This window comes from Bos indicus x Bos taurus, chromosome 26, assembly GCF_003369695.1.
Source record: "Bos indicus x Bos taurus breed Angus x Brahman F1 hybrid chromosome 26, Bos_hybrid_MaternalHap_v2.0, whole genome shotgun sequence".
NCBI classification, from domain to species: domain Eukaryota; kingdom Metazoa; phylum Chordata; class Mammalia; order Artiodactyla; family Bovidae; genus Bos; species Bos indicus x Bos taurus.
Window position 1 is genome coordinate 25,461,236 of NC_040101.1, and position 1,039,117 is coordinate 26,500,352.

At 42.1% G+C, this 1,039,117-nt stretch overlaps 1 protein-coding gene, 3 long non-coding RNA genes and 1 pseudogene across 7 annotated transcripts; all 5 read right to left on the reverse strand.

Annotated features, from left to right (window-relative positions):
- Positions 1 to 233,830: 233,830 nt before the first annotated feature.
- SORCS3 (sortilin related VPS10 domain containing receptor 3) lies at positions 233,831 to 867,724 on the reverse strand. 3 transcript variants are annotated; one of them, XM_027529078.1, is made up of 27 exons: positions 866,381 to 867,723; positions 673,083 to 673,150; positions 587,467 to 587,566; positions 536,982 to 537,140; positions 461,446 to 461,519; positions 411,029 to 411,093; positions 394,960 to 395,078; positions 360,390 to 360,479; positions 350,391 to 350,570; positions 338,098 to 338,244; positions 336,096 to 336,198; positions 329,874 to 329,950; positions 326,767 to 326,858; positions 318,773 to 318,880; positions 292,539 to 292,656; positions 291,436 to 291,569; positions 279,533 to 279,646; positions 275,732 to 275,903; positions 273,118 to 273,304; positions 266,732 to 266,865; positions 255,192 to 255,315; positions 253,469 to 253,581; positions 248,957 to 249,088; positions 247,130 to 247,229; positions 246,074 to 246,179; positions 236,540 to 236,700; positions 233,831 to 235,757 (listed from the first exon to the last, which is right to left on the reverse strand). In XM_027529078.1, the coding sequence occupies exons 1-27, from the start codon at positions 867,005 to 867,007 to the stop codon at positions 235,693 to 235,695; spliced, it is 3,669 nt and encodes a 1,222-aa protein (XP_027384879.1). In that variant the 5' UTR covers positions 867,008 to 867,723; the 3' UTR covers positions 233,831 to 235,692. The 3 variants fall into 3 exon arrangements, with proteins under 3 accessions (XP_027384879.1, XP_027384880.1, XP_027384881.1); XM_027529079.1 differs by lacking the exon at positions 536,982 to 537,140; XM_027529080.1 differs by lacking the exons at positions 291,436 to 291,569; positions 292,539 to 292,656 and having other exon boundaries at positions 866,381 to 867,724.
- A 30,846-nt stretch (positions 867,725 to 898,570) lies between these two features.
- LOC113884427 lies at positions 898,571 to 901,335 on the reverse strand. Its single transcript, XR_003508861.1, has 2 exons — positions 901,122 to 901,335; positions 898,571 to 899,311 (listed from the first exon to the last, which is right to left on the reverse strand). It is a non-coding gene; the product is annotated as an uncharacterized LOC113884427 (long non-coding RNA).
- A 20,747-nt stretch (positions 901,336 to 922,082) lies between these two features.
- Positions 922,083 to 933,517, reverse strand: LOC113884603. The gene is made up of 2 exons (XR_003508928.1): positions 931,902 to 933,517; positions 922,083 to 922,358 (listed from the first exon to the last, which is right to left on the reverse strand). It is a non-coding gene; the product is annotated as an uncharacterized LOC113884603 (long non-coding RNA).
- A 35,643-nt stretch (positions 933,518 to 969,160) lies between these two features.
- On the reverse strand, positions 969,161 to 969,280 carry LOC113884721 (annotated as a pseudogene).
- Positions 969,281 to 972,419: 3,139 nt separating this feature from the next.
- LOC113884608 lies at positions 972,420 to 1,002,377 on the reverse strand. 2 transcript variants are annotated; one of them, XR_003508931.1, is made up of 3 exons: positions 1,002,233 to 1,002,377; positions 985,516 to 985,590; positions 972,420 to 973,262 (listed from the first exon to the last, which is right to left on the reverse strand). It is a non-coding gene; the product is annotated as an uncharacterized LOC113884608 (long non-coding RNA). The 2 variants fall into 2 exon arrangements; XR_003508932.1 differs by lacking the exon at positions 1,002,233 to 1,002,377 and adding an exon at positions 997,806 to 998,152.
- Between the last annotated feature and the right edge of the window lie 36,740 nt (positions 1,002,378 to 1,039,117).

Consider the following 1,039,117-nt stretch of genomic DNA (forward strand, 5'->3'; position numbering starts at 1 on the left):
AGCAGAAGTAGATGATATTTTGGAATTCCCTTGCTTTTCTATGATCCAATAGATGTTGAAAACTTGATCTCTGGTTCCTCTGCCTTTTCTAAATCCAGGTTGTATATGTGGAAGTTCTAGATTCATGCACTGCTGAAGCTTAGCATGAAGGATTCTGAGCATTACCTTGCTAGCATAAGAAATAAGTTCAATTGTATGGTACATTATAGGGCTCTTTACAGTTTAAAACAATCATTTAATCTTTTCAATTACTCTTTTAGATAGATGATGATGATTTTTTTAATCTATTTCATAATCACATAATATGATTATTATTTCTAAATATTTGACAGGTAGGAACAGAGAGGGAGGCCAAACTCATAGTTTGGCAGAGAGAGGAGCCTGGTGGGCTACAGTTAATGAGGTCACAAAAAAGTTGACCACAACTTAGCAACTAAGCAACAACAGCAACAACAACAATGGGGTACCTGGATAACTTGCTCTTTCTACTCATGGGCTAAATTGTGGGAAATAAGTTGATAAGGTCATTCTAATAAATTCTGGAATACCGTGAGAACTTTTGTTGGGGGGCATGACCTTTGGGGACAAGGGTTTGGGCTCAATCGAAAGAGAAATACATTGAGCTGAAACCTTCATGAAGCCCACAAAACTTCTGTTACATAATACAATGTTGAAATTATCAGTTTCCCATCCTAATGGCCTACAGCAAGGGAAGCTCTGAGTGTCTCTCCTCCTGGACTTTGCAGGTAAAAGCAATTATATAATTTTGCTCTTAAACACTGTCTAATTCAGGAACCCAGAGCTCTTCACCGAGGGCCACATACTGCTGCTGCTAAGTTGCTTCAGTCGTGTCCAACTCTGTGCGACCCCATGGACGGCAGCCCACCAGGCTCCCCCGTCCCTGGGATTCTCCAGGCAAGAACACTGGAGTGGGTTGCCATTTCCTTCCCCAATGCATGAAAGTGAAAAGTGAAAGTGAAGTCGCTTAGTCATGTCTGACTCTTTGCAACCCCATGGACTGCAGCCCACCAGGCTCCTCCGTCCATGGGATTTTCCAGACAAGAGTACTGAAGTGGGGTGCCATTGCCTTCTCCAGGCCACATACTAACTAGAAACAAATATGCCACACCCTCTTAATGAAAGTCTTGTCTTGTCCTTAGATCCTTGTAGATATACACAGATTTCAGCCTAACACACACATTTCCTCAGAAGTATGTATTTAGCTACTATCATGTACTGAAGTTGCAAAGTAACTTGTTTTCATTATTTTTTTAATGTCTAATATCAGCTTTGCCCTTAATAGCACATTCTCTCTCCAGGGATATCTAAGTGATTTTTGATGCTCTTTAAGCTTCTGTGTTATAAGCAATGTTTATAACTTAAAAGAAGGGGGGAAAAAAGGCTTGCATCTGTGTTGTACAAAACACTTTGAAACTGCTACACTTCTGGGTTCTCAAAGCAACCCTGCAAGCTATGCAGGATAGATATGCAATCCTAGTGGGACAGATGGAGAAACTGAAATCCCAGGGGGTAAGTGACTTACTGAATGTTCCAGTCCTTAATGGCAAATTAAGAGAAGCAATCAAACCTCCCCATTTTAGACCTAAGGTTTTTCTATAAGACAAGTAGCTTATATTTTTTAATATTTTTTTCACATAAAATCTAGCATTTGTATATTGATACACAATAAATAAAATAGCCAATAGAAATGGTGTTTATATGGGAACTGGAGGATCAAGTCAGCTTCACCATGGCAATCCCAGAGACTGAGAGCAAAAGGGCTCTAATGGACACTTTGAGAGCTAGCCTAAATCACTCTCTCCTTTTCAAGCATAGTTGAAAGCACATTGTATTTCCTTCCTGAGCACTTTCCCAGTCCCCATCTCTTTGAGAGAGATAAGCTTCACCTAAATTATTTCATCTGATTGATGATTGTCATTTATAACTTTTTGCTACTTCTATCTTGGGTATTCCTTTGGAAAAGGTGTACGGATTCATTACATATTCTAATGAATTGTCTATAGATTATAAGATAAGTCAAGCATGTATCTGCTGATACTTTTTAAGTGGACCTGTCTTTATACTTACAAATATCTCTTCTTAATAGTAGGTTTCCCTGGTGGCTCAGCTGGTAAAGAATCTGCCTGCAATGCATGAGAGCTGGGTTGGGAAGATCCCCTGGAGAAGGGAATGGCTACCCACTCCAGTATCTAGGCCTGGAGAATTCCATGGACAGAGAAAACTGGCAGGTATAGTCCATAGGGTCACAAAGTCGGACATTACTAAGCGATTCTCACTCACTCATTTGTCCATCTAGTCCGACCCAGCTGAATCTAGTCTTGCAAGTGGGGTGCCACACATGTTCAAAGATGTGCTAAGGTATTGATTCCCTATAGCTGCCAGGAGGGCCCAGGAAATCTAAGTTCCCTGGAGTAGATCTTCTCTACCTGGCAGCAGACTCCTCCGTTCATTCCAGTGTACCATAAAAAGATAATTTCCCATGTTGGGAAGCATTGGAGAAAGTTTAGAAGGGCTTAGGACTCAGAAATACTATTTTGCTCACTAGATTCAAATTATTCTCACTGATATTTCTTATAATAAGCCCTCTCCTATTTGAATAATACCATGTTTTCTACCTTAATTCATTATTGGTTATGAGTTACATTTGTCCAAAGCAGATTTCCCCAACAAGGAAATAAGTTTCTAAAGAATTCCAACGTGATCTTTTGTCTGATGTCAAAATAATCCCCTGGCTGCTATTCATTTAGTTGACTTCAGTTAATCCCTCCCCACCCTACCCTCTACACCCAGTGATTCTTTATACGACTTTTCTGGTTGTTTTCATCACACCAAGTCATGTTCATTAAAATTCTTGCTTGCTTCTTTTTTCTATTAGGAATCTTTTTTTCTTTTTAAGTGCATGGTCTTACATGTTTTGTCATAATTATGCCAATATACCCTTAGTTTACTCAACACTCTCCTTATCCGCTCTCCGCTGATGGACCAGTTTCCTTCCTGCACGGGACCTCTGCATATAATATTGCTTTTACCCCTAGATGCCACTCATCTCCTGTCTGGTCAAACTTTGTTGCTTTTACTACTGTGGTGTAATAGGCAGTAACTAGCATGGCTTATGCTATATTTTACCCCACAGCACCCCCAAAATCAAGGCTTATTGTTATCAAGACTCTATATCTAATTAATAATTTACACAAAATACAGAGATAGATAAGTGTATTTTATAATATCACAGAAATGCCTTCAGTCAAATTCAGAATGTAGGAAATTCTGTAAGATTCTCTATAGGAAATTCTACAGAATTCAGGTCCTTCCACATAATATCTGCAAAGAGATTAAAAAAAAAAAAAAAGGACAGTCACAGTGCAAAATAAATAACGAACATTAACCAAGTGCAGTGTGTACATTCTTATTCAACCCAACCATAAAAAAGACATTATCAAAAAACCAAAAGATAATACAAGTTGGAAAGAATGTAAAGAAACTGGAATCCATGTACATGTTTGGTAGGAATATAAAATGGTGCAGCCTCTATTAAAAACCGATATGGCAACTTCTCAAGATATTAAGAATAGAACTACCATGTGATCCAGCAATCCTGCTCTTGGGTATATAATAGCAAGAATTGATGAGATGTGTACTTCTATGTTTACTGTGGCATCAATCACAGTAGTCAAGACAGAGAAATAATCCCAGTGTCCATCAACAAGTGAATAGATAAAGAAAACATCATATATGCATGCAACGGAATCTTATCAGCCTTTAAAAAGAAGAAAAATTTGCAATATGTGACAATATGGATGAACTTGGATGACATTATATGAAGTGAAATAAGCCAGCCACAGAAGGACAAATATGCATGTTTCCACATATATGAGATGTCTAAAATAGTCAGGCTCATAGAGATAAAGACTAGAATGGTGGTTGCCAGGTATTTAGGGCAGGGGGAGGTGATGAGTTGCTATTCAATGGGTACGGTTTCTGTCTTGTAAGATGAATAAAGTTTAGAGATCTTCTGTACAACATAGTACCTATAGTTAGTGAAATCGTAGCTCATACACGAAAATTTATTAAGTGGGTAGGTTTCATGTTACATGTTCTTACAATGTCTTGAAAGCTGCTTGATTAAAGCTGGAAATGAAAACATCTTAATTTTTAAGAACTTTTATATGATACTTATTGAAATTTAAACCTAGTTTTGATATTAATTGAAATGCTTTCTAGTAAAATTAGCAATAATTTATGTTGTTAATATTAACAATCAGATGATGGTATAGAATTAGTAGGAGTCATTGTCTCTTGGAAATATAAAATCACATATCTGTTTGATGAATAAAACTAGGTTATATATAATCTAAGATTGACAAAATAAGATTGGCTACATATATTGTTCATTGTTGAGGCTGGATAATAGGCACCTAGGGATTTATTATACTAATCTCTGTACTTTGGTATACTTCTGAAATTTCCATAATAAAAAGTTAAACAAGCACAATTTTTAGGGAAAAAAATGTAGGCGTAAAATGCCAACACAGCAACAGATCAATGACTTCACCAACAGTCAGCAAAATCTTTGCAGGATCTAAAAGGAGTCATGATAGAGACCAGAAAGGCAATTTTTTAAAAAGGAAAGAAACTGAAATAATCGACCACCTTTGTGACCTAAAACAAATGTGGTAAAAGCAGCAAAGTGAAGAGTTTTGAGAATCAAAGGTAACCAGAGAGGATGCTTTGTATAATTAAAATTGCAAATAGTTAAATGCAGTTTTATAACCCAACTTTGCAAAGTCAGTTTGGAATTTAACCATAATTTCTTAAGAGGCTTTTTAAACATTCTTTTTTAAAAGCAATGTATCTCCAATGATGTATTAAAATTATTCTCAATAGCTTTCCCCCCCTTTTAATGATAACTGTTAAACTAGTCTCAAAATTTTGCCCCCTATATCAAGAAATGAAAGCCAGGCTGTGGAATTGGAGCTGGCAGCAATGATGTCAGGACAAGTTCAAATGAAGCCCATCACTTGAGTAAAAATGTATAGCCTTGCCTGTGCTGTACGGCACTCCATGTTTCAGTTCAGGGCCAGTAAGAGATTTATCAAAGGAAAGTAACAAGATGTATGGGAGTAGTAGGTAAAATTTTGAAAGCCTTTATGAACTAGAGTAAATCTTAAAACTTTTGGTTTAATCTTTGGAAGTTGGACTTCTACATATAATTATAGGTTAACATTTGACATACTGTGTAGGTGAATAAGACACTAAGAAAGCACATCTCTAATGAATCCAAGAAACCTCCATTACCCAAAACACACATTCGGATCCAAAAAAAAAAAAAAACCATTACTGGGATGCAATGAGCCATCAGCAAGCGGGCGAAAATTGGATCGTGTGCTTTTTCAAGAAGGCACCCCACGTGTTCAGCTTCAGCTAACAGTCGTCATGCTGAAAGTGAGGGCTTTTGTGTACACTTTTTTATACTTTTTAAGAACAGCCAAAAATTTAGATGATTATGTGAAATCTTCTGGTTATATCATTTATCGTTCAAGTTTATGAAGTCTTTGCAGGCCAACTCTATGCCTACCAAGCAAAGCTCAACTAGGGTCCTCATTCTGCCTGAAGTGATCATGTTTAAAAAGTTTGATCTATGATTATTCATTTTTTATTACTTTTCTCCTATTTTTTTGTCATGTTTAGCTTGGTTCAGGGCAAGCTGCAATATTTTTTCCTCATTGATTTTATTTTCTTGGACTCTTACTACGATTTTGGGTTTCTTTAAAAAGAAAAAAAAAAAAAAGATGTTTCTGAATCCTTCTTCATTTTGTTTGCCAAATATTTTTTCAGCAAGTGTGAACTAATGAACATTAATGGGGAGAGAGCTATATGTGGACTAATCTATAAGGGGTTCCTCTGCTTGGGCAGATTAGAATTTGGTGCTAATAAAATCCAGCTTAAAAGTTTTATTTTTATATAAATTTTCAATGAATAAATGTGTCTCTAATTAGATCTGAAAAGATTGTGAATCACCATGTATTATATAACCTATGCTGCTGCTACTGCTGCTGCTAAGTCGCTTCAGTCGTGTCTGACTCTGTGCAACCCCATAGATGGCAGCCCACCAGGCTCCTCCGTCCCTGGGATTCTCCAGGCAAGAAAACTGGAGTGGGTTGCCATTTCCTTCTCCAGTGCATGAAAGTGGAAAGTGAAAATGAAGTCTCTCAGTCATGTTCGACTCTTCACAACCCCAGGGACTGTAGCCTACCAGGCTCCTCCATCCATGGGATTTTCCAGGCAAGAGTACTGGAGTGGGTTGCCACGTCCTTCTCCAATATAACCTATACTTTTTGACAAAATTAACCTAAGATGGTTACCTTAGCTTAAGAGGTTAGCTAATAATGTTTACCAAAAGATGGTGACACAGATATCTGATTTTAAACTTTGGCCTAACTTGGCATGTAAGTGAAACATTTGGGAGTAAATCTGCCAATGACATGGTGATCATTTACTGAGTTTGCAGGGCCATGATCATAAAATGGGAGCTCTCCATAAAATGGGAGCTCTCCATAGAATGGGAGATCCACCAATGCATGGGGAGACAGAATGCTATGGAGAGGGGCTGGTCTGGCTCTGCTGCCAGCAAGCTGTAAAACCTCTCTGCTCCTAGGTTCATTATTTATTTACTATTTATACCTTGCCTATTTCCAAAACAGATTAGAGGTGGCTTTCAATAAAAACCACTAATGTATCAGAATTCTTTTATGAGGTTAATAGCCTGAGATTAAAAAAAAAAAAAAAGTTATAGCAGCAAATCTAAGCTGAGAGAATATGTTGTAATGGAGCAAAAATGCTGCTATGAGTTCCATGGCTACAGAGCAAAACAGGAAACAAGTTGTGTCATTATCATAATCCGTGGGTCTCAGTTTTGTTATTTACAAAATGAGTTGGAGATGAGTTAGATGAAATCACTTTTTAGGTGTTTTCCAGGTTCAGACATTTCTATTACAAAGTGATAAGTATATTTCTGGAAAGAATTCCTCACATTCTGCAGGCTCAAGCACCAACAGGGGAAATTTGCATAACCTAGGCAACTTTGTAACCAGAGAACTAAAAGTAGCAAGGCTAATGAAAATACTGATAAAATTCTACATAAATTAAAAAAAAAACCAACTTTAATACTTAGAAGACCAAGAGCAGGTCTGAATATGGGTTGAGGTAAGCCTGTGTAGGAAAAGGTTGAGATTATGTAGAGAGAAGGTTTAAGTACAAAATGCATGTGGATCAGGCAAAATGTGCAATTAGACCCTCAAGATGACATGAAGACAACCTGAGCCAAGACAAAGTACTTGGCTGTAGGAACATGGAATGTGGCACTGAATTCTTCAGAAGACTGCTCATGTTCTTAGAGTTCAGTCACACAAGAATCTGGGTCTGGGAACTGATCAGTCTCAGGTGACTGGTGTTTCTATAAAGATATGTTACAGTTTCTATACTGGACCAGACACACCCGAGAGGTTCCATCAGATATAATATTGATTTGGCTGCCATCGTGTAGAGAAGGACTAAAAGCCTAGTTAGTTGTAATGAAAACAACAGCAACAACAACTATAGGAGGGATATGGCGATAAAGATATTTTAATCTTAAATGATGGTTGGGAGAAAGAATATGGGGTAACTTTGGGGAAAAAGTCATGAAAATGGCATTAGAAAATGGAGAAGAAAATTACAAATTAGTTCATGGTGACCTGTGGTAGCAAACTGAGTTAAAAGAACCTATTTGGACAAAACAGAATTTCATAAAAACACTGAGAAAAAAGGAAGGAATTGTCCAGCAATTCCCTTTTGGGAAAATAAAATTCCTTTAAGTTGGTGTTTTTCAAACAAGGGCAATTTTATTTCTTAGGAGGCAATCTGGTACTATCTGGAGATGTTTTCAGTTGTTAAATTGGGGAGGTCCTATTGGCATTTGATGGATTGAAGTCAGTAATTTTAATAACGAAGACTATGGCTGGCATCAAGCCAGTGCCTTGAGAAGTACAGAGGGACCATCCAATATTCAGAAACTTGGTTGCACACTAAAAATGCTCTCAATAGTTTTTTTTTTTTTTTTCCATTTGATTGACATTCACAAATACTGCTTGAGATCAATAAAACTCAGGGCATCAGGAAAGGAGTCAAAATGAAGAAAGAGAATGGGTTATAACCAGGATCAGAAGGTCAAAAGAAACAAAGCAAAGAACAGAAGGAGATGAAGTGAATCAAATGAAAACAAAAGAAGCAGAGTCAAATGCCTTGTTTCTAAGAAAGCAGAAGTATGTTCTGATATTTACATGAGGAAGAACCTCTAGAGGCAAGCAACACTCTTTGGCATCTCTTTCTTTCCTGGGATTTAGAACAAATTGCTGCACACCTGATGTTAACTTAACCTAGAATCTTCAGTTTGGAAATCAGTAGGGAACTCGATTGAACATTTTAGGATAACTTGTGTGCCTACATCAGACTGATTTAAATGGAACAGCATCATAGGAAAAATTGGCCCTTTGCCAGCTGTTTCAAACGCCAATTCCATCTGAGGCTTCTTCTGTAAGGGAAGAATTAACATTGCTTTCTGACATTTTCCCTCATGACTGACATTCACTAGGAATTTATCCACAACCATTGGTTTCATTAACATTATTATTGCTTTAGGTTGGCACTCTGTTCTCTGCCTCATCCTGTAAATATCAGATGGCATTTTGTTCCAAAGATAAAAAATTTTCTTTCTTGTACACACATTTACCACACAGGAACCCCACATGAGGACGTGAACACAACCTCCTGTAGATCAAGTAGATGTCAAGAGACTGTGTTCTTCCAAACCCAGGCAGAGGGAGTTAGCCATGTTTGCCATGACAGTCTATACTGCTCACAAATGTTTTAGAACAGGAGAGAAGGAAGAAATGCCTTCATCTCTGTACACTAAGTCTTCCTCAATCTGAGGACATTAAGAGCCCTTTCATGAATGTCACATCTACCTGTCTCTAGTCTAAATTGAAAAACAGCATCACACAGTTAACTAAAGATGTGTCTAGAGAGGCTCACTATAGTGCAATGAAAGAAAATTAGGGTAATTTCTTACCTGGTATTTCAGCATATGTGCATATGTGTGCAACTGCATGCCAGTCTGAAAGCAGATACACATAAAAAAGAATGCATCTCACTTTCTTTGCTCTTCACAGCAGATCCTGATTTTTAGGATTTATGAGCTGTCAGAATTTCAATAAGTGAAAATGTCATCCTACTTCTAATGATATATTTGATTAAGCCATGCAGATATGTGATAGAGATTCTTCACGGGTTTATTGAGATCAGTCAGTACATAAAATGCCTTCTCTACTGGTAACCGATATTTATTGAATGCCTCCTATGCATGTCAGACACCCTGCCAAGGGCTCTACACATGTTATTTTATGTAATTCTCCTGTGTCTTAGAATTATGTGTTCACCAAATCATTCCTTTTAAGAGAAATGTATTTTACAACACCCTTGGAGTTAGGTCAGACCATGAGACTAAGTTACGGTCAATAAAATGTGGGCAGAAATAATGCATGCCATTTTCAGAGCTCACCCTTGAAACTCTCACATGTAAGCTCTCTCTCTTACTCTTTCCTCATTGGTCAGGTAGAGGGAGAGGATCCAGAGGATAGTTTATTGACTCCACTGGATGAAGATAGCCTGGATTCTGTGGAGGACAGCCACTCAGGGAGGCTGATGGTAATTATATCCAATGATAACTTTTACATGAAGAATACAGGAAGTTAAATAATGCTAAGGGACTAAGATTTCATTACTGTTGCTGCAGAAGCTAAGATTATTTAACCAGCCTAATGTAGCAGTTGTTAGCTAGAAAAAAAGATGCTGCTGTAATACAAAGTCTAAAGATGTAGCATTTGTCTTAAAGTTGGGTGATAGGTAGTAAGGAGACTGATAATAGAGGCTCCAAAGATGGGGACACATGTCATTTAGTTTCCATGTACCTGGCATACTCTCGCCCACGATAGTGTAGACGGCCAACCACATGCCTTCTGAGCCAGCAGCTCCCCTGGCAATTAAAAGCACTGAACTGTTAGTGTGTGTTGGATACTGTTGGCTGCCTTGACAGACACTGCAAGAAAGAGATGAACTCAGGAAAAATCTGGCTGGCTTGCAAGTAGAAATAAAAGGAAATAGAAAAAGTCAGAAAGCAATGGCCTTATTTTCAGAAAAGCTATTTGCTTCTAGATAAAAACAATAAAACATGGAATGTTAAAAAGGTTTTAAAGGTCAGAGACCTAATGAAACAGATGAATAAAATGTCTAAAAAAAAATGTATAAAGACGACTATCAAGTTAAGAGTCATCTTAACTTGACTTTTCACTCAAGCCCTAACAGCTCTCGTCTTGGGTGAGAAAACCTTAAGTTTGAGGAAACACCAGATGATGTAGATATGAAATTAACTTTAGAAAAGAAATTTGAATGGTGATGCTGGCATCAGGAACTAATAATAATCACAAAAATTACAGTGTTACAGGCTGAACTGTTTACTTAAATTCATCTGTTGGTATCCTAGCTTCCACTACCTCAGAATGTGATCTTATTTGATATGGGGCATATACAGAGATAACAAGTTGAGCCAAGATCACTAGGGTGAATGCTAATCCAATACAGTGGGTGTTCTTATAGGAAAAGGACATTTTGACAGATTGTATAGAAGGAAGCCCATGGGAAGAGACAGGGAGAACAAAGCAAAGTGAATCAGTAAATTCTCTGTGCTCTTCTTCTCTAATTTTCCAAATGCCAATATCACCATGATTAGCCTGTCCCTACTCTACCATGGTACATTAACTGTATGAGGAGAAAGGAAATAGCTTGTCTCTGTAAGTCACAGCTATTAGACCTCAAAGAGCCACTTCTAGTGAGATGGAGAAAGCAGCTCATTACCTAGGGAATCTGCTGGATGGAATTCTGGGGTGTCTCCTTTGGGGTGGTGCTAAATGTGTCCCATGCATGGGAACAGCATAGCTGAAACACGGCTCTGTACCCTCCATAGCTTTTCATTTCCTCTTGGGCACACAGCTAAGCTACCTTTGCAAGTGACCTAACAGTGTGACTCAGGCGTGGGTTAAGAAATGCCAGTATAATAGCATGGTTCCACCAATAACAGCCTCTAAAATCTCTTACAGAATCTTTCTCTTCTACTTAACAGAATTCTCTTACAGAATTCTTCTCTTCCACTCTCCTGTCCTCCCTTCTCACCTCCAGTTTGGCTACACAGGTGAAAGGATCCAGGGAAGAACTCCAAAGATTCAGGGGAGCCCAGAATTCATAGAGCAGATGAAGAGTCCCAGATCTCAGAGTTCTTGCTTTTGAGGCTGCCAAGGAAACTGCCTAATCTAGAACATTCACATTGGACTTAATGGGAACAAGAATTAATAACTCTAATTTGGTTAAGCCATGAGATTTCAGAGTTTACTTGTTATTGAAGCAGCTGTATTACTAATCCCGACACACACACTTCCCAGTATCCAGAAAGATAACAATAGCTTTTCAGAATAGTCTCTCCAAAATTACTAAACTGTTCTAGATTATACAGAAAGAAGCCAGTATGTGGTGGGCTAATCAAGTTATAGTGGTTTAGTTTTAGAATAAAGACTGAAGAAACTTTGATATTACTAATACCATACAAACACATAGAAAGGGGATCTTCTTCCTGAGCCAAGACAGATATGTAAATTTGATCTGTCAATAGGCTATGCACAGATGTATCATAAACAAAGCTGTGGTGAACTTTCTAGTTCTAGTAACTAAACCAACTTTTCTAGGTATAAATAAAGAGATCAGAATTAATGAATTTAAGCACTAAGCTTTTTATTTTCCTCTGAAGAAAATTCATAATTTTTCATCTTTTCAGTATCGATATTATAAAATTCAAAAAATTCCAGTTGAATAAATGAAAAAGTTTATCTCATTTTGATTTTAATTTCAATGTTTTTAATTAAGAGTATGTTTAGGAGTATGTATAAAAAACATTCTATTTTTCTAAATTTATCTAGTTGAGAAACATTTCATATACTGCCCACTTATGAATTATACTAGATTTTTATAGTACTTTCATAGATTCTTAGTAAAATAAGCATTGCAAATATTTTTTTTAAAGTAGTGTATGCACAAACATACACACAGACACCCAAAATTTGTATTAAATTCTTTCTGCAAGATTTAATGAGTTACAGTGATTCAAATGAGTTCAGAATGAGAGAAAACCACAACTGCAGAAAAAAACATGAGTTGACCCTTATCCCTGCCAATTAATTATAATGCAGTCTGAACATGAAAAAAAAAAAGTCGGGGGGGGGGGGTGGAGTCACTGTGATGTTAAGTGGCAGTTGCTATAGAATATGACTGAATAGGAAAATTATTAATGAGGCAGTCTAAGTCTCAAACCGGCTTTCCAAATGCCAAATATAAGTGAAATAGAGCTGTAGATGAGGGAGACAGCGACAACACAAACACTAGCGAACAGACCGGCAGGACCATAAAAAGAGCTGAATGAGCAAAGTGGGTTACCTGGAGATGGAAGCATTAGCCTCTCAGAGTTCACAACATGCATTAATGTCCTAATGAGAAACCTAATCCCAAGCTACTTTTCTAGTGATTATCTCCTGGGATGACTAATCATAGACAGAATTAAGAAATTAAATACATTGGAATTAGTGTCATTATGGACCAACTGCACTTGTTAAGAAGGAAAAAGTAACAACCAGAAGCTATTTTATTTTTTTTAACCAGGAGTTCTGCATGGATTTATTGACTACTTTTCTTTGAATGTTGGAGTTACATTCAATTTTACTGGTGATGTATTATGATCAGGCAGAAGTGGAATTTTCCTTTCTATTCAGACATGACGAGGTGCTGACTATAGACATGAACAATAGATGACAGGTAACGAATGGCTCCAAAGCTACAGACAGAAGCAGCAGAGATCTATGACTCTACTTTCCATAGGTCTTCAGCAAAGCATGGTTTCATCATGGCACGAGGACTAGGGCTGTATATAAAGCTCCATGCTTGCCTTTATAAGATAGCTTAGCCATTAGTCTGATGTCAATCTTTAGTATTCTATTAAACCTGTCTCTTTCCCTCCCTTTCTTCCTTCTTAATAGACATGGCCTACATTAAAATATCTGGCTGAAATGCAGGAGACCTGGGTTCTATCCTTGGGTAAGGAAGATTCCCTGGAAAAGGGAATGGCTACTCATTCCAGTATTCTTGCCTGGAGAATTCTATGCACTGAGAAGCCTGGCAGGCTACTACAGTCCATGGGGGTCACAAAGAGAGACACGACTAAGGGACTAATACTTTCACTTTCACACTTTCACGTTAAAACTGATCTTAAAAATGCTGCAAATGATCAGAGAGGCATTGTGAACACTTTGTTTTGCAAAGATAAAAATCATCATTCACATCATTCTAGAGCAAACAACACACAAAGCACAGAAGCGCTGGGAAAAAGAATAAATTCTATCCCCCCATTTCACTCAATATCATCTTCCTCTCTCACTCTCATCCTCCATTTCCTTCCCCTACTTGCCCCTGAAGAATTATTTCTCCTCCCATTCTTTGTTCTTGTCATGGTTCCAGTGGTACACATAGGCAGTTTCTATTTCTTCCCATAAACTCCCAGGGGTTACCAGGAGACCTCCTTCCCCTTTTATGCTGTTGTTTTCTGGTTTTGCTTTGACTCACTGTGTTGAATGTGGAATCTTAGTTCCCTGACCAGGGATCGAAGCTATGCTCCCTGCATTGGAAGCAGTCTCAACCTCTGTACCACCAGGGAAGTATCCCCTTTTTTGAGGGATAAAGTTCTCTCGAAGCCTACAGACTAGGCCCTTGCTGCCTCTAGATAGTTCTTCCTACAGATGCAGGGATGTCTTCACTTATACCTAATGTTGCTCTCTCTGCCCACCTGGCACTGCAAAGTTAGCTACTACAGCAAAAATGGACTTTGTTTCATGCAAATCCAGGGTTAAGTCTCAACTCTGCCGTGGATTCCCTGTCCTCAGTCAAAGCCCTTCATCTCTGAACCTCCACTTACTCATCTACAAAACAAGTGTAGTAACACCTATCTTTCAATTAAACATCACATTATATATCTATATGCTGTAGAATATTATACATGAGAATTATCCAATTAGATTGTGGCATAGTGTAAAGTGAAAGTCACTTAGTCATATCCAACTCTTTGTGACCCCATTGACCATACAGTCCGTGAAACTCTCCAGGCCTGAATACTGGAGCGGGTAGCCATTCCCTTCTCCAGGGGATCTTCACAATCCAGGGATCAAACCCAGGTCTCCCACATTGCTGACAGATTCTTTACCAGCTGAGCCACCAGGGAAGCCCAAGAATACTAGAGTGGGTAGCCTACCCCTTCTTTAGAGGATCTTCCCTACCCAGGAATTGAACTGGAGTCTCCTGCATTGCAGGCAGATTCTTTACCAACTGAGCTACCAGGGAAGCCTGTGGCATAGTGTAGGCACTCAGTAAATATCAGCATATTGGCAGCCAAGACGTTTCTTCTCAACATTGCTATTAAGAGCCATCACACACAGGTTTTTAAATTATTGTTTCTGCATAACTTCCCAGTTCATCAGCTGAGGACTCCTCTCTCTGTGTTGCCATAGATTTAGACAAAGGCTCCTCCTGGTCCAGGATAGTGGGTAAAAAGAACTATCTGTTTGCCTGGCTAACAAGGATAAACAACTCCCTCTCTGTGGTTTATGCTGAATGTCTAGTAATGTATCACCAAGAGAAGCACTTAACAAGAATACCCATAAATATAGCTATAATATTTACTCAGCTACTCTATCTGCAAGGCCAAGTATACAAATGGAGGATGAAAACAGACAAATTGAGTCACTAAAATTAGCCTGCACTGTTTATAAGGCAGATAATAATAATCTGACGTGTTGTCTTTTATAGCCTGTGCTCCAAGGAGCTTTAGTTACATAAGAAAGATTTATTGTAAGAATTAGAATTATATTCTCTTCCATCTTAATGTGATATCTACTGTTCTGCAAATACAGGCCACAGAGATACGTTGCTAAAAGGGTACTGAAAGGTCCTTTGCCTCCCAAACCTTGATACTTGAATATTATCTGAAATCCATTTCTATTCCTTAATTATACACAGACACTGCATCTCTTTCCCTTCAGTTCAGTTCAGTTCAGTGGCTCAGTCATGTCCAACTCTTTGCAACCCCGTGAATTACAGCACGCACGCCAGGCTTTTTCCCTTAGAGCTCTCAAAATCATGTCCTACAGGAATGGAATAGAACTCAAAAGCTATTAACCATTAATGAGAGAAATAATAGAATAACTGTCTGATTATGAAAGAGGACCCCAACATAACCTATATGGATCCAGAGCTAGATGAAAGATAAATGACTGAGATACAAGAAGGCAGCTTTTGCCTCAATAGAAGGAAGGAAAAAAAAAATTAAGTACCCATTATGTGTGAACAGCTGTACTTAAAATTTTGATATTTTATCTCATTCATTTGCCCTTAAAAGTTGTCATATTACACTTGGAAAAGAAAGGCATTAGAAATGTTTATGGGTTTGTTTGCAGTGGCCACTCAGACAGTGAAGAGTGTAACAGATATTCATCTGTCTATGACTGACTCTAAAACTTATACTCTTCTCTTCCTATCATTCTATCTCTATAACCTCTAAGAACACTCTCATGCCTAGAACTGCTAAAAAAAAAAAAAAAAAAAAAAATTCCATCAGTGGCTGAATGAGTCAAAACCTTTCTATCACCAGAAATAGGTGCCAGAGCCCACCAGAGCAGAGAAGTCCCCAGAGAATGGAGATTGAACTTCTGCAGAATCTTTCATATCTGCGACCTGTGTTTGTCTCTTTTTGCTACCATTGTTGTGGTCAGATCACTACAAGCTGCATGTATATCTGTTTCAAAAAGTGACATCAGCAGTTGCCTCTATGCTTCATTATACCTGGCTTGCCCAGTACTTTATAAACCTGACCGCATTTAGTCCTTAGCATTTGCCTGAAAGATTGTTCTATTGTCCCATTTTTCACATGAGAAAAATTAAAGAGTGGAAAACGCATCTTAATTGAGAACATTTTAAAGCTAGGATTCTAATCTGGATCTATTTTACTCAAATGAAAATCTAACTCTTGGATCAAGATGTCAAAGTTCTCAAAACTTTTGGGGGAAAAAAATTAAAGTAGAAAATATTTGAACCTTTCCATGTGAGGAATCTGCCTGACTCACAATGATATCTTGTATGAGTTAACTCAGAGAATGCTGGGGCTGCTGAACCTGACCTTCCTTTTGCAATTAGTTTTACACATTTTCCTATTGCTTAGCATCACACAAGGGCTTTCCTTTTTTCATTCATCAACTTTTCTTTTTTCTATTGAGAAATATGACAGGGAGTTATCACCTTGCTTCTGTCCATCAAGCTAAACAAATTTGTTAGAACTATTGGAGGAAAACAATGGACTTGTCTACCCCTAAACACACTCTTATCATCCTCCTGACCTTGGAGGAAATAGGTATCATCGCCACATGCAACTTCATTTAGATGAGTTCCTTAATACATACGTGAATGCATAAATACAGGAGTAAATAAAGAAATAAGTAAATACATCATCAGGACCTCAGAAAATTTCCTTTGCTTTCATCTCCAAATAAACATTGCTGAAAGGTAAACAGTAGAGTAACTTTCATTAATGAGAATTTCTGCTTGATTCTCATACCCTCTAGGGTTGCAAGGAGAGGAAGGCTGACATTACACACTTTGGGCTCAAGTAGGACTGTTTAGGTGAACAGAAAATTTTAAAAGGATGCAGCTCTTTTTTATGATGGTCTCATGGTCTTTTCCAACACTCTTGCTGCCATCACCTCTTTTCAAGCCAAACGTTTTAAGTAGGGATATCTCCTCTCTTCTTGCTTTGGAAAAAAAGCAAAGGTAGGTTCAAATCTAGCAACTTTGCATCTGTAACATCTCAGTGACCACATATTAATTGATTTTTACATCTTATTTGCCTTCAAGTTAGCCATTGATTTTCTATGTAGGAAAGAGTTAGTACCTTCTACTATGTAAACTGGCTGTAATTAATGGTGTCTTCATAGTTATTCCCACTGCATGATATGGCCACCTTCCCATTTCTCAGTCTGTGTCTTAGCCAGTAACTCAGAAGGAAACAGATGACACTCTCACAGTGGAATAATTAAAGCAGAATTTGCTAGAGACTATTTACAAATGTGTAGGCAGTGTTTGGGAAAATCCAAGGGTGTGAGTGGTGCCCCACCTACGTCATCACTTCCAGGTGAAAAGGGAGAAGGGAGGAAGTGGCCCTGAAAACCAAAAAGAGAGAGAGAGAGAATGGAGAGGACATCTATAAAAGAAGCCATGACATCTAAGGGAGAAAGCTACCAAGTGAAATTTTAGAAGAAAAGGGAAGATGAGTGTCCAAATTCACATTCCCTCCCTCTGATCTCCTCGTAAGCTCCTCACTGGGCAAAAGCCATAGGAGGCTGGACGGCAAAGGAGCTCATTAATATGATCAGACAGATCAACCTCTTATCAGAAACAGATAAAGGAGGGTGAAGAGTGAATCTGGGAGGGGCAAATACAATATCCAATACACCTTGTCGTCAATTTATATCTAGCAGACCCACATAAGGGAACATTTCTAGTGAAAGAGTCAATTCCTAGGCAGGTTGATAAGAAGTCCAGATACCCTGAGGAGGAAAGAGTGGTCTGGGGCTCTCAAGCAGGAGATTAGTTTAGTTCAGTTGATCAGTCGCATCCTACTCTTTGCAACCCCATGGACTGCAGCACACCAGGCCTCTCTGTCCATCACCAATTCCCAGAGTTTACTCAAACTCATTTCCATTGAGTTAGTGATGCCATCCAACTATCTCATCCTGTCAGCCACTTCTCCTCCCACCTTCAATCTTTCCCAGCATCAGGGTCTTTTCAAATGAGTCATTTCTTCGCAACAGGTGGCCAAAGTATTGGAGTTTCAGCTTCAGCATCATCCTTCCAATGAATATTCAGCACTGATTTCCTTTAGGATGGATTGATTGGATTTCCCTGCAGTCCAAAGGACTCTCAAGAGTCTTCTCCAACACCACAGTTCAAAAGCATGAATTCTTCAGTGCTCAGCTTTCTTTATAGTCCAATTCTCTCATCCATACATGACTACTGGAAAAAACAGCTTTGACTAGATGGACATTTGTTGGCAAAGTAATTTCTCTGCTTTTAATAGGCTTTTTTTAATGTTTAGGTTGGTCATAACTTTTCTTCCAAGGAGCAAGCGTCTTTTAATTTCATGGCTACAGTCACCATCTGCAGTGATTTTGGAGCCCCCCCCCCCCCCCCCGCCCAAATAAAGTCTCTCACTATTTCCCCATTTATTTGCCATGAAGTGATGGGACCAGAGGCCATGATCTTAGTTTTCTGAATGTTGAGTTTTAAGCCAACTTTTTTACTCTTCTCTTTCACTTTCATCAAGAGGCCCTTTAGTTCTTCACTTTCTGTCATAAGGGTGGTGTCATCTGCATATCTGAGGTTATTGATATTTCTCCCAGCAATCTTGATTCCAGCTTGTGCTTCCTCCAGCCTATCATTTCTCATGATGTACTCTGCATATAAGTTAAATAAGCAGTGTGACAATATACAGCCATGATGTATTCCTTTCCCAATCTGGAACCAGTCCGTTGTTCCATGTCCAGTTCTAACTGTTGCTTCCTGACCTGCATAGAGATTTCTCAGGAAGCAGGTAAGATGGTCTGGTATTTCCATCTCTTGAAGAATTTTCTACAGTTTGTTGTGATCCACATAGTCAAAGGCTTTGTCATAGTCAATAAAGCAGAAGTAGATATTTTTCTGAAACTCTCTTGCTTTTTCAATGATCCAGTGGATGTTGGAAATTTGATCTCTGGTTCCTCTGTCTTTTCTAAATCCAGCTTGACCATCTGGAATTTCACAGTTCATGTACAGTTGAAGCCTGGCTTGGAGAATTTTGAGGTTACTTTGCTAGCATGTGATATGAGTGCAATTGTGCAGTAGTTTGAGCATTCTTTGGCTTGCCTTTCTTTGGGTTTGGAATGAAAACTGACCTTTTCCAGTCCTGTGGCCACTGCTGAGTTCTCCAAATTTGCTGGCATATTGAGTGCAGCACTTTCACAGCATCATCATTTAGGATTTGAAATAGCTCAACTGGAATTCCATCATGTCCACTAGTTTTGTTCGTAGTGATGTTTCCTGAGGCCCACTAGACTTCACATTCCAGGATGTCTGGCTCTAGATGAGTGATCACACTATGGTGATTATCTGGGTTGTGAAGATCTTTTTTGTATAGTTCTTCTGTGCATTCTTGCCACCTCTTCTTAATATCTTCTGCTTCTGTCAAGGAGGAGATATGGGTCTGGAATTTTCAAGGAGGAGGAATGGACAAATGTCTTTTTTTCCTCTACATTCCTTAGTCTTAGTCATATAAAACATTTTTTTCTTTAAGCCCTAGAACTGATGATTACACAATAAACAACTCAATTTAAACTCTGTACTAAGGATTATATAACAACAGTGTATCCTTCTTGAGGACAGTTTCTTATTCCTGATTGACTCATCCTGTTATTGTAAAATGTATATTATGGAAGTGGGTCTGGTAATATTTTTCTATTGTTAAATTCTAATCCTGTTACCTTAAAATGTAAATTGTGGGAGTGGGTCTGGTAAAATGTTTACAACCTTGAGACATTCTTTTGATTTATTGTAATAAATAATTAAAAAATTATAGAACTCCCTTGCTTAGACTAGCAAGGGGGGCACTCTCTGTCCCCCTGCTGATGTCTATGGCAGAAGCTATCTCTGTCCATTTCTTACTTTAATAAAACTCTGCTATACAAAAGCTCTTGAGCAATCAAGCCTGGTCCTTGGTACAGAAGTTAAATCTTTGTCTTTGGAGATCACAAATCTGACATGGTTCACTGTAAGCTATCACCTTGTAGGCTCTTCTGGGATCTTCAGGACAAGGTAAGAACACTCAGAGCTGTAGCCTCTTTGTTTTCTCAATATACACATTTTCTGCTTCACTTTACTAACTCTATGGTATGCTTGTGTTAATGAGTGACATGCCCTGCACGAAGCAAGTGATGAGCCCTGCTCTGCAGTTTTGCAGTGCCTTGTAATAACTGAAGGCAGTCCCAAAAAGGGGAGACTTGTTAGAGTTTATACCAACCTGCCAATGCCAAGAGACACCCAACATCCCTGTAAGGGGAGCAGCCAGAAATGGGCGAAGTGTGTGGACCCAGCTTTTCTTTCCCCGTCATCTTTTCCTAGTCTCTTTGACCATTTCTAGTTTCATGGGGAATTAGAACTACTAACCTAATCTGTCAGATGATGGACTTTCAAGGGACTTGTGATCCATGCTGTTAATATGTACTTTTACTTAGACCCCATGTATGGAAGCACCTAGCCTTGCTAGGAGCCGAAAGCTACAAGAGCACATTTGGGAACTAGATGGAACTCTAGCTTCAGGAACGTCTCTCAGGCTAGAGATTACTCTCTTGGCTGCCTGTCTCAGGGGCCAGAGTCCTTAAAGTGGGTCTTTGTCATGGCTGTGCCTCCAGTCTATGTGGGTAGAAGCACTGCTGGTGACCATAGGGTTTTTGAGGACACATTGGGAATTGCAGGATCTGGTCAGATTGGAAGTGCCGTGGACTTCTTCCTTAGGTAGCGCTGGCTCTTTGTGTACCAGAGGAGGCTGCTGGTGGCTTTTTTCTCAACTCCTTAGATATTCCTTTTGTGGAATCTGTGGGAATGAACTGGAAGCATTGGCCCTAGTAGCTTGAGGAAAAAAATCACTTTTTCCTCATTGGCCAACCTTCCACCACCTCTTTTGCTATACTGGTGTAGTGACACTCAAAAGGGACATCTAGGTTGTTGTTCATCCCTTTATGACTCACCAGTTCTACTGTGGCCAGGACTGTACTCAGGACTGTGCGTGGGCACACATGAGATGGATGTTTCCCCTAGCAGTCCTAGCTTGGGAAATATTCTGGAAAGCTACTCTGTTACACTCGGGGGGCGTCAGAGAAAAGGGCAAATCAAACAAAGGTCTTGGTGGTAAGGAACTGAAAATCAGTCTGAGATGCCATCAGGCCTATCCCTGGTGCATCTCCACCCCGTTTGGTGGTAGAGCCAGGAGGGATGAGTATGGCGCCTGTGTCAGTAAGGGACAGACTAAGTCCAACCAGGGAAGGAGAGCTCTGATGTAAAGTTTGCCTACACCCCCATCTAGAGCAGGGAGGGAAGCCGCTGGTGGAAAGAAGCCACATCTGTAGATGCCACTTTTTTCTCTCTTACAGATGGGAGCTAACAGTTCCAGGACCACTTCTTCAAAATGTATGTTAAAAAACTGGGACATGTTTGATCCTCAGAATTTTAAAAATACATGCTTGATCTTCTTTATGATACTGAATGACCACAGTATCCTTTGGAAGATGGGGAACACTGGCCAGCTGAAGGGTCTCAATTATAATACTGTTTTACAATTAGACCAGTTCTGTAGAAAACAAGAGAAATGGCTAGAAGTACCATATATATATTGCTCTTTATCTCTCTGTGAGACATGCCAGACTTATGTCCTACGGGTGCAGATTTCGGTGTGAAACCTTCAGCTTCCTCCTGTTCTCTTACTTTGCCCCTGTATCTGGGGCTCCCAACTGAACAGGCTGAGAATTAGGGCACCCTTCCAGGAGGGGTTGCCTCTGTTTTGGTAGAAATTCAAACAGTACCAATTGTGGTCGAGATTATTGAAAGGATCCAAAAAGTACCTAGAAGCCTTTACAGGACTAACTTTACTTTACGAGCTTACTTGGAGAGATGTAATGTATCTCTTGGGACAGATGCTGACTCCTGACTTGAGAACTCGAGTTTTGGGGGAAGTTACTACTTTTTGGAGATGAATGGCTTGAACGTGAGACAAGGGGAAAGAGGGAACACGAAATAGCCCTCCTTCCTACTGGAAGCCAAGCAACTCCAATAACAGAGCCGCTTTGCTGGATGTATTCTTGAAGGATTTAAGCAAGTGCACACTAAGACTTTACACTATGCTTAGTAGGCTGACATAGAACAGGGAGAGAAGGAAACTCCTGGTAAATTCCTAGATAGACTACAGGAAGCTCTCGACAAGTATACTGATGTTGATCCTGAAAGTGCAGAGGAGAAATAATCTTAAAAGATAGATTTCTCACTCAGTCAGCTACAGATATCTGCCCTAAGTTATGAAAACAGGCGTTTGGACCAAATCAGTCTTTAAAAAAACTGTTGCAACTGGTTCAGATGGTATATTATGGTACAGAATATGAGGAGGAAAATAAGAGGCAAAAAAAAAAAAAAAAGACCAGGGAAAAACTGAAGCTCCAGCGTTGCTGTTAGACCTGCTCTGAAACAGCCTGAGAAGAATACCCAGAGGGACCCAGGTGAAAAGGGACGGACTTGTTATTACTGTGGAAAGGGGGTGGGGGGGCATCTCAAGCAGGATTGCCCTCAGGCATCTAAGCCACCCTTGGCTCCGTGTCTGGTCTGTAAAGGATCACACTGGAGAAGAGACAGCCCTCTGAGGCGTAGGCCCCAGGGGTCGGACTCTCAGGACAATCAGGACTGAAGGTGCCTTGGGGTCCCCACACGAGCCCCTGTCCTAATACCATCTGAGTAACCCCAGGTATTAATAACTGTGGAGGGCCAATCAGTCAATTTTCTTTTGGACACTGGGGCAACTTTCTCTGTCCTAACTGAAGCCCCTGGCTCACTTTCCTCCTGATCCACTACTATAATGGTACTGTCTGGATGAGCCACATGTTATTATTTCAGTCATCCTTTAAGCTGCAACTGGGACTCTGTACTATTTTCTCATGAGTTTCCATTAGTTCCGGAGTCTCTCACCCCTTCTGGAGAGGATATACTGAACAAGGTCCAGGCCTATGTTTTCATGAATATGGAACCTGCTCTTTTAATTGAGCAAAATGTAAATCCTAAAGTGTGGGCTGATGGAAAAACTCTGGGTTGAGCACAAAATGCTGTTCCTTACCTATTTCCACATCAAAAGCAGTACCCACTAAAACCCAAGGTTAAGGAAGGGTTAAAATCCATCACTGAGAATTTAAGAGTAGGGGCTATTAATGTCCTGTAACAATCCATGCAACACACCTATTTGGGTATAAAGAAATCAAATGATAAATGGAGACTAGTTCAAGATATACAAATGATAAGTGCCTGATCCTTATACTTTATTGTGTGAAATTCCTAAACAAGCCAAATATTTTTCAATCATTGATTTGAAGGATGCTTTCTAGAGTTAAACCCATATTAGATCATCCTCTACCTATGACTTTATGACAACAGAGAGGATTCTTGGGCATTTTAGGCTATTGCTGCATTTGGATTCCAGGTTATGAGGACTTGCCTGGACTTTATATAAACTTATAACTGAGACTCAGCAGGTGCAAACCAACAAGCTGGTTTGGTCCCCAGAGACTCAAAAGGCTTTTAAGGCTCTTCAAACTGCTCTCTTGCAGGCTCCTGTTTTGAGCTTGCTCAAAGGATCAGAGTTTGCTTGTTACTGAAAAAAAAAAAAATCAGGCTATGGCCACATTGCTTAAGGGTAATTGTTACTATTGTTTTGCTAATACCTAAATCTCATAAGTTTACTAATGAAATTTTACTCTACTGACTTCTCATGATGTAAGTGGGATCTTAAACTCTAAAATTCAGAGCAACAATGCTCCATCTTGAAAGCTGTTGTAATTCAAGGTGTGTAGAAAACTCTAGGAATAGAATATCACTTACACTGTTCCTGGAGACCCCAATCTTCAGAAAGAGTTGAAAAGCTAATGGCAGTATTAAAAGACATCTGTGTAAGCTAACTCAGGAAACTCAAGAGAGTTGGTTTAAAGTTTTACCTGTACCTTTAATGAGGGCTCAAACTGCCCTCCCCCCTCCCCCCCCCCCACCCCCCCCCCCCCCCGCCAAATGGGATTATTTCAATGACAGACCGCTTTTGTGCACAGATATTGTCATAGATCCCAGAGCCTTAGAACTGTGACTCAGCTTTCAGTTTTTCAACCTCCTCATCAACTGGAGGCTTCCCATGGTGGGTTTCTCTGCTTCAAGGAAAGGACTTTCTTCAGCTCTGTGAATACCCTCACCAACAGCAAACATACGTGATGCCTCTTCTTGATCTAATGACACCTAGCAATCTTAAGATGGACTGATGTAACTATGGACATAATGTAACTTTTAATTTTTAATATGTTTTAACTTGGTTTAATGACTATTTTGCCTTACATCTGTGACTGTATAATGGGGTTTGTTTCTAACTGTCTGAAAGCTTTTAAGTTACAAAAGGTTGCCCAGGCTCCTATAAGTGCCACAACCTCCTCCAACTATTATTTAGGGCCCCAGGATCAGAGACCCTCAATATGAGGACTAGGAGAATATGTTGCTTCAACAATGTAAGGACAGTGCCCCATTGCGGCAGGAAGTAGTTACAGAATGAAAATGACACCCTTTTTCCTTGACAACATAATTCTCCTAAAAGAAAAGAGGGGAATGAGAGAGTCAATTCCTAAGCAGGTTAATAAGAAGTCCAGGTTCCCCAAAGAGAAGAGAGGGGTCTGGGGCTCTCCAGGAGGAGTTATAGGTCTGGAATTCTCAAGGAGGAGGAATGGACAAATGCCTTTTTTTTTTCTCTCTCTCTACATTCATTAGTCTTACTCACATAAAACATTTTTTTCTTTAAGCCCTGGAATTGATGATCACACACCAAACAACTCAGCTTAAATCCTGTACTAAGGATTATACAACAACAATGTATCCTGCTTGAGGACAGTGTCTCCTTCCTGACTGACTCATCCTGTTATTGTAAAATATTATGGGAGTGAGTCTGGTAAGATCTTTCTCTTGTTACATTCTAATCCTGTTACCTTAAAATGTAAATTGTGGGAGTGGGTCTGGTAAAATGTTTACAACCTTGAGACATTCTTTTGAGTTGATGTAATAACTAATTAAAAAATTATAGAAATCCCTTGCTTAGACTAGCAAGGGGAGCATTCTCCATCCCCCTGCTGATGTCTATGTCAGAAGCTTTCTCTGTCCGTTTTCACTTTAATAAAATTCTGCTATACAAAAACTCTTGCGTGATCAAGCCTGGTCCCTGGTCCCGAAGTCAAATCTTCTTCTTCAGAGATCACGAACCCAACATCGTTCACCGTAAACTGTCACCAGTCCCTCTTTCTTTGAACTACTGTAACAAGAAACACATTTCTCCCCGCTCTACTGCAGGTTGATTACACATTCTAACCCATTACATTTGTTTCATATGTAGGTGATTTTCCCACACTAGACACTCCTGGAAGGGCTGCATAATTTCTTTGAAAGTTTGCTGTTGTGGAGGATCAAGACCCAGACCGTTGAGGTCAGTCTAATGTAATGTGAAATAACCAAACTCTGAATGTTTCTTTACCTTGAGTATATAAATGAAATGTCAAAAGAATTTAGCAAATTGTCCAAAGTTTCACAGTGAATGGAGTTGAGAAAACACTTAGACTTCTTCCAGATTTTATGCAGTTAGGTTTTGTCTGTTTCTGGTTAGGACACTTCCTTCTTCTCTCCTTCCCTTTCTCAATTCCTCCCCTGTCCCCCCCACCCCTACCCCCACATACACATACACATGAGCTTAAATCTGGGCATCATGTCTCTAGGTTGAGGTCATTTTCAGAAAGGCAGTGTTCATCTTCTATAAGGATGCATGTGGGGGAGGAGATATTCTTCATGAACATAGCAGGAAATAATAATAATCTGCCTTTTATTTTGAGTCTTCCTACCTCTACGCTCCCTCTAAATCACCATGTAATCAATCTGAAGCAGCAACATGCAACAGCATTAAAATTAGGGATGTTTGAAGAGGGAATTAGTCTACTCACTCATTATTCTTGATTAATAGAAAATTATCTTGCTAACATTTACTATGCTATTCATTTGTTATTTGGAAGTGATTAGCCACAAATAGCAGTTAAGAACCAGCCAGTTTTGGAGTTTCAGCCACAGCTGTAATTTCCTCCAGAGCGACTCTGCCTTCAGAAACGCCTCCCTCACTTGAAAATAGCTCATGCTTTCCCTCAGTCACTACCTCCTCTCAGACACCAGCTTTTTCTCTCACCCAGAGGGAAATTAGTGGCCCCACTCCCATTCACCCCATTCATGAAGACCTGAAAATCCTCAGGGAAGAATTTTAATTTATTGCCCATAGTTAGGATGAATTGCTTGATATGACATTTACATTATGTACAGATAAGTTTCATTCATCTCACCACTTAATTTTCATTGTTCATAAAGCGACACTGAGCATCCATGCCTACATAACAAAGAATAAGAACAGACTCATTTTCCTCAGGGAGCTTGAAGTCAGGCAGGGAGAATGATGTGAATTCAACTAACCAACACAGGACAGAAGGTAGTAAATGAAAATCAAGATCTGGAACAGGAATAAGCATAGGTGTATTCTAAAAGACCTCAGATGAAGGGGATAGCAAGCTATTGAACTTTGAAGAATGGGCTAGTTTACAGTGGGCACTTAGGACCCCAAGGCAGACAGACTGATGGTGACCACTCAGGCTGTTTTCCGCTTCCCAAGGGTCTTTCACACATCAGTTCTCTTAGGTGGATTCTCATTTATCCTTTAAGACTTTCCTCTGGCTCCACTGACTCTCTGAAGTCTCCTTGCTCCTCTCAGGGCTAAGGTCATCATCCCTCCTTTGTTTCTCTGCTTGCTTTGCATCTGCTGCTATGCTAAGAGCATCACACTGATCTCTGTTGTAGGAAATGCTTTACTTATGCAACTGAATCCACACTAGCTTGTCATCAACTTGGTAGCAGAAACATGACATTCATCTGTGGTTGTCCAACACTGAGCAGACCACCTGGCATGTTGAAAGAGTACAATACTTTTTAACTGATTTAACATTTGCACTGTAGGTTAACAGTCAACTGGCAAGACTGTGTCCTGACTCTAAAACTTGATACAATGTGACATTGTTAAGTTATTTAATCATTCTGTGTCCCAGTTTCCTTGTGAAATGGGAGGAAATAATAATTTTCTAATACTGCTTCAAATACTATTTTTAAATAGTAAATGCAGCCAGTATTGCTATCAGGATAAAATGAGTTCATACAAGTAAACTGTACAGAAGACAGTCCAGCACATTACAAGTGTTCAATACATCACGTCCTTGGAATTCATTTTGCTCTACTGCTAACAGGTTGAAGTGCTTGGGCAGGTGGCTAGCCATGGTTGCATCTACGACACCTGATTCCCTTTTATGAGTATTGTTTTGTGTCACTATGTGGCATTAGGCATCTTGCAGACACAGAGAAGACTGAGGCATTGTCAAGTCACCCAATGAATCAAGGAACCATATACCATACCTACAACCATACTACAGACTGAGCGTTTGGTACAGCAGGTCCAACTTCTAAACCACATGCTTCCCAAGCAGATAAATCCATCATGTCAATGTCAAACCTCCACATTAATTAATGGAGTTTCTCTAAGCCTGGGATACTGTGCGAGTTATTTTATGTTTCCTCTTCTGTTGCTGAAGAAAAGCTTTGGAGCAGTGGCTAGCCTGAGCTGTCATCAGCTTGTCTTGCATAGGGAGTTGTTGGGTCCAGCAGTTTCAACTTCCAAAGCAGTGAGTCTTTACCTGGGGTGGTTTTGCCACTACCTGGGGACATCTGGAAATGTCTGGAGATGTGTTTGCTTATCAGAGCTCAGGGATACTACCAACATCAACCGTATAGAGCTCAGAGATGCTATTAACCATTCTACATGTGCAGAATGACCCTGACAACAAATAACTATGCTACCCCAAATGTCAGTTCTGCCAACACTGAGAAACCATGCTTTAGAACGAGGTCACTACTGAGCATGGGTTTAAGGAAATGGTATAAATTTTAAACATCTACATGATGGCTCAGTCTGGGGTAGCAAAACTCATGGGAGGAAAAGATTAAACAAAGTACAAAATGAAGATGATAGAGAAGGGCAAAGAGACCTGCTTTGAACAACAGCACTGTCTCTTTGGATGCTTTAAATTTTCTACATCCCAGCAACCCAATTTACTACAGTTTTCTGGCAACAGATATGCTGCATAGTTATTTGGTTTTGATGGTAATGATACCCAGCAAGAACACTGAGCCTTAAGAGCAGCTTTGTGGATTCTGTGGTCTGACCCACTGCCCTTTAATAAGACTAAATTCCCTTTGTGACTTCTCAGTTGGAGTGGATCAGGGTCCTAGGAGCAAAAGCCTCGTTTGATTCATTTTACCCTTCAGTTTTCTTTAAAATTGCACACGTCACAGTGGAGGGCCCCAGGTGAGAAGGAAAGAAGCAGGCATCAAATTGGATAAAATAATAAAGCAAGTAGAGTCACAACCTGTCTGTTCCCCAGCTACCCTCCTGCAATATTCACTTGGTTTTCTGTCTGTAAAGCAAAATCATCCGATGGCCCCTAAACCATTTCCAATTTAACATGCATGTCACCCTTTAGTAATTATTCATCATAATTTCAAAGAAGCTATCATATCTTTTTTACTGGGAGATTATTTCAGCCTTCTAATCCCAAAGTCAATGAGCTAGAGTTATATGGATAAGTTATTTGTGTTCATGCATTGGTGCTTCAAAGGAATTTGTTAAGAAACAAAGACAGAATATTTTGTTCTTGCAGTTAATCCCTCTGCAATACTTCAAATGTATAATATTAAAGATTTATCCAGTTTAAAATCTTATCCAGCATAAAATGAGTTGTTGCTGCTCAGAGATATTTAAATTTGACTCAGGAATTTGTTTTAATAGATAATTGAAGGTACGAGTTTCCATAAATGAATTATGATTTTTCTCCAGCAAGCTAAACAGTTGACCCTTGAACAATATGGGCTTGGACTGCATGAGACCATTTATACATGTTTTTAAAATTTTTTTCAAGAAATGAATGTCATAGAACCACACAATTAGCAACTGATTGAATCTGTGGATGCAGAGCTGAGGTTATGAAGGAAACTTGGATACCAAAAACCAACTGTGAGGTTATACTTGGATTTTTGATTGGGTAGAGAGTCAGCACGCCTACCTCCCTGTTGTTCAACGGTCAACTCTATTTTTTCTTGTGACTTAATTAATGCTCTCTAATGATATTTTATAGCTACATGTTGGAGATTTTTGTTCTGCTGAAAGGTTTGTAAATCTTTAAATGTAATTTCTTCCTATATCATCTGTTCCTATGAACCCAGTGGACTTTGAGGGAGACTACAAATATCGTCTTCCCACTGCTGTTAAAGGTTAACTCATTTGCTCCTTAATCTCTTTCAAATTCTGTGCTGCTGAGTATCACCAGGAGCATAAGACAACCAGAGAGCAAAACACCAATCAAAAAAAAAAAAAAGAAGTTTGTTCAAGGTGTAGAGGCAAGCTCTCTTTCAGTTCAGTCACTTAGTCGTGTCCAACTCTTTGCAACCCCATGGACTGCAGCATGCTAGGCCTCCCTGTCAATCACCAACTCCCAGAGTTTACTCAAACTCATGCCCATTGTGTCCATGATACCATCCAACCATCTCATCCTCTGTCGTCCCCTTCTCCTCCTGCTCTCAATCTTTCCTGGTATTGGGTCTTTTTCAACGACTTAGTTCCTCACATCAGGTGGCCAAAGTATTGGAGTTTCAGCTTCAGCATCAGTCCTTCCAATGAATATTCAGGACTGATTTCCTTTAGGATGGACTGGTTGGATCTCCTTGCAGTCCAAAGGACTCTCAAGAGTCTTCTCCAACACCACAGTTCAAAAGCATCAATACTTTGGCACTCATGTTCTTTATAGTCCAACTCTCACATCCATACATGACTACTGGAAAAACCATAGCCTTGACTAGATGGACATTTGTTGGTCTCTGCTTTCTAATAGGCTGTCTAGATTGGTCATAACTTTTCTTCCAAGGAGTAAGTGTCTTTTAATTTCATGGCTGCAGTCACCATCTGCAGTGATTATGGAGCCTCCCAAGATAAAATTTGTCACTGTTTCCATTGTTTCCCTATCTATTTGCCATGAAGTGATGGGATCGGATGCCATGATCTTACTTTTCTGAATGTTGAGTTTTAAGCGAACTTTTTCACTCTCCTCTTTCACTTTCATCAAGAGGTTCTTTATTTCTTCTTTGCTTTCTGCCATAAGGGTGATGTCATCTGCATATCTGAAGTTATTGGTATTTCTCCCAGCAATCTTGATTCCAGCTTGTGCTTCACCCAGCCCAGCATTTCTCATGATGTACTCTGCATATAAGTTAAATAAGCAGGGTGACAATATACAGCCTTGATGTATTCCTTCCCCAATTTGGAACCAGTCTGTTGTTCCATGTCCAGTTCTAACTATTGCTTCCTGACCTGCATACAGATTTCTCAGGAGGCAGGTCAGGTGGTCTGGTAATCCCATCTCTTTCAGAGTTTTCCACAGTTTATTGTGATCCACACAGTCAAAGGCTTTGGCATAATCAATAAAGCAGAAATAAATGTTTTTCTGGAACTCTCTTGCTTTTTTGATGATCCAGCCGATGTTGGCAATTTGATCTGTGGTTCCTCTGCCTTTTCTAAAACCAGCTTGAACAACTGGAAGTTCACAGTTCACGTATTGCTGAAGCCTGGCTTGGAGAATTTTGAGCATGACTTTACTAGTGTGTGAGGTGAATGCAATTGTGCAGTAGTTTGAACATTCTTTGCCATTGCCTTTCTTTGAGTTTGGAATGAAAACTGACCTTTTCCAGTCCAGTGGCCACTGCTGAGTTTTGCAAATTTGCTGGCATATTGAGTGCAGCACTGTAAAGCATCATCTTTTAGGATTTGAAATAGCTCAACTGGAATTCCATTACCTCCACTAGCTTTGTTCATGGTGATGCTTCCTAAAGCCCACTTGACTTCTCATTCTAGGATGTCTGGCTCTAGGTGAGTGATCACACCTCATGATTACAGATCATGATTATCTGGGCCATGAAGATCTTTTTGTATAGTTCTTCTGTGTATTCCTTCCACCTCTTCTTAATATCTTCTGCTTCTTTTAGGTCCATACTGTTTCTTTCTTTTATTATGCCCATCTTTGCATGAAATGTTCCCTTGATATCTCTAATTTTCTTGAATAGATATCTAGTCTTTCCTAGTCTATTGTTTCTCTCTATTTCTTCACAGTGATCACTGAAGAAGGCTTGTTTATCTCTCTTGGCTGTTCTTTGGAACTCTGCATTCAAATGCATATATCTTTCCTTTCCTTTTCTACTTTGCCTTTCTCTTCTCTTCTCTTCACAGCTATTTGTAAGGTCTCCTCAGACAACCATTTTGCCTTTTTGCATTTCTTTTTCCTCAGGATGGTCTTGATCACTGCCTCCTATACAATGTCACAAACTTCAGTCCATATTTCTTCAGGCACTCTATCAGATCTCTTTACCAATTATTATTATTATTTTTTTGCCTCAAAAATTACACAGACGAAGAGTGTTGTAGTTAAGAATTCTAGATGTACTCTAAGCAAAAAGGACCAGCACATGTTAACCTTATTGAAGAAATGGAAAATGTTGGCTTCTAAAAGTGACCCTGTTAAAACTGAAATAGTTTGTGTCATTCATTTGCTCAAAATGATCCAATGGCTAACACTTTCAAAGTGGAACAGAGCAGGAGAGTTTAGTATGATTGTAAAATTATACATAATCTGGAACACCATCTCTCAAATCTCATTACCTATTCACCCCCCTTCCTTCTTACTCCATTCCATACTCATAGGTTTGCTTCTGAACTTGTCCTAGTGTGAAGTTCATCCCCTTCACATCACTCAAATATCACCTTCTCTGAGGCCTCAACTAGCTACGTAACCAAAAGTGAACCTCCACCCACAACACCAGTTACCACACTTAATTTTCTCCCAGTAGATATCACTGTCGATTTTAACCATTTACCTTGTTTATTTTGTATTTCCTACATTTGCATATCAACTTCAGAAGAGCATGGATTTTCATTAATTTATTGCACTATTGTATCCACAGTGCTTAGAATAGTATCTGGTCTGGTTTAGTCACTAAGTCGTGTTCAACTCTTTCGACCCCATGGACTGTAGCCTGCTAAGCTCCTCTGTCTATGGAATTCTCCAGGCAAGAATACTGAAGTGGGTTGCCATTTCCTTCTCCAGAGGATCTTCCCAACCCAGGGATCGAACCTGGGTTTCTTACACTGCAGGCAGATTCTTTACCAACCGAGCTATGAAGGAAGCCCCAAAGGACACAGCAAATGTTCAGTAAGTAATCAATGAATTAAAGAATCAAGATACAATCATGTTCCATGGAACTTCAACATAAGACGTAAATCCAGGATTTAAAAATGTCTAGGAAGCTCTTAGGAGCTTAGAAAGCTTCCCTTTATGGATTCACTGGTTCTCTTACATGATCTTCTTGTCCTCTTTCTGTGTCACTTACCTCCCAACACTGAGGCCTCATGTTCACTGATCCAATGTGTGATTACTGAGTTTTCATTACCTCAGTTCCGAACAAGAACTCTACTAGATTCTCTCAACCTCCAAATTTCTGGAAGAGAGAATTTGATTGGCCTAGCCTGGGATAAAGTGCTCCCAGCCTCTTATGGGCAACCAATCACAGCCAAAGGAAAAGGACCATGTAGGCAAAACAAGGCTACAGGCATTCACTCTTATGGATGTGGGGGAAATGTTTATTTCTTAAGTATCAAATATTTTCCAAGCTCACATTCATACTCTTTTGTTATGACATAAAGAAAAGTAGCAAATAAGGAAAAGTTTAACAGAAAATGGAGATGGTTCTTTCTACTCTTGCCTTGTTTAAATGCGTATTCTATGTTATGAGAAAAAAATCAAATTCTTTGTAGACACACTCTGTGTGGTTCCAGTTTGAAGGAACCATAACTATTACTGGCAAGCAATTTTGAATGTCTTGGTAGAGTGTCTTTTAATCTTTAACGTATATGCCTTTCTCCTTTGTTTTACAAAACTTTATGGACATCTCCCCCAATCATATAGTCATAATTGTATTAGCCACTGAATGGAAAAATAAATGATAAGAAACTCCTAAGATATAAGTAACATTTCAAACAATTTTGTATTTCAGAAATCACAAGACTACCTATATATAGTTAGAAAATAACAAAGCTTCTATGTGTGGGACTTATTTGTTAGCAGATACTGTTTTACAGATCTCTCACAGTAGATCTGCTAATCCTCAAGGTCCATGGTTGATGGGTTGAGAACCATCAAGGCTATGCCTTAGAGAAGGAATGGCACCCTGCTCCAGTATTCTTGACTAGAAAATCCCATAGGCAGAGGAGCCTTGCAGGCTACATTCCATGGGAGTTGCAAAGAGCTGGACGTGATTTAGTGACCAAACAACAACAAACAAGGCTATATCTACTTTATTCGGAACTTCAAATGATTTGCTCACTCTTTAGTGAACCAATATATATGTGTATATTTACTCTTTGCTGGATACACATCAAAAAAGCAAGAGAGTTCCAGAAAAACATTTATTTCTGCTTTATTGGGCCTTTGACTGTGTGGATCACAATAAACTGTGGAAAACTCTTAAAGAGATGGGAATACCAGACCACCTGACCTGCCTCTTGAGAAACCTATATGCAGGTCAGGAAGCAACAGTTAGAACTGGACATGGAACAACAGACTGGTTCCAAATGGGAAAAGGAGTACAAGGCTGTATATTGTCACTCTGCTTATTTAACTTATATGCAGAGTACATCATGAGAAACGCCAGGCTCTATGAAGCACAAACTGGAATCAAGATTGCCAGGAGAAATATCAATAACCTCATAGATGCAGATGACACCACCCTTACAGCAGAAAGTGAAGAGGAACTAGAAAGCCTCTTGAACAAAATGAGAGACGAGAGTGAAAAAGTTGGATTAAAGCTCAACATTCAGAAAACGAAGATCATGGCATCTGGTCCCATCACTTCATGGGAAATAGATGGGGAAACAGTGGAAACAGTGTCAGACTTTATTTTGGGGGGCTCCAAAATCACTGCAGATGGTGATTGCAGCCATGAAATTAAAAGACACTTACTCCTTGGAAGGAAAGTTATAACCAACCTAGATAGCATATTCAAAAGCAGAGACATTACTTTGCCAACAAAGGTCCATCTAGTCAAGGCTATGGTTTTTCCAGTGGTCATGTATGGTTGTGAGAGTTGGACTGTGAAGAAAGTCTAGTGCCAAAGAATTGATGCTTTTGAACTGTGGTGTTGGAGAAGACTCTTGAGAGTTCCTTGGCCTGCAAGGAGATCCAACCAGTCCATCCTAAAGGAGATCAGTCCTGGGTGTTCTTTGGAAGGAATGATGCTAAAGCTGAAACTCCAGTACTTTGGCCACCTCATGCAAAGAGTTGACTCACTGGAAAAGTCTCTGATGATGGGAGGGATTGAGGGCAGGAAGAGAAGGGGACAACAGAGGATGAGATGGCTGGATGGCATCGCTGACTCGATGGACGTGAGTTTGAGTGAATTCTGGGAGTTGGTGATGGACAGGGAGGCCTGGCGTGCTGTGATTCATTGGGTTGCAAAGAGTCAGACACGACTGACTGACTGAACTGAACTGAACTGGGTACAATCTTAGTGGTGCATAAGAGAGTCATGGTTTTGCCCACAATGAACATCCATGATTTGCCATCAATTGCTCATTCTCTTTAGGCCCTTGGATAATGATAACTGCTTGAGCACTTACAGAATAGCAAGTTGAATACTCATTTAGTTATTCATAGAAACTTTATGATATGGAAACTTAAATTTCTGTTCTATAGACAAGAAAAGTGTGGTACAAAATTATCCAATGATTTGGCCACCTTTTTAAAGCTCATAAGTGACATGGCCAGAAGTTAGAGCTCCACAATTCTCAAGGGAAGCAGACAGTTATGCAAAGAGAATGTTTAAAAATAATACAATAATCTTAGTCTTTATAATACAGAACTTGACCAAATTTTATGGGATCTCATAGACCAGAGTGACAATCTGTTGGTCTTTGCAATAGAGAGGGGCAGGGAAGGCATGACATTAGGAGACAGAAGTGGTTTGGGTGCAGGCCCTCTCAGCAATTTTTATGACCTTCACCAAGTATTCAACCTCTTAATGTTGCTTTTTTTTTTTATTAGAAAATAGAAATAACAATACATACTTATTTACCTTTTGTTAAGGACTTGATACATGATAAATGTCAAAAAATATGCTAGCTTTGTTTTAGAGTTATAGAACCATGTATACAAGTTTTAATATATGAAACCAATGATTATCTTCATTATTTGTCTTTCATAATTACCTCTGAGTGTACAGAGATAAGAATTGAGTGAAGAGCCTCTTCATCTATTTCAAGAGAGTTCATTTCACTTAGGCATCTCCAGAACAAGGAGCAGTTTTGACTCACTCTATGTCATGGCTGTCTTTAGTTCACTGGTCTGTAACAGTCATAAATATCCCTTTGGCTGAGTCCCCTGGAGTCATAAGAAGTGAAGGGCTAATTTTAGGTCTTGACTACCCTATTGGCAACAAAGCCTTAATTGGCAACCAGTGTGTGTGAGGCTGTTTAGGAAGGAAAGAATAGGCTGTGTGTGCACACTGGGGCTTCGACTTTGGAATCAAAGAGAATTTTCTCTGAGAATCTGGTATTAGAGCACGTGTTACTGTTCCTGTTTATCTGGCTGAAAAGAGAGGTTTATTCACAGAATAGATGAATTACTCTGTCAATTGTGACATTGCCATTGTCCCCAATGCCATCCTTTCTTACTAAAGGCATAATGGGTTGAACCTTGAAATGGGAGTTGGAAAGGTCTAGATTGCAGGCTCAGCTGTGGTAATTTAATTGTTTTAAGTCATTTAATGAGCCTCTCTGGACTTTGTTTTCTCCTTCCTAATAGAGGAAATACATATTGGAACATATTTCATGCATGCTAGTTGAAAACCTTATGGGCTATAGCAAATCAGGGTGTTCATACATGGACAACTTTCTACATGCAGAAGACAGGCATGACCTAGGCACTCATTTACCTTAGCATTTTCTTGTTAATTTATTTTCTTTCATTTTCTGGTTTTGTGAGAAACAAGAGAAAGAGTTCTAAATTAATGGAGATAGGTATAGCTTGGCATGAAAATATTTTAAATATAAAATATATTGGGGATAATGAAGGGGAGGATATAGGATTTGAAGATATGGAATTTTGCTTACTGTGCTTTTTTATCATATTTGTAATTAATAGGCAAATCTTCAAAGGACATACCTAGGGCTCTAGGCTAGATGTTATAAGCAGGAAAACAGATCTCTGCCCCTTTTTTCTCTTCAAGAGACTCAGATTCCAACATTAGAAATGGAACAGGGGGAGGAGCCAAGATGGCGGAGGAGTAGGACGGGGAGAACACCTTCTCCCCCACAAATTCATCAAAAGAGCATTTAAATGTCGAGTAACTTCCACAAAACAACTACTGAATGCCGGCAGAGGACATCAGGCACCCAGAAAAGCAACCCAACTCTTCGAAAGGAGGTAGGGAAAAAATATAAAAGACAAAAAAAAGAGACAAAAGAGGGAGGGACGGAGCTCCGTCCCGGGAAGGGAGTCTTAAAAAGAGAGAAGTTTCCAACACCAGGAAACCTTCTCACTGCCGAATCTGTGCCGAGCTTTGGAAGCACAGAGGGCAACATAACAGGGAGAAAAAATAAATAAACAATTAAAACTCGCAGATTGCGAGCCCTAAGGTAACTCCCCCAGTGGAGAAGCAGAGCAGACGCCTGCACACGCCATTAGCAAGCGGGGGCTGGGCAGGGAGGGGCGGCGCAGGCTGCATCGCTGAGAGTTAAGAATCTGGCCTGAATACCCTGAGCACTATCTGAGCGAAATAATTTGGGCTAGCAAACCAGACCGTGGGATATCTACCACGCGAAAAGCCAGCCCCAACCTAAGACACCGCCAGGCCCGCGCACGGAACAAAGGACTGAACAAAGATAGCCGGCTGCAGACCTTCCCCCTCCGGTGACAGGCAGCCAGAGCCGGAAGGGGGCAATCGCAGCCCCAGAGAGACATTATCTATAAAACTGTAAGCAGGCTTCTTTGCTAACTAAAACTTCTTGGGGGTCTGGACGGTCAACATCTGCCTGAGAAGGTGCGCCGGTTTTACACCCAGATAACCGTGTGGTGGGGAGGCGATAAGTCGCAGCATTGGCACTCGCCAAACACCTCATCACCTGAGCTGCTCGGACCTGGGAAGAGCACAAAACGCAGGCCCAACTGAGTCTGCGCCTCTGAGGACTACCCGAGTGCCTGAACCTGAGCGGCTTGGACCTGGGAGGTGCATGCAACCCAGGGCTGGCCTCGGATTGTTCCCGGCGGAACAAACTAGAGCCCGAGCAGTGTGGGCAGGGAGGCTACACGCACCGTGAGCGGGGGCAGACCCAGTGTGGCTGAGGCACTGCGAGTGTACACCAGTGTTATTTGTTTGCAGCATCCCTTCCTCCCTCCCAACAGCGCGACTGAACAAGTGAGCCTAAAAAAAAAAAAAAAAAAAAGTTTCCCCCACCGTCCCCTTTGCGTCAGGGCAGTAACTAGACACTGAAGAGAGGAGCAAACAGAAGAAGCTATAACAGGGAAACGCCTTGGAAGCTACAGGCAATAGATTAAAACCCCGTGGTTACAACGGACTACATAGGAAGGGGCCTATAGATCTTGAGAAATATAAGTCAGACCAAGGAACTAGCCAAAAATGAACTGAACCCACAGTACTCACAACAAAACCAGAAAAAGTCCTAGATATATTTTTACTATTTTTACGATCATTCTTTCTTTCTTTCTTTCTTTTTTTTTTTTTTTTAATTTTTAGGAAAAAAAAATTTTTTTAAGTCCTCTATTGTTCCTTTAATTTTCACTTTTATAACCTATTACTTTGCAAAAAAAAAAAAAAAAAGACCCTATTTTTTTCTTCTTCAGCAAACTTCATATATATATATTTTATAATTTTTTGACCTTGCTTTTTTTTTTTTTCTTCTTTTCTTCTTTTCTTTAACATTGTATTTTTGAAATTCCAAACTCTACTCTAGTTTTTTAATTTTAGCTTTTTGGTATATGTTATCAATCTTGTACCTATAGGTTTTTTTTATAATTTCTGTGACTTTTTTTTTTTTTTCTGTTTCTTTCTCTTCTTCTTTTATATAACATTGTATATCTGAAATTCCAAACTCTACTCTAGATTTTTAATTTATGCTTTTTGGTATTTGATATTAATTTTGTACCTGTGTTTTCTTTATAATTTTTGTGACATTGTTTTTGTTTGTTTGATTGTTTTCTCTCTTTATGTCTCTTCTTCCTTTTTTTTTAACATTGTATTTTTGAAATTCCAAACTCTACTCCAGATTTTTAATTTTTGCTTTTTGGTATTAGACATCAATTTTGTACCTGTATTTTCTTTATAATTTTCACGACCTTGTTTGTTTTTCTTTGTTCATTTTTTCTCTCTTTCTTTTCCTTCTTCTTTTCTTTAACATCGTATTTTTGAAATTCCAAACTCTAGATTTTTAATTTTTGCTTTTATGTATTTGTTACCAATTTTGTACCTTTAAGAACCCAATCCTCAGGACCCATTTTTCACTAGGGAGCGAGATTACTGGCTTGACTGCTCTCCCTCCCTTTGGACTCTCCTTTTTCTCCACCAGGTTGCCTGTGTCTCCTCCCTAACCCCTCTCTACTCTACCCAACTCTCTGAGTTTCTGTGTGTTCCAGACGGTGGAGAACACTTAGGGAACTGATTACTGGCTGGATCTGTCTCCCTCCTTTTCATTCCCCCCTTTTATCCTTCTGGCCACCTCTGTCTCCTTCCTCCTTCTTCTCTTCTCTGTATAACTCCGTGAACATCTCTGAGTGGTCCAGTTGTGGAGTGCACATAAGGAAGTGACGACTGGCTACCCCACTCTCTCCACTATTGATTCCACCTCATCTCAATTGGGTCACCTCTAACTCCGCCCCCCCCCCCCCCCCCCCCCGCTTCTCTTCTCCATGTAACGCTGTGAACCTCTCTGAGTGACCCTCACAGAGAAACTTTTCATCTTTAACATAGATGTTTTATCAATGGTGCTGTATAGAAGGAGAAGTTTTGAAACTACTGTAAAAATAAGACCAATAACTGGAAGCAGGAGGCTTAAGTCCAAACCCTGACTCCAGGGAACTCCTGACTCCAAGGAACATTAATAGACAGGAGCTCATCAAACGCCTCCATACCGACACTGAAACCAAGCACCACACAAGGGCCAACAAGTTCCAGGGCAAGACATACCAAGCAAATTCTCCAGCAACAAAGGAACACAGCCCTGAGCTTCAAGATACAAGCTGCCCAAAGTCACCCCAAAACCATAGACATCTCATAACTCGTTACTGGACATTTCATTGCACTCCAGAGAGAAGAAATACAGCTCCACCCACCAGAACCCCGACACAAGCTTCCCTAACCAGGAAACCTTGACAAGCCACCTGTACAAACCCACACACAGCGAAGAAAAGCCACAATAAAGAGAACTCCACAAACTGCCAGAATACAGAAAGGACACCCCAAACTCAGCAATTTAAACAAGATGAAGAGACAGAGGAATACCCAGCAGATTAAGGAACAGGATAAATGCCCACCAAACCAAACAAAAGAGGAAGAGATAGGGAATCTACCTGATAAAGAATTCCGAATAATGATAGTGAAATTGATCCAAAATCTTGAAACTAAAATGGAATCACAGATAAATAGCCTGGAGACAAGGATTGAGAAGATGCAAGAAAGGTTTAACAAGGACCTAGAAGAAATAAAAAAGAGTCAATATATAATGAATAATGCAATAAATGAAATTAAAAGCACTCTGGAGGCAACAAATAGTAGAATAACAGAGGCAGAAGATAGGATTAGTGAATTAGAAGATAGAATGGTAGAAATAAATGAATCAGAGAGGATAAAAGAAAAACGAATTAAAAGAAATGAGGACAATCTCAGAGACCTCCAGGACAACATTAAACACTACAACATTCGAATCATAGGGGTTCCAGAAGAAGAAGACAAAAAGAAAGACCATGAGAGAATACTTGAGGAGATAAGAGTTGAAAACTTCCCTAAAATGGGGAAGGAAATAATCACCCAAACCAAGAAATCCAAACAGGATAAACCCAAGGCGAAACACCCCAAGACACATATTAATCAAATTAACAAAGATCAAACACAAAGAACAAATATTAAAAGCAGCAAGGGAAAAACAACAAATAACACACAAGGGAATTCCCATAAGGATAACAGCTGATCTTTCAATAGAAACTCTTCAAGCCAGGAGGGAATGGCAAGACATACTTAAAGTGATGAAAGAAAATAACCTACAGCCCAGATTATTGTACCCAGCAAGGATTTCATTCAAGTATGAAGGAGAAATCAAAAGCTTTTCAGACAAGCAAAAGCTGAGAGAATTCTGCACCACCAAACCAGCTCTCCAACAAATACTAAAGGATATTCTCTAGACAGGAAACACAAAAATGGTGTATAAATTCGAACCCAAAACAATAAAGTAAATGGCAACAGGATCATACTTATCAGTAATTACCTTAAATGTAAATGGGTTGAATGCCCCAACCAAAAGACAAAGACTGGCTGAATGGATACAAAAACAAGACCCCTACATATGTTGTCTATAAGAGACCCACCTCAAAACAGGGGACACATACAGACTGAAAGTGAAGGGCTGGAAAAAGATTTTCCATGCAAATAGGGACCAAAAGAAAGCAGGAGTAGCAATACTCAGATCAGATAAAATAGACTTTAAAACAAAGGCTGTGAAAAGAGACAAAGAAGGTCACTACATAATGATCAAAGGATCAATCCAAGAAGAAGATATAACAATTATAAATATATATGCACCCAACACGGGAGCACCGCGATATGTAAGACAAATGCTAACAAGTATGAAAGGAGAAATTAACAATAACACAATAATAGTGGGAGACTTTAATACCCCACTCACACCTATGGATAGATCAACTCAACAGAAAATTAACAAGGAAACACAAACTTTAAACGATACAATAGACCAGTTAGACCTAATTGATATCTATAGGACATTTCATCCCAAAACAATGAATTTCACCTTTTTCTCAAGCGCACATGGAACCTTCTCCAGGATAGATCACATCCTGGGCCATAAAGCTAGCCTTGGTAAATTCAAAAAAATAGAAATCATTCCAAGCATCTTTTCTGACCACAATGCAGTAAGATTAGATCTCAATTACAGGAGAAAAACTATTAAAAACCCCAACATATGGAGGCTGAACAACACGCTGCTGAATAACCAACAAATCACAGAAGAAATCAAAAAAGAAATCAAAATTTGCATAGAAACAAATGAAAATGAAAACACAACAACCCAAAACCTGTGGGACACGGTAAAAGCAGTCCTAAGGGGAAAGTTCATAGCAATACAGGCACACCTCAAGAAACAAGAAAAAAGTCAAATAAATAACCTAACTCTACACCTAAAGCAACTAGAAAATGAAGAACCCCAGGGTTAGTAGAAGGAAAGAAATCTTAAAAATTAGAGCAGAAATAAATGCGAAAGAAACAAAAGAGACCATAGCAAAAATCAACAAAACCAAAAGCTGGCTCTTTGAAAGGATAAATAAAATTGACAAACCATTAGCCAGACTCATCAAGAAACAAAGGGAGAAAAATCAAATCAATAAAATTAGAAATGAAAATGGAGAGATCACAACAGACAACACAGAAATACAAAGGATCATAAGAGACTACTATCAACAATTATATGCCAATAAAATGGACAATGTGGAAGAAATGGACAAATTCTTAGAAAAGTACAACTTTCCAAAACTGGACCAGGAAGAAATAGAAAATCTTAACAGACCCATCACAAGCACGGAAATTGAAACTGTAATCAAAAATCTTCCAGCAAACAAAAGCCCAGGTCCAGATGGCTTCACAGCTGAATTCTACCAAAAATTTAGAGAAGAGCTAACACCTATCCTGCTCAAACTCTTCCAGAAAATTGCAGAGGAAGGTAAACTTCCAAACTCATTCTATGAGGCCACCATCACCCTAATACCAAAACCTGACAAAGATCCCACAAAAAAAGAAAACTACAGGCCAATATCACTGATGAACATAGATGCAAAAATCCTTAACAAAATTCTAGCAATCAGAATCCAACAACACATTAAAAAGATCATACACCATGACCAAGTGGGCTTTATCCCAGGGATGCAAGGATTCTTCAATATCCGCAAATCAATCAATGTAATACACCACATTAACAAATTGAAAAATAAAAACCATATGATTATCTCAATAGATGCGGAGAAAGCCTTTGACAAAATTCAACATCCATTTATGATAAAAACTCTCCAGAAAGCAGGAATAGAAGGAACATACCTCAACATAATAAAAGCTATATATGACAAACCCACAGCAAACATTATCCTCAATGGTGAAAAATTGAAAGCATTTCCTCTAAAGTCAGGAACAAGACAAGGGTGCCCACTTTCACCATTACTGTTCAACATAGTTTTGGAAGTTTTGGCCACAGCAATCAGAGCAGAAAAAGAAATAAAAGGAATCCAAATTGGAAAAGAAGAAGTAAAACTCTCACTATTTGCAGATGACATGATCCTCTACATAGAAAACCCTAAAGACTTCACCAGAAAATTACTAGAACTGATCAATGACTATAGTAAAGTTGCAGGATATAAAATCAACACACAGAAATCCCTTGCATTCCTATACACTAATAATGAGAAAACAGAAAGAGAAATTAAGGAAACAATTCCATTCACCATTGCAATGGAAAGAATAAAATACTTAGGAATATATCTACCTAAAGAAACTAAAGACCTATATATAGAAAACTATAAAACACTGGTGAAAGAAATCAAAGAGGACACTAACAGATGGAAGAATATACCATGTTCATGGATTGGAAGAATCAATATAGTGAAAATGAGTATACTACCCAAAGCAATTTATAGATTCAATGCAATCCCTATCAAGCTACCAACGGTATTCTTCACAGAGCTAGAACAAATAATTTCACAATTTGTATGGAAATACAAAAAACCTCGAATAGCCAAAGCGATCCTGAGAAAGAAGAATGGAACTGGAGGAATCAACCTACCTGACTTCAGGCTGTACTACAAAGCCATAGTTATCAAGACAGTATGGTACTGGCACAAAGACAGAAATATAGATCAATGGAACAAAATAGAAAGCCCAGAGATAAATCCACGCACATATGGACACCTTATCTTTGACAAAGGAGGCAAGAATATACAATGGATTAAAGACAATCTCTTTAACAAGTGGTGCTGGGAAAACTGGTCAACCACTTGTAAAAGAATGAAACTAGAACACTTTCTAACACCATACACAAAATAAACTCAAAATGGATTAAAGATCTAAATGTAAGACCAGAAACTATAAAACTCCTAGAGGAGAACATAGGCAAAACACTCTCTGACATACATCACAGCAGGATCCTCTATGACCCACCTCCCAGAATACTGGAAATAAAAGCAAAAATAAACAAATGGGACCTAATTAAACTTAAAAGCTTCTGCACAACAAAGGAAACTATAAGCAAGGTGAAAAGACAGCCTTCAGAATGGGAGAAAATAATAGCAAATGAAGCAACTGACAAACAACTCATCTCAAAAATATACAAGCAACTCCTACAGCTCAATTCCAGAAAAATAAATGACCCAATAAAAAACTTGGCCAAAGAACTAAACAGACATTTCTCCAAAGAAGATATACAGATGGGTAACAAACACATGAAAAGATGCTCAACATCACTCATTATCAGAGAAATGCAAATCAAAACCACTATGAGGTACCATCTCACACCAGTCAGAATGGCTGTGATCCAAAAGTCTACAAATAATAAATGCTGGAGAGGGTGTGGGAAAAGGGAACCCTCTTACACTGTTGGTGGGAATGCAAACTAGTACAGGCACTATGGAGAACAGTGTGGAGATTCCTTAAAAAACTGGAAATAGAACTGCCTTATGATCCAGCAATCCCACTGCTGGGCATACACACTGAGGAAACCAGAAGGGAAAGAGACACGTGTACCCCAATGTTCATCGCAGCACCGTTTATAATAGCCAGGACATGGAAGCACCTAGATGTCCATCAGCAGATGAATGGATAAGAAAGCTGTGGTACATATACACAATGGAGTATTACTCAGCCATTAAAAAGAATACATTTGAATCAGTTCTAATGAGGTGGATGAAACTGGAGCCTATTATACAGAGTGAAGTAAGCCAGAAGGAAAAACACCAATACAGTATACTAATGCATATATATGGAATTTAGAAAGATGGTAACAATAACCCTGTGTACGAGACAGCAAAAGAGACAGTGATGTATAGAACAGTTTTATGGACTCTGAGGGAGAGGGAGAGGGTGGGAAGATTGGGGAGAATAGCATTGAAACATGTAAAATATCATGTATGAAACGAGATGCCAGTCCAGGTTCGATGCACGATACTGGATGCTTGGGGCTAGTGCACTGGGACGACCCAGAGGGATGGTATGGGGAGGGAGGAGGGAGGAGGGTTCAGGATGGGGAACACATGTATACCTGTGGTGGATTCATTTTGATATTTGGCAAAACTAATACAATTATGTAAAGTTTAAAAATAAAATAAAATTAAAAAAAAACAAACAAACAAACAAAAAAAAAGAAATGGAACAGAGCTTCCAAGGTAAACAAGTAATATCCTCTATTAGGTGGTAATGTATCCTCAAACCCAATAAGTGACAAGCACATTCAGTTTAGAAGTTGAGAAAGAGGGGACAAGGGAAAGAGTCTTAGTGAAGTTCAGCCCTAGAGGAAAGAAAGGATGATTCAGCTTGTCATAGATGAGAAGAGGGATGCAGTATGCCAAGTTAATGAGTAACATGAGCCAAAAGGCACAATTAGATACCCACAGCTAGACTGGAAAGCTCTTGTGATGAAATAGTCAACAATGAGAAGGAAATACGGGTATTAGTCACCTTGGGGCTGATTTTCAGCATCAGAATAAGAGAAATTCAACTGAAAGTCAGTGAAAGTAATTTGTGGTTGTGGCTAAGGACTTGGCCTTCAGTACCAGCTCTCCCCAGCTCACCCTCCTCCTCACGCTTTCCGTCCATTTAGACAAGGCTGATAGACACAGCCTGAACTTGCCTTTAGGAGAATGTCAAGGCAGCTCATTTACTCTTGGCCCTTCCACCAAGCCCACCAGCTTTGCAGCGGCCTTACACCACTGGGGGTGCCCTCAGGGCACTGCCTGCATCCCAGCGCTGTCCTGAATGCTTCCACTTGGCCTCAAACTCACCTTCCTAAGGCTCTTGTTGGCTAACTGGATAAAATTACTGAGCATTAATGGTTAGCAATGAATTAAAAAATGAGCACTAAACCTTCCACACATTTAGACATTAGATGTCAGGTTTGATTCTGGTCATTGGAAGTAGTTCCTTTGCACAAATCCAAAGAGGCGATCCTAATAGTGAGAAATGCCAGGCAGGGCAGGAGAAATAAGAGAATGTACTGACTTGTTTACCTGCAGGTGATCACAACTGGCAGTCTGCTCATGCTGCCCCTCAGCTGGGAAATCTTTCTCATAGCCTCCTGTGAGAGGCTTGCCTCCCTATTAAAAACACTACTCTCTTTCCAAAGTCAACTGAAATGTCACCACCCCAGAAATGCCTTCCCCACCACCCCCTTTATAAGTGCAATGCCTAATAATAATTGACTGCTTGTTCCTCAGATTATCTTCAAGAAAACATTCTCTTATTATCTTCAATTTACAAATGAGAAAACCGAGGTTTTGTGCAGCCAAGGACATGTTCACAGTTACAGAACTAGTAAAGTGGTTAGAGACACGGGATCAAAACGCTTAATGCAACCAACTATTCCATTCAAATTGTATTTATTCCTCCTCTGTGCTCCCATAAGAATGTTGTTTGTATCTTTATTACAGTAATAAATAACACGGTCTGCTTTGTACTATTATAAAGTGTATACTCCACAGTTAGCCTCAATAAATTATGAACTCCTTGAGTTTAGTGCCATACCGTATTCACCATTTTATCATCCATAGCACCTGATGAGTACCTGATGAGAAGAATATGCTTAATAATTTTATATGAATGATAGAAAACAAATGAGGAGAAAGGGTGACAAAATGTCCTTAAAGTTATTTTTGTTTGGACTTTTTTCACTTTTACCTGGGGCAGGAGTGTGTGTATGTGTGTATGTGAATTTGTATGAAGTTCAAGGAAAAATCAGTCTACATTCATGTTGAATGCCTATGCCCATGTCTCTTGTGAATCATGTGGAGGTAGTAATATAGCAGAGATGGGTACAGGAAGCCACTATTATTTTATAGAAGGAATATCTATGGGCTATATCCATAGAAATCCCGGGTAACAAAGCTAATGAAATTTCTAACATGCATCCCTAACAGAATCCCCTGCACATTCATTATTTGGTATAAATTGTATGGTGATGCTTTTTTAAAAGCTTTTCCTGCTGGCTTCAGCTTTGAGATAAAAAGCATTTCTTGCCTGGCTCTAGTAGCTCTCAGCAAGCTGTGGGGATTTTAGAGGAATTCTAGCTTCCTTTTCTTCTTCTCGAGTGGTAAGGACTAGTCAGATAACATTTTCACGATGGAAACATGTCCTGATCGAGGATCAAGAGATCAGTGCCCTTCTTTAAAACTCAGTGAAGGAAAAGAATCTTGAAAGGATGTCTCAAGCCTTTCCCTGGTCCCCATTGCCAATCCAGACAGACATTCACTTTGTAGGATCAAACCCTGAACAGATATGATTTGGCAGCCTCTGGACTGGATGCTAAGTTTATCTCACAACATCTTCAGCTGGAAAATTATTCTGAATTGTTTTTAAAAAGTGTAGTGCCCCCTCTTCCCCTCAGAGCTCTCTGATTCATCTTTCTTAAAAAGAATAGCAATAGGCTTAGCAATAGATTACAGGTTCTCAGATGAGTTGTGACCACACTTTATTTCTTTTAAGGAGGTAAACAATGCACCAAATGTATGTCACCTTTCAGAGAGGCAAAAAATGAAGGCCAAAATCGATTTTTTTATTACTACTACACTCTGCCTCTGTCCAGTTCAGATCCAGGCATCTTTGATATGTATCATAGGCTAAAAAGCAACAGGGAGATGGTTGAGTACATAGGATCTAATAAGGTCAGACAACTTGGATAAAGTCTTTGCTCTGCAGTGTACTAACTCTGTAACATTCAACAGTTTCCTGACTTGAGTTTACTTTTATAAAATGGGTATACAGGATTTCCCCGGTGGTCGGGAATCTGTCTGCCAAGGCAGAGCACATGGGTTCAATCTGTGGTGTGGGAAGATTCCACATGCCACAGGACAACAAGGCCTGTGCGCCAGGCACCACTACTGAGCCCATGAGCCACAGCTACTGAAGCCCATGCACCCTAGAGCCTATGTTCTGCAGTAAGAGATACCACCTCGCACACTGCAACTAAAGAGTGGCCCTCATTCTCCACAGCTAGAGAAAGTTGTAGACAAAGTAGTCTGTACGTAGCAAATAAAACACAGTGTACCCCAAAAAATAAATAAAATAAAAATTGCAAAAAATAATAAAATGGGTGTACAGTAGTACCTGGCTCATGCTGTGATTGTGGGGATTAAAAGCAATGATAACAATAAAGCACTTAGCCATATAATTGTTATGCAATTTTGAGTTGTCTCATAGTGTTCTTATTATAATAATCAAGGTTTTCCCATTACCATTCAAGGTGAAAAGGCAGAATGGACTAGATTCAAGTCCTCATTTTACAATGCAGCAGACATGTGCGCTCAGGCACATTCATTGATATCTCAGTTTCTTATTGTCTCATCTTTAAAACTAGGCTAATCACAGTAACTTTGTTGGATAGTTATAAGCATTAAGTACTAATGCAAGTAAAACACTTAGCTCGGAGTCTGATTTATAATACTGCACTTAATAAATATTATCATTAAAATTTGATAGGAATATGAGTATGACTATTATTGCTGTTGTTATAACCAATTGTATGCTTTTGGAACAAGAACAGACATCTCTGTAGCATCTTTGCTGCTGCTGCTAAGTCGCTTCAGTTGTCCGACTCTGTGCGACCCCATAGACGGCAGCCCACCAGGCTCCCCCGTCCCTGGGATTCTCCAGGCAAGAACACTGGAGTGGTTTGCCATTTCCTTCTCCAATGCATGAAAGTGAAAAGTGAAAGTGAAGTCGCTCAGTCGTGCCCGGCTCTTAATGACCCCATGGACTGCAGCCTACCAGGCTCCTCCGTCCATGGGATTTTCCAGGCAAGAGTACTGGAGTGGGGTGCCATTGCCTTCTCCAAGCATCTTTGTCTAGCTTTCCTTAACCACTCAAGTGGTTTTAGCCAATCCCAATGCTGAGTTCCTAAAGCAACAAATCAAGTGGCATTACTCTGCCACTGGGAAAAAGATGCCACTTTGCCAGTAGGGTGGTCAGTCATTTGATTGAAAAGAATATTTTCATGGGCATTCACAACTACATTTCTCAGTCCTGACTTGTTCTCTCTTCTCCCTTCCTCTGTCTCTATCATAGATTGGGTACATAGATATTTATTATTAATAGGAACTTTGATACTAGGTTTAAGTAATCCCTGTTTATCTTTCCTCCAAAGAGCTCGCAGTTTCTCTGAGTCTTGCTGGGAAGGACAGGCCCCCAACTCTGACTATAGCCTGCAGAGGCAGACATCTCTTGTTTGTTACATACCACATAGAATTAGAGAGGAAAGAGACATTTGTACTCATTTGCTCTGTTTGCTCATACTCTGCCCCTCAGCAAGCAAATGTCTTAAAACCCTGACTCCCAATATGCTCACCCACATACAAGCTTCTTTTCTCAAACACTCTCTTTTCCTGGAAACTATGGCAAAATGGTTTTCTGCTTTACCGCCTGCCTCTGACTGTTCCTTCTCAGTCTCTTTTGTGAGCTCCTGTTTTTCATCCTTATGAGAGATCCTTGAAGTTCTACTTTTTTTTCTTTATGAGTGTTATGCTTCTTCCAGGGTTCCTGATCTCCCTAAATAGGTCCATCCATTTCCTTATGCCAGTAACCTCGGCAGCCTCCTTAAAGTCTTATTCTTCTTACTCAAAAATGACCCCTTCTCCCACCAAGAAACCACTAAATTCTGTTGATTTTACAGTCGTTGTCATTTCTTGACTCTATATACGTTTCTTTTCCCTATTTCTATTATCCTAGTTTGGGTCATAATGTCACTTGAATCACTGCAATAGCTTCTTTATTGATTCTGCTATTGCTGAACTTGCTTCACATCCTTCAAAATCATTCTCCATAGTATAGCTAAGGTGATCTTCCTAGAACATAACTGTGATCGTGACAGAGCAACACTTAAGACCTGCCAATGCTTTCCACACCTCTCTAAACTTGATCTATCTCCAGCCTCCATGTTCCCACAGTTACAGGTGATGTCAAGAACTCAGCATACATCTAGGGTCTCCTATTTCCATACATGCTATTTGCTCACCTTTTAAAATCTCCCTTTCCTCGCTTTTATACACAATTTAAGTAACTTCTCATCCTGCTAGTTTGGGTGCAGAAGTTGCTTCCTCCAGAAGGCTTTTCCCGTACATCTAAGTTTGGATATTATAACTCCATTATGTGCTCAGTGACTTGCCTCACTTCATCTGCTTTGTCACTGTCGATTCACTTTCTGTGTTCTTTACTACATAAATATTCATGACTGACAGCAAAGAGGACCTGTATCATTCATGCTCATATATGTGTCCCCAGCATCGGACTGGGTCCTGCTCAGTAATGAAGGGAACTAGGGAGGGAAGAAGGAGAAATGGCAGAAGAAATAAAAGATGAAGGCAAGGATGCTATAACAACATCTCAGCATAAGACTATCTCCAAGGAAATAACTTACTGATATCTAAGCGACTTTTATGCCTGTAAATTCATTGCTGTTTATTTTATCATGGCCATGTTTTACTTTTTTTCCCTTCTTGTGTTTAATTGCCTACTGAATTCTTTCCTCCAAACAAATAAGTAGATTTGCAGTTGAATAAAGTTGAAATTTCAAGCATACCTGTAAACAACATTAAATACCCTTCTGTTGATAGAAAATAACACAAAACTTTCCCCCTTATATTTTGATTCTTTATTCAATGCAACAGAACTGTCCAAACTCTGAATCATGTGTTCCAATTATCCTGTGCTTGAAACTCAAAAAGCACTAACTTCTGCCTGTTAAATGGTAATTATATCTTATTAGTGTTAAGTATCTTAACTTTGAATCACTGTTTTTTCAGTCCCTAATTATAAAGTTAAGAAAGGAAATAAAATTAGCTAACAAAAAACTGACAACAAAGTGAATTTGAATTCAGGCAGCCTCCAGAAACTGAAAAAAGATCACTGAAAAGATGATCATTGACCCAAGTTAGTAGTTTCAATGTACCTAACTGAAAAATAGGTTATGGCTGATAATGACAATTCTGATGATGACAATGAATGGTGATGACATTAATGATGAGGATAATTCATATTTTGTAAACTCCTGTAGTATGCCAGGTAGGTTGATAATCCTTTTTACATGAGTCATTTTATCTCTTTATTGTGGTAAGCCCAAAGGAGATATACTATTAGTATTATTATCATTTCTATTTTATGGGTGAGAAAACTGAGGATTAAATTGTTAACTAATTTGCCAAAGATCCTGTAGCTAATTGATGGGTAGACCAGAATTCAAATTCAGGCTATTCAACTCAAAATATCTTCTGTTTAACCTCAGGCCAAGAAAACCTCTATCAGAGTGAGCTTAATACTGGTGGAGTCTGAATCTGTTAGGTTTGCAGAGTTTAGCAGACAGTAAATTACTTATTTCGTTTTCTGGTATTTTGCTCACTATTAGAATTTATTATAAGACTTCAGCACTGGGTTGGATCTGGGGAAGAAATTACAGTTTCTAGTCACTGTCTTTCTTATTTCAAAAAATTGATACTGGATGCTTGGGGCTGGTGCACTGGGACGACCCAGAGGGATGGTATGGGGAGGGAGGAGGGAGGAGGGTTCAGGATGGGGAACACAGGTATACCTGTGGCAGATTCATTTCGATATTTGGCAAAACTAATACAATATTGTAAAGTTTAAAAATAAAACAAAATTAAAAAAAATTAGAACTCTGCATTTAAAAATTCAAGAATAATCTTTTCAAAAAGGTATTTTTCAAATGCTCTTGATAACACATGATAAACACTGAGACTTTTAAAATATAAATACTTAGAGATAATTTGATTTTACCTACAAATACTTACTTTGTTTCAGTAAAGTCAGAATTTCTCATCAGTTTTCTATAAATTAGAAAACCTCCTTATGCCTCCATATTTTGAATTGTATAATACAATAATCTTATCAAACTCAGGGTGTTATTATAAATGCAAGCTGATATACTTTAAGTAAAGCATTTAGCACATGCCTAGAACACAGCAGGTGCTCAGTAAAAGCCAACGTTTTATTACTGGAGTTTACAGATTAGAAACTCCTTTTGCAATTGACTCTGTGTGTGTTAGTCATTCAATTGTATCTGACTCTTCTCAACACCATGGACTATAGCCCTCCAGGCTCCTCTGTCCATAGGATTCTCCAGGCAAGAATAGAGGGTAGCCACTCCCTTCTCCAGGGGATCTTCCAGACCCAGGGATCAAACCTACAACTCCTTCATTGCAGGCAGATTCTTTACCACTTGAGCCACTAGGGGAGTCCATGATTGATTCTACATAGATTCAAACACTCTTTAAGTTGGTTTCAAAGGCAGAGAACAGCTTATTGATAAATTCCTTTTGACGGCTTATCGTATATCTCAACAAACCACATCCTATTTGTTTCCCTAGAAGATTCATAGCTTTAAGCTAAGGGTAACTCTGGCTTTGCTTTTCCAGTTTTTAATTAACTATAAAGGTCTACTTTTCCTGTCACCTGCCTTGCTTATTCACCCACATGGCAGAGAACAGAAAGCTACAAGTAGATAAGTTTCTACAGCAGCAGCGTGAATTCCATGACAATTTTTTAAATTAGGTTTCTCAGTCATTCTTTTTTTTTTTAATGACTTTTCTGCCATAGGGTGCATGTCTATTTTCTATGCTTAATGTGTATAGGACAAATGCACACACACATATACATAAGCATAGCTTTTGCAATTTGGGATGCTCTGTGGGAGCGAGTTTCAACTGTTTTCATCAGAAATTTTAATCTATGACTCTGGACATTGCTAACTGAAGCTTGGCTTCCTTATCACACCATCTCTACATAGATTTGGGATGGTTCCAAAGTTAGAAGCTCTGGTAGAGGTAGTAACACTCACCAACCTTCTTCCTCCAGTTAGCATGTTCTGTCACTAGTTCTGGATGGCATGCTGAAAGAGTGGTGATGTGACACTATCAGGGTGACCCAGTGGAAGTTCATGCTCAAGCCTTCCCAGTCTCATTCTACCTGCAACATTGACAGACAAGGTCATGAGTCCCGGATGGTGCCACTCTTAGATGGAATGTTTAATCCAACTGAACACTTGAGTCACCACAAGGAGAGCTGCTCGCTACTACCATGGACTCAGTGAGAAAGAGTTATATAGAAATAAATCTTTGATTAGTTTATCAGGTTATTTGGTGGATTTTGTTACTTTAACATTACCTCTCTTCTCCTAACTAAAATGAAGAATATCAGCCTTCTAGCTTACAAATCCTAGAGCAAGAGAATATTTTCCCCAATAGCTTCAGCAACATCTTGGATAGTCCTGTTTGAGTCAAATGACCACTCCTGAACCATCATTGTGCCCACTGTAATTGACTGATTTAACTGGCTAGTCCTCTCCTGTGTAACGACCTACAACCTAGATGGAGATGAAAGAGTAGCATACACAACATCATCACCTGGATTGAAAGTGACTACTATGGAATGATGGAAGAATGGCTCTCCAAAGTACACTGTATTTATACAGCAGGGTGTTGATAGCTTCTGAGACCCATCTCTTGCTGACAGGTAGTCATCTTGCTATATAATAAGTGTTGTTGAGAAAGTCATACATTTGCTTCTCTCAAGTGCTTAAATGACAAACAGTTTGGGCTTTTTACTTTTGTTCTCATCAAACACTTTACTGACAAAGTGAACCCACATGGTTGGGAGTTAAGAAATCTGAGAAAACCTAAGTTAGATCTACTAATATATTTCCTTCTAGCAGCTCTACGCAATGTCTCACCTCCTATTCAATTCAACAAACCCACATAGCAACTTTGCTAACTAAAATATATAGTGCTCAGTGATGGGGAAGCATCACTACAAACAAAGCTAGTGGAGGTTATGGAATTATAGTTGAGCTATTTCAAATCCTGAAAGACAATGCTGTGAAAGTGCTACATTCAATATGCCAGCAAATTTGGAAAACTCAGCAGTGGCCATAGGATTGGCAAAGGTCAGTTTTCATTCCAATCCCAAAGAAAGGCAATGCCAAAGAATATTCAAACTACCGCACAATTGCACTCATCTCACATGCTAGTAAAGTAATGCTCAAAATTCTCCAAGCCAGGCTTCAGCAATATATGAACCGTGAACTTCCAGAGGTTCAAGCTGGTTTTAGAAAAGGCAGAGAAACCAGAGATCAAATTGCCAACATCCGCCGGATCATGGAAAAAGCAAGAGAGTTCCCCCAAAAATATCTATTTCTGCTTTATTAACTATGTCAAAGCCTTTGACTATGTGGATCACAAAAAAACTGTGAAAAATTCTGAAAGAGATGAGAATACCAGACCACCTGACCTGCCTCTTGAGAAACCTGTATGCAGGTCAGGAAGCAACAGTTAGAACTGGACATGGAACAAGAGACTTGTTCCAAATAGAAAAAGGAGTATGTCAAAGCTGTATTGTCACCCTGCTTATTTAACTTATATGCAGAGTACATCATGAGAAATGCTGGGCTAAAAGAAGCATAAGCTGGAATCAAGATTGCCTGGAGAAATATCAATAACCTCAGATATGCAGATGACACCACCCTTATGGCAGAAAGTGAAGAAGAACTAAAGAGCCTCTTGATGAAAGTGAAAGAGGACAGTGAAAAAGTCGGCTTAAAGCTCAACATTCAGAAAACGAAGATCATGGCATCTGGTCCCATCACTTCATGGCCAATAGATGGAGAAACAGTGGAAACAGTAGCTGACTTTATTTTCTTGGGCTCCAAAATCACTGCAGATGGTGACTGCAGCCATGAAATTAAAAGATGCTTACTTCTTGGAAGGAAAGTTATGACCAACCTAGATAGCATATTAAAAAGCAGAGACATTACTTTGTCAACAAAGGTCCATCTAGTCAAGGCTATGGTTTTTCCAGTAGTCATGTATGGATGTGAGAGTTGGACTATAAAGAAAGCTGAGTGGTCAAGAATTGATGCTTTTGAACTGTGGTGTTGGAGAAGACTCTTGAGAGTCCCTTGGACTGCAAGGAGGTTCAACCAGTCCATCCTAAAGGAGGTCAGTCCTGGGTGTTCATTGGAAGGACTGATGTTGAAGCTGAAATTCTAGTACTTTGGCCACCTGATGTGAAGAGCTGACTCATTTGAAAAGACCCTGTTGCTAGGAAAGATTGAGGGCAGGAGGAGAAGGGGATGACAGAGGAAGAGATGGTTGGATGGCATCACCAACTCAATGGACATGAGTTTGGGTAAACTCTGGGAGTTGGTGATGGACAGGAAGGCCTGGTGTGCTGTGGTTCATGGGGTCGCAACAAGTCGGACATGACTGAGTGACTGAACTGAACTGAACTTATGGGGAGGTTACAAGCTAGTGGGACAGTCTGTTCAGTTAGACTAAGTGGGATCTGGAATAAGGTGTACATGTAATTTTCAAAAGAAGGAAAAACTGAAAGGAAAAAAACAGCAGTCAGAATAGACCTTGACTGATTATGAGGATGCCTATTATTAGAAGATGAATGAAATGGCATTCCAACCTCAGAGACCAGTGTGAAGAAAGAAGTGAAAATCTGTGTGGTTGCTGGAATGGTAACATAACAGTTTGGGAGTCTGCAAGTATGGTCCTAGACGGAAACAAAAAACAGGCAAAATTCACCCAAGTAAAATTAAGATTGAGTTAACTCTATTTAACAAGACTTTTGAGAGTCCCTTGGACAGCAAGGAGAAACCAGTCAATCCTAAAAGAAATCAACTCTGACTATTTATTGGAAGAACTGATGTTCAAGCTGAAGCTCCAATACTGTGGCCACCTTATGCAAAGAGCCAACGTATTGGAAAAGATGCTGATGCTGGGAAAGACTGAAGGCAGATGGAGAAAGGGATGACAGAGGATGAGATGGTTGGATAGTACCACCAATTCAATGGACATGAGTTTGAGCATTTGTGAAGGTCAGAGAAACGTGGTGTGCTGTATTCCATGGGGGCGCAAAGAGTTGGGCATGACTGAGTGACTGAACAACAACAGCCATGATTCATGAATTGGATAGGATCCAACCCAGCAAACAGAAAAGGGGATGGAAGCGGTGACTCAGGTGGGTTACCTCATTACTGCTAACCAGGAAATTCCAGACTGACTGGGTTAACACTGTATTCTTGGTAGAAGGTGAAGTTTGCACTTATGTTAGGTATTAAGTATTGGTTTGCTAATATGGGGCTCAGCACAAGTGACTTAATTCAGGGCCTATAGTTTCTTTCAACAGGCTAAAAGTATAATTAAAGAGAGTCTAATGGGGATTTTGCAAGCCATTTGGAAGGGTTACATGAAATTATAGAACATGCCATGACAGAAATAATAGGAAGTAATTAAAACAGGAAGAGGCAAGGGGGAAAAAAACCTGATAGGAATTTTGGCCTTTGGAAGAGAAATAACCCCATTGCCAACGTAGCCTAACAGAGACAGACAGTTCATGGAACAATGACCCTAGCCTCCAGTACTCTGATATTTCTTTGCTGGCCAAACCCATTTGGAAGCTCAGCTGGGGTCACCTGTATAGCTCAGAATCCTGAGTCCTGTGTATGCCCAGCAGTGGGATTGCTGGGTCATAGGGCAGTTCCATTTCCAGTTTTTTAAGGAATCTCCACACTGTTCTCCATAGTGGCTATACTAGTTTGTATTCCCACCAACAGTGTAAGAAGGTTCCCTTTTCTCCACACCCTCTCCAGCATTTATTGCTTGTAGACTTTTGGATTGCAGCCATTCTGACTGGCATGAAATGGTACCTCATAGTGGTTTTGATTTGCATTTCTCTGATAATGAGTGATGTTGAGCATCTTTTCATGTGTTTGTTACCCATCTGTATATCTTCTTTGGAGAAATGTCTGTTTAGTTCTTTGGCCAAGTTTTTTATTGGGTCATTTATTTTTCTGGAATTGAGCTGTAGGTGTTGCTTGTATATTTTTGAGATTAGTTGTTTGTCAGTTGCTTCATTTGCTATTATTTTCTCCCATTCTGAAGGCTGTCTTTTCACCTTGCTTATAGTTTCCTTTGTTGTGCAGAAGCTTTTAAATTTAATTAGGTCCCATTTGTTTATTTTTGCTTTTATTTCCAATATTCTTGGAGGTGGGTCATAGAGGATCCTGCTGTGATGTATGTTGGAGAGTGTTTTGCCTATGTTCTCTAGGCCACTGCTGGGCATACACACTGAGGAAACCAGAATTGAAAGAGACACGTGTAATGTAATGTTCATCGCAGCACTGTTTATAATAGCCAGGACATGGAAGCAACCTAGTTGTCCATCAGCAGATGAATGGATAAGAAAGCTGTGGTACATACACACAATGGAGTATTACTCAGCCATTAAAAAGAGTACATTTGAATCAGTTCTAATGAGGTGGATGAAACTGGAGCCTATTATACAGAGTGAAGTAAGCCAGAAAGAAAAACACCAGTACAGTACACTAATGCATATATATGAAATTTAGAAAGATGGTAACCATAACCTTGTATGTGAGACAGCAAAAGAGACACAGATGTATAGAACAGTCTTTTGGACTCTGTGCAAGAGGGAGAGGGTGGGATTATTTGGGAGAATGGCATTGAAACATGTATAATATCATATAAGAAATGAATCGCCAGTCCTGGTTTGATGCAAGATACAGGATGCTTGGGGCTGGTGCACTGGGATGACCCAGAGGGATGGTACAGGGAGGGAGGAAGGAGAGGGGTTCAGGATGGGGAACATGTGTACACCCGTGGTGGATTCATGTTGATGTATGGCAAAACCAATACAATATTGTAAAGTAATTAACCTCCAATTAAAATAAATAAAATTTTAAAAGTAAATAAATAAAATTCCTATTGAATTACAAAAAAGAAAAAAAGAATCCTGGGTCCTGAAGTGGGATGGAATGATGGAGATATGCAGGAATGAGAATGAATTGCAACACACATAAAGACAGGGGTAGAGTAAGAGATGAGCCTGAAAAGGTAGTTGGCAGCAAGAAAATGATAGGGAGCAACCTAACTATTATGAAAAGGAGGCATTCTAGATTTTAGTAATTCTGTAAAAGTACAAGACATATATTACACACAGTATTTCTGAAAAGCTCTCTTATATGACTATTATCTCAAATATTACCAGTTGGTAGCTCAGCTGATAAAGAATCCACCTGCAATGCAGGAGACCCTGGTTTGATTCCTGGGTCAGGAAGATTCCCTGGAAAAGGGATAAGCTACCCACTCTAGTATTCACGGGCTTCCCTGGTGGCTCAGCTGGTAAAGAATCTGCCTGCAACGCAGGAGACCTGGGTTTGATCTCTGGGTTGGGAAGAGCCCCTGGAGGAGGGCATGGCAACCCACTCCAGTATTCTTGCCTGGAGAATCCCCATGGACAGAAGAGCCTAGTGGGCTACAATCCATGGGGTTGCAAAGAGTAGGACATGACTGAGAGACTAAACACAGCACAGCACACATTAAAAACAGACTCAAAAGTTAGATAATAACTCAAATTAATTTGGTGTTTATAAGAAAGCATTTCTTAGGGTTTTTAATACATTAATGTACACTGTGAATGTGAAAAAGCAAAATATAATAATGCAGTATTTCCAAAATATATTTAGCCATAAAAATTTTTAAATAAAACAGAGTTCAGTAGAGCCAACTGAAGAATTACAACTTGGTACAACCTCACTTTTTCTGTTTTATGATATATTTTATACTCAAGGTCCAGTACTTTGGCCACCTTATGCAAAGAGCTGATTGGAAAAGACCCTGATGCTGGGAAAGATTGAGGGCAGGAGAAGGGGGTGACAGAGAATGAGATGTTGGATGGCATCACCAAATGAACGAATATGAGTTTCAACAAACTCTGGAAGATAGTGAAGGACAGGAAAGCCTGGCATGCTACAGTCCAGGGGGTCAAAAGAGTCAGATACAACTTATCATCTGTGTTTTTAACAATCTGTATTTTTAGTTACTTGAGAATAGGCAGGTGTCTTCTAAAACTATGTTGATCCTAAGTACTTTGCCTATCACTAAGGGGTTGGAGATGGTGAATAGAGAAGAGATCTCTATCTGAAAATGATTAAAGATTCACAGCAGAGAATTGAGACATGCAAGTAACCTGTAGTCTACATGGGAGAGTTATGGAAGAACAGAGGTCAATGAGGTGTGCACGTGTTAAGTCACTTCAGTCACGGTCAGGGAGGTACACTGGTAATTTTGAAAAGTGTAAACCACAAGGAGGAGTAAATTTGGGAACTGAAGTTATATAGACCTTAAAATGGTATGGTAGCCACAGGGAGGAAATGTGGCCAGTTTGCAAAGCTGTAAGCAGTTCAATGGGACAAAGAACAGAAACATCCATGAGGAAGAATGAAATTCGTCCCCCCAAAAGGATGCTTGTTTTTTGGTCCCAGGCTCCTCCCACATGTTCATTTGTCTTTTATTCTAAATGTATATAAGTTGGGTGTTGTGTTTAGGATCCATTTCCTGAAAAACCATTTTAATTAGTGGAGATTCAGTAATCATGTTCCACTAATTGAAGGACGATGGAATAATTTAACAATGAATCACTCAGTGATTCAATGAAAAAAAAAAATATGAAGTACGTACTGTTAACACAGAATCAAGTTGTCTAATCCCTTCCCCCATATTCTGCAAATGAAAAGAGTAAAATTGAGCCTGCTGAATGCCAGAAAAGTTTCCGAATAAATGAACCGGGAAGGCAGAGAGAAGAGACACTTTTTTGGAATATATATGGTTAGAACGGGGCTTATAAATCTCATCAGTCTATGCACCATGTGCAATGAACAGACACTGTACATATAGTCTGTCAATGTCTCTGTCCTCTCACCACTAAGCCTATTTCAGTCCCAGGTCAGGGATCCTTCTGTGGCCAATCAACAGCTTATCTGAAGGAGTCAGAGGGTTCTAGAACTGCCATTCCAAGGGCAAAGGGAGGGTGCATTTGGATTATAGCAAAGAGTAACTGTGAAGAAAGCTGAGTGCCGAAGAACTGATGCTTTTGAACTGTGGTGTTGGAGAAGACTCTTGAGAGTCCCTTGGACTGCGAGGAGATCCAACCAGTCCATCCTAAAGGAAATCAGTCCTGAATATTCATTGGAAGGACTGATGCTGAAGCTGAAACTCCAGTACTTTGGCCACCTCATGAGAAGAGTTGATTCACTGGAAAAGACTCTGATGCTGGGAGAGATTGGGGGCAGGAGGAGAAGGGGACGGCAGAGGATGAGATGGCTGGATGGCATCACTGACTCGATGGACGTGAGTCTGAGTGAACTCCGGGAGTTGGTGATGGACAGGGAGGCCTGGTGTGTTGCAATTCATGGGGCCGCAAAGAGTCGGACAAGACTGAGCAACTGAACTGAACTGAACCTCGGGTTTGAAGGAGCTTTCTGTAATTTTCAGGGGGTAGGGGGAATGGGGAGGATATTGTATTGCCTGGAGCTTGCAAGTGTAAAAAATCATGCCATTTTTTAGAATTAGTTAGAACCTCTGGAAATTGAAGCAGGGGGCACACACTGGACTCAACAAGCACGAGGGATATTAGGGGGTAGAGGGTGAAAAAGAGAGTGTTTTGCTTTCATTATATTGTTTTTCTCCTTACTAGAGGATAGAAAGCGGATGGTTTGATGTCTGATATAATGCAGGGTATTTCCTCAGTTCAGAGATGATCATTTGCTCCTCTTTCAAATACGAACATCTTAAAAATTCTGGGTGAAATCTTATATTTTCTATAAGCTATGAGAGGTCACAGAATTCTGGCAGTCATTGACTGGGCATGTACAGACTTGGGTAAAATTCCTTATGATGTAACTAGACCTCTTGACGTGTCAGTCAAGAAGCTATTTAAGGATCATGTGAAGATGGAGTATATTGTTGGCTTTCCAACAAATGGATATCGTCTAAAAACCTTGCACTATCCCTTTCTAATAATGTACCAGCACCAGAATTTAATGATTAGATATTAGTAACAAAGAAAAAATGTGGAAGACAATAATGGAGCACTGTTAATTAACACATTTAATGGCACAAAGAAGATATTGTAAAAAAAAAAATGGATATTGATGAATCTGAGTCAAAGAGTGATTCCTCAAGACTGAAATAAAGCTGAAAAAAAGTGGACAAATTACACAATGAGCTAATTTTGCTATTGTTATTTGAAAGGTTTCAGGAAAAACTTGCTATCTAGAGAAGAAATGTGTCTAAAGTGTACAGTGTTTAATGCTTTTGATGAAAAAAAATGGAAAATTCAGCTTTTTAAGGCTATTTCACTAGTAATTTTAATTGAATTGCTATTTCACTGTAGATTTGTTGAAAAACAATTTTGTGTTGAGTAATTTCCTCAATGAATAGGTCAGCCATCTATTATTTGTTGCGTGTCTCTTAGGGTAGCTTGATCTGAATAATTAAGCCTTTGCATGATAGGAAAATAAAAACTTCTAAATCTATAGCTGACCCATGGGAACACTAATTTAAAATGTTTTACATCCCAGCCTTAGTTAAGTGTTTACATGGATCTTAATTTCACTTTTCATTGATGACTGCATCATTATCCATATAAATTATTATATATCCATGGGGAAATTGCTACTCTTTTCCAGCCCTCAGTTTCCTCATCTGTACAATAAGCAGGGAAAGAGTTAACTGGGCAATTTTAAGTCATTTTATTCTTTGGATACTTATGCTCTCCTTGTATTAAAATCATTAACATTTTAGGCTGAGATAGGGTTATTGATAAGATCAGTGATTGACAGAGTGTGTTTATAGGTGCAGTGGAAAGGACATCAGAGAGCTTGATTTTTGTGAACTTGGTCAGTTCACCAATTCTGGGCCAAAGTTTCCTCATCATTAGGAGAAACTATACAAAGGTTCATGAAGCTCTGAGCTACTATGTGTTTTTTTTTAAACTTAAGTATAAGCACCCAAAGGGTGGTGGAAAATTGGGAGATAGACCCTCAGGAATTTTGTCTCATTCTAGTGGAAAATAATTCTCAAGTCAAATCTCAACTTATTTTTTAAGCAAACTTCAATTGTGAGATACACAGAAAGAGTGAAATTCCTTCCTGCAATTGGTATTCTCTGCTGTTCCTCAATAGCTGTCCTAATAGACCTCTCCTACTGTCTGCATCAGTGAACTCATCTATTAGTAAATATATATCAAGTGCCTATTTTATGCAAGGCATAGTTTTAGGAGTTGGCTTTCCTAGCCTAGAGAAACACAATCTGATCAATTTATTCAAAATAAGATCAGGGACTCCTAGGAATCCTTGCAGGTTACTCTCTATAGGGAAACAATTAGAAACACAGATGACCCTTCTGGTAGTCTGAACTCTGTTCCTTCCTGATTAACAATCTAATCAACAATGTTAGTTTAGTACTTAGTGTAGAGTTATGTACAGGTGCAAGTATTTGTAAAGGTAATAATAAACTGGATCAGTTTTTGCCTCTTCAAGAGTGATCATATATTTGTGTTTTTCAGTTCTTGTGGGGCCATTTGGGGGCATTAAAGTGTTATTAAATTCCCAGGATATTTAAAGCCAACAAACAAAATGATTTTTTTTTTAAATACAGCACCCAAACTTTCTATTGTTTTCAGATCAAAGAGATATTTAGAAACTTTCAACTGGTTGTCATTTTGGCACTTTTAATTTCTTTTCCAACCCTATAAATATTCTAAGTTATATAACCCCATAAATACTGATATTTCTACTTTTACTTTTGAGCTTAATCACTTAGTATTCATGTGGCACATAGGATTTGTAAATCAATTCATAATAATTAATTTGTTAAAGAAAAACACAGATGGGTATTTTGGTATTCAAATTATATTGAACCCTGGTATTTCCTTTAAATATGTATAAATATATATACCTATAACTCCTAATATTTCCCAAATGTTTTCTAATTATGAAAACTGCAATTTTTTTTTCAAACTGACTTTCCACTTCTGTATTCCAAAACTATATCATTCTGGTATTCCAATTTTGGTGTATTTTGGCAAATAAAATATAATTTTGTTGTTGTTCACTCAGTCATGTCCATCTCTTTATGACCCCATGGACTGCAGCATACCAGGCTTCTCTGTCCTTCACTATCTCCCAGAGCTTGCTCAAACTCATGTCTATTGAATTGATGATGCTATCCAACCATCTCATCCTCTGTCTCCCTCTTCTCCTCTTGCCTTCAATTTTTCCCAGCATCAGGGTTTTTTCCAATAAGTCCGTTCTTTGTATCAGGTGGCCAAAGTATTAGAGTTTCAGCTTCAGGATCAGTCCTTCCAATGACTATTCAGGACTGATTTCCTTTAGGATTGACTGGCTTGATCTTCTTGCTATCCAAGGGACTTTCAAGATGGTATGGGGAGGGAGGAGGGAGGAGGGTTCAGGATGGGGAACACATGTATGCCTGTGGCAGATTCATTTCGATATATGGCAGAACCAATACAATATTGTAAAGTTTAAAAATAAAATAAAATTTTAAAAAAAGAGTCTTCTCCAGCACCACAGTTTGAAGGTATCAATTCTTCACTGCTCAGCCTTCTTTATGGCCCAACTCTCACATCCATACATGACTACTGGAAAAACCATAGTTTTGACTAGACTGACTTTTGTCAGCAAAGTAATGTCTTTGCTTTTTAATATGCTGTCTAGGTTTGTCATAGCTTTTCTTCCAAGGAGCAAGTGTCTTTTAATTTCATGGCTGCAATCACTGTCTGTAGTGATCCTACTTTATAAATTTCTTACCATGATGGAGATTCGTCTAAAGGCTTTTTGATATAACCATCCACCAACGGTAGGCATTTAAGAAGGCTCTCGAACAAATAAAGAATAAGTGCATTATTTTTCCTAATGTTTTACTTCATTTTTACAACTTTATATTCCTATAGGTTCTCTTTCCACATCTCTTAACCAAGCATTCCTGATCAGTAATAATATTACATCTCCATCTGTATCTGCCTCCTTCATCCTTTTCCTCTTCTTTAAATACAGATATCAGGGTAACTATTGTAAATCCCATAAAATTAAGTCAGTGACATTACAAATCTAATAATTAGAGAGCTTACTTAAAGCAAAAGAAGATAAATACCATTTTATATTTGTTGTGTAATGTGTATAATAGAACATGTACATACAAAAAATGCTTATTAAAAGACAAAAATCATTTAAAATAAAGCATGACCTAGTTATACAGATTATATATTTCAAAATAAAACTGGGAAATCTGATCCACCTCCTAAAAATGGTTTGAGAGAGAGAAAAAAGGGAACAAGAACATGAAATAATAACATTAAGAATAATAAAGAAAATATGACTACAGATTCATAAGCTGTTTGAAAAATTTTAAGTAGATACTGAATTACATTTTATAATCTAGAAAATCTAGAGGCTATATTGCAATAGAAGATAGAAACCTGAATGGATAAATATAGGGATGTCATAGAGATAGTTTCAGCACACTCCATCAAAAGAACTAGGCCCAGTTTGTTTTAACAGAGATTCGCAACACATAGCATTAAGGATGGCCCGGTTTTTGTAATATTTAAAATTATAGTAACTGAGTAAAATTCAGAAAGAATTTTAGTCAAAGATAAGCTTGGAAAAATCATATGAACACTAATATATGAGCCCCTTTTCAGAAAAATATCTTATAGAACCACATTTTGATTCACATATTACTTATATATGTACAAGTTAAAAGTAGGTTGAAAAGTGAAAGTGAAATCCCTTAATCGTGTCTGACTCTTTGCGATCCCATGGACTGTAGCCTACCAGGCTCCTCCGTCCATGGAATTTTCCAGGCAAGAGTACTGGCGTGGGTTGCCATTTCCTTCTCCAGGGGATCTTTCCAACCCAGGGATTGAACCCGGGTCTCCGGCACTGCAGGCAGACACTTTACCATCTGAGTCACCAATTCCATATTAGTTTTAGCTTTTTTTTACCTTAAACTCTTAAAAAATACACATAAATGCATACCTACAAAAAATGAAAGATTATAGAATGTATTCCTAGTTACCCAGTTTCAACTATTACATTAAGGTAAATAAGTGGCATAGGACTTGATAGAGGAAAGGCCTATTTTTCTGTTTTTTAGACATTAAGCTTAATAAAACCAATAATGAGTATGCCTGTTCACATACATTTTTTTTTTAATTACTAAGAAGTTCAAGGCTTGGTTTACTAGTTACAAATCATCAGAACTAATAATTTTTCAAAAATTCTGCTAATGAGCAATCTCACTCTCTTCAAACATCAATTTTAATCAGGTGGCATACAACAAGTCTGTAGATATGCCAAATTCACTTGAAAATAAATTAGCATTGTGGCACTTTGAAAGCAGGCTTTAAATGGCTATTTTATCTTTTATTGCTGGAATAGAAGTAGATAAAATCTTCATCACTTATTTATAACTTCATTTACTTTTACAAATTAATAGTTTGAGGCAAAGACTATATCTGTGCTTCTCATTTCTGGCTGCACTTCAGAACTATTCATAAAACAAAAAACAAAACTGATGTCCAAGTCCCAACTTTATGGATTCTGTTTAATCTAGAGTCAGGCCTAAGACTGTATAGGAAGTGCTGGGGGCTTCCTAATCACACAATGTATATACATGTAACTTTAAGACATCATTAACTGTCATGATTAAATTCTTCTGGGTGTGATATGCCCATATTAATCTGTTCTTTAATGGCCCAGTTCTTCACCTTTTTATATCCCTTGTTGCCTGTACACCTTGTCAGTTTTCAATCTAACCTTGATGAGAATGCCATCTTAAGCACAAAAGCAAAGTAGGGCATTGGACTTGATAAAAGTTCTCAGTTGTAGGGTGCTGACCCACATAACCCACATAACATTATGCTTCAGTTCAGTTCAGCTGATGTGTATAATTTGAGAATGCTATCAAAACAGGGCACTATATGCAAGTATCTTACAATGAGACTAAATCTATAGAATATTGGTATCCTTGGGTTTCAGTTTGTGAAACACAGTTAGAAATCAATGTAACATATAAATACATATGCAAATATTCTAGATAACTAATATATAACTGAATCCAACTATACTTTAAAGATGTGACATATTATGATTAATAAGGATTTTTTTACAAAGAAGGTAAATATCACTGGCTCATAGAAAAAGCAAAGGAATTCCAGAAAAACATCTACCTCAGTTTTATTCACTATGCTAAAGCCTTTGACTGTGTGGATCATAACTGTCAGTTCAGTTCAGTCGCTCAGTCAAGTCCGACTCCTTGCAACCCCATGGACTGCAGCACACCAGGCCTCCCTGTCCATCATCAACTTCCAGAGTTTACTCAAACTCGTGTCCATTGAGTTGGTGATGCCATCCAACCATCTCATCCTCTGTTGTCCCCTTCTCCTCCTGCATTCAATCTGTCCCAGCATCACGGTCTTTTCAAATGAGTCAGCTCTTTGCGTCAGATGGCCAAAGTATTGGAGTTTCAGCTTCAACATCAATCCTTCCAATGAATATTCAGGACTGATTTTCTTTAGGATGGACTGGTTGGATCTCCTTGCAGCCCAAGGGACTCTCAAGAGTCTTCTCCAACACTACAGTGTGGAATGCTCTTAAAGAGATGGGAATACAAGACCATCTTATTGTCTCCTGAGAAAATTGCATACAAGTCAAGAAGCAACAGTTAGAACCCTGTATGAAACAACTGATTGGTTCCAGATTGAGAAAGGAGTACAACAGGGCTGTCTGTTGTCACCCTGTTTGTTTAACTTATAAGCTGAGCATGTTATGAGAAATGCTGGGCTGGATAAGTTACATGGTGGAATCAAGATAGGCGGGAGAAACATCAAAAACCTAGAGTGGATGATGCCACTCTAATGGCAGAAAGAGAAGAGGAACTAAATAAACTCTTGTTAAGGGTGAAGGAGGAGAGTGAAAAAGCTGGAATAAAACTAAATACAATTTTAAAAACTAAGATCATGGAATCCAGCCCCATAACTTCATGGAAAACAGAAGGGGAAAAGGTGGAAGTAGTGACAGATTTCCTCTTCTTGGGCCCTAAAATCACTACAGATGGTGACTGCAACCATGAAATCAGAAGGTGATTGCTTCTTGGCAAGAAAGCTATGACAAACCTAGACAGTGTGTTGAAAAACAGACATTACTCTGCTGACAAAGTCCCTATAATCAAGGTGGTCTTCCCAGCGGTCACATACGGTTGTGAGCTGGACCATAAAAATGGCAGAGCACCAAACAATTGATGCCTTCAAACTGTGGTCCTGAAGAAGACTCCTGAGAATCCCTTGGACAGAAAAGAGGTCAAAACTGTCAATCTTAAAGGAAATCAACCCTGAATATTCATTGAAAGGACTGATGCTGAAGCTCCAGTATTTTGGTCACCTTGTGTAAATAGTTGACTCATTGAAAAAGTCCCTGTTGCTGGGAAAGATTGAAGGCAGAAGGAGAAGAGGGCATCAGAGGATGAGATGGCTGGATGACATCACTGAGGCAATGGACATGAACTTGAAAAACTCTGGGAGATGGTGAGGGACAGGGAGGCCTAGTGTGCTGCAGTCCATGGGGTCTCAAAGAGTCTGACAGGATGACTGAACAACAACAGCAAATATACGCTATTGATAGCAAATCTATTAGTGCAATTTGTAGTATTAATGATTAAAAGAGAAAGAACATAAGACAACCGAAATAATGTTTAAAATATTTTGATGAAATTCACCAATTTTTAGTAACTAGGAGCAGAAAAACACTATTAACTTAATAATGTCTTCTTTAAATCTAGAGCAAACATCATATTTACTGAAGAAAAATCACTGGATTTTTAAAATCAAGGACAAAATTTTTTTTGCCCAAAATTACTATCATTCAACAACAATAATCTTGTCAATGAAACAAAAGGATATGTGAGATAATATAATACTTTTAGAAAGTAGCAATATGTATATTCTATAAATAATATTAACTATTGCCCTAGAAAATCTAAGGGCTTCCCAGGTGGCTCAATGGTAGACTATGCCTGCCAATGCAGGAGACACAGGTTTGATCCCTAGGTCAGGAAGATCCCCTGGAGGAGGAAATGGCAATCCAAATCAATATTCTTGCCTGGAAAATTCCATGGACAGAGGAGCCTGGTGGGCTCCAGTCCATAAGGTCTCAAAGAGTTGGGCATGACTGAGCACACACACTCCTTCAGAAAACCTATGAGGATCATTGGAAAAATTCTGTGAGTAATGAAGAAGTTTATTTTGGTAAGCTATCCAGAGGCTTCCCTGGTAACTCAGCTGGTAATGAATCTGCCTGCAATTCAGGAGACCCTAGTTTGATTTCTGGGTCAGGAAAATCCTCTGGAGAAGGGATAGGCTACCCATGCAGTATTCTTGGGCCTGCCTGGTGGCTCAGTCAGTAAAGAATCCTCTTGCAATGTGGGAGACCTGGATTCGATTCCTAGTTTGGGAAGATTCCTTAGAGGCAGGCATAGCCACTCACTCCAGTATTATTTCCTAGAGAATCCCCATGGACCGAGGAGCCTGGCCAGCTGTAGTCCATGGGGTCAGAAAGAGTTGGACACAACTGAGCAACTAAGCACAGCACACTCAGATTTAAAAGCAACACATGAAAAATGAATAGCCTTTCCTTTATGCCAGTAATAACAAATCAAGGAGCATAATGGAAAAATGAGTTCTTATTCACAGTAAAATAAGACATATGCAATAACTAGACATCAGCCAAAGAAACATTCAAGGTGTTCAAAAGAAAACAATAAATTGTAATCCTGGTTTCCAGCTAAGAAAAAGGAATTGGAACTGTATTTACCCAATTGTCTTAGCCAAATAATGAAAACTGGAGTGGGGGGAAAAAAACTAGACAAAGATTTTCAAGTATTGGAAAACAGGCAGCTTTTTTGGAAAACAGGACAGAGATCCCCAGGTGAGGAACAACAAATGAAGTAAGACATATAACTGCACCTCAGCTTACACCTAGAGAGGGTTTATAGGCTGAAGTGCAGGGAACAGGAATGTGGGCAGAGGCTGTTGGCCTCCCTGAGTTCAGTACTGATGTTGGGTTTCCAAGTAGGTCAATAGAGTAAGACTAATCATAAGAAAGAGTACCAGGCAGGAGAGAGATGCAGAGAGAGAGAGAGAGAGGGAGAGAGATGCAAAGAGAGAAAGAGAGAGAACAAATCATATTCTAAGATATACAGATGACCCACCTCCCACTTATAAGTCTTCAGATAAGTACTGATCGGAGCATGTATTTGAAGCAACTGCTCAAGGCTTGGGAAAGTACAATCAGTTAAAAGCTGGCAAAGAAATTTACAGTGCTCACAAAGGGAGAGGAATAACTGGTGTTCCAACCAGACATATTATCAAATTCTCATAACACAGTGGGCATTAGGTAGAATACTCAGAAGAATATTGCCTCATATGAAGATATAATAAGTTCAAGACTTATTATATCTTAATATAATCTCATATATATATAGGCTTAATACAATCTCATATATATGCTTAATATAATCTCATATATATATACGCTTAATATAATCCTCATATGAAGATATAATAAGTTCAAGACTATAGGTTGCTCTGTTGCCACTTTAAAAGCAAATCTCATAAGTCATTCTTCTAATAGCTTGACTATATTCCAGAATAAACCTCAAAATATTTGAATAAGTATATAAATAGCCAGATTCAACAATGTAAACTTCATAATACTATCTAGAAAAAAAATAACAGGAATGAAAAGAAGCAGAAGAATATAAGCCATAATGAGGAGAAAACTATATCAATCAAACTAAATCAGAAATAACACAGATGATAAAATTAATGGGGAAGTGCATTAAAATAGTTACATAACTATATACTGCATATAAAAAAAAAGTAAAAGACTATATGGTGATGGACAGGAAGGCCTGGGAGAAGGCAATGGCACCCCACTCCAGTACTCTTGCCTGGAAAATCCCATGGATGGAGGAGCTGGTAGGCTGCAATCCATGGGGTTGCTAAGAGTCGGATACAACTGAGCGACTTCACTTTCACTTTTCAGTTTCATGCATTGGAGAAGGAAATGGCAACCCACTCCAGTGTTCTTGCCTGGAGAATCCCAGGGATGGGGGAGCCTGGTGGGCTGCCATCTATGGGGTCGCACAGAGTCGGACACGACTGAAGCGACTTAGCAGCAGCAGCAGCAGCAGGAAAGCCTGGCGAGCTATAGTACATGGGTCACAAAGAGTTGGACACAACTGAGCAACTGAACTGCACTGAAAGGACTATATGAATATATGAATATAAACAGAAAGAACAAGTTGAACTTCTACAGATGAAAATACATTTTGGAAACAACAAGTACATTGGAATAAGTGAAAAGCAAAGAAGAAAAAGACTGAAGAAGAAAAGATGAATTTGTACATAATAATAGGAATGATCCAAACTAAAAAACACAGAATAAAAAGACACTTAAAAAGGTACAAGAGATCAACAAAGTGTGGCGCAATTTCAAGCATCCCAAACTATATAATTGATATCCAAGAGGGAGTGAACAGGAAGGATTAGGAAAGAAAATTTAATTCCAAAAGTTTCCCAAAACTGATAGAAAATATAAACCCACAGAATCAAGAAGCTTAAGAAACTCTAAGCAAAAGAAAACTATACAAAGGAACATTATAATCTATTTTCTTTAAACCAGTAATGAAGAGAAAATCTTAATCTGATCCAGAGAAGAAAAGATACATATGTACTAAAGAACGAAGATGCACGTGACATCAGACTTCTCAGTGGAAACAATGCCAACCAGAAGACAGTGAGAACAATTTAAAGTTCTGCTGGAAAAAGAAACTAAGAAACCCTCCAAACCTAGAATTCTAAGACTTCTATACTCAGATATGCAAACACTGAAAGAATTTAATAGATTTTATTACATGCGTGCTAAGTCACTTCAGTTGTGTCTGACTCTTTGTGACCCCATAGACTGTAGCCCTCGGGGCTCCTGCGTCCATGTAATTTTCCAGGCAAGAATACTGGAGTGGGTTGACCTTTCTTCCTCCAGGGGATCTTCTCAACCCAGGGATAGAAGCTGTGTCTCTTATGTTTCCTGCATTGCCGGGCGGGTGCTTTGCCACTAGTACCACGAGGAGATTTCACTACAAGAAATATTAAAGGAAATCCTTAAGGCAAAAGAAAAGAGATCTCAGATAGAAATCTGGATCCATATTAAGGAATAAAGATCACCAGAAATGGTAAATATGTAACTAAACATATCACTTTTCTCTTTATTTTTAAACATCGTTAAATGTCTAAAGCAAAAATAGTAACAATATACTGTTTCATAATAAATAAAATTGTAAATGAAACCTAGAGGTCTGATCTCAGAGAAGATGACATAGCTAATTTTTCCCTGTTCTCTGCTCAGCCCCTTCCAGTGGCCCACCACAGCTACACCAGCAGAGCAACAAACAACTTGCCAGGAAAGAAGAGCATTCCCTAAAATTCCTCCAAGTGGGAGTAGTAAAGAATGAGCCTGCAATGTGCGAGACTTGGGTTCAATCTCTGGGTTGGGAAGATCCCCTGGAGGAGGGCATGGCAACCCACTCCAGTATTCTTGCCTGGAGAATCCCCACGGACAAGGAGCCTGGTGGGCTACAGTCCATGGGAATCAGAGAGTCGGACATGACAGAGTTGACTAAGCACACATACCTGCATGGTAAACAGCAGATACCTCCATCTCGCTTCCTTTCACACTGTGGCAGAAGGATGTCACATTGTGACATTTCCTGGCCCTCTATCTAAGAGCAGAGGATGACCTGAGCTCCCTGCTCCTAAAAGAAAAAAAGAGACCCAAGTCAGCACCTTCTGTCCCAGCAGTATAAATTTCATTAGCACTAGGCAGGCTGACCCAAGAAAGCAGCCACTGAAACATAGGTGAGGCATCTCCTACCCCTAGTTAGCCTGACCCAAGAAAGCAGCCTTTGAAACACAGGTGAGGCACCTCCTACCCCTCACCAGGCAGCACCGGGCACAGATAAGTGCACTTAGGCTCTACGGGCAGCATCAGCTGGGATCAAGCAGAAGCCCCAGAGGCAGCAGGAGAACAAAACAGACCATGATAACACAGGAAGGGTTCAACACCAAATTGTCATTGAAACTATAGAACACAAAAGTGAGATGTCATATCTGCTAAAACTAAACAGAATTTCTGCTTGCTAAAAGAGAAGATTTAAATAAGATTTAGAATATCCTAACATAAAATCTAAAATGTTCAGGATTCTACCAAAATAGAATCAAATCATAACCATAACCTAAATGAGAAAAGTATATTCTGACTGTAATGGAAGTAAATTAGAAATCAATAGCACACTACTTGGAAAATCCCTCAAATACAGAAACTAAATCAAATATGTCTGTATATCCATTGAGTCAAAAAGGAAATTAAAATAGACAATATTTTGAACTGAATGAAATTGAAAACACAATATATCAAAATTTATGAGATGCAAGTATAATAGCAATTAGAGAAAATTTTATAACACTAATTGCCTATTGTATAAACTAGAACTGCAGAGCAATGAACTAATCTTCTATCTCAAGAAATTAGAAAAAAAAAGAACTAATCGCAAAGTAAACAACATAAAGATAAATTAGAAGGTAAGAGCAAAAATAAATTAAAACAGAGACAAATAAAAGAAACCAAAAGCTATATCTTTGAGAAAAATCAATACAATAGATAAATGTATAGCCAGACTTATGAGGAATGGAAAAAAAGCAATACAAATTACCAATATCAACATAAAGAAGAGGGGGGCTATTACTAAAGAATCTTATGATGTAGAAAGGATAATAAAACAATGTTATAAATAACCTAACATCTGTAAAATGGACAAGTTGCCTGCTAAGTCACTTTAGTCCTATCTGACTCTGCAACCCCATGGACTGTAGCCCTCCAGGCTCTTCTGCTCATGGGATTCTGATTCTCCAGGCAAGAATACTGGAGTGGGTTGTCATTTTCTCCTCCAGAGGACCTTCCCAACCTAGGGATCAAACCCACATCCCCTGTGGCTCCTGCATTGCAGACAGATCCTTAACTGCTGAGCCACTAGGGAAGCCCTCAACTTAGATGAAATGGACAAGTTCACTGAAAGATATAAACTAGTGAAACTCAATCAAGTAGAAATAAACTAATAGCCATATATCTATTAAATAAATTGAATTAGTAATTAAAAATCTTTCCACAATGAAAACACTGGCACAGATGGCGTCACTGGTGAATTACAACAAATATTTAAGGAGAAATAATGACAATCTAGATAAATTATTCTCCAAATTAGATTTTAAAACATTTTCCACTTCATTTAATGAGACCAGAATTATCCTGATACCACAGAGATATAACAAAACTTAATACCAGTGTCCCTCATGAATTCAGACTCAGTAATTTTCTTTTGAAATCTAGCAAATCAATTCTAACAATATATGAAAATTTTACTCCAATAAAAATTAAAAAATGAAAGTCAACTGATGAGAAACCTTAAAAACTATAGTACATCATGACTAAGCAAGATGTTATCCTGGAAAGGCAAGTTTGGTTTAATACACAATTCATCTTTATCACCAAAATAAAGAAATGGCATATGATCATCTCAATAGATTCAGAAAAAAAAAAATTTAGTAAAATCCAACATTCATTTCTGATAAAAAAAATTCTCAGAAAACTAGGAATTAAAAGATCCTTTCTCAACTTGGCTTCCCTAGTGGCTCAGACGGTAAAGCATCTGCCTACAATGTGGGAGACCCAGGTTTGATCCCTGGGTCGGGAAGATCCTCTGGCAAAGGAAACGGCAACCCACTCCAGTACTCTTGCCTGGAGAATCCCATGGACAGAGGATCTTGGTAGGTCATAGTCCATGGGGTCACAAAGAATCGGACACGACTGAGCTACTTCACTTTCTTTCTTTCTTCTTTCTTTCTCAACTTGATAAAAGACATCTACAAAAAATAGTCGATAGCTAACATTATAATGTTCAAAGACTGAATATTTTCCCCCATAATCAGGAACAAGGCATAATATTAAGAGTAATAGAGCTTCAGAGAAGGCTGAATTCTAAGACCTGCCAAGTCCCTGATACCAATATCAGGACCCTAAAATCATTAGAAGATGAAGTTCAGAGGTTTTAACTCCAGGATTACCCTCAATCTGCAGGGTCTTCTGAAGTGGTTCTCTTTTTTTGTTTACAAAACAAAAAGTAAATGGATTATAACATCTTCTTAAAAGACAGTAGCTTCTCTTTTCCTTGAAGAATTAAGCTTCCCTGGTGGCTCAGACCATAAAGTGTCTGCCTGCAATGCGGGAGACCCAGGTTTGATTCCTGGGTCAGGAAGATCCCCTGGAGAAGGAAATGGCAATCCACTCCAGCACTATTGCCTGGAAAATCCCATGGACGGAGGAGCCTGATAGGCTACAGTCCATGGGGTTGCAAAGTCAGACGTGACTGAGCAACTTCACTTTTTCTTTTCCTTGAAGAATAAAAAGAGGCTTTATTTAGACCAAGCGCTTTATAAGCCATCACTGATGGTGAGTACATGCTCAGTCAGTTCAGTTAAGTCCGATTCTTTGCGACCCCATGGACTTTAGCCCGCCAGGCTCCTCTGTCTATGGAATTTTTCAGGCAAGAATACTGGAGTGAGTTGCCATTTCCTCCTCCAGGGGATCTTCCTGACTCGGGGAATGAACTTGTGTCTCCTGAGTCTCCTGCGCTGGCAGGATTCTTTACCAGAAACCCCTCACTGACAACAGAAGACAGCAAAATTCTCAGAGAAGTGACCATTCTACAGTATATGCAGTCTTTCTTGGGTATCCACAGGGCATTGGTTCTAGGACCCTAGTGAATACCAAAAGCCCCTTATATAAAATAGCACAGCATTTGCATATAACCTAACCACATCCTCTCCTCTATTTTAAATCACCTCTAGGTTATTTATAATACCTAATACGATGTAAATACTATGTAAATAGTTGTTAATACAATGTAAATGCTATGTAAATAGTTTCAAGTGTGTGTCAAATCTAAGTATAGTTTTTTGAAACTTTCTAAATTTTGTTTTCCTAGTATTTTTGATCAGTGGTTGGTTGGATCAACAGATGCAGAACCCATGGATACAAAGAGCCAACTGTATACTATACCAGCTGATGATACTCTGTGAGAAAATTCAGAAGATGTATTATTTACCAAAGTAAAATGATTGTGTTAATGAGAGGAGCATCAGAATACTGAGAATCTCACTGATAGAAGAGCTGCTGGTATGATATTCTGTCACATAACTGGGTACCCTAGTAGCAATAAAGCACGATAAAGTCCCCAAATAAGAGAGGCCAGGTAGGAGTGCCTCGGGTTTCCCTGGCACTCAGTGGTAAAGAACCTGCCTGTTGATGGAGGAGACAAGAGTTAGATCCCTAGGACAGAAAGGATCCTTGGAGTAGAAAAGTGGCAGTCCACTCCAGTATTCTTGCCTGGGAAATCCCATGGACAGAGGAGCCTGGCATGCTACAGTCCATGAGGAAGCAAAAGAGTTGGACATACTCAGTGACTAAGCAACAAAGCAGTGCCTTACCATCTAAATCAAGTGGTTACAATGATCTCAATATTCACCAAGATCAGTGGCACATATGCCCAACCTACAAGAACTATGGAGATGGTTAGAGAATATGATCCACCTAGAGGCAACCTGGATGACCATTCAAGAAGGACACAGCTTAATTTATACAATCAAATGAAGTCACAATGGAAAACTTAAGGCTGAGGGTAGACACACCAAGTAAAAATGTATGATGTTTTAACCAGTATCCAGACCTGAGCCATTTTTCATACTTAGAACCCATAGAATTGAAGGAGAAGACGTTTTTTAAGGACTCTAAAGTAGTGCTACAAGTTAATGCAGTAATAATTTCTCAGATACCTCTTTGGTCACTTACTCAGATGAACATATACTAGACTAATATTCAGACACATGGATTCTTAGACACATGATCTGAATGGACATCAATACCCATGACCCCCAGTTAGAGTGGGATCATATGGGATGCAGGTAATGAAGTTCTGGCCAGGTCTGACTCACAATGGATCCACTGTGCCCACACACAAACTCGGTGATCATTTTCTTGGTCTTTAAATGTATTTTTGGAAATGAAATACTTGCAGTTGTCAGAATCCTAATATTGTACATAGTGCCAACAGTGTATATGCATCGATACCACGACTATAATAAGAAGACATTGTATAGCACAGGGAACTCTACTTAATGCACTGCGGTGACCTGAATGGAAAGGAGATCCAAAAGAGAGGGAATACAAGTATATGTAGGGCTGATTCATTTCACTGTACAGTAGAAACTAACAGGACTTCCCAGCTGGCTCAGTGGTAAAGAATCCACCTGCCAATGCAAGAGACACCAGAGACACAAATTCTATCCCTGGGTTGGGAAGATCCCCTACAGTAGGAAACAGCAACCCACTCCAATATTCTTGCCTGGAAAATTCACGGACAGAGGAGCCTACACTGTACTGTAAAGCAACTATACTCCAATCAAAATTAATTTTTAAAAAAAGAATCTTAATAATGGTTTCTAGACAGGGTAAGAAGTATTATACTGGGTAGACTAAATGAATACTTTCGGTATGTAGCACCGCCCACCCACCCACCAAAAAAGACAATAATTCAAAAATGATAGTGTTACTCAACCAGTTTCGTTATGCTGGATCCAAAGCAAGAGAAAACACGGAGGCTCCGAGGTTTGTAGCCAAGAAAATGTTTATCCACAGGCTGCCAAGTGTAGGGAGTGGAGAACAACCTCAAACCTGCCTCCCAGAAGGCAAGGGGCTTGGAAGAAGCAGGGCAGTCTGAAGCATGATGAGCATGGGGAAAGGTGATTGGGAACAGGTGCGGTAATCGTCTGCGCAGGCGTAACTAATCTACAGGCACACGCATATTCAAAAGGTCACCCAGAGGACACTGGCGCATGCCCAGTTGAAGGGTCAGTGGTCCTAGTCAGTCTCAAGCGATTTAGCTTGAACCAGAGGTGGCTGACTCCAGGTTCCTAGAAAACAACTTGGCAAACATCTATTGTTTAGGTTACGTGCCCCTCAGAAATGCAGATCTTAAAATAACCTTATTAGTAAAGGCAGGTGAAACAGATTTGTCTAATTATTATGCACGGTTTCAATAAGTGAAATGGCATGTATTGTGCCACACTCAAACACATAAAGAAGGAAGGAAATTAGTCCCTGTCATATCTTCATTTAATTCACCAATATGGCTCTCAAAATGCAGTATGGGTCATAAGATGGGAAAGGATGTTACTGTAGAATTAATCAAGTCCAATGTAGTGATCATCCCCTCCTGCACCAAAGAAATACATACTGCTCAAAAGGTACAAGGCATGCTGCTTGGCCCTGACAGATACTGAGCTTCTGAACATGAGATATCAAATGATGGCAGGGCCACAGCTGTCCATCATGAAATGAATCCTTTCAGACCAACCAAGTCACAAGCTTAACTGGGCCAAGAAGCACTCTACTGTAATATGGAGATGGTGTACATTTCCAAGAAATCTACCAAAAGGAAAGTCCTAAAATTAATAAGGTCACAGGATATGAAATAAACATACAAAAATCATTTGCCTCTATATACTAACAATGAACATATGAACAAAATTTTGAACCAGTTTGCAAAACTGAAAACAACCAAAATGACCCTTAGTTCAGTTCAGTTCAGTTGCTCAGTCTTGTCTGACTCTTTGAGACCCCATGAATCCCAGCACAACAGGCCTCCCTGTCCATCGCCAACTCCCAGAGTTCACCCAAACTCATGTACATCGAGTTGGTGATGCCATCCAGCCATCTCATCCTCTGTCGTCCCCTTCCCCTCCTGCCTCCAATTCCTCCCAGCATCAGAGTCTTTTCCAATGAGTCAACTCTTCACATGAGATGGCCAAAGTATTGGAGTTTCAGCTTTAGCATCAGTCCTTCCAAAGGACACCCAGGACTCATCTCCTTTAGAATGGACTGGTTGGATCTCCTTGCAGTCCAGGGGACTCTCAAGAGTCTTCTCCAGCACCACAGTTCAAAAGCATCAATTCTTCGGTGCTCAGCTTTCTTCACAGTCCAACTTTCACATCCATACATGACCACTGGAAAAACCATAGCCTTGACTAGATGGACATTTGTTGGCAAAGTAATGTCTCTGCTTTTGAATATGCTATTTAGGTTGGTCATAACTTTCCTTCCAAGGAGTAAGCGTCTTTTAATTTCATGGCTGCAGGCACCATCTGCAGTGATTTTGGAGCCCCAAAAAATCAAGTCTGACACTGTTTCCCCATCTATCCCATGAAGTGATGGGACCGGATGCCATGATCTTCGTTTTCTGAATGTTGAGCTTTAAGCCAACTTTTTCACTCTCGTCTTTCACGTTCATCAAGAGGCTTTTTAGTTCCTCTTCACTTTCTGCCATAAGGGTGATGTCATCTGCATATCTGAGGTTATTGATATTTCTCCCAGCAATCTCAATTCCAGTTTGTGCTTCTTCCAGCCCAATGTTTCTCATGATGTATTCTGCATATAAGTTAAATAAGCAGGGTGACAATATACAGCCTTGATGTACTCCTTTTCGTATTTGGAACCAGTCTGTTGTTCCATGTCCAGTTCTAACTGTTGCTTCCTGACCTGCATATAGGTTTCTCAAGAGGCAGGTCAGGTGGTCTGTTTCCCATCTCTTTCAGAATTTTCCAGAGTTTATTGTAATCCACACAGTCAAAGGATTTGGCATAGTCAATAAAGCAGAAATAGATGTTTTTCTGGAACTCTCTTGCTTTTTCCATGATCCAGCAGATGTTGGCAATTTGATCTCTGATTCCTCTGCCTTTTCTAAAACCAGCTTGAACATCAGGAAGTTCACGGTTCATGTACTGCTGAAGCCTGGCTTGGAGAATTTTGAGCATTACTTTACTAGCATGTGAGATGAGTGCAATTGTGCAGTCATTTGAGCATTCTTTGGCATTGCCTTTCTTTGGGATTGGAATGAAAACTGACCTTTTCCAGTCCTGTGTCCACTGCTGAGTTTTCCAAATTTGCTGGCATATTGAATGTAGCACTTTCACAGCATCATCTTTTAGGATTTGAAATAGCTCAACCGGAATTCCATCACCTCCTCTAGCTTTGTTCATAGTGATTCTTTCTAAGGCCCACTTGACTTCACATTCCAGGATGTCTGGCTCTAGGTGAGTGATCACACCATCGTGATTATCTTGGTCATGAAGATCTTTTTTGTACAGTTCTTCTGTGTATTCTTGCCACCTCTTCTTAATATCTTCTGTTTCTGTTAAGTCCATACCATTTGTGTCCTTTATCGAGCCCATCTTTGTATGAACTGTTCCCTTGGTATCTCTAATTTTCTTGAAGAGATCTCTAGTCTTTCCATTCTGTTGTTTTCCTCTATTTCTTTGGGTTGATCACTGAGGAAGGCTTTCTTATCTCTCCTTACTATTCTTTGGAATAGTATGCTTATACAAGATAGATGCTTGTATCTTTCCTTAGGTGAATGGTTAACCTGTGGTTCACATAGTATGTGACACCACGTGATTAACATTAACATGCAATACTACTCAGCAATGAAAAAGAATGGACACTTCACACGTGCAGCAACTTTTATGGATTTAAAGGCACTGTTGAGTGAAAAAAGCCTATCTCAAAGGTCATGTACTCTATGATTCCATTTACTTAACATTTTCAAAATGACAAAATTATAGATGTGGAAATAAGATCAGTGGTTGCCAAGCGTTAGGGCAACCAAACCATAAAACCTGATTATAAAGGAGCAGAGGGAGGGAGGTCATTGTGATTGTGGAAGAGTTATATATCTTGATTGCAGTGGTGGTTACACAAATGCACATGTGATAAAATGACACTTGTTATACCAATGTCAGTTTCATGGTTTAGATACTGTGCTATAATTAGGTAAGATGTAACCATGGAGGAAAACCGGGTGAAGACTTGGGGCTTCTACTTTTGTAACTTCTTCTGAAACTATAATTCTTTCAAATAAACATAAAAAAAATACCTCAAACAATGCTGGGTTTTTCATCTAAGATTGGAATTGAAACTGTTTGGGAAAAAGTACAGTAGTTAGTTTAATTGTAAAACAGTTTATGTGAATAAAATGTTTGTCTTTGGAATAATAGATAAAGGGAGAGGGGTTTTCGCCTACCAAAGGCCCAAGGGAATCAACAAGGAGAGTAGATTCAGATTCACAAAACCATGTTCAGTCTGGGTCATAACTAATGATGAGTGTTGACCAAACCAGTAGGGAAAGTTGATCACAGTTTGAGCTGTCTTAAGTGCTTGCCCTTGCTACCTCAAGTTCATTCGTCTGTGCTCATGCTCAGTCATGTCCGACTCTTGGTGATCCCATGGACTGTAGCCCACCATGCTCCTCTGTCCATGGAATTTTCCAGGCAAGAATACTGGAATAGGCTGCCATTACATACTCCAGGGGATCTTCCTAAGCCAGGGATTAAACCCACTTCTCTTGTATCTCCCGCATTGGCAGGTGGATTCTTTATCACTGTGCCACGAGGAAGTCAGATGCATGTACGTGAGCCTGTATGTGTTCAATGCATGTTTTTGGTGACCTCATATTCCAACAGTTAGAACAAGGCATAGACCAACAGACTGGTTCAAAACTGGCAAAGGAGTTCATCAAAGTTATATACGGTCACCTTGCTTATTTAACTTTTATGCAGAGTACATCATGGGAAATGCCAGTTAGGATACAGCACAAGCTGGAATCAAGATTGCTTTGAGAAATAAAAATAACCCTTAATATACAGCTGACTGGAGAAGGAAATGGCAATCCACTCCAGTATTCTTGCCTGGAGAATCCCAGGGACAGAGGAGCCTGGTGGGCTGCTGTCTATGGGGTCACACAGAGTCAGAGAGGACTGATGTAACTTAGCAGCAGCAGCAGTAGCATGCAGCTGACACCACCCTAATGACAGAAAGTGAGGAGGAACTAAAGAGTCTCTCAATGAAGGTGAAAGAGAAGAGTGAAGAAGCAGGTTTGAAACTCAACATTCAAAAAACTAAGATCATGGCATCATCTGATCACTTCGTGGCAAATAAATGGGAAAAAAATGGAAACAGTGATAAACTTTATTTTCTTGGGTTCCAGAATCACTGCAGACAATGGCTACAGCCATGAAATGAAGCCACTTGCTCCTTGGAAGTAAAGCTATGACAAACTAGTCAGTGTATTGAAAAGCAGAGACATCACTTTGCTGACAAAAGTCTGTGCGGTCAAAACTATGATTTTTCCAGTATTCATATACAGATGTGAGTGTGTGTGTGTGTATGTGTTAGTCACTTCAGTCATGTCTGACTCTTTGAGACACTATGGACTGTAGCCCACCAGGCTCCTCTGCCCATGGGATTCTCCAGGCAAGAATACTGGAGTGGGTTGCCATGTCCTCCTCCGGGGGATCTTCCAGACCAAGGGATCAAACCCGTGTCTCATGTCTCCTGCATTGGCAGGCATGTTCTTTACCACTAGCGCCACCTGGAATAACCCACAGATGTGAGAGCTTGATCATAAAGAAGGATGAGGGCCAAAGAATTAGTGTTTTCTAATTGTGGTGCTGGAGAAGACTCTTGAGAGTCTCTTGAACAGCAAGGAGGTCAAAGCAGTCAGTCTTAAAGGAAATCAACCCTGAATACTTCAGACTGATTCTGATGCTGAAGCCCCAACACTTTGGCCACTTGATGTGAAGAGCCAGCTCATTGGAAAAGACCCTGACACTGAGAAAGTTTGAAGGCAGGAGGAGAAGGAAGTGACAGAGGATGAGATGGTTGGATGGCATCATCTATTCAATGGATGAATGTTTAAGAATGAATGTTCTTGAGATGGGTAGTTCAGGTTAAAATTTACACTCTTTCAGTGACCAGCCCTGTGACTTAGGATAACTACTTTAACATCTTTGTGACCTAGTGTAAAGAAATCGTAATGGATTCCTTTTTTTTTTTTCAATATATAGTGGTATGATTTTATTGAAGTAGCAATATCAAAAAAAATTTAACATATTTGCCACATAGCAAGTTCCCTATAAATGCTAGCTGTTTCAACTATTTCTCACAATCAGAATTTACAATGATTCTCTTTTTCCTTTTCTCACAAATGAAATAGGGGTTTTGTGTGGGTTTTTCTTTGCCATTTCATTCCATCTGCCACTAGTATAATTTTGTTTGATTAATCAATTCCTTCTGGCTGTTAAAAGCATGTGTATGTGCTAAGTTGCATCAGTTGTTTCTGGCTCTTTGCAACTCTATGGACTGTAGCCCACAAGGCTCCTCTGTCCACGGGATTCTCCAGGCAAGAATACTGGCATGGGTTGCCATGCCCTTCTCCAGGGGATCTTCCTGACCCAGGGATCAAACCCATGTCTCATGTCTCCTGCATTGGCAGGCGGTTTCTTTACCACTAGTGCCACCTGGGAATCCCTGTTCTAAGCAGAACTACATGAGTTTTTTCCAAGAAGACAGCATAGTATAGAGCTACAAAGAGAAAGGGAGTGAGGATTCCAGCTCTGGGAGACCGACCCAGACATTTTACTTGTCTGAGTCTCATCTTATCTGTGAAAAGGGGCTTGGGGTACTGCTTTTCCTAAAGTCTATGGAGACTAAACCTCAGATAAGGTAATGGAAGTAACATTGTTTAAGAATAAATACAACTTACGAAACTTACTGAGGAAGATCAAAATCCAGCTCTTTCACTTATGACTGTATGTCTCTATTAGGTCAATAAGCAAAGTAAAGTGACGCATCACTGACTGTTTCAAGGTGGTTGACCAGTTTCCTTGGTAGATTAGTTCTCTGGCCTAGGACATTCTTCTGTTCATTGGCAAAGCAAAACAAACAAACCTATAATCACCTTGTTTAAGGCTTGTGTATGATAATGATGCTGAATCATCTTAGCTGAATGAGTTATGAGTTTAATCAGTCTCTGAAATGAATCATCGATTAGCTCTTCCATCTCCTTTTCCTGGCTATGTATTTAATAACAGGAGCTGCTCACTTGTTTGTGGTTGAATAAAAGTAGACCATTTACTTAGAACCTATAATATGCCAGATGCTTATGTTAGTTGCTCTGTCATATTCATCTCTTTGTGATCACATGGACTGTATAGCTAACCAGGCTCTCCTGTCCGTGGAATTCTCTAGGCAAGAATACTGAACTGGGTACCCATTCCCTCTTTCAGGGGATCTCCCCAGCCCAGGGATCAACCCTGGGTCTCTTGCACTGAAGGTCAATTCTTTACCATCTGAGCCACTAGAAGTACATATGAAAGTGAAAGTGAAAGTGAAGTCGCTCAGTCGTGTCCGACTCTTTGCGACCCCATGGGCAGTAGCCTGTACCAGGCTCCTCCATCCATGGGATTTTCTAGGCAAGAGTACTGGAGTGGGTTGCCATTTCCTTCTCCAGGAAATCTTCCTGACCCAGGGATTGAACCCAGGTCTCCCGCATTGTAGACAGACGCTTTACCATCTGAGCCATCAGGGAAGTCCATATATATGACCTCTAATTCCACTCTTGAAGGCTCCACCCTTATGATCTAATTATCTCATAAACACCCCACCTCCAAAAATATCACACTGGGTTTCAACATGAATTTGGGGTGGGTGAACACATATATTCAATCATAAATATAGACATCTCTGTACTCAGTTTAGTCATAAAAAATTTTGCTAGTGTATGTATCTGAAAGGAGGAACATCACTTATAGATTAATTGATATGCATTGTCCTGCTTCATGCTTGGAACTTTTCTTCTGCCTCTTGGCCTGGTGTTCTGTGTATCTGGCAGGGGTTCAGTTTCCTAATGGACTGACTCTCTATGACATTACACAGCATTGAATGCAAGCTTTTACCAAAAGGAAAATAAAGATGGGGGAGAAAGGGAATCAGTCTCATTAAACAGTTGATAATTGCAATTATTCACCAAGAATTATGAATCACAAATGAGGACTGCAGAGTCAATTGGGAAACAATTTGGCTATAAATACCCATATTAAGCAGCCTAATGAAATCCGCTTTGCTTTAGAAACTTCCACTCTTGTTTTCATCAAGTGCTTTGTCGAAGTGCAAATCTTGATAAATTATTCCTGTCTCCAGCAATGTAGAAAAAAGAAACAATGTTCTACAATAAGCGTGTTGTGGTTGCAAGATCTTCTGATGGTAATAAGATCACCTACAATTGAATTGCACAGAGTTTTCAGGTTTCCCACTCAAAATCAGTATTTCATGTGGTGTTCATGATATTTCACAATATCAGGCAAGAGAAATATTCCATTACAAATTTACAGCTAAGGAGAATGTAGTATAGAAAGCTATGATGACTACCCCAAGGTCACATAGTCAGTTGCTAGCGTGGAATCTGGATATGATGAGAATTCTTGTCCCTAAATCATATCGCTTCCACTATCAGTTTCAATGCTTTTAGTTTCATATAACTGAAACTTGAATTCAAATGGACTTAAATAATAACAGAATGCATTGGTTTATGTAGATCATAAGTTCAACTGTAGATAGATGGGTATGATGGTTGGTTGGTTGGTTGGTTTAATCTAGTAGTTTGGAAATATCACCTAATTTTTTCCTATCTTTTCACTTTCTTTTTGTAATTTATTTTTTTTTGGGGGGGGGTTGTTTAAGAATGTTTCACACTATATCACAGCATAATTATTAATAACTACTGGGAGAGAAAGATAACCACAGGAGGAGAGGAAAGGAACTACAACATAAAGAGAACGTTGCAAACACAAGCCCTTGGCTTAGTTCCAACGGGCCAATGTAATTTAAATGTACTTTTCTTACCCAAGGACTGTGACTAAGACACTACCATGTACTGATTAATTTCAACTAGTTTTAATGCCCATTTATCTTTACCAATCACTAGGGCAACCCAGTGTTCTTGCCTGGAGAGTCCTAGGGATGGCGGAGCCTGGTGGGCTGCCATCTATGGGGTCACACAGAGTCGGACGTGACTGAAGCCACTTAGCAGTAGCCGCAGCAGGGCAAATTAATTATTGTTGACTGCATTAGTGCAATGAGTCCAGTTCTGACGTCAGCACAGAGTAAATCTTACCAAACACAAACAAGAGGTGCTAGGGGCAGGAGTCATTCCACAAAGGAAAATCTGAGTGTTGTTGAAAATGGAGGTGAATGAAAATGTGACCTGGAAAGGTCACAAGTGAATGTCTATTATACCTCCACATGAGCCATTCATTGAACAAAAATAGAGTAGAGCCTAAAGGCTGCTATACATAGATCTAGAACATAGGCGATACAGTCCACAGTTGAGGATTAAGAGGGTTGTAAATGTACATTAGTTCTCTATAAACTCGAGATTTTAAATGGGAGAGAGAATGGGAACCAGACAAGAAGTAGTTTGAAATAAACTGATGAGGCCAGTGATCTCATCTTTGGTGACCTTTCAAGCTCTGCCTACACCCACTTTCTCATTATTTTGCTCTATTTCTGTTTCTCAGTTTTCTCCTAACATCAGGTAGAACTGGTAGTTAAAATGCTCACTGACAGTTGATTCAGTCTAAATACATCTGGCTGCAATCCTAGCTGTATGATCTTATAAAAAGTATTTGACTTCTCTGGGCTTCAATTTTCCCTTCTATACAATTAATGGTTTTATAAAATAGTTATAAAACACTTCATAACGTCTAAGTTCCCTTCCAGTTTTAATATTCCAGTAATTCCCCTGCTCTTGAGATGGATTCATTTAGCTTGAACATTATATTTAACTCTGCATATATAAGGGAGAAATGGAAGAAGACTTGGGTAAGAAATTTCTATTTCTCATTTTATCATACATTAGAATGTCTTGCTTCACTCAGTGGAAATGAAAAGATTCCTTGTGCTTTAAAAGTGACCCTGTCTTCCTCCTTCCAGCTGGTAGCATGCAAAAGACTGTACACAAATAAATTTCCACTTTCTTATCCACTGTTTAGTTTTTGCCATAACATTGGGCTTCTCCGGCGGTACAATGGTAAAGAATCTGTGTGCCAATGCAGGACACAAGACACGGCGGTTTGATCTCTGGGTCGGGAAGATTCCCTGGAGTAGGAAATGGCAACTCACTCCAGTATTCTTGCCTGGAAAATTCCATGGACAGAGGGGCCTGGTAGGCTACAGTCAGTGGGGTCACAAAGAGTCTGACAAGACTGGGCACACAGCTTGCACATGCATTGGTAGCCTAACCTAATCAACGACTGCTGTTTTCATTGAAAAATGTTTCAGGAATTATATCTGATACTTACTTTCAAAAATTGCTGGATCAACAATTTAATTACCAGCTTCACCTTTGTATCTAAGCTTTTGCTGCTACTGACAGTCCTTCAATAATTAGGATTTATATTTTTGTTCATCTTATTTTAGGAATAGATTCCTAAAAGTGGCATCAACAGGTGGAAGAAGAAATAAATATGCTATTTTGCTAGATATTGCCAAATTTCTGACCGTAAGTATTACACCATTTTGCATCATCATCAGCATAACCTCAAAAACGGTATTCTGGCAAAGTTTAGAATCCTAGCCGATACATGAAAAATTGCATCAGACTGAAGTTTAATTTGCATCTTCTCTGTGAGGTTGAGTATGGTTTCTTGTGATTAAGAGTTATTTTCAGTTTGCTTTTTTCCCATAAACTCTGTTTATTTCCTTAGCTCATCATCCTACAGGGTAAACTATCTTTTATCTTTTTAGAAGTTCTTTAAATATTAGTAACTCTTACCTATGACAAAAGTTGCCAATGTTTTCCCCCCCTCCACCTACTACATCATCTGTGTTTTTGCTTTGGTTACTGTGAATTTTTATGGGACACTTTGTTTTATTATGATGAAATCAATTCAGATTTATTTAGAAGCTATTTTCGCAAAGAGTCCGACAGACTGAGCGACTGATCTGATCTTAGATAAGGTGCTGAGGAAATGTGTCTCTGGGGAGGTAACATTAGGTCTGACAGACCTGAAGATACATATGATGACCAACCACCCTGGACTAAGAAACATTTCTAGGGAGGGCGATATTGAGAGCTAAAACTGGTACAGTCCAAGCCATACTAGGATGAGTTGGCCACTCTATGTAAACTTTAAGCTGCGCTGATCATCTGAGGAAGCCAGCAAAGAGGGTTTGGGGAAGAGTAAACTTTGAGGACAAAATGCTAAAGCAGAAAAGAACCAAACATTTCCTAAGAAGTGCCATGAGAGCACTGCAGAATGAACACAGGAAAAGGAAAGGACACAAATTAGATGTCTGGCTGGAAGGGCCAGATCACTCAAGATAATTGCACCATGGGTGCATTTATTCTAAAAGCGTCTGGATGTTATTAAATGCTTTAGTACAAGAGTGGCATGATCTCCTCTTGCCATTTAGAACTTGTTTATTGCTCACTAACTGAGTTTTGGTTCAGTTTTGACTTTTTGAACTCCAGTCTCTTTGTATGACAGCTTTATTCTACCATACTGAATTTCGTCCTTACTTCAACATACAGGATATCTATTGCCAGGGCCCACACAGTGATGAAAAATCCTTGTTGGATGAACAAGTGACAGAAGGATTGAAAAGTGGTCCATGTTCCCCTTACATCAATCCTGTAAAGGACCTTCTTCAGGGAAACAGCTGATGGGAAAGCTTTTAAAGGCCAGAAAAACCCTCCAACGTAATACATAGCCTTCAAATTTAAAGCACCTTCGTTTTTCTGTGTCTTTTCTTAAGGTTCAAGTGGAAGTATTTATATTTACAGGTTTACCTGATACTGAGCATTTTCAATTTTATTGAGCATTTTGAAATTTGAGTATAAAAATAAAATGGTTTAATTATCCTTTTCTAATTCCCTGTGTTCAACCATATTCTGTCAAACAATTTCTGGCCCCTTAAACACTCATCCTGGATAGATTTAAAACTCTTGTCTCAAATGCATTTCAAATATCAACTCCTCCTTCCCTTTCAATGGGCCTCATTGTAGAGGACTTGGAGTGTGAATGGAACCTGTGGTTTGATTTTGAACGAAGATTCCGATATTTTAGGGATGGAGGATACAGAGCTGGTTCTGGAATCCCTCCTCTCTCCTCCTACCTCTGTGTTTAGCCCCTCCTTGCAGGGGCAGGGGATGGGGAAGAGTAGAAAAGAAGGAAGGGTATAAGTGGCAAGAAGGTATCCACAATCTTACCATGATTCAGCTAACTCCATTTGTTGCTGGCATATCCACCAACATAGTGATTTTTGCAAATATGTGAGTGGTTTTTTGAGGCCGATGTTCTTTCACTCTGGCTCCTCCAATACTGAGGGCACAGAGAGGAACAGCTGTATCTTTTGTCAGCTCTGAAATTTCCACATATCCATTCCTTTTTGTAGGTGGGTTCCCTCCAACCTTGGAGACCAAGTAGACCACCTCACATGGTCTTGACTCATAAGCCTTGACTCTATTCAAGACTTATTTCAACTCACTTGAAGGCACAAGGTGCTGCTCATATATCAACCCAAACCTTATAAGTACAGGGCCCTGGCACTCCCCCTGGCATTCATTTCCACCCATATCCTCTTGCTGACATCACCCAGGTTTTCCTTCAGGGAACAGTTCCTCTCACATCATTGTGTAGCATCTAGGTGCTTTGGGTTTGGGCAGGATTTGCTCAATCTCTGCCATAGAACTGGACTGTGACTGGTTTAGGGTAATTAACCTTTAACTTTTCCCCATGAGAATTAGGCTGGGTATGAGTCCCTATCCCCTTCATGCTAAGCACACTATCCAGGATTCCAACTTATTCTGTTGCTCTGGGCGATTAAGCTTTCAAGCATCTCCAGGGAAAATGCAGTCCCTTGTCTCTTTGGGAATTCTCCCCAACTCTAGGGAACAAGTGTCAGGCTCTACCAAAAACTTAAAACTCTTTCCTCTCCTTCCCAGTGCCTGAGAATTCCATAATTGAACACCCTACCAGGGTGGGAGTAAGACCTGAGCGTGCTCTCATGTAGCCATTCCAAGCTCCACTCATTTCATTTGGGATGAAGATAAAAACCTCCATCCTCCACGGAGAAGAAAAGTATTTTAGATGCTCTTTCCTTTCCCCAGTCGGGAGCTAAACAGTGGTGGGAAGGGACAAGGGTACAGAGAGACGGGGTGACAGAAGGCACTTATACAGACGCTGCTCATATGGCTCCTTTCGATGAACTAGAGAAAGGCACTTATACAGACGCTGCTCATACGGCTCCTTTCGATGGACTAGAGAAAGGATTTCCACCCTGAGAGGATGAGCCTGTGTGCGCTCAACAAGGTGAGCAGGATGCAGGTTGGATTTCAGTCCTCACTACTCTCTTGGCTGTGCACATTCAAACAATAAACAACCCACGCTAAACAACTCTGGGCTATGGTCCTGACACTGCAGTGATAATCGGGGAGAGCAGGATTGGTTTGGCTACAACTTAATAAATACTGAAGACTGAGTCTAGTCTCAACTTGTATTTGCTCTGTGCCCGCTGTGTCATGAAAATGAGAGGTCAAAGAAAATGGCAATCAAACTTCTTTCTGAATAAATATAATAAAACACTATTGGATAGTATGCTCAGTGACTTAGACTGCTGCTTGGAAAAATTGTTTTAAAATCATATCCAAGGGCAATTTGGAAAAAAAGCTATCGCTCATAATGATTGAGAGGAACTAGTCACTTAAAAAAACTAAACTACAATTTAAGCCCCATATCTTTACCTAACATATTCAAAATAGCAGGAACATGTTTCAGTTAAGACAACCAAACTCTGGAACCAAATATGAAATGAGTTGACAAAATCATGAAAAAAAGTTAGCTTGCCTTCAGCCTAATGAGAATTGTAATGTGACAAATTCCCTTAATTTATTTTCTCTTCGGTTTGTTCGTTTAAGTTTTCTTTTTCCTTTTTCTTTTTAAAAAGTGCAAATGAAAAGCTACTTAGATTCCTTACCCCAGAACACTCTCATCTTTGGATTCCTCCATTTTTAACCTGCTTATTTCTTTTCCCCATGTACTGCCATCCTGAATAGTATTTTTCTCCAAGCTACAGACAATTATTTTAATGTTTTTCAAATATATTGTAAATTTGTATGTAACTTTGTAAAATGCATGGGCTTCCCTTGTGGCTCAGCTGGTAAAGAATCTGCTTGCAATGAGGGAGACCTGGTTTCGATCCCTGGGTTGGGAAGTTCCCCTGGAGAAAGGAAAGGTTACCTACTCCAGTATTCTGGCCTGGAGAATTCCATGGACTATAGTCCATGGGGTCTCAAAGAGTCAGACAAGATTGAGTCACTTTCACTTAGAAGATATTTTAAAATTTTAATTTATTTTAAAATATTTTATCCTTATATCTATATGCTTAACTTCTATATTTCTCATATGAATTTTTAATGATTATAATATCATATAATAGAATTATTTCTATTTATCTGTTTTTCATACTCAGCCCTGTTTTTAAGATAATTCATTTTTATTGTGTATGTATTATTTTTCTTCTACTTGCCATAAAATATTCCAAAATTTGCATTCACCACATTATAATTGTCCTTTCTTTAAATAATAGATTGCCTCCAACTCTAAATATACTGACCCATAGTTCCATATGAACCTGTGTAAAGCATAGATGGTCGTGTCACAGATTATCTGTGTATGTAATTTACTGAAGTGACTGCCATGATGCTCTCACACTGCTCCATACTCCCCCCCAATGAGTGTGTGCTGTCTACTTTCACCAACAAATACCACCTTTACAACTGGCTTGCCTTGTCTATTTCCAGCAGACATGCAGTTGAATCTACTTAATGCAAATGGTCTGACAAAGGCTCAGGTATCAATGAGAAGCAATTGGGGTAGAGTTAGCTGTATGATGTGTGAATGCAGAGAGGATATTATAATTATTAATGAGGTTGGTGGAAATCAGATAAGCTAAGTAGATTGTTAATTAACACTTTGAAGAGGGTCTCATTCTCATTCTCATTTTTCCACATTAGAAATAAGTTCATTGCAACTGTCTCAAATGATTATGGACAAACCACTTTACAATGACATTAAAGAGGAAAATAGAATTGGAAAAATAGTAGTTTGGTCTATACACATGTGTATTTACACAGTGCATTTCATTTTTCATTATTGTGGTAAGGAAACAAGTAGCATGAGGTCTACCCTCTTAAACAATTGTGAAGTGTACGGTTTAGTACTATGGGATTTCTCAGGTGGCTCGGTGGTAAACAATCCTCCTGCCAATGCAGGAGATGCGGGTTCAATCTCTTGTCAAGAAGATCCCCTAAAGAAGGAAATGGCAACCCACTCCAATATTCTTGCCTGGGGAATCTCATGGACAGAGGAGCCTGGTAGGTTACAGTCCATGGGGCTGCAAAAGAGTTGGACACGACTTAGCAGCTAAACAACAATAGTACTGTTAGCGATAAATGCAGTGTGTAGAGTAGATCTCTAGAACTTTTCATTTTCGTGATGGAAACTATATATCCATTAATAACAATTCCTGTTTCCCCCTCCTCCGATCCTGGCAATTACCCATTCCATTTTCTGCCCTTTTCTTATTACCCTTTAAAACTATTTTCTGATTATCACAGTTATACATGCTTATTATAGGTATCGGGAAACTGTAGACAAGTACTGCAATGTCAAAAATAATATCGTATACTCTCTTCTTTATTCAGAGCCAATTAGTCTGTTCTACAATTTTAAAACATATTTGAGATTTTTATGGTATATTACATTTCCTACCATTTACCCAAAATATGTTTCCATTTTAAGCTGGTACAATTTAAACATTTTCTTCAAACATCATTTTAGAAAGCTACTTAGTTTGGCACAATGTATAGATAAATGCAGACTTTGTAATTTAATGTCACTTTGGGATTTACAATTTGAAGTTTTGGCAATGGCAATGGCACCCCACTCCAGTACTGTTGCCCGGAAAATCCCATGGATGGAGGAGCCTGGTAGGCTGCAGTCCATGGGGTCTCTAAGAGTCGGACACGACTGAGCGACTTCACTTTCACTTTTCACTTTCATGCATTGGAGAAGAAAATGGCAACCCACTCCAGTGTTCTTGCCCAGAGAATCCCATGGACAGAGAAGCCTGGTAGGCTGCAGTCCATGGGGTCGCAGAGAGTCGGACACGAATGATGGGACTTAGCAGCAGCAGCAGCAGCATAAATAACTGAAATAGATAATTTATTCAGAGAAGGCAATGGCAACCCACTCCAGTACTCTTGCCTGGAAAATCCCATGGACGGAGGGGCCTGGTGGGCTGCAGTCCATGGGGTCGCTAGGAGTCAGACACGACTGAGCGACTTCACTTTATTTTTTCACTTTCATGCACTGGAGAAGGAAATGGCAACCTACTCCAGTGTTCTTGCCTGGAGAATCCCAGGGACGGGGGAGCCTGGTGGGCTGCCATCTATGGGGTCGCACAGAGTCGGACATGACTGATGTGACTTAGCAGCAGCAGCAGCAGCAGATAATTTATTACACCATAAAAACAAAGATGATGTTTGCTGCTGTGTAGGATTGGTCAAAAAGTTCATTCGGTTTTTCCCAAAAGACCTTAGAGAAAATCCCAAACAAACTTTTTGGCCAATCCAATATCTTTGCCTGATATCTTCCCTAGTCCAAAAATAAAGAGAATTTGAATTACTAACCTATATTCTATCAGTCCAATTCAAATTACATTTGATATCTAGGTGGATTCCTTTGATTGCTTTATCTAAGGAGATGATAATTTAAAATGAAACATTAGGAAATCATGACAAGACCAGAGGATTAATCTTTAAATTTCACCTAATAGCACTGTTAGAAAAATAATGTCATTACAGAGGACTGGGGGCAGTCAAAAGAAAGTACAAGGACTGGTGAAATCCCCTTTGGTATTCAAAAGGGGAAAGAAATGTCATTTTGTTTTAGGCTAAACTTGTGATTGAGAAAAAATATACAACTTCAATAATCTGTTTTAAGTTTCTGGAGTTATAATAGTGCTACCAAGAAAGTCAGAATTTTTAGGCCAACATTTCAGAAAGCAGGAAAGCCCAGAATGGTGAGTCCAACATCCAGTAATGCTTTCCTCTGAGGCATTTGCTAATTCAAAAATCAGCAACTGAGAAGCTAAGAAATCTGAGCATAAAGTCAAAGCTAAAATGATTGGCAGTCTCACAGGTCTTGGGGCACACATGGAGTCTAGGAGCCATCAGTAAGGAGGAGCTCTTATTCACAAATGAGACTTTAATTGGGAATTTGTCAAGCCACCTTGTTAATTTAAGTGTGAACCAGATCTAGACCCACTCTATAAGGACTGAAGTTCAGCTTTGAATAAGCTCAAACCCTGATTAAACTAGCTCCTCTAGCTTTATTTTCTTGGGCTCCAAAATCACTGCAGATGGTGACTGCAGCCACAAAATTAAAAGACACTTGCTCCTTGGAAGAAAACCTATGACCAACCTACACAGCATATTAAAAAGCAGAGATGTTACTTGACCAACAAAAGTCCATCTAGTCAAAGCTGTGGTTTTCCCAGTAGTCACATACGGATGTGAAAGTTGGACCATAAAGAAAGCTAAGCATGGAAGAATTGATGCTTTTGAACTGTGGTGTTGGAGAAGACTCTTGAGAGTCCCTTGGACTGCAAGGAGATCAAACCAGTCCACCCTAAAGGAAATTAGTCCTGAATATTCATTGGAAGGATTGATGCTGAAGCTGAAGCTCCAATACTTTGGCCACCTGATGCAAAGAACTGACTCATTGGAAAAGAACCTGATGCTGGGAAAGACTGAAGACAGGAGGAAAAGGGGATGACAGAGGATGAGATGGTTGGATGGTATTACCAGTTCGAGGGACATGAGTTTGAGTAAGCTACGGGAGTTGGTAAGGGACAGCGAAGCCTGGTGTGCCATTGTCCATGGGGTGGCAAAGAGTCAGACACAACTGAGTAACTGAACTGAACTGAGCTCCTCTAGCAAAAGGCCTTCTTGATCTTTCATCTCTAAACCATGTAATGCAAAATGTCTAGTGTCCACTAAAAAAAAAAGCCCCCAAAACCCCCAGAACTGAGTATCTATGATACAGTCCATTCTGGAAGCAAAAACTGTACAGTGTATTCAGTAGAAATGATTTAATGGAAATGTAAGAACTGGAAAGCAGAAAGGAGGATGTCAGAGTGTCACAAAGGTAGCAGATATGGAAGGAGCCATCTTATTTACAGCTGGATGAACAGAAAAAAAGAAGTTTGAAATATTTCAACAAAGATTGGAAGAGAAGCCCCTCAAAGAGAGAAACCAAGACATTAGGAGGGGGTTGCTGTTAAATTCCTGGTGGCTGAAATGATAATCTGCCTGCAGTGCACAGACCTGGGTTCGATCCCTAGGTTGGTAAGATCCTCTGGAGAAGGGAATGGCTTCCCACTCTAGTATTCTTATCTGGAGAGTTCCATGGACAGAGGAGCCTGTTGCAGTGCAGTCCGTGGGGCCTCAGAGTCAGACACCACTGAGTGCCTGAGCACACATGCATGCTTCTTGGCTAGCATCATCTCTGAGCTTGGAGGAGGACTCCTGTGGAACTGAGACTCAGACTTCTTAGGAAGTAACAATGCCTGGCCAGGGCTGGAGTCTCTGAGCAGCAATATTAAGGCTGGTTCTTCATCTAAAGTGTTAGAAACTGGAACCAATTGCTTCTACTTAAGAAACACCTACTCCAAACTGAAGAAACACTGTTATGATGATACTGCTAGAAACAGGATGCAAATGTGCAGGAGAAACTCCCTTCTCCCTGCAACCTTACTATCTCCCCCTAAGGTCTTCTAATAGGAAGAAAGTGGCCAAATCAGCCAAGTTTTCTCAGATTCCCTCCTCAGAGTAGGGTAGAGAATAATGGGTTAGGAGACTGAGAAATTATAGTTTAGTAACTTCTTTAACAAGCTTGCAAAGAAATATGATTGATCAAGAGTAAGTGAAAAGGCAGACAAAAGAACAGAATCAAAGGGGATCCAGATATTGGAGTTGTGAAGCGATTATTTTAAAATAACTGTGATTTGTGAATTTTAAAACATCTAGTCAAGAATTTAAATGGAGGAATTTTGGCAAATAACTGGCAACTATGAAAGCAAATAAAATGGAAGCTAAAAAGCATACTAACTGAAATTAAGAACTCAATGAAAGTTCAACTTCTGATTAGAGGATAGAAGATTAAAGACCTTCATTCAAAAAGAAAAAAAAATAAAATAAAATAAAGACCTTCATTCTCACCAAACTGTCAAGAAATCAACAGGAGGGGGAAAAAAAAATCATGCTTTCCTTTAGAACCATGAAAGATCAGATCAGAGAGCAAAAAGAATCTAAAAAACTGAAGTTTATAATGATGAAGTCTTTCCAGGTTGAGCAAGACAAAGGGCATTTTTATGCTTGGGGCAAGTTACTAATGTTGGGGGACTGCAGGAGAGATGAAAGTCTATACGTGACAGAACTTCTGATGAACACAGGTATTAACTATAGATTGGCAATCAAACACAAAAATAAATTCACTCCAAGTAATTATCCTACAAGGGAATTTTTTTTTTTTTTTTTTTTTTGAGAGGTAAGCAAACGTGAAGGCAAAACTCAAAAGTAGAATTAGGGCTCTTACTTGTACATCTAGAACTTCAAATTCTCATAATTTCAAAGTCTTTCTGTCTTGTAAATTTACACTTGTGCAGTCTCAAGGCAATGGCACCCCACTCCAGTACTCTTGCCTGGAAAATCCCATGGATGGAGGAGCCTGGTAGGCTGCAGTCCATGGGGTCACTAAGAGTCGGACACAACTGAGCAACTTCACTTTCACTTTTCACTTTCATGCATTGGAGAAGGAAATGGCAACCCACTCCACTATTCTTGCCTGGAGAATCCCAGGGACGAGGGAGCCTGTTGGGCTGCCGTCTATGGGGTCCCACAGAGTTGAACACGACTGAAGCAACTTAGCAGCAGCAGTTTCACAGACAAGAAATCTCATGGTTTGCCGTCTCACATTCCACAGTATTGAAATATTAAAGGCTCCAGGAATTAGTCTTCTGGTCCCAAAATCTCTAAACTTTGCAAAATCATGGTACCAAAATCTATGAATTAATAAAGAAATTTATATTTTGTGTCTAACAAATATTTGCCTGCAGTGAACTTCTGTGGAAGGTGTGAGGACAGGGGAAAAGGCATGAAGACAGAAGGCTCAAGTGAATTAAAGCTTATACTTGGGGAGAAAAATTTCTCAACCAAATCTGTACTAAAAAGTACATAAAACAGTAAAACATAGCATATAACACCTGAGTTAGTTTTTTTTTTTAATTTTTATTTTTTAACTTTACAATATTGTATTGGTTTTGCCATATATCAACATGAATCTGCCACAGGTATACATGTGTTCCCCATCCTGAACCCTCCTCCCTCCCTCCCCATACCATCCCTCTGGGTCGTCCCAGTGCACCAGCCCCAAGCATCCAGTATCGTGCATAGAACCTGGACTGGCGACTCGTTTCTTATATGATATTATACACGTTTCAATGCCATTCTCGCAAATCATCCCACCCTCTCCCTCTCCCACAGAGTCTACAAGACTGTTCTATATTTCAGTGTCTCTTTTGCTGTCTCGTATACAGGGTTATTGTTACCATCTTTCTAAATTCCATATATATGTGTTAGTATACTGTATTGGTGTTTTTCTTTCTGGCTTATTTCACTCTGTATATTAGGCTCCAGTTTCATCCACCTCATTAGAACTGATTCAAATGTATTCTTTTTAATGGCTGAGTAATACTCCATTGTGTATATGTACCACAGCTTTCTTATCCATTCATCTGCTGATGGACATCTAGGTTGCTTCCATGTCCTGGCTATTGTAAACAGTGCTGCGATGAACATTGGGGTACACGTGTCTCTTTCCCTTCTGGTTTCCTCAGTGTGTATGCCCAGCAGTGGGATTGCTGGATCATAAGGAGGCAAGAATATACAATGGATTAAAGACAATCTCTTTAAAAAGTGGTGCTGGGAAAACTGGTCAACCACTTGTAAAAGAATGAAACTAGAACACTTTCTAACACTATACACAAAAGTAAACTCAAAATGGATTAAAGATCTAAACATAAGACCAGAAACTATAAAACTCCTAGAGGAGAACATAGGCAAAACACTCTCCGACATACATCACAGCAGGATCCTCTATGACCCACCTCCCAGAATATTGGAAATAAAAGCAAAAATAAACAAATGGGACCTAATTAAACTTAAAAGCGTCTGCACAACAAAGGAAACTATAAGCAAGGTGAAAAGACAGCCTTCAGAATGGGAGAAAATAATAGCAAATGAAGCAACTGACAAACAACTCATCTCAAAAATATACAAGCAACTCCTACAGCTCAACTCCAGAAAAATAAATGACCCAATCAAAAAATGGGCCAAAAAACTAAATAGACATTTCTCCAAAGAAGACATACAGATGGCTAACAAACACATGAAAAGATGCTCAACATCACTCATTATCAGAGAAATGCAAATCAAAACCACTATGAGGTATCATTTCACGCCAGTCAGAATGGCTGCGATCCAAAAGTCTATAAGCAATAAATGCTGGAGAGGGTGTGGAGAAAAGGGAACCCTCTAACACTGTTGGTTGGAATGCAAACTAGTACAGCCACTATGGAGAACAGTGTGGAGATTCTTTAAAAAACTGAGTTAGTTTAAATAATATTGATCGAGTGGTTGGTTTGACTTAGATTACTATTTTATAATATAAGATTTAGAATTCTACATATTGCATTAAAATGATTTACTTATTTCTTAGCCATGTGGGAAGAAAGGATTTGTCTTTCCTTTCTAGTTTGGTTCATGCTAAATCAAGTAGTTTCACAATGGTATTATACACAACTTTTAAAATAAGATTTAAAAAACAACAACTAATTAGCAGTTATAATATCTATATTTGCTTTATTTTGGTCATTACATAAGTTTCACTGGGTCAGAACCATATATTCATAATATTTAGACAAGAATATTTTAGATAATTGATAAATGTATGCTGGAAAAACACTACAGAAAAAAGTAAAAGCCATAAATATTTTTATTTTTGAAATAAAAACAGTTCATATTTTGAGGAGGTGTGAGGTTTGGGGGGAAATATGTTTATTATCCCTTTAAGATATACAAGCAATGTGACCAGATTAATCACGAAAATCTAATAATAATTGTAAAAGAGAATTTCACTAACCAATATAGTCTGGTAGATCCAGACAGTTGAGTCCAAACTAAATATCCAAGATATTCAGGGCCTACTATTCAGAAGTTCCCAGTATCCAGAAAGTTGCAGATTTAGGAAGCTAATTAATGTACAATGTAAAGTTTAGGTCACAAACCAAGGCATTATTTCTACTTTGTTCATATTGTCTGCTAAGTGAAAGTATCTTAAATCATCCAGTATTCATCCATCTGTCCAACCATCCACTCATTTTTGGAATAAGTATTTGCTGAATATATACCAAGGGATGAGAACTAGGTACCAGAGACTTAGAGGTTGATAATGTAGATATATGTCTGCCTTCAGGAGTTAAAGGCAAGAAGAGGCATAAATCAATTAAATTATCAGTAATAGTAAAACGTGATAAGAATTATGATGGGGCTTGATACGGATGAAAGACCAGAAGTATACCACTTACTCTAGAGAGGATCCAACAGGTATTCCTAGAGGAAGCTTTAGAACTGAGCTCTACCAGATAAGCAGGAATTTTTCAGTGTGAGAGAAAACAGTGAGAAAATGTTTCCAATAGAGGAAACAGTAGCTGATGGTTTCAAGAAGATGATCATCAACCTAAAGATGAAGGCTTTCTTTTATTTAGGAGTAAAAGAGTACTTAAGGTCACTTCAAGATCCTCACCAAATGGAAATATGGAGGCAGCAGCTAAAAGGCTAGTTCACCTTCCTTTTATTTATGATGAACAGGAAGTCAGGGAAGTTCATCATAAGCATGAGCACTGACAGCAGCACTCTATCAAAGAAGGCAAGTAAAAACTTATGAAATGATTGAAGACCACTTGTCAACTGAGAACTCAAGAAAATTCCAAATAAATTTTGGGCAGATACATGGGTTCTTTGATGCAAGGAAGATTATGGAACAAAAGAATCAAGGTTCATAAAGTTAAATTCCAGAATAGGTGGCATTTATTTTGGATGCTTTATATAACTGAGCTTTCTAATTCTTCTAAATGTCCAAGCCAATAGAGCCAGCACTCATAGGAAGGAAGAAATGTGTGCATATGTGTGTGCTCAGTCATGTCTGACTCTTTTGCAACCCTATGGGCTATATTGGGCTTCCCTGGTGGCTCAGAGGTTAAAGCGTCTGCCTGCAATGTGGGAGACCTGGGTTTGATCCCTGAGTTGGGAAGATGCCCTGGAGAAGACAATGGCAACCCACTCCAGTATTCTTGCCTGGAGAATCCCATGGACGGAGGAGCCTGGTAGGCTGCAGTTCATGGGATCGCAAAGAGTCGGACACAACTGAGAGACTTCACTTTCACTTATGGACTATATTATAGGCCACCAGACTCCTCTGTCCATGGGATTTTCCTGGCAAGAATACTGGAGTGAGTTGCCATTTTCTAATCCAGGGGATCTTCTTGACCCAGGAATTAAACCCGTGTGTTCTGAGTCTCCTGAATTGGCAGGATTCTTTACCACTGCAGGCATCTGGTCCCATCACTTCATGGGAAATAGATGGGGAAACAGTGTCAAACTTTATTTTTTGGGGCTCCAAAATCACTGCAGATGGTGATTGCAGCCATGAAATTAAAAGACGCTTACTCCTTGGAAGGAAAGTTATGACCAACCTAGATAGCATATTCAAAAGCAGAGACATTACTTTGCCAACAAAGGTCTGTCTAGTCAAGGCTATGGTTTTTCCTGTGGTCATGTATGGATGTGAGAGTTGGACTGTGAAGAAGGCTGAGCGCCGAAGAATTGATGCTTTAAACTGTGGTGTTGGAGAAGACTCTTGAGAGTCCCTTGGACTGCAAGGAGATCCAACCAGTCCATTCTGAAGGAGATCAGCCCTGGGACTTCTTTGGAAGGAATGATGCTAAAGCTGAAACTCCAGTACCTTGGCCACCTCATGCAAAGAGTTGACTCATTGGAAAAGACTCTGATGCTGGGAGGGATTGGGGGCAAGAGGAGAAGGGGACAACAGAGGATGAGATGGCTGGATGGCATCACTGATTCGATGGATGTGAGTCTGAGTGAACTTCGGGAGTTGGTGATGGACAGGGAGGCCTGGCATGCTGCGATTCACGGGGTCGCAAAGAGTCAGACACGACTGAGTGACTGAACTGAAATGAACTGAACTGAACTGAAACCACTCATAGAGGCAGTCATTAATGTATTGGCTACCAAACATTCACTGATGCTCTGAGTTCATCGGCCTCCAACACATGCATCAGGAAAAATGCCTTATTCCAAGACATCTCCAATCCTATTGATTTCAGATGACAACATTAGAACTCTATCAAAACTACACATTCTTATTCTCAGAAGCTCATGGCTATTCTTGCTGCTGCTGCTGCTAAGTCACTTCAGTCATGTCTGACTCTATGCGACCCCATAGACGGCAGCCCACCAGGCTTCCCCATTCTTGGGATTCTCCAGGCAAGAACACTGGAGTGGGCATGGCTATTCTTAGCCCTTTGATAAAATAATCCAGTAATCCAAGGCTTCTGCTTGCCTCAAAACTCTTCCTTTATCTCTGAAGACCTTCCGTGTAAATACAAGAATTATGGTATTGGGATTTATTTTCCCAGATTGTCCCAGAGTCAGCCTATACATGTACCCAAACATTTTCCCATGCTTAGTTTGGGCTTAGTGCTTTGTCTGGAGTTTCTCTGTCATTTTTGAATGATTCTGAACAAGGTGATGTCAAATCATGCAGCAATGATAAGGACGTCATCCTCTTGCATCTGGTCCTTCTCCTCACTGTGTTGAAGTGTTATAATATTTATTCTATTCATTTCCAGCAGCTTCAGGTTAAAACATATAAAATAAATATAAGGATGTTGGGAGCTAGAAATTTAACATTTTTAAAATACTATAAGAGGTTTAAAAAGATATAAGCAGAAAATATTATTAATAATAAAAGTGAAGAGAGAGCTGAAACATTTGTAAATAGCACAGCTCCTCTGAGAGGGTTAGTTCAAACCCACTTCATTTAAATACATTTTTAACCCTTATTTTCAAAGCATTGAATGGCACTAAATGCTACTCTCTTTATGTAACAGTGAAAGTATTAGAAACAATTCCACTACATCTGAAAATACCAAAGAACAATAATTAGATCTACTGACTTGACTACAAGTAAAACTAAATGCTGGAGGGCACTGTGCTCCGGAATATCCCAGAAGACTTTTTCCTTTTGGTAAATGTATCATAGGATATTAGTCTAAGATAAAAAGACACAGTTTCTGGCTTTTTAACTTGCTTATTCCTTAAAGGTTCATTTGTTGTTTTAATTCCCTGCTAAAAGTGGAATCTTTTAGTCTATTTTTTCTAAGTGCCTCCCACTTACCAATTATTAGACTATTACAATTACGATATCCTCATCTTTGGATTTCTGACCCACTAGTAATGAAGGAAAGCAATAACCTGTTCAGATTCTTCACGTAAGATACTCCTAATATTTTTTATTTTACCTCTAGTAATAATATTCATCTACTCCCACAGTATCTATTATCTCTGAGGTAGAGGCATTGGAAGACATTTGGGCAGAAAACTCACTGTTATAATCTGGTTTAAAAATATACAAGGAAATGTTTGTCTGCCCACATAGGTATGAGATATGGGTAAAGACAAATGTGTTCCAGATTTTCTAGGAATCCTGACATATAATACAATTGATCCATTTAATTAGCAATCAACTATTTTATGGGTACCTGTTATCAGTACAATACCATATTGAAAATTGTTGAAATTATAATAAATCACAAGATTTTGTCCTGGAAGTGCCTATAATAAAGAAACAAACAAATATTTAAAAACTTAAGGAAACAAGATGAAACAGAAACCAAGAAACACAAGACCACATTACTTGTTCAAAACAGAAAATTGGAAAATATGATATATTTCTTCCAATTCTAATCTCTATAATTAAGAATGAACAAGTAGTATAGAAAATGTATATTTCTGAGCATTTAATTTTTCTGGTATTGTATTTCCTTTAGCATCCTTTCCTCTAATTGTACAAGATTTATATTCAATTACCATCTATATTTTAATAATTACTAAATATATGTATATTCGCCTATACTTTAGTCTTAACACCTAGTCTCATCTCTTACCCATTTGCAAAGTGTCAGGACACAATGGATACATTTGGTGAATAAATTATCTGATAAGCAAATGAGTTAGCTGCTATTTCCCTCATAATTTTGACTAACAGGAAAGAACAAGCTGGTGATTTTAGAGGTAAAGGTATGATATTTTGAGAAAGTACCATAAAAAGGTAGGGAAAAAACTAAAGGAGACAAATCTATATTCGACATCTGGGAAAAGCAGATTTCAACATATTCAGGGGAAAGTACAGTGCTCAGTCATGTTCACCTCTTTGTGACCCCGTTGACTATAGACTGCCAGGCTCTTCTACCCATGGAATTTTCCAGGCAAGAATACTTGATTAGGGTACCATTTCCTACTCCAGGGAATCTTCCCAACCCAGGGATTGAACCCACATCTCTCATGCCTCCTACATTGAAAGGTGGATTCTCTACCACTAGTGCCAGCTGGGAAGCCCAGGGAAAATATTAATAGAATAGTCTATAGACAAATGCCACTGAAGGAAAGAATTCTATTGAATCATTCAGCATTATTACTGAGTGACTTTCTTGTGTCAGTGTGTTAGGCATGGGGACAGTTTCAGATAAAGAATGAGAGGTCCTGAAAATAAATTTCTGTTAATGAAGCTGGTCATGAGAAAGCTGATCTCTCAGACACCTTCCAGCTGTACATTATATGACTCTCCAATCCTTCTTTATATTAGAGGTCACCACCAAGAGGAGCAAACATTGTAGATCTGCAAAAACTAGAGATTTCACAACCCACCCTCTCTCAAAACTCTATGATCTATACTAGAAAGATCCTCAAACAGAATATTGGTGTTAGACAAGGTCAACATCATTAAATTTCATTCCAGATAACGATTTTCCCACTGTAAGATTATGCACAATCCTTTCTTATCTGCATGAAGCTTCTCTAGGGCAACATGTTTATGCTATAATCTTCAGTCTTATATGTTGATTAAAAAGACTGAGTAAAATTTGGAAAGTATAAAACCTTAAAGCATAAAAAGAAAAAATACAAGGCATATACATTGAAAAATGATCTGTATCAAATGCCATGCCTAGCTGACATTTGTTTTTGAATTATTCTTGAATTATTTGAATTATTCTTAGTAATTTTAGATAAACTGACATATAATCATTTTAAAAAGTGAGATGGGACAGTGATATTTATTTACATTCACTATATGTGGGATAATGTACTGAACTGTTTACATGCTTTACTTTTTTAACTGTAAGAAATACATGAAGTAAATGCATCCCAGTGTTTATAGCAGCACTACTCACAACAACAAAGACATAGATACAACCTAACTGTTTACCAACAGATGAATGGATAAAGAAGATTTTTATACAACAGATACATATACACACAATGGACTATCACAACAGATACATATACACACAATGGACTATCACTCAGCCATAAAATAACAATGAAATAATGCCATTTGCAGCAACATGGATGAACCTGGAGATTATCATACTAAGTCAGAGAGATAAAGACAAATACCGCATGGTATCACTTATATGTGGAGTCTAAAATAGAACAAATGAACTAATCTACAAAATAGAAGAGACTCACACACAGAGAGAATAGGCTTGCCGTTGCCAACGGGGCCGTGGGGGTGGTGGAGGGATAGACTGGGAGTTTGCGATTAGCAGATGCTAATGTTACACACAGGATGGGTGGACAACAGGGTCCTACTCTGGAGCACAGGGAACTATATTCAGTATCCCGTGATAAATCATGGTAGAAAAGAATATGGAAAAGAATATATGTGCCAAAGAATCACTTTGCTGTATGTTAGAAATCAGCACAGCATTATAAATCAAGTATAGGTCAATTAAATAAAAAAAAAGAGATACATGAAGTTAATATTATTATAGCACCATCTTACTAATTCCAAAACTAAGATTACAAAGACTAAACAGTCACTCCCAATGTTGTACAGTCAATAGGAGGTAGGTCTGGCTTTCTGAAGATCTGTCTGAAGCCAGAACCCCTATTCTTGGACTTTATCTTCACATACCTTCCCTTAGCATACATTATTTTAAAAATCTTCCCCACCCAGAAATCAGATAAATGCTATCTGTATTTTATTATTCTGGTTCATTTGAGGCTTTATTTTTAACTTTTAAAAATAATTCTAGATTATGTTATGAGTTAGAAATCACCCTATTTATAATTTGATAATCCATTGTCCTATTAATATTTACTGACGAATTAGTTCCCTGCTAATATGAAATAACTTACCAATCTTTATTGTCCGGTCAGTTTCCTATTTTATTAGGATTTGGAGCCTGGATATAGGCCTATGTTCTAAGGCAGAAAACTTTATTCACAAAGTGAACCAACAACAGTAATGACAACAAAAACACTAACATGTTGCCGTGTGAATCCAAGGAAGGATCACTTGGAGATGGTTTACTCTTTTAGGCTGGCAAGGATAACCAAGGCTGAGTGTTCTATTGGGCTGCATGAGGATGAGCACAAGCTTTCATTCACTGAGTACAATTATGTGCCTGGCATGTTCTGCATACCTCAAGTTCTCAAGGACATTAACACATGCTGAAAGAGAAAGACAGGGCTTGGGTGAGCACATTTTAGAGTTCCTTTGATCTGGGTCGGGGGGAGAAGGTAAATAGAGAAACGAAGCCTTTCCATAGTAACCGAATTATTTTGAGGACAATTCTCACATGTCTGTAGGAATCACTCATTTTTAAAGCCAGATCAATTTCAGTTATTGTAATCAGAAGAGGCTGAGGCACGTCAGACTTGTTAAAGGAAAGGCCAGAGTGTAAAAGACAGGCCTCTGAGCCATTGTGACCCAAGATCTGATCCCAGCAAACAGCTCTCTTTTTTTCAGTTCCCTCATTTGGAGGCATTCCTTCTGGGAGTGCTAATATAAAATGTGTTTATTCCTTTTTAAACAAACTATTGATTACTCCAAAAAAGGCAGATCTCACAAGGAAAGCATGTTAATCTGAGAAGCAGTGAGTACATTTCATTGATCATTGTCTAGAGATGTGCCTTGTCGGGCCAACATTTAAGTTGAAAGGGTTCTCTCATTCAAAGGTGTAAATATTGCCAGGGTAAAATTGAAAGCTCACAGACGTAGATTGCACATGCTTAAGAGATTTAAATCATTATCCTGATGCTGGGAACAAGCATTCCTGAGAAGACAGGAGAAAAGAGGGACAGATTGAGAAAAGGGTGGTCCTATTCATAAGTAGAGAGGATGAAAGAGAAGATGTAAGAGAAATGACCTTGGCGTGGCTAAGGGACAGACTTTGGAACTGGTCAACTGAGTCAGTAGAACAAAGGAAGGACTGGTTCCTGTCAAAGGGACACTGCTGCTTTGGCTAATTATTCCTCATTCCTGTATCTCACCTTACTCATGACCTCTCTGGGAAGCCTGAGCTATTTGTTCTTTCAGTCAAAGGCCTGATTTTGTTCTCTAGGAAATTAGTAATAGAATGTAGGAGTTTAGGAGGTCACTATGTACCTAATAATCCTCAATTTTAACCTCGACATCATCATTTGCTACTAACCCTACCCCTGGTTAAAATATAATTGCCTCAATTTCTTTACCTGTAAAATGAGAATGATAGTACTATACCATTAGTTTAAAATAAAGGCTAAACATGTTAACATAATGAGCAAAAATTTAATGCTTAGAAAAATGCCTGATAATCATTGCTCAATAAATGTCAGCTATTGTTATGAGTATTCTTATAACTCTTTTTCTTGTCCATATTCCATACTAGATAGTAAGTTCATGAAGGCATGGGTTTAGATGTTCACTAGTGCAGGGCTTCTGGAACCTAAGCATGCATACAATATCCTTGAGGATTTTGTAAAATGCAAATTCTGTTTCAATAGAGGTGAAGTGGAATCTAAACGTCTGTACTTCTAGTAAGTTCTCAGGTGATAAACATCCTCCTATTTAGATTAACCACACAGTGAAAACCAGAGGCACTTGGAATCCAGGTCCTGGAGCATTTGGCCAGCACCACAACCCTCTACTCTCTTTCATTTGGTTGCATGAAATAACTTTACATCTATTTGAAGATGGCAGAATTGACCAATTCCTGTTTCCACATCTGAGATGAGTTCCATAGATAAGTGAAGTCAGTTCCGTCAAATAGAATAGAATTGAATTCGTTTCTCATGTAGTTGGTTTCCCAGACTCCTATTCAAGCATCTACATTTCAGTTCATCAGGCTGCTAGAGACATCGGGGGAGATGGAACCCACTCAATGAGAAGTAGCCAGCCTGATCATCTGTACTTCTTCTGCTTCAGAGTGTAAATGGAAATCTGAGCAATGGTAATAAGCTGGTCCCCTACCAGGGAGACAGGCACACTCGTTGGCCATACAGAAGGACCTTTACGGGTCATGAAAACCATCTAGTCTGAAGGTTCAAGGAATATCACTTGACCTAGAGGTCATAATTTTATAGATTCTTTATTTGATGATTTGCAAAATACTTTTCTATTGGTGTTTGCTTTATGTGGGTAGTAATACTGATTCTATAATGATGGTGATCAAATCCAGTGTGCACAGTAACTTGCACAAATAGACAATTTAAAATACCTGGTTTATTATAATTGCAGCATATTGTGCAGGAACAAGAGTGAGCGTGGCTGCCTTTGTAAAAGTCCTTCTGGAGGGATTCCTTGATTACTAACTATAATCCCTAGCATCTTCTTTCTCTGAATTCATATTAGTAAAATAGTCAATATAATTAAAATTTATCATTATCACTTTTTATTTCTTGATGATGATTATGATGATGATTATCATTTTTTATTTCTCACTGCTTTCTACTGTTTTCATTTTGCTTGAAATCTGGTTTCCATGACTGTATTGTAAGTCCAAAAGAGCTCTTGCCTGTTTCATTACCCATCAACATGTTCAGCACAGTACTGGATACCCAAGGCATTCAGTAAAGAGCTGCTGAATTTTGGAAATTAGTTCTAACCGTCCCTCTGGAAATTAACAGCAACTACTTGAAGCTTTCCAGGAGGCGCTAGTGGTAAAGAACCTGCCTGGCAATGCAGGAGAGGCAATAGACAAGGGTTTGATTCCTGGGTCAGAAGATCTGTGGAGGAGGAAATGGCAACCCACTCCAGTATTCTTGCTGGGAGAACCCCATGAGTAGAGGAGCCTGAAAGGCTACAGTCCATATAGTCACAAAGAGTTGAATATGACTGAAGCAACTTAGCACGCAATGCATACACTTGATGAAGCAACTGAGACTGAAATTTCCAAACCTTTTCTATCTTTAAGTGAAAATTAAGTCCTTGGAGAGTGTGCAGTACAAATATTGAATTGGACCAACCTCCAACAGAACTTTTCTGTTTAGGAAAATCCAGCTGTCTAAGGCTTCTTTCTCTAGGGACTTAAGACTTTTTCTTAACATATATGACAAGTGATGATAAAGGAATTCGGTGGCTTTGAAAATGCCACCTGAGAATTTGACAAAACATACTGGTAAACTGCATGCTGTTTTTGTGTTTATGTGCGAGAAGGGGGAAGAGAGAGAGTCAGAGAGAAATACAGAAGATATCAAAGGAGTTCATATGTGTAAAAACTTCTTACATACACACATGTACACATATAATATATAAAATAATTACATATTAATATGTATTGTGTGTGTGTGTGTTCAGTCATGTCTGATTCTTTGCAACCCAATGACTGTAGCCCACCAAGCTTCTTCTCTGTTTATGGAATTTTCCAGGCAAGAATACTGGAGTGGGTTGCCATTTCCTACTCCAGGGGATCTTCTCAACCCAGAAATCAAACCCACATCTCTTGCATCTCCTGCTTTGGCAGGTGAATTCTTTATCACTGTGCCACCTGGGAAGACATACATGTGTGTGTGTGTGTATGTGTGTGTGTGTATGTATGTATGTATGTATGTGTACACATATATATATATATATATATGCTGCTAAATCACTTCAGTCGTGTCCGACTCTGTGCGACCCCATAAACGGCAGCCCACTAGGCTCCTCTGTCCCTGGGATTCTCCAGGCAAGAATACTGGAGTGGGTTGCCGTTTCCTTCTCCAATGAATGAAAGTGAAAAGTGAAAATGAAGTCTCCTAGTCATCCCCGACTCTTAGCGACACCAAGGACTGCAGCCTACCAGGCTCCTCCATCCATGGGATTTTCCAGGCAAGAACCCTGTTCTTATAGTACCAGTAAAACAGGAATATAAAATAAATGAGGCAAAGATAAAAACAATATAATATTCAATATTTTAAGCATTAAAACTTCCTAGATAAGCTTAGGTCTATATTTGCCTTCTTTCATCTTATTTTATGGTTTGGTTTTATTTTTGTTTTGAATTACTTATGGCCTTATATTTGTTCCTATTCTCAGAGCATCTGAAGTTCTTAATAGAGTCCCAGGAAAACTAGCAATTGTAGGTTAGCAGATGGGAGAAATAAAAAGCATTAGAAACCTTTTCAGGTCATGCATAAGGAGTTTGCAGCCTGGATCCAAATTTCTTATCTGATATCAAATGTGATATGACACAAATCACTACATTTTAGAGTCTTATTTTTATTTATGAGCAATTAAATATTTAACAATACCAGTACTGATCTCTTATATGACAGAAAAGTTTTGAGACCAAAACAGGATAGAAGTTGTCATAAAAATGATTTAGAAGTTAAAATGTCTATACAGACAAAAGCTCTTGGTGAGTGATGAGATGTGAGAAATTAGAGAAAAAGAAGAAGCAAAAATAACTTTGTGACTTCCTACATTAGTCATGGGAAGGGAGTAATGTCATTACACTGAATAAGACGGTGGACTCATTATAAAAAATATAGAGGATTGTGCTTGACTGGAGGTGATAGGCAATACCCAATAATATTCTGAACTCTCTACGCAATATGAATATCACACATCCTTATTTCTAGAAAATAGTCAATGTTTATACACTATAATGTTTAGACTTTTGATGGCAAAAATTATCTTATATACAAGTTTTTGACAGTTGTCCAGGGACAAGGCCTCAAAATCGGCACTATTTGCTTAAATCTGGTTATTTCCAACCATCTCAGATGATAGTCCATCGTCCATCTTTTCCTTTCTTTCTTCTTGATTCACTGTCTGGGCATTGCACTTGGGCCTGTGGTTTAAGAAGCAGCCTACTCTTCTTGTCTAAAGGAATTTCTGTATAGAATCAGAAATTTCTTATCAATGCACAATAAATGTGATATAAATATTAGCAATTTTTATGCCCTTTAGTAACAAGTGCTAAACCTATAGGATTATGAATTTTCCTCTGAATAAAATTTTGGCTATTTATTATTTGGCTGCATTTTAAATTATATAATTTTGAACTTTAGTCTTAAGAGATCATGTAATCAACATGCTCATTTTTAATGAGAAAAAGCAGAAAAATATAGCCAGAAAGTGACTTGGGAAATATTACAGAGCAGTTTCCAAACTATATATACAATTATGCTTGGTAAAAATAAACAGGGAAAAATAATCGACTTTAACTTGTCTTTTGACTACATTTTGCAGGATCTAATGTGTATGTAAATCTATAAAATTATAACCAACTTAACTTTTGCAATACCCAATAATATTCTAAATATTTGAAATAATATTTCCAAGAAAGTTCTCCCTTAACCAAATAAAAATGAAAAACCAAGCAAATAAAAATGGCAAATATTGCCTTCGTGATGTCCAAATGTATATGAAGTTTGCAAATTCTCACAATAAAAGTCAGATTTTTAAATTACTTGAATAATTATTCCATTTTCCAAATGATTTTGGCAGTGTAGATATTACCTTTCCCATATTATACAAAGACACAATCCTTGAAGAATTTGTGTGCTTTAATTTAATTCCTTAAATGTCAGTTCTAAGGAGAAACTACTGCCTCGTTCTAAATTCATAGCTAGAAACAGGTTCTGAAAAATCTTAGCCACTCTGACAATTCATTCTGCTTTTGTTATATAATCATTACCACTGCTTTTGGCATGGTATTTAGAGTTTTCCCTTTGGAAAAATTAGAGAAGCCACAAAGAACTAACTATGCAGAGTTTGCATGCCCTTCACAAAGTCTCCATTGGGTGTCTCATTTGGAAACTGTGAACCAAACGAACAAAATACAGGTTTAATTTTGTTTCATTAGATCGTGAAGAGACCAACATGAATTAATTAGTGCTAACTGCAACACGCTTCGCTAATATCCTGCCAACACAAAGACTTCCTACAGTGCCAAGATGAGAGACATGTTCAGGATGATCGGAGAGACATATAAGTGGGTTGGTGGTGCAATTATTATTACATTTATAGCTGCAAAGTGTTCTAATTGAAAGTGGATTTTGCATTTGGGGGGTAATAAGCTCCATTAAGATCTGAGGCTAGACATCTAATTTAATTTTAATGACATCTTTTTATGTTAAATGGCTGAAAATTAATTATTAAGGCATATTTATTGGGATTATTCATAAAGGCAACATCTTAAAAAAAAAAAAAACAGTTAGGGATTTTTTGATAGATAATCCAGCCACACAGTCCCTCATTGGGTTGAAGTGACCATGAATAGAGAAGAAGCGGTGGACACAGTGAGTGGTCATTTATGTGGTAAGGGAGAGGCTATGCCCACACCAGAGATAAGGATCTACCTTCAGCTTATGGCTCTGGGCACTTAAACTTGAGCACCTCTTGTTACAAATGTTGTACAAATGATGAATTTTCTTCAAACACCTGTTGTACAAATGATGAATTTTCTTCAACAATGAAACTTGCTCTCACTCTATGTATTGCAGCACGAATCACAATAACGTTAACAAATTAGTGGTAATGTTTTGTCCTCCAGGTTTCCTACAGAGCAAAATACACATGCAGATGGAATAAAGGTAAATGCCAACTAGCTCCAGTGCTAAACCATGTATGCTTATGTGTACACACCTAAAAATCACACCTTGCAGTGATTTCTAATGATTGTCCTGTGCCTTGTAACTCTACCCACAAAGTAGTGTAATTCAGCTCTCACTCCTAGCAAATGTTCTCTGTCATACTTCTAGCTGTCATTCAAAGGTTGCAATGACTTAAATGGCAGAGAGAATTGAAGCAGCCCCGCCCCCTCACACACACACGCTCCATGTACATATACCTACACAGAAAGCTTTTAAATATTTTCCGGTTGTTTTAGCATTCATCTAACACATTTTGAACTCTTCAGAAGGCAAGGCAGATCTCCGTGGCTTGAAAATGACAGGACTGGAGGTGGTGTTCACATGTTAAAATAGTGAACAGAAAGAAATCTTCATAGGGAGGTGGTGCTGTGCTGTGCTTAGTGTTCAGTCGTGTCCAACTCTTTGCAACCCCATGGGCTGTAGCCTGCCAGTCTCCATGGATTCTAGCCTGCCAGGTTCCTCTCTGTTCATGGGAATTCTCCAGGCAAGAATACTGGAGTGGGATGACATGCCCTCCTCCAGGTAGGGAGGTGGTGGTGGTGGTTTGGTTGCTAAGTCGTGTCTGACTCTTGAGACCCCAAGGATAGATGCCATGCTCCTCTGTCCATGGGATCTCCCAGGCAGGAATACTGGACTGGGTTCCCATTTCCTTCTCCAGGGGATCTTTCCAACCCAGGAACTGAACCCAGGTCTCCTGCATTGCAGGTGGATTCTTTACCAACTGAGCTGTGAGGGAAGTCTCATAGGGAGGAGTAACAGATAATATCAGTTGGGTGGGGTTCAGATCTTGTGTTATCTTAGTGGCAGATAGGAAGGGACCAATGTATGAGAAATACATGCACACTGTGATGCTATAAAAATATTTTGTCTAATGTCTCCTTCAGAGCACAGTCACCTTCTGGGAAAAGTGAAGCTTTACTAAATGCAGCCACTGCCAAGACAGACTTGGCCTTCCAAGCACTAGTATATCCGAAAGCAAAATCTCCAGGAGTTTTTTATCTACACTTAGCAGTAAATTTCCAAACCTTATTTCCCTGAAGGAGGATGACATAGAGCTTTCCAAACATCTGCAAAATAAAGAGATTTTTATGAAGAACAAATTGCAAGTTAAATGATCAGTACCTCATTAGAGAAAGAATTTGAAAAGATCTGAATTGGTGCTGTTTGGAGAGTGGTAGGGGCCTTTTACCATCACAAGAGATCCCTTCTACTCCCTTCAGTTTACAAGACAGATATCAACATTGTGGTTCTCAAAATTCTGTCATTTGGGTGATGGACAAGTGTGTGAAACCATTTACACCCATGGATGATAATAATGAAATGAGTCTTTTGTGCTAAGATCCTAAAAATTCTATAAGACGCAAGGATTGCCTAATGAGAAAATAACTTTATCTTCACAACTGTATATATTGTAGAATATTTTAGTAAATGGGAAAACATTTTGTTTTTCTCCCTTGAAAATATGAAAATAATAAATAGTTACAGATTTTAAATTTAGGGAAAAGTTAAAATATGTTTGAAAATAAAATACTTGCTCTCTTTGTATGCTAAAATTTTGTTTATTTTTACTTCATCTGTGGAGTAGTGGTTGTTACTCTTGGCTTGTTTTTCTCCCCCAGGAAATGGGTGATACTAGACAAGTGTCAGATACTTAATGGCACTTTCCTTGGTGGCTCAGATAGTAAAGAATCTGCCTGCGATGCAGGAGATACAGAGGACCCAGGTTTCATCCCTGGGTTGGGAAGATCTCCTGGAGAAGGGAATGGCTATACCTTTGTCACTTAAAACTTTGACAAATTTCAAATATTTTTCTGTTTCAGGACCCTCTTTCTTCCTCATTGGATCAACTGATCATACATTAGAAAAATTCACATTTCTTTTCCCTTTTAATAAACAAATGCTCATATTCCTTACTATGTTTTTCAAGCTGATGATGGAAGATTTTATGATTTTTAAAAGTGAATTAATTTGCTCTTTACTTATGGAACTACCTTTTTTTTTTTTTTTTGGTCCCTCAGAGATATCCCCTTTTTGCATGATTAGTTCTTAGTGGAAAAGATATGTATTTCTGCTAGTCATATAACTAGTTCTGTAACCAAGCGAATCATGGTTAGAATTAGAATCCCTATGTGATTTGTAAGCACATTTCACATCGTTGTCCTAAGATAGAACTGACTTCCACATGCAGAGTAAGAATCTGCTAGAACCAACTCATTTGCATTATCTATCGTCAGCTTTATTGGGGGGAAAGGGTTTTCCTATCCTCTGTGTGTACAGAATCTAAGCTGACAGTCAGGGAGTGAATATGAATTCCCAGAACTGCCACGTGGAGGGCAGACAGAGGACACAGTTCCCATGGCTGGTGCTGTCCCTTACTTGCACTGTGGCTATGGCCTTCCTTCAGCTGTCTTCAGTCACAGAGGGTCAGAAACTGAAGTTAGCTTCTGAGTGTAATGTCTGTGCCCCCTTTTTACATTTTCCTCACCGTGCCCAATGGGACCTGGTTAGGCTCACTGTATTCTGAGCCCATTCCTGGCGGGTTTCATCATTTTGTCCTTTGACCAAAAGTGCGACTCTGCATATATATCTGTCAGGATACACTTCTACAGAGACGTTACAAATTTAACCCTAAATTAGGCACATGCAATAAATGAAACTATGAGATAAATTAACTAACTGCATTTTATGATGCTAAATCCTAATTTTCCCTGTTTCAGAAGAATGATTGACTTGTCAGTTTGTAAGCACTGAACCTCATGCCCAGAACCTCATGCCGCGCAGATTGCTCTGGGTCTCTTCAGCAATAAATCCTCAGTCCATGAGCCACTGATTTATGCATGTCCTTTCCCTCTGTGTGTGCACCATCCTTCTGCCTATGTTAGAAGCTATCCTAGGGTGTGGATTCTATCCTAATTGACTACCATATGCTTTCTGATGCCCTAATCTTTCTTAACCCTCTCTGTCTTTCCCCTCCCTTCACCTTATGATAGTTTTTTTTTTAATTCATCCATTCTATAAACATTAATAGATTTCTTCATTTATTTTGTTTTCTAACTACAGTATTTGAAGTGTTTATTTGCTTATATAACTAAGACAAATAGGGATATGGGATAATCTCATCTATGCCTCCATATAGGGTCTTGAATAAAAAGCTCAAATGCTCTCTGTCTCTTTCTGTTTCTCTCAACTCCTGTGATTGCAGGTTCTATTTATTTTGGAGTATGGGCCTCATTGTCTTATTAAAGACAGTTTTCTCCATTCAAAAGGGGAAAATAGCCATCAGAGGTTCAGCTTAGATGTCCTTAAACCTTTAGAGTCTAGAAGAGGAGCATGTCTTTTCCAAAGCCCTCTCATAACAGTCTTGGGGAAGCAACTGATTAACCTGGCCTGGTCTTATGTCCATCACTAAATTTAAAGGGCCCAAGATCAGACATACCAGAATCATATAAAATGATACCTACGTGATTTCTGAAAGAAAGGATTCTAGGCAACACACTACAAACGGGCAAGTCATTCTATTAGACACAGGGCATACAGAGGGGAAAGACAGGCCTGTAAGGAACTTGGAGACAGTAAAGGAAGCAGACAAAAGACGACTCTAGTTTGATGTGATAATTTCTGAATATTCTTAGCTCAGGGTACCCTTGGAGCACAGATGAAAGCCAATCAGAGGTGGTGTTACCCAAAGGATTCCGGGAGGAACTAAATCCTGCAGGATGCCTAGGCATTGGCCAAATGAGGATCGACTTGCACATTGCAAATAATTGTAACAGCATGAGGACAATGTCGCAGACAAGAGAGCCTGTGACAGTCTAAGATCTGTAGGTAGTTCTGGCCACAAAGAGGAGGGTATGTGATAAGGAGGAAAAAGAAACTTGAGGCTGGGTAGGTACAAAGACTAGATCCTCAAGACTAAAACTTAAGACCATGAAAATGGCTTATTATGGGAAAACATTAAAAGCTATAGCATAATCATACTTATATATTAATAAATATAAGTCTAGGAACAGTGGGGGGAAAGGAATAGTGGAGGCAGAGGAACAGAGGGCATGGAGAACTGTCAAAAGGCATCTGCATTGACCTCAATGAAAGTCTAAAGGGAAGAGGAGAGACTTGAATTGAACAGCTTTGGAGAGGCTGAAAGGGACAAAACTGAGTGACAAATTGGATAGGTTAACAGAATACCAAAATGGATTTCAAGTTTTCAGACCAGGATGAACAGGGGAATGACAGATTGGAATCAAGATATAGAAGAAGGCTTGAAAAGGAATATTAACCCATTACCTATTATAAGTCTATTCTATAAGCCGGATGGTCTTCCATTCAGCACTGCAGAATTTCAAGGATTATTTGCTAAAGCTAGTTGATATCTCATTTTTTTCTTAATCTTCTAATTATCATGAAATTCAACATTTATGACCCTCAGAAATCTCAGTTTTGCTATATCTAATCTAAAACTAAGACCTAATCTAAAAATTAGGTTGCTGTTTTGCATTGCTGTTTAGTCGCTAAGTCATTTCTGACTCTTTTGTGACCCCAGGCTTCTCTGTTCATGGGATTTCCCAGGCAAGAATACTAAAGTGGGTTGCCATTTCCTTCTCCAAGGGATCTTCCCAACCCGGGGATTGAACCCATGTCTCCTGCATTGGAAGGCTGGTTCTTTACCACTGAGCCACCTGGGAAGCCCAACAGTAAGGTTAGGTCCAAATAATCAGTGCTGCTTAGAACGGTGTGATCTATCAGTGGTCTGATGTAGAGCTTTGATTGAGAGATCCTGGCAGAAGAAATCCTAGAGAGAAGGCAGAAACAATGATATGAAGAATTTGAGGGGGTGGCACAAGAAATCAAGCAGTTTAAGTTGGTACACAATCAAAGATGCAGAATGGTACCACGGATCTACAGAAGAAATGAGAAAAATGGGAAATAATCCACCTTTAACTTATAGATTCACTTGCTAATTTACTTGATCATCTTTACTGTACTTTTTTCTTTCTTCAAAATCTACTCTTTCCTTCTCAAACTTATCATCTCAAAGTTTTGGGTTTCTCAATGAAAAGTGAAAGACATGAACCCGTAATTTTCTTTAAGAAGTAAACATGCTTAAAATAAATACTGCTGAGAGTCTGTTAAACTTCTCTTTCTCTCATTACTTTTATCTCTGCCTCTCCTATCCATCTCTCTTCCAATCCCTCTCTCATTTTTCTGAACAAGATAATTGCTTTCTTTACAGTATAAACAAACTGAAATCATCATAGTCTGACATCTTTCCTTGACATTCTACAGAAAAAGCAGCTATAAATCATGGAGCTGAGTTACCTCAAGGTGAGCAAGAGGAAAAGGAAAGATTTATAGGATAATAGATCATTGTCACCGATTTCTGCCCAGGAATCATACAGTTCATGTGAAGTACCCTGTGAGCTAAGGCTGCACAGATAAGGCTAATCTTCAGATGACATTCTCAGAGCAGAAACTAAGACTTCTAAAGCAAACCAGCATCCTCAGCATCCACGGTCTAAATAAAGTCTTCTAGACCTTTGACTCTCTGTTCCAAATTCTGACCTCTCTACTTTATTTAAACTTAGCTCTTGGGATATCCACATGCTAGACTCCTCAACCTTCCTCCCATTGATTATGCCAAGTGGTCCTTTTCTTCTCATGATATACTTTGGTCAAGGTCAGGCTCGATGTGCACCACTTTCAAATAATCATTTCCAATCAATTTCATCCTATTAAAATACTTTTACAGTCAAGAATAATTTTTATATGTAAAACTACACCTTTCTATGTATAGCTATTGGTCTCCTGTTCTGCATTATAGTTATAGTTCATTCATTTCACAGCCATTAAACTAAACACTTGCATATGCATACAATCTCTGTGTTGATTATTGGTGATTCAGATACATGTAAATGATATATGCTCTGGGATCTCAAGGAATTCTGAGTAAACTGATGATGTCTATCCAATAGGATAAGTTTTAGCTGGAGATATTTAGAGGGTGCTATGAGAACACAGAAGAGATGCATGGATTTCGGACTGGAGAGGCATAAAAGTCTTCCTGGAGGTTATGGGGGGCTCAGCTCAGTTTGTGAATGACATGAAGAATTACCTGGTTGGGAGTTATGGTGGGACATCCCAGAAGACTTGAAACAGTCTGAGATATTGAAGAAATGTTAAGCTAATTAGTGTGGTTGCTACAGAAAATGCATGCAATCAATTGTGGGAAACAGACCAGAGAAAATCTCAAATAGAAACTTTGATATACATCAAAATCACCTAGGGAATTTACTAAGGAAGTTTCTTGGCCAGGTCCTGGAAATATGATTCAGTGTAGCCAGTAATCTGCAGATTTAACACACTCTATTTATAAAGCAGTGTTCTGGATGTTTCAGTTCAGTTCAGTTGCTCAGTTGTGTCCGACTCTTTGTGACCCCATGGACTGCAGCATGCCAGGCCTCCCTGTCCATCACCAACTCCCAGAACTTATTCAAACTCATGGCCATTGAGTCAGTGATGCCATCCAATCATCTCATCCTCTGTTGTCCCCTTCTCCTCCTGCCTTCAGTCTTTCCCAGCATCAGGTTCTTTTCCAATGAGTCAGTTCTTCACATCAGGTAGCCAAAGTATTGGAGTTTTAGCTTTAGCATCAGTCCTTCCAATGAATATTCAAGACTGATTTCCTTTAGGATTGACTGGTTTGATCTCTTTTCAGTCCAAGGAACTCTCAAGAGTCTTCTCCAACACCACAGTTCAAAAGCATCAATTCTTCCACACTCAGCTTTCTTTATGGTCCAACTTTTACATCCATACATGACTACTGGAAAAACTATAGCTTTGACTAGATGGACCTTTGTCGGTGAAGTAATGTCTCTGCTTTTTAAATGCTGTCTAGGCTGGTCATAGCTTTTCTTCCAAGGAGCAAGCATCTTTTAATTTCATGGCTGCAGTCACCATCTGAAGTGATTTTGGAGCCCCCCAAAATAAAGTCTGTCACTGTTTCCACTGTTTCCCCATCTATTTGCCATGAAGTGATGGGATCAGATGCCATGATCTTAGTTTTTTGAATGTTGAGTTTCAAGTCAAATTTTTCACTCTCCTTTTTTACTTTCATTAAGAGGCTTTTTAGTTCTTCTTCACTTTCTGTCATAAGAGTGGTGTCATCTGGGTATCTGAGGTTATTGATATTTCTCCCATCAGTCTTGATTCCAGCTTGTGCTTCATCCAGCTCGGCATTTTGCATGATGTACTCTGCATATAAGTTAAATAAGCAGGGTGACAATATATAGCAGGGTGACAATATTGTCATTGTTCTGGACAATGAAGAGCAAATGCTGAGCAAAGACATTTGAAAGGAATCTTGAATGATGTTGGGAGTGATTGAAGGTCTTAAGTCGAAGAAAGACAAAGTCCACTTGTTGAGAAGTTGCCTGACTGGGGGCCATTTAGAAGGCAGGTTCAGTAATACACTTACTACATTTAAGCACACTAAGGATTGTATCATATTGTTTTCTTTTAACCTCCAAGAGCAATGTTTCTAAAATACATCATATCATGAAGCTCTGACATATTGAAAAATGAAAATTTGGGGACTTCCTCATTTACATTGCACATGCTAAGTTGCTTCATGTCCTACTTTTCTGACACATGGACTGTAGCCCACAAGGCTCTTGTGTCCATGGGATTCATCAGGTAAGAATACTGTAGTGGGTTGCCATACCCTCCTGCAGGGGATCTTCCTGACCCAAGGATTTAACCAGCATCTCTTAAGTCTTCTGCATCGGCAGATGGGTTCTTTACCTCTAGCGCCATCTGGGAAGCCCTTGCTTACGTACTCTATCAGAGTTCCTGGAGTGCGACCAAGTGATCTACATTTCAACAAGTATCTCAAGCAAGTTTTATATGCCACAACTAGCAAAGTACCTCCAGATCATCTCAGAGCAAACTGGATAGGTACCTTTCAGACCATCTCTTCGGGGTTGCCATGGTAGATTCTAATCTGAATGCATTCCAGCATCTCATACACAGAATTCAAAACATGCTGCATCAGCCCTAAAGCAACACTTACTCAGAACAGGGATTTTTGGTATTTCCAAGAAGCACTTCCTATCTCCACAGCAGTTAAAAACAAAAAAGTCCTCATGCAAGCTTTTTAGGCTCACACTGAAGGAATTGTAGCTTCTAAAAGTCACATGGAAATAACCATGTATTAAGATGTTCTTTGAAAATAGAAAAAGCTGCCAATGCTTCTGTGAAGCTTAAGGAGCTTTTCCTTAAAAGAAATCAGGTAATTCGTTTTGAATTAAAGTTAAGCACTTGGCTTAGTTCTCTTTCATTTTTCTTCTTGTAAATCTCTGACTAAATTAATTAAAGCTGGTGTTTAAAGCTGGCAGCCAACCTGACACAGGAGGCCATGCAGCAAGCTGCACATCGATGGTGAAATTAGAACAGAAGTTAGACTATTTTGCTCAAGAAGAGCCAGCCTGTTTTTCTTCTGCCCCCTCCTTCACCTCTCAACACACACACACAGGACTGGCTGCCAAGATTTTCCCTATTGGATGCTTCATCCCTGAGTCCTGCAGCTAGCTTTTTTTTTTTTTTTCTGTTATATAAAACTTATGACAAATGCTTGAGCAATAAAAAGGAAGCTTGGCCATTTTCCACTCACAAGCCTAACAGCATGAACAGTTGCACCTAATCTCATCATCCAAAACCAGATAAAGGCATAGTCAATGGTAGCAGAGAGGACTGCCTGCATCAGAAGAGGAAGGGGTCCTGAGATTCCATTGACATCAGTTATGATGGCTACTTTGATGTGTCAACTTGACTGGACTAAGGGATGCCCAAGGAGGTGGTAAAACATTTTTTTCTGAGTGTGTCAGAGAGGGTGTTTCAGAAAGAGTGTAGCATATGGATCAGTAGATGAGTAAAGAAGATCCACATCACCAGCTAGGGGTGGGCATCATCCAATTCGTTGAGGAACTGAATAGGATAAAAAGGAAGGGGAGGGGCAGGTTTGTTCTTTTTGGTTGGGCTGGGACATCCCTCTTTTTCTGCCCTCAAATATTGACTCTCCTGGTTCTCAGACTTTCAAATTCGGACTGCAGCTTACACCAGCTCTCCTGGCCTGAGGTCTCTGGACCTGAGCTGAGTTATACTATTTTCCCCCTTTACTTAAACATTAATTGGCGACTTACCATTGGCTTCGCCCTGATCAGTCCATGGTTAGCAATACAGGCAAATTCCCCATCCCAGTGAAGGAAACAGATTACACACAATTAGAACAATGAATGAACAAAAATAATTAAAGATTGTACACATGCTATGAAGCAGCAAAGCAGAACCCTCTTATTTTGTTCATATCTTCTCCTGTGGCAGAGGATAAGAAAAGGAGCATTAGATAGGATGGAGTTGGTCAGGAGTGCTTTGGAACTGAGACGTGCAGCCTAAGAAGGAGCCAAAAAACCTAGAGAAAGTGTTCCTGGTAGAAAGGCTCCTGGGATGGTACTCCAAGAATTCGAGAGGAAATTATTTGTCTCTTGAGACCACTGGCTCTATTCTTTGACATTCTTTTCAATAAGAAATCACATTTTCCGAGAGTGCTAAGTAGAAATTTCACAAGGCTCTCTCAGGGAAACTCTGAAATGAAGAGGTTGCTTTCAAAGTGACTTATTTATCCTCTTTTCTTGTAAGTTTAAGACACAAGTAGCTTGAGTGCATGAGGATCAAGGCACCTAACAAAAATATGCCAGTGGAAAGGGACTCCGTTGGGACACAGCTGTTCTGGGGTCATGATTAACCTTCATGCTAAGTTCGACATTCGGCACAATTCCTCCTAGACTCAGCTGCCAAAAAGGGGAAGGTATCTGCAGTAATTAGATAGACTCAGTTGTTCAAGTCCCTGAAATGTTTTTGATCTGAAGATTAAGGCAATTTAAAGCAAAATTTGTTTTGGTATGGAGCTGGGGGTGGGGGTCATCAATGCTAAATTGTGGCAACTTTGAAATACCAGCTGGGTTCTGGTCGAATGGAGACTGGGACCATCCTGGGCCACTCTGATCAGTGCCTGTCTCCACACTGCAAGTTGATGTGATTTGACACCAATTAGCTGGTGTGCACACAAGTCTTTCCCTTCCGCAGTTAGAGGTAACCAGAGTAACATACACCTCTTCAAACATGACACGCAGCACACAAGGCATTACCTTTATTGATGTTCATCAGGAATGACAGGCAGTGAGATATGGAGAGAGGCTGGAGAGGCAGAAAATGTGATTGGCCACAAATAGCACTGGGGAGGACAAAACGTCCTAATGTTTGGATGAGGTCAAATAAGCAGAAAAAATGTAAGTGTATTACTTCCCCAAAGCATGAACTCAGATGGTAAACATCTGTAAACATACTGGACATCTCAGGGGACTCATTGGTCCAGGAAGAGTAAGATCTTTCCCAGAAAACTCCCCAGCTGAACTTTCTCTTGTAGAAAAGACTGAAATGGTAGCTAACTTCCAGAGAACATTAAAGTTTGTTATTTTCTGATGTTTTTCAAAACTGAGAGCATTTTCCCAAATTTTCCCAGAAACAAACCAAAACTTAAGGGTGACTTTCATGGCCATAATCACAGTTTACAACTGTGTTTACTTATTTTTTAAAAATTACAATCCTCGGTGCATAAAAGGATGAACAAGTATCATAACAAATACTATTTCATCTCACCTCTCATTGCCAGACTGATCTAAAATGCTGTTGCTTAATGCTTTTTGCCAGTCTAGGAATTATTGGTAACTCCCATTTCTTATAAAACCCCCAAATCCTCAAGCCAGAATTTTATTCAACTCAGGCCTCCCTATGCAAACTTCTCCTTATGAAATCATGTTTTATAGTTCCACGGGTCTTCTTTTGTCTATGATCAAAGGAAATAAAGAGACAAAGACAAAGAAAGATTCACAGGAAATATTTCAAGGTCCAAAAGCCAAGTATAGAAAGATATATACCATACAATTCTGCGTTTTTTTTTTTTTTTCTAAAGTACATGTTTATATACTCATTCAGTTAAAGGAATGGACAGAAAAATTACAAGGCCTAATAAAAGAAAAGTTTTCTTTTTTAGCTTTTTTCTTCTTATACTGCAAAATTTGGGACTATTTTTACAGTTAGCATATGTTGCATGTATTCATGGCATAAACTTATATAGATGTATATCATTAACAAGAAACATTAGAGTAGTAATGAATCTCACCTTGTCTAACTCAATGCAACTATGAGTCATGCTGTGTAGGGCCACCCAAGACAGACGGGCGATGGTGGAGAGTTCTGACAGAATGTGGTCCACTGGAGAAGGGAATGGCAAACCACTTTAGTATTCTTGCCTTGAGAACCCCATTAACAGTATGAAAAGGCAAAAAGATAGGACACTGAAAGATGAACTTCCCAGGTCAGTAGGTGCCCAATATGCAACTAGAGATCAGTGGAGAAATAACTCACTGACTCAATGGACATGGTTTGAGTAAACTCCAGGAGTTGGTGATGGACAGGGAGGCCTGGCATGCTTTGGGTCCATGGGGATGCAAAGAGTCAGACACAACTGAGCGACTGAACTGACTGATGGATGAATCTCACAGTTCCATAAGATTCTACCTGAAATCTCAGAGAACACAGAGGCAGGGAGGTGGAGAGGAGAGGAGAGGAGAGGAGAAGTGATTTATAGATCTAACAAAAAACAGTTTGTTGGTTTAAAATGGTATAGATTAATCAATGACACATCTTCCTTAGTTTCTTCAATATTTACAGGAGAATGTCAATCACTTCTTCCAATTAGGCTGAGAAATGACATGTTTAACTAGAGTCAGATGGTAGCTGTGCCCAAATCCTAAATTCAAGCTCAAAATCTCAGCTTATAGGAACAGTATTTATGACCCATTGCCTGAATGAAGTGCAAATCTGCCACTTCCTTCAATCAGCATTTCCTGTGTCTTTTGGGACATAAATCTACAAGATGTCCAGTGAAGAAAGAATTCTTTGTTCAACCAGGTTTGGCAAATAGTACATATAATCCCTTCCATTGATTCAGAGTGCACAGCAGTGTACAAAAATACATGAGATTTTGTGAAGTAAAGAAAAACGCCTTGACTTACTAACCTAGAATTTTCCCAATCTATTTTGTAAGGAGTCTTTTTAAGCCAAACCTGATGTTTTATACTCAGGACAGAACTGCTTCTCCAGCTATTCCTAAATATGCTCCTAGTTTATACACCCAAAACTTCTTACCTGCTGTGTTGCCCACTCACCCACTATTCTATAAAATAGCAGGCCTAGAGAATCCCATGGGCTGTACAGTCCATGGGGTTGCAGAGTTGGACATAACTGAGCAACTTTCACAGTCACTAAACTGAAATCTGTCTTGATGCCATCACAATATACACATGCACTTTGAATCATGTTGTTTTGGTTAGCAAAAATTATTGTGAAAATTGTGAAAAATTTTGCGTATATTAAAAATAAACTCCCTAGGGGGTGGATGGCATCCCCGACTCAATGAACATGAGTTTGAACAAACTCTGGGACATGGTGAAGGACAGGGAAGCCTGGTGTGCTACAGTCAATGGGGTCACAAAGAGTTGGACACAATTTAGTGACTGAAAAACAGTAACGTTTAGCTACTATTGTGAATAGGCACAATGTTGAATTTCTTTTATAGCTTATCCAACACGTTCTCAAAACAATCCTATGAGGTTAGTGCTGTTATTCACAATTAGTAATGAGGAAAAGAGCCTGAAGAAGTTTGTATAGTTTGGCCCAAGAGAACACAGCCAAGAAATTTTCGAGGTTTAGTTTCCAACCCAAGCAGCTTGACTCCTGGGCTCATGTTTGCAAACACGTCATGAACTCAGTGTCTAAAATAATCCATGATGGATACTTCTTTGTATTCCTCTACCAGAAATAACTTGACTCCTAAATGCTTTTAATGCTTGGTTCACTGTGTGCTGTGCTGTCACTTCAGTCGTGTCCTACCCTTTGTGACCCTATGGACTATAACCCGCCAGGCTCCTCTGTCCAGCAAGAAAACTGGAGTGGGTTGCTGCGCCCTCCCCCAGGGGATCTTCCCGACCCAGGGATGAAACTCACATCTCTTAAGTGTCCTGCATTGGCAGTCAGGTTCTTTACCACTAGCCAGTTGGGAAACCCACTTTGTTCACTATACGTTATGAAATGGGTTTGTTTTTCTCTTCCCATTGGTGCACAAACAGCTCCAGCTCAAAAGCTGGCTTAGCAGATGTGCAGAAGGCATGTGTGCGGTAGACCAACCTATAAGTGGCTCCATATGACATTTTTACTTATTTTCCTTTTGCCTCATTTTGCTTCATTTTGTGTCTCATCAGTTTTAATTTACTTTTTATTGTTATGCTGTGCATATGTTATACAAATATAAGGTGGCAAGGTAACAATATATTGCAGCTCTGGCACTTCTTATACATTTCCTATCTGCAGCAGACTTTTTTTTAATCCAGCTGCATCATCATAAAATATCATTATGAAAATGAGCCAGAATTGAGTTACAGTCATAAACATACCTTCTTTACTAGAGACTTCTAACCCTAGCTGGCAATTAGCATGCAGTGCATTGCAGGGAAGAAGATTTGCCAGGAGTCCAGTTTGTCATCAACAGATAAGTAAAAAATAGTTAATGTAAACCACATTTCCAAAGTTCATTCCACTTAGCAGTATGGACCTTGAGACTGAGATCTAGAGATTGCAATGACAGTAAGTAATATGATGACCACTTTTCATTTATGTGATCATCTCTCTCCAGACAACTTTGCAGTTGTCCTATTTACTCCTCCTTGTTACACTTGTTTGGTTGTTCGGGTGTATGATGAGAGTGTAGAAACCTGAGCAACCATTAGTAGCAACTCCCCAGAGTACACGGCTTAAACTGGGTTAAGAGACCTGATTCGAACCAAGCTTGTACAAATGCCTCTTGCCCTGTGTGGGAAAGACATCTATTTCAAAGATGGCTGATCCTGTGAGGTGCTGATCTGATTCATCTGCATGGCTGTATCTTAGCAACTGCATGGCCCATCAGTTTCAGTTATGGGGAGCTGATAGACTTTGGCTTCAACTATGTAACCAGTTGTTTAGAAATAATAACAAAATCAACTTTTTAAAGACTTAAAACAATAAAGCTATGCTATAGAAAATTTTGAAAAATATGGATACACAAAAAGAAGATACATAGCAATAAAATTGCTCACTCGGCCATGGGAATGTACTTGGATTTACACACACACATACATATTATATATATATGTATACATACACACACACACACATATATATATACAAACGTACATGTATTCATGTATGTGTGTGTGTGTGGCTTCACAAATGAAGCCCAGGAGTTAGGATTCCAAACATCCATTTAACAACCTGGTAGACTGTATTAATATTTATCATGATCTAGTTCTTCTTTCTGTAGGAAGATTTTACTTTCTTGCCACCTTGAAGTCAGAATTGACTGTGTCACTTGCCTCAGCCAATGAAATACAAGGAAACAGATGTGAGACACTCCTGTGTGAAATGGTAAGAGCCAGTGCATGATTTGCCACATTCTCTTTCTTCTCTCTCTCATGACAGCCGCCCTGTCTGCCTCTACTTCAAAGCGATGACAATGGCAATCCAGTAGCAGAGCCCCAACTGACTTTGTGTCATGAGAGAAAGAAATGAACCTTTGTTGTTTAAAACCACAGAGGTCTGGGTATTACTTGTTATCACAGCATAATATAGCCTGTCCTGATTGTCACACTATCTTAACACAAACCAGTTGCAATAAACTTCAAATGGCTATGCCAAAGCTAACAGAGCTATCATTTCTTAAAAGCAGACTAAAGAGCCACAACTACACAGAAAATGATGCTCAGTCATCATTTTTTTAGATGATTGTCTTAGAAGACTGTGGGCTAATGTAAGAGTGTGGCTTTTGCAACATACATTCAGGAGAGGTGAATGCCAATCTTTCTCATTAATACAGTAATAATCTGTTATCCATCAGTGATATCCAAAAAAAATTCCTCATCAGATGTGGCATTGAATTCTTGCAAGAATAACTGAGATGCTCAGGCCTCCATCTATCTTCTACCTTTTCCCTCCTCTCCTCCATAATAAGAGAAGAATATTTGACCTTTCCTGTTTGTGAATGGGTGGGGCAGAAGCTAAGACCTACTTGGGATTAAATCTGATACTGTGTTAGCATGAAGTTTGTGCGATTTCTTGTCACTGAGATAGAAACACTCAAGTTCATTCCAGGTTAGGGTTTCTTATTTTTCCATGTTTCTCCTTTCCTACTCTTTTACATAAACTTAAAACTTTAAAAAGTTTTTTTTGGCTTCCCTGGTAGCTCAGCAGTAAAGAATCCACCTGCCAATGAAAGAGATGTGTATTCAATCCCCGGGTGGGGAAGATCCCCTGGAGAAGGAAATGGCAACCCACGCTAATATTCTTGTCTGGGAAATTCCATGTGCAGAGGAGCCTGGCAGGTTACAGTCTATGGGGTCACAAAGAATCAGACATGACTAAACAACAACAGTGTTGTTACTGGGTTCTGTGTTTTGAGAAAAGTTATTTGAGATGCTTTGAGTTTTCACATAATGAAACTCCTTGAGTGGAATTTAAAGTTGGATAGTCTTATAGTATATTTGATATACTATATATAATTTGATAGTATTTGATATACTAATATAATAAAATCTGACTATAATCTATACCAAGCAGTTATATGAATAAAAGTAACCCCACATAGACTAATTATGTCAATCATCACCTGAGGTCACTTTTAAATGGAAGCTGTATTGGAAGAATAATATTGGCCATATAATAATATCATTTATTACAATACTGTGTGCTTACTGATAACCCATTAACTACTGGTGAATGAGACCAGTTGATGTTTTAGGAACTAAAAGTCATACAACTAACACAAGCTTTGAATACATATCTGCGTGACCTAAACCTGTTATCTTGCCTTATCTTGGCCTTTCAGATATCCAGAGAAAATGCAAATAACTTACAAATAATAGACATGTCATTTCATGGTTTCAGAAAGCTCGTGGTATTTCTAGGCACAAGACTTGCTAACAAACACTTCATGAGATGGAAGGGAAGGGAGAAAATATTTCATTTCATTCATTTAATCTATCAATTAGGAAGTCATTAATTCTAAAAATATTTATTGAGGCCCTATTATATGCCAGAGTTCTGCTTGGCATTGCAGATAAAATGGTTATCAACAATAGAAATCCCTGACTTTAAAGAACTCAAGCTACAAAAATAGGAGCTACAAGTAAATAAATAAATGGATACCAGCCAATAAAGTATGTACTATTCATGATAAATATGGTAAAGACAGTAAACCCAGTGGTACCTGGGAATATCACAGCAAAGTAGATGGATGGGGATGGATGGAGGCATATTTCAGAGAGGATAACGGGAAAAACCTCTCTGAAGAAATGACATTGAATAGAGTTGAAAGATGAAGAGCTAGCCATGAAGAACCAGGGGAAACAAAACCTGCAGAGGAAACAGCAAAGTTCTGAAGCAGGGGACAACTTGGAAGGAGAGTGAATGGGGGGTGGCAGAAGACGGAGCCTCAGATGAGTCAAAAGGGCACCAGGACCCCATCAGGTGGGAACTTGCAAGCTGGTGACATAAAGTGTGATTGTCATTCAAAGGTACATGGGAAGACATTGATGTTTTAATTGAATGTTAGAGGAACATTTCTCAAGTTGGGAGGACAGCACCCAGCAGTATTGAAAGAGCATTCAAAAGTGACGTAGTGCTGCTATGAACATTTGGGTGCATGAATCCTTTTAAATTATGGTTTTCTCTGTATATGCCCAGTAGTTAGATTGATGGGCCACATGGCAGTTCTATTTTTAGTTTTCTTAAGGATGGACCTACTGAAGCTAGAGAACTTTCTTAAGGATGGACCTAGAGAGTGTTTTACAAAGTGAAGTGAGCCAGAAAGAGAAAAACAAATATCAGATATTAACACATGCATGTGGAAATTAGAAAAATGGTATAGATCTTATTTGTAAAGAGATTCCCTGGTGGCTCAGACGGTAAAGCGTCTGCCCGCAATGCTGGAGACCCGGCTTCAATCCCTGGGTCGGGAAAATCCCCTGGAAAAGGAAATGGCAACCCACTCCAGTATTCTTGCCTGGAAAATCCCATGGACAGAGGAACCTGGTGGGCTACAGTCCATGGGGTCGCAAAGAGTCGGACACGACTGAGCGACTTCACTTATTTGTAAAGCAGAAATAGAGACTCAAGCATGGAAAACAAATGGAGAGAAATCAAGGGGGAAAGGGGAGGTGGAAGGAATTGGGAGGTTGGGATTGACACATATACACTGTTGCTACTTGTATAAAAATAGATAACTAACAAGACCCCACTGTATAGCAAAGGGTGCATTGTGGTGTCCTGAAAGGGAAGGAAGTCCAGTAGGGAGCAGATATATGTATATGTATATGTATAGCTGATTCATTACGCTGTGCCGTAGAAACTAATATAATATTGCAAAGCAACTATATTCCACTAAAAGTTAATTTTAAGAAAGTGATACAGGCTGGGCAAACTAGCTGCAGCCAATGGATTCAAGTAGGTGATATATTCCTATGTCCAGGACATAGCATAGTATTTTGAAGATGCTCCTTTCCCTCTTTTCCATATCTTCTAACAAAGCAAATATCCTCAGGTCATTTGCTACATGTCCCACAATTAAAGCATCCTCAAAGTAATCCCAAATATTCCAAAATGATGTATTTGGATTCCTTTGCCATTCTAGGGGCAAATAATTTGAGCTTCAGTATTTGTATGCATCTAGCCTATATCCATAATCTTTTTTACAAAATAAAACTGTTAAATATGAAACAGTTGTACAGAAGAAAACTTTATAAAGATTCATCTCCCTTAGCATAACTATTTACATTTTTCTGTATACACATAAAATTTCACATCGCTGCAATCAGTGTTTACATACAGTTGTTTGGCATTTTTATTTATATCTTTTGTAGGCATTTTCATGATTCTATAATTTTGGCATTTGTCATTTTTATGGGTGTATACCACTAACAGTTTCATGTATCATGGTTTAATTAATTCTTACTTAAGAGATAGATATATTATCCATACATTTTCCTACTCCAAATTGGTTCCTAGACCCTTTTCAATATATTCTATGGTCCTTCCATGTTTCTGGAGCACCTATGACCTTTTAAAATAAAAATGAAAATTAAAGGAAAATGATTTTCCTAAAATGATCATATATTTCTGACATTCAAAGAGGTTTTTCCCCTCGATTCTTTTATATGTATATTTTTTTATGAACTGCCATCTAACTTACTCCATTAGCTTTTAGACTTTATTCCTATAAACCTCTACTGGGTCTTTGCCCCTCTCATCAATTTTAACTCTTTCTTTGTTTCCATTTTCATTAGACAGAAGGCCCAGAATAGCTAACACACTCAATTGTATTTCTTCATGCTTTTGTCATCTGAATTTCTTCCTTTAGGATCAGAGGCTAGCTTAGACTTCTTCCTTATGAAAAATAGACATTTTCCCCCAAAGAATTAGGGTGGCATGTACTTTAATAACTGTGAAAAATATAGAAAAATTTAAAACAGAAACATATAGGAATTTCTACTGATTAACTATGCTAGACTGAATTTGTTGGTATAGATTCATCCTTTTCTCTGTGTAGTAGTTTTACCTAGCTGTGGTCACACTGCTTTTGTAATTTTATACCACTCTTCCACTTATCACAATTTAATAAGCATTTTTCATACTATGATGCTTTTTCATAGCTAATATTTTAATGGCTGCATAAACTTCCTTTGATTGGTGATGTTGTTTTTATTTAGTCTCTAAGTCGTATTCAACTCCTTGCAACCCCATGGATTGCAACATGCCAAGCTTCCCTGTCCCTCACTATATCCTGGAGTTTGCTCAGACTCATGTCTCTTGAGTTGGTTGATGCTATTCAACCATGTCGTTCTCTGTTGTCCTCCTCTCCTCCTGTTCTCTATCTTTCCCAGCATCAAGGTCTTTTCCACTGAGTCAGCTCTTTGCATCAGAGGGCCAAAGTATTGGAGCTTCAGCAACAGGCCTTCCTGATTTCCTTTAGGATTGACCTCCTGCAGTCCAAGGAATTCTCCAGGATCTTCTCTAGCACCACAATTCAAAAGCATCAATTCTTCAGTGTTCAGCCTTCTTTATGGTCCAACTCTCACATCCATACATGACTGCTAGTGATACTGCCATTGGTGAGCCTCCCGTTTTGTTAACCACTTCTCCGTTTTCTAAATCTGCATAGCTTTCTTGCTGGAATTCAGTGGGTTACCAAGAAGTTGAGAACATCCTTAAACAGCCTTAGAGCAGTGTCTCCTTTGTTTTACCAATTGATGCCATTTTTCAGGTATTTGCTTCTTATATTTTAGACTGTATTTTCACCTGGTCCCAGCTATTCCTTTTCTCTCTTGCTCTTTCTGCCTTTCAACATAGCTTGGAATTCCTGAAGACAGGCATTTGATTTTATTTCCCCCTGTTACAAAGCACCTTCTAATCTGTCAGCAAAGCTCATTCCTTCCATCGCTTACCCTGTGAGCTGAAGCCCAGGGAGGAATTGGTGATTGTCAAACACATCATAAGCGATATAAAGATGAGTCCAGAGGGTATTAATTCAGAGAGAGGGAGAGAGGAAGAGAGACAGGGCAGGAGCGACTCCTCTGTGAAAGAGGGGAAGAGTGATGATAAAGGGAAATGGAAGGGCAGCTTTGGTTTCTAGAAGAAACATTCTGCTGTGAGAAATGCCAAGGAATGAAATTGACCTCCGTGATGGATCATTATGCATTGATAAGAGAGACCTGGAAAATGGCATCAGTTAAACACCACTATCCATTCAGTGCATTAATGAGACAGCTTTCAGAATTCACTCGGATAAAGAGGGCTATCAATACTGGAGAAATCCAGAGGTTCTGTGGCAGATTCGAGCAGGATGAATATTTGCTATGTGCATGGGGATTTTTCATTCTGTTTCTCATTTTTCCTGCATACCACCGTCAAAACTCAACTGTGCCCAGAAGCCTGAGAAATCCAGCCTCATTTTTGCAATATTGTATGATAATTTCATAGTACTAAATGTGGAAAACACCAGTGGGTCTTCCATTCTGGTCAGTTTTCAAAGCTATTTAAACATTCTGAGAATACAGGCTCCACAAAGCCTTGGAGTCAAAAAAATTTTATTTCTCAAACAGATGGTCCAAAGACCACACTGCATCTGATTGGGAGATTTTTTGTTGTTGTTGCTACTGTATTATATTAATAAATAACAGACATTCATTTATTGTTTATATATTTAATATTTATTTATTTATATATTCCCTACTACATATTCCACAAAACATTTGAGACCAGCAGTAGACTATTTTAGAAAAGCTTATATGATTAAAAAAAAATGAGCTTATCATTAGTGAAATTTTATGTACTGTGATGAGATGGCTTTTATTGGTAATGACCAGACTATTCTCTCTACTGACTTAAAATATATCCTGTTATATGTGCTATAACTAACATCAGTGTAAAGGACTCTGTGTATGTGGCTGGACAATTATGTAACAAACAACAATTGAGAAATAGGAGAAGCTTAAAGACTTCTAATTGCACATATGAATTATCTTTGTACCCCCAGGGAACTCCATAAAAATATAAGAGAATAAATAAAAATAAATTGTAAACACATAAAAGGAGCAGCAAGGAGAGGGGATTTTGAGAAGGTTTTGGAATGAGGCAAGTGGATGAATGAATCAGTTTTGCTAAGAAACCTGAGTTCTTTAGCAGAGGAAGGCCTGTAGGGTGTGAGCCAATTAGAACTCAGAACTCAGCATCAATCACAGCAGCACTGGAAGAGACAAAAGGGGGAGATGTTGGTAGGAGTCAGCACCCTGATCTATGATCTATTCTACCCAGTCAGGCAACTACATTTTCTTCACCCCAGCAGGTGCTTCATTTTAATTCTATAAAGGAATATAATCCAGAGAAGTTCCATTATAGGGGCAGGAGGCACAGCATGTAATGGGAAGAAGAAGAAGGTTGAATTGAAGTGACCCCAGCCATCACCCACAACTAATTTTTCCCAAGAATGCTGGCACTGACTCCCCTATCTAACAATCAGCTATCCACACCAAACCCTCAGCCTGGACTTGGCTAAAGATAAAGCTGCTATTTTCTCTTTTCAAAAAAGGAATACATAAAATGAAGATTCAAAATATAGGCACTGAAATCCCCATAGTGCAATTTCTAAGACTAAACAATCACTGAATGATGTCCACTCCAGATCTCCTAATCAACTATTCAGTGGCTGTTCTCTAATATAAATTTTAGAACACCAGGGGTAAAAATAAGTTCCTAAAATATCCTAGCTGGCAAACAAACAAGATTACCCACAAAGGAACAGGAAAGCTTCTTTCCCATTTTAAGGTTTCAAGTCTTTTCTTCTTGACCTAAGAAGCATTCCTTAACCACTATTGTTCACGATCTTCTATCTTTCTGAAACTTAGCATGATATAAGTTTTTCAGTAGCAACATTAGAAGCTGAATGAAAATGAAGCAATGTCTTCAAAACTCTAAGGGAAAGTGTATTTCTGACATAAGATGCCATACCTGGCCAAAGTATCAATCAAGTATGAGGGAAGCAAATTACATTTTCAGAAATACAAAGTCTCATGATTTCCTCTCATATCTCATTCTCAGAAAATGACATGAAGCTGTGTCTCTCCAAAACAAGGAAATAGACCAAGAAAGACAAATATTAGTTCAACCAAAAGGCGAGTGAAGAAAAGTCCCAAGAGGTTATCTGTGCAGTTCAGAACGCAACCAGTCGGAGTAGAAGTGAAGGACGGAGGGCCCAGGAGGGAAGACTATTTCAAAGAAAAATAACTAAATAAATATTATCTCAGCTGGTGTAGGAAAAGGTATTCTAAAGGAATCTATACATCCTTTGTAGAGTTTGAAAAAAATGATTATGTATGGAAAAGCAAGCAATTTTTTCTATAAAAGCAATCAATAACTCTAATCTAGAAAGTGATGCCATAGTACCCTACTATTGAATAATACTTACATAATCATACAATGTAACACATCAACATGTATTTAACCAAAACTGGATTGTAATTATATTTTATAAATGGAGGGAAGAGAAGAGGGGAAGCGGAGGTGTTGGAGGGGCTGAGACAGGGTCTAAGGATGTTAAATCCTTATTTACTACACTATCAAGTGAAGAAGTAATGCTCAAAAGTACAAGTCAACAACTGCTAATAGTATCATAGATACTGTAATTGTTAACATAATTAGCATCGTGGATACTATTAGAAATATGGAAATCAACCCAAATTTTATTTATATAGAAAGAGATAGAGATAAAGAGTTGGAAGGAGAAATATGGGTGTATATGCATGTATATATATATATAATCATTGATAGTAATTGACTCTGCAGAACAGGAGATTCAGGAATGAGGCGGAGTGGGGACTAGTAAAGAGAAAGTGTTCTGTGACAGTTTTACAGTATTTTTTATTCTTAATTTGCGTGTTCTATATTTATAAATAATTTTTAGAAAAAGTAAAAAAAAACTTGAAGGGGAAAAATGGTAGATATTTTTATGTATAGAAGGTTAATATATTTAGACGGGGGACTAAAACATGGAGACTTTTTTGTTGGTTACACTATTCCTGTGCATTTATGTATGTTTTATAGTTTCATCATTACATCCATGAGAGTTATAGCGGAGGTAGATGCTACAGAACTTGTTGACTGCTTAGCTGAATGGCTCATGAGAGAAAAGGATAAGCCAGTCCCTTCTTTTGAGGATGGAAGTAGAGCTATTTGAAGAACCAAACTTAAGGGAAAAGAATTTAAGCAATCGATCTGTTTGTGCTTTTCCCAACGATTCTTTCCCATTTTAAGGTTTCAAGTCTTTTCCACTTGATCTAAGAAGCATTCCTGAAGCACTACTGTTCACAGTTCTCAGTCCTTCTGGAAATAATAGACCTTCTCTGGTCTCTGTCTGCTTTTGGTGAGTGACATTCTCTCTCTCATTCTCTGAGTTATACCCATAGTGTAGTAGGTTACACACACACACACACACACACACACACACACACACACACACACACATACACACACACACACACATACACACACACACACACACACACACATACACACACACACACAGACACACACACACACACACACAGACACACACACACACACACACAGACACAGGCCCAGTGATGATTCTCTATTCTCTACCAGGCATGGAATTAGACACATGATCTGTTCTATTTTATTGAATTGGCCAGAAAGTTCACCCTGGTTTCTCCATATCATTTTATGGAAGAACCCAAACAAACAAACTTTCCAGCCAACCCAATACATTGCTGCCCTGAAGATACCAGGAACTAGGACTGAGGGATCTTACCTATCTCAATACACTATTGAGAAAACAAAACTACACAACAACAAACCAGCCCTCAACATGCAGGAACTGGTCTGAGACAGCTGGGCCTTTGTGTGCGTGGGATCTGGCTGGATATCCAGCTCACAGCTAGGCCAGGTCAGTGACCTGTTGGATGTAAACAATCTTACAAAACACCAACACCAGAAAAATAACTCTGAAACCAATACAAAATGAGACAAAACAAGGTCATTTTACAATTTTGTATGTATGCCAACAAGATAAGTCTACCTCATAACCCGCAAAATGCCAAACACCCCTCCTCTACCCCAGCCTTGTATGAGTGACACTGCTTCTTTACCAATTACAACTTAAACCTCACTCCAGTGTGCTTTCCCCAAAGATTAAATATTTTTTACAACTTATTTTGCTTTTTTTTCCCTGTAGTATAAGCATCAATTCGGAGAAGGCAATGGCACCGCACTCCAGTACTCTTGCCTGGAAAATGCCATGGACGGAGGAGCCTGGTAGGCTGCAGTTCATGGGGTTGCGAAGAGTCGGACATAACTGAATGACTTCACTTTCACTTTTCACTTTCATGCATTGGAGAAGAAAATGGCAACCCACTCCAGTGTTCTTGCCTGGAGAATCCCAGGGATGGTGGAGCCTGGTGGGCTGCCATCTATGGGGTCACACAGAGTCGGACACGACTGATGCGACTTAGCAGCAGCAGTAGCAGCAAGCATCAATTAAGTTATTAAAGAGTGAAAACATACTATATGTATTCAAAGTTGACTTCTGGTATATTTGGAGAAAGGAATGGCAACCTACTCCAGTATTCTTGCCTGAAGAATTCCATGGACAGCAGGCTATAGCCCATGGGGTCACAAAGAGTCAAACACAACTGAGTGACTAACACTTTCACTTTCTTGCTTCTGATGTATTAGTTAATGTGAATAAACAAAATTTAGGGACTTATTTTCAACTTCAAGGTTTTCTTAACATGAGAGGCATAGCTGGAGTTTTGTCAAGCACTGAAATGTCTAGAGTCATGATGCATCTAATAGATTTATTTAAAATGTATCACTTTTGGAAAAAAATTGGGAAAATGTATCTAGCCTGATGAGATACTACAATCTTTTCTAAAGATGAAACTCCCAGTAAGATTTTTCACAGGTCTTATCGGTAGGTGGAATATTTTCACACAAGTCCTCCCACTGAAGTATCACTTGTTTCTAAACAAATGTATCAATTACACATTGGAAAGAAAGTCTCCATCTATCATTCTTCCAAGATTTGGGAAGGAAGATGCAAAAGTCAGCAAGATCCACTCTTGGCAGCCATGATTAGGAACATACTGCAACAATCAAAGTTGACATTGCCAACAATTTATGCGGCTCAACCTTAATTCTGATGTACTGACAAGTGAAAAGCTGGCAGAAATACCTCGCCCAGATTCTCTAATGTTTCAAGTGCTCTATGATGCTTTCTTCCAAAATCCTTCAACTCAATCCACATCCTAACTCTGTCTTGCCATGGTATCTTTCACAGCCTTTCAACCTTGTTTTGTTATTGTCATGCAAGAACAAGTTTCAAGTTAAAAAGATTTAAATTGATCTATATGTCTTCCTGTTAGTACACATACATGTTTACATTTTTTATGTCAAAAATATCTCTAGTAAAATCTCAGTGATGGATTTTTTAAAAATAATTGATTTATGCAGTATCTTGGTTGAAATGGTGCTTTTGATTAATGTATGAAAAAAAGGTTCCAATGAAATTAATTCACAGCAGCCATTCTCAAACTTTTCCATATATTAGAATATACTAGTTCATTTTAGAACTTTGGGGGATGAGGCTGCATCTCATTCCAGTGAAACCTCTGAGAGTGAAGACCAGTCATCCATATTTCCAAAGCCCACTCCCAAGATGGTTCTAATGTGAAGCCAAGTTTGGGATCAGTGATCCAAATGGGTAACTTGTGTGGAATGAACAGCACTGGTACTAGCTGGAAGCTTGTCAGGAATGCAGAGTGCTGGAGCCCTTCCTACACCTACTAGTTCAGAATCTGATCTAGACTGGGGCTTCCCAAACTTCAATGTACCTTCCAAGAACTTTGGAGTTCTTGAAATGCAGATCTGAATTCAGTTGTTCAGTCAGAGAGCCTGAGACGCTATACTCTCTAAGAACATCCACGGTTCTGGCTCAAGACTAGTCTTTGAGAAGGATATAGCTGGTACAGCATGAGCCACATTCCTGGGTACGCAGTCATCACAGCCTCCAACATAACAAGGATAATAATAGCTACATCTTTTTCAGTTCAGTTCAGATCAGTCTCTCAGTCATGTCCGACTCTTTGCAACTCCATGGACTGCAGCACACCAGGCCTCCCTGTCCATCACCAACTCCTGGAGTCTACCCAAACTTATGTCCATTGAGTCGGTGATGCTATCCAACCATCTCATCCTCTGTTGTCCCCTTCTCCTCCTGCTTTCAATCTTTCCCAGCATCAGGGTCTTTTCAAATGAGTCAGCTCTTCACATCAGGTGGCCAAAGTGTTGGAGATTCAGCTTCAACATCAGTCCTTCCAATGAACACTCAGGACTGATCTCCTTTAGGATGGACTGGTTGGATTTCCTCACTGTCCAAGGGACTCTCAAGAGTCTTCTCCAACACCACACTTCAAAAGCATCAGTTCTTCAGCACTCAACTTTCTTTATAGTCTGATTCTCACATCCATACATGACCACTGGAAAAACCATAGCTTTGACTAGATGGACTGTTGTTGGCAAAGTAATGTCTCTGCTTTTTAAATGCTGTCTAGGTTGGTCATAACTTTTCTTCCAAGGAGTAAGCGTCTTTTAATTTCATGGCTGCAGTCAACATCTGCAGTGATTTTGGAGCCCCCAAAAATAAAGTCAGCCACTGTTTACACTGTTTCCCCATCTATTTGCTATGAAGTGATGGGACCGGACGCCATGATCTTAGTATTCTGAATGTTGAGCTTTAAGCCAACTCTTTCACTCTCCTCTTTTACTTTCATCTAGAGCCTCTTTAGTTCTTCTTCGCTTTCTGCCATAAGGGTGGTGTCATCTGCATATCTGAGGTTATTGATATTTCTCCCAGCAATCTTGATTCCAACTTGTGCTTCTTCCAGCCCAGCGTTTCTCATGATGTACTCTGCATAGAAGTTAAATAAGCAGGGTGACAACATACAACCTTGACGTACTCCTTTTCCTGTTTGAAACCAGTATGTTGTTCCATGTCCAGTTCTAACTGTTGCTTCTTGACCTGCATACAGGTTTCTCAAGAGGCAGGTCAGGTGGTCTGGTATTCCCATCTCTTTCAGAATTTTCCAGTTTATCATTATCCACATAGTCAAAGGCTTTGGCATAATCAATAAAGCAGAAATAGGTATTTTTCTGGAACTCTCTTGCTTTTTCGATATAGGCAGCTACTACATACCAGACAATAGGCTAAGAGCTTCTCTGTTGCAAGCTCTATGAGGAAGAACGATGATACTTTACATTTAAAAAATAAATTAAGTTTCAGAGAGGTAGAATGTGGCTCAAAACTACTCAGCTTCCGCTATATCAAAAGCTCTCAGAGGTCAGAGTCATTATGAAGCACCCAATGTGTTCATTATGTATATAAACTATAAAACATTCTGCTTCAGCACGGTTGAAGTGAGGGGACTCAATAATCTGTCATCATCCCAAGGGATAGTCTGAGTCCCTTCTTAAGCTTCAAATGATGGCATCCCAACAAGACGATAGGACTACAAAGTGATGCTTAATGAACATGCCAAAAGAACCCAAATGGATTTCCACCTAGCAACTCTTTATAAGCATTGGTAAATATTCATTTAACTGTATGTACTTAAAATGGCAAGGCATACTGTTGAAATGAATTTTTCAAGAGACGGGCTTCTTAGATTTCTAATAAATGAGAGGATATCATCACTCTGCTTACCCCTCCAGGACATTCAAAATAAGTGGAATACACAGCACGTCTCTGAAAGCCACTTTAAGAGGAGACAGATATAAACTCATAAAGTAGTTGAGCAATAACACGAGGTGGCATATGGTAGATGCCAAATGAGCAACGGAGGCAGTATTCATAACGATAGTAGCTACCACTTCCTGAATAACTATTACATGGCAGATGTTTTATATAAATTGCCTCATTCAATCACTACAATCCAAGTAAGGTTATAATTACTATTCCTATTTTACAGATAAGGAAAAGAAAACTCAAGGAATTATGTGACTTTCCCAAGGACTCACCAATATTAAAGGCCAAACTGGGATTCCAACTCTAGATCTCTGTGACCCTAGATGCTATTCTACTTTTAGACTACCTTATTGCCTCTCCTACACAATCCTACCTCCTCTGTATTCTGAGAGGTCAGTGAAAGAAAACATGTAGCAACAGAGAAAATTTTGCGGGGAGATTTTTACATGAGCTGTTTTCATAAAGATTGCTGGAATTTTGATAAACAGAGAAGGGGCAGGAAGAGAACCTGAATCAGGAAAAGATCAGGAGCAGTATCAGGAAATGAAGGATGTTCAAATTTGGTAAGAATGTCTTGTTTGGGGAAGAATTGTGGGTTGGCGTTCACAAAGAACATTATGAAAGACCTTTAAGATCCTCTCAGGGATATTGGTCTAAAGACAGTGTGGTCCTACAGAAATTTTAGGAGAGGGAGAGAAATGATGACCCTAGAGTTTGATGAATAAGACCCCAGTGTGATGAATAGTTTATAGGCTAAGATATGAAGGAATCTGTGAAGGACTCTAAGAAGCCACATTGAAGTTTTGTGAAAATATTGCAAATTTGGGGGCAGAGCAGTTCTTTATGAAAACTGAAAACACAAAGCAGTTCAGAATTGTAGAGTTCAAAGGGGTTTGGAATTTTCTCCAGCAAGTGGAAAGCCATCATGAAGATCATTTTAGGAAAGAAAGAAAAAAGAAATATCTATTATAAAACAATGAGATTTTGGTTTGAGATGTTGTTCATGGAAATGTGAAAGAAAGTATAAAATAATAGGAATCAAGGCTCTACAGAAGATCAAAAAATAAAGAATTACTGGAATATTGGTAGTTTGAAAGAATTCAGAATGACTAGAAGATAGTAACACTTGGAGGATTGTGAATTGCTCATCTATTTACTTGAACTTAAAATCTGGACATTGAATTTACAGTGTAAAGGAAACAATACCAAGTAGAATGTATTTTCCTTTCAAAAAATCCATGGTGATAATAATAGCTTATGTTTATATACTCTGCTTTTACTTATAGGTTTTATTGTCTTATTTAAAAGACTCTTACATAGATTACCTCATTGAAATCTCACTTATCCATGAAGGGATTAGGGTAGAAATTATCACCCACATTTTCTATGCTGGGAAAGTGAGGCAGAGAGAGCTTCAGTCATGTACTTGAGGCCACTTGGAGTATAAAGGGCCAAACCAGAACTGGTCCCCTTGCTGTGTTTCAAGTCCAAGATCAGTCTCCTACAACAAAGACAGCAACTCCTAGCCAGAAGAAAGCTGAGATGGGTGGGGGATGAGCACACAGCTTTCTGTAGCAATGTGTCACTCCTTCAGTTAGTCCGTAAAAGAGAAGACAATTCAATAAAAGTAGGTAATGACTTTGCATTTTAATTGTCATTAGGCTTAAATTACAGAGGTACTTCTCATCGGTTTCCAGGAAAGTGAGAGAGCAAGAGGAATGAAAGTTGGTTAAAGGTGAGGGTTTCCTCTCTTTTTCAAAGGGCAAATTATCTGTGTCTAACTGTAGAACACTTTGCGTGAATCACTGACCCCTTGATTACTGAGTTCTAAAGCTATTCATCTGCCTGATCAGAAGAAGCCCACTCCAAATAAGGTCCCCCAGTGTCAACAACTCTCAGATACTGATCACGACCCAAAGCAGATGTGGGGATTACTTAAAGTTTCTCATATGCCAATTGGGCAGGGAGGTGATGAACCTTAAGATTGCATATGCCTCTAATTACATCCAACACTGCTTTTTGAAAGGAAACAAACAAAAATGATAGAATTCTGGAGAACTGGATATACCAGTCTATAGATTGCACATACCTTGAGCACATTATTCAATCACCCTGTGACTCAGTTTATGTGTCAACTAACAATAGAAGACATTAATTTCTAAATCTATCTACTGATTTACTGCATGAATTGAAGACTTTACTATATGCCAAGTGTCAAGTTAAGTGCTAAAGAACTGCATGGGATAACATAGGTTCTAGCTTAAATGAATCTTTGGAATTACCAGGAAAAACTAATATTAAACAAATAATTACAAAAATAATTACATGTAATAACACTAACGGGCTTCCCTTGTGGCTCAGTGGTAAAGGATCCATCCACCAATGCAGGAGATGTGGGTTCAATCCCTGGGATGAGAAAATCCCTGGAGAAGGAAATTGCAACCAACTCCAGAATTCTTGCCTGGGAAATTCCATGGACACAGGAGACCGGTGGGCTAAAGTTCAGAGGGCTGCAAAAGAATCAGACACAATTTAGCGACTAAAAATCAACAAATAACACTAAGACCTCAATGTTTATTGAGGCTTTCTAGAATGAAGAGATTTCTAAACTTAAGACACAATATAAAAGCAATCAACTTTAAGGTCAGGGGAAGAAAGCTAAGTTTTATTGAGAAGCCAGTCTCTATTAGATATTATGGTTGAAACTTTACATGCATTTTCTAATTTAATCTTACCCTCAAACCACACATTATCTGCTATTACATGTGTTTTCTCATAAAGGAACAAAGACTCAAGGAAGTTATTTAACTTGCCCAGATTCATTATATTGTGGTGCTTAAGAACCCAAATTCTGGAGTAAGATTACATGAGTTCAAATTCCATGTCTGCCTCTTATTATCTGTGAACTTGGGAAGTTACTTAACTTTCCCTTTACTTTAGTTATCTCATCCATTAAATGAGAAAAATGGTATTATCCAGATCATAGTGTTTTTTGAGAGTTAAATGAGTTCATTGTGCCTGGCCAAATGAAAGTGTTATACAAATATTAAATTAGTATATTATTATTAATATTAGGTTGTTGGTTAGGCCATGGTACCCATTTGTTTGGTCAAGTGTCAGACTAGATACTGTGAAAGTATTTTTTAGATGCATGGAGGTTATTTTTTAGAGGTTGCTATGGAGGCATTAACATCTATATCAGTAGGATTTCAGTGAAGCAGATTACTCTCCATAACGTGGGTGGGCTCATCCAATCAGTTGAAGGCCAAGACAAAGACTGAAGTTTCCTAAAAAAGAAAGGATTCAGCCCCAAGACTGCAACATAGAAACCCAGTTTGAAGTCAATCCCAAACTCCCAATTCATCACTCTCCCCAACCTTTCCCCTTTGGTAACTATAAGCTTGGGATTGACATACACACACCACTATATTTGACAGATAACCAACAAGAACCCACTACACAGCACAAGAAACTCTGCTCAATATTTTATAATAACCCAAACTGGGAAAAAAATTTGAAAAAGAATGGATATATGTATATGTATAAATAAATCACTGCTATATACCTGAAACTAACAAAACATTTTAAATCAATTATACTCCAGTATATCAATAACCTCAGATATGCAGATGACACCACTCTTATGGCAGAAAATGAAGAGGAACTGAAGAACCTCTTGATGAAACTGAAAGAGGAGAGTAAAAAGGTGGTTTAAAACTCAACATTAAAAAAACTAAGATCATGGCATCTGGTCCCATCACTTCATAGCAAATAGATGGGGAAACAATGAAAACAGTGAGAGACTATTTTATTGGACTCCAAAATCACTGCAGATGGTGACTGCAGCCATGAAATTAAAAAAAAAAAAAAAAAAAAACACACACACACACACAAAACACTTGCTCCTTGGAAGAAAAGCTATGACTAACCTAAACAGCATATTAAAAAGCAGAGACATTACTTTGCTAGCAAAGGTCCATCTAGTCAAAGCTATGGTTTTCCAATAGTCATGTATGGATGTGAGAGTTGGACTATAAAGAAAGCTGAGTGCGAAAGAATTGATGCTTTTGATCTGTGGTGTTGAAGAAGATTCTTGAGAGTCCCTTTACTGCAAGGAGATCAAACCAGTCAATCTTAAAGGAAATCAGTCCTAAATATTCATCGGAAGGACTGATGCTGAAGCTGAAACTCAATACTTTGTATACCTAATGCAAAGAACTGACTCACTGGAAAAGACCCTGATGCTGGGAAAGATTGAAGGCAGGAGAAGTGGACGACAGAGGACAAGATGGTTGGATGGCATCACCAACTTGATGAACATGAGTTTGAGCAAGCTCTGGGAGTTGGTGATGGACAGGGAAGCCTGACGTGCTGCAGTCCATGGGGCTGCAAAGAGTCAGACATAACTGAACAACTGAAGTGAAGTGATCCTCCAATATGAATTCAAGTGATTTAAAAAATAATTTAAAGGAAAAAAAAAATTGCCTGAGTTTCCAGCTTGCCTGGCCTGATCTGTAGAATTTGGACTCAAGACGAGGTCACTTCTCACCTGTTTCCAGCCTACAGGCTTACCATATGGATTTTGAACTCATAAACCCCATAATAGGATATATCCTATTGGGCTTGTTTTTTTGGAGACCCTGACTAATACCATTGATAAAGCCTGAATGTGAATCGATCTCTGATTGTCAGGATTAGCTCTTCATTTTGGAGTTTCAGTGGACTTGCCTGTCATTAAAAGCTGTTCAATCTGCACTGCCCTCTTTTACTAATTTGTTTTTCAAAAAACCAAACAAAGGATTTTGATGAGTTTTTCCTGAAAAAAAAAGCAGTGGTAGTCAAGTCCAAAGAGACCTGACTGCAGGTCTTTTCTCTCTGTCGTCCAGAACGTTCCTTCCCTGAGGGCTTTGTCACGGTGAATGGGGCCACCGCTGACAAGTCATATTTCTTTCATAATGGAGAGAAAAGTTTAAAATGAGATCCTAGACTTTCATTAGTTTTTGTGCTGCCCTAATTTCTTTTCTCCTTTGCTTTCACACCAGCTGCAGACTTTAATTAAACTGTGGCAAGTCTCCTAAACTTGGCGGGCTTTGCAGAGAAAACAAGGGCATTTCCTCCCAGGGCAGAGCTTTCCCAGAGCCCTCCAGCTTGGATTTATTTCCCCCAACTGTCTGGATTAGTGGCTACAAACTTTGCATGTCCTCAAATCTTGCTTCCTCCCATCTTTGAGTCTCTCTCACTTCTCCAGATTTCACAAAAACTTCCCGAGCCATGTATTACTGCCATGACTAATTCCAAGTAATATTTCAGGGCTGTAATTATGGTAAATTACTATACTGGTTTATCATTTTTATTCTTTACTTGAAAGCATCATTCATAGCCATAGGATAAAACCATCATATCTGTATTCACAGATGAAATTAACACATCCCTTTATTATAGACAGTGATAAAATAAGAGGTGAAAAATGAAGGCTTATTTTCCTATTAGGCTGTAGACAATGACAAATATATTCTGGACCATCTCAAAATACTCCTGAAACTCAGTGGCTGTGTATCCTGGGCCTTGTTTTCTGCACCTGTTCTGTGATTATCAAACTGTGTAATATAGACAGTTGAAACTCACAATTCAGCTGTGCTTATATGACATAGTTATTTAAAAAAAAAACAGTATATTTCTTTATTTATGAAACTATCTCCCTCTATAAAGATTCTTCTAAAAGCTGCATCATGGGACCCCTTCTACCTCAAAATAATATAAGACAGTTTACAGGAAAATTATAGAAAATGTTGTTGTAAAGACACTTTGTTCAGTCACTAAGTCATGTGCAAATCTTTGCAGTTCTATAGACTGCAGCACACTAGGCTCCTCTGTCCTCCACTGTCTCCCAGAGTTTGTTCAAATTGACGTCCACTGAGTCGGTGATGCTATCTAACCATCTTATTCTCTGTCATTACCAACTGAATAAATAAGGAGGGGTTAGTGACTGGATATGGAGAAGGCAATGGCACCCCACTCCAGTACTCTTGCCTGGAAAATCCCATGGACGGAAGAGCCTGGAAGGCTGCAGTCCATGGGGTCGTTAGAGTCGGACATGACTGAGAGACTTCACTTTCACTTTTCACTTTCATGCATTGGAGAAGGAGATGGCAACCCACTCCAGTGTTCTTGCCTGGAGAATCCCAGGGACAGGGGAGCCTGGTGGGCTGCCGTCTATGGGGTCGCACAGAGTCGGACACGACTGAAGAGACTTAGCAGTAGCAGCAGCAGTGACTGGATAAATGACAGGGGGAAGAAGTTGAGAATCGAAGATTATGAAGAAGAAACACATACGTATCTTTTGCTGAGGAAAGATAATACAGGGGATTGGGGAAAACGGTACTGGGAAATAGCTGAAGACAAGGTTTTAATACCAAAAGTGGTGACATCTAGAATGTCCAGGAGAGCAAGCAAGAATCAAAAGAAACCAAGATAACCCTCTTTCTAAAACCTAATGTATAAAAGATCATTATTTATCAAATCTATCCTTTTTAAGCGCTGCCGCTGCTGCTGCTGCATCACTTCAGTCGTGTCCAACTCTGTGTGACCCCATAAATGGCAGCCCACCAGGCTCCCCCGTCCCTGGGATTCTCCAGGCAAGAATGCTGGAGTGGGTTCTTCTCCAATGCATGACAGTGAAAAGTGAAAGTGAAGTCGCTCAGTCGTGTCCGACACTCAGCGACCCCATAGCCTGTTGCCTTCCAGTCTCCTCCATTCATGGGATTTTCCAGGCAAGAGTACTGGAGTGGGGTGCCATTGCCTTAAGTAATTCAACAAATATTTACAGAGAATCTACAGTATGCCTGGCCCTCATCTAGGCACCAGGATATAGCAGTGAACAAGAGATATATGGGACCTGCCTGAGTGATGCTTAAAGTTTAATTAGAAAGAGACACATTAAATAATCTCTTAATAGCTTATTCTACTTAGAACTGTTAGAAGTTCTATAAAGAAAAACTACAGGATATTAATAGAGCATATCATGGGGTGGAGGTTGTTTTAGCTAGCCAGAAATTTCAAAACAAACCTTCCTGAGAAAGTGATATTTTCAAACCTAAACCTGAGTGAGGTTATGCACTGGCTGTTCCCTCTGCCCGGGACTCCTCCCTTCCCTTATTATGGCCAAGAACCTAAGTGTGAAGAAGGCTGATCCTCAGAATGAAGAGTAGCAAACTTAGAGGACAGTGAGGCAGGAGGGAAGAGCCTGAGGTGAGAGGGTGGGTCTCATGAGGACCACACCAGGATCCACAGACTACATGGAGAATTCAAGCTTTATTATTAGAGAAAGACAAGCAACTTCAACATTCAAAACTGAGGAATAGCACAACTCGATTTGCCTTTTTAAAAGATGCCCTCTTTTGAGAACAGGTCACAGGTAGAAGAGCCCGGTTAGGGGCTATTGGAACATAATCTTGGTGATGGTTTGTATCGAGAGCACTCTATATGACAGGCAATGCACTTGATGTCTTTGAACTCACTTTGCCTCACTCTGTGGCTGGGATAGACTGGTTTTGTAGGCATGTTGCAAAGGACCAGCTCGGACAACAGGTCAGAAGAGCCCTGCTCTGGGGGTTTAAGGCTCTGTGGCGTCTGTCTTGAAATCCCTAATAATTTGATCTCTGTGTGACTGGATGTAAGGATGGGACAATGGAACATGCCTGGAGCTTAGAGCCTCAGCTCACACAGTCCTGCCTCCTCTGGCCTCTCTGCCTCTCTGAGATGGGCTCTCAGCTGTCTTCTCACAGCCCCCTGGCACCCTGGTCCCACCAGGCCTCCCTCTTTCCATCGCTGCCCCATGACCACTGCCATGGCCTGGTCATGTTGACCTGGAAAGGCCTGCTTTTCACCATCATTTTTGCCCCCAGCAGGGACCTCCCCTCTGCATGAGTACAGGACGGAGCCAGGGCACAAGTGGCCGTCCCTGCCCACGGTCCAGGGCTGGCAGCACCATGGGGTTCTTCAAGGGTGAGAAACAAGGCCCTCATCCCCCCCAGACCAGGCACCAAGCACATCTTGGCAGAGAATGAAAACGTTTGGAGGTCATCATGGCCCCAGGGCTAGGAAGGCAGGCCCTGGGCCGGTGTTTGACTGGGGTATATTGCCTTGGTCTGGACCCACTACCACCTGCCCTCACAGGGTGGGGCCCCAGGCCATGTGTGAGAATCTGTGTACTTCCATCCCTGAGGGTGCATGAGAGGAAAGAGCAAAACAGAAAATAAAAAACATACAAAAATGCTGCCATGACAAATCAAGAGACAGACTGCAGAAAAAAAGAAAGTTTTATATCTTAGTATCTTTAAGGGTTTATCCTGCTTTTCGAACAAGGGACCTTGAATTCATTTTGCACTAAGTTCCATAAATTATGTAGCTGGTCCTGCCCATTAGGTTACCACATTTTCCAGACATGGAAATTAAATTTTGTGCAGCTAGTGATGTGACACAGGACAAGTTCTTTAAGGTCTCAGAGCCTAGGCTCTTAATCACCATGTGCAACTCTGTGTTTTAGAAAGAATGGAGTTTGGGATATATTTATTTAGGGTGTTATTGAGGCAACTAGAGGTAACTAGTGAAGATGTTATGGCAGAAATATGTGTGTATATATGTATATGCATATAAGTTAAATAAGCAGGGTGACAATATACAGCCTTGATGTACTCCTTTTCCTATTTGGAACCAGTCTGTTGTTCCATGTCCAGTTCTAACTGTTGCTTCCTGATCTGCATACAAATTTCTCAAGAGGCAAGTCACGTAGTCTGGTATTCCCATCTCTTTCAGAATTTTCCACAGTTTATTGTGATCCACACAGTCAAAGGCTTTGGCATAGTCAATAAAACAGAAATAGATGTTTTTCTGGAACTCTCTTGCTTTTTCCATGATCCAGCGGATGTTGGCAATTTGATCTCTGGTTCCCCTGCATTTCCTAAAACCAGTTTGAACATCTGGAAGTTCACGGTTCACATATTGCTGAAGCCTGGCTTGGAGAATTTTGAGCACTGCTTTACTAGTGTGTGAGATGAGTGGATGGCATCACTGACTCGATGGACGTGAGTCTAGGTGAACTCCGGGAGTTGGTGAGGGACAGGGAGGCCTGGCGTGCTGCGATTCATGGGGTTGCGAAGAGTCGAACACGAATGAGCAACTGAACTGAACTGATATGTATATGCATATATATATACATATATATTTTAAATTTTTCTTGTGAAATAATTTAGAATTGTAACTCTATCACTTATCTTTTTTATAGGTCAGCATTTCAAGAAAAAAAGGGCATTATATTGAGTTATAAATCTAAATTATGCCTCACAAGGAAGTTCTGGGAGTCAATTCAGATATCAAGGACTTTAGGCATCTTTTTAATGGAGATGATCAGATCAAAAATAAACACACTGAGCATGTTATTATGTGACTGACCTAAAACTAGACGCTATGCATGCATGATCTCCATTTATAACTAACTTTATTATAATCTAGCATTACCTCCATTTGACAAATAAAAGCCAAGTCCTAAAGAGTTAGGTATAATAATTTGCCAGAGGTAACACAGCTTCATTTGCAGAAATGAAGCCTGTGTGTACAATTCACAGGGGCGTGATGTGGAGTCCCTCTTCCCAGGTTACCTTGTGAGGACTGAGGGTGTCTGAGTACGACACTGCTCAGAAAGTCCTCTGGGTCCAGAGCAAGTCTCCTGGTGAATGGCACAGTTGGCTTCTCCATCCTCTCCAGGCCCAGCCCTGGCCAAAAAAATGCTGGCTTCCCTCCTTACTCTGAATGAGTGGGACATGTCTCTCAAGAGTTGTGCTGAGGTTCCTCACTCCAGTACACTGACAAGATGCCTTGTACTTCTCTCCCCTCATCTTGACCCCCCACTATGTGAGCAGGTAAACAAGCAAGAATAAACACAAAACATTTAAAACAAATACATAGTATACGCATCCTCAGTACTTCTGGACTTGTAAGAACTTCCCAAAAGACTTCATGGATAAATCAATTGAAATGATAAGAGTCATTCATTCCTTCATTCATTGATTTTGAATTATGTTTTGATTGTTTATCATTCAGGGACCAGAGCCCGCTCTGGGTATGGGGGATTACAGTAGGGGAACAAAACAGGAAATGCAGCACTTTCCTGGATCTCATATTCTAGTTGGGAGGTGACAAGATAATTAATTGGGCTTCCCTGGTGGCTCAGACGGTAAAGAATCTGCCTGCAATGTGGGAGACGCAGGTTCAACCCCTGAGTCAATAATTAATTATATGGCTAATGATGATAAATGCCATGGAGAAAAGCAAGCAGGTAAGTGCGAAAAGAAATGCAGGAGAGACCGTCAAGGTGCTATTTTAACAGGGGGTCAGGAAAAGCCTATCTCTCTGATATATTTAGGCAGAAATTTGAAAGCAACAAAAGGCTAACCTATATACTTAGCTGAATAAAAAAACATTCCAGGAAGTATTACTATTTCAGCAAGTGCAAAAGCCCTGAGGCTGAAGCTTATTTATCCTGTGCAAGGAAGATAAAGAAGGCAGAGAGAACAGGTAAGAGAAAATGAGGCCAGGAAGATCACCTGAGGCTTTGTAGGTCAAAGCCTTTACTTTCATTTGGGAAATCACCAGAAAGTTTTGAACAGTGTGATCACAGAATCTAACATTTCAATAGGCTCATCATGGTTGCTGTGCTGAGAAGAAACTACCAAACTGGGAGGAGGTGGAGGCAGAAAACAAGGTATCTGGTTAACAAGTGATGGTGATGATCCACGTGAGAAATGTAGGTGGCTTGGCCCAGAGGGGTGGAGATGGAGGTGGTAAAAAGGAGTCAGCTTTCGACATATTTTGAAGACAGATGATAGGATTTGCTGGTGGACTGGCTGTGAAAAGGGGAAGAAACAAGATCATTCAAGTTTTTGGCCTGAGCCATCTGTGATGGGGAATGGAATTTGAGAGCCCAGTTTTGGACATGTTAAGTTTGATATGCTTATCAGATATCAAAAAGGAGGTGTTGAATAACAAGGTTATTTATAGTCTGCCTTTTAGGAGAGTGGTCCTGGCAAGAAATTAAAATGGCTTTTCTTTAGAACACTAATAGTGTTTAAAGCTATCACAACATAAGATTCCACGGGGGAAATGTACTTCGAAAGAAAATATAATTAAAATGTGAATAATGTATTTAATATACATTAGCTTAAGGAATCTTACATTATCTCTGCAAAACAAGTGATATGCATCTCATTTTACAAATGAGAAATGCAGGAAGGTCAAGTGACTTATCTAAGTTAATTCCAGTAGGAAACGACAAGATGAGTGTCAAATCCAAGACACCTGCTTTCCGACCACACTCCTCCAGTGTAAATACATTGATCCCTCTGTGCTCCAGACACCCCAGCTTCTCCTCAGTGTGTGTAATTTTCTCACCTGAGTTGGGAAGTGTTCTTAGGTACTAATCCCCCTGTGTGCAAAGCATCTGAGAGAGGCTGCTGAAGGATAAGGATCATTGCTCTAACATCCTCAGCCCATTTCCTTCCACACCAAGTCCCCCGCCGTGCAAAGTACCCAGGAGGGACCTCAAGAAAGGAGGCCATTGCAGCTGAATGATTTTGTTGCGGAAAGAAAGGACCAAAGAGTTTTACACACATCCCACAGTTGAATGTTCCTAAAGTTTGTTGCTGATGCTAGAAGGACAGGCTTACCCTAGAGTTGCTGTGAGCAATGGGATGCAGGGCTAATAGGAGAAGGCATCTAATTCCCTGGGGGGATTTCCTGCCATGTGTGGCAGGGCTGCCTCCAGCCCAGGCTCTCCAGTGGAGGCTCCCTCTGCTTCCTAACCTGGATGGCTTGTGGGATTCTTGTGTTTGGTTAATTATAACTGTCTGTCTCTCGCTCATGAATGCACCACTTTTTACAGTGTTCATAGCTCTTAATTAATATAGACCTCTCTCCCTGAACAGCTGCTGGCATCTTTAGTGAAGTTATGGATTTTCTTTCTCAATTGCTCTGGAGCCACCCCAGGGCTATTAATTTGGGCTATTAGCCTTGGGTGATTTCAAAATCCATATTGATAATGGTGAGGTTGCGCTGGCAGCCTGCTACATGGGCTGTAAGTAAACAAGTGAGAGGCTCTTCTGTTATTTCTGCTGCAGACTGAATTTTCTGGGGTGCTCCTTGGGACTTAAGCTAGGTCAGGTCACTGTTATAAGAATCCTGTTCCACAGACACTTGGAGCCAATAGCTGGCTTTCACAAAGGTAAAAATGACATTAATCATAATGATAATAATGATAAATTGACATATAGGCAGACCTCAGAGACTCTGGGGTCCTTGCAGACCATCACAGTAAAGCAAATATTGCACAGAATTTTTTATTTCCCAGTGTATATAAAAGTTATGTTTATACCATACTGTAGTCTATTAAGTGTGCAATAGCCTTTTGTCTAAAAAAAAGTACGTAATTTAATAATAAAAATCTATTTCTAAAAATTGTCAAAACAAGTAGTAACAAAGATCACTGATCACAGATCATCATAACAAACATCATACTAATGAACAAGCTTGAAATATCATGAGAATTACCAAAATGTGACACAGAGACACAAAGTAAACATGTACTATTGGAAAAATGACTCTGATGGATATGCTCAACACAGAAAGCCACACTTTCAATTCATAATAAATTCAATATCTAGAAGTACAATTAAATGAAGAGCAGCAAATGAGGTATGTCTATAGTAAATGAAATTCTATTACTAATAATGTTAATTAGTATTGATTAATAATTCATCATTAGTAAATCTACTTAATAAGGTAAAAGACCTGTGCTTGGAAAATTATAAGACGCTAATGAAAGAAGTTGAAGATGACACAAGCAGACGGAAAGATATACTGTGTTCATGGACCGGTAGAATCAGTATTGTTAAAATGACCATACTACCTAAGGCCTTCTACAGACTCAATGCAATCCCTGTCAAAATACCAAGGGCATTTTTAAAAGAACTAGAACAAATAATCTTAAAATTGGTATATTTTAAAATTACATGACTGTAAATTACATTTACAATAATTTTTAAATTGTCACATTTTGGTAATTCTCATGATATTTCAAGCTCATTCATTATTATGATATTTGTTATGGTGATCTGTGATCAGCGATCTTTGTTACTACTTGTTTTGACAATTTTTAGAAACAGATTTTTATTATTAAAGTATGTACTTTGATTTTAATTTATAATTTAAAATTAATTTTTTAATTAAAAAAAATTTTAATGCAAAAGACTCCAAATAGCCAACATAAATTTAAGAAAGAAGAACAGAGCTGGAGGAATCGTGCTCCCTAACTTCAGCTTGTAGTACAAGCTGCAGCAATCAAAACAGTATGGTATTGGCACAAACACAGACACACAGATCAATAAAGCAGAACAGACAGCCCGGAAATAAAGCCATCCACTTACGGTCAATTAATCTACCACAAGGATGAGATAATATACAATGGAGAAAAGACAGTTTCTTCAATAAGTGATGTTGGGAAAATTGGACAGCTACATGTAAAAAGATGTTAAACATTCTCTAACACCATATACAAAAATAAACTCAAAACGGTATTAAAGACCTAAATGTAAGACCAGAAACCATAAGCTCCTAGGATAAAACATAGGTAGAACACGCTTTATCATAAATCATAGCGATATTTTTTGGATCTGTCTCCTAAAGCAAACAAAAGAAAAACAAACAAATGGGACCTAATTAAACTTGAAAACTTTTGCACAGCAGAGGAAACCACTGACAATGTGAAAAAGCAACCTACTGAATGGGAGAAAATAAGTGCAAATGATACGACTGTTTATAATAGCCAGGACATGGAAGCAACCTAGATGTCCATCAGCAGATGAATGGATAAGAAAGCTGTGGTACATATACACAATGGACTATTACTCAGCCATTAAAAAGAATACATTTGAATCAGTTCTAATGAGGTGGATGAAACTGGAGCCTATTATACAGAGTGAAGTAAGCCAGAAGGAAAAACATAAATACAGTATACTAACACATATATATGGAATTTAGAAAGATGGTAACAATAACCCGGTGTATGAGACAGCAAAAGAGACACTGATGTATAGAACAGTCTTATGGACTCTGTGGGAGAGGGAGAGGGTGGGAAGATTTGGGAGAATGACATTGAAACATGTAAAATATCATGTAAGAAACGAGTTGCCAGTCCAGGTTCGATACACAATACTGGATGCTTGGGGCTAGTGCACTGGGACGACCCAGAGGGATGGTATGGGGAGGGAGGAGGGAGGAGGGTTCAGGATGGGGAACACATGTATACCTGTGGCAGATTCATTTTGATATTTGGCAAAACTAATACAATTATGTAAAGTTTAAAAATAAAATAAAAAAAAAAAATGTAAGTTCATGCAACTCAAGGGCAAGAAGACAGAGAGCTTGACTAAGGAATGAGCAGAGGACATGGATGGACATTTTTCCAGGGCAGACATGTGACGGCTGACAGGCACATGCAAAGATGATCAACGTTGCTGACCATCAGGTGTTGGTGAGGATATGAAGGGAAGGAAACTTGCATACCTTGTTGGTGGGAATGCTGATTGGTATGGACACTGTGGAAGGCAATGTGGAGGATTCTCAAAAACTAAGAATAGCACTTCCATATGATCTAGTAATTCCATTCCTGGGTATAGATTTGAAAAAGAAAAACAGAACAAAAACACTAATTCAAAAAGATATACGCATCCCAATGTTTGTGGTGTCATTGCCTACAGTTGCCAAGATACATAGGCAACAGATGATGGAACTGTCCATCAACAGATGAGTGGATGGAGAAGACACACACACACAAAATGGAATATTACTCAGCCGTAAAAGGGAGTGGGATTTTGCCATACGCAACGACATGGATGGACTTGAAGGGTATCTTGCCAAGTGGATTAAGTCATACAGAGAAAGACAACTACTGCGTGATATCACTTATACGTAAAATCTAAAACAATAAACTAATAAATATAACAAAAAAGAATCAGATTCATAGATACAGAGAAAAAACTAGTGGTTATCAGTGGGTAGTGGAGGGGGGAGGGGCAGGACACAGGTACAGGATTAAAAGGCACAAACTTAAGTATAAAATGAGTAAGCTACAATGATATACAACACAGGGATTATAGCCAAAATTTATAATAACTATAAATGACATACCACCATGTTGTATAACTTATATAATATAGCACATTAACTATACCTAAACAAATCATAATTTATCATTAGTATTAACAATACAGATTTTAATCAGTATGGCATCTATTTCTATGATAATTCATTTATTTACTGCTACTGGCAAGATACTGTGCTAAGTAAGTAACACATTATTTTCATTGACTCCTCACACTGTCTCTAGAAGAGTTTGTTAGTGTCACCATTTTACAGGTGAGAAATCTAAAAGTAGAAAATTTATGCCATCTTCCCCATCACCCTGTAAGTGTCTGGGCCTTAAACCTGCATCTGTCTAAGTCCCAAACCAGTGCTCTTGCTTTCAGATGTTAGTCCTACAGATTGGCTGATTCTCAATCACTTGAAGGGACTAGTTAATATACAAATTATCACACTCCATTCTAGACCCATTCATCAGCACCTCTGTGCAGACCCCTGAATCTGCAGTAGTAAAAAGCTCGCCAAATGATACTCACCTCTGTATTAATAACTTCTTTAACCACCACATTTTTCCAAGAGTAGGCTCTTAAATATGACTGCTTGGCTATGAATGCCAAATTCATCATTTGCTGTATATCATTAATCTAAACTCTGCTTAGTTTCCTCATTTTTAAAGGAAGGATAATAATGATACATATTCTAATATGTTGTTCAACACTTGTGTTTTGAGCACTTAGTATGCACCAGGCTGCGTGTGGTCAGGATGAGGTACATTAACACAGATGGTTTTCCATCAGTGTCAGACACAGGGTATTCGTTTTTCAAATTTCTGTTGTCAGGAAATGGCTGGTGTGGGAGTTGACAAGTGGAGACAGGAAAATCTAAAAGCAAGAAGTCAAAAGCACCCATAAACACTCCCACGCAAATATAAGCATTTTGGTATATCTCCTTCCAAATATTTTCTGTGATTGCAAATATAATTTTTGCAGTGTCAAAGCCTTTCTGATTATAATGCTGCATTCTTATTTCACTTAATATTTGTATCATAAACATTCCCTATCTTTGAAAATTACTTAAATACATTGTTTTATTGAGAATCACAGTGTGGGTGTGCCATAATTTACTCAAAAAACCCACTATTCTTTGACATTTCAGTGGTTTCAACATTTTTGTCATTGTAAAAATGGTTACACTGAGCACAATAATGTGAAAATCTTTATATACATTTTTATTATTACGATATTTACTAGGAAAGCTTCCTCAAAATAGGGTTATCAGGTTCCACTTCTTTAATGCTGTTGATATCCCTAATCCAAACTCCCAACAGCAGTTTATTAAAGGGCCTGATTAATGAAACTTTTGGGATTCCCCAGTGGCTCAGCAGTAAAGAACCCACCTGCATTGCAGGAGACACAGGGGACTCAGATTTGATAGCTGGGTTGGGAAGATCCCCTGGAGAAGGAAATGGCAACCTATACCAGTATTCTTGTTTGGAAAATTCCACAGACAGAGGAGCCTAGTGGGCTACAGTCCATGAAACCCTCCAGAAAACTTTCCTTTTACAAATGGTGAAATGGCTGAGATCATCACAAAATTTGAACTAGCTAATTTGAAATTTATGTAGCTTTCAGTTCAGATCAGTCGCTCAGTCGTATCCGATTCTGTGACCCCATGAATCGCAGCACACCAGGCCTCCCTATCCATCACCAACTCCCGGAGTTTACCCAAACTCACGTGCATCAAGTTGGTGATGCCATCCAGCCATCTCATCCTCTGTCATCTCCTTCTCCTCCTGCCCCCAATCCCTCCCAGCATCAGAGTCTTTTCCAATGAGTCAACTCTTCGCATGAGGTGGCCAAAGAATTGGAGCTTCAGCCGCAGCATCAATCCTTGCAATCAACACCCAGGGCTGGTCTCCTTTAGAATGGACTGTTTAGATCTCCTTTCAGTCCAAGGGACTTGCAAGAGTCTTCTCCAGTACCACAGTTCAAAAGCATCAATTCTTTGGCATTCAGATTTCTTCACAGTCCAACTCTCACATCCATACAAGACCACTGGAAAAACCATAGCCTTAACTAGACGTACCTTAGTTGGCAAAGTAATGTCTCTGGTTTTTAATTTGCTATCTCAGTCGGTCATAACTTTCCTTCCAAGGCGCAAGCGTCTTTTAATTTCATGGCTACAATCACCATCTGCAGTGATTTTGGAGCCCCAAAAACTAAAGTCTGACACTGTTCCCACTTTTCCCCATCTATTTCCCACGAAGTGATGGGACCAGATGCCATGATCTTAGTTTTCTGCATGTTGAGCTTTAAGCCAACTTTTTCACTCTCCTCTTTCACTTTCATCAAGAAGCTCTTTAGTTCCTCTTCACTTTCTGCCATAAGGGTGGTGTCATCTGCATATCCGAGGTTATTGATATTTCTCCTAGCAATCTTGATTCCAGTTTGTGCTTCTTCTAGCCCAGTGTTTCTCATGATGTACTCTGCATAGAAGTTAAATAAGCAGGGTGACAATATACAGCCTTAATATACTCCTTTTCCTATTTGGAACCAGTCTGTTGTTCCATGTCCAGTTCTAACTGTTGCTTCCTGACCTGCATATAGGTTTCTCAAGAGGCAGGTCAGGTGGTCTGGTATTCCCATCTCTTTCAGAATTTTCCACAGTTTATTGTGATCCATACAGTCAAAGGCTTTGGCATAGTCAATAAAGCAAAAATAGATGTTTTTCTAGAACTCTCTTGCTTTTTTCATGATTCAGCAGCAATTTGATCTCTGGTTCCTCTGCCTTTTCTAAATCCAGCTTGAACATCTGGAAATTCACAGTTCATGTATTGTTGAAGCCTGGCTTGGAGAATTTGAGCATTCCTTTACTAGCGTGTGAGATGAGTGCAAATGTGCAGTAGTTTGAACATTCTTTGGCATTGCCTTTCTTTGGGATTGGAATGAAAACTGACCTTTTTCAGTCCTGTGGCCACTGCTGAGTTTTACCAATTTGCTGGCATGTTGAGTGCAGCACTTTCACAGCATCATCTTCCTGGATTTGAAATAGCTCAACTGGAATTCCATCACCTCCACTAGCTTTGTTCGTAGTGATGCTTTTTAAGGCCCACTTGACTTCACATTCCAGGATGTCTGGCTCTAGGTCAGTGATCACACCATGGTGATTATCTGGGTCATGAAGATCTTTTTTGTACAGTTCTTCTGTGTATTCTTGCCACCTCTTCTTAATATCTTCTACTTCTGTTAAGTCCATACCATTTCTGTCCTTTATCGAGCCCATCTTTGCATGAAATTCAAAGTTCCCTTGGTATCTCTAATTTTCTTGAAGAGATCTCTAGTCTTTCCCATTCTGTTGTTTTCCTCTATTTCCTTGCATTGATCACTGAGGAAGGCTTTCTTATCTCTCCTTGCTATTCTTTGGAACTCTGCATTCAGATGCTTGTATCTTTCCTTTTCTTCTTTGCTTTTCACTTCTCTTCTTTTCACAGCTATTTTAAGGCCTCCTCAGACAACCATTTTGCTTTTTTCCTTTTCCATGGGGATGGTCTTGATCCCTGTCTCCTGTACAATGTCACGAACCTCCGTCCATAGTTCATCAGGCACTCTATCAGATCTAGTCCCTTAAATCTATTTCTCACTTCCACTGTATAATCATAAGGGATTTGATTTAGGTCATACCTGAATGGTCTAGTGGTTTTCCCCACTTTCTTCAATTTAAGTCTGAATTTGGCAATAAGGAGTTCATGATCTGAGCCAGTCAGCTCCCGGTCTTGTTTTTGCTGACTGTATAGAGCTTCTCCATCTTTGGCTGCAAAGAATATAATCAATCTGATTTCGGTGTTGACCATCTGGTGATGCCCATGTGTAGAGTCTTCTCTTGTATTGTTGGAAGAGGATGTTTGCTATGACCAGTGCGTTCTCTTGGCAAAATTCTATTAGCCTTTGCCCTGCTTCATTCCATATTCCAAGGCCAAATTTGCCTGTTACTCCAGGTGTTTCTTGACTTCCTACTTTTGTATTCCAGTCCCTTATAATGAAAAGGATACCTTTTTTAGGTGTTAGTTCTAAAATGTCTTGTAGGTCTTCATAGAACCATTCAACTTCAGCTTCTTCAGTGCTACTGGTTGGGGCATAGGCTTGGATCACTGTGATATTGAATGGTTTGCCTTGGAAATGAACAGAGATAATTCTGTCATTTTTGAAATTGCATTCAAGTACTGCATGTCAGACTCTTCTGCACAACCGTCCATGCAGAAGCACGCCAACTGCGACGGACAGTGCAGAAGGGCAGCTGAGAAGAGCTACCCCACGTCCAAGGTCAGGGGCGGCAGCTGTGAGTAGTTATCCCACACTCGAGGTCAGGGGTGCTGGCCGATAGGATCAACCCCACGTCCGAGGAGCAGCGGTTGCGCGGGTGCAGGAGGGCTGAGAGGAGCTTCTTGACGTTCAAGGTCAGGAGGGGCAACATCGTCCAAGGTAAGGAGCAACGGCTGCGCTTTGCTGGAGCAGCCGTGAAGAGATATCCCACCTCCAAGGTAAGAGAAACCCAAGTAAGATGGTAGGTGTTGGGAGAGGACATCAGAGGGCAGACACACTGAAACCATAATCACAGAAAACTAGCCAATCTGATCACATGGACCACAGCCTTGTCTATCTCAATGAAACTAAGCCATGCCGTGTGGGGCCACCCAAGACGAACGGGTCATGGTGGAGAGGTCTGACACAATGTGGTCCACTGGAGAAGGGAATGGCAAACCACTTTAGTATTCTTGCCTTGAGAACCCCATGAACAGTATGAAAAGGCAAAATGATAGGATACTGAAAGTGGAACTCCCCAGGTCAGTAGGTGCCCATATGCTACAGGAGATCAGTGGAGAAATAATTCCAGAAAGAATGAAAAGATGGAGCCAAAGCAAGAACAATACCCAGTTGTGGATGTGACTGGTGGTAGAAGCAAAGTCCGATGCTGTAAAGAGCAATATTGCATAGAAACCTGGAATGTTAGGTCCATGAATCAAGACAAATTGGAAGTGGTCAAACAAGAGATGGCAAGAGTGAACACTGACATTCTAGGAATCAGTGAACTATGATGGACTGGAATGGGTGAATTTAACTCAGATGACCATTATGTGTACTACTGTGGGCAGGAATCCCTTAGAAGAAATGGAGTAGCCATCATAGTCAACAAAAGAGTCTGAAATGCAGTACTTGGATGCAAATGTAGCTTTACTGCAAATTTATTTTTCAGTTATGTATTATACCCAGTAATCATCCCACGTTGAACCCCATATGCAGAATTTGGGATAGAAATATATGACTGAGAACTAGATAGAATGACCTCAAGTTCACATATTTGGAGGCTATCCAATTGATCTGATTTTTTGTGATTCTCTCTGCTAATCTCACTTTTTTTTTTATTTTATTTATTCTTTTTAATTAAAAAAATTTTTTAATCTCATTTTTTAATCCATTCACTCATTTCACAAATATTTATTGGGCAACAATTAACTCACCTTTTGATTCATTAAATAATGATTAAAATCATATTCTGAGACAAGACACCAACCAAAATTCTAAGGCTATATAGGGGCAAATAAGACAATTATGCCCTCAAGTCACTTCTACTTAATTGGACAGGTAATTACAAGTATGATAAATGTTAGACAAGATAAATGTAGGATACTATGGAAGAATATAATGGGAGCATATGATGGGAATATCAAGTCTATCTGGATTATGAAGGGTGAGCAGCAGTGGGTCAGTTGAAAAATAGGAGAGAATTATATGAAAAAGGAACAACATATGGAAAGCAGTTGAAAAAGGAAGGTTCATGATATACTTGAGGAACTGAACACAATCTGATTAGAGCACAGAGAAGAAGGGTAGAGGAAAGTGCTAGGTTCAGATGGAGAGGATGCTGGCACAGATCAAATCTTACAGGCCATGTGTAACTCAACAAGTTGGCCCAAGCACTGAAAATAATTGAATACTTAAAGGATTTTAAGAAAAAAAAAATCATTAGATCTGTGTTTTCAAAGGACAATTCCAGTTGCTATTTATCACCGACTCAATGGACAGGACACGAGTTTGAGCAAGTTCAGGGAGTTGGTGATAGACAGGGAAGCCTGGCGTGCTACAGTCCATGGGGTCACAAAGGGTCAGACATGACTGAGCAACTGAACTGACTTGGAAAAGGAAAAAACTGAAAATCTAGTGGCCAGTTATCAGGTTAATGCAATCCAGGAGAGCAATGGTGGTGGTTCAAACTTCAGGATGTCTCAGTGGTGATGGACAAAATGGACAGTCTTAATGTTAATAACCACAGTGGTAAAACTCATTGCTATTTGAGTCTTTTATACAGCTATGGAAAAAATCTTTCTTCTTCTCCCTTTAGGATAAAGGATTCCTGATTACTTTTAATTCTGTAAGATCTTTTTCTGCATAAGATCTACACTATACCATTTCTCCGATCTTTCTTTCCCTTGTGTCAAGTAATCCTATCTCTTTTTATCTTGACTCTCAGGATATACCAGTTCCAATTCTTTAAAAAGCTGTTTAAAAACATTCTTTTAGGAAGTGGTGGGAAGAAAGCCTCCAAGCTTTGAAAGGTGTACATTTGTCATTCTATGGCAAGAAATACTTAGGGACTATTTTCCTTGGTTATTGTAGAAACACTGTATATATTTAAGAACCTATTCATGAAATGCTAGAATTTTATAGTTTATAAGGCAATATGTTTATTCCATTTTCTACAGTTTGACGAAAATATGATAGGACAGGAGAAATATGCCTGCAAATGCATTTATTTTGAGGCATGAATACAAGTGCTTCCTATGTTGGGCAAAAGTGCAAAACCCAGAATAACCACTTTTCTAGTTGTTTTTGCCATGGAGGTGGAGGCAGTGATGACTCCTCCTCTGACACCTCCACTGGCTTGATCTTCAATTCTCTGCCCTGTGTCTGCTAATCACCTCATCTCACAAAAGAGAGAAAGAAGGATTAAGGAAACACTCTCTGTGACTTTATACAGCACCTCAAAATAAAAGGGCTATATATATTCAATGCATTATGAATCTGATTGTGTTTATATTCATGACTTTTGCAAACATTGACTTAGCCTGAAAAACTTCCTGTTTTCTAATTCTGCACTAGGAGAGAAATCTAGTATTAACCCCATTAGCAAGATGTTTTTGTTTGATCAGGAGAAACCAGAGGCAAGCAGCCTTCTTTCATGGTTTATCTGCTCAATAGTCAACCCCTTTCTCTTTTACCAAATCATCAATCTTTGCATGTTTTCTCTCATCTCAGGCGGACATAGCCCCACCTCTACATGATGTCAGAAAGTAACTATGTATACCTTAGTCACTGCTCTTGCCTCTTCCATTATTTCCACCCAACAGCTGCCTCTGCCTCTCTGTTAATTGGATTTGGGATTTGGAAATAAAGAGGGAAGAATGGTACTCAGGAAATCAAAGAGAGCAATATCTGTCTAGCCATTTGCCTCAAGACCCTGCACACTGATCCCTTTTTGTAGGCTCCTGTATTGTATTTGATGTTGTTATGTTATCATTAATAAAAGCACCAGGCTGAGCATGACATTCTTCCTAAGTATGTCCAGCAGCCTGGGGTAGCACAAAACTGCTTCCCATAATTTTATGAAGATGCCTCAACCCTGATATTTAATTGCTTTTGCAGTTGTCAGACTGACTTCCTATGATTTAAAACAATTATTAGATGTGTTCGCAATCAAGGTGATTTTGTCAGGCTCAAGGAAGACAAAAATGAGCTTCCTCGCCCTCTTTCATGACTTTTTGCAGTACAGAACAATAGAGCAACAATGAGGCAGGGGTGGGAGGTGGGTGGGGGGTGAGAGCTGAGCTTCCCCAGTACTCCTGCCTGGAACCTGATCTGTGCCTGTGATGAAGAGGGTGGGACCAAGCTCTGCAAGTCCACAGTAACTGGTGTCACCATCCTCAAACTCCATTTGTTCGGCCTCCTGGATGAAAGTCTTGTGTTTATTTACTTGTGATTTGTAAAACTGCACCCTTGGCAAACTGCTGGTTTGGGGAGGAAGCACATAGCAGAAACTAGCCAGTAAGTCACATAAAGACTGGGATTGCCATCCCACCTCTGTCAGCAAGAACTGATTGAATGATCCCATTTCCCCATCAGTAGCCATTAAGACAGGGCTATTTACAAGGATGGGGCTTCCTTTGAGTTCAGAGAGAAGGGAGGTCAGGTTTCCTTCCCTTACGATTCCCAAATCCTCTTAGAGCAATTCTGCATTATTTGTTCTTCGGACCCTTGATTCTTGACAATCTAGAGAGAAATTGTATCCCTAAGATGTCTGGGCAGATCTCAGCAAAACCTCTTCAGTATAGAGCCTCCTGTGCCTGGTCTGGGGTAGTTCATGGGGCAGGTGAACACTCTCGAACCCTTTACTGCATCAATGTCTTTTGTGTCAAGGATAGAAATGATATCTCCTTCCAATCCTTATCTCAAGGACTTTGAAAGGGCAGTTCCCCTGGCCCCTTTAGCTGAGAAGATGAAGAAGCAGGGGAACCAGCCCCAATCAGGAAATTAGCTTTCCAAATGAAGGAAAATAGCAAAGCTCTTGCCAAAGGGAGGGTGGTTAGGGAATCGGTGACATTTTGAAAATGTGATCTTGCCGTGTTCTTTGTTTAAGAGACACTGCACCAAGATGAGTAGTGGTAAGTTCTCTTTGTCCATATTTTTCATTAAGATTATCATTAGGACTAAAGAATGATGATGACCTTAGATGACCCCTCTTCTTTCTGGTTCGGCCTCCTCTCCTTTCTCTAGTTCCCTTTCACTGTCCTCTTTAAAGCAGAGATTGAGAGGATCAAGTATTCATTTAGAGGCAAGTATATCATTAATTCAAAGTTAGACTTTCTGTCTTATTGGCCTTTTAATTTTAGGAATCTCATTGATACATGGTACGGGTCTCGTAATTAAAGAATAGAAGTTCTGTGTATTATAACTATGGATGCTAGCTGGGCCTGGATGTCTCTATTTGTTAAAAAAAAAAAAATGAAGTTAAAAATTTACCATATAGAACTAGTGTGAAGGTTAAATGAAGTAATGCATTATGACCAACATAGTAACTAAGAATACTAAAAAATACATATTGAATGTAGAGATGGATGTGAGAGAGACCAGTACATTTTTTAGCACCAATATAATCTGGATAAAAACATGAATAACATGAATGTTCTTCCTTCTAATATTGTCTCAGGATACTCTATCAATATGCTCATGACAGAGCTTCTCAGTCAGGGCTGAATTTCTGGTCTCTCACTTTCTCTTCCTCACAGTCATCAGACTTGATATATGTCTTATTCCTAATAGAAATCTAATGGCAGCTGGCTGTCTAGGTAAGGAAAGGAAAAGGTAATCTCACAGCCACATTAGCATTAAATTGCTAATAACCAGCACAGTTTATTACATTTTTCCATTTAAAGATATTTGCATTTTAATCAGTGCCTTAGCCAAAAAAATGGGTATATGAAGGTGGCTTTTCAGCGTTCAGCATTTATAAGCTGTATCTTTCTAGATTATGAAGCAGTCATAACCCCACCTATCCCCAAGACATTTAAGGATAAAATAATTTGTAAGTCAGAACATTCATAAAAAGCCTATAAGCAGTCTCTTTTATTCCTTCTTTGATCAAGAAGCCAGTTACCAAGCTGTAGCACACCCCTGTCTACTTGAAATATACACCTATGAGATGTATTTGGAAATTTGTCCATATAAGGTAAGGGTTGGAGGGAAAGCTCTTCTTGATCAATTTTTCTTTTTTTTTTTCAGTAACCAAACACATGGTCCTCTGATGGCCCAGGCCACCTACCAGGAAGTGCCATCACTGCAACCATGAATGTAGACAAACTCAGAATCAGACCATGCCTTCTGACAAGTAGCGGGTTTATGGGACACAGGAGCAAGATAATTGAAATCTAGACTTTACTGGAAAGGCTTGGACATGGGATTCTCCTGTACCTCTATGTAGGTAAAGAAGCTGCCTTTATCTGACTGGATTAGACCCTGGACACACAAGTCTGGCTGTGTGCTGTTAGCTACACAGGAAGGCTTAGCAGACAAAGGCATGGTCCCATAGCAGCAAACGTCTCAGCAAAGGCCATGTAGCAAAGGGATGCTTTTGCCCCTAATAAGGTTGAATATTTGAGGGCAGAAGGAGAAAGGGGTGACAGAGTATGAGGTGGTTGGATGGCATCACTAACTCAATGGACATGAGTTTGAGCAAACTCTGGGAGATGGTGAAGGACAGGGAAGCCTGGGGTGCTTCAGTCCACATGGTCACGAAATCTCAGAGTTGGACATGATTTAGCAACTGAACAGCAACAAAAGTTGCATAAGGAAAAGATAGTTCTGGGGAGACACTGCACAGACCAGATTTTGCAGAAGGGGAGGTGTTTCTTGTGTTTCTCAGATGCAGATGTCTGTTCTCAAAATAGAAACCTAAGTGTAGCATTGCTGCCTTGGGCCTACATGAGTCTCCTAATCTCTCACGACCTTAGTTTCATCCTGTTTGAAATGACAACTGGCATTCCAGCCTTGCAGAACGGAGCCTGGGTGGGGGCTGAAGCAGGGCAGAGGTAAAGCAACAGGCAGTGGTGGGCACGGCTCACCTGCTGCGCCTCGCCAATCCTGAGTCCCCATCCAATGTTCTCACTGCCTTCACATCCATTCATGACAGTGAATCCTTTTTGCCTTGCCCTCTTCTTTAGGCTGGGCATTTGCTTCTGATACCTGCCCCGATGGAGAAGGCCTTAATAATTACTGCCTGTGGTACTTCTTCCCGAAAGCACTGCCAACTCCTGGGCCCTGACCTTGCTCTCTCAGCCTGAGCGTGTTTTCCCAGGCCTGGCTGAGAACAGCCCACCTCATCTCCAAGATTTTGACCTTTTCCCAATGTCTCTTTGTTGGTTGCAGCTGTCCTCTCTAAAAGCTTCCTATTGATGTTTAGCTCTAATAGAGAAACGTAAACAAGAGATAGATAAAGGTTAACAATACCCAATCAATGCTGCCGAGGGAGGCGGCCCTGGGAGGGACGTAGTCAAAGGCCAAATGTAGGGAGGGCTCTATTGACAATTTAATTGCATTCTTCCTTTCCTCCTTATACATTGAACTAATAACAAAGCTGCCTGATATTCTTTCATAGCTACAGTGAGGGTTTTTTTTTAATAGATGAGAAGAAAAATTGGCATGCAAATATGTATAGCATCCTTTTCTGAATTTTTAAAAACTTTTTCTCAAACATCCTCCTAAGTTGCCTACTTTCAGTGTCCTAAGTTCCTCTTCCAGTGCCTGGAGTGTGCTCCCCTATCTTACCTTCACCTCTGTTAAGCTGACCGCCACCCCCAGAGAAAGCCCAGTTCCCCGGCTGGTCTCCCTGTGAAGCATTTCCTGAGGTTCCCACATGCAAGTGCTGCCCCTTCCTCTGCCACAGCCACCCGATCACAGCTTCCATGGAATCTGTGTTCTCAGATGGAGACTATCACCAAAACCCATCATGTGTGCAAGGAAGATGGAATTCAACAGTTGGCAGGGAAGGAAAATGAGGCTTAAAAGGGTTACATACATTTTCTGGAGTCATAAAAAAATCTGTCCAGATTTGGAGTTATCCGTCTTAAGGTCTAACTCTATTTTTCTACCATTTTATGTGTTTCATTTAGTTTCTTATACAAACAGCATGAGATGAACATGGATAATTCATGTCTGAAGGATATTTAAAACACACATAGACCGAAAAAAATGTGATCAAGAGAAAAGGCAAAAGGCAAGAAGGAAGGAAGGGAAGGAGGGAAAGGAGGAAGGTAGGCAGGCAGGAAGGAAACCCCATGCTGCCAATGAATGTAAAGCTCACTGACGGAATCCCATGGGCCAGGTTCCAACCTCTGCAATTAATCCCAATATTACTTTTTTCATTGTAATGATTTATTGGGTCCCACCCCTTATTTTCCATCTCCCTGCCTACCTAGCTTAGAGTATTCCAAGAGCCAAAAATATTATTTTTTAAAAGAATTTGGTAGGTAAAAACCTGGTCTTGAAGAAGAAAACATAGGTGGTAATCAGAAGGAATGTGACTTACCATTACTGCCACCTGGGAAACCCCTTAATAATAATGTCTATGCCTAAATGATCCCACCTTTACTACATTTTTATATGATTGGGATTTCTATTTCCATCATTTGATTGACCAGTTTTAAACTATAAAAACACCTATTTGCAAAAAATTAGGGCTACCTGGACAGAAAACTGTGCTTTTTCTACCTTGCCCATTGAGAAGCTTGTCCATCTCTTTGAGGCTTGTCAATAACATAATGCTTGTCACATCTCATGTACAGAATAAGCCTGTGCTTTAGCAGAGATCTTGCAAACCAGTAACTGCGGGGTTCGTTCCAAAAGTGAAGAGATAGAAATCAAGGTCTCTGTTACTTCCAGCATAGAAAAGGAGGGAAGAGGATGCCAACAATTGGGAACCAATCAATTTTCTGTGTTCAGCTCCATTTATATGCTACAGAGAGAGAAACAGCAAAATACTGTTGCATCAAAGAAAAAATTGCATCAATTTTTACTTATGCACTTAACCATCCTCTTCCAGAAGAGCAAGCCATCTTTTGTGACATTTTTACATATTTGAAGGCAGCACTGAGTAAGCCCAGGGAAGGATGCTGGGTTTATTAGATGTCTAAGACAATTTCAACTGACATGAGTGGGTTGATTCAAGGGACAAGAGCTTTTAAAGAGCTGTGAGTGCCAGACGTTAAGGAGACATGCAATGCCCAGCCTCAGAATTTATTTTCCTTCATATAGTCACTCAACGAATTTGCTAAGACTAATTCTATGAGCTATAATATTCTAAATGCAAGAGATACAGACATGAAAGATAGTACCTACTTTGAGAGAGCACACAGTGTAATTATTGAAGCAAACATGCCGATAATAAATTAAAAGATTAATGCAGGCACAGGGCAGGCTGAGAGTGCCCTGTTCTGGGGCAAGTAATCGTGAATGTTTCTGGTTTCTCAGAAAAGATTCAGAAGGCTTTAAGTAGCATTTTGAGGATTTTGAACAGACAATATGGTTTTGTATGTCTATCTGTACGCTTTTCCCAAGAGTGCATTTCAAAAGAGAAGGGGTGACTTCCAGTTAATGGAAAAAATTACCTTTGAAAGCCTGTAGATATTTGTTAAAAGGTAACATATTAGCTTTCAGGCTAGAGATGACCAAAGGCAGATGTATTCTACAGATGTTGAATTACTTTTCATAGTTCTTTCAACATAGAATCTTTGTTTCTGTGATGCAATTGAATGCAATCAAGGTAAGATAACAGGACAAAGCCAGAATTCTTATTGTTGACTGTGGCTACACTCTTGAAATGTGTTAACTTTAAGCTGCCTTAACATTTTTGAAGTTCCTAGTCTTGTATGTTTCTTTTTTTAAGTTGTGGCAAAACATATGTAACATAAAACTTACCATCCCAGTCCTTTTTAAAAGCACAGTTCTGTGGCATTAAGTATATCCACATTGTTGCGCACGTTTTACCAACATCTATCCACTGAACACTTAGCATTTTGCAAAACTTAAACTCTATCTTTTAAACAGTAACTCCCCATTACCTCTTCACTCATGTCCCTGGCAATCACTATTCTTTCTGTCTCTATGAATTTGACTACTTTTAAGTACCTCATATAAATGGAATCATATAATATTTGTCCTTCTGTGACTGACTTCTTTGGCATAGCATAATAGCTTCAGAGCTCATCCACGTTGTATAATAGCACATGTCAGAATTTCCTTCCATTGTATGTACACACCACATTTTGTTTTTCCATCACACATCCATGGATATTTGCACTGCTTCTACCTTTCGGTTATTGAAAATAACACTGCTATAAAAAATAGATATAACAAATATCCCTTTGAGACCTTGCTTTCAATTCTTTTGAATACATACCCAGAAGTGAAATTGATGGATGATACAGTTCTTTTTTCTTTAACAGTGAAATTTAGGATTAAGGATTAAACTAGTATCTAGAATATCTGACTCTGCCCTGTGGGGAAATGTCTTGGTACACAAGTCACAAAACATGGGCTCTCACCAAATTTGTATCATTAACTTGCCACATAATCTTGAATAAGTTCCTGTGCCTATTGGGAACTTAGTTCTCATGTTAAAAGAAGAGGGCCTATGTATCATTTGAGTCCACTTTCACCCTGACGTTCCAAGGTTCTACACTTGTGACAGTTGAGTCTTCTCTCAGAATGCTAAAGAAATGAAATTTGGTTTATCCATTATGACGTTGCGCACCCATGCTCTGCCTAGTCCTAGATAGTGGAATGTCCTACAGCGAATACTCACGAGGGCAGGGATGGGGAGCAGTCTAGTTAGAAAACCAAAGACTAAAATCAAGATTTAAATCACACTATATTAGGTAGCCTGATTATGAGCTAGTACCATATCCAAGAGGTCCTTTGGCTGTGGCAATCTAGTGATGGGGAGTGCAGTTTATGGAACAAGACAACCTGGGTTTGAGTCCTAAATTTTCACTTATTAGCTGTTTGATCTTAGGCAAGTTTTTGAATTATCTTGTGCCTCAGTTTCCAAATTGTGAGACCAATACACACTCTATGGTATTGTTGTGTGGCTACAGTTCATGGGATTGCAGAGAGTCAGACATGACTGAACATGCACACAACACAATCCTAACCCTACCTAGAGTAAGTAAAGTACCATGGACAGTGCTTTTCTACCCTTCAAGTGCATGCGTGCATGCATGCTGTCTCTTCAGTTGTGTCTGACTGTTTGACACCCTATGGACTGTAGCCCGCCAGGCTCCTCTGTCCATGGGATTCTCCAGGCAAGGGCACTGGAGTGGGTTGCCATGCTCTCCTCCAGGGGATCTTCCTGATCAAGGGATAGAACCTGCATCTCTTATGTCTTCTGCATTGGCAGGTGGGTTCTTTACCACTAGCAACACTTGGGAAATCCTTCAGGGGAACTCTCAATAAATACTATAGAATTGGGTGGGTGGATAAACAAACATTTTCCTTCAGGAGTTGCCTCTCTCTTTAGAGATCAGCAATGATGCTATCATTTCTGGAGTGTGTGCAATGTCAGAAACTAATCTACACACTTACCAATCTTAAGCCATTTTTGCAAACAGTAGTTAGCCACACTTTATAGATGAGAAATCTGAGGTACAAAGAAGTTAATTAATCTGCCAAGTTCATACAGCTGCAAATTGGCAGTGGTGAAGGTAAAAATTCAAGCTGGGTAGTTTTAAAGCCCCACTCTCAACCATCGCATCCTCTGACCCCAGTTTCCACACAAGCCAACTCAAATCTCACTTTTTCCTAGTAGACAGTCTTGACAACTCTGGTCCTTTCCATGTTCCACATGACAGAATGAGCACCTACATTAGAGAATGTTCTCTGTTCTTCATTCCTATGCAGCAGCAAGCATAAGCCCCCAGAAGTATGAGATGTGTAGACCCAGCAGGGGAAAGTGTATTTTGGGTTTCCATGTTCTAGCTGTTCGTCTTGGATGAATTTGACTTCTCTGCATCTAGTTTTCTGCCATAACAATAGTTTTCTCTTGAGGTTCTTTCAAACATCCAATGAAGAAACATAGACGAATTCTGCAATTTTAAGGTGCTGTCCCGATATTGTTTACACTTCTCACTCACTCTCTGTCTGTTCCAAATTAGATTATATCTCAAATTCAGGGCTATTTTTGTCTCTCCCTTTATTTCCTCTCTCACAACTTTCAAATTTTTTATTTGTTTATGACCTTTGCTAGGATATCAGATGCAAAGCAGACTTGCTGAATACTGAAACATTGAGGGTCCCAGTTCTTAGTAACCTCCAAAGCTTTACTTCTCAATAGATTCTCCAGCCCAAAGATGACTCAGGAACCCAACAGGTCTTCCAGCCCTGAGACACACCTGGCCGAGCACACTGATTATATTACATAGGAGGCACAGAACACCATTTATGTTAGTCATATTGGTTTAGCTTCTATTTAGTTACATCATTCAGACATAGTAACCGCTACTGCTAAATCACTTCAGTCGTGTCCGACTCTGTGCAACCCCAGAGACGGCAGCCCATCAGGCTCCCCCGTCCTTGGGATTCTCCAGGCAAGAACACTGGAGTGGGTTGCCATCTCCTCCAGTGCATGAAAGTGAAAAGTGAGAGTGAAGTCGCTCAGTCGTATCCAACCCTTAGCAACCCCATGGACTGCAGCCTTCCAGGCTCCTCCATCCATGGGATTTTCCAGGCAAGAATACTGGAGTGGGGTGCCATTGCCTTTTCCGAGACATAGTAAATGTACTTCTAATTCAGAACCAGCCTTGGGCAACATCATGAGGTTCAGAAGTTTCTCTTTGGTGTCTAACCCTTTCACTCTTCTCCCCTCCAAATCTGCATGTAGAATTCCTTTGATCCTTGGATCTTCTTTAGTGTAGATTAATCTTTTGATTTATGCATATGTGTGCTACTGTGGAGCTTCCCTGGTGGCTCACACAGTAAAGAATCCACTTGCAATGTAAGAGACACAGATTCAATCCCTGGGTGAGGAAGATCCCCTGGAGAAGGCAATGCAAACGCAATCCAGTATCCTTGCCTGAAAAAAAATGGAGGCTTAACTTTCATTTATTCCTAGTGCAGATGAGCAATTTAATTGAAGTCTTTGGATGACTATAATTTTACATAAGGCATTAGCTCCGACAGTGGAAATGTTAGGCATTCCACTGGTGTTCGGGTCAGAGATAAAGGGAACTTGAGACAGATAAACATTTCAAAAATTTATCAGAGTGACTAGGAAACGTATTCCACCTGTTAATCTATAAGGCAAGTTCACTCTTGATTTAAATATTGAGAAGTTGTGAATAATTATTTCTCTTGTGAACTTTCAGAAATTTTTCTATTCTTCAAAAATGAACTGACCCTAATTTGATGTTCATTGCTGCATTGCAATTTGAATAAAGGTTATAATTTGAGTCTTAAGCTTGAAAAATGGCACACTTAGTTGCTGTGTGTTCACTGGAGTCGATTTTACAAGACTTATTGAGAATTTACTTTGCACAGTAATTCACTTAAGCTGACAAAGATGTGAATTGTCTCTTTCTAGATAGGTATGCATATGCAGAACAGTGGGAATGGACACATCTGAATTAAAGTTTGGAAGGAAATCTTACTAATTAAATTATTTAACCTCTCACACTTCAATTTCTTTATCTGTAAAATACAAATTATAAAACAGGATATCCTGTATTACAAGTCACTTATAATGAGACAATATAAGAAAGTGCAGGATATATCACCATCTCTCAAACAAATAACAGTTCCATTTTTGTATATAATACATGGCTGCTGCTGCTGCTACGTCACTTCAGTCGCTTCCGACTCTATGCGACCCCATGGACGGCAGCTCACCAGGCTCCCTCGTCCCTGGGAGTCTCCAGGCAAGAACACTGGAGTGGGTTGCCATTTCCTTCTCCATAATACATGGCAGATTATGATAAATTTTATAACACAAGTGCAAAGTACCACAAACCTATGGGACAAGATTAATCCTGACTGAGAGATGTTTTATTGTCAAGCTATATCATTTCATCTAATGGGATCCTTAACTTTATTTGCTAGAGTCCATTAATCTCTCAACTTCAAATAGGTAGAGGGCTTGGTTTTAGAAAAATATCTTCAAAGACATCAATTTCCAACTCAGACTCTCCACCATGTAAGAGAATCTATGTTTGCCCAGGAAATGGAGGTTTTTCTCACTCTGCGTTTTCTGCCCTACTCCCTTTCTAAGCCATGTCCCGTCAACTTGATGGGATCCTTGGGCATTCCTCCTACCTTTATTCCTACCACCATGTTTCTCCCACAATCAGAGCCCCTGCAATTTATGTTAGCCATGTTTCAAAGAACACACACAAGCTCATACACACGCTGAGTTCTTAGGGGAGGGGTGTGTGTGTGTGTGTGTGTGTGTGCACGTGTGTTGGGAAACAGAGAGCATTAATTCAAATTCCTGGACTCTCAGTTGGTGTTTACTATGCGGAAGACAACATAGATTATATAATATTCCCTCACTCATTCCTACTTGTGCTTTGGGCTTTTTTTTTTTTTAAATTGTTGTCATTTTCCTTTCCTTCTGCTTTTCCTATTACTTTTTTTTTAATTTAATTTTATTTTTTAACTTTACAATATTGTATTGGTTTTGCCATATATCAAAATGAATCTGCCACAGTTATACATGTGTTGCCCATCCTGAACCCTCCTCCCTCCCCATTCCATCCCTCTGGGTCGTCCCAGTGCACCAGCCCCAAGCATCCAGTATCGTGCATCGAACCTGGACTGGCGACTCGTTTCATATATGATATTATACATTTTTCAATGCCATTACTTTTGGATTAAACCTGCTCTTACTGAATACTTAAGTGCCCACTGTATTTTCCACACTGTTCAAACATAACCAGGTACTTTTCGTATTTTGTTTTATTTTCAGAGAAATGAATGTCTGGCTGGCTGAAGCACATGGAGTCCACACATCAAAAAAGAGACTTCCAAAAAACTTACATGGATTCTCAGAGCCAAAGCCACATTGCCAGAAAAGGCCCATCCTCGTTCACATGCACACAGTTGTTAATTTATCCCTTACACTTAAAATAAAGAAGATACAAGAACACTGGATTTCCCAGCAAATTCTGTGTAAGGACATATCTAAGCATATGCACTGGACAGACTTAACACTATTTTGAAAACACCTGAATTTACACTTACAATGCTATGCACTGAAAGATATATGTGTATCTGAAGTAGGGTAACTTTTTATTTCTGTCTTCAGTCAGTTCAGTTCAGTCGCTCAGTCGTGTCCGACTCTTTGTGACCCCGTGAATCGCAGCTCGCCAGGCCTCCCTGTCCATCACCAACTCCCGGGTTCTGTCTTCAGCTATGTTGTTTAACCTATGCTGCCGTGTATGTTTTACTATTTTTTGTGACTATTAAAGGGGTTTTCTGCACACAGGACCTTGTACCAAGTAATTGAAAAACAAGTTTTTACATTTTCTTTAATTATTTGATTAGTTATTGATTTACAAATAGATATGCACTACAGGATTTTTTAGAAGAATCTTTCTTTGCTACTTTGTGTATTTCTTGTATCTGACTCTCTGCCAATAAAACCATTGAGTAACATCATCTTACCTCTGACCCTCCCCAGCCCTGAAAAAAGCAATAAACTACCTAATATACAGAATGCTTGCTAGACATTTGCTCAGTGTACATTGACCCTCTCTCTGTATCAGACCCTGTGCAGAGGCAGCTATGATGCAGTGGGATTCACATAACATCCTTGAGCCATAATGTTCTCCGCTATATAATGGAAATAACTATTTTGAACACTTAAAAGTTAGAATGGAGACTTCAGTTCAGTCACTCAGTTGTGTCCAACTCTTTGCAACCCAATGAATTGCAGCACGCCAGGCCTCCCTGTCCATCACCAACTTCCAGAATTCACCCAAACTCATGTGCATCAAGTCAGTGATGCCATCCAGCCATCTCACCCTCTGTCGCCCCTTTCTTCTCCTGCCCCCAATCCCTCCCAGCATCAGAGTCTTTTCCAATGAGTCAACTCTTCACATGAGGTGGCCAAAGTATTGGAGTTTCAGTCTCAGCATCAGTCCTTCCAAAGAACAGCCAGGACTGATCTCCTTTAGAATGGACTGGTTGGATCTCCTTGCAGTCCATGGGACTCTCAAGAATCTTTTCCAATACCATAGTTCAAAAGCATCAATTCTTCTGTGCTCAGCTTTCTTCACAGTCTAACTTTTACATCCATACATGACCACTGGAAAAACCATAGCCTTGACTAGACGGACCTTTGTTGGCAAAGTAATATCTCTGCTTTTCAATATGCTATCTAGGTTAGTCATAACTTTCCTTCCAAGGAGTAAGTGTCTTTTAATTTCATGGCTGCAATCACCATCTGCAGTGATTTTGGAGCCCCCAAAAATAAAGTCTGACACTGTCTCCACTGTTTCCCCATCTATTTCCCATGAAGTGATGGGACCAGATGCCATGATCTTAGTTTTCTGCATGTTGAACTTTAAGCCAACTTTTTCACTCTCCTCTTTCACTTTCATTAAGAGGCTTTTTAGTTCCTCTTCACTTTCTGCAGTAAGGGTGGTGTCATCTGCATATCTGAGGTTATTGATATCAAGAGTTAGACAGTTTTTTTTTTTAAGCCACACATTGGGATATAAATATTAAATTGATATCATGTTCTTTCCCAGCATATTTTCACCTCTTCTTAAACTCATATCATTTTTGAAAGGGCAAGGTTCTGAATACTTATCAAATTCCAATATGAATACCTGCAATGACAGTCTATAGTCTTCATGGCCTAAAAAATAAAATATAGTATATACAATAATTTCTGCCTAATGCATTTTTGGTTGCAAATGAAGAAGTGGTTTCAAGAAGTTTAAGCAAATAAATAGACTTTGTGCATATGTGTTAAAGATAAAGGGATTATCTCACGAAGACCAAGGACAAAGAATACTGCTGGCCTAAGCAAATAACTAAAAACATGGAATGGAAAAGATATCATAAACCAAGCTGGAGCAGCTTCTCAGCTTCACATCTGGGTCTCTGGTCTGTGCTTCTGTGTGTCTGCTTCATTATTCTCTTTCCTCCATTACCATGGTGGAGAATAATGCTGTACAGATCCCAAGGATATATAGTTACTATTGAAGTAAGCACACTTCAGAATTCCAAAGTGATAAATTCTCTAACAGCTTGGTTCAATATCCATTCATGGCCAATGTATATGGCTGCACCTATTCATCCCTGTTGGTAGATGAGATGGACTCAGGGTGTGGTAGGACTGTTTTTCTAAGAAGATGGTTTCTATAAGCTTCACAGATATCTCAAAAGTTGTCTGCAACAACTACATTTACTTCTATTTTCTAATAACTTTACCTTCCAAGAAGATTCTAAGTATGTACAGAACCATGTATGAAAGCCAATAAGCCAGAAAGGAATATCCCTTCCTTAAGTGTACCCCAGAACCATGACAGTTCACATTGGACCTGGAGACATACTACAAAACACTGACATGCACTCTATACAGGTAAACTAGAGCAAAATATATAAGTATATATTAAATATCTCATATGTTTGGGCTTCCCTGGTAGCTCAGTTGGTAAGGAATCCACCTACAATTCAGGAGACCCCAGTTTGATTCCTGGGTTGGTAAGATCCCCTGGAGAAGGGATAAGCTACTCACTCCAGTATGCTTGGGCTTCCATTAAGGCTCGGTTGGTAAAGAATCTGCCTGCAATGTGGGAGACCTGGGTTTGATCCCTGGGTTGGGAAGGTCCCCTGTAGGAAGGCATGGCAACCCAATCCAGTGTTCTTGCCTGGAGAATCCCCATGAACAGAGGACACAACCACGACATTCACACTGGTACTGAAAATGCTGCAAAAACACACAGCGTGCACTCGATACAGGAAAACCAAGGCAAATATGTAAATTTTTATTACGTATCTCATATGTTTACAAATAACATATGCAAGTATATAAGCTACATATAAATCATATTTGTATGTTTATATAATAAGCAGCGGCTGCAGGGCCGCAGCAGGGCTAAGAGGAGCTACTCCATGTTCAAGGTAAGGAGGGGCGACCTCGTCCAAGGTAAGGAACAGCGGCTGCGCTTTGCTGGAGCAGCCATGAAGAGATACCCCACCTCCAAGGTAAGAGAAACCAAAGTGAGACGGTAGGTGTTGCAAGAGGGCATACACACTGAAACCATAATCACAGAAAACTAGCCAACCTGATCACACAGACCACAGCCTTGTCTAACTCAATGCAACTAAGTCATGCCGTGTGGGGCCACCCAAGATGGACGGGTCATGGTGGAGAGGTCTGACACAATGTGGTCCACTGGAGAAGGGAATGGCAAACCACTTCAGTATTCTTGCCTTGAGAACCCCATGATCAGTATGAAAAGGCAAAATGATAGGATACTGAAAGAGGAACTCCCCAGGTCAGTAGGTGCCCAATATGCTACTGGAGATCAGTGGAGAAATAACTCTAGAAAAAATGAAGGGATGGAGCCAAAGCAAAAGCAATACCCAGCTGTGGATGTGACTGGTGATAGAAGCAAGGTCCAATGCTGTAAAGAGCAGTATTTCATAGGAACCTGGAATGTCAGGTCCATGAATCAAGGCAAATTGGAAGTGGTCAAACAGGAGATGGCAAGAGTGAACGTCAACATTCTAGGAATCAGCGAACTAAGATGGACTAGAATGGGTGAATTTAACTCAGATGACCATTATATCTACTACTGCGTGCAGGAATCCCTTAGAAGAAATGGAGTAGCCATCATGGTCAACAAAAGAGTCCAAAATGCAGTACTTGGATGTAATCTCAAAAATGACAGAATGATCTCTGTTTGTTTCCAAGGCAAACCATTCAATATTATGGTAATCCAAGCCTATGCCACAAGCAGTAATGCTGAAGAAGCTGAAGTTGAATGATTCTATGAAGACCTACAAGACCTTTTAGAACTAACACCCAAAAAGAGTCCTTTCATTATAGGTGACTGGAATGCAAAAGTAGGAAGTCAAGAAACACCAGGAGTAACAGACAAATTTGGCCTTGGAATATGCAATGAAGCAGGGAAAAGGCTAATAGAGTTTTGCCAAGAGAACGCACTTGTCATAGCAAACACATTTTCCAACAACACAAAGGAAGACTCTACACATGGACATCACCAGATGGTCAACACCGGAATCAGAGTGATTATGTTCTTTGCAGCCAAAGATAGACAAGCTCTATACAGTCAGCAAAAAGAAGACCGGGAGCTGACTGTGGCTCAGATCATGAAGTCCTTGTTGCCAAATTCAGACTGAAATTGAAAAAAGTAGGGAAAACCACTAGACCATTCAGGTAAATCAAATCCCTTATGATTAAACAGTGGAAGTGAGAAATAGATTTAAGGGACTAGATCTGATAGACAGAGTGCCTGATGAACTATGGACGGAGGTTTGTGACATTGTACAGGAGACAGGGATCAAGACCGTCCCCATGGAAAAGAAATGCAAAAAAGCAAAATGGCTGTCTGGGGAGGTCTTACAAATAGCTGTGAAAAGAAGAGAAGTGAAAAGCAAAGGAGAAAAGGAAAGATATAAGCATCTGAATGCAGAGTTCCAAAGAATAGCAAGAAGAGATAAGAAAGCCTTCCTCAGTGATCAGTGCAAAGAAATAGAGGAAAACAACAGAATGGGAAAAACTAGAGATCTCTTCAAGAAAATTAGAGATATCAAGGGAACATTTCATGCAAAGATGGGCTCGATAAAGGACAGAAATGGTATGCACCTAACAGAAGCAGAAGATATTAAGAAGAGGTGGCAAGAATACACAGAAGAACTGTACAAAAAAGATCTTCACGACCAAGATAATCACCATGATGTGATCACTCACTTAGAACCAGACATCCTGGAATGTGAAGTCAAGTGGGCTTTAGAAAGCATCACTACGAACAAAGTTAGTGGAGGTGATGGAATTCCAGTTAAGCTATTTCAAATCCTGGAAGACGATGATGTGAAACTGCTGCACTCAATATGCCAGCAAATTTGGAAAACTCAGGAGTGGCCACAGGACTGGAAAAGGTCAGTTTTCATTCCAATCCCAAAGAAAGGCAATGCCAAAGAATGCTTAAACGACTGCACAATTGCACTCATCTCACACGCTAGTAAAGTCATGCTCAAAACTCTCCAAGCCAGGCTTCAGCAATACGTGAACCGTGAACTTCCTGATGTTCAAGCTGGTTTTAGAAAAGGCAGAGGAACCAGAGATCAAATTGCCAATATGCACTGGATCATGGAAAAAGCAATAGAGTTCTAGAAAAACATCTATTTTTGCTTTTTTGACTATGCCAAAGCCTTTGACTGTGTGGATCACAATAAACTGTGGAAAATTCTGAAAGAGTTGGGAATACCAGACCATCTGACCTGCCTCTTGAGAAACCTATATGCAGGTTAGGAAGCAACAGTTAGAACTGGACATGGAACAACAAACTGGTTCCAAATAGGAAAAGGAGTACATCAAGGCTGTATACTGTCACCCTGCTTATTTAACTTCTATGCAGAGTACATCATGAGAAACGCTGGGCTAGAAGAAGCAGAAGCTGGAATCAAGATTGCCAGGAGAAATATCAATAACCTCAGATATGCAGATGACACCACCCTTACTGCAGAAAGTGAAGAGGAACTAAAGAGCCTCTTGATGAAAGTGAAAGAGGAGAGTGAAAAAGTTGGCTTAAAGCTCAACATGCAGAAAACTAAGATCATGGCACCTGTTCCCATCACTTCATGGGAAACAGATGGGGAAACAGTGTCAGACTTCATTTTTTGGGGCTCCAAAATCACTGCAGATGGTGACTGCAGCCATGAAATTAAAAGACACTTACTCATTGGAAGGAGAGTTATGACCAACCTAGATAGCATATTCAAAAGCAGAGATATAACTTTGCCAACAAAGGTCCATCTAGTCAAGGCTATGGTTTTTCCAGTGGTCATGTATGGATGTGAGAGTTGGACTGTGAAGAAAGCTGAGCACAGAAGAATTGATGCTTTTGAACTGTGGTACTGGAGAAGACTGTTGCGAGTCCTTTGGACTACAAGGACATCTAACCAGTCCATTCTAAAGGAGACCAGTCCTGGGTGTTCATTGGAAGGACTGATGCTGAGGCTGAAACTCCAATACTTTGGCCACCTCATGTGAAGAGTTGACTCACTGGAAAAGATTCTGATGCTGGGAGGGATTGGGGGCAGGAGGAGAAGGGGATGACAGAGGATGAGATGGCTGGATGGCATCACTGACTCAATGCACATGAGTTTGGGTGAATTCTGGAAGTTGGTGATGGACAGGGAGGCCTGCCGTGCTGCGATTCATGGGGTGGCAAAGAGTTGGACATGACTGAGAGACTGAACTAACCTGAACTGATAATATATACACAATATTCATTTTAACTTAAGCAAAGATATAATGGAAGTAAACCATAACCTATATATAGATCAATGTTTTGAAAAGAGGCAGAAAGGTTTTTTGAGTGTCCTTCAGTCCAGATGAAAAGGATAAGGGGAAATGCAATTTATGACTATCAATCTTTCCTGTGGATTATATTTCAGATGCCTCACCTACTATGTTTCATCATGAAAAAAAAAATCCATAAATTGGGGACAATTTAAATGGCAGGAGGCTTTCTTATGAACATTCAATATTGTTTCTACCTAGAAAAATGAGGAATTCTGACCTAAGGCAAAGGGAAAGGAGGATTTGGAGAGAGTACATTCCATTCTCAGATAACCTTTCCAAAGGTAACATGCACGCTTCAGTGTTGCTCTCCATTTTTATTGACTTGGGAATCTCCATCATGGTGGATTTATGAGACTTTAAATATTTACCACCATAACACATGCCTTAAAGATGCATTATTATTTTTTAACCAACATTAAAGTTTAAAAACAGAATAAAAGCTCTGCTCCATGGTTGACCAGATTATGTCTCAGAACAACAACAACAACGAAAGTGGACGAACAAATCAGCAGCAAAATTTAGAGTCCAGGGGGATGCAGTTTATTTTGGTTCCTTTGATGGGGCATTTGTATTCACACACTTTCCTGCAGGAAGAGTTTGGAGAAGCAGGTTCTGCTTTAAGTTTTGTAGTTAACTGGTTTAGGACATTTCCTTTTCAGAAATGGAACAATAACCTACAAATTAAATCAGATGACTAGTTAACCGCCCTTGGATGGGATCCAGTTTGAGCAGGTTTAGCCTATCCAGTGTCTTTAAAAAGTGAGATACTTGTCAACATTTTAAAATCTGGCCTTCTTATACTCATATTGGATTTATGGCTCTATTTTTATCCTTTTCTGAACTAAGAAGAGGCTGCTGTTCCCTTTACTTTTCCTGCGTTCTAGGTTTCTCGTATCTTGTGCCTTGATTGTCTCCTAGACTCTGAGGTTGCACACCAATGGCCATTTAATACAAGGGAAGGTATTTTGGCTCTTTTCCCAGAAGTCAATTCAAAGAAAGAAAATTAAAGCAGGTCTGAGTGACCATATGTTTCAAGAAAAGTCAGATTCAGCATGTCTCTGAAATAAAGAACACTTTCATATGTGTAGGTAGGCAATGAAGTAATATAATTTAAGTGGCCACCATAAAATAAACCAAGCTGCTTCACTCATTTTTTATTAAAACACCAATAGCAATCAAGTATTTGACTCATGGATTTATTAGAATTCTTCTAGTTCTAATGCTTTATTATTCCACAGTAAATTCTGTTTGCTTTACTATTGTGACAGGGGTAGCAAAATAACTTCCATGTGGGTTTATGAAAATGAACAGGGAAGAAAGGATAATCTTGTTCTACAAAAAGAGGAATACCAAACTAGAGATAGGAATCCAAGGCTCAGACTAAGATCCCTAGATCACAGCCCAGGATAACTTCTACCGTTTCTACTCTTTCTTAGAAGAGTTAGTCAACAGTGGGAGCATTGCTGAGCTCTTTGGGTCTCCAAACTTCTTTGCACTTCAGAGAAAAAAGAAAGTACAAATCTCTTAAATGTCACAAGAATGTCCTTTTCCATTTTCTTAATGACTTCACATTTTGTAAAGATAGTGTGTGTGTGTGTATATATATATATATTTTTTTTTTTTCTCTATTCTCTAAGCATTTCTCAGATCTCTTTGGAAACTTCTCTCTTCTGAGCCTGTAGAGTGTTTACTTTTTACTGCCATAGAAACTAGAAGTGAATGATTTCTTAGTTTAACAATAGAATAGGCTTGCTTCCCAAGGCATGTGGTAATTGAGTTTGGTGCAAAATCGCCTACTGCATTTTGAGCACTGATGATTCATGATGTTTTCTAGTCTACTTGCAAATGCTGAGTTTTCTGTTTTCCAGTTTCTCCCTTTTCCAGCACGGAGGACTTCCTTGGACAGAGCGCACAAAAACAAAGGGTTCATCGGTTTCATGAAAGAGCAGGTGAGAGTGCATTTAAGGAAGGCAGTGTTTATAAGAGTCTAAGGAAGATCCTTCAGAAAACATGCACCCACACAGGGCTTGAGAATGAGGCTCTTATGAAAAGAAAACCCTGGAAAGTTCAGTACTACAGGAATCAACCCTCAACTTACTGTGTGTTTGAAAGTGAAGCTATGCTTCATAAATCTAGGTAGGAATGTTTTTGCTGTAACAAACAAGTGTTGAAAGAATTTCTAACCTATAGATTTGCTATAGATGATCTGATCACAGTTATTCACATTCCTCAAAAGACAACACTAAGGATTGCATTACCAAATGCAAAATAGCCAGATTCACATCTAAATCAACCAAAAGTCTGCCTGTATTTAGAAGAGTTCTGGAAGATCAAACGTAGCCCAGAATCTTGGAGTTCCTAAATAATAGAAAATGTGCATTATTCTCTTCTAAGATGAGAAATTAGTGCAAGACGTTTGGCTTAATTTACAAAATGCACAATTACAATTTTCTTTAAATAAATGTATCATGTAAATTAAGATGCTTCAAAAGCTATGTGGAACAAAAAGAATGACTATTTGCAATATATTTAGTGGATTAAAAACCCATGAGTCCGTAGTAACAATGAAAGGAAATAGGCAGTTACTGCCATTGGAGATGACTACCGATCAACTCCACACTGAAAATTGGCAATTAAGAACATAGACGGGGTCAAGATAGTAGAGTAGGAGGGCATGGAGTTTACCTCCCCCACCAAATACATCAAAAGTACATGTACATATAGAACAATTCTCCCATAAAAATAACTGTAACCTGGCAAAGATCCCCTATGCAACCAAGGCTAAAAGAATGATCTTCACATAACTAGGTAGGATAGCAAAAAAGGCATCAGGTCAGGACTGGCACCCTTGGCAGGGATCTGTAAGAAACAGAAGGTACACACAGGTGGACCCTTACCTCGGGGAGGGACCAAATAGACCCATAATCTGGGCATCCCAGTCCGGGGATCCTGTACAGAGAAGGTAAGCCTACTTGCCTGCTGGGAAATCCAGTGAGACCAGCAGAAGGGCTGAAGAAGCCTAGATTCTACTTGCAAGGAGTGTCCCCATGCTGGCTTGCCAACAACAAAGGCAGAAAAAGCCTTGCACTAGAAGCTGCCTCTTCACCACACTTCCCAATCCAAACAGGCAAACATCCCAGCCTGCTCATTCCACATCACAGCCTGGAGGGAGATCAGGGAAAGATTTGGTTCAGTAGCACAGAGATGGACAGGGACACCTGGAGTGTGATCCAGGTGGAATCGTGGGGACCGTGGTTAGCACACACGGGCGCAGCGAGTCGGGAGGGGAAGCACTGTCAGTGTGCACACCAGGCAGGTGGCACCACAGAACCCAGGTGGCCAAACGCTGAGTCATGAGCAGACAGGCCCTAGGAGAGGACTCAGTCCAGCTCCTCAGAGATGACCCAGAGGGCCTGGGGTGTGATCAGGGAGGGCCAGAGCCCACTGTCAACGCACACAGGCAGGGTGGCAGTAAGTCCAGCCATGGGAGACATTGGCAATGTGCTTACCAACAGAGCACCACAGGGATGCACAGGGGCTAAGTGCAGACAGGCCCTGGGCAGCACTCAGCAATCCCTTTCCCAGTGAGAGCACCCTGGAGCCACCCACTCTACACCACAGCTTGATGCTGGACCTGGGGCAGACAGGTCCTGGGAGAAGTCTGTGGCAGAGAGAGCCCTGATCCCAGGTGACAGCACAGCCACCTCAATTCTTGCAGCCACAGCACCCCAGCCCCCATCTACTCCACACCACAGGCTTACACTAGATCTGGAACAAACACAACAGAGAAAGGGATGCAATCTTGGGCTGCTTCTAGGCTGAACTGTGGACCCCTACATAGGTTTCCTGTGATGGCAAGGGCCTCACTTGCTTCTGGAATCACCTCCTTTGGGGCAGGGCATGAACTCAAGGGAAACGGAGCCTTGAGACCTCAATGATCACCATGCAATTTGTAATAATGATTGTGGTACAGAGAAGGTAAAACTCTAGACAATTGGCTAAGAGGATGTGGGATATATGTGTATATATATATACATACATATATGATGGAATGTTTTTGTTGTTGAGTCACTAAGTCATGTCCAACTCTCGTGACCCCATGGACTGTAGCCCATCAGACTCTTGTCCATAGGATTTCCAGGCAAGAATACTGGAGTGGGTTTCCATGGAATATTACTCAGCCATAAAAATAATGAAATATTGTCATTTCCATCCGTGAATGGACCTGGAGAATATTATACTTAATGAATTAAGTCAGCAGAGAAAGACATATGTTATCACTTACATGTAGAATCTAAAAATAATACAAATAGATCTATATTCAACCCAAAGCCAGACTCACAGATATAGAAAACAAATGTATGGTTACCTAAGGGGAAAGGGGTGAGGGATAAATTAAGAGGGATAAATTAAGAGTCTTGGATTAATAGATACAAACTTCTGTACATACAGTAGATAAACAACAGGTATTTGCTGTATAGCACAGGGAACTATATTCAATATCTTATAATAAGCTATAATGGAAAATATTCTGAAAATATATATATAACTGAATCACTTACTTACACCTGAAAGTAACATATTGTAAATCAACTATACTTCAACAAAATTAAACCAAAAAGAAAGTAGAATAACTTTTTCAACATTCATGTAAATGAAATAAGATAATAAAATCATTAGGTAAAAAATTAGAGAATGGGACGTTTACACAGTTTTTAAGTATTACTCCAAAAAGCAAACACTTCACAGATGTACTTGATTTATGTGGTTGCATAACAAATTACCACAGATATGTTTGTTTGTTTTTTTTCCTCTTTTTCTGCTGTGCCATGCAGCTTGCAGGATCTTAGTTCCCCTACAAGAGATTGAGCACAAAGCCTCAGCAGTGGAAGTGCCAAGTTCTAACCACTGAAACACCGGGGAATTCCCAAAAACTTAGTATCTTAAAATGGCACACAATATACAACACGGGGCCTCCCAAGACTGCCATCAGGGTGTCGCTGGGCTGTATGCCTTTGGAAGATACCTGCAGTTCATTGTCAGGTGGCCTGTCACAGCCCCGTCCAAATAGGACAACTCATTCAAAGACAGCAAAGGACTAGGGGAGGCGGGAAAGGGAAGTCCTGTTCAATGAGCTTAGCATTTCAGTTTTGCAAGATGCAAAGAGTTCTAGAGCTCTGTTACATGACTATGTGCAGAGTTAACACTACTCAACAGTATATTTAAAATTGGTTAAGATGGCGAATTTGCATTATATGTTTTTTACCAGATTTTTAAAATCCCTCCCAAACCGGAAACACAAACACCTTTTTGATCTAAGCATTAATATTGTAGGAGAGAGTTACTACCTACCTGTTTTAGGTGTCTGGAATTGTCAGCTTTTATCAGCCTATGGTGCAACCTTTGTCTCAGACCCCAAATCTCTCTCAATGATGTTGACTCTGTAGGGAGGTTGTGGCTGCTGTATTTTAAACAGTTAGAAGTGCCAGGAGGTTGCAAAAACCTTCCTGGCAAAGAGATCCCCCTGCTCCTGACTGGGTCAAAGAGGAGGTGGAGGTATCTTAGGCAGGCACAGCCACAATTTAACACATGTACAACCCACCTAGAGGCTTGTTAAACTGTAAATTTCTATGAAGTACGTCTGGCTGGGATCTGAGATTCTACAAAGGTCTACACTCTTCAGGTGATGCTGATGCTGCTGATTTAAGGGCCACACCTTGACTAGAGAAAGCTTAAAGAAATTCAAATAATTATCAAAGGCAATTTATCAAAGGCAGGATTTACCAAGTTCATCTTCGTAAGAATCACCTGGTACTCTTCTTAACATCAATATCTAGGCTCCTGCCCTGGGGATGATGCCTTATTGGTCTTTACAAGAAGTCTGGAATTTTTGTTTCAGCTTTGTGATTGTTATAATCAGCAAATTGGGGGAAATAATAACTAAATAATCTTTACGATGGGTTTCAACAGTGACTTTCCCTGATCCTGCTTCTCTATGTTCCTCGTAGGGTTAGCTCTAGACTAGTTTTCAGTGGATACATAGCTCCATCTTTCTCTTGATGTGCTGCTTCAGGGACCTTCACATTTCTATAAGGATCACCACCTTTTATTTTTAATAACCAAAACAAGCAACCAATATGTGAATCCACTTTCATTATTTGATGGGTAAGCTATTTCATTCAGTGATATAATTTTATTTGTGTAGATGTGAGGTTTATATTATTTCTCTCATTGTGTTGATTAAAAAATTGATAGAAACCAAATGACTTGCTCAAGATCATACAGATGTAGGAACTTGTGAGGTCAAGATTTGGCTCTCATTTCAGTCTGAAGCTGGTCACACTCAGACACTAGACACCTAATCACACTCAATGCCAATCTCCCTCTGCCTGTTAGCGATGAATGGCGCCTGCACTGTTCATATCCTCTGCTCTTCTCTCCTTAATATAATGTCTCCCTTTACCTTGGCTTATGTTTCCTTGTCAGGACTTTATGTTCCTACCTTTGCCTCTGCTCTCCCCAGGTCTCCCAGCTCTAAATAAAGACCAGCCTTGATTCTGGGGATCAGATTCACTCTTTCTAATCTCTCTCTCTGGTATTTGTGAACATCCACATTCATGAGGTTTGGACAAAAAGCCAAATTGTGATGCAGTGAGGTTCTGATGACAGGCTCCTCAAAACAGCAGTAAAATGCATTGTCTGAGCTATTCTTTAATCAGAACCAGCTATCCTGCACAGAGTCATGTGGTGGGCTTAGTGGATGGGGAAATTAGCCCTCATAGGTGGTTAATGATGACTATTGCTGATTCTTCTCTGTACCTCAGTCATCATTAGTACAAATTACACAGTGATCATTCATTTAACAGATATACATTGAACACCTGCCTGACACTGTACAAGGTACTTGGAGATGCAGGGCTGAGCCCAGCTGACATGGAGGAAGATAATTGTAATTAAATAAGCACAATATGAACTTCCCTGGTGGTCCAGTGGGTATGACTCCAGGCTCCTGATACAGGAGCTCAGGATTCGATCCCTGGTCAGGGAACTAGCCCACACGCCACAACTAAAGATTCTACATGCTGCAACTAAGCCAGGCACAGCCTAATAATTAATCACAACAACCCTTGTGTGATTACAAATAGAAATTGAAAGAAAGTGAAGTTGCTCAGTCGTGTCTGACTCTTTGTTACCCCGTGGACTGTAGCCCGCCAGGCTCCTCTGTCCATGGGATTCTCCAGGCAAGAATACTGGAGTGCATTGCCATTTCCTTTTCCAGGGAATCTTCCCAACTCAGGGATCTAACCCAGGTCTCCTTCATTGCAGGCAGACGCTTCATCCTCTGAGCCACCAGGGAAGCCCCTGATTACAAATAGAGACCAGGGCTAATAAGGAAAGGAATACAGACATAAAGTCTACAAACATGGTAGAAATCAGCAAAGATCTGATCAGATCAGATCTGATCCGACATAAAGATCTGATAATCTGAGATCTCTGATAATCTAAAGATCTGATCTAAGCTCATTTTTTCTTTATCCTCTTTAGTGAAGTTGTAATGTTTATATATGTAAAAAGAGCTAACAATTATAGAGTTCTTATTGTATGCAAGTAGCTTCTTATAAGTACTTGATATGCTTTATCATATTATATCCAAACAGATACCATATTAGCCGTACAAAATAGGGCATTCCCTGCTCACTTCAGTTTCTTCTTTTGTGACTTTTGGACAGAATGCTTACATAACCTGCCCACAGTCATACAGCTAGTAAGTAGTAGGTGCTGAATTCAACAGGAGTCTACCTGACTCCAGTGCTCAAGTTTATAAACAACTGTGGATTAGTTACTGCCTTAAGGAAACATGATGATGTGATGTATTGAGAGCCAATAGGAACAGTAACAAGTTGTGTCATATAGTAATTGAACCCACGATGGAAAGATTATGACAAGATATAAGAACAATTAGGTAGATGAACCATTGGTTGAAAAAACAGAACCAAAGATGACTTTTTTTTTTTTTTTTTTTGGTGGTTAACAAATAGGAAGAAGGTTTGTAATATCTTGTGTGCATGCTAAGTTTCTTCAGTGGTGTCTGACTCTTTGCGACCCTGTAGACTGTAGCCTGCCAGGCTCCTCTGTCCATGGGATTCTCCAGGCAAGAATACTGGAGTGGGTTGTCATGCCCTCCTCCCGGGGATCTGCTCGACCCAGGGATTGAATCTACGTCTCTTATGTCTCCCGCACTGGCAGGCAGGTTCTTTACCACTAGCGCCACCTGTAATATCTTGGCCCTAAAATATTTTATCACTGGATCTAGGTTAACATATGAAAGGTGAGGGTTCATTACATTTATGGATGAAAAAACGCTGGGAGTTAATATGTTGATTGACAAAATTAGTATATACAAAAATTCCCACCAACTGAAACGAAGGTCTGCATCTCATTAAATGCGCCTCACATTAAATGTGATATTTAATGCAAATGTAAGTGCGGCCTTGCCTTTTGAGTTAGGGATATCAGCTTTTGTGGGTAGGATACTCAAGATGAGGAAACAATAGAAGGTGACATGTAAAAACTTTATGAGATCTGTGCTTTACTCTGAGATGTGCAAAGTTTAGAAAAAAATGTGAAAAATAAAGGCTATCAGAGACAGCATTGCTTTACCCAAGCTGACCATTTATGGAATAATGTATTCCACATGTCTTTGGTTACATATGAACCAATCATATCATTTAAAAGAGAAAAGCCAGGATGCTAAAAGCTAGGAAAAAATGTCATATGAGGAGCAGTTAAAACACAAATGAATAAATAAAACTATGTTTTTACTCCAGGGCAGATATGACTCAGGAAAACTGATGAGCTGTCTGTAGCATTTGGATTCTCCTGGAAGAGGTGGCATGACATCAAGTTGGGGCTTGGGAAAGGGGTTATTGATGAGATCCCTGGGCACAGGAAGACAAAACCATGAAAGAATAACTATTATTAGTCTCCATTTTACAGATGAGAAAACAGAGGTCAAGAAAGTTTCAGAGTTAAGGACATGCTGGATAAATCAAGAGAGACAGAGAATAAAGTAGGTAAACCTTTTTAGGGAGAATGTCAAAAAACAATTCAAGAGTCAGTACAAAAAGTACTTGGCAACAAAAATAATAATAGGTAAAAATGCATAGCTCTGATTTTATACCAGCCACTCTATTAAATGATTTCTGTACCTGGACTCATTTAATATTCCTAGCAATCCTTTTTCCATTAGAAAGATGAGAAGATTGAGGCTGGAGGAGATGAAGTAACTTGCTTATACAAAGCAGAATTGTGACTCGGCCATATCTGGTCAGACTACAGAGGCTATACTAATACCCAAACCTTTGTTACTTCTAATATAGTTTATTTTTTATTTTTTTTATTATTTTATTTTTTAATTTTACAATATTATATTGGTTTTGCCATACATCAACATGAATCCACCACAGGTATACATGTGTTCCCCATCCTGAACCCTCCTCCCTCCTCCCTCCCCATACCCTCCCTCTGAGTCGTCCCAGTGCACCAGCCCCAAGCATCCAGTATCCTGCATCGAACCTGGACTGGTGAATCATTTCATATATGATATTATACATGTTTCAATGCCATTCTCCCAAATTATCCCACCCTCTCCTCTCCCACAGAGTCCACAAGACTGTTCTATACATCAGTGTGTCTTTTGCTGTCTCATATACAGGGTTACTGTTACCATCTTTCTAAATTCCATATATATGCATTAGTATACTGTATTGGTATTTTTCTTTCTGGCTTACTTCATTCTGTATAATAGGCTCCAGTTTCATCCACCTCATTAGAACTGACTCAAATGTATTCTTTTTAATGGCTGAGTAATACTCCATTGTGTATATGTACCACAGCTCTCTTATCCATTCATCTGCTGATGGACATTTAGGTTGCTTCCATGTCCTGGCTATTATAAACAGTGCTGCGATGAACATTGGGGTACATGTGTCTCTTTCAATTCTGGTTTCCTCAGTGTGTATGCCCAGCAGTGGGATTGCTGGGTCATAAGGCAGTTCTATTTCCAGTTTTTTAAGGAATCTCCACACTGTTCTCCATAGTAGCTGTACTAGTTTGCATTCCCACCAACAGTGTAAGAGGGTTCCCTTTTCTCCACACCCTCTCCAGCATTTATTGCTTTAGATTTTTGGATTTCAGCCATTCTGACTGGCGTGAAATGGTACCTCATAGTGGTTTTGATTTGCATTTCTCTGATAATGAGTGATGTTGAGCATCTTTTCATGTGTTTGTTAGCCATCTGTATGTCTTCTTTGGAGAAATGTCTATTTAGTTCTTTGGCCCATTTTTTGATTGGGTCGTTTATTTTTCTGGAATTGAGCTGCAGGAGTTGCTTGTATATTTTTGAGATTAGTTGTTTGTCAGTTGCTTCATTTGCTATTATTTTCTCCCATTCTGAAGGCTGTCTTTTCACCTTGCTACTTCTAATATAGTTTAGAACAGGAGAAAACCAAGAGGTTGGGGGAGGACAGCAAGGGACAGCAGGCCTAGGAAAAGAGAGGTATTGGATCTTGGGGAGCAATTGGCAGACTCTAGTGGCACCCCACTCCAGTACTCTTGCCTGGAAAATCCCATGGACAGAGGAGCCTGGTAGGCTGCAGTCCATGAGGTCGCTAAGAGTTGGACACGACTGAGCGACTTCACTTTGACTTTTCACTTTCATGCATTGGAGAAGGAAATGGCAACCCACTCCAGTGTTCTTGCCTGGAGAATCCCAGGGACTAGGGGACCCTGGTGGGCTGCCGTCTCTGGGGTCGCACAGAGTCGGACATGACTGAAGCGACTTAGCAGCAGCAGCAGCAGTAAGATATTGGGGTGAAGATGCAGGGGTCTGGATGGGGAGTGATAATATGAGTAATCATGGGTTACTAGAATAATCAAGAGAGTGATAGTCCCTGGAAAGCAATGGCTACAACCAACTCCAGCTAATATCAACCTTCCCTGAATTTGGGTCTTTCACCACATCAAGTCTTTTGACAAAGGTCCTGTATCCAGCAGGACCCCACATCTCTGTCCTTTCAGGGCAATATCACTTGGCTTGAGTGGTGTTTTCACTGTCTTTTGCCCTGATAGGTTGTCTACATTCAACCTATGAGTTTTTAATGAAAAGAAATCATTAACAACTAACACGATGCAAAGTGCTTCGAACAGCAGGGCTGCCATACTGATACTGTAATTTGTATTGATGTCCTGCCTCCCTGCCCAAGCTTCTCATATTTTCTTTCTTGTAGACGTCTCCATGTTCAAGGCAACAAACATTATCTTTCCCTCCAGGTGCTGGGGAAATAAAAGTCACCATGCTTTCTAATGTTAGACTTAGCCCTGGGGAAGTTGAGGCTGGTGAGATATGATTTGAGTCCTCAATATCAAAGACCAAGTCATAGAGGAAAGCCCTAAACTAAGATTCTGCTTCTCAAGGCTGTTATCTCCCCTGCTGCCCCATACCCACCTCCCCAGATTGCTGCCTCTGCTACTTATGCCAGAGGAATCATCTTCCTTTCAGCATTTTTCATCCGGAATGTCATAAGGCCACTTCTGAAACAGGGCAGAGGACTGTTCGTAAAAAAAATATCTTGAGCCTCCCAGGATGGGTCCTGGTAGTAGAACTCTCTCTTGCCTCCTAAGCAACAGCTGCCATGTGAGTTAATTTCTTGCTCCCTGGCATCTTGCTGTGCACTGCTTTATTAAGAGGAATTTACTCTTCAATTTCCTGTAGTGATTTTAAATCCCCAAGGTTACTGTCACACCTTACTTTATAGCAACAATTACACACCACTCCCTAAGGTCGTAAAGGATTTGGAAATACATCCTCAGTGGAACCTTTACATGTCAGATGCCACCAGCTTGCAAAAACATTAACTTTCTCATTAGAAGCTCGAGTATGAGATGCTTTGAGATGGGGGGGTTGGGAGGGTGGGGAGAGAAGAAGAAGAAGTAAAGGTTTCTTTAAAAGTCCTAACCTTGCCTCAATACTCAAAAGTGTGCCTTAAGAGCAAAGATCACAGTAATGGTTAACAACCATTGGTTTTCTCTTGCAGAGAGCAGTTTCATGCTTGTAGGGGGTCTGATTTCTTCCCTCCAGCCTCTAATCACAGAGCCACACAACTCTCCTCACAAGGGTGGTTATTTTAAATGTTTAACATTTTTCAAGGAAAGTTACTGCTGAGGCTCTTTTAATCTACAGAGCCAGTTGGTAGGGGGCCTTCATCATGCTTATTTAATGGTACTCTAACAATTCGCTCAGGGCAGCATCTCAGAATCATCTGCTCTCCAAATGGGAGTTGAGGACAATGCTATAGACCATTCAATGCAACTCCTGCATTTTATAAAGGGAAACTGACACTCTAACAGGGTAACTCAGTTCACACATTATCAAACTGTAAGTAAATTGGGAGAGATTTTCTTTATACTTTTATTGTCCATAAATTCCATAGTCGCCCTAAAGAGATAAGTGATACACTGATTCACCCACAAGTTACTTTTTTTTTTTCAATTTTATATTTTCTTTAATTCAGTTTGCCTTTATAACACCCCAAATTTGGGAAATTTATGAACAGAGTAAATTAGGAGTACACAACCACTGATTCTTGAAATAATTTAATCTACTTAGAAACAAAACAAGATGTGCAATCCCCATTTATGACAATAGTTATGGAAAGGCCAAGGATTTTGAAGGGTTTCTCATCAGCATACCAACAAATACGAGATGAAAAAGTTCCCCACCAAATTGCAACCTTCTAGAGGCCTTTTCTAAATAAGATGAAAAATGGCAGCCACCCAGATGACCTGACTTGAAATTTGTCTCATTCTTTCTTATCAGTCCATAGCCTCAGGGTATGAAATAGTGGTTTGTAGAAACACGTTATTGTTTAGTTACTCAGTTGTGTCCGACTCTTTTGCAACCCCATGGACTGCAGCCTGCCAGGCTCTTCTGTCCATGGGATTTCCCAGGCAAGAATACTGGAGTGGGTTGTCATTTCCTTCTACAGGGGATCTTCCCAACCCAGAGACTGAACCTGCATTTCTTTTGTCTCCTGCATTGGCAGGCAGATTCTTTACCACTGAACCATCAAGGAAGCCTTGAAATACAAACAAGTTTGTATGTCAAATGACTATTTTGTACATGTAAGAACATATTATTTTTCTCCTACCTCTGCTGTAGTAGAGACATCCATAGTTGGGGCGGGGGGCGGGGAGGGGGGGCAGGGGTTGAATACATTGAGGAATATATCAGTGATCTTCATTTGAAAAAAAGTCCCTTCTGGAAAAGAAGATGACCTAGGAAATCTTGAGATCTGGATACTGGTCAGAAAGCTTGTCAAGGAGCTTCCCTGGTGGGCCAATGGCTGGGACTCCATGCTCCCAATTCAGGAGGTCTGAGTTGGACCCCGGTCAGGGAATTATATCCCATATGCTACAACTAGGAGTTTGCACACCTCAACTAAGAGAGATCCCACATGCCGCAACTAAGACCCAGTGCAGACAAATAGAGAGACACATATTTTAAAAAAAGAAGCCTTGTGTAAAAATTAATTTATGTATTTATTCAGCAAGCAGTTTGAGAAATGTCTCAGTCTTTGCTTTCAGATGGGAAAATGCAGAAACCCAAAAAGAATAGTAGCAAAAATCTCAAATGGGGCATAATGATAGCCTACTAAGAAATTCAGGAATAAAAGTTTAGGAGAAGAGAAAAGCAATGAACGTCTGCTGAACCCCTACCCTGTCCAACTGGATGCTTCAACATTATCATATTTTTGTTTAAAAAAGGAGTTTAAACTCTGCAGATCTTTTGAGCAGAAAAGCTTAATTGCATTAAGTAAATTACCATGACCTCACCTTTAGGTCTGAGAAGGCAATGGCACCCCACTTCAGTACTCTTGCCTGGAAAATCCCATGGACAGAGGGGCCTAGTAGGCTGCAGTCCATGGGGTTGCTAAGAGTCGGACATGACTGAGCAACTTCACTTTGACTTTTCACTTTCATGCATTGGAGAAGGAAATGGCAACCCACTCCAGTGTTCTTGCCTGGAGAATCCCAGGGATGGGGGAGCCTGGTGGGCTGCTGTCTATGGGGTCGCACAGAGTCGGACACGACTGAAGCGACTTAGCAGCAGCAGCAGCACCTTTAGGTAAGTGCGGGATTAGAATGTAGGTTTGTCTGATTCCAAAGCCTATAGCACTTTTCACTTTCTGTGCGTGTTCAGTCGTGTCCAACTCTTTGCAACACCATGGACTGTACTGCAGCCTGCCAGGCCCCTCTGTCCCTGGGACTCTCCAGGCAAGAACACTGGAGTGGGTTGCCATTTCCTTCTCCAATGCATGAAAGTGAAAAGGGAAAGTGAAGTTGCTCAGTCGTGTCCGACTCCTAGCGACCCCATGGACTGCAGCCTACTAGGCTCCTCCATCCATGGGATTTTCCAGGCAAGAGTACTGGAGTGGGGTGCCATTGCCTTCTCCAAGATTACTAGAGTGGCTGCCATTTCCTTCTTGATTACTTTCTGTATGAATTACTTAATGGTACAAGATTCATATATAGGCAGGATCTAATACAATCCCCAGAAGTGTTAATGTTACTTTTCATAGAGTGTCAGAACAGTTTCCAAGACTAAGAGATAAATTAAACCTGGTTCTACATCAAGTAATCACTGACTTTATAGGGCAACAGAACATGGACGTTACCCCCACGGGTTCTGAAATCCATCCTTGGATTTTGAATCCTACTTCAACCACTTAGGATAAAGACTAGGGAATTTGAGGAGAGTTTAATAATAGAGTTTTTCAACTGTTAATCTCAACTGTTAACAGTGCCAGGATCTGCTCCCTCTCCAGGGCTGAAGAGGGAGAAGGTGGAACACACAGAGAGAGGAGAGCTGTGTGGGGATGGCTGGCTGGCAGAAGATGCAAGTTTCAGTCAAGAGATACCTCCATCCAAAGGGGACCCCACAGTGAGGGAGCTGGAGAATAAGTACTCCAACCTCACTCTTTCCCTTTCCTACAATTTCCTGCTCCCTGGTGGCAGAATTGAAACAGAAGCCTGAAAGAAGGAATAGCATTCACAGAAGTTGGCCTTCCAAGTATTCCAATAGAATGGGAAATTATAGAGGGTGGATCTGAAAACCAATGTGCATCTATCAGATTGGGATGATAATAGTACCTACCTCTGAAAGCAGTTGCAAGAATTACACGAATTAAAACATATAAAGTACTGAGATGGATCCTGATCCCATGAAAGTCTTAGCTATAAGTCCAGAGTTGACATAAACTAAGAATGATCTACTTTAACATCCTCATCTGATGAATGAAGACACAGGGGCCCAAGAGACGTGACTTGCTCCAAGTTACATAAAGAGTGACAGAGTCAGGATGAAAATTCGGTGGTCTAGGTGCTAGAGATCTACATCTGTGCTGTGTCTAGGGAAGGGAGGGCTCACACTCAATCTCAAGTCTAAAAAGATGAGGAAAATGGGCTTTATGATCCGCTGAGCTTACCTCTCCCTGAGATTTCCAGCAACGTCCCTACAGTGGTCTGCATTCCGCAGTAGGGACTATGATTTCTTGGACTAGTTGGTGCATGAGCTGACCTGCATTTTTCTCTCTCATGGATTCCTCTGTGTAAATAAGAATCTACATGGTAAATTTCACAGGACCAATAAGCAAAGAGCAGGGACCGCTATTAGAGTCCCAACAGTTTTAAAGAGCAGATCCCCTCTGGTCTGCAGTGACTATGCCAGAGTAGGAAGCAGAACCAGGACATTTCAAAAAGCAACTTCCTCTTCCCAGAAACATGAGAACTATGCAGGGACAAATTTAGCCTAGGGCCCTTTGTGATAACTGCAGCCAATTATATTTTGACCAATCAAGTCACTTTGCCTGGGATTGTCCCAGTTTTATCACAGCAAGTGCCTCAATCTGCAATGACTATCCATCCCCAATCCTGCTCTGCCTTGCCCAGTCCAGGGCAAACCAGAATGGTCAGTCATGTTGGATGATTTACAGAGATTTAAAGACTTAAGACCAGGCCTTCCCCCATGGCTCAGCAGTAAAGAATCCATCCACAATGCAGGAGACACGAGTTCAATTCCTGAGTTGGGAAGATCCCCTGAAGGAGGGCAAGGCAACCCACTCTAGTATTCTTGCCTGGAGAATCTCTTGGACAAAGGAGCCTGGCAGACTCAGTCCATAAAGTCGCAAAAAATCAGACATGACTGAGCACACACACAGGCACAGGCTTCTAACCAGACAAGAGCCCTGTGCTTCGGTTCTTGCTGGTTGCTTAATTGTATCCTTTGGAATTTAAACAGTGGCATTTCTAAACAGTAACCTGCATTTGCCCCTGGGAATTCTGATAAGCATATGCTAATAATCAAAAAATGGTCACAAGGATAGAAACAGAAATTAAGAGGCAGCTTAAAAACAAAACAGAGAACAGACGATCTAACTACTTGTAATTCAGAAAATGCTACATTCCTACAAGAGACCACTCAAAGCACACGCCTATCTAGTGAGCATGGACTGGTGAAGTGTCCACAAGAAGACCAGTGGGAAACACAGAAAGTCTCAGACCCTCTACTGACTGGGGTGGTGACATCAAGGAGTAGACACAGTTATTCAAGACACCCCCAGTAGTATCTCACAAGGAGCTTTGGCTACTTTAGAGTACAATCCATTTTTGGGGAATTAATGAGTGAAGAATGAAGGCAGGAGAAATATGCCGCAAATGCTACGAAATATTGAGAAGGTCTTCAACATCACTATTTCTAGATGTTTCTGAACTTGAATGCAAGTGGGTTTCCTCGGCCAACCTGTTCTCCCTCAGTTCTCACCCAGAGCACTATCCAACACGCTGAGTCCCTGGAGTCCATCAGATAGAGCCGTGCACTATGCTCAGGGACACCTGAATTATACTCGGGATGGTAAAAAAAAAAAAAAATCAAACAGCCTGTACTGATCCCAGCTATTTTCCCGTCCTAAATTAGGTTGTTTGAGCTTAGACTTTATCTTTCTAATTTCACCATATGAGAGGGAACTCTGATGCCCTAGATCAATTCTTGCAATATCTGTAGTGGATAATTAGGTGAAAAGGCAGGAGGGCTGTGTTTTTTCAAAGAATGGTTCAGTAGAAATGTGACACGGGGAGTTTTCAGTGATATTAATGGGACTATGATTCACTTGCATGATATTCTAGAAATCTAAGTTAAAAGTGAAATAATTAATGGTTAATTTTGTTGCATTGCTGCTGCTAAGTCACTTCAGTTGTGTCCCATGGTGGAGCCTGGTGGGCTGCCATCTATGGGGTCGCATAGATGGCAGCCCACCAAGCTCCGCCGTCCCTGGGATTTTCCAGGCAAGAGTACTGGAGTGGAGAGCCATTGCCTTCTCCATTTGTTGCATTAACTGTGCTTATTTTTTAAAACATGGCACCTTTATGGTATAGAAGCACACGGTCATACATATTTAAGTTTAAGGTAATATTCTGCATGATACTACTTTATACTACTCATAGGACAGGAAAATTGGTTAGTCTGATATTTCAAGGTCAATGAATAGCAGTTGTTTATATCAGTGAACACAACTTACCCTGACATACATTGAAATCCATCTGATGATGGATCATTCTGTTACATATTCTGTTGATATTTTATAACCTAAAACCATATATACAATTATTGCATTTTCAAGCAAGTCTACAGCATAAGCTAGTTCTGGGTAATAAAATGGTCTCATTGATTTACAGTGAATGATGGTCTTTTATTTAGTAAGGAAGTACACAGGATCAAAACTCCCAATGTCTGTGGCAATCCTAGCTAGGTTACTGATGGGCTATGTGAGTTTTGGAATTTTGATCCACTGTTTTCAGTCCTCAGCAGCTTAGATTTACAATATGTAAAGTCATAATCACAAGACTCAGGGTATCAGATTCTACCCTAAGTAAACCCATTGAAGTGGGCTTACCAGGTGCCAGTGCAGGAGACAAGGGTTTGATCCCTGGTTCGAGATGAGTCCCTAGAGGAGGAAATGGCAACACACTCCAGTATTCTTGCCTGAACAGAGAAGCCTGGCAGGCTACTGTCCATGGAGTCGCAAGGAGTTGGACACGATTGAGCTACTGAGCAAGCATGCAAACCCACTGAGAAAAACATCAAAGTTTTATACAAATGAAAAGCTATGCATTTCATGAAAACTAACTAAAGAATTAGGAAGATATAAGTGTACCTAGTATTAAGTGGACTTGACTTATAATCTTCCTGTGATGATTCAGAATGAACAAAGGCAGAGCAGGCCCCACAAACTGAAGTGGGGCGATTTGGTTCAGTGGTAGTGCTACTATTTTTGGATTTGGGGATCAAGGTGCTAAACATTTTTAGTTTGCATTTAAATTTCCTCAAGGCTTAGCCTTTACTGATTTAGAGACCAGCTCCCATTGCCTTTCCCACCTCCTTTGCACAAAATGGTTCAATCTTCAGTTCAATTCAGTTCAGTCACTCAGTTGTGTCCGACTCTTTGCGACCCCATGAATCGCAGCACGCCAGGCCTCCCTGTCCATCACCAGCTCCAGGAGTTCACCCAGACTCACGTCCATCAAGTCAGTGATGCCATCCAGCCATCTCATCCTCTGTCATCCCCTTCTCCTCCTGCCCCCAATCCCTCCCAGCATCACAGTCTTTTCCAATGAGTCAACTCTTTGCATGAGGTGGCCAAAGTATTGGAGTTTCAGCTTCAGCATTATTCCTTCCAAAGAAATCCCAGGGCTGATCTTCTTCAGAATGGACTGGTTGGATCTCCTTGCAGTCCAAGGGACTCTCAAGAGTCTTCTCCAACACCACAGTTCAAAAGCATCAATTCTTCGGCACTCAGCCTTCTTCACAGTCCAACTCTCACATCCATACATGACCACAGGAAAAACCATAGCCTTGACTAGACGGACCTTTGTTGGCAAAGTAATGTCTCTGCTTTTGAATATGCTATCTAGGTTGGTCATAACTTTCCTTCCAAGGAGTAAGCGTCTTTTAATTTCATGGCTGCAATCACCATCTGCAGTGATTTTGGAGCCCCCAAAAATAAAGTCTGACACTGTTTCCACTGTTTCCCCATCTATTTCCCATGAAGTTATGGGACCGGATGCCATGATCTTCATTTTCTGAATGTTGAGCTTTAAGCCAACTTTTTCACTCTCCACTTTCACTTTCATCAAGAGGCTTTTGAGTTCCTCTTCACTTTCTGCCATAAGGGTGGTGTCATCTGCATATCTGAGGTTATTGATATTTCAATCTTACTGACCTCTTAATTCCTAGGTAGCAAGTGCTACACACAATTTCAAACCAGGCAAACCTTGCCTTAAAAATCTCAGATAAACAACCTTTAGCCTCAAGGAGAACTAGCACTTGGGAACCCTGGCAGAGAACCTCAAATGGGAGCAGGATGGAGCAGTCTGTTCTACACTAAATCCTGCAGGATTTCTCTCTGTTCTGACCAGATGGAATGAGTAGCCAGCAGGGAGCTTTAGTGGTCAGTGGAAGCACATACTGAGATTAAGCATTTACTGTTGAGCCTCAGCTTTCTCACCAATAATATGAGGTAACTTACCGATATAGCTGTTTTTAGGACAGCCTGAGATCACTCACATTCAATGTCGAGTGAGAGGTACAAACTATTGGGCATAGTAAGATACTCAAGGATGTACTGTACAACATAGGGAATATAGTCCAAACTGCAAATGGAAAGTAATCTTTATAAATTGCATAAAATATTAATAATACATTTTGATTAAAAGCTACTTAATACAGTGTAGGACATGTAGTAAAGCACCAGGTATATATGTTTATCTATTATTATTATTTTCTGAGCCTTTAAATTAATTCCATTTCCACAGTTATAACTCAAGGAACAGGATTCCTTTGCTTCCTGGTTCTGCTACTGGCATGTAATTACACTGTCATTACTGTGATTATTGTTTAAAATCTGACTCTCATTGGATCATCACTTCATGAGCACAGCATCCTTGTCTGCTTTAGAACAGTACTGTACCTCCAGCTACCAGATGGTGCCTGGCATATTGTAGGTGCTCAATGCATCTGTATTAAGTTAATAAAAAAAAATGAGCTCCATGGAATTTATACCAATTATCACCAAGATCCAGAAAAGAAAATTAGCCAAAGTCACTATTAGCCACCTATGAGGGCTAATTTCCCCCATCCTACCAAGCCCACCACATAGCTCTAGGCAGGATAGTTGGTTCTGACTGAAGAAGAGCTCAGACAATGCATTTTACTGCCATTTTGAGGAGCCTGTCACCAGAACCTCACTGCATCACAATTTGGCCTTTTGTCCAGACCCCGATGAATGTGTATGTTCATAAAGACCAGAGAGAGAGACTAGAAAGAGCGACCCTGACCCCCAGAATCAGGGCTGGTGTTTATTCTGGGCTGGGAGACTGGGGAGAGCAAAGACTAACACAAGAACATAAAGTCCTGAGGAGCGGAAGTAAAGCCAAATTAAAAGGAGACATTGTGGTAAGGAGAGAGCAGAGGATGTGAGCAGTGCACAGGCGCTGTGACTTGCAAGCACAGAGAGGGAGATGGCCCTGCAGGTGATCAGGGGTCTAGTGTCTGAGTAACCAGGCTACAGACTGAGATGAGAACCAAATCCTGACTTCAAGACTGCTTGCATATGTATGACCTTGCGCAAGTCACTTGGCTTCTATCAAGTTTTTAATCCACACAAATGAGGGTATTAATATGAAACTCAGAGTTGTTTTACAAATAAAATTATAACACTTTCCCAAATCACTTAACCACCGAACCATGAGAGCAGGTTCACATACGGAGAGCTTGTGCTTGGTTATTAAAGATAAAAGGGGGTGATTCCCTCCAGTAGAAATCTTATTGATTCTGAGACAAAAAAAGACAAAAGCAAAAGGCAAAAACTAACAAAAAATGTAGATATAAAATCAATAGCTAGCCTTATGGGAAATACAGAAGAAATACACTGTGGAAAGATCATGGAAGATCATCTACTTAGTGTTCTCCAATTGAACTGATCATAAGAATTTCCTTTTAAAGCACACAATTTCCAGACTTCCACCAAAATCAACTAAGTCACATTCTCCTGGGGAGGAAGCTAGAAAGCTGGATTAACAAGGATATGAGGTGATTCTTATAACATAGAAAGCTTGCTTCAGCTTCATCTTTCCTAATTACTTGAAAGCCCTCAGGTGTGCTCCATGGACCAGAAGCAGCATCAGCATCTAGGGACTTGTTAGAAATTCAGAATCTCAGGCACCAGGGCAGATCACTGAATTAGAATCTGCATTTTAAGATGACCCCCAGCTGATTCTTAAGGTCTGTGGTCTAAGTCATCCCACAGGCCTTTGGATATCTTCAGTGATGGAAAACACACTACCTCTCAGGAAAGCTAGTTCCATCTCTTAGTATCTCTGAGCAGGGGCCACCCCTTCCCCTGAGAAGTCTCATCACTGACAACCTTCAGGACCTGAACCAAAGATGGCAACATGGACTGGGTAGCAGCTGATGTTTCCAGGATACCTAACGACACTTGTTTTTGTTTGTTTTGTTTTTCCTTCTATGTCTCTTCTTATATGTCTCCAAAACAGAACAAAAAGCAGTAAGATGAGTGACATTCTTACAGGTTTGTAAATCACTTTAATGTTTGGCTAAACAGAAGACAGCCAGACTCATATCTGATTCTGCACTTTTTCTGATGTGATAGTGCCGGGAGCCAGCGTGAGGAACTCCGCCCATGGCAAAAGTTAAGAGAAAGGAGGCTTGGCATACGCAAAGGCGGGATCCAGCCTCAGGAGTCCCCCTGGAAATTCTTGAGCATCTACCCCCATAACCAGAGTCTGCCTCCTTTCTGCTTTGTGCTCTCACCTACACCTCTGACTTTACGGGGGGCTGTCCCCCACCACGTCTCTCTGAAAAAAGTTAACTTACAGCTCCAGTTAATAGAGTTCCTGGGTGTGACAGTGTTTCAACCTACAAACTCCTTTGGAAGTCCTCTAGCCTGCCTGAATAGGTTTTTCCGGCCACATGTGATTGTTCAGAGCCTCCCAACTGTGAGAGGTATGAGATGTTCTAAACTGTCTAAATACAGATTCCTTTGAGCAGTTAAAAGATTGATTAGAAATTGTATTGGTGAAGGGTTTTTCACTTGTTGGGCCAATGTTTGCTGCTAAGTTTCCATATCCCTTACCTGCTGTGTCCCTGGCAGTGTATTGATTAATATAATTGGTGTAAGTAGTAGCTTTAATGTTTATAACTTTGGACCCTTGAGTTAATTCTTTTTCTTGTTATAGCCCACCACACCTTTGCCCTATAGAAATGCAACTTTATCTAATGCTTTTGGAGGGTGGCGCCTGACTAATGACCTTTAGAGAAAAATAAGTTTTCTGAAGAAAGGGTCTTAAAATGTTAACAGGCCTCTGGGCCAGAAGATGATGTAAATCACCTAAATTTTGCATATTATAAGCTTGCAGGAAGAAAGCCTGGCTTACTGCTGACTCTACCCCTTCCCCCATTATCCTCTATGCACAACTTAAGGTATAAAAACTACTTTGGAAAATAAAGCGCAGGCCTTGTTCACCGAAGCTTGGTCTCCCCATGTCGTTATTTCTCTCACCTTTTGGCTGAGTTATTCAGCCTCTTTTCTCCACTGAATTTTCCTACTGAGCTATCCTTATTCTATTACTCTTTATATCTCTAATTAATATTTAATTAAAGCTATTGTATCCAGTTCACCGGCACCATCCCCACTTTGAATTCTCTGGATCCACCGGGGCTGGACCCTAGCATGATATATTGTTAGATTGAAATATAAGAAAAAATTGCCACATATTGATGGGAGGAGTATTTTAATAGTCTTTTGGCTAATGGTGAATATTATTTTCTGATACTATATCAAAACTAGAGAAGTGGTAGTTTATTTTTTTTTAAAATAACATCTTTGATCCCTGGTCAAGAATATTCTCTGGAGTAGGAAATGGCAATCTGCTCCAGTATTCTTGTCTAGAAAATTCCATGGAAAGGGGACCCTGGCAGGTTACAGTCCCTGGGGCCACAAACAGTTGGACATCACTGAGCACACACACATTAAAAAATTAGTTACAATGTGGAATCTGATACTATATTAGTGAACTTTTACTACTCTATTAAAATCAGCTAACTAGTTTACCATACATATTGGTAGCTCCTTTTATACCTTTGAATGGAAAATATTGGATCATTGAGTAATGAAGATATTCTAAATATAGACACATTTCATCGAAAAGTATCAAATGAGTCGCATTCAATAATATCACCACAGATCTCATCAGAAAAGTCTTAAAATTTTGTTAATCTTTTAGGTCATGGTGGTTTAAACAAGTTTTCCAGATTCAATTTTCTTAAACTTTTCATTGGTAACATCTATTCTAACTTGTTTTCCTTGGAGTGACATACTTACTGCATTTCTTTTTAAAAACATGGCTGTCACAAATTTAAGATGAATAATCTTAGTTTTCCTGCCAGTTGTATTAGTCACTGTCTCTGCTCACCAAGGCGTGTTCTTGGTGGATGGTAAACTAGACAAAAAATGAGTAACTTTCAAACTTCTTCACACAGAATGCTTTCTTAAAATGACAGTTGATGCAGAAGCCCAGCCCAAAGAAGAGTCTGAATCAGATTTACTCTATACTCTAGACACAGTGGCTCCAAGAGAGTTCATCAGGTCCTTTGGGCTTGAAGAAGCATGCTTTGTGTACTCCTAGAGAGTGCCACTTCTAAACAAATTCTACATCTTAAAATCAGTGTTTGTATTATGTACACAATTGTGGCTGATGTCTGCAGCCATGACTTACATGGTAAAGCCTCACTAATTTTGAATAATGATGCTAATATGACTCAGTAACAAAACCAAATTACAGATGTTTTGTTAACAAAATGCAATTTTATTACTCTCGAGTGAAGAGTGTTTTATAAACTGAGTTATAAATGAATACTATTAAGCTAAATGGAATAAGTTTATGTAAAATTACAACCCACTATAGGCCTACATAACATGGTGATGTATCACAAACATGTAAGTCCTTTAGCATAAGAGAAATAATTGCTGTGGTCGAAAAATTGAAAGCAGAGCAAAAAGGGTCTTCAGTTTATTGAATTTTTGGTTTTCAAAGCTATTACTTGTAATTTGAATATATCTTTAAATAGAACACCCCGAAAAATCAACAATAAAATAATTATTCCAATATTTACCTGAAAAAAATGAACAGGTCATAATTGTTGAAAATATTAATTGAATATTTGTTATTTAGTTGCTCAGTTGTGCCCAACTCTTTGCCACCCCATGGGCTGCAGCACACCAGGCTTCCCTGTCCTTCACTATCTCCAGGAGCTTGCTCAAACTCATGTCCATTGAGTCGGTGATGGCATCCAACCATCTCATCCCCAGTTGCCTCCTTCACTCCCTGCCATTAATCTTTCCCATCATCAGGGTCTTTTCCAATGAGTAGGCTCTTCGAGTCAGGTGGTCAAAGTATTGGAGCTTTAGTTTCAGCTTCAGCAACAGTCCTTCCAATGAATATTCAGGGTTGATTTCCTTTAGGATTGATTGGTTTGATCTCTTTGTTGTACCGTTCAGTTCAGTCACTCAGTTGTGTCCAACTATTTGCAGCTCCATGGACTGCAGCACACTAGGCTGGCCTGCACCACCAACTCCTGGAGTTTACTCAAACTCATGTCCATCGAGTTGGTGATGGCATTCAACCATCTCATCCTCTGTTGTCCCCTTCTCCTCCCACATTCAATCTTTCCCAGCATTAGGATCTTTTGAAATGAGCCATTTCTTCACGTCAGGTGGCCAAAGTATTGGAGCTTCAGCTTCAGCATCAGTCCTTCCAGTAAATATTTAGGACTGATTTCCTTTAGGATGGACTGGTTGGATCTTCTTGCAGCCCAAGGGACTCTCAAGAGTCTTCAACACCACAGTTCAAAAGCATCAATTCTTGGGTGCTCAGCTTTCTTTATGGTCCAAATCTCATATCCATACATGACTACTGGAAAAACCATAGCCTTGACTAGATGGACCTTTGTTGGCAAAGTAATGTCTCTGCTTTTTAATATGTTGTCTAGGTTGGTCAGAGCTTTTCTTCCAAGGAGCAAGCATCATTTAATTTCATGGTTGCAGTCACCACCTGCAGTGATTTTGGAGTCCAGGAAAATAAAATCTGTCATTTTTTTAAAATCATTTCCCCACCTATTTGCCATGAAGTGATGGGACCAGATGCCATCGTCTTTGTTTTCTGAATGTTGAGCTTTAAGCCAACTTTTTCACTCTCCTCTTTCACTTTCATCAAGAGGCTCTTTAGTTCTTCAATTTCTGCATTAAGGGTGGTGTCATCTGCATATTGAGGCTTCCCTGATAGCTCAGTTGTTGTTTAAGGGACTTTCAAAGTCTTCTCCAGCACACAATACTGAAGTGGGTAGCCATTCTCTTCTCCAGGGAATCTTCCTGACCCAGGGGTCAAACCTGAGCCTCTTACACTTCGGCCAGATTCTTTAGCATTTGAGCCACCAAGGAAGCCTCCACTGAATATGATGAGGGATAAATTAAATTATATATATAGGTCTAGGTCCTTGATGATATTCAAAGACAAGTACTGAGTCAAACAAGGTTAAATGATGTATATGGGTGTAGGAGTCTTCAAAAACATAATATGCTAAAGCAGAGCATCTCAAACTTTCATGTACTTGTGAATTGCTTATAGATCATGTTAAAATCTGGATTCTGATTCCATAGGTCTTGGTGGGACCTGGGATTCTGAATTTTCCATGTGATACCACTGCTGCAGGTCTGTGGACCACATTTGGAGTAAAAAAGTGCTTTAGTGCATCCAGACTTTATGTGAGAAAGCTGAATAGATATAATAAAACATTTTTTATTTTTCATCTTTTACAGGAAGGAGGAGAAAAGTTCCAAGATTATTTTATTGAACATATGATTTACCTTTACTCAGTAGGATGACCCTTTAAGTCCATCCTCTTGTTTGTTTTCTCATCTCACTTCCTCTAAGCACTTGGTAGGCGGCCTTTCCCCACTCCAGTATGCTTGCCTGGAAAATCCCATGGATGGAAGAGCCTGGTAGGCTGCAGTCCATGGTGTCACAGAGAGTCAGACAGGACTGAAGCAACTTAGCAGCAGCAGCAGTAGCAGGGGGCCTTTTTCATTAGAGTATTAATGCATTATATTACATGGGAAGTCAAGTACAGAATTCCACAACCCCAGCTCTCTGATGTTGGCAAAAGGGTCCTGTGATTGGCTGGCTTAAAAACTTTTTCAGTATTTTAAGTAAATTAATTTTAATTCATTAATACTATTTAATCAGTGACTTTGCTTAAAAATGCTTTCAGAAAATTAGTTGTTTTACTCAAGTAAAGCCAGCCACTATGGAGAACAGTATGGAGATTCCTTATAAAACTAAAACTAGAGCTATTGTGTGTGTGTGGTGTGTGTGTGTGCACGTGGTCAATTGTGTGCGACTCTTTGTGACCCCACAGACTAGAGCCTTTAGAGCTACTATATGATCCAGCAATACCATTCTTAGGCATGTATCTGGAGAAAACCATCCTTCAAGAAGATACATGCACCCCAATGCTCATTGCAGCGTTATTTGCAATAGCCAAGACATGGAAGCAACCTAAATGCCCATCAGCAGAGGAATGGGCCAAAGCAGGTGTGGTGCATATATACAGTGGAATATTACTCAGCCATAAAAAGCAATGAAAATGCCATTTGTAGCAACATGGGTGGAGCTGGGTGTTATACTAACTGAAGTAAGTCATACAAAGAGACATGTCATACAATATCACTTAAATGTGAAAACTAAAAAATAGAATGATACAAATGAAGTTCTTTACAAAACAGAAACTGACACAGACTTAGATAACAATGTATGTTAATAGGTCAGGCTGCAGCCATGAAATTAAAAGACGCTTACTCCTTGGAAGGAAAGTTATGACCAACCTAGATAGCATATGCAAAAGCAGAGACATTACTTTGCCAACAAAGGTCCGTCTAGTCAAGGCTATGGTTTTTCCTGTGGTCATGTATGGATGTGAGAGTTGGACTGTGAAGAAAGCTAAGGGCCGAAGAATGGATGCTTTTGAACTGTGGTGTTGGAGAAGACTCTTGAGAGTCCTTTGGTCTGCAAGGAGATCCAACCAGTCCATTCTAAAGGAGATCAGCTCTGGGATTTCTTTGGAAGGAATGATGCTAAAGCTAAAACTCCAGTACTTTGGCCACCTCATGCAAAGAGTTGACTCATTGGAAAAGACTGTGATGCTGGGAGGGATCGGGGGCAGGAGGAGAAGGGGACTACAGAGGATGAGATGGCTGGATGGCATCACTGACTTGATGGACGTGAGTCTGAGTGAACTCCAGGAGTTGGTGATGGACAGGGAGGCCTGGCGTGCTGCGATTCATGGGGTGGCAAAGAGTCGGACACGACTGAGCAACTGAACTGAACTGAATGGGGCAGTGGGAAGGTGGAGAGGAGGGATGAAATAGGAGGGTGAAATTGACATATAAAAGATAAGCAGCAAGGACGTTCTGTACAGAACAGGGAACTGTACTTAATATTCTGTAATAAACTACATGGGAAATGAAACTGAAAAAGAATATATATATGTATAACTAAATACCATGATTGTACACCTGAAACAACACAACACTGTAAATCAAATATATGTCCAAATAAAAATAAATAAAAAAAGAAAAGCCAGCAATCGCTCTTCAGACGCAGAGACTTACAAGATTTTAGGTTGAGCAGGTTATTAGAATGTGTATCATCTAAAAACCCTTGTTTTTCCTGTAAAAACTAGATTTTATGGTTAGTTCCTTTATTTTAGTCTTTCTTTGAATTTTTAAAGGGAAATGTGATTCTCAGTGCCTCTTGAATTTAAATACAAATGTCATTTATCTTGTATACTTATGGCTTATGAAAATAGTCATCATATTGATATATTTGTAAGTATATCAGTGTAGAAACCACTTTATTATTTTTCAGATCCTTAAAATATGTGCATCAAACTGTGTTACGATGAGTGATTTAACAGTCTAACATCCAATTGCTTAATTTTGGCTGTCCACATTTATGTTCAGTGCCCATATGAACTGTGGTTCCCAGATAGATTTAACGGAATAGCCATATTGTTCTAGAAAGAAATGTGTTTTGTGGAGCTGTAATGCAGGTTCAGGATCACAGGCTTACACAGCCTCTGATTATTGTCCACACAGGGTGCTGAATGGTCCCAGAAATCTGGTGAAGTATGCAGAAGACATGCTCTTCAGCTCCAGTCACTTGCCACTTAGCCCTGGTGATCTGGCTAGGCTCCAATTCACGTAATTGCATCCTGTCTACTCAAATTTCCTTTGCAATTTCAATCAGATCCGTTATCCTCCTTAGCATGACTGCCCAGAATGACAGTTCAGGATTCCCTTACAGCTGCTAAACAGCTGTTGTGTTCAACCCAAGAGGTGACTGTGTTTCAGTGCTGGGTAAAATGACTCCTTGTTATTCTTTTTCCGCATCACAGAGGCATTCTGAAGCTTAATCAATCTAGATGTGTACAGCTTCCGAGGGGCAAGTTAGAGCAAAGATGGTAGACATTAATTATTAAGCATTTTTAAAGAGTTCTGCGTTTACCTTTGCCTCAAAGTGGAATCCGGGCATGATATGTTCCTTATACTATGATATTATCTGGTGTAAATTTAACAAGAAAACTATTGTCAGAAACCGGCATTGATTGAGTTATATGATATGTTCTCTCTTTTTTGTCACTTTAAATGATCTTCAGAATTAACAAAGCAAACTTCTAACTTAAAACTGCATTAATAAATCTTTCACTGATGGTTCAATTACTAATTACAGATATGGCCAGGGTATTGATCTATTTGGTCTGTCACTTCCTAATTTTGCTATATGAGTTTCTTTGCATGCATCTTTCTGTGAAAGAAGCCTTCATTTAAAAAAAGAAAAAACTATCCCCAAATTGAGTGGCTTTAACCACCATCACTTTATCATATCTTATAATTTTTTGACCAGGAATTTGGTAATAGGTCAACTGGGAAATTCTTGTGCTCCACGTGATGCAGAATAGAGTCAGCTGGTGCTTGAAAGGCTCTGAAAATTTGAGTCAGCCATGTTTTTTTTGTTGTTGTTTTTTTTAAACATGCTCAGTGCTTAGTCAAAGTTATCTAACCCTGACAAGTTTGGGCTCAGCTGAGTCATCCTCCATTCAATCTCTGGTCTCTTCATTGGTTTCTCCAGCAGGGAGTCCAACTGTTACATGAAGACCTCGGACTTGAAAAGCCTGAGACAGACGTTGGCAGTTCTCTTAAAGGCTGCACCTGGAAAAAGCTCAATATCACTTTAATTTTATTGTACTTTCTTGGTCAAAGCAAAGCCAGGTCAGATTCAAGGGAAAGAAAAATAGGTCCACCTCTTAATGAGAAGAATGTGAACGAAGCATGAGCACCTTCAGTCCAATACACTGACATTTTAATAATACATATACATTTTAATAATAGCATTCTTTTCCATAGTGGTTTCAAAGAGATCTGAGGTTTAATAAGGGACACCTCTACAATTAAACACATAGACATTCAGATATAAAAATAGACTCTGTATCAACCTCTTAGCTTTAACAATGGCCTAAAAGACCTTTGGAAACACAGCCAGTGCAGGTATTTCCTCAGCATTAGCATCTGTAAGAGGTGCTGACCACAGTACTTTGTTTCTGCTCTCTGAATGATACAGTACCACTCCCCGACACTATCACCTCAAATAAGCTTGCAGTTTTAATTATTTCAAGTGTATTTACACCTAAAATACTAAAAACGAAAACAAACCACAAAAACAAAAACCTTGCAGTGAAAATAGGTCAGATATTATCCTTTTATTTTGCTGAGGAACTTGAAATAGAGAGGTAGGTAATTTGCTAAAAAGTCTCCAGGTAATGAATAATGGGCCACTCAGTCCAGGACTCCATCTACTTCACTCCAAATCCCTTCACCCCATTAAGATTTGACTTGCAACCTAAAAAATCCCAGATGACCTTCAAGGTTTCTGACTTTACTGCAACGACAATGCTTTTGCAAGGGAGCAAAGTTGTTCTCAAGTTGAGATTCCCATTTTCATTGAGAAATATCTAAATTGGGACCCACAGCTGCTGTTGTAGCTAGTCTGCTTTTCAAGTGTGGAATACGAGTCTTGTATGGTTAAAGAATGTTGTTTGCTTCACTTAGCCAAATCACACCCAAAGATTCAGGACTGTTCCAGTCCTCTGTGTTTTCTCTTCATAAGCAAAACACACTGTCTCCATTATTCTTGTCCTTTTGTCTAATGTTTCTCATCCACTCAACTCTGTTCTCTCAACTGCTCTAGAAAGACTTCTCCCATTCCTTCAGTCCACATTCTGCTCTTTCCCTTGAATTCAAAGAACTTTACAGTCTGGAGCACGTATTATCAACCATATTCTTTCCTTTACTCATTAAATGCGACATTACTAGTAAGTGACAGAAACAGGATTTAAACCCAGAACTAACTCCAGAAATAAAGCCTCGACCATTAGGTTATAACATTTTGAATTGTGTTAGATGTAGGCACTTATGTGTGCATGTATATATGTGTATACAGTCATGCAGGAAAATGTATGGTGACATTTTGTCTTTTAACTGTCATGTGTAGTGGCAAGGAGCTGTGAGAGTTCAGATAGAAGCAAAATAACTTCGTCTGATGTAAGATTCGTAGCATTTGACACCAGCTTACCAGGGGAACAGTGAGTGGTTTGGTTTAACATGAGAAAGATGTAGGTTGAGCATGAAGTATAAGAATGCAGAAGGACAAACACAAAATATGCCATGAAATTTAAATGTAGTCATATAAGTCACTGCTAAGTTTTTGAAGGTGCTTAGTGTGGGTTGACAAGATTAGACATGAATTTCAGAGGACATATCTGTCAACCTGAGCAGTAGGATGGATTGGAGTAGGATCTTGCTGAAGATACGAGTTAAGCCTTGCCCTTTTAATTCCTTCCAAAGGACATTATAAGTCTATTAAAACAGTCCAAGTACAGCAAAGTAACACACAGACTTCAGTGTAAACCTACTCTTGACTTCTTTGTTGATTGTTTTAAGAATGCGGTTCTTGAATTATCACATATTAATAACAATAGTGATATTTTTGTGATATCATCCTTTCATCAGATCTTCACATATATTAGCCACTGTATTTTAAATGGACCACTGAACACACAAAGCTGAGGATCACAGACTAGCAATGTACTGAGGATATAGTTGCCATTCAAAATGTTTGGCTAACTTACTAATATATAAGCAGTCACTGTCCTCTGTTCTTGGGGCCATTTTCCATGGTGTCTCTACTCATAGTTATCAAAGCATAATAATCACAAAAATAATGATAATAACTTCAAATAAATAAGTTATTACTATTCAACATCTTGGGTGTTTATTATATTTACTTATTAATATTTATTAATATTCAATATTCTTTTATAAAGAAACTGAGGCATAGAAGGATACATAAATACCCAAGCTTATGTACCCATTAGGGATAGAGCTGAGATTCAAATGTATGCATGATGACTCTAGAGTCTCCCAAATCTAGATTGTCTAGTCTAGGTTCCCAAGTTTCTATGAGATAAGAGATCTTCCACTAAGGGCTGAAGGAATAAAAGCTAATATTTTTGTTAAAAAATATTTTTTGGACCCTCTAATCTAAATAGATATTTGGTGATGCATAATTATGTTTAGGATAAGGACCGTCTACCTTGCAGATCATGAGTTTAAACTTCTTTGTGTTCTACTGAGCGTAACATGTCTAATGGCAAACAGGGACCTTGAAAACCAGTAGGTGGAAAGACTCCAAATTCCCTTATCTAAAATAAGACACAATTTCTAAACCCCCAAAAGGTTTTCTCCCTTCTAGTAGTCGGCTGCCAGGATCAGAGCGAGTTCACCACAGCCCTGCACAAGATTTAATGGGGTAATTAAGAAGTGTGCTGAGAATTTGGCCTGGGACATGGTTCTGTTTTTGCTCTGCAGATTTTTTGTTGGTGGAAGCAGTTCAGGCAATCCATCATTTGCGCTTGGCAATGCCAGTGACACAAGTCAGTTCTTGGAATGCAGTAAGGGACAACGGTACTGAATGGGCAGCCAAGGATTGGCAGCAACCTAGAGAGGTTTGAGGGGTACTTTGGCTATGGTTACTGTTCCTCTCAGATAACTCTTAGCAGCACATGGCAGGGGAAAATGGAACTTTCATTCCCCCAGTCTGTCTAGACTTTGCTACTTTTTTTTTTTTTTTTTGGCTTATTGTTTCTACATCTATATGCAGACTTTTCTTTTTATATGAAAGCTTCACATGATATTACTAATCTTATATAAGTGAAAAATAGTATCTTTAGAGTATGTAAATATATGGGTGAGATAGATCACCTTTCAAATGTTGGAGAATCATTTGCATTTCTTTTTCTATGAGTATATTTTGTTCCATTAAGCAAAGATCCACAAACTTCTGCAGGGAGCTATGAAATGTGTGCCCACTTATGACGATTGTGGAATTACAAATGCATATAGTGATTTGTCAATATCAAGTAAAAATTAAGTATTTCTGACAATTCCATTCTTATGCATTTATCTTACAGACAAACTCACATATGTACAACATAAGACCTTCATTGAAACATAGGTAAAATTAAGGTAGGAAACTATATATATGCACACACACACACGTGTGTGTATATAGTTTCCTACCTTAATATATATATATATTATATATATATATATATATATATATATATATATATATATATATGCATATATATAGCACCTGGTTAAGCGAACTATGGGAGGAACATCTACCTCCAGCCACAATGGAGTAACTGGTATGAGCTAACTTTCTAAACATAAATACTAAAAGGATATACAAAATACATGAGGCAATATTTTTGAGCACTAGATAATGAACCGTATAATTTTGGTATTCCTAAGCCAAGGGAAACTAAAAAGGTGAGGGGCAGATTGTCCAACTTTCTACCTGAGGATAATTTCCTGACATGTACAGAGGGTTGGAGTCAAGGCAGGCTGTCACAGTCCTTTTGAGTTGCAAAGGCAGAGATCAGAATTTGGGGGAGAGAAGAAGGCTGAAATATACAGTGTGAGCTATCAGAAAGGAAGAGGGAGCTATGCTCAGATAGCTACAAAGAATCTACACAAAAGCTACATATACATTTATACTGGAAAACATCAGGGAATTGTAGTTAAAGCGAGTAATATTTACAAAAGCATAAAAAGTAGGAGACATAAGAGATGCGGGTTTGATCCCTGTGTCAGGAAGATCTCCCGGAGGAGGGGACCAACTCCAGTATTCTTGCCTGGAGAATCCCATGGACAGAGGAGCCTGCCAGGCTACAATTCATAGAGTCTCAAAGAGTCAGACATGACTAAAGTGACTTACACACACACTTAGGTGTTAATATGCCAAATACATACAATATTTTTACTCTAAAAACTATAACACATTATTAAGACAAATCAAAGAATACTTAAACAATAATGGATTGGAAGGTTAATTTTGTTAAGATGTCAATTTTTCCATAACTGATAAATAGATTTAAAGCAATTGCAATCACCTAGAAGTGAATGTGCTAAAATCTACATGGGATAGCAAAGGAACTAAAATAGGCCAAACAATTTCCATGAAGGACAAAGTTGCAAGTTTCACACTATCCAGTTTCAAGATTATTACAAAGCTACAGTAATCAAGACATAGGTTAAATGAACATACAAGAGTCCAGAAATACACCCAAACATGTATGTTCAATTGATTTTTGACAAAGGAGTTAAGAAAATTCAACTTAGAAATTACATTGGAACAACTTGAAATCCATATTAAAATAAATAAGAAAGAAAGAAAATAAACTGAGTCCACAGCTCACACACACAATTTAACTCAAAGTGAATTATAGTCTTAAATATAAAACTTTTCATAATAACATAGAGGAAAATCTTTGTTACCTTGTATTAGATCAAGATTTCTTAGATAAGACACAAAGAGCATAAACCATAAGAGAAAAAAACAGATACATTATACATCATAAAATTAAAATTAAAGCTCTTTGAAAGTTACTATGAAGAAAATTAGAAGATAAGCCACAGACTGGGATAAAAACATTTGAAAAAACTCATCTATTTCAAGTACATGTAAAGAACTATCACCACTCAATAGTAAACAAACAATCCAATTCCAATCAAGTGGGAAAGGGGAGTATTTTCAACAAATAGTGCCAAAACAACCACAGATCTATACGGGGGAGGGGAGGAAACTGCCTGCCACACTACACCACATGCAAAAATTAACTTGAAGTGAGTCATAGACCTGCTGCTGCTGCTAAGTCACTCAGTCATGTCCGACTCTGTGCGATCCCATAGACGGCAGCCCACCAGGCTCCCCTGTCCCTGGGATTCTCCAGGCAGGAACACTGGAGTGGGTTGCCATTTCCTTCTCCAATGCATGAAAGTGAAAAGTGAAAGTGAAGTCGCTCAGTCGTGCCTGACTCTTAGCGACCCCATGGACTGCAGCCTACCAGGCTCCTCCATCCATGGGATTTTCCAGGCAAGAGTACTGGAGTGGGTCACCAGTGCCTTCCCTGGAGCCATAGACCTACCTAAATGCAAAACCTAAATCTATAAGAAACTTCTATAAGGAAACATAAGGAAAAATCTTTGCAACCTAGAAGTAGGCAAGGATTTCAAAGAACACAAAAGAACAAACAAAATAATTTTGGTAGTTTGAACTTCATCATAATTAATATCCTTTTAGACTGAACTTCATCATAATTAATGCCAGACAGAATTATGCCCCAATCCCCAACAAAAAATCCCATGTCTAAATCCCCAGAATGATTGTGAATATTCTACCTTATATGACAAAGGGAACATTGCAGTTTCTAAATTAGGTTAACCAATCAACAGACCTTAAAATAGGCAGACTATCCTGAATTTCTGCATAGACAAAGTGTAGTCACATGAACCCTTAAAAGCTGAAGAGAAAAGCAAAGGGAAAAATCAGAGAAATTTGAAGCACAAGAATGATTTAATGTTGCCGGTCAGAAGATATGGATAGGACCATGTGTTAAGGAAACAGGGAACTCAGTCCTACAACCACAATGAACTGAATTTTAATAACCTTAGTGAACTTGGAAACAGATTCTTCCCCAGGGCTTCTGAAAAGCTACACAGCCTTGACAACACTTTGGTGTTGTACGACCCTTAGCAGAGAATCCAGTCACACAGTGCCAAACTTATAACCTACAGACCTGAGAGTTAATATGTGGGTGATGTTTAAGGCCACACTAATTATGGCAATTTGCTGCACAGCAATAGAAAACGAACACAGACACCATTAAGAAAGCGAAAATACAAGCCACAGAGAGGAAGGAAATAGTAGCAAGACATAAATTGAATAAAAGACCTGTATCAAGAATGCATGCAGAATACCTTCAATTAATAAGAAAACAAGCAACACGATTTAAAGTTTGAGCTGGGCTTCCCTGTTGATTCAGTGGTAAAGAATCTGCCTGTCAATGCAGGAGACGTGGGTTTGATACCTGGTCCGGGAAGATCCCACATGCTGCAGAACAACTAAGCCTGTGTGCCATACTATTGAGCCTGTGCTCTAGAGACTGCGAACCACAACCACTGAAGCCCATGTGCCCTAGAGCTCACTCTCTGCAAAGGAGAAGCAACCATAATGAGAAATCTGTGCACCACAACTCGAGGGCAGCCTTTGATCACTGCAACCAGAGAAAACCCCATGCAGCAATGAAGACCCAGCATAGTCAAAGATAAAATAAATACATAAAAATTTTTAAAAAGCAACTTAAGTAGAATATTTTATAGAGAGTTCATGAAAGACAATATGTAAATGAACAACAAAACCATGAAAACATGTTGAACATCATGACTCATTAAGATTCATATCAAACACATGCTGAGACATTGCTGAATATGCTTTAAAATGGCTACAGTTCAAAAGGCTAGCCATGCCATGGATTGGAGATCATGATATAAGTGGAATAGTTATACATTACTAGAAAAGAAGAAAGCACTACAGAGAACTACCATCCTGCTATTTCATTCTCAGATACTCACCAAAGACAATTGAAAACATACAAATGTTCATACATTTATAAACAGAGAACTACCGTCCTTCTATTTCATTCTCAGATACTCACCAAAGACAATTGAAAACATACAAATGTTCATACAAAAACTTGTTTGCAAACATACATGGAAGATTTGTTGGTAATAGTCAAAACTAGGGGGAAAATCCAAATGCCCCTTGACAGGTAAATGGATTTTAATTCTGAAATTATGGTATATCTATACAATGGAGTACTACTCAGCAATTACTCAAAAAGTAATGGACTATTGATATACACAACAAAATGGATTAATCTCAAAAGGGTGATGTTAAGTAAAGAAAGCCAGACCTTCCCCAAAAGTACATCATGTCAGATTGTATTTACCTGAAATTCTATGATATGCAAACAGATCTATAGTGACAGAAGCAGGTCAGTGCTTGCCTGAGCATGGGGATGGAGAAAGAGAAGAATGATAAAGCAGCATGAGGAATGTTAGAGTGATGGAAATATTTATTACCTTAATTGTGATGATGGTTTCACAGGTATATACATATGTCAAACTTTATCAAACTGTATACTTTAAACATTTGCAATTATTATACTTCAATTATGTCTCCATAAAGCAGTTTAAACAATTATATGGCCCACAAAGCACAGCTTCCAGCCAGAGAGGCCTGGCTGTGGTCCAATCGTCTAAATTCTCAGAACATGATAAAAGTCAGAAGGACACTACGATAATTAGGATTCTGTCACAGAGTGATCCAAGTTGGGATACCTCTGAGAAGCAGGTGGGAAAAGAGGGATCTCCTCTTCTCCATCTCTATAGGTAACAAGAAAAATTAGCCTCCTAAAAAACTATTTGCTCTGGCTGATTCCCTCGACCCACTTTGTCCTGAGCCACTGAACCTTAATCAGCACCAGGTACTGCGAAGTCAGGGGGATTTCTCAAGTACAGGACTTAGTCCTTAGGATTCTAGAAGACTGTATCTGGGCCCCTGGTGTTATTAAGCATTGCCTTTGAGTTTGTTAGTGGTGGCTGACAAACCACCTAGAATTAACTAGAGTCACATTTCAGGGACTTCCTCGGTTTAAAAGATAAAGGAAATTCCCTGAGGAATTTTCTAGCTAGCCCCAGAGCAACAAGAGGACTTTATCACATCTGGGAAAGAAAGAAAATTGCTCTCATCACATCTTTTGAATTTTTTATGCCAGAGACTACTTAGAGGCCTTTGTATCTGCTGTTTCTGCCTAGCAGGGATAGTTTCTCAGCTCAGGGGTCCCATGAAGGCATAGCTGATTGCTGAACAGAAACCGAGGAACTGTCAGTGCCAGGGAGAATCTGCCTCCCCCTGATAGAAGCATCGCAGCAGAGCAAGGCAGACCAGTCTCCATCCTTCCTGCAATGTGCTTCAGCCCTGGCTCAGAGAACAGCCAGCTGCAGAGATGTTGATCCTTCCTCCACTAACAGAAGCAGTACCAGCTGGGAAAACAAGAAGACTTAATCTCTTCTCTGTCCTTGGCAGCCAGATCAGCAGGTACCTCAGATAAGGGTCCTCATGTGACATTGTTCCTGTTCGCCTCAAGAAATCCTTAGTCTCCAGAAAAAGCAACTCATTGCCTCTGAAGTAGGATAACTCATTAACCTCTCACTTCGTCATTTTCCCCATCATTTTCACATTCATTTATTCAATAAATGGTTAATGGATACCTACTTTGTATAGGTCACTCAGGAATGATTGGTAGGGAACAAAATTAAAATCTAGATCTGCTAGAAATTGGAACAATGAATTCTTTACATCATTAAGATTATAACCTGCCATCTTTGAAACACTTTCCTGCACCAGCTGTATTACAGACATGATTTGCTCTCTCATAACGCAAGATAGGTATTATAATAGGCATTTTACAGTCGGCAAAACAAAGGTTAAGGAATTCATCCAAACTCTCAGTTTAAAAATTTGACACAAATTTAGAAATATCTTAAATCCATGCAGTTTTCACTCTATCAGGCACCTCTGTCAGTCTCTTTCAAGTGATTTTTATATGGTGATGCTTCTTGATTTATAGCATTTCTGTAAACAAGTTCATGTTATTTTCTCTAGGACATTTATTGGGGCACTGAAACAGTAAGGTGACATCTGGCTGCACAGGCCTTCATGGAATTCCCATGATCCAGTTTTAGGTTCCGGAGAAGGCAATGGCACCCCACTCCGGTACTCTTGCCTGGAAAATCCCATGGACAGAGGAGCCTGGTAGGCTGCAGTCCATGGGGTCGCTAGGAGTCAGACACGACTGAGCGACTTCACTTTCACTTTTCACTTTCATGCATTGGAGAAGGAAATGGCAACCCACTCCAGTGTTCTTGCCTGGAGAATCCCAGGGAAGGGGGAGCCTGGTGGGCTGCCGTCTATGGGGTCGCACAGAGTCGGACACGACTGAAGCGACTTAGCAGCAGTAGCAGTTTTAGGTTCTCAGCCTTTAGGTTCAGAACTCAATTTTATCCTTCATTAGAAAACAATTTTCTAAGTGCACAGGAATCTGATGTACGAGTAAGCATTCTAATTCATTATTTTAAAAGCTAAGTAGACCCAAAAAACAGAGAGGAACGTTGGCTATACCGACTCATCCATTCCACAAACATTTATCGTGTACTAGTTGCCAGAGTGGTCCTAGACGGTGGGGATAAAACAGAAAATATGAGCAGCAAAGGGACTGCTGTCATGGCGATTACAGTGTCACTCCTGATAATCCAGGTTGCTACTTGGGAGGAAAACAGTCACACAGGCCACAGGACATTTAGCTTTGACTAGGTTGAGTTTGCAATGGCACCCCACTCCACTACTCTTGCCTGGAAAATCCCATGGAAGGAGGAGCCTGGTAGGCTGCACTCCATGAGGTTGCTAAGAGTCAGACACGACTGAGCGACTTCACTTTCACTTTTCACTTTCATGCATTGGAGAAGGAAATGGCAACCCACTCCAGTGTTCTTGCCTGGAGAATCCCAGGGACGGGGGAGCCTGGTGGGCTGCCATCTATGGGGTCACACAGAGTTGGACACGACTGACGTGACTTAGCAACAGCAGCAGCAGCAGGTAGAGTTTGAGATGTTTAACAGTTGAGAGCCAATTGTTTAATTTTCAGTCATTTTGTGAGCTGGTTGATGTCAGTTGGTAGCTAAGAATCAACCATGATCAGTATATTTATGTCATGGAAATTGGCAGACTTCACACTGGAGCACGTCTTTCCTCTCCCTATCAGAGATGGTTGGTAAAGATTTACTGGTGCATCACTGAGTAGAGGAGCGGAGGATGGATACACAGACCAGAGAGAGGCTGTGACTTCCTAGCATTCTAGAGCCTGTAGTGAAGTTTCCAGGTTAACAGAATACAGATGGTAATAAAAGTCTTGGGATAAATACACTAGCCCAGGGCAGAGTGATGAAAGCAGAAGATTGAGAAGAGGTTAAAACACACACATGCACGCACACACACGAAACAGGGGGTGGTTAGAGGAGGAGAAAGGGAAAGACAAGGGCAAGGCAAAGAGATTTGAACACATTGGTTTGAAGTATCAGGAAGGAGTTTTACAAAGGAAAGTGTAATAAGGCATTTCCAGAAGGAAGAGTTTTACTTTGCTCTGTTATTAAAATTATTGTTTAGTTTAGAAAGTGTCCAGGTATTTTGGTGCCTGGGATGACTGGACAAAGCACTTTCAAAGAGTAATGGGGAACAAAGTTAGATGCATAAAAGTCAAAAGTTGATGGAGGTGGAAGTACAAATAGCAAGGGTAACAAACCAGAGAGTTCAAGTCTGATGAGAAGCCCTTCCCTTCCGGAAAGGCCAGAGCTGGATAGTCTTCTTCCAAGATACCGCTTGGACCCTCGTTCCCTTGTCTTCATGCAGAAACTGCCCTCTGTGAGAACACTCCATCTTTACATGGAGGATGCAGAAAGCATCAACTTTAGCTCTGCTAAGCAACCATACTCTCCTGAGATGGATGAGGCCCAAATAATTGAACCTGGAAGTTCGAATGCTTATCATTTAGGGTAGGTTTTTCTACAGATGGCTAATTTCATTTCCTGCATGTTGACTTTTTCCTAGCTCTTGGCTTGGAAGGGAAGCTAAATTTCATGCTTAGGGAGTACCTTGCCCTTACCCATGAACATATGCTTAAAGACAGAATATTTTCTCTGCTCATTTTTAACTCATAAAAGATGCAGCAGGCTTGGGGCAGAGAGGAAGAAGAGTATGAAACTTACATGGTCTGTCTAGCAGTAGCCATCCCACCACCTTCTCAGAGGAACTGCCTCATCTCTATGTACACCAGAGGAATGGTCATCTCTGCATCACAATACTCCACTAGCCAGGTCTCAGCTGACGGGGCTAGAGTTGGATAATCATTCAAAATCTGCACAAAGACAGTACCTGGCTGGTTCAAAAAAACAAACTGCAATAACAAGATTCCCTCTATCTGAAACTTCCTTCTAAGACTCTTAGCTTGCAGGAGCTAGAAACTTTCTTCTAGGACCCTTACAGTTGGAGAAGCATGCACTGGAAAAGCAAGTGAAAATAGAGAGGGCTAAGAGCAGGCAGAGGAAATCAGAGATGCAAGATGATAGAGATTAAGACCCTATTTTCATGGTCCCCAAATAATTCTCAGAGTGGGAAAAAGAAGAGAGAAACTTGTGTTAAGGGTTCATTGCAAATGGGAGAAAACAATTATAAACAGCAGCTAAAGTCACAGTTTGGGGGTAGAGCATTTCTGCCATAATCGAAGGGCAGCCTGATTTTCTGTCAGCAAAGCAAGGGCAGCTTGGACTCCCATGGATGACCACTGGGTGCTTGCAGCTTACCTCTTTCTAATCATTGGTTCATCACTATAGGCGGTGTACATATTTTAGCCTACTTAAAAGGCTCTTTTTTTTTTTACTTTACAATATTGTATTGGTTTTGCCATACATCAACATGCATCCGCCACGGGTGTACACGTGTTCCCCATCCTGAACCCCCCTCCCACCTCCCTCCCCATACCATCCTTCTGGGTCATCCCAGTGCACCAGCCCCAAGCTTCCTGTATCCTGCATCGAACCTGGACTGGCGATTCGTTTCTTATATGATATTATACATGTTTTAATGAAACTGGAGCCTATTATACAGAGTGAAGTAAACCAGGAAGGCTGGTTTCTATCTCTGCTACAAAGCCATAGTCTGTCCACTACCTCTGGGTTATAACTAGAGGGATATACTGATTTGGTCTGGATAATTTCTATAAAATGTAAATATATTTTTTCTTCATTGAGAGTTCCAAACCAAGTCACAAGAATAATGTACAGATCAGAGGCACTCAGATTAGTATTTGATAAGTGGGAGCTAAGTAGGGTACAAGAATTCTCTCATATAATCCTCAAATCGTACCATGGAACACCTACTATTATTATTATTTACAGTTTGAGCCGAAAAGAAATGAAGGCTTAGTGATGTGAATTCACTTGCCAAAGTCACCAGCCAAAGGTGACAGATAGGACCCAGTTCTATTTCTGTGGTCTTCATCATTACATCAAGGAGAGACGTAATACAGAAGACTCCCCTCCCACCCAAACTGATCCAGACTGCCAGCAAGAGCAGGGCAATCAGTAGTTAAAGTTACGTATTCACCAATCACACTCTTAGTAGTTATGGGCTTTGGAGAGACCAGTTGCAAAGAAAAACCTAGAAAAGCCTGGATTTAATTAAGTAAAAGATAATATATGAGTAGATAATTTCTTTATAACATAAGGGTCCCAGGTAATATCTTCCACGTATATATGTAAAAACATATGAGTCTGGGTGTGTATGTATGTATGAATATATATTCAGACCTATTGATGCAAAAATAGAGAAATTCACAGGTCTTATAACAATTACTGTCAGGAACAATGAGCTGGTCCTACTTAGCAGTAATTGAACAAGGTAAGATGGGAGTGTTTTCTTTGGCAAACAGAGATGTTGGAAACTTAATTAACAGGAAAACCTCTCAAGTTCTGGGCCATACCTCCTCTCTCCAGACAAGGGCTCCACAAAAACAATTTATGCAGTGATGAAAATCTGGAGTTAAATAATGAAGCAGGTCTCCAATCCTTGGGAGAGAAGCAGGGCAGCCTTTGAAAGTATCACTTAGTGTTGACTGGAGGGAGGGAAGAGAAAAAATATAAGTGTTCCATTCACACACCAGATGTTCCCAGTAAACAATCACTTTCAAGAAAGCTCAGCTTGTGTGGTCAGTAATCATTCTTGAGATTGAGGGCTTAGCAGCCACAGAAGAAAACTCCTAGCAGAGGTAGGGTTGTTGCTGTGATAGGCCATTACACCACAGATGTGCCCCATCCAGGAGGAGGCTGGGGTGTTAGAGAGAGACGGTGACCCCTCTGGGGCACGAGCAACAGTGAGGCATTAGCAGCCAACACTCACAGAGGCTGGTGCTGGGTGCACTGCTGTGGTCAAAGAAGTGCAAACAGGCCCAGGGAAAAGCCAGGAAATTGCTTTCATACTCAGCTCACTGCTATAGCAGCTCTCAGCTAGTATATTAAATTCATTACAGGATGGGGTGTCTCATTTGGTACAAACAATGGCCTGATAAGACAGAAAGGGCAGACATCATTTCTCTTCAAAAACTGAATCCTTTTTTATAGAAAAGGAAATATGCCCAGATAGATGGAATAACTAGCCAAAGACAACCAAAGAGTTTGAGAAGACTTGGAACTAGAATCTAGGACATCTGACAGTCCCTTGTCCATTTCTGCTGCATCTCTCTGTCTCTTGCCCCTCTCGTGGTGAACGGGGAGAGTAAAGTGGTGGTAGTACAGTTCCAGGTTGTAGAGCAAACACTTGGGACACGGGGAGAGTGGAGGAAAATTGAGCTGGACTTGCTAGGAAGGCTTGATGAGGGAGTCACAACTGGGCTGGATTTAGATGGATAGAGTCTGAGAGCTTCTCAGACTCAGGTAGTCCAGAGACTGTAACAATCTTGGGTACATCCGAGGTATGGCATGTGGATCATTCTAGAGAAGGGCTAGATTTGCAGAAGCATCGTTCAGCTGTGTGTATGTGTTGGGAAGAGTGCTGTAGCTCGTCTTTCCTCTCACTTATCTAGGTACCCATAGCATGCCCTTTTCTAGCTTCTAAATTCAGCTGTAGTTTCTGGTTGCATTAACTCCTGAATAATTGGTCCCACATTGGTGGAGAGTTGCATGAAATTGCTTTCCTCCACCAAATAAAGAGGAATAAAGCTCTTTTAAGTCAAGATGCAGATGCTATGGAGCCATGGCAGGATTTTATAGAAATAAGATGGTGTAAAATAGGACAGTGTATCAAAAATGCCCCACTCTTGTCTCAAACATTCCTACCTTAGAGGTTCCCAAGAGTCTCATGGGAAAAGACAAAGGGAAACCAATTATTACTTTCTTATACCTAAGACTTGGGCCACAAACTCTAAATGCAGCATGTTTTAAGAAACCTGAGTGATACCTGTGACTTAGCCTTGATATTTATGAAGCCTCTCTATCAACCTTTCCTATAAGCACCAGTGAAATCACAGGATATAATGGCTCAATCTATTTTATGAAAATATAGAAAACTACAAGAATGCATACAAAAGAAAACTTTTTGCTGAGGACCAGCCACCTCATAGCAGCACAGTGACCCCAAAAATTAACCAAGGAAGTTCAACCAACCTGTGTTCTAGAATCTGAACAAGCAGACCACTTTCTCTCCTTCTTTGAAGAGAAGTAGGGACAGGGGTGGAGAAGGCAAGGGCAACCCACTCCAGTACTCTTGCCTGGAAAATCCCATGGATGGAGGAGCCTGGTAGGCTGCAGTCCATGGGGTCGCTAAGAGTCGGACATGACTGAGTGACTTCACTTTCACTTTTCACTTTCATGCATTGGAGAAAGAAATGGCAACCCACTCCAGTGTTCTTGCCTGGAGAATCCCAGCAACAGGGGAGCCTGGTGGGCTGCCGTCTATGGGGTTGCACAGAGTTGGACACGACTGACGCGACTTAGCAGCAGCAGCTGCAGGGACAGGGAAATCAATGGGAAGTTTCTGTCAATGAGAAACCACTAGGCTAAGCTAAGACACCAGGTGATTATAATAGTTCACAACATGCAGATCAGAAAAACAAACCCAAGTGGACAGCCTGGATTCATGTTAGAAAGCCAAAGGGACCCTGGCATGGTAAGTTTTGATGGGAAAGGAAGCGTTAGAGGAAAGAAGTAGATCACAGGGCCTGGTATTGGGTGCTAGGAGTTTCTACACAGATATTCTGCCTATCCCAACTTTCCTCCTTCTACCTACACCTTGGTTCATCTTTATTTTTAGGAATGGGTCTTGTAGTGAGTTGAAATGGTGACCCTCCAAAAGACATAACCGTGCAGAACCTGTAAATGTGACAGGTTTCTTAGCTGGAAAAGGGATCTTTGCAGATATAATTAAGGATCTCTGGATGAGATTAATCACCCTCGATTAATCAGATGGACCCTAAATCCAATGACAGATGTTCTTATGAGACAGAAGGGAGAACACACAAATGAGTCATGTGAAGGTGGAGGAAGAGACTGGCAAGATACAGGTACAAGCCAAAGAATGCCAAGAATTGCCAGCAGGCAGCAGAATCCAGGAAACAGGAGATGAAGTTCTCTTCAGGGTTTCCAGAAAGAGCCCAAACTTTGCCACACTCTGATTTTGGACTTCTGGTCCTAGAACCGTGAGGGAATCCATTTCCATTGTCCTTAGTTACCTGGTATATGATAACCCGTTAGAGCAGCCCTAAGGAGAGGAATACAGCCAGTTGGGTGATGTTTGGTGGGAATATCCTTAGTAACAATGGTGTGGGTGGATGGATGAACCGCCAGGATGCTACTTGCTCAGGTACCCCAGCCATCGGAAAACAAGCTTACCAACCAGCACTGTAACCTACACCACAGTGGGGGGGCTTCCAGAGTTCCTCTAGGGCCAGCCACCTGACGCACCAGATTCTGGCTTTGGCCCCCAGGCAGCCCTGGGGCTCCAAAATATCCCACTAAACCCAGCTCAAGCACTTCTCAGGGCCCCCTGGGAAATATACTCAAACGACAGAGACGTTCTCCTTTTTGGCAAAGGTCTTTCATCAAGCAATGCTGAGTGTATTTTCCATCATTCTCATACCACAGTGAAGAGACAAACCCTGTTAGTGTGTGCTCGCTGAGCAAGTTAAAAAAAAAAAAAAGGCAGATGTAAAATGCAGCAGCTTGGTACACCCAGGGACTAGCTGGGGCTTGGAGCATCCATGAATCTTAGCAGTAGCCAGCAAAGTGTAATTCAATCTTTTAAACTTCATGATATATATTCATGTCAGTGGCTTTAAGATAAGGAAAAGACTTTAGTGAAAAATGAAACTTCTGATGAATAACTTGGAGGACGTTGAATAATATACAAATATTTCTTTCTTCACAGTCAGAGAGATGCCAAATCCTGCTGAATTTTCAGCCTTGTCACTGCCATTCTTTTCTAAGGAGAACAATTTAGGAGGAGGAAAGAAAAGAAACCTTGGCATTTGGGGAAGAGGGAGGGAGGGAGGGCGGAGGGGGAGGGGAGAGGCCAGGAGAAAGAAGGGGAGGGAAAAAACTCAGCATGCCATAATTGAAAGATCCTAAAAGATGCAGGAAAATTGGCACATTGTTGATAATAACCATAATAACAAAGTTAATGATAGGCTCCTGGAAGGCCCTTGCTTGGTCTCAGATTTTTTATAAAGAGAAGGAGCTGTTCAGCTGGCAGGCAGGGCTGTTATTTGAAATGCAGCATTCATCCTCCAAAAGCCCACCAGCCTCCTCACTGGCAGGGCTGCTCATCTGCTTCGCTGTCCTAGCCCTCGGTTTACCTCTACAAAATTATTGCTATCTTGGCTCTTTTCTGCGACTGGACAAAAGAACAGGTGAGGTGTGGGGTCAGGGGCTGTCTTTTCTAATTATTTTCCATTGTTTCCTACACTAGGGAGGAGAGGCAGCTCTGAGTTGACGAATGGGCTGCAGCGGGGACCTGATGGCCAAGGGGACTGAGGAACACTCCTTGGGGGTCTGAGCCTTCCTGCACTGCTTCTACCTTAGCAAGGAGCCCTGCGTCCTGTCGTGCAGGTATCCTCAGTTCAGTCACTGAGTTGTGTCTGACTCTTTGCAACCCCATGAACTGCAGCACACCAGGCCTCTCGGTCCATTGTCAACTCCCGAAGTTTACTCAAACTCATGTCCATTGAGTCGGTGATGCCATCCAATCATCTCATCCTCTGTCGTCCTCTTCTCCTCCCGCCTTCAGTCTTTCCCAGCGTCAGGGTCTTTTCAAATGAGTCAGTTCTTCACATCAACTGGCCAAGGTATTGGAGTTTCAGCTTCAGCATCAGTCCTCCCAATGAATATTCAGCACTGATCTCCTTTAGGATGGACTGGTTGGATCTCCTTGCAGTCCAAAGGACTCTCAAGAGTCTTCTCCAACACCACAGTTCAAAAGCATCAATTCTTTGGTTCTCAGCTTTCTTTACAGTCCAACTCTCACATCCATACATGACTACTAGAAAAACCATAACCTTGACTAGACGGACCCCTGTTGGCAAAGTAATGTCTCTGCTTTTTTAGTATGCTGTCTAGGTTGGTCATAACTTTTCTTTCAAGGAGCAAACATCTTTTAATTTCATGGCTGCAGTCACCATCTACAGTGATTTTGGAGCCTAAGAAAATAAAGTCTGTCACTATTTCCACAGTTTCCCCATCTATTTGCCGTGAAGTGATGGGACCAGATGCCATGTGTCCTAGGAAAGCAGAGAAGGGTGAGGGCAGAGGGTATGCTCACTTAGGTCCAAACTGTCATACTCTAGATGTGTCCTATTTCATTTTCTTCATAAGACAAAGGAGAAAATTGAGGCTTGGGAAGATAAGCATCTCACCCAAGACCACACAGGGAGGAAAGGCAGAAGCTGGAATTGAACCAACATGGAAGCCCTTCAAAGGCTAAATCCTTCTGATAGCGTCATGAGTCTGCCCCCAAATGTGGAGGCAATGCCCTAGCCATGTCTGCGGTGGACACGATCTCTGAATTCTGGGAGCTCAGAATTCAGAAATCCGCTAGATTTGGAAAATCATTATAAACGTTTGTTGTGACTTTCACTTCATTTTAACAAAGGGAAGTTATGTGATACACTGATAAATGCTCATAAAAAACATACACTATAAATGAAAAGTTGTTTAAAGAGCAGTCTATCTCCCAAAGCTGCTGGGCTAGTTTGAACGTGCTAACCTTCCATTTGATGTCTCCTGTGGGTCACCGCATCCAGGTCCATGGCTTCTAGAGCTTCAGTGCTGAACCTCTAGCTTCACCCTTGTATGAGATGGTCAGCTGGGTGCTAAATCTCAAGGAGGAAATTTGCTCCAAGTTTCCCTTCTTTTCAAAATGTCTTCTAGCACTAGGCAATGCCTCCCTCAAGCTGAGTTCTTCACCTCACAGTTCACGCAGAATCCCTCACCATGTTTGATAGCCACTTAAAACCTTAATTGGTGTTGTTTGGTTCCAACATTTGTTAACAACGGCAAATTACTTACAGATGGGACAGTGCCAGCAAAATTGCTCAACAAAAAAGTTTTTTTTTACTTTTGTGAAAGGAATAAGACAAAAGAGTAGCACAGAGCAACATAAGAGCCCATTTATTTTGCCAAGAATCTTGAGTAATGATTTCCTGTATCTTCTTAATACTCATTGTGAAAGACCTAAGTAATTAGTTTCTTTTTCCATTTATAAAGACCAATAAACCATTCTCTCACAGATATTATGCTACCACAAGTCTCTTGAAATTATTGTGCATCTTTGACCTATAAATGTTCTTACTTTAATTATGCTTAATGATCAGTATTGAAGAACAATCTCTTATGATTTTTTAAAAAGTGTATTAAAAAGGACTCTAATGAAATACCTGGAAATCTACTAGATCTTGAAAACTTCTAAAAAACATTTAATGTGATTTGCACTTTCTTCTTTATTTTTTTAAGTTATGAAGTGAACATACACTCATCAAAAACATTTGAAGTTCATATAGAAAATACAAACTCCTCTGTGCAAATAAGGTCAACATTTTTCTAAACTTCTGACTTTTTTGTTATTTCCTAGTTGTTTTTCTAGCCAATTTCCTACCATTCCCCGATACCCATTCATCCTCCTGTTCTGCTACTTCCTCAACTTTTACAGCGCTATCACTTTGCTAGAGAAAGAAAGGAAAGGAACATGCTACATACAGAAAAATGTGAACAAAGACCAACATATTTAATGCCTAGTGTAAATGCCATTTACTTTGCTAATATTTTCTCAGTTTTTACCACCATCCTTCCTCCGGATGGCCAGATTACCCCTCTCCATCACTCTATTAACTCTCTCTAAATTATCAGAGCATTTTGTCCCCTGATAAAGTGCTATAGAAAATTGAATACTTACAAGAATGTAAGGAGACACGGGTTTGGAGACCTGTTAGCACCCATGGATGTGATGGCTGCCTCTTTCAAAGGGATGCATTTGAAGAGAAGGTATGAAGCCCGCCCGTTGTTAAATAGCCTACCAAGATCTGAGTTCCACCAGACTTGAAGCTGTTCCTCCCCCTACCTGCCCTCCCTATCGCCTGAATGAGGCTCCGACTTGATCAGTAGGCAACCAACATGCCACTAATTAGGAGGCATGAGGCGTAGCAGAGGATGATTAGCTTGTGATGAGCACATGCTGCCTAGAGTTGTCTTGTTACCATTATAAATAGATTAGAAATCTGGGGAGCATCTGTATTCTCCCCTCACAGAGGAGAATCTGAAATTGACAGGTTGAAATGAGAATGTGTCAAGGAGAGCTTTGTAATTGACAAAGATTAACTTTATTTCTCTCACCTCATCTCTCTCCTCTTCTTCTCTTGGCACCCCACCCTCAGAATATCCCAGCTGCCAATGGAAGAAGCCCAGCAATTCTCTAATTGAACCATAAGATTTTGGAAGGTCAGTGTAAGAAAACCATTCTGGCGTTCCAAGGACCAGGTGTGTTGTTTATGGAGACAATTATGTGCTGCCCGGGTGATTGTAGCTGGAAACCAAGAAAGACAGATTAGTGACAAGAAAAACAATTCTGTTCTGTCTCTGTTTCTTTGCATGGTCTGCTTTCTCTTCATACCCACCATGCTTGAACACACTCTCAACAGCAGCCAGTCCTGGACCATGGGCAGTGACAACCCTGCAACTTAAAAAAAAAAAATTCTCAACGTGGAAGTTGTAAGTTAAGTTTTATCTGGGGTCAAATGAGGATGTTAGCCTGGGGACAGCATCTCAGATACCTCTGAGAAACTTTTCCAAAGAGACAGGGGAAGGTTAGTATGTACATGACTTTGGCAAAGGGGGAGGACATGCACTCGAGCACACATTTTTTTTTTTTTTTGGCAGGGCTTTTCTGCTCATCACAAGGATCAGTCATCACCATGAAGGATTTTAGTGCTTTTCTAGATATGAGGCAGTATAAGAATTGGGCCCACACAATCAGCTTCTGAAAATATCTATCTGAAGACCTGTTCTGCCAGGTTTTCCCAGAGCACAGACAAGCTCATTCCTGCTCTCCATCCTGAACGCCTTTCAGGGGGTATTGTAGGCCAGCAGCTGCAGCAGCACATGATTTAATCCTTGTAGAGGTAAATGGCAGGCACCCAGGGCAACCCTTTGCAAAAGAGAATATGCAAGAAAAGACCCTGCTGTGTAAGAAGAGGCTTCTAGGAGAGGCTCCAGGAGGAGAAGCAGGGCTTTCTTGGTGCGGCGAAACCCCTGGAGTCCAGCAGCCTTCAGCACATGGGGCACTCTGCCACAGACATTTCAGTGGAAGTTTCTGTTCTTCACAGACTGGACCACATGCTTTCTCAGGAGCAAATCACTGGAGGCCCCACTTTCTCTAGCTCATTTCTAATGGCTGCAAATAGCACCTTTCCCCAGAGACTAAGCCATAATGACAGATGGCATATGTGCCTGTCATGATCTATTTTCTTCCATCTTTGCTGACATTTTGGGAAGAATCTGTCTCTTGTGCTCACTCTCTGAAAGAGCTCTTCTTAAGCTGTGACCAGAGTCAAAGGCAAGAAACCACTTCTTTGGTACCTCCATTTATATAAAAGGTATGTTTTTTACAGATAATTGTTTTATCTGATTATTTTTCAATGCATGGAGATAAACTCAATCAGTGACCCTCAGAGAGGCTTCGAGGGACACCAGGACCTAGAAATGTAGACCACAAAAGCTTTGTATGTGAAGAGAATATAAATAAGAAGCAAGTTATGTTATAAAGGTTGGAGTCTAAACCATAAACAAGCATGGCCAAATGGTTTACCTCCAGTAGAGTGGCTCTCTCCAGGGCATCATTGCATTCTCTAAGTCTAAGCATGGCGCAGGACCTGAAAACCTCCAGTCTTCAGTTTTATGAGGCATTTCTGACAGTCCTGATTGGAAATTTCCATTTCTTGTCCCCACCATATAGTCCAAGTAAAACTAGATCAGTTATATTAACAGCAATAACAAAAAGCAATAAAATAAGCAGTGACTTTAGGGATCAAGGTGTAAATAGTGGATTTTAACCAAAAATCTCTTCCTTTCAGCTGGGGATGATGACATGTCGAGGAATTCTGAATTCTTTCTCTAGCAGAATGGCTCTTGGCAAGAGACTGGTCATTAACTTTTACAACTTGAGGCCAGGAATGACAGAGGAGAAGGATCTAGCACGATACAACCAGAGCTTCTCAGATTCAATTACTTTCTGCTAAGGTCCAGTTGTTTCAGGTGTGTTTACTCCAATTATTGGTTCCCTGATGGCTCAGTGGTAAAGAACCCTGCTGTCAAACAGGAGATGTAGGTTTGATCCTTGGGTCAGTAAGATCCCCTGGAGAAACAAATGGTAACCCACTCCAGTATTCTTGCTGGAGAATCCTATGGACAGAGGAGCCTGGAGGGCTACAGTTCATGGGGTTTGTAAGGAGTCAGACATGACTTAATGACTCTGCATGAGCACTCCAACATTCTACTTGATCACTGTTCCAGCACTTCGAGGTAGACGTCATTATTGTCAATTTATAGATAGGGAAACCAGACTCTAAAGATGTCATTTTACCCCTCCAGGTCTGAGATAATTTAAAGCAGTGCTGTCAAGTTTTTTGGTTTTTTTTTTTTTTTTTTTTTTTTGAGATTTTGAGTCTCTGAATAAATTGAACACTGGCACAGACTCTCCTGTTTTGTACACAACATCCCATTGCTTTCTCTTTGAATGAACTGATATTTCATAATGATAATATGGTCTGAAAACACAGAGGCAAAGAGCAATTTAACTCTGCTACTGTGGAGTTAATGGTAAAGAAGCTAAGCTTAAGGACCTGGTGATGCAGGTACTTTGGGAGGTAATTGTTGGGCCACATCTGGTCCCCTTTGGCTGTAACATTGGACTGGGCAAGAGAATTTGGCAGGATCTGGTACGTGTGTCCGGATGAGGCATCCTCACTGCTTATGTTTGCTCTCTGGCCATCTGAACAAAGCCAAATGCTTTGCAAGGCAAGGAGCAGGTTGTGTGAAGCTGGAGCCTGGTAGCTGTCTGTTGAGCAACCTTCCTTCAGTCCAGTGAGGGAAGCAAGGACAGCAGGCCATAGGCTGCTAAACAGGTGGGGCAGCAGGGAAATGGCAAGTGGAGATGAGCCCTTGAATGATGAGCCCACCTGGGAAGTCAGATTCTAAAGCATTCTGTACATTATGAATATGGGGGCCACACTGCATACCCAATCAGGCTCTCTGCTGGCTCTCAACAAGGGCAGTTGGATCAGTTCTGCATTTGCTGAGGAGGTATGTGACAGAAATAATACTGCCCTACAATAAGGAGGATATCGATTCTATCTTCAGCTCTGCACTCATCTGTAGTGTAGCCTTAGAGAAGTCACTTTCCTCTCTGAGTCTCAGTTTATCCCTCTACAGAAGAAGAGAGTTCACCTAAGCACTCCTGAGCACCGGTCTCTTGATAACTGTGGAACTGGCAGTGTGTTTTTCACATCTGTGGAAATCAAAACTAGCCAATGAGGAAGACCATAAGGTGTTTTCCTTTTACAAATGTAGAAATTGTGGTCTAGAATGACTTGCTGATGGTCAGAGCTCTTCTAATTCCTGGCTTACTATTTGTTGCAGGGCACAATCCATCACCACCCTGACTCACGGTGTGATTTGCTTTAGGTAACTCAATCCAGGAACTTGCCCAGAGTTGCAGCTGTTGCCCAGGAGAAAATGAGCGAATTTGGAAACTGTTCTCACTTCTGTAGGCCAAGATGCCTTGTACCATGGTAACAGGGGCTAGGGGAGGCGACTTTTACCCCAGTGACTCTTACTCTCGCTAAGCTATTTTAGTGGTAGACAGACCAGTGATTCTCGAACTTCAGTGCACATGAGGATCCTCAGAGAATCGCTTTATGGTGCTGATTCTGGGGCTCCGGCTCCAGAAGGCTTCTGTAGGCTTACTTCTCTGGTCTAGAACTGCCTTAGAGAAGACAATTCCCATGCACAGAGAACCCTCACCACTAGTGAGAGATCCTGCATAGAACTCACTACAAAGCCAGTCACACTGTCTGCCGTCTGCCTTTCTCTGTCTACCACGGAGCAATCTGCCAGGCCCATGCTGGTGGTGGGTATGGAGGCTATATTCTAAGCATGACTTTGCTCAAATGAACCAATTGACTCATTCTGTTTTACCACTGTATTTCATTTTCATCCTCTTTGATCTGGTGAGGCAATTTCATCAACCAGGACATAAAATTAACATGGGAAGAACTCAAATCTCATGGAAAGCAAAAGCCAATTCATTTAGAAAATTCTCCTTTGACTTAGGATAGCACTATTAGACACCCCACATTATTGGAGAAGTTCAAAACCATTAAAAATCCCTTAAAGATGGAGGCCACTTTATGTTATGAACCACTGAGGTTAGACCCAAAACCACCACTTCTTTAGAGGTACCATAAATGACATTCTCAATATCTGTTAATTTTTTAAAGGTGTGTATAACTCAAGAAAAGTTATAGCAAGAATAATACATAATTTTTAAATGCATTCACAGAACAAAAGAAAACCATCATTGTTTTATCCTACATCTTCAAGTGAGTTCAGAAAGTACAATTCCAGGATAGTCACTTATATCCAAAATATGGGATACTATTGACCAAAACTTCTGGTTTCTTGGGTTTCTTGGATCCATGGAAATTTATCTCATATTTTGAATACTAAAACATTAAAACATCTAACTATAGCCCTTATTCTAGGTTTTGGTTCACTCCTTACTACCTAATATGCAGGAGAGCCACTCATTCCACCTTCCAAATTCCTCACTCAGTGTGGGAAAGAGATTTGTTGCTAGTTTGATGCATCAGTCAGAATAAACAAGGTTTTAATAAGGGATATACGACTTACTTCATTCTGTATAACAGACTCTAGATCCATCCACATATCTACAAATGACCCAATTTCATTCTTTTTATGGCTGAATAATATTCCATCGTATATATGCACCACATCTTCTTTATCCACTCATCTGCCGATGGATATTTAGGTTGCTTCCATGTCCTGGCTGTTATAAACACTGCTGCAGTGAACACGGATGCCTGTGTTCTGTGGTGACCTAGATGGGTGGGCGGGAGGGCCAAGAGGGAGGGGATAGATATGGATATAGACATACATAGCTAATTTATTCTGTTGTACAACATTGTAAAGCAACTATATTCCGATTTTTTTTAAAAATTAAAAGGATATATATCTTATTGGTTTCCTCTCCTCTTTTCATTACTCTTGCTGAAATCTTTCAGACCTGAGGTGGAGTCCCACCTCTACTACTTACTGGGAGCTTGTGTCAGACTCAAAGGCCTTGGGATTATAAGACTTCTGCTCAAAAGTCCTGGCCACAAATATTTGGGATAGGAAACTTGGATCCTGATTCAAATGGGCCATCTAATGAAAGCTCCCCATGGGGTCACAGAAAATGAATAGGTAGACTAAATTGAACTATTGTTCTCAATTCTTCTTACCCTCCCTAGATTGGAATTACATATCCACATCTTTTGTCATGTAATTCAGTAATGCCTTGCACCAGTGTCTATTTCTCTAGCCCCTTAATATTGAACATGGCCGTATGGTTTTCTTTAACTAATGGAAGGTCAGTGACAGTAATAGAGGGGCCATTTTGAGCCAAGGCCTTAGAGGATAGCGTCTGCTGCTGGTCTCACTTGGAATTCTGTGATCTACCATGAAAATAACATCCTGGGTGGCTGCTGGTCTCAGAATGATAAGCAGACTTGAACCAACTAAAAGGTGCATTCAGGAGAGCCTGGTCAACCCCAAGTGAGCTCAGCCAAATCACAGCCAACCTGAAGACTCACAAGCAAAACATCAATATCTGTTCTTATATACTTGTCAGATTCTTTTACCCATGGAGAATTATTGCAGCGATAGTTGAATGATACAATAGATAAAGACAACGGCCCAAAGAGAGAACTCTCAGCCAGGTATATAGCTTTGATGTACAAAAATACATTTATTTTCAACAATTTCAAAACCACTGTCTTTTTTTTTTACAGTAGAAATATTCAAATGGAACAATAAAACCAAGAACAGTATATGTACATATACTGTATATATAGATATGACTCATGCATTTGTATTCCAGTGTTTAGTACAAGTATTGCAATTGTCTGCCCCATTTAACCCTTGAAATGAAAAAGCAGGATCTTTAGAAATAGTCCTAATTCTATGCTGTAGCCAGTCCAGTTTCTCAAGGTCACATTCTCTCAATGTCTCACAGAGAAGGATGTGAACAATATCCCACAAAAATGGACAGGTACAAAATTTAGCCTCTCCTCCCATATATATATATATACAGTATACCTTTTCTTTAAAACAAGTGTGCTCAGGCTGAGTCCAAAGTAAAACAATGCTACAGCATGGCTTCAAGCAACCCTCCTAAAAGGAATTGACCTGTGGAATGTGTGAAGGGCTGGGGTGCGGGAGAACACTGGCTTTGAAAGTTACTCGCCCCAGATGCAAGAACTATCTTAAGAGAACTGAAGGCAGACATCTGACTGTGAGGAAGTTGTGTACATCTGACAAGCAAGTAGCACAGCTTTGCTAAATCAACTTGACGAAGATCATTAAAGGCTAGACCCCTACTTAGCCTGCAGGGTTTGCACGGTCACATGATTCCACAAGTGCCGGCTCCCTTCCCACCTCTAACTTCTCCCAGGCTGAGGCCCTCACTGGACTTAACCTAGTGCCCAAGGGTCTTTTCAGAGAATTCCCTGTAAGCATTATACAATTCCATGGAATCCAACCAGAAAGCAGGATGCCATTTTTTTTTTTTTTTTAAGATCCATTGCCTGGCTTCTTTAGAGAAAACCTCAGACTGTTAACTATCCTCAACCTCACTCTTCTGGAGGGGAAGCCTTGTTTGCCCATCTGCGTTTCAGTTTGAAGTCTCTAGTGGACTTCATCTTGCAACTTCTCCCACATCACGGATGGGACCAAAAACTCACACATTCTATCATGTCACTCTTGTCCTCCCTTTACCAGTTGTTTGTTTCAAAGAAGTACTCCCCCTCCCCACTTTATACACATAAATAGAAACCAGTGATGGCAGGGACACAGAGATGCAAGAGTTAAGTGCGACAGACAACTGGGGAGCATCCAGAACCCAACACATCAAGCAGGCCTGGGGTTGGTCAGCTCCAAAGCTGAGTGCATAAGCCAACAGACGCATCTTTCTTTTTTCAGTTTTCTTTTTTACTAAACATTAAATTATTTCTTAGGAAATAAAAAGCTATTTACATTGTAATTATATACAATAAGCCATCTGCAGCCTCGCAATGGACATGCATGAGGCAGGGTCTCTTCTGACAGGTGTGTACTTTCTACAGCCACCCTCACTCCCCACCAACCTACCTTCTGCAGATCTAGCTGGGAAATGGTTTCTGTTTTAGGTGGGTGTGCTGGGAGGGAGGAGCTGGGTACTGGTGGTTTGGTGTGGTACAGGGCAGGGAGAGGATGGGAGGTTAGTGGAAAACCAACCCAACTTAAAAAATAAAAAGACAGATCACAGGGGAAACAGGATTTCTTGCACTATAAATGGCAGAATGAAGTAAGAAAGCCATGGGAAGACGCATCCTTTGCCCTTAGCACAAAAACAGCCATTTATTCTTCGTGGCTCATAATCAGCTAAGTATGCTTTGCCTCCCAAAGCTAAGCATCTGCCTGCTATTCATGGGGCCCTTGGTAAACAATAGGTAAAAAAGACACTTTCATTTTTCCATAATAAGAGTAATAGGAATCATCAAAAATAAAAAGTCAGAAAGGCGATTGCCCACGCGGCTTGTTGGTGTTAAACACTAGTGCAGTTGGGGATCTCCTTTGTGCTTTCGCTGTTTGCAATGGTGGCAATGCCTCCTGCAGGGGAGAGAAGACACAGGAAGGTGAGATGTGCATGTCACAGGAGGATGGATCTTTGCTTTATTTACTGCTAAATACCAAGCCACCTTGTTGTGTGTTTATCAAACAGGGCAGCTGGGTGGTCTATCCTATCAATTCACTGCCTTATCAAATCTGTGTTTAATGTTTGCCCTCTCCCACGCCAGCACACAAGGAAGCATCAATACCTTGCCATCTTATACTCTTGTAATCGCAATAGTACTAGCCAATAGGAATCGAACACTTATTATGTGGCAGGCACTGTGCTAATGACATACGCCACTTTATGATCACAACAATCTTACAAGGCAGGTAATGTTATTCCCATTTCACAGATGAGGAATATGAGGCACAGAGAGACCACAGAACTAGCAGACTGACAGAGCAAGAAAATGAATCCAGGGCTCTCTGATGGCAGAATCCCTATTTGTGTGATTATTAGGATGCATAATGTTTTTGCCTTAAAGGAAAAAAAAAAAAGTCCAATAGTAATGGATAGTTGGTCTCAGCCCTCTCCCACTCAGACTCCAGCACTTTGGATCTTGATCGACTTTTAAGAGAAAAAGTTCTGCCAATTTCATGTGGTCAGAGGAGGCAGACACTTTAAAACCCGGTTATGTCAGGTTTTATGTCACTGAGGCAACTGCTGGTTTTCCCCACCCTCCAGACTAGCTCTACCTGAAGGACAGGCCACGTGGGCTGGCTGACTCAGTGTCTGGAAGACAGAGGGATCAGGAGCTTGGGGATTCCAGCACACGTACCTATGACCCGGCTGTCCAGCTCTTTGTCCAGCAGCTCCTCGGGCTCGGTGAAGTCACTGAGTGTGATTTTGGGGGCGTTTTCACTTTGGCTCACTGACCCAATCATCTCCTGCTCCTTGTCATGTTGGACTTGAGCATAGATGTTAATCCAGGGTATTTTCCTACATGGGACAGGAGCAAAATCAGATTATAATCACAGAGCGTGCCACACTGAGGCAACTGGAAATCCTGGGTGATGATGCGGAGGAGGAAGCTATAGGATCAAATACTGTCTTCACGAGGTCAAAGAACATAAGGAGGGACCCAGATGCCCAGGGGAGTTGTAAACCACAGAACTCCCCAAGGAATTCACCTTTTTCTGGGGCAAAACCAGCAAGTGTAAAGAGAAGGGCAATACTATTGACCAGCTGTGCATTCAGTTCAGTTCAGTCGCTCAGTGGTGTCTGACTCTTTGTGACCCCATGAATCGCAGCACGCCAGTAAAACCCTTAAAATATTTACCAGTTATTACACTTATAAAGGAGCTGAACTTTGAGACTATGAGGTGGCATCACAGTGAAAAGACAGCTTTTTCTAAGTTTACATCAGTTTAATTAACTCACATTGGTTTCCTTTATAAATAGGAGAGGAGATAAAAGACTTATAGCCACTGCTACTATTTTCAGAACACCATCCATGGACCAAGTATCATAAATACTTCCATAGTCAGTTTCCTCATCTGTTCAATAGGAATAACAATAGCTTTCTCTTAGGATTGTGGAGAGGATTAAGGCAAGGATTGCTGTTCTCTGTTCAGTCACTAAGTCATGTCAAACTCTTTGCAACCCTATGGACTGCAGTACGCCAGGGTTCCCTGTCCTTCACTATCTCCCAGAGCTCACTCAAAGTCATGTCCATTGAGTCAGTGATGCTATCTAAGGTAAGGGTTAAGAGAAGTAACTTCCTTCAAAGACACCAAAGTAGTGGGTTTGTAAACAAGGCAGACAGACTCGAGGTTGAAGAAGCAGGCAGATTAAGACTGAAATCTTATAGGAGTACTTATCTCCTGACTCATCTCTGTTATTTCCTGACCCACTGTGCACCAGCTTCTGTAGCCTCCTTTGATTTCTTTTAATCCCACACTCCTTAAACTTCAATGTGCTTATGCCTCACCAGGTTCCTATTAAAATGCATTTGTTGTTCTAGAGGTCTGAACAGGATGGGTTGAAATTCTACATTTCTACCTAGTTCCCAGCTGGTGCTGATCCCGCTAGTCTGAAACCCAATCTTTGAGTTTCAAGATTCTAATACATCAGGCTCGTCCCCACCTTGGGGACCTTGAATAAACTGTTCCCTCTGTAACACACCTTCTATTCTTTTTGTGATAGTGTCTTTCTTGCCCTTCAGAATTTGGCTTATAGGCCACTCTGAGAGGCTTCTCCTGACCACCCAAACTCGCCCACCATAAATGTGTAATAACAGGATGGTGTCTGTGAAAGAAATGAATAGGGTGTTGGTTTAGGGTGATGGAATAGGCCATGTATGTGGACTTGTTTTCTGTCTTTCTCTCCCACTAAAGCCCCATCTCTGCAAGGTCAACATTTTCCATTTTCAATGCTATACACTTAACATAGTGCTTGGTATGTGGTTTATATTCAGTAAGTATTTGTTGAATAAACAGATAAATGACCTCAAAGCTAATGCTCTATTTTCATTTATTATGCCCTCAAACAAAAAGACCACACTTCTATCTTAGAATTTTACAGGTAGAAGAGTCCTGTCTTACCTCATTAAATGGTGGGGAAATTGGTCTGAAGTTCAGACATTTCATGAAGTTAATTACTGGCATAGATGTTATTAAAACTCAAGACATATGACACCCATCCCAATACAGAACATTCTGTGAAAGTGTGAAGCAGAATCACTCTGCTGCCCTAGTGCCAACCAGCTGTATTTTTAAGCATCTACATTCCCTTCCCTGCTTCAACCCCACAACCAGGTAGAATGTGGGCATTTAATGAGGTCTCCCGTAGCTAATTTGGAAAGCCCTCAAAACATGTTTGAAACACGGACAGTTTCTACCTTCCATTGACATCCAATTTTCATGTTTTTAATGGCTGCTTTCCATACATTAAGGGAGGTGTCCCTTGACTCCTACTGGTCTAATCTAGCTTAATATAATTTACAAGAACCTTAAATGAATAGATTATGTGTGAGGCAGCAGGCCACAGGCTCTCTAAATGTGAGTAATTAAAATTTCATGCTAGCCCTTACTTTCTTCTTATCTAAATAGAAAGGCAGCCTAATGATTTAGATTTCTTCTAATCATAAAGTACATATTACTCATGAATGTTGGGATCAACTGTAATATTTATTAGGTGCTGGGGCAGTCAAACCACTCCTGATCACACAAGTCTGGGTACTTCAGAGCTTCAGCCAGAGATCACTGTCTCCCCCTTCCTGCTTTTTTAATGATTGATACCTGTAAGAATTTGGATATACTTGCCCTTATAAAGATTGTTCACCTTATTTGCATCTCTGAAAACACACTTTTTTCAATATTTTTAATAGATGGTTGGAAGAGAATGAATTTTATGTCACAATTTGGCAGCATTTAAATTTTTTTTTTCAAATTGCTCTTCATTTTTTAACACATCTACCTGTAAGACTTTTGAGACTATGCTGCTGCTGCTGCTAAGTTGCTTCAGTCGTGTCCGACTCTGTGCGACCCCATAGACGGCAGCCCACCAGGCTCCCCCATCCCTGGGATTCTCCAGGCAAGAACACTGGAGTGAGTTGCCATTTCCTTCTCCAGTGCATGAAAGTGAAAAGTGAAAGTGAAGTCGCTCAGTCGTGTCCAACTCTTAGCGACCCCATGGACTGCAGCCCACCAGGCTCCTCCGTCCATGGGATTCTCCAGGCAAGAGTACTGGAGTGGGACTATAAGTCAAGACTAAACCCCACTTTGCAGAAAAGAAAGGTGAGAAATGAAGTTTAGAGGCACGCCCTGAGCTATACATTCATATAAGTTTTAATAAGAGGATCTTAATAAGACGAGTAAGATGGATCAATCCAAATCATCTATATTAATTTCAGCTTTTATTTGTTTGTTCCAACTATTATTAAACGTTAGAAGTTTGTCAGAAGAATTTAGAAGAAGCAGAGTAGGCGTCACACTATCATGAAAGCCTTACTGGAAAAAAAAAGACTAGAAAATACAACAACTCAAAAGTTTTCTTGGACAATAAGAAAAAAACAAATCTACAGTCTAGAAAGAAGGTGTTATTAGGCAGAATTTTCAGAAAATAAAAGCCATCACAAAATGATTTTTTATTATATTGCCTAAGATACCACAAAATAGCAGTCACTATCGAAGAATAAGATCAAATATAGTCCCTTAACAGAGGAAGGAGGAAAGAGTTACTTTGATCTCCAAGATTCCTTTAAACAATTCGATTCCCCTTCTATTAAGTGACCACTTGGGATGCTGAGATTGTAGACAATGCCTGGCACAGAGCAGGCACTCAATAAATGTTTGCTGAATGAATTATTGGCTTAATGAATTAATGTTGGAGATGGCAGAGAGAAAGTTTGGGGTCTGAAAACAGAGCCTGGTGAGTGATCTAGAAACAGAAAGAGAATGACACTTCCCCTAGCCTATGCTGTCCAAGTGTTTGCTAGTCAGCTATAGCTATTTAACATTAAATTAATAAAAGTTAAATAAAACTGAAAATTCAGTTTTTTCACCATACCGGTGGCTACTGTATTGGGCAGTAGAGATCATGAAGAATTTTCATCATTGCAGAATGTTCTATTGGACAGAAATGAAAGAAGCAAAGGAGACTCTGGGAACCATGGATAAGAACCTGACCTTTACTTGCCGGCAGGCCAGGTACCCTCCATATAGCCATCATTGGAGTTCCAGGTAGGTAGTGAGAGGGAAAGGAGAACAAAGATATAAAGGGAGATCCAACAGGACCTCAGCCAACAGGCTTGGGCACTGGAAGAAAAGCTTCCAGAAAAAGTGACTAGAAAAGAAAAGTTAACTGATTCAAATTGTTTATCCATTTTAACTAGTATTTGTTTTCTGTATCCTAATTCAGTGTCAGGGACATAGAAAGGGCTGAATGGTATTTAAGAAAGGGTTGGCTGGTATTTAATTATTCTACAGAGGTAGAATAATTCAGAAATGCCATTACCTGGCATAGATTCAAGTATTAAAGTCTACACATTAAGAGATAGCTACATGAATAAGATGACTGTCTGGTGGCTCAGATGGTAAAGTGTCTGCTTATAATGCAGGAGACCCGGGTTCAATCCATGGGTTGGGAAGATCCTCTGGAAAAGGAAATGGCACCCCACTCCAGTACTCTTGCCTGGAAAATCCCATGGATGGAGGAGCCTGGTGGGCTACAGTCCATGGGGTCACAAAGAGTTGGACGTGACTGAGCGACTTCACTTCACTCACAAGAGAAGAAAAAGTTTTTTTAAGTCACAGGATACCTCTGGCCTTGATTTAGAGACACCTGACACAAACACCTCTTTGCAGGACTTCTACTGGCCCCTGTTCTAGCAAATGTGGAGTTCTAGGAACCAGAAGGTGATAAATTTGGTTTAGCTGATCTTCAAGCCTCCGCAACCACCAGGCATCCCCAAAACCAAATCCTTGAATGAATGAAAATGTGCTTTGTATGTAACTGAAGTATCTCCATAAATGGGTATCGCTCTGACCAGGCCATTTCTATTAATATACTGAATCTTTGCTAATTGGATATGAAGGATTTTCCCTTCTTCAAAGGGAACACAGTGGTGGGTTGACACATCATGATCCAAAAAGACAGGGACTCAAGCATTAGTCTACATACTGAGAAGGACGGTAAACCCCACTTTGCCCTTCTAGTGGAGAGTGTTGAAGGATCCCTCTGTCTGGCCAGTGCTTAGATGTACACTGAGTAAAACTTTTTTTTTTTTTTTTAACCTGAGAAATCCACTAGCAGGGAGCTGACAGGGGCTGGAGGAAGGGAAGGTACAGTGAAGCATGTTTACCACTGATCTCTTCCAAAATCTAAATTTAGAAAAATTCCAAAGCTATACTTTCAAAATTCATCTGACAGTAAATGATAATACTTTTACTTTACACAGACTTCCTGTGAAGCATCTTTCTATGCCACTGATACATATGAGCCTACTATGTGCCAGTTTGTGACACAGGAGGCACCTTCCAGAGGCATGCTGTTATTCAAAATAGCTTAGCTTTCATGATTTTTTTTTATTATGTACTGGATATAGATATTTTTGCCTTGAAAACATGTAGCAAACCTATAAAGTATTATTGCTTTTCCATGTTACACATGAGGAAATGAAGGCTTAGAGGCAGATTCAACTGCCTAAGTCTGTAAGCGCTAAATGTTAAAACAGTCTGTCTGACTTTTGAGTTCACATTCTTAACCAGTATATGCTTTGTAGATGCATTACATTATGTAAATAATGGTACAGAATTATTGATTTCAATTTCATGTTTTTAATGAGTATCCTATTATATCACCCCTCCTCTGGTCTTCAAAAATAAAATTTGAATACATGTGGGGTTTGGTTTTTCTGATCTATTTACCTTTAGAAACAGGAAAAATAGGGAGGAGGATTTTAAAATGTATACTTCTGCATGCAAATTTATATGGCAGAAAGTGAAGAGGAACTCAAAAGCCTCTTGATGAAAGTGAAAGAGGGGAGTGAAAAAGTTGGCTTAAAGCTCAACATTCAGAAAATGAAGATTACGGCATCCGGTCCCACCACTTCATGGGAAATAGATGGGGCAACAGTGGAAACAGTGTCAGACTTTATTTTTCTGGGCTCCAAAATCACTGCAGATGGTGACTGCAGCCATGAAATTAAAAGACGCTTACTCCTTGGAAGGAAAGTTATGACCAACCTAGATAGCATATTCAAAAGCAGAGACATTACTTTGCCAACAAAGGTCCGTCTAGTCAAGGCTATGGTTTTTCCTGTGGTCATGTATGGATGTGAGAGTTGGACTGTGAAGAAGGCTGAGCACCAAAGAATTGATGCTTTTGAACTGTGGTGTTGGAGAAGACTCTTGAGAGTCCCTTGGACTGCAAGGAGATCCAACCAGTCCATTCTGAAGGAGATCAGCCCTGGGATTTCTTTGGAAGGAATAATGCTAAAGCTGAAACTCCAATACTTTGGCCACCTCATGCAAAGAGTTGACTCATTGGAAAAGACTCTGATGCTGGGAGGGATTGGGGGCAGGAGGAGAAGGGGATGACAGAGGATGAGATGGCTGGATGGCATCACTGACTCGATGGACGTGAGTGTGAGTGAACTCTGGGAGTTGGTGATGGCCAGGGAGGCCTGGCGTACTGCGATTCATGGGGTCACAAAGAGTTGGACACGACTGAGCGACTGATCTGATCTGACTGGATAATAACCACTATACAAGTATGTATGTGTATGTGTGTAACCAGATTTCAGCTACATTTTCTCTATTTAACATGTGAAGTGGGGTAGTGGTAAAGAATCCGCCTGCCAATGCAGGAGATGCAAGAAACATGGGTTCAATTCCTGGGCCAGGAAGATGCCCTGGAGTATGGACAGAGGTTCATGACATTGTACAGAAGACAGGGAGCAAGACCATCCCCAAGAAAAACAAATGCAAAAAAGCAAAATGGATGTCTGAGGAGGCCTTATAAATAGCTGTGAAAAGAAGAGAAGTGAAAAGCAAAGGAGAAAAGGAAAGATATACACATTGAATGCAGAGTTCCAAAGAATAGCAAGGAGAGATAAGAAAGCCTTCCTCAGTGATCAGTGCAAAGAAACAGAAGAAAACAACAGAATGGGAAAGACTAGAGATCTCTTCAAGAAAATTAGAGATACCAAGGGAACATTTCATGCAAAGATGGGCTAGATAAAGAACAGAAATGGTATGGACCTAACAGAAGCAGAAGATATTAAGAAGAAGTGGCGAGAATACACAGAAGAACTGTACAAAAAAGATCTTCACGACCCAGATAATCACCATGGTGATCACTGACCTAGAGCCAGACATCCTGGAATGTGAAGGCAAGTGGGCCTTAGAAAGCATCACTATGAACAAAGCTAGTGGAGATGATGTAATTCCAGTAGAGCTATTTCAAATCCTAAAAGATGATGCTTTACAGTGCTGCACTCAAGATGCCAGCAAATTTGGAAAACTCAGCAGTGGCCACAGGACTGGAAAAGGTCAATTTTTATTCCAATCCCTAAGAAAGACAATGCCAAAGAATGTTCAAACTACCCCACAATTGCACTCATCTCACACGCTAGTAAAGTCATGCTCAAAATTCTCCATGCCACGCTTCAACAATACATGAACTGTGAACTTCCAGATGTTCAAGCTGGATTTAGAAAAGGCAGAGGAACAAGAAATCAAATTGCCAACATCTGTTGGATAATCGAAAAAGCAAGAGAGTTCCAGAAAAATATCTATATCTGCTTTATTGACTATATCAAAGCCTTGACTGTGTGGATCACAATAAACTGTGGAAAATTCTGAAAGAGATGGGGATACCAGACCACCTGACCTGCCTCTTGAGAAATCTGTATGCAGATCAGGAAGCAACAGTTACAACTGGACATGGAACAACAGACTGGTTCCAAATAGGAAAAGGAGTACATCAAGGCTGTATATTGTCACCCTGCTTATTTAACTTATATGCAAAGTACATCATGAGAAACGCTGGGCTGGAGGAAGCACAAGCTGGAATCAAGATTGCCAGGAGAAATATCAATAACCTCAGATATGCAGATGACACAACCCTTATGGCAGAAAGTGAAGAAGAACTAAAGAGCCTCTTGATGAAAGTGAAAGTGGAGAGTGAAAAAGTTGGCTTAAAGCTCAACATTCAGAAAACTAAGATCATGGCATCCAGTCCCATCACTTCATGGCAAATAGATGGGGAAACAGTGGAAACAGTGGGTGACTTTATTTTTGGGGACTCCAAAATCACTGCAGATGGTGACTGAAGCCATGAAATTAAAAGATGTTTGCTCCTTGGAAGAAAAATTATGACAAACCTAGACAGCATATTAAAAGGCAGAGATATTACTTTACCAACAAAAGTCCATCTAGTCAAGGCTGTAGTTCGTCCAGTGGTCATGTATGGATGTGAGAGTTGGACTATAAAGAAAGCTGAGTGCTGAAGAATTGATGCTTTTGAACTGTGGTGTTTAAAGACTCTTGAGAGTCCCTTGGACTGCAAGGAGATCCAATCAGTCCATCCTAAAGGAAATCATTCCTGAATATTCATTGGAAGGACTAATGTTGAAGCTGAAATTCCAATACGTTGGCCACCTGATGCAAAGAGCTGACTCATTTGAAAAGACCCTGATGCTGGGAAAGATTGAGGGTGGGAGGAGAAGGACACGACAGAGGATGAGATGGTTGGATGGCATCACCGACTCAATGGACATGAGTTTGAGTGAGCTCTGGGAGTTGGTGATGGACAGGGAGGCCTGTCCTGCTGCAGTCCATGGGGTCGCAAAGAGTTGGACACGACTGAGCAACTGAACTGAACTGAACTGAGAAAATACAACCCACTCCAATATTCTTGCCTGGAAAATTCCATGGATAGAGGAGCCTGGCAGGTTACAGTCCTTGGGGTAGAAAAGAGTCCGATACCTCTGAGCACACACACACGCATTTCTCTACTTAGTCACCTTAAATGAGTGGTAAGCTGTAGAAAAAGATCTCCTAAATATTTGAGACCCTACTGTAGAAACTTAAATGAGGTCTGCTGCTGCTGCTGCTGCTGCTAAGTCACTTCAGTTGTGTCTGATTCTGTGCGACCCCATAGACGGCAGTCCACCAGGCTCCGCCGTCCCTGGGATTCTCCAGGCAAGAATGCTGGAGTGGGTTGCTATTTCCTTCTCCAATGCATGAAAGTGAAAAGTGAAAGTGAAGTCGTTCAGTTGTCTCCAACTCTTTGTGACCCCATGGACTGCAGCCTACCAGGCTCCTCCATCCATGGGATTTTCCAGGCAAGAGTACTGGAGTGGGTTGCCATTGCCTTCTCTGAAATGACGTCTGAAACTTTCTTCAAGAAAATAAACTGGCTTCATAGGCTGCCCCTCATTTTCCTAGTGTTGTGTTAGTCACTCAGTCATGTCCAACTCTTTGTGATCCCATGGACGATGACTGCAAGGCTCCTCTGTCCATGGAATTCTCCAGGCAGAAGTACTGAAGTGGGTTGCCATTCCCTTCTCCAAGGGATCTTTCTGACCCAGGGATCAAATCCAGGTCTCCCCCATTGCAGGCAGATTCTTTACCATCTAAGCCACTTCATTTTCCCAATTCAACATAATTATAAACTGGAGAGATTCATATTAAGTCCATTTACTCTCTGACCCTAAAACATTTCCTGTTCTTTCCCAATGCCAAATACAGCTTCAGGGAAAGTTAATATCACATATGTGGGATGAGTTTAGCAATGTAAGTTACAGGAAGAATCAGCCCCCAGGAACCTAGCCCCATGCATAAAACTGAGTGATGGCAGCACATACCTTTTAAACTTGTAGATCAAAAACACAGCCAGGCCGACAAACACTACTGACAAGAGCATAAGCATGGCTGAGCTGCTGTGCCCAGCACCAGAGTCCACCAGCGGAGCTAGGAGGAAAGAACAGACTTGCTCATTCGGAAGCTATTAGCTGGGGGAGTATCCATTGGAGAATGAGGCCAGAGGGTCTCCAACCTTATATACAGCCTCCAATTGCCTTGCATGCTATCTTGGCAGAGGAAGCTTGGCTTCAATGATGATGGTACCCTGATCACAGCTTCTTAGGGAAAGTAAACTCCTCGCTCTGCCTGGGGAAACCTGCTGTTCCTGCTGTAAATTGTACTCAGCTAAGGGGAGCAGGAATAGGGTATGAATGCTGCTTTTCTTAGACACCTGAGTGCTTGTCAACATGATTATAGGTGATCGAGTGTTTCTGTTTCTTCCTCTAGTCGATTCTGGTAAAACATGGCTGGATGGGCACATGTGGAACCTCCGCATCTGAAAAGCTTTCATTAATTAGAAACAGTTAGCAAATAGGCTTTTCCAGAGAGCCAAAGGTGGGTGTTCAATGGGACATGCCTTTTTAGAATTTCTTTCATAAATCAACCACCCAGAGCTAGTCCCTCTTTTCACTTTAGATTTAAACATAATAGATTTAAACATTATAAATTGAAGGGAGTTTTAAAGTTATTTGATCTGGTCTCCCAATCAAGATTCATTGAATCAGATAACTGTAGAAATTAAGGGAGATTGAGAACTACGTTATAGATAAGAAACTGTTATACATAAGAAACATAATAAAGTCAAGGCCCAAAGAAATTGTAGGTTTTCCTGAAGATCATCCAGGAATTCAGTAGCAAAGCCACTTCTAAAGATGTCTTCTTGCCATCCTAACAGGAGGGCTCAAGAAAGATGTAATTAATCTTTCTTTGCCATCACTACACAAAGCCATTTATGAGCATTTATTGGAAAGCGTTTGGTAACCATCTCCTCTGTTTTATCTCCAGGATATCAGATCACCATACCCATCTCCCCACCCCATATGCCTTCAGGCACTTACCTAAGGTCAGCTGTGTGACATACACAATGACTTGAACCCCTGGCTTCAGCTCAAACTGGACCAAGTTTTGGTTTAGAGCATTAAACAGAGTCTCCACAATCTGGAGGAAAAAAGAGAGAGAGAGAAGCTGCATGGGAAGTAATGTCATGTGATGGTGCCCCCTCATGGAGAAAGAAACCAGGGTCAACAGGCAAAAAAAATAACCTATTCAGTGAGAGGACAGGATATTGGAACATTTTTATCCATTTGGTTCTCCCAGCCCCTAGAGCCCTGTGAAGCCAAGGACAAGTTGGTATTATTTGCTATTATTGGAGAATGAGACAGAGGTGTGTCCACAGTCACCTAGGGAATTTGAGTTGACAACGGACATAGATGTTTCATTCAACTCCCAGTTCAGTGTCTTTTCATCCAAGCCTGTATGACTTTCCATAGAGAGACATGTTATGGATCCCAATGAAAGAAAGTCAACCACCATTAGTTCTTTAATGCGAATAAGCAACACACACAGGATAGAGGCCCCTGCCAGGATTAAAGCAGGCATGTACACCACAGCCCACTCCTCTGCTGTTTCTCTGTTAGAGACAATGGGAGGCAAACATCAAAGCAGAAGCTGCCTCCTTTTTATGGGATAATTTTTCCTCTTTACTTTTCCCCAGCAAGTCTCAGAACACATAACATCGATTTAATCACTGTGTAATTCCCACATGAAAGCTGAGGCAGACTGAGGCTGTTGTCCCTAACTCTTATCTCGCTGTACGTGCCTTAATATCACAGCTGCTATTCATCACCGTAATTACCTATTTATCTAAATGGATGGATATTGTAGCTTCCAAATATAGTTCACACATGCCACTTGCTATTTCAGAATAAAGAGGTCTTGTAAAAGTGATGTATGCATTGAGAAGCTGAATTTATATCTGGCCGATTTCAATATGCAGCCCTGTAATGCAAGGATCCACTTCATTTCCAGAGAAACTGACCATGATGGCATCTGTGCAGCCCTTGGTGGACTGTGCCCAACGTGGGATGGGGTGGCAGCTAGGTGAGTGGCAGAGGGACTTGGAAGACATCTGTACATTGATTAATTCAAAAGGGAATTTGATTCCTGCTGGCTTTTAGCAGCTCCTTTCTCACTTATTTCTAACTCATCACAGGAAGGCATGGGAAGGTAAAGCAAAGCCCAGTCAAGTAAGACCCCAGCAAGAGCAGGGAGTGAGAGAGCGAGACATGGGACCACTGCTGCCTTCATTCTAGGCAGGTATGCAGATCATAAGAGCTATATGCCATTTGGTAAAGGCAGTAAATCATGATCCCTTTGGGGAATGCTGCTTCCTTAGTCAAAGCAAGATGAGGGAATCCATCTCTCTCCAAAGACACACGTTTAAAAGCAGTTCATTTTCTTCCTAGAAGCAGAACTTCTGTTGACCAGCCTCTTTCAAGACAGGAAGCACATTTTTGAGAAATAGACAGGGAAACTCAAATCCTTCTCTTCATCCCCCACAACCCTCCCCTCCCCCCACTCCATCCCTTTTTGCCAGGACAACTCATTAGCTGGGAGACATGAGCAAGTTGCAAGAATGGCAACTCTTGGAATGAATGATTTCAGGAGCGCTTTTCTTTCTTGTGTGGCTAAATGTGCCAGTGTTTGTGCATTTGTGTTTATTCTGGGTAAAGCTGATTGCTTCCAAAGCCCTGGTGCCAGACAATGAGTGACAGGTTGATGGACAAATAGGAAAGGGTTCAGTCTACCTTTTGGGCTAGAAATGCTTTGTGTTCCCTTAGAGGGTGGTGCAGAAGAGTGTCCTAGCCAAGGTTTCTTTCACTTACTTGTTCCAGGTCCCCTTCATTGCCTTTCCTCCTCTCTGTCAAGTTCTTGGGGGGAAGGATGAACAGCTCTGCAGAAGTGGGGAGGCCAGGGAACACAGCAACGAGGATCTGGTCTTCCGGGACACTGGTTACCTGCAAAGACATTTTGACTGAAGAGTGGGGTCCTGGAGGATCCAGCCTTCCCCAAGTCAATAACACGGATATTGACTATGCATATTTAATACAGCATTTAAGGCACAGTTTCCAATATACATTCAGGCTTTCCTTTTGCTTTCCCTAGAACTGCTAAGCAGAGAATTAGTTTCTCTACCTCCTCTGCTCTTACATACACCTTTCATGAAACTGAAATACTACTATGAATGATCTGCAAAGTATTGTTTGCTGGCAACATTGGCAAAAGCTCCTCCCACATTTTCCATTTTTTCTACACTAAGAAGACTAAAGCTTCTGGCTAAAACATGAACAGACTGGCTGCAAATGAAGAATAAGAAGTTATAAACAAACACGGGAAAATGCAAATTAAAAAAAGCAAAGCAGTTCTTGTTTTCACTTACTAAAGCAGGATTTTTTATTAAGTTAAAATAGCTAATATTGGTGCAGCTTCAATTAAGAGGTTTCCTCAACTGTTGCTGGCAGCACTAAAAATTGATACATGTTGCCAATTTATTTTTCAAAAGGCTTACTGTAAAGTCATAAACATATTCAGACCCTTCATTCAGAAACTGTAACTTGGAGTGTTTGTCCTAAAGAAATAATCCAAAATATAGGAAAAGCCATTTGGAGAAAGAAACACTCATAACATTACTTATAATATCAAATAAATGGGAAAATATTAAATATTTTAAAAAGTTAAGTAAATAATGTTTATGCTACCATAAAGATGATAATTAGCACAGTGAGACAACATGGAAAAATGCTTAATGAGAGCTGTATTCTGATCTAGTTCTTTACATTTCCTTGGCTACAATTCTATAAAAATAAAAATGTATACACATGACAAATAAAACAAGACACTAAAAGTTGAGTTAAGATGCTGAAATTTTAAATGAATTTTTCTATTCCTGAGGGTTTAGTAAAAGGATTATACTGCTTTTCGATAAAAACTAAATGTAAGCTTCCATTTGAGGGTAAAATCCTCAGGAAAATAAAACTCTGAATTCTTCTCTGTAAAGGGTAGTCCTACTCTTTCCTATGTGTGTCCTGAAAGTCTTTTATCCAGAACTAATCTTTTGTCAATTCAGATATGATATCAGTTCCATTCAGTTCAGTCACTCAGTTGTGTCCGACTCTTTGCCACCCCATGAATCGCAGCACGCCAGGCCTCCCTGTCCATCACCAACTCCCGGAGTTCACTTAGACTCACGTCCATCAAGTCAGTGATGCCATGCAGCCATCTCATCCTCTGTTGTCCCCTTCTCCTCCTGCCCCCAATCCCTCCCAGTATCAGAGTCTTTTCCAATGAGTCAACTCTTTGCATGAGGTGGCCAAAGTACTGGAGTTTCAGCTTTAGCATCATTCCTTCCAAAGAAATCCCAGGGCTGATCTCCTTCAGAATGGACTGGCTGGATCTCCTTGCAGTCCAAGGGACTCTCAAGGGTCTTCTCCAACACCACGGTTCAAAAGCATCAATTCTCTGGCGCTCAGCCTTCTTCACAGTCCAACTCTCACATACAGTTTTTGACTTGGCAGAAATACCCATCTCCTAGAAGTCTCCCCTGACTATCTCACCTTCATTGACCTGTTCCATGTCAGCCTCTTGCTCCTAGCACTTCAGATTTCCACGAAAGGAATTTAGATCATGCCCACAGTAAGGTATGCCTATCTGCCACAGTCTTTTCTCTAATAGGTTCTTATTGTATGTCTGCCCATATTCGGAGGAGAGGGGATGGTCTCTATGGCTACCTCACTGTTCCAAATGATGCCTGACAGTGAGGAAAGAATAAATAAACACTGGACTGAATATAAGTGGAGGGGCTGTCTCCCATTAGCTCAGCTCCGATTTGTATTTGGAACTAGGGACTGGTGTTATTTCTCAGGGATGTGATGAAGAAAAGAGAGTGCCATCCTGCAGAGAACTAGTAAGTGGCAGTCAGAAGTCTGGAAAGCCCCCCCAAAGTGGGGAGGCATCTCCAGAGAGCTCGACAAGGTTTTGCCAGATGCCTCAGTTCCCTGCTGGGAGGCAAGATGGATTTATTCTAACTAGGCAGGGAAAGTAATTTTCAGAGAACAGACTGAGGTCAGATAATCACCCAATGGAGAAAATGGGATAAGCCCAGGAGTGTCCTGGCAGGTGTGACCCCGTGTCCCAGGGAAGAATGGTCGCAGGGTGCATCACTCAGTTAGGGAATGTGGAAGGAACTAACTCCAATCATACAAATCCAGCACAATCCTAGATGTCTCATAGTCAAAGGCATACAAGATCAATTTCATTTTCATCCCTCTCTTTGAACAAGTTTTTGTAAACAGATATGAAGTATAGTTCTTATAGACAGCTCCTCACGGGAATGCTCTTATATTATTATCTTTTATCTATTTTTCCTCTCTGGCAGCTTCTTTTCCGTGTCCTTCCCTGGATCTTTCTCCTTTACCTTGGAGAGCATTAGCATCCATCTCTGCCCTGCCCCCTCTCCCTTTCAGGGTGGTTGGGGGGAGGGGGCAGACTTAAAGACCTCCATGGCCTCAGTTCCAGCCTCACTACCTCCTACAGAAACCTCATTTGATCTCCAATCATATCTTTAACTCTCTTGTTTATCTTTACCCAGTTGTTTCTCAGATACTCCAGACTCATATAAAAGACCAAATCATCATTGTTCCCCAAGTATGTTTCTCCTACACAGTTGCCATCTTGATCAATGGCAAGGAAAATCCTCTCCTTTCTACTTTTATAATCAGAAAGCTTCTCCTTCCCTCTCATTCACACTACATTTTATTAGTCACCAGTTCTATTTCTCAACAGGTTAAGTTAGCCTTTGGATCTTTCCTTTTCAGGATTTTATTATTACATCTGGTTTAGACAAGTGCCATAGTCTTTTAACAGGTCATCTCCTGTGAAATCATCCCCTACCCTATTCATTTCCCACCTCTAGAGACCATCCTCTGTATTACCACAAGATTGGGTGTCTGAAATATAAAGCCACTGATCCCATCATGATAAAACCTGAGACTGTGAGCCATGTGGCAGAGCAGTTCTCCTGAGTTCCCTTACCCTACTGCTCTCCACCCAGGCACCACTTCCCAATAAAATCTCTTGCTTTGTTAGCAAAATAAATAAAGTATTTTTTTAACCTAAATAATAAAGAAAGAACACATTTCACACTTCTTAGAACCTACAGGAAGTATGTCAAAACCCCTTTTAGCTGCTCAGACCTTTCACAAAATGATCAATCCATCCCAGCATAACATCAGTCACACCTGCCCTTATAACTTACAGATTGGCTAAAATAAACTGTCATTTATCAAATATGCTGTACTTACCATAGACCATGGCTTTGCACACGCCTTCATTGTACCTGAGAGACATCATCCTGTCTCTGTTAACTACCGTTTATCCTTTAAAAACAGAGTTCAAGTATTCCCTCCAAAGACTATTCCATTAGTTCACAAGCATTTACTGAATCACAAATATGTGTCAAGCCTGAACTTTTCTAGATAGAATGAATTGCACTTTTCTCCATGCTCCTTTGAAATGCTGGCCATGCCTCTCTCATAGAACTAGTTGCACATTAGACTTAAATTTGAATTGACCGTGTTTTATCCATCATTATACTCGAGTGCCTAGGTCTGAGCAAATGGTTAACAAAACCATTTCAACTTGCTCTAAGGAAAATATGCTGTTGTCGTTCAGTTGCCAAGTCATGTCTGACTCTTTGTGACACCACAGACTGCAGAATGCCAGGCTTGGTGCTATCACCCTAGAGTCTGCTGGCATGCTCTAATTCCTAGCTTGTCACCTTCTGACTGCGACATATGGTCAATGGAAATCTTGAAGTCTGATTGTCTGGTTAAAAACAACAACAAAAGGGAGGGGATATATGTATACCTATGGCTGATTCATATTGAGGTTTGACAGAAAACAACAAAGGTCTGTAAAGCAATTATCCTTCAATTAAAAAACAAATAAATTTTTTAAAAAGCAGCAACAAAAACAACAAACAAACAAAAGCTCTCTAAACTTTGGTGGGCCAAACGAGTGAGTGACATTAGTATATACTTAAGCAGTGGTCCATCAATCATTTTATTAAAGGGCTCAATCTCCTGTCTTAGAAAAATGCAGGAGAAAGATGGTGCCAATTTCCCATCCTCAAACATGGATTAATTGTCTTTATCTCTCTCTTCTGAATCTCTCCATCTTTCTTTTCCATCCTTCATTTTCTCTACCCTTCTCTCTCTTTTTACAGAGCAATAATCTTTATTTAACTGTAGAATGGTGGTCTGAATCATGAAAATGCCTCTGGGACCACACCATCTGGTTCTTTATTCAAGAAGATTTAAGCAAAGATAAAGTCAACTTACTTTCACCAGAGCCCGCTTGATCACATTGGCAATATCTTGCCTCCACTCTGGAATGTCAGGATTGTGGTAATCCAGATTAGGAGAGAAAGATAAGAGCTGGGACTGGAAGTATTCTGCAAGGAGAGAGCATGTGTGAGTGAGGCTGAGAGAGGCTGCGATAAGGTGGGGAGACTCCACCATCTTTGTGCTTTAGGAAAAGGGCTTCCATGTGGCCTCATCTCTAATTCTGTCTTTTCAGCCTGTCTCTTGGCTTCTAAATGAAGTGGGATTTGGTGACTGGAAGTCACCTACTGGAAGTAGGTTTGTGCTCCTACCACTTTTTTTTTTTTAATCTTAAGAATTTCTTCTTGTAAATAAACATCCAAAATGCAAGATGATTGTGAAACTTGAGGAAAAGGAGACTTTTGCTGCTACAGGTAGTCATGCAGAGGCAACAATAAAGCATTAATAAATTGAGCTAGATTAGAATGGAGCTTTTTCTTGTTCCATCGATACTGCTGTATCTAGGCTGTGGGTAACATTTGGTTTCTTGATCTGATTGGTAGATACACAGGTCTGTCCACTTTGTGGTAATTCATGAAGCTGAAACATTATCTGTGTACTTCTCTGTATTTTAATTTTTTAATTGAAGTATGGTTGATTTACAATGTGGTGCTCATTTATGCTATACAGCAAAGTGACCCAGTTTTATATAGATATACATTCTTTTTTTATATTCTTTTCCATTATGGTTTATCCTAGGAGACTGGATATAGTTCCCTATGCTATACAGTAGGACCTTATTGTCTATCCCTTCAAAATGTAATAGTTTACATCTAAACCCCAAACTCCTAGTTGCACTCCAATAAAAATGTTTAAAGTCTTCCAGGTGCCCAGTGAGAGAGCCTGAACCACAAGTTTGCAGAGTTGTAGGAAAAGGCCCTCATCTGGGGTGAAGTGGAAGATATAAACTGAGTCAAAGTTTATAGTTTAAAGTTTATAGTTTAAAGTCACACACCTTAGTATAATTTTCAAGAAAATCCTGTTTTCTAGGATTTTCTTTTGGCTTTCTTTTTTTCTATAGTGGCTGTTTTTAGGGTCTGAGGGAGGTTCACTGAATGGTGATAAAAGCAGTTTGATTGAAAATTAACTTAAGAATGGTCCTCCAGGATAAAGAACAGAATGGTGATTCTGTTTACCACTCTCCTGCCTTGTTTTATCCTTATATTCTTAGCCTTATTCTTATCCTTTGCAGCGAAAGATGTTAGAGTCTCCAACAACAAACAAAACACATCGGTTATGTATAGTTCATCTCAGTACTTAAGCTATGAGTTCCTCAAGAGCAGGTACTGTAACTCCTCCAGCTTTTGAAATTACTGGTTCACACCTCACAAAGAATGGATGCTACCTGTGTGTTATAGATACCTTGGCGGTTCAACAGATCAAGATGCTTCAATGATAGTCTTTTTAGCTCAGCATCTCTTCAACTTATGGTTTATCCCTGTCTAATGAGACCATCAGGTTGTGATGCAGACATATCACGGAAGACAAACAATGCTTATCTGCACTTACTTCTCTAACAATCTCAGTATCTACTCCAGGACAAGTAAAGAAGTACCTTTAGATACTTTTTGTGGACACACATAATTTTCCCACGGCCTGGGGAATTTCCAAAGCAGTCAGTGAATGCCACTCGGGTGGCTGGAGGGGATCACTGGGCAGAAAAGGACATCACAGGGCTTACCGTGAACAGCGATATCTTTTGTGTCCTGGATGAGGGCATTCCCAGCGGCCACCTGGACAGTGATGGTATTAGTTCCCTCTGCTAGGAATGTGAAGGAAATGCTGCTGTCCAAGGTGATGAGGGGCTAAAAGAGAGAAGCCGAAACACTTACTTAGTCCTTTATGGGAATATTAGATTCCCTCCTTTCCTGTAAATCTCAGACTGTCACCAATCTGCATAGCATTTGCATATCCCCAAGGGATCCTAACTTGAAGAAGGAAGAAAAAAATTGCACAGCTTTCTAAATTATATAGCTAGTATCCAGGAAGCATATTAATATACTTGAAATACACTGTAAAATGCTAATTCTAAGAGATGAAGATAAGACTGGGCACCATGGATTTTGTCCATCATTCTGTTACTTCTCCTGGGGCAAAGTAGAAGCACCTTTTATAATCTATTCCTAGTGACTCTGGGAATAGCTGATCACTTTCTCTTTTCCTCTAATATTTTGTGCGACTTATATTTTCATCATGTATTCCATTGGGCTGCAAGATTTCTCAGAGAAGTGACCATATTTTATTTCTTTCTGAATCACCTACCTGCCTTTGGCATGTTGTCTTACATCTAGCAGAATCCATATATAAGTTGTATATACAGTCGTATTATTGATCTGTGTGTTTCATTGCAAGGCATTTCTAACAATTTAAATAAGCTGGGAAACAGAGAAACATGCATATCTGTGCTCACTTTTTAATCTTTTTTTATTTTTCTGTCTTCCCCTGATCATAACAGATAGGACTTGCAAAAGATAGAGAGAGAAAGATAATAAGCACATGCTTTCCCTTAGAAATTAGGATCTCAGTAGAAGCAAGGGTTTATTGGAGAGAAGAGAATGCAGATTCTGAGATTAAAGTGTCATTATTCAGTGGTTATCTTGAGGCCCACGTCCTCTGAAGCTATCTGGTGTTTGCAAGGTAAGGCTTTTCTAAGGCAGCTCATGAATAGATGTCACAAGTGCAGATGAGCAGACCCCATCTCCTCTCTGTGGGTTAGGATGACAATAGGATAGAGCAGTGATGTCACCAGTTGTGAGGATGCATAGACTTGCCTTTTAAGAATGTGGATATCAGCCAGAGTTCACACAGCACATCTGTGCACCTGGATGCTGCAGAGGCTCAGAGATGCAGCATTCAGAGTATAGCGTCCCTTCTGCAAAACTGAAATCCCTTTCTAGCTCAGAATTTTCACCTGGGCCTCTGAAACAATAATTTGATTTCTTGGCTTTAAAATTCTATTGCTCTATTTTATGACCAAGCTGATGGCTGGAGTCAGACAGGATTAGACATTGCCCTAAGCTTCCTGACACCCTTTCTTCTCTGTTTGCTAAATGAAAGAAGGAAGTGGGTGTGGAAAGTTATATTCTTTTTTATTAACTAAGGGTAAGCCCAGAGTCTAAGCATGCTTCCTCATACTTATGGTTCTGTGATGATATGCACAAGGATGTGAACTCATTAATTAAACCACAAATGAGGTACAAGTAGGTTCTGTGATGGACATCAACTCCAACAGATCAATGGTGGTCTGTTTAGTGTCCTGTGTTGAGAAGTCAAGTCAGGCTTAACACGGCAATATTGGCCATGGACATGGAATAAAGGAAAACTGTATGCCACTGAGTTGCCATCATTGGTATAACAAGAACAGAGACTTGAAACTCTGGCTCTGTTACTATTTTAATGAATGACCTTGGGAAAAGTCTGTCCCCACTGTGGGCCTTAGCTTAAAGTTGTAAGAACTTATTCAGCAATAAGAACACACAGAATTAGAGCTTTCGGCTAATTTTCTAGTTCCTACTAGTCAACCCATTAGGGCTTGTCTGTCAGAATGCCTTCAACTGTTTCATTACCTTAGTCATAATCTTTGGAAGGAAAATGAAATACATCTGTATACCCAACAGAATGACAAAAATTTCTTTAAAAATAATGACAAATATTGTTGAGGATGTGGAGCAACTAGAACTCTCATACAGTTTTGATGGGATGTATGATGGTGCAACTATGCAGGAAAAAGTTCACTTTTATAAGAAATTGTAATAATTTTTCCAAGATAATCATGCTATTTTATATTTATAGCTTAGCAATTGCAGTCTGGGAAATTTAGTCAAGATAAAAGAAAACATGTATCCACAAACAGAAGGAAATGCTCATAGCAGTTACATTCATAGTAGTCAAAAACTGAAACGAATCTAGAAGAATTTATCAATAGGAAAATGAATAAACAAGCCAAAGTGCATGCATTCAACAAAATCAAAAAGCAAATATTGATATACATAACAGTATGGATGAGTCTCAAAACCATGCTGCTGCTGCTAAGTCGCTTCAGTCGTGTCCGACTCTGTGCGATCCCTTAGACGGCAGCCCATCAGGCTCCACCGTCCCTGGGATTCTCCAGGCAAAAGCATTGGAGTGGGTTGCCATTTCCTTCTCCAATGCATGAAAATGAAAAGTGAAAGTGAAGTCGCTCAGTCGTGTCCGACTCTTAGCGACCCCATGGACTGCAGCCTACCAGGCTCCTCCGTCCTCATACTTATGGGAATTTTCCAGGCAAGAGTACTGGAGTGGGGTGCCATTGCCTTCTCAAAACCATAAGAAATGAAAGAAACCTTATATAAAAGAATTCATATGGTATGAATATGAAGTTCTATTAATAGAAAAGATAGATCTAATTCATGATGGGAAAAAATAGTGGTTGGTTCTGGGGTTTGGGGTGGGAATTTACTGAGAAGGGGTATGGAGAACTTTTGGAAGCAATGCTAATAATATATATCTTGATAGGAGTTTGGGTTATAAGTATGTGTATTTCTCAGAACTCAGGAAGTACAGACTTCAGATCTGTCCATTTTGTGATTGATACATTTCATACCTCCATGGAGGAAAAGGTGTAAACAAGTAAAGAACTCTAGCTAATGATTTGTAGCCTGAAGCATTTAGGATAAAGTATATAGCTGTCTGAAATTTATTCTGAAATGAATTTTAAAAAATTAAGATCAGTTGATTGCTGGATAGAAGGATGGACAGATAAATAGACATGATAAAACAGAGTAGATGTTAATGATAAACTATGTGTTAATGATAGACTAAGGATGGACAGATAAATAGACATGATAAAACAAGCAGAATAGATGTTAATATAGACTATATTGTCCATGGGATTCTCCAGGCAAGAATACTGGAGTAGGTTGCCATGCCCTCTTCCAATGATAAGACTACAGGTGGTAGGTATATGGATATTCACTGTACAATTATTTCATCTTTTAATTTGTGTTTGAAGTTTTTAATAATAAAATGTTGGGAGAGAAACAAAACAGCAAAGGAATAACTGATGTGTTTTTAGTTTCTCTTGCTTCCATAAATTGTTCTCTCTGACCATAACTATATCACATTACCCTTCTGTTTTGGTTACTGCCCTCAGCTGTCTCTAATCTCTTCCCACCTCTCACCATCAGGATCCTTTCTCCCCTAATGGTGTTCTCTTCAAGGAATCTGGCTACCCACTCCAGTACTCTGGCCTGGAGAATTCCATGGACTGTATAGTCCATGGGGTCACAAAGGGTCAGACACGACTGAGCTACTTTCACTTTTTTTTTAAGGAATCTGCGCTACTCCCACATCATCCTCAGCACTCAGGGGTCTATGTGGTCCCACTCTTCTTTCTCTGCACACTCTTCTTGTCTTAGACTGGGCTGGGAAACCTGAAAGGAGAGGGATTCCTCCCACTCCAGCAGATCTGACTTTCTCCCCTCTGGCTGCTTTCCTAGCAGATCCAGGAACCAAGCAAGGAAATGCCAGCTGAGGTGGGAGGGAGCATGCCATCCCACCAGCCAGTCAAGGGCTCTGAGCCACAGCAAACTGTGTCAAATGAGCACACTTGGCCTCCAGGGCAGCAGACCACAAGCTTCCACGCTAGAGAGATGGCAGAAGCTAATTTTGTTTTTCAAATTGCTTTTGTTTTTCATCAGCTATTATGGCATCATGGCTGATTTCACCTCCCTTGCAAAGCTGGAACACTCCACGGAATTCTTGAGTTCTTCACTGGCCACCCATGTCTAGTGCACAACACTAAATTAAATCAAGTATTTTAAGGTTCATTTACTAAATCTATTAGGCAAGCAGACACATTTATTAAGCCAGACCTCTGTTAATCCCAGCAAATTGGCCTTTTAGAGCCCCACAAATCCAACATGCGGCCAATTGACTTCTCTGTGTTTTGTCCAAGCTGCACGGGCAGCCCAGGGCAAGGCTCATGGCCTGTGTAGGCTGTGGGTTACATCCCTGCCCACAAAGAGTCCCTTATGTGCAACAGGTCACATCCTATCCAGTAAACCCAGCAAGACATCAGCAAAGCTCTTGAGCGACTACATAGTTAGAAGATATCCCCCTGAATAATGGATCCGGGAGCTTCACAGAAATGTAGGGATGAAGCCTACACCATTTTCCCAAACACAGTAAATCAACATAGAATATTATCAAATGTCCACAGTTTAAATGCATACCCTGATAAAAACATGCCATTCCCAAATTAGACAGACTATGCAATCACTACGCTTATCTCCCTTAAAAATTTTAGCAGATTCCACAATAACATGTGCATGTATGTTCAGTTACTTCAGTCAGCTCTGACTTTGTGCAATTCTATGGACTGCAGCTGGCCAGGCTCCTCTGTCCATGGGACTCTCCAGGGAAGAATTCTGGAGTGGGCTTCCATGCCATCCTCTATGGGATCTTTCCAACCCAGGGATCGAACCCACTTTTCTTAAGTCTCCTGCACTGGCAGGTGGGTTCTTTACCACTAAGCCACCTGGAAAGCCCACTATCTTACAATACCCTCTTCTAAATATGAATTTCTATGACAAAAGAAAATGTATTCATTTATGTCATCTAAAGCCATTGGTCACCTATCCACTCCAATTTTAGTTGTTATGCAATTCATCCCAAATGAATCCCACTTTGGTAGACTCAATCTACACAGAACAAAAACATACCCAAAGCCTTACCACTGCATACAAATCCCTTCCCTCCTTTCTGTCCCAATTCTATTGCTCCTTCAATGCCAGCTTAGGACCAGCTCCATACACAACTTGCTCTAAGACCAAGAAGCCCTGCATCCATCACCCCCTAAGCTGTTTGGCTGGGCCAATAAGGTTATATTCCTATTACCATAGCTTATAGTATCTATTCTTGGATGTTAACCTCATATTCTCAAATAGAGGACTTTACCATCTGAGCCTCAAATAGAGGCTCAGATGGTAAAGCATCTGCCTATAATGCGGGAGACCCGGGTTCGATCCCTAAGTCAGGAAGATCTCCTGGAGAAGGAAATGGCAACCCACTCCAGTATTCTTGCCTGTAAAATCCCATGGATGGAGGAGCCTGGTAAGCTACAGTCCATGGGGTCGCAGAGTCAGACACAAATGAGTGACTTTACTCACTAAGGGGAACAAATGAAATTTATACTGTTTTTGTGTTCCTCATAACAGCTAGCACAAAATACAAGTTCTTGAGAAAGATTCATGGAACTCCTGATATAATTTCACATCTGCTAATAGGTTTGAAGGTATACGGGCCTACAGTTGGATTTTAGGAACACTTGATCTCTTCCATTTATGTATACATCATCATACTTGAGCACCAATAACTGTGTGTGTATTCATCGTGCCTTCTTATCAGAAATGTAATTTCCCTGAAGGTAGAGACAAAGTGCTCTTTTATTCCTAAGGGCACCAAACAGAGGGTTAACTGTAAATATTTGGGGGGATGTCAACTGATTCTTTTTTAAATAAAATTTTATTTATTTATTTGGCCTACGCCAGGTCTTAGTCGTGGCATGTAAACTCTTAGTTGTACATAAGGGATCTAGTTTCCCAACCAGGGATCGAACCCAGGTTCTCTGCATTGGGGAAGAGGAGTCTTAGCCACTGAACCATGAGGGAAGACCCTCAACTGATTCTTACTGGGAGGTTGACTTAATTCAACCACTGGGGTGAAACTGTCCAATTCACCTGGTCACAACACACAGATATACACACACAAGCCAATTTCTCTTTCATCAGTGATATTCTGATGACTAAATACAATAATGTATATAAAGACAATAGTAGAAATAAATGCTCAAAATTAATATCTGCCCCTTTCACAGATCAGTTTGTTTATGAAGGGCAGCCAACTAGCTCGACACTCAGAGCACTCAACAACCACCCAAAGAAACTCATTTGCCAGGAAAATTCTCACTGGATCAACTTCTCAACACTATGGCCACCTTAATGTTTTTCTGTCTTGATGCTGGCAAAAGCACTGAAAATACACCTTTTTTAACTAGCAGAATAACCATGCTTAGAGGTGGGAGAGAAATCTGTGGAACCATGTCAGATTTGCCCCCCCCAAGAGGTATATCCCACTGATACAATGGCTAAGCACAACAGTGACTGATATCTTCAAGTGCTTAGATATGTTCTAAGCACTTAAGTACCTTTCCTTATTAATCTTCAAAGCAATACTAGAATATAGTCTCTGCTATCCTTACTCTGACATTACAATGAACAAAACTGAGGCACAGAGCAATTACCTGATTTGATCAAAGACATACAACAAAGAAGAACCTGTATAGGGACCCTAATCCAGGCTTGTCTCATTTCAATACCACTCTGTTTGAACGCCTCTAATGTACTCTCATTCTCTTGGTTCTTTGGAAACAAAAACCAACCAGTAGAATCTTTGATATCTAAGTATTTTTACACTGTATGCTCATTATAAGTAGAATTCTTAACCAAAGGAATACTTAAGGTCATTGTCAAAAAAATAATACTATAATGGCTTTCTGCAATTTTAAAATTCCCCCCTCATAATATGGCACAATATAAATTAGAGAGGCAGATAATTTCAAATAATAACTCAGTGATGTTCATGGATTAGATGTTTTTATCCTTGACTTAGAGAAAAGTACACTGAGCTTCAAACTAACACAGATGATTATCTGAGAAATAGAAACGACTCTCCAATCACACTGTCCACTTCTCCATTGATCAAATATTTATTAGACACTGTCTGGTATTTCAGGTCACAGAATCAACACACAAAGAAAAAAACTGGTGCCACAGAGAAGCACTGTCCTCAGTTCCTTGTGAGCAGTTGAGTAAATCATTGTGCTTATGATGGCCAAGAACTGCCCTCTGTACACAGTCATCTCCCTGGCGAGTCCACAGGTGAACAAACACTAGAGAAAAGAACTCCCTGGCTGGACAGCCCAGACCTCACATCCTCTGAGGTGAAATGAATTTAAAGTCCCTCTCTTTCCGATGTTCTCCTCCCAGAAATCTTTTTCTTTTTCTTTCACCATGTTTATGTCTGCTAGTGTTTGAAGCAGAATTTTAGGGTCTATGAGCTCTTGGGCTTCCCTTGTGTCTCAGCTGGTAAAGAATCTGCCTTCAATTTGGGAGACCTGGGTTCGATCCCTGGGTAGGGAAGATCCCCTGGAGAGGGGAATAGCTACCCATTCCAGTATTCTGGCCTGGAGAATTCCATGGACTGTATAGTCCATGGGGTTGCAAAGAGTTTGACATGACTGAGTAACTTTCACTTCACTGCACTTCGTGAGCTCCCAGAGACAAACTGAGTGAGGCAAAGAAAGCATCCTGGGGCTGGGAATGGTACTGGTATAGACGGGAGTGAGGACACCTGGGTTCTGGCTCAAGAGTGAACCAGATGTTTGCCTTTAGAATGCTCATCTCACATAGGGAGCTTCAAGACTCTAATGTACCAAAGGGGCATCTTATTAACTAACCTCCTTACCTAATGTCCCAGTGCACAATAACACTAGAAATGTAAAAGCATCATAGCCTATACTAAGAAATTAAAAGTCCACAGCACAAAGGATACAAACAGAAAATTGTCCTTGGGGTCCCATAAATCTAATTGTCTTTTATCAACCCATCCTAACTGCCATATTTTATGCCAAAAAAAAAAAGAGCATCATTTAGTGAGTACCTAATCTATGCCAGGGAAATACAGATTATTTTACTTAGTTTTCACAAAAATCAAGAAGACATGGGCATTAGTCTCTCAGTTTTCAGTTAAGTGCATTAAATGTTAGGTTGAACCACTTGATCAAGCTCACACAAACAACATGCAGCAATGCTAGAAACCTAACCCTTTTCTTTCTGAACCTACAGTACATATTCTCCACACCATATAATCAGTTCAGTCACTCAGTCATGTCCTAATCTTTGCGACCCCATGGACCGCAGCACACCAGGACTTCCTGTCCATCACCAACTCCCAGAGTTTACTCAAACTCTTGTCCATTGAGTCAGTGATGCCATCCAACCATCTTATCCTCTGTCGTCTCCTTCTCCTCCTGCCTTCAGTCTTTCCCAGAATCAGTGTCTTTGCCAACACGTCAGTTTCTCGCATCAGGTGGCCAAATATTGGAGTTTCAGTTTCAGCATCAGTCCTTCCGATGAATATTCAGGACTGATTTCCTTTTGGATCTCCTTGCAGTCCAAGGGACTCTCAAGAGTCTTCTCCAACACCACAGATCAAAAGTATCAATTCTTTGGTACTCAGCTTTCTTTATAGTCCAACTCTCACATCCATACATGACTACTGGAAAAACCATAGCTTTTATTGATTGACCTTTGTTGGCAAAGTAATGTCTCTGCTTTTAATATGCTGTCTAGGTTGGTCATAACTTTTCTTCCAAGGAGCAAGCGTCTTTTAATTTCATGGCTGCAATCACCATCTGCAGCGATTTTGGGGCCCAAAGGTGAAGTCCCTCACTGTTTCCATTGTTCCCGCTTCTCTTTGCCGTGAAGTGGTAGGACCAGATGCCATGATCTTAGTTTTCTGAATGTTGAGTTTTAAGCCAACCTTTTCACTCTCCTCTTTCACTTTCATCAAGAGGCTCTTTAGTTCTTTTCTCTCTGCCATAAGGGTGGTGTCATCTGTGTATCTGAACTTATTGATATTTCTCCCAGCAATCTTGATTCCAGCTTATGCTTTATCCATATCAGCATTTTGCATGATATACTCTGCATATAAGTTAAATCAGCAGGGTACTCCGTTCCCTATTTGGAACCAGTCTGTTGTTTCGTGTCCAGTTCTAACTGTTGCTTTCTGACCTGCATACAGATTTCTCAGGAGGTAAGCTGGTCTGGTATTTCCATCTCTTGAAAAATTTTCCAAGTTGGTTGTGATCCACACAGCCTAGGCTTTGGAGTAGTCAATAAAGCAGAAGTAGATGTTTTCCTGGAACTCTCTTGCTTTTTCAATGATCTTAGCTTTCTTACTAAGCACCATTATATGGTGCCTCATTTTACTTAGCACCATATAATGCTGTTTCCCTAAACAAAAGCAGGACTCACAATACTGTAAATCAACTCTACTTCAATAAAAAACATTTTTTACTTGAAAATAAGGGCAGGAATGAATCATATTCTACTCTTATCATGCAAGATCTGAAGTTCTGTTTGTTCATCTCAAACAAACAAAACTGGCATTGTTCCTTTTAAAAAGGAATTATTACATGGCAACTGAGTATTTATTTTTTGTACAGTTCTTCTGTGTATTCTTGCCACCTCTTCTTAATATCTTCTGCTTCTGTTAGGTCCATCCCATTTCTGTCCTTTATTGTGCTCATATTTGCATGAAATGTTCCTTTGGTATCTCTAATTTTCTTGAAGAGATTTCTAGTCTTTCCCATTCTATTGTTTTCCTCTATGTCTTTGCACTGATCACTGAGGAAGGCTTTCTTATCTCTCCTTGCTATTGTTTGGAACTCCGCATTCAAATGGGTGTATCTTTTCTTTCCTCCTTTGCCTTTTGCTTCTCTTCTTTTCTCAGCTATTTGTAAGGCCTCCTCAGACAGCCATTTTGCCTTTGTACATCTTATTCATTATGCCAAAGCCTTTGACTGGGTGGATCACAACAAATTGTGGAAAATTTTTAAAGAGATGGGAATACCAGACCACCTGACCTGCCTCCTGAGAAATATGTATGCAGGTCGACAAGCAACAGTTAGAACTGGACATGGGTCTACAGACTGGTATCAGGAAAGGAGTATGTCAAGGCTGTATGTTGTCACCTAGCTTATTTAACTTATATGCAGAGGACATCATGCGAAATGCCAGGCTGGATGAAGCACAAGCTGGAATCAAGATTTTCAGGAGTAATATCAATAACCTCAGATATGCAGATGACACCACCCTGATGGCAGAAAGCCAAAAAGAACCTCTTGGTAAAAGTGAAAGAAGAGAGTGAAAAAGTTGGCTTAAAACTCAACATTCAGAAAAGTAAGATCATAATCACTTCATGGTAAATACATGGGGAAACAGTGGAAACAGTGACAGACTTTATTTTGGGGGGCTCCAAAATCACTGCAGATGGTGACTGCAGCCATGAAATTAAAAGACACTTGCTCCTTGGAAGAAAAGCTATGACCAACTTAGACACCATATTAAAAAGCAGAGACATTACAATGCCAACAAAGGTCCATCTAGTCAAAACTATAGTTTTTCCAGTAGTCACGTATGGATGAGAGAGTTGGACCAGAAAGAAAGCTGAGCACCAAAGAATTGATGCTTTTGAACTGTGGTGTTGGAGAAGACTCTTAAGAGTTCCTTAGACTGCAAGGAGATCCAACCAGTTCATCCCAAAGGAAATCAGTCCTGAATATTCATTGGAAGGACTGATGCTGAAGCTGAAACTCCAATACTTTGACCACTTGATGCGAAGAACTGACTCATTTGAAAAGACCCTGATGCTGGGAAAGATTGAAGGCAGGAGGAGAAGGGGATGATGAGGATGAGATAGTTGGATGGCATCACTGACTCAATGGACATGAGTTGAGTAAACTCCAGGAGTTGTCGATGGACAGGGAGGCCTGGTGTGCTGCAGTCTATGGGATCACAAAGTCAGACACAACAGAGCGACTGAACTGAACTGAAGTGACTTTCTCAATGTGTGTGTGTGTGTGTGTGTGTTAGTTGCTCAGTCATGTTCAACTCTTTGTGACCCATGGACTGTAGCCTCCAGGTTCCTCACTGCATGGGATTCTCCAGGCAAGAATGTGGGAATGTGTTTCCATGTCCTTCTCCAGAGGATCTTTGCAACCCAGGGACTGAACCAGGGTCACCTAGAATTGCAGGCTGATTATTTACCATTAAATGACTTTCTTGATATTATACACCTAATGAGTAGAAAGGCTAGGATTAAAACAAAACAGAGCAAAATGAGTATTAGAAAAATTGATCAGAGGAGCAAGAACAACCAGGTTTGTATAATCTTTTCTTCCTTAGGATATTTGAAGTTCCCCTATTATAGCAATGAAGTTGGTGTGGGAAGGTATGTCATATTCATTGACATGGATTCCAAGCTTCATTGAGTATCCGTTATTGCCCACATCCCCCTGTGCTCCCAGCATCAAACAGAAGCTAGAACGTGGGATCATCTAAGCAGATACCAATCAGAAAGGGTCAACTCTAAGCAGATACTAATCGATAAGGGCCAAACCTTTGTACTATTGCCGAACCACCAGAAATACGTAAGAGTCCCCAGTTGGCTGGGCCACACAACTGCACTGATGTTGACCTCCTTCTTTCTTATGGCAACAAAGGGAACCCGGAGATGAACATGCTCCACAGGACCTAGGGGAACGAGGAAAACAATGTCAGTGTTTCTATTCCCAAAATAAACAAAAGCTCACATTCCCAGATTCTTTTTATCTTTACCATCATCTATAATAAAACAACAATCGCAAACTCACAGATGTTGAGGTGTGTGTGTGTGTGTGTGTGTGTGTGCTTGAAATGAAGCACTGCAAACAACAGGGAACTCAATTTGGGCTTCAGATTGAGTGACATCTGAACTTAACTTCCGTCTGATGATCCCACCACAAATGCTTATGAACCTCAAATCTAAGGACAAAGCTAGTTTACTGGACACTTAGCCAAAAAATAGGAAGATAAAAAAGCGATCTCTTGCATAGCTGCTGATTAGCCTGTATCGTGATTGGGGGTTGGTGCATTGTATGGAGGGCTCTGCCATTATCCTCAATTGTTAATTGGTTCCATCTTGTTCAACAATCGGCCATTGTGCCTGTCATCTGCAACACTCAGTGGGTGTCACTCAGAAGCTGGCAGGGCTGTATTATGAAAAGAAAAAAGCCTGCCTCCTTAAATTGAAGAGAAATAAATGCCAGGTTCACAAATAATAATAATTTTAAAAGCTGTTTGCCAAAAGGTGACCAAACATTTTTTTTGCTCCTCAGAAAACTGATGTAAGCAGTCTCAAGTTCTAAACTAGCATGTAAGAGAATAGACTGGAATCCATTCTATGCATAAGTGAGAATTTTAATTTAATTCATTTTCAAAATAACATGAGAGGAGGAAAACGCTGAAGAAAAATGTTAATGAGTCAGCACTGCATTTGTGGGGCAGATATGTTATTTTTTAATTCTGTGGGCTTTTCTCCCCAACCCTTACCCTTTTCTTTTTCCTTTTCTTTTTTTTTCCCTACCCACTGCCTTTCCTCCCTTTGCTCCCTTCCTCCACTTTTCCCTTTCTTACATCCTTTCTACTTCACCAGATCCAACTAAAATGTTCTAGTTATCTGCCCACACTTTGCTGGAACACATTTTCTGGTTTCCAACACGATGATGTTGATGAGCTAAAGTAACTAAAGGTCACAGCTGTAGCAAGGACATCTCTTTATCCTTGGAACCTTGAGTTCGTCTCTTGAGTGGGGCATTTTCCAGGCCACCAAGCCTTCACTAATGACATCCTTGGTTATTTTGGAGATGGCTCAGTTTAAAGGGAAGAAAGCAGAAAGATATTTTTTACTTCTGCTCCTATTTAATTTTGGCTGTATGAGCTTTTCTTCTATTTTACATAACTTTGACCCTACACAGGCTGTTACACTGTCCTTTGCCTTCCTTACAGTAATAAGAACATATGAAGGTGATCTGGGGATATTAAAAGTATCATATAATTAGTTATGGGCTGACACTATTTCCACCACCACTACCACACCATCATGGCTCCTGTTTATCATTGGGTTAAAGTCTCTCTTACAAGAGTGGGCATTATTGTGAATCTCATTCGTACCTCCTGTGTCATAGGTAAATTTATATTGGGAGAAAAGGTGTTTGGACAGGAACTGAGATCAGATGAGGAGATCAGCCAGACCTGCTTGCCACTGTCCAGATGGTATTTTTCTGAACAATCAACAAAGTATTCAAGAATCTGTGTATCTACAGTGCGAAAACACTCTCTGCCTACAGCTCTCTCAGCTGACCCCAGGCATATAGCATTTCAAGATTTCTTCCAACAAACAGTTTCAAACCTGTCACTTCAGATACACATTTGGCTAAAGGCTTAATTATTTTCAACTTGTGAGCCTGTTTAATTATTTTTGTATGGTTTGATTGTGGGCTAGAATTTAAAAAATACAGGTGTGAGAAAATACTGGCTAGTTTTCATTTCTTTACTCAATTTTAGGAGTTCATCTGGTTAAACTCTGCTGTTTGTGCTTTATTGATCTTTGTGGAAGAAATACGGCAATGGGAAGGGGTCCCTGACCAGGCCATGTCCTGGGAGGGAGATGAGAAACCTGGGTCTTACTTTAACACCTCTGAGTCCTTCTTCATGCCCACATTCAGATTTCTCACTCTCCCCGTGATGGGAATGGAGTCCCTTTATCCTCAAGGTCAATGCTTCTGTTTTGTTGTTTAATTGAAGTATAGTTGATTTACAATATTGCATTAGTTTCAGGTATACAGCAAAGTGATTTAGTTATACATACATACCTACCTACATACATACATATATTCTTTTTTCTATTCTAGGTTATTATAAGATATTGGATAGAATTCCCTGTGTTGTACAGTAAATCCTTGTTGCTTATTTATCTTATATATGGTAGTGTGCATCTGTCATCACATACTTCTAATTTACCCCCACCCTATTCCCCTTTGGTAACCATAAGTTTGTTTTCTATGTCTGTGAATCTGTTTCTGTCTTGTAAATAAGTTCATTTGTACTATTTTTTAGATAACGCTCCTATTCTTAGCTCTCTCCTTCAAAATGTGCAGAGCCCATCCTGCTGGCCAGCTCATGAGAACCCTGCACTTTTTCCACATTGCTATGATTCACAGCACTGGACAGGCTTCTCAGTTTTCTGTTACTCAGACATCTCCACTCATCTAAGACTTACATTGTGGGGCATTTTGATGCCCCCAAATATAAAATGAGACCTTCTTCTCCCTACTGTGCTCAGTCTATCAGTCTTATTTGACTCCTTGCGACCTTATGGACTATAGTCTGCCAGGCTCCTCTGCCCATGGAATCTTCCAGGCGAGAATACTGGAGTAGGGTGCCATTTCCTACTCCAGGAGATCTTCCCGATCCAGGGATTGAATCTGCATCTCTTACGTTTCCTGCATTGCCAGGGGAATTCTTTACCACTAGCGTCACCTGGGAAGCCCTCTTCTCACCAAATTCATGCCAAACACAAAAGGGGTGGAGCCTCCATGAATTAGAACACCATCAAGCACAGCCACATATATGCCAGTTTCAGGACAAGTAAACATAATCTCAAAGAACAACACTAAACAGCTTTTTAGAGCAAAGAACCTGAGCCAGAAACTCCAGGCTTCTACCTACAGATAAACCATGGATTGGAGAGAAGAGAGCTGGGAGGATTCAGAAGGGAATACAGGAAACTCCTAAAATCCTCACTGTCAAAGAGTGTTCTTTTTAATAAAAATCTAATAATCTGTGCGAGATTGGTTATTATGGGCGGCTAACAGCTACTTTTGTTAGCTAATGGCCCAAGGTGAGGCCAAGAGCAGTTTCCACTATAATAACTGTCTGGTAAATGCAGCCATGATTGATTTGGAGGGAATTATGAGCACGATAAAAGTTTCAAGGAACATTTCCTCCTTCACGCACATAACCCACAATATAAACCTGTTCCTCACTGTTGTTGTTTTTGCCATTGAAGTACACTGGTCTTTGTGCCCAGCAGACAAGGTCCACTCTTGGGAGAATTAGGAACATGGGTGGGGCAGGTCGTTGGAACAGAGGAAAGTAAATTTGTTTTTTAAAAAGACCTGTGTGTAAGACTGGCCCTTTTCTGGCATAAGGGAACTTGGCTCTCAGTGTGTTTCCAGTCAACAGTTAGCTGATAGGACTGGTTCACTCTGCCTAGAATTCTTTTTCTTCTTTTAAGCAATGATATGGTTTATTCTAGGGCTTCCCTGGTTAAAGAATCTGCCTGCAATGCAGGAGACCTGGGTTCGATCCCTGGGTCAGGAAGATCCCCTGGAGAAGGGAACAGCTACCCACACCAGTATTTTTGCTTGGAGAATTCTGTGGACAGAGGAGCTGGTAGACTACAGTCCATGGAGTAGCAAAGAGTCGGATATGACTGAGAGACTAGGCGCACACACATACATGGTTTATTCTGAAAAAAGTATTTTCCTCAGGAAGTCTGGAAATTTTGTGCACACTAGGCAGAGGATGGCTATTTGATCAGTCCCCAGTAGAAGCCACGGCCACTGAGTTTGCAATGAGCTTTTCTGGTAAACAGCCCTTCATACGCATTGCTCTAACTCATTGCTGGAGGAATTATGCATGTTCTGTGGGACTCCATGGGAGAGGACTTTTGGAAGTTTGCACTTTGTTTCCTACAGACTTTGACCCACAGGCCTTTTCTCTTTGTTGATCTCTCTCTGCTAATCAGTGTAATGAATCAAAGTCTGAAGTATGACTATATGCTGAGACTTGCAAGTCCTTCCAGCAAATCACTAAACCTGGGAGAGGATGTCTTGGGGACCCTGACACATACACATAATCCAATTTGATTCTCAGAGCCTCACTATAATCTAAATATTACAGGAGAGGGATCAGAAGTTTGTAAAGACTAAGAAAGTTGACAGATATTAAACATTTCACAAAAGGATATGATCAGTATTCAAATACAGGTCTTTTTTGCTCCAAACTTGGCTTGTAAACACCCTGCACACCACCCACCTGGGTTTCTCACCTGGTGCTGCTGGCACAGAAAGATTATAGACGGTGTGGTGTGATTATCACCACTGGGCTATTGATGGCCCATTTCTAGCAGTCTTTTTCCTCCCTCACCAGAATGTAAACTCTGCAAGAGGGGGGCCATCTTTCTATACTGCGTCCCCAGTATCTAGCAATATATTAAGAACTCAACAAATAGTCATTGAATAAAATAGTGAATGACTGGATGTGTTATTTGTAATTCCTATTTACTATTGTTGCAAGAGACCTGTGGAGCAAGGTACCAGTTAGAATTAAGCCATTTTAAAACTGAAGTTCAGAAGTTTTAGAGAAGAAATCATTTACCCCATGGTCCACTAGCTTGGTGTCTTTAAGGATGTATCATCCAGGCCTTTCTCCACGCACTTCCCTCATCGCTGCTGGTCCTTATACTATTAGTGTAACCAGAATGCTAGGAGACCAGCTAGTCACTGTCTGCCACGGACTTTTAAGTGTAGGGTTTTTATATTTTTACTGAGTTGTTAATAGAAAAAGTGTCTCTTATGTTCACCTAGGTTCTTTTAAGCATTTAATTTTCACCATATGTAGCATGTATGAGTGTGTGTGCTCAATCGCTCGGCATGTCTGAAACTTTGAGAGCCCACGGACTGCAGTCCACCAGCCTCCTCTGTCCATAAGATTATTCTGGCAAGAACACTGGAGTTTTGTTGCAATTTCCCCCTCTAGGTGATCTTCCCAACCCAGGGATCGAAACTGCATCTCCTGTGACTCCTCCATTGGTGGGTGGATTCTTTACCACTGAGCCACCTGGGAAGACCATCAGATATAGCATAGCCTCTGAACTCTTGTGGGGTATATAAGTAAGAACTACAGTAGTCCTTAGACCCATGATTGTCACTACAAAGTACAGGAAACCAATAACAGTCCCCAAACAACATTTCCTTAACCCAACATTTTAAATCATATTTAGGTTTCAGTTTATCTAAGTCAAGTTCCAGGATATCAAAGACACAAAATAAATCCAGGACTAACACACTACTTTGGAACTTCAACTGGTGGTTTCTTCCCTGGGGACTCAGACAGTAAAGAATCTGCCTGTGATGTGGGAGACGGGGGTTCAATCCCTGGGTCGGGAAGATCCCCTGAAGAAAGGAATGGCTACCCACTCCAGCATTCTTGCCTGGAAAATTTCATGGACAGAGAGCCTGGTGGGCTACAGTCCCTGGGGTAACAAAGAGTCAGATACGACTGAGTGACTAACACTTTCACTTTTCAAGCAACAGCCAACAGCCATGAAACAAATTCTAGGACAACAAAACTGTTGGGGAGTTCTTAGAATTATTTACATCTGGGATAAACTTGAAGTAACCTTGGGTGTAAGAATTAAGTTACTTTACGTGTTCAGTTCTACATATAAAACAATTTGGGCACGTGTTTCTTTAATCCTTCTTTGGCTCTTTCAGTGGAAAGAACAATTTACTTTGATTTGTGCTGCCTTCACTCAGAGTAACTTAAAAATGAGCCTGTGGCTGTGAACCAGATGGTTCCTCTCTCCCTCTATTTTAGCAGCCTCCAATGCAAGGCACTTTTACCCGAATATGTGTTTGCATGTGCACACTTATATCAGAACAGAGTGGAGCTGAAAAGGAGAGACTAGGTTGTAACATTTTCCAAATTTTCAAAATAATCCGTCTACTTTAGCATCACGAAACGCCAACATAGATGAACTCACATCTGTCTTTTGACTGGGGTTATCATTTGTGGTAGTAGTCATACCAATTCCAGCTCAGTGAGGGATCTCAGGAAGCCTGAACAGAAGAAGTAGTCAACCGGGAGCAGAGTAAGGGAGGGGTGGTTCAAGCTACTTACAAACCACATGCAGGAAGAGGACCGCTGTGTCTGAGCCTAGGTTGTTCTCCGCATAGGCTGTCACCTGGAAGATGCCTGCACTCTTGTACACGTGCTTGATGCCGTCCTCAATGGGACTGAAATTAGTGTAGGACACTGCAATCCCGTCCCCAAAGTCAAGCTGGATGTTTGTCCTTTGGAGATCACCCTGCAAAGGGGAATAGCAGCTGGCCTGGGCCCATTTGCATGGTCCAGCCCGACTCCTCTCTGATGCTTGGTCCTCTGCCTTCAGCATCACCCCTAGAGGCCTGAATCTCCCTCAAACACCCTCCTGAAACACTCTCAACACAATCATCAGACTCTGTCTGATAGCTACTGGGCACTGTGAACAGGTACTATGGGTCTATTGCCCTTCTATGCCCAAACTCAGGTAGCCTGATGTGGCTGATATTAGCAATTATGGAGAAGGTAGAGCCTCTATGAAGCTCTGAAATGTGGAAGCCAAGGGCCTCCCTCGATCGCTCATGGACATTAATTGTTCCTCTCTTGTTTCATGATAATAATAATAGTAGTAACAGCTAACACTGATAAAGCTTCTTTTCAGTTCCAAGGAATTAGTCCCCTCATAACTCTAAAACGTAGACAGTATTACTGTTCCCACTTTAGAAATGAGGACACAAATAAAGGAATTAAAGGAATTAGACCAAAGTCTCTGTAGCCAATAGTGGAAGAGCCAAGTTTTGAACCCAAGTAGTCTGGTGTCAGTACTCTCAACCACCATGCTATTATTAAAATTTTCCTATTTTTTAGTATTTATCACTAGGTTCCAAGCATGATGCTAATCGCTTAACACATTTTATATAATACCACCTTCAAAATAACTCTGTGAGATAGGATAATTATTTCCATTCTACAGATAAATACTGCATACCTGCTGAAAATATACCTGTGCTCTGTTGATCTTGGCTTTCCCTAAACTTGCCTAAGCCCCCTCTTCCCTGAAGCATTTTTTGACCATCTCAGCTCACAGGTATTTCTGCCTCGAGGGATGCCAAGAGCCACCTGGGCCCACCTGAGGAGGTGATGTCAGTGGTTTAGTTGAGTGCATCTTACCACCCCAAGTCGATCCTTAGCTTCCTAAGAGCTAACACTGAACCCCATCCTTTCTTGTACTTCATTGTACTTGTACATTGTACTTGAACTTTCTTGTATTTCATCCCACTTTATTGGGCTGACAGTTTGGATAAATTCAACTGAACCTAACCGTAAGATAAGGGTTCTGGATGAAAAAAGAAGAATCAGGTTTCTCTGCTTATTTACAAAGATTGTTGATGGAGAAGAAAGAAGAGAAATACATCATTTTGGAATTATGAGCCAATTCTCCTGCCCAGTGACTGTGCATTCATCACAGTTTCACTGTCTCTCCCGCCATGGCAACCCAGATGTGAGTAAAATATTGATAGGTGCTACCTTGCCCCCAACACAATGTCAACTACCCTTGAGTTTATGAATATAAATTAAAGTGGAAATGAACTGAAGGCAATTCAAATGGATAAGATCATGGCTCTTCACATCCATTCAAGAGAAGGCTTTAATAGAGCTGATCCTGGAAACTCCCTAGTGGGAATGCGATGATAACCTCCTCTGAATATTAAAGTTCTTTAATTTAAGCACCCAGTGTGGATAAAGGCTAAAGAACGTGCCAACCCAGGATAAGGAGCCCTCACTGTCCTGTCAGTGTGGGCCAGACTTTAAAGATTTCTAAAGTATTCACAGTTGGGCAGAGGCGGGGCATGGGGACACACTCCTGGCCTGCTTTGCTCTCTTTCCAAGATCTCAAGAGCACACAGTAATTTGCATTTAAACGTAGATGGCTTTGTGAATCAGGCAAACTTCCCTGCCCCAGCGCCTCAGCAAGGAGTGCCTGAAAACTTCCCTGGTTTGGAAACAGATGAAACAACTCATATAGGAAGCAAAGAAGCACACAGCAGAGCTATTCTATCCAGAATGAGTGAATCTGGTCTGGTTTTACTCCCCAGACTGCAAATGACCTAAAATGTGAACTAATGGAGCAGGCAGCTGATGGAAAGTCAACTCATATGACATTCTTTGACATTCTTTAGAAAAATAAGTTTAGAGGATTGGGATCACCCTCCCACATCCTCATACTTTCAAGCACTCATACTTTGAAGACTCTCTAGAAATCTTGTGGGCTTTTCTAATTAGTGGGGTTAAGGGTAAAAGAAAAAAAATAAGGATCCTGAAACAAACAGGAAAAAATGTGAATTCCATTCTGGCAATGTTTATAGTATGCAGTCTAATGATAATTAAGAGTCCTTTAACGACGCAGGCCCTAAAGGGGTACCTCAAAGAATATATTCAGATCTGCGCCTGCTCAGACACAAGGGGACCCCTTTGGCCTAGGTCTGTATTGTGGGATGAAGGGAACAGGGTCCCTAAACATCCCAAGCCCTCTTTCACGCCTTCCATCTTATCACACAAGTGGTGCTTCTCACCATTGACTTTGTTTTAAGGACTAGTGGGAACACAAGCTCTTTCTTCTCTTCCCATCTGGATGTGGGACATGACCCATTTGTGAGTTCTGACCTCAGAGGCCCAGGAGGGGGTCCCCTACCTCCTCCATGAGGATGATGAAGGTTGCATTGTGCCCCTGCTCCGCCACCAGACGCCCATCAGTCGTCGCCACGTGGAGGCCATGCGGGGCTTTTCCAGGGCACATCTGGGCCTTGGCGGTATACTTCTCCCTTAGGCCGTCTGTGCACTTGTTGGACACGATTCGCCGGTACCTAAGGGGTATTGATCGTTGTCAGTGGTGTGGTTTATCACATGTGTGTGTGCTTGTGTGAAGCACGTTCAGTAGAGTGTGCAAGAGAGCAAGAGCGAGACAGAGATTCCACACAGTTGCACCTGACGTCTGAGTCCCAGAGAAGACAGCCATTTAGGAAGCTAAACAAATGCTGAGAAGCCACTATCCCTTCATCTCAGGAAGAGCAGCTCTTTAAACACTATTATCGATCCTACCTGGTGAACCACAGATCAGATCAGTGTCTAAACCAGCCAAGAAAAATCAATGTCTGACTCACGCACGAGGCAGGAGGTGGCAGACCCACTGGTCTAGGGAAGCAAGAAAAGCAGGTTCTTCTCCCTGTGAGAGACAGACTTGTTTCTACCTTCCTGAGGCCAGAAAGCAGCTAGAAGATCAGCCTTCTTCTAACTCTGATTCCTCAGGAAGCCTCTTCCTGTCTTCCCTTGACCGCCAGGACACCACCGCATCCCCTAACACCTACTAGTTCTTACTCTGGAGCCACTGGACTCTTATAGCAGATTTTCTTTCCTTGCTAACATTTCATTTCCCATTCATCACTAACACCAGACCAGAAGCACACGTGTGAAACTCCTGTTTGATCCTGCTGTGGTAAAACTGTCTCAGAGAAGAAGCCTGCATGGGAAAATCTCCCCATAAACACTGTGACCGTCTAAGATAAGAGCATCTTTGGGCACGGTGATGACATGCATCTCTCTTGACCGCTGACCCAAGCATGTGAAGCCAAGGCGAGAGCTTGCCCACAGCCCTGACCTGCATGACAGACTTTATTTCCAGGCATATCACTATCCGTAAAGCTGCATAAAATCAATGTTCTGGTAAAACCACATAAAATAAATGCACCCCAGACACCACTACCACCATCATCGTCATCATCACATCACATCTTCTTTCCCTCTGTGTGTCAGGAGTAATTAACCAGTCTCTCCATGTTGCCTTCTTCTAGTGGCCTTGAAAGCAAATTTCTATATGAATGATATATGTTCTCCATTATACCTGGTATTTTGTCTCTCCCTGACCCCCACGTACTGCTGAACTACTGGCCCAACATCTTCATCAGGAGATCTCAAGAGGATGTCAAGCAAATGTTATATGTAGTTACTGCTAATGTGAACTTACAATATATCCTCTTGTAGACACATATTATTTTAATTGCCAACTGAGTTCACAGTGGGTCCAGAGCTGCCCTGTCGAATATGTTAATCACTTTTCACCTGTGGCTACTCAGCACTTAAAATGTGGTTAGTGGTGCTCGTTGAAATGATAAGAATGTTTAGTTAAATAAAATATATTATTAAACTAATTTCACTTAAAAATATTTTTCAGTGTGGAAATTAGAAATATTTAAGTTATATATCCTTGGAAGAAAAGTTATGACCAACCTAGACAGCATATTAAAAAGCAGAGACATTACTTTGCCAACAAAGTTCCGTTTAGTCAAGGCTATGGTTTTTCCAGTGGTCGTGTATGGATGTGAAAGTTGGACTATAAAGAAAGCTGAGTGCCAAAGAATTGATGCTTTTGAACTGTGGTGTTGGAGAAGACTCTTGAGAGTCCCTTGGACTGCAAGGAGATCCAACCAGTCCATCCTAAAGGAGATCAGTCTTGGGTGTTCATTGGAAGGACTGATGTTGAAGCTGAAACTGATGCTGGGAAAGATTGAGGGTAAGAGAAGAAGGGGACGACAGAGGATAAGATGGTTGGATGGACACGGGTTTGGGTGGGACTCCGGGAGTTGGTGATGGACAGGGAGGCCTGGCATGCTGCAATTCATGGGGTCGCAAAGAGTCAGACATGACTGAGTGACTGAACTGAACTGATGTGGCTTATAGTATAGTTCTTTCAGTCAGCACTGGTCTATATAATCAAATTTTCATAATCTATAGCTTCTTGCTGACCTTTATTCATTTAGAATATACTGAGCTTTACATGTGATAGACATTTTAGAGGATGTCACATCTTAATGTACACTTGATATCATCCACTCTTGCTCTTTAACTATGGCCAGCTGGTGGATGATTTGTAACAGAAGCCAACATTTAAATAACCTAGAGGTATGTATAGGCATTTTTAGAGAATCTTTAAAAAAAAAAAAAAAAAAAGAGTAATTTTTCCCTTTTATCTTCTTGAATTATTTGTTTGGCTATTAGCGGTTTTGGCACACTGAACTTCCTAAAATTGGGTCCACATATCACATGATCATACGAGAAGCACTAATGCAATTACCTGCTTGCTCTGTCCAGGTGTGCTCTGGCTGAGACCTGGCCTAGCTGGTCATATATGCCTGTTACATTTCTCTTTCTCAAACCTCAAACTTTATTCTCTAACACCTCAGGTCTTTAAATTTCAGTCTGCAGGATCTGTAGTTTGAGTGACTTAACTCCCAAGACAGTCATCTACAATAAAATTATGTCAACAGTGCTTAAACTTCAGCTCAGATCCCAAGAATAGTTCTCTAAGAACCAAATATTTGGCTAAAAAAAATGCATACGTCTCAGAGTATCTCAGACCACTCGATACATCTCTTCCATCATGTTTTTTCTTCTTTCTAGACATCAGTTATGTAGATAGTACTCTGGCCACTATTTTAGATGGCTGGATGGCATCACTGACTCGATGGATGTGAGTCGGAGTGAACTCCGGGAGTTGGTGATGGACAGGGAGGCCTGGCGTGCTGCGATTCATGGGGTTGCAAAGAGTCGGACACGACTGAGCGACTGAACTCAACTGAACTGAAAGTAAAAATACTGAGATGGTGAGTAACTTGTGTGAGACGTTAGAAGATCCATCCACTGGAAGAGTTGAGACTGGATTCTAGTCCCTTGTTACTCAAAGATGAGTGCTGGGACCAGCAAAGACAACAATGTGTGGGAGTTTGTTGAAATAAAGAAGTTCAGTGCCACTGCAGATCGCCTAAATTAGGAGCTGCGTTTTAACAAGATCCCCAAGTGATTCATAGCACATAAAATTGTAAAAACACTGTCTTCAACCACCAATCTGCTTTCCAAATCTGTACTTGGTCACCGAAGTGGCAAAGTAAAGGGGAATGACAACAAATCACGGAAATTTTTTTTTTTTCAAGCATCTGAGGAAGTAATAAGTAACAAAAAGAGAAATATACATAATTTGACAATTACAGAAAGTGCGCCTTGAGCTTCTTATTCCAGGGGTTCCCAGGATGGGACTTTGACTTTTCATTCCATTTCCATCATTGGTCCACAAGAGCGTCAGCTCATCTCTCACTAAAGAGAACCATAATATCTGCATACCACTTGTGTTAACTTATTTCCATCAGGGTCTGGAAAATATGGTGGCATCTCTTTCCAGAAGAGAAGACCTGACTAAAATAATAGCTATGATATTTCAGAGGCAAACAGCAAAAGGCATTGAAATCTGGGTAATCAGAAATCTCTTCTATGTTCAAAAAAGCTAGGCTCAGCTAAAGAACCCCTCAACTTTCTTCAGAAGCCACCTGCTGTAAACAGACTCTATGTTCTTTCTTGCTTCACTAGCAATGCTCCTCTGATCCCAACTTAGTGAACAGTGAAATAGGAAGGCGGTGAGCGGGGTTCCTTCAGGTAAATTACTTACCCAGTACTGTTAAAGTAGCTTTGACCAAGGCTGCAGTCCTTAGATGGAGACGCTGGATTGTACCAGAAAGCAGGGACACACTGGCTCTCTCCGTGTCTCTCATAGCCATAGTCACTGTCCAGAAAATAAACATTGAATACTGCTGTAGATGCACAAATGTGAAAATATCCACAAACACATATAAACACAAATATATCTCTCTAACCATCCCCAAAGCCAAACACATTCTTTAAATATTCCCAGTAGGGGCAAAATTCATGCTTTGAAAATAGATTTTCAGACTCAGTCATTTGGAGTCCAGTGTACAGAAGACATGCTGCTGCTGCTGCTGCTGCTGCTGCTAAGTTGCTTCAGTCATGTCTGACTCTGTGGGACCCCATAGATGGAAGCCCACCAGGCTTCCCGGTCCCTGGGATTCTCCAGGCAAGAATACTGGAGTGGGTTGCCATTTCCTTCTCCAACGCATGAAAGTGAAAAGTCAAAGTGAAGTTGTTCAGTCGTGCCCGACTCTTAGCGACCCCATGGACTGGAGCCTACCAGGCTCCTCTGTCCGTGGGATCCTCCAGGCAAGAGTTCTGCAGTGGGGTGCCATTGCCTTCTCCAGACATAGTAGATTAGGAAATGGAGAGTCCAGGTTTAAAAAGGTGTGAATGCGTAAGGCACACTAGGTTGGGTGGGTGTGAGGGATGTCATTAGCTTAAAAGCTTATTTTGGGTCACAGTGGATTTACTGAAATAAATGGATGACAATCAAGAAGATGATTTTAAAAGTAAAGATTTATTTATGTGATATGGTTCCATACTTTATTCCAAAATGGATTTCATTGATTTTATCTTCATATTTTTTGAAATTCTCTCTCAAACACATATACACATTTGCATTCACTTTCAAACTTTCCCCAACTATTTATAACACAAGCCCCGTTTCCTTTAGGAAACAAATAAAAAACCCACAAAAGTTAAACCGTAGCTCTTCTCCATGTTTTTGTAAAAGCCGAGCCATAATAAAATGAAGAAAGGTCAGGTATGATCCCCTTCCTCTTCCCTCAGCACTCCAAAATGAGGGAGTCAAAGACCAGTGTGTGGTGTGAGAAGAGGGCTCCCATTGGAAATGTAAATGGTGTTGCCTTACTTCTTGAGGTTTTATAAAATGCCAAGAATTGTAAATGCCAAGGTAGAAAAAGAATAAGAAAGTAGGCATTATTGCTACAACCAACTCCAGGTCATTGAAGGTGGCTTCACTTGGCAGAAGTCATGTCTTTCTAAGTCAAGCATCCAAGGGTTTCCTGAAACCCAAAGACAAGGCAGACAATCTGGACCTTTGAATATCGATTCACTGAGTGTTAATGAAACATGCAACAATAGGAAATTAACTCTTTCCTGACTCACTCCCCCTTTCTTTTTCTATTCCCATATTTTTTGAGACATGATTTAATTAAAGATCAGTGAAAATAGAGGCAAATTGTCTATGTGGGCACCTGGGATAGGAATGAAAGGAAGAGAGGAAGAAAAGTTTGATTCTGCATTTATTTATTATTCAGTATGTGCCCTGTCCTGTGAAAGAAGAGCCATCATTCCTATTCTCAAGGGGTTTTCAGTCTTTTGGAGAGAGGAAGACTCCATGCCTCCAATCCAACAAAAGGGCAGGAATACAGTCTGAAGCAGAGTACAATGTAACACAGTATGAAGCAGTACAGTTTAGAAGTACCGATTGACTGATGAGATTACATAAATATCTGCTGGATTTGATCCCACCCTACTTCTCACCACCTTCCTCCAAACCAAACTCAGACCGATCTTTCGACCTTCTTTGTCTTTGTATGTGGTATCTCCCTGGAGCTTTTGAAGCACTCTACCCTTTTCTGTATTAGGCAGTTTCCTAAACATCCTTCAATAGCTATGCCTGATGAAGCCATCCTTGCTTTCTAAAACCAAATCTTGGTGGCTCTACCATTTGGAGAAACGTTGAGGCTAAAAAAGGGCAGTTACTTCTGTTGTTTTAGTTCAGCAATATTAGGCTCTGGAATAAGACACTGCAGGTCTTGAATAAATATTTAGTGGGTAAATGGTACTCTCACTGCATTTTTAAATAATCACACTAATTATCCCATTGCATTGGTCTATTTCTGCAGGGAGACTGTGAGCCTATGGTTAACTTCCCAGTGTGTACCACAAAGCATCCAGGAGCTCAAAACATGTCTGTGGAGTGAGTACGAGCTCGAGTCATTGCAGATGGCTACACAAAAAGGTGAAGCGCAAGACCAGCTTCAATAGGCGAGTTTAAATGAAACTGGAAGAAAAGGAGAATGGGACATGTTTGTCAAGGTAATCTTTTGCCATGCCTCCCAATTAATGATTGAAGATCTGCCCCCTGAGAGTTCATATGGACTTAGTATTGTGCCAGCTGCTAACAGCCCATGAGAGCCTACTTAAAATTCCAGGAACTTTGTGAGTTAGTTAAGGTTGTTAAACATAGTTTAAATAATGATTTAAATTTTATACAAAATTGTACTTATATTCAAAAGATAATACCTAAAACACAGAAATTCCCCCATTATTTTGCTGCATTTATTATTACTATATGCAATAAATACTACATATAAGATGTCATGATATAATCATTATATGCTCTTGAAATCATTTATGTCTGTGTACCTGTGTATGGTAGAAATACATGTTGTGTTTCCTAATTCTTCGTTCAGTGATGTCACGTTGGCAGCATGAAATCATATATCATGAGGGTATTTATAGCAATCCCCAATCACTACTAATAAGGGTTTATTGACTTCTTTGTTCCCGAGAAAATTGAAAGTTGCCCAGTTGTGTCCAACTTTTTGCGACTCCATGGACTGTAGTCCATGGAATTCTCCAGGCCGGAATACTGGAGTGGGTAGCCTCTCCCTTCTTCAGGGGATCTCCCCAACCCAGGGATCAAACCCAAGTCTTCCTCACTGCAGGTGGATTCTTTACCAGCTGAGCCACAAGGGAAGCCCAAGAATACTGGAGTGGGTAGCCTATCCCTTCTCCAGAGGACCTTCCCGACCCAGGAATCGAACAGGGGTCTCCTGCATTGTAGGTGACTTCTTTACCAACTGAGCTATCAGGGAAGCCCAGAGAGCCAGTAGTTAAATATTTTCCAGCACAGTACTGAATATCTGATTTCAAAGTATTATTTACCTGTAGAAGGATTTGGGCTGTGATGGGCCTGCACTACTACAAAATCCCCTGATAGCTTTATGTGGTAAATCTATTGAATGTCCTGTTCAGCCCAGAAATATTTGTAATTTTCGAAGGAAGGGTGCTCTCCTAAGCAGCTTTATGAGGGAGAGAAATGTCATATGCTCCTTGCTCAGTGTAACCATCTTTAGCAGTAATGTTCAGTTCTGCTACCTGTTAGTGATGCAGTAATTAAAGAAGGCGCATCAGCCATGCTGCTTTGCCCCAAAGAGAAAAAGCACCACATTAATATTTAATAACATTAATGGAAACATCACTAGCTGCCCCCAAGCTGTGGCTTTCTTCATTACCTTCTGCTAAATGTATACTATTGAATAAAATCTTTCATCCTATCCAAGTCCCCTCCCAGCTCTGAAGTTTTTATGATTTCAGCAAATAAGCAGGGCCAGCTGCTGCTCCAGCTTCCTAGGGAAACGTGTTTTTCTCTTGAATTGTGACATTTGGAGAGAATGTGCCAGAAAGTTCGATTCGCCTCAGGAAAGGAAGCTGCCACAGCTTCTGCAAACACACATGTAGTTTTCTTTAAGAAGTAAGTCACCTCTGTGTCTTCTTTGACTGTAAATGGGTTGAGAACTTCTAAAAGTTTAGGGGAAAATTGTCCATTTCCAGGGGCGTGTGTGTCCTCAAAATCCCACCCAGAGAGAAGCCTCAAACAATCCAGAGAGGGGACAGATAAGGAAAGGCTCAGAAATCAAACAGTTTCTGCATGTCAGAAAAGGGACACTAGTATTACTGGGACCCAATCCCCTCAGTTCACAGAATGGAAAGGAGAAGAAAAAGAGAAAAAATGACTTGCTAAAGATTGTACACAGCTGTTGGGATGTCAATCAAAGGTGATAACTGAGACTCCTGACCCCTGGCTTGGCATTAGTATAAGCCCATGAAATAGGCATTTAATTATCAGTTCAGTTCAGTCTCTCAGTCATGTCTGACTCTTTGCGACCCCGTGGACTGCAGCATGCCAGGCTTCCCTGTCCATCATCAACTCCCAGAGCTTGCTCAGACTCATGTCCATCGAGTTGATGATGCCATCCAGCCATCTCATTTCCTGTCATCCCCTTCTCCTCCTGCCTTCAATCTTTCCCAGCATCAGGGTCTTTTCCAATGAGTCAATTCTTCACATCAGGTGGCCAAAGTATTGGAGTTTCAGCTTCAGCATCAGTCCTTCCAATGAATATTCAGGACTGATTTCCTTTACGATGGACTGGTTGGATATCCTTACTGTTCAAGGGACTCTCAAAAATCTTATCCAACACCACAGTTCAAAAGCATCAATTCTTCAGCACTCAGTTTTCTTTATGGTCCAACTGTCACACCCATACATGACTACTGGAAAAACCATAGCTTTGACTATATGGACCTTTGTCAGTAAAATAATGTCTCTGATTTTTAATATGCTATCTAGGTTGGTCATAGCTTTTCTCCCAGGGAGCAAGTACCTTTTAATTTCATGGCTGCAGTCACTATCTGCAGTGATTTTGGAGCCCAAGAAAATAGTCTGTCACTGTTACCATTGTTTCCCCATCTGTTTGCCATCAAGTGATGGGACTGGATGCTATGATCTTAGTTTTTTGAATGCTGAGTTTTAAGCCAGCTTTGAGGCCGATGTCATTCTGAGCCCCTTGGAGCTGGCCAAGAAGTCATGGTCTCTGCTGGCCCAGGGGTAGGGAGTATCCTACTCTCAGACCATGCACAGTCCCATCAAGACTCACTGATCCCCAGTTCTTCCAGTCTCCCATTTTGGATTTAAGGCTCTAGGATGAGTATTTCACAAATGTCTCTGTCTCATTTTAGGAGACAATAGAGTGTGGTTGATTTGGGGTCAGATAGAGGTTTTTAGCAGACACAGCATGAACACTCAGCAAAGAGAAGCAATCACAACAAAAACAATGGACTAATAAACAAATCATTTTGTAATGCATAAGCCTAAATACAGCCATAGAAATAGAAAGATAATTATATCCCAACCATTTTCATAAATGGTTTGAAAAACCAAACAATCATGGCTCAAGTATTTCTCCTAATCTAACACCAAGCTACCTATCTGCCCTTACCCCTCTGTGCATCAACAGCCTTCATGTAACTGCTTTCTTAGATACGCTGCTCATTTTCCTCATACTTACTTAGCAGCAAGTCTACATAGCTCTATCACCACCTCCTACAGGAAGCCTTCCATCATTACTCCAGTCTTTGGTGGGCTCTTTGTTCTGAATACTCCCAATACTTTCAGGTAGGACCAATGTTGTCCTAAAGAACTTTCTGTCTGTGCTATCCAATATGGTAACCACTAGCCACATGTGACCATTAAGCACCCAATACATGGCTAACTGAAGAAATGAATACTTCGCTGTTTTTAATCTTAATGCAAATAACCACAGGTGGCTAGTGGATACTATACTGTACAGCATAGGTCTGGATCATGAAATTCAACACCCAATTATACTCTTTATTATTTGCTGTCATGCTTTTTTGCATCCAATAACTCTGCTTTATATATCTTTGATTTTTCTACAATGTGCTATCTATAGAAAAAATACAATTGATTGGACTCTATACGCAGAATAACAAGGTTGAGTAGACTTCAGACATGACTGAATTTATGTACAATGGCATATCCAAGACTCTTCCCCTCACTCATCTACATTTCCACTTGATAAGTGCACTCTGTGGATCTGGAACCTTCTGGGCATGGAAGATAAACACTAAGACATACTGAGACTTAGGACTCTGGAGTCAGACTATTATAATTTTGAGTAAATATATTAACATTTTTTTGTATCTCCATCTCTTCACCTACAAAATGTCTAAAATAACAGACTGTCCTTCTGGTTGAGAAATTAAGTGAGATTATCCATCTAAAAATCTTGGCACATAGTAGATGCTCAGCAAAACTTCTGCTGTGAGAGTGGTTGGATGAATGAGTAATAAAAGAGAATAGTGAGGCATAATTTCTAGTCCACACGGGTTTCTCACTGAACAAATGCACTTGGACCTCCCAGGGGTCAACTACCTCCTAGGAGACTCCATAAGACTTGAGAGGAGACCTCTTACTCTCTGTTTTCTGACTACCTACTAGTCTGCTTACTTCTCAGGGAGGATTTGCCCCTAGCCCCTCACCAGTACCACAATGGAGGATGCTTCAGAGTGGTTCTCTACAGTAAACCTGAGGCTGGGGGATTTATGAGGCTATTAAGTAGAAACATCCATATTTATGTAAACTGCATACTTATTACTGATACCCACTCTGCATAGAAGTGAGAGTAGCAAAAGTCAATGAAAAGTGAAAGCATTAGTCACTCAGTCATGTCTGACTCTTTGCTATCCCAGGGACTGTAGCCTTCCAGGCTCCCCTGTCCATGGAATTTCCCAGGCAAGAATACTGGAATGGGTAGTCATTTCCTTCTCCAGGGGATCTTCCTAACCCAGGGATTGAACCCAGGTAATGGTTCCCTACAAATAACTGCATCTGAGAATCTATAAAGCCTTTCTTCTTCAATTAGAGAAGGGATACAAGTGGAAAATACCTTTGCTTTGTGAATCCAGGCTGCACTCCTTAACTTTTTCACCAGAATCAAGGCATTCTCCATCCTTGGCATCCATTGGCATCCTCCCAAGTCTCCACTCCCTGCTGTCTCTCAGATTTAAAAGTTGCCTGGACCAGTCCAGTGAACATTACCTGATCTGATTTAGGGAAACAGCTAGGTAGAATGTGCATAAAGGCTTATGCTAACCAAGTTGGGCTTTTCATATTTTTTAGCTAACAATTCCTGGTAGGAAGGAGGCTTGAGAAGGAAGCAGGACTATGAAACTATTGCCATACATGGATTTTCCAGCACAATCATTAATGACAAACTATTTTTGATGGAAAAACTGTATTTATGACTAACACTTATGCTTACTGAAGTTGACTTGAAAAGAAAAAATAAATATTCAGCCCCTTGTCCAAGACGTCATCATAACAGCAAAAAACCCCAGAAATTTCAGAAAGCAAACTCTCTTTGCCATATTCAAAAGTGGTGCCTAAATACTTTATTAGGTCACATGATTTTTTTTTTTTTTTTTTTGCTTTTTCTCTTAGATTGTGACAACTAAGCCAGCCTGAAGTCTTGTGTGTTTGTTTGTCTTATCTCAGACTCAAGTTCTTCTACTTTCTTTTTAATATAAGGTGTGATCCCATTGTTCATTGCAGCACTATTTATAATAGCTAGAACATGGAAGCGACCTAGATGTCCATCTACAGATGAATGATAAAGAAGTTGTGATACATATACACAATGGAATATTATTCAGCCTTAAAAAGAAACACATTTGAGTCAGTTCTGATGATGTGGATGAACCTAGAACCTATTATACAGAGCGAAGTGAGTCAGAAAGATAAAGATAAATATCATATTCTAACACATATATATGAAATCTAGAAGAATGGTACTGAAGAACTTATTTACAGGGCAGCAGTGGAGAAACAAACATAGAGAATAGACTCATGGACCCGGGGAGAAGGGAGGAGAGGGGGAGGTATGGAAAGAGTAACATGGAAACTTACATTACCATATATAAAATAGATAGCCAACGGGAATTTGCTGTATGGCTCAGGAAACTCAAACAGGGACTCTCTATCAACCTAGAGGGGTGGGATGGGAGGGAGGTTCAAAAGGGAGAGGATATATGTATACCTATGGCTGATTCATGTTGAGGTTTGACAGAAAACAACAAAATTCTGCAAAGCAATTATCCTTCAATAAAAAAAAAATTTTTTTTAATGAGGCATGATTGGCTATAGAAAGGCAAATGTATAATATCTTATATATCTCCTCTTAGAATTCTATAAAGTCTTCTTGAATGCCATATACTTATTACAATTCTAATTATTGTTGTTTAGTTGCTAAGTCAAGTCTGACTCTTTTGCAACTCCATGGACTTTACAATTCTAGTACCAATGGCCTAAACTATTCAATTTGGCATTGGTTTAGAGTTAATGGCACATTCTATATTAAACCTCATCACCAGGAGTTAACCTAAATCATTTGAGGATGAGTTTCAATTTTAGAATAATCAAATTTGGGGACTCTTTCTTTTGAAAAATAAAGTAAATCTAAAATAACAAAGACTTGTTTGATTTCTTGAGAAATGGCATAATATAGAGAAGAGAATGTGGAATTTGGCTAGCTTTGCTTTTGCTCCTCATCTCTTTCTCTCCCAGATTATGTGATCGCAGTCAAGTAATTTATATTCCAGATGCTAATTTTCTTCTCATTAAAATACCATAGTAATGACACTGACATTACAGCGTGTTAGGTCCAGGTGGTTCTTGCACTGGCAAGCTGAGAACCATAGAGCAGGGCTCCCTTCCTCCACTTCTTCACTTATAGATACATTTTGACGGCAGTTTCCAAAGAAGCATTTAGAAATAGTTTAAGCAAAGCCATCACCACTGAAATAAATGGATAACACTCAAAGGTACAACTCTGAACATAGTGCTTATATGGATATATGAGCTCTAGTTTACTTGCTAAAAATACCATGGGGACCACTTAACCCTGGGGTATAAGACTAAGAATAACCACAACAGCAAAAGCTATGTACACCATTAGGATAAATTCCTTATTCACATTAACGATGAATATGAATTCATTTATTCCTCCCTAGGACCCAATGAGATACATGTTATTCATTTGCAGTTTATAGCCCAGGATGTGAAGTTGTAGAGATTAAAAAATTTCCTAAGGTCAGAAATTGAGCATCAGAGCTGGGATATTTTTTTTTCCAGACTAGTAAATATTAAAGTAATTGCTGAAGGAAAAATATTTATGTTACAATTCTTCCTTCAACTGTGAGGTTTCCCCCAAATGGGTGAGGGTCTAACAACTCAGAGAGACACAGGAGAAAATGTGGCATGACATACAGAAAGATGTGGAGTCAGTCTGCAGAAGGACACAAGAAAGGCTGACGTTGACATTCTGAATACTCAGGATGACATCAATATGTCATGTACCATAAATCTGAGTGGGCCACTGTATATACTGCTATGACTATTCTTCTGGATTATGGTGAATAATTAAAATTATTCTTCCCAAGTATGAAAATAGCCTTTGTTTCCAAAGGGTCAAAAATACCACAGATAGGATCCTGCCATTCAAATTAAATTCAACTTAGCACAGTCCATTCAGATGATTCTTCCTGAAGTCAAGCTTTTCAAGGCAGGGATGAAGAGCAGGTTGGGAGCAGTCATGATTGTCTACTTTGCTTGCTGTTACCAGTATAGTCCTGGTAGAAAGCAGGAAATGAAAGATGGATTCCCAAACATAATCAAGAAACAAGCTGGATGAAATGAGAATGAAGGACATGAGGCTGTTGGGCAGGGGCAGCTGTTCTGTGCCTATATGGACTTAATTTAGCTATTAGACACCATTTAGTGGTAAAGAATCCACCCACAATGCAAGAGACACAGGTCTGATCCCTGGGTTGGGAAGATCCCCTGGAGTAGGGAATGGCAACCCACTCCAGTATTCTTGCCTGGGAAATCCCATGGACAGAGGAGTCAGGTGGGCCACCGTCAATGGGATCACAGAGAGTCAGATACAACTTAGTGACCAAACAACAACAATAACAAAACCCTAATGCACCTCTGTCATAGTCCTGCCCCTTCCATGTTTATAGGCTGTTACCCAAGCCCTTAGATTTGTCTTTTAACCTATAATTAATATAATGAAAATATATAAACTGAACTTCAGCTTTTGAATATGACACAGAGAAAGAATTCATCCAATTGGGATGAGCATGGAATCACTCTGCAATTACTAATGAGATCACTCATTCCCACATTTGGGAAGGTTTTTGCCTCTCCTAAAAGAAACAACATTCAGAAACACTGTACAACTGTTTTGTCCTTACACTGGGGAGGCACTAAGCATACAAAAATAAAGAAAGTCAAAAATTCCTGCACTCACAGCACTTACATTCTACTTGGGAAAGACAGGCAAATTATAAAGCAATCAAAAAACACAATCTCTCTATTTGTGATTAATACTAAGATGACAATTGAACAGGGTGATATGCCTGAGACTGCCAGGGTAGGGGTGAGGTTAGATGGTCTCAGAAGGCATTTCTGAGCTGCGGTTTTTGCTGAAGTATGAGTGCTCCAACAGTGCCAGTCATACTGAGATTTGAAAGAAATATCTGTTCTTGCTGTTTCCTTTGCTTGGAATGAGTCTGGGTTAATTAAGGTGCAGGAGATAGTTGTATGGCTGCAAAACAGCGAATGAAAAGGGAATACTAAGAAGTTAAGGAACAGTGCTAGTGGGTCAATCATCTGCAGTGGAGCAAAGAAAGAAGGTTATATTATATTTTAAGGGAGCAGGAAAGCCACTGGAGTATTTAAAGCATAGGAATGATAAGATCTGACTTGGGTTTTTAAAATATAATTTTATTTCTTCTAAGGATGGATGGTGCTGGAGAAGGTTCTTGAGAGTCCACTGAACAGCAAGGAGATCAAACTAGTCAATCCTAAAGGAAATCAACCCTGAATATTCACTGGAAGGACTGACGCTGATGCTGAAGTTCCAATACTTTGGCCACCTGATGCAAAGAGCCAACTAATTGGAAAAGGCTGATGCTGGGAAAGATTGAAGGCAGGAGAAGGGGGTGAAAGAGGATGAGATGGTTGGATGGCATCACTGATTCAATGGACATGAGTTTGAGCAAATTCCAGGAGATAGTGAAAGACAGGGGAGCCTGCTGTGCTGCAGTCCATGGATTCACAAAGAATTGGATATGACTTAGTGACTGAACAACAAGGATGGATTTCAAGGTGACCAGAATGGACATAGAGAGTGAATTAGTAAATTGTTGAGGTGATCCAGATGCCATGGACATGGGTAGCGGTGCTTTGTGTTGGAATGTGTTTTGGAAATAGAGACGTGCAGGGACTTCTGGATGGCCTGCACCTGAGGGTAAAGGGAAAAATTAAGCTCTCTTGGGATTTGGACTGAATGGATGTCTATGTGTTTTACTGAATTTGGAAAACCTGGTCTGGGTTGGGGGGCTCAAGAGAAGCTGAAAAACTGCTTCTAATAGTGGGCATTCAGGAAGAACTCTGCTTGGCAACATAAACTTTGAAATCCCTGTTACCAATTCAAGGGAAGATGGATGCTGAGTAAACAGATGGACACAAATGTCTTCATCTAAGAGGAGAGACAGGCTGGAGCTGGAGGTAAATATTTGGAAATTTGTGAGTCATTGGCTAAGAGATGAGATCCAAACTCATTCTCTCTGGCTGTCATTAGAGGGAGGAAAAAAGAAATGGTGATAAGAGAATTCATTGGAAAGAGCACAGTTTGAGCTCACATGTGTGGAGGTGACTGCCCATGGTGGCAGCTCTCTAAGCTCTCCATGCCCAGCCCCTCCTCTTGGGGACTTTCCAGGACAGCTGCTAACTGAAGACGAGAAGTCCCCTTGGACACACCACTCTGGTAGGACAATGATCTTCCCTGTGAAAAGCTTCCCCCTCCTCCTTCTGGGGCTGTAGACATCCCATCTGGCCAGGACCTTAGGCAGCCAGGCTGGCAGGCCAGCTGAGTCATGCCTACCTCCTCAACTTCTTCTTCACTCTCATCCCCCAAACTAGTCAGTGTCCAGCTGGAACTGCTGATGAGACATAAAGAGACTCACCATTCAAAGTCCCAGTCAGCACAGACACAGGGTTCTGAGACCACTGTCCCTGAGGAGTCTCGGCCCAGGGCACACTGAGCTCCTGGCTTGCGTTTCTTGAATATTTTCCTTTCTCCCATGACGCAAGGCTCCCCCTTAGGAAGAAAGTCCACAGTGAGAGAGACAGAAAAACACAAAAGACAGTGAAATAAGCCAGCATTAGTCTTTGCATTCTCTTTTGGTCACTTTATGTAGAAATTTCCCTCCTAGGAACCATTCAGGAGTATTCAAGATTAAAAGACTGATCTTTTACTACCAGGCAAGAGGAACACTGTGGGAGACTGGCCTATTACTGTCCCTCCACCCAACCTGGCCAGTGATGTCTGCTTCTCCACCTCTACAGAGAATGCAAACATTCCAGTCATCCCCACAGACCACTTGGCAATTGCCTCAATTGCCATAAATTCCAGTGGAAAGTAATCCACCGTTGGCATCTTTTTCACATCATCTTCAGAGCGAAACTGAAGTGGACTCGATATGTTCCCTCTCTATGATAAACAACCATGCCCGAGTCCTTATTCCTAGTCAAGAACAAAAAGAGAAGAAATTGGTACGAATTATAAGGACTCAATGGTTCTGAAGACAAAAGAATTCTGCCTGTGTTGACTAGCACTAAATATCTGCCTTGCTAGAGTCCCTCACCCTCCGCTTTCTTTGGTGTCCTGTTCCCAGGGCTCCTGGGCCCTGACTTCAGGATGGCCTGAGAAATGCTCCCACTGTTTCCATTAGAAGGTAAGATGATCAAACCGTTAGAGGGTGTGCTGGTTTTCTGGGCTTCATTTGCCACGGGTAGCACTAAAACCCCAGGTCATCACTGCTGCCTCTCTTCCAGGCTGCTCGGTGATTTCAATGAGTAGATCAGGATTCAGGGTGCACAGCAGTTCCAAAATATCATATGCCCTTGCTCAACCTGGTGTGTGAATTCCAGTCCCACCCCCACAATTCACCATTTTCCCCAGATGGCCCACTACTTCCCTCCTCCAAATAGGAAGACCCAACAGGACCAAACAGGGCTTGCAGTGGCCCCTGTTTCCAGGAGCCAGGATTCCAAGCCGGTGTTGTACCTGATTGAGCAGGTGCCAGGTCTGATAGTCCTCCTTGCTACAGTGTCGGCTGAAGATTGATTTGTAGTCCACCTTCACCAACTGCCATTCTGAGCGGAGGCTGAAGTGGCCAAAAACTCTAAGTGTTTATGGGAGGAAGGAGAAAGACAAGCAGAGAGTCCCATAGTCAGTCACTAAAATGCAAAGACTAGAGAGAGAGAGGATTGAATTACAGCCTGGATTTTAAAGATTCTTCCAAAACCAACTGTTGGAAGTCCATTGATGGTAAAGTCCACTGCCCACACAACTCCAGCCAACTGACACGGTATTCACTGTGGATTTAAAATCATATATATATAATTGCTTTTGAATATGTATATATTTGCAAAATTAATATATGTGCTTTATAGGAAGAATATGAAGTATAAAAAGGTATACAGAAGGAAAAACTTTTCCGGTTGTCTACAATCTTCTACACAGGTATTAATTTGATAGCCAGCCTTCTTCTTAATACAAGCAACTACTGTTATATCCACTGATGTCCAAAGGCAGGGCTTCAGTTTTCTCATCTGTAAAGTAAACTTTATGTGTGTGTTTTTCTTTTGGGGGTGGGGGTTGGATTAGCTAATTTAAAGTATGATCCTGCCAACTCCAAAATTCTGACTGAATCTAAGCATGTTTTAGTTGAAATTCTCATCACTTAACTCACATGAATATCACCTTCTCTCCCTCTTCCCTGAAAAATCAGTCATCTCATAAAAAGAACTCATATTTATGTAAATCAAAGAAGCACACTGTCTGCATGACTTAGATAATCAATACTGACCTTTTCAAAGTCCAGCAGTTGATAGCCCTATAAATATGAATGATCAATCGTTTCTAGAAAAATAGAAAAGAAGACTGATCACCCATACTCCACTCGGGTGGCATGTCTTATAATTACAACGCAAGGCATCTATCACAGTGATGTAAAGGAGAGACCAGTCATGCCCAGAACCAAAACCCACTGAAGTCTTTCAAGGAACTGGATGGCTTCCATCCCAGTAAGACCTAATCAGAGTCCCAGCTCTGAATTCTCCTTTTCCCAAATTCAAATATTCTTATGGTGACACCTAAAATACTAACTCCCCTCAAGAGACATTTCCTTCTGCTTTCTGAAAGATGAGGAAGCTTTGGGAGGGGTGGAGTGGATTAAACCTGTGAAATGCAGTAAAAATTGTTTTGTAGATTATATAACTTAAAATACACTGTAGGAAATGACTTTTAATGTTTAAAAGCTATGACAAACCTAGACCATGTATTAAAAAGCAGAGATATTACTTTGCTAACAAAGGTCCATATAGTCAAAGCTATGGTTTTTCCAGTAGTCATGTATTGATGTGAGAGTTGGACCATAGAGAAGGCTGAGTGCCAAAGAATTGATGCTTTCAAACTATGGTCTGGATAAGACTCTTTATAGAGAGTCCCTTGGACAGCAAGGAGATCAAACCAGTAGATGCTAAAGGAAATCAACCCTGAATATTCAGCTTCAGCTTCAGCTTGATGCTGAAGCTGAAGTTCCAATACTTTGACCACCTGATGCAAAATGCCTACTCACTGGAAAAGACCCTGATGCTAGGAAAGACTGAGGGCAGAAGGAGAAGGGGGGCGACAGAGGAAGAGATGATTGGATGGCATCATCAACTCAATGGACATAAGCTTAAGCCAACTCTCAGAGATTGTGAAGATCCAGGAAGCCTGGTGTGCTGTAGTCCATGGGAGCACAAAGAGTCAGACACCACTGGGCAAGACTGAACAGCAACAACAATAATCATTTACACATTAAATAAAGCTTTTTAGATCCTTGTCTGAGGAAAAAAAGATTAAACAGACTTCGAGGGAAAGACTGGTTTTCTCCTTTAGTAAAACTGTATGGTCTTTGCATGAACCTTACCTCACTCCTGACTAGTAGAAGCTGAGGGGTTAGAATATCCTAGATTGTGTGGCCAGTACTATGTGGGGTACCTGGTCTGCCATCCCTTCTGTTCCATCACATTCTTGCTACATTTAGTAGCAAATATACTATATCCATGCCAAGTCTATATTAAGGTATTTCTACCATTTACTAATAGATCTGATACAGTTCATGGAAAGGTCATGAGTCAATCAAATTTCAATCTTTAACAAAACACTTCTTTTTTATAAAAAGTTTCTATCTGTTTTAAAAGAGGAGAATAAGGGTAAGAGCTCATCAAAAAACAAACAAACAGTGCGAGAAACTTTGAGGAATGTCTTCTTCCCTCCTTATCCAACCTATCTAAATCCTCCCACATTCGAATGCCCCCTCCTCTAGAAAGTCTTCCCTGATTGGAGTACCCTGAGTAACAGGATATTAATGATGCTAAACAAAAAATAAACACTTCTACCTACTCTGAATAGTTTACAGTTATTGTATGGATCACAAAATACATTATGTCAGATTAATCACATTTCTTTCTATGGTAAGATAACTAGGCAGACAGAAGAAGGAAATATGAGGCACATGGTTTACCCGGATATCAATGAGGCATCTACAGAGTCTGCTGCTGCAGTCTTGAAGAAAAGATGAAAAATATAAGCCAGGTGCTGGTAAAATTATGTGGCTGAACAGGACCCAATTAAGGCATTAAAATCAACCAGGAGGGAGGGGGTGTGTAGTCAGCTGCTATCTGCAGCTGTCTGCTCTTCCTTGTTCATCATTTTTATTAATGACTTTATGACATGGAAATAATGGTCATCATTGAAAATTGCATTTTCTGATGACACAAAACTGGAAGAAACAGTCAATATGCTTGATGGCAGAATAAGGAACCAAAAAGCTCTTGACAGATTAAACAGACAGGCTGAATTTAATAACATGTGACGTAACAGGGAAAAAACTGTCAGGTCCTTCCCTGGCAACTACATAAGTATTGGATAAAAGAAATGTGACTTGTTGCAGCTCAGGATGAATAATGATGATGATGACAATGAGGATGCTAGCTTAAGAATTTTCATATACAATGTGATTAACATAAGTAAACACTTCAGAGACCAAAAATACTTAAGATAATCTTAGAATGCATTAATGAATGAAGAATTTTGTATATTGCCTAGAACAAAGAGGCAGTGTCCTGGTCTGGTTTACATTGACTAGATCACAAAGGAAAATTTTACTTAGTGCTGAGTGTCAGCTTTAATGCAGAGAATAGAATGAGTATCTCCAGAATTGGGGGCTTTGGTAGTGGTGGTGGTGGAGTTTTTATCTCTTGAAATTTTAAATAAAAATATGCATTTATTGGGATGTGTTTGTTTATCCATGGAGAAGTTATATATCTTTTATCAGATTTTCAAAAGGGTTCACAGTTCCCAAAGTTTAAGGACCATTGAAAAAAAGAGGATTAAGATGATGTACTAGATTAAATAGTGGATCCCTAAAGAGATATGACCACAATCTATTCCCTGTAACCTGTGAATGTGACAGGTTAACTGCAAAAAAGTCTTTGCAGATGTGGGTTAAGAATCTCAAGATAAAATCATCCTGGCCCTAAGTCCAATGACAAGCATGCTTATAAGAGATACAAAGAAGAGACACATGCAGAGATGTGAAGCCTATGTGAAAACAGAGGTGAAGACGAGTTACACAGACATAAGCTAAGAAACACCTGGAGCCGCCGAAAGATGGAACAAGCCTAGAATGAATTCGATTTCTTTTTCCGTTTCATCTAAATTAAGGTTTATTCTTAAATGCCACCCAGTTTGTAGAAATCTGTTACAGGAGGCACAAATATAAGAAATAATAAATAAAATGAAATAATACAAAAGGTGCTATGATTCGAGGCCAATTTTCAGCTACCAATCCAAGAAGTGGTGTAAACACTATGGCTGGTTAACCTGGAGATGACTTAGGAAGGGTCAGGGGAGTGAAGACCAATAAACAGGTGCTCCAGGGAGATGTCTACAGTATTAAAAAATAACAGGAAATAAAAGTTCAGAAGTTTACAAAATAGGAGAGATTGTTCTAATAGACAAAGTTGCCCACACAGGAAAGGAATAGCTCAAGAGTTAGTAACCAGAGAATCTCACCCTCAGACGTCGTCATTTCCCAGGGCTGATGCTGAGGAAGATGCAGGGAACATCCAAGTACACAGCTGAACTGACGCTGAGCCTCTAAGCAGGTCCACGGTGTTGGTCTTCCCAACTCTTTGGGAAATCTGTTTCTGATCCCAGGGTGCTCATTTCAGAACTGAACACAATAGGTGCCCAGTCAGGACTTGGGGACTAATTCAGATTCTTCTCTTCCGCAATCTTGGCAGGTCACTTCCTTTCATCTACATGTCTTTGATTTCTATGACAGATTTCCCTGTACCATGTTTCCTAGGTCTTTCCCCAAACTCTAAATTGACTCGCTAATATTTCCATTTGAAAGTTGGCTAGTCTGCTTCTCCCATGGGGTCACTTTCATGTGCCAGATGCAAAATTTTAAACATTTAATGCTAGCATTACTAGCTTTGTTCATTTTCTCACTGGACCCCAACTGATATTAGTAGGGTAAAATCTCTTGGCAACTTTCAGACACTGATGTACTTCCCATCTCTCTATCCATTATCAGTTCATGGTGGACTCCTTCCTGTGGGGCATGACTGACTCTGATACAGAGTGTCTCTTTTACAGAGATGTGGCTTCCCTAACTCTGTTCAATATTGAATTCACTCACTGATCTTCTGATTAGAGTCGTGGAAGATGAAATGACAGAAACACAGCAAACTAAGTAGGAGATAAAATAAGGACTTACTTAATTTCAAGCATTTCTCAACCCTTTTCATATCTAACCTTAGAACATATGTTAATATTCACAACGGGAATCTGTAGAAGTGAGAACCCAGTAGAGAAATCAGAGAGATTAGAAAACAAGCCCCTCACTTTGGGGTGATAAACACTAATTAGATCTACTTGGTCCTGGATTGGAGAAAGAGAAAGTCTAGACTGCTTTTAAATAATAGTACAAGAATAAAATTTCTCAGATAAAAACTCATCTCCTTAGGGAAATGTTGCCCTGAGCTTATGACCAATAAACTAGGAATAGCATATTCATCCCACTTGTGGTAACTTTTTGGGAAACAAAAAGTTTAATTTAATTGTATTTAATTTTCTTGTATTTTTGGTCAAATTTGTATCAATGAGTTAGAAAGCTCCATAAAGCTGGGAACGTTATTGTACTTCTTTGGATCACATAAAGCCTTTCAATTGTAGTTGCTTGACAAAGAATGGCTGACTCCTGAGTAAATAGTGGAACAAGCAATTCTAGAGCATGGCTTCATTTTCAAGTCTGACAAAAAAAGCCAATTCCTAGCATAGCCAAACCATGGTCATCCACAGCCATACTTTCTTGCCATTATCAGATAAACTATTCTGACCTCTTTTTTTCAAAAATGTATTCCTAGTCCCCCTTAACTCAAAGCATATTTTCATCAACATAATCAAAACCCTGAGATAATGTATGGAAATATCTTGAAAATCCCAGTGGATAATAAGTGTTCATTCCTATCCCCATCATTCTCATTGTTGGGACCCCCACAGATTCATACCCAAGGCCCTGCTCATCAAGAGGTTTCAATAAGGTTGGCTCAAAATTCCCTTTCCAAGGTAAATACTAACCTCAAATCAGGGCTTCTTTGTCTTTTGGGTGTCTTTTCCTTCTATACAGCCTTGGAGAAAGTAGATAACTCATACAAAAATACAGATGACTGTCTGGAAAGGGTAGGCTACTCTTTAGTTCCTTTGAAGAAGTTGCTCCCAACCACAGAACAAAATAAATGAATTCTCTGAGCCATTTCTCACAATATGGATTTTCAGGGAAAAGCAATTAAAATTTATTACTTGTTTTTCTTTTTCTTTTTACCTTGTCACCTGTATTTTTTTTTTTTTTTTCATGAGAGTTTTTGGCTCCACTCAAGATTCACCTTCTTCTTGGGCTTTACAAACCTGAGAGCATCTCTATCCTCCTTTAACCTCCTCTGTTGCTCTGTCTGTTCTGTTGTGACTCTGGTAACAAAGTGCCCTCCTAAGCTCTTGTGTGGTTGTTTACCTTTTAACATGCAGGTAGTCTGGGCATGGCAATACCAGGTAAGGGAATAGAAGACTTGGCTTTTCCTAGTCCTTGTCTACTACTAAATTAGCTAGGTGACTTTGAGCAAATCACTTCATCTCTCAAGCTTTCAGCTTCCTTACACAACATTTTTATTCAGTGACACATATACTGAAAGGATAGGATGCAAAAATTGTCTAGATGAAACATGGCTCATTAAAAACAATTTCCAAGAGTTTATTTTCTTTTAATCCTTATGTCTACTTTGAGGTGAACGAACTATCTCCTGGTGACCCCATACACAAAGGATTTAACAATTAGAGTCACTAATCTTTGTCTCCACTGGCAATTCTTTCATATAACAGATGCTCAATAAATAGTTCTGGGTTGATTACGGGGTAGAATTAATCTATCAAAATTGTCTACTTCTTCCAAAATTGGGGTGACAGCTTTATCTCGCCTTATTTCTGGGCCAAAGAACATGGTTGAGTTGTATGTCCTTTGGGGTTTAAATGAAAACAATCTCAGGAAAAATAGCAGCAGTATCTCTACCTCTTGTTATCACGGACTACGCTAGGATTCCCACAAACATCTGTGATTTGCTGGGACCCTAAATAACACACCTTCTCTAATCCACTATCCAGACCTGAGTAGGCCTTGTGGGGAGGGAAGTGATTAATTTGAGGGAGGGAGGTAGTTTATAAAAGTAAAAGACTTCATTAGAATTCCATTCACACAGAGGGTTAGCTACACATTAATTAAATGATTTTAAAGGGGATCTTGGTATATAATTGCTATAATTTAGGTGGAAACAATGCCACACTAAGTGTAATTAGAGGAGCAGGCTCTGTAAGGATGTTTTCCTCTTTACTGGAGAGCAACTCTGGGTCACCTGATTCGCCCCTGCATAGTAACTGGGTGCTTTTTTCAACTTCCAAATGCACCAACTTTATATACAGTTGTGAAAGCTGAACGAAATTTCAAGAAGAGACTGGTTGACCACAATTCTTCCAAGAGGAAAATGACAAGAATTCATTATTAGGAAACCACTGGAAATACGTAAATGAAAGAACAGTTCTTGGGGAGTCAGATTAGCAGGCATGTCACTGCAGACTGACTTTTGAGGAAACACTTGATCGAACTCAACTAAGATAATATTATGCTGTCATCAACCTGCCCCAGGACTCCCTTCCTTTATCTTCCTCAGTGACTCCAGCACAAGCACCTTGAGTTCTTGGAACCACCAGCTCACTCATCTCTATCTGCCTCAAGAAAGAGAACAAGGCCAAAATTGACTCTGTCAGTTTCTTCCTAATTTTCCTCTTTCTGTTAATATTAGGCTAGAAACCGCTGCATTAGCAGAGACTTAGCCCTCAGCCTGTCCTCGCTCTTAAACTCTAGCCTGGCACTCCATCCTTTTCTTATACTTCTACAAAATGTCTCACATCCACCAACTTCTGTAATTCCACTCCTACGCCTTGATAACTAATAATGGCTACCATTGATGGCTACCACTGACGGCATGCTTGTCAGACTCCAGGGACTCTGCTGAATGTTCCTCAGCTATTATCATCCTGAATCCTCCACAAAATACCTGAGAATCTTAGGCACAGCCATTTCAGATGAGGAAAACTGTGGCACTAGGACCATGCTCAAGGTCAAGACTGAGTTGGGAATCAAGCTGACATTCATGTGAAGCCAAAGCTCTTACTGGCTGTGCTTCCTCCTTCTGAAGACGATATTTCAGGCTCTCAGTACCTCCTGCCTCACTAGTTTACACCTACATCTTCAAGAAACCTGTCCCCCACCTGCTCCCAGACTGTTGTCTTAGAGCATTATTTCAATGCTCTACACACTGCTCAGACACTACACACCTGCTCAGAAATTGCAGGTTATAGAACAGGGACCACTTCCTAGAATGAGCATTTCATCCTATGCCATTCCATTATATTCCTTTCCAAATTTTCTTCCTTCTACCCTCTCTGTCCTAGCCAAACTGGTCTCTTTCCCTTTCTACAGGTGCCTGCTCTACATAGGTACTTGTGTTTGTGTGTACAAACATGTGCTGATAATAATAGCTGTGGAATGCTTATCAGAGTCTCTAGCAAACACGTATACACACATACATATACACACCCACATATACTCCTGATTACACAGCTTGTTTTTTCCATGTTTTTCATTAGAAATAGCCTCCTATAGTCTTTGCCTGCTCTAAAACCAACACAAGCTCTGACTTAAAGGCCACCTTCTCTTAAAAGTGTGTTCAAAGTCTAAAGGATCTCTCTTCTAAACTTTTGACTTCCTGTATGAACATATGGTAATCTTCTCCTCCAGGCAGAGGGCTTCCTCGGTTTTTCAAACACCATACTTTCCACCTCCCTCTTCTCTAAGTATACTTCTCTCCTCACCCCTCCTCTTCACATCTGTGCTGGTAACGTAAGCCTTCTTTTTCTCTATCCCTACACTTGGCATTTGTGCTTCACATGTGGGTCAAGAGGTCCCCTAATGTCCTCTATGACACTCATCTTTTCAACTTGAACTTCTATGCAGAAAACTCCCAAGGAACCTACTCTTGTTCCTGAACTCTTACAAGATTTAGTCATGAATATGACAGTAAGAACTGTGAATTTGATATAAGAGCCTCCCTATCTACCTTTGTAGTATTATGTCCTGCTACTTCATAGTATTCCTCATGCTCAGACAGAATTCTATTTGTTCCAGTAAAATAAATATGACTTCCTAGTGCCTGCTCTTCTTCTGCCTAGGATGCCTCCCCCAACATCTTATATGTCCAACTCCTGCCCATTCTGCAAGTCCCAAGGCAAATAATATGCAGTGTTTCTTCGGAGGGAGATTAAGGGGGAGGAAAACTGTTCAAATCTAAGTATTTTGTAGTGACCATATTGATTTCTCTTTTCAAAAATAAACAGATGAAGGTTTTAAAATTTATTTTCTTATCACTTAAAGATTTTGATCAATTTGTAATGTTTAAAGAGAATATAATCTCAATGATATCAGCTCTTTGGAATTAGTCTAGCCTTTCTATACGGCCCAGTATGTAGTCAATTAAATGATATATTAAATGTTTTCTCTAAAAATGTATTCTCTATTTGTTGTATGGAGGGTCGTATACAGTTCTTTTAAATCAGGTTTCTTAATAGTGTCATTCATATCCAAAATCACATGAACTTTTGGACTGCTTGCTCTGTGTGAAATTTATTAAACTATTCCTCTATGATATTTTAAATCTTCCATTTCTCCTCAAGTCTTTGTAGGTTTTTATATTGTGTAAACATAGCACTCTACAGATTTTGAGATTTTTCTATCTTCTTCATGGATTATTCTTCTTCATTTTAATTTAAAGGCTAACTTTTTGCTCTCTATATCTTCTTCCTCTATTCCTTTCTTATAAAGAAAAAAATGATCTCTTTACTTTGAATTTTTGTAGCATGTTTTTCTGTTGTGAGTATCATCCTTAGCACTTCCAACAGGTATCATAATTCATAAAATATGTCCCTATATATAGTATTGCCTTCACTAGATTTTAAACTCTTACAAGTCTTCAACTTACACAAATTTTGCCTTGCGCAGTACCATGTGTTGTCTGGGAAATGGCCCAACATAAAATATGCTGACTTCATATGGGCCAGTATGTGAGCCCCAGGCCTGGACCAATGGGAAGTTCTGTATACATATTAATTAGACTTCAGATTTCTCATGTGCAAAATGAAGATAACAGCATGACCTAGAAGAATTCTGAGGTTTAAATGTGTTGTATATTTGTAATATTTAGTAGAAATTAAGAAATGAATACTTTAAACTACCTATCATATTTTATATAATAGGACTTAAATATGATAATTCATTTCATATCTTTTGTTGGATGTCTGAGGATTTGTGGGCAGATAGTACATCTTATGCTTTTATATTCCCACTATCTCTACTTTAAGACCTTGCAAACAGTAGGTATTCTAGCAGAAGTCCATCAAATAACACCAATAATAATAAAAACACCAATATTAGTGATCATTTATTGAAACTTATAATGTGCTAACCACTTTGTGTGAATTATCTCATTTATTATTCCCATGTAACAGATAGGGAAGCTAAGCCTCAAAGAAGCTAAATAGCTCATATAAAAAGGTTATGCAGTGAATAGGTGTTGGAGTCAGGAGTCCAATTGACGTGATTGCTGCTGATGTTATAATATGATTCTCAGCACTGTGCTTTCAACAAGACTTCATATCCCTTGTCAAGCATTTTGTGACTCATTAGCAATCATCTGACTGCACTGTTTGGCACAGACGTATGGGTATGGGGGTCTATTAGGTTGCTTAAATAAAAGACAGAAACACCTTGAAATATATAAAACTGAAAGCACAGTTGCTGTAAATAGAAAAGAGAAATAGGCAGAGAAGGTGTTATCTAGAGAACTCCAGTTATGGCCCAATTTGTCTCAAGGTCTAAAGCATTTCTACATGGAGAATTATCTACCTGTATGTGTACTATGACAATCTTCATTGGCTTGGCCTCTAGTTGGAAGTCCCTAGGGTAGGAAAATGAACAAACCAAGCTATAAAGTCTTAGTGCTCAAGACTAAAGGTCCTTAGGGATAAACCTTTGGCTGAAACCCTTCACCTGCTAACTGGGGAAACCAAAGCCTAGGTAGTGGTCTGCTCACGAACATAAAGGAGTGGAGTCCAAGTCACCTGAGCCCCAAGTCTTTCTCCTGGCTGACTGTTTTTCATGGAAACCTCTGCATCTTGCAGGATGAGTCGTGCAACATCATATATGACAATAGTATCATGAGTAATTGCTGGAGGAACACAGGGTAGGAAGGTGATCACATCCAGAGCTATGGTTGACTAGGGAAGGCTTTAGCCAAGACCCACTTTCCACACTTTGCTGGCTTTTCCTTAAGGCTCTTGTATCTAGAGAGTTCTGGGTTTTCCAAACTCTAGCCTGCAACTCTGGAACTATAAACTGAGCTACTAGGTTCTTCTAAGAGAACATTATCTTTGATGTGCTAAGATGTAGCATTCCTCTGCATAGTCTAACGGATCAAGTGAGTCATCAGAATGACATAGACAATGATGTATCCTGGTCTCTGGGAAATGAGCCCCACTCCAGAGACAGTTTAGCTGCTCTCATCAAGTTCCTACGGTGGGTGAAGGTCAGAGATACTAGGGAGGGTGACGGAATCTAAATTGGACTTCATGGGTGGTCGGCAGGCTAGAAATAAGGCATAAACCTTCAGTTCACAAATGAGGGAGAATCTTTGTAGGTACTAGGGAAGAAGGATGCTCCATTGGTCCAGGTGTTGCCTTCACACTGACATGTAGACAAATACGCCCCAAGTCAAAGGTGGGCTTCCCTGGTGGCTCAGCTGGTAAAGAACCCATCTGCAATGCAGGAGACTGGGTTCAATCCCTGGGTTGGGAAGATCCCCTGGAGAATGGAATGGCTACCCACTCCAGTATTCTGGCCTGGAGAATTCCATGGACTGTACCTATGGAGTCACAAAGAGTCAGACACGACCGAACGACTTTGATTTCACTTCAAGTCAAAGGCTCTGCAATGAGTCTGGCTACTTGAAATTTCCCCTATTGACACACTGGATTTATTTCTCATTCTTCTAAGTAAACAATTAAACCAGCTGTGGATTCTGGTGAGTCACACACCATCTTCTATGCCACCTCCGTCCAGGATTCAGAATTAGCCATTGCTAGGAAACCGCAAATCCCAGCTCAAACCTTTTACCCTGCCTTCACGCCTTTCACTGGCTGGATGTCATTAATTTGAGAGCAAATTATTAGAAACCTGGAAAACAGTTCTGAAATACCTGTAGATTTATGATGAAGTCATTTCACAAAAGGTCACAGGCAACCCTGCTATAATTAAATCTTTCATTAATTTTTAAAATACACAATAACTTACAAATGAAGCATAAATTAACCAGATGACCTTGAAAAAATTATTTAGAGCACTGCTTCATCCAAAGCCACTATCTAGTAATTTCCTGAATTTTTATTTTACAAATAGGATTTATCTTTTTTCCTTATTGTCTTTGATTAGGTTCTAGTAGCTTTCTTATTATTGGAGAAGGAAATGGCAACCCACTCCAGTGTTCTTGCCTGGAGAATCCCAGGGACTGGGGAGCCTGGTGGGCTGCCATCTATGGGGTCACACAGAGTCGGACACGACTGAAGCAACTTAGCAGCAGCAGCAGCTTTCTTATTTGAAATGACTTAGTACTAATTTACTCAGAGCACTAGTTAGCACTGAGGAGTGATGGTGGGTAGTTAAGACTCTTCCTTTCTTTAGGTCATGACCTCAAAGGCAGAGTAAGTGTGACACAAACAATCACCTACACATGCCTAAATGCAACCTCTATTCTTTCATTATCTGGAAGCTACTTTTATTTCATGGGTACATTTTGATAAACGATTTCCATTTTCTCATTATAAAAAGAATGCATTCTCATTATAAAAATTGAAAACTATAAAAATCTATAGATGGGAACATAAAAACCTCACTAGACGTAACCACTTTTAATATTCTGTGATATTCCCTTCCATTCACTGACAGTGTTCTTCTTTCTCAGACTAAGAGATAAGCAATAATCACAGTTCTCAACTAGAGTTAAATTTGGAAATCAGAAGTAATCCTGCAATCTCTCTCTCCCTACCCGCCTTTCTCTCTTTCTATAACACACAGACACATACATACAACCACCACCACTATCACCACCACCATTAAAAATTTGATTATGGAGAATATTCCATAAATACTAGTGCCGAAATAAGCCTCATACAAATTTGCTTTCTTTTATAGGGTGTAGAAGAGCCTATAGAACATAGCACCTTTCCATCAGCAGAGACCCTGACTGTACTGTTTATGCCTTAGCTCAGCTCCTAGAGCAGCGTCTACCTTGTAGTGGGTACTCAGTACATACCACTGAATAAAGAAATAATCAATGTTCTTGTATAGCAACTTGATACAGGTGGATTCCTGTGCCCTTCTTCAGGGGTTCCTACAGAGTTCAGTTCTCTCTGAAAGACCTAGGCTCCCTCACCTCCTTTGCCTCCTGCCTCCATAAGCCCTCCTCTCTGCCTCCATGGAGGAAGCTGCCAAGGACCAATTTCAAATCAAAGCAGAAAGAGCAGTGCCCTAGAAAGGTGAGGCTTGGAGGCCAGCAGTTGTTGGTCTCCAGAAATTCAGGCCACATCCTTGACTTTCTGAGTGCTTCCATGCCACCTGATACTCTTCCCATTAGGGAGCAGAGGGATTAGTGGTAAAGGAGGTCAGCAGCTACAGAGGAACTGCACTGAGTAAAAGTGAGACACAAACTAGACCTTAACAGAAATAGACAGAAGATCAGCAGCAAGGACGGAGAAGGCAAAGGCACCCACTCCAGTACTCTTGCCTGGAGAATCCCATGGACAGAGGAGCCTGGTGGGCTGCCATCTATGGGGTCGCACAGAGTCGGACATGACTGAGCGACTTCACTTTCACTTTTCACTTTCATGCATTGGAGAAGGAAATGGCAACCCACTCCAGTGTTCTTGCCTGGAGAATCCCAGGGACGGGGGAGCCTGGTGGGCTGCTGTCTGTGGGGTTGCACAGAGTTGGACACGACTGAAGTGACTTAGCAGCAGCAGCAGCAGCAGCAAGGAATCCTGCATGCAAAGCCTGTGTTAGTTACACAATATGATGATGAGTGAGATGGTGAAAACAGGCAGGGATTAAAAGGTTTGAAAATAAGTACCGGGAGTGAAGAAGGGAAGATTGAGAAAGAGACTAAAAGGCTTTGGATTTGAAGAGGCAAAGGAAAGAAAGTTGATTTTTAAATGCATTGAAAGAAATCTCAATGTCCAAACAACTTTGACTCTTTCTCAAAATTTAATAAGCTCCTTCAATGGGCTTGAATGTTTAAAGTCCACAACGTTGGAAGTGTGTTCCATGAACCTGTGAAAGGTAAGTCAGGAGTTGGTGATGAAGGAGAACCTAAGAGATGGAACCAAAAGGGAGAAGATGGATGTTTGAGATGAAATTTGAGAGACGAGGAAATATCTGGGAATCAAATAAGCCATAGAGAACACGGTAAAGAGGGACTGGTTTTCCTTCATCATTTCTCAGTCTCCTACTTTGTGTCAAATCCTGAACCAAGAAGTAAAAAGAATCAGAAAAAAATTCAGCTCCTATCCTTAAATAGTGTGCAGTTCAGTTCAATAAGAGTATTACTCACTCTTTACATATCTGCTGAGCCCAATTATGGACAGGCATCCACATTCAGGGCTGTGGAGGATGACAAATAAGACAGCTGCCAACCTCATGAATCTTTCAGACTAAAAAAGACCTCAGACTATAACTGCAGAGATGACCAATATGTAAAACAGTTAGAACACGGTGAAAAATAAAAGTGACAACACCAATTCAGCATGAGCCAGCAATTCCATTTTTAGGTATGCAGCTCAGAGAACTTCTGTGTGTGCATTTGGAGACACATATAAAGGCAGGACAATATTGTCTGCAATAGTGCAAACCAGGAAAAAAAACTAAATGTCCATCAGTAGGAGAATGGAGAAATAAACTATGCATATTCATATCACAATAGAAGGCCACAGCATTTATGTGTCTGTATCAGACAGATTTGTCCCAAGACAGGTAATACTCAGTGACAGACACAGAGAAATAATAGCATTTAGATAATTAGACATTTTTAAAAACAAAAGAATACTACATATATTTCTATGGATAATTAAATATGTACTAAAAGTATCAATACCCTTACTAGAAGGATATACACCAAATTCACAGCAGTGGTTGATTAGTGTAGGAAGCAATGGGAAGGGGTTTGGAAATGGGCAACTCCAAGGAGACCAACTCTACCTAGGATCAGTTCGGTTCAGTCGCTCAGCCATGTCCAACTCTTTGCCACCCCATGGACTGCAGCACGCCAGGCTTCCCTGTCCATCACCAACTCTGGGAGTTTACCTGAACTCATGTTCATCATGTCGGTGATGCCATTCAACCATCTCATCCTCTGTCGTCCCCTTCTCCTCACACCTTCAAACTTTCCCAGCATCAGTGTCTTTTCCAATGAGTAGGTTCTTCACATTAGGTGACCAAAGTATTGGTTTCAGCTTCAGCATCAGTCCTTCCAATGAATATTAAGGACTAATTTCCTTTAGGATGGACCGTTGGATCTCCTTGCAGTCCAAGGGACTCTCAAGAGTCTTCTCCAATACCACAGTTCAAAAGCATCAATTCTTCGGCACTCAGCTTTCTTTATAGTCCAACTCTCATATCCATACATGACCACAGGAAAAACCATAGCTTTGACTAGATGGATATTTGTTGTTAAAGTAATGTCTCTGCTTTGAAATATGCTATCTAGGTTGGTCATAGCTTTTCTTCCAAGGAGCAAGTGTCTATTAATTTCATGGCTGCAGTTCCCATCTGCAGTGATTTTGAAGCCCCCCAAAATAAAATCTCTCACTGTTTCCACTGTTTCCCCATCTATTTGCCCTAAGTGATGGGACCGGATGCCATGATCTTAGTTTTCTGGATGTTGAGTTTTAAGCCAACTTTTTCACTCTCTTCTTTCACTTTCATCAAGAAGCATTTTAGTTCTTCTTCACTTTTTGCCATAAGGATGGTGTCATCTGCTCACCTGAGATCATTGATATTTCTCCCAGCAATCTTGATTCCAGCTTGTGCTTCATTCAGCCCAGCATTTTGCATGATACACTCTGCATATAAGTTAAATAAGCAGGGTGACAATATACAGCCTTGTTGTACTCCTTTCCCAATTTGGAACCAGCCTTGTGTTCCATGTCCAATTCTGTTGCTTTTCGACCTGCATACAGATTTCTCAGGAGGCAGGTCAGGTGGTCTGGTATTCCCATCTCTAAGAATTTTCCATAGTTTGTTGTGATCTACAGTCAAAGACTTTGATGTAGTCAATAAGGCAAAAGTAGATGTTTTTCTGGAACTCTCTTGATTTTTGATGATCCAGCAGATGTTGGTAGTTTGATCTCTTGTTCCTCTGCCTTTTCTAAATCCAGCTTGAATATATGGAATTTCACAGTTCACATACTGTTGAAGCCTGGCTTGGAGAATTTTGAGCATTACTTGGCTAGTGTACCTAGAATACCCTGCATATTTATTTTAGAAATATAAAGCTAAAATGGTAACATGTTAGTATTTATTAAATTCCAAGGGGTTGGCACACAAGTGTTCGTAATACTATTCTTTGTGCTTTACTATATTTTAAAAACTTTCTAAAAAGAACTATTAGGAAAAAAATAAAGGTATAAAATTAAGCATGTGGGGTCGATATTGGGAATCACAAACCCAAAATCATACAGGAGCCAGGGGGTCAACTTAAATGAACAATGAGTAAGCTGATACAGCTGGAGAAGATGTACACATCAGATGAGAGGCGGGCAAGAATCAGCTCAACCAGTGGAAAGTAGGCAGCTTCCACATAGCTCCAGCAGCCTGTAGGATGATGGGCATTTGGGCTCAATGCCACAAGATGCTTCCGATTGAAAATTTTAGTTCCATTAAGAAAAATGTAGACCAAACAATTTATCTGTGGTCCAAACGCAGAAGCTTAACATAGGAATTTAATGAAAGAAAATAAGAGCTGGAAGAACTGTGGAGGGCTTCCTGAAAGAGGTGAGATTTGTCTGTATGGCTAACATAAGAAATGAAGAAACTTCCTCAATAAGGAAATGAGGAAATCATTTCCAATGATTTGTCAATTCAATATAGTTAGCCCAACATATCTGCCGGTTCCACATCCACGATTTCAACCAACCATGGAACATTAAAAAAAAAAAAATTCCAGAAAGTTCCAAAAAGCAAAACCTGACTTTGCCATACACTGGGAACTATTTATATATATTTTATATTGAATTAAATATTATATAAGTAATCCAGAGATGATTTAAAGTATGTAGAAAGATATTATACAAATACTATGTCATTATATATAAGGGATTTGAGCATCTGTGAATTTTTGGTACCCACTATGGTAAGCAGTGTCCTGGAACCAATCACAGTGGATACCAAGAGATCACTTCCTTCATAAGCAACTAAAATAGTTTATGGATAGGGGAAGCTTGTATAAATCATTTCAAAAATTCAATATTTGTAACAATAGCCACAAAAGATTAAACTGCATGTACCCTCTTGTTCAGAGTCAACAAACTATAGCCAATGGGACAAATCTGGACCAATGCCTCTTCTGGATGGCCTATAAGCAAACAACAATTTTTTTATTTTAAATGGTTGGAGGGGAAGGCAAATGAAGAATCACATTTTATACCACGTGAAAATTGTATGAAATTCAAAGTTGAGCATCTATAATTGAATTTTCATTGGAAGACACTGCATGCTGTCTTCCATATCGCATATCCATTCACTGCATATTGTCTGTGGTGGCTTTCACACTGGACCAGGAGAACCAAGCAGATGCAGGAAAGTCCCTGCAAACTCTAAAATCTTTACATGGAGAGTCTGCTCACCTCTCTCCTAGTTGGCTAAAGTTCTTCCTGCAGGTGGCCCATATCTTGATCATTAGACTATGGAGACTGAAAGCATCTCAAATGTCACTCAATGTTAGTTATTTCACTTAATTCTCACATTCACACGTGGAACCCAAAGCTAAGAAAGGTAAGTAAGACATTTAAGATCAGAGGGATGGTAAGTGGCGGTCTGAGACCTGTCCCTGGAGTATGACTCTACAAAATCTACGCTCTCAGTCACCACTCATCCCACACAGCAATCTACTGGTCCACATAAGCCTTTTCTTTCCAGACTACTGCCAGCTTCCAGTATCTCCCAAAGGGCTTTGGAATCATCCAAAGCCCTTTGGAGTATCATCCAAAGCCCCTATGTCGGCGTGAATTCTGCTTTCGTACTCCTTGGCTCTTACTCAGCAGGCCTCTGAATGGATGGCAAGTCTGGTGACAACCTGAAGGATCTGAATCCAGCAACCAGCCTGAGAGGCGATGATTTAAGAGTTCCACTGGATTTGCTGATTACTCGAATGACTTACTTCAGGCAAAGTAAAATCAGATTCTTCCAGCAAACAACAGAGAATTGAAAAACAGATCAATGGAAGCAGTGCTGGTTAATTTCCAATGACTTTATCGGATGCAGTCACTAGAGGCTAAACAATACATTTAAGCTCAGGGCTGGGTCTCTGTGTTCACCAGGGCTGTATTTGAGAACATGTTTCTTGCTAAGCATGCAGTCACAGTTTCCTAAGTAGAAAGAAGGTCTTTGCTTTTTTTTTTTTTTTCTTTAAAACCTCTGCAGCTTTGGGGTTTGCATAATTTTCTACAAAAATGTTATCTCTTCCCCTTCACTTCAGCTATTAGTTCTGCTGGTGGAACAATGGATCAGAGATTTATGCCAATTAGAAATGGATTTATACAGGGACTCAGCGAGGCAATTGGCCCTAGACAATTTGCTGAGAGCATCTCTGGCCCTTCCCATTTCTTGCTTTCCCCTCTTCAGGCCAAACAAGTTCCTATTGCTCCGTGTTTGCTCATACTCTCCCCGCACCTGGATATCTTTGCTCCTCCCTCTCCGCAGAGATACAAAGCCGTATCTATTCTATTTTAATCACTTCTTTGATATTTAATGGCAACTGCAAGTTGTCCCAACCCTTTACCATTTACTTGTTTTCTAGTTTTCATGTGTTTGTCATATTTTTTCAGATAGGTTGTGTTTGAATAGGTCTGTTGTGACTTCGTATCTGACAGCACAGTGGCTAAAATTCTTGGTGAATAACATCCCTGCCCTTCTTGTCCCAAACACCGTGATCCTTTAGTGAACAATCCTTGGAGAACTCTAGTACCTTTCTTCAAATTTCAGTTCTGAGCCTAAAGTTTGAAACTCACATTCCTTGCTCTGCTTTCCTCTTACTGAATGTATGAGCTGAGCACTTAATTTCTCTGAGCTTCAGTGTTTTCCCTTGCCCAAGGACAATAATCCAATCTACCTGGTGGGATTACTGTGAGACGTCAGTGAAATCAAGTTTGAGGGAGAGTTCAGCACGACAGCTGACACGAAGGAAGGAGCAGAGCAGATGCCAGCTGGCTGACACTTGCTCCTCCAAGGGAGTATCTGCTTTCTTCCAAGGAAGCTGAACCCCTCCCTTTGGGGATTTCTTTTCCTGTGACAGGCTACCAGGTTCTCCTTGGCCCCTGTAAAGGATCAACTAAATCACAACCAATTGGTTAAAATATTTCATATCAAGAAAGAATTTCAAATGTTGCTTTGAGACTGCAGAATCTGATGCCACATCTGAGCCAAGCAAAAAAGAGCTCTCCTTAAAGCATTAATTTTGGGGCCAATAGGAGAAGGCAATGGCAACCCACTCCGGTACTCTTGCCTGGAAACTCCCATGGACAGAGGAGCCTAGGCTGCAGTCTGTGGGGTCTCGAAGAGTCAGACACGACTGAGTGATTTCACTTTCACTTTTCACTTTCATGCATTGGAGAAGGAAATGGCAACCCACTCCAGTGTTCTTGCCTGGAGAATCCCAGGGATGGGGGAGCCTGGTGGGCTGCCGTCTATGGGGTCGCACAGAGTCGGACATGACTGAAGTGACTTAGCAGCAGCAGCAGCAGCGGGGAACCAAAGAAACGCAAGTGCTCTAACAGCCAGGGCCATCTCTTTGACTGGAAAGCCTCTGCCTGAGATGGCAATAGGCCCTCCGGCTTGTCAATCACCCAGCGCCATTCTCAGCCTTAAGTAATAGGAATGGTCACATTTCACTGTGAATTAGACTAGACTAGATGGTTCCTGTCAAGGTTACCTGGGGAATGTTGAAATAATAACCTTTGAAGAGACAGTGGGAAAAAGAGCAATAAAGGCAAGCAAATCCCATGCCTGCAAGCTGGGGACTGTCTCCTCCACACAAATTCCTCTATAAAACCACGGTGTTAGAGGGTTGCCTGTTCCTTAGCTTTGGCTTCTGGTAGAAGTGGAAGCTGAAAAGAGTCTGTGGATGGCGGAGGAAATAAGAAATTCCTGGGATGTTCCTTATTTTCTAACTGCCCTTCTGTGCCCACTGCCATTCTACCCCCTGCTTCATCATCACACATTTGCACAGAGACATGCACCGCTCAGATTCCTCCCCAACTCCAGGCTCCCATAATTTGCAACTCCTGGATTCTGATCACATAGAGCACTTCAGAATATCTGGGGTCTATAAAATTCATTTCTGCATTCAATCAGTCAGTACATATATATGGTTAAATCCTCAGTGCTAGTACAAAAATGATGCAAATGGTAGTCAAAGAATAAGGTACACAGAGATCTTCCCTCATGGGAACTTAAAGTCTGTGTGTGTGTGTGCACTTGTGTGCATGTTTGCCTGTGTGTGTGTTTACATGTATACACATATCTCTGTATCTTAAGGGTAGATGAAGAGGGAGGGGAAGCTACTAAACCAACTGCCACTTTTGTTAATATGTATTGCCTAAAGTGTTGTGAAGCAAAAAATATATGAGGTAGGACTACATATAACATGGAGCCCCAACCTTTTCTGGTGGGCTAAAGGAAGATGTGCCAGAAAAGCTAATACATAAGCTGAGACCTGAAAGATACTTAATTAGAAGTTTGGTTATTCAAGTGGGGAAGACAGGCATATTCCAGATGGATACACAGATAAAGACCCCGGGGCAGGAAGGTACCAGTGAATCAGAGAAGGGAGTTTAGAGCATGGGGGCCAGAAATGAGTTCTAGATATGGACTCAGTGTAGGTATTTGTAGACCATTCGATGAGTTTAGACTTTATCTGAAAGGCAATGGAAAGCCTTCCACTTTGGAGAAGAGTTTTGAAGAAGGGTTTTGAGAAGAGGAGTGGTGTTTCCATGTTTTCAATTTCAAGAACACTCTGAATATAAGTCAAATTCCTAAATATAACCTAAGACCCTTCATTGGTTCTACTGCTTAATATCACGTAACCTCAGGCATATGCTCTCATCGTTCTTTCCTTTTTTTTGAAGTCACTCATTTTTTCAACCAATAATTACTGATTTCTACTATGCATCTACTCCCATTTTAGGTGCTGCAGTTACAGTACTCAGCAAAACTATTAAAAATGTGTGCTTTCTTTGAACTTACATTCTATTACCTATAAATTAGTTTTCTACTGGTGAACTGCTATTGAAAATTCCAGACTGACTCAGTTGTCACCTTTCATATATGTGAAGTTTTTACTTTCTTCTACTTATATCCTGGCTTTCTAACTAGGATTTCCTAAAGATTGTGTATCTCATTTCCCCCCACACCAATACACTGGACTGAGAGCTCCTCAAAGGTAGAAAGAGTTATATTTACCTCTTTAATACCCCTTGCTGCTGCTGCTGCTAAGTCGCTTCAGTCGTGTCCAACTCTGTGCGACCCCATAGATGGCAGCCCACCAGGCTCCCCCGTCCCTGGGATTCTCCAGGCAAGAATACTGGAGTGGGTTGCCATTTCCTTCTCCAATGCATGAAAGTGAAAAGTGAAAGTGAAGTCACTCAGTTGTGTCCGACCCCTTAAAAGTCTAAAATATATTAGAATCTCATTAAATGTTTTTGAATTAATTAACTATGTAGTAGTCAGGGCTCTCTAGAGAAACAGAGTGAATAGGCAATAGCAATAGAAAATGACACAGAGATAGGGATGGGAAAGAGAGAGAGAGACTTACTATATGGAACTGGCTCATACAGTTATGGAGGCTGACATGTCCCAAGACCTGCAGAGTGGTTTAGCAAGCTGGAGAGACACGAGGGCCAGTGGTGGAATCCCAAGCTTGAATCTCAGGAAAAGTGGAAGTTTCAGTTGTAATCAAAGGCAAGAAAAAGCCATGTCCCATTTCAAATGCAGCCAGGCAAGAAGTCTTCATTCTCTCTTGCCCAGGGAAGAGTTAGCCTTTTAGTTCCTTTTAGTTCTATCTAGATTTTCAACTGATTGGATAAGTTCCACCACATTAGGGAAAACGATCTGTTTTACTGGGTCTACTGATTTACATGTTAATCTTACCCAAAAACACCTTCACAGAAGCATACAAAATAATGTCTGACCAAGTATCTAGGTACCTCATGACCTAGTCAAGTTGACACATAACATTAACCATCACAAACTTATAAATATTTAAATGAATGTAACAGGATAAGGCAATAAAACCTCAGTGTGAATGAGTTTGCTTTTACTTCTGCCTGACTCTAGTTGAGTATCAGAGTCAGGGTTAAACAGAAAGAGGAAAGATACAGAATTCAAATAACCAACATCATTATTTGAATTACATCATTAGTAAGCTTCTGTTTAAACGGTAAGGTTAAGTAATCTTATCCCCAAATAAATTTCCTGTCCTTGAAATTCATAAGGGATATATAAAATCTTTTGAACTCCTGCTTCAGTCTCTGCATGGCCATTCCTTGAAGAAAAGCAGTGGTCATCCTAGTGGGTCACTTGGTTTTAAAGTCCTTTTTAAACCTAAAATCAAGACAGAAATTGCCTCTTGGCAATCATTCCAGAGACTACCCTTCTGCTATCTAAAGGGCCCTGGGTCATTTTCATATTACAGAAACTTTGATTTAATGAAAACTTAAAAATAGGAAGCTTGAATTGTTTATAGTCAGTTGGGTGTTTGCTTCCAAAACTCATCTTTATTCCATTAAAGACAAACACCTGCCTGTCTCAAATCCCATATAAGAAACTTATGCACTATTCTAGTTCCTTTTCTGCTTACTAACCATTTAAAAGATCTTGATAAGCAAGGTAGAAGGGGGACAAACTCTACCACACTCCTTGGAGTCTTATTGGGGAGGAAAGGAAAACAGAAGGGCTATATTGTCTTTTCAGTAAATGGTTTAGCCCTGAGATCAACCTCCTTCATATCCATGTGACCAACTAAACCCCATCTGAAGTTAAGAAAAAAAAAAAGTATTACCATTTATGATTAGATAAATACAGAATTTAACTATGGCCTTAAACTCGCTGGGAAGTGCCAGGTCATGTACAGATTGGTGTATAAGCACTATTATTCAAAGTAACGCCCAAGAGAAGCATGAGATGAGTTCAGAGTGGCCACATAGGGGAGCATGCAGGATATATCACATAAAGAGATGAGAACACAGAATAAAAGGAGGACTGGTGTACCTCTTTGCTACATAAACAGGGAAAAGCTAACCTTAGGACCACTTGTATTGTCACTGCCCGATCTTCTAGAGCTGTATCAATTTTCTAGGGCTTGTCATCAGATCTGAAAAGCCACATCTGGCTTGATAAATTCAAAGCAGATTGCACAATCTTCTTGAGTGTAAGTACCGTTGCCTTATAGAACTTGGAACTCATAACTTAAAACTCCTTAGTGGTTGTATTACAGGAGGTTCTAGAAAGAAAGGCATTCTTTTCATAGCTAGTGACAAAGTATGGGAAATAATTTGCAAAAGTCAGCTTACAAAAGAAAAGAAGGTGGTATTCCTAGTATTCTGTGATATGCTTCCTGGAGTTCCTACAAAAATATTTTAATCTCTCGGCAGAGTATTCTGCATAACATGACAGAGTCATTTGTGCCATGTTTATTTAATGCACAAGTATGCGAAGTCCACAAGGACAGGGGTTTCTTCTTGATTTGCTCATCAATAAGAGTATCTGGCAAAAAGGTACCACTTGTTTTTTAGTAGTATAACCTTATAAAAGTTTTGCCACAATCCTAGATCCTTGGAATTTCTCTCTCATTTGTGTGTCTCTGTTGTCTAAATCTCTCCATATATACATGTGTATCTATGTGTACCTGTATATGTCTGCATGTCTATATACAAAAATACCTGCACATACATATTCACTATACGAATATATCTACATATTTCTCAAATCATTTATATTTTAGACATAAAATTTGTATTATGATAGTGTCTTTGAATATTTAGTCCTTGTGTATTAACCAAATGATGAAGCTTTAGATGCTAAGCATTGCTGCTGCTGCTAAGTCCCTTCAGTCGTGTCTGACTCTGTGCGACCCCAGAGACGGCAGCCCATCAGGCTCCCCCATCCCTGGGATTCTCCAGGCAAGAACACTGGAGTGGGTTGCCATTTCCTTCTCCAATGCATGAAAGTGAAAAGTGAAAGGGAAGTCACTCAGTTGTGTCCGACTCCTAGCGACCCCATGGACTGCAGCCTACCAGGCTCCTCCATCCATGGGATTTTCCAGGCAGGAGTACTGGAGTGGGGTGCCATTGCCTTCTCCACAATGGCTAAGCATTAATAACATCTATATCTTAAATATTGTCTATGGCTTGAACAGCTAAACTTGCATACAATATTGTTAACTCTTAATTAATCAAGTGACTCACCAGCTTACCCACACAGTTCACTTGTTATCATAGAAACTTTAATCAGAAATTTAGATGGTAAGATATCTGTTTTAGAGGATATTTTAGGAGAATGAAAAGAAATTGCTGGAAAAACTCAAATTAAAGCTGTACTTCCTGAGTAACAAATTCTACAGGAAATCCTCAAACTGTACAACAGAATTGTCTAGAGAAGTCCTGTCATGGCAAAGGTTTGCACCTAAGGACGCCAGTTACAAACGAAATCCACCCACTGGGAAGATGTATAGTAGTTCCTCATAGGGTTTGACATCATGTCTTTCACTTTCCAACCATAGAGTCTATGTGCCAAACACAAACAACATGCTCAAAAATGAGTGTTAAAAGGCTTTAAAAGGCACGTTGCACAAACCCTTGAAGTTTGAGAGAAGTCTGTACAGGCAATTTGGAAAATTCAGAGAAATTTAATTTAAAATCGCTCTTTGCTGCATTTGTTCCAAATAATTTTAAAGACATACTGTGGAGCCAAATTTTCTGTTATAAACACTTTTTAAATAATGAGGACATTGAGAATCCTATAAGACTCTTGCTGTAGACAAGAAACCCCTTTGTAGTGTTTCTGCTGAATTTCTTAGGACTGGACTTTTGTCCATTTGTTTTGTTTGCTTTCTGTATTTCTGAAAGCTCAGAGAAGTGGCTGGACAACTCTCTGGATATGAGGATGGAAGTGGAGGTGAGGAACATGGTAAAAGTGGTCCAGTCTGGGGCTAGATTATAACATTTGATCAAAACTGCATATCCACAGTTATAAATAATTTTTTAACGTCACTCTGGGGGAAAAGTAAAGCATAGGAATTAGCCACTTGCCTCCTCCTCAAAGCTCATCGGTCTCTTTGGGAAGACTGATTCTAGCTTAAAGAAATTAATGAACACAAAGGTTAAAAGAACAGCAGTCTCTCTTACAGTACAAAGACAACCTTCCCCCAAACCAGTCCAGCAGCATTCTGTAAGCCTTTCTGTGACAACTCCACAGTACAGCAAATTCCCCTTAATCTTGCTCAGAAGACTCCCTTCATTCTGTCCAGTGAATAATTAAAATGTGAAGTATTCCAGTCTCGGGACCGGGGAAGATGAGGTGAGGTGTGGTTTGGTATTACTGGTGAAGTATTAACATAACTATTCCCCCACACTCCTCTATTTACACAAGCGCACACACACACACATGGGTCATCCATTTTTTGAGAATTAGATTTTGATATATTTTTAGAAAACATCAAGTTATCTTCTTTAATATTCAGAAAGTACTCAGGGGCTTTATCTAGCTTTCAGATATATATCCCCACCATCTATTCTCACTGTAAAGGACTACAGAAAACTTTTCACAGCAAATGAATCTGAAGTGGAACAACAGTAACTCTGTGTATGTGTCTCTCAGACTCCAGGCGGTTCCCTTTAAACATCCCCTGTTTTCAGTAAGTTGGCTGCTTTATCCCCTGTCCCCATCCTTACTCCTTTACTGGGCTGTTTTGGAAAGAGAAAACACATCTGAAGCCTTAAGTTTTCTGTTTGCTTGGGTTTTGGATAAAGTTGTTACAATACTGTAATTCTATGAGAAACCTTAACTTTTCTGTTAGAAGCCCAGCTTCTGTAATCCCATCAGTAGCCATTTGAATTGGTGGCTGTGAGCATCTTACAGATGAGGAAACTTTGGCCCAGACACTGAAATGCTTCAGTGTAAGCCTCCCTGGGGAAAACCCACGGCCTCCGTGGAAGCAGAAACCAAGCCCCTGGATTCCTCTCAGCCACAAAGAAGTACTCACGTCATAATCTGGGTCTCCACGCCTGCCTCCACCAGGGCCCCATCCACAAAGAGAGGAACCGAAGTGAAACCATACTTGTCCCAGGAGTGGCCCTCGTCAAAACTCACCCTGGGTTGGAAACAAGAACATGGAAGAGACAGCTGAAGAGAAAACCACACTCTTTCACAACTGTTTTTCAGGTTATTAAATTCTCCTCTTATCTCATTTTATGGCAGTCTGGATTATCAATAGGCATTAATCTTCAACATCTCTCTATATTATTATGAGATTTGATAAAAACGGCATGTCCTGGCTCAAGCAGAGACAGCCCCAAGAAATGCAAAAAAAAAAAAAAAATTTCAACATCTTAGAACTGGGGAAGAAAAAAAAACAAGCCAGGCAGGAGGGCTTAGTGGATGAGGTGTCACATCTCAAGTACTCAGAATGAAACCTGAGGTTCAGTTACAGCACAATCAATTCAGTCTCTGGACTTTTGGACACAGATAAATTGAGTAGTGTGGGGTGTACCCTATGGGAAGGGAGGTGTGTGTCTTTCAGATCAAAAATAGCATTTCCTATTTGCTCAGAATGGATGAAGTATCATTTTCCCTCCCTGATGCCACTTTAAGGGGCTTTTAGGAACAAGTACTGAGTGCCTGAGACGTTCCGGGCAACACTGTTCCGTCTTTCGACCAGCAAGAAGAGGAAGGCCTGGCCCTTTGTGGACACAGCATCTGAAACTCTTTAAAAGGATGCTGCTTAGTGAACAAGAGTTGAGCAATCTTGAGCAGTCAATTCCTTAATAATATCCCTTTCTTGATATTATGGAGTTCCCAACTGTTGCTTGATTTAACCAAAGGACAGAGTTCAAAGACCATCTTCTCTGAGAAAATTTTCTCAACATTCCTCCTTCCCAAAAGCAGCTTTACTTGCTTCATTTTCTGCGATCCTTTTGCCTGGTTAGTTCTTAATTCTTCTCTGACTCCACAACACACAGTTCTCCGAGTTCAAATGTAGAAACTCTATTTTCCTACAACATTTATGCCTTTCCCTATCATAGTGCTGAGTGATGAATTCTTAACTCACCTGGAATCCCTCTGTTCAACATTATAATCGTGTGAATTCAGGGGTCACATAGGTTATGTTCATTGTCTGACCACCCCTCCCCCCGCCACCCACTTGATATCACACCTTTATTACAATGCTTCTTACCTGATATTACATACAGTTTTAAAACATATGTTTGACTCTCTCAATGAACTATAATCTTTTTGAGGTCAAAGACCATACTATTCATTTTTGCATTCCTAGCAATTAGCAGAAACATTGGCACATGGTACTATATAAATGTTAAATGAATATATAAATTTTTAAAAAAAGGAATGATTAAGAAAACTCTTCTAATCTATCCAGGCACTTTTCAAGCATGATTTATGCTAACATCCATGAACTAGATACAAATCTCTGTCCCCATTACCAGTCAACCTACTCAGTCCAGTCTCTGCAAATATGTCTCTATCTTATCCTCTCTCCCCAAATAAACTGATCTTAAAAATAAGAAAGTCAATCTCTTTACTCAGCTAGAAAAACTAGTCTATCATGAAACAAGTTTTATATTTCTGGTATACCTAGACCTGCTTTTATAAACAAAATCAGACAGTGGACATAAAAATGTTTCAGTTCAGTTGCTCAGTTGTGTCCGACTATTTGCGGCCCCATAGACTGCAGCATGCCAGGCTTCCCTGTCTATCACCAATTCCTGGAGCTTGCGCAAACTCATGTCCATCGAATCGGTGATGTCATCCAGCCATGTCATCCTCTATCATTCCTAAATTATCAGCATCAGTCTTGACTTTTATTTTCTCTTAAACAACTTTACTGAGATATCTTTGACATTAAAAAAATTGTACATATTTAAAGTGTAAAATGATACTTTGATAGATAGAGATATAGTGAAAGGTTGGTCATAATTAAGCTGGTCTCTCAGAGGGTTGGAGTGGAGAATGGGTGGAAGTGGAGAATGGGCAGGAGGGAGAAATGGTCAAAGGTACAAAGTTTCAGTTATGCAAGATGAATGAGTTCTTGGAGATCTAATGTACAGCATGATGATGACAGTTAATCTTATTTCAACTTTTAAGGACTTGGCTTATTTTTTTAATAGGCTGAAGCTAAATAATCATTGATGTGGAACCAGAGGAAGTTGGGCAAATCTGAACTGCTTCTCATGGAAATGAGTTTCTCATTTTAAAAGTGAAAGTGAGAGTATAATTAGGAATGGGTTTACCTTTCCTGCCACGTATCCTCTTGGTTTGATTCCTAATGAATCACAGGTGCTTCAAAATATGTCATGGCCGCTAACTAGTTAACTCTGTCTGATAAGTACAGGAGGTTAAAAAAAAATGTATTTCTTTAGCTCCTGGTTTATTTTGACAACTTTGGATTGATTATTGTCTTGATAGGAAGAAGTCAAAGTGGTTATTAAAGGCCTCTGTCCTGGTCTCATTCTCAGTTTCCTTAATGGTGAAGGTCAGCAGAAAAAAACTGCAGTGAGTGCCACCAGCATCCCAGGGAAGGAGGAGCCTTCACATCACTGCCATTAATAGGGCAGAGGACAGCCGTCTTTACTTTATACATGAAGATAAGATACCACAAAGTAGAAACAGAGGGACCATTCACAGCCTTCTGAGCTCTGAGTTCTGAGATGGAAGTTCCAAATAAAAACTGAGCCCAAGGTGGAGAAATTGGTTGCTGGAAAATAAAAGCATGCTGAATGAACTGAATCTACATGAAGGAGCAAAAGCATGGATTAAATGGAAGGATAGGATCAGCCAAAAAAACTAGGAAATGCCAACATCCAAGTGGGAAGACTAACACAGACAATAACCAAAGTCTACAAATGATATAAAATGAGCACAGACAAGGAGACAATCTCCAGAGCCAGGCTGAGGGATGAATGCTGGGACTATAATTTATGGTCTGTGTATCACTAGGAAGCCCAAGTTTGTGCCATTCAAGTGACTTTCTGAGGTCAGTAATTTCCAGCACCCAAATTTCTCAAACTGAGATAATTATTAAAACCAAAACTCCTAAAGAAAATCCACAAAATACAACATTATAAAAGTTAATCTCTTGAGTATCAGAAATTTGGGTCTGCCATTTGTGAGAGCTACTCTTTCAGATAACTAGGAGCTTTTAATGTTCTGAAGTAACAGTACTGAATGGTAACCCCACGGGACCCACCTTCTCCTTCCCAATTCATAGCTCATTAATGGGCAAGACAAAGGAACTGGGAATTCCTTTAGGCCTACAGGTGACGCAGAAATGATAAGATCACCAGTACCAGGGAGATAGGAGTAAAGTTAACCATTGATCTCTAAATAGTGACAAGGCAGGACCATAAAACATAGAATTCACCTATAAATATTTAATTATGTGCCTGGTCTGGCAGTAGCCTATGTGTAGGGATACAGCAGTGAACAAGAAACGCCCTAGTTTCACTGGGATCATATTCTAGTTTGAGGAGACAAACAACATGTAGATAAATGGGCTAAAAATATATGTTAAAAATAAGTGTCATGAAGGCAGTTAAAATAGAGTGATATGATAGAGAGTAAAGCTACTTTGCATTGAAAATTTAAGAAAGTCCTCTCTGAGGAGGTGACATTTAAACTTAGATCTGAATGATAATAAGGAATTTACTATGCAAAGATCAAGGTGAGAGCCATTCTGGAGGGCAGATCTGGTGTGAAATGAAGAATAGAAGGCCAGTAGGTGGTTGTAGATTAGTGGAAGAGGGATTGACAGGAGGAAATGGAGTCAAGAAAATAAGGCTGGGGCAGATTACAAATGACTTTGCTTTCAAATTGAAATGAGAGAGAGAGAGGATCTGATTTAACCATTACAAGATAACTTTTATTTCTTTGTGGTGAGTGGACTGTCAGGGCCCAAACAGGATGTAGGGAGATGAATCAGTGTGTGTTGGCGGGGTGGGGGTTGGGGTGGGGGGGAGGTGTTGGGGGTAAGGGGAGGTCGGGTAATTGTAAGAGACCAAGTAAGAGAAGGGGCTTGGACAGAGGTTATAATAGTGGATATAGAAAGAGATGGAGAGATTGAGGCTATTCTTACAGGTAAAGTCAATAAGACTTTTAGGATATTTTTACAGATAAAATCAATAGGCTTTTGCTTGAACAAAAAGAAATCACAGACAACATGAATTTGGGGGGGTTAAGCAACTGAGGTAGGGAAATGGGAAGAATAGGAGAAGCAAAGCTTTCTGTTGTTTTGTTTGGAGCCTAGCTCAGTCCACCTAGGCTGAGATGTGCTTTGGATTTCCATGCTGTAACAGTGTCAAGAAGTCCTTTGGATGGATGCATCCAGATTTATGGAGAGAGATCAAAGCCAGGGATGTAGAATTGGCTGTCACTTATAAGATAGGACCAACTTAAAGCAGAATACTTTATTTTAAAAAAAAGCAAAGATTGCCATAGCCAGAGAAAGGAAAAACAATAACTCTCAGGAGAAGCACAAGCTGGAAAAAAAAAAAAAACTTAGGTGATTGTCAATCACAAGATAAATATTTTCTAGCAAGGTCACTTTTGTGATAATCAAGTCATTGTGAGTCTAGGGTGTGTTCACAGACAGCTAGCATATGCAAGAGAAGAAATTATCCTTTCACCAGATCCTAAACACCGTGTTCAGTTTCAATCATTGTAGAAAACTGACAATCAATGTGATTAAAATTAAGAAACAGTTGTTCTAGAAACAGGTTCTATGAATTGAATCAAGCTTAAGGGAAAGAAGAATAAGAGCTGAATAATTTACCATCGCCTTTTAACTTTCTAAGTAAGAAAGATCCAAATAGTTCAGCACACAAAAATAATTGTTGCCTACAGAAAAGGGGTAATATCTGTGAATGAAATTAGAATGTGGATAGATGTGTGAAAATATCAGTTTAAAAACAGATAGAATAAGGTAGAAAAGATTTGTATTCTCATAATTGTTCTAAAGAGAAAGTCAAATATTTGAACAACAAATGAGCATTCTGTCTTGTCCTTTGGCATATCCCAATCCCTACACTAATCCTGGAGAAACAGTATAGGCTCAGTGAATATGTGAGAAATAAATGAACAAAGGCATGGAATCAGTCTTGAATTGCATATCTGATCACTTTCCACACCTTAGAAAGCCTAGACCGAGCCATCTCTTTAGGGCCTTTCCAAGTGTAGGACTCTAAAATTCACACCCATTTCTGGAACAGATTTACTCTGCATAGGTCTGGGCAGCAGAACAAGGACTGGCAGACAGAAATTGCAAGTAGATTCATTATTGTTCGCCACAAAGCTAACTTTCTAACAACTAAAGCTGATGTACAAAGTGGGAATCCATCTGTAAGTTGGTCAGCTCTGTGCTGTCCTGGTAAGGTGGGTGTCTCAAGAGTTGTCAGAGAGGTATCTGCTGTACTGTCTCCTCAAGACCCTTCCTAACTCCATGCATTGATGACTTTATCATACTGAGATGAGAGCCACTAAAAGAAATGAAATCTTCCAACAACAATCAGAGTCCTCCCCCGAATACTCTAGCACAGAAATAGAGTTAAAATGGTCATCGATGATCAACGTTCCTCCCTTCGGTTAGGTGTATTGCTCCATTTTACATTATCCCAAATGCACAAGGTGATGGCAATGAATCTACATGGAAGTCCTTAAGAACAGCACATGCACTTTCACTTCTCAGAGGCACAGACTGGTTGCAACTATTGTTTTCATGGGAATGTTTCTCTGAACAAAAACACCAGTGCTCATAACCACTTACAGAAGAGCAAAGGAACACAAATGGCCAGGTGATGTTTTGTTTTCATTTTCCAAGAACATTCCATTGAAAGGAGACACTGACAGTTTGTCAGGGCTAAGCAAACAGTGGGATCCCTGTCTACTCGCTGATGAGTAACTCTATTATAAGTTTTCATTAGAGCATTGCATTCCACAGGGCTCCATTGTTCATTTCACTCTAATGCTTCTAAGGTACAAAGGTAATACTAATAATACTGGATGGAGGGCTTACCCGAAATAGCACTTAAATTCTAATCTCAATGGATCTAAGTGTACACAGTCACAAATGGATGGGTTCATTTGTATGCTGTTTTGTCTCCATGCATATCTAGCTACCTATCATTTCAATTTATAGGAAACAGCATGCCTTGTTAGCTGAGCTAAAGTTTCCCCAGCTCTTCAATTATGGTTCCAATTTTTTCTGAAAGGTGATATAGCTATTATTTAAATTCAAGAGCCACTATACAGGAGAGTGGGTAGGCCAATGTCTTTTTCTTATGCAAATATATATACATCTGTGTGTGCTGCCAAAATAATGTCAGTCTGAGACCTACTACAGAAAAGAACAATGAACTGATTACTTAACCTTTCTTCCACTTAAAATAAGCTATTTGTTTACCTTGAAGGTTGTAACTTAATTAGAAGCTACTGGTGATGAAGAAATTGCATTTGAGTTTCACAAACTTGCAACTCATAAGCCAGCCAGAGACAAAGTCAAGAAGTTTATAAGGAAATATTGACGATAATGATAAGGTCAGGCCCTTACAAAACACTCACTCAGCTTTGAAAGAGGAGTGCAAAGAATTCGTGAGTGAGTTACACTCAGGAGCTGGCATTTAACCAGTGCAGGGACTATTTCAGAGAAGGGCATTCATTAGTAGACGAGTAAGCAGACACCACAGGTGGTAACTAACTCGAGGGAAATATTTGTAGCATTTACGACAGTATCAACATCCACTAAATGGAAAAAATTTTGTTTCAAGAGCTTAGTTTGAACAATCATCTTTAATCTTTTGTAAATTGAAGTGAACAAGGTGAACAAATTGGGGTAATATTGTCGTTACTATTATAAAAGAAAATTCAATAGGAATGTAGCTATTTTTTTTTCTGAGCTCTATAAATATTTATTTTCCCAACAACAAAAAAATATTTCATGGAATAGGGAACTATCAAACTTTGTATTAATGAACTTGAGAAGCAACATTTGATCCTATTACATTTTCCTGAGTGAATATTAAATAATTTTCCCAAGTTGGATAGCAATGCTTAGAATACAATGATAATGGCTAAGAGATGTTACTTTTCTTGGTTAAAAAAAATAATGAACTTATGAGTCAAGCTGTCCTCTCTAGAAGTGTGAGCCCTACTCAGTCCTCAACAGAGAGAGCTCTTCCTACTACAGAGAGAGAGGTCTTGGTACTAGAAGGAATTACCTACGGATTCAACCCAAATGCCTGAAACTTGTGTTTTAGTTCTTCTGAATCCTACCCATCCTTACTTACTCACTTTCTTGATTCCAACCAAATACAGTCTTCAGAGCACTCCCTACATCTCCTGAATTCCAGGCTTGGTCAGAGTTTTCTCATCCCTTGGCTTTCCTCCCATCACTTCTACTCCTGCTCCTGGCATCCTTTCTTCTAGGATCAGCCCTCATGCCACCTATGGTATGAAGACCCCCACCCCTGCTCACACACTGGGGGTGTGGAGGCTCCATCCAGCCTCAGGATTCCAGCAATGCAGAGTCAGCATTCTTATCCAGGCATTGCTTAGATTTCTGATGATATGTGGACCATCTAAACTCCTTACCATGATTATGATCTCCCAGAGGACAGAGACCATGTAATGACACTCTGTGTACTTATTAAAGTATCTGGAAAATGAGCAGGTAAAAGAGAAGCATATTGGTGATAGAAACCCAACTTGGTGCTTCCAGGTACTAGCTGTGTAGCTGAGTAATGTATTTAATATGCTTGCATTTTAATACTATTCATTATACCTCCTCATCTAAATCATCTGGTCTACTACTGTTACCTAGGAGTTGGATGATGTAATGTACATTAAATGAATGGGTGGATAAAGAAATGGATGAAGAAATGGGTAAAATGGGTATAAAACCATGCATAGCAACTTGTCCCAATATTTTCCACTGAAAAGTTTTCCATTAATAGGGTAGGAAGCTGTCCTTACCACAAATGCCTGACTGGCAGAGGTGTGTGTTTCATGGCCACGAGGGCGCCACCCCAGTCTAGGAACCAGACATTGTACTCTTCATCAAAGATCTGGAACAACAACAACAACAACAATCATAGCAACACCTTACATTTGCATGGTGCTTGAAAGTTTACCAAGATTTTCACATATATTGTTTCATCTAGATTCTGAGCTTCCAACAATCTTATCAAGAAGTTTGACAAGCAATGTCATCCTCATTTAACAGATGAAAAAATGGGCTAGCAGAGAACAAATAACTGTCAACTGTCCCTAATCCACTCAAATGGCATTTCCAGGGTTCTTTCCCCTCGTACTGTGAGTCAGTGTGCCACAAGAAATTCAGGCAACAAGACCCATGCTCAACTAGATAACCCAATGGAAAACATAGCTTCGAAAAACTTTTTCATCTTTTCATCTGAGTATGTTACTAGTCAGCTTTCTCTTTCTCATCTTTTCAAATGAGACGTTTGCTAATTTATAAATGGTCTCTGTCTCATTCAGTCGTTCGGTCATGTCAGACTCTTTACGACCCCTTGGATTGCGGCATGCCAGGCTTTCCTATATTCCACCATCTCCCGGAGTTTGCTCAAACTCATGTCCATTGAGTTGGTGATGTATCTTATAGTAGGGTTATAAACTTTCTAGGAACTTAAAGGACAATCCCTTTTAGACATGTGGACATTAAAGTCTACATGATAACTGAGTTCTCAGACTTAGCCACCACACCCTAATTTCCCATGCTTGAATGAAGACTTAAGTTTAGTGCTTGGAGATCCTTACACTACATGTTCAATGGGATACCATGCTTCCTGAGATGCAGAGTTACTCATTCTTTGATTCATTCATTTGTCCATTACCTATCAATCTTTCCACTCACTCACCGATTTATTCAGTGATCCATCCATCCATCTGCATACGCATTTACTAAGCACCTACCATGACGCAAGTCTCAGAGCCTTAGCTCAGACCTAACTCCACATACAGCAACACTTCTACAATTTATAACTTTTAAGTCTTCAACCTAAGACAGAAAAAATTGTCTGCACCAAAGAACAAGTTCTCTCCTCTAGATCTTCTAGAGAAAAGTGGAATTAGAGAATTCCTCCAGTTCTTAACCACTAATGGTGGCTCTTACAAGCTGGATGGAGAGGTTGGGGTGGTGGGTTAAGTGAGACGTACTAGAAGGGGTAAAAAGATATAAGCGGAGTTAAAAAGGAGGGGATAGGAGGGATGGTGTCCCCTGTAAATATGACTCAGAGAACACCATGGAGAAAAGCAAATGGACTCTCGGGCCTAAACCTTTCAATTGGTTTTCTTCTTATATTTGCCTTTAAATGTCCACACTAATGGTGTGTTTTTTTATATTCCAGATATAAACATAGACTCTGACTCTGAGTTCAAAAGTGGACTCCATGAATAGAAGCACTGGATCAAAGTCTGAGAGTAAGGACTACAAGAAGATTCTCAGTACTGAGGAAAAGAAGTTATTTTTCTTCATACTATCCTCTCTAAAATAGTATTCTGGCCACTTCTAACTCTTGCCCTGTTCAGCACTGTAGTGGAAGCTGGAATGCTTAGTTGTTTGGGAAAAGAGACAAGGAAACCAAAGTGGTGACAACACAAGGAAGGAATGTTGCAGTGGCCACCTGGCCAGGTGAGCTATTTCTTGTATTCAGGGACAATATTTTGTCTGTTGTGAATTTCTGGACCAGAAGAATTTACATTCCAATTTCTACCCCATTTGGCACTTATAAGAGAGTATCTTATGTTTTGAAAGTATGTTCTTATTTATGTGTCTGTTCCTCATCTAGTTGATTCCCTTGTGGGCAGGAATCTTCATTTATTCTTTGGAGTAGACCTTATAGTAGTTAACATAGGAGTTGTGTCTAACATGTCCTTGGTAATTTTTTTTTTTTTTTTTTGATAAGTGGTAGTAGTGGAAGTGATGGCAATGGGGGTGATGATGATGATGTTGGTGGTGATGGTGATAATCTTCACCAAGGGACCCAAACAGAAAGTTGTGCAAGCAGATTTCAGATAGTTGCTTCATCTTCATCATTAAGACATTCAATACTCATCCTTTTTCTTCCTCAGATAGAAACCTTCTCATCTTTAAGGTTTAGTAAAATGTCAGCTCTTCTCGTGAAGTCTTTCCCAGTTTGCCCAAGTAGAATTAATTCCTCCCATTTCTCTGCAAGCTAATAATGACACTAAAATAACGCAATCTAAGCTACAGTTATTTATGAGCCCGTTTCCTCTACTTAATTTTGAGCGCCATGGGAAAAGGGACTCAAAAGTATTCAGTGGCCTCATCAGGTTTATACTTGACACCTAGTTGACACTGTATAAGTCTGTGTTGTCCAATATAGTAGCTACAAGAAACAATTTAAATTTAAATTGATTAAAATTAAATTAAAAATTCGCTCCTCTGTCACCCTAGCCATATTTCAAGTGTGCAACAAACATAAAGGACAGCATACACACAGCACATTTTCCTTATTGCTGAAAGTTCTATTGGACAGCACTACAAACAAAAATGTTTGTACAATTGAGTTAATTTTTCATATGGTCATATATCTATTAAGCAGTCTCATCCTTAACTAAGGTTGGGCCCACATATTATTTAAGCCATCACAGATGGCTTAAGCCACTTCTGTGGCTTTGCTGGTCTTAGTATTCTATACCCTTCACCTTGTAGATAAAGAAACAGATCTAGAAAGGTAGAGAGACGTGCTTGCCAAGATCCCGTGGCACATTAATGATACAAAATTGTTTTATTGATTGTATCCCCTCACACAGGCACGGTAATTAAGCATCTGGTGACTGTTCCATACCATTTGCTGAATGAAAGAATGAAAAAACTAGGGAAACCCCAGTTCTTCTTATTCCTTGCCCAGCTCTTCCCATTTTACCCCACTGCTCATCGATTCTTCCAGCTACTTTGACCAAACAGAATTGCTGCTTCAATTTTTTTTTTTTTTACAAACAAAAAGTCACAATGAGCCTGAGAATCCATTGATAAGAGAAATATTGGCAGAATTTGCCCTAAATATCTCTTCCCTGTTCCCGAATCTCTCAGTTACCTGTCTCCATGTGTTGCCCCCATCAGAAGAGATGAACACACTGATGTCAGTATATGAGAGCTCCGGACCAATGTTGCCTAAAACAGAAGCAGATTATTTGAAAATGTCAGGCGCTTTACAGATTACGTGTGCTTGGGGTTGAGGAAAGGGGTAGCAGAGAGTACAGGTTTTCCAAGTTATGTTTAGAATATATTTATGCAGTTTTTTCTTGGTGTCATATTAGAACCCCAGCAGGAAGATAACCTAACATGGAAAACAACAAATAAATAAATAATACAAGAGGGACGCCTGTTTAAAAGACAACACCCAAAGACCAAATATCGATTAGCTTGGATCTCTGGAACTATTCATTCTGTATACCATCAGTCTCTCCAAAATTGATCTTGATGATGGCAAAGACCAGAAGAGTAAACAATTATGCTAGCCTAGGAACACCTTCCTTCTCATATGTAATTTTATGTTAAGAAAAACCGGTGTATGTGTGAGTATGTATATGTGTGTGTGTGCACATATGTGTATCTGTTTCCAAGTTAAACCTGTCAAAATATTTCTTGTGTGCCAGGCCATTGAATAAACCAATGGTACAGAATATGTAACCAAAGTGATAGAGTTTCTAGAAGAAGATGACAATATTCAGCAGACCGCGGTCGTCAAGTACCTGGAGAAGGAAATGGCAACCCATCCCAGTATTCTCACCTGGAGGATCCCATGGACAGAGGAGCCTGGTGGGCTACAGTCCATGGGGTTGCAAGACTTAGCAACTTAGCGACTAAGCCATGGTCATCAAGCACGGTGGGAGAAGTCACCTGGATTACACCTAGACTGACCACAATTCCTGTCTTATTCCTTCACACCTTTTCCCTCTCCCCTTCTTTTTCTTCCCTTTGCATCACCTTGTGGTTATATTTGTAAAAACAAGAAAGTAGTTAAGATTTTCTAGCCTATCCATATTGCCCAAGTTTACCCACAAACCCTCTGGTCCCAGAACAAATGTCCCAAACTTAAAAGTGAGCTGCTCAATAAATAATTGTACAACAGATGAATGAGGAAACACGTGACTGAATTATGTTATGATGTTGATGTGCATTTGGGGAGGTCTTTAGAAGCAGGAGAGTGCCCTAAACATGTAACAATTTATCATTGAGGCTGATATTTTTTCTTTAAAAATAGCAGGAAGGGAATGTTAGCTCCCACACATCTGTAGCCTAAATAAGAGCACAATAAAAATGCAATAATGAAAATGTTAATTGAGCTCCTGACATTTAATGCTTCAAAATGAGAAATTAAAGCCAGGCTACAGCTTGTCAAGCTCACATCAGCATCAGGGAGCACACAGCTAGCCAACTTGTTTTGACACTCAGACTTCCAAAAATAACCCTAGGGCTCAGGGCTCAGGCAGTCAGTACCAGTGGAGAGGGTAGTGACATGGTGAACAGTTCTGAGGATCTATGTCTAGAATCTGGACTTCAACTCTTCAGATGCAGGTTTTGGAAGACACAGAAATGAAGAAAGTAAAGAGGGACGGGACAGAGAATGTCAACCTGTCCTTTAATCATGGCCACCTGGAGCACTGTGCCAAATATTCTGAGCCCATGTTTGGTTTCAACAGAACAGAGTCTGGTGACGGATAAGTAACATCTACCAAGGGTGGTAGAGAGACAGGGAGGCAGGTGTATGTATAGCCCCCCAAGAGCTAGAATCTGCCGGCCCTGTAAGGGCTTAGCATCTGTTACATCCTCTTTAGGAGCTGGTTCTGCCTATATCTTAAACCTCTCTTGCAAAGCTCAAGGAGACTGATTTTGGAGGCATGGTGATGATGAGAATCCAAGGCTCCCAGTGAAGCTTGCTTTAGAAATATCTTGGGTCAATTGAAAGGATCCCTGAAAGAAACGCTACTGATCACAGACCAAAAGTCAGTTCCCAGAGGAAAGGACAGAAAAGGGGGTGTCCAGGATGACTTGATCTTTGAACATATTCCGTCCCCAATTGGACCTATAGGAAGGAAACCTCTGAGGGAGAGTCTGGATTACGGTGTGAGAGAAGGAAGATCTGAATGCTGTGCCTCACTTGTTACAGTGAAACTGGATGAGGGCTCCCAGTGTGGCCCCAGGCCAGGCTAGAGGAAGAGGCAGCTGGTCCCCCTTGGAGTGGTGTGATAGGAGAAATGGGGAGAGCCATGGAAAACAGGGAGCTCCTCACAACAACAGCTTAGCTGGTCAATCACACGGGTTCTGCAGCCCATCTGGGCAGCTGTCAACAACATGCTTTTAGCCTCATGTCCTCCCAAGGTACCTTTCTACCTAAGGCTTTATTTAGACACTCCCGGAAAAGAGAGCATGTCAAGGCTGTATATTGTCACCCTGCTTATTTAACTTACATGCAGAGTACATCATGAGAAACGCTGGACTGGAAGAAACACAAGCTGGAATCAAGATTCCTGGGAGAAATATCAATAACCTCAGATATGCAGATGACACCACCGTTATGGCAGAAAGTGAAGAGGAACTCAAAAGCCTCTTGATGAAAGTGAAAGTGGAGAGTGAAAAAGTTGGCTTGAAGCTCAACATTCAGAAAACGAAGATCATAGCATCCGGTCCCACCACTTCATGGGAAATAGATGGGGAAACAGTGGAAACAGTGACATACTTTATTTTTTTGAGCTCCAAAATCACTGCAGATGGTGACTGCAGCCATGAAATTAAAAGACGTTTACTCCTTGGAAGGAAAGTTATGACCAACCTAGATAGCATATTCAAAAGCAGAGACATTACTTTGCCAACAAATGTCCATCTAGTCAAGGCTATGGTTTTTCCAGTGGTCATGTATGGATGTGAGAATTGGACTGTGAAGAAGGCTGAGCACCAAAGAATTGATGCTTTTGAACTGTGGTGTTGGAGAAGACTCTTGAGAGTCCCTTGGACTGCAAAGAGATCCAACCAGTCCATTCTGAAGATCAGCCCTGGGATTTCTTTGGAAGGAATGATGCTAAAGCTGAAACTCCAGTACTTTGGCCACCTCATGCGAAGAGTTGACTCATTGGAAAAGACTCTGATGCTGGGAGGGATTGGGGGCAGGAGGAGAAGGGGACGACAGAGGATGAGATGGCTGAATGGCATCACTGACTCGATGGATGTGAGTCTGAGTGAACTCCGGGAGTCGGTGATGGACAGGGAGGCCTGGCGTGCTGCGATTCATGGGGTCGCAGAGAGTCGGACTCGACTGAGCGACTGAACTGAACTGAACTGAACTGGAAAAAAGAGAGAGAGACAGAAACACAAAGAGACAGGGGGAGAATCTTAACATGCTCTGAGGTTAGAGATGCTTCTCTCACCACCACTGATGTCCACTCAGGGTAATTAAATGCAAGAGGAAGCAGACAGTACAGGAAAGCACCTCCATGGAAGGGACAACATAAGGGTATGAACATTCAGAGTGTACAGGAAGCATGGCAGGGAGCCTGGAGTAGCTGTGGGGCTGGCAGGTAAAGGGGCTCGGGACTAGGTCTGGCCGAATGGCTACTGGATGGACTAGACTTGGAGGCAGAGGGAGTGTGAGTGAGGGCAAGATACCTGTTCCTCCTGCCCTCCACCTCTTCACCCATAAATCATAGGGCCATTTGCAATCACAGCAGGAAAGTGCTCTGTACACCTTAAGAGCCTGGAAGGATGTATGGTCTCGGTGACCAGCTTGAAACCACAGTGTAAGGATACTTAGTACTCTGGTGCTTCTGCTGCTAAAAAGCAAATGCCAAACTCTCCAGACTGGAATTCTATCTGCCTTTGGAGGTGGTCTCAACAGACATAAGAGATGAATCCCGGCAGGCACTGTCATCCATGCCACTTCCCCGACCCCTGGTCTCAGTGGGAGATAGGAGAAGGCAGTGAGGAGTGAAGGTGAGAGGGACCAGGGCCATTGACACCTGAAGGCAGGAGACATGCATGGATCTGGAAAAGGCTTCTGGAGAGACAGGTCCATCCAGACCACTGAAGGCATCCTCGGCTAAGTTCGTAATTATTTTTCTGATAGTGAAACGACCTTCAGGGAGAACTGGCAAGCAGGGTAAGGAGAAGCTGGGAATAAGGAGACATCTGTCAGTGACCCAGTAAAGGCTTTTCATGAGGATCTTGTCAGCTGTGTTATGCCCCTCTTGATGCACTATGCAAAGTTACAAGAGTTACAAATGGAGAATATTAGTAAATTCTCATGGAAATGGGCAAAAGAAGTTTCAGAATCCAGTCTTGAATGCCTATGTGTTTGTTAGCTCATAAAGACTTAGTTAGAGTAATTTCGAGCCCCATGATGGTTGTAGGTGATACCAGCCACAACTAACCCTCCTGACTATGCTCTGAGCCCTCAGCGGGATCTTGTAGGCACACTCTCCAATCTCTAATTCTTACAACACCCTCACAAGGCAGGGAAAGATAACTTGATTTGCAGATGAGGGAAATGAAGCACAGAGGTTAAAGAACTTGGTCAAATTCTTAAGGCTCATAAGTGTCAGAGCTCAGCTTGGAAAGCAGGCCTGCAGAGTTCCTAAGTGCATTCATTCATTCTGGAGATGCACACTGAATGCACATTATTTGTGGATTTCTATTGAAAGACGTGTACAAATCATGTTCTTCTGGTGCAATAAGAGCAGTTCTAAATTTCTGTAATATTAATGATGATATTATAAAAGGTATCATGTATTGAGCATTCAATATCTCCTAGGCACTGTTTTGAACGCTTGAAACCCATCACTTTGTTTAATACTCCAGTTCCATTATGTCGGTACTCTTTTTTCCACTGTCAGTGAAAACACCAATGTTTAGAGTGGCTAAGCCACAGAAAGAAATCCTGGCTACATAGTTAGCATTTACATAATGATAACTTTTATTATTTTTTTTTCCTTTTTTTTACAATTTATTTTCATTGGAGGATAATTACTTTACAATATTGTGACAGCCTCTGCCACACATCAACATGAATCGGCCACGGGCATACGTGTGTCCCCTCCCTACTGAAGCCCCCTGCCACCTCCCTTTCTACTCCATCCCACAGGGAACCCAAAGTCTGTGCTCTGTAACTTTTATTATTGATTACTGTTCTCCAGTGTTCCTTCCACTCCAGTCCAGGGCCTCCTGTAGGCCTGGAGGAGAGGCAAAGTATAGCAGTCCCACAGTTGGGAGGCCTAACAGGCATGGATGATGGAGTGTGGGGGTCACTCCCCCCGTCAGGAACATAGTACCAGAGCCTGCCTTCGACACTCACTGTGCTGGGCTCCCTGAAGCCAGTGGTGTTAAATATGGTGGATCCAGTTTCTATGGGTGGAGAGTTGACTGAGGTGTCTTCAGAAGGCTGTGCTAGCTGTCACCCCAATTCGAGTGGATGGTCACTGGTGGTATTTAAAAGTTTGTGCAGTTGAAGGGTTGGAGAAGGAAGTCATGGCTAGCAGAGAAGTAACTCCAGGGCCTGGAGCTTCAGGTTGATGAGTTTATCATCTCGGCGGGTCTCTGTGAATTTATCTACTTTCATTAGAAAAAAACTGCCTCACACCAGAGCTCTAACTTCGAAGATTAGAGGCCTGCTTTGCTTTATGCCATTAATGTATTCCTGAAAAGGTGTATGGAAATCAAATGCATGCTAATCAGAGCACTTTCCCCAGGAGACTTTCGTTTTCATCTCGGAGTTGTTTTATCTTCATTTCTGATCGATGTTCAGTGGACAGTGGCTCCAACAATGCAACCTGGAGTTTCTCTGCCCTTTCCCCCAGGCCCTCAGCCAAGTGGTTAACCATGTGTAAACAAATCTTTACACGCACCAGAGACCTCCTGATTAAAAACAGCTCTGGGGTGAAACCTTTTGTAAAGAATCCTCTGTGCAAAGAGAAAACTACCCCAAACTTATACTTGGTGAGCTAAGAAGCTCATATATCACATTTTCTCACAGTGAGAATTCCCTATTGCAAACAACCTTTCTGATCAGTTAGATGACTTGGAAAGGAACTCTGGCCTCTAGCTAACACAGGGACTGCGCTATGACCACGTGAAATGTTGCATTCACCAAGAGTTACAAGGTTCTGGAGCTCTTTGCCTGGGTGATTCGGTTGGCCTTGCAGTTCCACAAATTCTGCCTGTTTCCTGGGATGAATGCCCACAGCTTTTATCTGACGCTCAAATGGTTACAAAGAGCTCATGTCACGTGCCAGAAGCCCTCAGTAAGAAGCAGCTCAGTCTTCCTTACCTGTGGCCACCACGAGCCCTGGAGCTGTCTCCTTGCTGGAGATTCTTCCTGAGGAATATGGATTTTCGGAGATCTGCAAGTGTAGGTGTAGGGAGCAGAAAGGCTAAAATGGAGAAAAAGAAAGTAGTTTCATTCCTGGGAACTTCATTCTTGTCAGGGAACTCCTGACATGCACCCCTGCCCCACCAGATACAGGGCTCGCAGGTGCCCACCTTCTAGGAACAGCAAGGGTTAGATGTGAGTCACTTACTCACTGCCCCAAGAGATGGCCTGGGGCAGGAGTCATCTCTCCCTGAACAGCTGGTAGAATCACATCAGAACCTACCCTGAGCACCATTCATAGGCCCCTTCTTGTCCCTGCTCCCACCACAATTGTATGCTTCCCCTTTCTCACCCTGACTCTATCTATCGAGGTCCAGTTCATGGTCAGCCTCATGAAGCCTCCTGACCATTTCTTCCCACCCACAGGATGACAATGTTCTTCTCCCATCTTTCACCGTGGCCATCACACTCTGCTTCTTGGAGCTCTGTGGGGGCCACTGGGAGCAGTGGAGGGGGAAGTGAAGAGAGACAGTCTTGACCCTCTACCCTCTTCTTCAATCAGATGGTCCCTCTTTCTGCTTCATGTGTTTGGTTCCTGTTTATAATTTTACTTTGAATTTCACTTAAATTGTCTGAAGCCATTATCTGAAATTTGTATAAGTTTGTCTTTACTTATTTATCCCTAGTTGAGTTTCTTTAAAAGGATTAGGGATTTAGAGAGATGTAGACACATAATAGGAGAAGGCAATGGCACCCCACTCCAGTACTCTTGCCTGGAAAATCCCATGGATGGAGGAGCCTGGTAGGCTGCAGTCCATGGGGTCGCTTAAGAGTCGGGCATGACTGAGCGACTTCACTTTCACTTTTCACTTTCATGCATTGGAGAAGGAAATGGCAACCCACTCCAGTATTCTTGCCTGGAGAATCCCAGGGACAGAGGAGCCTAGTGGGCTGCCGTCTATGGGGTCGCACAGAGTCAGACACGACTGAAGCGACTAGCAGCAGCAGCAGCAGACACATAATAAAAAATATATATAAAAAAATTGTGAAATTGGGGAAAGGAGAAAATTAGGTTAATAAAATAAGATGAATCCATGGGTAAGATTTAGGGAGTGGGGAATTCTTGCTGTGACCAGTTCTTGGACACAGGCAGGCATATGTCTCTGACCTTCCTAGTACCTCAAGCCAAAAACATGGAGCTGGACTGAAAACTACAAAAGGAAAAGGCCATGTTAATCCCATTTACCACCATACTCCCAGTTTTTAACATAATGTCTGGAATATCCAGTAAGTAGTGAAAAGCAACTTTTTTTGCAAAGGAGAAACATAATCATTTCTGGGACTGTAGAAATGTTTCTCACATTTGTCCTCTTTAAGAGGGCACTGAGGGTTGTGAATTTCATTGTTAATGATATGGCTTCCCTCCTCATTTGGAGTTGCGGCCCCTGAGAACAGAGATCATGTCTTACACATTAGATCCTCCATGTGCCTATGTCAATATCCCATACAGCTGGAACCCTGGGAATGCTGAGAGATTAACTCTTGTCCATGTGGACATACCAGCCTGCATTTCTTGGGCTTCTAATGCAGCTTTTACTTACCTTACCCATTTTCAAGCACTTATCAAATGGCATCATATCAGTATCAGCTAATAGGTATTTACCACTACTGAGCTCTGCCTGGGACCCTTGGGCACAGGCTCTCTCCTATGAGTCTTTCTCTTACTAGAAGTTGTAGCACATAGTATATTCTCAAGTAAAAGCTTGTGGAATCCAACTGAACTTTCCATCCAGATGATATGGCAGTCTGAGTCCACAGATCAATGCCCTAGGAGTTGTAGGAAATCCCTGCCCAGCACCAGGCACCTTCCTAAGGCCTCTCTGGTGGAATAAGGCCCCTGATGGAGCATCCCCAGGTAAGTAGTCTGCCCTGTGGTCTCACATGAGACCGGGACACTGACCAGCAGGCAGTGTATTGGGTTTCCTCTCAGGTCCATATCTGGAGCTTGCAGGAGGCGCCAATCCCTGCCTTTGTTGTAGGTGATGTATGTCTTCACCTGGTCATCCACCTTCTTGTTTGCCAGGAATATCCCTTTGATACCGGCTACCTAGGAAAAAGGGCAAAAGATGGAGAACCACGTTGGGCCAAAATGCTTATAGTTTTGGAGAAGCCTAGGGAGAAATCCCCTAGGATTGTCCACAGTGTGTTGGAGAACACAAGAGGAAAAGAGGAGGAGCATAGTGAGAAATGTCACATTCCACATGGTCTACAGGAGAAGTTTAAGCTCATTATTCTTGCCTGGAGAATCCCAGGGACAGAGGAGCCTGGTGGGCTGCCATCTACGGGGTCACGCGGAGTCGGACACGACTGAAGCGACTTAGCAGCATCAGCAGCTGCTGGCCTCTACACAACCCCCCCACTCCCTCAACCACCTCCCGCCACAAACCAGATATTCCATCCTCCTCTTACTCATCTTCTTTGCCCCACTCTACACATCTCTGTACTTTGTTCAGAGGACTTTACCCTTAATTAACTTTTTATCCTTAATTAACCACCAAAATTTCCTCTGGGGTGGAAGTGAATGATAGCAACCCAAGTAGTTACTCCTAGAGAACATTTGAGATTAGCCAACATATACTATATATAAAATAGATAAACAAGAAAGACCTGCTGCATAGCACCAAGAAGTATATTCAGTATCTTACAATAACTTATAATAATGGAAAAGAATTTGAAAAAGAATACACATATTCATATACATATATGTATAAATGTATACATATGTGTGTGTGGGTATATATACACACACACACACACATATATATATATATATAACTGAATCACTTTTCTGTACACCTGAAATATTGTTCAGTTCAGTTCAGTTGCTCAGTCGTGACCGACTCTTTGCAACCCCATGAACCGCAGCACGCCAGGCCTCCCTGTCCATCACCAACTCCCAGAGTCCACCCAAACCCATGTCCAATGAGTTGGTGATGCCATCTAGGCATCTCATCCTCTGTCGTCCCCTTCTCCTCCTGCCCTCAATCTTTTTCAGCATCAGGGTCTTTTCAAATGAGTCAGCTCTTCTCATCAGGTGGCCAAAGTATTGGAGTTTCAGCTTCAACATCAGTCCCTCCAATGAACACCCAGGACTGATCTCCTTTAGGATGGACTGGTTGGATCTCCCTGCAGTCCAAGGGACTCTCAAGAGTCTTCTCCAACATCACAGTTCAAAAGTATCAATTCTTCAGCACTCAGCCTTCTTTATAGTCCAATACTCACATCCATACATGACTACTGGAAAAACCATAGCTTCGACTAGACAGACCTTTGTTGGCAAAGTAATGTCTCTGCTTTTTAATATGCTGTCTAGGTTAGTCATAACTTTCCTTCCAAAGAGCAAGTGTCTTTTAATTTCATGGCTGCAATCACCATCTGCAGTGATTTTGGAGGCCAGAAAAATAAGGTCAGCCACTGTGTCCACTGTTTCCACTTCTATTTGCCATGAAGTGATGGGACCAGATGCCATGATCTTAGTTTTCTGAATGTTGAGTTTTAAGCCAACCTTTTCACTCTTCTCTTTCACTTTCATCAAGAGGCTCTTTAGTTCTTCCTCACTTTCTGCCATAAGGGTGGCGTCATCTGCATATCTGAGGTTATTGATATTTTTCCCAGCAATCTTGATTCCAGCTTGTGCTTCCTCCACTCCAGTGTTTCTCATGATGTACTCTGCATATAAGTTAAATAAGCAGGGTGACAATATACAGCCTTGATGTACTCCTTTTCCTATTTGGAACCAGTCTGTTGTTCCATGTCCAGTTCTAACTGTTGCTTCCTGACCTGCATATAGGTTTCTCAAGAGGCAGGTCAGGTGGTCTGGTATTCCCATCTCTTTCAGAATTTTCCACAGTTTATTGTGATCCACACAGTCAAAGGCTTTGGCATAGTCAATAAAGCAGAAATAGATGTTTTTCTGGAGCTCTCTTGTTTTTTCCATGATCCAGCGGATGCTGTCAATTTAATCTCTGGTTCCTCTGCCTTTTCTAAAACCAGCTTGAACATCTGGAATTTCACAGTTCATGTATTGCTGAAGCCTGGCTTGGAGAATTTTGAGCATTACTTTACTAGCATGTGAGATGAGTGCAATTGTGCAGTAGTTTGAGCATTCTTTGGCATTGCCTTTCTTTGGAATGAAAACTGACCCTTTCCAGTCCTGTGGCCACTGCTGACATTGTAAATCAACTATATTTCAATAAAAATTTAAAAATAAATAAAAACAGAGAACATAGGATTTTGCTCAGAGGGGGTTTGTAGACAGGTTTTCAAGGCATCAAGGTATAATCTGTAATGGTGCTAAGTTGAAGTGTCCTGATTAGTAGTGAGGAAGATGTTCTCTTAAAAAGTTAATCAATAAGATAATTAAGGATAAAGGATCACAACAAACTGTGGAAAATTCTTAAAGAGATGGGAATACCAGACCACCTGACCTGCCTCCTGAGAAATCTGCATGCAGGTCAAGAAACAACAGTCAGAACTGGACATGGAACAACAAACCGGTTCCAAATTGGGAAAGGAGTATGTCCAGGCTATATATTGTCACCCTGCTTGTTTAACTTATATGCAGAGTACATCATCGGAGAAGGCAATGGCACCCCACTCCAGTACTCTTGCCTGGAAAATCCCATGGACGGAGGAGCCTAGTAGGCTGCAGTCCATGGGGTCGCTGAGGGTTGGACACGACTGAGCGATTTCACTTTCACTTTTCACTTTCATGCATTGGAGAAGGAAATGGCAACCCACTCCAGTGTTCTTGCCTGGAGAATCCCAGGGATGGGGGAGCCTGCTGGGCTGCCGTCTTTGGGGTCGCACAGAGTCGGACACAACTGAAGCGACTTAGCAGCAGCAGCAGCAGCAGAGTACATCATGCGAAATGCTGGGCTGGATGAATCACAGGCTTGAATCAAGATTACCAGGAGAAATATCAATAACCTCAGATATGCAGATGATACCACGCTTGTGGCAGAAAGCAAAGAAGAACTAAAGAGCCTCTTGATGAAAGTAAAGAGAGGAGAGTGAAAAGTTTGGCTTAAAACTCAACATTCAAAAAACTAAGATCATGGAATCTGACCCCATCACTTCATGGCAAATAGATGGGGAAACAGTAGAAACAGTGACAGACTTTATTTATTTGGGCTCCAAAATCACTGCAGATGGTGACTGCAGCCATGAAATTAAAAGACACTTGCTCCTTGGAAGAAAATTTATGACCTACCTAGACAGCATATTAAAAAGCAGAGATATTACTTTGCTAACAAAGGTCCATCTAGTCAAAACAATATTTTTTCCAGTAGTCATGTATGGATGTGAGAGTTGGACTATAAAGAAAGCTGAGCACTGAAGAATTGATGCTTATGGACTGTGGTGTTGGAGCAGACTCTTAAAAGTCCCTTGGACTGCAAGGAGATCCAACCAGTCCATCCTAAAGGAAATCAGTCCTGAATATTTATTGGAAGGGCTGATGTTGACACTGAAACTCAAATATTTCAGACACCAGATGTGAAGCACTGAGTCATTGGAAAAGACCCTGATGCTGGAAAAGATTGAAGGTGGGAGGAGAAGGGGACGACGGAGGATGAGATGGCTGGATGGCATCACTGACTCAATGGACATGAGTTTGAGTAAACTCTGGGAGCTGGTGATGGACAGGGAGCCTGGCATGCTGCGGTCCATGAGGTTGCAAAGAGTTGGACATGACTGAGTGACTGAACTGAACTGAGATGTCTTCTATCTCGGATGACCCAGCTTGGTGACCTGGCCCCTATCATCGGCTGTGACACCAGTCACTGTGGACTTTGGATAATTCTTATTTTATCTTGGGTCTCAGCCAATTGTCACTTTAAAAAATGTGGAATAAGCCCTTCCCTTTCTTTTTTTCCTCTGTTGGTTGGCAAAGGATACCACAGATAATGTAGACCACTCTTGCCAGAGTTCCCCATGTATTGGGATTTGCATACCTTTGATATTCTGAAGGAAGAAGAGCATCACCACAAGTAGCTACAGACTGAGGAGATTTATCATCCAGAACGGTTCAAGACTAAGCACAGATTTGACTCACTTTTATTACTTCTCTGCCCACATCTGAGCAATAAGAAGATATATTTAGAATGACAGCAATCTATGTTGTCTTGACTTTCCATTTAAGTTCCAAAGGAAAGGTAATTCAAATTGTTTAGATACATATAAACAAGACTTCAGCAGATTTTCTAGATAACACTCAGATATCTCGAAATTTTAATTGTACTCATCCTTACCCCCATTCTTTGAGGGTCATCGTGAATTGACGTGTATTGCAGTTCTGAGAGGATCCCAGTGGGAGCAAAGGGAAAGACTTTCATAGAAGTCAGCTCTTCTGTTTTTTGTTTGTTTGTTTGTTTGTTTGATTTTTAGTGACATAATTTAGCTGATGAAATGAGAAGTGCTTTTTTTTTTTAAGTAATCTGACTGACCTTGAAAGAGAATAAAGAATGCCAACCCAAATACAAAATAAATAAATAAATAACAAAAACCGAACAGGACATGTCTGGAGGAGAACAGACTGGGAAGGACACCACTAGGGGAATTTGACAAAGGGCCAAGGGTGGAATTGATTAGAATCCTATTGTGAACAGAGGGTGGGAAAGGACAGAAGCCAGGGTGGGGCGAGGGACAGTGGTGTCAGCCTTATGCCCTTTCCCAGTGGTACCCTCCCTGCCTTAGCTGCTCAGAGACAGTGCCGTTTCAGGAAGGCTGGTACCTCACATACTCATCCAAGGTCTGTGAGGCTCTGCAATCACCTCAGTCTTTAAAATCAACTGCAAAGGTGTCTGTCTCAAACCCAGTTACTGGTAATTCCTCACAGGGAATCGAATCTGAGTTTCCTTAGAACCTTCTGCCTAATGCAGGCCTTTTGTTATTCTCTTTAGACACAGGGCTGGTACCTTTTCTTGTGTATTACCAGTTAATAACACCATATCTCTCTCTCATGCCGGTTGCCCCTCTCCATCGTGCACCAGAGGCCTTGCTATCTAATTTCTAGAACATAAATAGGTCAGAATCAGACTCTCATCTGTCACCTGCACACCCTGCCTCCTAGTTTGATGCATTCCAGCATGAATTACTAGCCACTCTGCTGCTTCTTGTGTTCTTCTGGATAAGTATGCTTGGAAAATATATGCCAATATTACATTAGCATTTTTCCCCTAAGAACCCCACCACTCGGGTGGGTATTTTCTGTGTGCCTCACTTAGTCTGAGAGCAAAATCATGAGAATGGAGACTGAAAAGATACAAAAAGGAGAGATTTTGAGGGAACCCAGATGCATCTCTGAGGGTGTTCCTCCTGCAGCTGCACATAATGCCAAAGAAATCTCAGTCTTGTCTGGGGGCAAAAAGGAACACTTTCCATTTGTATTTGGATTCTTCTAAGCCCCATCATTGCTGCTGAATTGCTTCTTGGCTCCATCTCTTGAATAAATGGGCTGCAAGTTTGGAGGGTACTTTGCTTTCTGTATCCTAGGCCAATAGCTTTCAAACTTTCCAAGCACAGCCCAAGTATGAAACCCATTTCCGTTGCCACCTAGTAGACTCATAACCATATATGCATATATGTGTACACATGTAGCTATATATATATATATATATATATATATATATATATATATCCAAAACAAAAGTTCCATGAAACACTACTTGCCTTCACTACATGCAGTATAAAGAAACTGGAGAATAAGACACACATTTTAGCTTCTCCATTCAAGGAGGCATTTAGAATCTGATAAACTTAAACATGCTATGGGCCACTGTGGTTTGAAATCAGAAGCATAGCTGCTGCTGTTGGCCCCGAGAGCTCAAGGAGCAAGGTACCAGCTTGTGGTAGTCCCCAAGAAGAGAGTAGTATTGATACAAGATTCCAGGCCTGCACGACCCAGTTTCCCCCGGGAATCAGTCTGAGGTGCAAAGGGACACTGACAGCAGCCCCTTGGCAGAGCACTGAGTCCAGGTGGCATGCTCATCTGTCGCTCACTCCCCTGGGCCCTCAGGACAAGGAAACCAGGGTTCTGCTGAGAAAAGCAATTATCATGGTGTGCCTTGGGCTGTCCCTAGAGTTGGACCTGTGGTGAGGAGCTGAAGAAGATTAGTTTGGGTAAAATGTCCCCACGGAGTCTGTAAGTAGTTGTCCATCTGTCCAAAGAAGGGTAACGTAAGGTCAAGATAAAGCAGTGGGTGGAGGGCAGTCACCGGAGACAAGGAAAGCAACGAAACGTCAATAATATGGGCAAAGAGGCCAGAACACTAAGGGTGGCTCAGAGTTTCATTTTATCCATCCAACCAAGTATAGTGAGGTCAAGATATAATTAGTCATTAGGAAATCTAAATAGAACTAACAAAGTACCACTAGGCCTCTGAAAGAATGTCTAAACACACACGCATGCCACACACTCCCCACCTCCCCCCCACATGCACACACACACCTGATAATACCAAGGTGAAGCAACTAGAACTTGTTTTCATCTCTGGTGGAGAACAAAATGATATTGCCAGTTAAGAAATGGCTTGGTGGCTTTTTATAAACATAAACACATTTTTGAGAGTCCCTTGGACAGCAAGGAGATCAAACCAGTCAATCCTGAAAGAAATCAATCCTGAATATTCATTGGAAGAACTGTTGCTAAAGTTGAAGCTCCAATACTTTGGCTACCTGATGTGAAGAGCTGACTCACTGGGGGAAGAGCCTGATGCTGGGAAAGAATGAATGCAAAAGGAGAAGGAAGCAGCAGATGATGAGATGGTTAGATAGCATCACCGACTCAATGGACATGAATTTGAGCAAACTCTGGGAGACAGTGAAGGACAGAGGAGTCTACGGTGTTGCAGAGTTGGACATGACTTAGAACTGAACAACAACACACACACACATTGGACCTAGCAATTCTGCTTCTAGGTATTTATCCATGAGAAAGAAAAACTTATGTTCACACGAATGTTTACAGAAATTTCATTCATAGTCACACAGATCTGGAAACAACCTGAATAACCTTCAACTGCCAAATGAATGAACAAACAAGAACACATGCAGGCAATGCAGTGCTGCTCAGCAATAGAAAGAAAGGAACATCTCTTGATATTCAATAAGATGGGTGGATCTCAAAATAATAAGTGAAAGAAGCTAGACTCAAAAGACTCCCTACTGCACAATTTCATTCATATGAAAATGTAGAAAAGGCAAAACTGGAGGGAGAGAAATCATATCGGCTTGCCAGTGACTTTGGATGGGAGGAGAGTGATCACAAAAGGGCCATAAGAGGGAATGCTTTGGGACAATATCCTATATATTCAGTGTTCTATATCTTGATTATGGTGGTAGATGTACATACCTTTGTTAAGACTCATAGAACCAAAAAGGTTAAATTTTACTGCACATGAATTATACCTCAATTAAAAAAAAATGAATGTAAAAAAAAAAAAAGTGTAATAGGAAGAGGCTGAACTTTTGGGTCAAATGGACATAAGTTGGTTCACAGATAGCTTCTCCCTTTTACTAGCTGTGTGACCCGAGTCAAGTTACCAAGTTCTCTGCATCTTTGTACTCTCACAGGCACAATACAGAATAATATCTACCACATGGAGATGCTATAATAGATAAATAAGAAAAAGTGTATATATATATATCATTAAGGGTTATGCTGTCCAATACCATAGCCACTAGCCCCACAGGGCTCCTGAACACTTGAAATGTGGCCAGTAGGAGTGAGAAACTGACTTTTAGTTTTATTTAATTTTAACCAATTTAAATATAAATTCGAAACTGATATTGGATTCAGTTACTGGCAAACTTCTAAATATGCTTGGAATCACCAGGGTATGTGAATCTACCTTTTCTACTATAAATTTTATGAAATGTAAATGCTGATGAAGTGTTTATGCTGAAAATTTAGCATATGAATTGAGATCCTTGGGAAGTGTAAAATGCACCCAGGATATTACAGACTTGGTATGACAAAAATATAAAACATTTCATTAGTAATTTTTCATATTAAGTATATACTTAAATGATAGTATTTTACATTTTTAGTTAAATAACATTTACCATTATAATTAATCTCGCCTGTTTCTCTTTTACTTCTTTTTTCTGGATTGTAAAAATGCTTGTGTAGCTTGTGTTATATATTCATTCAACAAGGGCACTTAAGGAATTATTTGGTATCCCATTGTTATTACTGTACAGATTTACAAGTTGGAAAATACTGAAGAAAATGCAGCAGCTCAAAGCATGTTTCCATAATACAATTGAGACTGTTGGAAATAATATTTGTTACCGGATTTATCAGTGGAGAACAGCTAAGAAGAAATGTAGTTTATATTTAGAGATATGAGAAAACAACAACAGAACTCTCCATGAAAAGAGTGTTGTAAGAGTAATGGTGAGCACACCTAATGAACTACATTCATTGTCAACATTGACCTTGGATGGAATGGGCTCTGTTATCTTAAAGAAGAGATTATTATTTGGCCTTCAAGAAGTATTTTCTCCCCTGATTGTATAATTACAGCCATAACAATACTGCACTCTGAGGCAGGGAGTGGACAAGAGTCCCTCTTTAGCAGTAAACTGTTCCAACAGACCAGGAAATAAACAATATTTCCCTTTAGATTTTACGGAGTTGGGTGAGATTGATCCCCATTGATCTCCAAGGTCTCTTAGTGCCAAAGACTAGAAGGTTAATTTCTCAAATAAATTCTTACTTTCTTTGTTCCCTTTCCAATGTCAAGAAGAGGTTCACGTAGAAGACAGAATGATACACCAGTAGCTTCAAGTGGCCACAGTCAGCTCAGGCCACTTCACATCTGTGTTAACTATACGTATCTTAGACAAGGAAAAACAGATGTGATACCCTGTTACACTAGAATGTATATCTTTGAATTAACTTCGCACAGGGACTAAATCATGCATATATTTATTTGCTAGATGTAAAGAGAAAACAGAGATACAGTAGCCTGGAGAATAAATGTCCAACTCTTTAGTCAAGCTCTTTCCTAGCATCTTTAAATTTTTATCCCCATTATTTTCCAAGGTCATCTCATATTCTAATAAAATGGACCTCTACTCATCAGACTCTGGTTCTTTTCTCATGCTGGGACTCAGGCATGCCTTACTCCCATGCTCTAATAATTCATCATTTAAACCTACGCATCTGCCAGACTCCCCAGATTCATCAAATTAGAATTAGCTTTACTCTTACAGTAATTCTATAACATACAGGAACTATACCTCTAACACAAATTAGACCATGATCACAACTCTATTAGAGTCACTTACATCTTTCCAGTAGATGGTCTCATGCACCAGCCTCATCAAACAAAATACACTTCACAAAAGTGTGTTAATTTAAATGCAATTGAATGTAAAAGCATGCTGTTTTTTCCCAGCTGTATTACTCAAGGGCATCTAGAGTCCACAAAAATTATAGTCTCTTTGTTAACTGGCCATATGGTACACAATCTCAGTTTCTATGAGAATCTCCAGTGAAGAAAGTTAAAGTCTAATGATCCCTAGAGACCAATTAAATTGAGCTTTATCTCCAAATCACAGAATGCATATCCAGGTGCAAAACAGCATCACCCTCTAAAAATCTTCAATATGGTCATGGTCCAGATAGTGTCAGGATACAATTTATTCCCTTGGTATTAAACACCTTTTAGAATCTGAACCCCAACTTCTTATCCAGCATTCATTCTTGTACTTGACAACCAATTCTACACAATTAGACTAGCTAGCTCATGGACATAAAAATTTATACCATCTCTCTAACTCTTGGCTTCTGTCATTCTTGACATTCCACTTCTTCCCTTCTTCCTCCTGACAGCAAACATACTGATAGTCAGATCGATAACATTCTGGTGCAGTGCATCCCTAACTCAACTATTTTTGGAACCTGCCTGCAAAGATCACATCCTCTGTATCACAAGGTTGTGGTGTTATGGAGACAGGCTTCCATAAGAGAGCTTTTGATTCACAGTTTCTGCCTGAGACTGGATGGATGAGTTCGATTCTGGGGAGCAGTATTACCAAGAACATTTCCTCCTTCATGCTTTTAAAAGCAATAAAGCTGGGATCTGATCTCCTTTTGTCTCACCATTTGCTTCTATCTCAATTGTTTTCACTCTTGGGCAGGAAGAAGAGGAAATTCATTTATGGACCCCTTCAAAGCCCAACAAACTGGATTGCAAGCTCCCTGAGGGGAAGGGCCCCTGTCTTTCCTGCTTTCCTCATGGACTTGAGCACAATACAGGGACACAATCAACCCTGATAAAAGTGAAGGAAGAACAAGGACAACAGAATTGGCTCTAGAGAAGTTACCTTGCCTGATATATCTTGCTTCTATGTGAATGCAATGACACTATGTAGTTTTTTCCCCTCAACAAGACCAACTTCAGCAAGATAAAAAAAAAAAAAAAATCACATGTATCTTGGCACATTTTTCATTTTGATTCATACTCCAGAGCAGAATGTCTCATTGTTCTAAATGACCAAGGAATTTCAGGAACATTTTTTTTTTTTAAGGAAAAGGAACAGCACAGTGGCAAAATGCACTCCATACCATATCAGCAGAGTCTGAGAAACAGGGATTTCTCAACTAAAGGTCATCTGCAGCAACGTCTACCTCTCTTAATGGGCTCTGACCACAGGAGCATGAATAATCCTCTTACCTCTATAGGCTTACTTGTGCAAACAGGAATGGCCTCCATCCTAGGAACATTCATCGAAACCTTCCCACAGATGCGACTTACTGCACAATAACAAAGATATAGTTCTGCCTCCTGGTGTGATGAGAGGCATGAAAATGTAAGCTTCTCAAAGCCATTTACACTCTTTAGTCATCTCTACTGGTCTTTACAACTTTGGGAAGAAATCTAGGTCATTTCCCAAGCTGGAATCTTGTTGCTAAGTGAATTATTTCAGCACCAGTCTACTTCCTAGAAAATCAGGGTATTTCTTCCCTGACATTCCTGTCTCTCCTTCTTTTTATATACTTCCATTCATCCCATGCCTTTTTGCAATCCTCCTTCTACCTTGTAAAATAATTGGGATATTTCCATCGCTGTTAGTAAATGAGCAACCAACTTAGATACCAGAGTAGGGGATACTGGAACTTTGACATGAGAAGCTCAGAAGAGACCACTGTAAAGCAGAAGTCCATGTACCCATCTCTCTGTTTTGACAGCCACTCCCACTGTTCAAAGGGGAAAACTCACATGGAAGTAGCTTCTGCAAGAGGCAACGGTGAATGAATGACCTCCACCAGCACAGTATTTATAGGTCTGACCACAAGTTACTTGTAAATGTGGGAGATAATGAGACACACCTACTTTGCTAAAATCAATCCATCTAGTTGAAGTAGTCAGTCAAGTACTTTCACTGAGAAAGATCACATACATGTTACTAGAGATATAGACATACAATATATCATTAGGGTTACTGAAACAATTAGGTTGCTTTCTTAATATAGTCTCTAAATGGGGTCACTTGGTTTCCTAGATAAATTATTATTTAACTGGTGTGTGCGTATATATGTATATCTATAGATAGATAGATAGATAGATATAAACTCAACGAAGGTTATCGTATTTAAAAATAAGAAAATTTCAATGTTAAGTCAAGGCCGGTTCTTTCCCACACATAGGTGTTGGCATCTGGCAGCATTTTGGAGGAACCTTCACTCTTACCACTGATATTTGCTTTCTTCTCTTATAAAGTTGCTCATAAAACATGATTTTCCAAATAATTTAAAGCATATAGACAGTACTAATCCCTCCACCTAGACTTCATAGAAAGAAGCACAGATTTGAAAAGGGTACTTAAGAGATCACTGACGTCACGTACCTTCACTTCTGGCCTGCAATCATGCTATATTTAAGACATCGACTCGAGCTACCATTTGTTGAAGGCTTATTGAGTCAACTACAACACAAGGTGCTTTACAAACATTATCCCTCATTCTCACAATAATTTTATTAGATAGATGTTTTATCCCCATTTTACAAGTGAGGGAATTGAGGCACAGAGAAGTTAAGTCCCCTGCCCCAAATCACAACTGCTAAGCGCACAGCTGATATCTGAACTCAGGACTTTATGACTCCAATGCTTGTGTTCATATTGTTAGAACTCATGAAAAAGAGAGGCAGATTCAAGTGCAGGATAATGTTGGCTACATACCTCATACAATTCAATAATGATGTTTCCCATCAGACCTCGGCTGCTCTTGATGTTCTCCATGGCCAGGGTGAAGTAGATCCCACGTGTGTCTGAGATGTAGAGGTTGTACGTGTCATTCTGGTTCCATTCCTGGACGGCTGCAAACACTTGGTTCTCATTGGTACTAATGATGTGCATGTCCTGTAAGAAGATGGAAAGCCCATAAGGCAGCAGATCTCCGTATCTCCTTGCCCACTGGGACCCAGAGTAATTACCATGACTTATGAAATGGCTGAGGAAAAGCTTGAGTTATAGGCAATGTTAAACAATTCTGTGTTGGGCCAAGGCTGTAAATTATGAGCTTCATGATTTCTGCTCCTTGCTAAGTGACAGTAAGATGGGTGTAAGGGGCTTTGGTGGGTATCATTTTCCATGGCTTCAAGGGATTTATCCACTTTCATTTTTTATTTTTATAACTGAAAATTGGTGTTAGCGCTAACAGAGACATACAACCTTGCGTGAGGAAACCCACACATGAAAAAAAGACAGGGCTTCTCCCTTCACTCAATCTTAATTTATGGTTTCAACATTTCTAGGATAGTGGTTTTCATGCCTTTCTTGGGAATCTTCAGATGGGGTTGAAAGAAGGGTGGCCAAGAGGCACAGCCAATGGGTGGGGCTCTGGGTTTCCAAATCTGTTTCAAACATACCAGCACTACTTAGATTTGCTATATCATGGAGTTCTGTGTAATATTTTAGGAGTAAAAGGTGGGGGGGGGGGGGGTTCTACTGCTAATAGAATAATATTTGAAAACCATGGATTATAGAGGAAAGGATATTTAAGCTTGAATTCAGAGTTCTGGGTCATAATAGTGTTCTACTATAAGTCAGCTGCATGATATTGGATGTGTCAGCTTCCCTGAGCTTCCAATTTTCTCACTGAACAGAGTGAAGAGGTTAAGCTACCAATAAAAATAGCTAACATTTGGGCATACTCTAAGTCATCTAAATGCATTATTTCAATTAAAAAATCCAAATAATTCTACAGTGGAGGTAGTATGATTATTTCCATTTTACTTAGAAATTAAATATGGCACACAGAGGTTTACCAACTTGCTTCAGATTATATAACTCATAAGTAGCCAAACCATGTTTTGAACCTCTGTGACATGATTTTAACCTAATTGTTAGCTTCTAACTAGTTGTATACATAACTGCTAAGCCAGAAGTTGCAAATGAATGACCCATGAAATGAATATGAATCATAATTGTTTGGTCTGATTATTATTGTTGTTGTTGTTCAGTCACTAAGTCTTATATGACTTTTTCACAGCTCCATGGATTGAAGCCCACCAGGCTCCTCTGTCATATGGAGTGGGCTGCCATTTCCTTCACCAGGAGATCTTTCTGACCCAGGGATTGAACCCACATCTGCTGCATTGGCAGGTGGATTTCTTTACCTCTCTGTCACCAGGGAAGCCCTTGGTTTGACCAAAGCCTCTACCATATACCTAAAAGTGTAGTATTTTAGATGGAGTCAGTACTCATTGAAGCCTTAGCCTTCCACACCCAAAGATTCCTATCATCTGCCTGCTACTGCTACTGCTGCTAAGTCACTCCAGCTGTGTCCAACTCTGTGCGACCCCATAGACGGTGGCCCACCAGGCTCCCCCGTCCCTGGGATTCTCCAGGCAAGAACACTGGAGTGGGTTGCCATTTCCTTCTCCAATGCATGAAAGTGAAAAGTGAAAATGAAGTCGCTCAGTCATGTTTAACTCTTTGCAACTCCATGGACTGCAGCCTCCCACGCTCCTCCATCCATGGGATTTTCCAGGCAAGAGAACTGGAGTGGGGTGCCATTGCCTTCTCCGATCATCTGCCTATATATATATTAATGTTACCTTCTTGGTCCCTCAAGCCCCTTTGATTTGTATTCCTAATTCTTAATTCTAATTAAATTTAGAAATGACTGGGTCATTTCTAAAATCATTTCTAATAGTTCAGAATTCAAAATAGTTTTCAAAACCCAGTTTGCCTATGTGGCTAGGAACTGTACACATATTATCACAAACTCAAGTCATTACCTAAATAACTTATACTGTCAGAAGGAAATGTTGACCTGGATAAACATTTGACAACACAAGAGTAATTTTTAAAATGAATAACTATGAGTATACAAGTGCATATGCCAAGGAGTAATAGCACGCTGGAAAAGCAAAAGAGAGGCATCCTTGTCACTGATGCAGAAAGCACTGGTGACAGGGACACAGGCAAGGGAAGTGACAGTAAGTGAACACGTAGAGTGGATCTAGCCTTTACCTTATTAGACCAACCTTTCCCAGAAATGCTTTCAACAAAAAAACAGGAGCAGCCATGTCTATAATATCAGAACCATGGAGAGCTCCTCCGAGCCGATTTTAAAAAGAAGCAAACTCATTTGATTTGGAGAGCTGGGAGGTGGGGAAAGTAAGAAAAGGAGTTCTGGATCTCTTTTATTGGAGATCCTCTGTGAAATCTCAGCCTCTAGCCTTGGACTTCCGAGGTCACCTTGACTAAGACCTCACCTGCTCTGCTCGTTTGTGTTTACACACCTTGTAGAATTGCAGGTTCCTGCTGAGGTGCTTGAAAATGGAAATGAGGCTTACTCTTAAAAACCATCTGATGAAGTCATGTTGTGCTGGTGTGGAATGAAAGCCCAGGAACCCAGTAGGAGGGGAAATAGCAGCTGCAGGAAATTCGGATTAAATTCACTTACCCTGTTAAAAATGCAATAGAAATGCTTGGCTTTCCCCAGATGTTTTGGTCATAAAAATGAATGAGCTAAGTTATTTTAGACTAAATTAATGTAAAAGAATTGGGGGTGGGGGGACAACTTAAAACACTGGGGCATGGTCAGGATTAGAAGCAGCCAGATTTGCTGTGAATGCATCTTAGTTTAGACCTGCACTGGGACTGTGTCAACTGGTGAGCAGGAATTCCAGGCTCTAGGATGAGCGACTACTCTCTACTATATAGAGTTATGGGATTTCTGCTTGAGAATTCCTTAGCTAATCAAAGTCACTTAGCTAATAAAGTACATTACTAAGATATGAGCCTAAGACTACCTAGAGAAGTTAAACTCCTTACCAGTGGGTGTATAATGCAGTGTGCATCAGCATGACCTGGAGCTCCTGAGAGCATGCAGACTCAGGAGACCCAATGCCTGAGATTCTGATTCAGTGTGTCTGGTGTGGAACCTTGGGTTCTACCACCTGAACAACCCTCCAGATGATGCTGGTGCGTCAATTCTTGAAAAACTCTGAACGATGTGTCCTCTCTCCTAACAAGTCTTAGAGTTGAACAGGGGTCAACCAAGAATCAGAATATTAAGTCTTCCAGAAAAACAACAACAAAAAAGCACTGTTACTTAAAATTGGTCCAATAGGAATCTGAATGACAATAAAACTTATTTCTTTCATCTCGCTACCCCAATCTAATTTCAAAGCATGTGTCACTTCCTTATTTAAATGATGATAAATAACACTCCCCCTACACCCTCTCAATACAGTCAGTAGGAAGAATCATAGTTGCTTTTCGAAAAATTTAAGCTTACAACTTCCTAGGTGAACAATAATAAAAATACCTCTGCATTATTGAAACATTTTATTTAATCTGGGCCCAGTATAACTTCATTCTTGTGCCAAACACCATAATAAATACAGAGAAGAACAAAACATGGGGCCTGACTTCCACTTGGTGGTGGAGACATCACAAACTTGTGTAGCCTTTTGTGAACTTGACTAAGGACTATAATAGACATCCCGAAAATGGTGAAAGGAGTACAAAGGCTTAGAGGTGAGAGAGAGGGTGGAGCATTCAGGGGAATGTATGGAACCTAGAAGAGCCTGAAGGCAATTTTCTGCTGAGGAAGATGAAGATAGAGAGTGGTCACATTACAAGGGATTCTGTATGGCACAGTGAAGTTCTACCCTGAAGTACAAAGTTGACACAAGATTTGAAGCAGGAGGAGAAAATCAGAGTTGGTTAATGCATAGATTTTGTTTAAGATGATCAAGTTCTTTACATGATAATATTCAGTGTGGAAGCAATGTGATGAGTGGATTTAAATGGGGCAATGCTAGAGGCAAGGAGAAGTTTTAAAAGGTCATGGCAACCTTCTGGGCAGGAATGTAAAAGGGCCGAACTGAGGGAGTAGATTCTCTATAAAAACCCTATGGAATGAACTGGTAAAGTAGTAAGGAGGTGGCGTCTACAGGGGCTAAGGCAGAAGGCCATATCTTTAATATCTCAGATATCTGACTTACAAAATTTTCTATTTTTTCTTAGAGTATTCATTACAATCAAGATTAATAATCTACTTCTATAATTATTTGTGTGATGTCTGCCTCTCTCATTAGACTCTAAGCTCCCAGAGAGTGGAAGCTATGTCTCTCTTTTTTATTAGTTTATTTTTAGCACTTACCAGAGTATCTAGCATGTGGTAGACATCCAACACAAGCTTACTGAGTAAATAAATGAAGTAAATAAGTAAACATGTGAGGAGGAGGAGATATAAAGGACCAAAGGGAGAGACTCTGAGCTCAGTTGTTAAATGGGACCATTAAGGAGAGAAATATCAATAACCTCAGATATGCAGATGACACCACCCTCATGGCAGAAAGTGAAGAGGAACTCAAAAGCCTCTTGATGAAAGTGAAAGAGGAGAGTGAAAAAGTTGGCTTAAAGCTCAACATTCAGAAAACGAAGATCATGGCATCCAGTCCCATCACTTCATGGGGAATAGATGGGGAAACAGTGGAAACAGTGTCAGACTTTATTTTTCTGGGCTCCAAAATCACTGCAGATAGTGATTGCAGCCATGAAATTAAAAGACACTTACTCCTTAGAAGGAAAGTTATGACCAACCTAGATAGCATATTCAAAAGCAGAGACATTACTTTGCCAACAAAGGTCCGTCTAGTCAAGGCTATGGTTTTTCCTGTGGTCATGTATGGATGTGAGAGTTGGACTGTGAAGAAAGCTGAGCATCAAAGAATTGATGCTTTTGAATTGTGGTGTTGGAGAAGACTCTTGAGAGTCCCTTGGACTGCAAGGAGATCCAACCAGTCCATTCTGAAGGAGATCAGTCCTGGGTGTTCTTTGGAAGGACTGATGTTGAAGCTGAAACTCCAGTACTTTGGCCACCTCACGTGAAGAGTTGACTCATTGGAAAAGACTCTGATGCTGGGAGGGATTGGGGACAGGGGGAGAAGAGGACAACAGAGGATGAGATGGCTGGATAGCATCACCAACTCAATGGACGTGAGTTTGAGTGAACTCCGGGAGTTGGTGATGGACAGGGAGGCCTGGCGTGCTGCAATTCATGGGGTCGTAGAGAGTCGGACACAACTGAGTGACTGAACTGAACTGAACTGAAGGGGATGTTCATCTAAACCGCAGTTAACAATGCAGTTCAGAATTTAATGCACAGATGCACATAGGAGCTGTGGATATAGAACTCATCAGTATGAAGAGAAGGAATGAGGTCACTCTGGAACCATGAAGGAAACAAGGAGAACTTAGGAACATCAACATTTTAAGGATAGCAAGGGAAGGGGATCCAGGAAAGGAAATCGGGGGGGGGGGGGGGGGGATATTGCCAAAGGGAATCTACACACCAAGTTATTAATTTTTCTCCCACCAGTGTCAGATGCTCCAGAGAGGTTTAAAAAAACAAAAAAAAGATAAAGATATGGAGATGTCTGGTTGGATTTGGCATGTAGGCAGTAACAATGGCTAACAGATTTTTAGTGCAGTAGTGGAGAGATGGATATGGGAGAGCTGAGGAAAACTAGCAGCAAGTTCAAGAGTGAATGAAAGTGAGAAAAGAGGTTAGAACTACAGACGACTCTTTAGGAAGTAAGGCTGTGACATAGCAAGGAAGGCGAAATCAGCATTTGGGGAAATGCAAACATTAAGGAAAACATTCCTAAGGAAATTAAGGAAAAGGTTAATATCACTATCATTATAATAAATTATCTGAAACTTATTTCCCTCCTCCTCTTTCATTATTCAAAGTGGGATTAACTGTGGGATTTATGCAAGCAGAACTCAGGAACATCAACATTTTAAGGATGGCAAGGGAACGGGATCCAGGAAAGGAAACCAGGAAAAAAAAAAAAAAAAAGTGGGGTTTCTACTGTCAGAAACAAACCTAGACTCAGGTAAGGAGAGATTTTATTTGAAAACACTATTGTAATAGGGAAAGCACTCTGATCAAAATACCTGCAAGCACCCCCATAGTGAGGGCAGAAAAGAATCACTTGTTTGGGGAGAAGTACAGTAAGGCTGGAATGCCCTGTGGGGAGTGAGGTGAATAGGTGGACAGGAAATTGTTTTCCTTAAGGTCAGGTGATTCTCAGAAGAAAAGTCAGACTTAAGTTTGGTCCAGTTGAATTAACAAGCATTTTATCCAGATTGGTCAGTGGGGATAAATGGTTCAGCTAATCATTTACGAGAAAAAGGACAGGAATCTGGTCTTGCCAAAGGTAAACACAAGGAACATTTAAGAGGAGGCAGGGGTGGGAGGTTTGCAGTAAACCATGTTCAGGAACACAAAAGGGTAGGAGGATTTCCTAAATGTTGCTGTTTTCCAGGAATCTGGAGCTCAAGTCAAGTTCAACATTGTCATCAATGTTCCACGTAAAAATAAACCAGCAAAAAACAATTTTTTCTCTTGCAGAAATGACTGTTAGACTGGGAAGTCAAGAGCAGAATGTTCAGAATGTAAGAGACAAGTGGAGGTCTATGAGACTCAGAGCAGTCCAGTGAGGCAAGCAGCTTTGAAAGCAAGGGAAGCCTGGGATATGACCCTATCAGGAACTCACCTGGCAGGTTAAGAGCATCAGTAGTATTTCCCCTGATGACAAGTGTTGCTTAGACTTGCCCAGCACATTATGCTTTACCAAAAGCAAGTCATTTGCTGCATCCTCACAACTTTGCCACGTGGTATTATGATACCCATTTCACAGATCAGAAGACATGGGCTCACATATGAGCAGGTGGCAGAGCTGGAATGAAAGTCCTGGTTTCTGTTCATCCTCTTCATGAGCTCCATTGTCTTTTCCCGAGGCTGCCAGGCCTCCCATCATCTGGCTCCAAGCCCCCTGCTGGTGCGTGCTTTTCATGATAGTGGCCTGAGAGCACCAACTCGATGCCCAGGGGCTGGGTTATGGAGGACTCAGCACAAGGTTGCTGCCCCTAGTAATGCTGCTCATTAGTAATGGCCTTCATTTCCTTCCCTGCAAAACACTCCAAAGCCAAGGAGTGCCCCAGGAGAGCATATTCTGAACAGACTGGGAGTAGAAGTGTGAAGGCAATGATGACAGGGAGCTTTTCTGTGTTTCTGTGTTTAAGCAAGATGCCCAGCAGCAGCTGGGCACTACGTGGAATGGCAGCAACTTGTTTAAAAGCCATTTCAATTTTTAAACAATGGAAAGAACCAGTCTCCTTCCGCCCACTCTGCCCTCACATCCTAGTCCGAGGTTACAAAAATCCGGGTCAATGCCGACTAATAAAGGGGATCAATAACCATCCAGCTATTTTCACAGCAGCCCTCATATTAATGAGAAGCTGTTCTGGATGAAGTTCTATCAAAGGAGCCGCATGGATGGTAGTCCATCACAGTAAATTGCCATGGGGCTGCTAATCATTAATGGAGTGTTCTAGGGTTGTGATCGATGCCAGGCTTCATTTGTTCCCACCTGCAGCCATACTGCCCAGGGGAGCAAACTGTTTGTTTTCCTGAGAAGGTTAAAAATACATAAAATAGGCATACATGAAGAAACAAAATAGGTGCTCCATGGAGAATGTGGTTTAGAAAGTTCCTGAAACTTTTTTCCTGGGCCAATACATGGAAATCACCAGATTGCTGCTAAAGGTCATTCTCATGATCATGAACTTCCTCTTCATGTTCTGCAAGAAGCAGACCTCTTTCCTGCTTGGGTTTAGAATAGCTGATGGGTACATCCTGCAACCATGATCCTATAAAATGGTCCTATAAAATCAATCACAAAGATATTACAGAAAGTGAGAGATTAATGCCTGTGGCCCCTGGGGCTACTTACTATGATCCTTGCCAACGTCTCCAGCTCTTCTATGCAACCCTGTCCCTTAACATGGCCTTCTAGTTTGTTAAAATGTGCACACGTGTGTGCATGCTAAGTCACTTCAGTTGTGTCTGACTCTTTTAACCCTATGAACTGTAGCCCACCAGGCTCCTCTGTTCATGGGATTCTCCAGGCAAGAATACTGGAGTGGGTTGCCATTTCCTCCTCCAAGGGATCTTCCCGAACAGGGATCGAACCTACATCTCTTACATCTCCTGCACTGGCAGGTAGGCTCTTTACCATTAGCGCCACCTGGGAAGCCTTCTCTTAAAATAGGGCCAGTGTATGTATTTTCTACCGGCTTCCTAAACACTTATTTTCAGGGTTAACTCCTCATCTTCCTTGAATCGTCTTAAGCATCACTTTCTTTAGAAAACTAGCCCTCACGACCCATATTTGGTGAGCTTCAACTATCATGTCACAGCGGACCTTGAACTTCTGTGCCTAGAACACCTCTCATACCCACAATTCCTTGTTTACCATTTCTACCAGAATACAAGCTTTATGAAGGTAGGGAATGTCTGTCTTATTTACCACTCTAACCACAAAGCTTAGCTCAATGCATGGCACTGAGTAAAAACCTAAATGGAAGAAAGACAAGATCAATGGGTGAATAAAGGAAAAAAATGAATGAATATGTGCATGATTATGTGAATAAATGAATGGGTAAAAGCAACTAGGGGTAGATGGTTATCTACCTTCTTATCTCATAATCCCATCTGCCTCTGTACTCATTTCACTTTTCATGATATGCTTCCTAGCACCGGCTTGGAGATCTAAGTCTTTGTAACTTTACATTTGATTTTTGTCCAACCTGAGACTTTGCTTCTTTGCAGCCCCAATAATGCAACTGAGGCTTTAATGCAATTAAGGCTTTAATGCAATTAAGGCCTGCCCATGTTCACACTGATGTTCTAAGATCCATCTCCTCCCAGGAGCCACTGTTTACAAGGGATGAGGTCCACAGAATAAGTGTTGTGATTTTCCAAAATAGGAGTTAAAATGCCACGATTCGATATTAACATTATAGTAAATTATTCCTTTTTAATTACTCATTGTGGCAGAAGGGAGTGGAAGTACAAGCAGTGCATTTATATTTAGCATTAAAATGTAGAGAGAAGCATGAAAGACATGGGACTCACCTGTGCACCTTACATATATATAATTGTATGTAGCCCCAGGGGCCATGGGCATTAATTTCTCATTTTCTGTAACATCTGTAATTGACTTTATAGGACCATTGTATAGGATCATAGTTGCAGGATGTACCCATCAGCTACACACTCTCTCTCTCTGATGTACCCATCAGCTACAGTCTCTCTCTCTCTCTTTCTCTCAGACACCCAGACACACACACACATATATGTGTGTGTATATAAAGTTTCTACCTAGGCCATTCTGAGTCTGGCCTTCTATTCATCAATAAGGCCCTTGTGAAAGATAGGGACCCACAGAAGAGATTTCAAAGCTAGTGTTCCTTTCACTACCAGTCCTGGGAAACGACCCAAGGTTATACTGTATATTTGAGTCATAGGAAATTAAAACTCTTGCCTGGGTATCCTGCTGGGAGGGGAACACAGAACCCAGATTCACTGACATGCTGCTGCTGCTGTTGCTAAGTCGCTTCAGTCATGTCCGACTCTGTGCGACCCCATAGACAGCAGCCCAGCAGGCTCCCCTGTCCCTTGCCTGGGATTCTCCAGGCAAGAACACTGGAGTGGGTTGCCATTTGAGCAGAGGCCAAACCCCCAGTGGTAAGTCAGGCTGAATGCCTGCTGTCTCCCAGAAAGGGATCAAACCTTCCGCAGCCCAACAAGACAGCCTTTCCCTGCTGCTTTGTCTGGCAGGACCCAGGGCAGCAGGTGATGAATACCTTGGGCAGTGAGTACTTGGGCAGCTTTATCTGAGCGAAGGCCTCTCTCCGGTAGGACACGTAGTAGCTGGCTCTTCCACCAGTTGTTACCTGGATCATAGGGAAACACAGAAAGGTCAGATGGGGCTATAGATCCAGTGCAAGGTGGAAAGTAGTAGCCTCTCCTGTTGCCTTTGATCCTCCAACCCCACGGCACCCTAAGTTACTCCCATGTCACAGCACTTAGACAATAAATGAGCAATTCCAGCAGTCTTTCCCCATGGCTGGTGATATCTGGGGGAGCAGGGACTCTACTTCGTCACTATGCTCTGAATTCATACACAATAAACATTTTCAACAGAAAACAGAGAAACTATTGATATGGGCTATACTTATGATCTACATATTCTATTCTTCTTTTCTTAACAGTTTTTAATCCATTGCAATGATGACATGATTATCAAAGAAACTATTTTTCTGAATCTGGATAATTACTATTGCTCAAAGCTCTTGTTACTTTGCAATTAATTTCACTTCCCATTTGAGCACAATTACCCTTTATTTTTACAAATCCATGCAGTGAACAGATACTTGTTGATTCTTTCCATATGCAAGTTAATTAAAGGCATCAAAAGTCAAAGAAAGAACTCTGGATTTGAAAATCAGAAATCTGAAGCCTGAATCTCAGTTCTACTAGTTCATGACTGGTGATGTCAAGGTCTGAAACCTCACTAGAGGAAAGATGGCTTCTTAGGGGAACCCAGAAACCACAGCAAGAAATGGTCCTCTGGCTTGCACTTGCTGGAAAGCCTGCCAAATTGCATAGCTCTGCAGATGGCTGCTCTTGGTCCAATTACCCTAACTCAGGGGAGATTAATATTCACAGGAGAAGACAACGTAGCCTGTTCAGAGAAAATAGCAGGGAAACAATAGCAACCGGGCTTCTGTGCTGAGGAGGCAATTACTGGGGGCACAGGCTCTGTGCTCACTAAGACCCCAGCACTTGCTAGAGACAGGCCAGTCCCCCAGATCTGGTCCAACCCTGGTGCCCATCCATAGCGGCTGCTGAGAGTAGGAGGTTGTTACATTTCTAATGAAAGCCACCCATCGCTCCTCACTCTGAGGCATGACATCTCCTGTGGCTCCTCCTTAACCTCTGCAGATTGGAAGCCCACAAAGCAGGCACCACAAGCTGCCAGGGAGAGCAGATGTTCGAGTCAGTGTGAGGGCAGAGCTGTGAAAAAAACCTGGTGCAAAGACTTAGGCTGGAAACCAACAGGAGAGACCAGCTTTCTGCCTGATGGTCATTGCTATCCTCACATCTCTATTTTCTAACTAGAATCACTCTTGTCTTGTATTCCAAGACCTTTATTTTTTTTTTTCTGGATAAGACATCTGTTCTAAATCTATGTTGTTCTATGTTGGCTTAGAGGTGGGATGTTGACAGATTAAGATCAATGAGTTGCAGAGAATTTTTTTTAAAATAAATCTCAATTGCATAGAATCTGGTTAAAATGTAACCCTTGGTTCTAAACACAGTCACCATTAATCCTGGCAATTATTTGCTTCTTTAATTTGCTATTTATTTGCTTCTTTAATTTGGTTTTACTTTTAATTGTAAAACCAACACATGCAAACATACCTGCAAAACTCAAGAAGCAGATCAGTAGTTTTGAAATTTCAGGATGCACCAGAATCACCTGGAAAGCTTGTTAAAACTCAGACTGCTGGGCCCCACCCATGGAGACTCCGAATCAATCAGTCTGGGTGGGGTCCAAGAGTTGCTTTTTCTAATTACGTTTCCAGATGATGTTGATGCTGCTGGTCTGGGGACCACACTTGGAGCAGCACAGAAGCAGAACTTGAATGCCAACTGACATACAGCTCTGTGCCTCTCTGCTCCTCACCTATCATGAACCCGGCCTCCCTCTCAGATGCAGCTTCTTTCCTGAATTTTGTGTTTAGTGATGATAATTTTTTTTTTTTTTAACCAAGGTGAAATTCATATAAGAGAAAATTAACCATTTTAAAGTGTACAATTCAGTGACATTCAGCATATTCACAGTGTTACACTACCACCACCTCTTATAGTTCTAAATCATTTTTATCACCCCCACAAGAAGACCATCTGCCCAGTGATAAAGCTTTTAAACCCCAGAATACATCCTCTATCAAATGCTTAAAAATCAGTTCTCTACAAGACATCCTGAACCTCACCATCCTCACTTTTAGTGAATGAGCCCAGCATCAGAAGAGGCAAATCCCAGCACTAACGCCGGCCAGAACTCAGCAACTAAAAACGCCTTTCCCCAGGAGATCCAGTCACCTCCACAGGGAACAAGATGACAGCACCGCCAGCCTTCTCATCAGTAGCACAGAGCAAGGCTGGTGGGGTTTCCAAATTGCCGAGGGTTGAAGGAAAGCAAAGTGGTCCCCTTGAGTGTGTGTTCAGTCCCACTGACCCGGAACTCAGGCCAGCTGTGCCTGCTATAGCCCTCTTCAAGCACAGACTCCCCCCCTACCTTCTCTGTTAAGCTCACACAAACCACCTGGGAGAGTCTGCACTTAAGTATATCATAAAGATGGAAGTACACTTCAGAAATACCATGGAATAATCTAAAGTATTAAACGGCTGCACAAAGCCCAAGGAGCGCAGAGGCTATCTGCTGCCTCTGACATCACAGCACCCCCCAGAGACATCCAGGGGCTCCTGCAGCCCTCCCTCTGTCCCAGTCATGCCACTGGCTGTTCTGCAGGATCCAACCTGAGGCTCCATACCTCATGTAAGGCCCAGGAGTTCACGGGCCTTGGTGTGGATAGTACCATTCTAACTTCTCCCTCCTCTTAATTCCTGAATTTTGTTATTTCCATTTCTACAGCACTTTCAACATTTACTCCTGTGGTGTACATATACCTATAGTGATCCCTCCATGGCTTATTATAAGGTTATAACTTCTTAATTCCTAAATAATGCTCGTCTCATGGCAGGCAATCAGTGGATGCATGATGATAAAAATAATGATAAAATTGTCATCAATTGGGTTCATCTTCCATGCTCCAGGACTGCAAGTAGCCCTTATATAAATTATCTATTAATAGTTTAACCCCACTGACAACCCTTCCGAGTCTATGGAATGACTTGCCCAAGATGAGACAAGTAGGAACCTACTGAAGTTTGGCTCTAAACCTGCTCTCCTCCTCCTGTGACTGACAAATCCTCTCTTCATCTTATTCATGTCACCAGTTGTATTGTAATTTCAGCACTACATTTCCTTGATTCCAATGTCTTTAAAACATGTTCTTTTAAATTTCTGTAACTGACGTGTGTGTATATGTTTACATTCCCAGAAAATCTGTCATGGCATTGATGCTACATCTTAAAAATGATGCCTTCTTAGAAAAGTGGTGAGTTAATAAAAGCAAGAAGAGCAATGATTACCATGCAGTGAAAACTTATAACATGGAAGATGCTACAGTAAGCAGTTTCTAAACCATAGTTTATTTACATATATACATATACACACACACATTATATTATATATTCCTGACCCATAGAGGATATAGCCTCTATAGGTAAGGAAGTAGAGGCTAAGAGGTCACTAATTTGTCCAACAACATACAGCCCTTCATTGACCCAGCCATGTACAATTCCAGCCTATGCTTGAACATATAACCAGGAATGAACACATCCCCAAAAATGCCAGGCATAGGGCAGGAGGTCAGTACTTAACTAACTGAACAATGAAATGTGATTCATTCACTTAACTGGAGAGCCTTCAGATTCGATTTTCTCTGTTGTTTAGTGGCTAACCAACGGTGGCTACAGAAGCAGCCGCCATCCCTGCCCAGTGCCTGCTGGTCCCAGGGACTCACCTCCACACAGGGGTCCTAGCGCCTCCCCGGGGAGCAGAGTCCTCCCAGCAATGAGGGATACTAGCCTAGTGCATTCGCTGCCTCTCTGCTATTATTTGTGTGGCTCTCTGGCAATCACACAAGGAAGGAATAAAGTTTAGCAACTATTAATCTATTTTGATGAACTTTTCTCTTCCTTACAAGCAAATTTGCTGGCACTGTAAATCCCAGAGATTATTACCACTTTCCCTTTCAGTGACACCTTTTATTTTACATTTGATGAATGTCATCCAATTATTTGCTCTGGGCCCATCTGTCATGCTAAACACAGAATTAGCTGGGTCTTTTCCTCACTAATGACTGGCTCATTAATCTGATTTTCTGGATTTCCATTTTACAGGTTTAATTGGGCTCCTGGCCAGTGAAAATGATTCCTTTGGACAAATGCATTGGCCATTAAACACATCTGTCTCTTCTGACTTGTTCCCATGCATCTGTAACCAAGTCTAAACCGACATATCCTTTATTTTTTCCATTTCTCCTTGCTTCTGGATGATGACTTGTCTTGGAGGAGAGAGAGAAATCTGCCCCTCAAAATTGGAACCAGAAGGCCTTGAGTCATATTGAACCTTTTTCTGTCACAGAGAGAAGAAAACTTGTAATGTCTCTAGAATTCATAAGTGGACACATGGCTTCTGAGAAGAGAAGTAGAAACTAACACGTTCAAATACCTATCATGCAATGAGTGCTTCAGATTCATTTTACTATTCAATATCCACAATAAATATTACTATTACTATTATTATTGTTAAAACCATTATTAGTACCCTTACAAGGTAAAAGTATTGATAAATTTTTGGAGCATTTATTATATGCCAGGCACTGTTCTGTATGAACCAGCTTTCCAATTTATAATCAGGTGAGAAACTGAGGCATAGGGAACTTCTACCATATGCTCAAAGACACACAGCCAGTAAATGCTGGAACTGGAATTTGAACCCAAGTTTATGTGACTGCAAAGCTTATTCTGGTCCCTCAGACTATGTGGGTTTCCATACCCCTCCATGGAAAAGAATGAATCCTGGTCACTCAACTCCCAATTTCCCAGGTAAGATACCCACCAACAAGGTAGATCTTTCATGTCAGTTCCCTATCCCTGAGAAATCAAGGTTCTATTGTTGCATAGGAGTCAATGGTGTTGCTATTGGAATTGGTGAATAAAGAGGGATAATGGAAATAAATTCAGCTTACACAAGAGCTGTCACCTTCATAAGAGTTGACATTTAGAAGTTTTTCCAGCTAGAGGACTTTGCTAGGTCCAGGATGATGTGAAGAATCTAAGACAAGAGAAATGACTACCTTTATGGGCATACATTACTTATTTCTCTTGAAGCCTTTGCATTATTTCCTCCTTCTTAAAAAATGAAAGGGGACAGTCAAGTTGTTAAGATGCACAATTAACTTTTCCAATTTCTTTGCTCATTAATTCTATTCAGATTATTTAAAATACATTTTGACATTGTTAGACCTTTCTCTTCTTCTCCTCCTACATAATTCCTTTAAAGATCATAGTTCTTCTTCAAGAACAAAGAAACAGGCTTCTGACTACCAGGTCACAAGAGTCAATAAATAGCCACTGGTCTCATTAGGATGTGGCTCTATGTGTCAGGCTGGCCTGGGAGCTTCTACATGGTAGGTTACATCACCTCTGTCATCTTGAGCTCATTTCTGAAAGCTTTCTGCTAAGGCACTGCACTGTGTATCTGAACCAGAATTGGGTACGGCATTTGGAACAACAAGACACCTATCAGCAAGCCATCTCCCCTACTAGACTGTTTGATGTTGAATTTAATGTTTGTCAAACTGGTGTTTGCTTGTTTTATGTCCTGGAGGCTCTGGTCTACTAATGAAATATGCAGTTTTATCTGCCTGTTTCTAGAAGGAGTGGGTCTAATGCCTAACAACACTTCTGCTGAGGCTGAACATTTTTGAAACAGATTTTCCCATAAAAATTTTTTATGGGGGCCCTAACGTAGCCCCCAAAAATAGCTTCATCAAGAATAGATTTGGGATAAGACAGCTGATATGAAGCCAGTATTGCTCTGTGTACGAGTGTGCATGCACACATGCATGCAGAGGGGCAGTGTTGGAGGAAAGGCATGTCCACCACACAACTGGCCAAAAAACTACTGGCAAATCAAGTGCCCAGTCACCAGCCCTGCCAAGAGACTTCTTGGAGCCTTCACCAGCTATGGGGAATGCCAGCAAGGTGCAGAACAGGGGTGAGTTAGAAAAGCATGTTACAAAGACCATGTCTAGACCACACACAACACTATAATAAGAATCAGGAGGCCTAGTTCTCTGAGATTGTTTTTCAGATACAATAAAGGGGTTAGACTTGATAAGTTTCCAATTATCTATTTTCAAGGAAAACTTTTCTGATTGTTAAGCATTATAGTACATCAGCTGGGATCTCAGACATGTGTTTGAATCCTGCTTCTGTCATATGCTGGTTTGGTGACCTTGAACAGGTAATTTAATGTTCCTAATTTCTTCTTCTGGAAAATGGAGATATTAATGTTGAGTTCATTTCAGTCGCTCAGTTGTGTCTGACTCTTTGCAACGCCATGGACTGCAGCACACCAGCCTTCCCTGTCCATCACCAACTCCCAGAGCTTATTCGAACTCATGTCCATTGAGTCAGTGACGCCATCCAACGATCTCATCATCTGTCGTCCCCTTCTCCTCCTGCCATCAGTCTTCCCCAGGATCAGGGTCTTTTCCAATGAGTCAGTTCTTTGCATCAGGTGGCCAAAGTATTGAAGTTTCAGCTTCATCATTGTCCTTCCAATGAATATTAAGGACTGATTTCCTTCAGGGTTGACTGGTTTGATCATCTTGCAGTCCAAGGGGCTCTTAAGGGTCTTCTGCAACACCACAGTTCAAAAGTATCAATTCTTTGGCACTCAGCTTTCCTTATGGTCCAACTCTCACATCCATACATGACTACTGGAAAAACCATAGCTTTGACTAGACAGACCTTTGTTGGCAAAGTAATGTCTCTGCTTTTCAATATGCTGTCTGAGGCTGATAAGTCACTTCAGTCGTGTCCGACTCTGTGCGACCCCATAGATGGCAGCCCACCAGGCTCCCCCGTCCCTGGGATTCTCCAGGTAATAAAACTGGAGTAGGTTGCCATTTCCTTCTCCAATGCATGAAAGTGAAAAGTGAAAGTGAAGTCGCTCAGTCGTGTCCAACTCTCAGTGACCCCATGGACTGCAGCCTTCCAGGCTCCTCCATCCATGGGATTTTCCAGGAAAGAGTACTGGAGTGGGATGCCAGTGCCTTCTCCAAATATGCTGTCTATGTTGGTCATAAATTTTCTTCCAAGGAGCAAGCATCTTTTAATTTCATGGCTACAGTCACCATCTGCAGTGATTTTGGAGCCCCAAAAAACAAAGTCTGTCACTGTTTCCCCCATCTATTTGCCATGAAGTAATGGGACCAGATGCCATGATCTTAGTTTTCTAAATGTTGAGCTTTAAGCCAACTTTTTCACTCTCCTCTTTCACTTTCATCAAGAGGCTCTTTAGTTTTTCTTCGCTTTCTGCCATAAGGGTGATATCATCTGCATATCTGAGGTTATTGATATTTCTCCCAGCAATCTTGATTCCAGCTTGTGCTTCATCCAGCCCAGCATTTCACATGATGTACTCTGCATGTAAGTTAAATAAACAGAGTGACAATATATAGCCTTGAGGTACTCCTTTCCCAATTTGGAACCAGTCTGTTGTTCCATGTCCTGTTCTAACTGTTGCTTCCTGACCTACATACAGATTTCTCAGGAGGCAGGTTAGGTAGTCTGGTATCACCATCTCTTGAAGAATTTTCCACAGTTTGTTGTAATCCACACAAAGGCTTTGGCATAGTCAATAAAGCAGAAATAGATGTTTTTCTGGAACTTTCTTGATATTTTATCATGATGATTGAATCCACCATGGCATGTAAAGAATTTAATCTGGCACATGCTAAGTACTCGATGCATATTACCTGTCCCTGCTGAAATAGAGGCATAGGTGCCTGTATCAGTCTAATATATTGGAGGGTTTATGGTGACTGACCATGGTGACAGTTGACATGCAAATGGAGGACTTCAGGAAGTGCTGAGGCAGCCAAATGGGCTTCCTGGTCAAAATCAACCAGGGATAGAAGACTGAAATTCTTCTTGCCATCAGCAAGGGTGGCTTTGTGGAGAAGATTCACTTATAGAGACTGCCAACCCAATGTGCTTTGTGCCACATATTTGACCAATAATGGTTACAAATCTTATCTTCATGTTCTAGCTTTTATGATTTAAAAAGAGCGAAAGAAGTCTTGCAACCTAGATGCCCATCAGTAGATGAATGGATAAGAAAGCTGTGGTACATATACACAATGGAGTATTACTCAGCCATTAAAAAGAATACATTTGAATCAGTTCTAATGAGATGGATGAAACTGGAACCTATTATACACAGTGAAGTAAGCCAGAAAGAAAAACACCAATATAGTATACTAACGCATATATATGGAATTTAGAAAGATGGTAACAATAACCCTGTGTACGAGACAGAAAAAGAGACACTGATGTATAGATCAGTCTTATGGACTCTGTGGGAGAGGGAGAGGGTGGGGAGATTTGGGAGAATGGCATTGAAACATGTATAATATCATGTATGAAACGAGTTGCCAGTCCAGGTTTGATGCACGATACTGGATGCTTGGGGCTGGTGCACTGGGACGACCCAGAGGGAAGGTATGGGGAGGGAGGAGGGAGGAGGGTTCAGGATGGGGAGCACAGGTATACCTGTGGCGGATTCATTTCGATATTTGGCAAAACTAATACAATATTGTAAAGTTTAAAAATAAAATAAAATTAAAAAAAAAAAAGAAAGAAGTTCTTGGGATGCTCACTTTACCCATAAAAATGGAAGTTCATTGCTTTTCCTCTCCTAGTTTCGTTGGTGGATGAAAAGGCAAAGATGGTTAGTGCAGCAATAAAACAAATTGATATGGATTTGAATTGTTATCCTGGAGTACAAAATTTGGGAGCATTTGAATACTCCCGGTTAATATAGTAATAGTTAAAAAAAAAGCTAAAACTCAGTCAGTCTACATTGAGTGTTCTAAATCAGGATGCCAGAGCTTCACAGAAAAAGGAAACACTACTTAGGGAAACCTTAAAGACAAATATTACAACTTACTATCAAAAGAGCCCAACTTCTGTTTTCACAAATGTTCCTTGTACACTCTGAGTGTAGTATGGTTTCATAAAAGATAGACTGAGAAAGGGCTTGAAAAGATATTGCAAGGAGTCAAGCTTATACAGTCTTCCTATATTTATATAAAAGTTTTTGAGATATTACATAGGCTAGTTCCTTTATACTGGTAGATATTATGAGGTCAATTGATTGGCTAAAATATTCCCAATCCAGACACTAGCCTCTGTCTTTTATATAACATTCCAGAATTTCAGAAAATTAAAACAAAAGAGTGGGAGAGGAGGGGGAAGAAAGGTAAAAGGTACCAGTATCTGTAACATTAGTGATTCTAGTTTCAGCTTCATCATGTATCAGGCATGCATGTATCAGACATGCAATTTTAGGCATAGTAAATAGTCTGTTGGAGTTTCAAGATTATTTTTCTGTAAAATGGAAATAATAGTTACTCTTCTCTTACAGGAAGTAAATGAGATAAAGATAGTAAAATGTTTTCATGTTATCTATAAATTATTCTACGAGTACAATGAATAGGATGTAATGATTGACCTGTTTATGTATCCAGGAACTCAAAGATTTTAAAAGTATTTTCACTGACAAATTGCTATAAACTGAGTTTTTGTATCCCTCTGTAATTCATATGTTGAAACCTTAACTGCATTGTGATGGTATTTGGAGGTGGGGCCTTTGGGAGATGATTAGGTCATGGGGATGGAGCCCTCATGAGACCAGTGCTCTTACCAGAGAAACCCCAGAGGGCACTCTCATACTACACACGAGGACACAGGAACAAGTTGACCATCTATGAACAAACACCAAATCTGTCAGCGCCTTGATCTTGGACTTTCCAGCTTCCAGACTTGTGAGAAATAAACTTCTGTTTTCATAAACCACTCAGTCTACAGCTCTTATGGCAGCATTAGTACAGAACCCAAGCTGATGATCCAGACATGCCCAGTCTATAGACTATGTAGGGCATGAACATTTGCCACTGGGGCAGAAGCTACATATACCCTGTGGGGTTACAGTCATCGGCAGACTGAAAGGCTAGAGGCAGTATGGAATATGAGACTAGAAGCAAGAAATGGACAGGCAGAGCTATAGAACAGACGTGTCTTCAGCCACATGGGATAAATGGCAGGTGCACATAGTTGCTTAGAGAATGACTAATTTTATTGGTATGTTCCCAGTATTTTAAAGAACTTAAAGGGCAAGGCAAACAAAGCCATTAATTTTCTAGAGAAGCAGGGATGTGTCTTTGAGATATGGGATTTCTAGGCAGACTTGGAGATACATGGGCTGCTAGATATAACAGCCAAACTTCTCCAACATGGGATTTGCATCCCTCATGAGTGAATCTGGGGACAGCAGTGGATAGATTTAAACCATCTGTCAACCTGTTTTCTTCAGGAAACACCACCACTTCCCCAAGGGAGCCATGAATACTCGTAAAATGCCAACTGCTATTTCTTGGAGCTTCCTCATTGTACTGTCTGTCATTCTTGTCCTATCCTCCCCCAGCAGAAGCATCACTGTTGAAAAGTCAGACTTGGTGCTCACCTCTTGTTATGCACTGTCCGCCCTCATGCACAGCAACCTTGGTGGAGAGATACTGTACAGCCTTGCTTTACTGATAAAGTTAATGATACACATAAGGTCACTCAGCTTCAAAGCAGCAGAGCCTGGATTTGGACTTGGGTCTTTAAATTTTGACAATGCCCATTACCCTGTGCAACCCTGAACAAGTCTACTGCAGAGCCTCTCCAAAGAATAGCTAGTTTAGGACCAATTTCCTGAAGGGATTCATCCTGACCCAGATCCTTAGAAATACCAGCATTAAGGAAATCCACACTGGCTTACATCAAAAGCTACCTCCTCAAAGAATCGTCCTCCATCCGGATTTCCCAGCTGGAATGCAGCCTTTCTTTTCTGATTCTCAGGGCTCTCTGTAGCTCTCTTGTTGCACTTATCAGCTGCTGAGGAGATTACTAGAAGAGGGTCTCTTGTATCATCTTTGAGGGGAAACAATATGTCCTGTTCCCATTTGACTGCCTCTTGGTACCTGGCACCCATGTCACAACTCATATTTGTAGAGCATTTTGCTTTGTGCCATTTGTCTTCATCACTGGACTGAATCTCATTTGGCTGGAGCACAAGCATGCCAGGGAGGTCTAATTATCAATAGATCCCCATGTTAGAATTCAGGGGCCCTGAGGCCCAGACAGGCCCCACTAGATCACCTTGCTGCTAAAAGGTAGGGCTCACAGCCAACCCCCGAACTTCTGACTTGAAGCTCTTTTCATGTTGCTAGGCTGCGTCATTCTGTGTTCACTAAATCAAGATTAGACAAGCGCAAAGCGGAGATAATTGCATGGATTTCTACAAGTGGGTCTTGATTTTACATCAAATACTCCTTTGAGTGGTTGGCAACACCACAACATGGAAAACCAGGGGCCATAAGAAAGACTGCTTTCCTGTGGGACAAGAAGCAGCAGATTACAAGATGTTTTTCCCTATCCGCTGCCGAAACCACAGATTAATTAAAGGTCTGGCCAAATTCACATCGTTCCTCAACCATTAATCACATTCAGACATCTCATTAGGGATATCAGCCCCAATTCTACTACATGTAACACTGATCAGTCAATCAATGTATATACTTATTCAGCACTTTTGTGCCCAGGATGTGTTAGAGTCATGGGCTGTGACCTCATGGAGTTCACCATTTCTTTATAAAAATAAGCCAAACATGTAAGATGTATCAACGGCAATGTAGAATGAATGCCACTGCCATGGTACTCTGAGCATAGCAAAAGCTAAGAAGTATAAAACAGAGAAACCCCTGAAGGAGGAACAGACAAAACAGGTTCTATCTTGAAAGCAGGACTCCATCTTGGGCTGGACTGTGGACTTTGAGCTATGTGCCCTGTATCTATGGAAACGACATACAAACTGGAAAATTAGACCCCCGGATGGGAGAGCCCCCAGGGCTTGTACCTAGACTCTCCATCGCCTAAAAAATACCCTAATTATCTGTGTAACCAAATAGAATCATAAATTCTATTATGCTATTGGGGTATGACCACAGGCCTATTGATAATTGTACACTGTTAACTACCTAGGCTTAAGGCATACGAATCACGGGTTTAAGGCATATGAATCATGGGTTAACTTTGTATCTTTCTTTTCCTTTTTCAGACTAGTTTCAGAGAATCTGGGGAGGTGGGTTTGAGCATGTACACTTTAGGGTATATAAGGTTTTCACAAAAACTGGTCGGGGTCCTTAGCTAAGAGGAGACTCTGCCTTGGGCCCGCTGGTATAATAAACTGCACTCTGCTATCTTTATTGTCCTTCTGAGTGAGTTTGTTTCCCGGAACACATGGCTACAACACCCCTACCCCAGAACCACACCAGTTTACTCACTTATTCTCATGATCCTTCTAGAATTACAATAACTCAATGCTGGGCACTGTGGAGTCCATACTCATCCTATATCCGTCTATAGATAACATGACTAATACACGGAGATGGAAGAGTGACAGCTGGAAGAGGCCTGAGCTTGGATTGCAGCTCATATCTGCCTGACTCCAGAGAGGCAGGCACAAGCCTTCTGTATCGCCCTCCACAGTGTGGTGTGCATGTGTGTGCATACACACCAATAACAAGTGTATGAAAAGTAGAAGTGTTAGTTGCTCAGTTATGTCTGACTCTTTGCAACACCATGGACTGTAGCCCACCAGTCTCCTCTGTCCAAGGAATTCTCCAGGCAAACATACTGGAGGGTGCAGCCATTCCCTTCTCCAGGGGATCTTTCCCACCTAGGGATCAAACCCTGGTCTCCTCATTGCAGGCTGATTCTTTACCGTCTAAGAGTTATTTACACTCCCACTGCCTTAGGAGGAGAAGGGATTCTCACATTGAAGGACATCTTTGCCGAATGAGGAGATGGATTTGAGGACAGAAAACTAGAGAAACCAGGTCACAGCTGAACTGACCTACACACCAAAGTGAGATGGGGAGAGTAAAGATGGGGTGAACCCGGCCAGAAGAGCTGGAGAGGCAGCAGGACAGGAGATCCACGTGAGTGGATCAATGGTGCTTGACTGGTTCCACAAGAGGCACTTTGGGAGAAGGGCAAGAAACAGTGGGTGTGTGTAGGTTTTATTAAGGGTTTTTGCCATTCAATATCTGACATAAACACTCTGCTTCATTTTTACTTGACACTTTCAATAAAAAGTCTATACTACACTGCTCAATAATCTTATTAAAATTTTATTTGTTTATCTCTGCAGAAGTGGTTCACATCAGGAATGTGATTCCACTTCAAGGAAACATCCAAGAGTTACAGCTGAGTTATCAGGGATTTTATCTTTCTGCATCTTTTGGGGTTACTGACTTAGTTCTTTGTTATGAAAATTTATGAAAAACATCAGAGCAGAAGCTCAGACATGGATGCCAAACTTCCCCCAGCCCATCAGCAATTAGGATTCTTTAGGAAAAAGCACTTAACTGCCCCACACCTCAGTTTCACCTCAAAGCAGATAAAAAACTCAAAATATAGGCCCAACACACATCTGACAAAAAGCAGAGACTCAAAAATGTCACATCTCTGTGCGCCTCATTTCACTTCCTGGTACTTTGGCCACCTCATGCGAAGAGTTGACTCATTGGAAAAGACTCTGATGCTGGGAGGGATTGGGGACAGGAGGAGAAGGGGATGACAGAGGATGAGATGGCTGATGGCATCACCGACTTGATGGACATGAGTTTGAGTGAACTCCGGGAGATGGTGATAGACAGGGAGGCCTAGCGTGCTGCAATTCATGGGGTCGCAAAGAGTCGGACATGACTGAGCGACTGAACTGAACTGAAGATCCTATGCTGTCAGTTTCTTTCTTTTTAAATTTTTATTTTATTTTGGCATATAGCCAATTAATAAAGTTATGACAGTTTCAGGTGGACAGCAAAGGGACTCAGCCATACATGTATGTGTATAGCCATTCTCCCTCAAACTCCCTCCCATCCAGGTTGTCACATAACATTGAGCAGAGTTCCCTGTGAAATACAGGGGCACCCTGCTGGTAATCTATTTTAAATACAGCAGTGTGGACATGTGATCTAACTCCCTCACTGTCCCTTCCCCCACCCTTGCCCCCTGCTGTCAGTTTATTTTTTTTTTTAATTTAATTAATTTATTTATTTTACTTTACAATATTGTATTTGTTTTGCCATACATTGACTTGAATCCGTCATGAGTGTACATGTGTTCCCCATCCTGAACCACCCCCCCACCTCCCTCCCCACCCCATCCCTCTGGGTCATCCCAGTTTATTTTTGTTGTCGTCATTCAGTGACACCACAAACCTGTTTTAAGCATCTACTCTGTGTTAAGTTTTTCATGCCTGCTCATGCCCCCTTACACAGTTCTTGATCCAATTTACTTCAGGCAAACAAGGAAGTTTACGTCGTGACTCTTATTTGAACAGCAGAACAAGAGCAGAGATTGAGAAAGAAGGCTCTGGTGTCAGTCTGCCTAGGTCAAACCTCTGTTCCACTCTTTGCTGGCTGTGTGATCTTGGGAAAATGACTTAACTGCCCTGTGCCTCTTCTGTGAAATGGAATTAAGGGCAGGTCTCTCCAAATACAATGTCATAACAATTAAATTCATTAACAATATTCCTAGCTCATACTAGCCTCTCAAGAAATGGTAGCTGATTCTTTATATACAATTGTTTCTCAAAGAACTATAGATTATTCAATATGAGAGAAAATTAGATAAGAGATAAAACTTGTGGAGAAAGGGTGAGGACAAATCTTAAGAGAAAAAATGCTTACATAGAAGAGGTACGTTCAGTCCGCTTCACAGGACTCATCTCAGATATTTCAGAGGAAGTAAGAAAGTCATGGATTCTACACCTTCCCTGCCTGCCCCCACAAACACCTAAGAAGCAATTACACAACGCCCTGAGATAATAAACACAACATACTAAGAGCCCTGGGATGATTTCTCCACACTGCAGTCTGGAAGCAGTTGCCACCTGGGGCAGGCAGTAAAACTGCAGGCGTTTATTCTGGAGAACCAGACAGAAGGCCTTGGGTATGGCTCCCTCTCCATTCTAATTGCATTCACTGGAATTACCACCACACAGGATCACAAGGTACGCATGCCTTCCAAAAACATTTTTCATATAAGAAAGTGGAAGCAATCTAGCCCAGCCTCGAGAGGTTTCCAAGGCTAGAGGGAGAGAGGGTAAGTGTCTAATTTCATGCTCCCATTACACACAAGCTGGATTAGAAGAAAACAAGGGAGGAAGAGGAGAGAATGGAGATTAAAGAATCAGACAATTTTAAAGCCCAAGAAACACAGTGAGAGAAGAACCAATCAATTTCCTTTTTTTTTTTTTTTTTTTTTACAACAGATGTTTTGCTTGCAGTTCTGAATCTAACAGCAGTTGATGTAGTAAGGATGAAATAGGAGGAGGAAGAAAAGGAAAGAGCTTAAAAGGAAGGGAGGGAGAGTCAGGTTGGCAAACAAGAAGCTGATCCCCAAGGCCTCCCCTCTTCCCAGCTTCACCCTGATAGGTTTTACCCGCTGGGAATAACAGGGTGTCCTGCTGCCTTACCCACCCCCCACCTGAAGGCATTTTTCTCCAGGAAGGCAGGGGTAATCAGGCCCATCCTTTAAACATCTTCATCCTATTACTTTCATAATCAGCTTCTGAAGTTCCGTTCAATAGATGTGGGGTCGACCAGACTGACTGCTTGAACAGCTGCTCGGGCCATGGAGCTATTCTCTCTGCCATTGATCACAAAGTCAAAAATCAATCCTGGCTAAGGAGAAAGAAGTTAAAAATAAATTGCAGGAATTGATTTCTGTTCAGACCTTCTGACTCCCAGTTTAGGAAGGGGGAAGAATGAGGATGCGTGAATCCGCCTGTCATGAAAACACTTGACATGTCCCAGCCTCAAAAGCAAAACCAGGGAATGTTTTATACACACACACAAGCACACACATACACAATTTTTCTTAATTTATACTTTTACATTATTTTATTTTTGCCTCCTAATGACTATCAGAGATGAGAATCCATCTAAATCGTAAGCTCCCATAAGACTAGGGTCGGTCTTGTGTCCACTATAACATCTCTACAGTGGGGCGCCGTGATTTGTGAGTAGTAGTAACTGCAGAAAAATGTGTTGAGGGACTGATAGAATTAAAAAAAAATGAAGTCCCCTCCTTGCTATTATTGGCTCTTACAGTTATGCCTATTTCTGCCCAGATTTCTCACATTTGCAATTATTTTTCTTCTTTATTGTTTTGCTTATGTATTATCTCCCTCTCTCCCACTAAATACAAACCCTCCCATGGCAGGAACTTTTGGGTTTTTCTGCTGTTTAATTTTTGATCTGCTGCACTATCTCCATACTGAGCCCTCAGTGAATGGATGTGAAAGGAAAGAGAGAAGGATGATTCAGCAACTCTGTTGAGGAATTAGCTGCATCCCAATTTAATTTTTTTTTTTTTTTTCTGACACTGGAGAAATGAGTTGGGAAATACCTCCAAATAGTAGTCCCTTCTCTGTGTCTGAATCAATGGACTGCCTGGTAGAGTGAGCAGTCTTGTGGAATTTTACCAAGAGAAGGGAATTTCAGGAGTCATATCATACAGTCCACTGCCTTCCAAACTGCATTCTATGGCATTCTAGAATTCTACAGAGATACTTTAAGAGTGTCTGTAAAAAGGTGAAGAGGAGGCTGGGTGGATGAGAGAGCTGATATAACTCTTCACTCGCTTAGAACAGGATCCATTCCTCCTGCATCTGTTTCACACATTGGAATTCCTTGAACACTGTTGTCTGAAAAGTGGTTCCCACTGTTAAGAACAGCAACAACAAAAAGTCTGAAAGCTCTACTTGGATGCCATCTTACCATTTTGTGATAAGGCAACTGAGTTCCAGGGAGGAAAAATAATGGCCCAAGGTCACAGAGTGAGTTATGGTGAGACCAGACTTAAAGGCAGGAGTACTTGCCACCCCTTCCCCAGCCGCCTACTCCATACCATGGACACTGTCTCCTGCCATGAAACGTTTCTTTTCTTTGGAGCACTGGCTGGTCCTGAAGATGGACTCCTCAAATCAATTTCCTTCTTTGGGAACTGGCTTGAGCCTTGCATTCTCTAGGAAATGCCCCTGATCATATCATGCCTCATGGGTCTTTCTCTCTCTGGGAAGGAGCCTTACATACCTTAGCTGCTTTGAGCATCATTCATGGAGACTGTCAGGCCATCCAGTCCTACCACTTCATCTAAACTAACAAAACTGAAGACAGCCACTTTGTCAGTCTTGTCCACCATTATACCCCTTTCATTGAGCACAGTCATAGGAGCATCTTAAGTGCTCAGTGAATGACTGTTGAATGAAAATGAATGAATGGATCTACCAAACAACACTTCAGTCTCATACAGCCTTGCGTACATAGTAAGCATTCAATCCAATCAAGCTGATTGCTTACCCACTGGCTCCACTACTACAAAACTTCAAGAAGATCTTATTCTGGCTGACCCTGAGGATTTTCAGAATCTGAGTCTTAAAAGCTACTTGCAGAAATCCAAAATGTCTGTTTACCCCATTAGCTAGCAAAGGAGTTAAAACAAAGAGCGATTAAAATTTTTAAACACGGAACCTCTGAAATATATATTCTAGTTAGAATGGTAATGGGGAGAGAACTGGACTTAATAGTCTGCTTCTCAGTCAACAGTCCAACTGCCTTCATTATCAACACTGTTGTTTTACAACAGTGCAATTATCTTTAATAGAAGGCCCCAGAAAAGGGATCCTCCTGGGAGCTGGGCTTAGCAGAGTGTGTGGCAGAGACCTGCAGGAACTTGAAAGGGCAGGATAACAGGGAGACCTGATCGGGTCATGATTCCACAGTTCTTCTGCACCCTGGAATGGAATACGAGAGACACAGTTTCCTGAAATGTATCATGGAGATTGGATCCAGCATCGGAAAGGCGCAAGGCAAGTGGGGAAGGCTGGAGAAGAGTGGAGCTGGGGTGGCAATGATGATTAACCATGTTGTCACTCACCCCCTTGGCACCCCAGCGATGAGCATTTGAATAATCCTCTAAGTGTATCTGAGGGACAACTCTCAGAGATGCAGGCATGATTACCTTGTACTGAATTCCATTAAACCTTTCTTTGGTTAATGATGCAGAAATTTTCTGATCTGAAGCAAAATTGAAACAGATCCTGACAAACAGGCCACTGAACTAGGAGTGGAATGAAGTTTTCCCGCCACTGCTATCTACCAAGACAAGGGCAGCATCTGTCTATTTCACCTTTACAGTCATCCAGAAAAGTTACTGAGAATACCAGCATACTCAGTGCTAATGTGAAGATCTTCAGACTGGAGACATGAATGAGAGGATCCTGGTTTGGTTTTGCCACCCTTTATGAACCCAGGCAGCCCTGAGGTCAGATCCTCCTCGCTCTACCATTTATTAAGCTATACAACAAAGAGTGAGACTCTAAAATTTCCTGAAATTCAGTTTCCTCCTTTGCAAAATAAAGATGATGCTATGTACCATACTGAGATCTTATGAAGATAAAGTAGAATAAAGTAAAATAAAATGCACACATACCAGGTAGGAACTTGGCACTAAATAAGCATGAGATCCTTTTCCAACAAAGAGAACAGTTCTTCTAATTTTCTGATTGGTGGGTAAAAAATGGTGCGGTGGCTCGGTGGGAAATCATTCTGAAGAACCACTGCTTTGGAAATAGGAACTTGCAAATTTCCAAATAGCAGAAGAGATTTGAAAGTTGTGGGGCTGATCTCATTCCTTTGAGCTGAATTTAGAAGTGCCTGTGGCCCTGGACAGTATACCAACCTTCCAGATTAGAACACACAGGTTGCATGCAGCCACATGAGGCTCCTGGATAGCAAGACACCGACTGCCACTCTCCCTGTAAGATGCACTGCCCAGCAGACACGTCACCACCCTCCCTCTCATGCCCACGCAGATACTGTTAATTAACAAAATCAGTCTTTCCTACAGTATCACGGTAACACAGTTTTCTATGCAGCTATCACCAATTCTCAGAGGTAACACATAAAATGAAAAAAAAAAAAAAAATTGACGCCCCTAAACCAGACATATCCCATCCATGTACTACTAAAAAGGCAAATACTTAGGTTTTAATACATAGCTAATCACAGAACAATTCTCTGAGGTTAAGGAAAAACACTCTTTGCTATTTTGGCCTAGCAAGCAACCAGCACTGTATTTAATAACTTCCAAGAAGCCTCAGCAGATCTCCTGGGAAGAAGCAAACTGGATTCACTTATTAGAGACAGGCACAGCAAAGCTTTGAATAGAGTGAAGAGATCGCCATGCCAAAAAGATTGATGGGCATCCTGAAAATAAAGAAACCCTCCCCAGAGCCACTCTGTCTCAGCAGGAGACACTGGGGAATCATCAACATCTGGTTGGTAATTGATGCTCTGCTATAGGAAAAGATGAGAGGGAATGATCACAGGGAAGAAGTGAGCAGAGAGAAGGAACCTAGTGCGGGCCCTGAGAAAAGACCACACTTAAAAGGTGGGCAAAGGAAGAGGCACCTGTGTAGGAAAGGGAGAAGAGACTGAAGGGGTATGGGGAAGAGATGGGCTGCACATTATCAAAAAGGCAAATGAGAGAGGCTGCTTCGAGGAGGAAGGAGTCGTCAGATTAAAAAGCTGCAGATGAATCCACCAATGTCATTATTGAGGGGTGTTGTCCGGATTCCATTCCAAACTACCTTTGATGAACTTGGCAAAGGTAATTTCAATGAAGTGGCAGATGCAGAAGTCAGACTCAAGTGGGTTTAAAAAAAAAAGAAAATGAGAAAAAGGCATAATGAATGTAGACGGAGCTCAAGAAATCTGGTTGTGAATGAAAGATGGGTCATTTACAGAAAGGAGTACAGAGTTCAAAAAAGCCTTGTTCTGTTTTGTTTTAATTTAAGGATGGTAGATACTTTAAAATATTTAAATGCTGATGGAAAATCAGAAAGAGGAATGAATAAGCTACAGTTAGAGGGAACAGAAGAATCAGCAATAAATCCAGGTCCCTGAACAGTTAGAAGAGATGAGAACGGGTGTTTGGATTGAGACATTTTATACAGGAATGAGGGTGATTCTTTCTATTTGTCTTGTATCATCCACCTGATCTGCAATCCTAGATGGATAGTTCAGTTCAGACGCTCAGTCATGTCCGACTCTTTGTGACCTAGATGCATAGTAGGGATTCAAAGAGAGTCTTTCCAAGTGGTCCTGAGTTGGGTTCCCCCCAAAATTAGAGCCTGATACAAAGGCTTTTGTGGAGATTGTTTAGGTTTTATTTGTTTTTCAGAAAGTTTCCTAGGGAACAGGAGGGGTAGAACTAGAAAGCAGGAGACAAGGAGGGAGAGAAAGCCATGCCAAGGTCATTATTATAAGCCACTGGGGCTGCTCTACTGTGCACTCTATAAAGACTCAGGATGAAGCTCAGAATTGCCCTTCTGATGCAGGAAGAGAGGAGTTCTTATCCACTGGCCCATGACTCTGCTTGGTCAAATCATTACAGAGGACCTTGACACCCTTACAATTCAAGGTAGGCACCGGCATCAGAATGACTAAGGGGTCTCTCATTAGTCTCCTACTTAGGAACAAATCAGCCCTAGGACAAAAAACAAGAGGTCCAAAGAGCAGTTGAGACAAGGTGATATTCTTTGCAGTAGAAGATGGAGAGGCTCTATACAGTCAGCAAAAACAAGACTGGGAGCTGACTGTGACTCAGATCGCCAATTTCTTATTGCAAAACTCAGACTTAAATTGAAGAAAGTAGGGAAAACCACTAGATCATTCAGGTATGACCTAAATCAAATCCCTTAGGATTACACAATGGAAGTGACAAATAGACTCTAGGGATTAGATCTGATAGAGTGCCTGAAGAACTATGGACAGAGGTTTGTGACATTGTACAGGAGATAGGATTGAAATCATCCCCCAAAAGAAGAAATGCAAAAAGGCAACATGGTTGTCTGAGGAGGCCTTGCAAATAGCTGAGAAAAGAAGAGAAGCAAAAGGCAAAGGAGAAAAGATATATCCATCTGAATGCAGAGTTCCAAAGAATAGCAAGCAGAGATAAGAAGGCTTCCTAAGTGATCAATGAAAAGAAATAGAGGAAAACAATACAGTGGGAAAGACTAGAGATCTCTTCAAGAAAATTAGAGATACCAAGGGAACATTTCATGCAAAGATGGGTACAATAAATGACAGAAATGGTATGAACCTAACAGAAGCAGAAGATATTAAGTAGAAGTGGCAAGAATACACAGAACTATTCAAAGAAGATCTTCATGACCCAGATAATCACGATGGTGTGATCACTCACTTAGAGCCAGACATCCTGCAATGTGAAGTCAAGTAGGCCTTAGAAGCATCACTACAAACAAAGCTAGTGGAGGTGATGGAATTCCAGTTGAGCTATTTCAAATCCAAAAAGATGATGCTGTGAAAGTGCTGCACTCAATATGCCAGCAAATTTGGAAAACTCAGCAGTGGCCACAGGACTGGAAAAGGTCAGTTTTCATTCCAATCCCAAAGAAAGGCAATGCCAATGAATGTCCAAACTATTGCACAATTGCATTCATTTACATGCTAGTAAAATAATGCTCAAAATTCTCCAAGCCAGGCTTCAAAAGTACGTGAACCAAGAATTTCCAGATGTTCAAGTTGGATTTAGGAAAGGCATAGGAACCAGAGATCAAATTGCCAACATCCATTGGGTCATAGAAAAAGCAAGAGAGTTCCAGAAAAACATCTATTTTGGCTTCATTGAATACGCTAAAGCCTTTGACTTCATTGAATATGCTAAAGCCTTTGATTGAATACTCTAAAGCTTTTGACTGTGAGGATCACAACAAACTGCGGAAAATTCTTGAAGAGATGGGAATACCAGACCATCTTACCTGCCTCCTGAGAAATCTGTATGCAAGTCAAGAAGCAACAGTTAGAACCGGACATGGAACAATGGACTGGCTCCAAATTGGGAAAGGAGTATGTCAAGGCTGTATATTGTCACCTTACTCATTTAACTTACATACAGAGTACATCATGCAAAATGCTGGGCTGGATGAAGTACAAGCTGGATTCAAGATTGCTGGGATAAATATTAATAACCTCAGATATGCAGATGACACCACTGTTATGGCAGAAAGCACAGAGGAACTAAAAAGTCTCTTAATGATAATGAAAGAGGAGAATGAAAAAGCTGGCTTAAAACTCAACATTCAAAAAACTAAGATCATGACATCCAGTCCCATCACTTTGTGGCAAATAGAGAGGAAACAATGGAAATAGTGACAGACTTTACTTTCTTATGCTCCAAAATCACTGCAGATGGTGACTGCAGCCATGAAATTAAAAGATGCTTACTCCTTGGAAGAAAAGCTATGACCAACCCAGACAGCATATTTAAAAGCAGAGGCATTGCTTTGTTGACAAAGTTCCATCTAGTTAAAGCTATGACTTTTCCAACAGGCATATATGGATGTGAGAGTTGGACTATAAAGAAAGCTGAGCACCAAAGAATTGATGCTTTTGAACTGTGGTGTTGAAGAAAATTCTTGAGAGTCCCTTGGACTGCAAGGATATCAAATCAGTTCATTGGGAGGACTGATGCTGAAGCTGAAGCTCCAATACTTTGGCCACTTGATGTAAAGAACTGACTCATTGGAAAAGACCCTGATGCTAGCAAATATTGAAGGCGGGAGAAGGGGACAACAGAGGATGAGATGGTTGGATGGCATCACCAACTCAATGGACATGAGTTCGAATAAGCTCTGAGAGTTGGCGATGGACAGGGAGGACTGGCATGCTGCAGTCCAAAGGGTTGGACATGACTGAGCAACTGAACCATGTCTTTATTGGATTTCTTTTGAAGATCATCTCTGAAACTCTTTCCTTTTTCTTTAAACTCCTGTGTTGTAAATGTATCCCTAATGAAGAAATTGCTATTTATCTAACATTCAAAATCTCTCCCATTAAGACAAAATTAACATCATTTAAAGTATTGCCAAATAGTTTCTCTTTGAATGATTACACTCTATTAATTTCTGCCTCAGGGCTTTTTTTTTTCTTTCAGAAAGATAAAAATTTATTAGGGATATAGTAGCCACATCATAGAGGCTTTTCTACCACTCATGTGGGTGTATAAAGCAGGGTCTTAAACAAAGTATCAAAACCCAAGCAATCTGGGGACCAAGATGCTACAATAAGGTACTCAAGTATCTTGAAAGACAATTAAGTCCCAGAATATCTACAGTTATCTATACACAAAAGTTGGTTTCTTTGATAAGAGTATGGAAGGTTTGTGGGACGAGTTTATCATGCACACATGTCCATATATGAGTTGAAACCATGAATAATTAAAGGATGAATTTGAGGAAAAGGTTAGTAATCTTTTATATGCTAGGCTTATAAAAACCCTTCATTGAGGAGGTGCATACACAAAATATAGTGACGCTGATTTTTGTATGTAGATTAGTCTCTTGAACCTTGCATTTTACAGGGCTTGTTTTCAAAGGATTTCAAAGCCATTATTATCTTGCTTGATCCTCACAACAACCTCCCAATTTAGGCAGAACAACTAGCATGATTCCATTCTACAAAGATCAGGAAATTAAAGCTATGATCATCCAAGTGATTTGCCCAATGTTCGTTCTCTGACTAGTAAGTGGCAGATTCCTGATTACAACCTAGGTCTTTGAGTTCAGGATTCATTTCCCCACATCAGACCACCAGCTTTCAAATCATTAAGTACTTGAGAGGAGGGACAACAACTTCTGTCTCTTACATGCTCCGTTATTTTTATTTCTAGTGGCTCAACAAACATCTGTGATTTGGCTACTTGTACTTGTTAATTGCTAATACTTCTGGATTATCTCAAATAATACATGAGAATAATACAATGGTGCTATTTTTCTATATTTATACACAGAACTCTTAAAAACTAACAGCAACTTATATCCAAACTACCTGCTGGCTTCATTGTACTATTGGGATTATATGAGAACCACCCGTATGTATGGCATTGCTCCACTCTCAGATTTTCTTGCTATGGAGGGGTCTTCTCTACACAATGTCACCAGCAGATGAAAGTGGCATTAAGTAGCAGAAAGATCTACACTAAATTACTGGTTTCCTTGTGGATATGGAAAAGGACCTGGCAGGCTGGGATGGCCTTCCTTCCTTTGAATTTTTGGCTTTGTCCACCCCTATAGAGTACTTTATTTGTATCTTAATTATGGATTTTTTTATCTTATACTTTAGACATTTGAAGATAGGTCAATATCATACATTCTTTTTTTAAATTCAGTTGCATGTAAAATTAAAGCATTCAATGAGTGGCTGAATTCATATTACATTCAGGGCTACCTCCTGTGCCAGGAGAGGAAAGGACCAGGCTTCATATAGCTTAGTTAAGAAACATACAAATCTCTTGGGATGACTTATTAGGGTGTGGCTCCTGTTCTTTAACACACTCCCTAAGAGCCAGGGTATGAATCATATCAATGAAGGGATTTTACTGCTAACCACTGCTGAGCTACCTGTTCTCGAAGATAAACTCCAGAAAATCTATTCCATAAGGAGAAAAGACAGGATTTCCAAGCATCTTGGTTCAGAACACAGAAACCAACTCATCTCTCTCTATCCCGCCCCGACAGAGGAAAACTGATTTCTCTTTTATCCATGCGGAACTAAGGCATTTCAGGCCGACACTTTCCCATTAAAACAAGGGCTCTTCTGGGAAGGATTAACTCCTTTTGATTTCAGTACAAAGCCCTAGGCCCTGGGCCCCCTGCACAGAAAATGTGCTGACCGATGAACACGTTTCACAGCTTCCTGTGCATCTCCAGCTCAGCTTCCCCAACAGCAGGAGATCACACAGCAGGTTCCCTAAGAAAAACCATCAAGATGGCTACCTTTACCTCTTTGTCGATGAAACAGTAAAAGATGAGGCAGAATGTTTGGGGTCTCTCGAAACTGTAGGAGATGAGTGAGTAAGTACATGGACCCTTCTCCATACAAAATACAGGATCAATGCTAATAATGTGTCTACAAAAAGGCATGGAAAGTTTGCCTGTAGAGGGGCATATGAGAGAGGGTGAATATTTTATGCAAAATTAATATTATGAGAAGTACATTATGAAGAGGTAAGCTAGGTTTTGGGTTATTCAACCCGCTCTCTCAAATGTCTGTACATTTGTATATAATGTATATAATGATTCACTTGTGGGTAAATAATTATGCCTCAAAAACACACACCTCATTTATGAATATGAAGAGACAGATGCAGGCCTGGATATTACCTGAATTCCTAGTGCTTCAGTTGTCCTCACACAAAAAACACCTGACCTGGATCTACACAGTCAGCAGCTACAAAAACATCAGTGGATTTCAAACATTTCTAAGTGGCAGATTCCTCTTGCCAAATAAATGTACTAAGAACCATGATACACAGAGCAAACAAAAGCAGAAATACACTTTTAAGGAGGGACTAAGAGTCCTGGAATCCCAGCCTCCCAGACAACCTCTTCCATTTTTGTTTGCATCAAGAGAAGTTTTCTAAGAGCCAATGTACAAACTACCAAGAAACACCTGGGCACATAAAGGTATGAAAGACTGAAGGGGTAGACTTGTCTCCTTTTCATCAAGGCTTTGTTTGCTTTCCCCCTTTGGAGTTCTACCTCTGGTGGCACAAAACAAAATGTAAGATATCAATACTTTAAAAAGCTAGCAAATTTAAGTGGTAAGTCCCTTAGAATTGTGAAAAACCAAAGCCACTTAACACCCATACTGCTGTTATTTAGCTCCTCAGGTCATCGGCAGAGAAGTAAATAATCTGCCTTTACAAATCTCCCCTTTGGAAGTCCAATATGGAAGGAGGACAGACCCCGTCAGTGGCAGCATAATCCTCAGTGTCCAGCTCTGCCTTAGGAAGACTCCACGGGGATGGCACCCGTGAGCGCTGGGCTGGACCCAAGCCTGGGTGAGCTACAGCTGTTTCTCCCAAGACTGTTCTTTGGCAGACTTCTAGCTACTGTGGGAAGAATACAACCTATCCCAAACCCATGATAGTTTGATCAGATACAAATCTGTGGGTTCAAACTTTGGAGGCTGCTGGTGGTCTCTGAGGGTTTGCTGCTCTGACAAAAACGTCTTCTGTAGCAGCTTTATCTCAACAAACAGAATGAGAAATCTTTGCTCTTTCCTTGCCTCAGAGGTTGATATTCATTCACTAAAGTGCAAATCTTACCTTTTCCACAAAGCCCTTCCTATCTATTCAACTATCAAGCAAAAATGTAAAAAAAAAAAAACCTGAATAAATAGAAGAGAGGTGCCAAGTCATCAAAAATGACCAGTGGTGAGGAAACAATATCATAGAGCTTAATTGGAAGCTGCTCAAACAGACACAAAAATTAGTTTTGAAGTTTTTAGCAGCTGTGAAGAGGGAAAAACAAAACTACCAGTGTCTAATGAGAGGAAACAGAAAAGGTTTGCCTCTCCAGGACAGTTTTCTAATTTATTTTCCAGCCACTTCATTTCCTCCCGCAATTACAACTGTCCTTAGACAGAGGTCCTGATACACTGTGGTCTCTCACTTCCTTCATTTTACCCCTGCCTCCCCTGCCTGCAATACCCTTTGTCCTTCACCTGTCTAACTGATACTTACAGCCCAGCTGCCAGGAAGCTTGCACTGACCCAGGGCAGGGTGAAGAGCTCTTCCTCACTCTGAGAGCAACATGTGCTTCCCACAAATACATCTCTTATCACACTCGATTATATTTGTTTCATTGTCTGTTTTCCCCACTGGGCTGAATGTATTTTCATACATTTAAATGAATGAATATAAAAAAGACACTGAATAACATAATGGATAATTCCTGGACAGCAGTTCTATAAAGATACAGAGACATTCTACAAATGGTCATTTCTTATGCAGTGAGCAATTGCCAATTACCCTAAGTTGTCTTCTATTGTTAGTCAGAGAAACAAGACTTCCTTGCTTTTTAAAAAGATAACTAACTACACTCCCTAGGAATGAGGATGGTGTCTTATCTTCTCAGTTCAGTTCAGTTCAGTTTAACAAACATTTATTAAGCACCAGTCACTATGCCAAGTGCAGAAAAAACACTGATGAATAAGACATAGTCTCATTCCTCTTAAAGTTTACAGAACTTGTTGCAGGAGGCTTAATGCACATAGATAAGTAATCAGCATAGGATCTGACTGAGGGTGTCAGGGGAGATACCTATAGGAGGCATTGCTCAAGTTGAATCCTAAAGATTGAGTTTGTCTGATAAAGGAACATTCCAAGCTGGGGAAAACAAAACAAGAAAAGCATATTAGGCAAGAAATGACATAGTGCAAAAATGACATGGTGCATGAATAGAGACTAAAATACTTTATTTTTATTGAAGTGTAAAATATGAAAAAGAAAGTACATGGGGGACAGTGTTGGGAAAGGAATTCACACCTGATTCATTCCTGATGCAGTAGGCAGGATCCAGATCATAGAAGACCTTACAGGCAATGTTAAGGAAATTGGATTTTAACCTATAGGTGATGAGAAGCCACTGAAGGCAAGGACATTGATTTTTATTTTAAATAAATTACTTTGGAAGTAGTGTTGTGAACTGATTGGAGGTGTGCTGATCTGGGAGTAAGAAAATCATTTACTGCAACCTTTCAGAAAATATAAAAGGGTTTATAAATGGTTTTTAATAGCCAAGTAATAAAGATGCTTCCCCCTATTCTTTCATAAATCATCCTGGAGCAACAAGGAAAACATGCAAAAAGAAAAACACAAATTCTATACTTAAGGAAAATATAACCCTGAAACACTATACGTGGAAATGAAGCCAAAGGCTGTGAAGGACAAACAGGGTACAGGCAGGCACCAGAGCAAAAATGCCTGCAGCTACAGTCTTAGATCAAGCTAGAGAGAGAGTTCTCTAAAGATATTTTCAAAGGAGCAAAACTAACAACCTATTACTTGGAACAAAGGAATTGTAGCCCAGGAACTGGCAGTGGAAACGTTCCTGGAACTGGTTGGTGACAAGGAGAAGCTGGAGAGGTATGGCTGGATAGAGAAACACTCAGGTGGTTTTAACTTATAAGAAAAACCCACTAAAAGACTAACACTATTTAGTTTTATGGGCTTCCTTGATGGCTCAGTTGGTAAAGAATCCACTTGCAGTGTGGGTAGACCTGGGTTTGATCCCTGGGTTGGGAAGATCCCCTGGAGAAGGGAACGGCTACCCACTCCAGTATTCTGCCTGGAGAATTCTATGGACTGTATAGTCCATGGGGAATAATTTAGTTTTATACAAACTCACTGAGAACCAAAGGGGACTCTTATTAAGCTGAAAAAGAACCTTGATCAGAGCCCTGATCCCCAAGATGAACCTCTTCAAATAGTTCAACTGCAAGAGCTCATATCATTTAAAAAATAGATAACAATAAAAAACATAGAGATGGAAGAATACATGGGTTATAAAACAACAAAATTAAAGAAGAGAGGAAAAAGAAAAACAGAGCAGATATAGAAAAAAAAAGTGTGATCACACTGGTTAATTTTAATGATTCAAAATAACTCACATGATGAGATCACCATTATAAGAGAAGAGGTCAAAGCCTAAATACAAGAGCTCAGGGGAGATATGTTGAGACAACAAAAATAGATAAAATATAAGCTGGCAAAGCACATGAAAAAAACTTAAAAACAACAACAGCAAAACAGGGAGAGAGAAGCCTGTGTGTGCTAGTCACTCAGTTGTGTCTGACTCTTCGACCCCATGGACTGTAGCCCTCCTGGCTCTTCTTCCATGGAATTCTTCAGGCAAGAATACTGGAATGGGGGAGTTTCCTCCAGGGGATTTTCCCAAACCAGGGATCAAACCCAGGTTTCCTGCATTGCGGGCAGATTCTTTACCATCTGAGCCACCAGGGAAGCCTGGACATGGCTAAATACTCATTCAAGGATAGTATGAATAAAACTGTTTCTATAAATCTCATTTTGCTCACACTGGAAGAAAAAAAAAATCTATATCTCCCCTTTGCTTTTCTTGTCCATTGTACACATTCTAGGTGTCTAGAAGAAAGAGAGCCAAAACACAGAAACTTTTGAGTAATTAAAAAGGAAGGAGAAATTGAGCCAATTAAATGAGACATATTCCAGCAGAAAGAATCAGCATAGTATTACCAACCATAAAACATACACCAATAAAATAAAATAGTATGCAAATATACATATGCTAAGTCGCTTCAGTCATGTCCGACTCTGTGTGACCCCATAGACAGCAGCCCACTAGGCTCCTCTGTCCCTGGGATTCTCCAGGCAAGAATACTGGAGTGGGTTGCCGTTTCCTTCTCCAAGGCATGAAAGTGAAAAGTGATATGATCTTTACATATCAAGGGTGAAAAATACATAAAGATGCATAGAAAGCAAAAATGTGAGACTAGCCCCAGACAGTAACATTCCATAAGTTAACAAAACAAAGTTCTCATGGAAAGTAAATAACACATAAGTTTTATACTTAAAAGATAATATTAAAGCATAAAGGGGATAAACAATCATATGTTTGGCATTCAAGAATTCATCTTTATTGAAGACTTTACTAAATGACAAATTTCAGACAACCAAGAGATAAATGGGAAACTCTAGTAAAAGGACTGATGGTGAGCACTGAATTCATTTACCTATAAAATTAAAATAAAAATAAATGCAGGAATTCTGGGTTGAGCAGAATATAAATGTTCCAAATGATTTAATTAGCAAACTGAGGTTGTATAGAAGGGAGATAGAAGGCGATCATAAACACACATACTATTTTTTCTACCTGTTTTCAACAGTGCTTAATAAAATATTTAAACTAATAGAAAATTGCATTTCAATATAGGAAAGCAAACACTAAAAGATAATATAACCAATCAAAACTGGGTGGTAGAGGAATTAAAGAGAAAGCGGAAGAAAGGCATGGCAATGCACTAACTTTTAAACTGCTCACAGGAGGAAATCAATAGACTATACAAAATAGAAGATATGCTATACTCTATAACATCATATTCATAAATCTTAGAACAAATATTCAAAATCCTCAAAGAAATACATATGCAGGGAAGCAAAGAAAACAGATTATATAATTTTTTAAAAATAAATAATTATAACTAAAAACTAAGCATACACTGTCAGAACTAAGATATATCTCTCACATTGGTCAAAATCAACCCTCAAACCCACCTATGAGGAGGAAAGGACTCTGATTAAGTATTGATGGGCAACCTACTTACATCTGTACGTGCAGTATGTATTATTGTTTACCTGCAACTCATTGATTTTATTTCATCTTACCTGATTGATAGTTGGAGATAACAGCATTTAATCTGTGTTTACTTCATTATTAATGAAATTCAATGTTTTGCTCAAGAGCACTGGTCTTTTGTATTATTTGTATTAGGGAAGTAGAATAGGGAAAAGGAGTCCAAAATGGCGGTGGCTAGAAGACAAGGAAGGTCAAAGAAAGGTCCGAGGACCAGAGTGAAGACTTCAGGCAGAACAAACAGCAGTTCTGGCTAAGCCCAATTTGCATAGGGCAGGCCCAGGTGGAGGAAAAACATATAAGAGGAGGAGCCAAAGCGCTTTCTCATGGACTCTCTCTCCCGTGTGCTCTTTTCTTTCTCTCTCTCTGTCTCCTGCTATCTTCTAAATGAAATGGAGCTGTAACACTGATTTGCCTAAGAGCTGTAGCACGGTTTGTCCAAGACCCGAGAGCTGTGATGCGCCAAGGGCTTTAATGTCCGTTGCTCCAAATCTTTGTTGTGACGAGACAAAGAACCGAGGAACATATACTCGCGTGACATCTGGAGCATTGTTATTTTACTGTTTCCCATTTCTTTCTTTTTATTCAGTAATAATAATAAACCCTTAAAAACCCTTCAAGACTCTGTGGAATCTACCAGCCTATGCCTTTCTGATGTCATCTCTAAACTTCCCAAGTCTCATTTGCCACTTTCCTTATCTCCCTGAGCTCTATATATTGGAGTACCCAGTGGCCCAGTCTTTAGATCTCTTCTCTTCTCTATCAACACTTACTCCTTTGGTGACTTCAATGTTGTGGTTCAAAAGTATCAATGCACTGACACCCTCCCAATTTATATCCCCAGCCCCTACCTTTCCACCATTCCTGCTTCTAAACTCAGCCTCAAATTTCTACCTGCCTACCCCACATCTGCATCAGGGGCTCAAGAAAACACAGAGCACAAGAGACCTGGCTCCTCCTCCCCCTCTGACTGCAAACTCTGGCCATTCTCTCCCTGATCACCAACCAAAGAGGTCTCCCCAGGTCATCCTAAATAGAAGTATCTACAGACCCCCAAAATTCATGGCCCCTCATTTATTTTGACCCATAGCACTGCCATTATCTGATATATTCTATAACTAAATTAATAGATGGTATAGAAGATAGATAAAGAGAAAGCAACATTTATATAACATTGTTTTGGTGGTTTATAGATTTGATTGACAAATGTCATCCTCTTAGCAACCCATGAAGTAGATAATACAATTTTCCTCTTTTTATAGATGAGGTAAAGATCATTCAGCTGTTTGGCAAGGGGCTGCTGTCTATGGGGTCGCACAGAGTCGGACACGACTGAAGTGACTTAGCCGCAGCAGCAGAATAAATGCTGGCTGTCAGGCTCTAAACTACAGGTCATTAGCCACTACCCTTCATGGCCTTTCATATCAGTGTGTGTGTGTGTGTGTGTATATACAGACATATATATATATATATATATATATATATATACACACACACATCATCTACATATTTTTCCTGTCTCCCATTAGCATGTAAAACAGGAACTCTATTGTGTTTAATATCTTACCCCAGCACTTAAAACAGGGGGTTTGCAATGTAGTACAGAATCAATAAATTTTATTGAATAATGGAACTCATATCTCTTTCAAAAGAAATTTTAATACTGATCAAAGAGAAAAAAATTCTATTGGTTTCCAGAACAATAATATTTTTTTTTAAAAAAGAGTATTTCAGAACATTTAGAAAACAAATATAGATATTGGCCTGCAGTTACAGAAAACTTTATGCAATACAAGGAAATGAAACCCAAAAAACTGAACATTTTAAGTTCTAAGTCATATTTCCCAGAAACAATTCTGCCATGTTCATCATTTTATGCAGTATTAGCATTAAGAAAAGGGCAAAAAGATTGGTAAATTCATAAATCATCCCTGTGCTTTTACCTTAAAAAAGTAAACACTGAGAAAACAATAATAAAGCCTTAAACTGGGGACCATAACAATGGGAATAGAATGAAAGGAAACACCTGAGAAATGACTAACAGTGACATCAGCAGAGGCTGTGGGTTCATTTAATTTTAACTGATGACATCCAGGTTTCTACCTTGAATGATCTGGCAGAGTAACTCAACTCAACCACCAACTACCCTATCCTGAGGGTAGTTGAAATTCAAAGGGGACATGGCAATTATATTTTACCTATGTAATAGCTACAGTGAGACGGCTGTTAGATATGTAGGTCTGCTGTACATGATACACGTCATAGCACATTCACTTAAGAGTTATCAGCACATGGAGAAGGCGGGCGGGGTGGAAGGGGTGGGTGCTGGTGGAGCTGGTGGTGGTGAAGAAGGTCAAAGCAGAAAGCTAGGGAACACCTAGTGTAGTGCCTACTGCTGTGTATTGTGGATTGTATGTATTCAATAAATGTCTATGAAGAAGAAAACTATAGTATCAATGACCTGCCAAAATTTAGAAAAAAAATTCCTAAAATTCTGGCTTTTAATTAAGCTGAGAAACCAGTGAGTTTTACTCACTGGTTTTTTTACTCTCTTTTACTCCCTCTTTCAAGTTTGTTTTTGAATGGCTGGCTACTTTTGCTGTGTCATGCATGCATGTGTGCTAAGTCACTTCGGTCATGTCTGACTCTTTGCGACACTATGGACCATAGCCCACCAGGCTTCTCTGTCCGTGGAATTCTTCAGGCAAGAATACTGGAGTGGGTTGCCATGGCCTCCTCCAGGGGACCTTCCTGATCCAGGGATCAAATTGGTGCCTCTTATGTCTCCTGCATTGCCAGGAGTGTTCTTTAGCATGAGTGCCACCTGTGAAACCTCTCCTGTATCATATTAGACCTCAAAAATCTATGCAGCTAATTTGTAAAAAAGGAAAAAAAAAGTAACTGCTACGTGTAGAGTCAATCAATAAAACAAGTAGTCATTGAGCATCCTTGATTTGCAAAGACATCTTGTTAGGGTGAAAGTTCAGTGTAAAATGTGTGTATAAAACATTGTCCCTATTCTCAGAGAGTGCAAAACACAATTTGGAAATAGACAACTCCACTAAGACTGAAGTAACAATGCCTAATAGCCTATGTGCTAGAGGAACAGCAGATAATAAGAGCTTCACAATTTCAAGGAAGAGTCGTACCCAGCTTGGAAATACACAGAAGGTCTCACAGAGAAGATAGTCCTGCTATGGACAGAGAGGCCAGGAGTGAGGCAGAGAAAACTCAGGGAAATTTCAAAGGGCAAAGGTTCCTAAAGGAAGCAGTCTGGAAAACAATGGACTGGAGAAAGTTGGAAAGGCGGGGGTTGGGGGAATCAAACTTGCCCTCAAATACAAGTATGATTTATCTCAATAACATACACACACACACACACACACAGAGTCCATCACTCAGTAGAGCATCTTCTTTTCTTTTCCCTCATTTTAAAATCTATTTTGCACCTCCTTCCAGTGAAACTCAAAATCTAAACCAAGGCTTCCCTTGCCTGACTAAAAATGTTAGTTACATCCAGTTTTCTCTAAGAGTCATAGAGTTCTTGGAGTCAAGAACTTGGGGCTTCACATTTGAGGGGGTAGTAGGCACTGGAAAGGAAGGGGAAGATTTAGTGAGACCTAGATTTTCACAGAAATAAAATCCTAGAGAGGCTTAATTTCTTGGAGATTTTCATTCCCACATTAGACAAGTCACTTTGGACAGAAATAGAATGTGGCTTTGATAAATCACTTATCTCATCTCTGATTACTCATTTCTAATGAGACTTGATTCCAAGTAATCTCAAACCCCAGCCCAAGTCCTGGTCATTTCAACATCCCATTGATAGAATAAAACGGCAATTTCACCACAGGATTCAGAGGGCCACTAAAGTTCCCTGTAACAATAATGACCCATAACCCCAGAAGTCTGGGGTTTCCCCAGGGGACTGGGTACCCAAAGCAAAGAAAGGACAGCACCCCAGCTCCACATCTTTACAGCCTCTGGAAAGCCATCCTCATATTCCTAGTGATCAGTTGGACTTCACCCGTGCATCTTCCCTCTACCAGTGATGGTGCGTCTGGACTCACCTGAATGAATATATATTCATCCTGGACCACCAGGGAACTGATGTCGATGGAGCGGGCAAAGGGCCCACTCCGAGTAGTCTCGGCACATTCCTGGATCCTGCAGGTGAGGTAGTGAGCATCTGAAAGGGGAGGGAAGAGCGACACTTAGACACAGGGGAAAATGGTCAGCAAAGCTCTCAGCACACAGAGCTTTACCTCCTGGAAACAGGGATGCAATTTAAAACAACCATTCTACTGCATTTTCTCGTCCACAGAATTTGTAATAATTTTTTTAAAAAGAATATCTAGTTCAGGCAAGGGAGCAGGAAAGAGTTAATTTTATATCCTACCAGTTAAAGAGAAATTGGTACAGATTTCTGGAGGAACAAATTTGAAATATCTATCAGAATTTTAAATGTACATATCTTGTACCAATAATGCAAGTGATGTTTTCTAGAGAAATGTTCATATATCTTCACAAAGAGGCAAGGGCAAAAATGTTCATTGTGGTATTGTTCACAGCAATGAAAAACCAGAAGCCGGCTAAATGTCCGTGAACTAAGGAACATTTAAATAATCAAAGGTACAGATGCTACAAAGCACCACACTGCGAAAAAAGAGACTTCCCAGATGGTGGTAAAGAATCCACCTGAAATGTAGGAGACACAGGTGACGCAGGTTCGATCCCTGGGTCAGGACGATCCCCTGGAGGCGGCTATGGCAACCCACTCCAGTATTCTTGCCTGCAGAATCCCATGGACAGAGGAGCCTGGCGGGCTACAGTCCATGCAGTTGCAAAGAGTCACACACAATTGAAGCGACTGAGCACACACGATCACCCACGGCATGATCCAATGGATGAAAAAAAAAAAAAAAATCAAATAAAGATGTCTTTATAAATATAGGTTTGTGCCATAACTGCATAGAAATAAAATGTTTTAAAGAATACCTACACAAATGAACTATGATTAATTCTGGGGAAAGGAATGGGCTTAAGGAGACAGAGTTAAAGTGGAGCCTTTCCTTTTTATATTATACACATCTTTATTTTGTCTACAATAAGAATATATTTACTTATTATATACTTGTAAAATCTTCCTCAATCAACCCCTGAAATCTATGCAGTGAATGAGAAATCCAGGAGTCCACAGGTGTGTTTCTATAAAGAAACCTCTGCATACACCTGCTTTAAAAATAATGGTGTTTAAAAATAAATGGGTCAAAGTAAAAAGTAGAGATCACTTTAGGGTTAAAAGCAGAGAAGAGAATTCTTTGTTATTGTCTAAAATGACATGCATTACTACATACATCTAATGCATTTGCCCACTTAAATATGTACACAGGTGTGCATGAGTACTGGAGGCGACATTGGAAGGCGTGGTAAGCAGCAGAGACAAATGAAGGCAAAACTTTAAATGAACAAAAATTTATAATAACTGAGTTTATAACAAGGGCACTTTAAACTATCCCTAATTCGTGTTCTTTAATTAAGTGATTGATGGAATGATCCAGCAAGTACTCCTTCGGTATATATAACATAGTGGATATTATTTTAAAAGCACCAGGAATATGGCAGTGAGTGAGGCAGAGATTTTCTATTCTGAAAGGCCCTGCTGTCTAAGAAGGGGTTCACACATATCTGTAGGTAGCTATTACACACATTTATTAATTAACACAATGCTAATTTAACAAAGAAACATGTTTTGGTAGGAAATGAATTCATTACATGTGACAGCCCTACTTTTCAAATGTCTATATCTGGGCAAAGTCAATTTGCTTTGGTATCCTACACCCAGACACATCAAACACTGATTTCATTCTCTCCATCAGCAGTCTCATCATCTGCCCAGCAGCTCAAGCCTCTTCACTTTTCTTTCTTCCACATGACATGCGAAGACCCAGCTGGTCCAAACCTTGAATTCTGTCCCTAAAGTGCTTCCAGAATCTCTCTTCTTCTATCCATGACCCTTGCCACTTGCCTCAACAAGGCCTTCCATTTTACAACTGCTACTCAGGTGCAGGATGGATTGGAACCTGGCTGAACCTAAGGAAAGGAGCCAGCATCATCTCTCAACCCTAACCTCAGCTAATCCCTCCTGGGTCAAAAACCATCAACAGCTCCGACTGACAGGGGACAAGCCCAGATATTTTTCTGTGAAATAGAACGTCTTTTAAAACTAGCCTTTGAAATCAAATGTCTAAGGGGCCAGGCGAATAACATAAGAGGAAACTGAGTTGGGAAAGATGATGAATGACAGCTGGCACATGGCCTCAGTGTCTTGGATCACTGTGGATCAGCTGGAACTATAGTAACATGGCCAACACTTGCCTCTTTATGGGGGAGCTGCTTCTCTGCATCAGTCATCATTGAGATGCAGAAATAAGATGTTCTGAGTTTCTACATCAAGGTAAAGGTCCCAACTTTTTTAATGTGAAATTTCCTGATGTTTAAAAAATTGACAGCTAATTTAAATTTAAAATATGATGCAGGCCAAACAGTACAAGGCCAAACAAAACAAACCTACAGCCCAAACAAGCCCAGGAGCCATTCATTTTGCATCTTGATTCTGTGATTTAGTCCCTCCCTATCCTCCAGAGAAAAGACAGTGCCCCATCCCCCTATGCCTGAAGCATTAGCAAGACCAGCTTGCTTCCTGTTCCCTGAGTACAGCCTGCAGGCCCCTTCCTCTTTGTCTCCATCCACACAGAAAGCCAAGAGTGGCCTGGCTTTGCATGTCTGGCTGGAAGGACAGGGAAGGCAAGAAGCCCAGGCTACCATTTGGAACACATGGCCTGTCCACCAGGAATATTCTTGGCCCCACACTGCCTGAGTAATTTGTTCCTAGAATAAAGCACTAAAACCCAGCGAAATGCTGTAAATACATGTAAAGAAACCACAAGTGTTGACATGACAACCCGCTTCTTTCTTGCCAGCCAGTGCCCTGGAAAGCTCCTTATACCAGTAATCAAAGGTGTGCACAGGAGGACATCTGTTTATCCCTCCCACGGGCTCATTTCCTCCCTGTCTATTTGTTATTTACTCCCACACTTGGACACTTTGAAAAAAGAATCAGGTATATTCGAGGCCACCCCAAACAAAACTAAAACCTACCTAAACCTTGGAACCTAGTAGGTCAGCTATTGTGCCAAACGTCCTATTTGCTGGCTCCCACCCTGCTTACCACTGCCCAGCATGGAACAAAAGGTCCATTTCAACAGGAAAGCAGCACTGAACTGAATTTTAAAAGTCAGGGGCCTTGTAGTTTTTGGTCAGACTCATATTTGAGAAGTCTCAATACTTTTATTTTCCAAAACAAAGAGACACGATAATAAGTGCTACTGTACCCGCTGTCTGGGGAGAACCCAAAGTGGGGGGCCTGGGGAGAGGAAGGAGTCAGGCAGGCCAGGCTACCAGGTGAAAACGACCGAAGGTCACAGCACATTCTGGGTGTCATAGGTGAGCAGGAGTCACCACTTGGCTCAAGCCTCTAATTTGCCAAAGGTCTTAAATTTGGACTTGGGACATTATCTCCAAATGAGGCTGAATAAAGATTCTGTGATGAAACTGAAAGCAGATATTTATCATATAACTTGAGATTCCCAAATAGGCTTCTAATGACTATGACACTTTTTTTAAAAAATTATTCATTTATTTTCTTTTAGGCTGGACTGGTCTTCATTTCTACATGCAGGCTTTCTCTAGTTGAGGTGTGAGGGCTTCTTACTGCAGTGGCTTCTCTTATTGTAGAGCATGGGCTCTTGGGTGTGCAGGCTTCAGTAGCTGTAGATCTCCAGCTCAAGAGCACAGGCTCAGTAGAAGGGCTTAGATGCCCAGTGGCATGTGGAATGTCCCCTGCATTGGCAGGAAGATTCTTAACCACTGGAACACCAGGGAAGTCCCATGCCTGTGGCACTTTTGTAAGTTTTAATAACACAAGATGCCCGATAAAGAGGAAGAGGTCCAGATCTCTCAAGGATATTGTGGTGTAAAACAAAGGCCTCTGGAGGTAGAAAGTTGTTAAGTTGCTCAGTCATGTCTGACACTTTGCAACCACATGGACTGCAGCACACCAGGGTTCCCTGTCCTTTACCAACTCTGGGAGCTTGCGCAAACTCATGTCCATTGAGTCAGTGATGCCATCCAACCATTTCACTGTTCCCTTCTTCTGCCTTCAATCTTTCCAAGCATCAGGGCCTTTTCTAATGAGTCAGCTCTTTTGAGTTAGGTGACCAAAGTATTGGAGTTTCAGCATCAGGATCAGTCCTCCCAATGAATATTCAGGACTGATTTCCTGTAGTATTGATGGGTTTGATCTCAGTGCAGTGCAAGGGACTCTCAAGAGTCTTCTCCAATACCACAGTTCAAAAGCATCAGTTCTTTGGCATTCAGCCTTCTTTATGGTCCAACTCTCACATCCAAACATGACTACTGGGAAAACCATAGCTTTGACTAGATGGACCTTTGTTGGCAAAGTAATGTCTCTGCTTTTTAACATGCTATAAGGAAAAGAGAGAAATTCAAATCCTGAACTTGCTACTTGCTGATTATCCTTGGTTAAGCAGTGGTACCCCTTTTCATCTGTGAAGTGCAAACAAGCTAGTATTGTCTCTCAGGACTGTCATCGGTTTTCAATAAGATTAGGTATGTTGGTGATGGACAGGGAAGCCTGGCGTGCTGCGATTCATGGGGTCGCAAAGAGTCGGACACGACTGAGTGACTGAACTGAACTGAACTGAACTGATGAAATATGCTTAGTATGTCGGAGAAGGCGATGGCATCCCACTCCAGTACTCTTGCCTGGAAAATCCCATGGACGGAGGAGCCTTGTAGACTGCAGTCCATGGGGTTGTGAAGAGTTGGACATGACTGAGCAACTTCACTTTCACCTTTCACTTTCATGCATTGAAGAAGGAAATGGCAACCACTCCAGTGTTCTTGCCCGGAGAATCCCAGAGACGGGGGAGCCTGGTGGGCTGCCGTCAATGGGGTCGCATAGAGTCGGACATGACGAAGCGACTTAGCAGCAGCGACAGCAGCAGCATGCTTAGTATGTAGTTGAATACATTTTTAAAAATCAAAAAAAATTAGTTCTTTTTGTATTATGAAGAGAGAAAGAAGGGGATTTAACACTCAGTATCCTTCAAAGGCAAAGGAACCAGAGATCAAATTGCCAACATCCGCTGGATCATAAAAAAAGCAAGAGAATTCCAGAAACACATCTGTTTCTGCTTTATTGACTATGCCAAAGCCTTTGACTGTGTGGATCACAATCAACTGTGGAAAATTCTGAAAGAGATGGGAATACCAGACCACCTGATCTGCCTCTTGAGAAATTTGTATGCAGGTCAGGAAGCAACAGTTAGAACTGGACATGAAACAACAGACTGGTTCCAAATAGGAAAAGGAGTTTGTCAAGGCTGTATATTGTCACCCTGTTTATTTAACTTATATGCAGAGTATATCATGAGAAATGCTGGACTGGAAGAAACACAAACTGGAATCAAGATTCCTGGGAGAAATATCAATAACCTCAGATAGGCAGATGACACCACCCTGATGGCAGAAAGTGAAGAGGAACTCAAAAGCCTCTTGATGAAAGTTAAAGCGGAGAGTGAAAAAGTTGGCTTAAAGCTCAACATTCAGAAAACGAAGATCATGGCATCCGGTCCCACCACTTCATGGGAAATAGATGGGGAAACAGTGGAAACAGTGTCAGACTTTACTTTCTGGGCTCCAAAATCACTGCAGATGGTGACTGCAGCCATGAAATTAAAAGACGCTTACTCCTTGGAAGGAAAGTTATGACCAACCTAGATAGCATATTCAAAAGCAGAGACATTACTTTGCCAACAAAGTTCGTCTAGTCAAGGCTATGGTTTTTCCTGTGGTCATGTATGGATGTGAGAGTTGGACTGTGAAGAAGGCTGAGCGCCGAAGAATTGATGCTTTTGAACTGTGGTGTTGGAGAAGACTCTTGAGAGTCCCTTGGACTGCAAGGAGATCCAACCAGTCCATTCTGAAGGAGACCAGCCCTGGGATTGCTTTGGAAGGAATGATGCTAAAGCAGAAACTCCAGTACTTTGGCCACCTCATGCGAAGAGTTGACTCATTGGAAAAGACTGTGATGCTGGGAGGGATTGGGGGCAGGAGGAGAAGGGGACGACAGAGGATGAGATGGCTGGATGGCATCGCTAACTCGATGGACATGAGTCTCAGTGAACTCCGGGAGTTGGTGATGGACAGGGAGGCCTGGCGTGCTGCGATTCATGGGGTCGCAAAGAGTCGGACACGACTGAGAGACTGATCTGATCTGATCCTTCATACATTCAATTAATAGCAAGTAATGTTGTGCTTTATTGTGGAGAATCAAAAGACCATGATAGCACAAATCCTACTAGTAAAGTCATACTGTGGATTGATATCACTGTTCATTTTCTCTAAATGCTATAGGTGTTCAGACAAGGAAGAAAAAGCATGCCTGAGCTGGAATAATCAAGGAGGACTAATTGAAGAAGGAGAGATTGCTTGGGTTTAGCCTGGATGGAGAAGTGTTCTATGAGAGAAGGGAATTTTTAAGAAAGAGAGTAAAAACTGTATGTGGATGTTTAGGTAGGGAAAGCCCTTGGAAGGTATTATATAATTACACAATAATTGGTGGACATTGATAAATCCTTATTTTTGAACTTAAAACCAGAAAGACTAGACTGAATGAAATTATCATTTGGTTACTCTTGTGGTAAAACCTGAGAGGGATTTCCCAAATGGTTGATAGCAACATAATCTTCATGACTAGTGTATTTCTAAATATCAAATGCCCTTATAAAGTATTTCTAAGATTTGGTACAGTCACTCCTCAACTTACAAAAACTAAAAGTCAAAGGCTTTGTTCCTTGCCCTGTGAATAGAGATCTGCTTCATAACTTTATTGACTAGCTATAAGGTGGTACCATCACACCACTGTGCCAGCCTCATGCCTCCCCATCTAGCAGATGGCAGGCCAAGGGTCTCATTTGGTGACAAAGGGTGACTTTAGATTCACTGATTCATTTCTTTTGTATTTGGTCAAGGTGAATAGAGAAGCTGCATGCATTGGACACTCCCTGAGGTTTCAGAAACCTGAGAATATAAGTCTGATTCTTGCCCTCAGAGGAATCCCAGACCAGTGACAGAGACAGAATATTTACACAAGTGAACATGCCTTGGGATCTGTGCTGCAGAGACGCTAATTAGAGAACTTAGGAATTCTGAAAGAGTATGAAGAAGATACCCCAGCATCCTTAGTCTTCCCAAAAGGCTGCATCTCCACCAGGAGTTTTGTAAGGCAAGCTTCTCATCCATCTACATCAATGAGTTTCACAGTGAAGTCCAGCATTTTTCACTGTCAAACCTTTCCAAAAGGATCACCTCCTTAGAAGCCTGGATTAAAGTCTTATCATCTTTCCTCTCTCCTAGCACTGACTTTATAAAGCTTCAGTAAATGCAAAATGCCAAAGAATGCTCAAACTACCGCACAATTGCACTCATCTCACATGCTAGTAAAGTAATGCTCAAAATTCTCCAAGCCAGGCTTCAGCAGTACATGAACTGTGAACTTCCAGATGTTCAAGCTGGATTTAGAAAAGGCAGAGGAACCACAGATCAAATTGCCAACATCCACTGGAACATTGAAAAAGCAAGATAATTCCAGAAAAAACATCTACTTCTGCTTTATTGACTAAGCCAAAGCCTTTGACTGTGTGGACCACAACAAACTCCGGAAAATTCTGAAAGAGATGGGAATACCCGACCACCTGATCTACCTCTTGAGAAAACTTCATGCAGATCAGGAAGCAACAGCTAGAACTGGACATGGAACAACAGACTGGTTCCAAATATGGAAAGGAGTACATCAAGGCTGTATATCGTCACTCTGATTATTTAACTTCTATGCAGAGTACATCATGAGAAATGCTGGGCTGGATGAAGCACAAGCTGGAATCAAGATTGTCGGTAGAAATATTAATAACCTCAAACAGTCAGATGATACCACACTTGTGCCAGAAAGTGAAGAGGAACTAAAGAGCCTCTTGATGAAAGTGAAAGAGGACAGCGAAAAAGTTGGCTTAAAACTCAACATTCTGAAAACTAAGATCATGGCATCTGGTCCCATCACTTCATGGCAAATAGGGAAACAGTGGAAACAGTGACAGACTTTATTTTGGGGGGCTTCAAAATCACTGCAGATGGTGACTGCAGCCATGAAATTTAAAGATGCTTGCTCCTTGGAAGGAAAGTTATGACCAACCTAGATAGCATATTAGAAAGCAGAGACATTACTTTGCCAACAAAGGTCCATCTAGTCAAAGCTATGGTTTTTCCAGTAGTCACATATGGATGTGAGAGTTGGACTGTAAAGAAAGTTTGAGCACCGAAGAATTGATGCTTTTGAACTGTGGTGTTGGAGAAGACTCTTGAGAGTCCCTTGGACTGCAAGGAGATCCAACCAGTCAATCCTAAAGGAGACCAGTCCTAAGTGTTCATTGGAAGGACTGATGCTGAAGCTGAAAGTCCAATACTTTGGCTACCTGATGCAAAGAACTAACTCATTGGAAAAGACCCTGATGCTGGCAAAAATTGAGGGCAGGAGGAGAAGGGGACAACAGAGGATGAGATGGTCGGATGGTATTACCAATTCAACAGACATGAGTTTGTGTAAGCTCCAGGAGTTGGTGATGGACAGGTAGGCCTGGTGTGCTGCAGTACATGAAGTCGCAAAGAGTTAGACACGACTGAACTGAACTGAAATGCAAGTTAAGCTTAACTGAATTACATTACATTTTTGTTACATTCAGATTTACGAGTATGTTTTGCTTTTAAGAGTATTAAATATTCAAACTATCCTAAATGTCATGCCTCCTGCCATCTCAGAGAGGAAAGAAAAAAAAAAAAAACTTCCCATGATTCTTTCAACTTCCATCCCTTTGGGTATACTCATATTGTCAAAATTTTAAAAAGTGAATTAAAATTGTGAACAAAAAGCAAATTCTGCTCTTCAGGTCTTTTCTTAGAGAAATATTCAGGAGCTATTTATTTTAAATAACAGTGCTACTGTTACTGCTGCTAGGTCGCTTCAGTCGTGTCTGACTCTGTGTGACTCCATAGACGGCAGCCCACGAGGCTCCCCCGTCCCTGAGATTCTCCAGGCAAGAACACTGGAGTGGGTTGCCATTGCCTTCTCCAATGCAGGAAAGTGAAAAGTGAAAGCAAAGTTGCTGAGTCTTATCTGACTCTTAGCGATCCCATGGACTGCGGCCCACCAGGCTCCTCCATCCATGGGATTTCCAGGCAAGAGTGCTGAAGTGGGGTGCCATTGCCTTCTCAAATGCAAATAAGTGAAATGGAGCAGATTCCAAGAAACTCTGAAAAAATATTTAGCTTCCAAAAGCCTCCCTTTTCTCGCCTGGGGAGTCGGACTAACCTATTTGTAGGCATAGTGCGAAACAGCAGAGACTGACATTTTCAAAAAAGTGTCCAATACAGTACCCAAGACAAGGTAGGTACCACAAAACAGCAAGAAAAGAAAAGATAGTTACCATTCCTTTCTATTGTGCTTATGGATTTAGAGTTTTGGTGAAACTTCTTTGTACCCACAGGAAAATTCTAGTGTTTTTTCCTTCCTATGGCATGAGGGTAATCTCATAGAGTTATAGACGTTTAGAAATCATAGCAATTCTGAATGCCTTAGGATTCCTAATGCTCCATTCAAGGCTCTTTCTGCTCCACCCACTACATACACTCACTGTGAATATGATGACTAGGTGGTAACGATGATGATGATAAGTAACATTTTTGAGCCTTCACTCTGTTGTCTGGTTCAATAAAAAATATGTGTGTTAAACTGATTATTACAAGAATGTTAAGAGCCATGCAGGAATTATTGCAATCCAGATAAGAAGTTACAATTATTATGACTCCTTTTCATAGATGAGGGAACTTAAGCAACGATTAAGTAAGTGTATCTGAATTCCATGGCTCTAGAAGGTGACAGAGCTGGGATTTGCACCCAGGCGATTGGACACCAGAACCAGTAATCCTAACCACTGTGTATTTAAACTGTGAAAGGAAAACCAGGCTGAGAATCAGACCAGAATCAGAATCAGACCAGAATCCACCAGAATTCTGGTTCTTTCCCTGTCACCGACTATCTATGTGTGACCTTGGGCCAATTGTTACATATCTTGGTGCTTTTTGGAAAGTGATACAATTTGAAAACTTCAAATACAGTCCAACTATTTTCTTTTTTTAAATTCTGAGATCCTTTATCAAGTGAAAGTGAAAGTCACTTAGTCGTGTCCGACTCTTTGCGACCCCATGGACTATACAGTCCATGGAATTCTCCAGGCCAGAATACTGGAATGGGAAGTCTTTCCCTTCTCCAGGGGAATCTTCCCAACCCAGGGATCAAACCCAGTCTCTCTTGCATTGCAGGTGGATTCTTTAAGGCAAAATTATTTGCCTTACTAATGACTGAATGCTCTGTTAAGATGTAGTGGGTTTAATCTTGGCTTAGTCAGAAGGTACAGTAACTCATGAAGAATTGATAATGGTTCCAAGACAAGGAATGGTACTACACATGATATGGGCTTTGATTCTAGAAATGTGAAGTCTAGACATTTCAAAACCCTTAGCTCATGTACAGGTGCACTTATTTCAGAGTCCTATAAGGCACACATATAGCTTATGCTTGAGAATTTCCAATCAAGAGAAACTCACTACTTCACAAAGCAGTCAGCATCATTTTGGGGTTGGTTTAATGGTTACACATTTGTTCACTGAATTGAAATCTGCTCATTGTAAATTTTATTCCATGTAAGAACCTTGTTAGACAATTGATGAAAAAATGATACCAAAAAAATATCCCTTATATTTGTGTTTTCAAACATGTGAAACACTGGAAGATCACAGAAAGGTTAGAAAAGCTTGTCCAAGGTCAAACAGACCCCAACTTAACTCTTAGTGAAAGTCACTCAGTCGTGTCCAACTCTTTGCAATCCCATGGATTATACAGTCCATGGAATTCTCTAGGCCAGATTACTGGAGTGGGTAGCCCTTCCCTCCTCCAGGGGATCTTTCCAACCCAGGGATTGAGCCCAGCTCTCCCGCATTGCAGGCAGATTCCTTACCAGCTGAGCCACCAGGGAAGCCCTAAACTCCTAGGGTACCACATTAATACTCTGTTGATACTCAGTTGTCTCTTGGCTGGGGAATATGTATGTGACTGAGTAAGTGCGTGAAGGAGAAAGAAAGAGAAGAACATGAACAGAAATATTCACAGGGGACATTGATGACCTTCAGAGAAAGATGATTTCCAGAAGAGAATGGGGGGAAAAGCCATTTGAATCTTTAATCTCGCAGCAGAAACAGGCTTTACAGTTATTAACCAAATTGGTTGGCTTTGCCCTGTTTAAACTGTGCCAAGGCAAGAGAGAACTCAATGGTTTTAGTTTAATCTGGAAATCTGACTTCCAAAGAGGAGGACCAGGACTGGGGAAGAGTGGAGATTCTTACAGCAAAAGAAGAAAAGGGGCCTATTCATGTTGGATTTGTTCAGGAGTGTTGGAGCCAAGTTTAGAAACAGGATTGTCAGTGCCACACCACGGCACTGAAGAGCCACATGCCCTAATGCCACACCTGCAGTCCCTTCATTCCAGGGCAGTGCTGTCCAATGGACACACAAGTGGAGACGCTGTGCCGTGCTCAGTCACTTCAGCCGTGTTGCTCTGCAGGTGCTACAGAGCAGTGTAATTCCCAACCCCAGTACCAAGGCTCCTTCTTCAGGCTTATTGAGGACAACTGCCCCTGGGCTGTGACTTCAGTATCGTGCAAGGTATAGGATCCACACAGCAGTGTTCCTGAATAGGCACCTGGATGAAAATCACATTGGGAGTGTGTGCTTCATAATATGGAGACTCCCAGGTCCTGTATCAGACCCCTTAAAGCAAAACCTCTGGGGGGACCCCAAGAATCTGCAATGAAAACTGCTCACCAGAGGATGGTCATGAATGCTACCTGTTGAGCAAAATGGCCATGTGAACTGAGATGAAAGAAGATGACGAGAAATAGAATTTACTGCTCAAGATCCCTTTGACTACAATTTTCAAAACAGCAATTGGCAAAGGTATAACATAGGGTTAAGGGTCTGAAACAGGCTGATTAATGAGCAGACTTTTCAATATGCCAATAGAAGTGGTATAATGAAAGAAAGTCTGAGGAATTAAAAAAATATAATTATCTAAGATCCACTATTTCACCTGATTTAAGATTCTTAGAGACATTATTTTTCTTTTAAATATATGAATTACAAGAGGACTCAAGGGATCTAGGTATTATTTAATATACAAACACAAGTATTTGTGTTTATTTGTCACCGTTATATTTTCCTTGGTAAATGTTCTGTTCAACCTTTTTCCTATTTTTTAATGGGTTGTTTCTTACTCCTATGTTTTAAAAGTTCTTTATGTGTTCTGGGTATAAGCCCTCTCTTAGTTATACGACCTACAAATAGTTTCTCCCACTGTCTTTACTGCGCCTCCTGAAGAACATTTTTTAAAAATTTTGATGAAGTCTAATTTATCAGTCTTTTACTTTATCAATTTTTCTCTTGGTGTCAACCTAAGGTCAAAAAGATTTTCTCCTCTATTTTCTTCCAAAAGCTTTATAATTTTATATTCTACATTTAGAAATACAATCCATTTTAAATTAGATTTTGTATAAGTTGTAAATCACAGGTAAAGGTTTGTTTTTCCCATATGGTTGCCCAAATTTTTCCAAAGCCATTCATTAAAAATTATTATCCTCTCTCCACTGAATGTTTTGTATCCTATAACCCTGCTTTACATATTTGTTCTAGAAGCTTTCCCCCCCCCCCGATTCCTTGTGATATTCTATAAAGAGAATCATGTCAATGAGAATAAAACAGTTCAGTTTTTTCCTTTGTAATCTATATGAATTACATTTCATTTTCCTACTTTTCATGCACTCACTGGACTTTCAGCATAATGTTGAAAAGAGGAGTTAATAGTAAACATCCCTGCCTTTTTCCTACACTTATGAGGGGAAGCATTCAACATCTCATTATTAAATATGATGTTAGCATTGGATATTTCATAGTTTATTAGAAGTTCTCTTTCATTTGTAATGTGTTGAGAGTTTTGTGTTCATGCTTTTATTCTTTCACTAGGCTAGCCATGTGAATTTGCTGAAATTCAAGTCTAAGTCAAATTCAAGTTTAAACTACCACATCAGGGTGAGGGGGAAGGAAATATAATATATTTTGTGCCATGTTACAATGATCAAAAAGATAGAGATGTATGTGTATGCATGAGTGTGTAAGAAAGCATTCACCACACACCAAAGAAGAAAGAAATCATGCATTTCATTAGTGTATGCAAAATAAAACATCCCTAGTTCAGCTCAGTCTTCTGTGCACTTTCTAAATAAAGGGGGGGGGGGGTTAGAGCCAATTCACTAGGTTGAAAGAAGATTCTTTGAACTGTTGAAAAATTGATTTTATAAAACCTAAAAAATCACACAGAATTAATATACACCATATTTTAACATAAGTGTGGCACATGACATTTATCCCTATTTATATTTCTGTCTGCTGAGAAATGGAGTGTTTCCTGCTATAACAATGATTTCACATCATCAGCAATTCCAGCCCTCCAAATGTGAATTCCTGAGCCCTAAGAGCACTTAGGATGGAGGAGAATACCTGTGATCTGGCAGGCACCAGGCTGCAGCCACTCCCTATGGTGAGCACTGAGGAACTCAGGATGTGAAAAGCACAGAATACTGGCCCCAGATATGAAAGGAATGATTTCAGTGAGCCCAGACTCTTGCATCTTCCCATATGAAGAAAAGTGCTGTATTCTTTAATTTGGGATATCTGGCTTTTCTTTAATTCACAAAATACTTTTGATGTTCAGACTACCTTCCCTTTGTTGCAGAATTCTATATAACCTGACTACTTCCCCCACCTCCTCAGATTAGCTCTCTGAGGGTTACTTGAGATGCTGTCTCCCAGGCGTGATGTCCTAAAAATTCCCACCAAATAAAACATAACTCTCAACTTTAAGTTGTGATTATTTTTTAAGTTGACTCTGCTTTTTTCAATTTTTGACAAAAGGCCAGGAACTTTTCTATGTGTTTTGCATTTTTAATCTTATAAAATTCCACAGCAATCCTGCACTATAGGCCTTATTCTAATGTGGACCAGAATTCTTGAACTTTCAGAAAATAAGTTTAAGCTTAATGTAAGAAATTACTTTTTTTTAAAAGGGACAGAAACTTTGCTATTTGTCCAGCAACAAAAAAGGACATGTGTTAAGCCTGAGCTCATGGAACCTGAGGACATACTATAAGGGGTTGTTGGTGAAGGGATTCCTGTATCAGGTAGAAGGTCACACAGGCAGATACCACAGATCACATATATGGCTTAAAAAGGTTGACATGCAATCAAGGCCAGGGCCAGCTTTGTCCTGAAAACTGGCCTGTGGTTCATCTTCTGAGAGCTGCTGTCTTCTCCCCTCTGGCTCCTCTACTACACCCCTTCAAACCCCTCCATCTCATCCTTCCTCCAGTGTTCCAGTTTTGTTTTTGTTTTTTTTTTTTTTTCTCCTTACCAGTAAGAGTAATTTAGAATTCAGGTTTCACCACACTTATGATCACTGAATTTGGATATGTGGCATTATCTCCCTAAATCTTAAATAGCTTTTCTGTTAAAAAAAAAAAAAATGTACAAACAGTGTGGGTCATCCCTTATCCTTGGATGCTTCAGAGACTTACATTTATTCAAGAATCAAAAAAGAAAAAGGAACAAAGGCAGGAAGGAAGGAACTCAGTAGACTGAGAGGCATAGAGTAACATGTCAATTGCCTTCTAACTCTTTTAAAAATAAAAACAAAGCAAATAAAATATATTCCCCAAAGTGCATGTTTTTATCATACATCTGTGTTTGGCCTCAAAAGCAGTCGATTTCCCAAGGACACAGCTTACGCAGCTTCTTTACTTAATGTATCCTGAATGATATCCTAATGTCAGCATACAGGCCAAACACAATCTCCTTATGTTTGTACATTCAACCCATAACCCTGAGGTGAGCAGGGCAAGGATGAGTGTCCCCAGATAATAGGGAGCTGGAGAACAGAGCGGTTAGGGGGTCTCGGTCTCATAGCTAATGGGTAGCAGAATCCAGGACCTCAACTCACAGTATGGTACTTTGATCTGCTGCACTGCTAGATCACTGTTAATTTCATGGATTATTTGGGTCTATTTATGACCTAGAATATGCTAATTAGTTTTCATATATGTTACATATTTCATGTATATCATATATATTCACATATTTAATACATTTTAAGTTGATCTTTTTTTTATTGGACAGGAAAGGCCCCTATGGATACTTTCAATTTCAGTTTAGTCTTAAGCTGGTACAAAATGATACTTTATCAGTCAAATTCTGTTTAAGATGCATATAGGTGCATGATGGACTAAGGAGTGAAATCCTGGATTCCATTGCTAATTTGCAGGGACAATAGAGGTCTTGCTCAGCATGGTATTTCCAGGGCTGAGAAATTTGCCTGGCACACAGTAGGCCATTCCTAAATATTTGCTGAACGGATGAACAAATAGTTTTGCAAATAATTTTTCCAGTTACATTTTTTTCGTAATCTTGACTATGTAAAGGTTTAGTTTTTTTAAAGCTTGCAATCCCTGCAATTCACCATGTGAATGCAAAATACCACGATGAGCTATGGACATTCCTATTTGAATTACACTGAAGATGCCAGGAAATTACTAACAGGAGCCTCAAAATTCATCTCATTAACTCCCATCCCCAGAAAATTCATTCCTGAGAGTTTATTTCAATGAAACATCTCCCTGGGGACTGAAAGCCTCTCCCCCACTCTAGGAAATAAAGATGGATATGGCGGTAAGGGAGCGCAGGGCTTTTCATCTTCCCAAGTCATTAAAATGCAAATTGGTGGGGGTGGAGGAGAGAGGCCCGCGGGCAGATTTCCCCGCCCCGCCAGCAGCCACAGCACTCACATCCATCCGCTGTCCGCACCTCCATGTGCACCAGGTCTGCCTCCTTATCCAGTCCGGCCACTGACCTGGGGAGGAAAGGAGAGTCAGAAGCTCAGTGACAAGGACAGCTGACAACAATGTGGGGAGGCATCTGGGGTTGTTACTCAGAAAGCTGCTTTCTAAAGGAGGCCTGTCTTGTACTGAGGATCCACAGAATATGATGACTCCCAGGCCCTGCAGAGTGGTGGCCTCTGGCAGCTGCCACCTGTAATGGTTACAACTCAGGTGTCCTGGAGCTCTGCCAGGGAGTCACTAACTCTCAAAAACATAGAAACAAAAAGAGCACAGAATAATGTGCCCCATAGTAAAGCTGGTCTAAACTTCTGTCACGGACCCTCTGCCATGTCGCACCTGATTATTTCTATGACTTCCATTCCACCTGAGGTGCCATAGTCCATACCACTTTCTTCTCCCTGGGGAAAGTGGTTAAACCTCCCTTCTGGCTGTTTGCTTCCAGACACTCCTGCCCTCCTGAGTTTGGACCTATCTACCTTCCCTTACCTCTACCTTGTAAACAATAAATATTTGCTAACAAATATTCAATATCTGGTCTGACAAGGACACAATTCTGGTGGTAGGAATGGGGAACCTTAGAATTCTAAGGCCAACAGCCAGAAAAAGGAAGGCTGAGAAATCTTTACAATCTAATTCCTGTGGGCCTCCAACCTTCCACATATAGAGCCCAGTCTTGCATAAGATAGCCAGGCGAGAGTAGGACCCAGAAAGTCAGCTTAGAAAGGCAACACAGACATGAAAACATTCACATACTAAAGACATCGCATAACCCACTCTCTGCAGCAAAATTGGACACTTAGTCTTTCTACTTATTTTCAGTCTCATTCAAAGATTGGTTTTCTGTTTTTTCAGTTCTGAATAGATAAGAGGCAGCAAGTTAGAAAGGAAAAGTCAAATTAAAACAATGAGAATCAACAGCTGGTACCCAGATAGCAAGACAAATAGAAAACTTATGAAAAACAGACCAAAGAACCCAAAACCCAATCTTCCACACCATAAATCTACTATGCATCTTCTGGTCCTAAGGCCCTAACTGTTATTATATCACAGTTCACTATCTGACATCTGTGCCAAGAGGCTGCAGGCAGAGAAAACAGGAAGCAGAGGACTAATGATATCAGTTAACTCAGTTTAAGAAAATAGGGCTGCAAATGACCTATGTTAGGAAAAATAAAATGATTTTTGTTAATGATTATTGTGTTGAATGGAGAAGGCAATGGCAACCCACTCCAGTACTCTTGCCTGAAAAATCCCATGGACAGAGGAGCCTAGTAGGCTGCAGTCCATGGGGTCTCAAAGAGTCGGACATGACTGAGCGACTTTTCACTTTTCACTTTCATGCAATGGAGAAAGAAATGGCAACCCACTCCAGTGTTCTTGCCTGGAGAATCCCAGGGACGGTGGAGCCTGTTGGGCTGCTGTCTATGGGGTCGCACAGAGTCGGACATGACTGAAGCAACTTAGCAGAAGCAGCAGCATTTTGTTGAATAGCTAAACTTCAGTTACTAAAAAGTTCATTTATGCGGGCTTCCCTGGTGGTCCAGTGGTTGAGAGTCCGCCTGTCAGTGCAGGGAACATGAGTTCAATCCCTGGTCTGGGAGGATCCCACACGCTGCCAGGAAACTAGGCCTCTGTACCACAACTACTGAGCCCCATGCCCTAGGGCCCGTGCTCCACAACATAACAAACCACTGCAATGAGAGGCCCAAGCACTGCAGCTAGAGAGTAGCCCCCACTCACTGTACTGGAGAAAGCCTGTGCTCAGCAACAGACAAGGCTCATTTATGTGAAATAGTTCTTTCCCCAAAGAAGCTGAATGAAAGAGGTTTTTACTCTAGTGCTTTATTTTTTGCTTAATGATCATCAATATACTATATTTTAATTTTTCCTCATCTCATTTGACCTTAAAGCAAAACACTTAAGGTAAGGAGAACAGTTATCATTAGTTATATTTGAGTGAATGGGAAACTGTGGCACAGAGCAATGGACATGTGTCTAAGATGACACAGGAACTAGGCCAGAACTAGACAGACTGACTGACTTAGTTCTCCATCTAGAGCAGCTGTCTTGACTCCTATCCCTTCTGCCTGCAGTGCCCTTGTATCCAACTCTCTCCCTGCCCCTTTTCTTCTCCAGATACCTCTTACCGTTCCTTCACTGCTTAGTTGGCCTCTTCCCTCCAGCAGATAAAGAAGAACTTTATCTGCTTCCTTACCTTGATGATTCTCAAACTTGGCTGCCTGTAAGAGTCACTGGGGAACCTTGGAATATCCAGAGTCTTGAAGCCTTCCCAAACCAATGAAATCAAAACCTTTGGGGTTGGATCAAGGCATCTGCATGTCTTAAACTCCGAGATGATTTCCATGCACAGCCAAGTCTTAGATTCACTGCTTTGCACGGTTTAATCACATTACTTATGCAATTGCCCTTGTATGTCTTCTATCAGTTCAGTTCAGTCACTCAGTCGTGTCCGACTCTTTGTGACCCCATGAATCACAGCATGCCAGGCCTCCCTGTCCATCACCAACTCCCAGAGTTCACTCAAACTCATGTCCTTCGAGTTGGTGATGCCATCCAGCCATCTCATCCTCTGTCGTCCCCTTCTCCTCCTGCCACCAATCCCTCCCAGAATCAGGGTCTTTCCCAATGAGTCAGCTCTTCGCATGAGGTGGTCAAAGTATTGGAGTTTCAGCTTTAGCATCATTCCTTCCAATGAACATCCAGGACTGATCTCCTTTAGGATGGACTGGTTGGATCTCCTTGCAGTCCAAGGGACTCTCAAGAGTCTTCTCCAACACCACAGTTCAAAAGCATCAATTCGTCGATGCTCAGTTTCTTCACAGTCCAATTCTCACATCCATATATGACCACTGGAAAAATCATAGCCTTCACTAGATGGACCTTTGTTGGCAAAGTAATGTCTCTGCTTTTCAATATACTATCTAGGTTCATCATAACTTTCCTTCCAAGGAGTAAGAGTCTTTTAATTTCATGGCTGTACTCACCATCTGCAGTGATTTTGGAGCCCAAAAAATAAAGCCTGACACTGTTTCCACTGTTTCCCCATCTATTTGCCATGAAGTGATGGGATTGGATGCCATAATCTAGGTTTTCTGAATGTTGAGCTTTAAGCCAACTTTTTCACTCTCCGCTTTCACTTTCTTCAAGAGGCTTTTTAGTTCCCTTCACTTTCTGTCATAAGGGTGGTGTCATTTGCATATCTGAGGTTATTGATATTTCTCCCAGCAATCCTGATTCCAGCCTGTGCTTCTTCCAGCCCAGCGTTTCTCATAATGTACTCCGCATAGAAGTTAAATAAGCAGGGTGACAATATACAGCCTTGACGTACTCCTTTTCCTATTTGGAACCAGTCTGTTGTTCCATGTCCATTTCTAACTGTTGCTTCCTGACATGCATATAGGTTTCTCAAGAGGCAGGTCAGGTGGTCTGGTATTCCCATCTCTTTCAGAATTTTCCACAGTTTATTGTGATCCACACAGTCAAAGGCTTTGGCATAGTCAATAAAGCAGAAGTAGATGTTTTTCTGGAACTCTCTTGCTTTTTCGATGATCCAGTGGATGTTGGCAATTTGATCTGTGGTTCCTCTGTCTTTTCTAAATCCAGCTTGAACATCTGGAATTTCATGGTTCACGTATTGCTGAAGCCTGGCTTGGAGAATTTTGAGCATTACTTTACTAGCGTGTGAGATGAGTGCAATTGTGGGGTAGTTTGAGCATTCTTTGGCATTGCCTTTCTTTGGAATTGGAATGATAACTGACCTTTTCCAGTCCTGTGGCCACTGCTGAGTTTTCCAAATTTGCTGGCATATTGAGTGCAGCACTTTCACAGCATCATCTTTCAGGATTTGAAATAGCTCAACTGGAATTCCATCACCTCCACTAGCTTTGTTCGTAGTGATGCTTTCTAAGGCCCACTTGACTGCACATTCCAGGATGTCTGGCTCTAGGTGAGTGATCACACCATCATGATTATCTGGGTCGTGAAGCTCTTTTTTGTACAGTTCTTTTGTGTATTCTTACTACCTCTTCTTAATATCTTCTGCTTCTGTTAGGTCCATACCATTTCTGTCCTTTATCAAGCCCATCTTTGCATGAAATGTTCCCTTGATATCTCTAATTTTCTTGAAGAGATCTCTAGTCTTTCCCATTCTGTTGTTTTCCTCTATTTCTTTGCACTGATCACTGAGGAAGGCTTTCTTATCTCTCCTTGCTATTCTTTGGAACTCTGCATTCAGATGCTTATATCTTTCCTTTTCTCCTTTGCTTTTCACTTCTCTTCTTTTCACAGCTATTTGTAAGGCCTCTTCAGACAGCCATTTTGCTTTTTTGCATTTCTTTTCTATGGGGATGGTCTTGATCCCTGTCTCCTGTACAATGTCACAAACCTCCGTCCATAGTTCATCAGGCACTCTGTCTATCAGATCTAGTCCCTTAAATCTATTTCTCACTTCCACTGTATAATCATAAGGAATTTGATTTAGGTCATACCTGAATGGTCTAGTGGTTTTCCCCACTTTCTTCAATTTAAGTCTGAATTTGGCAATAAGGAGTTCATGATCTGAGCCACAGTCAGCTCCTGGTTTTGTTTTTGCTGACTGTATAGAGCATCTCCATCTTTGGCTACAAAGAATATAATCAATCTGATTTTGGTGTTGACCATCTGGTGATGTCCATGTGTAGAGTCTTCTTTTGTGTTGTTGGTAGAGAGAGTTTGTTATGACCAGTGCGTTACTTAGATACAAATTTCAAAGAAGTAGGATTCGATTTTTTTTTAATCCTTGGTAACATCCTTGGTAGACCATCAACAAATATGTTTTGAATAAATGATTATAACACTTTCACTCAGGCAAAACTTCATAAGGCCCCAAGTAAGCCCTGAGCTCACTTTTGGGTCTTAAAGAAAACTTTTCTTAGGCTCAAACAAGATCTCAGTTTCCTGTCTATGTCCCAGATCATTTTTTTATCATGAAAATTACTCAACTGATGAGAAAACAGTAATGAATCTACACAGACCTGAGTAACGTGTGAAGTGGTTTCCTCCTGGGGCTATTTAGTTTTTTTTTCTTTTTTTTTCAGTGAAAGAAAGATATCTTTATTTTTTTATTCTTTTTTTTTTTTAAACTTTACAATATTTAGTTTTATAACAATTACCAAACTCAGCATCAGCACACAAGGATCATTTGAAACCCTAAAGGGGAAAGATAGGGATTCTTCTCCAAAACTGAGAGTTCTTGATCTGAGCAAGGACCAAGGACACAGGGGACGAAAGGACATAAGAAGCCACGGCCAAGCCTCCAGGGAAGAAACTGAAACTTCATGTGGCACCTGGAACCACATGCTCACAGATGTTATGTCAGAACCACATGTTCACAGATGCTATGACGGAAGTGCAGCTGTTACTGATGGAAGTACCTGCAAAAGGCCAAGTGGCTTTCAAACTTATTTTTAGCAACTGAATTCTCTGTTCATATACAGTCTCCAAGTTCTAACACGTGCAATAGATCAAACAGGAACTTATCAGGAATCAGGAACGGCTCACCCAGACAACCATGCCCAAGAGAGCTGGGCGCAACAACTGCGAGCCCATGATCTCGTTCAGCCCCTTCACTAAGCAGATGAGAAAACTGAGCTTCACACAACTGTCCAAAGACACACAGTTATTAGCCAGTGTCATGTGGCTCTCAAACCCAGTTCAGAACCTCAGGACAGCCTCTTTGTAGCACCTGGGCTGCCGTGAGGAAGTGACAGAGCTAAACTCTGGTGTGTTTTTCTCTCCTTGTGGATGTGAATTCTAGAGAAAAATCTTCCCCAGAAATAAGAACACTGGATATTTGTGTGTACATGAGGGAGGTATTGAGGGGACAAAGGACAAATGCTTGACTAAATGATTTGCTAGACTGTTAAATTTCAAGATAACCTTGTCTCAACATGTTTCTCCAGCTCACACCACCAACATTCTCGTCCTTGGTGTTTTGGCTCAAATTGACCCTCCACCTGGAAATTTCCTTCTGCATATTCCCCACTTATGCTGCTGCTGCTGCTGCTGCTAAGTCACTTCAGTCGTGTCCGACTCTGTGCGACCCCATAGATGGCAGCCCATCAGGCTCCCCTGTCCCTGGGATTCTCCAGGCAAGAACACTGGAGTGGGTTGCCATTTCCTTCTCCATCCCCACTTATGGTACAACTCAATACCACATTCCATGAAAGCCTCCTGATCTTGACTAAACATTATAATGCTATGAGAAACTTTCTAAAAAATACTGAATACCAATGCACAGGTCCCAATCCCGTAAATTCTGGTTTCATTGGTCTGGAGCAATCGTCCTCTCACATTTTAGCTACATCAGAATCTTTTTATTAAAACAGATGCTAGGCTCAGCCTCAGAGTTTTGTATTTGAGAGGTCTGGGGTAGGGCTCAACAATTTGCATTCTTAGCAAACACATAAAACATATGATGTTGATGGTCAGGGAACACACTCTGAGAACCACTACCCTAGAGTATCATCCAGGAATCAATAGCTTTTAGATGCTCATGAGTGATAAGGATGTGCAGTCAGAGTTGAAAATCACTCATTAGAGATTGAAATGCAACCTTCACAAACCAAGCTGAAATATCCCTTCCTTTTTATATATCAGTGGGGTAGTTAAAAGCATACAGTCCGGAATCAGGCACTCCGAGTTAAAGTCTCGGCTCCATCACTCAGTTGCCTTGGGATCACAGGCAATTAACTCAATCTCCTTGCTGCATGTTTCTAGTCTGCACACTGGGGATATCATAATAGCACCCTTTGCATTGTTTTTATGAGAACTGAATGCATGTAAACATTTCAAATAGAGGCATACTTCAACAACTAACTCTATGTAATGCTTACTAATATACAGCTCACATTATGTGGAACTAATACTTTTTAAGTGTAATATTTATTGAGTATCTAATGTACCAAAAGTGTTATTATCATCTTTGTTTTGGCCATGTGGCATGTGGGATCTTAGTTCCCCAACCAGGAATCGAACCCACACTCCCTGTAGTGGAAGCACAGAGTGCTAACCACTGGACCTCCAGGAAAGGCCCCTTTTATTATTAATTTAATATGTTGTCTCTCTTAATTCTTAAACAAACTTTTGAAATTGGCAGTATAATTTTTTTTCAGATGAGGAAATGAAAATTTTGAGATGGCAAATTGCCTAATCATTGGTACAGAGTGAGAAAGAGATGGATCTCAGATTCACACATAATTCATTTTATGCCACCATCAATTATCTGTGTACCTCAATTTTTTTTCTCCTTCTTTATTGTACTGTCCCTAAAGATACGATTTAGATCTGATTAAATTATTTTTCCACTAGCGCCTACCATTGTGCCTTCTTGCTCTGTATTATTAAATATCGCCTGAGTAGATAGATGAACACAGAAACGAAAGTAGTAATAACCCCAACAGTATGTTTAGGATAAATGTTGAAAACGGTTCCATAATATGGTGGAACAGATTTCATCTGTTTAATTAATCTCTAGGCAATTAAGTAAATAAAGTCTTCATTTTCCATTATTATGCTGTTATTTTCACCATTTATCCTCAAAGCAATATTGGATCTGTCAAACACAGTCATCTGTGATTTGCTTGGCAAATGCACGACCATCCTTTGAAAACACTAGGGCCACAAAAACCCAGGGATCTTATCTAGCTCAAATGAATACAGCTCCTCTAGTGGGCACTCTGGGAGCTCTCCTGCATCACAATAATCCCTGCCTCGGTCAACCGCTGGCTCCTCCCAGATCCACAGATGTCTAGGTGTAGAACCCTATGCCCATGTTGTACTACATGGCTCTGTTCCTGTCTATAGCCGATTAGACCAGGGGAGATCCTCACCAAAGCTGGTTCAGAGACACGTTTCCCAGACTTTAGGACTGCTTTGAGAAACTGTAGCATGAGACTCAGAGAAACTTGTCTTGGACACCTTCAACTATTCAGCCAGAAAGAAGAGAGAAGCAGAGATGAAAGGAAAAAAAAGACAGAAAGAAAGAAGGCACTTTGTGAGGTTATGGGATAGGGACCTTTGTGAGGTCTAAATGCATTCCCTTTCTGGGATTCTAATAATGTCTCTCTCTCTTTCTTTCTCTTTATCTCTCTCAATAAGCACAGAGATCAAACCAATCAATCCTAAAGGAAATTAAACCTAAAATATTCACTGGAAGTACTGATGCTGAAGCTGAAGCTCCAATACTTTGGCCACCTGATGCGAATAACTGACTCATTGGAAAAGACCCTGATGCTGGGAAAGATTGAGGCAGAAGGAGAAGGGGATGACAGAGGATGAGATGGTTGGATGGCGTCACCAACTCAATGGCCATGAGTTTCAGCAAGCTCTGTGAGATGGTGAAAGACAGGGAAGCTTGGCACGTTACAGTCCATGGGGCCACAGAGAGTCGGACATGACTGAGCAAGTGAACAACAACAAAATTAGTTACTGTTTCCCATACCCAGAATCATCATTAATATGCTCTCTAAAAGTTGCTCAGCATGTGCAGAGCCGTTTCTGGACATAAGGGTTAGCTACTGTCCCTTCAGCATTCTGGTTCTCCCAGAAAATTAAAAGGGCTACTGATTACTGTATCAGTATGTCTCTAACAATAGGCTATGTTCTACTGGTGGATTGTAAAATACATCTAGCGGATCAAACCCCAATTATTTTTTATAAAATATGGAATGGAAGTATCAGAGAGCATCTCATGTGGTAGACTAAGTATTTTTCATAACATGTAAAGATATATAAGAAGATATAGGTTTATCCAGGGACACAAGTATAGTATTCCTTACCAGAGAAGCAGTATTGAAGGGAGGGAGGGAGGAACGGCAAGAGAGAGGGAAGGAAGGAGGAAGGAAGGCAGGGGCCAGGGAGGAAGGAAGGAAAGAGAAACCGCATGGTCTAATTTAATATAATACCTTTCTAAATTCTAAATGGCTAGAATGAAATTCAGCAGTCACATGAACTATTTTCAGGACAAGGCATACACACATCAGGAGGTCACTTGCAACAGATGAGGAGTTTGAACTCAAATGAAGAATCTCAGTGAACCATAGCTAATATCATGCTCATGCTGGCAGTAGCAATTTGAAGCTAAGCTTTGGTCACTGGGGTTTGTGATTGTGCTAATATAGTGACAATCCGTGAGGTTTTCCCTGAATGCAACTGAACAGCTGGTCTACTAGGAATATAACCAGTAATCCCTTTGCAAGTACTTACTGAATACTCACTATGTGTGAGCACTTAGGAAGCTGCCAACCAGTCTACCACACAGCCCATTTGTTTTCTACATACATATGGGCTATAGACTAGCATAGCTCTAGAAAACAAGATCATGTCATATGATCACAGCTTAAGGAAAGGTTGCTCATAGAAAACTATTTGATCCTATTAAACAGACCAAGCACATTGCCTCATTTGTAGAGGGACTGCAGAGAACAGGCAATGCTCTTATTCCCAGCCATTAGATTTTGGAATGTTCATTCTCAGACCCCACTACCTATCTCCTGAGAGTACCTTTAATAGGTATTTATGGGGTAACACACAGAGGGAATTTCAGTCTTATTGGAAAGGTGCAGGGGATCAGGTAGGGTTTCACAGCGATGGGGAAACAAGGAGCAGGCTTGAAGAATGTGTGGGATTGGAAAGTCAGAAGGCAGAGAGGGATGATATGACCCAAGGTGTGATGGTGCAAATAGACATGATGGGGAGGAGAATACTGAGCAGTAGTCATAAGAGACCACTTTGGAGACAGAATAAGAAAGGATCTGAAGTCAGTGAAAAGCCACCATGCCAGGAATTATGAATTGCTTCCTGCAAACTAAAATCTGTGACATTCCATAACGTTGGACAAATTCCTGTCTTTCTGTAGGTACATTCACTCTGTTTCTTTAGAAGTTAATTTCTATTAAAACATCTTTTATAAACTGTTACTTAGGAAAGTCTGTACTTTTTAAAAATGTTTTATTGGGAGATTGGGACTGACATGTACACACTACTATGTATAATAAAATAGATAATAAGAATCAGCCATACATCACAGGGAACTCTACTCAATACTCTGTAATGACCCATATGGGAAAAGAATCTTTTAAAAAAGAGGATATATGTATATGTGTAACTGATTCACTTTGCTGTCCAGCAAGAACTAACACAATATTGCAAATCAACTGTAAGTTAAATGTTAGTCGCTCAGTCACATCTGACTCTTTTTGCAACCCCATGGACTATAGTCTGCCAGACTCCTCTGTCCATGTGATTCTCCAGGCAAGAATATGGGAGTGGGTAGCCTTTCCCCTCTTTAGGGGATTTTCCAGACCCAGGGATTGAACCTGGGGCTCCTACATTGCAGGCAGATTCTTTACTATCTGAGCCACCAGGGACAACTGAATCAACTGTACTCCAGTACAATTTTTTTAAAACTTAGAACAACCTAATAATGTTGCTTTATCTTTATTTATTTTTGGTTTCTATGGGATATGCTTAACATATCACAACATGTGTTGTGTGACCCCCAAATGGCAGTGCATTGTGGGAATCCTCTCATGTTCTCATTCACTGAGGTCCTGAGCCAATACCTGAAACTTCCCAAATGCTTCTTGTGTATGCAGCATGGACCCCAGCAGAAAAATGAGGGTCAGGAGCCAGAGGTAGTGGAGGGGTTAGAAAGTGGGGTAGGATATAATTTGAGAGAGAAATAGGGTATAAATATATAATAAAGAATAGAGATCAGTTAAATAAAAACAATTCAGTTCAGTTCAGTCACTCAGTCGTGTTTGACTTTTTGCAACCCCATGGACTGCAGCACACAAGGCTTCCCTATCCATCACCAACTCCCGGAGTTTACTCAAACTCGTGTCCATCGAGTTGGCCATGCCATCCAACCATCTCATCCTCTGTCGTCTCTTCTCCTCCCACCTTCAATCTTTCCCAGCATCAGGGTCTTTTCCAATGCGTCAGTTCTTCACATCAGGTGGCCAAAGTATTGGACTTTCAGCTTCAGCATCAATACTTCCAATGAATACTCAGGACTGATTTCCTTCAGGATTGACTGGTTTGATTACCTTGCAGTCCAAGGGACTCTCAAGAGTCTTCTCCAACACCATAGTTCAAAAGTATCAATTCTTTGGTGATCAGCTTTCTTTATGGTCCAACTCTCACATCCGTATATGACTACTGGAAAAACCATAACTTTGACTAGACAGATCTTTGTTGGCAAAGTAATGTCTCTGCTTTTTAATATGCTATCTAGGTTGGTCATAACTTTCCTTCCAAGTAGCAAGCGTCTTTTAATTTCATGGCTGTAGTCACCATCCACAGGCAGTGATTTTTAAGCACACAAAAATAAAGTCAGTCACGGTTTCCATTGTTTCCCCATCTATTTGCCATGAAGTGATGGGACTGGATGCCATAATCTTAGTTTTTTGAATGTTGAGTTTTAAGCCAACTTTTTCATTGTCCTCTTTCACTTTCATCAAGAGGCTCTTTAGTTCTTCTTCACTTTTTGCCATAAGGGTGGTGTCATCTGTGCATCTGAGGTCATCGATATTTTTCCAGGCTATCTTGATTCCAGCTTGTGCTTTACCCAGCCTGGCATTTTGCATGCTGTATTCTGCATATAAGTTAAATAAGCAGGGTGACAATATACAGCCTTGACGTACTCCTTTCCCAATTTGGAAACAGTCTGTTGCTCCATGTCCAGTTCTCACTGTTGCTTCTTGACCTGAATACAGATTTCTCAGGAGGCAGGTAAGGTGGTCTGGTATTCCCATCTCTTCAAGAATTTTCCACAGTTTATTGTGATCCACACAGTCAAAGGCTTTGGCATAGTCAATAAAGCAGAAGCAGATGTTTTTTCTGGAACTCTCTTGCTTTTTTGATGATCCAGTGGATGTTGGCAATTTGATCTCTGGTTCCTCTGTCTTTTCTAAAACCAGCTTGAACATCTGGAAGTTCACCAATCATGTACTGTTGAAGCCTGGTTTGGAGAATTTTGAGCATTACTTTGCTAGCGTGTGAATGAGTACAATTGTGCAGTAATTTGAACATTCTTTGGCATTGCCTTTCTTTGGGATTGCAATGAAAGCTGACTTTTTCAGTCCCATGGCCACTGCTGAGTTTTCCAAGTTTGCTGGCATATTGAGTGCAGCACTTTCACAGCATCATCTTTTAGGATTTGAAAGAGCTCAAAGACAGTTAGGAAGGAACAAAAGCTTCCCTGCGGGCTGGGGTACTGGAGAAGGAGAGAGTGGGACAAATAGAGAGAGTAGCATGGAAACATATAGATTACCATATGTAAAATAGATAGCCAGTGGGAATTTGCTGTGTGACTTAGGGAATTCAAACCAGGGCTCTGTGACAACCTAGAGGAGTGGGATGGGGTGGGAGCTGGGATGAAGGTTCAGGAGGGAGGGGACATATGCATACCTATGGCTGATACATGATGATGTAAGGCAGAAACCAATACAATATTGTAAAGGAATTATCTTTCAATTAAAAGTAAATAATTTTTTTTAATGAGAAAAATCACATCATCTTATTAAAAAAAGAAGTCTCACTGCCCCACATTTCCTAAACTGGAGTCTGGGATGACACAGTCAGTGTTTATTGGGGTTGCCCGATCACACTAGGTATTATTTTCAACCCATAGTCTGTTTTTAGGACAAGAACTTGTCTCTTCTATGTCCAGTGGTTAGGAGCTTTGGAATCATCAGCCCTAGGTTCTAATCCTGGCTCTATTTCTATTAGCTGTGTGACTTTGAGCAAGTTACTTAACCTCTCTAAATCTATAATTTTCCATAAGAGTCAAAACTTCCTTGTTTTGTCTTGATGAACATGAAATAGCATGTGCACATATTTAGAGAATATTCCCAATGGTTCCTGGCATCTTACATTCAGACACACACAAAGATGTGCACACAGACATACACTGATCTGAATACCACTGATTGTGTAGAAAGTGAGAAAGTCATTTCCTAGGCAGGTTGATAAGAAGTCTAGGGGTCCCCAAGGAGAGAGGGGTCTGGAATTCTCAAAGAGGAAGAAAGGACAAACTTTTCTTTCCTCGACATTCCTTAGGATTGTATAACAATAATGTATCCTGCCTGAAGATAGTCTCTGGATTAAACCTTCTGGCTAATCCTGTTATCTTAAAATTTAAATTATGGGAGTAGGTCTGGTGAGGTCTTTACAACCTCCAGACATTCTTTGGATTCATTGGAGAGTATATAACTCCATTGCTAACACTAGCAAGGGGGTACTCTTTCTGCCCCCTTCTGATGTCTATGTCAGAAGCTTTCTCTATCTCCTTTATACTTTAATAAAACTTTATTACACAAAAGCTCTGAGCGATCAAGCCTCGTCTCTCGCCCCAGATTGAATTCTTCTCCTCTGGAGGCCAAGAATCCCGGCATCTTTACATGGTTCAACAACAACCTTTCAAAAGTGTCTAAGGAAAACTTGCATTGGAGTGTAGAAGAAAGAGCACTGGGCTGGGGCAAAGACCTTAGTTCTGGTCACAGTCTAGTACTGTGGCTTTGGCTACGTCACTTGACCCCTCTGGGCACGGTTCCTCTCTCTGCAAATCACAGGTGTGGGGTGGGTGATGCCGGGATCCCCTCCCCCTCTGCTCTCTGGCATTGAGAGGCTCTATGGCTGTGGAGGATGGAGGTACATGAGCTCTTCCTTTGCACTGACTGTTCTTAAGCCCCTGTTCCATCCTGCTCTGCCCTACTTCTTTGAGGCAGGGGTGGGATATCTTTCTAATCAAGTGAGTGCATCAGAAGGGAGAGGAACCTCCTGCTGGAAAGGTCCCTGAGGTGTTGCTAGCCACTGGCAGGGTGCAGCTGCAGCTGAAGAGGGCTTTTCTCAACAGTCTTGTGCCACCAAATCCCATCTGCCCTGCACCTCTATGGGGACCAAAAGACCAAGGAGGGAGCAGGAAGACAAAGTTACTGCTGGGGACCAATGATCTGGAGGGCCCCACATGCAAGAGTTTACAAAGCACCTTCCCATCATCCTCCTGTAATCTCACTGTTTTATTTCTAGCAGGTATTGTTCCCATTTTGCAGATGATCAAACCCCAAGCCAAAGTCACTCAAGATAACCAGGTGGAGCTGGGGTTCCCACCAGACTCTGCTGACTCTGAGCCCAGAGCTCTCAGTGCTGTGGGCTTTCCCCAGCTGCTTCCCCGTACATCAGCACATGTAATTAGATGCAAGATTGTGTGGTATGGACTGGAAGTACTGGAGGAACTGAGAGAGTTAATTTTAAAAGGCAAAGGGCATTAAGGAGACAGCTTGGGTGGATATTTTGTAGAAATTCTAGAGAAGAAAGAGAAAGGAACCAGGTATATTTATAGGCTAATAATGTGCAGAAGAGGGGGAAAATGTGCTGCCTCTGGCAATTCTCATCAAGTTAATGGATGTTGCCAATTACTGTGGTAACATTTTTAATTGTATCTTAGCTCTGAAGAGAATAAAAACAGAATTTCCTGATCTTTGCCTCAGGACTGTTAGGGGCACACATTCTGGTACATTATGGTAGCATGGACATGCTTGCTCAGAGCCTACAAAGACAACCACTTCATGGGAAAGCCATTACTAATTAATGGCTGTGCCAGACCTAACCCGGGCTGAAAGGAATAGTTAGAGAAAAGGGTCTCTGCTTTATACACATGGGTTCATGTGTATAAATGGGTCTGGAAGACAACAGGAAATTATGTGAGGAAAGAGGCTGTAATCACATGGGACCCTCATAAAGAAGACGGTAACCACAGCATCACTGATGCTCAGGTACTGATAGCTAGTGTGTGGGATACTATTTAAGACATAATAATTGGTGTGGTTATTTGAATAATGCCTGCCTCTCCTCGAGAATGTAAGTTTCCTAAAGGGAGGGGGCCTTGCCTGCTTTGTCCACTATGGTGAATCCACTTCCTAGCATAAAGCTGGTACCTAATCATGAAATTCAACCAATGATCAAAACTTCTAATTTTTGTCTGCATTTCACTAGCCAGGGACTATAGGCTCAGAGGAGCTAGGTTGGTGGATTGTCTAAGTCATCACAGCTAATAAGTGGCAGCTCTCAGATTTAAACCCAGGTTCACTGGACTCAGCCCTGGAGGACATTCTATGATGCACCATGGAGCCTGCCGTTCTCCACTGGAGAAAGGAGGAGGGAGGTGAGAAAATGGCCAACACGTGTTTATCAGCTACAATGTTCCAGGCACCTCATTTCTTTACATCATTACATCATTTAATTCTAAGAAGAAATCTATGAAGCATGTATTGCCCAAAACTGAAAATGCATAAATATATAAAGAAAGCCAAAGGGTATACAAAAAGATGTTCAACATCAATAATCATCAAGGAAACACAAAGCAAAATCACAATGAGACATTACTTCACACGTGTTAAAATGTCTATTTTCAACAAGACAAGAAATAACAAGTGTTGGCAAGGATGTAGAACAAGAAATTTTTATTGCACTGCTGCTGGGAAAAAAATTGCCAGCACTATGGAAAACTGTATGGAGGTTCCTCAAAAAATTAAAAACAGAGCTACCACATGATCCAAAAAAATAAATGCATAAATAGAGATCCTGAGAATTTAAGTGGCTTACCCAAGATTCCTCAGCTGGAAAAGGAGATGAGAGAAGATTCAGATGATCCCATTAGTTAACCTCAACAGAGCTTCCTTTTACTGCATGTGTCCCAAAGAGTGACACAGTGACACAGATCAAACTAATCCTAGAAACACAAGGCATGGATGGGTGGAAAATAGAAGTGTACAGTCTCCTGTTCCTTCAAACAACTCTTTTAGGGACAACGTGGGGACAAACTGTGGCACAGGCAGTTCTTTGATGACCCCTCCCACCCCCATCCCCGATCCCCAGTTCCCTCTCTGTACTTCTCTGCTTTCTACATTCAGGGGTCTCACTCATGCTTCTCACCCTGCATGTGTGCCAGGACCCAAGACACTCATCTATCTACATAGGCCTGCCCTTCCTGAATAATATCCTGGGACCTAAAGTCAACCACCAGCAGCTCATGGCAATGTCCAGACCCTCAGCCAATAGCAGCCCAAAAAAAGTAACTGAAAGAATCAAAGATCTTCAGTAACAAGTGAGGAGATCTAGGGAGGGGCAGCAGAGCCAATGAATGCTAACCAGCTGCACTTAAGATGCAAGGATCAGTCACTAAACACCTTTGCCCAGCAGCCTCACTCTCTAAGCAGAGGATACATGAGTGAATTACCCGCTTTCCTAGGCCTGGAAGGGAACACAGCCTACATACTAACAGATTTGCAAACACTGTAAGATCTCTGCAACTGAGACCTGCACAGAGAGCTCATGCCACATGCCCAGGCTTCCCAGTTCAGGACACTAAACCTGGTTGATCTGAGTATCAGCCATTTCAACTCAAAGTCAGCACCAGTCCCTTCCTGCCTCTTCCTCTTCCGCATTTCTATCTTGTTCAGTGCATTTCACTAAGAAGCAGGGACAAGAGGGGGCTTTGCAGTCCAAGCTCTCTCTGATTCTAGCTCCCCCACCAAGTTACGTGACCTTGACACTCATCTGACCTCTCTGAGCCTCAAAATCCCCTTCTCTGTTAAGAGAATAATAACATACTTACTTCTAAGTCTTGTTGTGAGGATCAAAGTCTGTGATAGTAAGTCTTTGATAGTAAGACATTCCTAGGCTCAGGAATACTCAACAACTCATGCCAGGTCTTCCCAGTGTATTGTCAGTCTTTGACTCCCACTTCTGTTCCAAGCCCCCACACTCCCTTTTACCTGCATAGACACTGCTGAAGGCACATCTCCTGGCTAAGAGGAGAAACAGGTAAAATCACCAGCTTCTATCTAGGAGTTAGAGCTATTTCAATGGCACCCCACTCCAGCACTCTTGCCTGGAAAATCACATGGACGGAGGAGCCTGGTAGGCTGCAGTCCATGGGGCCGCTAAGAGTCAGACACGACTGAGCAACTTCACTTTCACGCACTGGAGAAGGAAATGGCAACCCACTCCAGTGTTCTTGCCTGGAGAATCCCAGGGACAGGGCAGCCTGGTGGGCTGCCGTCTATGGGGTCACACAGAGTCGGACACGACTGAGGTGACTTAGCAGCAGCAGCAGCATCTACCCCCAAAACCCCAGCACATTCCAGAGGCAACACATGAAAACTCCCTAGAAACTGAGACCTAGGTGAGGACTCGGAGCCCTGGCACAGGACAGTGCACTCCCCTGCGACATCGCTCACACCTGCATCTGCCATCCTGGAGAAGGGCTGCCTGGGGGAAGAGCAAGAAGTCAGACCCTCTGGGACAATTACAATTAAACTGAACCAGATGCTCTGAATTCCTCTCCTGGGAGCCATTCTGCTTAGTCCAGGGCTGGAGCAACATCAGTTAATAGGCCCTTTTTCATCTTTAATTTCTCTGATTCAGAAAGTTTACAAGATCAATTGCTAAGAGGGCTAATGTGAGGAGATGAGGCAGCAAGTTGCTCTGGGCCCAGAGTCAGCTAATTCCTTAGCTTCTAACTAGAGTCCAGAGGGACTCACTTATATAAAGCCTGAGAACTCGCCTGGTTCAATAGCCCCTCCCACCCACAAAGACCCTCTAAATAAAGAATTTGAATTGTAATCCAGCAAAAATTGGGGCTTCCCTGGTACCTCAACTGTTAAAGAATCTGACTGCAATGCAGGAGACCCCAGTTCAACTCCTGGGTTGGGAAGATCCCCTGGAGGAGGGATAGGCTACCCACTCCAGTATTCTTGGTCTTCCCTGGTAGCTCAGACAGTAAAGAATCTGCCTGCAATGTGGGAGACCTAGGTACGATCCCTGGGTTGGGAAGATCCCCTGGAGGAAGGCATGGCAACCCACTCCACTATTCTTGCATGGAGAATTCCCATGGATAGAGGAACCTGGTGGCTACAGTCCATGGGGTCACAAAGAGTCTGACATGACTGAGTGACTAAGCACCAAAGAACAGCTTATGAGCCTCAAGGCAGCCAACATTTCCCAGGAATCTCAGGAAGATCTTGCTGAATATATTTCTGCTCTGGCCCAGAGCAGGGCTCCTGAGCGTGGAGCCTGCCCTGCTCAGTCTTCACACCTAGCATCCCAGGGACCCTGATTCTTCAGACTAACAGAGACAATACAACATCATGACCACATCAATGGGAATTCAGACTATGTGAGTCTAAATCCCATTTCTACCTGTTTCTAAGCTTTGGTTTCCTCATCTGTAGATGGGAGTAACAGTACAGGTTTGTGGGCATATAACTAAATGATGCCAGTAATGTGCTTAGCATGGCACCTGCACTTGGTAAATGCTAACTATCACTCACTGTCCCTTCTGCTTGGGGCACCTGGGGCCAGCACATTGCGGTCATTCAAGGATGAATTCAAAATGGGCCAACACTGTGAATCATTTGTGTTTCACGGGAAAAATAGGATTATACTCAGACTTCACTTTAGCCAGTGTTCTAGTAGTAGGCACTACATCCCTAAGAGACGTGACAGCTTTTCATTTCACTATTTTCCCTATCTCCTTTATCCTTACAGTAAGTTAAACCCTTCCCTCCTCCATTCCCTCCCAGGTAGCCACATGCAGGAATGATGCTGGCTAATGACAAGTTTACCAAATGATTCTTGGAAACAGCATGGAAGAAGGGGAAAAAAAGAAAAAAAAAAGTGCCTCCCAACCAGAGGACATACATTCTCCGAATGGAAAAACAAACCAGAAGGGGGCTAGCTCCCGCCAGCTGTTCTGGAGGACACATTCTCCAGGGTCCTTCATTTCCTTAACAGGACACTTGCCTCACTTCCCCCAACATGTCTGCATATTTTCCTTAATGATGGTAAAATTAAACTGAACTTTTTCTGTGCAACTAGCTCTGGGGGATTCTAGAAAGCTCAGGAAGGAAGTTTCAATGTGTGCACTTGCTGAGAATGAATTCTGCCTCATATAACTCCTGACAAATTGCCATTTTTTAAAGGGTTTGTTAATTTCCAATGAGCAAATGGCACATCAGATATCTTGTTTATTTAACAGATGCTCCTGAGCTAAACAAATGGTTCTTGTTTAACAAATACGGAAACATCTTGTCAGCTTTGCTGAGATCATCCTGTGTAACCATCAAGGAAGGGTCCTGTGGTTTGTGGAGAAAATACGGGCTGCCTCCCTCCCATGCAGGGTTCTCCAAAGGGCTGGGGATGGAGGTTTTCCATTGAAAGACATGATGTGAAGCTCCTCGATCACAGGCTGGGAAGCCCTTAAACAAAGGTCCTGGGATTTCTCCCCTCCTGTGAAGATGTCAGGTATTTCTGATTCAGGTCTATTTGATCCAGAAATCTCCTTCCTGTTGAATCTGAAAATAACCTTGAAGGAGATAACCATCTGACACAGAAACGTGGTATAGGAATTGTGGTTAATATCTCAGCTCTGGAGTAAAGCCTAGGTTGGATTCTGATGCTGACACTTAGGAACTGTGTGAATTTGGGCTGCTTACTTAACCTCTCAAGCTTAGTTTTCTCTTCTGTGAAAGAGGTCTAATAATGACATGAAAGGCAAAGATGCTAGTGATAGTAATAAATGTTCATGCTATTAATCCTAGTTACATTATTTTTTTTTAATGAAACTGAACCCAAGAATGGCTCTAAGGGGCAGAGAAAAGGTTAGGAAGGTCCCTGTCCCCATGTCCTCTATTGTCTGGGGACAGTAAATATGGCTCATAATTAATTTCAGCCAATGAGCTAAGGATCTGGCTAGACTAAGAGGTAGGGTATGATGAGAAGGGCTGGGAAAGAAGGAAAGGAAAGAGGCCAACTTGTCAGGAGCATACAAGGACATGTAGAGAGAGTTGAGGGCTGACCTCTGTCAAGTCCAAATGTGCAAGGGTAAATCCCATCTGCTGATGAGCACAGCATAGTACATAGCACTAATTAGAAGAAGGATGTTATTTCAAAGCCTCCCTGCTGGGAAGTATCATGGAAAATTACCTTGAGACTGCATCTAACATGCTGAAAATTAATTTACTCCACACTTAAGGTGCTTTGGAGAGATGCAAAGTGAGGTTGATTCCAGATGAGCATAGTATTACCATGTACTGTCTGAAGGAGCTGCAGATGTTAAACGACCTGAACCTGTAAAAGGACTGCAGAAGATACCCAGCCCCAACCAGGAGTGGTTAATTACCTGACACATCTCCATAGTAACTCTATAAGGTAGAGAACAGCATGATTATCATCATTAGGTTGACAAAGAAACTTAGGCTTAGAAAAATGGCCCCAAATATTAGAACTTTTCTAATGGAGAAGCCAAGATGCCTAGCTCAAGAAACCCCTTAACGTGTCTGAAAATAAAATGGGAAAGAGTTCAGGTGGTTTCAAAAGTTAGGTAACTTTTGAGCAGAATTTTAGGAGATATTAAGTAGTTTGTCTGGAACTGCAACGTTCCGCCTCCACTATCCTGGCAAAGGGAAGGCATAACTGAAGACCTGGAGGTAAATGATCTCCTGGTATGTATGAGATGAGTGATAGGTGTAGAATGTAAGTCAGTAGGTGAATGTGAGTTTGGAAAGATGTTTCAAGTATTTGGTGTGAGAAGGCAGTCTACACCATGTTAAAGGGTTTGGAATTTAATCTCTAGGCTAGCCAAGACATGGAAGCCACTCAAATGCCATTGACAATAAATGGGTAAAGAAGATATGGTACATATACATAATGGAATACTTCTCAGCCATAAAAATAATTAAATAATGCCATTTGCAGCAACATAGATGGAACTGGAGATTACCACACTAAATGAAGTAAGCCAAAGATAAATATCATATATCATTTACACTTGGAATCTCAAAAAAAAAAAAAAGATAAAAAGAACTCATACACAAAACAGAAATAGATCCACACAGAGAGAAAACAAACTTATGGTTACCAGAGATGAAAGTGGGGGTTAAGTTAGAAGTGAAGTGAAATGATGTCCCTCAGTCGTGTCCGACTCTACGACCCTGTGGACTGTAGGCCACCAGGCTCCTCCGTCCACGGGATTCTCCAGGCAAGAATACTGGAGTGGGTTGCCATTTCCTTCTCCAGGGGATCTTCCTGACTCAGGGATTGAACCCAGGTCTCCCACATTGCAGGCAGACGCTTTAACCTCTGAGCCACCAGGGAAGTTAGAAGCTTGGGATTAACATATATGTGTGCGTATGCTCATTCGTGTCTGACTCTTTCTGATTCTACAGACTGCAGCTCACCAGGCTCCTTTGTCCACTGAATTTTCCAGGCAAGAATACTGGAGTGGGTTGCCATTTCCTACTCCAGGGGATCTTCCTGACCCAGGGATTGAACCCTCATCTCTTCCATCTCCTGCAATGGCAGGCAGATTCTTTAAAACTGTGCTACCTATGATCCTTACTACTCAATATAAAGTAGATAACCAACAAAGATTTACTGTATAGCATAGAGAACTATATTCATTATTTTGTAATAACCTATAAGGGAAAATAACTTGAAAAACTATACACACACACTGGAAAAGGTCAGTTTTCATTCCAATCCCAAAGAAAGGCAATAATACCAAAGAATGTTCAAACTACCATACAATTACACAATTGCACTCTTCTCACACGCTAGCAATGGAGAAGGAAATGGCACCCCACTCCAGTACTCTTGCCTGGAAAATCCCATGGATGGAGGAGCCTGGTGGGCTGCAGTCCATGGGGTAACGAAGAGTCAGACACGACTGAGCAACTTCACTTTCACTTTTCACTTTCATGCATTGAAGAAGAAAATGGCAACTCACTCCAGTGTTCTTGCCTGGAGAATCCCAGGGACAGAGGAGCCTGGTAGGCTGCCGTTTCTGGGGTCGCACAGAGTCGGACACAAGTGAAGTGACTTAGCAGCAGCAGCATCACACGCTGGCAAAGTAATGCTCAGAATTCTCCAAGCTACGCTTCAACAGTATGTGAACCATGAACTTCCAGATGTTCAAGCTGGATTTAGAAAAGCCGGAAGAACCAGAGATCAAATTGCCAACAACCACTGGACCATCAAGAAAGCAAGAGAATTCCAGAAAAACATCTACTTCTGTTTTATTGACTACACCAAAGCCTTTGACTGTGTGGATCATAACAAACTGGAAAATTCATCAAGAGATGGGACTAGCAGACCACCTGACCTGTCTATTGAGAAATCTGTATGCAGGTCAAGAAGCAGCAGTTAGAACTGGACATGGAACAACAGACTGGTTCCCAATCAGGAAAGGAGTACATCAAGGCTGTATATTGTCACCCTACTTATTTAACTTATATGCAGACTACATCATGAGAAATGTCAGGCTGGATGAAGCACAGGGTAGAGTCAAGATTGCTGGGAGAAATATCAATAACCTCAGATAAGCAGATGACACCACCCTTATGGCAAAAAGTGAAGAACTAAAGAACTTCTTGATGAAAGTGAAAGGGGAGAGTGAAAAATTTGGCTTAAAGCTCAACATTCAGAAAACTAAGATTATGGTATCCAATCCCATCACTTCATGACAAATAGATGGGGAAACCGGGAAAGACTATTTTTGGGCTTCAAAATCACTGCAGATGGTGACTGTAGCCATGAAATTAAAATGGTGTTTGCTCCTTGGAAGAAAAGCTATGACCAACCTAGACAGGATATTGAAAAGCAGAGACATTACTTTGCCAACAAAGGTCTGTCTGTCAAAGCTATGGTTTTTCCAGTAGTCATGCATGGATGTGAGAATTGGACTATAAAGAAAGCTGAGCACTGAAGAATTTAATGCTTTTGAACTGTGGTGTTGGAGAAGATTATTGAGAGTCCCTTGGACTGCAAGGTGATCAAACCAGTTAATCCTGAAGGAAATCAGTCCTGAGTATTCATTGGAAGGACTGATGCTGAAGGATTGATGCTGAAGCTCCAATCCTTTGGCCACCTGTTGTGAAGGAGTCATTGGAAAAGACCAACGAACTGAGAAAGATTGAAGGCAGGAGGAGAAGGAGATGACAGAGGGTGAGATGGTTGGTTGGCATGGCTGACTTGATGGACATGAGTTTGAGCAAGCTGTAGGAGTTGGTGATGGACAGGGAGACCTGGTGTGCTGCAGTCCATGGGGTCGCAAAGAGTCAGACATGAATTGATGGCACTAGTGGTAAAAAACTTGCCTGCCAATCCAGGAAACATAAGAGACACGAGTTTGATCCCTGGCTCAGGAAGATCCCCTGGAGGAGGGCATGGCAACTCACTCCAGTATTCTTGCCTGGAGAATCCCATGGATGGAGGAGCCTGGCAGGCTGCAGTCAAGTGGGTTGCAAACAGTCAGACACGACTGAAGTGACTCACATACACACACATGTGTGTGTGTGTATATATATATATATATATATATAACTGAGTCACTTTTGTATACACCTGAAGGTAACACAATATTGTAAATCAACTATACTTCAATAAAAAAAATCTCTGCTGCTGCTCCTGCTGCTAAGTCGCTTCAGTCATGTCCGACTCTGTGCAACCCTATAGACGGCAGCCCACAGGCTCCCCCATCCCTGGGATTCTCCAGGCAAATCTGTAGGCTAGTTTTTCTCAGTCTTGATTCCCTGGTTATGTTTATCACATAAGACACAATCTGGTGGGTACACCTTGATTTTGAGACTATCTCAAATAATCTTTAGTAAAATACTGCCCAACAATGATTCATGTTTATGGCATCTCTTTATGGCTTGTCCAAAAAGGCAGATTACTATGGGCAGTAAGACAGAAATGACTGGGGACACATTAGCTGTCACTCAATTGATTTTTGTTCATTTAGGAGTGCAAGTATGTAAGAATGACATAATGTTACTGGTAACCTTGAATTGCCTCAAATTTACCAAAGAAAAAAAAATGAAGAAGTGATAACTCATCAACATCAGTTTTTATTATTGGTCACAAAATTTTTGTGACACACTTCTCATGTAATCATGACTCACCAGGGTGTCATTACACTTTTATTTTAAATTCTTTTACATATCTCTTTTAATTTCAACAGCAGTTTTTAACCAAAAGGATAACATCATTTTGTCTGCATTTCAAAACTTACAAGGCAACATTAAGATTCTTACTCAAGAGGAGCAAAACTGGAAGGCAGAGAGGACAGAAAGGAAGCTGGTCTAGGTGAAAGATGATGAGGATATATATATATTTTTTAAATGCCCATAGGGATGATAAAGACGCAGCTGAAAAAAAATATCTTACAAGTATCGTAAACTGGCATGGGTTCAAGAGGCTGGGGGTTACTGAGAGAATGAATGGAGTCCAGGTGATTTGAGATTTCCATGTTGGAAAAGATGGGCGGTGAGATTGCTTACTAAGATAATCCAAGAACTCAAGAGGAATGATTTTAACTAACTTGGGGGACGGAGGAAGGCAGTATGTTTTGTCATGGAGATTTTCGACTTTGAGGTCTATGAGGAATATCTCACTAGGGCTATCCCTCAGTGTCCGAACAATATCAGAGTAGAGATGTCTAAGTGGGACATGGGAAGCACAAAATTCTGGAAAGCGTAGAGTAGGGGAAGGATTTAGTAATCGTTATAGGAACTAACCATCTTGAAAATAGTGGGTATGCTTTTTGGGGGAAATGAATCTTTTTAAAAGCAAACAATAAAATGGTGAGGACATCCTGGGAAGATTGACATTTGTGGGGTCCCCAGATTAAGAGGAGCCAACAAAATACAAAAATGGGATGGTCAGAAAGACAGAAAAAAAAAAAAAAAAACAGAAGAAAATCACAGTGACCAAGGAAGGACAAACTCTAGAAGGAAGCTGACACCAGTGAGAATATTGCAGAAGTGAGGAAGAATGAGGAATGAAAAGAAAGCACAGGATTCAACACTAAGAGTTCCCCAAGGATCATGGTCCAAGGAGTACTGGTGCAGAGACCTGACTGAGTGGGTTTAAAGGTGATTTGAAGATGAGGAACCACACTCATTAACTATACATAGTTTCGTAAAATTTGGCAATGGAGAAAAGAGACAAATAGAAAAGTCACTTGAGTGGAAAGGACAGTTCTGTTTCCTTTTTTTTCTTAGATAGAGGAGAATTAAGGATCTTCTTAACTGCAAGGGAATAAAGAGTTTGAAGATACTGGACCCAGAGAGTAACTGCTGAAGTAAAACTCCTAACAGGTTGGAAGAGACAGGATTAAAGGTGTAATTGAAATTTAAGTTCACTAAGAAGGTACTGTTAACACAGCAGAGAAATACAGAGAAAGAGAAAAGTTTTCAGGGAGAAGGGCAAAGGAAAGCAGGATGCATTTATATGCAGTCGTCTCTAGCTTTTGGTGAAACAGAAGGCTCAACGATTGCTGAAAGTAAGGGACAGGGAAGGACAGGAATGAAGGCGAGTGGTGAAGGCATGGTAGAGAGTTGGACAAATCCACATCAGAACAGTAAATTAAAAAATACTCTGTGGCAAGAGCAGGGGCTGTTTGGCTAATCAAATAGGAGTGGAAGGAAGCAAGTCATGGGTGGTGTTGAGCTATTGTAATTCTCTTTGTTCAAGAATGGAGTGACATGCAGTGGTGCCTACCAAGTGAATGACAGACAATAATGACAAAGCTGGTTAGGTCTCTAGGAGTAATGATCCGAGCGTGAGGTGGCAAATCCACAACCCCATGCCAGCTCTGCTCCTGGCAAGGAAAAAGCAGCCTTCTGTGACCAATGAGATGAAGCCCCAGGCTGTCCTTATTTTATCCCCAGCTCTTCCAATCTCTAAACCTAGACCCTTCTATTGTCCATCTCAACTTACTCAAGTCCACTGTTTCCTAGCAAGACCATAAGTCTAGAATAGATCCCCCACGCCCTGAAGCATTGGAGAAGAGAGCCAAGAAATTGAGGTTCATAGGGAAAATTTCAGGGGGCAGCAGGGAGAAGCTGCTTTTTAGTAATAATGTAGGTCTTTTGTGCAACATGGTCACAAAATGTCAGCAGTGGATGGTTCCACTGGAAGAGTCCCTGAATATTAATTTTTAAAAACCTTTTCTGAGTATTAGCTTTTTATAAAGCACAATGTTTACCCAGGGGACCATCCATAACAGTAGTTAAACAGAGACACTCTATTTCCTTGTGTTTCCAGGGTCTTGGGAAATAGAAATCCTTTAAGTACCTTTACTTTGCTTCATGGGAGCTACTTTTCAAAGTTTAAATTGCTTATGTTTCAAACTACTCACTTCCTAAATTCCATTTATAAATCCAAGTAGCTTTTGAGCAGTTAGATGGGAGTGAAATGGATTAAGAAAGAGCAAACATACTGGGTCATTTGAGTTTATTGGATTTTTTCAAAATTTTTACTTCTAACCTCTTCTGTGAAGACACTCTGAGTTAGCTCTGAGACCAGAGCTTTGGCCTGGAAATCAAGTATGTTGCCAGAGAAGGACATGTTGTGACTGTCTTCTTAAACCACCAACTCCCGCCTCCAGAGATATCATGTCTTCTTTACTCTGGAGTTGGCCTGGCTAATGTCTGAGAGATCTAGCTGAAGGAGAGTTCTTTCTAGAATAACATCTTCTCATTCATAATCACTCAACTCCAGGCTCCAGAACTCACATTGGATATTTTATAACAGTGATCTAGAAGTTTCTACCCTCGTCCAATTAAAATCAAAGGCTCTCAGTGCCAGAAGGGTCCTCAGAGGACATCATGTAGAGTTGGTTTTCAAACCACTTGTGAATGAATAGATTTTCCTGAACTATTACCAAATGATATTTTTATAAATGCAATAAAAAAAAATATCACAGAACATCAAACTGCTGTATGTCTCTGAAGATTCACGATGAATGTGCTTATCTTTACTTGTCTGATCACAAATCAGTAGCAGTTTGTGGACCAGTGCTGGTACCTGGACTATACTTTGAGTAGCAGTGATGCTGGTAAAAACTTCCTCATGTGCATAAGAAAGCTGAAATGTAAGAGGAAGAGGCAATTAACCACAAACATAGAATGTCACTGCGGGAGAGCCAGGCTAGGGCCAAAGCTAGCCAGAACTACTGCATCTCTCATATTCACTCACGCAGAGATCAAGAAAGATGGACCCCTACACGAAGAGTCCTCATTCCCTGCACCCTACATAGTTTGATTTTAAATATATTTGTTTATCTGACAAGTTCGGGTTCCTTGTTATATGTACACAATTCAGGCAGGCTTTTCAGACTCCCAGACTAGCTTAGGTCTCTCAGTTGTACCGTCACATTACAACCTTTACTTGTCCTTCACTGCTTTTACTAGAGTAAGCAATTACATCTTTATCTGATCACTTCCTTACCATCTGTTTTCTCTGTTAGGCTATGAAGACTAAGAGGGTAAAGACCATGTCTGTTTGCCTACCATCACAGCCTGGTGCCTAGCACAGTGCTTGACTTGGAGCAGCTAACGAACACGTCTGTTGAAAGAATTCATCAGAGTAGCGAAGCATGCTAGGGTGGCACTCTGGGGCCACCTGCAGGCACTACAGGAGCTAGCAGGATGCCCAGAACTGCCACCACAGGGGCTCTAGGACAGCTCAGAGCTGAGCTCAGCCAAGCTTTCTCCAGGGCAGCTTAGTTCTTCATGCCCAGCAACTTCTCCAGGCTTATTTCAAGTGGCATTTTACCAATTCATTTCTTCCTTCTCTCCTCCTTGTAATTATTTCTTTATCAGTGTGAGGCAATGTATACAGGGATAAACTATCTGGCAAGACCTCTGCCAAGCAAGTTTACAATATAGATGGGGGAAGAGAGAAGTGCAAACGATCAGCTGATGAGAAACATTAGCAAAGATAAACATTAAAACAACATGAGTTCTAGGAATTTCAACTCCTCTGCGCAGGTCCTGAGCCCTTCACAATCAGATGGCATACTACTTGGCCAAGGCGTATTCGGCGTGCATCAGAAAGTGCAAAGTTCCAAAACATCACCCTATTTCTGTCTCCAACCCTCAGCTCCTGCTGTGCCTCTGGCTGAAAGACTCTCCCTCGCTTGGCTTTGCTACATCTCACCTCACCAGATGTAGCTCAAGTGCCACCACCTGTGAGACCTACCCCACCCTTTAGTTTCCTGAGGCACAGATTATGCAGCTCAGTACAGGTGAACACTGAAGCATTCAACACCTGATGATCAGGCCTCTCAGTTGATTATAAGCTTTTGAAGGAGGGATTGTGGCTGGTATATAGTCACTCTCCCCAGAGTACTTCAAATCTGAAATCGTGAATATTTCAGTAGAAATAGCTAGAAAGGCCAAAATGACTTAGTTTTAGGTCACTGTACTGAGTCTACCATCACCTAGCACATGTACAAGCAAATTTAGGGCAAAATGCAAGTCAGTGTCATTGGAAGGCAACACAATCTATCTCAGAAGTGGCTGTGCTTGGGGTAATGACAAGGGAGTTTTCCAAGCCTCGGTTTGTCATGTATAAAATGGGGACAGTTAGTCCAACTGGGAATAATGAGAACAATATATAATTAACAGTAACCATGGTATGAGGTAACAGCGTCACCACACCACTGTCTACACCATGATTCTCAGTGAGTCTCTACCTCTCTGGGCCTCAGTTTCCTTATCTGTAGGCTAAGTCTGCTTTCTCAAGACTCTCTTTCTGCTTTAATTGTCCAGGTGTATCTTGGAAACCAGTATGTCTCACTTGGGTTCCCAAGGTCGATGGCTGTTTCAGAAATGACTGCTGATCTCTTCTGAGCAGGCGGAAGGAAAGGTTCTTATTCATTACATACCCCCATCAATCATCTGGAGTCCAAAGGATGTTTAATACGGAATCACTTAATTTAATAGTCATTTTGACATAAGAAATTGTTTTCTTAAAGCAAGAACTGGCTGTAAAATCTCAAGTGATATTTTATGGCTGCTGTATAATAAAATCATTCAGCAATTAGTGATTAATGACATACCACAGTAAGTTTCTCCGTGGTCACCTCCCCCCACGCTGTTTCCCTCTGGTCTTACCCACTTGCCAGTCCAGCAATCACACCAGCACTGACAAGGCTCTTTCTATAACCAGGGTGGATTTATGAGCCTAAAAATTCTTCATCTGCATCAAAAACTGTCCAAAGAAGCTTGGAGCCATAATGGGGCTGAATGAAAGCATTTAGTAACAAATAGACGCATTCCGTGGCATGGGGGAAAGTTAGAAAACATGGAACTCCCTCAGACAATCACTGCTAATGTTCAAAACAAAAGAACAAAGTGTTGACTCCCTAGGTTTCGTTCTTCAGGGGCAAGGTTTTTGTGGGAAAGGCATGTAGACCCTGTGAGCTGACCATCTCCAGCAGTCTCCTGCCATCACACAGCCCTCTTAGCCCTGACCCTCCCACTCCACAAACGCCAAACACCCTCTCACTGAGCAAGGTCCCAGCTATGGCATCCATCTTTGGCCTATCCTCACAAGTACCAAAAATTAAACTTGACAGTGTGGGATTTTAACCCAGAAAGATCATCTCCACCCTTTCCTAGTTCATAACACTCATCCATACAGACTACTGGTACTGATCTCATCTTACAAAGGAAGAAACTGAGGCCCTGGGTGCTCAAGAACACACGGCTAATATACAGCACAATCATGATTCCAACCTGGGCGTCCGCAGTCAGTCAGTGGCCCCACCTTGGCCCACTGCACTGTTCTGCCTGCATGCCTGTTAACAGAGAAACTGCAGTAATAGGGGCCATGGATGAAGCACACTACTGGCCTAGCATAAGTCCTCAATAAATGATCATTTCTGATTATCATTGTTACTTGTTTCACAATGCTGTTTATGACTGCCTTGTTATTTACTGCTATTATTATCAACACTCACTTCCCTTTAGGAACAAGGACAGGATTTGGAGTAACCTCTGTGCCCCCGCTGTAGTGGATACAGTGGTGTGCTATCTGGACCCCACTCTCGTCAGGCATTCACTCCCCAGTGTTAGAAGTGTGAATGGCTGGTGACTCCCAGCTGAGTCACTGTCTGGAATATAATACAGCTGATGACAACACTTCACCAAGGTCACACTTTTCCCCACTGGTAGCCCACATCTATGAACAGTCAATGTGAGGTAGGAAGGCTCAATTCCTTGGCTCAAGGCTGGACATCTCTGAAGGGCCATCCCAGCTCCACAGCTCTCATGGGATCAGCAACTGTACCTGAATCACAGTACACTTCTTCCCTGACCAACACTGCTCCCCTCACCCCTCAACGGGGTGTTATTCCTGAGCTCCAGTAAACCTCCTGCCACAAATTCCTGACTCAAAGTCTAGCTGTCAAGGGAGCACTGCCTATAACATCCACCCCCACCCAAAAAAAAAACTACACAAAAAACAAACACAAAAACAACAGAGAATATTGCTTCAGTGCCTTTTTACACTAGGGGAAATCATACCCAAGTCCAGAGTATGGTTTTCCATGAAGTGTGCAACTATCATGCTGAATTTAAATACTCATTAAAAAGGTATCTGTAAAGTCTTTGAATCTGTGGTCACTATAACTTGTTGATTTATTTCCAAGTAGAACTTGAGTTTTTAGATATTATAAAGACAGGAAACAACATTCTAGAATGGGAGAAGGAGTTAGATTAATTTTCTATTCTTCAAGATGTTCTTTTTCTTTTTTAATTGCAAAGCACATCTTCCAGAATTTCCTGAAGTTCCATCTCCTCTTTCCAGTATTTGCTACTCCCAGTAATAGCCTTTTAATAGGCCACCTGGTCCCCAACATTCCCTTTTATGATTTGCCCTTCATCCCACTGCAAGGATGACCTTCCTAAAGGCTGAATCTGAGTATGCCCATCACTGAGCAGAGCCCTTCAATTGTATTAACTGCAACCTGGCATTTAAAATCTCTAAGTTATCACTTTAATCTTCTTTCCCAGCCTTATCGGCATCTCTTCTCTCATAAGCATAGACCTTGAACCTCCTGACAGACTGAACTATTAACAATTTTTTAAACACACCCTATGCTCGCCTACTTTCAGACTCTCCTCCTGCTCCTTTCTCTGCCTGAAATGCCACTATTATGTCACACTGCTGCTGCTGCTGCTAAGTCGCTTCAGTCATGTCCGACTCTGTGTGACCCCATAGACGGCAGCCCACCAAGCTCCCCTGTCCCTGGGATTCTCCAGGCAAGAATGCTGGAGTGGGTTGTCATTTCCTTCTCCAATGCATGAAAGTGAAAAGTGAAAGTGAAGTCGCTCAGTCGTGTCCGACTCTTAGTGACCGCATGGACTGCAGCCCACCAGGCTCCTCCGTCCATGGGATTTTCCAGGCAAGAGTGCTGGAGTGGGTGCCATTGCCTTTGTTACGTCACACTAGAAGGCCCATAAGCACAAACATAGGTCTGCCTATGAAGCATCTGTAAAGGCTCCCCTCAAATGCCACCTCCTCCATGAAGACTCGACTGATGCCGCTTCCCCTGGCCACAGTAGTCCCAGGTGGTGCCTCTGTTGTCCACTTCACCACTGTCCAGTAATCCCAGGTGGTGCCTCTGTTGGCCACTTCACCACTGTCCAGTAGTCCCAGGTGGTACCTCTGTTGCCCACTTCACCACTGTCCTTTGTACCAGGCGCTTGTCTATTTGCCACAACTTTTCTTTGCTCTACTGTATCAGTAGCTTTTGCTGCATAATAACCCATGCTAAAATGCAATGGCTTACAACAGCAATGATATATTTTGCTCATACATCCAGGGGATACTTGGGGAATTTGTCTAGACTGGGCTGCATAGAAGGCTCTGCTCCAAACTAGCGATTGGGGCGGAGCTGGGCTCTGCACAGAGGTACAGGTGTGGGTGGGCCTCTTGTTGTTCATTATGGAACCTGGAATGAGAGGGTCACAGCTCCCAGGGGATGGCAGACGCAAAAGACACACACCCCAACCAGGAAGGCACTTTAAAGCTTCTGCTGTGTTACATCTGCTAAATTGTCAACACACGTCAAATAGATGAGCCACAGCCAGGCTGAAAAAGTACCTGCTGTGTACAGTCAAAAGGCATCATAAAGTTAAATGGCAGCGAGTTTAGAAGTACAATTCTATTACTTAAGAGGTAATTAAACATTGAAACAATAACCCACATCTATAATCTTGGCCACTACCCAGTGGCAGAAATAGAATTATACTCAGAAGCCCTGACTCCTTCTCAGACTCTTTCCACTACACCTCACAGGTCAACGATTTGCTCTTCCTAATGTATTGAGTTTCTCTCAGCTCTGGAAAATCCTAAGAAATCTCATATTAAAAGAATAATATGAGATGTCCTTTGTATGAATACACGATGCACAGAGTTAGGGAGTCCAAATAGTCTCTTGAATAGAAGTCCTTAGTAAGTACAATGGATGTAGATAAAATCCATAATCTCATTTATGCCACAGTGTTAAAAACTAGAGGCATTATTTTAATAATGACTAACATCTATACAGCACTTTACCGTTACAAAGCATTTTAATAATGCCTTAGAGCTTTCAAGCACACTTGAATGTATTATCTCATTTAGCAGGGAGTGTATGCATTTTTAAAAGATGCCTGGAGGTGGCAATGTCTTCACTGGCTGCAACTACTCTTTCGCTGTGGATGGCAAGTACTGAGGAGAAAGGAAAGAGGGTCTGGTAAGGGAGCTTTGGCAATCCCAGTCTGCAGGACTCAGAACGCAACACCTAGGACCCCACTACCAAACCTCTCTGTTTCCAAAACAACTTCCTAACGAACTCCTCTGGTTTCTAAACCTAATATACAAAGAAACTGCTGGGAAAGAGTGCTGAAACAGAGATACCTGAGGCCAGGGTCTACTGTTTTCAACTGAGGGTTTCAGGGTGGGGCCCAAGAATCTGTGCTTGAATAAGCAGCTTAGTTCAATGCACTTCAGGTTCTCCCGTGACTACCATCTGAGAAGCAAAATTAGCTCTGTCAGAGGACTGACGGGATCTCCTTTCCTGCCACCACGTAATGTTGGAGATCAACACTCAGGCTGCAAGAGGATCATTGATGCCTAGGAAGAAAGCATGGAACCAAACCTTCAAGACCTTCAGCTCTTTGAATTTTACAGATTAATATGCAGAAAGTCACAGGAATCCCATGAGCACCCCAGGCTTGGCCACTACCCAGTGGCAGAAATAGAATTATACTCAGGAGCCCTGACTCCTTCTCAGACTCTTTCCACTACACCTCACAGGTCAGAGGTTTGCTCTTCCTAATGTCTTGAGTTTCTCTCAGCTCTGGAAAATCCTAAGAAATCTCATATTAAAAGAATTAAAAAGAAAAGAAATTACAAAAGGAGACATAGCGTTACTCCCCTTATTATGTCATACATGTTTCAAATCTCTTCTTCCATGAAAGTAGAAAATAGTCATAAAACCCAACTCCATTTGCTCTATTTTGCTGCCACTTCTTTTAGCAACACATGTTAAACACGGGGGCGGTGATGCTAAGGAAGGTTATGACTCAGGATCCGGGACCTCTCATTCCCAGCATCACTTGGACAAGTGCATGACCACCCATTTTAAATCCCCCAGTGCTTCTGGCCCAGCTCCTTGGCAATTATTGCACACTTTGGTGCTTTTTATAGATCAGACTCACTCCAGGGTCTGACCTTTGCAACGCTTCAGTCTCCCCACATCCATATGAAATGCTGAGTGGGCAGAGCAGGAATCCCCCTGGGGCTCTCTCTCTCTGCCTCCACTGTGCATGGTTCTGCCCAAATTACTTGACAGCTTGTCTGCAACACTGTGAAGGGAAAAGGTTGGAATGTCTGAATATGACACGGTTGGCCAGTGGGGAGATGAAAAGGGGCGGGGCATGCCCTTAATCCATCATCCAGACCCTCTTTCCAAAGAGCAGATTCAAGTAAGAGGCCTGGAGGTGGAGAATGTGTTCTGATTTGTGCCGGGAGCCGGCATATTGCATATTGAGTGCATATTGCATACTGAGTGCAGCACTTTCCACAGCATCATCTTTCAGGATCTGGAATAGCTCAACTGGAATTCTATCACTGCTGGGAGCCAGTGAGGAACTCCGCCCATGACAAAGGTCATGAGGAAGGAGGCTCGGCATACGCAAAGGTGGGATCGAGCTTCAGGAGTCCCCCTGGAAATTCTCGAGCATATACCCCCAAAACCAGAGTCTGCCTACTTTCTGCTTTGTGCTTTCACCTACACCTCTGACTTTACGGGGGGCTGTCCCCCACTACCTCTCTGAAAAAAGAGTTAGCTTACAGCTCCAGTTACACAAACTCCTTTGGAAATCCTCTAGCCTGCCTGAATAGGTTTTTCCGGCCACATGTGATTGTTCAGAGCCTCCCAACTGTGAGAGGCAGGAGATGTTCTAAACTGTCTAAACACAGATTCTTTTGAGTAGTTAAAAGATTGATTAGAAATTGTATTGGTGAAGGGATTTTCACTTGTTGGGCCAATGTTTGCTGCTAAGTTTCCATATCCCTTACCTGCTGTGTCCCTGGCAGTGTATTGATTAATATAATTGGTCTAAGTAGTAGCTTTAATGTTTGTAACCTGGGACCCTTGAGTTAATTCTTTTTCTTGTTATAGCCCACCATACCTTTGCTCTGTAGGAATGCAACTTTATCTAATGCTTTTGGAGGGTGGCTCCTAACCAATCACCTTTAGAGAAAAATAAGTTTTCTGAAGAAAGGGTCTTAAAATGTTAACAGGCCTCCGGGCCAGAAGATGATGCAAATCACCTAAGCTTTTGCATATGATAAGTTTGCAGGAAGAAAGCCTGGCTTGCTGCATGACTCTACCCCTTCCCCCATTATCCTCTATGCATAACTTAAGGCATAAAAACTACTTTGGAAAATAAAGTGCGGGGGCCTTGTTCACCTAAACTTGGTCTCACCGTGTCGTTCTTTCTCTTACCTTCTGGCTGAATTATTCAGCCTCTTTTCTTCACTGAATTTTCCTACTGAGCTATCCTTATTTCAGCCTCTTTTCTCCACTGAATTTCCTCACTGAGCTATCCTTATTTCAGCCTCTTTTCTCCACTGAATTTCCTCACTGAGCTATCCTTATTTCAGCCTCTTTTCTTCACTGAATTTTACTGAGCTATCCTCATTCTATTACTCTTTATATCCTTAATTAACATTTAATTAAGCAATTGTTTCCTGATCTTCGCCTACACCGTCTCTCCTTCGAATACCCTGGATCAGCAGGGGCTGGTCCCCGGCAGATTTGGGAGGAACTGAGGAACTGAATGACAGTTCTGTCCCTCACTGTATTTGTAAACAAAGGGGATCGAGGTGGTAGCATATGTTAGTTGCTGGATTCAGAAATACACAAACATGTACATGAGAGGAAAACTGCTGCCTTTGAAAAGCAATTTGTTGACAGCTGAAAAAGCCTAACTGACTAAAGGAATTTCCTGTTTTAAGCATCCCTGGTGGCTCAGAGGGTAAAGCGTCTGCCTGCAATGAGGGAGACCCGGGTTTGATCCCTGGGTTGGGAAGATCCCCTGGAGAAGGAAATGGCCACCCACTCCAGTATTCTTGCCTGGAAAATCCCATGGACGGAGAAGCCTGGTAGGCTACAGTCCATGGGGTTGCAAAGAGCGACTTCACTTTCTCTTTCACGGTGTAGTCACAACACCTAGGCTCAGTGCCATTTACCACCAAGTAAATGAAAGTATACATTTTTTTCCAATTCAGTCACCAGTCTTTCACCCACTCTCACATCTGGCTCTATGAATTATCACTTAACTCGTCAAAATCATTTCCAAGTGAATGTGGACCTTTGTCTTCTCACCAAAATACGTTGAGCCCACTGATAGAGTGGAGGGTCACCAGACAGCATCCTCATTAGCACAGTAACTTAGGTACTTTGGCAAAATTTTAACCATTCAATAAGTGTCTGCACTACAGAACTGAACACTTCAGGGTGGTGCAAGCACTAAGGAAGGATAACCTTTAGACTATTATACCAGTAGGCAGCTTGTGTAAAATGAAAAGATCAATCTAGATCAGTGATTTTATAAATATTTTTGCTTCTTTATTGAATGGTCTTCTATCTTCAAAATAGATCTTATGCATAGCCTAATATATAAAACATTAAAAGCTGAGTAGTTCTGACTGAGTAAAAATGATGGAGCCAAAGAACTGATCACTAAGCACTCCTAAGGCTTCTCTGTATATCAGGTAGTTCCTGGGGCAATTTGTCATCCTTCTCATTTAACTTATATGCAGAGTACATCACGTGAAATGCCAGGCTGGATGAGGCACAAGCTGGAATCAAGATTGCTGGGAGAAATATCACTGACCTCAGATACACAGATGGCACCACCTTTATGGCAGAAAATGTAGAACTAAAGAGCCTCTTGATGAAAGTGAAAGAAGAGAGTGGAAAAGTTGGCTTAAAACTCAACATTCAGAAAACTAAGATTATGGCGTCCAATCCCATCACTTCATGGCAAATAGATGGGGAAACAATGGAAACAGTGACAGACTTTATTTTGGAGGGCCTAAAAATCACTACAGATGGTGACTGCAGCCATGAAATTAAGACAGTTGCTCCTTGGAAGAAAAGCTATGACAAACCTAGACAGCATATTAAAAAGCAGAGACATTATTTTACCAACAAAGGCCCATCTAGTCAAAGCTATGTTTTTTCCAGTAGTCATGTATGGATGGATGTGAGAGTTGGACTATAAAGAAAGCTGAGTGCAGAAGAATTGATGCTTTTGAACTGTGGTGTTGGAGAAGATGCTTGAGAGTCCCTTGGACTGCAAGGAGAACCAACCAGTCAATCCTAAAGGAAATCGGTCCTGAATATTCATTGGAAGGACTGATGCTGAAGCTGAAACTCCAATACTTTGGCAACCTGATACGAAGAATCAACTCATTTGAAAAGACCCTGATGCTGGGAAAGATTGAAGGCGGGAGGAGAAGGGGACAACAGAGGATGAGACGGTTGGATGGCATCACCGACACGATGGACATGACTTTGAGTAGGCTCTGGGAGTTGGTGATAGACAGGGAAGCCTGGTGTGCTGCAGCTCACAGGGTCTCAAAGAGTCAGACACAACTGAGTGACTGAACTGACTGACTAGGGCAATTTATCAGAACACGCTTAGAACTCCCAAGAGCACTAGTGAAGAAATCACTAGATCAGGGTGATTAGTCCTGGCCTAATCACCTCTTAGATGTCTAATCACCTTAGAGATAGAATCACCTCTTAGAACTTCCAAGAACACTAGACTAAAATCACTGGATCTTTTAGGGTCCTTTCTACTCTAACTTTTCCATATTTCATTAGTATAAAAGAGTTTATTAATTCAGTATGATACTCTGCCACCATGAATATAATAATTATAAATACTCTGCCTATATACAGAAAATTGTTTAGGTTAGGAAAAAGTGAAAAAAAGACATAAATGTGGAAACCTATTACAACTGTATTTTTGTGAAAAATTACTTTCATGTGTACAAAAATTAGAAGAGGACAAGAATAAAACGTGTATTAAAGTGATTGCATCATTAGTTCAATAAAAATCTATAATGCTGTTGTATTGATTAAAGTATAAACAGAAATGAATTATTTAAGAATATATACTAAAAAAAAAAGAATATATACTAGGTTTATATTTTTAAAAATCCACAATTCCATACTTTTTCCACTGGAGAAGGAAACTTGGGATCAAGATACGTTAAAGGAGCTGCATCTGTCTTGAGAAAAATCAGTAGCTTATCTATTGACAGAGAGCTGTGCAGAATGCACTTAAGCATCGCAAGGAAAGTGCCAAATGTTAATAAATCTTCATAAAATATGAATATCATGTCATTTCCCTGCACAAAAGATGAATTCCCTCCATTAGCCAGAGCGACATGTCTAAACCACTTACCCGGTATTTGAAGCCCTTCACAGTCTGAATCTAGTCTATATGTCCAGCTTCATTTCTCACTGCCCCTCAACACAAATCCTATCTTCCTAGCACAGTGTCTCCTAGTCAGGGGTGAAGATGCCCCTCAGAGAACATTTGGCAGTGTGAGAATATTAGAGATACTTCTGGTTTTCACAACTAGAGGGATACTTGTAAGCATTTATGGAATAAAGACCAAGGATCCAACGAAACCTCTCACAACACACAGGATAATTATTCATACCAAAATGGTAAAAACGTTGAGGTTGAGAAACGCTATTTCAGCAGATATACTAACTGCTCTCCAAATATCCCATGACTTCAGCTTTGTTCTAATCAGCTTCCCTTTGCAAGAAAACCTGTCTCCCTTTCTTACTCGCCAAGTAAACCCACTCTTCAAGGTTCATTAATCCCATTTCCTCTAAGAAATCTTCACTTGGTATACCAGACCAACCTGTGCCCTTCAACTTCTGAGCAATCATGACATTTCTTACTCATATTCTATTGGTGCTTCCCATTTCTAGCCATGTTCCATTCACAATCTGCACGGACATGTCTCAACATTTGCATCACATCTATTAAAGTACACAGGATAAGATACAATATAATCTTTAGCTTATGGTTTTATGAATTTTATTAACATCAAGCTAGAAATATTTTCTCTAAAAATAGCTTTAACAAGTATAATAATAAGACATAGCCTGAAAGCTGGAAAACAGATCAGAAATATGAACACTGACTATTAGGTAATGAATGGGATTTGAACATAGAATAAAAATAAGATATGCAGATGCACTCAACCTTGCTCAGTTTCAAAGAGATGCTAAGTATTATCTGCCAGTAAATTAATGTGGATGGTCATTTCTTCCAATTATCTTCTCATAAGTTGTTTTATTATTAATTTTCTATCTAATATTTATTGAGCACTTACCATGTTCCAAGCTAAAAAGACTGACATTTAGCCAGGAGGCAATGGCAGGGTATACTGATGTCCCACCAGCCAGAAAGGACACCAGCTGATTAACTACCATTGCCCAATCTCATACAGCTATTAAGGGCAAAGCTCTCCTCCTATTTTAATTCCTAAACTCCCACAGGAATGAATTTGTAGTTATATCACATTCTCTTGATCACTTAAAAATCTTAAACACGTTTTCTTTATAATATAAAGAATCTTAGGGCACCAACTAAATATGCATGTAGGCAAATTACAGATATACCTCTGTTGGTTATAGATTATAGATACACTTCTTATATGCATACAAATTATATATACACCTCTAACTGAATTGGTTACCCAATTCAGTCATGCCAGTCTGAATAAAGATGTTACATACAAAATATATTTACTTATAATAATACCAAAAGTGAAAATTCTTTGAAATAATATTAACTAGAAATATGTAAGACTGATATAAAGAAAACTATACAATTTTTACTGAGAAACAAAGAAGTAATATAAAAGGAGAGACAAACCATATGGCCAAAAATGAAAACTGGATATTGAAAAACATTCAGTTCTTGCCAAATGAATTTATAGCTTTGCCACAATTCTAACCAATAACCTAAATAGCTGCTTTATAGTGGTGGGGGGAAGCAGGACATTTTGAAACATGACAAAGTGATTCTAAATTTATTTGGATGGACAGATAAGTAAAATAAGCCCAGGAATATTTGGGAAGAGAAGAAAAGGTTCTATTTTTGTTTTATGTTTTGCAAGAGAGGAGACTTGCCCAGTTAGGCACTACGCTGTGTTATAAACACTCACTGAACACAGTCTGGTCTGACTCAGGGCACAGAGGACTGACCAAGCCAGCAGGATAAAGGCTGTTGACAAATGTTACCAACCTCAGTGGTCCCTAACTTCTGGTCAGAGTTTCTCCTGCAGGAGACCATCAGAGAAAGTAGTCAGAAATATGGGCACAGAATTAAGTAGGAAGATGTTCAGTAGATTTTAATTACTTAAAAAAATTAAAATCCTACAAATTCTAAAAATATATATCCATCTAAATTCTAAAAATATGGATAAAATAATTATAAAATGATTAAATTATAATACAGTCACAAGATGAAATAGACAATTATCAGTAATGAGATTTCTGAAGCATAATATAGGAGAATACAGAGTCTTTTAATATATATAATCTAATGTATAATATATATGTATTATATACACTGTTTAATAAAGGAGCACTGCAAATCAGAAAAGTCCAGCTAATAGTTGCATGATCACAGTTGAGGGCATAATCTACACATAAAGTAATAGGAGATATAACAGAAAAAATAAAAAGATTTGAGCAATTTTTTTAAAAGTATGTTTGATATCATAAGCCAATTAAAATACAAAGAACAAACTGGAGACAACATTGAAACAAAATGAGAGACTATATAAAAAACTTATAATAAAGAAGAAGCAAAAACAGATGGTCACATAAAAGAGATACAATGGCTAATAAATACATGAAAACTTGTCTAAGCTCACCAGTCTGATAAGAAATGCAAATTAAAACAAGGGAAATCCATTTTTGCATTAAATTAGATTACTTTTTTAAATTAAATTTTTATGAGGTGTTGAAATGGCATTTCACTAGTTTGAGTGGAAATTGGTATAAACTTTCCAGAGAACAATTTGGCATGCTAATATTTATATATATTGTTTTGGTAGTCTATCCTTAAAAATCATAATAAACCAACCTTGGAAAGATAATTACTTAGAGGCTTTCAAAATAACATTCCAGTAACTTCCTTAATAGTAAATGTTTAGAAGCAAGAACAATGTAAAATAATAGTAGAGTGATTAAATTACTATATAGCCACCAATTAAAATACAACTCAAATAATACAAATTTTAAATTATGTTTAGAGAGAGTACAGAATGGTACAGGAAAATGTTCAAGTATGTTTTAATAAGATACAAAATTTCATAAACAGCATGATTTCAATTGTCAAACAAACAAGTATATTGAAAATTATACTACATTATAATAAAGGAAAAGTCTATGGAAAAGTACTTGATTTTTTTAAAGTGATGTCTTCTGGGCAGTGAAATTAGAAGTAATTATTTTCTTTTTATTTTCCTGCATTTTCTTGAATGTCTACAATAAGCTTTGGTTGATGCTACAATCAGAAAAAAAGAAGTATATTGTGTTTGTACCTTTTAAAAATTGTTTTTGAATTTTTGGTATTTCCTTCCCATCTATTCCTACAAGCCTGAGGCACTTCTGCCTCAGGTGAGAAGTTCTCTGGAAATTTTGCACTTCTTCTCAATGTCTTCCCTGCTTTATCAAGCTGTGGGCTGAACTGTGTTCCCCACTCCCAACTCATCCTCATTCACATGTTGAAGCTTTAACCTCTAATGTAAAAGTGAAAGTGTTAGTTGCTCTGTCATGTCCAACTCTTTGTGACCCCATGGACTGTAGCCTGTCAGGCTCCTCTGTCCATGGGATTTTCCAGGCAAGAATACTGGAGTGGGTGCCATTCCCTTCTCCAGCGTATCTTCCTGACCCAGGGATTGAACCCGGGTCTCCTGCATTGCAGGCAGATCCTAAGGCAATGCTAGGCATTGCTATCTTGAGAGGAGACCTTTGGGAGGTAATTAGGGTTAGATGAAGTCATGAGGGTAGAGTCCTCCTCATGGCAATAGTGTCCTTATAAAAGGCAAAAGCATGACAGGACACAGCAAGAAGATAGAAGTCTACAAGCCAGAAAGAGAGCTCTCTCCAGAAACCATGCTGGCACCCTGATCTCCTTCCAGCCACCAGAAGCAGGAGAAAATACACATCTACTGTTGAAGCCACCCAGTTCTATGGCAGTTTGTTATGGTAGCCTCAGGTTAATACACACTCTTAACCCAACCAGAAACAGAGCAAGCTTAGATTTCCTCAGCGAGGAAAAGGGTGATTCCTCCTGCCTGTAACACTGTCTCCAACCTGCATGTTAAACAACCTCCAACCCTTCAGCTGGGGCTTCCCTGATGGCTCAGAGTATAAAGCGTCTGCCTGCAATACAGGAGGCCCGGGTTCGATCCCTGGGTTGGGAAGATCCCCTGGAGAAGGAAATGGCAACCCACTCCAGTATTCTTGCCTGGAGAATCCCAGGGATGGAGGAGCCTGGTTGGCTACAGTCCACAGGGTCACAAAGAGTTGGACACGACTGAGCGACTTCACTTTCACTTTCACTTTCAACTCTTTAGTTGGATACTTTCTCCTTGAGCTGCTCAGCTCAATATCCTTTTCTTTCTTTTCTCTCTAGACCTCTCCTTGACCCTCCAATTCTCAGATTCCCTAGTCAAGGCCACTAAACGCAGCTCATTACTATCAGTGGTCCACCGTCCCCACTTCTTCATATAGGGAGAAGAAGCTCTAATGGACAATTTGAGTTTCAGGAAGATTAGAGCAGTCTAAGTGCTTTACTCCACGTGGGTCTCTCCTGGCCTCTCCTCAAAGGACAGTAACCTCTGAAATCTCACCCGTTGTGAGAACAATCACATTTCATACCCTCTGAAATTTTATCAGTGAGATTCCCCTTTCTCTGAGCTGAAGAACTATTTCTCGTGTTTTCCACATAGTCATGGGGTGGAAGAAGCATTTGGAAGCCATGTGTCTCTAATTCCAGAGAAACCATCCAAGAAGCTGGGAAAAGAAGAAATTATGTTTCCCATTTGTATCTTGGAATTTTTCATAGACTGGGTTAGGTAAGTGGATACATTACCTAATTCAGTGTTTGACTTCTCTGCTTGACACACAAATCTTTTCAGAGTTCCCAAGGCAGGGTCAAATATGACACCTTCTCTTCACAGTAAAGAGTTCATCAAGTCTAGAACTACCTACATCTCCTTGTTTACCCTCCTTCAAAGAACCCATCTGTGCTTAGGATAATTATGAATGAGTCCAACAGGTCTTGATTGAGCTTTCTGTTTTCCTCAGTGCACTGGCTGAGAACCATGAATAGCTTTCAAGTGCTGCATTTGCTCTCAGCACTAAGATAGCTCTTCCAAGGCCAAGATGCAACCAGACATATAGCATACGGGTGGCCCCATCAGCAAAGTAGAAACTGATTTCTCCTTGCGAGCTGAGCTTTCACATCTCCCCTTCTGACCTTGCGTGTATTATTCCGAATGTAATGCATTTTTAAATTGCTGCACCATTTAAAAAATGTAAAGGAAAGTTGAATTAAATATTATTTGTGGCATACCCTGGTTTGCAAAGGGCCTCTAAATCTGATTCTATCAGGTCGATGCCTAAATCCCATTATTCGAGATTGCAAATGACTGTGTTTGCAAAATTGTAGAGGCTGCTTCAAAAATTCCGCCCATAATGGTAACTTTGTTTGAAAAGACCTTGATTTTCCAGGAAGCAATCTCAGGCCATTCTGCCTATCCCTTAACTCTCCTTCTGTCATGGGTAATGTATTAACAGACAAAGGATGACTCGCCGTGCAGTTCCTCAGGAACCATAGTTTAGGAGCTTATCCTTGAAGCAAAACACAGAACACATTCCAGAACAGGTGAGATCTCAGAGTTTAAATTGAAGTAATGATGTAAGAGGGTTCACTAGCCACGTTATCTCAAGGTAATCATGTCCCATTTTCACCTCCTGCTTCTCTGCTCTGTCTTCCACTCTCACAGCCACTACTAGGCTGAGCTAGGTAAGTCCAGGACTGAGATAAATGGGATTTTTATAAGTAAGATTAGCGCTTCATTGAATGGGAATCTGCACACTGGGCTCACCCTCACACAAACACACACAGGCATCAAAGAGTATACTCAGAGAGCAAAATCATGCCATCAGAATGCAAAACAGAGTAAAACAGAATAGAATGAAACAAGCTCAGACAATCTCACTAGAAAACCTAGCAGCTAAAAATAACAAATGTGTATTGTCTCACAGTCCTGTGTGTCAGGAATCTGGGCATGACTCCTCTGGGTGCCTCTGTCTCTAGGTCTCTCACAGGCTTGATGTGCTGGCCAGAGCTGCAGTCTCCCCTGAAGGCCTGACTGGAGAAGGACCCACCTCCCAGCTCACTCACAAGATTGTTGGCAGGATTCAGCCATTTCTCACTAGAACTGAGCTGTTGGACTGAGGCCCTCACTTCCTCACTGACTACTGACTGCAACCTCCCTCAGTTCCTTATCATATGGGCCTCTCTGCAGGGCAGCTCACAAAGCAATCACAAGGTCCCTAAGACAAAAACTTTTGAAGATGAATCTCTGAAGTGTCATCTTTCCATTGGTGCCACGCTCTAGTCACCAGAAGCAAGTCACTAAAAGGAGTTCAAACTCAGTGAGAAGGTGCCCAGAAGACAGAGGGCACTGGGGACCATCCGGAAGCTGCCTGCCCCAAGAATGAAGTCAATGTTAATTACAAGGAGACTCATACTTGCATATGTTTTAGGTGAGAACATACAACAGCACACAACAGACATCTTTAAAGAAAGGTATTAAAGATACTCAAAATGTATATATTTTGATGTAATTATTCTCCTTTTAGTAGTGATTAAACCAAAGTTATTGGACTCTAACAATCACCTGCTCCCCCTCCTATGTTTTCTAAGGGCTGTGCAGCAAAGATTGATTTCCTGGAGGGAAGGGTAAGAGTGACAGATGGTGAGATGAGCTTTTCTATATAAGAAAAGCTGATGATACCTGGGGAGGAAGGTGTGTGGGGTACAAGGTATTCTCTGGAAGGGGCCATGCTGTGGACAATGAACTTCTGTGACTGAGAATAGTTTTAGAGCCCATGGAAAGAGAAGGAAAAGATGAGACAGTAACTACCATGATGATCAGGATCTTGGACTGTTAGATATGGACAAAGGAAGTTTTATAAAAGCTTGCTGTGTGCTGTGAGATGTGATGCTGCTTTGCAACTCTTTTAAGAAAACGTTCAATAAAAAACATTATTTCCCTAAAATGCTTCAGTGTTGAATTTTGGTCATTCCATTTGAATGTGACAGTCTGTTGAGACTGAGAAAAAACACACGTTTTTATTTGGGCTACCAAGGACACTTGTCCAAGGAAAAAATCCTAGATATTAAGGAAATATGCATAAAATATTAAACTATTATTTATGACAATGAAAAATATGAAAATTTCCAATGGTCAATAAAAACAGAGTTATAAAGTATGTCTCTTTACATAATGAAGTGTTGCATAGACAATTAAAATGATTATAAAGATTTTATAATATCATAAAATTGTTATAATAGAACATTAAAAGGGGAGAAGGCAGATTATAAAAATTCATGTGCAAAATATTTAAGCTATGTATAAAAGAGCATATGCATACAAAGAGACTGGAAAAAACAAGAACAATGGAAGATTGGAAAGGAAATATTGTGATGAAAGGAGTTTTTAGTCCATACCCTTCCTTTCTTCTTTAAAAGATATATTCCTAGGACATTCTAGCTCTACACACCAGACGAGACATGTTTTGCTTTTACATTTTTCCTACCCTCCCTAATGACCTTTCTGAAAGAAGAAAATAGAAGCTGCTGGCACAACCATCATTAGAAATCTACAAAGAGTAAGCCAAATTAAATCAAAGGACAGAGGAGATGTGAAGCCCATACTGACTGTCCCTGCATGCCATCCACTCCAGCCTGCAGCCAGGCACTGTTACAGCTTCAAAGAGCCATCCATCAGGAACCCTCCTCTCCTTGAGCGCCCTGAAGTGGGCTGATCTAGAGCTTGTTCCACACCTGTTGACTTCTTATAGGGCTTTCTTTTTTCTTCTACTCTAAAGACCAGTCCATTTTTACAGCCCAAAGACCCCAAAAAAGGGGTAAGAATTTAAGTTCCTGGCAGCTTTGGGTGTATTACTTTATCAGACATTCTCCTGCAGTGACATCAAGGAAAAACAAAGGGACCCTGGTCTTTCAGGAGAGAGAACAATTAAGGGGAAGTCAGTAAGAAAGAGACATAGGAGACATTCTTTCTCTTGTTCATGATACTACACAAACAAATGCTATCAGGGATCAGAGGCACTTAGAGGCCAGCCCAGTTACACAGAGAACTCAGCAAGGCCTAGGATGCCTGTCCCCTCATCAGAAAAGAAGCCAGAGGAGGGTGAACACCTAGGGAGACTGAGGGGCCACCGAGGTAAAGCTGTGAACCATAACAAGTATTCAAATTGGATGTGCAATGAAAACAATCTTCCCACTGCAGAATGTGCCTGCCTGTTAAATATCTCCCAGCGGAAGAGTGGAGGTACTATTCATTTGCAGCTCAGTAGGCTATTAAACAAAAAAAAAACACTTTTCCCTCTGATACCCCTGCCCAAGAAGAGACTAGAGAAAGATTACAGTAGGATACTTAGCTCCTCCTGTGTTCTCCCTGCAAACTAAACTTGCTAAAGCAACTGGGGTGATGAAGAGGAGCATGACAGGGCTAGTAATCTGCCTGTTAACCACATATCAAATGAGTGAAAGGGTCACACATAAAAGAGTCTACATGTCAGTCTGATGCTCAGGGCATGATGGTGGAGTCACTCCATAGTGCAAGATTCCTAGGTGACCTCTCTTGATGGCATTAGAACATCTGGAATTCATAAAGAAAATTTTACCTCTAATGAATCTTTTATTATTAATGCTAATATTATGGCCCATGGGAAAATTATGGCCCATGCCCTGTCTAACTCATAGGCACTGTAGGCCACAAAGGAGGAAATGAATAATCATGATACCCCTTAGAGTTCTTGATGCATTTTCACAGCCATTACACTGATCGTCATCGTAGATGGTTGATTCTTCTGCACCCTTGGCAGAAATCATTTCTATATCACGGTGTTCTTCCCCACAGGTCCCCTCTAGGTTGCTACTTTCCACCAACTGAGGCAGTATAGGAGAAGAAACCTAGCATTCATGAAGGATCTATCCCTAGAAATTTGAAAATCTCCAAATTATAGACAACAGTATTTGGGCAATATTCCGTCTGGGTTGCATGTTTACTCTATTTGTCTACTTACTGCAAGATAAGTCTTTTACTTCAATTTCTTGTTTTGGGCATGACTGCCCTTCCCTCCATGTATCTCTGTCAGCCCCAATACCACTTCACTCTGCATCATCCCTCAAAAAGAAGCAGTTTTAAGGCTTTTGGCTGTTGATTTGTCTTGTTTTTATGACATTCAGAAAAATCAAGACTCAAGAAAGAGTGAGGACAATAAAGTTAGGTTGAGATGTGGCTTCTTGGACCCATTCAATTGTTACTAGATGTACACAGGAAAAGTCTCACCGGGCATAGGATTTTCTGGATCCCAGAAAAAATGACCAATCAATTACATGTTATGGTCTTCAGAACCTGATGCTAGGAAAGATAGAAGGCAGGAGGAGAAGGGGACGACAGAGGACAAGATGGTTGGATGGCATCACTGACTCAGTGGACATGAGTTTGAACAAGCTCTGGGAAATGGTGAAGGACAGGAGGGAAGCCTAGCAGGCTTCAGTCCATGGGGTTGCAAAGGGTTAGACAAGACTGAGCAACTGAATAAATTCAGAACTACTAATAAATATAGTACTTAAAGACATAACTTACAAATTATAAATCTGAAACAGAGAAATAAAATTGCCAAGAGTCCAATTCTGAAAGGATGGTATCTTGTCCTTTCAATAACTATATGAAGTTAACAGGAAGAATACCGTTTCCATTTATATGGATTCAGAGACCAGACCCCCGAGAGGCTCTGTCTTAACCAAAGCTGTGTTCTATACCCTGACAAATGCACACTTTGTCTTTCCTCAAGGAGGTATCGAGTCAATATTTCCATGCCTAACCCATACAAGCCAAGTCTTTTCAGCATAAGAGCTTTCCACAATCATGATTCTATCAATGGGGGCGGGGGCGGGGGGGAGGTCTATGTGTCTTTCTCTACAACTCCAGTGACACCTAAAAGAATAATCGTGGCAATTATATATCAGAAACAGAGAAGTGATAATTACAAAAATGGAATTTTCAGCTACTACTTGGCTAGCCAGCACAGGCACTAACTTTTATATTTCCCCATGGGGGCATATATGAAAGAAGCACAGGGTGGAAAAGAAATGAAACATAATTACAGGACCTGGGGATTTACTCTTTTTGCTCTATAAAAGAAGGGGGAAGGCAGACAGAATCTGGAACATTCCCTTCTTGCCCTCTGCAAATAGGAAAATGCTACCCTTCATCCACTTAATTTAATTTCCTTCAGGAATGATGACAAGGCTTATCCAGTCTACTGTACTTCCGTTCTTCATCAACTTGACTTCCTAGTCAGCTAACTGCCTTACCATCTCAAGAATTTGTTTCAGAAACAGCAGAGGGTTTTGTTTATTTATTTATTTATTTATTTTTTTTGAGGGACTTTTGAGTGATGGTTGGGCTTCCCTGGTGGCTCAACTTGTAAAGAATCCGCCTGCAATGTGGGAGACCTAGGTTTGATCCCCAGGTTGGGAAGATCCCGGGAAGAAGGAAACAGCTGCCCACTACAGTATTCTGGACTGGAGAATTCCATGCACTATTCTACAGGGTTGCAAAGAGTCGGGCATGACTGAGCAACTTTCACTTTCCACTTTCTTTTTGAGTGATGGTATGCCGAAGAATTGATGCTTTTGAACTGTGGTGTTGGAGAAGACTCATGAGAGTCCCTTGGACTGCAAGGAGATCCAACCAGTCCATTCTGAAGGAGATGAGCCTTGGGATTTCTTTGGAAGGAATGATGCTAAAGCAGAAACTCCAGTACTTTGGCCACCTCACGCAAAGAGTTGACTCATTAGGAAAGACTCTGATGCTGGGGTGGATTGGGGGCAGGAGGAGAAGGGGACGACAGAGGATGAGAAGACTGGATGGCATCACTGACTGGATGGACGTGAGTTTGAGTGAACTCCTGGAGTTGGTGATGGACAGGGAGGCCTGGCGTGCTTCGGTTCATGGGGTCGCAGAGTCGGACACGACTGAGCGACTGAACTGAACTGAACTGAATTGACACTGAGAAACTGGTCCATCTTAGCTGAGCAAAAGGCAGTAATTATATAACTAGCACATCAGAAAAACAAATATTTCCTTTTTCTGTCTCAGTCTATTGAAAAAATCTTAATATAATTCTAAATACAGACCAAATAATAATTGAAATAGTAGTTATAGAACAAATAATAATTGGTCTGCAAAGGGAAAAATGACTGGGAATAGTCCAGGCATTGAGGTAAAGCAGTACTACCAGTTCTCTTTTTTCTCCAAGTACTTTGTATATAATAAGACATAGTTGATTTTCACAGTGTGCTTCAGCAATCATCATTTTAACTCTGAACATAGTTCTGTAGGTGCAGAGGGGATAGGGTGAAATGTTGCTTCCAAAGATGCTGGTTGTATATATATATATATGTTCAAAGAAGCATATATGTACATCCCCCCACTGCTCCTCCACACCACCCCTAACTTGTGGAAGGCATGAAGGGTCATCTCGTGACTCTTTAAGGGAGCTGAACTAAGGTATTAATATGAGACATGGAATATGTACTACTTTTAAGTACTGTTAATTTTGTTTCTGTTTCTAATTAAGCACATAATTAAGCATATTATACACTTTGGTATATGCTTCCTACATACCTTCCTAGATATATTTGGCCATCGCTTCTGCAGAAATGAAAGCATGATACATGTTAGAAGCATTTCATATAGCTAGGAAGAGTAAAAAGTAAACCTTATACCAAACCAAGTTTACTCTGCTACAATCAAATTAACAATAGAATTCGTGTATAAAAAATACCAGTTAATAACACTTTCTGAATAGGGGAAAGGGCTAATTTTCCAGCTGAAACGTATTCACTCCTTGAAAAACTTGTCAAAATGTGCTCCACAGAAGTTGTTCTAAAGGATGATCAGGTATGACATGAGAAAGGGATTCTGGAGTAAAGTGAGTTTGGGAATCCGTGACTTCATGTCTGGCAGCTTCCTTTACTCTGCATTTCTCCAGAGGCTCTAATATCCTAATGTGAATCCTGAGTCTCCACGAGGCCAGAGTTGGATAACTGTTACCTAAAATTATGTGACCGTAGAAATGCTTTTGGAAGAAGAAGCACTGCTAGTGTTCTTCATAGTACGTTTTAGGAAATGCTTGCTTTTTAGAATAGGTTCATAAAATATCTACTTTTTACTAAAAGAGGGGAGATTAATACATAGCTAAGAGCACCCAGTCATGACCTTCTCAAGAAGCTCTCTGGTCCAAGGCTTCTCACTTCAATGTGCATATAAAATCACCAGGGATTATGCTATATGCAGAGTTCTGCTTAATAAGTTTCAATGTGCCCTGAGATTCTGTATTTCTAAAACTTCCCAAGTTATGCTAATGCTACCAGTCCATGAACCAAAATGAGTAGCAAAGGGCTAGGACACACAATGACCTCAAGTGCTGAAAGTGTCCAGAAATTGCCAGAGAGCCAAGTTGCCTGATTCCTATCCAAGAGAGTGGTGAGACTGTGGATGGGGCTTACCAGTAAAACCTGTTGGGTGTGATGCGTTCATGCATGAGTTGCCACCGTCTTCCAAAGTCCATGGAGCTGTAGAGCTGCAAAACAAGGAAGTGAGCAGAGCATAAGCGTCAAGTGACACTGTTTAACAGAAAGATATGTGCCATCCTTCTGGAGATGAACAATCCAACCCACCAGAGTGCCTAACACACTCAAGTAGACATGCATCCTATCCAGATAAAAATATTATGAACATGACTGTGCTATGCTTATCATGGGGTCTTCTAGCTCAATATATACCCAATCAGCTGAGGCTTTTGAGTTGAGTGTAAACTATTTCTGATGCTATCCATGTCCCACTTTTAGAGGTAAAACCTTTAGTAAAATTATATCTTCCTATTTTCTTCAAATTCCATGAAGTCTTTAGCTATATCTAAAATAACTCAGCAACACTAATTTTTAAAATATTTACTGAACAACTCTTACATGAAAGGCACTCTGATAGATAAGAAGATAAGAAAGAGGTAGATTCTGTGCTCATAGGAAAAATAAGACACATGGGTAAAAATGCTCATCAGCTGATACCTGAGCCAATATTACATGCAAAATATTGTACTCTCAGCTTTATCTCTTACTTTATGAATCTTTCCTAAATGAAATGGACCTTTCAATGCCACTCAAGATATCAGGCTCATTCACACTCTCATCTCTGTGTAAGATGGCAAGGATAAGACCACTCTTGTGCCTCAGAGTGCATGCAGGGCCAGTGCAAGTGTGGCTTCTTCCCCAAAGCTTTTTCTGATCTACTGATCTGATCTTCTGATCTGAGCCCACTCACTATTCTTCCCTTTCAATTCACTGCACTCATCATTTATTTCCACTGAGCACTTATCATGGGTAAAATATAGCATGTCTTTCAGATTTGATTGCATTATTTAATTGTATTTATACTCCTTGAATACATACAAAGTGTTCACTAAGTATGTATCGTCTAAATCAGTAATTAAAACAGGTAGGTGAAGACAGGTATCAACTCATGGAATGAGAAAAAACAACAGCAACGACAGAAGAGCCCCACGACTTTGGAATTTAAAAAAAACAAACAACAAAAACCCTCTGCAAGGCCAAATGACTCAGATCGCACATTCTCTTATTTATGAATGCAGAGTCTGACCCTTTATAACACAAAAGGGAAAACTCAACATCCCTGTAAGAGACTCACCAGGAGTGTGGAGTTTATTTTTCATTGAATACCTAAAAGTATAATATCTGAATGTGACTGATAATGGAATAATAATGATGTTTATTATTATTTATGTATTATTATTATTAATGTCTGACAGTGTTGCTCTTTCACATACCTTTTAGCCTTACAAGGACATGGAAGGGAAGGCAAGACAATTATTACTGATGGAAAACCCTGCTCTCAAACATCCTCTGATCCACTCAGGCACAGTTAACCACTTCCTCAGAGTGTCATCACTGTACATACTACCTGCCTCCAAGAAGCTGCTCACACTTAGTCATTACTGGTTAGCTCTCCCCTCCCTAGACGGAGAGTCAATAGAGGGGCAGTGATCATGCCTTATTCACCTCTGTGGTCACACAATGCCTGGTATATAACCAAAGAACACACAAAGCTGTTTTAATGAGACAGTCCTAGAGAAATGACATTTTGGTCAAATGAACTATCAATAGGATTTAGGTTTTTGGAGGCCCTAGCTCACATCTCCTTCCATGGAATCACAATGCCTAATTTATACGGAGAATTCCATCATGTTTACACTTTTCCACAAACATCTACAAATGGGGAAACTGAGTAAGGCAGAGGTAGGTGGCCTTCAAGTTCACGGGAATGGGGTCAGGAGAAGGCCACACATGTAATCCCAGTAGCTGCTGACCCACAGTGCTCTCCAGTGTACCACACCCAGCAACGTTTCCACCTGTAAACTGTGAGCCCATAATCTCACAGTGCATACAGAATTAACTTTTGTAGGAACTTCTGGTAATCTCAAAAAAGTTGTGAGGGGCCTGGAGAAGCCTGGTCCCATTTCAGTTTCATTCAGCAAATATTCATTGAACATTGTCACCATGTTTCATTCAGCAAATATTCATTGAACATTGTCACCATGAACTACATTTTGGAAGTCTTCTTTTGGTCTGGTAATTAACAGATATGTTTGTGTGATGTTTTATATATATAGAAAACCTGAAGACACTGAAAGATACTGAAGACGCTGAAACTCAGTTCTACAAAGGGACTGTGGCAACAATACGGAAAGCCAGGATATCCAAGCTGATTGAGCTGATTCCAGGTTTAATACTATACCACAGCAACTCCACCAGCTCTCATGGTTTTTATTCAAACTGGGCTTTCACTCTGTGAAAGTGAAAGTTGCTCAGTCATGTCCAACTCTTTGTGACTCCATGGACTATAGAGTTCTCCAGGCCAGAATACTGGACTGGGTAGCCACTCCCTTCTCCAGGGGATCTTCCCAACCCAAGAAGTGCCAAATACTATATGTGTCCAACTGTGCACATGGAAAAATGGGCAAAACTATTGTCCCATTGCTCCGAGTCTCTTTCTTCATTCACCAATGTGGTGAATAAAATGATTCAATGGACATGAGCTTGGGAAAACTTCAGAAGATGGTGAGGTACACAGAGGCCTGGCATACTGTAGTCCATGGGGTAACAAAGAGTCAGACACAGAGTCACAAAGAGTTCAGCCACAAAGAGTGGCTGAACAACAACAGCAGCTCTACACCATAAGAGCACTCAACCACATTTAATTATTCAGGAAGCTAAAAGGGTAACCACATCTGGCCCTCAAATATACACAGTTCCACCATGTCAAAGAAGAAGTTGAAGCTGAATGGTTCTATGAAGACCTACAAGACCTTTTAGGGGACTAGAATGCAAAAGTAGGAAGTCAAGAGATACCTGAAATAACAGGCAAATTTGGCCTTGGAGTACAAAATGAAGCAGGGCAAAGGCTACAGAGTTTTGCCAAGAGAAGGCACTGGTCATAGCAAACACCCTCTTCCGGCAACAAAAGAGATGACTCTACACATGGACATCACCAGATGGTCAACACCGAAATCAGATTGATTATATTCTTTGCAGCCAAAGATGCAGAATCTCTATACAGTCAGTAAAAACAAGATGAGGAGCTGATTGTGCCTCAGATCATGAACTCGTTATAGCCAAATTCAGACTTAAATTGAAGAAAGTAAGGAAAACCATTAGACCATTCAGGTATGACCTAAATCAAATCCCTTATGATTATACAGTGGAAGTGACAAATAGATTCAAGAGATTAGATCTGATAGACATATTGCCTGAAGAACTATGGATGGAGGTTCATGACATTATACAGAAGGCATTGAATAAGACCATCCCCAAGAAAAAGAAATACAAAAAAGGAAAATGGTTGTCTGAGGAGGTCTTATAAATACCTGAGAAAAGTGACAAATGAAAGGCAAAGGAGAAAAAGAAAGATATACCCACTTGAATGAAGAGTTCCAAAGACTAGCATGGAATGATAAGAAAGACTTCCTCAGTGATCAATGCAAAGAAATAGAGGAAAACAATAGAATGGGAAAGACTATAGATCTCCTCAAGAAAATTAAAGATACCAATGAAATATTTCATGCAAAGATGGGCACAATAAAGGACAGAAATGGTATGGACCTAACGGAAGCAAAAGATATTAAGGGTGGCAAGAATACACAGAAGAACTATACAAAAAAGATCTTCATGACCCAGATAACCATGATGGTGTGATCACTCAACTAGAGCCAGACATCTTGAAATGTGAAGTCAAGTGGGTCTTAGGAAGCATCACTAGGAACAGAGCTACTGGAGGTGATAAAATTCCAATTGAGCTATTTCAAATCCTAAAAGATGATGCTGTGAAAGTGATGCACTCAATATGCCAGCAAATTAAGAAAACTCAGCAGTGGCCACAGGACTAGAAAAGGTCAATTTTCATTCCAATCCCTAATAAAAACAATGCCAAAAAATGTTCAAATTACCACACAATTGCACTCATTCACACACTAGCAAAATAATGCTCAAAATTCTCTAAGCCAGGCTTCAGTACTATGTGAACTAAGATGTTAAAGCTGGATTTAGAAAAGGCAGAGGAACAAGAGATCAAATTGCCAACATCCACTGGATCATCAGAAAAGCAAGAGAGTTCGAGAAAATCATCTACTTCTGCTTTATTGACTAAGCCAAAGTGTACTGACTTTGGATCATAACAAACTGTGGAAAATTCTTCAAGGGATGGGAATACTAGACCACTTTACCAGCCTCCCGAGAAATCTGTGTGCAGGTCAAGAAGCAACAGTTAGAACAGGACATGGAACAACAGACTGGTTCCAAATCAGGAAAGGAGCACATCAAGGCTGTATATTGTCACCCTGCTTATTTAACTTATATGCAGACTACATCATGTGAAATGCTGGGCTGGATGAAGCACAAGCTGGAATCAAGATTGCTGGGAGAAATATCAGTGACCTCAGATACACAGATGGCACCACCTTTATGGCAGAAAATGTAGAACTAAAGAGCCTCTTGATGAAAGTGAAAGAGGAGAGTGGAAAAGTTGGCTCAAAACTCAACATTCAGAAAATTAAGATTATGGCATCTGATTTCATCACTTCATGGCAAAGATGGGGAAACAATGGAAATGGTGACACTTTTTTTTTTTTTTTTTGATCTCCAAAATCACTGCAGATAGTGTCTGTAGCCATGAAATTAAAAAATGCTTGCTCCTTGGAAGCAAAGCTATGACCAACCTAGACAGCATATTAAGAGGCAGAGACATTACTTTGCCAACAATGGTCCTTCTAGTCAAAACCATAGTTTTTCCAGTAGTCACGCATGGATGTGAGAGATGGACCATAAAGAAAGCTGAGTGCCAAAGAACTGATGATTTTGAACTGTGGTGCTGGAGAAGACTCTTGAGAGTTCCTTGGACTGCAAGGTGACCAAGCCAGTCCATCCTAAAGGAAATCAGTATTGAATAGTCTTGGAAGGACTGATGCTGAAGCTGAAACTCCAATACTCTGGCCACATGATGTGAAGAACTGACTCATTTGAAAAGACCTTGATACTCAGAGAGACTGAAGGCAGGAGAAGGGGACTACAGAGGATGAGATGGTTGGATGGAATCACTGACTTGAAGGACATGAGTTTGAGTAGGCTCCGGGAGTTGGTAATGGACAGGGAAGCCCAGGTGCTGCAGTCCATGGGGTTGCAAAGAGTTGGACACAATTGAGTGACTGAACTGAGCTGAACCATGTCAAAGAGGAAAATGGGGCAAAGGCTAACACACTAGTAAATGAGAGATAGGAAAGATAAATTGGAGTAGAAATGGAACAGAGAGGCTTCTTGGAGAAATGCACTTTGAGCTAGGCCTTTGGCAATAGGCGATATGGAAAAGAGTAAGTTAGATCAAGATTTTCCCAGGTGAGACACTAAGAACAAAGGTGTGAATATGGCGAAGGTCTCGGGCTGGGTTCTGGGGAGCTTTTAAGAGAAGTAAGGGACATGATGACAGTTGCTAGCAAAAAGCAGATGGAAACTGTCTATTTGTCTGCCTCCCTATTCATCCATTCACCTATTTCTGTCTTTACCTTTGTGGTGGTTGTTCATTTGCTCAGTTGTATCCGATTCTTTGCTCGCCCATGGACTGCAGCACACCAGGCTTCCCTGTCCTTCACCACCTCCCAGAGCTTCCTCAAACTTGTGTCCATAGAGTCAGTGATGCCATCCAACCATCTCATCCTTGTCCCCTTCTCCTCCTGCCTTCAATCTTTCCCAGCATCAAGGTCTTTTTCAATGAATCAGTTCTTCATGTCATGTGGCCAAAGTACTGGAGTTTCAGCTTCAGCATCAGTCTTTCCAATAACTATTCAGGACTGATTTCCTTTAGGATTGACTGGTTTGATCTCTTTGCCACCCAAAGGACTCTAAAGAGTCTTCTCCGACACCACAGTTCAAAAGCATCAATTCTTTGGAATTTCGCTTTTTTATTGTCCAGCTCTCTCATCCGTACGTGATTACTGGGAAAACCACAGCTTTAACTATAGTCAAAGCCCCTTTGTTGGCAAAGTAATGTCTCTGCTTTTTAATATGCTGTCTAAGTTAGTTATGGAGAAGGCAATGACACCCGACTCCAGTACTCTTGCCTGGAAAATCCCATGGACGAAGGAGCCTGCTGGGCTGCAGTCCATGGGGTCACCAAGAGTCAGACACGACTGAGTGACTTCACTTTCATTTTCACTTTCATGCATTGGAGAAGGAAATGGCAACCCACTCCAGTGTTCTTGCCTGAAGAATCCCAGGGATGGGGGAGCCTGGTGGGCTGCCATCTATGGCGTTGCATAGCATTGGACACGACTGAAGCAACTTAGCAGCAGCAGCTAGGTTTGTTATAGCTTTTCTTCCAAGAAGCAAGTGTCTTTTAATTTCATGGCTGCAGTCACCATCTGCAGTGATTTTGGAGCCCCCAAATATAAAGTCTCTCACTATTTCCATTGTTTCCCCATCTATTTGCCATGAAGTGATGGGACTGGATGTCATGACCTTAGTTTTTTTTTTTTCTAATTTTATTTTATTTTTAAACTTTACATAATTGTATTAGTTTTGCCAAATATCAAAATGTTGAGCTTTAAGCCAACTTTTCACTTTCCTCTCTCACCTTCATGAAGAGACTCTTTAGTTCCTCTTTGCTTTCTGCCATAAAGGTGGTATCATTTGCCTATCTGAGGTTATTGATATTTCTCCCAGCAATCTTGATTCCAGCTTGTGATTCAATCCAATCTTGCATTTCACATGATGCACTTTGTATATAAGTTAAATAAGCAGGGTGACAACATACAGCCTTCACATACTCTTTTCCCAATTTGGAACCAGTCCATTGTTCCATGTCTGGTTCTAACTACTGCTTCTTGACCTGCATACAGGTTTCTCAGGAGGTATGTAAGGTAGTCTGGTATTCCCGTCTCTTTAAGAATTTTCGTTTGTTGTGATTCACACAGTCAAAGGCTTTATTTTAGTCAATGAAGAAGTAGATGTTTTTCTGGAATTCTCTTGCTTTTTCTATGATCCAACGGATATTGGCCATTTGATCTCTTATTCTTCTGCCTTTTCTAAATCCAGCTTGAACATCTGGAAGTTCTTGGTTGATGCACTGTTGAAGCCTAGCTTGGAGAATTTTGAGCATTATTTTGCTAGCGTGTGAAATGAGTGCAATTGTGTGGTAGTTTGAACATTCTTTGGCATTGCCTTTCTTTGGGAATGAAAACTGACTTTTTCTAGTCTTGTGACCACTGCTAAATGTTCCTAATTTGCTAGCATACTGGGTGTAGCACTTGCACAGCATCATCTTTTAGGATTTGAAATAGCTCAATTGGAATTCCATCACCTCCACTAGCTTTGTTCATAGTCATGTTTCCTAAGGCCCACTTGACTTCACATTCTAAGATGTCTGGCTCTAGGTGAGTAATCACACCATCATGGTTATCTGGGTCATGAAGATCTTTTTTCTATAGTTCTTCTGTGTATTCTTGCCACCTCTTCTTAATATCTTCTGCTTCTATTGGGTCCATACTTTCCTATCTTTTATTGTGCTCATCTTTGCATGAAATGTTCCTGTGGTATCTCTAATTTTCTTGAAGAGATCTCTAGTCTTTCCCATTCTATTGTTTTCCTCCTTTTCTTTGCATTGTTCACTTAGGAAGGCTTTCCTTTTTATTCTTCAGAACTCTGCATTCAAATGGGTATATTTTTCCTTTTCTCCTTTGCCTTTTGCCTTTCTTCTTTTCTCAGCTATTTGTAAGGCCTCCTCAGACAACCATTTTGCCTTTTTGTGTCTCTTTTTCTTGGGGACTGTTTTGATCACAGCCTATTGTACAATGTTACAAACCTCTGTCCATAAATCTTCAGCCACTCATGTATCATATCTAATCAGATCTAATCCGTATATTGGAGAGGTGTTTGGATGGAAGGAGAGGGTTTGTGAGGACCCAACCATCCCATTGGGAAGAATGCACCTACATAATTTATTGCAAGGACCAAGTATCCCATGCAGGGTTTTAAGAAATGTGATCACCCTCTTTCTCATGGCATTGCTCAAACTTAAGACAGGTGTTTCTCAATTAAAAATAGAAGAGACTTCAGTTGGTGCCTTCTATCCAAAGATATCAATCAGACTCTCTGTCAAAACAGATTCCAGACAGAGAAAATAGAACCCCAAATTCCTTCAAATAAAACCCAGCATTATTATGTCTTCCTTTGCTGCAAAATCTAGTGACAGGTCAGGGAAAAACCTTGAAGGTCACACTGATGCCACTGGAGTCTTAATCCCCCAGGAAATCATCAGCCCCTCCATCACAGGGGACCCTGCACATGGCAGAATGCAACCCCCCAACAGCTCCTGCTTGGGTATACTCTTGGGAGAAGCATGACTCCTCTCATCCCATGCTCTTCCCAACAGAAAGAGCAAGAGCTCAGCTGCCGATCTCCTCATCTAAGCCTGTTCCACTTCCTGCCTCCCATCTCTGGTTTTGCTTTTTCAGCTCTTCATTTTGATTGATGGGAGAAAAATTAAATTGAATTCTCTGTCTCAAGGCTGATTTGAATGAACAGAAACAGTAGGCTCCTATTCATTAAGGGCCTTGGGTTATCTACCTTGTCTCGCAATCTACAGTAAGTTGCTGAGTCTGAAACGAATTTTATTCTCCCACACGCTGGATCTTTGCAGCCTCTCCAATTCATTCATTCACTCATTCATTCATTCATTCACTAAAAGTGTTTCAAACAATTACTATGCTTTAAGCACTGAACTAAATTCTGGGATTGCAAAGATTAAAAATATCATGGACAGTGGAAGACAGAAATTCAGACAATTACACTGCTATGAATTATATGTCATAATATTAATACTAATTACCTCTGCAATGGTAAGATTGTGAGCAATTGATATTGTCTTCTTTTGGTTACCGGGATTTTTCAAAATTATTTCAAACATCTATTACTTTAGTAATTTAAAGAATAAAAGCTCTAACACTGAGAGACAAAGTACATAGGCAATCATTCAATAGATGGTGCTAAAAGATTTTTTAGTAGTATAAAAATGCCCATAATATATTATTTAAAATGTTATAAAACATGCATATATTGATGCTAATTATATTTAAAATATTGCATACCTTGAAATATATTTGAAGAGAATATGCTAAAATATTAGCAGCAGTTATCTCTGAATTGTGGAATGATGGGTAATTTACATACTTTTTAAAGTTTCCCATCATTTTTAAATTTCTTTAAAATAGATACATATTATATTTCAATAGTAATATAATCTTGTACTTTCTTCTATTTCTATTTTTATAATAATTTTCTATCTATAATGTATATATTTGTCTATTTTTCAAAAGACCAAGGATTAAAATTGCAATCTGGGAACTGGAATTGGACAGAGCAATATGGGATTTTCCATAAAGTGGTATTTCAGAGACATTATCACAGATAGTGGTGAATCCTTCCTAGGACAGGCAACATATTAGTGTTTATATAGTCCTGCATGGCTTCAACCCAAAGTGTTTCATGCAACATTAAAATAAAATGTATTTTCCAAACAGCAAATATATTTAAAACATTCTTGTTTATACAAAGTTACATATGAGACTGTGTTCTCCATATCTTGCCTTATGATGTCTCCTTCCTGCAACGATGTCATTCCTGACTTTTACCAAAGAACAATCCAGCTCCTCTTCTCTCCCTTCTTTCACTATGTGACATGGTCTCATCTCTCATAACAAGCACATATTCAGTAGCAACACACACAGCGACCTAAATGAATCATCAGCACAGCTGGAAAATATGAAAGAGCACGCTCTTTTCCTTATTGATTCAGTTATTCGTTTCCTAATTACATCAGCCTGTCAGGGAAAAGCATCTGATAGCTGAAGAACTAAAAAGGCAATTTAAGCAATGTTAAGGAATGTTCCTTAAGAAGAACAACATGTTGTATACAGAAAGCTTAAGCTCAAAGAATAATATGATTGTGTTAGGAGGTTATGGGTTGAATTATGCCCCATCCTCCTCCTCCCCCAAAATGGTCTGTCAAAGTTCTCACCCTCAGTATCTCAAAATGTGACCTTATATGGAAATAAGGTCTTTGCAGATATAATCAAGTTAAAATGAGGTCAGGCTGGATGGGCCTTAACCCGGTATTCTCCTAAGGAGAAATCTGGACGCACAGACAGACACAGAGGGAAGACAAGAAGATGCCCAGAGAGAAGACCACGTAAAGACAGAGTTTTAGTGATGTATCTACAAGCAAAGGGATGCCAAAAACTTCTGGCAAATTACCAAAAGACAGGAAGAATAAAAGACTCTTCTATAGGTTTTAGAGGGCCCATGATCCTGCTACCAACTTTATTTTGGACTTCTAGTCTCCAGAATGGCAGTACAGTGGACTCCTATTGCCCCAGCACGTCCAGTTTGTGACACTTTATTATAGCAGCCTCTTACACCTGATACTAGGGGTAATAATGACAGATTATGTTACATTTCTCTGCTGTTTTCTTGTCTCCACTACTAGGTATTTAGTTGTAAGGCCAGAAGTTTTGTTTAGGTCCAGATTGTTTGTGGTTGAAAGCCAAAGTCTAATTTGCCTATATTTCTCTGTCCTGTGTATCTTTACCACACCCTTAAGGGTATTTTCTAAGAATATATTTGAATTCATAATGACCATATGGCAGTAACCAGACATAATAAGAAGAAGCAACAAAACATACATTTTATAGCAGCCTTTGGTATTCCAGCCAGATTCCCTAGAGCCAGCAGATCTTCCATGTACAGGGAAGGATGCTTTGGAATACATTTACACAAAAGCTCTAGTCTATAGGCAAACTCAAACTTACTATGTAACTGTTCTGACTTTTTTCTTTAAAACTCATATAGTTTGTATAGCATTCTGCTGAATTGTAGTCATGACAGCCTGATCTTTCTAATAAAATGAGACTGGTTTCTGCTCAAAATAAGTTCTCTGTGTCTATATCCTTGGTAATCACAGAGCGAGTGGGAGGGCTTAGTTGGGCTACAAAGAGCTACAGGAAATGCTCCCCCCCACACCCCTTCCTGGGTTGTGGCAATAATTGCAGGAGACAGGAGAGAAACCAGGATCTCATAACAAGAGACAGCACTTTCCAATATGTGCCCTGGCTCCTTCTTCAGAGGGGATAATTCCACCTAATGTCCCTTTAAGCTCTGGGGACAGAGACAAGAACTTTTGTCCTCAGCAACCATTTTCCTTTGCCCTTGGCAGGTACAAGGCATCTACACCATAGGCGTATTTATTAAAAAAGAGAGAGAGAGAGTCACCTAGTTATGCCATTCTATTGGAGATGGCAACATTTTTCTTCACTTTTTGAAGACTTCTAGCCACAAAGGTTTTCTCTCTCTCAAATGGTTTATATCATCTATTTCTTCAGTTAACAAATATTGATCAAATACCTATTAAGAGCCAGTCCTGATCCATGGGTTTAAGGTACATTAGTGAACCAAAAAGACAAAAAGTCTCTGCTGTCAGGAATCTTACATTCTAGTGGAGATCAAGAACTCAAATGCTGTCAAGTCTGTTGTGTGAATATGTGAGGGGAGGTGTAAGAAAAACAGGACCATTACTTGTATTCTTTAGATGCAGGCTCGTTTTGCTGGCACTTAAGGCACTAAGGAAATTTCTTTGCTTATCAAAGATTTTTCACATTTTTATTGAAACCCTTGACACTCTTACAGCTATCTTTTCAGTTCAGTTTAGTCATTCATTCATGTCCAACTCTTTGCAACCCCATGGACTGCAGCACGCCAGGCTTCCCTGTTTATCACTAACTCCCAGAACTTTCTCAAACTCATGTCCATTGAGTTGGTGATGCCATCCAACCATTTCATCCTCTGTCATCCCCTTCTCCTCTTGCCTTCAATCTTTCCCAGCTCATTGGTATTTTCCAGTGAGTCAGTTCTCCTCATCAGGTGACCAAAGTATTGGAGTTTCAGCTTCAGCATCATTTCCTTGGAAGGAAAGTTATGACCAACCTAGATAGCATATTCAAAAGCAGAGACATTACTTTGCCAACAAAGGTTCGTCTAGTCAAGGCTATGGTTTTTCCTGTGGTTATGTATGGATGTGAGAGTTGGACTGTGAAGAAGGCTGAGCACCGAAGAATTGATGCTTTTGAACTGTGGTGTTGGAGAAGACTCTTGAGAGTCCCTTGGACTGCAAGGAGATCCAACCAGTCCATTCTGAAGGAGATCAGCCCTGAGATTTCTTTGGAAGGAATGATGATGAAGCTGAAACTCCAGTACTTTGGCCACCTCATGCGAAGAGTTGACTCATTGGAAAAGACTCTGATGCTGGGAGGGATTGGTGGCAGGAGGAGAAGGGGACGACAGAGGATGAGATGGCTGGATGGCATCACTGACTCGATGGACGTGAGTCTGGGTGAACTCTGGGAGTTGGTGATGGACAGGGAGGCCTGGCGTGCTGCGATTCATGGGGTCGCAAAGAGTTGGACACGACTGAGCGACTGATCTGATCTGATCAGTCCTTCCAATGAATATTCAGGACTGATTTCCTTTAGGATTGATTGGTTTGATCTCCTTGCAGTCCAAAGGATTCTCAAGAGTCTTCTCCAACACCACAGTTTAAAAGCATCAATTCTTTGGTGCTCATCTTTCTTTAACTCTCACATCCATACATGACTACTGGAAAAACCATATCTTTGACTAGATGGACCTTTGTCAGCAAAGTAACATCTCTGCTTTTAAATATGCTGTCTAGGTTGTTTATAGATTTTCTTCCAAGGAGTGTCTTTTAATTTCATGGCTGCAGTGACCATCTGCAGTGATTTCGGAGCCCCCCAAAATAAAGTCTGTCACTGTTACCATTGTTTCCCCATCTATTTTCCATGAAGTAATGGGATCAAATGCCATAATCTTAGTTTTCTGAATGCTGAGTTTTAAGCCAACTTTTCCACTCTCCTCTTGCACTTTCATCAAAAGGCTCTTTAGTTCTTCTTTGCTTTCTGCCATAAGGGTGGTGCCATCTGCATATCTGAGATTATTGGTATTTCTCCCAGCAATCTCGATTCCGCTTGTGCTTCATCCTGCCCGACACACTGAATGATGTACTCTGCATAGAATTTAAATAAGCAGGGTGGTAATATACTGCCTTGACATACTCCTTTCCCAATTTGGAACCAGTCTATTGTTCCATGCCCAGTTCTAACTGTTGCTTCTTGACCTGTATACAGATTTCTCAGGATGCAAGTAAGGTAGGCTGATACTCCCATCTCTATAAGAATTTTCCACATTTTGTTGTGATCCACACAGTCAAAGGCTTTGGCATAGTCAATAAAGCAGATGTTTTTCTGGAACTCTCCTGCTTTTTCAATGATCCAGCGGATGCTGGCAATTTGATTTCTGGTTCCTCTGCCTTTTCTAAATCCAGCTTGAATATCTGGAAGTTCACGGTTCATGTACTGTTGAAGTCTGGCTTGGAGAATTTTGAGCATTATCACTTTCCTCTTAACTCTAAGAAAAACACCATATGTGATGTTCGGCAGGTGACATTTCCCCACAATCCTGGGGAGAAGCAGGTAGTCCTGAGAGCTCATACTCCATCTGAAAACGGGCTCAGTTACTCCCTAGCTGGACAGAAGTGCTAGGCCAATGTGTTCAGGTTTTACAACATTTAAGAGAACCTGAAAATTCTGATATTTTTAATGGGAAATTTCCATATTTTTTCAATTTTGGCAAAAATTTAAAATGTACCACAGGACAAATAAGATATGTTTTAAACCAAGTGACCAGGTGCTGCCTGAGGAATGCCAATCTGTGAGCTGAATCTTAGTGTGGACTTACAACTGCCTGCAGTAGTGAAAGTCACTCAGTCGTGTCTGACTCTTTGCGACCCCATGGACTCCAGGCCAGAATACTGGAGTGGGTAGCTTTTCCCTTCTCCAGGGTATCTTTCCAACCCAGGGATCGAATTGAGGTCTCCCACATTTCAGGCGAATTCTTTACCAGCTGAGCCTCAAGGGAAGCCCAAGAATACTGGAGTGGCCTGCAGGAGAGAGTAGGACTATTTGACCTTGGAGTAGGATTGCTAGATTTATCAAATAAAAATATAGAATGCCTAGAGAATTCAAATTTCAGTTAAAAATGAACAAATATTTTGTGTAACTGTACACAATGTAACATTAAGGATATGCATATTTTTTAATGTTATTTATGTGAAAATCAAATTTAATTGTGTATCCTATAATTTATCTGACAATATAACCTTGAAGTCCCACCCATTCCATTTCTACAAGTCTAGATTATAAGATGCATTCCCTTACATTGGGCTTATTTACTCTTGAACACTGGATGCCACCAATGAATAAAGTGAGTGAAGTCGCTCAATCGTGTCTGACTCTTTGCGACCCCATGGACTGTAGCCTACCAGGCTCCTCCGTCCATGGGATTTTCCAGGCAAGAGTACTGGAATAAGTTGCCACTTCCTTCTCCAGAGGATCTTCCTGACTCAGAGATCAAACCCAAGTCTCCCACATTGTAGGCAGACACTTTACCATCTGAGCCACTGGGGAAGTGAATAAAAGAATCTCAAAATTATTATAAATATTCCCTGTAATCAACTAATTCAAACCATTTCACTTTATCTATTTAATGTCAACTGAGTACTGAGTGAGTGAGTGAGTGAAGTCGCTCAGTCGTGTCTGACTCTTTGAGATCCCGTGGACTGTAGCCCACCAGGCTCCTCCGTCCATGGGATTCTCGAGGCAAGAGTACTGGAGTGGGGTGCCATTTCCTTCTCCAGTACTAGCATGTGCTAAATTCAGTGCCAGGTATGATAATACCAAGGTGAATAACCCAAGGTTCCCTGATCCTGTGAAATTCAAAGCCTGGAAGATACGATGGACGTTCAACAACTAAGTGCATCATGACACAAGGAGACTCCTGCCCGTGGAAGCAGAGGAGAGCTAGGAGAACTCAAAGGAAGGAGTGGTCAGTTCTGCTGGACTTGACACTAGGCCAGGAGCTGAGTCAGAATAGATGAGTAGGACTTGGCCTGAAGGATAAGTTCCCCCCAAAACATTGCAGCTAACAAAGGTGAAGATTTCTGGACATTAGAAAAGATGTTGGAAATAAAACAAACATTATCTCATCCTCTTACAAAAGTAAAATTCATTTGGCTGTGGATCAGTGTACATTGGTTTAGCTGTCACATCTCAAAGGATAAAGCAGAGATGGAAAAGGAGCTGAACAAGGTCATGTAAAAGATTCAAGAAGAAGAGAAGAAAACAATTCCAGAAGAGTGAGTGTGAGGAATAAAATGAAGACTTGAAGACGGGCTGTGAGAGTGCAGGCTATGAAAGCAGAGAGATGTAAGTAGATACACACTTTTCTTATCAAATTTGAAACATCCTCCCTTGAAACTTAAAAGAGGTAAGATTACAACAGCAAAAATGAAGGACTATTTTAAAAGCAAGTTCATAAGTTTCATTACTCTAAGAAATCAGTGAGGAAAGCACAGGATGTCCTATATACAGTTTAAGACAATGCTTTCCAGAGTTTTTCATCAGAACACCTCTAATGGCCAAAGGGAATAAAGCATCCCACCAGGAATCTGGGAATTTCCCAGGTGGCACTAGTGGTAAAAAATCCATCTGCCAATGCAGGAGACATAAGAGACACAGGTTTGATCCCTGAGTCAGGAAGATCCCCTGGAGAAGGAAATGGTAGTAACGGGTTTCTCTTATAAGCTTTCAAATTGCTTTTATGTAATCCATCCGACCATTAATCTGGTCATTTGTTCACTTAATGCACCATAACTTCAGGCAATCTCTTCAAATAAACTAGAGGCCCTTGGCTGACAGAAAGCCATCTGAAATCATGATCCCTGTAAACAAACTTCTACTGAGCTGCTTGATGGCACAGAATCAGAGAATAATATTTTTATAGCTGAGAGTGCCCAATTCTTTTTACACATGGAGAGTCTAAGGCTCAGAAAACCTACATGACTTGTCTAGTGACACATAGCTAGCTAGTTGTGAAGCTGGAATCTGAACCCAGGCTCTTGACTCCCAACCCAATGCTCTTATTACTGTGCTGTATTATCTTTTTTGCGGGGGGCGGGGTTGGGGGGGCGGTAACTGCTTAATCTAAGAGCAAAACAAGTGTTCATAACCTCACAGGAATGATGGCTCATTTGGGTATACCTTGCATGAACGACACTGTGCCTTGAATCTATTCAGCGCTTTTATTTACAAATCATTTTCACAATTCATTTTATCCTCTTTTATGCTGAAGAGTATTTTCTGAGCTAACAATCATATAAGAAAATCTTGTAAACAATTCACATATTATTTACCAAAATCTATTCTTTTGTCTCCATAGTCTTACTCTCTTGACCATTTTCCTTTGCAATCAGATTCTATTCATTTTTATGCATTATGATTCAGAAACATCTCATTTTAAGCAGTACTTTTGAACACAAATGTTGATATTCCTCCTCTAACAGACTTTATTTGTTCTGACCCACAACCCTCCTCTTGTACCTGTGTTCTTTCTCCTTCATCTACTTTGGTCTCACATCACATCCTACAATTAATATCCTCTTTATCACTTATTTTCCTGGCTATTCACTGCATTCAATTTGTCTTTAACTCTTTTCCAAGTTCAAATCTGTTTTTCTTTCCCCAAAACCTGAATCTAAAAGAGATGGGAAGAACATATTATTATTATTATTTAGTTTCAGGTCATTTAATTTAAATTGCTTTCTTTAAGTATCAAAACAATAATACCTGCTTTCAACATGAAAGAGATGAAGACTTCACTATACCTACCATATGAAACACCATTTGAAATATATTTTCAGGTGGACTATTTAAAGATGTTCATGATATTAGTATTACTATGTGGCCAGAAAATCTAAGAGTTCATTAAAACTCAAGACACTAAAGGGAACGATAGTGTGTACTTCAAAGTATTCTTTCAGAAAAATAATAACAAAGACAAAAATAAACCAACATCTATGGAAGATCTGCCCCTGACAGGTATTTTTGTATACAGCCTGACTGATTCAAAATAAATACTGTTATATGTTTATTTCTCTCCATACTTCCTGCAGGACGGCATGGAGGCCCCATGGGTGTAATGGATTTGCTCAAGATCCCAAAGTAAATTCCAAGCCATCTGATTCCAAAACCAGTGTTCATTCCAAAACATATACTGCCATTGGAAAATGAGTGTTATCAAGGAAACAACCTGAATCGTACGAGAACTCAAACTCTTTCCTTGGAAGGTTTTTGAAACTTGGGTTTGCAACACAAAAAACTGACCAAGGAGGCAAACTCTATCCTAGAAAAGTTGTCAGAACTTGGGTTTGTGACACAAAAAACTGACCAAGGGGCAAAGAGGTTTATAACTGTTTTCAAATATGGGGAAAAGTTGTTCTGTGGAAGGACAATGAGACTTTCTCTTGCTGTATCAAAGGGCAGAAGCAGGACCAGAAGGCGATCTAGACAGAAGTAAGTGTTGGCTTGACATAAGAAATAATATTTTAATGGAAAGAACTCCCTAGTGCTGAAAGAAGCTGTCTCGCATGGCAACAAGTTCTCCAGGGAGTTACTGGATGTGTTTAAGTAGAAAATGGATGAGCACTTGGATTAAAGTGATACCATCAGAAAATTAAAGTGTCAGATGGGGTTTAAGCCAATGAGTTCTTAGGTCCCTTTAGATTCATGATTTTTGATTCTTATTTTATGAGCAAAATCATGAAAGAGAACCCAAGGGAATATTCATTTATGATGTTCCCTAAACATTAGTAAAAGCTGACAGAGGACCATTTTTCAAAGGTACTCAAATGTTGGAAAGGCCAGAACACTGTGTGGCAGCTCTGATGAATTCATTCAGCCTCCCTGTTTCTAAAACCTTTGCAAAAGGATTCTCAATTCTTCCCTTCAAGAACTAGTCTTTATTTCTTCACCCCATGTTTTGGCATCAGAATGCAGTAGAAATGATGGTCCTGGTTCTGAGCATGGTCCCTAAGAAGCTGTGAACATTTCCAATCCTTCAGAATGCTGCCACTGTAGGTGAAAAAAGCTGGGCTGGCCTGCTAGGGGATGTAGGACCACATAGAACAGAACCCAGTCTGCAGCCATCTCAGACCTGCATACAGCCAGCTGAGCACTAACTAGAAGAGAAAGCCCACCCAAGATGAACTTAGCCACTGTGGACCATGGACACATGAATAAATCTAGCTGAGACACAAAAAAAGAAAAAAAATCCACCCAACTAATCCACAGAGGTGTGAGTAATAATGAAGGTTTACTGTTGAAAACTTCTAAGTTTAGGGAGAGTTGGTTACATAACATTAACTACCTGATCCACAAAACTTTGATACAGGCCTTGGCTTTCTCAACGGACTGAGTTATTTTGAAGAAGACTTTAAATCTCTCAATCTCAATGTTCTGAGTTATTTTGAAGAAGACTTTAAATCTCTCAATCTCAATGTTCTTATATAACGAAGAGCTTTCTCCACAATAGCAGCTCTCAAATTGCAAAGTTACTCAGATGTCTTGTTAAAAAAAGTATATTTTGCACACCCCCTAAAAATTCTGATTCAGAGAGCCAAGAGTGGAGCCCAAAAATATGCATTTTAACAAGATATTAGATGATTCTAACATAAATGCAGAGGAATGATACATGGAGAAACTCTGTTCTAGATCTTCCTTACGTGAGCTTGGACATTTGTAACTAAGCTCATTGGGCTGTCTCAGTCAACCTCTACCTTCATCGCAGGTAGATGATGCCCAGCTGAATATTTGGAGCTCCTCAGAAATAGGAATGTCACTACTACTCTATGGCCCATTAGAGAAGAGTGATTTGTCCTAAAGCCTGACACATTTTGACTCCTGGGAAACCCACTTTTAGTGCCATCCTAGAAACCAGAGCCTTGGAAAAGGAGATGGGCAGACTGCTTCCACTCAAAATGATTCTGTCCAACTGCCAGTGTTGGAACACAATTAAACAGCAAACAGCATAGCCCCAGCTAAAATGCACAGTAACAGCTGGACTGTGTGCCCTGAAAGTACAGTGCATTTATTACACAGATAATTAGATTTCCTTCTAGATTCAAAAGTCATACAATCTGGGCATTAAGCAAAGGGGACTTACCACAGTCTAGTCAACCTTTTCCCAGAGTGCACAGAAAAATGCTAATCCCTGGGTCCTAAAATGAGTGAGGAAGGAGCTGGGATAGAGCCAGAAGCCAGCAACTGCTCTGATGCTTTTCTGTTCTTGGCTTTAGTGACCCAAGTCAGTGGTTCTCAGCTCTTCATTAGAGTTGCCTAAAAGTTCTAAACAATACTAATACCTGGGCCCCATCTTGGAAAACTTAAATCAGAATCTCTAGGAATAGACTAGCTAGGCAAAGGTATTTTTAAAGCTCTCCAAGTAACTCTAATGTGTGAATGGGGTTGAATACTACTGGTCTAAGGCACAGATTGGCAAGCCATGATCCACATGTTTTCACAGAGAAAGTCTGACTGGAACCCAGCCACGTTCATTTGTCTATAGTTGAGTGTTGCAACAGAGATCACATGGCTGGCAACGTCTAACACACTTACCATTCAACCCTCTGCTGACCACTGCTCTTAGGTACTGATCTTCCACATGGGCTAAGAGGTCCCAACAGAGAAATTTTATCCTGAGTGCCCCTCACCTTGGTTGCACACCCTTTAATCGTATTTTTCCAACACCAAGAGCCCGAAGTACATGATGATAAAAATAACAACTAATGTCCAACAAGCACTTATATGTCAGGGATTAGGTTTGCATCAGTGTGTTTAAACCCTACAACTACCTTGAGAGGAATTCCAGTTAACATCATCTTACAGAACAGAAAACAGAGCTTTGGAGAGAACTAAGTCACTGGTCTGAAAACACAGAGTAAGTGTAGAGGTCATATTTAAACCAGGCTGTCTGATTCCATGGCCCTTGTGCTCCATAAACACACAAGCCAAGATTCACAACATGGAAACGTGGAGCTTCTGATCCAGACAGCAGCATGAGCTTGGGCAGATTACTTCCATGGGAAGAGGTAGGGCAGTTCTAAGAATACATGTCTTACAGAGTTATGGTAAGATTAGGGGTAGCATGATCCATGCCTACTAAAATGATGTCTGGAAGACCAAAACTAATTTTTGTCAAAATTTTTTCTGGAGAGATTCTTGACAATATTTCACTAATTATCTTCATCCACTGAATCACTCGGTAATTTAGTGAACACTTCACCTCAACCATGTGTGGTTCTATATTCTAAGGATTCAGAAAAGAACAAGATGCTGGAAAACACAGTTGTTAAAAAATAAATACTGGGACTTCCCTGGTGGTCTAGTGGTTAAGAATCCACATTTCTACTGCAGCGAGTGGGAATTCAATCCTTGATATAAGCTCCTGCATGCGAAGATATATTTTAAACATATTTTACCCACCTGCTGCCCATTTGTTTCTGCTACCATGTAAACTCCATGATATGAGGGGTCACCAGCCTTTTGTGCTATGAACAGCAGACAGGTCCCCAGTACTCTGCTTGGGTTCCATTATAAATAGTGAAACCACCAAAGAAAAGCACAAAAATACACACAAAAAATGGCACAAAACAGTTGTTTATACTCCGAGAGTTCAAAGAAGGCAGAGCATTGCCTTATTCCACCTCTGTTGGGAACATGTATATCAGATGACTCAATTTTTTTGCCACTCAGCACAGGTTTCCAAATGTCCAAAATTCTGAGTATTGATTTGGGGGTTAGAAATGAATTTTAGTGAGTAGATGAATTCATATATTCAGAATCTGAATCAATGACGATAGCTGTCTGACATCATACAAAGATAACTGCTAAGAAGAAAATCAAAGCGGGATAAGGGGATGAAGCAAGACAAGCGGTACTATTTCTGTGAAGGCGGTCAAGGAAGACCACTCCAAATAGCTAACATTTGACCAGAAACCTGAATTAAACAAAAAAGCAGGTGATATGAACATCTGAAGCATGACCTAGGATGGAAGAAGAGTGAGGGTGAAGGTCGTGAAGTGGGAACGTGGTGGTATGTGGGAGGAACAATCCAGCCCAGTGTATCTAGAACAGTGAGCACAGAAGAGAAGCTTCAGGAGACAAAGTCAGAGAGGAAGCAGGGAGGACTTCATGTATAAGGCATGTCTGTCTTTAATAGGATCTGGGGTCTTACATGCATGATGGAAGTGTACGGAAGCATTTCAGGAACAATCTGCCATAGATCTGATTAAAGTTTTAAACAGCATTGGCAGAAAGTGGAGGAACCACAGAGAAGAGACTATTGAGGTGGCTCAGGGAAGAGGGACATTTCCTTAAATTAGCCTGTGAGTGGTGAAATTGGGAAGGTGAGAGATTTGCAAAATATTCTGGAGATAAACCAGTAAGATTTGGTGATAGTACGGTTGTGAGATTTGAGAATACAAGAGGCATCACAGACAACTCAAAAATTTTGGACTCCTACCAATTGAGTAGTATAGGAAGATGAGCGAAATGATCATATTCAGGATATATTTTGCAGGTAGACATTACATGATTTGCTGTTGTACTAGAGCCAAGCTTGAGAGAAAGAGACAATTCCGAAATGTTGAGCCTTTAGAAAGGAATGTCATTTATTAAAATTCCAGTCTGGAAAAGGAAAGAGTATGTGGGGGGTGTTGAGTTGCATGCATTAACTTAACTATTCTTTGGATTTTTCTGTGTGGGTGTGACAGAGAGAAAGAGAAGAGTGAAAATTATAAAGAAGTAACAGGTACCCAAGAAATGTGTATAAATTACCTATTGGGTATACTCTGCTATACCCAATGGTATATGGTAGGGACCTAACAGAAGCAGAACATATTAAGAGTTTGCAAGAATACACAGAAGAACTGTACAAAAAAGATCTTCACGACCCACATAATCACAATGGTGTGATCACTCACCTAGAGCCAGATGTCCTGGAATGTGAAGTCAAGTCGCCTTAGGAAGCTAGTGGAGGTGATGGAATTCCAGTTGAGCTATTTCAAATCCTGAAAGATGATGCTGTGAAAGTGCTGTACTCAATATGCCAGCAAATTTGGAAAACTCAGCAGTGGCCACAGGACTGGAAAACGTCAGTTTTCATTCCAATGCCAAAGAATGCTCAAACTACTGCACAATTGCACTCATCTCACACGCTAGTAAAGTAATGCTCAAAATTCTCCAAGCCAGGCTTCAGCAATACGTGAACCATGAACTTCTAGATGTTCAAGCTGGTTTTAGAAAAGGCAGAGGAACCAGAGATCGAATTGCCAACATCTGCTGGATCATTGAAAAAGCAAAAGAGTTCCAGAAAAACATCTATTTCTGTTTTATTGACTATGCCAAAGCCTTTGACTGTGTAAATCACAATAAACTGTGGAATACCAAACCACCTGACCTGCTTCCTGAGAAATCTTTATGCAAGTCAGGAAGCAACAGTTAGAACTGGACATGGAACAACAGACTGGTTCCAAATAGGAAAAGGAGTACATCAAGGCTGTATATTGTCACCCTGCTTATTTAACCGGAGAAGGCAATGGCACCCCACTCCAGTACTCTTGCCTGGAAAATCCTATGGACGGAGGAGCCTGGTAGGCTGCAGTCCATGGGGTTGTTAAGAGTCGGATACGACTGAGTGACTTCACTTTCACTTTTCACTTTCATGCATTGGAGAAGGAAATGGCAACCCACTCCAGTGTTCTTGCCTGGAGAATCCCAGGGACAGGGGAGCCTGGTGGGCTGCCATCTATGGGGTTGGACATGACTGAAGTGACTTAGCAGCAGCAGCAGCTTTTTTAACTTATATGCAGAGTACATCATGAGAAACGCTGGGCTTGAGGAAGTACAAGCTGGAATCAAGATTGCCAGGAGAAATATCAGTAACCTCAGATATGCAGATGACACCACCCTTATGGCAGAAAGCGAAGAAGAACTAAAGAGCCTCTTGATGAAAGTAAAAGAGGAGAGTGAAAAAGTTGGCTTAAAGCTCAACATTCAGAAAACTAAGATCATGGCATCCGGTCCCATCACTTCATGGCAAATAGATGGGGAAACAGTGGAAACAGTGGCTGACTTTATTTTTCTGGGCTCCAAAATCATTGCAGATGGTGACCACAGCCATGAAATTAAAAGACGCTTACTCCTTGGAAGAAAAGTTATGACCAACATAGACAGCATATTAAAAAGCAGAGACATTACTTTGCCAACAAAGGTCTGTCTAGTCAAGGCTATGGTTTTTCCAGTGGTCATGTATGGATGTGATGGTTGGACTATAAAGAAAGCTGAGCACTGAAGAATTGATGCTTTTGAACTGTGGTGTTGGAGAAGACTCTTGAGAGTCCCTTAGACTGCAAGAAGATTCAACCAGTCCATCCTAAAGGATATCAGTCCTGGGTGTTCATTGAAAGGTCTGATGTTGAAGCTGAAACTCCAATACTTTGGCCACCTGATGCGAAGAGCTGACTCTTTGGAAAAGACCCTGATTGTGGGAAAGATTGAGGGCAGGAGGAGAAGGGGACGACAGAGGATGAGATGGTTGGATGGCATCACCGACTCAATGGACATGGGTTTGGGTGGACTCCAGGAGTTGGTGATGGACAGGGAGGCCTGGTGTGCTGCAGTTCATGGGGTTGCAAAGAGTCAGACACAACTGAGCGACTGAACTGAACTGATACTCTGCTAATTACTAGGGATGGTAGTGACGGTTTAGTTATTAAGTCATGTCTGACTGTTGTGACCCCATGGAATGTACCCAGCTAGGCTCCTCTGCTCATTGGATTTCCAGATGGGAATACTGGAGTGAGTTGCCATTTCCTTCTCCAGGGGATAGGCTTAAAAAAAATACAGCCTCCATGGAGGAGCTCAAAATTTTATGGGGGAAACAGACAAGTAAACAGATGATTATTCTGTTAATAATTTTTTTTTTTTGCAATAAAGGTTCTAAACCCAGAGAATGACAGGCAATGCCCAGAGCAACACAGAAAGAACACTGGAGATTCAAAAATCCTAATCTGCTGAAACACCAAGTTATCCAAAGAAAGACCAGAGAAATAATGACTTTGCTAGTCTCATAAATATAGTGAAGAGTTTACAGCTCAGCTGCTGATTAAATTTCTACTAGGTTCTCCTCGGGAAAAGGCTTCTGAGAACCCTGGCAGGCCAATAGTTGCCATGACATCAAGTGGCACATAAATGCCTCCTTGCTCAGAGGGCAGCCTCAGCTCCCAGAACTGGAACCCCAAGTTCATTCATTCACCTGCTGAGCTTGTTGCCTTTAATATGTAACCAAGAGCAACCTTTGGAGAGAGATGCCAACAAAACTCAAAGTCCTCAAGCAAGGGAAATGCCTCCATAACCAAACAAAATACAATTTCCTCCAAAGTTTGAGCAAGGGGAAAAAAGCTCTCTTGAGGAAAAGCTCTGCTGAAAGCCATATTCTTTTCCCTCCGAGTATGTTTCTATCTTTCTCTCTGGTCTCAGTGCTGACAGAGACCAAACTGAAAGACACAATCCTTTCCCTTAGACCCCACAGTTCAGCTGGTAGAGGCCAGAATTTTCAAAAAGAACTTACGGTAGCAATGCAAAAGGGAAATAAACAAAGAAAATATAAAAGCCATGAAATCGTTGCACTCCCACAGCAGAGGTTCCTAACCCCATGATAACTAAGAATGTTACCAGGCACACAGGCTGTTTTGTTACACATTCTGTCTGAAAGTTCTACCTTTAGAAAATGGCTCTATTTATTGCTCACACACACACACACGCACACACACGCTTTTATACACACTCCTTGACTACTTCTTTTCTAGATAATGCCTGCAACTTTTACTCTAGTCCAGAAGCATGAAAATATGTGGGTATTAAGAATGCTGAAGCCCCCCTTCAAGGGGAATGAACAAGGCAAAACTCAGATTCCTTGAAACATAAGACAGCTAAGACAGGGGTTAGGTAAAGACCTGATCCCCTCTTCACCATTTCTCCTGCCCCTATCCTGTTTCATGAAAACTTTGCATTTCAGGGCTGGAACCATGCAGGAGTACCCTGTGAACCCAGGGATGGGCGTATTATATTTTTGTCTGATGGTAAAGTGGCCCCAAAACCCCTCCATTGTTGACATTTTGTACTCAAAGAACAGTGAAGGACAACCAACAGTCAAATGCATTCTCGGCTACATCAGAAGACACCAGAACAAGAAAGTCTGTATGAGCTTTGAGGAAAACCAGTTACACAAGGGGCTATGCAATGAGCGCTCACCCAGAGGTTAGTTTTGTGCCACTGTATATCACATAGCCAAATATACAGATGCCATTTTTGTTTTATTTTTGATTTTAACATTATTGCACCAAAAACACTAAATTCCAACAGTGTTGTCATGATATGGTCAAATTACAATAATGAAAATAATGAGGAAAAGAGAAGGCTGGCTACTCCTTGAATTGGAGATTGCCCAGCTCCTGTCTGCCCAGGTAAGCACACAGGAACTACCCTGCCCGTGAGCGCCTCCTCTCATTTGAAACTGGATTTTATGGTTTGCTAATTTATTACTATTTGCCCCCTGCTCTCCCAGTCCTATCAGTGTTCAGCATTCATAATTTTGCCAGGAAACCTAGAATTTATTTTCTATTTCTTCCCCACTGGCAATGGCACCACACTCCAGTACTTCTGCCTAGAAAATCCCATGGACAGACGGGCCTGGTAGGCTGCAGTCCATGGGGTCGCTAGAGTCAGACACGACTGAGGGACTTCACTTTCACTTTTCGCTTTCATGCATTGGAGAAGGAAATGGCAACCCACTCCAGTGTTTTTGCCTGAAGAATCCCAGGGACGGGAAGCCTGGTGGGCTGCCGTCTATGGGGTCGCACAGAGTCGGCACGACTGAAGTGACTTAGCAGCAGCAGCATCATTGCTCATCAACTACCGAGATACTTCAGACTGATTTTCCAATACTGTGCTCCCACCACCACTGTCCCCAGGCGAGGGACAGAAGTTCCTACTGGACCCATCACTTGGATGTGCTCATTCTCTGTGGCATGATTTATAGAAAGGCAGCCTCAATTACAATTTATCTTACTGTTTGCATTGATGAAATGCTGAAAACACAGAATTGCCAAGATGGCACGGTACACAGCCTCCGACACAAACAGCTTTCTGCTAACAGCCTCAGGCATACACACACAAAAAAAGCTGCGGCACCAAAAACAAAGACTCAATCCATCAGTCTCAAAGACGGAAAGACCAGGGGCTGTTTTCCTAAGTCAGAAAAGTGGCCCCGGCGCAACTGTCCTCTCTCCAACACTGGGAACGCTCTGCTCTTTCTTCTGGCAGGAGCTTAGAGGCAGCCACCAGTACGGGCCAAGCAATTTCAGGAATGGCAGCCAGCAGACAGGAATCGGGAGAATAAAAAAATAAATCTGCATATGTGCTTCTATTTCTAGCCCTTGTTTACTCACAGTAATAATAATAAAAAATGAAAGCAGTAACTGAAATAAAAACAAATAGACCCATTTATCTACTAGCTTTGGTTTCACTTTTATTCTGTCAATTCGAAACCGGTGACAACTCCATGATAGTGCTTCACTCAACAGGAGGGTTTGTAGAAATAGCTTATCCCAGTGCTCCTTCCAGAAGTGAACCTGGAATGGGGGAGAGAGAGGGAACTGCAATATGTTTCATTGGGTGGTAGAACAAGGAGCATTGTAAATACAAGGTCATTCTTGGACTAACTACCCACAGATGCTCTATTATTTTTTTTGAATCCTGTCTCTTCTAAAGTATTTTTATTACAGACTTAATGATCATGACATCTTAGAAATAATTGCTTTAAAAGTTCTATGTTTGGAAAAAGTACTCAAGGGAATTAACTGTCATTTTGGCTTACCTAGTCTACTCTCCCGGAGAAGGCAATGGCACCCTACTCCAGTGTTCTTGCCTGAAAACCCCATGGATGGAGGAGCCTGGTGGGCTGCCGTCTATGGGGCTGCACAGAGTCGGACACAACTGAAGCGACTTAGCAGCAGCAGCAGTCTACTCTCCATCTCCTTAACCATAGAAATCCTTGCAATGGCCTTTCTCTAACTTCCCACGTTGACCAAAAAGAATTGTTTTAGGTAAAATATCTAAGAAGTCATCTCTTGACAATTGGGATATTTTAGTGTCTTAATTATTCAAATTAATGATTACTGATTATTTTCTGGAGCAATGGTTGCTGAAAAACGTGGCAATTCCCAGACAGCCTCTCTTTTTCTCACTATTATTAATATCTTGTGTTAGTGTGGTACATTGGTTATAATTAACTAAAGCTCATTGTTTTTACTCTTTGTGTACATCCTATGAGTTTTGACAAATGTAGAAGGAATGATATATATCCACTGGTGGCACACAATAGTTTCAACTGCCCTTAAAAATTCTCCACGCTCTACTCTTTCATCCTTCCTCTCTCCCTAGTCCTTGGAAACCACTGATTTTTTATTGTCTCCATAGCTTTGCCTTTTCCAGAATTTCATATATTTGGAATTATACATTATGATTTGTAGCTTATACAAATTGGCTTATACATATTGGAAAACATAAATGTCTCCCAACTTTCTCTTAACTGTAAGCTCTGAACCAGACTGGGGACACCGTGAAAAACTAATCAAACAAAAGCCTAGTGCTTCCTAACATTATTAAGGGCAAATTCACAAAGATGCATTTTATATTATCCAGTGTGTTTATAGATATGTCAAGTGAGTCAACTGAAATTATCCCATCTCAGGGAACATTATTACAATTACCAGTTATTAGAATTATTCATTATTAAAATGAGAATGTGTCAGAGTTCAGGTGGGAAAATAAAAGAGTGTTTGAGCTCTGTAAAACAGCACAGAGAGACAGTCATGCAACTGGTTGGTTAATTCTATTTTAGTGTACACACACACTGATGGATCAAGTACCAGCCAATGGGTGTTACCCAAGACTCTATTAATGACAAGGCTTTGTGCAATGCACTTTGGACATATGGATGTCTAAGACACACGCCCTGCACTCTAGTAGCATATGATCTCCTGGGGGAATGCGTTGCTTGCAATAATTAACTACAATGTTGGATATTATGTGCTGGAGTAACAGAGGTACAGATGAGTGTAATGGGAGCTCAGACAAGGGAGATGCTTTCTGACTGACTGACATCTGAGCTAGTAGCTCTTCAGCAAGGGCAGAAACTCATACATAAGCAAGGGTATAGTAACAGGACAGCATAAAGAGGATGAGGGAAATGGTGAAGATCAGGTGCCCTGCCCCCAACTCTGTAATCCAAATCCAGCTTTTGCTACTTCATGTGGAGAGTTTTGGGGGAGGAAAGGGAGTTGCTTTGGTTTATTTGTTTGTTTGCTAAAATAGCTCTTTAATGAGTTTGACTATCTCTAAGCAGAGCATGCTCACACCAATTTACTATAGTCCAGAACTGTTATTTCTATGATCTTTCCATACTTAGTGTGTATCCAAGATACGTCCAATGAATAGGGTTTGCAGAAAGAAGCAGAGGGTAATGCATATATGTTATAAACTGCATAAAGGTTGAATTCTGTGGTTACAAACTTGTACTTCACCCTGACAGCAAGGGAGAGCCATTCGAGATTTGGCAATTTCATTTAGAAGAAACTATCTTATATGGTCAAACTTTATGAGACCCTTGTCTTAAAAAATTCTCATTCCATAAAGAGCAAATCCCATATCCTAGACATCCAGTGACAAGTAAGTATGAGCAACCCTGTGGATTCTAATAGCAGATCCAGAAAGCTGTCTGGTACAGCAATAAGACCATGGATACAATGTATTTGAAACAAAATTGTGGATTTTCCAAGAGAGCAAATTTGAGCTCTGGTTTAGTCACTTGGGCTTCCTTTGTGGCTCAGATGGTAAAGAATCCATCTGCAATGCAGGAGACCTGGGTTTGCTCCCTGGATTGGGAAGATTCCCTGGAGAAGGGAGAGGCTACCCACTCCAGTATTCTAGCCAAGAGAATGCCATGGACTGTATAGTCTATGGGGTCACAAAAAGTTGGACACGACTGAGCGACTTTCACTTTCACGTTAGTCACGTGAGTTAGGTGAAGTCAAGAAGTATTAGAGCTCTAAGGCCTTGACATTGAAATGCAAGTTGTTGGTGCTTCTGCAAAATTCAGGTAAGAGAAAGGAATGCATTTCTATGGTAACTAGTCCCATTCTGACACAGAACAGAAAGATCATCTGCCATTTTCATCAGGAATAATGGACCCCTGCATCAAGCTGATCTTTAATTTAGAAATAATTGCATTCCTTCATTTATTGACTCTTTCATCCATTCAACAGATGCCCACTGATGATCTCCTGCATGCTGGGTATTATTCTGAGTAATGCGAAAGTAACAAAGATGATAAGATGGATTAACTCCAGCACGGTTATTAGATACAACATAGGAGTGGGCATCTTTGAGCAAGGTAGAAATAAGTAAGGGCTTGACACAGGATGTGGCACAAAGTACACACCTGATAAATAGCTACCCTTGGTATTAGACGAAAGGATGAAGGAACATCAAGACTCAGAAGTAGCATGACCACTTTCTGTTGGATGACTAAAGGAAGCACTTGGGAAAATGGCATCTGCTCAAGGATTAGCATGTGGGTTGGAGAGGTAAGAGAAGGGAGGGAAAGAGGCAGAACAACAAATTTTACAGAGGTGAACAGAACCCATATGTGTCTAGAATGTGACATGAAGAGGAAAAGTAGAGATGGAAGGTGCAGTCTAGAATGGAAGACATGAATGCTAATTCAAAATATGAGCAATGGAGAACAACTGGTTATTCTTCTGTGTGGGAATGACATATGACATATGCACAATACCACACACTGACTTCATGACACTCTACAGTTATCTTGATCTCTTTTCAGTTTTATTACCTGTAAAATGAGGAAAGGGTAGAGATGACTTCTAAAGAATGATCAAATATGTTATTCTATAGGAACTTTAACTTAGGTCAGTGCATAGGAAACAGGTAGAGACACTGAAAGACATCTGAAAAATTAGGAAGCCACTATAGGTGTTGTAAAACAAAGACAAAAACTGAGGTGGTAACAGTGGCAATAGAAAAGAAGCGAAGATAATGAGAAGATAGTATGATACAATGATTTTAACATGGGTGACATGGGAGAGAAGCCCCAAACTTAAGCAACAGGAAGAATGTATGGGGCGTTGGTAGAACAAGGGAAGAAAAGAAACAAAATTAAGTTTGTAGTTCAGCAGGTAAGGTGGAAGAATTAAATAGTTCCTTGGTGCTCTCATGAAGAGAAGTTTAAGATACAGAGAGAAGAAGAAAGAAACTGAGTTTATAGTAACAGTAATTAGTCAAGGGAGAATCTAGATGAATAGCTATGGCTCTTCTAGACTCTACCAAGAGAAGCAATTCAACTCAACTGTGTTGAGTCTGTATTATATCAAAACTGTATATTCTGTTTCAAAATTAGAAGAGATAAAAGAGGAAAATACAGCCTCACATGTAATAACCTCCAAATGTAGTAGAGAAAAATGCCGAATCAACATAAGACCAATGTTCATCACAGCACTGTTTATAATAGCCAGGACATGGAAGCAACCTAGATGTCCATCAGCAGATGAATGGATAAGAAAGCTGTGGTACATATACACAATGGAGTATTACTCAGCCACTAAAAAGAATACATTTGAATCAGTTCTAATGAGATGGATGAAACTGCAGCCTATTATACAGAGTGAAGTAAGCCAGAAAGAAAAACACCAATACAATATACTAATACATATATATGGAATTTAGAAAGATGGTAACGATAACCCTGTATGCGAGATAGCAAAAGAGACACAGATGTATAGAACAGTGTTTTGGACTCTGTGGGAGAGGGAGAGGGTGGGATGATTTGGGAGAATGGCATTGAAACATGTATAATATCATATATGAAATGAATCACCAGTCCAGGTTCGATGCATGATACTGGGTGCTTGGGGCTGGTGCACTGGGACAACCCAGAGGGATGGTACAGGGAGGGAGGAGGGAGGGGGGTTCAGGATGGGGAACACGTGTATACCTGTGGTGGATTCATGCTGATGTATGGCAAAACCAATGCAATATTGTAAAGTAATTAACCTCCAATTAAAATAAATAAATTTATATTAAAAAAAAACTTAAAAAAAAAAAGACTTGTGTCTGTTGCTTTGCTACTCTGCTCATCTGTACAGTTTCCAGTAACCCTGAAATTCCCTGGCACCACCTGTCCTCCAACTAGTTCATGAGAGTTGTGTGTGACTATTCCCCCATTCTCACCTGGATATCAGGGTCAACATGTGATCTAGACCTAAGCCAAATGTAATAGCCTTGGTGATTAGTTTTGGGGTAGGTGCATGGCACAGCCAGAAGCAATTGGAGCTAATATTAAAGACTCTTTCCACCAAGGTTGTGAGAGACTAGGACAGAGGCATGGCTGTGGGGCAAGCTTACTTCTCATGAACAAAGATGAAGTCAGAAAAAAGAAGAGCTGAAAGACACAGGAAAAGAGAGCACTGCCAGCATGTTTTGATCTCTTAGACTCAATCACAGTTGAAATCTGATCTTCTCTTGAATGTCATACCTACTTACTCCACAAATTCCATTTGCTTATGTCAGTTTGAGATGGGATTTCATCACTTCCAAACAAAATATTCCTTACTATATATAATATATATCCATAGGTAACACTGCATCATACAGAAACTAAGTCTGTATGTTCTGTAGGCTATGCTAGTCAGTGAATACTTCGTGCAAAAGGCCAGTTCTTAGAGGTTGGTTTGCTGTGCTTTGGCTAATGACATTTTTATATGGCACTGAAGGGAATATAAAAAATTATCTCAGTGCAGCTTTTGCTTATCGGGGGCCTCATGATTTCATGTAGGAAACAGCTGCATGCCAAATTCAACAAATGAGTGAACAAAGCTTAAGGAGATGAAGAGTGGAATCTAATGGAGAAGGACCCATCCTTGTGAGACAAGTGAAATTAAAGAGGACTGGTGTTTTTTCAAATGAAGCATTTATTGAGCAACATTTTGTGTGCTAAAACTTCTCATATTTACTATCTCTGTAGTTCTGTACTCAAAAGCATCAGTAATAATAATAATATGAGCCATAAAGTCCATGACCGCTTCCTCTATTTTGTTTAGACTGGACCATGTAATCTAAAATCCGTGCTTTAACCAGTAAGCTATACTACCTAGCAACCTCTTGCTGCCTGGCTAATCCAACTGGCCTTTCTGGTTAATCTGTCCTCTTTCCTCCCCTGAGTCTGCAAAGACTCTTCATTTCACTTCTGGTAGTTAGAAATGACTACTGCTACTGCTAAGTCGCTTAAGTCGTGTGCAACTCTGTGCGACCCCATAGACAGCAGTGACTAACTATCTTCCTATTGCTTGATTGCTTCTTGGAACCCTATACTCATCCAAGTTAGGACCTTTCTACCACTGCCATCATGACTGCCCCTACCCTGCCTCTGGCTACACACACCCTAGCAGTACAACGATTTCACACAGAGACCAGCAGAAGAAGCAGAGGGCTCTCTCAAAAAAGTCCCTTTCATTACAACAAATAAGCTTGATAATTATCCAGAAGTGGCAGAAAGAAAATATTACCAGCACAAGAAAACAAGCGACTTAATCTTTAAATGAGATATAATGGAATTTCTAGTACCACATCAAAGTCATTGTTAAAAATATTGTTCTCCAAATGAGAACACTGCTCTCCTGATTCCAAGAGTCAAACTGGTTCAAAAATCTCTTCCTTGAGACAGTTTTCAAGATTAATAGCAGGTGTATATGTTGCTCTACACAACTTTCCCTGCCCCACCCCCACCATAACTTGAAATAACATTTATTTTTTGAGCTTTGAGAGAACACGCTGAGTGAAGAGAAAACACAACTTTCACCAGGGATGTCAAGAAATTGGAGTGGCAGACAGGAATATCACTGGCTGCAGTCAGAATCCACCTTCCAGACAACATGATAGAGCCCTCAGAAGGTTTATCTTTTATGATAATAATTTATATAAGAGGGAGCACAAAAAAACTGATGACTACTTAAACAAAAATAGTTAAAATAATAAAAGTGACAGCAACTAGTCAAATACACGGTGCTAAATTTATTTCAGATTCTTTTACTTTATAGGTTATTACAAGACATTGGATATAGTTCCCTGTGCTGTACACTAGGACCTTGATTATTTTATATACAGTAGTGTGTAACTGTTAATCCCAAACTCCTTTTTTTTTAATTAATTTTATTTTATTTTTAAACTTTACAATATTGTATTAGTTTTGCCAAATATCAAAATGAATCCGCCACAGGTATACCTGTGTTCCCCATCCTGAACCCTCCTCCCTCCTCCCTCCCCATACCCTCCCTCTGGGTCGTCCCAGTGCACCAGCCCCAAGCATCCAGTATCGTGCATCGAACCTGGACTGGCGACTCGTTTCATACATGATATTATACATGTTTCAATGCCATTTTCCCAAATCTCCCCACCCTCTCCCTCTCCCACAGAGTCCATAAGACTGATCTATACATCAGTGTCTCTTTTGCTGTCTCATACACAGGGTTATTGTTACCATCTTTCTAAATTCCATATATATGCGTTAGTATACTGTATTGGTGTTTTTCTTTCTGGCTTACTTCACTCTGTATAATAGGCTCCAGTTTCATCCACCTCATTAGAACTGATACAAATGTATTCTTTTTAATGGCTGAGTAATACTCCATTGTGTATATGTACCAAAGCTTTCTTATCCATTCATCTGCTGATGGACATCTAGGTTGCTTCCATGTCCTGGCTATTATAAACAGTGCTGCGATGAACATTGGGGTACACGTGTCTCTTTCCCTTCTGGTTTCCTCAGTGTGTATGCCCAGCAGTGGGATTGCTGGATCATAAGACAGTTCTATTTCCAGTTAGTGGCTGTACTAGTTTGCATTCCCACCAACAGTGTAAGAGAGTTCCCTTTTCTCCACACCCTCTCCAGCATTTATTGCTTGTAGACTTATGGATCACAGCCATTCTGACTGGCGTGAAATGGTACCTCATAGTGGTTTTGATTTGCATTTCTCTGATAATGAGTGATGTTGAGCATCTAGAAAGATACATATGTATATCTGAATCACTTTGTACACCTGAAATATTGTAAATCAACTATAACCTCAGTAAAAAAATAAAAAAGGAAGTGTGGCACTGGAAAAAAATAAATAAATAAATAAATTTATTTTGCTTTACAGTTTCTTCCCAGTGCTATTTCTCAGTTTTTTAAAAAGTCCTGTAAATATTCTCTTCTTATAAAATATGTAGTATTTATAATATGCAATTATATAACATAAATGTAGGTTTTAATGCACAACAGAATAAATACCTGTGATTCCCTACTACCAAAAGTTAAAAACTAGAACCTCACCTATTGCACTGAAATTATCTATGCACTCCCCCTGAACCCCGAAGGTAAGCAGTCACCAGAATTGGAGTTTTATTGTCCCCTTGATTTTAGAAGTAATTCTACTCCATAAGTATGTAACTCTAAACACAACACTGTTAGGCCGTGTTTCTTTCTGAAATTTAAAAATGAAGTCATTACTGTTTAAAATCTACTTTGATAGGATTTGTTTTCTACCCAGGATATTTTTCCAAGATCCATCCATGCATGTTGTTTGATGCAGTTTTAGTTTGTTGATTTTCATGGCTGAATAATATTCTATTGTGTGAGTGTAACACAATTTATTTGTCCATTTGCCTATCGATGGATACTTATTTCCGGCGTTTTTTGCTGTAAAAAGCAATTATGTATGAACATTCATGTGTGTGTCTCCTGGCAAGAGTTTCCCCAGGGTTTACACCAGGAGTTGATTGTTCAGTCATAGGCTTTGCATGTAGTTGGTGTCAAAGCTACTGCCAGACTGTTTTCCAAAGTGATTATTCAAATTTAAGCTGTTACCCAGGATGCACTAGGATTCCCAATGAACTTCAACCACCATCATACTTGAAATGATGAGGTGTCATAATTTTGCCCATTTGGTTGGTATTAAATGCTATCTTATTGCCATCTTAATTAGCATTGCACCAGTTACTAATGAGGTTGAGCATTTTTTTCATGTTTATTTTCCATTAGTGTATCCCCTTAAATGTTATGCCTTGTCATTTATTCTGGCAATTATTCTGTTAATTTGCCTGTCATTCAATTATAAATTTGCACTTTTTCTTTATATAAAATAGATCCTTATCCTTTGATAGAGATATTACAAAAATTGCAAATATCTCCTCCAAGTTTGTGGCTTGTATTTTCACATACCATTTTTGGTATTTATTAGTGAAAAATTATTCCTCATTATTATGAACTTTAATTAATATGTTCACAATTAATTAATATAACTTGAACGTGTTTATTTTTAGGTTAGCATTTTTAGGGTCTTAATTAAGAAGCCCTTTCCTGTAATAAAGTGTAAAATAAGACTTTCAGAATTTTCTGTTAAAGGTTAATATTTTCTTTCACATTTAATTCTTAGATTCATCTGGAATTTTATTTTTATGTATGTTAAGAAGTTCAGATCCAAATATATTTATTTCCTCTGAATAAACAGTTGTGCCATAATCATTAAACAATTCATTCTACACCTACTGTTCTGTTTTGCCAACACTGGTATTATTAATTTGCCATATGTTTTGCATGACTCTTTTCTGAGCTCTATGTTCTGTAACCACTCGTCAATATGCCTATGTCTCTGTGTGTATGTATGTATGTGTGTTTGTGTGTGTGTGTGTATGCATGTATAAACTGAACAGGGACACAGAATAAAACTGAAACTGTTGATATCTGATAACCCAACAACATACACTTTATTCTCCTTTAGGTGAATTTGGGTTATTTTTAGGCCTTTGCTGTTTTTCATGTATTAGAAAACCAACTTAATAAGTTTCTACAAGCATATGTTGTTATTTTGATCAAATTATATTAAAACAAAACAACTTGAAGAGATTGCCTTTTTTAATGCTACTGAGACTTCTATTAAGTGTGCATGGTATATTTTTCCATTTAGTTTGCTTTCTTTTAAAGTTTTGAAGTTTTCTCCATAAAGGTCTTGCACAACTTTACTCTTATTGGAAAGTGAAACACATTACACAGTGTAAATTATATTTTTAATTATGTTTTCTAACTAATTATTGTGGAGGAATAAAAATCCATTTGATATTGATAAGCTTTATTAAGTTTAATATATTGTCTGTAGTTGATTTTGAGTCTTAAATGTAGAGATCATTATCAAAGGATGACTTTTTTTTTCTTACCTTATTATGATGCTTAAGATTCCCAATGCAACACTAATTCAAAGGTATAGTAAGTAGGTATTTTTGTCTTAGTCCTGATTTTAAAAGAAATATTTTTAATACTTAGCAATTTAAAATAACATTCATTACATTTTCTCACTGATAATCTTTATCATGTTAGAGAAGCATTCATCTTCTATTCATTTGCTAAAGGGTTTTGTTTGTTTTGTTGTTTTTGTTTTGTAAATCCTAGTGGATGTTGAATTCTATTCAAGAATCTTCATGAGTCAACTGAAATGGTAATGCAGTTTTTCTCCTTAAACCTTTAATACAGGTAATTTCATTTTTCTAATACTAAATGATATTGCATCCTAAAAATAAATTATATTTTAGAATAATACACTTTCTTTTGCATACGCTGCTGGATTCAGTTTGTCCCACTGAATCTTCACACTGTGAAGTAGGTGCTTTACAGTCTCCTTACAGAGTGTCCTTTAGTAGTGATATGATCAAGGGTAAAGGTAGAACTTGCCCTCAAACCTGTCTGGTTGCAAACTCCAAGATTTTAACCATCTGCCATAACTCTTTGGATCCTTTGAAGTTTACAACTCATGAACGTGCATCAACATACATTTGCATAGTGTTCACTAGTCTAGTTTTTTCCTCTTGAGACAGTAAGATCCAACAGGCTGATGTAATTAAACTGATGGACCTTGAAAATCAACTTTTTAGATATCTGAGTGTAAAAAGAGGAAAAAATGATTGAACTTCAGGCATTAACATGCTCCAAGACCAGAGGGATAGATTATAAATGCAGACTAAAATGTCTTTTAGGTCTATTATAGAGAATGATTCTAAGTTTATCAAGTTACCATCTTAATAGGAAGGGAAGGACCTCATCTCCTTCCCATTTATGTATTAATAGATTTATGTATCTATCAAGTCTATTTACACAAGCCCACCTGCACTTACACACTTCCTCATCAGAACCTTTACCATTGTCAATCGTTCAATACAAAAGACATTCACTGAAAATGAAGCTTTTGGCAAGCTTTCACCAAACCATTCAATGTCCAAAGATTAATTCAGATCTCCTCTTATGTTTTTCTTTCACTTTGAACATGTATGTTTTCTCAACCTACTCCAGTTACTCCACATCCTTTTCTAAATTCCATCACTAGAGCCAAACACCATAGAGAACCCAAATGAACTGGAAAGAACCTAGGTCAAGGGAGGCAAATGCTTTGGAAAATTCAAGAATGGGTGTCAAGGGGTTCTGTCCCTTCTATGCTGTTAAAAGCCTGCCCGTATTCAAGAGATCATGTTCTAGGCATTAATGGTATGCTGGAGATCCACAGAAATGACTGGAATCTCTGCTCTGGAACTTTGCTTCTCTCACATTGTCTTGAGGAGCCCTCTCTTGACCACCCTAATTTGCAGCTCTCCCACCCTGACTCTCCCTAATCTTTCTTATGCTATTTTCCTTATAGCACTTATGACAATAATTAACAACACATATTATTGTTAGATCAATTCCAACAACAGTTAGCCAACTACAGTTGACCTTGAACAATGCAGGTTTGAACTGTCCAGGTGCACTTACATGCAGATATTTTTCAATAGTAAATACTATAGGGAGGGCTACATAATCAGTGGCTGGTTGAATTCATAGATAAGAGGAACCAAGGATATAGAGGGCTGACAATAAATTATGCACGGATTGACCCCCACCTTGTTCAAGGGTCAACTGTATATCAAGAGTTGGCCAACTATACAAACCAACAATAACAATAAATATAGCACTTTATTTTTAATTTGACACACATGGAAAGTTTCATGATGGGAGAAATTTTTTGTCTGCTTTTTGTTTGTTCCTTAATGTACTCAGGTACCTAGAGCAGTGCCTGGGACACAGTCACTGTGCCATGAATACTGATGGAAAGAGAAAAGGACACTGGAATGAGGGAGGTAAGGAGAGGAAAGTGAAAGGGAAGTCGCTCAGTCATGTCTGAAGTTGGCCTTCATCTCTCACTGTGCAACCTGGATTGGAACATGCTGACCACCACTGTTGGTCACTAGAGCAGGGTCTATATTCCTAAAATGTGGAGACAAATGATCTCAGCTCAGATATGCATAAAGAGTTTCCCAAGTACACAACCAGCAAGAATAGCCATTTAAAGGTCTAAGAATTGTGTTAACCTTAAAACACCAAAATCAATAGACAGCAGCAGAAAGGAATGGACTACGGATATGCACAGTGACATGATGGAATCTGAGAATCCCTGTGCTTAATGAAAAAAGCCAGGCACACAAAAGAAGCGGGCATTGTATGACCCCATTTGTGTAAGATGCAAACTAATCTACAGTGATAAAAAGCAGAGGAGTGCTGGCCTGGGGCCATAGGTGGAGGGAGGAATGGACTGCACAGAGGCACGAGACATCTCTGGCAGAGGTGATGGAAATGCTCTGCATCTTGGAAGTGGCTTTATAGGAGCTTATGACTGTCAAACCCCATTGAACTGTGTACTTTAAGTAAATGTGGTTTATTAGACAGAAAATATTTTTCAATAAAGTCAATAAGGAAAAGAATACCATAACTAGCACAGGGAGAGGCAGATGGCTCTTTAGCTTGGTTTTCTATCCAAAGAACAACAGCCACCAGACCTCTGTATAATCATCAGTCCAGATATCTACAATATGCAATCTCAATTATTTCTCTCACTTGCCCTTCCCCCCTTTCTAGCCATCACTCCTCCTCCTGATATGAAGAAATCCTGAAAAAGTATATCAGCATGCACAGTTCCACTCCTTCCACCTCAGTACCTGTGTGGCCACCCTAGATGTTGTTTGTACCGTTTGTCACCATACGAGGTTTAGCCAACACTCCATTTGAACCAAGGCAGCCATAATCCCCAGCATCTCCCTAGAGATTCACCCTGACCCTAGCCTCACCTTACTGTCCTCTTAGAAGTGTTTAAAGATCAGGAAAGTACCACAGAATGAAAAAAAAAAAAAAAAGAAAGAAAGAAAGTGTACTTCCAATAGAAAGATTTTTCATTTAAATGCACTTTATTGTGTGATGTATTCCTTTAATTAAAGTGTGTGTCTGGGTGCATTGGTTGCTATTACAGTGCAATTCCTCATGTTTATTGAACGCAAGAGTAGCTAGGGCAATGCAGTGGAAACTCACACATTAGCTAGAGTGCAACTTAAAGCTATAGTTCCCTGATCTTTTGAGCTTTTAAGAGGCAGATAATCTTCAGAGTTTGTGGCTCATTGTGATGAGATGCTCTCTATCAATTTGCATAGGTCTCTTCTGAAAAAACAATGTTTATTTCCAAAAACCTTATGTGGTTCATCTTGTTGTCTCACCGAGATTGCATCTTTCACCCCTAGAAGAAACACAGAACCAGACAGAGAAAGGGCAGACGCTAGACAGTTTCTACAATCTTCAAAAGATGAGATAGGGATATTGCTAACACTCCCATCATCCATGTGACTTTATGGTTTATAGAGAACTCCTCCTGAAGGGCTTGTGAAGTGTTATTACCTCCCATTCTGACTGTGGAACTAAAGAGGCAGAGGGTGAATGAGGTACCCAGGTGGTACAGAAAAGAGCAGAGATGTGCCAGACCCACTGGCTCCAAGGCCAGTGCTCTTTCCACCACCACAGAGTTGGCAGTAAGGTGGCTGCTCTGATTCTGCCATGAGTCATGACCAGCTTTAGAACAAATCCTGGAACCTCTCTGGGTTTTAGTCTCTTTATCTGTAATCAGAGGGGATATTTCAACATCCATTTAATTCTTAAATTCTAATAGTCTCTTAAATATTCTTTCATAAACTGAGAAATGGGAAACCAGAGAAAAGGGAGTTTTATTTCATGATTATAGGAGAATGGTTAGTTTTCTTCCTTGTGAGGGCTCTGCAGCAGCATGAAAAAAAGGTAGCATTTATTTCACTGTTGCTCCTGCCTTTTTCTAAAATATACTGAGATAAATACCATCATAAAATATCAGATCTTAAAAAATCAGTTATTAGTCAATTAACCCCAATAGAGCAACTGTTTTCATTCCCTCATAATCTCTGACAGGTCTCCTCAACATACATCTATACATTTCCATGCTGATATATTATCTCACTGTGATTTTTTACAAAGAAGAAGGTTTATCCTTTTGTTCTTTAGGGCAAATATTGCACCTCTTGAATACTTTTTCTCTCCACCTGGATTGTGAGCTTATTGAGGGCAGAGATCCTAAATAACACGTCTTTACATGTGCCTCAGTATTTATTATTTGTTACTAGTAACACTAAAAGCCTTAATAGACATTTTTAGTATGTTCTTCTGCTTCTTGAATTTGTCTTTCCACAATTAAAGCTCCTCTTTCTTTTTCAGATTCCCCTAATAAAGTCAATTTGTCATTTTGGCTCTGGCATTCACTAGCTTTCAGTATAGAGGCAAATCACATACTTCTCTAATGACTTATTTTTAATTCTTCAATTTCAAAAGTAAAAAAAATTACCAATTCACCAGGTAAATGTGGTATAAAAAGTACATGGAAGCACTTAGCACAGTACCTAGTATATAACAAGGGCTCAATAAACACGTGTTAGACACAAGAATACAAAACAACGTGTGTCTATGTTTACAGTTCCCCTTAGAGTCCAAGGGAAAAGAGAAGAAGAAGGAGAAAAAAGAAAAACTATGCAGTCACAACTTGATCCAATCCTAACTTCTCAAAACTACTCACCATTACTCTCTCAGTAATGTTCAACAAGATGGACAACATCCTCTAAAAACACACTGGCTATAAAGTAGTCACCACAAGCCTCTTCTGATAACTCAAATGCAACAAAAACCATGATTCAGGTACCAAAGGATAGTTAAAAAATACATCAGAAGCATAGATGCACCCATAATACTATTACAGCCTTCAAGTTCATCCAGATTGGAATAAATTCAGGACTGCTGATGGGAAAAAAAAATGTCTCCATGGGGAATTTCTACTGGAAATTACAGTAGAAATACAGGAAAATACAGATCTTCATCCAAGAACTGATTATTGGGTATATAGTATATGCTGGGCACTAGTGATTCACAAAGGGACAAGGATCTTCTCCATTGTACACACAGTCTATGCAAAAAATAAATAAATAAAAGAAAGAGTGTTTATAATATGAAGTGGTAGATGCTAAGATGAAGCTGTGTCTGTGCAAAACTGAAAAGGAACCTGAATTTTACATAAGGCAGTTGGGGAAGGCATTTTTTAAAAGATAGGATTTGAGCAGAGACTTGAAGGCAACAAGAACCTAAGTCAAGTGAATACCCTACAACCCAAACAGGGTGACAGAAAAGAGGGTTGAGCTAGGATTGTACTCGGCAATGGAAGCCTGTGTCATGGGGGCTCTGAGAGACGGAGATGGGCCCAGGGCAGGGGATGGGCAGGCACACAGGGAAGACTACATATGGTGCCCGGGCCATGAAAGACTTTAAGGCTTTTACTGAGTGAGGTGGAATCTACTGGAGTTTGTGTTTTTTTTTTAATTGAAGTAACGTTGGTTTATCACATTATATGTTTCATGTGTATAATACTATATTTCTACTTCTGTATACCGTATATCATGCTCAGCACTAAAAATTTAATTTCCATCTATCATCATCACATACGTTGATTCCCTTTACCCATTTCAGCCTTCCCTCCACTGGCCCCTTAAACTCGAGTAACTACTACTCTCTTATCTATACCTTAATGTTTGTTTTTCTTTGGTTTAGTGTATTCATGACTTTTTTCTGTTTGTTCATTTGTTTTTTTTATATTTCATATATGAATGAAATCACAAGATGTTTGTCTTTCTCCATCTGACTTATTTCACTTAGTGTAATACCCTCAAGATGCATCCATGCTGTCATCATGGATAAGTAGCATTCCATTGTGTATAAATACCACATCTTTTTCCATTCATCCACTGAGGGGCACTTAGGTCATTTCTATAACTCAGCTATTGTAAATAATGCATATATCATTTTTGAATCAGTATTTTTATATTCTTTGGAGATTTTTAATCAGGGATGACATAATACTTACATTTAGTAGATCATTTGGCTGCTTTATGAAGCCAAAATTGATGGTAGATGGACAACAAAGGAAGAGAATGTGAGGCGGGATGATGGTGCCACAGAGCAGACTGGAGCAGTGGAGGAGGGCATGAGCAGCACTGGGATTCTAGATATGTTTCAGAAATAGAGCCAAGATGACTTTCTTAGTGATGGATGGTAGAATATGAAATAAAGAGAAGCTCCAAGACTCTAAAGTATTTTCCCTGAAAATCTGGAAGAATGAAATGGTGAGAGGGGCAAATTTGTGAAGGGGAATGAATAAAAACCATACGCTTATTTTAGGATGGAATATTTGGCCCATTTATGAGATACCTATATTGAGAAGTTAAGTAGGCAGTTGGCGATGAACAAATCTGGGGTACAGAGGAGAAATCTGGGCTAATAATTAGGATAAATAAATGGTATTTAAAATCATGAGCCTGCCTGAGATCATAATAAGAGGTACAAGATCATAAGAGGTACAAGAATTGTGCCCAAGGGCTCTTCAGTATCTTAAGAGGTCAGAAAGATGAGGTAGCATCAATAAAGGCTTCTGATATGGAGGAGCCAGTGAGGGAGAAGATATAGTGTTCCTTCTTCCATATAATTCCCCGCCACCCCTCACTCCTCTTCCTACTGAACACTTTTGACTGGCACTGCTGTATAACTTCTATCCATCTTCCAAATCTCAGTCTTCATACTAATTTCTCAGAAAGGACTTCTCTAATCCCCAATATAAAGTTTTCCCTAGTAATCACATCACATTGGTCTTTGCCTTCTTAACACTTTGGGTATGAGTCTGTGCACATATGTCTTTATTAATAGAATTAGATATGACGATTTGTATCATTCCATGTTTGTTTACATGTATACCACAATGAATATCCTCCTTCAATTGGACTATCGGTTATCTGTATGCAAGTGAAAAGTGAAGTCACTCAGTCGTGCCCGACTCTTTGCAACCCCATGGACTGTAGCCTACCAGGCTCATCTGTCCATGGAATTGTCCAGGCAAGAGTACTAGAGTGGGTTGCCATTTCCTCCTCCAGGGGATCTTCCCAACCCAGGATTGAACCCGGATCTCCCACATTGCCGGCAGATGCTTTACCATCTGAGCCACCAGGGAAGCCTTCTGCGTGCAAGTGCACGGTCTAATCCCATCCACCCCAGGGTGCAATTGTTGAATTAATGCAAGAATGAACATCAGACTCCTGGGTAGGGGTCCAATGTTCATTAACTAATTTCAATGTAATAGCAATACTGTGATGTTTACAAAATTACTCCCACTTTGCAGGCATGAAAACTGAGGATGACAAAGCTGAGTAACTGGTTGAAAGCCACCTTGTTAATAAGCAACTAGACCAGGATTTAAAAGAAAACACAAGTCTATCTAATTCCAAGCAGATGCCCTTTCCATATTGCCCCTACACCATAGCAGTTCCGTTAGTATTTGATGCTGGTCTGTTTAGAAAGTAGTCAATTACAAATGGAAGAAGAAGTGAGGAGACTTGTTAAGCTCAAGCCTCATCTTCCCGGTCATTACCCCATACCTCTCAAGTTCTCCACCTTTACTTACTCACCACCTCACACACTACACACTGCACGTCTGTCTATGCCAAAAGGTCACCATTTGTCCTTCCTCTGTAGCCACTTTCTGCCATCCTCTGGCCTGTTTTATGATCTCACAGGGCCCACCCACGTGGACTGCATCAGCCCACCTGGCTTCCTCACGTTCCAGGTGGATTCAGCCAAAGGAAGGCACCTGCAGGAGTTTGGCAGGTAGGAAGACAAAGAGGGCAGGATTTGTCTTTCCCACTTCCTTCCTGCCTGCCTGGCCCTACATTTTCAGCAGGCACTCCCTCTCCTATGACTTCAGCTATTGGATGCTCCCCCAGACCACTTCAGCTCACTCCAGGAATTCAAGTGTGCTTGCTCCTACAGGCTGCGAGGTCTGACAGCTTCCTACAGCTGCTTCCTACTGCTGGTCTTAGGGCCTTGCTGTGCTGCACACCCCTCCGAAGAGTCCCTTCACTCCATTCTCCCTGGAATTCTAGCTAGGGCCAACCTCCTCCTCTGGGCCTGAACCTTGGCTGATACAAGGTCAAAGCACCCCCCTTCTCGGTGTTATCTTGCTCTGGCCCCAGCCCCTCCCATCTTCCTGCACAGCCCAGGCTGTCAGGCAGCTCACTGTACCATGCCCACTCTGGTTTTACAGCCATCCACAGTCCCATAAAAATCAATGGAACAAAAACCCAGAGAATCTTTATCACACCTGAGAAATTTCCCATAACTGCCCTGAAATTGTCCTGGATCTCCTGTGGTAAAACTTAAAGAGATGAATAAAAGAAAAAGAAGGAAGAAGTTTTGACATCCAGGTGTAAACAAGCCGTAATTCCCATCTTTTCCATGACTGGATGAGAAATGAAGTGCCCTGGAGGTGCTTGGCTATCTGAAGACAGAGATAATGTCTCGTGGGCTTCCAGTTCTGAGGGCCACACTGTTTGCATAAACATTTTCCAAACCCCAGCTCCCAGTTTCTTGGGAGGGAGCCCTCGGCATCAAATAGAGCCTGGGCAATAGGAACAGTGTGGGGGACAGGTGCCCAGCCTGGGTTCCCGCCTCTGCCCACTCAAGCTAGGACGCTGGGTAAGCACAATTAATGACAAAGCGGTTTGTACATTTTATGTAAACATATTAAGACCTTGCTCTGCACGTTTATCTGACATTAAGTGATTAACCAGCTGCATAAGCTAATATTTATACATGACTTGTAATTGTGCAATGCAAAGTAGGCCCCATTTATCAAGGAATCGGAGAATTTAGAAAAAGAAACAAGAGTCCAGGGACATTCTAGTAAACCCTACATGTTCTAGGTGAGGAAACCAAAGCAGAGGAGGGGAATGATATGTCCATAGTGGGAAGAGCAAGGGCCAAGGGTCCCAGTCTCCACTAGGTCTTCTTCCTGCTTTATTTTTTTCTATTTTCCACTCACAAGGAGAACACAGTACCAAATTCTTAAAGAGAATACAAATTCGAGTTTTCCTAACTTCTTTGAAGGCCAGAATAATAATAACTAACATTCTGTCAGCTCTCCCTCTATGCCAGTCAGATGCTAAGATCTCCATGGAGTAAAATGACTGAATCTCCCAACATCACTATGAGACTGATGCACTTGTTAGGAATTTAAAAGATTGAGAGCACAGATTCTATATCCTGGGTTCACATCCAGCTCTATTAAAGAGCTGCTTTCTGTCCCTGCTTTTACATCTATGAAATGGCAGTGATGGCATTTATATCCTAGGGTGGTTGCATGATTAAGTAATAATCAAATAAAGCAGTTACCATGGTGCCTAAAACATAGCGAGCGCTCTTAAGATGTTCCCTATTTTGTTGTTAATTATATTCTGTATTTTGTAGATAAAGGAAGAAAGGCAGAGAGATATTTTTTAAATGTGCTCAAGGACACACACAGATTCCCAGCTGCTAAACAACAAGGCCAGGTTCCAACCCAGGCCTTCCATTTCCAGAGCCAACATTCCTTCTCACTGATACTGTCCAATAGCACATTCTGTGACGGTGGGAATGGCCTACAGTTGTGCTAACGCATACGCTGGGTACCAGCTGCATGTGGCTACTGAGAACTATGAAATGTGGCAAGGGCAGCTGGGGAGTGGGTTTTTTAATCTTATTTATTTGTAAGTAATTTATAGCCTTATTGAGTAATGACTACTGTATGGAATAGCTGACCTTTTCACTACCTTATCATTGTGGAGTCTTTACACCTAGCTTAGTACCTGACCTATGGGAGGCACTCCATTCACTCTCTTAGATATAAACCCTTATCCCCACCTTCCTGACATTAGGGTCTTCACAAGGCTATCCTCTATAAGGGGTTATATAACTAAGATGATCCCATAAATGTCTGTAAAATGGATGAATAAATAAATGAACTGCCACCTCAGTGAGGTCGAAAATGGCTCCATGTGAAGCAAGGAGGGTCTCCTGGTCTCCCCTGCTCTGTCATGATGAAGACCCCTTACTCAATCTGCAGCCTTTCAGGCTTTGTCTGCTCTTAAGGAAAAACACGTGGCCAGATTCAGAGGCCATAAATTATTGGTCACTTGGTCTCTACCTGGGCATACAGTTGAGTGTCTGGAGGAGAATTTGGAATGCACTGATCTCTCATTTTGATTCTGGTGGATGTATCTCTCCATGTGCCTAGAGAACTTTTAAAATGCACTTAGAGTCCACTTATATCCTATCTGGGACCTGAAAAATTAAGACACCTCAGCATGCAGTCTGAGCAGCCTCTGTTTGAATCCCAGTTCTGTTGTTTCTAGCTTGGGTGTGTTGAGTCTATTGATGCTGTAAAACCTTAGTCATCTTATCTTTAAAATGGGAACAACAGGGCCCTTCCCCAAAGGGTGGAAAGAGAGGCCGAGTATGAAGAGCTTAGCGCAACGCCCAATGTGTTGTACTTGTTCAAGAAACAATGTTCTACATCGCCCTGCAAGGTTGGAGTTATGGCAAACGCCTCCTCTAATCGGCCTGTCACTAGCCCATCCTTCCTTTCAAGGTTTTTCCCTTGAGGGGATTCTACAGGCAACTTTTCAAAGAAAAAGAATATTCAAAGAGTGAGCATAATGCTGGACCCGATCCATATTTTTGCATAAATTTTCAAATGGCAAAAGCAATTTCAGGGAAAATTTTGGATAATGACCATCACCATCAAAAAGCACTTTAGTGCCTCTTCCTAAGCAGTACTGAAGGAAGAGGACAAGACCACAGAGTCCTGCCCTCTAGGCACATTTCAAAAGATCACTTAGACACAATCTGTTCTGTTCAGAAAATCTCCAAACCCAATGGCTTTCTCAGCTCTTATCCCTCTAACAGCATTTGATTCTCATCGAAACCTTGAACCTCTCTCCTTCCTTATGGCATCGTGCATTTCTGGTTTTCTTCCTGCCTCAGGAACATTCAACATTCTTCCTTTGTCTCCTTGGCTGGCTGCTGTTATCTCTGTTCTGCTACTTACTGCCCACTAAGGTTACTTAGTGACCTCTGAAAACTAACCTAACCATCCTGAACCTTGATACCACTATCCACAAAATCAACAAAATGATACCTACCTCAGAAGGTTAGTTTGAAGATTATATAGGAGAAATAGTCCATAACTAGATGGTATTTCATCTCTTAACAAGACTTTTTACATGATAAACAAAATAAAACTCAGAATCTTAAATAGTTTCCCAGCTTAGAAGGAAATTCCAAGGTGTCAAAATCAAACTGAAAACTCAAAATTAAAGTTATAATCAGGAGCTGTCTCAGTCATGATCAACGGTAAATACAGGCTCTTGGAACTGAGGGGTGGGTTCTAAGATTTATTCAAGGAAAAGAGAAATCTTTGTATCCTACAAGGTAAATAGTTGGAAACAGCCCATTTTAAAAGTTTGCAGTGTTATCAGACATGAGACAGAGCCTTAAAATATGTTAGTCAGTGTCTGGACAAGCAACAACAAATTGCCTACTGATCAAAGTCTTGGATTAGGGTGTGTGGGAATAGCCACCAAAGGAAACAAAATCACAGGCCCATTACTGCTATGGATCTGGAGTTTGAATTCATATGACCTGCATGAGAGACAGACAAATAGACATACAGATAGATAGATACGGCATATCCATTCATATGCTAAGGGATCAAACAGAGGCAAATGCAAAACCACCTATGGGGGATATCCTACAAGCCAAGGAACCTCGTAAGAATTCAGAATAGAAAACTCCATGTGAAGATGAACTAATTACTTAAAACACATACATAATTCTCACCCCCAAAACACATACACACACACACAAATAAAACTCTATGATATCTGAAATTAATGGAATTAACAAATGAGTCAGAAAGAGGCTAGAATATTTAAATTAGTATAAGTAAAACAGAACAATGCTTAGTATATATCAGGTATTCAACAGGTTCAATTTCCCCACCCTCTTTTCTTCTATATCCTAAATATTGCTTCCAAAAGTCTGCCTTTGTCTCCTTGTGTGGGACATTTATTTTTGCTTTTGTTATAGTTTATTCATTCATTCATTCAGCAAAGGAGCCCATGAACAGACCTGAGCTTTAGGAAGACTGTCCTTTGTGCTACCACCAAATTGACTCATCAGATCAGATCAGATCAGTCGCTCAGTTGTGTCCAACGCTTTGCGACCCCATGAATCACAGCACGCCAGGCCTCCCTGTCCATCACCAACTCCCAGAGTTCACTCAGATTCACATCCATTGAGTCGGTGATGACATCCAGCCATCTCATCCTCTGTCATCCCCTTCTCCTCCTGCCCCCAATCCCTCTCAGCATCAGAGTCTTTTCCAATGAGTCAACTCTTTGCATGAGGTGGCCAAAGTACTGGAGTTTCAGCTTTAGCGTCATTCCTTCCAAAGAAATCCCAGGGCTGATCTCCTTCAGAATGGACTGGTTGGATCTCCTTGCAGTCCAAGGGACTCTCAAGAGTCTTCTCCAACACCACAATTCAAAAGCATCTATTCTTCAGCACTCAGCCTTTTTCACAGTCCAACTCTCACATCCATACATGACCACAGGAAAAACCATAGCCTTGACTAGACGGACCTTTGCTGGCAAAGTAATGTCTCTGCTTTTGAATATGCTATCTAGGTTGGTCATAACTTTCCTTCCAAGGAGTAAGCATCTTTTAATTTCATGGCTGCAGTCACCATCTGTACTGATTTTGGAGCCCAGAAAAATGAAGTCTGACACTATTTCCACTGTTTCCCCATCTATTTCCCATGAAGTGGTGGGACCGGATGCCATGATCTTCGTTTTCTGAATGTTGAGCTTTAAGCCAACTTTTTCACTCTCCACTTTCACTTTCATCAAGAGGCTTTTGAGTTCCTCTTCACTTTCTGCCATAAGGGTGGTGTCATCTGCATATCTGAGGTTATTGATATTTCTCCCAGCAATCTTGATTCCAGCTTGTGTTTCTTCCAGTCCAGCGTTTCTCATGATGTACTCTGCATATAAGTTAAATAAACAGGGTGACAATATACAGCCTTGATGAACTCCTTTTCCTATTTGGAACCAGTCTGTTGTTCCATGTCCAGTTCTAACTGTTGCTTCCTGACCTGCATACAAATTTCTCAAAAGGCAGATCAGGTGTTCTAGTATTCCCATCTCTTTCAGAATTTTCCACAGTTTATTGTGATCCACACAGTCAAAGGCTTTGGCATAGTCAATAAAGCAGAAATAGATGTTTTTCTGGAACTCTCTTGCTTTTTCCATGATCCAGCGGATGTTGGCAATTTGATCTCTGATTCCTCTGCCTTTTCTAAAACCAGCTTGAACATCAGGAAGTTCACAGTTCACGTATTGCTGAAGCCTGGCTTGGAGAATTTTGAGCATTACTTTACTAGCGTGTGAGATGAGTGCAATTGTGCGGTAGTTTGAGCATTCTTTGGCATTGCCTTTCTTTGGGATTGGAATGAAAACTGACCTTTTCCAGTCCTGTGGCCACTGCTGAGTTTTCCAAATGTGCTGGCATATTGAGTGCAGCACTTTCACAGCATCATCTTTCAGGATTTGAAATAGCTCAACTGCAATTCCATCACCTCCACTAGCTTTGTTCATAGTGATGCTTCCTAAGGCCCATTTGACTTCACATTCCAGGATGTCTGGCTCTAGGTGAGTGATCACACCATCGTGATTATCTGGGTTGTGAAGATCTTTTTTGTACAATTCTTCTGTGTATTCTTGCCATCTCTTCTTAATATCTTCTGCTTCTGTTAGGTCCATACCATTTCTGTCCTTTATCAAGCCCATCTTTGTATGAAATGTTCCTTTGGTATCTCTGATTTTCTCGAAGAGATCTCTAGTCTTTCCCATTCTGTTGTTTTCATCTATTTCTTTGCATTGATCGCTGAAGAAGGCTTTCTTATCTCTTCTTGTTATTCTTTGGAACTCTGCATTCAGATGCTTATATCTTTCCTTTTCTCCTTTGCTTTTTGCCTCTCTTCTTTTCACAGCTATATGTAAGGCCTCCCCAGACAGCCATTTTGCTTTTTTGCATTTCTTTTCTATGGGAATGGTCTTGATCCCTGTCTCCTGTACAATGTCATGAACCTCATTCCATAGTTCATCAGGCACTCTATCTATCAGATCTAGGCCCTTAAATCTATTTCTCACTTCCAATGTATAATCGTAAGGGATTTGATTTAGGTCATACCTGAATGGTTTAGTGGTTTTCCCTACTTTCTTCAATTTGGCAATAAGGAGTTCATGGTCTGAGCCACAGTCAGCTCCTGGTCTTGTTTTTGCTGACTGTATAGAGCTTCTCCATCTTTGGCTGCAAAGAATATAATCAATCTGATTTCGGTGTTGACCATCTGGTGATGTCCATGTATAGAGTCTTCTCTTGTGTTGTTGGAAGAGGGTGTTTGTTATGACCAGTGCCTTTTCTTGGCAAAACTCTATCAGTCTTTGCCCTGCTTCATTCCGTATTCCAAGGCCAAATTTGCCTGTTACTCCAGGTGTTTCTTGACTTCCTAATTTTGCATTCCTACACCAATGCAAAGAAAGGAATAAAAGAATTCAAGGCAATAATGGAGAACCAGGGACCAAGACAGAGGCAGGCAGTTCAAGGGAAAGGCAATCTATCTGCCTACAAGAGAGTAGCCATGTGGTTAAAATATATATATGAGAGAAGGAGCTAGTGGGATAGAGCAGGGAGCCACTTGAGGAATCTTCATGCCACTAGTGGATTCTAATGGGTTGGGTCCCCAAGCTTAGGAGCGAAAAGCATCCTTCCAAACTTTGTGTGTGTGTTTTAAAGGCCAAGAGTTGGACCATGGAAGAATGAATCCTCCTGATCCCCGATTATATAATAGGGCTACATTCAGGGTTTTCAGAAGTTACTCTTGGAGCAAGAGATGTTCACTCTGGAGGGGACAACAGTAATTGGAGCAAGTACTAAGCTGTGCCACCTATTTAAATGGTTTTTACAAGGAGAGAAAGAGGACTTCTGAGCTTTGGAAAACAGTGTTTGAATGAGGTGGTACCCAAAGAGAAATTATTTCCGGTAGATAGAAGAGTAAAGGAGGTATATTTTTACTTTAATGTGATAAGGCCCTAGCTAATAATTAGAATTCTCCAAAACCAGAATTGGCTGCTTTGAGAAAATGAGCTCCCTGAAACTGGAAATGTGTAAACAGAAGCTCTGTGGTTGCTGTCAGAGCTAATATACAAAGGATTTGGGAGCTGGACTAAAGACCTGTCCAGCTCACAGATTCTATGAGAAGACCCTAAGAAGATAAAAGGCAAAGAAAAAAGGTTAAAAGCAGCAGTAAACACACTGCAAAAATATTTACCAATGAGAATATATAAAAGAAATTCTATATCTAGAAGTATTAATGAAAACTAAAAGAATTTAATTAAATAAATGATAATAAGAGTGTTTTCCCTCTCTTCCTTTTTCCTGTTTCATAACAGAGGGTGAGTACTCATTCCTATATGCAATCCAAAGGAACAGCACCAAGTGACATGGGCACAACTGAAATGCTAAAAATGTCATAGTTCCCATGCTGTCATCACTTCCCTCCTCTGTGTATATTTCCATGAGAAAGAGCTAGATCAAGCTCTGCTGTCTTCAACCCTGTAATTAGAGAACATGGGCCCTGATGCATAGAGTCAGAATCCCAGCTTGTGGCTTAAGGGGCAAAGATAGCCCAGTCACGGCCATCCACACTCCAGGCTAACCAAGGGCTGATGCTTTCTCCTGGGAAACTCCTTACTGATATATGGTCCTATTATCCAACTATTGCCCAAGTGGCCCCCTTGGCCTAAGACCTCTGGCCTTTCTAGTTTTGAGTCTGGAGAAATAGATATTAAGGAGATTGAAGGATCAAAGAACCTTGGGAGGTAACTTCACTCAAGAGAAAATATCCTCTGAAGTCCTAAAAAAGTTAAAACTCAAGATAGTAAAAAAATAATTTTTTAAAAATGCAGAATAAGAAAACAAACAGAAAAAAAAAAAAAAAAAAAACCTGCCAAGAAGGATAAGGACAATCAGAGGCCAAATCACATGGAGATCAGTGTCATCTGGTTGACTGCAGGGCCAAGCAGAGAGCTCACACTGAAAAAGGATTTAGCACAACCATGATGTTGGAGAAGACTCTTGAGAGTCCCTTGGACTGCAAGGAGATCCAACCAGTCCATTCTGAAGGAGATCAGCCCTGGGATTTCTTTGAAAGGAATGATGCTGAAGCTGAAACTCCAGTACTTTGGCCACCTCATGCGAAGAGTTGACTCATTGGAGAAGACTCTGATGCTGGGAGGGATTGGGGGCAGGAGGAAAAGGGGACGACAGAGGATGAGATAGCTGGAGGGCATCACCAACTCCATGGACATGAGTCTGAGTGAACTCTGGGAGTTGGTGATGGACAGGAAGGCCTGGCCTGCTGCAATTCATGGGGTCGAAAAGAGTTGGACATGACTGAGCGACTGAACTGGACTGAACTGAAGGATCCTTTACCCACAGGACTCTCATGGTACACCCATGAGCTTTATATCGGGATTCTCACCTACATAGAATGAAGTAAGTTCAGAAATGTAAAGTCACATACTCTAGGTCTCACCATTGGGAAAAAAGAGAAGCATGGAGTTATAAACCCAGGTCTTTTGAGTCCAAGTTCAATTCTCTCCAGAGCCTAACTCTGTGTCCCTCAAGAGGGTCAACTTTCAGCTGACTATTAATTATGAATTGTCCTCTAAACTGTTTCCTTAACTGAGCCTTTTTCCATAACAGATCTGTCACCAAGCATGTGTCAAGTACCTAATAAGTACCCCAGTGAGTTTCCCTCCTTGGTGAAATCTTCCTCATCCTTCAAAGTCCAGCTAACTCCCTCCCCCAATATTCTGTAGTCTCCACAATCCCTTCCCTGCTGGTGGTCTCAGAAAGTCATTAGTTTCTTAGATTCCTATGTCAACATACGTGATTAACAGTTCATTACTTTTTCTCTCTCATTAGACTGAGCTACTTCAGGGAAGGTCTGAGTCTGATTCATCATTATATCCACATAAGCACTGTATACAATTATTTAAACCTTTCAAGTTCTCAGTGAAGTTTTGTAGAATGGAAAAGCAACCTCCGGCATAAGAAAATGAGGGTCTTGTTACAGAGCCAAGCTGTACACATGAAACAGACATTGAAGAAAAGATCCTTACATGCTACACTGTGTATCCCAGATTTTAATTACTGCAGAGATAATCCCTAAGGGACAGTCCCCGGAAAACAAAAAGCACACATATACCTCTCCCACCTCCAGCTCCAGATGTGCTCTCTCCTCTCAGAGATTGGAAGCATCAACAAAGGGTTGTTCCCTATGACTATAAAGACAGGTCACTGTCTGATCAAGACTGGATTTCTTGATATGATTATTGATGGAAAGTCCAAGTCTCACACCAAGAGAGACAGAGTTGGACAGAAAAGCACACATACTAAATTCTAAACAAAACTGAAAGTCTACATGAAGCTGATAAAAGGCAAAACTAAAGATTATCTCTGCTGCTGCTAAGTTGCTTCAGTCAGGTCCGACTCTGTGCAACCCCATAGACGGCAGCCCACCAGGCTCCCCCGTCCTTGGGATTCTCCAGGCAAGAACACTGGAGTGGGTTGCCATTTCCTTCTCCAGTGTATGAAAAGTGAAAGTGAAGTAGCTCAGTCGTGTCTGACTCCTAGCAACCTCATGGACTGCAGCCTACCAGGCTCCTCCGTCCAAGGGATTTTCCAGGCAAGAATACTGGAGTGGGTTGCCATTGCCTTCCCCAAAGATTATCTCTAGGTTTTGAATAGTTTATGGTAAAGAACTGATGCACTCAAATAGCCTTTGTTATTTTAATACAGACAGTTTCCAACCTCCAGGTGAACTATGTCAAGAAGAAATCACCTTCACAAGATTACTTAGCCTTTTTATCACCTGTAATATCTTCTCTGTGTGGTAATCTGAGTTTCCAGGGACCATCTCTGGAAAAAAAAGCCACGTTTTTCATTTTCCACACACCTTGGCTGCATCTTCCTTCACTGAAATACTGAAGTATTTCCTTTCATCTCTTCACTGGGATGTGAGGGCAGAAATTTGTATTTACCTGACATTTTAAAGTTATGTTTTAGTAGTAAGGATATTTTTTTTCTCTATTACTAATTCTTTTCTCTCAAAGTCCCTTTAATAGCTTCAGAGCATCTTCTCTTACACTAGGTAATTTCACTTTTCTGAAACCAGTTAAAATAGTTCTATTTCACAAGTGAAGAGGTACAAAGTATGCTCAGTCACAGAGAACACAGTATGGCCAACCCTGGTAAGTATTCGACGTGCTCTTGGGAAGAATGTGTTCTGCTTTGTTGGATGAAGTATTCTATCAACATCAGTTAGACTAAGTTGCTGTGTTGTTTAATTCTATATCCTTACTGATTTTTCTTTCTACTTGTCCTATAAACTAACAAAGAATCAAAAATTAAATTTTAAAATACCATTTAAAATTATAATTATGAAATGCTTAGGGATAAATCTGGCAAAAAGAGATGCAAGACCTATAAAATATTTATATAAAATATTGCTGAGTTAGATTAAAGAAAACCCAAATAAATAAAGATAATATGTTCATGAATCAGAAGACTTAATATATGTAAAATGCCAATTATACTCAAATTGACCTATAGGCTTTCTGTAATCTTAATAAAAAATTCCAGAATCTTTTTCTGGCGAGGCGAAATCAACAAGCTGATATTCAAATTCATATGGAAATTCAAAGTACCTAGAATGACAACAACTTTGACAAATAAGAACTTTAACAGACTTACTCCCTGACTTCAAGACATTATAAAGTTACAATAATCAAGATATTGTAGCATTGGTGTCAGACAAATAAATGGTTGAAATGGAATAGAGTACAGAAATTTAACTGTATGTATATGGACAACTGATTCTTGACAAAAGTTCAAAGGCAAATTCAATGGAGACGTTATGATCTTTTCAATAAGTGGCACTGGAATAATTTGGCATCCACATGCAATAATAATAAACTTTGACTTATACCTCGCACCATCCGCAAATTTAACTCAAAACAGATCATAAGGCCTAAATATAAAACTTAAAACTATAAAACATGTACAAAAGGGCAGAGGAAAAATCTTTGTAAACTTGACTTTGGCAAAGATTTCCTAGATATTATACCAAAAATATGATCCAAAAACAAATAACTGAAAAATTACACTTTATCAAAGTGACAAGAGTTTCTTCATTGAAAGACACTGTTAGAGAATTAAAAGACAACCTATGGTATGGGAGAAAAATATCTGGAAATCCTATATCTGATAAAGGACTTTCATTCAGAATACAGAAGGATTCTCAATACTCAATAATAAGTCAAAAACAACTGAATTTTTAAATAGGCAAAATATTTTGTCAGTGATATCATCAAATAAATAATATAGAAAGCAAAAAAGCACATGAGAAGATGATCAAAATATCCTTAGTCAGTAAGAGAATGAAAACTAAAATCACTACATCACTACACACCTATTAGAATGATCAAAATTTTTAAAAATAACCATAACAGATGGGAGTATGCTGCTGCTGCAGCTAAGTCACTTCAGTCCTGTCCGACTCTGTGCGACCGCATAGATGGCAGCCCATCAGGCTCCACCATCCCTGGGATTCTCCAGGCAAGAACACTGGAGTGGGTTGCCATTTCCTTCTCCAATGCATGAAAGTGAAAAGGGAAAGTGAAGTTGCTCCATCGTGTCCGACTCTTCACGACCCCATGGACTGCAGCCCACCAGGCCCCTCCATCCATGGGATTCTCCAGGCAAGAGTACTGGAGTGGGGTGCCATTGCCTTCTCCGAGATGGGAGTATATCAAACTAAAAAGTCTTTGCAAAGCAAAGAAACTATCAACAAATGAAAAGGCAGCCTACTCAGTGGGAGAAGATATTTGCAAATGATATATCCAACAAGGGGTCAATATCCAAAGTGTACAAAGAACTAGAGATCTCGTCAATAAAATTTGAGATACCAAGGGAATATTTCATGCAAAGATGGGTAAAATAAAGGACAGAAATGGTATGGACCTAACAGAAGCAGAAGATATTGAGAAGAGGTGGCAAGAATACACAGAAGAACTATACAAAAAAGATCTTCATGACCCAGACAACCCCAATTGTGTGATCACTCACCTAGAGCCAGACATCCTGGAATGTGAAGTCATGTGGGCCTTAGGAAGCATCACTACCAACAAACTAGTGGAGGTGATGGAATTGCAGTTGAGCTATTTCAAATCTGAAAAGATGATGCTGTGAATATGCTGCACTCAATATGCCAGCAAATTTGGAAAACTCAGCAGTGGCCACAGGACTGGAAAAGGTCAGTTTTCATTCCAATCCCAAAGAAAGGCAATGTCAAAGAATGTTCAAACTACCGTACAATTGCACTCATCTCACACACTAGCAAAGTAATGCTCAAAATTCTCCAAGCCAGGCTTCAGCAGTACATGACCCGTGAATTTCCAAATGTTCAAGCTGGATTTAGAAAAGGCAGAGGAACCAGAGATCAAATTGCCAACAACCATTGGATCATTGAAAAAGCAAGAGAGTTCCAGAAAGCCTTTGGCTGTGTAGATCACAACAAACTGTGGAAAATTCTTGAAGAGATGGGAATACCAGACCACCTGACCTGCCTCCTGAAAAATCTGTATTCAAGTCAAGAAGCAGCAGTTACAACTGGACATGGAACAATGGACTGGTTCCAAATAGGGAAAAGAATACATCAAGATTGTATATTGTCACCCTGCTTATTTAAATTATATGCAGAGTACATCATGAGAAATGCTGGGCTAGAAGAAGCACAAGCTGGAATCAAGATTGCCAGGAGAAATATCAATAACCCCAGATATGCAGATGACACTACCCTTATGGCAGAAAGCGAAAAACTAAAGAGCCTCTTGATGAAAGGGAAAGAGGAGAGTGAAAAACTTGGCTTAAAGCTCAACATTCAGAAAACTAAGATCATGGCATCTGGTCCCATCACTTCATGGCAAATAGATGGGGAAACAGTGGAAACAGTGGCTGACTTTATTTTTTGGGGCTCCAAAATCACTGCAGATGGTGATAGCAGCCATGAAATTAAAAGACGCTTATTCCTTGGAAGAAAAGTTATGACCAACCTAGACAGCACATTAAAAAGCAGAGACAGTACTTTGCCAACAAAGGTCCATCTAGTCAAGGCTATGGTTTTTCCAGTAGTCATATATGGATGTGAGAGTTAGACTATAAGGAAAGCTGAGCACCGAAGAATTGATGCTTTTGAACTGTGATGTTGGAGAAGACTCTTGAGAGTCCCTTGGACTGCAACGAGATCCAACCAGTCCATCCTAAAGGAAATCAGTCCTGAATATTCATTGGAAGGACTGATATCGCAGCTGAAACTGCAATACTTTGGCCACCTGATATGAAAAACTGACTCATTTGAAAAGACCCTGATGCAGGGAAAGATCGAAGGCAGGAGGAGAAGGGGACAACAGAGGATGAGATGGTTGGATGGCATCACCAACTCGATGGACATGAGTTTGAGTAAACTCCAGGAGTTGGTGATGGACAGGGAGGTCTGGTGTGCTGCAGTCCATGGGGTTGCAAAGAGTCAGACACAACTGAGCAACTGAACTGAACTGAACTGTAGCCTGCCAGCCTCCTCATCCATAGGATTTTCCAGGAAAGAATACTAGAGCTTATTGCCATGCTCTCCTCCAGGGGATCTTCTCCACCCAAGGATTGAACCTGGGTCTCTTATGTCTCTTATGTCTCCTGCATTGGCAAGTGGGTTCTTAACCCCTAGTGCCACCTGAAAAGTTCATTCATAACATATCCAAATGTCAAATCATTAAATCATTATGCAGTATACCTGAAACTAACATAATATTTTGTCAATTATAGTTCAATTTAATTCATTAATTAAAAATTAATTATAACAAGTGTTGATGAGGAGGTGGCACAACTGTAACTCTCATGTTCTACTCTTGGGAATGTAACATGGCATGAGGACCTTGGAAAACAGTTTGGCATATTCACAAAAATTTGAACCTACAGCTATCATATGATCCAATCATTGCAGTATTAAGTAGGTGTCCAAGAGAAATAAAAGCATATATCTGTGCAAAACTTATGCAGAAGTGGTCATAGCAGCTTTATGCACAATAGCCAAAACCTAGATTAATCCATTAATACGTGAATGGATAAACCGATTTTGGTATAGAATGGAATACTCCCCAGAAAAACTAATAATAAAGCACTGATACGTGCAACATGGATGGATCTCAAAATACTATGATAAGAGAAGAAAGCCATGCAAAAACAGAGTACATCCTGTTTCTTTTATACAAAATTCTAGAGAATGTATGCTAACCTATAGTTACTGTCAGCAAATCCCCAACTGTGAACACTGTGAGGGGTGGGAGGAAGGAATTACAAAGGAGCGTAAGGGAGTGATAAATATGCTGATTTTCTTGACTCCAGTTATGAACACATGGGCATGCTAGTGTCAAAACTTATCAGATTAGTACAGTTTAATATGTGCAGTTATTACACATCAATTATGCCTCAATAAAGTTGTTTATAAACATCTGAAAGCAATTCATAGACTGACCTTAGTTTTACTTTAAGTAATGTTTATGAGTACTTAAAAATGTTTAACTCCAGAAGAACATCTTAACTCTTCAATACCTATATCTTCAAGATATCACTCTTCAAATGCCAAATAAACCATTTTGAAGCTAGCTCAGACCTTTTCCCTAAATATGTTTTCATAACGATCTAGAGTTCTATTTTTGTCATGCCTAGCATTTTCACCATAAACACCTTTGGGACAAGCAATTTCACAGTGCAACTATTCAGTACAATAATTAGTTGAAAAGCAATTTTGACATAAAAGATAAAATAATTGGTTGGCAATTTGGTTTCATTTCATCATTGACATGCTGCTCCTATTTTTATATTATATAAATTTTAGGTCTCATATGGTCTATACTGTGATGAGTGGACACAATGGCCTTAAATTAGCAGATAACAACTCTAGTCTTTGGAAATATGGCACTAAGAAAACTTACAGGAAGTGTGAGGCAAGAAAGTATAAAGCCAGTCTGTACACTACTAGAAAATGATAACAAAACAGTCTGCAAATCTTTCAGGAAACCCAGCCACCTTCCCACTCGTCAAAACCAAGCTACGGCAAATGAAAAAGAGGTTGCTTATGATTCACAACAGGCTTTGGGAGCTTTAATTATGGAGTCTTTGGCTGATTTAGATACAATAGCTTGTTCACTCATGTCATCTTTACCAAATTTATCACGCAACACGAGAAACTGAAGGCAAGGAAGAAAAATCAAGCTCCCCCATCCCCCTCAAAGACACGTTACATGATTCCTGATGAACTTAAGTTTCTTGAAAATGACAAAAATTCTTTGCTATTTGTTAGTGTACAACATGATGCCAACAGAATTTCAGCATTCGATATGGAAATTGGCTTTGATGATTTGCTGAAATATGACTGGGCATGTGATGGAACATTTAACTGAAATCCACATATGTTCTGCCAGTTATGTACATTACACATATTGACGAAAAATAACAGCATCCCTCCTCTGTTTTCCTTCCAGGGAAATCTGAAGAGTTTTACAGCAGATTTTTCTGTATCATGAAGAATTTATGTCTAACATTAGGTCCTGAAGCCTTAACAATCAACTTTGAGAAACAAATTAATTATAGTTTTCTCTAAGATACACCCAAATATGATGATAAGCATCAGTGTACACATTTTAAATATATTCAATATTTTTTATAGTTTCATTTTTCACAATAAAATATTTTGCTAATTTTATTATTTTTCCATGTTTCATTGTGTTCTTTTAATGCCCTTGTTTTATTTTCATTATTTTATCTTTTACAGCAAATTATCTTATGGTCAATTAGTTATGCAGTGAAACTGCCTGCAGTGAAGGTAGGGAAAAGATTCAATACCTAGAACTCTATTTTGTAGACTTATCATCATTGCCATCAATTACTCATTTCATCAATGCTTCTCTGTCCATGACAGGTGAGATAGTATCAGTATCCTTCATTATTGCATCCCTATGTCATGGTACACAGTATGTGCTCAATAAGTACTTGTGGAATATAATATCTCTGACCTGTTATCTGAGTGATTAAGAAGGAGGTTGTTGATACTTTCATTATACTAAAAAATATGAGATAGTTTTTGCTTTCTAAACTTTTCTTCATTTTCCCATTTATTCCGTCAATATTCATTTGAGAAAAAAATTATTTCAAGATTCTAAAACATGAATTGATGCTTTTGAACTCTGGTGTTGGAGAAGACTGTTGAGAGTCCCTTGGACTGCAAGGAGATCCAAGCAGTCTATTCTAAAGGAGATCAGTCCTGGGTGTTCTTTGGAAGGAAGGATGCTGAAGCTGAAACTCCAGTATTTTGGCCACCTCATGCGAAGAATTGACTCATTGGAAAAGACTCTGATGCTGGGAGGGATTGGGGGCAGGAGGAGAAGGGGACAACAGAGGATGAGATGGCTGGATGTCATCACTGACTCAATGGACATGAGTCTGAGTGAACTCCGGGAGTTGGTGATGGACAGGGAGACCTGGCGTGCTGCGATTCATGGGGTCGCAAAGAGTCAGACATGACCGAGCAACTGAATTGAACTGGACTGAACTGAAAACATGAATCTTTGTAAGAATTTGTTAGGCCCTGGTATCAGTTAATACGTTACTTGGGAGGAAAAAAAAAAAAAAAAGACATACATCATGGCATACTTTTCAGTTATTTTTAATGATTAAGTTGTGATACCTGTAATGGTGATTAGATGAATAATATCAGTTATTTACTTGATTTTTAAAGTGGTATTTCTCAGCATCAAAAAAGGGAAGAGATTGTAAAAACCTGAGGGTAAACAGATTATATCAAGGGTAATGATCTACTAGTTAAACTGGAAAGCTCCCTTCAAGGGCTGGAGCCTCTGGGCTAGAAGGTTCCAGAAACCATCCTTGCCTGAGATAAAAAAAAAAGGAGACAGTAGATACCTCAGCCACCTTCCAGCATCTCAATTATGAAAACACTCAAATCCAATATTAGTACAACAATACTGGAAGAGAGAAAAGTTAATGTATCTTTTCTCCCTCACTCATTCCCCAGCTGCTTATTACAAAGCTCTGAATTACGATCCCTGCTATCTCTACCAAGCGCTTCAAATCAGAAAGTCTTCATTTTAAAAAGACTGTTTCAATAACTTTCTCAGACAGATACTGCTGGATGCTGCCTCCAGTGCTCAGTGCAGCCAAGGGAGGCAACGGGCAACATGTCAGAAAAGCAGCTGAACGGAAAAGCAACCAATAAAGAAGGTCTTTGTCCCTTCCATGCTACATCTTGGTGGCAATGCCCACCAGGGTCTTCCCTCTCCACTCAGTGTGTTTGAGAAACAAGTATCTCCTTGGTCAGGAAAGAAATGTGCTATGGGCACAGCCTATGGCCTTAGATATTTTTGAAGACAATTAGACCATCAGATCAATGATGTCCCTTTGATTCCTGTCACATCAGGGTTATCAGGCACCCCTCCTTCCTATAACTACTACACAATCATCAAGTTTGCTCCTATTTTCAAATCTCTCTATAATTTGTCTCCTTTCTTTTCCACTCCACAATTATTATCTTAACTCAGGTCTTCTTTATCTCTTGTCCAGGGACTTAAAATTTAAGATCTTTGGATGTCCTAAATACTGAGAAGCATTTTGGCCTCTCCACCCCTCATGTACTTAAAGTATGTAAAACCATAAAATCAAAACGTATGCTAACATTAAAATAGCTTTTTTTCTAAATTTTTCTTAAAAGTCAGGATAGTTATATTCCATAGATAAGGTTGTCCAGGGAAAGCTTTATTTCAGAAGTCATATTAGCATTGAGTTGTAAAAGAGAGAGATAGATAACTAGATAAAAAAGGAGAAAAGGACTCCCAGAGGGAAGTATCTATGCCAAGGTATTCTGGGCTGAACCAGGAGGATATATTTCCCTATTACATGAGTGAACAAAAGACTTGGGGAAAGGGTTAGAAAATGAGACAGTCTTCAAATTACAGTGATCTCTCTGCTGAGCTGACTTTATCTTCCAAGCTATGGAGAAACATATTACAATGACGAATTTAAGAAGATGTGTAGGTTTTCCTGCTGATTCAGTGGTAAAGACTCCACCTGCAATGCAGGAAACGTGGGTTTGATCCCTGGTTTGGGAAGATCTCCTGGAGGAGGGTATGACAATTCACTCCAGTATTCTTGCCTGGGAAGTCTCATGGACAGAGGAGTCTGGCAGGCCACAGTCCATGGTGTAGTGAAGACTTGCATACGATTCAGCGACTAAACAGCATGTGCAACACCTTCAGGTCATTTAAACCTCTTTCTCTGAGATCTACTGACATTTTCAAATGCAAAGAGTAAATAAAAATCTCAGACATCAAAACCAAAAATCAAACACAACAAATCTAGCTTATACAAGCAAATAGCCATGATTCTCAAAAATAAGTTTCTAGCAGAGATTTCTTTCAAACTGTTCCCATATGTTCTCCATGGCCTTAGCACCATCTTTCCTCTCATACCTTCCATGATTCCCTAACCCAGAGTCAAAGCCAAAGACCGGGTTGAGACCTTCCTGACTAGTCTCAGGAACTCTCATGAGCATTTGGTTTTCATTCCAGGGATAAACCCCACCCTTACTTCCTTAACTTCCCACCCCAGCCTCCTAACACATTCTTCCTGGTGGCTGGTTACATTCCACTTGCCTCAGAAGCAATCGTGCTACACAGAGGAAACTCTTCAGGTCAGCACAGACCCAAAGCACAACAAGATTTTTATCACTTAGTAATCTGGACATGCATTTATCAGCTGAATTGTATCTCCTCCAAATCCATTTGTGGAATGCTAATCCTAGTACCTTAGAATATGACTACATACGGAGATGAAGCTTTTAAAGAGTTAGAGTGAGCCCTAAAGAAATATGTTACTATAGGAAGAGGAAATTAGAACACAGAAACACACAGAGGGAAGATTTCATGAAGTACCAAGAGAACAGCCATCAAGAAGCCAAGGACAACATCCTCAGAAGAAACCAACCACACTGACAGCTTGATCTAATCCAGCTTCCAAAACTGTGAGACCTTACATTTCTGCTCTTTAAACCACCCAGTCTGTGGTACTTTGCTACAACAGACCTAAAACTAATACAATATGTGACAAGATGGGCAACAGGTTTGTATTTCTTTTCACCATAATTCCTCTTTGGAGGAACTTTTCTTATTTCAAGATGGCATGGATCAATGTTGCTGCTGCTGCTAAGTCACTTCAGTCGTGTCCGACTCTGTGCGACCCCATAGATGGCAGCCCAGCAGGCTCCCCTGTCCCTGGGATTCTCCAGGCAAGAACACTGGAGTGGGTTGCCATTTCCTTCTCCAATGCATGAAAGTGAAAAGTGAAAGTGAAGTTGCTCAGTCGTGCCCGACTCTTAAGCGACCCCATGGACTGCAGCCCACCAGGATCCTCCATCCATGGGATTTTCCAGGCAAGAGTACTGGAGTGGGGTGCCATTGCCTTCTCTGGAACAATGTTAAGAGAAGTCAAACGTATGACCTGTGTCTGGAACTCTGGATACCTGGGCTTCCAGGAAGCAGAGCCAGGTAACTAGAGGATTTTGCCTGCTGTCAGACAGAGGATGCACTGAAGCTGGGGGAAGGTTAGTGAGTGTGTTCGCTTCCTCTCACAGCTGTAACAAATTACCACAAAGGTAGTGGCTTACAACAACTCAAGTTTATCATCTTATATTTCTGGAAGTCAGAAGTTCAAATGAGTCTGACAGGGTTAACACCGAAGTGTCAGCAGGGCTGTCTTCCTTCCAGAGGTTTTGGAGGAGAACCCATTTCCTTGTCTTTTCTAGCTTCTAGAGACTGCCTGCATCCCTTGGCCTGTGGCCCCATCTTCAGAAAGCATAATTTCAACATCTGCTCCTATTGTCACATCTCCTTTTTAAATGCTTATTCTTCTGTCTCCTTCTTGTAAAACCAAACCCCTGAGCACACCTGGTAATGCAGGATACCCTCCTCATCTCAAGATCCTTAATTTCATCACATCCACCAAGTCCCCCTTTGCTCTTTATGGAAATGTATTTACAGGTCTGAGGATTCAGAGACGGGCATTATGTTGGGGGAGAGGATATTATTTGGTTAACAATAATGAGGAAAACGAGAGGGTCAGCCCAGAAGGGACTTAAGAACACAGAGATGTCAAAGGAGACTTGCTTGTGTCCCCTGTCCTTCCCTTTAGAATTCTTCAGATACCACTACCAAAATCACAACACGCTTGTCACGCAGTTGGTTCGAGTTCCCCCAGGAGCAGAAACTGAGATAAGAACTAAGTGGTGTGTTGGGAAATAGCATGGGAGCACAGAAATTATAGCCAATGGAGTGTAGAAATGATACGTTATAAAGTCAGCTAACTCTGGGCAACTAGAGCTTCATTCCATTGGGACATTCTGGAAAAAAAGTATAAAACTCTTTGGAGTTGTTCCACATGAGAAGAGAAGAAACTATGTTATCTCTACACCAAATTCTGTTGGTCATTGGCTGAGGGCTGCTCCAACATGTTAACTACATGGCACTTCTATAGAAATGGACTGAGTAGCCTCAAAAGGCTTCAGAGAAAGCCCTCCAGCAAAGAAATGCAAATGTTGCAATCAGAAGTCAATGGGACCATTTCCTTTACAGTGGAAACACCAAATGGATATGGGCAGGACTGTTAAAATTAGGTTTTTCAAGGAAACCAGTGACATGGCTGACTTTTCCATCCTTACTGATATGGGGTTGAAGTAGCCCATAAATACGAGGTAACAGCTGACACCTGGATTGCACAGAGAAGCAGCAACAACAGAAAGTGACTTCTGTGCTTGTCTTATACCTATAAACCTGCCGCGGCTGCAACTCACCGTACAGTCTCTGTCCCTGAAAAAACCAGCCTTGAACTCACTGTCATCTGGCCCCCATTCAGGACTTCTGTAGAGCCCTGTTTCCAGTATTTCCCTGGTCCAAAGCCAGTTTCCCCCTCCTCTCACACTCCCACATTTGGCTTAGACAGAACATCAATCCGCAGTGCTGCACATCTCTATTGCTCTTTTGAGTAGACAAAAATATATTGGATAGAGTTTCCCTCCACCTACTACTTCCTCCCTTCATTAAAAAAAGAAAATTAAAAAAGAAATTACCAAAAAAAAAATCTCCAACTGTTATTTTCTCCTTTCATTTCACTCCCAAGTCCTCAGCCCTTCCTCTCCATTCTCAGCCATAAATCAGGCCTTTCTGGAGTTTCCATGTCCAAATGCACAAGGACAAAATGCATGTGGGTACTTTTCAGTAAGAAGTCAATGTTCTATAATTTAATTTTCTCCTCTGACATTAAACCTGCCATTCTTTGTGTAATCTGAGTGATAAATTCAGAGTCAGACTTCATCTTCCTGACATTAATACCTATCAGTACTCCAAATGCAAACAATTGTGACATTAGACTTTATAAAAATTACCAAGCACACTAACTTCGCTTAATTAAACCATTTAAAAGCTGCTTTTGTTACATTTAATGAATGATATACTGCAATGAAACATGCAGCAATACAAATACTTCACAATGGTCCCAATTAAGACTCACTTCACTTATGCCAATTGACAACACAAGTATTCCACACTTCATTCAGTTTGTGCATTTTAAATGAACTGGTTAGTGAGAAGGGTGCTTCTTTGCTAATGAGTTTTGTAATCAAGGCATCTATTTTAATTTCAAATTGGTTAGATTGGGGGAAATTGCTAGACTAAATGACTGGTACTAATTAGGATTATAAAAATATTCATCATGCCATGGAATTAACATGGGGGTCTGATTTTCCTATATTTGCATATTGCTTGAGTTTTGGGGAAAAAATCTTGACAAATTGTCTTCTCTTTAGCAAACTGAACAAACACTATATCTGTTTTAGCCTTTCTTTTCATTTAAAGCATAATACATATTCATGGTTTGTAAATGAAGTTAAATGATTTCAACTTCTATCTTCATTACCATATTAAAGATGTCTCTATAAACTTCCTTAAAAAAACCAGATTATAGTATTACCTATTTGAACAGCAAAGACTTATTTAATCTATATATGTTAACTCAAACACTGGAGCAAATGGATGGGAAAAGTGAGCAAAACTGCATGAAACCTGAGACACACACACACAAAACTGCTTTGTTGTTTATTTTCTGCCAGGGGGAAATTATTCAGTCCTATGACTTATCAGGAAGCAATGTGATGACTTTCCTATTCAAGGCGCCACCTTGGTAAGTGACATCAGCTGAGGCATGTGCTAGCAGTAACTGGATTCCTCTGAAGACCTGGTCTCTGCCTGGCTGAGTCTGTTGTGTCACTGGTTCGGTGTTCTCTGAGGCTAAGGTTCAGTGTAAACTGGCCCCTATGGGATTCTGCCCCAGGTGGCAGAAAGTCTGTCCATCTACTAGTCAGAGTCAGGTGTGATGGTCGTAGTTGAGGGTCTCAGCCAGATGCAGAGAGCAGGCCAGTCCCCTCACTGTCGGGGTGACCTTGAGCAAATGGATACTGCTTTCAGGAGTCACATACTCACCTATAACTTGGAAATAACAATACCCACTTGGCAGATCCCTATGAGAATTCAATGTAACCATGTACATAAAAGCACCCATTGGTGCCCATACACAGGGATACCTAAGGACATATTTGCTCTGTTTCCAAGAAGCACTTACATGTTCAATACCAAGTAACGTAACATGAGGAATATAACAGTTACTGAGCACAAATACCAATTCACTGCATACGTCTATACCTCTTGGCTCCAGAGTATTTGTTTCCATTAAAGCTGTCAAATCAAATAACCAAATGCCAAGTCAATTTTAGGATATAGTCACAAAATTCATCTGAAAAACCACCAGAAGAAATCACTTTCTTAATATCTAACTATAGTGGGTGCTTCTAAATAATAAAACCTATATCTATCACTGAGTTGTAAATAATATGGCTTGAGGTTATATCCAAAAAGAAGATTTTTTTGTTAGAAAAAAACATAGTTCCTTGAGTTTCACAGTTAAAAAGAGACCATATAGTGAGAAGCAAAGCTAAAGAAAAGAAAAACCTCAGACTTGATATATTCCCAGTCCAGGGAAATTTTCCTCTACACCACACCACCTCTTGAAAATGTAGTTAAATTATAACTTAAAGTGATTTTACCTAAATTGACCTTATTCACACTTAAACTGTTTTTTTAAATATCACTGTCTTATATTTGGGACTAAACATTCAAGGCAGCAAGGACATCCAACCAGTCCATCCTAAAGGAGATCAGTCCTGAATATTCACTGGAAGGACTGATGCTGAAGCTGAAACTCCAATACTTTGGCCACCTGATGTGAAGAACTGACTCATTTGAAAAGACCCTGATGCTGGGAAAGACTGAAGGCAGGAGGAGAAGGAGACAACAGAGGATGAAATGCTTAGATGGCATCACCGACTCAATGGACATGAGTTTGAGTAAACTCCAGAAGTTGGTGATGGACAGGGAGGCCTGGTGTGCTGCAGCCCATGGGGTCGCAAAGAGTCAGACACAACTAAGCAACTGAACTGAACTGAATTGAATCATAAAAGTAATCTAATGAAATAATACAAAATCTAAAAAATAAGTGGCATTAAAAAAAAACCCTAAAAACAATACCATCATCTTAAGAGAACTCAGGTAATATTTGGCAATATCTTCTACTATTTTTAATTTTTTTCTTCTTCCTTCCCTCTTTGTTTCCTTCCTTCCTTCTTTTATTTGTTGCATACTTATACTCAAAGCGTACTACTTAATTTTCTATGAATCATGTATTAATTTATATATATATAATGTCTATGAGATATACAAGTACTAAATAGATATTAATATGTATCCATGTTGCTACATGGTCATCATAATCACCATTTTAATGGCTGCATAATATTCGGGCAAATGTATATACCCTGATTTAAAATCCCTTAGTGTTGAACACTCAGCAAATTTCTATCCAGATTTTATGAGTGATTTTGATAAACTTTATTATGCCTAAATCTTTTTGGTATTATTCTCTTGGTTCAGTCTCAGAAGTAAAGTAGCTGAATCAAGTTATGAAAACGTGTTTGTCTTCTGATACATTGCCAAGATGTTTTTCAGGAAGGAAAACTCATTTGCATGACCATCAGTACAATTTCAGAATGAGTTTCACCAAAACTTTGTCAACACTAGGTGTCTTCCTTATGGCACAGAAAGGAAAATATATTTAAATTAAAACTTATTAATTTTAAATGAGCATCTTTGGAAAGTTTCCTTGTGAATTCTCTGGATTAACTAGACTTATTGAATGTCAATGAATTCTTGCCTTTGGCTTACACTAATTCTTTAATGCTAATATTTTTAAAGTCTCCTTCTCTGTCAGTTACCTCACTTGCTATCTTCCAACCTTTCTTCAAAGGAATTCATTTTGAGTCTATTTCTTCACCAGTTTAGCCAGCCATTAAAAACGACCCTACTGATAGCAGCTGGACTTGGGGTGGAAGGTAAGGACCCCACTGATAGCAGCTGGACTTGGGGTGGAAGGTAAGGATCCCACTGATAGCAGCTGGACTTGGGGTGGAAGCTAAGGATCCCACTGATAGCAGCTGGACTTGGGGCGGAAGGTAATAACTGAAAAAGTACATAAGAGAGATGCTGCTGGGATTCCAATCATGTTATGCTTCTTGATCAGGGTGCTGGTTCCATAGGTACATTCAGTTTATGAAAATTCATTGAGCTCATGATATGTGTACTTTTCTGTATATATATTATACTTTGATTTAAAACATTTAAAGACTGACCCTGACTTTAAAAGGTCAGGTACCAGAGGGGTGGGTCATGGTAGAGGCAGAGAATGGAGGAAGGATAGGAGATTTGGCCATGTTAGATCAGCCAGATCATAAGCCCAGAGAGGCTTGCAAAGGAAGGAATAAGCAGAAGAACTCCTAGATTCAACTGGAAAACTGGAAACCTAGGGTCAGAATTAGGCAAAGGGATGAGAGTTAGGGACACTGGGCAGCAGTGTGGGCACAAAGTACCAGCACATATGTGAAGGTAAGGTCACTCCACACAGGAAGGGGTGGAGGAACACAGAGAAGCTTACATGCAACCAGAAGAGGCTGCATCACACGAGCCCTTGCCCACCTCTTCCTATTCCTGTTCCTATAGTCACCTCTTTCACCAAAGGATTACCACACCTGAATTTCTATCATGAGAGCATAACTGCTTCAGGAAAGGTGTTGTTGAGAAGAAATACCTGTATACCCTTCTTAATACATATATATGCTGCATCTTCCATTAATTATTTTAGCAAATGTTCTTTTCCTGACCGAAAGGTGTCAGGTTACCAAAAGGGACACCTAGAAGGTAGAGGCAGGGACCTGAAGTCTGGGACATGGTATAGAAAAGGCAGGCTTGGGAAGATAAAGACTTTGCTGACGTCTGTTCCTTTGAGCCAGCATCCTTAGAGCAATGTTGCGAAGACTAGAGATTCTCACTGCACCACCCTCACTGAATGCAAGTTAATATTGTGCATTAAATCAGTTTTGTCATTCAGAACTCAGCTCAAATAGGTTAATGCTAACATTTGAATAACATGGTGGTTGTGCCATCTTTTTTAATACAAAATAGGGCTATTCTCTCTCAGTCCACTGTTTCTGTGTTCACCTTCAGGAAGTGGCCTCCTGGAAACTGGTGTTTCTATGGTGATGGAGACAGCATATTTCTATTGTATGAATGAGACATCTGTGAGAGCGGTGTGGGCTCACCCTAGGTGAGTGGGGCTATGGATTTTCCGTTCTCCTCTTCAGTGTTACACAAGTGATTTTATAGGCATGAAAGAGGACCCGATGAAAACGCAGTGTCTCTCTCTAAATAAAACATACCTTTTGTCCCAGTCTTATTCCACAGGGAATAGGCTTCAACACCACAGCCAGCCCAAGGTAATTCCCCACAGCCCCGTCCTCACCAGCTGGGGAGCCATGAAGCCTTTCTGTCAAGGCTGCTGAGGAAAATTCCCATCTCCTGCTAATCCTGAAGGCTCTGAGCACAATTACATTTCTAATCAGAGGGTTTTCATGAGAATATAAACGAAAGAAATGTCTTCATTTGTACCAGCATTCCAGAAGTACAAATTTAAACTTCCCTTTGAGTTTTCAGGCCTTCTACACACTAGATACACCCTAACTCACTGGTGTCCTGCTCACTGTGGCAGCCCACCCCCTCCACTGCAGACCCTGTTTGGCCAGTGACCATGCCCAGAGGAGCCTGGTGAACTACACAGTTCATGGGGTCACAAAAGAGTCAGACATGACGTAGCAACTAAACAACAATTCCCAAGACCGCATCAGTTTCTTAACCAGCTTGTCACTCTGTCAGCTGCTACTGAGCTTGGTGGATGGCCAGCAATAAAAACAAGACACCCATAGCTGCACACCCCCCTCCCTCCAAATTACCACATAGCAACCCTTCATTATGTGTGCCAGTGTTTCAGAAAGTGGCTTTTACATTGAAATTTCAGGCAATTCTAGACTAGTCTAGCCCAGAAGCGTCTGAAAAACAATCATGTCTGAAATCCCATTGAGATTCTCATTTCTGATGGCCAAAGCCAGCTAGGTGTGCTAAAGTTTCATTTTGCCAAGAAGACAAATGATAACAGAGAGCCCTGCAATCCCACCTCTCATGCAGGAAAACAGCTATTATCAGCTCTGCATCTCTGCATCTCTGTGTCCACGTTGCATGCATCTGTGAATACATGAGCATGTGCCCATTCGAAAAACTATCGAGTTCCTTGTCAAAATGAGGGATTATTTTTAAACATCAGCTTTCTGTAACTATGAGAATAACACCTAACTTTTTAAAGGACTGCAATGTCCTCAAAACCGATCCCAAAATCTTTTCAAAACTTCTCGGTTTCAGTAAGATTATTGAGCCCTCCAGCTAATTCAAAATATCACAAAGTGAGTTGTTTCAGTCGTTAGCAAGGAAACAGTCTGATGGAGGCAAAAGAGAATCCTGCCTTCTAAATAACTGGTAAATACGCAGCTGCCCTAAGATGTTCTAGAGCTTTGGTTCTGAGAGGAGAGAAGTAGCTTTTCTTTTATTATTTCCAATTTGGTCAACCATAACATTATTTCTGCTGTGCTTTTTTTAAACCACCAAGATTCTTATAAAAACATCTCCAAGATTCTTGTACACAAGAAAGAATTTCATCTTTACTGAGTCAGTTAATGTTAAAATGCAAGATGGCAGGAGGATCTGTAAGGCAGAGGGGAGCTGGCATAGGAGGTAATAGGACCCACAGTATAGCCAGAACAGGACTTGATCAAAGGCCCACATCGCACTGAGGAGGACACAGAAAGACTCTGTGAGACTGGGACGCATCAGAATTGGAGAGGCATGATCCTCCCACAGGGTCAAGTGCAAGGTGCATTTGCCCTACCTCCACGCCCTTTCATCGCTTTGGAAGTTGGAAGGCTTGGCTCTCTTTCACCACCAACCTGGCCCTGATCAGCACAAGGTAGCCAAGTTTCCCAGGGGATTCACAAGCTGCCAGCCAATATCTCAATGAACACAAGATTATGTGCACTCTCAATTTCTAGACAGAATTTTGTTCTATCCAGAAGGTATTTCCTTAATTCTCCAGCAGTGCCTTTATTGAGTGAGAGCTCCTGGCAAGTTTCCTGCAGCTTTGGGGTAGCAATTTGGAAGGTAGAGCAACTGGATATTGTCCTTTTAAAATATCATTCAATTAGGTCTTTTGTAATACATACAAGGTAAAGAGATAGCCTTACAGATTCCAAAGAAATTGCTAGTGCATTTCATCAAAGGCACAAAAATGGAAACATCGATTCTCTCCTCACCACAAACATCTCCCTTTGATGCTGCAGTTACCTTAATACAAGCACTTTTCATTCTCTTTGGAAGAAGCCCGCGCCTCAATGCATGCATGTCAGAGAAGGCTGCAGTCCGAAACGAGACATCTGTATATCAGTCTCGGCTACCCTTGCATCTTCATTTGCTGCTCCAAAGCATCCCTCTCCTTGACTCTAAACCAATAAATTACCCCCAAATAAAGAAAAACTCTGCTGTAACCTGAATGCCTGGATGATGTTTTATGGCATCTCGACAAATGTTGCCGGGGGCATCATCAGCCTTCTCACACCATTTATTTAAGAGTGTCAGGGCACCAGTTAGAAACTTTATGGGCCTAAAGAACATTCAGCCACTTCACACAAAAGATGTCAACAAGAAAGAGAACTTAAGGAAGAATGCATCCAGAAATGTTCAGTGTGGTTAGGAAAATCCATCAGTGCCCACTGCCACATTTGCAAAGATTTTCACCAGGTGAAAAAGCAACCATCGAGTCAGAAACTATCTTGAATGCATTCTATCTGTAAGGGACTTCACGAGCAATGCTGTAGATGTTCTCAGTGCTGTGGAGCTGGAGAAAAGGAATACTTCTATATTGCATTTGGTTTATCAACCTCTTGGCATGAGATGTCTGCTGCCTAGCTGGTCTAACCTAGCTTGTCTCTGCATAAATAAAAACATGGTTTAAGACTTCTGAGTTTCATCTAAATAAATTATCATACAGCCATTTAGTAACATCTAAATGATTTATTTTTTTCAACACATATTCAAAATTCCTGGCTATGCTAAGCATTTAAACAGAGACTATCTGACATTTGGCTAAGTCTTTCATACAATATCCACCTGATGCCATGAAAGAAATGTATTTGCAATGGTTTTTGCTCTGCAAATGTCATGCGGGTGTCCTTAGGGGACTGCATTTAGCACCTGATGCCCACCTTGAGGCTCTATTAATGAGAGATATAAAGGTTATGTTGAAACTATTGTTTAAAGGTGCTGACACCTCATACACACACACTCACATTTACAAATTACAGATTCAAACATATAGTGAGGAGCAACTGTTTCAGGACTTGAGAGAACAGAGACAAGAAGCTATTTTAACAACATTATTCTGTAGACAACTCTATGTAAGACAGTACTTGTAAGCATCCATCCCCTTTCACTGATTGATTCCACAACATTGTGACATAATAGTTTGCCATCACACACTGTACTAAGGTTCTGGAAAAAGCAGGAAATACAAAGAACAATCTAAATTCTCTTCTCATAGATATAAATTGATCAACTATAAAGGGCTCATTACCATAGCAATGCATCCATCCACTAATTCATTTGCTTAACAAATATTTGTGCTGTGCTTAGTAGCTCAGTTGTGTCTGATTCTTTGCGATCCCATAGACTGTAGCTCTCCAGGCTCCTCTGTCCATAGGGGATTCTCCAGGCAAGAATACTGGAGTGGGTTGCCATGCCCTCCTCCAAGGCTCTTCCCAACCCAGGGATCGAACCCAGGTCTCCCGCATTGCAGGCTGATTCTTTACTGTCTGAGCGCCCATGGAAGTCCAAACTTTCAAATATAGCAAATATTTACTGATCATTATTAAATGGCAGGCACCGTCCTAGAGACTGGTGCTACAACAGTGAGTAAAAGTAGACACAACCCTGCTGTCCTGGAACTTGCAATCTAGAGAGAAATGCAAATGATGCCAAGTGCACATCAATCAACAGGAAAATCTCAACCATGACAGGTACTCTGAAGGGAAGTGTGCATAGCCTTGTAAGAAAGAACATCAAGGGGGATTTAACTTTGTCAGGGAGCTTAGGGACGATGTCCTGCGGAAGTGATGTCTGAGATCTGATAGTGAAGAGATTTACTGTATGGAAGATCCCAGGCCCAGGAAAGAGAGCAAGGGAGACAGCTGTGGGGAGGGACTGAAGATGGTCACTGAAGTACTAACAGTGAGTTAGAAGACAGAAGGAGGGACCAGACCAAGCGGGTGCTATTGCAGCCTACTGAGGACTTTGGACTAATCTGTGAGCAAAGAGAAGATGCAGAAGGAATTTAAGCAAAGGCATGAAATCAAAAGATCTACATTTGGGAAATACATAGTTCAAGTTACAGGATGAACACATACTGTGAGAACTATCAGGGCTACCTCCTAGGTTTCTGACTTTTGCACCTGAGTGAATACAATTAGGGAATACTGGAAGAGAACCAGCTTAGATGTGGGAAGATCAAGAGTTCATCTTTGGAATATGTTGAATTGAAAGGCTTCTGAGACATATAGTAGACAAGTCAAGTACACAGCTGGATATAGGTATGGATCTGAAGCTCAAAGGGGAGGACTCATTGAGGTACTCTATCTTGAATGTACTTTTAGAAAACAATGAGATGGACATGTTTGAGGCTTTCCTCCCTTTGCTAAACTGAGAACAATGGCATATTCCAATTCAAGGCAGCATGGTGTGATAGAATATGCCTAGACTTGAAGTCTGACAATAAGCTTCCAAGTTCTGACTCCTCTAGCTACCAGGTGAGTGGTTTGGAACAAGTACCTTGGCTTTTCTGCACCTTTGCTTACTTCAGTCTCCATAAAATTATTTTGAATATACATTTCCCATTTATAGCACAGGGTTTGTTTTAAAGGTTAAATGAGTAAAATCACACAAAAAAACCATTTTAAACCTGTGAAATGACAAATGGCATTGTCATTAATGAAATATACCCGCCTGCATATTTTGATATTAAAGACCAGAAAGGAAAGTTAGATGCTGCAGACACAATCAATGTAGTTGGAACAATGCAATGTCATTGAATACCCTCGTGTATATGGACTGAGTAAATAGGCAAGTGCTTTTCACGGGTGGTACCTGGGTGACAGGATGTGAATGAAAACAGAATGTGTTCACCTTTTGATCCAAACTGTAGGCCAGTACCCAGTCCTCCTGCTTGGGGTGAAAGAGCAGACTCTGGATGTAGAAGGTGAGCCGGTATTTCTGATAGGTTGCCCCTTCATCTGAGCTGATCAATATGCTGCTCTCTATCTCAGGATCACTAAGAAGCATGATCTAAAGAAAGGAAAGAGAAGAAAATATAGACAGAGTCAGTAGCAGAGAATAAATACAAGAAATTAAAGCATAAATATAAAGTCATTTCTACTTATATATCACAGCACAGAAAAGGGCATCTGGGTCTCTAGATGAAATACTGGTATTTTTTTTCCTGATTCAGTCCTTTATTGGTGAATTGAGCTAAAATACTGTGCAAGGTTAGGTCTGCATACCAATGAGGCTTCATTTTTCTGATGTCCATCTTCTAAATACTTTCATTTTTGATATTTATACTTGTACATATTGGAAGTTTATTCTTATGGTCCTCTGTCCCTTGACCTTGGGATCATCACACCTCTGTCTTTTCGTCTTCCCTCTGTCAATTCTCCACATCACTCTCCATCACTCTCTTGCTTTTAAGTCATGAAAAAGATCCCACTGTTTTGTTCCTTCTGAACAGTTTTAGAGATTTAATTGATTTAGGTGGTTTCATGATCCCTTTGCTCTAGTTGTTTTCCAAAGCACTTATCCCTGAAGGCCATTTTTGACAAATACTGATGCTCAAGAAAGTCTGTCCTTCCCAAGCCGAATGCACAGAGTGGTGTAGTGAACAGACATCTGAGACAGCAAGTCCAGGTCTCAACACTTCTCTGTATACTGTCACCTTGGAGCATTACTTAACTTCTAGAGGCCTCGGTTTCCTCAACAATAACTGAGTCTGATGATACCAGAACTGGCTTTGAATGCTTGGCATAATGCATATTCGTGACAAGTGATAGCTATGGTTACTATCAACCTCTCAGGAGTCAAAAGTCTTCTATTCATAGGACCTCAGTGGCATTGGTCTCACTAAATGTGTGAGTGACATTTCAGTATTTAAATCCAGTAGACACTCAGACCTATCTTTCCCTTAGTTAAACCCTTTGCAGTCTTTGTGGCCACTGACAACTCCATCCTTCTGGAAGCATTTTATTCCAGGGGCTTCTGTAACACCATACTTATCTTGGTTTTCCTTTCTACCTCTTTTGATTACTTAACTTTCTGTGATTATCCTTATAGTATAACCATTGCTCAACCCTCAGTTTTGACCTTCTCTTTTCACTAGACACATTGTTCCTCAGTGACCTCTTCCACTCTCATTTTTATTTATTTTTTTGTTACCACTTTTCTGGCTACACTTCATAAATTACAAGTTAATCTAAGGTCTCCTCTCAGTTTCAGACTTGAACACTAAGTGTTCTGGCACTTTCTTCAGTTTGAATATCCCACAAGACCTAAAACTCAGCATGTCCCAGGATACCTCATCCAAGCCCCTGTCCCCACCCCTAGTGTTTCCTGGTTCAGTGAGGGTTTCCACCAGCCACCCATGTGAAGCCAAATGCCCGGGGTTCATCCCTAACTCTGCTTTCTCATTCACCTCCTATAGTTAATTAGTCTCTAAGCTCCGCATGTTTTACCTACTAATTAACTCTAAAATCAGATCCATTCTCTCCCTGCCCATTGTGGTTCTGTTAGTCTGAAATGTGACCATTTCTGTATTGGATTCCTGTAAGATACCCCTAGTCCATCTCACAGATTCAACCAGTATTCCTCCAATTCCCTTTGTATACTGTGGCCAGAATAATCTAAAACCATTCAGTGACTTATCTTTGATTTTCCTACACCCTAAAATTCTTCAAATGGGTTGACATAACCTGCCCCTTGTGTTTGTTTCGCTCCATCATTAGCACAGCTCTTTTGACCTTTATCATCCAGCTCAACCCAACTTCCTTGAGTTCCTAATGTTTGTTAAGTGACTTAATGAGCAAATGAGTTTATTTCCTCTCGTAATTCGTCCTGTCTCGGGCTGTACTGCCACTAGCTGTTAGGGTTACAGCTACACACAGTATGTACCGTGGGGTCCAAAGTACCAAGTAAAGTCAAAGAAACATTTCCTTATGCTTCTAAAATGAAACTCTTGAAGAGTAGAGTTTTAAAATTTTACCAATAGTATATATCAGTATTATAAAGTAAGCTTTACACAAATTCAATGCCTTTAACTGCTAAGATTCATAGCCATTTTCCTTTTTTGTTCCTATATAACTTCCAAGACAAGCTTACTTTCTTTTTCTCAAATACTTGCCTTGGCTTCATTGAAATAAGTTATTACTAGTTATCAGCAAATTTTTGAGAAATAGATGCAGTACAGGCAGTCTAGTTTCTTTTTTCTTTTTTTAATTCATGTGTGAATAATCTAGGACGAAAGCTCTTAGATTCGTAGACAGAATAGCTGTCTCCTCCCTTGGCACTGTGAAGGGTAAGGACTACTGGAAAAAGCACCCCTGCTGACCTTGAAGAAACCTCAGAGGATGCATCCACGCTCCTTGAAGACTGTGAGGACAAATATACTGGGAAAGAATGAGGCTTTCCTAACTACTCTCCCTCACTTCTCACCAAGTACTGATAGGCTACATAACAGGCAATGAAATCATTTCTCCCCTGGTGCAGAGAAATTAAACTGCTTCTTTTATGCAGGTATAAAGAAGTTTCATGCCCATGATTTTAATTAGAAGATAAGACCAACATCATAAATGAACTTTATTTTATATACCATGAGTTACAATAAGGGTTACCATCAAATATCTAGTGCAATGTACTCTCTTCCTCTAGCCCTGTTTCTTCCTGTACACACACTCCATACTTGCATACACAAAGCACATTAATCTGCACAACACAAACGTTACATGTATGTGTACACACATATGCTTACACGTACACCTCTGTGGCACATTTATGCATACATATGTACAGAAAAGCAATTATATATAAGGTGCACTGACATTGTGAGCTGGTTTTAGGGGACCCTTTTTGGCAAGAGTACATTTTTATTGCAATCTTTCTCTGAAATCCTTTTATATACTTTGATATCACTGGCAGTGTCTATATTAAATCTAGTGTCTGAGAAGAATGGAAGGAGGGATGTAGAAACCTATATGTTTTAGATTTCTGACCTACGCTGGGTACTTTGCAGGATATTTTATCGAAACCTCAAACAAATTATGTGATGGGTCATTATTTGTGTTTTACAGGTAAGGAAACAGGCTCAGAGGAGGAAAGTAACTTGCCTATTACCCTCTCTAACAGACTCAAATGTCACCACCTTGAGTCACATACGCACATACTAATGCTAATACTTTGCTACACCCGGAAAAGCACTTTGTCATCTTTACCAAGGGACAAGGGGAAGTCAGAGAAGCAGCTTTTTAGTCTTTTTTTAAGCATCTTTAAGAAACTGGTTCACTGGTAAAGAATCCGCCTGCAATGAAAAAGACGTGGGTTCAATTCTTGGGTCAGGAAGATACCCTGGAGAAAAGAATGGCAACCTACTCCAGTATTCTTGCCTGGGAAATCCCATGGACAGAGAAACCTGGAGGGCTACAGTCCATGGGGTCACAAAAGAGTTGCACATAACTTCATAACTAAACAACAACAACAAGAAATCTACACACAAAAAAAGCAGTTTCAGGAAAGCCCCTTTCCTCCTCTGACTCATTCAACTTTGGTCAAGAGGACATGAAGAATTAAATGAATAGGAATCCAAAGGGACAATAGAATGTTAGTGCTTGAAAAAGAAAAAGTGAAAAAAAAGAAAAAGAAGGAACCATAATATTAACATAAATGGAATCAGAAAGCAAAGCCTCAGTAGAAGTTAAGCCTCAGAGTAAAATATGTATATTTTGTATGACTCTACATAACAACTTCTATACCTACATATATAATGAAAATCACTCCACGTCCACCCAAACTGTTACTGGGAAGCAGGGATTTCAAAGGTAAAGAAAAGCCTACAAGGACAAAGCAGGTAAACTAAGTGAGCAAAGCAGATAAAGCAAGACAAGAAGCAGTAAGTACTTTGTCAACATAGAGAGTGCACACATTTCCTTCAAATGTTTAAAATGAGATTGTTACCAAAAACATTATACTCACATTAAATATCCTCTGTGGACTAAATTTGTGATATAGGCATGTGACTCTTGGCATAGTTATGAGAGTTTCATCCTACAAAGAAATTTACAAACCTTGCCTTTGAACCCATAATTGTAGGTGTATATGTAGAAAGCCTATGGCAATACAGGTTCAGACATCTGTGAATTCTGTATTTATATGATTTTGATAGAATGAGCAGGAAAGAGCTCCCACTAGAGATTTTTGTTTTGTTTTGTTTTGTTTGGCTTTTGCTCCAGTTTGGCTTCGATTCTTTTTCCAGCTTGTCCTGATACAAGATATGTATTGGTTATACACATATGCTGGAAGAGAAGGGGGTCTTTAAAACATGAACAGAGTTATCAATGCTATAGGCTCTGGGGCAGCTGTCCTGGGTTCACATCTCCAGTCTGCTACTTTATGTGTAAAAGTGAGGATATTACCCAGTTTTTCCAATCAGTTAGCTCATCTAAGAAAAATACTGATAATAATCATGTTTAACTCACCATGGTATTGAAAGGATTAAATGAAATAATGATTAAAGAGTTTAGCATAGGGCCACAACTGCTAAATAAACATAAGTGTTTATCTATAAATTACCCAGAATAAGAACATAACTAAAGGCAGAAGTCGGAGAAGGCAATGGCACCCCACTCCAGTACTCTTGCCTGGAAAATCACATGGCAGAGGAGCCTGGTAGGCTGCAGTCCATGGGGTAGCGAAGAGTCAGACATGGCTAAGCAACTTCACTTTCACTTTTCACTTTCATACATTGGAGAAGGAAATGGCAACCCACTCCAGTATTCTCGCCTGGAGAATCCCAGGGACGGGGGAGCCTGGTGGGCTGCCGTCTATGGGGTCGCACAGAGTCGGACATGACTGAAGCGACTTAGCAGCAGCAGCAGCAAAGGCAGAAGTAATGCCAAACAGGTTGGAGATTTAGGTATTATTTGCTCTGTCACGACACCCCTCGTTCCAGAATTTTGTTGATAAAAACCTAAGGGATGGGTGGTGGGGGTATAGGTATAGGGGAAATGCTGTTCAATGAGCATCAAGTTTTAGGCCTGCCAGATAACCAAGTTCTAGAGATCTGCTGAACAGCATCGTACCTGGAGTTAACAATACTGCAATGCACAATTGGAAGAGTTTGATAAGAGGATAAATCTCACATTGTGCATCATCACAATTTTTTTTTAAAAATGTGAAAGGATGGGGGGGAAACAAAACTACATTTTACACTTATTTTACATGCATTTTATATTCCTGGCAACATTTTAAGAAAAGCATACTCTATTAGCAAATATAAAACACCACCAAAATGAACAATCAGTAAGTAATTGTCAACTCAGTAAACACAATTGCACTTTGAATGACCACTCTCGTCTCCTCAGTGGGAGGCTCTGGCCCATGAAGGAAGTAAACATACCTTAGGGGTAAGAACGTAACTAAACATTCCTTAGGAGTAAGAACCTCATACAACCTATCTCTTTGAATTGGATTATTCCCTGTACATGGGTTGTACCTCAGATTAGAGATGAACAAGCTTTAGAGTTTATCAATATACATATGGTCCTTTTATCTTTTAGTAGGAAATTCCTGGTAAAGTTGAATAATGGTGGTCCTAATTTTAATGCTGGGTTGCAAATTACAAGGGACACAGGTGGAAGTCATGAATCAGGCAGAGATTTTGCTTCACTAACTTAGATTTTCAAAAGCCTATAAAGCTTGTTTGTGTCTAAGTCAATCAAAATCAGTACTGGAAATGATAAAATTCTCCCCAGAAATCTTTCTAGAATGCGTACCTTCCTGCTGCTGGGTAAGTCTTAAAGCACTCAAATTATAAAATTAATGAATATGTTCACTTTATTCAGTTGCCATACTCTCTTCCTCCTGTGTATGGTCTACAAAATGGGATGAAAGCTATAGTTTCTCAGCCTCTCACTCTGCCAGAGTTTCCAGAAATGCAAAGGAAACAAATTGTAGTTCAATGCTTTGAAAACAGTCTCTGAATAGGAGTAAGCAGACTTCCTCTGAATAGAAAAGGAGAAATGCTATAATTTACTGTATAATTGAGTCCTAATGGGAGACTCTCAGGAGCTCAGTAAGAAATAACAATAATATCAATACAAGCTCACAAAGAGTATAAGAGACATTCTTTAGGCTGACCCCCTAAACCTACTGACATAATCAATATGTTGTTGAATATTGGTTTACACACAAATAGAGCCTGTTACAGATAAGGCTCTTAATCACAACATAACAATATACTACCAGTATCCACCCCCACCACCCTCTGTCTATTTACCTCTCTAACATTTCCCCTTATAGCAGAGGTTATAGCTGGCAGGAAAAGGGGTTGCCCCCAGGGGATATTCAACAATGCATGGAAACATTTTTTTCATGTAAATCAAAATTAACATACAATATTATATTAGTTTCAAGTGTAGAACATGGTATATTTTTATACATTCTGAAATTGCGTCAGTAAGACCAGATACCAACCTGTTACCATACAAAGTTATTAGAATATTACTGACAACGATCCTCATGTGCACTTCACCTCCTCCATAACTTATCATTTTATAGCTGGAACTTTGTACCTCTGATCCCCTTCGCTTATTTCATCCATTTCCCATCCCTGGAGACGTTTTAATTGTTAAAACTGCGGGGTAGGGAAGAGAGTAACTGGCATTTAGTGGGTAGAGGCCAGGTATGCTGCTAAATAATTAAAACGCACAGGACAACACTGGACAACCAATAATTACCTAGGCCAAAATGTCAATAGTGCTGCTACTGAGAAGACTTGTTACCAAGTTTGTGCATTTATAAGTGTATGTATGTATATATATGTGTGTGTGTATATATACACACACACATATGCATGTGTATATTATATATATCCTATTTAGCGGAAAATATGTAAACTACATATACAGTCTTCAGATAGAACATCAATGCATATTTATGCTTATGTGCATGTCCCTTTCACTCATTACCATTTATACATGCCATTCTCTTTGCCAGGATTAGACTCCCCACCTTTTCAGCCCTACCCATTATATTAAGTATATTTGTACTTATCCTTCAGAAATTAACTCAAGCACCTCCAGTAAAGCAACAATCATTGAGTTCAATCAGGAAAAAATATATAAAAATAACAAAATCAACAACAATAAAAAATAACTCAACTAAAAAATGAGCAAAGGACTTCAATAAACATTTTCCCCCCAAAAAATACAAAATATATTTTTGATGAGGATTTAAGGAAATTGGAACCCTTGTGCATTGTTGATGGGAATTTAAAATGGTATAACTGCTCTGGAAAACAGTATCATAGTTCCTCAAAAAATAAAAAATGGAATTACACATGATCCAGCCTTTTCCTTCTGGATATATAGCCTAAAGAACTGAAGGCAAGATCTTGGGGAGATATTTGCACACCCATGTTCATATTGTTATTATTAACCACAGCCAAAATGTGGAAGCAACCCGTGTCTACTGATGGAAGAATAAACAAAATGTAGTATATACCTTGGAGAAGGCAATGGCACCCCACTCCAGTACCCTTGCCTGGAAAATTCCATGGACGGAGGAGCCTGGTAGGCTGCAGTCCATGGGATCACTTACAGTTGGACACAACTGAGTGACTTCACTTTCACTTTTCACTTTCATGCATTGGAGAAGGAAATGGCAACCCACTCCAGTGTTCTTGCCTGGAGGATCCCAGCAACGGCGGAGCCTAGTGGGCTGCCGCCTATGGGGTCACACAGAGTCGGACACAACTGAAGCGACTTAGCAGCAGCAGTATATACCTATATTGGAATATTATTCAGTCTTAAGTAGGAAGGGGATTCTGGCACATGCTACAATGTGGATTACACTTAAAGACATTATGTTAAATAGAATAAACCAGTCATAAAAAGACAAATACTATATGATTTCCACTAAAGTAATTACACTAGTCAAATTTATAAAGAGAGAAAGTAAAAAAATTACAGCCAGGAGCTGGGGGGAAACAGAAAATTAGGAGTTGTTTAATGGGCATAGTTTTACAGATAGAAAGCGCTCTGGAGACTGACCGCACAGCAATGTGGATGTGCTTAACAATTCTGAAATGCACATTTTAAAACAGTTATGTTAAACTATGTGGTATGTGTATTTTACCACAATTTAAAACACGAAATTAGATATGAAATGAGATGAAACAATGGTTTGAGAAAACTTGAAAACTAATCGGACATAAACACTATTCATTCAACCATTATTTCCAGAGTCTTTATGCCAGGCTCTACTATAAGGTCCAGGATAAGAGCAGTAATCAAACCAAATGAAAACCCTGCCATCAGAAAGCTTGCATCCAAGTGAGGGGAGAACAGAAAATAAGTAAATAAATAAGTAAAATATATAGCTTATCAGATGGTAATGAGTACTTTAGAGTAAAATAAATCAGGAAAGGAGACAGGAAGTGCTGAAGTAGGGGGGTGGGGGTCTGAAGCGTGAAGAGCAGGGTCAGGAAAAGCCTCACTGAGAAGGTGACAATTCAGAAAGGATGTAGGAGTCCAGAGAGCTAGAACAGAACAAAGGCGGCAGAGTGCTGAACGTGGGGGGCAGTAAGTGATACAAGCACCCTGGCTTTATCCCAGTGATGTGGAAAGCATCGGTGGGCTTCCAGCTAGGCACTGGAGCCTACGGCTTGTGTTTTGATCCTTTGACCATGGCTGAATAGAGCATTGTGAGAGGCAGGGAACAGCAAGGACAGAATCCGAGAGACCAGGAGGAGGCACTGAATCCAAGTGGGAGAGTCTGTCAACACAGGGCCAGCTCAGTTACTGAGACGTGGTCCGTCTGTGGGTATAAAGGAAAAGTCCTCTTACAGATGAGCTGTGGGGAGTAAGAGAAACCGAAGAGTGCATTAGAGAGCTTTATACTTGTATACCTGTATGTTCATCTCTGTGTTGCTTATCATGATCAAAAATCAGAAATAACTCAAATGATCAGGCAGATTTTTGGTCTGAATAAGTGGGAAAACAGAACTGGCCTTTATGAGACAGGAAAGCTCATGGGAGGAGTAGATTGCAGGCTGTAGAAATAAGGAGTATGATTTTGAAAAGGCTAGGTTTTGGATGCTTAATAGCCATCCAAAGGGACAGTAGATATACAAGGCTTATTTTCAGGAGATGGAGCTGGCCTGCAGATAAGAATTTAGGAGACATCAGTGTTTGAACAGCATTTAAAAATATGAATCTGGACACCAGGGAGACATGATAAAGATACAAAAGAGCCTGAGAACTGGGTTCTAGCATGCTTCGGAAGAGTCAAAGAGATAAGGAGGGGCCAGAAATGGAGTGTGTGAAAGAGGAGAACCCAGAGTGTGTTGTGTCCTCAACACCTTGAAACCAAGGGAAGAAAGTATATCTGAAAAGAGAGTTGTTCACCTTTGTCAAATGTAGCTGACAGTTCAGTAGGATGAAATCTGGGGAACTGACCACTGAATCTAGCAATGCGGGGGATGCTGGTGACCACGGCAAAGGCAGAGGAGTGAAGCAGGCAGGCAGTGCTGATGCACATATAAACTGGCATGACTGTTCTGAAAAGCAATGTGGCAGGAGGGAACAGGACTCATAAATATTCATAATTTTGACCCTATAATTTCTCTTCTAGGACTCTGTCCAAGGAAACCATCAGGGACCCAATAAAAGGCTTATGCACCTGTGTGTTCATCTCAGTGTTATTTATAACAATAAAGCATTGGAAACAACTCAAATATCTGATAGAATAATTAAAGTAGGCTAAATCCACTCAATGGAATATTATGCAGCTATTAAGTATGAATTCAAATAGTTTTATGAAATGTGAAAAATAATCATATGTGGAAGCAGTGCAGGAAAAGCAGGCTGAAAACATAAGAGGCGTAATCGCAAATTTGTTAAAAATGGTTTCTATCTCATGCCCATATATATGCACAAAAGAACTGGAAAGAGAAACTCACTGCATGTTTAACAGTAGTTATTCCTGTGCAGCATGATCATGAGTCATTTTTTTCTTTATACTTTCCTATTTTTTCTAATATTCTGCAATTACCTTTATAATGATGAAATGTTTCTATGCTCCTCCCCATATGCAGATATTCATACACACATACACACACTCACACATTCACTCTTTCCCACTAACCCTTTCAAGAATCCCAACAGAGTTATGCTACCCATTGTCTGCCCTTGGAAAGACTGAGAACCTGGACAAATATGTGTGCACACTGTGACCACTGTTCTGAGAGCAGAACAGGCCCGGGTGAAGGTCAGGTAGAGACAGTACCTCACTGTAGAAGCAACAAGAGCACCTCCCAGCTCAGAGAGTTGATCTCCTCCCTGGAGCAGGAATCCCTGGTGTCTGCCCCCACCCACACTCTAAACCATCCACCTGCTTTGCACTGCATGATGGCTCCCCCCAGCACAGCTCTGATCCTGACCATGGCATTTCCTCACCATAAGAAATTCCAGTCACCTCAACAGGTCATGAAAATCAAATCTGGCACCTCAGACATCGTATAAGTGGGTTCCTGTGCTGTTCTCAAGCTTGATCTCTACAACATAGCCATAAACCCTACCCAGGAATTCCCTAAAAGTTTTTTTTTTTTCCCCCAATCACTATCCCACTCCTCTAACATTCCTGTCTTTGCTAATGTTCTTCCCTTACCTAGAAAGCCCAGCATCTTCCCTCGTCCATACCTTCCTTCCAGGCCCATTTTAACTCTCTCCCTTCCATGAAGTTTCTCCAATGCTTCAGCAGAATGATCTCTACCTTCCACCAACTCCACTGGCAAATTCATTGTCACAGTGAACTATGGCTTCATGTTTAAAATATGTGAAAAGTTATAAATATATTCATGTATTTTGACTTAGTTAAATTTTGTTTCACTTGTATTCATCTCACTGTGCCATCTGGATGCTAAGTTCCTGAAAGACAGAGAATGTCACATGTCCTGGTCCTTCTGGGGTTCAGGGAAGCACATAATAAATATCTGATGTGTGGTGAGTGAAGGTCACTCAAGAGTTTCTAAGTTTGCTTGACCAAATGTTTACTACATTGGATTTGTGATTCACCAATGCCCTGGCCAGAGAAGCCGGCTTCATCTCAGTAAGAGCAGTCAGCAAATCTTTACAGAGAGCACTGTCCGCTGGCAGCCCACCCCCCCCCCCCAGCCCCACCTGCGGCAACGATTTCTCAGGGCAGTAATCTGTTACTCTGGTTCCTCTTGTCAAAGTCTAATGCAGATCAGTTAATAAATTGATGGCCATGTTAGTTAATAAACTGATGGCCATGTTAGTTAATAAACTGATGGCCATTTTATTTTTCTGCAAGATGTTTAATTCCAATATTTTTAAGAAAGCAATTTTATCCCTGGAAGAGAAGAAAAAAGAAGTTTCACAATTAAAAAAAAAAACAAACCTGAAATCTGTAAGATTGGGTTGGAAGTCATTTTCATTCCTTTTGTCAAACTGTTTTAGTGTTTTGTTATGGTTTGATTTGAGGGTCTTTGGTCTGCTTGTTTGGTCTTTTTCCATCTTAGGAACACTAAAGAAAGATGCAAAACCAGACACGCACACCTGAGATCAGAGGGAGGGTGCTGAGACACAGGTTAGAAGGCAAAGGATTTGGTACAGTGTTTACACAGCCATCAATCATAACCAGAAGATCCTGAGAAATATCCAACTAGCTGAATTAAGATCATCCACATTAGTTATTGTTTCAAGCCTCCAACTTGCTACTGTGCACATCTGGGACCACAGTGGGGCCCCAGAGTTAAGAATCACTGTTCAAAATCCTAAAATCAGAAAGGCAATGACTATATGAAGAGATAAAGAAAATATGCTCACCAGCCCGCATATTATCTACCATCTACCACAAAACACACCTAATGTATAAGCATCTTGTTGAAGCCATGGGTGAGAAAGATTCTGAAAACACTCTAAGGCACAAGGGATGGTAAATGGAAATTAATTGCATAGTACTCATTATGACTAATTTTAAAATTGCAGATTGTCATTGATACAGTATTTATCTAGTATGGTAGCTTTAGTATTTCATTCTGGGAACACTATAAAAAAAATAGGGAGACCTGCTAAACTATTTTTCCCAACAGATCTTGAATTCTTCCTATGAGGAGCCTTCAAAACCTAGGCAATTTTCAGGGACTTAATCCTACTGGGATTAGCAATTTGGGAACAATTATTCTTGTTAAAAGAGGCAAGACAAGTATTAGCTTATGCCAAGGAAAACAATTAGGGGAATAAATACGCCTGGAAATGTCCTATGTCCTGATCTAGTTGGAAGAAACTATGCTATGGAGAGCTTCATTAGCATCAGGAACAAATCACTCCATTCCAAAAGCACCTCCTTTTTAAAAAATTAATTAATTTATTTTAATTGGAGGCTAATTTCTTTACCCAACAAGAATGAGAAGCATGTGAATACGAGTTAGAACTCAACTCCTCACCCCCATCACCATTTATGCTTCTGAGGGATAGGACGGGCTCCCAAACAGCTAACTGCTGGATGTGATCAACAGGGAGCAAGGTGACTTTCTGAAGAGCAGCCCTTGGGGCCAATGACCACCTAAAAGCCAGTCTGTCCCAGCTAGTGGGCACCTCACTGTCCCTCAGCAGTGCAGGAACCATCCTAAGAAAGGCAACTGTGGCACTGGGTCCAGTCTCTCAGACCAGAGACACTGAGCTTCCAGAAAGAGTGAAAATGAAAAAGAATCAGGCTCTGCAAGGAGCTGGAGGCCCTCGATCTGTGATTTCCACCTCTAGCTCAAGACATCTGCTCTGCCTTCTTTCACCTTCAAGTGGAGTTCGTATCGAGGCCTTTGAGTGGCATCACATTTTATATTTTGCCAAGTCCTTCCACAGCTGTTTTCTCCTCAGTCTGCTCCCTGAGGAAGGCAGGGCTGGTATTGTTACCCACTTTATTAGCTTCCTGTGGCTGGAAACAAATTACCACAAGCTTAATGGCTTAAAAATATGTAATTTTATTACCTAACAGTCCTGGATGTCAAACCCAAAATGGGTCTCACTGGGCCAAAGTCAAGGTGTCAGCAGGGCTGCCTTCTGTCCTGGAGGCTTAGGGTGAGACTCTTCTCCCTTGTTTTGTCCAGCTTTTACAGACTACTCCCAACCCTGGTCTAAAAGCCCCCTTCCATCTACAAAGCCAGCAATGGCCAGTCCAGTCTTTCTCACATCACAACACTCTGACTCTTCTTCCCTCTTACAAACTATCAACTAAAAAAAGCACCACCTAAAAGCTGAGAATTCTGTTTTATTCAGTGAAATTGCTGAGGACTTAAGCCTAGGACGCATTCTCTCAGATAGCTCTGAGGGATGGCTCTAAAGAGGCAAGCCAGGAGCCAGGATGCAAAGGAGTTTATGCAGCAAAACCAGGTAGTTAGAACATCAAAAGACTACTGTTAATTAAAGAAAACTCAAACATCTCACCTTAATGAATTTAGTGCTATTCTATATATGAGAAGATGCAATAGTCTGGGGTCATTGAAATCCTTCCTTTGAGATGAAACCTACCTTTCCAGGGCCAGTATCCTGTTTTTTCTCCTGCCTGAATCTTTTCAGGGTGCACAGCCAGGGTTGACAGCAGCAGCTTGATGGTCACAACCGCATTTACTTACTGATATGGCAGGGACAGCCTTTGTCCACACTCCTAAGGACCTTTCCAGAGCGCTCCCCTGGCAACTGAGCCAGGCAGGTACTCTCTGTAACCATCACCATCCTAAGTCAGGCAGTTTCCAGACAGGAAGGGGAAATAAAGCCACAGTGACAGTACAAATTTTTAAGGGCAGCAGATGAACGACCTTAATTCCACCTACAATTTGAATCCCCCTTTATCATGTAACCTAACATATAAACAGTCCAGGGATTGGGATTTTTCCAGGCGGCCAACCACGTCCCTTTCTAGGGGCAAGGAAACCAGGAGCCTGTGATGAGCAACTTGCCCAAGGTCACATCTGGTTTACACATCTGTAAAAACGGGGCTCAAACTCAGAACCTGCTTTCCCAAGTTGAGAGCTCTGTCCTTGCTGTTCTGTATTGGTAACACGTGAAGGAAAGCGAAAGGACGCAGCGAGGGAACAGAGTGAGTGCGACACAGGAGCAGAAAGGAATCAGAGCTGGAGAGACTCCTTAGGCCTTTGTCCACCACCACCCCCAACTCCCCCCACCCCCGCCCCGCTTTGGTTCCCACCCCGTCAGTTGCAAATTTGACCCCTTTCTTCCCAAATAAAAGAGCCCTTGGCAGAATGTATTTTTCTTTTCCTTTTGGGTTTTCAGGGAGTTGGGTTGTTTGGTGGGGTTTCCTCTCTTTCCCAACATGAAGCAGGAAGGGAGGGGACCAAGAGGCAGCAATTTTGCCAGGCAGGTATTCTCTGTAATGATCCATCATCCTGTGCTGGGCAGTCCCCAGACAGGCAGGGGAGAGAGAGCCACAATAACAGTAATAAACAGAGAAGAGGGTCTTCCAGGTAACAGCATAATGAGGAGACCCAGCTGCTGCAGTCGGGGAGAGTGCGTAAAAGCAAGAGAGGAAAAACTGAAGTGGAGAGAGGATGGAGATGTCCAAAGGTTGTGGTTTTATATTTTGCCCCAGTGACCGCTACTCTGTGTATGTGTGTGCATGTGAGTGAGCTTGTGTGTGTTTTCTCTCCCCATAGCTCCAAGAAAGAAAGCACCACACACACCCTCACAAACTTTAGGTTGTTGTTAAGGATGAAGCAGCACATTTGTCAAAAGGTCCAACTGCCACCTCAGATTCCAAAGCTTGCAAAGGATCCACCCCTATGGTGATTTAGATTAATCGCTTCTCATTAAGAGCCAATAAACAAATGGCACCAGGAGCGCTCCTCTCAGCCACAGCCCACTGTTGTGGTGTCTAATTGCCAAGCGAGAGCAGAGGCAGGCCGGAGAGTTGTCAAATATAATTTATAGGTTTTTAAGATCTAATCATTTTCTATAACATTAGATTAAATGACAGTTTGTATTAAAGAGGAAATTACATTTCGGCTCACTTTCTTCACTTTCCCCCAGCTTTTCTAGCTATGATTTTCAAAGAGCTCTAATTCCACAGCGCAGGGCCAGAAAATGCCCTTGAGAGTGTACTTCAAAAGGATCAGTCCAAGGGCTTTCCTGCACCCCAAAGTCTGTCCAGAGAAGGGGGACCAGAGATAAATGGGAATATTCTCTTAACTGAGGCCCCTCCATTTAGGAGCCCCGTAAAGTCAGCCCCCCTCAACTTCACCAGAGCTGTGCTGTCTTACCCTGTGACCACCCTCAGCACTGAGGCAAGGAAAAACTTGTACAAATAATATACCTACATTCCACTCCCAGGTATATATCCAAACAAATTCAAACCAGATACTCAGATACATGTACATTCCTGCTCACAGCAGCACTATGCACAGAATGTAGCTAAAACATGCAGAAACATTCATCAATAGACGAATGGATAAGCAAATTCTGGTACATATACATGGATCATTGCTGCTAAGTCACTTCAATTGTGTCCGACTCTGTGTGACCCCAGAGACGGCCTCCTACCACGCTCCTCTGTCCTTGGGATTCTCCAGGCAAGAACACTGGAGTGGGTTGCCATTTCCGTCTCCAATGCATGAAAGTGAAAAGTGAAAGTGAAGTCGCTCAGTCGCATCCAACTCTTAGCGACCCCATGGACTGCAGCCCACCAGGCTCCCCCGTCCCTGGGATTTTCCAGGCAAGAGTACTGGAGTGGGTTGCCATTTCCTTCTCCAACATGGATCATTACTCAGCCATAAAAAGGAATGAAGTACTGATAACCTGTCACAATATGGATGAACCTCAAAGGCATTATGCTAGTGAAAGAAGCTGGTCAAAAAAGGTCACATATTGTATGACTCCATTTGTATGAAATATTCACAAAAGGCCAGTCCCTAGAGATAGGCAAGTTGGTGGTTTCCAAGGACTGGCTAGGAAGGAACAGGAAGTGACAATTTAATAGTTACAGGGTTTAGGGGACGGTGATGAAATGTGTTGGACAAGATAGAGGTGGTGGTTGCACAGTATGGTGAAGGTATCCAATATTACTGAAGTGTTCATTTTAAAATGGTTACTTTTATGTTATGTGAATTTCACCTCAATAAAAATACAATAAAAGAGCTACGGGCAGCACTGGGTGTCTCCAGTCTCCCCTGGGCAGGCCAAGAAAAACTAGGATGACAATATTAAACCAAAGTTACTAGGAAGCACAAAACTGACTCCCATCTGCCTTGTAAAGTAACTAGTCGCCTAACAAATCCCTCTCCTTGATGAAAAATAATAATAATATAGTTGGTCTAAACAGCTCCCACAGCCCACTGCCATGAGGAAAGCCTGAACAGCTACACTAACCCTGATTCCACGACTGGCTTGTGAGTCTCAGCACTGGTCTGCTTTCTTCCCACGATGCCCAGCTGCAGCTCAGGCTGAAGAATCCACACGAAGAACTCATGTGTCCTGCTGATGTTAGTAACAGTTCCAGGCTGATGACCACTCCCAGGAACAAATCCCATTCTAATCGTCTCAAGCCTCCTCTTCCTATTTCTTGAAAATTAACATTGCCACCAGGTTTAATTAACAAGCAGAGGCTCCTTCATGCCTAAACACCATGCTTGAATGCTCTCTTTTTAGAGGATGGTGTGCAGGTGCTTGCTTTATATAGCTTTATGAAGCATGTGTTATAAAACCACCTCAACCATATGGCTTTTCTATACCATGGCAGTCCATTCATTTCAATCCCATAAAATCCTAGCAATATTTAAGTGTTAAAGGTGACTTTCACTATGATATTTATTATTGGATAATGAAAAATGGGACAGATAGCCTTCAAACCTCCAGGCAATGGACTGAACCACGTCTCTTCTAAGCTTTTAATAACAGGACTACTATATTTCCTGGAAATGACACAAATTCCCAGAGTCCCCTTTGAGATTCTCTTTTGGCAGCATGAATTTTCTTCACAGTTCTTTTTATTTTTACTTTAGTGGAGACCAAATCTCGTATCAGTCAGAGGAAAATCAGTTAGTTGAATATTTGAATCTGCTTTCTCCATCAGACTGGACGTTTTTAGCATAGCCCTGCCCTTCCCATTTGGCCAAGAATTCCCTATGACTCGTGACTCCCCTTGCTGTAGATACCCCTATAGAACTCAACATAGAGAACTGTCAGAACACAGCAGGAATTAACTTATGTCGTGGTTCCCACCTCTGGACCCTCTTGAATCCTATGTCCTGTTGCTATTATATGCGTTAGCTTGCTTATGGTCATCCATTACTCTGTATGTTTGTGTCTTTAGCAGACTGCGACATCTCTGAGAACAGTGACACCTGACTTACCTTTCTATCCCTGGCATTCAGCATAGTATCTGGTATGTTGCAGATGCTAATAGCTATATCTGAGTAAAATAATAATTAACTAACTCTGAGAAAACTATAATAGAGTATGATCATCAATCACAACTATATCAACACATTGTTGAGAGCACATGAAAGATACAGCAATCTTCTGAAAATCCTACAGTTGTCAATGATATAATTGTTAGCCAACAGTGGCACCATGGAAAAGACCATCTGAATCCTCTGAAACCCCTGTTAAACACTACATCTTCCTACATCCTACCACAGATACCCCAAATTGGGATTTCGGATTCAGGAAGCAGACCCCTGAACTGACCTTATGACAAACACTGAGATTATTCTAATGCATACACGTGTCAGCATCTCCCCTTTAGAGTTTCTGCAGCAAGAATATCAGTTTTCCTCCAGTTTCTTACAGAACAGAAGTAAACTGCTAGTGCCTGATAGCCCTGTATTAAGGGGGTGGCCATGGAAAGTTTGAAGGACTCACACAAATTAAAATGGATCATGAAATGCTGAGGCATCCTTTGCACAACGGGTTAGAGTTTCTGGACTCAATGGGAAACCAAGGGCTGCAGATGAGAAGGAGGTGGCCCAGGGGCAGAACCAACCACAGCAAGGGAATCATGGCAGCAATGATTAATATCCTCCCCTGACTAGTCTTTAACCCCCACTACTCTGTCACAGGGCTTCCCTGGTGGCTCAGCTGGTAAAGAATCCGCCTGCAATGCGGGAGACCTGGGTTTGATCCCTGGATTGGGAAGATGCCCTGGAAAAGGAAACAGCTACCCATTCCAGTATTCTGTCCTGGAGAATTCAATGGACTGTATAGTCCATGGGGCTGCAAAGAGTCACGACTGAGTGACTCTCACTCATCTGTCAGAGATGCAATCCCCAAACCGCCCCCCCTCATAACTCTATGTCTTCCCCACTAAAGAGCCTACATTTTCGGCTTTCTAAACATCACCCATTTACAGAACTGGAAAGAAATTAGCATCAACTGTGGAGCAATAAGCTGCTTTCTACATTTAGTTTCTGGACTAGAAATGAGCAGGAATTAGCCAGCTTCTCTCCTCATTAATAGGCAACAGTTGCCATCCCTGCTAATTTACAACATGTTAACACAACTTGAGCTACTCCCTGGCTGTCGTGACTAGCTTAAGGTGACATCAAAGGGAAACACATAATATTTGGTGTCACTGTGTGTATTCATTTAGGCTGGAGAGGCAAGGATGTGGGGATGCAAACTTGAATTTGATCAGAATAGAGTAAGCACAGCTCTCAACTCAGTTCCAAGGTGGAAAGCAAGAGGACTTTCAGCCTTTGTTCCTGCCCCATGGTTTAATGCAGACCCTAAGGATCCTGGACATCTAGACTAGGAAGGGCCAATTTAAGTCAAAGGGGAGAAAAAGATATAGTTGAGAGCAGTGAACTTCAAGCTTGAATATGTTCATGGATCACCAAAGATTGTATTAAAATACACATTCTGGTCCAGTGGGTGTAGTGATGGGTATGAGATTCTGTACTTCTAACAAGCTCCTAACTTAAGCCAATGCATCCAGGTCTAACAGATCATACCTTGACTAATATGGACTTAGAGGAAGTAAGGACTCTGAGATACAACTGGTGTAGTCTTGTGGTGCTTAGGCTTCAGTGTGCATCAGTCTCCCCTGGAGAACTTGTGGAACTACAGATTGCTGCCCCACATCACAAAGTGTGATTCAGGGATTTAGCGGGGGAGGTCTGAGATTTTGCATCTCTAAGAAGTTCTCAGATGCTGCTGATGCTGTGGTTCAGGAATCACACTTTAGAAGTATTGAGTATAAAAGGACATTAGACATAGAATCTGGCAGCCCTGGATTCAAACATCACTGTGGGGCCAACTCTCTCAGCTCTCAGAACCTGGTGCAAAAGCGAATAATAATAACTATGGGTTGGTTTGTTGGTTTGAATGGGTGTTAAATAAATGAGATAACATACATAAAATTTTGAGCATAATTTGTTAGCCCCTCAACAATAGGCAACAGTGAACTTCCTTCTGGTTGTCAAGATTAGACAGAAGGAGGAATGTCTAAATGATAAGACTATCCCAGGATGTGGCTTCACCAAGATAAGCTTTCACATCAAAAGCCAGCTTTGCCCAGGAGTCAAGATAATCATGAATCTATATATTGTGCCTGATTCAATTTGCCCATGTCTGACCTTCCACCTCTGATATGTAGACTGTTCTTTATTTTCTTGGGCTCCAAAATCACTGCAGATGGTGACTGCAGCCATGAAATTAAAAGACTCTTACTCTTGGGAAGACAAGCTATGACAAACCTAGACAACATGTTAAAAAGCAGAGATGTTACTTTGCTGACAAAGGTCTGTCTAATCAATGCTATGGCTTTTTCAGTAGTCATGTATGGATATGAGAGTTGTACTATAAAGAAAGCTGAGCGCCGAAGAATTGATGCTTTTGAACTGTGGTGTTGGAGAAGACTCTTGAGAGTCTCTCAGACTGCAAGGAGATCCAACCAGTCCATCCTAAAGGAAATAAGTCCTGAATAGTCACTGGAAGGACTGATGCTGAAGCTCCAATACTTTGGCCACCTCATGCAAAGAACTGACTCTGTGGAAAAGATCCTGATGCTGGGACAGACTGAAAGCAAGAGGAGAAGGGGCTGACAGAGGATGAGATGATTGGATGGCATCACCGACTCAATGGGCATGAGTTTGAGCAAGCTCCAGGAGCTGGTGATGGACAGGGAAGCCTGGCATGCTACAGTCCATGGGGTTGCAAAGAGTCAGACATGACTGAGAGAATAAACTGAACTGATGCAAGGCAGTGTGAAAGGTGCCTCTGAGACTGGGGACTGAGCAAGATGGTTTGTACCCTCAAGAAACGTGCAATCTCACAGGGGACATGCAGTCCCAAGTAGTAAGAATTTGGTCTATTATGTGTGAGACATTTCACAGGGAATATGCAAAACAAAGAATACAGTGAGTAGAATTAGTGAGGACTAGAAAGTAAATTATCTGTAAATAATAAAAAATAACCAGAAAATGGAAATACTGCTAGTGTCCTCTGTAGATGTCTGAAGGGCTCAGTAAAGGAACAGCTGTTCCTCTATAGATAGGAAGGTCCAAAAAGCAGACTTTCTTCAAAAACACATTCCACTTAAGATACTCCTATTACACTATTACTTTGTTGAAATCGTTTATATTTAAGACCCAACCTTTCAGTTATGAGACCACTGACAGAACAGGATTTACATATCAATTTTGAAAGACCATCCGCATCCCATGCTACATGCTCTGGAGATGCTGATTCTGAAGTTCTGAGGTAAAACATAAACTTCCCAAGCCCCCATTTTTTTTCCAAGACACCATTTCTCCAGGCTGAGCTGAAGAAAAATGTTGGTTTTCCCCAAGCACTGAAACTAGCTCTGCTATTTCAAATGGAAATTTCCAGCGGGTTTTCTCCAAAACTGATTTATAAAACATTTTTGTAACTAAACCAGATCCATAAAAATAGCCTTAAAATTTTAATCACAATCATAATAGCTAATATTCCTTGCTCTTGCAATGTGCCAAAGTGTACGCTAAGAATTTTTTACATGCAGCGTTCACTTACCCTCACAAGGACTCTAGGAATTAACATTCTTTATTAACCAGTTCACAGAGAAAAGTCCAGCAATTTGAGGAAACATATAAGATTGTACAGCTAGGAGGTAATGTTGCAGGAACAAAAATTTTATATTTTTAACCCTTAAACTTATTATTGTATACTAGTCTAAAATCAGTATTTGGTGTGTGTGTGGGGGGGAGGGGTGTCAAAAAAGGCAATAGGCAGTATCTCATTGGTTGTGGCTAGTGATCACACAGGGCTTCATTTCAAATGGTGACGTTTTGAATGGGATAGAAAGTTAACAGGAAACAGAGAATGTTGCAAAGAGAGCACAGTGTGTAAAGGTGGGGGATGCCCAGAGCAGCCCTGGTTTCTCTACTCTGCTTGTTGTTGCTTTTATTTTTGTTCCATCTTTACGTCTCTTATTGCCCTGGCTTCTACCTCTAAATCTTATACTAATGTTTACTGTAACTCACACCTGTAACAGACACCTGTACAGGTGGTCTCATGCAGCTTAAACAAAAACTGCACACAAACTAAACTTGTGTATAAACTGGGAGTTTGGGATTGACACATAGCACTACTATAGATAAAACAGATAACCACCAAGGACCTACTATATAGCACAGGGAACTCTGCTTAATATTCTTTAACAACCTAAATGGGAAAAGAATTTGAAAAGAATAGTATGTGTATATCCGAATCACTTTGCTGTACACCTGAAACTAACACATTACAAACCATAGTCCAGTCTAAAATAAAAATTATAAAAAATTAAATGCATAAGTCAAATCTTATTCCTCCACTGGCTTAAAGCTTCTTTCAGGTTCTCTGCCATGTAGCTAATGATCTGTGAATCAATAGTGAACTATACCAAGGCATTGACCAGCAAGTTCACTATTTGCTCCTCCACTCCAACCTCCACACACACACACTCAAAGCCCACCTATTTTAATATTCAAAATATTTATACTGTGGGTTTTCTTAAAGGGAACATGAATTTAAGTATACATTTGGTTCTGCTCAAAAAGTCACAATGAACAAAGGCCCCAAATCTGGACCATGCCAGATGACTGCTCTAAGGTTCTCTTTATTACATAAGTATATGGAATAAAAATAGAATGTATTTATGAAAGGCTGAAAGAAGTTCCAAGAGATAGCGTAAAATTCCCTAAGAAGTAGAAGGTGGAAGTCATACTTAACTTATTTTCTTAATATGCTATACTTTGAACCCCTTAGAGAATGCCTACTCTGTTAAAATGTTTCACTGTCTTACTGGGAAAAATAAATCAGTTCATCTATCATTTTCCTGAACTGCCAATTCCAACTAAAAGCCTGACTTCCCAGGCTTGAATTACTTTCCAAACTATTTCACTTTCCCTACGGCATGTAAGCAAAAAAGCTCCTTCCACCATCCGTGTCTCCCCACTGACACCCAAACACTAATATAGTATCTGTGGAAAACATAGCAATTTGAAAACAAAGTGAACATAGCAATTTTAAATAAAGCCAACTCTCAATTTTCTGCCTCTGGAGTGGGGCGGGGATTATGTGTGCTGAAGGAACCTGCTGATGTTTTAAACATGCAAGAAAAAAAAAAAAAACTTGACTTTAACTGTCAAAGCTTGGTTATTCATAATGTGAAGAAGACCTGGAAGGGTGTGATCCCAAGCCGTGACTAATTAAAGCATTTGTGTCCTGGATGGTGGTCCTTTCTGCAACAAATTAGCTTGAATGAGCTGGGCTACTATTAGCATGGATCTGCATTCCTTGACAAAGTAATATTTAGTGGGTGGTTGGCAGGAATGAGGGTGGTAGCAAATGGGACGGGGTGAAGAGTGGCCTATCATTAAATACTTCGCATAGAGACACAACTATGAACAATCAACATTACAGTAATGGAGTTGTCTGTGCCATTTATTAACTCCTAAGAGGCAAATTTGATCTTCACTCATTCAGTTCCTATGTGTCCTTCCTCTTGACGAGGTTTCTTTCATTAGAGACCCTTTCTTTGGACTCATGAGGCATGTCAGGTCAAAGAAAAGGAAAGTCACTGATAGACACCAAACTGGAAAGTCAACAACATGAGGACAGGGCTATATTAAGATTTTAACTACTATGTCCCCAGGCTTGGCACCCTGAAGATGCTATGAAATGAATTTTTTTAATTAATTATTTTAATTAGAGGTTGATTATTGTACAGTATTGTGGTGGTTTTTGGCATACAACATGAATCAGTGACGGGTGTACATGTGCCCCCCATCCTGAACCCCATTCCCACCTCCCTCCCCACCCCATCCCTCTGCATTTTCCCAGAGCACTGGCTTTGACTGCCCTGCTTCATGCATGGAAATTGCACTGGTCATCTACTTTACATATTGTAATATACATGCTTCAATGCTATTCTCTCATTATCACCCCACCCTCGCCTTCTCCCACATAGTCCAAAAGTCTGTTCTTTACATCTGTGTCTCTTTTGCTGTCTTGCATATAAGGTCGACATTACCATCTTTCTAAATTCCATATATATGCACAATGTACTGTATTGGTATTTCTCTTTCTGACTCACTTCACTCTGTATAATAGGCTTCAGTTTCATCCACCTCATTAGAACTGATTCAAACATGCCCTTTTTTATAGCTGAGTAATATTCCATTGTGTATATGTACCACAGCTCTCTTATCCATGCATCTGCCGATGGACATCTAGGTTGCTTCCATGTCCTAGCTATTGTAAACAGTGCTGCAATGAACATTGGAGTGCATGTGTCTCTTTCAATTCTGGTTTCCTCGGTGTGTGTGCTCAGTGGTGGGATTGCTGGGTTATATGGCAGTTCTATTTCCAGTTTTTTAAGGAATCTCCACACTGTTCTCCATAGTAGCTGTATTAGTTTGCTTCCCACCAATAGTGTAAGAGTGTTCCCTTTTCTCCACACCCTCTCCAGCATTTATTGTTTGTAGACATTTTGATGGCAGCCATTCTGACCGGTGTGAGATGGTACCTCATTGTGGTTTTGATTTGCATTTCTCTGATAATGAATGATGTTGAGCATCTTTTCATGTGTTTGTTAGCCATCTGTATGTCTTCTTTGGAGAAATGACTGTTTAGTTCTTTGGCCCATTTTTTGATTGGGTCATTTATTTTTCTGGTATTGAGCTGCTTGTATATTTTGGAGATTAATTCTTTGTCATTTGTTTCATTTGCTATTATTTTCTCCCATTCTTACGGCTGCCTTTTCTCCTTGCCTAGTTTTCTTCGTTGTGAAGTGAATTAATCCACATCAACTAAGTTCCCAGCTGGATCACTTCTTTCATGAGAGGTCCCTCCTTCTACTCCACTGAACTGTACACGCTGTCCTTGCCCATTCCATATAAATCACTTCCATACCCACCCAGCCTCTAGAATTTTCATGTCCAGTTGGATGTCATGTAATATCTGAATTTGGATTCCCAGATCTTTGATGCTGATTTCTTTATCTTGTATGATGCACCCACATCTCAGTTCATTGGTAATGATCTACTAATTTGGTAAAGTCCTCGTTCCTGGGCTTTGCACACTGTCCTTTGTGACTTCCACCAGGCATAGTAGAACCCTGGGGATGAACTTAAATGCTAAGGGGGAACACAGCTGACCTCTGGGAGTAAGCAGAACACAGGGGCACTCGGGACAGGGCTGGACAGGGGTCAGTATCCTGGATCATTCAGAGAGGTGGACAATGTCCATGTGGGAAAAGCATGCAGCCTATATATGTGTTATTTGTTTCTTAATGCCAAGCCCATTTTTGGTCCTGCTGGGAGTTCTCTATAAGGAGTTCTTTAAACATTCTCACTCACTTTTACAATGACAAAAATAGATCTGGTGTCTAGACAAAAGCAGTTTTATTTTCCAAATGCTTATGCTCAAGGTGTTTAAAAACCATAAAAGACAGCATTGGGTCAGGAAGTGGGTCTTGGTAAGCAAGCAAATGGGGCAGACAACTCTTGAGTTGATGGGATAGACGTGTTACTAAGTACGTCAGCCTCACTGTCCATAGAGGGATGGCATCCCTGTTCCAAGAGAGCCTTAGTATTTCTAGAATCACTGAGCCTCCCTCAAGAGGAGAGAGACAAAGCTCTTCTTTCCAAAACCCAGCATTTCCTATTCCTCCCTCAGTCCTGGCTGGAGTACGGGATTCCAAATCGTACCCGTTCTTCTTTCAAATACTGATAGAGAAAGAAAAACTTTCCCCAATCGACGAAAACTACAGCAAGCATGGATCATCCTGCTCGTCTCTGCCAGAGAACCTTTATTTTTCAAAGTGCACCTCTCTCCAACAGCCTTTCCTTGGTCAATCACATTCCCTCCTGGAAGAGGAAACAGAGGAATTCTTTACATGTGAGCTAAAGAAAAAGCAATGTGATGGTGAGGATGGGGGTGGCATATTAGACTAAGTATCAGTGCTAACCTCAACAGGCCACACCGTGGCGTTTTCTAAAACATGAGTGGCCATCACCTTTCTCCACCTCCCATGCCAGGTGCTGTAGACAACCCCAACCTGTCACCCCAAGAAGTGAGTTTGGCTTCAACACAGGCTCCTGTTCCCTGCAATCCTCGTTCCTTCTACATCTGCCTTCGCCTATTCCCACACAAAAGGGACAGGCGGAGAGCTCAGAGGGAGAGAGGGCTTCAGTTTCTCTAGGATGCAGAAACCCCACCAAGAAAGGATAAAACTATTAACTCCAAACAAAGAGAAGCTGCTCTGATGCCTTCACTGCTTGGGCCACATGTGATTGGTTCTCCCGCAGAAGAGGGGAAGGATAATGGGCTGTGAGATCCCAGGACGTGGGAGTGCTCACTGCTAGGGGAAACAGAGAAACCATGGAGTCAGAAAAACTACTCATCTGCAGCCAACTTCACCTCTGAGCAGAAGAGGGCTCCCAGCATTTACAAAGAACTCTGAATGTCCCATTTCCACGTCAAAGCCCAGTGATTGTCTAAATACCACAAAGTACTTATCGAATGATTTTGGTTTCTGCTGATAAATGAGAAACAGACTGCTTCCATTATAACCATACCTACCACTCAGAGAAAGGGAGGGACCATGTGACCCAGGCAGGGGGCAGTGTGGCTGGAATTCACTAAACTGCTGTGAAACAGGAGAAGAGTGGGGCAGGGGGAGGGGCGTCCAAAGGAGAGAGAGCAGGGTAAAGGGGCCTTGAGCAGGAGAGCAGAAGGAACCAGCCTGGCAGTCCAGGGTTTGCAACTCTTTGTTCTCAATCTCCTACAGGCATCTTACACAGCCCCCTATTCCCTTCATAGCCAGTAGTACATAAAGAACTTGTGGTCCCCACCACCAAAGATGTCAATTCTTGAGTACATATGATATGCCAGTCACTGTGTGAAGCATTTTCATGAGCTGTTTCTTTTCATAACACCCTAGAGGGTAAGTATTAATATTATTCCCATTTCACAGATAAAAATACTGAAGTTTTCAGAACTCAACCTACTCATTCAAATAACACTGGTAATAATAAGTTGTAGCACCTAAAACTCAAGTCTGCCTGATGCCAGCTTGGGGTCTTAAAAACCACACTGGATAGCTGTAAAATGTCCCATTCCCATAGCCCCAAATCGGGTCTCCTAAGCCACACAACTTTCCCAACATGACTGAGGATTCACTGGTGAAGATAAAACACAGCACGAAGCAAACACCCTTTCCTTTTTGGTGGGAAAAGGTATGTGTGGCAAATGTTTTTTAAAAAAACTGTGTGCTGCTCAAGAGAGCAGCCATGCTCCCCATTTTAAATCAAAATGTCTCCTTAACATCACAAAATAATATTATGTAAAGTATTAAAGTCAATATACACAGAGTTCACAGATCATTAGGGTGCAGCCTGGTGAATTTTCACAGGGGAGTGTGCTATATATATTCACTTTCAACATAAACAAAAAGAACATTTAGCAGCCACTCAGAAAACCACCATGTGCCCACTCTCTTCCCAAAGTAACCCATATTCCTTCTTCTACAAACTCATTAGTTTTGAGCATTTTTAAAATGTTGTATCAAAAACTACACTTGTTGGTATGACTCCACATTCTATGAGATTAACCCATTTTGTTGCTTGCTTATCAAAGTGATTTCTTCTTTCCTTTGCTGTACAGTTTTCCATTGTATAAATATTCCACAACCTATTTGTTCATTTTTCTGTCAGTGGACATTTGAGTTGGTTCCAGATGGTGGCTTTTATTGGTATGAACAATAATGTTGGGAAGCTTTATGATTTCAACATTCACATTTATATATATAATCTATCAGGAATGACTCTTTGTAAAAGTAAGATAGGAGTTCAGAATCTTCTTTTAAAAATAATAGGATAGTCAATAGACCAAGTTACATTTTTTAAAAAAGAACATCCTCTTTATCACAGCATTTCACTGTTATTTTTGTTATACATCAAGAAACTATATATATATATATATATATATATATATCTGTCTACCTCTGGGCTCTAGTCCATTGGTCTATTTTTCTATCTTTGTGCTAATATCATATTGTCTTAATTACTGTAACTTTAAATAAGTCTTGATATCTGGTAGTGTAATTACTCCAGTGTTTTTTCTTTTTTTTTTTCAAGATTGTCTTATATACTCGTGGCCCTTTATATTTTTCTGTAAATTTTAGAATCAGTTTGTCAAATTCTACAGAAAAAGTACACTGGAATTTTTATTGGGGTTGTTTTGAATTAATAGATGAGTTTGGGAGAAAATTAACATGCTCATAATATTGAGTCTCTCTATTCATAAACATGATTTTATCTCCAACGTATTTAAGTCTCTCTTATTATCTCTCAACAATATTTCACAGTCTTCTGTATCAAAATCTTCTTCACTGTGTACTACACTCTATTCATTACCTCATTATAGTTACCTATTCATTTATCAGATATTATTTTATGCTATTACACAGAACCTTTTTAATATTTTTATTTTCTATTTGCTTACCATCACATAGAATTTTATATAAATATGTAAATATAGAAAAATGGTATATATACACACATAAAGACATTATATTGAGTGATCTTGCCATATTCACTTATTAATTCTAGTGGTTTGTTTATAGACTCTCTTGAATACTCTACATAGACTATGACGTTATCATTTCCTTCTCTTCAAACCTCATACATTTCATTTCTTCCTTATCTTTGGCACTTGATAGAACCTCAAATATAAAGCCAAATAAAAGAGAAAGTGAGCATCCTATTCAATTGTTAATTTTAGCAGAAAAAACATTAAAAATTTCACCATTAAGTGTTATTGATTTTTTAAAAAATATGTATATATATATACTTCATTATAGTAAGGAAATTCTCTTTTCTAGTTGGCTAAGGGTTATTGATATGAATGAGTGTTGAGAATGTTGAAAAGTGAAAGTCGCTTAGTCCTGTCCAACTCTTTGTGACCCCCTGGACTGTATAGTCCATGGAATTCTCCAGGCCAGAATACTGGAGTGAGTAGCTTTTCCCTTCTCCAGGGGATCTTCCAACCCAGGGATCGAACCCAGGTTTCCCGCATTGCAGGCAGATTCTTCACCAGCTGAGCCACAAGGGAAGCCCAAGAATCCTGGAGTGGGTAGCCTATCTCTTCTCCAGCGGAGCTTCCTGACCCAGGAAGAGAACCAGGGTCTCCTGCACTGCAGGCAGATTCTTTACCAACTGAGCGATCAGGGAAACCCCGTGAGTGTTGAGTGTTATCAAATATTTGTTCTGCATCAACTGAGATTAGCATATGATTTTTCTCCTTTATTATGTAATTGTGGTGAATTATGTTTCATTTTTAATATTAACATCACCCTGCATTTCTGAAATAAACCCAACTTGGGTATAATATATTATCTTCTTTATATTTTGCTGGCTTGAATTAGTTAATGCTTTGTTAAAGATGTTTGCATCTATGATTACAAGAGGAACTAATCTGTAATTTTTTATTTATTTTAATGTCATTCTCAGGTCTTGATATTCAGGTTATGCTGCCCTCATAATGAGCTGGAAAGACATCCACCTTTTTCTATTCCCCGAAGAATTTCTCTAATATTCCTTTTGTTTTTTCCCAAACATCTGGAAGAATTCACTGCTGAGGCCACCTGGGCCTGGTGACTTCTTGGTGAGAAGACTTTTCATCATTGATTCAGTTTCTCCAATAGACACTGGACTCTTCAAATTTTCAGTATTCCAAAATATTTCAACTATTTCTCTAAGAAACTATGGTATTTGACTCCTAAGAGTTCTCAGAAAATGCTCCAACACATCCCACGGTCAGATTCCCTCCACATTGGTCAGACTCTCCTTCCTGAGTCCTGATCTTTTAGTCTGATCTTATTGACTTTCATCCTATCTCGGCATTGCCTCTCTGATGAATACAATATGCTTTTATCACTAAAAAAGAAAAGAAAATCCCTGTCCTTGCAGTAGGTTGATTTATTGAGAATTTAACACAGCAGGATAACCTATTAAGACAGAAACACTGTGTCTTCTTTCTCAACGCTCCAGACTCATCAAGCTGGAACAAAGGCTAGGTCCCAATTCCCCACGTAAACTTTTCCAGACAGGCAGCCAGCGCTTGGTTTCCAAGTACTGGACTCTCTTTTCCCCCAAAGGGAGACTTCACAGCTTTTTTGTTACTGTGTTTCAGAGCCAGAGTGAGAAGAGAAAGAGGCTTGTACTTGGAAGTCAGTGCTAAAATCATCTTTGCTTGTTTCTCCAAGGTCTAGACCAGTCCAGGGAAGTTAGTCAGATTCGTCGAAGTTTTGGTACTCTAGTTGAAAAGAGAAAAGTCCAAATCTCTGAAGTCTATTTCAATAACAGTAAGAAGAATTGTTGTTCTCTTAGCCAGATAAACAACATTCAGAATGGCAGCTACTCACATGGGGTTGCCTGTGACTACCCACTGTATATAGACTATGAACGAAGCCTTCGGAAGGTGTGCACAACTTGATTCAACACAGAGGGAGTGAAGACGGCTTTGGAGGGAGCCGCGTCTGAATGGGCCAGACAGACACCTGTCAAGGGCCAAGTGTAGTGAAGACCATCACCAAATGACGTTAAAGCCATTCCCACCCTTCCCTGGGCTGTGTGACAGCCAGCATTTTTACAGGACCCAAGGATGGAGGGAGCCTGAAATAACTGATATGAAATAGATCAATAACTGTAGTAATTAAGGGCTCTAGTCCCCTGTTTCTTTTTTCATTTTTCAATGAAAACAAACTTTTATATGTTTAATGTTTCCTATCTTTTACTCTCCAAGTGTTATGGAACAAGGGGAATCCATGCCTGTATTTCTTTGGACATTTTGGAACATGGTCACTGTGGAAACTGACCAGGAAATTAATTTTCTAAGTAGGTTTTTGGTGTGGGCAGTCACTTCACAGAGCCTCAGAGATGGTTTGGCCTGCCTTGACCTCCTTCTTCCCCAGGAGTACTTCCACCCAAAGGACAGAGATGTCCCCTAAAGTTGCAGGGTATGTTGCGAAGAGTGGCAGCAGGAATGGGATATGAAGTTGGATGGTTCATCTGCTTTGTTTGGGCACTTTCTGAGGTTATTTTCACTCCATAATGGCTTATTAATTTCAGCTTAGTTAAAATGAATGTCAATGCAGTGCCACCCACTGTGTTAGGCACCAGGAAGCCTGGACAGATAATGCTTGGTTCTGGCCCTGGGGGTCTTCAATGTTTATCAGGGGAGACAGACAGGTGAATGGCTAAACTACAGGGAGATTTATGCTAGGAGAGGAGAAACAGAATGCTGTAAAAGCAGTAGGGAGGGAGTAAACAACTCCACCACAAATGCTCCCCTCCCCTTCCTCGTCTCTCTCCCCCCAGCAGAAGGTGCTAGGCTCTGGATTCTGGCAGAGGACGCTGGCCAAAGATCATAAGCTATAACAGCTGGAAGCCATTAGTCCCAATGCAATGACAGGAGAGGCCAGCAGAAGGCTGAACACAGGAGGTGAGTCCAGGATGAAGCAGCCCAACTCAGGTGCCATCTGGATCAGGAAAGCAGATAGGGAAGAGATAAAACCTGAAGCAAAAGACCTCTTGCTTAGTTAACCCTCCACAGGCCATGCCCAGGGAAAGGCTGAGAACCATCGACAGGTGACTTGGATCCAGCTATACTGGAAATGTCCTCAACACCTGCACCATGGTTTCTGTTCAAGGCAGCAACAGGAAGGCTGTTTTCTGAGAACTGGAGACCTTGTATCAGGCATTCTGACAGGTACAGGAATGGGAAAACTCAGGCCAGGCCCCAAAAGAGCTAGCCACGTTTCTACAGATAGAAACATTAAAAACAGTATGCAAAGTGGAAAGGCCAGTCAGTGCAAGAGGAAACACTGGGTGAGTTGATAAGTAAAGGTCTCAAGGAGGAGATGACTCTGTACGGGGCCCTGAAGATGGTTGGAATCCAAGTAAGTAGAGAGAGAGCATGGGAGGAACTTCTAAGAAGACATAGTGAGCCCAAGCACAGGACCTGCTGGAGAAACGAAAGGGAACGTGGAGCCTTTCTGAATTCTATGAGGGTAGAAGAGTGGGCAGGAGGAAATATCTGGTGCAGGTAAGTGTGTTTAGTCACTTAGTCATGTCCAATTCTTTGTGACCTCATGGACCATAGCCCTCCAGGCTTCTCTGTCCAAGGAATTCTCCAGGCAAGAATATTGGAGTGGGTAGCCATTCCCTTCTCCAGGGAATCTTCCTGACCCAGGGATTTCACCCAGGTCTCCTGTGCTGCAAGTGGAGTCTTTACCATCTGAGTCACCAGGTGAGGGAGGAGTTTTAATCCCTTGCTATGGACATTAGCCTGAATCCTGAAGCAATGTGCAGTGGCTAGCAGATTTTGAGCAGGGTGGGGACTACATAAAAGCAAATTAACTTACATCATATTTTTCCCTGGAAAACAGAGCTCCCTGCCCAATAAACGCCATCCGATTGCAAGATGTCAAAGCACAGCCTAGTCTCAGATTATAAATTTACCTGCCAACTACTGAGAGTCATATCAGCCTGAGAAGGTTTGGTCTCTGCACTGTATTTATTTCCCAGTCAAAAATGCAAGGCACTAATAGCAGTAGAGAAAGAGGCAAGCTGAGGTTGAGTGGGTTCCCGGAGCACAGGAAGCCCTGGAAGTACAGAAAACACAGTAAAATGTAGCAAAATCAAAGGGTAAGATGGAAGTCCAAACTCTGCCACTCAGTCATCCTCCACCAGGTCAAGCATCTACCATTTGGCTGGCTTCCATCCCCACTGGTGGTCAAATGTGAACCAGTCCTTACTGCTGTGCCTCATAATTCAAGGCAGAAGTGCACACAAGCACTGCCAGAGGACAGCGACCAAACATGTGGGCAGCATCATTTGGAAGTGCCTGGTGGTGCGGCAAGGTACATGCAGCAGTGGCATCCCGCCACCACTTTGCTAAGTGACCTTCAATAACCCCCTGAGAGGTGAGAAAGGGTGCATTCACCCGTTCTTATTAAAGCAACCAGGGGCATCTGCCTGGAGCTTAGGGAAGGGCTGTCCATCCAAAACCCATGCTTGACTTGGCTGCGATGAACAGGAGGAAAACATATCACAGGCACCATCCGTATTCAGGTATTCAATGCTGCTTTGCCTCATGGTAAGTGAAGGTGACATGAGCTATTCAGTCAGAGAGAACTTAAACTGACTTACAAAACACGTATTCAGTTTTAGCAATCACACAGAATGGAACTTGAATTTTATAGTGAAAGCTTCTAATGGATTTAATATTCAGCTTCCTGGGATTCAAATTAATACCTACTTTTTTCTACAACATGCCTTCTAAAGTGAAATTCAGCTACAACCACTAATCCATTTGACAAATTCTCACTCATCTTTTAAAACTTAAGTCAAACATGACCTCGGTTCCACGTCTTCTACTAACCACTCTCAGTAGACTTAATCACTTCCTCTTTTGTTACCAAAGCACTTAATACACCTCTATCGTAATGTGTTTCCCTGGACAAAGACTAACTCTTGTTCATCTTGGTGATTCCTGTGCCTGGCACTGTGCTAACCACAGAGTAAATTTTTAATAAATGTCTGCTTTTTTGATGCCACACTGGGTTTATTTGCTCTTAATCCTATGTTCAACAAGAACTACAAACATACTTTATTGTTGAATTCATCTTTGTTTGCCAAGACTTACGTGCGCTCTTAAGTATAAGCCTGTCTCCTAAGATCTAGACCCAACTGCCTAAAACTTTCATACCTGGATGTTCCATGAGGTCAAACTCAACATGCCCTAACCAAACTGATTATCTTTTTCCCAAAACCTGTTCTTTTTCTGTAGTTCATCCATGTCTAAGTAATATCCCCAATCCCCACTCATTTATCTACTCAGCTGAAATCCTGAGAACCACCCTAAAATCTTTTGTATTGCAACATCCAAATAAACTCTAAGTTGAGTTGACTCCATGTCTTTAGCCCTTCTCAAAGCCAACCTTCCTCTTCAACCTTCCACCACTGCAGAAGTCCAGGCCCTCAGCATCCCTTGCCCAGAGCACCATGTCAGTCACTAGCGTTTCACTTGCTCTATTTCAAATACATAGGTCTATAACTTCTTTTTTTCTAATATATAATGAAGAAGTTTTCATATCAACAAACCTAATATTTAATTATTACATGATATTCTACCACACTAATGCATTTTAATTGACTAATAAATCTCTCGTGGTTGGGCATTCAGATGACTTCTAATCTTTTAAATAATTATTTCAATAGTAGCAATCATTCTAATAATAATTTTTATAAGGCAATGTCATACTGGACTCTGATGTCACTCTCACCATCCTTCACCCTTACCTCCCGGCGTGACCTTTCTAAGCAACAGATCTGATCCAATGACACCCTACTCTGTATTCTGTTAAGAACAAAACGTTAACACTCCACTACCTAGCCCAGAACAGGAGACCCTTCCTCTGCAGCACTTTACCACCTCTTTCCTCTTCTGCCACCTCCTCACATGGGCTTTCAGTCTACCCCCTGCAAAGACCTGGGGCTTCCTGAACATACTTCATGCTCTCATACATCTAAGCTTTCATGCATGTTATTTCCTCGGCCCAGAAACCCCCTGCAACCTGCCCCCACCATGAGTCCTCAGTAAACCCTTCCTGATACATTGACCTGGCTTCAATATTAGGTTCACTATGAGCCCTCCTGCCCTGCCAGGTAGAGCCAGCACCTCCTTCCTCTGTGACCCAGAACATCTATCACCCTTCTGGACAAGTCTCCCTGAAAGCAAAGGCCAGGGACACAAGAAACACACTCCAACATATTCAATAGATAAATGATTTTTTCTTTCTTCCAACTAGACCAGTGATTCTTGACGCATTTAAAAACTTGTCCCAGGTCAAAGAACTGATGCAGTTGAGCAGGACAAAGAGAAGCATGGACAGGTGAGCTCAGAACCTGTAAAGGTAAACCACACATTGGTATAGACTTCTGCCTAGTGATACTGAGCAGGTCGTGGAAGCTTCTGAGTAAGGAATGCCATGATCAAAGTGACAATTCCTAAAAATAAATGACACATTCTGACTGGTATCATTTTTTGAAAGGATGACTGGGGTAAGGGTCTCCTTCCTTACCACTTCCTCTCCCTCCATCACTTCTAGAGGTTGATGGTTCGGACCCTAAGTACTCACCTGAGGAGTTCAGGGTAAACTCAGCATGCGTGAGTTCATACACAAGCAGCTGGGGGTTTCTAAGGAAAGCATCTTTATAGCTGCTTGAGAGGAGAGGGTGATGCAGAGTACTTTAAACCGTTTATAGCTGTCTTAGGGTCCAGCGGAGGCAAGATGGGCTCTCCAGACAGCCGCGTCATGAAGCTATTATTGTTGAGGAAATCTTCTTCAAGAAATAACTTTTTACAACCTTGCGTCTCCAAGACTGCTCTCCTCTGAGCTATGGAATGCTGATGCACTGTGATTTGGGATCAAGGCAGGGCGGCTGAGACCAGGAAGCCAGCGCTTTATCATTCCAAGCCGACTTTCTGGAGCTAACCTGTGTGCTAAGAGTCTGCTCTGACATCAACTCACTCCTCTCCAAAGGTCCAGAGTGGCGTCAGGAAACCGTCCATGCATATATCTCCTGTCACTGTCTCCCCAGGGATGATTAAAGATCGGAGGTTCAGGCCAAAGACCACTTTGGATAATTGCATCCTATCTCTCCGCTACTCTTCTTCTGTGTCTGTCCTTCTTGTCTGGCCTGGCTTGACTGTTTTAATCAGTCAAGTGCCTCTCCTGCTACCATCCCCCAACAAGGGAAAAGGACCCCCATGAAAACAGGCTGCCGATAACCTCACAGTCTCAGGAGCCTGTGCCCAGGCTTGCCTTGCACCCCTTTCCTCCAGCTCTCTTCCCTTCAGGTTGGTCTCTCCATTAGGCATCTTTTCTCACCCTCTGACTGTAGCACACCTTCTTTCTCCAACTTGGACCTCTTCCCTCTTGGTTCAGCCTTGTCTCAGACTCTGATTTTTCTGCCTTGGCCTGCTCTAGGTCCAAGATGACCTTGAGGACCTTACTCATAGCCAGATGCCCTTGGGAGACTCCCCACCTGAGTCACCCTGGTCTTAAAGACTGACTTGGCCCCTTCTGATCCCAGTGCCCTGCAGGCTCTAAGTTTACTGGACACACAAGAACCTCAACTGGAGCTCCCAGTTGTCTGCATCCTCCTTGGCCACCCATCTACCTAGATCTGTTGGCATTAGCCAATGTCTTCTGTGCCACTTCACAAGAAGAGAACTGGGCTTGAAGCTAGAACTCTGATGTCCAAAGCCGTGCAAGTGAAAGCATTATTTGCTCAGCTGTGTCCAACTCTTTGAAACCCCATAGACTGTAGTCCACCAGGCTCCTCTGTCCATGGGATTCTCCAGGCAAGAAATCCGGAGTGGGTTGCCATTTCCTTCTCCAGTGGATATTCCCAACGCAGGGATCAAACCCTCATCTCCTGCATTGCAGGCAGATGCTTTACCATCTGAGCCACCAGGGAAGTCCTTAGTTATGCCATTAAGAAGCTGGGTAACCTTGAGTATATGAGAGTCTTCTCATGGGGACTTAGTTTCTTCATCAGTTTGATGAGAGGCTTGAACCTTCAAATCACCTACTAGCTCTGCACTGCTCCAAACTGATCACGTGATGCCCAAGAAGACCCTGAGTACCCAGCTAGGACAAGGGCCGTTTGTCAATGGGTAGCCCCATCATGGGATTACCCCTTGTTTATAGGCATCAGTTGTCCTGACATCAGGGAGATGATAAGAGTAATAGTAGTAGGATTTACTGACTTTGACACCTGGAGTCAGTTACTGGCTAAGCATTTGCAAGTATTTTTCATTTATTCCTCCTCTCAGCCTATGAGGTAGGTACTTGCATATCATGATTACACAGATGAGGAAATAGAAGCTTAGAAATGGTTAATAATGTGCCCCAGACACCAGCTGCTGAGAGGCAGAGCCAGGATTTGCACAAAGTGGCTTCTTGACCAAACAGCCCCCTGGGGACCAGCCAGCCTTGCCCTATGGGGGTTCCTCGTGGGAATGCCAGAGCAGAGCCCTGCAGCTCACTCCTGGGAACTACTGAATGCTCAGGCATCTTCTGCAGGTGACACGCCACTCCATTCTCCCTGGTCTATTGTCGTCTGACTTTGAAGGAAACTCAGCACCCCTGCACTCCTTGACTTCTCCTCAGTGCAGGAAATGTTTTCCATAACTTCTTAGCACAGGGCCATGGCACTGGATATCGATACTATTTTAGATGTGTTTAAGAGATGATTCTGGAAGGTCAGAGTGTCCATCTAAGCCAAGGGAGGCCAATAAGCCATTGTATCATAGAGCTCATGTTTCCAATTTGGACAATCTGGGTTTGAAGCCTGGACTGGCCTCTCTGCAGCTGCGAGACCTTTGTCTTTTTGCTTCGATGTGCTCTCTTCTCTCTCTCTTTCTCCCCCTTTGAACACCCACATTCATTCTCACTCTGTTGCCTTCCCAACTTTCTCATAAAATGGGGATAATTTTCCATTCTAGCTGTTGCTGCCATAACTGCAGTTCCTGAGGTCTTACACCACCCACTTCTCTCCCAAGTCTCAGTCCTAAATGAAAGATCCACTTAAATACAATCTCTGCCTGTGTGGGGTCCAGGCCTGAAGTGCCCGTGTGCTCCCTGGGCCTGGCACAGAGCCCCCACAAAGCAAGGAGCTCCCCAGACACACAGTGTTGAGACAGATCATCTGTGCACCACCAAGAGGGAGCAATGAGACTGTGTGCGCGTCTGCACAGATGGAGATGGCTTTCCGTGGGGTTACAACGCTGGAGGGCTCTCTGGGGCTCTGGAGCCAGGCCGACCTGGATGCAAAGCCCTGTTTCACCAGCTCTATGTGCCTAATGGGGCTTGGGTAATAATGGGTGGAAACTTGCTCTGCACATACTGCCCAAGGCTGGCAACCATCGCTTTTAATTTATACTCCATTAAGAGAGATAGAAGCAATCAATGGATCAGTGAGAAAGTACACAAGACAGGTGGCTGGATAGAGGGAGAAATAGAAGGGATGCAGAGGGGACAACATTTACTGTTGTTTTGGAAGTTGAACAGACTTTGCCTAATGCTGGCTTGAGACAGGTAGAGATTCCTTTTCCCATGAAAAAATCAGCTATCAGAGATGGGCTACCTGGAAACTGGGAGACATCGCTGAGCAGAGGGGAAGCCAAATTGAGGTTCCTTTAAGTGGAGTGGTGGTGGAAGGGGGTTGCAGTGTTGAACATCTACTCTTTGCACTCTATATAAATTCATTCATTCTTAGGTTTGCTTTTTTGACCCCACTGAGAGCCCCATCTACAGATGGGAAAGCTATGGTTTAGAGAAGGTAAACAGTGCACCCAAGGTCCCACAGCCAGGCATGCAGTGTACTCTGAAGCCCTTTTCTCCACATCAGAGCTCCTCGCTGGGCACTAGGGAGGAACAGGAACAGTGAGTAAGTTTCTAAACCAAGCTGCACGCTGACCGTCTCTGACAGCTGGGAGATAGTCATCTACATTTCTCGCACCTCTGTCCTCTCTGGTTCATTTCTTTCCTCAGTTTGGTCATCATAGGACATCCTGGGCCACTCCTCAGGGTTACGCTCATGCTGTGGAGGGACAGGCTGTCTGTCTGCTCCTGCACCCAGGGCTCTCCACGTGGAGGTGCCAGCACAAGTTGGGTGCCCGTTTGTCACTGAGGTCAGTGTCTCATATGCACTGGCTGGTCTGACCCCAACTGCGGGGGTGGGGCTTCGCAGCCTCCAAATCTGCCCTGGAGTTATTTGGCAGCCAGAGGATCCCAGGATGCTCGCCCCTCATTACCCGGACATGCCTGCCAGCTGAGCGCGTGCTGAACATTGACGTCTGTCATTCTGACCTTGGGCTGGTAATGGCGGGACGGGCTGGAGGCAAGGCACGTGTGCCAGGAGCAATCTCTCTGCTTGGCTGAGCTCACCAAGAAAGAAAACGATAGTCATCTCTTTCACTGGTGGTGATGGCTGTTTTTGTCACAGGCATCTCTAACTTAGGGGCAGTGAGACCCATTTGCTATGTAACTGTGCATCAGAACATTAGGAAGAATATATCGCCCTGGCTTCCCAGACTCTCTGCAAAATTGTCTCTTGTCCATGATGCTCAGAAAACATACCCAGAAGGTCCAGGGAGGACAGGGCAGGGAGAAGAGATGGAGTAGGATGCCCGACATGGGCACCTCATCAGCCCAAGAGGTTCTTTTCATGTGCAGCTCTCTTGCTATCAGCCGCCAGCTCAGAAGCCTGCTATGGTTCCCCATGCCCTTTTGCACCAAGTTCTAACTCCATTCCTGAGTTTCCACGGGTCTACAACATCTAGCCCCACCCATCCCTCTCCAGACTTGCCACTGCTAAACACAATATGCCTCTAAAGACCTCCAAACCCTCTTTCCCCTATGAGATTGTCATCTCTCTCCTCTTCAAATCCCAAGCTTTATTCCAAAAGTCTGCCTGATTTGCACCTCTATCTTTCACTGGCTCAGACTATGCCACAGGATAGCATCTTTCTTCAAGTCTGACACAGTATTAATTTTTCCAGTTATTTCTAAAGCTTGCATAATGTTCTTTATTGAACATCTTCTATACACACATAGATGCATATACGCATCTAAAGAAACCCAAAACCAATAAAAATAAAATTACAAAAAAAAAAAAAAACAGGTTAGGCAAACATAAATCATGATGAAGTACAGTAAAGAGCTAATTTTTATTATTCCTCTTAAATGCATGAATAATCTTGGTACAAATCACATCTTTATTTTAAAAAATATGACATACTCAATGCAAACCTCAAAGGGCACTTTGGAGAGAAGCCAGGCTATAGGTTTATATTCTTCCCATTTTCAAATAAAATGCAAAAGAAAAAAAAAATTAGTAATCATTTTAATGAGCCTTTAAATAAAATTTTGGCTAGAGCACACTGCAGTAATTTATACAGGGGACCACATGCATATATTTGCTGAGAAAGGGACTTTGTGACTAAAGAGTGAATTTCCAAGAATCACTCTCGATTCCTTTCCTTTAAGTGATTAGCTTGAATTGAACCACACTTCACATCCACCCCATCGCTGAGTCACACTTGCAAAGGCAAATGGAAACCTGTAAACCAGTGTCTTTCCCCTCATTGATTCACCTCTCTTTTGATTTCTTCTTTCCTTTATTCTGATTTCTCAGTCCCTGAAGTTAGCCACTTTCATTCTTGGGGTTCTACTTTCTGGTTCTTTTTCTGAACATACCAAGAAAAGAAAGGTTTGGAGTTGGAATCAGTTATAAATGAAGACAGTTTGGTCCAAGTTCCGTTCTCCTCCTCTTTTCACTCCTTCCTTTCACACATTTTCCCCTAAACTCATCTCCTGAAACACTGCTCTAGCCTCTCAGTAACTGTTAATTTATGAAGCAAGAAAAACGAGCTGGTTGTGAATTAACAAGAGTGGGACCATTTCTCTCCATCAGCAGAATAATCAATCTCTCTCAGTCAGGCAGCAGATTTGGTTTTAAAAGACAGGGAAGATGATTGGAAAAAAACACAGGTGGTGGTGTGCCTCCTGAACAGGGCAGGATGTGAGGCTTTCAAAAAACCCAGGTTCTGGGGTCTGCTTCCTCCCTACAGGAAGCCAGGAAGCAGGCAGCCTAGCAGTGGAGGTCCAGGAGCCCTGTGGCTGGCTCACGGGTCGCCTGGATTCCAGGGTGTGGTCCTGGGGGCAGCTTCTTCTCAGGGGTCCTTTTCTGTAGTTGGTTTCCTCCAAAACAATACTACTTTTCTCATTTTACTCTAATTATGGTCCTAGGAGGAGGGGACAAGTAAACAGTCTTTATCCCCACTTTACAGCTTAAGAAACAGAGGCTCAGCAATTTAAGTGACTTGGTCAAAGTTCCCCAGCTACTGCAGAGAGAGGCCTAAACCAGAAATCCGATCTGTTTTTTTCCTGACACTCTGCCCTGAAGGACCCAGTCTGATTTCTCTGATAACTGTTTGCCTTGGGCACACTTTTCAACCATTCTGTGCTTCCAACATGCTAGAGGCAGCCTGGATTCCAGACCCTTGATTTCTCATTCAGGTTCATTTGAGACAGAATTCCAGCTGAGATATCCCTCAGGCTTTGAGACCAGAGACATGAGAAGCTATAGATATTTGGATGAAGCCTATAGTTTGTAACACACACTGACTGAGATGGGTAGGAAGTACATATTCCCAACTGCTCCCCACCTGCACCCACCGTGGAACCCAGTCAGGGTTCTCCATCAGATCTATGCGCTCTAGCTGTCAAGAGCTCCCGGGCTTGGCAGAGAACATGGCTCTGCTGCAAATGACTTCATGACCTTGGGCAAGTCCCCAAGTGGTCTCTTCTGTTTAGTGACAGCCTTCCTAGACAGTCTCTGAGGGCCCTTTTATCCCTGATACACAGTGAGTCTAAGAATTAAGCATGAGTAAAAGTGAGTTACTGAGCACATTAGACCAAGGTAAGTGACCATCAGCAATCAAATCTGAGTAGGTCACTGACCTCTTGGTGTCAAACTTTCATTGTTTGTAAATGGACTAATGATAGTACCAACATCATACAGTTGCTGGTGAAGTATTAAATGGGTTAATTTATATGAAGCATTTAGAATAATTTTGGCACATAGTGAAACTTCTCAAAAGCTGCTAGCTGGTATTTCACCTTCTAATCATCATTATCATCATCATCATTATTATTGCCATTTTATTACTATCATAAACACTTGTTACTTTTGTTTTTTAAGTTATTACTGTTGTTAAATTTTTATTTTATTTTGAAGTATAATTGATTTGCAATGTGTTTTTAGTTTGAGGTGTATAGCAAAGTGATTCAGTTATATATATATCCATTCTTTTTTAGACTCTTTGGAAACAGAAACAAATATTAGCTCTAAGAAGGATTTCTCTTATTCGCTTTTTAAATATAGCTTATTATGCTTCTTCTTCTGAAGGAAGAAAGCAGGGTCAACAGAGATGAAATGCCTGGTTGAGACTGCAGGAAGTAGGTGGCTATGATGGAAGAAGTATGCCACAGAAGAGCTCTTCCCTTGCCTGCTATTTTGATATGCGGTGTCCTCACCCCTGGGTTGCCAGAACAGATGCAAACAGCTTCTCCAGCTCCCTTTCCTGCTGGAGGAGGGCTGTGCATGCCTAGCTGAGAAAGTGATGCTCATGGGAATTGCATCAGCTCATGCTGATGGGGCTCCTCAACTGTGCCATGGAAGATGCTGCCGTTTTGAGTTCCACCAGCAGAGACAGTTGTTGCAGGGAATCAGCCACCTTCCGAACAAGGAACTCTGACTTCAGAAGACCTGACCTGAATGACAGGGCTTAGCTGGCCAATGAAGAGAAAGTGTTAGCCACTCAGTCATGTCTGACTTTTTGCAAGCCCACAGACGATAGCCCACCATGCTCCTCTGTCCATGGAACTCTTCAGGCAAGAATACAGGAGTGGGTAGCCATTCCCTTCTCTAGGGCATCTTCCTGAATACATGGCCATAAATCCAAGAGTTATGGGCATCACACCTTCCAAGGACTACCCACCTGACTGCCACCAAACCCAAAGTCCACAGATCATCACATATCACCGTGTAGCTCTCTGAGAGGCACAGTCCAAATGGTGGCCAGCCAGGCCATCTAAGCAGGACGGAACCTCAAATAGTTTAGGACCCACCCTAGCCACTATACAAATAAGGAAATGGATGCTCTGCGAGGAAGCTCACTTATTCAAGAACACTCAGTAACCCAAGTGGAGAACCAGAACCATAAAGAAAATGTCTGCCTCCTCCACCTGTCTTAATGGTCTTACCCTTACCTGATATAAAAGGTCCCTCCGCACTGCAGAACCTACTATGTGAGTCCTTTGAGTCAAAGGGAGTGCTCTGTGAGCATTGCTCAGCTTAATTTCTCTCTCACACAGATCATAAAAGCAGCACCGCAGGGCCCCAGTAAGAGCAGCTTCTATGTGTCATCCTTATCCTGTTGCCCCAAGGACCACACTAAATACCAGCTTTTTATCTGAAGACTTACTACTCAGAATATGACACATGAGGCCAATTGGGTCCAAGGGATTCAAGCAAATTTGGGACAGCCTGCCAGGTCCCACACGCTGAACTCCACATCCTAGCCTATCTAAAACATTTCAAAATAAATAAATTTATAAGAAAATAGGCAGAGAAAAATCTCTTAAGGAAATCAGGAAACAGGGACAATGACAGTGTGGCTGCTCTGAGCCTTTCTCCTCACATGAGGACAGTCACCAGGAGCCTAGATTACCACGGCAGTCCCCACCTGGCCCACACCTCTCACGGGCACTATCTGTCTGGCCCTTGTCTGCATTCACATTTGAGACTCTAGGTCTATGCATGCAGCTGTTTTCTGTGTGCATCCTGTCTGGCTGAGTAGACTCCATATTTCTGAAAGCAGGAACTTCCCATCCAAAACACTTTGCTCAGAGCAAGACACTTAACAGATGGTTTAATAGCCTAAAATTATCCTTATTTTTCTTTTTTCCATTCTTCTTTTGCTTTGCTTTCGTGTAAGAGATTTTAATATCTGTGAATTGATATTCTAAGGTATTCACAGATACCTTAGAACTGATTTTCCCTGACCCTCCAGCAATCTTAGGAGACATGGTCAGGGAAGGCAGGGGGTGCAAGATTTTAAGATTCTGTGTTTTGTTTAGAGGTTTTCCATTGTGTCAAAGAGAGCTCAGGGTTATGCTGCTGTATTGAGAGGCTGACATGGAAATAACCAACATCTGATCAGACACACAATGCCTCTTAACAGCTTGACAGAGACGGCCGGCTCATCAGAGAAATCTGAGTGGTGATTCCCACTGTATTTCTGCAGGGTAGCCTGGAAGTAATTATCCTTCTCACTGGTAAATCAATTAGGAAAGGAAGATCTAACACTCCTCTCCTCCTCCAAGAAACTGATAATCCTCTAACAGTAATGGGCAGAAAGCTCCAGGCAACAGAGTGACTACGCATCCAGGAATGAAAGCAACCTGGTCTTTGTATCTGTGGCACGGGCAGCCAAGCTGAAGCAGGTCAGAGTAGAGAGCATGGCCTGTGTGGTCAGACAGAGGTGAGCAGGGATCCTGAACCCCCTCTTACCAACTACTTTAGAGAAAGCAAATGGCTCATCTGCCTGAGCCTCAGTTTCTTCACCTGCCAAAGGGGAATAAAACTACCAGGGCTCAGGGGATTAAGAGAGAAACTAAAAACTGAATGTAGAAATGAGCTTAGCCCAGTGCCCAGAACTTATTATGACCTCAGTGTTAAAAAGTCCTCATTCTCTTCTGATATCAGTGCTTACCGTCTTCCCACACCACCCCCCCCTCACTCCATCCCCACACACAGGCACACACACCTCTACCCTGCAGCAATTTGATCACACTCCCTGGCAGTCAGGACTTTCTGTGCTCTATGTCGTTTCCAAAACACTGTTTCCAAATCTGCAGGTGGCAGCCGCTTTCGAGCCAGAGCAATTAGGCCATAACCCGCCTGCATTTCTCCATTCACTCAAAGATTTGTTCTTAAATAGACACCCATGATAGCTAAGCCCCTCTCTTGTTGAGGCACAAAGACTTTAGCCTGTTTTACGAAGCACAGTGCCGGTAAATGCAGGCTTTTAACCTTGACATGTGTCATTCTGCATGGGTCTGTGGACAGAGTCAGCTGACAGTAATGAGTTCCAGGAACCCAGGGATGTTTATCTCCTACAAAGCGAAGGGTAGGCTGTGAGCTGGAGCTCAGATGCCACCAGAACAGAGGGCTCCTCCAGAGGCAAGCCTCAGACACACGCATCAGAAACTAATGCACTGGTCCTCAAGCTCAAAGTGCCAGGCTCAGACATCACCCAGGAAATGATCAGAGAAAGGAAAACAGCAAGAAATGCAGAATCACATCAAATACAACTAGTGCAGATCAATGCCATTAAAACAGTGCTGATGCCACCACAGGATGGCCTAGAACAACTTCAACTCAAGTAGCTCCCGGCATTTCACATCTATACTCTATTTAGGTACAAACTAGTCCAAATTGCAGAAGGCAATGGCACCCCACTCCAGTACTCTTGCCTGGAAAATCCCATGGACAGAGGAGCCTGGCGGGCTGTAGTCCATGGGGTCGCTAAGAGTTGGACATGACAGAGCGACTTCACTTTCACTTTTTACTTTCATGCGTTGGAGAAGGAAATGGCAACCGACTCCAGTGTTCTTGCCTGGAGAATCCCAGGGACGGGGGAGCCTGGTGGGCTGACGTCTGTGGGGTCGCATAGAGTCGGACACGACTGACGCGACTTAGCAGCAGCAGCAGCAGTCCAAATTGCAGCTTCCTTAAGGGAGCATTTTTCCCTGGTGGCTCAGACAGTAAGACATCTGCCTACAATGTGGGAGACCTGGGTTCGATCCCTGGGTTGGGAAGATCCCCTCAAGAAGGAAATAGCAACCCACTCCAGTACTCTTGCCTGGAAAATCCCATGGACGGAGGAGCCTGGTGGGCTGCAGTCCATGGGGTCCCAAAGAGTTGGACACGACTGAGAAACTTCACTTTCACTTTTCACTTTCATGCATTGGAGAAGGAAATGGCAACCCACTCCAGTGTTCTTGCCTGGAGAATCCCAGGGACAGGGGAGCCTGGTGGGCTGCCGTTGATGGGGTCGCACAGAGTTGGACACGACTGAGGTGACTTAGCAGCAGCAGCAGCAGCATTGCCAGATGTTTCCTAATTCGTCCCCCAAATAAACCTTTATTTATAAATAAACCTGGGGAGACTCTTGAAGTCTCACCATTTACAAGTATAACAAGCGTGGTGTGATTTACAGAGAGGCTCTTTCCTTATCTTGCCTGCTTTCTAAAGTGGTTGGGAGGACTGGCAATTTATACAGATAACAATCCTAAAAAGAATCTGAGCATAGTAGATGCTCAATTAATGCTAACTAAGATTAATACTAGTAGGAGACTCTACACACATCAACATTTCTACTTTCAACCTAATAGCTTATTAGCTTTCTACACTGAGAAATTTTATGTTGTCAAAAAAGTATTAAGACATCAACAATTAGCTTTGGGAACAACTATATAAATGTGAGCATACTTTACTGTCTTGCTAAGGGTGACAGAACTCTGATGCACTCACAGCCTCCAGGGAAAGCACTAGCCATCTGTTACATAAGTAACTCATTAGGTGAAAAGTCACTACTTCAACAAGATTAACTGAAAAATCTGCTAGAGACTACTGCCATTAGCTGCTTGATGAACATCGGGAGCTACAGATAATTTGAATGCTGAGAGAATCAAAAGAATCTTGCTTAATTGAGACAGATGAGAATTCAGATGACCACTGGTTTAAACTCTGAGATACATGTAAGACAGGACCTTTTTAAAAAGTTGTATTACAAGGTCATAATGACCCACACATCACTACACCAGTAAAGAAGCATACAAGGGTATTTTATTTATATCTATCATTTTTCCTGAGTGGCTTGAGAAGTATAGGTCTAGTAAACTTAAACATTCTGGTTAAGAGAAAGTCACCACTTGGAATATCTGTGCATTGCCAACATCTTGAGGCTCAGGATACAATCAAAAACACTGGACAATAAAATGAAACAGAATTTAGTTTCATCCCTCCTTGAATGATTCAGAAAGCACTTCAGGATCACTCAGTCTCCTTATGAAGTCAATTTCTATGGCTAGTTCCAAAATAAATAAACCAGCAAATCCATGGCACTAGCCTATTGTTTGTCTCTTCCTGATCTGAGTGCAGAAAATATCTGCACTTTTAGCTTTCTGGGTGGCAGTGCCTCTTACATGGGATTTAACTGCATTTTTGGTGGTGTTTCTCTGAAAACACAGGCAAAATGGCCTTTTGGAAAGAGTTTGGGAGTTTCTTATGAAGTTAAAACATATGCACGTGTGTGCATGCTTAGTCAGTCATGTCTGACTCTGTGCAAACATGTAGACTATAGCCCACCAGGCTCCTCTGTCCATGGGATTCTCCAGGCAAGAATACTGGAGAGGGTTGCCATGCCCTTCTCCAGGGGATCTTCCTGACCCAGGGATCGAACCCTCATCTCTTATGTCTCCTGCATTGGTAGGCAGGCAGGTTCTCAACCACTAGCACCACCTGGGAAGCCTATAATTGGCTTAACGTTTGTTAACTGGGCAATAATTCCTCTGAGAAATTGCTCCAGAGAGCCCATGGTCTGAACATCATCTCTGGGATGGGGAAATGGAGGTGCCTTCTGCACCAGTGGGCATCAAAGCCTAGCTTTACGTTCTTTCTAACCCTCAGCATTTGTCTTATCCTCTCTTTGTCTCCCACACGACTGACCACCTGTAGGTTATACTAAGAAGAGATAAACTAGGAGTAGAGAAAAACGGCAGAAGACTGAAAGATATGTTATGAGTAGGAGTCTAATGGAAAACATATGTGACAGATGACTACCAGAATGGATGCAAACAGGCATGACTCCTCATATGCCCCTTGGGAAAATCCTTAGAAAAGATAGCTGATCTATCATCTCCATGAAGATATGATTACTTTTGTTGTGGTCCAGTCATAGGTGAGAGATCATTGCTGAAGGACATCTGCCATGTGTCAAACACCTACTTCTTTCTTCTCCCAGAGTGCAGACACTCCTTGTGATTTCACTTGACCCCAAATCACTGTGTGGGTGGGAGGAGCTTTATGTTGAGAGTCAAAAACAAACTATCCATCCTGCCGTTGACTATCTGAGCGACATGGGAAGGACATTTGTCCTCCGTTGCACTCAGCTTCCTTCTTAATAAAAGGATAAGGCAGAGTGGAGATGGATCATGGCTGACTTGATTCAGTCAAGTTTAATCATGTGTCCATATCATGGACATGGCACTGAGCTTAAATTCCAGATCATGAAGCAAGCTGCCTCAAGCTCCCAGGTCCGGACTAAACCATCAATTTTAGAGCCTGGCGCTATGACCATATGGAAGGAAAAGGAGCAAAACGTGGTCTGAAGCCAGAAAACCTGGACTGAGCATCAGGAGCCCTCGGCTCTTACTCTGGCTCCTTTTTTAAACCTGGCTTTGGGGACTTTTCTGGCATCAGTTTCTCATCTGGAAATTGAGACTATTGTTATACATGAAAGATTCTTAACCAAGACTCCATGGACATCCTGGGTCAAGAGATGGGATTAAGGATATTCATTAACATCCAAAAATTCTTAGAAAAATTTTGTGGAGGGGGGTATGTGTCTAAGAGGAGATCTAGAGCTTTAAACATATTTGCTGAGGAGCTGCAGTTCAAAAACCATCAATAACCACTTGTTCAGATGAAATCTATGATCCTTCCCAGGTCTAACATTCAATAATTCAAACAACAATATTGAAAAATGGAAAAATGACAACTCTTTGGGATTAAAAAAGAGAAACTACTCAGCTAAAACCAGGAACAAGCATGTACACAGTCATCCTGATTATCAGGTTTTTGGCACCTGGCTGGTGCCCACGCCTGCCCATTCCCAGGTGTGGGCACCCCTGGAGCTGCTGGATCTTTGGGCAACAGCCACCAATGCTGAGCCAGGAGTGAGTCACCAATTCTGCTTTGCCCTTCACTGGGAATAGCCAGGTGGGAGTGAGGAGAAGGGTTGGCTCTGGGTTATGATGCTAAGGGTTTGAGTCCAAGTCACTCTGCTTTGAGTAGCACTGGCAATCATTGTTCTCAGTCACAGCTTGGACTCTGCCAGGTTGGAATCAGAAATCAGGGACACCTGAACAACGGGTTTAAGATCACCCCTGCACCTACCTCACTAAAGAAAAGGTTTGCAAAACCACTGGGGAGTAAAAATCAGATGACAAGGGGAGAGCTGGGCAGTGCAATGCCATTTTCAGTCCTTTCAGTTCAGTTCAGTTCAGTTCAGTCGCTCAGTCGTGTCCGACTCTTTGCAACCCAATGAATTGCAGCACGCCAGGCTTCCCTGTTCATTCACCAACTCCCGGAGTTCACCCAGACTCATGTCCATCAAGTCAGTGATGCCATCCAGCCATCTCATCCTCTGTCATCCCCTTCTCCTCCTGCCCCCAATCCCTCCCAGCATCAGAGTCTTTTCCAATGAGTCAACTCTTCGCATGAGGTGGCCAAACTACTGGAGTTTCAGCTTTAGCATCAGTCCTTCCAAAGAAATCCCAGGGCTGATCTCCTTCAGAATGGACTGGTTGGATCTCCTTGCAGTCCAAGGGACTCTCAAGAGTCTTCTCCAACACCACACTTCAAAAGCATCAATTCTTCGGCACTCAGCCTTCTTCACAGTCCAACTCTCACATCCATACATGACCACAGGAAAAACCATAGCCTTGACTAGACGAACCTTTGTTGGCAAAGTAATGTCTCTGCTTTTGAATATGCTATCTAGGTTGATCATAACTTTCCTTCTAAGGAGTAAGCGTCTTTTAATTTCATGGCTGCAGTCACCATCTGCAGTGATTTTGGAGCCCAAAAAAATAAAGTCTGACACTGTTTCCACTGTTTCCCCATCTATTTCCCATGAAGTGATGGGATGTTGTGTCCAACTCTTTGTGACCCCATGAATCACAGTACACCAGGCCTCCCTGTTAATCACCAACTCCCAGAGTTTACCCAAACTCATGTCCATTGAGTCGGTGATGCTATCCAGCCATCTCATCCTCTGTCATCTCCTTCTCCTCCTGCCCCCAATCTTTCCCAGCATCAGGGCTTTTCCAATGAGTCAACTCTTCGCACAAGGTGGCCAAAGTATTGGAGTTTTAGCTTCGGTATCTGTCCTTCCAATGAACACCCAGGACTGATCTCCTTTAGGATGGACTAGTTGGATCTCCTTGCATTCCAAGGGACTCTCAAGAGTCTTCTCCAACACCACAATTCAAAAGCATCAATTCTTTGGCGCTCAGCTTTCTTCACAGTCCAACTCTCACATCCATACATGACCACTGGAAATACCATGGCCTTGACTAGATGGACCTTTGTTGGCAAATTAGAAACCCTGAAATGGCCTTTCGTATCTGTGGGGTATCTACTGGGGCCAGGCCTGCCTAAGTTTCTGAATAGGAAGGAGTGCCTCCCTCGCTTGGGAAATATCACATCTCCCCACAGCCAATAGATCATACAGCACTTATTTTCTATAATCATCCATCATTCTGTGGAACCCAGGCCCCCTTCTTCCAAGAGGTCTCTGTGAGCAAAGTCTGACCTTATACAATTTCACCCAGGAGATTTTTCCCGACCCAGGTATAGAACCCACATCTCTTACATGTCTCCTGCATTGTCAGGTGGGTTCTTTACCACTGCAACACCTGGGAAACCCAGAGTCAAGCCAACCCATTCTCAAATCCCAGATTTGTTAATCACCATACTATCTGTTACTGTCTGGCTTTAAGGTAGAAAGTTACTTAAACTCTCTGAGCTTCAGTTTCTTCCCCTGTAAAATGGGGATAGTAATCATTTGTACCCTAGAGATTCACTGTGAGGACACATGAGATAAAGTGTGTAAAGCACACAGCACAAGCCCTCCGTGGCACAGAGAAGCTCCTAAAATAGTTACATCATTTTACCATTGTTGTTGTTATTACTGTCACTACTATCTCAAGGCACTTGTTTGAGTTACAGTGTCCATGGTGCTCTTGACATATAAAATAGACATTCTGCAAGTGACTCCATGGCTACTGTCTTTTTCTGAACTCTTGGCCTTTGGCTTCCCTGCCACTCCACAGGGAGTGCTCAGGACCCAATGATCCCCCTTCTCACCTTCCTTTTGTTGGTGGGGTTGACATAGAGGTAACTGAGGACAGTCTTCAAACCCACTTTGTCATTCAGCTTTTCATAGGTGGTGCCATAATCTGTTGATCTGCAGGTAAAAGAGGAAGAAAGAAAGGAAAAGATTGTTTTACCAAATGGGGGATTGTGTTTCCAGGGGAGCCCAGCTCTACCCCAACCTGCATCTTTGTTCCCAAATTACATGAGTGCTTAGAAAGTGTTCCTCTGAGATAAAAGGCCCCATTAATTTTAGAACAGCAATTAGACTAATGCATCTGCTTACTACCTAAGCTTGCTCCCCTTTGTTCCCGGACTTTCTCAGAGACCTACTTTCCTGCCCTTTGTGAAGTGGTGCGGTGACAGGAGCTGTGGAGGTAGGCTGCCTCCGGTGCTCAGCCCTCTATCCTCCCAGAGCTCTGTGGGGAGAGGCCTGAGTCCCTGCTGGGGGAGCAACAGGGAGAAAGGCCAGACCTTCTGAGGTACAACCACCTTCACGCCCCCCTACTGAGCCTGAAACCAGGAGACCCTCAGAGGGGCAGGAAGTGTTGCATCCAGGAGCCTCACGGGATCCAACAGCCAAACCCGGCCACACGCAGCAGAGTCCGATGCTTCCTTCCCACAGGAGCAATGGTGCATCAGGGGAAGAGCCAGCAACACTGAGCGGCTACCATTCGTTCTCCATGCCAATTTCCTGCTGGCTACCTGTTCCTCCTTTGGGTGCTCTGACTAAGACCACGAGCCAGGGCTCTGAGAACAAAGGCAGGCCAACCAATCCACAGGCTCCTTCCTTTCCATCCCGCCTCTCTCCTTTCCATGGAGGAGGGAGAGCCAGTACCCAAAAGTGGATTCAAGAAGCCGAGCTTCCTGCTGCTCCCGCCTCGCTTCCCCACCCCCACCCCACACACCTCCCTCCCTTTTCAGGACCTGTATCATCAGGTTCTCATTCTGTCTGCCATCACCTTCCTTAGCTAGACTCAGGAAATCTCTCCCACTGGAGCTTCAGGAAGCCACAGAGGACTACTCACCATCTCTACCGTCAGGTGACCCCAGGGGTACCTGCATTCCAACTCTGGCCCTGTGCTCTCTTGGTAACAGTAACTACCTGCCCTTGCCTTTTCCTTGATTACCTTCTAATCTAATCTCCCTCGATTTACCCACCTTCTAACTTTAATCTGCTTCTGCCTTGGCCCACAGCTTAGCTTTATAAGCCAAGTGTCCCAGGCCTGGCTTCAGTACCCACCCTCTGGTAAGGCTTCACTGGCCTTCTCCCTGGTTGCCGCTCATTTCTCCTCTGCACAAGTACAAAGTTCCCCATCTGTTGTACACCCAAGGCACATACTGTGCATGAAATGTACTCTTTGATTTTCTGATATTGTCATGATTAGTTTCCTTATATTCTGTTTCCCTCGCCACAACATAAGGTCCTCAAGGACGAGGAAATTCAGGGAATGCTATGAGAAGAGGAAAGAGCATGAACTTGGGGCACAGCAAACTCTAGTTCATTCTTAGATGGGCAGATCCCTGGTTTCAGGACCAAGTGCAGGTTACTGCACCTGCTGGAGCCTCAAATTTCCTACTCAAAAAAATGGGGATAATCTAATCTTACAGGGCATTTACGAGGATAAAAAATACAACATGTTGGAAACTTCCTAACAGGATGTAGGCATTCTGAAACGTCAAAAAATAAATAGACATAAATGAAAATACAAAGGACCTTCATGTCTTCTTTCAAAATGTACAGAACATCTTACACATCATGCACACTTGGCACATTTACTGAATAAACAAACGTCAGTATTTCTAATCCTTCCTTAGGCTCCAGGCCCCACATGGTCATTGGTTATGCGAACTTTAATAATCAGCATCCCCCCAAAACTGAATTCTTATCTGCTGTCTCCTGTCTACCTTCGGCACCAGGAATCACTGCCAATGAGAGAAATCCTTGCCTTTATCTCTCGAACCCAGCTCAGTCTCCGGGTCTTAATGATTCTATCTCCTAAATAACTGAGACCCCTGATCGTCTCATGCTCATTCCAATGCAGTGGCTAGTGAATCATCGTTTTTGCAACAATCCCCCAATCAGATGCTTTTCTTCAAACTTCTCCCCCTCCCACCAATCTCCATGCTGTCATCAGGCAATATGTCAACCACACAGGTCTGTCCACCGTACTCCCTGGTAGTAATCACCCACTGCCTACACACAGTGAAGTTGTATCTTTCAAGCTTAGTCTTGTAAAGTCTGGGTGTAACTTCCCTTACTAGACCCATTTCCAGCCACTGGCTCCTCTGCCCCTTCCTCTCCAGCCTCATTCAGCTCCTGAATGTCCTGAATTTTTATTGCCTACATTTGTGGCACAGCATTCCTCTCTGTCTGAGCTATCTCTACCCCCTATTTCCTTTACTTAGTAAATTTCTCTCTAATCTTTATTCTCAACTCTATTATCACCCTCCTTCCAACTTTCTCACTGGGGAATTAATCTCCATTTCCTTCGTGTGCTTGTACTACCTCACACATTCTACTATTCTAGTGTTTATCCTATTGTTGTGATCATACTATTTTTATTCTGTAACTTTTTCCTCAACTATACTTCTGCAAGAGCAAAAAGCCATTTCTTATAACAGCCCAATGCATTGCACCATACATGGTACTAAGTGTGCTGAAAATCTACTGATTACTGTAGTGTTTTGCTTTGTTTTTATTTTCAAGGGTTAATGAATATATGAATCTGTCTAAATCTACTCACATGTTCTCAAACACCTGCTGATGTCCAATGACAACTCAACAGAGAGCCACACCTAGAAAACATACCTGATACTTCAGATGCTGGCCCAATTTGCAGAATGGTAAAGTCTTTTAGCATCTGGTACCAGGGAAGGACCTAGCATCAGGTTAAATGACACCAGAAGTAAGGTTAAATGACCAGTCATTCTGATCTCCTATCCTATCCAGGGCAGGGGAGAAGACATATCATAATCTTGAGAGACTATCAATAGTATATTTTTATTAATACAAATAAAAAAATTTTATAGAACAAACTGCTTCTTGATTCTACAGTCCTGAAGGCACAAAGATAGCACCAGGTGGGGAAAGAACATTGAACTTGGAATATAGAGTAAAGAACTGACTCTGAAATGTACTCAAAGTGTTACCCTGGAAAAGTCTTCTCTACGTCTGTTAAAGAATGAATCACCCTGACATTTCTTAAAATGGCAAGGCAGACATTTCTTAAAATGGCAAGGCAGACATAATTCAGGACTACTGCAACAGGTATAGGGACCACAGTAATGAGGTTTTGAAATAGAGAAGGGAGATTAGGCCATACTTCGAATACACCAAGGAAAAAGTAGGAACTTAAAGCCAAAGAGAAGGGTGGGGAATCAGTGGATAGAACATTACTAAGAAGGTATGGAAATTCTTTGCTGACTGACAAGATTCTTGCTGAAGGCAGGCTGGGGTGATCAGATGTCACCTGGGTTATGGTTGGGGATGAGGACTTCCATCAGATATGGAGTGCAATGAGATATTGTGAGGGGTGGTGGGGATTCTGGCTAAACTCACTTAGCAGGATTGTTGCTAAAAATGGGCTCTTGAGGACATATCTAAGGACTGGCCCTAGGTGAAAAGAGCTCAGAGGACTCTGACTAGAGCCTGGTCAAGAAGAGAATCTTTGCCAAGCCCCATTCTATCTTCAACACAAGAGTTTTAACTCAGATAATCATAAGGCCCCTTCTGGACTTTAAATCTTATTATCCCACCAACACAGCGCTAAGCTGTTTCCAACTAAAAACTTTTCTTCATGCTATATATAGCAAACATCTTGCTTGTAAGAGCGAAATTCTCAGGTCTCCTTTCATGACTGGTGTCACAACAGACTTCCTTCCAGAATCCAAATAATCCTCATCAAAGGTAGTGTACTTAACATGACGCATAGTTTCTCTTTCTGGAAGCTGCACAACCAACTCACATTGACTTTGTTCTTTTCCAAAAGTGGCTGCTGAGGGTAGGAGCTTCCCAACAAAGGATATGCCATGGCTCAGCTTCCTTCGCTTCTGGGGCAGCAGCTGCTCAAGCAGGCACATAGACACAAGTCTCACTCAGTGAGGGTGCCTCAAGGAGCCAGTGGGCCCTGGACCAAAGGAGGCCTAGACTCTGTCCTTTCTAGCATGGTCACTGCACACTGCGCTGACCACAGAGTGTGGTGGGCTTCCTTCCCCTGGGCTAGGGGCAGCTGGCAGAAGCCTCTGCACCACTGCCAGAGCCAGCAGTGCCTGGAGAAGTCACTTTGACAAAAAAGCAGATCATCCTTCACCTCGTGACTCTAGACATCTGCTGGCAGGGTCACTTAGAGGAAGCAGGCTCATTTCCCTATTTTAAAGCTAACTTCCCAAATCCTGATGCTAAACTCCTAAAGCTGAAATGTCCAGCAAGCTGGAGACGCCACACATGCACTGGGCACCTGCCATGGGCTGGGCCCTGGGCCAGTTACCATTTGGAACAGCTCAGAACACACAGCTAACCTGGCAGGCAGCGTGTGAGAGGTGCCCAGCCACAGCGCTCCCAGCTTCTGTGTCTCTGCTCAGATTCCTCCAGTTCCAGAAGGTTACTCCACTGCTCTGTGTGTGTGTGTGTGTGTGTGTGTGTACCTCTTGCTCTTCTGTTGTCTTTCATTATGAATTATTTCCAACACACAGAAAACTACAAGATGCCAACCATAAATCTACCACTAGATGTATATGTTGTCCATCAACACAAATACTTGATTATCTTTTCAAGTGTTTTTACATTTACATAAATGTTATCCCACAGGATATATGTTCTGCAGCTAGTTTGTTTTGTCCAACATTCAGTTTGGAGGATTTTATGCATGTTGACACACCTAGCCATAATCCATTCGTTTTAACTGCTGCGGAGCATTGTAGTTTACCAATAAACCATTGTCTGTTTATCCTTTCAAACCCTGATAAATGTTTTGTCTTTTAAAATTTGCTATGATAAATATTTCAATCACCATTTTTACACAAGTCTTTTCCAGAGAGACATCTTGATGTGAAATTACAACTCATACCCCATGCACAACTCTCATACCCTAAACATAACTTCTCTGCTGGTTATTGACAAATTTTTCTCTAAGGGGGCTGTACCTTCAAAGAGACACTCCCTTAGTCTCCAGCTCCAGAAACTGAGTCCTTCTTTATTGCCAGGGCCTGAGTCCACAGCTCCTGACCAGTCTTGTAACAGCTTTCTCTGTGTCCAAAATCTTCAGTTTCAGAGCAACTGAATCCAGTTAGTAGCTGGACCCTGAGTCCTAGCCTCAAGACTCAACCATCTCTTGTTTTCCCATTTGCATCACTGTTGGGCATCTGCTCTGTGGCTCCACCCTGCCAGGGACCTGCTTGCTGTCAGGTTGAGCCTCCCAGCTGCCAACTACTCACACTCCTCCCCAGGTACCCCAGGCTCACTGGTAGACTAGATGTCTACCCTCTTCAACTCCCCCAGGACTCCTGGTTTGAGCCCTCTAACTATTTAGGAGCTCCTGTCCCATCCTTATGCGCCTCCAGAAGACCTCCATGTGGGCCAGTACACTCTGGGAGCACCGCCTTACCTCACCAACCTAACCTGTCATAACCCAGGTAGCAACCCAAGGCCACTTTCTCAATGACAATTTCCAGAGCTGAGTTGTGAATGTAGTATACTTTCATCCACCCAGCAAGCTCCCATTCCTCTGATGAGCTTCTAGTGGAGAGGCTGGTGGCAACAAACATATGGGCTGCTATTTTAAAAGTAAAAGAAAGAAAAGAAAAACTTCCAGCCAACGCAGCCAAGTCGGCTTCCTATTAGAACTGAGCTGGAGCTCAGTACTCACCCCCCCACCTCCACCCCAGCCCACTCTGCATTCCCAGCACCACGTTCCTGCCAGAGGTGAGAGGGCTCTGCAGGGCATGCTGCCAGTTCTTATGGGGCCACCAGATGTTCAGGATGGGCAGATGCACGGCCTTCCTAATCCTGCCAGCTGCCCGCCCCTTGTTTGCCACCTGTGCTCCTCAGCTCCACCCTCCCCCTCCAAGGCTTGTCCCTGAGAAGGAACTATGAAATATCAAGTCTTTCACTCTTTGATTCTCTTATACGTCTTTCATCTTCCCGGTGGACTCCCTTCTCTGTGATATTATCTAAAATTAGTAAACCACCTCAGTCCTGATAGTTCCTTTTCCTGTTAGCAGTTTTATTTTATGTTGCTTAGTTCTTCATGCATATCTGTCTGTTCTGTATTATGGCGTTGACTATGTGCTAGATACTGGGCTTGCCCTCTGCTGCACCCAAGTCAGGGGCACTTATGAGGTGGTTTAGCACAGGCAGTGAGCTGTTTCGTGTAAAAGGGCCAGAGTGTAAGTATTTTCGGTTTTGATGATCTCTGTCAAAACTACTCAGCTCTGCTCTTGTAGTTCAAAACAAGCCAAGCAGGATACCCGATTGAATGGGTGTGCTGTGTTGCAATAAAGCATATTTACAAGAGCATGCAGGGCATAACTTGTGGGGCACTAGTCTAGCTGACTGCAATATCAACCCCTACCATCCCTAGCAACAGCCAGGCTTCCACCTCACTTTTGTCTCTCAGACAGCTTCCAAGATTTCAGACAAGGTATCTGATGCCCTGTCTCACCATTCCCTGCCCGGTTGCCATCAGGTCTAGGTGTCTGCCTCAGCCTGGCACTCAGGTGTGTGTAGTCTGCCCTCTTTCCTCCCCTTTCCCACTCTCCCAGTGAGATTACGGCTGGCAAGTGTCCGGATTTCCTCCTTTCTGACTCCCAGTTCTAGTACTAACTACATCGCGGAGACTTTTCCTACAACTTCAGCCCACACTCTCCTCTGAATATATCAACAGCATTAGAAGTTCCATATTTATTCTCTGAATACGCATATGTGCTCTTTTCAGCAATGACTAAAAGCTCCTTAAAAGAAAAATAACAAATAAAATAAATATATTCTGAAACTCCAAAAGTGCAGAGCACTAAATAGAGAAAACAAGGAAGATAGAAGCAGGGCAAAGACAACTATACACAGGACTGGGCAAACTAGACCACGTGCTCTTCACTTCTCTGAACAGTAGGGTCGCTATTTTAAGTACTCCATAGAGAATAGTGAGAAACTCAGTTTAGCATCTGATAAACCTTGTGCATAAATGTGTATGGCTGTCATTTTTATGACTACTCACCCAGATTGTCTTTTTCTCAAGGACAATCATCTTGTTTTTTTCCCTTGATTTATAAACTCCTTACTCTTAGGAGGTGAGGCACATGGATGCCCAATTAATCATTAAGGAATTTTTGGCTACTGTTTCCAATTGTGCCATGAAAATACACTATGGCCCAGCTGCTGGGGAATCAAAAGGAGGGCCCATGCTTCCCAGTGCCAGACCCCCAACCATTCCCCCTGAGTGTGCTGCACTGACCTACACTACAGTGAGAACAGCCAACAATCAAACACCAGAGGCAATGAGGGGCTCCAGTGTGCAGTGAACCTCAGCCCACTCTGCAGACAGGTCACGAGTTTCCACAATGCAGCTCCAGACCCCTGGCTGCCCAGAGAGTCTTTACCATCCAAATGGGAAAATCACTGATGCTCCCCTCTGGCCTGTTCCACTCCCAGTCTTAGGGCCAGTGTCTAAAGCCACATTAATTCATGTCTTTGCAGTGGCAGAAGCCCAACCTGACCACAAATAACCAGCCAGGAAACTAATTTCAGACTGCACACCAAAGGCCAGTGATTTAAATAGCTTCCCTCCTATGTGGGTATTGGCCCTATCCCCTACTTCGGAAAAACCACAGACAGGCTGAAGCCCAGGCGAAAGCTCACACAGCTCTCCACAATTCTTCATGTCATCTGACTCCACAGCCTCATTATCTCGTTTCACAAAGAGAGACACAATGATACAGAATAATTAATGTTCTCCTGCCCTGGCTATCTGAATGAGAGCCACCATAGTGTTCCAAGTACAGAGAATTGAAGGTTACCTGACTCTGCAGACCAGATCATGCAGAATTCATAGTTTATATAAAATAAAATGTAGACCTACCAGCAGCACCGTTCCAGCTCAGATCTGGGAGGGAAGGATGGGGTGTGGGGAGTTAGACAGAACATTCAGATCTTTGGTCTTTCCCATTGAAGTATGAACACTTCAATTCTCACTGAAGAATCTCAGTTCAGAAAATAGGGTTGCTGGATTGTTATTCTGAGGACTCAAAATGACAAAAGACCTCAACACTATCAGCCAAGAGGCCTGTTTGTGTCATATGGGTGAAGGGAGGAAAGAAGTCCTCCAGAGAAAGGAAACAGCATGAGCAGACCTCAGAGAGGAGGCGGCATCCCATTGATTGCACCTTTATTCACATGCTGCTGCTGCTAAGTCGCGTCAGTCGTGTCCGACTCTGTGCAACCCCATAGACGGCAGCCCACCAGGGTCCTCTGTCCCTGGGATTCTCCAGGCAAGAACACTGGAGTGGGTTGCCATTTCCTTCTCCAATGCATGAAAGTGAAAAGTGAAAGTGAAGTCACTCAGTCGTGTCCGACTCTTAGCGACCCCAGGGACTGTAGCCTATCAGGCTCCTCTGTCCATGGGATTCTCCAGGCAAGAGCACTGGAGTGGGGTGCCATCGCCTTCTCCATTATTCACATGAATATAGTGTATTTTATATAACACATATACACATACACTATACAATAGCATTAAAGAAGCAGGTAATATCAAGATTATTGACCTAGAAACGTCTCTAAGACATGACTAAATGAAAAAGGCTGCTGAATAATAATGCATTAAAGACACAAACAGTGTACCCAGACAAAACAAACCGATATATTTCCATTCGGTTTAGAAGTGTGTATCCAAGTGCATTTTAAAATTTCTAGAGGAAAACACAAATGCATGGTAATAGAAGTTACCTCTGATTAGGGGTTCAGGGTGGGTTGGTTGGCTATAAGAACTAGAGTTTATTTGTAACGTTATAATGTTTTCAAAACAAAAATATATCCATGTATCACTCATGCAGTTAAAAATAATCACAATAAAGTGATTTGTTACAGAACAGTTACAAGGCAGATCAGTAAATTAACACATCTGTGAGGAACTCTATTATAGATAAGCATTTGCATTCAAAAAGACAGCCCTGGCATAACCATAAGAGGATTCGTTTCAGAGTCAAGCAGATTTGGTTTCAAATCCAGCCTGTGCAACCTTAGACTAATTACATAAGTCTCCTATTTCATATCTGCTCAATGGGAATATAAATATCGCCTTCACAGGATTACCATGAAGCTTAAATAGCCCTAATATCATGCAGTTCACTTCACTGTCAGTTGTTGGGAGACCTCATGGTGGAACAATAATGTGATCATTGGAGGAGAAACTGTCTCATACATCTCTCAGCAAATAGAAGGTAAGTTGTAGTTACATAAGCACCAGTGGGCAGGCTAAGGCCATCTCATCCCCACCATATAAGCAATCAGCGAACATAAGGCACATGGGAAGATGGAGGGGTTGCTACGCATAATCAGAGATAGCCTCCAGCAGGTAGAAATTAAAGTCTAGGGAAAACAGACTTCACTTTTTTTCAGCAAGTTTTCCTGGGGAAAAAAATAATGAGGCACCAACTAGAAGGTTCTGGACAGTTTTAGCAAGGCATTTCTATCTGGGGAGTAGATGTTTACCATTTCCCTTTAAAATTACATGCAGCCAGTTGAGTCCCTATGACATGCACACAATTATGTCTGTCTGTGCACAACTAGAAAGCCCCAGGATAAAATGGGTAGCTGCCTAATGGAGAGATGTGAACTCATGGGGAGCCTTCAGACCATCTCTCTACCCTGGAAAAGCTAAGCTCTGTGCCTCATTCATTTGTAAATCGTTTTCTTCTCTGGCATAAGCATTATGCCTTCTATGTGGTAAGCACTCAAGGCATTAATTAATCCATCAAAATGGTCTATTTCTCCTCTGAATAACCAGCCCTGTAGAGAAGACAGTGGTTCCTCTTGCTTCCATCTTCCTCCGAGAAGCCTCTCATCTTTCCTGCCTCTGGTTTCCTAGCACTCAGCATCAGCGTCACTCTCAGGGAGCGCTGTACCTACTCCCTAGGGATACACCTCTTTTTTCCTCTGCTGTTGTTTTATGTCATTATTTAACTTTTTGTGCATGAGGTTCCTTTTTCCAGAGAGAATAAGTCCTCTGAGGTCAAGGAGCTTCTTGCCTGTCTTTTTTAACCCATAATGCATGCTGAATAACGCCATGCAGTTTAGATATTCAGGCTGAGCAAATGTGTTCCAGGGACTGAAATAGTCACATTCAGATTCGCTGCTGCTTATGAAAGGTTCTCCTGGGAGAGACTAACAGCAAAGCAGATGTTCCTTCAGGCAGAGCTGGTTCTATCAGTTTATCTTACTGGTCATCTGGGGAAGAAAGAAGACTAAAGTTATGCCAGCACCTGACATTGCCCAGCCCAAGGAAGAAAAGGAAATTCCCAGATACCCAAGAGTGGATCTCAGGAACCATAGGCACTCCATCTCCTCATGGGCCCAGAAATCTGAAATCTCACTTATCTCTTCTTCTAAAAGAATTATATGTTAATGGCTATGCTCCCTATATATTATTTAAACACTGCCCTGTTGAGCACATTCTACATTCCAAATGCACTTGACACGAGATCAGAGCTATCGGGCTTGAAAACCAATCTCAGTTTTTTAAAGCTTTCCTTAGAAAGGTTAAGTAAGAAAAATAAGCAATTAGCCAGAAGCTGGGTTTGTTCCCAAGTCACAGAGTATTTCTTAAACCATCCTGTGGCCCTTAAAGAAACGCTCCTCTGAGACCCGAGGCAGGGTTCATTAAGTCCAGGTGACATGGACTGCCTCATCAAACTGGTGCCCATGGCTTTAGGGGAAATGAATGCCATACTCTAGGGTATTTTTAGAATATATATAAAAGGACTGAAAAGCAATGATAGAAATATCATAGAATATAGAAAAGAATAATGTGCAACACAGACATCAATTATAGCCATGCTATACAGAGAAAAATCCACTTAATATTTTAGTATTTTTTTTCTCTGATCTGTGGGTATGTATATGTTTACAAAATTGGGAGTCATTCTCTGTATACAGTTTGCTGTCCTACTTTTCCACTTAACATTTTAAATATCTCCCCATGCTGCGACATAGCCTTCCAAAATAATTTTCAAAGCCTTACAGCATCTCAATGTACAAACGTATCATAAATTACTTTAACTGCCTTCTTGGTCAGATGGTTGGTTTCTGGCCAAATGTTTACATTAAATAACTTTAGTGTGTATTCTTCTACATAAATCTTTATGTGCATCTCCATTTGTTTCCTTAAAGTACATTCGTGTAAGTGCAATTATTAGTTCAAAGGGTAAAAATTATCATTAACATTCTTGTTATAAAATATTCTATATGACATAAATATGCTGGTCAATCTGCACTTCCACTAACAGTACATGGAAGCGCCGATTTCAGGGAATACTGGCCAACACTAGGCATAACTATTTTAAAATCTCCAGACATAGGTGTGTTGGCAACATGTATTGCAAAAATATAAGCCCTTAATCCTGTCTTCACACTAAAATGCTTTGTCTTTAACAGTGGTTCCCAAACTTTTATGACTCAGGACTCCTTTATACTCTTAAAAATTAATTCATACATTACATTCACAAATTTGCAATTTTAGAAATTACATCTGGCAAAATTTTACAATATTTATGAATTTATTTTAAAGTAATAAATAGTTTTTTATGATAAAGAAACTGGAGTTTCTCAAGCAAAAATAATTTAGTGAGAAAGCACTGCACTGTTTTACATTTTTTGCCAAGTCCCTTAATATCTCACTTAATGGAAAACAGTTGGATTATATCTACATCTGTGCTTGATCATTATGATATCACATATGTCATACAACTTCTAGAAATTCCACTGTACATTTGAGAATGAGAATTTTTTTTAAAGCCCATAACATTTTATTATAATTTAAAAATAGCTTTGACTTCATTAATCTGCTGATAGGATCATGGACATTCCCCAGGGTTCCCAGGATCACACTTTGAGAACTCCTGCTCTATGCCAAACAACTGGGTCCCAGGAGGACTGCAACTTACAAAGAGATCGTTTCTAATTTTAATAAAAGCTATACTTTGGCCACCTCATGCAAAGAGTTGACTCATTGGAAAAGACTCTGATACTGGGAGGGATTGGGGGCAGGAAGAGAAGGGGACGACAGAGGATGAGATGGCTGGATGGCATCACTGACTCGATGGACGTGAGTCTGAGTGAACTCCGGGAGTTGGTGATAGACAGGGAGACCTGGCGTGCTGCGATTCATGGGGTCACAAAGAGTCGGACACGACTGAGCGACTGATCTGATCTGATGGACTTCTTGCAAATGTTCTCACTTCATTCTTCTTCCACCCGACCCTGTAAAGTTCAAATCCCATCTCCTGCATAAAGCCTTCTCATCTAACCTGCCTTTCAGTGATGTTCCCTTTCTCTGATTCTTTACTGCTTTTATATCACTGCAGAACAATTTGGCCTACGCCCTCTGATTTTCATAGCCTCTTGTCCCCACCCAAACTATAAGCTTCTTGAGGTCAGGGATCAAGTTGTTGGAACACACTTGGGCTCAATGACTGATTTCTCAGAAGAGAGCTGCTCTAAGTCACTGTGGCATTTAAGGAACTAACATTTGCATGGTACTTTACACAGAACACTTTCTCTTGAGATATTTTATTTAATTCTCACAAGGACCCTTTGACATAGACATTTTATCTTTGTCATAAAAATGAGGAAATAGAGACTGAGAAAGGTTAAGTGACTAAAGCAAATGACAACACTGAAACTTGAACCTTGGTCAACAGATTCCAGATCCCATGCACGCTACTCTGATGCCTGGCTACTAACTGGCAGCAGTGGTGACTGAGCCCCACAAAGTGTCACAGAGGGGAGATTTCACAGACTCATCCTTTCAGAGGAACTCCAAAGACATTCCCAAGAGGAGGTACTACACAAGTATTAAAAACAAGAGTGTTTGAAGTCAAAACTAAGTTGGAATTCCTATCCTCCCACCTACTAGCAATATGACACTGGCACATTTCCTTAGCTTTCTAGGCCTCGCTTTCCCCATCTCTAATATAGGCATAATCATTGATACCAGGCAGAGTTGTTGAGAGAATCCAATGAGAAAATCTACATAAAGCACAGTGCAAGAATCAGCTTAGTTCTTGGATATACTTCCATTCCTTCCTAAAACCATCTCATCACCATCCCTTATTTCCCCTCTGGAAAACAAGAAGGATTTCATGAAATGAAGATAGGCACTGCCTAGAGCCTAAGCAATCTATTAAACAGGAAAATACTTCATCCCAGACACCTGGGTCTGGAGTCTTTGGAACACAAGGTTCCAGGCCAAAAGCATCACTGGAAAGAAAGGACGGTGTTTTGTACCAACAGACACTCACTGCCAATCCGTGTGAGAGCCTATATGGGTCTTAGCTCTGGAAGCCAGCCTACTCCTCTCAACATACACATAGATCCCTCAAGCTCATGTGCCCTAGGAGTCTCTGGAACTCAGTACCTTTCCTGACACAGGTTGCTTCTCTGGGGAAAAGGTAGTGCTCAGTTGGTCAGGTCAAGATGCTGACAGGAGACAGAGGCCAGGTTGGGAACAGTGCCTCCCAGCCCATTAATACTAGGACTGGCAGCAACACAGTGTGTTAACTATCTCCAGCGGCTCAAACTTCAGCATTCAGCAAGTCCCATAAGTTATGGTCGATTGGGTTTCCAGAATCCTGTGGTTATCGACACTCCTAGTTTCTAACCAAAAACAATGATCCACAGTTTGAGTACTTTCCTCTTTTACAAAATGAGAGGGTTGAAATCAATGATCTCAAAGGTCCTGCCATCTCCAAATTTCTGTGCATCTGATCAAGCTCCAAATGGCTTCTGCTTGCTTTCAAAATGCAGATCTATGCTCTAAGGATGCAAATCTGTCATCACCAAGGGCCACTGAGGTCCTGCAAAAAACTGCCTGAGGTCAGGCATGTCCCTAGAATAAGTGTTCAGCTTCCCAAACGTCTACAAGCCTATGGATCACCTAATCTAGACAACTAAGGAATGCTCTCAGAAACTGTCATGTGGTCTTGGGGAGACAAGACTATTTCTCACTAAATAACTAGAAAGCATGGCATGAGTCAGTCTTGGAAGCCAAGGGATAATATGTGTCATTTTAAACACAACATCTGAATCATCATGAAATGATAGGCAAAATAACATAGCGTATCAGTGAAATTTTGATACAGCCCTCTCCTGGAAAGATTAGAGAGGAGGCAGAAGCTCAGAGAAAGGGACAATTAGTAAAGGGATACAAAAAAGCAATTAGATAAAACTCTGTGAGGACAAAGGTCCTACTAAGTCCCCAGTATCCACTCCCTTGGCCCTCAATCACTATTTTCAATAAATAAATGAATAAAGGACAAATGAGTAGGAAGCAGTTAGAACAAATTCAATAGGATAACAGTGTTGTTAAATGAACACATTTTGGAGTCGGAGACACAGCAGAGTCAAATGTGACTAATACACACACACACACACACACACACACAAACACACACATCTATAAGTGGGTGTGCTCAGTTGCTTCAGTCATGTCTGGCTCTTTGCCACCCTATGGACTATAGCCTGCCAGGCTCCTCTGTCCTTGGGATTCTCCAGGCAAGAATACTGGAATGGGTTGCCATGCCCTCGTCCAGGGGATCCTCCCAATCCAGTGATTGAACCTGCATCTTCTGTGGCTCCTGCGTTGCAGGTTGATTCTTTACTGCTGAGCCGCTGGGGAAGCACACTAAACCAAGCACCGCACAGGGTTATTTGAGAACTCAGTGAGAACTGAGTGAGGAAAAGCGCATAAAACATTTATCGCAATGTCAGGCTTATTATACGTGTGTGTGTGCTCAGTCACTCAGTCACGTTGACTCTTTGAGACCTCATGGACTGTAGCCCACCAGGCTCCTCTGTCCATGGAATTTTCCAGGCAAGAATACTAGAATGGGATGACATTTCCTACAGGGGATCTTCCCAACCCAGAGACTGAACCCACATCTCTTATATCTCCTGCACTGGCAGGCAGATCCTTCACCACTGTGCCACCTGGGAAGCCCTAGGCTTATTATTACTTAGGTTTTTAATATTGATGATGGCATATGATGGTAATGATGAAAATGATGCAGATAATGATATTCATCAGTGCTAGGGGGCTCAGAGAAAAAGGAAGGAAGATTTTATTGAAGAGGTGAGCTTTGAAGGAAAAGATGGAGAATCAGGAGTCCAGAGGAAGACAAAGGCTTGGAACCTAAAATACATGAATATTTTCAGAAAATAATTAGGAAATGAGCCTGATCTGAAAGAAATGTGCTTACACAGGCATAAATGAGCATAAGTTTTTATAAGTAGAATAAGATTTGGTAGAGGGTCTTGAATATCTGCTAAAGAGCTTGAACTTTATCTTACAAACAACAGGGGCCCCCAAGGTTCTAGAATCTGGCAGAGACATAATAGAAGTCCATTTGGAAAGACTAATTGGTCGCTGATGGATATGATGGGCTGATGAAGCATGTTCTTCTAGAGGTAGAAAGACTTATTAGGAATCCATCTCACTAGCTTGATGACAGCAGGGTGTAAGAAATGAAGAGGGACACAAAAGCAGCATAATGTGTTTACTCGCTTGGGGCAGAGATGAAGGAGAAGAAACAGGTAAAGACAACTTCAAGATTCCAAGCCTGAGTGCCTAAGAGAATAGCGTTACCACAGACGGAAACAAGAGTGGAGCTGACATCTCTGGAGCAGCTTATAAAGTGTTTTTGAGAAAACAGAAAAACATCCTAGGCTCAGTTGCCTAAAACCAGAGCCTAAGACTGGGTCTAGAAGCTTGAGACGGAGAAGGCAATGGCACCCCACTCCAGTACTCTTGCCGGGAAAATCCCATGGACGGAGGAGCCTGGTGGGCTGCAATCCATGGGGTCGCAAAGAGTCGGACACGACTGAGCGACTTCACTTTCACTTTTCACTTTCATGCATTGGAGAAGGAAATGGCAACCCACTCCAGTGTTCTTGCCTGGAGAATCCCAGGGACAGAGGAGCCTGGTAGGCTGCTGTCTATGGGGTCGCACAGAGTCGGACACAACTGAAGCGACTTAGCAGCAGCAGCAGCAGCAGAAGCTTGAGAATGATTGAGGGAATAGTGAAAGTGAAAGTTGTTCACTCGTGTCCAGCTCTTTTCGAGCCCATAGACTGTCCATGTAATTCTCCAGGCCAGAATGCTGGAGTGGGTAGCCTTTCCCTTTTCCAGGAGATCTTCCCAACCCAGGGGTCGAACCCAGGTCTCCCACATTGCAGGCAGATTCTTTACCAGCTGAGCCACAAGGGAAGCTCAAGAACACTGCAGTGGGTAACCTATCCCTTCTCCAGGGAATCTTCCCAACCCAGGAATTGAACCAGGGTCTCCCGCAATGCAGGCAGATTCTTTACCAACTGAGCTCTCAGGGAAGCCCTGACTGAGAAAATGCTTGTAGGCAAAACCTAATGGAAGAGAGGGAGGCAAGATCGGGGTTCAGGTTCCAGGTAAAGCCTGATCCACAGGGGCTCCGATGGGTAACTCTCTCCACAGACTTGACGCACTCTAAAGCAAGGGGCCAGGATTTTGTGCTCCACACCAGCCAGTTATTGGCCATCCCAGATGTAGGAAGTGGTGACCTCTGGAGGAAGTCATCACATCTTGAAGCTGATGGGTGCCTAAAGGGAATGTTAAGCTAAATTTAACCTAAGGCTTATTAGCATGTAACTCTCAGCAATTGCCTTCTATCATTACTGTGATTGTTAGCGTTGAAATGATGGCGAGATATCCAACAAACTTGATGAATGAAAGAAAACAATACTGGGCAACTACAGTCCTCTGCCTCTGTACAACTTCCATCTGAGAATATCACTTCCCCTTTATTTTCTGCCCTGCTTTGTGTAAGCAGCAGATAGCCTAGGAGCTGTCATACTCCAGAGTTTCAACATCAGTCATACAATTCATCAGAGGTGCAAAAGCATGAAAGAAAAGCTAGGGGAGGCTTTCTAAAAGTGAAGGAAAGATAGACTGTTTCTATTTTAAGCACTTGAATATGAATGGGAAAACCTCTGGGCCCTTAACATTCTCTTCAAGTTCATATATCCTGGCCTAGAACCATTTCCTCTGGATGGAGCCCATCTGCAAATGCTGCTCTAACACATCTAGAATTCTGTATGGCTGGATTTTCCTTGTATGTGGTAGGAATCTCCCCGAACGCCTGTGTATACATTTAAAGTTAGTTTTAATGTTCCAGTTAAGCTGAACTCTCTGTTTAAGAGCTGTATACTAAATCCTGTAATAGAGAACCACCCCCAAAAGTATATTTCCTCTGAAACTAAGATCTAACAGAAAGCATGCTTGCATTTTACAGGAAGCTGGGCTTCAGTCTTTGACCCAGAAATCAACAGATGTTTATCAGATGCCCACAGTGTGACAGGCACTATGCTAGATACCCTATATCTTGGGAATAGTAAAAAGACATTCTGGCTAAAGAACAAAAATGAATACAGGAATAGAAAGGCTGGATGTGCATTCCAGAGAGTATATACATTGAAGCATTAGCTGCAATAGCAAACACCACCAACATGTCAGTGACTTAAAACTGTGTTAGTGTACTTCTGATCCGCGTCATAGTCTATTACAGACAGCAGTGAGGTGCGGGCAGGAAGGGGCTCTTGTTCTGCACCATGATTCAGAAACCTGGGCTCTTATATCAAAATTCTGCTATCTTCTAGATGTATTAGGAATTCTCAGTTGAACTGGTGGAAAGAGTAATGAGTGAGAATTGTTTTTACCATGAATGGAAGTGGCATCCATCATTCCCAGCCTCTCTCTCTGTGAGCCAGGATTCAGTCATGTGACTATGTTTAAGGGAAAGAATGCTGTTCAGTCACAAGTCATGTCCAACTCTTTGTGACCCCATGAGGTGTAACACTCCAGGCTCTGCCCTGTTCTTCACTATATCCAGGAGTTTGTTCAAACTTATGTCCATTGAGTCAATGATGCCATCCAACCATCTCATCCTCTGCATGACTGAGTGACTAAACAACAACAATAACACACGCACACACAGATATATATACATATATATTATATAGTGTGAGTCACACAGTCATATCCAACTCTTTGAGACCCCATGGACTGTAGCCCACCAGACTCCTCTGTCCATGGGATTTCCCAGGCAAAAATACTGGAGTGGATTGTCATTTCCTTCTCCAGGGAATCTTCCTGATTGAAGACTAAACCCAGGTCTCCTGCATTGCAGGCATGTTCTTTACTATCTGAGCCATCAGCATTTGATTTCATATATATATATATATATATATATATATATATATATATATACACACACACACACACACACACACAGAAGTAAACAATGAAACAATATTTAGCCTTAAATAAGAAAAAATACTGCCATTTGTGACAACATGGATAAAGCTGGAGGGTATTAGTGAAATAAGCTGCTGCTGCTGCTGCTGCTAAGTCGCTTCAGTCATGGCCGGCTCTGCGCAACCCCATAGATGGCAGCCCAGCAGGCTCCCCCGTCCCTGGGATTCTCCAGGCAAGAACACTGGAGTGGGTTGCCATTTCCTTCTTCAATGCGTGAAAGTGAAGTCACTCAGTCGTGTCCAACTCTTTGCGACCCCATGGACTGCAGCCCACCAGGCTCCTCCGTCCATGGGATTTTCCAGGCAAGAGTACTGGAGTGGGGTGTCATTGCCTTCTCCAATGCATGAAAGTGGAAAGTGAAAGTGAAGTCACTTAGTCGTCCGACTCTTAGCGACCCCATGGACTGCAGCCCACCAGGCTCCTCCGTCCATGGGATATTCCAGGCAAGAGTACTGGAGTGGGGTGCCATTGCCTTCTCCAATGCATGAAAGTGGAAAGTGAAAGTGAAGTCACTTAGTCATCCGACTCTTAGCGACCCCATGGACTGCAGCCTACCAGGCTCCTCTGTTCATGGGATTTTCCAGGAGTGTGGTGCCATTGCCTTCTCCTGAAATAAGCTAGTCAGGGACAAATACTGCATGATATGACTTTCATGTGGAATCTAAAAAAAAATAAAAGAATCAAAATCATAGGAATAGAGTAGAATAGTGGTTGTCAGGGGCTGTAGGTGAAGGAGTAGAGAGAGGCTTGCAAAAAGACACAAATTTTCAATTTTAAGACTGAAAGGTCTTAAAGTCTGAGTATCTAATATTATGGCCACTGGTAATAATGTGTTATACAATTTAAATTCGCTAAGAGAGTAGAATTTAAGTGTCCTGACCCAATAATAATAATAAAATTATTCAACAAACTTGATCTCCCATGCAGTTAGAAACCTGTGCTCTTGGGGCTGGTGCACTAGGATGACCCAGAGGGATGCTATGGGGAGGGAGGAGGGTTCAGGATGGGGAACACGTGTATACCTGTGGCGAGTTCATGTTGATATATGGCAAAACCAATACAATATTGTAAAGTTAAAAAATAAAATAAATAAAAATAAAATTTAAAAAATAAATTAAAAAAATAAAATCTATATAAGTTCTGGGAATAGGTAGTGGTGATTATTGTACAACTTTGTAATGCTATTGAATTATGCCTTTAAAATGTCTAAAGTAGTAAATTTTATGTATATTTTTACCACGATAAAAAAAAAAATGTTCGTTAGAAAGAAAGGGAAAAAAAAAAACTAGTCTCAATGAGACCAAGTGGCTTGCTCTAGTTCACATGTCTGCTAAGCAGCGTGGGTATTTGAAACCATGTCTGCTTGATTTTAGAACACAAGTCATTCTTCTCTGAGCCAAAGAGACTGGCAGATGACTTAAAAAGAGGCCATTGCAACCCAATCCTAAATCACCTCCTCAATGGTGCTAAGGAACATATGTGTAACCAGGGAGATTTTGCCCTCTCTTCTCCACCTCCATGAAAATGAATGAGCTGAACTGAGGGTGAGAAGTCAGGATAGGCTGCAGGTATCTAAATCTGTGTCCCCAAAGCTTAGCTGGCAGGCATGAGTGGGGCTACTCCACTCAAAATTCGATATTCTTCTGTTTTTCAACCATTTAAAAATGTGAAAGCTGTACTTAGCACACAGGCTACACATAAAACAGGAGGGAGGCAGGATTTGGTTCATGGGCTACAGTCTGCTGACCTCTGCCTTTGGCCCCTGCCTTCTTGCCCCCTCCCCACTATTAGCTCCCTAACACCTTGCTGACCTAGAAGCACCAACACTCAGCCTACCTCCTAGACCAAAATCTGCACACATACTTGAAGCCATGCCTTCTCCGAGCGTGCCTTGCCTGAACCACCCCAGTCCCAGGGCACCATCCTGGACTTCGTCCATGGTGGCTAGAATGCTCATCTGGTTCGTGCTAGCTTTAGTAGTGGGAGAGCAAAGAAAAGGACTGCTAAATGCTGTGCTTCTTCATGCCTTCAAAAGACCTGCATGTTAAGAGTGGCCAAGCTGCAGCTTACCCAGTGGACCAACATGCAGGCTGCCCAAGCTGGAGTTCTTCCCAAAGTGAATGGGAAGCATCCACCACCTCCCTTTCTTTGCCACAAGCCCAGGGATGAAGCATGTGTCCTGTGAAGAGGGGAAGTGACAACCCCTGCAGGGGAAAAGATGCACCAAACCCATCTGGTCAGTGCAATCTGGCCAGGCCCATGCGGCTAAACTCATGTTGCCTAAAGCAACAGTTTACCTCCAGGTTGGAAAATGGCAGCAATAAAAATATAAATGGAACCCAGCCAGAGAGATGATTCTCAGTAAAAAAGAGACTCTGCATAAGGAGAAATGGGGGGAAAATATTTATATCCATAGAGAGAGAGAGACATTATCTTCTTCTCCAACACATTTTTCTGAAGTTACAAATCAATGGTTTCTATTTATTCCCACTGGAGAGAAAAACAAAAACCCTGAGATTTATGAGCAGTGTTGTTTATTTATAATCCAAAAACTCTTCTCATACCATATGGTTGGGAAATTTACAGAGAGACAAAGTGAGAGGAAATTGCCTGCTTAATTCAATGGTCTTGGCAAAGCTAGTAGGCAGAGAGTGCATCCCAAACTCTTCCTCTGACACATGTGTAAGCGTGTACAGGCGAGGAGGCCTGCATGCAGAGAGCAGAGGGAGCCCTTCCATCACCAGAAAAGCCACAATGTAGTGTAGTGGGAATGCAAGCAGCTGATGAGCTCAGCTGAGAAGGACAGGCTCATTTCTCTATCCCAGCACAGGCTAGAGAAAGGGATACTGAGAAACAGACCAGAAAGGAGGGTGAGGGCTAAGCGATGTAGGAGCAACCAGTCTTCTGGACAAGTAAAGAGGATGCACAGCACATGAGGGTTCTCAGGAAGGCAAAGTACACACAGCTCTCTACTACACTTCTGTTCAATCATTTTCCTTCTCCATGTTAGTGAGAAATAAGCAGAAATTTCTGATTCCATCTCTGCTGCTCAGCATGCTCTACAGAAAGGCAATCACTCACCGCCTTGAAGGAACCAACACAAGTTTGCACTGGACGCCTTCACTTCCTCCATGCTCGACCCTCCCCTTTCAGAATGATGACAAACAGAAAAAAGGAAAACACTGAGGCTGAAGATGATTAATACAAATGAGAAGAGTGGCCAGATATGAAAAGGGATTGAAAAGCATGGAAAAGGATACAAGAGGCACAGTGGGGCAAAGGAAAGGTCACCTCTTTGAGAAAATCCTCCCTGAAGATTCTGTCCATGGGGCTCCATCCACTGAGTGTCCACAGCCCAGAGGACCTACTCACACTACACTAGGCTTCCACACCTGTTGCCTGCAATACTAGCTACCTTTTAATGTGCATACAACTGCTCTCCTGGTTCACCTGCCACTTCTGTTTGGAGGACTCCCAAAACTTTTCCTGCTCCAGCCTCTCCTGTGAACTCCAGTCTCACATTTCCAAATGCTGTGCAAGGAGCCGTTGGCACTTCAGTTCCAGGATGCTAAAACTGAGCTCAGCACTCCTCCACCATAACACTGTTCCCCCTCCCCACTTCCTCCCTCCTTTTCTTCTTCCATTCCCCACTTCTGTAATGGGACCAAACCCTCCCAGGTCTGAAAGCTTATAATCATCATGACAATTTCTCCTCCTCACTCTCCTCTAATCGCTGTCAAGTCCTGTTAACTGTGCTTCAGAAATTTCTCTTGCATTGGTCCTTCTCTCTCTCTTTCCGAACAACCGAAGTTTAACAGGATGGGCTGCATGGGCAGCTGTAATGCTCCACCAGATCTCTGTCCCACCTCTACACATCTTTCTCCTCAGCCCAGGGTTCCCAGTGGTGTCCAGGCTACCTTCCTACAGCGTAGTTATAGGCACAGTCATTAACCTCATGGTTTCTAGTTACTATAAACTATAATTCTGGTTCAATATTCTGTGTCACCCTCCATCACCACTGTTCACCCCAACTCTAGGGGCTCCACACAGCTGAATCTCAGTAATTGCCTGATGACGTCTGATGGATGGACAATATGCAGAACAGCAATGCTTTCTCTCTTCTCCTCCACGACCATTTGGGAGAAATGCTGCTGCTGAGAGGACCTGTGGCTTATAAAGCTGAACTGACTTGACAGTTACAAGTGTGTAAAACAATGATAAGAAAGCAAAGGGTGGATGAAAAAAAGGAGACTACACCAGAGTTCATGACAAATAACAGGGAGGCAGCCTCGTTGGTAAACAGATCAAATAATTAAGAGCAAGACCCCCAAAAGATCTGTGAATAAAACAGAAGGTCCCAGGTGAGTGAGGAGAAGTAATTTATTGATGAGGAGTAGATGTAGCTAAACAACGAAATGAATTTGTCGGGGAGGAGTGTTGCAAGAAGGGAGGAGGGGACAGGTGCAGGAGGAAAGGCATAAATTTGCCATGGGAGAAAACCCGAAGTCTTTATCAGAATGGGTGAAGGAGTGTCTCTGAAGAGCAGAAGGCTGACCAGACTGCTAAGTTGACAGGGCCTGCCTGAGAAGGAAATAATTGGAGGGAGCACAGAGCCATTCATCCTGCCATGGACACTGCTGGCTCCTCTCGGCATGCAGAGCAGGTACGGCAAGGCGTCTTGGGCACCTGGAAGGAAAGGAGCCCTAATTCAGAGAAACAGACTCCACAGAAGTACCTGTTAAAGGCCTCACACCGGGAGACTGGGCAACCAAAATGGGACAAGACACAAAAGGGGAAAAGAGGGACACAGGGTTTGTCATGTGTCAGAGGCATTGGAAACAACTGGTAGGTAGCATTGATAAAATCTGATAACCAAAGAAAAAATCTGATAACCAGAAAATCACACAATGAGTGACATCCAGCTGGAGTGAACTATGCCCTACCTTGTTCTGATTGCCAGAGCTGACAGTGCAGACAGTGTGGGGATTGGATTGCTCTATACCCAGAATGAGGTTATGCTTTGTACCCAGTGGTGCCTTTGGAGATTCTATTCCACAAGTTCCTACTGAGTATCTCCATCAGCCTTTACAACGTTATTTATAAACACAAATCCCAACAAGTGGAAACCACACATTTTCCCATTGTCTCATCATCTAAATCAACCACTCCAGGAGTGATAAAGCAAATAAGATCCTAGCTCTCATCAGTCTCACCATCTAAAATAAAAACAACAAGCCACTATAATAATAAACAAATTCAAAAGCTAAGATTATGAAGGATGCTGAAGAAATGAAGAGGGACTAGGGAGAGACAGACCAGCAGGGGGCAATATCTTCTAAGAGGAAATGTCATTTAGGCTGGATCTGAAGCATAAAAGCAAGCAAAGTGTGGAAGAAGAAGCATCACAGTGAGAATGGCATGTGTAAAGGTCCTGTGGCAGGAAGGAGGCCGACCAGTTTAAGGAATTAAAGCGAGGCAGTAAGGCCAGAGCACAGTGAGCAAGGGAGAGAGAAGTGCCTTTGTTGTCCCATCTCATGTTCCACCCCGGGATGACACAAAATTGGAGAAAATAACATGTATTGATTGCCTTCTATGTCTTCTATGTGGGGTGAAGTATTTTTCAACTATGGTTTCTGTTTTTGCCTGCACAAGCTTTTAGAAAGGACACAGTCAATCACAATGGAGATGTTTTCATTGGTCTTGGTTTGGCAAGAACGTGTAGATAAGACATAATCTCATTTTGCACCTTTAGGCAAAATAATAATCACAACTACCCTGATGCCTCTCCTTAAACACAGTTTTACTACGTTTTTTATACACTTAAAATGTAAGTTTCTTAGCAACAGTGATAGACAGAACCCTGAATGGATATATCTTAAACATCAAACTGAAAGTTTTTGAAGGGACACATCAACAACACGTACGTATTTTCACAACATCAAGCAAAGCTGTAAAACTTAAAACAAGAATCATCACAAAATATTCCCGCTGACACACCATCTGCATATTCTTCCTGAGAATCACAACCCTGTCTACAGAAACGTGTGTTTGACAAACAAGAATCAAAGAAGTAGGAATTCCACGAGATTCTGTCTAGGATTTCAAGCTTAGACGATTCAAGATCCAGTGGCCAAATAATTACATTTGGAGGTAACAGTTGCACAGTGTAAAATGAGTAAAAGAGGAGAAATATGGAAGAAAGAAATCTGGGATCCAAAGTCAGCTTTGCCTTTAGACTAGCTGAATAAACCTTAAGTACCATTCACCTCTCTGGAGGTTCATTTATCAGTATAAACTAAAAAATGCTGCTGCTGCTGCTGCTAAGTCGCTTCAGTCGTGTCTGACTCTGTGCGACCCCATAGACAGCAGCCCACCAGGCTCCCCCATCCCTGGGATTCTCCAGGCAAGAGCACTGGAGTGGGTTGCCATTGCCTTCTCCAAACTAAGGTATAGGCATTACTGATTCTGAACATGATGGAGTAACCAGAACTGAATCTACCTTTTCACATGAAATGACTGTAAGGTAAAATAAATAAACAAAACAATTACTTTCAAGTCATTGGATAACAGGCAACAAAAACCAGGGATCTCCAAGAGATTGGAAACAAATGAGGTAAGTCTTACGATTTCCCTGGATCACTGCATGGAAAAAGTTTCCAGGCTATATGGTTATATGCTAAGTAAAGTATTCATATGAAGCCCAGTGATCTCCCTAAGTTGAGTTGATGAAATGGGGGATCTGGTCAGGCAAATGTACCTAGAATTTGCAAGAAATAGTACTAGAGAAGAGACAGCTGCAGAAGCAGAGAGAATTCTAGAGCGATGCAGAGCACCCGCTCCCCTCAAGTCTTCAGCTGAGTGGTAATCGGTTCACGAAAATGAAGAATCCAAAGAATGGAGAAAGAATCACCTGAAAGGACCAGAAGGAGCAAACCCAGAAGCTCGTTGTGTTCAGTCGCTTCAGTCACATCCAACTCTCTGCAACCCTACGCACTGTAGCCCACCAGGCTCCTCTCCATGGGATTCTTCAGGCAAGCATACTGGAATGGGCTGCCATGCCCTCCTCCAGGGGATCTTCCCGACTTAGGGATTGAGCCTGTGTCTCTTGCTTCTCCTGCACTGGCAGACAGGTTCTTTACCACTAGTGCTACCCTAGACGTTTACACAACGTCAATAACCGTCACTGTGCCCACCAGCCAGAGTGGCAACCCCCATAAGTCATGGAATGAATACCTCAGGGAAGTTCTGCCTTAGTAGTGGGGCAAAATCAATCCTAAACAAAATGAAGTTCTGATCCCAGCTTATAAAGCTTAAAATTAACACCTGAAAGAATTCAAACACCTGCAAGTAACTTAAGTGTGTCCCAGAATGAGGCTCAACAATATTCACTGGAATTCAAAAATATCTAGCAACCAGTAAGACAAAAATCCTAGTATCTGGCATTAAATAAAATTATCTGGCATTGTAAGAAACAGAAAAAAACATGCTCATAATGAAGAGAAACATTAACCAATCTAAACTACTAGCTCTTAACTAGGGGCGATTTCCTATACTCTCCAATCTGGCAATCAAGGAACATGAGTCAATGATGAGAAGCATCTAACTGTCAAGACTGAAGATGTTACTAGCATCAAGTGAATGGAAAACGGGGATTCTGCTAAATACCCTACGATACACAGGCAATTCCACCACAACAACAAAACCAAAAAATTAGCCAATCTAAGATGTCACTACTACTAGTGTTGGAAATATGATTCAAAACCGTCTCAGAAATGATACAAGTTATAGAATGAATAAATAAGGACATTAGTTATTAAAACTATATTGCATATGTTCAAGAAGCTAGAGGAAAAATTATATATGTTAATTATATACATGCAAAAAATAAAAAGTAAATACAAACCAAACTTTCAGAGAGAAAAACTGTTATGTTTGACCCTAATGTATGTTAAATGGAATTAATGGCAAATTAGACAATGCAGACGAAAAGGCAAGTGAAAGTAAAACCATAATAACAAACTGCACAAAGGAAACCCAAGAGGAACATGGGAAAAGGTATCATCAGTGTGCTGGAGGACAGCATGTGTAACTAAGAGTTCCTGAAGAGGCAAGGAACAAAACACATGTGAAGAAGTAATAGCTGAGTATTTTCAAAAATTGATGAAAACTATAAAGCAACATCCAAGAGACACAAAAAAATCCCAAGTCATGAATAAAACAATATCAAAGTTCATCATAATCAGATTGCTTAACACCAATAATAAAGACACAGGCAAGACAGAAAAAGGGTATGTCACAGTGAGAGGAACAAAGATACAGATGTTAGCAGATCTTCTGTTAGAAACAATGTAAATGACAAGGAAGTGCAGCAGTATTTTTAAATACAACAACGACAAATGCTATACCACGTGGAAATCTTGATATACATGAATGAAGAGCATGGGAATGGTAAATGCATGGATAAATATAAGTTCTTATTATTTAAATACCTTTGATAGATAAATGATTGCTTAAAGCAAAAATAATAACAATGTATTATGCAGGTTATAACAGAAGAAATGAAATTCATAGTTACACTGACCAAAGAAAATTAGAGATATCAAGGGAATATTTCATGCAAAGATGAGCACAATAAAGGACAGAAAAGGTATGGACCTAACAGAAGCAGAAGAAAGATCACTCACCTAGAGCCAGACATCCTGGAATGCAAAGTCAAGTGGGCCTTAGGACGAACCACTACAAACAAAGCTAGTGGAGGGGATGGAATTCCAGTTGAGCTATTTCAAATCCTAAAAGATGATGCTGTGAAAGTGCTGTTTGGGACACTCAGCAGTGGCCACAGGACTGGAAAAGGTCAGCTTTCATTTCAATCCCAAAGAAAGGCAATGCCAAAGAATGCTCAAACTACCGCACAACTGCACTCATCTCACATGCTAGTAAAGTAGTGCTCAAAATTCTCCAAGCCAGGCTTCAATAGTATGTGAACCGTGAACTTCCAGATGTTCAAGCTGGATTTAGAAAAGGCAGAGGAATCATAGATCAAATTCCCGACATCCAATGGATCATGGAAAAAGCAAGAGAGTTCCAGAAAAACATCTATTTCTGCTTTATTGACTATGCCAAAGCTTTTGACTGTGTGGATCACAACAAGCTGTGGAAAATTCTGAAAGAGATGGGAATACCAGACCACCTGAACTGCCATTGAGAAATCTGTATGCAGGTCAGGAAGCAACAGTTAGAACTGGACATGGAACAATAGACTGGTTCCAAATTGGGAAAGGAGTATGTCAAGGCTGTATATTGTCACCCTGCTTATTAAACTTATATGCAGAGTACATCATGAGAAATGCTGGGCTGGAGGAAGCATAAACTGGAATCAAGATTACTGGGAGAAATATCAATAACCTCAGATATGCAGATAACACCACCCTTATGGCAGAAAGTGAAGAGGAACTAAAAAGCCTCTTGATGAAAGTGAAAGAGGAGAGTGAAAAATTTGGTTTAAAACTCAACATTCAGAAAACTAAGATCATGGCATCTGGTCTCATCACTTCATGGCAAATAGATGGAAAAACAATGGAAACAGTGACAGACTTCATTTTGGGGGGCTCCAAAATCACTGGCAGATGGTGACTACGGCCATGAAATTAAAAGACACTTGCCCCTTGAAAGAAAAGTTATGACCAACCTAGACAGCATATTAAAAAGTAATGACATTACTTTGTCAACAAAGTTTCATCTAGTCAAGGCTATGGTTTTTCCAGTAGTCATGTATGGATGTGAGAGTTGGACCATAAAGAAAGCTGAGCGCCAAAGAATGGATGCTTATGAACTGTGGTGTTGGAGAAGACTCTTGACAGTCCCGTGGAGTGCAAGGAGATCCAACCAGTCCATCCTAAAGGAAATCAGTCCTGAATATTCATTGGAAGGACTGATGTTGAAGCTGAAAGTCCAATACTTTGGCCACCTGATGCGAAGAGCTGACTCATTGGAAAAGACCCTGATGCTGGGAAAGATTGAAGGCAGGAGGAGAAAGGGATGACAGGATAAGATGGTTGGATGGCATCACTGACTTAATGGACATGAGTTGAGCAAAATCCAGGAGTTAGTGGACAGGGAGGCCTGGCGTGCTGCAGTCCATGGGGTTGCAAAGAGTCGGCATGACTTAGCGACTGAACTGACTGACTGATAATACTTTCAGGACACAAATAGGTTAAAAGCTAACGATAGGGGAAATGATAGAAAAAGATGTACCAATCAAAAGAAAGCCAGGGTGGATTTACTATTATCATGAAATGTAGGTTTTGGAGTAAAGAATATTACCATGGATTAAGAGGGCCATTATATCATAATACAGTAGTCAATCTCTGCAGAAGACATAACAATCCTATGTTTATGCACCTCCTAATAGAATTTCAAAATGGATGAAGCATAACAAGGCATAAACAGGGCTAATATTCAAACATAATAATGTTAAAATAATGGAATTTGGTAAATTAATGACTTTCCCAAGGCCCCTAAATACCCCCAACCATCCCTGCAGCTCCCCAAGATCTTCCCACAATTCTGTACAAGAGGAACATCTGTCCCACATGGCGCCTCATTACCCTGTTCCAACCCTATTGCCTCTGTCTACTCTGATTTAGTATTTTAAATATAATTTCTGAGCTTAGATAAAGGTAGTATCCAAATTTCCTGCCACTTATAAGGTTTTACCACTCCATGTATTCAAGTTGACTCACCACAGAGAAAAGAGCAGGTGCTGAAGGGGTGATTAGAGCAAAGAAACAAGAATGGGCATCTTTATTTTGCACTGGTGGTATATGTAGAATACAAGTTTAGAGAAACATGAAACAAGGGCCTCCTCCATTTCACATTTCTCACTAAACACGACAAGGTCTGATGCTCTGCAGGGAAATACAATTCAGCTCAATTCTTGGTATCAACCAGCACATAAGTCCCTTTGCCCAACCACCCAGACTGTCACTTTGCTCTGGGATTTATGCATTTGATTTCAACATTTAATTCTCAGTTTTATTCTCAGTACCAAGGGAATAAAAGAGTAAAATCGTTTAAAAGAGGTTAAGTGTTACAATCGTATGAGACTCTAAAAAGTGAAAGTGAGGGGAACGGTTTTACGGCGCTCTCTAAAAGAAATCTATGATGTCTCAATGCTGTAAGCAAGAAGAAAAGAGGCCTGGGGAAAAGCGTAGCTTCCCAACCACCCCAGAAAAGATGACCATAAACCCGCAACTCTTTTTTTGTTTTTGTTTTTATTAATTAATTTATTTTTTAATTGAAGGATTAATCGCTTTACAGACTTTTGTTGTTTTCTGTCAAACCTCATCATGAATCAGCAATAGGTATACATATATCCCCTCCTCTTTTAAACCTCCCTCCCATCTCTCTCACCATTCCACACCTCTAGGCTGATACATAGCCCCTTTTTGAGTTTCCTGAGCCATACAGCAAATTCCCATTGGCTATCTATTTTACATATGGTAATGTAAGTTTCCATGTTACTCTTTCCATACATCTTGCCCTCTCGGCCCCTCTCCCCATGTCCATAAGTCTATTTTCTATGTCTGTTTTTCCATTGCTGTCCTGTAAATAAAATCTTCAGTACCATTTTTCTAGATTCTGTATATATGCTTTAGAATATGATATTTATCTTTCTCTTTCTGACTTACTTCACTCTGTATAATAGATTCTAGGTTCATCCACCTCTTTAGATCTGACTCAAATATGTTCCTTTTTATGGCTGAGTAATATTCCATTGTGTATATGTACCACAACTTCTTTATCTATTTATCTGTTGATGGACATCTAGATTGCTTCCATGTTCTAGTTATTGCAAATAGTGCTGCAGTGAACAATGGGATGCATGTGTCTTTTTCAATTTTGGCGTAAACTCCCAACTCTTAATAGCACTCATACAGGTCTCAGGCTGTCTCCATGGGCTCACTCCTCTCCATGTTGCTGGGAGGGCACAGGAGATAGGAGAGAGAGCCTGGCTTGTACTAAATGTGCAAGCATCTGTACCTGTACACCCCATGCAGACCTGGCCACTGTACATCATGATAGAAGCAGCAGAGCTTAAAACATACACAGAAACACAAGTAAAACAATAAGGTAACAGATTCAGAAGATATAGGCACAACTCTCAAAAGCAGTACCATTTGAAAAAAATTCAGTTCACATGAAATCTAGGTAATTTTCTGAACAAAAGCTGCATGTCATCAACATTACCATTACTACCTGGAGATCTTGGAGCAGGGAGGATGCTGAGGTAAGCACCCATCACCTAACCCACAGGGGCAAGTCTAGCCCTTCCTATCCCTGGACTCTTGTTTAGGGGCTGCATTCCATGTCACAAGCCTACAGGAGCAACTTGAGCTCCTTGGTGGAGTTTTTAAAGCCCTCTAGCACCTACATCTTCCCACCTCCATGTCTGTAACCATGTCTCTGATTATTCCTCTGCAGTCCCTCTCTACACCAGCAGGAATGAGTGAGTCCAAGTAACCACAAAGCCATGCTCATTTCTGATCTAAGCTTTTTCTCACGCCGAATCTTTTTCTAGAATACCCACCATGACTTCCATGTCCAGCTCTTTCCTAGCCATCTTTTCTGCCTTGGCTCAAGCTGCTCCCACCCAAGTTCCCTTTCCCAAGCACTTCAGTCTGTAATGACTGCTTCTTACTCTGAAGTCCGTTAGATTTACAAACAGTAAAGTGCCTATGCCATTTGTTCATAGATGTTTTCCATTTGCATATAATTACTGCTTATGTGAATTTTTTAGCTCCCCAACTAAATCATAAATTCCTATAAAACAGACACTCTAAAATAAATAATTTTCCCTACTATGTTTAGGGAGATATTCATTAAATTACTTGCAAAATGAAGAAATTTTAATATCTAGGATTACCCAGATGTCCCCAGCTAAATATTACTTTTGGAAAATTCTGCTGTCAACCTGCACTGCATCTCCTAAACTCACAGATAGGAAAGTTTTAAAAAAAATCATATATTACAAATTCCAATCAGATTACTCAAAAAGTTGGGCCAAGAAGATGGTAGGTAAATTGTGGAAACAAAAAAAACAAAACAAAAAAAAAACTCTAAGCAGGACTGAAAGCTATCACCATAGATAAAAGTGTAAACATTTTAACTCAGGAAATCTAGGGAGAAATATTTTCTCCACTATCTTACAAATTTTATATATTATTTTAAACAAATAGCGCAACAGTAAACAGGCTCTATCTGACGTCATTTCTAGCTGATACCTAACTACTGTCCTGAGTTCTAATGCAAAAAATATTATAATTCCTAATCTATATCTAGAGAAAAAATGTACATATATACACCACCATCAGAATGAATTCAGCTTTTTGGGCTTCCCAGGTGGCACCATTGGTAAAAAAAAATCTGCCTGCAATGCAAGAGACACAAGAGATCCAGGCTCCATCTCTGGGTTGGGAAGGTCCCCTTGAGAAGGAAATGGCAACCCACTCCAGTATTCTTGCCTGGAAAATCCCACGGATAGAGGAGCCATGGGGTCGCAAAGTCAGACACGACTGAGCACACACCACCACCATATACACATACATTATTGTATAAAATATACATATACACAAATATATGCAATTTTTTACTTATATGGTGCCAGGGCACATTCTGTGTAGGTGCCTATTCTGAACAAATGGAAATATATATAAAATTAAGTCCATAAAGTAAGTGGAATGAATTCACCATTTATCATTGTGACAAAGATATTTAAATTCAATTTCCAAGAATATTGAAAAGAGAGAAGCCATATCTTAACGAGAATTTGGGGACTGCTGATGAGAACGAGGGGATCCAAATAGATTTTGCTGCCTCCATACAGGGATGACCAATCATTATGTATCTTAATCCCCAAAATAAAAGCCTCCACTCCACCCCCAATCCATTATATAAAACTCTGGATCAAGTAATTCTTACTAGGGGAAAAAAAATAACGATGTATTTAAAGACTATGGAACAGGGAGCCAAGAGACATAAACGTCCTTACACAACTACTATCTAGCTAGGAATCTATGAGATCATCGCCTGATATTTCTGAATTCTCAGTTTCCCAGTCTGTTAAACAGGAGGAAGAATTGTGATGTCTTTTCTGACTCTGAGGCTCTTGCTTTACTTTGAACATTACCAAATCACCTGTCACAGAGACTAGCTATAGCTATGCTCTCTCTTTTCTAACTATTCTGCTGACATTGCTGTCTTTGCTATTTCACTTCATATCATGTGAACTAAGAAAAATTATTGGGAATATTGAGAAAAAAAGTAGAAATCCTAAAGCTGAAATACTTTTGCATTAATTAAGTTGCATTCAAAACCTTCCCAGGGTATTGGGATAGCCATCCTATTTATGTTCTGTCAAATTTGATGGAGCATCTGCTTTATAGCAAACACTTCATGTAAGTAGGCTGGTATGGGAGTGGAAAAGAAGTAGAAAGAAACAAACCAAAAAGTAATTTCTTGGTTATGCATTTTATTTTTGAGGGAGAATGTTTTCTCCTAAGCCTTAATAACCTGCAAGCATTTTAAAAGATGATGACCATTAACCTTTTTTCTAAGTCCAACAAAATTCAAAAAATAAAATCCTGCTGAGTATTAAAGACCATATTACCACAAGGACCACCTATACAGCATGGTCTCTGGAATAGAAAGAAATGTTTTGAACATCTTTAAAGTGCTTATTGGGCACTTGAGACATAAGTGTGTGCCCTCAGAAATCTAGGTCTCCTTGGCAGCATAAACTGAAATCTGTTGTCCTTGAGATCTTTGTTTACATGACCCTAATAAAGGCAACGGTTTTGGTTCCAAAATGTCCAATAATAGACATTGTTTCCATAGGAGACAGCAGTGCATTGGCTGTGCCTATGAGCGTCCATAATGGAACGTGGAGATGCTTTCTGCATGGGCAAGCAGCAGTTCAGGTCCCTTTCATGGTCCGGGTTTTAGAGCAGAGATTAGCCTGTTCAATGTATTCCCAGCTCCCAGAACTTGGGGGATTCTCAGAAGCTCTGTTAAAATACTAACTTGGAAATTTACTACTAGTCCATCTACAATTTCCTGATTTCCTACCAACTTTGATGAAACAGAAGAAATAGAATTAGAAAATCTACAAACAAGAAATACAAGAGATGTGCTGGGCAAGTACCTAGTGCAAGTCTACTATGATTAGTAGCAAGGATCTGTGGAGGAATGTGGAAGAAAGAAAACCTAGAAATGTATATGGAACCATTTTCTGGAGAGCTTTACTGATGGGCACCTTCTTTTTCCTCAATTGATACCTACAGGAGTTCAATACTTCTTTTTGGAAATGTTTTCTTTTCCTTATACCTAAATGTCCCATTAAGTGTGATGGATTTTGTTCCATTCTATTTCTCAAAAAGGTCACCTCTCGTCTATATCCAATGGACCCTAGTCCTTCTTTTCTAAGACCAACCTATTACATGCATCTCATACAGTATCACCTGATTATTTTTCCTAACTTCTATTTCTGATCTTCCTGCTGCTGCTGCTAAGTCGCTTCAGTCGTGTCTGACTCTGTGCGACCCCATAGATGGCAGCCCACCAGGCTCCCCTGTCCTTGGGATTCTCCAGGCAAGAACACTGGAGTGGGTTGCCATTTCCTTCTCCAATGCATGAAAGTGAAAAGTGAAAGTGAAGTCGCTCAGTCATGTCCGACTCTTTGAGACCCCATGGACTGTAGCCTATCAGGCTCCTCCGTCCATGGGATTTTCCAGTCAAGAGTACTGGAGTGGGGTAGAGAACTAACCCTAGGGAGTATCAAATAGTGAGACATAGCAAGGGTTAGCAAGGATGCAGTGAAGTTGGAACAAGCCTATCAGGTTGTAAAATTGTGCTGCTGCTGCTAAGTCACTTCAATCCTGTCCAACTCTGTGTGACCCCATAGATGGCAGCCCACCAGGCTCCCCTGTCCCTGGGATTCTCCAGGCAAGAACATTTCCTTCTCCAATGCATGAAAGGAAAAGTGAAAGTCAAGTCACTCAGTCATGTCTGACTCTTAGCAACCCCATGGACTGCAGCCTACCAGGCTCCTTCATCCATGGAATTTTCCAGGCGAGAGTACTGGAGTGGGTTGCCATTGCCTTCTCCCAAAATCTGATGACTACTTCCTTAATCTGCTATCCCAAGTTCACCATCCTAGCTTCTCTCTGAACTTGACAGTATTTAAAGGTCTCTGATAGAACATACTGATTTTTACATTGCAGATCCTAGATGTTAGATTGCTTTGTGTCACTTGTTACATCTCATTTATCTTTTTATCTGACCCAGGGTAACCTAGCAGGTGGTAGCCCTCCATGTCTGAGGAATGAATTAAATAATTAAGTCATCAAAGCATACTTGTGTTAAATACCTCCTCTCTTTTCTGATGATCTGTATCACTTGTGGAATTGCAAACTGGAAGCTTATGGGCTAAGTCTTCCTGATTGTGCTTGATTTAGCCTGCCAAGAAGTATTTAAAAATCAGAACCTGAATGACTTCAGGGGGAATGTAAATGTTCCTGTTGACCACAGGCTCCACCCTCCTCTATTATCTGTTCTGATTTATCCATTTGTTCCCCTCTGAATATTTGATTCTGCAATATTTGACTTCAAATTTATATACTCTTGAATTATGACAACAACCGACTTTTATTGGGAATTCACATGTGCCAGAACTTGTTCCAGGGATTTTCACATACTACTGCATTTAAACAATCTGAAAGTCAACAGTAATGGCCTGCTGTTAGGCATTTAATAGTTCAGTGGTGCTAGCATTATCCCCAGCTGGGCAGCTGGATCTACAAAAGTAGAGGCTGGTCCCTGCTGTGATTCATAAACAGAAGGAACTTAAGGTATAATTACTGGCTGCTCACAGGAAAGAAGCCATGCCTTCTTTAAGAAGTTCAGGGAAGCTCAGGATAGAGGAGCATTGGTCTCAGGGACTACAGTAACAAACCCAACTCCCAGTTTTCTCAGAGGAATCGAAGTTGAGTTGACCCAGTCTGGCTCTCTAATACTTGAGAAGCTCCAAGTAAAAAGCTGTCCACCTCCTTTTAGAGTCTTCTAATGATTTGTAGGATCACCAATAAGAAATAAGACATTTCTGGGAGTTTCGGATCAACATGTACACAATACTATACTTAGAATGGATAACTAACAAGGACCTGCTGTATAGCACATGCAACTCTGCTCATGCTACATGGCAGCCCAGATGGGAGGTGAGTTTGGGGGAGAATGGATACATGTATATGTACGGCTGAATCCCTTGGCTGTTAACCTGAAACTATCACAACATTGTTAGTTAATCAGCTATACCCCAATACAAAATGAAAAGTTTAAAAAAGAGAAATAAGATGCCCCCCATACATTCCTGCCCCAGTTGGCTGCTCTGTGCAATATCTCAGCAAGACTTGACCCAAAGAGCCATTTTTCTCAGTTCAGATTCTCCACCAAGCTTTTTATGATACTAATAAATGAGGTAGAGTCTAAGGTTTTGCCTTTAAAAATACATATTTCAGAGTTTTCTTATCTTCCCTTCATTGCCGATGAATCCTTAACAGTCTTCTCATAGCCTTTGCGCAAAGGCACTTAATCTTCTCATCTAATGACACTGTCTACAGAGAGAAGCCGCTGTGTCTCCATTCACCAATAGCCAGATCAATCATGTGTCTCTAAGAAAATGAAGTCATACCAAGCTGGTTTTTAACATCACTGAGGGGTGTCATTAAGACCTCGGAGACTATGTCTGTCGACAGGTTCTGATAGGTTATGATTAATTAAGCAACTCTTTCCCATAGACTCCCGCTCTGCCTCTGCTGTCAAACCCACTCACCCAAAAGTGGAGACTCTTGGGCTCCCCAGGCCCTATAGCAAGCAACTTGAATGAGGTCCAGGAAACTTGCCCATACTCACTGTTCTGATCTGGAGTAGATAAAGGAAACTTCTCCTTTTTTCTGCTGAGAATGAACCAAGCAGATGGCACAGCCACCTGTAAACTTAAAATGTGTGCCCTTCCTCCCTGTGATTCTGTGATGTTGCTCTCCTGAGGACCCGATGCTTTCTTCTTGACTTCACTGTAAATCAGCAGCATTCTCTTTGAAGTAGAAGAGACGGGTCAACAGGGTAAGTGATGTGTGACAATGAAACGGCGAATTAGCATTCTTTTCTCTAGTCCAACTGTTCACTGGCCTTTGTGATATTGGCAAAGATTCTCTCATTCAAGGCTGTGGCTGGGAGGGGGCAGTGGATAGGGCTATTGGGATAGGTTTTTATAGGCAACTATAATTTGGGACTAGGCAGCACCAAACTGGAAGATTGTCCAAGGAAATTTACAAATCACAATGTATATTATGGACAAGGGAGATGCTCTTGATCTCGAGCATGATCTTGATCTGGATGTTCCTTCTCTAAATAGGAGGGTTGAGTCAGATCCATGAACACATTTCCCAATGGGCTTTTTCTCTTCAGGCTTCAGTATACTGATTCATAAAATGGTTCTGTAGAATTCTACAGTTCTGGGAGGCCATGCTCTTTACCATCACAAACAATGAGGTCATATTCATCAGGATTTCCCTGCAAAATCATAGCATTCTGAGGATACTTGCTTCATTAGCTGATGCTTTCATACTCATTTCTCCTTTATTCCAAATATTAAGCTTTGCCCAAGAGTGTCTGAAGCCAGGAGGTTTCTTTTGACTCAGGACATAGTCACACTTTCAATCTTGCATCAAAGCCAAACTGAAAACAGTGATTTGGGAACCACTTTTATGATAAATCTGGGCATTTCACGAGTGGTCATATTGAGAATAAAGCAGAGATGGAAAGTAAATCAGGTGGATTTGTATCCACACTTTATTGCAAATGGAAATTCAGATTATTTTTTCCTTTAACTCTACAAAACTAGGGTATTAATCAGTGACAGTAATCAGTTAAACTTCTTCAAAGGAGAACCTAAAATTTTCAAAGGGAAATCTACCTACCAAATTCCATTGTGCACCCACTGTGCATCACCTGTGGCTTCAGATCCCATATGGAAACTCACGTTTTTTCCCAATGGGAAACAGAGATACCTGCTGACTGCTGAAGAGGCAACGAGCTTTTATCACATTAAATATACCTGAAAAACATACGAATTCTTTAAGATAAGTATTGATGCTCCCATTTTACCAATGAGAAAAATTGAGCCCAGACAGTGTGGTGGCTTGGCCAAGGTCACAGAGCAAGCTAGGGATGGAGGTAGATCTGGCATTCAGGTGCATCCAGCACCATGCATTCTGATGATAAAACCCATTCCATAACCTTTCTGCTACGCTACTCTACTTGTTGTTGTTGTTTGTTTGTTTGTTTTTACAAAACTACAACACTCTTCTTCAATCACCAGTGAAGCAAAGCTTCTGCCTTTATAGCTGTCAATGTGCATACTTATATATATATATATATATGTATGTATAAGCAACTGAAAAAGTGAACACTGCCCATCCTTCCATTCTTAACATGAAGTTCTTTAGTCTGTTACTTTTTTCTCTATTAAAAGAATTCTCCTTAATCAAGGAAAAAGGCTCAGAATCTGTCTGCATATTGTAGGTTCCCTCCCAAGCTTGGTCTTTGAATCTGAATATTTCCATTTAAATGCTCCATCAATTCAATCAAAATGTTAATATTCTGATTACAAAGTATTGCTCTATGCATTTTTAACATGTTTCTTTCCCACTTCTTTCCCTCAGCAAAGAACAGAGCTGGAGTTCACAAATAGGCAGGTCATTTTGGTTTAAAAGGGGGAAATTTACATATCACAATGCTATAGTAATTGATCAGTAGAAATATTTTGGCAGATTAAACCACAATCTATATGCACCCACCCATATTCAAATCACTTTTGTACTCTGCACACAGCTGCACAGTTGCTGAACCTCTGTGTGTTTATACTGATCAGGGGGACCAGCAAACTAGCAGCTCTCCACTTAAATCTGCATTAAAAATGGGCTTAGTGATGTGATTATGAAGTGTAACTCTTTTTTCAGACTTTGCTGCATAAATGATGCTGAAGTTGGAGCAAATAAATAATCACAGTTTCAACTTCAAGGCATTATCTCTCAGACTACAGAGATTATATATTTTAACAAGTCAGATACACAGAACCATGTCAGGAATTTTAAAATATTAATCTCTTTCTCCCCTGTATGAAGAGTGACAAACATGTGGTTTTGAAATCCAATTGTGGTTCACATCCTGACATTACCACTGCAAAATGGACAGCATGTAATTGGAGATCCGCTTAGTAATGACCCCATCAACATGAGCTACCTCTCTGCTCATCTGCATTACAATATTACAGAGCAAAGCAGGGAGGCCAGGCGGTGGAAAAGGGGGTTTCTAATAAGGGGTTGGAGACTGTGCTTCAGTGTTCTGGAGGAAGGCTTTTCTCCCCACGGCCGGTGAAGGGGCAGTGTGGAGGGGGAAAGGCTGCTAGAAGCATTGGTGGAGGAGGTGAGGACCACAGGGATAGGTGTTGGAGGCACCAAGAAGCCCCTGACCCCAGAACGCTTTTCCCACCTGCTCTGACAAATCTTTTAACACAAAGCAAAAATTTGAATCCTGTAATTAAGCATCAAACACACATTCCTGAAAGGATACAGTGATAGACTCAGTAACTGCTAGCAGATTTTGACAGAGGAAAGGAAAGGCAGAGAGTATGCAGCACCCAAACCAGAGGAAGAGAAATCTCACAGAGAAAAGGAGTGTTTAAGGAAGGAAGATAAGCTCTGTGGTCTGACACATTTTTCTCCGTGTTGCCATTAGAAAAAGATAATGACAGCGTGTGTTGGTAAGTCTCAAAGGTCTTTAACAAGTCCCACCACATTTTATCTCAGCCATTGGTTCATTTAGGCCACCGATGTCATTAAGTATCTAATAATGAGGTTGAGCTACAGTGAATGCAAGGAGAAGAGAATGAAGGCATGCCACCTTCCAGGAACTTCCAGCCTGGTTGGAGAGGTGATATAAAATTATTTAAAAGTATAGATGAACTATGAGTGAGTGAATCCAGGGTGGCTTGGGCCCTGGGGTAGAGGATCTGAGCTGTGGACTCCTCACCCGCCCCAAGGTATCACCCTGGTTAACCACCACAACCACCGCTGTCCTAAGAAAGAAGTAGTAGGTAAAATTCACTGGACTTGAACACTTTTTTCTGGATGTCTCCATCTTTTGACCTTGGCTACAGTCTCTGTATAGTGTTCAGCAGGTTAAGGACACCGTGCCAAGGGAGAGTGGGCCCAGTGTATGTTCTGCTAGGCAGGCTGTGAACCTGTTCAGTGGAACAGGGTTGGGGTTAAGGTTAGAGGAATTTCTCCAATTCACATGCGCACAGTCTTTTTTTTTTACCAAAGGGCTGTGTCCAACTAAAGGAAGCAACTTTGTGCCCATTAGACAAATGTGTGTGCTACACGATAGGACAGTAGTGGCTGGCCCTACCATCCTTTGCATGTACATTGTGGTAGGAAGAATAAAGGTCCATAAATTGTCCATGCCCTAATCCCTGGGATCCATGAATTCATCACCTGCAAAAGGGTCTTTGCAGATGTATCTACAGATTTTGAGATAAGGAGAGTATCCTGGATTACTCAGGTGGGCTCAACCTAAGATGAGTCCTTAAAAGAGGAGAACATTACCCAGCTGTGGCAGATTCAGAGTAACAGAGGATGAGAAAGCCTTGATCTGCCATTCCTGCCTTTGACACTGGCAAAGAGGATCATTAGCCAAGGGATACAGATCAGATCAGTTGCTCAGTCGTGTCTGGCTCTTTGCGACCCCATGAATCACAGCATGCCAGGCCTCCCTGTCCATCACCAACTCCTGGAGTTCACTCAGACTCACATCCATCGAGTCAGTGATGCCATCCAGCCATCTCATCCTCTGTCGTCCCCTTCTCCTCCTGCCCCCAATCCCTCCCAGCATCAGAGTCTTTTCCAATGAGTCAACTCTTTGTATGAGGTGGCCAAAGTACTGGAGTTTCAGCTTTAGTATCATTCCTTCCAAAGAAATCCCAGGGCTGATCTTCAGAATGGACTGGTTGGATCTCCTTGCAGTCTTCTCCAACACCACACTTCAAAGGCATCAATTCTTCGGCGCTTAGCCTTCTTCACAGTCCACCTCTCACATCCATACATGACCACAAGAAAAACCATAGCCTTGACTAGATGAACCTTTGTTGGCAAAGTAATGTCTCTGCTTTTCAATATGCTATCTAGGTTGGTCATAACTTTCCTTCCAAGGAGTAAGCGTCTTTTAATTTCATGGCTGCAGTCACCATCTGCAGTGATTTTGGACCCCAGAAAAATAAAGTCTGACACTGTTTCCACTGTTTCCCCATCTATTTCCCATGAAGTGGTGGGACCGGATGCCATGATCTTCGTTTTCTGAATGTTGAGCTTTAAGCCAAGTTTTTCACTCTCCACTTTCACTTTCATCAAGAGGCTTTTTAGTTCCTCTTCACTTTCTGCCATAAGGGTGGTGTCATCTGCATATCTGAGGTTATTGATATTTCTCCCAGCAATCTTGATTCCAGCTTGTGTTTCTTCCAGTCCAGCGTTTCTCATGATGCACTCCGCATATAAGTTAAATAAGCAGGGTGACAATATACAGTCTTGACATACTCCTTTTCCTATCTGGAACCAGTCTGTTGTTCCATGTCCAGTTCTAACTATTGCTTCTTGACCTGCATACAGATTTCTCAAGAGGCAGATCAGGTGGTCTGGTATTCCCATCTCTTTCAGAATTTTCCACAGTTGATTGTGATCCACACAGTCAAATGCTTTGGCATAGTCAATAAAGCAGAAATAGATGTTTTTCTGGAACTCTCTTGCTTTTTTGATGATCCAGTGGATGTTGGCAATTTGATCTCTGGTTCCTCTGCCTTTTCTAAAACCAGCTTGAACATCAGGAAGTTCACGGTTCACATATTGCTGAAGCCTGGCTTGGAGAATTTTGAGCATTACTTTACTAGCATGTGAGATGAGTGCAAATACAAGCAGCCTCTAGAAGCTGCAAAAGCAAGGAAACAGATGCCCCGCTGCCCCTCTTGAGCCTCTGGAATAGAATGCAGCCTGTGGAGACCTTGCTTTTAGCTCAGTGAGATCTGTCTCCAACTTCTAACCCATAGAACTGTGAACATAATAAACATTTGTTGTTTGAAGACATTAAATTTGTGTTAAGTTGTTATAGCAGCAATACGTTAACTAATATAAGCTTGATCCATTATAGTCTACCTATCCTAAAACTCTCACTGGGACTCTCAGGAGTCACAATGTGCAGAAGTCTTGGGAAAAACATGTCCCAAACAGTCTTTTGCAACATGCAGCTGTCCATGAAAACCAGCAACTTTGCCGATGCAAACTGATGGCACAGGTTGGCGTTTCCCAGAGGTTCCTAAACGTATGTCATCATTTCAGAGTGAGCCCTTAAAAATATCCATTATGGTGCTGCATTTCCTTTTCTTGGGGATCGTCTTGATCCCAGCCTCCTGTACAATGTCATGAACCCCCATCCATAGTTCTTCAGGCACTCTATCAGATCGAATCCCTTTGAATCTACTTCTCACTTCCACTGTATAATCGTAAGGGATTTGATTTAGGTCATACCTCAGTGGTCTAGTGGTTTTCCCTACTTTCTTCAATTAAGTCTGAATTTAGCAATAAGGAGTTCATGGTCTGAGCCACAGTCAACTCCGGGTCTTATTTTTGCTGATTGTATAGAGCTTCTCCATCTTTGGCTGCAAAGAATATAATCAATCTGATTTCAGTATTGACCATCTGGTGATGTCCATGTGTACAGTCTTCTCTTGTGGGGTTGGAAGAGGGTGTTTGTTATGACCAGTGCATTCTCTTGACAAAACTATTAGCCTTTGCCCTGCTTCATTCTGTACTCCAAGGTCAAATTTGCCTGTTACTCCAGGTGTTTCTTGACTTCCTACTTTTGCATTCCAGTCCCCTATAATGAAAAGGACATCTTTTTGGGGTGTTAGTTCTAGAAGGTCTTGTAGGTCTTCACAGAACCGTTCAACTTCAGCTTCTTCAGCATTACTGGTCAGGGCATAGACTTGGATTACTGTGATATGGAATGGTTTGCCTTGGAAACAAAGAGAGACATTCTGTCGGTTTTGAGACTGCATCTAAGTACTGCATTTTGGAATTTCTTATTAACTACGATGGCTACTCTATTTCTTCCAAGGGATTCTTGCCCACAGTAGTAGATATAATAATTATCTGAGTTAAATTCATCCATTCCAGTCCATTTTAGTTTGCTGATTCCTAAAATGTCGATGTTCACTCTTGCCATCTTCTGTTTGACCACTTCCAATTTACCTTGATTCACGTACCTAACATTCTAGGTTCCTATGCAATATTGATATTTATAGCATCAGACTTTACTTCCATCACCAGTCACAGGCACATCTGGGTGTTGTTTTTGCTTTGGCTCCGTCTCTTCGTTCTTTCTGGATTTATTTCTCCACTGATCTCCAGTAGCATATTGGGCAGCTACCAACCTGGGGAGTTCATCTTTCAGTGTCCTATCTTATAGCCTTTGCAAACAGTTCAAGGGGTTCTCAGTGCAAGAATACTGAAGTGGTTTCCCATTCCCTTTCCAGTGGATCACATTAGTCAGAACTCTCTACTATGACCCGTCCGTCTTGGGTAGCCCTACAAGGCATGGCTCATAGGTTCATTGAGTTAGACGAAGCTGTGGTCCATGTAATCATATTGGTTAGTTTTCTGTGGTTGTGGTTTTCAGTTCCTCTGCCCTCTGAGGGAGAAGGATGGGAGGTTTATAGAAGCTTCCTGATGGGAGAGACTGACTGAAACTGGGTCAACCAGGTTTTGTTCTGATGGGTGGGGCCGTGCTAAGTAAAACTTTAATCCAATTTTCTGTTGATAGGTGGGGCTGTATTTCCTCCCTGTTATTTACCTGGGGCCAAACTATGGTGGAGGCAATGAAGATAATAGTGACTGCCTTCAAAATGTCCCATGCACACACTGCTACAGTCAGTGCTCCCAACCCTGAAGCAAGCCGCCACCACCCCACAACTTCGCCAGAGACTCCTGGACACTCACAGGCAAGTCAAGGTCAGTCTCTTGTGGAGTCACTGCTCCTTTCTCCTGGGTCCTGGTGCACACAAGGTTTAGTTTGTGCCCTCCGAGAGGGATCAGATCTGATAGACAGAGTGCCAGAAACTATGGACAGAGATTCATAACACTGTACAGGAGGCTGCGATCAAAACCATCCCCAAGAAAAAGAAATGCAAAAAGGCAAAATGGTTGCCTGAGGAGGCCTTACAAATAGCTGTGAAAGAAGAGAAGTAAAAGGCAAAGGAGAAAAGGAAAGATATACCCATTTGAATGCAGAGTTCCAAAGAATAGCAAGGAGAGATAAGAAAGCCTTCCTCAGTGATCAATGCAAAGAAGTAGAGGAAAACAATAGAATGCAAAAGACTAGAGATCTCTTCAGGAAAATTAGAGATACCAAGGGAACATTTCATGCAAAGATGGGCACAATAAAGGACAGAAATGGTATGGACTTAACAGAAGCAGAAGATAATAAGAAGAGGTGGCAAGAATACACAGAACTATATAAAAAAGATCTTCATGATCCAGATAATCAAGATGGTGTGGTCACTCACCTAGAGCCAGACATCCTGGAATGCAAAGTCAAGTGGGCCTTAGGACAAATCACTACAAACAAAGCTAGTGGAGGTGATGGAATTCCAGTTGAGCTATTTCAAATCCTAAAAGATGATGCTGTGAAAGTGCTGTTTGGGACATTCAGCAGTGGCCACAGGACTGGAAAAGGTCAGTTTGCATTCCAATCCCAAAGAAAGGCAATGCCAAAGAATATTCAAACTACCACACAACTGCACTCATCTCACACACTAGTAAAGTAATGCTCAAAATTCTCCAAGCATGGTTTCAACAGTATGTGAACTGAGAACTTCCAGATGTTCAAGCTGGATTTAGAAAAGGCAGAGGAACCAGAGATCAAATTGCCAACATCCACTGGATCATGGAAAAAGCAAGAGAGTTCCAGAAAAATATCTATTTCTGCTTTATTGACTATGCCAAAGCCTTTGACTGTGTGGATCACAATAAACTGTGGAAAATTCTGAAAGAGATGGGAATACCAGACCACCTGACCTGCCTCTTGAGAAATCTGTATGCAAGTCAGGAAGCATCAGTTAGAACAGGACATCGAACAGCAGACTGGTTCCAAATCAGGAAAGGAGTATGTCAAGGCTGTATATTGTCACAGTGCTTATTTAACTTATACTCAGAGTACATCATGAGAAACGCTGGGCTGAATAAAGCACAAGCTGGAATCAAGATTGCTGGGAGAAATATCAATAACCTCAGATATGCAGATGACATCACCTTTATGGCAGAAAGTGAAGAAGAACTAAAGAGCCTCTTGATGAAAGTGAAAGAGGAGAGTGAAAAAGTTGGCTTAAAACTCAACATTCAGAAAACTAAGATCATGGCATCTGGTCTCATCACTTCATGGCAAATAGATGGATAAACAATGGAAACAGTGACAGACTTCATTTTGGGGGGCTCCAAAATCACTGGCAGATGGTGACTGCAGCCATGAAATTAAAAGACGCTTGCCCCTTGGAAGAAAAGTTATGACCAACCTAGACAGCATATTAAAAAGCAGAGACAATTACTTTGCCAACAAAGGTCTGCCTAGTCAAAGCTATGGTTTTCCCAAGAGTCATGTATGGATGTGAGAGTTAGACAATAAAGAAAACTGAGCACCAATAAAGAAAAAGAATAATTGATGCTTTTATTGTGGTGCTGGAGAAGACTCTTGAGAGTTCCTTGGACAGCAAGGAGATCCAACCAGTACATCCTAAAGGAAATCAGTCCTGAATATTCATTGGAAGGACTGATGCTGAAGCTGAAACTCCAATACTTTGGCCACCTCATGTGAAGAGCTGACTCATTGGAAAAGACCCTGATGCTGGGAAAGATTGCATGTGGGAGGAGAAGGGGACAGCAGAGGATGAGATGGTTGGATGGCATCACCAACTCAATGGACATGAGTTTGAGTAAACTCTGGGAGTTGGTGATGTAAAGGGAGGCCTGGCGTGCTGCAGTCCATAGGGTCGCAAAAAGTCGTATGCAGCTGAACTGAACTGATGGTGCTGCAGTCAGGGTTTCATGGTAGCATCTCTGACCAATTCCTCCTGCCCTAAGCACTTCCAACAGGTTGTGTAAACCCCTCCAATTCTCTGTATGAAAATTGTTGATAGTTGTAACTCATAGAGTGTATTCCACAGAGACTAAAATATGAATGAGGAAGGCAAATTTTATGCATTTACATTCTAACCCATATGGTTTTATTAATTTTTTTACACAAGTATTTTATCATTATTTAAAACCCTTTGTCAAATCACTTAAATGGCCTCATAATATTTCATATTATATAAAATAAGTTGTTTAACCATTTTAATTGAGAATCCTCATCCTTTTCTATTGTGAACATCTTTTCCTAAATAATACATACATGTGTACACTCACAGAGACACACACACAGATGTTTATAGTTAAAGACGAGAAACACAAGAGGCAATTGTTCAAATTCTTCATAGGTTTTAAGTAAATCTTCTTGAACATCAAGTACCAAGTCCTTTGCTCAAAATGTTCATATAATGGAATTCTCCACAGCCGTACCCACACCACATCCGTTTCCTTATCAAAGTACCTTTTCATTTCTTTCACAGCATTTACTACCAGCTTTCATTATATTGCCTATTAATTTACCTGATTTTTACATGCTTCCTTCACCAGCACATTGGCTTGCCAGGGGCAGACCATGAATACTCTAACATCACCTTAAAAGCACAGCCCAGTTGCAGCAACAGAGTGTAGGCACAACATACTTGTAAAGTAAATAAAGAAATACAGTTCTCCATGGAAATCTCCAGGGCTATATACCCTTGTCCCTAAGCTAGTGCTCAATAAAAAGACAAAAGTATTTCATGGACATACATAACTGAAAAAACTGTGTATATTTCTTTAAAAGCTAGATTCAACATGACTATCTTGATGACAGTCAAGATACTATCAGGTCATCTGAAGTCCTTTCTGAAAAAATGGCAAGTTATAAACAAGGAAAAAATTGTCAAAATATAAATGTTATTACCAAAGAGACCTCTTTTTAAGAAAACTAACTTTATAACACAGAGACTACAGAAGACTTTCAAAGTCAATGATAATGACAAAATTACCTTTTGAAACTGGAGACTGTAGATAACAATAGAGCAAGCACATCCTGTGTGGTATCTGATTCCTTCCCAGGAGATTTTCTTGCCCTCTCCCTGTATAATTAGCCTTCCTCTCCTCTCTTAGCCTGTTTTCTGCCCCTTATATAGCATTTCTTTATAAGGTCTTGCCTTGAAATTACTTGTGAACATCTTTCTTTCTTTGGTTCTGGGCCTCTTGAAGATGTGTTCAGATCATAATTTATCCCCTGTGCCCAGTTCAGGTCCCTACACACAAGACTTGAGGGAATAAATGACAATAAGCTAAATTAACAGTGACAGGAAATTATTTATATTGAATATCTATAATGAGTCAAATACTTGTGTACTGACTACTGACTTAATCCTCATAAAAGGTATGATAAAATTGTTTCCATTTTATAGATGAGGAAATGAGGGATCAATAAGATTGTCCAAGGTCACACATATCACTATGGGTTGGAAAGAAGTGCGCCTAGGCATTGAAATATGGAGAAAGTGAAAAAGACAAAGGAATGAGAGATATTCAGGGTCAACAATAATGTGGGAAACTACAGGGCATGCTGGATGGTGGGGGTGGGTGGTGGTGGTGAAGCAGACGTTAGAGTTACTGAGAAATTGTAGATACTGTACAGCTAGACCCGGACGGGGGTGTGGTGTGCATTTTATACGCCAGCACTCAACCGCCATGCAGAGTTGTGTGGCATTCAGAGGAGGCATCCTTTTCATTCCACAATCTGCAAGGGTCAGAGCCATGGAAAGCTCTACCCAAGCCTCCTAACCTCCAACTCAGGCTCTTTCTTCTACAGCAAACTGAAAGTATTATTATTTTCTAAAAGGACCTGAAGGCCTTTTGGAGTATCTGGTATCATGCTCATAGAAACAGATTTTTAATTGACATGCAATTTCTATCATTTGACAGATTAATTTGAAGGGCACATAACTAAAAAAATATTTTAGAACCTGACTTGCTTTGTTAATAGGTACAAGAAAATGCAGAAACCCAAAGACAAAGAATAACCTTAAGAAAATAAGCACCACTCCCCAGTGACCAGGAAAATCAAAGCAAGTAACTAACATCTGATGATAATGTTCTCCAGGACAAACTGGTTACAATAGGAGATGATTACAATCCTTAGAACACACTCCCTTTCAGGAATGTTGCCTGCTCTTTGTGACTTAAAACAATTGAAGCCACATCTTCCTTCATCAGCAGCTTTGCTGTTTTTCTTAAGAAATGTCAGGTCTAACAACAACATTAAGGTGAGAAATACAATCGGCTACTTATTGGCATTTGACCTTGATGCATGGAGTAATACTAATGAGAAAAGACATGGCTCAAAAACTCCCCAATAAACTTGAGGAGTCTATGGCGTATGTTTGGCAGTGTTGTGTGAAAAACAGCCACTTTCCTTTTGCCACGTGAGTCTAGCCATTCTAAAGTGTTCCCATCACTGTTATAGTGTCTAGAAATTCAAAAACACTAATAATTATGTCCACTGTAAAGTTCTGCATTGACCCTCAGCCTGGCACTTATTCACTCAGACAGGCATGTAGGTTTTACAATTTGGAAACATTTCTAATATGCGCCATTGAGCTCATGAGACCATCTATTTTTTCATGGACGTGGGCAGGCCAGTAGCAATAACTAACTAGGAATTTCATTAGAGCAGCTGGGTCTCAGCCACAATTTATAGCCTCAAACATCTTCAACACTTGAGAGCTGAATCTGAGATTTCAGAGGTGCATCTAGGCAAACCCTGATTTGAAAACTGAGCAGGTCAGTGACTTCTAGTAATAACAATTAACACTTTTTAAAGAATTTACTAAGTTCCAAGAGCTATGCTAACCACTTTACAAATATTTATTAATGTAAATAACACAATTAATTTACAAGGTGGACCCTATCATCATGTGTCATTTTTTTTAATTACAACACAAATATATTTCTCATGCAAAATAGGACAAATGACACATATTTACATGATGCAAATAAAGTGGTGATAATTAAGTTTTCTCTCTGGGGTACCACCGTGATTATGTGGTTTGAATGAGGGTTAGTGCCACACAGGGAATTTGCAACCATGATGAAGACAGTATAGAAAATGCGCTTGGGGAGAAAGCTAGGTATGTGACAGGTTGCTAGGAAAAAATGAAAACAGGAATGACAGCAGCATATATTCTTTTATACACAAAAATGAAGACCTCAAACATGATTTGCTGAAGTAGCCATCCACAGACGTTAAATTACTTTTCCTTTGCTTTGGTTAAAACAGTCTAGGAACGACAATCAGTTCCCCTTCTATAAATAGTATATAAACACCATGATAGGACTACTTTTAGGAGAAAATAATTAACTTTTAAGAAAAGAAATTAGTCTTAAACTAAATTAAACATTTACCAATTAATAAATTTCTTAAAAAGGTACCATCTTCATCCTACAATCTTGAGCATAACACATACACTAGTTTAAAAAATAAAATTTATCTCACAATAAGTGTTAATGCAATGAGCTAGAAAATGCAATTAATGTATCTTTTTTAAAAAATCCTAGCAACAAAAAATACATTTTAAAAGTAGACATTTTTGGAAGATAGTACATTCTAAAAGAATTAATACTTTATTACAGGACATAAGTCAAACAACCATTGCTATTAATATTTCACTATATTCTTAAAGAAATATTTAAAAAGAAGTTTCAGGCCTCAGAATTGGAACAGCACTTATAGTTCCATTTATGGCTATGAAAATGTAGTCAAGTTCCATTTAAAACTGTAGCCAGTGATGAAATATACTTCAAAAACATAAACATTTGGTCTGAAAATCTTTACTATAGGTTAAAAACAGACTGATGTTTGTTGCTGATGGAAATAACTTTAATCCAATGTGCAAAAAATGTGCAGATATTTGTACTTAAGATACATAAGACCAAAGCTTCTGTATTATTTACATACTTTAAAAGATTTTATTTATTTTTATATAGATTTATTTATTTTAATTGGAGGCTAGTTACAATATTGTATTGGTTTTGCCATACATTGTACATGAATCCATGATGGGTGTATATGTGTTTCCCATCCTGAACCCCACTCCCACCTCTCTCCCCATCCCATCCCTCTACACACTTAAAAAGATTTTAAACATAATGATTTCAGGAAGGACACTGCATCTCCTTTATGGATAATCATGTGCTACAGAGAACCCAAAAGCTTGATGACATTCTTTTAAATTACACAAATGTATCCAAAGAGGCATACCTGTTTCTGTCCTAATTTTATCCTAAAAAACAAACAAACAAACAAAAAAATCCAACTTCAAAAGCAATTATTTGGAATTGTTACAAATGTGTCTCTGAGAGCCAGGTTCCAAATATGCCTCATTTTGAAGATGGGAAGGTTTAAGCTGAGAGGAGTAACTTGCCCAAGGTCACACAGCTATTCAGTGGCAGAGCCAGGACTTAAGATTGACTGTTCATGTAGACCACTGTTGTGAAAAAAAAAAAGTGCAAATAATGGTTTACATGCCAAGATGGCATCTTGACCCAATGTACATCCCAAAATACAAGATAGGGTATGATTTTGTTGATTGGTCAAATGTTCTTGACTTCCTGGGGAAAAAAATCTACATATTGACAAACATTCATTGATCATTTATTTTAAGCAAAGTACTGTGTATGTAGAAAACATGATTCTTGCCTTTGAAGAAGACAGTGTCTTAAGCATGATAAGCCATGTGCCTTGAGAACTTGAAGGTAAGGAGGAGTTGAAAAAATAAAAGACATCATGTATTCAAATAAAAACACAAATTCAGCAGACATAAAAGTATGAGAAAATTGTAGAAGAAAGAGAATGTGGTCAGAGAGGCAAATTTCAGGGTTCACATTATTATAAAAAAGGCAGCTCCAAATGATGATGAGAACCAAGATTTGGTAATGCTAGCAGGTGGCTGAAAGAGAGAGCTAAGACTATGAGGTCAAAGCACTGACAGTGACTTCCATTATGAATGGAGAAGTCATCACAGAGGGTAGATATCAAGGGACAATGATGAGAAGGAGAGTTGTAACCAGGAACATGGGAAGGAGCATGGCAAAGCAGACTTGAGGTTGTTACAACCTAAAGGGTCAGCAGGCAGTAGTTGTCCTCCATTATGACACTTTCACAGAGTTGGAATAGACAGTAGCCGTTCCTAATTTCACCTGTCTGAATTACACATCAGAGCTGCTTTCATTTATTAAGAAAATTACCTCTTGGGAGTTTTAGAAGGCCTCCATAGTTTTGATGCCCCCAAACTTTGGTGAATTAGCCAGCCTACAGTAGTCAAAAAGTATAGGTAATAAACATTGGAAAGGGAGCAAGATACACAGTCCAGGGAACAGTAAGACCTTTAAAATAGCCCTCAGCAGCAGATATTCCCAACATCAACCAGAATGGCAACATGTGCTGGAGTGTTAGTCGCTCAGTAATGTCTGACTCTTTGTGACCCCATGGACTGTAGCCCACCAGGTTCCTCTGTCCATGTGATTCTCCAGGTAAGAATACTGGATTGTGTTGCCATTTCCTCCTCCAGAGGATCTTCCCAACCCAGAGGATCAGTCTCCCAACCCTTGTCTCCTGCATTGCAGGCACATTCCCTACCGTCTGAGTCACCAGAAAAGACCTGTGTGTGCTGGAGACAAGATAGCAAAGGATAAATGGAAGTAAAAGAGAAACTCAGCAGGATGTTTGTGCCCCTCAGTGGCAGATCAGAATGGCAGATACCTACAGCCAAACCAGGAACTATACGGAAATGTCTGGTATTCTGTCGTTTATCAGAATTTGTCAGCATGGCCAAACGCTCTCACTCAAACAAAGAAGGAAGGTTTGGAGGAAGCAAATGAGATAAGCCCATGGCATCCTCACCCCTATTAATGTGATTTCTTTGAGTGGCCTTGTTCAGGATAAGCTCCCATTGCTGTGTTCACCTCACCACGGCAGTGAATTTTTAATGCAAGTCAACTGTCTAACAGTATTTGTATTACAGTAATAACCTGGAAGAACTTGTTTAATATCGGAAGACTTAGTGGAGCAGATGAATAGGTGCAACATGATATTCACGGGATAGAAATTCAATTAGAAGCTGCAAGCAGTGCTGGAGAGAGGTGGTTATTGTTCAACACGTACCACGGGGCCCTTTGCCGGAACACAGCTATTAGCCGAACTGGTTGAGAAATTCTGTTTTCCTTTATGGCAATCTGTTAGCTTGTACAAATTTATATTAATAAATACACCAAGCTGCCTCTGTGGTGGGAGAGCAGGATGAGGCCAAGGGCTAGTCACATATTTTAGAATTATGGATTAAGTGCATTATGCCATGCAAATTAAAGATATGCCACAATTATAATAAAAATGAGAGACTGTGCATCTGCAAACGGTGAATGTATGACTACTGCATCCAAAAGAGAATGCTGGGGCCCTACCTGCAAAAAGCAATTGTTTCTGCTCTAAAGAAAAAAAGGGAGGAAATTACTTCTCAGGCACACTTTCTTTCTGAATAGGCAGAACAGTACTTCTTCTAAAGACAGTCAGGTGAAAGTCAAACGGGGCTCTTAACTGTCTCTACTCTGTGCTCAGAACTGGATCTCACTGCTCAGAACCTATACTGTTCAGTGGGGGGCACCTTGGAGTAAGTGGAGGTTGTCAAGTTAATTTAGGAATTAATGGATTCCCAGCAACTAAGGAAGAACGGAAAGCCAGGGGTCTTATTCCACAGAGGGAAAGTGGTCTAGGAGAAAAAGACATCCAGCATTCCACCCCCCTTACTGCATTTCTGCCTCAGAAGAAGCCCTTGCTATGTTTTCCTATTTTCTTTTAGTTTTGAAAACAGGAAGCAACAGCCCTTCTTGTGAAAATGACTGACACATTGGCATCCCCTGCTCCCTGCTGCAGAGGGCACAGATTCCTTGGATTTTTCTTTGCTTTTTCCTTACCACATTTGTTGTGTGGGAGCATACTCAAGTGTACGTGTCTGCGTGCCTGTGTGTGCATGTGATTATAAATCACGTTCTGCAAACAGAATATCAGTCCTTCAAGCCATTCGAGCCATAAGCTCTCACACAAGGCAAATGATGATGCTTTCAACACATAACACAATTTTCTTTCTGCCAAGATTCCAGCATATTGTGCTTTTCAGAAAACAAACTTTTCAACCCATATTGTTTGTAATAGTGCATGGGAGTGGGCGTGCGCCTGCACATTTGGGCAAGCACATGAGATGCACACAAAGAAATGGAGCTAAAGAAAGGACACTCATCAGAAACCCAGACACCCCAAAAGGAGGTGTCCATGCAATTAGCTGTTTCCTTCACTCCTGTATTATTTTTCTATTCTGGGGTTCCCAAATGATGACTTGTGGACTAACCCCTTAGGATTTTTGCAAAAGTATGAGGATTTTGAGGTCCAATTTCACACTTACTGGACCAGAGTCCCTGGAGGATGGGAGTGAGAAGGTAGAAATCTTAGCGAGATTATGGTCTGTCATGGCCAGATGATACTGATGGACACTCAATTTGAAAAGCAATCATCTATTTTCTTGTCCAGACAAAAGACCCTAACACGCAGATATATTCTCAAAAATATTTAAGCAGGAGTATCATCAGACACAGTCCCCTCATTTTCCAGACAATGAAGCCAAAATCCAGGAAGGAAAACCAACTTGCCCAAGGTCACACAGGAGTCATTGCTGGAGTTCAGGCCAGGTTGGCAACATCTCTGCCATTTATAAGTTAACACATAATTTAAGAGCACTTTACCAATTACCATCACATGCATTGCTCATGGCATCTTACGAGTTTCATGCAGGAGTTATATTTATATGACACATTTGGGTACAGAGACTTGGAGAAGGATATGGCTGACCAGTGTATAAACTTTGCTTTATTCAGCCACGTAGACCAGTGTCTGGCTACATGTGAATGATTTGAATTTGAATCAAATGGTCAGTAAGCAGAGCAGTTAGTGTGGGACAGAGCAGAAGTCACCTCCTTGCCTAAAGTACAACTGTGTTCCAATCAGTTAAGACTCTGATCAGAAATACGAGGCAAAAGAATAAAATAAAGACCTCTCAGCAGGGTGGGAGAGTGCCAAGCAAGCATATCCCACAATCCAGAGTCTGCGCATCCCTGGGCACTCCCTACACTCCCTCCCCTAGGTTTCCAGGAAGAGCAGAAGCAAGATTCCAGTTCAGTTGTGTCTTAGGGGCAGGAGCATCTGGGCTTCAGCTCACAAACACTGATAGAAAGGATTCCAGCAAGATGGCTCAAATAAAAATGGATCAAGGATTCAAAACCAATTACCAAAGTATAATCTCACTCAGATGGGCACGGTAAGAATAATTACTCTCCGTAAGAAAAATGTCTGTTGTAGGCACATTGCAGAAGGCTGCATAATTAAATACAGCTGCCAATTCTCATTCATCTTCCTGGCGATTTGCACTTGAGGGTCCACCTGCATTGCCAGAGGCCCGCAGCCAGCACATACAGTGGAGTGAGAGCAGGGCCCCACATTTCTGAAGTAACCGAACTCTACTGAAGACACTGCACCTTCCAAGAATCCTGACTCTGAACGTCAGCTGGCATCACCAGTTTAGTAAAGGGGATAACATACACAGACTGCATGTCTTTCCCCCTCCCTTCCTGGAAAGCTCTCACCAATCTCTTTGCATAATTAAATCCTAGCCATCCAGCAAGGCCTAATCCACACTGGAGCTGGGTTCTCTGTGAAGCCATCTCTGTGCCTTTATCTCTTTATCTGCAGAATGTGGATCATGAGAGTAGTCACCTCCTCAGACTGTTGTGAGAACTTAATCTACATGTAATTTTTGAACAGCACATGGCACATAGTCATCTCTCAATAGATGAGACTACTGCTTTATCCTCTTACTCCTCTGGCCAACACTGGCTCACTTCTTCTGACTACTCCTGTCCCTAAGAACCCAGAGGATCCCTTGAGCATGCAGGGCTGTTTTTGCTGACCTTGATCTCTGCTCACTCCTGTGCTTTGTGTTGGTCTCTAGGCTCCTTGAGGGTTAGCAGCCTTAAATTCTTTGGCCTGTCACTATATAAGCTGCTCAGAAGACAGGCCAGCAATACAGTTAAAAGGATGCCTTAGAGGTGGGCTCCTGGCAAGATTCCTTCCAAGTCAGACATCCAGGGGAGGTAAGAAGAGCAGTGGCTAAATGAGATGGGTGTGAGACAGGCATGCCTCATCCAAATCAAGCTGGGCACAGCCCTGCAGGGCCACTCTCAACATGGCAGACACCATCTCCACTATGGCCAGCTTATCCCTCCCCACCGTGAACTTGTTTCCTCCTCTGCTCCTCTGGTCACTCTGAGGTCTGCCCTCTCAGCCAGCTGTCCTATGCCCTTTGCTATCCCCAGGACAAAGGTAGCCTGAATCCTCACACCTTCCCCAGAGTAGTGGGGAAGGGCCTCAAAACTTTCCCTCATGCTGAGGTCCCAGGAGATGACAGCAATTATAGGTATTACTTTTCTTTGAATTAATATAGTTTTAAAGAAGAACAAAAATATTTATTAAATATAATAATGATCCATCCATTTCATCAAGGAGATAGCACAGAGCCTGGCATATAGTGGGGTTTAACAAATATGTGTTCAATAAATGCATGCAAGCATGAATGAATAAATGAATGGCTCCCATTCACTGCCACTTACTAAAGGTGGCTCAGTGCTTCTCTTTCCCAAGGATTTAGATTGGCCAAGAAGGAGAGTTGCAGATGATAGGATCAATATGGAAAAAAATAAATAGTAATTGATTTGAGTGCTTTTGTTTATACATATTTTATCTGAAAGATAAAAATAGGGTAAAATTTTATGCCATCCTTTGAGAGTTATTGAGACTTAGAACATGCATCTACTATGCATCAACCGTAATAATAATAGGAACACTAACAACAACGATAACAATGACAAGAATCTATAGCATTACTAGAGCTCTTTTGATGTGCCAGGCAGTGTTAACAAGATCTCCCTATTTACTCCAGAAAACAGCTCTATGTAGTCGATGCCTTTATCATTATGCCCATTCTGCAGATGAGGACACCAAAATCCAACAATGGGAAAGGATATGCAGCTAATAATGAGGCCAAGCAAGAGCACTGCGGCAGTCAGCACTACGCAATATGTGCAGTGATCATGCTTCCTGATATCCCAACTCCGTTCTGAGTTCAGACATTCAATCTAACACATTCAAACATGACACATGGTATGTTCTGCTTTGGGTTTGAGGACAGACTGCTGGTAGCACTGCCTAGAAGGGCCTGAGAGATCCATCAGGAAATCAGAGGCAGGGGAAAGATCGCTGGACTGTTTGGGCAAAATCTGTTCTGGAAGCCATGGCCATGGACTAGCCAGGTTAAAGGGACCTCTATATGAAGTGAAAGATGCAAGTTAGCACCCCTGGCAAACTGCCTGAAGCATGGGAGGTGGGCAGTCCCATGAGAAAACAGCTCTACAACAGCAGGAGAGTCTACTGGGGGATGAACTCCTACAGAGTCCACATCAGACAGAGTAAGACATCAGACAGAGCTCAGGAGTTAGAACTTTTTCCTCGTAGTTTTAGAATACTGCAATGTGGCATTTCTCAATGATGTGTTAATATCACTGGTATGCTTTTAATTAATGATCTCTAGCTGCACATGTTATTTATAAAGAGATATTTCTCCAAGAAAGCAGCCAAGACATTTTCCTTCAGTCAGAGAACAAGCCCCTGGAGCATTCTGAAGTTAGAGTAAAGGGAAAATGAATGGAACCACCTAAGCTGAACCACAAGGCTCCTCAGCAATTAAAAGCAACCATATATGAAAAGAGGAGACTAGGATGGGGTGGGGGCAGCGGGGTGGTGTTTCTAAGAACCACATAGGGCCAGATCCCTGCGAGCTAATGAATTCAGAGAAGCTTGGGTTGTAAAACAAGATGAATACCACCCCTCATTAGTGCTGCATTTGATGGCTGTGTAAAAGGAAGAAAATGATCCACTTAAAAAGGGTCTTTAACATTGATGGGTCAATTTTGGCAATTATAGGATTTACGCGGCTATCTTTGCACCACACTGAAATAAGCCACAGCAAAAGCAATCTTCACTCACATGCTTAGCTGATGAGCATGCAGCTTTTTGAAAGCTTGCCTGCTCGTTAGCTTTTAGGTCTTAGCTCAAATGTCAACCCCTACGCAGGGCTGGGACCAGCAGGAGATAGGCAAGCAGGGTGTCTAGGGCACAAAATGTAAGGAGGCCCATGCAGGACCCTAAAAGTGAATTCCTCCTTAAATAATGCTCCCTGGGCACCTCACCTGCCTCTTCTGTCTCATCCTAGTCCCAGCCCCTCTTATAGGTGAGGTCATCTCTGACCATTCTAATAAAAGTGCCCCTTGTTGACTGAAAACACACACACACCATGACAGCTGTGAGTTCAGTTTTATTTGGGGCTTACTGAGGACTACAGCCTGGGAGACAGCCTCTCAGATAGCTCTGAGGAAGTGCTCCAAAGAGATAAGAGGGGAGGCCAATATATATGAGTTTAGTGAAGAGGATACATGCAACCAAGCACACATCATGGTAGAAGGTTACTGCTAGTTACGAGGAGCAGATGTCTCTGTGACTGATCTTAGAGATATTCTAGGTATGAGATGCATGAAATTGCATTCATAAAATTTTCTCCTGAAAGTATTAATAACTATCTGAAGGCCTATCCTGCCAGTTTTTTCCAGAACACAGAGTATCTCATTCCTGACCTCCACCCTGATCTTCTTTCAGGGTGTGTTAAAGGTCACTGATGCAGTCACTAGCAACTACTTCTCATAGAAGCTGATGGTGAGTAACATTCTTTAGTTGGTCCCCTCACTACTCCTCCCCTCTACCCACTGACCACACACCCCTGTGGCACTCACCGTATTCAGTTATCACTGCTATGCATCTACTTCCTATTGTCCCCACTCTTGTGTCCACTCCATGAGAGCAAGGACATGGTATATCTGTCTTCTCTACCCCTGCCAGGAGTCCCTATTGCCTCGCTGTGTCCAGCACATTGTAAGGAGGTTACTGGGAATGTATGTGCTAAATGGGAATAAAACAAGAATGTTAAAACCTCCCAAGAGAATGGTATCCAATGACTCTAGACAACCCAACAAAACCCTCCTAAATCCTTTTTTTTTTCTTCTCATATTAAAGTTTACAGAAGGAACTAGTGGTGTGGGTCCATGTACAAAATTGAAATACTCCAAGAGAGACTTAGGGTGGGAGAAGCACCTAAGTTAGTAAAGAGCAATTCAGAAAATATGAACTCCCCAAGCATTAGAGTCACATTTTCCAAAAATGTTGACAGGAAAGAAAATAAACAATCAATGAACAGTCACTTATAATAAGCACTTCAAGATTATTTCAATTAATGCTCACATTCAGATCAGATCAGATTAGTCGCTCAGTCGAGTCCGACTCTTTGCGGACCCCATGAATCGCAGCACGCCAGGCCTCCCTGTCCATCACCAACTCCCGGAGTTCACTCAGACTCACGTTCATCGAGTCAGTGATGCCATCCAGCCATCTCATCCTCTGTTGTCCCCTTCTCCTCCTGCCCTCAATCCCTCCCAGCATCAGAGTCTTTTCCAATGAGTCAACTCTTCGCATGAGGTGGCCAAAGCACTGGAGTTTCAGCTTTAGCATCATTCCTTCCAAAGAAATCCCAGGGCTGATCTCCTTCAGAATGGACTGGTTGGATCGCCTTGCAGTCCAAGGGACTCTCAAGAGTCTTCTCCAACACCACACTTCAAAAGCATCAATTCTTCAGTGCTCAGCCTTCTTCACAGTCCAACTCTCACATCCATACATGACCACAGGGAAAACCATAGCCTTGACTAGACGAACCTTTGTTGGCAAAGTAATGTCTCTGCTTTTGAATATGCCATCTAGGTTGGTCATAACTTTCCTTCCAAGGAGTAAGCGTCTTTTAATTTCATGGCTGCAGTCACCATCTGCAGTGATTTTGGAGTCCCCCAAAATAAAGTCTGACACTGTTTCCACTGTTTCCCCATCTATTTCCCATGAAGTGGTGGGACCGGATGCCATGATCTTCATTTTCTGAATGTTGGGCTTTAAGCCAACTTTTTCACTCTCCACTTTCACTTTCATCAAGAGGCTTTTGAGTTCCTCTTCACTTTCTGCCATAAGGGTGGTGTCATCTGCATATCTGAGGTTATTGATATTTCTCCCAGCAATCTTGATTCCAGTGTGTTTCTTCCAGTCCAGCATTTCTCATGATGTACTCTGCATATAAGTTAAATAAACAGGGTGACAATATACAGCCTTGACGAACTCCTTTTCCTATTTGGAACTAGTCTGTTGTTCCATGTCCAGTTCTAACTGTTGCTTCCTGACCTGCATACAGATTTCTCAAGAGGCAGATCAGGTGTTCTGGTATTCCCATCTCTTTCAGAATTTTCCACAGTTTATTGTGATCCACACAGTCAAATGCTTTGGCATAGTCAATAAAGCAGAAATAGATGTTTCTCTGGAACTCTCTTGCTTTTTCCGTGATCCAGCGGATGTTGGCAATTTGATCTCTGGTTCCTCTGTCTTTTCTAAAACCAGCTTGAACATCAGGAAGTTCACAGTTCACATACTGCTGAAGCCTGGCTTGGAGAATTTTGAGCATTACTTTACTAGCATGTGAGATGAGTGCAATTGTGTGGTAGTTTGAGCATTCTTTGGCATTGCCTTTCTTTGGGATTGGAATGAACACTGACCTTTTCCAGTCCTGTGGCCACTGCTGAGTTTTCCAAATTTGCTGGCATACTGAGTGCAGCACTTTCACAGCATCATCTTTCAGGATTTGGAATAGCTCAACTGGAATTCCATCACCTCCACTAGCCCTGTGAAATAAACTTTGTTCCCATTTTCCAGATAAGGACATGAATATGAAGATTAAAGAGGTTACATAATCTGTCCATGATTTTACAGAGAATAACTGAGGTGCAGTGTTCAGATTCAGGTTCCCAAAATTATTCTTTCACATGGCTGCAAAAAGCATGTAGATTGATCTAACTTCAAGGACTCAAGGTGTAAACATAACAAATTCTGCTGGTCATGGGCTTCCCAGGTGGCCCTAGTGGTAAAGAACCAGCCTCCTAAGTCAGGAGATGTAAGAGACATGGGTTTGATGCCTGGGTCTGTAAGATTCGCTGGAGGAGGGCATAACAACCCATTCTAGTATTCTTGCCTGGAGAATCCCATGGACAGAGAAGCCTGGAAGGTTTACAGTCCACTGGGTCACAAAGATTTGGACAGGAATGAAGCAACTTAGTACACACACACAGCTGGTCATGACTGTTCCTAACTCTGGTTATTCTAAAGAATTCCTGGATCAATAAATCCAATCCTGAAAGAGCAGTCGGCATGATGAGATAAAAAAATTTTGGAAGTATATATATTTTTACATGTTTTAAATATCTGTTGCTTTCCACCATAATTTCCATGAACTTCTACTATATAAGTCTCCCTTGCCTTAATCTGTATCTGTTTCTTCTTGATCAGAGCTCTCTGCCTTAAGTAAGTAACCATGAAGTTAGGTCAAACTCCCTCAAAAGAAAACACTAACAACTGTGTAACCATGAAGTTAGGTAACCATGAAGTTAGGTCAAACTCCCTCAAAAGAAAACACTAACAACTGTGTCCCTTTTCCTTCTCAGACTTCTTTTCAAATTCACTGTTCACTGTTTTAGCTGTATTTACATGTATTTTCTTGCTCCTTCCCTTTTCAAATTTCAGGGATAATACATATGAGGTGTCAACCACAAGCTGATGAATGTCAAAAGTGAGCAGAGAACTATTGTTTGATCCCTACCCATCTGTTGGCTTCCCAGGTGGCTCAGTGGTAAAGAATCCGTCTGCAGTGCAGGAGATAAGGGTTCAGTCCCTGGGTCGGGAAGATTCCCTGGAGGAGGGCATGGCAACCCACTCCAGTATTCTTGCCTGGAAAATCCCATGGACAGAGGAGCCTAGCGGGCTACAGTCCATGGGGTCACAAAGAGTAGGACGGGACTGAGTAACTAAGCATGCACTCATGCTACACATCTGCCTTCCACGAAGACTCGTGACCAAGGACAGGAGCAGTGCAGTCAGCCTCTAAGTGTGAGCACAGGCCCGCAGAGAAGGTGCAAGATGCAGGAGCCCTGCAACCTGGTCAATTCCAAGACAGAGCCTGACTTTCTCATTGTTAGGAGCAGTGTGCTCAGCTTGTAGCTTCACTTCAGGGAAAAGAAAAAAAGCCAAGATGCTCTCAGAGAAAGGCCTTTCAGACCCACAGATTCCTCCTGGGTGAAAGCCCCAGCATTTGATTACCTCCGTGTCTTCAGTTTCCCACTTCTATCCAAAAGCAAAGGGTTTAGTCACAAACCCCTAAAGACTGGACTCCTAAGACCTTACAGGGTTGTCTGCCTTCCTGACAGTGTGCTGGTTTCAGCTTTGGTCCAGTGTCTTGCTCCAACCAAGTGACATGAAGTAAGTCACTTCCTTTCTCTGAACCTCACATTCAGGAGGGAAGGCTTAACGAGATATTTTTCTCCTACAGGAAGTATCAGCAATCTAGTTGAGAGAATGTATAAAGGAAGAGATCTATGAGGAGTTATATCAAGAACTGCCATCCAGGGAGCTGAGAATCTCATGTCAACCTGTCTGCCTTGGCTTCTGCCTCCCGTCTCCCTTCTTGCTTCCCTCCCTCCACATGGTTCCCATCACGTGCCAAGCACAACACTTGGAAGTGAGAGAGAATGTTGTATGATACAAACACACTCCTGCTCTCAGTGAATCTCTGTTCAGTGGGAAAGGTAGCACAAAAGTAAAATAATTAACCGCTACATAAGACATAAAATCAAATTATGTCGTACCAAATGAAGTTGTATAATAGTTAGAATTGTTAGACACTAAGAGACGGGCCAGATCAGAAACCTCTTTTAGAAAGGATGGCCGAGTAACATCTCTCTGGAGAAGAGATGCTCAGATTGAAGAAATAAAAGGTGAAGAAGAACTAGACCTTGCAAAAAATGTAACTGGAAGCAGAAGGAAAATGACAGTATTTTCCAGACAGATGTGAACTCCCCAGGCAGGAAGAAGGATGCTTTGTTCTAAAGTATCTGAGAAAGCACCAGCTTGCCTGTGGTGAGATGGGGCGGTGTTCACTATCATTCCACTAATTGCTCTTAAGGTCTAGAAAAACTTGGTGCATTCATATTTTATCACTGATGCTGTAACAGTGGACAATGAGGAGCAAAATGATAGGTCCAATAATATCTCTGATGCAAAGATGTTGGGAGGACCCTGGTCCAGCCCTCACGGGCTGAGGCTGTCCATCATAACATACACCAAAGGGCATGAAAGATAGTACAGCCCAGTGAGATCCTTATCAACAAACTTCCTGGATGTTTCACCATTCCAGGATGTCTTGGCCACGGGAGTGAGCTGAACCCTGAAGGGACTGAATGTGGCTTTTGTACCAGTGTGTATGAAACGCCACTGGGGTTTGCTTAGGTGCCCAAGACTGGACAGGCCCCTCTGTGCTGCATCCAGCCAGTGGAGGCCATGCTTGCTCGGGCTCTGAGGCCGTGGCTGCAGTAAACACTAAGCACTTCCCAACTCCTGCAGCTTCCTAGCAGGGGAAAATCTTTTTAAAAAATTTTAAACTTAAGACTTTTATAAACATGTGATAATTCCTGACATCTCTGAGCAGGATAGCAAACCCAGAACTCCATTCCCATACACACAGAGCATCCTGCTCAGCTCATACTACACCCCGCACCTCTCTACACATCCTGCCATCAAGATGTTTAGATTGTAAACAATATCAGAAAGTACCTATTCCTGGTGCACAGCAGCCTTCAGATATCTTAACAAATATGAAAACAGCCCCTAAACATACACCGTCCCCACTGAATCCCCCACTCTCTTGGAAACTTTCCTTTTGTCAAGCCCGATGAAACAATCTGGAAACTGCCTCAAAATGGCCAGTGAATTTTTATAACTGTGGCATGCTGTGTGTGGCATGCTCAGTTTTCAGCTGGCTGGCTTCCAACACATGCTGTCACTCCAAAATATCCATTTATCCCATCCCACACCACCTAACTGACAAAGGACAGGCTCCAGAGCAGAAAACACTGCTACTACAAAGCCGGTGATGACAGTAGAAGACGCACCAAGAACCTAATGTCTGCCGGGGGCTGCCTGGCACTGGGAGTCGCTGCAGGACCCGAGGCTACTGGACGCAGCCAGGTTTTCAAAAGACCCATATTAATATCAAGTACACCCAGGTGGACCCTGGTCCTCTGACTACCCAGAAGACATCTATTCAGCACACAGACACTCAGAGCACCCAGCCACGTGCTGTGGGTGGTCTTAGGAAGCCATACATGGTAAGACCAAGTAGCAGGTAAGTGGGTAGAAAAGTAGATTCTAAGGGACTCAAGAGAGAAGAGAGTGCCGGGCTAGGGTGCTCAACAAAACAGAGTATACACCCTGAAAGTGGTTAGCAGGAGAGAAAAGGGAATTCCAGAACAGACGGGGCGTAAATAAAGGCAGGGCTGTTGGGAAATGAGGTGGTAACCTGGCTAGAACAAAATCCATGGAAGCATTTTCTCTGCTGGGAATTTCCTAGTTTCCATCTGTGAAGTGGGTACTAAGCTCTGAAGTGATAGGGTGAAGGCCACCCAAGACACCACTCGAAGCTTGTAGTGGAAAAACTCCTTAGTTATGAATAAGTCATGAGTCTGTTCTTCTTGGTTAAAAGTGAAAATCACCTGTGTGAACTTAAGCAGATTACTCATTTTATTAAAAACTCAGTTTCCCCACCTTCAAAAAAGAAAAGTAATAATAGTCCCTAATTCATAAATTTTGGTGAAGGACTGGATGAGATAATTAAGCACAAAACAAGCAGATGTTTCCCCAACTGAATGTCACAGCTTATTCAACCATTTTTAGCACACAGTTCCTAAATAAGAGATGGATGTGCTCTTTCATAAGAATAGATTAAAAAGGTAAGAGCTCCTCAATCTTAATAAAAGTAAGAAGGAATGTGATTTTTTAATAAAGATTAGCAGATTTGATTATTTACAAAATGTAAAACTTGTTCATGAAAAGCAAAACTATGATAACAGGAAAAAAACAGGATGGGGGAAATATTGGCATAAGATTCAACAATGTTTTCCATTTATATATTGTATTAAAAGATGTATAAAGGATAAGGCAAACAATCCACCAATAGATAAACACACAAAATGCATAAAAAGAAAAATGCATAAGGGATTACAAGTGAACAACAAAACAAAGAAAAAACTTCCACTCACAATAATAATACAGAATCAGTAATAAAAAAAATTAAACAAAATTCCAATAATAATAGTATTCATTAGGGCTTCGCTGGTGGCTCAGTGGTAAAGAATCCACCTGCAGTGCAGGAGACCTGGGTTCAATCCCTGGGTCAGGAAGATCCCCTGAAGAAAGAAATGGCTACTCACTCCAGTATTCCTGTCTGGAAAATCCTATGGACAGAGGAGCCTGGTGGGTTACAGTCCATGGGGTAGCAAAGAGTTGGACATGACTTAGCAACTGAGCACACAAAGTATTCATTAAATGATGGCACACTCCTGCTTAAAGCCTTCTAGGTATCTTCCGTATGCCCAAAGTAAAACCTGTGCTTTTAAACAGCTGACCAGACACCACAGGTGTGCCTCCTGTCACCTCCTTGCATTTTATAAGCCACTCCTCACTCATTCACTGGCTTACTTTGGCTTCTTGAAAAGGGAAGCCCCCAACCACTACAGAATCTTTGCACAGGGCTGCCTGGAATGTTTCCCCTCTCTCCTCTCCAACCCCTCAGCTCCTGGTTAATTCTGCCTCATCTTTCAGCCCCAGCTATGGGCACCTCCCAGATGTTATGGGTTGACTTATATCCCCCACAAAGATGCACACATTCATGTCCTCTCCCCAGTAGCTCAGAATGTGACCTGATTTAGAAACAAGTTTGTTGCTGGTGTCATTAGTTAAGATGAGGTCAAATTAGAGTAGGGGAGAGGGACTAATCCAATATGACTGGTATTCTTATAAAAAGGGGAAATTTGGATGTAGACATGCACATAGGGAGAAGGCCGTGTAAGCATGATGGAAGGGACGGGGTGGTAATGCTTCCACAAGCCACAGAGCTCAAAAGACTGCCAGCAAATCACAGAAAGTAGGGGAGAGGCATGGAACAGAGCCTCTCGCACAGACCTCAGAGGGAACCATCCCTGCCAATACCTTGTTCTCAGACTTCCAGCCTCCAGAATTATGAGGCATAGATTTCTGGGGTTTAAATCACCTACTTTGTGATATTTGTTACAGCGGCCCTAGGAAAGCCCTCCACGATCCTTCCCCCTGGAGCAGCTCCTGCCATTGCAGTGCCTCAGGGAGCCCGTGCTCTCTCTCACCCTCTGGAGAATCCTGGGTCACTGTCTGCCTCCACACTGGAGGAAAGCAGGAAAGGAGCAGGCAGCAGGCCACTCTGCTCCCTTTCCACCCATGGAATCGTGCATGTGGCGCGCCCCACACGTATCTGCTGACTGCCTGGGAAACACGCAAATAAGCCCTGGCAGGCAGGAGACTGGATTGAGGGATGAGGACAAAAGGCAGAGTGGTCCAAGACTGAACACGCACAGAGGGCATGTGCTGTGAGCCAGTGTTCTTCCAAACACTTCACCACGAGTAACTCATGGTGGCTCTCGGCTGCCCAGTGAGGTAGGTACCGTCGTCACTCCTACTTCAGAAATGATGAAGTGGGGCCCAGAAGTGGGGCCCAGAGAAGTTACTGCCCGAAGCTCACAGCTAGAAAGAGCTGAGACGTGGACCTTGGCAGTATGCACTAGTCTGTGCTCTCAACCTCTGCGTACAGTGATTCTCAAGAACATATAGGCAAGCAGGTACAGATAATAGGAAAGACAGAACAGAACATACAAGTTTCTGCTCAGCAAGTCCCTCAAGGGTTATTAAGAAAATTGTGGAGTTGAGACCTATTTCAAACCTTTACAGAAAGGAAGAGACTAGGCCCTCCAGTGTTCCCACCCTTGATGATTCCATCCCAGATCACACCCTGAGTTGGAGGAGCTGTAGGTAAAATCCAGTTGGAACTCCCTGTAGTTTCCCTCATCCACATGAATCTTGCACCAAGATCTTGCATTAAGAACATTATAAATCTTAGACTGGTTGGAACCTCTATAACAACTTCCAGCCTCAGTCAGGTCATCCTTAGTGGCTGTCTAGACTAGGATGAAGTGCACAGGCTCTAGCATCCAAGCATTTGGATCCAAAACCCAGCTCTACCATCTGCTAAGTGCATGACTTGGGAAAGTCATTTAAATTCTCTGGCCTTGAGCTGTAAAATGGGGATGAGAACACTCTTTACCTAACCAAATTTTTATAAGGCTGAGTTAAACATATGTAAAGCACTTCAATCAGTACCTTACACATAGTGCTAAGTATGAGTAGCTACTTATTGTGGTTGCTATTTTCATCTTATCAATGCAGATGGGCCTGAATACGCTCAGTGAGCAAGGGACATGTATATTCTTCTTGGAGACTGGGATACATTGCTTCCCAGGATCTTACTACCCAGTCTTATTCCAATAATTTTACAATAATTTAGGCACACTAATTATCCTAAGGCAAGTAAACACATATATGCAATATTCATATATTACATACATATATATGCACCCTGTAACTGTGTTAACTTTTCTCTTTAAATTTCAGAGGCTTCTTTTTCAGCATAAGAGTGTCAGAAATACACCTTTTTCTGAATACAACTCAAGTGTGCTAAAACTTATAATTTCTCCTCTAGAAGTCTACCCTAAGAAAATCATCTAAAATGCAGACAAAAGCAAAGCTTTATGTATCTAGATATTCATGGCAACATTTTTAAATAGTGAAGAACTATAAGACAATCTAAATCTCTAGAAATAGAGAAATGAATATAGTTAAGTAAATTACAAAAAAGCAATATAATACACTATTATGTAAACATTAAAATTATGTTTGCAAACCATTTTGAATAACATAGAAAAATGCTTAGTCAAATGTTATATGAAAATAAGAAACAAACCTGTTTATACAAGAAAATCACAATTATATAAAATTGTACAGGTTAAAAATGGCCAAGTATATATGCTAAAACTTAACAATGGTTGTAAACAGGATTGTATATAGTATTTTTATAGTACTCTTCATTTTTAAGTTTTGAAAAATATTTTATTAGTGAAATTATTGCATGAAAATTTAAATAGGTAAAAACTATTTTTTAAAAAATAGAAGCTTAGGAGGCTTATTGTTTCTTCCTTGTTGGCCACACAAAATCTTGTATAACAATTCTATACTCAAGTCCTAGAGAATTCAGGCAGATGTTTTAAAAGAGAATGCCAATATAAGGCACCAGAGTAAATCAGAATTTGGTCCAATTCCAAATTCTTTGCAGTTTGCATTGTTACTATCTGGTCTTCCATATCCCCAACAGTAAGTTATGAAATGGAATAATAATCTTAGGCAGTCAATCACTTCCTTTGTCCTCTGCCCCATGCTTCCAGAATGCAAAAGTTTGAACTTTGTCTGAGTACAGGAAGCCAGTAAGGCATGCCTACCTCCTGATGGCCCTTCATCAGGTTGAACTTGATAAGCCAGTCATTGGATTCTAACTTCAATTGTATAGAACTTATGTTTATATAGCTTAAAGCCAGTCAGACACTCAGGGGGATGAAGAGAAAGTTTCTGGTTTCCTTCAGGCAAAGGGATTTTAAATTTCAGTTTTATGCCTTCCTCATTCCTGATCCATAAATACCATTAGATCATTGGGCATTCTATAAAGGTAAGCAAATAAATAAGCACAGAAGCAAATGTGTGTATGGATGGATGGATGGAGGTAAAAGCAATAAGAATGTCACAGCAGTCTCAGAATAGACCATCTTTGCCTATAGCTTTTTTCCCACACTAAATTATATTTTCTAAACATATCTTTCTAACCCCATTTGGGGTTATATTTCTATAACCCCAAATTTTGTTAATGTTCATACTACTCAAAATGATCTACAGATATGATGCAGTCCCTATCAAACCCCCAAAGGCATTTTACATAGAAATAGAAAAAAATTCTAAAGTTCATACAAAACCATAAAAGACCCTGAAAAGCCAATGAAAGGCCAATGAAATTTTGAACAAAAAGAACAAAGTTGGAAGAATCACACTTTCTGATTTCTAAATATATTACAAAGCTACAGTATTCAAAACAATAGGTACTGGCAAAAAAACAGGCATGTATTAACCCTAAATACTCATTGGAAAGACTGATGCTGAAGCTAAAGCTCCAATACTTTGGCCACCTGATGCGAAGAGCCAAATCATTGGAAAAGACCCTGATGCTGGGAAAGAGTGAAGGCAGAAGGATAAGAGGGTGACAAGATGAAATGGTTGGATGGCATCACTGATTCAGTGGACATGAATTTGGGCCAATTCCAGGAGATGGTGAAGGGCAGGGGCACCTGGCATGCTGCAGTCCACAGGGCTGCAAAAAGTCAGACACAACTTGGCGACTGAACACAAGACCAGTGGAATTAGAATAGAGAGTCCAGAAATAAACCCACACAAACACAGTCAACTGACCTTTAACAAAGGTGCCAAAAACACACAATGAGGAAATGACAGTCTCTCCAACAAATAGTGTTGCAAAAACTAGATATCACATGCAGAAGAACACACACACACACACAAAGACTCAAAATGGATTAAAGACCTATATGTAAGACCACTATAAACTCCTAGAAGAAAAAAGGGGAAAAACTTCTTGAGGTTGGCCTTGGCAATGATTTCTTGCATATGGCACCAAAGCATAAGCAACAAAAGCAAAAACAGATAAGCAGGATTACATCAAATCAAAAACCTTCTTCACCGCAAAACAATCAACAAAATGAAAAGGCAACCTACAGAATGGTAGAAAGTACTTTAAAAACATATATCAGAATGATAAAGCCTTAATATTCAAAAGATAAGGAACTTCTACAATTCAAGAGCAAAAAAAATTTTTTAATGGGCAAAGGAATTGAATAGATATTTCCCCAAAGAGGATATACAACATTATACATGGAAATATGCTCAACATCACAAATTATCAGGGAAATATGAATCAAAATGAAATAGCACCTCACACTGTTAGGATGGCTGTTACCAAAAGACAAGAGAAAACAAATGCTTGTGAGAATGTAGAGAAAAGGGAACACTCAAATTGTTGGTTGGAATGTAAACTGCTAGGGCCACTTTGGAGAAGAGCAACAAGGTTCCTCGAAAAATTAAAAATGGAACTACCATATACTCAACAATACCACTTCTGGGTATATATCCAAAGGAATTGAAAGGATCAGAGAGGTATCTGTACTCGCAAGTTCATTGTAGCATTATTCACAACCATGAAGATGTGGATGCAACCTAATTGTCCATCAACAAAAGAATGGGTTTTAAAAATGTGAAACTTTATACCCTTTATACAATGAAATATTATCCAGCCTTAAAGTGAATGAGACTGAAGGATGTCATGCTATATGACATAAGCTAGACACAGAAGGATAAATACTACATAGTATTAATACAACTTACATGAGGAATCTAAATAGTGAAACTCATAGAAGCAGAGAGTATATTGGTGACTGTCAAGGGTTATTGGTGGAGATGGGAAATGGGGAGGTATTAAAGGGTTTAAAGTTTCAATTTTACAAGATGATTATGTCAAAGAAATCTACTCTACAGCACAGAGCTATAGCTAACAATACTATACTGTATACTTAAATTTTTGCTAAAAGGGTAGTTCAGTTCAGTCACTCAGTTGTGTCTGACTCTTTGTGACCCCAGAAACTGCAGCACACCAGGCCTCCCTGTCCATCACCAATTCCCGGAGTTCACCCAAACCCATGTCCATTGAGTCAGTGATGCCATACAACCATCTTATTCTCTGTCATCCCCTTCTCCTCCTGCCCTCAATCATTCCCAGCATCAGGGTCTTTTCAAATGACTCAGTTCTTCATATCAGGTGGCCAAAGTATTGGGAGTTTCAACTTCAGCATCAGTCCTTCCGATGAATATTCAGGACTGATTTCCTTTAGGATGGACTGGTTGGATCTCCTTGCAGTACAAGGGACTCTCAAGAGTCTTCTCCAACACCACAGTTCAAAAGCATCCATTCTTCGGCACTCAGCTTTCTTCACAGTCCAACTCTCACATCCATACATGACCACTGGAAAAACCATAGCTTTGACTAAATGGACCTTTGTGGACAAAGTAATGTCTCTGCTTTTTAATATGCTATCTAGGTTGGTCATAACTTTCCTTCCTAGGAGTGTCATTTAATTTCATGGCTGCAATCACCATCTGCAGTGATTTTGGAGCCCAGAAAAATAAAGTCAGCCACCGTTTCCACTGTTTCCCCATCTATTTGCCATGAAGTGATGGGACTGGATGCCATGATCTTTGTTTTCTGAATGTTGAGTTTTAAGCCAACTTTTTCACTTTCCTCTTTCACTTTCATCAAGAGGCTCTTTAGTTCTTCTTCACTTTCTGCCATAAGGGTGGTGTCATCTGCATACTTGAAGTTATTGATATTTCTCCCAGCAATCTTGATTCCAGCTTGTGCTTCCTCCAGCCCAGTGTTTCTCATGATGCACTCTGCATATAACTTAAATAAGCAGGGTGACAATATACAGCCTTGACATACTCCTTTTCCTATTTGGAACCAGTCTGTTGTTCCACATCCAATTCTAACTGTTGCTTCCTGACCTGCATACAGGTTTCTCAAGAGGCAGGTCAGGTAGTCTGGTATTCCCATCTCTTTCAGAAGTTTCCACAGTTTATTATGATCCACACAGTCAAAGGCTTTGGCATAGTCAATAAAGCAGAAATAGATGTTTCTCTGGAACTCTCTTGCTTTTTCTGTGATCCAGCGGATGTTGGCAATTTGGTCTCTGGTTCCTCTGCCTTTTTTAAAACCAGCTTGAACATCTGGAAGTTCACGGTTCACGTATTGCTGAAGCCTGGCTTGGAGAATTTTAAGCATCACTTTACTAGTTTGTGAGATGAGTGCAATTGTGCGGTAATTTGAGCATTCTTTGGCATTGCCTTTCTTTGGGATTAGAATGAAAACTGACCTTTTCCAGTCCTGTGGCCACTGCTGAGTTTTCCAAATTTGCTGGCATATTAAGGGCAGCACTTGCACAGCATCATCTTTCAGGATTTGAAATAGCTCAACTGGAATTCCATCACCTCCACTAGCTTTGTTTGTAGTGATGCTTCCTAAAGCCCATTTGACTTCACACTCTAGGATATCTGGCTCTAGTTGAGTGATCACACCATCATGATTATCTTGGTCATGAAGATCTTTTTTGTACAGTTCTTCTGTGTATTCTTGCCACCTCTTCTTAATATCTTCTGCTTCTGTTAGGTCCCTACCATTTCTGTCCTTTATTGAGCCTATCTTTGCATGAAATGTTCCCTTGGTATCTCTAATTTTCTTGTAGAGATCTCTAGTCTTTCCCATTCTATTGTTTTCTTCTATTTATTTGCATTGATCACTGAGGAAGGCATAGGGTATATCTTATGTTAAATGTTGTTGTCACAGAAAATAAAAATAAAGAGGGCAGTATAGGAAAATTTCAGAGGTCATCTATATGTTTATGGCATAGATTATGGAGATGGCTTTGTGGATATATACTTATTTCCAAACTCATCAAGTTGTACACATTAAATATGTCTATTTTCAATCATATTTCCTCATGTGTTTAAAAAAAAAAAAGGCAAAAGACAGATATTTCACCAAAGAGAATATACAGATGGGGAAAAAAGCACATGAAAACTTGTACAACATCGTTAGCTATCAGGGAAATGCAAATTAAAACTATAAAAAGCTATTATTGCCCATCTATTCGGAGAAGGAAATGGGAACCCACTCCAGTATTCTTGCCTGGAGAATCCTGTGAGGAGAGGAGCCTGGTGGGCTGCTGTGCATAGGGTCGTACAGAGTCAGACATGACTGAAGTGACTTAGCATGCATGCGTGCACTGGAGAAGGAAATGGCAACCCTCTCCAGTATTCTTGCCTGAGAATCCCAGGGATGGAGAAGCCTGGTGGGCTGCCATCTATGGGGTCACACAGAGTCGGACACAACTGAAGCAACTTAGCAGCAGCAGACCATCTACCGGAATGGCTAAAACCAGTTGTCATGGTGCCTGGAAATGTACAGATCCATGATATCCTATGGTCCCTGGAGATGCCTAGGATTTTGCTGTTCCTGTGGTTTTGTTGTTATTTCTTCCTCCAAATGTTGAGCTATACCAGTATGCTTCCTATAAATCCTATACGTGGCCCAAAGCCAGTGATGATTTCTACTGCAAAGTTGCCTGAAAACCATCCCCCATTTGCTGCACTTTTTGATCCTCAGAAAGCCTAGACTTGTAGCTGCCAACTCACCCTTAGAGATTTATCTCAATGCAACTCCATGGAGAGCAGCACCTTATAACCATTCTCCTATAGCACCAGTCTCTGAAACGAGTGCCCAATTAAGAAGCCTGATGCTGACAGAATGTGAGCTAACTAGTAAGTGCCAAGGCTCATTCCCATTACTAACCTTTATGGTTGTCATCTATGAAGATGAGGGCACAACTATGTATTTTTGCATGAATGATTGCGTTTGTCATTCTGAGCCAGCCAGAAGGAAAAATGGGTAAGACGGCAAGAGGGCTGGGGAGAAGATTCTGAAAAATAAGTCTTCATAAGCATTTAAGAAATAAAAATAGCTATGGAGTCTCTTAGGTCAGTGGTCATATCAAAATCAAGTGGTGAGCTCTTTAAAACCATAAGTTCTTAGATCTTGATCCCAGAAATTGATTCAGTAGGTTTGGAATAAGGCCCAGGAAACTGGACATTCTTATATTTCCCTGGTGATTCTCATGAACAACCAGAAATGAAAATCACTGAGACAAGTGTCCAAGGAAGCCCATTTCTGGTCCCCAAAGTAGTCCCTTGGTCATAGCTCTCTTATGAAATGTGAATGGTTGCTGAGCTGGAAGGGCCAGGAAAGAGTGATTATTAATGAAAGAGCAAGATCATGAGGCTGCTGAGAACTGGGAGACCTAGATCTGGGTACCAGATTTGCAATCACTGACCACCAACCTACTCAAGAAATTGAGTTAATCCATCTGTAAAATTACACAGGCCTCCCATTCCTCCTAGAAACATGAGACATGCTATGTATTCATGTGGGCAATGACTACAAATATTATACCAATTTAAGATATTAGAGCCATTGAAAAGGAGATCTTTTAAAAGATAACTATGTATTGCCTTATTTTTTTTAATTTGTCTTTAGTTGGAGGATAATTGCTTTACAATATTGTATTGCTTTCTGCCATACATCACCATGAATTAGTCATAGATATATGTATGTCCCCTCCCTCTTGAAACTCTCTTCCACTTCCCACCCCATCTCACCCCTAGGTTATCACAGAGCACCACATTTGAGCTCCCTGCATCATACAGTAAATTTCCACTGGTTATCTAATTTTGCATACAGTAATGTATATGTTTCAATGCTACTCTCTCAATTCATTCTACCCTCTACTTCCCCTCCTTGCCCACAAGTCTGTTCTCTGTTTATGTCCCCACTGCTGCCCTGCAGATAGTTTCATCAGCACCATCTTTCTAGATTCCATATAAATGTATTAATATAAGATATTTGTCTTTCTCCTTCTGACTTCAAATTTTAGCTTTAATTTTGGCACAAACCATTTGGAAGCAAAAGTAAGCAGTGAAATGTTTCCCTTATAAGTTCAGCGATTTCTGAAAAGAAAGCTCACAGACACATAACATAAAGAAGAGGTCTTTTTAACCAGTTTATGGCTCCCCAAATAAAGTCTAGGATAGTGGTCTTCATGGGAGAAGTTGCCAGAAGCCTCCTAATGACATTTACAGTCCATGTCCAATAAAGTAATTGGCTTCCAAAGGATGAGAAAGTAACTATGAAAGCTTGACGACCTAATCTTTATAGTCATTATATATCAATATATAAGCAGGAATGGAGTATATAAAAATTCACTCTCCTATAAACTTGAAAATAGATAGGCTTTGTGTGAATTGAAATTTTTCCCTTTATTGGCGGGGCGGGGGGGGGGGGGCTTCAAATCACATCCCAAGGGCCCACCCATCATAGCTTTACACATGTGGACATCTGGCAGGAAAAAAATTAAGGTACTACCTGAGAGAGTTGGAGAAAAAAATCCATTTATAAATGTTATTTTAGAAGGAACTGTCTGATCCTGTTTACTTATTAACTTCATTAGAAGGCTAATGAATCTACTGCTGAGAAAATGAGAGGGAGCTCAGGGTGAGGAGAGGGACGGGCAGAATTTCACACCCCTTCTCCCAATGGTGAGGTTATTTATGATTGTGATAAAACAGCACCACATTTGGAAGGAAGGGAAAACAACGGAAAACAACGATCAACAGGCACAATCCGTACGAAAGGATTGCGTTCTCTCAGCCACTGGACAAAAATCAAGATTTACACATGTCAAGATGCAAGAAAAAAGACTAGGCCGTAAAAAGAAACCTTTTTCCCATAATAAATAGGAAAATATTAAATCAGTAAACCAGATCTGTTTCTCCAGTGTTCACACTGCCCTATTCTCCAGCAAAGTTAAGATGTCTAAGGTTTCAATATTCAGGGCAAACTCTTTTTTCATGTTTTTTGGGGGAGCAAAGAGTTTATAGCTTGGATGATGCTCTTTATGTTTAATGAATTTAAGTACAGTAGTTAGAGCAGGTGTTCTGGCTAACACCTGCCCCCTGGCTACTATCTGTCCATGAACAGCACATTAGTTTTCCTTAAGGGGGATGGCTGTGCTCACAATGTTAGCTCATAAAAGGTACCTGCTGCCTGCTGCCAAGTCGCTTCAGTCGTGTCCAACTCTGCAGTCCAACCCCATGGACTGCAGCCTACTAGGCTTCTCCGTCCATGAGATTCTCCAGGCAAGAACACTGGAGTGGGTTGCCATTTCCTTCTCCAATGCATGAAAGTGGAAAGTGAAAGTGAAGTCACTCAATCGTGTCTGACTCTTAGTGACCCCATGGACTGCAGCCCACCAGGCTCCTCCATCCATGGGATTACAACAGTACTGGAGTGGGGTGCCATTGCCTTCTCCCTAAAAGGTACCTGTTGGCCATCATAAATCCTGTGTGTGTTTCTTGTTTGACTTCCCAGGTTGACAGCATCTGTGGACCTGGAGTGGAAAGGGACTTGAGATCATTTCATCTAATATCTTTATTTATGAGGAAATAGAAGATGGCATGAATTGATTAATTAGCAGATGATTAATTAGCAACTGAGACAGGCCTAGAACCCATGCTTCCTCTGAGCCCAGTGGCTCCCAGTCCTACCTGAAAATCAAAAACAATCATGGGGCTTTTAAAAGTATACATCCTGAGTAACCTCCAGCTTTACCAAACTGGAATCCCTTGGTTAGGGGCCAAGAATCTAGATTTTTAACACAGTCTACAAGTAATTCTGAGGATACACCAAATTTGAGAAACACGGATGACCCCAAAATGCCTTCCATATTAATTACGTAGGAGGTAAGAAAGCTCTTCAAGAGGCTTACCTCCCCTAATAGTTGCAGTAAAAAGAAAATAACCAGCAACGGATGAGTTAACTCAACACTATGTTAAGGGAACTTAAATCAGATTGTGCTTTGCATCCTACACCCCAAATCAGCAGCAATAGTTGATGTAGAAAAACCAATAAATATATTAACCTTCCCCCTTGTGCCAAGCACAGATGAATATCTGAAGGAAAAGACTCCAGAACATTCTCTCAAAAGAAATGTAACATTTCCAGGCACCACATGCTTAGGATTCTAGGTATGTCCTGCACCCCAACCTCCTAAAAAGTATTAGCACAACTGTCTTCTGGAGCTGGTAGAAGCTGCTGGGCTAGGAGGATATGGGCCTACGAACAAACAATAATTATTACATAAAGTACTAACTAAATAGTACGTATTTTTGCATTCCATGCATTATCTCACTGAATCCTCACAAAGCTTCCATGAGATCTGTCTTACTGTCATCTTACTATATAGATAAGTAGACCTAGACATAGAGAAATGAAGACATTGCTTAAGGTGGTACAGTTAGCAAGCAGTAGATCTCAAATTTATACCCAGGCAATTTGAAATCAGAACCTTTAACCACTACACATGCACTATCCCATCTGTGACCAGGGGTTTCTGAGAACTATGGGAACTACTAGTTCTCATATGAAGCAGTCTTTCCTCTTAAAATTTCGTATCCTAATGGAGAAATTTAGTTTCATTGAAAGTGAAGAAGAACTAAAGAACCTCTTGATGAAAGTGAAAGAGGAGAGTGAAAAAGTTGGCTTAAAGCTCAACATTCAGAAAACTAAGATCATGGCATCCAGTCCCATCACTTCATGGCAAACAGATGGGGAAACAGTGGAAACAGTGGCTGACTTTATTTTTATGGGCTCCAAAATCACTGTAGATGGTGATTGCAGACATGAAATTAAAACACACTTACTCCTTGGAAGTTATGACCAACCTAGACAGCATATTAAAAAAGCAGAGACATTACTTTGTCCACAAAGGTCCATCTAGTCAAGGCTATGGTTTTTCCTGTGGTCATGTATGGATGTGAGAGTTGGACTGTGAAGAAGGCTGAGCACCGAAGAATTGATGCTTTTGAACTGTCGTGTCAGAGAAGACTCTTGAGAGTCCCTTAGATTGCAAGGAGATCCAACCAGTCCATCCTAAAGGAGATCAGTCCTGGGTGTTCATTGGAAGGACTGATGTTGAAGCTGAAACTCCAATATTTTGGCCACCTGATGCAAAGAACTGACTAATTTGAAAAGACTCTGATGCTTGGAAAGATTGAGGGCAGGAGAAGAAGGGGACAACAGAGGATGACATGGTTGGATGGCATCACCGACTCAATGGACATGGGTTTGGGAGGACTCCAGGAGTTGGTGATGGACAGAGAGGCCTGGCGTGCTGCGGTTCATGAAGTCGCAAAGAGTGAGACACTGCTGAGCGACTGAACTGAACCGAACTGAATGGAGAAATAAGACGTTTTATATTAAACAGCAAAACAAAATATATGAACCGCATTGATCATCCCTCTAATTCATTCCTAGAACTGCTTTACATCCTCATAGAGTGAGGTGTGATAATAATAAAAATATAAGTACTTCTACAGTAGGGCCACTCATCACAGAATACATTGTGTTTTGCATGTACCTATATATACTTGTATATGCCTGACGCTGTTCCCTGTATGCATTAATCTTATCTTTCAACCAAACTAAATATTCCTTGAAGATAGCAATCATGACATACTTATTCTGCATCCCCCAGCAATGAGCACAGGGATGCTTACATAATGAATGCTCAATTAATATCTGTTCAGTTGAATGCTCTGTGACCAATACAGGAGTTTTCACCAGATTCATTACCACTGAAAACAAACAGAAAAAGACCCCAGTTCTAGAGGGAGGATTTCACAGCCTATATCCACCCAGTCTTCAGGACCTCACATATGAAGAGCCTAGCGAATAGGATGGAAAGCTTTTAATTAACAGCCTAGCCAAAAAAAAGTCATTCCACTCTGCAGTTTTGTTTCCATTAATTCACTCAGATTCAGCAGGAATTCCACTAAGGAATTGGGATGAACAGCTGTAGAGGGAGGGAAGTACATAAATAAATCATGAGTGTCATTAAAATTTGTAAACTAATAACTTCTGGGAAGTCTTGGCAATTATTATCAGGGTTTTCTTGGCAAACAAAAAAATTAATAAATTCAAAGGTCTCCACTTTCTATTAAAAAAAACAGCATCCCCCAGAAAGGTCAGTGACAGAACAATTAGAGGAGAAAATAAATGGTCCAGACAACAGCTTGCAAAGCAGATGAAAAGTCACAGGATTCCCCAGTGGCAGGGGGATAAGACAACTCAATACAAGGAGAGCAACAGGACAAGGCAAGGCTGGGGCTGGGATTGGTTTGGGGCAATTGGAACGTCAGTTCAATTCTTTCAGCTTTTACTTAGTGTAGCCCAAGTGCTGACATTGTAGATCCAGAAACAGAAAGGGCACTGGTCCCTGTTCTGGGCTTCCAGGCTGGGAACACAATGTAAGGATGAGACATTAGTGGGAAGCAGAGGAGAGGCACCCGGCCCAGGGAGGAAGGAGAGGGAAGGTATCCAGGAAGGTGTAGGAAGGTGTCCAGGAGGATGTGCCCAGGAAGTGGGCGCATAAACACCCTAACCAGGGGCCCCTTCATCTGAAGTCCCCTTGTTGTGTGGGCCCTGAGACCAAACACATAGGAGGAAGGGCTGAGAATACTTGTTGCTTTTCCAAGAGCATATTGATTCTCACACTGCCGGGCTGGGGGTGGATGAAATGGAGCGAGAAGGGAAGAGGAAACTGAGGGGAAGTAGCAAACCGGAGGACCATCCACTGCAAAGGATTTCTGGTTCCTCTTATGCCCAGAAAACTTCAAATTTGTTTAGCTCTGTGAGGACCCCTAATCCAATAGGAATTCAAGATGAAAGCTCGTGTGGGGACCTCACACCCAATCAGAAGCTGGCCACTCACAGACCTTTGCCAGAGACTAGTGCTTGGGACGGACCGACGGAAGCTGGGGGATTGCATGCTAGCTCATCTACCTCCATAAAATGGGACCTTAAAAACAAATTTTTGGAGGAGAGGGCAATGTGTTTATCAATCCAAGTGTTAATGTTTAGGACATGGAGAACTGAGTCCAAGAAGCAATTTGCCAGTCCGAAACATAAATCCCTACCATGACTTATATTCAAAACTAAAGACTCAAAACCTCAAGCAGTGGCTTAATCAGTCTGTTCACAGGGACCACTTTCAAAGAAAAGTGGCCCCTTGCTCCCAAATCAAGGACCAGGAATGCCACCAAGCTCAGCAGAGGGGCATGAAGAAGACACCAAAGCATGTGCTACATGCCACTGTCATAGGAATAAGTGAGAATATGACCAGTCTCTGAATGTATGATGCCTGCACACCATGCAACAATGGTCTATTCTCAGTTGACAATGGAGGAGATGTGAAGACTCTCCGAACAGACCCACAAACTTGAGAGAACAACCTTGTGGTTGCCAAGGGGTAGAAAAAGGAGGGAGGAGGGTGATGGAGTGGGATTTCAGGTTAGCAGATGTAAATTATTATACATAGAATAAACAAGTCATATGTATAGCACGGGGAATTATATTCAATATCCTTTGACAAACCATAATGAAAAAGAGTGTGAAAAAGGAGATATATATACACATATACACATAAAACCAAGTCACTTTGTTACACATTAGAAATTAACCCGACATTATAAATCAACTATACTTCAATTAAAAAAAAGAAAGAAAAAAGAAGAGGGCTGTCTATCCAGTTCCAGGGTTTCCATTTAGGGGATGTGTGTGTTCATGGAAGGAGATCAGGAGCCAGGGAACCCTCTTTATTTTTAATTGGAGGCTAATTAAAATATTGTGGTGGTTTTTGCCTTGCATTCACATGAATCAGCCATGGGTGTACATGTGTCCCCCATCCTGACCCTCCCTCCTACCTCCCTCCCCATCCCATTCCTCAGGTTCATCACAGTGCACCAGCCCTGAGCACCCTGTCTCATGCATCGAACCTGGTCTGGAGGTTTATTTCACGTATGATAATACACACCTTTCAATGCTATTCTCTCAAATCATCCCATCCTTGCCTTCTCCCACAAAGTCCAAAAGACTGTCTATACATCTGTGTCTCTTTTGCTGTCTCACATATAGGGTCATCGTTAACATCTTTCTAAATTCCATATATATGTGTTAATATACTGTATTGGTGTTTTTCTTCCTGACTTACTTCACTCTGCGTAATAGAGGAGCCAGGCAACACTTTTAGACTTCTTATCCAAGAAACTCAGCCAAAGTGTCTTCCTCTCCCTGAACTCACGTCCTTATCTTTGAAATGAAAAGATGCCGGGGCTCAAGGAGAATGTTTGCTATGATCCTTTCTCACCCCAAGTCTCTTCGACTCTAGGGTCAATAGCCATGATTATTTCAGAATTACCAAGAATCACAGTTCAAAGACCTAGGAGTTCTGGTGACGACTTTTCCATTTCTGTGGACAGATTTCCACAGCCCTCGTTTCATTTTAGACGACCAGAGTTTTAATATGGATCAGGTTAGCCCTTGACATTGCCCATATTCCAACTAGCATAACATTATAAAATAATTTCCTTCCAGAACAGGTGGAATTTTTTACATTTTGTCCTTTGATGAAACAGACATGCATTTCTATGGTGAAAAAAGTTTCCTGCTCCCCACCCCCACCTCACCCAATGAACTGATAATATTTGAAAGAGAGATTACTAGACCTCTACTGGGCACTATGGTATCCAACAGCCATATTTAACTATTAAACAAACTGTGGCTGCATTTTGTATGTAAACTTGAGATATGCCCTTAAGTGTGAGATACACATTCAGTTTCAAAGACTTACTACAAAAATCTAATGCAAAATTGCCCATTAATAATTTTATTGATTGTCTATTGAAATGATAGTTCTATATAACTAGGTTAAAGAAAATTTATTAATAAAATTAATCTCCACTGTTTCTTTTCACATTATTGACTGCTGGGAAATTATGTGGCTCCTATATATTTCTAATCAGACAGTGCTGGATTAGAGAACATCCATCTCAATTACAGAAGGAATATTTCTAGAAGTTGAAATCCCAGTCCAACCACTCGAGGGCAATTTTCCCACTCTGAGAACTTCTCCCTCTTCCACTTTCCATATCATCCCAATCTTCTACTCATTAAAAATTATCTTATTCTGGAAGATTCCATGAGTCCACTCTTGCCCAGCATCAGGGCCAGCACACAGGGTGGACTAAGCACAGGCTCAGGGTTCAGTAGGATTCCCCCCACTTCTTAGTTTCACAATCTGGGGCATATTGTTTAACCTCTGCAATGCTCAATGTTCCCATCTGTAAATTGAGCCCAGTGATACCCGACTCTCAACTTTCTCACAAAAGATAGAACAAGACAGCTTAGGTATAGGAACTCATAGACAGAAGCAGCTCAAGTTGCAGATCATACGATGACAACTAACTCTCTCCGAGCACCTCCCATGCATAGGTGCTGCAGGGCAGGTATTTTTCAAGGCAGTTGACATAGTTCATTTCAATGAAATTTCAAAACAACTTTATGTGGTAGGTGTGGATATAACCTTCCTGGTACAGATAAGAAAACAGAGGCACAGCGAGGTGAAGGAACGTGTTCAAGATGACTCAGTGGCTCAGGGGAGGAATGTGGACTTGTAACCAGGCCATCAGTCCCAGAGCTTCACTTTTAATTACCTTGATGAGGAGGAAGCTGATTAGATCTGAGCCTCCTGATCTGGACTCATTGCTCCTCCTTGGGTCTGGCCTCTATAAAGTCTGATAGAGTCGATCTCTAGTATCACTCCTGACATATGGACAACCTCCAGGCTTGACACACTATGGACTGAAAACACCCTAAAAACAAATCCCTGGGTCTTTTTAAAAAGTCACTCCCCAGCCTCATTAATTCTACAGGCTTGACACTCCATATGTAAAATGTCCTTTGACTAAAGGATGCCAACAGATGGTTGTGCTAAATGACCAATTTGTGCACCCATTCTTGTGCTGGTGGAGAGAAAATATTTTGACCACCCCCAGTATAATGGCACCTAGGAGTTCCAGAAAGAGTGTCACCAAGGACACACACTACCGCCATGCTACAGACTGCTTTTAAACAGCCTTTTGTCTATTTAGAAGTAGATGGCTTCTGAATTATTAATTCAGTGAGACAAATAATTATGTCATACTGCAACCTGGCAGGGCGCATCATCTTGTCATGACAGCTGCTGCTCCAGGCACCTCTGCTGTACAGAAAATTGAAGAAGAATCACCAAAGTCAATTTCAACTTAGTTAAGCATGTTGGACCAAATCACAGAAATGAAAAGGTATGTGTTTAATTTAGTTTCTTTTCTGTGCTCACTGTATTAGTAAGGAAGATCATAGTGCTCTAGGCTCTAACTGTAAAATACATCACTAACAGCAGAGAAAAGAGGATAGGGGCACGGATCCTTAGGGATAAGGATAACAATAAGAAGTCAGAAGACACACGGTGAGGGCCCAGGAAGTTGGAAAGTCTCCACAAAGTTTAGGATCAGTCCCTTTTCTCAACTGCCCCCTCTGCAGGGGTTCCTAAGCTGGGCTTTATCTGACCTGTGAACCCTCCGGATAACACAAATACATATTCACATAACGCGTATCCATAGGGAATGCCTATAACATCTACCAGCTTGTTTCAAATCCCTGAAGGGTCACACCATATATACTCTGTTATCTACAGTCTATGCTAAGTAACCCCCATTGGTTTGGCCCCTCCTGTGAACCTGATGAGTCCTCCCACCCTCCTCCCTACCTAATCCAGCACCCAGCTGCTCTCCCTACCTCCTTCCTTGTCCCCTTATCTCCTACAGCCTTGCCTTGCCTGGCCTTTGCCCTGTGCGAGGGACATTTTTCCACCTTCCATTTGCCAAACTGTAGCTCACCCATCACTCCAACAGCCATTCAGAGAATCTTTCTTACAAAATAACATCTCCAACTAGGTAGAAACTGCTATTCCAATTCCCCCTGCCCAGTCAGCATGAGGAACAACATCATAAATCACTGTTCTCCCCTCCCTATCCCCTTGCCAACACCCCGGAAGGTCTGTGGTAATTCCTAGACAGCACGGAATACAACCCTTTGCATGCACTTACAGTTTCCATCCCATGGATCCCTGCCTTAGTCGATTCTTACAAACAAAACTACACAAATACACAGGGTTACAATAATCATTAATTATTACAATTAACTGAGCACTCTCCACATGTAACTGTCGTAAATGTTTGCACATTTAATATTTAATTTAGTCCTTACAGTCCATCCATGAATTTATTCATCAAGCAAACATTTATTAAGTACCTCCTGTGTGCCAGATACTATTTGAGGTATTGAGGATACAGCACTGAAGCAAAATGGAAAAAAAAAAAATTTCTGTCTTTACAAGCTTAGATGTTAGTGGATGTAGATTGAACATAAATAAATCAATAAGTAAATATTTAACAGCTAGAGGGTGACAGGTTCCAGGGAGGAAAATGCAGCCCAGTAATGAAATGCCAAGTCCTGAGACAAAGGCCTCACTGATGAGGTGAGCAGAGAGGAAGAAGCTCAGACCCAAGAAAAAGCCAAGTGTAAGGGTCCTGAGGAAGATGCTGGCTTGTGCGAAGAACAGCAAGGACAATGTGGCTGGAACAAAAGTGGGATTTGTACTGTCTCCAATTTACATTCAGAGAAACCGAGATTTACGAGAGCGAAGTCGGTTGAATGGCACTGCCCCTATCAAAATATGTCCTAACCCCCAGAACCCACAACGGAATTATCCTTGAAAGAGCATCTCTGCAGATGTAATTAAACTAAGAATCTGAAAATGAGAGCATCCTGGATTATGGGGCTGGCCCCTAAGTCCACTGGCAAGCGTCCTTCTAAGGGAGAGAAGAGGAAAAGACAGAGAAGGCAATAATGGAGCCCAAGGAATGCTGACAGACACCAGAAGCTGAAGGAGGTGAGGAAGGATTCTCTCTAGAGCCTCCAGAGGGAGGGGGCCCCAAAGACACCTTGATTTCAGACTTCTGGCCTTCAGACTGGAAGAGAACACATTTCTGCAGTTTGCAGCCACTCAATCTGTGGTCCTTGATTCCAGCATCCCCAAAAGCTGATCCAGAGAAGTTAGATAAAGTGCCCAAAGCCACAGAGCTCTTTGGGTGGACAAGCTAGATTTTGAATCCTAGCAATGGGACATCAGGGTGCCCTTAGGGCCATTCGGCCATCTGCTGTCCTTGACACACACTAGTGAATATACTGACTCTTATGTCCATGGGGCACACACTCTATCACTTACTGGGCCTCCAGCATTAAGCATCTGGCCTTGGCTCCCTGGCTTTGCCTGGTTCACCCTTAGAACTACCAAACCTTTCCTGAAATTTGATATGGGCTGCCAGGTATAGCTGTCTCTCATTATAAGGACAGGATTCTCTGGCTTATTTCATTAGTTGCACCAAGCAGACAGCACTGGAGTCAGGCTTAAAGGATCACCACAGCATCACTGTGATAGGGCCTGAGGGGATGGCTTCTGAGCCTCTCGTTCCCCAGGAGTCCTGTGTGAGTGGAAAGAGGCACGCTTTCATCTACGAGAGGCAGCCTGGTTACTTATACCTCTGCCAATTTCCACTGAGCACCAAATTAGGTTTTGGACATCCTGTGCAAATGAAGGCAAGCCCCGCCGATATGAGCAATTAACCCCTAAATATTTAATAGATGCTGTGACTGCTCCCCTTCCAGGAGAGAGGCTCTGGCTGGTCCTCTGCAAACAGGTCAGATAAAGAAGCAGCCAGGTTCACAGATACTCATGCCCCAGAGCCCTCTGCTCCAAGACTCCAGAGACCCTCAGGACAGGCGCTGAGATGAAAGACACCACCAAGTGAATGGCCTTTTGTGACCGTGTTCTCTCCAGTGTTTACAAATGACAGAGTAAACAGGATAGACACACAGCCCTCTTGAAGCCCACGGATGCAATAAGCAGAGCATGAAGTGCCGACTCAGAGAGGCTGATGAAACTCACTGGGGCCCTGTGTGACTGCCCGCAGCATGGCTGGAATAGTGAACTTGCATGTGAGGAGATGTATGCAAGAGTGAGTGTGTGGTGTCTCCTGTCCAGAGAAACTGTCAGTTCGTGGCTTCCTTAAAGCCCTCTCTGGCTTAACCCACTCACATCCTTCTCCCCATCCCAGCTCCTTGTCAGGGCTGATTTATTCAGCAGGTACAGAGACATAGAGCCTAGGGTTCACAAAAATGCTGTCATTTCTTTTAAAGTCAAAACCAAAGAATGAACATGTTAGGCTGAAAACAAGTTTTAATATACAATATTAATATATTTGTTTTTACTCCAATGTAGTTGTAAAGTATATTTTTAATATTATTTTATGAAAGAAGGAGTCCAGGAAGGCTAGGGACCTCAGAAGTCATCACACAGATCCAATTCTCATGTGTGTCTGTGCCCAGAAGCACAGGCTTCTCAAGAGTCACAGCAAAGGACAATGAGAAACAGTCCTTAGGCTGAGACTCACGCCAAGGCTAGCATCCTTCCTATATCAGGCTCCCTTATCCACAGTCTCCTCTTGCATCAGACATGCTCTGATCTCTCTATCTTTCATTCACATTTGTCGAGCCAAAGGAGACACAGCATGAATGCAGAAGCAACCACAATGCCAAGGAGAATGTGTGATGGGCCCCAAGCAAGATCAGCAGAGTGCTAAGGAATTCACAGATAGAGACCATCATTGCCACCGGGGCATTAAAGTGGGCATCCAGGAAGAGGAGCATCTTCTGCTCCTTTCAAAACATGCTCTCCAGCTGCTCAGTTGGTGCTTCTCACGTGAGCCCAACCAGAGAAGCTAGTGAAGGACCTCTAATCCACTTACCTCCAAAGTGAGCTCTCCGTCACGCTCCCCAGGTTGAAGTCATACAGCTTCGTCAGGATAAGTATAACCTGAGAGAGGGATGTGGAGAAGGGCACAGGAGAGGAATGAGAGGGGGAAAAAAAAGAGGAAGTCAACTTTAGTTTGTGCAACAATATTCACTGCATCTCAAATCACCCAGAGGAGGACTTAGAATTTATCCGTTGAGTTGAGGGGTATTATAGGATCAAGCATGGGGGAAAAATTATTAATTTAATGCTACCTCATAACTGGTAGCATTTATTTTAATCCTGACAGTGCTTTGCACTTGAAATAAAACGTGGCAACAGGGATTAACTGGATATCTACACTTGTTTCCCCACATCTGTCCTCCTTCAAGGTCAGGCACAGGCTGGCTAGCTCTGTTCACTCAGATGGCCACCCAGAGATCAGAGGACGGGCTTGCCTTTGATCTAGAGATGACTCTGACTTACGGACATGGACCTAAAAGGGTAAGAAAGAACTGGGCCTGATTCTGTCTGTCTACAGAGGGGTTCAAAGAGATTTCATGTTCCCACCCCACCGCTAGCACCTCACAACCATAAAATCTTGAACAACAGGCAAGCCCAGCTGCCAACGCTCTCTGATGTCGTCTGTCTTTCTCTGTGTCCCATCCATGGAGAAAGCAGACATTAGACTCCACCGGACTCCAGGACCACTTTCCTGACTCCAGTTAAAAGAAACCCAGAAGAAAGCTGCACATGAAAAACAGCTGGACAGCCCATAATAGGGTCAGCAGTTTTCTGAAATGAACATCCATTGGCCAGACTACTCCCAGTCCCCTTAAACTTTTACAGCTGAGGACTTGGATCTCAGCCATTTCCCTGCTGCCCCCTCATGCACCTGGACAATGGCTAAGGCACAATCCCATATCTACAAGGATGCAAAGTACATGCACCTGAATCTATTTTAGTCAAAACACAGGTGCCTAATATACAGCGCCTGCCTTGCCTGCACACGTGATAATCCAGTTACAGATAATTGTGTTTATCTAAATTTAATGCACAACTCATTTCACTTTTCTCAACTCCTTCCCATTTCACAATTTAACTTCCTTCAGTTCATTTGCACAGCAGCCATTAAACTCTTTCCAAGATAATGGATTTCTGCTACCAAGATAGGACTTTTGCATGCTAGGTATCCATTTAAGATTAAAGAAAAATAATCAGCCATTATATTGAACATTTTTATGGCATTTAACCAACTACAAGACACTCATTTTGAGATTTATTCTCATCCAGCACCCCATGGGGTCGGTCAGCACCGTTTCCATCTCTTTTATGTAAACTAAGAAAAAATTAGAGGCAAGGATATGACCCCATTATGGGTCAGAGAGAGTCCCTGAAAAACCTGACTTGGAACCTTCAACTTCTCTGCAAGGTTATGACTAGAGGGTTCTTTAGGTCTCTTCCCAGATTTTGTCCTGTGATGAGGAGTCGTAGGTTGGAAAGAAACAGCCAAGCCAAGAAGAACATCAAAGACACAACTATTTTAAGAATAGTAGAATCTACCAAACCACCTGACCTATTGGTACCAAAAATGCAAGTTTATGTGGTCAACGCACAATGGGGCCAAACATACTAAAATACCAGAGTTTGGAGCAGAGAAAGGTTTACTGCTGGGCCATGCAAGGAGACAGGTGGCTTATGCCCTAAAAACTCTGAACTCGCTAAAAGCTTTCAGCAAAGCCTAGCTTTTCTGGCAAAGGTGAAGAAAGGGTGTGGTTAGTTGTGGCAAACTTTCTGGTGTTAGATCCTTTGTTCTTGACGTCAGGTCATGGTCAGGTAACGATGTTCCTGTAAATCTCTACCGAATGTTATTCTCTATTCTGACAAGAAACGGCACAGCTTTTGCCCTCTGAGGTCCCAGTCCTGGCTAAGAGGCAGATCTCAGTTAGCGACGCCCTCAGGGCCAGGTCACCAGACCCTGCCCAGCTTTCATTGCTGAGGGAGCCAGGCACCCATAACCCAACTGGTCGTCTAGCTCCTCAGGCAACCCCAACAGCGGGGGCAGGTCCTAGACTGCATCCAATGTGGACAGCTGCTGCCATTAGGTCGCAGAGGTGGAGATGGGGGAGAGGGTTCATGGTCACCTCAAGGCCTGGGATGAGGCCAATGGGTGTCCCCAGCGAGGGCTCTGGAGCCCTGTGGGACACAGCTCCCAGGCTGTTCCCTGGGACCCCCCAGCTTCCCTGCTGACCCCCAACCAGGAGCGCTGGCAGGCACTAACGGAGAAGGCTGGATCCAACTCTTACCTCACTCTCCACCTGACAACCACCATTCCACTGACAGTTGGCTGAATGACCCACTAACAGTCACTCACTGACAACTGGCCACTTGTGGGTGGGGCCCACTGTGGTGCTAACCAATGGCTGAGTAGAACCACCAAGAGTCGCTCATTGACAGTTGCTTGCTTGGGGGAGGGGCAAACTGCGGTGCTGACCAATGGCTAAGCGGGACCTCTAATTGCCACTCTAAGCTCCCACAGGTCTTCTGGTAATTAGATAACTAACCGTTGCCTGGTAATGTGTCTTGAGGTAATGGCAACCAGAAGCAGCCTTGTGCTAAGGGCCGCACATGCCCCCACTCTATTACACTATTAGCACAGCACAAAAGCAAGGAGCATGTATCCTATGCAAAGTATTGCACTCCATGCCTTTCCCGTTTGCTTCCTCATTTGTTAAATTCAGGGGCTAATGGAGACAGGACTTGTCCAAACCTTCTCCAACCAAATGCCTAGCAATGTGCCAATAATTCCTATTTGTTAAATCAATTCAAATGCATACACACCAGATTTCTCTTCATTTTACTGCTTTCATTGACTAAATCATTCTTTCACAGTCACTAGGTAAAAACATGAGTGGCTACGTGTAGACCATCCCAAATTCTGGAGAAACTCAAAACTACGTTCTTCTAGAAACAGGTCAGAGCCCCCTTTAGTGTCTGCCGGAGCAAGTCAGACTACTTTAGTGTCTTCCGATATCAAGCTTTCTGGGGCACCAAGCAATTTCCCAGAGAAGGCAATGGCACCCCACTCCACTACTCTTGCCTGGAAAATCCCATGGATGGAGGAGCCTAGAAGGCTGCAGTCCATGGGGTCGCTGAGGGTCGGACATGACTGAGTGACTTCACTTTCACTTTTCACTTTCATGCATTGGAGAAGGAAATGGCAACCCACTCCAGTGTTCTTGCCTGGAGAGTACCAGGGACAGGGAAGCCTGGTGGGCTGCCGTCTATGGGGTCGCACAGAGTCGGACACGACTGAAGTGACTTAGCATAAGCAATTTCCAAAAAGTGCAAAGCCCATAAGGGGAGAAAAAAGAGATGTTGAGGGTTAGAGTCCTACTACTTAATACAAGGTCTAACAAACAACTGGATCTGAGAACCCTTCTAAGAACCCAGAGCTGTTCTCATTCTATCAGCATTTTTACCCAGTGCTTAGACCACAGTGTCAGACTTTATTTTGGGGGACTCCAAAATCACTGCAGATGGTGACTGCAGCCATGAAATTAAAAGACGCTTACTCCTTGGAAGGAAAGTTATGACCAACCTAGATAGCATATTCAAAAGCAGAGACATTACTTTGCCAACAAAGGTCCGTCTAGTCAAGGCTATGGTTTTTCCAGTGGTCATGTATGGATGTGAGAGTTGGAGTGTGAATAAAGCTGAGCACCAAAGAATTGATGCTTTTGAACTGTGGTGTTGGAGAAGACTCTAGAGAGTTCCCTGGACTGCAAGGAGATCCAACCAGTCCATTCTGAAGGAGATGAGCCCTGGGATTTCTTTGGAAGGAATGATGCTAAAGCTGAAACTCCAGTACTTTGGCCACTTCATGCGAAGAGTTGACTCATTGGAAAAGACTCTGATGCTGGGAGGGATTTGGGGCAGGAGGAGAAGGGGACAACAGAGGATGAGATGACTGGATGGCATCACTGACTCGATGAACGTGAGTCTGAGTGAACTCCAGGAGTTGGTGATGGACAGGGAGGCGTGGCGTGCTGCAATTCATGGGGTCGCAGAGAGTCGGACACGACTGAGCGACTGAACTGAATTGAACTAGACCACTCTCCTTCCCTCCCTCCATCTTCTCAGTCTTTATTATGTTTCTTACATATCTAATTTCTTTTTGGTGTCTGCTTCTCGGAGGATCCAAATAAATACATCCTTCCACAACTCCATGAATTTTACTTCTGCCTTCATAATAGATAGTTTCAATTTTGCTCTTAATACACATACATTTTTGGTTAGAAGCCTTTACTGGATCCTCTGCCTAAGGATGAAATCCAGATTCCTTACCTGGTATGTAAGGCACCCCATAGTCTGACCCACATACTGTCTCCAGGCACTTTTCCATGGATATCAAGAAACTGCCCTCTGCTTTAACAATCCAAGTTCCCAAGGTGCTGCAGGTAAGGAAATCCATTCTCACGTCTCTGCTTTCGTTCTTTCCAGCTGTCCTGTGGTGTCATTGCCTGTGAACAGTCCTTTCATTACTGCCTGAATGTGTCTACCTTTGTTCAAGAAACAGCTCAGGATCCATCTCCCTCAAGTAGCCTGAAGTCCTATTACATTCAAAATTGCATTACATAATTTGCCACAAAGTTAAACACTATCTAGATAGCTTCTGGATGTCACAGGATCTGCCTTCTCAGCTCGATTCTGAACACTGTGAGGCAGGCTTCACGTTTTCTACTCCTATCTCCAAAGAGACAGGCTCAGTACATCAAGGTTCCCAAAGATCATTATTTTTGAGTCAGTGGAAGATAATGGTGTCTTAGCTGTAAAGCATAGTCTTCAGAAGGGGATGGTGTCAATCCAGTCTATTATCCCTGTTTTACAGATGAGGAAACAGACAAAGAGAGACAAAATGACTCAAGTTAAAGTTCCAACAATGTGTGGCCTTGGTCAAGGGCCCAGGGCACTGTTCCTCCCACATTATGAGAAAAGTTGGAGCCTAACTGTCACTGGGGAGCCTGCTAAATGAAGATTCCCTGCAAGTGTGACTTGGTGAGTCTTGGGGAGGACCCAGAAATCTTCCTGTGGCTATTAGAGGACCAAGCTTTGAGAAAGACTCCATCACACCATGATTCCTCTCCCAAGTTTGGGCTGCAGTGACATTTCCTTCCAGTGTGGTGGATTCCTGATCTAGAAAAGCATTCCTGCCTTTAAACTGAGCTGAATTTTACAAAGAAAACAGGTCATAGGAGATGCATGAGGAGGATGCTTCCCAACAAAATCACCCAGGCATTCCTTCAGAGGAAAGGTCCAAACAGAGAATTAGGACCAGAAGCTTCCTTTCCCCTGGAGCCGGCATAGAAGGACAAGAATAAAGTTACCAAGAGATGATAATGTAGCCTTTAGCCCAAGATATCCTGTGCCTAGCAAAGAAAACCAAGACTGAAAGAAAGCCCACCAAACCCTTGCTTCTCTCACCAATCAAAGCCTTCCAAAGGCTCTGAGAAGGGAATTATCAGGGAAGAAAACTGAAAGCAGATGGCAGAAAACCCACTAACAAGCCCCAGGGTACCTGGGAGAGGACTCAGATCAGAAAGAAGTGAGTGTGACCAAAGAATCACCAGTGGATAGATGAAGAAGGATGGAGGAGCTAGCCTGGGGTCCACAGCAAAGCTTGACTTGACTCCTCTCCAGCAGATGTCCCCAGATGAGCGGTGCCAGTCCAATTCAAAGAAGAAAAAGCAGGGACCAAAGATTAACTGAACCATTACTATGTGCTAAATATTACACTGGGTGCTTCTCAATTCTCACAACAAACTGTCGAGACTGAGAAGATATAATATAGTTAGCACTCCATTTTACAGATGAGGAAAGTGAGTCCTAAGAGTTAAGCAGTCTGCTCCCCAATGTGCACAGCTAGCAAGAGACCAAGTCAGCATTCCCACCCAGGACTATGAGACTCTGCCATCCATGCTTGTTCTGCTCTAATACAATGCATCCTCCATTTAGCAAATGTTTATGTGAGCTTTTTGTGTGCAAGGCAATGAGCAGGCAAAGTGAACAGAGAAAAACACATTCCTGCCCTCAAAGAGTTTATCACTCAATCATGAATTCCACAAATATTTACTGAGCTCCTCTCATGTGAATTAGACACCTGCTGAACTCAGGGAATCAGAGAAAGATCCAGAGCTCAAGGCCCACAGATGAAAGTAACTTGTTTTCTTTGCTTTTGGAGAAAGAAATAGGAAACAGAGATGTGTAATGAAATGACAAGACAAATTGTTGAGAGACCCAGGTTTGTCAAATATGCTTTGTCAAGGGAGGGGACATATGTATACCTATGGCTGATTCATGTTGAGGTTTGACAGAAAACAACAAAATTCTATAAAGCAATTATCCTTCAATAAAAAAATAAATTTAAAAAAAATGTCCTTTGTGACCAACAGGCTACAATGCTAGGGGCATTTTAGACAGAGGAGAAATTCAAATAAATTGGAATTATTCATGAGTAAATAGCACCTCTCTCTTAATATAAGCCACACACATACAGACACACACAGAGTAGTAAAGCCACCTAAATAAAAGCTCCTGTGTACAGGCACATATAACCTTAAATTAGCATCAGACACAATCTCCGGAAGAACATTTGCTCATACATCTCTTATAGTTTTTATCAATTTGGATTAATGTGACATCTCCATATGTCTCATCTGTTAGATTGTGACCTCTTTGAGGTCACAAGTCAGGTCTCATTCAATTTTGCATCCCCAATGCCTAGCATACCACCTGACACATGGCAGGTGCTATCCAAGGTCCGGCAAATGAATTATAAATGAATGACAATAAAAGGAGGGATGAGAAGATAAATGTATCTGAGAGGTACAGATAATGTGCTATAAGAGTTGAAAGGAGGAAGCAATTAAATCAGAAAATGTGGTCAGCAAAGTCTTCATGAGGGAAAGATTATATGATTTAATCTAATCTTAGATTAAAGATTATATGAACTCGAAGTATCAAGAATTTGGATATAGAGAAATGAAGCTCACTCCCTTGCTTGTCTGGCCTCTCTATTTCCCCATCCCTCTCTTTCTTTCCTTCATGTTTTAATTGGACAGCAGTAGATAGAAGAAAGCAGGGTGGTAAGGTGCCATTTTAACCCTGCTTAGTGGAAAAGACAGCATGAAGGTAGAGCTGAATGGGCCATTAGAGACAAGAGCAGTCATGTGTTGAGTGCAATGTTAGGGGGGCACCAGCCACTTGGAGACACAGTCAAGCTGCACAAAGGTGGGAAAGATGGGACAAAGGATGATAGAATCATGCATGAGGGACAGAGGAAGTCCAACCTACCACCAACTATGGGTTGATAAAGTTTGATAAAAATGAAGAGGGTGTTTACATAGAGGGACTATACTATAACAAGACTTACTATGTATAAACACATAACATATATAATATTAATATATAATGTATATTAGATGACTAAAGTATAACAAGAGACTTACTGTGTATGTGTGTGTATATGTATACACATATTATATATACACATATTATATATACACATATATATACATACATATATGTTGCTGTTGTTTAGTCACTAAGTCATGTCCAACTCTTTGTGACCCTGTGAACCGCAGCCTGCCAGGCTCCTCTGTCCATGGGATTCTCCAGGCAAAAATACTGAGACTCATATAATTAGTTGACCATAAGGAACATGGCTTGCCTCTGACAAAATCAATTGGTGCTGCCCTTGCTGACCATCCACCCCCCATCTCCTTGTCTCTAGGAATCTAATGACTTCTACTGCCCCCAGATGCTCAGACCAGCCCTCAGCCAACTACTTGGTCTTTGGATACACAGAGTGCCAGTAACTAATGTCTTTATTTGTCACATCCCCTCTCCCCATTCTTCTATTCCTAACTATGCCAAACACAACATAAGATTCTTGGTGATAAAGTGATCAGAAGAGAAATGGCTCTTCCTTTCGTAAGATCACATATTTCATGAAGCCAGGACCCACTGGGTCCAGCCGTCTGCCTCCTGGATGGGGCTCTCCTGGCAGCGTGGAAAGAGCACTTACAACTAGAGGGCTGCACTCAACACCCAGTCTCACCATATGCTACTGGGCGAGCCTGAGCAACTTATTTACGTTTTCAGAATCTGTTCCAATTTCCTAAAATGGGGATAATGATTCTCCTTCCCCTGCCAACCTCACAGGGTTTTTGAATCAAATCAAATAAGGAAAGTTGACCTGCTTTAGAAGCTGTACTATGCAAATATGAGTTATTAGTATGATAATTATTCTTCAGGAGGCAAGGCTTCCAAGTTATCCTTATTTGATGGGGGAGAAGGAGGATTCAGACACTAGAGTTGCTAAGCTCCCTCTGAAAAATACCCACACATTCTAGACCCCAGTTGTGATACAGGAGGCTACAAATCAGACGTGGTGTGTTCTCTGGGCTCCTCTACTCAGCTTCAGCTTCAGCTTCAGCTTCAGCTTCAGAAGGAAGGCAGGAAGCCCCGGGGGAGTCCTGTCCTCTGAAAGGATAATGCATAATCTGCAAATTCATAAATCACTGGGACGCTCTCGCCCGTGAGCACATTCAGTGAAGTGAGGACCTTTAATACCTGTAAAATTTTACTCTGAAGGAAAATTACTTTAGTTCATTAAACCTTCCTGAAACCTTGGTGTCTTTAAATCCATCAGGTTCTATACATGCCCCCTGAAGTTCCCCTTATGTCTCACCACCACATTCCTGCCCCTACCTGATAGTTCTTTGTTTCCAGCCAATTAAAATAGGGACCATGACCTTTAGTGAAAGTGATCGACAGTGGTAATGTAGTAAGGATGCTAAAACATACTCCTCAGGGACTGTACACAAGAGTATATTTTTCAGTTTCAGCAGTGTCTAAATCCTGGAGTCCTCATCCCAATTCATGGGGCACTCCCTGCAGGGAACAGAAATTGAGTATTTGTAGTCCACAGCTGATGCTGGGAAAGATTGAGGGCAGGAGGCAAAGAGGGTGACAGAGGATGAGATGGTTGGATGGCATCATTGACTCAGCGGACATGTGTTTGAACAGTGCAGGTTTGACGCACGATACTGGATGCTTGGGGCTGGTGCACTGGGATGACTCAGATGGATGGTACGGGGAGGGAGGAGGGAGGAGGGTTCAGGATGGGGAACACATGTATACCTGTGGCGGATTCATGTTGATATATGGCAAAACCAATACAATATTGTAAAGTTAAAAATTTTTTTTAAAAAGGAAAAAAATGAAAAAAAAAGAAAAGAAAGAAAAAAAATGAAAAAAAAAAAAAGAAAGAAAGAACCTCAGCATGACCCCTGATCCCACCCTCATCCCACATACAGCAAACAAACACAAAATCTTCTGAAATGTATGATAGTCCACTGACTCATCCAATTTCTGATTCTCATAATTTTTTCATTCACCCACTAAGCAAATATGCATGGAATGTTTCCCACTGGCCAAGGGCTATGGGTTCAGCAGTGAGGAAAACAAACCAGCTTCTCTGCCCTCAGAGAGCTTACATTCTGGCAAGGAAGATAAACAAACAGGTAGGTAAGTAACACAGTAGTCAGATGATGGTGAGTGTTAAGGGGTGGGGGTGGGGAGGGGCAGGCGGATAAACAAAAGGAGAAGAGCAAGTCCTAACATGCAGGGTAGTTCAGGGCTATGCAGCTGCAGCAGAATAAAAGGAGCCCAGGAAAACTATGAAAAACTGACACTCGAGCAAAATCCTGAATGAGATGAGGGATGAAGCCATGTAAGAGACAACAAACGCAAAGATGCTGAGGCCTTTCATATTCAATCAACATCAAGAGGACCAATGAGGATGGAGCTGAGAGACAAGGGAGAGCAGAAGGAGATGAAGTCCGGGAGATCTGGGGAGGCTTAGATCTTGCTGGGACTTGTGAAGGACTGTGAAGATCCTGGCTCTTACTGAGTGAGACGAGGAGCTACTGGAGGATTATGTCAGAGGACTTCAGTGTTCACAGGGTGGCTCCGGTTGTGGTGTTAAGAAAGGCAGGGTGGGGGAAAATGCGAATTTGGACTGTGTTGTAACCATCCAGGTGAAAATGGCCCAAGCAAGCATGGACAGGAAAAGAAACATGGTGTGAACATACTTTGAAGGTAAAGCCAGGAAGATTTGGTGAAAATTTGGATATGGGGTGTGAATAAAAGAGAAGAGTCCAAAATGACCTTCAGATTTGGGACTAAGTAACTGGAAGCATAGAGGTGCCATTTTATGAGATGAAGACTACAGCAGAAGGAGGTTGGGAGGAAAGTTGAGATGTTTAGTTTTGGACATTAAGTTTGAGATGCCTAAGAGAATTCAAGTGGATGAGTCAAATAGCTGGATTAATGAGTCTGGAGTTCAGGGCAGAGAGTCCAGGCTAAAAATATCAATATGGGAGTTGTCAGTGATTCAGTTCAGTTCAGTTCAGTTGCTCAGTTGTGTCCAAACTCTTTGTGACCCCATGGACTGCAGCACGTCAGGCCTCCCTGTCCATCACCAACTCCCGGAGTTTACTCAAACTCATGTCCATCGAGTCAGTGATGCCATCCAACCATCTCATCCTCTGTTTTCCCCTTCTCCTCCCACCTTCAATCTTTCCCAGCATCAGGGTCTTTTCCAATGAGTCAGTTCTTCGCATTAGGTGGCCAAAGTATTGGAGTTTCAGCTTCAGCATCAGTCCCTCCAATGAATATTCAGTACTGATCTCCTTTAGGATGGACTGGTTGGATCTCCTTGCAGTCCAAGGGACTCTCAAGAGTCTTCTCCAACACCACAGTTCAAAAGCATCAATTCTTTGGCCCTCAGCTTTCTGTATAGTCCAACTCTCACATCCATATATGACTACTGGAAAAAACATAACTTTGACTAGACAGACCTTTGCTGGCAAAGTAATGTCTCTGCTTTATAATATGCTGTCTAGGTTGGTCACAACTCGGTTGTCAGTGATTAGATGGTATTTAAAGACATGAGACTAGGCTAGATTGCCAGGACATGGAGTTTGAATAGAGAGATGAAGATTGAAAGTTGGGGCATTTCAGCATTTAGAGATTAGGGAAGTGAAGAAGGGAAACCAGTATGTGCTTTAAACCTTTTGAAATTGGCACAGTGAGTATCTGTGTCCTGTATGAATATTCACCAAATGGAACTTACTACAGCAGAATCTCTCAATAAGTAGATGGAACAAGATGGGCTTCTGTTGAGGCCAGTAAGCCTTTCTCTCCAAAATGCCCCCATCTGCTCCATGGGCTCTTGTGTACAGTGGCTACTGTGGCAGAGACAGAACCTTTGCCTACATTTGCCATGTACTGGTGGCTCAGACAGTAAAGAATCTGCCTGCCATCTGGGAGGCCTGGGTTCCATATCGGGGTTGGGAAGATCCCCTGGAGAGGGGAACAGCTACCCACTCCAGTATTCTTGCCTGGAGAATTCCATGGACAGAGAAGTCTGGCAGGCTATAGTACATGCGGTCACAAAGAGTCGGACACAACTGAGCAACTTTCACTTCACTTTCCCCTCGCCAAAGCTGACACAGGCATCACTACTGCTGAGTCCCCAACCTGACAACCTCAGAAACCAACACTCAATATGGCACCTGGTGGCAAGTTGACTGCACCGTCTCACTCCTATCACATAGAGGAAGCAATTTCTTCTCCTTGAACTTGCTTTTCTTTGCCTGCAGTGAATATACTAGAATCAAAATTTTTAAATTTCTGAGCACCTTACTCACTCCCATGGATTCCCACACAATTGCATCTAACAAAGGAACGCGTTTCCCAGCAAATGAAGTGTGGTCATGGACATGTTGATGGAATCTGCTGGTCTTCCTGCAAATTTCATCAGCCAGAAGCAGCTGACCTGATACACTGATTGAATGGACTTTCAAAGATTCAACAGCAAGTCCTAGCTGGAAGCCAGCACTGTGTGAGGTTGTGGTGCTATCTTCTAGGATGTGAATGTAACTAGAAAATAAACCAAAATTCGGATACAAAGGTTTGAGAACCAAGGGACAAAAGTGGGAGTGTTCCTCTCATTGTTCCTCGACATAAACCATCACAGCATGTTTTATTCATGTCCCCACAACTTTTGGCTCTGTCAATAAGTTAACAGAGAACACCTGTCCCATTGAACTGGAAGCTGAACTGAATACTCAGCAACTTTGAGCTTCACGTGCTACCAGTGAACCAACAGGAAAAGAGGAGGCTACTTACAAACGGGATGAAGATGCACACTCACAGTAGCTAAAGGCGTGAACTGTGCTGCTGCTTCCTCTCGGCTCAGCCCACTTTCCTGCCTAATTATAGAACATAACCAGGACCCTGAGAACTGTATTTCTAAGACCCTCCTGTCATGTGGCTTCTGATTCTGCCATGGGGCTAGGGGTACTTGCGCGGACATGCAGACAAAGGAGAAGCTACTCCCTGCACACTTCTGTAGGCAACAGGACACCAGCAGCAACACTGGGTCCCAGTGACATGTGAGGCAGGTTCCTGGGCCCTCCTTGTGCAGCTCAGCATACCCACAGGAATCTCAGTGGGAGAGACCCTTGGCCTTCTGTACTGCTCTTCTTCCTCCCGGGCAGGGGGGTTAATAGTTTCTGCAGAGTTGAGCAACTACATTTTCTCCTTCTTGCTCCTCCAGTCTTGCTGGTACACTTGCAATTAATTCCTGTATTTGATGACTTCTCTCTAGAAATACCTAGAGTCAGGGACCCTCACTGACACAGAATGGGCTTCGAGCTTAGAGGAAACTCAGGGGAGTGTGTGTTCTGGAAGCCATGTAAAGAATGGGTTTCAAGAAGGAAGGAGTGATCGGCCATGTGAAATGCTGCTGACACCTCATGTGCAAGGAAAATGAACCACTGGATTAGCTACTAGTTGACTTCAGGGGCCTTCAAAATAACTAGTTGACTTAAGTTCTCCCCCTTCTTACATCCTTACACCAGAATGACATTTCTAAAGTAGAGGCTGAATTCCATTGCCTATACATTGTCAAACGATCTATAGTGGCTCCAGGCCGCCTTTCAGATCAAATTCCCCAGCACAGCATAAAAGGTCTTTCTCAACTTGGCCCCAATTGACATTGTAACCCCCCTCTAGAGCCACTTTCCCAAAACAACATCTAACTTCTAGCCACATCAGAATACCCATGTTTCTCCCTGTTCCATGCTCCCACACATTCACACAAGCTCTTTTCCGTCTTCTGAAAGCTCTTCTCTCACTCTTCACCTGAGGATCTTTTTCTTCAAGGCCTAGCTCAAATACCATCAACACTCTGATGTCTTACCTGTCCTGCAAGACAGAACAGATCTCTGCTCCCATCCATGCTCCTTTGCCTTGTTGCACATACTTCCAACTATGCTACTCACAGTGGGTTATAATTGTCTATTTGCATAGGAATCTCCACCATAAGGGTATGTGCTCCTTGAGGACAGACATCGTTTTTCTCATCATTGTACTACAAGAGTATTATCACACTCTTCATTAGCATGCTGCCTATTAGCCAACAGAGATATGATGCATTCAGTGAATTCAAAGTGTTGCCATAGGCATTCAAAGGAGGAGTAAATGAGTCTGAACTGGGGTGATCAAGATGTCCTCATAACGGATGAGAGGCATAAGTAAGTTCATAACAGATGGGTGGAAGTGGACATTCCCAGATGTCTTCTTTCTAGAGTATCTCATGTAGTTTTTCAAAGGTATCTTTTTCCTGGATAAATTAGTCTGCCAAGTCTCCCCAAAAGGAAGAATTCAAAGCGACTGTGAAAGAACTTCAAGAAGGTCCAGAGGATAAAACAAAAGGAACACAAAGCCAAGGAGGGAAGATTGTGAAAGCAACCTTCCTATATGGCTGCATGAAGTTGTTTGTTTTTTTTTTTTTTTTAGACTTTTTTGATGTGGACCATTAAAAAATCTTTATTGAATTTGTTACAATATTTCTTCTGTTTTATGGTTTGGTTTTTTTGGTCATGAGTCATATGGGATCTTAACCCCCAAACCAGGAATTGAAGACTCACCCCCTGCATGGGAAGACAAAGTCTTAACCAGTGGACCACCAGGGATATCCCTGTGACTAAATTAAGTTTTAGTGCGATTTTACTCTCTAGGGATTTCTAAAGATGACAAAGATACATACCTATACCTGACTGGATGTAAATGAAAGAAAACAGTATGTCTACAGCCAGAAACATGACTGAGTAATTTAGGCAAGAGAAGAACAAACACAGAAAAGGTAGCAGTGGCAATGCTAGTATATCCTGAGCACCTACAAAATGCCAAGCGCTGTGCTTGTGTTCTGTGTGCATTACACAGGTAATGAGCATAACCACAGTGAAGAGCAGATATCACCATCCACGTAGTCCAGATGAAGAAACTGTCCAGGCCATGCTGCTGGGGAGAGGTAGGAGTCAGCACCCAAACACAGGTTTGTCTATTCCTATATGATCCAAGAAAGGGATACAAGATAGAGAAATTAATAGACATTAGGAGAAGGCAATGGCACCCCACTCCAGTACTCTCACCTGGGAAATCCCATGGACAGAGGAACCTGGTAGGTTACAGTCCATGGGGTCGAGAAGAGTCGGACACGACTGAGTGACTTCACTTTCACTTTTCACTTTCATGCATTGGAGAAGGCAATGGCAACCCACTCCAGTGTTCTTGCTTGGAGAATCCCAGGGGAGCCTGGTGAGCTGCTGTCTATGGGGTCACACAGAGTCGGACACGACTGACGAGACTTAGCATTAGTCATCCCTAATTAAAATGGGACCATTGTTAAGAAAGCACTTTGCAGCATGTGGCAGCTGAACAAGGCAAGTGGCAGATCAAGGAAGCAGAATGCAGCATTGTTGAAACTAGGAGCTTGTGAAAAATGGCTGTTGAGTAGTGGGAGGTTGTCCTGGTTTTGTGTAACGAGCCATTAAAAATGAATTAAAAATCCATTCACTTTCATTTCCTAAGAGACACTGAAAAGGAAGGAGACAGCCATCTCTTAGAAATGATTTAGGTAGCATGCAGCCCAGTAAGGGGGTGGGGCAAAATGACCCCAGAATTCTCTGCCAATGTCCGCATTTCATGATGAGAGATCACCAGAACTAGAGTTCATTAGCTCAAAGTGTACCATTAACTAGGACTCTGAGCTCACACCTTCCTACATGTCCATCACTCCTTCCATCCAACCACCACCAGCACCACTCTCATGAGGAAGCCAAGGGCAGCAACAGGTGTAAACAGACGAAAGATGAAACCATGGCTCCAAAGCCATTGGCGTGAATACAGAGGAAAATATAAGCAATCTGTTACCTTGGTAATAGACCAAAAGCTCTGACCCAGACAGTCTTAGTGTAGAGTTCAGGCTCTGCCATTTACTCTCTGTGTGACCTAAGGCAAGTAGCTTGCCCCATGGAGTCTCAGTGTCCTTATCTGGACAATGAAGCCAGTATCATTCCCTTCACTGGATTGATGTGAGGATTAGAATTATGTTCCAGGCACATGGTCAGGCCTCAGTACACATTAGGTTCATCTCTGAGCAAACCAGGTCATTTGCCCACCCGAGTAGGAAAATGGCATGCCCCAAAATGGAACATGTCACTTCTTTAGTGATGACAACTTGAAGCTCAGAAAATAAAGAGCAATTTCACCAGGCCTCTCACTGATGTAGAGATGAAAGCCTGGAGCACTCCCTGGGTGCTGGTGCTTACTTTGAGTGGACATGCATTGAAAGCCTCAGCAATGGGAAGATCACAGGCCCATCAAGTCCATTTTGCCTAGTGTGTGATCCTACCCACTTGTCACTTTCCATTTCAGAGTCTGTCTCTGCTTTTCCTGCCTACAGGATTGCACACTCCCCTTCCTTCCACCATTCCTGTCAAGGGGCATCATTCCCTCTTAGAGCTCAGGAACTGAAAGAGCTTTCAGCCAAACCATTGTAGCTGCTGAACCAAGGGGATTTTCAAGGGATAAGAAAGCCCCCAGATTGGAAGTAGCTAACAGCCCAAGAGACCCAGAGTAGGGACTTGACTAGACTGTAAAATGCCTCAGGGCAACACAATGGTCTGTCCTATTTTTCACAATATCTTCAGCACTGGGACAGTACCTGACACGTCCCAGATTCCCCATATAGAAGGGTGGAATGAATGACCTACCATCTAATCCCATAATCTGATATTTCTCACAACCTATCTCCTACTCAACCTGACACATTACTACATAGTCTCTCATGGTCAATGTGTGCATGTGCAGTTGCTCAGTTGTGTCCAACACTTTGTGACCCCAGGAACTGTAGCCCTCCAGGCTCCTCTGTCCATGGGATTATCCAGGCAAGAATACTGGAGTGGGTTGCCATTTTCCTCCTTCAGGGGATCTTCCCAACCCAGAGATCAAACTTGCACCTCCTGTGGCTTCTGCATTGGCAGGCAGATTCTTTACCACTTGGGAAGCCCTCTTATGGTCAGTGTACCATACTAAATGCTGTGGAGGATGTAAGGATGAAGGACACAATGTTCCTGACACTTTTAGTGCAACCAGAGATACACATTTATACAACCACCTTTAGTGAAAGTTGCAACCACTCTGACTTGCACCTGGTTGTAAGTCATTTCACCTTTTGTCTCATGGGAGTCTCACACTAAACCTGCAAGGTTGATATGTGATAGAAATGAGTGATTTCCTAACAGGGATGATGTAGAGGATTATCCTGTGTGAAAATTTTTACAAGAATACTATTTGGACTGGCTTAATTTAGTAGGTGAAGAAGGCAATGAGCTTTTCAGGCTAAGGATAAGCATGGGAAGATTCAATTGGGCTGAAATTTCCTGTCATGTTCCAGGCTTGGGGTGGGAATTTGCAGGGCAGGGGATCTGCTGAGGTTAGGGCCTCAGGTGTGTGGAGAAGAAGATGGAGACCCAGGTTGGAGTCAGACAACAATTCTTTTAACTACTAGGTATGTAAGTTTCCAATTGGATGTAACACATTATTACAAACAAAGTAGCTTCAGTTCAGTTCAGTTCAGTCGCTCAGTCGTGTCCAACTCTTTGCGACCTCAGGAATCGCAGCACACCAGGCCTCCCTGTCCATCACCAACTCCCAGAGTTCACTTAGACTCACATCCATCGAGTCAGTGATGCCATCCAGCCATCTCATCCTCTGTTGTCCCCTTCTCCTCCTGCCCCCAATCCCTCCCAGCATCAGAGTCTTTTCCAATGAGTCAACTCTTCGCATGAGGTGGCCAAAGTACTGGAGTTTCAGCTTTAGCATCATTCCTTCCGAAGAAATTCCAGGGCTGATCTCCTTCAGAATGGACTGGCTGGATCTCCTTGCAGTCCAAGGGACTCTCAAGAGTCACAACATAAATGTATTATCTTACAGCTTGGGAGATCAGAAGTCCAAAATGGGTTTCAATGACTAAAACCAAGGTGTTGGCAGGGCTGTATTCCTATATCCCTTCTGGAGGTTCTAAGGGAGAATCTATTTTCTTGCCTTTTCCAGGTTCTGGAGGTTATATGTGTTCCTTGGCTCCTGGTCCCCGTCCATCTTCAAAGGCAGCAATGACTGGTTGAGTCTCACATTGCATCACTCTCACTCTGACTCTTCTTTCTCCTTCTTCCCATTGAAGGATCCTTCTGATTACATTAGACCCAACCAGATAACCCAGGATACTCACTTCATCTTTTACTCAACTGATTACAGCCGTATTTCCATCTACTGTCCTAACTCCCCTTTGCTATGTAATCCAAGGTCCCAGGGATTAAGATATGGGTATCTTTTGGGAGGACACTATTCTGCCTAGTACATCAGGTTAAAGAGTTCCAACTCTTCTCAGGAAATAACACACAAATGTCTACTGTGCTTGAGCAGGTGAAAAAATCAGTTGGCACCTGCATTTTGGAAACCAAACAGTCAGGAATATGAAGGGTAAATCAGTGAAGATGAAAAACAGAAAGTCAGGTGAGAAGGATATCACAATATAAGAGATAAGAGAATTGAACTAAGACAATGGTGATAGAAAAGGAAAGAGGGAAAGTAGTGGGTGGGAGCCCTAGGAAAATTGTTGCTAAAAATTGCAAACAGAGCACAATAAAAAAGCATCGAGTCATAGATACCTCTGATGTTTTCAAGAAGTTAATGTGCTTCATTTTAATTCAAAGGCTTGGGCTTGAAATCCAGCTCCAGCACTTTCAGGAGGACCATCTAATATGTTCCCACGGCCTAACCCTCTCATGCCCCTGCTTGGTTGAATGGGTTTTCAGCTTAGTTCCCTGCACCTATGCATTCTCTCTTTGTTGGCAACAAGTTTATGACCAATTTGTTCCTTCTGCCTCACCTTTTTCTTGCTCATCTGCCTAGGGGACTGAAGGGCATGTTTGTTCATTACTATCTGCTCAATGCCCGAGCTTCTGAGAATCTTCTTCCCTCAATTAACATTTCCTGGCCTCACTCACACGGCTGGTTATCTCTTGAGCTTCTTTGGCAGACTGCTTGCCTGGATCTTACCCATGGGTTGTCAAGAGAATGGACCACAGCAGTCAAATACCAAGACCTAACACTGTAGCATTTGTGAGGTGGGAAATGAGGAGGGGCTGTTGATTTTAATCCGTTCAAGCTCCTGGACAAGCACTTGATCAAAACCTCAGCATTCTAAATCATATAGTAAAAGGATCATCCACTCAGGAAAGAGAATGCTCATAAATCCCAGACATTAGAGGTAAAAAATATTTAGGGTATAATCAGGGCCATGCCAGACCCAGAGAAGAATTGTTCTCCTCCAGTCTCCTGTAGTGGCCAACATTCCTCTAGCAGCCAAACCAATATTCCCACTAGAAAGTTATCTGGATTGCCTAAAATAACACCAGCCTGGACTTCGTCTCCATATAACACCTTGGAAAGGAGCAGAACCTCCAACGGCTGATGGTGGATGATTTAAGAGCCCTCTTGTGTGTAGCCTAGGACATAATAACAAAGAACACACAATTTATTTGTATCGATTCACCAGCACACATTTGATCATATCTCCTTGTCATTCCTTTGGCTAAGAATCCATGGCCACAGTCCTGAGAAATTTATCTTTCACAAAATATCTCTGTAAAAAAATAAGTTCCTCACATATCTTAGATACAGCAGAAGAGGCAGGTCAGAGAGGCTTGCCAAGGAAAAGGGAAAAAGGAGCCAGCAGCCTCCTTGTGTGCTGACCCTGTTCTAAACAATCTTCCTCCCACACACAAGGTGTGCTTGAAAATTAAAGCTTCAGTTCTGGGACAGGGACCATCAGATACACAAACAGAAATCAGTGCCAGATCAGATTATTGCTCTAGAAGAACAAGGAGCACAGAGGAATGGGTTGGACCTTGAGACAAAGAGAAAGAATGCAAAATTAGGAGCAGAAACAAGTCTGGACCCCATGTGAGACTCAGGCAGCATGAAAGTGCCCAGATATTCAGCACTACTTTCACATAAGCTTGAATGAAGGTTATTCATCCAAATAATCTTGTGGTGGTGGTTTAGTTGCTCATGTCCAACTCTTTTGCAACCCCATGGACTGTGGCCCTCCAGGCTCCTCTGTCCATGGGATTGCCCAGGGCAAAATACTGGAGTGGGTTGCCATTTTCTTCTCGAGGGGATCTTCCTGGACCAAGGATCAAACCCCAGTCTCCTGCATTGCAGGTGGATTCTTTATCGACTGAGACACAAGGGAAGCCCCTGCTTTGGAAGATTATTCCTTCCAAATAATGTTTTGCTAAGCATCTACTATGTGCCTGGTTCTGCTCCACAAGCTGGAAAAGGTTACACACAGTTGTTTGTTTGTTTTTCCTCCAGAGACTCTCAATCTAGTGAAAGGGGGTAAAAAGGCAAGTAAGCATTTTATTTAATGTGATTTCTAGTGTACTACTTATTGCACTAACTCAAAAAATTCTGTGACTCGTAATTCCACGGTGCAGTGGCTCTTCTTACCCCAGAATACAACAAAAAATCCTGGAAAAAATAAAGAGAAATGGCATGCATTTTAACAAGGTTGAGCAACCTGGGTGGACACAGGAATCTTTAAACTTGAAGTGGAATATGTTGAATGGATATCTAGAAGGAAGCCATTTGCTACAGATGGCTTTATCTCATTGTAGGATTTCTTCTTCAGCCTATTAAGCTGCCCTCAGCATTAATAACACTGACTGCTGCTGCTGCTGCTGCTGCTAAGTCGCGTCAGTCATGTCCGACTCTGTGCGACCCCATAGACGGCAGCCCAACAGGCTCCTCTGTCCCTGCGTAGCCCCAAAAGAAACAGAAATCCTTTCTGCTGTCACCAACAACATGCATGTATCCTTCTCTCCCTGCCAGCATCCCCTTACCTACCCTCAAGTGTCAGCTCCAACCTCACCCCCAGCAGAGAGCCATCCCTCCTTACCCCAGTCCCCACTCATCTCTCCATCAATGGTCAACATATTTCCCGGGATCTCCCATCCTACATGTTTATCTTACAATTTGACCTCGACACTCCTATTGAGTGGTAGAGGGAGTTCATGTCCCTCCCTTGAAAGCAGACCTATCTTTGTTATTACCATAACCAACAGAGTAGAGGGGAAGTGGTGCTAAGTGACCTCCAAGAGCAGGCATCGGCCGCCAGCTCTGAGCGGGGACATCTTCAGAGCCTGCAACCTCCCCTTTTGGGCCAGCCTCAGTTCTGGCTCCTTCCAGTGGAGGTTTCAGACAAGGTTTACCTAGTGCCCTGTCAAAACCCTTGACCCACAGAATCATGAACAAAGTATGTTCGTGAACATGTTTTCCTTTTGCACTACTAAATTTTGGGGTGGTTTGTCATGCAGAAAAAGTACCTGGAACACATGCATAAACCACGTGCAGCATTTAAGGCTTCCAGTCATTATGCATGTGGAATTAGTTTTCTAATGACTTAAGTTATGTAGATCTAATTTCCATAGATAGAATGTAAACTCCTTAAGAGAACAGATTAAGACCCTATCAGCCAACTTCCAATGGGTACACTAAATACCACCTGCCCTAAAACATGTTCATCAAGAACCACTCAGACTTGCCCCCTCCTTTGGGAATGCCACATCTCAAAGAGGGCATGATCACCCATTCTGTTGTCCAGGCCAAAAGTCCAGGAATCCTGCTATATTTTTCTGCACACCACATGCAAACCCACTCCATTACTCTTCCCCTACTCTTTGTATCTCACTCTTCCATGCGTGGCTACCACTCCTTCCCCAGTTCAAATTCTCATCCTCTCTCATGAGCTCTGTTTTATCTGCCTCCTTACTGGTATCCCTGTCTCTAGTTGCACAAGTCCTTCTTCCACAAGGTGCCAGGCTGCCTTCCCAACAAGCAGGTAAGACCGTGTCATTTCTACAAATCCTCGGTGACTCCCTACTGCCTACAGGGTAGAATGTAAAGTGACCAGCATGGCACAAAGGCCTTCTCAACCTTGCCCAGCCTAGGTCTCTATCCTCATTTTTTGTCACCAGCTCTTTACTTTGGTTTCTACTCTCTCCATTACTCTGAACCACAGAATGGAGAAAACTATTTCTGAAACTTTTTCAATTATCCCCCCAAAATAATACATAACCAGGGCATTCTGGCTTCATTTATTTCCATCTCTCTCTGTTTCTCTCTCTGTCTCTCTCTCTCAATCGTCTTTCACAACCCTATCTAGACTCTAGATCTGTGCTTTCCAATTAGCACTATAGGCATTAGCTACATAGCAATCACTTAAAGTTTAAAAGTAACTATTACTAATTCCATTCTCCAGTCACACTAGCCACATTTCAAGCACTCCACAGTCACACGTGGCCAGTGGCTACCATACTGCAAATAGTGGATTACAGAATATCTCCATCATTGCACAAAGCTCTAGAGATTCTCAGCTAAGAATTGTTCTTCAACTATACTCTGTTCTCACTTGCCCCCCACTTTTTTTCTCGTCCAAATTACTGATACAATAGATAGCCAGATTCTCTGTGGGCTTCCCCAGTGGCTCAGAGGTAAAGAAACCACTTGCCAGTGCAGGAGATGTGGGTTCGATCTTTGGGTCGGGAAGAGCCCCTGGAGAAATGAATGGCAACCCACTCCAGTATTCTTGCCTGGAAAATCCCAAGGCAGAGGAGCCTGGACAGCTACAGTTCATGGGGTTTCAAAAGAGTCAGACACGACTTGGCGACTAAGCAACAGTAAGATTCTCTATGCTGCCCAGAATCCATGCTCTCTCCTCATGGGAACAATATCACTTTGGGGAAGCAAGTCTCCCCATGATAAGACATGTGGTTCAGATGGTATGGACCATGCACTGACCCATCCTAAGTTTAAGGAGTAGGCTCTGTTTGGCTCTATTCCACTCCTATGGCACAGTGGTTGGCTTAGGGGGAAAAAAATATGTTACCTAACTAGAATGAAACAAAATTCAGCTTGAGTCTTGCTGGGACTTCTCTTTCAGGAAACATCCTAACAACCCCACTTCTTTTGATAACATTGAATAAAGAAATGAGTTCTAGAGTAACTACAACCATTTTGCTGTCTTGAAGGGAGTTTCTGAAGTTGCTGAAGGAAGACAAAGTAAAATCAGCCAACAATGCACAACCCAGTAGAAATATTGCTGCTGCTGCTGCTAAGTCGCTTCAGTCGTGTCCGACTCTGTGCGACCCCATAGATGGCCGCCCACTAGGCTCCCCCGTCCCTGGGATTCTCCAGGCAAGAACACTGGAGTGGGTTGCCATTTCCTTCTCCAATGCATGAAAGTGAAAAGTGAAAGTGAAGTTGCTCAGTCATGTCCAACTCTTCTCGACCCCAATGGACTGCAGCCTTCCAGGCTCCTCTGTCCATGGGATTTTCCAGGCAAGAGTACTGGAGTGGGGGTGCCATCGCCTTCTCTGAGTAGAAATACTAAGGGAACCTAATTCCTTGATAATATCATTTGAGCTGCTGGATCAAGCCTGACCTGAAGCTGTTGACCTCTAGCCTTTTATGTTACATCAGTCAATAAATCTTCCTTTTGTTTCAGCCCACATATTTTATTAACTATTATACTTGAAACACTACTCTCATATTTTAAGCCTCAAATCAAAGTTATCTTTTGCATAAAGCCTACCATGACTCTTTCAGCAGACTCTGCTACTCATTCTTTTATATGTCCCTCAGTGCATCCTAATATTACATCAATGTTTCACTGAATTGTATTACTGATATTTTATTTTCTTTCTATATTATGAAACACGTGAGAGCAAGTTTTGAGCCTCTTAATCAGTATTATAAATAAATAAACTAAACTAACTAAACCCTAACATAACCCTACCTGATACATAATAGATGCTTAAAATGTCTGTTAACAAGTAAATATAGGACAGATAGTAGTCAACTGACAAATTTCAATTAATAATAATAATAGAAATAGAAGTCAATATTCACACCCATTTTCACCTTTAATATTCAAAACCCTATGAAATGTGACTACCCCTATTGCCAATTTTTTTTCAGGGATGAACCAGAGTTTTTTTAAAAGTAGTCATTGAATTTGTTACAATGTAGCTTCTGTTTTATGTTTTTGTTTTTTGGCCATGAGACATGTGGTATTTTGGCTCCATGACCAAGGGTTGACTGCATACCCCTGGCATTGGAAGGTGATATCTTAACCACTGGACTGCCAGCATAGTCCTGAACCAGAGTCTTTAAAAGATTAAATAACTAAGTAAAGTCCCACAATACATAAATGGTAGTGCTGGTATATTCTTTCCTCTGAAAAATCTAGCCCTGTTCCCTCCCAATGTTTTATATTCCACCTCCTTCCTGATTAAGAGCATCAATTAACTCAGCAATATCAGTGCCACTAAAGTGCCCAAGGCGGCTGGGGTACATTTGAACCTTTGCTGAATCTCTGCAAGACTAAGTTCAAAGTAAACCCAATGAAATCCTCAAGAGAGGGCCACAAAGTCAACCTCAAGCCAACTCTTAATTCCAAGCTCAGTGCTTAAGGAAGACACAGGAACTGGCAAGTGGGCTTCCAGAGCTGTTTGAGCAAGCTCAGCTCTTCAGGAGTGAGAACTTGACACTCCTTCCACAGTTCTGGCCACCTCTCCACTCTCCTGAAACCTAAGCTCCACCCTAAACTTTGCTTCACACCCCATGCTCAGGTTCTTCCTCCAGGCCACCTACCCGGGCTCAGGCTCTGGTTTTTCTTCTAAAGTTGGAACGTTGACTCAAGAGAATAGGTTCCCTGTGAGTAGGAGGTGACCTGGGGAAAGGGAAGGGGTGTGCCTATTATCACTGTACAGGACTCTGAAGGGTCCAGGTGGACGGTGTACAGCTCCGCTTCAAGCAGAAATTAACCCAGAATCACAGCGGAGATATCATTCAACCAGCTGGCAGGTGCCCAATACCTAAAACATGCCACAAGCTTCTCAGGTATTGTAGGCCTATGAGGCAGAGAGTGCACTAACACAGGTGAGCGAGTGGAAGGCTGGGGATGGGAGAATGTGCAGGAGAGGGTCAGAAAGAAAGAGAGAAGCAGGTGTACGTATGTGTGTGTGTGCACACCTGTGTACAACACATAACATGTAAGAACCTCTCTAAGTGTGGCTTAGAGACCATATGAATGGTCTCTAAGGGGACCATTAGAGACTTGGGGTCTTCTTGGGGACCATATGAATCAGACTTATCTGAGCAACTTACAAATATACAGATTCTGGATCCCACCCTTTCTACACCGAGTAACATCTCTGAGAGCTGGGACTGGTCATCTGCCTTTCACAGGCCATGTCTGTAGCCAAGGCAGCAGCGGACTGACTCTTGCAGAAATAACAAACCTCCTCTGGGCCTGGGGGCAATGGACACACGCTGCACCCAAAGGCAGGGAAACGGATCCATGAAGGTGCATACAGAGATGCTCACCTGCAATCTGGGCAATGTGACATCTTGGTACCCAAGCTGAAGGCTTGACCGCTCTGCAACTCTGACAGCTGAGTGCCTCTAGGGCTGACCTGTGCCTGGGGGAGGCCTTTGCTCAGCAACTATCTGTGCTGCAGGCTGTTACAGGGCTCTGTTCCCACACAGACCTAACTGTCTGCAGGAGCCTCCAGAGGAGGCCAGAGGACACAACTGCCTCTGGGGAAACTGGATTTGTTCCTAGACCTATAGTAACTCAAGACAATCAAGAATTATTAATACATGAACAGCCCTTCCAGAAGATACTGGGGCTGGGAGATATGGGAAATACCAGAGTAGGGCCAAGGTGATGGGAGTCTTATAATGACTTTAATGTTTATTCCCAATGGGCCCAGAACAAGGAAGATGAATCCCCCTTTTAATGGCCTTTATGCAGTCAAGATCTCTGGTTCAGCCAGGAGCTTCCCTTCTCACATATATGAGCCTCACTCAAATTCTCCAGTAACCTCTAATTAATCCAGCCCTGAGCAGCGGAAATGTCACATCAGATAACCAGTATGGCAGGATGCAGCCACGGGACACCTACAAGCCACCACTGATGATACATCCTGTGCTGAAGAGTGGATGGCCCCACCAAAGGAGCTCACTCCCACCATGCAGCCAAGGCCTGCAGAGGCCCCCTGCATGCTGAGGAGGACAGAGTTCTCAGGATTAAGTCCTAGGCTCTCCCACAGCCAGTCTGGAGGAGGTAAGCCCGTCATCACGACACAGCTGTACCCTGGCTCCTGGACCAGGGACTGGCATGAAAGAGATACTCAACAAACAAATTGGCTGAATGAAGGCAGGAGCAAAGTCACAGGTGGTTAATGAGCTCCTGGGATAGATATTATTTAACAGAGAAGAATTACCCAAGAAACTAAAGTATAGTAGAAAGTGAAAAGTGAAAGTGAAGTCACTCAGTCCTGTCCAACTCTTTGCAACCCCATGAACTGTAGCCTACCAGGCTCCTCTGTCCGTGGGACTTTCCAGGCAAGAGTACTGGAGTGAGCTGCCATTTCCTTCTCCAGGGGATCTTCCCAACCCAGGGATCAAACCCGGGTCTCCTGCACCTCACACAGACGCTTTACCATCTGAGCCACCAGGGAAGCCCCAATGTGTAGTGCTGCTGCTGCTAAGTCGCTTCAGTCGTGTCCGATTCTGTGCGACCCCATAGGCGGCAGCCCACTAGGCTCCCCTGTCCCTGGGATTCTCCAGGCAAGAACGCTGGAGTGGGTTGCCATTTCCTTCTCCAATGCAGGAAAGTGAAAAGTGAAAGTGAAGTCGCTCAGTCGTGTCCGACTCTTAGCGACCCCATGGACTACATACAGCCTACCAGGCTCCTCTGTCCACGGGATTTTCCAGGCGAGAGTACTGGAGTGGGGTGCCATTGCCTTCTCCACCAGTGTATAGTAGTCAAGCCCTAAATCACAGAAAGTAAACACCCTTGGGTTTGCTTACATCCTGGGTTACATCCAGCACCACCACTTCCTGCATATCCTTGAGCAAGTTATTTAATCCCCAGAGCCTCCCTTTCTGCCTCTGCACACAGGCACACAGCCTTCATAGTGCTGTGAGGAATAAAGAAGAAAACTGTCGATCAGAACCTAGCATCTAACACATAGAAGGAAGTTAGGCAATGTTAGCTGGCATTAGAAGTAGCTCCAGAAAGTCCCAGTTCTCTTAAGAGGTAGAGGAGAGAAGATATTCCAGAGAAACCCTCCAAGTTCAGGACTGTTCTCCCCGTCATCCAGCTGAGGAAGCTCAGGCTCAGAGAAGCTAAGAAATCTCCCCAGGCTACACAGTGCAGAGTCAAGACTCAAGTCCAGGTGGGACCTCAAGGCCATTGATCTTTCCTCAGTGTGTTTTTTAAAAATCTCTGGTGGGTCTAGAAGATGACCTGAGGAGAACCAGGTCCTGCCTGGCCCCCTGGGCACAGTTGGGAATCCACTGAACTTACCAATTCCCTGCCTTCAATTAGCTGTCATTCCTATAATGTGAAAACAAGCTGTCAGGGAAAGAGCAAATAGAGGAACAAGGAAAACGACTAGTACAGTGAGGAAGTTTGGTTGTTTCTCCTTATATTGGAAAGGATAACCATCTGCTGGTCCAAGACTGGAAGTCGTGCTTATGGATACCAGGGAGAGACAGAGATGCCTGAAAGCACAGAACAGGTAGTTTAGAAGGGAAGAAAAGCAAGTGCCCAGCAGACCATCTTCAGCAGATTTCTAGAAGAGCAAATTAACTCACTTCTGAAAAGCTGGGGTACCACTTGAATTAGCGAAAATTAATTCTGAATTTACAAAGTATAAGAATATCCTCCTGAACCCAGAAGACAAAATTCAGCACACACCAACATGAGTGATAACAGTTGACGGTGGCAGTACTGAGTTGTCTCTGTCTGGGTCGGCCTCAGCACTTGGAATGAGTTAATGCACAAGAACCTTTTAGGATGAGTTAGTTATCATTCCCCCATCATACAGATTTGGAAATGGAAGCTGAGAGGTGGTTCCGTCGCTTACTTGAGGGCCACTCGGACAAGCAGTGCTGGAGCAGGGTCTGGGTACATGGGTTCCAGCACCCACCCTGCTCTCCCGGAAGATGGGCTAAAGGCCCTGGGAGTGGCCTTTGTAAGTAAGCTGAGAGAATGGGTGGGTCTAGAGCTACTCAGCACACTAGGTGCCGTCTCGTCGTCTCTGCAAACTCAGGATATGCGGGAGATGCAGGCTCAATACTTGGGTCAAGAAGATCCCTTGGAGGAGGAAATAGCAACCCAGTCCAGTATTCTTGCCTGGGAAATCCCATGGACAGAGGAGCCTAATGGGCTACAGTCCACAGGGTAGCAAAGAGTAGGACATGACTGAGCACACAAACTCTCCTGGGGATGCTGGCCCAGCCTGCTAGAGAGCGTTCTAGCCAAATGACAAAGCTATTTATGCAATTAACCAGCTAATTCCACTTCGGGTGATATACTCTTATATTCCAAGGAACGCATTCAGGAAGAAAAAGAAAAAAAGCTATTTGTATGGAAATGTTCACAACACTGCTCTCCATCACAGGAAAAAAGAAACAAAAACACACACAACAATTAACCTAAATACCCAATAGCACAGACGTATTCAAGCAATTAGTAGCATATTCTATGATGGATTCCACATTGCTATTACAAATTAAAAACTAAAGCTACATGGTCTATTTTAAAACAGGTGGAAAAGGTAGAAACATACTTAAAATTACAAATTAGACCAAAGAGTGCATTCAGGGTTATTAGAGCTATATGCAGATATGTATATCCACTGATAAGCCGGTGTTTGGTATCAATGAGATTACATTCTATAAAGGTATACACACACACATACACACACACACACACACACACATTTATATATATGGGCTTCCCAGGTGGCGCTAGTGGTAAAGAACTCATTTCCAATGCAGGAGATATGAGAGACACAGAATTGATCTCAGGGTCAGGAAGATCCCCTGGAGAAGAAATGGCAACCCATTCCAGTATTCTTGCCTGGAGAATCCCAGGACAGAGGAGCCTGGTGGGCTACAGTCCATAAGGTAACACAGAGTCAGACATGACTAAAGCAACTTAGCATGCACGCACATATATGTACTGAAAATTTGTTTCTGTTTTATGCATTGATTTGCCTGAGATCTAACTAACATGTAACTGGGGAAATGCTAATATATTTCCTTTATACATGGCCAGAAGTGATAATCAGAATAACATCTTGATCATTAGGATCAAGATGACTGTACTTTGAATCTTAATTTGAAACCTTTATTTATTTATAGCTTAGTGTATTCAAGTATGTTATGTTCCAGGATACCCAATGACCGACTTCTAAATTATTGTTTGCTACTGTGGTTAGTTATTATTAATCCCTGAGGCTTAGCAGATGCACCAGCAATAACTGTGTACACGTATCCTTCGTCTGTTAATATTGTTTGTCTGTCCTGCCTCCTCCTGCAGACTGCAGGCTTTTGATAAATAAGGATTGTGTCTTCCCTCTTCTTCCAAGTGTATCCATAGAGAGCATCTTTGAAGTTCTCATTCACAGACTGGATTATCAGTTAGAATTCAATGATGAAGAGGAAGAGAAAAGGAAGAACCATAATTATCAACTGTATTTAAAGCTATAATAATGTTAGAGACTTAAAAATAGGATCTCACTACAAATAAGCAACTTGCTGTGTTTTATTTTGGCATAGGACTTGAAACAAATAAAATGATTTCCATATCCATTAATTAATAAGCAGCATCTAGTATTCCCTAGTGATGCAAAGATAAATTAGACCCAGTCCTGCCCTCCTCCAGAGTATTTCACAACTAGTGAGTTAGATACATGAACACAAAATAGTAATCAAAAGAGGATGTCTTTAATAGAGGTTATTTAGCCAGTACTCTTGCCTGGAAAATCCCATGGGTGGAGGAGCCTGGTAGGCTGCAGTCCATGGGGTCGCTAAGAGTCGGACACGACTTTTCATTTTCACTTTTCACTTTCATGCATTGGAGAAGGAAATGGCAACCCACTCCAGTGTTCTTGTTGGAGAATCCCAGGGACGGGGAGCCTGGTGGGCTGCCGTCTGTGGGGTTGCACAGAGTCGGACACGACTGAAGCAACTTAGCAGCAGCAGCAGCATGAGGAGCTGTCAGTGAACAGAGAAGGGTAATAAGGTCAGGCATCCAGGAGGAGGAGGAGTGATATCTGGGTTGAGTTCCAGAGGATGATTAAGGAGAGGGAGATATGGAAGGGAGGAGGGTGGTGGAAGAATAGGATGAGCGCAGAATTCCAGGCAAAGTGAAGAATGCCTGCCAAGGCAGAGGCATGACGATTAAGAACAAATCGATCTCAAACACAGGGTCTGAGTCTAGGGCAGCTGAGGTTGCGTCACTACAAAAGCCTGGCTTTTGAGAAGGGTCTTGCTTGATTATTTGGGGTAGTTTGTGTCCTAGGAATGGGAAAGGAGAGCAGAAAGATGGAAAGGAAGGAATACAGCAAGTGACACACCTCACTGCAGCTAGGCAGAAAGAGAACTTTCTGAACCCCATCTCCAATCTAAAGGAAACTAGATTCCACTTCCCCAACGTGCTGGGACACTCAAAACACCGCCACTCCCACTGCAGTGAAGAACTAGCAACTCGGAAGCTATTCAGATACGAGATGTTCTAGTGGAGTGTTACATGATTAAGATGGGAGAGAACATATACAAATTTCTACCTGGTAAGTTGCAAAGTTACTCTGGAACACAGTGAAAAATAATCTTAAGTTTTCTTAAATTAATTCTAGAAACCAAAAAAAAAAAAAAAATTGACTCCCCCAAATATACTTTATCAGTGAGAGAATTTTCCTGTACAAAGAAATAACTTAAGATTTCTAAAATGTTTGTGACAATGATAGAAGAAAATTATCTTCTCAGCAAACCCATCAAAACGCTGTTGTCCTGATTACTCATTTTGTTTCAGAGATGAATTATTTATCTTTAATGAAATTTCTTCCTACCCAGAGCATCATCAGTGGAATATTCTCATTTGGGGCCATCAGTTCGACTCATGGAAAGAGCCAAGGATTATAGAAAGGACTGACACAGTCAACCCTGAAGAGAAGAAAGCTTCCCTACCCCCAGGATATGTGGTGTGCTCACACCCAATTCACCCTGGAAACGTGTTGATGAGGCCACAGAAATGGGACACCTCAGGTTTGACCATTCAGTAAATATTAATGAACCCTCTTCTATGTTCCAGCCCCTGAGTCAGATGTGTATTATATATATATATATATATATATATATATATATATATAAATGTATGTATATACATATAAATATATGTAGGCTTCCCCAAGGGGCTCAGCAGTAAAGAAACTGCATGCAATGCAGGAGATATAGGTTAGATCCCTGGGTCAGGAGGATCCCCTGGAGGAGGGCTTGGCAACCCACTCCAATGTTCTTGCCTAGAAAATCCAATTAACAGAGGAGCCTAGCAGACTACAGTCCATAGAGTCCAAAGAGTCAGACACGACTGAAGCAACTGAGCACACATATATAAATACATGTGAAAGTGAAAATGGCTCAGTCATGTACAACTCTTTGTGAACCCATGGAATTGGGGAATATACAGTCCATGGAATTCTCCAGGCCAGAATACTAGAGTGGGTATCCTTTCCCTTCTCCAGGGGATCTTCCCAATCCAGGGTTCAAACCCAGGTCTCCCACATTGCAGGCAAATTCTTTACCAGATGAGCCACCAGGGAAGCCCAAGAATACTGGAGTGAGTAGACTATCCCTTCTCCAGCATATCTTCCTGACCTAGGAATCAAACTGGGGTCTCCCACATTGCAAGCAGATTCTTTACCAACTGAGCTACCAGGGGAGCATAAATATGTCTATATAAATATATACAATTAATATATATAAAAAATACACTGCCTTTGTCAAAGAAATGAATGTGTAATTACAAATTATAATGATGTTCTCTGAATTATAAAATAAACATTTATCTTTATATCTTTCACATTGTGAGGTCAGAAATGTTCTTTCTAAACAGTGAATGAATCAAGAGAAGTAGCTAGCCATCTGAAGAAGGAAAGAAGGGAAATCACCGAACTCACATGGAACACTGGTGGTGAAGACTCAGGCTCAAAACACTCAATGCCTTGGGATAAGAATCAAAAAGGAAGTCATCAAGGCTGGAGCATGGCAGTTAAGTGTGAGCTGGAGTTAAGAAGGTGGTGAGGCAGGCAGAGGCCGTGTAGGACATGGAAAAAGAAAACTCTCCTAAGGATGATTTTGGAGCTAAAGACCAAGGATCGGTGTCTTGGAGTTAGAGTTGAATATAACCATGGTTCTGTAGGAAAGAAAGAGATGGGCTCTTCCTTCTGTTGCCAGATAGATAGATAGAGACATAAAATTCAGATATCCACCACCCACCTACAACACCCTCATCAAAAGGAAATGGAAGTCGAACTGGCCCATACTTCCCCCAAATACCACTCTGTTCATCCTCTGGGAGGCTCTACAAGCTCCCCTTTCCCAGCCGATTCCCAGGGAGCTCCGCAGTGCTCCCTGCTACCACCTCACCCGACCCCTGCCCACAAGCCACCTACGGGCCTGAGCTGAAGCTAGACCATCAAAGAGAGAAAGCTGTTTCCCACCAGAACAGCCTTGGCTGGGGGCTGGGCCTCTCAGGTCCCCTTCTTTCCCATCCTCACGGTACTAGTACTACTACATCACTCACTGGACTATTTCAACATTGAGTGCTGTTATTATTTAAGAAAACAAACCTTTTATTTTTGGAATTGCAAACTGAGAGTAGAGATAGAATGTAGAAAGGAAATAATATTTGAGTCAGAGAGGTTTTGTTTATCTGCTATTTTAACTGAAAGAATATAACAAAATCTAGGTCAGAGTTTTTTCTACTATTGCGACTGAATCGACCAAAGAATTGCTAGAGCCAACAAAACCCTGGAATAACTAGGAATGGGCCTAACGAGTCAAGAACTGAGCACCGGGCTATCTGCACCAGCTTCCTTCCTTTCACATGGAAATGCCATCTTTGGAAGCAGGAGAGCTCTCCAGGGGGAACGGGGTCTCCACCTACCCCTCATCTAATCATTGAAGGTGTCACTTTGGGATTAATCCTTTGTGACGCACACCTCCCAGCAGGCAACTCCCTTGTTCTCAAAATATCAATGGCTTCTCTACCAGCCAACTAAGGCCTGGAGTCCTGAGGTTAGAACACAGGGCCCTCTGACATCTGGCTCCCCGTCACCTCCCTGCATCACTCCCCAAATGAACATCAGGTCTCCTACCCAAAGCTCGCTTCCAAAGCTCTTCCCAGGAAATGCTGTGCTTCGGTCATTCCAGCTCTCCCTTCTCCTCACTCCATAAGGCTCATCCCAACTTCCAGTGCCTCTCCAGACATCCAGTGACTGGGAGAGTGAGCACAGATCCAAATGGATGCTGTGACTCCACTTCTAAGCTGGATAACCTCAGGCCACTTTCCGAACCTCTGAAAGTCTCAATTTTTTCCACCCCCATAGACCAAGCATGAAGCCCCTACCTTTCCAGGCACTTGTGAGGAGTAAATGAGGCTATTTTTCTTTCATGTCTTACATCAAACTCTCTCTTAACCTTAACTCCCCCAGGCAGACACTTTCCTCTTACGTATGCATGTTACAATAATTACCATGTTGGTGGTAACTGCAGGTCTGACTCTCGTGCTGCTGGGGTCTCTTAGAGAAAAGGCACTCTGGCTCTTCATCTTTGTATTCCCAGGAAATAAACAAAGGAAAGAATGTGTAAAACACTTGGCCCAGCTTCTAGGGCATAACACATGCCGATACACATTTTCCCTTCCTCTATGGTATCTTAATATGCTGTCTTGTGCTGTAATTATCATATGCATGTCTTATCTTTTTCACTGAATTTTAAGTTCCTTGGAGCTATGGGCATGTCTTAGTCATTTTTTTAAAGTTATTTTTTTTAATTTACATACAGCAAAATTAACTTATTTTGGTGCACAGTTCTATGAGTTTTGACAAATGCATAAAGTTGTGTTAAGTACCTTAAACATTTTTATTCCTCCTATTCCTCCTGGGTACTTTATCTCTCTAGAAATGTTTGCTGAATAAATGAATGAATCACTGAGTCAAGGAAACAATGAACAAATGCTTGCTGGGAAAGTTTCCATAATTGCCACCCAGATAGGTTTTGAATCAAAGAAAATTCAGAAAATGAGGTTACAACTGCTATGGCACTTTTCTGCAAACTATTTCTTAGTATCTATTACAAATCTTTTAAAAAGTGCTTATACCCTCCAGCCCAGTATTTCTACTTCTAAGACTATGTCCAGAGTAAATAATCAGATGCCCACAGGAAGGACATATCAGCATTATTTATAGTAGCAAACCATCTGAAACACTGTATATACTGCACAATACAGAAAGGTTAATTAAGCTGTGATATTTCCATATAAGATAAAATCACATCTCCATAACATGATTTTATGATATTGTATACAATATGTCACTGTATAGTGTTAAGTACAAAATACACTCTATAAAATAATACATAATACTAACAAATGTTTTTTAAATATATGCATATGTGTACAGTCTATATAATGACAGTGTTAAATTAAAATTTTTTATATAAAGTGTCAAGCATATTTTACAAAATTAATGCACAACTATGTTGATATAACCATTCATGAGCAATAGATGATTTTTATTTCCTTCATCATACATTTCAGATTTTAAAATCTGTTATAATAGATACTCTTATTTCTTTTATAATCAGAAGGAAGTTATAAAAATAGAGCTGAAAGGCCTTTATTTCTGCTTTAAAAAAACTCATAACCTTTATTTCATCTCTAGATGATTCAGCGGTGGCTAAATTTTAACATTCAAGATGTGGCATATGGCTGTGCTTACAGGAAAACGTGCTTTCTCTCTGAAGCGTGTTCAGAAATAGCCCATCCCACTGGTGGGTGACACATTCTCTGCACACCTACAGGAAGCAGCCTCTGTCCCAGAGGACTAAGGCTTCAACAGTCGTTACATCAGGACGATGTCAGATGAAGAACACCAGGCAGGGTTGGGGACGTGTGCAGTAACTTCACCACTAAAAGAACCACAACTTCCTTTAACCTCAAGTTAAGCTGGGAGTATGCTTCATTCACTTCTGTATTCACAGCAGCCAGCAGAGTGGCAGCCTCCGCAACAGACCACCGGATAACGCTTGTTACACAAGGATGAGCAAGACAAGAGTGAACGCTGGAAGGTGGAGGAGTGGAGATGCAATCTGAGACTATAAAGTAGACCTGCTACCCTGGAGGACACATTTGTGGCCAAACGCCTGCAGCAACAGACGCAACTGTCACACCTGCCGGTACGCAGGCTCACTTCCAGTTGTGACCTGCAGCTTCTCCCATCACAAGTCAGGTCTACCCCTCCGGCCTTTGGATCTGGGGTGGCTTGTGATTTGCGTGCCCAAGAAGACTATGGCAGAAGAAGAGTGTTCCAGTTCTGGGCCCAGGTCTCCAGACGTTGCATGCTCCTTAAGAACACTGCCTGGCCCCTGAGGACACCCTGGGTTACCTGGGGACGGGACTCAGGGCCAGCCGCCCATCAGGAACAGAGCCACCCAGCTCAGCCAAGACTAGAACAACCTGGCCCAGCCCAGCCTGCCAACTCACAGAATCCTAAAGCAATTAAATGTTCTCTTAAGCTATGAAGTGTCAGGAGATGAATGACAAATGGACTTTCATTTCTGCTTTTAAATCTCTACATTTATGTACCTTAAAGGTACGCATTCTTAAATAATTCACGTTCTTTCTCCCAGGACCTCTAGTACTCTCTGAATGTCATGACTAGCCTTCTCATTAAAAGTGATGAAAATCTATAAATCATCCTCAAATCCCTCCTTGTCCTCCTCCACATTCTTCTATATCCAACTGATCATTAAGTTCTGTTGATTTTCCCACCTAAATACTCTCAAATCCATTTATTTCTCTCGGTCTTTATTATTAACACTTTTTCAAGTTACCATCAGTTCATTTCTGTGTGGCTTTGACAAGTCACTTTACTGTTCTGAGCCTTTGTTCCTTGACTATAAAATGAAAATAATGCTACCACCTACTTCAGAGGTTGCTGTGTGGATTAAGTGAGATTATCTAGGTACTTAAAAGAAAACCTAGGATAATGTAAGTGTTCAGTAAATGTTTATTTTCCTTAATAATATATCATACAGTGCCCATTTATAAAGGGCCTCAGTCGTCTTATCTACTGACAGTTCCCACCATCTTACTTACATGAAGGCAACAGCAAACCATCTTCACCCGTGTCTAATTATTCTATTCCTTCCAGGCCTTTACACATGCTTTTCCCTTTTTCTGGAATGTCCTACCCCACCATCTATCACGGGTGAACTCCTATCCATCCTTTAAAACCCAAGCCATATTTTACCCCCATACTTTCAGCTTTCCCTGAGCCCTTAGTAGAGTTAGTCAGTCCCTCTAATCAGTCCCTCTTATATGTTATCTCTGTGTTCCATACATGCTTCTACTGAATTGTACATTATCATAACTTACTCATTCCCACCCATCTTTACTGTAAGCTAGTTCAAGGCAGAGGGCAAGGTCTTCACATCCTCAGCACGTAAGACAGTACCCAATATACAATATGTTAAAACACTGATGCTGGGAAAGATTGAGGGCAGGAGGAGAAGGTGGTGACAGTGGATAAGATGATTAGATAACATCATCGACTCAATGGACTTGAGTTTGAGCAAACTCTGGGAGATAGTGAAGGATTGGGAAGACTGACGTGGTGCTGCTATCCATGGGATCACAAAGAATCAGACAATTGAGCAATCTGAACAATAACAACACAGTGGGTGCTAAATAAATGCTTGTTGAATGGATGAACAAATAAATGAAAATCCACTCATACTCTTGCCACCAGCTCACAAAGGCAAAACCTACCCTGAATCAACAGAACCAACTTCTGCCTCGGGATTCTTAGTCCTTTCAGTGCCAAAGTAGCTGGCATCCATGTGGAAAATATTTGCTGTCACTCCCCCACCCAGATTCCAAAATCCAGTTCAAAGCCAACCGCCTGTCTCCCTGCCAGGGCAGCCCACAGCTTTGCTGCAAATGTTTCCCTCCGCTCTCCTCTGCACATAACCTTAGCTGCATTATTTACTACCCTAAACACCAGAATATGTATTTAAATATTCTGTAAAGGTCAGACAACTGAGCCATACCCTTTCCCAGGAATCCATTTCACACCATGGCAGAGCTGTGCCTCCCAGCACTCACTCAAACTCCGATTTGAAGGTAAATTATGAAAGCTTTTTTTTCTTGTGTGAGGACAATCTCATCATGCATCATATTCTATGGAATAATAGCTATAAATCCATCTGTTACAAGCTGGGAGAGCAGCAAGTGTTGGGAGCCACAGAATGTTTTTAACTTGTGGGCTGTCACCCTCATATTCAAAAAGTTCAGCTATAAAAATCAACCTCAAGTGAAAAAATGAGTGAGAGAGAGAAGAAATGGAGAAAGCATTTGGAGGACAGGGACTGCTTCCCACCAAAACAACTGGAGATGCTCCCAACATGTGATTCTTGAACTTTCAGAAGGTTACTCATTGCCCTCCTCCTTCTGGTCTAGGCAGCTCTTTCTGTCCTTGCCATGATGACTTCAATTCAGTTCTCTTAAATTTAAAGCCTCAAAGAGGAGCTTTTAGAGAAAATGATTAAATGATAAATATTTTCTTCACTTCACATAAAAGTTTCTACTCAATAATAGGATATTTGTGAATTCCCTAAAGCCTCTCTATGGACCAAGTAACTTGAAAAAAGAATTTGTTCTATGTTAGCCATCAGCTGAGGCTGAAGGAATAAACAGTGGTAGAATGAAGTCTCCAAACACCAAACAGAGCAACAAACACATAACACACACACACACACACACACACATCTCACTTTCTCTCTTTCACACATACACACTCTTTGTGGAGGAAACTTAGCTAAAAGGTTATTAGTGGGAGATAGTTTCTCAAGGGCAACAATTCAGAGTGTCTGAAAATGCTTCCTGGGAATGCATATGATATGAGATTTTCACAGAGGTGTTCAGAATGCAAGAAGAATAAAAGGTGTAGGATGTCAGCTGTGTGGAACGTGGATCTGTCCCAAAAGCTCCTGAGGTTTAGAGGACTTTTCCAGTGTTTGTCAACATCCAACATAGAAAGGGAGACCTAAGCTCATCTCAACAGCTCTGAGCAAACCCTAAACCCTTAGTTTTCTTCCATATGTTTCATTATGAAAACCACAGCACACCAATGACAATTTCAGGAAGAAAAAAAATATCCATAAGCATACTTCAGTACAGTCGCTCCATCATGTCTGACTCTTTGCGACCCCATGGTCTGCAGCAAGCCAGGCTTCCCTCTCCATCACCAACACCTGGAGCTTACTCAAACTCATGTCCATCGACTTGGTGATGCCATCCAAGCATCTCATCCTCTGTCGTCCCTTTCTCCTCCCACCTTCAATCTTTCCCAGCATCATAAGCACACAGCCACTGCTGCTGCTGCTAAGTTGCTTCAGTTGTGTCCGACTCTGTGCAACCCCATAGACGGCAGCCCACCAGGCTCCCCCGTCCCTAGGATTCTCCAGGCAAGAACACTGAAGTGGGTTGCCATTTCCTTCTCCAATGCATGAAAGTGAAAAGTGAAAGTGAAGTCACTCAGTCATGTCCAACTCTGAGCGACCCCATGGACTGCAGCTTACCAGGCTCCTCCGCCCATGGGATTTTCCAGGCAAAAGTACTGGAGTGGGGTGCCATTGCCTTCTCCACATAAGCCCACTAGCCCCTTCCTATTTCTATCCCTATGTTCTCTTCTAGTAAGATGAGATGTACACCTTTGCACTGACTTGTGGTCAAGTACACATGGCATTTTCAGCTATCTTTGCATTTTCACCTAACCTGTCATACTCCCGCTTTGCCCTAACCAAAGTCTTCATGTGTGTGTTAGCTGCTCAGTCGTGTCTAATTCTTGGTGACTCCATGAACTGTAGCCCAGCAGATTCCTCTGTTCATGGGATTTTCCAGGCAAGAATACTGGAGCGGATTGCCATGCCCTTCTCCAGGGAATCTTCCCGATCAGGGATCAAATCCAGGTCTGCTGCATTGCAGATGGAGTCTTTACCATCTGAGCCACCAGGGAAACCCTAAAGTCTTCATAATGATCACTATTATTATCAGGGAACATACCTTAGTATGTTGCCTTTTTTAAAAAACGTGATTTTTTTCATACATTTAGCATCTTTTCACTGTCAGACAAGTCCTTAGGATAAATTCCAATGCGTGATATTACTTAAGCATAATCAAAGGTCATTATTCATGTTATAGCTTTGGGTATACCCTACCATGCTGCTTTCCAAAATACTTGGTTTGATTTACAGTTTCACCGGCAGGACCATTCCAGTTTCACTGTTACTGAAGAGGGCTCTAGAGCTGACAGCACCGTTAGCCAGTCAGAGACATCATGCTGCAGTTATTTGAGGTTATTATTCATAATCTTACTGTCTCACTTGTAACTAAGCTTCCCACTTCTCTATGCCTAGACTTACCCTCTGGGCACATAGGAAATTGACTCAGAGGAAACAGCCTAAAATGGAAGAAACGCCTAGCATGAGATTGAGTCACAAATATTTTGCTTAGATTCCTAATGCTACTAATAACTAGCTGCGTGATCTTAGCAAGGATTCTTGGCCTCTCTATGCCTCAGTTCCCTCACCCAGAAGCTAAAGACAACTTGACCTAATTTACAGGAAGTTTAAAAGTGATAAAAAAAATATTTATCATATTCTTCTGCAAATGTTCATAACTTTTTTTCCCAACTACCACCCTCATTCGATGGTCTTTACAATAAAGACTGAGATCATCTGCAGTAAGATAAGCAGGGTATCTGAGACAGAGGCTTAAAAGAAAAAGTCTGACGTTTACTCATGAAAAAGAGAGAGGAAGAAAAGGTTGAATGGTGAGAGGGAAGAGGGACCAGGAGGAAGAGAGAGAAGTTTTGGGTGAGGGTGCAGAGGGCATGGAGAGAGAGGGGTGCCCTGGGCTGCAAAAACTGAAGGATGATGGCCATGTGGAGGGTGGAAGGCGATGGGAAAGGAGTGTCAGCTAGAAGGAAGGGCATTGTGCTCATCCATCATGTTAGGTCCTTTCTGTGTACTCCCTGACCCAAATTCCACCCTCCAGAAGAAAGTGATTGTGACTGGCTTCAATCTTAGAGCCTTCTCACTTCCCATTACCCCTTACTCCCTACTGCTCCAAGAGAAGCCCTACCCACTTAGGGTAACTCTTCAGCCCACTTCAAAATTCCTGAAATGGACCCCAACTCATCTTTGGTACCAATGTCTTCTAGCCAAAACCACTCTGAAACAACATTGGGAAAATTGAGATTTTTCTGACTATTCCTTGCATTTTCCTCTTTTGAGCCTTGCTCGTGTTCCCTCTTGATATCGCTCCTATTCCAGAAAGCCTCCCCCTGAACTTCTCACTGGAATTAATCTCATTGTCCTCCATGCTCTGGCACAATTTCATTTCTGCTTCTTCTATAAAGAAATCACATTCTAGTTGTATTAGTTCTGTGTATACGTGTCACTTTCCTTATATTCAAGGGTAAGAAACTGAAGTGCAAGGACCAAAGTTTGTAGCCCCCTGATCACTCACAGAGTAGGTGCTTATTACATCTGGGTGGACTTCCTGGAAAACAGTTCCACATAGCACCTGAGAACCAGCTAAGGGTGATACTCAGGGTTTGTTTCTCCCTATCTCTCTACTTATCTAAACCCTACTTATATGAATGAATAATGAATAAATCATTGTACAAATGAAAGGATGAAACTGCAGAGTGTCTAGACTCAGACCTTTCCTAAGGCACACAAGAAGCTCATACCTACCCTTCTGCCCATTTCTGGTAGAAATCAAATAAATTTGCCCAGTTCATATGATTTGGCCTCTATTCTGGCTTCAGGAAATGATATCAGTGTTCAAATCGTATCCTATCTCTACCGGGATCTCCAGTAGAGAGAAGATTCGATCTCCGTTACAATCTGAAGACTGAACGTCAACATTGAAAAGATATGCATTAATGTGCCGCCTTCCATGATGCAGTTCATGGAAAGGGAGTGCACTAAGCTTCAGATTTTGTTGTTAATTATATGACAACAGTAGAGTCACTTCATCTATTTTAGCCTCTGTATCCAGAGCTGTATCCACCCCTGTCCACTGCCAGGGCTATAACAGTATATGAAATAATGTAGGCGAGGTCACTTTACAAAAGCATCAGGTATAATAATAGAGGAGGGAAACTAAAATTTACTTTGAGCTCTTCCTTTGGAGCAAAGACCATGAAAGAAACTTTCAACATGCTGTTTTATCCTTTCTATAATCCATATTACCAAGAGTTCATATACATGAAGGGTGAGGTTGAAAGAACTGAATTCAAATCTTGATTCTGCCACTTAGCAGTTGTGAGGCCTTGGGCCAGGTCCCTTGACCTTTGATTACCACCTGTAGTCATCTTTAAACTGAGGATGATGAAAATCCTACCTTCCAGGTGCTTGTTAGAATCACACGAGATACTTTACGTGGGGAGAAAAAATAAAGCTGTGGAAATTGGAAAGCACTAAGCAATTTCAAAGTATCATTACCAAAATAGAAAAACACTTTACCCTTACAAGGTAACCAGATAACTAGAAATAAATGGGTGATGTATACCCAGCAACTTGGGGACTGACATCCCAAAGCAATTTCTTGGCATTGATTTGGGTCCTAGCATTGGGTGGTAAATAATGATATAATGGCTCTTTCCCTGGAGTTTAAAACAGGCTTTAGCCAGGAGTTAGAGAAGATCTCTGTGACAGCAGTAAATTTAGTCAAGGAGGGAGACCTTGAGTCCTGAAGGAGGCAGAGGACCCTCCAAGGAAGAGCTGGAGGAGAAAAGGATTAATGGGGAAGAAAAATACTGCTTTTCAAGAAAATCCAGAAGCAAAAATGGGGTCACTCACCTGCAGTAAGTGCCTGAGTGAGTAAATGAGCCTGGGGACTCACAGGGGAACAGAAATGCATTCTTCACAAACAGCAACCCAGAGACACCCAGAAAGGGAGAGAGGTGATGAGGTAGAGGGGAAAAATTGCTAGTGATGGGTAGTACAGAGGGTTATGAAAAGTGCTTACTGTAGAGGTTTTCAGAAATATTTTAGCCTAGGAAATCTCTCTTTAAAGGAAACTGATGTGAAAATCCAAAGCATAAAAAAAAAGTAAAATCAAGATGAGGCATTTGAGGAGGGGTTTGGAGCCTGAAGGTTCAATCCCACAGCTTCTCTGTTCCCCTTTAGGTAGCTTCTGTGAGGAATGTGAGGAACCCTGAAGGATGTGACAGCAGAATTAGATGGCCACTAACTGAATAAGGGACGAGATCTATAACACCACCACCAACATGCTTCCCTTTCTTCCTTTTAGTACTGGAGACCCTCCTCCACATTTTAGCCTTTATCCTGCTAGAAACTTTATTTTCCAGCTTCCCTTGCAACTAGAAGTGATCACGAGACTAAGTTTTTTCTTTTTTTTTGCCAAGGGAATGAGAGTGGAAGTAACATGTGCAATTTCTGAGTTAGTTCCTCAAAAACAAGTGGACAGCTCTCTTCTTCACCACCAATACAGACATAGTAGTAGCTAGCTTCAAGCATGTGGGAAAGACAGAGAGGCCAGTAAAGCAACGAGATGGGAAAAGTCTAGGTATCTATGACTTTGTGGTCAGAGTCGTCTCCCCTCCCTGAACCACCAAACTCCTGGACATGGGAGAGAAATCTCCATCTTGTTCAAGCCTCAGTACTCTGGGTACCATGGTAACAGGTGCCAATGACCTAACTAACCAGGTCTGCAAGACCTAACCAGGTCCAGGCACCAAAAACTATCCTATCCACCTCCAAGAGCTTCTCTGAGCACATGATTCCCAGCCCTAAAACCAAAATGGTTACCTCTTTGACCTTCAGAAGTTGTCAGCAGCTTTAAATGGTAGCAGATTCTGCTTATGCTTCATTATTCAGAGAAAAATATTCTGAAAATACACAACAGATCCCAACAGGATCCTTAGACCGGGCTATGACAGCACAGACTTCCTTTCCCACCTTTGCTTTCACTCAGCTCCTCAGAACTGGAACCAGGATTTCACAGTCCTGCTCGCTCTCCATTTCCTGACACTGCTGCTTCCAGGCTATTCTCAGGATGAGCTATTACATCCTGAGGGAAACCACAGCCTAGTATCTAGTTCTTTAAATCCCAAAGTGATCTATCAGCTCAGATTGAAAAGTGCCATCTCAATTCTAAGAACTATTACAGGATGTTGAGAAACCCCATAAGGTTTTATCTCTGCTGAGGCTGTTTTCGTTTTCTTCTTTCCTATTTTCTCCTCTTGGATGATCCAATTGTAAAGCAAAGGCAGAATAAGGAGATGTGAGGTCCTCCAACACCCTCTCTTGGCTTCAGGAATCCATAATCTTTGTGAAATCACCATTAAATACTAGGTCATTACTGAAAATGATGATGTTGAGGTATATAAAGGAAATGTAATACATTGGAATATAAGAGCTATTCTAATACTACATCTAATTACCAAGAAGAATGATTCACCCAAATATTTAAAATGTCTTAAAATATAATAGAGTGAAAAGAGAGAATGTGAGCAATTACTTTAGTGAGCTGGCAATGGGAAGTAGATCTCAGAGAATACAATTCCCATTTTAGCATCAAAGCAGCCAGGATCTTTCAAAATCATTGTAAAGTCTATTCTTATCAGTGTTTAAACTTAAGACCGTCAGAAGTGGTAAAACTTTTGAATTTTTTAAGTGTGTCTGAAGCTTGCCCTTGACATATACCACAATGACTCTGTAAACTTCTACATATTTGTAAATTCATGTACAATTTTGCTATTAGAACTAACTGCATCCCTTAACGTTTTAGGTGCTCCTTTCAGGCTCTGCTTCAAAACAAACATGACCAGAGGAAAGTTCCAAGATGTAAAAATTATGTTCACAACAGATTTGTATCTTACCCTCAAAGATTCCCTCTGTGCTGCACGGCAATACGTAATTCACTCATTCACACAGGCATGTTTATGGCAGCATGAGTGACAACAGAAAAGGAAAAATTGTGCTGGCAGAGCCAGGGGTGGTATTTTTCACCCTCAGAATTACATGACAAAGTAGGCCTTTTTTCTTTCATTTTACAAATGAGAAAATTACGATTTGAAAAGGTTAATTTTTCTAAGATCAAAATCAAAGGTCCTCAAAGTTTCACAGCCTATCCTCTATCCTACTCTATCTTCTTCCAAGGGAGCAGGGAACGTGGAAAAAGAATAATACAAGCTGATCTGCCCTAATTAAAGCTCCATATGAGACAGTCCCTCTTAATACCCCCATGTTTACAGATGAGGAAGCCTGGGATGAAGACAGGCTGAGTGATTTCCCAAGCTGACACCAACAAGTGGTTGAAATGAAATTTGAATTTGAACCCAGGCCATCTGACCATGCCCCTCACCGCCTCATTAAAGCTGCCTCTGTATGCTAAAGGAAGTGAAAAGACATGAATACGAGGTGAAGGGAGGTAATAAAAGAGTCACTAATTTCTAAAATTAGGGGAGAAGTCAGTCCTAGCTAGCTGAATCAGGGAAGGCTTCATAGTAAAGGCATGAGGGGATGATTAACACAGCCATGAGGGGAACCAGAAGTGATGAAGGAAATTTACATACTCAGGTTCCTTCAGCGATTGACTCAGTTTAACCTCAAAACCATAGCTTGTCATTACTCTTAGTTTTATATATTCACTGGGTTTTGAAAAATGTGTAATGATCTGTACCCACCATGATAATATCATGCAGAATTCTTTCACTGCCCTAAAAATCTTTTCTTCTTCCCTTCCCCTTAACCTCTGGCAACCACCAATCTATTTATTGTCTCTACGGTTTTGTCTTTTCCAAATCGTCATATAGTTGGAATCATACAGTATGTAGTCTTTTGAGACTGGGTTCTTTCACTTAGTAATATGCATTTTAGGTTCCTCTATGTCTTTTCATAGCTTGGTAGTTCATTTCTTCTTAATGCCAAATAGTATTCCATTGTATGGATGTACCACAGTTTGTTGATCCATTTACCTCCTAAAGGACATCGTGGTTGCTTCCAAGTTTTGGCAATTACGAACAAAGCTGCTATAAATGTGCATATGCAGGGTTTTGTGTAGACATATGCTTTGAACTCATTTGGTTAAGTACCAAGAAGCATGATTGCTGGATCATACGGTGAGAGTATGTTTAGCTTCATAAGAAGCTGCCAACCTGTCTTCCAAAGTGGCTGTAGCACTTTGCATCCCCACCAGCCATGAGCGAGAGTTCCTGTTGCTCCACATCCTCGCCAGCATTTGCTGTTGTCAGCCCGTTGGATTTCTGCCATTCTCATAGGTGTGTAGTGGTTTCAAAGTTGCATTTTAAAAAGAGCTTCCCTGTGATTCACATGCAGATGGCTCAACGTTTTGAGAAATACAGAATTTATAGAAAAAGAAGCCCTTACCATTTGCTTATACTTTCTTATATGAAGGTTACCAGGGCTGCTACTCAACAGGAACTCACTGGTATAGCCACACCTGTTAAAATATTGACATACTCTCAGCCCCATTAGTTAAAAAGCTTTTGCTCCAAGCTACCATCCAGACATGCTGCTTAGACCTTTCCGCTTTACTCACATCCTATAACTAAGTCACTAAGGCTTGGCATGAGAGGATCTCTAAGATTCCACTTCAGCTATAGCAAAGGTCCTTTCTGATTAGGCAGAGCACAGCCTTTCCCTGGTCACTGAATATTTTTAATATCAACTAATATCAGCCACGGGATTGTCCCATGAGATTATGCACTGCTTCCCAAGCATTCCTGATGACTATAAGCACTAGCTGAGTTTGTTTAAAAGATAAGGCCATGGCATTGAAACATGTAAAATATCATGTATGAAACGAGATGCCAGTCCAGGTTCAATGCACGATACTGGATGCTTGGGGCTAGTGCACTGGGACGACCCAGAGGGATGGTATGGGGAGGGAGGAGGGAGGAGGGTTCAGGATGGGGAGCACATGTATACCTGTGATGGATTCATTTTGATATTTGGCAAAACTAATACAATTATGTAAAGTTTAAAAATAAAATAAAATTTAAAAAAAAAAAAAAGATAAAGCCTGACCTTTAGAAATGCTGATTCAGTAGATCTGAGTTGGGACTCAGAAACCTGTGTATGTTCATTCTCTTATTTTTTTAAAAAATACCTAAGATGATTTTTTTTTGCAATCTCCCAAGTGACAATCTTCTCTTGTCTTTGAGAGAATTTTACAGTTAAAGGGAGAAGGGGATATTTACACACAGGCTAGAAAAAGGCAACTAAGTCCAAAATGCATTGACTTTGGATGTAGAGACAACAGCTGGAGATATGAAATTCCAATCCTTGTCTCACCTTGCTTGCTGTGTGATTTCGAGCCATTAACCTTAAACTCTCAGAGGCTTAAGCTCTCTGAAGTTACAGTTTGTTATTTAGACTAGGTGAGATAAATGCATATGGCACATAGAAATTAGTCAAATGTTTACAGCCAACACATTTTCAGATTCTCTCTATATATTTTTTTAAATCAGGTTTGATTCAGAGCTTTCTCAGAAAAGTTGGCAAAGGTTGGCTTAGCAAACAGCTTGGCTCCATCAAACCAATGGCAAATGCAGCTCCTTTGATTTTATTTATTTGGTGGGCATCTGATCTACATTGAGATTTGTTGTTTTACAAAAACATATTTGGTGGAAAAAACACTTTTAGCTTCATTCTGAGTTAGAAAACATTTACCTCAATCATTGTCATTAGTCACTAAAGGTTTCAATTTACAGACTTCTTACTTAGGCTACTTATTTTTCTCTTCTTATTTTTTACAGAAGCAAATACTCTTGGTCCAGCTTCTTGCTTTGTTCTAGACCGGGGCTTGGGGTCGGGGGGGAGTGGGTGTGGAATGGGAAATGCCTTCTTTCATGGAAATTTACCTCTTCTAAGCCAGAATGATTCTTGGGAATCTCAGCCCATCCCATGTCATTAGGGATGGATGCCACCCTGTCATAAGTGCTAGGCTGCAAAGAGTAGAGAAATGGGGAGATAATGAAATTACTGAACACTCAAAGTGTCAGAGACTGACAGGCTGGGGCCATCCATCACCGATTATATGAGGCATTAACATGCTGCTTCCCTACCCAGAGACAAAGACAGCAACAAGAATAGTAAATAATCTGGAGTGAGTCTGTGGAAGAAACCAGTAATTTAATGGACTGACAACCAGCCAATATCCTGAGAGTATGGCTTGCCTCTGCTCCTGAACTTGGTTTACACCCAGGCACCAGCCCCTCAACTGATACAAGATGGCAATACCTCCTAAAATTCAATTCTACACACACCACCTTCTTTTCAAACTACATCTGTGTAACACCTGTGCTAAATGTACTTCTTTAAACTGGTCCTTCTTTTTTACTAAAATTAATGGATTTTGAAAGAAAATTTGGTATTACTACCAAAATGGAAATTCAGGATTACCTTCCATAAATGTGGAGTAATCATGAAAATAATTACAAAGCAGAGAAAACATGGCCATTAAAGTCTAGTCAATACTGTCCCCTGCTGTGGGCTCTGAGCCTGAAGCCTGCCCTTTCTTTGTTAAAATAAGAGATTATCAAGTGTTAGAAAGGTGTTAAAGACACACCAGCCCCAAACTGAGATTTTCTTCTTGATATCCTAAAGGGATTGAAAGCAAATTGAGAAAGGATTAATTATCTTACCAAATGAGCCAATGCTACTTACTGCAACATCCATGTACCAAATGAACCCCTACAAGTATCACATTTTGGGAAATACTGTTAAGCACTTTGGCTACAGAAAGCATCACACTGACAGGCTTTTCACAAATACAGAACCAGCTATGGAAATCACAGACCCTACTAAATCCAAATCTGAGAAAATATCTGCATTCTACCCAGCTAAAAGGTGGACAACTAGTGAAATCCTTCTTCAATGACTTTCCAGTGAAACATCTTAGAAGTAAATATCCTGCCTCCCTTTTTATAACACCAATAAGGTTCAGCCAAAGCAATACCACTGATCAGGATGGTTCTCAGTTCAAAGCAGGGCCAGATCTAGCTGTCGGCCTGGCTGTTGCAGACATAATTCTTATTGCAGGTAAAACTAAACTTGGTAACTAGAGCCTTGGATCAGGAATCCATAATGAAACAAGGGTCATAGTGGAAATATGACTTGAAATTAACCAAATTCATAGTAATCAGGGTTTCCTTAGTGGGTCAGTGGTAAAGAATCCACCTGCCAGGGCAGGAGACACAGGTTCAATCCCTGGGTCAGGAAGATTCCCTGGAGTAGGAATGGCAACCCACTCCAGTATTCTTGCCTGGAGAAGTCCGTGGACAGAGGAGCCTGGTGGGCTACAGTCCATGGGGCCACAAAGCAACCAACACTTCACTTCATAGTAATCAAAGACTAAGCAGGACCATGGACAGCTCCTCGGTGGTACCAAGCATTAATCATACAGAATAACTGGAGTTCTTCAGTTCCCAGCAGAAATGGGAGTCTTTTCTGGATCCCACCAAGTCTAAAATAATGATTCCAATAGAAAAGCTACTGACCCTTAGGAGGTATTTTGAAAATTTTGTGGGAGATGGGCAATACTGGATTTAGTGGACAGAGGCACAAAAGCTAATCACTCTACACTGTTCTGTACCATGGAAAAATTATACCATATCCCTGAATAGAAAACAGTCACCGGACATTCTTGAAGAGAAGACTCTGTTGGTTATTAACCAAGTCCAGAGCCTAAATTCTTTTCGTCTATAAGAAGAAAATATTTTTGTACAGTATCAATAGACTAAATTCTCTAGGTATATAACTACCTTATAGGTTGAGGGAAGATAGCCTTTTGTTTCATAAAGAACTTACCCAAATTATGCATCTTTTTTTAAATCATCATAATAAATGGAAACACCATTTATAGTGTTTGAATTTCCAATACCACACACCTGTGTCAGACTGCTTTTGTAGCTGTATTATTCGTGGTGATTCTGTGATGATATCATTAAACTTTCCAGCATAGTCATACCTCAGGAATTAGTGAAACACACACTGTTTTGTTATAAATCTCTATCCATCTATTTCTCCTTTATATTACAGTTAGGGCATTATGTTGATTTTAATTATGTGGGTAGGCAGGTTATATTTTCTCTGAATTTCATTTCAGTACTGTAAAGCGAGGATTTCAAAATATTTTTTACAAAAAGGGAAATTAGGTCTGATATGCCTGAGAATGTTGTTCTCAGACATCGGGCCCACCGCGGTGTGTTTTAAGCATCTCCATGTCCCCCACTGAGCCCATCAAGAGCCTTCCTGAGGGTAGAGAAAAGCAAGCTCTTAATCCTCTCTAAGCCCAAAGTGGGTGTTGAGCTATGACATCCAGGACAGTGTATTTGCCAGGGAATTCAGCATCAGAGTGGTCCCTCCTGAATCCTCTTGTTACCCCAGGACTCTCCTTGTCTTGGCAGCAAAACCTGAATAAGATATGTAGGTATGTATTGTCTATTGAAGTAACTTTCCAAATCTTTTCCTCTTCAGCTATGCTGGATAATAATTAATCAATTTCTGCCCCCTCCCACCTCTTTACCTCTCTCTCTTACACACACACACACAATCTACCTTGACATCCCTCCTTAAACTTTTGCTTAAGTCATTCTGATGGAGGCTCTTCATGTCAACTTCCCCTTAGATTCCTGTAGCTATTTCCCCTCTGGGTTTCTAAAAGACTCTCCACCTCAAACCACAGGCATCTACTCTGAGCCCCAGAACTCCCTGTATTTCTATTTGTCCTTCCCATCTACAGCAGCCACTTGGCTCTTTACCACTTTGGCTTTGTGAAAGAAAATGTCCCAACCATCAACCTCTGAAGGAAAGTCAGGGCACTGGGGAATATCATATGCTTCACTCCATAGAGCTGATGAGCAATACATGTACAACATTTCCCAGACCAAAAACCTGGACACAAATTCTGACAAAAATATGGGCATGAATTCTGACAACAGAACAAAGAATCTGGAATCGTGACTGTTTCAGAAATTCAGGGATGAGTGATCCTGACAGGGAAGTCTCAGAAGTTTTTAGACAGAACTGCATATTACTTTTCTCTGGCCAGGAAACTGAGATGAGCCAAAGGCCCAGTCCTTGCATTTCTAACACTCTGTGGGCAACTGCTCCAGCTTTGTCACTGCTGACCTGCCTCGCTCCACCCCCTTAAATTGTCACTGCCAGAGTCCCATCTTCAACCATCCGTTTCTCTCCATACTCTATTCCTGGGAAATTGAATCCACTCTGCTTCATTACCACCTAACTTCCAATGAATCCAAAAACTCCCTCTTTCATCCAGAGCGCCCTCCTGCTCCTTGGTCCTATAACCCCACTGCCTTCCTGAAACCTCCAAACTTTTGAACGACTAGGGGTGGTTTAGTTGCTAAGTCATGTCCAACTCTTTGCAACTCCATGGACTGTAGCCGGCCAGGCTGCTCTGTCCATGGGATTCTCCATGCAAGAATACTGGAGTGGGTTGCCAATTCCTTCTCCAGGGGATCTTCCTGACTCAGGCATTGAACCTGGGTCTCCTGCATTGCAGGCAGTTTCATTCATTGTAGGCAGATTCTTTACCAACTGAGTCACCAGGGAAGCCCTGGTGAACCACTGGTTCTTCAATCATAACATGTTAAAATCATACACGTTCTGCTTCCCTCACCTTTGCTAAAGAAAATTCCTGTTCCTCTATCTGCATTCATGTTTGGGTTAACAGTGTCAGCAGGAACCTTAAAGTCATATTACTGATCGAATTGTTCCCCAAATTTACTTAATCATTGCTAAGTCCTAACAACACTACCTTGGCAATAATAATTTGCTATCACATCCTCTGTGTTCCCACAATTTCCATCCTGATTGTTATCATCTTTTACCTGGAATACTGTAATAGCATGGATTTTAACTGATTCTACTTCCTTCTCACAGCCTCCCACCCATCTCTCAACCTTCCAACAAGAATGTCCTAATAAAACATATTGTCAAATCTCACACTTGGGCCCTCATCAAGCATTCAAAGGTCACCTGTGGTACAGAATCCAAATTCCTAAACACAGCCTTCCATTATTGTTCCCTTTCGATCAGGAAGAACTAGAAGCACTTGAATCAGGCAGATCTGAGATTAAATAACAGGTTCACAGATTACTGGCTCTGTGACCTTGGGCAAGAATGAGAGTGCAGACTCATTATTTTAATTATTCTAACTGTAGAGCCTGTGTTTATTGTACATAGAGCTCAACTTCCTATTCATCCGCTCGAGGTAAAAAAAAAAAAAAAATTCACCCATATGTCATGGGGTTATGTTGTCTGACATTCAAAGTAACTTGCTTCTAAAGTGATAGGAATCTCTTTTCTCTTAAAAACAGATATTAGCAATGTTATTATAAATCTGTTTTAAGGACTAAAAGAGAAAAAATATATATATGCAGAGTAGATATATCATATAACACATTTGTTCCTATATTCATAAACATATATGCTCATATGCATATGCATTTATGTAAACATATATCATATGCGCATATACATTTTATATCTATCTATCTATATTAGAGCAGAAGTTCCAAGGCCCCTCTCCTCATCTGCCCCGACAAGATACTGATACCATGAAATGCTTTTTTGTTTTAAGAAAGATTTATCTCTTTACTTTATTTTTGGCTGTGCTGGGTCTTCATGGCTGAGTGTGGGCTTTCTCTAGTTGCGGCAAGTGGGAGGGGCTACTCTTTGTTGTGGTGCTCGGGCTTCTCATTGTGGTGGCTTCTCTTGTTGCAGAGCACAGGCTCTAGGCACACAGGATTAAGTGATTATGGCGCACAGGCTTAGTTGCTGCATGGCATGTAGGATCTTCCCAGGCCAGGGATTGAACTGGTGTCCCTTGCATCGCAAGGTGGATTCTTAACCATTGGACTGCTAGGGAAGCCCTGAAACTCCTTTTTAAGATATAAAACTTGGGATTTAAGTCATCCAAAAATCATGCAGTCCCAAAGTAGGGACACAGCCCTTGTGGAAGACCCAAGGATCCCACATTCTACTAAAGCTAGAAGAAATGGAAAAAAAAAAAAAGGATAATGCACAACCTACAAACTGTAGGAGTTTAGAGAAGGAAGCATCACTACAAACAAAACTAGTGGAGGTGATGGAATTCCAGCTGAGCTATTTCAGATCCTAAAAGATTATGCTGAGAAAGAACTGCACTCAATATGCCAGCAGATTTGGAAAACTCAACAGTGGCCACAGGATTGGAAAAAGTCAGTTTTCATCCCAATCCTAAAGAAAGGCAATGCCAAAGAATGTTCAAACTGCTGCACAATTGCACTCATCTCACACACTAGCAAAGTAATGCTCAAAATTCTCCAAGCCAGGTTTCAACAGTATGTGAACTGAGAAACTTCCAGATGTTCAAGCTAGATTTAGAAAAGGCAGAGGAACCAGAGATCAAATTGCCAACAGCTGTTGGATCATAGAAAAAGCAAGAGAATTCCAGAAAAGCATCTACTTTTTCTTCATTGACTATGCTAAAGCCTTTGACTGTGTGGATCACAATAAACTGTGGAAAATTTTTAAAGAGATGTGAATACCAGGTGACCTTACCTGCCTCCTGAGAAATCTGTATGCAGGTCAAAAAGCAATAGTTAGAAACCGGACATAGAATAACAGACTGGTTCCAAATTGGGAAAGAAGTATGTCAAGGCTGTATATTGTCACCCTGCTTATTAACTGATATGCAGAGTACATCATGAGAAACATTGGGCTGCATGGAGCACAATCTGGAATCAAGATTGCCGGGAGAAATATCAATAACCTCAGATATGTAGATGATACCACCCTTATGGCAGAAAGCAAAGAAGAACTAAAGAACCTCTGGATGAAAGTGAAAGAGGAGAGTGAAAAAGTTGGATTAAAACTCAATATTCAATAAACTAAGATCATGGCATCTGGTCCATCCCATCACTTCATGGCCAATAGATGGGGAAACAGTGGAAACAGTGAGAAACTTTATTTTCTTGGGCTCCAAAATCACTGCAGATGGTGATTGCAGACATGAAATTAAAAGGCACTTACTCCTTGGAAGAAAAGCTGTGAACAACTTGGATGGCATATTAAAAAGCAGAGATATTACTTTGCTAATAAATGTCCATCTAGTCAAAACTATGGTTTTTCCAGTAGTCATGTATGGATGTAGAGTTGGACCATAAAGAAAGCTGAGCACCAAAGAATAGATGCTTTTCAACTATGGTGTTGGAGAAGAATCTTAAGAGTCCCTTGGACTGTAAGGAGATCAAACCAGTCAATCCTAAAGGAATTCAGTCCTGAATATTCATTGGAAGGACTGATGCTGAAGCTGAAGCTCCAATATTTTAGCCACCTGATGTGAAGAATTGACTAATTATAAAAGACCCTGATGCTGGGAAAGATTGAAGGTAGGAAGAGAAGGGGACAACAGAAGATGAGATGGTTGGATGGCATCACTGACTTGATGGACATGAGTTTGAGCAAGCTTCAGGAGTTGGTGATGGACAGGGAGGCCTGGCATGCTGCAGTCATGGGGTTGCAAAGAGTTGGACATGACAGCGACTGAACTGAACTGAACTGAAGAACTGTAGCCATTCTGATACCAAGAATATTTAGAAGTTCACTTTCCAAAGCAAGAATTGTTGCAAAAACCATAGTATTAAACATCCATTGCATTTCTTCTAACTGCCAGGAACAGCATAAATGCTATATGCAATCCAAGGGAAATAAAATACTCAATGCCTTCAAGGACCAAACGGTCTTACAAAGTAATTAACCTGCTTAACCAGTGAAGCAAAGCAGAATGGGATGCATTTGAGAAGAAGAACTAACCACATGCCACAGGAAGATGAGACTATAAATAACATCAAGCTACACTGGATAAATAGGCAGCCCCAGGAGTGTGAGTATGGAGGTTCCATCACACATTCTCTTTTTCCCACTGAGCCATATTGCCCAGATAACTCTAACAGGACAGGCCCATGATGTTTTAGGATAACTCAGACTTTCTGGATCCCTGAGTTTCGAATTCACATCAGAACCAGTCCCCATACATGAGCTTTTTTTTTACAGGGAATGTAGACACTAGTCCAGGCTTCCCTCTATACTTATGCCTCTGATCTATTTCCCTCCCTTCTTTTTTATTTGATTCTCAAACAGAAATATAACACTCTGGCCTCAACAAAATATTTTCATCATTGGTTGTATTATGGAAACAAGGTGTGAAAAATATAAATATCTGTTCTGACCACAGCCACCAAAAGACTCCCAATTCAAAAAGATCTTCAGTTTTCCCAGAGTTTTAGAGAACTCTGGATGACCCATCAGTTATCAACAGAAGAGTTCATGTGTTATGAATAAAGACAGAAGGCCTAAGGAGACACTCTGGAGTCTGTGCGTCTGTGGTTGCTCCAGCCTCAGACCCTCTCAGACCAGCATGGGCACCCCCCTCGAAGTCCTCCTGCATTACCCAAGCATAGCAGCCAGAATTCAGAGGCTTAGCCACCAACATTACCATGCTCCAAGTTGAAAGCCAAAGGAGTAGCTTTAGAGTCAGTCCCTGAGGACCTGAGTTTCAACTGAATGAAGCGCCTTCATCAGAAAGAATGTTCATGAAATGGTCACTCTGCACATTGAGGATCACCGCTGGGCTCCCATCAAGCAGCGATCTCTTCTGAGCGGTTTTAGACCCTTAAGCCCCTCTGAGCCTCACTTAAGTCACCGGAAAAATGGAGATATCTTTCCTTTTCTCCTTTGCCTTTCACTTTTCTTTTCACAGCTATTTGTAAGGCCTCCTCAGACAGCCATTTTGCTTTTTTGCATTTCTTTCTCTTGGGGATGGTCTTGATCCCTGCCTCCTGTACAATGTCACAAACCTCCATCCATAGTTTTTCAGGCACTCTATCAGATCTAATCCCTTGAATCTATTTCTCACTTCCATTGTATAATCATAAAGGATCTTATTTAGGTCACACCTGAATGGTATAGTGGCTTTTCCCTACTTTCTTCAATTTAAATCTGAATTTGGCAAATGAGTTCATGATCTGAGCCACAGTCAGCTCCTGGTCTTGTTTTTGCTGACTGTATAGAGCTTCTCCATCTTTGGCTGCAAAGAATATAATCAATCTGATTTTGGTATTGACCATCTGATGATGTCCATGTGTAGGGCCATGAAATTAAAAGACACTTGCCCCTTTGAAGAAAAGTTATAACCAACCTAGACAGCATATTTAAAAGCAGAGACAATTACTTTGCCAACAAAGGTCTATCTAGTCAAAGCTATGGTTTTTCCAGTAGTCATGTATAGATGTGAGAGGTGGGACTATAAAGAAAGCTGAGCACCAAAGAATTGATGCTTTTGAACTGCGGTGTTGGAGAAGACTCTTGAGAGTTCCTTGGACTGCAAGGAGATCCAATCAGTCCTGAATATTCATTGGAAGGACTGATGCTGAAGCTGAAACTCTGATACTTTGACTACCTGATGTGAAGAACTGACTCATTTGAAAAGACCCTGATGCTGGGAAAGATTGAAGGCAGGAAGAGAAGGGGACCACTAAGGATGAGATGGTTGGATGGCATCACCAACTCAATGGATACAAGTTTGAGTAAACTCTGGGAGCTGGTGATGGATAGGGAGGCTTGGTGTGCTAGTGTCCATGGGGTTGCAAAGAGTGAGACACAACTCAGCAACTGAACTGAACTGAAATGGAGCTAATATCCTACTGGCATGAAGGCAAGGGACTGGATCAGATAGCTTCTTGACATACATTCTAGTTCTAACTCACCAGCTTCACAACCAAGAAAAGCAAAGGCTGGCTTTCAAGTTTGACAAGGGACCAATTTAAACTAATTTGGGATGCCCATAGATTTGTTTGCGGGGCTCTGAGTCCATGCTGCCTCCAGTGACCAGTTCCAAATGCAAAGTAACCAGTTAAAAAAGATCTACCTAGCCCAAGTCTCATTTCTCTCACTCTACCATGGGCTTCCTCCTTCCTTCCACAGGTTCAATATTTCCTTAGCCTTTCTCAGACATACCTACCATTCCACTGGCCTTGCTTTGAATAGCTCGTGCATGTTCTTTCTTTAGTTCTCAGTGCACCGTAGGAGTTCCATACCCAATGTTGAGGGGCCAGGGCTACTGCCAGACTCTCCAAACCCTACTTATTCATCTATGAGATGATTGGCCAAGGGAATGATGTTGTTTGTAGACTATAAAACCAAGCAATAAAACAGTTGCCTGAGTTTCAATCTTTATGCAAACTAGGAATGTCATCTTATGAAGGTCAAGTAGTCATGGACCTCAATTTCCTAATCCTTAGAACAGGTCAGAGAGGGTTCAGTCTCGTTCACTCAATAGGGATTGCACATACATAGTGCAAAGACCCACACATGATTCTCCTAAAGGTAACTGCCTTAGTGCTAAGACCATATTTTTCTTATGTAAAGTATTCCCCACTAGCACTGGGAGTGGTATATAATAAACATTCAGTAAAACAGTTGCTAAACTGTTGCTCAGCAAGTCATAATCCCTTCCTTCTGAGATCTTATATAAACATGGACACAAATAAGCACCATAAAAGGTCAGAACTAAGAGATGAGTACTGAAACAGAGTTACATCCTAAGAGAAAAAGCTGTTTTCGTCTGGAACATCAGGGAAGGCTTCAGGGAGGAGGTGGCATATGAGCCACTGAATGAGTAAACCATTAGACTGCAAAGATAGGGAAGAGCTGTGCCAATAAGGCAATGGGTGGATCCTCCGATAGTAATCAGTCTACCTGGGGATTACAACTCAAGACCTTAGGGTTTTCTCTCACAGTCCTGAAAAGGATCTATGTCCTTTTTTCTTTTCCTTTTCTCTGGACTTCTTTCCAGTATGACCTATTTTCTGCTACCCTCTCCTATTTCCCCACCCACTGCAAACTTCTACGGGAAGTGGTTTGTTAATTTTCTTCTTGTCCACCCTAAGTTAATGGGCTTCTGGCTAAACACTTAAATTTATGCACCTTACTGTCTTTTCAGCATTGTTCTCAGTAATTTATAGCAACTGCTGCCTGCTGCATTGTGTTATTTAGTACTGCATGTGGTTCTCGGGTTTAGTCTGCACACTGGTCTTCTGCGGGAGGGAGAAGCAGTATTATATGGAACTTGGACGGACTCTTGATCTCCTGTTCTGAGGGAAAAGCTCCTGTATGGGTGAGCTACCAAGGAGAGTTATGGCAGCATTGGCACAGAATCCCTTGAGTCACGCCAAACCATTAAGAAGAGACAGGATAAGGGAGAAAGTCCTGAATTATCTGACAAAGTTGACCACTGGGACAGCCAAGGTTCCCACTAGTCAAAGGAAGCCAGACAGAAGAAACATCACCCCAAAAGCCACAGAACCAGATATTCATTACATGGAGGAGGCAGCAGAAGGCTCAGAGCGGGACCATCTAAAGTACTCACTTCCACTTACAACTACACTTTCAAAGGGCAGTCATCATGCTGTTAATGATTATCAAGTTCTTATTCTGAATACACACTGTACTAAGAATGATTTCCTTTGTTAATTTCATTTTCTCAGCAATCTTGTTCTAGTTTTCACTTTTCCTGTCACAGAAATACACCCTGAGAAGAAAGCCTCCCAGTTGCAATGTTTTAAACCAGTAAAACCCTGCATGATGTAAGTTTTTGAAGAACAGCCCAGGGCAAGATATGTTCATCTCTGCCCTGATTAAAAGGTGAGTAAGTCCTCAATCTCTAGGAATCTGGTGTCCAATACAAGAACAAGATGCCTCTTCAACAACTTGGGGCAGAATGCACAGACAGGCAGAAATCAGATTGTTTCTTGGCTGTCTGGTCAATATTCCTCTATGGACTCTACACCAACACCCAGGAGTATGCTTTCTGACTAGAAAGGCTTCTGTCAATCATTAGCAAAGGGAATGTAGAATCCCCCAGACCTTGAAAAGATACGACCTGCAGATTTTTTCAAGCTGAATTTGATCCAAGAGGGGCATGCCACTTTGGTTGCCAAAGACCTAGCCACTTCTACCGCCTCCGACTTGGCCATTCCAAACATTTGTATTACCTCTTTGACCCCTGATTCACAGGAAAGAAACTCTGAGAGCTCCCAAGAAATAGACCACCCACCCTACACCTGCTGAAAAACAGCAGGACAGAAGAGGCAGTGAGCCTGGGTGGTGGAAACAATGATGTCATTAGGAAGGAAGCTTGAGCTTCTAATAAATGGCACATAACAAATTGGTGTGGTATAAATGCAATTTATGTGGACCATAATGTACTCAATTCATTCCCATAAATGAAGGTAAAATCGTACCTCACCTGACAGGTTCTAGTTCTTACTTATCATTAGCAGTGATAAATCCCACACAATAATGGGAATTCCTGGAGACAACTTTTCATTTCTGGGTAGCTTTGGTTAGTCACATTCAAACCACAATTTGCTCATCCTTCCCAAAGCAAACCTTGCTAAGCATTATTAGATTTGAAAATCATTTTTAGCTTTAAGTGATTTTTGAGAAAGTAATACATGCATATGGTGGGGGGGGGGGGGGTGGGATCCAGAAGCACAAAAGGATTTTCTACAACCAGCTTTCTTGCTTCCCCTGTCTCTCAATAAAATCCTTCCCTAGTGGAAAAAATTATTATAAATTTCTTATAAGTCATCTCAGAAATCACCCTTGTAGATGTAAGGTACATATTTAGAGATCACTCTTATACAAATGGTAGCATGCTATCTACAATGTATTGAAACTTTTTTAAAAAACTGTATCATGGAGACCAGTCCTTATCAGTGGAAACAAATCTTCCTCATTCCTTTTAACAGCTGCATACTATTCTATTTTATGGATGGACCATAAATGATTCAGCCATTTACCAACTGATGGACATTATGGTTATTGTTCCAGTCTTCTGTTCCCACAGTACAGCAATAAATGGTCTTTTGGCTCCATTTTCATTTCTTTCAATGCAGCTACTGCCCAATTCAACTTCTCTACCTTCTTCACCCAGATTCAGGAGCCTCACCCGAGAGACAGAACAAAGTCTCTGCAGAGCTGTGGTTCTTAGCAAAATGAAATCTTCCCTCCAAAGACCCATCTGGAGGGAGTTGCTATGAGGAGAACCTGTAAGAATAATAAATCTCTCTTGACACAAGAGCTGCAAGGAAGTTGCCCAGGCTGCAGCAATGGGCTTCTCAGTTTGAGATCTCAACAGCTACTCTGAAAGCAGAAAATGGAGCCATATGAATCTGTAATTGTAACCCCTACTCTCACAGGCAGAGCTGCCTGCTTGTAGCTGCTTCTCATTACCTGCTTACAACTGCAATTTCCGTGTGGTCTTTTCCCCTACCCTGTGGTTCACTGGGAATTCAGAGCTGCAGCAGTGGTGCTGGGCATTTTGAAAAAGAGAATGAAAAGGTACCAATTATGGAAAAGCGATTTCTTCTTTTGAATTCAACTGCTGTGGCCTTCACTGCTCCTCTTCAGGTGAGAATATCACAACCTTGTGCAGACACATTGTTTCTGGAAAAAGAAACCCCACCTGCCTGTCCTGTGAGAGCGTCAGATGGCTAGGCTGCATCATAGCTGAGTTCAAAGCACTCACTGGCTCAAACAAACAGATCAACTCCTCTTCCTCCCAGGATGCCTAGAGTACATGCCCTAGCCAGAAAGAAGGAAGCTAAGCATTTTATTAGATTCATTATGGAACCCAAACGATACAGGAAACAGAGGTAACTGGCATTAACATGATTCACTGCAAAGATGTTCATCTTTCTGCAAAGTTCTCCCTCTACAAAGACTCACACATCAGTGACTCCATCAATAAGGACATGTGATCAGAAAAGACAGCCTCAACCCCTACCAAATATATTGGTAGGAGCTGTGGGGCTGTGGACTATAACCAGTGAGCCAATTTCTAAAACTTCAAAGTGAGACCCTTGTCCTCTGTTCTTTGCCTATAACAACTACGGGAAGTCACTCAAGTGGATTCAACTCAGCAGAGGACACTGAAAAGGGAAAATGGACAGTGCTGCCCTGGGGCCCTGGAAGATTGGGGGCAGTTTCTTAAAGTGCTTCTCAGGTCAAGCGTGAGTCCAGAATAAAATACCAGGCATCAAGCAGACCCTGCCAACCCTGCACAATTCTTCCATCCCAGCAGCTGGACCTTAGACCAGTGACCTTTCCTATGTACCCTATTGCTGAGAGAAAGAAGAGCGTTTTTTCTCATCTTTGAATTCCCAGTAGGTGGTATTTAGTTCCTCGGAAACAAAATAAATACGTGTTGAATGAATGAATGAGCTAAAACAATAGGCGTTACTAACTTACTCGGTTAAATTATGATTCCTTAAGAATAGCAGCTCTCTGAGCTGAGGAATTGAAGTGCTCCTGTCCTTGTACACCTCAGTGATGAGGCTCAGTGCAGACCCACAAAAGTAGCCACCATCTCTAAGGAGCGTCCCCAAAATGAAGCATGTCCAATTCTGAGTTTGTAAACACAGACCACCATGCACCACCTCAAATCACATGCAAAATTGTATATATTCATCTGTATGCATTTTTCTGCAAGAAGTTCCTTTGTTTCCATTAGATTCTCAACGGGATCCATATCCCCAAAGTGCTTGCTGTTCACTGACTTACAGAATCAGAAAGCACGGAGCAGTCTTCTGCCCCGCCTGATGTGGAGGGGGGTGGGGGGGGAAATGGAGCAGGGGAGGCTGCAGGTGTGAGTTCTGCTGACTAACAAGCATCATTGCTCTGCTTTATGGAAACACATAAATCACCAGGACTTAAAGAAGCTCAGTCCCAGGAATGCTCTTGTGCTTGACAGCAAGCACATTTTCTTCCACCAAGTCAACATCTCCAAAAAGTGCAGCCAAGCCCTGTCGGTTCAAGAAAAAGAAAAGAAACTTGGAGCAAGATTAAAGAAATAAATAAACCACAATCTGCAAGCTGGGAAAATAGGCTCATCCTATAATGGTGCTAAATCGCTCGATTCTGGAAGGCAGGACAAGAACAGGTGATGCGCCCTGTCAGCTCAGATCCCAGAAGCTCAGCAGTGAGAAGGCGTCTTTCATCTCTGCCCACACGGGGGAACTGGGGGAGCTGAGTGCTTCCTCTGGGCATGGAGGAGTGCTCAGCTCTGGATTTGTTCGGTGGTGTTAGGGAAATATTACCTGGGTGCATCTCCTTCTGCATTGTCCAGTAAACATCCCTCATCATAAAATGCCTGGCTGAATATCAGATTTTACAGCATCTTGCCCTGCATTTAAACAGACCTGATCCTTGCCAATCTCTAGAACAGAGTTTCTCCACCTCGGCCCTATGGACATTTGAGTCCAGATATCTCTTTATTGCGGTGACTGGCCTGTGCATTTAGGATGTATAACAGCAACATCCCTGGTATTTACTCAGTAGATGCCAGAAGCATTTTGCCCACTAGCTGTAACAGCCCCAAACGTCTCCAGACTTTATCAAAAGTCCCCCAGGGAGCAACATCACCCACAGTGAGAACCGGTGCTCCCACTGGGTCCTGGGGAACATCAGATCTGAGGGATGTTAACAGCTGTTACTTAGAGGAAAACAGGATACTGTGGTCAAACAGTCTGGGAAACACTGGATTAAACGAAGATAAACCGGGACTCCTCCATGATGGATTTCTCAGAGTCTGAAATAGATCAGGGTGCACCGTGAATCTATAAGAGAGAAACATAATACCCAGCATTCTCCCAAAGGCATTTGGCTGCAGAATCCTTTTATCTCGGAGCCTTCAGGATTAGTATTCTGGGGGATTTACTTTTGGAAACACTTCTGTAAGGCAAAATTGGAAATATACCTCTAAGGCAAACACACCCAGAGGAAGAGGTGGGGAAGCTGAAGATGGAGAGAGCAGGCTGTGCACAAACCATGACTTCCGGGATGCAATTTATCTTAGAACCCCAGACTCCATCATTAGACATTCATTTTTTTTTTGAGAACAGGTTTGGATTTTCAGGCTTCAAAAGTGCCAAATATTTTGGAAGCTATTAAAACATCCTCAGCTAATGCTTCATAAGCAGGGTAAGATTATCAGAGAATTTCCCAATGGTAAGAGCTGGCTGGGTCCAATGGTCTGTGGAGAATGGGAAACCACAGAGGGACTCAGAGTAGAAAAGAAAGTAACATAGGAAAGAAAGGAAGGAAAGAGGACATCAGAACAAACCTCTTTCAGTTCACTGTTCTGGCCAGGGCTCTCTCTGATGCAATAATCACAACATGCTCTTGTGGACTTTAAAAAGATGGGAGACAGTAGGAAGGTTATCTTGTAAGAGGGGTTTGAACTGTTTTTGTAAAACAGATTTACAATAGTATTATTTTACTAAACAGACCTCATGGTAATTTTTACAGATTTCCATGACCATAAAAAATTAGAGCTAGAAAGAACCTTGAATCCTCTATTTCTATTTTTTTAATGTGTTTATCTATAAAAGTCATTTATTCAAAGCCAAAAACACAAAATGCAAAATCATAACAATTCTCTTTTAGCATGACTGTGTCCCTGCCAACACTTAACCCCCATTTCAACCTTCTTTGCAGCCCCTGAAGAACCTTCCAGAAACCCCAAGCTGCTCGGTGCACCATCTGAAACACAGTCCCTCCCCCTCCCACTTCACAACCAGAGGAAACTGAGACCCAGATAGACAATGACACTTGCCCGAGGTCCCAGCTTCCGGGTAAGAGAGTCAGGAGCGGAACCCAAGTTCACACCTGGGTGAGCTCAGCACGCCTCCCGTCTCCCTGCATGCTGAGGTGGGTGCTAATAGAGAACAAGCTGCCTTGGAATGCAGTGATCACCTCATTTCTGCAAGTATCCAAGAATAGCTGATGACCATTTGTAAGGTCACTGCGAATCTTTCATGTGAAAGATGAATTAGACATCTTTGCAATCTCTTCTTAAAGTCTCACTAGCACTGCCCTGTCCTCCCTGTCATTAGCAGCAGGGTGCGTGGGGAAGCCTGTTCTTAGAGAAGAGACACAGCCCCAGAGAAAAGAGTGACCACAATCACTGCCCATCCCATCTGGCTCCCAAGCTCCTGCCTCCTCTTGATGGAAGCAGGCCAGCTGGAGTGAACAGTGTGGGGCTCGGCGTGGGTGAGCGATGCTAGACAGCCAGGTGACACATCCCAAAACCAAGTCAACAACTCCAGGCTCAGTGTGTATCAGGCAGAAATATGACAGCGACTGTCAATCACAGGAAATATCATAAAAGAGATTTAAAATAATAAAGCTGCCTCGGAACTGCTAATACGAATGATCCATGCACACGATGGCAGACCCTGCTCCAGATTACTGAGTGTGGAGGCATCCCTGTGAGTGTGTGTGTGTGAGTCCACAGGCACAAACACACACCTGCACCTCACAATACACAGAGAAACAAAGCTGGCACTGTGTCTGCAAAACTCAGTAACTGTATCCTTATTCCAACTCAGTTCTTCTACCTGAAGGAGACAAGTGATGGCGGAGAAGTGAGATAGACCCAGTGGACCAGGAAAGAGGCAGGAAGACCCGCCCTGATTGATGCCAAAGCATGGCATAGCTATAGATGGCCAACCTGGGCCTGATGATTAGCAGGAGGAAACAGGGGCACCCAGTGAACCTGTCAGCATTTTCTATTGCTTTTCTGGAATCTAGGAAAGGATATGTTATTGTTGTTCAGTTGCTCAATCACGTCTGACTTTTTGTGACCCTGTGGATTGCAGCATGCCAGGCTTCCCTATCCTTCACTATCTCCTGGAGTTTGTTCAAACTCATGTCCATTGAGTCGATGGTACCATCCAACCATCTCCTCCTCTGTCTCCCCCTTCTTCTCCTGCCCTCAATCTTTCCCAGCATCAAGATATCGTCTAATGAGTCGGCTCGTTGCATCAGGAGGCCAAAGTACTGGAGCTTCAGCTTCAGCCTTTTGGGAATGCAGGAAAGGACGTCTGATATTTGGCAACGAGGGAGGCACAGTGACAGCCAGAAGTTCCTCAGGTTTGCACTTTCTATTATTATCTTGTTTGCTCCATATGTTTTTCATCTTTTCATTTTGGTGTGTGTACGAGTGTGTGTGTGTGTGTGTGTGACTTTTGCATTTTCTCCAGGAGTCACGATACCCTCCTCACACATAAGCTGACAAGTCACTCAAAGCTATGTCCTCCAACAAGCTGGTGCCTCTGAAAGGCCCAGAATAAACCCAGCTCTTCCTCACATGCTGCCTTTCTGTGAGGATCAAAGGAGGTGACTGATGTGGAAGGACTCTGAAGTATAAGGCACGGGGAAGCACAGGAATACACACGATTCCACGGGGCAGGCAGCTGTGGTGGGTGGGGACAGTCCTGGTCTCAGCATCACAAGGGGTTCAAACCCCAGCTCTTCTACTTACCAGCTGTGATATAAGCAAGCCAGTTAACTTCTCCGGGATGCACTTGACCATTGTGAAGTTCACGTGAGATATAAAGATGGGCTCCCCAGGTGGTGCAGTGGCAGAGAATCTGCCTGTCAATGCAGGAGACGCAAGAGACTCAGGTTCAATCCCTGGGTCAGGAAGATGCCCTGGAGTAGGAAATGGCAACCCAACCCACTCCAGTATTCTTGCCTGGAAACTCCTTGGACAGAGGAGCCTGGCTGGCTAGAGTTCATGGGGTCACAAAGAGTCGGGATACAACTGAGCAGCTGAACACCCATGAACTATAAAACATCCTGATGTTAGATGTTAGTATTACCAAAGCTGCTTCTAGAGCTCTCTGCTCTGTAATCCCCAGTGGTACTCATTCTATGTCCAAAATATATCTCACTGGTATAAGAGTGCTCTCCATTCATTGCTACTAATAGTGGTTGTTACTGCTGTTCAGTTGCTAAGTCGTGCCCAATTCTTGCAATCCCATGGACTAGAGCCTGCCAGTCTCCTCTGTCCATAGGATTTTTCCAGGCAAGAATACTGGAGTGGGTTGCCATTTCATTCTCCAGGGTTTCTTCCTGACCCAAGGATCGAACCCAAGTCTCCTGCATTGGCAGGAGGATTCTTCACCACTGAGCCATCAGGAAAGTCCAGCTAACAGTGGTAGGTACATAAGAAAAAGCTATGTAATGTAATTTATCTCATAAAAATTATAAACTGCTCTATGATGTTAGAGAACAATATATTTCCTAGCAGCATTGGTAACAGCAGTAGTCTATAGCTAGAATATTCTATATTCTATAATGTGTTATTATTCCCTCTCTAAGAAGGCAGTGAGCTCCTGAACAGAAGCTTTATTTGACATTTCTGTGTCCCCAAAAGATGAGGATCACCCAGCAGACATTTAGCAATTGTCTGATGACTGACAAAAGCCACAGGCAACCCTGGTTGACGCCATCTCAGCAGGCTCTGGCCTGGCCTCCCCGTAAAGGAAACTGGTTTCAGAGCCTGAGCACAGCAGATTCCAGCAGAGATGGTTCTCATCTCCATCACACCCAGAAATCCAGTTTCAAATCTCCTTACCCCACAAAAGGAAAATCTGCTTTGGGCTCAGAAGCCCTTCCAGATCCAAACAGGGACCAGAAGCAGAAGAGGACTCCTCATCTAATGAAATGGCCCCTTTGGAAAGAAGGTCAGTGAGCGAGGGCTCATGTCTCTAAACCAAGCAGGCTCATGTCACCAGTCTGGATGAGGGGACTATTCAGGGAAGGGTTCAGTGTGGGAAAGAGGTGAGAACATGAGGGGCTGGGCCTAAGATTTATTAATAACTTCCCTCTCTTCCATCCCTCCTCTTCTCTCTCTCTCTCTCATTTCAGGGTGACCTCCATAAGTCACAGCACGACAGAACATTTATTATTATTATAATTACAGTGATCATATTGGTACATACGCTCACAGATGCCTCTGAACGTGTGACGTGCTAATTCTCCTGCATTTCCAATTCATAGTGTCCCAGAGCCAAAAATACTCCGTTCTCAGAAGACGTTCAGCTCTTTTTTTTTTTTAATCTGCCTCTTTCCTCAGGGCAACTCTTTCCAATGCTGCACAATACAGCCAATTCTCTGTACCACCCTGCCTCCCTCCTCCTTCCCACAAGTAAAACTGCACTGTGCTTAAGGTTAATATGCCTGTCAAGACTTCCTCCAATGAACAACAGGTTAATGATGTGCACATCTCCTTAAATAATTCATACTTCTAATAACCATGTTAGTCAGCACTTACACAGCCCATCAGTTGATGTGGGGTAGTGCAGGTGGAGGCTGGGGAGAGTGGAGGCTTGCATGGCACAGACGGGAAATGAAGAGGGACCTCACATGCCATCCTATCTAATCAGAGTCACGGGGGAGACAGAAGCCAGCAGCAGGAGCCACTGTGACATGTGGGAAGAGGAGAAGGCAGGAGATCAGATGGAAGGCTCAGTGCCTAAGGGTCAAAGGATCATTGGGCAAGAGAGATGGTTTTCTTTCCAAGATACCACAACGTCTTTACAAGACATCAGATGCACACGCATGTCAAGGGCCCAGCCGCCCTCCCGCTTCTTCCCGGGGGTTCCCCCAGAGTACCAGGACCAGATGGGAAGGCACCTCTTATTCTCAACTGTTTCTCTCCAATGTTAGTATTTGCTCCTTGATGCAAATCCCCCTCCTTTTTCAGTTGTGCATTTTTCTCTTCTAACCAGTTAGACGTCAGATGTCTGACCTCCCTTTTACCACTCAATTTCTACATTTGAAACAATGTGGATGGACCTGAAGAGTAATGTTTAGTGAAATAAGCCAGGCAGAGAAACACAAATACTCTATGCTATCACTTACAGCTGGAACCTAAAAAATAAAACAAATGTATATAGCAAAACAGAACCAAACTCACAGATAGAACAAACTGATGGTTATCAGATGGGGACAGGGATATGGGATTAAGATAAGACATTCAAACTACTATGTAGAAAATATTAATAAGCAAGCAATAAGGATATATTATAGACAGAGCTCCGGAGAAGGCAATGGCACCCCACTCCAGTACTCTTGCCTGGAAGATCCCATGGATGGAGGAGCCTGGTAGGCTGCAGTCCATGGGGTCGCTCAGAGTCGTATACGACTGAAGTGACTTAGCGTAGCGTAGCGTATAGACAGAGCTCAGAGAAATACAGCCATTATCTGTAATAACTTTGAATGGAGCTGCTGCTGCTGCTAAGTCGCTTCCGTCATGTCTGATTCTGTGGGACCCCATAGACGGAAGCCCACCAGGCTCCCCCGTCCCTGGGATTCTCCAGGCAAGAACACTGGAGTGGGTTGCCATTTCCTTCTCCAATGCATGAAAGTGAAAAGTGAAAGTGAAGTCGCTCAGTCGTGCCCGACTCTTAGCGACCCCATGGACTGCAGCCTACCAGGCTCCTCCATCCATGGGATCTTCCAGGCAAGAGTACTGCAGTGGGGTGCCATTGCCTTCTCTGTTGAATGGAGTACAACCCATAAAACTATTGAATGGCTATGTTGCACACTCAAAGCTAGTATAAAATGGTAAATGAACTTTAATTCAACAAAAATTTATTTTAATAAAAAAATTTTAAGAATTTCTGGATAGAAGACCATGCTAAGTATATAACTGTCCTATGGTTGCTCTAACAAATGACCACACATTTCGAGTCTTAAAAATAACACAGATGTATTCTCTTAAGGTTCTGAAAGCCAGGAGCCTGACGTGGGTCTTGCAGGGCTGGTTCCTGGGGGCTCCAGGGGAGAAACCACTTCCCTGCCTATTTCAGCTTCAGGATGGCAGCACTCCTCAGTCCATGACCCTTCCTCAAATCACTCCAACCTCTGGCTTCCAGAGTCCCGTCTCCTACTTCCTCTCATCTCTTGCTTTCTTGTGATATCACCCTCCCTGAGACGATCCAGAATAATTTCCCTACCTCATGATCCTTACCCAGTTACACCAACAACAATCCCTTTCACCATGTAGGGTAATGTTACAAGGTTCCAGAGATAAGGATATGAACATCTTGGGAGGGAAGCTAGTATTCAGCCTACCATCCTTAGAGTACCTAGAAAGTGCCCCAGCTATTTAAAAAAAAAAAAAAAAGAGGTTTCTATGAAGCTACATGGAAAAGATATGATAAGAGCATTGAACATGATGTCTGGATGGTAAGCAGCTGTTGACTGTTAGGTCTTCTTATTATCCAACACAGTCTATGCGTCAGACAGGTCCGAACACCCACTGTCCCCCATGAGCTTTGACACACCTCATCTCACTCATGCTCACTGCAAACCCTGAGATGGATGTGGTCGTCCCTCTTCAGAGGATGAGATAATACCAGCTCAGAGAGGAAGTGACATGTCCAGGGTCACACAGCTGACAAATGCAGAGCTGAGGTTAAGATTCAGATTTATCTGAATGGGCAAAAATAAATATTTGACCAATATTGTTACCTAACCCACTATGTATCGAAATGGGTTCTGGGTCAGAATCACCTTTGAAACAGAGTAGCAATAAAATTTCCAATCCTGGAGATTCTGACTAAGTCTACATTGAGTGGGGCCTAGAATATATCTTTTAACAAACTAGATGTATAATTTAGATGCTTGGGCAAATTTGTGAAACAGGAGCCTAATCATGGCGACTGAATGGTAAAGAATTCACCTGCCAGTGCAGGTGATGTGGGTTTGATCCCTGGGTCGGGAAGATCCCCTGGAGAAGGAAAGGGCAACCCACTCCAGTACTCTTGCCTGGAAAACCCCATGGACAGAGAAGCCTGGTGGGCTACAGTCCATGCGGTTGCAAAAGAGTCATATATGACTTAGCAACTAAACAATAACTGTTTACCCCCAAAATAATATCAGTGTCCTCCCTGCAGTCACAGTGAAACTGTCGTCTCTTTTAAATACAACTCCTTACCACACACACACACACACACACAAAATTAGATACACAGAGTTTCTCACCAACAGCATGACCGATGTTTGGGGCCAGATAATTCTTTCTTCTGGGATTTTGTCCTGTGCACTGCTGGATACCCAACAGCATTCTTGGCCTCCTACCCACTAGATACCAGCAACCCTCTCCCCTCGGTTACGACAAATGTCTCCAGACATTTCTGAAAGTCCCCTGGGAGGCAAAATTGCCTCTGGTTGGAAACCACTGTGATGAGGGCAAGGGTGATGGCAAAAAGAATGGTTATGACAGCAAAGTCACTGCCTGCAGAGATGTGGGGTCTCTGGTCAGCTCAAGTGAGGACGAGGCACTGGGAAGTGTAGCACCTGGGCATCCCAAGTGTACAATTCTCATCCCACCGACCCACCCAGGGCTCATCACTGTGACCTGGGCACGTGCAATGAACCAGAAACAGCCCCACTCCCCACCACCCCCATTTCTCTCCGACCTTGTAGGTCTTTCTCTCTGACTCTCTGTCTCTACTGCCATATAACAAAGAGGAACTATGCAGGGCTTTGCAAGGCTTTACTCTTTTTTTTTTTTTCCCTTTGCTGTGGAATAAGCCCAGGTACTTTTATTTTTATTATAGTTGATACCTCCAGCAAAGACCATACAGAAAAGTTCTGAGGCCTGAGATGTAAGATTATTACAGTTTTGCCTGCTCCAGGATCTCAAAGAGGGGTGAGCTGAGACAGCAATCTTGTAGAAAGACCTAAGAACAGGCTGGTTCTAGAGGCGGGTATGTGTTTGGATCCTGGACTGCCCTTTAAGAAAAGATAAAAAGACAACGTTCCCTGCAAACTACATTTGATATAAGTTTTTGGCAAGAGTGTCCTGCATGGAACACAGTTAATTCCATTTCAAATTAATATTTCATGAGCAGAGTGTGACCTGAAAAAGAAAGAAAAGTTTTTAAAAAGCAGCCAACAACAAAAATACCCAAATTATTAAGCAAAAATGTGTGATTTTCAAAAGGCAAATGCAATTGACTTTTAGATGAGGGCTTCATGCCAACAGCAACTATCCTTGCATTGTCCGGCAACATTCGAGCAGGATGAACAGAAAGAATTCAAAATAGACAGGAGAATTCCCCAACCTTGGGGAGTGTTGGTACTCTATGGCCTGAAAGAAGACTTGAAGAAATAGCACAGAGCTCTCTTCCTCCAGAAAACCTCCCCCGACCACCATGGACTTCCATGAACTCCTTCATACATCTTGGTGCAGCCCATGCCCTGCATATCCAGGCATGCTGTCACCTCGTACCCCCCGACCCTGGCTCCCATACTCTGTCTCAGCATCTTTAGTACCTACAACACTTTGCTGAGCACAGTAGCTTATATGTCTGCCTCCCCTTCAGACTAGAAGCTTCCAGAGGCAAGAACCAGGTTCAGTCGCTCAAAGACCCATAGCATACAACACTAGCAAGTGTTCGATGTCTAATTACTCTACGAAAGAACAGGAAGGAAAGACTGCCAGGAGGGAAAGGGCTACATGACCGTGCACTTGCTGGGGTCGGAAAAGCCATGGTGTGTCTCTGCCTCTAGGTTCTTGCTATTCAGGTGAGCATACCTTGTCTCCCAGTTAAGCAGCGACTCCTGGCTTCAGGGGCTGTATATTCTCACCTGTAGAAAGAAGCCCACCACACCACCTTGGTGCCAGCCCAGCACTGGAAACATGGACACTGACGCTGTTCTGTCCGAAAGACTTCAAGTTCAGTGCTGCCAAGACAGAGATGGCCTAATGCCACGCCCAAGCCCGAGGAAGCACTGAAGCCTATCATCCTGCATTTGCGGAGCTGGTCTGGCTGCATTGTGCTCTATTTCTTATCACCAGGAGCACACTGGCCATTGGCTAGTGTTCGTGACTCCAGAAGTTGAATACGTTTACTCTGAGGTCCTGATCACTGCATTCGTATCCCAAGTGCTGATGGATGCCCCATCACAGACTGGGTGTCTGTCTGCCTGAAGCTCAGACAGTGTCTTGCAGGCAAGAAACCCCTGACCTGCATGTATCTTTTTGTTCCTAATACCTAATCAAAGCCTGGCACCTAACAGCGAAAGGAGGCACGTTTATCGGCATTTCTGTGTCTCAAGCATGATATGTTATAGGCTCTAGACTCATTCTCTCATGTATTCCTCAAAGAAGAAGGAACTCTTTATTTCCTCATTTTATAGGTGGAGAAACTGAGACACAGAGAGTTTAAGTACATGCCCAAGGCCAGAGCTAACAAACAGCAAATCGCAGATTAAAATCCAGGTTTCCAACTCAAATTCCTATGTTGCTTCCAGTGTACCATACTTCATCCCAAGAGAGGACGTTCAATAAATGCTTGTTGAGTTAAACTCAATTCCCAGAACACTCTAAAATGGAACACACACGCAGACCAGGCTCCTCACAGCTTATGCTGCTTGTTAAAATTATTCTTGGCTAACAAGAAATAATTAGAGTCCCTGGAGTACAGTCCATTAGAAATACGTCCTTGGGAATTAGAACATAAAACAAGCCTCAATAGGAATGCCTCTGCTTGTTGATGAAGTTCATAAAATCACAGAACCTCAGAGCTGAGGGGGACCTCAGCTAGAAGATCACCTAGTTCAAGCCCACCCTTCTTTTAAAGAAAGGTACACGGAGGCAGAGATGGAAAATGACTGGCTCAATGTCATAGCATGTCAAGGTGAAGCAATGACAGAACCAGAATTCTGAATGGTCCCTCGTGGCTCCCTTTATGCCCTGGGAATGAATGTGTTCATGCCTCAGTGGTGTCTGACTCTTTGTGACCTCACAGACTGTAGCCTGCAAGGCTCTTCTGTCCATGGAATTCTCCAGGCAAGATTACTGGAGCGGGGACCCAGGGATCAAAACTGGGTCTCCCACATTGCAGGCAGATACTTTACCGTCTAAGTCATAGGGAAGTTTTAAATATCCTGAGTGTGACTGCTCACTGCCTACCACCCTCAGAATCCAGGCTTGCTGATGGACTCTTGGCCAGATTTCTCTCTGTGGTCAGGTAACTGGGACTCACAGCCACAGATGGAAGCTGCCACATCACCCCAGCATTTAATCACCCGCAAAAGCCATTTCCCACATCGTTTGCCCCATGGCCAGAAATATTATCCTCAAATAATCAACACACAGCAGATACCCTTCAAGGCACAAGACTGTCTTCCTCTTTTCCCGAGGATACGCTGATATCAGCACAGCTTGCAGAGAAAGAAGGGGCTGCTGCTCACTGCCACCCACTCAGAGGCCAGGGGGTAACAGTGCAGCCTCCAAGATCCAGTCATCAGTTTCAGAGAGCCTCCAAGGAGAAGGACAGCCCTTGTCCTGCTGTGATGGAGAAGCTGGGCCAGTCTGTCTAGTCAAAAGGGAAGAATGATCTCCAACTGAGAGCACTGAGAGCCAGGGTGGGGAGGGGGAGGGATGACATAAGCCAACAGAACAATTATTCCTGGAGTTTACCCTGTACAGGAAGGTATACATCCCACTTTCTTTCGAAAGGGTGGGAGATGGCTTGTGAAATTAACCACCACAGAGAATATCATATTACAAAGTAAAAAAAAAAAAAAAAAAAGTTTAAAGAACAATCAAAAACAATGCAAAAGGAAAAGAGAGTAGGTATTTCCAGTTGTTGAGAGATAGGAGAAACCAGCCTGGTTTGGTTTGTCTGCCCTGAACCAAGGATGCTTCGTGGGACACATTTCTGGTAGCCAGCCTCTCAAATCTGTCTCAGAATTTCCATCTGACCAATAAGGAAACTGAGCTCAGAGAGACTAAGTTACTTGACTGGTGACACACAGCTGGTGTCCGTCTCCCAATTCTGAGTTCCAGCTTCTCCCCCGCTGCTGCCTCCTGCTCTGTATGCCTATGCCCAACCCTGAGTCAGCTGGCAGGGGTGTGCTGGGAAATGTTTAAACACAGGCTCACTGAGAGGAAAAATAAGAACCCTGATTTATATAGCATTCACCAATTTTCATAGTGTAAATATTGTCATCGTGGCCAATTTCAAACCATCCATGTGCATTAACCAGCTCACAAAATTTCCCAAAATGTAACTTTCAGCTCCCAAAGCCACTCGGCACCAGCTACCACTGCTGCTGAGGAGGAATCAGAGGTGTCCGGGTGCAGCCCCTGCCTGCAAGGAGCCCACGGCCCGATCAGGAGGATGTGGACAGATTAACACACACGATGCTGTGCAGGAGAGAGGTGTGCTGGGGCGAAAAGCTATGCCTCCATGGACTGGCAGGACTTGACCCCTGCCACCTCTCCAGCCTCACCTCCTTCCAGAAGCCTCCAGGCTCACAACTATGCTGTTTTACTGATTAGCCCGCAGCCCCTTCAATTCTCATTCTAAACATTGCTTCTTCAAGAAAGCCTTGCCTGACACCAGGTCTCCCTGGAAAGCACTCCGACAGCACCATGATTCAAACTACAACCCGTTCATTATGATATGATGTGTCTGCCCTCCACCCAGGGATCCCAGGGCCCCCAGCCAAGGGCCCCAAGAGGTCAGGGGCCTGAGCCAAACTGCATCCACGTTTGCACACGGGGTCCCCACTTCTCACATTAGCAGTGCTTATTAGCTAACTGTATACTCACAGAATTTGAGAAACAGGAAATCTTCGAATTAGAAGGCAAGTCACCTAACACAGCTTCTCAAACTTTAAGGTGTACAGAATCCCCGGAAATAGGGGATTAATAAATAGGAATAGGGGATATCCTCTTTCCAATAACTCAACGCAGATTCCGATTCATAGCTCAGGTGTGAGATTCTGCATTTCTATCAGGCTCCCAGGTGCCGCTGATGCTGCTGGCCTTTGGACCATCCGTGGCGTGACACAGATCTCAGAGATGTGCACTGTCCAAAAGGGCCCCCGCCAGCTACGTCTGGACTGTGGCCAGTCCAAAATCTGTACCAGAGTTTGAAGGCTTAGTAGGAAAAAAGGACAAAAAATATCTCAATAACTTTATGCTGATTACACGTTACAATAATATTTTGGATAGATTAGGTTAAGTAAAATAAATTATTAAAAATAATTTCACCCATTTTTTACTATTCTAAACGTAATTACTAGGAAACTGCATCCATGGAAGTGCTTCTGCGGCTTCATCAGAGGAGTGTACTCCTCTCCTCCCATATCCAATAAAGTCCCACACTCCACTCTGGAAACACTGCTGCTGCTGCTGCTGCTGCTTCGTCACTTCAGTCATGTCCGACTCTGTGCAACCCCACAGATGGCAGCCCACCAGGCTCCCCCGTCCCTGGGATTCTCCAGGCAAGAACACTGGAGTGGGTTGCCATTTCCTTCTCCAATGCATGAAAGTGAAAAGTGAAAGTGAAGTCGCTCAGTCGTGCCCGACTCTTAGCGACCCCATGGACTGCAGCCTACCAGGCTCCTCCGTCCACAGGATTTTGCAGGCAAGAGTACTGGAGTGGGTTGACATTGCCTTCTCCACTGGAAACACTAAGTTAATCAAAATCAAACTGCTTCCTTCTCCATCAGATTCCCCAGAACCTTTATTTGGCTCCTCTGCTTTGTGAACGTCACAAGACCCACTTGAGAACAAAGGGTCTGGTGTGCAGTATTTCCCAGACTTACTTGCTCTCTCTACAGAAGTACATGGCTTCAGACTTCTCAGGTAAACTCCCAGGTCCCATCCCAAGCCTGTCAAATTAGAGTTTCTGGAAGTAGGATCCAGGAATCAATTTTTTAATAATCAGATGGTTCTTATGACATTACCTTGGAATCACCAGAAAGAATCCTTTGACTGCTGCTTGATTACCCCTAAAAATAAGAAGCTCATCACCTTATAAGGCAGCCAGCTTCACTATGGGGCAGCTAATACTCTTGTAACAATCCTTACCCCAATTGGTGATAATACCAGCATTATCATTATCCCAAATGGCCCCCCAAAGAAAAGCCATCTGACCAAACGGTACCTCTTAAAATCTAGAGGACTGAGGGCTCTCCAAGCTCAATCCCTTCATCTTTCAGATAAGGAACTGAGACGGCAGAAGGGCAATCCTATCCTAAGTCACACACACAGACAGAATCAGACTTGGAATCAGTGGTTACTTCTCGCAGCCCTGCCTCAGACCCCTGCAGCCAACACCCCTCTGGCTCTGACCAGAGACCCCAGCCCTGCTGGAGGCTGGCTCCAATTCCTGGTGGACCTCCCTCAGTTCTGGCAAGTTGTCTTGGAGGACCACGCCACCCTTCCCTCTGCCCCCGCTCCCTTTAGGCACCAGACCGGAACCCCAGTAATGCCTGCCAGTCTCTCCCATCAGGTGCTGAACCTTACAGCCAGCCCCAGCTCCTCAGCAGGCATCTCACCACACCTGGGCACACTCCCCAGCGCAAGGGCCACAGCCGGCATCATTCCTTGGGGTAGGAATGTCCATGGCAGCACTCCAAATACCCCACCAGACACTTAATGTTCTAAAAATCTTTCCAAAAGTAGAGATAGCCGGCAGCAACCCTGTGGGCACAGTGCCCAGGGAGGCCTCTGGAGCCAGTTCTGTGAACTGGCTTCACCCCGGCTTTCCCTCTAGCTATATGCTGGTGGCAATGGAGAGACCCCCAGAGTGTCACTGCTCCCACTCTCTCTGTTCTTCCTGGTGGAGTAGTAAAAAGCCTGCAGCTGATGACTGCCTCATTCCTGGTGAACCCACAATGTTTCTCACGCCCCCGGAGAGATCCACTTCCTTAACTGCAAGTAAATTAGTGGTTCTCTGACCCTCCTGTCACTCAGGAAAACGGGAGAGCGGGGAGGCTTGGAAGCTGGGCAGGGAGAGAGGCAGGAGATGCGGCAGCAAGGAAGTGACAAAGTGAAGCCCAGGGTCATGGTTCCACACTTGAGTGTCTCCTTAGGCTGAGACACTCTCTCAAGATGTGTGGATTCTGTTTGCACAGTCAGTAGGAATCTACGAGCTGCCCTCGGCCCTCACCTCCTCTATGCCCAAGTCCTTACACACTTATCTACATGCTTTGTGCACTTATATTTTGCCTCCACGTCAGGTCACTCCAGTGTCACTCAGGAGCCGGAGAGCCTCCAATTAGGCAGAGAAGAAGATGCTTCTTGCATAGAAAATTGGATTGGAGGGAGCAAGAGGTGACTCCTGATTCATGAAGCTCCTGAATAGCAAATTCTCCATCACCAGAAGCTTCAACAAGCACTGAATGGCTAACAAACACCACAAGAGAACTAAACACCATCGCCTTCAAGCGCCCCAATGACTTATTATATAGATGCTGTTTGGTGGCCATGGAGACCACACTGTCGAACAAAATAGAAAATTAAATAAGCAAAAAGATTTTTTTTTCCTTCCTATGTATCAAGAGCTCCTCTCCTTTCACTTCCCCTAGCCCCATCTCAAGCACAACTTCTCTTTAAATATTCTTTGCATTATAAAATATAATTTACAAACAGAAAAAGTAGGCTGCTGAGCTTTTTAATATAACACTCTCAGAGTTCTCAAAAACTGCCTGTTCTCCACCTCCTCACTACTTAACTCCAATCCAGCGTGCCTACTTCCCTCCCCTAGAAGAAGGAAGAGAGCCTGCACTAAATGACTCTCAAACTTTAATGCACATAAGAATCAACTGGGGAGGTTGTAAAACAGTATGGATTCAGAGTGCCTTCCCAACAGACTCAGATTCTATGCTTCTGCTTCTGAGCTCAGGGAACCATAATTATAACAAAAAGGCAGGTAATTCTGAGGCAATTCTCTGAGTCACACCTGGAGAAGCTCTCCTCAAATAACAGTTCCGAGCCAGGTCAAGGAGAACATATTTAGACGTTTATTTTCAGAAAACATTTGATGTAAGTGCTAATTCTGCTTCATCTAGTTTAACCCCTCGGTGCTAGCTCCCTGAATCTGTCCTGCCCTGGAATGCCAAGCGCTTTGATGGGCTCGTCATGAGTAATAAAATGACTCAGAGGGCGGTGTCTACTGACCATCTTTTATATTACAGCCAAGTTCTACTATTGTAAATAATTTTTAAAAATGAAAGAGGAGAGGGCCACAATTCTATTTGCTGGTCTCTTCAGTGTCTAATTTCCGCCCTGACACAAGGGGGCGGTGGTGGACACTTTTTTAGGCTCACTTGTTCAGTCGTGCTGTGGGGAGGGGGGACACTGCAAACAAATAACACTGGTGTGTGCTCGCAGTGTCTCGGCCACACTGGGTTTGCCCCCGCTCACAGTGTGTGTGCTTTCCCTGTCTACACTGCTCAGGCTCTAGGTTGCTCTGCCGGGAACTGTCTGATGCTGGCCCCCGGTTGCATGCACTCCCCAGGTCTAAGCCGCTCAGGTTCAGGTTCTCGGGTACTCCACAAAGGCGCAGACTTGGCTGGGCCTGCGTTTTGTGTCCTTCCCAGGTCCAGGGAGCTCAGGTGACCAGGTGCTCGGCGAGTGCTGTCGCCCCCAGTTGAAGGCTGCGACTTATCGCCTCCCCCGTCCCAGCTGCTTGGTTTTCTGGGTGTACAACGGGTGCGCCTTCTCAGGTGTGCCGTGTGTCTCTTCTGGGGAGCTGATCTCTGGCTGTGGCCCTCCTGGCAGATGTCGACCATACAGAATCCCAGGAAGTCTTGGTTAGCAACGAAGCCTGCTTGCAGTTTGGTATAGGATGCCTCTCTGGGGCCGCGGTTGTCCATTTCCAGCTCTGGCTGCCCTTGCCTGCATGATGTGCCCGTCCACAGCTGGCTAGCTCTGCTCAGTCCTTTGTTCTGTGAGTGGGCCTGGCAGTGTCTTAGGTTAGGGCTTTTCGCGGGATAGCTATCCCACAGTCTGGATTGCTATCTCAAGCTAGTTCCCTCAGATTGCCCTCGGGGCAATCAGGCCCCGTCCTTACCCTAAGCAAAGCAGCCTGCACCTCCCTGTCCCCACTCCCCGTAGTGGGGAATGCGAGCGTCCGGGCTGCTGCTCCACTGGGAGTTGCTGTTAGGCACGTAATCTGTGGGGGTTAATTATTTATTTATTTTTCCTCCTGGTTATTTTGCCCCCTTGAGATTCCAAGGCTCACCACAGAACCGCCAGGAGAGTGTTTCCTGTTGTTTGGAAACGTCTCTCTTGTTTAAGACTCCCTTCCCAGGACAGATCTCCGTCCCTACCACTTTTGGCCCTCTTTTCATCTTTTGTATTTTATCCTACCTCCTGTCGAAGACAATGGGCTGCCTTTCTGGGTGCCTGATGTCCTCTGACAGCATTCAGAAGTTGTTTTGTGGAATTTGCTCGGTGTTCAAATGTTCTTTCAGTGAATTTGTGGGGGAGAAAGTGGTCTCTCTGTCCTATTCCTCCGCCATCTTAGGACCGCCCCTAGGGCCACAATTCTAAAGAGAAGTAGTGACACTCAACTTTCAGAGCAGAACCTAAAAGCTGGCCACAGGCCAGTCCTCTGGACACAGCATTACAAAGGGTGTTATTTCCTCAGGGCTGGCAGATGGGGTTTCACCTGTATCTCAAGGTGGGATTTCATCAAGCATGCCAAGGGTGTAGGCCTGAGATCCCGAAGCTCCTCAGAGTTTTTCATTTACCCAGTGATTCAGAAAGCAAACCCTGTCAGCCTCTGGGGAAGGTCATTTTCTTAGCTGCTCCAGAGCAGAGGAAGTATACAAATATTGCCCATTAACTCAGCAAGTATTTACGCATCATTTCCTCTGTAAAAATCCTGGGTTGTGTCAGAACAAGGCATGGAACTAGCTCTCTGCAGACTTACACTTAAGTTGGGAAATAAGATGTTGAGAGTCAGAATCACATTTAATCAGTGGTCAGGGAGGACCCAGGGACACTATTCTCCAAAAATACTGAAGAACATGAATCCAAGGAATGGCCACTTTTTGCATTTTTCCTCTAAACCCAGAAAAACTAGAAACCTGATAGTCATTACCTAGGAAATAATGGGTCTTACCCATAATACTGGAGTATAGGGAGTATTTACATTACATCAGAAAGACTCTGACGCTTTTTCCATTACATGGAAAAGACTCTGATGCTGGGAGGGGTTGGGGGCAGAAGGAGAAGGGGACGACAGAGGATGAGATGGCTGGATGGCATCACTGACTCGATGGACGTGAGTCTCAGTGAACTCCGGGAGCTGGCGATGGACAGGGAGGCCTGGTGTGCTGTGATTCATGGGGTCGCAAAGAGTCGGACATGACTGAGTGACTGAACTGACTGACTGACTGACATTACATCAAACCCATGCAGGCAGTCATGGTAGATGGAATAATGAGAGAACATGTCACAAAAAGCAAAGACACTCCTTTGAGGAAAGTACAGAAAGGAAGTAGCCACCTTCCAGCAAATAATTCAAGTCACAATGCAGAGTTATGTTCTTTATATACTACGGCCCCACAACTTCTTGATCCCATTGTGCAGCATCTACTCCTCCTTCTACCATTGACCTCCCCAGATCCTGACTCCATCATGGTCCTTACAGCAGCAGCAAGAGAAAGTCAAGGTGAGCACTCAACTTGCCACCATGAAGGAGGAAAGCCTCCTCCAACAGTCAGCAGTATGAAGGGCCCTTCCTGCAATCATTCATTCATTCATGATTCATATAGCAGCTACATGTCCTGCCCTATTCCAGTGCTTGACATGCAAGAGGGGACAAGATGAAACAGCCCCAGCTCCTCCCACATGGCTCAGACAGGACACAGACAAGTGAACGAGCATTGTGAATGCAATGTACTAGAACAGAGGCCTGTAAAGCCCTGCTTCACTCACTGCCCCAAAGCACCACTCCACACACGAGAGTTGTGTTAAGGAGGCAAATACTGACCAGATTTGGGGAGAGTATCTACTCCAGCAGCACTCTCCTGACCACCCTCAGCTCCACTCATGGATGCCACGACAATCAGACCACATCTCACCTTCGAGATTCTCTCTGGTCTGATTTTACAGCATTAGGGGGTCCTCCCCCAGGCTTCATCTCACTCACCTCTCTCCCATCTGGACTATTTCCTGGGTCATTTCTCCTGAAATCAGCAGGATGACACCAGAATCAAGAAGTACTGCTTCCAGAAATTCTAGAAGACAAGGAATCCTCCAGGAAACAAAGCAAATCTCTAACACCTATGAACTCAAATGGGAAGTTAATGGCTGTGGATACTAGGGTGTCCCCCCTCGCAGGGCTAGACGAAGCAGCTTGGAGTGGTGGCTGAAACACAGACTGCACAGCCATCCTCACTAGGTGGGAACCCCAGCTCTGATACTCACCAGCTGGAGGATCTTGGGCAACATACTTAGTATCTCAGTGGTTACTTCTTTATCTGGGAAACAGTACTTAATTCACAATGTTATTATGAAAATTAAGTGAATTGATATCTATAATACACTTTGAATTACAGCTGGCACAGAGAAAGAGTCTTGGAAGTTTTCGTTAAAAAAGACCTTTCTCCCCATCCAATAGCATGTATGAAGGTTATCGGAGACTCCATGTTAAGTCCAGACATAACCCTCGTGCTATGTCAACACTGTTAAAAAAAAGAAATATGTATTGCATGCAAAGTGTCAGCTAGAAGGAGCCAGCATTGACTAAATGCCAGCTGTGCACCACCCACTGGGGTGGGTATTCCCACATACATTCATTATACACCACTCAATCTCCCAACAGCCTTGAGACATCAAAATCATTCTCCTCAGTTTCACAGATCAGGAGACAGAGGTTCAGAAATCCCTCTGACCTATTTAGGAAGTAGAGACTAGCTCTATGACAAGGGTCCATAAACCTCTTAACTGCTTCACGTCATTGTTCCTCTATTTCCACAGAAAGATTAGGAGCTGGGTCCACAAGAGAATGGGGTTTCTAAGGAAGAGTGGAGGTGGGGAGACTGCCCTCCTCTCTGTCCAAATCTATAGGGAAAGAAATCGCAGAAGATGGAGGAAGTGTCACTAAGGGAGAGAGAAAGGACTAGGCTCCATGGGGCCATAAGGAAAGAGAGGTGGAGTTGGGGAGCCTAGAAAGAAGACCCAGAGCTCCATGAGAGGAATTTCTGGCAAGGTCTCTGATTCTTGGTAGAGATTCAAACTTCAGTCAATCTGGCTTTAAGGACCAGCCCACCACTTACCCTGTCCTCTGTCAAAGGCAGACATCAATAATCGATCACAGCACTCATGCCTTTAGGCCTGGAAAGAGTTTCAGCCTTCAGATTCCAGGAAGCCCTGCCAATCAATCAGAGTTGACTGCTAGATAAAATCTATTTGTCATTCCTTCTATTCACCATGCTGCCAAAAGAAGTCAAAGAAGTCCCCTGTCTTTAAAGTGTGGACAATCTACTTAAGGAAATGACAAGGACAGAGGAAACAAGTGAAAATATACATTCCTAGAACCTGCTGGATGAACTTGGTTAAAAATTCTGGACAGAAAAAAAAGACCACCCCACCCCATGGGGCCAGGCAATGCAGGCCCAATTAGCTGTGCTCCGAGAAACTAGTAAGTCCTTGCTTTTTTAGCTTAAACTTCTAGAATGTTTTATGATTTACAAAGCAGCATCACTTTACTCACAAAACTACCTCACCAGACAGCTGGGCACCTTGTAAATGCATAAAGCATTAAATTCTTAGCAGTTTTAGTGGTTCATAAATTTTTTAAGTAGGAAATCATTTTTGCAAGTGATTTCCTTTACAAGTTTCATGCCCCTCCTTTCTTTTTCCTATTTTGTTGCACCAGCCAGACTCTCGGAGCCTCACAACTCAATGTATGGCCTATGAACCAGCAGCACTGGCCTCCCCTGGAAGCTGGCTGAAAAGGCAAAATCTTAGGCTCCATCTTAAAATTCTCAGAATCTGCACTTAACATGATCCTCAGGTGATTCACATGCATATTAAAATGAGAGAAACATTGCTCTGGGCCTGCTAAGTCATCTCAGTCACGTCCAACTCTTCGTGACCCTATGGACTGTAGCCTGTGAGGCTCCTCTGTCCATGGGATTCTCCAGGCAAAAATACTGGGGTGGATGGCCATGCCCCGCTCCCAGGGGATCTTCCTGACCCAGGGATCAAACCAGTGTCTCGTTATGTCTCCTCCATTGCAAGGGGTTCTTTACCACTAGCGCCAGCTGGGAAGCCCAAGCATTGCACTGCGGCTAAGTCACTTCAGTCGTGTCCGACTCTGTGAGACCCCATAGACGGCAGCCCACCAGGCTCCACTGTCCCTGGGATTCTCCAGGCAAGAACACTGGAGTGGGTTGCCATTTCCTTCTCCAATGCATGAAAGTGAAAAGTGAAAGTGAAGTCGCTCAGCCGTGCCCGACTCTTAGCGAGCCCATGGACTGCAGCCCACCAGGCTCCTCCATCCATGGGATTTTCCAGGCAAGAGTACTGGAGTGGGGTGCCATTGCCTTCTCCAAGCATTGCACTACCACCTACTAAAAAAACAGAAATTGTAAAAAGCTTTCCTTATTTTTGCTCGGATTGTAATGAGAAGGTATCTATTCAGATGGTAAAGAATCCACCCACAATGCAGGAGACTCAGGTTTGATCCCCGGGTTGGGAAGATCCCCTGGAGTAAGGAAATGGCAACTTACTCCAGTATTCTTGTCTGGAGAATTCCATGGACAGAGAAGCCTAGTGAGCTACAGTCCATGGGATTGCAAAGAGTTGGACACAACTGAGCAACTAACACTTTATGATGCTTATTAGAAGTTTTTGACAGCTATCCTGTATCGGTTAAAGCAGAAATCTTGATGTAAATATTAATTAACTATGAAAAATTAAAGTCTAGAGAAGTTGGGTCTTCCACAAGATGACCCAGCTCATAAGTGACAGACTAAGCACAAATGTCCATGTCTGTGCTTTCGCGATGCTGACCACCATCACAAGGAAAGACAGACTAATAAAACATTATTCACACCTAGCATGAGGTTCTAGCCAGCGATACATATCTGTTGAATGAACAACTGAATGAATGTCATTGTGCTTTTCTTTCATATAATGGTACATTTCTGCACAGCTGAATGAACATTAAGTGTTAGATCCTTGAATATTTGTGAGCCACATGACTCAGTGTGCAAGAAGAAACTCTATTTTAAGGTACTCTGCACTGAATCCTGTCACAAAAAGGGGAAAAAATAGCCTGCTTCATGAAAATGTACTCCTTAATAGATTTTAATCAACAAGTGTTGATTGGGTGCAGCTGTGTGCCTATAACTGTCTATAGTTCTAATAAAGATTCAGGAGACATACAACGGAGGCTCTCACAGTTAACATGCATCAGAATCACCTGGAGGGCTTATTAAACCACAGTTTGCTGGTCTAACTCTCCTCCTCCTTGTTGCTCATCCAGTAGGTCTGGGGTGTGGGCCAAAATTTAGTATCTCCAATAAGGGACAGGATAACGTTGGAACTGGAAGGGGAAGAGCTTTGTCTATCCATCCCTCCCGCAAAAGGTCAGGGACAATCCTGCAGGAGCCATTTCTGCAGGATTCCTGTACTCAGAACTTTTGTCCTGGATGTTTTCACTGCGGTGATGGAGAAGGGAAAGGCGAGAAAAAGGAAAAATACTCATGAATATTTCATATGGTGCCTCAGCTGACTTTTTAAACCCTGAACACCCATTAAAGTGCCACTGCAATAATGTCATTGTTTGCTCGTCATTTTCTACCTGACTCTTAGGGAGGGAAAAAAACAGAAATAATAATTCCTGGCTCTGATTGGGAGGTTGCAGGAAATCATCTACCACTTGTACTAAGGCTTTTGAAGATCAAAGGGCTAAACAATCACATTTTCATTTATGGGGCATCATTCAAGGAGGTAGAATTCCATAGATGTACATTTTTTCCAGATAAATGAAGCTTATCCTTAAGCATTGGATTTGTTTTTGAATTTTAACCATTTCAAATGCAAATAATTTCAGAATGGTACCTACTTCCCTGTTTTCTCAGACAAAATACATGAAGCAAAATGTACTCCAGAATCCTCATTGTAAACAGCTTGTACTTTCACCCTGCTCTAATACATGATGCCAGCTTACCGTCACACTTAGGGCTGCTTGCCCCCAAAATAACTGCTTCACACCGATGAGTTCTGTTTGCCTTCAGTGTCAATTCCCCACCCCTACTTGCTTCCCAGATAATTCATTGCTCTAAATTTGCTAGGAATTGGGAAACTTAACAACCAACATCATTACAATAGTATGTAAAAAGAGAGTTCATAGGCTCCAAGCGAGGGCCAAAGGCAGTGTTGGCTGTGTAAGTTGTATGACCTTGAGCTCATAGATGTATGACATCTATGGTCAGGAAGCAACAGTTAGAACTGGACATGGAACAACAGACTGGTTCCAAATAGGAAAAGGAGTTCGTCAAGGCTGTATATTGTCACCCTGTTTGTTTAACTTATATGCAGAGTACATCATGAGAAACGCTGGACTGGAAGAAACACAAGCTGGAATCAAGACTGCCAGGAGAAATATCAATAACCTCAGATATGCAGATGACACCACCCTTATGGCAGAAAGTGAAGAGGAACTAAAAAGCCTCTTGATGAAAGTGAAAGTGGAGAGTGAAAAAGTTGGCTTAAAGCTCAACATTCAGAAAACAAAGATCATGGCATCCGGTCCCATCACTTCATGGGAAATAGATGGGGAAACAGTGGAAACAGTGTCAGACTTTATTTTTCTGGGCTCCAAAATCACTACAGATGGTGACTGCAGCCATGAAATTAAAAGACGCTTACCCCTTGGAAGGAAAGTTATGACCAACCTAGATGGCATATTAAAAAGCAGAGACATTACTTTGCCAACAAAGGTTCGTCTAGTCAAGGCTATGGTTTTTCCTGTGGTCTTGTATGGATGTAAGAGTTGGACTGTGAAGAAAGCTGAGCGCCAAAGAATTGATGCTTTTGAACTGTGGTGTTGGAGAAGACTCTTGAGAGTCCCTTGGACTGCAAGGAGATCCAACCAGTCCATTCTGAAGGAGATCAGCCCTGGGATTTCTTTGGAAGGAATGATGCTAAAGTTGAAACTCCAGTACTTTGGCCACCTCATGTGAAGAGCTGACTCATTGGAAAAGACTCTGATGCTGGGAGGGATTGGGGGCAGGAGGAGAAGGGGACAACAGAGGATGAGATGGCTGGATGGCATCACTGACTCGATGGACCTGAGTCTGAGTGAACTCCGGGAGTTGGTGATGGCCAGGGAGGCCTGTCGTGCTGCGATTCATGGGGTCGCAAAGAGTCGGACACGACTGAGTGACTGATCTGATCTGATCTGATGAACCACGATTATTTATTTATTGCTTCCTGATGCAGCCTGGATAGTAGCATTTGCCTGAGAAGCAATACTTAGATAAACGTGTTACTGTTTAGATAAACGTGTTACTGTTTAGAGATTTTTTTTATTAGCATGTGTACATACAGGTGTTTAGTCATTCCTTCAGCATGTGTGTGTGTGTATGTGTGTGTATAAAGCACTGACTGTGTGCTAGATATGGTCTCGACAAAGGTGCAGAATCCTCTCCACGTGAGCTCAGTCTAGTAGGAGTCTCCTCCTTGTCAACCCCATCCACACTCTCCTGCTCAGCAGCCATTCTCCAACCACTGCAGCTTGAACACACCAGGACTGTTCGTTCCCTCCTGAGGGTCTCCAGACTTTTCTTTTTCCTCCCCTGGGACTCTCTTCCCACAGGTCTTTGCATAGCTGACTCCTCCTGTGCTCACAGGTCTCACTCAGCAATCACTCTACCTGAGAGGCCTCCCTGACAGTCCCATCTCCAACTGCCTCTCGCCCCCTTCTAGTATATTACTGGGTTTTATCTTCTTCACAAAGAAGATGCAAACAGCCGTGTCTTTGGAGAAGACCCTCATGCTGGGAAAGATTGAAGGCAGGAAGAGAGTGGCAGAGGATGAGGTGATTGGATAGCATCATGAATTCAATGGACACAAACTTGAGCAAACTCCAGGAGATGGTAAAGGACAGGGAAACCAGCCATACCGCAGTCCATGGGGTCACAACTTAGTGACTTGGGGACATGGGGACACAACTTAGTGAATAAACAACAAAAACAATCTTCTTCCTAGAACCCTCCATGATCTGACATGATCCCATCCAGTAACATCCTGTGTGTCTACCTGGCCCACTTCTGCACAAGTGTCCCCAGCACAAGGGCCTGCGTGGTGTCAGCCAGCAGCCCAGGCTCCCCAGGATAGCACCAGGCCCTCTGCGGAGCACCTGGTGACCCAGCAAAGCAGCACAAATGGTTAAACGACAGCAGGGTAAGTTCTGGAAAAGGAGAGCAGAGAATACCCTCCCGAGCCTGGAAGGAGGAAAAGACAACTCAAGGTGATATCTGAGTTTGCCTGAGGGTATTCCAGACCAAAGGACACATGCAATAAAGGCATAACCAGCAAAGACCTACCGCATAGCACTGGGAACCCTGCTCAATGTTATTCGGCAGCCTGGATGGGAGGGAATTTGGGGGAGAATAGATACAAGAACATGTTTGGCTGAGTCCCCTTGCTGTTCACCTGAAACTATCACTTTGTTAATCACCTATACCCCAATACAAAATAAAAAGTTTTTTTTTTAATAAAAAGAATATATGTAATAAACGTACTAAAAATATATATTAAGATAACCCCTCCACAAAATCTCAGGCTAATGATTTAAATATTGCCCCAAACTCCTCCACACTGCTGGATGGGCAATAAGGAAAATGAAGCCCCTCCACCACCATCTCCCTCTGGGTGATGCATTCCCTTCTCAAAGTGGAGCGAGCACACACACACACACACACACACACACACTGCACATGGAGCCTGGATTAGTCAGCTCAGGCTGCCAGAACGAAGTCCCATAGACTGCATGGTTACACAATAGAAATACATTGTCTCACAGTTCCAGAGGCTAGAAGACCAAGATCAAGGTGTGGACACGATTGATTCAGTCTGAGGGCTGGGAGGGAGAATCTGTCCCATGCCTCTCCCCTCACTTCTGGTGGTTTGCTGGCAACCTTGGGTGTTCCTGGGCTTCGTCACTCTGATCTCTGCCTTCATCTTCACTTGGAGTTCTCTCTATGTCCAAAGCTGCCTTTCAATAAGGACACCAGTCATCCTGGGTTAGGGGCCCACCCTTCTCCAATATGACCTTACATTAACTAATCATATTGGCAATGACCCTATTTCCAAATAAGGTCACATTCTAAGGTGCTGGGCATTCAGGCTTCAACATATATATATTTTAGGAGGATACAATTCAACCCACGGCAAAACCTCAGATTGGAAACCAGCTTCCCTAGCAGGGTCTGCTTCTGTAGGATGAAGACGTGTCTGGGATCCAACCGGGGACCCTATGGAGGCATATTAGCCTTGTCAGGCCACTAAGAGTGTGAGAGTGTGTGTGTGCGTGTGTGTGATTGCACACACACGCACACACATGCTCAGTCATGTCCAACTCTTTGTGATCCTAAGGTTCTTAGCCCACCAGGCTCCTCTGTCCATGGGATTTTCCAGGCAAGGATACTGGAGGGAATGACCATTTCCTTTTTCAGGGCATCTTCCCAATCAAGGGATCGAACTCACATCTCTTATGTCTCCTGCAGATTCTTTACCACTAGCGCCATCAAAGCCACTAAGCAGGGAGCACAAAGCCAACAGGCCCCTGGCTTTGAGGAGCCACCCGGGGGAAGACCTGGAGGATGGATGTGAGCTCTGTTCACACCCACAGTCCCCTGAGTACCAGGCTGTTTCTCTTAACAGCTTAAAAGCCCCTTGAGGTCCGAGCTGTCATTTTAAAGTGATGAGGTCCAGGACACTCAGGAGATAAGAGGTCCCAGAGCCTGGACCTTGGACACAGGCTGTACAGATGAGGAAATAGACACGAAGTGTAAGGTTGGACCCTTCTTGCTGTCTTGGTCGATGGTTCCAGGCTGTAGTGTACTTTATACCTGGCAGCCCTTGATGAACATTTATCAAAGAGCTGAATGACAGAAGGAATAAATGAATGAGTCCAGAGGCAAGACGATAAGGATAAGGTGCAACAACCATCAGTGGTTAACCTCAATCAAAAAAAAAAAAGAAAGGACCAGAAACAAATCTGAGGTAAAGATCATTGCCCTCTGGAATCAAATAATATCGTAGCCACTGCAACGGAGCAGTGCAATCACACCCAGGGTCTAATTAGACTTCTGAATACATATACACATAGGTCTAGCCAGAATTTTCTTTGCCTCAAAACACAGATCTCAGACCTTTTATCCCCAACCAGGACCCGTGTGTTCCAGGGGCTCAGTCTCAATCCATTCATTAGTGCTGAGGTTCCCAAACAATCCAGTCCAAGAAGTAATTATATTATTTCTGGGGCCAAGAATTCTCCTGCTTCCACATCCCAGCCTAATGTGAGTTCTTCCCGCAAAGGACTGAGAAGGCACAGCCAAGAATACAATCAAAGAGAAGGACAACCTGTAATCTTAACTTTCCCTTTGTACTTCAGACAACCGCGATCAGCATCAAGGTGGCAGGAAAAAAACAACTGCCAGTAAAGAGAGCAGGCAGACACCTGTGTGGAGAGACCTTGCCCACAGAAAATGAAAGTGCCTCCCTTTAATGCCAGAGTTTAAGAGGAGAAATCTCTTCAGAGATGAAAAACGCGAAAGAAAAAAGGGAAAGAGAAAGAAATGGAGAGAGTCCACGCGTCCCGCCAAACTGAATTTCAAACCACCACCACAAAGCAAGAGCCAGCTCAGAAAAAGCAAGAGGAAAGTCGATTCTCCTGACAATGAGCTGCAGCCCTCCAAACACACAGGAACACAGACACATAGGCAGTGCAGCCAGAGCTGAAGTGCAGACAAGAGGCGCAATCTCTAAGAGCAAAAGCGGCCAGAGAAAGTGGGCCCCGGAAGCCAGCTCTGTTGCTGCACCTGCCTGGTGTCTGAAGGACAAGCATGCCCAGTCCTGCCTCAGAGAGCTTTGCAAATGAGATGCAAAGCAGCCTGCAGTGGGACTCTGCAGGCCCAGAGGACGAGAGCTAATGACAATTATTGAGTTTTAATAACTGGGTAATTGCTGAGCAGACCAGCAGAGGCCAAAAGGCCAATGCCTTTGCTTTGCCAAGAAAACCAAGGGTTAGGTGTTAACTGCATAAAATTAAGTCTGTCGCTCCCCTGGTCACTTGTAATTGGGCTCTGCTGCCACGTGATGTGGGGACAAACCATTTGGGCCTCTGGCAGACCCACCTGGACAGAGCAGGCACAGACTATTGTGAACTGTCATTGGGCTCCAACACCTCACCCTGGACAACAGCAGCTGTTCAGTGCTGGAGTGAGTGAGAGGTGTGAAGGTATAAAAGTTGTTCTTGAACTTGGATTCAAACCTTCCAGCTTTAGAAGCCAAGAGACTATCTCAGGAAGGATCCTGAAAGCAGGTGGAACTATTAGGAGGTCCAGTCCTCAGCACTGAGTTCCAGGTATCACTAACCTGAAAGTTGGGAAGGATTCCCCAGGTACCAGCACAGGACATGAACATCCTGGCTCAGCCAATGCACTGCCAACCACTTGGGAAACTGAGGTGCTTAAGCTCCTAAGGGATCTGCCTTAACAGTATCACTCTGCCCACTCTCAGAGGGTTGGTGCCAGGTGAGGTCCACTCTGACTCACAGCATGCTCCATTCTGCCTGCTATCTCCAGCCTCCAACTCTTCACTGGTGCTCTCCACTCTTGGAATGCTTCCTCCTCTTCCAGTCAAACCCCTCCTGGTACCATTTAAGTTCCATCTTATTTCCCTCCCCACCCCGCTTATGCACCAGCAAACCCTGTTTATGAAGAAGATGCTGAACAAGCATCACCTGCCCTTCACAGTCAGAGAAGGCGATGGCACCCCACTCCAGTACTCTTGCCTGGAAAATCCCATGGACGGAGGGGCCTGGTGGGCTGGTGGGTCCATGGGGTCGCTAGGAGTCGGACACAACTGAGTGACTTCACTTTCACTTTTCACTTTCATGCATTGGAGAAGGAAATGGCAACCCACTCCAGTGTTCTTGCCTGGAGAATCCCAGGGACGGGGGAGCCTGCTGGGCTGCTGTCTATGGGGTCGCACAGAGTCGGACACGACTGAAGCAACTCAGCAGCAGCAGCCCTTCACAGTGAGTTACCTGCTGAACTCTTTGAGCCCTCAGTTAATTCCAAGCCCAAAGGGTATTTAGAATCATCCAGTCCAAATTTATAGATAAAAATAAACTAAAGCCTTGTATATCAACTATATCACAAACAAAAAAGAAAAACAAAATTAAAATAATTAAATAAACCAACCAAACCCCCAGCAGGTAACCTAGCTAATCTAGACATCCTTTTGTTAATTTTGGATTCATGTATGGGAATCTCATGGGTCTAATACGCTATTATATATCTTAAAGACAAAGCTCTTACATTATCCTATACATTCATCTTTTATATAACCACAGAGCATTTAACATAAGAATACGTGGAAGTAGATCCTTAATAAATGTCTGCCCACCACTGGTCCTTTTCCTCTGTGATGCACTGATGACCTAACTCCAGTAAGAGTACTATGGGGTTCAGAGTGACCTTGGCTTCCTCTAACCCACTGATGAGGAGCGACATAACAACCTAATAACTTTATAGAAGAGCAAGCCACTTTGGCTGTTGTCCTAAAGGCAGCAGGCAACAAGACAGGGAGGAGAGATTGGTTCCTCACCTTCATCCAGAGAGATCTCTGCTCAGTCCCCACACACTACCAGGGTACATGCTATTTCCCAGCTGTGTGTAAAATAACAGTACTTGAAAGTCAAAAAAAGACAGTCCTTGCTCTTGACTTTCAATCTAAGGAGGAAGACAGACAGGAACCCAGATTATTATGACTCCATGTGACAAAGTGAGATGACAGAGAAAAGGCAAAGGAGTATCATTCTAGATTCTTAAATGAAACTCCATATGTCTTTCAGCTCAGCAGTATGTTCCCTGTGAACACAGGCTGAATGGCTTGACTATCTGCCAAAGTCCCCAGCACACCTCTGCTTCTAGGTTTTCTTCCATCCCACCCTCCTCATCCTAAATGTCCTCACTTCCCCTGTAAGTTTAATACATCTCAGAAACCCAAGCTTCAAATTGAACCCTAAACCTTTAGGATTAGTCTTTTCATCCAGGCCCTCCTTAACTACCTTACCACTTCCTTTTTGTAGCACTTGTTTCGTCTCGATAGTATTTCCTGTCCAATTCTTACGTCCTTACTTAACTCTCATGCAATCTTAATACTGACCTAAATTTTCAAAAGTCCTTAATAGTAGGTCTCAAGTTCTCTTCTGAAGAAAATTCACATATGGGCAACTCTCAGATACACAGCAAGAAATCAGCATATCTCCTTGCAGAATAAAGGCACAAACAAATAAATGTGTCCTATAACTAGTCAGGTTTCAGTTATTTGTCAAGAATTCCAACTAAATCTATCCTCTTGCTGTCTTCTCGCCTCCCCATTATACACTAACTCAGGGAGGCATGATACTCTTTTGGGTCAACCAGAATGAGTTCACCTAGAATGCATTAGCCACAGATCTTTGCTAAGATCAGCCAGATTATTTCAATAGCACCTCTTCTAATTTAATTTTTTCTTTGGCATCCCCCTCCATCCTGCCCTGACTCCATCTGGATTCGTTTTAGTGCTTGGGGAAAAGGAGAAAATGAGTAAATGAGCTGGCAGGAAAAGAGTATAATTCAGTGGTTCAAATTGCCATCCTCTAATGAGTGGAATAAATCTTTATTGATGCTAATAAACAAGATGGCAGTACATGGACATGGAGGTCAGGGTCCAGCCTGGTGGGGCCCCAGCAGAGACTGATTTCTGTAATCAGTTTCACTCCTCTCTGAATAACCCAAGTTACAAGTGGTCTGGATGGGAACCGTTTCTGGGTAAATTTTCATGTATAGGAACAAGGCCATGAGCCCAAACACTGCTCTCACCACCAAGCCCAGGGAAGCTTATCTATCTTACAGTGTCTCTTGACTTCTCCCTTTACAGCACCTAAAACCAGAAATGCCACAAGAAAAGAGTTTTACCCCACTATTTTGAACTCTATCTCTAAAATATGCTGATAGCTATAAGACAGAAAAAGTCCTTCTCTCTACAGTAGGGGGTCTCCCATCTCCGAGCTCTAATGTTTGATGATCTGAGGTGGAGCTGATGTAATAATAATAGAAATAAAGTGCACAATAAATGTGATGTGTTTGAATCATCCTGAAGCCATCCCCACCATCCCAAACCCACAGAAAAATTTGTCTTCCGTGAAACTGATGCTGGGTGCCAAAAAGGCTGGGGACCGTTGCTCTACAGGGTTACATCCAAGGCAGGCAATAACGCACAGAGGACCCAAACCTGGCCACACGTTCAAATCACCTGGAGAGCTTACAACAGCTATAGAGATTCTGACTCAGCGGGTCTCGGGTAGAGTCTGGCAATCTGAAGTTTAACAAGAGCCCCCAGATGGCTCTAAAGTAACCAACCTATTAGATAGACTGGTAAACACATGGAAACACTGTGTAATGTGATTTTGAGTCAGGCAGGTCTAGGATGAAGTCTCACCTCTACCATATACTGCAAAGTGGGGCAGAAGTTAATTAACTTCTGGGTAAGAGAAGTTTCTTCAGAAAGCTGCTGTAGGCTTTTAAGCACAAAACACTCCCAAAACTAGCAGTGTAGAGCCGCACCTGTGGCAGAACTTTTGTAAATAGAAACTGCCCACAAAGAGAGTCAGACAGTCTGGTCAGTCCAGATGTCACCAAATCATATTAGGTCTATCAAATTAAAGCTCTGTATCAGGATGTAAGTATGATTTAATCATTTCACATACATACATTCTCAATGAGAATAAAGTACAGTTGGGGTTTTTTAAAATATAGTCACCATAATGCTAGCACAGAATTCCACTGCTACAGCCTTGGACTTTTAGATCATTGATCTCTGAAGAATGTCATAATGATGCAGCCTCATTCATAACATGAGACCATAACATAAACTCCAAGGACAATGTCATACTTGAAAATAAGATCGTGCAAGAAAGTCCTTCAAAATGTCTACAACAGAGTAATAAAAGTCAGTATCTTTAAAAGCCACATTTAGAGGGAACAGACAGAGAAGGCAATGGCACCCCACTCCAGTACTCTTGCCTGGAAAATCCCATGGGCGGAGGAGACTGGTAGGCTGCAGTCATGGGGTCGCTAGGAGTCGGACACGACTGAGCAACTTCACTTTCACTTTTCACTTTCATGCACTGGAGAAGGAAATGGCAACCCACTCCAGCGTTCTTGCCTGGGGAATCCCAGGGACGGGGGAGCCTGGTGGGCTGCTGTCTATGGGGTCACACAGAGTTGGCACGACTGAAGTGACTTAGCAGCAGCAGTAGCAAAGGGAACAGAGGGGATAAAGACCAAAAGATCAACAAAGTTGCACATTACAATGGTTCTTATACTTGTATTATCACGGTTGATCATCTGTATAGTATTAGGAAATGGGTTCTTCACTAAAACTAAGTGTTGCTATCAGCAAACACTTGCATTCCTTCAGCAAGCGCTTGTACTCTTTCTGTTCTTGCTTTTTACATACATTCAGTATTCACAGTACCTTTCAGAAGTTGGCCTTAAAGGAAAGGTGTGAAAGACTTCAGCATTTAATTTTTCCTCTTGACATAACTCAACCCAGTCACTCTACATGAATGTAGATCACTTATTTCTTGGCAAGAAAATTTGCTGGTAAATATCATTTAACCTTTCTCAAACAGTGAAGGTGGCCCTGGTTCCATCCATCAAATAGATTCCTCACTCTTAATTTAAAATATTAGAAGGTGCCCTAAACCTTTTTCTGTGGGAGAGAACCAAGCAAATCATATTTGGATAGATTCCCCATGGTTGTCTATAGTCCATGCCAGATTCTTAAAAGATACCTAGCCAGGTACAGCATTTAATTAAAGGAAGGTCAGTCAATGGAGTGGACATACTCTTGCTTGAGCATTTAATTGCTAGAAAGAGTTTAATAAACTATTTTTGGAGTCAAACTCCCTGTTTCCATGAAGGTTTAAAGGAAAAAACCCTCACTGAATCCCACCAGCAAGATCTTTCCAAGGTTGATTAATAATCAAACAGCTGTCTGTAGGCATTCAGTTCAGTTCAGTTCAGTTGCTCAATCATGTCCAACTCTTTTTGACCCCATGGACTGCAGCACATCAGGCCTCCCTGTCCAGCACCAACTCTGGAGTTTACTCAAACTCATGTCCATTGAGTCTGTGATGCCATCTAACCATCTCATCCTCTGTTGTCCCCTTCTCCTCCTGCCTTCAGTCTTTCGCAACATCAGGGTCTTTTCAAATGAGTCAGCTCTTCACATCATGTGGCCAAAGTATTGGAGCTTCAGCATCAGTCCTTCCAATGAATATTCAAGACAGATTTCCTTTAGGATGGACTGGTTAGATCTTCTTGCAGTCCAAGGGACTCTCAAGGGTCTTCTCTAACACCACAGTTCAAAAACATCAATTCTTCGGCGCTCAGCTTTCTTTATAGTCCAACTCTCACACCTCTACATGACTACTGGAAAAACCATGGCTTTGACTAGATGGACATTTGTTGGCAAAACAATGCTTCTGCTTTTTAATATGCTGTCTATGCTATGGTAAGTCACTTCAGTCGTGTCCGACCCTGTGCGACCCCATAGACGGCAGCCCAGCAGGCTCCCCCGTCCCTGGGATTCTCCAGGCAAGAACACTGGAGTGGGTTGCCATTTCCTTCTCCAGTGCATGAAAATGAAAAGTGAAAGTGAAATCGATCAGTCGTGTCCGACTCCTAGCGACCCCATGGACTGCAGCCCACCAGGCTCCTCTGTCCATGGGATTTTCCAGGCAAGAGTACTGGAGTGGGGTGCCATTGCCTTCTCCAATATGCTGCCTAGGTTGGTCATAACTTTCCTTCCAAGGGGCAAGCGTCTTTTAATTTCATGGCTGCAGTCACCATCTGTAGTGATTTTGGAGCCCAGAAAAATAAAGTCTGTCCCTGTTTCCACTGTTTCCCATCTATTGGCCATGAAGTGATGGGACCAGATGCCATGATCTTAGTTCTCTGAATGTTGAGCTTTGAGCCAACTTTTTCACTCTCCTCTTTCACTTTTATCAAGAGGCTCTTTAGTTCTTCTTCACTTTCTGCCATAAGGGTGGTGTCATCTGCATATCTGAGGTTATTGATATTTCTCCCAGCAATCTTCATTCCAGCTTGTGCTTCTTCCAGCCCAGCGTTTCTCATAATGTACTCTGCATATAAGTTAAACTAGCAGGGTGACAATATACAGCCTTGATGTACTCCTTTCCCGATTTGGAACCAGTCTGTTGTTCCATGTCCACTCCTAACTGTTGCTTCCTGACCTGCATATAGGTTCTCAAGAGGCAGGTCAGGTGGTCTGGTATTCCCATCTCTTTCAGAATTTTCCACAGTTTCTTGTGATCCACACAGTTAAAGGCTTTGGCATTGTCAATATAGCAGAAATAGATGTTTTTCTGGAACTCTTTTGCTTTTTCAATGATCCAGCAGATGTTGTCAATTTGATCTCTGCTTCCTCTGCCTTTTCTAAATCCGACTTAAACATCTGGAAGTTCTCAGTTCACATGCTGTTGAAGCCTGGCTTGGAGAATTTTGAGCATTACATTACTAGTGTGTGAGATGAGTGTAGTTGTACAGTAGTTTGAGCATTCTTTTGCATTGCCTTTCTTTGGGATTGGTATGAAAACTGACCTGGTGACCAGTGGCCACCAGTCCTGTGGCCACTGCTGAATTTTCCAAATGTGCTGGCATATTGAGTGCAGCACTTTCACAGCATCATCTTTCAGGATTTGAAATAGCTCAACTGGAATTCCATCACCTCCACTAGTTTTGTTCGTAGTGATGCTTCCTAAGGTTCACTTGACTTCGAATTCCAGGATGTCTGGCTCTAGGTGAGTGATCACATCATTGTGATTATCTTGGTCATGAAGATCTTTTTTGTATAGTTCTTCCGTGTATTTTTACCACCTCTTCTAAATGTCTTCTGCTTCTGTTAGATCCATACCATTTCTGCCCTTTATTGAGTCCATCTTTGCATGAAATGTTCCCTTGGTATCTCTAATTTTCCTGAAGCGATCTCTAGTCTTTCCCACTCTGTTGTTTTCCTCTATTTCTCTGCACTGATCACCGAGGAAGGCTTTCTTGTCTCTCCTTGCTATTCTTTGGGTGTATCTTTCCTTTTCTCCTTTGCTTTTTGCTTCTCTTCTTTTCACAACTATTTGTAAGGCCTCCTCAGACAGCAATTTTGCTTTTTTGCATTTCTTTTTTTGAGGATGGTCTTGATCCTGTACAATGTCAGGAACCTCTGTCCATAGTTCTTCAGGCACTCTGTCTATCAGATCTAATCCCTTGAATCTATTTTTCACTTTCACTGTATAACTGTAAGGGATTTGATTTAGGTCATACCTGAATGGTCTAGTGGTTTTCCCTACTTTCTTCAATTTAAGTCTGAATTTGGCAATAAGGAGTTCATGGTCTGAGCCACAGTCAGCTCCTGGTCTTGTTTTTGCTGACTGTATAGAGCTTCTCCATCTTTGGCTGCAAAGAGTATAATCAGTCTGACTTGGGTATTGACCATCTTGTGATGTCCATGTGTAGCGTCTTCTCTTGTGTTGTTGGAAGAGCAAACCTCTTCAGTATTCTTGCCTTGAGAACCCCTTGAACAGTATAGGCATTCAAGATCAATGGAAAATATATAACCTCTCTAAAGTCCACAGTAACTATCAGAAACCCAAGAGAAACTTCATTATTATATCCTGCCCCATTCCACGTTATGAGGTTTTATTTTTAATATAAAATATTCAAATGCGAGTAATTAATTCCATCTAAAGGAATCAAGTCGGAGAAGGCAATGGCACCCCACTCCAGTACTCTTGCCTGGAAAATCCCATGGACGGAGGAGCCTGGTAGGCTGCAGTCCGTGGGGTCGCTCAGAGTCGGACACGACTGAGCGACTTCACTTTCACTTTTCACTTTCATGCATTGGAGAAGGAAATGGCAACCCACTCCAGTGTTCTTGCCTGGAGAATCCCAGGGACAGGCCTGCTGGGCTGCCGTCTATGGGGTCGAACAGAGTCGGACACGACTGAAGCAACTTAGCAGCTGCAGCAAAGGAATCAAGTACTAGTGAAAGGAAAGTATATTTCAATCACTGAACAGATATAAGAATAATCACAATGGAACACACCTAATACCATTGAGATCTTATTCTCAAAGAAATGGAAAAGGGAAAAAAAAATGGAAAAGGATAACTAAATGAATCTGTGATCCTTCCAGAGAGCACGCCCAGGCCACAGCACAGCGAAACAATTTAAATGTGTCCTTGAGGTCCTTCAACTTTAAAAAAAAAAAAAAAAACAAGGCTTAGGGTGATTCTTCATCCCCCTACATTTGCCAACTATTGAACTTTACTCAACTTTGCAACCCAACATCCTCATGCTCGAAATTGATCTTTCCTTTCCTTAACACCAACAATTTCTTAAAATCCTGTGTTTAGCTGGAACTTGTATAGGAAATTAATGAAAAACCTAATTCTCTATCAATTGAAGTTTAACATGGGGACCTTCCATTAGCATTTTTATGAGAACATTTTTAAAGAAAGAGGATGAGGACTTAGTTCAACGGAATAAAACATGAAGGGTGAGATTCCAATTTTTGTATAAAGTCACTCCAGAATATGAGTGAATTTACCTGTGAAGGAGCCACCTTCAGGTCCCTCCTCATTTCACGTTATTTAAGAGGGAAGTCAAAGAAGTGAAAATACACTTTCCCTAAAACGGGATTACTGTAGCTTGTTCTCACCCAGGGATGTAATGAATGAAAGAGATCCTGATTCTTGCCTCTCATTTCACAGCTGAGGAAGCTAAAGACCACAGCCATTTAATGATCTGCCCTAGATCACACAGAAAGCTACAGTCATCTTATTTACTTTCTGCTTTATATGGGCTTTGGAGAAATAGATATATCCTACTTCTTCTGCATCTACTTAACCTTTACATTCAGTTGCTGCATTTTGTATCACCTGGAAAATTAGAAATAGCCTCCTAATTAGTCTCCCTGATTGCATGGTAGCATACCTCTTACAGGGTGTTAAGAGTCCCTGTCACTTGAATGCTTAGTCCCCACATTGCAGGACACACCAGTAATCTTACAGGAATGTCTTTTGAGATTCACCCCATGTGGCCTTCCAACCCAGGATTGGTAACTTCCCATAACAGAAATTCCGTAACCTCCCAAGAAAACTCATCTCATGACCAGGCATTTCTATTTGGAATGTATTCATTATTTTGAACCCAAATCTGTCTCCCTATGGCTACCAGAGATTAGCATGAATTCTGCAATTTGATACCATATTAAACAATCCTAATAGCTCTTGTATTTGATACTCTTACAACATCTGAGGGCTGCTATCATAGCTCTTCTTTGCCTTCTCTTTCTCTTTTCTATATTAATAATCCCCTGTTTCTTCAAACATCCCCTATATGATGGGTTTGAAGTTTGGACATAGGGTTTTCCTCCTACACGTCCTCTAATTTGTCCATGTCCTATTATGTATCCACCAAAATAGGAAAGTTATTCTAAATGGAACCATTACAAACACGATATTCCAAACGTAAATGTGCACAGTACAAAGAAATCACCCCTATTCTCACTGTAGATTATACATCTATAACAGAGATTAAGGTTTCATGAGCTTTCTGGCTTATTATATCAGAGTTGACTCATAGTGAACCATAAGCTTACTGTTTTTCAAGCCACTTGATAATATTTTACTCGTGCTACTAATTCTGTGAAACATCTCCCTCATCCGATTTTGTGCAGTTTAATTTTGGGATTTGTAGAACTTTACATTTATCCCTGCTACATTTTGTTCTGTTAGAGTTGGCCCAGATCTCTGGTCTATAAATATCATTTTATACCCTGTTTCTGTCTTAGTATTCACTGTCTCTCCTGCCTTTGTATTATTTGCACATTGGATGAATTTGCCACCAGTATCTTCCCCAAGCTGAGGGAAACGATGCCTGCATGTCAGGCAGAGTAGAGGGCAGGACCAAGGACAGCAGCTTACAGCCCGCTACTGGGTGATCTCCAGGTTAACTTACAACCATGGTCAATATCCCTTGAGAACAACTGCTTGAACAATTTCCATTAGATACAAATATAAATCCATAAAAGAGAAAATATATGTATATTAATGCATCTATGTGGGATCTAGGGGCTTCCCAGGTGGCACTAGTGGTAAAGAACCCACCTGCAGTGCAGAAGACATATGAGATGTGGGTTTGAGATATATGAGATGTGGGTTTGATTCCAGGTCAGATCTCCTTGAAGAAGGCATGGCAACCCATTCCAGTATTCTTGCCTGGAGAATCCCATGGACAAAAGAGCCTGGCGGGCTACAGTCCATGGGGTCGCATAGTTGGACATGACTGAAGGGTAGTTAATTAGCATGCACGCACCCATGGAATCTAGAAAAATGGTACTGATGAAACTACTTGCAGCAAGAATAGAGATGCTGATATAGACAACGGACTGTGGACACAGTGGTGTAAGGAGAGAGTGGGACAAACTGAGAAAGTAGCATTGACATATATACAATGCCATATGTAAAATAGATGACTAGTGAGAAGCTGCTATATAACACAAAGAGCCCAGCCTGGTGTTCTGTGATGACCTAGAGGTGTGAGATGGGTGGGGTGGTGGAAGAGAGGATGAAAAGGGAGGGTGTGTGTGTGTATATACAGTTATGATCAAGGCTATGGTTTTTCCAGTAGTCACATATGGATGTGAGAGTTGGACTATAAAGAAAGCTGAGCGCTGAAGATTTGATGCTTTTGAACTGTGGTGTTGGAGAAGACTCTTGAGAGTCCCTTGGACTGCAAGGAGATCCAGCCAGTCCATCCTAAAGGAGACCAGTCCTGGGTGTTCATTGGAGGGACTGATGGTGAAGCTGAAACTCCAATATTTTGGCCACCTGATGTGAAGAGCTGACTCATTTGAAAAGACCCTGATGTTCGAAACATTGAAGGCAGGGAGAGAAGGGGACGACAGAGGATGAGATGGTTCGATGGCATCACTGACTCAGTGGACATGAGTTTGGGTAAACTCTGGGAGTTGGTGATGGACAGGGAGGCCTGGCGTGCTGCGGTTCATGGGGTTGAAAAGAGTCAGACACGACTGAGCAACTGAACTGAACTGATGACTGATTGGTGGTGTTATATGGCAGAAACCAACACAACATTGTAAAGCAATTATCCTCCAATTAAAATAAGTAAAAAAATTTTAAAAATCTGTATTAATCACAAAAATATCACAAGGAGGTTGTTCAAATATGTTCCTGAGATCTTTTCTGCTCATGTTATTTTTTTCCTCACGTAATAGATTATTGACCCTTACAAAAGAAGCAAAACTGACTGTTTGCATCAGACCCTCACAGCATCCTGGTTATCATCAAATCCTCCTCATTATTTTAATATAACCTTCTAAATCTTGTTTGTGGTCATTTTCAGGCCCACTGCTCCAGAGTGTGACATCCATCATCTGACATTTGTCTAGCTCATGCTTGAAATTAGTCAGACTTTAACAGTGATCTCCAAGGTAATGTTTTTCAGAGCACTGGCATAAAAATGCTCCATGATAGAAGACTTGGATTTATTTAAATCAATATAATATTTTACCAGTCTCTTCACATACCTTACACGGCTTTTCTCATTTTTCCCTGTTCATTTACACATGTTCATTCTACACCACTGAGTCCAGACATTTACCTTGACCCAGAAGGCAAAATTAAAGTGGAAACTGATGTGCTCTGCTTTCTCCCTGGCATCCATAACTTCCTTAATATCTCTGCCCTAATATTTACAAAAATCTCACTCTTGCCCTTGTGTATTTTTTAACTATAAAATATTCTAAAATTTGGCCTTCTAAATGATTGTTTTAGGTCAGTGTCACCCACTCGTGTATATTACACACACTTGGCCTTTGAACACATTTTCAAACATATTGCTTAAAAACTATATCTGATGCTGATCAAGACAAAATAAAGTTATATGGCCACATACTAATGTAATTTTTGTCATTTGCTGATTTTCAAAGAACAATATTCATTCTCATTTCTTTGCAAGGGACCTATAATTAGTTCAGGCTCAGGAAATACCAATGAAGATATGTTTTAAAACACAATAAAAATCTTTCCATGTGGAAATCAAAGAAAGAAAACAGTATCAAATATATAAAAATCAGCAAAATAATTTATAATTTACTTAAGATACCACAGCATCAATACTTAAGAGCATTGGTTTGGGGGTTAACAAAGCTGAGTTCAACTGCTTTGGTTCGGTTCACACTAAGTGTGTAATCTTGAGATACTTACTTCTTCAAGACCCTATCTTCCTCATTTGTGAGATATGGATAATCTTTGTGCCTCCCACTTAAGGGGCTTGGAGGAGTCAGTGAAAAAGAGGAAATAATCGATTTGTTCAGTTATTGACATACAACAAGCACTCACTAACTGCACAGTATATTATATGGTCCCATTTAAAACCCACTTTTAATATTGACTACTTGAGCCAAAGATGCCCCATTTTTTTAAGGAGCATGAAATATGAGGTAGATATAAATAGCTTAGGAGAAAAGAAACTAGGAAAACAGCTGACACAGAAAACACAATCATGTTCAAATTAATAAAGTCATATCTGTCTGGTTCTGGCCTTGCACTATAACTTCCTAAAGGACAAGGTCCCTGAAATACATTTCTCTGTGACCACCATGCATGCACGTGCATGCACACACACATACACAGCCATATCTTGCACAGAGTGAGGGGCATGGCAAGTGCTAAGTAACCATGCTTGACTGAGCAGTGAGCTCCTCAGAGTCGGAAAACAAGACGTAAATTTACAACACTTCAGGCTACACACAAATCAACTGCAGTTGTTGTTGAATCACCAAGTCGTGTCTTGACTCTTTGTGACCCCATGGACTGCAGCACACCAGGCCTCCCTGTCCTTCACCATCTCCTGAAGTTTACCCAAGTTTATGCCCACTGAATCAGTGATGCCATCCAAACATCTCATCCTCTGTCACCCTCTTCTTCTGCCTTCAATCTTACCCAGCATCAGGGTCTTTTCCAATGAGTCAGCTGTTTGCATCAGGTGGCCAAAGTATTGGAGCTTCAGCTTCAGCATCAGTCTTTCTTCAGAGTATTCAGGGTTGATTTCTTTTAATATTGACTGGTTTGATTTCCTTGCTTTCCAACTGTAGTAGACAAGCTATATACCCAGGTTCCCTTTCCCTGGGAACTACCTCGCCCACATCATGAGGTGGTCTCCCTGCAGTCATGTTTTTGCTGCATAACCCTGCCCCTTTGACCACAGCAGACAGGTTTCATGGTGGACACCTGGCCACCATGAGTGGACAGATGTAAAAACTGACTTCTCTCTCCTGAGGGTCTGTTAGGAATTTATTTACACTCTTGGTGGAGATATGGAAGGAGGGCCTGCAAACCCCTGGCTCTGAAGCCTTGGATTTGCTTAATCCCCACCCTTTTTTTCAAGTCTGGTCATTCCCTGAAATGCCTATAGTACTACAGTATCTTTCCAGTGAATTTCATTTTCTCGCTTAAGTGAATTCCAGATGGCTTCTGTTGCCTTTAGTTTAAAAATGAAAACAGAACCAACACACTGAGGAAAATGAAGAGAAAGAATGCCAGTTCCACCATCAGCCTGGCCTTGCCTATGGCTACAGATGCTTTTGATGGATACAAACAACCAAAACAAGATCTAATAGTTTACTAATGTGTTAGAACAGAATGAATGGAACTTAGGAAAGAGATTATGGAATCATGGTAGTGAAATGTATCTTCAAGATCCATAAGAGATGTAGACTTTAGACTCAGATCACATAAAATCAGAAAAAAGCCAGAATTTTCCAAGAGAGATATTTTTCTTAGAAGATTAATCAAAATTATGTGGCAAAATAAGGGCCAACGCTGGCTGAGTGCTTCCTATATGCTAGCCACTGCCCCACGTGGTTTTATGTGCGTAAACTCACCCCCATGACAACTCTGTGACATGGAGCTACTAAAGAGAAGGAAACTCAGGGATTGAGAGGTAAAGGATGTTCCCAAGGTTTCATGACTAAAAAGTAGCAGATGGAGGTTTCAAACCCAGTGCTCTTAACGATGGCAGTGGGCCATCTTGCAAGCTGACTGCATTCTTGCTGATGCTGGCATTTTTGGTGCGGAAATGTAAAGGCAAAAAGAGGAAACTCTCTGGCAGGAGTTGTCTGACATTATCCATGTGAACTTGTTCATTCACTCAGCAGGTTTTTCCTGATGCTCCCTACATGCCAGGCACTGTGCTGGGTGCTGAGAACAGTCCCAGTGACACCTCCCTTATAAAACATGGTGCCCAGGGTTACAGGACTCCCCAGGTGGTGCAGTGGTAAAGAATTCACCTGCCAATGCCAGAGACACAAGAGGCATGGGTTCGATACCTGGGTGGGGAAAATCCCCTGGAAGAGGAAATGGCAGCCCACTCTAATATTCTTACCTGGAAAATTCCATGGACAGAGGAGCCTGGGGGGCTACAGTCTATGGGGTCACAAAGAGTCTGACATGACCAAGCATGTACACACACATACACACAGAGTCATAACATGTCTGCACAGTCTATTTACGGGCACAGTATATTCAGTGCAATACCTTTTACTAAGTATGCATTCACTAATCTTCGAGAAATAACCTATGCTCAACACATGGGAAGCATTTCTCGCCTTCTTACAATCTCCAGGTATGTTAGCACCCCTCATGAATTCTCTAGGGACCTTGTGTCTCTATCACAGATTTCCCAAAGTGCTTTGGAAATATCTGTGTGTCTGTTCAGCCCACTACAATATAAGCTATTTACACATATGACTGTGCTATTCACCTGCCTCACTAGCGCTGGGAAAAATTCCCAGCATATGGAGGTGCTCAACAAACGTTTGTTGTATGAATGGACTCCTCAGGGTGACCTAGTACCTCTCTAGAAGGCCATCCTTTGGAAACAAAAGTCATGTCAGGACAAGCGCTCTGAGCAGCTGGTCCTTTGGCAGAGTTGAGCTTGTTCTAAACCAGTTGTTCTCTTTCCTCCTGTCTTCTTTCTGATGACTTTCCCCACTGGGACGTGGCCAGCCAGATGCCTGGTGCAGCTGAGCCACAGGACCACGGAGCAAGGTTCCCGGTGAATCACACTCACAGCATTAGCTTCACAAGTTTAGGTCTTCAGTCACTTAGGGTGAAGTGCCCCACTCAGCAGAGCAAGCATCAGACATAGAGGTGAACCCTGCATCTCCGCCCAGCACACGGGTGACTGTGAACAAGCAAACTTCTCTGAGCCTTGATCTTCTCACTTGAATACTCACTTTAGGGAATCATCTTGAGGATTAAATGGGTATCACACAAATGAAAGTGCCGGAACACAGTAGAGATCAATAAATATGAATAGCCCACCCCAAGTGAATACAACATATCTTTTAAAAGTATACAATGATCCTTCTAGATGTTTTATGATCTACTTTTCTATCTCCTTCGTTTTCATCTTTCTGAGTTAGTAGACTTTTCAATGCAGGGGTGACAATAGGGAACAGCTAGGAGACAGCAATGATTAAAAAGAAAAACCACATCATTAATTGAGGATGATAGACTCATTAATTTATTTTACTGTAAAATCTTGCATGGGAAGACCCCTTGAAACCTCTCGTCACAAAAACCAAAGGCTTGTAGCCATGTTCACTGAGCAAATGAAACATCAGTCCTCAAACCACAACTAATTTTATGTTTAACTTTTTTAAACAAACCGTAACAAATACTAAGTGTAGCTAATCATTTCCTGATTCCTTTGGCATTCATTGTAATAGCACTAATTACAATAAACACATTTGGAATTAATGTGCATGTCATATGCATATATCAATTCCATTCTAATTTGCCATTGATTAACGCCTGTGAAGTGAACAAGGAGTCTTCAGTTTTAATACACCACTCACATCTTGAGACAGCACAGCCTTAAAAAGGGGTCCCAGGCAAAGTAGCAGCCTGCTGAAAGCAAAAGTCAAGAGAGGCATTGCAGGAAGAAGATTCTAAGTGTCTTTCCCTTCTCAGAATGATGCATTCTCGGGGTGCAGGCAGAGTTCAAGTTCTCCAAACATAGCATTCAGTTCAGTTCAGTTCAGTTCAGTCACTCAGTCATGTCCGACTCTTTGCGACCCCATGAATCGCAGCACGCCAGGCCTCCCTGGCCATCACTAACTCGTGGAGTTCATTCAGACTCATGTCCATCGAGTCAATGATGCCATCCAACCATCTCATCCTCTGTCGTCCCCTTCTCCTCCTGCCCCCAATCCCTCCCAGCATCATTAGAACACATCAATGTGGGAGAAAATTGAATTTGGGGGTTAAAGACTGGGCTTGGAATCTGATCTGGTTTCAAATCCTAGCTTTGCCCCTTGAAAATGTTAGCTGCTCAGTCGTGTCCAACTCTTTGTGACCCCATGGACTGCAGCCCAAGAGGCTCCTCTGTCCATAGAATTCTCCAGGCAAGAGTACTGGAACAGGTTGCCATTCCCTTCTCCAGGGGATCTTCCCGACCCAGGGATTGAACTTGGGTCTCTCACATTGCAGGTAGATTCTTTACCACCTGACCACCAAGGAAGCCCCAGTTTTGCCCCTTATTAGCTGGTGTATTGTTTTAGGCAAGTCAATCAATCTCCCTAATGTTCAGCTCCTTCATCTGTAACAGTGGAGATAACATAGGATAGTTGTAAGGATTAATAAGAAAAAGTAAATACTTCACTATTCTCAGCAAATGGTTTGTGCTTTAATAGAAAAGCAGTGTTATTATAATTGATAACAATCACCATAATTATAATAGAAAATTTGCTATTACAGCTAGGAATCTCATTCGACAGGAAGCACCAGCATAAATAAATATCCTCCAGGCATGTCCAGTATGTCAGAGGTCTAAAAGTGAAATAGGGAAGGGAATGCAAAGATAACTCTGACTGTTTTCAGTTTTTGTTTGGGGGGTTTTTTGAATAAAACTGTTTTAGGGTTTGAGTTTAGAGCTCAGGGTGGAAATGGGCAAAGGGGAGCACTGAAGGAAATGGCAACCCAGTCCAGTATTCTTGTCTGAAGAATCCCCATGGACAGAAAAGCCTGGTGGGCTATAGTCCATGGGGTCACAAAAAGTAGGACATGACTGAGCAACTTCACTTTCTCTTCACTTTTCACTGGCATGAGGAGGTTGCCCCATAACTCTCTGCCAGCCACCATGCACAAGTCCATCAAGCTTTTAAGAGCTGGTTTCTTCATTTGTAATATGGAGATGATAATATCTGTCTCACAGTGCTGTGAGGATCAAATGAGGTGATGAAACGGGTAATGTTGAAAGCATCATAATCAGATTTTATTACTATTATTATTGGCATCATTATCATCACCATGAATGAATGAAGGTTTAGGCAAGCCCATTCTGAGATCCTTTTCTTGGAGCCCTAGCCTTTCTGCCTGAATAAAGGATGCTGCTCACTGTCCTGTTCCTAACCTCTCTTCCAAGCCTCCACTTCTACCTCTGTACAGCCCTGGCAGACTTCCTGTGGTTTTCAGCCCTAGCCTGCTACCTCACCAAAGCAGGCTCATGAGTTCAAAGGGACTTAGGACAGCACAGAGACACCTCAGAACAAACGCATCCCCTCTCAGGAAGTGAGAATCGAATCCACCACTTCCTGAGAGCCCATTCTCAGTAATACTGATGTACTGAAGAGAACATCTTGGACACAGGTTATAAGGCACCCAACTCCTGCTGGATTCCCCATCCCCGTGGTGAGGCACCTGGTCAAGAAACCCAGAACAAGGTGAATGCCTCACAATACATCTGCTGCCTTGCCTCCAACTACATCATTGAAACTTTAAGCTTAACCTCCCCCTCACCCCAGAGCAGGACACCCTTGAGTGGAGAGGCCATTTGAAGAAAAAAGGCTTTTCCATACCCAACCTTGATTATGGGCATATGGCAGATGCTTAATTTTAAAAATTAAAAAATATCAAAAGATTGCAAGGGTTGGTGAGGTTGTGAAAAAGAACTGGAACACTTGTACACTGTTAGTGGGGATGTAAAGTGGTACAGCTGCTGTGGTAAATAGTACAGAGATTCCTCAAAAAATTAAAATTAATTAAACTAATTAAAATAAAACTACTGTACAACCCAGAAAATCCCACTTCCAAGTCTGTATCCAAAAGAAATGAGGATCTTATAAACTGATATCTGCACTCCCATATTCATGACAGCAGTATTCACAACAGCCAAGATTTGGAAACAACTCACGGGTCCAATGACAGTGAAGAGATAAAGAAAATGTGGTTTATACACACAGTGGAATGGAATTGGGCCTTAGAAAAGAAGGAAATCCTACCATTTGCAACAGCAGGAATGCACTGGAAAGACATGAAGCTAAGTGAAATAGGTCAGTCACAGAAGGAGAAACACTGCACGGTTCCTCTTACACGAGTCACCTCAAATAGTGCAACAGAGAAGCTGACAATAGAAGGCGGTTACCCATGGATGGGGGAAGATGACGTGGGGCGCTGTACCTCAATGAGTATAAAGTTACAGTTACACAAGAGGAACAAGGTCCAGAGTTCTACTGTGCAACACAGTACCTATAGTCAGCAACATGGTGCTGTGCACTTACAGATGTGTTAAGAGGGCAGATCTCATGCTGTATGCTTATCACAAAACAAGGAGATGCAAGAAAACCTTTGGAGGTGATGAATATGTTTATTTCCCAGATTGTGGTGATGTACCATAAGTATATACATATGCCCAAACTCACCAAACTGTATAAACTAATTATGTGCAGTGTTTCATATACCAATTACATACACTTCAGTAAAGATGGGGAAAAAAAGAAACTTACCAAAATGCTACTACTGGTTACCAAAGGAAGGTGGGATTGGATAGGAGTATATATGTAGTGGATGAGGGTAGTGGGGATTATTAATATTTGCTTTATAATCATTTGATTTTTTAATCTAAGATATATTTTAACCACAAAAATGATAAGGACTAAAATTTTCCCAAATTTGGCAAAAAGACACAAACCTAAAAGGGAGAAGGCAATGGGACTCCACTCCAGTACTGTTGCCCGGAAAATCCCATGGATGGAGGAGCCTGATAGGCTGCAGTCCATGGGGTCGCACAGAGTCGGACATGACTGAAGTGACTTAGCAGCTGCAGCAGCAAAGATTCAAAAAACTTAGCAAACTCCAAATAGGATAAACCCAAAGAAACACATACCAAGACATATCACAAACTTCTGAAACCTAAAGATAAAGGGAAAAAAAATTCTAGAAAGTTGCAAGAGAAACACCTTACCTACAAGGAAAAAACCGTTTAAATGACAGTGAATTTTTCATGAGAAGTGACACCAGGAAACGTGGCATGACATTTTCTAAGAGCTGAAAGAATAAAATACTGTCAACCCCAAAGTCTCTATCCAACAAAAATATCTTTTAGGAATGAAAGGGTAATTGAAAACATTCTCCGAGAAAAGAAAACTAAAAAAATTTTTTTACCAGTAGACCTACTACAAAAGAAGGACTAAAGGAAGCTCTTGAAACAGAAAATAAAAAGTGATCAAAGAAGGAAACTTGGAAAATAAGGGAAGAAAACACCACCAGAATGGAGCACAGGAGAAAAGCAATCACAAGGATACTGCCCAGCCTGCAAACCAGAAATGCACAATGCAGTCAGTAGATACGAGGATGACTGTCAGTGCAAGTAGGGTGGATGAACCTGCTTCTGGAGAGCACCTGGGCTGAAACGCTGTCAAAGGTTACAGACGCAGGGATGAGTTATAAATGTGTGGATGAGTTGTGAACAAAGAGAAAGTCATCACATTAAAAGCCTGAACACCAAGCAAGAAAGACAACCAATAGTAAAGCAAGTTTCCAATTTAAAAAGTCAAAAGAAGACTAAGAGAGGGGAACATTTTAAAAGAAAAATTTCCCTTGCAAACAGTCTTCAGAAGGGAAACAGTCTTCAGAAGGACTCATTCCCCAAAAGAGAATATAACAACTATTTAACAGAATAAACTACAAAATCACCAAGGTCATAAAAATTACTATAATGCCAAAGCTCTTTCAGGATGCTGCCAATAATAACCAAAAACATGAATGCTGAATTCATCAAAGTCAATTTAAAATATGTTTCTAAATCTTGACAGAATAATGAAGCCTCAGTGTGCTCTCTAGAATGAAGCCCTCACTTGCAACCAAATACCTGTGTACAGGTGCCAGGATGTGTCTTCCCGGGCACAGGCATGCCCCACTTAGAGGGTGTTCTTTACACCTGGGCGTTAACTTCTCATAGGAAGATACGGAACATTATAAAGAAAACAACCCTTCCACACGAACAAGAAATAGCTTTGTTTTCCACAAGCTCACCCGGCTCCCGTGGCCTTATTCCTTTTCCTCCTTCTTCATTTGAAGTCAGACCCCCAACTCCAGGCTCTCTCAGCTCCACCCTATCAATTCACAGGAGGGTCTGGCTGGGGGCAAATGACTGGCCATGTTCAGAGATGACACTCACAGGCCCGAGGCCCAGGAACTCAAGCACTGAAAAATTAAGATGACAATTTAGTCCAGTCACAGGAGGACAATTAGGAAGGCTGACTGGTTTCTTTCATAAGCAGATTCCTGGGCAGCCCCAGTATGACAGCTGTTTAACACCAGCCCAAGGGGATAAGCCAAGATGAAAAAGAAAATGAGTTCAACCAAGCCTCATTCTGCTATTAAAGAGAAGAAACAGAGAAAGCAAGACGTATTTGACTTGACTTTGAGCTACGACTGTATTGTGTTTCAAAGACTGTATTTTTCCTTGAGGGAGGGGGTGGTCAGATTAGAGGCCACACTTCGAAAGAAAAGAAAACATTATTAGGGAGCAAATCAGAAATGGTTTCAAGAAACTTGGGGCCTAGCTGGAGTCTGTAGCACATGTAATAATTGCATCCCAAAAAGAAATCCTTACTGGGATGCTCATCCCCAAAGCCAGCTTCAATTGCTGTCTTTTCATCTCAGCAGTCATCAACAGGCCAGAAACTCAGCTGTGGCTTTCATCAATTTCCACCATCACCACTGATCTCTGAAGCTTTAGTCAGGGAGAGAGCTGAAGGCTTTGTCTTTTTTATAGGTAATTTACAATTATAAGGGCCAGTTTCCTTGAACCCTGCAGTGGGGCAGAGGGGCTTGGGGAGCAAGCTTCATTCTCTCCCAAAGAAACAAAGGGATGGGTTTAAAAAAAAAGCAGACAGTGAGAGCTCATGAATACCCCAGCTCTGGCTCCAGCCAGAAATAAACATGAAAAATAATGAAAGTCCTGAAAATGAACAGCTGAGGATACATCTCCGGCTGCATTCGGGGGCAGCTCTCAAAAACCACCTGGAGTTTCCCGAATCCCGAGCAATAACTTTCAAACTATTTCCTAAGCCAATTTTTTGAGAGCCCTGAATGGCTGGCATAAGTGCCAAGAACAATGCAGTGGCACAGCTTCCACCAGAGCTGCCGGGCCCCCTGCCCGCCGCAGACATTCACCAGGCAGGAGGGCCAAGTGAAAGGCAACCTGCAGGGGGACAGCCCCCTCTGGGAGCCCTGCTCTTTCCTGATGTTCTTCACCAACTCTTAAATTTGTACTCCACCCTTTCTGGGGAAAGATTTTTTTAAAACTGACAACCTTAAAGGGGTAGATTCTTCTACTAACTATATATATTAAAAAAAAAGTCTCAAGAAAGAGAAATCTAACTTGACAGGCATATTAATAAGTTAGTAACAGACCCTGCATATATGTTATGTCACTTAACACTCCTATCACATGTACAAGGTCACTGTTGTTTTTATCTCTGATGATGAGAGGTTAAATCATTCAGTCAAGGTCATAAAGCTCAAAAATACCTGTGTGCATGTGTTCTAAGTTGCTTCAGTTGCGTCCGACTCTTTACGACGCTATGGACCACAGCCCACCAGGCTCCTCTGTCCATGGGATTCTCCAAGCAAGAATACTGGAGTGGGTTGCTGTGCCCTCCTCAAGGGGATCTTCCCAACCCAGGGATCAAACTCACATCTCTTACATCTACCTGCATTGGCAGGCAGGTTCTTTACCACAAACACCACTTGGGAAGCCTCAAAAGTACCTGTGTTGGGATTAAACCCGGCTAGCTCCATTCATGGCACCCCACTCCAGTACTCTTGCCTGGAAAATCCTATGGACGAAGGAGCCTGGTAGGCTGCAGTCCATGGGGTCACTAAGAGTCAGACATGACAGAGCAACTTCACTTTCATGCACTGGAGAAGGAAATGGCAACCCACTCCAGTGTTCTTGCCCGGAGAATCCCAGGGACGGGGAAGCCTGGTGGGCTGCCGTCTATGGGGTCACACAGAGTCGGACACAACTGAAGCGACTTAGCAGCAGCAGCAGCAGCTTCATTCAAAGCCTATGGATGTACTTTCCATTGAAGAATGTCATCTCTCCTGTCAAAGGGTCCTGAGTGGGATCAGTAGAGGCGATGGAGAGAGTCAACAGAGGTGAACCCTTCTGCCCACATGTGAATCCTCAGGTGTCATTCTCACAGTGATGGTCGCTAAGAACATCATTGCCTGCATGAGGGTGCAACCCACACACTGAACAATAGATCTTCCTGGGGCCCTGTGCACAGGCACGGGGTCTCTTTTGCTCTGGCTTCTTAATAATTTTGCTTCTTAGGAAGAAATGCATACTCTGCCTCTGAAGCTCTTTTAATCTACCTGGGAAGATAGGACCACCGTCAGCTCTTAACTGAACTACGAAAAACCAGCCTGCCGTTTGTGCCTCAACTTTCTCCACTTTCTCTGCTCTTAGCCTTCTCGTGTCTCCTCTTCACCTTCAAGGGCTGCAGGATACACTCACTGCTGTGATTGCTCCTAGAGCTAAAAGAAAAGACCACTGACTAACTCACATCAAGTGCACAGAACTGCAGATGTTCGTCCTCATAATAAACAAGTATATTTCTAATGATAAAAATTATCATTGCATGCTGGACTAGGAAAAAAATACATTTCTAGGGGAGAGATCTTTCTAGCATCCATAAAAACAAACTACAGCAGTAAACATTTTTTTTTCCACACTTCAGATTAAGCCAACCTAACACATGCATATTCATACAGACACACACATGTGCACAGGCACAGAGAGACATGAACTTAAATACAGTAATGTTTGTACTCCAACTCAATCCAGTTAGTATATGCTGAGAGCATACTGTTGTAGTGAGAGCCATGAAAGTAGGCTACCAAGATGAGCAAGATACTAGGATCCTTAAGAAATTTATAATCTGTCTGGGGACAGACGTTCATCTAGGCATCACTGAGGGGACGTCACAGCCCCAGTCCTTTGGTTTTGTGTGCTTAGTCGCTCAGTCACATCTGACTCTCTGCGACCCCATGGACTCTAGCCGGCCAGGCTTCTCTGTCCATGGACTTTTCCAGGCAAGAATACTGGAGTGGGCTTCCATTTCCTACTCCAGTGGATCTTCCTGACCCAGGGATTGAACTCATGTCTCCTGTGTCTCCTGCATTGCAGACAGATTCTTTACCCACTGAGCCATCAGGGAAGCCCCCTTTGGTTTTGAGGAGATGCTAAAAACAAAGAGCAGGCCCATGTAAATGGTGTTAGCTTTGCAAGCTCTCTCAAAAGAGGGGGCTCCTTTCTTCCTCCCCCACTACAAAACAGGGATTGAAAAAATCGAAACCTTTGGACATTACAGCAAAGCACCAAGTCTGGTGCCTCCCAAGAGAAACTGATGGGGACACACTGCAAAGCTGCTTTATTGAAATGCATAAACTATTGGGATTATCTGCAGGCAAGTCTCAGATCTCCATATTTATTAAACCTAAATCAGTGCCTGACACCAGAAATGTGCAAGAGATTTGCTGAATGAATGAATGAATTATAGAAATCAGGGAGGCACCGGGTTCAGTTCTTTAGGGTATAGTTGGGTGGCCTTAAGCAAGCCCTTCTGCCCTCCACATCTCTGCTGAGTGGGCAGCAGTGCCAGCCCTCCCCACCTGTCAGGACCCCTGGGAGCAGCAGAGGAGTTCATGGACTCCAGAGCATTTTCAGAAGCATAAAGCATTCTGTAAGTTCAAGGGCTGTTATTATTCTTTTGCAGATTCCCATGCCAGTCCATAGCTGCTCTTGTAGGGAAATTGAATTCATCCCTGATTAATCAGCCTGTTTACTGCAGGCTGATGGTAGCCTGACTTGCTCCCACTCTGGCTCCGGGGCTCTCTCCTCTGCTGTTTGCTGCTCAGCCCCTCAACCTTCAGACACTAGAGCCAGAAATAGGGCTTGGAGGGGCCTCTTCTTCTCCCCTGTAGGCCCCGCCTGCATGGGGTCCATCACCCCGACCCCTTACCCACCTCCATTCTGATTACACCAGGCTGTGCGCAGAATGCCTACACAAAGCTTCCCAGCTTGACAGCTCCTTTGGGTGTCAAAGTGCTGCTGTAACCCTTCTTCCTTGTGTGTCCTGCTCATTCCACAGCTATTTATTCTCAGGGAAGCGGAGAAATATCTCTGCTCTACAATATGACATTTTAGCCCAAGATAAAATCTTCTAAACAGCAGCCAACAGCAGCATGTGTGCAAAAGCAGAGGTTGATCCGCAGTTAAGGAGACTGAGGCTGGAGTTGATCTTTCTAGTAATTTGATACCCTCTTTCCTCCGGGCCCCCGCAGAGATACTTGGCACTAGGCGTGTTTAACTTCCTGCAGTGGAGCTGGTTCTCTGCGTTCCTGTCTCACAGGCATCTAACACCATCTTTAAAAGCAGTGTCTTCCTGGAGTGAATGATTCGCCTTTCAAACACAAGTGCCACCGTTTAGGAACACTGTGTTCAGAGACAACAGAGAACACTGATGTAACAATGGCCCTGACGTCATGTTCCTCTGGGTCTCTCTGTAGCCATAACGTCTGCTATTAAGCCTCTGAGCTAGCACAATACCGTTAAAGCAAAACAATATCCTATTTTATTGCAAGTGTATCAGACCCCTATGCAGAGTCCCTTCTTGCTCTCTTTGTCTCTGACCCCTAGGGTCCTTATCCAGTAAGCAATCAAGATGGATTCACCAAGGGGCAAGGCAACACCAAATCAGCAGTAGTAATATAAGTCAGGGTCCTGCCCTCCAGATATATACACTAGTGTAAGCTAGGATTCTCGAGCGCTTGTTGCAACTAGTTGAGAGTGTTACGTTCATTCTCTCATTTAAATCTCCTTAAAACCCTATGAGACATTCCCCAATGTTGAAGAAACTGTTTTAGAGAATTTAACTAATGTACCCAAGTTAGTGGAAGGGCTAAGATTTGAATTCGGCCTCTGACTTCTGAGCCCACATCCTGAAGACAGCATCAGTAAAGCACCAACATGAAGCAACCAGGGAATTCTGAAGGGCTAAAAGGTGCTAGCCAGCATTCATCCCTTCATTTGTTCTCATTCATTCTTTTACAGTATCTACCGAGCATCTTCAGAGTGCCAGCCACATTCTAGATACAGGAAGCAATGTCCCTGCCCTTCAGTTACTCAGTTCAGCCAATCTGTACAGGCTTAGTGACCCGGGCAGGTCCACGGAAGAGGGAAGACTCCAGGGTAAGACTTGGAAAACTACAAAAGTGTAAGGGATCACAGTGGGAGAAACAGTGGGAGCCAAGTCCTAGAGGCTGGAATGCTCATAGATGAAAGGTGACAGAGAAACTGAGGCTCCTAGTGCCAGAGTTGAGAAAGACTCGGGGACTAGGTGGCCTTTTCTGGAAAAAATCCTGAGCAGTGACTCCTGGGAAGGAGATGGTTTAGGATTAGACCCCAAGCCCTGCTCCTTCTCCCAAAATAAAGAATACTCAGTAAATGAAGACACAGACTAAGAAGATACATCAATTAGCATCTCTGTCTCTGGCTGGGGCCCAAGAAAACCCTTTGAAAAGGTTGCCATGATGCTCCCATGGACCACTTATTATGGTGGCAGAAATGAATATGTGGATTGTGATGATGTTTCTCCAAGCCCCCTCCAGGCCTCTTTCCCATGCAGTCAGCTCAGCAGGAGCCAAGGAATGAGGAGGATAAAGGGGGTGCTCTACCAGACAACCAGACAGCACCCAGCTGCCTTGGGAATGCACTCACTCACTCAAAGCCCATCTAGTCACTGCCATCCCAATCATGATGAAAACATACCACATCCAACTCAGTCTTGGCCCCTTGACCCTGGGATCACCCTTTTACTGGGTAGAACAGATAGCTGGACTCACCACTTTTTTTTTTTTTTTTTTCCTATCTGGAAAGGATATTATTGACTGTCCAGCAAAACACCTAAAGAGCTGCTGAGGAAAACAGGTGAGGAAACTGGGAGGCCGATGAGGTGCCTAGAGATAAGACCTAGCTTGTCTGCAGCTGGTCTTGGACTCAGACTCTCCTGGCACCCAGTTCAGATGGATTTCTCCACTGACCCCAAAGCATGCCCCCCTGACACCCTGCCAAGTATCAGTACTCTAGAATGCAAGAGATGCAACATGGCAGTCTAGACAGGGAAGCAGAAGGTCAGGTTCCAGATCAACTCCGTCCCTTCCTAGCTATGGAGCCTTGGTCTAAACACATTTCCTTAAGCCTCAGTTTCCTGATCTGTGAAATGCCAAAAAATGTTGCCTCCTTCACAGGGCTAAGGGCAAATAAGATAATCCAAGTAAAGCCCTCTGAACAATATCTGGCAGATAGTACCTGTTCATCTCTCATGCCTGCAAGTCTACTCTTCTCCAGACTGCAAATCTGGGCTTGACATGAATTTCAACTCTTAGAATCTTGACCATTCTCCTATAGCAAGGACAACAAAAAGAAGTCCAAGATGTGCCAAGCAGTAAGTCTGAATGAAGACCTGTTCTAACTGATGTTCATGAAGTATACTGTTCTCACAAAATGTGATAGAGATAGCTATTTATTGCTCCATTTTACAGATAAGGAAACTGAGGTTCAGTGAGATTAACACATTCCCCAAGGTCCACATAGCCTGTCACTGGCGGATTGGGAAGTCACCACATCCTTTGCCCTCTAGCATGCCATCAGCCCTTCATCTCTCTCAAAAGTGCTGTGCCCAGAAGGAGCCACCTCATTCCAAGTGTTACAGAACCAGTGACAGGGAAGGACTTTTTCCAGCTTCATCAGAGGTCTGTAGTTCCATTCATGCCACTTGACACATATTGAACTTGAAATTATATCTTCTGAAATACGAGTAGTCAAACCTCCCCATCCTGGCCTTGCCCAGCTGTTTCACTTTTTTTAATGCAAGGTTAAAACCCAGCATATGACCCTATTAACCATCATTTTAAGTTAAATCAGGTTCATTTTTCCAAGCCTGAACTAATCATTTTAGATCTGAATCTTTTCATCCAACATATCTATTATCTCTCCCATCTTTCTTTGTCATTGATTAAAGGAAATGTTAACAACACAGGATAAAGACTAGAACCTCCTGACTCTAGAAACCTGCCTCTGGCTTAAGAATTGCTTCATTAAAAAGTATTCCCGAGATTGGATACAGCTCCCTATGCTATACAGTAGGACCTTGTTTATCCATTCCAAATGCTAACAATTTGCATCCACTAATCCAAAACCCCAGTCCATCCCTCTTCCTCCCCCTCCCTCTTAGTAACCACAGGTCTGTTCTCTACATCTCCAAGTCTATTTCTGTTTTGTAAATAGGTTGATTTGTGCCACGTGTTAGATTCCACATATAACCATAATGGAAAGAATATTTTAAAAAAGAATGTATATACATGTACAACTGAATCACTTTGCTATACAGCAGAAATTAGGACAACACTGTAAATCAACTATATTTCCATTTAAAAAACTAAATTAAAAAAAAAAAAAAACATACTCTGAGCATACTATTCCATGAATAACTGATCCAGCCCAAAGCCCTCTGCCTTGAGCTCAAGGTACCTTGAGTGGCTTCCCAATGCCTTACTGAAATCAGGACATACCATGCCTACTGCAAAGAAGGAAAGAGGTTAGCTAAAAAAGACTCAATCCTCAGTTAGCACATGATTATTCCTAGAGATTACTATTTGTTTTTCCAAGGTTACACAATCCCTCTTTTAAATACTCAATTTTAGAATCTTGCCCAGGACTTTCAACTACCATGAATTTGTAAACTACCTTATACAGACCATTTTGAAAATATGAATAACTGCTTGTCTCCTTCTGGAACATTCCCACTCTGCAATGATTTCCTCAAATATCACCAGCAATATTGTATTATACCAAAATTTGACATCTAACCTGGGATAGGATCTTTTGAGATCAAGAGACTTGAGCTCACTTTAAGCAGACGGAGCTTTATTCTAATCGAATCACCAGGGCTGGTGGCCTACTCTTAACAGTCCTGATCTACCCCAGGCTTGTGACCCACAGGACTTGTCTTCCATTGAGCCTGGACTTCTGCTGTCACTTGCTAAGCTCAGACAAGCTGGAGCTAGGAAAGATCAGCCAGATACTAGGATTCTCCAGGGCTTATATTGAGACATTCTTTGAGCCTACAGGCCTCGAGAGAGCCCCATCACAGAAACCAGTCCTTGACTTCTGGTAGGACAGGTGTAAAAGGCTTCCTGCCTGGGGTAGTATTTCTCACTGTATGAAGGTCCTCATGTGCAGTGTAACATAATCCCAAATTCAAGGGTCTGTGACCTGATTTGACCTAGTCTGACTCCTCACACTGCTCTAACCTGTCTCCCAAATCCTTTTCTGGTTCCAGCCATCTTCATATTATCATCTCAGGTACACATGCTCCCAACATCCAGATCCACCATAAACAGTGAATTCTCAGCCTTGCCTGGGTTTTCTCAGTCCTGCAACAGAACTCAGTCCCCTCAAACTTTCATTGTTCAAGTCTAAGAAAACCACTAGAAGCACGAGGTCATGGCTAAAGTTGAGATCTAAGCAAGGTTTAACCTCTACTGTTCACTTTCTCTTTCAGAGGTAACCTGAGAACTACAAGCTGCACCCTGACTTTTAAAATCACTCAGAAGCCTTTGGCTCAGAAGTTCTATTCCTAAGGATTTCAAGGAAATAATCAAAGATGGTTAAAAAAAAAGACAAAGCCACATGAACAAAATTTATGAAACAAATTTTGTTTCAAGAACATCTACATGTTCAAGAATGGGGGATTGATTAAAAAAAATACAACTATTCGTACAGCCACAAATGGAATGATGTAGATAGACAGATGATATATAAGGATAAATATGATATATAAGGATATAACCTTTAAGGATTCTGATCATAGCATATTTGATTGCATGAGAAAAATGTTCATGATATATTGTAAAGGGAAATATCAGATTACAAAATAATGTACATAAGATCTTAAAGCAATATATAGACAGAAAGAAGATGACTGGAGAGACAGATGGAAAGGAGGAAGAGGAGACATTGGAGGGACAGGCAAAAAGTATATTAATAGTAGCTATTTCTGGATAGTGGGTTTTCAAGAACATGAGTGTTGCCTTTCTATTTTTTACACATTTTTCTGTAAAAACAAAATGGACGTTTATTACTTTGAAATTAATAAAAACCCACCAGCATAATTATGACATATCCTCTCACTTCAAGGATATAATTCATTCTCCATTCATTCATTCAGCAAATGAGATCCAAACACCTACCTTGCAAAAGGCCCTGTCCCCAAACGATCAAAGGAATAAGACATGACCCTTGTCTCCAATTATTCAACTATTGTTGCTGAAGAAACAATAGTGAACACAAACACCTATAACAAAAGACACTATAAACATCAGTGCCACATGAATATACAGACAAATACTGGCGCTCACAGACCCAGGAGGGAACTGGGCAGCACCCTTAAAATGGGCTGAATTCCAACAGATGGAGATGGTGTAGGGGGTGGATGACCAACCCATCCTGGTTCACCAAGACTTCACCAGCTTGAGCACTAAAAGTCCCACAGCCCAGGAGAATTGAGACAACTGGTAACCCGCAATGGGAAATGCTCTCTGCAGGAGAAAGGGGTCAGGCAAAGCTTTCTCAGTAGAGGGAAGGCAGCCCACCTAGAGGAAAAGTGAATAGAAGCCAAGCTTCAGATGACTCCAAAGTCTAGTCAGAGGAGATGGACGTTAAGTCCATCTGGCAACCAGAGGAGTAGCAATTTGGGAATAATAATTGGGCAGGAGTCCACCTGGCAAACTAGAGGAGAGAAGGAATCAAGGTGAGTTCTCAGAAAGGTGCCCAAGGGAGAGTCCGTCTTAGGGGAAGTGTGTGGCAGGATGGTACTAAGGCCATTTATATGCAAAACATGGAAAATAGTTGCTCTAAGTTACATCAGATTCCACAGTTTCTAATGCACATGTCAGCTGTCATTCTCAAACCACGCCCGGCCTCCACCACCTCACATTTGCAGAAAGCAAGAGTCTGGATGAATAAGTGTTTTTATTCCCAGCAAAAACAGACTGTCTAAGAAAGTAAAACTCTGTTTGCCAGCAAGTGCCTTCACAGTCATGAAGAAACACCAGGCACAAGTGCTCGGGAGAGGACCAGACCAGGTGGTGCTCTAAGAGTCCCCAAGAGGAAGGCACTCTCCACACTGCAGGAGTTCCTGGAACTGGGAACCACTGAGCGCTGAGGGAGGTAAACTGGCCTCTGCTGGCTTGAACTGCCAGGCTTGGCTACTCTAAAAACCTCTCTGTGCAGAGAGCTCAGCTGGTTGATTATCTTTCTGACACCGTCTTACGCACAAGAGGGGAAAAGAGAGATCTTTTGTGAGACATGACTTCCCCAGCCCTAAGGACATTAAGATTCAATTTCATGTGTTTCCCTCACCCCAACACACATGCAAACACACTCCTCCAATCTCAATATGAGTATAATTCCCACGGTTTCTTGCTGCCAACAAGCTTACCTTTACAGAAGTAAAGGGATGCAGGTCCAGCCTCAAATTACTTACATTCCACCACACTGAAAAAACCTAAAACCTAAATTAACCAGCCCACATGTGGGCACATATACACTAAACACTCAAGTACAAAGGGCACACAAAACCAAGTGACACTTTTATCAATGAAGAAATTAAAGAATGGGGATTTAGAGAAAGATACTCTTCTAGATCTGAGCTGTTCAATACAATAGCCATGTGTGTTAACTGAACACAAGAAATGTGTCTAGTCAGCACTGAGATGGGCTGCAGGTGTTAAATACACACCAGATTTCAAAGACTTAGTATGGAAGAAAACAATATAAAAACATTAATATTTTATATTGATTATATGTTGAAATGATAACACGATAATTGACATGCAGTGCTGGAAAGGGAGCTGAGATGATAAAACCCTTCCCTGGAGACCCACCCATCACACATCCCACACCCTTTCTCTGTTTTTGCTCCACAGCCCTTGTCCCTTTCTAACATGCTGTACGATGAATATACTTTCTAGCTGACTATCATCCACTAGAGAGGAAACTCCATGGGGCCAGGGTTTTTGCTGTTTTAATAACTGTTATATTGTCACCACATGGTGCTTGATTTCACTGAATGAATGAATCAATTTGGGCCTCCAGGGATTTTAGGTTACTCAGGGGCCAAGAACACTGTGAAAGTGTTGGGTTGAACACAGCAGGGCAGCAGTCATCTTGCAGCTGTGGGCATCTTCTCAGAGAGGAAGGTTTCCTATGGCACAATAGATGCTTCCTTTGTCTCCTGCACCCCTAAACTCACTCGTCCTGCAAGGAGCATGCCACCAGGCTCTGGGATTGCTACCAATTCACCTGGGACAAGGAGACAGCCTCTCCCTCCTCAGCCTCTATAGCCCTTCCCAACCGGGCTTACTGAGCTCAAAGAACCATATATGAGGGTGGCCTAGAAAACTGCATTTTGCAAATGTTTTCATTCAGCAGCAAAATCATTTGATTTCACTGAAGCTTGTCTTTGTGGTGAAGTGGTGAAGTCGCTCAATCATGTCTGACTCTTTGCAACCCCATGGACTGTAGCCTACCAGGCTTCTCTGTCCATGGGATTTTTCAGGCAAGGGTACTGGAGTGGGTTGCTATTTCCTTCTCCAGGGGATCTTCCCAACCCAGGAATCAAACCCGGGTTTCCTGCATTGCAGGCAGATGCTTTACCTTCTGAGCCACCCAAAGCTAGACTGACAGACAGCCATTAAACACACTAACCAGGAAGTTGTTTGAAGAGGTGGTGAAGCACAGTGGAGGGGGAGAGTCAAGCGACTAGGACTGGATTCTGGCACAGTTATACAGTACTTGCTGTGTGGCATCTGGCAGGACAAACAACCTCTCTGAACCTTCCACGTCCTCATCTTTAATAGAGGAGTAAAATAATGCTATCTCACAAGCCTGTTATCTGGTTTTAAGGACATGATGCATATGAAAAGTGCTTTGTGACATGGGAAGCACTCCCCAAATTGATTTGTTACTATTTTATGATTGTTATTATTGGGAAGAGCCACAAGAGTAAAGAATGAGGGGGAATTTAAGTATAGGAGATGCAGGGAGATAAAAAACCTAGCCATGAATGGTCACTTGGCAATTTGAACTGCATGACAGGCCCATCACAACAAGCCTGGGAAAGCAGATGAAACACAAAGATCTGCTCCCTCCCACTTCCCTTCTCATCTCCTCTAAGCCCAGAACTCACAAGGCAGCGCCCTGGCTCAAACACCCTCATCTCTGAACCATCAGGTATCCCAGAGCCAGACCTGGGCACCCGGACTTGAGAGAGATTCTCTGAGCTCAGAAGCCCATGATGCTTCCAAAACGCTTCCAGTACAAGTCCACGGTCATCCCCAAGGACAGTCTTAACCTGGGATCCCAATTTCTGGAGGATTGCTGGGGTGAAGAGGAGGCACAGCTTGATGCTGGAGACCTGTCCGAGGTTGCCACTGGCCTAGGTTACGGCTGCACCCTACACAGTGGGTGTGGCCTGAGTTGGGCTGCCATGTGAGGGCCAGCCTAGAAGAGCCGTGAGAAACACAGATTTCAGGTCAGAGATACCCGTGTTAAATTCTGGCCTCTGCACAGCTGCCCAATTATGTCACCTTGAATTAGAGGCTTGGCTCTCAGCCTCTGCTTTCTCCTATGAGGATGGGCAAGAGCCCTTTGCTTGTAACTCATCCCATGGTGCCTGTCCCATGTCATGGTAAACTGTATGTGTTTACTCAAAGACTGCCCAGGTTCCAAACCCAGACAGGACACTCAGATCAGATCAGATCAGATCAGTTGCTTAGTCGTGTCCGACTCTTTGTGACCCCATGAATCGCAGCACTCCAGGCCTCCCTGTCCATCACCAACTCCTGGAGTTCACTCAGACTCATGTCCATTGAGTCAGTGATGCCATCCAGCCATCTCATCCTCTGTCATCCCCTTCTCCTCTTGCCCCCAATCCCTCCCAGCATCACAGTCTTTTCCAATGAGTCATCTCTTCACATGAGGTGGCCAAAGTACTGGAGTTTCAGCTTTAGCATCATTCCTTCCAAAGAAATCCCAGGGCTGATCTCCTTTAGAATGGACTGGTTGGATCTCCTTGCAGTCCAAGGGACTCTCAAGAGTCTTCTCCAACACCACAGTTCAAAAGCATCAATTCTTTGGCACTCAGCCTTCTTCACAGTCCAACTCTCACATCCATAGGACACTCAGAGGATATATCAATTATCAATTTCTCTGTGTTTGTGTTTTCTCAATCAAATATGAACAATAAAAGAATCTATTTCTTAGGTATGTTGTGAGGATTAATGTAATTAATCCATGTAAAGTGCTTAGAACAGAGTCCGGCACACTGTAAGTACTCAATTGTAATAGCTAATATTTGCTTAATAAAAATAAATAATAATAGTAGTAAATGACTGCTGATGGTGTTTAAAACCCAAAACAGTCCTGCCTTAGCCCATACTGGCACTAGTGGTAAAGAACCCTCCTGCCAATGCATGAGATGTAAGAGGTGCAGGTTCATTCCTGGATCGGGAAGATCCTCTGCAGAAGGGCAGGGCAACCCACTCCAGTATTCTTGTCTAGAGAATCCCATGGACAGAGGAGCCCGGAGGGCTACAGTCCATTGGATCGCAAAGAGGCAGACACTACTGAAGCAACTTAGCATGCACGCATGCACTAGCACATAATAGGAAATTAGTCAACATTTTCAGGGAATGATTCAGGGGACTTCTAATCTCCCCACATTGGTGTGTTCCATCTACTCATAAAATCTGTCTATAGGCCAATGGCTAGTGGAGATAATGGAATTCCAGTTGAGCTATTTCAAACCCTGAAAGATGATGCTGTGAAAGTGCTGCACTCAATATGCCAGCAAATTTGGAAAAGTCAGCAGTGGCCACAGGACTGGAAAAGGTCAGTTTTCATTCCAATGCCAAAGAAAGGCAATGCCAAAGAATGCTCAAAGTACTGCACAATTGCACTCATCTCACACACTAGCAAAGTAACGCTCAAAATTCTCCAAGCCAGGCTTCAGCAATACGTGAACCATGAACTTCCTGATGTTCAAGCTGGTTTTAGAAAAGACAGAGGAACCAGAGATCAAATTGCCAACATCTGCTAGATCACAGAAAAAGAGAGTTCCAGAAAAATATCTATTTCTGTTTTATTGACTATGCCAAAGCCTTTGACTGTGTGGATCACAATAAACTGTGGAAAATTCTTCAAGAGATGGGAATACCAGACCACCTGACCTGCGTCTTGAGAAATCTGTATGCAGGTCAGGAAGCAACAGTTAGAACTGGACATGGAACAATGGACTGGTTCCATATTGGGAAAGGAGCACATCAAGGCTGTATGTTGTCATCCTGCTTATTTAACTTATATGCAGAGTACATCATGAAAAATGCTGGGCTGGATAAAGCACAAGCTGGAATCAAGACTGACAGGAGAAATACCAATAGCCTCAGATATGCACATGACACTATCCTTATGGCAGAACGTGAAGAACTAAAGAGCCTCTTGATGAAAGTGAAAAAGTTGGCTTAAAGCTCAACATTCAGAAAACTAAGATCATGGCATCAGTCCCATCACTTCATGGAAAATAGATGGCAAAATAGTGGAAATAGAGGCTGATTTTATTTTGGGGGGTTCCAAAATCACTGTAGATGGTGACTGCAGTCATGAAATAAAAAGATGCTTACTCCTTGGAAGAAATGTTATGACCAACCTAGACAGCATATTAAAAAGCAGAGACATTACTTTGTCAACAAAGGTCTGTCTAGTCAAGGCTATGGTTTTTCCAGTGGTCATATATGGATGCGAGAGTTGGACTGTGAAGAAGGCTGAGCGCCAAAGAATTGATGCTTTTGAACTGTGGTTTTGGAGAAGGCTCTTGCAAGTCCCTTGGACTGCAAGGAGATCCAACCAGTCCATCCTAAAGGAGATCAGTCCTGGGTGTTGGACAGGGAAGCCTGGAGTGCTGCAGTCCATGGGGTCACAAAGAGTCAGACACGACTGAGCGACTGAACTGAACTGAAGTCAATGGAGGCAGACATGGTGCTGTCACCTTGCGCTTCACATGCTGCCTTTTGGTGTTGATACTGACTTCTTCATCAACTTCTTGTGAAAGGGAGAACCCGCTGTCACAAGCAGTCTCCAAAGGACCTGGTCTGGAGGAAGCTGCATGAGCACAAGAAAAAGCAGCCACAGAAGATCCAAGTCGGGTCAACTCATTGCTCTAAATGGGGTGTGAGTGAAGTAGTTTGGTCCAAAGATAAAACTCATGGGTCTGCTGTTCCCTCCGGCTCAATTATCTTCCAACTTCATCCAGGCTTTTCTCAGCTGTCACCTCCCAAGAGACACCCTCTGAATTAAATCCTCCAACATTCTGCATCCATTATCCTGCTTTGCTTTTCTTCATAGAATTTTACATGACAGTTGCTCATTAATTTCTCGTCTGCCTCCTCCCCAAGGGAAAGGCAGGGATACTCACCTGTTTTGTTCTCTGCTGAGCCTAGAACAGTGCCTGACACATACACAGGAGGTGCTCAAGAAATATTTGCTCAGTGAATGAAAGAAGGAGAGGTCCTCTCCTGGCAGGCATGACCACCAGCATTCCAGGCAGGACTGCAGAGTTGACACCCTTCTGCCAATGACTTTTCTCAAGCCCAGAAGGATGGGCTGGGCTGGGTTGTAGGGCAAAGGGAACCTGCAAACCCAGGTCCCAACTCAGTTCTTTCAGGTGGACAGGAAGACTCTGACTGCCTTCATCTGGAAAACACACGCCGTGACATTCCATCATTCACTTAGAAAGTTAAAGAGTTGCAACAAAATTAATTTCTTATCACCAGGGAAATTAAAATATCTGCAAACAAATTCTACCCCTGCAGCCCAGTTTCAGGTGGTTGATACATCTGATGTGTTGGCAGCAGTGAGAACCAAGAGGGAAGCATTGGGAAAACTAGTTTCTAGCTGGAAGGGAAGATTTAGGAAAGGTAAAAAAAAAAAATAAGGAAAACTAAAAATACACCACCACCACCACCAAAAGCAACAACAGCAACCACTGCCACCCAAGTCTGTGTTTGTAATGTCTTCTCCAAAATGTGCAAATGATTATGACTTAAGGACCTAAAATGCAGGCTATCCAGTTAACATCTCATTCTCAAGACCAGAATTCAGACATTAATTGTTACCCCAAATGACTTGAGTTGTACCATTTTAGCATGGTATTTGAGAATATGGGTTTTACAATTAGATAAGCCTCTTACTATCAGTGTGGCCTTGGGATATATACTAACTTGTCTGATCCTTGAGTTCCTCACCTATAAAATATGGATAATAAACTTAATCTCCTGGATTGTTAAATAATGTATAATTGTACATGAAGATTCCCAGGTAAGGCAAATGGTAAAGAACCCACCTGCCAATACAGGAGATGTAAGAGACTCGGGTTCCATCCCTGGGTTGGGAAAATCCCCTGGAGGAGGGCACTGCAACCCACTCCAGTATTCTTGCCTAGAGAATCCCACAGACAGAGGAGCCTGGTGGGCTAAGGGTCACACAGAGTCAGACACTACTGAAGCAATTTAGCATGTATACAGATACATAAAGCAAAGTAGGTGCTCAAAATGTAAAATACACTTTTATCATTATATCAATACCATTAATACCAGAAAAAAATAATGATATCAATAATAAACATAAAAGTAATTTTTCTCAAGTTTATAAATGGGGATGGTACATATCAAAACACAGAATAGATCTGGCAAGAAATCTCATCAGGGCCTATAGTTCTCTTTGAGCTTTCCTAGAGCCTTTCTGTTCAAGACCCACTGTGACATTCCTGTTCTAAGGGGGACACAGTGAGATGGCCTGGAGTGATCCCTAAGAGACTAATGGATTCCACGTGACTCATTCAGTGACCCACACACCCAACCCAAACCTCCCCACTCTTGTTACACCCCATTCCCACCCCATCCCCCTCCTTCCAAACCCACAGAAGGTGTACGCAATTAAAAAAAAAGAAAGAAAGAAAGAAGGGACTTAGGAAAGCATCCAGGGAGACAGGAGTGAGAGACTCGAGGTCTAGACAGAACTGCTCTCAGCCCCAAAGTAAAAGTGAGGACCCAGGCCAGACAGGGTGGGACAGAGGGGGAGGACGGGTGGGTGAGCCCACTGCACTCCAACGTGTCCCCATCGTGGTGATTCAAAGGGATGGGCAAGTCCTCTTGTCACTCTCCCTCTGTGATTTTACTCTGTTTCCCTGGAGTCACCAGCAATTAAAGGGCTTCATGATTGCCTGAGGGACAGGAGTAAGGAATGAGCTGGAAAAGGCATCCTATTCCATCCAGGAGAAATATAATCCTCCCAAATAAAGAAAAATTAAAACAGGGAGGGGTCCTCAACCCCCAAGCCACACAGCAGGTAGTCAGGGTTAGGCTTAGGATGTATTTGAAACAGCTTCAAATCTCCACACATTCTGGATTAAAGTCAAAGCACAATATTCTGTTCAGTTCAGTTCAGTTGCTCAGTTGTGTCCAACTCTTTGCAATCCATGAACTGCAGCACGCCAGGCCTCCCTGTCCATCACCAACTGCCAGAGTCTACCCAAACATCTCCATTGACTCGGTGATGCCATCCAACCATCTCATCCTCTGTCATCCCCTTCTCCTCCTGCCCGCAATCTTTCCCAGCATCAGGGTCTTTTCAGATGAGTCAGCTCTTCACATCAGGTGGCCAAAGTATCGGAGTTTCAGCTTCAATGTCAGTCCTTCCAATGAACACCCAGGACTGGTCTCCTTTAGAATGGACTGGTTGGACCTCCTTGCTGTCCAAGGGACTCTCAAGAATCTTCTCCAACACCACAGTTCTAAAGTATCAATTCTTTGGTGCTCAGCTTTCTTTATAGTCCAACTCTCACATCCATACATAACCACAGGAAAAACCATAGCCTTGACTAGATGGAACTTTGTTGACAAAGTAATGTCTCTGCTTTTTAATATGCTGTCTAGGTTGGTCATAACATTTCTTCCAAGGAGTAAGCGTCTTTTAATTTCATGGCTGCAGTCACCATCTGCAGTGATTTTGGAGCCCAGAAAATAAAGTCAGTCACTGTTTCCCCATCTATTTTCCATGAAGTGATGGGACCAGATGCCATGATCTTCGTTTTCTGAATGTTGAGCTTTAAGCCAACTTTTTCACTCTCCTCTTTCCCTTTCATCAGGAGGCTCTTTAGTTCTCCTTCACTTTCTGCCATGAGGGTGGTGTCATCTGCATATCTGAGATTATTGTTATTTCTCCCGGCAATCTTGATTCCAGCTTGTGCTTTCTCTGGCCCAGCATTTCTCATGATGTACTTTGCGTATAAGTTAAATAAGCAGAATGACAATATACAGCCTTGACGTATATTCTGAGATGGCGGCAAAAGCACTGAAAGCCTGCTTCCTTTTCCAACATCCTATCTTTGTGAAGCAGGGCTTTCTGCAGTGACAGCAATGAGATTACAGAATAGACTGGGCATAGCAACACACTTCAGGTGTCACTGTCTCCCATCACCCCAGATGGGACCATCTAACTGCCCGAAAACAAGCTCAGGGCTTCCCCTGATTCTGCATTATGATGAACTGCATATTTATTCAATTATATATAACACAATAATAACAGAAACAAAGTGTACCAGAAATGTAACGTGCTTCAATCATCCCAAAACCATTCTCTGCCCCCCAGTCTGTGGAAAAACTGTCTTCCATGAAACCAGCCCCTGGTGCCAAAAAGGTTGGGAACCACTGAAAATATGGTGACTAAAGGAAACCCAAGTCATTCAGAGGTGGGGAGGAAAACTGATGATGGACTTTAAAAAATGGTCATCTCAAAGCTAGCAAGTTTGGGCTGGGCAGGAGGGATTTACCAAAAAGCATAAGTCAGAACCAAACCTTTTCCCCAGCTCAGAATCCAAGCATTAGTTTTTGCTGGCTGTATGCACCAAACAAGTTATCATAAGCAAATTAGCAACCAGTGGAGCAAAGATAAGTGGACTCACTCTCCCCTTTTTACTAAATTCTCTAGCCATACATCTTTTACTGCACAATGGCTCACGTGAACTATAGGGAAACTCCCTTACTTTGCTCCCTTGAGCCTCTTGGGAAGAGGAGGGGCCAGGACTTGGGCTGGTAAACTTCTATGCTCAAGTGCAAAGGCTATGGTGGGACGCAAAGACCGCACCAGGTGACACTGGCTGGGTCCATATTCATTCACAGCTGTGGGCGGGTTTATCCAGGGCACCAATTATCTAATTGCTGCTAATGATCCCTCTATTTACTCAGCTGCAAATTTGCAAGTTGGGGCCTGACTCACGGGATAATAATGGGAGATATATTTCCATTTGAAAATTCATGAATAAGCAGCAAGAGCCCTGTTTATTAAAATTTAGATGCAGATAAACAATAAGTATAGTTCTAGGAATAATTGCAGGGTTTCCACAGTTACAGAAAAACCAGCCCTTTTGTCAACACTTCATTGTTCTATTTATACCTTGGGAGATATTGCACTGAGTTTCTATAAATACAGTGGAAACTCATTCGTCTCAACCCCCTCTCACGTGGAAAGTCACAACCTTGTCAGCAATAAAAGAACAGCATCCCAAGTGCGCCTGATGTTAGGTCTCAGGACTGTCATAGATGAATCCTTCCTAATAGAAGGGATAAAGCAGAACAAGTTTGCATTGGGTTGGGCAGGGGGGAGGGGAAGCAACAGGCGTTCTAGTCTGGTTTCTGAAATCAACATGAAGCGGCTACATCTTCAGCAGCTCTCAGCCCCTGAGTGTTAAGAATCTCAATGATTAAAAGCAGAGGAAACAAACTGGCCAAAGCATCTCGATCCTTGCTCAGGACGGAAGCTCATCAGTGACAGTCATGTATGTTTTCTCTGACTGTGACTCTGTCTTCCTCTGGGGATGTTAGGCCTCTCTCTCCTATTATATTACAAACCTCTATCACAGCAATCTTGAAATCTACTCTTTCGATCCTCCCACCCCCAAAGTACCCAGCACTACACTTTGTACCACCCAGTGTTAATCAGCAAGAGTCTGGTTCAATAAAGGCCTTCTGATCCCAAATAACCCAAAGAAACACCCCCATAGCAGGACAAGATTGTGCTGTCCTGAAGTACAATGAATATTTATGAGAAGATCACATTTTTAAAGTGTTTTACCATTTGGCAGGCACTGTGTGAATTACTTTCCAAATAAAAATCTAATCATCCCACCAGCTCAGTGAAGGCAGTCCTATTACTCTTTTATTAAGAACTAAAAAGGAAGCAATAGGGTACATTCCCTGAACACACAGTGAGTTAAGTACCAGGGCCAGGACTTGAACCCAAAACCTATCTGCAACTAGGATATATGCTCTTAGCCACCGCATCATGCAAATTTTCTGCTTCTTCGATCCAACCTCAGACTGCATCACTTAGTGGATAAGCCCCTGAGTGGCCTGTCTTGGTGCCATGGGTCAGACAGATCTTCCTTCTATTAATTCATTAATCACTACACACACACACACACACACAGCTTTAGTCTTTCTCTTTCTCTCTCTCCATAATCCTTCCTTTGCAATAGCTGACCCTATATCCACAGCAATTTTCCATGTGCCCGCACTAATCTGTCTCATGTTTAGGGGGAAAAAAATCACTTTATATACAAGGTATATAGTAAATACATACAGTAAATATATATATACACATAATGTATATATAAAAATAAAGTGCACATTCGTATGCATGTGCGTCAGTTTCTTGTTACTGTCTCCATACAGGTAAGGTAAAATTCTCTACAGGGAAAAGAGACTACACCAGAGATGGGGCCCTGATGTATACACCACACCCCTTACCAGCTGACGTACCATATGCTGCAGTGAAGCCAGATTCATTAAAGGGATTTACATATACAGAATTTTAATACAAATGACGTCCTTCAGTGGTCTATCTCTCTAGAAACTCTAGTCCCTGAACATTTCACAGGTTTCAGAGCCAAAGTAGAAGCGGCTGAAATAAGAAGCAATGGCAAGGAGGGTCCCTAAGGGAGTGCAGGAGACATTTTATCGTTTGCTCATCAGCAAGACAGCAGCTGTGTCAGAAGGTAGGGCAGGGGTTTGGGGAGCCAGCTGGCAGGCTCATCCAGAAATCTGTGCCCTGTTCATTGGAGAGAGATATCTCTTCACAGTTATATTCTGCAAACAGTAGAGAAAGTTCCAGCCTTTTGATTTGGCCCAGCATCCCTATAGCTAGTTTATCCTGGTGGCTCAGACAGTAAAGAATCTGCCTGCAATGCAGGAGGCCCGGGTTTGATCCCTGGGTTGGGAAGATCCCCTGGAGAAGGGAATGGCAACCCATTACAGTATTCTTGCCTGGAAAATCCCATGGAAAGATGAACCTGGGGGGCCACAGTCCACGAAGTGGCAAAGAGTCAGACACAACTAAGCAACTAACACACTTTTCCCTATAGAGGAGATGCCCAACTATGAGTTCAAGCATCAGTGATCCTGAAAAATTCATATCCATCAAAATTCTCTCCTCTTACTGGATTGTTCACACATCCATTTAACAAATTATTCAACATATGTTTGATCAGCCACTGGACCAGCTCAACCAAGTATGCTGCTGCTGCTGCTAAGTCGCTTCAGTTGTGTCTGACTCTGTGCGACCCCATAGACAGCCTCCTACCAGGCTCCTTTGTCCCTGGGATTCTCCAGGCAAGAACACTGGAGTGGGTTGCCATTTCCTTCTCTAATGCATGAAAGTGAAAAGTGAAAGTGAAGTCATTCAGTCGTGTCCGACTCTTAGCGACCCCATGGACTGCAGCCTACCAGGCTCCTCCGTCCATGGGATTTTCCAGGCAAGAGTACTGGAGTGGGATGCCATTGCCTTCTCCGCAACCAAGTATATGCCAAGTATATGCTCCCTCAACTGAGTTTTGCTTAACCAACCTGCTGGATTAACTGCCATTCTCCATTCTGTGATGCCCGCCTAATAAGTGAGTCACATGTTATCACTCAACCATTGCTTCTCCCACCAGCCAATATATGTGTTTGCAACATGTAACTGTGCTTGTTCTCAAAACTGTATAGCTGTCATACTTGTTATTATATTATTTAATTAATAGTATGTAAATCAACAGAAAAGAGTACCCCAAAATCCATGTCTCCATAAATACTTATTTGAATGTTTTGCAAAGATTTGATAAAGGTGAGTCACTAAAAAATACAGATTAATTACATGTGAGGAGGAGAAGAATAAAAATACTGGATGTGGGGAAGAACCTAGTATGTTTGAATGGCTTTCCCAGAGTCTTCACACATCATGAAAAACAAAAATTAGAAACTAGAAATTATAGATAATGTATTAGAGGTATGATTTTAAAGAGAAACATGATTTAGGACTCTAAGACAGAGCCTGCCTATATCAAATAATGGATCAATGAACATACAGCTCTCAGTTTTCAGTTAAAATAATATATTCAGCGGATATATGAACTTTATTTTTTGTGATTTCCTCAAAATGCCAGACAAATGTTTCAATTACTAGCAACTGGTCTCCATTGTAAGATACAAACAACCACAATCCAGTGAGTGTGGGCTTTAAGAGAGGCATGCGGAGTAGGAGAGGGAGGGGAGAAGATGGAGAATCTCAACCAGGCTTATGGTGGGAAGAAGGAAAGAGGAAAAGGAAACACCTTCAGGGAGAAGGAACCTGTGTGTATAGTCTTGAAGAAGAGCTCGGAAGGCAAAGTGGAGGCGAAAGGTATTCCAAGCGCACAGAGCAGCACCCGTAAGGCATGTGCTGCATGTGTGGGACTCCAGGTGAGTTGGTTTGGTTGGAACACTGAACATGTGGCAGCAAAGGTGATTCCTTCCACACTTGCTGTTTGCCAGGCACCGTACTAAGATCTGCACTCGTAGAACATACCATCTTGTCGCTCTATGAAGACGTGGATCCCTCACACTGCACAAAGCTTTTTTATGTACACGCTCCAGAAATCTGATCCTCAGAAGGTTAGAACTGGGTCTGCCTCTGCTTTCGGTCCCATTCACCCCCCTCTCACCACCACACACACACACACACACCTCTACCCCACCTCTGACTTCCAAGGCAATGCAGAGCATAAACTTATTCCTCAGCAAATACCATCAAAATGAACCTGGACAGGCTATCACATCTGACCAACAATAAATTCACACTGGCCAACAGGAACCAGAATTGCAAATAACTGTCTTATTTTCTTTTCCGCTGGTGCTATTTCCTTCTAAACTGTAATGCTTATCCAACCACCCAAAAGCCACTGAAATAGGTGGGAGATTAGATTATGTGATACACCTCTACACCCTCCAAGAACTTTCCTAGTAATCAGAGTAGCTGCTATTTTTTTCCAGTTGGTTGCTGACAACGTTTCAAAATGAATCCTCCTACACTCTTATTTTTACCCTCAACTAGCTGACTTTAATTGTAAGGTTTATAGCCCAGATGGAGCAGAAAATCTCTTTGATTTCCTTCAGAAGTGAGGTTTGGTAGAAAGCAGCTTCATCAGGCTACTCTTAAACATTCTGTTTTCATTCTCTGCCTGCCCTCACCCTTTATCATTTGATCTAAGCTACTATTCCACTGGCTTTCTTGAGAGTTCAGCTTCTAAATAAAGAGACCAAATTTCCCCTCGGTCTTTGGGACAATCTTTGTTTTAAAAGGTCAGCAAAATCTAAACTCGTGTAAAATCAATCAACACGAAGTTTTCTCTATGTGGTTGCTCAGTTCCTAAATCGTGTCCGACTCTTTGCAACTCAATGAACTGCAGGATGCCAGCCCTTCACTATCTCCCTGAGTTTGCTCAAACTACATCCATTGAGTCAGTGATGCCATCCAGCCATCTCATCCTCTGTCACCCCCTTCTCCTCTTGCCCTCGATCTTTCCCAGCATTAGGGTCTTTTCTAATGAGTCGGCTCTTCACATCGGGCGGCCAAAGTATTGGAGCTAATGAATTGGATCACTTGAAGATAAACTTGGTAAGCATTTGGTTTACCAGTACATCCCCTGTGCTGCACTTGTCACTCAGTTGTGTCCGACTCTTTGCAACCCCATAGACTATAGCCCACCAGGCTCCTCTATCCACAAGAATCCTCCAAGCAAGAATACTGGAGTGGGTTGCTATGCCCTCTTCCAAGGGATCTTCCCAACCCAGGGATCAAACCCAGGTCTCCTGCATTGCAGGTGGATTGTTCACCATCTTTACCATCCCTGAGCGACCAGGGAAGCCCAGTACATCTCCAATGCCAAGCAAAAGATACAGTGAGAAGCCGGTGCTCAGTACAGAGAAACTGAATGAATGGTAATCCTCAAAGCCATTCTGCAGGATGAGCAAGGTGGATGTTCTCCCAGTTGAGGATAGACTCATTCAGGTGAAGCAATTTGCTTAGGCTCCCTTCTTCGAGGACTCCATCAACATGTGTCTGGTGCCATTTTACTAGACCATATTCCAGCATGTTCCACCAATAGAACAGGAAGATTTTTGCTTCTGCAGAGCTGAAATCAGGCCCCCAAGTCCAGTCCAAGATCCACTGCTCTTAAGATGGAAATTAAGACACTGGAAAAGGGGTTTTTGGAAATACCACTTAAAACTGAATCCTGTAACAGAACTCTGCCGGAAAAGGAAATGGATCATGATGGAGGCTCAAGAAATACTGAAAGTACAGTGTGTTTCAGCTGTGTCAGGCAGAGGAGTCCACATAGACTCCAGCAGACTGTGTACACAAAGAATCTGCAAACAACTTCCCTCCCTCTGTTTGTGTGTGTGTGTGTATGTGTGTGTGTGTGCTTAGTCGCTCAGTCGTGTCTGATTCTTGCGACCCCATAGCCTGTAACCTGCCCAGCTCCTCTGTCCATGGGATTCTCCAGGCAAGAATACTGGAGTGGGTATCTGTTTTTGTAAACACATTTTTATTGGAACAAAGGCTTGCCCATTCATGTACATATTGTAAATGGGGGCTTTCACATTACAACAGCAAAGTCAAGTAGTCTATCCTATATCCCACAAAACCAAAAATCTTTACTATCTGCCTTGTTACAGAAAAAGTTTGCCAGCTCCTGGTATAGACTCATGAGATAGCAACATGAGAATCAACAGCAGCAGAAGAAATGAAATAAAATATTACTGATGTTCAAAGAGCTGGAAGCATCATTTTTCTACCCGACACCAAAAAATAAAATCCACATTCTCACATCCTTGATACTTAGAAGCCTTTTGTCAATAACATCTACTCTTGCCTGAGCTTTTGAACCAGACACCTACTCCCTTCAGTTTGACTATATTTAGGATCAGCAATCAGTGGAGAAGCTTAGGAAGCAAACTTTTTTACTGTATTTTAAAAGAAAAAAATAAGAAAAGTGCATGTTGAATGCAATGCTTTAATAAATGGAAACTCAGCATGCCTTGTAAAATGCTCTAGATCTCATTAAATGATTTCTTGGCTATTATCCTTTGTGCTCACCAATGGATCTGAATGGATTCTCCAGTGAAAGTGGAATGTTTAAGATGCTACTCTTTTGAAAGGAAATAGCATATTGGAACCATAAATGATGAAGACCAATTGTTAGGAAGACTGATTTTAAATTCACCAAAAAATTGATGCTTTTGAACTATGGTGTTGGAGAAAACTCTTGAGAGTAACTTGGACTGCAGGGAGGTCAAACCAGTCAATCCTAAAAGAAATAAGTCCTGAATATTCATTGGAAGGACTGATGCTGAAGCTGAAACTCCAATACTTTGGCCACCTGATGCAAAGAACTGACTCATTTGAAAAGACCCTGATTCTGGGAAAGATTGAAGGCAGGAGGAGAAGGGGACGACAGGATGAGATGGTTGGATGGCATCACCGATTCGATGGACATGAGTTTGAGTGAACTCTGGGAGTTGCTGATGGACAGGGAAGCCTGGTGTGCTGCAGTCCATGGGGTCGCAAAGAGTTGGACATGATGAGTGATTGAACTGAACTGATTTTCTATCTTTAGACTTTGCCACTGATATTCCCTTGTAAACCACTTAACCCTCCCTATGCCTTTCTTTCCTACAACTATTAAATGAAGAAGATCATATCCATCTTCTACCCCTTATCTGCCTCCTCCTAACCAGCAGTTCAGAAAGGATGCATAAGACAGCATTCATTATGAGCTTTTTAAAAGACTTTCTCAGGTAAATGCTAAACAGCTGCTACGTGTGTGCTCTCCAAGCCCAGGTTGTTTTTCAGGGAGGTGGAACTAAGCAAATGCAAACATGATGCAGTAGAACAAATGCCAGAGATTAAAGGGCAAATGACCTAGCAACTCATCTCCCACCTTACTCCAAGCATGGGAATGCAAGAAGAAAACTTTCTGGTAAATTCTAAGAAAGGAACTTCAGCATCTTCATCCTCCAAAGGCTAAGCAATTGTTGCTTTCTACCAGGATGAATAACTTTTTCTGGAAATTGGGATGGAAATTCAAAGGGTTAAGTCACTTTCTCCAGCCTTAAAGGGCTAGGGTTGTGGTTGACTGTGAGATCCAATAGGTCCCTGTCTCTGATGGCCACATCCTTTGCTGCAGTCCAGGCCAAGATGAAATCCATGGCTGACAGTGTGGAGCAGAGAACATCTAAGGCCATAGGATCACAGAGAGTCCCACCTCAAGATGCCAGCATCATCTGGTACTACCTTGATCTGAACCTCTCCCTCTCCCTCACCCTCTCCCAGTCTCTCTATATCTCTCTCTGGTCTGGCCAACACCCCTTCCATTTTAAAACTGTTCCTCTCGTTCTATTTTATTTTGATAAGGAGGTCCATCAGAGAGTCTGACTCTTCAAGTGGGTGGGATACATGAACCAAACAGCAACTTTTTCATAGACAAAAATAAAGAAAAGGAGAAGAGAACCAAGAGGGGAAGGAACAGAGAGGCGCTCTCTCCTTTAGTCACCGCAAGCTCTAAAATTCCATCTTTCCTACCTCACGGAGAGTGCCTCCTACAAAACAAAGAAGCTGAGAATGAGGAAACCAGACTTGGAAGAAGAGAGAAGAAAAGACAGACTCAACCACGCTGAACCACTAGATCTAACCTCAGTTGAAAGCCACATCCACTCCAGAGCCCTTAATTAAGGTTAAGTTTTTAGTCTGGTTAAACACTTTGGATTAAACTAATTTTGACTTTAGTTTATGTAGCTTCCACCCAAAGCTTCCTGACCAGTATGGTGAATGTACATTTCAAGTCACCTCATTTACCTTCACAAAGGGATCAAGGGATAGGCTGTGGGTGGCTCAGGCAAACTATCCCACCCCTGAAATCACCTAAAGCAGTACTTTCACTTCGTTCTGTTTCATGGCATGTTATGTTTGCAATCTGTCAACAGCCGCTTGAATGGGTAATTATTACACTTTCATTTAGAACTGAGTGAGAAAATAATTTGTAAGTATCTCAGAATACATTAGTTCTAGAATAAAGCTCATACTGCATTCAGATAAAATTACCCTAATGAGTAAAACACTCATCCTTTAAGAGGGAGGGGGCATGCGTATACCTGTGGACGATTCATGTTGATGTATGGCAGAAACCACCACAATATTGTAAAGTAATTATCCTCCAATTAAAATTATTTTTTAATTATGTTTTTAAAAATCTATTAGCTCTTACTTTTTTCTGATAATCATGAATTTCCTGATTATCTTTATTATTTGCCTTTCTTGATTATAATTTCTTAATACTTTGCACCCAAATTCTTAAAGCCTTTAAACTGATATGAAAGACTCCCATATTAAAGCCCCTTTCTGCTCCCTCTACCTGATATCCATAAGCACCCTGCCTTCCAGAAAAACCAGTCCACTTTATCCCAGACAGACAATTACATTCCTGCTGCTTTGAATCTGAACAGACAATTCTCTTGATCCATTCACCTTCCACTCATTCATCTAGAGATCCCAAGATTAGCTTCTCTTCAAGAGTCAGTTGGGTCTTATGTCATCTTTGAAACAGTACTAGACATCCTAGCCCAGTTAACTCTCTCATCTCTGAGTGTGTACCTGACTGCTAGCTGACATTTATAGATATCTGGTAGAACAGTGATCCATATGCATAATTAGTTCTACAGTCTTGAGGAGGCTCCTGAGTACAAGTCTTCCCTCCACACCACCAAGACCTTCCCTCAAGAGCTCTGCACACATGTCCAGTGGTGATAATGATGATGAAGACGTAGGTGTGATGACCAGGTAATCAGAGACCAAAGCTAAAGCCCAAATGATCCACCTATGAGATAATTTGGGAGTCCAGGCTTTTATCCTTTTATACCCAAACCCTTGGGTCTTTCCTATGCAAAGGGGTCCCAGTAACCAGTGATTTCAGCATTCTAGAAACTAATAAACAGGACTCAAAGCAGCAAGATGGATCACATTTGCTTACAATGACCCAACAGTTCTCACTGAACCTCAAACACTTGGAGTTCAAAAGATCCCAGAAGACTGTTCCTTTTCCCATTCCCTTCATCCAAGTGCTACCCAGCCTCCAAAACCCTTCTGTTGTGAGAATAAAAAGACCCATGCTGTTTCCTTGTCTCCCCATACCTCAGTGACCCCACTTTCTCCAAAATCATACTGAAAGGAGAACTTTCATGGCCCATGATGGATAACCAATGACATGCTTCCCTGTGTTATTTAATTGTCTTCCCATCTTCTCAACTAGACTGCAGGTTCCCCAAGGCGGGGACAATTCCTTCCATAGCTTGGTATCCTTCCCTTTGTCCAGTCCAGAGTCACACAAGGTAAGCATTCAATAGACATTTTTTCAATGAGAAGTCTAATTACGTTGCCTTATACTGAAACTACTCCTTTTCCTTCCTAAAAGGCTTGTAGCTAATTTGGGAAAGCTGACACAAAGGAGGGTATACGGGTACCTCTGCTAAAGAGAATGACCAACAATAGGCTGAACCACGGGAGTGACGATGGTTCACTGTGATGGTGGAGACACAGTCAAGGCCTGTTGACAATCAAAAGCAAAACAAAATCCTAAAAAATATCACCCAGGAATTAGCACATACAGATTTAGTTTGGTGCTCAAAGTGATGTATGTAAGCGCACACAGACTGTGTGGACACAATTTTGAGATATCCTGTGGTTATTCGTAGAAAGAGACTGAAAGGAAATTTCATACAAAACAAGAAGTCTAGATCCTGGTCTGATCATTGGTCCAGCATGACTTTGCATAAGCCAGGAAACTCCAACCCTCAGATTTCCATCTTTAAAATGGGGCTACTAGTGCCTGCCCTGCTCCACAACTGCATCACCCATGGGTTGCTCCAGTTAATGGTCCTCATGAATTCAAGGTCCCCTGAACTCCAGGCAACATAGTGCACAAAACCCTTTAAAAGTTGACCTTCCTTAGAACACACTGGAGACACTGGGCTCGCTCAGACTTCTGGGTGAAGGAATTAAACCACAGACAGGACTGTGAACACACTGAACAGCATCATTTAACTAGACCCTTCACTAGATACACTAATAGGGCTAGATCACCTACTACATCATTGAGAGTGTCCTGGGTGCATCTGAAAATTAACTCTTCACAGAGGATCCTTTCTGATGCTTACTTACATGTTGGATGCTTAGCACCCCGTGAGACACCTGTTCTCTTTGAATAGCCCCCTTGTGTGAAGCCTGAAACACCTGTGAACATTTTAACAGACTTGGGCAGCAGCCCTGTGATAATCTGCAAATGGGCTCAGATTAAAGTCCATACCCTAAAACTACAAAGGAAGAAAAGGATTACCCTATCTTCAGCACACAGGCAAAGCACACCACCAGGGAAAGTTCTCCGTGACATAAAAAAGAATGGCCAGCAGGACCTAGACAATCTGGCCAGAACAAATTTTCACCAAGAAGGACACCAGAGAATCCTTGTCCAAATGTATTCATGATGTTCAATATCTTCTGAAAAATCAGTGCCGAATTGTGTGCCAAGGAGAGTCATGCACCTATGATCTCTCATCAAGCTGTACTTTGCCTTCAGTTCCATTCAGCCATTGATGACTCAGCCCCTATTGTGTACTCAAACTGGTGCAAGTTGAGGATCATATGTTTAAATGGTATAATGGGTGCTTGAACAAAGGCTATTCACTGAAGTTTTACTTACTATATTGAAAATCTTGAAACAACACAGATATCCACCAATCATAAAATAAATTTTACTGCAACCATCCGTAGAGTATTGTGTACATGTACAGCTGACTCTTTGCAACCCCATGGACTATAGCCCACTAGGCTCCTCTGTCTATAGGATTTCCCAGACAAGAATATTAGAGTGGGTTGCCATTTCCTTCTCCAGGGGATCTTCCCAACCTAGGGATCGAACTCACATCTCTTGCATCTCTGGCATTGGAAGGCAGGTTCTTTACCACTGGCGCCACCTGGGAAGCCAGGAGAGTATTATGCACAAGCAGAAAAGAATGAAGTAGATTTATATGTGCAGATCTGAAAAGATACTCAACTACAGTAAGTGAAAAAAGGCAATACACAGTAGAATTAATAATCAGTTCAGTCTCTCAGTCATGTCCTACTCTTTGTGACCCCAGGGACTGCAGCATGACAGGCTTCCCTGTCCATCACCAACTCCAGGAGCTTACTCAAACTCATGTCCATCACGCCAGTGATGCCATCCAACCATCTCATCCTCTGTCGTCCATTCTCCTCCCACCTTCAATCTTTCCCAGCATCAGGATCTTTTCCAAGGAGTCGGTTCTTCACATTAGGTGGCCAAAGTAGTAGTAGAGTTTCAGCTTCAGCATCAGTCCTTCCAACAAATGTTCAGGACTGATTTCCTTTAGGATGGACTGGTTGGATCTCCTTGCAGTCAAAGGGACTCTCAAGAGTCTTCTCCAACACCATAGTTCAAAAGTATCCATTCTTCAGTGTTCAGCTTTCCTTATAGTCCAACTCTCACATCTATACATGATTGCTGGAAAAAACCACAGCTTTGACTAGATGGACCTTTGTTGGTATAGTAATGCTTCTGCTTTTTAATATGCTGTCTAGGTTGGTCATAGCTTTTCTTCCAAGGACCAAAAGTCTTTTAATTTCATGGTTACAGTCACCATCTGCAGTGATTTTGGAGCCCAAAAAAAATAAAGTTTCTCACTGTTTCCACTGTTTCCCCATCTATTTGCCATTAGTGATGGAAAAAGATGCCATGATCTGAGTTTTCTAAATGTTGAGTTTTAAGCCAACTTTTTCACTCTCCTCTTTCTCTTTCATCAAGAGGCTCTTTAGTTCTTCTTCGCTTTCTGCCATAAGGGTGGTGTCATCTGTGTATCTGAGATTATTGTTATTTCTCCCAGCAATCTAGATTCCAGCTTGTGCTTCATCCAGCCCAGCATTTCAATAATAGGATCTTACTTATTCAGTATATATACATGCATATACACACACATATGTTGCTATAAATCTGTATACATATGATCATACATGTATACAGCAAAGTAGAGGGCTACATGTCCTAAATGTGTGATAGTGGTTACCCTGGAGGAATCGAATTTGTGTTGAGAGCCAGAGATGGAGAAGAGCCTTTCACTTTTTATATTATACATTTCAGTAATGTTGAATTTCTTTCCATTCCTTTTATACTTCTGTTATAATTATCCAACAAAGATGTTATTTTAAAACGGTATACTAAAAACTTGTAACTATGTATGTGCTGTGCTGTGCTTAGTCACTATTAACTAGACTTACTGTAGTGATCATCGTACAATATACTCAAGTAACAAATCATTATGTTGTACACCTGAAACTAATATACAGTTAACCTTTGAAGAATGCAGGGGTTAATCTGAATATAATTTATAGTCAGTCCTCTGTATTCTTGCCTGAAGAACTCCATAGACAGAGGAGCCTGATGGGCTACAGTCCATGGGGTTGAAAAGAGTCAGATATGATTGAGTGACTAACACTTTCACTTTTCACTCTGTATCCATGGTTACCCTGCATCTGCAGATTCAATCAATCACATAACTGTATAGTATTAAAGTACTGAAAAATATCCACAGATAAGTGAACCCAGGAAAGTTCAAACCCTCACTGTTTGAGGGTCAGTGTAATGTTATGTGTCAATTGTATTTCAATTTTTTAAATGGTGTACTAAACTGTTTTCTCTAGCAGCATAACCATTCCCACTGGTAACCATCACCTAAGCTCCTTAACTCCAGCACTAAGAAACCACAAATACACTCTTAGGCACACACACATGTGCGGGCACACACACACACACACACACACACACTCACACACACACACAATTTGGAAGATTGAAAGACCCAGCTTGAAGGATAATACATTCCCTCTTCCTTCTACTAGATTTACAACGCTTCTTTTCCTCATTAATTCCTCACTAAAACATTGAGTTTAAGTTCTTCCTAAATGTGAAAATATTTTTGTGAAGGTCCTCCACAGAACATATGATTTCTTTCCTTTTTTTTTTTAACTTTTTATTTTGTATTGGGGTATAGGTGTTGGAGAAGACTCTTGAGAGTCCCTTGGACAGCAAGGAGATCCAACCAGTCCATCCTAAAGGAGATCAGTCCTGGGTCTGACTGGAAAGACTGACGTTGAAGCTGAAACTCTGATACTTTGGCCACCGGGTACGAAGAGCTGACTCATTTGAAAAGACCCTGATGCTGGGAAAGATTGAGGGCAGGAGGAGAAGGGGACGACAGAGGATGAGATGGCTGGATGGCATCACCGACTCACAAAGAGTCGGACACGACTGAGCGACTGAACTGAACTGAACTGAACCGATAGCCAAGTAAAAATGTGATAGTTTCAGGTGAACACTAAAGGGACTCAGCCATACATATACATGTATCCATTTTCCCCAAAACACCCCACTCATCCAGGCTGCCACATAACAGTGAGCAGAGTTCCCTGTGCTATACAGTAGGTCTTTGTTGGTAATGCATTTTAAACATAGCAGCGTGTACATGTCTATCCCAAACTCCCAAAATATCCCTTCACCCTATCCTTCCCCCACCCCCTGGCAACTATAAATTCATTCTCTGAGTCTGTGAGAGAGAGCCTATGATTTCCAGCAAAACTTTAAAGACCCGCAATGATAAAATTCCAGGAAACAAAGCAGATCTGAATAGCACAGACCACATCTTATAACGAAGTTTGACATGAATCACCAGGAGGGCTTCCTTCATAGCTCAAAGCATTCCTACTTCCACTGAAATTTATTGAGCCCCGATCATGACTGTGTAGTCAATATGTTCCCCAAATACAGAAAACTTCCTTGAAATTTTATAGCTATATATTTTATAAAGTTTTAAAGCTAATAAAATGAAAGCTACATTTACAGAGGACCTACTGTTTTTCAAGCATTCCACTAAGCACTTATATCAATGATCTCAAGTAATTATTGCAAGACAGGTGTTCTTAGGTTGAGACCCTAGGTCTCTACAAACTAAGATTTGCATGCGGGAGGGTTTGGGGGGGACAGGGGCTAGTTAAGGGGAAGCTCAAGATGAATACCCGTGGGGAAGGGAAGGCTGCAGGACTCGGCAGAGGGAAATCAAGTCCCTTCTCCATGAAAAGTACGATGATGCAGCCAACGACAGAGGCCTCCCTCAGCCCGCCCCAGGAGCTCTGGAGTTATCGCCCCTTGCATCAGGACGGCAGGCCTTTACACCTTTGACATGGACACAGCCTACCTCAAGGGAGCAGGCATGACCTTGGATTAGGCAGCTCTCAGGCTGAGGGCCATTTCTAAGAAGGACTCAGCTGCCAACACTCCCAGAAGCTGGGGGGATGAAGACTCATCCTGAAAGGGCACGTCTTCACAATGCAGCCCAGCATCTACTACACAAGCTATGATAAAATCCACATTCCAGAAATGAGGGTGTGGCAACAGAAATCAAATCACCAGTGCAAGACATGGTTTTGGGTGGCAACGTGGCATTCCTTCCTCCAAAACTCCTTCCCTAATGGTGGCGACAGAGGATGAGAGAGTTGGATGGCATCATCGACTCAATGGACACAAGTTTGAGCAAACTCCAGGAGACAATGAAGGACAGGGAAGCCTGGCGTGCTGCAGCCCATGGGGTCACAAAAAGTCGGACGTGACTGAGCAACTGAACAAATGCCATGCTGCCTCCCCAAACCAAGCATCTACCCACCTGGAGTCTCTGTCTCAGAGAAAGGTAGTTTCTGGTCTGCAGCTCACCATTCAAATTTGATCTTTTGTGCAGTAAGAACAGCCATTTCCCACCAAAACGAAGGGAAGAAAAGCATTCTTGAATTCAGTGATAAAAGGAATCTACCAAGCCAGAGACACCTGTCACAAATGCAGGTAACCTGCTTAAAATGCAGGTTTTCATTCTCGGAGTTACAAATATAGGGAAAAAAAAAAAAAAAAGACTTATGGTTACCAGGGGTACAGGGTGGGGAGGGAAAAATTGGGAGATTGGCATAGACATAAACGCACTACTATGTACAAAATAGATAACTGATAAGGGTCTACTATATAGACGCTTACTCCTTGGAAGAAAAGTTACGACAAACCTAGATAGCATATTGAAAAGAAGAGACATTATTTTGCCAACAAAAGTCCGTCTAGTCAAGGCTATGGCTTTTCCAGTGATAATGTATGGATATGAGAGTTGGACTGTGAAGAAAGCTGAGCACCAAAGAATTGATGCTTTTGAACTGTGGTGTTGGAGAAGACTCTTGAGAGTCCCTTGGACTGCAAGGAGATCCAACCAGTCCATTCTAAAGGAGATCAGCCCTGGGTGTTCTTTGGAAGGAATGATGCTAAAGCTGAAACTCCAGTACTTTGGCCACCTCATGCAAAGAGTTGACTCATTGGAAAAGACTCTGATGCTGGGAGGGATTGGGGGCATGAGGAAAAGGGGACGACAGAGGATGAGATGGTTGGATGGCATCACCGACTCGATGGACGTGAGTTTGAGTGAACTCTGGGAGTTGGTGATGGACAGGGAGGCCTGGCGTGCTGTGATTCATGGGGTCTCAAAGAGTCGGACATGACTGAGCAACTGAACTGAACTGAACTGCACTGATATAGTACAAAGAACTCTACTCAACACTCTGTAATGGTCTATATGAGAAAGGAATCTAAAAAAGAGTGTGTACATGTATAACTGATTCACTTTGCTGTACACCTAAAACTAACACACACTGTAAATCAATTACACTCAAATAAAAATAATTTTTAAAAAGCAGATTTCCAAGACTGTTGAGTCAGAATCTCTAGGGTTTAGATGAGAAGCTGCATATTTAAACAGATTTCAAGATGATTCAGATCCTAAAAGATGATGCTGTGAAAGTGCTGCACTCAATATCCCAGCAAATTTGGAAAACTCAGCAGTGGCCACAGGACTGGAAATGGTCAGCTTTCATTCCAATCCCAAAGAAAGGCAATGCCAAAGAATACTCAAACTACCGCACAATTGCACTCATGTCACACACTAGCAAAGTAATGCTCAAAATTCTCCAAGCCAGGCTTCAACAATACGTGAATCGTGAAATTCCAGATGTTCTAGCTGGTTTTAGAAAAGGAAGATGAATCAGAGATCAAATTGCTAACATCCAATGGATCATGGAAAAAGCAAGAGAGTTTCAGAAAAACATCTATTTCTGCTTTATTGACTATGCCAAAGCCTCTGACTATGTGGATCACAATAAACTGTGGAAAATTCTTCAAGAGATGGGAATACCAGACCACCTGACCTGCGTCTTGAGAAATCTGTATGCAAGTCAGGGAGCAACAGTTAGAACTGGACATGGAACAACAGACTGGTTCCAAATAGGAAAAGGAGTATGTCAAGGCTGTATATTGTCACCATGCTTATTCAATTTATACACACAGTACATCATGAGAAATGCTGGGCTGGATGAAGCACAAGCTGGAATCAAGATTGCCGGTAGAAATATCAATAACCTCAGATATGCAGATGACACCACCCTTATGGCAGAAAGTGAAGAACTAAAGAGTCTCTTGATGAAAGTGAAAGAGGAGAGTAAAAAAGTTGGCTTAAAGCTCAACATTCAGAAAACTAAGATCATGGCATCTGGTCCCATCACTTAATGGTAAATAGATGGGTAAACAGTGGAAACAGTGACAGACTTTATTTTGGGGGGCCCCAAAATCACTGCAGATGGTGACTGCAGCCATGAAATTAAAAGATGCTTACTCCTTGGAAGAAAAGCTATGACCAACATAGATAGCATATTAAAAAGCAGAGACATTACTTTGCCAACAAAGTTCCTTCTAGTCAAGGCTATGGTTTTTGCAGTAGTCATGTTTGCATGTAAGAATTGGACTGGAAAGCTGAACACCGAACAACTGATGCTTTTGAACTGTGGTGCTGGAGAAGATTCTTGAGAGTCCCTTGGACTGCAAGGAGATCCAACCAGTCCATCCTAAAGGAAATCAGTCCTGAATATTCACTGGAAGGACTGATGCTGAAGCTGAAACTCCAATACTCTGGCCACCTGATATGAAGAACTGACTCATTTGAAAAGACCCTGATGCTGGGGAAGATTGAGGGCAGGAGGAGAAGGGGACGACAGAGGATGAGATGGTTGGATGGCATCACCAACTCAATGGACATGAGTCTGAGTCAACTCTGGGAGTTGGTGATGGACAGGGAGGCCTGGCATGCTGCAGTCCATGGGGTCGCAAAGAGTCGGACATGACTGAGCAACTGAACTGAACTGAAAGTTTGAAGGCCGCTAAAATACAGTTATACTTTACAGTCTACGTCATCATGACTTTTCTTTTTAATTTCCTCATTCCCTGGCTCCATATGTCCTAAATAGTCACTCAGCAGTCAGCAAACCATTATTATACTTGGAAATGTGTAGTCTATTGATGTCCCTGGGGATCAGCAATCCATGGAGAGAGGTTCTGTTATCTCAGGTAGAGTGCAATTTTGACAAGAGTAAGAATGAGGACTCATTCAATAAATATGGGGCATCCAAACATGGGTGCCCATCCATGTTCAGGTGCCACAGGATATAGAGAGGTCTAGCCATGGGCCAACCTTTCAGGAGCTCATTGTGAATACACGTCCAACTCCAGCCACTTTGTGGCCTAAGGCTTCAGAGACACTCTGCATCTAAAGCTGCCCTTGACCCCTGAAGCACCTTTCATCCAGACCTGGTTCTAGAAGGCCAATGTCCAGATTTCTTTTCTCTGCTGCTGCAGACACAGACCTTCCTCTGCCATCCATCCCTCCTTCTCTTCTTTCTCCTTAAGGCCTCCCATATCCTCTATTCCCCTGCTCTTCCCCAAATGATGAGAAAGGTGGATGAAGACTGAACTCCTCCTCCAGCCCCATATAGAGGTGGTCCCACCTCATAAAGATTGCCAGGTTACTAAAAGACACCAGCCGCAAGAGCCAAGCACCTGCCCTTAAATCAAATCACAGTCAGCTCACAAATGTCATCATGTGTCCACACTGCAGGGTGAGAAATCACACACTTGTCCAAAATGGGAGGTCAAGTATAAAGGTGAAATCCAACACACACACCACAGACCATTTAATTTGCAAAATGGACCCATGAGATAACATCATAAGGCACGCAATGAAGACATACAGGGTGAGGAAAAGAGCAGTCAACGATTGTTACTGTAGCATTTACTCCATATCTGAAGTAAGCAGAAAGAAACAAAGAAGTTATAAGAGAGAAGAGGAAAACCATAGGTGAGTGTTGTCCCAAAGCCGGAGGTCAACTGCTCCAGACCAGACAAGCAATAGGAAAACTAAACAGCCCAAGTGGGGAGGGGGATGAATCAGGAAATACATCCTGGGGATGTGATTTTTTTTCTCTTTTATTGGTACTGATCCAGCAGAGCCTTCCCTATTTCTGTTTCTTTTTATTTTTTTAGTTTTCTAAACCCACACAAAACAACTTCCAACACTCCCACCCTAGTCATTTTCACTCTCCACCCACCACCACTACATCACAGCCTGGTTGCTAATGCAGTGGGCCAGCCCGAGTCTGACAGGTCCAGGGGTCCCCCGTCACTATGTGGATGGAATTCCTCCATTTGGTTGCTATGACACTATGGAGCTAGGACTTTCCAGCCTTGTTACCATGGAATCCTTCCTTCTCCATCCTTCACTGCATGTCAGAGTGGCACAGCACTGAAGGATAACTGCCCACAGGCTGCTGGCCAAGCCCATCTCCCTGGACATCGTTCTAAAGGACCCAGTGGTCAGAGCCAGCGGCAATCACACACCTGCACCCTGCAGAAGAGTTTTCCAGGAAACCCCTCAAAAGATTAGCTACATAGAAACAGCCTTTTAAGATCTGTATCTGAAAAAAAAAAAAAAAAGTGCTCTGAACACATGTGGAGCTCTGTTTCGTAAAGGAACCATGGAGTCATCCGTAACAGGGTGGAACTCTTAGCACAAATCTTGCCTGGCCCTTACAGGCACACCCAGGGTGGGCAGTAACTGTCTGGATCACAGATCACTGGGAAATAGCTATTGCCCACCCTCTATCCTGGAACCCAAGACCTGGCCTTCATTCAGTGTTCTCAGGAAGGTGAGAAGTGGGAGAAGGAGGGACATAAAAGAAGAAAAGACTCATCTCTGTACAGTGAGAACAAAAATAAACTTCCTGTTGCACAGATGCACACACCTCTGAATTAACACGGGTTATGTGAGGGTCCATCCAGCTCTGATGACAGCAAAGCACCCCAGACAAGACCTGGTTTCTAATCCTGCCTCAACCCTGTGATTTGGGCAAAGAATTTCTTCTCCATGAATTTTAGTCCTGAGCAGATCATCTCCCTGGGCCCCACCCAAGTGGCCAGACTTCACTATTAATGGGGGCTCCTGGGATGGGACTTCTGAGTCTACCCTCCTCAGAGAAGCAAAGCAGCAGAAACCAGGCTACAGAGGACTGGATCCTCGAATTCATGTCCCATCCCCTGCCCCAAGGAGTCCCAAGGCCAGCGAAGGGCTTCACCACTAAGATCAGGCCTTTGTAGTACTGCCACCCCCGGGCAGAGGCATTTATAAAGGACTCTCCCACCTGCAGGCAAAGGATAAGAGCTACTCCAGCCCCTCCTTGGAGGGTGGGAACTCAGAGCTGACCCAGGCACTGTAGCTGTTCCTGTCAAACATACACATACTGTTCAAAGATCCCTTCCACTGGCCACACAGCAACCAAACTGAAGAATTCCAAGGAAACTCACTTGAAAACTAAAACACGCAAAAGAAGGGAATGTGACGATGTCAAAGAGTGGAAGTATCTGCTCCAAATTTAACCAGTACAGCCATATGCAAGCTGGCAAGGTAGGGTTTACAGCAGAATCAGCCCCCACAGCCCTTCTTCTCTGTTAAACACATCTAGGGAGTCCTGATCCATAATTCCTTTGCTCCAGGCCTTCACTGTTTCCACACACCTCACTCTGCAGCCTATCCACAAATGGCCCTGGGCTGGGAAGTGGGGGGCAACGGAGAACCAGCAACAAGGCCCCTGCCTCACAAGAGTTATCACCCAGTGGTGAAGACTAATGAAAGAGAAAGAAATTAAATTCCAAGTTGTAATAAACTCTTGTGAGAGGAAACAGGGTATTAAACAGAATAATCCTCTAAGGGGAAGGAGAGTCAGGGCAGGTGTCTCTGATGAAGTGACATTTAAGGTGACATATAAAGGATGACGTGGGGTCACTCTCACGAACAGTGAGAGGGTGTCAGTGTTCATGATGCACCAACAGCATGTGCGAAGGGCCTAAGGCAAAAACAAATAATTCAAGGAACTTCCTATCTGGATGAAGAGACAGATATGCAAACAACCAACCATGAGTTCATAAGATAACAGAGAACAAAGTGAGCAGAACCAAAATGAGAAGGGAAGGAGCCCCTGAAAGCCAAGGTGGCGAGGCACTGGCTGGTCAGGAGGGCTTCCTGGAGGAGGAGGTACATGATCTGAATCTTGAGAAATGAGTGGATTTTGCCAAGGCAGGAGAAACACAATGTACAGAGAGCTGGAGGGGTGAGGGACACAGAGCTTCCCTGCACCACAAGCAGCTCCTGGAGCCTCAGGTGGTAGGAAAGGAGTGATGACAGGTGAAGCAAGAAACAGATAAAGAGGACTTCCCTGGCAGTCCAGTGGTTAAGACTTCACCTTTCAACGCAAGTTCGATCCCTGGTCAGGGAGATAAGATCCCATATGCCTCGGGGCCAAAAAAACCAAAACATAAAACAGTAGCAATACTGGAACAAATTCAATAAAGAGTCTAAAAACAGTCCACATTAAAAAAAAAAAACAGATCCAAGGGTTTAAATCATGAAGAGTCTTGTGTGCCAAGGCAAGGAGAAGGAAGGAGGAGGAGACTCCTCAATAGATGGAGCAAGAAAATGTACACTGGGTAACAGGTCACTCCCAGCCACACTCAGAATGGGGCACTTCCTCACTGCAGGGGATCTAGGGCCCTGCTGCCAAAGGCCCGCCTTGCTGGGGAGGTGACAGGTCAGCACGTGGCGGGGCAGAAGCCCGTGGGTGTGGAACAGCAGGTACCCAAGGATAAGGATGCGTCAGAGCCCCACCCACACCAGCTCTCTCAGAAAGGCTGGTAAGCGGGGGATTCAGGAGAGAAGGAGAACAAGAGAGAAAGGAGAGAAGACAGGGAGGAGGCGAAAAGAGCAGGAACAGGAGGGCTTGGAGCAGGGGCTACACACCCCCCGGGCTGGGAGAGCTCCAAGTGCCCTGGCTGTTTCTCTCAAGAAGAAAACAGAAGCGGTCCCCTGTGCTGCGTCCCCAGTGCTGGGAACTACGGCGTGGTCTCTCCACGCAGGCTGCCACTCTCCCTGCCCACGGCCTGCTGGCAGGTGCCCAGTCTGCGTGCTCTGATTCACAAGACCCTCCACATCCACCAAGCATGAAGCTTCTGTGACACATCTGCGTCCTCCCCCAAGTGCCCCCTACACACGCACAGATACGCACAAACCTATACACACATACTCACATATACATACACATGCACACACGTGCACACATATACACACATATATATACACAGAGACATATACACATATGCACACACATGCATAGATATACACACGCATATACACATAAACAGACACACACACACAGCCTCTGCCTGGACAGGTCCTCTTGTCTCCCTGGCCCCCATGTCTTCCAAGAACTCCCTATTTCTGGGACTGACCTAGGGGATCCAGATCCTGCTTCTAAAAGGTTCAATTGGTTAAGATCTAAAGATAAAATACACCAGTTAAATATGAATTTCAGATAAACAACACATTGATTTGGACTTATATTTGCTAAATCTGGCAATGCAATGACTGATGGTTCAGGTAGGCAAACTCCTCTTCCTTTTGCTCCAAATTCTTCTCTGAAACAACAAATGATGACGATGATGCCAATGACGTCAGTGATGACAGCTAACATTTTTGAGCTGTTAGGTACTAGGCACCGTGCAAAAAGAAGTACATGTCTTATTTCATCAAATTCTCACAGCAACCCTATGAGATCAGTATGATTATTATCCCCATTTTTCAGATGAAGAAGCTGAGACTTAGATCTTGCTTGAGCCTACACAGCCAGAAAAGTGGGAGCTAAGATTGGACACATCAGAGACAAACTTCAGAGCCTATGCCCTAAGCTCCCCACCAACATCTTGAGACACACAGGAGGTATCAGTGAGCCAAAGAGTTCTTGTGTGCTCAGCTGCTCAGTTATTACACCTCGGTTTGAAATCACTTAGCCAGAGAATCCCAAGAGACTTCTCCTTCCACGCTCTACTATGTGGTACCCACCCACCCACAGCCCCGGGCTCCCTCCTGGCCCTTGCTCTCAGTGCACAGCCACACTCAGGGAAGAACTCCAGCAGTCATTCACACTTAGTGTGCACTTACATATGCTGTGACCTCTACCAGACATTTGAACTTAGAGTCATCTCTGTTAAGCATTAATAATAAAGATCTTCACCATGAAAGGAAGCTCAATCACTGGTATTTGGTATTGGGAAAGGGGTTTCCCATTCACCCAGCCAAACCCTATCTGGAGGCAGCAGGAAGAGGCAAGGGACCCAGAGACATTCCAAGTGTCTCGGGAAGTACCTTATCCTCCAGCCCAGACTGGCTGGATGATTTTTTATAAGTTTGAGTGTCATGCTCTAATTGAGAGAGCTTACTGTCCAGCTGGGGAGAAAAAACTCTCATGATGGATGGAAGTTTTTGGCAAGGCTGGTTGGATGGATGAATGGATGAATGAGTACAGGTAAGTGGGAAACTGGAGGATGGATGGAGACTGAAGGAATGGAGGAATGGGTGAGTAGACTGGCGGATAGATGGATTGATACATGGGTAGATGGATGATACATGGGTGGGTGGGTATATGAAGGATGGATGGATGGGTGGGCAGATGGATGAACAGGTGGATGGATGTTTGAATGTATGCAGAACTGAGGGAGGTGGGTTTGTGATTCTTAGACCACTGACCGCATGGGGCTCCTCCTGGGAGCCTGGGTCTTTTCCATAATGTACAGTGAAAGGATTAAACACAAGGAGAGAGGAGAAAGGGAAAAAGACAGGCTAGCTAGGAAGGGGTAAGGAGGGAGGAAGTGGGGAATGAAAGCATAGGGGAGAAGGAAAAGGTGGGTGGCATTTTGAATTCAACTGGCTCCCTCACAAGCTTCCTGAACCTTCCAGGCTGTTATACCAAGGTACAGATGTCCCCGTGGGGACCTCAGCTTTTCATCTCTGCAATTTACTGAGTGTGGGTGTTCTAGAGCTCACGAGGATTGGTTACTCGTCACTTTATTCATCCAGGAGGCTGGTGCAGGGGGTGAGTAAGGCTGCCATCGCTGCAGTCTGAGTCTGCAGCAGTTGGCAGCTCTTTCACCTGAACTCCCATTGCCAGCCCCAAGGGACTCACTACTGCTACTGATGCCCCTAAAACAGCTGAGACCCAGAGAGCATGCCTACAGAGCCCCTGTCTGCCTGCGCCTGGAGAAGCCAGACGCTGCTCAGAGCCTGCCTTCCATACAGACAGCGGTGCCTCCTGCCTGACTCCGCTCACTACTGAGAAGCTAACAAGGGTCTACAAGAGAAATCAGAGCCCACGGCCCCTGAAGAGAGATCCTGCGCCCCTGCCCTGCCTGCTCTTACCTCGCTTCCCTCCGTATGCATTGCCTTCCCGAGTTCCCTGTACTTCCCCCCTCCTCACCCCAGGGCTGCTGGGCCTCACTGACCCCTGACCATAAGCAGCAAAAGGTCAGCCAAGAGAAGGGTCAGCCAATCCCAGAGAGGCAGAAACATCAACAAAGTTTCTCCACCTCAACTCCAGTGAGTCTCACGGGGGGTGGTGCCATCTCTTAGAAGACACGAGGACCCAGAAGGGAGAACACTAACGACACTGACCTGACGGACTGGAAGCAGGGACGCTAAGTCCGGCCATGCCCATGACAGTCTGGTACTAGAAAGAACGTTTTCCCTGCCCACCAAAGCCAATGTGTCCCCTATTTTTAAAATATTGCTTAGTGCCACACCGAACTGCCAGGCATTGGGACGTTTCTAGAAGGGCTCAGAGGTGTGGAAGGTGGGCCAGGGCTGGAGGCGGCAGACAAAAGAAACATAAAAACACAGGATGCAGTTTTCCCCGTGAAACCTGTCCAGTAACCCCCACCCTCCTTCCCAGGGCAGACTGGAGGCAGGAGGCCTCCACCTTACCCATGTCTACAGAGTCATTTCTTGAATGCTTGACCCAAGTTCCATCAAGGAGGGGTTCCTATGCCTGCAATTAAAATATCAGACCTGAAAGTACATTAAAAAAATAACCACTGGCCTGTTGAACACTCACTAGATTCAATCATTCTTCAGCCTCACATGGATTCCTCACAACAACCCTACAAGGTAATTACACCATTATCCCCTTTATACAAGAAAGGAAACCAAAGTCAGGGAGGCTAAGGAACAGGCCCAAGTTCAGAGAGCTGCTAAGTGGAGGAGTCTAGGCCATACAGCCCCAGGGCCTGGCCTCGGATTCATTCATTCAGCAAATATCTATTAGGCACCAGATAGAATTTCTTCCAAGTAAACAAACTGCCTTCTGGAGAGGCCATTTCTTTTCACAGCTCAGGAGATAAAGGGGAGCCAGAGAGCTTGCAATCACAGTGTTTCTCCCACCTTGCTTTGCTAAGCTTCCCCACCTCGAGGATCCTCCTCCCCTGCACTGTGTGGGAGCTGGAAACAAAACAGGCAAAACTGTTTTCAGGGAGCCTGCATTCTCATGACGAGAGAGACAATAAATAAGATGAATTTGTAAAACACATAATATGCAAGACAGTTACAAGGAGGACAACTAGAGCAGGGAAGGAAGCTGAATCAGACAGATGCATAATTTTAGAGTGGGTGGCAAGGGTAGTCCTCCGTCAAAAGTAACTTTAAGCAAAAACGAGAAGGAGATAAGACAGTGACCCATGCAGCGAGCTGGAGACAGCACTTTCCAGAGAGCAGAAGAGTCAGTGCAAAGGCCCTGAGGCAGGAGCTCTGCTCATGTGTTGGGGAGCAGAGAACTCAGTGTTTGCTGGGTCAAGTGAAGCAAGGAAGCAAGCACGAAGTGAGGGCAGTGACAAGGACCAGTCATGGCGTCTTGAATCTGATCAATCCCTTCATGATGGATGACACAACTAGACTCAGGCCGGTGATTTGTTAAAAGCCACACAGGGCTAGGGGCTTCCCTGGTGGCTCAAATGGGAAGAGACAGGGAGCCAGGTGCTAGGAACCTCTGGTGACAGTGAGCTTTCTCTCTCCTCGGCTATTAAAAAAATAAAATAAAAACCCTCTCCGGAAAGGGGCTCTATTGGAGAAAATCCCTACCGGGCTCAGGAGCATCTCCTCACGTGTGCACTACACAGGAAGAGCTCCTAGTTCCCACTGTAAAGGAGGGACACACCCACGGGGTGCAGCATGTGTCACACTGTCACACCTACGTGTGAGCAGGTTTCCTCCCACAAAAGAGGGAATCCATTAGAGGCAGGGATGTCACAGGAAGGTTTGCTATTTTCCCTTTCTACTGCCAAGGTGCCTGCCCTACTGGCCTCCCTGACCTACGTGCTGGCTTCTGGAAGGTGTCCTGAAGGCTCTCAAGTAGGTTCTCAGGAGGGTTCAGTTCTCAAAACCAAGCACCCCCATGGTGTGCCTTCCTCCTCACACTGCAAAACTTCACAAGAACATTTTGAGAACCCAGAGGTTGACAGCACAAGGAAGCCCCAGGAATTCACAGATCAGGGCCTCTGAGCAAGCAGCAACAGCAGCCAAGGTCATGCAGTTCAGCTCAGCCGTGTCTCCTCACCTCACGGGTACACACTAGTGCAGCCGTCACAACAACTCCGAGGTGTGGTCTGTGATTATCCCCACTATACAGATAAGGAAACTGAGGCATGGGTCTATGATTATCCCCACTATACAGATAAGGAAACTGAGGCATGGGGAGGTTACATGACTCACTCAGGATCATGTTCATTCATGGTAAGAGCCAGAGCTGGGATATGAACCGTGGCAGTCTGACTCGAGTCCTTCAAGGACCTGCCCCAAGGTCAGACTCACTTCACTGAGAATAGATGCCTTGGAGGCAGGACCAGGAAACGATATGGTCCTGATGGGGGTCCCATCTCTGTGCCAGCAAGTCCTCTGTGCTCCTCTGGGAACGCCAGAGTTCACACGTTCCTTACACTTCCCTGGTGACCCTGGCACATCTGATCATGTGTCTGTCTCATCCGGGACTAGGCTGTGAGCTGCAGAAGCTCTGTTTAGTCTATTCGCATCCCATGGAAAGGCACTCTGTGCTGAGGGAGTTAATAAGTAGACGAGAGCACAAATGAACAAGGGTGGGCAGGTCCAGATGTTTCAGGTGTCTCCTTAGGGAACTTTCAGATAGAATATTATGACACTTGGGTCATTTCCTATTTGCCTCCCACCCAGTCCCACAGCAAGACTAAAATAGCTACATATAGATGCTCTCCCTTTTTTCCCTTTTATTGAATTTAACTGAATGTTTCCATTTAATTTAAAAAACACAACAGGTTAAAGACCTATTGGAAAAGACCCTGATGCTGAGAAAGATGGAAGACAGGAGAGGGGGCCGACAGAGGATGAGATGGTTGGATGGCATTACCAACACAATGGACATGACTTTAAGCAAACTCATGGAGATAGTGAAGAACAAGGAAGCCTGGCATGCAGCAGTCCATGGGGTCACAAAGACTCGGACACGACTTAGATACTGAACAAAAAAAAAAGGCTAAAATGTTGGATGTACTGTGCTATGCATGAATATTTATCACTCTGGGCTATATAAATTGAATCAGTTCAGTTCAGTCGCTCAGTCATGTCGGACTTTTGCAACCCCATGGACTGCAGCACTTCAGGCCTCCCTGTCCATCACCAACTCCCGGAGTTTACTCAAACTCATGTCCATTGAATCAGTGATGTCATCCAACAATCTCATCCTCTGTCATCCCCTTCTCCTCTCACCTTCAATCTTTCCCAGCATCAGGGTCTTTTCCAGTGAGTCAGCTCTTCGCATCAGGGGCCAAAGTATTGGAGTTTCAGCTTCAGCATCAGTCCTTCCAATGAACACCCAGGACTGATCTCCTTTAGGATGGACTGGTTGGATCTCCTTGTAGTCCAAGGGACTCTCAAGAGTCTTCTCCAACACCACAGTTCAAAAGAATCAATTCTCCGGCACTCAGCTTTCTTTATAGTCCAACTCTCACTTCCATACATGACCACTGGAAAAACCATAGCCTTGACTAGACAGACTTTTGTTGACAAAGTAATGTCGCTGCTTTTTAATATGCTGTCTAGGTTGGTCATAACTTTTCTCCCAAGGAGTAAGCATCTTTTAATTTCATGGCTGCAATCACCATCTGCAGTGATTTTGGAGCCCAAAAAAAAGTAAAGTCTGCCACTGTTTCCACTGTTTATCCATCTATTTGCCATGAAGTGATGGGACCAGATGCCATGATCTTAGTTTTCTGAATGTTGAGCTTTAAGCCAACTTTTTCACTCTCCTCTTTCACTTTCATCAAGAGGCTCTTTAGTTCTTCTTCACTTTCTGCAATAAAGGTGGTATCATCTGCATATCTTAGGTTATTGATAACTATTGGCAATTAAAAGAAGGTCAACAACAACAAAAAAAAAGGTCAACAGAAGGCTTTTTGGAATTCTCTCCCAAGGGAAGGGGAAGAATAGACACTGTGATCGGGAGCCCTGGGTGAGGACTCTGCAGGAATCTCAGCTGACAAGGCAAAAGTGTGTGCTTAGAGGGCCATCCCAGCCCCCAGAGAAAGTTCCAAAAGGGTTTAAAATAGGGCTGTTCTACCCAGAAGTCATCTATTTAGATGAGGAAAACGTGGACTTGGTGTGAAAGGACCCAACTGAGAGCACAGAGTTTCAGGAGAAGATGAAGAAAGGCACTGTCACTTCAGCTGCCTGAGTGTTTCTTCCTTCTTTACTGCTCGCCTGAAGGTGTTCTGGGCTGGAGGAAGCACAAGCTGGAATCAAGATTGCCGGTAGAAATATCAATAACCTCAGATATACAGATGACACCACCCTTATGGTAGAAAGTGAAGAAGAACTAAAGAGCCTCTTGATGAAAGTGAAAGAGGAGAGTGAAAAAGTTGGCTTAAAGCTCAATATTCAGAAAACTAAGATCATGGCATCTGGTCCCACCACTTCATGGCAAATAGATGGAGAAACAGTGGAAACAGTGGTTGACTTTATCTTTCTGGGCTCCAAAATCACTGCAGATGGTGACTTCAGCCATGAAATTAAAAGACACTTACTCCTTGGAAGAAAAGTTATGACCAACCTAGACAGCATATTAAAAAGCAGAGACATTACTTTGCCAACAAAGGTCTGTCTAGTCAAAGCTATGGTTTTTCCGGTAGTCATGTAAGGATGTGAGAGTTGGACTATAAAGAAAGCTGAGCACCAAAGAATGGATGCTTTTGAACTGTGGGGTTGGAGAAGACTCTTGAGAGTCCCTTGGATGGCAAAGAGATCAAACCAGTCCATCCTAAGGGAGATCAGTCCTGGGTGTTCATTGGAAGGACTGATGCTGAAGCTGAAACTCCAATACTTTGGCCACCTGATGCAAAGAGCTGACTCACTGGAAAAGACCCTGATGCTGGGAAAGATTGTGGTCAGGAGGAGAAGGGGATGACAGAGGATTAGATGGTTGGATGGCATCACCAATTCAATGGGCATAGGTTTGGGTGGACTCCAGGAGTTGGTGATGGACAGGGAGCCCTGGCATGCTGCAGTTCATGGGGTCGCAAAGAGTCGGACACAACTGAGCAACTGAACTGAACTGAACTGAAGGTGTTCTGAGACAAGTCAGTCATGTAAAGAATGCATCTGGCAAAAGGGCGCCCCTGGGCACTGTGGTGGGAATGTAAATTAGTTCAGCCACTATGGAAAATAATATGAACGTTCCTTAAAAACCTAAAATCAGAGCTACTATATGATCCAGAAATTCCACTACTGGGTATATATATGGAAAAACCAAAAACCTAATTTAAAAAGATACAAGCACCTCAATGTTCATATCAGCACTATATACAATAACCAAGATATGAAAGCAATCAGAGTGCCTATCAACAGACAGTGAGATTAAGACATGATACACACAGACACACACACTGTATATTATTCAGCCATTAAAAAGTGAAATATTGCCATTCACAGCAATGTGGATGGACCTAGAGAATATTATCCTTAGTGAAATTAGTCACAGACAAATGCTATATCATTTATAAATGGAATCTAAAAAATAATACAAATGGATGTATATACTAAACAGAAACAAACTCACAGACCTAGAAAACAAACTTATGGTCACCACAGGGAAAAGAAGGAGGGACAAATTGGAGGTATGGGATTAACAGATACAAACTGCTACACATAAACCAGGATTTACTGTGTAGGGAATTGGTACTAGAGGTTAAGAACCTGCCTGCCAATGCAGGAACCATAAGAGACTCGGCTTGGATCCCCTTGGATCGCCTTCAGGGAGGAGGGCATGGCTACCCACTCCAGTGTTCTTGCCTGGAGAGTCCCATGGACAGAGAAGCCTGGTGGGCTACAGTCCAAAGGGTCACAAAGAGTCAGACGCAGCTGAAGCAACTTAGCATGCACAGAGAATTATACCCAACATCTTACAATAGCCTATAATGGAATGAAGGAATAAAGAAAGGAAAGGGGAGAAAGAAAAGAACCTGGCAATGCTCCTGATACATAGTGCTCAATAAATGATGGATCCTTCCTTTCTCTTTCAAGATGGATAAAGTTCTCACCAGCCACGGCTGGCCCACATGGGCCACTCCAACAGCTTTTCCTTCCTTCTCCACAAGCAAGAGAACCCAGTTTCATCTCATTTCATTTATACCTTGGAAGGAAATTGGAAGATACATTCCAAAGTCCTCCACACACCCCTCTGCAGCTGCCTTAGGCTCCACCTATGTCTCCCCCCAGGCAAAGTTCCTCCTCAAAGTGCCACAAAATCAGCCTCCTTGCAATTTCTCATCTCCAGTCTACTTTCTACCCTCTAAGGTTCTAAAGAACAATTCTTTTCCTTCTCTGCATAGAATTCCTTCAAATATTTGGTGCTCCCATCCCCCAAGTCATCACTTTCCCAGGTTAAACAAAGCTAATATTTTCCACGGTTTCTTTTACAAGAGGATTCCAATATCCTTCCCCCATCCTGTTCTCTCTCAGCAAATGATATTCTCATTTATCTTGGGCATCCAGACCTGAAGGCATCACTGTAGACATGGCCCAGCAATAATAACTGTACACACTAACATTGATGGAATACTTCCTATGCACCTGTGAATTCACTTAGTAACTGCCTTTGCAGCTCTGCTCTCTGCCTTGGGAAGTAACTTGTGTGCACTAGGTCTAGGCCACCCAACTAATCAACTCCAAATATGAGGTGTCACCTCACTTTAACAAGGCTTATTACTAAAGCCTCAGGTCATTGTTGGAGAAGGAAATGGCAACCCTCTCCAGTGTTCTTGCCTGGAGAATCCCAGGGACAGGGGAGCCTGGTGGGCTGCCATCTATGGGGTCACACAGAGTCAGACACGACTGAAGTGACTTAGCAGCAGGTCATTGAAGCACACCACCACCTGAAGGCAGAAGACATGAAATGCTGAGGTTCCTCCTTGTTTACTCTCAAAGTATCTATTCTCAAGGGCTCTATCCTCAGTTAAGAGATTTAATTTTGGCATCTTCACGATTTTCTATTTTCAGACCATGCACGTGTTGTGTCTACCATTGACATCAATTCTATTGCTCCTAGAATGTTCCTAGGACATAAGAGTGCCTATTGCTCTAAACAAATGCCTGGTCATGAACCATCCCTCTTGAAAATGTTGTGTAAGAGAGAAAAAAGTAGAAAATCTCAGCAATGAAAGCAATTTCAGTGGTCCTTTTTGCTAAATACACACGCACTGCGTGGTTTGTTTTCAGGAACGGGGAACGGATGGTATCAAACGAGCCACACTTTCCCCAGAAGTCATGCTTAGAGACAACTGGCCACTCTTAGGAAACTGGCTGTAGCCCTGGGGTCGCTGTACCAAGCAAGGTGATAACAATGGTCTCACTCCCACCACACTTCACCCCTGCACCAAGCCCTCATGACCATCCCTGGGGACCAGTGGTATTTCAAGTTTCAGTGATGGTGAAATGATGATGCCCTCACGCAGGCAACTGCTTAGCCCAAAACTCAGCCTCTTCCCCCAGTAAACTCCTGCCACACCACAATCAGGCTTCCTTAGTGGCTCAGATGGTAAAGAATCTGCCTGCAACGTGGGAGACTTGGGTTCAATCCCTGGGTTGGAAAGATCCTCTGGAGAAGGAAATGGCAACCCACTCCAGTATTCTTGCCTGGAGAATCCCATGGACAGAGGAGTCTGATGGGCTACCATCTGTGGGGTCCAAAAGAGTTGAACACAACTCAACAAGTAACACACATACATGACAAACACACCAGCTTTCCCCGGGTAGGTGGGGAGAGGTTGGCTAACGTGAGAGGGAGCATCTTGAGCGTATTAAAACACTGCAAAACAGGTTTGCATTCATCCTTCAAAGAGTAAAAAAAACGCTCTGTATTCTGTTTCTTCTTCAGCGCTTTTTTGTGATTGTTTTCTATTGTTTTCACCATAAATGAAACCATCCTAATTCAGTCAGGACCAGAAAACCAAACAATAGCCTCAGGATAGACTTTGCAAAAGAGAAAGCAAAACCCACAGAAGAACCAGGCCAGCTGCAGAGGGCTCAGGCAACACAGCACTTCATGGCATACAGACATCCCTAGGTCAGTCTGAGACAAAGACCTCAGCCCACAGGAGATGAGCTTGGCTTGTCGCCACAGGAGTTGGGCTTGTCTGGGATGAGGAGGGTGGTTGCAGCTTTACTTCAGCCTGAATCGTGGCCATCTCTCTCTGTGTGTACCACTAACTGTTGGATGGCCATTATTCGCAGAGAGCTGACACTGAGACACCAAGGAGGCACCAGCCATGCCCATTCATCTCCTGCCCCAGACACTGTAATCTGAGTGACTCAGGTAAGCTGGTATTATGTTATGGGCATCTCAAAACTGAATTAAAATAAGGAGTCTAGAAAAAGGGATTTCACATCACCTGATGGAGGAGGAAAGGAGGTACCCACCACCATTCTCCACTGAAGAAGAAGGAGATTGAGCTTGAGCCCAAGATTAAGATCAAGGCTGAGATAGATCGGACTTCCCTGGTGGTACAGTGGCTAAGACTCTGCCTGCCAATGCAGGGGACACAAGTTCAATCCCTGATCCGAGAGGATTCCACATGCCACAGAGCAGCTAAGCTTGTGCGTCGCAACTAATGAGCCCGCTCTCTAGAGCCCCCAGATTGCAACTGCTGAAACCCATGCACCCCAGAGCCTGTGCTCCACAACAAGAGCAGCCGCCGCCATGAGAAACCAGTGCACTGCCACGAAAAATAGTCCCTGCTCGCCCGAACTAGAGAAAGCCAGGACAGCAATGAAGACTCAGCATAACCAAAATAAATAAATATTTTTTTAAGATAACGATTGAAAAAGAGACAGAAAAAAATCAGATACAAAGAGACACAGTAAAGACAGAGGCCCTAGGAGGACTGCAATGACTGCTCTCTTCCTCACAGGTCTTCCTTTTTATTTGCACTCTCTCCTGCTTCCCAGGAGAACTGGATTCTCACTCAGCCCCAGCCTTGATTAGCCATGTGACCTGTTGATCATAACTTCCTACAACCCTCAGAGTGCCTGGTACACAGGAAGCATCCAGGAAATTCTTCCTCTCCTTTTTAGCATACTTCTTCATCTCCTCCTCTCTCTTGTCTCTCTTATTCTTACTCATATTATCATCATTATCATTCCCTTCTATATATTAGTTTTTACTAAAAAGTGATGCATTCAAAAACAATCATAAAACGTTACACTTGAAAAAGATTTTTTTACCCCTAATACGATAAAAAGTATATATAACCACCTACAGCAAACACAGTGATTCACTGTGAAATATTGAAAGCTTTTCCCCTATATTCAGAAATAAGAGAAAGATGTCAGCTATTACCACTTCTATTCAATACTTTTGGGAGGTTATAATTTGGTTAATAAGACAAAAAAGTGAATTAAAGGATGTAAATAAAAGAAACAAAACACCCATTCACAAATGATATAATGGTGTGAAAAGAAAATCCAAAAGAGGTTCGATGCACAATACTGGATGCTTAGGGCTAGTGCACTGGGACGACCCAGAGGGATGGTATGGGGAGGGAGGAAGGAGGAGGGTTCAGGATGGGGAACACATGTATACCTGTGGCGGATTCATTTTGATATTTGGCAAAACTAATACAATTATGTAAATTTTAAAAATAAAATAAAATTTAAAAAAAAGACAAAAGAATCTAAATACTACCAATCAGCTATTAGAACATGAAAGTTTTTAAAATTTCCACTTAAAATAGCATCATACAGCATCAAACTCCTGGGAATAAATCTATTTGAAGATTTTCAAGACAATTTCACAGAAAACTGTGGAACACTGCTGAAAGAAATTAAGGAAAACCAAATAACATCAATTTTCATCCAAATGACCAACTGATATAACCCTAGCCAAAAATCCTAGCAGGCTTTTTTGGTGGAAATTGGCAAGTTGATTCTAAAATATACATGGGAATGCAAAGAGCTGAGAGCCAAGAAGAAAACACAAAATGTTAACAAAATTGAATTACCAAATAATATGATGGATTACAAACCTACAGTATTAAGACAGTGTGGCATTGGTGTTAGGATAGAAAAAGAGGCCAACAGAACCAAACAGAAAATTCACAAAGACACTTGATTTGCAACAAAGATATATTTTCAGTAAATGGTGTTAGGTCACTTGAAATTCCATATGAGAAAAGGAAATGAATTTGACCTCCTTATTCAGAATTCTGCACATTAAAAAGAAAGAAAGAAAGAAATTCCAGATGGACTATGGGCCTAAAGGTGAATGTTAAAACAGTAAAACGTGTAAAAGATTTGGGAGAATAGCACTGAAACATGTATAATATCATGTATGAAACGAGTTGCCAGCCCAGGTTCGATGCATGATACTGGATGCTTGGGGCTGGTGCACTGGGACGACCCAAAGGGAGGGTATGGGGAGGGAGGAGGGAGGAGGGTTCAGGATGGGGAACATATGTATACCTGTGGCGGATTCATTTCGATATTTGGCAAAACTAATACAATATTGTAAAGTTTAAAAATAAAATTAAATTAAAATAAAAACAAAACATAGACTAAAACCTTCCTGATACAGGAACAGGCAAAGATTTTATAAGCTTAAAAACACTGATAAATTGTACTTCGTTAAGATTAAGAGCATCCCTTTATAAAAAGTGCACCATTAACAGAATAACAAAGCAGCCTACAAACTGAAAGAAGATATTCTACAATAAACACACCTGACGCTACAAACTGGAAGGAGATATTCTACAATAAATACATCTGACAAAGAACTTAAATCCAGAATATGAAGAGCTCCCATAACTCCATTTTTAAAATACAGAATTTAACATAAAATGGACAAAAGATTTGAACAGGCATTTCACTGAAAAGGATATCCAATGGCCATGCTACATATAAAAAAATGATCAACATCCATCAGTTATCAAATTTAAAACCACATGAGATATGTTAATATCACCACATAAGCCTCTGCAAGGAAGTGGCACAAATGCAAATCAAACATTGCTCAAAGGAGTATAGTTGGCATAACTTTGGGAAGTCGTCTGATAGTATCTACTAAAGTCTATTCTACTCCTTGGAAGGAAAGTTATGACCAACCTAGATAGCATATTCAAAAGCAGAGACATTACTTTGCCAACAAAGGTCTGTCTAGTCAAGGCTGTGGTTTTTCCAGTAGTCACGTATGGATGTGAGAGTTAGACTGTGAAGAAGGCTGAGTGCCGAAGAATTGATGCTTTTGAACTGTGGTGTTGGAGAAGACTCTTGAGAGTCCCTTGGACTGCAAGGAGATCCAACCAGTCCATCCTAAGGGAGATCAGTCTTGAGTGTTCATTGGAAGGACTGATGCTGAAGCTGAAACTCCAATACTTTGGTCACCTGATGCGAAGAGCTGACTCACTGGAAAAGACCCTGATGCTGGGAAAGATTGAGGGCAGGAGAAAAGGGGGATGACAGAGGATGAGATGGTTGGATGGCATCATCGACTCTATGGACATGGGTTTGGATGGACTCCAGGAGTTGGTGATGGACAGGGAGGCCTGGCATGCTGCAGTTCATGGGGTCACAAAGAGTCGGACATGACTGAGCGACTGAACTGAACTGAATTCTATGATCCAATTATTCCAGTCCCGGGCATACGCTCAAGAGAAATGAGTGTACGTATCCACCAAAAAGATGTACAAGAATGTTCATACAATCAAAAAAAAAAAGAAACAACCAGATGTCCATCAATTATAGAATGAGTAAATAAATTGGGTGCATTTCTACATTGTAATACTAGACAACTTTTTTTTAAATAATAATGGTATATACGTCAAATAGGGATAGATTTCAGACATAAAGTTAAGTGGAAAAAAACCAGAACATACTACACATATCACATATGTGCTGCTATGTAATGGATTAGGCCAAAACTCAGTGGCTTAAAATAACAGATATTTATTGTATCCACTCTGTGGGTTGGGAATCCAGGTGCAGCTTATCTGAGTCCTCCAGCTCAGGGCTGCTCACAAGGCTCTGATCAGGGTATCAGTCAGACTATGGTGATCTCAAGCCTCATCTTGGGGAATATCTGCTTCCAGGCTCACTTCTATGGCTGTTGGGCCACAAGCCTCAGTTCTTCACCGGCTGTTGTCCAGAGGGCAGCTCACAACATGGTAGCTGGTTTTGTCAGAGCAAACTAGAAGAACCAGAGAGAGTACAAGCAAAATGCAAGTCACAGCCTTGAGGAACCTAATCTTGGAAGTGCTATCCCATCACTCCTGCCATATCCTATTCATCAGAAGCAGGCTTCAGGGTCCAGCCCACATCCAAGGGAGGACATCACACAAAGGCATGATTATCAAGAGGCAGAGATGATTGGGAACCCTCTGAGAGGCTGCCTGCCACACATTATTGCATGTACGTGAATTTCAGGAACAGACACATCTTGATAGAAATCAAAATATTGATTATTTCCATGGGGAGAGGCTATTGATGAGAAGGAGAAATGAAGGAGCTGTCTGGGATGCTAAAGATGTTCTATATCTTGATCTCACTTACATGGTGGGGTAACATCAGTGTAATCACACATAAAAAAAAATTCACTGAGATGTACTATTCAAATCTGTGCACTCTAGTGCATGTATATTACACACCAATAAAAAAATTAAAGGATCTAGTAGCCACTATCTTCTTCCTTCTATATCTGAGGATATAAAAAGATGATCTGAGTTCCTGAGGTCAGAGAGCTAGTTTTGAGTGGTTAACCCTGGTTAGCCTCTCTCATATGGTCAGTGTGTGCATGTTACCTTACACATGCCGCTGGCTGGATTCTCCCTCTGGCAGTTCCATGTGAAGAGAACTGTTCGCAATTAGAGGCAGAGGCTATACCTGTGTAATGTGCTCCTCCAGCACTAAGGTCAAGGTTACACTCCAGAAAGTCTCTCTGTTATTTGACAAAGTTCTCAGAAATCAGTTCCATACCAGGAGTAACACTTCCTGGGCCCTCTTCACCTATGGTGCCTGAAAATGATGAACAATAAAAATGCCAATTATTCTGATCTTTCAAACTCAAAATCTGAGAAAATCTAGATGTGATCTGGGTAACAGCCCAAGTTTTGCGCTGAGCTCAAAAAGTGTTTAACAAGTTATTGGGGGAAAACATAAAGGGTACATTTGGCACACTTAATTACAGTTGATTTTGATGAGAATGACATCATAATCAGATGTTAGAGATACATCTCACTGAATCTGAACCCCAACACTCTGAAGTAGGAACTAAGATTCACACCGACATTGTAAATGAAGACATTATATGTAAAGAATATAAGTAAATGGCCCAAGATTATCTGGCTAGTAAGAGGCCCAACTAAGTGAGGCCAAACTGCTATGTATGCTGCTCCCAAATCTATCATTGTTCAGTCACTAAGTCATATCCGACTCTTGGCAACCCCATGAACTGCAGCACGCCAGGTTTCCTTATCCTTCACCATCTCCCGGAGTTTGCTCAAACTCATATCCATTGAGTCAATGATGCTATCTAACCATCTCATCCTCTGCCACCCTCTTCTTCTCTTGCTCTCAATCTTTCCCAGAATCAGAGTCTTTTCCAAGTCTGTGATCTTAATTAATTCATTATATGACTCTTCATGCATGACTTTTAAAAAAGCCACTTAGTTCTGTATGTGCCAGTCAGTCATAAATGGTTCAGAGAGAATCAACAGCATAGGTCCAGAAGGGCCACGTAAGCAGTTAGACTGGCATCCTCTAGGTCTTACAAAGAACAAGCTTGGATTGTAAATTGCACTTCATTTGGCTTACTAATTAAAATCTGTACACATGCACAGCCACACACGCAGAGGCCTGCCACTGCAAAATTATAATAGCAGAGCTCCAACCAGTAAGGTGCTCAGCCGAGATGGGCAACCTCAACTCAGGAGACCAAAGAGAGAGCTGTCCACTCTAAGTCCCAGGGTGCAATGAAGGGCACCAACACTCCTGACAGCTCAGCAGGGTGGCAGGAATGCAGAGGAATGGGCTTCCTTAGACCCATCCATCTGCCGGGGGGAGGGGTGCACCAAGACATCAGCACCCAGAAGTGATCCGTAATGAAGGCCTCAAAGCCCTTGGAACACTGAGAAGGACTTAGCTAATCAGTCCTACAGACTTGAACCAATTTCACTAAGAGAATATATGGCCAGACCACATGACTACAACAGGCAATCGCAATTGTTGGGAACCATGCAAACCACAACAAGAAACAAGCTGTTGAATTAAACATGACTGACCATTTCCTTGGGGGATTTCCCCTTTTAATGTTCATTTGTTACTTGTTCATTCATTTATCAGCCAGAGTTTAACACGTCTAAAATAGAATATTTTTTAATCATGCAAAATCTAGCCATTATTTATTTCTCCTATAAAAAAAGGCCACTACTCCTTTATGGTCAGGAGATACTCTAGCCTGATCCTTGGGCAAGCCAGGGATGTTTTATATTAGAGGAGAATGTCTTTTCTCTCCTGGGTCGGGAAGATCCCCTGGAGAAAGGAAATGGCAACCCACTCCAGTATTCTTGCCTAGAGAATTCCATGGACAGAGGAGCCTGGTAGGCTACAGTTCATGGCGTCACAAAGAGTCAGACATGACTGAGTGACTTTCACTTTCTCTTATACGCAGAACCATGTTTCCAAATCTCATAATACATGAACATAAGTCCGTTTCTACTCACTCGCCAAAACCACCTCACTGAAGCACCATGCATTCATGTTACCTGTAGCACAATTTTAACTCTTTCTATTTTATTTACTTAATAACTGTCTCCAATACACACACACATATGCACACACACACACAATCTGTAAGCTTCATGAGAGCACAGACCACAACTTCTGCCTCTAAATCTCAGCTCTGCCTTTTCCAGTTAAGTAATCTGAGTCATGTTACTGAACCTCTCTGATCCAGTAGTGCATGGAGATTTTTGTGAGGCTCAAATGAGAAATACATATAAAATACAGCAGAGCACTCATTAAATTTAATCAACTTCACCTATTACCGAGCAAGAACAAAGAGTCCAGAGTCCACATGCCACAACAGCTCTTCCTCCTTATCCTAGATGAGGTTTACTCTGGCAACCCATGGCTAGACTTTCTGTGCAGGAATCCAAACAGAAAAATCCCACATCCTGCCATCACATGGTATTTTATTGGAATTTCATCTCTCCAGACAGTCTCAATTCCCTCCTCTCCTCTCCCCCTCGTCCTGTCTGATGCTATGATGCTACAATCCAGTCTCTGTGACTCGGGACTGTTTCCATGGTGATGAGCAGTGATGTCATAAAGGGGGGATTGTTACAGGGCTGAATGAAATCTGGCACCAGATGCACCCTGCCTCCCTATATAAGCGGGGGTGGGGGACAAGCCCGTGGACACATCTCAGAAAATGGGAAACCGAATCACCCGAGGGATGGCAAGGGATGACCAGAGGGAGAGAAAGTTCCAATCCCTTCCACACAATAGCAGCCCCATTTGGAAAAGAATGGATTTAACAGAACTCACTAAGACAAGAATCGTGTTTCGCCAAAGAAAAAAGGAACGAACAAGAAGCAGCAACTACCGGAGACTCCACCTTCTGGTCTAGGAAGACCCAAGCTCACGAGGCTGCATCCACCAAAGCCCACCACACTGTTTATTGAGTAAAAAGCTACCAACTCTTCCCTGCCAGAACCTTCGACTGTCATGTGAGTCTGACTGCTCCAAAACCAGACCATGGTGATCGTCAGCCCAGCGCGCATTCTGAAAGTAAAAAGTCTTACCAGAAAAACAGCAGCCAACGTCAGCTTAATTCCTAAGAGGAACTCAAATCATCTTATTAAGAAAATTCTCAGAGGAGATTTTATTCAAAGGAACATTCTGTAATGCCATCTCTAGGTTCTGCAAAAGTAAGCCCCGTCTTGTCTGCACAGCTGAAAGAAGGAGACCTTTACCCAGAAGAGCAACGCTTGCAAGTACAGAAGCACTGGTCGCATTGGAAAGACGTGGTCAGGGTGCTCATTGTCAAGGCCAGGTCCCTCTGTGCATATCCCTTGAAATTACAGATTGAGTGACTGACACAACTGTAAGTGCCAAGGAAAGGGCTCTTCTCAATTAAAGGTTTCCCTTGGTCCCACAGTAGGCTCTGGGAGCCAGTGCTTTTAGCCACTGCAGAGTCCCCTTTTCCTTCTCTAGGCAGCTGGTTCTCCTGAATGCTGTGCACCTGGCAAGTTGGGTCCACAGCAGGAGACACATGCTCACATGTGTCGTGAGCATGTACTTTTATGACCTTCATCATTATTTATGAATTAAATTCAAAGGGAAGTCATATCCATCCAGGAAACTTGACATATGCTTTCCTATACCCACGTATGCATGTAGTTCAGATAACTCTGCTTGCTTATTATTCTGGATAGGAGGAGGCCATGCTTTCCAGATGTCAGTAAGGGCAGCAACGAGCCAGTTATCTTGTCTCAGAGAAAGTCAAGTGGCCTGAGGGCCCTATTTCCAGGCCACTCTCCAGTCCCCAAACATAATCTCTCGTGCCTGCAAAGCTTGGCCCATGCTGCCCTCTTGGCCAAAGAATGTCCCTCACCCCCATTCCTCCCTCACAGCCCCCTCAAATATAAGATCTGTGTTCTAGTCAAACAGCCCAGATCCTCCTTTCTGAATGTTTCCTTCCAAGAAAGAGTCCCTCCCTCCTTCACTGCCATCTCCTCTCCTACAAGCAGGGGCTCTTGAGAGCAAGAACCATTCCTTATTCATACTGAAAACATGCTCCAGCCTCTGCAATAGACGTATGCCCAGGTGGATGGGGGAACAAGAACCAAGACCCTTGAGTTCTGCAAATCTTCACTGCCAACTTCGAAATAAAGTCGATTTTTAAAATCGAGTTTTGGTGATTCCAGTGACTAATTTTATGGACAAAGTTCCATAAGATCAAAGAGGAGCAGGGTAGTCCAATGAGAAGGTCTGGGACTCTGGAACCCCAAACTCTGGTTCTGAGACACCAAGCAAATGGTATATCCTCCGGAAGGTTTATCCTCCAATTTCTCATCTGTAAAGACAGAAAAGGGTGGAAGCCTCAGCTCAAAGTCCAGTTCTAACACTTTAACTCCCTGAAGCAGCATGTGGCACTTCCACATCCTGCAATGAGAGCATGTTATGTTTCAAGGATGATTCCTCAAGGCACTGTACTGCCCTCCTGATGTCTCTTTCAGTCTCTCTTAAAGTCCTGCCTCCTAGTTAGTGCTCACAATACACTGTAGGCTGGAGACGGATGACAATTCCCCAGGAAGGGCAGGCCATAAAGACAAATGGAACCACTGCCCTTGTTAATGCCACATCACCAGAAGAGAGTCTCCCCACTCTGCCCAAACACTTCTGAGCATAACCTTGGCCAGGTCCCAGGCACCAGCTAAGCTCTCCTCAAGTCTTGCGTGAGCGGGGCTAATTCCATTATTTTGCAAACACATCTCTGTGTACCTGTATGTTCTGTCACTCTCCTCGTCCATGACAAATGTCTGGCATAAAAATTACCTTCAGAAATGTGTTAAGGCAGACAGCAAGTATATCCAGAGGCCTGGGGAAGGTGAGAAAACTGGAGATTGGTGGAGATGTTCTTCATTACTGTGCATTAGACAAATAAAAGGAGAAAGAAAAGTGGGGGTGCCAGGGTGAAGGAAAAAACTGATGGTTCATTCACCAGCAGCATGCATGTGTTGAAAGTCTATCCCAGTTGCCCAGCAACCAAGAAAAAGCATTTCAGAGAGCAAGGGGCTAATTGGATAAATGAATTAATTAGACATTTCCGGAGCCAGTGCCATAAATGACGACAGGCTTGGGTGGCCAGTTTTCTGCTAGTAAAGTACCTTCGATCTTTGTCTCTGCTTTGGTCCAGCAAATTCAGGGAGCTGGGAAGAGTGGGAGGCAGGGAACAATGCGTCAGAGATGCTATCTTAGGAGGAGCAGGTGATGAAGGTAACCCCAGGCTTGGGGAAGAAGTTGAACTAAATAACTTTTGAGGTCTCTTTCGACTCTAACATTTGATCGTTTTGCTCTGCAGGGTAGGGAGTGGGGGAAAGGACTAAACCTCCACTCTAGCAGCCTGAGGATAACTTTTTTCCCACACCATCCTGTGGGGTTTCGTTTTGCTGTGTTTAAAGGAAGCAGGTTCCCATGAAAGCCAATAGACAGCAGTTGTTGAGGAGTTTGTGTGGGAAATGAGATGTTTTGTTGGTGGCTGCTTTTTCCCTGCTCTGCTTTGCTTCCTCCCATTGGCTTGCTTTAATTACAGCAGAACCCCACTGCTTCCTCTAATGATGGAGAGGCCGCTCCTGCACAGAGCTCACAGTAGAGAGGAGGGCGCAGGCAAGAGGTCCTGCTGGTGGAAAGAGAACAGACCCAGGGCAAGGAGGGAGGGTGGCCAGCAGCTGCCAGAGCCCATCTCTCAGCTCCACTGGCCCCTGCAGTGAGAGGAGAGGAAAGAAGAGTTAGGGATGGGGTAGGAGAAAGCGGAAGAGAGAAACAAACTGCAAGTCTCAACACTTGCTCAGATGCATGCATGCATGCTAAGTCGCTTCAGTCATGCCTGACTCTTTGCCAACCCTATGGACTGTAGCCAGCCAGGCTCCTCTGTCCATGGGATTCTCCCAGCAAGAATACTGGAATGGGTTGCCATGCCCTCCTCCAGGGGATCTTCCCAACTCAGGAACTGAACCTACATCTCCTGAGACTCCTCCTGCATTGCAGGCGAATTCTTTACCATTGAGCCACCAGGGAAGCCTACTTGCTCAGATACCAAAGTGAATTCAGAGAAGATAATCAGTTTAAGTGTCAACTGATGAGTGGATAAAGAAAATGTAGTATTTATATATAACAAAAAATTTTTCAGCCTTAAAAAAAGAGTAAATCCTACCATCTGCAACCTGGAGGACATTTTTTTCTAAGTGAAATAAGGCAGGCGGAGAAAAACAAAGACCGTATGCTCTGTCTTATATGTGGACTCTCAAAAAGTCAAACTCACGGAAGCAGAGGGTAGAATGGTAGTTGCCGAGGGCTAGGAGGTGGGATAAATGGGTAGATGTTGGCCAGAATACAAAGTTTCAGTTAAGAGTTCTAATGTACCACATGGTGAGGACAGTTAACGATACTGTAGTGTAAACTTGAAATTTGCTAGCATCATAGAAAGAGTAACTATGTGAAGTGATGGATTTGTTCATTAGCTTGATCCTAGTAATCATTTCACAATGTACATGTGCATCAAAACATCACACTGCACACCTTAAGTATGTACAATCTTTATTTGTCAATTATACCTCCAGCTGGGGGAAAATCAAATAAAATGCACATATCTCAGGAAAATGAAGGGAAGAATAAAGGACTAGTATCAGAAGGTTCTCTCAGAGCAGGAAGAGTGAGGAACATGGAGAGTGCTGGGCAGAGGAGAGGGTAAGAGCCAGGGTGGTTTTCCCAGCATCACTTTCTTTTCTTATTTCTCTTTAATAAACACTGGTCCAGCCCCCAGGCCTGAGAGACTGACAGGGGCTCTGGGTCGGGAAGATCCCCTGGAGAAGGAAATGGCAACCCACTCCAGTACTTTTGCCTGGAAAATTCCATGGATGGAGGAGCCTAGTAGGCTACAGCCCATGGGATCACAAAGAATAGGACACAACTAAGCAACTTCACTTTCTGGGGCATTTGAGATCTCCTCCTGCCCCTGGAAATTTCATCCTCTACTCAAGTGCTAACCCATAGGGTGCTGCTGCTGCTGCTAAGTCGCTTCAGTCGTGTCCGACTCTGTGCGACCCCATAGACGGCAGCCCATCAGGCTCCCCCGCCCCTGGGATTCTCCAGGCAAGAACACTGGAGTGGGTTGCCATTTCCTTCTCCATTGCATGAAAGCGAAAAGTGAAAGTGAAGTCGCTCAGTCGTGTCTGACTTTTAGCGACCCCATGGACTGCAGCCTACCAGGCTCCTCCATCCATGGGATTTTCCAGGCAAGAGTACTGGAGTGGGGTGCCATTGGGGTTGACCCCACTTTAAATATTAAAATTCACACGTTACAATGGGTCCTATCCATTCACAAAGGATTCAGGATAGACTTGTTAAAAGCAGGATAAATTCTAAAAGCCTGTTTTTAGGAAGCCACTTAAATTTAAAACAAGAAGAGGGGGCTATAAGACAGAGTTCCACCAAACAGCTGTGCAGCAGGTGGATACAAGTGTTTCATCCTCAGGGTCACCTGCCGTTCTTTAAAGACACTTATCTCTACACTCTTACCATTTCCACTCCCTTCAGGAGAAATTTAAATAGGGTTGAATCTGAGATTAAAGAGAAAGAGAAGGCTATTGATAAGTCCTAGTTCACCCCTGTAGCCATTACAAGATCATTTCCCACTGTGCAGGGCTTTTCTCTGCTGGAGCATTTCATGAGTCCCTCCTCCCCCAACCCTGAGGAAGGGAAGTGGCATCTTTCTCCTCCCCTTAAAACACACATCTGTACAGTGGCAAAAACGGCTCCCAGGAGGCAGATCTACCGGGAGGTGAAAGTGAAAGTGTTAGTCGCTCAGTTGTGTCCTACTTTTTGTGACTCCATGGATTGTAGTCCGCCAGGCTCTTCTGCCCATGGAATCCTCTAGGCAAGAATCCTGGAGTGGATATCTATTCCCTTCTCCAGGGGATCCTCCTGACCCAGAGATTGAACCCAGGTCTCCTGCACTATAGGTGGATTCTTTACCACCTGAGCCACCCAGCAAGCCCCAACCAGGAGGCAGACCAAGCTAATCTTCAGGACCTCTTATCACCTAATAATCACCCCCATTTTCAAGCACACACCTTGTCAAACATTTCACATTCACCAAACCCCCACATTGGTGTGCAAAATAAGGATTATAATTCAGCTAAATAAAAGAGACAACTAGGTTTCAGAAAAGAAACTGCCCAAAGTCACAGAGCTGGTCAGTGATGGAGCTAAGAATCAAGGTGAGGTCCATCTACCTAAGCATGACTCTGCCACCTAAAACACCCCAGCTTCTGTCTCCCCGTAAGTCATCTAATTTATTCATTCCATCCTACTGGAATAAAAAAGCCCGAGACTGTACTAAGAACTTAATGGGAAACAAGAACCTCAAGGTGCCAAAAAAGATCAGTGGATTAGGAATCAGCTAGACAGACATTAGTATGGGTTCCTCCACTATCTTGGTGAATTTAAACACTCTGCAGTTTCTATTTGGAGAAGGAAATGGCAACCCACTCCAGTGTTCTTGCCTGGAGAATCCCAGGGACGGGGGAGCCTGGTGGGCTGCCGTCTATGGGGTCACACAGAGTCGGACACGACTGAAGTAACTTAGCAGCAGCAGTTTCTCTTAGCCATATTTTTCATACCTGGAAAAGGACATGGTTATATCATTAAGTGTTCTTTCTAGCTTTAAAATATGACCTCTGAACTATTTATATTCTTAGAGAATCTTGGAGAGGACCATGTTTAACCCAAAGGAATGACTCGAATTGTCAAGTTTCTGCCCCCATCAAAAAAAAAATCATTGAGCACAGAATCCTTTCTTCTGCCTCCCAAAGTCACATCACAAGTATGAGCAACTTTTTTTATGATTTGGTAGCCACAGAACTCTCTCACACATGTCTGGAAGTGTATAGTTTATAATGCCCTTTCAAACATATGATTTCATTTTGATCCCTCCAACTATTACACAGATGAGAAAATGAGTCTGATGTTGACTGATTTGGACCATTTCATAAAGCTGGTAGAAGATGATATGGAGACTGGCTTTCCAGTTCCAGTTTAGTCACAAGCAAAAGGGATGCTCCTGAGGGTACCCTGTACTTGGATCCAGAGTCCTCTTGCAGCCTGAGCCTGTTCACACAACCACTAAGCTATGACCATCATCATCCCCATTAATCTCTTTTGAGGCCATAATAGACACTAAGTAATAGTTGTTGAAATAACTAATAAAGGATGCTAGTACCACCTAAAAATCTGCCAACTCCATCTCCAGGTCAGATCAGCTCTGTTTAAAGGCATGTGCACATTAACACTCACATGTACACACGCATGACCTCCCCACAATTTTCTCTCCTTACCTCTACTCCTGAAAAGGCCCACTGAGAAGTATTTTATCCCAGACATGATTCTTTCAGTATCCCTCAGTCCAAACTGTGAAGAGGCTGGCTGAGGCCGGGGATCGTCAAGGAGCAACAATGCTTCTCTACTGCCTGCCTATGTTCAGTTACATGGTTGTCATGGTGGTGTTTCATACCATATCATCAGCTCTGCCCCAACTCCGTTTCTTTAAAAATTCATAAGTGTGCAAAAAAAGAAAAGAAAAACACAAAACAAAACCAGAAGAGGGAAAAGGCAATCTTGAAATCCATTCGACTGAAGAAGCATATGTTCCTGCAGGCATAGTAGGTATTAATAATTCAACAAAATATTACAGTAATTACTATACTTTGCAAAATCACAACAGTGTACTTTAGCACAACTCCTACCAATCTCCTTGCAACTGCCATTAATAAATAAAACACAATTCCCTGTATTAAATTTGTTGTTTAAAAGCTAAATATTTTATCAGAATATATTTTAAATAATCCATCAAGACCAAGAAAATCCCTGGCCCCACATTACTCCCCTGTTTAAGTGAAACCCCATCTCTCTGGCTAGAGGAGAAATTGACTTTGACTCTATCCAGAATACACACTGAGTGTCAAGGCTGGAAGGCCCTCATGGAAGGACCTGAGGACTGCTCAGCTCACACACTCTGCTGGAATCTGGCCAAGCTGTTGGAAAAAGAGTGAGAAAGGAGAAAGAAAAAGAGTGGAAGATGAATTCTTTTGAACCATGAATCTGACCTACTTCATTCAGCTCCAGGAAAAGAAGCCATGAACTATAAAGAGAGGTGAGTAGCAGGAAACCACCAAAAAGACACACTTAAAATATAGCCTTGAACATGTATGAGGCTCATGGTCTCGAAATACAAGCAAGCCTCCCTTTAACCCTGTAGTCATGGTCCCACGTGTTTGCTGCATCCAGTCTATCAAGTTCTTGATTTTATCTGCTGTATCAGCTTTTGCTGCAAAAGTGCTGCAGAACAAATCACTCAAATCTCCATCTTTTTCCAAAAATAAATAAATCAATCAATCATTTATTCTCACAACAGTCATTTATTCTCATAAGTATACAGGGCAGCTGGGGCTTGGCTGGGCAGTCTTCCTGCCCATGGCTGGGCTGGGCAGGGCAGGGCTGGGCTGATCTAGGCTGGGCTTGGATGGAAGTAGCTACAGACGACTTGTCTCCTGTTCTCTACCCAGGACTGGTGGGCCAACCTGGACATGTTTTTCTCATGGCTACTGCAGAGGTACAAGACAGCAGGTAGATATACAATACCTTCTGATAACTAAGCTTAGAACTAGCAGTACTTCTATTGGCCAAAGCAAGTCACAAGGCCAAACTCAAGGTTAGGAGATGAGGAAGAAGGTCCCACCCATAGAGAAAGGGCAATGCAAAAGCCCAACACTAAGGGAGTTAGAGAGAGAGTGAAGAATTAGAGAGAGAAGCCAACAACACAATCAATCACGCTTGCTAAATAGTTCTTCAGTTGGTTTCTTCTCACCACTTACGCTGCCACCACCCAAGCCACCATCCTCTTTAGCCATTGCAACACTCTGGTCTCCTCGAATCCAGCCTTTTCTCCCTCCAATCCCTCAGTCAGCCAGTCAGTTGGTAAGACATGTCCTACTCTTTGCATCCCCATGGACTGTAGCCTGCCAGGCCCCTCTGTCCATGTGATCTTCCAAGAAATAATACTGAAGTGGGTTGCCATTTCCTCCTCCAAGGTATCTTTACGACCCAGGGATGAATCTGCATCTCCCACCTGTATCTCCTGCACTGGTAGGCAGATTCTTTACCATTTGAACCACCTCGGAAACTCAACCCACAGGGTGGTCAAATTTAATTATATGACTCTCCTACTTTGAACATTCCCAAGGCTTACCCCTTTGCTCTTAGGATAAAGAATAAACTCCTCCCACTGAGCCTATATCGTCTTTCTTGGTCCAACCCATGCCTGTCTTTCTCAATTCATCTCCCACCAGCCCCTAGCCCACAAGCCCTCTGCTCCAGTCACTCTGTCCTTCATGTTCCTTTCAGAAACCCCAGTCCCTCATGCCACAGAAGCTGGGTATCCAAGACACTCTGCCCATTCCTCTTCATCTAACTGATTGTGCTCATCTGCTTCTGCCTCTCTGCCCTCTCCCAGGTAAACGTCATTGGTGAACCTGTGACAGTATGATGAACCTCTCCTTCAGAGCTCACCATTATGTACTTAGAGCCCAGCAGCACCTGGCACATAGATGGCACACCACAAATATCTGTTGAATATCAACAATATTTCTTAAAACTATTTTAATTATTTTTAAATAAAAGATGGCTGCAGATGGTGACTGCAGCCATGAAATTAAAAGACATTTGCTCCTTGGAAGAAAAGTTATGACCAATCTTAGACAGCATATTAAAAAGCAGAGACGTTACTTTGCCAACAAAGGTCCTTCTAGTCAAGGCTATGGTTTTTCCAGTAGTCATGTATGGCTATAAGAGTTGGACTATAAACAAAGCTGAGCGCTGAAGAATTGATGCTTTGAACTGTGCTGTTGGAGAGGACTCTTAAGAGTCCCTTGGACAGCAGGGAGATCCAACCAGTCCATCCTAAAGGAATACTGGCTGATATATATCTGAATATATACTACTACTGAATATTCTTTGGAAGGACTGATGCTGAATCTGAAACTCCAATCCTTTGGCCACCTGATGCAAAGAACTTCATTTGAACTTTCATTTGAAAGACTCGATGCTGGGAAAGATTGAAGGCAGGAGGAGAAGGGGGCAACAGAGGATGAGATGGTTGGATGGCATCACTGACTCAACGGACATGAGTCTGAGTAAACTCCGGGAGTTGGTGATAGACAGGAAGGCCTGGTGTGCTTCAGTTCATAGAGTCACAAAGAGTTGGATACAACTGAGCAACTGAACTGAACTGAAGACTACCTCATCTGGTTGTGCTATACACTAAAGACATTCAGATAATGTGTCTATGGCAAATTGCTTCAAAGAGAATTTAATTTCCCCACACCACACTGCTGATTTGTATAAATGTGGTTTTAATGCATGAGGTTCCCTTAAACGGTTGGGCCTCAACAATAGGAACAAAGCCATGATGTCCCATGTTAGGCATCCCCTTTCCCCATGCTCATCAGCTCCCTGAGGGGGAAAACACACATCATCCAAAAACAGCAAACTATGCAGAATCAGCAAGTACCCTAAGAATGTCAAAGACCCAGGGGGAATTTTTTTTTATCTTACATTTCTATGTCCAGATGAGCCATCAAAGCCATGTGAGATAAAAATAAATTTTAGACATATCCACAATGAATATAAAAGTATCACTCAAGCACTGGGTGACTATATAATATACCATCCGAGGTGGGATCATTTGAGAGTTAAAAGGAACCAAGTAATATATATGTCAGGACACAGGAACAAGTCAGGACATTCCTCTGCATTCTCTGAGAAAGAACACTTGAAGATCTACCACAGAAAAATGAAATGTAATCCAAAAAAAAAGAGGAATGGAATTCAAGAAACAGAGGCACCAATCCAGGAGTAGAAATAAATAGAAATATCAAGATGACAACAAGGAGGCAGGCCTAGAAAGAAATCAGTTCAAATTAGAATATCCATTAATGATACAATTAAGAAGCTGGACTATCTTAGCACTATGGTGAAAAAATAGATGTTTCTTTTGTCTTCCTATGAGGAACATTCTCATCGAGGGACACAGATTTAGTCATTAGGATTATATCTATTTCTAATCATGCTACTGAACTTTTTGTAGATAATAAAACAATCATAATATTTTAAACATTTTATGAGTTTCCATTTACTGCGGTCTTGATTACATTCAGTGTATTTCCTAAGAATGCTCAAATTTAGCACAGATTTTACATGAGCTCACATATTTCTTTGCAATATCTGTCTAATATGTGAGTCCCACACACAAGACCATAAACTTGTGGGGTATCCAGTCGGCATCATACACTTTTCTGCACATCCTGCATCACTAGGTCTATAGTAGACACCCTCCCAAACACTTCATATTATCTGAAAAGTATAAAGCAATCAATACAGGTCAAGTCCTGGAACAAATGCTGTTTTTTTCAAAGACATCAAATTACACTCCTATCTGAGAATTTTATGGTATCAGATGTGACTTGAAATAAATTGTACATCGTGCCTGGAATAAGAATCTCAAGGTTTTTGTTTTTGTTTAGCAGCATGGTATGCATGCTAATGAAAGTGTTTCATTTGTGCTGGGAGATATGGGAGAAGGCAAAAGAAATGTGTGGTTTCAAATCTGCTGCATAAGGACCTCCAGCTACTCAAAGAATGAAGGAGAGGTGATGTGAACTAACACCATGAGATCACATTGCCCCTGTTAACAGCGCTTTGAAAAGTACTCTTTTCAAAAGGCTGCAGTAGCTCATTATTTAACTGTGACATAAGCAGAGCAAATAGCATTGTCCCCATTTCACACATAAAGAAGTGACTGACCTGATACTACATCTAGCTTGTGGTGATATGGGTCTGCATCAAGAGTTGCATAACTCTTTCATTTATAGATAAGAAAACCAGATCCCAGAATAAGCAAGTAACTTAATTAGCATCACACTAAGCAAACAAGTTATTGAATGGATGAATGAATGAAAGTATATCTGTTGTGGATAAGACCAAATTTATACATGTTTAAAAAAGCATCTTCCAATTTTTTTAAATCATAGTTCTAGACCCTTTCCTTACTAATATACCCATTAAAATTTGTTTTATTCACAGATAAATAAGCTACTACACCTGGAAGGGTCTTCATTCTCTTACACCTAAAAAACAGGTGACTTGCAGAACAGAGTAAATGTAAACCAGAAGGCAGCCACACATCCCAACTCCCAGGCCAGTGTTCTTTCCAGACTCTCAAGACGCCCCACACTAAGGATATCTCAGATGGGGAGATACCAACTGTAAGCTCAGCTGCTTCCTGCCAAAATCTTGACAAAGTCCAAGAAAAAATAATCACATCTTATTCCTAGGCCAGAGATCATGCACCAGCAGGTACGGGTCCAAATATGAGGGAGAGCAGCCTGGCAGGCTACAGTCCATGAGGTCACAGAGTCAGATACGACTGGGTGACGGAACAACAACAACACATCATGAAGAACAAGTCCATGACATACAGGTATATGTATGGCTGAGTCCCTTCACTATTCACCTGATACTATCACAACATTGTTATTAAAAAAAGAAGCAGCAGCAGCAGCAACCTATGCCCTGGGCTGGGGTGGGGCTCCTTAGCTCTGAGAAGTAACAGTGAAAGCTAATTTGGAGGTATGCATCCCCTCCTCAAACCCCCAACACCATATTCTTGCCACTCAGTATAACCTGGGCTTCTTCCCTGTGGAAGGAGCCAGCCCAAAAGGAAGACCCTCTCAGAACCACGAACAGTGCCTCCATCTCCCTCTCGGTACCGAGTCGGTACCATGGTGGAGCTGGATGCAGAACTTTAAAAGGGTAAGGGAAACACTTGAGGATAATCTTAAGTGTCAACCTGACAGTGCTGTGGGGTGTCCAGATATTTGACAAACAATATACTGAAAGTCCATCCAGTCAAAGCTGTGGTTTTTTCAGTAGTCAAGAATGGATGTGAGAGTTGGACCATAAAAAAGGCTGACTGTCAAAGAATTGATGCTTTTGAACTGTGGCACTGGAGAAAACTCTTGAGAGTCCCTTGGACTGCAAGATCAAAACGGTCAATCCTAAAGGAAATCAACTCTGAATATTCATTAGAAGAACTGATGCTGAAGCTGAAGCACCAGTATGTGGCCACGTGATGCAAAGAGCCGATTCCTTAGAAAAGACCCTGATGCTGGGAAAGACTGAAAGCAGGAAGATAAGGGGATGACAGAGGATGAGGTGGTTGGATGGCATCACCAACTCAATGGACATGAGTTTGAGCAAGCTCCAAATGATGGTGAAGGACATGGAAGTGTGGCATGCTGCCGTCCATGGGGTCACAAAAAGTCAGACAGGACTGAGCAAGTGAACAAAAACAACAACAAAATATTAACGTGCCTGTGAAGGAGACTCATTTGAAAAGACCCTGATGCTGGGAAAGATTGAAGGCGGGAGGAGAAGGGGATGACAAAGGATGAGATGGCTGGATGGCATCACCGACTCAATGGACATGAGTTTGAGTAAACTCTGGGAGTTGGTGATAGACAGGGAGGCCTGGCATGCTGCAGTCCATGGGGTCACAAAGAGTCGGACACAACTGAGCAACTGAACTGAACTGAACTGAAGGGGTTCCTGGAGGAGCTTAGCATATGAATTGGTATACTAAGTAAAGCAGATTGCCCTCCCAGCGAGGGTGGGCCTCATTCAACCCCCTCTAGGCCTGAATAGAATGAAAAGGCTGAGTAAGAAGAGATTCTTTCTCCTTGTCTGTCTTTAATTTGGGACACCAGCCTCCTCCTGCCTTCAGACAGGGACTCAGATGGGAATTACAGGATCAGCTCTCCTGGATTTCCAGCTGCTAATGCTGGCTGTGGACTCTCATCTTCCATGACAGTATCAGCCAATTCCTTACTTAAATCTCTCAGATATATATACAAATATATAAAAAGGTTTACTTTGAGAGAGATAATATATCCTATTGGTTCTGTTTCACTGAAGACCCAGGCTAACACACTCAGAAATAACTAAAGGTATTAGTTCCTTTTCCTCCAGAAACATACTCTGAAACAAAGCCTTGAGTTCAAGTACAGTTGACCCTTGAACAATATAGGTTTTAACAGCGTGGGTTCACTTATACTTGGATTTTTCTCAGTAAACATACACTACAGGATCTGTGTGCTTGGTTGAATCCACAGACATGGAGTTTTGAATACCGGAGGGACAACTGTAAAGTTATACATAGATTTGTAACTGCATGGAGAGCCATGCTCCTAATCCCCACATTACTGAAGGGTCAAATGTAACTTATTTGGGAGGTGATGCGAGGAAATACTGATTGAGCTAGAGACAGCAGAGCGCAATGGGAAGGTTGCCAATAAAAGGCAAGCAAATTACCACCTCGAGCATCTGGCACTTAATCCCAGTGATGGCTTCTGGGAGATAGTGTAGGAAACAAGCTTCAGAGTTACCCCACCACAAAGGGAAAGGGAGCTGGGGTATTTATCCACCAACTTCCAGTAGTCATTATCAGGTGGCTGCTCCCTACTTCTGGAGAAGGCAATGGTACCCCAGTCCAGTACTCTTGCCTGGAAAATCCCATGGACAGAGGAGCCTGGTAGGCTGCAGCCCGTGGGGTCGCTAAGAGTCAGACACAACTGAGTGACTTCACTTTCACTTTTCGCTTTCATGCATTGGAGAAGGAAATGGCAACCCCCTCCAGTGTTCTTGCCTGGAGAATCCCAGGGATGGGGGAGCCTGATGGGCTGCCGTCTAGGGGGTTGCACAGAGTCGGACACGACTGAAGTGACTTAGCAGCAGCAGCAGCTCCCTACTTCTTGATAGAAATCAACCCCCTGCTTCCAACCTGGGCCTGTGTGATCGAAGCTCCAGGCAGCACACAGTCCCTGGTGCTGGTGGTCAGAAGTCAGTCCCATTCGCAGACCAATGGCAGGTGCAGAGAGCAGGGTACCAACAGATCTGCTACAAAAGGACAGACACTCAATCCACCCCATCTCCTGCCTAAGTGATAATGAGAGCTAACATCTTTAACCAGTGTAATATCTATAACACTACCCCTTCACAGTATTACCTATAAGATTCACAACATCCCTATAAGTTCAGGATTATCCCCATCTTACAGCCAGTGAAACTAAGGTTCAGAGACTTACTTGGAATCACTGCTGCTTGGGTACCTTCTCATAAGAGGAAAAAAAAAATCTGAGTTTTGAGAAATCGTCCAGTGAAAAGTTTTCTTTCAAGCATGAATAACATTGAAAACAACATAGTGATGTAAGTAACTCTTTTGCCTCTAAAGATTCTTTCCTCTACCTGCCACTAGCCTAGAACACAAGCTTCTCTGCATCTCCAGTACCACCGCCTCCAAATTGTAACAAGCTCCCTCCATACGTGTAATCACATTCAGATACAGCAGCTTGAGTACTGCAAAAAAAAAAAAAAAAAAAATGTTCAACTCTGTAATTGTTCTCCATTTCCCACTGAGAACAGATTTTAAAAGGAAAAAGTTCATTTCTTATGCAGCAGTGTGATCTTTAACCTGATTCTAACCATCTGGAAGAAAAACCACCTCCCTTACCATAGACGCCAAGAAGGCTTTAAGAGGACTGAGTCAGGTGTGTGGGGCCTGACCACCAGGGAGAGAGGACTGTGATGGCCTCAGGGGGTAGATCCTGTGCCTGGAGGCAGCAAGAAGAAATCAGACTCTTCCCTATTCCCAAGACAGTCATTCTTTACCCAGGTAGTTTTACGTATTTAAGAATTGGTTCATGTCATTCAGCTCAGTAAGCTTCTATTAACTGACCACCATACACAAGAAAGTGAGGGGCACCAAGTCAGAAAATGCAGAAGAGATGGGGGAACCAAGCCTGAGCATCACTTCTGGGTTAATTTATATCTAGAGTTTTAGTTGAGTCATTTATGGGTTCAATGGACTGCAGAATGGATACATTTTACAAAACATCCATACCCTTTTTTCTGCAGGAAGGGACTGAATGATCAGCCCCCCAGGACTCAATTCCTTGGTTGTTAATGAAATGTTTATCTACGGGTCAAGCCCTCCCACAATGAACTCGCAGGTTACTACGGCTCTTCCTCACTCCTTTGAAACAATTCCTCATGCAGTATTTGTTTTATTATTTCATTCTACTTATTTTCACTTCTTTCCCAGGGCAACACTCCCTCTAGTGTCTGTGTAGGGATCTCAGGTCCCATTCCTGCTGCACAGGGTGCAGACAAAAAAGGGAATTCAAGCCTGCACCTTGATCGGTGTGGATCACCACAAACTATTCATGGGTTTGGCCAATATGATAATTCTGAGAAAGAAGCTACAGATATTCTGCAACAAGTTCCAGCCACAGATATTCCCATCTCATGCCAGGCACAGAGCAGAGATAGGAGAAGACAGAGAGGAAAAACAAACCCAGAGCATCAAGGTCCACCCCATGACTTGGATGGAATGAGTGGCACTCTAGACTCTCCTTGTCTGCCAGTTCCAGTAGCCCTGCGTACTCTTTTCTTAAAGCTACACGTTTCACTCACTTCCTTCAGGAAGTCTTCCATGATTAGCTGCAAGGTACAATCATGGATGCCCAAGCCAAGAGAAGCTACTCTGCATCTTTCTGGATGCCTTTCTCAAAACTCCACTCAATGAAAGCCCTGAAATAAATGTTCTACTTGTTAGTTATCTATTAGTGCAATCGTTAAGTTGACCCTACCCATCTGATTCCAATCATTTCTAAGAAAATTCTGAGTATGAGCTTCAAGCAGCCAAGTCCTCAGCCAGTCACTCACTCACTCTCTCTTTCTCTCTCTCTCTCTCTCTCTCTCTCACTGTCTCCTTCAGTATGACACAGAAGGCAGATAACACTGACTTGTCTGAGTCGGGACGTGGACTAGGGCTGGCAGTTGAACAAGTGCCTCACTGAGAACTAGGTTCTAGCCGAGGCTTAGGGATCAGCTCACTGGGAACTGGGCATCTACCTCCTTTCTCTGCTTCCATGTTTCCTTCTGAAAATGAAGAGAAAGCCCCATCCAATATAAGAGTAACAATTAAACCAATTAAATATCTGGAGGACTAACTACAGGTCAGGTGCTTCTTTTCAACACTTTGCTAAGCACAGCATCTTATTTAATTCTTAAAACAGCCCACTGTGAGAGGTACTATTTTATCACTCCTTCTATGGATTTAACAAATAGACAAGAGAGGGTGACAACTTAACATCACACAGCTATTAAGAGACAGAGGTAGACAGCCCAACTTAAAAATGGGCAGAACTGAACAGACATTTCTTCAAAGAAGACAGACAGATGGCTAATGGGCATGTGAAAAGATGCTCAACACCACTAATTATCAGGGAAATGCAAATCAAAACTGCAGTGAGATATCACCTCGCACCTATCAGAAGGTCTATCATCAAAAAGAACAGAAGTAGGTGTTGGCAATATGTGAAGAAAAGGGGCTCCTCTTACACTTCTGGTGGGAATGTACATCGGTACAGCCGCTCCAGAAAACAACACGGAGGTTTCTCAAAAAACTGAAAATAGAACCATCTTCTGACCCAACAGTTCCACTCGTGGGCATATATCAAAAGCCAAACAAAAAATTAATTCAAAAAGATACATGCACTCCAATGTCCATAGCAGCATTATTTACAATTGCTAAGAAGTGGAAGCAGCCTAACTGTTCATCAGCAGATGAATGGATAAAGAAAAGGTGATGGTGGTGTGTGTCTGTATGTGTATATACACGATGGAATACTACTCAGCCATAAAAAAGAATGAAATTTTTCCATTTGCAGAAACAGAGGTGGACTTAGAGGGCATTATGCTGAACGAAATAAGTCAGAGAAAGACTAATAGTGTATGATGTCACTTATATGTAGGATTTTAAAATATATAAAAAAAAATAAAAATATATAATAAACTAGTAACTCTAACAAAAAAGAACAAGACTCACAGATACAGAGAGCAAACGAGTGGCTACCAATAAGGAGAGGGAAGTGGGAAGGAGGAGGATAGGGGTAGGGGAGTAAGAGAGACAAGCTATTAGATATAAAATAAGCTATAAGGATATACTATACAACACAGGGAAGATAGCCAATATTTTATAATAACTATAAATGGAAAGTAACCTTTAAAAATTGTGAATCACTATATTGTATACCTGTAACTTATATAATACTGTACAGCAACTTTAGACTAATTTTTAAAGAGAGTAAGTTAAACTTAACCCAAGAAAGAGAGAGAAACAAAGACAGGATTCAAAGCTAGGCATCTGGCTTCAGAGCTTATGCTCCTGTTTCCTATATGGCTGTTTCTTGCTCCTAATTTATTTCTATTCCTAGTATATACTGAAAAGTATAATCTTGACTGCATTCATGATGAAAACTCTCAAGTATGCATTCACACAAATCACACAGTCATATCCAGGCTAAATAACCTACAACCTAACAGGAGCCTTGGGATCCTATATAACTATGGTCAGCTTTTCCCCTAAGGTAGGTTTCTTCCAGCACAGGTCAAGTACCAGGCCCCTGCTTACCAAAGGGCACAGATTTGGTCACCAACAGCCCTGAACAGCTGGCCCTACTGTGCTCCGGGTCCTCTCACCCCAACCTAGTAGGGATGGTTTCCTCTGCTCCCCAGCAAGGAGTTCATACCAGGAAGCTACTTGTGCAATCCTGAAGTTCTCAGACTCCATTACTTTTTGGAAATTTACTATAGCACATTCATTAGCATACTATAAAGAACAGCATCTCCATAAATAATTAAACCCAAACTACACTGATCAAAACAAACGAGCAAAATATTCCTGGTGATGCAACCAGACTTGGTTCACTCACTAACTCAAATGATGAGGTGTCTCACAAGAGGTCCCCATTAACAATGGTTAGTAAGACACAGACTTCCCAGTAAGGAGCTGGTCCATACTGTCTGCAGTCACTGCGGTGGGTAGGCAGGGTGGCCACAGGATACAGCCAGGGAGCAAGAGGGAGGAATCTATTCCTCAGTCTCTCCGGCTAGCCTTGTGTGTACTCATCCTACACCTCACTCTATCCGACCTATAAAATGGGCAGCACCCTACCTCACTTGAGTGAATATAACAGAAAATGGTCTGTAAAAGCAAAAAACAAAAAAAAAAGAGAGAGAGAGAGAGAAGCAGGAGTGTGCGGAGGACAGCTATAGAAGGAAAGACCAGGAGAGAGTCCACCCTGTAGGGTGCCACGTTTCTATCTGAGCCTCATACCCTTCATCTCACTGCTGAATGATGTGATGAAGACCGTTCCCAAGAGCACAGCCAGCCTTGACATCCTGTTGATCTAAGGTGCCCACAGCACCTCCTCTGAGCTCACAGCCTGAAACGATCACTTGACAAATAATCAAACATCACCCCGTGGCATCTGTCTTGTTGCCATGTGTTATTAAACTTTACAGAAGAGCAGCCTCATACCCAAAGCATATTAGAAGGACCCTGAGGCAAATGCCGTCTTATCCTTCTTTGTCTCTCCATCACAGTCCTACCAACTCCTCAGTCCCCAGAACCATGCCACACTCCCAGTGAACACTAGGCAAATGGTTGACTATCTTACGTGAGTCCATCTGATCTCTCAAGTACATACAGAAAAAGCCAGGATTGTTGACTAGTACCTATTTCCATCCTCTCATTAAGTGGGGTAGAGACGTCTCTACATCTTCTGTTAAAAGTCATATATAAAATAATAAACCAAGTGCGTAAACTCAGCACTGTTAAGAAACAGTGTCAGCTGTCCTCCCCGACCAGCTAGGGCACTGTCCAGTTCCCAGGGTCAGTTCAGCAAGTACGGACTGAGCTATGTGCCAAGCACTGGACCACAAAGAACACGTGAGAAAAGCAGAACTCACAGTAGGTGTGGGACGTGGGGTGCCGCAGCAAGTATTTCAGCCCTCATCCCTCACCTTCGAAACACTCATAAAATAACCAAGTGATAACCTAAACATAATCAAGAGTGTGGTACACTCTGTAAATCCTATAAACAGGAAAATAAATGAACCTAGGAAAGGTTCTAATCATGTTTGGATCTTAAACTGAACCATAAGTAATGTGTGTGTCTCCATAGAGGAAGAGGGGTATCCTGAGTGGAGAAGACCTCAAGAGCAAAGGCTTGGAGTGAAGAAGGGGATGGGGACAATGAAGCACTGCCTTGCTAGAGTGAAGGGGTCTATCAGGGAACAGTCAGATGCAGAGCTGAAGAAGCAGGCCCAGGACGTATGCAGTGAGGGGCCTTGAAAGCCAGGCTAAAGGACTTTAAATGCAAATTCAAGAAGCTAAAGGCTCTCAAGCTAGAATGGAGACCTACTGGATGAAATGCTCCTGGATACAGCAGCTGTCAAGTTATGAACAACCTGAGAAAATTATTGCTATCCCAAGGGACAAGGATTTCCAATTCCTTCATAGCCTCTGCTCAGTGAGACTTGGGACTCACTCAGTCACTGACTTAGTCAAACCCAGTTGAGTTTCTCTACTGCACACAAGGCAGAGATCTCTTGTCTCCACTCTCTACCAATGAAGTCAGGGCAGCATCCAGACCTTTCAGTAACCCACCACCCAGAGGAATGACCAAGGTTAGCTGAAGGCCATCTATCCCACAGTACCAGTGATACTTACCCAAAGTGGCCCACCAGGCACTGGCATGCTACACTTTCCAACTTCACAAGACCGCTTCCCCCCAGACTTGCTGCAAACTAATCCTCTGACATCTTCTCATAAGGAGGTGTCTCAAGCCAGCCAGGAGCTTCCCTGGTGGCTCAGATGGTAAAGTCTACCTGCAACGCGGGAGACCTGGATTCAACCCCTGGATAGGGAAGATCCCCTGGAGAAGAAAATGGCAACCCAATCCAGTAATCTTGTTTGGAAAATTCCAAGGATGGAGGAGCTTGGTGGGCTACAGTCCATGGGATCACAAAGAATCAGACACGGCTGAGCAACTAACACTTCAAGTGAGCCAAGAGGTCAAAGGAAGCAGGAAATCAACAGTTAAATCAAGCCCCCAGGCCCTGGAGTACCTGGCCTTGGATAAACCCTTCAGACACAACCTCCTATTTCAGCATCCAGCTTTGTCACACCTCTCTGCGCCCTGTAGGATGACTCAGGGCCCACAGAGAATCCAGTTCCAAAGTCCCCCCAGTTACAGTAAGAGATTTACCCAGCCAGAGGAAGAAGCAGTTCTCCCTTCTGCCCCCTGAGCCTTCTTGTCACCATCCCCTCCCCTTAAATCCAACACAGTCAGAGAAGCCACTTCCTGTGTGCCTTCTCTGCCAACTACAAAGCGAGTTCCAACCGCTGCATTTCTGCAATCATTAAATCAGGCCTCCCAATTAAGGAGTTTGCAACTTCTGCTCACCTTGGAAATCACTGCAGGATCTGAGAAGCAAATCACGCCCTGTAACCAACCAACTGGGCCATCAGAGAAAACGCAGAGCAGACAAACAGCCTGTGTGTGGCCACTCCACTCCCCCCTCCCGCCCCCAGGCTGACAGTAAGTGACCGGGAGCAATTAGTGCTGCTCTGTCCCCCTGCATTTCTCAGCTCTGTCTCCACTGAGATGGCTTCCCTTGTAATATTAATTAAAAACAGATTCTTTTTGGCAAACCCCTGAAGAATGGCTCCAGTGGCAGGCTTCTTTATTAAGCCTCTGAGAAGACAAAATGCATTAAGATATTGTGACACGGGTACGGTGAGCGGGGACGAGAAGGCTAGACATCCCAGCCAAAAGCTATTTGAAAAATCTGTTTGGGAGCCACAATTAGATGCTCCAGTGAGTGAGACACAATTAATCTGATCAAATCTGTCACTATTTTGCACATTAGGAGTAAATATTTTAGAGCATTGTCCAGCTGAATTAGTTAAGAGCACGAAACCATGCCTGGGAGCATCTGGGTGTTCCACCTGCTGGTGTGCTCAGGGCAGGATAGGGACCTCGAGTTATCAGCATCTTCTCGTTTTTCTTCACCAAGGTGCAGCATTGGGCACACGAATTAAAGACTATCTGGCAAGGCATCCCAACCAGACACACTGCAGGGCAGCACACTGACTGAACCGCAGGAAAGGCATGGGGATCAATTTACGGGAGGAGGCAGCATTCTCGCATCTCAGCACCATGAACAAATGAGGGATTCCCCCATCAAGGCTTTATAATGCTCAGGGGGCCTGGAAAGTGCGCTGTTGTCTTCACAGCCTCCCAATCTCCAGAGTCATTTGCCAACTCACTAACCAAGCAGGAAGGCGTATTTCTTCTTTCAAAAGAGAAGAGCAGGCTGATGTGATTTTCTGTATCCCTGTAAGCCCCAGGGTCTGGACTCCCTCTGGGTGTTTGTGAAACACTTTCTAGCCCATTAATCACCAGAATCCCAGCTGGAGACAACCAAAGAGAAAGGCAAATCACTCTTCCAGAGTACAGGCTTCAAGCCCAAGCTCACTCTCCTCTCCCCTCCGCTGAAATACGTGGCAGGACAAGAAAGGCCAGAGGGGAACCCAGACTCCATTTCCTCCTGACTCAAACCTGCTGGGCACTTCCTCTGTTGCCCACCAAGTCTTGCCAGCCCCTCCTGGGACCAAAGTGAATATGTGACTCAAGCCTGGAATGAGACTCTCAGCCCCTGGGCACATGCTGGGCACGTGGGGAAGGGAGTGGAGACCCTTCACTTGCATATCCATCTCCTCATGTGCGTGCATATGCGCTCAGTTGCTTCAGTCTTGTCTGACTCTCTGCAACCCTGTGGACTGTAGCCCACCAGGCTCCCCCGTCCCTGGGATTCTCCAGGCAAGAACACTGGAGCGGGTTGCCATTTCCTTCTCCAATGCAGGAGAGTGAAAAGTGAAAGTGAAGTTACTCAGTCGTGTCTGACTCTTTGCGACCCCATGGACTGCAGCCTACCAGGCTCCTCCGTCCATGGGATTTTCCAGGCAAGAGTACTGGAGTGGGGTGCCATCGCCTTCTCCGCCATCTCCTCATGCCTGACCACAAATGGCCACAGTAGAGTTCAATTTTCAGATATATGGAGTAACTGGAAACTCTCCTCCAAAAGGAACTCACAGAAGGAATGTGGTTCACCAGAGGCAGTTGAGGGAGACCAGCAAACCCCACAGTGTGTTAACTGGTGGCCTTCCTGGAGAAGGACATAGTTAACACTCAAGTCAGAAGGGAAGATGGAACTTTCTTTTCGTGCCAAAAGAGCTTGAAACAAAGATCCATGTTCTCTGTCTTGAGGACTTCTCCAACCAATGATGAAGGGACCTTCCAGAAGGAACATCCTCTCCATCACTCTTTACCCTGGCTTTTTTTTTTTTTTTTTCCCTAACAGCACCTTCTTTTGCTGACCTCAGGAAAGGAGGAGGGGAGAAAGCAATTGATTAGATTTAAAAAAAGAAAGAAAGAAAGAAACCGATTGGGTAATGTTGCAGAAACTGGTTTTCTAGCTACTCCCCGCCAGGGGTTGTTTCCTTAAAGTCTCCCAGAGGCAGGGCTGGGTTAGCTTGTTTGCTCATTTTCCTCAGGGCAAAACAGACTGACCCTTGAGGAAGGCTTTTCCACTGGAAGTGCCTGTGAAGCATGGTCTAAAGAGGCAGTCCTTCTCTGGAGCAGAGAGAGGAGACACATGGGGTCCCCACACTCACCTGTGCTGCCATGTCCTTTGCTCAGACAGTAAGTCTGGCCAGGAGCACAACCAATGAACCCCCGAGGCGGTATTCCTAGACTGCCCAAATCTCATCGCTGTCGCTAAGAACTCCAAGGCCAACTGGTCCGCTCCTCAGGCCCTTTGGACTCATCTTTTTAACTGGAGAGCCATTTCCCAGGGCTAGACTTGCCCCCTCACTTCCTCTGCTGTACAACTTCCTTGAAGATGGTCAGAGAAGGCCATGCACATGTAACTACCATCTGCAGAAAGCATGCTCCAACGTCCCATCTTCAGGGAATTTATCAACACACAGAAATCATCCTTAAAAGCAGAAACATAAAAGAACTCTTTCGACAGAGTGAATTTATATCGTCCCAGTGTGGCACGCTAAAATCGAAGGACATCACCTCCTCCTCCTCCTCCTCCTCCTCCTCCTCCTCCTCCTCCTCCTCCTCCTCTTCCTCCTCCTCCTCCTCCTAGGGATACATTTGCTTCCACACATCCAGTCCATCCTCCTCACTGAGTAAGAACATGAACAAAATAACGCACATACACGCGATTGCTCATTCTCAAACCAAGAGAAGTTGAGAATCAAAAACCCTGCTGTCAGAGAATTACAAGTCGCCCTGTCTCTCTCCACCTCCCCCTGCCACACACACACCAATCCTCCCAGCACCTGCAAGTCCTCGATCACCCATCCCTCCTACCTGTCCACCCCCTAAGCCCAGAGCTGACCACTCTGAAGGTGTGGGGGGCCCTCGCTGAGATGAAGCCACCACCGCGCTGCTGAGGAGCTGCTCTGCCCAAATGCTTCCAACCCAGGTTGGGCTGCCTGCTTGGTGCTGTATGTCTATAAGAATCAGGAAATCTGTGCTCGGTATGCACTCCTCACTTTCCTGTTACTCACTAGTCACCCCTGCGACACCCCCCAGGTGCCGTTAAAATAAGGCGAGAATTTCCTAGGGAAATCTTTAATGTCAGTCACGAAGAGAAATATAAAGGGAGTGGAGGCGGTGCTTTCCCATCGAGTGAGTTCCCCAAAGCTGCAGGTAGGGACATCCACCATCCTCCAGATTCTGCCCAGAGCCCCGGTTCTGATTTGATGCTATAAGCCAGAGACGAGGAAAGGGTTTTTGCAGGATTGGCTGAAGTTGGGCCCGAGGAAGGCAGGGGAGTGGGGTAAATGGTCGGAGCCATCCCGCAGGGTTCCTGGGCTGGCTGCTAGCACTGGCGGCCAGCTGGGGGCGGGGTGGGGAGCCCCTCCGGGCACGCGCTGAGGGCTGCAGCAGCTGCCGGGGCAGACTGTATTCTGCGCCCTAAGGCCCGCCGCGGGCGCCCGGAGCGTCTGGAGCCGCCGGAGTGGACTCCAGGGCGCCACCTGTCGGTACAGCAGCTTCCCAGGGTAACCTGGCAGCCGAGAGAAAGGCGTGGAGAGGCGCGTACGAAGCCCGGGGAGGCAACTCGACTCGGCCAGTGTGCAGTGGCAGGACGCAGCGGCAGGGGCGACTATGTGCTCAGTGACTTATGTGTGCCTCTGCTTGCGTGAGAACAAGGGGTGCGGGACGGGTGTTGAATTTCACTTCACACTTTAAACTTTTTTTTCCCTGCCTCTCCTATAGCTTTGCAGGGCAGCTGCCTGGGTTTTGAAGGGGAAAGCTGATGTCAAGAAAGGCCCAGACTTGGGCCAACTTGGCCCAGCCTCCCGCTAAGACTGGGACAAAGTGTGCCTGGGGCCCAGGGCAGCATCCTAAGTGGGGCGGGCAGGAGTAGTCCGAATGGCACCATCTCCTGGTTCTTTCCTGTGGTTGGAGGAGAGAGGGGAACCCCGGGCAGTCGCAGGAGTCAGCCAGCCTGTCCAGCGGTTCTTTCCCCAAATCAGTATACTTCCCCGCCCAAAAATTCACGCGCACACCCACACCTCACAGGACAACTGATTCCCCAAGCCGAGCACCAGAGAAAGTGATCACTGATCCCGATAAGGCACCTCTTTTCCCCTCTTCCCTCCAGACAGCCCCAATCTTAGAGTCTTGGAAGGGTCTTAGGTAAACAAATTCACACAGTCTTACAACAAACTCCGCTAACCTGTTGGGGGCGTGGGGAAAGCGGGATGCACCAGACTAAAAGTCGAGGAGCCCCCTGCTCCTGCCTTCACCTCAACCCAGGGCAACTATCTGTCCCTCCTTCCAGCCCCCCCTACCCCACCTCAGCCCAGCCCCCATTTTCCTTTGCTGTCGGGAGACAGTGAGCTCCGCAGCCGGATGGATACTCACACTGCTGTTGTGTCCCGACCAGTGCACCATGGCTTGGTTGTGAGCCGAGTCCCCGGTCAGCGCGAACGAGGTGCTGGGTAACCGGAGCTCTTCAGCCGCTGAACCCGCGGTCCGTGGTGCCTTCACCTCCTCCCGGAGACCCTTGGCCAGAGGGCGGCTTCCTTTGGAACCATCGGCTAAGACAGTAGCCCGGGCATCCCCGTGTTCCAGGGCACTGGGGGGCTGCGCCCGACGACTCCTCCTCACGCCGCTAGGCTTGCCAGGAGTCGAGATGCCCGGTCCCCACCGCGAGCTTGCTGGAGACAGCCCTCCGGCTTCTCCTTGCTTCTTTCCGCCGCTGCCACTGCTTGGCTGGGGCAGCGGCTCTGGTCCCGGCCGGCGCTCCAGTGCGGCGCCTCTCCGTACAGTCGCCAGCTCCTCCGGCCACTGGCTTGCCACTGCCAGCGGTGAGAGACGAGGCAGCGCGGGGGACCGCGAAGCCAGAGCCGCTAGGCGCCCGGGACCGCCCGTGGTGTCCCAAGTGATCTCGGCGCCGGCCAGGACCCACGTCGACAGAAGCAGGAGCCCGGTCCGGGCGAGGGGCGCCCCGGGCCAGCCTGCAGCGCGCTCGGTGCGCGCCGCCTCCATCCCGCTGCGGCTGCCGCGGCTCGGGCTGGCAAGTGTGTGGCGCCCGCCGAGGTGCGGGTCCGGCGCGGGGGGTGTGCGCTGCGCGCGCCGGCGAGCGAGCAAAATGAGTGTGTGTCGGGGGAGTGGGGAGGGGGCGGCCGGGAAGGAGGTGGCTCGGCCTGGTGCGCCTTGCTGGTCCTCTCCACTCTTCGCTCCTGGCTCTCGATAGCTGGCTCTCTCCTCCACAGGGTGATTCCAAAACCCGAGAAAAATTAATAAATACCCCGTAGGTGCTTTTTCATTTTCTTAAAACAAGATTCCCCCAAAATCTTCCCCGCTGAGCTGCTCCAGAAATTTTGTCAAAAGGAGTATTCAAAGGTAATAAGAAAATCCTCTTTTAAAATATGAAAAGCAACCCCAATCCAGGAGGAGAGGCTGGCGACGGACCCCAGTCCGGAGTCTCTCTGAAACCCAGCCTCCAACCTGCTCTCGGTGAAGAGTTGGGAGCCGCTTCTGGCCGCGTTTAGGGGGGTTACTCTTCGGGTATGCTGTGGGGGCGGGAGATGGCGCGCAGGGAAGGTTGGGGGAGGTTCTCGCGGGAGGAGGAGGAGTAAAGTGTTTTCAGCGCCAACTGTTCAGGTTGGGGAGCCTAAGGGGAGCCCGGAGTCTTCGTGCAGAGAGGCAGCTTGCGGAAGCCGAGCGCGGGATGGACTGGGGACTCCGCTCCGGGCTCCCCAGCCTATCCTTCCCGCCACCCCCACTTCTACCCAGTGCCTCCGCCCGGTGCAGGGGCGCGGGGAGTGCGTGCGTGCGCGTGCGTGAGGGGAGGCTAGGGGTGCGCCCGAGGCTGGCGGGCGGGCACCCGGGTGGGGGTACCTGGCTGAACCAGGGGTGCCTGGGTGTGCGGGGGCGTGCGACTCTGTGCGTGCGCGTTTGCACGCGTATCTGTGCGTGTTAGTGTGAGCAATGGAGTGTGGGGGCAGGGAGGGGTGCGCTCGGGCTGTGGGTACGTGTGGATCAGGCACGGGCTGTGTTTGCATTTCCATGAACCTGTGAGTCGTCAGAAAGGCAATATTGAGAGTAAGGCGGGCGGTTCTGGACCGCCCGTTCCTCCAAGGCGCCCCGCTCACCCATAGGCCCCCATCGCCTGTGGACGTAAGCTGATTGTTGCTAGAACCTCCGGGAGGGTTGGAAGAGAGAACTAGGAGGCGCTGGCAGCCCGGTCTGGGGGTTGCCAGCTCCTCCCCGATTCGCCAGCTCTTCTTCCCAGGATCCCAGCTGGAGCTGGGGAAAGACAGTCGTCCAGAACGGTTGCTCCTACCCGGAGGACGAGAGCCCGTCTTTCCGCCTGCAATTATGAGATTGCTCCCTCATCTCCCCAGATTCATTACTAAAAGGGTTCGGTTGTTCTCTCAAAGTGTCGGGCTGCCAATTAGAGGGTCCCGGCCAGCGCCGCGCAGGCCTGGGGATCAGTCCCCACTGCCCCCAGCTGCAGAAGCACAGCCGGGCCGCGTGGAACTCAGCCTGGGCTGGGACTCTTCCCGACCGAAGGAAAGGGGAGACTCGGGGTGAGCTGGAGAGAGGAAGCTAGACCCAAAGACAACCTGAAGATGTAGTTTACAGGCCCTGGGGCCAGAAGTATAGCAGCGGCTGCTGCGAGGAGCTCCGGGAATTTCTAGGGGTTGAAAAGACCTAGATGCGTGGAACGGGAGGAGGGGCTATTAAGAAAGGAGTAGGATGGAGGGAGTCTTCTGGAATCGATAGAAGAGTTCTCTTGTGGGAGACGGTTAAAGCGGGGGTGAGAGGGCTGCAAGGAGAGGGAAGGAAAGAAAGGTGGAAGGAAAGCTTTAAAAGGGGCGGAGGGGCAGGGGGGTTGCAGACAAAGACGGAGACAGCGGGGAGGTGACGAAGTGGTGGAGAGAAGGCGAAATACTGGTGCAAAAAGAAAGGGGAGAGCAAAGAAGAGGCAAAAGAGAGCCACAGGAGGGTCAAGAGGGATGCGGAGGACAGAGGCGCCTGGGATCAGAGCCTGCCAAGGATAGAGACAACCTGCGGTTCCCAGGAGCCGCCACCAGACCCCTTGTGAACTTGCTTTAACGCCCGTCCGCCAGGAGCTGAAATGGAAATTGGGAACCGAGGAGGCTAGGCCAGACAGCCACACCGATGACCACGTACGTCCCACTCAGAATGAGACTGGTCCTTGGAGTCTGTGGGTTTCCAAAGACCACGGCGATCCGCAGCCCCAAGAAAAGTTCCGGCACTGAAGGCTGAGATGGGCTCAGAATCAGGCGCTGGACCCGAGGCGGCAATCCGCAGGTTCCCAGCGCCCCTGCCGGGGAAGGCCTGGCACTGCAGCCGGAGCCGAAGCTCTGGACTTGCGGGGGGATGGGAAGCCTCCCTTCTGCTTGGGCTCTGAGCAAAGCTGGTAGATGTCAGAGTGGAAGAGCTGGGTCTGGACTGTTAGATAGGACTGCCGGACCAGAGACGCACATAACCCAGGGAGGGTCCGGCCTTCCAAGCCCCAGGCCCAGAGGGGAGGTGGGCTGTCCAAGCCTCCTGCGGTCCCCCGTGGAGGGCAGTTGTCTGCAAGAGCAAAGCTGGTGTCTCTCATCTTTCTCTCCCACCCAGATGCAGCCCACAGAAAGGTCCCATCCTCAAGGTGGACTTGTGGATACGTGGCTTTGAAATATTTGTTTGGGAAAAAATGGATAATAGACTCCAGATGCAACATTTTCATGTCTTTTCCTGCACCAGTCCCTCCTCTTGGCTTCCTCCATTCATTAGCACAGCCTCTCCTATCTTCTGTCTCTCCCTACTTCACCCCTTGCCTAACAATCCTTGCCCTCTGCGCTGTGCTGCCCCTCCCTCTGCAGCCGCTCATTTCCCATCAGCCTTCTCTAGTGTCCAGACCTCTGCAGGTCTCTCCTTCCTCACCAACCTCTCTCTGCTGGACTTTCTACAACCTGACATCTGCCTGCAGGTGACTCATCAAAGCCCTATCCCAACATACACCGCCAGTGGCTCCCTGAGACAGCGGGCCCAGCAGCCTCTGCTTCGCGCATTTGCAAATGTGTTCTGTTTGGAAAGATCTCCCTTGGTCTACATGGTACCCAGGTCCTTCTGGGTTCTCTCTGACCAACCTTAGTCAAGTTTGCCAGCCTCTCTTCTTCCTTATACGTCTTAAATGTGGAGCCTCAATCTCCATCATCTCCCTAATTCTCTGTACCTGGTTCTCATTCCACCTTCTCTCCATGAGTAAGCCCCACGTTCTCATCCATTTCTGTGCTTCTTTAACAATCACCAGTGCATTAACTCCTGAATATACAACCCTACTCCGTCCTCTCCTGTGAGCTTCCTATCCAAATTCCCTTTTGCATGTCCACATTGAAAACCATCCACATCAATTTCTAAAAACCATCCCCAGTACCTCAGTTATGCAGACAAGACATTTAACATGTAACCTTAGGTCTTCCCTCTTTTAATCCCCACATCCAGGAGAATCACTGCAAAGTCCTATTTAAAAAACCTTTTTACCTGTCCTTTTCTGTTCCCAGGGTCACTGCCTTAGATCTGAACTTCATCATCTCTTGTAGGACTTTGCTATAGTTTCCTGTCTTTTCCTGCTCTTCAGCACTTTGTTTCTCCAAGCCAACCTCTCCACTGTCCATCTGTGCTGTCCAGTATAAACATGTGAGCCACAAAGGTAATTTAAAATTTTCTGGTAGCCTCATTTTAAAAAGTAAGAAGAAACTAATGAGATTCATATTAATGATATATTTCAATGAGCTAAATATATCCAAAATATTTTCATTTAAACTTATAATCAACAGAAAAAGTATTGAAGTATGTTTACATATTTTTGTACTAAGTCTTCAAAAATCCAGTGTGTATTTTACACTTATGAAAGTGAAAGTCTATCAGTCATGTCCAACTCTTTGCAACTTCATGGACTATACAGTCCATGGAATTCTCCAGGCCAGAATACTGGAGTGGGTAGCTTTTTCCCTTCTCCAGGGGATCTTCCCAACCCAAGGATCAAACCCAGGTCTCCTGCATTGCACATGGATTCTTTACCAGCTAAGTCACAAGGTAAGTCCCATTTTATACTTATAGCACATCCCAGCTCAGACTAGCTACATTTCAAGTACTCGGTAACCACATGTGACTAATGGCTATTGTTTTAGACAGCACAGTTCCAAGCTCCATGCTGTTGGCGGAAATACACTCTTAAACAGAAGGAAGATGATGTCATAGATTGCTGTCCTCAAAAATTGATTGTCGACTATTGTCCACGAAGTCCAAACTTTTTAGAATGGTGCCCAACAGTCCAGGCGTTCCCTCACCTCCAGGAACTTGATTATTGTCTTTCTTAAGCCTGTAATCTGTCCTCTGCCACAGTTTCTGTTCTGGTTTGGTTTAAATGCCAACTCTTCCATGAACCCAGCCCCCACTATCCCATAATGCCTCATACTGTATCCATTATTATCATTAATGCATCATCTTCATCGTCATCATCACCAAATTCTTTGTCTTCCTGCTCTAAGATGGGAGTTGTTAAATATTTATCTGGAATTTAAAAGAGAGGGCTCCTATGTCCTTTGCTGGCATAATCCCTACTGCAGCTGAGAAAGGCAGGTTGGGAGCTAAGATTAGCCCTCACCCAGTCCCAGTGGGGACAGCAAAGAAGCCCTCATGAGGAATACATTTTCCCTCTGGGTTTCTAGCCTGTTACAAACAACTGGAGAAAATAAAGTGTTTGCTATAAGTTATCCATGAGAGTACCTTAAACGTCACCCTAATATGGCTTCTTTCAGGGTTTTTTTTTTTGTTTTTTTTTTTAACCATCACAGTGCAATAACACTCAGGGAAATTGCACTTTCTCTCCCATCACAAATGTACACACGTGCACACGCTCACACACAGTCTTCCAACCCCTTAATAATCTAACAAATATCTTGCCACCAGCACCCACAGCTGGCACATATAGGGAAGCGTCGCAATTATGCGTATTTCTCATACTTTACAACATGTTCAGCACTCATTTGAGGATCTAAAGACAAATTCCTCATAAAACTCAGAGCCAGGAAAAAATTGGATTTCTCCTGTGAAGCTGACATACCAACATCTCCTAAAGGCTTTCTTAAAATGGCTTTGTCTTCTCACTCTGTCCTCTTGTCTCACTAGGCAGGCTGAGTATCATGTTCACTTGCTCTAACAGTCTTCAGAACAAGATCTTTATCCTCTGCTCCCCTTTTATGAAATACTGTTTGTTTTTATTGTTTGATATCCTTTGGTCATACTATATTTGCGCATTGTTGATAAGCCACTTCATATCCTTTTAAGAACTAAATAGGAAATTAATTAATTGATTAACATCAAAACAACAGGCCACATTGTAACTCTGGAGTTCTACAGAGGAAATGATTATAAAGCAAAACCTGAAATGCAGATGAAAGCAGTTAGACCACTGAAATCAGGACTTCACACAATAGTAGGAAGAACTGTGCAGAAAACAAGAACTGTCTGTTTTGCTTAATGCTCTATCTTCAAGCACCTGGCCCAATACCTGGCAAAGCACTGACCCTCAATAAATGTGCAATAAAAGATAAAACAGGTGAATGTCAATAATAACACTTCTGCTGCAACTACTGATCTTTTGCTTTTAGCATATGCATACTTTCTAAAGAAGCAAAAACTCGGAGATTTGACTAACACTGTTCCCTACCACAGGTGACCATCTGCCCAGCAGTCACAGGTGTAGGTAGTACATTAGGAATCTTGCCTCAAAAGGCACCAAAAATTTTATGATGAGGGAAAGTGGGAAAGAAAGAAGAAAAGCAGAGGAAAGAAGGCAGGAAAGAACAACCTGAAAACCGACATTTAGCCCAGGCTTTCTTTACATCAGGCTCTAGGTCTTCTATGCCCACTGCTTCATTTAATTCTGACAAAGTCATTTTTCTCAGTTCCAATCAACAGACTGAGAAGCAAAAATGTATACAGGTGAAGCAGTGATGAGAAGTGGTCATGGTGATGGTAATGATGAGCATTAACATATGATGAGATAACTCTGAACCAGATGTGTGGTAAGAACCCATCAGCATTCCAGCAGAGTGATTTAAGAGTTCAGACTTTGGAGCTAAATTTCTGTGTTCACATTCCACCATGCCAAACACCAGTGGTGTGATTTTAAACAAATGACTTAACCTCTTTGCACCTCTATTGTTGTTCAGTCGCTCATCTGCAAATAGGGATAGTGAAAATTCTTACTGATAGAATCTTCAGTTCAGTTCAGTTCAGTCGCTCAGTCGTGTCTGACTCTTTGCGACCCCATGCATCGCAGCACACCAGGCCTCCCTGTCCATCACCAACTCCCAGAATTTACTCAAACTCATGTCCATCAAGTCAGTGATGCCATCCAGCCATCTCATCCTCTGTCGTCCCCTTCTCCTCCTGCCCCCAATCCCTCCCAGCATCAGTGTCTTTTCCAATGAGTCAACTCTTCGCATGAGGTGGCCAAAGTACTGGAGTTTCAGCTTCAACATCAGTCCTTCCAATGAACACCCAGGACTGATCTCCCTTAGGATGGACTGGTTGGATCTCCTTGCAGTCCAAGGGACTCTCAAGAGTCTTCTCCAACACCACAGTTCAAAAGCATCCATTCTTCGGCACTCAGCTTTCTTCACAGTACAACTCTCACTTCCATACATGACCACTGGAAAAACCACAGTCTTGACTAAACAGACCTTTGTTGGCAAAGTAATGTCTCTGCTTTTGAATATGCTATCTAGGTTGGTCATAACTTTCCTTCCAAGGAATAAACGTCTTTTAATTTCATGGCTGCAATCACCATCTGCAGTGATTTTGGAGCCCAAAAAAATAAAGTCTGACACTGTTTCCACTGTTTCCCCATCTATTTGCCATGAAGTGATGGGACCGGATGCCATGATCTTAGTTTTCTGAATGTTGAGCTTTACGCCAACTTTTTCATTCTCCTCTTTCACTTTCATCAAGAGGGTCTTTAGTTCCTCTTCACTTTCTGCCATAAGGGTGGTGTTATCTGCATATCTGAGGTTATTGATATTTCTCCCAGCAATCTTGATTCCAGCTTGTGCTTCTTCCAGCCCAACAGTTCTCATGATAGTTAAATAAGCAGGGTGAAAATATACAGCCTTGACGTGCTCCTTTTCCTGTTTGGAACCGTAGTGAACATTAAATGAATTAATGTACATACATTAAACATTAAGCAGTTAAACAAGGTGTGGTACCAATACAGTGCTTTATTAAATCTGGCTATAAATGTCCTTACTCTTGTTAATAGTCTGTGGAGGCCAGTATTTTATGCCCATTTTACAGATGAGGAAACTTTGATTCAGACAGGTTGGGTAGCATACCTTGTGAGCGACAGAACTAGGGGTTTGAATCCGGATCTGTTTGACATAAGGGCTAAGCTCTTGCACAGTGGTCTCTACTGTCTTCCTACCCCAGGAAGATCACATAACATGCCCTAGAAAATATTTGTATTCAGGTCTATTTGGCTCCAAAGCTTTGTGCTCTTTCTGCTGCATCACCTGTCTTCCCACCCAAGCACACACCATGAGGACTAACCTGGTAGCTGATACTCACTGAGCATATGGCTCCTATAACATGCCTAGCAATTTAAGAAGAGGTTAGTGATTTGGTTGGTGGTGTTCTTGTCTTTAAATGGCACCCCCTAGTAAGGAAGTGATTATGGTAGTCAGTGAATTCCAGGCGTGCATTCAAGTAGCGAGTTCAGGTTTGAAGAAGTCAAGTCAACAGTGGGAAATGAACAACATCCAGGAAAGCATATACCCATTAAGCTACAGAAAGTCATCAGCAACTTTGTCAACATTTTCCCCAATGTCATGCCTCCAAAAGAAAAGAGCAAAAGGGCAAAAATCTAAGGAGGTGAATGCAATTGGGAAAGAAGATTTGAAGGAAAAAGGGTGTTTTTTTTTTTTATTCTCCCCATTGCTCTAAAAGTAATGCTGTCTTTCTTAAAGAAAAGGTGGTCTCTGTAAAACAACATGGAAAATGAAAGCTTCCAACTGAGACCCTTGGCACTGGTGAGAGGATGAGCCAGGAGAATAAGCATATGAACCTGAGAAAGCGCAGTTTGAGAGGTTGGAGGGGAATCCATAGAGCATGGCATCACTGAAGCAAGGGAAATGAGTGTTTTATAAAGAGTGGGCTGTGTTACCAAGTGCTCCTGGGTCAGTTCACAAGCCCCCAAGCTCAGAACAGACTGCATCCTGCTGGATCTCAAATACCATCCTAGACAAGGGGACCAGGAGGAGGACACCTGCTTCCACCGCAGCCTCCTGACCCAAGTTCTGACCTTAGCCACAAAGACCAGACATGTATTTTTTAAAGCAAGTGTGTTGATCTAGGTATTACAAGAAGCAGATGACACAACAGGATTAGACCTGCAAGCCCTGTAAGGGGAAATGAGAGGGAGCCAGGAGCAGTGGCTGAGAAAGCCACCAGCCCAAGATGCATGGAGGAAAGAGGGAAGGGAAGAAGGAAAGTTGGGTGAAAGAATCTTGGTTACTGTGCATTCTTAGAAAGTGTGGCAAGACAGAGGGGAGTCTCAAGTCGGAGTCACTCCTTGAGGAGTTCTCTAGCTCCCAGAAGCAGGCCTGCCATGGTACCCATGCCACACCTGGCCCTGGCTTGGAGCGGCCTCTGGGAAACACAGCTTGGGCACTAATGTGGTAATGGATTTTAGAGCGCCACTGCTGGGGCATTGGTCAATTAGGCATTATTCAGCTTTTCATTCCAAAAGAAGGTATTCTAACATTATCCCCACAGGGTGGTTTTGAGAAGTCAATGAATGATATATGTAAAAGCTTAACCTAGTGCCTAATGAACCTAACAGGCTCTTCTTAAATGCTTGTAAAATGAATAAAAGAGTAATTGAATGAATGAACAGAAGACAAACAGGAGATCTGAGTAATTGAAGTAGAATATCTCACAGTAGAAAGGCAGGGAATTTTCTAGGAGAGGTGGAGATGAGGCTATGAAAGGATTTAAAATGTAGTCTTGGCTTTCCCAGTGCTAGCTGAGAAAATTTTAACAAGTCTCCTGCTTATGACAGAGGAAAGAAAATCCACTTCACTGAATTTGAGGATTAAAGGAAAGAACATACAAGGAAGCAACAAGCAAACTTACAGAGCGACATAAAAGGAAAGGTGTGGCCTGCTGTTGTAGGTGACATCCACGTAGTTACAGAGCTCATCTCTTTAGACTGGATCCAAGACAACCCCCATTTCAGATTTCTAGAATCCAGTATTTGCTTGCTGCTGCTGCTACTGCTGCTAAGTCACCTCAGTCGTGTCTGACTCTGTGTGACCCCATAGACGGCAGCCCACCAGGCTCCCCCATCCCTGGGATTCTCCACGCAAGAACACTGGAGTAGGTTGCCATTTCCTTCTCCAATGCATGAAAGTGAAAAGTGAAAGTGAAGTCACTCAGTCATGTCCGACTCTTCGCGACCCCATGGACTGCAGCCTACCAGGCTCCTCCGTCCATGAGATTTTCCAGGCAAGAGTATGGAGTGGGGTGCCATTGCCTTCTCCAGTATTTGCTTAGAGAAAGTCTTTGTGGCATTCAGCCTCCCTTTCTTTTCCCATGACTTATAGTTCTGTGCTCTCCAAAGAATTTTATACAGAAAGAGCATCTAATTCATCCTTCAGTGTTGATGTCATAATGTCCCCTTCCTGGGAGTATACTTGCTACTGCTACTGCTAAGTCACCTCAGTCATGTCCAACTCTGTGCGACCCCATAGACGGCAGCCAACCAGGCTCCCCCGTCCCTGGGATTCTCCAGGCAAGAACACTGGAGTGGGTTGCCATTTCCTTCTCCAATGCATAGAAGTGAAAAGTGAAAGTGAAGTCGCTCAGTCGTGTCCGACTCTTAGCGGCCCCATGGACTGTAGCCTACCAGGCTCCTCCATCCATGGGATTTTCCAGGCAAGAGTACTGGAGTGGGGTGCCATTGCCTTCTCCGGGGAGTGTAATATTTGCCTTTAAAAAGACACCAGCAGATGCTTACCAAGTTTAACAAGGGGAATAGACCATCACTTGAAACTCCAGGCAGCAGTGACAGTGAGATCCCAGCAGAGCTGTCCTGTGCCCCAGCGATACCATTGTTGGGTTCAGGCCCAGAGAGCAGGGAAGAAAATAGGACTGGAGGTGAAATGGAAAAGCAAAGAGGAGACAAGAGAAGGGTGAGAAAAGGAGAGAGAGACGAGGTCCCTGGATGGTGGTAGTGGGAATACTGGGGAGAAAAAGACTAAACAGATAAGCTTTCAGGTGCTGGAGATGGGACATGATTTCCTGGGAGAGTCCAGTGGGCAAGCAAGGATTCTGGATCCAAACAAGTTCAAATCTGAGTTCTGCCTTTCTAGCTGTGTGACACTGCGTTTCTCCATCTGTAGATGTCAATAGTTCCTATCTCAATGAGTTTTTGAGGATCCAATGAGACAATGCCTAAAGAGTGCCTGACACATAAGTAGCACTTTATAAATTACTATTAGACCCTCTTTAACTCCCCTCTCTAATTCCCCTCTTCATCCCCCCCAAAACATATGTTCCATCTGCCCAATGATAATTTCTTTCTTGAGAAGTCAAAGCTTTTATTCCCATGATGAGATTGCAGAATTAGAGGGCAAATCACCTCTTACAATAGACCTCAGGGGCTACCTCCATGCTGTGACTCTGAACAATGGCGTGCACCCCACCTCCTCCCAGAGTCCTGGGAGGTGGTCAGATCCAGGCCCCCAGTGCTCAGAGAACTTAAACCCACCCTCCAAAGCTAAGAAGAGGGAGGACTGGGAGATTTTCTCTTAGAGCAAATTTGGGTCCAAGAGAAGCAAGAAAGAGTGGTCTGGGTGGAGAAACCAAGGGGGAAGGGCCCCCAGAGTTTGAACAGTGAAAGAGAGACGAGGCTGCAGCTCAGAGCCTCACCCGGAAGGACAGGAAACCCTCAAGGATGACCCGAGGCTGCTTGAGAAGTGAGGATGAGACCAGAAGATGTACGGCAGATGGCTTGCGGTCCTCCCGCCCCACACTCAGGGGTCATGACCCTTTCACTTATCCCAGAGCCAGAATCAGGAGCCAGCCCGAGCCCTAAGACAGCTGGCAGTTCTGAGGAAATAGTGTGGCAGAGAGAGCAGAGCTGAAAATAAATATAGCCTCAAAACAAACATGTGGTTTACAGCCCAGCAGAGACCACAGGGGAGGTCACAGAAACCAGAGTCCAGGTGAGATTCCCCCACTGAGGACCACACAGGGTGTTCCCCGAGCTGCTCCTGCGCCCAGGGGCCCAGGCTCGCTCTGCCGCAGGTTCTCTGCCGGCGCTGCTCATCCCTTCCCTGTCCACCTAGTACACTCTCCATCTTCCTTCAGATCCTAGGTCAACCTTCACCTCCTTCAGGGAGCTTCCCCTGACCTCAGGAGCCCCTTCCCCTCTCCTTAGCGTGACCACATGCCCCAGCTCAGGCCACTTTCCCAGCCTAATTAGTAATAGTACCCCTGTTTACTCTCAGAAGTGTCCCAGTTTGAGCAATAAATTATGTGGTCACCCACCCTGCCTATTACAGGCTTTCCTAGGACTATCTGCCTCTTCTTTAAAGCATTATTATAGTTGAATTTGGTTCAGTGGCAAAGAATCTGCCTGTAATGCAAGAGACCGGGGTTCCATCCCTGGGTTGGGAAGATCCCCTGGAGGAGGGCATGGCAACCCACTCTAGTATTCTTGCCTGGAGAATCCCATGGACAGAGGAGCCTGGCAGGCCATAGTCCACAGGGTGACAGAGTCGGACACTACTGCAAGCAACTGAGCAGGCAGGCATAGTTGAATTTCTGCTGTGTTTGTATAGAGATTAAATTAATGCTTTTCTCTTCCAGAATACTGTAAACCCCATCAGCAAAAGGATCATACACATTTTTAGTTACACTTCTAATTTTGAGATAACTGTAGAATTCCATGCAGTTGTAAGAAATAACAGAAAGGGATCCCAGGTCCCCCCAAAGGTAACATCTTACCGAAGTACATTGTAACATCACCAACATGTTGATGCTGAAACAGTCAAGCTGCAGAATATTTTCATCACCACAGGGCCCTCAAGTTGCCATCTGAGAGCCACACCCATTTCCATCCTGTCTCCAATCTCTCCTTAACCCCTGGCAACCATTAAACTGTTCTCAATACTGTAGATTTGTCATTTCAAGAATGCTATATACATGGAATCATAATGGGATTGGCTTTTCTCACTTAGCCTAATTCTCTGGAGCTTCATGCAATTTGTTATTTGTTTTTGTCAGTAGTTTATTCTTTTATATAGCTGGGTTGTACTCTATGGAATGGATGTTTCATAATCTGTTTAACCTATTGAAGGACATTTGAGTTTTCTCCAGATTTGGGTTATAAGGTCAAAGCTTCCATAAATATTCATGTACAGGTTTTTCTGTGAAGGTTAATTTTTCTTTTCTCTGGAATAAATGCCTAAAGTACAATTGCTCAGTCCTATGGTGGTTGCATCGGAGAAGGCAATGGCACCCCACTCCAGTACTCTTGCCTGGAGCCTGGTAGGCTGCAGTCCATGGAGTCACTAAGAGTCAGACACGACTAAGCAACTTCACTTTGACTTTTCACTTTCATGCGTTGGAGACAGCAATGGCACCCCACTCCAGTACTCTTGCCTGGAGTCTGGTGGGCTGCAGTCCATGACTCTCGCTAAGAGTCAGACACTACTAAGCGACTTCACTTTCACTTTTCACTTTCATGCGTTGGAGAAGGAAATGGCAACCCACTCCATTGTTCTTGCCTGGAGAATCCCAGAGATGGGGGAGCCTGGTAAGCTGCCATCTATGGGGTCACACAGAGTCGGACACAACTGAAGTGACTTAGCGGCAGCAGCAGCAGCATGGTGGTTGCATATTTAGTTTTGGGGGGATTTTTTTCCTATTTTTTTTTAAACAAACTGCCAAAGTGTTTTCCAGGGTGGCTGTACTGTTTTACATCCCCACCAGCAATGGGTGAGGGATCCAGTTTCTCAGAATATTCTCTAGCATTTAGTATTCTCCCTAGTTTCCCTCATTTTAGCCATGCTGGTGGGTGGCTAAGGCAATCACTTTGTGGCTTTAATTTGCATTTCCCTAATGGCAATGCTGTTGAACATCTTTTGATGTCCTGTTTATCATCTGCATGTTCCCTCAGGTGAAATGTCTCTTCATATCTTTTGCCCATTTTCTGATTGGATTAGTTTGTTTGCCTGTTGAGGTTTGAAAGTTCTGTATGTATTCTTGATTGCTCTTGCTGGATATGTCGTTTGAAAATGTTTTCTTCCAGTCTATGGCTTGCCTTCTCATCCTCTTAACAGGATCTTCCACAGAGCAGAACTTTTCAACTGTAATGGAGTCCAATTTATCACTTTTTCTTTTATGGATCATAGTTTTAATGTCATTAGTACTTTTTGCCTAGCCTTAGATTTTGAAGATTTTCTACTATGATTTTTTCTAAACGTTTTACAGTTTACATTTTACATTTAAGTTCATGATCCATTTTTAAAATTTATTTTATTCAAGTATAGTTGATTTACAATGTTATATTAGTTTCTGCTGTACAGCAAAGTGATTCAGTTTTACATATGTGCACATGCTTTTTCTGATTCACTGGGAAAGACCTTGATGCTGGGGAAGATTGAAGGCAGGAGGAGAAGGAGACGACAGAGGATGAGATGGGTGGATGGCATCACCGACTTGATGGCCATGAGCGTAAGCAAGCTACAGGAGTTGGTGATGGACAGGGAAGCCTGGCGTGCTACAGCCTATGGGGTCACAAAGAGCCAGACATGACTAAGAAACTCAACTGAACTGAACATGCTTTTTCATGTTCTTTTCCATTATGGTTTGTTGCAAGATATTGACTATAATTCCCTCTGCTATACCGTAGGACACTGTTGCTTATCTGTTCCACATAGAATGGTTTCTGTCTGCTAATCCCAAACTCCCAGTCCATCCCTATGGCACCTCTTCTTCCCTGTGCCAACTACAAGCCTGCCCTCTGTTTTATAGATAAGTGCACCTGCATCATATTTTACATTCCTCACATAAGTGTCATGATTCATTTTTATTTAGCTTTTGTATAAGGTATGAGATAGTTTGAGGTTCATTTGTATAGCTATAGATATCCAATTGCTCCAGCATTATTTGTTGAAAAGCTATCTTTCCGCCACTGAATTACTTTTGTACCTCCATCAAAAATAAGTGGGGCATGTTTGTGTGGGGCTGAGTTCTCTGTTCTATTCAACTGATCAATCAAATCTGCCTATTCTTCTGCCAGTACCACACAGAGTTCATTATTGCAGCTATATATTATCTTCAAATCAGATAGACTGATATCTTCCACTTTATTCCTCTTTTCAAAATTGTTTTACCTATTTTAATACTTTTGATGTAAACTGTTATCTTTAATATAAACTTTAGAATAATCTTGTGCATATTTATAAAAAAATCTTGCTGGGATTTTGAATTGATATTAAAACTGTATACCACTTTAGGAAGAACAGATTTCTTTAATATTAATTATTGAGTCTTCCCATTCATGGAGACAGTATGTCTCTTCAATTACTTATATCTCCTTTGCTTTTTCTTATCAGCGTTTTGTAGCTCTTAGCATAAAATTCTAGCACATGTCTTGTTACACTTACACCTAAATATTTCTTTTTTGAATCACTATAAACAATATTTCGGAGAAGGCAATGGCAACCCACTCCATTTTTTGCTTGGAAAATCCCATGGACAGAGGAGTCTGGTGTCCATGGGGTCACACAGTCGGACGCGACTGAAGCGACTTAGTAGCAGCAGCAGCAGCAAACAATATTTAATGTGTGTGTGTGTGTGGGTGTGGGTGTTTGACCATTCCATGTAACCTGTGGGATCTTAGTTCCTGGAACAGGGATTGAACCCCGTCCGTGGCTATGAAAGTGCCAAGTCCTAAACACTGGACTGCCAGGGAACTCCCTAAATAGCATTTATTTTTAAAGTTTGGTGCCCATGAGTTCATTGCTAGCATATAGAAATACAATTAATGTTTCTATCTTTGCTTGAATCCTGTCACCTTGCTGAACTTGTTTATTCCAGGATTACTTTTATAGATACCTTTGGATTTTCTAAGTAAATAATCATGTCATATTGCAAATAGAGATAGCTTTATTTCTTATGGCAGAAAGTGAAGAAGAACTAAAGAGCCTCTTGATGAAAGTGAAAGAGGAGAGTGAAAAAGTTGGCTTAAAGCTCAATATTCAAAAAAAATAAGATCATGGCATCTGGTCCTATCACTTCATGGCAAATAGATGAGGAAACAGTGTCAGACTTTATTTTGGGGGGGCTCCAAAATCGATGCAGATGGTGATTGCAGCCATGAAATTAAAAGACGCTTACTCCTTGGAAGGAAAGTTATGACCAACCTAGACAGCATATTAAAAAGCAGAGACATTACTTTGCCAACAAAGGTTCATCTAGTCAAGGCTATGGCTTTTCCAGTAGTCGTGTATGGATGTGAGAGTTGGACTATAAAGAAAGCTGAGCGCCGAAGAATTGATACTTTAGAACTACCGTGTTGGAGAAGACTCTTGAGAGTCCCTTGGACTGCAAGGAGATCCAACTAGTCCATCCTAAAGATCAGTCCTGGGTGTTCATTGGAAGGACTGATGTTGAAGCTGAAACTCCAATACTTTGGCCACCTGATGCAAAGAGCTGACTCATTTGAAAAGACCCTGATGCTGGGAAAGATTGAAGGCAGGAGGAGAAGGGGACGACAGAGGATGAGATGGTTGGATGGCATCAACGACTCAATGGATATGAGTTTGGGTGAACTCCAGGAGTTGGTGATGGACAGGGAGGCCTGCCATGCTGTGGTTCATGGGGTCCCAAAGAGTCGGACATGACTGAGCAACTGAACTGAACTGAGTCTATAATGCCTTTTATTTTTGTTTCTTACTTTATTGCACAGGATTAAACTTGTAGAACTGTGCTAAATAAAAGTGGTAAGAGTATACATCCTTCCCTCGTTTCTGAACTTAGGGGGAAAGCATTCAGTATTTCACCATTAAGTACAATTTCACCTGTTGTCTTTTTGTAGTACTCTTTACCAAAGAGAAAGGTCTCCTCTGTTCCTAACATTCTGAGTTTTTAATCACAAGTAGGTGTTAAATTTTGTTAAATGCTTTTTCATTTTTTGGCAGATAGGAATTCACATGTTAAATGCTTTTTCTGAATTGATTGGTATGATCAGTTGATTTTTCTTCTTTAATTTATTGATATTGCTTGATATCCTCATATTAAAGCAGTCTTAGAAGCCTGCAATAAACCCCACTTGATCATAGTATATAATTCATTTTGTATATTGCTGAATTCTATTTGTTAATATTTTGCTAAACATTTTTGTGTCTGTCTCCATGAATAATATTGGTCTGTGGTTCTCCCCCTCCCTTTTTTGTTACTGTTTGATTTTAGTATCAGGATAATACTAACTTAATAAAATGAATTGGGAAATGTTCCCTCTTCTTCTGTTTTCTGGAAAACATGATGGAGAATTGGTCTTAATTCTATAAACGTTAAAATAAAGTACTTCCTATAGTAATTCATTTAGGGTAGGTTTGCTAATAATAAATCCTATTAGCGTTTCTTCACCTGAGAATGACTTCATTTTCCTTTCATTCTTTCAGGATAGTTTCACTGGCTATGGGTTTCTGGGTTGACATTTCTTCACTTTCAGCACTTGAAAAAATGCCATGTCATTTCTTTCTGATGTCTATGATTTTTGATAAGAAATCTGTTGTCATTTGAATTGTGTTTTTCCCCTGTAGCTAATGTAGTTCACTTGCTGCTTTCAAGAGTTTTCTTTGTCTTCAGTTTTTAGACGTTTGATTGTGATGTGTTTTGTTGTGAATTTCTTTGTGTTGTTTTTCTGACTGTTCACTCAGCTTCTTGAATATGTAGGTATGTCCTTTGCCAAATTCAAGAAGCTTTCAGCCATTATCTCTGCAAGTACTTTTCTATCCTCCTCTTTTTTCCTTCTATCTTCCTTCTTTTCCTTCTCTTCCTTCTTTTCCTCCTCTTTTCCTTCTCTTCCTTCTTTAAGTCCCAGGACATGAATGTTAGATCTTTTGTTACAGCCCCACAGGACCCTGAGATTTTGTCCATTTTTCTTTCAATTTTCTCCCTGCTGGTCAGGTTGGATAATTTCTACTGTTCTACCTTTAAGTTCAGCGATTCTTCTCTCGGTCCACTCTACTGTGCTATTGAATTTATCCTTTGAGGAAGTTTTTTTTTTTCAATTATTATGCTTTCCAGTTCTAAAATTTCCATTTGTTTCTTCATTATATCTTCTATTTCCTTGCTGAAACTTTCTACGTTTTTATTTCTTTCAAACATATTTATTATTACTTGTTGAAGTATTTTACAACTGCTTTTCAGTCTTTGTCAGAGAATCTCAACTTCCCCATCATCTCAGTGCTGGCGTCTACTGATTGTGTTCTTACATTCAATCTGAGACTTCCTGATTCTTAGTGTGACAAGTGGTTTTTTTCACTGAAATCTGGAATTATGAATATTATATATGAGACTGAATTTTATTTGAACCCCTGTCTTAACTGGCTTCTTCTGATATAGCTCTGGCAGAAGGGGAAGGGATATCATTTTGTTACTGCCAGGTAAGGGTATGAGTCTACATTCCCTACTTGGCCTCCATTGACACCTAGTGGGGTGTGAGGCTGGGCAAAGGTTGAGTTCCCTATCCCCAGCTAACCTCCACTGATACTTCTCTGGCTAGGAGGAGTAGGACTGTAGCTCATTACTGCTTCACTGTGGCCTCCATTAACACAAAAATGTGGAGGTGAGATACGACTTCATTACCCCTGGGCAGAGGTTAAAGTCCTGACTGTCCACTAGGCATACTCTGACACCACTCCAGCAGGGTCAGGGCAGAAATGGCTTCTACTGACATCACAGATAGGGATGGGGGAAGCCTCATTACCGCCTGGAGTAGATCAAAGTTTTGGCTTCCTGTTATACTTGGCCTTCCTCTAACATAACTGTAGCAGGGGCTTGGAGCACCATATTAAAACCACAAAAGGGTGCAAGTCTAGGATCTTCAGTCAGCCTTTGCAAGTCTAGATGGAAGTGAAGCCACAGTTTCTTTAGTGGTATTTGGACACAGTAGACTTATCATTGTCTAAAAGTTCTTTGTCTTGCCAAGCTTCATCTTTCCTGGTCCTTTGGCTAGAAAGAGGAGGATTTTTTTTATTGTCTTTGCCTGTTGGTATCTCCAGGTTTCTTGTTTCTTCATCTCCAAGTCTGGGACACATAAGGCAAGAAGATCCAGGGATCTCACCCCATCATTCCTTGAGTCTCAGGTCCCTGGCTGATCTGCCTTATTTCCATATTTCAGAGTCTTATTATATTTATTTTACATATAATATCACGTGGTTTGTTGTATTAATACATAGCAGGAAGCATAAGAAAAGTACAGCTACTTCGTCTTCCCAGAAGCTGATCACACCTACTTTTATTCATCATCATATGTTCAACAGGCTTCCCAGGTGATGCTAATGGTAGAGAATCCACCTGCCAATGCAAAAGACCCAAGAGATGCATGTTCGATCCCCAAGTTGAGAGGATACCTGGAGTAGGAAATGGCAACCTGCTCCGATATTCTTGCCTAGAAAAAATCCATGGAGAGAGGACCCTAACCTAGGGGGCTACATTCCATGGGGTTACAAAGAGTTGGACACAACTGAGTGACTGTACTCATATGTTCAACACCAAACTCAGTTCCTGGCACAGAGTAATAGATCTTCAATGAACGTATGTATACAACCAAATCCAAATTCACCAGTGTTTAAGTAAGCCCTTCATCCTACATGTGAGCTTTTCTGTGGGTCCATGCTTGCCCAGGCTATAAAGGGGCCTCCAAGAAGTAGGTGGCCTTCCATTTTCTTTAGCAAGTACATCCCTGAAGGGTTATATATCTGTAAAATTGAGATAATCATAGAACCAACCTTCCAGGTTATGGTAGGGATTAAATAAGAAATCCACACAAAGCACTAAAAAATGCTTCTGTCAAATTGTAAGCTCTCAATAAATACTATTACTGGGCAAAAAAAAAATACCCTGAATTTTTGTCAGTTAGATTGCATTTCTCACTGATTCTCCTTATCATTTTAAAGGTGATGTCATTTCATTTCTGATTCATTTTCAACCTGACAATTGTCCCCAAAGCTTAGTTTCTCAGCCTCCCTCTCAGCCTTTGTGACAGGCCATCGGTAATCTATAAATGGACTGGTGGTCAGTGCAGCCAAAGGTCTTTAGAATTCATTGAACTCTGGTGTTCCTTCTTTTGTCAAGCCCTTACATCACCCCCAGTTGTTCCATTTTCTAGACTCACATATTGGTTTCTTTGAATTCTGTATGTTGGAAGTTGAACGTAATTAATTCTTGTGCTCACATGCTGAACTTTATAGAGATTTTCCATTGGATCATCCTGGGTGGCACAGTTATAATAATACCTATTTTTTCCCATTGATAATAATTCATCATAATAACAGTAGCTGCAGCTCATGGGGCATTTATTATACTCAGGCCCCTTTTTCAGAACTTTACCAACATTTTCTCAATTAATCCTTATGAAAGAATGGGGTTATAGGCCCTCTCACACCCCCTTATCAAATGAGAAAACTAAGGTTTAGAGAGTTATGTAACTTGCCTAAGGTCACAGAGCTCCTAGGTACTGGGGCCAGCATTCCAGCCCAGGCCTGAATGAGGCCAAGAACTCTTCCCTGAGAAGTGGGACCATCTACTTTAGCAATAACAACCACCACACAAACCACTGATGTTTGCCCAGAGGTCGCCTTTTCCAGAGGTATAAAGCAGCTTACATCCTGAGCAAACCTGGCTCACAGAAATAAAAAATTCTAACAGGCTAACAGGAGGACGTCTGAGTTCTGCTTAATTGACCTGGTGTAATTATTTCCATTGAATTGCTTTACATCTGGGGATGGGTCCTTACTAAGCAGACCTGCCAGTGATTCCCATCAGCACCTGCTGTAGTCTGGAGGAAAATAATTGCATGGAAAGTTCTCAGCTAAATCAGAGTGTCTTTATTCCCACCAGTGCCTAAAACACATACCTACACACACACACACACACACACACACACACACACACACACACAGAGTCCTGTGCTAAAAGGGTTTTGTCAGAAGATAGGTTTGTCCTTTAGTTCAGATGCTGCTTCTGAATGACACAGATCAACCCATTTTAAGGCCCTCAGTGGCAAAGTTACTCCAAACAGCCTGAACAGGGCCCTCTATATAGCAGTGAGGAGATAGCAATGAGCAATATAGTCTCTGGACCACCCAGACCAGAGACACACCCACTCCTGATCCCCACCAACAAAAGGAACAAATCAGACAAAATATACAGAGGAAATGTGTTTGGCCAAAGTTGCCTCTCTCCTCTTTGTAAACGCAAGGAAAAGATAAATTACAGCTTCTGTTAGTAACATAATTACTTTAATTAAAATTTAGGGGGTCGGAAAAGGCAATTCTGAATGTCAGCTTTCCAATGATGTTTGTTAAGCCTGGGAGAATAGAAATACAGTCTTGTAAATAACTAGCATATTATAACTGGAGCAGTGTGTGTATTGTAATCACTTTGAGTTGGAATAGCAATTAAATGATAACCAGGATCGCATTCTCTGCCCTCCCTCGCCTCTATCCTCATTTCACAGCCAGGTAACAATCACATGCATAGGACTATGGTGGCTTCTTTTCCCCTTAACCCCATCCAAGTCACTGTCAACCTCTAAGGCCCTTCTCAACCTCTTCCTTCAACCATTTCCTAAAGACTCTGCCCCACAGAAACCCTCCCATACTAATCAGCTGCACTTGTTCTCTACACCAGACATTTTCCTCCTTAATTGGACTGATTTCAGCTTTGTACTACTGTCTGTCATATACAGCCCTCTAATTGTGTCAGGTCTCCCTAACAAGATTATAAACTCTTGGGAGGCATCGAACGTGTCATACTGAGCGAACAGACATTTAGAACTGGAGGGATCTCAGAGACAACATTGCAGATGAGAAAACACCGGTCACAGAGCTGGTTTGGGGCTGAGCTAGGACTAGAGTTCAACCATTCTAACTCACAGTTCAATGTGGTTCCAACCCTGGATTGGTGGCAGGTTTTGAACAAGTCCCATCAAGTATCACCTTGGTCAGGTATGACGGAGAGGGTGTTAGGAACAACTTTCCTTAGATGACCACCCTTCAAGCTCCATTCCAGAGGGACTTGTTCCATTGAACAGGGTGAGAGAAGGCAAGTTAGGTGGAGAGCTAAGGAGAGGCTCCAGTCCAGAACATGCGCTTGTGACTGGCAGCCTAGCCAGTTGCTGTCATTTGGCCTGGGGGCGAAGGCCGGTGTACTTTCTGAAGGACAATGAGAAAGGCCAGGCTGGCCCAGCTTCCCTGTAGCATCTTGAGAGACACAGGGCTTGTATTAAAGAAGTTCCTCTAGTTCCTCCCTCCTCTCTCCTTTCCCAACCTAGGTGACTTAGCTCAGGTTCTCTAGAAGCTGACTTTTTGAGTGATTTTTATAGGTGATCCTCCCAGAGAAGTGGAAGAGACAGGAGAAGAACAGGGAAGAAGCCAAAAAAGGGCACAAGTTCATGAAAAATCCCATGGGAGGTAGCTTCATCATGATCCCGGAGGGATGCTTATGAGTGTAAGTCACCGCTGGGACTTATCCCAACCAGAGGATGGGGGCTAGGATTTCATAGTCTCAGCCTGCAGTCACTGGCTCAGGATGCGCTGGTGGCACATAAGTTCCCAGGCCCTTCTACCTTCTCATATGATTGAGCAGAATGAGTGCCAGGTGGCCAAGGGCAGGTCTTTGAAAAGGAGCCACAGGATCTATTGGGAGCTAAAGGACAAGGGGTGGGCGGGGGTGGGGGGGGACCATAAATGGTGAAAGGGCTTACCTGGTGGCTCAGATGGTAAAGAATCTGCATGCAATGTGGGAGACCCAAGTTTAATCCCTAGGTCAGGAAGATTCCCTGGAGAAGGGCATGGAACCCACTCCAGTATTCTTGCCTGGATAATCCCATGGACAGAGGAACCTGGTGAGTCAGTCCATGGGATCACGAAGAGTCAGACGTGACTGGGCGACTAACACTTTCACTTTCACAAATGGTAAAAGGGGATCCAAAGACATCCGAGCAGAGCACCAACACTGTCAGTAACACTAGGACATTTTTATCTAGTCAACAAGCAGCTTGGAAACTTTATAGACAAGTCTCTGTAGGCTTCATTTTCTGGTTTCATAAAGGGGTGACCAGAGGTGGGCTGCCGTCTATGGGGTCGCACAGAGTTGGACACGACTGACGCGACTTAGCAGCAGCAGCAGCAGAGGTGGTAGGAAGTAGATAAGGTTTCCACTGAGGAAAAGACCCTCAAGGCTCAAGTCGAGAAATGCAGTCAGGGGAGAAGTCACTTTGAACTATTCTCCCACCACACTCAGCATGCACAGCAAGGTGGGAGTCACTGGGAAGGCTGGCTGCCAGGCTGCCAGGAACCTCTCCAGATAGCATTTACCTTGGTGCCTCAGGAAGTGGGGAGCATATTGTTTAAGAATGCAACCCTACAGCTAACCAACGACAAGTCCCTGGATAGATTACTTAACATCAGTAAGACTCAGTTTCATCATTTATAAAAATGTGGAATTGTAAGAACTATCTCGTGGATTTATTGTGAGGAATAAATACGTGTGTGTGTTGGGGGTGGGATATTTAGCAGTGGCACTGAATATAGTAAGTGCTTGTGGCAAGTTGTATTTTCTCAAATAAAGGCACAATATTACTTCCCACTGCACTTGGCATTTTCTTATCAAAGGAGGGAGTCTATTTCCCCTGCCTTTGAATCTAGGTGAACCTCTGACTCTCTTATAACAAATGGCAGGCAATTGGAGGTGACGTGACTTTCGAGGTTACATCAGATCAACTATGCTTCAATTTAAAAAACTAAATAAATAAAAAAAATTTTAAGTTGTTAGAGCTTCCACCTGGTTCACTGAGAACCTTGCTTTTGGAGCCCTGGGAACAACATATTATGAGGAAGCCTTGAGCTGTTCACATGGAGAGAATGTGTGGGGAGGTCCTGAGTTGATATGAAAAGAGAGAAATGCCAGTCAACCCCCAATTTCTCTGGTCATTGTTCAAATACAATCCAGGCCAGAACTGTTCAGCTGAATCTTTCCAGATTTCTGATCCACAGAAACAGTATGAAACAGTAAAATGATTGTTCTTGACTCAAGCCATGAAGTAATGATTTATTACAACAGGTAACTGAAATGGTGCTTCATGAATGCTAGGTCTTGACTTTGCTAGGATATCATCCACAGCCTCTCAGGTTCTAAAATGTGGTTTTGTTTTATTCCACTAAGAATGACTCAGTAAATCGGGGATGGACTCTCTCACTGATCGAGGTCACAAAGGACTGATGTGCAAGCCAGAATGACAATTTACTATCACAATAAAACTGCAAAGTGGTTAAACATTCTGTCCTCAGACCAGATTATTTCCTCCATGTAAGAAATTTACTTTGGAAAATAAAGTGTAATCAGGTATCTGGTGAGTGTAAAGTGAGAATAAAGGAAAGTAATTACCTGACTCAAATGATCTGATGGTATCAGGTCAAGGGAGCACACTGCCTTCACCTCCCTGGAAACTACCCACCAGTTGCCATAACCCAACAGCCCAGACCTTGAGCCAAGACATCAGCCCCTTCATGTGGCCTTTGGATGGACACTGATGGCATCCGGCCATCTGATAGTCCCTTTTCCGTATTTAATACAGACAATTCTCCTTGTGATTGGTACAGTATTTCTTTAGCCCAGCAGATATTAATAGTGTTCTATAAAGAAATTACATTTCATAATGTTCTATGAAAAATAAAAGAGCCGTGTTAATTCAAAAATACTAGATTCAGCAAAATTTAAAGGGGTTCATTACTACAGGACTTCCCAGAACATTGACTTTGCAAATCATGATGCAAACCACCCAGAGGAAGATACACTAAGACAATGAATTCTGTCCAAACCAACCCCCATATTGCAGTTTGTTGAATGCTGTTTTCAAGATTGTTTCCATCAAATCACATTCTGAACCAGAAATCATTCTGACTACTTAAGTTGTCTTTCTATCTGACTTTTCTGGCCTAATAGACTGATTTTATTATTTAACTCTCAGAAGACTTACCTCATTTCCCTTATGTCCAAATTCTCTTTAAGGGTATTGGACTTCTGCCCTCACGGAGTTCTGGACTAGAGGGGTGAAGGGGGCCATGAACACTGTAATTTAGGGACAGTGCTGGGACAGAGATCCAAAATGTTGTGATGCTTCTGGAAATGCCAGAAATAACTTTGGAAGGGGGCAGCAGCATTTAAGGGGAGCTTTGAATACAAGAGTTTGACACAAGTTTAAGAAGCAAAGTTGAAAAAAAAAAAAGTGGGGGGTGGGGCACTTCAGGCTAAGTGACCAGAACATGCAAGAGGTCTAGAGAGGAGCAGAGAACAGAGTATTCAGGAAGTTGGGAGGAGCACATGATGGTGGAGGGATGAAGCTGAATATGCAGGAAGAGTCTAGAAAGCCATATTAAAGAGTGAGTGTGTGTGTGTGTGTGTGCATGCATGCTCAGTCATGTCTGACTCTTTGGGGACCCCATGGACTGTAGCCCACCAGGCTCCTCTGTCCATGGAATTTTCCAGGCAAATATACTAAAGTGGTTTGCCATTTCCTACTCCAGGGGATCTTCCTAACCCAGGGATCGAACCCACATCTCTTGAGTCTCCTGCACTGACAGGTGGAATTCTTTACCGCTGTGGCACCAGATGAAGGTATGCTGCTGCTGCTAAGTCTCATCAGTCGTGTCCGACTCTGTGCGACTCCATAGACGGCAGCCCACAGGGCTCCTCCGTCCCTGGGATTCTCCAGACAAGAACACTGGAGTGGGTTGGGATGCAGAAATGGACTGTGAAAGAGTGAGTGTAGCCAGAATAGCCCCAGGAGCTGGGAAAAGGACCCTGATGCTAGTGGATGGAGTCAACAGGGAAAGCAGAATGTGGGAGACTGCTTAGGAAGTTACTAGACAAGGAAGATGGTGAAGGACAGGGAAGGACTGGTGGGCTGCAGTCCATAGGGTCTCAAGGAGTCGGGCACAACTGGGTGACTGAATAACAGCAGAATATCCCACAGGAAGATTAACTGATGCTCAGAAATCTGTGATGGCTCAGTCATCTCCTTCATATTCCATGAAACAGGAGACAGACTATTAGAACAGCTGCCTTAAAGGAAAAAAAAAAAATACTGAGCTCTGTGCTTGGAGCTCTTTGAAAAATCACCACATTATTTCAGATGTGCAACTTCACACAATGACAAAACAAAGAGAAGGCCCTCCTTGTGAGAGCACGGAGGCAAACCACACTAATCCAGCCCTGCAGAGAGGAGAATGGGATTCATCACAGCTCTCAGTACAGGGAGACGTGAGGGGACAGCCACACTCCCCAAAGCTGATACAAAACTGCTGATGTCTGTCACTCAATCAGTACTCTGCTCTGAACTCTCTCCCACGTCGCCAGAGGATGTTCAGTTCTATAATCCTGTGGGGCTTCCTTTTAGTGCTGTTCAGAAGTCCCAGGGTTCTTGTACCTTCTAAATGTTCAAAGGAAAATCCTGTCTCCAGTCCCCGTGGCTACAACAAGGTGATCCTGGTTTAAGCTAGTCTGGTCAACTGAGGTGGTAGATTCGAGGCAGAGTCCAGAAATCTCCCAACCCAGTGACCAAGGCCACAGTATTCAACTTCCAAGCATCTGCAAACCCACCTCACAATCACCCCAAAGTGGGAAGCCAGTCTCCTCCCCTCACAGAACCCATGAAAGTCAGTCATCACCTAACCTTGAAGAATCTCAACTCCACTTCCCCTCCAGCTGTCTCTGTCTCTCTCCTGCAAAAGCCCTGCTCCAGCTCAAGTCAGAAACTTAAATACCTAAGATGACCAGCAGGTACCTGGACAAATGAGTGGTATCTACCAGCTGGGAGATTATAAAACGGCAACTGACTCTCAAGTCTCGGTGAGGAAGACAAGACAGAGTTATAGGAATTGTAGCTAACCAGCCAGGTGTTCTAAAGCAGACAAGGTCATTGCTGGCCCTTAAAATGCAGAGCCAATATGGACTGGGCACTCAATATTCTGGGAAAATCTTAAAATGTGGGTTTGTATACAGAATTTCTTCATTTAAAAAATTTAAAAACAGTCAGATTTAAAATGCCAATGCAAGAGATGCAGGAGATGTAGGTTTAATCCCTGGGTTGGGAAGATCCCCTGCAGTAGGAAATGGCAACCCACTCCAGTATGCTTGCCTGGAAAGTTCCATGGACAGAGGAGCCTGGCGGGCTACAATCCATGGGGTCACAAAGAGTTGGACATGACTGAGCATGCATGTGTGTGCATGCACACACGCGATACATGTACACAATGATACTGCTCAGGGCATATGGGACATAGCTCCTCACTGGTTTCAGCCCTGGATGAGTTGTGTAAGACACAAATGGTCTCAGAAAGCCTGAGATTTCAAACACAAAGGAAAGTCTGCTGTAGTTTGGCAGGCACAAAAGCTCCTGAGGCAAAGGAACTCAAATTTTTGTCTATGTTTTGTGTTCTTGGAAGCTGTGTTGTGGGTTATAACTACAATAAAAAGGACAAATCGAAATCTCAATAAGGAATTCTGCCCTAACTGTGTTACGGAGCAACCTGGGATCCGGAAGAATGTCTATGAGTGACCATAATCCCCCAGGTCTTCCTAGAGAAGAGAGGACTATAGGCAGAAGTGCTATTCAATTAGGACACACGAGTGTGCCCGCTGTTAAAATACTGAAATACTAGGATTCTACCACTATCTCAACTCTTGTTATCCATGCCCAGAAGCTCACAAGATTTAGGCAATTCGGTATTCATGTTATCTGAACTCAGTATCTAAACTCACAGTATACAAACTCTCGGTACCCACACTAAGTACTCAGAGCTGCAGCCTCATTTTCTTGGGCGGTGGCTATGCCCACACTTGGTAGGTGGAGAGGAGAGCAGGATCTAGTGATTCTACTGAGCACTTCTCCCTAGGCAGGTGAGGAGCCAACCAATGAAATCTTCCACAGAACCAGAGAAGGGTCAGCTATCATTATCTGCCCTTTGAGAATGACTCCTGGTCCCTCCAAATATGACCCTCTTAATGGTCTTCTTTCAGTCTCATGCTATGCCTGGGGCTCAGGGGGCCTTTTGCAAGGCAGTCTGTGGTTTCAACAGTCCAGATACATAACACACTTTTTAGCAATGCTGGGAAGTAACAAGCAGGACCCATCTGATCCAGATGCCATAGACAACACTCTCTTCTCTTTCTCCCCCTACATTTTCTCTGTGAAGGAGAGTCTCCATCCTCCCCACTGCTTCACCAAGATTTTGCCTACAGTGAATCACTTCATTTTCTTTTAATTCTTTCCTCTGAAAAATCCCCACTTCTTCTATTCTTTGGTCCTCATTGTCCATGGTTGTCCTTTGCCCAGAGTCATCAGATATGAGTTTCTCTTTCCTCTAAGCAGAAAGGCTTCAAATCCTCTTACTACAGAAAAGAAATGAACCAAGAATAAAGCTGTTAATTTTCCACATAAAAACGGCCTCAAGCTTCATATCTTGCTCCAGGTCATGTGTCACCCATTTTTCCCTTTTGTCTCAGATGCATTCCTATCCTTTGCCCAGGAAAAATGCATTTCTCTGACTTCCTTGCAGGCTGCCTTCTGGGTTAGCCAATGAGAGAAAATGTTGGGAGATTGCTGGGCAGAAAAGAGGGAGAAGTCAGAGTATTCCTCCCCCTTCTTTCTGCTTTGATTAGCATTTCCTGTGTGGTCCCAGCTCCCATCAGGCAGTCTACTGTAGACCCAGACCCTGCTGAATAGTTTGAACTCCAGCTCTCTGACTCTGGTCATACCATCTTCTCCCTTTACTAGCTATATCTTAAAGTTTGTAGAGGTTTCTTGCTTCTGTTTATCTCTGGGTTGCCTCATGGTCCTGTTTGACTCTTCAACTCTCCCAACACCTTGGTAATCTATTCTTCATATTTAATTTCTTCTGTTGACTAACTGTACAGAGTATTAGTATGTACTCTGTTTCTCTGACTGGATACTGGCTGTCTCAGATGACCTCATCATCAGAGCACCAGCCTCCTTTTCTTGATTGCACCATAGAGGGTAGTATCAAACTATGGAGCAATGCATTAATATGATAATGTCCTTGAGACCCCCCAACTCTCTACCAAGGCTACCACAAGCTAGGGAGACTATCTTTTCTGATGTATACAGTTCAGTTCAGTTCAGTTGCTGAGTCGTGTCCGACTCTTTGTGACCCCATGAATCACAGCATGCCAGGCCTCCCTGTCCATCACCAACTCCCAGAGTTCACTCGAGTTGGTGATGCCATGTATACAGTAGTCTTGTAACAAATTTTCTTTTAGTTAAAAGAAATCTTTTATTTAAATGGCAGATAGTAGGAAGTATTGTGGAGAAGGCAATGGCACCCCACTCCAGTACTCTTGCCTGGAAAATCCCATGGGCGGAGGAGCCTGGTAGGCTGCAGTCCATGGGGTCACTAAGAGTCGAACACCACTGAGCGACTTCACTTTCACTTTTCACTTTCATGCCTTGGAGAAGGAAATGGCAACCCACTCCAGTGTTCTTGCCTGGAGAATCCCAGCGATAGCGCAGCCCGTTGGGCTTCTGTCTATGGGGCTGCACAGAGTCAGACACGACTGAGGCAACTTAGCAGCAGCAGCAGGAAGTATTGCATTTGCTTCCAGGAAATTCATAAAGTGAAAAATGGACTCATATATTCTGGAAAAAAAAATTGGTCAGATACTAAAAAATAATTTGTCAAATACAAAACGCAATTCAAATTTCTTATGATTCGTGAATATATAGGTTGGACCTAAAGGTCTTAATCCTGATATCTCATTATTATTCTTCCACTTGGTGATTAAAACTAACCTTCTTTCAGACAAAGTTTTTTGTTGTTATTTCTCTTTGTCATGTACAATCATTGGTAGAAAAAATAAGACTAATTAGCTACTTCAAAAAGTATCTAATTGAAAAACTTGTCATGATTCTGTGTTATTTTTTACCTACCCTTCATCCTTCCTTAATTCTTCTGACAATGATACTCAGATTTTCCTCTGGAGGAAGCCAGTGCCTCACTCTCCCACTGCCCTTTATATGCCTGTGTGAGTGCTCAGTTCTGATTCCTTGTGATCCCACTGGACTGTAGCCTGCTGGGCTCCTTTGTCTATAGGATTTTTAGGCAAGAACACTGGAGTGGGTTGCCATTTCTTTCTCCAAGGGATCTTCCTGACTCAGGGATTGAACCCACCTAGCCTACATCTCCTACATTAGCAGGAGGATTCTTTATCACTCTGCCACCTGGGAAGCCTGCCCTTTATATAGAGCAGATTATATCCCAAGTACCCTGGGGAGTCATGTGACTCAGGTCAGGCCAATCAGCATCAATGCTCGTGGCCATGATGACTGACTGACTGACAAATGGGCATATGATCTAATCCAAGCCAACGTGCTTCGATTCATGGGGTCGCAAAGAGTCGGACATGACTGAGCGACTGAACTGAACTGAACTGAACCCAATCAGGTCAAATAGAGCTAATCCTGGGACTTTTGAGCAATCAAAAAAGAATTTGTTTTTCTCACAGCTTAGAGGTGTGAAGATGCAAGCCTGGAATTTCCACTTGGAGGGAAACTCTGAGTAAAATCAAAGAGAAATGCACTGAGGAAAAACAGAGAGAGAGAATCCAGGTCCTGATGCTATAGTTTGCATCTGTTTATCCAGTTACTGTTAAGTTAATGCGCTGTTGAAATACATTGGGATGGCAAAAACTTTTTGGCCAATTCAATACATATATATATATATCGAACCAACACTCTAATTTTTTTTTAAATCCTGATATCATTTATTGGCACAAAAATTACTCAGATACAACACGGTGTCTAGACCTGGCTACATTTTATACTTTGGGGATTCAGTTTAATACTTCTTTTGCTCGTAACTCCCAACATGTCGTAGAACTTTCTGTGTTCAGCACCTCCATGATAGAATTTCTGTACTCTAAGCCCTTGCTTTAAACACAGCATTTAGACCTCATTGAAAACAACCCCCCTACACACACACACACACACACACACGTTTGTGTGTGTTTCTATGTTTTGGTTTAAGAAAGTTTGTATTGGATTTCTGTCCTTTGCACCCAAAAAGGTTCTACCTAATACACCCATAACAAGTTAGACATTGTGTTGGGCACCATGGAGAATCTCAAGATGAGCAAATTCCTCTCTCTGAATTGAGAGAGGAAATCAATGGTTCCATATTTGAAGCTGATGATATTATTGGAAGAGGAAGTAGAAAAGCACAGCTAATTATTCCACTTGTATTTTGCCTCTATCATTTCAAGAAAAGTAAACATCGTATGGAGAGGGTAGAACAAATGTTTTGTCAGGGCTCAGAAATCTGAGATAAATGAGGAGGTGGAAGACAGCTCTCCACTGCCTTGAGTGAGTCCACATTGCTTGGCTCACCTGAGCTACACTAAAGTGTGCTTACAGGCCTTAAAGAATGCCAAGCCACAGGGAATGCTCTCTGAAGGACTGTGAGGAATTGAAAAATTGTCTGGATTTTTTAATGAATTTTATTATTTACAGTCCAGTGAGTTGTATTTAATCCTTGGAAAAATTAAACAGTTGGTTTTTTTAACACATTAGAAAAATGTGTTCATTTCTTAAATTAAATATTTTTTAAAGGAACTAATTAGCCCATTTTTTTCACCAGCAATTGTATATAACAAGAGAAACAACAATAACAAACACCTTAGTCTGAAAAAAATAGTTTTAATCTCCAAATTGAGGAATGTGTCAAGATTAAGACCTTTAAGCCCAATCTATACATTCAAGAATGACAAGGAATTTGAATTGGATTTTAGTATTTGACCAATTTCTTTTTCTCCAGAACAACAGCATGAGTTCAAAAAGAACAAGGAGTACCAAACCAATCTTCTGTCATTAATAAAATTATAAGATGAGCATAAAAGGGAATATGACAGACATAACGAATCCAAATGGTAAAGTGATTGGCAGTATTTTTTCTTGTTTTTGAAAGTTCTTATTTTCCAATGGAGAAACAAGCCACAGGATAGTACAGCTAAAATTATTAATTGATCAGAACTAAACAGTGTTTGATCAATGGAGTAACTGTAGGGGGGTTTCCAAGGGAATGCTATGAGGCTCTATCCTACTTAAAATGATGTATCAGTGATTTTGATCCTTACTGATTTTAAAATCGTATCAACCTGGGAGAGATTGGTTAATGAAATCAGGACTTAAAAGATCATAACAGACTAATAATATATCTTAAAAGCAACAATACGATTTTTTAATAAAAATGTAAAGTCCTACATTTAGGTTAGAAAAAAAAAATTACACAAGTACAGAAGGAGGAAGACCTGGTTTAACTGCTTCGCATCCAAAAGTGATGAGGTGTTTCGCTTGACCACACAGTGCAATATCATGTCACCACGATGGATGATAATATAGGATACTTCCTGACGTGGGGGAAAATAACATGTAACATTTTCGTAAGTGGATCAAACCAGTTTATAAAATTATAAGACACATACATAAACATAGTTATTAATAGGAAGAAGATCCAAAAGGTAGCAAGCAGTAACTCTCAGTGGTGATAATACAGGTCACCTTCTTCTTTCTGTTTCACACATTTGCTGCAGTCACTTTGTATAATAAGTATTTACTGAAAATACTTTGTATAATAAAAATTTTATTTTGGCTCAATACAGATAAAAAGTGTAAGGTGGCTAATAAAAAAAGAAACAACACAAATGCAGTTTTAGGCTGCATTCAGAGAATTATATTTTCTGGAAACGAGACATTGATCAGTTCACCATGCTCTGTACTGGGACGGCCATATTGTGTCATAATATCTCCACTTGCTGCACTCCCAGAATTTATCACAATGTGTAAAATGCCTTTATTTGCTCTTCCATTGACTTCTGCTCCACTAGCCAGTATGTTTGTGAGGCCAGAGACGCTGACCTTCCTTATTACTGCGTCACCAGCACCTCATCCAGTACCTGAAACAATGAAGACGTTCAAATAACATTCATTAAATAGGTGAATAACAGAGGCTTTACTATACTGCACTTTACTGTGCCTATCTTTCAGTCTAGGATGCATTTACTGGATATATTCTTGGGAAACTTTTCACACATATCAGACCCAGAAGAGAAGGAGAAATAATGAAGCGGCAAGAAGCCAATTATCAAAATTTCAAAGTTTGGGCTTGATACATATTCACAAATAACTAGGGGACAGCTGCAGTGTGGTGGATTAAAAATAAATTACTTTCACGTGATTAAGGTTGCTCTCTTCCCAAAGGTTGTCATTTAGTCCCTTTTGACAGGACCTTGCAGAGGAGAATAAGATAACTGCTGTGATTGGGCAAAATAAAATATAACAAAGTTACAGCTCTTCTAAGGGCTGGGTGTTCGGGCTCTATGGATTCATATTTAAATCAGATTCTGAGCAGATGAAAGGCATGTACAGTAAGTCAGCCTGAAGAGAAAGACAGGCATATGTGCCCCCCTGGGAAACAACTGAGCCTTTAGCAGGCGCCAGGATTTGGGAAAACTAGGGGTGGGGGGTGGGGGGGGGAAGGTTGGAAGGGAGGAGGGAAGGAGCCATCAGTCTCTGTGCCACTTTCAAGATCCACAGTAAGTGTGTTTCTGTAGGCAGATTGCATCTCAGAGGAGCCCTGTAGCTCAAGATAAAGATGTCCATATAAGATGCAAATTAGGACCCCACTGCAGAGGTGTCTGCAAAGAGCTCATAACCTGGGGAGAGGCTTGGAAACAGCCTGAAGAAAGGACAGTTTGGTGAGAGGGAGGAGACCAAATGTCTTTGGCTAAAAGAAAGTTGCTGTCATTGTCCCCGATGGTGATGCTGCTTTATTATCCCTGGGTTCTCTGAGCCACGGGCACAGATGAGAGAGGGCTGGATCTCTTGGCTCCATCATCTAGCATTAGAAGAGGAACACTCCCCTCCTCCAGTCTGCCTGGTTTTAGGACCCCACCCGATTTTCCTTCACACCTTATATCTCCACTGCTGGATCCACTTGCTGCCAATGTGCACGTTTCTCTCCACCAGCCTCTGCCTAAGCCATCCCTGGACACAAGGAAAGTGTCTTCCCCCCTGTCTTCAGATCTAGTATCTGAATGACAGCTTGTTTGGTACTTTACAACTGACTTCCTTGGGGGCTCAGTCGGTAAAGAATCCTCCTGCAATGTGGGAGACCTGGATTCGATCCCTGGGTTGGGAAGATCCCCTGGAGAAGGGCAGGGCAACCCACTCCAGTATTCTTGCCTGGAGAATCCCCATGGACAGAGGAGCCTGGTGGGCTGCAGTCCATTGGGTCACACAGAGTCGAACACGACTAAGCAGCTTAACACACAAACACACCTACGTACCACGTGCTGTGTCTCACTTGACCTTCACAACAATCCTTTGGGGAACCCAATGAGAAAGAGAAAAAGCATTAATAACTGCTAAGCATTAACAACTCTGGAGCATGGCACAGCTGAGCTTGGGTCCTGCTCCCACCTCCTAGCTGTGTAACTTAAGCCTCACCTTTCTGTGCCTCAGTTTCCAGTTCTCAGCCTGACTTTTAGCCCAGAAGGTAATACTGCTACTGCTAAGTCACTTCAGTCGTGTCCGACTCTGTGCGACCCCATGGACTGCAGCCCACCAGGCTCCTCCGTCCATGGGATTTTCCAGGCAAGAGTACTGGAGTGGGGTGCCATTGCCTTCTCCGAGAAGGTGATACAGAGTTTGCTTAAGAACTTAGCTCTGGAGACTGGCTGCCCAGGTAGAATCTCTGCCACTGACCAGACATATGACTTAGGGCAAGTTACTGAAGTTCTCTGTGCCTCAGGGTCCACATCTGGAAACAGAGGATGATGATATAGCCAACTTGGAGGTTTGCTGTGAGGATTAGAGAAGTAAACACATGTGAAATACTCTGATGAAAATCCGGCACACTGTTATCATTATATAAGCTTTACTATTAATCTTGCATGCATGCTAAGTCTCTTCAGTCGTGTCCGACTGCAACCCTATGGAATGTAGCCCACCAGGCTCCTCTGTCCATGGGATTCTCCAGGCAAGAATACTGGAATGGGTTGCCCTGTCCTCCTCCAGGGGATCTTATTAGTCTTCAAAAACTATTTTTTTTTTTTTTTTGTCCTGCTACTAAAAGTAACACATCAGCACTGCAGAAATCTTGGGGGATCTCTAGTTTGCTATTTATATGTAATTATTTTTTAACAAGAGTCTCAGTGAGCACTACTTTAAAATATTTAGCCAATGCCTCCTCTCCCATGGTCCCATCCCCCTCCATCCAGGCTGTCCTCATCACTGAGCTGAAAAGCAGAAGTGAGAACTCAAGAGCTGGGCAGGCGAGCACCCCTCCAGCAACCACTTTCCCTCCCCCAATGACAACCTTGGCAACAAACAATCAGGAGAGAACAGGATGCAAATTAAGCCCAGAAGTTTCTTCCTTGGGGCTAGTGGCTTATTTATTTTATGTGGGTTTTTGTTGTTCTGTTGTCATTTTCATTTGTCCTCTCTGCACCACTCTCCCTCTGGCAAGTAGCCACTCACTTTCAGAATCTAGGAAGATGACAAAGTTCCCATAATGTGTGCTGGCCTGGAAAAAGAGAGGAAAAAGGAAACATCCATATGCTTCCAGGTGAGGGAAGGAAATGGGTTCTCCACGGTCTCCCCTCCTGTGGCCTCCCCTGCCACACCTGAGAAGCCCCCTCACCCTCTCGACCCAACAAAATGCCAGGCTGCCTTCCCAAAGTCAGACAGGGCCTCTTGGTGCTTCCAGCCACACCCCTTTGAGATACAGGGGGGTGTTTCTCTTAAGTAGCTCACGTATGAGGAATCGGATAATTTAACATCTAACCTAGGAGTTTTCAAGTGAAAGGGGACACAGTTACCAGTAAGTGGCAAAGACGAGGACGGGTGGTCACCCTGGAAGTCCCAGGTTCCTGACGTGCAACTGCTTCGTTCCTGGGTCTCCCCATGAGAGCACTAATTCTCAGAGCCAAACTGCCTTTTGAGGCTTCAAGTTGCCCCACCTTTAGTCTCTTCTCCAGATTTTTTCGTGCAATCTTACAATGTTCTAACTACAATGGAAGAAGCAAATATTCATCCAAAACAGAAACGATGTCCATGTTCCCTCATTAGAGAAGGAAGAAACCTCATTCCATACCAGGCCTACACTCCACACCAGCTTCATCGGTGTTTGTTGAATGAATGGTATTAAATTCAAGTAGTTCTTGAGATAATAAAATAGATAACATTGATTAAGTGCTTTTTCTATGACAGGCACAAGGCTCAATACTTTAAACATCTTATCTCATTTGATGCTCCTAATAACCCCAGGAGAAGAGACATCCCAAATAACAGATGAGGGAACAGAGACTTAGAAAGGTTGAATAATTATCCAAGGTCACGGAGCTGATAAGTGGCAATGCTAAGACTCAAGTCCACGTCTACCAACAAAATCCCCTTTTTTAACCACTATTAATACAGATAAAGATAATGATAATAATAACAAACACTGTGTGTCAGGCACACTAAGCATGTTACATCTGTAACTATAATACATGTCCATACACTATCGCTAGAACATTGGTATCGATTATACCCATCCTACAGGTGAAGAGATTGAGGAACAGAGAGGCTAAATGACATGTCCAGGGTCACACAGCTCCTCAAGTGCCTGAGCTGAGACACAAACCCAAGCAGTCCGGCTTGAGAGGCCCTGTCCTCTACCATCCCTCCTATCTCCCCATCTCACTCCTCTATTACTGATCATGATCCAGAATAACAGTTTTGAATGGGAGCTTTTCTTTAGCAGGACTTTGATACTTTCATTCAATGTAAAAACCTATTATTATTTCTTTGACCCTGGACCTCCTGGAGACTGTCAGGGACACAGCAGAAAACACAAGTCTTCCTCCTCCAGAAACTTCCAGTCCCTTCCAGGCTGAGATTCCATAAGTAGTAGGTATTTACCGAGTCCCAGCTAGACACCAGCACTTTGCTAGATCCTTGTGCTTTCCTGCTTTCTTTGATCTGCACTACCATCCTAGGGTTTTGTGGAGACCCATGCTATCCATTTAATAGGTAAACAAACAATGACTTCCAGGGGAAAAAGAGATCCCTTAGCTGTTGGCTGTGGCTCCACTTGGCCAGGAATTCTCCCAGGCCCATCCTCAGATCAGTCAGCTTCACACAAGCCAGCAGTATTCACACTTGATTTTTTTAATATTCAGTTCTCATATACACATACACATATACACACTTACAAAAAAGCCTAGCCTATTTAAGAACTAAATATAGAACTGATTGCTGGGCGCAGTGTTTATTCTAATCCGTGCAGGTTCATAAAGTCCACTTTAGACCCAAATAAGGCTGACTCACATATGTAAAAGAAAATCAGTTCCTATTTACAAGCTCCATAAAATCTGCTGCAAATACTTAGGCAGAAAGATGCAGCAAAGGCATTTACAACCTTCCCCACACATCTCCCTGGCAGGGGTCTCAAGGAGCTTTGGAGAGAGCTGAAAACCCAAAAACTATAAGGCTCAAGTAATCTACAAGGGTAATATACCTTAATTACTAAGTGAACAGGGCAATCTGAGAATACTGTATTCAAATGGATTTTCCTTTGCAAAACCACTGCAAACTATGTCAAATGATATGTTTAAGGGACCAGACTCATAAATATACACATATACAGGCTTTTTGTCCCTAAAATGTCCAAGCAGTATTGTCATTTCTGTGGGCAAACACTATCTCCATGCCCAGTCTGGTGCCACCCAAGCTCATCAGTCATTAAACATCACCTACTAGCCCTCCAGCATCTCTTCCTTGCCCCACCCTGTAGTGTGCACAAGTGGGGAAATCTGCCACATGACCCATAGGTTATTCAAAGAAGAAATTAGCTGGGGTCTGTGTATAATGGGTCCTGAAAGCCTTTGACTCTGTAGATCACAACTGTGGAGAATTCGTCAAGAGATGGGAATACCAGTTCACCATACCTGCCTCCTGAGAAATCTGCATGCAGGTTAAGAAAAAACAGTTAAAACCAGACATGGAACAACAGACTGGTTCCAAACTGGGAAAGGAGTACATCAAGTCTGTATATTGTCACCCTGCTTATTTAACTTATATACAGAGTACATCATGCAAAATGCCAGGCTGGATGAAGCACAAGCTGGATCAAAATTGCTGGGAGAAATATCAATAACCTCAGATACGCAGATGACACCACCCTTATGGCAGAAAGTGAAGAAGAACTAAAGAGCCTCTTGATGAAAATGAAAGAGGAGAGTGAAAAAGCTAGCTTAAACTCAACATTCAGAAACCTAAGATCATGGTATCTGATCCCATCACTTCATGGCAAATAGATGGGGAAACCACGGAAACAGTGACAGACTTTATTTTGGGAGGCTCCAAAATCACTGCAGATGGTGACTGCACCCTGAAATTAAAAGACCCTTGCTCCTTGGAAGAAAAGCTATGACCAACCCAGACAGCATATTAAAAAGCAGAGACATTAGTTTGCTGAAAAAGGTCCGTCTTGTCAAAGCTATGGTTTTTCCAGTAGTCATATATGGATGTGAGAGTTGGACTATAAAGAAAGCTGAGCATTGAAGAATGGATGCTTTTGAACTGTGGTGTTGAAGAAGACTCTTGAGAGTCCCTTGCACCACAAGGAGATCAAACCAGTCCATCCTAAAGGAGATCAGTCCTGAATGTTCATTTGAAGGACTGATGCTGAAGCTGAAACTCCAATACTTTGGCCACCTGATGCGAAGAACTGACTCATTAGAAAAGACCCCGATGCTGGGAAAGATTGAAAGTGGGAGGAGAAGGGGACGACAGAGGATGAGATGGTTGGATGGCATCACCGACTCAATGGACATGAGTTTGGGTGAACTCCGGGAGTTGGTGATGAACAGGGAGGCCTGGCGTGCTGCAGTCCTTGGGGTTGCAAAGAATAGGACACAACCAAGTGACTGAACTCAACTGAAAGCCCACTGGAAATGACTGGAGGAGAGAGGTTTGCTGTCAAGAGCAGCATCTTGAGGAACCCAGGTTCAGGGAGAACAGCAGACTCCTATCTCTCCGTCTCTCTGGAATGCCCCCAGTCTTGCTCTCTCAACTCTCTTCTGAGGCTTCTCTTACCTCATCTCAGTCCCTCCACCAGCCCCCTCTGCATCTGCACAACCAGCACTGCATAGAATGGGCAGGGCTCTCTATTAGGCTACTAAACCTGCTGCTAAGGAATGAAGAGACTGGCTGAAGCCTAAGAAACTCGCAGAGTCCTCAAAGTCATTACCTCCGAAGAACGGACTAACTGCCTTGGAGACTTCCGTGCCCCATTTGCTGTGCCCCCAGGGAAGGAGCAGCCTGGCTTATTTTACAAAGGCTTTGAAATTGGTCCTCTGAGTCTGATTCTCCCTGAGGAGAAGGACTCTCTGCAAGGGGGCCACTTTCCAAAGAGAGATCATAAAAAACCAAGCAGGACCCTGTGGGGATCCTGGGCATGGACACTTTTCTGTATCCCCTGTTTCTTGATTGTAGGAAATAGGCTTCAGTCCCCAAGACCTTCCAGAGTTCCAAAGGGCAGTTTCAAACAGTTGCCAATCATGGAAGGGAGGAGATGCCAAAACAAGGGAGGGGCAGTCAAGAGACAATCAGTTCAGTTCAGTCGCTCAGTCAGTTGTGTCCAGCTCTTTGCAACTGCGTGGACTGCAGCATGCCAGGCTTCCCTTTCCATCACCAACTCCCAGAGTTTACTCAAACTCACGTCCATTGAGTCGGTGATGCCATCCAACCATCTCATCCTCTGCTGTCCCCTTCTCCACCCTCCTTCAATCTTTCCCAGCATCGGGGTCTTTTCAAATGAGTCAGTTCTTTGCATCAGGTGGCCAAAGGATTGGAGTTTCAGCTTCACCATCAGTCCTTCCAATGAATATTCAGGACCGATTTCCTTTAGGATGAACTGGTTGTATTTCCTTGCTGTGCAAGGGACTCTCAAGAGTCTTCTCCAATACCACAGTTCAAAAGCATCCATTCTTTGGTGCTCAGCTTTTTTTACAGTCCAACTCTCACATCCATTCGTGACTACTGGAAAAACCATAGCTTTGACTAGATGGACATTTATTAGCAAAGTAATGTCTCTGCTTTTTAATATGCTGTCTAGGTTGGTCATAACTTTTTTTTTTCCCCCCCAAGGAGCAGCCGTCTTTTAATTTCAAGGCTGCAGTCACCATCTGCAGTGATTTTGGAGCCCAAAAAAATAAAGTCTGTCACTGTTTCCACTCTTTCCCCATCTATTTGCCATGAAGTGATGGGACCAGATGCCATGATCTTAGTTTTCTGAATGTTGACTTTTAAGCCAACTTTTTCACTCTCTTCTTTCACTTTTATCAAGAGGCTCTTTAGTTCTTTCCTTTCTGCCATAGGAGTGGTATCATCTGCATATCTGATAATAGAGAAGCCTTAGGACAAGATCCTGGTTCCACTTCAAGGGATACACATAACAATGTCTTTGAGCTCTTCTGCAGAACTAAAACCCCCAACAAATGGATGATGTTAAATATTTGAGTAAGTATTCTACATTCCAGAGAGAAGGTCACAGTTTGATAATTCTGAGAATCACAGACATTCCTCAGAATGCCTGAAACCAGATTAAAGGGACACAGGCTCCATACGCACCCTGATCCCCATTCGCAACCCTACCCTTGAACCACTGCTATAAAACTCCTCACCAAATCCTCCTGGGTTGGCACACAGTTTTTGAGGGCATGACCCCATTGTTTTCCCCTTTACCTGGAAAAGCAACAAAGCTATTCCTTTCTATTTGATCCAAAACTCTGTTTCTAAGATTTGACTTGGCACCAGTACACAGAGGTCAAATTTTCTCATCAAAACTTTCAGAGACGTCCCACATATGTGGAGGTCAGAGCTCCAGGAACTATACCTCCCAGGACACAGAAAAGAGGAAAAGGCCTCCCCAGGGCCTGTATCCCTGAGCCTGCAGGAGACAACACAGCCATTCCACAGAACTTACTGACCTACATTATTCTCTACCAGCATTAATGGAGAGCCTACAGCAAACTCTTGAGAGTTGTTTGGATAGCAAGGAGATCAAACCAGTCAATCTTAAAATAAATCAACTCTGAATATTCATTGGAGGGACTGAAGCTGAAGCTCAAATACCTTGGCCACCTGATGCAAAGAGCCAACTCATTGGAAAAGACAGTGATGCAGGAAAGATTGAAGGCAAAAGGAAGAGAGGGTAGCAGAGGATAAGTTGGTGGATGGCATCACCAACTCAATGGGCATGAGTCCAAGCAAACTCTGGAAGATAGTGAAGGATAGGAAGACTGGTGTGCTGCAATTCATGGGGTTGCAAAGAGTCAGACATTACTTAGCAACTGAACCAACAAAAACAGCAACCAAGCCTAGCAAGCATGGTGGTGGGAGAGGCAGGGAAGGGGGGAACCCAGATTTAGGAAACAAGGTCACCAACCTCAAGGAGCCTGAATTCTACCAAAGAGGACAGATATGCCCATGCTACTGCTGCTAAGTCACTTCAGTCATGTCCAACTCTGTGCGACCCCATAGATGGAAGCCCACCAGGCTCTGCCATCCCTGGGATTCTCCAGGCAAGAACACTGGAGTGGGTAGCCTTTTCCTTCTCCAATGCATGAAAGTGAAGTTGCTCAGTCGTGTCCGACTCTTAGCAACCCCATGGACTGCAGCCCACCAGGCTCCTCCGTCCATGGGATTTTCCAGGCAAGAGTTCTGGAGTGGGGTGCCATTGCCTTCTCTAGATATGCCCATAACCAACCTTAATAAAAGGCAAAGGTAGAACATGCCTCTAATGAAGAAAGGAAACTAGACTTTGCTAAAAGACAACTCTATGCAGGTATTTGAACCTCACATTCTTCCTGAAAGACCAAGGGAGTATCCAGGGCTCAGTGAAGCTGAGAAACTTTCCCACAGTCACACTGCTAGTTGCGGGATTGAACCCTGCTCTTTCCCTAATTCTGAAAGGCTTCCTCCAAGAACACTGCAGTGCCCGAGAGAGGTGCTGAGAACGTGAAGAATGCAAACTGAACTGGGGAAATCACCAACAGCCATGCTGGGAGTGTTATTATGTAAAATTAAATTGCTGTTGTACTTTTGCAATCAACAATGTTGGGGAGGGCGGGTAGACTTTAGATGATTTGTTTGAAGTAGCCACAATGAGAGATTGAAGATGATGAAGACAGACGTAAAAAGTACCAAGACCCCAAAATAGCACCAAATAAGCCCCCTTAGTATAGAAGCAACCAGACCCACATACCCCAGTCAGTCCTATATTGCAATGTTATATGGTAATTAGTGTTCCTAATGATACCTCTGGGTTATCAAGAAAAGGATAAATTACTGCCATGTTGTCTAAGTGAACGGAATGCACGGTCAGGACGCTATTGATTCTGCATCTGTCTTGGCCAGGCAGTGTGATCTTGGAAAAGTCAGTGAACCCCTCTGGACTTCAGTCATCTCACTGATGAAATGAGGGTTGTGTCGAGTGTAAGTCTTTCATGCAAACAAAGAGGTCCTGGAGAGAGTAACTATTCCCACCCATCCCACTCCAACAGCACCAGCAGCCTTCATGGGGTTCTTCCCATGGACCATCTAATTCAGATATGGTCATTTATGCCAAAGGTCCCGTCTCATGTCCTCTCTGCTAATATCCCTAAGAGTTCTTTTCTTCACAGATTGTCACTGGGGATAACATGACCATATTCATCTTAAAACCAAGGGGCACTTTGCTACTTACGGAAAAGAAAAATGATGTAATATGGCAGAATTATTTTTACTAAGGATTTTTAAGGGCACAAGTTACACTGTTTAGATGTTAAGCTACCTTTGCCATCTATAGGCAGCACAGGTCCCTTCATTCCCCTAAAAATCAAAATGTGTTTCAGAGAAACTGCTGATGTCCTGGCTTCTACACTGGAGCATGCTGAGTCTGAATGCAGACCTGGAAGAGATGTCTCTGCTCTGCTGGAAGCCTTGGTAGGGCTGAGGGTTTGAGGTACATTCTATAGCCCTATCTCACGCTCAAGGGTCAAAACCAGTCTAGGTCAGAGAAGGAAACGTGAGGCTGTCAGCCCCCAGGTCCATTCATGTCCAGCTCTTGAAGTTACAGCATTAGAGGTCCAGTCCTGGAAGCCTTGTTCTTTAACTTCCAGAGCACACTGTATAAAACCAAATACCCTGGGGGGAGATAAGACCGTAATCCCTGGATGGTAAATAAATTTTATCTTAACTACCAACTTTGATCAATTGGTAATGACTGCCTGGAGTATTCTACCGAGAAAGAGTCTAAAACTGTTCCCCAGGGGGGTATTCAAAATATTTAACAACCCACCAATCAGCTCTTCTTGGCCCCCTGATAGTTTGGATGTTAACTCTTCAGTTGCTAGGTCAGTTATGGGAGGTCCAAGCAAATAATCTCAGTTCAGTTCAGTTCAGTCGCTCAGTCATATCCAACTCTTTGCGACCCCATGAATCACAGCACGCCAGGCCTCCCTGTCTATCACCATCTCCTGGAGTTCACTCAAATTCACGTCAATCGAGTCAGTGATGCCATCCAGCCATCTCATCCTCTGTCGTCCCCTTTTCCTCCAGCAGCAGCTATTTACCAACTGATGCAGAAGATGATTATATATAAAGTATGATTACAGGTAAAGTATTACATGTAAAGTATCAGCTCTGGCTGTCCATCAGGTTCATGGGAACTGGGCAGTAATGGATTAGCAGTGTCAGCCTTACATGGAGGCAAAGGAGAACATAGCACCTTGTCAAACATTTTCTCTCCCTGTCTGCCAACTTGACCTTCTAAAGAATCCACATTGTCCTTTGTGGGTCATGGGACCAGAAACTCCTGTGTTGTAAGCACTGTAAATTTGACTGGTTGCAAATCGAGAGGGTGAACCTCAGATATATTCATACTGGATATGGGTACATTGATTTGTTTTCCATTCAATAAACTACCATTGATGCGAAACCAGAACACTCATTGATAATTTTGTTGGACTGTACCTTAGAACACTAACAATGATAGAATTGCTTCTATCCAGCAGCAATTAAAATTATGGGTAAGATGAAGCCTATGGATCTGACACAGATGGTAGCTTTCAGACCCGAGGAGCCCTGGAAAGGTAGTCAAGTTCTTCTGGCCTTTCTTGAGTGCTTCCAAGTTGGAAGCTATTGCTAAAAACCTTAGGCGGAGAGCAATTCAGGGTTACCTTGAAGGTGGACACCTGGTCTGACAGGCAGAGCAGATTACTCTTCAGCCATAGAGGATGTCTAGGGATAAGGGTCTAAATCTCTTGCATATCCCAGTGTGCATCAGAAACACCTGGGACTATGTTAAAATGCAGATTTATGGGCTAGAAATAAAAGATTCTAGCTCAACAGAAATCTGCACTTTAAAGACTTTCCACTTGACTCTGTTGCAGGTTGTAGATCCCATTTGGAAAAACTCAGTAGGAATGAGAGCCCAAGAGGCTTCTGAGGGTGATGGAAACTGACAGTAAAATAGAGGAAAACGATACCAAGGGGACATGGGCAGCTGACCTACCCTGCACCCACTCTGGCCTTCCTGACACATGGTTAGATCCTGCCTTCACCAGAACAATGAATGGGGTTCATTGATTGATGCAGAGTGACAGGTGCTTGCTGCACATTCACATTTCGAATCCCACCGCAGCAGAAACCTACATGGTGGACACTCCCACCATCACTCCCATTTTTAGGTGACAAAACTAGGCCCAGGGCCACCCAGCTTGAAGGTGGTGAAGCCGGAGCTTGTAACCGGTCAGCCTATCTCCAGGGCTTGGATACACGTGGCCCTTCCGGGACTGCTGAGGTACAAGAACAATTCTGGTATACCTGAGACAATAGCCGGCAAGATCCTCGTAGACGAGCTAGAATACAAATACAACTATTAACTCTCCTCAATTTATAGTGACTAGAACTGGGGGAAAAAGAGCAGAAAGTAAAACTGACAGCAGCTCAAGCTGCACGTGATAAATTTCCTTATAATTAAAATACAACTGAAGAGTCTTATCTCCTTGACCAAATTTAGATTTACAAAATTGACCCTGAGAAAACTGGACCTGAAAAGAATAAAATTATTATGGCAAGAACTAACATTTGAAATGGTCCAAAAAAAAACCCTGCATAATAAATCAAATATGTATTTATTGTACAATGTATAGGGAATAGAACTTCTCATAATGAAATGGAAATGAAAGCCAAATTATTGGAAATTTTCAGATATTATCGGATAGCGAAAGATGATCAAGAAGCTAAATTTGGGGAATTTCCTAGCAGTCCAGTAGTTAGGACTCCACGCTCTCAGTGTCAAGGGCCTGGGTTCGATCTCTGATGATGGAACTAAGATTATATGAGACACAGAGTGTGGAGAAAAATAGTTTTTTTTAAAATTCCAATTAAAATGATCTTATTTATAAACATGGAATCAAAATGTCCTTAGGGGGTCAAAATAGCAAGAATGAGCATTCAGTAGGTCACATTGGGCTGTAGTTATACATGGTGCCTATCACTTGGGCAGCCACCCTCCCTCACAGCCAGGATTTGTAGAATAATCAGGACACAAAAATCCTGTGTCCGTCGGTAGAGGAGAGCATGTCCCCCACATTCCTCCAGCAACAATGTGCAGTTCACTTTCCAAGGGAAACCAAGACGAGAATCACTTCTGAACCGACACCGTGTTTACATTCTTGATGCATATACACAACATCGCCCTCGAGGACAGGAAGAAGACTTTGAGAAATACTGCTGTAAAGACTGTGACCTTCCCCTACCTCCTGGCATCTCTCACCCCACTCTCCCCGCCCTGAGTATTTAACACCCGCACCCCACTCTCCAGCTATTGCTCTAGTCTACACATCGCCATCACTCCTCTGGACCACCAACCTCACCCAGCCTCCTATTCTCGTTGTTGCCTCCTTCCCATCCTTCTTCATCCTGTAGCTGGAGAGAGCTCTCAAAAATATAAGTCAAATTATGTTCCTCTACTTAGAGCCATTCAGTGGCTCCCTGTTGCACTTAGAATAAACCATAAAATCCTCATCCTTTTTGATGAAACCCTTTACATTCTGACGCTGCCTGCATCACCAGATATATCTGTACCACCCGCCCATCTCCCCCCTCACTCCTCCTGCACTACCGGGCTTTTCTTTCTTCCAGTTAATCCCCACCACGGACCCTTTGCATTAGCAGTTCTCTCTAGCTAGGGCACTCTGTTCTCTGGAAGATCCTGCCCGCTCCTTCTTGACTTGCAGATCTCAGCTTCAGTGTCATGTCCTCAGAGAGCCTTTTCTGACCTCCCCCAGCCCAAGATACCACGCTCACTATTGTTTCATCTAGTTCCATTATCTTCACTCATGCCGCATCTTCTGCTTTGAGCTGTGTTCATTTTTGTTGGATCCTTCCATTACACGGTTAGGTTCCATAAAGGCCACAACTGATTTATCTTGTTCAGTATACGTAAGCACCCAACATGTATCTATGGATACAGTGAATGAACAGATGAATGAATAAGTAAAGGAAAAAATGAAGTAACTCAAGGCTACGGAAATTTTAGGAGCTGGTGCGCTGGGAATACCCAGAGAAATGAAATTAAGGTGATCTTCCTTCTCAGCCCAAACCCTTGCCAAAGTCCCTCCGCCTTTCCTTTAGGAAGCCTGCCCCATCCTCCTATGAGTTTCTATATCAGTAATGGACATTTATGGTTCACCCTTGATTGAAGAGTGACATCACCTCCATCATCATACTGTATTATATTCCATGTGATATTACTCCATCTCATGGCCTTGGATCTCCCCAACCAGTGTAAACCCCTTGCAGGTTTGGAATGTAATTTTTGGTGACCTTTGAATCCTAGTGGACACCCAGTAAATATTTCACAAACCATAGAAGGTCAAGGTTGAGAGTGATCTTAGAGATCACCTTCTGGAGATTTCTGTGTGGAGGTAACAGAGCTGAGACCAAGAGACATAAAGTGACCTGCCCAAGGTTGCATGACCAGCCAGACATAGGATGGCTCCTCGAACCTGGCTGTCCTGTTTCCCAGGCCAGGATCTTTTCCACTATATCAGTGGACCATTAGGAAAGCAGATTCCTGGGTACCCACTCAGATCTGGGATAGGGCCCAGAATCAGGTGCCCAAAGTGACTAGGAAATCCCAAAAGCAGTGCTGCTTCTGTGACTTGATGTTGTGCAGTGCTTAGTTAGGAGAAGGCAATGGCACCCCACTCCAGTACTCTTGCCTGGAAAATCCCATGGACAGAGGAGCCTGGTAGGCTGCAGTCCATGGGGTCACTAAGAGTCGGACACGACTGAGCGACTTCACTTTCACTTTTCTCTTTCATGCATTGGAGAAGGAAATGGCAACCCACTCCAGTGTTCTTGCCTGGAGAATCCCAGGGATGGGGGAGCCTGGTAGGCTGGCATCTATGGGGTCACACAGAGTCGGACACGACTGAAGTGACTTAGCAGTAGCAGCAGCAGTGCTTAGTTGCTTAGTAATGTTCAACTCTTTGCAACCCCATAGACGGTGGCCCTCCAGGATCCTCTGTCCATGGGGATTCTCCAGGCAAGAATACTGGAGTGGGTTGCCATGCTCTCCTCCAGGGGATGTTCCCAACCCAGGGATTGAACCCAGGTCTCCTGCATTGCAGGAGATTCTTTACTAACTGAGCCACCAGGGAAGCCCAACTTTATGTTAGGTGAGACCATATGAACTTGCTGACATTCAGGAGCTCTTGAAATACAAAATGGCAATTTCATATGTTTTGAGCTAATAATATGCATGTGAAATGTTGAGCTAGATGAAGCACAAGCTGAAATCCAGATACCAGGAAAAATATCAATAAATTCAGATATGCAGATGACACCACCCTTATGGCAGAAAGCAAAGAGGAATTAAAAGACCTCTTGATGAAAGTGAAAGAGGAAAGTAGAAAAGTTGGCTTTAAAACTCAACATTCAAAAAACTAAGATCATGGCATCTGGTCCCATCACTTCATGGCAAATAGATGGGGAAACAATGGAAACAGTGACAGACTTTATTTTCTTGGGCTCCAAAATCACTGCAGATGGTGACTGCAGCCATGAAATTAAAAGACACTTGCTTCTTAGAAGAAACGCTATGACCAACCTAGACAGCATATTAAAAAGCAGAGACATTACTTTGCCGGAAAAGGTCCGTCTAGTCAAGGCTATGATTTTTCCAGTAGTCATGTATGGATGTGATAGTTGGACCGTAAAGAAAGCTGGGCACTGAAGAATGAATGCCTTTGAACTGGAGTCTTGAGAGTCCCTTGGACTGCAAGGAGATCAAACCAGTCAATCCTCAAGGAAATCAGTTCTGAATATTCATTGGAAGAACTGATGCTGAAGCTGAAGCTCCAATTCTTTGGCTACCTGATGTGAAGAGCTGACTCATTTGAAAAGACCCTGATGAAGATTGAAGGCAGAAGGAGAAGGGGACAACAGAGAATGAGATGGTTGGATGGCATCACTGACCTGATGGACATGAATTTGAACAAGCTCTGGGAGTTGGTGATGGACAGGGAAGCCTGGCATGCTGCAGTCCATGGAGTTACAACGAGTCAGACATGACTGAACTGAACTGAATAATAATCTCTTGGGTATAAGGTGTTCCTTGTAACCAAGGAAAAGACCCTGAGGACAGATAATCGCTCTCTAAGGGAGGAAAAAACAAAAACGAAAAACTGAAAGCCTGAGGAGGAGGATAATAAATAGATTCTCTGAAGTGGAAATTTCAAGTAGAACAGGGAGACCTTCCCTTCCTGGACCAAAAGCTACCCTGAGGTGCCAGGGGGCAGTGTGGGTATCACTGGCCATATCAAGTCTTCATCCCCGAAAACATCATACACAGTAAGGCAAGTCTTTAAAGGTGATGTGTTTTGAGGGGGTCCTCTCACCAAGGGCCACTTCTGGCCCTTTATACAGACCACCTCATCCTCACAGCAGCCTAAGTCTGTACTGTCAGCGTTCCTATTTTACAGATGAGGAAACCCAGGCAGGCAGGGGGCAAGGACCTAGCCCAAGGTCGAGGATGAGAAAGTGATGGAGACCTTGGTCTCACCCACTGCTGTTTTGAAGACGGTCCAGGGAAAGTCATAGGGCCATTCAGCACGGACTTTGAAAAACCACTTCCAGCATGGAGTGGACAGTTGACTAAAGTACCTTTGAGGCAACTTCTTAGCCTGGGGTTTTCGGATTCCAGGATTCTGAGTGTGGTGTTTGGAAGAGGGGGTTCACCACAGGTTCTTTTCCCCCAAACACTCTCCTCCTTCCCCTCTTTCTCTTGCCTTCTGGCCAGGTATACACTGTTGCTGGGGGGAGGATGTACGGGAGTGGGCCCAGGAGTTCAGGATTACAATCTCCTATTTCCACCTGATATCCCCTGGGCACTCATTTATCCACAGGAAATGCTGTGTCTTACAAACCGCTCTCAACACCACAGAAGCAGGCATACTCCCCACCCAACACCACTCTAAAGACAAAGAAACTAAGTCACAGGAGAGAGGCCTGACCTCAGCCAGCCAGTGACAGGGCCAGGACAGGAACCTGGGTCTGTCTGATTTCAGAAATCTGTGCTCTCTTCACAAAACCCCAGAATGCCCATGAAAGGCAGCTACAAAACTCAGCTGTCTCTTCCCTGTTCTTCTCCAGATGTTAACGTGGCCTGAGAGCCAAGTGGAGCTAAGTGGGAGGGAAGGAGTCTAAATTCTTGGTTCTGACTACAAATGGCATGTGCCTCCCGCAGCCCGAGTCCTCACATCAGAGAAGCTGGCAGCCCACATACGCTTATCCCAGGTGGTGCCTGCCCCACACAAAGCAGGGGGTGGGATACGGGGCGTGCCTTTTCCTACTCTGTTGGTCAACAAGCTTGATCACAAGAGTCTGTAATGATAATCTGACAACAGTAAACAAAAGGAAGTTGGGTCGCTCCCTAAGCATTCAAAGTCTAGCCCTGGTCCAACGCTTGCAGTCTTCTTCTCTCCAGGTGAGGTCGGTGGGAGCCTGTGACGAGCTGTCAGCTCCCTCGGAGCGGGGTGAAGAACGCCTCCCCACAAGGTTCACCCCCGGGAGCTACCACCTCCCCAGCAGCCCAGCTCCGGTTCTGGCAGGGACAGGTGCTACTTCCTTTACTTTGCCTGATAATGCTATCATTTCCCTGGCGGGTTCCTTTGGCTGGTTTTTGTTTTTTATGCTACGGGAGTTCTCAGTTAGCCTCTCTCCTCCACCATCTGCTGATGACACCGATGGCGTTCGTGACAGCAGCGACAGAGGCTCTGTCCCGTCTGGGCTCTGAAGCAGCGAGAGGGCACTCAGAGCCTGGCTCCAGACCAGAGTCGCTGCTCGCCCGCTGTGGGCAGACCAGAGATGACAGAGATGGGGAGGGGCTGAGTTTGCTCTTAGAAGAGCAAATAAAATGAAACAATTCCACTCCTAGGCGTTTACCTAAGAGAAACAAATGTATGTCCACAGGAGCCCTTGTACACAAATATCCACAGCATTTTTCTTTTTTACCACCTAAAACTGGAAATAACCCAAACGTCCATCAGCTGCTGGGTGGATTAACAAAGATACATCCTTACAATGGACTGCTACTTGGCAGTAAACAAATTTCCAACACACACAACAGGATTGAACCTCAAAAAGCATTATGCTAAGGGGAGGAAACCAAAGACACAAAAGACTACTTACTGTCAATTCTATTTATGTGAATCTCTAGAAAAGGCAAAGCTATAGTTAAAGAAAAATAAACCACTGGTTGCCAAGGGTTGGGAGCTGGGGAAACAGATTGACTACAAAGGGTTATGAGTGACCTTCGGCGACTGATGGAAATGTCCTATATCTTGATTGTGCTACTGGTTAGTAAGTATATATATTCAAAACTCATTCAACTGCACTCTTAAAATGACCAAATTTTATTGCATGTAAACCCTACTTCAAGAATACTGTTGTTGTTTTTTTTTTTTTTCAATTAAACGGGTTATTCTTAAACCACAAGATGTTTCAGAGCCTTTGGTACATTTTCAATCTTCAGGAAAGAGCTGCAGATATGGCCAAGGTTTTTCAAATTCACTTGACAAAAGATTTAATCAAAAGTTTTACAGAACATTAGTTAAAATCTTGAGGAAACAGGTAGAGAAAATTGCATTAGAAAATTACCAACCTGGATAAAGCATTGCCCTCTCTTCACTATCATCTTTAAAAACTCAAACCCCCTTGAGAAAAAGAATACATTCAGCAGGACCTCTTCATGGGCGCCCTGGTTAAGTAGGCAATTTCCTGCAGGTTGAACACCAGGTATTATTAGCGTAAGTTCACTGGGTGAGGGAGAGGGTCCTGGGAGGGGAAGCAGGAGCCAGAAGCCTGACTGGGCGGGTGCCCTGTATGCTGTGGCCATCCATTCATCCATCATTCACCCTGTGAGGCACTTTGCCATGTGTCAGAGAAGCAGTCAGATAAGTCAGATAAGGTGCCCACCCTCTAGTAGCCCACAGCCTTGCTACTCTGATTGAGAGCTGTCTGTCCCCCAGTTCCAGCACCCATGAGACCCTCTCATCCATGATTTTCTTCTGGGACTTCTATTAGTAACTGCCTTTTCCTAGTAGGAGGGGGGGTGCACCTTCCTGCCCACCTCCAACCGCCGTGATCACCAACTCTAACAAATGGGTCACCCCAAGCTCCCTGATCACCACAAGGGATTTAGCACTGGCCCTGGAAAGCTCAATGGCACCCCACTCCAGTACTCTTGCCTGGAAAATCCCATGGACGGAGGAGCCTGGTAGTCTGCAGTCCATGGGGTCGTGAAGAGTCGGACACGACTGAGCGACTTCACTTTTACTTTTCACTTCCATGCATTGGAGAAGGAAATGGCAACCCACTCCAGTGTTCTTGCCTGGAGAATCCCAAGGACTGGGGAGCCTGGTGGGCTGCCGTCTATGGCGTCGCACAGAGTCGGACACGACTGAAGCGACTTAGCAGCAGCAGCAGCAGCAGCAGCTGGAAAGCTCTGGCAGGTGGCAGTAAAGGGAGAGTCTTACAGCTCATTACATCTCAAGCCACGTGCAAATTCTTCCTACCCCTCCATAGGCCTACCTGTTGCTCTGAACCAGAAAAACTAGATGAGAGAGAGCATTGTGGAGACAGCTGCATGGAACAGGGGTTCCCAACCCCCAGGCCATGGACCAATATCAGTTGGTGGCCTGTTAGGAACCGAGTCACACAGCAGATTAGGGTTAGGTTTAGGGTGTGTTTGAGACAGCTTCAAATCTCCACAGATTAAAGTCAAAGCAGAATATCCTGAGCTTGCCACAAAAGCACTGAAAAGCGTGCTTCCACTTCCAACATCCGATTTTTGTGAAGCAGGGCTTTCTGCAGTGACAGCAATGAGATTACAGAGTAGCCTGGATAATAGCAACACACTTCAGGTGTCACTGTCTCCCATCACCCCAGATGGGACCATCTAGCTGCCCAAAAACAAGCTCAGGGCTCCCACTGATTCTGCATTATGATGAATTGCATCATTATTTCATTATCTATCACAATGTAATAATAAGAGAAGTACACAACAAATGTAATGCACTTGAACCATCCCCAAACTATCCCAACCTCACCCCACCCGGCCCAGTCCGTGGAAAAATTTTCTTCCATGACACTGGTCCCTGGTGCCAACAAGGTTGGGGACCACTGGCATAGAACATGCCTACTTTGCTAAGTGGATGAAGAGCCCTGGTCCAGCAAGCTCTTCTGTCTCCCTTCTGCCTCTCAGGGCTCCCTGACGTGACTACCTGGTTCCTACCCAGAAACTCTAGGGAAGCAAAGCTCAGACCCAAGACTGGGACCCTAGTCTGCTCTTTCTAGAAATAGCTCCAAATTCCTGCACTATACTAAGTTTCCTCCCCACTCCTCACCTAGGAAAGAAGGCAGACCCAAGAGTGTAAAAGACTCTTCCTTGCCTTTTTCTGTATTCCATGCACCTTGCTTGTCATCCAGTCACACTCACACACACACACACACACACACACACACACACACAAACACACACAGACGACAACCCTAAACCACCAAGGCTTAAAGACAGAAGTGCCTGGGAGATGGAACCAGAATTGGTAACACACGACTGCCCTGATCTACAGCTCCTCTACTGCTCAGGGTCTAGAGAGGGTACCCAGAGCCCCAGGAACACGCTCTGGAAACAAACAGAATCTTGGAAACATGCTCTGCTGAAGGGAAATGGTCAGACGTTTTGGCTGCCCATCACTTTCTACACTGCATTCTTGGATAAGAAAGCACCATTTCCTCTACAGGAACCTGGAGTCATGCACACTCCACTAGGCTCCAGGCTACAGGACCTTGCACAGGTGACCCCAGCTCCATCAGGAGATGCACCCACACCAGACCTCACCCAGGACCTGGGGACGCAAGGACTCCAGAATGGCAGCGGGACTCCAGTCTCCAGCAGCAGGGTAAACCCCATGTCCACCTGTGCCCAGCACACATGGCTCTGTCCTCCCCAGGCTGCTGGAAACCACAGGTCTCCTCGTTTTCCTGGACATATTGTTTTTCCAAGGCTGATTCTGCAGACTTCCTATTGTCCCCCCAATGGGACCAAAAGCAGAGCAGTCACTACCATCTCCCCAGCAAGATCACACGTTCCATGAGGGCAGGCTTGGATTCTATTTTGTTCACTGCTCCATCCACAGATAGGAGAACTTCTGGTAGGCACTCAATAAACATGTGTTAAGAGAATGAATCAAATAAATGCATGTGTATACATATCTTGAAAGTGAAGTGTTAGTTGCTTAATCGTGTCTCTTTGCGACCCCATGGACTGTAGCCTGCCAGGCTCCTCTATCCATGGAATTCTCCAGGCAAGAATACCAGAATGGGTAGCCATTCCCTTCTCCAGGGGATCTTTCCTGACTCAGGGGTATATTTTAAGGAACCTGATAAAAAAAAAATTAAGAAAGAAAACAGAAAAGCCTAGCTGCCCTAGGTGATAAACCTCACCCCTAGGAACACGCAGGCTTCCAGAATCACTAGATAAGAAGCACCGTGATGGCCGGTGCTGTGACTCATCTGTGTTACCCTAGCACTTCACGGGAGGTCAGCACCTCAGAGGTGCTCGGGGCAGCTGCACGAACAACCACACAGTGGAGAGGTGACTGTCTGGTGGGGCAGGTGTCTGCTGCTCATATTATGTCACTGGAATGCTTTTCACGGATGTCTCCTGCAGGCTGATGCATCAAAACCATAGCATCAGTGAGGAGGCCAAGGAATTAACTGCCCCAGTCATCTTCAATTTCTTTCTTCATAACAGAATCGTTATCTCAGATGGCATGCCACAGGAGAAGTGGGGCTGCTTCAGATGAGGCGGTGCTCCATAGAATCAACCTCTTCATCTGCCCCTCTATTTCCCCTTCCACCCCCCACCACCATGCAGCCCCCATACCAGGAGCAGTCTGAGGCCACAGCCCAATCCAGACACTCCCCAGAGAGATAAGAGTCTTGGTACCACTGAGCCTGTTTCCAGGTGTGATAAACTTTCACCTCCTGTCCCTGGGTCCCTGGCCGCCGTGAGTCACACTCCTATGTCCTCTTTTGCTGCCTCAGCCAGTTTGAGGAAGGTTTTTGTCACTTGTAGCCAGAGCAGCCTTAATAAAGATAGCCGATCTGTGTGGATGCCGTCACAGGAGCTCCTAAGCCTTTATCGTTTCCCAGCAATCACCCCCATAAGCCCTACTGGGAAACTGAGAGCTGAGGATGGAGAAGGAGCAGCAGTAAAAACCTGTGACCATCTATTGCCCAGCACGTTTCCAGCCTGCAGGGCAGGGGTCCTTTACCCTAGATGAAATTAGTTAACCTCCTTGGCTGTCTTCCAGCAGACACACACACATACACGCACACACAAAGAGGTGGAGATTAAAAATAAAAAGAGAGAGAGAGAACTCTTTCATTCTGGGCAAGATCTAAATGCAATTACAATTCAGTAGATCCATGAGGAAATTGACAAGAGCCAATGCTTTGCACAAGGCATGCTCTGATTTCATGCCGACAAATTATTTTTTAAAGGGCATTAATATCACAAGCTGATGACTTTTAGCCCTGAGCAAATGATGCATTTTAATGCTTCTTTACACACAGCTCTCAGCCCAAGTGAAGCTGTCTTCTTCGGCAAACCATTAGCAAACATTTACATTTCAAAACTCAACAGGACGGCTGTTGTTAGGTTTTCCTTTCTTTTCATATATGCCCGCACAGATAACTCATATTTCACATGCTAAGTGTTGTGTAGCATCCTGTTTCTGACCCCTGGCATACCTTTAGAAGATGGTGGCTCTTGGTTTTCAGGCTGACCATCTAAAGATTGATTTTGAAAGGGAGAAAGAAAGATAGTGGCATCATCAAACACTATTACCTTTGTGGCAGGCAGGCTCTTTTTGAAATGGCAGTGTATTTTCAGGTTCCTTTATTCCTCAGCGCAGGCGAAGGAACCAGACATCGGGTGCCTTCTCCCGCTTGAGAGTCAGAGCAGGATCCTCAGAGAGCAAATTCTAGTGGTTAGTGTTCATCTTTCCAAGTGTGGCCAAAATGACAGTGAACCCGGGGGTGGGGGAGAATTAGAATCAATTAGGGGCAGAAGCTCATTTTCCTCTTTAATAGACACAACTTGGATAAGAGTCACAGAATTAGAGGTTTTGAGTGTGCAGTCAGGATCTGATGCATTTTAGGTCATCATCTTACAGTTCAGTCTATGCTCTAGACTGGAGTCTTCAATGCCCCCCACTATAGCAGTTTGAACATGCAGACTCTGCAGGCAGACAGGTACAGGTTCAAATCCCAGCTCAGCCACTCCCTGGCAGTGACACTTTGTACAAGCGACTCAGCCTCTTCCGTTTTCTCCATCTGTAAAACGGGAATAACAAGGCCACCCAGCTCACTGAGTTACTGCTGATGTGATGATTCCTGTGATAAGGTTCAAACACATTGTTCCTTCCCAGAGGGAACATTTCCATCCATGTTGCTCCACCACCTCCATGGCTTAGGTTCACTCTTCTCCTAAGAATGGCTGTGCAGCTTTGTCCCAAACCTTACAATCTCCTTTAATAATCTGGGGAGGTAATCATTCAGAGAAACAAGATGATGAAAACAACATTGTGTTGAAACAGGTTTGCAGGGGTAGCTGTACAACGCTCTACATTTACTAAAACTCATTGAATTGTACATGCACAGTGGGTGAATTTTATGGTGTGTGAATTAGACATCAATAAAAATAAACAATGGAGAAGGAAGTGGAAACCACTCCAGTACTCTTGCCTGGGAAATCCCATGGAGAGAGGAGCCTGGTGTGCTGCAGTCCACGGGGTGCACTTGGAAGAGTCAGACACAACTTAATGACCAAACACCAGCAACAAGAAAATAAATAACCAGGCCAGGAAAGTTAGCAAGGATCCAAAAGGTTACCTGACAAAGATTAACAAATGGTTTGAAATCCCCCATGTGTCTGAGACTTACGATCTGACTCAAACATTCTCGACTCCTCGTGCCCTTTAAATAAAAGGAGCACCTGACATACACGGGGGTTCCCTGGTGACTCAGACGGTAAAGAATCTGCCTACGACATGGGAGATCCAGGTTTGATCCCTGGGTCAGGAAGATCTCCTGGAGAAGGGATTGGCTACCCACTCCAGCATGCTTGTCTGGAGAATCCCATGGACAGAGGAGCCTGGAGAGCTACAGTCCACGGGGTCGCAAAGAGTCGGACATGACTGGGCAGCTGAAACTTTCACTGACTTGCACACTCTTTCCCTTCACCTGTCTGCTCTGTGTCTAATGTTGGGACAACTGACAGATCATGAGTCTTTAAGGCAAGACCCACCTCCTCTCCCCGCTTCCCCAGAGGAAATGTGCTCCCCTGCTCTCTGCCCACCTTTCCTTCCCCAAGTGACAATGATTGGAAGGAACTCAATGAATATGAATGGCACTGGGGAGATGCGTACCAGGAAACCCAGACCCAGGAGCGATCTTGTTACTGAGCTAGGGGAAAGCTGAAAGAAAACGCAATCCATTCTACCTAATGTTCACTCGCCCTGACAGCTCATCTCTCCCACACACTCATTCCCCCAAATATTTATCTATCTTGCTTCCTCTCTGGGTACACAATGGCCCTAGCTAGCTTGAACGGAGATGACATTCTCCTGAAAAACGTCTTTTGCAGTGATGTGTGCACTCCGTTATTTTGGGAGCAGCCGACATCACTACAGGATGGCTATTTAGAGTCCCTGGGGCATCCTTCGGGTGCAAAATGCCTCTGTCCTTCTTCATTCTCCATCTCTGTCCCACTCAGGTGGGCAAAACACAGCCTGCTTCAAGGTGACCTTAGTAGGAGGGAGAGGACAGCCCTCCCAGGTACCTACAGAGGACACCCCAGCTTTTTGACCCCTTAGGAAGCTGCTGGTGGCTCTGCTTTCTCCTCTGGAGCCCCTATCCCAGTCCCTGTTCCCTGCTTGAAACAGCACCTTAAATCCACTTCCCACTTCCCAGGGGTCTGCTTCCTGCTCACATCTTACCAAGTGTTCTCAGGATAAGTCAAAGTGTTAATCGCTCAGTCATGTCCAACTCTTTGTGATCCTATGGACTATGGCCTGCCAGGATCCTCTGTCCTTGCGATTCTCCAGGCAAGAATACTGGAGTGGGTAGCCATTCCCTTTTCCAGAGGATCTTCCCCTCCAGGGATCAAACCCATGACTCTTACATTACACACAGACTCTTTACTTGCCTGAGTCACCAATTTCTGACTGTGGTTTTCCCCAACAGATTTAAGGTAAGGCAAAGGAAGAACACAAGGAGCAGCCCCATAACCACCCAAGAAAGGAGCTGAGATGGGCAGATTGAAATCACCCTTGCAGTGGTAGGGCCAGCACCACTGACTCAGGGGATCAAGATAGCTAAGTGCTCAGAGGGCCATTCAGGGCCCAGGCTCTGATGGGGACCTTGATTTTATTCCTCACCCACAGACATTAAGGAACAAAGGCCAGCAGACTTCTGCAGAATGGAGAGTAACAGAGACTCCACCAGACACACAGGGTGAGCCTGGGCAGCCCGTGGATGTGTCCTTCCTGCTGACTGGACAGGTTTTAGCAGGGTCTGGTTTAAGGAGGCCCTAACACGCCCATCTCCACATAATCTCCCATCCTATTTTCTTTTTAGGCTTTTTTTTCTGTCTGAACAGAACAACCCTGTGCCTTCCTTTTTCTGAAGCTACTCTGCAAATCTCAGGGCCCAGAAATAACTTCTGGCTTCCTCCTTTTAGGCCTCCTGTTCTCACACCCTGTTTTTCTGAAGTATAAGCAGGTTCAGCATTTTAGCACCTACTTGAGTTAGAATTCATCACCATCCAAGAGGATCCCTGCTCTGTCCAAAGCTGCCTGGTTGGTCATCCAGAACAAATCAGATGCAGATGCAAAGCTTCGCTTCCAGACCCCCCTTCAAGTGCTTACATGTGAGATTATTCTGCCCCAGAAGGGCCAGTCTGGGAGGAGGACAGAGAACACTGCCCATCGAAAGGGCCCCAGGAAGGTTTCCCTAGGTTCCCCATCTATCCTTGGGGAGACCTCCCTGTCAATCTATAGCCACCTGCCTCACTCTGTCTGCACCCCTCTCCTCCCTCCAGCTAGGTCTCTCCTCTCAATAAGACCCCTCGCTCAGCCTCTTGATCCTCAGCTCATGACCACATTTAGCCGCTAATGAGCCCCTCAGACCTTTTGTCCTGCCTTTACTCACACTCCAGCCCCCATTCCCTGCACCCAGAACCACCCAGAACCCTCTGATCAGAGGACCTGGCAGCCCTGTCTGCAACCCCAGGGGTCAGCCATAAGCCCCACATTCTGCCCAGCTTCACCCTCCCACAGCCCTTCTCCACAATAAATCTCATCCCCACCCAGCCAGGGCTTCTCTAGTAGCTCAGTCAGTAAAGAACCTGCTTGCAATGCGGGAGACCTGGGTTTGATCCCTGGGTTTGGAAGATCCCCTTCAGGAGGGCATGGCAATCCACTTCAGTATTCTTGCCTGGAGAATCCCATGCACAGAGGAGCCTAGGCTACAGTCCATAGGGTCGCAAAGAGTTGGCCACGACTGAGGGACTAAGTACCCACCCAGCCAGGGCACAGATCCAGATCCAGACCCAGGCGGCAGCGTCATCTTTGACGCCCTGCGCTCGCTCATCCCCCTGACCATCCACCAGTGAATCCTGCAGATTCTGACTCCCACAGAGGTCCCGCGTGCACGTGCTCTCTTCCCCACCCCAGTGTCTCCGGAATCAGCCTCTCTGATGTGTCCATGCCCATGGCCCCAGCTTCCCGTCCTCCAGAGGAGACAGTGGAACAAGTACACCACTCCCTCCCTGGCTTGATGTCCCCAGTGACTCTCCCAGCACTTGAAATAAAATCCGGACTCCCTCCTGTGATCCACGTAGTCCTGCTAATCCTCAGCTCACCCTTCATGCTTAACGTCCTACCACACTCTCCATGAACAAATGCCTCCTTCATATATTGTATGTTACTCTCCAACTTCCTGTGCTTCTTAAGGAAGAATGGAAGCATTCCCCGGGCGCGTGCTCACAGTCGTCCTGATAGTGATCAGACATCTATACTGCCCAGTAGCACTTGCCCACTTCTCCAACCAAAGCAGAAACTAAGTGCATCATCTCTGCTCTCTAGTCACGTTTTCTACCTGGGGCTTAAGCCTTACCTCCCAACATCATCCCTTTTTCTAAATTCACGGTATTTTCTAACCGTGTCCCTATTCACTACGCAGCAGAAAAGTAAGGCAGGCGGAAGTAATGGAAACTCTTTGGTGCCCTCTTGTGGTCACAGCTAGTTAGCCGGCTGAGATGTGCCCATAAGAAGGTAGGCTTTTCTGTTGCTTTTGGAGAAGGAGAAGGCTGCTCTGGGGTCTCTACAATGGGGAGCTTCAAGCTGGGGAGGGAAGTACTTTCAGGTACCAATCCTAGATATATAGATAGATAGATAGATAGATATAGATAGATATAGATAGATAGATAGATATAGATAGATAGATATAGATAGATAGATAGATATAGATAGATAGATATAGATAGATAGATCTCTATGGTGGATATATATATATCCACCATCCACAGGGGGAGGAATCCAGATCAAAATCCTTTCCAGCCAGCATCTGAGTCTCAGATTCCTGTTTCCTAAAATAAGGGTAATAACTCCAGCCCAACCACCCAAGTAAGTGTGAAGTAACCATGAGATGGAGACTGAGTACTGGATCTACTGAATGTATGTATGTATGCGTGTGTGTGTGCGTGTGTGTGTGTGTGTGTGTGTGTGTGTGTGTGTGTATTCCAGCATTCAACCTTGATATATTCTAAACGTTTCTCCTGTCCCCACACCCTTGCTATTCATACGAGTTTTCTGGAATCACCGAATGAGTCAGGCAGGATGGGGAGGAGGATGGATTGGGGGTGATGTGTGTCTGACAAAGAGGTGCCCATATGCCACTCATCGTCATACAGAAACGTCCTGGAGAAAACGTCAGCAGCAAGCTGTTGCAAGTGGTGAAGCAGAAAGGTCGTGGTGGTTAGGGGGCGGGGGGCGGGGGGGGGGGGGGGGCGGGGGCGGGTGGTGTTGTCACCGTCCTGGGGAAATTCAAAGGCAGATGTTGGGTTCTGGCATTTGCCCAGATGAAAAGCCAAGAATCTGTGATTAAGAAAACTAACCGTAATCTCCTGTGTTTCCAATACGTCTAGAGCCCCTAACTTTAAAATATTCATCTTTGCACCCCTGGAACTTATTAAACTGTTGGACACCAACAGGTACTTAAGAAATAGGCAGTGCATGACTGAGAGTGAGTGAATTTGAAGGAATAAATGAATTTGACTTTGAGGAAATGTGTGCAACTCTACAAGCCTCTAGCTCTGAAGCTGCTTACTTTCTAGTCCTGCCCAAGCCCCTGAAGACCCTATTCTTGTCCTCTGTAAGCCTGAGCTTTTTCATCTCTCTTATTTTGACTACAGTGGGAAAAGGTCATGGCTCACTTTGTCGTAAGTGCCTAGAGTCTTGAAATCCCTCTGTGCACAGCTAATTTTGCATTGTCTGCCCATCACATTGCTTAAACTGAATAAAGAAAACATGCCTGCTTCTAACAGTGAAAATGGATAACCTTTTCCCTCAAACCAACAGTTCTTAACTCTGGTTGGACATTAGAATAAACTGAGAAGCTTATGCACACATACACACACACAAACATACACACACAATCAGTCCTCAGGACCCATCCCAGAGCTATTACATCGAACTTTCTAGGGGTAAGGGCCTGGGCATCAGTATTTTTCCAAAGCTCCCAATATACATGTGTGCATGCTAAGTCATTTCAGTCGTGTCTGACTCTTTGCCACGCTATGGACTGCAGCTCACAGGCTCCTCTGTCCTTAGGATTCTCCAGGCAAGAATACTGGAGTGGGTTGCCATGCCCTCCTCCAAGGGATCTTCCCAACCCAGGGACTGAACCCACATCTCTTTTTCTCATGCACTGGCACCACCCAGGAAGCCCCCTGATATGCATCCAGGGTTAAAAATTGCTGCATGAAGGAGTGGACCCTTGCCCAGAAAGCACAGCCTCACTGACAATGCAGGATGAAGCGGTAGGCTTTAATGTTGCCTTCCAAGCACCCTGAGACTCGGAAGAAAGGGAGGATCCTGAGCCCTAGGCTGGTAAAGATTTCCAGTTCTCACTCCTCCTTGAGCACCTCTCTTGCTGATGGCCAAGAGGGGGATGGGACCCCAAAGGGCTAGATCCGCCTTGTCTGACTTAGGAATTTAGGAATAGTTTCCAGCAGGTGGACTGGCATCAGCACAGGCTCCAGGGTGGCCCTGCCAGGTCCAGCTGGCTTGGACAGAGAGCCATGGTAATGGTTAAGGGATGGAAAGACCTTCTTTTCACAGCACTAACTGGGTGGAAACTGGGCTTTCAATGCAAATAATCTGACATTTGGGGGGTGCTGCATAAAGAACCCACTATTCATTTAAAATTATGTTTTCAACAGCCGCTCATGTATTTCAAACACAGCACATGAACCTAAATTCAATCTGCTGCATTGTAATTTCTTGCTTTTAATTTAAGGCCCCCAGGCCTCAACTAATTTAAGGGACAATCTGGTGATGACAAGGAGACCATCTTCTTACAAAAATGTCACCAGCATAGGGGATTACTTCACAAATGTGGAGCACAGTTGAGACTTTCCAAATCTTACCTACAGTTTCGGAGTCTTTTAAAGCTATGCACCTGAGCCATAAAAAATAGTCTGTCTACTAGGTAGCAAATCATGGTGGTGCCCATCACTTCTAGTCTCCACCAGATCGTTTGTTCTCTGTAATGTCTCTGCGCTCTTACACATTAGACGGCTGCCTTTGAAACCACGGGATAAGCATGAGCACAGATCATCCCTTTGTCATGTTCAAACAGTGATCTGACCGTGTCCCGCTGGCTCTCGGTGAGAACGGCAGACTTCGGATCATCAGTAAGCCCCATGCTGAGATCAGAAGTCCACCCCAGGCACAGGGTACCAATGGCTTGTCACAGATGGATGGGAGAATTGTCAAGCTGCCTCTCTGTGTCTGACAGAGACACTGGGGAGAAGGCCTGTTTTAGGACTCCCTGCAGGATGCTCTGATCTGCAGGCCAGGAACCCGGAGGTGCTGCCTCAGAAGGCAGAGTGGCACTCACCTTGACTGCATCACCCAGAGTCAAGCAGGTGCTCTGAGCTGGTCACCCTGGGGTGCCCCTACACAGAGCGGAGGCCTTGAGAGGACTCTCAGTCCATAATGGAGGGAAGTTACAGCAGTGAACCCTGGCTCTCCGAGGGCTTATCCCTGCGAGCTGCTGAGAAGTAATCTATGCTTTCAAAAGACCTCGACTTTCCCTTGCCTCACCCTCAACCCTCATCCTCACTGCTTTCCCCACTGTCCTCAAAAAGTGCTTGCCACACAGAACTCACAATAAATAAAGTTCCCAAAGAGCAAATAAGCAATCCCTCATTAAAAGCCAACCCATAAGATAAGAGAGAGAAAAATCCAGGCTGGATCCCCCTCTTCTTTCAGAACTTTTGGTTAGAACTCATTCATTCATTGTCAGTGCCTGTTCCCTGACATCACTGCCTTGATGGGGCTTTGCCTGGCCCTTGCAGAGGGAAGAACAAAACAGAAGTTGCTGCTGGGCAGAGTCTGACAGATTCTTACATGAACCCCTTTCTTTGCTAGAAGAGAGAATTGAAAGGCCTCTGAGAGACCCCACAGAGAAGGCTTTCAGTAAACGTTGGTTCGGTGGCAAACAGAACAGCCCTGTCGCAGAGCATGCCGTGAGTCCCCGACGGTGCCCCGTCCAAACAAGAGCCCTGTGGGGACGCAGCCTTCCTGCTCAGATGCTCCGTCCTTTGAGCCTACAGGTTTCGCTGGAACCCGCTCCTAAGTGTCACCCTGGCTCGATGAGCTGGAGAGACCCCTGAAAGTAACCCGCCTGTGGAGAGCCTGAGGCCCTCTGAGTGCCTGAGAAGAGGTGAAGGGAAACCATCTCAGCTTTGGCCCATGCGGAGTCAGGGGTGAATGTGCCCTGTGCTGCGAGATGGGGCCGGCAGGGGTTGTGAGCTCCTAGTGAACAGTGGAGAGGGAAGCACTGGGATTGACCGCAGAAACAGTCTAGGCCCCCCTCTGCCCTCCAGGGCTGACTACCTGAGTGACGGTGGGCACGTTAGGTCACTTCTTCCCCTAAACACTGTCTGTAGTAGTGTCTCCCAAAGTATACTCGCCAGAACACTCCTTGCGGTCCATGTAACACTGTCCTATAAAAATGTTCAGGTATCCCTGCTTCCAAGCTAGTCTTTCACAGTGTGAAAGAGAGCTACAGTGCATCTTGGTGTCATAAGGCTCTGAGTGTTCCTACAGCGGATGAACCTGTTTCCGCCAGCATTGTCCACCTGTGTTTGACAATGACCATGCAGCCTTTTTTCACAGGAGCATCTCCAGGGCAACTAATTTGGAAGAAGGCCGGTGTACAGAGTGATTCTCAACCTCTCCCTGAGGGGCAATGTTGCCCCCAGGGAACATTGTGCAATGTTTGCAGACCTTTGGGATTGTCACAGCTGGAGGTGGGCGGGTTGCTAATGACATCTGATGATCTGAGGCCACGGATACTGATAAACATCCACCGTAGCCAGGACAGCCCCCCACAACTAAGTGTTACCCAGTCCAACATGTCAGTAGGGTCAAGACTAAGAATCTGGTCTACAGCCATTTCAACATTCTCTCACCATTCACTCTTTTTCACCTCTGGCAACCAAACCAGCCCTGCTTCCCTGGGTTCACCCACCTGCCATCTACCTACCTATCCCGAAGCCTTTTCTCATGTCTTGTCCAGCTTGACCTTTTGCAGCACTTGGCGTTGATGATCTCCGTGTTGTTCTTGAAACCCTTTCCTTAGCTTCTGAGACCTTTCTCCTGGTTCTTCTTCAGCCTCTCTGGCTTTGCTCCCTTCCTCCATCCATGTAAATGGAGGATGCAACCTCTTCTCCAAGCCTCTTCTCTCTGGTTCTCCCCTCTTTCCCTGGATGACCATATCTCAAGTGACCACAGAAGCCAGAGACAGCTTCTGCATTTGAACTCCCTGGGAAACCTGGATGAGTAGGAGATGGTTCTGCTTTGGGAGAACTAATTTAGAGAGGGCAGTGAGTGTACTAGTCTGCTCAGGCTGCTGGAACAAAATGCTACAGATTGGGTGGATTAAATAATAAAATTTATTTTCTCAAAGTTCTGGAGGCTGGAAATTCACAATCAAGGTGTTGGCAGATTTGGTTTCTCCCGAGGCCTCTCTCCTTAGCTTACAGATGTCTGCCTAATTACCTCTTCTTGTAAGGACACCAGTCAGACTGGATTAAGCCCACCTAAACAGCCTCGTTTTATCTTAATCATTTCTTTAAAGGCCCTATCTCCAAATACAGTCAAATTCTAAGGTGTTGTGGTTAGGGCCTCAATATATAAATTTGGGGGTAAGTAAACTCTTTCCTGGAAAAGGAAATGGCAACCCACTCCAGTATTCTTGCCTGAGAAATCCCATGGACAGAGGAGCCTGGCAGGCTAAAGTCTATGGGTTTGCAAAGAGTCAGACACAACTAAGCAACTAACACACACAAAACCTTTCTTCCCATCCTTCTCCTCTTCTCCCTCTCTCCAGCAGGTAAAACTGAATTTCCATGAGGTCAATGTACACACCATCAACATGAGATATTTCGGGTACTTGATCTATGCTGAGTTGATGGCAGGTACAATGTCAATTTCAGAGGATACTGAGCTCATAGAGAGCTGAGAAGCTCCACTGGTAGGCAACAGGGGGTAGGGTGGAGCTTCTGAGACCACCTTGGACACATACCTGGAAAAGGAGTAGATATCTCAGAGCACACAGGCCACACAGAAGCTTGAATCCTGAAGTAGGTGAGATGTGCCCAGAGTTATGCTGAGCAGCGAGAGAGGGTGAAGGTAGCAGAGGGTTCACACCATGGAGGCAAGAGAGCAAGAAGGCTGAAAGTGAAGTCAGATCCAGTTAGAGCTTAGAGGAGCAAGAAGGCTAGAATGACGGATGTGGGCTTTCCCCTGTAGATGTTACAAAACCATCCAAAACTGTAGAGTCTAGGAATGTCACAGTGAGGGAGGGAAGAGGCCTGCTTAATGCAAGAGATTAATCCAAAAGATAGCATAAGGTTGCAAACAGCCAGAGACTTAGGGGTGACATAAGACTTCCCGCAATACTCTGCTCAAAGTCAAGGTCAAAAAGGCTTATGATCTCAGTCTGAATACCCTCCCCCAAAATATCAGAACATCACATGACTCACCAGCTTCAAGCCACTAATCAAAGTACAAAGACCAACCTCATGCCAACAAAAATCAATTTCTGTTGTGCCCTTTGCTTTACAAATGATCTAGATTTTCCGAGTGCCGTGGATGTGAAAAGGTAACTTTTCCAATAAGATTATTTCATGCAAGAAACAGTCTCCTTTTCAATAAATAGTTTTAAACCATTCTCCCTGGTTTCTGAATTACACTACACTCTGAAGATATATAAATATCGGGTAGCCGTTTTATTTCCTGTGAGTGGGGAGCTTTGGTTTAATAAGGAGGAGAGAGGCGGGGTGATAGGCTGTTGGAGAGGAAGCAAGATCTATTAGATCATCTCGGCCATCTCGCTGGGCCTGCCCGAGATTGCTCCCAGCTGCACTGGCATATTCACTGCTGCTCAGGCTAGTCCAGTTTTAAATGATTTAAGGGTAATATATTAAAGGCTCATGACCAGCTATAAAGAGGTGCTTCTTCCTGAGACACTAGCAAAGGCTTGGCTGTAATTTTAGATGGATGCTCATCCCACCAGAGGTCAGGGGGCACCTAGCTGTCCTTCAGGCTGTATCACATCAGGGCCACAGAGGTCACATCCATTTGGACTGTGGTCGCCATTCAAAAGAGAGTACCAATGCCGTGTGCATTTATCAAAATTCAAAAGCAACCATGAGCTGTGTGCATTCTTATTGTCCATGACACTCCGTACAGGTAGGTTTCAAAAGGAACAGACAGACATCACAGAAAGGTGCCGAGCAAATTCTGGAACTGATAATATAACTGAAACCAAAAACTTACTACAGGGTTTTAATCATAGATTTTAGTAAAAAAAGAAAAGAAAGAAATCAGTGAACTTGAACATAGGTAAACTGAAATTATCTAGTCTGAGGAGTAGGGAAAAAATAATGAAGAAAAATGAACAGAACCTAACAAATCTGTGGAAAACATAAATGTAACAACATACACAATCAAAACAGCATATATTTTGGGCACAAAAACAGAACTATGAATCCGTGGAACAGAATAGACAGCTCTGAAATAACCGCACACACCTATAGTCAATCAGTCTTCAACAAAGGAGATAAGAAAACACAATGGAGAAAAGACAATCTCTTTAGCAAATGGTGTTGGAAAACTGGAGTCACATGAAAAGCAATGAAATTAGAATACACCCTCACACCATACACAAAAATAAAATAGCTAAAGACTTAAATATGAGCCATGACATCATAAAACTCCTAGAAGAGATCATAGGCAAAACATTCTCTGACATAAATCAGGGCAATGTTCTCTTAGGTCAGTCTCCCAAGCCAAAAGGAAATAAAAGCAAAAAGAAACAAATGCGGCCTAATCGAACTTAAAGGCTTCTGCACAGGAAACGAAACCACAAATGAAACAAAAAGACGGCCTATGGCATGGGAGAAAATGTTTGCAAACGATGAGACCAACAAGAGCTTAATCTCCAAACTATACAAACAGGTCAATTTAAAAAAAAAAAAAAGGACAGCTGGCCAATAGGCACATAAAAAGATGCTCAACATTGCTAACTATTAGAGAAGTGAAAATCAAAACTAAAATGAAGTACTGCCTCACACAAGTCAGAATCAGTTCAGTCGCTCAGTCATATCCAACTCTTTGTGACCCCATGGACTGCAGCACACCAGGCCCCCCTGTCCATCATCAACTCCTGGAGTTTACCCAAACTCATGCCCATTGAGTCGGTAATGCCATCCAACCATCTCATCCTCTGCCATCCCCTTCTCCTCCTGCCCTCAATCTTTTCCAGCATCAGGGCCTTTTCAAATGAGTCAGCTGTTTGCATCAGGTGGCCAAAGTATTGGAGTTTAGTTTCAACATCAGTCCTTCCAATGAACACCCAGGACTGATCTCTTTTAGGATGGACTGGTTGGATCTCCTTGCAGTCCAAAGGACTCTCAAGGGTCTTCTCCAACACCACAGTTCAAAAGCATCAATTCTGTATCCTGCATCAAACCTGAATTCTTGGGGCTGGTGCACTGAGATGACCCAGAGGGATGGTACTACGGGGAGGGAGGAGGGAGGGGGGTTCAGGATGGGGAACACGTGTATACCTGTGGTGGATTCATGTTGATGTATGGCAAAACCAATACAATACTGTAAAGTAATTAACCTCCAATTAAAATAAATAAATTTATATATTTTTTAAAAAATAAAAAATAAAATTATATTAGAAATAAAAAAAAAGCATCAATTCTTCAGCGCTTAGCTTTCTTTATATAGTTCAACTCTCACATCCATACATGACTACTGGAAAAACCATAGCCTTGACTAGATGAACATTTGTTGGCAAAGTAATGTCTCTGCTTTTTAATATGCTGTCTAGGTTGGTCATAACTTTCCTTCCAAGGAGTAAGTGTCTTTTAATTTCATGGCCACAGTCACCATCTGCAGTGATTTTGGAGCCCCAAACACTAAAATCTGTCACTGTTTCCACTGTTTCCCCATGTATTTGCCATGAAGTGATGGGACCAGATGCCATTATCTTCGTTTTCTGAATGTTGAGCTTTAAGCCAACTTTTTCACTCTCCTCTTTCATTTTCACAAGAGGCTCTTCAGTTCTTCTTCGCTTTCTGCCATAAGGGTGGCATTATCTGCATATCTGAGGTTATTGATATTTCTCCTGGCAATCTTGATTCCAGCTTGTGTTTCTTCCAGCCCAGTGTTTCTCATGATGTACTCTGCATAGAAGTTAAATAAGCAGGGTGACAATATACAGCCTTGACGTACTCCTTTTCCTATTTGGAACCAGTCTGTTGTTCCATGTTCAGTTCTAACTGTTGCTTCCTGACCTTCATACAGATTTCTCAAGAAGCAGGTCAGGTGGTCTGGTATTCAGAATTTTCCACAGTTTGTTGTGATCCACACAGTCAAGGGTTTTGTTAATGTCAATAAAGCAGAAGTCGATGCTTTTCTGGAACTCTCTTGCCTTTTCAATGATCCAATAAATGTTGGCAATTTGATCTCTGGTTCCTCTGCCTTTTCTAAAACCGAGTCAGAATGGCCATCATCAAAAAAGTCTACAAATAATAAGTGCTAGAAAGGGTATGGAGAAAAGGGAACCCTCCTACACTATTGGTGGGAATGTAAATTGATGCAGCTACTGTGAAGAACAATATGGAGGTTCCTTAAAAAACTAAAAATAGAGCTACCATATGATCCCACAATCTCACTCCTGGGCGTACACCTGGAAAAGATGAAAATTCTAATTCAGAAAGATACACGCACACCAATGTTCTCAGCATGACTACTTACAATACCCAAGTCACGGAAGCAACCTAAGTGTTCATAAACAGAAGAATGAATAAAGAAGATGTGCCACATATATACATATATACACATTGGACTACAACACAGCAATAAAAACGATTGAAATAATTCCATCTTCAGCAACATGAATGACCTAGAGATTACCACATAAGCTAAGTAAGTCAGAAAGAGAAAGTCAAATACCATATGAAATTACTTATATGTGGAATCTAAAATACAACACAAGTGAACGTATCCACGAAAGAGAAATATACTCAGACGTAGAGAATAGATGTGTGGTTGCCGAGGGGGAGCAGGGTTGGGAAGAGAAGGACTGGAAGTTTGACATTAGCAAATGCAAACTATTGTATATATTGTAGAATGGATAAACAAGGCCCTACTATACAGTATAGGGAACTATATTCAATACTTTGTGATAAATCACAAAAGACTATATATATATATATATATATTTAACTGAATCACTTTGCTATACAACAGAAATTAACACAACATTGTAAATCAACTATATACTTCAATATATTTTTTTAATCATGCTGGGACAACATGATATCCAAAGGCAAAAGAATGAGTTTGGGCCTCTGCCTCACGTCATATACAAATATTATCAAAATGTGTCAACAACCTAAAATACTTAGAAGAAAATTTAGGGATAAATCTTAAAGACCCTGAATTTAGAAATAGATCCCTATATATGACAGTGCAAGTATGAACAAAAAAGAAAAAAATAGATTGGACTTCAAAACTTTACAACTCTGTGCCTCAAAGTGCATCATCAAGAAAGTGAAAAGGCAACCTACAGAACAGGAAAGAGTATTTGTAGATTATTTATCCAATAGCTTTCAAAGACAAACAACTCAATTAAAGAGTGGGCAAAAGACTTGAGTAGACATTTCTCTAAGAATATATAGAAATGAGCAGCAACACACACATTAAGTGGTAATCAACATCATTAGTCATTAAGGAATTATAAACAAAACCCACAATGAGATACCATTTCACACCCACTAGGATAGTTATTAAAAAAAAAAAAAACACACATACACACAAAATCACAAATGTTGGTGAAGATATGGAAAAACGGGAACCCTTGTATGTTGCTGGTGGGAATGTAAAGCATTCAGCTGCTGTGGAAAACTGTTTGGTGGTTACTCAAAAAGTTAATTAGAGCTACAATGTAAATAAGTAAGTCCCTTCAAATTTGGATATGGATATTTGATACAGATCCAAAATAATTGAAAACAAGTACTGAAACAAATATCTGTATACCCATGTTCATAACAGTGCCATTTCACAACACCCAAAAGGTAGAAGCCCAGATGTTCTTCACTGGATGAATGCATAAAAAATTATGACATATGTAGACAATGAAATATTATTGAGCCATATAGAGGAATGAAGTACTGATTTATGCTACAACCAGGATAAACCCAGAGAACATTATACTGAGCCAAAGAAGCCAGACACAAAATATTACATCTTGTATGATTCCATTGATATGAAATATCCAGAATAGTTAAATCCAAAGAAACAGAAGGCAGATTCTTTGTTGTCAGGGACTGGAGGGGACAGGGAAATGGAGGTTAACTGCCTTTTGGAGGTGATAAAAATATTGTAGAATGACAAACAGGTGGTAAAGACACAACATTGTAAAGGTACTAAATTCCGCTGAATCCTTCACTTTAAAATGGTTCATTTTTATCTTGTGTACATTTCAGCTCAGTTAAAAAGAAAAAGTAAACCAGATAAATCAATTTTTGAATTTTTAATAGTTTATTAAAAAACAAAGCTACTAGAAGGTAGAAATCGAATCTCACTCACCTTTATGTGCCCTCACCCCTTGATATTTAGCACTATCTGTCGCACGAAGACAAGAATCAGTGTTTGCCTGAATGAATAAATAATCTGAAGAAAAGATATACATAAACTATGGAGACTTAGAAATTCCCTAATATCCTCCTTGCTTTCTTCATTTGTTTAAGTGTTTCCTTAGATTTTCTTTTTCCAACCACAAGAGCAATACTCACTGGTTTCTACAAGCCAACAACCAAAGTATGCAAAGCCTTTCCACCACCTGCTCACCCCACACTTCAGCACTGCAGCCTCCGCACTCTCACAAACACCGGTTCCGGCTATTAATTAACAGTCTTGTGTGTATTTTACACTTACAAGTTTTCTTCATGAAATGATGTGTGCAACTCATATCTCAGTTATCATCTTGGTATTAGTATTCCAAGAGCGAATTACTCCTGTGGTCTTTTGTTTGTCCATCTCCTCCCCCGGATGCCGGGGATCAGGAGAGAATGATAAGGAGGCATCTTCCCAGGTCAAAGGTATGAATTTCAACAGCTCCATGCACTGCCTAATTACAGAAAGGAGGAGTCCGATTTGAAACTTTAAATGAGAACACTTAGGCAGTTGAGACATTTGGCAACACCCATTTTCCCTCCCCTAATATATGCTATTTGTTACTTTATAACCACCCCTGCCTATTAGCAGAGACTGTCTACCTCCCAACATAAATTTTATCCAGGATTATTTTGACTTAATTTTTAATTCACAGATAGCATTCCATCACCTCCAAACATGTACTTATTTACAATCAACCCTCTCTATCTTCAGGTTTTGCATCTGCTGACTCAACCAACCACTGCTCTAAAGTATTTGGCGGGAAAAACATCCAGAAAGTTCCAAAGAGCAAAGCTTTAATTTGCCATAACCTGGCAACTATGTACATTTTAAATCGTCTAAAGTACACTGGAGGATGTGCATAGGTTATATGCAAACGCTACACTATTTTATACAAGGAATTTCAGCATCCACGGATTTTGATATCTACCAGGGTCCTAGAATCAATCCTCGTGGATATCAAAGCATAGCTGTATTTACTTATTTTTCTTAGTGTCTGCCCCTTGCGCCTCCAGCATGTTACCTCCACAAGGCAGAGATTTTAGCCTGCTCTGTTCATTGACATAAGTCCAGCATCCAGAATACTGGCCAGTACATAATAGGTGATCATATGAGAATATATCATATATAAAGTTCTACAAGATCTCCCCTTTTCGGACCTCTTGTAAAGGTCACCTCCCTCTAGAAAAAGTTAGGGGTATAAATTTGGTATATTTCCTCTCCGTCGTGGTTCCCCAGGAAGATTACAGCTAAATAAGGGAAAGTGGTTCCACCCCTGGGTCGGGAATATCCCCTGGAGAAGGGAATGGCAATGCACTCCAGTTTTCTTGCCTGGAGAATTCCATGGACAGAGGAGCCTGGTGAGCTACAGTCTATGGGGTCACAAAGAGTTGGACACAACTGAGCAACTAACACACACACACACACACACACACACACACACAGGAAGAGTTGGGAGTTGACCAGTTGACAAGGTTCTAGCCTGCCTGGAGCTACCAGTTTCTCATTTCTCTGTGTCCCCAGTGAAGTTTAGAAATAACAGTCCCTTCTTGGGAATCATCCCAAGAGAACTGATAAGCCCCTCTACATAATCTCACTGAATCTTTAGTCCAGCCTTTGGGAGAGGCAGAGGAGGTAGCGCCACATCTTAGAAAGGCATCTGGGAGGCTTCTGAGTGACACGAGGGAACTGACATCAGAATCCCCAGGTCCAACCGCTCAGGACTATGGCCAGAGCCGCACGGAAGCACGCCCTCTCCCTCATGAGGTCGTGTTTAAAATCCCAGTTCAGTGTCCTATTTTTCTACCAGAGCAAGCACTGGTCCCTATTTGGGGACCAATAGAGTACAAAACAGAGGCTCAAGGTTTTTTCAAGTAGTATTGATTGGCCAGCGTTTTGTTGACCGTCTTTCAGTTTGAGTTTTTCTGGTGTTTTCTCATGATCAGACTGAGGCTATGCATTTTTGGCAAAAATGCACAAGTCGTATTTTTGCACAGAAGTGAAGATGTGCCCTCAGCACAACACTCTGTCAGTGTCAAGGTCTTAAGAGGCAAGGAACGACTAAGGAATTGTTATGGAGTACAGAAAATGAACAGGAAAACAACCAAATGCAATGTGGAGTCCTGGATAGGACCCCGGAACCCAAGAAGGGTATCAGCAGAGATGGTTCTGTGCTGAGGTTGATGTCTTAGTCTCGATCATTGCACCGAGGTTATGAAGTCATTAATGTTAGGGGATGTTCGGAAACTGGTACATGGAGACACTGTGTGTGCATACTAAGTCGCTTCAGTCACGTCTGACTCTTTACAACCCCATGAACTGCAGCCTGCCAGGCTCCTACATCCATGGGATTCCCCAGGCAAGAATACTAGAGTGAGCTGCCATTTCCTTCTCCATGGACACACTGTACCATTTTGCAACTTTTTCTGTAAGCCTAAAATTCAATATAAAAGATTTAAAAAGATGTGTTGGCTGTTCCTTATTCTCCTCACCTCTATTTATCTGGAAAGAGAGAGAGGGAAAGATACATCTTTCAAGCTCCTTTAGAGATACAAAGGTAGGAACACCCAAGCCCAACCCAAAGGAGACCTAGATGGCTGCCAATAGCTTCTGGGCTCAGAGGTGATTGACCAATGGAGGGCGGGCTCTTGCTGAAATTCCAAGATATTCCATCTTGGACGCATGCGTGCTAAGTCACTTCAGTCATGTCTGATTCTGTGCAACCCTGTGGACTGTAGCCCCCCAGGCTCCTGTCCATGGGATTCTCCAGGCAAGGATACTGGAATGGGTTGCTGTGCCTCCTCCAGGGTATCTTCCTGACCCAGGGCTGGAACCTGTGTCTTTTATGTCTCCTGCATTGGCAGACAGGTTCTTTACCACTAGCCCATAGTTCTTTACCACCTGGGAAGCCCGTAGTTTGCTGAAATTTTTGTTCCCATAGACTTAACTATGGCCTGACACAGGAACCTGCAGGACTAGTCTCATTGGTCAAATGCTTAACCCACTTGGGAGGCCTTACTCTCCCTTAATCTGCCTAACCACCCACTTATCCCTTCTGTTTGCTGGGGCCCGACATGCAGGGGTAAGCATTTCAGAGGATTTATTCCCCCTTCCATGTCCTCACTCCAACTCTGACCCAACTTGTGCTTAACATTTTTTTCCATCACTTTAGATGGCAGTGGTGTGCTCCAAGTTGTGTGTGTATGAGTGTGTGCATGTGTATATGTTGACTCTAAAACAAGTGATTTTTCCACTTACACTATATAAATGTCAAACCATCAAGCCATACTCAATATTTCTGTAGTATTAGTGAAGTTGAAATCTTGTCATTACCAATTGCAGGTAGCAAAAAATAAAGGACTTCCCACAAACCCCGTCTATAAGTGTCTCATTCATTCAGCAGATATGTATTGGAAACCCCAGCATCACGCACTGTGGAGCAGTGGGGAGCGACTCACTTACAGTCTTCCTTCTACAACATAGAGTAAGTGAACCTTCTTGGAAGGGCCTGAACCCCCTCCCATGACTCACTGGGAGGCCTAGCTTCTTCTCCATCCACGAGATGTGTATCCAGCCATAGACATGCAGAAAGCAAAGGTCAGGATCGATGTGACAGACATTTTAAAGGAATGGAAAAAGGCAATTCATCAGATACGGAAGTATCTAAAAGCAAAGAATTGTGGAGACCATCCTTTGCTCTCATTTCTGAGTACCAAGGCCAGATTCTATCAAGAGCATTAGGTCTCACACAAAGGAGGCCTTTTTCCCCAACTGTCAACCTATTCAGACAAATGGGTTATAACCACCACCTGCTATAACCAAACTAACATGGACTGAAAGAGTTAGCTGCTCAGTCAGGCTCAACTCTTTGCAACCCAGGGACCTCTGTCCACGGGATTCACCAGGCAAGAATACTGGAGTGGGTTGACATTCACTTGTCCAAGGGATCATCCTGACTCAGGGATCAAACTCCAGTTTCCTGCACTGCAGGCAGATTCTTTACTGTCTGAACCACTAGGGAAGCCCTTGGACTAACACAGACTGGGTGTCTTCTAAACAACAGAAATGTCTCTCACAGTTTTGGAGGCTGGAAGTCTGGTGTCAGGGTGCTGACATGGTCAGGTTCTATACCTGCCGAGGGCCTCCTTCCTGATACATAAACAGCCATCTTCCCCATGTAACCTCACTTGGCAGAGCGGGTAGGGGAGATGTCTCAGGCCTCTCCTGCTGCTGCTGCTAAGTCGCTTCAGTCGTTTCTGACTGTGCGACCCCATAGACAGCAGCCCACCAGGCTCCCCCGTCCCTGGGATTCTCCAGGCAAGAACACTGGAGCAGGTTGCCATTTCCTTCTCCAATGCATGAAAGTGAAAAGTGAAAGGGAAGTCACTCAGTCGTGTCCGGCTCTTCGAGACCCCATGGACTGCAGCCTACCAGGCTCCTCCGTTCATGGGATTTTCCAGGCAATAGTACTGGAGTGGGGTGCCATTGCCTTCTCCTATCAGGCCACAAATCCCATTCATCGGGGCTCTGCCCTAATGACCTAATCACCTCCTAGAGGCCCCACCCCCTAATACCATCACCTTGGGGTGAGGATTGCAACATAAAAATTTTTAAACAATCAGACCATGGTATTGATTGACCCACCTCAGTCCCCATTTCCTCTTCTAACAGATTAGGTCCTGGGCTCATCCTTACAGGTAGAAATGAAAAATAGGAAATGATTTGGGCCCAACCTGACATGAACTTGACTGTTGAGGTTCCAGACTGCTGTAGGGGAGTGGAGTAAGGAATGCATCAGCCTTGGGAACAGACCCAAGGACCCAGAGAAAGTTTTCAGACCCTGTCTCTCTTTATGGATATAATGATATAACCACGGTGTTTTGGAGACTACTGACCACAGTCCTGAGCCCCGGCTTCTCCCAGGGTCCACCCCACCCCAGCGGCAGGCTGCTGGGGAGGCTGTGCTGGAAAGGTACTGAGTCAGCAGTGCTCAGAGCCGCCTCCCCTGAATGCTCAGAGCAGCTGCTTAAATGTCTCTCAGCGTGAGTGAGAGGAGCCAGCTAAATTGTTGCCCGACACGTCAGGAGAGGCGGCCGCCCCACATCTGCTCAGCCCTTATTTTTAATTGCTTAATAATAGTGAGTGGGCTTCCCTCCTCCCCCCACCGGGCAAAGCAGCGTGGGGGGCTTTGACATTCAAGGCCTGGCGTGTGGGCAGCAAACGCAGATGAGGCTGGGAAAATGTCAACCACCTACAGCTTCTCTCCCAATTAATCACAGCACCATATGACAGGGCATACCTCTGAGGACGAACACTGGGCTGGCAGTGGGGAGAGCTCACTCCAGCCCCAGCCCGGCTACCGAATTAGCCCTGTGACGTAGCTTGAGCAGCTCACCCTCTGGGAGCCTCGAGTTTCCACTCATTTGAAACTTTTTATTTAAAAGGAATGGGGATTGGAGGAAAGGATAAGGTCTCACAGGCGAGTGATTAAGGGCTTGTGATTCAGACCACCTGGGTCCACTTCCAGCTTCCACCACCTGCTGATGGTGGGATCCCAAGTCAGAGATCTGAGTTATCTGGGTCATAATTCCTCCAATTATTGATACAGAGATGAGCATCACAACAGGACCACACAGCAAGGCGGTTGGAAGGACTTAGAATGAAGCATAACATGAGGTGTGCACTTCATAAAAGTTGGTTGCTATTATTATTCCAATTCTCGTCAACTAAGTCAAGTTCCAAGGGAAGTATTTTCAAAGATGAATAACACATGGAATTTGCCCCCAGATACTCAGCCTTATGGGGAAGACACGCATATGCATAAAATAGCAAGATGGAGGAGGTAGGCTGCCTGTAAGAGAAGGGGTAGCACCATGTGCCAAGGACGGGCAGACCTGTACTGGGGGCTCAAGTAGCACGGCTAAGCCAGTTAAATGGGCTCCACACACTTAACCCACACAGCTATCCAAATGACGTTGTTCCCATCAACCTCAGAGGGACGCAATCTCAGAAAAGTTATAAAATTTGCCTGAGATCACGCCGCTTCTAAGTGTCCAAGATGGGAATTCAAAGTCAAGCCTTAGGTCATTTCCCTTCAATTCTGCACCGCTGGGGAACTGGCAGGGACTGGCAGTTGCTTCACACAGGAAGTAGCATGAGAGCAGACTAAGCCCCCACATTCGTTATTACAGAAAGGCAGGATTTCTGGGTCATGTCCCAAGAATGTTTCTTAGCTACAAAGGTGAGTTCTTTTTAACTTCTCTGAGCCCCAGTTTCTTCACTTTCTGAATAACAATAGTGCCTACCACAGAGCTCATGGGAGGAATTAAGTGAGCTTACACGTGCAAAGCTCTTAATAGTTCTGTCACACGGCAAGCACTTGTGTGTGTTAGTCACTTAGTCGTGTCTGACTCTTTGCAACCCCATGGACTGTAGCTCACCAGGTTCCTCTGTCATTGGAATTCTCCAGACAAGAATACTGGAGTGGGTTGCCATTCCCTTCTCCAGGGGATCTTCCCAACCCAGGGATCAAACCTGGGTTTCCTGCGTTGCAGGCAGATTCTTTACTGTCTGAGCCACCAGAGAAGCCACTGTGTCATCCTCATTGTCATCATCCGTCCTCAGTGCCCCCTGAGCTGGCAGGACCACCTTGATAAAAAGGGAACCTGTTTTCACAAGGGCTCTCTCAAGACCCTCTCCTAGCAGGTGCCTGAAGTGGCTAGTCAGTCACTTGGTCCTGAGGTTAAGAATCTGTCCTATGCCTGGGGTCCTCCTGAAAACAGAAAAGCCACCGAGAATGACTCACACACGCAATTCTTCAGGCTTTGAGAAAGCAGTCCATGCCTCAGGAAGGATGGGTGACTAGGAAACTGAGGCAGGGGCAGACAACAGAAGGGCTGCTACAGATGGGGACTACCAGAAAGGAGAGGGGGTAGAGCTAACTGCCGTCTCCTTCCCAACCCCAAGGGCTCCCTTTCCAATCTGCTAGGAGGCTGCACCCCTCCCACCCCCAGCCTCTGGCAGGGATGGTATACGAGCTGGCCCTCATTAGCATGTGCCACCAGAGCGCAGGGGGTGAGTGATGGCTTCCCCAGAACAGAGGCGTGTTTGATGTTGGCTTGTCAGCCCCACCATCCTTCACAGAGATCCGGGGCCAAGATTCACATCCTCTGTCGGAGGCTCATCTAATACCCTGAGCTGGCCTCCACAGGGGTCCAATTTGTACACCTTCTCCCTGAGAATGGCAGGCAATTTTTCAGGCGCTGGACATAGGGAACCTGTAGCAATGCTCCGTTTTTCCTTGGGAATATCTTAGGGGCTGCAGTCAGGATAGAGTAAGAAGATGGGGAAAGGAGAGAAAGACCTGGAAGAAGTGCATGAACCATAGCCTTTAACCCTTAGAGCACCTGCCCTCCCTCCCCCAGCCACATCTCAGGTTTTCCAGGGAATGTCACTTGGAATAATTGTATATCATTCAGTTATCAATTCAAGACACTAGTCTGTCACAACAAGCAGTTGTTCACCAAGAGAAAAGGATGCCAAAATCTGATTCCTACGAGAAGGAACATCCTCAGATCAAGATGAAGCAGTCTTGTATTTTAGTTGGAAGCCTTATTTTGCCTCTCTCTTCTGTCCCTCACTTGGGTTGCCATGTCTTTAATTTGCTAAGTCCCTCTGATGTGCTGGGCAGAGGGCTGAGGGTTGGGAGACACGTACAGCTGACTGCGGCCAAGTCTCTGCTCTAGGAGCTCTGTGGACCAGAGCCTGCGACTCTAAGCCTGCCAAGGACAGAGACTAGGTCTGGGAGTGGCTCACTCTGCCCTGTAGTTTCACAGTGCCCGGCACACAGCACAGCCTCAATGGCACTTTTCAATGCTCAATTTTAGTAGCATCTTTCCTGCAAAAAATGACATAGAATTCAACAGGAATGAAGTCTTATATTCTTTTCTCTCATCTAATTCGTTCCAAGGGAAGAGCGTTTTCCTCATTTACCATTAAGATTCAACAGTAAAGATGCTACAAAAATTGACCCCACACCACACATTCTGTGTGAAACTGATGGAAAGAATTCTGTGCTGGAGGCCACAAGTTAATGCTGGCTTTGCCCGAAGGACCTGTGAAGGTCCCTGTGGTAACTGGGAACCCCCTGGACCACTCAGCCTGTTGCATGTAGGGCCGGCTCTTCTGCCTGATCTATAAGACTGTGAGGCAGAGGGGGCTCAAAGATGTTTTAAAATGGTGGCTCTCAGCTGGGGTCTATAGGTTCTGCTCTTAAAACCTAAAGCTGAGGAATCAAAATGGTGATCCCAGACATGGGGATTTGGTCCACACAGGTACTAAAGAAACTCAAATTTCCAACATTGAAAAATTAAGAGATTTTACATTTTAAACTCTGGATTTCCAGCTGCTCTTGAAAAATAGGAAATCTGACAACACCAGACCAGAAGCTCAGCATGAAAGCCATCTTTTGTAGCTGAAGAATGGCTCCAGCCTTTAGACTGGGCCTGTGCTCTGCAGGTCAGCACAGTTCACACTGCAGTCAGCTTTTCTCTTTTAAGCCAACCACCCCTCTCCCCTCCAGACCCTGGAGCTGTCTGAATGGGTTAATAAGCCTGAGCAGATTCACTTGTGGCTTATAATGACTGCACATGCCCAACACTATCTAGGAATTCACACTTACAGTTACAAGTAGACTCCCAGGAATTCAGAGGAAAGGGAGTTCAGAATGTTGGGAAAGGTGGAGGGGGCAGGGTGTATGGTGAAGGAAAGGTGGGAGACGTGTGTGGTCCTGCTTGGGGCCCATGTGTAAACCGTTCTGGCCAGACTGGGGGCCTGTGCAGGGGAGCTGGTGGGAGGCAAGGCTGGGAATGGCAAGTTGAGCCAGTACTGTTGGAACAAAGGACCTGAATGCCAAGTACTATTATTCTCCGCTTTTCATGCCAAGAACTCCAGATACAACATAGAGTTTAGGGACTAAGGCTGCCAAGCTCGCCCTGCACACACTTCCACCCCCTTCTTCATGACGAGAGTCGAGGTAGGAGTCTCGGCCTCGGGAAACACATGGCCAAGTACAAAGTTCTGAAAACCACCCTCCACCCTCACAAACTCCGCACTCCAGGTTTCCTCCACCAGCCACAAGCATCTCACCCAGACCCAGCAGCAGCAGCAGGCCAACATCTAGGTTGAATCCTACAAAGCACCTCAGGGGGAAGAGAGAAAAGAAAAAACCTCCTTTCAGCTTCATTAGAGCTCTTGCTTAACTGAGCTAAAAATAAAACTAATTGCTTTTGCTCTTCTAAAGTGAAAAATCAGTTTTTAAAGGATCAAGATTCTGTCCCTGACTGGAGAAATCATTGAATCAGGACTAGACGGGCTGCCAATGAATTATGAATGTAGTAATCAAGTCTTCTTGGAAGGCCAAAGTCTTGGTTACAAATGGGCACTAAAATTAGAAATATGCTGAAGCTGCCTAAAGCAGACCCCTTTTTGTCATTTTTTTTCAAAGAGGGAAGAGGCACAAACTGCTCCTCCTCAGGTATCTGGCTTGTTCTCAAGCAATGCCCCATTCTCACCTTTGAAGGAAACATCTACACAGAAGAGTATAGGAATGCCATCCACACCCCACCCCCAAAAGCCCCCCAATCTCCCCTAATGCTAGTTGTGAAAATGCTTCCTGTTCTCCTCATTCATGATCTGGAATCCCACAAATTAAAAGCATTTTAGGACAGTGAGCAGACTCTTCAAATCCAAGAGAGCAGGGATCAGTCGTCTACATCTTGGTAGGTTAACAGTGATTCAGTCTCTCATCGGAACAAACAGTTGAGCCGACAGGATTGGGAGATGGAGGAGACAGGGTGTGTGTGTCTGGAGGAAAGTGAGAAGAGAAGGGCAGCCCTCAAGGGTGGGGTTCAAGGGAGGACAAGGATGACTAGGGCGGCCTTCTACCCCCCAGCCCTCAACAAGGAAGGAGAAGAGGTCCCTGCAGAAAACTCAAACATGGAGAAAAGCCAACCTAGAGCCAATAGCAATAATAACAGCAACATGCCCTCATGAAAATATGGCACCTGAGAAGGCGTTCCCTTACCTCATTTTGTTGAGGATGGATCCATTTTAAGCAAAAAAACGTGGCTGGAAGGCACTATCTTTCCTCAAACCCTTGACCTTTGGTGCGGCCTCTGGAGACAGGGTCAGTTCTAACCACAAGGCTCCCTGAACTGGAGCTGCTTCCAAGAGCTTACTGGTCCCAGCCCTGGAGTGGTGAGTTAGGGGAGGGAGGTCAGGACTCTGCTTCTCCTGGAGCTCAGGATTGAAAGTGAGCCCAGCTCCTTGATCCCTTGCCACTTGCTGAGCACGAACATATGGGCTTAATCAGTGGTTCTCAGCCCTGATTGCACATTAGATTCACCTGGGAGATTTTTCAATGTTGATGCCCAGGTCTTATCCCAGACCAATTAAATGTAGTATCTAGGAGTGGCTCCAGGCATCACTACGTGTTACAGCTTTCTCATGATTCTATTACTAATATGCAATCTCGGCTGAGAACCAGACTTTTTTTTATAATCGTTTTTTAAAATTGAAGTATAGTTAATTTACAGTGTTGTGTTAGTTTCTGGTATACAGCAAAGCAGTTCAGATATAGATATGTATATTCTTTCTCAGATTCTTTCCCATTATAGCTTATTATAAGATATTGAATATAGTTCCCTGGGCTATACAGTAGGTCCTTGCTATCTGTTTTATATATAGTAATGTGTCTATGTTAATTCCAAACTTGTGCCTATGTTAATTTCAGACTCCTAATTTATCTCTCTCCCCTTCCTCATCCCCTTTGTTAACAGTAAGTTTGTTTTTTGTCAGTGAGCCTACTTCTGCTTTGCAAATAAGTTCATTTGTATCATTTTTTTTCAATCCCACTTAGATATGGAATCATATATTTGTCTTTCTCTGTCTAGCTTACTTTACTTAGTATAATAATTTCTCCATCATACAAGTTGCTGCAAATGACATTATTTCTTTCTTTTTTGTGGCTGAATAATATTCTATTGTATATATACCACATCTTCCTTATTCATTCATCTGTTGATGGTTGCTTCCATGTCTTAGTTATTGTAAATAGAGCTGCTATGAACACTGGGGTGCATTTATCTTTTTAAATTAGAATTTTGTCGAGGTATATGCCGAGGAGTGGAATTGCTGGATCATGCGGTAATTCTATTCTTAGTTTTTAAAGGAAAATCTATACTGTTTTCCATGGAGATTGCACCAATTTACATTCCCACCAACAGTGTAAGAAGGGAGAACCATTGACTTCATCATTCCCATCCATCACCTCTTCTCCATCTTCCTGCCCCTCTTCTCACTTCCCAAACCCAGACTGTGGGGCTTCTCTAGCATGAGAGGCTCTGAAGGTAGCAAAGTCTTCATCTCCCAGAGTGGACACTGTATTCTGGAGCATCTCTGTGTAGCACCCAGCTTCCCCACACATTCCAAATCATTCCATTAGAAGACGCCTTTAAGGCACATCTTGGCCAGAGTAGCAGGTAGGATTCATCCTCAAGCCAACTCTGTCGGACCAAAAGTGAATCTTTGGGGCACTATATTGAGAAAATCCTTCTCAAGAGGACATTTCCAAGTTCAGTGGGAAAGAATACCATCTTTAACTTCAATATCAGCTAAGGATACAGGAGAGGAAAATGGGGGTACAGAAGCCTTAGCATCTGTCAAGCCTAAAAAGTTCCTTTTCTGGATTATAGGTAAAAAGAGACCTAGAGAAAGGAAGCCCCCATTATAACATGCCCCCATTAACCACTTCAATACATCACCAAGTTCACTTAATAGGTACTGTCTGTGTCTAACACTGTAGAACCTTGCTACTCAAATGAGGGTCCACGACCATTGGGTTCAGCATCTGACAAACTGGGAGCTTGTTAGAAATGCAGAATCTTGGGATCCACACAAGAGTAACTAGATTCAGATCTGCATTTTAACAAGTTCTCCGGGGCTTCAGCTCCACAATGAATTTTTTAAAGTACTGTTAGGGAGTAGAGAAGATGGGAATAAGAGTGGGCTCTGCCACAGTCCAGATGAGGAATGCCAAAAAAAAGTCAAAAAAAGAACAATGCTAAGTCTTATAAGAGAACAAAAAAATGCTGCTGAGCCCACAGAGGGGAGAGATCTACATAACCACAAAAGCACAGAAGGTTTCAGAGAGAAGAGAGGCTTTGGGCTGAGTGACACAGGATGGATGGAGTTTGCATAGGCAGCTAGGGTCCTGTCACTCTTGGGCAGCTCGCCCCTCACTTTTTTTTTTTAACTTTTTATTTTATATTGGAGTATAGTTGATTAATGGTGTCACATTAGTTTCAGGCATATAGCAAAGTAAATCAGTTATCCATGTACATGTATCTCTTCTTCAAATTCTTTTCCCATTTAGGTTGTTACCTAACACTGAGCAGAGTTCCCTGTGCTATACAGTAGCTCACCGTGCCCTCTCCTCTCACCCTCTCCTTTTCCAAAGCTCCAGATGTAGATCAACTGTTTCTAGTGGGAGCCTTCTCTTCTCAATGGACTTGGAAGCTTCTTGAAGCCAGAGACGGATCTTTCCCCTGCCCCATCTCCTGCATACGTTCACACAGGACCAGGCTCAGAAGGAACACTCCAACCCTTAAAAAAAAAATAAATGATTGACCAAATGAACAAGGAAGGACTGAAGCCAGGCCTGTAACAACACAGACCCCAGATCCATAAGGGAGGTCCATACCCACTTCCCCAGATTGACCAAGTGAGACTAGGCTGGTACCCCAAATTATCAGACTATGACTTTAGAAAACTTTCTCTAGAAACAAAACCCTCACTTAGGTCTGGTTTGGCTGTGAATACGTTGGGGCCCCTTTATTCTGGAAGAAAATTCTGTGGTCCCAACATTCAATGCTAAACCACAGAGGGAGAGAAGCAGAAAATAAGGCTTAAAGAGATGGGGTGGGACCCCTGCCTGAAGCTTTATGGAGCAGGGCTAACACTCTGCAGGGTTGGTTTCCATAGTCAAGATGTTCCCTCTCATATAGCACCCTCCAAAGGCCCTGGCCAGCCAATCCACAGACCCTATCCACCTCCAGCCCATCCAATAAAGTTAATATACTCTGCAGAGAGTAAAGAGATGTGCAGTATAAAGTGTTATATCATCCTGTATGATGAGAAAGCCTCAAACAGAGCTTTAGAGTCATGGATATTTTCCATATATTTATTATTTCACAGTCCTGCTTTTGTAAACTCTACAAAAAAAAAAAAAAAATGGAGAATGCAGGCTCTGGGGTGATACTATCTGTGTTTAGATCCTAACTCTGGCACTTTTCAGCTATTTAACTAAATAACTAAAGCAAGCTATTTAACTTCTCTATACCACAAGATCCTTATCAATAAAAGGGAGATAGTAATAATAACGCCTATACCACAAGGGTGTCTTGGGATTAGAAGAGCTAATGCATAAGTGAGTTCTTGGTGAAAAAGTGAAAGTGTCAATCGCTCAGTCATGTCCAGCTATTTGAGACCCCCATAGACTGTAGCTCACCAGGCTTCTCTGTCCATGGAATTCTCCAGACAAGAATACTGAAATGGGTTGCCATTCCCTTCTCCAGGGGATCTTTTGACCCAGGGATTGAACCTGGGTCTCCCACATTGCAGGCACCATCTAAGCCACCAGTACACACTACATATTCAATAAAAGTTAGTGATTAGTTTCTGCCTTTGGCTCCTGCCCTGCCCCTTCCTTCTAGACCCATCTCATTACACATGTCTCCCCTGCGCCCACTCAGTGAATGTGACCCCTGCATGTCCAGTTTGTCCCACAGACATCATCTAGGCCTGGTCTAAGGTAGCACCTCATGTTTCAAAGAAAGCAATACCCTCTGATACTTGACTCTTTACACCAATTATTCCCTTAGAGTTCAGTTCAATTCAATTCAGTAGCTCAGTTGTGTCCGACTCTTTGCGACCCCATGGACTGCAGCAAGCCAGGCCTCCCTGTCCATCACTAATTCCTGGAATTTACTCAGACTCATGTCCATTGAGTCAGTGATGCCACCCAACCATCATCCTCTGTCGTTCCCTTCTCCTCCCACCTTCAATCTTTCCCAGCATTAGTTCAGTTCAGTTCAGTCACTCAGTCATGTCCAACTCTTTGCCACCCCATGAACTGCAGCATGCCAGGCCTCCCTGTCCATCACCAACTCCCAGAGTTCACTCAGACTCATATCCACCGTATCAGTTATGCCATCCAGCCATCTCATCCTCTGTCGTCCCCTTCTCCTCCTGCCCCCAATTCCTCCCAGCATCAGAGTCTTTTCCAATGAGTCAACTCTTCGCATGAGGTGGCCAAAGTATTGGAGTTTCAGCTTCAGCATCATTCCTTCCAAAGAAATCCCAGGGCTGATCTCCTTCAGAATGGACTGGTTGGATCTCTTTGCAGTCCAAAGGACTCTCAAGAGTCTTCTCCAACACCACAGTTCAAAAGCATCAATTCTTCTGTGCTCAGCTTTCTTCACAGTCCAACTCTCACATCCACACTTGACCACTGGAAAAACCATAGCCTTGACTAGACGGACCTTTGTTGGTAAAGTAATGTCTCTGATTTTCAATATGCTATCTATGATGGTCATAAATTTTCTTCCAAGAAGTAAGTGTCTTTTAATTTCATGGCTGCAATCACCATCTGCAGTGATTTTGGAGCCCAAAACAATAAAGTCTGACACTGTTTCCCCATCTATTTCCCATGAAATGATGGAACCAGATGCCATGATCTTCGTTTTCTGAATGTTGAGCTTTAAGCCAACTTTTTCACTCTCCACTTTCACTTTCATCAAGAGGCTTCTGAGTTCCTCTTCACTTTCTGCCATAAGGGTGGTGTCATCTGCATATCTGAGGTTATTGATATTTCTCCCAGCAATCTTGATTCTAGCTTGTGCTTCTTCCAGTCCAGCGTTTCTCATGATGTACTCTGCATATAATTATATAAACAGGGTGACAATATATAGCCTTGACGTACTCCTTTTCCTATTTGGAACCAGTCTGTTGTTCCATGTCCAGTTCTAACTGTTGCTTCCTGACCTGCATACAGATTTCTCAAGAGGCAGGTCAGGTGGTCTGGTATTCCCATCTCTTCCAAAATTTTCCAGAGTTTATTGTGATCCACACAGTCAAAGGCTTTGGCATAGTCAATAAAGCAGAAATAGATGCTTTTCTGGAATTCTCTTGCTTTTTTGATGATCCAGCAGATGTTGGCAAATTGATCTCTGGTTCCTCTGCCTTTTCTAAAACCAGCTTGAACATCTGGTTCATGGTTCACACATTGTTGAACTGGCTTGGAGAATTTTGAGCATTACCTTACTAGCATGTGAATGAGTGCAATTATGTGGTAGTTTGAGCATTCTTCGGCATTGACTTTCTTTGGGATTGAAATGAAAACCGACCTTTTCCAGTCCTGTGGCCACTGCTGAGTCTGTGGTCCCTTAGGGTATATTCTCAATAAACTTGAAGGTATTTGATACTCTAATTTAATCTAAAAAGAAAGAATGCATTTTAAAATAAGAATAAAATATACTAGATAACTAATAAGGACCTACTGTTTAGCACAGGAATTCTTCTCAATGCTCTGTGTAATGACCTATAAAGGAAAAGGATCTAAAAAGAGAGTGGATGTATGTATATGTATAACTGATTTACTTTGCTGTACAGTGGAAACTAATACAACATTGTAAATCAATTATATAGAGGAAAACAATAGAATGGGAAAGACTAGAGATCTCTACAAGAAAATTAGAGATACCAAGGGAATATTTCATGCAAAGATGGGCTCAATAAAGGACAGAAATGGCATGGACCTAACAGAAGCAGAAGATATTAAGAAGAGGTGGCAAGAATACACAGAAGAACTGTACAAAAAAGATCTTCATGAACAAGATAAGCACGATGGTGTGATCACTCACCTAGAGCCAGACATCCTGGAATGTGAAGTCAAGTGGGCCTTAGAAAGCATCACTATGAACAAAGCTAGTGGAGGTGATGGAATCCCAGTTGAGCTATTTCAAATCCTGAAAGATGACGCTGTGAAAGTGCTGCACTCAATATACCAGCAAATTTGGAAAACTCAGCAGTGGCCACAGGACTGCAAAAGGTCAGTTTTCATTCCAATCCCAAAGAAAGGCAATGCCAAAGAATGCTCAAACTACTGCACAATTGCACTCATCTCACATGCTAGTAAAGTAATGCTCAAAATTCTCCAAGCCAGACCTCAGAATATGTGAACCGTGAACTTCCTGATGTTCAAGCTGGTTTTAGAAAAGGCAGAGGAACCAGAGGTCAAATTGCCAACATCTGCTGGATCATCAAAAAAGCAAGAGAGTTCCAGAAAAACATCCATTTCTGCTTTATTGACTATGCCAAAGCCTTTGACTGTGTGGATCACAATAAACTCTGGAAAATTTTGAAAGAGATGGGAATACCAGACCACCTGACCTGCTTTTGAGAAATCTGTATGAAGGTCAGTAAGCAATGGTTAGAACTGGACATGGAACAACAGACTGGTTCCAAATAGGAAAAGGAGTACATCAAGGCTGTATATTGTCACCCTGCTTATTTAACTTATATGCAGAGTACATCATGAGAAACGCTGGACTGGAAGAAGCACAAGCTAGAATCAAGATTGCTGGGAGAAATATCAATAACCTCAGATATGCAGATGACACCACCTTTATGGCAGAAAGTGAAGAGGAACTCGAAAGCCTCTTGATGAAAGTGAAAGTGGAGAGTGAAAAAGTTGGCTTAAAGCTCAACATTCAGAAAATGAAGATCATGGCATCTGGTTCCACCACTTCATGGGAAATAGATGGGGAAACAGTGGAAACAGTGTCAGACTTTATTGTTTTGGGCTCCAAAATCACTGCAGATGGTGATTGCAGCCATGAAATTAAGAGACGCTTACTCCTTGGAAGAAAAGTTATGCCCACCTAGATAGCATATTGAAAAGCAGAGACATTACTTTGCCAACAAAGGTCCATCTAGTCAAGGCTATGGTTTTTCCAGTGGTCATGAATGGATGTGAGAGTTGGACTGTGAAGAAGGCTGAGCACCGAAGAATGGATGTTTTTGAACTGTGGTGTTGGAGAAGACTCTTGAGAGTCCCTTGGACTGCAAGGAGATCCAACCAGTCCATTCTGAAGGAGATTGGCCCTGGGATTTCTTTGGAAGGAATGATGCTAAAGCTGAAACTCCAGTACTTTGGCCACCTCATGCGAAGAGTTGACTCACTGGAAAAGACTGATGCTGGGAGGGATTGGGGCAGGAGGAGAAGGGGACGACAGAGGATGAGATGGCTGGATGGCATCACTGACTCGATGGACGTGAGTCTCAGTGAACTCCGGGAGTTGGTGATGGACAGGGAGGCCTGGCGTGCTGAGATTCATGGGGTCACAAAGAGTCAGACACAACCGAGCGACTGAACTGAACTGAAATCAATTATATTCAGATAAAATTTTTTTAAAAAATCAGAAGGACCTCAGTTTGAATTCCAGTTACTCCACTTACTTTCAAATATGAATCTTGGACAAGTTTCTTAAACTGCATGACATTCAGTCTCCCCACTTAAAATAGGTCATAGCTTTTACCTCCTAGGAATATTATTAAGATTAAGTGAACCACTGAGCATCAAGTACATGGAACACAATAGACAGTCAATGGAAGCAAATTGTATAATGACTTTTCAGTTTTCTTTTAAGGATTTTCAATCTCCTCCAAGCAAGAGTCAGCATGTTTTGCTACTGTGACTTTCAAATCATTTTAGGGAGCAAAATACTCCCATTAAAATAAATCAAACAGATAAAATTGGTCCCATCATCCCCTTCCCTCCTGAAGGGTCTCTTGAGACACTGTCTCTGAACCCTTAGAAAACTACCTGCATAAGATAAATTGGAAGCCTTAAATTCTAATATCTGTTATTCCACTAACTCCCAGAAAGACCTTGGACAAGTTACTTCTGCTCTCAGAGCCTCAGCTCTCTCACTATTAAAATGGAGAACTTAGGTATGTGATCACTAAAGACCCTTTCACTTCTTTATAACTCAAGGAAGATTCTGGTTACTGGATCTGCTGATTGGTTTTCCTGTCTTCTCCCCACACCTACCTCAATCTGTTATGCTGAGTAACTGTTTATTGGCACTCTATGAGACAGCTATAGCCCCATCACTAGGGTACAGCTGGTTTTATTAAAGGAAGCAATATAATCATGTGTTGCTCCACACCTGGGCACTTGCGTGTGGCAGAACATTACATGCGACTATCAAAAGAAGAATTAGTCAAGGGCCTGGGAGTGAGGCTATGGCTTTAGCTAGATGGTGAACGAAGCAAAAATGGCATGCCTACCTTTGTCCAAAGACCCTGAAGTATCTTTCAAAATGGAAAGTCAGGAGCTGAGTTCCATGGGACTTTAAAGACCACGTTGCTTCTCTTCAAAATATCCTTAACCTCCCAACTATCTACTATAAAAGAAGATGAACATTTACAAATTACCTGGAGACTTTCATTACTGTCTGGAGAGTATATTACCTAGAAGGCGAGTTGTCCAATGTTGAGTGAATGGCAAGAAGTTGAGTGAATGGCAAGAAGTTGAGCACGAGAAGGCAAATTCTCACAGGGATGGCAGACAGGGGAAAGAAAGTAGCAGAGGGTCTGGCCTAAAACTTAATGAGTTTGAGTCGGTGTAGATCTGGGCAAGATGAATGCCAGAATAAAGCCAAAGATCTTGTCGTTTCCTCAAAGGCTGTCTGTCCAGATCTACACGCAAAGCAGAATGAGGCTTAATGAGAGGTTGAAAATAAGGCTGTAATTGTGAAAATACAGATAAATCATGGTGCGTAAAAAGAGTCCTGAAACACTTTCAGGTCTTGCCTTTAACATATACAAAACAGAGTATACCTCTCAAAAATGGTAGTAGAATCAAGTGGAAAAAAACATATATACATATATTAGAGTCCTATGAAACAATGATTGTTGTTGTTTTTCAGTCACTTAGTCACATCCGGCTCTTTGCAACCCACAGACTGCAGCATGCTAGGCTCCTCTGTCCTTCACTATCTCCCAGAGTTTGCTCAAATTCATGTCCATTGAGTCAGTGATGTTATCTAACTATCTCATCCTCTGCTGCTCCCTTCTCCTTTTGCCTTCTATCTTTCCCACCATCAGGGTCTTTTCCAATGAGTTGGCTCTTCGCATCAGGTGGCCAAAGTATTAGAGCTTTAACTTCAGCTTTAGTCCTTTCAATGAGTATCCAGGATTGATTTCCTTTAGGATTGACTGGTTTGATCTCTGTGCAGTCCAAGGGACTCTCAAGAGTCTTCTCCAGCACCAAAATTTGAAAGCATCAGTTCTTTGGCACTCAGCCTTCTTTATGGTTCAACTCTCACATCTGTACATGACTACTGGAAAAACCATAGCTTTGACTATATGGACCTTTATTGAAACAGTTACATGTTTAATAAACATAAGATGTTATTTATTAAGGTATTGGACCTAAGTAGTGCTTGTGATCAGCATCAGAGACAGATGACAGCTGAGTTAACTGCCTTTCAGATCTTTCTCACCCTCCTAGGCACATCCAGGATTGGCCTTATCCTTGAAATAAATCTTAAGATTCATTTGTCAGGATAGGCCCAAACTGCCTAAAATGCTTACTCAACATATGAGTCATGCAATATATATGCAACATTTCTTCATAAATGAGTAGCTCAGCAGGTGAGCTTACCTAATGGATGGCAGAGTTAATTCCTCAATGCCCCCTTGAAGCTGAGGCAGGAGCCATGGAACACATCAACAGAAGATGACCTAGAGCAGAGGTCAGCAAAATTCTGTGAGGGTCAGATAGTAAATATTCTACGCTTTGCAGGCCATACAATTTCTGTTGCAACTGCTCAACTCTGTCGTGGTAATGCAAAGGCATGCACGCTCAGTTGCTCAGTCACGTCTGACTCTTTGTGACCCCATAGACTGTAGCCCACCAGGCTCCTCTAATGGGATTCTCCAGGCAAGAATACTGGAGTGGGTTACCATTTCCTTCCCCAGGGGGTCTTCCCAACCCAGGGATCAAACCCACATTTCTTGCCTTGGTAGGCAGATTTTTTTTTTACCACTGAGCCACCTGGAAGACCCATAATGCAAAAGCATCCATAGTCAATTTCTAAACAAATGAGTGTGACCATGTTCTAATAAAATTTTATTTATAAGAAAAGTTGATGGGATGGATTTTTCCTATAGGCTGTGGTTTACTGACCTCTGATCTAGAGAGCCAGTTTGAATCATTTTAGGCAGGACTGGGTAACGCTTTACCATCATGCACACAAATTTGTTGGATATAAGGGATATTTAAGACATGTGAATCATCCTTTCATTATCCTGAACCTCAACTTTGGCCTTTATTTCAGATAACCCTTTGGGGGAGAGCTTGGGTAGTCCTAGCTAGAGAACGTAGAAAAGATCAAGAAAAGGCAAAAGGAAAAGAAAGAAGTTGAACAGTTATGAAAAGTTAGTAGAGAACTATGGACATATGGAGTCTTAGAGTTGGACTTGCAAGAGACAAAACACTTCAATTGATAGACATATTTCCATAGAAAACAACAAGATTGGACCACTGAGAACTGAACGACAGAGGGAAACCATGACTGCAGTAGAAGCAGCTTGAATCAAATACAAGGAGAGGCTCGACATCAATAAGGCATTTACTTTAAGCTAGGACCAGCACTGGGAGTTTTGCAAATGTGATTGTGTTTAGTCTTCATCACTCCTCTCCAATAGAATATTACTTATACTAAAACATTAGAGGTCTCAGGGCAGAGAAATGATGTCACTTGCCCAGGGAGATGCAGCTGATGAGTGTGGACACCAAGATGACAACCGAGAAGAATTTAACATCAGAGCCCACACTTGCCCCTCCCCTACTTCCCATTTGCCTTAGATTCCAAACCCTGAGTCACTTAAGGGGATCGAGGGCTCATTTCTGTGAGGCTCCGAGTCCAGAGGGTGGACCCTTTCCTCTTCAACACCTTCCCATTTCAACCGGGCCATCCTGGCCAGTCTCAGCTCTCTCCAGGGCCTTCTATGCAGCTACCCAAATGGGGAATGACTGGGAACCACTCTCTCATCCTGAAGACCTTCTCTATCCCTTCTGTGCAGGTAATTCTGTGACCTTCATTAAGTCCCCTGGGGAGAGCAAGGCTCAGCAATAGACACCGAGGGGAATGGGCCTGGGGGCAGAGGAGGCTGTCTGAGGCCCTGGGGGCTCCCAGACTTATCCCCCACTGCCATCCCTGGTCAAAGAGGGCCTGAATGACCGTTGCAAATTTCATATGAAATCCATCCCTCAGTGCTACCAAGTGTAGGGGCGGGTGGGGGGAATGTTTTAAAGTCAAGCTATAATATGCCTGCAATAAAAGTTTACCAGATTTCATATAGGCTCCCAATAATGAGGGGAGATATTTCAGTAGCTCGGAGAGTGCTGGAAGAGGAAAAGCAATTCCCAGCACCACTTCTTCAAGGTGAGAATCTGCCTCCCCATATGGTTCATAACTGGGAGTTTCTCCCATTTAAAGGGGATAGTATCAAGTTGTGTGTCTCTTTCTTCCTCACTGGGGTTTGTAATGATTCCTCAAATCTTTTGAATGAAGGGTCTTAAAGCACTAAGTTTGCCCTGGAGATGAACGGTGAATAGTTACACCCCAAACCTTGGAAGAGTCCAAAGCTACAGCAACAGAGAGGTAAAAGGGTGAGGAATTACAGGGTGTTCAAGGAGTAAATGAGCTGGGGCAGGGGTCTGATGGGAAAGCTTGTGTCCTTAAGTTGTGAGCTCTGGGAAATGAATGGAGACCAGATCAAAATGTGGCTGCCCTAGACAAGCACCTGTGGGGGCCATGTCCCTATGAGGTGGCCAGAAACTTAAGAGAAAGTATAAAGAAGACGCTCCCGGGGTGCCTGGGGGAGGGGCCCAACTGGGGAGCCAGAGAGGATGCTTGGCCACCTGGAAGCCCAGGAGATGCCTTCAGAGATTTGGGAGAGGGGAGAGAAAGGAGGCAATGGCCAAGTTCAGGGAATAGCACTTGAGGGAGGCAGGCACAAAGGCAAATGTCCCTGGTGTGGGACCAGAAGGAGGGGAGCTGCTCTTCCCAGCTGCCCTCCTGCTCCACCCAGAGAGTAGGGGCTCCTTCTCCCTCTGCAGGAAGCTTATGGCAACCTGGACCAAGAGGCCCCTGAGGTCTGATACAGAACCGCGGAGCCCCATGCTGTTCACTGGCTAACAGGCATCACGTCAAATCTCATTAACAGAAACATGCCCTATTTCAAACTCATGATTGTGCAGACACAGACAAGACTCGAACTGACATGCGAGCTTTCAATAAAAAGAGAGTGTGTTCTGCAAATCAAGAGTGTGAAAGAATTCTGGGCTAGAGGGATGATTAACCTATTTGGAGAAAAGCAACCAGATTTCAAGAACTTGGAATGACACGAGCGCCTCTGTCTGCATCTCAACAGTGTCACTTACGCATGACAGCTGTCTCCCTACTTCAGAGGACCGGCAGACTCTGCCACATAACACTTCTGTCAGCCATCAATTGGTGGTGGTGGCTGGTGGTGGTGTTTAGTCGCTAAGTTGTATCCAACTCTTTCATGACCCATGGACTGTAGCCCGCCAGGTTCTTCTGTCCATGGGACTTTCCAGGCAAGAATACTGGAGTAGGTTGTCATTTCCCACTCCAAGGCATCTTTCTGACCCAGGGATTGAATTCGTGTCTCTTGAATTGGCAGGTGGATTCCTTACCACTGAGCCACCAGGGAAGCCCCAATTGGTGTTGCCACCTGTGCTTAAAATTGTGATAGTGACTGTCTCCTTCTTTTAAAGTCCAGCTCACGTCACCCCTCTCCTGCTCCCACATGAGACCCTCGAGGACTTCTCAGTCCAACAACTTTCTCTAAAGTGTCCAGAGTCTAAGTCACCTAGGTGCCATTTATGGGTTATCTTGAAATATAAGTTCTGTCACATGCCCAGAAGTTACAACCCTAACTAGACCAAGAGTATTAATACTTAGACACCAAAAGACAATCTTTATAGTAATTTGACTTCATAGGTCACCAAGAATTCTGTGTTGGCTAATTGAAAGGGAAGTGTGATTTCCTCAAAAAATCTTTATATAAGGATACTATGACATGCTAAGTCACTTGAGTTGTGTCCGACTCTGTGCGACCCCATAGACGGCAGCCCACCAGGCTCACCCGTCCCTGAGATTCTCCAGGCAAGAACACTGGAGTGGGTTGCCATTTCCTCCTCCAATGCATGAAAGTGAAAAGTGAAAGTGAAGTCGTTCAGTAGTGTCCGACTCTTCACGACCCCATGGACTGCAGCCTACCAGGCTCCTCCGTCCATGGGATTTTCCAGGCAAGAGTACTACAGGAAGCAATTAAAAACGATGAGTTGGGGCCATATATATTGATTGACCTAGGGTGATATTATACTTTTAGTGGAAAAAACTGTTGTAGGTTATGCACATCCTATGATCTTATTTTTGAAGAAAACAAAATTTATATTTTATAAACATTTAAATATGTTTGGAGTGAGCACAGAGAAAAGGAAGGAATAAAATACACCAAACTGCTAATGTTTATCTGGGGGGTGGGGTTGGGGGAGGGAGTTGGCTTTTCCGTTGCAGGTCTCTGTGTCCTTTGGCTGCAACAAACATGCCTTACTTTGTACTCGGAGGGGGCGTCTGTAAGTGTTACAAATAATGCGAAGTCCAGCTGTGTCAGACTGTGCTCTAATCCCGACAGCATCATCTCTTTCCCATGAGGCTTAAGGCCAAGCGTGGCATGGGGAGGGGCCTGGCAGATCATCTGTCTCCTGCCATCCCATGTGGCATCCATGCACAGACTCCCTGGGCATCTTAAACAGTGCCCTGCCTGCCCACTTCTCCTTGAAGGAACCATGGGTGGCTTTGTTCCTTCTGTCCCAGGGACCCCCGCCTGAAACAGCAGACAGCACTTGAAAACTAGACAGTGCCCCCAGGAGGCTGGCATCCATGTACAGCGAATCAGACTCCCTTACTAGTTGGGTTCAGCCAACAGAAGGATCAAGTCACCAGAGGGTGGGAGGAGAGAGGGGTCAGGCTCCTCATTCCTCCAGCTCCCTCACAGCCCAGCCCCAGGCTGGTGATAGCTGTGTTCCTCTGCTGAAAAACCACTGCTCTGCTGGGTGCCCCTTCTTCAGTCTTCTTGGAGTGTGTAAGTGCTTCATGTCTTGGTGGGGGGCGAGTGTGGTAAGTTTCTTGCTGTTACTAATCCAGAGGTATTTCCCATCCTTGAATGGTTCCCTCAAACATGCCTACACTTGTGAACAGTCCCTTTATTAAACTCTCTTCCATCCCCCCCATGAAGGTACCATCTGTTTCATGCCAGGACCCTGAGCTGCTTCCCTGGTTCTGCCACTGGCAAAGGGCTCCAGGGAGCTCCAGAAGACAGCAGGGCTGTATTGAATATCACCCATGTTGGAAAAGACCCTGATGCTGGGAAAGACTGAGGGCAGGACAAGAAGGGGGTGACAGAGGATGGGATGGTTGGATGGCATCATCAACTCAATGGACATGAGTCTGAGCAAACTCTGAGAGAGAGAGCGAAGGACTGGGAAGCCAGGCGTGCTGCAGTCCATGGGGTCTCAAAGAGTCGGACATGACTGAGTGACTGAACAACAACAACAAACATTTTGAGAAGCCGCTCCAAGCTAGAGACAGCCACAGTCTGGAAACACCTCTCTCAGGCAGGCTGTCCAGCCTGAACCGGGCGCTGGGGGGTACAGTAATGGGCACAGCTGAGCATCCTGGGTCTCTTATGCACTAGCCATGGAAAGGTGGTCCATAAGGCCAGCTCACCTCCTTGATGGTCATTTGAAGAGAGGAATCAAGCAAGCTAAGAGAAATGGAACTCTCCATGCCTCTGTGCAGTCTAGACACAATCAGAGGGTGCCGTGGAGCCAGCTGCTGTAACCTGTAGCTCCCATGGCAAAACTATGCTCCTGTGACTCTCATCCAGTGGGTGTCAATCAGGCAAGGAACAGGGAGAGAACAGATGCAAACAAGCCAACTAAAAATATACCCGTTGCTGACTTCGTTAAATGTGCAGGAACATTCTCAGTCCCTGGGGCAATGACGGGACCTCAGGATCTCAAGGGGCACAAGTGAAATGGCAGCTAAAGTAAAATTCAATATAAAAACAACAACAGGAATGACAAATATAGATATCTGATACCAAAAAACTCTGTTCATATTCAAATCCTAATTTGACCTACCACTAACTCCAGTGTTCTTGCCTGGAGAATCCCAGGGACGGGGGAGCCTGGTGGGCTGCGGTCTATGGGGTCGCACAGAGTCGGACATGACTGAAGTGACTTAGCAGCAGTAGCAGCAGCAACACCTAACTATTAATCAAGCTGAACAAGGGTGAACTGTGACCTCTGTCCCCGTTCTCTTCCATCATCCAGCACCTATCATTCAATCTGTGTGTGCTATTAATGCATGAACTCCAGGAAATGTGAGAGGAGACCAATCTCAGGCTCAGTTAAGTTCAGTCGCTCAGTCATGTCCGTCTCTTTGCAACCCTGTGGACTGCAGCACACCAGGCCTCCCTGTCCATCACCAACTCCCGGATCTTGCTCAAACTCATGTCCATCGAGTTGGTGACGCCATCCAACCATCTCATCCTCTGTCATCCCCTTCTCTTCCTGCCTTCACTCTTTCCCAGCAACAGGGTCTTTTCCAACGAGTCTTCTTCGCATCAGGTGGCCAAAGTATTCTTAAGGCAAGAATCTCAGGCTTGTTTCTAGACAGAGCAGGAAGTTACAACCAAGTGGGGCCTTAAAGCCAGGCATAGATGACAACAGACAAGCCAACAACTCCTCTACCATCACCCATCACCCACCCGCCCACTTTATTGGCAGCAAGAAAGCAAAGACAGTCTAAACCCAGGTATAGAACAGCCAGGAAAACAAAGAACTGGTTTTCCTATCCATAAAGGCCCATGTTCTACCTTTAGTCTAGTGAGAACACTGTTTGAATGTTACGGAAGTCAAGATTAAACAGGCTTAAGCAGAAAAGGGGACTGACTGACTGACTCATGTAACTGAAGTCCAGGGGTGGGTCAGGCATGACTGATCTAGGTCCCCAGGAATCTCTAACTCTCTGCCTCCCAGATCTGCTTTCCTTGGTGGGACTATCTTCTCACTATTCATGAGTGGTCCCCAGCAGCTCGAGGCTGATACCTGCTATTAGGCAACTCCAGAGGAAAGTACATGAAAGTTCCTGAAAGAGTCTTAGATTTGAGTCTCAGTGGGATGACCTGTGTCACTTGCCTGTTGGGGGCCGGCGTGAGGCACTCCACCCATGACAAAGGTCATGAGGAAGGAGGCTCGACATACACAAAGACAGGATCAAGCCTCAGGAGTCCCCCTGGAAATTCTTGAGCATCTACCCCCATAACCAGAGCCTGCCTACTTTACTACTTTGTGCTCTCCCCTACACCTCTGACTTTATGGGGGGCTGGCCTCCACCACCTCTTTCAGAGAAGGAGTTAACTTAGAGCTCCAGTTAATAATAATTCCTGGGCGTGATAGGAGTGTTTCAACCTACAAACTCCTCTGAAAGTTCTTTAGCCTGCCTGACAGGCTTGTCTGGCCATATGTGATTGCTCACAGCCTCCCAACCGTGAGAGGTATGAGATGCTTTAAACCTTCTAAAAACAGGTTCTTTAGAGAAGTTAGAAAATTATTAGAATAAGTATAGTGGGCTGATTAGAAATTGTATTGGTGAAGGGTTTTTCATTTGTTGAGCCAATGTTTACTGCTAAGTCTCCACATCCCCTGCCCTTACACACATTAATGAATACATAGAAGAAATAAGTATTAACCTTTGATATAAATCACATTAGACTTAGGCTAAGTAAATTCTTTCCTTAACTAAAACCCACTACACCCTCACCCTATAGGAATGTAACTTTATTTGGGTAGCGTCTGTTTTAAGAATAATCACCCTTGGAGAAAAAAGTGTTCTGGTTGACTGACCACTGTCACAAGGAGAGGGTCATAAATTGTCAGCAGGCCCCCCTGGCCAGAAGATGATGTAACACCCCTAAGACCTCTGTATACATTTGTATGAACCACCTGACTTTGATAAAAGTCAGGACTGCTGTCCCCGCGTGACTTTTGTATAACATCTCAGTGTATAAAAGTAGACCATGGAAAATAAAGAATTGGGATCAGTTCCTCGAAATACTGGTCTCCCCATGTCACTTTCTCTCTCACTCTGGCTGAGTCTCCATTAGGAGCGAGGAACCTGCCATGCTTACTAATTATGCCTGGGCTTCTAAGATCCTGCCCGGGAGGCCTCAGTGTCTCCTTTCCTTCGGGAGAACGGAAGGACGCCTGCGGCCTACGTAAGTGGTGCAAGCTTCTTGTCTTGAAGTTTTATTGGTCTCCCGCGTAAATCAAGCTACTCAGCCTCTTTTCTCCACTGAATTTTCCTACTGAGCTATCCTCATTCTATTACTCTTTATATCTTTGATGAATATTTAAATAGTCACCGAAGCCGTCTCCCCTTCGAATATCCTGGATCAGCCGGGGCTGGACCCTGGCACTTGCCCATCTGTAACCATTCCTATGGCTAAGAAAAGGGAATGCTGATTGGCCAGGCCTGGGTCTTGCACTCACCCCTGGGTCTTGGAAGTAGAGTAGTCTGGCACAGAGTAGGCATTCAAAAAATACATGATGAAAGGAAGAAGGTATGAATGAATGAATCAGTGAATGGCCCAGAAGTGTGAAATTTCACAGTACATTGTGGGACAGTGAGTTGGCTACGGCAGGTGAAAGAATGTAATGGGAAAGTCACGATAAATAGATAGGATCTGATGTGATAGCCATGGGCAAGTTACTCTGCCAAGCAGAGTACAAGCCACAGGACACATGGAGAAGCCCAGATGAGCTGTGTGCCTCTGGAGCTTACAACCTGCCAGGGGCCATGTTCCAACGACCTATCTATTATAACAAGGAAAATGTGCTGGGGCCTACAGGAGCAGGGGCATGTCTTCCCACCTGGGGAGGGAGGAGGGCTTCAGAGACCTTTCTGTGGAGGCATCTATTTTCTATTTGGAGTTGGTGAGTGGGCTAGTTTAGACAGGTGGAAAAGAATGAATGTTTTGGGTAGGAAGGCTGATCAAGAATTATGGGGGCTGGGATTTAGGACAGGCCTATGAGAAGGAGCACCTAGGAAGGGGCCATAAATGGGTTCAGGAGGCCCCAAGCAAAGGCTGAGTCTTCTGGCCAAAGGTTTAGAGCTTTACATTTTGGCCTTGGGGCACTGCAGTGGCTTCTTGAGCCAGTTGATCCCAGTCACCTTTAGAAATAGCATCTACCTGCTCTCAGGGCATCTCAACTCGAATTCACGATCTTAAGGAATTGACAGGATCTCTCGTTCCAGTGGGCTGCTGCTGCAGGGGTGGGTGATTCTTCTCTGAGAGGCAGCATCTTCAGGCTGCAAATTGCCTCCCTGACTTTCAACCATTTCCAGCAGCAACAGCGTAGCTCATCTTAAAGAGCCACATTTCCTGGCATGAGTGATAAACTCAACTTTAAACTGATTATTGAAATCTACAAGCTGTTAATCCAGTGGCTGCAGTGAAGCCCCATTCTCTCCACTGTTTAATCTTCACTTACAATGACAGGATTCATGCGCTCTTTCAGCGGCTCTCTGCAGTCCCTGCCATGCCTTCTCCAGCCTTCTTCCACAGTCACTCCACACAGCAAATACACTCACATAATCTCCTCTCTTCATCTCCCTCTTCTCATCTCCTATCTCTCTATCTCTGTCCCTGAATGAGGCATATCTGGAAATTACTGGCCAAAGCCAGCAAGCAAATCACAGGGAAGAAAATCTGCACAGATGGAATGAATGGATTCATAAGAATCTTTGCTCACCCTGCACAGGAATGGTCCAGTAGGCTCAGATGTCCACTTGGTTTGATGAACCATCTTAGCTGGCTGTCTGGATTGGGTCCCTCCGCAGTGGAGAGCCTTGTCACGGGCTTCCTCAGGGTTACCCAGGAACATCACTGAAGTGAGTGTTACTCCCCTCCCCAATAAGCAGCTTTACTGCAGGTCTGGAGCTCACAGGTGCCAGGGCTAGCACTCATTGGGCCGAGTCAGAGCTGCCCTCTGTCCCCACACCAGACAAACCACAAGCACAGAGGCCCTTGTGTGATTTTCTAGAGCAGGGGCTCCAGAAAGGACCTAAGGAGGTTATTGCCTCCCTCGTATCCATCCTGCTGCCTGAGGCTTTGCCCTCTGGGAACAACACCAAATGGCCAAGACCAGTGTTACTACACATACGGCACTTTCTTCTTCTTCTTCTTCGAAAAGAAGTTATCACACGGAATGGAATGAAGAGAACTGACATAGACAGGGAAACTGATCCCCAGGTACAGGGCTTCTTCTGCCAGTGGGGCGACGGGGGGCCCCCTGCTTATCTTCCTTTGTCAAATTTGGTTCATTTATTCTCCTCAGCACTAGGCTCTCTCCACTCAGATTGGTCCCCCGGATGAATTCTCAGTTAGGTTCAAAACGTGTCACTAGGTGGTATCTGCTTACATCCAGCCAGCCATCAATCAACAGCTTGTGGAGCACTGCAGGCTAATGACACCCAGAGCCCTGTGCTTGACCCTGGGCAAGATGGGTGGGGCGGGAGTGGGGGAACCGTGACACAGAAGAAGTATTTCTTTTGCTGAGAGCTTCTAACTCATTAGACAGGCGGATGCAATCCCCACAAACCTCCCAGATGGCAATTAAATTACAACCAAGGGCATGTGCCAGCTGTCTTAAGGAAGGCTCCCAGATACTGACATGTGACACTTCTACTTATGTCTCATCCACCCAATATGAATGCATCTGCCTTGAGCAGGTTCAGCCGGGCTAGAGCAGGCAGGTAGAGGTGAGGGGTTCAAGAAGGCTTCGTGACACTCAGAGCAGGCAGATGTGTGCACGTGCTTGAGTGTGCGTGTGCGTGTGCCTCTTCAGACTGGCCTTCGCCAACCTTCTCCCTGTTCCCTCGGCACTCTCTGCCTCCCCTCCCCTTGCCTCCTCTCTGCCCACCCACAACGCACTTAAGAACCAGTGGCCTTTCCAGCCCCAGAGATAAGTAATTTATTGTGATTAAAGGCATGCCCCTCACCAAGGGCATCTGCCTCTGCATTTGAAAAGGGGCGATCAATGCTGAACCCCTAGGACTAGGTCTCTAACAGGAAGTACTCAATGATAGGGAGATGGGTTTTCTAACAGCTGTTATAAACCTCCTGTAACTCACACACAGTGCTGGGTAAATCACATCCATTAAATCATTCAACCCTCATAACAATTCTGCAAAAGACACATTCCCAGCCTCATTTCTCAGAAAGGGAAACTGGGGCGTGGAGGCAGGAACAGGGCTTGCCCAAGGTCATCCCATGGTGGAGCAGCTCTGCCCCTTTTCAATACCCTATACCTGGATGGGGACAAAATATCGCAGGGAGGTTGGGGACAGATGGGAAGACATGCTCCTCAGAGCCCCACCAGGCACAGACCTACAGAACCACTCCCTGATCCAGGCTGACCCCACATCTGTCAGATCCTTCTAGAGTCTGCCTCTCAACCCTACTCCCTCTGAGGCCACCCGATGCGAACAGCCAACTCACTGGAGAAGATCCTGATCCTGGGAAAGACTGAGGGCAAAAAGAGAAGAAGATGGCAGAGGATGAGATGGCTGGATGGCATCACCGACTCACTGGACATGAGTTTGAGCATACTCCAGGAGATAGTGAAGGACAGGGAAGCCTGGCGTGCTGCAGTCTATGGTGTCCCAAAAAGTTGGACATGACTGAGCGACTGAACACATTCTAGAGCCTGCCTTTCAATCCACTCCCTCTTTACCTCGTACCCCTCCCTCCCCTCTCCCTCTCTCCCCCTCTCCCCCCTCCTCTTTCACTTTGGGAAGTAATCAAAAAGGCAGGGATTATCCACCCTTGCATTCATACCTCCCCACATGAGCCTCTGGTTTGGGGCCATCCCTAAGCAGTTTTTAAGAAAGCAATCTAAGCCAAATTGAGTGTACCTCCTCACCTGAGATTTTAGCAATGGAGTCATTTCTCTGGAAAATAATGATAATGAAAAATAGCCTCCAATTATTCAAAGCCTATTTCTATGAATAATTCAGGAACAAAGGAGTCCCCTTTTCTGCTTGCCACAGCACTCCTCCTCCAACCTGACCCCTTCCTCACTCCCAGGGTGCTTTTTAATTCTACCCCAAAGACTGTAAATCTCTGCACACTGAAGCGCTCAGAAATTTGGTCACCTGGAAATGGGTGCACGTGTGCTAAGTTGCTTCAGTGATGTCTGTCTTTACCACCCTGTAGATTATAACCTGCCATGCTCCTCTGTCCATGGGATTCTCCAGGCAAGAAAACTTGAGTGGGTTGCCATGTCCTTCTCCAAGGGATCTTCTCCACCCAGGGTTTGAACCCGTGTCTTCCATCCAAGTACTAACCAGGCCCAACCCTGCTTAGCTTCCGAGATCAGACGAGATCAGGTGTGTTCAGGGTGGTATGGCCGTAGATGAACCCCTGTCTTACATCTCCTGCATTGGCAGGTGGGTTCTTTACCACTAGCATCACCTGGGAAGCCTCATCTGGAAATACCAGTTAAAATAGCCACCAGTCTGACATTGTGCTAAGCATGTTGTGTGCATTCCCTCATGGAATCCCCTCTGAATCTGGTGCTACCTACTTATTACAGATGAGGAAGCAGAGGCTCAGAAAGTGAAAGAAATTATCCCAAGGTCATATAACTAGAAATTGATGGAGAAGGACTCAAGCCCAGGAGATGCCAGAGCCTACACCCCCACCAGCACTCCGATGCTGAGTGCAGATGGCCAGATATGGGGTGAGGGGCAGGGATAGAAGAGGGGTGGGAAGTGGTTCCTAGGCTGCAGTCCTGACCACCTCTCTCCTTGTGCCCACTCTCAACTCCAAAGTAGAAGCGCTCTTTCAGCTTGTTCCAGTTCTTTAGGATTTGCACTAAATCGTTCCTCTTCCTGGGATGTTTCTGGACTCAGTTTATAGCATTGGCTTCCTGCAAGATCCATTTGGTGAACAGAAATCTGGGAAAACTTTTCGAGCCCTCTGGCACCCAGGGGCAGGCTTTGCCTTATCTGGAGTCCAGCTCCTCAGAGGAAACTTTATGAAGTTTTATGTATAAGTGAAAGCAGACCCTCCCTCATCTTGTCACCATAGCAACCTATGTCCCATGATGACTGAGAGATGGGAGAAACAAGTGTGCAAACTGGACTTACAGCTTCCTGGTCTAAAATGCTTGTCCATGGATCTGTTCTGGTTCTTTAACTTCTCCCTGTGAGGCAGGGCACATGGTACCTTCTCTACATGCAGCACAGAGAAGGGGCCCAAGTTGGCTAAGACTCTGCCAGCAGACAAAGCCTAGATACCCAACAGTGGGAGAGGAAAGAAGGCACATTGACCCTGTCCACCCCAGTCATGAGTGGGCTCTGGTCAGCTCCATGGCAGAGCCAGCCAGGGCACTCCAGTATCCATCCTGCTTTCTTCCTTAGAAACAGAATTCTGACACCTATTCCCACAAACTATCTCTAGGAATAAAGCCTATATGCCCTGCTCTCCCCGGGCAGCTGGGTTCTGACCACATGAAATGGAGCAGAAATATGTGAAAAACGTATAGGAAACCTTCCTTTTCTTTCCTTCTTCCCATTTGCTGCTCATACGCAGATGTGACGGCAGTAAAGGACCAAAGTCACTGCCACGTTGGCAGGAGAGTCCCTGACCTCATCGACCTGTTGCTCTCCTCCCACCTGCTGGCCCTTCACACTGGCCAGACGCACCTGGGAAATGGAGGACTCCAGCTGAGTGGTCCTTAGTGGTCAGCCTCTGGGACTCAAGTAAGGAACCTCCAATCAAGGAGACACGATGTCAGAAGACCCTTCACCCATTTCTCCCAAAGGTAGAATCCAAAGAGCTCATACATTCCTGCTGGAACCCCCACTCTTTAAACCCACCTCAGCATTCCCTGCCAAAAACATTTAAGCCTGAAACCAATTTGTATACAGACCATTATTTGTACATGCTAAATTTTTGTCATTGCTATTGTTTTCATTTTTTCATTGTGATAAAATACAGATTACATAAAATTTACCATTTTAATTAGTTTTCAGTGCATCCTTCAGGGGCATTAAGTACCTTGACATGGTTGGACAACCACACCACTATCTATCACTAGAAGTTTGTCATCACTCTACACTGAACTCCATACCTATTAAACAATAACCCTTCCCTCTAGCTGCTGGTAACCACTATGCTACTTTCTGCCTCAATGAGCTTGATGATTCTGCTGCTGCTGCTGCTAAGTCACTTCAGTCGTGTCTGACTCTGTGCGACCCCATAGACGGCAGCCCACTAGGCTCCTCTGTCCCTGGGACTCTCCAAGCAAGAACACTGGAGTGGGTTGCCATTTCCTTCTCCAATGCAAGAAAGTGAAAAGTGAAAGTGAAATCACTCAGTCATGCCCAACTCTTAGCGACCCCATGGACTGCAGCCTACCAGGCTCCTCCATCCATGGGATTTTCCAGGCGAGAGTACTAGAGTGGGTTGCCATTGCCTTCTCCTTGATGACTCTAGATACCTCATAAGTGGAATCATACAATATTTGTCCTTTTGTGACTGGCTTATTTCACTTAGCATAATGTCCTCAAGGTTCACACATCTGGTAGCATGTATCAGAATTTCCTTCTTTTTAGAGACATATTTCATTGCATGTATAAGCATATCTTGTTTATGCATTCATTCATAGATGGACACAGGTTGTTCCCACATTTTGACTATTGTGAATAATCTTGCTATGAACGTGGGTGTATAATACTTGTCTGATTTCCTGCTTTCAATGATTTTGGATATACACCCAGCAGTGGGATTCTGGGGCACACGATAATTCCATGTTTCATTTTTTGAGGAACCACCATATTGCTTTTCCACTGTCTCTGCACCATTTCGCGTCTCTATCACTGCTGATTGTTCTTCGTGGCATTTTATGCACCTGTCTGTGGTTTCCTCATCCAATCAGCACCTTCCATGTAAGAACCCCACGTTCTCTTGCCTATAGTTGGGACAGCAGTAACTACTTACGGGAGACCTCAGATAGAAAGACACTGCAAGACACCAAACTCAACCTAGAAAGAAAAACAGCCAAGAAAATAAGTGCAGAGACATGGACTGTAACACAGAAACAACATGCTATCCACAGATTATTTAAGGAAGTCTTCCCAATAAAGATCGTATTTGAGTTGGAACATGAAAGGTGAGAAGGATGCCTACAGCCGGCACTGAGAAAGGAAACTCTGGGTGAGTGAAGCAGTGAGAGAAAAGACACAACAGTGTGAAAGCTTCCGGGGGACCAGCAGGCGCTCAGGGAGGCCAGTACCTAGAAGAACGGCTGTGCATTAGAAGCGGATGAGAGGCATGGCCATCACGATGCTCCAGAAGAAGAGAGTGCACGGTGTGAAAACCCTCAAGTCACAGACAAGCAAGGATACCCAATTAGGCTCCCTCACCTCCTGTGTCCCATCATCCCTTCTGCCGCTAGTAATGCAGTGAGCTGGCTGGGAAACCCCATGACAGAATGATGGGGAAGTCCGATTTTCTAAAAAGCACCGAAGTCAGACTTTATTGGAGATCCACACACTCTCACTTGCACACACACATTATCTTATGCTGCAGAGTTGCTCACGGAAGTCAGGGGTGGGAAACAACACCTTTTGTAACTCTGGGGGAAAGTACTGCTCTTCAGAGAAGCTCAGTTTCTTTCTTCCTCCCACAAGAGCTGTCATCATTCAGGTCTTAATAGCAACAGACTCGGTAAAGAAAGGAAGATGTTTGGGAAAATTTTTACACCTCCTCCACCTCCATTCAGTCTTACATTTGGGGAACAACCAACCACTTCAAGTCACTTTTCAATGTTTCATTCTTTCTAAAAGATTAAAAACAACTCACCTCAAAGCCTTCCATGTTTCTCAATCTATATTTTAGGTTAGCAGTTGTGTTAAACAACTGTTGTTGAGGAATGAACCACCTCCCCACCCCGATCCCATGGGCACCCAACAATAGGCACTTATGTGTCACTCAGCAGGTTGGCTGGGCAGTGCTGCTTCACGTGTTTCTCATTCTTATCCTGGGGTTGGGGTGAGTCAAGCAATGGTCACAGCACAAGAGTGCAAGTCAATTGCATCAGCACATCCCAAGCCTCTGCTTGCATCATTCCCCCTAGTATCCTATTGGCCAAAGCAAGTCCAAAGGCCAAGCCCAACACTGAAGAGCAGGGACATGTAATCCACCTTTGTGAGAGGGACTGCAAAGTGACACAGCATGGGGAACAGATATAGAGAGGGGTAATCCCCTCCCCATAATAAGTAAAGTATCTGCTATTCACCAAGCCCCACATTTGCTGAGTTTCTACCATACGCAAGGCACCATGGAATACCCAGTTGAACTCCATTCAGTCTTCCCTCCAGAAATTTACAACCTAAAAAAAAAAAAAAAAAAAGAGGTAAGTCCATAAAGAGGTTAACACTGGAATATGAAGCAAAGAACTTGGGGTGGCAGTGACATATTCTGTCAGTGAAAGTCAAGAAATACTTTGCAGGAGAGGGAATATCTTAGATACAAGAATGATTTTGATGGATTTAAAAACAAGGACTCTTAGCTCTCCAGTCAAGAACAAGAAATCCAAGATCAAAGACAATGCCTAATGTGTTTTTATACTGTAAACTGCTTTCATAGTACTGGATACTAAGGGTGCAGGGGGTGTTGGGTTCCCAACTTGATCAGGCTGAAGAGAATTCTAGAAGTCACCTAAACTAAGACCTGCATCAGGACCCCCAAACTCTACTAAGCCCTGGGGATCCAAAGATGAACAAGACACAGTACCCTGCCTTAAAGATCAGGCAGTCTTTAAGACTCTCAGAATAGATAAGAGATGTTTGCACATGTGTGCAGGTGTGTGGCTTATGATTGTGGGAAATTAATAGAACCAGTTTGCAACACCAAAACCACATGAAACACAAAACCACAAGGACAGCACTAATGTGGCAGCTTCAAGGACAATGGAAATTTGCTAAGAGGCTTCAGGTCAAGGTCTACACTTTGTACATTTCCCTGGAAGAGGATCTGAATTCTCTGTAAGTGTCTGGAGTAGAATTTCTTGTGAAGCCCCTGAGCTCCAAAGAGTTTGGGTGAAACATGATTGTCTTCCCAAAACTTGGAAATTAGGAGCAAGATTATCTCTTCAGATCCATCTGTTCTCAATTACTTTGGGGAAACCAAGGCAGCATAGTAGACCCTTCTCTTGCTGATGATCCAAACTAACAAATGCTCAAGGTCATCTAGAGGTTAATGCAGCCAGGAATTCTCACTGTGAAGTCTAAGGATGGTGATGAGTAAGTCTGTAAGCACCCTGAAATAACCAATAAAATGCATGCTTTCATGACTACAATTTTGGAGTAAGAATTCATAGCTTTCATCAATCTATATCCTCAGTACAATTATCCTCAGTAGAATCCTCAGTACACCTTCAAAAAAAAGTCTAAAAATTTGGCCCACTCCTTCATTTATTCAACAAACACTGATGCTGACAATTCAGAGACCAGGTACCTAGCCCAGGGAATACAAGCAAGATAAGATGCCGTGCCAGCCTTCAGGGAGGACAATCCAGACATCATCTTGCTCTTTCAAGAAACCTATTAGATAGGTCAGCAAAACTTGAAACCCTTTCAAAATATGGGCCCATCTGGTCACCCAACTTATTCCTTCGGATTCCTCAAATCCTGTCCCCTCACCCACACTACTCTGTCCCTGTCTCCCTCCCTTCCAGCTTGCAACAGACATTTAAGAAGCACCTCCTTTGTGCCCGGCTCTGGGGCTGCATCTTTTTTTAATTGCTGGAACCATGCATTGGACTGAGCCAATTTGAGGCAATTCATCTCTATGGCAAAAGAAAACAAAAAATCTAAGATGTCTCTTCTCCTCTCCTCCCCTCTGCCTGCCACCTTGCCCTGCCCCAGTCAGGGAAAGCTTTGTTTTCTCCTTGAAGAAGCCGTAATGAAGACTCCCCTATGTTTACGGTTTACGGAAGAAGAACATTAGAGAATTGCCATGGTTACAGGCCCCATTCTGCCTCCATTTGAGGACCAGAGGGAGCTGGAGGAAAGCATCGAGCAGCAGCTCCTGGTGCCACTCAGCCTGGAATCATCATCAAAAAAAAATGTTTACATCAGAGGAGAAATTGCTCTTCGAGTAGCAAAGGGAAAACGCCAGGCCTGATGAGATTGTTACACAGAATCTTGGCTGGGTTGTTTCTCCCTTGCTCCCCCTTCCCCCGGCCCCATTATTATTTAAGGTTGTATTAAATCAGGCAGAGGGAGCAGACGACAAAATGCAACTTAGTGTCAGCAGCTCTGGCAGGATGCCCAGGCTGGGGCTGGCCCCGTATCGCATCCTCTTCATCTTCAGCCGCAGCAGCCGAGGCTGCCAGCATCAGCATCTCCCTGCAGACCCTGCGGGAGAACCAGACCAGAGCGCCCCACCCCCAACCCACCCAACTCACCTGCCTCAGGGCTCAGGGGCTCGAGCAGACCATCCTGACTCTGAAACAGAACCAGGGTAGGCTAGAGCTAGGCAGCCAGCATCCTAACACAGCTCTGTTCATTTTTAACTGTGTGTCCTTGGGCAGGTGTCTTTGAGTCTCTGAACTGTGATTTCCCTTCCTTTCAAATAGGGTATAGGTAACCATCCTGAAAGCAGTGCAGAGGAATGATGTTCTTAAGGGTTAGGTCTTCTCATGCCTTGGTTCTCTCACCCGAGGAACAGGAATGATGGCAGCACTCACCCCTGGAGTTGTGAGGATAAACACTGCCTCGCTCAGAAGCGCGGGTAGCTGTGAGGAGGCGCCATCAGTGTGTGGTTACAGCTCACAGCACATTGTTCTAAGTGCCTCTGCTCTTTCAAAAAGCCCAGAGATTGATACATTTCTGCAATAAGGGGTGTTGTTTGGGGTCCAGATGGCAGGAGAGGCTGTTGACATTATAACAGAATGATTTTACACCCCTCTTTCTTCCTTCCTCTTCCCCACCTCAAGCCATCCCCCCGAAGGAACACAGGGATATGGGATTACCATGTGGCATTCCTGAGGGCTTATCCTGAGGGGACCTGTGGAGGAGGCTGGGCTGGAGTAGGAGGTATGAGTGGCCCCTGGGGTTGGGGAAAGTCTTCTTGGGTATCAACCTGAGGATGGGAAGCCTAGATTTCTTCAGTCTCAGCTCCTGAAGGCAGAGCTGTCTTGGGAAGGGGTTCTTGAAGAGGGAAAGCAGGAGCTGAGAGGTCCCAGTGTGGGAAGCCACAGCTGAAGGTGCGGAAACCAGATCTCGTTTGTTAATAACAAGGGACTGATTCATGAGCATGCAGTGTCTGTGCTGAGCGAGCACCAAGCCTGCCTTGTCTCACTGTGGCCACAGGCACACGCCCTCTGAGGCACACGCCCTCTGAGGCACACGCCCTCTGAGGCACACGCTGTGGGGTCCCCAGCGTGCACGTGAAGAGACTGCACGTCATAGCCTCCTGCCTGAGCGCCTACAGCTTACACAGAGCCGAGCCCGGCTTTGACCCCGGATGGTCTGGGTCCCTCCACCCAGTAGGGAAAGAGCTGGGGGCAGCATACCAGTGCCATGGGCATCAAACTCAAACCCTCTGCTGTTTTCCATCACTATTCAGTTCTCTTCATCTTGTTGACACCCTGAGAACTTGGGAAGGTATTACTTGAAAATCTAGCCTTGCCTCAACTGTGCAGACTCCTGGAAGGAGAATTTAAGAGCCACAAGGTAGCTTCATGCCTGTGAGGCCAGGAGTCCCACCCCGACATGGAGATGCTTCACCCACAGGCGGCCCTGGAAGACCCAGACTTCAGTTCTTCCAACAGGAGGGACTCATTCACAAAGGCCTGTGAGTATATCAGTTGGTTTAACTAATCAGCTGAAGTAGAACTGTGCCAGCCGGGAAGGTGTGCAGAGGAAGCCGCCAGGAGCTGTCCTAAGTACTTGACAGGCATCCTAGCACTTTGTCCTCACAGCTATCTGATGAGATAATACTGAACTTGTTCCCCTTGTATGGATGGAGAAGGAGCCTCAGCGTGGTTCAGTACCCTCTCCAAGTTCCTGAAGCAGAAAGTGACAGAACTCAGAGCTGCCCAGATCCAGACTCCAAATCTCATTCTCTGTGCCTAATGGGATCCTGCCCCCACCCCACAAGGCAGAAAGTGAAAAGAACTGTCATAAAAGCACAAGGCAGACATGTCTAACCCCAGATCCAGTGGCTCTTGGGCATTAAGGCAAGTTCCATGTCTTCAGGGAAGTCTGGCCTCATTTGAGGGACAGGACAGCTACCAAAACCATCTGAGGAGCCCAGGGAGAAGGTCCACAGTGAGGGGTGAAGGCAAGTGTCGATACCTATAGAAGAGAGATCCCTGAGGGCTTCTGGGAGGAGGTGAGCTGAGATGAGAGACTCTTCAGAAGACAGAAATGGGGACATGAATGGAAGGAGCAGACGGAAGAGTGAAAAGACCAGTAGACCCTGAGTGGTGAGCTAGAGAAAGCCCCTGCAGTGGGCAGTAAGGAGTGGCAGGAGGTCTCAGAGTTAGTGTGTGACAGACTTCAGGGTCAAGAGTGACCGGGTGTGCTGAGCCTTTGACTCCCCACTTGTCCCAAGGAAGGGCTCTGGGAAGTGGGACAAAGTGACTTAGACAGGGAAGCGCAAGTCATACCCCACCCATCCCCAGCCCCCCTCTCAGAAGGAAAAGCAATTTTCCATCTTAATGTATCCGAGTCCCAAACCTGCTGACCTGTGAAAAACCCTTCCAAGTGATTTATTTGCCTCCTCTTGCTAAGACAACTGCCTCATTATTTTAAGTCACGAACACGGCAGAAGTACATGCTCCCTTCAGGGGTCAGACTGGGCTTCTCATGGGAACCCAAGAAAACCCAGGGAGGCCTTGCTTGGCAGGGCCACTACAGCACTCTGGGGCCACGGGGAAGTCCTCAGAGACCCTGGTTCACAAGGGATTTACCCCAGGAGGTGTCAGACCAAGAGAAGGTCTGGGCTCATGCAACAACCAGAGAAACAATCTCAGGAAGTCTCAGTTCATGTAAGGATGAAACGAGGGCACCGTGTCAGGACAGACATCCTAGAGACGCTCTCGTGGAGCCTGCAGTAGACTCAGCTGGAATTGAAGACAGTCACTGCTTATTCTCAGCAATAGAAATAATCATATCCCAAATAACCCCACCTCACTCCCATTTCCTCCTTTGCTGGAAAAGAACAAGTGTTATAGACGGGTCACTGAATATTTTTGTATACCAACCACACCTTCTGTTTTCAGAGTGGATGTGCTCTCTTCTCAATTACAGGGACAGTTTCTTCTGTAATTACAAGAACAGGACTGTCTTTAATCTTCTTGTGGATCCCTTCTGGGATCTGGCACAAGACTGGCACAGGGTGAAAACTCAAACCAGAGGTGTTTGACCGCCTCATTGTAGAGGCAGAGGGGGCCTGTGGGTGAGAAAACTCACCTGCTGGACTGGCCAGGTAAAGACTGTCTCCCTGCTGAAACCACGGCCTGCCCATTGCCCACACACACAGACCAAGGATGGATGGAGGGAGGGATGGGTAGATGGATGGATGGGTGGATACAGATAGAATTGCCTAATCCTGAGATTTCTCTGGCTCCTTAGTCCCTTCAAACTAACCCTGAATCTTGACTTTCCTTCCTCCTTCACAAGCTCAGTTATTCCAGCCAAGCTGAACCCAAAGTCTAGAGGGGCAGGTTGATTAGTTTTCTCGCTTGCTTATGTTATGTGGTTTAGTCACTAAGTCATGTCCTACTCTTGAGAACCTATGGACTGTAGCCTGCCAGGCTCCTCTGTCCACAGGATTTTCCAGGCAAAAATACTAGAGTGGGTCGCCATTTCCTTCTCCAGGGGATCTTCCTGACCCAGGGATCAAACCCACGTCTCCTGCACCGTAGGCAGATTCTTTACTGACTGAGATACCAAAGTAAATAATGTAAAGACAACCAGTGCCACACCCCAAACATTAGGAGGCCGCAGCCGTCAGCCTCCTAATTAATGCCATTGCCTGCAGGCCCTCAGCAACTTGTCCCTCTGAGCTTTCCACAAGTCATGCCAAGCCCCGTGCAGCCTGCTCTGAGCCCCAGCTAGTGACCTCCTGTCCTGCCCACCCTAGAAACACACACATTTCACACATTTCAGTGTGAGGCAATCCATTGCCATCACATTCTCCAAAATGTGGTTACCAATGCCATATCAGGAAATAGGCTATGTCTTTGAGGAAATGCCAGGATGGTCCCTCTAGTGCAGGGGTCCCCAACCCCCAGGCCACAGATCAGTACCAGTTTGTGGCCTGTTAGGAATTGGGCCACATGGCAAGAGGTGAGTGGCAGGCAAGTGAGCAAAATTTCATCTTTATTTACAGCTGTTCCCCATCACTTGCATCCCCTGGGTCCATGAAAAGCTGTCTTCCATGAAATCTTTCCCTGGTGCCATAAAGGTTGGGGGCCACTGGTCTAGAGTTTCCTTCCCAAACCTTAAGTCTACCCCACCCAAGTTTCACCCCTGATTCCGCAGCCCTCATCGGTCAACTCTCCTCCAACGTCTACATCTTTCTGTCTACTATGTGGGAAGGAGAAACTCTTTCCAGCAGCCTCATGTTTCAATCTCAGTCCATCAGCAAAAGGCATCTTGTGTTAGTTTCTCCCCAAAGGGCATTCTACAAAACATCTGTCCAGTTCTCCTTGAAACTGTCAAGGTCATTAGAACAACGAAAGTCAGAAGCTGTCACAACCAAGAAGGGCCAAAGCAGACATGAGGACTAAATGAGGCACCTTGGATGGAATCCTGAATCAGAAAAAGGACATAAGGCAAAAAACTAAGGAAATCTGAATAAAGCATGCACTTAGGTTAATAATAAATATTGTTTCATTGCATAGGGCAAACATACTGTACTAATGTAAGACTTTAATAATAGGTCAAACTGGGTGAGGAGTATTACTATCTTTGAAATTTTTCTGTAGGTCTAAAAGTGGTCTAAGAATTAAAAGTGTATTTTTAAAAAGCTAATAGAAATACTTGGGTACCAAACCCCACCCCACCCCTGAAACAGCAGCACATACCTCTCGCAGGGCAGAACATATTCAGATATGTCTCGTGCCGCCATGCAGTGAGTGCCCCCAGCAAGTTCAAGTTTCTTAAGGAAAGGACCAGGTCTTCCCTTTCTCTACTCCATGGATAGACTTTAACCCAGAGCCAAGCACGCTGTTGTTGTTCAGTCACCCAGTCGTGTCCGACTCTTTGCAACCCCGTGGACTGCAGCGCGCCAGGCCTCCCTGTCCCTTACTACCTCCTGAAGTTTCAGTAATGGTGCTTAATCAATTACTTGATAATTGTTTAAAAGATCTCACTATCTCAGAAAGCTTTGGAGGTAAGAGGGGATGGTGAACGCTGCCCAGTTTTGCATTTAACTATAATAAGTATTTTCCACAAAGAAATCAAATGACTCTGATAAGTTAAATGAGGCAGATCACTGCAAATTCACAATTAGCTGACCCGCACAAATAAGACACTCATACTTAATACTCATAAATAAGACTCGTCATACTTAACACTCAGTGCATTGTGTTCCTAATATGCCAGGTGTTGTTAAATGACTTCATTTAACAATTCTAAGTAGCAGATAGTTATAATTGTTAAAATCCCCAATTTATAGATGAGGAGAATAGAGCCCAGTAAGACTATAGGTCAAAGTCATATGCTAGTAACTGGTGGAGTTCGATTTTAATCCAGGTAGTTTAGTCTGATGCCAAATCTACTCTAGGCAAATGCATTCTCCTTGTGTTAACTATCTATAGGTCTATGTTACTGATTTCAACCTGTTTCTCAACAAGGTCTGTGGGTTCCACGTTCAAAACTCTGCAGATTCTCAGTAAGTAGGTCAAAATAGACAGGCATGTCTAAAAGTCTGTCTCCAGACTAACAGAGACAGGGCTGCCCACAGCTTTCAGAAGTGCAGCTTCTCCCCAACAGATGGCTTGTCTTCCATCTGCCAGGACACTAGGTTCGGGTCCTGACTCTGCCATCTGGTGACCTTGGCCCCACTCCACCAACCCGCCCACAGCACCCTCAGTTTCCCCCTGCACAGTGAGAGGGTTGGACTAATCCATCTCTTGGGTCCTTTCCAGCTGGAGCACTCCAGGGCTCTTGAGGCACATAAAGGGAGCCCCCAAGGAGCAACACTACCTGGGTCAGAACCTGCAATGGGGGAACTTGTGGACTGGTGTCCGAGGAGGGAGCCCAGCCTTCATCTTTTCACTCCCAATAATCGCAGCTTAAATCCTCAAAGCCCTACTTCCACCATCTCTGAGACTCCAGGGCCCAGATCTAAGCCACGGCCTGGGGCTGATTTCAGGTCCCCCGTAATCACCTGGAACAGGGACAGTCTAGTGTAGGAATTTCTTTGAATAAAACAGATGAGAACAGATGTCTTGAAGATGCTCCCTCAAGGATCCCTTGTTTGGGCCTCCACCCATTTCTGCCAGTGAGCACCTTGATTGTCGGGCTTAGAAATACAGGTAGCAGGTGCCAGCTGGAGCAGCACCTGATCCCTTCGCGACATCTCCTGCAGACACCTGCCCAGAGCCTCCAGAGCTGCAGCTGGTGGTGGCTTCCCCACCAAGGAATGGAGTCAAGAGAACCAGGCTCCCCATACAGACAGGCCAAAGGCCCTGCTTGCCTTCTAGCTGCATCTAATGCCTCTAGAAAAAGCCCAGCCCAGGAAGGGACAGCCATACCTTGCCCTTCCCATGGACTCCTGAAACTTCAAAATAGTTTTAAAGGAATGTGGGCATGTAACTAGAGCATCAGGCTTGAGTTCAGGAGACTTCTAGACTCCAGCCCCCACTTGGGCACTAATAAGATGGGGGCTTTGGGCTTGTCAATCATCCTCATTGGGACTCAATTTCCTCATAGATCGAATTAGTTTTAATTCTACAATTAACTATATAATTAATTGTATCCATATCCAAACTGCATACCCTGTAATGATGATTTAAGAACTCAGGTAGTAGACAACAGCCCTTTCTACTTAAAAGAGAGCTGAACTTCATGCTAAATCCAGTCTCTTACTTTAATTGAAAACTAAACATTTTAGGCATAACAAATTACTGCCACCTTACCTACTGCAAACAATATCTATCTGTTTGTTTTTAGTTCCGCAGGCCTGAAGGCCGGGCCCAGGTGGCCGGGTTTCTCTGCTCTGAGAAACGCAGGTTGCAGTCAAGGTGTCAGCCATAACGCATTCCTTTTTGGTGTCTCTGAGAACAAATCCATTGTCAAATAGCTCCTTGAAGTTGTAGGACTCAAGTTAGGTTTCCTTGCTGGCTATCAGTTAGGGGCTGTTCTCGGCCCCCAGAGGTTGCCTTCATTCCTTGTCACATGGCTCCCTCCATCTTTAAGCCAACAATGGAAAAACTCTCATGCTTGAATCTCCTACCTCACCTTTCAAATCTCTGACGTCTCCAGTCTCCGACTTCTAGATCCAAATTTAAAGGGCTTGTGTGCTTCGGGTCAAGCCTACACCTGATCATCTCCCTATGTTAAACTCAACTGATTTGAGACCTTCCTAACATTTGCAAAGTCACTTCACAGGCATAGCAAGATTAGTTCTTGAATAATTAGGGAAAGGCACATATATCCTAAGGGCCAGGAATCTTAGAATTCTTCCTACAGAGTTTCTGACTGTTCCAAATAAAGCTGCTATGAATACTGTGCAACCAATCAACAGTAACAAAACCAAGCATTTTACACACGTTCAAACCAGGTGGACCTGGGATAGATTCACTCTCGTGTCCTAAACCTCAGTCACAGACACAGTCAGTGAGGCAGAACCACCTGTCACACTGCTGAACCAGCAGGCAGAAAAGGGGGCTCAAGCGTGGGTGGGCTGGGGCGACTGAGCCAGGGAAGGGGACTGATCCAAAGGGAGACTGGGTGGCTGCTTCACCATGGGCTAGAGAAATTATGTCTGGAACTCCAGATAATCACTAGGTACCTTGGGCACTCTCCCACTCTTCTGGTCAATAATCCAGGCTAATGGATTATTAATGGTTAAAGGCAGCAATCTAATAGACTTAGATCTCACAGGAATGAAGCTCACCCACCAGGAGAACTCCACACAGAAGGAGCCTACCCTGCCAGCATCAGGCCTTTCTGAATTTCTTTCTGTCTTTTTCTGAGGGAAGAATCCACCCCCGCCAATCTCACCCAGATGCTCTTTTTCATTTTGTTTTTAAATCACAGGGACATTGTACTACACAGACTTTTGAGCCTGAACCACAGAATCTCCAGGTTGGCAGCCACTTCAAAAATAATTCAGTTCAGCGGTGTCTAGAGCAGTCAAATTCATAAGGACAGAAAGCTCCATGGTGGTTGTCAGGAGCTGGGGGAGAACGGATGGGTTTTGTGAGATGAAGAGAGCTCTGGAAATTGGTTGTACAACAGTGTGGATAAATTTAATGCCTCTGAACTTTAAAAAAAGGCTAAAGTGGTAAATTTTATGTTATGTGATTTTTTTAACTGTGATCAAGTTTTAAAAATTTAATTAAAAATAACTCAAAAAAAATGTTTTAATGTAGTTCAAGCCCGAATCACCACCATTGTTTAACCTCACTCTACAGCATCCTTTCTAAGAGGACTAGTCCATCAACACCCCTGACACTCCATCTAGGCGTGCTGCGTTGTTATTCAGTCTCTCAGTCGTGTCCAACTCTTTGCAACCCCATGGACTGAAGCACACCAGGCCTCCCTGTCCTTCACTATCTCCCAGAGTTTGCTCAAACTCCTGTCCATCGAGTCAGTGATACCATCCAATCATTTCATCTGTAGTCCCCTCCTCCTCCTGCCTTTCCCAGCATCAGGGTCTTTTCCAATGAGTTGGCTCTTCGCATCAGGTGGCCAAAGTATTGGAGCTTCAGCTTCAGTGTCAGTCCTTCCAAAGTGCGCTGTGAACTGGGAGGGGGCGCCAGGGGAGGGGGCACCAGGGGAGGGGAAGCCTGGGCAGGAAGCAGGGGAATGGTTCTTGCCCCCCATGACTGTGCACTGGGGGAAACAGTAAGGGCTCATATTTTAAACACACTCACGTAGACTCTGGGCCAGTCCTCACCCTTCTCCTGCTCTGTCCTCTGTAATAGAATACTTGGGGGAACCTTTCCCAGACTCCTGTGTCAATTGCCTCCCGACTGGGTTGGCCCAATGGGAAACATTAGTAGGAGACTGGAGGGTGGGAGGAAGGAGACACAGCTTGATCCTCCAGCCTGATGGGGGGTTGTGTGTGGTGGCGGGTGGGGGCAACTACATCCTGTGGTTGCTAATCTCTGGGTTGCCTCACCATCCCTTTCAGCTTAGACTTTTCCATCGCATTACACTGTCCAGCATTGTAAAAACTCACAGAGTCTGTTTTCCTTGTTGAACCCTGTCTCCTGACACCAGCTCCTGTGGTTATGTCAGCATCTCAAGCCTAGGAGGCAAAGCATCTCTGGTCCATTGCTCTTTGTGCAGTTCCTCAGTGGACCTGTGCTCCAGAAGAGGGACCAATGACCCCAAGCGGCTAAGGAAGGAGCTCAAGGGTCTTGTGGTCTCAGGACTTGAACTGACAGTCTAAGAGCTCCCCACCTGTAGCTCAGGCTCTGCCACTGCTGTGGGACCTACCATCCCCCCTATGACCAGATGTACTCCGGGACCACTGAGAGCTGAGAGCAGTGGTGTGCTTGGTGGAAGAGGAGTCCGGAGCAGTTCAGGAAGCCAACCACCCCACCCCACTCCCCTCAGGGGGACATGTAAGCCCTCACCAGGCGTTCAAGGTGGTCTGTAGAGCAGCACACGGGGGAGAGGGCAGGAGTTATTCCCTTCTAATCAAGAGCGATCTTGTTCATAGACCTGCACGTCCACAAAAGCCACATATGGCTTTTTCTCATTTCAATGAATTAAGATTAAATAAAGCTGAAAATGGTTCTTCAGTTGCACAAGGCATATATTTCAAGCGCTCACCTTGTGGCCAGCGGCTGCATACTGGACACCAGGGATGCAGGACATTTCCATCCATGGGGCAGTGCTACTGGTAGACAAAGCTGCCTTTGTCAACAGAGAGAGGAATGGAACTCGCATAATACAAATTAACCAATTACAAGTTAACCACGGAACACTCTCTCAGCTATGTGTTTGACCAAAGGATGATGGCATTTTTATGCAGAAATGGCTTTTTAGCTAGACTAGCTGGGGGCTCAGGCAGAGTGAAAGAGGCAGAGGGATTATTTTCTAATGCTTCTTCCAAAAATGCATGCATTAAGAGTTGATGAGATTCATGTAAGCACCAAATCCACTAGAGCGAAGAGACTTTTAGAAATGAAAAAGAGAGAGATTTACTTAAATGGGAAAGCAAAGAAACAACATGTTTACTCTTTACTTGGCTCTTTTAAAAGAAAAGAAACAAAAAAGCTGCTGCTAAAATGTATTTAACTACAGCCCAAGCTTAGCAGGCCAGGAGATGCTGGCAGAGGGCGAAGGAGATATGATATTTAACCTGTCTGTTCTGACAAGAAAATTAAAGACAATTGAGCACAGCATTAAGCCTGGAGAAACAGAGAAAATTCTTTTGTATCATACCTTCTCTCCCTGCAACTCCGAGCTAGAAGGAAATGGTTCTATTTCCAGCTCATCCAAAATCCACATCCTGCAAAGCTAAATAAATACATAAATTTTTAAAAGATTATAAAAAACAGAAAATTAACATGTGATACAGTATTAGTCATATTCATTGTTTTATTACTATTTTGGAATGACTGATGCTGAAGTTGAAGCTCCAATACTTTTTGGCCACCTGATGCAAACATCCAACTCATTGGAAAAGATCTTGATGTTGGGAAAGACTGAAGGCAGGAGGAGAAGGGAATGACAGAGGATGAGATTGTTGGATGGCATCACTGACTCAATGAACACTAGTTTGAGCAAACTCTGGGAGATGGTGAAAGACATGGAAACCTGGCATGCTGCAGTACATGGGGTCACAAAGAGCTGGACACGACTGAGCTATGAACAACAACAGTATTAACTAAAGTACAGATTTTGCTCAAATTTCACAAAATTTTATGCGTGTCAGTTATTTGTTTTCATACCTTATTCAAGATTCCACATTGTATTCAGCTGCATTGAGCAGCTTCAAATGCAACAAATTCTGGTAGATTCTCTGTTCGTTTTCATTCCATTACAAATATGTACCTTGTTATGGCTTCTTAGATACACCCATCATTTAACAGTGGACATTTAATTTCCAAATACATGGGGCTTTTTAACTATCTTTGATATTAATTTCTCATTTAATGTTTTTTTCTCTGCAATCACCCTCTGTTTTTTCAGTCTTCCAACTTTACTGAGGTTTTCAATGGCTAAGTCAAAGATCTCTCTTGGTAAACATCACATTGCACTTGAAAATATATGGGCTATTTTCAAATATCTTTTGATACTGATTTCTAACATAATTCCATGGTGATAAGAGAACAGATTCTGTATGATTTCAATACCTTTAGACCATGAAATGTTTGCACCTTGTTTTATGTCCCTGGATGTGTTCCATTGTCTCCTAGTTTATAGTCTATGGGGACTTGAATAGAATTTGCATCCTACTGTTGTGTGAAAATTGTATGAATCTTAATTATATGAATTGTTAAAAATAAAAGAATGAGATCAATCTATAAATACTGACTTGGAAGGATGTCCATACTATCAAGATAAGAAAAAAGAAAAGCAAGTTACAAATTCTACACACTAACTAGGGTGGGAAGGGCGGGAGGTGTCCAAGAGGCCAGAAAGATAGAGGGAGTCATTTGTAAATCCTTAGAAAATAGACACTTTCCCTACAAACCAAAAGCATCAGAAGGCTACAGGGATGTTGACCTAATCTGGAGAGAAAAGGCCTCCTTCCCAACTCATGAAAGTGGATCTCACTCATAATTTCCTGGGCCCTACCTCCTGGTTCAGTAGACCCTGAGATGGGGCCCAAGAACTTTCTCAGGTGGCACTAATGCTGCCCTTGGGTGCCAGCCATGCTGTGAGAACTACTTCTCTAGATAGAAGTTCTTCCCTGGTGGCTCAGAGGATGACGCGTCTGCCTGCAATGCAGGAGACCCAGGTTCAATCCCTGGGTTGGGAAGATCCCCTGGAAAAGGAAATGGCAACCCACTCCAGTATTTTTGCCTGGAGAATCCCATGGACAGAGGAGCCTGGCGGGCTACAGTCCACAGGCTCGCAAAGAGTCAGACACAACTGAGCGACTTGACTTTCACTTTCCACACAGGGAGGCTCAAGAGAGGATCATGTTCCCCCTGCCCACTCAGGGCTGTCTAAATGAGCAGAATGGGATGCACTGGTTGGGTTCCCTTTATCTTTATTAAATTTATTAAGATGAGTGAATAAGATGGAATTAGTCAAGCAGACCAAAGAGTTCAAAATTAGAAGGAGGATTCATTGATTTGTTCTTATTTAGTATGTGCCATATGCAAGACATTGCTCGGTGCTGAGAGTGATGCAAAGTGTTGAATAGTTAGAGAGACGTCCCCCCTCCAGGTGGTTTATCAGAAGAAACATGTTACACTCAATTCTCTTGCATAACGAGTAGGATGATGAAAGGAGGGAAGCACTGTCACAGTATTGTGGATTTCAGACCCAGGGACACCTGGGTCTGTGTCCCTGCTCTGCTCGCCACACCACCCTTGTCAGATGAGTAAGGGACCATGCAGTCTCTGGTGGAGTGCCACATTTGGAGATGGATATTCTTTTTCCATTATTTGATGAGTTCAAGCAAGACTGTCTCTTCCCAGGTTAGGGTTTTTTTTTTAATGTTACATTAAAATATTATTCATCTTGATTACTGAGGTTTTGGTGCCCTTCCTGCTTAAATTTTGCACCCAAGGTACAAACCTGACTCTCCTTACTCTAATCCTGGCCCTGGTTGTAAGACTGGCACTGGGATGCTTATCTTCCCTCTGAGGCTCAGAGATGTGGAGTGATTTGCCCAAGATCACAAAGTAAGTGCAAAACCATCACTCAAACACAGGACTTTTGACTCCCACATCTATGACTCTTTCCACTAAGTCCCATTTCCCCAGATTCACACCCTCTGGTACCCCTGTTTTCCCACCACTCAGATTCCTTCAGGCAGGTTGGCAGAGCCTATCCCCCACCATGAGAGCCTCCCACCATGCATGCAGAAAACTTCACTGCCCTCTGTCTGCCAACATGCTCGGTCCACACCAGAGAGCCTTTCTTTTGTCTGCTGGGTGTCCAGTCGGAAAATGACAATTCACCTATCGAATCAGAACGAACAACTCGTCAAACCAAGAAAAGGTCATCACTAACATTAATTTAACATTTACCATGGACCGGGTACACTACCCACATCATCTCATTCGATCTTTATGTCAAATCTAGGGAGCAAGGTAGTGCTAGCCTTTCCATTTCAAGAAATGCCCAGTACAGAAAGCTATGTCTGTCCAAAGTCACAAAGGCAGTGAAGAGGAGAGACGGGATTCCAACCTGGACAGTCTGCTCCCAGGGGCTCTATCCTGCCCCGCTGCACCACCCATCAGAGGAGACAGGAAGGTCCTATGGTCCGGCAGATCCCCACAGTGTTTCTAATCACTTCTTTCAGCCAGTGACTGATTGCACACCTACTATGTGTGGGTGCCCAATGAGATTTAAAGGTTATGAGGTTCCAGCCTGGCAGGATTTTCAGGCACCAGAGAGCCTGGTCCTTCGTGGATAACACCCAGATCAGTTTTCTCTCAAAGAAAAAAATAATGACACATTTTTAGCAAGAAAGAAGATGCCAGAAGGTAATTGCTTTGCAAATTACTGTAAGTTATAAACGGATCAATGATTTTTCTCCGAAGTTGGAATCAAAGGTAATTAGCAATATGCAAATCCCACCCCAAGCCCTTTGCTGCCCACAAAGAAGAGGGAGGCACCCTTAGCAGCCATTGACCTTCATTGCAAGGAGCCCCAGGGGATGTTCACCAAATGGGATTTGCAGGCTGAAAAATGAAGTGGGGTGGTCTGGGGCAGAGGAAGCCTGTCCCTGCTGGAGCTGGGGGACCAGGTGCTCTTCAGGACACTTCCAGCAGAAGCCCTGCCTCTGCGCCCAGCTTGGCCTGAGTGAGGACAGCAAAGGAAGAGCTGCTTCAGGTGCGAATTTCCTTCCACACCGCACAGTGAGATGGGAGGAGAGCAGGAAAATGGTCAGGGTTTAATTTCTAAATGAAACCAAAATGTCCATTACCTGAAGGAAGAAGTCAGCTTGGGATGTGAAGAATAAGCACTGGACGGGGACTCTGAAAACCTGGGTACCACTCCGAGCTGGCCTTGAGCCCTTGAGTTAGTCACCTTGCCTCTTAGGTACTCAAGTCTTCATTCATAGATGGAGTGGATTGCACGAAGTATTCTCTAGTGCACGAAGTTCTTGGACTCCTTCCCAGGACCAACTGAACCAGGAGGTAGAGCCCAGGAAATTGCTTGTAAGACCCACTTTCATGAGTAGGGAAGGAGGCCTTTTCTTAACAAATTAGGACAACCCCCCCTGTAGCCTTCTAACTTTTGTTCCCACCAACAAGAGCTCTTGATTTGCCAAGAGTAAAGGATGGGCCACCAGACCATCTCAAAGATGCGCACTAAGCACCCCAGTACCCGTGCGAGCAGGTTCATCTCAAGGAATTTGGGAAAGGCTTCTTGGAGGAGGTAACGTTTGAGCTGGAGTTCAAAGAATGATTCTCTATGTCATTTCCAAGCGATTCACTTGTAACTGTCTGTGGTCATGGAAGTTTAAAGCAGTGCTTCTTGAGCCTTTATGAACATGTGAATCATTGTGGGTGGGGGGAGTTGTCTATAAAACGTGCAGTCCTAGGGTCTATCTCCCACAGATTCTGATCAATCTGTCTGAAATTGGGACTGAGAATTTGCATTTTAACAAGCTCACCAGGGATTCTGGGGCAGCTGGTCTGTGGATCATACTCAGAGAAAAACTGGTTCAATCCTTTTTCATTCTATCTGTACTATTACAAAAAAAAAAAAAAAAAGCCCTAAGAGCTGTTTTCAGACACCTGTCAAGACACTTGACATTTGAAAACGATTCCCAAACCTTCCACAGAGGTCTCCCCTCCCAAGAAGCAAAGCAACAGCTGCTGCCACAACATTGGTGCCTCCAAAAGAATGCAGAGAACTTCTTCAGAGCCGACGCCCCATGTTCCATTCATCCGTTCTAGAAGCGCTCAGGAAGCCAGCTGGGATGTTGTCCCCAGGCCGTTCCCTCAGTCCTAGTCTCCTGGTCCCCCCTGGCTGACTCATGACTGGCTCCATGACTGTGAAGCACCTCATTTTCCTCCCTCCAGTTCCTTCCATCCGTTTTCCCATCCCTGTCAATAAAGGGGGTCTTCACACAGCTCCATTTGGGGAGCATAAGGTGAGGAGGGCACTTTTATGGTAGAGAAAGTCATACTGTGCTGACCAGAATGCTCATCCCTCAGACCTTTGCCTCAGTCCAAAGCTCTCTTCTTCAGAGAGGGCTGCCCCCACCAGCCCACCTACCATCCCCACGTGCACCTCATCTGTGTGACCCCCACACCATCTCATCTCGGTCTCTGGGATAGCCCTTTAAATGATGGTTCCCAGTCCACCATGCCTCCAGGTACCTGTACCTTCTACAGTCATATTCCCTTCAATCTAGGCTGGTCCTGTGACTTGTTTTAACCAAAGAATGTGGCAGAGGTGATGCTGTGCCTTAAGAGGGCCTGACAGCTTCTGCTTCTGTGCTCGTGGAAGGCTGGAGCCCCTGTGTAAGAAATCCAGGCCTCTTCCTAGATATCCTAGATGGAGAAGCCACAGGCAGGAGATGGCCTGAAGCCACATGGTGAGCGGGCGAGCAGGCAGCTGATCTAGCTAATGCCAGACATGGCCAACCTGTCAACCAAATGCAGTCACACACAGGGACTATCAGTAAGCTAAGCAAAAGAGCCACCCTGATGAGTTCAGTCCTGATAGGGCTTCCCTAATAGCTCAGACAGTAAAGAGTCTGCCTTCAATGCAAAAGACCCAGGTCTGATCCTTAGGTTGGGAAGATCCCCTAGAAAAGCGAATAGCTACCCACTCCAGTATTCTTGCCTGGAGAATTCCATGGACAGAGGACCCTGATAGGCTATAGTCCACAGGATCTCAAAGAGTCAGACATGACTGAGCAACTAACGCTTTCACCTGAATAAGTATTGCTCTAAACCAAAGTCTTAGGATGACACATCACACAGCAATGGACACATGATACCATATCTCTCTGTCTCACTATCTTCATACCATCTATCACAAATAAACAAGGAAGTCTCTGCCTCTAGAAGGCAAGTTCCATGAGGGGAGGATCTGTCTGCATACTGTGTCCCTACCCCGTAGAACCTTACCCAGCCTAGAGCAGAAGCCCCTGAGAATTGGTGGGTGAGTTCATCCCTGCTCATCTGAACCTCAGGTTGGACCAGGAGAAAATGGAAGACAACAGTCCAATGCCCGCAGCCTTGCTGCCAGATCCAGAGTCAGAAAGACACGTTGATTTTCCATTAGCAAACTTCATGCTAATCAAAGCAAACTTTAAAGGAATAAGAAAAACAGCTATTGAGGACTTTACGCTTGTTCAGAGGCGCCCCAAACAGCTGGCTTACAAGCTGCGAGTGCAGCAGTTCCCTGGGGTCATGGGAAGCAACAGCCGAGACCAAATGGCACCAATCTTTGCAGGTCCAGAGCCAACAGCTGGCCTCCTGTGCCCCCCTCACGCTGCCCTGAGTGATGACACTTCCCCACCTCCTGCAGAGCACAGCCAGCTGCTGACGCCAAAGGAAGCCAAGGTTTCCCTCTGGAGTGGGCCAGTCGGCTAAATGCGGGACAGGGGAAATTGTGTGCAAAGATGCTTCCTGGCTGCTTTTTGCACAGACAGCCCCCTGACACCAAGCCTTTTACTCCCATCTGCAAGCTCTGCCCTCTTTGTCCTTTGTATTTGCAAAAGCCTGGGATCCTTTCTCTCTAGGTAGCAGTTGCTGGCTAGAAATGCAAGGAGCTGTAAAAGAGTACCCTTCCCAGGACCCCCAGAGTCTCCAGATCTGCTGGCACCGGGATTTTTGAGGGGATATAGTCAACCCTCTTATCTTTAGCCTTGCTAAGTTTCCTTGTCTTTTCTTGGGTAGAGGTTCTCTCTATGTTCTTGTGAGGGTTCAATTAGACAATGCATTTAAAGCAGCAGTTCTCACACATCAGAGCCATTTGGAGGACTGGTTCAAACATAGGTTTCCAGGTTTCATGCCAGTGTTTCAGTAGGTCAGGCATGAGGCCCAAGAACTTGCACTTGCAGCAGTCTCCTAGGTGACACTCAAGCTGCTGGGCCAGGGACCCCACTCTGAGAACCAGTGACTGAACAGAGTAGATATATAAATGTGAACATCTGTATCCATACACGTGTACTCAAGGAGCTCCGGTTTTCCTAGAATTATCCCAAATTTTAGTCAATAGAAATACTTAAGTCCTCTTAAGTTATCCCATACTACAGCTCTCCAGGGGCTGTCAAAAAGACAGCCTTGCAGCAAAGTGGTTGTAAAGGAGAGAGAAGAGAGGATAAATATTTCACAGCTTCAGAAGTTGACATTCCTTATGTGTCCAGAAAGAAACCAAGGAGCGTCTAGAGAGAAGAGAGAGGAATCATAACCCTGGATCCCTTGCCCAGGAAGGGATTACTCACTAATCAAGGAAGAGTGTTAGGTGGAAGGGGGTTCTTAGGGCTGGGGGGTGTCAGTGGATGGATCAGGATTAATTGAACATCCTCAGACTTTAAGATCCACAGGCCTCCTGTATCAGAATCACAGGAACTCAGGCTCACAGATCTCCCTCTAGACCTGCAGGGTCAAAATCTATGAAGGGGAGGTCTAGGATTCTATTTAAATACCCTCCCAAGTCAGCTTTCTATATACTTGAGATATTTCCTCAGGTATCTCAAATCCAGTAAAAGGGGGAAACCAACAGTTAGCATGTCAAGGGTACAGAGTTTAAGCTGGGGAAAATGAAAAAATTCTGCAGATGGATGATGGTAATGGCTGCAGAACAATGTGAATGCACTTAAAGTCACGGAACTGTACACTTAACAATGGTTAAAATCGTAAGTCGGTGTCAGGTTAATTTTACCACAATAAAAATAAAAACCTACTAAGGAGATTTAAAAAATGAAGGAGATAAGCTTCATTACATATGGCCTTGACTAAGCTGTCATAACGTATCAGATGAAGTTCAGAAAGGCAAAAGAAATCATGCTTTAAAAAAAAAAAAAAAAAGAAATCATACTTTGAGGTATCCCTGCCCAGCTGAGTGCCTGCTCTCATTCTAACAATAGACACTTCTGAATGAAGCCAAAGTATCTTCAGGTTAAATAGGAGGCAATATTCCTGGTGAATATACGACTCCCTTTGCTTCTCTTCTGGAGTCCCCAGGCAATATTCAGATTTATGGTAGGGGCTTTCTCAAGCACTGCTCCCCACCCACCCCAGGAGGCAATATCCCTTGCAGGTACATGAAGCTGGAGGGGCCCTCTGCTGTAAATATCCACATCACACTCCATCACAGGTCTCGAACCCACAGCAAATTCATATCGCCTAATCTCAATGCTTGGCCCATACAGAAAGTTTTAAACCTGCAAGACCAGGATGAAGGCAACCCCCTAGAGGATCACAGATGCGAGGAGGCCCAGCCTGGGTTGTAAGTTGTCCACTCCCTCCACCGTCTTCCCCACATCACACACCTGTTTATAATGAAACAAAAGAAAGACCTAGGAAATTGCTCTCATTGTGCTCAGGAATGAAAGAAGCATTGTTTATTTTTCCAAGTTCATCACAGGGATCTGTCAAGTCCCGCTTTAATCTCTCCTCCTCAGCAAAATCATGGCTGAATTCTCCAAACTGTACTCATCTCCCCCTCTTCTTCTTCTAAATGAACCAGAATCAAGGATGTGGCATTTATTATACATGGCCTTGTGTCTTTTCCTGGTATAAATAGCTTGAGAGGGTGCAAAAGTTATGAGGTTTGTAGCCAGAGAGATTTAGGCTTGAGGCTATTCCTGCCACTCCCTGACTGTCTAACTTTGATGCTGAGCCTCAGAATCTGCATCTGTGCTTAGAATTTAGAGAGATCAGTCCAGATAAAGAACTAAGAAGGTGAAATAATAGTTGTAAGAGTGCCCAGCACTGCGGAGCACACAACAGAAACTCTCTGAATACCATTAAGCTTCCAGAAGGTGAGGAAAACACAGTCTCCTTTCTTTTCCCAGAGTTATGGTTCTCAACCGTGTCTGCATATCAGCAGAGTCTGGTGGGTAACCTTGGATGCTCAGAGACCCTGGGATGGAGTAAGCATCTATTCTTTTAGAGCTCCCCTAGTCACTTCCCTAGAGAAAACAGCACACTACTGAGTTCAACAAATGTTCGAGAAGGACTTAATCAATTGATTGACATGCAGTGTGAGTGATCAATATGATTGACAAGAAGGGACTATTCCTAGCAGCCATTGTCACTGTTAGGTTCCATTTTAACAGTGAGAAAGCCCCACAGAATATTAGACCTCTTCAGATGAGCATTAACTGAGCTGCCAAATACTTGCTTTTAAGGCCAAGGATCCCAACAATATTTTTATTAATTATTCACATTTGACAGCAGTGTCTCTTCACTTACGGAGACACCTTATTAGGAAAATAACCATCTACTTTGAGACATACTTTGTTTGCTGCAGCAGTGAAAAATAAAGGGGTCATGGAGGGACTTTGGGAGGAAGAGCTGAGAAGCCCAGTGGTATATAAACAAAGAGCTGGATGGTTACTGAACTGACCCCAGAGTCATGTAATTAGAGTACAGGGGTGGAAATCTCATTAACTACAAAAATCATTAGTGGAGAAAGAAAAAGGAGGGAAGGGTAAAGATAGAGGTATCGAGCTGCCAAGAGAAGGCTGCTCAGAAGGAGGCGGGCACTGCCACTGGAGTCAGTTCTGGGGGGGTCTCTGCAGGGGAGTGAGAGACACAACAGAAGACACGAGAGCTGGCCGGCCCCAGTCCACCTGGGGGTTCCACGAGCGTAGACAACAGGTTGAAAACCCTCAGAGCATTTAAATGGCCACCATCTCTGTCTTCCAAAACCTAGGCTCAGGGTTAAGTGACAGCCCCCCTGCAGGCACAGAGGTGTGCAGAGGTGACCCTGCCCATGCATGGATATAAAGAGTCCTCTGTGATCTGAGAGTAGCCCATGGGGGAGCTGAGAATGAAGTCAAGGACCCAAGTGAGCCCAGTCCCCTGTTAGCTAACCCTACCTGATACCTGCTCCCCAAACCCCAGCTCCCTCCTGGACACTCCAAGCCTGATCCTCCCTCTGACCCAGGTAGATGAGTGCTAATTCATAGCATGTCCCAAGACCTCAGGAGGAATTTGTTCCCTTTCACTAGATTCATTCTGTTCACATACGCTGTTAGTCAGTGAACAGGGATGGACGGACACAGAGGACCATGTGTGATGAATGAATGAATGGTAAATATTAATAACAGCAATAATAACCAGCATTTATTAAACCCATGTAATATGTCAGCAGGCATGCATGCTAAGTCACTTCAGTCATATCCAACTGTTTGTGATCCCATGGACTCTAGCCCACCAGGCTCCTCTGTCCATGGAATTCTCCAGGCAAGAATACTGGAGTGAGTCACCAATTTCTTCTCCAAGGGGTCTTACCAACCCAGGGATCAAATCTGCGTCTCTTACATCTCCTACATTGGGAGGTGGGTTCTTTACAACTAGCGCCACCTGGGAAGCCCTGTAATATGCCAGACACTGTGTTAAATGAATTATATTATCATTGTTTTCTTAAACAACCCATGAAGAAGATATTGGGTTGGCCCAAAAGTTCATTCAGGTTTTTCCATAGCAGCTTACAGAAAAACGTAAATGAAGCGTTTGGCCAACCCAATACTACATTCCAGTTTTACATATCAGGAGCCTGACGTTCAGATTTCATAGCCAAGCCACATGGCCAGGAATCGGTGGAGGTGAAATTTAAGTCCACATCTGTCTGCCCCAGCATTTGAAGAGGTCAAAGCCTAACTGAGCAGAGCAACTGTACTTCTGAAAGAATCAGAACCCTGCAAACATCCAGCTTTGGAGTAGAGGAGGGAGAGAACAGGGGAGAAGAGGCCAGGGGTGCCCAGCAGTAGGGCAAGGCAGGGGCTGAGAGCCTGGTGGCTTCCTGTTCAGAAGAAGCCATCCATATGGGCCAGCGGGTTTTTTACCATTTGACTTTTACTGCCTTTAGACATGCAATGTGTACTGTACTCCAGTGTCTTATCACAGTCTGGCTCACACAACAGTCCTCTCTACAGCTCCTGTGGACAGTCAAACTGGGGCTCCCAGGAAAAGATTATGGGCCTCTAAAGGAAAGCACCCTCCATGGTGAGCTTATAGTACAACATTCTGCTTTAGTCATGTTGATGCATGGCAGAAACCGTACATCGACACGAATTTATTTATGTTATTTAACTTATATGCAGACTACATCAAGTGAAATTCCAGGCTGGATGAAGCACAAGCTGGAATCAAAATTGCCAGGAGAAATGTCAATAACCTCAGATATGCAGATGACACCACCCTTAGGGCAGAAAGCAAAGAACTAAAGAGCCTCCTGAGGAAAGTGAAAGACAAGAGTGAAAAAGTTGGCTTAAAACTCAACATCCAGAAAGTGAAGATCATGGCATCCAGTCCCATCACTTCATGGCAAATAGATGGGGAAACAATGGAAACAGTGACAGGCTTTATTTTGGGGGGCTCCAAAACCACTGCAGATGGTGACTGCAGCCATGAAATTAAAAGACACATGCTCCTTGGAAGAAAAACTACGACAAACCTAGACAGCATATTAAAAAGCAGAGACATTACTTTGCCAACAAAGATCCATCTAGTTAAAGCTATGGTTTTCCAGTAGTCATGTATGGATGTGAGAGTTGGACCATAAAGAAAGCTAAGCACTGAAGAATTGATGCTTTTGAACTGTGTTGTTGGAGAAGACTCTCGAGAGTCCCTTGGACTGAAAGGAGATTAAACTAGTCAATCCTAAAGGAAATCAGTCCTGAATATTCATTGGAAGGACTGATGCTGAAGCTGAAGCTCCAATACTTTGGCCACCTGATGGGAAGAACTGACTCATTGGAAAAGACCCTGATACTGGGAAAGGTTGAAGGCAGAAGGGGAAGGGAACAACAGAGAATGAGATGGTTGGATGGTATAACTGATTTGATGGAATGAGTTTGAGCAAGCTCTGGGAGTTGGTGATGGACAGGGAAGCCTAGTGTGCTGCAGTCCATGGGGTTGCAAAGAGTCAGACATGGCTGAGTGATTGAACTGAACTGATGGCAGAAACCAACACAATATTGTAAAGCGATTATCCTTCGATTAAAAGTAAATTTAAAAATAAAATAATTGTTCACATCCATAAATAAAAGTAAAATAAAACAGTGAAAAAAATTTTTAATAAATCAAAGTACAAAGGGGCTACTTTTTCTTAATCTATTCAAAGATACGTGTATGTGAGCACATGTGCCCATATATGTGCATGTGTAAAATTTTGCTGAAACATGAAACCCAAGCTTAGGATGTGTATAGATTTTCCATTCTCCCTCAACGAAGCAGACAGGCATATAAATTTTAGGATGCAGTAGCCTCAGGTTATCTCGATTAAGAACAGTGGTCATAATTTATTAGTATCCTCTGTACCCTTTAGAAAGGAAAAACCCATCACATGGCCATTGCCAGGGATTTAAAGTCCTTCATAGAATTTTCTCAAGGATTCTTCAGAACACTTACCCACATACTTCCTTGAATAAGAGAGAAGGAATGGAACTGCACGTAGAACCAAAGGACATGCATATACAGCATGGCATATATGCCATATACACCACGGCCTGTCTCATCTAGCATGCCTACAGGAGAGCGGCAAGCAGCCAGGCGGCGTCAGTCTGGTGCGGGGAAATGGGTTTAGAAGACACACGCATGTCTCTGGACCATTCTCAACTTGGACCAGACCTCAGTCAGAACTGTCAACCTCCACAAGTAAGTCAGCAGCTGAGCTTCAGGCAAAGGCAGAATAAAATGTAGGAAGAGACATAGGTCGTCTTTATATCCCATAACCTAGTCTCCGTAAGACTCCAAAACACCAGTAACCCCAGCAGATACCAAAATCCCACACCCCAAACCAAAGTCCTGTCTCGTCTGGTTTGCTATTAACCTGAGCCAGTGAATTCCTTAAATTAACATCATAGGTCATTTAAATGATATAAAGTTCTGCCATTTGGCAGAGGTACTGGGGAAGTAAACAGAATAAAACCGTGCTCATTGACAGGAAACTTGAAGCCAAAATGGGTCTGCTGGAGACTCCTGCTTTCAGGGAACATCAGTATATTTGCACTGGCTCTCACAGATTGTTCTGGAAAACCTCTCTCCTCCATGATAAACTAGATTATGCTTTTATTCTCAGACTAGATCTTCTAAGTTCATGTTCACTAATGCCCCATTTAGCTAAGTCTTCCTGAGCCTGGGGAACCAAGTCCTTCATCAGTATCTTCTCACAGAGTGTGCTACATACCTGCTCACAGGGGAGATTTTTAAACTACAGAGTCAAAGCACTCAGTAGCTGCAATTATATGTGTGTGTACATGTATGTTGGAACACACACACAAATATGTATGTATATATACATATATGAGGCTTCCTTGGTAGCTCAGCTGGTAAAGAATCCACCGAAATGCAGGAGACTCCGGTTCAATTCCTAGGTCAGGAAGATCCCCTGGAGAAGGGATAGGCTACCCACTCCAGTATTCTTGGGCTTCCCTGGTAGCTCAGATGGTAAAGAATCTGCCTGCAATGTGGGAGACCTGGGTTCGACCCCTGGGTTGGAAAGATCCCCTGGAGGAGAGAATGGCAACCCACTCCAATATTCTTGCCTGGAGAAACCCCATGGACAGAGGAGCCTGGTGGGCTACAATCCATGGGGTCACAATGAGTTGGATATGACTGAGAAACTAAGCACAGCACAGCACATAAAGACATATATATACAGCAAATAGCTCTACACACACATACATACAACAAACAGCTACTTATAATATATAGTTGCTAAGGCACATAGATAGATGGCTTCCCAGGTGGCACTAGTGGTAAAGAATCCACCTGCCAATGCAGGAAACATAAGAGACGCAGGTTCAATCCCTGGGTTGGGAAGATCCCTGGAGAAGGAAATGACAACCCCCTCCAGTATTCTTGCCTGGAGAATCCCATGAACAGAGGAGCCTGGCGGGCTACCATCCAAGGGGTCACAAAAGAGTTGGACGTCACTGAGGACACACGCACCACATAAAGACTGAGAAAGATTCCTGGCAGCAAATTTCCCAAAGGAAGAGGGAGAGAAGGAAAAATCACCCCATAGCAAACCCTCAAGATGAGAGTTGAGGCCTGATTCTGCTGATAACGTAGAATCTGTCACTGGGCCCTGTTCTTGCCCAACCCTTGTGTTGTATCCTTTGGGCCTATTAGCTAATTTATACCTGGAAAAGGTCAGTTTTCATTCCAATCCCAAAGAAAGGCAATGTCAAAGAATGTTCAACTACCGCACAATTGCACTCATCTCACACACTAGTAATGCTCAAAATTCTCCAAGCCAGGCTTCAACAGTATGTGAACCATGAACTTCCAGATGCTCAAGCTGGTTTTAGAAAAGGCAGAGGAACCAGAGATCAAATTGCCAACAGCTGTTGGATTATTAAAAAAGCAAAAAAGTTCCAGAAAAACATCTATTTCTACTTTACTGATTATGCCAAAGCCTTTGACTGTGTGGATCACAATAAACTGTGGAAAATTCTTAAAAAGATGGGAATACCAGACCACCTGACCTGCTTCTTGAGAAATCTGTATACAGGTCAGGAAGCAACAGTTAGAACTGGATATGGAACAACAGACTGGTTCCAAATAGGAAAAGGAGTACATCAAGGCTGTATATTGTCACCCTGCTTATTTAACTTATATGCAGAGTACGTCATGAAAAATGCTGGACTGGATGAAGCACAAGTTGGAATCAAGATTGTCAGGAGAAATATCAATAACCTCAGATATGCAGATGACCCCCTTATGGCAGAAAGCAAAGAAGAACTAAAAAGCCTCTTGAGGAAAGTGAAAGAGGAGAGTGAAAAAGTTGGCTTAAAATTCAACATTCAGAAAACTAAGATCATGGCATCTGGTCCCATCACTTTATGGCAAATAGATGGGGAAACAATGGAAACAGTGACAGACTTTACTTTTGGGGGCTCCAAAATCACTGCAGATGGTGACTGCAGCCATAAAATTAAAAGATGCTTACTCCTCGGAAGAGAAGTTATGACCAACCTAGACAGCATATTAAAAAGCAGAGATATTACTTTGCCAACAAAGGTCCATCCAGTCAAAGCTATGGTTTTTTCAGTAGTCATGTATGGATGTGAGATTTGGACCATAAGAAAGCTGAGAGCTGAAGAATGGATGCTTTTGAACTGTGGTGTTGGAGAAGACTCTTGAGAGTCCCTTGGACTGCAAGGAGATCCAACCAGTCCTACCTAAAGGAAATCAGTCCTGAATATTCATTGGAAGGACTAATGCTGAAGCTGAAACTCCAATACTTTGGCCACCTGATGTGAAGAACTGACTCATTTGAAAAGACCCTGATCCTGGGAAAGATTGAAGGCAGGAGGTGAAGGGGATGACAGATGAGATGGTTGGATGGCATTACCAACTCAATGGACATGAGTTTGAGTAAACTCCAGGAGTTGGTGATGGACAGGGAGGCCTGGTGTGCTGCAGTCCATGGGGTCACAAAGAGTTGGACATGACTGAGTGACTGAACTGAACTGATCTGCTAACATTACAAGCATCACTACATACACTGAATTCTGCATGCATTATCTTATTCAGCCTTTAAACAGTCCCAAGTCAGGTGCTGTGTGCCCAGTCACTCAGTCACACCTGACTGTTTTGTGACCCTATGGACTGTAGCCTGTAGGCTGCTCTGTCCATGGGATTTCCCAGGGAAGAACACGGGAGTGGATTGCCATTTCCTCCTCCAGGAGATCCTCCAGACCCAAGGATTGAACCCAGGTCTCCCGCATTGCAGGCAGATTCTTTACCAGCTGAGCCACCAGGTCTTGCTCTGTTTCTGTTGCACAGATGGAGGTGTTGAAGCTCAAAGAAGGAAAGAAATGTTTCTAGTATGGACGGCTTCTGAACTGGAGAGTCAGGTTTTAAACTCCAGTCAGTCTGAACCCATTGCCCTCACGCTATCTAACCTCACGCTATCCTGATTCCCTGGGAAGAGAGGACCTTAAATAAACATTGAAATGCTTGATGCCTGACCACTCTTTAAGCAGCAGCTGTGGGCAGGATGGTTTGGGGGAAACACAGAGTGGAGACAGCAATTCCCTCCAACTGTGCCCGGACCGCCATGCATGAGCACCTCCAAAGTTCCCTGCAGCCTTAGTGACACCGTGGGGGGCGGGGGCATGTGTTCGCAGAGGGACGCAGAGGCTCTCCGTGGGGAATGGGGCAGAGGTGGGGAGCAGGGTCAGTGCCCTGTGGATGTGGTGACATCCAGCAAAGACAGACACACACAGTTGGCCAGAGGCAGCAGCGCACAGTAGAAGCCTGCAGCAGCTGACCAAGCTCCCCTGTGAGCTCTCACAGAGCACCCCCTGCACACACCAGGAACACCAGAGGGGCTTTTGGCAAGGATCAGGTTTCTGCACTAGCAGGAGAGGGTGAGAGCTAGGAAAGCATAGAGGATTACTGATGACCTGACCCACTTTAAACCTTAGGCTGCAATGGCCTGAGGAAACTCACATTAAATGCATGTGAAGAGAAAGAACCATCTGATATCCATCCTGACCTTTTTTTTTTTTTTTTTTGAAATGATCATGACTTCTTTGAAACCAAAAGCCCAAGTTAGATGGCAAAAAAATAATAATAATAAAATTTGCATCAAAATGAGAGTAATAGTTTGTTACCCAGTGCCAGCTTCACCCTAAATTATCCTCCATGTTGATGAGAATCATTGACTTAAAGTCTTTCCAAGAGTGCCAATCAGCCCTGACTGTCCAGGGAAATATCTACTGGCTCCATGAGCAGAACACACACTCCATAGCCCTCAAGCCATGGGAGTATATTCCCACATCCACCGACTAGTACGTTCACAGGCACCCATACAAAAGACCTACCCAGAGACGCAGAGTTGACAAGACCAGCCTAAGGGCTCGGCCGTGCCTTTCCTCAGCAGATGCCTTGTGGAGAAGTGCTGGCCTGTCTATGCCCTGTGGCTTCAGTCATCAGGAGGGGAAGACTAATTAGTCAGTCTGAGCTCCACGGAGGAAATGCTGACAGACTCAATAAGCAGCCAGTGTTAGGCTCCAGGGGGAGTGGGAGGCTGGCCACGTGAAGGAGCAGAGGGCAGCAGGTCCCCGGGCAGGAGAAGGGCAAACGGGCGCTCTCCAAAGAGCCCTTTACCTGCTGATCTCTTCAGCCTGAATTCCAGAGGTTGTTTTCAAGCAATATCACGGAAGCCTTACCAAGCACCAGGCCCTGTGCTTGTGCTGCCTCGGACAGCCATGCCTTTGAAAGGGGAGTGGGTGGTGGGGACAGGCGGCTGATGGCACACGTCACAGGGCTTTGCAGCGTGTGCACAATATACCATCATCCTGGAATGTCAGCTCTCTGTCTAAAGAAGTGTGGGGCAGAGATGCTCAGTGGATAGCCAAACAGGCATGAATAGACTAGAATATAGTGAAACCCTGCAGAAATGTTTAAAATAAAGAGACGATTTTAAAATTAGAGCTGTACTCCCAGACCCTCCTGGGGCATGTTGTCAGCGAGGGTATGTCAGTGGACTCGGCCCTCGTAAAGCAACTCTGAAGGTTAGATTTCAGAATTTCTTCCTTAAATTAAAAACAATAGCTGTGTGATCTTAACTATATACAAATGCATGCTTAGTTGTGAAAGTACACAAATGAGACCTAGAAGGACACATCAGACAGTAAAGTGTGATTACAAATGACTTTGTGTTTTGCTTCTTGTGTTGTTTTTGATTTCCTATTATGCGCATGATAACTTTTAAGAAATTTTTAAAATTCTAAATATTTTAAGAACCTTTAAAAACAACACTAATAATGGCTTAACGCCTTGCCCAAGCTCACCCAGCTCATGACTGAGCTACAAGTATAAACTACATGTTTCTGATTCCACCATTCCATTCAAGAAGACAGCTGGGAGAACACAAGTCACTGTTCATACTAGTAGGAGAGCACTTAGGCTCCTCAGTTCTTCCTTGGTTTTCCCAGGGAGCACCAAGGGAACCCAGGCAGGCAGAGAGAGATGATGTCCAGAAAAAGACGGTGGACAGACTCAGAGAGGAGCAGGTCCAAACAGGATGGGGATATCTGAACAGCCACAGACCTTAAGGAAGCCCTGAAACAAACAAAAATTGTCTGCTCCGCTAATGATCAGGTGTGATGGACACTGGGTTACACAAAGAATTAAAGGTTTCTTTTTCATTTCCTTCAATGTCTCTTTCTTGTTCAGGATGGGGAACACATGTATACCTGTGGCAGATTCATTTTGATATTTGGCAAAACTAATACAATTATGTAAAGTTTAAAAATAAAATAAAATTAGAAAAAAAAAAGTGTCGTGATTCAGGACATCACAGAAGCCTACTGATTGTGAAAAACTGATTTAGTTTTAATAAATATATTTGTACCCTTTCTGGACCTTGTTGGAAACATTAAATTATAGTGGATTCCAAGTATTTTTGAAGATTAACATTCACAAAGCTTGGGTGAGCTTTTATTTCATTTACATATCCTTATTTCCTTGCACATCTTCCACACTGAAAGATATACTACAGGCAAGAAAAGTCAGGTCTGGAACCTGCCCGAGGGAGAGTCTCACAGGGCACAGGGATGCTGGGGCAGACATGGGCAGACGGCCCCCTGGAGGCTGCACCACCTTCCTGCCTGGACAGCCCTGCCTAAAGGTTATAGTTGAGCAGAAGAGCAGAAATTCACCCATCCAACAGACAATTAACCAGCCAGGCAACTGTTCTAGGCACTGGGAACACAAGAGTGAACAGACTGCCAAACATTTTCTGGAATAACAGAACTGATGCAAATGCAGACTCTTGTGTGAGTAAAACAAGCTGCAAGGATATATTGTACAACATAAGGAATATAGACAGTATCTTATAATAACAGTAGAGTATAACCTTTAAAATGTGAATCACTATAGTGTACACCTATAACTTATAATAATATATATCAACTATACTTAAATTTTTTTTAAATAAATGAGAATTAAAAGGTACTTAGATTAGTGCCTGGAAGATAGAAGCACTCTGTAAATACTAGCTTTTATTAAGAACAATAACACAAATAAGAAGATAGAGAACTTATTGTTCACTGAATAGTATTTTCTATATGTTCACTATACAAAAGTTAGTTACCTGTTCTCTGGCCTCCTCTCTCGGGCCGCAAACAGGTGACAGAAGGGGGCTAGGAACACACTGAATGTTAGTGAATATATGCATCAAAGTGACTTTACTACAAACCAAAGAAACCAATGATGTTGAACTCCCTTTGGTTTTTGCACCAGCTGTCCCTTAGAAGAGCTGAATGATGCCTGCATCCATTATCCAGGCACCTGAGGCCACATGCAGGGGTTTCATTAGCATTTCACTTTGTTCATCACCCTTGATAGCCCAGATCATGGCCTTGATTTCCCTCTGGATGGGGCAGTAGGAGTCCCTCTCCTTACAGGATAAAAATAAACAAAGAAAGCAGGGAGGAAGGCAGGGTAGGGGTGAGGAAGATGCTGTAAATTGTGTCCACTGGGTTCAGAGAAAATCGGTTATGGACGCTGTTCACAAATCGAAATGGGACCGGCTCCACCAAGGTAGATGTTAAGTAAAAAGTAAAAGTAAAAAGTTCACAGCTCCTTGCTAACTGTCCTCACTCAGCCCCCAGTGCTGACCATCAACTGGGAGGAGGGGGGCTCATCCTTACAAAAATGCAACACCAAGGAGCGAGTTGATGAGCTGTGGGGAACAGATGTCTTGATTTCCTCCCTGGACTCCTCAATGCTACTTTCAGCTTAATTAGCCAACTGTGCTCTCCTCACACCTGGATGGGACTCTGGATGGGAATCTGGAGGGCTGAGCAAACACCCCCTGGGCTCCTAAAAGGTGGCTCCATCCCTTCCCTACCTTCCAGGCTCTGTCTGAGCCATAGGAGTCTGCCTCTCAACCACACCGCTCCCAGCATTTCTGCCAACGTCTGGAGACTTACTTCACCACGTGTTCTTCTATCTATAACTAACATCTATCCTCACAATAGGGCCCACTTCAAAGGGTTCTTGTGATAATTAATGGAGGTCACAGACATTGGATACTCAGCAAGAGACTGGCCAATGGTGAGGACTCTTCCTACCACTCATCTCATTTTCCTTTCTCAGTAAGAAATTAGAAAACCCAACATATTTCTAACTAATAAGACAAAACAATTAGAAGATACCAACCTGTAAGTTCCTATTTAGGTAGTCTTCTTACAATACCTAGAAGTTTAGGAAAACCAAACCCTTGGAAGTTCATTGGTTTACATAAGGAAATCAATATAATCAAGGAAAATTAAAGCAAATTCAGATTTTTTAAAGACCAGTGATGTTCTCCTGACTGTATTTTATAATCACTCAGGCAACATTTTTGAAAAAAGAATTCCCCAAGCTTATCCCTGAGATTCTTATGAATTAGTCAATGATAGTGTCCCTAATATTTCTTGTATTAAGACATTTATTTTTTAGAGCACTTTAAGGTTCTTGGCAAAATTGAAGGGAAGGTACAGATTCCCCACGGACCCTCTGAACCCACGCATGCATAGCCCCTCTCACGATGAACAGCTCCTATTAGAGAGGTATATCATTTGTCACACAGGATGAGCCTATATTGACACATCATCATCCCCCAAAGTCCATAGTTTACGCTATGGTCCATTCATAGTGTTGTGTATTCAATAGGTCTGGACAGATATATGATGACAAGTATCCATTATTATGATGTCATACAGAGGATTTTCACTGCCTGAAAAATTCTCTGTGCTCCACCTATGCACTCCTCCTATGTCCCTCCTGGCAGCCGCTGAACTTTTGATAGTCTCCGTAATTTTGCCTTTTCCAGAATGTCCTACACTTGGAATCATACAGGATGTAGCCTTTTCAGGTTGATTTCTTTCACTTAGTAATATGCATTCAAGTTTCCTCCACATCCCTTCATGGCTTGATAGCTCATTTCTGGATGTCCCACAGTATACTTATTCATTTACCTACTAAAGGTCATCTTGGTTGCTTGAAAGTTTGGCAATTGTGAATAGAGCTGCTATAAACAACTGTATGCAGAATTCTGTGTGAACGTAAATGTTTACCTCCTTTGGGTAAATTACCAAAAAGCATAGTTGTTGGATAATGTGCTAACAGTATGTTCAGTTTTATAAGAAACCATCAAACTGTCATCTAAAGTTGCTATACGATGTCATATTCCCACTATCAAAGAATGAGAATTCCTGTTGCTCTACATCCTTGCCAGCATTTGGTATTATCAATGTAAATTTTTGCCATGCTAATAGGTGTAGAGTGGTATTTCTTAGTTGTTTTATTTTGTATTTCTCTGATGACATGCAGTGGGATATCTTTTCATATGTTTATTTGCCATCTGTATATATCTTTTGGGTAAGGTATCTGTCTGTTAAGATCTTTGAATTGCTTTAAAACCAGTTCATTTCTTTTCTTATTACTGAGTTTTAAGAGTTCTTTGCATATTTCAGATAAAGGTCCTTGGTCAGAGGTGTCATTTGAAAATATTTTTTCCTACATGATCACAATGTATAATTCTTTCTAAACATTGTTGGATTCTCTTGGCTACTATTTTGTTGAAGATATTTGCATCTATGTTGATGAGAAATAATGTTCTGTAGTTTTCTTTCCCTGTAATGTCTTTGTCTAGTTTTGTAACTAGGGCGATCACCATCTCACAGATTCGGGTATGACCTAAATCAAATCCCTTACGATTATACAGTGGAAGTGACAAATAGATTCAAGGACTAGATCTGATGGACAGAGTGCCTGAAGAACTATGGATGGAGGTTCGTAACACTGTACAGGAGGCAGTGATCAAAATCATTCCCAAGAAAAAGAAATGCAAAAAGGCAAAATGGTTGACTGAGGGGGCCTCACAAATAGCTGAGATAGAAAGAGAAACAAAGGGCAAAATAGAAAAAAAAAGATATACCCATCTGAATGCAGAGATACAAAGAATAGCAAGGAGAGATAAGAAAGCTTTCCTAAGTGAATAATGCAAAGAAATAGAGGAAAACAATAGAATGGAAAAGACTAGAGATATCTTCAAGAAAATTAGAGCTACCAAGGGAACATTTCATGCAAAGATGGGCACAATAAAGGACAGAAATGGTATGGACCTAACAGAAGCAGAAGTTATTAAGAAGAAGTGGCAAGAATACACAGAAGAACTATACAAAAAAGGTCTTAATGACCTAATAATCACGATGGTGTGATCACTCACCTCAAGCCTGACATCCTGGACTGAGAAGTCAAGTGGGCCTTAAGAAGCATCACTACAAACAAAGCTAGTGCAGGTGATGGAATTCCAGCTGAGCTATTTCAAATCCTAAAAGATGATGCTGTTAAAGTGCTGCACTCAGTATGCCAGCAAATTTTAAAAACTCAGCAGTGGCCATAGAACCGCAAAAGGTCAGTTTTCATTCTAATCCCAAAGAACGAGGAAGGCGATGGCACCCCACTCCAGTACTCTTGCCTGGAAAATCCCATGGATGGAGGAGCCTGGTGGGCTGCAGTCCATGGGGTCGCAAAGAGTCAGACATGACTGAGCGACTTCACTTTCAAAAGGCAACGCCAAAGAATGTTCAAACTACCACACAATTGCACTCATTTCACAAGCTAGCAAGGTCATGTTCAAAATCTTCCAACAGTACTTGAAACAAGAATTTCCATATGCTCAAGTTATATTTAGAAAAGGCAGAGGAACCAGAGATCACCATCAGATCATAGATAAAGCAGAGAATTCCAGAAAAACATCTATTTCTGCTTCATTTACTACACTAATGCCTTTGACTGTGTGAATGACAACAAACTGTGGAAAATTCTTAAAGAGGTGGGAATACCAGACCACCTGACCTGTCCCCTGAGAAACATGTATGCAGGTCAAGAAGCAACATTTAGAACCAGACATGGAACAACATACTGGTTCCAAATTGGAAAAGGAGTACATCTAGGCTGTGTATTGTCACCGTGCTTATTTAACTTCTGTGCAGAGTACATGTGACGTGTGTGAAATGCTGGGCTGGATGAAGCACAAGCTGGAATCAAGATTGCCAGGAAAAATATCAATAACCTCAGACTATTGCAGATGTGCAGATGACACCGTTATGGCAGAAAGTGAAGAACTAAAGAGTCTTTTGATGAAAGTGAAAGAGGAGAGTAAAAAAGCTGGCTTAAACTCAGTATTCAGAAAACTAAAATCATGACATCTGGTCCCATCATTTCATGGCAAATAGATGGGGAAACAATGGAAACAGAGACAGACTTTATTTTCTTGGGCTTCAAAATCACTGTGAATGGTGACTGTAGCCATGAAATTAAAAGACACTTGCTCCTTGGAAGAAAAGCTATGACAAACCTATACAGTGTATTAAAAAGCAGAGACATTACTTGGTCAACAAAGGTCCATATAGTCAAAGCTATTCTTTTTCTAGTAGTCATGTATGGATATGAGAGTTGGACCATAAAGGAAGCTGAATGCCATAGAATTGGTGCTTTTGAACTGTGGTGTTGGAGAACTCTTGAGAGTCCCTTGGACAGCAAGAAGATCAAAATAGTCAGTCCTAAAAGAAATCAACCCTGAATATTCATTGGAAGGACTGATGCTAAATGAAGTTCCAATACTTTGGCCACCTGATGCAAAAAGCCAACTCACTGGAAAAGACCCTGATGCTGGGAAAGATTGAAGGCAATAGGAGAAGGGGATGACAAGACAAGATGGTTGGATGGCATCACCGACTCAATGGACACGAGTTTGAATAAACTCTGGGAGATAGTGAAGGACATGGAAGCCTGGTGTGCTGCAGTCCATGGGTCGCAGTGTCGGACACAACTGAGCGACTGAACAGCACCTCCCAGAATGAGTTAGGAACTGTCACCTCTGCTTCTCCTCTGACAGAGACTGTAGAGAAGCGGTACAATTCCATCCTTAGGTGAACCCATCTGAGCCAGTGCTTCTGTTTTGGAAGGTTATTAATTATCGGTTCAAGTGATTTAATAGATGCAAGCCTGTTCAGACTGTCTATTTCTTCCTTGTGAATTTTGGCAAATTGCGCCTCCCTTGGAATTGGTTCATTTTATCTAAGTTATCAAATTTGGGGGCACTTGAATTGTTTATAGTATTGCTTTGCTATTCTTTTTAATGTCCTGGGATGTATATTAATATTCCCTTTTTCATTTCTGATGTTAGTAATTTCTGTCCTCTTTTTTTCTTAGTTAGCCTGGCTAGAGGTTTATCAATTTTATTGATTGTTTCAAAGAACCAGCTTTTGATTTCATTGATTTTCTGCATTGATTTCCTGTTTTCCATTCCATTGACTTCTGCTCTAATTCTTATTCTTTCTTCTGCTTACTTTGGATTTAAGGTTCTCTGCTTTTTCCAGGTTCTTAGAAATTCATAGGTTTCCTAGAATCACATAGCTGATAGATTTTACTTTTTCGTCTTTTCTAATATATGCACTCAATTCTGTAAATATCTCTCTAGGTACTTCTTTCATTGAATTCCACAAATTTTGTTAGGGCTGTGTTCTCATTTTCATTTGGTTGAAAAGATTTTTAAGTTTCTCTTTAGACTTCTACTATGACCCTGTGTTACTTGGAAGTTGGTATTTAGTCTCCATGTACTTCTGTGTATCTTTCTGTTATTGATTTCCAGTTTAAAGCCAGTGTGGTCTGAAGGCAGACATTGTGTGGTTTTTATTCTTTTAAATGTGTCAAGGTTTGTTTTATGGCCCAGAATATGGTCTGTCTGGTGACTGTTCTGTGTGAGCTTGAAAAGAATCTGTATTCTGCTGTTGTTGGATGAAGTTGTATATATATTTCCTCTCCAGTTGATTGAACGTGCTGTTGAGATCAACTCTGTCCTTACTGGTTTTCTGCCTACTGGATCTGTCCATTTCTTATAGAGAAATGTTGAAGTCTCTAGCTTTGATAGTGGAGTCATCTATTTCTCTTTGCAATACTATTGGGTTAGGCCTCATGTGGGTTGATGCTCTATTAAGTTATGAAGCAGTTGTTAAGGAATGCTAATTCTTTTTGGAGAATCCACTTTTTAATTATTATATAATGTCCTTCTTCAACCCTGCTAAGTTTCCTTAGTTTGAAAGCTGCTCTGAGATTAAAATAACTACTCTTGCTTTCTTAAGATTAGTGTTAGCCAGGTCTGTTTTTCTCCATCCATTTATTTTTAATATACATGTGTTTTTATATTAAAAGTAGGTTTTTTCAACAAGGACATACTGTATAGCTCAGGGAATTCTGCTCAATGTTATGTGGCAACCTGGAATGGAGGGGAATTTGGGGAAGAATGGATACATGTATATGTATCGCTGAGTCCCTTTGCTGTCCACCTAAACTATCACAGCATTGTTAACTGGCTATACTCCAATACAAAATTAAAAGTTTAATAAAGGAAAAGAAAACAAAGTAGGTTTCTTTATAGACAACATGCACTTCACCTTTTTTGATCCACTCTATCTCTGTCTTTTAATTGGTGCATTTAGACTACTGTTATTCAAAGTGATGATTGATACAACTGGATTAATATCTATCATATTTGCTACTGTTTTCTATTTGATACCCTTGTTCTCTGATCCTATCTCTGTCTTCTAGTCTTTTTTTTTTATTTTGTGGGTTGTTTTTTTTTTTTGCAAAGCATTTTATTTGATTCCATTTTCTCTTTTTTTATTAACAAATTGGTTATATTCACTTGCATTTTTGAAAACCTGCAGCGGTCATTTTCTGCCAACTTCTTTTCTACTAGTCAGGTTGTCTGTGTCTTCTTTCACCAAGTCCATTCCACGAAAGCCACTTTCCGCTCTCGTCGGGCCATGCTGTGATCAGTTATTCAGTTAATAACTGTATTTTGCACTTAGACTGAGGTGTGATTCTGGCCTTCAGGAGCTGATGATCACAGTCACCATTTACTGAGCATTTATTCTGTGCTAATCACTGTCCCAGGTTCTCTTAATTACTTCAAAACAGAGGCATTACTATCCCAGCTTCATACAATCCTCATTCTACATTGTCACCATCATTTTTTTTCCAAAAGAAATTAGGACAGTCCAAGGTCAGAACTGGGATCTAAACCCTGATGTCCCCGCTTTTTGGCTGGTTGGAAACCTGGCTTTCTTCACTCTGATTTCCTCCAAAGTTCACTTTTTGACCCGTGGAGGAGGGATCATTTGTCCTCAGCCCCAGCAAGTACACACTGTGATTTTTAATTAAATTACTTTTTCTTTTTTTTTTTTTTAATTTAAAAAATTTAAAGCAGAGGCATTTGGGGACAAGCATTGAAAAGGATGACCTCACCCCTTCTGGGCATTCTGATCTAATCTTAGCTATAATGATAGTACAGCTAATGATAATACAGTAGAGTCATCAGGGGCACCAAGCGTTCGGGGGCACCCTGCCCATAGCTGATTCAGTCCAAAATGACCATTTTGACCAAATGACGGCCTTTGATCGGCCACTGCTGGGAATTTGAAATGGAAAAGCTGAGATTCAGCTACAAGTGGGAGCAGATCAGAAGAGGAGTTTAGCTGGATCACACTTATGAAGAAGCAAGAATGCAAGGTCAGGGAGCTCTACTGCTGCTCTAGTCCTGGGGGCAGCCTGCTCCCCACCTGTCCCATGGCCTAACTGACCTGATTTTACTTGGATTCCAGCAGGCTCATTGCCTTAAAATATTTTTCCCCTTACTTAACTCCAGGGGACTTCCATTCCTAGCAAATATATGAGCTCTAAGATAAATTGATTTTGCCTTAAAAAAAAATAGAAATGTACCACCTTCATGAAAATACAAGATCGTCTCTATTGAGCTTCAGCTCATGCACTGACTATAATAAACAAAGAGGCAGGTGGGGGTGGAGCTCCCACCATGCACTTGATCCCATGCCAGGGCTTGGAGTGAAGGACGGACAAAGGTCTGCAGGGGGTGGCAGGCTTATCCTAGTCATCCCAGAGGGAGAGGACAGGAGTGAGGGCACAGAGCCTGGAGGGATCTGTGCCCTAGGGGTTCTTATGCCCAGAAGGAACAGGAAGGAAGGAAATGGAGCAACTTTTGTTCCATGTTTGCTCCTCACTTGCTGCCAGCTCTCTGGCCGCCACAGAGATGGGCTGGGCTGTCTCTTGGGCTGAGCACTTTTCTGAGAGCTGGGAGAGAGAATAAAGCTGCAGCCAAACTTGCTAACACCCTTGCCAAGCCAATAAACCACAGTCCGTGGGAAAGGTGAGCTCACCCAAGGACAGTTATCACTAATGAAAAACTGTACAAGATACAAAAATAGTTTTTTTTAGGGAGCCTTAGGCCCCGTGGGCATCTGCAGTGTCTGGTCTAGCGTCACATGCTTAGCTACTCTCCCAGCCAAATCCTAACCTTCCAATGGCCCCTGATTCTGTAAGAAGACAGAAAACATGGGTCCCATGGCATACCATGAAGTCCTTAAAACGAGAAGAGGGTGGGGCAGTTCTGTCCTCCAGACTCTGTTTCTCCCTCAATTGGCAAAGAGAATTGGGCTGGGAGTCTGGCATTGTGGGGTGGGATGGGGGGTGGAGGGGGTGGGGGTAGGGTGTGAATTCCTCCTCCCACAGGTCAACCTCCCTGGACTCCCATTTCTTTTCCTGTGAGGTGGGAAGACTGGAGGAGACTCCCTTTGGCACTAACTCAGCATCACACAGAGTCAGCAAGTATCTGGTTCAGCTGGGGAAACTGCTGTACAATGACCCCAGGGGCCTCCATCCTTGTTCAGAGCAAGTCCTGCCCTCCATGTCCTGTTAGAGACAGGCTGAGCTGAACACTCCCAGCTACTGGAGCCCCAGCACTTAGCAGGAGGTAAGGCAGAAGCTTTTGTTTCCTGCTCTGATGGTTCACACACAACCCAAAGATGCACAGCAGATGGGTCAGAGAAAAGGGAGTCCCTGGTTAGACCTGGGAAAGCAGTAAAATCATGAAGTAGAAGAAAAAACAAAAATTAAGAGCAGGAGGGATAGGGGGAAATAAAAGGAGAAGAGAGAGAGGTGCCTTGTTAAAGAGCTGCATGATTCTGGACTAAAAAATATAAAATAAAATCCTAAGGGATAAGAGCACTACAAAGGGTCATCAATTCATGTTGATTTATTCCGGAGCCACCAAATTTCATGAGGCATCTATAGCCCTGGCTCCCCCTGCACGCCCCACCCCATCATCCAAGAATGTGCTCTGTCTGCCCGTAGCTCTCCTTCCCCCGTCTCTCCTCCAAACCCTAGCTGCTTCCGAATAAGCCCTCGGTTCTGTAAGCTGTTTTCTTAGATTGCATCTAACATAAAATGTTCCACTAGAATAATTGTGTTTTCATTTCACCGACCAAGAGAAAAGACTTGAGACGCTTTGAAAAAGCAGTCAAGCCCAGGCAGCTTTAATAGGCTGGCAGAAAGAATAATAAGTGTACTTTAAGACAGATTTTAAACAAAGTAGAAGCTCCAGAGAGACCGAGAAAATGACAGAGGGGGAGAGAGAGTAACCACAGAGTGGGTTTCAGAGCATCCCTCTCAAACTCTGGTACCTCACTTGAAATCCAAGACAGGATCTCGGAAAACGAGCTCCAACAACCAAAATCTCCTGCGTCAACAATGTCCATCCAGCAGCCCTGGCATAGATACTATGGCTACAGCTGGCAACTTGGATGGACAACTGATGACCAGCCCTCTGCCATGTGCTGGCTGGCCCATGGGTGACATATGGGGTCACCTATGTCTGCTTTCTCCAGACCAGGCAGGACGTCCTTGGCCTTTCAGGGAATCCCTCTAGGGCTCCCACCCATTCAATTGCTGCATGCCGCAAGTGACAAGACACCAGGGCATCCTAAACCCAAGCAAAGTTTCAACTATTTTATTTTGTTTATTTTTTTATTGAAGGATAATTGCTTTACAGAATTTTGTTGTTTTCTGTCAAACCTCAACATGAATCAGCCATAGGTATACATATATCTCCTCCCTTTGTACTTCCCTCCCATAGCCCTCGCCATTCCACCCCTCTAGGTTGATACAGAGCCCCTGTTTGAGTTTCCTGAGCCACACAGCAAATGCCCGTTGGCTATCTCTTTTACATATGGTAACGTAAGTTTCCATGTTACTCTTTCCATACATCTCACCCTCTCCTCCCCTCTCCCCTTGTCCATAAGTCTATTCCCTATGTCCGTTTCTCCATTGCTGCCCTGTAAATAAATTCTTCAGAACCATTTTTCCAGATTCTGTATATATGCGTTAGAATATGGTATTTATCTTTCTCTTTCTGACTCACTTCACTCTGTATAATAGGTTCTAGGTTCATCCACCTCATCAGAACTGACTCAAATGCATTCCTATTATGGCTGAGTAATATCCCATTGTGTATACGTACCACAGCTTCTTTATCCATTCATCTGTCTATGGGCATCTAGGTTTCTTTCATGTTCTAGCTATTGTAAATAGTGCTGCAATGAACAATGGGATACATGTGTCTTTGTCAACCCTGGTTTCCTCAGGGTATATGCCTAGGAGTGGGATGGCTGGGTCATATGGTGGTTTTATTCCTAGTTTTTTAAGGAATCTCCAAACCATCTTTCATAGTGGCTGTATCAATTTACATTTCCACCAACAGTGCAAGAGCACTCCCTTTTCTCTATAACTATTTTAAACTTGAATTCAGGAACTTTCTTGGAGTGGGCGTGAAGTGGAAGGGAGCAGTCCTCACCATTGGGAATGAAAGACCACTCTTCACCCATCACTATAGAAACTGCCTCCTAACTGGCTTTCTGTCTGCAAACTTGGCCCCCATCGCCAGTCTGCTCTCCTTTCTGCAGCCAGATACTCATCTGAGAAACTTGGACCTGATACTGTCAGGGGAGGATCTTATCTGCTGAAAACACTAGAGTGACTTACCATATTTCAGAATAAGAATGAAATCCTCAACACGACCTAAGGGGGTGACTATATACTCTGTTATCCAAACCATTTGGAGTAAGGGGAGACCCTGTTCCAAATTTTCTGCAGAAACTGAAGCAAACCAGAACTCTCTCCAGAAAACTAGGATATATGGTCATCATCCATCCAGGCCCTGCGTGTTCTGGTCCCAGTCTCTCTCCTTCAGAGTAAGCCACCTTCCTGCTGGCTCTAAATTCTAGCCAAGCTGACCTTCTTGCACTCTCTCATGCTCTTTCCTACCACAGAACCTTTGCATGTGCTGAACCTTCTACCTGGAATCCCTTTGGCCATCCCCTTTAACCAAGCAGCTTCAACTCATCACCCATATCTCAGTTTAAACAATTCTTGGAAGCAAGGCTTTCCCTGATCTCCTCCCCCGACTCACGACCAGCTGGGATCAGATCCTTCCGTTATATGTTCCTGAAGAGATGTGTTCTTTCCTTTAGATCATCTATCTCCCCTTGTGTTTGTTCGCTCATTTGCTTAATAAACTGATTTGCCTCATCAGACTCCACGCGGGCAGGGATTGGATGTTTCTTACTCACATTATGCACTTTGAAGCCAGCACAGTGCCTGGACAGAGTAGGTACTCAATAACTCCATGATGGATTAACAAGGAGGGGATCAAGTTCTTTCTAGAATATGTAGGGGAACTCACTTTTTCCCAGCCCCCAAGCTCTGGATCAACTTCACATCAGGTCCTCATGTGCCCTCACCCTGCCTGTCCCAGAACACCCAGTCCTCTCCTTACTCCTCCATCCTACCTGGTCTCACAGTCTGACCCTCCAGATGGAGCAATGGATTGTGTCCTGCTTTGGAACATTCTTGGAATATTTTTGAATAGTGTCATGAGTTGCAGTTGTGTCTCCCAACCAGTGTAAGCTAAGAACACGATCCTCTTGATGAAGGGAATCTATGAGTTTGGAGCCAACTCTCCACCTGAGTGGCTCTCAGTCTTTTCATTAGGCTTTAGCTCAGTGTTTAAGAGCGCATACCAGAAGACGAACTACCTGGGTTCCAGTCCTGGTTCCACCATTCATTAGCTGGGGACCGTGACAAATTGCTCTACCTTTCTGTGTCCAAATGGGATGATCATTTTGCTACCCTTGTAGAGGGTTTAGAGGTCGAGATGAGTTTTTGTGTGTAAAGTTTTTAGCAAAGGTGGTGTTCTAAATGACATGTGGTAATGTGTAATAAGCAATGTTATTATTACCAGAAACACCTTGTCAGTGATTCTGAGGATGGGGATAAAGTCACAAAAAGACCTCAAGTTATTTAAGTACACGTACCATGGGAGATGCCTCTCCCAATCTCCCCAGCACCCCATCTTGGAAAACACTGCCCTAGTGATTGGAGCCCAAAAAGTGCAGAGGCCCCTCCTGTATCATCACTTGACTTTGCTCCCATAGCTCCAGGGTCAAAAGAATCACCACCTCCCTCCCGGGACAGGCCACTCTTATTAGACACAGCTTTAGTCCTTTATCCTTTCAAGAAACATTCTGCAAGGCTCTAAAAACTGGGGAAGCCCCTAAAGGTGAAAACAAACTCTTTCTTGTCACTACTATAAGCCTAGTGCCCAGCATGGTCCAGACATGTAGGGGGTTCCCAATAAATATTTTTGACTGACTGACTACTTTTTGCCAGGCACAGTTTCTAGGCAAAAGGCAACGGTGACTAACAGAGGCACAGCCTCTGCCCCATGGGGCTTATGATCTAGCCGAAAAGATACAGATATTAAGCGGCCATTACATTACAGTATGCTAAGATAGGGGTGGAAATTCAGGGTACTTTGAGAGCATGAAGGAGAAGCCACTAAACTAGACTCAGGGAGCCAGGGAAGGCTGCCTGGAGGAAGAGGCATTTTAACCTTTAACCCTTGGACTTGAAGGATGAGAAAGTCATCCAAGAGAAGCTGAGATAGGGGAAGGGTCCTACAGGCAAAGGGAACAGCATTGTGAAGTTGCAAAGCAAGAGGAATGAAATATCCAAGGAACTGAAAGGTATCTGGGACAACTGGATGGTTGAAGACAAAGAAGAGAGTGTTTGAGGGAGTTTGGTGAAGGGGCCAGACTGCTTTACACAGCCTAGAAGCGATGCTAAAACGTATGGACTCTATCCTAAATCAGCAGAAAGCATTCCTCAGATATTTATTAAACAACTTCTGTGTATAAAGACCAGATGAGGGGGACTTCCCTGGCAGCCCAATGGCTAAGACTCTACGCTCCCAATGCAGGGGCCCTGGGTTTGATCCCTGATTAGGGAACTAGCTCCCACATGCTGCAACTAAGATCAAAGATCTCACTTAGGGGAGGAGGTAGGAGGGAGGTTCAAGAGAGAGGGGACACCCAGAGTAATGGAAATAAAAGCAAAAATAAACAAATGGGACCTAATTAAACTTAAAAGCTTTTGCACAATGAAGGAAACTATAAGCAAGGTGAAAAGACAGCCTTCAGAATGGGAGAAAATAATAGCAAATGAAGCAACTGATAAATAATTAATCTTAAAAATATATAATCAACTCCTGCAGCTCAATTCCAGAAAAATAAGTGACCCAATCAAAAAAATGGGCCAAAGAAATAAACAGACATTTCTTCAAAGAAGACATACAGATGGCTAACAAACACATGAAAAGATTCTCAACATCACCCATTATCAGAGAAATGCAAATCAAAACCACAGTGAGGTACCATCTCACACAGGTCAGAAAGGCTGCGATCCAAAAGTCTACAAGCAATAAATGCTGGAGAGGGTGTGGAGAAAAGGGAACCCTCTTACACTGTTGGTGGGAATGCAAACTAGTACAGCCACTATGGAGAACAGTGTGGAGATTCCTTTAAAAATTGGAAATAGAACTGCCATACAACCCAGCAATCCCACTGCTGGGCATACACAGCAAGGAAACCAGAATTGAAAGAGACACGTGTACCCCAATATTCATCGCAGCACTGTTTACAATAGCCAGAACGTGGAAGTAACCTAGATGTCCATCGGCAGACAAATGGATAAGAAAGCTGTGGTACATATACACAATGGAATATTACTCAGCTATTAAAAAGAATGCATTTGAATCAGTTCTAATGAGGTGGATGAAACTGGAGCCTATAATACAGAGAGAAGTAAGTCAGAAAGCAAAACACCAATACAGTATGTTAATGTATATATATGGAATTTAGAAAGATGGTAATGATGACCCTATATGCGAGACAGCAAAAGAGACACAGATGTAAAGAACAGATTTTGGACTCTGTGGGAGAAGGCAAGGGTGGAATGATTTGAGAGGACAGCATTGAAACATGTGTATTTTCATATGTGAAACAGATCGCCAGTCCAGGTTTGATGCATGAGACAGGGTGCTCAGGCCTGGTGCACTGGGTTGACTCTGAGGGATGGGATGGGGAGGGAGGTAGGAGGGAGGGTCAGGATGGGGAACATATGTACACCCATGGCTGATTCATGTGACTGTATGGCAAAAAACCACCACCATATTGTAAAGTAATTAGCCTCCAATTAAAATAAATTTAAAAAAAGAGAGAGGGGGGACACACTTATATTTTTGGCTGATTCACGTTGTTGTATGACAGAAGCCAACACAACATTGTAAAGCAATTATCCTCCAATTAAAAATAAATTAAAAAGATCCCACATGTTGCAACTAAGATCTGGCACAGCAAAATAATAAATAAAACAAAAATTTTTTAAAAAGCAGTCACGGCACTGGTGATCCAGAAGGGAAATGAGTCAGATGCGATACTTACCCTCACGGACTTTACAGTTTCATGCAGAGAACAGACATGAATCCAATAATAACTGAACAAATAAATGTATCGTCATCAAGGGTGATGAGCCATCCAGAACAGCCTGCCCAGATCTTTCTGAGATGATGGATACGTGTGGACACAGCACAGATGCCTACGGCTGGTGTGCACTTAGAATGTGACTAATGTGACTGAAGAATCAAACGTTTAATTTTATTTAACTTTTATTATCTTAAATGCAAATTTATTTTATTTTTTTTTTTGGTGGTGGTTTCCTCTTTATTGATGTGCCTCCTACCTTCCCCCACAATTTCAGTCCCTTCCATCTACCCCCAAAAAGAAGGTAGTGAAAAGAAAGGATTGTTGGGGCTCTGAGCCCCTTTAAATGCAAATTTAAATAGCCACAGGAGACTAGTACCTACTGCACTGGACAACATAGAAAAGAATAGACTCGGTCCTGAGAGCAGGTAACAGAGGAACCTGGTCTCACTGGCAGGATCAGGGTAGGAGTCCCAGGAAAGTGACAAGACTTAGGATCTCAATTATGAGGTGGCAAGATACTGTCCACTGGCTTATCCTCAAACTCCTAATATAGAGTAGGAAGAACACTAAAGCTAGAATACAAGAGACTTGAGTTAGAACCCTGGCTCAGGGACTTAAAAGCCAGGTATCACGTTACTTAAGCCCCTGATTTACTCAGGGCCTCAGTCTGCTCATCTGCGAAGTGGGAATCTCTGTTCTACCTAATCTGCAGAACTGTTCTAGGGATCAAACAAAACCATGTATACAAAAAACAGTGAAAATATTAAATACTATTTGAACATAGTATATGATTTTAATATCTTTTTCACTCATTACAAAAGAAATACACACACAATGTAGAAAACTTGGAAACTGTAGAAAGATTTAGAGGTAAAGAAAATTTGTAAATAACATATTTCAGCTGCCTCTTGAGTCATTTTTTTTTTGCATCTGTGTGCGTATATGTATTTTATATTTTATATTTAAATTTTAATATTTTAAATATTTAAAATGTATCTAAAATATAAAATTTTATATTTATAAATTTTATATAAATTTTAATATTTTAAATATAAAATTTGTTATATTTAAAATTTATATATATATAATTTTATGTATTTATAAAATATATTTAAAATATAAAATATTTAAAATATTTAAAATTTATATTTAAAATTTAAATATTTAAAATATTTTTTAAATATTTTATTTTTTAAAATAAACACAGGGGCATACCTACATGCTGTTCTGCAGTCTGCTTTTTCCCCTTAGAGATATAGCATGAATTTCCCCCAAAATCATTAGATAGTTTTCTATGTTCGTTAGTTACTTAGTCGTGACCGACTCTTTGAGACCCATGGACTATAGTCCACCAGACTCCTCAGTCCATGGAATTCTCCAGGCAAGAATACTGGAGTGGGTTGCCACTCCCTTCACCAGGGGATCTTACCAGCCCAGGAATTGAACCTGAGTCTCTCACGTTGCAGGCAGAGTCTTTACCATCTGAGCCACCAGGGAAGCCCAGATAGCTTTCTACGTGGTTTTTAATGTCCGCAAAGCGTTTGGTAAGCTGTTGTCCTTTTACCTTCAGAGCTCATTAATTCCTGCATCAATTCCTGCGTCAGCAGGTTGACAGTGAGTGGAGGGAAGTCCCCAGGTGCTTCCTGCACTGTGGAGCTGGCTCTGGGCCCAAGGACACATTTAAACACCATAGCACGGGTTCCTGAAATTTGTTGCCTTGATGCCCCTGAACCTACCAAATTACAAACAAGGAAGCCTCTCAAGCTCAGCTGATCCCACCCAGAGCTGCGCTCTCACTTCTCTGAGCCCTGGAATCAAGCCAAGCTTAGACAGCCAGATGCACTGGTAATTTCACATCAGCGCTTGGCATCCAGCACTGTGTGGGCAGAACGTCCCAGGGGTGATCATCAGGTCCCCTCGCCAGGCCACCCCAACACTGAGCTATTTGGGGAATTGCTTCCTTTTTTTGTCACCGATGAGCTTCACTGGGCTTTAATGTGTTCAAAGTTCAGGTGGCCCTGGAGCCCCCGGGCGGCACTCCTGCTGAATTGGTTTCCAGGCTGTGCCACTTTAAACATGATTCGAGAAAAATTACTGGAGCCTCCACTCCATCTGTCTCTGGAAATGGTCTTTGTGCTCAGATCATTTGCCAGCGACACTCCATCTCCACAATTACCTCGGCTATTTTATCTTTATCTGTCTGGAACACTGAAGGGGGAGCATCAGATAACGCTGTTATTTAAGTGGCGCGTTCAGCTTAAACACTTTTGCACCTCAGAGTCCAAAACACCCCAGTGCTGCCCTGGCTTCTCCTGGGGCCCCAGCCCCTGCACTGTCTTTAGGTTCTGAACATGATGAAGGAGGGCCACCCATGACGCAGTTTCATCATAGCAAGACTGCATCCTTAGGGATGCAGGGACAAGACTGAGCTCTGGCCACAGCCAGAATCACCTCTACATGCCTTTGGATCCCCAGGAAGCCCTACGAGGGAAAGGTCAAGGAGAGCAAAGGCCAGCCAGGATGTTAGTCTAACTGGTCCCTACCCGTGGATCTTTTTACACACCTCCTTTATATATACACTGTACACACACGAGGAAGAAAGATGCCACCGCGTGCCTCCTGCCTTCAGGGAGATAAAATATCAAAGGATAATGAACAAAACCAGGCAGTACATGCCAGGTTAATAATAACAGCCAGCGATGTTGAGCTCTTACTACATGCCAGGCATTCCGCTAAGCACTTCATCACATTGTCTTATTTACTCCTTGAAACTATCCTATGAGGTGGACATGATGAGCCTCATTTTTCAGACGAAGACACTGAGCTATGGTGAGATTAAACAATTTGCCCCACGTCACACAAGCAGAGCTTGCAGCCAGAGCTTTCTGCTTTATTAGCAAGACATTGCTGCTTCCAAAAGGAGGAGTTAATTGGTGGAAGAGAGCGGGGCCCAACCTCACTTTCTAATAAAGCCAGTCCATTGGTGGATATGAGGGTCAGGACAGAATCTGATCCAAAGAATGTAGGGCAGCCCCTGTGGGTGGTGGACACAGCTCCTCCAGGCTCTGCTCCTCCTCCAGAGACATGTGCAGTCCTTGCATTACCCTCTCTGCCCCGCCTTGAGAGGGAGGCACTCTCTTTCCTTCTATTTCTTTCTCCCTTTAAAATTTCTTTCTCCCACTTCTTCCACTCAAGAACTGGGCCAAAACCAGAGGAACGCTGGCCACATGGGCCTTGGGAGGGCTTAGGTCATTGTTCAGAGGACCTTGAAGTAGATATGCCCTGAGACATCACATGAGTTCAAGGTAAAGAAGGGAGCAAGAAGAGCCTAAAACAGTTCAGGACAGGCCACCGCGGACCTTAGCCTCGTGATGAGGGAGTCGGGGACGAAATAGGAAATGGATCTGGCTTAGGTTGCCAGCCCCTGAGCAGGCTCTGAGACAAGGCTCTGGGGGTGACTCAGAAGTAATAGCAAGGACTAGAGAACTGAGACAGAAGAGGAAGGAAGTGAATACCGGGGGTGTTAACAGGAAGTTTACCATTGGAGGCAATTGGGGCCCAACTGCACAGGTAACTCCCGGCAACAACACACAACAAACTCAGGAGCTGTCCCGCTCTAGGGGTTAGGGAGTTGGGGTCTTAGCCCATCAACACCTTCACAGGAACAGTTGAGGGCTGCTTCCATAGGAGATGACTCCCAGCATGCCAGCCCACCCCACCTGCTCAGGCTAAGCAAGCTCCTCCTACAGGGGAGGGAGCCCAGCAGACAGTCACCGGGGCCCGCAGAAGAGAGCCCCGGCTGGGTGGGCCCGGGCCAGGTGAGCAGCACCAACAAGGTCAGAGCTAGAGTAACAGTAAGTGGGAGGGGAGGAATGTAAGGACGCAGTGCAAGCCCTCAAGCTGAAAGGGCACAGAGGACTGGGAGCTCCCGGTGAAGCCGCGCTGGTGACCAGGTGACACTGGCACAGGCAGGGTGGGGGTTTCTAGGGTCCAGGTTGGGCTGATGCGGAAGCAGCCCAGGGGGCAAGTCACTCGGCTCTCTGCCCCATATGGACCCTGTCTGCAGCCCCTTCGGGGTCCTAGGGATGAGCTGACAGACAAGCCTGGGCCCAGACCCCAGGACATGGAAGGGCATCTTCTAGCTTCCCTCCCTCCTATACTCTGCTCAGCAGGGTGGGGCTGCAGGGCAGGACTCCCCGAACCCTTGACTCCTGACCTGGGGGCTGGATGATTTTCCTGAGACGCTGCCTCCTCTGTTGCAGCCCCGACCTACTGCCTGACCCTGTGACAGTGGCCCCAGAACTGTCACTCTACAAATAATGGTGGTCAGGGTGTGACAGGTGCAGAAGCCAGCATGAGACTCTGAGATGGACATTTGTGATTTCACATTCGGGAAAACCCAGACCTTCAAACACAAGTGCTATTTCAATTTTCTCACTCCCATTCTTCTTTAACCTCAGGCTGAGGGAGGAATAAACCCCCTTTGATTTGTAGACTGAATTCTTTAAAGAGCCAGCTTGTCGTTTTTTTAATTTATACTTTTTCCTTTTGCTTGGGGTGGACACCAGGGGCACAAAATGGGAACGTGGTACCTTGGTCAGATGGCTCGAAATGCCAAAAGTTACTATAGGGAATATCAGCCTACCAATCCATCTTTCCTGCTAATCCAAAAGTCAAATAAGTCCATGGAGGGCTTTTTTTCTAGAATTTCAGGCTCCCTGAGGACTAATTTCTCTGAAAGCTGCATTAAACTAATAGCACCATAAAAGGCCCATTGTGAGATGTAATTGGTTTGCAGGACTTTCCTATAAAAATAATAAAAGACTGCCAAAGGCAGTTTCCAAAGGTCAATTATCTTTGTGTTGCTTGAGTTGAATGGAGGTCAGTCCCAGAATTCCATTTTATAGGCATATTAATCAAAACCAGACTGCCCTACCCATCTGACCCCATCAGCTGTCCGAGGAGTCGTGGGCTCTCCATGTTATGCTCATCTCCTAAAGGACACTGGGCTCCTTTTTTCCCAGAAGGATACAGACCCATTGCCACAGAGAATGCAGAGCTGGGAGCTGAAGTTTTCAAGGCAGAATGAAAGGAAGAAAAGTTACACCCTAAGCACACACACACGAAAAAAAAAAGGAGAGAGAGAGAGTGAGCCAGGCCGTGTGTTTAGAGATTATGTGAGCCAGGGCCCCTGTCTCCAAGTTGCTGGAGAAGTAGTTATGACTTTTGGCTATATTTGATCAAAACCAACTCAGACAGTAAAGAATCTGCCTGCAATGCAGGAGACCTGGGTTCCATCCCTGGGTTGGGAAGATCCCCTCGAGGAGGGCATGGCAACCCACTCCAGTATTCTTGCCTGGGGAATCCCCATGGACAGAGGTGCCTGGCAAGCTACAGTCCACGGGGTCGCAAAGAGTTGGATATGACTGAGTGACTAAGCACAGCACAATTTAAAGTAGCTTAAGGAAAAGTGACCCCATGGACTGTAGCCTACCAGGCTCCTCTATCCATGGGATTTTCCAGGCAAGAGTACTGGAGTGGGTTGCCATTTCCTTCTCCAGGGGATCCTCCTGACCCAGGAATCAAACTGGGTTTCCCGCATTGTAGGCAGACACTTTACCGTCTGAGCCACCAGGGAAGTCCCAAGGAAAAGTGAAAATTTCAGTTGACTAACATAACTGGGAATTTTAAGGATGGCTGGATCCAAGGGCTTGAATGATGTCAACTCGTTGATGAGAGGGTGTTCTCAACTGCCCATGTGTGTGTGAGTGTATGTCCCTCTTCCTCCCCGTTAACTTCTCCTGCTCCCTCTTCCTCTCTTCCCAGGTCTATCTCTGCACTGCGGGCACCAGCTCTCAGACAAGCTCTCTGCCACATGGCCAGCAAGAACAGGCTGCCCTTGTCCCCCATTGAGCTATCTCAGTATAAAGAAATATTTTGACACTGTGTTCATACATCAGTTCCAGGAAAAACTCTGATCATCACTGTTTGGATCACCTGCCCACTCCCTGGACCAATTGTTGTATTCAAGGGGTTGCAATAAATTTGCTCAGACTGGGTCATCTGTGGCAATACTATCTGGAGAGAGAGGGAATATATACAGCATCTTTAATAATTAACTATATCACGTTGAATAGGAGGAGAGGAGTTTCCCCCAAGGACAGGATGCTGGCAAACAAAACTCTGCCACCCAAAGAAAGTTATCCAAATTCAAAATTCACTCTACTGGTTAAATTAAGGTGTCTTCACTCCAAATAATCCATTAATCTATCCATCTCTATTTTTTCCACCCACCCACCCATTCATCCACCCATTCACTCATTTATCCACCCATTCATCTGTTAAGGAAACATTGACGGGAACTGCCCACCTAGGCCAGACACAATGATAGCCACTTGTGTGAGTTGTCTCGCAATAAAAAGTCCTGGTAAGTAACACGGGGCTGCCACCAAAAACTAACCAGGGGAATCCAGGAGGGACCAAAAGGAGGGAAGAGACATTGGTGCATATGTCCTACCAACCTCCCTGAACCCTTCTCAGTGGAATCCATCTTGACTGACAGATTCAACCTCCACCAGGAAGAACCCTGAGTCAGACCAAATACAGGCCAAGATGACTGGCCAGAGACAATCTGGAAACTAACCCCATTACCATAAAACCTGAGACTGTGTACCACATGGCAGAGCAGTTCTCCCCGGTTCCCTTACTCTGCTGCTTTCTGCCCAGACACCCCTTCCCAATAAAGTCTCTTGCTTTGTCAGTATGTAGGTCTCCTCAGACAGTTCATTTCTTAGTATCAGACAAAAGCCCACTCTCAGGCCCTGGAGGGAGTCCCCTTTCCTGCAACACATCCATCCATTCATCCACCCTCCCATCCATCTATCCATCCACGTTTCTGGCAAAAGAGTTGGTTTTACAGGAACAAGATCTTCCCCTTCTTGTCCCTGCTCAAAATAAAATCTGAAAACAATTCCTCTTGCAGGACCTTAAGTCTCTAAAAGAATGAATTATCCCCAAGCCTTAGAGTCTGTAAGTCTCAAAAAGGAGAAATAAAAAAGTATGGAAAGTTATACATCAAAATATTAAAAATGGTTATCTCCAAATGGTGTGTGTGGCTCCTTTTTTTTTTTTTTTTTGTATCATGTTTTCTAATCTTCCTGTAATAAAAACCATATTACTTGCATAATTTAAAAAAGAAAAAGAAATCATGCTGAAAAGCTCTCAGTCTCATTACTCTGATTCTACACTCACCAAGCAACACTTTGGGGACTTAAACCAGTTTCCCAAGTCAACTTTGCTACTAAAGAGAGACCAGGCTGACCATCTCACTGAAAGACAATAGCTATGTCTTTTGATAAAAATAATGTTGCTCAACCATGCTAGTCTAGCAAGTCTTTTCAGGGTCTTGGACTACTCACGGGGTGCTGACCCAACAGCCAGTTTCTTCTTAGCAAAACCTGAAGGCAGCACCCAAGGCCTTGGAGGATAAAAGTGTCTTTGCCTTCTCACAATAGCCCTGTGGTGGCTGGCCACATTAGCGGCCGGCCACAGGGCCATTACTCATTAGCAGCTAAGTAAAAGCCAGTGCATTTTCTATCATCGACATGAGAGAGTAGCCTCTTGATGTAATCAGTGATTGTCTACCCTGAGCATGAAAGGGATGTGACCTTCCTGGGAACAGCAGTAGAAATGTTCCAGCTGGGGCTAGGGGCTGCATAAAGAGTTATTTCTATGTTAAGAATAAAAGTGGAAATTATTAGGCCTTTGAAATAGCTTAAACTTAGATCGTAATATTTCGAATAGGATCAAAGTGCCTGGGTATGGCACAGGACTTTTCATGGAGTCCTTTGTCACACAGGTATGGAAATACACATGGTAGTCAGTCAAACGGAAAAGGCAATGGCACCCCACTCCAGTACTCTTGCCTGGAAAATCCAATGGATGGAGGAGCCTGGTGGGTCCATGGGGTCGCCAAGAGTCAAACACGACTGAGCGACTTCACTTTCACTTTTCACTTTCACTTTTCACTTTTTTGCATTGGAGAAGGAAATGGCAACCCACTCCAGTATTCTTGCCTGGAGAATCCCATGGACAGGGGAGCCTGGTGGGCTGCCGTCTATGGGGTCGCACAGAGTTGGACACGACTGAAGCGACTTAGCAGCAGTAGCAGCAGCAGTCAGTCAAAAGTATTTGAAACTTTTATATCCAGACTCATGTTGGAGCAGGTAGGATTACTGGTCAGATAAGGAACACAAATTTTAAGGGATGCTGGTGCTTCTCAGATAGGAAACCATTAAATGATTGACCACCAAGTTTCATAATATTCACATGGACCCTGAATCTGATATATTTTCCAAGGAAAACAGCCATCACTCAGAAATAAGCTAACATTTCCTATTCATCTCTTACAATTTATATGTGTTATTTCAAGTAGTCCCTTTACAACAACCTTACATATTTTAGAAGGTAGGAAATCAATGACTAAAACTAGTACCTGGAAGAACCAGACTTGAACCCAAGCCTGTCTTGACTCCATCCTGTATCCCTTCCATGAACCCTGTGTGTCCTTCCCTGTCAGGCCCCAAATATGTTTGCATGTAGCATGCACATTTTCAGGCATCGCACGTGTGATAAGCTTGTGCAGTGCTCAGGAGCCACATTTTCTGCATCAACTCTATTAATATGCAGGCAATGGAAAGGGATGCCAAGCGAGAAAAAGTCAAATGAAAAAGGGAAATAGAAGGTAGAGTTAACTCCGAAAGAGTAAAATCAATTTACAGAATCGTTCCACCACATAGAGAGCAGCGGCTGAGCAGCGGGTTCAGGGCGAATCTGGCCATTTCTGGTTTAAATACAACCTCTTCAGAGGAAATTTCCTGAGGTGTCAGGTAGGCATAATTCTAAAATGCAGCGCTAAACATTGGTAGGGAAATAAACCCTGAGGTTATAAATCCCATAAGGAAACAGTAAAATGCCTCTGACTAGATAACAGCATGACACACCAATGTTCCAGAAAGACAAACATAAACATAAGCTGCTGCCTTCTTTAAAAAAATAAGAAGTGGTGACAAATTGACTCTCACTATTTGCCGAGTCCTTCCTATTAGTGCTCAGAAAGTTACAAGGCCCCGGGGCCTGTTCCCAGACAGGGCTTTTCTGGGAGGGGTGCTGGCCAGACCCGGTTTATTTCTTCTAATTCTCAGACTGGGAAAAGTACAAATCTCTCTTTAGAGGTTTATAGAAAACAGAACTGGCTTATTGAGAGTGTGGCTTTTGTCTTGTTATTCTTTACAATAACAAAAGGATTTGGACACACACTTGGGTTCATGAAGTATAAATCCTGTTTAAATCTATAGAAGTTAAAAAGACATGTGACCATTCTTTGGAGAAGAAAGCAGTGCCAGTGTCAAATCGTACTGAGCAGCGCTCCCTACTTTTGTGAGATATTCATGAAGCTCCAGGTCTTCAGCAAGGAGAGTTGAGACTAGGAAACTCATTTCAAATCATATCTCAGGTACACGTCTGAACCAAAATAAGATAAAAATCATTAATTTTTTTTTTCTATTAAGCCAGCCAGCACAAGTGGAATAGTTCTCTTCTTTTCTTATTTGATCCTGAAATCTGGTAAATACAAGAGCCAAGATTCCTGTTCTAAATCTTCAAAGAACTGCACAAAATTGTTCTTTTCCTTCTTCCTTAGCAAAAACAACAAGGTGTGAACAAAACTGTCATTCCACATGTTAATTAAAACAGGGAGATATAATTAGCTGCTACAAGCATGTCTTTCTCATTGCAAACATTAGTGATGCCAAGGAGATTAATGTCTCTATCACTGTTAGGGTAACAGCCCACCTGATGGATAGGTGTGTTCTACCTGTCTTGATTTGGTAACACAATGTCCCAAATTAATTTGTGAATGATTTCCCCAGGATTTTTCACAGATGAAGAAAGTCACAGAGGCTAAGGACATCCTCGGGCAAATCTTCACATCTGTGATCATAAACATCCTTAGACCAAACCACTTAACTTCCTGCAATAACATAAAAGGTGGTAATGCTATGAAGGCAGCCCACATTGACCCTGAAACTCAGGGCAAAGCTGGAGCAATCTCAGAGTGTAACAAACTACGCAGCTAGCACTCAAGGATTTAACCATCTAAACTAAAAACTCCACTGCCTTCGGTCTGTATTTGACCCCATAACAAAACGTTGAGACTCTAGCAGATTTTGTTTAGATGAGGTAATACAAATTATTTGGGCTTTCTAGATGGCCCTAGTATTAAAGAGCTCGTCTGCCAATGCAGGAGACATGAGAGACTCAGGATCCATCCCTGGGTTGGAAAGATCTACTGGAGGAGGAAATGGCAACCCACTCTAGTATTCTTGCTGGAGAATCCCATGGCAGAGGAGCCTGGTAGGCTACAGTCTATGGGGTCACACAGAGTCGGACACGACTGAGTGACTCACACTTTTTCTTTCAATATTGGAGTTGGGAGGGCTTCTTCCAATGTGTCTGCCGGAGCTTTCTTCAGTGAACACATTCTCTGATAGCCTAATACATGATCTTCCCCACTCTGCTTCAACACTTCAGATGTAAACAGTCACCATATGTGAGGTCAAGAGGGTCATATTTGAGGCAACCTGTTGCATTGACAGACTGCAAACATGTATAGGCCTTTCTGTCTTCCTTTTGCTAGAGGTTGTCTCTTATAACTTGTCATTGTTTGTGGTCATTCGCTCAGGGACTCCACAGTATACAGCAACTCCCCTTATAACTTAGCAACCCCTCACCTAGCTAGAGACAGCAATATCATCCCTCCCAGCAAGAGCGTTGGGCTCAAACTACAAAAGTCACAGTAGGTAGGCTATGTGGGACTCTGGGAAACCAGGGAGCGGCTCATCCAAAGGGACGAGCAATGACTTGGCACCATGCAAATTTGTCATAACTAAATGAAGATCCAGTGCTGCCGGAGTTCCCAAATTTCCAAGTGAAGCGTGAAATCTGGGTTTGTATTTCAAATTTCCCAGTTTCTGAAAGTTGACAACCAAATCAGAAAATAATTTTAAACATCATGTAGGCCAAATGAAACACATCTGCCAGCCAGATTGAAATCACAAGAACACAATCTGGAATTCACTTCTCTAAAACCTTTTCTTCTCTGAGCCAGAGGCATGGTAGCTTAGATGACAATGGCAAACACTGTTTGGAGCCTCTTTTTATTTGTATTGCCCATTACACTGGCCTGCAGAAATGCCCTATACACGGGCCTGCAGAAATGCCCTATACACGGGCCTGCAGAAATGGTTAAGTGTCTTGCTGAGAGCATATATTTGCATTTACCTGGATGCTTTCTTTTTTAAATAATTTCAACCAAACTAATTCCTTATTCAAGACTCTGCATGTGTGATCAGTTGTGTCCAATTCTTTGTGACAAGAATGGATTCAAACTCATGTCCATTGAGTCGGTGATATCTTCCTTGGTAAAATTTAATTACTACCATCCCTTCTTGGATTGAGGTTGCACCAGACTAGAATTAGTGATTCAATTCCAAAACCCAGAGTACGGAAAGGGAAAAATGTCACTTGACAGTGGAGAAACCTGGCAAACACTACCCTAACCAAACGATAAAGGTGAATGTCATCGGTGATGTTACATGCCTGCCATGTTCCTCTTGACATGAAGGGATTAGAAGGGCACTTCCCCTCTGTGGTATTCTCCACCCATCCACCCCCCCCCCTTAAAAAAAACCCATAACTTCAATCCAATCATGAGGAAAATATTAGAAAGGTTCATATTAGAAGCATATCTACAAACTATTGTTTAAAGGCAGAGGAAGTAACTGGCTGGGTCAAATGTTGTTGAGAGATTGTATAAGATTAGGACAGGGAGGTTTCTACTGACTTGACTATTTCCACAGGGGTGGCTGAAAACTGAAGCTAGATTGGAAAGGGTAAAAGAGTGGGTAGGACCAAGGATAGATAACGGGTTCAAGAAAATTTTCTGGAAAAACTACTGGGATATGAGTGGAAGGAGGATGAGAAATCAAGGAAGATGGTTGTTGGTTTCTAATGGGCCATGCTAGCAAATATGTATAAGTGAATGAGGATGATCCTGTAGAGTAGGACTGACCAATGATGCAAAAGTTCAGTTCAGTTCAGTTGCTCAGTGGTGTCCGACTCCTTGGGACCCCATGAACCACAGCATGCCAGGCCTCCCTGTCCATCACCAACTCCTGGAGTTCACTCAAACTCACGTCCATCGAGTCAGTGATGCCATCCAGCCATCTCATCCTCTGTCATCCCCTTCTCCTCCTGCCCCCAATCCCTCCCAGCATCAGAGTCTTTTCCAATGAGTCAACTCTTCGCATCAGGTGGCCAAAGTACTGGAGTTTCAGCTTTAGCATCATTCCTTCCAAAGAAATCCCAGGGCTGATCTTCTTCAGAATGGACTGGTTGGATCTCCTTGCAGTCCAAGGGACTCTCAAGAGTCTTCTCCAACACCACAGTTCAAAAGCATCGATTCTTCGGCACTCAGCTTTCTTTATAGTCCAATTCTCACATCCATCCATGACCACTGGAAAAATCATAGCCTTGACTAGATGGACCTTTGTTGGCAAAGTAACGTCTCTGCTTTTTAATATGCTGTCTAGGTTGGTCATAACTTTCCTCCCAAGGAGTAAGCATCTCTGCAAAAGAGAGCTAATAAAACTTGCTGAAACAGCATGTTCTTGAGAAAGTGAGGAGATAAGACCCAGAACACAAGAAAAGAGGTTGACCTTCTAAAGAAGTGGGGACACTTTTCACCTCTTAATGGAAGGAAGTACAGATAGACAAAGCTCTAAGTGAATTTCTATATTGGCTGGTGGAGAGAGTATGGCATCCTCAATTAGGTATGAAACAAGCCATGAGTTAAAATCAGAAGGTAAGGAGAGAGGAAGGTTGGTAAAAAAAAAAAAAAAAAGGAGCATACTCACACTAGGAGCACTGCCAGTCCATTGTAGGTCATATGGAAGGAAAGGAGGAAAAGAGATAAGTAATAACAAAGCAGTGGTGTCTAAGTTTTGAAGGGCTCAGTGATAAAGGAAAACTGTGCATTGGTTATTCTGGAGCATATTTTTGGAAAAGCAGGAAAAAGAATATTTAAAATCAAGACTTCAAGACTATAAATAATTGGAATAATTCATAGTAAGTGGAATAATTGGATGGTGACTTGACACAGAAGGGAGGAAAAGTTACTGGATGTGAGGATCTCAAGGAACTGAGAACCCAGCACATTGTGTGGGTCATCCACACAGCTGTGATGTCAGCAGAAGCAATGAGAGAAATAGGCATGAAAAAAACACAATGAGCCAGTATCCAAGGCATGTGCAGACTCATGAGGAGAGTGCCTAGGATGTGGGTGTGTAGATGAATGAACTTCAAAGGGTTGATGGAAGATACCGCAGGATGGTCCAACTTCAAACACACTAATAGTTTGAAGGAGAAAAGAATAGAAATTAGAAAGGCAGAACAAAGATGATGCCTCCCCCCTATCCTCAACCTGAAGTGGCAGATGGAGTATATGAGCTGTAAGAAGAAAAAGTCTCTACTCAAGAGAGATGCGAAGAAATGAGCCAAGGCTCCCTTAGATCAAGGAGAGGAGGAAAGGGAAGTCTACTCAGACTAAAAGGTTGAGAATGTTGGAAGTTGCTGACCAAAGGTCAGAGTTCAGAGGGCACAATGAGGATAAGAAGGGATAGAAGGCTGGGTCAGTTTGAATAGTATGAGAATGGGATGGCCATGAGCTTGTGCTTCCATCAGGAGGAGAAAGGGCTTCCTTGGTGGCTCAGTGGTAAGGAATCCACCTGCTGATGCAGGAGACATGGGTTCAAGCTCTGGTCTGGGAAGATCCCATATGCCTTGCATCACAACTATTGAGCCTGTGCTCTGGAGGCCAGGAGCCACAACTGTTGAGCTCATGTGCTGCAACTACTGAAGCCGGTGAGCCCTAGAGCCCATGCTCAGCATCAAGAGAGGCCACCACAATGCAACGAATAGTCGCCACTGCTCATCACAACCAGAGAAAAGCCCATGCAGCAGTAAAGACCCAGCACAGCCGAAAATAAATTAAAAAATTTTAATGGAGAAAAATCTCAATATCATGAGGAAGGATATGATCGGACTAGGCAAAAAGGCATATCAGTTCAAGTCCTGCCTCTGAAAATCAACCTCCAGGACCCCAGAGGTTGCCTCCTCTCTCGCTGGTGAGGCCAAGTGTGTCTGAAGACAGACTTCTTTCAATGAGGTGATACTATGTGTACAGCGGTCATTCTCAAGCCTGGTTGTGCAGCAGAACCACATGGGAGCTTTAAAAAAATCCTGATGCCCCCAATGCACCTGGGCCAATAAAATCAGAGTCTCTAGGGGAGGGACCAGACATCAGCAGTTTTGAAAGTTCCCCAAATGATTCCCATAGCAACCAGGTTTGAGAATGTGGATTCCCCTCCCAAAGATTCTAAGGTGTGGCCTGGGCATCAGGGTCATTGAAAGCCTTTGTGATGATAGCTAATACTGTTATTGTTATATTGTACTTATTCGGTTCCCTTGCACCATCACAATGAGAAGGAGGAAAGGAATTATCTTAATTTAAATAGAAAAAACAAGGTTATTCTAGAACTAGAGGAGAGAATCCCTGGCATTCTGTCTCAGATTAATTGTAAGAAAACTAATTGCTTATGTGAAAGAGATGAAATTGACACAATATACTTTAATAGGTGTTCGATTTTATAACACTCATTTAAACAGCAAAACAGAAGGCTTCATAATCTGAGGATTCTTGACTATATTCATTTAGACAACAGTTAAATATTTTTCATAATGTTTATTACCCATTCAATTCACCATTTGGAACAATATTTTAAAATTTTCCAGACTATTACTGGGAGCAAGGAGATGATTTTTAGATAATAGTAATTAAAGCTGACACTGATTAAATAAAAAAATAAAATAAAAAGCTGACACTGACTAAGTACTTATGATTGCCAGGCATTGTGCAAATATCACAAATGGACTCCTGTAACCCTCATAACAATTCTATGAGATAGGTATTGTATTATCCCCAAGTTATAAATGAGAGTCCAAAATCTGGAGAGTCTACTTAACTAGCCTGAGCTCAAAGAGCTATAATTGGAAGGTTATGGATTCAAGTTAAAAGTCCATGTGGTCCCAAACCCTCTATGCTCTTAACCACTATGTCATCCTGTCTACCTACAAGATTCCATAAGCCATAAAAGGGAATTGAATTGTGGGCAGAGATGGAATTAGCCTCTGAGAAAAAGTAGAGACATTCTCTCTTACTTGATAGAATAAAAGAGGAAAAGGGTAGCCAGGGGAAAAAGTGTAAAGGAACTTGAAAGTGAAGAGGAGAAAAATGCAAAAATTCTAAAATTTATAAGGACATCATTACATTTTCTAAGTGTTTAGCACAAAAAAATTATACAGTATAAACTCATACACACTGATGACTAAATACTCTTTCAATTGTCACTGTATCATTAGACAATGACAATTGATGAAAATAGTCACTTTGTCAAAGAGCTTAGACACCGGAAGCTTTTTGTTCTTTTTAAAGTTGTTATATTTATTATAATCATGTGTGTATTAATATCTTTGAAAATATAAATATTAGGACAAAAAAGAGAGCAAAAGAAGGGCGGGAGGGAGGAAACGTTCTTTCTTCCAGTAAAAAGCCAATTAATAAATGGAGAAGGAATGATAGAATAAGAAAATCACCATTCAGCAAAATACTATAACTGCTATAGATTCAGGAGGGAATCATCAATAGTGCTAAAACTAATGGGTAAAATTTAAGGAGGAAAGAATATTGACATAGTCCAAAATTATTTATCTGTTTTATACATATATATGTATATATGTCAGAGAAGGCAATGGCACCCCACTCCAGTACTCTTGCCTGGAAAATCCCATGGACGGAGGACCCTGGTGGACCGTAGTCCATGGGGTCGCTAAGAGTCGGACATGACTGAGCGACTTCAATTTCACTTTTCACTTTCATGCATTGGAGAAGGAAATGGCAACCCACTCCAGTGTTCTTGCCTGGAGAATCCCAGGAACGGGGGAGCCTGGTGGGCTGCCGTCTATGGGGTCGCACAGAGTCGGACACGACTGAAGCAACTTAGCAGCAGCAGCAGCAGCAGCATGTATATATGTTAGTTACAATGAGTTGGAGAGTAAATTTTCAGTGGAGAAACACTAATACCACCTTCAGCAAAATAAACACAGTGATACCACCTTCAGCAAAATATTAAACTTAACATAATCAGAAGGGAAATGACTGTCTCCTGATGTGCTGCAATGAGAAGAACTCAGCATTACTTCTGTGATATTCTGCCAAAATTGTATGACCAAATTATGGGATAATATATGAAATCTGAACACAGTCTCTAGATTAGAAAATATTATTCACAGTGTTAATTTTTCTAAGATTGATTTTACTGGAGTTATGTGACAGAGTTCCTTGTTTTTAGGAAATATATTCTGAAGCATTTGGGAGTAAAGAGACATCTCTCTTAAAAGGGTTCAGAAAAAAAATAGATAAATGAATAAAGCTAAAGTAGTAAAATCATAGCAGTCGGTTAATCTGGGTGAAACGCATCAATGAACACTTTGTACAATTCTTGCAGTTTTTCGGTAAGTCTAAAAACAAGTTTTATTTGAAAAAAAATTTTTGAATAAGACTCTAAGGTAATTCACAAGCAATTAAATATCTACCAAAACAAAGTTGCATTCTCTTTAAAGACAACAATCTAGACACTCAACAGTGTAATACTCACAATATTTAACATCCAATATAAAATTACCAGATTTGCAAAGATGCAGAAAAATGTGACCCAAACCAGAAGAAAATTTAGTCAGTAGAAATAGCCATAAATTCTATAGACAATGTAATTAGAAGACAGGGATTTCAAAACAGCTATGGTAAAAATAAAAATAGCTAATGTACCTAAAGAATGCACGAACATAAAGAGGAAAGAGATGAAAGATACAAAAGTAACCAAATGAAACTTCTAAAGCTGAAAAAATCTGAAATAAGAAATTTACTGAATGAGGTTTCAGTTCAGTTCACTTGCTTAGTTGTGTCCAACTCTTTGAGACCCCATGGACTGCAGCACACCAGGCCTCCCTGTCCATCACCAACTCCCAGAGCTTACTCAAACTCACGTCCATTGAGTCGGTGACGCCATCCAACCATCTCATCCTCTGTTGTCCCCTTCTCCTCCTGCCTTCAGTCTTTCCCAGCATCAGGGTCTTTTCAAATGAAGCAGCTCTTCACATCAGGTAGCCAAAGTATTGGAGCTTCAGCCTCAACATCAGTCCTTCCAATGAATATTCAGGACTGATCTCCTTTAGGATGGACTGGTTGGATCTCCTTGCAGTCCAAGGGACTCGCAAGAGTCTTCTCCAACACCACAGTTCAAAATCATCCATTCTTCAGCTCTCAGCTTTCTTTATAGTCCACCTCTCACATCCATACATGACTACTGGAAAAACCATAGCTTTGACTAGACGGACCTTTGTTGGCAAAGCAATGCCTCTGCTTTTTAATATGCTGTCTAGGTTGGTCATAGCTTTTCTTCCAAGGAGCAAGCAGCTTTTAATTTCATGGCTGCAGTCACCATCTGCAGTGATTTTGAAGCCCAAAAAAGTAAAGTGTGTCACTGTTTCCACTATTTCCCCATCTATTTGCCATGAAGTGATGGGACCAGATGCCATGGTCTTAGTTTTCTGAATGTTGAGCTTAAAGCCAACTTTTCACTCTCCTCTTTCACTTTCATCAAGAGGCTCTTTAGTTATTCTTCACTTTCTGCCATAAAGGTGGTGTCATCTGCATATCTGAGGTTATTGATATTTCTCCTGGCAATCTTGATTCCAGCTTGTGCTTCTTCCAGCCCAGCATTTCTCATGATGTATTCTCTGCATAGAAGTTAAATAAGCAGGGTGACGATATACAGCCTTGACGTATTCCTTTCCCGATTTGAAATCAGTCTGTTGTTCCATGTCCAGTTCTCACTGTTGCTTCCTGACCTGCATACAGATTTCTCAAGAGGCAGGTCAGGTGGTCTGGTATTCCCATCTCTTTCAGAATTTTCCACAGTTTATTGTGATCCACACAGTCAAAGGCTTTGGCATAGTCAATAAAGCAGAAATAGATGTTTTTCTGGAACTCTCATGCTTTTTCGATGATCCAGTGGATGTTGGCAATTTGATCTCTGGTTCCTCTGCCTTTTCTAAAACCATCTTGAGCATCTGGAAATTCACAGTTCATGTACTATTGACGCCTCGCTTGGAGAATTTTGAGCATTACTTTACTAGCGTGTGAGATGAGTGCAATTAAGATACACTATATCAGTTGAATAAAGATAAGGATATTTACAGACTCACAACTAGAAATATGTACCAGAAAACATATACCAATAAACAAAGGGAGAAGTTGGTAAAAGGGTATAAGCTTTCAGTTATAAGGGGAATAAGGTACAAACATTCAAGTAACGTGGTGACTATAGTTGCACTGTATTATATAACTGAAATTCGCTGACAGTAAAACTTTAATGTTCTCACTACTCCTCCCAGATAAAGGTATATATGTGAGATGATGAATTTGTTAATTAATTCAAAGGGGTGGGCGTTCCTTTTACAATGAATATGTATACCAAACCATCTTGTCATACACTTTACATATCTTACCATTTGTCAATTATACCTCAACAAAGATAAAAAGAAACAGTGCAAAAGCAGACAGGTGAAGAGGAATGGATGAGACAAATAGAAAACAAATAGAAAAATGGCAGACCTAAACTAAAGAATATTGATAACTGCTTTAAATGTAATTGGTCTAATCCCTCCAATTAAAAGGGCTAGATTGCCCTCCATACTGAACTTCAATGGGAAAAAAAAGCAATATTGCACTATATGCTATCTATTAGTACGGTGGGGATATTTCACTATAAGGATGTGTGCATGCCAAGTCGCTTCAGTTGTGTCCAACTCTTCTCAACCCTATGGACTGTAGCCCGTCAGGCTCCTCTGTCCATGGGATTCTCCAGGCAAAAGTACTGGAGTGGGTTGCCATGCCCTCCTCCAGGGGATCTTCCCGACCCAGGGATAGAACCCGCGTCTCTTATAGGAGTCTCTTGGGTGGGCAAGTGGGATCTTCACCAGTAGCACCACCTGGCAAGCCCAATAGCTTACATATAATAGGATGTGAAAAACCATAATATAAAAACACCAATAAAACTAGAATGACGATATTAATATTAGACAAAGTAGACTTTGAGATACTCAGTATTACCAGGAATACAAAGAGAAGATTTTATAATAATAACAGGGTCAATGTATCAAGAAGATAAAATCCTAAATGTCTATGCACTAATTTCAAAGCTTCAAAATACAAGCATCAAAACTGACAACAGTGAAAGGCTAAACAGACAAAGCCACAGCCACATTTAGAGCTTTCTCACTCCATTCTCAGCAATCAATAGAACAAGTAGAAAGAAAATCAGTAGCAATTTAGAAGACAGGACTTGAACAACACTAGCAGGCTAACTTGACCCAACTGACAGTTACACAACATTCCACCCCCACAAAAGCAAAATATACATTATTTTCAAGGGCATATAAAACAATTATCAAGACAGTCAATACCCCAGGCCAATGAAACAAATCGCAATCATTTTGGAATAGTTCAAAGCATACAGGACACATTCTCTGATGATAACAGAATTAAATTAAAAATTAGTAACAGAAAGATACCTGAAGAAGCACCTAGATGTTTGTGAAATTAAAAAATATGGTTCTAAATAGTCCATGAGTCAGAGAAACAGTCACACAGGAAAGCAGAAACTAATCAGACTGAATAATAATGAAAACAGAACATATTAAAACGTGGGGTGCATTTTAAGCAGAGCTTAGACAGAA

Excerpts from the sequence above, each read along its gene's own strand:
- SORCS3 (XM_027529078.1), bottom strand. The coding sequence starts at position 867,007 with ATGGAGGCGGCGCGCACCGAGCGCGCTGCAGGCTGGCCCGGGGCGCCC. Across the intron at positions 587,567-673,082 it reads ACGGAGAGCTCACTTTGGAG|ATCAACAGATTATGGCACCA; the intron begins GTAAGTGGATTA and ends TTTTACCTGCAG. Across the intron at positions 291,570-292,538 it reads CCTGGCACCTGCTCAATCAG|GGGGAGCCTTGCGTCATGGG; the intron begins GTACAACACCGG and ends TTTCTTCCTAAG.